Here is a 970,565-nt window from a genome sequence, read left to right on the forward strand (position 1 = left end):
AGTAGCATCACCCGAGGCGACAAAGCGATGGCTCTGCGATAAGAGCGAGCATGGATTTCTCAGTGAAATGACAGGCAGAGAAAGCCAGCGCATCTCACCGTGAGGACGTCAGAGATGTTCTGCCGCCCATGTGAACTACTTGGGTTAGTTTAATCCCTCTGCGTTGTCAGATGCCGCGGGTAAAACACGCAGATAGAAATCTTCCGATTTTAACGCGCTACCCGCGAAAGTAATTTCACAACGATCCGAGTTTCATTTATAACCCGACTAAGTGTAATGGAGACGGCGATAACTTTGGACAATGCGATTCAAGCCAACTTCTCCCCGCTAATGTGGACTAGAGATGCATTAAGTAATGTAAGCGAAGTTCTTGAAGACCCGTTTTACCGAAGACGGACCAGGATCATCTCCGTAACCATCATTTTCACCCTGGCTTTCATGGGGAACCTGGCAGTGGTATATAAAATCTGCAGCAGCAGAAGGAAGACGCGGAAAATTGATTTCCTCGTCGCTAACCTGGCGGCTGCAGACCTCTGTGTATCTATCATGACTTTGCTCTCTCAGGTCGTTTGGGAGATGTTGGAAGATGCGTGGCTAGTTGGTGATCTCGCGTGCAGATTTTCCAAAGTCTTCCAGGTCTTTGGACTGATTGCTTCTTCGAATATTATAGCGACGATCGCTTCGGAAAGGTACCACGCCACAGTCAACCCAAAGGACAGCCCTTTCCCCACTAACATCTTAACGATTATGTCGTGGATCTGCGCTCTCATATTCGCAGCTCCCCAGGCGTTCATCTTCACACTGACCACGCAGGAAGGAAACGGGAAATGCTTCAATACCTTTAGTCAGATGCCAAAATGGCACTTCCAAATGTTTACAATATTTGGAGCTATTACGGTCTTTTTTGCTCCCTTTTGCATTTTGTGCGTGGCCTTCATAAGAATTCTGTGGACCGTTTGGAAGAGAGCATCGTTCATCGAAAACTGCGCAATGGAAGCACAGCGCAATGGATTCATTCCAACCATCGCTCCCAGAAGCTCAATCCCAAGAGCCAAGATAAAGACTTTGAAGATGACTTTAGTAATTATTATATCCTTTATAATTTGTAGGTTGCCTTATTTTATTTTAGAGATGAAATTTGCCTTTGGGACAATAACAGAGGCGGACACTGACTTAATCACGGTCCTTGGAATCTTGGTGGTTTCCGATAGCGCAGTCAACCCATATGTCTATCTGTTCTTCAGGACCGACAACGTCCACTTAAGGCGACTGGAGAAGAGAGTGTGTTTCTCGTGCCTGAAAGGCTATAGAGAGGAAACATTCCACAGGGAATTGTGCGCAGTTGGGAAACGGCTGGAGGACACCAGCATCATCGCTCTCGAGGATGACACGGTTCACCATTCAGCTTCTGTGGACAACGGCTCGTCTCCCGTCTCCAGCCTGTAAGACTGCATCTGTCAAACTTTTCTGTGTCGAGTGCCTCGCTCAATTGATACTGTTTCTGTTATTGTTGGTGGAGATTGGACGGTAAATTGTGTAATTCCATTATTTGGATCATTTCAACTTGGAAAACAAACGTAAAACAATTAAGTATTCGATCATTTTCCTTCTATTAAATCGTTATTCCTTCAGCTATTCAACGTATTTCGTTCTGTTAGCGATACAGTGATGATCGACATTAATCGCTTCTTAGGGCTCCGCTGCTCGTATTCGACTTCACAGGACTGGGAATCCACTTATTCTGGAAACTACCACCAATATTTTGATCGTAGGATCCTCCTAACAATGCAATGAGATTTTGTAAGAATCCCGGGTGCACCGACTGTCAGTTACTTAACAGTAGATTCAGAGTCAACATCGACATTCCGAAACTATGAAATATACCAATAACTTTGTTATCTTTCTGCTTGAAAGTGAGCATTTAATTGTTTTACGCCTTTTTGTAAAGAAAACATTGTCGGTGTAACGTTTTTATTCATTTTTAAACCAACTGTAATCTTTCAATTTATTTCTTGCCTTGTAGCTGATAAGGACACACACACACACACACACACACACACCTGTGAGCTGGAAATCCAAAGCAACACACTCAACATGCTGCAGGAACCCAGCAGGTCAGGCAGCATCTGGAGAGATATGAAGAATGGATGTTTTCAGCTGAGACCCTTCATCAGGAGCTACACACACTTCCTTTTTCGGTCGTTCTAGCAGCGTGTCTTCAAAGGTAAGAAGAGGACAAATTGGAACCATTGATCCCCCAGTACTTCCAATCATTGTTACACAGAATGGTGTGGGGGCTGGGGCAAAGCTGAAGAAACCTAACACAGTGTAAGTTATTATTCAGTTCTTGCAGTTTTGGACTTTGTCCTTTAACTTGCCAAGTAAAACAAAAAATAAGTCAGGAAAATCTGGTTAGACAGTATGGATTCTCCAGTTTTCGTTCCTTTTTTTGCCAACCTGCAATCTCAGCTTTCCTGGTGAATTCACAGTTAACTGTTACTGAAAGACAACTTTCAGTTTGTGTTTCTGTTGTGCCTTTTTTCCTGGTTCATAATTCAATACAGAAATCCTATTTCTTATTTGAAGATACAGGCCCTTCCAGCCCAAACACACCTGTTTACACCCACATGACCAATTAACCTACTAACTGGTAGGCCTTTGGAATGTGGGAGGAAACCAGGGCACCCGGAGAAAACCCAAGCATTCCACAGAGGAAGTACAGATTCATTGGACAACAGCGGAATTGAATCTGGCTCATTGTAATGGTGTTACAGTAGCTGCTACACTAAAATGTTAACATTAGGACCTTTCTTGATTTCAGTTATGAAATTCTGATACATAATGTATTGGGGGAAAAATCAGTCATCAACTTGCATACAGCCTGATCTCACAAAGATCAATATCACATTTAATATACAATTATTGTGATGTTAACTGAAAGACTGATATGACTAAAGCACCATTTTGCTTCTATAGAATGCTTTGGAAATTATTTACAAGTAGCCTTAAAAGTGCTTTGATTTAACATCACTGTTGAAGGATGGAATCAGTGATTGTTTCATGGGTGTTAGCTTTGATTACACATTCACGTCTCTACAGAGGCAAATGAACCCACAATGATCATGACCAGTAATCCATGTGGACACCAGGGCCCAACAGAATGTGCTAATAGCAAGAGGTTTACCTACATTTAAAAAAATGGCTTTCAGTGACATTATATCTTTCACATCTTCAACATGTCCAAAAGGAGTTTCCAGCCAAGTGAATAGCTTTTAAGGTGCAGTCATTGTTGTAACACAACTGTGATGCAGGCAACATCACATTTGACATGCACACAAGTTCCAGAGCAGCAAAGCCATGAAGAGCAGAGAAATGTTTCAGTGATGTTGATGAAGAATAAGTACAGTAGAGTTATTGTGCAGTTGTTTTATTCAAAGTAAATCTCACAAATTAATATACTGTATTTACAAATTTGATTAGTCCATGAAGCAGTTCTGTTTTGTAACATAGAGAAATATGTAAACTCGAGCCAGGGAAGTCATTAATGGATAAATAAACTACTGATTAAATGTGAAATAGCAACTGGATCTGGAATGTCTCTACAACAATATGATATATAATGAGAACTAGAAAACTGTACAAGTTACATGGTCACCTCACATGGATTTCTGTGCAAATACTTGTTTCATAAATGCTCCCAGATAATGTCACGCCATTCTCTGAGATGCTGAGCAGAAATTAATACCAGAGTAACAGCAGTTTACAACAAAAGCACAAACTCTGGGCTGTCAATACAACAATTATCAATGAATAATTTGTACACTACTAATAAAATCACTGCAGCACTACTACATGAAAAGAATAATGAAATGTCTGGCTTTAGGCATTTCAATACTTTACTGGATCGTTAGGCATTTTCTATTAAGGGGGATGGGAAAGAGATGGGGAGACGGGGAGTTGAGGTGGAGTTGTTTATCACAGCATCAATTTGAAATATCAGTACCTGTGTTTGAATGATATTGTTTTAAAATACCAAACAGATAGGAATTATAACAAATTCAACGATAGGTTCTTGGAACATTGCAGATATAATGGTGCATGATGAAACTCAAGGTCTTTACAGGTGATTCCACTCCTGTTCAAATACATACAATTGAAGCTATCCAATCACTGTCACAAATAGGAAGCATTTCAGGATACTCTGGTCAACTGTGTGACAGGGATACAGAAACTGAGGGGGAAATTGTCCTAAAGTCAGAGTATCCCATTTGTGACTATAATTGATATGGAGTTAAAGGGATGGGGATCGAGAGCTGGAGTCAAAAGGGGGTGGGGAATGGGGGTGGGGGAGGGGAGAGATCTGGAGTGAAAAGGAGGGTGGGAGGGGAAGGTCCAGAGTCAAAAGGGGGATAGCAGGGAAGAGAACCAGAGTCAGAGGGGGTATAGGGTGGGGGGGAAAGAGATCTGGAATCAAAAGGGGATGGGAGAAGAGATCCAGAGGCAAAGAGGGGACAGGGGGTGGGGGGAAAGATCCAGAGTTAGGGGGATGGAAGAAGAGATCTAGACTTAAGGTGGGGGGGGGGTGGAGAGGTGGGGAAAGCGATTCAGACAAGAGTGACAGGAAAAGTGATCCAGACTTAAGGGGGAGAGGAGTTAGAGGGGAGGCATCTGAGGAGAAAAGTGAGGAATTTCAGGAGAGGAAATTGAAGATGAGGTGCTTGATGAGAGTGTTTGACAAGAGGTGTTTGATAAGAGGTAACTGACCTGAGGAGTTGGATGTCAGGAGTTTGAGGAGAGGAGTGTGAGATGTGGAGATTGAGAATCAGTTTCAGCTGAGGAGTTTGAGGACAGTTGCTTGAGTTGAGGAGTGTGAGGTGAGTTGAATTTGGTGAGGGGTCTGGATAGAGGAGTTTGAGATTGGGTCTGACAAACCCCTAGAGCAGGAGTTCCCAACCTATTTTATACCATACACCCCTACAATTAACTGAGGTTGGGAACCCCTGCTGTGAAAGTAGAAGGCCAAGGAGGGTAGACCTGCTTTTCATTGGTGAGTGTATAGTTTCTGACTTCATATTTGTGGACAATATCTACTATCTCCAAATTTCAGCAAGCAGACAAGTGAAAACGACTAGACATGGATCCTTGTAGGTAATAATACATGGAAAACTATAAACCAATAGTTGAATTTAACCAATTTTCAATTGCCTTTTGATAAAATGCAGGATTCTTTTGCCAGCTCTGGTGCCATCGGAGGTTGGCAATGACATTTGTGTAATTCTTTCCCAGACTTTCTTTCCATTTGCTGAATTGAAGCTTGTTATATTGATGAACAGATCTGGATACCTCCGGGTAATCCAATATGGAGCGAAGTTTCTTATTGAGAGTGCTTGTAATTTTTGTGTATTTGGTCGCCACATTTATCAATTCATCTGGATCAGCAATCAAATCTGAATGGAGAAAAAAGCATTATCATCATTAAACAATTTAAAAATCAACCATAGCAGAAAGGTAGATAATGGCAAAGGTTTTGAAGATGGTTACCATTCTCAAACACAGATTCTGGGAGGGAAAAACCTGTGGTCAGCAAGACTGGCTTTCCACAGTCTGTGTAGTTCAGCACAGACTGGCAAAATGGCTTTTATCCTTTCCTGACATTTTGTTTGGGAAAATAGACAAACACAACTGTGGATCAAACTGAGCGTTCAACATTACAGTGCTGAGTGGCAACATTCACCTTAGACCATAAGACTATCAGGCATAGGAGCAGAATTAGACCACTTGGCTCATTTCATCATGGTTGATTTATTTTCCCTCTCAATTCCATTCTCCTGTCTTCTCCCTGTACCTTTTGATACCTTTACTAATCAAGCTATAAACCTCCACTTTAAATATAATCAATTATTTGTGGCCTCCACAGTCATCTGAGCCAATGAATTCCACAGATCCACTATCCACTGGCTAAAGAAATTCCTCATCTCCATTCTAACTAGATGTCCCTATATTGGAGGCTGCGACATCCAGGTTGAACGCTCACCCATGAAAGGAAACACCCTCTCCATATCCACTCTGTCTAGGCCTTTCAATATTTGATAGGTTATAATGAATTCCCCACTCGTTCTTCAAAACTCCAGTGAGTACAGGCCCAGATCCATCAAACACTCCTCATATTAACCCTTTCATTACTGGAATCATTCTCATAAACCTCCTCTGGATCCTCTCCAATGCCAGCACAACTTTTCTTAGATTAGGGGCCCAAAACAGCTCACAATACTTCAAGTGCGATCTGACCAGCTCCTTATAAAGCCTCAATATTACATCCTAGCTCTTACATTCTAGTCCTCTTGAAATGAAGGCTAACATTGCATTTGCCTTCTTTACCAACAATTCAACATGCAAGTTAACCTTTGGGGAATCCTGCACGAGAACTCCCAAGTCCCTTTGCACCTCTGATTTTTGAATTTTCTTCCCCATTAGAAAATAGTCTCTGCCTTTATTCTTTCTACCAAAAGTGCCTGACCATAGACTTCCCTACATGATATTCCATCTACCACTTCTTTGCCCATTTTCCCAATCCGTCTAAATCCTTCTGCAGGCTCCCTGCTTCAACACTACCTGCCCCTCCACCTATCTTTGGCTCATCCACAACCTTGCCCACAAAGCCATCAATTTCATCATCCAAATCATTGACATATAATGTGAAAAGAAGCAGTCCCACACCGAGCCCTGCAGACACCACTAGTCACCAGCAGCCAACCAGAAAAGGCTCCCTTTATTCCTATTCTTTGCCTCCTGTCAGTCAGCCACTTTCTGCTTTCTGCAGGGATCACTCCCGACACGACTCTCTTATCCACTTGTCCCCCTCCACTGATCTCCCTCCTGGCACTTATCCTTGCAAGCGGAACAAGTGCTACACCTGTCCCTACACCTCCTCCCTCACGACCATTCAGGGCCCCAAACAGTCCTTCCAGGTAAGGTGACACTTCACCTGTGAGTCTGTTCGGGTTATATACTGTGTCAGTGCTCCCAGTGTGGCCTCCTGTATATTGTTGAGGCTCGACGTAGACTGGGAGACCACTTCGCTGAGCATGTATGCTCTGTCAGACAGTAAAAGTGGGATCACCCAGTAGCCACCTGTTTTAATACCACTTCCCATTCCCATTCTGATATAACAATACATGGCCTCCTCTACTGTCATGCTGAGGCCACACTCAGGTTGGAGGAACAACACCTTATATTCTGTCTGGGAAGCCTCCAAACTGATGGCATGAACATCGATTTCTCGAACTTCCGGTTATGAACCCTGCCCTCTCTCCTGCATCATACCCCATCCCGTTTTCTCCTTGCCTGCCCATTGCCTCCCTCTGGTGGTCCTCCCTGCTTTTGCTTTCTTCATTGGCTTTCTGTTCTCTCCTACTGGACTCCCCCTTCTCCAGCTCTCTCTCTCTTTCACCAATCAACTTCCCGGCTCTTTACTGCACCCCTCTCCTTCCTGGATTCATCTATCACTTTGTGTTTCTCTCTCCCCTCCCCCTCCTTTTAACTCTACTCATTTTTTCTTCTCCAGTCCTGCCGAAGGGTCTCGGAATAAAACATTGACTGAATTTTTTTCCATTGATGCAGCCTGGTCTGCTGAGTTCCTCCAGCATTTTGTGTGTGTTGCTTCCCTTAAATGTTGATATGCAGGTAAATAGGATTATTACAGATAAGTACAATGAGCTGAATGAACAGGATGTGCCAAAAATCAATTTCTCTATCATATGACTATATGGTCATGAAAAATGAAAGGGAAAAATGTATCCTCTCTTAATCCAAATTAAATGTTACTTCAGGGTACTTGGAGACTAATGATAAAGTAGGTCAAAGTCAGCATGGTTTCTGTAAAGGGGAATCTTGCTTGACAAATCTGTTAAAGTTCTTCGAGGAAGTAACAAGCAGGGTGGACAAAGGAGAGGCAGTGGATATCATTTACTGGGATTTTCAGAAGCATTCGATAAGGTGCCACACGTGAGGCTGTTTAATGAGATAAAATCCTATGGCGTTACATGAAAGATACTGGCATGCGTAGCGGAATGACTGACAGGCAGGAGGCAGCGACTGGGAATAAAAGGGGATTTCTCTGTTTGGCTGCCAGTGACTGGTGGTATCCCTCAGGGGCCAGTATTGGGACTGCTACTTTTCACATTGTTTGTCAATGATTTAGATAATGGAATTGATGGCTTTGTGGCAAAGTTTGTAGATGATACAAAGATAGGTGGAGGGGTAGGCATTGCTGAGGAAGCAATGTGATTGCAGCAGGACTCAGACAAATTGGAAGAATGGGCAAACAAGTGCCAGATGGATACAGTGTTGGGAAATGTATGATAATGTATTTTGGTAAAAAGAACAATAGTGCAGAGTTTTATCCAAATAGGGAGAAGGTTCAAACAGAGATGCAGAGGGACTCAGGATTGCCCCTGCAAGACTCCCAGAAGGTTAATTTACAGGCTGAGTCTGTGGTAAAGAAGGCAAATGCAATGTTGCCATTTATTTCACGGGGAATAGAATATAAAAGCAAAGAGATAATGCTGAGGCTTTATAAGTCACTAGTCAGGCTGCACTTGGGGTACTGTCAACAGTTTTGGGCCTGATATCTCAGAAAGGATGCGTTGTCATTGGAGACAGTCCAGAGGAGGTTCACGAGGACGATTCTGGGAATGAAGGGATTAACATCAAGGAACGAGGGACGACTGCGCAAGCGCATAGATGTCAGCGAGTTAGACCAGTGCGAAGGGTTTAAAAGGAGACAGCTTTATAGAGCGGGTATCAGGGTAGAGGCAGACAGAGTAGGAGGGCTTTAGCTCAACGGGGCTTTGGCGATAATGGGTCGAGGCGAGGTAAGTTACTTGTGAAAAATAAGAATAGGAGGTATGTCTGCAAGGCCAGTGTTCTGTACTGGGTGTCGGATGAGGAATGTCTGGGAGACTCCTGGCCTCTTGGACAGCCACATCGGCACCAGAAGCGTCAAGCTGCAGCTCCTTAGGGACCGGGTTAGGGAACTGGAGATGCAGCTTGATGACCTTCGTCTGGTGGAAAGTGAGGAGGTGATTATTGGGAGCTATAGGCAAGTAGTCACACCTTGGCCTCAAGAGACAGGTAAGAGACAGATCCTGAGAGGCAAGATTTATGAACATTTGGCGAGGCATAATATGATTAGGAATAGTCAGCATGGCTTTGTCAAAGGCAGGTCGTGCCTTACAAGCCTGATTGAATTCTTTTGAGGATGTGACTAAACACAGTGATGAAGGTAGAGCAGTAGATATAGTGTAGGGGTTGCCAACCCGTCGATCGCGATTGACCGGTCGATCTTTGAGACTTTCCCAGTAGATCCCGAAAAAAATTAAAAAAAAACCACAAATATTGTTGTAATGTGAGCATTATAAAAGTAAGTAATACTAATTAGGATAATGGTAATATAGCAATACTTTTGCTACTGAAAGCTGTTTATAAAGAGCGATTGTTTCCGGGTTGCGGGGTTTTAGTTCCGTTCTTTCTGCCCAGTGCGCATGTGTGTAGTTCTCCCACCATGCACTGCGTTTTCAGCGTAGCTTGTGCTGCATCAAAGTGACCAATCAGATTAGATAAGAGTACAGACTGTCGCAAACATCAATATACGGCAGTGGTCCCCAACTTCCGGGCCACGAAGCAGGCAGTGGTGTAGCAGTAGTCGGAACACACCCAGCAAATTTTTTAAGAGAAAAAAGCCAAAATAAACCAGCTAATTAATTAGGTGCCGCCCGACACGTAAATGTCGGCCCAGATCAGAGGTGACGCAATCGGTCATGATACCCTGATAGCATGGCAGAGGCTTCATGAAAGAAGACAAAACGTACAAATTCCATCCAGAATGTGAATTTCTATTTACCTTGGGGAAAGACAAGTGTGTATGCATGTTGTGCCACCAAACACAAGCACTGACTAAAAGAGGGAATCTGGAGCGGCACCGCAACACCAAACACCAGGAATTTAAAGACACCTACCCCCCAAAGAGCGCAATTCATGCCTGGAAAGTTGAGGAGCTGAAATTGGGTTTGAAGGCCCAGCAATCATTTTTCACAAAACAGGCTGTTATTAAAGCATCATTTCATGTAAGTCACCTTTTGGCTAAACACAAGAAGCCTTTACAGATGGCGACTTATTCAAGGAAGCAATGGGCATTACCGCAGAGACTGTTTTTAATGACTTTAAAAACAAAAACGACATCATAACCGCAATACAAAATATACCACTTGGCCCTGCAACAGTGCCAAGGAGGGTAAGGTCACTGTCAGAGGACATGAATATTTTTTTATTACAGTTTGATGAATCCCTGGATGTAATGCAAACAGCTCAGCTTGTTGTACTTGTCAGAATGGCTTTCCAGGATTTTACAACAAAGAAAGACTTCCTCACTCTTGCAATTAAAAGGAGAGAACGAGAGGTGAGGATATTTACAATGAGTTTAAAAAATATGTCTGTGAAAATGACATCCCCATTCATAAACTGGTGGCAATTACTACTGATGGGGCCCCAGCAATGTGCAGTGTGCGCGTTGGTTTTACAGCACTAAAAGTCAGTGCCTATTTTGGGTCAACTTATCTATGTGAAATTGCATTTTCACAGATGAAAATTATTAAAACTAAGTACAGGAGCTGACTTACTGACAGACACCTCACTAGGGTTCCCAACTTTCTCACTCCCAAATAAGGGACAAAAGTAGCAGTCAAATCCCGGGACACTTATCTTTACCCCACGAAAGACTACCGTGACCATGAAGCTTTGCACGGGCACCTGTTTGCGCATGCGCGTACGTGCTGATTTTTTTCCCCACGAATTGGCTTAATCTTCATTATTTCTACTTTATATAGGCTGTGTATTTACCATACCATTCCTGCTTTTACTATATGTTACTGTTATTTTAGGTTTCATGTGTTATTTGGGACGATTTGGTACATTTTTTTTGGGTCTGCAAACGCTCAAAAATTTTTCCCATATAAATTAATGGTAATTGCTTCTTCGCTTTACGCCATTTTGGCACGAAAGGTTTCATAGGAACGCTCTACCTTAGCGGGGGAAATACGGGACAAGGACGGTCCCATTTGGGACAAACCAATTTAGCCCAATATACGAGATGTCCTGGCAAATACAGGACAGTTGGCAAACCTACACCTCACAGACTGTCTCAGACTAGCTGTCTGCAGTTATGAGCCGAATTTCAGGAACTAGCAGAAAGTATTCAGCCCCAGTCATCACACTGAGTGCAACAGTCCATTTTTATTCATTTATTTTTCAGTTTGAAATAAAATGAAATAATGAAACTTAGAATTACAGGTGTGAAGTATTGTAATATTCTTAAAGAAAGACAGCTATGGCTTGTTTGATATGCTAGTTACAGTATTTTCTTGTTTGAATTAATTTGAAAGTTTGACAGAAGTATTTTGTGTCAAATACAATTAGCCCAAATAAAAGGCCTCAAATTGGAAGTACAATCTGAGCTGTTTTTTCTCTAAACGATTTTGTAGGTAGATCTTGCCTTTCACTTAGGTCGAGATAGGGGATCTTGGCCTTAAAAAGGTTGGTGACCACTAATGTAGTGTATATGGATTTCAGTAAGGCATTTGATAAGGTACCCCATGCAAGGCTTATTGAGAAAGTAAGGAGGCATGGGATCCAAGGGGACATTGCTTTGTGGATTCAGAATTGACTTGCCCACAGAAGGCAAAGAGTGGTTGTAGACGGGTCATATTCTGCATGGAGGTCAGTGACCAGTGGTGTGCCTCAGGGATCTGTTCTGGGACTCTTTCTCTTCGTGATTTTTATTAATGACCTGGAGGAGAAAGTGGAGGGATGGGTTAGTAAATTTGCTGATGACACCAAGCTGGATGGCCTCAGAGGTTACAGTGGGACATCGATAGGATGCAAAACTGGGCTGAGAAGTGGCAGATGGACCCAGATAAGTGTAAGGTGGTTCATTTTGGTAGGTCAAATATGATGGCAGAATATAGTATTAATGGTAAGACTCTTGGCAGTGTGGAGGAGCAGAAGGATCTTGGGGTCTGAGTCCATAGGACGCTCAAAGCTGCTGCGCAGGTTGACTCTGTAGTTAAGAAGACATACGGTGCATTGGCCTTCATCAACCGTGGGATTGAGTTTAAGCTCTGAGAGGTAATGTTACAGCTATATAGGACCCTGGCCCCCAGAGTACCCCACTTGGAGTACTGTGCTCAGTTTTGGTCACTTCACTACAGGAAGGATGTGGAAACTATAGAAATGGTGCAGAGGAGGTTTACAAGGATGTTGCCTGGATTGGGGAGAAGGCCTTATGAGAATAGGTTGAGTGAACTCGGTCTTTTCATCTTGGAGCGGCGGAGGATGAGGTGTATAAGATGATGAGAGGCATTAATTGTGCAGATAGACGGAGGTTTTTTGCCAGGGCTAAAATGACTAGCACGAGAGGGCAGAGTTTTAAGGTGCTTGGAAGTAGGTACAGAAGAGATGTCAGGGGCAAGCTTTTCTTATATTAACGCAGAGAGTGGTGAGTGCATGGAATGGGCTGCCGGCAACGGTGGTGGAGACGAATAAATAGGGTCTTTTAAGAGACTCCTGGATAGGTACATGGAGCTTAGAAAAATAGAGGACTATGGGTAACCCTAGGTAATTTCTAAAGTAAGTACATGTTCGGCACAGCATTGTGGGCCGAAGGGCCTGTATTGTGCTGTAGGCTTTCTATGTTTCTAACATATGAGGCGTGTTTGGCAGCTTTGGGCCTATACTCACTGGAATTTAGAAGAATGTGTGGGTATCTCATTGAAACCTATTGAATGTTGAAAGGACTAGATAGGGTGGATGTGAAGAGAATGTTTTCTGTGGTGGGGGTATCCAGAACTAGAGGGCACAGCCTCAAAAGTGAGGGGTGACCTTTTAGAACAGAGGAAAGGAGGAATATTTTTAGTCAGAGAGTGGTGAATCTGTGGAATGCTCTACCACAGACTGTGGTAGAGGCCAAGTCCGTGGGTATATTTAAGGCAGAAGTTGATCGTTTCCTGATTGGTCAGGGCATCAAAGGATATGGTGAGAAGGCAGGTGTATGGGGTTGAGTGGGATCTGGGATCAGCCATGATGAAATGACAGAGCAGACTCAAAGGGCAAAATGGCCTAATTCTGCTTCTATGTCATATGGTCTTATGTTTACTGCAATGTTTGTTCTGCTCCCCCTCAAATCTGAAATCTGACCGCAAGGTAAATGCACAGTTGAATGCTAAAGTAGGGAAACCAGGGGATAAAAAATGTTGCAACCTGATTAGAATAACCGCTTGCCAGGGATACTGCATTCTCAGACCAACAATGCACTTGGTGGAGCACAGATGTCCACTGACATGGAACGAATGGGAGATGTAGTTAACTACTTCAAGATGATGCAATCAGCCATTGATGATGGGAGTGAAAGTATATGAGGAATTGCAGGGGATGAGAGAAGAGGGAGAAAGGAACATGACCTTTCATAAATTAACTCAGCTGAAGACAGAAACAAATGATTTTGATGTTTCAATAGTGAATGGCTATCCCAAAGCACCAAGTGGCTTTCCCCCTCTTCCCTTGCAACGCATACAAACCATTTCTGATTTTTCAACCTGGACAAAACAGAAGCTTGACTATTGTGGTAAGGTATAATTCAATGGAATAGAAATGTTGCAGTGTCTGATTAACCATTCAAACATACAGGTAGTCTATACAGTGCTTCAGGTTCTGTTTTGAAACAAACATATATTTGGAATGATTGTCATTATTATCAATCTTTTCTGTCTTATAAAGGAATTTGAAAGTGTTTTTTTTAAAATAAGACTTACCAAACAGTTGGGAAGGTACTGAAACCCCATCAGCATAGGTTATGTACTTCCACCTGCCACTCCGAATCATGTAGGTGGAAGCGTTAACGTTGCAGCCATGAAACTCACTAAATACCCAGTCAGGTCGGGAGGTTTTCACAAAAATATTGTTTGGAATTCTTCTTAGCAATGGGAGTAGAGAATATCCACTTAGGTTTTTTGGAAGAGGGATTCCCACAATATCTGAATAGAAAAGTAAGTGGATTTTCTAAACAAGATTGAAAATCATTGTAATGAAATAAAGTAAGTAAAAACTGAATTTAGCTTATTAACTGTATTTAATCCATTCAGTCCAGTCAGTGCAGGGTTACCCTGTAGCCATTCCCTTCAGCATCAAATATACCCCTTATCAGGGCACAGCGACGACAGTCAGACCAGTGACTGTAGCAGGCTCTGAGGCTCAGCGAGGAAAGGTGAAGTCGGGCATAGTGGTAGTGATAGGAGACTCGTTCGTTAGGGGGATGGACAGGAGATTCTGTGGCTACAAGAGAGAAGCTAGGAAGGTGTGTTGCCTTCCAGATGCATGGGTCCAGGATTTCTTGGAGCAGCTGCAGAAGATTCTGAAAAGGGAGATGAGCAGCCAGAGGTCTTGGTGCATATTGGCACCAATGACAGGTAGAGAGGAGGAGGGCATCCTGCACAGTGAGTATAGGGAGATAGGGAAGAGGCTAGAAAGTAGGTCCTCCAAGGTAGTAACCTCTGACATGAGAAAATCTGCAATTGTGGAAATCCAAAGCAACATGCAAATGCTGGAGGAATTCAGCAGGCCAGCCAGCATCTATGGAAAAGAGTAAACAGTCGATATTTTGTGCTGAAGTCCTTCATCAGGACGCAAAGGATTCCTTGTTTAATTGTGGATTTAAAAGGTGCCAAGACATTAAAGCTCACGAGACTATCCAAATTTAAATACCTTAGAGTTTGCAATTCAAGGACATTTTCATTCTTTCAAGGTTATAATGGACTAGATTTTACTGAGATAGCATTACCTCCTGCATTACAAAGCCTTGACCAAATATAATTATAATTACTAAATTTATACTCGCATTAATCTCAGACAATAAAAAAATTACGTACCAAGAAGAGTTGGATAGATGTCCACAAGAGATACCAAATTTGAAATGTGTTGTCTTCCTGAAATACCTGGTCCAGTTATCAGTAAAGGCACATGAGAACTTCCTTCATACATGCTCATTTTATAGAATTGACGATGCTCCATTGCTAACTCACCATGATCAGAAGTAAAAATTAAGTAAGTGTTGTTTTGGAGCCTAGTGTCATGAATAGTTGTTAAAATTTTACCTGTGTAAAAATAGAAACCATTATCCAAATCTATTAACTTAAATTTTGTCAGAATGATCTGGCAAAATCACAAAGTTTAAAAAAAAAATTCTGATAAGGTTCATACATTTTTGAGCTGACTTGTTCATTTAGAACAGATAGAGATATTTGTTCTGATGTCTTGTACTACAACGGTGAGGCCTAATTTGGTGTATTGTGTGCAGTTTTGGTCACCTACCTACAGGAAAGATATCAATAAGATTCAAAGAGAGCAGAAAAAATTTACAAAGAAGTTGCCAGGACTTGAAGACCCAAGTTATAGGGAAAAATTGAATAGGTTAGGGCTATTTTCCCTGGGCCGTAGGAGAATGAGGGTTTTTTGACAGAGGTATACCAAATTATGAGGGGTATAGATAAGATAAGTGTAAGCAGGCTTTTTCACTGAGTTCGGGTGAGGTCATGGGTTAAGGGTGATAGCTGAAATGTTTGAAGGGAATATGAAGGGTAACTCAGAGGGTGGGGAGAGTGTGGATCGAGCTGCCAGCGCAAGTGGGTTCCATTTCAATATTTAAGAGAAATTTGGATAGGTACATGGATGGGAGGATTATGGAGGGCTGTGGTTTGGGTGCACACCAATGGTTCGGTATGGACTGGATGGGCCAAATGGCCTGTTTCTATGCTGTAGTGTTTTATGACACTTTGATTCTGTATTGGAACCATGGACCCCCCATCCCCATGCCCTTGCAGGCCTCCATTCTGCAGACTTCAGGTGAGATGTTCAGGGTAGTTATCTCCAGTGTAGGAGAAGACATAAAACTGTGTACCATAAGTGGATGGCGTATATAATAATTCCTTTTAGAATAAATCAACAATATCATGATAACTGTTTTTATATACCTGCCTATCCCCCTTGTTCAAATACCAATTCCATCTGTAATGGTTATGACATTTTCCAGAATGCTTCCGAGAGGTTTTCCCTTTTCTTTAACTATACCTTCCTCTTCACCACAGTTGAGAGATCTCTCAACTGTGCCTGATCCATTTTTCAAATCTCTGCTCCTGTGATTAACTAGATCACTGGGCAACACAGCTTGAAAGGCCAGAATGGCCTGTTCCACACTGTATCCCAATAAATAAGTAAAATCTTTTACCAATGACTTCAACCATCAACAAATTCTGAAATGCCCATGAATGGCACCATAATAACACAGTTCTGTGGAGTAAAGGGGAGGAGTAGTGGAAATGAATACTATCAAGTTTGCAATACAGTGGAGTTCACACTGTAATGAACCTGCAGGATAAGCAAGCTAATTAACACATATACAGCTAAACAGTATCCAATAGAAACTTTCATAAATAAGGAAGCAGTTACCTAGCATTGAGTCAGTTTCAGCACACATTGCATAGTAAAATGCTCTGATGTCCCTGATCTCCTGATTTGTGAAATTGCCAGTACAGTTCTTGGTGTAGGAGGAATAATAGTCCATAGGATGCATTCCAGTGAAAGAAAGCCACTTTGGAATCCTGACTGCTCGATGATTCACCTTTAATTACAGAAACCAAACAGATTTCAAAAGTACATATATCATCACATACAATCAAAATTCATTTTTAGTGGGGGGGGGGGTGGAAATCACAGTAAATGCAAGAAACACAACAGAATCAATGAAATACCACACCCAATAGGACAGACATACAACAGAGTGCAAAAGACAACAAATTGTGCAAATACAAAAAGAAAAAAAATATAATAAATAAATAATGAATATCAAGAACATAAGATGAAGAGTCCCTGAAAGTGAGTATATAGAGGATGAAATTAAAATTTATCTTTACATGTTAAGAACCTAAGCCAAAGAAACCTCCAGATTGCATTGTAAATCTCACTTGTTCATTTAGCAAAGAGAGATATGAATGAGCTTGGGAAGAAAATGAATGATGATATTTGTCATATCCTTAAAAACTTATTGTGCTGGTAAATGAGTTCAGCAAGATTTAAAACATTCTTATTTATTCTTACGTTACCCACTGACGTTGCAGAAAGATGTATACTAAATCACATCAATGATGAAGAAAGCAGAGCAGTGCCTCTACTTCCTGAGGAGTTCGCAGAGATTCAGCACGACATCTAAAACTTTGACAAACCTCGATAGATGTGTGGAGGAATATATATTGACTGGATACATCACAGCTTGGTATGGAAACACCAATGCTCTTCAATGGAAAATTCTGCAGACAGCAGTGAATTTGGCCCAGACCATCACGGGGAAAACCCTTCCATTGAGCAGATCTACATGAAACACTATCACAGGGAAGCACCATGCAACATTACAGACCCTCACGACCCAGGTCATGCTCTCTTCTCATTGCTGCCATCAGGAAGAAGGTACAAAAGCCTCAGCATCACACCACCAGGTTCAGGAACAATTACTACCCTTCAGCCATCAGGCTCTTGAACCAAAGGGGATAACTTCACTCAATTTCACTTGCTCCATCGTTAAACTGTTTCCACAACCAATGGACTCACTTTCAAGGACTATTCATCTCATGTTTTTGATATTTATTGCTATTTATTTATATTTGCATGTGCACAGCTTGTTGTCTCCTGCACTCTGGTTGAATGCCCTAGAAGAGTAATCTTTCATTATATAACAGTACAGCACAGTACAGGCCCTTCGGCCCACAATGTTGTGCCGACCCTCAAACCCTGCCTCCCATATAACCCCCCCCACCTTCAATTCCTCCATATACCTGTCTAGTAGTCTCTTAAATTTCACTAGTGTATCTGCCTCCACCACTGACTCAGGCAGTGCATTCCACGCACCAACCACTCTCTGAGTAAAAAACCTTCCTCTAATATCCCCCTTGAACTTCCCACCCCTTACCTTAAAGCCATGTCCTCTTGTATTGCGCAGTGGTGCCCTGGGGAAGAGGCGCTGGCTATCCACTCTATCTATTCCTCTCATTATCTTGTACACCTCTATCATGTCTCCTCTCATCCTCCTCCTCTCCAAAGAGTAAAGCCCTAGCTCCCTTAATCTCTGATCATAATGCATACTCTCTAAACCAGGCAGCATCATGGTAAATCTCCTCTGCACCCTTTCCAATGCTTCCACATCCTTCCTATAGTGAGGTGACCAGAACTGGACACAGTACTCCAAGTGTGGCCTAACCAGAGTTTTATAGAGCTGCATCATTACATTGCGACTCTTAAACTCTATCCCTCGACTTATGAAAGCTAACACCCCATAAGCTTTCTTAACTACCCTATCCACCTGTGAGGCAACTTTCAAGGAACTGTGGACATGTACCCCGAGATCCCTCTGCTCCTCCACACTACTAAGTATCCTGCCATTTACTTTGTACTCTGACTTGGAGTTTGTCCTTCCAAAGTGTACCACCTCACACTTCTCCGGGTTGAACTCCATTTGCCACTTCTCAGCCGACTTCTACACTCTATCAATGTCTCTCTGCAATCTTTGACAATCCTCTACACTATCTACAACACCACCAACCTTTGTGTCGTCTGCAAACTTGCCAACCCACCCTTCTACCCCCACATCCAGGTTGTTAATAAAAATCACAAAAAGTAGAGGTCCCAGAACAGATCCTTGTGGGACACCACTAGTCACAATCCTCCAATCTGAATGTACTCCCTCCACCACCACCCTCTGCCTTCTGCAGGCAAGCCAATTCTGAATCCACCTGGCCAAACTTCCCTGGATCCCATGCCTTCTAACTTTCTGAATAAGCCTACCATGTGCAACCTTGTCAAATGCCTTACTAAAATCCATATAGATCACATCCACTGCACTACCCTCATCTATATGCCTGGTCACCTCCTCAAAGAACTCTTATCAGGCTTGTTAATTCTGTTGTAGTTGCTATTCTTTGATTTGTTGAGTATGCCCACAAGAAAATAAATCTCAGGGTTGTATAAGGTGACATGTATATACTTTGATAATACAATTTACTTAGAACTTTGATATATTATATAACATTGGGCACCAGGCAGCGTAGTGGTTAATGCCACGCTATTCCAGCTTGGGGAGTTTAACCTTGACGTGTAAGGAGTTTGTATGTCCATCCTGTGTCCGCATAGGTTTTCTCCTACAGTTTAAGGACATCCCAGATGGTATGTCATTGTAAATTGTCCCATGATTAATCTAGTGTTAAATCCAGGGTTGCTGGACAGTGCAGCTCAAAGAGCTGGAAGTGCCCGTTCTATTGCTAAATAAGTAATTAAAGGTAAAGAATGAATCTTGACTAAAAAATCACATAAATATAACACTTAAGCAAGGGTATTGTCAGCTTCATAGTGTACCTTTTTAAGCCAATATGCTGATGTTTTAAACGTGGACCCTCCACATGCTTCTCCCATACTTGGAGTTGGATAGGGATGAGGCAAATTGAGACCCAAACTCAGAACAAATGGTTGATTTAACTGTGTCGCCTTGTATCGTATCCATTCAGCTGCCTTATCTACATTTTTCCAATCACGGTCCATGACTCTTACAGTTGATTCATTACCAACCAGCTCTGCTATCGGTCTACCTTCCTGTCTGAGCAAAAACTTGACATCCCTGGTCCAGGCTTCTACACGGTTACTGAAATAAATAAGAAATAATGCTAGCATTATATAGTGAATGGTAGGGCTCTAGGAAGCATTGAGGAGCAGAAAGACGTTGGAGTACATATACGTAGTTTGCTGAAAGTGGCATCATAAATAAGCAGAGTGGTGAAGAATGTGGCCTTCATTTTTCACAGCACTGTTGGGATGCTATATTGCAGTTGTACACAAAGTTGATGAGGTCACACCTGGAGTGTTTTGGTTACCCTGTCATTATGCTGGAAAGAAGGTTTATGAGAATGCTGCCAGGCCTTCAGGGTCTGAGCTATAGGGAGACGTTGAGCAAGATAGTACTTTATTCCCTGGAACATAGCAGACTGAGGGATGATCATATAGAGGTGTATAAAATTGAGGACAAAGATAAGACCATAGATTAAGGAGCAGAATTAGGCCATTTGGCCCATCAATTCTGCTCCGCCACTTCATCATGGCGGATTCATTTATGACAGAGTGAAGGCACACAGTCCCCCCCCCCCCAAGGAAAAGGGGAGGAAAATATAGAGGGCGTAGATTTAAGGTGAGCGGGGAAAGATTTAAGAGAGACCTGAGAGGTAACTTCTTGGTAATGCGTATATGGAATGAGACAGGTAACATTTAAAATCTGTATGAGAATATGGATAGGAAAGGTTAAGAGTGATATAGGCCAGATCCGGGCAAATGGAACTGGCTTAGACGGGCACTTTGGTTGACATGGGCAAGTTGTTCTGAAGGGGCCTGTCTCCATGCAGTGACTCTACAACTCTAGATCTGCTTTTGTTTTCATTCTGTAAAAAAAATTCTAATCACAATAATAAATGATTATAATGCAGTCCAAAATATGATTTTTTTAAAAGAATTTTCTTAGAAGTCCATCATGCCATCTGCTTTGAACAACTAGAAATGATGCAGGAGGAGAGGAAGTAGGTGTCCAAGCTGCACACATCAAAGTTGCTGGTGAACGCAGCAGGCCAGGCAGCATCTCTAGGAAGAGGTACAGTCGACGTTTCAGGCCGAGACCCTTCGTCAGTCCCGAAATGTCGACTGTACCTCTTCCTAGAGATGCTGCCTGGCCTGTTGTGTTCACCAGCAACTTTGATGTGTGTTGCTTGAATTTCCAGCATCTGCAGAATTCCTCGTGTTTGTGGTGTCCATGCTGTTTCACTCTGGCTCTGTGTTTCTAATCTTTAACTCCTAAAGGGGTAACTCCTTCAATTTCATCAGCAGCAACATTTCATAACTCATAAATATTGTGCAATAGATTTCCTTTCTTCTGATGGTAGCTGCAGGGAGATTTTGAAAAATGATCGCTGGCTACTTCGACTGTTCAGAGTTACCTGATGAAAAACAGTACTAATTTTAAACATATTAACCATTTTGCAGAAATAGAAATAAAGATCGGAATATATTTAATTGGGAACCAGAAATGGAATGGGATTTGTTTAGAAAAAATTTGTAATTTTGAATTTACTTAACCGTGAGGATAATTTTACACTTTACACAAGTTTAGCATGGTTTGCAGTAACCACATGCAGTGTCAAAAGAGCACAAACTTTGGTAAGCAAGGGACAAAGGCCCAGGTTTACAGAGTCAATATAAAATAATTAATAGTTAGTTTATTTTTAGTTCAGTGAATTAATGTGATGGTGAATCTGAGATACCCTGGTAAGAACATGATTTTCTTCCTTTCCTCTTTAAAGTAAATAAAACCTCCATCAGACTCAGGTTTAATATCACTGACAAATGTTGTGATATTTGTCTTGTGGCAGCAGTACATTGCGATACAATACATAACATTTACTACAAATTACTTTATATATTATGCATACAGTATATACAGACACATATACACATAGTCAAAACTTGTGTCATGAAACTAGACAAAATAACAAATAAAAAGAATAAATAGCCATGTGATAATTTAATTTACTTAATTAGTTAACAAGGTTGTCAATGCCACTATAGGTAATTGCTGCACTTGTCACGAATGTGGGATCTGATGGATACCTGCAGGCTTTTCTGCACATCATTTGAGCTGAAATCTGCAGTGCAGAAAGAGGGAAAATTACCTGAACACTTTGGTTAAAGATACAGCCACACCCTTAATATTAAGTAATCATTTCTAATAGGAGAGTCTGACCAAGAATGAAACGGGTTAAGGGATCCAGAAGGTACACTGAAGGATTCTTAATGTCTGCACTTTTCAACAGGTATAAAATCCTTGCAGTCTGTGTGGATGACAGCAGAAATTGAGGAGAGGAGAAGCACATTGAATTTCAAAGGCTATGTGCTTGCATAGTTCCATGTTGAAAGGAATTTGCATGGGAGAGAGGAGATTCCATTCTCAATCAAACATTTAAGATTTAATAACATGGAAGAACATGGGCATGATTGAAGGGGAAGATTTCGATGAGCAGCCACGATCCAATTTATAAAGCAGAAGAATAACAGAAATAACCTCAGGATTTTTACCTGAATCCTAAGTAAATTGCCTTTGGCTCAAAAAGATCAGAGAGTTGAACGTGTGCTTAAAGATTAGTAGGTGAGAAATTGCTTTCAATTCATGGGAATTGGCACATTCCTGGGGACAAAGAAGAGATAATCTGCAGATGCTGTAAATCCAAAAAACATGCTCAAAATGCTGGAGGAACTCAGCAAGCCAGGCAGCATCTACGGAAAAGAGTACAGTCGACATTTTGGGCCAAGAAAATAGAGGAAGCCATAGATTGACATATTGGAATAGGAATGGGAAAGCACGTAGGGGGACGTGGAAGCTGAATATTAAGCTGCTGACCCCAGAGAACATAAAGGAACTAGAGAGGGTGTACATAGGTTGGAGAACTTTGAAAGCCTTCTTTGATTCCCCTGTTCACTGGTGTAAAGCAACCAAGACCATCAAGAGGTTTTTCATCTGCGAAGGGATCAAGGAAGCAAGGCAGGGTCAGAAGGAACTGCGTAAACTCCAGACAGAGTTGCAGCAACTTCTCCTTCTGCAGTCGAAGGGGTTAGATGTGAGTGAGGAATACGAGAGGTGAAGAGCCGGCAAGTCCAGAACTTTGCTGGCAAATCCTCAAAGATCTTCTGTTCAAGGGTGAAGACCATGCAACAGGACGAGACATACTCACGTTTCTTCTTCCAAAATGTGCATGGAGGGAGCTCTGTGATCCACAGCCTTAAGGAAGAGGACAGGTCAGTCACATCCTGACAGACAGACATATTGAGGATCTGTAGGTCCTCCTATACCAGTCTGTATGACAGAAAGGCCACAGACACCACAGCCTCCCAGAACTTCCTGTCGTCTATCATGCAGGTATTAGACAACGGCAAGCGGGAGAGTCTGGACCAGCCATTGACCCTGGACAAGCTGACAGGCTCCAACCATTCCTTTGAGTCAGGTAAGGCTTCCAGAAGCAACGGCTTACTGGTTGAGTTTTATTTGGCTCTGTGGGACTGGATGGGCCCAGACTTGCTGGAAGTGTACAATGCTATGCTTCTAGCCGGCAACATGTCGGAATCCATGAGGAAGGGCATCATTACCCTCATCTACAAGCAGAAGGGGGAAAGGGAGGACATTAAAAACTGGAGGCCCATATCACTACTGAATGCATACTATAAGATCCTGCTCAAGGCTATCGCCAACAGAGTCGAGTCTGTTCTGGGACAGGTGATCCACCCGGACTGAACCTGTGCTGTACCGGGCAGGAAGATCTCGGACAGCCTTGTACTGCTGAGGGACACCATCGCCTACGTGCAGGACAGGGGGGTGGATGCCTGCCTGGTCAGCTTGGATCAGGAGAAAGCCTTCGACAGGATCTCACACACATACATGATGAACGTACTCTCCAAAATGGGATTTGGGAAGGGAATCAGGAATTGGATCAAACTGCTCTCCACAGACATCTGTAGTGCAGTCCAAGTCAATAGGTAGGAAACAGATAGCTTTCCCATCAAGTCTGGAGTCAGGCAGGGCTGCCCTCTCTCCCGTCTTGTTTGTGTGCTGTATAGAACCCTTTGCCGAAACCTTTTGAGGAAGGATGAGGGCATAAGAGGGGTGACGCTGCCAAGTGAAAACCTCTCTGTACGTGGATGATGTCACCATCTTCTGCTGGGATTCGAGGTCAGTTCATAGGTTGATTAGCATCTGCAACCAGTCTGGGCTGGGTCAACCACACGAAGAGCGAAGCCATGCTCTTTGGCAACTGGCCTGACCGATCCAGCGTCCCCTTCACCATCAGGTCCGATTTTGTGAAGGTGTTGGGGACCTGGTTTGGAGGGGAAGAACTGGCTGGATCGGACTGCCAAGGTGAAACAGAAACTGGGACTGTGGGGAGGGCGCTCCCTATCGATAACAGGGAATAACTTGGTCATCAGTTGTGAGGTGCTCTCAAAGCTGCTGTACTTGGCACAAGTGAGCCTCATCCCCCGCTCCTCCAGCTTGAAAATCACCCGAACTGTCTTCGGGTTCATCTGGGGATCAAAGATGGAGTGGGTCAGAGGGTCACCATGCACAAGTCCCTGGACAATGGTGGCAAAATCGTTCCCAACGTCACCCTCATCCTGATGGCCAGCTTTGTGTGTGGCTGCATCAGGTTGTGTGTGGAACCCAAATACATGGGCACCAAGTACCACTACGTGCCAAGTTCCACCTGTTGCCCTGCTTATGAAGGATGGGTTTGGCCCTGTTCCTGCACAATGCCCCAGTCAGCTGGTCGTTGTTGCCATACCTGTCCTTCGTAGAAAAGTTCTATCAGAACAACGCCTTTGACCACAAGGCCATCAGGCAATGGTCAACATGGAATGTCCCGCAGACACTGCAGAAGAAGGACACAGTGGGTGTATGGAGATCGTATTGTACAGCGAATAAAAGCCTTTCAGTATTTTACCCAACTTCAGTCTTTTGGAGTTATTGAAGGTGCTTCACATCCCGAGGGAACACCGAGGTAACAGGGGGAACGTACAGACTCCTTACAGGCAGTGGTGGGGATTGAACCCCAACTGGGAATTGCTGGGTCTGTAAAGTGTTACACTAACTGCTACACAACTGAGTTGCCCCACAATCTCTCTGACTCTGTAATCATTTGTTTATATAATTTCATAAATCTCCTACGTTTAAGAGAATAGGCAGTTACAGCATCACACAAGCATTAAAGAACAGTCTACTATAGATTCCGAACAAGAGAAAATCTGCAGATGCTGAAAATCAAAGTAACAGACACAAAATGCTGAAGAGCTCAGCAGGCCAGGCGGCATGTATGGAAAAGAGTAAACAGTCGATGTTTCAGATCGAGACACTCAGCCTGAAATGTCAATTGTTTACTCTTTTCCAAACATGCTGCCTGGCCTGCTGAGCTCCTCCAGCATTTTGTGTCTGTTACTACAGATTCTCTGTGGGATTTTCCTTCTCTCCGGATCTGCAGAATGCACTTTTCCCATTCTGTACAGCAGTTTAACAGATTGGCGGACTTGCATAAAATGTAATGATCCAAATATAAAAATATTTTCCTTGTTTACCTGGTAAAAGTCGACATCTTCGAGATTTTATTGCAGACATACCATTTCTGCATCAAAATGTTGCTTTCACAATGAAATAAGATCATCAATGCAGATATGATCTCACAGTATTAGTACAATTGGCCAAAACAAATTTTAAAAAAATATGGTAAAAGACCATTTGATTCTAAAATGAAATATATCTCCTGTATGTAAGAAAGTGACTACTAAGTGTACGTTCATGGTCTTCTACTGCTGTAGCCCGTCCACTTCAGGATTTGATGTGTTGTGTATTCAGAGATGCTCTTCTGCACACCACTGTTGTAACACGTGGTTATTTGAATTACTGTCATCCTCCTGTCAGCTTGAACCAGTCTGGCCATTCTCTTCTGACTTCTTCATTAAAAAAGCCTTTTCACCCACAGAACTGCTGCTTACTGGATTTTTTTTGTTTTTCACACCATTCTCTGTAAACTCTAGAGACTGTTGTATATAAAAATCCCGGGAGATTAGCAGTTTCTGAGATATTCAAACCACCCTGTCTAGCCCCAACAGTCATTCCATGGTCAAAGACACTTAGATCACATTTCTTCCCCATTCTGATATTTGGTCTGAACAACAAGTGAACCTCTTGACCATGCCTGCACGCTTTTATGCATTGAGTTGCTGCCATACGATTGGCTGATAAGACATTTGTATTAATGAGCAGGTGTGCAGGTGTACCTAATAAAATGGCCACTGAATGTATAGTACTTTCCCAAAACAAATTCAGCCTTACCTCACTGAGTGGTGTCCTGAAGTATAATCAGTTTTCCCATATACTTTTGTGTAATAGCCATGATTCTGCAGGACCTTCATCCAGGTGGGGTAATCAGGGTTCAAGCACTTGAAATTATTCCAGGATTTTGTTAAATGAACAAATAAGCCACTCCACAAGGCTAAAAAAAAAGAATAATCAATACCTTTCACATCTTTATATGTAGGAATGAAATTATCAAAGTATGAGAAAAGCTATGGATGTAGTGCTGAAAGCTGGTGGGGTACTCAAAGGGGTGGGGGTCTACAGCATAGTGGATTGGAATATGGTGAGAGAGGATTTACAAGATTAACCAGGTCCTAGAAAAAGGCAAATATAAGAACATAACACATATTATCAAGGGACGGCCACACATTCAGTTTGAGCATTTATCCCCAAACATTGAAAAAAACCATGGCTGATCATGTGTCTCAAGTCCAGCTTTGACTCTATCTCCATATCCTCCAAATTCCGTGCTACCCAAAAATATTTTAATCTCAATCTGAAGATACTCAATTATTGAGCAACTATAAATTTTCAAGTTGCAAAAATCCAAAGATATCCTCGCTGGGTAAAATAATTCTTTTCATATCAGACCTAAATGACCGATCTCCTTGTCTTGAAACTTTACTTGACACCTCAAGATTGCTCACTTCTCAGCATCTACTCTGTAGACCCCTGTCGGAGTTCTGTATTGATCAATGAGATATCTCATAATTCTAAACTTGAGTGAGATTGGCCAATCTTATCTCATCTTTCCACATAGTATTCCAGGAAACATTCTGGTGAAATTCCTTTGCATTGATGCCAAGGCAAGGGTAGTTTTCTTAAAGCATGGAGATTAAAACTACCAAGACTTTCTGATGTACTGCAAACCCCCTGAGATGATAATTAATTGGTTGAGTTCTTCGCCTAAATGAATATACCAATTCTTCTACATCTTGTGAACCAACATAACAAAATCCATCCTTAAACAGTGAGAAATTAGTAAGTGTTGATGAAAAGAAAATTTTATCTTGTTCTTACCAACGTGCCTAATCCCACATTTTCCATGTACCACCTACTTGCCCATTTATTCATCCATTCTTCCGGGATTATTTCATAAACCAACATTTCATTTTATAAATCATAAAACCTTTCATAGATAAATCAGATGTGACCAGTTGAGGTCCTAGTAATAAGCTGGCAGTACCCACTAACAACAATTTAAACCATCAGAACCACCATTTCCTGATCAGTTATCATTTTGGGCTCACTTTTAAATTATGCATTAATTCTCTTTGCTTTATAGTCTTCCTCTGCTAAAAGAAGTCTAAACAAAAACTCCTTTTGAAGGGACACGGTTATTTCAAAGGTGACAGAGCCATATTAGCTCCAAAATGCAAGCACATCTTTTACTAGGGGCTTAAATTATTGCAGGCCTTCAAATCAGGGATGAGAGACAAGATTGCAATTCTCAGCATGTACTAGCGGTCAGCATTACACTGTTACAGTTCTGTGAGTCAGAGTTTGGAGTTTGATCCTGCACGCTCTGTAAGGAATCTGTATGTCATATCATAAACTATGAATGAAAAGTATACTGACCAACACTAAACTAGGTATGACAACCCGCCTCAGAGTACTGAAATGTTACATTTATCAAGTTATGTTATATGGCTCAGAATGTTGGACAATATCTAGTAACATGAGGAAATGAATTGTAGCAGCAGAGATGTGGTTTTTGAGGAGGATGTAAAGAATATCATGGATGTAACGAATATATAACGAGGATGTCATGAATAGAGCAAGCACAAAAAGACAAATAATGTGTGAGATCGTGGAAAGGCAACGTAACTTCATTGGACATGTGATTGGGAGAGAGGAATTAGAATGCACGGTAATTATGAGAAAGATTGAAGGGAAGAATGCAAAAGGAAAGCAAAGACAAATGATGATGGAGACAGTAGCCAGAGAACTGGAAATGAATACCAATGAATTGATCCACTTGACCCGAAACTGTTGCAAGGAGCGGACCCAAATGCAAGACACAGACATTGAAGGACGGTACTAGAAACAGGACAAGGTTTATCGAGATAGCAAGGGGAGTATGGAAGAAACAACGCTGGACATGGACACAGGCCCTGGACGAGACAAGGACACCAGGCCTGGGCTAGGACCAAGACTAAGAAATCAGGACCAGGACAATAAACTTGGAACTAGGAGCCTGGGGTAGGACTCCAAGCCAGAGACTGGACAGGGACCGGGAACCTGGGTCTTGACTCGCGCTCAGACCCCAGATCTAGGCGAGGACAAGACATGGCTACAGGACTGGATGTGGAACTCCTGCACAGGATGAGGCACATGGACAGGGCGAGAACACAAAGGCTTGACTTGGACAGGACGAGGTCCTTGGACGTGTCTCGGACAGGACGAGAGAATTCCAGCACAGGACGAGGCTCTTGAACTTGGCTTGGTTAGGCTCTTGGGTACGGAGCCGGGACTCGTCCTTGTAGCGCAGGGCTGGGACCCTTCCTACAACACAGGGCCGGGATGACTGCCGAGGTAAACTGTCGAGGCACCAGAACTGGATGAGGACTTGGACAGGACTGGAACATGGCACCTGGACTTGATCTTGGAACACAGGAACACAGAGCCTTGGACTTGAGCACAGGAACATGGAACACAGAGCCGGGAGCCCTCCTGAGGCCGGGACTCGTACACAGAACATGGACACTAAACATAGGAGCACAAAGAGACAGTTCCAAACTCAACAATAGATAGTTCCTTATCTTGGTGTGGCAAGGCTCCGGTCTCACTCTGGCTGTTGAACTTGACGAGGTTTCAGGAGAAGGTTTCAGAAGGAAGGGGAAGGGAAGGGATAAGTCCAGCAAACCATCGCTGGTTTTCAGAGGTATTTATGTGCCAGACAAAAATGAGAATCAGGTGCCTCAATTAAGGCACCCAAAAGAACAAGGGAGAAAACAGGAAAACCCGGAACAAGGATCGATGGACCGGACCGTGCACCGGAATGCAGACTTTACGGACCGGACCATGACAGAAACAGGAGTGTATGGGCCATGGCTGTCAAAGCTCAATCTGGGCATGTCATTCTCGTGGAATGTGTGGGTTTTCTTTGGCTGCTCCTGTGTCCTCCCACAGTCCAAAGATGTACCAGGTAGTAGGTTAATTGGTCATTGTAAATTGTCCTGTGATTAGGTTAGAAACCATAGAAACCATAGAAACTACAGCACAGAAACAGGCCTTTTGGCCCTTCTTGGCTCTGCCGAACCATTGTCTGCCTAGTCCCACTGACCTGCACACGGACCATATCCCTCCATACACCTCCCATCCATGTATCTGTCCAATTTATTCTTAAATGTTAAAAAAGAACCAGCATTTACCACTTCGTCTGGCAGTTCATTCCATACTCCCACCACTCTCTGTGTGAAGAAGCCCCCGTTAATGTTCCCTTTAAGCTTTTCCCCCCTCACCCTAAACCCATGTCCTCTGGTTTTTTTCTCCCCTTGCCTCAGTGGAAAAAGCCTGCTTGCATTCACTCTATCTATACCCATCATAATTTTATATACCTCTATCAAATCTCCCCTCATTCTTCTACACTCCAGGGAATAAAGTCCCAACCTATTCAACCTTTCTCTGTAACTTTGTTTCTCAAGTCCTGGCAACATCCTTGTAAACCTTCTCTGCACTCTTTCAACCTTATTTATATCCTTCCTGTAATTTGGTGACCAAAACTGAACACAATACTTCAGATTCGGCCTCACCAATGCCTTATACAACCTCATCATAACATTCCAGCTCTTATACTCAATACTTTGATTAATAAAGGCCAATGTACCAAAAGCTCTCTTTACGTCCCTATCTACCTGTGACGCCACTTTTAGGGAATCTTGTATCTGTATTCCCAGATCCCTCTGTTCTACTGCACTCCTCAGTGCCTTACCATTAACCCTGTATGTTCTACGTTGGTTTGTCCTTCCAACGTGCAATACCTCACACTTGTCAGTATTAAAATCCATCTGCCATTTTTTAGCCCATTTTTCCAGCTGGTCCAAGTCCCTCTGCAGGCTCTGAAAACCTTCCTCACTGTCAACTACACCTCCAATCTTTGTATCATCAGCAAACTTGCTGATCCAATTTACCACATTATCATCCAGATCATTGATATAGATGACAAATAACAATGGACCCAGCACTGATCCCTGTGGCACACCACTAGTCACAGGCCTCCACTCAGAGAAGCAATTCTCTACCACCACTCTTTGGCTTCTTCCATTGAGCCAATGTCTAATCCAATTTACCACCTCTCCATGTATACCTAGCGACTGAATTTTCCTAACTAACCTCCCATGCGGGACCTTGTCAAAGGCCTTACTGAAGTCCATGTAGACAATATCCACTGCCTTCCCTTCATCCACTTTCCTGGTAACCTCCTTGAAAAACTCCAGGAGACTTCCGGTAGAGCTCATGGAGTGAAGTCGTGTTCTTGACTCGCTCCATTACCTCTGAGTTTTTCTTCTTATGATCAGCTATATTTTAATTAACCATTAAGGCATCGACTTTTACAATATTTTGAAATAAATTGGGCTTTTTGATAATCGGATGCTTTTAAGGTCTGCTATGTCTAAGAATGGAAAAAACAGGAAGGACAGCAAACTTCCGGTTAGACCGAAAGGTACCGATTTTCCTCCGACTGAACCACCGGTGACTTTGAAAGCTATATTGGATCAAATTCAAAGGGAAATTTCAACCTCTATTACGGAGCTGATTCGTGTGGAAATTTCAATTAATTTCCAGAAAATTGCCGATTCAGTTGATAAGATACAAACATCTATTACGGAACATCAGTCGGCTATATCTGATCTTCAAAAATCCACGCAACAAAATGAACTTAAGATGGAGAAAATCGAAGAAACAATTAATGTAATGAAGAAGAAACTTGACTTTCTGACCTTTAAAAACTCTGACTTAGAATCCAGAATGCGACGGCAGAATCTTCGAATGATTGGGGTGCGTGAAGCTGTGGAATCTGATAACCCTATGAAGTATTTTTCTCAACTTTTAAAAGATGCATTTCCTACTGTATTTCCTGACCAACCACCGCTATTGGATCGTGTTCACAGAGTTCCATCATACTCGTCTAAGTCAGATAAACCTCGACATGTTATATTATGTTTTCATGACTTTCAAGACAAGGAGAAACTTTTTCGTTTCGTTCGATCTAAAGGTTACATTGATTTTTTGGATCTTAAGTTCCGATTTGTGGAGGATTTCAGCAAACCAATTCGGGATCAGCGGGTTCGCTACAGATCTGTGATGTCGGAACTCTACAAGATGGATTTAAAACCAGCGCTGCTTTACCCAGCACGTCTAAGGATTCGTACGTTGGATGGAGCCCTCCATTTTTTTGAATCTCCATCGGATGCCCAGAGTTATCTGGATCAATTTTCACCTCCAACATCTTAATCGTAATTTTTAACTATCTCAGTTTGATCGGAGGTTGTGAATTTGTCGGCCTTAATTTTTTTTTGCCTTATATGGGCAGAAAAGTTTATTTTTGATTAATTAATATGGTTGCTAAACTTTCTTTCTATCTGCGTCATTCCTTTCTTTTTCCCAGGGGATTCTGGGTGGTTATTCCCCCAGCGTCATTCTACGTATTTCCTTTGAGGCCTTAAATTTTGTAGTTTTTAAATCTACTTTTTTTGTAGGTTTTCATAACTAGTTTATGTTAATAATTTCATTTCTTTTTTTGTTTATTCATAGGGTCTGGGGTTTGTTGCGGTTTTTTTAATATTTTCTGGCTTTTTATCTGTTATATTAAGTGTTTGTTTTAATTGATTTACCTTTTTTTATTCTTTTACTGTTTTATAACTAGCTGATCTTTTTTATATTTACACTTTTTTTAGGGAGCGTCTATCAGAAGTCATGGGGGTAGTTTTAGTGCTTCTTTCTGGCTGGTCTGTGTTAGATTTAGCCTTGAGGTCATGCGGTGGGGGGTGGTGGGAGGGGCTTCACGTTTTAGTTTTTTTCTTCTTGGGCTATGTACACTATTGAAGTATTGGTTGCGTTCTCCTTCCCGGTACCTCTTATTTGTTCTGTTCCCTTTCCGGGTTCGTGGGTCGAGCCTATCGTCAATCCTCCTTGTTGCGGGTTGACTTTAGGGTTTATGGAGTCTATTATTAATTTTGTCTCCTGGAATACTAATGGTCTTAACCATCCTATTAAAAGGAAAAAAGTTTTTAAAGTGTTCCGGAGACTTAAAGCACAAATTTTATTTTTACAAGAGACCCATGTGCGGAGGGGGGACAGACTACGTTTTTTTTAATTCTGGAGGGAACAACAGTTTCATTCGAACTCTAACGCTAAGATTCGAGGCGTCTCTATTTTTATAGACTCCTCAGTTACTTTTATACAACATGATATTATCTCTGATCCGAATGGTAGATTTCTACTGGTTAGTGGTCTACTATTTAATAAAAAGGTAGTTTTGGTTAATGTTTATGCTCCCAATACGGACTGTCCGGAATTTTATAAATCATTATTCAATCAGTTCCCGAATTTGAATGAGTTTTCATTGATCTGGGGCGGAGATCTTAATACCTGTTTATCTCCAGCTTTGGACCGTTCGGCTCCTCTATGGATCTTACCTAATAAATCTGCAACTTTGATTAATTCATTCCTCTCTGATTCTGGGTGGACGGACATTTGGCGTTTTTTGCATCCTCAGGAAAAAGATTTTTCTTTTTTTTCACATGTTCACTATTCCAATTCAAGAATTGATTATTTCTTTATTGACTCTCGTCTTATTTCTTCAGTGATTAAATGTGATTATGACTCTATAACCATTTCGGATCATGCTCCACTTAAGCTTTCTATTAAAATTCAGGCCAATACACAAAATAATAGACAATGGCGTTTTAATTCGCTGTTGCTTCAGGACTCGGACTTTGTTAACTTTATGAACGAACAGATTGATCTTTTTTTTTACAATCAACTATACAGAGGATATTTCTGTGAACATTCTTTGGGATACTTTTAAAGCTTATATTCGTGGTCAGATTATCTCGTATTCTGCTGCTTTGAGGAAGAAGCTGAAGCAGGAGGAGTTGGTAATTGTGGACAAGATTAAGGAAATTGATAAGAAATATGTTACAGCTCCCTCTGAGGAGTTCTATAAACAAAGAACTGAACTTCAAATGGAACACAGTTTATTACTTTCGTCCTCGATTGTAAACCAATTAAAGAAAACAAGAAGTGAATTTTATGTACACAGTGACAAAATTGGCAAACTGTTGGCTAACCAATTGAAGTCTAATTATGCTAAATCTCAAATTAATCAGATTTATAATCAAAATGACCGACTGATACTTGATCATGCGGGGATTAATCAAACCTTCTTTGATTTTTATTCTTCCTTATATCAATCAGAGTCTCCTTGAGACTCTAAATATATGAATGATTTTTTAGATAACCTAGACTTCCCTGAGATTTCACAGGCTATGTCTTCTATGCTAGATACTCCCATTACCACTGATGAGATTAAGAATGTTATTTCCTCTATGAACTTGGGGAAAGCTCCTGGCCCTGATGGGTTTACCGTAGAATTTTATAAATGTTTTGCACCTTCATTAATCCCTTGGTTCTGTAGGATTTTCGAGGCTTCATTAAAACTTGGTAAACTTCCCGAATCTTTCAATAGAGCGTCAATCTCTCTAATATTAAAGAAGGATAAAGATCCTGCTCAATGTGCATCTTATAGACCAATATCTTTATTAAGTGTTGATTCTAAAACTTTTTCTAAGTTATTAGCAAACAGATTAGAAAAAGTACTTCCTTTTATTATTTCGGAAGACCAAACGGGTTTTATTAAAGGTCGTTACTCTTTTTATAACATTCGCACACTGTTAAATATTGTTTATACCCCCTCACAAAATGTTCCTGAGTGTGTTATCTCTTTAGATGCTGAGAAAGCTTTTGATAGAGTAGAATGGCCTTACTTATTTAAGGTGCTTGAAATGTTTAATTTTAGCTCGAAATTTATATCCTGGATCAAACTGTTATATCATTCTCCTGTGGCCTCGGTCCCTACTAACTCTCTAAGCTCACCTTTTTTCCCTCTTTTTCGAGGTACTCGACAAGGGTGTCCTCTTAGTCCTTTATTATTTGATATTGCATTAGAACTTCTTGCAATTGCCATTCGAGAATCTCCAAATATTACTGGGATAACTCGGGGCTTAAAGTCTCATAAAATATCACTCTATGCTGATGACTTACTATTATATATTTCTAATCCTCAAAAATCCATCCCTGCTGTTTTAGAGTTATTAGCACAATCTAGTCTCTTTTCAGGTTATAAATTAAATCTTAGTAAGAGTGAACTTTTCCCGATTAATAAACAACTTCCCTTATATCATAACTTTCCGTTTACATTGATTAATAATTATTTTTCATATCTTGGGGTTAAAATTACTTGTAAATACAAAGATTTATTTAAGATTAACTTTTTACCCTTAATTGACCATATTATTCAACTCTCATCTAAATGGTTTCCTTTATATTTAACTTTGATTGGTCGTATTAATGCAGTTAAGATGTTTTTTCTGCCAAAATTTCTATATATATTTCAGGCATTACCGATTTTTGTTCCAAAATCTTTTTTTGATAAAGTTGACTCAAAAATTTCTTCATTTATTTGGCAAAATAAAAACCCGAGACTGGGTAAAATACATTTACAGAAAGCTAAGAGAGATGGAGGTTTAGCATTAGCTAACTTTAGATTCTATTATTGGGCAATTAATATTCGACATATGAAATTTTGGTTACTTGACCAGGATATACTATCCATTCCTAAATGGGTAGCATTGGAATTACAATCTGTTCAGGGCTATACACTTGGCTCTATTTTAGGTTCCTCTCTTCCTTTTGATTTGAAACGCCTCAAACAGGTATCTAACCCGATAGTTAAATATACCTTACGTATTTGGTTTCAATTCAGAAAATCTTTTGATCTTAACCAATCTGGGCTAGTGATTCCTATTTTAGGTAACATATTTTTTCCTCCCTCTTTTACGGATCATGCTTTTCAAATTTGGAAGACTAAGGGTATTTCACGGTTTTTGGATTTATTTTTAGATGGTTCCCTTATGTCTTTTGAACAATTATCTAATAAATATAATTTATCAAGAATACATTTTTTTAGATATCTACAAGTTAGAAATTTCCTAAGTACTATACTTTCTTCTTTTCCAATGCTTTCTCCTACATACATTTTAGATACTATAATTAACCTTAATCCATGTCAGAAAGGTGCATCGGCTATCATTTATAATATTATTATGAAACTTAGGAAAGCTCCATTTGATAAGATTAGGGTAGATTGGGAACAGGAATTGGGTTCTATCATTTCCGTGGATGATTGGGGGCGGATTTTACAATTAGTCAATACTTCCTCTATCTGTGCTAAGCATTCCCTAATTCAATTTAAAGTTGTTCATAGAGCACATATGTCCAAAGATAAATTAGCTCGCTTTTATTCTCATATTAATCCTTTTTGTGATAGATGTCCGGGACAGATAGCCTCTTTAACTCATATGTTTTGGTCTTGTCCTACTCTGGAAACTTCTTGGAGAGACATTTTTAATATTATTTCAAAGGTATTGAATATAGATATCTCTCCTCATCCTATTGCTGCTATCTTTGGACTACTTAAAATTTCCAGTAATCTTTCTCCTTCAGCCCGTAGAATGATTGCATTTCTTACTTTAATGGCGAAAAGATGTATCTTACAACATTGGAAAGAGCTTAATGCTCCAACCACCTTTTTTTGGTTTTCTCAGACGATATCATGCTTGAATTTGGAGAAACTTAGAAGCAATCTTTATGATTCCTCACTTAAATTTGAATAGATCTGGAGATCTTTTATTCAATATTTTCATTTAATGTAATTTTTTTTCTTCTCTTTTTTGCTCCATATTTATATACCCTTCTTGTTTTTTTTTACTGTTTTTAATGAGGTCGGGTTTGAGGACCTGATTTTAAGTTTTTTTAACTCTGTTTGGTTTCAAGTTAGCCCATTGCTTTGCTTTGCTTTTAGTTAGTTGCATGGTGGGTTTTTTTTCGGAGTTTTTTTTCCTTTTCTCTATTGAGATATATATATTAGTATACTATTATGTTACCTTAGTATGTTATGTTTAAATTACATTGTTTGTATCACTTTTTTTTCTGTATTAATATCTCCTGTAATTTTATTATATTCTAACAGTGTATTAGTGCCTATATGGCTTACCTTTTTGTATACTTATTCAATAAAAAGATTTAAAAAGAAAGAAAAACTCCAATAGATTGGTCAAACATGATCTACCACGCACAAAGCCATGTTGACTCTCCCTAATAAGTCCCAGTCTATCCAAATGCTTGTAGGTTCTGTCTCTTGGTACTCCCTCCAATAACTTACCTACTAGCGATGTTAAACTTACTAGCCTATAATTTCCCGGATTACTTTTCGATCCTTTTTTAAACAACGGAACAACATGAGCCACTCTCCAATCCTCCGGCACCTCACCTGTAGACAGCGACATTTTAAATCTTTCAGCCAGGGCCCCTGCAATTTCAACACTAGTCTCCTTCAAGATCTGAGGGAACACCCTGTCGGGTCCCGGGGATTTATCCACTTTAATTTTCCTCAAGACAGCAAGGACCTCCTCCTTTTCAATCTGTACAGTTTCCATGATTAGGGTTAAATCGGCGGGGGGGGCTGTTGGGGGTTGCTGGGCAGCACAGCTCAAAGGGCTGAAAGGGCCTATTCTGTGCTGAATCTCTAAATAAATAGATAAACTTTCAAGCTAATAACCAGTTTAAGAACTAATTAGTAGCAGAATTAATAAAGTGCACATTTGGTGCACTATGTCTTTGAAAAATTATTCACTTAATTAAACTATGGAGCTTGCTGTTGCAGGTTACTAATGAAGAGTTTTGATGATTTCGAAGTAAAAAGGAAATTATTAGATGGATCAGTATTGCTTTCCCAACCAGCTTAAACAGGACAGAACTAGTTGAAAACAATTTCTTAAAATATAACACTTATATTGGAAATTGCCCCCCCATTTTGATGGTGGTAGAAGCGGATACAATAGGGTCTTTTAAGAAACTCTTAGACAGGTACATGGAGCTTAGAAAAATAGAGGGCTATGTTGTAGGGAAATTCTAGGCAATTTCTAGGGTAGGTTACATGGTCAGCACAGCATTGTGGGCCGAAGGGTCTGTAGGTTTCTATGTATTTTCTTTATTTGTTTTTAAGACTTGATTAATCTCTTTTTCATGTTACATTCTACAAGCGGGATTTGACCTTAATTTTTTTAATAACATGGGGGAATTTGATACAGATACTCTATATCCTAGTCTTGTCATTTCACCTCTTAATATATTATGTTATCTGGTAATCTGCCTACTTCTCAAATTACGTATTTGTATGTAATAAAATGGGACACATTGTTCCTATATGTTCCAGTGATTCACTTTCACAGTATGCAGACATCTTTACAACCCATTATACACAACTGATGAATTGTTGCGAAGGATAATAAATCGATAGAAAGGGACAGAGACCCAATGGGCTGAATGGCTTAATTCAGCTCCTATATCTTAAAGTTTTATATAATTTTAAATGAATCATTTCAAAGTATTAATCCTTATTAATCTCACCCTTCTGTAATAATTATTATCAGCAACACAAAATATGTTTGAGTTCTATGTTGAGTTTTAAATCTAGATTTTGTTAAGTATAAATCACAGATTAGAACTGTTCAACTTCAAAACAACATGAATTGATTTTGTCACAAAGGAGATCCTACTAGCTTTTGTCAGCAGTGAACACCAGGTGACAAAATTATTTTTGAGCAGACACTGCAATTCAATGCAGGGTTAAAATCGTTGATAATGGACTGGTAATTTAAGAAATCCTTTGGTGTTCAACTCAGTTTTATATTGTTCTCTCTCTGTTTTACGGTGGTTGTGTGACCTTTCACAGAACCCCCAAAAGTGTTTTCCTTTTAATTCTCTTAACACCGACAACATTAAACAAAGCAGATTGTCTTTTTAAACGTGACAACTTTCTTATACTTCCGTAAATTTTTTCCAGATATCTATTTTTAAGGTAATCAGGTCAGAAAAATAAATAATAAACTACTTGAAAAGATGTATTCGTAACAACCACCTCATGAAGATTGCTTCTAATCATGGAATACAATTATGTGTGTTCTGTGAACAATTATTCATGAAGAGCTTCCTGTCATGACATTATCGCCACTTAACAAGGAACTATGGTGATCTATTAGTTTGTTAACTCTGACAGAATTATTTTGAACTTCTCATATTCTGTTATGACTTCGAATCAGCCATTTGGTCTATTGAGTCTATGCAAACTCTTCAAACATTCATATTCCTCATTTACTTCCCTGTAATCAAGATGAATACGATGAGAAATATTTTACTCAGAAGATAATAGCAAAAGAGAGGGCATACAACAAAGCAAAAACTAGTGGGAAGACAGAGGATTGGAAAGCCAACCCTATAGAGAGCAACTAAAAGAATCATTAGGAGTGAAAAAGATGAAATACAAAAGCAATCTAGCAAAAAATATCAAAGTGGATAGTAAAAAAATAAAAGAGAGATGAGAATGGATACAAGACTGCAAGAAAATGAGACTGGAGAAATAATAACAAGGGCCAAGGAGACGGTAGATGAACTAAGTGAGTATTCTGCATCAGTCTTCACTGTGGAAGACACTAACAGTGTGCCAGATGTTGAAGGGTGTGAGGGAGGAGAAGTGAGTGCAGTTACTATTACAAGGGAGAAGGTGCTCAAAAGGGTGAAAGACCTAAGGGTGCATACATCACCCAGGCCAGATAAACTGCACTCTAGGGTTCTGAAAGAGGTAGTGTTAGAGATTGTGAAGGCATTAGTAATGATCTTTCAAAAATCATTGGACTCTGGCATGGTGCCAGAGGACTGGAAAATTGCAAATGTCACTCCACTCTTTAAGAAAGGAGGAAGGCAGCAGAAAGGAAATTATAGACCAGTTAGCCTGACCTTGGTGGTTGGGAACATGTTGGAGTCAATTGTTAAAGATGAAGTTGTGGAGTACTTGGTGACACAGGACAAGATAGGACAATGTCAGCATAGTTTGCTTAAAATCTTGCCTGACGAACCTGTTGGAATTCTTTGAGGAGATAGGTGAAGGGAATGCAGTGGATGTTGTATATTTGGACTTTCAGAAGGCCTTTGACAAGGTGCAGAGTGCAGTAGAGGCCAAGTCCATGGGTATACTTAAGGTGGAAGTTGATCGTTTTCTGATCGGTCAGGGCATCAAAGGTTAGGGTGAGAAGGCAGGTGTATGGGGTTGACTGGGATCTGGGATCGGGGATCAGCCATGATAGAATGGTGAAGCAGACCCGATAGGCTGAATGGCCTAATCTGCTCCAATGTCTTATGGTTTTAACGCTGCATCTCGATCAATCAATCAATAAATAAATAACATCTTGGAATGGGAGATGAGGAGGCAAGAGGGACTGAATGTCCTAGTCCCATTTCTCCATTTTATGTTTTTAAGTTCATAGACGATCATTGAATGGATCACACAAGTACATTTTGAGAATTTTTTTCAATGTGTAATATCTCTTTCTCCAACATGCTGCATGACAGAACAGATCCAATATTTTATTACATGAATCATTTTGTTTTCCCTCACAGATCAAATTTTCTCCACTTTGTTTCTTCAGAGTATGCTGGAGCTGGCTGTTGCCTTGTTACAGTGTGAATGATCATTAATCTTTTGCAATGTAGCCCAGGAAAGAAGAACATTGAAACTAATGTGATATCGTTTAGCCTTTTCTGAAAGTTGCTTCCTGTCCTTTGTGCTGCGATTCTCACTCTTGTTGACACAGCTGAGGTATGTAAATAGCTCATTAAGTACCATGTGTACACATCAACACGTTTCAATCCGCAACAACTGCACTGAAAATGACACGGAATATTAACAATCATACCTGATCGAGAAGGACAGCAAATTGGAGAGTTGCTATAGGTATTGAGAAAAACTGCGCCATTGTCTTTCATCAGGTTTATGTTGGGAAGATTAATTGTCTGGTTCTGTGGGCTGAATGTCAATCTTCCATCCTAGAAAGAGATGCAAAGATCAAAAAATGTATCAATATAATAGAAATGGAATCAAACATCCAATCCTTCCACAAGGAGAAATTACGTGAAACAAAATTACATTTCTATATGAATAAAATGCTGCAATAATGATGAACTTTCAAAACTCAGATCAAGTTCTTTTCCACTCATGGCCGAACAAGTTGATAGGGTAGTAAAGAACGCACATGCATGCTTGCCTTTATGAATCGAGACATCAAGTTCAAAAGTCCACAGGTAACTTTGCAGCTTTATAAAACTTTAGTTAGGCCACGTGGAGGATTGCAGTCATTTCTGGACACCCCAGAAGGCTTTGTAGAGGTATAGGAGAGGACCACCAGAATCTATTAGAGGGCATGTACAATAAGGAGAGGTTAGATAACCAGGTTTGGCTTCAGTGGAGTGGCGGATTCTGAGAGGAGACCTGATAAAAGTTTATAGAGTTATGAAAGGCAGTGATCTACAGCTGGTAACTTTTTCCCAGGGTTGAAAAGTCTAATACTAGAGAGCATACATTTATGGTGAGAGCGGGCAAATTCAAAGGAGATGTGTGGGTCAAGTTTTCCATATACGTAGAGAGCAGTGGGTGCCAGAGTTGGTGGTGGAGGCAGATACAATGGAGATGTTTAAGCAGCTTTATCAGAACATGAATATACAGAGAATGGAGGGATACAGATCATGTGCAGGCTAAAGGGATTAGTTTAGATCTATGTCATCAGTTCAGCACCACATCATGGTCTGAAGAGAATGTTCCTGTATGGTACTCTTCTATGATTAGCTTAACTGGAAAATATCAGATATTTTGCTTTTGGTAATGTTGGTAGTATTGAAGAATTTTGGTTTGGATGCCAAAGGATTGTCTAATATAAAAATATTATTTAATTATTAAGCCTTCATTTAAATGCTTAATTCAAAATTATTAATTTCAAAATGTGCCTCTACATCTTGTTCTCAAATTTTAAAATAGAATTTTGGTTTTGCCTTTCCAATTTCTTTAAATCCGTAGCTACACACACAAAATGCTGGAGGGACTCAGGACTGATGAAGGATTTCAACCAAAAACATTAACTAACTGTTCATTTCCTCCATGGATGCCGCTTGACCTGCTGCATATTCTAAATGTCCAGCATCTACAGTCTCTATGGTGTCTCCACTAATCCTGCACTTCCACAGGAATCCCGAATACTTTGTTTCCATAAGACACTCATGTCTTTCAACACAACTCAGATCTTCAAAACTTTTGATCAACCTCATGGCTTTCCATGTCCTGATCTCCCACACCGAAAAGGCTAAATAATTACTATCTAAAGTCAACACAATTCTCAGGCGAAGCCACTTCAGAGCACCATGATTTTCTCTCACTGCTCTACTCTCTGTATACACATGACTAGGCAAAACTCAAATACCACGATACAACCATTGTTGGTAGAATCTCAGGTGGTGACAAGAGGGCAAACAGGAGTGAGATATGCCAACTAGTGGAATGGTGCCAAAGCAACAACCTGGCACTCAACGTCAGTAAGATGAAAGAGCTGATTGTGGACTTCAGGAAGGGTAAGACAAAGGAACACATACCAATCCTCATAGAGGGATCAGAAGTGGAGAGAGTGAGCAATTTCAAGTTCCTGGGTGTCAAGATCTCTAAGGATCTAACCTGGTCTCAACATATCGATGTAGTTATAAAGAAGGCAAGACAGCAGCTACACTTTATTAGGAGTTTGAAGAGATTTGGCATGTCAACAAATACACTCAAAAACTTCTATAGTTGTACTGTGGAGAGCATTCTGACAGGCTGCATCACTGTCTGGTATGGAGGGGCTACTGCACAGGACCGAAAGAAGCTGCAGAAGGTTGTAAATCTAGTTAGCTCCATCTTAAGCACTAGCCTACAAAGTACCCAGGACATCTTTAGGCAGCGGTGTCTCAGAAAGGCAGCGTCCATTATTAAGGACCTCCAGCACCCAGGGCATGTCCTTTTCTCACCGTTACCATCAGGTAGGAGGTACAGAAGTCTGAAGGCAGACACTCAGCGATTCAGGAACAGCTTCTTCCCCTCTGCCATCCGATTCCTAAATGGACATTGAACCCGTGAACACTACCTCACTTTTTTTAATATACAGTATTTCTGTTTTTGCACATTCTTTTAAATCTATTGATCCGTTGTTTAAAAAAGGATCGAAAGGTAATCCGGGAAATTATAGGCTGGTGAGTTTAACATCGGTAGTAGGTAAGTTATTGGAGGGAGTACTAAGAGACAGAATCTACAAGCATTTGGATAGACAGGGACTTACTAGGGAGAGTCAACATGGCCTTGTGCGTGGTAGGTCACGTTTGACCAATCTATTGGAGTTTTTCGACGAGGTTACCAGGAAAGTGGATGAAGGGAAGGTAGTGGGTATTGTCTACATGGACTTCAGTAAGGCCTTTGACAAGGTCCCGCATGGGAGGTTAGTTAGGAAAATTCAGTCGCTAGGTATACATGGAGAGGTGGTAAATTGGATTAGACATTGGCTCAATGGAAGAAGCCAAAGAGTGGTCGTAGAGAATTGCTTCTCTGAGTGGAGGCCTGTGACTAGTGGTGTGCCACAGGGATCAGTGCTGCGTCCATTGTTATTTGTCATCTATATCAATGATCTGGATGATAATGTGGTAAATTGGTTCAGCAAATTTGCTGATGATACAAAGATTGGAGGTGTAGTAGACAGTGAGGAAGGTTTTCAGAGCCTGCAGAGGGGCTTGGACCAGCTGGAAAAATGGGCTGAAAAATGGCAGATGGAGTTCAATACAGACAAGTGTGAGGTATTGCACGTTGGAAGGACAAACGAAGGTAGAACATACAGGGTTAATGGTAAGGCACTGAGGAGTGCAGTAAAACAGAGGGATCTGGGAATACAGATACAAAATTCCCTAAAAGTGGCGTCACAAGTAGATAGGGTCGTAAAGAGAGCTTTTGGTACATTGGCCTTTATTAATCAAAGTATTGAGTATAAGAGCTGGAATGTTATGATGAGGTTGTATAAGGCATTGGTGAGGCCAAATCTGGAGTATTGTGTTCAGTTTTGATCACCAAATTACAGGAAGGATATAAATAAGGTTGAAAGAGTGCAGAGAAGGTTTACAAGGATGTTGCCGGGACTTGAGAAACTCAGTTACAGAGAAAGGTTGAATAGGTTAGGACTTTATTCCCTGGAGCGTAGAAGAATGAGGGGAGATTTGATAGAGGTATATAAAATTATGATGGGTATAGATAGAGTGAATGCAAGCAGGCTTTTTCCACTGAGGCAAGGGGAGAAAAAAACCAGAGGACATGGGTTAAGGGCGAGGAGGGAAATGTTTAAAGGGAACATTGGGGGGGGGGGCTTCTTCACACAGAGAGTGGTGGGAGTATGGAATGAGCTGCCAGATGAGGTGGTAAATGCGGGTTCTTTTTTTAACATTTAAAAATAAATTGGACAGATACATGGATGGGAGGTGTATGGAGGGATATGGTCCGTGTGCAGGTCAGTGAGCCTAGGCAGAAAATGGTTCGGCACAGCCAAGAAGGGCCAAAGGGCCTGTTTCTGTGCTGCAGTTTCTATGGTTTCTATTCAATATATGTAATTGATTTACTTGTTTATTTATTGTTTTATTTTATTTATTTATTTATTTTTTTCTCTCTCTGCTAGATTATGTATTGCATTGAACTGCTGCTGCTAAGTTAACAAATTTTACGTCACATGCCAGTGATAATGAACCTGATTCTGATTACGTCCAGTCCTCACCATCATGTTGAAATGGAAAACAGATTGATGAACTAACTACCAAAATCAACTTAACCCAGTTGCATCAAAGTTCTCAACTTGATGAAGTTCTGTACACATTTGAGATTAATGTAAAGATCATATTGTCCTGTGCACATGCGCCGGTCGTGCATGCGGCCTGGTACAGCCGTTCCGATCTATTCTTACTTTCTTCTTCTTACTTTATAATTTACGTTATTTTTTGTATTTTTTTCTCTCACAGTAACACATCGAAGCTGCACCCTCTCTAACATGCTGGTAGAGAGTGTTTTATTTGGGTTTTCTTTAGCGCTGGAAATGGTTACATCCCGACACGCGTGACAGAAGCAAGGTTGCATTGTGTATTCCATGGACCAGCAAAGACCGGCCGACTTAGCGAACAGAGCGGCGGACACCCCTGCTGAAATCCGGAGGAAAACACACAGAGGATGCAGAGGGGGATCACAAAGCCGAGGAAAGAGGTTCGGGTTGAGACAACAGAGACCTTTGGAGAAGAGCAGTTCGGTGGGTAATACCGTTCCGCCTGACCGGAAGTGCACTGAGAGCGGTAAGCGTAAAGGAATTGGGTGCTTACTGTTCTGGCTAACAACGGGTGGTGCAATCTGGGGTATATTACGATAGAGGAACGTGTTTGCAGACTGGATATTGAACTTTTTACTGTTGGACTTCGGCCACATTCCACCGTGATACAACACTTGGCGGCACGGGAGGTCATTCCTGCCTATGGCCATCGAACGTGCAGCTCCTCCCGTGGAGGGTCAGACACCCTGAGCCAACAGACTGGTCCTGGACTTATTTTCCATTTGGCATAGTTTGCATTTTGGTGTTTGATTGTTGGGGTTTTTGTATTGCTATATTTACACTCTATTCTTGGTTGGTGCGGCTGTAACAAAACCAAATTTCCCTTGGGATTAATAAAGTATATCTATCTATCTATCTATATGTCACAGACAGCATGCCAGTCAATTCTGTCACAATCCTGTCCCACTGACAGCAAAGACCAACGGGAGGAAGCGGTACAGGGCCATTCACAGGGGAGTGTAGAAGCCTACACTTCTCTGAGCCTCTGTGGCAGGTACTACAGTGGTGTCACAAACTTCAGAAAATCTGCAGATGCTGGAAGTCGAAGCAACACGCACAAAACCAATGGTCCTGATGACAGGTCACGGCCTGAAACAATGACTATTTAGTCTCTTCTATAGATACTGTCTAGCCTGAGAGCTCCCCCAGCATCTTGTGTGTGTTACCACAGTAGTGTAGTGGTTATCGTGATACTATTACAGCTCAGGTGTCGGTGTACAATTCCAGTACAGTACTGTCTGTATGTCCTCCCCACGTGTGCATTGGTTTCTTCCGGGTACTCTGGTTTCCTCCCACAGTCCAAAGACATACCGATTAGTAGGTTAATTGGTCATTGTAAATTGTCCCATGATTAGGCCGGGGTTAAATCGAGGGCTGCTGGGCAGTGAAGCTGGAAGGACCGAAAGAGGTTGTTCCACACTGTATCTCTAAATAAAATCAATAAAAGGGCTTGTTCAAAACTGTATCTCTAAATAAAATCAATAAAAGGTCTTGTTCTGCACTGTATCTCTAAATAAAATCAATAAAGTCATCAACATTGATTCCAGATGCTGTGAATTCTCACATTATACATTCAAGCTATTCAGGGAATAGCTTCTAATCAGACCTAGTGAAATTTAGACCATGCTTTGAGCACCATACAAGGGGAAGATGTGGTTAAAGGAACAGAAATGGCTATTGCAAACTAAGACAGATGGAATAATGCAAATAATGGCAGTGGTGGCAGAGCAGGTGATAAAGTTTTATTAATGAATGATCTGTCTGGAGTTCATTTAAATCGAAGATGTATGAGGACAAGAGGAGCAAGAAAACAAGAAAAGAACTGTGAAATCAAGTGCATTTCCAGAAATTTAGAATAAAAAGGAACAGTGGCAATGGTGCCGCCTCACAACTTCGGTGATATGGATGTTAGCTGCCATCTCTGTGGAGATTAAAATATTTTCCTATATTTCCGCAGGAGCTCTTGTTGCTTTCCAGTTCCACCAGTATGGTGTTACCTTTCTAGAGGAACACTGTATCATTTTTTAATGCATGCATTTCTAAATGACAATAAAGGAGGACTGAGTGTCCTCATAATCTAAAAAAAAAATAGTTTACAATTATACAGCACCACTTGTAAGAATCAGGAAGGAGTTGGAGAATCTGAAAGAATAAATTACAGAGAAATAAGGATTCATCTGCTGTGAGTCAGCCTGGCCCGATGTCCTCCCTGTGGGTTGTAGTACATTAAGACCAAGCAGTTCAGGCAGCATCCAAAACGATGTCTCTTTAATAACCTTTCCTCCAAGAATTGCATCTGATACATAAACAACTTAAATTTTCTCCTCATAAACATTTCAGAAAATAAACGCTACTAATTAGTACTGGCTTTATGAGATGTCATGTGTTGCAACATCTTGCTGCAATAATGATGCTAAATGAAGAAGTTGGTAACTTTACAGTAAACAAGTTCAATTTTATTGTCATCTGTACTTAGGATACAACCAAACAACGTTCCTCCGGACCACAGTGCGCCCACACAACATACAGTATAACACACAGCACAATACTCAAAATATTATACAAAGAATCAGTAAACAAAACATAATTCAAAATGAATGCAGCACAAACAGTAAACAGCTGGCTGTTTTAGTATGAGGCTTCGGTGGTGGCAGGGTCTCCCAGCCTGAAGGAAGAAGCTGTTACCTACTCCGCCAGTCCTAGTCCTGGTGCTCCTGTACCTCCTTCCAGACAGTACTGGGTCAAAGAGGTTGTGGGATGGGTGATAGATGGGGGTCGTCAATATTGCTTTGGGCCCTTCGTCTACACTGTTTCCAGTAAATATCACAAATCGTGGGGAGGGACACCCCGGTGATCCCCTCGGCGATTTTTACAGTCCTCTGTACGTTCCTGCAGTCTGCTTCCTACTAAATGAGGAAACAAGTTCCTGAACGAACTACAGACTGATGCATTTCATTTACTTCACAGCTCTAGTAGCTCAGAAACGACAACTCACAATCTTATTAAGATAAAACACTCAATATTTCCTTACCAAAGAATCACAAGTGACCAGTACAATGTTGGGTCCGGGGACGTGTCTTTGCCGCTGCCCCGTGGGGCTCCGAGAGGAGCTGACATCGTTGTGCCAACTCTCCACCCTGCCAACGGCGAGTAGGAACCACAGCCCAAGGAAGACAGTTGGGTTGGAACAGTTTAAACCCACTGCACATCCCATCTCCAACAGGCGCGAACTACAAATCCCAGCAGCCCGCCGGTCGGCCATGATCATGTGATCACGGCCACAATTATAGCTGAGCAAAAAAAAAAACACTAAATCAGGGGAAATCATGGATGACTTTACCGTTCCTACCAAAGTGTCTGTGAATCAATCGTTTTAAAAAAGGTCTGGTTTTGCGCTGTGAAGAACGTGACCCCTAACCCCATAGTGTCATGTCGCGGAGGATGCTGGGCTTGGTGTTTCCGTGGAGAGGCGAGGGGGTGGCTGTCTGGGTGAGTTGTGGGGCTTGTACCGTGTTCCTCAGTTCTGTCTGTGTCCCCTTCGCTTCTCTTCCCTTCTCTTCCCTTCCCTTCTCTTCCCTCACTGACTTGCCAGGAGAGGTGGGCCTGTTCTTTCAGCGATTGGATGGAATAGTTAATCGTTACCATTGAATCAGAATCAGGTTTTGTATGACATGAAATGTGTTTTTTTTGGAAGCGGTGCATAACAATTGTAAATCGCAGTAAGAAATATATTTAACAATAAATTCAAAGTAAATTTATTCTCCAAGTGCATAAGTGTCAACATGTACAACGCTGAGATTCGCTTACTCAATAAGTTCATAATAGAATAATAACCATAATAAAATCAATGAAAAGTGCAAAAAGAGAGCAAAAATAGCGAGGTTATAGTCATAGAAACCATAGAAACTACAGCACAGAAGCAGGCCTTTTGGCCCTTCTTGGCTGTGCCGAACCGTTTTCTGCCTTCGATAACCTTGGACAAGGTTCGTTGTCCATTGAGAAATCTGATGGTGAAGGATAAGGAGCTGTTCCTAAAACGTTAAATCTGTGTCTTCACAGATGTGGTGCTGACAGCGCAACGCATCTGTAGCTGTGAACTACAGATTCAGGACATTTACAAGGACAAGTGTGTAAAAAGGACCCGTAGGTTCATTGGGGATCCGAGTCACCCCAACCACAATCTATTCCAACTGCTGCCATTCGGGAAACAGTATCGCAACGTAAAAGCCAGGACCAACAGTCTCTGGGGCAGCTTCATGCACCAGGCCATCAGACTGATTAACTCACGCTGATTTGAGTGTATTTCTATGTTACATGGATTGTTCTATTTATTATAAATTACTATGATTGCACATTTAGATGGAGACGTAACGTAAAGATTTTTACTTATGTATGTGAAGGATGTAAGAAATAAAGTCAATTCAATTCTTGTACCCACCCCTCCGATGGTAGCAGGACAGGTTGTAACCGAGGAGCTGAAATAAATAGCTAAAGAATAGGGCAGAGATGAGGCATTGTTTGCAATACTCTATATGGAAATTAGGAAGAGGAGTAGGCTGCACAAGCAAAATGCTGGAGGAACTCAGCAAGTCAGGCAGCATCTATGGAGAGGAATAAAGAGTTGGCATTTTAGACTGAGATCCTTCATCAGGACTGGAAAGGAAGGTGGTGGGAGGAGAGGAAGGAGTACAAATTGGCAAGTGATAGGTGAGTGGGTGGGAGTGGAGGAGGATAAGTGATAAGCTGGGAGGGGAAGGTAGAGAGGGGTTAAAGTGACATGCTGGCAGTGGAATGTAGGTGGCTGGGGAAAGGGGTGGGGATGAGTGAGAAGCTTGGAGGGGATTGGTAGAAGAAGTAAAGGGCTGAAGAAAGAATTTAATATGAGAGAACAACAGTACTCAGGGAGTGTGCACATCAGCTCCCGGACCTCTTTAACACTTCACTCATCCAGGCTGCTGTCCCCACGTGCTTCAAATCAACCACCATCATCCCTGTATCAAAGAACTCTTACACCTTCATAACTAAATGACCACTAGAAGTGGTACAGAAGGCAATCATCAGGATTTACTTTGAATGGCCGGTAACGGCACATATCAAAAACTGCATTCCTGCCTGATTGGACACTTGCCAACATTCATTTATTTACTTATGGAGATACAGTGCATAACAGGCCTTTCCAGCCCTTGGGGCAGCGTTGCCCAGCAATCCCCCGATTTAATCCTAGCCTAATCAAGGGACATTTTACAATAACCAATTAACCTACTAACTGGTACATCTTTAGACTGTGGGAAGAAATTGGAGCACCCGGAGGAAACCCATGCAATCATAGTGAGAACGTATAAACTCCTTACAGGCATTGGCAAGCATTGAACTCGAGTCGCCTGTACTATAAAACATTATGCTAACCACTGTGCTACTGTGCAGCCCCAGCATGCTCACTGACAGTACTTGTCTATGATAGATGTCATAGCATCTGTCATTCACCTGGTCCTGACACACTTAGAAAACAAGGACACCAACAGCTGCAGGAAAAAGTCTGTGAATCCTTTTCTGCATTTTTTTACTCATAAAATGTGGTCTGATGTTCAGCTAAGTCACATCAATCTGCCTAAACTAATAACACAGATAATTGTACATCTCGTCAATACTGAGTACACCATTTAAACAATCACAGTCTAGGTTCAAGAAGTATGTGAACCTGTGGGGTAATGCCTTCTACAAAAGCTATTTGGAGTCAGGTGTTCCAATTGATGAGATGAGATTAGAGGTGTGGGTTGTAGAGGTGCCCTGCCCTGTAAAAAAGACACAAAGTCATGTTACTGACAGAGCCTGCTCTTCTCAAGAAATATGTGTTTATGTGCACCATGCCTCGATCAAAATGACTTTCAGAGGACCTTAGAAGAAGAATTGTACAGATTTATAAAGCTGGAAAAGGCAACTAAAGCATTTCTAAAGACCTGAATGTTCATCAGTCCACAGCAAGAGAAATTTGTCTGCAAATGGAGGAAACTCTATACTGTTGCTACTCTTCCTCGGAGTGGGCATCCTGCAAAAGCACAACGTGCAGTGCTGAAGGAGATGAAAATGAACCCAAGGGTGACAGCAAAAGATATACAGAAATCTCTTGAACTTGCTGAAGTCACTGTTCATGTGTCCACTGTAAGAAAAAACATTGACCAAGAATGGTATTCATGAAAGGACACCATGGAAGAGACCGCTGCTCTCCAAAACAAAATTACACACACACCTCAAGTTTGGAAAAGACCACCTGGATGTTCCACAATGCTTCTGGGACAACGTTCTGTGGATAGATGAGACAAAAGTTGAACTTTTTGGCAGAAATCCAGACCGCTATGTTTGGAGGGAAAAGGGCACTGCACACCCACACCAAAATCTCATCCCAACTGTGAAGCATGGTAGAAGGAGCATCATGGTTTGGGGCTGCTTTGCTGCCTCAGGTCCTGGTCAGCTTGCAATCATTGAGGGAACAATGAATTCAAAATTGTATCAAGACATTTTACAGGAGAACGCCAGGGTGGTTGTGGTCTGTCAGCTGAAGCTTAATAGAAGTTGGTTGATACATCAAGACAATAATCCGAAATACAAGAATAAATCAACAACAGAATAGTGTAAAACAAAGAAAATTCATGGGTTGGGATGGCCAAGGCAGAGTCTAGACCTTAACCCAATTGAGATGCTGTGGCATGACCTGAAGAGGGTTGTTCATGCAAGGTATCCCAGAAATATTGATGAACTGAAACAGTCTTGTATGGAGGAATGGACTAAAATTCCTCCTCACTGTTGTGCAAGTCTGATCGGCAGCTTCAGGAAACGTTTGGTGGAGGTTATTGCTGCTAAAGGAGATTCTACCAGTTATTAAATACGAGGATTCACATACTTTTTCCAGCCTGGACTGTGAATGATTAAACAATTGATTGTGTGTTATTAGTTTAGACAGATTGTATTTGCCTATTATTGTGACCTAGATGAAGATCAGGCCACATTTTATGAATAATTAATGCAGAAAACCAGGTAATTGCAAAGGATTCATAAAATTTTTCTTGCAACTGTATGTCACAATGCTGTTTGTGGATTTCAGTTTGGCATTCAGCACTATTGTCCTACAGATCTTAGTGAACAAGGACTATAGGTGATAAGTGGATAATACACTCAATTTCATTTCTAAAAGGGTTTATCTAACGAATTTAATATTAAACACACAGCGCATATTTTCCTCGCATGAATATAGTGATAAGTCATTATCAGGGGAGGACAAGGGAGCTTGAAGTAAGTGTTGAACGAACTTCCAGTAGAAGTGGTAGAGGCAGGTTCGACATTATCATTTAAAGAAAAATTGGATAAGTATATGGGCAGGAAAGGAATGGAGGGTTATGGGCTGAGTGCAAGTCGGTGGGACTAGGTGAGAGTAGCATTCGGCACGGACTAGAAGGGCTGAGATCGCCTGTTTCTGTGCTGTAATTGTTATATGGTTATATAAGTCACTTATAAGTCAATAGCATCATAACATTTTAAGTAACGTTTGGATATTAAACACACAGCACATATTTTCCCTGTATGAACATATAAAATTATTGCAACACACCAGTATCGCTGAATCAGTGCGAGCCCTGGGCTTGTTTCCCCGCCACAAGACGGTGCCATCGAGGGGTGATGGGAGACAGCGATACTCAAACGGGGTTCCTTATGTCCAGTCTATTCCGCAATTTAGTTTTCGCTGCATTCATTGCAGAGATATGTTTGAAATAGAAGCAACGTTTTCAGTGCTTTCGTGGCTGTCTCAGGATATTTAGCATTGACTTTGATCCAGAATGCTGGCAGAGATGTTATGTCAAACATACTTTTCAGCCTGTCGTCATTTGCAAGCTCGAGGAGTTGATCTCCTTCCTGCGCTGACATGGCGTTCAAGCTCCACAGTGGGTGTGACGGGAAATGAGGAAAGGTACAGGTGACTCATATCGCCAAATCGTATCATTTCTTGGTGGCCCGGTAGCACATGCTTTGTGGCCTGGTGGTTGGGGACCACTGATTTGGGACATTTACAAGGACAGGTGTGTAAAAAGGGCCCATAGAATCATTGGGGACCCAAGTCATCCCAACCACAATCTATTCCAGGAAACAGTACCGCAGCATAACTGCCAGGACCAACAGGCTCTGGGACAGCTTCTTCCACCAGGCCATCAGACTGATGAACTCTCACTGATCTGAGTGTACTCTATTGACTGTTCTATTTATTATAAATTATAAATTACTATGATTGCACATTGCAAATTTAGATGGAGATGTACCGTAAAGATTTTTACTCCTCATATATGTGAAGGATGTCATAAATTGACATAAAGTCAATTCAAATTCAGTGATGTGTGCTGAACCCATTGCTGTACACCCTACTCACGTGACTGCACAGCCAAACACCCCAAGAAATTAGGTTGTCAAGTTTACCGATGATATGGCAGTGTTAGGGCTCATCACCAACAACAATGAGACAGCCTACAGAGAGGAGTTGGAAGAGCTTGACACCTGGTGGCAGGTAAATAATCTCTTTGTTAATGCCAGCAAGGCAAAATAAATTGTTATCGACTTCAGGAGAACTCGCACCCCTCTTTACATTGGTAGCACAACACTGGAAACTATGAAGAGTTTCAGACAGTTTCATCTCTATTTAATGTCATTTTACAGATGTGCAATAGAAAGCATCCTGACAAGATGCATCACTGTACAGTGGGGAAACTGCCCAATGCATCACCAGCACCAGCCTACCCACCATCAAGAATCTATATACAGAAAGCTGCTAGAAAAGAGCTAGTAACAACATGAAGCAAATGGGACAACAGGTCCACAGCAGAGGTCATCTGGTTGGCTCTTCATTGAACCCTGGAACATCTGGACAGCAAAGATGCTTACATCAAGATGGTCTGTATCAACAGCAGCTTGGCATTAAGTACCATTATTGCCTCAAAATTAATCAATAAGCTTCAAGACCTTGGCCTCAATACCTCCTTCTGCAATTGGATTCTGGATTTTCTCACTTACAGACCCCAGTCAGTTTGCACTCCTCCCCAATTCCCATCAGCACAGGTGCACCACTAGGCTGTGTGCTTATCCCCCTGCTCTACTCGTTTACACTTGTGACTGTGTGGCTAAGCATAGCTCCAATGCCATATTCATTTGCTGATGACATCACTCTCGTAGGCCGAATCACAGACGGTGATGAATCAACATATAGAAGGGTGAATTAAAATCTGGATGACTGGTGCCACAGCAGCAACTTCTCACTCATTGTCAGCAAGACCAAGAGGCTGATTATTGACTTCAGGAGAAGGAAATCAGAGGACCATGAGCCATTCCTTATCGGAGGATCATAGGTGGAAAGGGTCATCAACTTTAAATTCCTCGGTGTTATATCGGATGACCTGTCCTGGGCCCAGCATGTACGTGCAATTATGAAGAAAACATGGCAACGCCTCTACTTAGAAATTTGCAAAAATTCCATCAGATCAAAAATTTTGACAAACTTCTATAGATATGTGGTGGAGAGTATATTGACTGGCTACATCATAGCCTGATACAGAAACACTAATGCAGTTGAATGGAAAATCCTGCAAAAGGTAGTGGATATGGCCCAGTCCATCACGGGTAAAGCCTTTCCCCACCATTGAGCACATCTACATGAAATGTTGTTGCAGGGAAGCTACATCCATTATCAGGGAAACTCACCACCCAGGCTATGGTCACTTCTCGCTGCTGTCATCAGGGACAGGAACCTCAGGGCTCACACCACCGGGTTCAGGAACAGTTATTACCCCGCAGCCATCAGCTTCTTGAACCAAAGGGTATAACGTCACTCAACTTCCCTTAACTTCACTTGCCCCTTCACTGAACTGTTCCTATAAACCATGGACTCACATTCAAGGACTCTTCATACCATGTTCTCAATATTTATTGCTATTTATTTATTAATATTTTTCTTTTTGTATTTGCACAGTTTATTATCTTTTGTACACTGAGCACTCAATTAGGTGAAGTTATTGATTCTATTATAGCTATTCTGTTATGGATTTATTGAGGACAGAGTTCAGAGGATGTTCATAAGAATAATTTTGGAATGAAAGGATTAATGTCTTAGAAGTGTTTGATGACTGTGGGCCTGTACTCACTGGGATGAGGGGGGATCTCACTGATACCTATTGAATATTGAAAAGCCTATATAGGGTGGATATGAAGATGTTTCCTATAGTGGGTGACCAGAGAGAATAGAGGAATGTCCATTGAGAACAGAGATGAGGAGGAATTTCTTCAGCCAGAGGGTAGTGAATCTGTGAAATTTATTGCCACAGATGGCTGTGGAGCCAAGTGGGTATATTTAAGGTGGAAGCTGATAAGTTCTTAATTAGTTGGGTAATCAAATTTAACGGAGAGAAGGCAGGAGAATGGGGTTAAGAGGGATAATAAATCAGCCATGGTAGAATGTTGGAGCAGCTCGATGGGCTGAATGGCCTAATTCTATTCTTATGTCTCATGCTCTACCGGAAGGATGTCAGAGTTTAGTTTTTATACGGCGGGTAAATGGAAGACTCTGCCAGGGTGGTGTTTGAGTTGCATATATTAAAACACTCTTAGACACATAGATGATAGAAAAATGGAGGGTTATGTAGGGGGTAAGAGTTAGACGGATCTTACAGTAGGTTAAAAAGTTAGCACAACGTTGTGTGGGCCAAAGGGCTTATACTGTGCTGTATTCATACCAGCTGTGATATCTTCTTTCTCTTGATGACCATTTTGAAAATAGTCATGTTGTTAAAACTAAATTCAGTCTTGATTGTGAAGTCTGTATTAATTGTGTTCTAATTTTATTTTTCATTTATAGGACAATGTCCAGTAAAGAAATAAAATCCACTTTGAAAAATGCAAGAGAAGCTATTAGAAATAAAGAGTATAAGGAGGCACTAAAACATTGCAAGGTATCGTGACAAACTTCAGTGTGTATTCTTGATTTCCATTGGAATATTGCCTCTGTATGCCCGTATTTAGAGTTGTACAAAGAGCTGAATTCCAATGTTTTCATCTCACAAAGCTGAATCAGATAGTTGGGCAATAAAGTAGAGCATCTGTGGTTCAGATGCCATCACAATTCATATTTACAAGAACTGTTCCATAACCTGTAGAATGTTAATCCATGTACCCATTATTCTTTGACTTCTCTGTAACTGGATCTTGGACTTCTTGACAGAAAAACCCCCAGTCAGTCAGAGTTGGCAGCAATATCTTAAGCTCCCACTGAGCACTGGGGCTCCCCGGGCTTTGTGCTCAGACTGCTGCTGTTACGCTGCTGACTGATGACTGTACTGCCAGATCCAGCACAAATCGCATCATCAAGATCGCTGATGATACAACAGTGCTTTGTCTCATCAGCAACGTTGATGAGCCTGCATACAGAGAGGAGGTAGAGGGGCTTGTCAAATTTCAAATGGTGTGAGAACAACAACCGGGGTGTCAATGTGGACAAAAGAGGTGGTTTGGTCTGCAGGCTGACCACTCTCCATTGCACATCAATGACTGTGTTGTGTAGAGAATAAAGAGCATGAAGTTCCTAGGAGTGCACGTAACAGATGATTGAACCTGAACCCACAACTTCTCAATAGTCGAGAAGGCACAGCAGCGTCTACACTTTCTGAGGAGATTGATGTGGGAGAGGTTTCCTGCCCCCGTACTAACAGCTTTCTACAGAGCACCATTGAGAGTGTCCTGTCTGGCTGCATCATTGTGTAGTACAGATCCTGCAAGACCCTACAGAAGAGAGTAAGACCACCGAGAAGATCATTGGGATCTTCCACCCACTCCCATTTGAGATATTTACTGGGAGGTTTGCAGATGAAGGGTCTGAAGCATTGTTAAGGATCTCGACCATCCATCCCACAATCTCTTTGACAACACACACAAAAATGCTGGAGGAACTCAGCAGGCCAGGCAACATCTATGGAAAAGAGCAAACAGTCAACGTTTCAGGCTGAGACCACTCTTCAGGACTGGAAAAGAACTGGAGAAGTCAGAGTAAGATGGTGGGGGAGGGGAGGAAGAAGTACAAGGTGACAGATGATAGGTGAAACAGGAAGAGGGGAAGGGGGTGAAGTAAACAGCTGGGAAGTTGGTTGGTGAAAGGGATAAAGGCTAGAGAAGGGAGAGTCTGATAGGAGAGGACAGAAGACCATATAAGAAAGAGAAGAGGAGGAGCACCAGAGGGAGGTGATGGGCAGGTGAGAGAGGGAAATGGGGTTGGAGAATGGTGAAGTAGTGGAAGGGGAGGAACATTGGAAAGTTTGAGACGTCAATGCCTTCAGGCTGGAGGCTACCCAGACGGAATACAAGTGTTGATCCTTCAATCTGAGTGTGGCCTCATCATGATAGTAAAGGAGGCCAAGGACTGGGGTGTCAGAATGGGAATGGTAGGTAGAATTGAAATAGTGGCCACCAGGAGATCCCTCTTTTTGTGGCAGATGGAATGAAGGTGTTCGCTGAAGTGGTCTCCCAATTTACGTTGGGTCTCACCAATATACAGGCGAAATCATTGAGGTGAAGATCAGTTGTGCCAGATGGAGAGGACTGTTGGAGGAGGGGAATTGCTTGGGTCTGTTGTGCATCCTCTATAATTTCTCCTTCAACTCCTCCCACTTCCTTCAAACCAAAGGTATAGCCCTGGGCACTTGCATGGGTCCCAGCCATGCCTGCCTTTTCATCAGATATGTGGACAAGTCCGTGTTCTAAGCCTACACTGGCAACGCTCCCCAACTTTTCCTACATTACATCAAATGCCTTGGTGCTGCTTCTGCATCCATGCTGAACTCGTTGATTTCAGCAACTTTGCCTCCAACTTCCACCAACTCCCACCCTGCCTTCAAATATACTTGGTCCATTTCTGACACTGCTCTCCCCTTTCTTTATCTCTCTGTCTCCATCTCTGGAGACAGTCTGTCTACTATTTTTTAAACCCACTGACTCTTACAGCTATCTGGACTATACCTCTTCCCACTCCGTTGTGAAAAATGCCGTCGCCTTCTCTGTTCCTTTGTCTCCGCCGCAGTTGCTCTCAGGATGAGGCTTTTCATTCCAACAAATGAGATGTCCTCCTCCTTCAAAGAAAGGGGCTTCCCTTCCTCTGCCATCAATGCAGCACTCATCTGTGTCTCTTTCATTTCGTGTGCATCTGCCATCAACCCATCCTCCCACAACCACACAAAGGATAAGATTCCTCTTGTCCTCGCCTGCCACCCCACTAGACTCTGCGTCCAGTACATAATTCTCCATAACTTTTGCCATCTCCAATGGGATCCCACCATGAAGCACCTGTCCCTATTCCCCCCCCCACTTTCCTGCGGGGATCGCCCCCTATGTGACTCCCTTATCCACTCGTCCCTCCCCACTGATTTCCCTTCCGATACTTACTCTTTCAAGCAGAACAAGTGCCATCCCTGCTCTATACCTCCTCCCTCACTACCATTCAGACCTCAAACAGTCCTTCCAGGTGAGGCGACACTTCACCTGCAAGTCTATTGCGGTCATCTACTATATCCGGTGCTCCCAGCGTAGAGTCCTGTATATCGTCGAGACCCAACATAGATTGGGAGTTTGCTTCGCCAAGCACCTGTGCTCCATCTGCCACGAGAAGTGGGATCTCCTGATGGCCACCCATTTCAATTCTACTTCCCACTCCCATTCCAACATTTCAACCCATGGCCTCCTCTCGTGCCGTGTTGAGACCAGACTAGATTGGAGGAGCAACACCTGAGCAGCATCCAACCTGGTGGCATGAACATCTCTTTCTTGAACTTATGGTAATGGTTTCCCTCCTCCTCTCCTTCACCATTCCCCATTCCTGTTTCCTTCTCTCACCTTTTCTCCTTACCTACCCATCACCTCTCTCTGTTGCTCCTCCCCCTTCCCTTTCTTCCATGGTCTTCTGTCCTCTCCTGTCGGACTCCCCATTCTTCAGCCCTTTATCTCTTTCAACAATCAACTTCCCAGCTCTTTACTTCATCCCCTCGCCAACTATCTTATTCTGAATTCTCCCCTCCTTCTCAGTCCTGAAGAAGAGTCTTGGCCCGAAATTTCGACTGTTTACTCTTTCTCATAGATGCTGCCGGACCTGCTGAGTTCCTCCAGCATTTTGTGTGAGTTGCTTTGAATTTCCAGAATCTGCAGATTTTCTCATGTTTATGATATCACAATCTCTTTGACCCACTATCCCCAGGAAGGAGATACAGGAGCATCAGGACTCAGACTGCCAGACTTGGTAACAGCTTTTCCCTCAGGCTGTGAGAGTAATGAATACCCTGCTACCATGCAGGTCTCATCATTAGTATAGCATGCTGTTTACTGTTTACCTGCGTGGCACTTTACCACATGCATTTTGCATTACATTTTATTAACTTATTTATAGTAATATTTTGTTTTATGTGCTGTGTGTGATATATGTATTGAGGGTGCACCATGTTCTGTAAGAACATTGTTCAAAGTTCAAATTAAATTTATTATTAAAGTACTTATATGTTACCATGTACAACTTTGAGATTCATTTTCTTGCGGGCATACACAGTATGTCCAAGAAACACAATACAATCAATGAAGGACTGCACCCAACAAGATGGACAAACAATCAATGTGCAAAGAGCAACAAACTGCAAATACAAAAGAGAAAAATACTAATAAAAAATAAATAGGCACTAAATATGGAGAACATGAGGTAAAGAGGCCTTGAAAATGAGTCTGTAGGTTGTGGAAACAGTTCAGTGAAATTGAGTGAAGTTATCCCCTTTGGTTCAAGAGCCTGATGGTTGATGAGTAATGATTGTTACTGAACCTGGTTGAACCATAGTCATACTTTATTGATCCCGGGGGAAATTGGTTGAACCTAAGGGTGTGAGTCCTGAGGCTCCTGTAACTCCTTCCTGATGGAAGTAGCGAGAAGTGAGCATGGCCTGTTTCATTTGGTTGTATATACGTACGGTCAGATGACAATAAATTTGAATTTGAACTATGTCAAAGACTTTCTGTTGGTTGTCGAGGATCCTAATTCTAAGTCGCCAGTGATTTCAGTGCAATTAATTAATTTTTTTACTAAATGGGGCACGTGGCCAAGTGGTTAAGGCATTGGACTAGCGATCTGAAGGTCGTGAGTTCGAGCCTCAGCTGAGGCAACGTGTTGTGTCCTTTAGCAAAGCACTTAACCACTCAGTGCTCTACGATGACACTGGTGCCAAGCTGTATTGGCCCTTGCCCTTCCCTTGGACAACATCGGTGTCGTGGAGAGGGGAGACTTGCAGCATGGGCAACTGCTGGTCTTCCATACAACCTTGCCCAGGCCTGCGCCCTGGAGAGTGAAGACTTTCCAGGTGCAGATCCATGGTCTCGCAAGACTAATGGATGCCTTAATTTACTAAATCAACAGTTTTTCATTCCTTTTTGTTAGACTTGGTTCCCAGGGTGGTTTTTATTTAGCCAGTGTTTCTGCTTTTTATCTTCACCAGGTGGACACTTCTGTTTCAGACACAGCTCTAAAACTTTTGGCAGGTTCTTTTGTACTCCTTGTTCAAGTTCAGTTTATTGTCAGTCAGCTATATGCACATACTGCTAAACGAAACAATGTTCCTTTGGACCAAGGTGCACAACACAGTACATATAATTCACACTCATAACACAAAGTAATATTTACCACAAGTAAATCAACAAATAATAAGGTGCGTATATGATACAAGTTAAAAAGTAAACAGTATAACACTATTGCATTTTATACATCATGAGACCATATGATGAAGTTCATATGTGGTGGCAGGGAGTTCATTATTAATCCAGGCTGGGATGATAGGGTAAAGTGATGCCAGGTCATGATGTTACATTGTAGAAGTATCCATTTTTGTTGTTGGTGCTCCATAGAGTCTCATGGACACCAGCTTTGAGCAGATAATTCTGTTCTGTAAATACATCCTTTTCAATAAAAGGATTGGAAGAAAGCCTGAAACCATTATTTTGATTTGATTTCTGGACATGCTGATTTCCTAGTTGTTGCTCTCACTTGTTTAGAGATCTTACTTCTTAATTTTCTTTTCACCTCTGAAAATTGAATGCAGGTGCATCTGGATGCTTAATAGTACCATGTAGCGGTTCCAAGTTACTCTAATAAAGTTCAAGACAGAATAAGGTTTTATCTACTCTGCTCCAGATGCACTTCAAATATAAATATTTTTCATTTCCTTTGCATTTTATTAAGATCACTATTTCATACCAAAACTATAAGCACTTGAGGTTGTAAACATTGTATGTCACGTGGCTTGGCATTCAATTTGGCATTTTGTCAGATTAACCAAGCCCAAATTCAAATCTATTGGATATCAGATAGTTAATTGGTGATATAACTTGTGGATCCACTTTAAAAACTGCAAACTTTAGATTTGTTTCATTGTTCCTCTAACATTATCTAGGAATTAATCTGACTCAGAATTCTATCTGAGTTCTAGGACTTTATTCTTTGGAGCGTAGAAGAATGAGGGGAGAGTTGATAAGAGGTTTACAAAATTATGAGGGGTATAGACAGAGAAAATGTGAATAAGCTCTTTCCACTTAGATTAGGAGAGATAAATACGCGAGAACATGGCGTTAGGGTGAAAGGGGAAAGGTTTAGAGGGAACTTCTTCACTCAGAGTGGTGGGAGTGTGGAATGAGCTGCCATCTGACATGGTCAATGGGACAAGCGGGATAATGTTTCGGCACAGACTTGAAGGGCCGAGTGGCCTGTTTTCTGTGTTGTAGTGTTCTATGGGGATTAATTCTCACATAGTTGAATGGTTGTTTTCTAATTGTTCAGGCTGTTTTGAAACAAGACAAAAATAACTACAATGCTTGGGTTTTTATCGGAGTTGCTGCAACAGAGCTGGATCAGCCCGAGCAAGCAAAGACTGCATATAAAAAAGCTACAGAACTTGAGCCTGACCAACCGTTAGCATGGCAGGTATGTTCGTGATTAATTGTGTCCTTGCAAATTAATGAGCATGTTTCTGTGATTCAGAAAATCCATTGTATGTACAATAATATAATGCACAATACATTTTGATATTTGCTGCTACACGTTTCAGTTGAGTTATATCTCTGGACTTAAGGTTTGTTTTCTGATTTTCAATGCTAGTTCTTAATGGAGGAGCAAAATATATTTTACCAATAGTGAGGTGGACTTTTAGATTTATTTCTTCAGTTATACGTTTTATGAAAATAATGTTTGATCTCTTGAGTGATTGTGAATCTCGTGAGATTGTCAGCTTGATGCTGCTTGTGTTCAGGTGTACGTCTCCATTTCATATTTTCCTTCAGTTTTACTTCTCTGCTTTTCTTTCTTTGTCAACGAGTACATTCTGTTTCTAATTCCATGTGGTTGATGCTGGGAACTAATCAGGAGAAAATGACATGAACCATAATTGGGGCCGTGGTTAGCAATAGGAGGCTGGAGAGTGTGGTGCAGATTATGCTGGGATTTCAGCAGCAGGAACAAAAGGACAGGGTCAGTTTCAGAGTATATGTCTGTGAAGTAGGCCCAATGGGCTGAATGGCCTAATTCTGCTCCTATGTCTTATAGCCTTATGTTAACAACTAGGATGGCCAAGAAACTTTCAAAGTAAATCAAGGAATTGATTTTGGTAGATTAAGATGACACTGTGACCACAGAACATTGACCCTGAGGATTAGAGAGCCTGAGTTATAGGGAGAGATTGGCCAGGCTGGGTCTTCATTGCTTGGAATGTCCGTGAATGAGGGGTGGTCTTAAAGAAATGTTTAAGATGATATGCATAGACAGAGTTAGGTTTGTTATCAGTCTTACGTGGCATGAAGTTTGTTTTGGGGCAGCAGTATGGTGCAAAGACATAAAATGACCATAAATTGCAAAATAAATACTGCAAATAAAAGGAATAATGAAGTAGTGTTCATTGAATTTTCAGAAATTTGGTGGCGAAAGGGAAGAAGCTTTTCCTGAATTGTTGACTGTGGGTCTTCAGGGTCCTGTACCTCCATCCTGATGATAATACCAAGAAAAGAGCATGTCCCAGATAGTGAGAGTCTTTACTGTTTTCCCCAGGGTAGAGAAGTCCAAACCTAGAGGGTATCAATTTAGAATAAGAGGGAGAAGATTTAAAAGGGACCTGATGGGCAGCTTTTTACATAAAAACATAAGAAATAAGAGCCATCTGTGTTTCGCCATTCAATGAGATCATGGCTGATCTGACCATGGACCAATCTCTCCCTAATACCTTTTCCCCATAACCCTTAATTCTCCTACTATGCAAAAATCTATCCAACCTTGTCTTAACCTTTTGTGTGCAGGGGGTGGTGAGTTTATGGAACAAGCTGCCAGAGGAAGTATTTGAAGCAGGAATCCTTTAAGAAGCAGTTGTATAGGCAGAGCCTGGAGATATGCGCAGGAAATTGGGGCTAGCTAGGGTGACACCGTGGTCACCGTAAACTCATTGGACAAAATGGCCTTCATCTATGTTGTACCACTCTGACCCTTTTAAAAATTTTTACCTCCTGATACCTTTGTATCTTCTAGTTGGCCTTTATTCAATTCGTTATTCAGCCGTTTTTAGCATCAGACTGAAAAATAGCCTGTTTGTCGTCTTTGTGTATGTTTTCAGGCAATAACTGTACTATTAGTGATTGCAAGTTAAATTGCTAGATGTAGGATTTGCTTAATGGTTATATTCTAAATTTTTGGGGACCATGTCAAAGAATTGGTGTACGTATATCTGTAGAGTAAGGAACAGTCTTCAGAATGTTTTCAGGAAATTGAAGTGAAATGGTTACCTGAAATGTTTTCCTTATTTCTTTTGTTACTGTACTAAGTGTTTAATTGCATTCCACATCAATGGTCATTCTTAAATTTGGGTCTGTTGTTCTTTACGTCTTAATTGCACTGTATCTTGTTTGAAGTATAGGCATTATATATTCAAGTCATAACCTTGAGAGCTTTGCTTTGTAATATGAGTTCTTACAATTGGCATGGTAAAGAAAGAAGATCAAATCAAAAAATGGTTTCAAATAGTAAAGTCTTATCGATATGAAAGACATGAAAGAATAATAGTTTAAAATATTTACCACTTCCAGATATAGAACAATGACATCTTTCACTCCTACCCAAAACAATTTGAAGCAACAGTGTTTTTCTGACCAATATTTTCTATTTTCCCTCCTTATCTCTGCATAATATTTTGTTGCTCATAATTGTAAGGTACACTCCCAGTATGACTCTTCGAAAGAGCAAGGATGTGTATTTTCAGTTTTTTCTTTGATTGTATTAAGGGCTGTCAGTCAAATTTGGAACCTGCTGGGGATTTGTCCTTTTATCTGTGACTGCTGGATATAGAAATATCCTGAAACAAGGCTGACAGGTCATTAAATTAAGACACACTGCTACTTATCAATACTTAATGATGGTGATCTCTGGTAGTGGTCTAAGATGCTTGTTATTGAACATGCTAGTTTCATTACCTTGAATTTTCTTTTGCCATTATCCAAAGAATTAGTTCAGAGTCATGCAGGCAGCTGATCTAGAGCATTGCTCTTTAAATAATAAAGCCTGTTTTAATTTTCTCCTCCACATGATGAAAAATCTCCCTTCACAAAATGAGTTAGTAAGTAAATACAAGCAGGCTTTTCCACTGAGGTTGGGTGAGACTACAACTAGAGGTCATGGGTTAGGGATGAAAGGTTTAAGGGGAAGATGAGGAGAAACTTCTTCACTCGGAGGGTGGTGAGAGTGTGGAACAAGCTGCCAGTGCCAGTGGTGGAATTTCAGTGGTTCAGAGAGGTTTGGATAGGTACATGGAAGGGAGGGGTGTGGACGACGATGGTCCAGTGCAGGTCGAGGGGAGAGCCAGTTCAGCGAGGACAAGATGAGCCAAAGGGCTTGTCTCTGTGCTGTAGTTTTCTATGATTCAAAGTAGGTGAATATTAACAACACAAAACCACAAGTTAGTCAATTCCACGTTGCTGTCATAGCCCTTACATCCAGCACATTATCCTCTGCAACTTCCGCTATTCCCAAAGGGGGCCTATTACTAGACATATCGTTACTCCTCTTCCCCCCCCCCCCCCAGCACTTTCTGCGGGTATCGCTCCCTCTGTGATTCCTTTGTCCATTAGTTCCTCCCCACTAATCTCCCAACCGGAACTTATTCCTGCAAGTGGCCTCAGTGCATGTACACCACCTTCCTCGCCTCCATTCGGAGCCTGAAACAGTCTTTCCAGGTGAGGCAACACTTCACCTGTGAATCTGCTGGGATTATCTATTGTGTCTGGTGCTTCAGATGTGCTGGCGGCCTCTGCATTGGTGAGACCGGTTGTAAATTGAGGGAACCGCTTCATCGAGCACCACCACAGCATCTGCCACAAGCGGGACTTCCTGGTGGCCAAACATTTTGATTCCGATTCACATTCCAGTTCCAGCATTTTAGCCCATGACTGCCTCTTGTGTCACGATGAGGCCACTCTGAGTGGATGGGCAACACCTTATGTTCTGTCTGGGTATCCTCCAACCTGGTGGCATGAATATCGATTTCTCCTTCCAAAAAACAAATGCCACGCCCCAACCCCCATCTTCTATTCCCCATTCTGACCTCTTACCTCCTCTCACCTGCCTATCACTTCTCTCTGGGTCCCCTTCTTCTTCCCTTTCTCCCATGGTCCACTCACCCCTCCTATCAGATTCCTTCTTCTCCAGCCCTTTACCTTTCCCACCCACCTGGCTTCACCTATCACCTTCCAACTAGCCTCCTTCTCCCCCCCCTCCCCCGCCCTTTATTCCTTTATTCTGGCATCTTCCTTTCCAGTCTTGATGAAGGGTCCTGGTCAAAATGTTGACTGTCTACTAACTTCTATCAATGCTGCCTGACCTGCTGAGTTCCTCCGGCATTTTGTGTGTGTGGCTTCAACTGAATCTTCATTTTGTTTTCAGAAAGTCCCAATCAAGAACAACATCTATCAAATAAATGCTAATTGCAATAAAGTTGCAATTTAAAAAAAAATTGTTAGAAATTTTCCTTTTACTCAAGGTTGCTGGTGAATGATCAGTAAAACATGTTTTATGATTGGTATATTTATTCAATGATGTGAACTAAAATGTGTTACAAATGTACTTAACAAAAGAAACAATTCTTAAAATGAAATCATCAAAGCCAGTCACTTTGTAAACAAATTGGTATTGAGTAACACACTTAAAATGCTGGAGGAGCTCAGCAGATCATGCAGCATCTATGGAAATGAATAAGCATTTGACGTTTCAGGCTGAGACCCTTCTTCAGGACTGGAAAGGAATAGGGAAGAGGACAGAATAAAAAGGTGGGGAGGGGGGTAAGGGGGACAAGCTGGAAGGTGATAGGTAAGGCCAGATGAGCGGGGGTGGGGTGAAGTAAGAAGCTGGAAGATGACAAGAGGAGAGTGGATCCTGGAAGAAGGGAGAAGGATGAGGGGCATCAGGGGGAGGTGATAGGCAAGGAAGGAGAAGAGGTAAGAGGCCAGTACAGGGAGATGAAGAAGAGAAAAGGGGAAAAATAACATAAATTGGAGAAATCGATGTTTATGCTGTCAGGTTGGATGCTATCTAATTGGAATATGAAATTGGTATTAATGTCTATAAGTGAGTGAGGACATTTAGAAAAATCTCAATTAGAACTAAAGTTTTTTCTAAAATGAGAAAATGTAAACAGAGTGACCTGAACTTGAGATTACAGTACAGAATCCAACACAGCAATTTAGCATGATTTCTTGTTAGCAATTTGCAAAGCCACTGAGATATGCTGAAGGCACATGGGAACACCACTTGAACTTCACCTCAAAGCCTTGCAGCATCTTGACTTTAGATGTCTTCATTGTAGCTGCATTTAATTTCTGGAACGTCCAACCCAACATTTATTGTGTTACCTTCATGTGTCATAATACAGTAGTTGAAGAAAGCAGCTTACCTTAGTCACATTAGGAAATAGCTATGAAATGTTGTCTGGTCAATAGTGTTCACATCCTTAATATTTTTTTCAAAATACTTGCTGACATATATGGGCGCATTGCTCACCCTCCGTAAACATATATAGTCCCCTCCGTAGACATATATAGTCTATATTGAAGTTTTTTTTTGACTTTTTGAAAAAAAAAGTTGAGAAGCTTCAGTCAGAGAAAGCCTAAGATTAACAGCGAGAACTGCAAGTATAGTGCATGGAGTAAAGGCAGATCTAACATACAGAGAGGCTTTGAGGAAAGAGAAGCAGAATAACGGGTGTAAAGGTAGTAAGGTAGAAGGGCTGAAATGTGTGTACTTCATTGCAAGAAGCATCAGGAACAAAAGTGATGAACTGAGAGCTTGGATACATACATGGAATTATGATGTAGTGGCCATTATAGAGACTTGGCTGGCACCAGGGCAAGAATGGATTCTCAATATTCCTGGATTTCAGTGCTTTAAAAGGGATAGAGAGGGGGGAAAAGGGGAGGAGGGTTGGCATTACTGGTCAGGGATACTATTACAGCTACAGAATGGGTGGGTAATGTAGCAGGATCCTCTTTTGAGTCAGTACGGGTGGAAGTCAGGAACAGGAAGGGAGCAGTTATTCTATTGGGGGTATTCTATAGGCCCCCTGGTAGCAGCAGAGATACTGAGGAGCAGATTGGGAGGCAGATTTTGGAAAAATAACAGGGTTGTTATCATGGGTGACTTTAACTTCCCTAATATTGATTGGCACCTGATTAGTTCCAATGATTTAGATGGGGCAGAGTTTGTCCAGGACGGATTCCTGTCAGAGTATATGGACGGGCTGACTAGGGGGAATGCCATACTAGAGCTAGTACTAGGTAATGAACCGGGTCAGGTCACAGATCTCTAAGTGGGTGAGCATCTGTGGGACAGTGACCACCACTCCCTGGCCTTTAACATTATCATGGAAAAGGATAGAATCAGACAGGACAGGAAAAATTTTTAATTGGGGAAGGGCAAATTATGAGGCTATAGGGCTAGAACTTGCAGGTGTGAATTGGGATGATGTTTTTGCAGGGAAATGTACTATGGAAATGTGGTCGATGTTTAGGGATCTCTTGCAGGATGTTAGGGATAAATTTGTGCTGGTGAGGAAGATAAAGAATGGTAGGGTGAAGGAACCATGGGTGACAAGTAAGGTGGAAAATCTAGTCAGGTGGAAGAAGGCAGCATAAATGAGGTTTGAGAAGCAAGGATCAGATGGGTCTATTGAGGAATATAGGGTAACGAGAAAGGAGCTTAAGAAGGGGCTGAGAGCAAGAAGGGGGCATGAGAAGGCCTTGACGAGTAGGGTAAAGGAAAACCCCAAGGCATTCTTCAATATGTGAAGAACAAAAGGATGACAGGAGTGAGGTAGGGCCGATTAGAGATAATGGTGGGAAGATGTGCCTGGAGGCTGTGGAAGTGAGTGAGGTCCTCAATAAATACCTCTCTTCGGTATTCACCAATGAGAGGAAACGACGGTGAGGACAATATGAGTGAGGTTGATGTTCTGCAGCATGTTGATATAAAGGGAGAGGAGGTGTTGGAGTTGTTAAAATACATTAGGATGGTTAAGTCCCCAGGGCCTGACGGAATATTCCCTAGGCTGCTCCACGAGGCGAGAGAAGAGATTGCTGAGCCTCTGGCTAGGATCCTTATGTCCTCGATGTCCACGAAAATGGTACCGGGAGATTGGGGGAAGGCGAATGTTGTCCCTTTGTTCAAAAAAAGTAGTAGGGATAGTCCGGGTAATTATAGATCAGTGAGCCTTATGTCTGTGGTGGGAAAGCTGTTGGAAAAAATTCTTAGAGATGGGGTCTGTGGGCATTTAGAGAATCATGGTCTGATCAGGGACAGTCAGCATGGCTTTGTGAAGGGCAGATCGTGTCTAACGAGCCTGATAGAGTTCTTTGGGGAGGTGACCAGGCATATAGATGAGGGTAGTGCAGTGGATGTGATCTACATAGATTTTAGTAAGGCTTTTGATAAGGTGCCACATGGTAGTCTTATTCAGAAAGTCAGAAGGCATAGGATCCAGGGAAGTTTGGCCAGATGGATTCAGAATTGGCTTGCCTTCAGAAAGCAGAGGGTCAGGTTGGAGGGAGTACATTTGGATTGGAGGGTTGTAACTAGTGGTGTCCCACAAGAATCGGCTCTGGGATCTCTACTTTTCGTGATTTTTATTAGCGCCTGGATGTGGGGGTAGGTGGGTGGGTTGGCAAGTTTGCAGACGACACAAAGGTTGATGGTGTTGTGGATAGTGCGGAGGATTGTCGAAGATTGCAGAGAGACATTGATAGGATGCAGAAGTGGGCTGAGAAGTGGCTGATGGAGTTCAACCTGGAGAAGTGTAAGGTGGTACACTTTGGAAGGACAAACTCCAAGGCAGAGTACAAAGTAAATGGCAGGATACTCAGTAGTGTGGAGGAGCAGAGGGATCTGGGGGTACACATCCACAGATCCCTGAAAGTTGCCTTACAAGTAGATAGGGTAGTTAAGAAAGCTTATGGGGTGTTAGCTTTCATAAGTCGAGGGATAGAGTTTAAGAGTCGCGATGTAATGATGCAGCTCTATAAAACTCTGGTTAGGCCACACTTGGGGTATTGTGTCCAGTTCTGCGTGCCTCACTATAGGAAGGATATGGAAGCATTGGAAAGGGTACAGAGGCGATTTACCAGGATGCTGCCTGGTTTAGAGAGTATGCATTATGATCAGAGATTAAGGGAGCCAGGGTTTTACTCTTTGGAGAGAAAGAGGATGAGAGGAGACATGGTAGAGGTATACAAGATACTAAGAGGAATAGATGGAGTGGATAGCCAGCGCTTCTTCCCCAGGGCACCACTGCTCAATACAAGAGGACATGGCTTTAAAGTAAGGGGTGGGAAGTTCAAAGGGGATATTAGAGGAAGGTTTTTTACTCAGAGAGTGGTTGGTGCATGGAATGCACTGCCTGAGTCAGTGGTGGAGGTAGATACACTAATGAAATTTAAGAGACTACTAGACAGAGGTATATGGAGGAATTTAAGGTGGGGGTGTTATATGGGAGGCAAGGTTTAAGGGTCGGCACAATATTGTGGGCCGAAGGGCCTGTACTATGCTGTACCATTCTATGTTCTATGTTAAGTATTTTTTCCCCTTCCTTTTATATCTGCTCAGCTAGGGCAGTAAGAGTGCCAGGCAGAATAGTGGAATCCTCCCCATGAGGGTTATGGAAGGCAGGGAAACCTCCAGTGTCTCAAAAGCACCAGAATATAAAAGCAAGGCTGTAATGTTGATACTTTAAGAAGCACTGATGAGATGTCACTTTGGAGTATTGTGAGCAGTTTTGGACCCCTTATCTGAGAAAGGATGTTGCTGAAAATGGAGAGGGTTCAAAGGAGATTTGCCAAGATGATTCTAGGATTGAATAGCTTGTCATATGAAGGGCCATTTGATGGCTCTGGGCCTGTATTCGCTGGAATTCAAAAGTATGAGGGGGTGACCTAATTGAAACCTATGGAATGGTGAAAATCCTTGATAGAGTGGATGTGGGGAGATGTTTTCTGTGGTGGGGTAGTCTAAGACCAGAAGAGACAGCCTCAGAATAGATGGGTGTCCTTTTAGAATGGAGATGAGGAATTTCTTTCACCTGAGAGTGATGAATCTGTGGAATTCTTCGCCACAGGCAGGTGTGGAGGCCAAGTCTTTATGTATATTTAAGGCAGAGGTTGATTCTTGACTGGTCAGGGCATGAAGGGATACGGAGAGAAGGCAGGAGATGGGGGCTGAGAGGAAAATTGGATCAGCCATGCTGAAATGGCCAGAGCAGACTCAATGGGCCAAATGGCCTAATTCTGCTCCCATATAATAATAGGAAGAAATACTTTACTGATCCCGAGTGGCAAATTCTTTTGTTACAGCAGCAACATTTAAAAACACACTTAGCAGTGTGCAGACATAACTAATAAGAATAATAAAATACACAGTAATAATTACCTGTGTGCAATGATTTGCAATAATGTGTAATAATAATGTATGAAATAATAAAGCAGAGACTATTGTACTATGATGTGTGTTCTGTTGTGCAGAGATGAACTGTTGTATATAGGAAAGATTTTCTGTAACGCTCTTTGTGACAGTGGAGCTGAATGAGTCTGTTTGAAAGGATGCTCCGCTGCTTATTCAGTAGGTCATGGAGAGGATGCGCCAGATTGTCCATAATGGATAATAGTTTGTTTAGTGATCTCCTCTCCACCACTAACTCAACAGAGTCTGGGTTGTAGCCAAAGCTGGATCCAGCCTCTTTGAGTTTATTTAGTCTCTTTGCATCACCAGCGTCGATGCTGCTCCCCAGCATAAAGCTGCAAAGAAGACTGCACTCCCTAGAACAGACTGGTAAAAGATTTCCGACATCCTGCTGCACGCATTGAAGGATTTCAGCTTCCTTAGAGAATAGTCTGCTCATACCCTTCTTGTAAATTGCCTTGGTGTTGGTTTTCCAGTCAAGTCTTTTGTGGAGATGAACACCCAAGTATTTGTACTCCTCCACCACTGCAACTACTTTTACCAGAATGTATCCAGGAGTTGTCACGGTCCTCTTCCTCCTAAAATTAGTCACCTCCTCCCTTGTTTTGGCCACATTCAAGAGCAGATGATTCCTCCCACACCACTCTGCAAACATGTCCACCAGTCCTCTGTGCTCCAACTCCTGCCCATCTCTGATACATCCAACCACCGCAGAGTCAGCAGAGAGCTTTCTGCAAGTGACAAGACTCAGATTTGTACTGAGAGTCTGAGGTGTACAGTGTGAACAGAAACGGAGACAGGACAGTCCTTGTGGTGCCCCAATGCCACTCACCACTACCACAGACCGAGAACTACCCAGCTGTACAAACTGGATATCTTATAATCTTATGGTCTAAGTGAGTATTGTTTCTGTTATTATTATCACATGTACCAAGTTATAGTGAAAACCTTGTCTTGAATACTATCCATACAGATCAGATAATTACAGTGTATTGAGGTAGAACAAGGTAAAATAATAACAATGCATAAGTAAGTGTAAATGTCTCAAAGTGAAGTGCAGGTAAACAGTAAGGTGCAAGATTATAACTGAGTGCCTAGAACATTGGCATTTTAGTGTGTCAGTCAGCCCATTGTCTCTGTGATGGAAATTTAAGGATAATTGTTCAAAAACCTCAGTGGAAAATATAGAACATAGAATAGAACAGCACAGTACAGGCCCTTCGGCCCACAATGTTGTGCCGACCCTCAAACCCTGCCTCCCATTTAACCCCCCACCTTAAATTCCTCCATATACCTGTCTAGTAGTCTCTTAAACTTCACTAGTGTATCTGCCTCCACCACTGACTCAGGCAGTGCATTCCACGCACCAACCACTCTCTGAGTAAAAAACAGACAAAAATAAGACAATTGCTAATGGAGTAGACTGGGGCAGAGATAATTCAGTTGCAGAAATGCAAAGAGAATTGGAGTGCAGGTTGAAGTAAGTAACGTCTATAACAGAGTGACTTCCATTCTCCGTGGTGCCTACGCAAATGGTTTTACATTTCGTCCATTGTGACGTCATGAAGTTCAGTGGAAATGGTCATGGGAGATGACTATTTTGGAAAATTGGATCTCTGCTTATAATTTTGATTATATTTTGTAGTTAGAATGTAATGCAACAGTTCTATAATCAATTTTAGCAGCCCCATTCTTGTCTCTTGCCAAACTGTTTGCAGTGTGGTTTTGTTATTTTTGCCATACATGATCATATTTGGATTTGTGGGGGAATTGAACCAGAAACTGAGACAAGCTCGGCTTCTAACTATAAGATACTGCAGTTACATTACCTTGGTGCTTTATAAAATTTAGTCTTGTAGTCATTAAAAGACTTTCTACAGTCTGTAATGATCTAGAAGGATTTCGAATTAATCAGGATGAGAATATTGCGACGAGGGAGCAAAGGAGATAGATATGTGGATCATGTTGTAGGGTCCAGTGAAAGAAGTAACGATTTGGATAATCTAAGCTTTCCAAGGTTTGGAAGGTCAGTCAAGAAAACATTTAGGTCATTCGAGGTCGTGATGATAAATGCATTGGGGATGGTTTCATTTGCATTTAGTGGAAATGTTGGCTATTAATATGACAGGAATGGAGATGGGCTTACTTTGTCTAAATACAGAAATTCTGTATCTATTCGGGCTCTTGGGTGATGAATGGTATGCTTTATTTCATTGCCACCCTCTTTCCTGTCTTACAAGGTATGCAAGACATTTTCTCACTATCTCAGTACGTGTGACAATAACAAACCAATTTAATCCATCCCCTGATAACAATCATATCTTCGCTAATTACTGCCAAACAAAAGTCTTATTTGCTTTCAGGGAGAAGAATTGTGAGCAAGTTTTCTTCAGTTAAATTCTATTAAGATTTAATTTGTATAAAAACCAAGGAGGGTTTCTAATGCAATTTCATGTTCTTTCAGGGTTTACAGAATTTGTGTGAGAAAAATAATCCATCTGATAACAGACATGAGCTCTTGGGAGTTTATCAGAAGTTAATAGAACTGTTTGAAAGGTAAGCAATGTAATTCTTTTGCATGGTAGTTGAAATAAGTGCAGTTGTTTAAGAGATGGCTCTGTTTGTCTATGCCAAATCTTAATGATCTTGGAAATATAAATCTTGCCAGATAATGGATTTTTTCCCCTCTCAAGGTCAAGGTTCCAGGTTCATTTTATTGTCAAAAGTATGCATGTATAATATAACTCATATTTGTCTTCTCCAGATAGCCATGAAATACACACGAAAAGTGAAAAAAAGACCCAGAGTTAAGAGAGGTACAATTTCCATAACAGGCAGTGATGCAGCCAGTCAGGATGCTCTCAATTGTGCCCCTGTGGAAAGTTCTTAGTATTTGGGGGCCCATATCAAACTTCCTCAACCGTTTGAGGTGAAAGAAGTGCTGTTGTGCCTTTTTCACTACACAGCTGATGTGGATGCTGAGGAACTTAAAGCTGTTTACCCTTTCAACAGCTCCATTGATGTCAATAGGGGCCAGCCCATCTCTAGTTCTCCTTTAATTCACAACCAGCTCCTCTGTTTTTGCAACATTGAGTGTGACGTAACATAACCAAGTCATCAGACAATTGATGCTAATGAGAGAGATAAGGGAGACAATGGAGAAACGTTCAAAATGTTAATGAGAGAGGAGAGAGAGATATAAAGGAAAAGAAACACAATTCAGAATATTGACAGACCGGTTGCTTTGAACCTGAACTGTTTGAATTTGATGGACAGGCGATACCCCAGCAGGGGGATAAAAAGAACAGGTTTGCTAAGGCATGACGCACCACAAGATCACGAGGTAACGAGACCCTAGAAGAGCGGTGTGCCCCCACAAGTTGGTGGGAGTTTGGAGGTCTGGTTCGCGGGAACCGACCATAGACTCACAGGGTGTAAAGGTACGATTGATGGGAACCTGGTGTGTGTGTCCGTCCTTGCCTGGGTGCCGGGTTCACTGTGGAAGAACGGTCGTATCCGGAATGGAGGGGTCACAGTCCGTGACCACAGCGGGATAGAAGACATAAAAGGGTCCGCCCGAAGCCAACTGCGAAGAACATCAAAGGTCTGCCTGAATCAAATTTGCATCCCCCCCCCCAACGGCACAACAGCGATTACTGCGAACTACACTAAGCTGAACTGAATTCTGCGTCACTTAAGACTGATCATTTTACCCCTAGACTGCGATAGAGCTTGGTTGATTCCTATTACCCTAGTTCTGTGTACATGTGTGTTTTATCATTGCTAACCTATTGCATTTATATACGTACAATTAGAGTACTGTGTTACTTATTTCTTTAATAAAACTTTATTAGCGTCCAGTAATCCAGACTCCAATGAGTGGTCCATTTCTGCTGGTTTGGCAACCCAGTTACGGGGTACATAACATGAGGCAGAGGTTGTTTTCTTGATACCACTGTGTTAAAGAGATGACTTCTTCCCTGTAGGCCGCCTCTTTATTGTTTGGGATTAGGCCAATCAGTGTAGTGTTGTCGGCAAATTTAATTAGCAGATTAGAGCTGTGGGTGGCTCTACAAGGAGTAAAGCAGGGGACTTAGTACACAGCCCTGAGGGGCTCCTGTATTGAGGGTCAGAGGGGTGGAGGTGAGGGAGCCCACTCTTACTTCCTGCCGGCGATCTGAGAGGAAGTCCAGGATCTAGCTACACAAGGCAGGGTCAAGGCCGAGGTCTCTGAACTTCTTGTCGAGCCTGGATGGAATTATGGTGTTGAATGCTGAACTATAGTCCAAAAACAGCATTCTCAGATAAGCATCCTTCTCCAGATGTGTAAAGACGGTATGTAGAGTAGCAGCTATTGTGTTGTCTGTCGATCGGTTGTAGGCGAGTTGTAGAAGGTCCAGTTTGGGGTGGTAGCAAGCTGTAGATGTAATCCTTGACCAGCCTCTCAAAGCATTTGCTTATTATTGAGGTGAGTGCGACAGGACGCCCTTCGTGCAGGTATGTTACCATGGTCTGTTTTGGTACAGGGACAATGGTGGATCATTTGAAGCAGGAGGGCACTCTACACTGGGAGAGGGAGAGATTAAAAATGTCAGTAAACACACCTGCCAGTTATGCTGCGCACATCCTGAGTCATTGCCCTGGGATGCCATCTGGTCTCGCAGCCTTGCGACTGTCCACTCATTGGAGACCTCTGCATACCTCAGAGATGACCAGGTTGCAGGTTTTCCTCGGAGGCTCAGAGTTAGTGACGTCAAACTGAGCGTAAAAGCGATTGAGCTCATCTGCGAGAGAGACCACAATGTTGGTGGCATCACTACGTTTGGCTTTGAAGTCTGCGATGGTATGTAGCCCTCGCCACAAGTCACGTGTGCTATTCATTGTGAATCTTGACTCAATCTTGTCCCTGTATTGTTGTTTCACAGCCTTGATAGCTTTGCGCAGATGGTAGCTGCTTTTCTTGAGCTCAAGCTGATTGCTGACAATGTCAGCTCTGTGTTGCACAGTAAGTGGTGCTTGCACGGAACTATTGATCCAGGGTTTCTGGTTCGGGAAGACCCTGACCAACTTCTGGGAACAACATCGTTGATGCACTTCCAGTTGAAGCATGTGACTCCATCCGTGAACTCGGAGACATCGTCATTTCAGAAGACATTTCTGTCGACGTCATCGAAGCAGTCCTGCAGCATAGTGACTGATTGGTTGGACCAACAGTGGATGGTTTTAACTATGGCTGCCTCTTGTTTCAGCTTCTGTCTGTATGTCAGCAAAAGCAGTATTGAAGACTGGTCTGATTTTGCAAAAGCTGGGCAAAGGAGAGCTTTGTAAGCATTGCGGAAGGGAGTGTAACAGTGGTCAAGTGTTTTATCTCCACGAGTGCTCACCTGGATGTGCTGACAGAACTTCGGAGAGACTTTCGTCAGCGACGCTCGATTAACGTCACCGGCGATGATGAAGGCAGCCTCTGGGTTGCAGTCTCCAGTGTATTGATGGTCTCGTAATCCAATTTCTTCTTCTTTTCAATTGCTAATTAAGTGCTTAATGATACTCAATATATTTTGATTGGGCAGATATATAATTCCTTTTTTTTCTGTTTTGCAGTTCTGATAAACAAAAATGGCATGAGGTCAGCTTAAAATTAATCGATCTCTATCATCAAGAGAAAAAATACTCAGAGGTGAGCATTTAAGGCATTTTCTATTCACTGTGCAACATTACTGCATTATGGTGGATGGAATCAACAGCCAAAAATTGCAGAAAATGTTTGTGCAGTTTGTTTTGCTCACATTTTATTGCTTTTGTTGATGTTTCATTTATATTCAGAATATCTAGCAAGGTCACATTTATTGCTCATTCCCAATTGCCCGGGGAAGGCTACTTACTTGAATTATGTGGTGATGTTTCTTCCTTGATGGTTAATTTTAAGTTTTTGAGTCATCATGAAGGCTAATTTCACCACAAAGCCAGGTTGTATCAGGCTTGTGGGTGAAGATGTTGATTATGTTGCTAAAACATTGCTACTCCTGTATTTCTCTGATTGGTAAGTCACTGGTTGAGTTCAGAGCTTTTGAGGTAAGATCAGAATTGCCACAGTGCTTTCAGTGATGTTGGTAGATTTTGACTCCAGTACTGAAGCAGCTTGAATGTTAGCAAATTTCTTTAAAATGAAGGACTTCAAGAAAATGCTGTGTAAGAAAGAGCTGTCTATTCTTGTCCTATTAATAGCAATAGAGTCATGTAGCCAAGGAACTTATAGAGCACAATGTCCTTGCCTACCTTTGAGTTTCCATCTTTACTCATTCCATTTTCCAGCCATTGGCCAGCAGCTGTCTATGCTTTGGTGATTAATGAACTCATCTAGGTATCACTGAAATGTTTGCACGGTCCCTCCTGCCACCACCCATTCAAGTTGTGCATTCCACATTCCTTTCCAAACCTGCTGGCTCTCACTTGAAACCTACACTCTGTCACAAGAGAAAATCTGTGAATGCTGGAAATCTAAGAGCATACACAAAATGCTGGAGGAACTCAGCAGGCCAGGCAGCATCTATATAAAAGAGAGCATAAGTACATAAGAGCAGGAGTAGGCCATCCGGCCCATCATGCCTGCCCTGCCATTCAATAAGATCATGGCTGATCTGTCCGTAAACTCAGCTCCATCTATCTGCCTTTTTTCCAAAACCATTAATTCCCTTTCTATGTAAAAACCTAACTAACTGTTTCTTAAATATATTTAGTGAAGAATGGTTGACATTTTGGGCTGAGCTGAAACATAACCGTGTTATGTATCTTACTATTTACCCTATGACAGCCCCTCATAATTTTGTATACTCCGGATTTCACTTCAATCTCATCCACACTGCCCTGTTCTCCTCGCAATTGAACTCCCAGGCACCATCCGAATGAATCCCTTCTGTGTGCAAAGATATCCTCCCAGAGTGTAGTGACCATAGCAGAACACAGTATTCCATCTGTGTCTTAATCAATATTTTATAAAGTTGTACCATAAGCATCTTGCACTTGTGTTCTATGCCTTGTTAAATATAGCTAAATAATTTATCTTACCTACCTACAGTATCCTCCTACCTTCAGTGATCCTTGAACTTGTATACCACCATCCTCCGCTCCTCAGTTCTGCCTAGGATTTAATACTAAGACACGTACAGTGAATGTTGTTATTTCCCAAAATGCATCAGTATCTGCTTATCAGAATAAATTCTATCTGCTATTGCTCGCCCCATCTTGCCAATTCATTAATGTGCTGTAAGATGACTTGCTTCACTATTGATAACACCAATTTTGTTGCCCACTTTGAACATACTAATCATACTGCCATATTCTTATCCAAATTGTGAATGTATTTACAAGCAGCACCCATCCCTGTGGTCATAATGTTTAAACTTCAACCACAAACACATCTCTCTTATGTCTTCAATTACCAAACCAATTTGCCTTGGATGTCATGGAGTCTTACCTTTTGGACTAGTCTTGAACGTGCAAATCCATTGCAGTGCCTTCTTCTATAAGCTTTGTCACCTCTTTGTTTAAAAAAAAATTAGCTTGGCTAGACAGGATCTCCTACTGACAAAGCCACACTATCTTTGATTTGTCTCTGCTTTCCCGCTTCTAGATTAATCCTGTCCCTCAGAATTTTTTGTTCCAATTACTCCTAATGACTGAAGTTAGACCAGAAATTACCTGGCTAATCACTGTCTTTCCTGAGTAAAGATACCTCATTTGCTCTGCTGGAGTCATGGAGCACCTCACCTATTGCTGGTAAAAACTTCAAAAATTTCTCTGAACCCCATGTTGCTTCCCATAGTAACCTGAGATGTAATTCATCAAGGAAGGGAATTATCCACCTTCCCTTTTCTGAGTTCTCCAGCTACAAGGCCCTCCTTGATCAAAGACGTTGGGAAGTGTTTGTTTAAGAGGGGGCTCCAACCTACTGTATGCCAGTGACCAATACCATTAATCAAGGTGTCCATTAACCCCAGGCTGGGAACCCCTGATTTAACATCTTACCTTTGTTCTCTGGCTTCATACATTGTACCTTAATGAGCCCTACACTCTCCCTGGTTGTACTCTTGCTCTTAAATGTTTCAGGATTTTCTTAATCCTTATTTTATGCACTCTCTTTGCCCTCTAATTTTTTTAAGCTACGCTCTTTATAAACTTTCTCCTTTTATGAACATTCTTCCTTTTCAGTTCTATATCCATGCCATCTGTTTATACACAAACCATTGATATCCCCGACTTCAGATTTTATTTGGACTTGGCATTTGTCTTGACCTACATAGAACATAGAAATCTACAGCACATTACAGGCCCTACGGCCCACAATGTTGTGCCGACCATGTAACCTACTCGAGAAACTGCCCAGAATTTCCCTAGTGCATAGCCTTCTACTTTTCTAAGCTCCATGTACTCTACCTTAAAAGAGCCCATTGTATCTGCTTCCACCACTGCCACCATCAGTGCACTCCACACACCCGCCACACTCTGGGAAAAACTTAACCCCTGACATCCCCTTGGTATCTATTTCCAAGCACTTTAAAACTGTGCCCTCTCGTGTTATCCATTTCATCCCTGGGAAAAAGCCTCTGACTATCCACACGATCAATGCCCCTCATCATCTTATACACCTCTATCAGGTCACCTCTAATCCTCCGTTGCTCGGAGGAGAGAAGGCCAAGTTCACTCAACCTATTTTCATAAAGTATGCTCTCCAATCCAGGCAACATCCTTGTAAATCTCCTGTGCACTCTCTATAGTATCCATATCCTTCCAGTAGTGAGGTGACCAGAAATGAACACAGTACTCCCAAGTGGGGTTTGACCAAGGTTTTGTATAGCTGTAACATTACCTCACGACTCATTACCTCAGTCCCACTGTTGATGAATGGCGACACACCATATGCCTTCTTAACAACACTGTCAACCTATGCAGCAGCTTTGAGTGTTCAATCGACATGGACTCCAAAATCTTTCTGATCCTCCACACTGCCAAGAGTCTTACCATTTATAGTATATTCTGTCTTGAAATTTTACCTACCAAAATGAACCACTTCACACTTATCTGGGTTGAAGTCCATCTGCCACTTCTCAGCCCAGTTCTGCATCCTAATGATGTCCCGTTGTAACCTCTGACAGCCCTCCACACTATCCACAACACCCCCAAACTTTGTGTCATCAACAAACTCACCAACCCACCCTTCTACTTCCTCATCCAGGTAATTTATAAAAATCACAAAGAGGAGGGGTCCCAGAACAGATCCCTGCAGAACAACACTGGTCACTGAACCATTTACAGTGATCTTTGCTTTCTGTTGGCAAGCCAGTTCTGGATCCACAAAGCAAGGCCTCCTTGGATCCCATGCCTCCTTACTTTCTGAAGGAGCCTTGCATGGGAAACTTATCAAATGCCTTACTGAAATCCATATACACTACATCCACTGCTCTACCTTCATCAATGTATTTTGTTACATCCTCAAAGAATTCAATCAGGCTCGTAAGGCATGACCTGCCCTTGACAAAGCCATGCTGACTATCCCTAATCAGATTTTGTCTCTCCAAATGCTCATATATCCTAAACACAAAATAATCTGCAGATGCTGTTGTCAAAGAAACACTCACAATACGCTGGAGGAACTCAGCAGGTCAGTCAGCATCAGTTGAAAAGATTAGTCGACGTTTCGGGACGAAGGGTTTTGGCCGGAAACGTCGACTAATCTTTTCAACTGATGCTGATTGACCTGCTGAGTTCCTCCAGCGCATTGTGGGTGCTCATATATCCTGACTTTCAGGATCTTCTCCAACAACCTGCCCACCACTGGGATCAAACTCACTGGTCTATAATTTCCTGGGTTACCTCTACTCCTTCTTTAACAAGAGAACAACATTTGTAACCCTCCAATCCTCCGGTACTTCTCCCGTCCCTACTGATGATGCAAAGATCATCATAAGAGGCTCGGCAATCTCCTCCCTTGTTCCCACAGTAGCCTGGGGTATATCTCATCCGGTGACTTATCTAATTTAATACTTTTCAAAAGCTCCAGCACATCCTCTTTCTTAATGTCTATATGTTCAAGCATTTCAGTCCACTGTGTGTCATCCCCACAATTGCCAGGGTTTTTTTCCCTGGTGAATACTGAAGCAATGTATTTATGAAGTACCTTCACTACCTCCTCCAGCTTCATGCATATGTTTCCAGAATCACACCTGATTGGTCTATTCTCACACCGCTCATCCTCTTGATCTTCACATAGTTGTAGAATGCCTTCGGGTTTTCCTTAATCTTTCTCACCAAGGCCTTCTGATAGCCCCATCTGGCTCTCCTAATTTCATTCTTAAGCTCCTTCCTTGCAACCTTGTAATTTTCTAGAGTTCTAACAGTACCTAAATTCTTAAACCTTTTGTAAGCTTTTCTTCTCTTAACTAGGTTTTCTACATCCTTTGTATACCATAGTTCTTTAACCCTCCTAACCTTTCCCTACCTCAGTGGAACATACCTATGACAAACTCCATCCAAGGGTTCCCTGAACATTTGCCGCAATTCTGCTGTGCATTTCCCTGAGAACATCTGCTCCCATTTTATGCTCTGAAGTTCCTTCCTAATAGCATCATATTTCCCCCTACCCCAATCAAATGTTTTCTCAAATTGTCTGCTCCTATCCCTCTCCACTGCTTTGATGAAGGAGATAGAGGTGTGGTCAAGATCTCCAAAATGCTCTCCCACTGAGAGATCTGACACCTGACTTGGTTCATTTCCCAATACCAGATCAAGTACAGTCTCTCCTCCAGTTGGTTTATCTACATATTGCGTCAGGAAACCTTCCTGAACACACCTAATAAACCCCATCCCATTTAAACCCTTCGTACTAAGGAGATGCCAATCAATTTTAGGGAAGTTAAAATCTCCCAACTATCCTGTTATTATTGCACCATTCCAGAATCTGCCTCCCTATCTGCTCCATGATATCCCTGTTACTACTGGGGGATCCATAATAAAGTGCCCAGTAGAGTTATTGCCCCTTTCCTGTTTCTGACTTCCACCCACTCTGACTCAGTAGACCATCTCTCCATGACTTCCTCCTTTTCTGCAGCCATGACACTATCCCTAATTAGCAATGCCATGCTCCCACCTCTTTTGCCTCCCTCTCTGTTCTTTTTGAAACATCTTAAGCTGGCACACTCGGCAGCCATTCCTACTCCTGAGACATCCTCCAAGAATCTGTAATGGCCATAACGTCATAGTTCCACATATTGAACCACGCTCTAAGTTCATCCGCCATGTTTAAGATGCTCCTTGCATTGAAATAGACACATCTCAAACCAGTAGGATGAGTGCATCTTTGCTCTAACATCTGCCTATCCGTCCTCACAAACTCGCTACAAGCTGTCTCTACTTGTGCTCCAGCCTCCCCATCCTCTGCCTCTTCACTTCGGTTCCCACCCCTCTGCAGGTTTAGTTTAAACCCTCCCCAACAGCATTCGCAAACCTCCCTGCCATATTGGTCCCCCTCGGATTCAAGTGCAACCTCCCTTTTTTTTGTACAGGTCACACCTGCCCCAGAAGAGGTCCCAATGATCCAAAAATTTGAATCCTTGCCCCCTGCTCCAATCCTTCAGCCACTCATTTATCCTCCACCTCATTCTATTCCTGTACTCACTGTCACGTGGCACAGGCAGTAATCCTGAGATTACTACCCTTGAGGTCCTACTTCTCAGCTTCCTTCCTAACTCCCTGTATTCTGCTTTCAGGACCTCCACCCTTTTTCTACCTATGTGATTGGTACCAATATGTACCATGACCCTCACCCTCCCATTTCAGGATATTGTGGACATGTTCAGAAACATCATGAACCCTGGCACCTGGGAGGCAAATTGCCGTCCTTGTTTCTTTATCGCACCCACAGAATCACATAAATATCCCTATCTGTGACCTTTGACACTTCTGGAAGTACATTGGCCATGAGCTCCCTCAATATCACATTTATTTGTCTGTCTGTCTACCTACTTACTTAACCAAGTAGCCACCTACCGCTGAACAGGCCCTTCTCGCTCAATGACCAATGAACCTACTAACCAGTACGTCTTTGGACCGTCAGTGGAAACACACAAGCACACAGGAAGAACATACAGATTTTCCTACACAAAAAGCCAGGATTGAACTCTGATGCCCTGAGCTGTAAGAGTGTCGTGCTAATCACTGGGCTACCATGACCAACTCCTACTCATCAGATGATCACTTAGTGACTTCCGCCAGCTCCTGCCTCTTGGATTTGAAATCTGTCTTCCCCATGATCAGGTTCTTGTTTTCTAGTTCATCCACATCCTTTTCCGTAGGTACCTGAATTCTCTGTTGATGGTATCTCTGTTGCAGGCTGCTAAAACATGGAATCGATTAATACAGCTGAAACAACAAGATGGAGCTGAAAAGCAAGAACTTCATCAATTGTGGAGGAAGATGATCCAGTTACTTGTTGGCAATATAGAGAGTCAAGATAGCGAGACTCAACAATTGGTAACAAAGGCATTTTTTTCCCTTCTTGCATTTTGTTGTAGCACAGAAGCCATTTAGTCTATCAAGTTCATGCTGCCTCTCAGCATTCACATAACCTCCAATCAAATTTTCTCCCTGAGTTAACACACAGTATTGTGCTAAAGTCTTTTGTACATATATATAGTTAGGGTGTCTAAGATTTTTGCACAGTATTTTAACTTTATGTATTGCACTGTATTTCTGCCACACAAAAAAGAGGAAATTTTTTTAACATGAGTGATAATAAACCTGATTCTGATATGGGTCTCTATTGTGGACTGAGAATGGGAAGAGGGCAGGGAGAGCGGAATCATGGTTGAGAAAAGGGCAAGGTGGAGGGGAGGGAGTATTAGTCGTAATGATCGATAAACCAATTGTTTGCAGTCAAATGACCTTGCTTGGTGTCTGAGGGTTGTGTGTGTCTATATCCACGCTAAAGTTCAAAATACATTTGTTATTGAAGTATGTATAAATTATAGAACCTTGAGATTCATCTCTTTACAGGCAGCTGGAAAACAAGAAACCCAAAAGAACCCTATAATAAAAGACCAACAAATCCCCCCCCCCCCAACCGTGGCACTCCTTCTCTGCCACCTGTCCCACACCCCCTGTAGAACTCCACAGTCTGGAGGATAGATTTCAATCATTGGCGTTTTCTTTTGTATTCCTCATTCAAACATTCCTCTGCAAAAATCCTAAAATTGTTTTTAGTTTTGCTCTGTAAATATGGTGTAAACACGTGGTTTTATTAATGCTGCAAAATATAGATCAGTATGTTTTTTTAATCAATAATTGCATTTAATGTGTTCAAATTAATAATATACTGTGTTTTCAAGAAAAAAGTTGAAAAGTGTTTTAATTGTATCTTTCTTTCAAAGGGGTAAAACTTCGTCTTTCAGTGGGTTTGCTATGGAGGATTGCAATTTATGGTCATTTGTGATCACCGCAGGAAGTTCTGTAGGCACGAACGAGATTCCCGGATATGTCTGTTGCCTTTTGGGTGCCGGGGTCTGGGCTGTCTTAGATTGAGTCTTCAGCATTCTTAAGTGGGAGGGTGAGCAGCCATAAGTCATGGTCCATGTAGGGTAGGTCGAGTGACGAGGTTCTGCATGGGTTGTAATCCCAGAATTGCTACCCGTGATGCATGCTAGCGAGTCCATAACTAGGAAGATTATACAGTTTAATATGTGGCTAACTAGTTGCTATAGGAGGGAGGGCACAAGATTTTTGGATCATCAGGCTCTCTTCCAGTGAAGGTGGGACCTATACAGAAGGGACGGTTTGCACCTGAACTGGAGAGGGATTGATATTTTAGTGGGAAGGTTTGTTAATTTAGGAATTAATAGGTAGACCACGGTGTGACTAGTTTCCTAAGCTGCATATATTTCAATGTAAGGAGCATCATAGGAAAGGTGGGTAATAGTGCTGAAGATGAGGTAGCTAGTTCACAAACAGGCAATGTTTGTAGTGAGGAGAGGCTATTGATAGGGCAAAATTGCAGTCAACAAGATGAGTTGCAAGGTAAAAGTTGAAAAGGGTGAATAGAGGATGGAAGGTCTGGATATGTGCAGTATGGTGAATAAGGTAGATGAGCTTGCAGCACAACTGCAGATTGGCAGGCATCACTGAAACATGGCTGAAAGATGATTGCTGGGAGCATATTGTCCAAGGATTCACATTATATTGAAAGGACAGACAAGAAGGCAAGAGGGGGTGATGTTGCTGTTTGGTTTAAAAAAAATGAAATCAAACCATTAGAGGTGATATAGGGTCGGAAGGTGTTCAATCATTATTGTGGATAGAGCTAAGGAACTGCAAGGATACAAAGACCCTGATGGGCGTTATATACAGATCCTCAAACAGTAAGGCTATGGCCTACAAATTACAATGGCAGATAGAAATTACATGCCAAAAGGGGAATGTTACAATAGTCATGGAGAACTTCAGATTGGTGCTGGATTACAGGAGGGTGAATTTCTAGAATGCCTATGAGATGGCTTTTTAGAGCAACTCGTAGTTAAGCCCTCCAGAGGATCAGCTACTGTATTCTGGATTGGGTGTTGTGCAATGCACCAAAATTGATGAGGGAGCTTAAGGTAAAAGATCCCTTCGGGGCAAGTGATCATTGTATAATCAAATTCACCCTGAAATTTAAGAATGGGAAGCTAAAGTCAGATGTATTGGTATTACAGTGGAGATTAGCACAAGTCTCTGAGTGTCATGGCCTGAAATTGACTGTCCTGGAGCCAGATTTCTACAATAAACAGGAATGTAACAGTTCCTTATCTCATGCTGGTTCAGCAGGCAAGTGCAAAACAAGCCGCAGACAATCCAGCTTGTCATTTACACTGAAGAGTCACACCGTTGGGAGGGTCCAGCCCCCACCCCAGTGCAGATGCAAATATAAATAAATAGCAATAAATAACGAGAGCATGAAATAACAAGATAAAAAATACTTAAAAGTGAGATCATTTGTTGTGGGAGCTTCCTCATTTCCTATTCCACATTTTTCTTGGTGCTGCCATCAGGTAGGAGGTACAAGAGCTTCAGGACTCGCACTACCAGGTTCAGGGACAGTTACTACCCCTCAACCATCAGGATCTTGAATCTGTTCCCTCCTACACGGCCTCCAGCGCCTCCTCCCCTAAATGCCTATAACAAGTGACACTGCGGCATGAGGGCTGTAAAAGCTGTAGCCCAAGAAAATCTTTCTCGCTATCAAAACAAGTTTTCCTCCCTTCTGCAGTCTTGCTAATCATTCTTCCTACAGTCACATCCAGGTTCTTAATTGTATATCACAACCATCAAAAAAACACAACACTAATCTTAGTGTTCTATGACATTCAGTAATTTCAGTGCTTTGCTTCCGCATTAGTCTTCATGAAAACTTTGAGAAATTCTTGAAATTAATGATGGCAAAATTTCCAATAACTTATTGACTGGCCCTGAGGACATTTTTCTGAGTTTGTGAATTTTATTGCCTTGGTTGAAATATTTCAGTTATTCACTCTTGTACATAATTGGCACCTTAGCTTTGAAACTGTTAACAGATTTTTTAATCGTGTACATTATCCAACTTTTTACTTGTAAACTACAGGTAGTAAATTTTTTACATTTGTAAACCCTCTGGGGATCAAATCTGATGTGATGAGACCTCAGTGAATATACTGAAATCAGGTTGGCAACCCAAGCTGTGTGATATTTTTAAAATGAGCCTTGCTGTGACTCAGCAATGAAGCCTTTATGACTTGTTACCATAACAACAAAGGTCCAGTTAACTGTTGTCAGGCCTTTTTTTACTTCAAGTCCTTACGTTGCACACGTTTTAAAGATTTTCAAATTGGCTTAATTTGAACTTCTAGAGTGTGAGCCTTTGATTGTAAAATAGGATTTTAAAAGTTACTTTTAGAATTTACTGTCATAATTAAGAATTACAAGTTAATGTTGTATAGTTATTTTATCCTTGTAAGGTGTATATCCCTTTCCGTTGTTTAACTGATGATAGCAATTTAGAAAATACTTAGTGTCACATTCCAGTCCTAGATTTGAGCATAAATTCCAGATTGGTGTATTCAAACTCTGGGGTTTGGACCATATTAAAGGTTGGTGTTGAAGACAATAGAATAACATAGTGACTGGTACTTCTGTGCAAATGGTGGATCAAGGAAGAGAAGCTGCTTAGCATGTGTAGTGCTGTCAAATGGTACACAGATTTCTACTGGCCATGAAGCCTATAGATGATATAGGCTGCACTCCGATCATCTGGCACACTATTCAGTTATTTCCTTGACTCTTTATCTGAATAGTCCCTAACCCTGTTTTGCTGCCACCCAACCTTTACTCTGTATCACTTCCCAGTCTACAATGCATGGGTTCAAATATCAGAGACACTTCAGCTGCCCATCCAGGAATCACAGTGTCTTATCTGGATTACAGAAGTACTTGGGTTGAAATGTGTTTGTCAAAGCTGCGTCTGTCATTAAGTGGGCATCAAATCTACTGGTCACATTTTGAGGAACAGTCGGGGACCTTCCTAATCTCCTATTGGACATTTTTCTCAGTGATGCCATCAGGTAGAAAGTATAAGAGCTTCAGGACTCACACCACCAAGTTCAAGAACAGTTACTGCCCCTCAGCCATCAGGCTCTTGAACAAAAGGGGATAACCACACTCATCTATTGAGATGTTCCCACAACAGATGATCTCACTTTAAGGACTCTTTATCTTGTTATTTCATGCTCTCATTATTTATTGCTAATTATTTATATTTGCATTTGCAGTGTATTGCCTTCTATGCTCTACTTGATCTTTCATTGATCCTGTTATAGTTGCTGAGTATGCCCGCAGAAAAAAGAACCTCGGGCTTGTATGAATGGAGGGTTATGGGCTGAGTGCAGGTCGGTGGGACTAGGTGAGAGTAAGAGTTCAGCACAGACTAGAAGGGCTGAGATGGCCTGTTTCCGTGCTGTAATTGTTATATGGTTATATGTGGTAACACGCATGTACTCTGATAATAAAATTTACGTTGAACTTTAAATTGCCCATTTAACTTCCATGAAAACTGACTGTGACATTGCTAGATGTGAGACTTTGCTGGGTCAGATCAGGCTGATGGATTTTACAATTTCATACCAGTGACTTTCTTATTAGCTGTCAAGCACTGCAGGATATCCTGAAGTAAATAAAAAAATTATACCAGTGTACATTGTTTATAACATTAGTCTGTCATCCATTGTCAATTTGTTTTTGTTTTCCCTGTCATAGTTGATAACTGCTTTTGAAAATGCCCTTTCATCTCTGGACAAGATTCCGAGTGACAATCATCAGCAGCTTTCTACTGACTACATTAAATTTCTAACAACAGTAAGGATGGACGTCATTACATTCCTGATGTAAAGTAACAATACTAATTATAGATTCAGCTGTATATATTTAAAATAAGTCTTCTATCGCTGGAAAGTTATGATGTTCCATAAGAAGAGTGTCATAAGAATTCTTATATCGGCAGCATGTGATTTATTTTGTCTTAATATTGTTTTCACCAGTTTTTTGCTTTGAAAATTGACACTCTTTTAGAAATTCAGATGCTGCTTCTATAAGTATGCGTGTATTTGCAATTTATCTTGGAAATGCCAGAGTATGTACAGAAGGAAAGGTTTGCACCTGAACTGGAGAGGGACTAATATCTGGGCAGGAAGCTTTGATAATGCTGTACAATGGGGTTTAACCGAGAGCTGCAGGAGGACGGAAACCAGAGTGCCAGGACAGTTAGTGGAGAGATTGTGGAGGCAGATGTTGGTAAGACCTCAGACAAAGTTATATGTAACGCTCAGCTATGTCGGCTGGTATTTATCTAGGGGAAACACTGTCCGCCGCCCAACCGTGTCTCCCGGTTGCATCGGTTGCTGTGCAATGCCACCTGGTCTGACCTCAAACATCAAACATCAGACAGCAGACAATGTATGCTTCACAGATTACACTTTATAAATCTTACTGGGACTATGAGATTAATAGAGATACAATATAAAAGAGAAAAGAAAAAGGCGCCAGACTTATCAAAGTTCAATGTCTTCGTGCACACAGTTGGAGCTTATATACCCGGGGCCTCCTCTCTTCACCCTGCGATCCACTCCGACCCCCCCGACTTGCCGCTCGGGACCATCCAAGGTGATCGACCAGAGCGCTTCCAGCACGTCCGTCTTCTCCCGGTCTCTCCTCCAAAAGCCTGCCAAACACCCCAGTTCCCAGCCATAGGAGACAGAGTATCACCCCAAAAAAAAGAATAACATGGACACCCATTGGTTCATTTTCTGCTTATCATTAGTGATAACCCAAACAAGCTGCTAGCTGCTAGAAAAAGAATCACTGTCTCAGCAGTTAACATCACTTTAATTATAACATATAATTAATCATTTTAATTATAACATAACAGCGAAGCCATTTTGATTAGCATACGCAGTAACATAAAAGAAGAAACCTCTTACACTCTTCCCCACCCCTCACCAAATAAAACTCATGCCCTCATGACATTAAAGGAGTTCACCAATGTTCCTTGCAAAACACAAAACCCAACCCAGGTGCATAAAGCAGCGATATAACTTCCCAGGGCAGTAGAGATCACACCCTGTTCTCCTGGCGCTGTGTAGGTCAACTTCTCCAGGGGGTGCCTACTTCTCTGAGACCTCTGTACCTCCTCTGCCGACCTTTCTGGCTCAGACACCACGGGAGACACCCGGGGCCTACCTGGCGGACCCTCACCCTCTCCCTCACTGGGACCCCTCGTCACCTGTGAGCCCTCTGTCTCGGGTTCTGGTTCCACCCTTTCTGCCCCCAGTGCCGGCTGTATGTCAGGCTGCTCCTCAACACCCTCCCTCCTCTCACCTAACTCAGTGGGGGAAGGGTCAGGAGCCTCTCCTTCTGGTACCGGGGAATTAGCGAACGGAAGTAGGTGTCACACATCTGAATCATCATCTCCCGAAGCAGTATCCCTTTCCGGGGTGAGGCCTGGTGCCGTCTCTTTCGCAGCGGGCTCTTCCCTCACCCCACGCCCTCGCAGAGTCCTCGTACTAGGCGTAAACTCCCATTCGGGATCTTGGTCTACCTGCACCTCTTGACCCAGGGGCAACAGGTGGTTCCGATGGAGTACCTTGACATGCCCCTTCCCATCCTCGGGTCTCACCCGGTAAACAGGCAGATTCGACATCTGACTCTCCACCACATAGGGGGTGGCTGCCCAATGATCCGCCAACTTGTGCTTACCAGGTAGTCCTAAGTTCCGTATGAGGACTCAGTCTCCCGGCAATAGTTGGGCGAACTTCACTTTCTGATCATACCTCCTCTTAGTCCTCTGATTCTGCATGGTGGCCGCTGCCTCAGCCAACTTGTACGCCCTTTTCAACTCTTCCTCATATCAGACACATACTTCAGACATGGCTTCGAAGGTATTTCACCCACTTCAGTCCCAAAACACAGGTCAATGGGCAACCTCACTTCCCGCCCAAACATCAGATAATAAGGCGAGTACCCTGTAGCGTCATTGCAAATACAATTGTAACAGTGAACCAAATGCCCGATGTGCTGACTCCACTTACTCTCTGACCGATCTCCAGAGTCCCGAGCATGTCCAACAGGGTCCGGTTAAACCTCTCGGGCTGAGGATCACCCAGCGGGTGATAAGGTGTGGTCCTGGATTTCTCAACCCCAAGCATACCCAGTAATTTATGGATAAGCCTGCTCTCGAAGTCCCATCCCTGATCACTATGGATCTGCCTGGGGAGGCCACAATGAACAAAGTACTTCTCCCATAACACCTTCGCCACTGTAGTCGCTTTCTGGTCCTTAGCTGGAAAAGCCTGCGCATATCTAGTGTAGTGATCTGTGATGACTAAGACATTCGCGGTGTTGCTGGTGTCTGGCTCAATAGACAGGCAATCCATACACACCAGTTCCATGGGTCCCGCACTCTGCAATTGGGACAAAGGAGCGACCTGCGCAGGCAGGGTCTTCCTCTGGATGCAGCAACTGCAATTCTTACAGTATTCTTCCACCTTCCCCCTCATCCAGGGCCAGTAAAACTGGTCCTTGAGTAATCTATAGGTCTTTTCCACCCCCAAGTGCCCGGAATCATAATGTAGTGCCTGGAGCACAGTCTTCCGAAGGCATGACCAGCTGCCAACCTGGGGGTGGTCCGGGGGCGACGTGACCCAGTATGAGATTTGGTTCTTCAGCTTCAACCGAGGCCACTCCTTCAGTAGTAAGGGCACTGAGGCGTGTTTCGCCTTCTCCACCTGCCCATATCACCCTGTCTAACCACATACCAGATAGTACCAATGCCCGGGTCAGCACTGAGCCGCCCCCCACTTCCAGCAACTGCCCGTTCCTCAGAGCAGTCAAATTACAGAAAATAGTGGGTAGCGTGTCATCATCAGCCCCAATTGATCCACTGCCCGATCCGGCCCCATCAGAGCTCCTGCTTCAGCGTCGCTCACAAATTGACACCTGGCCTTCACTTCCGGGGCAGGGACGCTCTCCCACTCCTCGTCATGCGCCTGACGAGATAAAGCATCTGCATCGATGTTCCGACTTCCCGGCTGGTACTTCAGGCTGAACTCATAGGTAGACAAGGCCGCCAACCACCGATGCCCAGTAGCGTCCAGTTTTGCCGAGGTCAGAATATAAGTGTGAGGATTGTTGTCCGTTCTCACCTCAAACTTGGCCCTGTATAGATAGTCACTCAACTTGTCCACCACCGCCCATTTCAGCGCCAGGAACCCCAACTCGTGAGTGGGATAGTTTCTCTCAGATGGCGACAAACTTTGGCTGACAAACGCCACTGGCCTCAATCCGTTGCCCTGTTCCTGGTACAAGACAGCCCCCCCAGCCCTGCTCGGCTGGCATCGGTGTGTAGCACATACGGCTTCCGGGGATTGACAAAAGCCTACACTGGGGCCTCTGTCAGCGTCCTTTTCAGAGATTGGAATGCCTCCTCGCATTGAGCATCCCACCTTGATCCAAAGGGCTCCGACGGGTTCGAGTATCCTCCTGCCTCCCGCCCTCGGTCCCCTTTCCTTTTCTTCCCCACGGGTGGATAGCTACACAACGGCTGGTTCAATGGCTGATTCATTTTAGCGTATCCTTTCATGAATCACCGGTAGTACCCACAGAACCCCAAAAACGAGCGCAGGGGGCTCACCTTCTGGGGTCTCGGCCAGGTGGTCACTACGTCTATCTTACCCGGATCAGTAGCCACTCCATCTCGCGAGACTATGTGTCCGACATAGCCAACCGCATCTTGCAGAACTGGCATTTATCCAGGGAAAGTTTCAACCCTTCCTCTTTCAGCTGGCTTAACACCTTCAGCAGCCACTCCTCATGTTCTTCCAAAGTAGATCCAAACACTATCAGGTCATCCAGATACACCAACACTTTGGGCGTTCATATCCCCCACCGTCCTCTCCATGACCCTCTGGAAGGTGGCTGGGGCCCCCGATATGCCTTGGGGCATTTGTTCGAACTGGAAGAATCCCAGGGGGCAGATAAAGACCATCTTCTCTTTATCGGTCTCACTCATTGGAATCTGGTAATACCCACTCCGCAGATCCAATACACTAAACCACTCAGACAGGCCAACACGTCTTCAACCCTCGGGACCGTATACTGGTCAGGGACAGTGCGCTGGTTCAGGGTCCTATAGTCCACGCACATGCGTACCATTTTTCTTCCTAGCCGCTACTATGGGGGATGCGTAGGGGCTCTGGGACTCCACGATAATCCCTGCATCCTTCAACTGCCGCACATCTTCCACATCTGCTGGGGCCAACCACCGCGATCTTTCTCTAAACGGGGTGTCATTTGTCACCCGGATAGTGTGCCGAGTGCTCTTGAACAGCCCACATCAAACTCACCCTGAGAAAAGACATCCCCTAGCTTCAGCGTCTTCTCCACCAGCCTTCTCTTACACTCTGGCAGTACAGGGGAGTCCTCAAAATTAAAGGCCTCCTCAGTCAGCCGCCCCTTGTTCTCCAATAGTTTTCCTCCAGTGGGCCTCACGGGGGTGCTAGACATCACCGTCACCGGGAACAAGTGCGCGAGGGGCATCCCGCACTTAAGGGTGATCTCCCTGTCCGTTATGTTCCTTACCATCACCCCCATCCGCCATGCCTGTACAGCTGAGGGCCTCTGCAATTCAGGTCTCACCAGTACCCCAGCCGGGAACCGGGACTCCCTTTCAAGGTCTTCCGGGGCATCTACTAACAGGGCCTCGCCTGCCGGTATTCCGGGGAATCTGGGGGTCCCCATCACTAGTGCCACCTCCCCTGGCCGTATCACTTTAGGCCTCGCCTGAGTACATCACACCGTCCCTTGTTTGAACTTAGGATCCAGCCCCTTGGGGTCACCCACTTCTTCGAACACTGCTCGAAACACTGTGTGTACCAAGAGGGTTTCCAGAGAGTTCTCCCCCACCTTCTCCTTAAAGGCTCCCAGGAGCCGTCGCACAAGAGAGGAGTTAGTCCCCACCAGAAGGGCAGCACAACCTGTTTCCACTGGATCCAGACAAACCAACACCAACATCTCACATTGCCTTCCGAGAATATTGATTTATAAATCAAAAGTTTGAGCATGATGCGACTCGTGTGCTGAGCTGCTTGTATTTCAATGCAGGAAGTATCGTAGGAAAGGCAGATGAGAGTGCTGAAGATGAGGTAGCTGGTTTACAGACAGAGGCAATGTGTAGTGAGGAGAGGCTGTTGATAGGGCATAATTGCAGCCAAAAGGATAAGTTGCATGGTAAAAGGTGGACAAAATTGAAAAGGGTGTATAGAGGACTGAAGGTGCTATATTTGTGTGCAGTATACTGAATAAGGTAGATGAACTTGCAGCACAATTGCAATTGTGGATTGGCATGAATGATGTTGTATACGTTATTGAAGCATGGCTGAAAGAAAATTATAACTGGAGGCTTAATGTCCAAGGAACTCAGAACATTGAGGGGTGATCTCATTAAAACTTTAATGGTGAAAGTCCTTGATAGAGTGAATGTAGAGTGGATGTGGAGAGGATGTCTCCTCTGGTAGGAGGGTCTCAGACCAGAGGACACAGCCTCAGAATAGAGGTTTGTCCTTTTAGAATGGAGTTGACAAAGAATTTCTTTAGCCAGAGAGTGGTGAATCTGTGGAATTCTTTGCCATAGGGTGCTGTGGAGGCCAAGTTTTTATGTATACTTAAGGCTGAGGTTGATAGATTCTTGATTGGTCGGAGTATGAAGGGATGCAGAAAGAAGGCAGGAAAGTGGGGCTGAAAGCAAAACTGGATCAGCTATGAGGAAATGGCGGAGCAGACTCAATGGGCCAATGGCCTAATTCTTCTCCTATATCTTGTGGTCTTATGTTTATGGTTTAAAATGCTTTTACAGTTAGAACTATGTAAATTATAACATTTTTACAAATACTAACATTGAGTATCACAGATTTCATTTTTTTATTTTTTAACTTTTGTTTCAGTTGCCACATGGAGGGGATAAGCTAAAACGAACTTGTGAGGTATTGATAGCTCAGTATCCTAATTCATCATCTTCACTGGAAGTACTTTGCATGTATTTCATCCAAACAGGTAGTTAATGCATTTTCAAAATCTTATAATTGATACACTTTTAGGAGATGCATTGTATTTGAGGCCCAATATTGTACAATTTACTTGTAGGTGAATTGCAGGTTATATTGGGTGATTTTTTAGTAGTGGTATGCTGAATTGATACTTTTAAAGTTTATTGGGTTTCAAACCATTTGTCTTTAATCCTTGTGACTTCAATTTTGGTGGTTCCCTTTTAAATGTTAGTGGCAAGTTTCTCCAGCATGTGGGGATGTTGTTATTTGGAAAACAGTGAAAAATGGGATCCTGTCAGTACGCTTTCCGTCTTGGTGATTCACCTGTGCATAACTAGGTGACTGCTACTTTCCTCTTTCGCACAGAGTGCTTCAGTGAAGAGGCTCTGCAGTGTTATACAAGGCTCAGTGAGATGGAACCTTCAAATGGACTCGGGCGTATTGGGCTTGGGATCAAAGCAATGCAAGAGCAAAAATATGAAGAAGCTGCAAAAAACCTGAGCGAAGGTGAAATGCACACATCAATATAATATGCCATTTATCATGTGTGACAGTCCTCTGAAACTACCTGTGTTCTCACTATCCATTTTAATTAATCAAACAGTGTTAATGTAGCTTATTTGCTTATTATTTGTGCTAATGTGTGCTAATGTTTGCTAATGCTGATTATTTTGATTCGTAGATCAGTGTGATTAGTATAATTCCCTTCTGCATTTTTGACCAGACAAATATTAAAATGGCTGGTCTGTTCAAAAAATTTGTGTGAATCCGAAAATAAAAATGATTGAAGTTGAAGAAAGCAGAGTAGAGTATGGAAATTTATTACCTATGTTGCTTGTAATCTTTGAGTGGTTGTTATGGGTATTCAGAATCAAGAGGCTCAGGAATACTTTGTTCTATCTTTGTCTCAGCTGTTTTTGTCCCCTTTGCTGTAGAGCTGATCAGTTTGGAAATAGAAACATAGAAACCCTACAGCACAATACAGGCCCTTCAGCCCACAAAGCTGTGCCGAACATGTCCTTATCTTAGAAATTACCTAGGGTTACCCATAGCCCTCTTTTTCTAAGCTCCATGTACCTATCCAGGAGTCTCTTAAAAGACCCTATCGTATCCGCCTCCACCACCGTCGCTGGCAGCCCATTCCACACACTCACCACTCTTTGCGTTTAAAAAAAAAACAACCTACCCTGACATCTCCTCCGTACCTACTTCCAAGCACCTTAAAACTGTGCCCTCTTGTGCTAGCCATTTCAGCCCTGGGGAAAAAGCCTCTGACTGTCCACAAAATCAATGCCTCTCATCGTCTATCAGGTCATCTCTCATCCTTCGTCATTCCAAGGAGAAAAGGCTGAGTTCACTCAACCTATTCTCAACCTCAGTCTGAAATAAAAACAGAAAATGATGAAAATCATCAACAGGTTAATTAGCAGTTAGAAAGAGGATGTTAATATTTCAAGTCTTAGACCGTCTCTTTTCAGAACTGGGAAGGAAAGAAAAATAGCGTTAGTTTTCAGTAGCAGAGAAGATGGGGAAGGGATGGATAGAGCACAAGGAATATTCCTGATTGGATGAGACCAGTGTAAAGTGGCAGTTAGAATCCTGCTCTCTGCAGTTTTCAGGCCCTGGAATGTGCACAAGTAAAACCTGAACCAAAAGGACGACAGGAATGACCAGTTCAGATACAGACAAAAAGGGTTAACAGACTGCCAATGTTAGAATCTGGAGCAGCGTTCATCCTTCACCCCCTCAGCTCACCAATAACCTCAGGCTTCTGTTTTACCAATTCCTCTATACTAGCCATCTCCTCTTTCCACCCTTAAGTCCCGATACAGGGTTTTGAGCTGACGTGTTGATCATTACTTTCCCATCACAGACGTTGCTCAATTCAATGTGATCCTTCTGCCGATCACTTATTACAGAAAGAAAGAGTGGGTGGCCTAAACTTGGAGAATTTGATTTCCAAAAGGTGATAGTGAGCCAAGACAAAAAATGAGTCATTGTGCATCAAGTGTGCCTTGTAATGGTGCGGGAGACCACAGACAGATTCATGTAGGAGTTGGATGTTGAATTAAAGTGGGACGACAGGATGCTCAGGATTGCTCCTGCAGACTGATCACCTGATCTGTTTCTCAGCGGAGAGGCAACTGTACTTCAGATGAACATAATTGTGGAAACTGCCTGTCATTCATTGTGTATCTTGAAATTTTGAGATGGTTGTCTTTGGTATTACAGGCTTAAAGCATACACGGTCGACAATTGTAGCATGGCTTTATCTAGCAGAAATCCAGCTCCGGATGCACAAGTATGAAGAAGCAATTGACTCTTGCAACCAAGGTGCGTAACTTGCATATTTCATAAGCTAATTGATAGCCCATTATGCTGATCACACGTACCTTGAGTTTTGTGTTTTCCTCTCTTATTGGTAATCAGCTGTTTGATTGTGGTACTTACTGTTATGTTTTTCATTGTCGTTATCCCTTTATTAGGCTTTATTTTACTCAACTCTTCCCCCCAGCCACCCAATTGTCATTTGAGGGTCTATAGTTTGAGAAGCAACTTCAGTTCTGTCATGTCATAATTTGCACCATTTTCAGTTCTCCGATTATCTCTTTACATATGCTAACCTTCAACTCCAAATCCTCCCCATAGGGTTTTCATTGCCTCTTATCTACTCTACTTTATCTCCTTATTACTGTTCAATCTTATAATTGAGAATCCTCTGAGATACTTAAACTTTGAAAGGTTGACTTCTTCAGAATCCTGGAAATTCAACTCCTCATTAATTGCTGTGTCATAAGACATTAATGTGTCATAAGACACATTAATTGCTGTGTCATGAGCAGAATTAAGCTGCTTGGCCCATGGAGTCAGCTCTGCCATTTCACCATGGCTGATCCAATTTTCTTCTCAGCCCCAATCTCCTGCCTTCCCCCCAATTTCCTTCATGCCCTAATCAATCAAGCATCGATCAACCTCTGCCTTAAATATACATCAAGACTTGGCCTCCACAGCTGCTTGTGTCAGAGAATTCCACAGATTCACCACTCTCTGGCTAAAGAAATTCCTCCTCACCTCCATTCTAAAAGGACACCCCTCTATTCTGAGGCTGTGTCCTCTGGTCTTAGACTCTCCCACCATAGGAAACATCCTCTTCACATCCACTCTTATCAAAGCTGTTTGCTATTCATAGAACATAGAACTCCACAGCATGTTACAGGCCACTCGGCCCACAGTGTTGTGCTGACCATGTAACCTACTCTAGAAACTGCCTAGAATTTCCCTACCGCATAGCCCTCTATTTTTCTAAGCTCCATGTATCTATCTAAGAGTCTTTTAAAAGACCCTATTGTATCTGCCTCTACTGCTGCTAGTAGTGCCTTCCACACACCCCCACTCTCTGTGTGAAAAAACTTGCCTCTGACATCTGCCCCTGTACCTGCTTCCAAGCACCTTAAAGCTATACCCCCTTGTGTTAGCCGTTTCAGCCCTGGGAAAAAGCCCTTGACGATCCACATGATCAATCTCATCATCTTATACACCTCTGTCAGGTTACCTCTCAATCTCCGTCGCTCCAAAGAGAAAAGATCAAGTTCACTCAACCTATTCTCATAAGGTACGCTCTCTAATCCAGGCAACATCCTTGTAAGTCTCCTCTTGACTGTCTGTAGTATCCATATCCTTCCAGTAGTGAGGTGACCAGAAATGAACACAGTACTTCAAGTGGGGTCTGACCAAGATCTTATACAGCTGTAACATTACCTCACAGCACTTGAACTCAATCCCATGGTGATGAAGGCCAATACTTCAGACACCTTCTTGGCAACCCTGTCAACCTGCATAGCAGCTTTGAGTGTCCTGTGGACATGGATCCCAACATCTTTCTAATCCTCCACACTGCCAAGTGTCTTACCATTTATATTATGTTCTGCCTTCAAATTTGACCTACCAAAATGAACCACTTCACATTTACCTGGGTTGAAGTCTATCTGCCACTTCTCAGTCCAGTTCTGCACCCTATCGATGTCCCACTCTAACCTCTGACAGCCCTCCAGACTATCCACAACACCCCCAAACTTTGTGTCATCAGCAAACTTACCAACCCACCCTTCTTCCTCATCCAGGTCATTTATAAAAATCACAAAGAGGAGGGGTCCCAGAACAGATCTCTGCGGAACACCACTGGTTACCAACCTCCATGTTGAATACAAACCATCTATAACCACCCTTTGCCTTCTGTGAGCAAGCCATTTCTGGATCCACAAAGCAAAGTCTCTTTCGATCCCATGCCTCATACGTTCTGAATGTGCCTTGCATGGTTATCCTTATCAAATGCCTTACTGAAATCCATATACAATACATCCACCGCTCTACCTTCATCAGTGTATTTTGTTACATCCTCAAAGAATTCAATCAGGCTCGTAAGGTGCAACCTACCCTTGATAAAGCCATGCTGACTATCCCTAATCAGATTATGTCTCTCCAAATGCACCTGAATCCTGCCTTTCAGGATCTTCTCCAACATCTTGCCCATCACTGAAGTCAGACTCATTGGTCTATAATTTCCTGGGTTATCTCTACTCTTTCTTGAACAAGGGATCAACATTTGTCACACTCCAATCCTCTGGTACTTTTCCCATCTTTATTGATGATGGAAAGATCATTGCCAAAGGTTCAGCAATTACCATCCTTCCTTCCCACAGTAGGCTGGGGTATATCTCGTCCAGACATGGTGACTTATTTAACTTCACAAACACGAGGAAATCTGCAGATGCTGGAAATTCAAGCAATAATTGAAGGAGTGAGTGAGGGGACTGGCTGAGAAGGAATGGTTGATTTAAAACCCGGTCAAGACCAGCCTGCAACACAAATGTTTGAGGTCGGCCGAGGTGTGGCAAGTGAAATGAATTAGTCAAAATATCAGCCAGTATGATCAAGGTTTGCTCTAGAGGAGTGGCCTGTCGGGGAGCGGCCTTGTTGAGGGAAGTGCCTTGTGAGAAAAGTGCGAGTCTTTGTCTCGAGCGTCTTTGGCAAGGAGGCTGAGGGAGGAGACTACGCCACAGTTGGAGAGGGTGAGAAGTGGTGAAGAAATGACAGGTCAACTGATTCAGTGTGCTGCTTGCATGATGTGGGAGGTCAGGGACGTTGATGGTGCCTCTGGATGCTGCAACTGCGAAAAATGTGTCCTGGTTCAGCTCCTGAAGGACTGTATTGAGGCACTGGAGAAGCAACTGGATGACCTCAGGTTCATCTGGGAAACAGAGATTTTTCTGGACAGGACCTGCAGCGAGATCGTTACACTGAAGATACCAGAAGAGAGAAGGGGGGGCGACAATGAGGAAGGGATGGATGTTTGGAGTACAGGAGACCCCAGGGGATGTGCCTCTTGAAAACAGGTTCACCCTCTTGGAAGCTGTTGGGACAGAAAATGCTGCTAGTCTGAGAGGCGGACGGGTCTGCAAGTCAAAAATTGGCGCTGAAACAAAGCTGAGGAGACAGAAGTCAGGCAGAGCCGTGGTAGTAGGGGACTCCATAGTGAGAGGTACAGGAAGGGGTTTCTGCGGCAACAGGCGAGGTTTAAGGATGGCGTGTTGCCTCCCTGGTGCCAGGATCCAGGATGTCACAGACCGATTGCAGGGCATCCTCAAGAGTGAAGGTGAACAGCCGGAGGTGGTGGTGCATGTCGGCACAAATGACGTCGGGAAGAGGAGGAGAGACATTTTGCAGCGTGACTACAGAGAACTCGGAAGAAGGCTGAAAAGCAGGACCTCCAGGGTGGTTATCTCCGGTTTGCTTCCAGTTCCTTGTGCTGGTGAGGGCAGCAACAGGGAAATAGGGGATCTGAATGTGTGGCTGAGGAGCTGGTGTGGGAAGCAGGGATTTAGGTTCTTGGACCACTGGGATCTGTTTTGGGTTAAGGATGAATTGTACAAAAGGGACGGGTTGCACCTTAACAGGCGGGGGACCAGCATTCTGGCAAGCAGGTTTGCCACTGCTACACGTGTGTTTAAACTAAGTAGTGGGGGGCAGGGGATGAACTGGGAATATAAGAATGGAGTTAAAGGGAAAGAGAGAATAAGAAAAGTTAAGAAAGACAACAGAATTAATAGGACAGAAAGCTCAGGAAGGGATCGGAGAGTATGGCCAAGTGCAATAGGAATCAGTGTGAAAGGTGAGGGGAGTAAAAGTATTACTTTAAATGGATTAAAAGTATTATATATGAATGCACGGAGTATAAGAAATAAAATGGATGAGCTTGAGGCTCAGTTGGAAATTGGCAAGTATGATGTTGTGGGAATAACAGCGATATGGCTGCAAGAGGACCAGGGCTGGGAAATGAATATTCAGGGCTATACATCCTATTGAAAAGGCAGACAGGTTGGCGGAGGGGGTGGAGTGGCTCTGTTGGTGAGGAGTGAAATTCAGTCCCTTGCGAGGGGGGCACAGAATCAGGAGATGTAGGGTCAGTATGGACAGAACTGAGAAACTGTAAGGGCAAAAAGACCCTGATGGGAGTCATCTACAGGCCCCCAAACAGTAGCCTGGATATAGGGTGCAAGTTAAATCAAGAGTTAAAATTGGCACATCGCCAAGGTAATTCTACAGTTGTTTATGGGGATTTCAACATGCAGGTAGACTGGGAAAATCAGGTTGGTACTGGACCCCAAGAAAGGGAGTTTGTGGAATGCCTCAGAGATGGATTCTTAGAGCAGCTTGTATCAGAGCCTACCAGGGAGAAGGCAATTCTGGATTTAGTGTTGTGTAATGAGCCAGATTTGATAAGGGAACTCACGGTAAAGGAGCCATTAGGAGGTAGTGACCATAATATGATAAGTTTTAATCTACAATTTGAGAGGGAGAAGGGAAGATTGGAAGTGTCAGTATTATGTTGAACAAAGGGGACTATGGACCCATGAGGGAGGAGCTGGCTAAAGTTGACTGGAAAGATACCCTAGCAGGGATGACAGTGGAATAACAATGGCAGGTATTTCTGGGAATAATACAGAAGGTGCAGAATCAGTTCATTCCAAAGAGGAAGAAAGATTCTAAGGGGAGTAAGGGGTGACCGCGGATGACAAGGGAAATCAAGGATAGTATAAAAATAAAAGAGAGGAAGTATAACATAGCAAGGATGAGCGGGAAGCCAGAGGATTGGGAGACTTTTAAGGAGCAACAAAAGATAACTAAAAAGGCAATACAGGGGAAAAAGATGAGGTACGAAGGTAAGCTAGCCAAGAATATAAAGGAGGATAGTAAAAGCTCCTTTACGTATGTGAAAAGGAAAAAAAATTAGTTAAGACCAAAGTTGGGCCCTTGAAGGCAGAAATGGGTGAAATTATTATGGGGAACAAGGAAATGGCAGATGAGCTGAACAGGTACTTTGGATCTGTCTTCACTTGGGAAGACACAAACAATCTCCCAGATGTAATAGTGGCCAGAGGACCTAGGGTAGTGGAGGAACTGAAGGAAATTCGCATCAGGCAGAAATGGTGTTGGGTAAACTGATGGGACTAAAGGCTGATAAATCCCCAGGGCCTGATGGTCTGCATCCCAGGGTACTTAAGGAGGTGGCTCTAGAAATTGTGGACGCATTGGTAATCATTTTCCAATGTTCTATAGATTCAGGATCAGTTTCTGCAGATTGGAGGATAGCTAATGTTATCCCTCTTTTTAAGAAAGGAGGGAGAGAGAAAACAGGCAATTATAGACAGTTAGCCTGACATCAGTGGTGGGGAAGATGCTGGAATTAATTATAAAAGATGAAATAGCGGCATATTTGGATAGCGATAGCAGGATAGGTCCGAGTCAGCTGGATTTACGTAGGGGAAATCATGCTTGACTAATCTTCTGGAATTTTTTGAGAATGTAACTATGAAAATGGACATGGGAAAGCCAGTGGATGTAGTGTACCTGGACTTTCAGAAAGCCTTTGATAAGGTCCCACATAGGAGGTTAGTGGGCAAAATTAGAGCAAATGGTATTGGGGGTAGGGTACTGACATGGATAGAAAATTGGTTGGCAGACAGCAAACAAAGAGTAGGGATGAACAGGTCCTTTTCAGAATGGCAGGCAGTGACTAGTGGGGTACCGCAAGGCTCGGTGCTGGGACCGCAGCTATTTACAATATACATTAATGATTTAGATGAAGAGATTAAAAGTAACATTAGCAAATTTGCAGATGACACAAAGCTGGGTGGCAGTGTGAAATGTGAGGAGGATGTTATGAGAATGCAGGGTGACTTGGACAGGTTGGGTGAGTGGGCAGATGCATGGCAGATGCAGTTTAATGTGGATAAATGTGAGGTTATCCACTTTGGTGGCAAGAACAAGAAGGCAGATTACTATCTGCATGGTGTCAAGTTAGGAAAAGGGGAAGTACAACCAGATCTCGGTGTCCTTGTTCATCAGACACTGAAAGTAAGCATGCAGGTACAGCAGGCAGTGAAGAAAGCTAATGGCATGTTGGCCTCAATAACAAGGGGAGTTGAGTATAGGAGCAAAGAGGTCCTTCTGCAGTTGTACAGGGCCCTGGTGAGACCGCACCTGGACTATTGTGTACAGTTTTGGTCTCCAAATTTGAGGAAGGATATTCTAGCTATTGAGGGAGTGCAGCGTAGGTTCATGAGGTTAATTCCCAGGATGGTGGGACTGTCATATGTTGAAAAGTTGGAGCGACTGGGCTTGTAAGCGCTGGAATTTAGAAGGATGAGAGGGGATCTGATTGAAACATATAAGATTATTAAGGGATTGGACATGCTAGAGGCAGGAAACATGTTCCCGATGTTGGGTGAGTCCAGAACCAGATGCCGCAGTTTAAGAATAAGGGGTAGACCGTTTAGAATGGAGTTGAGGAAAAACTTCACACAGAGGGTTGTGGTTCTGTGAAATGCTCTGCCTCAGAAGGCAATGGAGGCCAATTCTCTGGATTCTTTCAAGAAGGAGTTAGAGCTCCTAAAGATAGTGGAGCCAAGGGATATGGGGATAAGGCAGGAACTGGATACTGATTGTGGATGATCAGCCATGATTACAGTGAATGGCGGTGCTGGCTCGAAGGGCTGAATGGCCTACTCCTGCACCTGTTGTCTATTGTCTACCGTGGGCCACAAACTTATCAATCATCCCTGCTATGTCCTGTGCCTTCTGAATTGCTTCCTGAGATTCCAGCCATTGCTACTCTGCCATCATCCCTGCGGTGTTCTTTTCCAGTCAAGCCCTTGAGCTCTCTTATTTTGTCTCTAAATCTCTTCAACATTCTCTGCTCTTTTTCTTGAAAGACATTCCTTAAAACCTAAATCTTTGAATCAGCTATTATGATCTGCCTTAATGTCTGCAGATTGGAGCTAAATTTTCTGATAATTCTCCTATGTATTACCTTTGGCCATTGATGTTTAAAATCGATGTTAATATTGCTAAAGTACATCTATTATTTGTTAACTGTTTAGTGATACTACTGATGCTCTGATAGTGTATCAATTAGTTACTAGTAAGTCACCAATAAGCTCCAGAACTAGGGCCTCTACACCTCCCTCTGCAATTGGATTCTTGACTTCTGTGCGGATTGGTGATAAAATCTCCTTGCTGACGATCAACACTGGCACACCTCAGGTGTGCGTACTTTGCCCACTGCTCTACTCTCTCTGTACGCATGAATATGGCTAGATATAGCTCAAATGCCATCTATAGATTTGCTGATGATGCAGTCATTGTTGGCAAAATCTTAAATGGAGACGCGAGGGCATACAGGAGCGAGATATACCAGCTTGTTGAGTGGTGTTGCAACAACAACCTTGCACTCAATCTCAGCAAGATGAAAGAGCTGATTGTGGACTTCATGAAGGGTAGGATGAGGGAACACAACCCAATCCTCATAGAGGGATCGGAAATAGAGAGAGTGAGCAACTTCAAGTTCTTTGTTGAGGATATAACCTGGTCCCAACAGATCGATCTGGCTCTAAAGAATGGAAGACTGCAGCTATATTTCATTAGGAGTTTGAGGAGATTTGGAATGTCACCTAAAATACTTAAAAACTTCTTCAGACATACCGTGGAGAGCATTCTGACAGGCTGCATCACTGTCTGGTGTTGGGGAGGGGTGGAGGTGGTGTGCTACTGCAGAAGATCAAAATAAGTTGCAGAAAGTTATAAAATTAGTTAGTTCCATCATGGGTACTAGCCTCCAAATTATCCAAAAAATCTCCAAGGAGCAGTGTCTTAGGAAAGTGGCGCCCATCATTAAGGACCCCCATCACCCAGGAAGGGGATACAAAAGCTTGAAGGCACACACTCAGCGATTCAGGAACAGCTTCTTCCCCTCTGCCATCCGATTCCTAAATGGACAGTGAACCCATGAACACTACCTCACTTTTTTATATTATTTCTATTTTTGTACTATTTTTATTTTAACTATTTAATGTGTGTATATATAGACTGTAATTGATTTATTATCTGTATTACCATGTATTTATTATATTGTACTGCCGCTGCTAAGTTAACAAATTCCACGGCATACGCCGGTGATATTAAACCTGATTCTGATTGTGCCTAATGTTCTGTCCTAATGATCCAGTGATGTGAATTTGAATCCACCATCACAACTGGGGAATTTCCATAAATAAACATGAAAGTGTGGGCAAGTAGTAAAAGCCTACCTGGCTCACTAAAATCTTTGGGAGGGAAATCTGGTGTTTTCACCTGTTTTGACCTGTATGTGATTAATTCTCAGTTCAGGGGTAAGTGGGTTGCACAATAAGAAACCAGAAGTGCCGGTGGTTTCCACATTTCATTAAGGAATAAGAAAATTTAAATGCTTACTTTCATCTAGCTAAATTTCCTCCTAGCTATCTTGTATAAGCCCACTCTATGTGCTTTATCCACGCAATTTCTCCTCTTTGCAAGAACGATGAGAGGGATAATTTTTTTGCAAATTATATCCAGTAATATAGATTCTGGAGACCAAAAACAAAATCATTACAGAGTTAATACTTTGTCCAGAAATGTACTAATTGTAACGATATGAACTGTTTGATCAGTATATTAATATGCATCATAAACTAACAGCTGCCAAAAATTCCCTACAGGAATTTAATTGGAATAGGGCCTGAATTCTGGTCTTTGTTCCCATTCATCACAATGTGTGTCCAGCTTTTTCATAGTTGCCTGTTCAGTTGGGATTGAACCAGTTAAACAGTGAATAGGTGGATTCAATACAAGTCTTAACTTTTTTGGCAAATACATTAGTGTGTTTTAATTTGAAGTGTGTTTTGACATTGACATGATTACCAGTCTTGGATTATTTGTTTCATGTTACAGCCATAATGAAAAAGGCAGCGTGTGACCTGACAGTAGCAGAGCTACTTTACTAGTCTGTGAAAGGTTCTGTTATTGCCCCTTCTCTTCATTTATTATGACTGCAAGTCCCTACAAGGGATTGCGCAGGCTGCTGAGAGGGTCATCGGGATTTTTTTCCCACCCATCAGAGATGTTTATCAGGAGTGCTATATATGCAAGGCACTTAGCATTGTCAATGATCCCTCTCACCTGTCCAGTAATCTCTTTGATCCCCGTCATCAGACAGAAGGTGCTGTAGCATTCGAATAAGGACTGTTAGAACGGGAAACAGATCCCGCCCCCCCCCCCACCCCACCCAGACTGTGAGACTACTGAACTCCCTGCCACCATATTTATGGTAATATTACATTGTGTTATGTGTGTGAGTTATATGTACTGCGTTGTGTACTTTTGTCAAGAGGAACTTTTTTTTGGTGGTATAGTTGTGTGCAGCATAATGACAATAAACTGAATTTGAACTTGAAAAAAACTTGGTCTTTCTAAAAATGTTAATGAATGATAGTAAGCAGCAAGTTCTTTAGCTTGAAAGTAATTGGTGTAGCATTTATTGCAAGCCTGTGAAAGATAGCTTTAATCATGTATACCCAAGTGTGTGAGTGTCTGTGTAATTGTACTACAACAGTAATCTTGCTGATAGAATACAACTTTTTTGTAGATATTCACTGGAAGTAAGGTAGGAGCTAATGTTTGCCAGAGTTTTCTGATTTTCTTCTTTGATTGCTATCTGCAGGTCTGAGATGGTTGGAAAAGATTATCCATAATGGTGACAGTCATCAAAAACCCAAACTTCTTCATTTGCAAGTGGAAGCTCTGGTCAGGTCTGGTGACCCAAATCATGCAGATCTCGCCCTTGGCATCTTTGAGCAGGTATATTCCTGACACCGATTAGACACCACCAATCTCTTTCCGATGTGAAGTCCTTTCACAATTAGTATTCATGTAAATCACATCCAAAAGCTTAATAGGTGATTACTGGTGCAGATTTTTAAAATGGGCAGGACTGAAATTTTAGGGTTTTCAGACACTCTGAATATTTCCATTTATTATATACGTCTTTTATACTTCTGCTCGGTTATGAAAATATAATAAGTGACATATCTGAATCCTTGCTGTCTCTGCCGTCCTACAGATTAAATAGCAAGTATTTCGTGATAAAGTTCAAAATATATTTATTACCAAAGCACATATATGTCACCATATACAACCCTGAGAATCTTCTTGTGGACATACTCAATAAATCCAAAATAGAATAATAACCAAAATACAGTCGATGAAAGGCTGTACCAACTTGGCCATTTAGCCAGTGTGCAAAAGACAACAAACAGAAGGTAAACAATAAGAAGAATAAATAAATAAATAAGCAGTAAGTATCGAGATGAAGAGTCCTCAAAGTTAGTCCATAGGTTGTGGGAGCATTTCAATAATGGGGCAAGTGAAACTCAATGAAGTTATATAGTTTAGTTCAAGACCCTGATGATTGAAGGACAATAACTGTTACTGAACCTGGTGGTGTGAGTCCTGAGGCTTCTATACCACCTTCCTGATGGCATCAGCAAGAAGAGAGCATGTCTGGCCGGGGTGGTGGGGGACCCAGATGCTTTCCTACAACAAAGCTTCATGTAGATGTGCTCAAAAGTGGGGAGGGCTTTACGTGTGATGGACTGGGTAATGAATGAGCCATAGTTATCATAGACTTTATTAAAACAATTGTAGATGAGTGTGTCTCCACAAAATCATTCACAGTATTCCCCAACCAGAGACCCTGGATGAACCACAAGATTCACAATCTGTTGCGGCCCAGATCAGTGGCATTCATGTCTGGTAACTTGATGCTAATGTGATCCACTTCTCAGCAGTGTGGGTTCACTGCTGATACTTTCTTTTACTTCACATCTAAGGGAGGTTCTCTAATAGCTTTGAATTGATAATGTTATTTTTTTTAAACTAACTAGTATGCAACTTGTGATTTCTGGAACAGTTGTAATTGAAATGTTACAGATCATTTGAAGAACAGTTAACTGATCTCTGTGTAAAACTGTGGATATTTTTTCCTTTCTAGTTTCCCAATAGCGAACCTGTGCTACTTGGCATGAAAGGTCAAGCTTATTTGAACAAGGGTCTGATGGAAGAAGCATCTCAGGTTGTTTAGTGTTTTAAATTGTTTGGGAATGAAATATGAATGAGCGCAATCTTGCTATTTGGACAGTTATTAAAAATGTTCACTTTGCAAGCGTAGCTTACTGCTTTTAGTGCATTTTCTTACTAGTAAACATAAAACTAGTAATAAGCTAATATTTCTTGTAGGGCAAAAGTTACAGTAAAATAGTATTCAGTGCTTTTGCAGTTGTTTCTGCCCATCAGTAGTAATCCAATTATATATCAACTTGGGTATGACTCTAAACTGCAACCAGTGATGAGGCTCTGATTGGGGACTTTCAGAGCTTTGGGGAAAGTGGAGTTACCCCTTAGTCATTCATTGCTCCCAGGGCCACTGTGACCCAGAACGGTAGCACTTGAAAGAGTTCCTGCTCAGAATATGAGCGAAGGCCAACGGCAGATCCGGCAGGTTCAGTAACTGAACTTATGACAGAGAAGGCGGATGAGCTATGACCTCAAATGACAACGGCTATAGTACAGGCGGATGAACATTTGGGAAGAGAAATGGCAATTTCTTTAGTTCGCCCAATGAAAGGCAATTGCAAACCACCAATGCTAGATACTAGGTTTCCTAGAATCTATTTGCTAAGAAAACCATGGCCAAACTCACAAAATGTATAGCACAACAACAGCGTCAAGAGGATCTTCAAGACAACTCTGAAGATGCTTTGCTCGGTAGGATTGATTCTGGGCAGCAGGAGATCACTGACCGTCATCAAGCTACTGCTCATAAAATTCAAGGAACACAAAAGAAAATTATTGCCACTTGGAATGTAAGAACCCTATACCAAGCGGGAAGATTAGACAATGTGATAAATGAAATGGAAAGACTAAAAATTAACATCATGGGAATTAATGAAGTTCGTTGGACAGGTGCTGGAACATATCAGAATAGAAATAAAGCACTAATTTATTCTTGTGGAACATCCCATACTAATGGAGTAGGAATTCTTATGGATGAAAACATGGCAAGAAGTGTTTTAGGACATTGGGCAATATCAGAAAGAGTGCTCCTTGTTAGATTCAGAGGACAACCATTTGATTTAGCAATTATACAGGTATATGCACCAACAACAGATGGAACAAATGAGGATATAGATAAATTCTATGAAGAGCTTGAACAAGCAAAGAATGGATGCAAATCTCAAGATATTGTTATTGTCATGGGAGATCTAAATGCTAAAATAGGGCAAGGTGCTGATGGAAATACCATAGGAAAATTTGGACTAGGGGAAAGAAATGAAAGAGGTGAGAAATGGGTAGAATGGTGCAAGATGAATAATCAGGTCATTATGAATACCTACTTTAAAAACCATCCAAGACACTTGTGGACCTGGAAAAGTCCAGGTGATAACACTAGAAATCAAATTGGCTTTATTACTAGAAACCAAAGATTTAGAAACTCAGTGACTCAATGCAAAACACATCCAGGTGCAGACTGTAATAGTGACCATAACCCAGTAATACGTCATGTAAAAGTAAAACTTAAAAAACTAAGGAAGCAAAAACCTGAAGAATCCCTTGACTACTCGCAATTAATTAAAGAAGAAAACGTAAGACAAAAATTTAGAATTGAAGTAAGGAATAGATTTCAAAGTCCAGAAATAGAATCTGTTGAGGATGATAGCAATCATGTAGAAATGAAGTTTAACTCTCTGAAGGATGCCTTGGTAGAATCAGCAAAGTCAGTGATTCCTAAAAAAAAGAAAAAAGCACAAAGAATAAATGGATGACAGATGAAATCAAAAATCTAATGGAAGAAAGCAAATCCTATAGAATACAAGTCCTTAGTTTAAAAAGTTTATGTTACAAGTTAAAAGTTACAAGTTTGTGTCAAAAAGCCAAAGAAGAATGGTTAAACCAGGAATGTGAGCAACTAGAAAGAATCCCTATTACTGATCCAAAAAGAGTACATCAACAAATCAAGAATATCACTGGTAAAAAGCTCCTCTGTTCTTCAGGTGGATGTTTGAAAGCAAAGGACGGTGCCATTATCATGGGAAAAGATGAGATTATGAACAGATGGACTGAGTATATTCAGGAATTGTTTGAAGACGATCGAGGTGAAATACCAGAAATTAAGAAGAACGTTGAAGGTCCAAGTATTTTAAAATCCAAAGTTCATAATGCAATAAATAAGATGAAGAAAGGAAAGGCAGCAGGTCCTGATGAATTAGTAATAGAATAAATTATCACCCTTGAAGATTATGGAATTGAAAAACTTACTGACTTAATCAATGACATTTATGAGACTGGAATAATACCAGAAGAGATGAAAAAAATCAGTATTTATCACCCTTCCTAAGAAAGCTGGAGCAATAGAATATGAATTACATAGGACCATAAGTTTAATGAGTCATATCACCAAAATACTTCTAAGAATTTTGATGACAAGAGCTAGAAGTAAGATACAAGCTGAAATAGGTAAAGAACAATGTGGTTTAGTGAAAGACAAAGGTACAAGAAACGCAATATTGATGTTAAGGATACTCTGAGAATGAGCTATTCAAGTGCAAAAAGATTTGTTTGTTTGTTTTATCAACTACACAAAAGCACTTGATAAAGTGAAGCACAATAAGTTATTTGAAATATTACAAGAAACTCTAGATCTAGATTCGAAAGATTGCCACCTAATCAGAAATCTGTACTGGGAACAAACTGCCGCTGTAAGAATAGATGGAGAAGTGAGTCAGTTTACGAAAATCAAGAGAGGCGTTAGACAAGGGTGTGTTTTCTCCCCTGATTTGTTTAATGTGTACAGTGAAACAATATTACAGAAAATAAGAGCCATCTTGGGAATCAAAGTTGGCGGTGAAAACATCAATAATTTCAAGTATGCGGATGACACTGTGTTAATTGCAAGTATGGGAGGAAGAACTACAAAACTTAGTTGATATAGTTGTTGAAGGAAGTGCAAAAATGGGTCTATCTATCATCGCAAAAAGACAGAATGAATGGTGATATCCAAAAAGAAGGAGAATCCTATCTGCAGGCTGAGAATAAATGGGGAAGAGATAAAACAAGTACAGAACTTTTGCTACTTAGGAAGCTGGGTGACATCAGATGGCAGGTGTGACATGGACATCAAAAGAAGAATAGGGATGGTAAAAGACACTTTTACGAGAATGAAGAGTATACTGTCCAATACTAAACTAGGCATGACAACCCGCCTCAGAGAACTGAAATGTCACGTTTATCCGGTTATGTTATATGGATCAGAATGTTGGACAATATCTAGTAACATGTGGAAATGAATTGTAGCAGCAGAGATGTGGTTTTTGAGGAGGATGCAAAGAATATCATGGACGAAATAAATATCTAACAAGGATGTCATGAACAGAGCAAGCACAAAAAGAGAAATAATATATGAGATCATGAAAACGCAACGTAACTTCATTGGGCATGTGATTAGGAAAGAGGAGTTAGAATGCATGGTAATTATGTGAAAGATTGAAGGGAAGAAAGCAAGAGGAAGACAAAGACAAATGATGATGGAGACAGTAGCCAGAGAACTGGAAATGAATACCAATGAATTGATTCACTTGACCCGAAACAGGAGTGTGTGCGCCATGGCAGTCAAAGCTCAATCTGTGCATGGCACCTGATGGTGATAATATATCAACAGATACCTTGTATAATTCTGAATTTTTTGCTGAAAAAATAATGTTTTCCCATTCACCTAACAGATTTCAACAGATCTTACTAGATCTCATCCTGACATGTCCGAGTCATGGGAACTACAAGGACTCATTGAATATACTCAGAAAAATTATATGCAGGCAGAACAAAGGTAAGAAAGGCAGAAGAAACATGATTATACAGCTCTGTTTCCTATTTCACAGAATCTTTTGAACATTTTCTGTTTTCAGATTTCTGGTATGTGTAGTTTTTGTTTTGGATTTCATTTTCTTTAGCTTCTCAGTGCCTTCTCAGATGTTCCTTCTCTGTTTTCATCATTGTGGACTAAATATTCCTGTCTCAGTCCAGGCATTCCCATAAATCAGCGAAGGTGTCATTTTTTTTTGAGGAGATTTAAAGCATTTTCCCTGTCACTGGTATCTTGCTGTTTCGGGAGTCTGGTGTCAGACCTTTGAACTATGTGAGCTACCAGTCTGAACTGGAAGTTTATAATGAGGATGCTGAGGCAAGAGATTTTAATGAGGGAGAAGGGGCTAACGTGGATTTGCCTCTTCTGCCAATGGTTTATTTGAAGAATTTTGTGAAAGCAGAGGTAGTGGTATCTCTTTGGTACTTGGAGATTTATTTATATAGTCCATGCCTATAACATGTACTGCTTGCACTGTACACCATGAGTACAAATGTTGGGCTAGAAATCTGCGGCTTTCTACACTTCATAGAGACAGATGTTAAGCTGCTTTGCTTCATTGGAGAGAGTGGTGAATTGCATCATTTGTGTTTGATTTATGTGAAAGATGACTCGCAGTGTATGGAAACTAGTCTATATTCTTCAAAGTCTCGTCATGGTTGTTTATTATCAGGTACCAGGAGGCTAGGGTGCAACAGGGGCAGATCAGTAAATCAGCTTTGCTTTATGTTTGTTTAATGTAAAATTTCTAGTATACTTCAGTGCATGTTATTTTGGAATTCGGTTTCCCAATCTACCTGTCATTGACACACTGCACCTCGAAGACTTGTGGAGCAGAGAAGTTGGAGGCTAAACAATTCCCCATTCACACTCTAGTGCCGTTTCATTCCAACAAAAAAATATTCAGGGTGTTTTTGCAGTGATAAGATCTTGCTTGACCCCATTCTGCTGTGGAATCAGGTCTGTGTTGGATCTGTTGGTATTTGTATGGCTTTCATGCAATGAATGTAAAATGCAGGTCATTTTCTGAAAGGCTACCATTGTAGAGTTTATCTGCCATTCATCTTGGTTGATGTAGGTAAAGGCATTTGTAAGATTAAAATAGTTCCATCTGGTCATTGCTGCTCCTTGCAGTTAGTTTGAGCTGTTGAAGATTATGTCCATAGATAGTCCCTCTTGATAGTCTGGAACCACTTTGCAGTAGTTCTTTGGCCACTAGGAGGAGATAATTGGTTAGCTGTAACTTCCAGTGATAAGAGAATAAGACCAAAAGATATAGGAGCAGAATTAAGCCATTCAGCAATAGGACATCCCTCCCTAGTTCAAAATAATGACTGTGTCAGTTACAAGGGAGATTATGATTGATTACTAACAATTTTAAGACATTGAAAAATCCTCTTTGGAAATTGTATTTACGACTATTGAAATAAGAATTTGCTTAAATCTTCAATCCATCCCACAGTTTAAGGGAGTAAAAATCTTCGCGTTATGACTCCATTGCAATGTCGAAACATGGGAATTTAAAAGTCTAATGGCTTGTAGAAAGAAGCTATCCTGTAGCCTGTTGGTCCTGGTGTTAATGCTACGGTAGCATTTGCCAGATGGAAGCAGCTGAAACAGTTTATGGTTCAAGTGACTAGTGCCCCCAATGATCTTTCAGGCCTTCTTTCTGCACCTGCTGCTGTAAATGACCTCAGTGGTGGGAAGTTTACATCCCCAGATGCGCCAGGCTGTCCGTACCACTCTCTGCAGAGCCCAGTGATCAAGGTTGGTGCAGTTCCCATACCAGGCGGTGATACAGCCCGTCAGGATGCTCTCAATGGTGCCCCTACAGAAGTTCTTGAGGATTTGGGGGCCCATGCCAAATTTCTTCAGTCGCCTGAGGTGGAAGGGATGCTGTTGTGCTTTTTTTTTTTGCCACAGGGCCGATGTGTACAGTCCAGGTGAGATCATTGGTGATGTGTATACCGAGGAACTTGAAACTACTCACCCTCTCAACTGCAGACCCATTGATGTTGATCGGGCCAAACTGTCTCTGTTCCTCCTGTAATCTATAATCAACTCTTCTGTTTTTTTTGGACATTGAGGGAGAGGTTGTTATCTTGACATCACTGTGTCAGGGTGTTAACGTCTCCTCTGCAGGCCATCTCATTACCGTTAGAAATAAGTCCGATCAAAGTCATGTCATCTGTGAATTTGATCAGCAAATTGAAGCTGTGTGTGGCAGCACAGTCGTGGGTGTAAAGCGGGTAGAGGAAGGGACTCAGGACACAACCCTGGGGGGCACCTGTGTTGAGGGTCAGAGGGGCAGAGGTGAGGGAACCCATCCTTATCACCTGTCAGCGATCCAATAGGAAGTTTAGGATCCAGCTGCTACCTTGGTTTTTTTTAGGTACAGGGACAATGATGGATGATTTGAAACAGGGGGGCACTGCACACTGAGAGGGAGAGATTAAAAATGTCTGTAAACACACCAGCCAGCTGTTCTGCACACACTTTGAGAACGTGCCCTGGGGTGCCGTCCAGCCTTGCTGCCTTGCAGCTGTTGACATGCTGGAATGTTCTACGTACCTCAGCCGCAGAGGGGACCAAGGTACAGATCTCATTGGTGGCTTTCCTCGGAGGTTCAGTCCTAACAACTTCCAATCGAGCATTTAAAAAAAACACTTAGCTTGTCCACGAGCAAGGCAGCAATGTTGGCTGTACTGCTGTGTTTCCTCTTGAAGCCTGCGATGGTGTGCGGTCCTTGCCAGATGCTGCGTGTGTCATCGTCGCAGAGTTGTGACTGGATTTTGACTGTGCTGCAGTTTTGCCACCTTGATGGCTCAATGTAAATCGTCGTGGCATCTCTTGAGCTCCTGTTGGTCTCCGGAGATGAAGACTTTAACCCTTGTGTTGACAGCAACGTGCACTGAACTACTTATCCAAGGCTTCTGGTTTGGGTAGACCTGGACAGATTATTGGGGAACGATGTCTTCAGTGCACTTCCGAATGAAGCTTGTGACTGACCACCTCCGTGTATTTGGAGATGTTCTCAGCTCGACATACCTCCCAGGTGACGCTATCAAAACAGTCTGGTAACTTTGAATCTGATTGGTTGGACCAGCGTGGGATAGTTTTCGCTAGCGCCACTTCCTGCTTAAGTTTCTGCCTGTAGGTGTGTAGGAACAAGATGGAGGAAATGTCAGACTTTCCAAATGGAGGGCGGAGAGGTGCTTTGTAGGCGTTGCGGAAGGGAGAGTAGCAGTGGTCGAGTATGCTTTCTCCCCGTATGCTTACCTGGATGTGTCAGCAGAAGTTCGGGTATGCTCTAGTCAGCAACGCTTTGTTAAAGTCCCCAGCGATGACGAAAGCAGCCTCTAGGTATGTGGTTTCATGGATATCGATGGTTTCACAAAGCTCATTGAGAGCCAGGTTGGTATCGGCCTGTGGCGGGATGTTCAGAGCTGTAATAATAACAGACACGAATTCACTAGGCAGTCAGAAAAGTTGATATAGCAGCATAAGGGACTCCAAATCCAGGGGGCAAAAGGATTTGAGGGTCAGCGCACTATCTGCGTCGCACCAAGCATTGTTCACTATGAAGCATACTCTCCCACCTTTATTTTCCCAGAGAGATCTTTAGACCTGTCCACTCGGAACACAGAGAACCCAATTGGTTTGATGGCTTGCTCTGGTACTTCCTCTGATAACCGGGTTTTGATAAACCATAAGATGTTCCAGTGCTTTGTTTCCCATTGGTAGGAGATTCTGGCTCTCTGCTCACATAATTTGTTGTCCAGGGTCTGTACATTGGCCAGGAGTATGCTAGGGAGCGGCAGCCGATTTGTGTGCCGCATTAACCTAACCAAGATGCCGGCTCTTCTTCCCCACCTCCGGCGACGCTGCCCCGGTAATACCGGTGTGGTGAATGATCCTCCGTGGCTTGTGCGAGCAGAGAGTCCCAGTGGTAGGAAGGCAGCACGTTATGACTGAATCCCATCTTTCCGATGTTCAAAGGAGTCAATTGATTGTATCTGATGTGACTTTCAGCTTCGTATAAGAGAAGTGCAGAAAGAAGTAGAGAGAGAAGCAGAAAATTACAATGCCAATTTGGAGTACACTTCACGGCTGCCATACACAGTGCCATCTTGGTAATATATTCAAAAAATAGTTGAAATAGGATGCTTCAATGAAACTTGAAGTTGAATATTGTTGCCTGGTGTCATTTTCATGTAAAACTGTCATATGTCATGTCAAAATACAGTGTTGGGAAATGTGTGGTAATGCATTGTGGGAGAAGGAACAATATTGCCGACTATTATCTAAATGGGGAGAAGGTTCAAACATCAGAGGTGCAAAGGAGCTTAGAAATCCTCATGCAAGACTCCCAGGAGATTAATTTGCAGGTTGAATCTGTTTTTAAAGAAGGCAAATGTAGTGGTGGCATTTATTTCAAGGAGAATAGAACATAAAAGCAAAGAGATAATGTTGAAGCTTTATAAGACACTAGTCAGGTCCTACTTGGAGAATTGTCAACAGTTTTGGGCCCCATATCTCAAAGAATGTTTTGTCATTGGAGGGAGTCCAGAGGTCCACAAGAATGATTTCAGGGAAGGGGTCAACGTATGAGGAGCATTTGGCAGCTTTGGGTCTGTACTCATTGGAATTCAGAAGAATGTGTGTAGCCCTCATTGAAACTTACCAGATGTTGAAGAGAGTAGATAGGGTGGATGTGGAGAGGATGTTTCCTATGGTGGGGGTATCCAGAACTAGAGGGCACAGCCTCAAACTTGAGGGATGACCTTTTAAAATGGAGTAAGGAGGATTTTTTTTTTAGCCAGAGAATAGTGAATAGGTGGAAAGCTTTGCCACAGACACGGTGGAGGTTAAGGCGGTGGGTATATTTAAAGCGGAAGTTGATCGTTTTCTGATTGGTCAAGGCATCAGAGGATATGGTGAGAAGGCAGGTGTGTGGGGTTGAGTGGGATCTGGGATCAGCCATGATGGAATGGCGGAGCAGATTCGACAGGCTGAATGGCCTATTTCTGCTCCTCTGTCTTATTGTCTTATGGTCTAAATTTAGTTAAAAATAATATAGCTGCAATAATAAATAAAAGGTTTGCTTTTGTACAATAAAACACAGGCGACTTGTAATATATTTGAGTCAAGACAAGGCTGAATTCCTGGCAAAATGCTTCCTCCAGAATGGTTGGTCTAATCTTTTTGTTGCAGTTTGATCTGGAAGCTAGAGGAAATGAAATGAGCTGCTTAACAAAATTGTCCAGAGATTTTACAATGTCATTGTCCTTTCCTATACAGGTCTTTCCTTTACTATCAACCTAGTCACTTCCTCTTTGGAAGAAAAAGTCAGATAACAATTTAACATGTATCCTTACAGTTTCCAGAAAGCTCTGAAAATCAAAGCAGACTGTGGAGATTATTACTTCTATCTTGGACTGACTTTCTGGTTCATGGGAGAGGAGACAAGAAAAGATAAAACTAAAACCGCTACACATTTATTAAAGGTTTGTGAAAAGATGACTAACATTACTTTTAGAACTTTCATATTTTACAAATAAATGCAACTAAATATGTAATATTGTCTTACAGAAGAAAAGATCTGTTCTTTAAATGAAATTACAGAACCTAGCCCTTGGATACCATATACAGGTGCCCAGCTGTTATAACTTCACAATTAATAATATTCCTCCAGCACCAGCATACATACGAGTGTAGATGTAATTGGAAAAACAGTGGAAATACGCAGTAGGTTTGGCAGCAACTTTAGAAAATGAAATAAAGTTAATGTTTCTGATCAGTGGGCTTTCATTCACAATTGTCTTGCTTTAGTACATACTTCTGTTTCACTTTGTGTTTAATTGTTGCCAGCTATCACATCTCAGTGCTCCTGGATCCATTGTAGCAGTTGGTCATTTATAGCATCTGAAATGTGAATATAAGTCCTCAATTTGCACTTATTTTATTAATATGAGCAGTGACTTGCTTTTACTTTTTTTATGGTAATGCACCATAAAAATGACAAGGGGTGTCTGTTCAAATGAAGGCATTGAGAAATGATAATGAACAGAGGAATCTGGAGTAGTAATGCTGTTAGATAGAGTGGTGAAGTAGATATGAGTTGCTTGCCTTCAAAGGTCTAGAAGCTGAGACATTTTTCCAATTTGCCAGACTGTGGTTAGACCCTAATTGAATTCTGAAGAAGAGTCTCTGCCTGAAAAGTCAACTGTTTACTCTTTCCACAGATGCTGCTCGGCTGCTGAGTTCCTCCAGCATTTAGTGTGTGTTGTTTTGGAGTATTGTTTGCTACACAATAGGAAGGATGTGATTGTGCTGGAGAGCAAGCAGAGGAGAGCCACCATTTCCATCTGGACTGGAGGACTTTAGTCAAGAGGAATAATTGGATTGGCTGGGTTTGTTTTCTCTGGAATGAAGGACATTGAGGGATGACACATACAAAATGCTGGAGGAGCTAAGCAGGCCAGGCAGCTTTTGTGGAAAAGAGTACAGTCGATATTTTGGGCCAAGACCATTCTTCAGGACTGGAGAAAAGAGATGAGGAGTCAGAGTTAGAAGGTGGCGGGAGGGGAGGGAGAAACACAAGGTGATAGGTGAAACTGGGAGGGGGGAGAGAGGAGTGAAGTAAGGAGCTAGAAAGTTGTTTGGTGAAGAAGATACAGGGCTGGAGATGGAGGAATCTTATAGGAGAAAGAAAAGGGAGAGGAGCACCAGAGAGTGCAAGTAAGGAGGTAAGGTGAGAGAGGGAAATCGGGATGGGAAATAGTGATGGGGAGGGGGGGGGTGGCCATTACCAGATGTCTGAGAAATTGATGTTCATGCCATCAGGTTGGAGGCTACCCAGATTTAATATCGGGTATTGTTCTTCCAGCCTGAGTGTGGTCTCATAGCACCAGTAGAGGAGGCCATGGATTGACATGTCAGAATGGGAAGTGGAACTAAAACAGGTGGCCACTGGGAGATCCCGCTTTTTCTGGCAGACGGCGTACAGGTGCTCGGTGAAGCGGTTTCCTGTCCTATGTCGAATCTCCCCAATTATACTAGAGATCACACCGAGAGCACCGAACACAGTAAATGACCCCAACAGATTCACAGGTGAAATGTCGTCTCACCTGGAAGGACTGTTTGGGGCACTGAATGGTAGTGAGGGAGGAGGTGTAGGGGCAGTGTACTTGTTCCGCTTGCAAGGGTAAGTGCCAGGAGGGAGATCAGTGGGGAGGGACGAATGGACAAGGGAGTCGCTTAGGGAACGATCCCTGCGGAAAGCAGAAAGTGGGGGAGAAGGAAAGATGTGCTTGGTGGTGCGATCCAGTTGGAGATGGCGGAAGTTACAGAGAACTGTGTGCCAGACGCGAAGGCTGGTGGGGTGGTAGGTGAGGACGAGAGACGCTCTGTCACTGGTGGGGTGGTGGGAGGATGTGATGAGGGCAGCCATTATTGGAACTCTCTTTTTTCACTGATATTCATTCTGCCCAGATTGTGATTTCTTTTGGGACATGTCATTGTTTTGTATTTTAGTTTTACGTTTAACCCTTCCATAGCTTACTTGGAGAGAGCAGTGAAAGCAGTGTGAGGTGTTTAATGGTGTTGTCTGCTTCAGATGGAGACACAGCCTGTGTGCAGGGTGGAAAATCAGTCTGAGATCTCCATGAAGTAAGAACATTCCAAGTAGTACATATTAGAAAATCTGACGTTGTAGAATGTCACACTAGCAATACATCAATGTATTGGCATTTCTTTGATTCTGTTTTAAGGTGTTTAACAGTACCCAAATATGCTACAAATCCTATAAAATGGAAAAGGTAGAGTCATACAGCACTGAAATGGGCCTTTCTCCCCAACTGGTCAACGCTAACCACATTCCCCATCTAAGTCAGTCCCAGTTGAGCATTAGTTGCTTAGTGGAAAGCGTAACGCTATTACAGTGCCAGTAACCTGATTCAATTCTGGCTGAAAGGAGTTTGTATGTTCTCCCCATGACTGCATGGGTTTCCTCCAGATGCTCCGGTTTCCTCCCATTTTCCACAGACATTGGGCTGACAGATGAATTGGTCACATGAGTGTAATTGGGCTAATAGATGAATTGGTCACATGCATGTAATTGGGCTAATAGATGAATTGGTCACACAAGTGTAATTGGGCTAATAGATGAGTTGGTCACACGAGTGTAATTGGGCTAGTGGATGAATTGGTCACACAAGTGTAATTGGGCTAGTAGATGAATTGGTCACACGAGTGTAATTGGGCTAGTAGATGAATTGTTCACACGAGTGTAATTGGGCTAGTAGATGAATTGTTCACACGAGTGTAATTGGGCTAGTAGATGAATTGGTCACACAAGTGTAATTGGGCTAATGGATGAATTGGTCACACGAGTGTAATTGGGCTAATAGAGGAATTGGTCACACAAGTGTAATTGGGCTAGTAGATGAATTGGTCACACAAGTGTAATTGGGCTAATGGATGAATTGTTCACACGAGTGTAATTGGGCTAGTAGATGAATTGTTCACACGAGTGTAATTGGGCTAGTAGATGAATTGTTCACACGAGTGTAATTGGGCTAGTAGATGAATTGTTCACACGAGTGTAATTGGGCTAATAGAGGAATTGGTCACACAAGTGTAATTGGGCTAGTAGATGAATTGGTCACACAAGTGTAATTGGGCTAATGGATGAATTGGTCACACGAGTGTAATTGGGCTAGTAGATGAATTGGTCACACGAGTGTAATTGGGCTAGTAGATGAATTGGTCACATGGATGAATTGGTCACGAGTGTAATTGGGCTAGTAGATGAATTGGTCACACGAGTGTAATTGGGCTAATGGATGAATTGGTCACATGGGTGTAATTGGGCAGTGCAGGCTTGATGAGCCAGAAGAACCTGTTACTGTGCTGTGTCTCTAAATCTAAAATCAATTGTTCGTGTAAACTGAGTGAAGTATTTATTTCAGTTGTTTTGAGTTTTGCTTCTGATTGAAGAAACAGACTTGTTCACATCAGATTTTATTTTGCATTTGCAGGCGGCTAAGTTGGACCCATACAATGGAAAAACCTTTTGCTATTTGGGCCACTATTATCGAGACGTAGTCAAAGATAAAAGCAGAGCCCGAGGCTGCTATAAAAAAGCCTTCCACCTCAACAACCGTGATGAAGAAGCAGGCGCTGCAGCTGTTGATCTTAGTGTTGAACTTGAAGATATGGTATCAAAACTTGTTCTCCTTATTTTGTATTTTGAGAATATTTAAAGATTTGTCATTGAAGCCGAGATGAGAATTATAGTTTCATTAAGTGTCAGCTTAAGTGTCTTATAGAGTATTTCATAGGGTGGCACTTCTGTACATCACAGGGTAGATATTCCATTGTTAAAAGAGCACTCTATTGGTCCAAATGATCTTTTAACTTGCACTGTTCTGTGTACTATCAGGACACTGTGCCTGAGTTGTAACTTACTATAATTGTTTCAAGAGTATCACCAAATTTGTCCTGCCCACAGATGTCCAGTGGGTTGGATATAAAAATGGGACAACTCACTTCAAACATCACCTCAAATCAATCTGTAATTACTTCATTACTGTTTGTGTTAACTGCTAACTAGGTAAATAATAAATTCTGTCATCGGTAATCACAAAGTGTCATGCCAAAATTTTAATTTGCCATGTTCTAAATTTACCTTAAATGTTTTCTAAAGCTCAATAAGACAAACGTCTGGTTAATTAATGTGTATTAATAAGCAAACATTAAAACACATTTCAAATTGTATTTTCCTACAGGAAACTGCTCTTACAGTTCTGAGAATAGTGACTGATCAGTCGAGTGCTGGGACCGCAAAATGGGCTTGGCTCAGACGAGGACTTTATTATCTGAGAGTCAACCAGAATTCCCAAGCTATTGCAGAGTAAGAGATGTTATTTAAGCAGTTTCAGTTGAGAAGGTGCAAGGAAATAAATGATGGGATGGTTTGGGGCTTTGGGTGTGAAGACTGGTTGCACTTGAATCCGAAGGGGACCAATATTCTTGCAGGCATGTTTACTAGAGCTGTTGGGAGTGTTTTAAACTAATATGGCAGGAGGATGGGAACCAGTTTGATAGAGCTGAGGATGAGCCAGCAGGATTACAAGTAGATTATTGGTTGTAACATGAATGTAAGGAAGGACAAGCCAATGATTGGGTACAAATGCAGACAAAGCAAAGAGTTAAATTGTACCACAGGCAAAATTCAAAAGGGCGAAGAATACAGGACTGAAGGGTGCTGTATTTAAATGCATGTAGCATTTAGAATAAGCTGAACAAATTCGTGGCACAATTAGAGATTGGTTGGTATGACGTTGTGGGCATCACTGAGTCGTGGCTGAAAGGAAGCCATACCTGGGAGCTTAACATCAAAGGTTATACTTTCTATTGAAAGGACAGGCGGAAAGGCATAGGCAGTGGTGTGGCTTTGTTGGTCAGAGATGGAATTACATCTTTGGATAGAGATGACATAGTGTCAGTGAATGTTAAATCTTTGTGGGTGGAGTTAAGAAACTGCAAGGGTAATATATAAAACGCCACATGGGGAGCACCGGACGCAGTATATCACCCCAGTCGACTCACTGGTGAAGTGTTGCCTCACCTGGAAGGACTGTTTGGGGCCCTGAATCTGGCCTTTTATATATTGGCGAGACCCGACGCAGACTGGGAGACCGCTTTGCTGAACATCTACGCTCTGTCCGCCAGAGAAAGCAGGATCTCCCAGTGGCCACACATTTTAATCCCACATCCCATTCCCATTCTGACATGTCTATCCACAGCCTCCTCTACTGTAAAGATGAAGCCACACTCAGGTTGGAGGAACAACACCTTATATTCCGTCTGGGTAGCCTCCAACCTGATGGTATGAACATCGACTTCTCTAACTTCCGCTAATGCCCCACCTCCCCCTTGTACCCCATCTGTTACTTATTTTTATGCACACATTCTTTCTCTCACTCTCCTTTTTCTCCCTCTGTCCCTCTGAATATACCTCTTGCCCATCCTCTGGGTCCCCCCCCCCCCACCTCCTTGTCTTTCTTCCCGGACCTCCTGTCCCATGATCCTCTCGTATCCCCTTTTGCCTATCACCTGTCCAGCTCTTGGCTCTATCCCTCCCCCTCCTGTCTCATCCTATCATTTTGGATCGCCCCCTCCCCCTCCAACTTTCAAATCCCTTACTCACTCTTCCTTCAGTTAGTCCTGACGAAAGGTCTCGGCCTGAAACGTCAACTGCACCTCTTCCTAGAGATGCTGCCTGGCCTGCTGCATTCACCAGCAACTTTGATGTGTGGTGATTGTAACATGATTGAATTCATACAGCAGTTTGAGAGGGAGAAGCATAAGTCACATGGTTCAGTATCGCAATGGAACAAAGGGAATTACAGAGGCATGAGAGAGGAGCTTGCCCGGGTGGATTGGAGGGGGATACTGGTGGGCATGACGGCAGAGGAGAGGTGGCTAAAGTTTCTGGGAATAGTTCACAAGGCGCAGGATAGATATGTCCCACAGAAAGAGAAGTCCTCAAATGCAGGGTTAGCCCATCGTAGTTAACAACAGAAGTTCAGGACTGCTTAAAATCTAAGGAAAGGGCATATAAGGTAGCAAAAGTGAGTGGAAAGATGGATGATTGGGAAGATTCTAAAATCCAGCAAAAGGCAACTAAAAGAGCTATAAGAAGGGAAAAGCTGAAATATGAGGGCAAACTAGCCAATAAAATAAAGCAGTGTACTGAAAGTTTTTTTTCAGTTATATAAAGTATAAAAGGGAGGTGAAAGTTGATATTGGACCACTGAAATATGCTGGTGAGATAGTAATGGGGGACAAAGAAATGGCAGAAGAACTTAATGGGTATTTTGCAGCAGTCTTTGCTGTGGAATGTGTTGGGTACGTGGCCAAGTGGTTAAGGTGTTCATCTAGTGCTCTGAAGGTTGCTAGTTCGAGCCTCAGCTGTGGCAGCATGTTTGTGTCCTTAATCACACATTGCTAGTGTCTGTGCGAGGAATGGTGCCCCACACAGACTTCCAATCTGCACCTTGTAAGGCATGAAAATGCCCGACGCAAGCCTCTCATGGTCTGAGTCAACGTTCCCCCCCCCCCCTCACTGTGGAAGACTCTAATAGTATATCAGAGGTCTGTGAGTGTTAGGGAGCAGGAGTGAGTGCAAAGAAAAGAATGGTAGGCAAACTTAAAGGTCTTAAAGTGGATAAGTCACCTGGACCAGATGGACTACATCCCAGAGTCCTGAGAGAGGTTGCTGAGGAGATAACGGATGCATTGGTCACGATCTTTCAAGAATGACTTGATTCTGCCATGGTCCTGGAGCACTGAAAAATTTCAAATGTCACTCCACTCTTTATGAAGAGAGGAAGGGAAATTATAGGCCAGTTAGCCTAACCTCAGCGGTTGGGAAAGTGTTGGAGTCTATTTTTAACGATGAGGTTTTGGGGTACTTGGAGACTAACGATAAAATAAGTCAAAAGTCAGCATGGTTTCCGTAATGGGAAATCTTGCCTGACAAATCTGTAGGAGTTTGAGTTAGTTTCCTGACTGGTCAGAGCGTCAAAGGATATGGCGAGAAGGCAGGTGATTGGGGTTGAGTGGTGTCTGGGATTAGCTGTAATGGGATGGTGGAGTAGACTCGATAGGCTGATTGACATAATTCTGCTCCTATGTCTTATGGTCTAAGACGCAGAGACACAGATCGTGAGTTAGTGTGATGGGGGTTCGGGGTGTTTAGTGTGTGAAGACTCAGAAGCAGAGATCTCGAAGCAGTATAATAGGTGGTTTTGGAGTGTGAAAAGACTGTCATAGTTCTCGAGTCAATACGATGGGGGGCTTTCGGGCTTTGAGGTTTGAAGAGGCAGCGTCACAGGTCTTGAGTCAGTGCACCTAGTGAAAAGAAAATGAGCAGTGGAAGATGAAAGCAGCTGAATGCTTGGCATTTTGTGCTTTGAACAGTTATTAGGAAGTTATTGGGAGGGTTGGAAATGAGTTTAAGGTAGTTAAATTATACTTTTTCTCTTTGGCATTTAAAAAAACAGTTGTTGCATACACTACTCTCAGAATTTAGACATCTTCTAAAACCATTTGATGGAAGAATGAATATCTAAATCTAAGTGTTTTGAATTACTAAGTAATCTTTTATTTTTAATATTCTTAGTTAATCTTTTTAGGTTTTTTATTTCCATGTTTGCATTTTATTCCATTATAAAGCACTTTGAACTACATTGTATGAAAAGAGCTGCGTATACACAGTATATTACTATTATTGATAATAGTTCTACAGATCTTGTGTGTGGAATATTCATTTTTGTCATAAAAGCTACCCAGTAAAATTATTCCCTACACAATTGAGAGATTGAAATGTTGAAGCTAGAAGGAAATCACTTCAAGCAGACAAGCACAGTGATGGTGTTGTCTTGAAATTTATTGTATTATTTTGAAGTTTACAGCTAATTAATATCCATTTTTATTTTAAGCTTGCAAGCAGCTTTGAGAGCAGACCCAAAAGACGCCAATTGCTGGGAATGTTTAGGAGAGGCTTATCTCAGCCGAGGAGGTTATACAGCTGCTTTAAAAGCCTTCACAAAAGCCAATGAACTCAATCCAAATGCTGTGTACAACATTTACAAGATAGCAGCCATCAAACAGATCATTGGCAAGTATGCTGATGCAGTCACAGAGTATAAACAGATAGTTCAAAATTTGGAAAACTATGTGCCAGCCCTCAAAGGTAGGTTTTCAAAAATATTTCTTCTTAACAATCTTGGAATGCACATTATCCAATTTCTTTTTTAATAAGTGTTCTGAAATTAAAAATTGTGTTCTGAATGACCTGTTTCTTGAGTTCTACAAATGTCCCAAGAAGTTCAAATGATAAATATGTGCAGTTTAGTCTTGATTATGGCAAATATAATAATTGGTCAATGTAGCCACACTCAACAGTATTTGTACACTGTTTTATAGGATTGTTTTTATATTTTTGCTCTTTGTTTTTTATGTTGCATCATATCCGGAGTAACGATCATTTAATTCTCCTTTACACTCGTGCATTGATGAATGACAATAAACAGTCTTGAATCAGAGCAGAATTATTATTATGAGCTGTAATCCACTCTCAGTGAACTTTCACTGAAATTTCAAAGACTAATTCACTAGTGACACTAACCAGCATATAAAGCTAAACAGATTGATACCAGTATTGTGACTTTTTTTAAAGCATAACATTGGAACTAACATATTCTTCAGTCCAAGGTCAAATGATGATAGACAGCACTGGAACTATCCAAACCATCACAATTTAAAGATTTTAAATCTATGTGCTTTCTAGAGTTGATTTATGTTATAAAAGTTTGATGTTCCTAACCATTGTTGCCTCCAATATATATTATCTTTGCTATACAGCATAATAGAAAGGATAAAAAAAACAGAGCAGGTGTGTCCACAGGATGGACGTGGGGAAGGGCAAAGCTGAAGGGCTCTCTGGAGAAGGGTATGTGTGTACCATCCAGGCTGTTGTAGGTTGAGCATCAACATGGAAGGAATATGAATGAACATGTTCAAAATACTTCATGGGAGTAATATGGTTTTTAAAAAGTGAATGAAGGGATTTATCATCTTTGAAAATGAGTAAATATTGACGCCTGGAGGGAATTGAGCCTGAGAAGCACGGGACAATTCAGTGATCCATTATGATTTTTCAGTCTTTCCTTGTGATAGGAATGATGCCAGAGGTTAAGAGTATTGCTGACTTTAGAGTGTTATTTAAAAATGAGATAAATTAAATAATTGCAAACAACTTAGTTTCACATTTGTGGAGAAAAGGTTATTGGAATTCTCTGAAAGGATTAGTCTCAAATCTTAATACTGACAAGCTTGGGTGAATTGGAAGCTGTCAACATAGATCTGTTGAAGGGGTTGTTATAGCTGACCAATCTGAATGTAACAAGAAGGTTAGTAAGAGTTGTGCATTTGATGTTTAGCCAGCCTTTTGACAAGTTCCCACCTGGCAGTTTAGCCATAAAAGACGAAAAAAAAAATCATGTGCAATCCTTTGGGAGATGGAAAATCGCAGCCCACATCCACTCTCTGAATTTTGAGTTGGAGACAAACGGCTTCTATAGCCGACAAAGCTAATGATGAGGTCTTGTTCAGGAATGTTTTGGGAAACATTTCCTCACACCAGCAGAAGCCATGACAATGGAAAATGAGATGTTTTAGGCCTGCAATCAGACTCTCTACATCCTGACTCTGGAAGTACGAGGATGGGGAGATTGCACTGGTGATTCATTCAATTGGGTCAGAACAGTAAACTTTGGTGCTCGAGCTGAAAAGAATGCTTCTTTCAAATTCTTTACCAAGAATTAGTCCTGAGTACGGTTAAAGTTAATGGCTTTAACTTCCCAACACGTAAGTGTAATTAAAAAGAAAGCACAGTAGCGCCTCTACTTTCTTAGGAGCTAGTGAAGATTCAGCATGATATTTACATATTTGACAAACTTCTATAGATATGTAGTGGAGAATATATTGACTGGCTGCATCACAGCCTGGCATGGAAACAGCAATGGCCTTTAATGGAAAAGCTTACAAAAAGTAGGGCTCTTCATCTCATGTTCTCGATATTTATTTATTGCTTGCTTATTTATTATTACTATTATTTCTGTCTTTTTGTATTTGCACATTTTGTTGTCTTCTGCACTCTGGTTGAGAATCCAAGATTTTGTGGTCTTTCATTGCTTTTATTATGGTTATTGTTCTATGATAGATTTAGTGAGTATGTCCATAGGAAAATGATTCTCAGGGTTGTTTATGGTGATGTGTATGTACTTTGATAATAAATTTACTTTGAACTTTGAAAGCTCTTGGGCTGGGATGGGGAGAAGGAAGAAATATGTGCTCTCTTCAGAGCGACACTTCTCTGATTCATAGTTACTCTGAATGAGGCAGGAGTTTCTTAATTCACTGAGAGAGTTCACAGAAAAGTACAACTTGAAAGGCAAGAGAAAAATGCAGACAACCCAATATTGATGTCATCTTTTTTCAAAATTCACTGCAAAATATACAAACTTTTATCTTATTAGATAAAATGTAATAGGATCCTCATTCCTCTTTTAAGGATAAAAACACACCCAATTTGCAGTTTTCCTTTTCTAGGATTAGGTGAATGCTATTTAATGATGTCCCGAAGTGCCCTCAGCGATTACTTGGATGGACGAGCCTTGGATACAGCTGAACAGGCGCTACGGTACTTAGCTGGGTGAGTAATGATAAAGCAAGAGGTTCAATGAACACAGCCACTTTCAAACTCACCTCTTTGAAAGCCCACTTGCCAAAAGTTAAGAACAATTCGAGAAACCCTTAACACCAGTGGGGAAAATAGAATACCTTTATTAGCAAACTAGTAGGCCAAAAGATCATAAGATGTAGGATCAGAATTAGGCTATTTGGCCCATCGAGTCTGCTCCGCCATTTCATCATGGCTCAACAATTTTCGTCTCAACTCCAGACTCCTGCCTTCTCCCCGTATCCCTTCATGCCCTGACCAATCAGGAATCTGTCAACCTCTGCCTTAAATATACATAAATGCTTGGCTTCCACGGTTGCCTGTGGCGAAGAATTCTACAGATTCACCACACTCTGGCTAGATAAATTAATCTTCACCTCCATTCTAAAAGGGCACTCCTCTATTCTGAGGATGTGTCTTCTGGTTTTAGACACTCCCACCATAGGAAACATCCTTTCCACATCCACTCTATCAAGGTCTTTCACCATTCAATAGGTTTCAATGAGGTCATTCCTCATTCTTCTGAATTCTAGTGAATACAGGCCCAGGGCCATCAGTCGTTCTTCATATGACATGCCGTTCAATCCTGGAATCGTTTTCGTGAACCTCCTTTGAACCCTCTCCAGTTTCAGTGCAGCCTTTCTAAGATAAGGATCCCAAACCTGCTCACAATACTCCAAGTGAGGCCTCATTACATAATTGTTTTTATTTTCTAGTCCTCTTGAAATGAAGGTGAACATTGTATTTGCCTTCCTCAGCACAGACTCAACCTGCAAATTGACCTTTAGGCAATAAGACCTTACGAAGCAGGAACAGAATCAGCCATCGAGTCTGCTCCACCATTCTATCATGGCTGACCCCGGATCCTACTCGACCCCACACACCTGCCTTCTTGCCATATCGTTTGATTCCCTGACCCATCAGGAAACAATCAACTTTCACTTTAAATATACCTGTGGAGTTGACCTCCACTGCCGTCTGGAGCAGAGCATTCCACAGATTCACTACTCTTTAGCTAAAAAAAAAAAGCCCTCTTACCCCTGTTCTAAAAGGTTGCCCTCAATTTTGAGGCTGTGCCCCCTAGTTCTGGATACTCCTGCCAGAGGAAACGTCCTCTCCACATCCACCTTATCTAGGCCTTTCAACATTTGGTAAGTTTCAATGAGATCCCCCCACTTTCTTCTAAATTCCAGTGAGTAAAGGCTCAAAGCTGCCAAACACTCCACATATGTAACCCCTTCATTCCTGGAATCATCCTCGTGAACCTCCTCTGGACTTTCTCCAATGACAACACATCCTTTCTGAGATATGGGGCCTAAAACTGTTGACAGTACTCCAAGTGCGGCCTGACTAGTGTCTTATAAAGGCTCAGCATTATCTCCTTGCTTATGTATTTTATTCCCCTTGAAATAAATGGCATCAATTTAATTGTCTAAATCATTGACAAACAATGTGAAAAGTCCAACCCTATACTGACCCCTGAGGAACATCACTAGTCATTGGCAGCCAACCAGAAAAGGTCCCCTTTATTCCCACTCATTGCCTCCTGCCTGTCAGCCATTCCTCCAACCATGCCAGTATCTTTTCCTGTAAAGCCATAGGATTTTATCTTGTTTAGCAGCCTCATTTGTGGCACCTTATCAAATCCAGTCCACTGTTGACAAGCAACACACATCAAAGTTGCTGGTAAACGCAGCAAGCCAGGCAGCATCTCTAGGAAGACATTCTACAGTCGACATTTCAGGCCAAGACCCTTCGTCAGGACTAACTGAAAGAAGAGCTAGTAAGAGATTTGAAAGGGGGAGGGGGAAGGATGGAGCCAAGAGCTGAACAGTTGATAGGCAAAAGGGATATGAGAGGATCATGGGATGGGACGCCTGGGGAGAAAGAAAGGGGGAGGGGGGAAGCCCAGAGGATGGGCCTCCCCCTCCCACTTTCAAATCTCTGACTAGCTCTTCTTTCAGTTAGTCCTGAGGAAGGGTCTCGGCCTGAAACGTCGACTATACCTCTTCCTAGAGATGCTGCCTGGCCTGCTGCGTTCACCAGCAACTTTTATGTGTGTTGCTTGAAATTCCAGCATCTGCAGATTTCCTCGTGTTTGTACTGTTGACATGCACTGTTTCTCCTTTGTCCACCCTGCTTGTTACTTCCTTGAAGAACTCTTAATGGATTTGTCAGGCAAAATTTCCCTTTACAGAAACCATGCTGACTTTGACTTATTTTATCATTGGTCTCCAAGTACCTTGAAACCTCATCCTTAATAATAGACTCCAACAATTTCCCAACCACTGAGGTTAGGCTAACTGGCCTCTAATTTCCTTTCTTTTGCCTTCTTCTCTTCTTAAAGAGTGGAGTGGCATTTGCAATTTTCCAGCCCTCCAGGACCATGCCATAATCAAGTGATTCTTGAAAGAACATGACCTATGCATCTGTTATCCCTTCAGCAATCTCTCAGGACTTGGGGTTGTAGTCCTTCTAACCCAGGTGACTTATCATCTTAAGACCTTTGAGTTTGCCTTGCACTTTTTCCCTCTGTAATACAGACGTAGTAATGGCACTCACTCCTGTTCTCGGACGTTCATGGACCTCTGGCACAGTGTTAGTTGTTCACAGTGAAGACTGATACAAAGTAGTCAAAGTACTCACCAGGACTGTGCTGCAACACACAGCTCGAACCACATCATCAAGTTCGCCAACGACATGACCGTGATGGGTCACATCAGCAACAGCGATGAGTCAACATACAGAGAGGAGGTGCTGCGGCTAACAACTGGTGCAGAGCCAACATCCTGTCTCTGAATGTGAACAAAACAAAAGAGATGGTTGTTGACTTCAGGAGGACACGGAACGACCACTCTCCACTGAACTTCTCTTCACCATTTACACCTCGGACTTCAACCACTGCACAGAGTCTTATCACCTTTGGAAGTTTTCTGATGACTCTGCCATAGTTGGATGCATCAGCAAGGGAGATGAGGCTGAGTACAGGGCTACGGTAGGAAACTTTGTCACATGGTGTGAGCAGAATTATCTGTGACTTAATGTGTAAAATACTAAGGAGCTGGTGGTAGACCTGAGGAGAGCTAAGGTACCGGTGACCCCTGTTTCCATCCAGGGGGTCAGTGTGGACATGGTGGAGGATTACAAATACCTGGGGATAGGAATTGACAGTAAACCCTTTAACATCTGCCGGATGACGCTGAGGATGTTCTACGAGTCTGTGGTGGCTAGTGCTATCATGTTTGCTGTTGTGTGCTGGGGCAGCAGGCTGAGGGTAGCAGACACCAACAGAATCAACAAACTCATCCGTAAGGCCAGTGATGTTGTGGGGATGGAACTGGACTCTCTCACGGTGGTGTCTGAAAAGAGGATGCTGTCTAAGTTGCATGCCATCTTGGTCAATGTCTCCCATCCACTACATAATGGACTGGTTGGGAACTGGAGTACATTCAGCCAGAGACTCATTCCACCGAGATGCAGCACGGAGCATCATAGGAAGTCATTCCTGCCTTTGGCCATCAAACTTTACAACTCCTCCCTTGGAGGGTCAGACGCCCTGAGCCAATAGGGTGGCCCTGGACTTGCTGCATAATTTACTGGCATAATTTACATATTACTATTTAACTATTTATGGTTCTATTACTATTTATTATTTATGATGCAACTGTAACGAAAACCAATTTCCCCCGGGATCAATAAAGTATGACTATGACTATAACATCGATGACTCCTCCATAGAGGTCGTTAAGAGCATCAAATTTCTTGGTGTTCACCTGGCGGAGAATCTCACCTGGTCCCTCAATACCAGCTCCGTAGCAAAGGAAGCCCAGCAGCGTCTCTACTTTCTGCGAAGGCTGAGGAAAGTCCATCTCCCATCCCTCCATCCTCACCACATTCTACAGAGGTTGTATTGAGAGCATCCTGAGCAGCTGCATCACTGCCTGGTTTGGAAATTGCACCATCTCAGATTGCAAGACCCTGCAACGGACAGTGAGGTCAGCTGAGAAGATCATCGGGGTCTTTCTTCCCGCCATTACAGTCATTTACACCATGCGCTGCATCCTTAAAGCATACAGCATTATGAAGGACCCTGCGTACCCCTTATACCCCTCCTGCCATCTGGCAAAAGGCACTGAAGCATTCGGGCTCTCACAACCAGACTATGTAACAGTTTCTTCCCCCAAGTCATCAGACTCCTCAATACCCAGAGCCTGGACTGACACCAACCTACTGCCCTCTACTGTGCCTTTTGCCTTGTTTATTATTTATGGTAATGCCTGCACTGTTTTTGCACTTTATGCAGTCCTGGGTAGGTCTGTAGTCCAGTGTAGTTTTTGTGTTGTTTTACGTAGTTCAGTGTAGTTTTTGTATTGTCTCATGTAGCACCATGGGCCTGAAAAACGTTGCCTCGTTTTTACTGTGTACTGTACCAGCAGTTATGGTCAAAATGACAATAAAAAGTGACTTGACTTGAAGTTCATCTGCCATTTCTTTCTCCCCCATTACTACCTCACCAGTATCATTTTCCAGTGGTCCAATGTCAACTTTAACCTCCCTTTTAGTCTTTATATAACTGAAAAGCCTTTTGGTATCCTGCTATATTATTGGCTTCCCTTGTCCATACCTTCTTGGTCCTCACTACTGGTGCTACAGTCTTCAGTCTCTGTCTATACTCAGGGAGCAGAAGTACAGCCAGGTGATCAGACTTCCCGAAGTGAGGGCATGGAATAGCACGGTAGGCATTCTTGATGGTGGTGTAACAATGGTCCAGTGTGGTGTTTCCTCTGGTATTGCAAGTGATCTGTTGATGGCAATTGCTTAGTGATTTTTTTCCAGACTAGCCTTGTTAAAATCTCCCAAAACGATGGTGAAGGCATTAGGGTGCGCTGTTTCATGCATGTTGAGCCCATTACTCAGATCATCTAACGCCTGCTTGAGGTTGGCCTGAGGTGGAATGTAAACTGCTACCAGAATGACCCCAGAAAATTCCCGTGGTAAGTAAAAAGGATGGCACTTTACTGCTGAATATTCTGGGTCTGGTGAGCAGAATTGGGACAGCACTGATATATTTGTGCGCCAAGAAGATTTGATCATGAGGCATACTCCTCCACCTCTGCTTTTGAGAGACTCTATCAATCTATCCTGATGGTGTATAGTAAACCCGTTGATGTGAATCGCTGCATCCGATACGGAAGGGGTTAACCAGGATTCCATGAAACGAAGGACACACGCAGTCCTAATACAGCTCTGATACAGCACCCTGGCTCTGACATCATCGATTTCATTCACCAATGACTGCACGTTCGCCAGCAAGATCGTCGGTATAGGAAGTTTAAAATCCCGTTTCCTTAAACACACTTGTAATCTTGATTTCTGCCCACGCTTTCTCCAAGGTTTTCTCCGTGGACCATTCCGACCACAGACTGTTATTTCCGTCGGTTTTAAGCAGCGATAGTTCGTTTAAAGGCACTAAGATATCTTTGTTGACTGTACTGACCTTGGAAGCAGTTGTGCTTTTTAGCTGTAACATGTTGAAACGAAAATATTTAGTCATCTCCATTGAGAGTACAGCTGCTACTTGAATCATGCCTAGGCATCCCGGAGGAACTTCCCAATACACTTTTGCTGCCTTATATGCCTTTTCATTAGATTTTATGCAGTCCTCAATTTCCCTTGTCAGCCACGGTTGCCTACTCCTGCCATCTGAGAATTTCTCATTCTGTGGGACATATGTCCTGCGCTTGTGAACTATTCCCAGAAACTTCAGCCATCTTTACTCTGTTGTCATCCCTGCCAAGAATCCTGCACAAGGATTCCCAAGACCCCTTTCGCCTCAGTTTTTTTGTATTTCTCTCCATTTTGAAAAAAGCCCTTTCATTTCTTCAAAGTGCATGACCATACACATTTCTGACACTGTATTCCATCTGCCATTTCTTTGCCCATTCTCCTAATCCATCTAAGTTCTTCTGTCACTTCTTTGCTGCTTCAAAACTACCTGGTTCTTCACCCATTTTCATATTGTCTGCAAACTTTGCAGCCAAGCCATCAATTCCATCATCCAAATCATTGACATATAATGTACAAGGAATCGGTCCCAACACAGACCCCTGTGAAACACCACTAGTCACCATCAGCCAACTGGAAACACTTGCCTTTATTCCCACTCCTTGCCACCTTCCAAACAGCTACTGCTTTATCCATGCTAGCTCTTTCCTGTAATACCATAGGCTCACAGTTTGTTAAGCGGCTTCATGTGTGGCTCCTTGTGAAAGGCCTTCTGAAAATCCAAGTACACAACATCAACTGATTCTCCTTTGTCTATCCTGCTTGTTAATATCTTGAAAGAATTCCAACTGATTTGCCATGCAAGATTTTCCTTTGATGAAACCATGCTGACTATAGCTTATTTTGTCATGTGCCTCTAAGTACTGTGACACCTCATCCTTAATAATCGACTCCAATATCTTCCCAACCACTGAGGTCAGACTAACTGGCCTATGGTTTCCTTTCTTCTCCCTCTCTACCTTGATGAGTGGAGTGACACTTAAAATTTTCCGGTCTTCTGGAACGATTCCAGGATCTAGTGATTCTTGAAAGATCATTACAACTGCCTCCATGATCTCTTCAGCCACCTCATTCAGAACTCTGGGGTGTACCCCATCTGGTCCAGGTGACTTACCTAACTTCAGACCTTTCAGTTTCCCAAGAACCTTCTGCCTAGTCATGGTAACTTCACACTCTTCATGCCCCCTGACACTTGGAACTTCTTTTTCTTTTGACACAAGAATGGCGGTGTTGTGGATAGTCTGGAGGGGTGTCAGAGGATACAGCAGGACATTGATAGGATGAAGAACTGAGCTGAGAAGTGGCAGTAGAAGTTCAACCCAGAGAAGCGTACAGTTGTTCATTTCAGTAGGTCAAATTTGAAAGCAGAATATAATATTAGTGGTAAGACTCTTGGCAGTGTGGAGGATCAGAGAGATCTTGGGGCACTCAAAGCTGCTTCGCAAGTTGACAGTGTTGTTAAGAAAGCATATGGGATTAAGTGCAAGAGCTGTGATGTAATTTTACGGTTATACAAGACCCTGGTCAGACCCCACTTGGAATACTGTGTTCATTTCTGGTCACCTCACTACAGGAAGGATGTGGATACTATAGAGAGAGTGCAGAGGAGATTTACAAGGATGTTGCCTGGATTGGAGGGCATACCTTATGAGAATAGATTGAGTGAACTTGGCCTTTTTTCCTTGGAGCGGAGGATGGGAAGTGACTTGATAGAGGTACATAAGGTGATGAGAGGCATTGATTGTGTGGATAGCCAGAGGCTTTTTCCCAGGGCTGAAATGGCTAACACAAGGGGGCATGGTTTTAAGGTACTTGGAAGTAGCTGCAGAGTGGATGACAGAGGTAAGTTTTTCACACAGAGAATGGTGGGTGTGTAGAATGCACTTCCAGCGATGATGATGGAGGCGGATGCAATAGGGTCTTTTAAGAGACTCTTAGATAAGTACATGGAGCTTAGAAAAATAGAGGGCTATGCGGTAGGGAAATTCTAGACAGTTTCTAGAGTAGGTTACATGATCAGCACAACTACTAGCTGTTAAGGTTCCTATATTAATTTCTGGTCACCGACGAGAGGAATGACACTGTGTGGGCAGGGCTGAATAAACACTATTTCTGTGTGCAAGTGAAACACAGTTAATGGCACTAAACCATGGGTTTGTTTGAAAGGATCTTCTTTTACCCCTTTGATGTTATCTGAAGATTTGAAATAAACAAGAATAAACCTAATATTGTGTCACTGCTGAAGAGAATTTGTTTCAATTCTATGTACATTGATGCAGTGGCGACTGACATATTTTGAAGGGAGCAATTTTCATAAATATAATGTCAGTCCAATTATCTGCCATAAGGAAGGCACCATTTAGAAGGAAGTCAAAATCAGGAAATAATTGAGAGTCCCCATATAATAGTCTTCAAATTCCAAAATAAAAATCCCCCCGAAATAAAAAAAAATACAAAAACAAGGTCAGAACAGAAAATTATAGAAATCCTCAGCTGGTTAGGTGGTGTTATGGAGAGAGAAACAGAGGTAATGTTTATAGTAAGTGCAAAGCAACACACACAAAATGCTGAAGGAACTCAGCATTAAGGCAGCATCTATGAAAATAAAATAAACAGTGGACATTTTGGGCTGAGATCCTACATCAGGACCGCGAAGGAAGGGGGAAGACACCAGAATAAAAGGGTAGGGGTGGGGATAAGAAGGAGGACAAGCTGGAAGGTGATAGCTGAAGCCGGGTGTGTGGGAAAGGAAAAGGGCTGGAGACAAGGAATTTGATAGGGGAGGAGGGTGGCCCGTGGGAGAAAGGGAAGGAGGGGCACTGGCGGAGGTGATAGACAGATGAGGAGAAGAGGTAAGAGAGCAAGTGAGGAATGAAAAAAGAGGGAATGGGAGGGAAAAAAGAAAAAAAGAGAAAAAAAATTACCAGAAGGACAAATCGATATTCATGCCATCAGGTTGGAGGCTACCTAGATGGAATATAAGATGTTGCTCCTCCAACCTGAGAATGGCCTCAGTGAAATAAAAGGGGAGGCTGTGATAAACATGTCCGAATAGGAATGGGGATAGGAATTAAAATGTTTGGCCACCGGGAAATTTTGGTTTTGGTGGATGGAGTGGAGATACTCGACAAAGTGGTTGCTCAATTTATGTTGGGTCTCACCAATGTAGAGGAGGCTGCAACAGGAGCACTGCAGGCAGTAGACAAACCCAACAGACTTGTAGGTGAAGTGTTGCCTCACTGGAAGGACTGTTTGTGAGTCTGAATAGAGGTGAGGGAAGAAGTGTGTGGACAGGTGTAGCATTTGTCTCACTTGCAGGGACATGTGGCAGGAGGGAGGTTAGTAGGGAGGGGTGAATGGACAAGGGAATCATATAGGGAGCGATCCCTGTGGAAGGTGTAGAGTGGGATGGAAGCAAAGATGTGTTTGGTGGTAGGATCTCAATAAAGGTGGCGGAAGTTGTGGAGAATGATGTGTTGGATGTGAAGGCTCATGGAGTGGCTGGTGAGGATAAAAGGAACTCTATCCCTGTAAAGGTGGTGGGAAGATGGGGTGAGCGCAGATGTCAGGAAATGGAGGAGATATGGATGAGGGCAGTATCAATAGTGGACACTGTAAAGGATCTTCCTTTCGTGTCTTTTGCGAATTAATTTCTCAAATATCGTAACGGGAGTTGATTCTTAAGAAATTAAGATCAATCTTGATGCTAACATATACATTAAAGGCATTTTTGGATAACATATTACTCTTAAAGTAGGTTGCACATTGCATTAATTGTCAATCCTAAGTTCTACTTAGGAGCAAGTATTTGGGGTTTTCTCAGTGCCGCTGAAGCCATTTGAATCTGTTCTGACATTCAATATAATTATGACTGATCTTCTATCTTGACAACAGTATTTTGATTCCCTCCCAATACATCCCAATACTTTTCTGTCTGTCCAGAAAGCTATCTACTTAAATATGTTCGGCACGGACTAGAAGGGACGAGATGGCCTGTTTCTGTGCTGTAATTGTTATATGGTTATTGTGGGCTGAAGGGTCTGTAATGTGCGGCAGATGTCTACGTTTTATGTTCTTTTATAACTATTACAGTAATTGTTATAGACAAGAAGAGAAGTGAAGAGATACATACTGTGATTAAGTATGGGGAAAATCACATAACAGATCCACTCTAATCCTCCTCCCTCTCAGCTTAAAGCTGTGGCTTCTACCTTTAAACATCCAACGTTCAGAAGCACACGTCAGTTTTTTACCCTATTTAAGCCTCTTATAATTTCATATACCTCCACTCGAAATAGTATACAGCCACGATAGCATGGTAACTAGTCGATTGCTATTACAGCGAGGGGCATTGGGGTTTGGAGTTTAAATCAGCCACTGTAAGAAACTTGTATGTCTTTTCTGTGAGCATATGGGTTTCTTTGGTGTGTTCCTGTTTCCTCCCACATGCTGCTACAAGTAGTTTTTCTTTGCACCTGTGCATACATGTACTTCTGTATGTGACAATAACCTTGACTTTGACTATCATATCACCTTAGAACCATAGAAACTACAGCACAGAAACAGGCCCTTTGGCCCTTCTTGGCTGTGCCGAACCATTTTCTGCCTAGTACCACTGACCTGCACACGGACCATATCCCTCCATACACCTCCCATCCATGTATCTGTCCAACTTATTCTTAAATGTTAAAAAAGAACCCGCATTTACCACCTCGTCTGGCAGCTCATTCCATACTCCCACCACTCTCTGTGTGAAGAAGCCCCCCTAATGTTCTCTTTAAACCTTTCCCCCCTCACCCTTAACCCATGTCCTCTGGTTTTTTTTTCCCCTTGCCTCAGTGGAAAAAGCCTGCTTGCATTCACTCTATCTATACCCATCATAATTTTATATACCTCTATCAAATCTCCCCTCATTCTTCTACGCTCCAGGGAATAAAGTCCTAACCTATTCAACCTTTCTCTGTAACTGAGTTTCTCAAGTCCCGGCAACATCCTTGTAAACCTTCTCTGCACTCTTTCAACCTTATTTATATCCTTCCTGTAATTTGGTGACCAAAACTGAACACAATACTCCAGATTCAGCCTCACTAATGCCTTATACAACCTCATCATAACATTCCAGCTCTTATACTCAATACTTTGATTAATAAAGGCCAATGTACCAAAAGCTCTCTTTACGACCCTATCTACCTGTGACGACACTTTTAGGGAATTTTGTATCTGTATTCCCAGATCCCTCTGTTCCACTGCACTCCTCAGTGCCTTACCATTCACCCTGTATGTTCTACGTTGGTTTGTCCTTCCAACGTGCAATACCTCACACTTGTCAGTATCAAACTCCATCTGCCATTTTTCAGCCCATTTTTCCAGCTGGTCCAAGTCCCTCTGCAGGCTCTGAAAACCTTCCTCACTGTCAACTACACCTCCAATCTTTGTATCATCAGCAAACTTGCTGATCCAATTTACCACATTATCATCCAGATCATTGATATAGATGACAAATAACAATGGACCCAGCACTGATCCCTGTGGCACACCACTAGTCACAGGCCTCCACTCAGAGAAGCAATTCTCTACCACCACTGTCTGGCTTCTTCCATTGAGCCAATGTCTAATCCAATTTACCACCTCTCCATGTATACCTAGTGACTGAATTTTCCTAACTAACCTCCCATGCGGGATCTTCTCAAAGGCCTTACTGAAGTCTATGTAGACAATATCCACTGCCTTCCCTTCATCCACTTTCCTGGTAACCTCCTCGAAAAACTCCAACAGGTTGGTCAAACATGACCTACCACGCACAAAGCCATGTTGACTCTCCCTAATAAGTCCCTGTCTATCCAAATGCTTGTAGATTCTGTCTCTTAGTACTCCCTCCAATAACTTACCTACTACTGACGTTAAACTCACCGGCCTATAATTTCCCGGATTACTTTTCGATCCTTTTTTAAACAATGGAACAACATGAGCCACTCTCCAATCCTCCGGCACTTCACCCATAGACAGTGACATTTTAAATATTTTTGCCAGGGCCCCTGCAATTTCAACACTAGTCTCCTTCAAGGTCCGAGGGAACACTCTGTCAGGACCCGGGGATTTATCCACTTTAATTTTCCTCAAGACAGCAAGCACCTCCTCCTTTTCAATCTGTACAGTTTCCATGGTCTCACTACTTGATTCCCTCAATTCCATAGATTTCATGCCAGCTTCCTTAGTAAATACAGACGCGAAAAATCTATTTAAGATCTCCCCCATTTCCTTTGGTTCCGCACAAAGCCGACCACTCTGATCTTCAAGAGGACCAATTTTATCCCTTACAATCCTTTTGCTCTTCATATACTTGTAAAAGCTCTTTGGATTATCCTTCACTTTGACTGCCAAGGCAACCTCATGTCTTCTTTTAGCCCTCCTGATTTCTTTCTTAAGTATTTTCTTGCACTTCTTAACTCCTCAAGCACCTGATTTACCCCCTGTTTCCTATACATTTCATACAACTCCCTCTTCTTCTTTATCAGAGTTGCAATATCCCTTGAGAACCAAGGTTCCTTATTCCTATTCACTTTGCCTTTAATCCTGACAGGAACTCTGCACTCTCAAAATTTCCCCTTTGAAGGCTTCCCACCTACCAATCACATCTTTGCCAGGGAACAACCTGTCCCAATCCACGCTTTTTAGATCCTTTCTCATTTCTTCAAATTTGGCCTTCTTCCAGTTCAGAACCTCAACCCTCGGACCACATCTATCCTTGTCCATGATCAAATTGAAACTAATGGTGTTATGATCACTGGAACCAAAGTGCTTCCCTACACAGACTTCTGTCACTTGCCCTAACTCGTTTCCTAACAGGAGATCCAATATTGCATCCCCTCTAGTTGGTCCCTCTATATATTGATTTAGAAAACTTTCCTGAACACATTTTACAAACTCTAAACCAGCTAGACCCCTAACAGTATGGGAGTCCCAATCAATGTATGGAAAATTAAAATCCCCTACCACCACAACTTTATGTTTCCTGCAGTTGCCTGCTATCTCTCTGCAGATTTGCTCTTCCAGGTCTCGTTGACTATTGGGTGGTCTGTAATACAATCCCACTAATGTGGCCATACCTTTCCTGTTTCTCAGCTCCACCCATAAGGACTCAGTAGACAAGCCCTCTAATCTGTCCTGCCTGAGCACTGCTGTAATATTTTCCCTAACAAACAATGCTGCCTTTTCAGCCTCTGTTTCTCCACGGAAAGCCTTCCCAACCTCTCCTTCTAAAAAGCCCTCCAATGCAGGTATTATTCTGAATATTTTCTGTCCATCCCCTCCAGCTTAAATACACTTTTCCCCTAACATGGAGACCAGAACTGTACACAATTTTGCAAGTCATTGTAATCTACGATTCGTCCACAGTGTCTTGGCCAAGGGGTCAGTCATGTTATAAGCTTCCTTCCCCACCATGTCCTCTTGCATGGTGGTTTTCAGGGAACTCTGCAGTTATACACGTAAGTCTCTCTGTTCAACAGCACTCCCCAGGGCCCCGCCATTCCCTTGTGTATGTGTTGCCTTTGTTCAACTTCCCAAAATTAATCACTCTGCAGTTACTTACCTGAATTAAATTCTATCTGACATTCCTTTGGTTACTGTCTCACTTGATCAATATCATGTTGTAACCTGTGAAATTTCCTTTGCGAGACCAGTGTCATGATATCATAACAATAACCTCTTCCTTAATGTTAGCAAAAGAAAAGAGCTTTTCATTAACTTCATGAAAGGGGACATGTTCCTGTCAACATCAATAGTACTAAGAGTGAGAGCTTCAGTTTCCGAGGAGTGAGCATCGCCAGCAGCCTGTCCTGGTCCAGCTACATAGATGGAATGACCAAGAAACTTCCCAATTCCTCTACTTCCTGACATTGCGGAAGAAATTTGTCATGTCCCTTTTGATCATCATCAGTTTTTATTGACACATTCTGTCCCAATGCATCACGGCTTAGTATGGCAGCTGTTCTGCCTGTGACCACAAGAAACTGCAGAGAGTAGTGGACGCAGCTCAGCTCATCATGGAATGGAGGGTTTCCTCCAAGAACTCCCTGCACACTACTCACTGCTTCAGTAAAGCAGGTGCACAGTCAAAGATCCCTCCCACCCTGGGCTTTCTCCTTTCTTCCCCATCCCCATTCTACCCGAAAATACAAAAGCCCGAAAACACACATCATCAGGCTCAAAGACAGCTGCTATCCCTCTTTTACAAGGCTATTGAATGGTTCCCTAGTATAACATAGATTCTTGATCTTGCAATCTACCTCACTATGGTTCTGCATCTTATTGTCTGCCTGCCTGTACTCTGTAACTGTAACACTGTTATGCTCTCTGTTGCTGTTTTTCCTCAATGCACTGTTGTAGTGAAATGATCTGTGTGGACTGTATGTAAGACAAGTTTTTCACTGTACCTCAGTACATGTCACAGTAATAAACCAAAGCCATGAATGTTGGTGCTTTCAACAAACTCACTAATCTTCCCTCCTACATGTCCAACCAAATCATTAATGTAAGACAAGCACTGAAGGGCCCAATACCAATCCTTGATCACACCATTTCCATCATGTCACCTCTCATCCTCCCTTCCTCTAAGGAAAAACGAACCAGCCTGGACTCCAGTCTGAGAAGCAGCCCTCCACCGCACCCTGTGGTTCCTACCTCCAGATTGGCAATCTCACCCTGGGTTAAGGGTCCCCAACATGGGGTCCACGGACCTCTCAGTGAATAGTGACGGCCCATGGCATAAAAAAGGTTGGGAACCCTGCCTTCAATCCTGTTCTGATATGGTTTGCCAATTTGACACAACCTACCAGTTAGGACCTGGTCGGTCCCAGAGTAATGTACCGGGATGGACCTTGTCAAGTGGATTACTAAAGCCCATCTACCACTTTTTGCACATCATTTCTTCAAATGAAGATATGTGCCAAAACAGCACTGTTCCCTCTTGTGAATTCAGTAACTTCCATGTTCTTTTCCATAGAAATGTGGATGTGCCCTCTCTCTTTTCTCTTGGTTCCACTATGGGGTAGCATATTGACCCTTAAAGAGGCCTATGTCGCCCCTCGCTCCTCTGCCACTCTTAATATGCTTATTGAATCTTTCAAAATTTACTTTGATCTCATCTGGACACTTTCTGGCCTCCCTATTTGCTCCTTAAGTATACTTCAATATTCCTTGTATGCTTTGAGGGATTCACTTGATCCCAGGTGCCATTACCTAACTTTTGCCTCCTTTTTTCCTAATGAGGCTGTCAATGTCACTTATCAGCCAAAGTTCCTGAATCTTGCCAGTCTTCAGTGTCACTCTCAGAGGAATATGCTTATCCCAAACTTTTTATTTAATAAGACCATAAGATATAGCAACAGAATTAGGCCATTTGGCCTATCGAGTCTGCTCTGCCATTTCAATATGGCTGATCCAATTTTCCTTTCAGCCCCTTTTAATGTTTAAAAACTTTCCAGTAAGAGATTCTCTTACTAGCTCTTCCTTCAGTTAGTCCTGACAAAGGCCCGAAACGTCGACTGTACCTCTTCCTAGAGATGCTGCCTGGCCTGCTGCGTTCACCAGCAATTTTGATGTGTGTTGCATGAATTTCCAGCATCTGCAGAATTCCTCGTGTTTATATTTACTTGAAATGGCTTTAACTATTTTTGAATTATGTATCACATTTGTGACGCAAATTTGTCCCATTCATCCACTTTTATTCAATGTTGCACTCAAGCATCAGTCTAGATGCAAGAAAGACTTTTAATTACACTTGTCTTTCATTCATTCACGGATCCTGCTGATTTAAAAGTGGTGCCATTTGAGTGGTGTGACGTGATTTCACGGGCAAGTTGAGCATGATCTTGATGATTATGAACACAGGATAAAATTTAGGCTGAGTTAAGCGGAGAAATTTTTCAACCATGTAAGAATAAATTTGATTTGTACAACATTCAATTAATTTTGTAGTTATTGTAACTGAGGCTAGCATTTGCTCCCGACTTATTTGCCTTAGTATGACTGAAGAAAAGAAATGTCAGTTTCATTTTTGCTGAAAGGTCAGCTTCATTTCTGTGTGTTGTGTATTGTAGAGCTGTGAGGTATCGACCCGATGTGTCTTGCCTTTGGAAACTAATTGGAGACACATGTACCACACTCCATGCTCTCTCAGCAGCAAAGCTTCACGTTCAAGTCCCTTCAGTTCTCTCTGGACAGGGTGAAATCTCTAATGTGCAAACATTAAACAAAAATGAAGTGCTTCGCCTGGGAGGAAGGTAAATTACTTTTAATTTAAAAGTTGCAATTTTAATCTTCTGAAGATGGTTTATCAATTTTATAAGAGTTTTTTTGCCCTTTCATGCTCTTGTGTATGTAAAGGGAAGATTTCCACAGGCAATTTTCCTTGAGCTTACCAATTCAAATTAAAAATGGAATCTTTAAACTGAAGAAAAGTATGTCATTTGAAAGCTAAGTTAATCGTTTAATACCATGATGCTGGAAAGTTTGTGAACCCTGTGGAATTTTCTCTATATTTCTGCATAAATATGGCCTAAAATCTTACCAAAGCTAATGTAAAAGCAAAAGAGTGGGCATACAACAAAACAAAAATTAGGGGGAAGACAAAGGATTAGGAAGCTTTTAAAACCCTACATAGAGCACCTAAAAGAATCATTAGGAGGGAAAAGATGAAATATGAAAGCAAGCTAGCAAACAATATCAAAAGTGGATAGTAAAAACTTTTTCAACTATGTAAAAATAAATAAAAGTAAGAGTGGGTATAGAAACTGAGGCCAGAGAAATAATAATGAGGGACAAGGAGATGGCAGATGAACTAAATGAGTATTTTGCATCAGTGTTCACTGTGGAGGATACTAGCAGTGTGCCAGATGTTAAAGGGTGTGAGGGAAGAGAATTGAGTCCTGTACTATTACAAGGGAGAAGGTGCTCAAAAAGTTAAAAGACCTAAGGGTGCATAAGTCACCTGGACCAGATGAACTGCACCTGAGGGTTCTGAAATGGATAGCAGCAGAGTTTGTGGAGGTATTAGTAATGATCTTTCAAGAATCATTGGACTCTGGCATGGTGCCAGAGGACTGGAAAATTGCAAATGTCACTCCACTTTTTAAGAAAGAAGGGAAGTAGCATAAAAGAAATTATAGACCAGTTATCCTGACCTGTGTGGTTGGGAAGATGTTAGAGTCAATTGTTAAGTATGAGGTGATGGAGTACTTAATGACACAGGATAAGATAGGACAAAGTTGGCATGGTATCCTTAAGGGAAAATCTTGCCTGACAAACCTGTTGGAATTCTTTGAGGAGATTACAAGTAGGATAGATAAAGGGGATGCATTGGATGTTACTAGCGTGGTTAGAACATTGGCTGATTAGTAGGAGGGAGCAAGTGGAGGAAAAAAAGGTTCTTTTCTGATTGGCTGCCAGTGACTAGTGGTGTTCCGTAGGGGTCGGTGTTGGGACCACTTCTTTTTATGCTGTGTATCAATGATTTAGATGGTGGAATAGATGGCTTTGTTGCCAAGTTTGCAGATCATATGAAGATTGGTGGAGGGGCAGGTAGGGTTGAGGAAACAGGTAGGCTACAGAAGGACTTCGAGAGATTAGGGTAATGGGCAAGAGAGTGGCAAATTAAGTACAATGCTGTACAAATGTATGGTCATGCACTTCGGTAGTAGAAATAAATGTGCAGACTATTTTCTAAACAGGCAGAAAATCGAAAAATCTGAAATGCAAAGGGACTTGGGAGTCCCTTTGTGCAGAACACCCTAAAGGTTAACTTGCAGGTAGAGTCAGTGGTGAGGAAAACAAGTGCAATGTTAGCATTAATTTCAAGAGCTCTAGGATACAGGAGCAGGATGTGCTGCTGAGGCTTTCTAAGGCACTGGTGAGGCCTCACCTTGGTGTTGTGAACAGCTTTGAGATCCTTATCTAAGAAAAGATGTGCTGGCATTGGGGAGGGTTCAGAGGAGATTCACAAGGATGATTCTGGGAATTAAAGGGTTATCATACAAGGAACATTTGATAGCTCTGGGTCTGTACTCACTAGAATTTAGAAGGATGGGTGGCGGGGAAATCTCAGTAAAACCTTTCAAATGTTGAAGGGCCTGGACAGAGTGAAGTGGAAAGGATATTTCAGATAGTGAGGGAGTCTAGGATAAGGGGACACAGCCTTAGGATACAGGGTCATCCATTTAAAACAGAGATGCGGAAAAATTTCTTTAGCTAGAGGGTCGAGAATTTGTGGAATTTATTACCACAGGCAGCTGTGGAGGCCAGTTCGTTAGGTGTATCTAAGACAGAGCTTGATACGGCAACAAAGGTTATAGGGAGAAGGCCAAGGAGTGAGGCTGAGGAGGGAAAAAAGGATCAGCCATGATTGAATGGTGGAGCAGACTTGATGGGCCAAATAGTCTAATTCTGCTCCTATGTCTTATGGTCTTAAAATGTGATCAAATCTGCATGTAAGTCCTAAAACTAGATAAAGAGACCCCAATTAAATAACTAACACAAAAAACGTTATACTTGTTCATTTATTTATTGAGAAAAATGATCCAATATTGCATGTAGTTGTTGGAAAAAGTAAGTGAACCTCTAGGGTAATACCTTCTACAAAAGCTATTTGGAGCCAGATGTTCTGATCAATGAGATGAGATAGGAAGTGTAGGTTTTAGAGGTGCCCTGCCCCATAAAAAAGACACACAAAGTCAGGTTACTGACAGCCTGCTCTTCTCAAGAAAGATCTGTTTATGTGCACCATGCTTTGATCAAAATAACTTTCAGAGGACCTTAGAGGAAGAACTAGAAAGATGCATGAAGCTGGAAAAGGCTACAAAAGCATTTCTAAAGACCCGAGTGTTCATCAGTCCACAGTCAGAGAAATTGTCTAGAACTGGAGGAAACTTAGTACTGTTGCCACTGCCTTGGAGTGGGCATCCTGTAAAGATCATACTAAGTATATTATACTTGTTCATTTATTTATTGAGAAAAATGATCCAATATTGCATGTAGTTGTTGGAAAAAGTATGTGAATCTTTAGGGTTCACATGAGATGAAGATCATAAGATCATAACATACAATGCTGAAGGAGGTGAAAAAGAACCCAAGGGTAACAGTAAAAGACCTGCAGGAATCTCTGGAACTTGCTAAGGTCTCTGTTCATGTGTCCATTATATGAAAAATACCGAACAAGAATGGTGTTCATGGAAGGACACCACGGAGGAAACCACTGCTCTCCAAAAAATACATTGCTGCATGTCTCAAGTTTGCAAAAGACCACCTGGATGTTCTACAATGCTTCTGGGACAATGTTCTGTAGACAGGTGAGATAAAAGTTGAACTTTCTGGCAGAAATGCACACCATTATGTTTGGAGGAAAAAGGGCACTGCACACCAACACCAAAGCCTCATCCCAACTGTGAAACCATCTATCCCAATTGGTTCATTCACCCTCTTATCAGTAACATAATCCAAACAAACTGCTAGCGGGAGGACTTTCTCAGCAGTTAACATAACAAAGAAGCCATTTCAATTATAACATAACAAAGAAGCCATTTTAATTAGCCTATGCAGTAACATAAAAGAAGAAACCCCTTACACATGGTTGAAGGAGTATCATGGTTAGGGGCTGCTTTGCTGTCTCAGGGCCTGGACGGCTTGCTATCGTTGAGGGAACAATAAATTCAAAATTGTATCAAGACATTTCACAGGAGAATGTCAGGGTCACAGTCCATCACCTGAAGCATAATATAAGTTAGGTAATGCAACAAGACACTGATCCGAAAGACATGAGTAAATCAACAACAGAACGGTTTAATAAGAAGAAAATTCATGTTTTGGGATGACCGATTTAAAGTCCTAACTTTAATTCTATAGAAATGTTGTGGAGGTCCTGAAGCAAGCTATTCATGCAAGGAAGCCAACCAACATCTGAGTTGTAAGGAGGAATGGCCTAAAATTCCTCCAAGCCAACGTGCAGGATAGATCAACGGTACCGGAAACATTTAGTTGAAGTTATTGCTGGACAAGAGGGTCACACCAGTTACTGAAGACAAAGGTTGACATACGTTTTCCAAAAAAATGCATGTCATCTTGTATCATTTTTCTCAATAAATGAAAAAGTATGGTGTTCTTTGCTATTTATTGGGTTCTCTTTATCATGTTTTAGGACTTAAATGAAGATCTGATCACATTTTATGCAGAAATAGTGAAAATTCTACAGGATTCACTTACTTTGTAGCACCACTGTACATCTAATGTGATTTAAATTCTTGTGTGTTGAGGTTGCTAATCTTTTGAGTGCTAAATTTCAAACCTTAAATTAATTTAGGTTGAATTTCATGTAACCCAAAATCATGAATGAAAATTAGATGTGTCGCAAAGCTACATTTTGATCTTTTCAACTGCAGTTTAAATTGTGAATCAAAATTACAATTTTTATATTTTCAATTGTATTTGTTGTGCAACAAAGTAGTCATTTTTAAGAAATGGAACTTAATTGTTTCTTAGGTGCTATGTGCGAGCCCTTACATTGAATTCTACATGTGCCAATGTGTGGTGTGACCTTGGTGTGAATTATTACCGACAGGCACAATACCTAGCCAGTATAGGAGAGGAAAATACAGTGCCTGAGTTGCTGGAAAAATCACTGCAGGTAAAATAAGAAATCTGAAACAAGAATTAGGAGTTATATCTTTAATATAATAGTCCAGATTGTAAAATAAAAGTGTTGCAACAGATTGACTTTTCTGATACTGTTTCTTTGCAAGAATTTAATTGTGAAATGTGATTGTTTTTTCACTTTACTGCCAGCAATCATTCAGTTTTTGTCTACACGATGTACATGGCTTCCTGCTTTGAACTATATAACACAATAAAAACGTGCTCTTCAATGTATTACCTTGCTAATTATCACCCAATTCCCAGAAACATGGTTATGTATTTCCCCCTTCCAAAAACTATTCATAATTTTTATTTATTTAAAGATATTACACAGAATAGGCCTTTCTGGCCCTCCAAGCTGTGCCACCAGTAACCGCCCGATTTACCCCCAACCTAATCACAGGATAATTTACAATGACCTCAATAGGAATCAGTCTTCATTGGTCAATCAGAAGACACTTCAATTTAATTTGCATGAGGAAAGAATTTCTGAATAAATTTCATTTTAATTTTTTCTATCTGTTATAATCATGACTATTTAAAATGTCTGATATTAATTTGGATTTTGTGGCTGGCTTATCTGCTAATTTACACCAAGTAAATCCTTAATCTTGCCAAAATTAAATCAGAAATTCTAAAAGTTGTAGAATTATAAAAAAAATTCAGATTTGTGTATCTATGATATTTAACATGGAAAAAAAAAGCTGTGAGCAGAAATACTATTATGCTCAAGTATCTGCAATCATTAAACAGTACATATGCTTAAAGTAGATTTGGCTGACAAAACTGGCCATGTTTCAGATTGGAAAGAAGAATGTGATATGTGCATTCTTAGCTGGAGCTGTAGGCCAGTATTATGAAAATTTTCTTCATTTGGTTTGGACATAATTGCATTTTTTTAAAAATAAATATTGCCTTAATATTGCTGAGTCCGGAAACTATTCTATTTATTTAAATTAATGAACACATCATCAAATAAGCTCCAATTGATTTATGCAATTTCATTATTCACCCCATCTCATCCAAATTTTTCCCAGTTTGTGAGAGGCTGTCAGGAAAATCAGCAAATAAAATTTGCTCCTTGATATTACCTGACTTCACGTAATTTTAAAACATTTCCAATAACAGAAGTTTTTTTTAAAATTCAACAGTGCCTTAAAAAGTCTGTGATGATGAACAGCAAAAGTCATCAATACTGGAATGCACTTGGAGTTGTTGCCAGTCACAAAGGTACTGTCAGATAGAGTTTAATTCTTATCAATCTTATAGTGCCTCACGTGCAGCTTAGTCCTTGTATGTAGGCTGATCCTTATCACTCTAAAGTGCAAGTTTCAATCACAAACTCCAGCGTGGCTGAATTTGGAAAGCAAATGGTCATAGAACATGGAAAAAGGCTCTTTAGTCCACCAAGCTCACTCTGATTCTCAACCACCCATTTGTGTGCTGTTCTGCTTAGCTACCTACATGAATTACATCAATGAGATTGAAAGAATATAGTTAAAATTTACAAGAATTTTGCCAGAACATGAGGACTTGAGTTGTAGGGAAAGGTTAATAGTTTTGGACTTCATTCCCTGGAGCACTGAAAAATGAAGGAGACTTGACTGGCATGTGATGTGAAATTTGTTATATTAGCAGCAGCAGTTCAATGCAATACATAATCTAGCAAAGAAAAATATAAATAAGTAAAATAATAATAATAGAAATTAAACAAGTAAATCAATTACATATATTGAATAGATTTTAAAACGTGTAAAAACAGAAATGCTGTATATTTTTTAAAAAAGTGAGGAAGTTTCAAAAGCTTCAATGTCCATTTAGGAATCAGATGGCAGAGGGGAAGAAGCTGTTCCTGAATCACTGAGTGTGTGCCTTCAGGCTTCTGTACCTCCTTCCTGATGGTAACAGTGAGATATTCAATATTCAGGAGGGATAGACATGAAAGAAAAGGAGGTGGGGTAGCATTGCTGGTTAGAGAGGAGATTAACGCAATAGAAAGGAAGGACATTAGCTGGGAGGATGTGGAATCGATATGGGTAGAGCTGCATAACACTAAGGGGCAGAAAACGCTGGTGGGAGTTGTGTACAGGCCATCTAACAGTAGTAGTGAAGTTGGGGATGGTATTAAACAGGAAATTAGAAATGCGTGCAATAAAGGAACAGCAGTTATAATGGGTGACTTCAATCTACATATAGATTGGGTAAACCAAATTGGTAAGGGTGCTGAGGAAGAGGATTTCTTGGAATGTATGCGGGATGGCTTTTTGAACCAACATGTCGAAGAACCAATAGGGAGTAGGCTATTTTAGACTTGGTATTGAGTAATGAGAAAGGGTTAATTAGCAATCTTGTCGTGAGAGGCCCCTTGGGTAAGAGTGACCATAATGTGGTGGAATTCTTCATTAAGATGGAGAGTGACATAGTTAATTCAGAAACAAAGGTTCTGAACTTAAAGAAGGGTAACTTTGAAGGTATGAGACGTGAATTAGCTAAGATAGACTGGCAAATGACACTTAAAGGATTGACGGTGGATATGCAATGGCAAGCATTTAAAGATTGCATGGATGAACTGCAACAATTGTTCATCCCAGTTTGGCAAAAGAATAAATCAAGGAAGGTAGTGCACCCGTGGCTGACAAGAGAAATTAGGAATAGTATCAATTCCAAAGAAGAAGCATACAAATTAGCCAGAAAAAGTGGCTCACCTGAGGACTGGGAGAAATTCAGAGTCCAGCAGAGGAGGACAAAGGGCTTCATTAAGAAAGGGAAAAAAGATTATGAGAGAAAACTGGCAGGGAACATAAAAACTGACTAAAAGCTTTTATAGATATGTGAAAAGAAAAAGATTGGTTAAGACAAATGTAGGTCCCCTACAGACAGAAACAGGTGAATTGATTATGGGGAGCAAGGACATGGCAGACCAATTGAATAACTACTTTGGTTCTGTCTTCACTAAGGAGGACATAAATGATCTTCCGGAAATAGTAGGGGACAGAGGGTCCAGTGAGATGGAGGACCTGAGGGAAATACATGTTAGTAGGGAAGTGGTGTTAGGTGAATTGAAGGGATTAAAGGCAGATAAATCCCTAGGGCCAGATGGTCTGCATCCCAGAGTGCTTAAGGAAGTAGCCCAAGAAATAGTGGGTGCATTAGTGATAATTTTTCAAAACTCTTTAGATTCTGGACTAGTTCCTGAGGATTGGAGGATGGCTAATGTAACCCCACTTTTTAAAAAAGGAGGGAGAGAGAAACCGGGGAATTATAGACCAGTTAGCCTAACATCGGTGGTGGGGAAACTGCTAGTGTCAGTTATCAAAGATGTGATAACAGCACATTTGGAAAGCGGTGAAATCATCGGACAAAGTCAGCATGGACTTGTGAAAGGAAAATCGCGTCTGACGAATCTCATAGAATTTTGTGAGGATGTAACTAGTAGAGTGGGTAGGGGAGAACCAGTGGATGTGGTATATTTGGATTTTCAAAAGGCTTTTGACAAGGTCCCACACAGGAGATTAGTGTGCAAACTTAAAGCACACGGTATTGGGGGTAAGGTATTGATGTGGATAGAGAATTGGTTGGCAGACAGGAAGCAAAGAGTGGGAATAAACGGGACCTTTTCAGAATGGCAGGCAGTGACTAGTGGGGTACCGCAAGGCTCAGTGCTGGGACCCCAGTTGTTTACGATATATATTAATGACTTAGATGAGGGAATTAACTGCAGCAACTCCAAGTTTGTGGATGACACGAAGCTGGGTGGCAGTGTTAGCTGTGAGCAGGATGCTAAGAGGATGCAGGGTGACTTGGATAGGTTAGGTGAGTGGGCAAACTCATGGCAGATGCAATTTAATGTGGATAAATGTGAGGTTATCCACTTTGGTGGCAAAAACAGGAAAACAGATTATTATCTGAATGGTGGCCGATTAGGAAAAGGGGAGGTGCAACGAGACCTGAGTGACATTATACACCAGTCATTGAAAGTGGGCATGCAGGTACAGCAGGCGGTGAAAAAGGCGAATGGTATGCTGGCATTCATGGCAAGAGGATTTGAGTACAGGAGCAGGGAGGTACTACTGCAGTTGTACAAGGCCTTGGTGAGACCACACCTGGAGTATTGTGTGCAGTTTTGGTCCCCTAATCTGAGGAAAGACATTCTTGCCATAGAGGGAGTACAAGGAAGGTTCGCCAGATTGATTCCTGGGATGGCAGGACTTTCATATGATGAAAGACTGGATGAACTGGGCTTATACGGTTGGAATTTAGAAGATTGAGGGGGGATCTTATTGACACGTATAAAATCCTAAAGGGATTGGACAGGCTAGATGCAGGAAGATTGTTCCCGATGTTGGGGAAGTCCAGAACGAGGGGTCACAGTTTGAGGATAAAGGGGAAGCCTTTTAGGACCGAGATTAGGAAAAACTTCTTCACACAGAGAGTAGTGAATCTGTGGAATTCTGTGCCACAGGAAACAGTTGAGGCTAGTTCATTGGCTATATTGAAGAGGGAGTTAGATATGGCCCTTGTGGCTAAAGGGATCAGGGGGTATGGAGGGAGGGCTGGTACAGGGTTCTGAGTTGGATGATCAGCCATGATCATACTGAATGGCGGTGCAGGCTCGAAGGGCCGAATGGCCTACTCCTGCATCTATTTTCTATGTTTCTATGAGAACAGGACATAGCCTGGGTGCTGGAGGTCCTTGATAATGGATGCTGCCTTTCTGAGACATCGCTCCCTAAAGATGTCCTGGGTATGTTGTAGGCTAGTGCCCAAGATGGAGCTGACTAGATTTACAGTCTTCTGCAGCTTCTTTCAGTCCTGTGCAGTAGCCTCTCCATACCAGACAGTGATGCAGCCTGTCAGAATGCTCTCCACAGAACAACTATAGAATTTTTGAGTGTATTTGTTGATATGCCAAATCTCTTCAAAGTCCTAATAAAGTATAGCCGCTGTCTTGCCTTCTTTATAACTAAATCAGTATGTTGGGGACCAGGTTAGATTCTCAGAGGTCTAGACACCCAGGAACTTGAAACTGCTCACTCTCTCCACTTCTGATCCCTCTATGAGGATTGGTATGTGTTCTTTCGTCTTCCCCTTCCTGAAGTCCACAATCAGCTCTTTCGTTTTACTGACTTTGAGTGCCAGGTTGTTGCTGCGACACCACTCCACAAGTTGGCATATCTCACTCCTGTACGCCCTTTCGTCACCACCTGAGATTCTACCATCTATGGTTGTATCATCAACAGATTCATAGATGGTATTTGAGGTATGCCTAGCCACTCAGTCATGTGTATGTAGAGAGTAGAGCAGTGGGCTAAGCACACTCCCCTCAGGTGTGCCAATGTTGATTGTCATTGAGGAGGAGATGTTATCACCAAATATGTATACAAATTTATGATGGTTATTGTTAGAGTAAATGCAAGCAAGCTTTTTCCCCTTGAGGTTTGGTGAATGTAGAACTAGAAGTCATCGGTCAAGGGTGAAAGCTGAAATGTTTAAGGGGAACTTGAGGTGGAACTTCTTCAATCAGAGACTGATGAGAGTGTTGAAAGAGCTACCAGTACAAATGGTGGATGCAGGTTCAATTGTAACATTTAAGAGAAGTTTGGATAGGTGCATGGATGGAAGGGGTATGGAGGGTTATGGTCCAGGTCTGGGTAGATGGGACTAGGCAGATAGGCAGAAAAACAGGTCGGTATAAAGGGCCTGTTTCTGTCCTGTAGTGCTCCCTGACTTTTTAACTTACCAATCTCCCTCACCAGTAGAAATGCTTTCTCATTATTTCTTCATCAACATTTGTATTCTGAACATCCTTGTTAAGTCTCATTTAATTTTCTTAATATTGAACAGAACACTAATCAGTCTTCATTAAGAAAATTTTACTCCATGCTATATCTGATATAATAATGGGAGATATAGCACTGAAAAGGACTTTTGGGACCCATTTGCACACATTCTATATTAATCCCATATTCCCTAGATTCTATTACATATCTACACACCCAGTTTCATTTACAGTGGCTATTTAGCCCACCACTGTGCTGAATTATACTATGAACAGTAGGACACAAGGGAGGGAGCTGAATCCTACAACTCTGTTAGATTGTACTACGAATGGTGGGGCACAAAGGAGGGAGCTATAAGGACAAGTGCATAGTTCATTGAAAGCATATGTCACAGGTAGACTAGGGTAGTGAGAAGCACATTGAACTCTCTGGCTTTTATCTCTCAGGGAATTGAGTATAGGAGTTGGGACGTTATGTTCCTGTTGTTTACATTGTTGGTGAGGCTGCACGATGTACACTTCTGGTCATCCTTTCTAAGAAAGATGTGGTTAAATTCAAAAGGGTTTGTGAGGATGTTGCTAAAACTAGAGGACCAGGAATATAGGGAGAGGTGCTTCAGTTTCCTCCCACAGTCCAAATACGTACTAGTTGGTAGGTTAATTGGTTATCGTAAATTGGGGAGGGCTCTGCCCAGTAAATTGATAGAGGAAGGGCATGGAGGGATATGGACTGAACACAGGAAATTGGAACATGGTCGGCATGGACTGGTTGGGTGACAGGGCATCTATCCATACTGTATTGCTCTGTGACTTTACAAATCTACACAATTTTCAGATGTGAGAGGAAGACAAATCTTCCTACGGAAACCCATGGAGTCACAGGGAGCATGTGAAACTTACATACACAGTACCTTAGGGCAGGATTGAACCTGGGTCTATGGCACTTCCACTGTTAGCTCCAGGATTTAACTGATATTGTCTCTTTTTTACCAATGCATGTCATTTCACACATATCTGTATCGAATTTCAATTGCTGTTTGTCTGTTTATTCACCCAACCTGTATATATCTATATTAGGTTAAATATTCATGGAACTAAATGAATTTTCTTGGTGTGATACAGGTATTGAAAATTATGCTCTTGCACAGCATGCATTTATTAAATCTGTTCAGGTTGAACAAAATGTAAGTAAATTCATTATTTCTCTTTCATATTTAACAGCAAATACATTTTACAATTTGTCTTTAATTTGTATTCACTGTTGCTACAATAGAGTGGTTTTCAAAATGATATGAAGAGTTACGAGAAGCTAAAATATGCAGTTTTGAATTAAGAGTACACGTAATTGCAAATCTTTTAAAACAGTGCAAGGATGACATTTACACCTTGATCTTTAAGTGTTATGATCTCTTGTATTAGAATGTGGTGGCTTGGACCAACCTAGGGGCAACTTATCTGAAGAATGAAAACCTTGAGGTAAATATTAAGAATGTGAATTATTCAACTACAATATAACTAAAACTCATGGTTATTTAGTAGTTCTATACTCATTTAAGGTCTGTTAATTTTATCCGTCAGGTACAGAAATCACTGTTATAAAGTTCTCTAGAAGTACGATAGTTTATGTGTAATTTTAAAGACTGACTGCCATTTTTGATGTTATCACCATATTTGTTTCTTACGTGCTTCCATTCCAGCTTGCCCATGAAGCCTTTAAAGTAGCCCAGTCTTTGGAACCCTCGTATGTTTTGTGCTGGATTGGACAGGTATCAACAGATTTTGCAAAATCTCATTCATTATAATGTTTCTCTATTTTCTTGCAAATATCAATACTGGTGTACCTGGTATAAATTTAAAAATTGTATGGAGGACATTCAGGGAACTAAGGATTCACCTATTTTATTGAAAAATATATTTTGACATTTTTCCACATTGTTGTTAAGTTTTGCAACATTCTGAAAGGATTTTGGAAAGAAGTGATGCAGCATATTAGCAATAAAAGTCATAAGGCCTTGGTTGTTCGAGGTTGACCATGGATGTAATGTTCTACCTGAGTATGTTATATGCAAGCCAGGGCAGTATGATAAGGAGAGCAAGCTGTTCTTTAAAATTATTATTTATTGTATTGTACTCCTGCCGCAAAGGCAACAAATTTCACAACATATGCCAGTGATATTAAACCTGATTATGATTCAGAGGCTGCCTCTCTCCACACAACTGATGAATCCAAAGGAATAGCAGAGACCGATACAGTTTGGCACCAGCAGAGACACAGGGGTTGCCGGTCAGCGTTGAACTCAGTGTAGTACCTCCTGAGGGATTCCAACTCCAGATTCAGTTTTTACTCTCATAGCCTTCCTCATGAGTGGGTACAATTGCAAAGCAGCAGAGGTTTGAAATCCAGAGAACCGCAGCTGAGAAGCTCCATCTGCCTGAAGTGAACAGTTCTAAGGCCAATGTCACTTATTCTGTCAGTAGAAATGGTTCTGCTGGGCTTAGTGGCTAAGCCACACATGAAGGTCAGGAGCTGGGTTTGGTTGTCAGAGGCTACTTGAGACACACAACTGAGAGCATTTAATAGGTAGTGGAAGCTTATCCCCAATAATTCCTCCCCCACCCCCCCCAATTATGACAACCTTAAGGAAAAACTATATTGCTGTGATCCTTTGATACAATAATGACCCATATATATAGTGACTTCATGTGGAGCAAAAGCATTCAATGACATTCAAAGTACAGCAGTGATTGCCAACACTGCTTATTCACTTTTGATGGCTTTTTCTTTAATTTTGATGTATTATTTGCTTTTTCCTACTTGAATTAAAACATCCAACACAATGTATTAACTACATATTGTTTAATTATCAATATCATTGTTTCATTCTCAGTGCTCCTAAACAAATATTGATTTTTTCCACCTCCATTGACAAATTATTTTCTAATGGCAGTTGTAATTTTTGGTTACATATTTTTTGCAGGCGCTTATAGCAGAAGCTGTTGGCAGCTATGAGACAATGGACTTGTTTAGACATACGACTGAGCTTGGTGTCAATGTAAGTATTATTGTTCTTACTGGATTAATTTTAATCAAATCTAACCTATGGTATGATGAAATCAAATTGATTACTATCAACAATACTGAGATGTGAAAAATTTTTTGTGTCTTAGTTTGCTGTCCAAGTAATATCTGAGTGTGCCTGGCATCCCTCCTTCATATGCAACAACAGTTAAAGATCCGATTGATGTTGCTGCCCTGCCATTGACTTCAAAGCCAGCATTTTGCCTCATTTAAACATCATGAAGTGGCTGTTTTAGAACACATGACACTCCACTCACCTCACTGATGACAAACTGTCCCACATGGTCTCCACTCTCTTACTGATAACATGGTCTCCACTCTTGTCACTGATGGCGTACTGTCCCACATGGTCTCCATTCTCGTCACTGATGGCGTACTGTCCCACATGGTCTCCACTCTCTTACTGAGAACATGGTCTCCACTCTTGTCACTGATGGCGTACTGTCCCACATGGTCTCCATTCTCGTCACTGATGGCGTACTGTCCCACATGGTCTCCACTCTCTTACTGAGAACATGGTCTCCACTCTTGTCACTGATGGCGTACTGTCCCACATGGTCTCCATTCTCGTCACTGATGGCATACTGTCCCACATGGTCTCCACTCTCTCACTGATAACATGGTCTCCATTCTCGTCACTGATGGCGTACTGTCCCACATGGTACTCACATGACGCTCGTGATTTATGGCATACTGTTCCAGTGATGTGAAAAATGTGCATCTCTACCATGCATGGCTCCAGTACAGAAAATGAATTATTATAAGCAAGCAACCTTGCTCCTTTGTATGTGAGTTTATGGCCAATTCTGGAATGTCAACTTTGCTTTTTCCCTCTCTGTAATTCGTTACATTTTTGTTACACAATTTGGAATTAATTTCAACTATACAGCCTCTTTTTGAGCATTTTCTATTTATTCTTCAGACCTTAAATGTAATTGGTTAGGATTGTGCTGTTTGCTTGTGTTCCATGTTTCTTGATTTTCTCAGTGCTGCCTGAAGAACTGAAAATTTCAACAGCTTTCAAGCTGCTCTGGTGTTAAATATAGCTATTGGCAGACATTGCTTCTGTTCCCTTCCATAGCAAATGCTTAGCCATTAAATTTTTTGTGTTGTGTATGAAAATTGAGTCAAATATGACAACAACTTTGAATTTAAATGCCAGTGCAATTGATGATTAAATTGGTAAAGAAAAATTGATGAAATTTTGCATGAATTTATTTTAATTCTACAATGTGAAAAGTAAATAGAAAAACTCTTCTTTGTACAGACTGAAGGAGCTAAAGGTTATGCGCATTGGGTATGCACAACACTGCAGGATAAATCAAACAGAAATTCCGAACTGTACAAATACAACATTGTACAGATGAATGCAATAACTGCTGCGCAAGTTGTCATGAGCAAGTATACAGGTAACATAAAGTGCTATGACAAGCTGGGCATTTAAATGTGAATTCATGTCCACAGTTTCTTTAAATAGAAATACTTTCTGGCATAACATTGCTATGTTCGTATGTAAAATGCTGGAGGAACTTAGCAGGTAGGGCAGTATCTGTGGAGAAGAATAAATTGTGCAGCACAGTAATGTTGCAGTTAGTGCGATGATATTACAGCTCAGGATGTCAAAGTTTGGAGTTCCATACCGACTTAGTCTGTAAACAGTTGGTACATCCTCCCCATGAACACATGGGTTTCCCTGGGTGCATTGGTTTTCTCCCACATCCTAGTTAGTAAGTTAATTGGTCATTGTAAATTGTTCTGTGATTAGGCTAGGGTTAAATAGGTGAGTTGCTGGGTGGTGTGGCTCGTTGAGCTGGAAGGTCCTGTTCCACACTGTATCTAAGTAAATAAAGTGTCAACGTTTTGGGCCAAGACCTTTCACCTAGGTGAGGTGTAATGGAAATTTAGAGACCCCCTTCAAAGTGCAGTGATTAAGAAAGCAAATGTCATAGGTCTGGGAGTGATGGTAGTAAATCCAGTGAGGACATGCAATAGGGCTTCACTTGTTTGTGTTTATAAAATAAGGGTTATCTATTATAATCCAACATTGTAAATAGAGTAAGTAACATGTGGTTTGCACTGCTCTTTTGTTTGTAGTAGGTAACAGAAGACACTTTAACTTATATTTTGAACAGAGAGAATTCAGACTGATCCAGTAGCGTTCACAATGTTGGGTTACTTAAATGAGTATCTAAGCCTGAAGAAACAAGCAGCAGAGGCTTATCGCAGGTAAGGGTTCCATTATAACAATTACAGCATGGAAACAGGCCATCTCGGCCCTTCTAGTCCATGCCGAACTCTGACTCTCACCTAGTTCCACCGACCTGCACTCAGCCCACAACCCTCCATTCCTTTCCTGTCCATATAGCTGTCCAATTTAACTTTAAACGACAACATCGAACCTGCCTCAACCACTTCTGCTGGAAGCCCATTCCACACAGCTACCAGTCTCTGAGTAAAGAAGTTCCCCCTCATGTTACCCCTGAACTTTTGCCCTTTAACTCTCAACTCATATAAAATAAAATTGTTTTGCATGCATTACCTTGAACCCGAGATTCTTAAATGTAAATAAGTTACTTCAAAGCTCTTTCTTCCTGGGATGGAAACAAATAAGCAATTCATGAACTGAACTTGGGAATAAAAAAAATTCTTGCATCTATTAGGTTTTAAAATGTGGTGTTGTTCAGCAAGGGTTGGTGCAAATACCTTCTCTTCAGCTCATGAACAAGATGTGACTAAAGTTAATGATGAAAGCACAAACATGAATCAATTCTTTTAGCAGAAAAGTGGAAAAGGAAATTGGCAGCAGGTTGAGAGTGGCCACCACAGTAGTCTGGTGGTTAGCGTGAGGCGATTACAGCTCAGGGTGTTGGAGTTCCGAGTTCAATCTTGATGTCCTCTTTATGGAGTCTCATGTCCTCCCCATTTAGTGAGTGAGGTTCCTCCCACAGTTCAAAGATGTACCGGTTATTGATCATTGTAAATAGCCCCTTTATTAGGCTAGGGTTAAAAAGGATTGTCGGGATTGCTGAGCAGTGCAGCTCAAAGGGCCTATTCTGTGCTGCGTCTCTGGTCAGCTTGATAACGTTACTAAATAGTTATTATCAACTAATCACCTTTAGTACCAGAATAGTACTATAGCTCAGCTTTTAACACCACCATTCCTACAGTCCTGATCAAAAGGCTACAGAACCTGGGCCTCTGTACCTCCCTCTGCAGCTGGGTCCTCAGCTTCCTAACCAGAAGACCGACAGTCTGTGCAGATTGGAAATAACATCTCCACTTTTCTGACAATGAACACTGATGCTTCACAGGGGTGTGTGCTTGGCCCACTGCTCTCCTCTCTCTACACCCATGACTGTGTGGCTAGGCACGGCTCAAATAGCATCTATAAACTTGCTGAAGATAAAACCATTGGCAGAGTTTGAGAAGGTGGCAAAAGGGCATTCAGGAGAGAGATGTACCCATTAGTTGAGTGGTGCCACAGCAACAGCCTTACACTCAGTATCAGCAAGATGAAAGAGTTTATTGTGAACTTCAGGAAGGGTAAGATGAGGGAGCACAAACCAATCCTCATAGAGGGATCAGGAGTGGAGAGAGTGAGCAATTTCAAAGGTTCATGTTATTAAGGAAGTATACAATTCTGAAATTCTGCAGTTATCTAAGTTGCCATGAAACACAGAAAGAAAAGAAAGTCAGCACAAACATCAATCCCGAAATCCCACCTCCCTGCAAAAAAACCCAAATAAAAACGGAACAGGCAATCAACCCCCAAATCCTTCCTCCTGCACAAAAACGGCAAAACGGATCAAGCACATCGACCCACAAATCCCTCACTCTGCACAAAAAAGCAAACAAAACAGACCCCCAAATCCCCCTCCCTACACAAAAAAAATGAAGAGATTGGATGAAAAAACACAGAATATAAAAACTATAACACTGAAAAAAGATTTTATCGTACAAGTCCACATCCAAAACACAGCAGAACCTGGGAAACGTTCTCAGCAGAAGGCTCTCCCCTCTCTGGTACTTAGAAGAGTGTTCAAAAGAGAGGCAGCAGGTGCTCACCCTCTGCACTCGCTTCGATGCTTGAATTGCCTTGTCGCTTCAGTCGGTGAAATGGAGCCAAACATTGGCTTGCGTCCTGTTCTGCCGCTTGCCCACTGGGAGGTTGTGCACGTTGTCTCTGCCTCTTGGAGACTGCAGAGCGCTGGAACAATCTCCAAACTTCCGCACTCGCCTAGATGTTTTAATCACCCTTGTTGTTTTAATCGGTGAACATTGGAAGCTATAATCAGTGAAATGGGGTCAAACATTGGCTCACGTGCCATCTCGCTACGAGGTTCACTCATGTTGCCTCTGCTTTCTGGAATCTCTGGAGACCAAACGATCTCCAAACAGCAAAACATAGTCTCCAACAGTTTCAGAATCACATCCAAGACGAGAAACAAATGTTGACATCTTCTGGATAGATGATGAAACCATAAAAGAAGTGAAAAAGATGGCTCCATGATCTTTCCAGAAGATATCGACTAAAGGATCGCTGTACACAGGCACCATCTTGACTGGAAGTTCCTGAGTGTTAATATCCCTGAGGACTTAACCTGGACACAACTATAAAGAAGGCAGGACAACGGCTATATTTCATTAAGAGTTTGAGGAGGTTTGGTGTGTGAAATGCAACGCTGGAAAACTTCTACAAATATACCATGAAAAGCATTCTGACTGGCTGCATCATGGTCTGGTCTGGGGGGCAGGGCTGCTGCACCAGATCAAAATAAGTTGCAGAAACTTGTAAAGTTAGTCAGCTTCATCATGGATACCAGCCTCCAGAGTATCAAAGACATCTTCAAGGAGCGGTGCGTTAGGAAGGTGGTGTCAATGTTAAGGATCGCAGCCATCCAGGACATGCCCTCTTCACACTGTTACTGTCGGGAAGGAGGTACAGAAACCTAAAGGCACACATTCAGCGATTCAGGAACAGCTTCTTTGCCTAAATCATCCAATTCTAAATGGACGTTGAACCCATGAACACTAGCTCACCGCTTTTATATTTCTGTCATTTTGCACTTCCTATTTTAACTTAACTATTTTATATATATATATATAATATATATATGTAAAAATATAATTTTACCTTTTTGCTCCATATTTATTTATCATGTTCATTGTTCTGATGCCGTTAACAAATTTCACAACATGTGATTCTGAAATAAAAAACTAAATAAAATAAGGAATGCCAGAAGTTAATCAACAGTTAATAATGTTAGTTAAAGTGATCCATAGACCTCCCTCAAATATTTTATTAGTAATGTGGTTTCAACATCCCTCAGGCGAGTAAGTGCCATTATTTCGAAGGGAAATTAATCTCTTTCAATGGTTTCTTCCACTTGAATCAGAACTTAATGAAAAATACATAGATTTGTTTGGAACGTGTGAACAGAGTTATGGTTTAAACATTTTGCCCAAGGTTTTGCAAAGTCTATGCAAGTTGACCATGGATGGGAAAATTAAGATTAGTAGGTTAGTATTGTGCTTTGTTCTGTTACCTCCATACCAGGGTTTTCACCACAGGACCTGGATTGAACTGATCTCAGATTTTTGACTCTTTGGTTTGGTAGGCTCCGCGTTTTTATTCATTTTTGAAATTGAGACAATATTTTCCTATTTTCATTGCTCATTGCAGAAATTATGCTTGTTTCAGAATGGTTCGATAGGTTCTAGAGAAAGAGGCAGATCTAATTTGCCAACATTTGATAGAACTGTCATGTTACGCAGTATGGTCCAGATTAATACTAGAGACAAGTGGATTTGGAGAGTAGCCCCAACTCTTGCGTCAGAATGCTGTTCATTGACTTTAGTTCGGCATTCATTACTGTGATCCCCTCCAAGCTGATCACCAAACTTCGCCAGCTCGGTATCAGCTCATCCCTCTGCAATTGGACCTTGGACTTTCTGACTAACAGACCCCAATCAGTTAAGTTAGACAACCTCTCCTCCTCCACTCTCACCCTGAACACTGGCGTGCCTCAAGGCTGTGTGCTGAGCCCTCTTCTGTACTCCCTTTCACCTATGACTGCGTTCCTGTACATGGTTCTAACTCCATAATCAAGTTCGCAGATGACATCACGGTGGTTGGTCTGATCAGAGGGAATGATGAGACAGCTTACAGGGACGAGGTCCAGCACCTGGCCGTGTGGTGTGCCGACAACAACCTGGCCCTTAACACCCAAAAGACCAAGGAGATCATTGTGGACTTCAGGCATGCCAGGAGTCACACTCACGTCCTCATCTACATCAATGGGGCTGTAGCGGAGCGTGTATCAAGCTTCAAATTCCTTGGTGTCCACAGTTCCGATGATCTCACCTGGTCCCTGAGCTCCTCCATCCTGATCAAAAAGGCGCAACGGCGCCTTTATTTCCTGCGGAGCATGAAGAAAGCTCACCTCTGTCCCAGGATACTGACGGATTTTTACCGCTGTACCATTGAGAGCATACTCACCAACTGCATCTCAGTGTGGTATGGGAATTGTCCCGTATCGGACTGCAAAGCACTCCAGTGTTTGGTGAAAACTGCCCAGCGGATTATCGGCACCCAATTGCCCACCATTGAGAACATCTACCATAAATGCTGCCTGGGCAGGGCAAAAAGCATTATCAGGGATGCATCTCACCCTAACCATGGACTTTTTACTCTCCTCCCATCCAGTAGGCGCTACAGGAACCTCCGCTCCTGCACCAGCAGGCACAGGAAGAGCTTCTTCCCTGAGGCTGTGACCCTGTTGAACCTCACATCACAGCATTAAGCAGTATTGCACCCATATTGGACTGTCACAGTACTTTTATATTTGTGTGCTGTAGCTCTTTTTATTCGCAGTTATTTTGTAAATAACACTATTCTTTGCTTTTCTGGTCGGATGCTAACTGCATTTCATTGGCGTTGTATCTGTACTCGGCACAATGACAATAATAATCTAATATTACAGTCAGTGGCACTGCTTGTCAGCAACGTGATGATTTAAACGGTCAGACCTTAAGATTTCGGAGCAGAATTAGGTCATTAGGCCCATCGAGTCTACTCCAGCATTTCATCCTGGCTGACCCAATTTTCCTCTCTGCCCCAATCTCTTGCTGTCTTTCTGTATCCCACATGCCCTGACCAATCAAGAATCTATCAATCTCTCTTAAATATAAACATAAAGTCTTGGCCTCCACAGCTGCCTGTGGCAAAGAATTCCACAGATTCACCATTCCTTGGCTCAACAAATTCCTTCTCAGCTCTGTTCTAAAAGGATGCCCCTCTATTCTGAGGCTATGTCCTCTGTTCTTCAACTCTCCCACCATAGGAAACATCCTGTGCACATCCCCTCTATCATAGATTTCAATGAGAGACCACTCATTCTTCTGAATTCTAGTCCATATAGGTCCAGAGCCATCAAACGCTCTTCATATGACAAGACATTCAATTCTGGAATAATTTTTGTGATTTCTTTTGAACCTTCTCCAGTGTCAGCACATCCTTTCTAAGATAAGGAGTCCAAAGCTGTTCATAACACTCCAAGTGAGGCCTCACCAGTGCTTTATAAAGTCTCAACATTACATCCTTTCTATTATATTGTAGTCTTCTTGAAATGAATTCTAACATTACACTTGCCTTCCTCACTATTGCCTCAACCTGCAAATTAACTTTTAGGGAATCCTGCACAAGGACTCCCAAGTCCTTTAGCACCTCAGTTTATTGTATTTTCTCTCAATTCAAAATAGTCATCCCTTTCATTTCTTCTACCAAAATGCATGACCATACACTTTCCGACACTATTCCATCTGCCATTTTTTTTGCTCATTCTCCAAATCTGTCTATCTTTCTGTAGCTTCTCTACTTCCTCAAACTATCTGCCCTTCCACCCATCTTCATATCGTCTGCAAACTTTGCAACAAAGCCATCAATTCCATCATCAAAATAACTGATGTATTGGTCCTATCGCGGACCCCTGTGAGACACCACTAGTCACCAGCAGCCAGCCAGAAAAGGCTGCCTTTATTCCCACTCTTTACCTCCTGCCAGTCAGCCACTGCTTTATCCATGCTAGAATGTTTCCTCTAACACCATGGAATTGTAGCATGTTAAGCAGCCTCGTGAATGACACCTAGTCAAAGGCCTTCTGAAAATCCAGTTACACAACATCAACCGATTCTCCTTTGTCTATCCTACATATTATTTTATCAAAAGATTCCAACAGATGTGTCAGGCAAGATTACCCTGGAGGAAACTATGCTGACTATGGCCTATCTTATCATGTGCCTCCAAGTACCCTGAGACCTCATCTTTAATAATCGACTCCTAACATCTTCCCAACCACTGAGGTCAGACTATCAGGCCTATGGTTTCCTTTCTTTTGCATCCCTCCCTTCTTGAAAAGTGGAGTGACATTTGCAATTTTCCAGTCTTCCAGAACCATAACCATTCCAGAATCTAGTGATTCTTGAAAAATCATTACTAATGCCTGCACAATCTCTTCAGCCACCTCTTTTAGAACCCTGGGGTGTACACCATCTAGTTCAGGTGACTTATCTACCTTCAGACCTTTCAGTTTCCCAAGAACCTTCTCTCTAGTAATGGTAATTTCACACACTCCCCAGACATTTGGAACTTTTACCATATTGCCAGTGTCTAACACAGTGAAGACTGATGCAAAATACTTTTCAGTTCATTCACCATTTCCTTGTTCCCATTACTACCTCTCCAGCATAGTTTTCCAGTTGTCCGATATCCACTCTCGCCTCTCTTTTACACTTCATGTATCTGAAGAAACTTTTGGTATCCTCTTTAACATTATTGGCTAGCTTACTTTCATATTCCATCTTTTCCATCTTAATGACTTTTTTAGTTGCCTTCTGTTGGATTTTAAAAGCTTCCCAATCTTCGAAGTTTCCACTAATTTTTGCTGTATTGTATACCCTCTCTTTGGGCTTTTATGTTGGCTTTGACTTCCCTTGTTAGCCACGGTTGTGTCATCTTTCCTTTAGAATGCTTCTTCCTCTTTGGAATGTATGTAGCTCCCAGCTATAATCTTTCAGCCATGTTGCAGGCATCACTGAAACATCATATTTACCAATCTGCAACTGTGCTACAAGTTCATCTTACCTTACTCACCATACTGCACATATTCAAATATAACACCTTCAATCCTGCATTCACCCTTTTCAATTTTGACCACCTTTTGTTTTGCGTCTCATCCTATTGACTACAATTTTGCCCTATCAGCAGCCTCTCCTCACTACATAATGCCTCTGTTTGTAACCAGCCATCTCATCTTCATTACAATCACCGGCCTTTCCTGCGTTACTTCTTGCATCGAAATATAAGCAGCTCAGGACACTAGTCATACCTTTTGATTCCTAACTTGATTGAGGTCTTGCCAACAATTGCCTCCACAACCTCTCCTCTAGCTGTTCTGATACTCTGGTTCCCATCCCGCTGGAACTCCTGTTTGAACCCCACCATTTAGCATTAATAAACTCACCGTTTGGATATTAGTCTCCCTCCCTCTCGTCTGTACAGGTCCCACCTTCTCTGGAAAAGAGCCCAATGATCCAAAAATCTTCTGCCCTCACTCCATTGTAGTTATCAAGGACGCTGGAGGTCGCCCTGCCTTCCCATATCCTGCAAGAGGAGCATTCCACGATATTGCCTGGCATCGCTACTGTCCTAGCTGATGAAGGGAAGGAGAAGAAAAAAAGCTTACCCTTGAGCTTTTCTTTGTTTGCTTCCTTTGTCTGAAGCCTCTTGTACCTGAAGCCACGAAGAGCTAAAGCCTTAAGAGAACCACTCTGACCCTGTCCACTCAGACGATAGCTGCTGTGCTTGTCTCTGCCTTTCTTTAATTTGCTCTTGCTAGTCAATGTTATCCTTTCATTAAAGGACGAAACCACAGTCAAAGTAGTAAGAAACCTCCTAGAAAATTGTAGGTTTTATGTAGAAATGAATGGAATTAAGAGCAGGTGGCATCTACAAAAGACCGGACTACCACAGGGATCAGTCTTGGCACCTCTACTGTTTAATGTCTACACAAACAACCAACCAACCTTTCCTAACACACACAGGTTTATCTATGCAGACGACCTATGCATAGCAACACAAGCTAACTCCTTCCAAGTAGTTGAAATACAACTTACAGCAGCCCTCGAAGCAATGAAACAGTATTATGAAAAATGGTCTCTGAACCCAAATCCACCAAAGACTCAAGTGTGTGCATTCCACCTGAGGAATCGAGAAGCAGCTTGGAAACTCAAGATCTTCTGGTGTGGGAAGGAGCTCGAACACCATCCGACTCCAATTTACCTGGGCGTGACACTGGATAGGATGCTCTCATTTGCCATCCATTTTGGGTACCAAAAACTCCGAGGGAAAGTTGGCTCTCGCAATTCTCTCTTGAAAAAATTAGGAGGCACGAAATGGGGAGCTAATGCTCACACACTTAGATCAACTGCCCTAGCACTCTGCTATGCACCTGCAGAATACTGTGCACCTGTGTGGGGCAAATCAGCCCATGCAAAGAAAATAGACCCGTTGCTTAACAAAGCCTGCCGAATAATCACAGGCACACTGCACCCTACACCCACTAACATCATTTACAGACTTGCAGGCATTGCTCCCCAGAAGATCCGAAGACGCTGGTGGCATCCGTTAGTCTTGAGAGACAATGGATCTGTGCCTGGAAAGTCTCTGTGCCATCGTGATGAGGCGATACTGGAGTGACCTCTCCAGGGTGCAGGCCTGGGCGAGGTTGTATGGAAGACCAGCAGTTGCCCGTGCAGCAAGTCTCCCCTCTCCACGACACCGATGTTGTCCAAGGGAAGGACAAGGGCCGACACAGCTTGGCACCAGTGTCGTCGCAGGAGTTGTCAGAACAAGGTTGAAGGGAGTGTCGGACTGCCTTAGGGACTCCAGCTCCGGATTTGTCCTCAGGGTTTACTCCCGAAGCCTTTCCCATGAGTGGGTATGGCCGTAAGGCTGCGGGGGTTTGAGATCAGAGTTTTCCCTCTCTTAGGTGGACTGCCTTCCCAGGCTGACGAGCTCCACCTACCCGAAGACACACTACAACAAAAATTGAAAAAGGTAAACAGAACTTGGATCCTCGGCACCCACTACATCATCATGTGCCAGTTTCCAACCGCCTAAAATCGAGGAAAAGCTTTGCTACAGTGGAGGAACTACCGCACGGAACATCCCCCCTCCAAACATTCAGGATTGACCTCTGGCAACAAACAGAAGCCAAAATCCCACCAAATCCCACCAACCAATACAGTGCAAGACCCCACAGAAATGTTGCCAAATGAGGCACTGCTTGACAGACGGAAGTGGTGCACTCGCAACAGAGCCAGAATGGGAGTTTGTAGGACGGGAGACAATATGGTGAAGTGGGGTTTAAAGACCAGCGAATCCTGTGAGTGTGGCAAAAGGGTGTAGAACATTGAACACGTTCTGCGCAACTGCCCACTCTCACCTGATTTAGCTGACACTGACCTGCTCAACATCAACCAAACAACACTAGAGTGTCTGGTGTGACAAGCTATGATGATGAGTCAATGTTAAATGTGCATTGGTCGCTAGTCAAAGCTCCTTCATGTTGTAACGACCTGCTGCTCCCTTTTCTACTCAGGCAGTGGTCCTGAGTGAAATCCCCTCCTCTCAAAACTTCTGATGTCCGGATTGCTCACTGGTCAAAGTTCTATCTTGATTTGATTGACCTGAAAATGACATAATAGTCAAGTAATATCAAAAATAAAACAGCACCCTGGGTTTTTCTGACAATGTACCTATAAACATTTACTATTAATCCATTCTGAATTGAATTGACTTTATTTCTTACATCATTCACATACATGAGGAATAAAAATCTTTACGTTATGTTTCTGTCTAAATGTGCAATGTGCAATTTATAGCAATTTGTAATAAATAGTACGTACAACAGGACAGTCAATATAACATGGAAATGCAGTTCTATCAGCATGAATTAATCAGTCTGATGGCCTGGTGGAAGAAGCTGTCCTGGAGCCTATTGGCCCTGGCTTTAATGCTACAGTACCGTTTCCCGGATGGTAGCAGCTGGAACAGTTTGTGGTTGGGGTGACTTCTCCCTAATGATCCTTTGGCCTGCTTTTATGCACCTGCCTCTGTAAATGTCCTGAATAGTGGGAAGTTACATCTACAGATGCGCTGGGCTGTCCGCACCACTCTCTGCAGAGTCCTGCGATTGAGGGACTTACAGTTCCCATACCAGGTAGTGATGCAGCCAGTCAGAATGCTCTCAATTGTGCCCCTGTAGAAAGTCCTTAGGATTTGGGGACTCATGCCAAACTTCTTGAACCGTCTGAGGTGAAAGAGGTGCTGTTGTGGTTTTTTTCACCACACAGCCAGTATGAACAGACCATGTGTGATCCTCGGTGATATGTATGCTGAGGAACTTAAAGCTGTTCACCCTCTCAACCCCAGATCCATTGATGTCAATAGGGATTAGCCTGTCTCCATTCCTCAAGCAGCTCCTTTGTTTTTGCAACATTGAGGGAGAGGTTGTTTTCTTGACACCACTGTGTCAGGGTGATGACTTCCTCTCTGTAGGCTGCTTCATTATTATTTGAAATAAGGCCAATTAATGTAGTATTGTCAGGAAATTTAATTAGCAGATTGGAGTTGTGGGTGGCGACATAGTCATGGGTATACAGAGAGTAAAGGAGGGGGCTTGGGACACAGCCCTGAGGGGCACCTGTGTTGAGAGGCAGAGGTGACCATCTCTGTAATGTGCAGTAAAATGAGGAAATTCTAGAGTTTAGATTTCAAAAATAAACAGCATACTGGTATGGAGGCTTGAGCCTGAAGATGAGGGATTATAACACAGTAAAGTTTCTTCTCGAATTAAGGCTGCTTAAAAAAAACAATTGGTAGAGAAAATAGTTAATGAGCAGAGTTAATCAAGAATGATAGGAAGCTGACCGAAGAGAAACACTCGTCTCATAATTCTATTAAATGATTGTGTTTTGGAAAATAGTTTCATTTTGATAATTATCTGTTGCATTAATTTTCAGAGCAGTCGTGCTGTTACAAAATACAGAAGACAACGAGAAACTTCCATTCGCTCGAAGAAATTGGGCTCGAGCATTATGGTAAGTTGCTACAAGATTATGGATAACATGAATACAGTCTGTCAGAGTAGGCATCCTCCATTATTTTAATGATCACTTAATATATTTCAAATAATATAAGTATTATTAATATGAATGTAGTTTGCTTTCAGTTAATTTTGTGCAAGGCAGCAGATTTGGTTTACATCTTTTGTCATTGTCTTCACTTTAACCTATTTTTTGACGATAATAAACAAAATAATTGCGAAACAGTATGATAGTGCTTGACAGTTCATGCAACCTGGGTGCAATTCCTGTTGCTGCCTGTATGTTCTCCCCATGTCCTGTATGTTCTCCCCATGTCCGTGTGGTTTCCTCTGGGTGCTCTGGTTTCCTCCCACAGCCCAAAGACGTACCAGTTGGTAGGTTAATTGTTCATTGTAAATTGTCCTGTGATTAGGCTTGTGGGAAACTGGGGTTTGCTGGGTGGTGCAACTCGAAGGGCCAGATGGGTCTATTCGGCGCTGTATCTCAATAAATAAAAACAAAAAAATTTTAAAACTTATCAAATTAAATTTCAAAATTGGTATTTTGGTTGGTACTTGTGAGGATGTATACACTGAATATTATAGAGATGTTCTTTGATATTTTATATATTTAATATCTACATAACATTTGCTCTTGTATTACTATATATGGAGAAGGCATAATAGCACAAAAACTGTCAGGATTTATCATCCCTGTTGTTGGGAGCATTCCAAATGGGTATGTGAGCATATGCACACCCCTCTTGGGATTGGAAGAAATAGGACTAGAAGTTGGCCAGTGGGCCTTGAAACTACTTTCTGATTCAGACAATAATGCCTGATCATCTGCATTAACTCCTGTAGACCAAAGACATCTGATATTTGAATGTTACTTGGCATCCCTATCCCAGACCCTTCCACACCTTTGGGACACTTTCTTCACTGTCTATAATGGACCTGCTCGTTATTTCATCCTCCGTCGGATACATGCCTGCAATCGCTGTTTTTTTGACTTTGTCATGTTAGGCAAGGATCGCAAGATCTTACATCTGCAGACCCCAGATCCTGCTGGCCCTGACACTAGCAGGCATGATCTTCAGGTTGTGGCCCCTGCCATTGATCTTGCTGGCTTCAGCAACCCAGGGCATATTCAAAACCCGGACTCCAGCAACGACCATGGACACCTTCAAAGCGATTGCGCAACCACCAATTGCGACTCCAGCCTTGAACTCCAGGCCGCGTCTTTATGTGCTGCTATTGTGACTCCCATCTTCCCTTCCCCCACCACCATTCTGCAACCCCGTCTCCCTCAGATCCCACCGTCAGCTCCTGGGCCGTCAGAGGCTCCATCTTCCTTTCACTCCAACCCTCCCCTCTCCACTGACACCCCCAGCCTCCCTGCTCCCCCCTCTGATCCCAGCTCTCAAGACTTCAGCCTTGAACTCCAGGTCAGGTCTTCACGTGCTGCTATTGTGACTCCCGTCTCCCCTTCCCCCACCACCATTCTGCAACCCCGTCTCCCTCACATCCCATCATCTTCTCCTGGGCCCTCGGAGGCTCCATCTTCCTCTTACCCCAACCCTCCCCTCTCCACTGACACCACCAGCCTCCCTCCCCGATCCCAGCTCTCATCTATGCCGGGTCTTTACTATCCCCTCTGACCTTCAACTGTCTGAGGCAGAGTGCTCTGTCCTCAGTAAGGGCCTCACCTTTGTCCCCCTTCGCCCACACCTCTGTCCCCCTTCGCCCACACCTCAGCGAGTTCTGCGTTCACCATGACGCTGAACTCTTCTTCTGCCGGCTCCGTCTTCAAGCCTACTTCTTCGGCAAAGACTCTCCCACCCCCACCGATGATCCCTCCTCCCATTTTCAACTCTGCTCCTCTTCATGGACACCCTGCTCTGGTCTTCTGCCTGCTCTGGATCTCTTTATTGCTAACTGCCGATGGGATATTAACCGTCTCGACTTCACCGTACCTTGTTTCCATTCCAACCTCACTCCTTCCGTTCGCTCTGCTCTCCACTCCCTCCGCCCTAATCCTAACCTTACTATAAAACCCGCCAATAATGGGGGCGCTATTGTAGTCTGGTGTACTGACTTCTACCTTACCGAGAGACAGTGACAACTCGCGGATACCTCCTCTTATTTACCCCTCAATCATGACCCCACTAAGGAGCAGCAGGCCATTGTCTTCCACACCATCACCAGCTTTATCCACTCAGGGGATCTCCCATCCACTGCTACCAATCTTATAATTCCCACACCCCGCACTTCCCGTTTCTACCTCCTACCCAAGATCCACAAACCTGCCTGTCCAGGTAGACCCATTGTCTCAGCTTGCTCCTGCCCCACCGAAGTCATTTCTGCATACCTCGACACTGTTTTATCCCCCCTTGTTCAATCCCTTCTGACCTATGTTCGTGACACTTCTCACGCTCTTAAACTTTTCGATGATTTTAAGTTCCTTGACCCCCACCACTTTATTTTCACCATGGATGTCCAGTCCCTATATACCTCCATCCCCCACCAGGAAGGTCTCAAAGCTGTCTGCTTCTTTTTGGATTCTAGACCTAACCAGTTCCCCTCTACCACCACTCTGCTCCATCTAGCGGAATTAGTCCTTACTCTTAATAATTTCTCCTTTGGCTCCTCCGACTTCCTCCAAACTAAAGGTGCAGCCATGGGCACCCGTATGGGTCCCAGCTATGCCTGCCTTTCTGTTGGCTTTGTGGAACAATCCATGTTCCAAGCCTATACTGGTATCTGTCCCCCACTTTTCCTTCGCTACATCGACGACTGCATTGGCGCTGCGTCCCGCACGCATGCTGAGCTTGTTAACTTCCTTAGCTTTGCCTCCAACTTTCACCCTGCCCTCAAGTTTACCTGGTCCATTTTCGACACCTCCCTCCCCTTTCTAGATCTTTCTGTCTCTATCTCTGGAGACAGCTTATCTACTGAAGTCTACTATAAGCCTACTGACTCTCACAGCTATCTGGACTATTCCTCTTCCCACCCTGTCTCTTGCAAAAATGCCACCCCTTCTCGCAATTCCACTGTCTCCGCCGCATCTGCTCTCAGGATGAGGCTTTTCATTCCAGGACGAGGGAGATGTCCTTCTTTTTTAAAGAAAGGGTTTCCCTTCCTCCACCATCAACTCTGCTCTCAAACGCATCTCTCCCATTTCACGCACATCTGCTCTTACCCTATCCTCTCGCCACCCCACTAGGAATAGGGTTCCCCTGGCCATCACCTACCACCCCACCAGCCTCCGGGTCCAACATATTATTCTCAGTAACTTCCACCACCTCCAACGGGATCTCACTACTAAGCACATCTCCCCCCCACCCCCATCGCTTTCCACAGGGATCGCTCCCTACGTGACTCCCTTGTCCACTCGTCCCCCCCCATCCCTCCCCACTGATCTCCCTCCTGGCACTTATCCTTGTAAGCGGAACAAGTGCTACACGTGCCCTTACACTTCCTCCCTCACCACCATTCAGGGCCCCAGACAGTCCTTCCAGGTGAGGCGACACTTCACCTGTGAGTCGGCTGGGGTGATATACTGCGTCTGGTGCTCCTGATGCAGCCTTTTATATATTGGCGAGACCCGATGCAGGCTGGGAGACCGTTTCGCTGAACACCTACGCTCTGTCCGCCAGAGAAAGCAGGATCTCCCAGTGGCCACACATTTTAATTCCACGTCTCATTCCTGTTCTGATACGTCAATCCACGACCTCCTCTACTGTCAAGATGAAGCCACACTCAAGTTGGATGAACAACACCTTATATTCCGTCTGGGTAGCCTTCAACCTGATGGCATGAACATTGACTTCTCCAAGTTCAGTTAATGCCCCACCTGCCCTTCATACCCCATCCGTTATTTATTTATTCATTCATTCATTCATTTTCTCTCTCTGTCTCTGTCTCTGTCTGTGTCTCTCTCTGTCTCTCTCTCTCTTTTCTCCCTCTTGTCCCTCTCACTATACTCCTTGCCCATCCCCTGGGCTTCCCCCCTCCCCCTTTCTTTCTCCCTAGGCCTCCCATCCCATGATCCTCTCCCTTCTCCAGCCTCATATCCCTTTTACCAATCAACTTTCCAGGTCTTAGCTCCATCCCTCCCCCACCTGTCTTCTCCTATCATTTCAGATCTCCCCCTTCCCCTTCCACATTCAAATCTCTTACTATCTCTTCTTTCAGTTAGTCCTGACGAAGGGTCTCGGTCCGAAACATCGACTGTACCTCTTCCTATAGATGCTGCCTGACCTGCTGCGTTTACCAGCATTTTTTGTGTCTGTTGCTTGAAATTCCAGCATCTGCAGGTTTCCTTGTGTTTGGATGTTTGAATGTTATTGTCATAGCATCCACATTCTCTGCCCAAAGAATTACAAATTCATAATCCTTTGAGAGAAGATATTCTTTCTCATCACCATCTTAAATCCTAATCCTGAGATGGACCTGTCATTCTAAATTCCCTCAGCAGCAGAAATCCCTTGGCAGAATTTATCCTATAAAGTTTCCTCAGAATATAATTGTCTCTTGTTCTTCCAAATTCCAATAATTTTAGCCTTACTGTATTCTACTTTTCCTTATAAAGTGATCCATCGACAGAAGAATTAAACTGATAAACCTTCTTCACATAGTATTCTGTCTCCAATAGTAAGGACAAAACTGTATGGTAAGCATCCATACTTCTGAAGAAAAACTTTGTCCTTGTATTCCATGCCTCTTGCAATAAAGAACAATGTTCAGTTTGCTGCCTTTTAAACTCCTCTCAGGCTTCCAGCAGGGTACAGGTATCAAATTTAGCTGACATTTCGATGACAAACTCTGCCATCTTCATCAGGGGTGATGCCTAGACATGTCTAGTCCAGTAGTATTTATACTCCTGTTGTCCATCCCTCCTGATTGGTTAGGCCTCATCCAACCAGGTTTCCGCTGTCCCACCTTGCTCGCAATCGAATTCCAGTTCTTACTTATCGAGAGAGACCTTCGTCTTTGTTAAAATTCTTTTCCTCTAGTTTTATTTCAGTGGCTTTTTTCACTAAGTGGTCCCAAAAGTCATTGGTATGGCAAAGTAGTTTTGTACCGTCAAAGTCAATCCTATGGCCGTTGCGAATGCAGTGTTCTGCTACCACTGATTTCTTGGGGTAACCTAAATTACTTTGCCACACCAATGGTTTTTGGGACTGTCTGGTGAAGGAAGACATTGAAATAAAACTAGAGAAAAGCAATTTTACTTAGGTCTCGCTGGAATTCAATTGCAAAGAAGTTAGGAGAGCAGAAACCTGATTGGATGAGGACTAGCCAGTCAGGAGAATGGACTATTGGGGTATAAATACCACCTGACTAGAATGCCCAGGCATCATCCCTGAAGACGATGGCAGAGTTTGTCATTGAAATGTCAGTTAAAATAAATACCTGTGCCCAGCTGGAAGCCCAAGGAGAGTTTATTTGTCATGTATGCTGGGAAAGCACTAGATCCTTTTTGCTGCCTTAGTTATGCATAATAATTTTCTTTGTTTCTCATACAAAGCCCATCGTTCTCTGAATGCAAAGTTCTGCAGATGCCCTATCAGAAATATCCTTTGTTCTACTTATAGAGGCAGGTGTGCTGAGACATTTTAAATCTCTCCCTCTTCTCCCAGTGTAGAGTTCCTTCCTGTTTCAAAATGTCCCCCATTGTTCCTGTACCTAAAAATATCAAGGTCACATGTCTGAACGACTGGTGTCCTATCGCACTTACCTCAATAATAAGCAATTGCTTGAGAGGCTGGTCAAGGACTACATCTGCAGCAAGCTACCACCCACACAACTGATCGATAGATGACACAATAACCACAACTCTACACGCTGTCCTTGCACATCTGGAAAAGAAGGATGCTTATGTGAGAATGCTGTTCTTGGACTACAGTTCATCATTCAACACCATAATTCCCTCCAGACTTGAAAAGAAGCTCAGAGACCTCGGCCTTCACCCTGCCTTGTGCAGCTGGATCCTGGACTTCCTGTCAGATTGCCGGCAGGTGGTAAGAGTGGGCTCCCTCACCTCTTCCCCTCTGACCCTCAACACAGGAGCCCCTCAGGGCTATGTCCTAAGCCCCCTTCTTTACTCTCTGTATACCCGTGACTGTGTTGTCACCCACAGCTCCAATCTGCTATTAAATTTGCTGACAATACTACATTGATTGGTCTGATCTCAAATAATAATGAGGCTGTCTACAGAAAGGAAGTCATCACTCTGACACAGTGGTGTGAAAAGAACAACCTCTCCCTCAATGTTGCAAAAACAAAGAAGCTGGTTGTGGATTACTAGAAGAATGGACACAGGCTCCTCCCTATTGACATCAATGGATCTGGGGTTGAGAGGGTGAACAGCTTTAAGTTCCTTGGCATACACATCACCGAGGATCTCACATGGTCTCTACATACTGGCTATATGGTGAAAACAGTGCCTCTTTCACCTCAGATGGTTGAAGAAATTTGGGTCCCCAAATCCTAAGGACTTTCTACAGGGGCACAATTGAGAGCATCCTGACTGGCTGCATCACTGCCTGGTATGGGAACTGCACTTCCCTCAATCGCAGGACTCTGCAGAGAGTGGTGTGGACAGCCCAGCACATCTGTAGATGTGAACTTCCCACTATTCAGGACGTTTACAAAGACAGGTGTGTAAAAAGGGCCGGAAGGATCACTGGGGACCCAAGTCACCCCAATCACAATCTGTTCCATCTGCTACCATCCCGGAAACGGTACCGCAGCATAACAGCCAGGACCAGCAGGCTCTGGGACAGCTTCTTCCACCAGGCCATCAGACTGATTAATTTATGCTGATACAATTGTAATTCTATTGACTGTCCTGTTTGTACATACTATTTATTAGAAATTACTATAAATGTGCACATTGCACATTTAGATGGAGACATAACAAAGATTTTTACTTATGTATGTGATGGATGTAAGTAATAAAGTCAATTCAATTCAATTCAGTAGAGTAATGGAAATGTCACTCACCCCACGATGTCCCCACTGATCAATGGGGACCCATTCAGATTCTACCCATTTTCTGATTTAAGATGGCGCTGGTGAATCTCAGCGGCTACTCGCTGGTGGCAAATAAAACAGAAAACAACAAAATACTTTACTAATCACTCTTTTTCTCGTGAACAATCACTGCAGACATTAGCCTTTAACTTCCCTGTCGGAGTTGAGCTTTTCAACCACATGTATACTCTGGCATTTTTGTGGACTGAACTGAAGTGTTGAAGGGTTAGGGTGGTTGCGGCGAGGCAGGTACAAGCTGAATCAAGGTGGCTTGGTCCAGGCTGGGAAGCAGGAAATGCACCAATGTATGGCCATTGCTGGAGCGGAATTGGAGGCAGTTTGATACAGCAGAACAGAGTCGAGGCAGAGCCGAGACCTGAGAGCAAGGAAAGACCCGAGGTTTCATCGATTTAAACACTGAGCCGAATTGAAAAGGTCAGGTACGTGCCCAATCGAGCTAGCACTTTGGGCCCAAAAGTGTATCAAAACAGCAGCAGCTTGGTCCAAAAGCAAGGAATGACCTGAGGCTTGGATAATTTAAGCACTGTGTCAAATTGAGGAGGTCAGGGTGTCATGGCAGGAGGCGAGGGACAGACTTGTTCAGTTCGCTGCTCCACAAGGTTTACTCGTCTCTGCACTGAACTGTTTGTGGGCTACGATAGGAATGGAGACGGGCTAACCCTGATTGACATCGTTGGATTTGGGGTTGAGAGGGTGAACAGCTTTAAGTTCCTCGGCATTCACATCATCGATGACCTGACGTGGTCTGTACACACCAGCTGTGTGGTGAAAAAGGCACAACAGAGCCTTTCACCTCAAACGGTTGAGGAAGGTTGGTATGGGCCCCCAGGTTCTAAGAACTTTCTACAGGGGCACAACTGAGAGCATCCTGACTGCATCACTGCGTGGTATGGGAACTGTACCTCTCTCAATCACAGGACTCTGCAAAGAGTGGTGCGGACAGCCCAGCGCATCTGTAGTTGTGAAGTTCCATTGATCCAGGACATTTACGAAGACAGGTGTGAAAAAAGGGCCCGAAGGATCACTGGGGACCCAAGTCACCCCAACCACAGTCTATTCTATCTGCTACCATCCAGGAAACAGTATCGCAGCATAAAGGCAGGATCAACGGTCTCTGAGACAGCTTCTTCCACCAGGCCATCAGACTGATTAACTGACGTTGATTTGAGTGTATTTCTATGTTACATTGACTGTTCTATTTGTCATAAATTATTATAGATTACTATGAATGCACATTTAGATGGAGATATAATGTAAAGATTTTTACTCGTGTATGTGAAGGATGTAAGAAATAAAATCAATTCAATTATGTATATTCTGCCATTCAATCATGTCTGTTCTTTTTTTAATCCGTCTCAATCCTTTTCTCCTGCCTTCTCTAATATTTGATTAAATCAGACTTTCTCAACCAGTGTTCCACGGAACCCTAGGGTTCTGTGAGAGGTCGCTAGGGTTTCTACAAGAGATCGTGATTTAAACAAAAATGAACAGTCTTTTGATTTTCGCATAATGCATGATGCTGGCCCTCGCAGTGGTGGGCAGTGACCAAGCAGCCCCATTAGCAACCTCAGCCCAGTATGGCAATGCTCAGTAGAACTGTGTTTATTTGGTTGAGTCCATTCTCAGTTTTTGACACAAGATAGGTGAGGCTGTTAATAATTGGTGAGCGCTCTATTGCACGGAGGGGAGGTTGGTAAGCTGATAATTGGTGAGCGCTGTATTGCATGGAGGGGAGGTTGGTAGGCTGATAATTGGTGAGCGCTATATTGCACGGAGGGGAGGTTGGTAGGCTGATAATTGGTGAGTGCTGTATTGCACGGAGGGGAGGTTGGTAGGCTGATAATTGGTGAGCGCTATATTGCACAGAGGAGAGGTTGGTAGGCTGATAATTGGTGAGCGCTGTACTGCCTGAAGGAGAGGTTGGTAGGCTGATAATTGGTGAGCGCTGTATTGCACGGAGGGGAGGTTGGTAAGCTGATAATTGGTGAGCGCTGTATTGCACGGAGGGGAGGTTGGTAAGCTGATAATTGGTGAGCGCTGTATTGCACGGAGGGGAGGTTGGTAGGCTGATAATTGGTGAGCGCTGTATTGCACGGAGGGGAGGTTGGTAGGCTGATAATTGGTGAGCGCTGTATTGCACGGAGGGGAGGTTGGTAAGCTGATAATTGGTGAGCGCTGTATTGCACGGAGGGGAGGTTGGTAGGCTGATAATTGGTGAGTGCTGTATTGCACGGAGGGGAGGTTGGTAAGCTGATAATTGGTGAGCGCTGTATTGCACGGAGGGGAGGTTGGTAGGCTGATAATTGGTGAGCGCTGTATTGCACGGAGGGGAGGTTGGTAAGCTGATAATTGGTGAGCGCTGTATTGCACGGAGGGGAGGTTGGTAGGCTGATAATTGGTGAGCGCTGTATTGCACGGAGGGGAGGTTGGTAAGCTGATAATTGGTGAGTGCTGTATTGCACGGAGGGGAGGTTGGTAAGCTGATAATTGGTGAGCGCTGTATTGCACGGAGGGGAGGTTGGTAAGCTGATAATTGGTGAGCGCTGTATTGCACGGAGGGGAGGTTGGTAGGCTGATAATTGGTGAGTGCTATATTGCACGGAGGGGAGGTTGGTAGGCTGATAATTGGTGAGTGCTATATTGCACGGAGGGGAGGTTGGTAGGCTGATGAAGAGTGTGAGGTGTTTTCCCAGCAGTGAATGGACTTGTTCAACTTAGGCTGTGATGCCAGCCTCTCCCTCCTAAATTACCTCCCCAAACATCCCCTTACACATCACTGACTGACTTATGGGAGTGAACAAACTACCGGTGTAGTAGAAAATTGGAGGGAAATTTTCATTCTAAAGATGGTCCAGTGTGGCAATTATTGAAGAGGAGGTGTGAGATGGAAGAGGTGGATTCTAGATCTATGGACAGTTCTGATACGCTAATGACAAAGATACAATCTTCTGAGTCATTTCACTGCACTAGTTCAACAATTGACACAAAAAAAAGTCTGTCTTGACAATGAAAGCTACTTATCAATGGGCTTTACATGGACGGGTGATCCAAATTGTCCTATTCCATTGTGCTTAGACTGTGGCAAACAACTTACAAATGTAGCAATGACTCCAGCAAAATTGAAAAGAACTTAACTATAAATCACAGCCATATGACACAAAAAAGTGCTGATAATTTTAAATGACTATTCAAATCTCAAAACAAATAGATTAAGGCTTCTGAAAATAAGGTCACAGTCAATAAAAAGGCTGAAAATAACGTCACAGGTAGTAGAGAGCATCAGGAAGTAAATTATTTAGTAGTTTTATGACCAGTTCACGATAGAATGTTTAAAAAACTGTGTGAAAACCTGGACAAAGAGCACACTAATCTCCTGCTACATTCAGAAATCTGGTGGCTTAGCAGGGAAGAGTTCTCAGCAGGATGTTTGAGCTGAAAGGTGAATTGCAGGAGTATTTTCAAGAAAATACTCCTGAGTGCTGAGTGCTTTGAAGAAGAAGAATAGCTGCAGAAACTAGCCGACTTAACAGACATTTTTCATCATATAAACCAGTTGAACAAGTCTCTGCAAGGCCCTGGGGAAAATGTTTTGACTTCAAGTGACAGGATTCTTGGATTTAAAAAGAAAATGAATCTTTGGAAAAATCATGTTGCAAAAGGAAATCTTGAAATGTTTCCACTGCTGCTTGAGTTTGAGAGTGAGGAAGGTTTACTGAAAACCACCTGGAAAAACTGCAGAACAAAACTGAACAGTACTTTTCCTCCCTTTCAACACAAGTGCGTGACTGACTGGCTGAGGTCCCTTTCTCTGAATCTTCTGCTCAGCCTGAGAACTTGACTTTGAGAGAAGAGGAAGAACTTGGTGAGCTGCACTCTGATCATGCACTCAAGATGAGATTTACTGACCTGCCGCAGGACAAGTTCTGGGTTTCTGTGAAAGAAGAGTAGTATCCAGCCATCCATAGGAAAGCAATGAACATTTTGCTGTAGTTTTCAACTTCTTGCATGTGTGCCCAAGCTTTTGCTTCTTTCTCAAGCATCAAGAGCAAGGAGAGAAATCATCTCATTTCAGTTGAAGGTGAAATCTGTGTGTGCTTATCTCAAGTTTGACCCAGAACTGTGAAATTTATTATGTTTTCTTTATGAATTTTTAAAATTTATGAAAGGGAAAGAAAGAGATTAATTTCAAGGAAGTTAAGCTAAAAATTCATTCTGTACTCAAAAGAGCATCGACAATTGCCTTTGCATTATTATATCTACAATTTACTGATCACACTAATGTAGATATAATAATTTTTATGCAGGGGTTCCCTTAGAACTGAAAATTATTTCAAGGGTTCCTGCAGGACAAAAAGGTTGAGGAAAGCTGGATTAAATTGTACCTCAATGCTTTTAAGACTTTTAAGATAATTTTTTGGTGAATTCTGAAGAAGAATACATCTTGTGTGCCATGTCTTGCTGCTATATCAAAGTCCCCTTTCCTTGTTTCAGTGTTGCTGGTCACTATCAGGAATCCATCCAGGTTTATAAGTCAAATCCGCTCGTGGAGTTTGATGACGTTATTGGACTTGCCTTAGCTTATTTCAGGAAAGGGCAACTTCAGGAGAGTGCCAAAGGTAAATATGGAATTAACGTTAACTAAGTATTCAGGAAGTGTTTGTTGTCTTGATATTGAGTATTCATTTATTCTAACCTTAACTGTACAGCTCTTAAATTCAGGCAGAGAGAATGTGATGTGTGGTTTACCATCACACAAGGTACCGAACTTGTGATGCCTTCACATTTCGGTGATTTCATTCATCACTGACTGTGCTGCTCATTGGCGGGACACATCAGTACTGAATCAATGTTATGAGTGATTATCTCTCTTTAAAGACCATAAGATATAGGAGCAGAATCAGGTTATTTGGCCTATCGAGTCTGTTCTGCCATTTCATCATGGCTGATCCAATTTTCCTCTCAGCCCCAGTCTCCTTCCTTTTCCCTGTATCATTTCATGCCCTGACTAATCAAGAATTTATCAACCTCTACTGAAATATACTGAATGACTTGGCCTTCACAGCCATCCATAGTATTTAATTCCACAGATTCACCACCCTTTGGCTAAAGAAATTCCTCCACATCCCCATTCTAAGTGGACATCTCTCTGTTTTGAGGCTGTGCCCTGTGGTCCAAGCCTCCCCACTATAGGAAACCTCCTCTCCACATCCACTCTTATCGAAACCTTTCAAAGAGGATCTACATTTTGATAGCAGAAAATTCTAGCAACTGGAAAGTCAAAGTGGCCTAGAAAATATAAAGAAAGGTCAAGCACATGTTTTCCAGATGTTAGCATGAGGTTCTGCTGATGTGCCCTCAGAAGGCTCTGAGACTGTTGTGGAGTCTGGCATCCGCTAGGCTCAGCTTAGAGCCTGTGATTTGTATTATTTATGTGGTGACACAGTGATAGAGCCAACCCTAAAGCTGAATCTGAGGCCCAGTATTATAGAATAAGCAACAGCCACCTTGATTGTAAAACCATTGCAGTGGAATAATCAGACTACTCATGCAAGCATGGCTCTTGCCATGAATAGTGATATGTTATTACACAAATGTTATTAAACATTTCAGCAAACTCCCAATTTTATTAGGATGACAGAAGTGCTATCCAAAAAGTAAAAGTGGCTCCATGAATCATAAATGTTTTCTATTTGGAACATTTGTACACTCACTCTGCCAGTAAGCTAGTCCCCTTCCTTGAACTTTCTTATTCAAGTTGGAGTAAGAGGCTTGTTGATCAAAATCTGTTTGATGTTGTCTTCAAAGGTTATCTGCATTTCAACCGTCCATTTCTTTCTGCCACCACTCCAGATACCTGCATTTCAGCCGTCTCTCTCCCCACCACTCCGGATATCTGTATTTCAGTCGTCTGTCTCTCTCCCCACCACTCTGGATATATGTATTTCAGTCGTCCGTCTCTCTCCCCACCACTCCGGATATCTGTATGTCAGTCGTCTCTCCCCACCACTCCGGATATATGTATTTCAGTCGTCCGTCTCTCTCCCCACCACTCCAGATACCTGCATTTCAGCCGTCTCTCTCCCCACCACTCCGGATATCTGTATTTCAGTCGTCTGTCTCTCTCCCCACCACTCCGGATATATGTATTTCAGTCGTCCGTCTCTCTCCCCACCACTCCGGATATCTGTATGTCAGTCGTCTCTCCCCACCACTCCGGATATCTGTATTTCAGTCGTCTGTCTCTCTCCCCACCACTCCGGATATATGTATTTCAGTCGTCCGTCTCTCTCCCCACCACTCCGGATATCTGTATTTCAGTCGTCTCTCCCCACCACTCCGGATATCTGTATTTCAGTCATCTGTCTCTCTCCCCACCACTCCGGATATCTGTATTTCAGTCGTCCGTCTCTCTCCCCATCACTCCGGTTCTGTATTGCAGTCATCTCTCCCCACCACTCCGGATATCTGTATTACAGCCGTCCGTCTCTCTCCCCACCACTCCGGATATCTGTATTTCAGTCGTCCGTCTCTCTCCCCACCACTCCGGATATCTGTATGTCAGTCGTCTCTCCCCACCACTCCGGATATCTGTATTTCAGTCGTCTGTCTCTCTCCCCACCACTCCGGATATATGTATTTCAGTCGTCCGTCTCTCTCCCCACCACTCCGGATATCTGTATTTCAGTCGTCTCTCCCCACCACAGCGGATATCTGTATTTCAGTCGTCTGTCTCTCTCCCCACCACTCCAGATATCTGTATTTCAGTCATCTGTCTCTCTCCCCACCACTCCGGATATCTGTATTGCAGTCGTCTCTCCCCACCACTCCGGATATCTGTATTTCAGTCGTCTCTCCCCACCACTCCGGATATCTGCATTTCAGTCTACTGTCTCTCTCCCCACCTCTCCGGATATCTGTATTTCAGTCGTCTCTCCCCACCACTCCGGATATCTGTATTTCAGCCGTCCGTCTCTCTCCCCACCACTCCGGATATCTGTATTTCAGTCGTCCATCTCTCTCCCCACCACTCCGGATATCTGTATTTCAGTCGTCTCTCCCCACCACTCCGGATATCTGTATTTCAGACGTCTGTCTCTCTCCCCACCACTCCAGATATCTGCATTTCAGTCGTCTGTCTCTCTCTCCCCACCACTCCGAATATCTGTATTTCAGTCGTCCGTCTCTCTCCCCACCACTCCGGATATCTGTATTTCAGTCGTCCGTCTCTCTCCCCACCACTCCGGATATCTGTATTTCAGTCATCTTTCTCTCTCCCCACCACTCCGGATATCTGCATTTCAGTCATCTGTCTCTCAACCCCACCACTCCGTATATCTGTATTTCAGTCGTCTCTCCCCACCACTCCGGATATCTGTATTTCAGCCGTCTGTCTCTCTCCCCACCACTCCAGATATCTGTATTTCAGCCGTCTGTCTCTCTCCTCACCACTCCAGATATCTGTATTTCAGTCATCTGTCTCTCTCCCCACCACTCCGGATATCTGTATTTCAGCCGTCCGTCTCTCTCCCCACCACTCCGGATATCTGTATTTCAGTCGTCTCTCCCCACCACTCCAGATATCTGTATTTCAGTCGTCTGTCTCTCTCCCCACCACGCCGGATATCTGTATTTCAGTCGTCCGTCTCTCTCCCCACCACTCCGGATATCTATATTTCAGTCGTCTCTCCCCACCACTCCAGATATCTGTATTTCAGTCATCTGTCTCTCTCCCCACCACTCCGGATATCTGTATTTCAGTCGTCTGTCTCTCTCACCACCACTCCGGATAGCTGTATTACAGTCGTCTCTCCCCACCACTCCAGATTTCTGTATTTCAGTCGTCTCTCCCCACCACTCCGGATATCTGTATTTCAGTCATCTGTCTCTCTCCCCACCACTCCGGATATCTGTATTTCAGCCGTCTGTCTCTCTCCCCACCACTCCGGATATCTGTATTTCAGTCGTCTCTCCCCACCAGTCCAGATATCTGTATTTCAGTCATCTGTCTCTCTCCCCACCACTCCGGATATGTGTATTTCAGCCGTCCGTCTCTCTCCCCACCACTCCGGATATCTGTATTTCAGTCGTCCGTCTCTCTCCCCACCACTCCGGATATCTGTATTTCAGTCGTCTCTCCCCACCACTCCGGATATCTGTATTTCAGCCGTCTGTCTCTCTCCCCACCACGCCAGATATCTGTATTTCAGTCATCTGTCTCTCTCCCCACCACTCCGAATATCTGTATTTCAGTCGTCCGTCTCTCTCCCCACCACTCCGGATATCTGTATTTCAGTCGTCTCTCCCCACCACTCCACATATCTGTATTTCAGTCGTCTCTCCCCACCACTCCGGATATCTGTATTTCAGTCGTCCGTCTCTCTCCCCACCACTCCAGATATCTGTATTTCAGTCGTCCGTCTCTCTCCCCACCACTCCGGATATCTGTATTTCAGTCGTCCGTCTCTCTCCCCACCACTCCGGATATCTGTATTTCAGTCGTCCGTCTCTCTCCCCACCACTCCGGATATCTGTATTTCAGTGGTCTCTCCCCACCACTCCAGATATCTGTATTTCAGTCATCTGTCTCTCTCCCCACCACTCCGGATATCTGTATTTCAGTCGTCCGTCTCTCTCCCCATCACTCCGGTTCTGTATTGCAGTCATCTCTCCCCACCACTCCGGATATCTGTATTACAGCCGTCCGTCTCTCTCCCCACCACTCCGGATATCTGTATTTCAGTCGTCCGTCTCTCTCCCCACCACTCCGGATATCTGTATGTCAGTCGTCTCTCCCCACCACTCCGGATATCTGTATTTCAGTCGTCTGTCTCTCTCCCCACCACTCCGGATATATGTATTTCAGTCGTCCGTCTCTCTCCCCACCACTCCGGATATCTGTATTTCAGTCGTCTCTCCCCACCACTGCGGATATCTGTATTTCAGTCGTCTGTCTCTCTCCCCACCACTCCAGATATCTGTATTTCAGTCATCTGTCTCTCTCCCAACCACTCCGGATATCTGTATTGCAGTCGTCTCTCCCCACCACTCCGGATATCTGTATTTCAATCGTCTCTCCCCACCACTCCGGATATCTGCATTTCAGTCTACTGTCTCTCTCCCCACCTCTCCGGATATCTGTATTTCAGTCGTCTCTCCCCACCACTCCGGATATCTGTATTTCAGCCGTCCGTCTCTCTCCCCACCACTCCGGATATCTGTATTTCAGTCGTCCATCTCTCTCCCCACCACTCCGGATATCTGTATTTCAGTCGTCTCTCCCCACCACTCCGGATATCTGTATTTCAGACGTCTGTCTCTCTCCCCACCACTCCAGATATCTGCATTTCAGTCGTCTGTCTCTCTCTCCCCACCACTCCGTATATCTGTATTTCAGTCGTCTCTCCCCACCACTCCGGATATCTGTATTTCAGCCGTCTGTCTCTCTCCCCACCACTCCAGATATCTGTATTTCAGCCGTCTGTCTCTCTCCTCACCACTCCAGATATCTGTATTTCAGTCATCTGTCTCTCTCCCCACCACTCCGGATATCTGTATTTCAGCCGTCCGTCTCTCTCCCCACCACTCCGGATATCTGTATTTCAGTCGTCTCTCCCCACCACTCCAGATATCTGTATTTCAGTCGTCTGTCTCTCTCCCCACCACGCCGGATATCTGTATTTCAGTCGTCCGTCTCTCTCCCCACCACTCCGGATATCTATATTTCAGTCGTCTCTCCCCACCACTCCAGATATCTGTATTTCAGTCATCTGTCTCTCTCCCCACCACTCCGGATATCTATATTTCAGTCATCTGTCCCTCTCCCCACCACTCCGGATATCTGTATTTCAGTCGTCTGTCTCTCTCACCACCACTCCGAATATCTGCATTTTAGTCTACTGTCTCTCTCCCCACCACTCCGGATAGCTGTATTACAGTCGTCTCTCCCCACCACTCCAGATTTCTGTATTTCAGTCGTCTCTCCCCACCACTCCGGATATCTGTATTTCAGTCATCTGTCTCTCTCCCCACCACTCCGGATATCTGTATTTCAGCCGTCTGTCTCTCTGCCCACCACTCCGGATATCTGTATTTCAGTCGTCTCTCCCCACCAGTCCAGATATCTGTATTTCAGTCGTCTGTCTCTCTCCCCACCACTCCAGATATCTGTATTTCAGTCATCTGTCTCTCTCCCCACCACTCCGGATATCTGTATTGCAGTCGTCTCTCCCCACCACTCCGGATATCTGTATTTCAGTCGTCTCTCCCCACCACTCCGGATATCTGCATTTCAGTCTACTGTCTCTCTCTCCACCTCTCCGGATATCTGTATTTCAGTCGTCTCTCCCCACCACTCCGGATATTTGTATTTCAGCCGTCCGTCTCTCTCCCCACCACTCCGGATATCTGTATTTCAGTCGTCCATCTCTCTCCCCACCACTCCGGATATCTGTATTTCAGTCGTCTCTCCCCACCACTCCGGATATCTGTATTTCAGACGTCTGTCTCTCTCCCCACCACTCCAGATATCTGCATTTCAGTCGTCTGTCTCTCTCCCCACCACTCCGAATATCTGTATTTCAGTCGTCCGTCTGTCTCCCCACCACTCCGGATATCTGTATTTCAGTCGACCGTCTCTCTCCCCACCACTCCGGATATCTGTATTTCAGTCATCTGTCTCTCTCCCCACCACTCCGGATATCTGCATTTCAGTCATCGGTCTCTCAACCCCACCACTCCGGATATCTCTATTTCTGTCGTCCGTCTCTCTCCCCACCAGTCCGGATATCTGTATTTCAGTCGTCCGTCTCTCTCCCCACCACTCCGGATATCTGTATTTCAGTCGTCTCTCCCCACCACTCCAGATATCTGTATTTCAGTCATCTGTCTCGCTCCCCACCACTCCGGATATCTGTATTTCAGTCGTCCGTCTCTCTCCCCATCACTCCGGTTCTGTATTGCAGTCGTCTCTCCCCACCACTCCGGATATCTGTATTTCAGTCGTCCGTCTCTCTCCCCACCACTCCGGATATCTGTATTTCAGTCGTCTCTCCCCACCACTCCGGATATCTGTATTTCAGCCGTCTGTCTCTCTCCCCACCACTCCAGATATCTGTATTTCAGTCGTCTGTCTCTCTCCCCACCACGCCGGATATCTGTATTTCAGTCGTCCGTCCGTCTCTCTCCCCACCACTCCGGATATCTGTATTTCAGTCGTCTCTCCCCAGCACTCCAGATATCTGTATTTCAGTCATGTGTCTCTCTCCCCACCACTCCGGATATCTGTATTTCAGTTGTCCGTCTCTCTCCCCATCACTCTGGTTCTGTATTGCAGTCGTCTCTCCCCACCACTCCGGATATCTGTATGTCAGTCGTCTCTCCCCACCACTCCGGATATCTGTATTTCAGCCGTCTCTCTCCCCACCACTCCGGATATCTGTATTTCAGCCGTCTGTCTCTCTCACCACCACTCCGGATATCTGTATTTCAGTCGTCCGTCTCTCTCCCCACCACTACGGATATCTGTATTTCAGCCGTCACTCCCCACCACTCCGGATATCTGTATTGCAGTCGTCTCTCTTCACCAGTCCGGATATCTGTATTTCAGGCGTCTCTCTCCATCACTCTGGATATCTGTATTTCAGTCGTCTGTCTCTCTCCCCACCACTCCGGATCTCTGTATTTCAGTCGTACATCTCTCTCCCCACCACTTCGGATATTTGTATTTCAGTCGTCTCTCCCCACCACTCCGGATATCTGTATTTCAGTCGTCTCTCTCCCCACCACTCCGGATATCTGTATTTCAGCCGTCTCTCTCCATCACTCTGGATATCTGTATTTCAGTCGTCATTCTCTCTCCCCACCACTCCGGATCTCTGTATTTCAGTCGTACATCTCTCTCCCCACCACTCCGGATATTTGTATTTCATTCGTCTCTCCCCACCACTCCGGATATCTGTATTTCAGTCGTCTCTCTCCCCACGACTCTGGATATCTGTATTTCAGTCGTCCGTCTCTCTCCCCACCATTCCGGATATCTGCATTTCAGCCGTCCGTCTCTCTCCCCACCACTCCGGATATCTGCATTTCAGCTGTCTGTCTCTCTCCCCACCACTCCGGATATCTGTATTTCAGCCGTCCGTCTCTCTCCCCATCACTCCGGAATCTGTATTTCAGTCGTTTGTCTCTCTCCCCACCACTCCGGATTTCTGTATTTCAGTCGTACATCTTTCTCCCCACCACTCCGGATATCTGTATTTCAGTCGTCCGTCTCTCTCCCCACCACTCCGGATATCTGTATTTCAGCCGTCTGTCTCTCTCCCCACCACTCCGGATATCTGCATTTCAGTCGTCTGTCTCTCTTCCCACCACTCCGGATATCTGTATTTCAGTTGTTTGTCTCTCTCCCCATCACTCCGGATATCTGTATTTCAGTCGTACATCTCTCTCCTCACCACTCCGGATATTTGTATTTCAGTCGTCTCTCCCCACCACTCCGGATATCTGTATTTCAGTCGACTCTCTCCCCACGACTCTGGATAACTGTATTTCAGTCGTCCGTCTCTCTCCCCACCACTCCAGATATCTGTATTTTAGTCGTCTCTCTCCCCACCACTCCGGATATCTGTATTTCAGTCGTCTGTCTCTCTCCCCACCACTCCAGATATCTGTATTTCAGTCATCTGTCTCTCTCCCCACCACTCCGGATATCTGTATTTCAGTCGTCTCTCCCCACCAGTCCGGATATCTGTATTTCAGTCGTCTGTCTCTCTCACCACCACTCCAGAGATCTGTATTTCAGTCATCTGTCTCTCTCCCCACCACTCCGGATATCTGTATTTCAGCCGTCCGTCTCTCTCCCCACCACTCCGGATATCTGTATTTCAGTCGTCCGTCTCTCTCCCCACCACTCCGGATATCTGTATTTCAGTCGTCTCTCCCCACCACTCCGGATATCTGTATTCCAGCTGTCTGTCTCTCTCCCCACCACTCCAGATATCTGTATTTCAGTCGTCTGTCTCTCTCCCCACCACTCCGAATATCTGTATTTCAGTCGTCCGTCTCTCTCCCCACCACTCTGGATATCTGTATGTCTGTCGTCCGTCTCTCTCCCCACCAGTCCGGATATCTGTATTTCAGTCGTCCGTCTCTCTCCCCACCACTCCGGAGATCTGTATTTCAGTCGTCTCTCCCCACCACTCCAGATATCTGTATTTCAGTCATGTGTCTCTCTCCCCACCACTCCGGATATCTGTATTTCAGTTGTCCGTCTCTCTCCCCATCACTCTGGTTCTGTATTGCAGTCGTATCTCCCCACCACTCCGGATATCTGTATGTCAGTCGTCTCTCCCCACCACTCCGGATATCTGTATTTCAGCCGTCTCTCTCCCCACCACTCCGGATATCTGTATTTCAGTTGTCTGTCTCTCTCACCACCACTCCGGATATCTGTATTTCAGTCATCCGTCTCTCTCCCCACCACTCCGGATATCTGTATTTCAGCAGTCACTCCCCACCACTCCGGATATCTGTATTTCAGCCGTCTCTCTCCCCACCACTCCGGATATCTGTATTTCAGTCGTCTGTCTCTCTCACCACCACTCCGGATATCTGTATTTCAGTCATCCGTCTCTCTCCCCACCACTCCGGATATCTGTATTTCAGCAGTCACTCCCCACCACTCCGGATATCTGTATTGCAGTCGTCTCTCTTCACCAGTCCGGATATCTGTATTTCAGTTGTCTGTCTCTCTCCCCACCACTCTGGATATCTGTATTTCAGTCATCTGTCTCTCACCCCACCACTCCGGATATCTGTATTTCAGTCGTCTCCCCCCACCACTCTGGATATCTGTATTTCAGCCGTCTCTCCCCACCACTCCGGATATCTGTATTTCAGTCATCTGTCTCTCACCCCACCACTCCGGCTATCTGTATTTCATCCGTCTGTCTCTCTCCCCACCACTCCGGATATCTATATTTCAGTCGTCTCTCCCCACCAGTCCAGATATCTGTATTTCAGTCGTCTGTCTCTCTCCCCACCACTCCAGATATCTGTATTTCAGTCATCTGTCTCTCTCCCCACCACTCCGGATATCTGTATTTCAGTCATCTGTCTCTCTCCCCACCACTCTGGATATCTGTATTTCAGTCGTCTGTCTCTCTCACCACCACTCCGAATATCTGCATTTTAGTCATCTGTCTCTCTCCCCACCACTCCCGATATCTGTATTTCAGTCGTCTCTCCCCACCACTCCAGATATCTGTATTTCAGTCGTCCGTCTCTCTCCCCACCACTCCGGATATCTGTATTTCAGTCGTCCGTCTCTCTCCCCACCATTCCGGATATCTGTATTTCAGCCGTCTCTCTCCCCACCACTCCGGATATCTGTATTTCAGTCGTCTGTCTCTCTCCCCACCACTCCAGATATCTGTATTTCAGTCATGTGTCTCTCTCCCCACCACTCCGGATATCTGTATTTCAGTCATCTGTCTCTCAACCCCACCACTCCAGATATCTGTATTTCAGTCGTCCGTCTCTCTCCCCATCACTCCGGTTCTGTATCGCAGTCGTCTCTCCCCACCACTCCGGCTATCTGTATTTCAGCCGTCTCTCTCCCCACCACTCCGGATATCTGTATTTCAGTCGTCTGTCTCTCTCACCACCACTCCGAATATCTGCATTTCAGTCTACTGTCTCTCTCCCCACCACTCCGGATATCTGTATTGCAGTCGTCTCTCCCCACCACTCCAGATATCTGTATTTCAGTCATGTGTCTCTCTCCCCACCACTCCGGATATCTGTATTTCAGTCATCTGTCTCTCAACCCCACCACTCCAGATATCTGTATTTCAGTCGTCCGTCTCTCTCCCCATCACTCCGGTTCTGTATCGCAGTCGTCTCTCCCCACCACTCTGGATATCTGTATGTCAGTCGTCTCTCCCCACCACTCCGGATATCTGTATTTCAGTCGTCTCTTCCCAGCACTCCAGATATCTGTATTTCAGTCATGTGTCTCTCTCCCCACCACTCCGGATATCTGTATTTCAGTTGTCCGTCTCTCTCCCCATCACTCTGGTTCTGTATTGCAGTCGTCTCTCCCCACCACTCCGGATATCTGTATGTCAGTCGTCTCTCCCCACCACTCCGGATATCTGTATTTCAGCCGTCTCTCTCCCCACCACTCCGGATATTTGTATTTCAGTCGTCTGTCTCTCTCACCACCACTCCGGATATCTGTATTTCAGTCGTCCGTCTCTCTCCCCACCACTCCGGATATCTGTATTTCAGCCATCACTCCCCACCACTCCGGATATCTGTATTGCAGTCGTCTCTCTTCACCAGTCCGGATATCTGTATTTCAGTTGTCTGTCTCTCTCCCCACCACTCAGGATATCTGTATTTCAGTCATCTGTCTCTCACCCCACCACTCCGGATATCTGTATTTCAGTCGTCCGTCTCTCTCCCCACCACTCCGGATATCTGTATTTCAGTCGTCTCTCCCCACCACTCCGGATATCTGTATTTCAGACGTCTGTCTCTCTCCCCACCACTCCAGATATCTGCATTTCAGTCGTCTGTCTCTCTCCCCACCACTCTGAATATCTGTATTTCAGTCGTCCGTCTCTCTCCCCACCACTCCGGATATCTGTATTTCAGTCGTCCGTCTCTCTCCCCACCACTCCGGATATCTGTATTTCAGTCATCTGTCTCTCTCCCCACCACTCCGGATATCTGCATTTCAGTCATCTGTCTCTCAACCCCACCACTCCGTATATCTGTATTTCAGTCGTCTCTCCCCACCACTTCGGATATCTGTATTTCAGCCGTCTGTCTCTCTCCCCACCACTCCAGATATCTGTATTTCAGCCGTCTGTCTCTCTCCTCACCACTCCAGATATCTGTATTTCAGTCATCTGTCTCTCTCCCCACCACTCCGGATATCTGTATTTCAGCCGTCCGTCTCTCTCCCCACCACTCCGGATATCTGTATTTCAGTTGTCTCTCCCCACCACTCCAGATATCTGTATTTCAGTCGTCTGTCTGTCTCCCCACCACGCCGGATATCTGTATTTCAGTCGTCCGTCTCTCTCCCCACCACTCCGGATATCTGTATTTCAGTCGTCTCTCTCCACCACTCCGGATATCTGTATTTCCGTCGTCTCTCCCCACCACTCCGGATATCTGTATTTCAGCCGTCTCTCTCCCCACCACTCCGGATATCTGTATTTCAGTCATCTCTCTCTCTCACCACCACTCCGAATATCTGCATTTTAGTCTACTGTCTCTCTCCCCACCACTCCGGATATCTGTATTACAGTCGTCTCTCCCCACCACTCCAGATTTCTGTATTTCAGTCGCCTCTCCCCACCACTCCGGATATCTGTATTTCAGTCATCTGTCTCTCTCCCCACCACTCCGGATATCTGTATTTCAGCCGTCTGTCTCTCTCCCCACCACTCCGGATATCTGTATTTCAGTCGTCTCTCCCCACCAGTCCAGATATCTGTATTTCAGTCATCTGTCTCTCTCCCCACCACTCCGGATATGTGTATTTCAGCCGTCCGTCTCTCTCCCCACCGCTCCGGATATCTGTATTTCAGTCGTCCGTCTCTCTCCCCATCACTCCGGTTCTGTATTGCAGTCGTCTCTCCCCACCACTCCGGATATCTGTATTTCAGTCGTCCGTCTCTCTCCCCACCACTCCGGATATCTGTATTTTAGTCGTCTCTCCCCACCACTCCAGATATCTGTATTTCAGTCATCTGTCTCGCTCCCCACCACTCCGGATATCTGTATTTCAGTCGTCCGTCTCTCTCCCCATCACTCCGGTTCTGTATCGCAGTCGTCTCTCCCCACCACTCCGGATATCTGTATTTCAGTCGTCCGTCTCTCTCCCCACCACTCCGGATATCTGTATTTCAGTCGTCTCTGCCCACCACTCAGGATATCTGTGTTTCAGCCGTCTGTCTCTCTCCCCACCACTCCAGATATCTGTATTTCAGTCGTCTGTCTCTCTCCCCACCACGCCGGATATCTGTATTTCAGTCGTCCGTCCGTCTCTCTCCCCACCACTCCGGATATCTGTATTTCAGTCGTCTCTTCCCAGCACTCCAGATATCTGTATTTCAGTCATCTGTCTCTCTCCCCACCACTCCGGATATCTGTATTTCAGTTGTCCGTCTCTCTCCCCATCACTCTGGTTCTGTATTGCAGTCGTCTCTCCCCACCACTCCGGATATCTGTATGTCAGTCGTCTCTCCCCACCACTCCGGATATCTGTATTTCAGCCGTCTCTCTCCCCACCACTCCGGATATTTGTATTTCAGTCGTCTGTCTCTCTCACCACCACTCCGGATATCTGTATTTCAGCCGTCTGTCTCTCTCCCCACCACTCCGGATATCTGTATTTGAGTCGTCTCTCCCCACCAGTCCAGATATCTGTATTTCAGTCATCTGTCTCTCTCCCCACCACTCCGGATATGTGTATTTCAGCCGTCCGTCTCTCTCCCCACCGCTCCGGATATCTGTATTTCAGTCGTCCGTCTCTCTCCCCATCACTCCGGTTCTGTATTGCAGTCGTCTCTCCCCACCACTCCGGATATCTGTATTTCAGTCGTCCGTCTCTCTCCCCACCACTCCGGATATCTGTATTTCAGTCGTCTCTCCCCACCACTCCGGATATCTGTATTTCAGCCGTCTGTCTCTCTCCCCACCACTCCAGATATCTGTATTTCAGTCGTCTGTCTCTCTCCCCACCACGCCGGATATCTGTATTTCAGTCGTCCGTCCGTCTCTCTCCCCACCACTCCGGATATCTGTATTTCAGTCGTCTCTCCCCAGCACTCCAGATATCTGTATTTCAGTCATGTGTCTCTCTCCCCACCACTCCGGATATCTGTATTTCAGTTGTCCATCTCTCTCCCCATCACTCTGGTTCTGTATTTCAGTCGTCCGTCTCTCTCCCCATCACTCCGGTTCTGTATTGCAGTCGTCTCTCCCCACCACTCCGGATATCTGTATTTCAGTCGTCCGTCTCTCTCCTCACCACTCCAGATATCTGTATTTCAGTCATCTGTCTCTCTCCCCACCACTCCGGATATCTGTATTTCAGCCGTCCGTCTCTCTCCCCACCACTCCGGATATCTGTATTTCAGTTGTCTCTCCCCACCACTCCAGATATCTGTATTTCAGTCGTCTGTCTGTCTCCCCACCACGCCGGATATCTGTATTTCAGTCGTCCGTCTCTCTCCCCACCACTCCGGATATCTGTATTTCAGTCGTCTCTCTCCACCACTCCGGATATCTGTATTTCCGTCGTCTCTCCCCACCACTCCGGATATCTGTATTTCAGCCGTCTCTCTCCCCACCACTCCGGATATCTGTATTTCAGTCATCTCTCTCTCTCACCACCACTCCGAATATCTGCATTTTAGTCTACTGTCTCTCTCCCCACCACTCCGGATATCTGTATTACAGTCGTCTCTCCCCACCACTCCAGATTTCTGTATTTCAGTCGCCTCTCCCCACCACTCCGGATATCTGTATTTCAGTCATCTGTCTCTCTCCCCACCACTCCGGATATCTGTATTTCAGCCGTCTGTCTCTCTCCCCACCACTCCGGATATCTGTATTTCAGTCGTCTCTCCCCACCAGTCCAGATATCTGTATTTCAGTCATCTGTCTCTCTCCCCACCACTCCGGATATGTGTATTTCAGCCGTCCGTCTCTCTCCCCACCGCTCCGGATATCTGTATTTCAGTCGTCCGTCTCTCTCCCCATCACTCCGGTTCTGTATTGCAGTCGTCTCTCCCCACCACTCCGGATATCTGTATTTCAGTCGTCCGTCTCTCTCCCCACCACTCCGGATATCTGTATTTTAGTCGTCTCTCCCCACCACTCCAGATATCTGTATTTCAGTCATCTGTCTCGCTCCCCACCACTCCGGATATCTGTATTTCAGTCGTCCGTCTCTCTCCCCATCACTCCGGTTCTGTATTGCAGTCGTCTCTCCCCACCACTCCGGATATCTGTATTTCAGTCGTCCGTCTCTCTCCCCACCACTCCGGATATCTGTATTTCAGTCGTCTCTGCCCACCACTCAGGATATCTGTGTTTCAGCCGTCTGTCTCTCTCCCCACCACTCCAGATATCTGTATTTCAGTCGTCTGTCTCTCTCCCCACCACGCCGGATATCTGTATTTCAGTCGTCCGTCCGTCTCTCTCCCCACCACTCCGGATATCTGTATTTCAGTCGTCTCTTCCCAGCACTCCAGATATCTGTATTTCAGTCATCTGTCTCTCTCCCCACCACTCCGGATATCTGTATTTCAGTTGTCCGTCTCTCTCCCCATCACTCTGGTTCTGTATTGCAGTCGTCTCTCCCCACCACTCCGGATATCTGTATGTCAGTCGTCTCTCCCCACCACTCCGGATATCTGTATTTCAGCCGTCTCTCTCCCCACCACTCCGGATATTTGTATTTCAGTCGTCTGTCTCTCTCACCACCACTCCGGATATCTGTATTTCAGCCGTCTGTCTCTCTCCCCACCACTCCGGATATCTGTATTTGAGTCGTCTCTCCCCACCAGTCCAGATATCTGTATTTCAGTCATCTGTCTCTCTCCCCACCACTCCGGATATGTGTATTTCAGCCGTCCGTCTCTCTCCCCACCGCTCCGGATATCTGTATTTCAGTCGTCCGTCTCTCTCCCCATCACTCCGGTTCTGTATTGCAGTCGTCTCTCCCCACCACTCCGGATATCTGTATTTCAGTCGTCCGTCTCTCTCCCCACCACTCCGGATATCTGTATTTCAGTCGTCTCTCCCCACCACTCCGGATATCTGTATTTCAGCCGTCTGTCTCTCTCCCCACCACTCCAGATATCTGTATTTCAGTCGTCTGTCTCTCTCCCCACCACGCCGGATATCTGTATTTCAGTCGTCCGTCCGTCTCTCTCCCCACCACTCCGGATATCTGTATTTCAGTCGTCTCTCCCCAGCACTCCAGATATCTGTATTTCAGTCATGTGTCTCTCTCCCCACCACTCCGGATATCTGTATTTCAGTTGTCCATCTCTCTCCCCATCACTCTGGTTCTGTATTTCAGTCGTCCGTCTCTCTCCCCATCACTCCGGTTCTGTATTGCAGTCGTCTCTCCCCACCACTCCGGATATCTGTATTTCAGTCGTCCGTCTCTCTCCCCACCACTCCAGATATCTGTATTTCAGTCGTCTGTCTCTCTCCCCACCACGCCGGATATCTGTATTTCAGTCGTCCGTCCGTCTCTCTCCCCACCACTCCGGATATCTGTATTTCAGTCGTCTCTCCCCAGCACTCCAGATATCTGTATTTCAGTCATGTGTCTCTCTCCCCACCACTCCGGATATCTGTATTTCAGTTGTCCATCTCTCTCCCCATCACTCTGGTTCTGTATTGCAGTCGTCTCTCCCCACCACTCCAGATATCTGTATGTCAGTCGTCTCTCCCCACCACTCCGGATATCTGTATTTCAGTCGTCTGTCTCTCTCACCACCACTCCGGATATCTGTATTTCAGTCGTCCGTCTCTCTCCCCACCACTCCGGATATCTGTATTTCAGCCATCACTCCCCACCACTCCGGATATCTGTATTGCAGTCGTCTCTCTTCACCAGTCCGGATATCTGTATTTCAGTTGTCTGTCTCTCTCCCCACCACTCAGGATATCTGTATTTCAGTCATCTGTCTCTCACCCCACCACTCCGGATATCTGTATTTCAGTCGTCTCTCCCCACCACTCCGGATATCTGTATTTCAGTCGTCTGTCTCTCTCCCCACCACTCCAGATATCTGTATTTCAGTCATCTGTCTCTCTCCCCACCACTCCGGATATCTGTATTTCAGTCATCTGTCTCTCTCCCCACCACTCCGGATATCTGTATTTTAGTCGTCTCTCCCCACCACTCCGGATATCTGTATTTCAGTCGTCTGTCTCTCTCACCACCACTCCGAATATCTGCATTTCAGTCTACTGTCTCTCTCCCCACCACTCTGGATATCTGTATTGCAGTCGTCTCTCCCCACCACTCCGGATATCTGTATTTCAGTCGTCTCTCCCCACCACTCCGGATATCTGTATTTCAGCCGTCTCTCTCCCCACCATTCCGGATATCTGTATTTCAGCCGTCTCTCTCCATCACTCTGGATATCTGTATTTCAGTCGTCTGTCTCTCTCCCCACCACTCCGGATCTCTGTATTTCAGTCGTACATCTCTCTCCCCACCACTCCGGATATTTGTATTTCAGTCGTCTCTCCCCACCACTCCGGATATCTGTATTTCAGTCGTCTCTCTCCCCACCACTCCGGATATCTGTATTTCAGCCGTCTCTCTCCATCACTCTGGATATCTGTATTTCAGTCGTCATTCTCTCTCCCCACCACTCCGGATCTCTGTATTTCAGTCGTACATCTCTCTCCCCACCACTCCGGATATTTGTATTTCAGTCGTCTCTCCCCACCACTCCGGATATCTGTATTTCAGTCGTCTCTCTCCCCACGACTCTGGATATCTGTATTTCAGTCGTCCGTCTCTCTCCCCACCACTCCGGATATCTGCATTTCAGCCGTCCGTCTCTCTCCCCACCACTCCGGATATCTGCATTTCAGCCGTCTGTCTCTCTCCCCACCACTCCGGATATCTGTATTTCAGCCGTCCGTCCCTCTCCCCATCACTCCGGAATCTGTTTTCAGTCGTTTGTCTCTCTCCCCACCACTCCGAATATCTGTATTTCAGTCGTACATCTTTCTCCCCACCACTCCGGATATCTGTATTTCAGCCGTCTGTCTCTCTCCCCACCACTCCGGATATCTGCATTTCAGTCGTCTGTCTCTCTTCCCACCACTCCGGATATCTGTATTTCAGTTGTTTGTCTCTCTCCCCATCACTCCGGATATCTGTATTTCAGTCGTACATCTCTCTCCTCACCACTCCGGATATTTGTATTTCCGTCGTCTCTCCCCACCACTCCGGATATCTGTATTTCAGTCGTCTCTCTCCCCACGACTCTGGATAACTGTATTTCAGTCGTCCGTCTCTCTCCCCACCACTCCAGATATCTGTATTTCAGTCGTCTCTCTCCGCACCACTCCGGATATCTGTATTTCAGTCGTCTGTCTCTCTCCCCACCACTCCAGATATCTGTATTTCAGTCATCTGTCTCTCTCCCCACCACTCCGGATATCTGTATTTCAGTCGTCTCTCCCCACCAGTCCGGATATCTGTATTTCAGTCGTCTGTCTCTCTCACCACCACTCCAGATATCTGTATTTCAGTCGTCTGTCTCTCTCCCCACCACTCCAGATATCTGTATTTCAGTCATGTGTCTCTCTCCCCACCACTCCGGATATCTGTATTTCAGTCATCTGTCTCTCAACCCCACCACTCCAGATATCTGTATTTCAGTCGTCCGTCTCTCTCCCCATCACTCCGGTTCTGTATCGCAGTCGTCTCTCCCCACCACTCTGGATATCTGTATGTCAGTCGTCTCTCCCCACCACTCCGGATATCTGTATTTCAGCCGTCTCTCTCCCCACCACTCCGGATATCTGTATTTCAGTCGTCTCTTCCCAGCACTCCAGATATCTGTATTTCAGTCATGTGTCTCTCTCCCCACCACTCCGGATATCTGTATTTCAGTTGTCCGTCTCTCTCCCCATCACTCTGGTTCTGTATTGCAGTCGTCTCTCCCCACCACTCCGGATATCTGTATGTCAGTCGTCTCTCCCCACCACTCCGGATATCTGTATTTCAGCCGTCTCTCTCCCCACCACTCCGGATATTTGTATTTCAGTCGTCTGTCTCTCTCACCACCACTCCGGATATCTGTATTTCAGTCATCCGTCTCTCTCCCCACCACTCCGGATATCTGTATTTCAGCCATCACTCCCCACCACTCCGGATATCTGTATTGCAGTCGTCTCTCTTTACCAGTCCGGATATCTGTATTTCAGTTGTCTGTCTCTCTCCCCACCACTCAGGATATCTGTATTTCAGTCATCTGTCTCTCACCCCACCGCTCCGGATATCTGTATTTCAGTCGTCCGTCTCTCTCCCCACCACTCCGGATATCTGTATTTCAGTCGTCTCTCCCCACCACTCCGGATATCTGTATTTCAGACGTCTGTCTCTCTCCCCACCACTCCAGATATCTGCATTTCAGTCGTCTGTCTCTCTCCCCACCACTCTGAATATCTGTATTTCAGTCGTCCGTCTCTCTCCCCACCACTCCGGATATCTGTATTTCAGTCGTCCGTCTCTCTCCCCACCACTCCGGATATCTGTATTTCAGTCATCTGTCTCTCTCCCCACCACTCCGGATATCTGCATTTCAGTCATCTGTCTCTCAACCCCACCACTCCGTATATCTGTATTTCAGTTGTCTCTCCCCACCACTTCGGATATCTGTATTTCAGCCGTCTGTCTCTCTCCCCACCACTCCAGATATCTGTATTTCAGCCGTCTGTCTCTCTCCTCACCACTCCAGATATCTGTATTTCAGTCATCTGTCTCTCTCCCCACCACTCCGGATATCTGTATTTCAGCCGTCCGTCTCTCTCCCCACCACTCCGGATATCTGTATTTCAGTTGTCTCTCCCCACCACTCCAGATATCTGTATTTCAGTCGTCTGTCTGTCTCCCCACCACGCCGGATATCTGTATTTCAGTCGTCCGTCTCTCTCCCCACCACTCCGGATATCTGTATTTCAGTCGTCTCTCTCCACCACTCCGGATATCTGTATTTCCGTCGTCTCTCCCCACCACTCCGGATATCTGTATTTCAGCCGTCTCTCTCCCCACCACTCCGGATATCTGTATTTCAGTCATCTCTCTCTCTCACCACCACTCCGAATATCTGCATTTTAGTCTACTGTCTCTCTCCCCACCACTCCGGATATCTGTATTACAGTCGTCTCTCCCCACCACTCCAGATTTCTGTATTTCAGTCGCCTCTCCCCACCACTCCGGATATCTGTATTTCAGTCATCTGTCTCTCTCCCCACCACTCCGGATATCTGTATTTCAGCCGTCTGTCTCTCTCCCCACCACTCCGGATATCTGTATTTCAGTCGTCTCTCCCCACCAGTCCAGATATCTGTATTTCAGTCATCTGTCTCTCTCCCCACCACTCCGGATATGTGTATTTCAGCCGTCCGTCTCTCTCCCCACCGCTCCGGATATCTGTATTTCAGTCGTCCGTCTCTCTCCCCATCACTCCGGTTCTGTATTGCAGTCGTCTCTCCCCACCACTCCGGATATCTGTATTTCAGTCGTCCGTCTCTCTCCCCACCACTCCGGATATCTGTATTTCAGTCGTCTCTGCCCACCACTCCGGATATCTGTATTTCAGTCGTCCGTCTCTCTCCCCACCACTCCAGATATCTGTATTTCAGTCGTCTGTCTCTCTCCCCACCACGCCGGATATCTGTATTTCAGTCGTCCGTCCGTCTCTCTCCCCACCACTCCGGATATCTGTATTTCAGTCGTCTCTCCCCAGCACTCCGGATATCTGTATTTCAGTTGTCCATCTCTCTCCCCATCACTCTGGTTCTGTATTGCAGTCGTCTCTCCCCACCACTCCAGATATCTGTATGTCAGTCGTCTCTCCCCACCACTCCGGATATCTGTATTTCAGTCGTCTGTCTCTCTCACCACCACTCCGGATATCTGTATTTCAGTCGTCCGTCTCTCTCCCCACCACTCCGGATATCTGTATTTCAGCCATCACTCCCCACCACTCCGGATATCTGTATTGCAGTCGTCTCTCTTCACCAGTCCGGATATCTGTATTTCAGTTGTCTGTCTCTCTCCCCACCACTCAGGATATCTGTATTTCAGTCGTCTCTCCCCACCACTCCGGATATCTGTATTTCAGTCGTCTGTCTCTCTCCCCACCACTCCAGATATCTGTATTTCAGTCATCTGTCTCTCTCCCCACCACTCCGGATATCTGTATTTCAGTCATCTGTCTCTCTCCCCACCACTCCGGATATCTGTATTTTAGTCGTCTCTCCCCACCACTCCGGATATCTGTATTTCAGTCGTCTGTCTCTCTCACCACCACTCCGAATATCTGCATTTCAGTCTACTGTCTCTCTCCCCACCACTCTGGATATCTGTATTGCAGTCGTCTCTCCCCACCACTCCGGATATCTGTATTTCAGTCGTCTCTCCCCACCACTCCGGATATCTGTATTTCAGCCGTCTCTCTCCCCACCATTCCGGATATCTGTATTTCAGCCGTCTCTCTCCATCACTCTGGATATCTGTATTTCAGTCGTCTGTCTCTCTCCCCACCACTCCGGATCTCTGTATTTCAGTCGTACATCTCTCTCCCCACCACTCCGGATATTTGTATTTCAGTCGTCTCTCCCCACCACTCCGGATATCTGTATTTCAGTCGTCTCTCTCCCCACCACTCCGGATATCTGTATTTCAGCCGTCTCTCTCCATCACTCTGGATATCTGTATTTCAGTCGTCATTCTCTCTCCCCACCACTCCGGATCTCTGTATTTCAGTCGTACATCTCTGTCCCCACCACTCCGGATATTTGTATTTCAGTCGTCTCTCCCCACCACTCCGGATATCTGTATTTCAGTCGTCTCTCTCCCCACGACTCTGGATATCTGTATTTCAGTCGTCCGTCTCTCTCCCCACCACTCCGGATATCTGCATTTCAGCCGTCCGTCTCTCTCCCCACCACTCCGGATATCTGCATTTCAGCCGTCTGTCTCTCTCCCCACCACTCCGGATATCTGTATTTCAGCCGTCCGTCTCTCTCCCCATCACTCCGGAATCTGTTTTCAGTCGTTTGTCTCTCTCCCCACCACTCCGAATATCTGTATTTCAGTCGTACATCTTTCTCCCCACCACTCCGGATATCTGTATTTCAGCCGTCTGTCTCTCTCCCCACCACTCCGGATATCTGCATTTCAGTCGTCTGTCTCTCTTCCCACCACTCCGGATATCTGTATTTCAGTTGTTTGTCTCTCTCCCCATCACTCCGGATATCTGTATTTCAGTCGTACATCTCTCTCCTCACCACTCCGGATATTTGTATTTCAGTCGTCTCTCCCCACCACTCTGGATATCTGTATTTCAGTCGTCTGTCTCTCTCACCACCACTCTGAATATCTGCATTTCAGTCATCTGTCTCTCTCCCCACCACTCCCGATATCTGTATTTCAGTCGTCTCTCCCCACCACTCCGGATATCTGTATTTCAGCCGTCTCTCTCCACCACTCTAGATATCTGTATTTCAGTCTTCTGTCTCTCTCCCCACCACTCCGGATATCTGTATTTCAGTCATCTGTCTCCCTCCCCACCACTCCGGATATCTGTATTTCAGCCGTCTGTCTCTCTCCCCACCACTCCAGATATCTGTATTTCAGTTGTCTGTCTCTCTCCCCACCACTCCGGATATCTGTATTTCAGTCGTCTGTCTCTCTCCCCACCACTCCGGATATCTGTATTTCAGTCGTCTTCTCTCTCCCCACCACTCCGGATATCGGTATTTCAGTCGTCTGTCTCTCTCCCCACCACTCCGGATATCTGTATTTCAGTCGTCTCTCCCCAGCCCTCCGGATATCTTCATATCAGCCGTTTGTCTCTCTCCCCACCACTCCGGATATCTGTATTTCAGTCGTCCGTCTCTCTCCCCACCACTCCGGATATCTTCATTTCATCCGTTTCTCTCTCGCTCCCCACCACTCCGGATATCTGTATTTCAGTCGTCTCTCCCCATCACTCCGGTTATCTGTATTTCAGTCGTCTGTCTCTCTCCCCACCACTCCGGATATCTGTATTTCAGTCGTCCGTCTCTCTCCCCACCACTCCGGATATCTGTATTTCAGTCGTCTGTCTCTCTCCCCACCACTCCGGATATCTGTATTTCAGTCATGTGTCTCTCTCCCCACCACTCCGGATATCTGTATTTCAGTCATCTGTCTCTCAGCCCCACCACTCCAGATATCTGTATTTCAGTCGTCCGTCTCTCTCCCCATCACTCCGGTTCTGTATTGCAGTCGTCTCTCCCCACCACTCCGGATATCTGTAGGTCAGTCGTCTCTCCCCACCACTCCGGATATCTGTATTTCAGTCGTCTGTCTCTCTCACCACCACTCCGAATATCTGCATTTCAGTCTGCTGTCTCTCTCCCCACCACTCCGGATATCTGTATTGCAGTCGTCTCTCCCCACCACTCCAAATTTCTGTATTTCAGTCGTCTCTCCCCACCACTCCGGATATCGGTATTTCCGCCGTCTCTCTCCCCACCACTCCGGATATCTGCATTTCAGTCTACTGTCTCTCTCCCCACCACTCCGGATATCTGTATTTCAGTCGTCTCTCCCCACCACTCTGGATATCTGTATTTCAGCCGTCTCTCCCCACCACTCCGGATATCTGTATTTCAGTCATCTGTCTCTCACCCCACCACTCCGGATATCTGTATTTCAGTCGTCTGTCTCTCTCCCCAGCACTCCGGATATCTGTATTTCAGTCGTCTCTCCCCACCAGTCCAGATATCTGTATTTCAGTCGCCTGTCTCTCCTCCTACCACTCCAGATATCTGTATTTCAGTCATCTGTCTCTCTCCCCACCACTCCGGATATCTGTATTTCAGTCATCTGTTTCTCTCCCCACCACTCCGGATATCTGTATTGCAGTCGTCTCTCCCCACCACTCCGGATATCTGTATTTCAGTCGTCTCTCCCCACCACTCCGGATATCTGTATTTCAGCCGTTTCTCTCCCCACCACTCCGGATATCTGTATTTCAGCCGTCTCTCTCCACCACTCTGGATATCTGTATTTCAGTCGTCTGTCTCTCTCCCCACCACTCCGGATATCTGCATTTCAGTCATCTGTCTCCCTCCCTACCACTCCGGATATCTGTATTTCAGCCGTCTGTCTCTCTCCCCACCACACCAGATATCTGTATTTCAGTCGTCTGTCTCTCTCCCCACCACTCCGGATATCTGTATTTCAGTCGTCTCTCCCCACCACTCCGGATATCTGTATTTCAGTCGTCCATCTCTCTCCCCGCCACTCCGGATATCTGTATTTCAGTCATCTCTCTCCCCACCACTCCGGTTATCTGTATTTCATTCGTCTGTCTCTCTCCCCACCACTCCGGATATCTGCATTTCAGTCTACTGTCTCTCTCCCCACCACTCAAGATATCTGTATTTCAGTCGTCTGTCTCTCTCCCCACCACTCCGGATATCTGTATTTCAGTCGTCTGTCTCTCTCCCCACCACTCCGGATATCTGTATTTCAGTCGTCCGTCTCTCTCCCCACCACTCCGGATATCTGTATTTCAGTCGTCTCTCCCCACCACTCCGGATATCTGTATTTCAGTCATCTGTCTCTCTCCCCAACACTCCGGATATCTGTATTTCAGTCGTCTCTCCCCACCACTCCGGATATCTGTATTTCAGTCATCTGTTTCTCTCCCCACCACGCCGGATATCTGTATTTCAGTCGTCCGTCTGTCTCTCTCCCCACCACTCCGGATATCTGTATTTCAGTCGTCTCTCCCCACCACTCCGGATATCTGTATTTCAGCCATCTGTCTCTCTCCCCACCACTCCAGATATCTGTATTTCAGTCGTCTGTCTCTCTCCCCACCACGCCGGATATCTGTATTTCAGTCGTCCGTCCGTCTCTCTCCCCACCACTCCGGATATCTGTATTTCAGTCGTCTCTCCCCACCAGTCCAGATATCTGTATTTCAGTCATGTGTCTCTCTCCCCACCACTCCGGATATCTGTATTTCAGTTGTCCGTCTCTCTCCCCATCACTCTGGTTCTGTATTGCAGTCGTCTCTCCCCACCACTCCGGATATCTGTATGTCAGTCGTCTCTCCCCACCACTCCGGATATCTGTATTTCAGCCGTCTCTCTCCCCACCACTCCGGATATCTGTATTTCAGTCGTCTGTCTCTCACCACCACTCCGGATATCTGTATTTCAGTCGTCCGTCTCTCTCCCCACCACTCCGGATATCTGTATTTCAGCCGTCACTCCCCACCACTCCGGATATCTGTATTGCAGTCGTCTCTCTTCACCAGTCCGGATATCTGTATTTCAGTTGTCTGTCTCTCTCCCCACCACTCAGGATATCTGTATTTCAGTCATCTGTCTCTCACCCCACAACTCCGGATATCTGTATTTCAGTCGTCTCTCCCCACCACTCTGGATATCTGTATTTCAGCCGTCTCTCCCCACCACTCCGGATGTCTGTATTTCAGTCATCTGTCTCTCACTCCACCACTCCGGATATCTGTATTTCATCCGTCTGTCTCTCTCCCCACCACTCCGGATATCTATATTTAAGTCGTCTCTCCCCACCAGTCCAGATATCTGTATTTCAGTCATCTGTCTCTCTCCCCACCACTCCAGATATCTGTATTTCAGTCGTCTGTCTCTCTCCCCACCACTCCAGATATCTGTATTTCAGTCATCTGTCTCTCTCCCCACCACTCTGGATATCTGTATTTCAGTCGTCTGTCTCTCTCACCACCACTCCGAATATCTGCATTTCAGTCATCTGTCTCTCTCCCCACCACTCCCGATATCTGTATTTCAGTCGTCTCTCCCCACCACTCTGGATATCTGTATTTCAGCCGTCTCTCTCCACCACTCTAGATATCTGTATTTCAGTCTTCTGTCTCTCTCCCCACCACTCCGGATATCTGTATTTCAGTCATCTGTCTCCCTCCCCACCACTCCGGATATCTGTATTTCAGCCGTCTGTCTCTCTCCCCACCACTCCAGATATCTGTATTTCAGTTGTCTGTCTCTCTCCCCACCACTCCGGATATCTGTATTTCAGTCGTCTGTCTCTCTCCCCACCACTCCGGATATCTGTATTTCAGTCGTCTTCTCTCTCCCCACCACTCCGGATATCGATATTTCAGTCGTCTTCTCTCTCCCTACCACTCCGGATATCTGTATTTCAGTCATCTCTCCCCACCACTCCGGATATCTGTATTTCAGCCGTCTCTCTCCCCACCACTCCGGATATCTGCATTTCAGTCTACTGTCTCTCTCCCCACCACTCCGGATATCTGTATTTCAGTCGTCTCTCCCCACCACTCTGGATATCTGTATTTCAGCCGTCTCTCCCCACCACTCTGGATATCTGTATTTCAGTCGTCTGTCTCTCTCCCCACCACTCCGGATATCTGTATTTCAGTGGTCTCTCCCCACCACTCCAGATATCTGTATTTCAGTCATCTGTCTCTCTCCCCACCACTCCGGATATCTGTATTTCAGTCGTCCGTCTCTCTCCCCATCACTCCGGTTCTGTATTGCAGTCATCTCTCCCCACCACTCCGGATATCTGTATTACAGCCGTCCGTCTCTCTCCCCACCACTCCGGATATCTGTATTTCAGTCGTCCGTCTCTCTCCCCACCACTCCGGATATCTGTATGTCAGTCGTCTCTCCCCACCACTCCGGATATCTGTATTTCAGTCGTCTGTCTCTCTCCCCACCACTCCGGATATATGTATTTCAGTCGTCCGTCTCTCTCCCCACCACTCCGGATATCTGTATTTCAGTCGTCTCTCCCCACACTGCGGATATCTGTATTTCAGTCATCTGTCTCTCTCCCCACCACTCCAGATATCTGTATTTCAGTCATCTGTCTCTCTCCCCACCACTCCGGATATCTGTATTGCAGTCGTCTCTCCCCACCACTCCGGATATCTGTATTTCAATCGTCTCTCCCCACCACTCCGGATATCTGCATTTCAGTCTACTGTCTCTCTCCCCACCTCTCCGGATATCTGTATTTCAGTCGTCTCTCCCCACCACTCCGGATATCTGTATTTCAGCCGTCCGTCTCTCTCCCCACCACTCCGGATATCTGTATTTCAGTCGTCCATCTCTCTCCCCACCACTCCGGATATCTGTATTTCAGTCGTCTCTCCCCACCACTCCGGATATCTGTATTTCAGACGTCTGTCTCTCTCCCCACCACTCCAGATATCTGCATTTCAGTCGTCTGTCTCTCTCTCCCCACCACTCCAAATATCTGTATTTCAGTCGTCCGTCTCTCTCCCCACCACTCCGGATATCTGCATTTCAGTCATCTGTCTCTCAACCCCACCACTCCGTATATCTGTATTTCAGTCGTCTCTCCCCACCACTCCGGATATCTGTATTTCAGCCGTCTGTCTCTCTCCCCACCACTCCAGATATCTGTATTTCAGCCGTCTGTCTCTCTCCTCACCACTCCAGATATCTGTATTTCAGTCATCTGTCTCTCTCCCCACCACTCCGGATATCTGTATTTCAGCCGTCCGTCTCTCTCCCCACCACTCCTGATATCTGTATTTCAGTCGTCTCTCCCCACCACTCCAGATATCTGTATTTCAGTCGTCTGTCTCTCTCCCCACCACGCCGGATATCTGTATTTCAGTCGTCCGTCTCTCTCCCCACCACTCCGGATATCTATATTTCAGTCGTCTCTCCCCACCACTCCGGATATCTATATTTCAGTCATCTGTCCCTCTCCCCACCACTCCGGATATCTGTATTTCAGTCGTCTGTCTCTCTCACCACCACTCCGGATATCTGTATTTCAGTCATCTGTTTCTCTCCCCACCACTCCGGATATCTGTATTGCAGTCGTCTCTCCCCACCACTCCGGATATCTGTATTTCAGTCGTCTCTCCCCACCACTCCGGATATCTGTATTTCAGCCGTTTCTCTCCCCACCACTCCGGATATCTGTATTTCAGCCGTCTCTCTCCACCACTCTGGATATCTGTATTTCAGTCGTCTGTCTCTCTCCCCACCACTCCGGATATCTGCATTTCAGTCATCTGTCTCCCTCCCTACCACTCCGGATATCTGTATTTCAGCCGTCTGTCTCTCTCCCCACCACACCAGATATCTGTATTTCAGTCGTCTGTCTCTCTCCCCACCACTCCGGATATCTGTATTTCAGTCGTCTCTCCCCACCACTCCGGATATCTGTATTTCAGTCGTCCATCTCTCTCCCCGCCACTCCGGATATCTGTATTTCAGTCATCTCTCTCCCCACCACTCCGGTTATCTGTATTTCATTCGTCTGTCTCTCTCCCCACCACTCCGGATATCTGCATTTCAGTCTACTGTCTCTCTCCCCACCACTCAAGATATCTGTATTTCAGTCGTCTGTCTCTCTCCCCACCACTCCGGATATCTGTATTTCAGTCGTCTGTCTCTCTCCCCACCACTCCGGATATCTGTATTTCAGTCGTCCGTCTCTCTCCCCACCACTCCGGATATCTGTATTTCAGTCGTCTCTCCCCACCACTCCGGATATCTGTATTTCAGTCATCTGTCTCTCTCCCCAACACTCCGGATATCTGTATTTCAGTCGTCTCTCCCCACCACTCCGGATATCTGTATTTCAGTCATCTGTTTCTCTCCCCACCACGCCGGATATCTGTATTTCAGTCGTCCGTCCGTCTCTCTCCCCACCACTCCGGATATCTGTATTTCAGTCGTCTCTCCCCACCACTCCGGATATCTGTATTTCAGCCATCTGTCTCTCTCCCCACCACTCCAGATATCTGTATTTCAGTCGTCTGTCTCTCTCCCCACCACGCCGGATATCTGTATTTCAGTCGTCCGTCCGTCTCTCTCCCCACCACTCCGGATATCTGTATTTCAGTCGTCTCTCCCCACCACTCCAGATATCTGTATTTCAGTCATGTGTCTCTCTCCCCACCACTCCGGATATCTGTATTTCAGTTGTCCGTCTCTCTCCCCATCACTCTGGTTCTGTATTGCAGTCGTCTCTCCCCACCACTCCGGATATCTGTATGTCAGTCGTCTCTCCCCACCACTCCGGATATCTGTATTTCAGCCGTCTCTCTCCCCACCACTCCGGATATCTGTATTTCAGTCGTCTGTCTCTCACCACCACTCCGGATATCTGTATTTCAGTCGTCCGTCTCTCTCCCCACCACTCCGGATATCTGTATTTCAGCCGTCACTCCCCACCACTCCGGATATCTGTATTGCAGTCGTCTCTCTTCACCAGTCCGGATATCTGTATTTCAGTTGTCTGTCTCTCTCCCCACCACTCAGGATATCTGTATTTCAGTCATCTGTCTCTCACCCCACAACTCCGGATATCTGTATTTCAGTCGTCTCTCCCCACCACTCTGGATATCTGTATTTCAGCCGTCTCTCCCCACCACTCCGGATGTCTGTATTTCAGTCATCTGTCTCTCACTCCACCACTCCGGATATCTGTATTTCATCCGTCTGTCTCTCTCCCCACCACTCCGGATATCTATATTTAAGTCGTCTCTCCCCACCAGTCCAGATATCTGTATTTCAGTCGTCTGTCTCTCTCCCCACCACTCCAGATATCTGTATTTCAGTCGTCTGTCTCTCTCCCCACCACTCCAGATATCTGTATTTCAGTCATCTGTCTCTCTCCCCACCACTCTGGATATCTGTATTTCAGTCGTCTGTCTCTCTCACCACCACTCCGAATATCTGCATTTCAGTCATCTGTCTCTCTCCCCACCACTCCCGATATCTGTATTTCAGTCGTCTCTCCCCACCACTCCGGATATCTGTATTTCAGCCGTCTCTCTCCACCACTCTAGATATCTGTATTTCAGTCTTCTGTCTCTCTCCCCACCACTCCGGATATCTGTATTTCAGTCATCTGTCTCCCTCCCCACCACTCCGGATATCTGTATTTCAGCCGTCTGTCTCTCTCCCCACCACTCCAGATATCTGTATTTCAGTTGTCTGTCTCTCTCCCCACCACTCCGGATATCTGTATTTCAGTCGTCTGTCTCTCTCCCCACCACTCCGGATATCTGTATTTCAGTCGTCTTCTCTCTCCCCACCACTCCGGATATCGATATTTCAGTCGTCTTCTCTCTCCCTACCACTCCGGATATCTGTATTTCAGTCATCTCTCCCCACCACTCCGGATATCTGTATTTCAGCCGTCTCTCTCCCCACCACTCCAGATATCTGCATTTCAGTCTACTGTCTCTCTCCCCACCACTCCGGATATCTGTATTTCAGTCGTCTCTCCCCACCACTCTGGATATCTGTATTTCAGCCGTCTCTCCCCACCACTCTGGATATCTGTATTTCAGTCGTCTGTCTCTCTCCCCACCACTCCGGATATCTGTATTTCAGTGGTCTCTCCCCACAACTCCAGATATCTGTATTTCAGTCATCTGTCTCTCTCCCCACCACTCCGGATATCTGTATTTCAGTCGTCCGTCTCTCTCCCCATCACTCCGGTTCTGTATTGCAGTCATCTCTCCCCACCACTCCGGATATCTGTATTACAGCCGTCCGTCTCTCTCCCCACCACTCCGGATATCTGTATTTCAGTCGTCCGTCTCTCTCCCCACCACTCCGGATATCTGTATGTCAGTCGTCTCTCCCCACCACTCCGGATATCTGTATTTCAGTCGTCTGTCTCTCTCCCCACCACTCCGGATATATGTATTTCAGTCGTCCGTCTCTCTCCCCACCACTCCGGATATCTGTATTTCAGTCGTCTCTCCCCACCACTGCGGATATCTGTATTTCAGTCGTCTGTCTCTCTCCCCACCACTCCAGATATCTGTATTTCAGTCATCTGTCTCTCTCCCCACCACTCCGGATATCTGTATTGCAGTCGTCTCTCCCCACCACTCCGGATATCTGTATTTCAATCGTCTCTCCCCACCACTCCGGATATCTGCATTTCAGTCTACTGTCTCTCTCCCCACCTCTCCGGATATCTGTATTTCAGTCGTCTCTCCCCACCACTCCGGATATCTGTATTTCAGCCGTCCGTCTCTCTCCCCACCACTCCGGATATCTGTATTTCAGTCGTCCATCTCTCTCCCCACCACTCCGGATATCTGTATTTCAGTCGTCTCTCCCCACCACTCCGGATATCTGTATTTCAGACGTCTGTCTCTCTCCCCACCACTCCAGATATCTGCATTTCAGTCGTCTGTCTCTCTCTCCCCACCACTCCAAATATCTGTATTTCAGTCGTCCGTCTCTCTCCCCACCACTCCGGATATCTGCATTTCAGTCATCTGTCTCTCAACCCCACCACTCCGTATATCTGTATTTCAGTCGTCTCTCCCCACCACTCCGGATATCTGTATTTCAGCCGTCTGTCTCTCTCCCCACCACTCCAGATATCTGTATTTCAGCCGTCTGTCTCTCTCCTCACCACTCCAGATATCTGTATTTCAGTCATCTGTCTCTCTCCCCACCACTCCGGATATCTGTATTTCAGCCGTCCGTCTCTCTCCCCACCACTCCGGATATCTGTATTTCAGTCGTCTCTCCCCACCACTCCAGATATCTGTATTTCAGTCGTCTGTCTCTCTCCCCACCACGCCGGATATCTGTATTTCAGTCGTCCGTCTCTCTCCCCACCACTCCGGATATCTATATTTCAGTCGTCTCTCCCCACCACTCCGGATATCTATATTTCAGTCATCTGTCCCTCTCCCCACCACTCCGGATATCTGTATTTCAGTCGTCTGTCTCTCTCACCACCACTCCGAATATCTGCATTTTAGTCTACTGTCTCTCTCCCCACCACTCCGGATAGCTGTATTACAGTCGTCTCTCCCCACCACTCCAGATTTCTGTATTTCAGTCGTCTCTCCCCACCACTCCGGATATCTGTATTTCAGTCATCTGTCTCTCTCCCCACCACTCCGGATATCTGTATTTCAGCCGTCTGTCTCTCTGCCCACCACTCCGGATATCTGTATTTCAGTCGTCTCTCCCCACCAGTCCAGATATCTGTATTTCAGTCGTCTGTCTCTCTCCCCACCACTCCAGATATCTGTATTTCAGTCATCTGTCTCTCTCCCCACCACTCCGGATATCTGTATTGCAGTCGTCTCTCCCCACCACTCCGGATATCTGTATTTCAGTCGTCTCTCCCCACCACTCCGGATATCTGCATTTCAGTCTACTGTCTCTCTCTCCACCTCTCCGGATATCTGTATTTCAGTCGTCTCTCCCCACCACTCCGGATATCTGTATTTCAGCCGTCCGTCTCTCTCCCCACCACTCCGGATATCTGTATTTCAGTCGTCCATCTCTCTCCCCACCACTCCGGATATCTGTATTTCAGTCGTCTCTCCCCACCACTCCGGATATCTGTATTTCAGACGTCTGTCTCTCTCCCCACCACTCCAGATATCTGCATTTCAGTCGTCTGTCTCTCTCCCCACCACTCCGAATATCTGTATTTCAGTCGTCCGTCTGTCTCCCCACCACTCCGGATATCTGTATTTCAGTCGTCCGTCTCTCTCCCCACCACTCCGGATATCTGTATTTCAGTCATCTGTCTCTCTCCCCACCACTCCGGATATCTGCATTTCAGTCATCGGTCTCTCAACCCCACCACTCCGGATATCTCTAATTCTGTCGTCCGTCTCTCTCCCCACCAGTCCGGATATCTGTATTTCAGTCGTCCGTCTCTCTCCCCACCACTCCGGATATCTGTATTTCAGTCGTTTCTCCCCACCACTCCAGATATCTGTATTTCAGTCAGCTGTCTCGCTCCCCACCACTCCGGATATCTGTATTTCAGTCGTCCGTCTCTCTCCCCATCACTCCGGTTCTGTATTGCAGTCGTCTCTCCCCACCACTCCGGATATCTGTATTTCAGTCGTCCGTCTCTCTCCCCACCACTCCGGATATCTGTATTTCAGTCGTCTCTCCCCACCACTCCGGATATCTGTATTTCAGCCGTCTGTCTCTCTCCCCACCACTCCAGATATCTGTATTTCAGTCGTCTGTCTCTCTCCCCACCACGCCGGATATCTGTATTTCAGTCGTCCGTCCGTCTCTCTCCCCACCACTCCGGATATCTGTATTTCAGTCGTCTCTCCCCAGCACTCCAGATATCTGTATTTCAGTCATGTGTCTCTCTCCCCACCACTCCGGATATCTGTATTTCAGTTGTCCGTCTCTCTCCCCATCACTCTGGTTCTGTATTGCAGTCGTCTCTCCCCACCACTCCGGATATCTGTATGTCAGTCGTCTCTCCCCACCACTCCGGATATCTGTATTTCAGCCGTCTCTCTCCCCACCACTCCGGATATCTGTATTTCAGCCGTCTGTCTCTCTCACCACCACTCCGGATATCTGTATTTCAGTCGTCCGTCTCTCTCCCCACCACTACGGATATCTGTATTTCAGCCGTCACTCCCCACCACTCCGGATATCTGTATTGCAGTCGTCTCTCTTCACCAGTCCGGATATCTGTATTTCAGTTGTCTGTCTCTCTCCCCACCACTCAGGATATCTGTATTTCAGTCATCTGTCTCTCACCCCACCACTCCGGATATCTGTATTTCAGTCGTCTCTCCCCACCACTCCGGATATCTGTATTTCAGTCGTCTGTCTCTCTCCCCACCACTCCAGATATCTGTATTTCAGTCATCTGTCTCTCTCCCCACCACTCCGGATATCTGTATTTCAGTCATCTGTCTCTCTCCCCACCACTCCGGATATCTGTATTTCAGTCGTCTCTCCCCACCACTCCGGATATCTGTATTTCAGTCGTCTCTCCCCACCACTCCGGATATCTGTATTTCAGTCGTCTGTCTCTCTCCCCACCACTCCGGATATCTGTATTTCAGTCGTCTCTCCCCACCACTCCGGATATCTGTATTTCAGCCGTCTCTCTCCCCACCATTCCGGATATCTGTATTTCAGGCGTCTCTCTCCATCACTCTGGATATCTGTATTTCAGTCGTCTGTCTCTCTCCCCACCACTCCGGATCTCTGTATTTCAGTCGTACATCTCTCTCCCCACCACTCCGGATATTTGTATTTCAGTCGTCTCTCCCCACCACTCCGGATATCTGTATTTCAGTCGTCTCTCTCCCCACCACTCCGGATATCTGTATTTCAGCCGTCTCTCTCCATCACTCTGGATATCTGTATTTCAGTCGTCATTCTCTCTCCCCACCACTCCGGATCTCTGTATTTCAGTCGTACATCTCTCTCCCCACCACTCCGGATATTTGTATTTCATTCGTCTCTCCCCACCACTCCGGATATCTGTATTTCAGTCGTCTCTCTCCCCACTACTCTGGATATCTGTATTTCAGTCGTCCGTCTCTCTCCCCGCCATTCCGGATATCTGCATTTCAGCCGTCCGTCTCTCTCCCCACCACTCCGGATATCTGCATTTCAGCCGTCTGTCTCTCTCCCCACCACTCCGGATATCTGTATTTCAGCCGTCCGTCTCTCTCCCCATCACTCCGGAATCTGTATTTCAGTCGTTTGTCTCTCTCCCCACCACTCCGGATATCTGTATTTCAGTCGTACATCTTTCTCCCCACCACTCCGGATATCTGCATTTCAGTCGTCCGTCTCTCTCCCCACCACTCCGGATATCTGTATTTCAGCCGTCTGTCTCTCTCCCCACCACTCCGGATATCTGCATTTCAGTCGTCCGTCTCTCTCCCCACCACTCCGGAGATCTGTATTTCAGTCGTCTCTCCCCACCACTCCAGATATCTGTATTTCAGTCATGTGTCTCTCTCCCCACCACTCCGGATATCTGTATTTCAGTCGTCTCTCCCCACCAGTCCGGATATCTGTATTTCAGTCGTCTGTCTCTCTCACCACCACTCCAGAGATCTGTATTTCAGTCATCTGTCTCTCTCCCCACCACTCCGGATATCTGTATTTCAGCCGTCCGTCTCTCTCCCCACCACTCCGGATATCTGTATTTCAGTCGTCCGTCTCTCTCCCCACCACTCCGGATATCTGTATTTCAGTCGTCTCTCCCCACCACTCCGGATATCTGTATTCCAGCTGTCTGTCTCTCTCCCCACCACTCCAGATATCTGTATTTCAGTCGTTTGTCTCTCTCCCCACCACTCCGAATATCTGTATTTCAGTCGTCCGTCTCTCTCCCCACCACTCCGGATATCTGTATGTCTGTCGTCCGTCTCTCTCCCCACCAGTCCGGATATCTGTATTTCAGTCGTCCGTCTCTCTCCCCACCACTCCGGAGATCTGTATTTCAGTCGTCTCTCCCCACCACTCCAGATATCTGTATTTCAGTCATGTGTCTCTCTCCCCACCACTCCGGATATCTGTATTTCAGTTGTCCGTCTCTCTCCCCATCACTCTGGTTCTGTATTGCAGTCGTATCTCCCCACCACTCCGGATATCTGTATGTCAGTCGTCTCTCCCCACCACTCCGGATATCTGTATTTCAGCCGTCTCTCTCCCCACCACTCCGGATATCTGTATTTCAGTCGTCTGTCTCTCTCCCCACCACTCCGGATATGTGTATTTCAGCCGTCCGTCTCTCTCCCCACCGCTCCGGATATCTGTATTTCAGTCGTCCGTCTCTCTCCCCATCACTCCGGTTCTGTATTGCAGTCGTCTCTCCCCACCACTCCGGATATCTGTATTTCAGTCGTCCGTCTCTCTCCCCACCACTCCGGATATCTGTATTTCAGTCGTCTCTCCCCACCACTCCAGATATCTGTATTTCAGTCATCTGTCTCGCTCCCCACCACTCCGGATATCTGTATTTCAGTCGTCCGTCTCTCTCCCCATCACTCCGGTTCTGTATTGCAGTCGTCTCTCCCCACCACTCCGGATATCTGTATTTCAGTCGTCCGTCTCTCTCCCCACCACTCCGGATATCTGTATTTCAGTCGTCTCTGCCCACCACTCAGGATATCTGTGTTTCAGCCGTCTGTCTCTCTCCCCACCACTCCAGATATCTGTATTTCAGTCGTCTGTCTCTCTCCCCACCACGCCGGATATCTGTATTTCAGTCGTCCGTCCGTCTCTCTCCCCACCACTCCGGATATCTGTATTTCAGTCGTCTCTTCCCAGCACTCCAGATATCTGTATTTCAGTCATGTGTCTCTCTCCCCACCACTCCGGATATCTGTATTTCAGTTGTCCGTCTCTCTCCCCATCACTCTGGTTCTGTATTGCAGTCGTCTCTCCCCACCACTCCGGATATCTGTATGTCAGTCGTCTCTCCCCACCACTCCGGATATCTGTATTTCAGCCGTCTCTCTCCCCACCACTCCGGATATTTGTATTTCAGTCGTCTGTCTCTCTCACCACCACTCCGGATATCTGTATTTCAGCCGTCTGTCTCTCTCCCCACCACTCCGGATATCTGTATTTGAGTCGTCTCTCCCCACCAGTCCAGATATCTGTATTTCAGTCATCTGTCTCTCTCCCCACCACTCCGGATATGTGTATTTCAGCCGTCCGTCTCTCTCCCCACCGCTCCGGATATCTGTATTTCAGTCGTCCGTCTCTCTCCCCATCACTCCGGTTCTGTATTGCAGTCGTCTCTCCCCACCACTCCGGATATCTGTATTTCAGTCGTCCGTCTCTCTCCCCACCACTCCGGATATCTGTATTTCAGTCGTCTCTCCCCACCACTCCGGATATCTGTATTTCAGCCGTCTGTCTCTCTCCCCACCACTCCAGATATCTGTATTTCAGTCGTCTGTCTCTCTCCCCACCACGCCGGATATCTGTATTTCAGTCGTCCGTCCGTCTCTCTCCCCACCACTCCGGATATCTGTATTTCAGTCGTCTCTCCCCAGCACTCCAGATATCTGTATTTCAGTCATGTGTCTCTCTCCCCACCACTCCGGATATCTGTATTTCAGTTGTCCATCTCTCTCCCCATCACTCTGGTTCTGTATTTCAGTCGTCCGTCTCTCTCCCCATCACTCCGGTTCTGTATTGCAGTCGTCTCTCCCCACCACTCCGGATATCTGTATTTCAGTCGTCCGTCTCTCTCCCCACCACTCCAGATATCTGTATTTCAGTCGTCTGTCTCTCTCCCCACCACGCCGGATATCTGTATTTCAGTCGTCCGTCCGTCTCTCTCCCCACCACTCCGGATATCTGTATTTCAGTCGTCTCTCCCCAGCACTCCAGATATCTGTATTTCAGTCATGTGTCTCTCTCCCCACCACTCCGGATATCTGTATTTCAGTTGTCCATCTCTCTCCCCATCACTCTGGTTCTGTATTGCAGTCGTCTCTCCCCACCACTCCAGATATCTGTATGTCAGTCGTCTCTCCCCACCACTCCGGATATCTGTATTTCAGTCGTCTGTCTCTCTCACCACCACTCCGGATATCTGTATTTCAGTCGTCCGTCTCTCTCCCCACCACTCCGGATATCTGTATTTCAGCCATCACTCCCCACCACTCCGGATATCTGTATTGCAGTCGTCTCTCTTCACCAGTCCGGATATCTGTATTTCAGTTGTCTGTCTCTCTCCCCACCACTCAGGATATCTGTATTTCAGTCATCTGTCTCTCACCCCACCACTCCGGATATCTGTATTTCAGTCGTCTCTCCCCACCACTCCGGATATCTGTATTTCAGTCGTCTGTCTCTCTCCCCACCACTCCAGATATCTGTATTTCAGTCATCTGTCTCTCTCCCCACCACTCCGGATATCTGTATTTCAGTCATCTGTCTCTCTCCCCACCACTCCGGATATCTGTATTTTAGTCGTCTCTCCCCACCACTCCGGATATCTGTATTTCAGTCGTCTGTCTCTCTCACCACCACTCCGAATATCTGCATTTCAGTCTACTATCTCTCTCCCCACCACTCTGGATATCTGTATTGCAGTCGTCTCTCCCCACCACTCCGGATATCTGTATTTCAGTCGTCTCTCCCCACCACTCCGGATATCTGTATTTCAGCCGTCTCTCTCCCCACCATTCCGGATATCTGTATTTCAGCCGTCTCTCTCCATCACTCTGGATATCTGTATTTCAGTCGTCTGTCTCTCTCCCCACCACTCCGGATCTCTGTATTTCAGTCGTACATCTCTCTCCCCACCACTCCGGATATTTGTATTTCAGTCGTCTCTCCCCACCACTCCGGATATCTGTATTTCAGTCGTCTCTCTCCCCACCACTCCGGATATCTGTATTTCAGCCGTCTCTCTCCATCACTCTGGATATCTGTATTTCAGTCGTCATTCTCTCTCCCCACCACTCTGGATCTCTGTATTTCAGTCGTACATCTCTCTCCCCACCACTCCGGATATTTGTATTTCAGTCGTCTCTCCCCACCACTCCGGATATCTGTATTTCAGTCGTCTCTCTCCCCACGACTCTGGATATCTGTATTTCAGTCGTCCGTCTCTCTCCCCACCACTCCGGATATCTGCATTTCAGCCGTCCGTCTCTCTCCCCACCACTCCGGATATCTGCATTTCAGCCGTCTGTCTCTCTCCCCACCACTCCGGATATCTGTATTTCAGCCGTCCGTCTCTCTCCCCATCACTCCGGAATCTGTTTTCAGTCGTTTGTCTCTCTCCCCACCACTCCGAATATCTGTATTTCAGTCGTACATCTTTCTCCCCACCACTCCGGATATCTGTATTTCAGCCGTCTGTCTCTCTCCCCACCACTCCGGATATCTGCATTTCAGTCGTCTGTCTCTCTTCCCACCACTCCGGATATCTGTATTTCAGTTGTTTGTCTCTCTCCCCATCACTCCGGATATCTGTATTTCAGTCGTCTCTCTCCCCACGACTCTGGATAACTGTATTTCAGTCGTCCGTCTCTCTCCCCACCACTCCAGATATCTGTATTTCAGTCGTCTCTCTCCGCACCACTCCGGATATCTGTATTTCAGTCGTCTGTCTCTCTGCCCACCACTCCGGATATCTGTATTTCAGTCGTCTCTCCCCACCAGTCCAGATATCTGTATTTCAGTCGTCTGTCTCTCTCCCCACCACTCCAGATATCTGTATTTCAGTCATCTGTCTCTCTCCCCACCACTCCGGATATCTGTATTGCAGTCGTCTCTCCCCACCACTCCGGATATCTGTATTTCAGTCGTCTCTCCCCACCACTCCGGATATCTGCATTTCAGTCTACTGTCTCTCTCTCCACCTCTCCGGATATCTGTATTTCAGTCGTCTCTCCCCACCACTCCGGATATTTGTATTTCAGCCGTCCGTCTCTCTCCCCACCACTCCGGATATCTGTATTTCAGTCGTCCATCTCTCTCCCCACCACTCCGGATATCTGTATTTCAGTCGTCTCTCCCCACCACTCCGGATATCTGTATTTCAGACGTCTGTCTCTCTCCCCACCACTCCAGATATCTGCATTTCAGTCGTCTGTCTCTCTCCCCACCACTCCGAATATCTGTATTTCAGTCGTCCGTCTGTCTCCCCACCACTCCGGATATCTGTATTTCAGTCGTCCGTCTCTCTCCCCACCACTCCGGATATCTGTATTTCAGTCATCTGTCTCTCTCCCCACCACTCCGGATATCTGCATTTCAGTCATCGGTCTCTCAACCCCACCACTCCGGATATCTCTATTTCTGTCGTCCGTCTCTCTCCCCACCAGTCCGGATATCTGTATTTCAGTCGTCCGTCTCTCTCCCCACCACTCCGGATATCTGTATTTCAGTCGTTTCTCCCCACCACTCCAGATATCTGTATTTCAGTCATCTGTCTCGCTCCCCACCACTCCGGATATCTGTATTTCAGTCGTCCGTCTCTCTCCCCATCACTCCGGTTCTGTATTGCAGTCGTCTCTCCCCACCACTCCAGATATCTGTATTTCAGTCGTCTGTCTCTCTCCCCACCACGCCGGATATCTGTATTTCAGTCGTCCGTCCGTCTCTCTCCCCACCACTCCGGATATCTGTATTTCAGTCGTCTCTCCCCAGCACTCCAGATATCTGTATTTCAGTCATGTGTCTCTCTCCCCACCACTCCGGATATCTGTATTTCAGTTGTCCGTCTCTCTCCCCATCACTCTGGTTCTGTATTGCAGTCGTCTCTCCCCACCACTCCGGATATCTGTATGTCAGTCGTCTCTCCCCACCACTCCGGATATCTGTATTTCAGCCGTCTCTCTCCCCACCACTCCGGATATCTGTATTTCAGCCGTCTGTCTCTCTCACCACCACTCCGGATATCTGTATTTCAGTCGTCCGTCTCTCTCCCCACCACTACGGATATCTGTATTTCAGCCGTCACTCCCCACCACTCCGGATATCTGTATTGCAGTCGTCTCTCTTCACCAGTCCGGATATCTGTATTTCAGTTGTCTGTCTCTCTCCCCACCACTCAGGATATCTGTATTTCAGTCATCTGTCTCTCACCCCACCACTCCGGATATCTGTATTTCAGTCGTCTCTCCCCACCACTCCGGATATCTGTATTTCAGTCGTCTGTCTCTCTCCCCACCACTCCAGATATCTGTATTTCAGTCATCTGTCTCTCTCCCCACCACTCCGGATATCTGTATTTCAGTCATCTGTCTCTCTCCCCACCACTCCGGATATCTGTATTTCAGTCGTCTCTCCCCACCACTCCGGATATCTGTATTTCAGTCGTCTCTCCCCACCACTCCGGATATCTGTATTTCAGTCGTCTGTCTCTCTCCCCACCACTCCGGATATCTGTATTTCAGTCGTCTCTCCCCACCACTCCGGATATCTGTATTTCAGCCGTCTCTCTCCCCACCATTCCGGATATCTGTATTTCAGGCGTCTCTCTCCATCACTCTGGATATCTGTATTTCAGTCGTCTGTCTCTCTCCCCACCACTCCGGATCTCTGTATTTCAGTCGTACATCTCTCTCCCCACCACTCCGGATATTTGTATTTCAGTCGTCTCTCCCCACCACTCCGGATATCTGTATTTCAGTCGTCTCTCTCCCCACCACTCCGGATATCTGTATTTCAGCCGTCTCTCTCCATCACTCTGGATATCTGTATTTCAGTCGTCATTCTCTCTCCCCACCACTCCGGATCTCTGTATTTCAGTCGTACATCTCTCTCCCCACCACTCCGGATATTTGTATTTCATTCGTCTCTCCCCACCACTCCGGATATCTGTATTTCAGTCGTCTCTCTCCCCACTACTCTGGATATCTGTATTTCAGTCGTCCGTCTCTCTCCCCGCCATTCCGGATATCTGCATTTCAGCCGTCCGTCTCTCTCCCCACCACTCCGGATATCTGCATTTCAGCCGTCTGTCTCTCTCCCCACCACTCCGGATATCTGTATTTCAGCCGTCCGTCTCTCTCCCCATCACTCCGGAATCTGTATTTCAGTCGTTTGTCTCTCTCCCCACCACTCCGGATATCTGTATTTCAGTCGTACATCTTTCTCCCCACCACTCCGGATATCTGCATTTCAGTCGTCCGTCTCTCTCCCCACCACTCCGGATATCTGTATTTCAGCCGTCTGTCTCTCTCCCCACCACTCCGGATATCTGCATTTCAGTCGTCTGTCTCTCTTCCCACCACTCCGGATATCTGTATTTCAGTTGTTTGTCTCTCTCCCCATCACTCCGGATATCTGTATTTCAGTCGTACATCTCTCTCCTCACCACTCCGGATATTTGTATTTCAGTCGTCTCTCCCCACCACTCCGGATATCTGTATTTCAGTCTGTCTCTCTCCCCACGACTCTGGATAACTGTATTTCAGTCGTCCGTCTCTCTCCCCACCACTCCAGATATCTGTATTTCAGTCGTCTCTCTCCCCACCACTCCGGATATCTGTATTTCAGTCGTCTGTCTCTCTCCCCACCACTCCAGATATCTGTATTTCAGTCATCTGTCTCTCTCCCCACCACTCCGGATATCTGTATTTCAGTCGTCTCTCCCCACCAGTCCGGATATCTGTATTTCAGTCGTCTGTCTCTCTCACCACCACTCCAGAGATCTGTATTTCAGTCATCTGTCTCTCTCCCCACCACTCCGGATATCTGTATTTCAGCCGTCCGTCTCTCTCCCCACCACTCCGGATATCTGTATTTCAGTCGTCCGTCTCTCTCCCCACCACTCCGGATATCTGTATTTCAGTCGTCTCTCCCCACCACTCCGGATATCTGTATTCCAGCTGTCTGTCTCTCTCCCCACCACTCCAGATATCTGTATTTCAGTCGTTTGTCTCTCTCCCCACCACTCCGAATATCTGTATTTCAGTCGTCCGTCTCTCTCCCCACCACTCCGGATATCTGTATGTCTGTCGTCCGTCTCTCTCCCCACCAGTCCGGATATCTGTATTTCAGTCGTCCGTCTCTCTCCCCACCACTCCGGAGATCTGTATTTCAGTCGTCTCTCCCCACCACTCCAGATATCTGTATTTCAGTCATGTGTCTCTCTCCCCACCACTCCGGATATCTGTATTTCAGTTGTCCGTCTCTCTCCCCATCACTCTGGTTCTGTATTGCAGTCGTATCTCCCCACCACTCCGGATATCTGTATGTCAGTCGTCTCTCCCCACCACTCCGGATATCTGTATTTCAGCCGTCTCTCTCCCCACCACTCCGGATATCTGTATTTCAGTCGTCTGTCTCTCTCCCCACCACTCCGGATATGTGTATTTCAGCCGTCCGTCTCTCTCCCCACCGCTCCGGATATCTGTATTTCAGTCGTCCGTCTCTCTCCCCATCACTCCGGTTCTGTATTGCAGTCGTCTCTCCCCACCACTCCGGATATCTGTATTTCAGTCGTCCGTCTCTCTCCCCACCACTCCGGATATCTGTATTTCAGTCGTCTCTCCCCACCACTCCAGATATCTGTATTTCAGTCATCTGTCTCGCTCCCCACCACTCCGGATATCTGTATTTCAGTCGTCCGTCTCTCTCCCCATCACTCCGGTTCTGTATTGCAGTCGTCTCTCCCCACCACTCCGGATATCTGTATTTCAGTCGTCCGTCTCTCTCCCCACCACTCCGGATATCTGTATTTCAGTCGTCTCTGCCCACCACTCAGGATATCTGTGTTTCAGCCGTCTGTCTCTCTCCCCACCACTCCAGATATCTGTATTTCAGTCGTCTGTCTCTCTCCCCACCACGCCGGATATCTGTATTTCAGTCGTCCGTCCGTCTCTCTCCCCACCACTCCGGATATCTGTATTTCAGTCGTCTCTTCCCAGCACTCCAGATATCTGTATTTCAGTCATGTGTCTCTCTCCCCACCACTCCGGATATCTGTATTTCAGTTGTCCGTCTCTCTCCCCATCACTCTGGTTCTGTATTGCAGTCGTCTCTCCCCACCACTCCGGATATCTGTATGTCAGTCGTCTCTCCCCACCACTCCGGATATCTGTATTTCAGCCGTCTCTCTCCCCACCACTCCGGATATTTGTATTTCAGTCGTCTGTCTCTCTCACCACCACTCCGGATATCTGTATTTCAGCCGTCTGTCTCTCTCCCCACCACTCCGGATATCTGTATTTGAGTCGTCTCTCCCCACCAGTCCAGATATCTGTATTTCAGTCATCTGTCTCTCTCCCCACCACTCCGGATATGTGTATTTCAGCCGTCCGTCTCTCTCCCCACCGCTCCGGATATCTGTATTTCAGTCGTCCGTCTCTCTCCCCATCACTCCGGTTCTGTATTGCAGTCGTCTCTCCCCACCACTCCGGATATCTGTATTTCAGTCGTCCGTCTCTCTCCCCACCACTCCGGATATCTGTATTTCAGTCGTCTCTCCCCACCACTCCGGATATCTGTATTTCAGCCGTCTGTCTCTCTCCCCACCACTCCAGATATCTGTATTTCAGTCGTCTGTCTCTCTCCCCACCACGCCGGATATCTGTATTTCAGTCGTCCGTCCGTCTCTCTCCCCACCACTCCGGATATCTGTATTTCAGTCGTCTCTCCCCAGCACTCCAGATATCTGTATTTCAGTCATGTGTCTCTCTCCCCACCACTCCGGATATCTGTATTTCAGTTGTCCATCTCTCTCCCCATCACTCTGGTTCTGTATTTCAGTCGTCCGTCTCTCTCCCCATCACTCCGGTTCTGTATTGCAGTCGTCTCTCCCCACCACTCCGGATATCTGTATTTCAGTCGTCCGTCTCTCTCCCCACCACTCCAGATATCTGTATTTCAGTCGTCTGTCTCTCTCCCCACCACGCCGGATATCTGTATTTCAGTCGTCCGTCCGTCTCTCTCCCCACCACTCCGGATATCTGTATTTCAGTCGTCTCTCCCCAGCACTCCAGATATCTGTATTTCAGTCATGTGTCTCTCTCCCCACCACTCCGGATATCTGTATTTCAGTTGTCCATCTCTCTCCCCATCACTCTGGTTCTGTATTGCAGTCGCCTCTCCCCACCACTCCAGATATCTGTATGTCAGTCGTCTCTCCCCAGCACTCCAGATATCTGTATTTCAGTCATGTGTCTCTCTCACCACCACTCCGGATATCTGTATTTCAGTCGTCCGTCTCTCTCCCCACCACTCCGGATATCTGTATTTCAGCCATCACTCCCCACCACTCCGGATATCTGTATTGCAGTCGTCTCTCTTCACCAGTCCGGATATCTGTATTTCAGTTGTCTGTCTCTCTCCCCACCACTCAGGATATCTGTATTTCAGTCATCTGTCTCTCACCCCACCACTCCGGATATCTGTATTTCAGTCGTCTCTCCCCACCACTCCGGATATCTGTATTTCAGTCGTCTGTCTCTCTCCCCACCACTCCAGATATCTGTATTTCAGTCATCTGTCTCTCTCCCCACCACTCCGGATATCTGTATTTCAGTCATCTGTCTCTCTCCCCACCACTCCGGATATCTGTATTTTAGTCGTCTCTCCCCACCACTCCGGATATCTGTATTTCAGTCGTCTGTCTCTCTCACCACCACTCCGAATATCTGCATTTCAGTCTACTATCTCTCTCCCCACCACTCTGGATATCTGTATTGCAGTCGTCTCTCCCCACCACTCCGGATATCTGTATTTCAGTCGTCTCTCCCCACCACTCCGGATATCTGTATTTCAGCCGTCTCTCTCCCCACCATTCCGGATATCTGTATTTCAGCCGTCTCTCTCCATCACTCTGGATATCTGTATTTCAGTCGTCTGTCTCTCTCCCCACCACTCCGGATCTCTGTATTTCAGTCGTACATCTCTCTCCCCACCACTCCGGATATTTGTATTTCAGTCGTCTCTCCCCACCACTCCGGATATCTGTATTTCAGTCGTCTCTCTCCCCACCACTCCGGATATCTGTATTTCAGCCGTCTCTCTCCATCACTCTGGATATCTGTATTTCAGTCGTCATTCTCTCTCCCCACCACTCCGGATCTCTGTATTTCAGTCGTACATCTCTCTCCCCACCACTCCGGATATTTGTATTTCAGTCGTCTCTCCCCACCACTCCGGATATCTGTATTTCAGTCGTCTCTCTCCCCACGACTCTGGATATCTGTATTTCAGTCGTCCGTCTCTCTCCCCACCACTCCGGATATCTGCATTTCAGCCGTCCGTCTCTCTCCCCACCACTCCGGATATCTGCATTTCAGCCGTCTGTCTCTCTCCCCACCACTCCGGATATCTGTATTTCAGCCGTCCGTCTCTCTCCCCATCACTCCGGAATCTGTTTTCAGTCGTTTGTCTCTCTCCCCACCACTCCGAATATCTGTATTTCAGTCGTACATCTTTCTCCCCACCACTCCGGATATCTGTATTTCAGCCGTCTGTCTCTCTCCCCACCACTCCGGATATCTGCATTTCAGTCGTCTGTCTCTCTTCCCACCACTCCGGATATCTGTATTTCAGTTGTTTGTCTCTCTCCCCATCACTCCGGATATCTGTATTTCAGTCGTCTCTCTCCCCACGACTCTGGATAACTGTATTTCAGTCGTCCGTCTCTCTCCCCACCACTCCAGATATCTGTATTTCAGTCGTCTCTCTCCGCACCACTCCGGATATCTGTATTTCAGTCGTCTGTCTCTCTCCCCACCACTCCAGATATCTGTATTTCAGTCATCTGTCTCTCTCCCCACCACTCCGGATATCTGTATTTCAGTCGTCTCTCCCCACCAGTCCGGATATCTGTATTTCAGTCGTCTGTCTCTCTCACCACCACTCCAGATATCTGTATTTCAGTCGTCTGTCTCTCTCCCCACCACTCCAGATATCTGTATTTCAGTCATGTGTCTCTCTCCCCACCACGCCAGATATCTGTATTTCAGTCGTCCGTCCGTCTCTCTCCCCACCACTCCGGATATCTGTATTTCAGTCGTCTCTCCCCACCACTCCAGATATCTGTATTTCAGTCATGTGTCTCTCTCCCCACCACTCCAGATATCTGTATTTCAGTCGTCTGTCTCTCTCCCCACCACTCCGAATATCTGTATTTCAGTCGTCCGTCTCTCTCCCCACCACTCCGGATATCTGTATTTCTGTCGTCCGTCTCTCTCCCCACCACGCCGGATATCTGTATTTCAGTCGTCCGTCTCTCTCCCCACCACTCCGGATATCTGTATTTCAGTCGTCTCTCCCCACCACTCCAGATATCTGTATTTCAGTCATCTGTCTCGCTCCCCACTACTCCGGATATCTGTATTTCAGTCGTCTGTCTCTCTCCCCACCACTCCAGATATCTGTATTTCAGTCATGTGTCTCTCTCCCCACCACGCCGGATATCTGTATTTCAGTCGTCCGTCCGTCTCTCTCCCCACCACTCCGGATATCTGTATTTCAGTCGTCTCTCCCCACCACTCCAGATATCTGTATTTCAGTCATGTGTCTCTCTCCCCACCACTCCAGATATCTGTATTTCAGTCGTCTGTCTCTCTCCCCACCACTCCGAATATCTGTATTTCAGTCGTCCGTCTCTCTCCCCACCACTCCGGATATCTGTATTTCAGTCGTCTCTCCCCACCACTCCAGATATCTGTATTTCAGCTGTCTGTCTCTCTCCCCACCACTCCAGATATCTGTATTTCAGTCGTCTGTCTCTCTCCCCACCACTCCGAATATCTGTATTTCAGTCGTCCGTCTCTCTCCCCACCAGTCCGGATATCTGTATTTCAGTCGTCCGTCTCTCTCCCCACCACTCCGGATATCTGTATTTCAGTCGTCTCTCCCCACCACTCCAGATATCTGTATTTCAGTCATCTGTCTCGCTCCCCACCACTCCGGATATCTGCATTTCAGTCGTCCGTCTCTCTCCCCATCACTCCGGTTCTGTATTGCAGTCGTCTCTCCCCACCACTCCGGATATCTGTATTTCAGTCGTCCGTCTCTCTCCCCACCACTCCGGTTATCTGTATTTCAGTCGTCTCTCCCTACCACTCCGGATATCTGTATTTCAGCCGTCTGTCTCTCTCCCCACCACTCCAGATATCTGTATTTCAGTCGTCTGTCTCTCTCCCCACCACGCCGGATATCTGTATTTCAGTCGTCCGTCCGTCTCTCTCCCCACCACTCCGGATATCTGTATTTCAGTCGTCTCTCCCCACCACTCCAGATATCTGTATTTCAGTCATGTGTCTCTCTCCCCACCACTCCGGATATCTGTATTTCAGTTGTCCGTCTCTCTCCCCATCACTCTGGTTCTGTATTGCAGTCGTCTCTCCCCACCACTCCGGATATCTGCATGTCAGTCGTCTCTCCCCACCACTCCGGATATCTGTATTTCAGCCGTCTCTCTCCCCACCACTCCGGATATCTGTATTTCAGTCGTCCGTCTCTCTCCCCACCACTCCGGATATCTGTATTTCAGCCGTCACTCCCCACCACTCCGGATATCTGTATTGCAGTCGTCTCTCTTCACCAGTCCGGATATCTGTATTTCAGTTGTCTGTCTCTCTCCCCACCACTCCGGATATCTGTATTTCAGTCGTCTGTCTCTCTCCCCACCACTCCGGATATCTGTATTTCAGTCGTCTCTGCCCACCACTCAGGATATCTGTGTTTCAGCCGTCTGTCTCTCTCCCCACCACTCCAGATATCTGTATTTCAGTCGTCTGTCTCTCTCCCCACCACGCCGGATATCTGTATTTTAGTCGTCCGTCCGTCTCTCTCCCCACCACTCCGGATATCTGTATTTCAGTCGTCTCTTCCCAGCACTCCAGATATCTGTATTTCAGTCATGTGTCTCTCTCCCCACCACTCCAGATATCTGTATTTCAGTTGTCCGTCTGTCTCCCCATCACTCTGGTTCTGTATTGCAGTCGTCTCTCCCCACCACTCCGGATATCTGTATGTCAGTCGTCTCTCCCCACCACTCCGGATATCTGTATTTCAGCCGTCTCTCTCCCCACCACTCCGGATATTTGTATTTCAGTCGTCTGTCTCTCTCACCACCACTCCGGATATCTGTATTTCAGCCGTCTGTCTCTCTCCCCACCACTCCGGATATCTGTATTTGAGTCGTCTCTCCCCACCAGTCCAGATATCTGTATTTCAGTCATCTGTCTCTCTCCCCACCACTCCGGATATGTGTATTTCAGCCGTCCGTCTCTCTCCCCACCGCTCCGGATATCTGTATTTCAGTCGTCCGTCTCTCTCCCCATCACTCCGGTTCTGTATTGCAGTCGTCTCTCCCCACCACTCCGGATATCTGTATTTCAGTCGTCCGTCTCTCTCCCCACCACTCCGGATATCTGTATTTCAGTCGTCTCTCCCCACCACTCCGGATATCTGTATTTCAGCCGTCTGTCTCTCTCCCCACCACTCCAGATATCTGTATTTCAGTCGTCTGTCTCTGTCCCCACCACGCCGGATATCTGTATTTCAGTCGTCCGTCCGTCTCTCTCCCCACCACTCCGGATATCTGTATTTCAGTCGTCTCTCCCCAGCACTCCAGATATCTGTATTTCAGTCATGTGTCTCTCTCCCCACCACTCCGGATATCTGTATTTCAGTTGTCCATCTCTCTCCCCATCACTCTGGTTCTGTATTTCAGTCGTCCGTCTCTCTCCCCATCACTCCGGTTCTGTATTGCAGTCGTCTCTCCCCACCACTCCGGATATCTGTATTTCAGTCGTCCGTCTCTCTCCCCACCACTCCAGATATCTGTATTTCAGTCGTCTGTCTCTCTCCCCACCACGCCGGATATCTGTATTTCAGTCGTCCGTCCGTCTCTCTCCCCACCACTCCGGATATCTGTATTTCAGTCGTCTCTCCCCAGCACTCCAGATATCTGTATTTCAGTCATGTGTCTCTCTCCCCACCACTCCGGATATCTGTATTTCAGTTGTCCATCTCTCTCCCCATCACTCTGGTTCTGTATTGCAGTCGTCTCTCCCCACCACTCCAGATATCTGTATGTCAGTCGTCTCTCCCCACCACTCCGGATATCTGTATTTCAGTCGTCTGTCTCTCTCACCACCACTCCGGATATCTGTATTTCAGTCGTCCGTCTCTCTCCCCACCACTCCGGATATCTGTATTTCAGCCATCACTCCCCACCACTCTGGATATCTGTATTGCAGTCGTCTCTCTTCACCAGTCCGGATATCTGTATTTCAGTTGTCTGTCTCTCTCCCCACCACTCAGGATATCTGTATTTCAGTCATCTGTCTCTCACCCCACCACTCCGGATATCTGTATTTCAGTCGTCTCTCCCCACCACTCCGGATATCTGTATTTCAGTCGTCTGTCTCTCTCCCCACCACTCCAGATATCTGTATTTCAGTCATCTGTCTCTCTCCCCACCACTCCGGATATCTGTATTTCAGTCATCTGTCTCTCTCCCCACCACTCCGGATATCTGTATTTTAGTCGTCTCTCTCCACCACTCCGGATATCTGTATTTCAGTCGTCTGTCTCTCTCACCACCACTCCGAATATCTGCATTTCAGTCTACTGTCTCTCTCCCCTCCACTCTGGATATCTGTATTGCAGTCGTCTCTCCCCACCACTCCGGATATCTGTATTTCAGTCGTCTCTCCCCACCACTCCGGATATCTGTATTTCAGCCGTCTCTCTCCCCACCATTCTGGATATCTGTATTTCAGCCGTTTCTCTCCATCACTCTGGATATCTGTATTTCAGTCGTCTGTCTCTCTCCCCACCACTCCGGATCTCTGTATTTCAGTCGTACATCTCTCTCCCCACCACTCCGGATATTTGTATTTCAGTCGTCTCTCCCCACCACTCCGGATATCTGTATTTCAGTCGTCTCTCTCCCCACCACTCCGGATATCTGTATTTCAGCCGTCTCTCTCCATCACTCTGGATATCTGTATTTCAGTCGTCATTCTCTCTCCCCACCACTCCGGATCTCTGTATTTCAGTCGTACATCTCTCTCCCCACCACTCCGGATATTTGTATTTCAGTCGTCTCTCCCCACCACTCCGGATATCTGTATTTCAGTCGTCTCTCTCCCCACGACTCTGGATATCTGTATTTCAGTCGTCCGTCTCTCTCCCCACCACTCCGGATATCTGCATTTCAGCCGTCCGTCTCTCTCCCCACCACTCCGGATATCTGCATTTCAGCCGTCTGTCTCTCTCCCCACCACTCCGGATATCTGTATTTCAGCCGTCCGTCTCTCTCCCCATCACTCCGGAATCTGTTTTCAGTCGTTTGTCTCTCTCCCCACCACTCCGAATATCTGTATTTCAGTCGTACATCTTTCTCCTCACCACTCCGGATATCTGTATTTCAGCCGTCTGTCTCTCTCCCCACCACTCCGGATATCTGCATTTCAGTCGTCTGTCTCTCTTCCCACCACTCCGGATATCTGTATTTCAGTTGTTTGTCTCTCTCCCCATCACTCCGGATATCTGTATTTCAGTCGTACATCTCTCTCCTCACCACTCCGGATATTTGTATTTCGGTCGTCTCTCCCCACCACTCCGGATATCTGTATTTCAGTCGTCTCTCTCCCCACGACTCTGGATAACTGTATTTCAGTCGTCCGTCTCTCTCCCCACCTCTCCAGATATCTGTATTTCAGTCGTCTCTCTCCGCACCACTCCGGATATCTGTATTTCAGTCGTCTGTCTCTCTCCCCACCACTCCAGATATCTGTATTTCAGTCATCTGTCTCTCTCCCCACCACTCCGGATATCTGTATTTCAGTCGTCTCTCCCCACCAGTCCGGATATCTGTATTTCAGTCGTCTGTCTCTCTCACCACCACTCCAGATATCTGTATTTCAGTCGTCTGTCTCTCTCCCCACCACTCCAGATATCTGTATTTCAGTCATGTGTCTCTCTCCCCACCACGCCAGATATCTGTATTTCAGTCGTCCGTCCGTCTCTCTCCCCACCACTCCGGATATCTGTATTTCAGTCGTCTCTCCCCACCACTCCAGATATCTGTATTTCAGTCATGTGTCTCTCTCCCCACCACTCCAGATATCTGTATTTCAGTCGTCTGTCTCTCTCCCCACCACTCCGAATATCTGTATTTCAGTCGTCCGTCTCTCTCCCCACCACTCCGGATATCTGTATTTCTGTCGTCCGTCTCTCTCCCCACCACGCCGGATATCTGTATTTCAGTCGTCCGTCTCTCTCCCCACCACTCCGGATATCTGTATTTCAGTCGTCTCTCCCCACCACTCCAGATATCTGTATTTCAGTCATCTGTCTCGCTCCCCACTACTCCGGATATCTGTATTTCAGTCGTCTGTCTCTCTCCCCACCACTCCAGATATCTGTATTTCAGTCATGTGTCTCTCTCCCCACCACGCCGGATATCTGTATTTCAGTCGTCCGTCCGTCTCTCTCCCCACCACTCCGGATATCTGTATTTCAGTCGTCTCTCCCCACCACTCCAGATATCTGTATTTCAGTCATGTGTCTCTCTCCCCACCACTCCAGATATCTGTATTTCAGTCGTCTGTCTCTCTCCCCACCACTCCGAATATCTGTATTTCAGTCGTCCGTCTCTCTCCCCACCACTCCGGATATCTGTATTTCAGTCGTCTCTCCCCACCACTCCAGATATCTGTATTTCAGCTGTCTGTCTCTCTCCCCACCACTCCAGATATCTGTATTTCAGTCGTCTGTCTCTCTCCCCACCACTCCGAATATCTGTATTTCAGTCGTCCGTCTCTCTCCCCACCAGTCCGGATATCTGTATTTCAGTCGTCCGTCTCTCTCCCCACCACTCCGGATATCTGTATTTCAGTCGTCTCTCCCCACCAGTCCAGATATCTGTATTTCAGTCATCTGTCTCGCTCCCCACCACTCCGGATATCTGCATTTCAGTCGTCCGTCTCTCTCCCCATCACTCCGGTTCTGTATTGCAGTCGTCTCTCCCCACCACTCCGGATATCTGTATTTCAGTCGTCCGTCTCTCTCCCCACCACTCCGGTTATCTGTATTTCAGTCGTCTCTCCCCACCACTCCGGATATCTGTATTTCAGCCGTCTGTCTCTCTCCCCACCACTCCAGATATCTGTATTTCAGTCGTCTGTCTCTCTCCCCACCACGCCGGATATCTGTATTTCAGTCGTCCGTCCGTCTCTCTCCCCACCACTCCGGATATCTGTATTTCAGTCGTCTCTCCCCACCACTCCAGATATCTGTATTTCAGTCATGTGTCTCTCTCCCCACCACTCCGGATATCTGTATTTCAGTTGTCCGTCTCTCTCCCCATCACTCTGGTTCTGTATTGCAGTCGTCTCTCCCCACCACTCCGGATATCTGCATGTCAGTCGTCTCTCCCCACCACTCCGGATATCTGTATTTCAGCCGTCTCTCTCCCCACCACTCCGGATATCTGTATTTCAGTCGTCCGTCTCTCTCCCCACCACTCCGGATATCTGTATTTCAGCCGTCACTCCCCACCACTCCGGATATCTGTATTGCAGTCGTCTCTCTTCACCAGTCCGGATATCTGTATTTCAGTTGTCTGTCTCTCTCCCCACCACTCAGGATATCTGTATTTCAGTCATCTGTCTCTCACCCCACAACTCCGGATATCTGTATTTCAGTCGTCTCTCCCCACCACTCCGGATATCTGTATTTCAGTCGTCTCTCTCCCCACCACTCCGGATATCTGTATTTCAGCCGTCTCTCTCCATCACTCTGGATATCTGTATTTCAGTCGTCATTCTCTCTCCCCACCACTCCGGATCTCTGTATTTCAGTCGTACATCTCTCTCCCCACCACTCCGGATATTTGTATTTCAGTCGTCTCTCCCCACCACTCCGGATATCTGTATTTCAGTCGTCTCTCTCCCCACGACTCTGGATATCTGTATTTCAGTCGTCCGTCTCTCTCCCCACCACTCCGGATATCTGCATTTCAGCCGTCCGTCTCTCTCCCCACCACTCCGGATATCTGCATTTCAGCCGTCTGTCTCTCTCCCCACCACTCCGGATATCTGTATTTCAGCCGTCCGTCTCTCTCCCCATCACTCCGGAATCTGTTTTCAGTCGTTTGTCTCTCTCCCCACCACTCCGAATATCTGTATTTCAGTCGTACATCTTTCTCCTCACCACTCCGGATATCTGTATTTCAGCCGTCTGTCTCTCTCCCCACCACTCCGGATATCTGCATTTCAGTCGTCTGTCTCTCTTCCCACCACTCCGGATATCTGTATTTCAGTTGTTTGTCTCTCTCCCCATCACTCCGGATATCTGTATTTCAGTCGTACATCTCTCTCCTCACCACTCCGGATATTTGTATTTCGGTCGTCTCTCCCCACCACTCCGGATATCTGTATTTCAGTCGTCTCTCTCCCCACGACTCTGGATAACTGTATTTCAGTCGTCCGTCTCTCTCCCCACCTCTCCAGATATCTGTATTTCAGTCGTCTCTCTCCGCACCACTCCGGATATCTGTATTTCAGTCGTCTGTCTCTCTCCCCACCACTCCAGATATCTGTATTTCAGTCATCTGTCTCTCTCCCCACCACTCCGGATATCTGTATTTCAGTCGTCTCTCCCCACCAGTCCGGATATCTGTATTTCAGTCGTCTGTCTCTCTCACCACCACTCCAGATATCTGTATTTCAGTCGTCTGTCTCTCTCCCCACCACTCCAGATATCTGTATTTCAGTCATGTGTCTCTCTCCCCACCACGCCAGATATCTGTATTTCAGTCGTCCGTCCGTCTCTCTCCCCACCACTCCGGATATCTGTATTTCAGTCGTCTCTCCCCACCACTCCAGATATCTGTATTTCAGTCATGTGTCTCTCTCCCCACCACTCCAGATATCTGTATTTCAGTCGTCTGTCTCTCTCCCCACCACTCCGAATATCTGTATTTCAGTCGTCCGTCTCTCTCCCCACCACTCCGGATATCTGTATTTCTGTCGTCCGTCTCTCTCCCCACCACGCCGGATATCTGTATTTCAGTCGTCCGTCTCTCTCCCCACCACTCCGGATATCTGTATTTCAGTCGTCTCTCCCCACCACTCCAGATATCTGTATTTCAGTCATCTGTCTCGCTCCCCACTACTCCGGATATCTGTATTTCAGTCGTCTGTCTCTCTCCCCACCACTCCAGATATCTGTATTTCAGTCATGTGTCTCTCTCCCCACCACGCCGGATATCTGTATTTCAGTCGTCCGTCCGTCTCTCTCCCCACCACTCCGGATATCTGTATTTCAGTCGTCTCTCCCCACCACTCCAGATATCTGTATTTCAGTCATGTGTCTCTCTCCCCACCACTCCAGATATCTGTATTTCAGTCGTCTGTCTCTCTCCCCACCACTCCGAATATCTGTATTTCAGTCGTCCGTCTCTCTCCCCACCACTCCGGATATCTGTATTTCAGTCGTCTCTCCCCACCACTCCAGATATCTGTATTTCAGCTGTCTGTCTCTCTCCCCACCACTCCAGATATCTGTATTTCAGTCGTCTGTCTCTCTCCCCACCACTCCGAATATCTGTATTTCAGTCGTCCGTCTCTCTCCCCACCAGTCCGGATATCTGTATTTCAGTCGTCCGTCTCTCTCCCCACCACTCCGGATATCTGTATTTCAGTCGTCTCTCCCCACCAGTCCAGATATCTGTATTTCAGTCATCTGTCTCGCTCCCCACCACTCCGGATATCTGCATTTCAGTCGTCCGTCTCTCTCCCCATCACTCCGGTTCTGTATTGCAGTCGTCTCTCCCCACCACTCCGGATATCTGTATTTCAGTCGTCCGTCTCTCTCCCCACCACTCCGGTTATCTGTATTTCAGTCGTCTCTCCCCACCACTCCGGATATCTGTATTTCAGCCGTCTGTCTCTCTCCCCACCACTCCAGATATCTGTATTTCAGTCGTCTGTCTCTCTCCCCACCACGCCGGATATCTGTATTTCAGTCGTCCGTCCGTCTCTCTCCCCACCACTCCGGATATCTGTATTTCAGTCGTCTCTCCCCACCACTCCAGATATCTGTATTTCAGTCATGTGTCTCTCTCCCCACCACTCCGGATATCTGTATTTCAGTTGTCCGTCTCTCTCCCCATCACTCTGGTTCTGTATTGCAGTCGTCTCTCCCCACCACTCCGGATATCTGCATGTCAGTCGTCTCTCCCCACCACTCCGGATATCTGTATTTCAGCCGTCTCTCTCCCCACCACTCCGGATATCTGTATTTCAGTCGTCCGTCTCTCTCCCCACCACTCCGGATATCTGTATTTCAGCCGTCACTCCCCACCACTCCGGATATCTGTATTGCAGTCGTCTCTCTTCACCAGTCCGGATATCTGTATTTCAGTTGTCTGTCTCTCTCCCCACCACTCAGGATATCTGTATTTCAGTCATCTGTCTCTCACCCCACAACTCCGGATATCTGTATTTCAGTCGTCTCTCCCCACCACTCTGGATATCTGTATTTCAGCCGTCTCTCCCCACCACTCCGGATATCTGTATTTCAGTCATCTGTCTCTCACTCCACCACTCCGGATATCTGTATTTCATCCGTCTGTCTCTCTCCCCACCACTCCGGATATCTATATTTAAGTCGTCTCTCCCCACCAGTCCAGATATCTGTATTTCAGTCGTCTGTCTCTCTGCCCACCACTCCAGATATCTGTATTTCAGTCGTCTGTCTCTCTCCCCACCACTCCAGATATCTGTATTTCAGTCATCTGTCTCTCTCCCCACCACTCTGGATATCTGTATTTCAGTCGTCTGTTTCTCTCACCACCACTCCGAATATCTGCATTTCAGTCATCTGTCTCTCTCCCCACCACTCCAGATATCTGTATTTCAGTCGTCCGTCTCTCTCCCCACCACTCCGGATATCTGTATTTCAGCCGTCACTCCCCACCACTCCGGATATCTGTATTGCAGTCGTCTCTCTTCACCAGTCCGGATATCTGTATTTCAGTTGTCTGTCTCTCTCCCCACCACTCAGGATATCTGTATTTCAGTCATCTGTCTCTCACCCCACCACTCCGGATATCTGTATTTCAGTCGTCTCTCCCCACCACTCTGGATATCTGTATTTCAGCCGTCTCTCCCCACCACTCCGGATATCTGTATTTCAGTCATCTGTCTCTCACTCCACCACTCCGGATATCTGTATTTCATCCGTCTGTCTCTCTCCCCACCACTCCGGATATCTATATTTAAGTCGTCTCTCCCCACCAGTCCAGATATCTGTATTTCAGTCGTCTGTCTCTCTCCCCACCACTCCAGATATCTGTATTTCAGTCGTCTGTCTCTCTCCCCACCACTCCAGATATCTGTATTTCAGTCATCTGTCTCTCTCCCCACCACTCTGGATATCTGTATTTCAGTCGTCTGTCTCTCTCACCACCACTCCGAATATCTGCATTTCAGTCATCTGTCTCTCTCCCCACCACTCCAGATATCTGTATTTCAGTCATGTGTCTCTCTCCCCACCACGCCAGATATCTGTATTTCAGTCGTCCGTCCGTCTCTCTCCCCACCACTCCGGATATCTGTATTTCAGTCGTCTCTCCCCACCACTCCAGATATCTGTATTTCAGTCATGTGTCTCTCTCCCCACCACTCCAGATATCTGTATTTCAGTCGTCTGTCTCTCTCCCCACCACTCCGAATATCTGTATTTCAGTCGTCCGTCTCTCTCCCCACCACTCCGGATATCTGTATTTCTGTCGTCCGTCTCTCTCCCCACCACGCCGGATATCTGTATTTCAGTCGTCCGTCTCTCTCCCCACCACTCCGGATATCTGTATTTCAGTCGTCTCTCCCCTCCACTCCAGATATCTGTATTTCAGTCATCTGTCTCGCTCCCCACTACTCCGGATATCTGTATTTCAGTCGTCTGTCTCTCTCCCCACCACTCCAGATATCTGTATTTCAGTCATGTGTCTCTCTCCCCACCATGCCGGATATCTGTATTTCAGTCGTCCGTCCGTCTCTCTCCCCACCACTCCGGATATCTGTATTTCAGTCGTCTCTCCCCACCACTCCAGATATCTGTATTTCAGTCATGTGTCTCTCTCCCCACCACTCCAGATATCTGTATTTCAGTCGTCTGTCTCTCTCCCCACCACTCCGAATATCTGTATTTCAGTCGTCCGTCTCTCTCCCCACCACTCCGGATATCTGTATTTCAGTCGTCTCTCCCCACCACTCCAGATATCTGTATTTCAGCTGTCTGTCTCTCTCCCCACCACTCCAGATATCTGTATTTCAGTCGTCTGTCTCTCTCCCCACCACTCCGAATATCTGTATTTCAGTCGTCCGTCTCTCTCCCCACCACTCCGGATATCTGTATTTCAGTCGTCTCTCCCCACCACTCCAGATATCTGTATTTCAGTCATCTGTCTCGCTCCCCACCACTCCGGATATCTGCATTTCAGTCGTCCGTCTCTCTCCCCATCACTCCGGTTCTGCATTGCAGTCGTCTCTCCCCACCACTCCGGATATCTGTATTTCAGTCGTCCGTCTCTCTCCCCACCACTCCGGATATCTGTATTTCAGTCGTCTCTCCCCACCACTCCGGATATCTGTATTTCAGCCGTCTGTCTCTCTCCCCACCACTCCAGATATCTGTATTTCAGTCGTCTGTCTCTCTCCCCACCACGCCGGATATCTGTATTTCAGTCGTCCGTCCGTCTCTCTCCCCACCACTCCGGATATCTGTATTTCAGTCGTCTCTCCCCACCACTCCAGATATCTGTATTTCAGTCATGTGTCTCTCTCCCCACCACTCCGGATATCTGTATTTCAGTTGTCCGTCTCTCTCCCCATCACTCTGGTTCTGTATTGCAGTCGTCTCTCCCCACCACTCCGGATATCTGCATGTCAGTCGTCTCTCCCCACCACTCCGGATATCTGTATTTCAGCCGTCTCTCTCCCCACCACTCCGGATATCTGTATTTCAGTCGTCTGTCTCTCTCACCACCACTCCGGATATCTGTATTTCAGTCGTCCGTCTCTCTCCCCACCACTCCGGATATCTGTATTTCAGCCGTCACTCCCCACCACTCCGGATATCTGTATTGCAGTCGTCTCTCTTCACCAGTCCGGATATCTGTATTTCAGTTGTCTGTCTCTCTCCCCACCACTCAGGATATCTGTATTTCAGTCATCTGTCTCTCACCCCACAACTCCGGATATCTGTATTTCAGTCGTCTCTCCCCACCACTCTGGATATCTGTATTTCAGCCGTCTCTCCCCACCACTCCGGATATCTGTATTTCAGTCATCTGTCTCTCACTCCACCACTCCGGATATCTGTATTTCATCCGTCTGTCTCTCTCCCCACCACTCCGGATATCTATATTTAAGTCGTCTCTCCCCACCAGTCCAGATATCTGTATTTCAGTCGTCTGTCTCTCTCCCCACCACTCCAGATATCTGTATTTCAGTCGTCTGTCTCTCTCCCCACCACTCCAGATATCTGTATTTCAGTCATCTGTCTCTCTCCCCACCACTCTGGATATCTGTATTTCAGTCGTCTGTCTCTCTCACCACCACTCCGAATATCTGCATTTCAGTCATCTGTCTCTCTCCCCACCACTCCCGATATCTGTATTTCAGTCGTCTCTCCCCACCACTCCGAATATCTGTATTTCAGTCGTCTCTCCCCACCACTCCGGATATCTGTATTTCAGCCGTCTCTCTCCACCACTCTAGATATCTGTATTTCAGTCTTCTGTCTCTCTCCCCACCACTCCGGATATCTGTATTTCAGTCATCTGTCTCCCTCCCCACCACTCCGGATATCTGTATTTCAGCCGTCTGTCTCTCTCCCCACCACTCCAGATATCTGTATTTCAGTTGTCTGTCTCTCTCCCCACCACTCCGGATATCTGTATTTCAGTCGTCTGTCTCTCTCCCCACCACTCCGGATATCTGTATTTCAGTCGTCTTCTCTCTCCCCACCACTCCGGATATCGGTATTTCAGTCGTCTGTCTCTCTCCCCACCACTCCGGATATCTGTATTTCAGTCGTCTCTCCCCAGCCCTCCGGATATCTTCATATCAGCCGTTTGTCTCTCTCCCCACCACTCCGGATATCTGTATTTCAGTCGTCCGTCTCTCTCCCCACCACTCCGGATATCTTCATTTCATCCGTTTCTCTCTCGCTCCCCACCACTCCGGATATCTGTATTTCAGTCGTCTCTCCCCATCACTCCGGTTATCTGTATTTCAGTCGTCTGTCTCTCTCCCCACCACTCCGGATATCTGTATTTCAGTCGTCCGTCTCTCTCCCCACCACTCCGGATATCTGTATTTCAGTCGTCTGTCTCTCTCCCCACCACTCCGGATATCTGTATTTCAGTCATGTGTCTCTCTCCCCACCACTCCGGATATCTGTATTTCAGTCATCTGTCTCTCAGCCCCACCACTCCAGATATCTGTATTTCAGTCGTCCGTCTCTCTCCCCATCACTCCGGTTCTGTATTGCAGTCGTCTCTCCCCACCACTCCGGATATCTGTAGGTCAGTCGTCTCTCCCCACCACTCCGGATATCTGTATTTCAGTCGTCTGTCTCTCTCACCACCACTCCGAATATCTGCATTTCAGTCTACTGTCTCTCTCCCCACCACTCCGGATATCTGTATTGCAGTCGTCTCTCCCCACCACTCCAAATTTCTGTATTTCAGTCGTCTCTCCCCACCACTCCGGATATCGGTATTTCCGCCGTCTCTCTCCCCACCACTCCGGATATCTGCATTTCAGTCTACTGTCTCTCTCCCCACCACTCCGGATATCTGTATTTTAGTCGTCTCTCCCCACCACTCTGGATATCTGTATTTCAGCCGTCTCTCCCCACCACTCCGGATATCTGTATTTCAGTCATCTGTCTCTCACCCCACCACTCCGGATATCTGTATTTCAGTCGTCTGTCTCTCTCCCCAGCACTCCGGATATCTGTATTTCAGTCGTCTCTCCCCACCAGTCCAGATATCTGTATTTCAGTCGCCTGTCTCTCCTCCTACCACTCCAGATATCTGTATTTCAGTCATCTGTCTCTCTCCCCACCACTCCGGATATCTGTATTTCAGTCATCTGTTTCTCTCCCCACCACTCCGGATATCTGTATTTCAGTCGTCTCTCCCCACCAGTCCAGATATCTGTATTTCAGTCGCCTGTCTCCCTCCCTACCACTCCGGATATCTGTATTTCAGCCGTCTGTCTCTCTCCCCACCACACCAGATATCTGTATTTCAGTCGTCTGTCTCTCTCCGCACCACTCCGGATATCTGTATTTCAGTCGTCTCTCCCCACCACTCCGGATATCTGTATTTCAGTCGTCCGTCTCTCTCCCCACCACTCCGGTTATCTGTATTTCAGTCGTCTCTCCCCACCACTCCGGATATCTGTATTTCAGCCGTCTGTCTCTCTCCCCACCACTCCAGATATCTGTATTTCAGTCGTCTGTCTCTCTCCCCACCACGCCGGATATCTGTATTTCAGTCGTCCGTCCGTCTCTCTCCCCACCACTCCGGATATCTGTATTTCAGTCGTCTCTCCCCACCACTCCAGATATCTGTATTTCAGTCATGTGTCTCTCTCCCCACCACTCCGGATATCTGTATTTCAGTTGTCCGTCTCTCTCCCCATCACTCTGGTTCTGTATTGCAGTCGTCTCTCCCCACCACTCCGGATATCTGCATGTCAGTCGTCTCTCCCCACCACTCCGGATATCTGTATTTCAGCCGTCTCTCTCCCCACCACTCCGGATATCTGTATTTCAGTCGTCCGTCTCTCTCCCCACCACTCCGGATATCTGTATTTCAGCCGTCACTCCCCACCACTCCGGATATCTGTATTGCAGTCGTCTCTCTTCACCAGTCCGGATATCTGTATTTCAGTTGTCTGTCTCTCTCCCCACCACTCAGGATATCTGTATTTCAGTCATCTGTCTCTCACCCCACAACTCCGGATATCTGTATTTCAGTCGTCTCTCCCCACCACTCTGGATATCTGTATTTCAGCCGTCTCTCCCCACCACTCCGGATATCTGTATTTCAGTCATCTGTCTCTCACTCCACCACTCCGGATATCTGTATTTCATCCGTCTGTCTCTCTCCCCACCACTCCGGATATCTATATTTAAGTCGTCTCTCCCCACCAGTCCAGATATCTGTATTTCAGTCGTCTGTCTCTCTCCCCACCACTCCAGATATCTGTATTTCAGTCGTCTGTCTCTCTCCCCACCACTCCAGATATCTGTATTTCAGTCATCTGTCTCTCTCCCCACCACTCTGGATATCTGTATTTCAGTCGTCTGTCTCTCTCACCACCACTCCGAATATCTGCATTTCAGTCATCTGTCTCTCTCCCCACCACTCCAGATATCTGTATTTCAGTCGTCTGTCTCTCTCCCCACCACTCCGAATATCTGTATTTCAGTCGTCCGTCTCTCTCCCCACCAGTCCGGATATCTGTATTTCAGTCGTACGTCTCTCTCCCCACCACTCCGGATATCTGTATTTCAGTCGTCTCTCCCCACCACTCCAGATATCTGTATTTCAGTCATCTGTCTCGCTCCCCACCACTCCGGATATCTGCATTTCAGTCGTCCGTCTCTCTCCCCATCACTCCGGTTCTGTATTGCAGTCGTCTCTCCCCACCACTCCGGATATCTGTATTTCAGTCGTCCGTCTCTCTCCCCACCACTCCGGTTATCTGTATTTCAGTCGTCTCTCCCTACCACTCCGGATATCTGTATTTCAGCCGTCTGTCTCTCTCCCCACCACTCCAGATATCTGTATTTCAGTCGTCTGTCTCTCTCCCCACCACGCCGGATATCTGTATTTCAGTCGTCCGTCCGTCTCTCTCCCCACCACTCCGGATATCTGTATTTCAGTCGTCTCTCCCCACCACTCCAGATATCTGTATTTCAGTCATGTGTCTCTCTCCCCACCACTCCGGATATCTGTATTTCAGTTGTCCGTCTCTCTCCCCATCACTCTGGTTCTGTATTGCAGTCGTCTCTCCCCACCACTCCGGATATCTGCATGTCAGTCGTCTCTCCCCACCACTCCGGATATCTGTATTTCAGCCGTCTCTCTCCCCACCACTCCGGATATCTGTATTTCAGTCGTCCGTCTCTCTCCCCACCACTCCGGATATCTGTATTTCAGCCGTCACTCCCCACCACTCCGGATATCTGTATTGCAGTCGTCTCTCTTCACCAGTCCGGATATCTGTATTTCAGTTGTCTGTCTCTCTCCCCACCACTCCGGATATCTGTATTTCAGTCGTCTGTCTCTCTCCCCACCACTCCGGATATCTGTATTTCAGTCGTCTCTGCCCACCACTCAGGATATCTGTGTTTCAGCCGTCTGTCTCTCTCCCCACCACTCCAGATATCTGTATTTCAGTCGTCTGTCTCTCTCCCCACCACGCCGGATATCTGTATTTTAGTCGTCCGTCCGTCTCTCTCCCCACCACTCCGGATATCTGTATTTCAGTCGTCTCTTCCCAGCACTCCAGATATCTGTATTTCAGTCATGTGTCTCTCTCCCCACCACTCCGGATATCTGTATTTCAGTTGTCCGTCTGTCTCCCCATCACTCTGGTTCTGTATTGCAGTCGTCTCTCCCCACCACTCCGGATATCTGTATGTCAGTCGTCTCTCCCCACCACTCCGGATATCTGTATTTCAGCCGTCTCTCTCCCCACCACTCCGGATATTTGTATTTCAGTCGTCTGTCTCTCTCACCACCACTCCGGATATCTGTATTTCAGCCGTCTGTCTCTCTCCCCACCACTCCGGATATCTGTATTTGAGTCGTCTCTCCCCACCAGTCCAGATATCTGTATTTCAGTCATCTGTCTCTCTCCCCACCACTCCGGATATGTGTATTTCAGCCGTCCGTCTCTCTCCCCACCGCTCCGGATATCTGTATTTCAGTCGTCCGTCTCTCTCCCCATCACTCCGGTTCTGTATTGCAGTCGTCTCTCCCCACCACTCCGGATATCTGTATTTCAGTCGTCCGTCTCTCTCCCCACCACTCCGGATATCTGTATTTCAGTCGTCTCTCCCCACCACTCCGGATATCTGTATTTCAGCCGTCTGTCTCTCTCCCCACCACTCCAGATATCTGTATTTCAGTCGTCTGTCTCTCTCCCCACCACGCCGGATATCTGTATTTCAGTCGTCCGTCCGTCTCTCTCCCCACCACTCCGGATATCTGTATTTCAGTCGTCTCTCCCCAGCACTCCAGATATCTGTATTTCAGTCATGTGTCTCTCTCCCCACCACTCCGGATATCTGTATTTCAGTTGTCCATCTCTCTCCCCATCACTCTGGTTCTGTATTTCAGTCGTCCGTCTCTCTCCCCATCACTCCGGTTCTGTATTGCAGTCGTCTCTCCCCACCACTCCGGATATCTGTATTTCAGTCGTCCGTCTCTCTCCCCACCACTCCAGATATCTGTATTTCAGTCGTCTGTCTCTCTCCCCACCACGCCGGATATCTGTATTTCAGTCGTCCGTCCGTCTCTCTCCCCACCACTCCGGATATCTGTATTTCAGTCGTCTCTCCCCAGCACTCCAGATATCTGTATTTCAGTCATGTGTCTCTCTCCCCACCACTCCGGATATCTGTATTTCAGTTGTCCATCTCTCTCCCCATCACTCTGGTTCTGTATTGCAGTCGTCTCTCTCCACCACTCCAGATATCTGTATGTCAGTCGTCTCTCCCCACCACTCCGGATATCTGTATTTCAGTCGTCTCTCCCCACCACTCCGGATATCTGTATTTCAGCCGTCTCTCTCCACCACTCTAGATATCTGTATTTCAGTCTTCTGTCTCTCTCCCCACCACTCCGGATATCTGTATTTCAGTCATCTGTCTCCCTCCCCACCACTCCGGATATCTGTATTTCAGCCGTCTGTCTCTCTCCCCACCACTCCAGATATCTGTATTTCAGTTGTCTGTCTCTCTCCCCACCACTCCGGATATCTGTATTTCAGTCGTCTGTCTCTCTCCCCACCACTCCGGATATCTGTATTTCAGTCGTCTTCTCTCTCCCCACCACTCCGGATATCGGTATTTCAGTCGTCTGTCTCTCTCCCCACCACTCCGGATATCTGTATTTCAGTCGTCTCTCCCCAGCCCTCCGGATATCTTCATATCAGCCGTTTGTCTCTCTCCCCACCACTCCGGATATCTGTATTTCAGTCGTCCGTCTCTCTCCCCACCACTCCGGATATCTTCATTTCATCCGTTTCTCTCTCGCTCCCCACCACTCCGGATATCTGTATTTCAGTCGTCTCTCCCCATCACTCCGGTTATCTGTATTTCAGTCGTCTGTCTCTCTCCCCACCACTCCGGATATCTGTATTTCAGTCGTCCGTCTCTCTCCCCACCACTCCGGATATCTGTATTTCAGTCGTCTGTCTCTCTCCCCACCACTCCGGATATCTGTATTTCAGTCATGTGTCTCTCTCCCCACCACTCCGGATATCTGTATTTCAGTCATCTGTCTCTCAGCCCCACCACTCCAGATATCTGTATTTCAGTCGTCCGTCTCTCTCCCCATCACTCCGGTTCTGTATTGCAGTCGTCTCTCCCCACCACTCCGGATATCTGTAGGTCAGTCGTCTCTCCCCACCACTCCGGATATCTGTATTTCAGTCGTCTGTCTCTCTCACCACCACTCCGAATATCTGCATTTCAGTCTACTGTCTCTCTCCCCACCACTCCGGATATCTGTATTGCAGTCGTCTCTCCCCACCACTCCAAATTTCTGTATTTCAGTCGTCTCTCCCCACCACTCCGGATATCGGTATTTCCGCCGTCTCTCTCCCCACCACTCCGGATATCTGCATTTCAGTCTACTGTCTCTCTCCCCACCACTCCGGATATCTGTATTTTAGTCGTCTCTCCCCACCACTCTGGATATCTGTATTTCAGCCGTCTCTCCCCACCACTCCGGATATCTGTATTTCAGTCATCTGTCTCTCACCCCACCACTCCGGATATCTGTATTTCAGTCGTCTGTCTCTCTCCCCAGCACTCCGGATATCTGTATTTCAGTCGTCTCTCCCCACCAGTCCAGATATCTGTATTTCAGTCGCCTGTCTCTCCTCCTACCACTCCAGATATCTGTATTTCAGTCATCTGTCTCTCTCCCCACCACTCCGGATATCTGTATTTCAGTCATCTGTTTCTCTCCCCACCACTCCGGATATCTGTATTTCAGTCGTCTCTCCCCACCAGTCCAGATATCTGTATTTCAGTCGCCTGTCTCCCTCCCTACCACTCCGGATATCTGTATTTCAGCCGTCTGTCTCTCTCCCCACCACACCAGATATCTGTATTTCAGTCGTCTGTCTCTCTCCGCACCACTCCGGATATCTGTATTTCAGTCGTCTCTCCCCACCACTCCGGATATCTGTATTTCAGTCGTCCGTCTCTCTCCCCACCACTCCGGTTATCTGTATTTCAGTCGTCTCTCCCCACCACTCCGGATATCTGTATTTCAGCCGTCTGTCTCTCTCCCCACCACTCCAGATATCTGTATTTCAGTCGTCTGTCTCTCTCCCCACCACGCCGGATATCTGTATTTCAGTCGTCCGTCCGTCTCTCTCCCCACCACTCCGGATATCTGTATTTCAGTCGTCTCTCCCCACCACTCCAGATATCTGTATTTCAGTCATGTGTCTCTCTCCCCACCACTCCGGATATCTGTATTTCAGTTGTCCGTCTCTCTCCCCATCACTCTGGTTCTGTATTGCAGTCGTCTCTCCCCACCACTCCGGATATCTGCATGTCAGTCGTCTCTCCCCACCACTCCGGATATCTGTATTTCAGCCGTCTCTCTCCCCACCACTCCGGATATCTGTATTTCAGTCGTCCGTCTCTCTCCCCACCACTCCGGATATCTGTATTTCAGCCGTCACTCCCCACCACTCCGGATATCTGTATTGCAGTCGTCTCTCTTCACCAGTCCGGATATCTGTATTTCAGTTGTCTGTCTCTCTCCCCACCACTCAGGATATCTGTATTTCAGTCATCTGTCTCTCACCCCACAACTCCGGATATCTGTATTTCAGTCGTCTCTCCCCACCACTCTGGATATCTGTATTTCAGCCGTCTCTCCCCACCACTCCGGATATCTGTATTTCAGTCATCTGTCTCTCACTCCACCACTCCGGATATCTGTATTTCATCCGTCTGTCTCTCTCCCCACCACTCCGGATATCTATATTTAAGTCGTCTCTCCCCACCAGTCCAGATATCTGTATTTCAGTCGTCTGTCTCTCTCCCCACCACTCCAGATATCTGTATTTCAGTCGTCTGTCTCTCTCCCCACCACTCCAGATATCTGTATTTCAGTCATCTGTCTCTCTCCCCACCACTCTGGATATCTGTATTTCAGTCGTCTGTCTCTCTCACCACCACTCCGAATATCTGCATTTCAGTCATCTGTCTCTCTCCCCACCACTCCAGATATCTGTATTTCAGTCGTCCGTCTCTCTCCCCACCACTCCGGATATCTGTATTTCAGCCGTCACTCCCCACCACTCCGGATATCTGTATTGCAGTCGTCTCTCTTCACCAGTCCGGATATCTGTATTTCAGTTGTCTGTCTCTCTCCCCACCACTCAGGATATCTGTATTTCAGTCATCTGTCTCTCACCCCACCACTCCGGATATCTGTATTTCAGTCGTCTCTCCCCACCACTCTGGATATCTGTATTTCAGCCGTCTCTCCCCACCACTCCGGATATCTGTATTTCAGTCATCTGTCTCTCACTCCACCACTCCGGATATCTGTATTTCATCCGTCTGTCTCTCTCCCCACCACTCCGGATATCTATATTTAAGTCGTCTCTCCCCACCAGTCCAGATATCTGTATTTCAGTCGTCTGTCTCTCTCCCCACCACTCCAGATATCTGTATTTCAGTCGTCTGTCTCTCTCCCCACCACTCCAGATATCTGTATTTCAGTCATCTGTCTCTGTCCCCACCACTCTGGATATCTGTATTTCAGTCGTCTGTCTCTCTCACCACCACTCCGAATATCTGCATTTCAGTCATCTGTCTCTCTCCCCACCACTCCAGATATCTGTATTTCAGTCATGTGTCTCTCTCCCCACCACGCCAGATATCTGTATTTCAGTCGTCCGTCCGTCTCTCTCCCCACCACTCCGGATATCTGTATTTCAGTCGTCTCTCCCCACCACTCCAGATATCTGTATTTCAGTCATGTGTCTCTCTCCCCACCACTCCAGATATCTGTATTTCAGTCGTCTGTCTCTCTCCCCACCACTCCGAATATCTGTATTTCAGTCGTCCGTCTCTCTCCCCACCACTCCGGATATCTGTATTTCTGTCGTCCGTCTCTCTCCCCACCACGCCGGATATCTGTATTTCAGTCGTCCGTCTCTCTCCCCACCACTCCGGATATCTGTATTTCAGTCGTCTCTCCCCTCCACTCCAGATATCTGTATTTCAGTCATCTGTCTCGCTCCCCACTACTCCGGATATCTGTATTTCAGTCGTCTGTCTCTCTCCCCACCACTCCAGATATCTGTATTTCAGTCATGTGTCTCTCTCCCCACCATGCCGGATATCTGTATTTCAGTCGTCCGTCCGTCTCTCTCCCCACCACTCCGGATATCTGTATTTCAGTCGTCTCTCCCCACCACTCCAGATATCTGTATTTCAGTCATGTGTCTCTCTCCCCACCACTCCAGATATCTGTATTTCAGTCGTCTGTCTCTCTCCCCACCACTCCGAATATCTGTATTTCAGTCGTCCGTCTCTCTCCCCACCACTCCGGATATCTGTATTTCAGTCGTCTCTCCCCACCACTCCAGATATCTGTATTTCAGCTGTCTGTCTCTCTCCCCACCACTCCAGATATCTGTATTTCAGTCGTCTGTCTCTCTCCCCACCACTCCGAATATCTGTATTTCAGTCGTCCGTCTCTCTCCCCACCACTCCGGATATCTGTATTTCAGTCGTCTCTCCCCACCACTCCAGATATCTGTATTTCAGTCATCTGTCTCTCTCCCCACCACTCCGGATATCTGCATTTCAGTCGTCCGTCTCTCTCCCCATCACTCCGGTTCTGCATTGCAGTCGTCTCTCCCCACCACTCCGGATGTCTGTATTTCAGTCGTCCGTCTCTCTCCCCACCACTCCGGATATCTGTATTTCAGTCGTCTCTCCCCACCACTCCGGATATCTGTATTTCAGCCGTCTGTCTCTCTCCCCACCACTCCAGATATCTGTATTTCAGTCGTCTGTCTCTCTCCCCACCACGCCGGATATCTGTATTTCAGTCGTCCGTCCGTCTCTCTCCCCACCACTCCGGATATCTGTATTTCAGTCGTCTCTCCCCACCACTCCAGATATCTGTATTTCAGTCATGTGTCTCTCTCCCCACCACTCCGGATATCTGTATTTCAGTTGTCCGTCTCTCTCCCCATCACTCTGGTTCTGTATTGCAGTCGTCTCTCCCCACCAGTCCGGATATCTGCATGTCAGTCGTCTCTCCCCACCACTCCGGATATCTGTATTTCAGCCGTCTCTCTCCCCACCACTCCGGATATCTGTATTTCAGTCGTCTGTCTCTCTCACCACCACTCCGGATATCTGTATTTCAGTCGTCCGTCTCTCTCCCCACCACTCCGGATATCTGTATTTCAGCCGTCACTCCCCACCACTCCGGATATCTGTATTGCAGTCGTCTCTCTTCACCAGTCCGGATATCTGTATTTCAGTTGTCTGTCTCTCTCCCCACCACTCAGGATATCTGTATTTCAGTCATCTGTCTCTCACCCCACAACTCCGGATATCTGTATTTCAGTCGTCTCTCCCCACCACTCTGGATATCTGTATTTCAGCCGTCTCTCCCCACCACTCCGGATATCTGTATTTCAGTCATCTGTCTCTCACTCCACCACTCCGGATATCTGTATTTCATCCGTCTGTCTCTCTCCCCACCACTCCAGATATCTGTATTTCAGTCGTCTGTCTCTCTCCCCACCACTCCAGATATCTGTATTTCAGTCATCTGTCTCTCTCCCCACCACTCTGGATATCTGTATTTCAGTCGTCTGTCTCTCTCACCACCACTCCGAATATCTGCATTTCAGTCATCTGTCTCTCTCCCCACCACTCCCGATATCTGTATTTCAGTCGTCTCTCCCCACCACTCCGAATATCTGTATTTCAGTCGTCTCTCCCCACCACTCCGGATATCTGTATTTCAGCCGTCTCTCTCCACCACTCTAGATATCTGTATTTCAGTCTTCTGTCTCTCTCCCCACCACTCCGGATATCTGTATTTCAGTCATCTGTCTCCCTCCCCACCACTCCGGATATCTGTATTTCAGCCGTCTGTCTCTCTCCCCACCACTCCAGATATCTGTATTTCAGTTGTCTGTCTCTCTCCCCACCACTCCGGATATCTGTATTTCAGTCGTCTGTCTCTCTCCCCACCACTCCGGATATCTGTATTTCAGTCGTCTTCTCTCTCTCCACCACTCCGGATATCGGTATTTCAGTCGTCTGTCTCTCTCCCCACCACTCCGGATATCTGTATTTCAGTCGTCTCTCCCCAGCCCTCCGGATATCTTCATATCAGCCGTTTGTCTCTCTCCCCACCACTCCGGATATCTGTATTTCAGTCGTCCGTCTCTCTCCCCACCACTCCGGATATCTTCATTTCATCCGTTTCTCTCTCGCTCCCCACCACTCCGGATATCTGTATTTCAGTCGTCTCTCCCCATCATTCCGGTTATCTGTATTTCAGTCGTCTGTCTCTCTCCCCACCACTCCGGATATCTGTATTTCAGTCGTCCGTCTCTCTCCCCACCACTCCGGATATCTGTATTTCAGTCGTCTGTCTCTCTCCCCACCACTCCGGATATCTGTATTTCAGTCATGTGTCTCTCTCCCCACCACTCCGGATATCTGTATTTCAGTCATCTGTCTCTCAGCCCCACCACTCCAGATATCTGTATTTCAGTCGTCCGTCTCTCTCCCCATCACTCCGGTTCTGTATTGCAGTCGTCTCTCCCCACCACTCCGGATATCTGTAGGTCAGTCGTCTCTCCCCACCACTCCGGATATCTGTATTTCAGTCGTCTGTCTCTCTCACCACCACTCCGAATATCTGCATTTCAGTCTACTGTCTCTCTCCCCACCACTCCGGATATCTGTATTGCAGTCGTCTCTCCCCACCACTCCAAATTTCTGTATTTCAGTCGTCTCTCCCCACCACTCCGGATATCGGTATTTCCGCCGTCTCTCTCCCCACCACTCCGGATATCTGCATTTCAGTCTACTGTCTCTCTCCCCACCACTCCGGATATCTGTATTTTAGTCGTCTCTCCCCACCACTCTGGATATCTGTATTTCAGCCGTCTCTCCCCACCACTCCGGATATCTGTATTTCAGTCATCTGTCTCTCACCCCACCACTCCGGATATCTGTATTTCAGTCGTCTGTCTCTCTCCCCAGCACTCCGGATATCTGTATTTCAGTCGTCTCTCCCCACCAGTCCAGATATCTGTATTTCAGTCGCCTGTCTCTCCTCCTACCACTCCAGATATCTGTATTTCAGTCATCTGTCTCTCTCCCCACCACTCCGGATATCTGTATTTCAGTCATCTGTTTCTCTCCCCACCACTCCGGATATCTGTATTTCAGTCGTCTCTCCCCACCAGTCCAGATATCTGTATTTCAGTCGCCTGTCTCCCTCCCTACCACTCCGGATATCTGTATTTCAGCCGTCTGTCTCTCTCCCCACCACACCAGATATCTGTATTTCAGTCGTCTGTCTCTCTCCCCACCACTCCGGATATCTGTATTTCAGTCGTCTCTCCCCACCACTCCGGATATCTGTATTTCAGTCGTCCATCTCTCTCCCCGCCACTCCGGATATCTGTATTTCAGTCATCTCTCTCCCCACCACTCCGGTTATCTGTATTTCATTCGTCTGTCTCTCTCCCCACCACTCCGGATATCTGCATTTCAGTCTACTGTCTCTCTCCCCACCACTCAAGATATCTGTATTTCAGTCGTCTGTCTCTCTCCCCACCACTCCGGATATCTGTATTTCAGTCGTCTGTCTCTCTCCCCACCACTCCGGATATCTGTATTTCAGTCGTCCGTTTCTCTCCCCACCACTCCGGATATCTGTATTTCAGTCGTCTCTCCCCACCACTCCGGATATCTGTATTTCAGTCATCTGTCTCTCTCCCCAACACTCCGGATATCTGTATTTCAGTCGTCTCTCCCCACCACTCCGGATATCTGTATTTCAGTCATCTGTTTCTCTCCCCACCACGCCGGATATCTGTATTTCAGTCGTCCGTCCGTCTCTCTCCCCACCACTCCGGATATCTGTATTTCAGTCGTCTCTCCCCACCACTCCGGATATCTGTATTTCAGCCGTCTGTCTCTCTCCCCACCACTCCAGATATCTGTATTTCAGTCGTCTGTCTCTCTCCCCACCACGCCGGATATCTGTATTTCAGTCGTCCGTCCGTCTCTCTCCCCACCACTCCGGATATCTGTATTTCAGTCGTCTCTCCCCACCAGTCCAGATATCTGTATTTCAGTCATGTGTCTCTCTCCCCACCACTCCAGATATCTGTATTTCAGTTGTCCGTCTCTCTCCCCATCACTCTGGTTCTGTATTGCAGTCGTCTCTCCCCACCACTCCGGATATCTGTATGTCAGTCGTCTCTCCCCACCACTCCGGATATCTGTATTTCAGCCGTCTCTCTCCCCACCACTCCGGATATCTGTATTTCAGTCGTCTGTCTCTCTCACCACCACTCCGGATATCTGTATTTCAGTCGTCCATCTCTCTCCCCACCACTCCGGATATCTGTATTTCAGCCGTCACTCCCCACCACTCCGGATATCTGTATTGCAGTCGTCTCTCTTCACCAGTCCGGATATCTGTATTTCAGTTGTCTGTCTCTCTCCCCACCACTCAGGATATCTGTATTTCAGTCATCTGTCTCTCACCCCACAACTCCGGATATCTGTATTTCAGTCGTCTCTCCCCACCACTCTGGATATCTGTATTTCAGCCGTCTCTCCCCACCACTCCGGATATCTGTATTTCAGTCATCTGTCTCTCACTCCACCACTCCGGATATCTGTATTTCATCCGTCTGTCTCTCTCCCCACCACTCCGGATATCTATATTTAAGTCGTCTCTCCCCACCAGTCCAGATATCTGTATTTCAGTCGTCTGTCTCTCTCCCCACCACTCCAGATATCTGTATTTCAGTCGTCTGTCTCTCTCCCCACCACTCCAGATATCTGTATTTCAGTCATCTGTCTCTCTCCCCACCACTCTGGATATCTGTATTTCAGTCGTCTGTCTCTCTCACCACCTCTCCGAATATCTGCATTTCAGTCATCTGTCTCTCTCCCCACCACTCCCGATATCTGTATTTCAGTCGTCTCTCCCCACCACTCCGAATATCTGTATTTCAGTCGTCTCTCCCCACCACTCCGGATATCTGTATTTCAGCCGTCTCTCTCCACCACTCTAGATATCTGTATTTCAGTCTTCTGTCTCTCTCCCCACCACTCCGGATATCTGTATTTCAGTCATCTGTCTCCCTCCCCACCACTCCGGATATCTGTATTTCAGCCGTCTGTCTCTCTACCCACCACTCCAGATATCTGTATTTCAGTTGTCTGTCTCTCTCCCCACCACTCCGGATATCTGTATTTCAGTCGTCTGTCTCTCTCCCCACCACTCCGGATATCTGTATTTCAGTCGTCTTCTCTCTCCCCACCACTCCGGATATCGGTATTTCAGTCGTCTTCTCTCTCCCTACCACTCCGGATATCTGTATTTCAGTCATCTCTCCCCACCACTCCGGATATCTGTATTTCAGCCGTCTCTCTCCCCACCACTCCGGATATTTGTATTTCAGTCGTCTGTGTCTCTCACCACCACTCCGAATATCTGCATTTCAGTCTACTGTCTCTCTCCCCACCACTCCGGATATCTGTATTGCAGTCGTCTCTCCCCACCACTCCGGATATCTGTATTTCAGTCGTCTCTTCCCCACCACTCCGGATATCTGCATTTCAGTCTACTGTCTCTCTCCCCACCACTCCGGATATCTGTATTTCAGTCGTCTCTCCCCACCACTCTGGATATCTGTATTTCAGCCGTCTCTCCCCACCACTCTGGATATCTGTATTTCAGTCGTCTGTCTCTCTCCCCACCACTCCGGATATCTGTATTTCAGTCATCTCTCCCCACCACTCCGGATATCTGTATTTCAGCCGTCTCTCTCCCCACCACTCCGGATATCTGTATTTCAGTCGTCTGTCTCTCTCTCCACCACTCCAGATATCTGTATTTCAGTCATCTGTCTCTCTCCCCACCACTCCCGATATCTGTATTTCAGTCGTCCGTCTCTCTCCCCATCACTCCGGTTCTGTATTGCAGTCGTCTCTCCCTACCACTCCGGATATCTGTATTTCAGTCATCTCTCCCCACCACTCCGGATATCTGTATTTCAGCCGTCTCTCTCCCCACCACTCCGGATATTTGTATTTCAGTCGTCTGTGTCTCTCACCACCACTCCGAATATCTGCATTTCAGTCTACTGTATCTCTCCCCACCACTCCGGATATCTGTATTGCAGTCGTCTCTCCCCACCACTCCGGATATCTGTATTTCAGTCGTCTCTCCCCACCACTCCGGATATCTGTATTTCAGCCGTCTGTCTCTCTCCCCACCACTCCGGATATCTGTATTTCAGTTGTCTGTCTCTCTCCCCACCACTCTGGATATCTCTATTTTAGTCGTACATCTTTCTCCCCACCACTCCGGATATCTGTATTTCAGTCGTCTCACCCCACCACTCCGGATATCTGTATTTCAGTCGTCCGTCTCTCTCTCCACCACTCCGGATATCTGTATTTCAGCCCTCTCTCCCCACCACTCCAGATATCTGTATTGCAGTCGTCTCTATTCACCACTCCGGATATCTGTATTTCAGTTGTCTGTCTCTCTCCCCACCACTCCGGATATCTGTATTTGAGTCGTCTGTCTCTCTCCCCACCACTCCGGATATCTGTATTTCAGTCGTCTTCTCTCTCCCCACCCCTCCGGATATCGGTATTTCAGTCGTCTGTCTCTCTCCCCACCACTCCGGATATCTGTATTTCAGTCGTCTCTCCCCACCACTCCGGATATCTGTATTTCAGTCGTCTCTCCCCAGCACTCCGGATATCTTCATATCAGCCGTTTGTCTCTCTCCCCACCACTCCGGATATCTGTATTTCAGTCGTCCGTCTCTCTCCCCACCACTCCGGATATCTTCATTTCAGCCGTTTCTCTCTCTCTGCCCACCACTCCGGATATCTGTATTTCAGTCGTCTGTCTCTCTCCCCACCACTCCGAATATCTGTATTTCAGTCGTCTGTCTCTCTCCCCACCACGCCGGATATCTGTATTTCAGTCGTCTGTCTCTCTCCCCACCACGCCGGATATCTGTATTTCAGTCGTCCGTCTCTCTCCCCACCACGCCGGATATCTGTATTTCAGTCATCTGTCTCTCTCCCCACCACTCCGGATATCTGTATTTCAGTCATCTGTCTCTCTCCCCAACACTCCGGGTATCTGTATTTCAGTCGTCTCTCCCCACCACTCCGGATATCTGTATTTCAGTCGTCCGTCTCTCTCCCCACCACTCCGGATATCTGTATTTCAGTCGTCCGTCTCTCTCCCCACCATTCCGGTTATCTGTATTTCAGCCGTCTCTCTCCCCACCACTCCGGATATCTGCATTTCAGTCGTCCGTCTCTCTCCCCACCACTCCGGATATCTGTATTTCAGTCGTCTCTCCCCACCACTCCGGATATCTGTATTTCAGCCGTCTGTCTCTCTCCCCACCACTCCAGATATCTGTATTTCAGTCGTCTGTCTCTCTCCCCAGCACGCCGGATATCTGTATTTCAGTCGTCCGTCCGTCTCTCTCCCCACCACTCCGGATATCTGTATTTCAGTCGTCTCTCCCCACCACTCCAGATATCTGTATTTCAGTCATGTGTCTCTCTCCCCACCACTCCGGATATCTGTATTTCAGTTGTCCGTCTCTCTCCCCATCACTCTGGTTCTGTATTGCAGTCGTCTCTCCCCACCACTCCGGATATCTGTATGTCAGTCGTCTCTCCCCACCACTCCGGATATCTGTATTTCAGCCGTCTCTCTCCCCACCACTCCGGATATCTGTATTTCAGTCGTCTGTCTCTCTCACCACCACTCCGGATATCTGTATTTCAGTCGTCCGTCTCTCTCCCCACCATTCCGGATATCTGTATTTCAGCCGTCTCTCTCCCCACCACTCCAGATATCTGTATTTCAGTCGTCTGTCTCTCTCCCCACCACTCCAGATATCTGTATTTCAGTCATGTGTCTCTCTCCCCACCACTCCGGATATCTGTATTGCAGTCGTCTCTCCCCACCACTCCGGATATCTATATAACAGTCGTCTCTACCCACCACTCCGAATATCTGTATTTCAGTCGTCTCTCCCCACCACTCCGGATATCTATATTGCAGTCGTCTGTCCCCACCACTCCGAATATCTGTATTTCAGTCGTCTCTCCCCACCACTCCGGATATCTGTATTTCAGCCGTCTCTCTCCACCACTCTAGATATCTGTATTTCAGTCTTCTGTCTCTCTCCCCACCACTCCGGATATCTGTATTTCATTCATCTGTCTCCCTCCCCACCACTCCGGATATCTGTATTTCAGCCGTCTGTCTCTCTCCCCACCACTCCAGATATCTGTATTTCAGTCGTCTGTCTCTCTCCCCACCACTCCGGATATCTGTATTTCAGTCGTCTCTCCCCACCACTCCGGATATCTGTATTTCAGTCGTCCGTCTCTCTCCACGCCACTCCGGATATCTGTATTTCAGTCGTCCGTCTCTCTCCCCACCACTCCGGATATCTGAATTTCAGCCGTCCGTCTCTCTCCCCACCACTCCGGATATCTGTATTTCAGTGGTCCGTCTCTCTCCCCACCACTCCGGATATCTGTATTTCAGTCGTCTCTCCCCACCACTCCGGATATCTGTATTTCAGTCATCTCTCCCCACCACTCCGGATATCTGTATTTCAGCCGTCTCTCTCCCCACCACTCCGGATATTTGTATTTCAGTCGTCTGTGTCTCTCACCACCACTCCGAATATCTGCATTTCAGTCTACTGTCTCTCTCCCCACCACTCCGGATATCTGTATTGCAGTCGTCTCTCCCCACCACTCCGGATATCTGTATTTCAGTCGTCTCTCCCCACCACTCCGGATATCTGTATTTCAGCCGTCTGTCTCTCTCCCCACCACTCCGGATATCTGTATTTCAGTTGTCTGTCTCTCTCCCCACCACTCTGGATATCTCTATTTTAGTCGTACATCTTTCTCCCCACCACTCCGGATATCTGGATTTCAGTCGTCTCACCCCACCACTCCGGATATCTGTATTTCAGTCGTCCGTCTCTCTCTCCACCACTCCGGATATCTGTATTTCAGCCCTCTCTCCCCACCACTCCAGATATCTGTATTGCAGTCGTCTCTATTCACCAGTCCGGATATCTGTATTTCAGTTGTCTGTCTCTCTCCCCACCACTCCGGATATCTGTATTTGAGTCGTCTGTCTCTCTCCCCACCACTCCGGATATCTGTATTTCAGTCGTCTTCTCTCTCCCCACCCCTCCGGATATCGGTATTTCAGTCGTCTGTCTCTCTCCCCACCACTCCGGATATCTGTATTTCAGTCGTCTCTCCCCACCACTCCGGATATCTGTATTTCAGTCATCTGTCTCTCTCCTCAACACTCCGGATATCTGTATTTCAGTTGTCTCTCCCCACCACTCCGGATATCTGTATTTCAGTCGTCCGTCTCTCTCCCCACCACTCCGTATATCTGTATTTCAGTCGTCCGTCTCTCTCCCCACCATTCCGGTTATCTGTATTTCAGCCGTCTCTCTCCCCACCACTCCGGATATCTGCATTTCAGTCGTCCGTCTCTCTCCCCACCACTCCGGATATCTGTATTTCAGTCGTCTCTCCCCACCACTCCGGATATCTGTATTTCAGCCGTCTGTCTCTCTCCCCACCACTCCAGATATCTGTATTTCAGTCGTCTGTCTCTCTCCCCAGCACGCTGGATATCTGTATTTCAGTCGTCCGTCCGTCTCTCTCCCCACCACTCCGGATATCTGTATTTCAGTCGTCTCTCCCCACCATTCCAGATATCTGTATTTCAGTCATGTGTCTCTCTCCCCACCACTCCGGATATCTGTATTTCAGTTGTCCGTCTCTCTCCCCATCACTCTGGTTCTGTATTGCAGTCGTCTCTCCCCACCACTCCGGATATCTGTATGTCAGTCGTCTCTCCCCACCACTCCGGATATCTGTATTTCAGCCGTCTCTCTCCCCACCACTCCGGATATCTGTATTTCAGTCGTCTGTCTCTCTCACCACCACTCCGGATATCTGTATTTCAGTCGTCCGTCTCTCTCCCCACCATTCCGGATATCTGTATTTCAGCCGTCTCTCTCCCCACCACTCCGGATATCTGTATTTCAGTCGTCTGTCTCTCTCCCCACCACTCCAGATATCTGTATTTCAGTCATATGTCTCTCTCCCCACCACTCTGGATATCTGTATTGCAGTCGTCTCTCCCCACCACTCCGGATATCTATATAACAGTCGTCTCTACCCACCACTCCGAATATCTGTATTTCAGTCGTCTCTCCCCACCACTCCGGATATCTATATTGCAGTCGTCTGTCCCCACCACTCCGAATATCTGTATTTCATTCATCTGTCTCCCTCCCCACCACTCCGGATATCTGTATTTCAGCCGTCTGTCTCTCTCCCCACCACTCCAGATATCTGTATTTCAGTCGTCTGTCTCTCTCCCCACCACTCCGGATATCTGTATTTCAGTCGTCTCTCCCCACCACTCCGGATATCTGTATTTCAGTCGTCCGTCTCTCTCCACGCCACTCCGGATATCTGTATTTCAGTCGTCCGTCTCTCTCCCCACCACTCCGGATATCTGAATTTCAGCCGTCCGTCTCTCTCCCCACCACTCCGGATATCTGTATTTCAGTGGTCCGTCTCTCTCCCCACCACTCCGGATATCTGTATTTCAGTCGTCTCTCCCCACCACTCCTTATAGCTGTATTTCAGCCGTCTGTCTCTCTCCCCACCACTCCAGATATCTGTATTTCAGTCTTCTGTCTCTCTCCCCACCACTCCGAATATCTGTATTTCAGTCGTCCGTCTCTCTCTCCACCACTCCAGATATCTGTATTTCTGTCGTCCGTCTCTCTCCCCACCAGTCCGGATATCTGTATTTCAGTCGTCCGTCTCTCTCCCCACCACTCCGGATATCTGTATTTCAGTCGTCTCTCCCCACCACTCCAGATATCTGTATTTCAGTCATCTGTCTCGCTCCCCACCACTCCGGATATCTGTATTTCAGTCGTCCGTCTCTCTCCCCATCACTCCGGTTCTGTATTGCAGTCGTCTCTCCCCACCACTCCGGATATCTGTATTTCAGTCGTCCGTCTCTCTCCCAACCACTCCGGATATCTGTATTTCAGTCATCTCTCCCCACCACTCCGGATATCTGTATTTCAGCCGTCTCTCTCCCCACCACTCCGGATATCTGTATTTCAGTCGTCTGTCTCTCTCTCCACCACTCCAGATATCTGTATTTCAGTCATCTGTCTCTCTCCCCACCACTCCCGATATCTGTATTTCAGTCGTCCGTCTCTCTCCCCATCACTCCGGTTCTGTATTGCAGTCGTCTCTCCCTACCACTCCGGATATCTGTATTTCAGTCATCTCTCCCCACCACTCCGGATATCTGTATTTCAGCCGTCTCTCTCCCCACCACTCCGGATATTTGTATTTCAGTCGTCTGTGTCTCTCACCACCACTCCGAATATCTGCATTTCAGTCTACTGTCTCTCTCCCCACCACTCCAGATATCTGTATTGCAGTCGTCTCTCCCCACCACTCCGGATATCTGTATTTCAGTCGTCTCTCCCCACCACTCCGGATATCTGTATTTCAGCTGTCTGTCTCTCTCCCCACCACACCGGATATCTGTATTTCAGTTGTCTGTCTCTCTCCCCACCACTCTGGATATCTCTATTTTAGTCGTACATCTTTCTCCCCACCACTCCGGATATCTGTATTTCAGTCGTCTCACCCCACCACTCCGGATATCTGTATTTCAGTCGTCCGTCTCTCTCTCCACCACTCCGGATATCTGTATTTCAGCCCTCTCTCCCCACCACTCCAGATATCTGTATTGCAGTCGTCTCTATTCACCACTCCGGATATCTGTATTTCAGTTGTCTGTCTCTCTCCCCACCACTCCGGATATCTGTATTTGAGTCGTCTGTCTCTCTCCCCACCACTCCGGATATCTGTATTTCAGTCGTCTTCTCTCTCCCCACCCCTCCGGATATCGGTATTTCAGTCGTCTGTCTCTCTCCCCACCACTCCGGATATCTGTATTTCAGTCGTCTCTCCCCACCACTCCGGATATCTGTATTTCAGTCGTCTCTCCCCAGCACTCCGGATATCTTCATATCAGCCGTTTGTCTCTCTCCCCACCACTCCGGATATCTGTATTTCAGTCGTCCGTCTCTCTCCCCACCACGCCGGATATCTGTATTTCAGTCGTCTGTCTCTCTCCCCACCACGCCGGATATCTGTATTTCAGTCGTCTGTCTCTCTCCCCACCACGCCGGATATCTGTATTTCAGTCGTCCGTCTCTCTCCCCACCACGCCGGATATCTGTATTTCAGTCATCTGTCTCTCTCCCCACCACTCTGGATATCTGTATTTCAGTCATCTGTCTCTCTCCCCAACACTCCGGATATCTGTATTTCAGTCGTCCGTCTCTCTCCCCACCACTCCGGATATCTGTATTTCAGTCGTCCGTCTCTCTTCCCACCATTCCGGTTATCTGTATTTCAGCCGTCTCTCTCCCCACCACTCCGGATATCTGCATTTCAGTCGTCCGTCTCTCTCCCCACCACTCCGGATATCTGTATTTCAGTCGTCTCTCCCCACCACTCCGGATATCTGTATTTCAGCCGTCTGTCTCTCTCCCCACCACTCCAGATATCTGTATTTCAGTCGTCTGTCTCTCTCCCCAGCACGCCGGATATCTGTATTTCAGTCGTCCGTCCGTCTCTCTCCCCACCACTCCGGATATCTGTATTTCAGTCGTCTCTCCCCACCACTCCAGATATCTGTATTTCAGTCATGTGTCTCTCTCCCCACCACTCCGGATATCTGTATTTCAGTTGTCCGTCTCTCTCCCCATCACTCTGGTTCTGTATTGCAGTCGTCTCTCCCCACCACTCCGGATATCTGTATTTCAGCCGTCTCTCTCCCCACCACTCCGGATATCTGTATTTCAGTCGTCTGTCTCTCTCACCACCACTCCGGATATCTGTATTTCAGTCGTCCGTCTCTCTCCCCACCATTCCGGATATCTGTATTTCAGCCGTCTCTCTCCCCACCACTCCGGATATCTGTATTTCAGTCGTCTGTCTCTCTCCCCACCACTCCAGATATCTGTATTTCAGTCATGTGTCTCTCTCCCCACCACTCCGGATATCTGTATTGCAGTCGTCTCTCCCCACCACTCCGGATATCTATATAACAGTCGTCTCTACCCACCACTCCGAATATCTGTATTTCAGTCGTCTCTCCCCACCACTCCGGATATCTATATTGCAGTCGTCTGTCCCCACCACTCCGAATATCTGTATTTCAGTCGTCTCTCCCCACCACTCCGGATATCTGTATTTCAGCCGTCTCTCTCCACCACTCTAGATATCTGTATTTCAGTCTTCTGTCTCTCTCCCCACCACTCCGGATATCTGTATTTCAGTCATCTGTCTCTCACCCCACCACTCCGGATATCTGAATTTCATCTGTCTGTCTCTCTCCCCACCACTCCGGATATCTGTATTTCAGTCGTCTCTCCCCACCAGTCCAGATATCTGTATTTCAGTCGTCTGTCTCTCTCACCATCCCTCCGAATATCTGCATTTCAGTCATCTGTCTCTCTCCCCACCACTCCCGATATCTGTATTTCAGTCGTCTCTCCCCACCACTCCGGTTATCTATATTGCAGTCGTCTCTCCCCACCACTCCGGATATCTGTATTTCAGTCGTCTCTCCCCACCACTCCAGATCTGTATTTCAGCCGTCTCTCTCCACCACTCTAGATATCTGTATTTCATTTGTCTGTCTCTCTCCCCACCACTCCGGATATCTGTATTTCAGTCGTCTCTCCCCACCTGTCCAGATATCTGTATTTCAGTCGTCTGTCTCTCTCCCCACCACTCCAGATATCTGTATTTCAGTCATCTGTCTCTCTCTCCACCACTCCGGATATCTGTATTTCAGTCATCTGTCTCTCTCCCCACCACTCCGGATATCTGTATTTCAGTCGTCTGTCTCTCTCACCACCACTCCGAATATCTGCATTTCAGTCATCTGTCTGTCTCCCCACCACTCCCGATATCTGTATTTCAGTCGTATCTCCCCACCACTCCGGATATCTATATTGCAGTCGTCTCTCCCCACCACTCCGGATATCTGTATTGCAGTCGTCTCTCCCCACCACTCCGGATATCTGTATTTCAGTCGTCTCTCCCCACCACTCCGGATATCTGTATTTCAGCCGTCTCTCTTCCCACCACTCCGGATATCTGTATTTCAGTCGTCTGTCTCTCTCACCACCACTCCGAATATCTGCATTTCAGTCTACTGTCTCTGTCCCCACCACTCCGGATATCTGTATTGCAGTCGTCTCTCCCCACCACTCCGGATATCTGTATTTCAGTCGTCTCTTCCCCACCACTCCGGATATCTGCATTTCAGTCTACTGTCTCTCTCCCCACCACTCCGGATATCTGTATTTCGGTCGTCTCTCCCCACCACTCTGGATATCTGTATTTCAGCCGTCTCTCCCAACCACTCTGGATATCTGTATTTCAGTCATCTGTCTCTCTCCCCACCACTCCGGATATCTGTATTTCAGCCGTCTCTCTCCCCACCACTCCGGATATCTGTATTTCAGTCGTCTGTCTCTCTCTCCACCACTCCAGATATCTGTATTTCAGTCATCTGTCTCTCTCCCCACCACTCCCGATATCTGTATTTCAGTCGTCCGTCTCTCTCCCCATCACTCCGGTTCTGTATTGCAGTCGTCTCTCCCTACCACTCCGGATATCTGTATTTCAGTCATCTCTCCCCACCACTCCGGATATCTGTATTTCAGCCGTCTCTCTCCCCACCACTCCGGATATTTGTATTTCAGTCGTCTGTGTCTCTCACCACCACTCCGAATATCTGCATTTCAGTCTACTGTCTCTCTCCCCACCACTCCGGATATCTGTATTTCAGTCGTCTCTCCCCACCACTCTGGATATCTGTATTTCAGCCGTCTCTCCCCACCACTCTGGATATCTGTATTTCAGTCGTCTGTCTCTCTCCCCACCACTCCGGATATCTGTATTTCAGTCATCTCTCCCCACCACTCCGGATATCTGTATTTCAGTCGTCCGTCTCTCTCCCCATCACTCCGGTTCTGTATTGCAGTCGTCTCTCCCTACCACTCCGGATATCTGTATTTCAGTCATCTCTCCCCACCACTCCGGATATCTGTATTTCAGCTGTCTCTCTCCCCACCACTCCGGATATTTGTATTTCAGTCGTCTGTGTCTCTCACCACCACTCCGAATATCTGCATTTCAGTCTACTGTCTCTCTCCCCACCACTCCGGATATCTGTATTGCAGTCGTCTCTCCCCACCACTCCGGATATCTGTATTTCAGTCGTCTCTCCCCACCACTCCGGATATCTGTATTTCAGCCGTCTGTCTCTCTCCCCACCACACCGGATATCTGTATTTCAGTTGTCTGTCTCTCTCCCCACCACTCTGGATATCTCTATTTTAGTCGTACATCTTTCTCCCCACCACTCCGGATATCTGTATTTCAGTCGTCTCACCCCACCACTCCGGATATCTGTATTTCAGTCGTCCGTCTCTCTCTTCACCACTCCGGATATCTGTATTTCAGCCCTCTCTCCCCACCACTCCAGATATCTGTATTGCAGTCGTCTCTATTCACCACTCCGGATATCTGTATTTCAGTTGTCTGTCTCTCTCCCCACCACTCCGGATATCTGTATTTGAGTCGTCTGTCTCTCTCCCCACCACTCCGGATATCTGTATTTCAGTCGTCTTCTCTCTCCCCACCCCTCCGGATATCGGTATTTCAGTCGTCTGTCTCTCTCCCCACCACTCCGGATATCTGTATTTCAGTCGTCTCTCCCCACCACTCCGGATATCTGTATTTCAGTCGTCTCTCCCCAGCACTCCGGATATCTTTATATCAGCCGTTTGTCTCTCTCCCCACCACTCCGGATATCTGTATTTCAGTCGTCCGTCTCTCTCCCCACCACTCCGGATATCTTCATTTCAGCCGTTTCTCTCTCTCTGCCCACCACTCCGGATATCTGTATTTCAGTCGTCTGTCTCTCTCCCCACCACTCCGAATATCTGTATTTCAGTCATCTGTCTCTCTCCCCACCACGCCGGATATCTGTATTTCAGTCGTCTGTCTCTCTCCCCACCACGCCGGATATCTGTATTTCAGTCGTCCGTCTCTCTCCCCACCGCGCCGGATATCTGTATTTCAGTCATCTGTCTCTCTCCCCACCACTCTGGATATCTGTATTTCAGTCATCTGTCTCTCTCCCCAACACTCCGGATATCTGTATTTCAGTCGTCTCTCCCCACCACTCCGGATATCTGTATTTCAGTCGTCCGTCTCTCTCCCCACCACTCCGGATATCTGTATTTCAGTCGTCCGTCTCTCTCCCCACCATTCCGGTTATCTGTATTTCAGCCGTCTCTCTCCCCACCACTCCGGATATCTGCATTTCAGTCGTCCTTCTCTCTCCCCACCACTCTGGATATCTGTATTTCAGTCGTCTCTCCCCACCACTCCGGATATCTGTATTTCAGCCGTCTGTCTCTCTCTCCCCACCACTCCCGATATCTGTATTTCAGTCGTCCGTCTCTCTCCCCATCACTCCGGTTCTGTATTGCAGTCGTCTCTCCCTACCACTCCGGATATCTGTATTTCAGTCATCTCTCCCCACCACTCCGGATATCTGTATTTCAGCCGTCTCTCTCCCCACCACTCCGGATATTTGTATTTCAGTCGTCTGTGTCTCTCACCACCACTCCGAATATCTGCATTTCAGTCTACTGTCTCTCTCCCCACCACTCCGGATATCTGTATTTCAGTCGTCTCTCCCCACCACTCTGGATATCTGTATTTCAGCCGTCTCTCCCCACCACTCTGGATATCTGTATTTCAGTCGTCTGTCTCTCTCCCCACCACTCCGGATATCTGTATTTCAGTCATCTCTCCCCACCACTCCGGATATCTGTATTTCAGCCGTCTCTCTCCCCACCACTCCGGATATCTGTATTTCAGTCATCTGTCTCTCTCCCCACCACTCTGGATATCTCTATTTTAGTCGTACATCTTTCTCCCCACCACTCCGGATATCTGTATTTCAGTCGTCTCACCTCACCACTCCGGATATCTGTATTTCAGTCGTCCGTCTCTCTCTTCACCACTCCGGATATCTGTATTTCAGCCCTCTCTCCCCACCACTCCAGATATCTGTATTGCAGTCGTCTCTATTCACCACTCCGGATATCTGTATTTCAGTTGTCTGTCTCTCTCCCCACCACTCCGGATATCTGTATTTGAGTCGTCTGTCTCTCTCCCCAGCACTCCGGATATCTGTATTTCAGTCGTCTTCTCTCTCCCCACCCCTCCGGATATCGGTATTTCAGTCGTCTGTCTCTCTCCCCACCACTCCGGATATCTGTATTTCAGTCGTCTCTCCCCACCACTCCGGATATCTGTATTTCAGTCGTCTCTCCCCAGCACTCCGGATATCTTCATATCAGCCGTTTGTCTCTCTCCCCACCACTCCGGATATCTGTATTTCAGTCGTCCGTCTCTCTCCCCACCACTCCGGATATCTTCATTTCAGCCGTTTCTCTCTCTCTGCCCACCACTCCGGATATCTGTATTTCAGTCGTCTGTCTCTCTCCCCACCACTCCGAATATCTGTATTTCAGTCATCTGTCTCTCTCCCCACCACGCCGGATATCTGTATTTCAGTCGTCTGTCTCTCTCCCCACCACGCCGGATATCTGTATTTCAGTCGTCCGTCTCTCTCCCCACCACGCCGGATATCTGTATTTCAGTCATCTGTCTCTCTCCCCACCACTCTGGATATCTGTATTTCAGTCATCTGTCTCTCTCCCCAACACTCCGGATATCTGTATTTCAGTCGTCTCTCCCCACCACTCCGGATATCTGTATTTCAGTCGTCCGTCTCTCTCCCCACCACTCCGGATATCTGTATTTCAGTCGTCCGTCTCTCTCCCCACCATTCCGGTTATCTGTATTTCAGCCGTCTCTCTCCCCACCACTCCGGATATCTGCATTTCAGTCGTCTTTCTCTCTCCCCACCACTCCGGATATCTGTATTTCAGTCGTCTCTCCCCACCACTCCGGATATCTGTATTTCAGCCGTCTGTCTCTCTCCCCACCACTCCAGATATCTGTATTTCAGTCGTCTGTCTCTCTCCCCAGCACGCCGGATATCTGTATTTCAGTCGTCCGTCCGTCTCTCTCCCCACCACTCCGGATATCTGTATTTCAGTCGTCTCTCCCCACCACTCCAGATATCTGTATTTCAGTCATGTGTCTCTCTCCCCACCACTCCGGATATCTGTATTTCAGTTGTCCGTCTCTCTCCCCATCACTCTGGTTCTGTATTGCAGTCGTCTCTCCCCACCACTCCGGATATCTGTATTTCAGCCGTCTCTCTCCCCACCACTCCGGATATCTGTATTTCAGTCGTCTGTCTCTCTCACCACCACTCCGGATATCTGTATTTCAGTCGTCCGTCTCTCTCCCCACCATTCCGGATATCTGTATTTCAGCCGTCTCTCTCCCCACCACTCCGGATATCTGTATTTCAGTCGTCTGTCTCTCTCCCCACCACTCCAGATATCTGTATTTCAGTCATGTGTCTCTCTCCCCACCACTCCGGATATCTGTATTGCAGTCGTCTCTCCCCACCACTCCGGATATCTATATAACAGTCGTCTCTACCCACCACTCCGAATATCTGTATTTCAGTCGTCTCTCCCCACCACTCCGGATATCTATATTGCAGTCGTCTGTCCCCACCACTCCGAATATCTGTATTTCAGTCGTCTCTCCCCACCACTCCGGATATCTGTATTTCAGCCGTCTCTCTCCACCACTCTAGATATCTGTATTTCAGTCTTCTGTCTCTCTCCCCACCACTCCGGATATCTGTATTTCAGTCATCTGTCTCTCACCCCACCACTCCGGATATCTGAATTTCATCTGTCTGTCTCTCTCCCCACCACTCCGGATATCTGTATTTCAGTCGTCTCTCCCCACCAGTCCAGATATCTGTATTTCAGTCGTCTGTCTCTCTCACCACCACTCCGAATATCTGCATTTCAGTCATCTGTCTCTCTCCCCACCACTCCCGATATCTGTATTTCAGTCGTCTCTCCCCACCACTCCGGATATCTATATTGCAGTCGTCTCTCCCCACCACTCCGGATATCTGTATTTCAGTCGTCTCTCCCCACCACTCCGGATATCTGTATTTCAGTCGTCTCTCCCCACCACTCCGGATATCTGTATTTCAGTCGTCCGTCTCTCTCCACGCCACTCCGGATATCTGTATTTCAGTCGTCCGTCTCTCTCCCCACCACTCCGGATATCTGAATTTCAGCCGTCTGTCTCTCTCCCCACCACTCCGGATATCTGCATTTCAGCCGTCTGTCTCTCTCCCCACCACTCTGGATATCTGTATTTCAGCCGTCCGTCTCTCTCCCCATCACTCCGGAATCTGTATTTCAGTTGTTTATCTCCCTCCCCACCACTCCGGATATCTGTATTTCAGTTGTACATCTTTCTCCCCACCACTCCAGATATCTGTATTTCAGTCGTCTCACCCCACCACTCCGGATATCTGTATTTCAGTCGTCCGTCTCTCTCCCCACCACTCCGGATATCTGTATTTCAGCCATCTCTCCCCACCACTCCAGATATCTGTATTGCAGTCGTCTCTCTTCACCACTCCGGATATCTGTATTTCAGTTGTCTGTCTCTCTCGCCACCACTCCGGATATATGTATTTGAGTCGTCTGTCTCTCTCCCCACCACTCCGGATATCTGTATTTCAGTCGTCTTCTCTCTCCCCACCACTCCGGATATCGGTATTTCAGTCGTCTGTCTCTCTCCCCACCACTCCGGATATCTGTATTTCAGTCGTCTTTCCCCACCACTCCGGATATCTGTATTTCAGTCGTCTCTCCCCAGCCCTCCGGATATCTTCATATCAGCCGTTTGTCTCTCTCCCCACCACTCCGGATATCTGTATTTCAGTCGTCCGTCTCTCTCCCCACCACTCCGGATATCTTCATTTCAGCCGTTTCTCTCTCTCTCCCCACCACTCCGGATATCTGTATTTCAGTCGTCTCTCCCCACCACTCCGGTTATCTGTATTTCAGTCGTCCGTCTCTCTCCCCACCATTCCAGATATCTGTATTTCAGCCGTCTCTCTCCCCACCACTCCAGATATCTGTATTTCAGTCGTCCGTCTCTCTCCCCACCACTCCGGATATTTGTATTTCAGCCGTCACTCCCCACCACTCCGGATATCTGTATTGCAGTCGTCTCTCTTCACCAGTCCAGATATCTGTATTTCAGTTGTCTGTCTCTCTCCCCACCAATCAGGATATCTGTATTTCAGTCATCTGTCTCTCACCCCACCACTCCGGATATCTGTATTTCAGTCGTCTCTCCCCACCACTCTGGATATCTGTATTTCAGCCGTCTCTCCCCACCACTCCGGATATCTGTATTTCAGTCGTCTCTCCCCACCAGTCCAGATATCTGTATTTCAGTCGTCTGTCTCTCTCCCCACCACTCCAGATATCTGTATTTCAGTCATCTGTCTCTCTCCCCACCACTCCGGATATCTGTATTTCAGTCATCTGTCTCTCTCCCCACCACTCTGGATATCTGTATTTCAGTCGTCTGTCTCTCTCACCACCACTCCGAATATCTGCATTTCAGTCATCTGTCTCTCTCCCCACCACTCCCGATATCTGTATTTCAGTCGTCTCTCCCCACCACTCCGGATATCTATATTGCAGTCGTCTCTCCCCACCACTCCGGATATCTGTATTTCAGTCGTCTCTCCCCACCACTCCGGATATCTGTATTTCAGTCGTCTCTCCCCACCACTCCGGATATCTGTATTTCAGTCGTCCGTCTCTCTCCACGCCACTCCGGATATCTGTATTTCAGTCGTCCGTCTCTCTCCCCACCACTCCGGATATCTGAATTTCAGCCGTCTGTCTCTCTCCCCACCACTCCGGATATCTGCATTTCAGCCGTCTGTCTCTCTCCCCACCACTCTGGATATCTGTATTTCAGCCGTCCGTCTCTCTCCCCATCACTCCGGAATCTGTATTTCAGTTGTTTATCTCCCTCCCCACCACTCCGGATATCTGTATTTCAGTTGTACATCTTTCTCCCCACCACTCCAGATATCTGTATTTCAGTCGTCTCACCCCACCACTCCGGATATCTGTATTTCAGTCGTCCGTCTCTCTCCCCACCACTCCGGATATCTGTATTTCAGCCATCTCTCCCCACCACTCCAGATATCTGTATTGCAGTCGTCTCTCTTCACCACTCCGGATATCTGTATTTCAGTTGTCTGTCTCTCTCGCCACCACTCCGGATATATGTATTTGAGTCGTCTGTCTCTCTCCCCACCACTCCGGATATCTGTATTTCAGTCGTCTTCTCTCTCCCCACCACTCCGGATATCGGTATTTCAGTCGTCTGTCTCTCTCCCCACCACTCCGGATATCTGTATTTCAGTCGTCTTTCCCCACCACTCCGGATATCTGTATTTCAGTCGTCTCTCCCCAGCCCTCCGGATATCTTCATATCAGCCGTTTGTCTCTCTCCCCACCACTCCGGATATCTGTATTTCAGTCGTCCGTCTCTCTCCCCACCACTCCGGATATCTTCATTTCAGCCGTTTCTCTCTCTCTCCCCACCACTCCGGATATCTGTATTTCAGTCGTCTCTCCCCACCACTCCGGTTATCTGTATTTCAGTCGTCCGTCTCTCTCCCCACCATTCCAGATATCTGTATTTCAGCCGTCTCTCTCCCCACCACTCCGGATATCTGTATTTCAGTCGTCTGTCTCTCTCCCCACCACTCCAGATATCTGTATTTCAGTCGTCCGTCTCTCTCCCCACCACTCCGGATATTTGTATTTCAGCCGTCACTCCCCACCACTCCGGATATCTGTATTGCAGTCGTCTCTCTTCACCAGTCCAGATATCTGTATTTCAGTTGTCTGTCTCTCTCCCCACCAATCAGGATATCTGTATTTCAGTCATCTGTCTCTCACCCCACCACTCCGGATATCTGTATTTCAGTCGTCTCTCCCCACCACTCTGGATATCTGTATTTCAGCCGTCTCTCCCCACCACTCCGGATATCTGTATTTCAGTCGTCTCTCCCCACCAGTCCAGATATCTGTATTTCAGTCGTCTGTCTCTCTCCCCACCACTCCAGATATCTGTATTTCAGTCATCTGTCTCTCTCCCCACCACTCCGGATATCTGTATTTCAGTCATCTGTCTCTCTCCCCACCACTCTGGATATCTGTATTTCAGTCGTCTGTCTCTCTCACCACCACTCCGAATATCTGCATTTCAGTCATCTGTCTCTCTCCCCACCACTCCCGATATCTGTATTTCAGTCGTCTCTCCCCACCACTCCGGATATCTATATTGCAGTCGTCTCTCCCCACCACTCCGAATATCTGTATTTCAGTCGTCTCTCCCCATCACTCCGGATATCTGTATTTCAGCCGTCTCTCTCCACCACTCTAGATATCTGTATTTCAGTCTTCTGTCTCTCTCCCCACCACTCCGGATATCTGTATTTCAGTCGTCTCTCCCCACCACTCCGGATATCTGTATTTCAGTCGTCTCTCCCCAGCCCTCCGGATATCTTCATATCAGCCGTTTGTCTCTCTCCCCACCACTCCGGATATCTGTATTTCAGTCGTCCGTCTCTCTCCCCACCACTCCGGATATCTTCGTTTCAGCCGTTTCTCTCTCTCTCCCCACCACTCCGGATATCTGTATTTCAGTCGTCTCTCCCCACCACTCCGGTTATCTGTATTTCAGTCGTCTGTCTCTCTCCCCACCACTCCGGATATCTGTATTTCAGTCGTCTTTCCCCACCACTCTGGATATCTGTATTTCAGTCATCTGTCTCTCTCCCCACCACTCCGGATATCTGTATTTCAGTCATCTGTCTCTCTCCCCAACACTCCGGATATCTGTATTTCAGTCGTCTCTCCCCACCACTCCGGATATCTGTATTTCAGTCGTCCGTCTCTCTCCCCACCACTCCGGATATCTGTATTTCAGTCGTCCGTCTCTCTCCCCACCATTCCGGATATCTGTATTTCAGCCGTCTCTCTCCCCACACCTCCGGATATCTGTATTTCAGTCGTCTGTCTCTCTCCCCACCACTCCAGATATCTGTATTTCAGTCATGTGTCTCTCTCCCCACCACTCCGGATATCTGTATTTCAGTCATCTGTCTCTCAGCCCCACCACTCCAGAAATCTGTATTTCAGTCGTCCGTCTCTCTCCCCATCACTCCGGTTCTGTATTGCAGTCGTCTCTCCCCACCACTCCGGATATCTGTATGTCAGTCGTCTCTCCCCACCACTCCGGATATCTGTATTTCAGCCGTCTCTCTCCCCACCTCTCCGGATATCTGTATTTCAGTCGTCTGTCTCTCTCACCACCACTCCGAATATCTGCATTTCCGTCTACTGTCTCTCTCCCCACCACTCCGGATATCTGTATTGCAGTCGTCTCTCCCCACCACTCCAAATTTCTGTATTTCAGTTGTCTCTCCCCACCACTCCGGATATCGGTATTTCCGCCGTCTCTCTCCCCACCACTCCGGATATCTGCATTTAGTCTACTGTCTCTCTCCCCACCACTCCGGATATCTGTATTTCAGTCGTCTCTCCCCACCACTCTGGATATCTGTATTTCAGCCGTCTCTCCCCACCACTCCGGATATCTGTATTTCAGTCATCTCTCTCCCCACCACTCCGGTTATCTGTATTTCATTCATCCGTCTCTCTCCCCACCACTCCGGATATCTGTATTTCAGTCGTCCGTCTCTCTCCCCACCATTCCGGTTATCTGTATTTCAGCCGTCTCTCTCCCCACCACTCCGGATATCTGCATTTCAGTCGTCCTTCTCTCTCCCCACCACTCCGGATATCTGTATTTCAGTCGTCTCTCCCCACCACTCCGGATATCTGTATTTCAGCCGTCTGTCTCTCTCCCCACCACTCCAGATATCTGTATTTCAGTCGTCTGTCTCTCTCCCCAGCACGCCGGATATCTGTATTTCAGTCGTCCGTCCGTCTCTCTCCCCACCACTCCGGATATCTGTATTTCAGTCGTCTCTCCCCACCACTCCAGATATCTGTATTTCAGTCATGTGTCTCTCTCCCCACCACTCCGGATATCTGTATTTCAGTTGTCCGTCTCTCTCCCCATCACTCTGGTTCTGTATTGCAGTCGTCTCTCCCCACCACTCCGGATATCTGTATATCAGCCGTCTCTCTCCCCACCACTCCGGATATCTGTATTTCAGTCGTCTGTCTCTCTCACCACCACTCCGGATATCTGTATTTCAGTCGTCCGTCTCTCTCCCCACCATTCCGGATATCTGTATTTCAGCCGTCTCTCTCCCCACCACTCCGGATATCTGTATTTCAGTCGTCTGTCTCTCTCCCCACCACTCCAGGTATCTGTATTTCAGTCATGTGTCTCTCTCCCCACCACTCCGGATATCTGTATTGCAGTCGTCTCTCCCCACCACTCCGGATATCTATATAACAGTCGTCTCTACCCACCACTCCGAATATCTGTATTTCAGTCGTCTCTCCCCACCACTCCGGATATCTATATTGCAGTCGTCTGTCCCCACCACTCCGAATATCTGTATTTCAGTCGTCTTTCCCCACCACTCCGGATATCTGTATTTCAGCCGTCTCTCTCCACCACTCTAGATATCTGTATTTCAGTCTGCTGTCTCTCTCCCCACCACTCCGGATATCTGTATTTCAGTCATCTGTCTCTCACCCCACCACTCCGGATATCTGAATTTCATCTGTCTGTCTCTCTCCCCACCACTCCGGATATCTGTATTTCAGTCGTCTCTCCCCACCAGTCCAGATATCTGTATTTCAGTCGTCTGTCTCTCTCACCACCACTCCGAATATCTGCATTTCAGTCATCTGTCTCTCTCCCCACCACTCCCGATATCTGTATTTCAGTCGTCTCTCCCCACCACTCCGGATATCTATATTGCAGTCGTCTCTCCCCACCACTCCGGATATCTGTATTTCAGTCGTCTCTCCCCACCACTCCGGATATCTGTATTTCAGTCGTCTCTCCCCACCACTCCGGATATCTGTATTTCAGTCGTCCGTCTCTCTCCACGCCACTCCGGATATCTGTATTTCAGTCGTCCGTCTCTCTCCCCACCACTCCGGATATCTGAATTTCAGCCGTCTGTCTCTCTCCCCACCACTCCGGATATCTGCATTTCAGCCGTCTGTCTCTCTCCCCACCACTCTGGATATCTGTATTTCAGCCGTCCGTCTCTCTCCCCATCACTCCGGAATCTGTATTTCAGTCGTTTATCTCCCTCCCCACCACTCCGGATATCTGTATTTCAGTTGTACATCTTTCTCCCCACCACTCCAGATATCTGTATTTCAGTCGTCTCACCCCACCACTCCGGATATCTGTATTTCAGTCGTCCGTCTCTCTCCCCACCACTCCGGATATCTGTATTTCAGCCATCTCTCCCCACCACTCCAGATATCTGTATTGCAGTCGTCTATCTTCACCACTCCGGATATCTGTATTTCAGTTGTCTGTCTCTCTCGCCACCACTCCGGATATCTGTATTTGAGTCGTCTGTCTCTCTCCCCACCACTCCGGATATCTGTATTTCAGTCGTCTTCTCTCTCCCCACCACTCCGGATATCGGTATTTCAGTCGTCTGTCTCTCTCCCCACCACTCCGGATATCTGTATTTCAGTCGTCTTTCCCCACCACTCCGGATATCTGTATTTCAGTCGTCTCTCCCCAGCCCTCCGGATATCTTCATATCAGCCGTTTGTCTCTCTCCCCACCACTCCGGATATCTGTATTTCAGTCGTCCGTCTCTCTCCCCACCACTCCGGATATCTTCATTTCAGCCGTTTCTCTCTCTCTCCCCACCACTCCGGATATCTGTATTTCAGTCGTCTCTCCCCACCACTCCGGTTATCTGTATTTCAGTCGTCCGTCTCTCTCCCCACCATTCCGGATATCTGTATTTCAGCCGTCTCTCTCCCCACCACTCCGGATATCTGTATTTCAGTCGTCTGTCTCTCTCCCCACCACTCCAGATATCTGTATTTCAGTCATGTGTCTCTCTCCCCACCACTCCAGATATCTGTATTTCAGTCGTCCGTCTCTCTCCCCATCACTCCGGATATCTGTATTGCAGTCGTCTCTCCCCACCACTCCAGATTTCTGTATTTCAGTCGTCTCTCCCCACCACTCCGGATATCGGTATTTCCGCCGTCTCTCTCCCCACCACTCCGGATATCTGCATTTCAGTCCACTGTCTCTCTCCCCACCACTCTGGATATCTGTATTTCAGTCGTCTCTCCCCACCACTCTGGATAGCTGTATTTCAGCCGTCTCTCCCCACCACTCCGGATATCTGTATTTCAGTCATCTGTCTCTCACCCCACCACTCCGGATATCTGTATTTCAGTTGTCCGTCTCTCTCCCCATCACTCTGGTTCTGTATTGCAGTCGTCTCTCCCCACCACTCCGGATATCTGTATGTCAGTCGTCTCTCCCCACCACTCCGGATATCTGTATTTCAGCCGTCTCTCTCCCCACCACTCCGGATATCTGTATTTCAGTCGTCTGTCTCTCTCACCACCACTCCGGATATCTGTATTTCAGTCGTCCGTCTCTCTCCCCACCACTCTGGATATCTGTATTTCAGCCGTCACTCCCCACCACTCCGGATATCTGTATTGCAGTTGTCTCTCTTCACCAGTCCGGATATCTGTATTTCAGTTGTCTGTCTCTCTCCCCACCACTCAGGATATCTGTATTTCAGTCATCTGTCTCTCACCCCACCACTCCGGATATCTGTATTTCAGTCGTCTCTCCCCACCACTCTGGATATCTGTATTTCAGCCGTCTCTCCCCACCACTCCGGATATCTGTATTTCAGTCGTCTCTCCCCACCAGTCCAGATATCTGTATTTCAGTCGTCTGTCTCTCTCCCCACCACTCCAGATATCTGTATTTCAGTCATCTGTCTCTCTCCCCACCACTCCGGATATCTGTATTTCAGTCATCTGTCTCTCTCCCCACCACTCTGGATATCTGTATTTCAGTCGTCTGTCTCTCTCACCACCAGTCCGAATATCTGCATTTCAGTCATCTGTCTCTCTCCCCACCACTCCCGATATCTGTATTTCAGTCGTCTCTCCCCACCACTCCGGATATCTATATTGCAGTCGTCTCTCCCCACCACTCCGAATATCTGTATTTCAGTCGTCTCTCCCCATCACTCCGGATATCTGTATTTCAGCCGTCTCTCTCCACCACTCTAGATATCTGTATTTCAGTCTTCTGTCTCTCTCCCCACCACTCCGGATATCTGTATTTCAGTCATCTGTCTCCCTCCCCACCAACTCGGATATCTGTATTTCAGCCGTCTGTCTCTCTCCCCACCACTCCGGATATCTGTATTTCAGTTGTCTCTCCCCACCACTCCGGATATCTGTATTTCAGTCGTCCGTCTCTCTCCACGCCACTCCGGATATCTGTATTTGAGTCGTCTGTCTCTCTCCCCACCACTCCGGATAGCTGTATTTCAGTCGTCTTCTCTCTCCCCACCACTCCGGATATCGGTATTTCAGTCGTCTGTCTCTCTCCCCACCACTCCGGATATCTGTATTTCAGTCGTCTCTCCCCAGCCCTCCGGATATCTTCATATCAGCCGTTTGTCTCTCTCCCCACCACTCCGGATATCTGTATTTCAGTCGTCCGTCTCTCTCCCCACCACTCCGGATATCTTCATTTCAGCCGTTTCTCTCTCTCTCCCCACCACTCCAGATATCTGTATTTCAGTCGTCTCTCCCCACCACTCCGGTTATCTGTATTTCAGTCGTCTGTCTCTCTCCCCACCACTCCGGATATCTGTATTTCAGTCGTCCGTCTCTCTCCCCACCACTCCGGATATCTGTATTTCAGTCGTCTTTCCCCACCACTCCGGATATCTCTATTTCAGTCATCTGTCTCTCTCCCCACCACTCCGGATATCTGTATTTCAGTCATCTGTCTCTCTCCCCAACACTCCAGATATCTGTATTTCAGTCGTCTCTCCCCACCACTCCGGATATCTGTATTTCAGTCGTCCGTCTCTCTCCCCACCATTCCGGATATCTGTATTTCAGTCGTCTGTCTCTCTCCCCACCACTCCAGATATCTGTATTTCAGTCATCTGTCTCTCTCCCCACCACTCTGGATATCTGTATTTCAGTCGTCTGTCTCTCTCACCATCACTCTGGTTCTGTATTGTAGTCGTCTCTCCCCACCACTCCGGATATCTGTATGTCAGTCGTCTCTCCCCACCACTCCGGATATCTGTATTTCAGCCGTCTCTCTCCCCACCACTCCGGATATCTGTATTTCAGTCGTCTGTCTCTCTCACCATCACTCCGGATATCTGTATTTCAGTCGTCCGTCTCTCTCCCCACCACTCCCGATATCTGTATTTCAGTCGTCTCTCCCCACCACTCCGGATATCTATATTGCAGTCGTCTCTCCCCACCACTCCGAATATCTGTATTTCAGTCGTCTCTCCCCACCACTCCGGATATCTGTATTTCAGCTGTCTCTCTCCACCACTCTAGATATCTGTATTTCAGTCTTCTGTCTCTCTCCCCACCACTCCGGATATCTGTATTTCAGTCATCTGTCTCCCTCCCCACCACTCCGGATATCTGTATTTCAGTCGTCTTTCCCCACCACTCCGGATATCTGTATTTCAGTCATCTGTCTCTCTCCCCACCACTCCGGATATCTGTATTTCAGTCATCTGTCTCTCTCCCCAACACTCCGGATATCTGTATTTCAGTCGTCTCTCCCCACCACTCCAGATATCTGTATTTCAGTCGTCTGTCTCTCTCCCCACCACTCCGGATATCTGTATTTCAGTCGTCCGTCTCTCTCCCCACCATTCCGGATATCTGTATTTCAGTCGTCCGTCTCTCTCCCCACCACTCCGGATATCTGAATTTCAGCCGTCTGTCTCTCTCCCCACCACTCCGGATATCTGCATTTCAGCCGTCTGTCTCTCTCCCCACTACTCCAGATATCTGTATTTCAGTCGTCTCACCCCACCACTCCGGATATCTGTATTTCAGTTGTCCGTCTCTCTCCCCACCACTCCGGATATCTGTATTTCAGCCATCTCTCCCCACCACTCCAGATATCTGTATTGCAGTCGTCTCTCTTCACCACTCCGGATATTTGTATTTCAGTTGTCTGTCTCTCTCGCCACCACTCCGGATATCTGTATTTGAGTCGTCTGTCTCTCTCCCCACCACTCCGGATATCTGTATTTCAGTCGTCTTCTCTCTCCCCACCACTCCGGATATCGGTATTTCAGTCGTCTGTCTCTCTCCCCACCACTCCGGATATCTGTATTTCAGTCGTCTCTCCCCACCACTCCGGATATCTGTATTTCAGTCGTCTCTCCCCAGCCCTCCGGATATCTTCATATCAGCCGTTTGTCTCTCTCCCCACCACTCCGGATATCTGTATTTCAGTCGTCCGTCTCTCTCCCCACCACTCCGGATATCTTCATTTCAGCCGTTTCTCTCTCTCTCCCCACCACTCCGGATATCTGTATTTCAGTCGTCTCTCCCCACCACTCCGGTTATCTGTATTTCAGTCGTCTGTCTCTCTCCCCACCACTCCGGATATCTGTATTTCAGTCGTCTTTCCCCACCACTCTGGATATCTGTATTTCAGTCATCTGTCTCTCTCCCCACCACTCCGGATATCTGTATTTCAGTCATCTGTCTCTCTCCCCAACACTCCGGATATCTGTATTTCAGTCGTCTCTCCCCACCACTCCGGATATCTGTATTTCAGTCGTCCGTCTCTCTCCCCACCACTCCGGATATCTGTATTTCAGTCGTCCGTCTCTCTCCCCACCATTCCGGATATCTTTATTTCAGCCGTCTCTCTCCCCACACCTCCGGATATCTGTATTTCAGTCGTCTGTCTCTCTCCCCACCACTCCAGATACCTGTATTTCAGTCATGTGTCTCTCTCCCCACCACTCCGGATATCTGTATTTCAGTCATCTGTCTCTCAGCCCCACCACTCCAGATATCTGTATTTCAGTCGTCCGTCTCTCTCCCCATCACTCCGGTTCTGTATTGCAGTCGTCTCTCCCCACCACTCCGGATATCTGTATGTCAGTCGTCTCTCCCCACCACTCCGGATATCTGTATTTCAGCCGTCTCTCTCCCCACCTCTCCGGATATCTGTATTTCAGTCGTCTGTCTCTCTCACCACCACTCCGAATATCTGCATTTCAGTCTACTGTCTCTCTCCCCACCACTCCGGATATCTGTATTGCAGTCGTCTCTCCCCACCACTCCAAATTTCTGTATTTCAGTTGTCTCTCCCCACCACTCCGGATATCGGTATTTCCGCCGTCTCTCTCCCCACCACTCCGGATATCTGCATTTAGTCTACTGTCTCTCTCCCCACCACTCCGGATATCTGTATTTCAGTCGTCTCTCCCCACCACTCTGGATATCTGTATTTCAGCCGTCTCTCCCCACCACTCCGGATATCTGTATTTCAGTCATCTGTCTCTCACCCCACCACTCCGGATTTCTGATTTCAGTCGTCTGTCTCTCTCCCCAGCACTCCGGATATCTGTATTTCAGTCGTCTCTCCCCACCAGTCCAGATATCTGTATTTCAGTCGCCTGTCTCTCCCCCTACCACTCCAGATATCTGTATTTCAGTCATCTGTCTCTCTCCCCACCACTCCGGATATCGGTATTGCAGTCGTCTCTCCCCACCACTCCGGATATCTGTATTTCAGTCGTCTCTCCCCACCACTCCGGATATCTGTATTTCAGCCGTTTCTCTCCCCACCACTCCGGATATCTGTATTTCAGCCGTCTCTCTCCACCACTCTGGATATCTGTATTTCAGTCGTCTGTCTCTCTCCCCACCACTCCGGATATCTGTATTTCAGTCATCTGTCTCCCTCCCTACCACTCCGGATATCTGTATTTCAGCCGTCTGTCTCTCTCCCCACCACACCAGATATCTGTATTTCAGTCGTCTGTCTCTCTCCCCACCACTCCGGATATCTGTATTTCAGTCGTCTCTCCCCACCACTCCGGATATCTGTATTTCATTCATCTATCTCTCTCCCCACCACTCCGGATATCTGCATTTCAGTCTACTGTCTCTCTCCCCACCACTCCAGATATCTGTATTTCAGTCGTCTGTCTCTCTCCCCACCACTCCGGTTATCTGTATTTCAGTCGTCTGTCTCTCTCCCCACCACTCCGGATATCTGTATTTCAGTCGTCTGTCTCTCTCCCCACCACTCCGGATATCTGTATTTCAGTCGTCCGTCTCTCTCCCCACCACTCCGGATATCTGTATTTCAGTCGTCTCTCCCCACCACTCCGGATATCTGTATTTCAGTCATCTGTCTCTCTCCCCAACACTCCGGATATCTGTATTTCAGTCGTCTCTCCCCACCACTCCGGATATCTGTATTTCAGTCATCTGTTTCTCTCCCCACCACTCCGGATATCTGTATTGCAGTCGTCTCTCCCCACCACTCCGGATATCTGTATTTCAGTCGTCTCTCCCCACCACTCCGGATATCTGTATTTCAGCCGTCTCTCTCCCCACCACGCCGGATATCTGTATTTCAGTCGTCTCTCTCCACCACTCTGGATATCTGTATTTCAGTCGTCTGTCTCTCTCCCCACCACTCCGGATATCTGTATTTCAGTCATCTGTCTCCCTCCCTATCACTCCGGATATCTGTATTTCAGCCGTCTGTCTCTCTCCCCACCACTCCAGATATCTGTATTTCAGTCGTCTGTCTCTCTCCCCACCACTCCGGATATCTGTAATTCAGTCGTCTCTCCCCACCACTCCGGATATCTGTATTTCAGTCGTCCGTCTCTCTCCCCGCCACTCCGGATATCTGTATTTCAATCATCTCTCTCCCCACCACTCCGGTTATCTGTATTTCATTCGTCTGTCTCTCTCTCCACCACTCCGGATATCTGCATTTCAGTCTACTGTCTCTCTCCCCACCACTCCAGATATCTGTATTTCAGTCGTCTGTCTCTCTCCCCACCACTCCGGATATCTGTATTTCAGTCGTCTGTCTCTCTCCCCACCACTCCGGATATCTGTATTTCAGTCATCTGTTAGTCATCTGTCTCTCTCCCCACCACTCCGGATATCTGTATTTCAGTCATCTGTCTCTCTCCCCAACACTCCGGATATCTGTATTTCAGTCGTCTCTCCCCACCACTCCGGATATCTGTATTTCAGTCGTCCGTCTCTCTCCCCACCACTCCGGATATCTGTATTTCAGTCGTCCGTCTCTCTCCCCACCATTCCGGATATCTGTATTTCAGCCGTCTCTCTCCCCACCACTCCGGATATCTGTATTTCAGTCGTCTGTCTCTCTCCCCAGCACTCCAGATATCTGTATTTCAGTCATGTGTCTCTCTCCCCACCACTCCAGATATCTGTATTTCAGTCGTCTGTCTCTCTCCCCACCACTCCGGATATCTGTAATTCAGTCGTCTCTCCCCACCACTCCGGATATCTGTATTTCAGTCGTCCGTCTCTCTCCCCGCCACTCCGGATATCTGTATTTCAATCATCTCTCTCCCCACCATTCCGGTTATCTGTATTTCATTCGTCTGTCTCTCTCCACACCACTCCGGATATCTGCATTTCAGTCTACTGTCTCTCTCCCCACCACTCCAGATATCTGTATTTCAGTCGTCTGTCTCTCTCCCCACCACTCCTGATATCTGTATTTCAGTCGTCTGTCTCTCTCCCCACCACTCCGGATATCTGTAATTCAGTCGTCTCTCCCCACCACTCCGGATATCTGTATTTCAGTCGTCCGTCTCTCTCCCCGCCACTCCGGATATCTGTATTTCAATCATCTCTCTCCCCACCACTCCGGTTATCTGTATTTCATTCGTCTGTCTCTCTCCCCACCACTCCGGATATCTGCATTTCAGTCTACTGTCTCTCTCCCCACCACTCCAGATATCTGTATTTCAGTCGTCTGTCTCTCTCCCCACCACTCCGGATATCTGTATTTCAGTCGTCTGTCTCTCTCCCCACCACTCCGGATATCTGTATTTCAGTCATCTGTTAGTCATCTGTCTCTCTCCCCACCACTCCGGATATCTGTATTTCAGTCATCTGTCTCTCTCCCCAACACTCCGGATATCTGTATTTCAGTCGTCTCTCCCCACCACTCCGGATATCTGTATTTCAGTCGTCCGTCTCTCTCCCCACCACTCCGGATATCTGTATTTCAGTCGTCCGTCTCTCTCCCCACCATTCCGGATATCTGTATTTCAGCCGTCTCTCTCCCCACCACTCCGGATATCTGTATTTCAGTCGTCTGTCTCTCTCCCCAGCACTCCAGATATCTGTATTTCAGTCATGTGTCTCTCTCCCCACCACTCCGGATATCTGTATTTCAGTCATCTGTCTCTCAACCCCACCACTCCGGATATCTGTATTTCAGTCGTCTGTCTCTCTCACCACCACTCCGAATATCTGCATTTCAGTCTACTGTCTCTCTCCCAACCACTCCGGATATATGTATTTCAGTCGTCTCTCCCCACCACTCCAGATTTCTGTATTTCAGTCGTCTCTCCCCACCACTCTGGATATCGGTATTTCAGCCGTCTCTCTCCCCACCACTCCGGATATCTGCATTTCAGTCTACTGTCTCTCTCCCCACCACTCCGGATATCTGTATTTCAGTCGTCTCTCCCCACCACTCTGGATATCTGTATTTCAGCCGTCTCTCCCCACTACTCCGGATATCTGTATTTCAGTCATCTCTCTCCCCACCACTCCGGTTATCTGTATTTCATTCATCTGTCTCTCTCCCCACCACTCCGGATATCTGCATTTCAGTCTACTGTCTCTCTCCCCACCACTCCGGATATCTGTATTTCAGTCGTCTGTCTCTCTCCCCACCACTCCGGATATCTGTATTTCAGTCGTCCGTCTCTCTCCCCACCACTCCGGATATCTGTATTTCAGTCGTCTCTCCCCACCACTCCGGATATCTGTATTTCAGTCATCTGTCTCTCTCCCCAACACTCCGGATATCTGTATTTCAGTCGTCTCTCCCCACCACTCCGGATATCTGTATTTCAGTCATCTGTTTCTCTCCCCACCACTCCGGATATCTGTATTGCAGTCGTCTCTCCCCACCACTCCGGATATCTGTATTTCAGTCGTCTCTCCCCACCACTCCGGATATCTGTATTTCAGCCGTCTCTCTCCCCACCACGCCGGATATCTGTATTTCAGTCGTCTCTCTCCACCACTCTGGATATCTGTATTTCAGTCGTCTGTCTCTCTCCCCACCACTCCGGATATCTGTATTTCAGTCATCTGTCTCCCTCCCTACCACTCCGGATATCTGTATTTCAGCCGTCTGTCTCTCTCCCCACCACTCCAGATATCTGTATTTCAGTCGTCTGTCTCTCTCCCCACCACTCCGGATATCTGTAATTCAGTCGTCTCTCCCCACCACTCCGGATATCTGTATTTCAGTCGTCCGTCTCTCTCCCCGCCACTCCGGATATCTGTATTTCAATCATCTCTCTCCCCACCACTCCGGTTATCTGTATTTCATTCGTCTGTCTCTCTCCCCACCACTCCGGATATCTGCATTTCAGTCTACTGTCTCTCTCCCCACCACTCCAGATATCTGTATTTCAGTCGTCTGTCTCTCTCCCCACCACTCCGGATATCTGTATTTCAGTCGTCTGTCTCTCTCCCCACCACTCCGGATATCTGTATTTCAGTCATCTGTTAGTCTTCTGTCTCTCTCCCCACCACTCCGGATATCTGTATTTCAGTCATCTGTCTCTCTCCCCAACACTCCGGATATCTGTATTTCAGTCGTCTCTCCCCACCACTCCGGATATCTGTATTTCAGTCGTCCGTTTCTCTCCCCACCACTCCGGATATCTGTATTTCAGTCGTCCGTCTCTCTCCCCACCATTCCGGATATCTGTATTTCAGTCATCTGTCTCCCTCCCTATCACTCCGGATATCTGTATTTCAGCCGTCTGTCTCTCTCCCCACCACTCCAGATATCTGTATTTCAGTCGTCTGTCTCTCTCCCCACCACTCCGGATATCTGTAATTCAGTCGTCTCTCCCCACCACTCCGGATATCTGTATTTCAGTCGTCCGTCTCTCTCCCCGCCACTCCGGATATCTGTATTTCAATCATCTCTCTCCCCACCACTCCGGTTATCTGTATTTCATTCGTCTGTCTCTCTCCCCACCACTCCGGATATCTGCATTTCAGTCTACTGTCTCTCTCCCCACCACTCCAGATATCTGTATTTCAGTCGTCTGTCTCTCTCCCCACCACTCCGGATATCTGTATTTCAGTCGTCTGTCTCTCTCCCCACCACTCCGGATATCTGTATTTCAGTCATCTGTTAGTCATCTGTCTCTCTCCCCACCACTCCGGATATCTGTATTTCAGTCATCTGTCTCTCTCCCCAACACTCCGGATATCTGTATTTCAGTCGTCTCTCCCCACCACTCCGGATATCTGTATTTCAGTCGTCCGTCTCTCTCCCCACCACTCCGGATATCTGTATTTCAGTCGTCCGTCTCTCTCCCCACCATTCCGGATATCTGTATTTCAGCCGTCTCTCTCCCCACCACTCCGGATATCTGTATTTCAGTCGTCTGTCTCTCTCCCCAGCACTCCAGATATCTGTATTTCAGTCATGTGTCTCTCTCCCCACCACTCCAGATATCTGTATTTCAGTCGTCTGTCTCTCTCCCCACCACTCCGGATATCTGTAATTCAGTCGTCTCTCCCCACCACTCCGGATATCTGTATTTCAGTCGTCCGTCTCTCTCCCCGCCACTCCGGATATCTGTATTTCAATCATCTCTCTCCCCACCATTCCGGTTATCTGTATTTCATTCGTCTGTCTCTCTCCACACCACTCCGGGTATCTGCATTTCAGTCTACTGTCTCTCTCCCCACCACTCCAGATATCTGTATTTCAGTCGTCTGTCTCTCTCCCCACCACTCCTGATATCTGTATTTCAGTCGTCTGTCTCTCTCCCCACCACTCCGGATATCTGTAATTCAGTCGTCTCTCCCCACCACTCCGGATATCTGTATTTCAGTCGTCCGTCTCTCTCCCCGCCACTCCGGATATCTGTATTTCAATCATCTCTCTCCCCACCACTCCGGTTATCTGTATTTCATTCGTCTGTCTCTCTCCCCACCACTCCGGATATCTGCATTTCAGTCTACTGTCTCTCTCCCCACCACTCCAGATATCTGTATTTCAGTCGTCTGTCTCTCTCCCCACCACTCCGGATATCTGTATTTCAGTCGTCTGTCTCTCTCCCCACCACTCCGGATATCTGTATTTCAGTCATCTGTTAGTCATCTGTCTCTCTCCCCACCACTCCGGATATCTGTATTTCAGTCATCTGTCTCTCTCCCCAACACTCCGGATATCTGTATTTCAGTCGTCTCTCCCCACCACTCCGGATATCTGTATTTCAGTCGTCCGTCTCTCTCCCCACCACTCCGGATATCTGTATTTCAGTCGTCCGTCTCTCTCCCCACCATTCCGGATATCTGTATTTCAGCCGTCTCTCTCCCCACCACTCCGGATATCTGTATTTCAGTCGTCTGTCTCTCTCCCCAGCACTCCAGATATCTGTATTTCAGTCATGTGTCTCTCTCCCCACCACTCCGGATATCTGTATTTCAGTCATCTGTCTCTCAACCCCACCACTCCGGATATCTGTATTTCAGTCGTCTGTCTCTCTCACCACCACTCCGAATATCTGCATTTCAGTCTACTGTCTCTCTCCCAACCACTCCGGATATCTGTATTTCAGTCGTCTCTCCCCACCACTCCAGATTTCTGTATTTCAGTCGTCTCTCCCCACCACTCCGGATATCGGTATTTCAGCCGTCTCTCTCCCCACCACTCCGGATATCTGCATTTCAGTCTACTGTCTCTCTCCCCACCACTCCGGATATCTGTATTTCAGTCGTCTCTCCCCACCACTCTGGATATCTGTATTTCAGCCGTCTCTCCCCACTACTCGGGATATCTGTATTTCAGTCATCTCTCTCCCCACCACTCCGGTTATCTGTATTTCATTCATCTGTCTCTCTCCCCACCACTCCGGATATCTGCATTTCAGTCTACTGTCTCTCTCCCCACCACTCCGGATATCTGTATTTCAGTCGTCTGTCTCTCTCCCCACCACTCCGGATATCTGTATTTCAGTCGTCCGTCTCTCTCCCCACCACTCCGGATATCTGTATTTCAGTCGTCTCTCCCCACCACTCCGGATATCTGTATTTCAGTCATCTGTCTCTCTCCCCAACACTCCGGATATCTGTATTTCAGTCGTCTCTCCCCACCACTCCGGATATCTGTATTTCAGTCATCTGTTTCTCTCCCCACCACTCCGGATATCTGTATTGCAGTCGTCTCTCCCCACCACTCCGGATATCTGTATTTCAGTCGTCTCTCCCCACCACTCCGGATATCTGTATTTCAGCCGTCTCTCTCCCCACCACGCCGGATATCTGTATTTCAGTCGTCTCTCTCCACCACTCTGGATATCTGTATTTCAGTCATCTGTCTCTCTCCCCACCACTCCAGATATCTGTATTTCAGTCGTCTGTCTCTCTCCCCACCACTCCGGATATCTGTAATTCAGTCGTCTCTCCCCACCACTCCGGATATCTGTATTTCAGTCGTCCGTCTCTCTCCCCGCCACTCCGGATATCTGTATTTCAATCATCTCTCTCCCCACCACTCCGGTTATCTGTATTTCATTCGTCTGTCTCTCTCCCCACCACTCCGGATATCTGCATTTCAGTCTACTGTCTCTCTCCCCACCACTCCAGATATCTGTATTTCAGTCGTCTGTCTCTCTCCCCACCACTCCGGATATCTGTATTTCAGTCGTCTGTCTCTCTCCCCACCACTCCGGATATCTGTATTTCAGTCATCTGTTAGTCTTCTGTCTCTCTCCCCACCACTCCGGATATCTGTATTTCAGTCATCTGTCTCTCTCCCCAACACTCCGGATATCTGTATTTCAGTCGTCTCTCCCCACCACTCCGGATATCTGTATTTCAGTCGTCCGTTTCTCTCCCCACCACTCCGGATATCTGTATTTCAGTCGTCCGTCTCTCTCCCCACCATTCCGGATATCTGTATTTCAGCCGTCTCTCTCCCCACCACTCCGGATATCTGTATTTCAGTCGTCTGTCTCTCTCCCCAGCACTCCAGATATCTGTATTTCAGTCATGTGTCTCTCTCCCCACCACTCCGGATATCTGTATTTCAGTCATCTGTCTCTCAACCCCACCACTCCGGATATCTGTATTTCAGTCGTCTGTCTCTCTCACCACCACTCCGAATATCTGCATTTCAGTCTACTGTCTCTCTCCCAACCACTCCGGATATCTGTATTGCAGTCGTCTCTCCCCACCACTCCAGATTTCTGTATTTCAGTCGTCTCTCCCCACCACTCCGGATATCGGTATTTCAGCCGTCTCTCTCCCCACCACTCCGGATATCTGCATTTCAGTCTACTGTCTCTCTCCCCACCACTCCGGATATCTGTATTTCAGTCGTCTCTCCCCACCACTCTGGATATCTGTATTTCAGCCGTCTCTCCCCACCACTCCGGATATCTGTATTTCAGTCATCTCTCTCCCCACCACTCCGGTTATCTGTATTTCATTCATCTGTCTCTCTCCCCACCACTCCGGATATCTGCATTTCAGTCTACTGTCTCTCTCCCCACCACTCCAGATATCTGTATTTCAGTCGTCTGTCTCTCTCCCCACAACTCCGGTTATCTGTATTTCAGTCGTCTGTCTCTCTCCCCACCACTCCGGATATCTGTATTTCAGTCGTCTGTCTCTCTCCCCACCACTCCGGATATCTGTATTTCAGTCGTCCGTCTCTCTCCCCACCACTCCGGATATCTGTATTTCAGTCGTCTCTCCCCACCACTCCGGATATCTGTATTTCAGTCATCTGTCTCTCTCCCCAACACTCCGGATATCTGTATTTCAGTCGTCTCTCCCCACCACTCCGGATATCTGTATTTCAGTCATCTGTTTCTCTCCCCACCACTCCGGATATCTGTATTGCAGTCTTCTTTCCCCACCACTCCGGATATCTGTATTTCAGTCGTCTCTCCCCACCACTCCGGATATCTGTATTTCAGCCGTCTCTCTCCCCACCACGCCGGATATCTGTATTTCAGTCGTCTCTCTCCACCACTCTGGATATCTGTATTTCAGTCGTCTGTCTCTCTCCCCACCACTCCGGATATCTGTATCTCAGTCATCTGTCTCCCTCCCTACCACTCCGGATATCTGTATTTCAGCCGTCTGTCTCTCTCCCCACCACTCCAGATATCTGTATTTCAGTCGTCTGTCTCTCTCCCCACCACTCCGGATATCTGTAATTCAGTCGTCTCTCCCCACCACTCCGGATATCTGTATTTCAGTCGTCCGTCTCTCTCCCCGCCACTCCGGATATCTGTATTTCAATCATCTCTCTCCCCACCACTCCGGTTATCTGTATTTCATTCGTCTGTCTCTCTCCCCACCACTCCGGATATCTGCATTTCAGTCTACTGTCTCTCTCCCCACCACTCTAGATATCTGTATTTCAGTCGTCTGTCTCTCTCCCCACCACTCCGGATATCTGTATTTCAGTCGTCTGTCTCTCTCCCCACCACTCCGGATATCTGTATTTCAGTCATCTGTTAGTCATCTGTCTCTCTCCCCACCACTCCAGATATCTGTATTTCAGTCATCTGTCTCTCTCCCCAACACTCCGGATATCTGTATTTCAGTCGTCTCTCCCCACCACTCCGGATATCTGTATTTCAGTCGTCCGTCTCTCTCCCCACCACTCCGGATATCTGTATTTCAGTCGTCCGTCTCTCTCCCCACCATTCCGGATATCTGTATTTCAGCCGTCTCTCTCCCTACCACTCCGGATATCTGTATTTCAGTCGGCTGTCTCTCTCCCCAGCACTCCAGATATCTGTATTTCAGTCATGTGTCTCTCTCCCCACCACTCTGGATATCTGTATTTCAGTCATCTGTCTCTCAACCCCACCACTCCGGATATCTGTATTTCAGTCGTCTGTCTCTCTCACCACCACTCCGAATATCTGCATTTCAGTCTACTGTCTCTCTCCCAACCACTCTGGATATCTGTATTGCAGTCGTCTCTCCCCACCACTGCAGATTTCTGTATTTCAGTCGTCTCTCCCCACCACTCCGGATATCGGTATTTCAGCCGTCTCTCTCCCCACCACTCCGGATATCTGCATTTCAGTCTACTGTCTCTCTCCCCACCACTCCGGATATCTGTATTTCAGTCGTCTCTCCCCACCACTCTGGATATCTGTATTTCAGCCGTCTCTCCCCACTACTCCGGATATCTGTATTTCAGTCATCTCTCTCCCCACCACTCCGGTTATCTGTATTTCATTCATCTGTCTCTCTCCCCACCACTCCGGATATCTGCATTTCAGTCTACTGTCTCTCTCCCCACCACTCCAGATATCTGTATTTCAGTCGTCTGTCTCTCTCCCCACCACTCCGGTTATCTGTATTTCAGTCGTCTGTCTCTCTCCCCACCACTCCGGATATCTGTATTTCAGTCGTCCGTCTCTCTTCCCACCACTCCGGATATCTGTATTTCAGTCATCTGTCTCTCTCCCCACCACTCCGGATATCTGTATTTCAGTCATCTGTCTCTCTCCCCAACACTCCGGATATCTGTATTTCAGTCGTCTCTCCCCACCACTCCGGATATCTGTATTTCAGTCGTACATCTCTCTCCCCACCACTCCGGATATTTGTATTTCAGTCGTCTATCCCCACCACTCCGGATATCTGTATTTCAGTCGCCTCTCTCCCCACGACTCTGGATATCTGTATTTCAGTTGTCCTGTCTCTCTCCCCACCACTCCGGATATCTGCATTTCAGCCGTCCGTCTCTCTCCCCACCACTCCGGATATCTGCATTTCAGCCGTCTGTCTCTCTCCCCACCACTCTGGATATCTGTATTTCAGGCGTCCGTCTCTCTCCCCATCACTCCGGAATCTGTATTTCAGTCGTTTGTCTCTCTCCCCACCACTCCGGATATCTGTAGTTCAGTCGTACATCTTTCTCCCCACCACTCCGGATAGCTGTATTTCAGTCGTCCGTCTCTCTCCCCACCACTCCGGATATCTGTATTTCAGCCGTCACTCCCCACCACTCCGGATATCTGTATTGCTGTCGTCTCTCTTCACCACTCCGGATATCTGTATTTCAATTGTCTGTCTCTCTCCCCACCACTCCGGATATCTGTATTTGAGTCGTCTGTCTCTCTCCCCACCACTCCGGATATCTGTATTTCAGTCGTCTTCTCTCTCCCCACCACTCCGGATATCGGTATTTCAGTCGTCTCTCCCCACCACTCCAGATTTCTGTATTTCAGTCGTCTCTCCCCACCACTCCGGATATCTGTATTTCAGTCATCTGTCTCTCACCCCACCACTCCGGATATCTGTATTTCAGTCGTCTCTCCCCACCACTCTGGATATCTGTATTTCAGCCGTCTCTCCCCACCACTCCGGATATCTGTATTTCAGTCATCTGTCTCTCACCCCACCACTCCGGATATCTGAATTTCATCTGTCTGTCTCTTTCCCCACCACTCCGGATATCTGTATTTCAGTCGTCTCTCCCCACCAGTCCAGATATCTGTATTTCAGTCGTCTGTCTCTCTCACCACCACTCCGAATATCTGCATTTCAGTCATCTGTCTCTCTCCCCACCACTCCCGATATCTGTATTTCAGTCGTCTCTCCCCACCACTCCGGATATCTATATTGCAGTCGTCTCTCCCCACCACTCCGGATATCTGTATTTCAGTCGTCTCTCCCCACCACTCCAGATCTGTATTTCAGCCGTCTCTCTCCACCACTCTAGATATCTGTATTTCATCTGTCTGTCTCTCTCCCCACCACTCCGGATATCTGTATTTCAGTCGTCTCTCCCCACCAGTCCAGATATCTGTATTTCAGTCGTCTGTCTCTCTCCCCACCACTCCAGATATCTGTATTTCAGTCATCTGTCTCTCTCTCCACCACTCCGGATATCTGTATTTCAGTCATCTGTCTCTCTTCCCACCACTCCGGATATCTGTATTTCAGTCGTCTGTCTCTCTCACCACCACTCCGAATATCTGCATTTCAGTCATCTGTCTCTCTCCCCACCACTCCCGATATCTGTATTTCAGTCGTCTCTCCCCACCACTCCGGATATCTATATTGCAGTCGTCTCTCCCCACCACTCCGGATATCTGTATTGCAGTCGTCTCTCCCCACCACTCCGGATATCTGTATTTCAGTCGTCTCTCCCCACCACTCCGGATATCTGTATTTCAGCCGTCTCTCTTCCCACCACTCCGGATATCTGTATTTCAGTCGTCTGTCTCTCTCACCACCACTCCGAATATCTGCATTTCAGTCTACTGTCTCTGTCCCCACCACTCCGGATATCTGTATTGCAGTCGTCTCTCCCCACCACTCCGGATATCTGTATTTCAGTCGTCTCTTCCCCACCACTCCGGATATCTGCATTTCAGTCTACTGTCTCTCTCCCCACCACTCCGGATATCTGTATTTCGGTCGTCTCTCCCCACCACTCTGGATATCTGTATTTCAGCCGTCTCTCCCCACCACTCTGGATATCTGTATTTCAGTCATCTGTCTCTCTCCCCACCACTCCGGATATCTGTATTTCAGTCATCTCTCCCCACCACTCCGGATATCTGTATTTCAGCCGTCTCTCTCCCCACCACTCTGGATATCTGTATTTCAGTCGTCTGTCTCTCTCTCCACCACTCCAGATATCTGTATTTCAGTCATCTGTCTCTCTCCCCACCACTCCTGATATCTGTATTTCAGTCGTCCGTCTCTCTCCCCATCACTCCGGTTCTGTATTGCAGTCGTCTCTCCCTACCACTCCGCATATCTGTATTTCAGTCATCTCTCCCCACCACTCCGGATATCTGTATTTCAGTCGTCTGTCTCTCTCCCCACCACTCCGGATATCTGTAATTCAGTCGTCTCTCCCCACCACTCCGGATATCTGTATTTCAGTCGTCCGTCTCTCTCCCCGCCACTCCGGATATCTGTATTTCAATCATCTCTCTCCCCACCACTCCGGTTATCTGTATTTCATTCGTCTGTCTCTCTCCCCACCACTCCGGATATCTGCATTTCAGTCTACTGTCTCTCTCCCCACCACTCCAGATATCTGTATTTCAGTCGTCTGTCTCTCTCCCCACCACTCCGGATATCTGTATTTCAGTCGTCTGTCTCTCTCCCCACCACTCCGGATATCTGTATTTCAGTCATCTGTTAGTCATCTGTCTCTCTCCCCACCACTCCGGATATCTGTATTTCAGTCATCTGTCTCTCTCCCCAACACTCCGGATATCTGTATTTCAGTCGTCTCTCCCCACCACTCCGGATATCTGTATTTCAGTCGTCCGTCTCTCTCCCCACCACTCCGGATATCTGTATTTCAGTCGTCCGTCTCTCTCCCCACCATTCCGGATATCTGTATTTCAGCCGTCTCTCTCCCCACCACTCCGGATATCTGTATTTCAGTCGTCTGTCTCTCTCCCCAGCACTCCAGATATCTGTATTTCAGTCATGTGTCTCTCTCCCCACCACTCCGGATATCTGTATTTCAGTCATCTGTCTCTCAACCCCACCACTCCGGATATCTGTATTTCAGTCGTCTGTCTCTCTCACCACCACTCCGAATATCTGCATTTCAGTCTACTGTCTCTCTCCCAACCACTCCGGATATCTGTATTTCAGTCGTCTCTCCCCACCACTCCAGATTTCTGTATTTCAGTCGTCTCTCCCCACCACTCCGGATATCGGTATTTCAGTCGTCCGTCTCTCTCCCCACCACTCCGGATATCTGTATTTCAGTCGTCCGTCTCTCTCCCCACCATTCCGGATATCTGTATTTCAGCCGTCTCTCTCCCCACCACTCCGGATATCTGTATTTCAGTCGTTTGTCTCTCTCCCCAGCACTCCAGATATCTGTATTTCAGTCATGTGTCTCTCTCCCCACCACTCCGGATATCTGTATTTCAGTCATCTGTCTCTCAACCCCACCACTCCGGATATCTGTATTTCAGTCGTCTGTCTCTCTCACCACCACTCCGAATATCTGCATTTCAGTCTACTGTCTCTCTCCCAACCACTCCGGATATCTGTATTTCAGTCGTCTCTCCCCACCACTCCAGATTTCTGTATTTCAGTCGTCTCTCCCCACCACTCCGGATATCGGTATTTCAGCCGTCTCTCTCCCCACCACTCCGGATATCTGCATTTCAGTCTACTGTCTCTCTCCCCACCACTCCGGATATCTGTATTTCAGTCGTCTCTCCCCACCACTCTGGATATCTGTATTTCAGCCGTCTCTCCCCACTACTCCGGATATCTGTATTTCAGTCATCTCTCTCCCCACCACTCCGGTTATCTGTATTTCATTCATCTGTCTCTCTCCCCACCACTCCGGATATCTGCATTTCAGTCTACTGTCTCTCTCCCCACCACTCCAGATATCTGTATTTCAGTCGTCTGTCTCTCTCCCCACCACTCCGGTTATCTGTATTTCAGTCGTCTGTCTCTCTCCCCACCACTCCGGATATCTGTATTTCAGTCGTCTGTCTCTCTCCCCACCACTCCGGATATCTGTATTTCAGTCGTCCGTCTCTCTCCCCACCACTCCGGATATCTGTATTTCAGTCGTCTCTCCCCACCACTCCGGATATCTGTATTTCAGTCATCTGTCTCTCTCCCCAACACTCCGGATATCTGTATTTCAGTCGTCTCTCCCCACCACTCCGGATATCTGTATTTCAGTCATCTGTTTCTCTCCCTACCACTCCGGATATCTGTATTGCAGTCTTCTCTCCCCACCACTCCGGATATCTGTATTTCAGTCGTCTCTCCCCACCACTCCGGATATCTGTATTTCAGCCGTCTCTCTCCCCACCACGCCGGATATCTGTATTTCAGTCGTCTCTCTCCACCACTCTGGATATCTGTATTTCAGTCGTCTGTCTCTCTCCCCACCACTCCGGATATCTGTATCTCAGTCATCTGTCTCCCTCCCTACCACTCCGGATATCTGTATTTCAGCCGTCTGTCTCTCTCCCCACCACTCCAGATATCTGTATTTCAGTCGTCTGTCTCTCTCCCCACCACTCCGGATATCTGTAATTCAGTCGTCTCTCCCCACCACTCCGGATATCTGTATTTCAGTCGTCCGTCTCTCTCCCCGCCACTCCGGATATCTGTATTTCAATCATCTCTCTCCCCACCACTCCGGTTATCTGTATTTCATTCGTCTGTCTCTCTCCCCACCACTCCGGATATCTGCATTTCAGTCTACTGTCTCTCTCCCCACCACTCTAGATATCTGTATTTCAGTCGTCTGTCTCTCTCCCCACCACTCCGGATATCTGTATTTCAGTCGTCTGTCTCTCTCCCCACCACTCCGGATATCTGTATTTCAGTCATCTGTTAGTCATCTGTCTCTCTCCCCACCACTCCGGATATCTGTATTTCAGTCATCTGTCTCTCTCCCCAACACTCCGGATATCTGTATTTCAGTCGTCTCTCCCCACCACTCCGGATATCTGTATTTCAGTCGTCCGTCTCTCTCCCCACCACTCCGGATATCTGTATTTCAGTCGTCCGTCTCTCTCCCCACCATTCCGGATATCTGTATTTCAGCCGTCTCTCTCCCCACCACTCCGGATATCTGTATTTCAGTCGTCTGTCTCTCTCCCCAGCACTCCAGATATCTGTATTTCAGTCATGTGTCTCTCTCCCCACCACTCTGGATATCTGTATTTTAGTCATCTGTCTCTCAACCCCACCACTCCGGATATCTGTATTTCAGTCGTCTGTCTCTCTCACCACCACTCCGAATATCTGCATTTCAGTCTACTGTCTCTCTCCCAACCACTCCGGATATCTGTATTGCAGTCGTCTCTCCCCACCACTCCAGATTTCTGTATTTCAGTCGTCTCTCCCCACCACTCCGGATATCGGTATTTCAGCCGTCTCTCTCCCCACCACTCCGGATATCTGCATTTCAGTCTACTGTCTCTCTCCCCACCACTCCGGATATCTGTATTTCAGTCGTCTCTCCCCACCACTCTGGATATCTGTATTTCAGCCGTCTCTCCCCACTACTCCGGATATCTGTATTTCAGTCATCTCTCTCCCCACCACTCCGGTTATCTGTATTTCATTCATCTGTCTCTCTCCCCACCACTCCGGATATCTGCATTTCAGTCTACTGTCTCTCTGCCCACCACTCCAGATATCTGTATTTCAGTCGTCTGTCTCTCTCCCCACCACTCCGGTTATCTGTATTTCAGTCGTCTGTCTCTCTCCCCACCACTCCGGATATCTGTATTTCAGTCGTCCGTCTCTCTTCCCACCACTCCGGATATCTGTATTTCAGTCATCTGTCTCTCTCCCCACCACTCCGGATATCTGTATTTCAGTCATCTGTCTCTCTCCCCAACACTCCGGATATCTGTATTTCAGTCGTCTCTCCCCACCACTCCGGATATCTGTATTTCAGTCGTACATCTCTCTCCCCACCACTCCGGATATTTGTATTTCAGTCGTCTATCCCCACCACTCCGGATATCTGTATTTCAGTCGCCTCTCTCCCCACGACTCTGGATATCTGTATTTCAGTTGTCCTGTCTCTCTCCCCACCACTCCGGATATCTGCATTTCAGCCGTCCGTCTCTCTCCCCACCACTCCGGATATCTGCATTTCAGCCGTCTGTCTCTCTCCCCACCACTCTGGATATCTGTATTTCAGCCGTCCGTCTCTCTCCCCATCACTCCGGAATCTGTATTTCAGTCGTTTGTCTCTCTCCCCACCACTCCGGATATCTGTAGTTCAGTCGTACATCTTTCTCCCCACCACTCCGGATATCTGTATTTCAGTCGTCCGTCTCTCTCCCCACCACTCCGGATATCTGTATTTCAGCCGTCACTCCCCACCACTCCGGATATCTGTATTGCTGTCGTCTCTCTTCACCACTCCGGATATCTGTATTTCAATTGTCTGTCTCTCTCCCCACCACTCCGGATATCTGTATTTGAGTCGTCTGTCTCTCTCCCCACCACTCCGGATATCTGTATTTCAGTCGTCTTCTCTCTCCCCACCACTCCGGATATCGGTATTTCAGTCGTCTCTCCCCACCACTCCAGATTTCTGTATTTCAGTCGTCTCTCCCCACCACTCCGGATATCTGTATTTCAGTCATCTGTCTCTCACCCCACCACTCCGGATATCTGTATTTCAGTCGTCTCTCCCCACCACTCTGGATATCTGTATTTCAGCCGTCTCTCCCCACCACTCCGGATATCTGTATTTCAGTCATCTGTCTCTCACCCCACCACTCCGGATATCTGAATTTCATCTGTCTGTCTCTTTCCCCACCACTCCGGATATCTGTATTTCAGTCGTCTCTCCCCACCAGTCCAGATATCTGTATTTCAGTCGTCTGTCTCTCTCACCACCACTCCGAATATCTGCATTTCAGTCATCTGTCTCTCTCCCCACCACTCCCGATATCTGTATTTCAGTCGTCTCTCCCCACCACTCCGGATATCTATATTGCAGTCGTCTCTCCCCACCACTCCGGATATCTGTATTTCAGTCGTCTCTCCCCACCACTCCAGATCTGTATTTCAGCCGTCTCTCTCCACCACTCTAGATATCTGTATTTCATCTGTCTGTCTCTCTCCCCACCACTCCGGATATCTGTATTTCAGTCGTCTCTCCCCACCAGTCCAGATATCTGTATTTCAGTCATCTGTCTCTCTCCCCACCACTCCAGATATCTGTATTTCAGTCATCTGTCTCTCTCTCCACCACTCCGGATATCTGTATTTCAGTCATCTGTCTCTCTTCCCACCACTCCGGATATCTGTATTTCAGTCGTCTGTCTCTCTCACCACCACTCCGAATATCTGCATTTCAGTCATCTGTCTCTCTCCCCACCACTCCCGATATCTGTATTTCAGTCGTCTCTCCCCACCACTCCGGATATCTATATTGCAGTCGTCTCTCCCCACCACTCCGGATATCTGTATTGCAGTCGTCTCTCCCCACCACTCCGGATATCTGTATTTCAGTCGTCTCTCCCCACCACTCCGGATATCTGTATTTCAGCCGTCTCTCTTCCCACCACTCCGGATATCTGTATTTCAGTCGTCTGTCTCTCTCACCACCACTCCGAATATCTGCATTTCAGTCTACTGTCTCTGTCCCCACCACTCCGGATATCTGTATTGCAGTCGTCTCTCCCCACCACTCCGGATATCTGTATTTCAGTCGTCTCTTCCCCACCACTCCGGATATCTGCATTTCAGTCTACTGTCTCTCTCCCCACCACTCCGGATATCTGTAATTCAGTCGTCTCTCCCCACCACTCCGGATATCTGTATTTCAGTCGTCCGTCTCTCTCCCCGCCACTCCGGATATCTGTATTTCAATCATCTCTCTCCCCACCACTCCGGTTATCTGTATTTCATTCGTCTGTCTCTCTCCCCACCACTCCGGATATCTGCATTTCAGTCTACTGTCTCTCTCCCCACCACTCTAGATATCTGTATTTCAGTCGTCTGTCTCTCTCCCCACCACTCCGGATATCTGTATTTCAGTCGTCTGTCTCTCTCCCCACCACTCCGGATATCTGTATTTCAGTCATCTGTTAGTCATCTGTCTCTCTCCCCACCACTCCGGATATCTGTATTTCAGTCATCTGTCTCTCTCCCCAACACTCCGGATATCTGTATTTCAGTCGTCTCTCCCCACCACTCCGGATATCTGTATTTCAGTCGTCCGTCTCTCTCCCCACCACTCCGGATATCTGTATTTCAGTCGTCCGTCTCTCTCCCCACCATTCCGGATATCTGTATTTCAGCCGTCTCTCTCCCCACCACTCCGGATATCTGTATTTCAGTCGTCTGTCTCTCTCCCCAGCACTCCAGATATCTGTATTTCAGTCATGTGTCTCTCTCCCCACCACTCTGGATATCTGTATTTTAGTCATCTGTCTCTCAACCCCACCACTCCGGATATCTGTATTTCAGTCGTCTGTCTCTCTCACCACCACTCCGAATATCTGCATTTCAGTCTACTGTCTCTCTCCCAACCACTCCGGATATCTGTATTGCAGTCGTCTCTCCCCACCACTCCAGATTTCTGTATTTCAGTCGTCTCTCCCCACCACTCCGGATATCGGTATTTCAGCCGTCTCTCTCCCCACCACTCCGGATATCTGCATTTCAGTCTACTGTCTCTCTCCCCACCACTCCGGATATCTGTATTTCAGTCGTCTCTCCCCACCACTCTGGATATCTGTATTTCAGCCGTCTCTCCCCACTACTCCGGATATCTGTATTTCAGTCATCTCTCTCCCCACCACTCCGGTTATCTGTATTTCATTCATCTGTCTCTCTCCCCACCACTCCGGATATCTGCATTTCAGTCTACTGTCTCTCTGCCCACCACTCCAGATATCTGTATTTCAGTCGTCTGTCTCTCTCCCCACCACTCCGGTTATCTGTATTTCAGTCGTCTGTCTCTCTCCCCACCACTCCGGATATCTGTATTTCAGTCGTCCGTCTCTCTTCCCACCACTCCGGATATCTGTATTTCAGTCATCTGTCTCTCTCCCCACCACTCCGGATATCTGTATTTCAGTCATCTGTCTCTCTCCCCAACACTCCGGATATCTGTATTTCAGTCGTCTCTCCCCACCACTCCGGATATCTGTATTTCAGTCGTACATCTCTCTCCCCACCACTCCGGATATTTGTATTTCAGTCGTCTATCCCCACCACTCCGGATATCTGTATTTCAGTCGCCTCTCTCCCCACGACTCTGGATATCTGTATTTCAGTTGTCCTGTCTCTCTCCCCACCACTCCGGATATCTGCATTTCAGCCGTCCGTCTCTCTCCCCACCACTCCGGATATCTGCATTTCAGCCGTCTGTCTCTCTCCCCACCACTCTGGATATCTGTATTTCAGCCGTCCGTCTCTCTCCCCATCACTCCGGAATCTGTATTTCAGTCGTTTGTCTCTCTCCCCACCACTCCGGATATCTGTAGTTCAGTCGTACATCTTTCTCCCCACCACTCCGGATATCTGTATTTCAGTCGTCCGTCTCTCTCCCCACCACTCCGGATATCTGTATTTCAGCCGTCACTCCCCACCACTCCGGATATCTGTATTGCTGTCGTCTCTCTTCACCACTCCGGATATCTGTATTTCAATTGTCTGTCTCTCTCCCCACCACTCCGGATATCTGTATTTGAGTCGTCTGTCTCTCTCCCCACCACTCCGGATATCTGTATTTCAGTCGTCTTCTCTCTCCCCACCACTCCGGATATCGGTATTTCAGTCGTCTCTCCCCACCACTCCAGATTTCTGTATTTCAGTCGTCTCTCCCCACCACTCCGGATATCTGTATTTCAGTCATCTGTCTCTCACCCCACCACTCCGGATATCTGTATTTCAGTCGTCTCTCCCCACCACTCTGGATATCTGTATTTCAGCCGTCTCTCCCCACCACTCCGGATATCTGTATTTCAGTCATCTGTCTCTCACCCCACCACTCCGGATATCTGAATTTCATCTGTCTGTCTCTTTCCCCACCACTCCGGATATCTGTATTTCAGTCGTCTCTCCCCACCAGTCCAGATATCTGTATTTCAGTCGTCTGTCTCTCTCACCACCACTCCGAATATCTGCATTTCAGTCATCTGTCTCTCTCCCCACCACTCCCGATATCTGTATTTCAGTCGTCTCTCCCCACCACTCCGGATATCTATATTGCAGTCGTCTCTCCCCACCACTCCGGATATCTGTATTTCAGTCGTCTCTCCCCACCACTCCAGATCTGTATTTCAGCCGTCTCTCTCCACCACTCTAGATATCTGTATTTCATCTGTCTGTCTCTCTCCCCACCACTCCGGATATCTGTATTTCAGTCGTCTCTCCCCACCAGTCCAGATATCTGTATTTCAGTCATCTGTCTCTCTCCCCACCACTCCAGATATCTGTATTTCAGTCATCTGTCTCTCTCTCCACCACTCCGGATATCTGTATTTCAGTCATCTGTCTCTCTTCCCACCACTCCGGATATCTGTATTTCAGTCGTCTGTCTCTCTCACCACCACTCCGAATATCTGCATTTCAGTCATCTGTCTCTCTCCCCACCACTCCCGATATCTGTATTTCAGTCGTCTCTCCCCACCACTCCGGATATCTATATTGCAGTCGTCTCTCCCCACCACTCCGGATATCTGTATTGCAGTCGTCTCTCCCCACCACTCCGGATATCTGTATTTCAGTCGTCTCTCCCCACCACTCCGGATATCTGTATTTCAGCCGTCTCTCTTCCCACCACTCCGGATATCTGTATTTCAGTCGTCTGTCTCTCTCACCACCACTCCGAATATCTGCATTTCAGTCTACTGTCTCTGTCCCCACCACTCCGGATATCTGTATTGCAGTCGTCTCTCCCCACCACTCCGGATATCTGTATTTCAGTCGTCTCTTCCCCACCACTCCGGATATCTGCATTTCAGTCTACTGTCTCTCTCCCCACCACTCCGGATATCTGTATTTCGGTCGTCTCTCCCCACCACTCTGGATATCTGTATTTCAGTCATCTGTCTCTCTCCCCACCACTCCGGATATCTGTATTTCAGTCATCTCTCCCCACCACTCCGGATATCTGTATTTCAGCCGTCTCTCTCCCCACCACTCCGGATATCTGTATTTCAGTCGTCTGTCTCTCTCTCCACCACTCCAGATATCTGTATTTCAGTCATCTGTCTCTCTCCCCACCACTCCTGATATCTGTATTTCAGTCGTCCGTCTCTCTCCCCATCACTCCGGTTCTGTATTGCAGTCGTCTCTCCCTACCACTCCGCATATCTGTATTTCAGTCATCTCTCCCCACCACTCCGGATATCTGTATTTCAGCCGTCTCTCTCCCCACCACTCCGGATATTTGTATTTCAGTCGTCTGTGTCTCTCACCACCACTCCGAATATCTGCATTTCAGTCTACTGTCTCTCTCCCCACCACTCCGGATATCTGTATTGCAGTCGTCTCTCCCCACCACTCCGGATATCTGTATTTCAGTCGTCTCTTCCCCACCACTCCGGATATCTGCATTTCAGTCTACTGTCTCTCTCCCCACCACTCCGGATATCTGTATTTCAGTCATCTCTCCCCACCACTCCGGATATCTGCATTTCAGTCTACTGTCTCTCTCCCCACCACTCCGGATATCTGTATTTCGGTCGTCTCTCCCCACCACTCTGGATATCTGTATTTCTGCTGTCTCTCCCCACCACTCTGGATATCTGTATTTCAGTCGTCTGTCTCTCTCCCCACCACTCCGGATATCTGTATTTCAGTCATCTCTCCCCACCACTCCGGATATCTGTATTTCAGCCGTCTCTCTCCCCACCACTCCGGATATCTGTATTTCAGTCGTCTGTCTCTCTCTCCACCACTCCAGATATCTGTATTTCAGTCATCTGTCTCTCTCCCCACCACTCCCGATATCTGTATTTCAGTCGTCCGTCTCTCTCCCCATCACTCCGGTTCTGTATTGCAGTCGTCTCTCCCTACCACTCCGGATATCTGTATTTCAGTCATCTCTCCCCACCACTCCGGATATCTGTATTTCAGCCGTCTCTCTCCCCACCACTCCGGATATTTGTATTTCAGTCGTCTGTGTCTCTCACCACCACTCCGAATATCTGCATTTCAGTCTACTGTCTCTCTCCCCAGCACTCGGGATATCTGTATTGCAGTCGTCTCTCCCCACCACTCCGGATATCTGTATTTCAGTCGTCTCTCCCCACCACTCCGGATATCTGTATTTCAGCCGTCTGTCTCTCTCCCCACCACTCCGGATATCTGTATTTCAGTTGTCTGTCTCTCTCCCCACCACTCTGGATATCTGTATTTCAGTCGTCTTTCCCCACCACTCCTGATATCTGTATTTCAGTCGTCTTTCCCCAGGACTCCAGATATCTGTATTTCAGTCGTCTCTCCCCACCACTCCGGATATCTGTATTTCAGTCATCCGTCTCTCTCCCCACCACTCCGGATATCTGTATTTCAGTGGTCTGTCTCTCTCCCCACCACTCCGGATATCTGTATTTCAGTCGTCTGTCTCTCTCCCCACCACTCTGGATATCTGTATTTCAGTCGTACATCTCTCTCCCCTCCACTCCGGATATCTGTATTTCAGTCGTTCATGTCTCTCCCCACCACTCCGGATATCTGTGTTTCAGTCGTCTCTCCCCACCACTCCGGATATCTGTATTTCAGTCGTCTGTCTCTCTCCCCACCTCTCCGGATATCTGTATTTCAGCCGTCTGTCTCTCTCCCCACCACTCCGGATATCTGTATTTCAGTCGTCTTTCCCTCTCCCCACCACTCCGGATATCTTCATTTCAGCCGTCTGTCTCTCTCCCCACCACTCCGGATGCCCTGATTTTTTTGTTTTCTGAAAGCCCAGGCTAAAAGTGACTTTGCTGTCTGGTGGTGGACCCTTCCCACATCCGAATGCATGTTCAGATGTTATCACTTACAGGAAGCTGATTGCTTGGAACATTGAATTCCAATATGGCAGTGCTTCTGGCAAATCAGCCATACCTGCTGATGGCCGTCGCAGTCTGCCTTTTTGGGAGACATTCACTATGTGAATTTGCTAATGTTTTCCCTAATAAAAAAACCTCACGCATCTCATCACACATGTGACTTATGCTACTGAAAAATAGGTCCGAATGCCCACAATTTATTGCGAGCTATCTCTCAATGTGAAGTGTTCTTGGATTAAGCAATTCGGTTTACGTATGACAACGGCTGTCTTTTAAAGCTTTTGTCACTGCAATTTTATGAGGGAATTCATGGAACAAATCAATTTAGAGCAACACACGCAAACTGCTGGAGGAACTCAGCAGCATCTACGGAAAAGAGTACAGTCATCATTCTGGGCTGAGACCCTTCAGCAGGACTGGAGAGAAAATGATGGGGAGTCACTGTTAGAAGGTGGGAGGAGGGGAGGGAGAAACACAAGGTGATAAATCTGTTTTGATGTTGGAATATGCCCAAGGCACCATTTAATGCCAGCTTGCTTAAAGAGAGGCATTCCATAATCTTATTATCTATATCCAATGAACTGCAATTATTTTCATTTTGCAATCTACTGGTGCAGTGTATTCTTCCTGTATTCAGGGTAATTTTGTCAGTTATATAACGTATGGAGTTTTTGGTTAGGATGCAAGTTGATTTGCTGAAATTCTGACATTTCAGCCTATTTCTTTTTTTGTCAGCTTATGAAAAGGCTTTAAGTATTGTCCACACGGAGAAAGAGAAGGCTGAGATACTGATTGCACTGGCCATGATTGAGTTCAAATGCAACAGAATGGACAACGCTAAGACTTTACTTTTCAAGTGGTGAGCACCTAGGAAACATTATTAACTTTTCATTCCCATCTTAATTTCAGAATGTATCTTCTTCCAGTTTATAGATGTTGATAATTGAAGAAAGGTATAAATAACATTCATAAACACAACATACTCTGCAGATGCTGGGGTCAAAGCAACACGCACAACACACTGGAGGAACTCAACAGATCGAGCAGCATCCGTGGAAACGAACTGTCAACGTTTTGGGCTGAGACCCTTCATCAGGGCTGAAGAGGGAGGGGGCCAGGGCCCTATAAGGAAGGTGGAGGGAAGATGGGAAGGAGAAGGCTGGTAGGTGCCAGGTGAAAAACCAATAACCAGCTTTTCACCTGGCAACTACCAGCCTTCTCCTTCCCACCCTCCTCCCACCTTCTTTATCGGCCCCCTGCCCCCTCCCTCTTCAGTCCTGACGAAGGGTCTCAGCCCGAAACGTTGACTGTTTGTTTCCGCTGATGCTGCCCAACCTGTTCATAATAATTCCTATATCTTCAGTGAAACTGTAAGTTATGAAAGGACCAAGAGGTAGTAATAGGGGACCACAAAATAGATGAAATGTATAGGTATTTTGCATCAGTCTTCACTGATGGAAGTTCCAGGTGCCAGGGGCATGAAGTGTGTGAAGTTACTCTAACCAGAGAGAAGGTTCTTGGGAAACTGAAAGGTCTGAAGGTAGATACCTGGACCAGATGGTGTACACCCTAGAGTTCTGAAAGAGGTGGCTGAAGAGATTGTGGAGGCATTAGAATTGATCTTTAAAGAATCACAAGATCCTGGAATGGTTCCGGAAGACTGGAAAATTGTAAATGTCACTCCACTCTTCATGAAGGGAGAGAGGCAGAAGAAAGGAAACTATAGGCCAGTTAGTCTGATCTCAGTGGTTGGGAAGATGTTGGTGCCGATTATTAAGGATGAGGTCTCGGTACTTGGAGGCACATGATAAAATAGGCCCTAGTCAGCATGATTTCCTCAAGGGAAATCTCGCCTGACAAGTCTGTTGGAATTCTTTGAAGAAGTAACAAGCAGGACAGGCAAAGGAGAATCTGTCGATATCATGTACATGGATTTTCAGAAGGCCTTTGACAAGGATCCACACATGAGGCTGCTTAACAAGCTGCAAGCCCATGGTATTACAGGAAAAATTCTAGCATGGATAAAGCAGTAGCTGGTTGGCTAGAAGTAAAGAGTGGGAAGAAAGGGAGCCTTTTCTGCCTGTCCGCCGGTGACTAATGGTGTTCCACAGGGGTCTGTGTTAGGACCAATTCTTTTTATGTTATATGTCAGTTATTTGGATGATGGAATTGATGGCTTTGTTGCGAAGTTTGTAGACGATATAAAGATAGGTAGAGGAGCAGGCAGTTTGAGGAAATAGAGAGGCTACAGAAGGATAGATAGATTTGGAGAATGAGCAAAGAAATGGCAGATGGAATACAGTGTTGGAAAGTGTATGGTCATGCACTTTGGTAGAAGAAATTGAAGGGATGACTGTTCTAAATGGACAGAAAATACAAAAAAACTGGGGTGCTAAGGGACTTGGGAGTCCCAGTGCAGGATTCCCTAAAGGTTAATTTGCACATTCAGTCTGTGGTGAGAAAGGCAAATACAATGTTAGCATTAATTTCAAGAGGACTAGAATATAAAAGCAAGGATGTAATGTTGAGACTTTATGAAGCCTCACAATGGTGAGGCCTCACTTGGAGTATTATAAGCAGTTTTGGGCCCCTTATCTTAGAAAGGATGTGCTGAAACTGGAGAGGGTTCAAAGGGGGTTCACGAAAATGATTCCAGGATTGAATGCAAACACGAGGAATTCTGCAGATGCTGGAAATTCAAGCAACACACATCAAAGTTGCCGGTGAACGCAGCAGGCCAGGCAGCATCTATAGGAAGAGGTACAGTCTTCCTATAGATTCCTCTTCCTATACCTCTGTACTTCTGTACCTCTTCCTATAGATGCTGCCTGGCCTGCTGCGTTCACCAGCATTTTTTGTGTGTGTTGCCAGGATTGAATGGCTTGTCATATAAAGAGCACCTAATAGCTCTGGGCCTGTATTCATGAGAGTTCAGAAGAATGAGGGGTGATCTCATTGAAACCTATCAAATGGTGAAATGCCTTGATAAAGCGGATGTGGAGAGGATGTTTCCTACGGTGGGAGAGTCTAAGACCAGAGGACACATCCTCAGAATAGAAGAGCATCTTTTGGAAACAGAGGTGAGGAAGTATATTTTTTAGCCAGAGAGCAGTGAATCTGTGGAATGCTTTGCCACAACAGGTGTGGAGGTGAAGTCTTCACTGATATTTAAGGCAGAGGTTGATAGATTCTTCATTGGTCAGGGCACGAAGGGATACAGGGAGAAGGCAGGAGTTTGGGGCTGAGGGGAAAATTGGATCAGCCATGATGAAATGGCGGAGCTGACTCGGTGGGCCAAACGGCTTAATTCTGCTCCTATATCTTGTGGTCTTTTGGACCTTTGCTCAAAAATGTACATTTTTGAGTTATTCTCTTTAGTGTAGCATGTTTTTAGACTTAGTATGAAGTATTAAGTAAGTAGTTGCCCACTGTATAAAAAGGCTGGAATTTCTCTATGTGAGGAAGTGAAATAGTACTTCAAAGAGAAAGATGGGAGATTACTTTCCTGGCAAATTGTTTAAAATGTACTTGTAGTAATTAAAGATAAAGATCTCTTTTAAAGGTTAGCTTTACTTGCCGCAATGGCTGTGTCAGCGACTATGAGTCTGAGGATGTGTTGGGGGCAGCCTGCAACTGTTACCACGATTCTGTCGCCAGCAGAGCATGCCCACCACTCACTAACCCAAACCCGTGTGTGGTCTGGAATGTGGGAGGAAACCCATGTGTTCACAGGTAGGACATACCCTTGTGCTGAGTTTGGCATTGTTGAAGTCGGGGTTTTCGTGGTTCAGTTAGTTACTGTCAATGTCACAGTTAATGTCACTGTGTGGGATTGCACACTGTTCTGCTCTAATTCATTCATTGGTTGTGGAGCTGGGCAAACCACTATTCCCATCCTTACATTATTCAGTCTGAGCTGCAACTTTTAAAAATGTTATTACTTATTCAGTCTATCCTTATTGGAGCAACTACCCTTAACTGCTTCCAGTGCCAACAGAAACAAATGATAGATAGATAGAAAGATAAATACTCTATTGATCGCAAAGGAAATTACAGTGTCACAGTAGCGTTACAAATGTACATATATTCAAAGAGAAGAAAGAATAAAAAATAAATAACCTCAAACAGTCTTGGGGCGGGGGTTGTCATCACTTTCCCGGCTATAGGTTGACTCATTATAGAGCCTAATGCACGAGGTTAAGAATGACTTTATACAGCACTCTTTGGAGAAGTGCAGTTGCTTTATCAATTACTAAAAGTGCTCCTCTTTACAGCCAAGGTGGCATGCAGAGGGTGAGAAACATAGCCCAGAATTGCCAGGATTTTCCGTAGGGTCTCTTGTTCTACCACAGCCTCCAGTGTGTCCAGTTTGACTCCTATAACAGAGCCAGCCTTTCTAATCAGTTTATTGAGCCTATTGGCATCACCCGTGTTGATGCCATTACACCAGCACATTGTCACATAGAAGATTGTACTGGCAACAACAGATGATCTGCAGATGTACCTGTTGACTATTTGTGAGCCTGGTTGTAAGATTTGCTAACTCAATTACACTTGAAAGCAAGGCATAAGGCACTAAACAAATTCCATAGTTTTTCTCTTTTAATTTGTAATTTGTAAGTGTTTGGATATTAGAATACTGCAAATTCCAGAGTTAATTGTACTTTGGTTGCATTTTAACAGCTCCATGTTGAAAGAGCCCAGTATAGAAAGTCTGCAGGCACTGTGTGCTTTGGGACTGTTGAAGAAGGACAGCACCCTAACTACAGCAGCACTGAATGAACTGCTCAAACACTGTGATAAGAACAGTTCCTCTTACGAAACCTGCCTTCTGTCTTCAGGAATGTTTTCTTTGCAAGGTAACAGTTTAGCTGTACAGAGACAAGCGGCGAAAGCTGTTCATAGGTAAGAAAAATAAGTTTAAAACATACTTTAATAGACGGACTAGAATTCATTTTTTAACTGAAGAGAGATAGTTTGAATTAAAAATATGATCTTTATCTCCTTGTAATTCGTATCCCGGCAGCAAAATAATTACCAGATATGCACGCACCTATTTGCAATGTTGATTATTTTGTTCAGAAATGTGGATCCTGTTGTCAGTTACTTTTAAAACTGAGAGCCCTGCTGGCAGCCAATGGGGTAACATCTTTTTGAACTTGCTCCTACCTTACCTATCTTTTTGTTTCCTACCAGTTTTTTGAAACCTTATTATAAATCTCAATATTGCTCTATTATGTCCTTGAGAAAGACTAAAGCCTCTGCAAAAGAAAAAAAAGATGATTCTCCAACCACTTTGGAATCAATTGGAGATTTTCTTAAAAATCAAAGAGCAGAACTTTCTGACGAATTTCAACAGCTTAATGTCAAGTTGGACACTATTCAACAAACTGTAATCGAACATGATAAGCGAATTAAGGAGAATAAAGAAACTGTCGATACTGGAAGTGGACTTAGAAGACATGAGTAAGCTCTGCAAAAAAATATCATTACCTAATGAAAAATTAACAAAGATTACCAACCTGGAAAGCAGAAGCAGAGGAGCAATCTACGTATTCTGGGTCTTGAAGAATCAGCTGAAGGTGCCCGCCCCAGGGAGTTCTTTGCAAGCTTTCTGAAGCAGCTATTCCCTGATTTATTGCCATCTGTGCCTAAGTTGGACCGCACCCACCGGTCACTGGCCCCGAAGCCAAAGTCGGGGGAGCAACCTAGGTCGGTTATTCTGTGTTTTCATGAATTTCATACAAAGGAGCTTTTAATCTGTCATACCCGTTGAGTAGGAATGATCGATTACAATGGGAAAATGATCAGATTTGTGGAAGATTATACACCGGAGATTATGGCAGAATGTGCCAAATATAAAGAGGTTATGTCGCTGCTTTATAACAAAGGGTTTAAGCCCTCCTCACGTCTGAGAATGGTTCAGAAAAATGGTGTGCAGGAATGGCTGGGATCAGTTGAAGACACACAGAAGTTTTTGAAAGCAGAAGATTAATTGTGTTATATCTCTTCCAAGAGCAATTATCTTTTTAATGTTGGATAGAATAAGGTTTTAATAAACTTAGGTTTTATATATCTTGCTTTTTGATATTTTCTTTGATATTTTTATTACTTTTTTTTCTGAGGTTTTTCTATATATATATTTTTTGAAATTGTTAAAATGAATCGTCTTATCTTTTGGATTTCTGATCTAAGTTTATTTTGTCTGCTTTCTGTTGGTAGGAACATAGTATCCTCGAATGATTGGAGTTTTCCCAGCAGGATTTCTTTAGGAGGGTTGTCTTTAGGGTTTATCATGCTGTCTGTTCTGTGGCTGGCTTTTTTTTTTTGGCTTTGGGAGGGGGAGTGGGTGGGGTCTCTTTTTTCCTTTTTTCTCTGGAAGCTGGGTTGGGCTACGATCCAAACTTTCTGTTTGAGTACCTTATTTTATGCTTCATTTTCTGGTTCTAGTAATTTATGGTCAGATCTTTTAACTCTTTTAATTAGTATTTAAAATGGATCGAAATATTAATTTACTTAGTTTTAATGTGAAAGGCTTAAATCATCCTGTGAAACGGAATAAGATTTTTGCTTATATTAAAAAGTTAAGGGCCCCCATTATTTTTCTTCAAGAAACACATGTACGTAGTTGTGACAACGCACGCCTTTTTAGTCGGTGGAGAGATTTACAATTTCATTCTTCATTTAGAGTAAAATCTCGAGGGGTCTCGATTTTCATAGACAATACGGTTTCTTTTGTTCAACATAAAGTTGTCTCTGACCCTAATGGGCAAGTTGTCATAGTGTCAGGGAAACTAGATAATAAATTAATTGTATTTGCTAATGTGTATGCCCCCAATCTGGATGACCCAGGATTTTTTGAGCATTTCTTTTCATTCCTCCCAGATTTGAGTCTTTATTCTTTAGTGATGGGAGGAGATTTTAATTGTTGTCTAGACCCAGTATTAGATCGTTCTTCTCCTAAATCAGCTACATCTAATAAATCAGCTTTATTTATTCAGTCCTTTCTAATGAATTGTGATATTGTTGATGTCTGGTGTTTTTATCACCCAGCAGAAAGGGAGTGTTCATTCTTCTCTCATGTCCATCATTCCTATACCAGGAGTGATTTTTTTAAATTGATAATCAAATGATTCCATTAGTTCAATCTATTGACTATAAAGAAATAGCTGTATCCGACCATTCTTCTGTACTTCTATCTTTAAATCTTCCTGGTTTCACTCATATGAACAGATCCTGGCATTTTAATTTAACTTTGTTATCTGGTAAGGACTTTCTAAAATTTCTGGAGAATCAAATTACTCTTTTTTTTGAAGAAAATACGTTGGGAGAAACTTCTGGTCTTATCATTTGAGATGCTTTTAAGGCATATATTCGAAGACAAGTTATCTCCTATACTGCATATATTAAGAAAAAAGCTAATAAAGAGAGAACTGACTTAGTTAATTAATTAAAGCAATTAGACCAGAAATATGCTTTGGCACCAGACCCTGAATTATACAAAAGACGTATTGAAATTAAAACTAAATATGATCTTCTTATGACGTATCCAATTGAAAGCCAACTTTTAAAAGATAGAAGCCAATTCTATATACATGGAGAAAAAACTGGTAAACTATTGGCTAATCATTTGAAGACCTTTATAGCTAAACAGAAAATTAAAGAAATTCGTAAAACCTATGGTGATTTGACAACTGATCATTTTGAAATAAATGACACTTTTAGAGGATTTTATTCTAAACCGTATAGTTCTGATTTTGTTAAGTACTGCAATGAACAATTTTTTTAGACCAATTAAATATTCCTGGACTTTCAGTTGATAATCAAGAGCAGTTGGATCAACCTATTTCTCAGGAGGAAATCGCTGAGGTTATACGTTCATTGGGAAATCTGGGAAATCTTCAGGACCTGACGGATTCTCTGGAGAATTTTATAAGTCTTTTTCTTCATTGTTTATACCTCATTTATGTTCTACCCTTACTATTTCTTTCAATGTGGGTAGGTTGCCACAGTCTTTTTATGAAGCTTCCATTTCGCTTATTCTTAAAAAGAATAAGAATCCCACTGAATGCTCTTCATATAGACCAATCTCTTTACTCAATGTTGATGCTAAGATCCTATCTAAAGTTTTGGCCCATAGACTCGAGAATATTATACCTTCTGTAATATCTGATGATCAGACAGGATTTATTAAAAATCGATATTCCCATTTTAATATACGGCGATTGTTAAATATTATGCATTCTCCATCCAAAGAAATATCGGAATGTTTGATTTCTTTGGATGCGGAGAAGGCTTTTGACCAAGTTTAATGGAATTACCTATTTAAAACGCTAGAAAAATTTAATTTTGGGCCCAATTTTATTTTTTGGATTAAATTACTTATCTCCCTCCGCTCGGGTCCTTACTAACTTTCAGAATTCTAAACCAATTAAGCTCCAACGTGGAACCAGACAAGGATGTCTGTTGAGCCCTTTGCTTTTTGATTTGGTATTAGAACCTCTAGCAATTGCCTTTCGAGAGTCTAAAGATATCACTGGTATCTTAAGAAAAGGTACTATTCATAAAGTTTCACTTTATGCTGATGACCTATGGGTTTTTATATCTAATGTTACAACTTCTTTACCCTCTATGTTTCTTTTACTGACTAATTTTAGTCAGATTTCAGGATATAAATTGAATTTACATAAGAGTAAGTTGTTTCCTTTAAATAATTTGATGCCATTGGATATTAACCTTTTTAAAATTGTTAGAAAACAATTTACATATTTGGGTGTAACAATCACTAAGAATTATAAAGCTCTATTCAAAGAAAATGTCCTAACCTTAATGAATTATGTGAAAAAAACACTTTCTAATTGGTCGCCTCTCTCTTTATCATTGATTGGTCGAATGAATTCTATTAAAATGAATATTCTACCTAAGTTTATATACCTTTTTCAAGCTGTACCTGTTTTTATTCCTGTCTTTTTTTGATTCTTTAGATTCGATTCTTTCTTCCTATATATAGAAGAACAGAAAACCCCGATTAAATAAAGCCCACCTTCAAAAAATTAAATAGAATGGAGGCCTTGCTCTACCCAATTTTAGGTTATATTATTGGGCAATTAACATACGAAATCACACGTTCTGGTTATATTATATTAATCGTGAGGATTGTCCAATATGGGTCTTTTTGGAAGCCAACTCTGTTACGAAATTTTCTATTATCTCTCTTCTCGGATCCTCTCTTCCTTTATCTTTAAATAAATTAACTGACAGCTTGGTGGTTAAACACACTTTGAGCATCTGGCTACAGTTTAGAAAACATTTCGGCTTATTGAGATTTTCTCTTCCTAGTCCTATTTTTTCTAATTTTTTTAAAACCATCTACGACCAATCTTTTTTTAGAGAATGGGATAGATTAGGCATTAAGTGATTTCAGGATCTGTTTGTTGGAGGGAATCTTTCTTCTTTTGAGCAGCTCTCAGTGAAATATCATCATCATCTTCAGGTGCCATGTCCAGTTTGAGCTTTGACTGCCATGGCCCACACACTCCTGTTTCGGGTCAAGTGGATTAATTCATTGGTATTCATTTCCAGTTCTCTGGCTGCTGTCTCCATCATCATTTGTCTTTGTCTTCCTCTTGCTTTCTTCCCTTCAATCTTTCCCATAATTACCGTGCATTCTAACTCTTCTTTCCTAATCGCATGTCCAATGAAGTTACGTTGCCTTTTCATGATCTTATACATTATTTCGCTTTTTGTGTTTGCTCTGTTCATGACATCCTAGTCAGATATTCGTTTTGTCCATGATATTCTTTGCATCCTCTTCAAAAACCACATCTCTGCTGCTACAATTCGTTTCCTCATGTTACTAGATATTGTCCAAAATTCTGAGCCATATAACATAACCGGATAAACGTAACATTTCAGTACTCTGAGACGGGTTGTCATGCCTAGTTTAGTATTGGTCAGTATACTCTTCATTCTCGTAAAGGTGTCTTTTGCCATCCCTATTTTCTTTTAATGTCCAAGTCGCACCTGCCATCTGATGTCACCCAGCTTCCTAATTAGCAAAAGTTCTGTACTTGTTTTATGTCTTCCCCATTTATTCTCAGCCTGCAGATAGGATTCTCGTTCTTTTTGGATACAACCATACATTCTGTCTTTTTGCAATTGATAGATAGACCCATTTTTGCACTTTCTTCAACAATTAGATCAATAAAGTTTTGTAGTTCTTCCTCCGAACTTGTAATTAACACAGTGTCATCTGCATATCTGAAATTATTGATGTTTTCACCGCCAACTTTGATTCCCAAGATGTCTCTTATTTTTTGTAATATTTTCTCACTGTACACATTAAATAAATCAGGGGAGAAAACACACCCTGGTCTAACGCCTCACTTAATTTTCGTAAACTGACTCACTTCTCCACCTATTCTTAAAGCGGCAGTTTGTTCCCAGTACAGATTTCTGATTTGGCGGAGGTCTTTGGAATCCAGATCTAGAGTTTTCTGTAATATCTCAAATAACTTATTGTGCTTCACTTTATCAAATGCTTTTGTGTAGTCGATAAAACAAACAAGTCTTTTTGCACTTGAATAGTTCATTCTGATAGTATCCTTAACATCAATATTGTGTTTCTTGTACTTTTGTCTTTCACAAAACCACATTGTTCTTTACCTATTTCAGCTTGTATCTTACTTTTAGCTCTTGTCATCAAAATTCTTAGAAGTATCTTGGTGATATGACCTTCATGCCCTGACCAATCAAGAATCTATCAACCTCTGCCTTAAATATACATAAAGGCTTGGCCTTCACAGATCTGTGGTAAAGAATTACACAGATTCATCACTGTCTGGCCAAAGAAATTTCTCCCCATCTCCATTCTAAAAGGATGCCCCTCTGTTCTGAGGCTGTGTCCTCTGGTGTTAGACTCTCCAACTATAGGAAACACCCTCTCCACATCCTCTCTGTCAAGGCCTTTCATCATTCGATAGATTTCAATTAGGTTACCCCACATTCCTCTGGATTCTAGTGAATACAGGGCCAGAGCCATCAAACGCTCTTCATATAACAAGCCATTCAATCCTAAATCATTTTCATGAACCTTGTTGGAACCTTCTCCAGTTTCAGAATGTCCTTTCTAAGATAAGAGACCCAAAACTGCTCTCAATACTCCCAATTGAGGCCTCACCAGTTCTTTATGAAGTGTCAACATTACATCCTTGGTTTTGTATTCCAGTCCTCTTGAAATGAGTGCTAGCATTGCATTTGTCCTCGTCACAGACTAACCTGCAAATGAACCATTAGGGAATCTTGCACAGGACTCGTATGTCCTTTTTCATTGTACTTTCTGTCCATTTAGAAAATAATCTACCCTTTTATTTCTTCCACCAAAATGTATAACCATGCACTTCCCGACACTGTATTCCATGTGCCACTTAATTGCCCATTCTCCTAATCTGTTTAAGTCCTTTTATAGCCTGTCTACTTTCTCAAAACTACCTGCCCCTCTACCTATCTTTGTATCGGCTGCAAACTTTGCAACAAAGCCATCAGTTCCATCATCCAAATCACGCACTTCATGACCCCTGACATCTGGAACTTCTACCATACTGTTGGTGTCTTCCGCAGTGAAGATTAATGCAAAATACTTATTCAGTTTGTACGCCATTTCTTTGCCCCCCCCCCCATTACTGCCTCTCCAGCATCATTTTCCAGTGGTCCAGTGGTCCGATATCCACTCTCACCTCTCTTTTATGCTTGATGTGTCTAAAGAAATTTTTGGTATCCTCTTCAATATTACTCCATCTTTACCTTAATGACTTTTTTTAGTTGCCTTCTGTTGGTTTTTAAAAGCTTCCCAATTCTTTAACTTCAGTCATTTTTGCTCTATTGGATGCTCTTTATTATTCTGCTCTTTGGCTTTTATGTTGGCTTTGACTTCTCTTGTTAGCCACGATGGTGTCATATTGCCTTTAGAGTACTACTTCCTCTGTGGAGTGTACATTTCCTATGCCTTCTGAATTACTTCCAGCCTGTTTCTGTGCTGTAATTGTTATACGGTTTTATATGGTTATATGGTTATAAATTCCAGCTTTTGCTACTCCACCATCATACCTACCAACTGTTCTTTTCCAATCAATTCTCCCTAGCTCTTCCCTCATGCCGCTGTAATTCCCTTTACTCCATTGTAATACTGATACATCTGACTTTTAACTTCTCCTCAAATTTCAGGGTGAATTCAATCAGATTATCACTTGCTCCTAAGAGTTATTTTACCTCAAGTTCTTTAAGCAATTCTGGTTCATTGTACAACACCCAATTCAGAATTGCTGATCCCCCTAGTGGGTGCAACCACAAGCTGCTCTAAAAAGTCATTTTATAGGCATTCTCGAAATTCCCACTCCGGGGATCCAGCACCAACCTGATTTCCCAATCTACCTACATATTGAAAGTCCCCACGACTTTTGTAACATTACCGTTTTAGCATGTATTTTCTATTTCCCATTGTAATTTGTAGACCAAATCTGCCACAGGAAACAGTTGAGGCCAGTTCATTGGCTATATTTAAGAGGGAGTTAGATATGGCCCTTGTGGCTAAAGGGATCGGGGGGTATGGAGAGAAGACAGGTACAGGGTTCTGAGTTGGATGATCAACCATGATCATACTGAATGGCGGTGCAGGCTCGAGGGGCCGAATGGCCTACTCCTGCACCTATTTTCTATGTTTCTATGTTTCTTACTACCGTTTTGGGGTCTGTATCTAGCTCCCATCAGGGCCTTTATATCCTTTGTTACGTACCCCGTAACTGGGTTGCCAAACCAGCAGAAATGGATCACTCAGTTGGAGTCTGGATTACTAGAACTAAGAAAGTTTTATTAAAGAAACAAGCAACACAGTAATCGAAAGGATAATAAATGCAACAGTTCAGCAATGATAAACACACATGTGCACAGAATTAAGATAACAGTATCAATCAAGCTCTATCATTGTCTAGGGGTAAATGACCAATTTCAAAGTGACACAAAAGTCCAGTTCGATTTAGTTCAGTTCGCAGTAATCGTTGCCATGGCGATGGACAACGTGGGAGGGGGGAGGGAGAGAGAGAACGAGAATGACTGATCATTCAGAAATGGCTTCCACTCACAGACCGGCGATATTGCTCACAAGCAGCTTTCGGGCGGGTCCTTTGTGATGTCACCTGAGGTCACCGACTGTGACCCCTCCTCCAGATGCGGTCGGTCCTCTGCAGTGAACCCGGCACCCAAGCGAGGGTGGACACACACTGGGTTCCCGCTGATCGTACCTTTCCACCCTGTGCGTTTAAGGCTGATCCCCCAATCAGCCGTCGAAGAGCTTCCCACCGACTCGTGAGAGGCGCACCGCTTCCAGGGTCTCGTTACCTCGGGTGTTGTGTGTGTCCTGCCTTAGCGAACCTGTCCTTTTTTATCGCCCTGCTGGGGTATCACCTGTCCATCACTTCAAACAGTTCAGGGTTCAAAGGGGGAGCCGCTCCAGACAGCTCTCTCTCCCATCCCTTGATTACACATCTCCAGATCGCCTGTCCATTACTTCAAACAGTTCAGGGTTCAAAGGGGGAGCCGCTCTAGACAGCTCTCTCTCCCCCCCCCCCGTCCCTTCATTACACATCTCCAGATGCTGCTTCATTGTTCCTTATCTCTCCTTCCCCTGAGGACAGGTGGCAGACCAACTGCTGATGCCACTGGAGCTAGCCCAGGCCAGCAAACATCTTAATTTATGTGTATTCTCGTCACACCTTGCAGTTCTCCCTTGGCTCTATCCTCAACAATTTAATACCTCCCAGCCCTATGTCACCTCTTTTATTTTATGTAAATAGTGGCTCAGGCTTTTAATGTTAATTCATTTCACAGAGATCCTTTTTAAGGTTGGTTAGTCCTGGCTGGTGTTAGTGGTTTGCATTCAGTGAAATAGTCATGAATGCAAGTAAGATTGCATTCTCCAGAATAACTACTGGTCATTGATAAGTTGAACCCAAAATATTAAAGAAATTCTCATTGGGTACAATGTGATTGGCAGAAGCAAATTAATTTTAAGCTAACTCAAAGATTTTGAACCAAATTATAAATTTTGTTTATAATTTATCAGCTATTTTAAGTGCTACAGTTTAGTCATGAATGACTAGTTTGTGTACACAGCTCATCCAAATCTTGTGTTGACAACATCTAATTTTACCAATTGTGCTTATTAATAGAATGATTTACAATTATTTCTCTAGCCAAGCATCAAACAGATAAAGTTGAATGCTGGGAATTTGAAATTGATGCAGAAAGTGGTGCTAAATGAAGACTGTAGGCATGGATAAGAGTGGCCTTTGTGCCTGACCATGTGTTTAATAACCTAAGAAGAAGCAGTTCTACCAGCTAAATGGCCCTGTGTGTCTCATCAGAATGCAGTCTTTATAGGTCAGATTTATAGAATGGTTGAAGGAAATGGAAATAGGCGTGAGCCAGTTACTGAGCTAGTAATCTCTATAATACACATTCATACTGAAGTTACAGCTGCACATCCAACAGATTAGACTCTGAAGATTATTGCTTTCACTCAGTAGGTATTTACTAGTCCTTCGTCACTGCAATTTTGCTTTGATAATTTTAATGATATTCTGCAGATAAAGTTTGTTGTCTTCATATTGTGTTGCTGGTACAAGGAGAACTCAGTTTTGCGATGTTTTGAACTAAACTCTGTATGTATTTGTGAGATTTAACAGTCTCTTTACCAGATAATGTTTGTTTTAGAAATTTATATGTAGGTTAATTGAATTAACACCTATTGCAAATTTTTAAAACTAACTTACTATACCATCCCTCCCAGCAATCCAGCTGATCCTGCCCTTTGGACATTATTATCCAGGGTCATTCCTCAACACACTCCCCAAAAGGCAGATGTAAGTATTTGTCTGAAGTCCTGTTGAGATACTTCAGAAATGTGTGTTGTTGATATTTCTAATCCAACATTCACCATAATTAAACTTTCACCATAGACACTGAGATGAGTAGGTTTGTCATATCCAAAAATACTAATTTATAGAAATGATGTGCCCTGTGACATGGTAAAGGTTAAGCTTGTTTGTGCGGTCATTAAGAATGTATAGTGATGGGAGTAGAGTAGGAGGCAGAAGAAGAGCAAGTAGGTTCTTTGAATTCCCTTTATAACTTAAAGCTTAAAGCATTATACAACCTTGACAATTGGTTCAGATTCAGATTTACTTACCACATGTGCATCGAAACATACAGTGCAATGTGTCATTTCTGTTAACCAACACACCCAAAGATGTGTGGGAGGGGTAGCCTACACATTCCAGTGCCAGCATAGCATTCCCACAACCTTCAACACAACAACGACACAGAACAATATAAACAGTAACAACAGAACAAAACGACAGCAAAACAAGCATCTTTCCCACCCTCCCAAATCTCCCCCACCCCCCATACACACTCTTGCATACAGTCACACTCTCACAGACACGCACACCTCCAACCCCAGCTGGTTGTCACCATTGAAACACCGAAAGCAACTTACACCCATCAGCTCCATCCATGGCCACAATCAGAAATAAAAATAGTCCTTGATCAACAATGTCTATCACTGATACTTGCCTATAGGATGCACTGAATTTACGTTCATTAAGACAATATTCTGTTTAATATTCTGTTAACAAAAGTAAACTCTGTTGACAAAAGTAAGGTATAGGTAATCTCTTGTGGGAAAGATGTGATCTGTCATTTGCCTTTCTCTGACAAATGTTTGTTTTTGTAGGGTGGGGTCGTGACAGGTAATGTCGCACAGATCCTAAGTTCTCATCATTCTAAGGTAAATTCAAACTAAAAATAGTGTCTTCATCACTATTTTTGTTCAGTCTTCAGATTAATATATCACTTGTCCAATATATTGTTAAAAGATGTAGCATTCTTTAACCTGGCACCCGATATGGGATGTTTGAATTTATACATACAGATACTGATCTTCTTCTCTTCTAGAGTGCTGTGTTGTTCAGTGCTGTTAACCAGTTGGCAGCAGGAAAACATGCTGCAATTGATAAAAAGGATAATGCTTTGAAGACCATCCAAAAGGCAATTCATCTGTATCCAGGTATGCTGATCTGCTGGCCATTACTGCTGCCTTTTACACCACAACCAAATATTTTTTAAATATTCGTCGGTGAGAATTTTAATTATATTGAAAGCATTTTGTTGATGGAGTTATGTGTCTCACAATGTTCTGTGCATATTCAGCTATATACTAAGGTTATCAGGAAAAAAAAGAGCATTGAGAGCGTCTGCTAAATGGTGCAGTCATACCACATCTGATTTTAATTCTGACTCCGGTATTCAGTGTGGTTACAAGCAGCTATGAGCAATCATCATCCACCAAAAAAAATGGAATTGGGCCCTTATCAGTTTATTATCAAAAACTTTTAAAAATTGATGCCAGTAATCTGAAACAAAATGATGGCAATATGAATCAAGTCAAGCAGCATCCTGTTGAGAATGCCATTAACTCTCTCAGAACTGGAGAAGTGGGAAGTCTGTGTTGTAGGTTTGTAAGATACGGATGTCTGTAATGGGGCGGGTTGGGAGGGAGATCCAGGTGATGTAATAGTTTTAGAGGTGTGGAGTTAGTAAACTTCCAGTTGGAGAAACAAAACCTAGACTGGGTGATTGCTGCCTGTCAGTATTTGTCTCTGTATGATTTCTTGTAAAATTCTATTCTATTTCCTTTTTCTTGTAAATACTTGCAAGAAAATGAAATTATTGAATTATATAATAACATATACGTACTGGGATGATAAATTTACTTTGAACCAAGGGCAGATCTGTGCTTCTAGTCACTTATCTTGCTCCATCCCACCACCACTCTGTCTTTAATCTCCTGCACTAACAATGTATGTTCACCTCGTCGCCCCTCTGGACATGTTGCAGCCCACTGAACTCTTTCACAATTATTTCAAGTAACCACTTCTATTATTCATGTCAAAATTTGCCTATTCTGATGTAACTCAGATTTTCTCTTTTTCACAAATATTGCCCGATTTGCTGGGTATTCTAGTAACTACAGCCGCACAATTCCAGAATGTTCTTTTACTTTCAATTCTCTCTCTAACTGCTCCCTGTCAATGGACAATTTTATCTCTATTTCATCACAAACACTCCTCTCCTTTAGTAACACACATCAAAGTTGCTGGTGAACGCAGCAGGCCAGGCAGCATATCTAGGAAGAGGTGCAGTCGACGTTTCAGGCCGAGACCCTTCGTCAGGACTAACTGAAGTAAGAGTGAGTAAGGGATTTGAGAGGGGGAGGGGGAGATCCAAAATGATAGGAGAAGACAGGAGGGGGAGGGATGGAGCCAAGAGCTGGACAGGTGATTGGCAAAAGGGGATACGAGAGGATCATGGGACAGGAGGTCCGGGAAGAAAGACAAGGGAGGGGGGGACCCAGAGGATGGGCAAGAGGTATATTCCCTTGTCCATTCGTCCCCCCCATCCCTCCCCACTGATCTCCCTCCTGGCACTTATCCGTGTAAGTGGAACAAGTGCTACACATGCCCTTACACTTCCTCCCTTACCACCATTCAGGGCCCCAAACAGTCCTTCCAGGTGAGGCAACACTTCACCTGTGAGTCGATGGGGGTGATATACTGCGTCTGATGCTCCCGGTGTGGCCTTTTATATATTGGCGAGACCCGACGCAGACTGGGAGACCGCTTTGCTGAACATCTACGCTCTGTCGGCCAGAGAAAGCAGGATCTCCCAGTGGCCACACATTTTAATTCCACATCCCATTCCCATTCTGACATGTCTATCCACGGCCTCCTCTACTGTAAAGTTGAAGCCACGCTCAGGTTGGAGGAACAACACCTTATATTCCGTCTGAGTAGCCTCCAACCTGATGGCATGAACATCGACTTCTCTAACTTCCGCCAGGCCCCACCTCCCCCTCGTACCCCATCTGTTACTTATTTTTATGCACACATTCTTTCTCTCACTCTCCTTTTTCTCCCTCTGTCCCTCTGAATATACCTCTTGCCCATCCTCTGGGTCCCCCCTCCTTGCCTTTCTTCCCGGACCTCCTGTCCCATGATCCTCTCGTATCCCCTTTTGCCTATCACCTGTCCAGCTCTAGGCTCTATCCCTCCCCCTCCTGTCTTCTCCTATCATTTTGGATCTCCCCCTCCCCCTCCAACTTTCAAATCCCTTACTCACTCTTCCTTCAGTTAGTCCTGACGAAGGGTCTCGGCCTGAAACGTCGACTGCACCTCTTCCTACAGATGCTGCCTGGCCTGCTGCGTTCACCAGCAACTTTGATGTATGTTGCTTGAATTTCCAGCATCTGCAGAATTCCTGTTGTTTGCCTCTCCTTTAGTCACAGTTCTACATTTAATAGTATACAGTGAATTCTGTTTAATCGGAGCAGCCACTTACTTGAGAAAACTCTTAAAGAATGAAAACAAATCAAGAAAAAAGCCAGGATTCCCTTTGTTCATTCGGGATGCTATGCCACTTAATTGAGGAAGGAGCCTGCTGCCAAACTATTTCTAGCTACTGTCAGTCACATCGTGTGGTCATTAGACACTACACTGTGCTTAAAGCAAACAGCTTTTAAATACCGTCAGTTGAGTGTGTGTTCATAAAGCAGTGATTTTTGTTGCTGATAGTTAGTAAGAAATAAGCAGTAAGACAACTCGGAACTGTTTTGCTTACTGTGGTTTCAAGCTTTTAATGCTTGGAAATGGGCAGGAGTGAAAATGAAACTATTTCACTACTTCATCAAGTTAGGAATACAAAGAATTTGAAGGTATCGACAACCATCTTGAATGTTACCTTTGTTCCCACTGGACACTCAGCTCTCACCTGTAGCTCTAAGTAGCTGCTTATGTGAGACAACAACCACACCCCAGTACACGGCTTCAACAAGTGGGCTATGTGAGGTGAGGGTAGCCAGCAGGTCTCAAACCCAGGTGAGATCATGTGAAGTCAGCCCCAGTGGACTAAGAGGATGAGATCTGCAGTGAGATACAATGGCCAGAAATGCGGTTCTGCAGTGCTGTCTGGAGAGCAAAGGGCATGTCAAGGCAAAGAAGTTGTTATGGTCATCCACTCAAACCAGGGAAGACCCAGCTGTGACATCTACTCGTACCACTGGATCCAGACTTCCGAGGTCAAGTATGGAACTAACCCAGTGCAGTGGCTTTTCCACTTTAAAAACCCTCCTGCACGGGTTTCCTTGTCATCGTTGGATACAACAGACGACCACCTGTAGCATTGGTAGTGTTCTTATTTGTTCTGTATTTCATTTAAATACATAATTTGCTACTCAGTTAAACAGTAATTTGTCATTTTTGTACCTTTTTGACTATTTCCATGAAACTTTGGAATCCACTGTTCTTATTGTCTCACTTCACCAGTCTGAGGGCGTTGATCTGAAATGGATCCTCTTTCTCTCTCCATTAGTCAATCTCCATTTGATTTTAATCTATCGATAGCTTTGAAACAATTGAGAGAAATTGATAGAAAGGAACTCTGCAAAGTCAGCCTACATTATTACTTATCCTCCATGTCTGCCTGATTCCCATTAACTACTTTTTCTCAACTATAATTGAAATAATAATGTGTCCTTCGTTTCAACAGCTAACAAAAAGCAGTGTATTCCATGCTGTATATCTGCTTGTTTAATATTTCCCGGTCTGCCCTAAGTCTTTTACACTTAGTGTGATGACATTTAAGATTTAAATAAGTGGAAGTGGTCTATTTCCATCTACTTGCTTTTCCTTCCTAACTTTGTTACAAGGATTAACCCTTCAACAATAATAATCAGTTAGAGAGTACCTTTATTGGTTCAGTTCACAAGCACGTGAATTCACAACCACATACCTGTGCACACATCTACTTGTCTTACCTGACCCTTCATCAAGAGTCAAAGAAGAGAAAACGTAATCCTCAGGAAAAAGAGTCTATACAGACCAGGTGCTCCTCATGGTTCCAGTGTGATCCCTACATGTCTGACATGGTGTTCTTCACATCCGCGATGATTGGTCTTGAGCATTGTCACTGCCTGAGCTCCTAAAATCCTTCATTCATGGGTATCGGTGTCCTATCCGGGGGGGGAGTAGTCTTGTACTCTCAGTCGCTTCACGCCATAGAAACCGGCTGAAGAACCGGCCTGATGGGCCATGAGGCTCGTGACAGTCTTTAATCTTATTCCTTATCAAATCAATCTTTGATGTTTCAATTTTGTTGGCTCAATCATCTGACTGACCTGTGTCAGCTTCTGATTGAATGTACTGCAGGACTACTACAAAGCATATTGCTTTATGGTTGTTTCCTTCAGCCTTGTGCCTTAGATGGTTTCCTTTGTTCTGTTCAACTCAGGCTGGTTCAAACCAGTCTAACCAGATCACCCAAACGCTAAGCTCAGAAAAACAGATTACTGGCTCTTCCTTCTGCAAACCTGCCATTTTACAAAACAGCTTCGTATCTGAGAATGATCTCAGTTTAGCAGATTATTAGCAGATACTCCTTATGTCCATATTTAACTGCACTAATTAAGTTACCCAGAACAAAAATCAATTCTTAATCATTTTACAAAATGGCACCTGCAAGGTCAGTCTCTCAAGATGTCTGACTCCATTACTCATATCGACTCAGTCATAGAACAGTACAGCACAGGAACAGCCCCTTTTGCCCATCTACTCTGTGCCAAGTATTTATCTGCCTAGTACCCTCAACCTGCACCCATCCATCCATTTCTCTATCCAAATTTCTCTTAAATTTTGAAATCGAACCTTCATCCATCACTTCCACTGGCAGCTTATTCCTCATTCTCACCATCCTCTAAGTAAAGGAATTCCCCTCATGATCCCCTTAAACCTTTCACCTTTCACCCTTAACCTATGGCCTCTAGTGGCAGTATCTCTCAATATTATATGTTTCCACTGCCTTTGCGTTCTTGTTCACTGATTTGTAGATTGCAGCTCTTCCTGGCCAACAACTTTATAAGCAATGGCTTCCTTTACCAGGCAGTCCCAAAAGCCATTGGTGTGGCACAGTAGTTTTGTGCCTTTGAAATCAATCCTGTGGTCATTACAAATACAGTGTTTTGCTACTGCTGATTTCTCCGGGTAACCAAACAGATACACCTCCTGTTCTCCTTGATGCATGTTTCCTTTGTGCGTGACGATATACGCTGCTCTGCGTTACAGGGAATCCTGTGAACACAAGCTGACCTGAAACCCAGGTCATCTTTGACCTGCATAAGACCATAATGCGTGGGAGCCGAGTTAGGCCATTCAGTCTATCAAGTCCGCTCTGACATTTCATCATGGTTGATCCCGGATCCCATTCAACATTATACACCTGCCTTCTCACCATATGCCTCGATGCCCTGACCAATCAGGAAACTATCAACTTCCACTTTAAATATACCCACGGACTTGGCCTCCAATGCAATCTGTGGCAGAGCATTCCACAGATTCACCACTCTTTGACTAAAAAAATTCCTCCTAACCTGTTCTAAACGATCACCTCTCAGTTTTGAGGCTGTGCCCTCTAGTTCTGGTACCCCCATCGGAGGAAACATCCTTTCCACGTCCACCTTATCTAGTCCTTTCAGCATTTGGTAGGTTTCAATGAGATCCCCATGCATTCTTCTAAATACTGTGAATAGAGGCCCAAAGCTTCCAAATGCTCCTCATATGTTAACCCCTTCATTCCCAGAATCATCCTCGTGAACCCCCTCTGGACTCTTTCCAACGACAATACATCCTTTCTGCGGTAAGGGCCTAAAACTGTTGGCATTACATCTCCTTGTTTTATATTATATTCCGCTTGAAATAAAGCCAACATTGCATTTGCCTTCTTTACTTAGGACTCAACCTGTGAATTAACCTTCTGGGAGTCTTGCACGAGGACTTCCAAGTCCCATTGCACCTCTGTTGTTGGACCTTCTCTCCATTCAGATAATAGTCTGCACTATTGTTCCTTTTACCAAAATGCATTATCATATATTCCATCTGCCACTTTTTTGCCCATTCTTCCAATTTGTCAAAGTCCTGCTGCAATCACATTGCTTCCTCAGCGCTACCTACCCCTCCACCTATCTTCGTGTCATCCACAAACTTTGCCACAAAGCCATCAATCCCACTATCTAAGTCATTGACAAACAATGTGAAAAGTAGCAGCCCCAATACTGACCTCTGAGGAACACCACTAGTCACTGGCAGCCAACCAGAAAAGGCCCCCCTTATTCCCACTCGCTGCCTCCTGACTGTCAGCCATTCTTCTATCCATGCCAGTATTTTTTTTGTAACACCATAGGATTTTATCTTGTTAAGCAGCCTCATATGAGGCACCTTATCAAATGCCTTCTAAAAATCCAAGTAAATGACATCCACTGCCTTTATCCACCCTGCTTGTTACTTCATCGAAGAACCCCAACAGATTTGTCAGGCAAGATTACCAGAAACCATGTTGACTTTGATTTATTTTATCATTAGTCTCCATGTACCCCGAAACCTCGTAGTCAATAATGGACTCCAACACTTCCCCAAACACTACCTGGCCTATAATTTCCTCTCTTTTGTCTTCCTCCCTTCTTTAAGAGTGGAGTGACATTTGCAATTTTCCAGTCCTCTGGGACCATGCCAGATTCTTGAAAGATCATGACTGGTGTATCGGCTGTCTCTTCAGCAACCTCTTTCAGGACTCTGGGATGTAGTCCTTCTGGTTCAGGTGGCTTTATCTACCTTAAGACCTTTCCGTTTACCTAGCACTATTTCTTGTGACTTTAGGTATGGCGAGCTTCCTTATGGGTTTGTGGATCTCGGTGATCCTTCCAGAAAGAATTATTTACAGGCGATTGAAAAGCTTGAGCATATTGACATTAAGAAAGAAGATGTGCTGGAGCTTTTGGAAAGCATCAAGTTGGATAAATCTCTGGGACCTTTGGAAGCTGTGGAGAGGGTGCAGAGGAGATTTACCAGGATGTTGCCTGGATTGGAAAACAAGTCTTATGAGGCAAGGTTAGCAGAGCTGGGACTTTTCTCTTTGGAGCGTAGAAGGATGAGAGGGGACTTGAAAGAGGTCTACAAGATTATGAGAGGCATAGATAGGGTGGATAGCCAGTACCTGTTTCCCAGGGTACAAATAGCAAACCCCAGAGGGCATATGTACAAAGTTAAGGGAGGGAAGTTTAGGGGAGATATCAGGGGTAAGTTTTTTACACAGAGGGTTGTGGGTGCCTGGAATGACTTGTCAGGGATGGTGGTGGAGGCTAAAACATTAGGGGTATTTAAGAGCCTCTTGGACAGGCACATGGATGAAAAAAGATAGAAGGTTATAGAGTAGTGTGGGTTTAGTACTTTTTTTTAAGGAATATATGGATAGGCACAACATCAAGGGCCAAAGGGCCTGTACTGTGCTGTAGTATTCTAGTGTCTAATGACTGGACAAGATGTACCCCAGGCTACTGTGGGAGGTGAGGGAGGAGATTGCTGAGCCTCTGGCAATGATCTTTGCATCATCAATGAAGCGGGAGAGGTTCCAGAAGATTGGAGGGTTGCAAATGTTGTTCTCTTATTGAAGAAAGGGAGTAGAGATAGCCCAAGAAGTTATAGACCAGTGAGTCTTACTTCAGGGGTTGGTAAGTTGATGGAAAAGATCCTGAAAGGCAGGACTAATGAACATTTGGAGAAGCATAATATGATTAGGAATAGTCAGCATTTCTTTATCAAAGGCAGGTCGTGCCTTACAAACCTGATTGAATTTTTTGAGGATGTGACTAAACACGTTAATGAAGGTAGACCAGTAGATGTAGTGTATATGGATTTCAGCAAGGCATTTGATAAGGTACCCCATGCCAGGCTTATTGAGAAAGTAAGGAGGCATGGGATCCAAGGGGACATTGCTTTGTGGATCTAGAACTGGCTTGCCCACAAAAGGCAAAGAGGGTGGTTGTAGACGGGTCATATTCTGCATGGAGGTCGGTCACCAGTGGTGTGCCTCAGGGATTTGTTCTGGGACCCTTACTCTTTGTGATTTTTCTAAATGACCTGGATGAGGAAGTGGAGGGATGGGTTAGTTAATTTACTGATGACAGAAAGGTTGGGGGTGTTGTGGATAGTGTGAAGGGCTGTCAGGGGTTACAGCGGGACATCGATAGGATGCATAACTGGGCTGAGAAGTGGCAGATGGAGTGGCAGGTAAGTGTGAGGTGGTTCAATTTGGTAGGTCAAATGTGATGGCAAAATATAGAAACATTAAAACCCTACAGCACAATACAGGCCCTTCGGCCCACAATGCTGTGCCAAACATGTCCTTACCATAGAAATTACTTAGGGTTACCCATAGCCCTCTATTTTTCTAAGCTCCATGTACCTGTCCAGGAGTATCTTAAAATGGTATTCCCCAACCACCGGGCTGTGAGGAAACGATATGATTTGGCGATATGAAATGATATGAGTCAGCTTCACCTTTCCTCATTCACTGTCATGCACCGTTGAACTTGAACACCCCCCCCCCATCCCGTCGGCCAGTCTGCAAGAATATCGTCAATATTAAACCAGTCCACGGTGTGCAAATGGTTGGGGACCCCTGTTTTAAAAGACCCTATTGTATCTGCCTCCACCACCATCACTGGCAGCCCATTCCACGTACTCACCACTCTCTGCTTAAAAAATCTTACCCCTGACATTTCCTCTGTACCCTACTCCCAAACACCTTAAAACTATTCCCCCTCATATCAGTCATTTCAGCCCTGGGAAAAAGCCTCTGACTATCCACACGATCAATGCCACTCATAATCTTTTACACCTCTATCAGGTCACCTCTCATCCTCCGCCGCTCCAAGGAGAAAAGGCAGAGCTCACTCAACCTGTTCTCATAAGGCATACTCCTCTATCCAGGCAACATCCTTGTAAATCTCCTCTGCACCCTTTCTATAGTTTCTACATCCTTCCTGTAGTGAGGCAACCAGAACTGAGCACAGTACTTCGTGGGGTCTGACCAGGATTCTATATAGCTGCAACATTACCCCTCTGCTCTTAAACTCAATCCCACAATTGATGAAGGCCAATGCGCCGTATGTCTTCTTAACCACAGAGTCAACCTGCGCAGCAGCTTTGAGTGTCCTATGGACTCGGACCCCAAGATCCCTCTGATCCTTCACACTGCCAAGAGTCTTACCATTAATACTATATTGTTCTGGTCTCATCTAAAAATCTCTTAGTTCCTAATTCTTCACATAGGATTTAAAATCTTTCCGTTCTTATAATATTGTGCCTTTTGCAACTGTGCTGACTCATCATCCTACTCCTGAATTTGCTGCATTTGAAAAAAAATAGCCTTTCTCCTCCCAAAGAGTTGAAGAATATTCTGAACACTGAGTATGAACTGCAAACGGCTTTTGGATGTCTTTGGTTGTCTGGCTCTGCATTTCAATTCTAACAGTCGGTGTCCACTGACTGCAAACAATCATTCTGATCTTTTTGTTTCTGAATTACATCTCTTTGGTCTTTCCCTTTTGAGGTTAAACTGAGCACCAGTGCCCCACAAGGCTGTGTACTCAGCCCCCTGCTGTACTCTCTGTACACCCATGATTGTGTAGCCAAGTTTCCATCAAGCTCAATATATAAGTTTGCTGATGACACAACAATTGTAGGCCGTATCTCGGGTAATGATGAGTTTGAGTACAGAGAGGAAATTAAGAACCTGGTGGCATGGTGCGAAGACAATAACCTATCCCTCAACGTCAGCAAGATGAAGGAATTGGTTGTTGACTTCAGAAGGAGTACAGACCACACGACCCAATTTACATCGGTGGTGCGCAAGTGGAACAGGTCAAAAGCTTTAAGTTCCTCGGGGTCAATATCACAAATGACCTGACTTGGTCCAACCAAGTAGAGTCCACTGCCAAGAAGGCCCACCAGCGCCTTTACTTCCTGAGAAAGCTAAAGAAATTTGGCCTGTCCCCTAAAACCCTCACTAATTTTTATAGATGCACCGTAGAAAGCATTCTTCTCGGGTGCATCACAATCTGGTATAGAAGTTGTCCTGTCCAAGACCGAAAGAAGCTGCAGAAGATAGTGAGCACGGCGCAGCACATCACATAAACCAATCTTCTGTCCTTGGACTCACTTTACACCGCACGCTGTCGGAGCAGTGTTGCCAGGATAATCAAGGACACGACCCACCCAGCCAACACACTTTTTGTCCCTCTTTCCTCCGAGAGAAGGCTCAGGAGCTTGAAGACTCGTACGGCCAGATTTGGGAACAGCTTCTTTCCAACTGTGATAAGACTGCTGAACGGATGCTGAACAGATCCTGACCCAGATCTGGGCCGTACCCTCCAAATATTCGGACCTGCCTCTCTTTTTTTTTGCACTACCTTACTTTCCATTTTTCTATTTTCTATTTATGATTTATAATTTAAATTTTTAATATTTACTATCGATTTGTAATCCGGGGAGCGGGAAGCGCAGAATCAAATATCACTGTGATGATTGTACGTTCTAGTATCAATTGTTTGGTGACAATGAAGTATAAAGTAAAGTATAAAGTAAAGTAAATTGTTTTCATGGTCCAAGTTCGAAGAAAACTGTAACTTAAAAATAAGTTTCCAATTTCAGCAACGAATGTGTCTGGAAATCAAGAAAATTACATTCACCATTGAGCTTAACATCTGTTGCTTACTGTCATGTAGAGCTATAAAATATGTCCATTATGTCAGTGGCTAATAACGCAAATGACATAGAATTAATATCATTTCCAATTAACCATGACTGGACAAAATTGACCAAAGGCTAAAGATATCCATTTGAATTTATTTACCAGGATGAAACTGAAATAACGTCACTTCTTTTCAAAGCATTTAAGTTTTTAAAAAAGGCCTGATAAATGTTTTCATAAAATTACTAAAGAATCGCCTATATCTTTAAATGTGAAATTCGGGCAATGGCTTTAGTGTCTCCATGTTAGAACTGTAAACAACAAGGGAAGCAGCAAAGTGCAGCATGGAGGATTGAAGGATGTTGTATCTAGTTTTTCATTTAAATGAATGTGTTTTTAATTTGTTTCACTTTGCAGATGATCCCACTGTGTGGGCCTGTTTAATGGCAGCATGCCACATGGAGAAAACATTACCTCATTTGAATGGTACAACACCTAAACTGACTGCAAATGAGGAGCTGTTCATTACAGTAATCTCTACAAAAGGTACGTAATTTACATGGTAAATTGCCTACAAAAGTCTGCATTACTTTATTTCAGTACTACCCAAACTTTAACCTGCCTTTTGAAATTTGGTGTGAAACAAAAGGGGCTTTTTGATGTATCTGCAGTATTTTGCTGCTATCACAGTAGCTGAAACACTTTCATTTTAATAATCTGGAATCATCTAAACATTGTAGTTGCCTGCTAAATTAAGCTGATTTATCTGTTACCTGTGCTATTGCCTAATACTGAAAGCATCCTTTTTAAAATTCATTATTTTTGGACTCAGATTTCAAAGTCACCCCAAATGCTCTACTCTATCTTTAGCGACCTTTGGCTCAGGGATTCTCAGAAGTAGTTTGGCATGTTATGTCTTGCACTGAATTTTTTTTTGGGTGGAGCAATGATAAATAATACACATTATTTTACAGTAAAAACAAGTAAGTCCATGCCAACGTTATATCTTCAATCCCTGGAGAACTGGTCTCTGCAACAGGCTGCAACTGGGCTCAGAGAACTGGGCAGGCATTGTGATGCTGAAGCCTTCTGCTCTAAGGTACTGTATAGTTCACTATGCAGTCTGGCGATTGTTTTCATACTCTTCAGGTCAAAACGTTCCAGTGGATTTCATTCGTCCTCCTTAGTGGTATATTTAGAAAGATGAAAGAATTCTGATTAATGGACTACTGTAATCATTACCAAGTGTCAAGAGAACATAATTGGACAAGGTCAGCATGGTTTTATGAATATAAAGTCATGTTGGAATAATTTATTAGTTCTTTGAGAATGTGTATAGCAGGACAATGGATATTCCAGTTATAGAGTTGAGATGACTTCCAGGGTGCTGAGTTTAATTTTGGTCTTTTGAACACAGGAGGTTACTTGCTTTTGAAGTAATGTAACGAGATTTTACTGGATTGATTCTTGAGATGCAAGGACGATTCCTTGAAGAATGATCAAGTAAAATGGACTTCTGTACTTAATTGTCTGAAACAATTGAAGAATGATGCAATTGAAGCTCCCTGGTATGGATTCAGAAAGACAACTATGCTTGACAAGAGACCCTGGAATTACAGGACTTTATCTCAGGAAGCGCATCTTTACTGAGGGGGTTGTAAAACTAATTTATTTGTATTCTTAATGATCAGTTGAGCATATCTAGGCTGAAAGGGTTGAGAAATGAGAAGTGTTGAGCAAGAATATTGACCTTGATCTGGCTGAATGGTTGAGAAACTCAAAGGGCCACGTCCCTTCTCCTGTTCTGTGTATTTTATTCAATAATGCCACTGCAACAATCAGATTAGGAGTATGCATTTTCAGATGGAAACACTTTTAAGGGCTGGATTGAAATGGATCTGGCTTACAAAACCCAGTTGCCAAAGTAGAGTGAGATTAGCGTGACGCAATTAGAGCTCTGGATGTCAGAGTGCGTAGTTCAGTCCTGGCGTCCTCTGTAAGGAGCCTGTACATCCTCCCTGTGGAATGCGTGGGTTTGCTCTGGATGCCTGATTTCCTCCCTCACTCCAAAGAGTTAACTGGTCATTGTAAATTGTCCTGTGATGAGGCTAGGGTTAAATCTGGGGTTGCTCGGCAGCGCAGTTTGAAGGGTCGAAAGGGGCTATTCCTTGCTGTATCTCTAAACAAATGTAGTCCCTGCCAGTCTGTGCTCACCAGGACTAGAGGTTGTGGAGTATTCTCATCTCTCCATGTTGTAGGCTTGGATCAAGATGAATGGATTTAATAGCAGCAGATGTAAATGCCATGGCTCTGTCCTCAGAGGGCTGCTGATACATTTGGCAGCTGCACTCACCGCTTCGGCTATTCTGAAAGTCTGTAAGTGAATTTATGATTTAAAGAAATAACACAGTATAATTAAATGGTAGTAAAATACTTGTAACATTCATGTAAATTAATTAAAATAGTGCTCAATGCTCCCTAATGTATAGGCCAAAGATTCCCATTGGAATCATCGGAATCCCAGTGAGACAGTACTGCTGGATTTACTACACTTTAGATAAATGTCCTTCAAAACCACCCACAGGGTCTGCCTCCAAAATATATCCCGTCATCATGAACAATCTGACTGTTTTGAAAGATGCTATGTGATTTTGTGTATCAAAGTAGAACTTCTCTAGGAAAATGCTTCACAAAATTGTATTTTGACAAAAATCCACTGAGCCAGAAAAGACACTATTCAAACTTGGTGAAATGGTTTCACAGAGAATTTTAAAGAGATAGCAGACATATGGAGGTTAGACCAGATTTGCAAAGAAAAAAATTGCTTATACTTTATTGCCACTTTCTTTTATTTTAGGTACTTAAGAGCCACCCAGACCATCCTGCAATGTTCCTCTTGTTGAGACAAGTTCAGTGCGAGCAACTCTTGCTTTCCCCCCAGCAGCTTCCAGAGACAGTTTTAGAAGAGCTAAAGAAGGCAGTGATGTCAAACTTCACATCAGTAACAGCTTGGCATGTATGTTCCGTGCTTGTCTGCTTTGTTTTTCTTTAGTAGTCGCGTTTATGACCCAATTTGCACCACGTTCTAGAGCAGTAATCTATAAACAATTCATGATTTCTGTATTTCTTAAAACAAATTCTAATTAAACTATTCCTTAACGTAAATTGTCAGCATCTTTGTTAAGCTCTCGGCATTCACCACTGACGGAGTCATTACTTCAGTCCTAGATATCGTTGGATTCCTTTATAAATGAGCATTCTGATAATCATGAGAATTGCTTTCTGTTCCACCTGAACATTGAAGCAATGCCAATAGAATTAGAAGACATAGCTTAATAGAAAACATTGCTGTTAATAACACTGGCTTGACTAATGCCCTTTTCGTTTGTTACATAGTAACCCTAATGGTAAATGTATTTTACTGTGTGTTTAGAAATCATTCCATTAGTTTGGTTTTGGATAAGTGAGTAAATCACATGCCATTTGTTTTTATATAACATAGAAGAGGCCAATCAATTCTTTAAGCAATGCCAACTCTTGAAGTATTTGTATCAGTCCCATGAATTTCTATATAACTTATCCTCATCACATGCTCACCAACTCTCCCCTATTCTGCCACTCAAGTAACCGGTGCAATTTATAATAGTCAATTAATATTCACTGTGCCTTTGGAACGTGGGAGGGAATTGGAAGCACGCGGGGAATTGCATATGACCAATGGGAGAATGTGCAATCTCAAGATAGTATATGATAACATGTATGTACTTTGACAATAAATCTACTTTAAACCAGATACAGATAGAAATGAACTAGGGTTGATGGAACACAGAAAGTGCTGGAGGAACTCAGCAGGCCAGGCAGCATCTATGGAAAAAGGTACAGCTGACGTTTCAGGCTGAAACACTTTAGTATAGATGCTGCCTGGCCTGCTGAGGTTCTCCAGCATTTTCTGTGTCTTGCTCGAATCTCCAGTATCTGCAGACTTTTTCTTGTCAGGGTTGTTGGAGGTGTGTAACAACAGCACCATCTGTATGCTTAGTTCAATACTGTTAACTTTCGCAACGTCTTTCCTTCTGTAACACTCTATTCCCTCAAAATTAGACTTGGATTTTCTACCTCAGAATATCTGTTTTATGGATGCTATAGTTTGAGAAATCATACTAACTCCTTATCTGCTTTCAGATTTTTTAAAAAGTAGATTTTTTTGTTGACTTGTAAGGGATTTTGCATTTGACTCTTTTTATAAATCTTCATTAAGAATTTTATCAAACTTCTAGAATCCTGCTGCTGATACTGTGGAAAGGAAATTCTTTAATCCAGCACAGCTGCTTTTCTTCAGCTCATATTTTAAGGACTCATGAGCTTTTAGTGTTGATTAAAATAAGAATAAAACATTTGGCATGAATCTCTGTTCATTTTTGAATATCTGTTTCCCACTAGTGGCTGGCAGAAATATATAAATCTCAGGGTTTAATGGTAGCTGCGGAGATGTGCTACAGGCAAGGATTGCAGCTGTCTTCCCAACAAGGTGATGTGAGTGGCAAGTTATCAAGTCTGCTCCGGTTAGCACTGCTCGCACTTCAGCTCAGCACGGTGAGAATCGCTGCAAGTTTATGAACAATATTTCAAGCTAGTTTGATTTTTTCCTCTTTTCCTAGATCAGGGCTTCTCATCCTGGGGTCCACGGACCCGTTGTTTGTAGTTTTAGTCCATGGCATAAAGGTTGCTTATAGTATTAGTCCATTGCGTAAAGGTTGCTTATATTAGTTCATGGCATAAGGGTTGCTTATAGTTTTAGTCCATGGCGTAAAGGTTGCTTATAGTATTAGTTCATGGCATAAGGGTTGCTTATAGTTTTAGTCCATGGCATAAAGGTTGGGAACCCCTGTCCTAGATGTTTTTGATACACTGGCATTTTCAGAAGAAGTTCTATTTTATCCTTTGTTTATAAATATGCTGCAGAATTTTTAAAATTCATTGCAAATTTGCAGCACTACAACTATGCAGCTGTTTACTGCAATCAATAAATATGATTAAACTGTTTATTTTCTGGAAATTAGAATTAGGAACATTGCATTATCATTCAATTTATGAGAAAGTTATGATGTTGTATGCAGTGTAGATTAGATGCTGTCTTGCTTTCCTCCTTTTTTTTATACTGCTCATGAATTTGAAAGGGAAAACATACCTTTCACTTGTTTCACAATTTCTAATGAATATGTAAAAGCACTTTGTGCATCTGGCCCACTAATTTTATTGTCTTCGCTATGAATAAACCGCCTAGGTTATTACTATGTCAAATGGTGCAAGTTGAATCATCTGCAGCTCAACATCAGTAAGACAAAGGAGATGGTGATGTACTTTAGGAAGACTAAGCCTGCACTGCTCCCTGTTACTATTGATGGTGAGGACGTGGGTGTGGTGAGGACCTACAAGTACCTGGGGGTGCACCTGGATGACAAACTTGAGTGGAGCACCACACAGAGGCTGTGAACAAGAAGGGCCAGAGTCACCTCTACTTCTTGAGGAGACTGAGGTCCTTTGGAATATGCAGGCCGCTCCTTCATTTGTTCTACCAGTCTGCTGTTGCCAGTACAAAAGTCCATGCAGTGGTGTGCTGGGGCAATGGCATCAACACAGGTGATGTCAACAGGCTCAATAAACTGATTAGAAAGGCTGGCTCTGTTATCAAAGTCAAACCTGGAAACACTGGAGGCTGTGGTCGAACAAAGGACTCTATAGAAAATCCTGGCAATTCTGGACAATGTTTCTCATCCTCTTGCTCTTCACATACTTGTAGAATGCCTTGGGGTTTTCCTTAATCCTGTCCGCCAAGGCCTTCGCATGGCCCCTTCTGGCTCTCCTAATTTCATTAAGCTCCTTCCTGCTAGCCTTGTAATCTTCTAGATCTCTATCATTACCTAGTTTTCCATAGAAGCTGCCTAACCTGCTGAGTTCCTCCAGTATTTTGTGTGTGTTTCACTGATGCAAAATACTCATTTAGTTCATCTGCTATCTCTTTGTCCCCCATTATTTCTTTGGCCTCATTTTCTAGCGGTCCTATATCCACCCTCATCTCTCTTTAGTTTTTTACATACTTGAAAAAGCTTTTTCTATCCACCTTGATATTGTTTGCTAGCATGCTTTCATATCTCATATTTTCCCTTCTCATGATTAATTTAGTTGCTTCCTATAGGCTTTTAAAAGCTTTGCAAGCCTCTCTCTTCCTGCTAATTTTTGCTTTGTTGTATGCCCTGCTTTTACATTATTTTTGACTTACCTTGTCAGCTACTGTTGTATTCTTTTGGCATTTGTGTATTTCTTTGTTTTTGGAATACATCTATCCTGCACCTTCCTCAATTTTTCCCAGAAACTCATGCCGTTGCTACTCTGCTGTTATTCCTGCCAGCACCTCCTTCCAAATAGCTTGAAGATGGCCAACTCATCTCATACCACTGTAATTTTCTTTACTCCACTGAAATAGAGCTACGTCAGACTTTACTTTCTCCCGATCAAATTTCAAGTTGAACTCAATCATATTGTGATCATTGCCTCCTAAGCACTTCTTTTTTTCTCTTCACTCAAGCTCCCTAACTGCCTCCAGTTCGTTACAGAATGCCCAATCCAGTACAGTTGATCCCCTAGTTGCTCAGCGACAAACTGATCTAAAAAGCCACCTCATAGGCATTCAACAAACTCACTGTCTTCAGATCCATTACCAACCTGATTTTCTCAATCTGTAGTCCACATCCCATCTACTGTTGTGGGGCCTGTATATAACTGCCATCAAGCTCCTTCAACCCTTGCAGTTTCTTAACTCAACTCATAAAGATTCAACTTCTTCCAATCCTATGTCACATCTTTCTACTGATCTGATGCCATTCTTTACCAGTAGAGCCACACCAGTCCCTCTACCTACCTTCCTATCCCTCTGATACAATGTGTAACCTGGACATTCAGCTCCCAACTACAACCGTCCTTCAGCCACGATTCAACGAGGACTACAACATCATATCTGACAATCTGTAAAAGTGCAACAAGATCATCCACTTTGTTTCTTCTGCTCCGTACATTGAGATATAACACTTTGAGAAACATATTTGCTACCCTTTTTGATTCTGCATCCTAATGTACAGATACTCACCCTGTGGCTGCAATTTTGCCCTATCATTTGCCTGCCCTTCTTGACAGTCTGACTGCATGCTATCTTTGCTTTTTTTTTTTACCATCTAACCTATACTGAGTCCCCTCACTTTGGTTCCCATCCCTCTGACAAATTAGTTTAAATCCTCCCCAACAGCTCAAACATCCTGCCTGTGAGAGTATTGGTCGTTGTTGGGTTCAGGTGCAACCCCTGTCCCATTTGTCCATTTCTTCCCCCAGAAAAGATCCCAATGATCCAAGAACCAGAAGCCCTGCTCCCTGCACCAGCTTCTCAGTCACACATTGATCTGCTAAATCAGCCTTTTTCTACCCTCACTGGCATATGGCACAGGTAGCAAGCCGGAAGTTACTCCCATGGAGGTCCTGCTTCTCAGCTTTCTGCCTGGCTTTCTAAATTCTCTCTTCAGGATTTCTTTGCTTTAGTCATTGATACCAAGACATCTGCTGCTTTCTCTAATCCTCTTAGAAAGGATGTGCTGAAATGGTCCAGATTGGTCGCTGGTCAAAGCTCATTTACGGAATAAGGTAAATGATCTTATTGGCCAGTATGATGTGGTAGGCATAATTGAATTATGGCTAAAAGAACAGTATAACTGGGAGCTTATGTCCAAGGATGCATATTGTATCGAAAAGATAGACAGGAAGACAACAGAGGCGGCATTGGTCTGTTGGTGAAAAATTAGAAGGTGACATCGAGTCGGAAGGTGTTGGATCATTGTAGATAGAGCTGTGGAACTGCAAGGGTAAAATTACCCTGATGGTATTTGTACAGGATTCCCTAAAGAATACTTTGCAGGTTGAGTCTGTGGCGAGGAAGGCAAATGCGATGTTAGCATTCATTTCAAGAGGGCTGGAATATAAAAGCTTATGTTGTGACTTATGGCACTGGTGAGGCTTCACTTGGAGTATTGGGAGCAGTTTTGGGCCCTTTATCTTAGAAAAGATGTACTGAAATCAGAGAGGATTCAAAGGAGATTTATGAAAATGATTCCAGGATTGATTGGCTTGTCATATGAAGAGTGTTTGATTTCTCTGGGCCTGTATTCACTGGAATGCAGATGAACGAGAAACTTGAAGCTCATTGAAACTTATCGAGTGGTGAAAGGCGTTTATGGTAGATGTTCTCAATGGTGGGCAATTGGGTGCCGATAATCCACTGGGCAGTTTTCATCACACGCTGGAGTGCTTTGCGGTCCAATACGGGACAATTGCCATACCACACTGAGATGCAGTTGGTGAGTATGCTCTCAAGGGTACAGCGGTAAAAGTCCGTCAGTATCCTGGGACACAGGTGAGCTTTCTTGATGCTCCACAGGAAATAAAGGCGCTGTTGCGCCAATATTACCTTATAAATTTACCTTTTGCCTTCTTTTTGCTAGTTAAAACTTCAGAACAATCGCTGGACATCCCTAGTGAAAGAAGCAACCAATGAAGCTCAGAAGGTCTGCTTCTGCCCTCTGGCTGCTCTGTTTCAAGCTCTTCTGCAATTTACAATGAAAATGGGAGCAAGGTAATTTCATAACATTATTAAAACTTCAGAGATATTATGACTAATGTTATTGAATCATCTTCAAGCTATTTTTAAAAATACGATACCCCAATATTTTTCCTCATATTAATCACCTAGTTAATGACATCATTGTTGTTTGGGTCACCAAGGTGAAACATCTCACAGTACATCTCTCATCACATATGCTGCCTGCTAAGTATTGGTGGTATTGAATTGCTTGATTTTACTACATTTTAATAAACCAATTTAAGAACAAAATGTCACAGTTTATTAGAAGACAGTTGCTGCTGCTGAATTTTGCCATGACTCTGCATGGGTAGAGTTCTGTAATGCATTATTGAATTGAATTGACTTTATTTTTTACATCCTTCATATACAGGAGGGGTAAAAATCTGTACAATACATCTCTATTTGAATGTGCGATTTATAATAAATAGTATGCTAAACAGGACAGTCAGTGTAACATAGAAATGGTGAGGTAGGTTATCTGTGAGGAATAGAAACAGGAAGTATGTCTGTGAGGCCAGTGTTCTGTACTGGGTGTCAGATGTGGGAAGTCTGGGAGACTCCAGCCTTCTGGAAGGCCACATCTGCACCAGGTGTGTCAAGTTGCAGCTCCTTAGGGACCACATTAGGGAACTGGAGATGCAGCTCGATGACCTTTGAAAGTGAGGAGGTGATAGAGAGGAGTTATAAGCAAAAAGTCACACTGGGGCCTCGGGAGATAGATAAGTGGGTAACAATCAGGGGAGGGAAGGGTAAAAGTCAGATACTAGTGAGTACCCCTGTGGCTGTCCCCTTTAACAATAAGTACTCACTACTGTTTGAGTATTGTTGCGGGGTGGAGATGACCTACCTGGGGGAAGCAACAGTGGCTGTGCCTCTGGCACAGAGCCTGGCCCTGTGGCTCAGAAGGGTAGGGAAAGGAAGAAGGCATCAGTAATAGGTGGTCAGACAGGCGATTCTATGGATGCAGGAAGGAAACACGGATGGTAGTTTGTCTCCCAGGTGCCAGGGTCCGGGATGTTTCTGATTGCGTCCATGATATCCTGAAGTGGGAAGGTGAACAGCCAGAGGTCATGGTACATATTGGTACCAATGACATAGGCAGGAAAAGGGAGGAGGTCCTGAAAACAGACTTCAGGGAGTTAGGAAGGAAGTTGAGAAGCAAGACCACAAAGGTAGTGATCTCGGGATTACTGCCCGTGCCACACGACAGTGAATATAGGAATAGAATGAGGTGGAGGATAAATGTGTGGCTGAGGGATTGGAGCAGGGGGCAGGGATTCAGATTTCTAGAACATTGGGACCTCTTTTGGGGCAAATGTGACCTGTACAAAAAGGACGGGTTACACTTGAATCCGAGGGGGACCAATATCCTGGCAGGGAAGTTTGCTAAGGCTATTGGGGAGAGTTTAAACTAGAGTTGCTGGGGCGTGGGAACCGAACTGAAGAGATAGAGGAAGGATCTGCTGGCTCACAAATAGAGAAAGCTTGGAGACAGTGTGAGATGGAGGATAGGCAGGTGATAGGGAAGGGAAGCACTCAGACTGATAGTTTGAGATGTGTCTATTTTAATGCAAGAAGCATCATGAACAAAGTGGATGAGCTTAGAGCATGGATCAGTACTTGGAGCTTTGATGTTGTGGCCATTACAGAGACTTGGATGGCTCCAGTGCAGGAATGGTTACCTTGAGGGCCAGGCTTTAGGTGTTTCAGAAAGGATAGGGAGGGAGGCAAAAGAGGTGGGGGCGTGGCACTGTTGATCAGAGATAGTGTCACGGCTGCAGAAAAAGAGGAAGTCATGGAGGGATTGTCTACTGAGTCTCTGTGAGTGGAGTTAGAAACAGGAAGGGGTCAATAACTCTACCCAATAGTAACAGGGACATTGAGGAGCAGATAGGGAGACGGATTCTGGAAAGGTGTAACAATAACAGGGTTGTCGTGGTGGGAGATTTTAATTTCCCAAATATTGATTGGCATCTTCCTAGAGCAAGGGGTGTAGATGGGGTGGAGTTTGTTAGGAGTGTTAAAGAAGGTTTCCTGACACAATATGTAGATAAGCATACAAGAGGAGAGGCTGTACTTGATCTGGTATTGGGAAATGAACCTAGTCAGGTGTCAGGTCTCTCAATAGGAGAGCATTTTGGAGATAGTGATCACAGTTCTATCTCCTTTACCATAGCATTGGAGAGGGATAGGAACAGACAAGTTGGAAAGCATTTAAATGGAGTAAGGTGAAATATGAAGCTCTCAGGCAGGGACTTGGAATCATAAATTGGGAACAGATGTTCTCAGGGAAATGTACAGCAGAAATGTGGCAAATGTTCAGGGGATATTTGCATGACGTTCTGCATAAGTATGTTGCAATGAGACGGAAAGGAATGTAGGGTACAGGAACTATGGTGTACAAAGGCTGTTGAAAACCTAGTCAAGGAGAAAAGAAAAGCTTACAAAAAGTTCAAAGAACTAGGTAATGATAGGGAACTAGAAGATTATAAGGCTAGCAGGAAGGAGTTTAAGAATGAATGAAGGACAGCCAGAAGGGGCCATAAAGAAGGCCCTGGCAAGCAGGATTAAGGAAAACCCCAGGGCATTCTACAAGTATGTGAAGAGCAAGAGGGTAAGACGTGAGAGAATAGGACCAATGAATGTGACAGTGGAACCGGAGGAGATAGCAGAGATACTTAATGAGTACTTTGCTTCAGTATTCACTACGGAAAAGGATCTTGGTGATTGTAGGGATGACTTACAGTGGATTGAAAAGCTTGAGCATGTAGATATTAAGAAAGAGGATGTGTTGGAGCTTTTGGAAAGCATCAAGTTGGATAAGTCTCCAGGACCGGATGAGATGTACCCCAGGCTACTGTGGGAGGTGAGGGAGGAGATTGCTGAGCCTCTAGCAATGATCTTTGCATCATCAATGGGGATAGGGGAGGTTCCGGAGGATTGGAGGGTTGCAGATATTGTTCTCTTATTCAAGAAAGTGAGTAGCGATAGCCCAGGAAATTATAGACCAGTCTCACTTCAGTGGTTAGTGAGTTGATGGAGAAGATCCTGAGAGGCAGGATTTATGAACATTTGGAGAGGCATAATATGATTAGGAATAGTCAGCATGGCTTTGTCAAAGGCAGGTCATGCCTTACAAACCTGATTGAATTTTTTGAGGATGTGACTAAACACATTAATGAAGGTAGAACAGTAGACGTAGTGTATATGGATTTCAGCAAGGCATTTGATAAGGTACCCCATGCAAGGCTTATTGAGAAAGTAAAGAGGCATGGGATCCAAGGGGACCTTGCTTTGTGGATCCAGAACTGGCTTGTCCACAGAAGGCAAAGAATGGTTGTAGACAGGTCATATTCTGCATGGATGTCAGTGACCAGTGGTGTGCCTCGGATCTGTTCTGAGACCCATTCTCTTTGTGATTTTTATAAATGACCTGGATGAGGAAGTGAAGGGATGGGTTAGTTAATTTGCTGATGACACAAAGGTTGAGGGTGTTGTGGATAGTGTGGAGGGCTGTCAGAGGTTACAGCGGGACATTGATAGGATGCAAAAATGGGCTGAGAAGTGGTAGATGGAGTTCAACCCAGATAAGTGTGAAGTAGTTCATTTTGGTAGATCAAATATGATGGCAGAATACAGTATTACACTCTTTGGCAGTGTGGAGGATCAGAGGGATCTTGGAGTCTGAGTCCATCGGACACTCAAAGCTGCTGCGCAGGTTGACTGTGTGGTTAAGAATGCATGCGGTGCATTGGCCTTCATCAACCGCGGGATTGAGTTTAAGAGCCGAGAGGTAATGTTACAGCTATATAGGACCTGGTCAGGCCCCACTTGGAGTACTGTGCTCAGTTCTGGTCACCTCACTACAGGAGGGACGTGGAAACTATGGAAAGGGTGCAGAGGAGATTTACAAAGATGTTGCCTGGATTGGAGAGCATGCCTCATGAAAACAGGTTGAGTGAATTTGGCCTTTTCTCCTTGGAGCGGCAGAGGATGAGAGGTGACCTGATAGAGGTGTATAAGATGATGAGAGGCACTGATCGTGTGGATGGTCTGAGGCTTTTTCCCGGGGCTGAAATGGCTAGCACGAGAGGGCACAGTTTTATCGTGCTTGGAAGTAGGTACAGAGGAGATGTCAAGGGTAAATTTTTTTTACGCAGAGAGTGGTGAGTACGTGGAATGGGCTACCAGCCATAGTGGTGGAGGCGGATATGATAGGGTCTTTTCAAAGTCTCCTGGTTGGGTACATGGAGCTTATAAAAATAGGTGTCTATGGGTAAACTCAGGTAATTTCTAAATAAGTACATGTTCGGCACAGCATTGTGGGCCAAAGGGCCTGTGTTGTGCTGTAGGTTTTCTATGTTTCTAAATACAAATGGATCAGCGTGAGTTGATCAATCTGATGGGCTGGTGGAACAATTTGTCCCGGAGCCTGTTGGTCCTGGCTTTTATACTGCGGTACCATTTCCCGAATGCCAGGAGCTGGAACAGTTTGTAGTTGGGGTGGCTCAGGTCCCCAACGATCCTTCGGGCCCTTCTTACACACCTGTCCTTGTAAATGTCCTGAATAGTGGGAAGTTCACATCTACAGATGCGCTGGGCTGTCCGCACCACTCTCTCCAGTCCTGCGATTGAGGGAAGTGCAGTTCCCATACCAGACAGTGATGCACCCAGTCAAGATGCTCTGAATTGTGCCCCTGTAGAAAGTCCTTAGGATTGGGGCCCCACTCCAAACTTCTTCAACCGTCTGAAGTGAAAGAGGCGCTGTTGTGCCTTTCTCACCACACAGCCAGTATGTACAGACCACATGAGATCCTCGATGTTCTGTATGCCGAGGAACTTAAAGCTATTCACCCTGTCAACCCCAGATCCACTGATGTCAATAGGGGTTAGCTTGTTTCCATTCCTCCTGGTAGTCTGCAACCAGCTCCTTTGTTTCTGCAACATTCAGGAAGAGGTTGTTTACTTGTCACCACTGTGTCAGGGTGATGACTTCCTCTCTGTAGGCTGCCTCATTATTATTTGAGATTAGGGCAATCAGTGCAGTGTCGTCAGCAAACTTAATTAGCAAATTGGAGCCATGGGTGTACAGAGAATAAAGGAAGGGGCTTAGGTCACAGCCCTGAGGGACACCTGTGTTGAGGGTCAGAGGGGCAGAGGTGAGGGCTCCCACTTCTATCACCTGCTGGCGATCTGACAGGAAGTCCAGGATCCAGCTGCACAAGGCAGGGTGAAGGCCGAGGTCTCTGAGCTTCTTGTCGAGCTGTAGGGAATTATGGTGTTGAGTGCTGAACCGTAGTCCAAGAACAGCATTGTCACTTAAGCATCTCTCCTCTCCAAGTGTGTCAGGATGGTGTGTAGAGCTGTGGCTGTTGTGTCATCTGTTAATGTGGTAAATTGGATCAGCAAGTTTGCTGATGATACAAAGATTGGAGGTGTAGTAGACAGTGAGGAAGGTTTTCAGAGCCTGCAGAGGGACTTGGACCAGCTGGAAAAATGGGCTAAAAAATGGCAGATGGAGTTTAATACTGACAAGTGTGAGGTATTGCACATTGGAAGGACAAACCAACGTAGAACATACAGGGTTAATGATAAGGCACTGAGGAGTGCAGTGAAACAGAGGGATCTGGGAATACAGATACAAAATTCCCTAAAAGTGGAGTCACAGGTAGATAGGGTCGTAAAGAGAGCTTTTGGTACATTGGCCTTTATTAATCAAAGTATTGAGTATAAGAGCTGGAATGTTATGATGAGGTTGTATAAGACATTGGTGAGGCCAAATCTGGAGTACTGTGTTCAGTTTTGGTCACCAAATTACAGGAAGGATATAAATAAGGTTGAAAGAGTGCAGAGAAGGTTTACAAGGATGTTGCCGGGACTTGAGAAACTCAGTTACAGAGAAAGGTTGAATAGGTTGGGACTTTATTCCCTGGAGCGTAGAAGAATAAGGGGAGATTTGATAGAGGTATATAAAATTATGATGGGTATAGATAGAGTGAATGCAAGCAGGCTTTTTCCACTGAGGCAAGGGGAGAAGAAAACCAGAGGACATGGGTTAAGGGTGAGGGGGGAAAAGTTTAAATGGAACATTAAGGGGGGCTTCTTCACACAGAGAGTGGTGGGAGTATGGAATGAGCTGCCAGACGAGGTGGTAAATGCGGGTTCTTTTTTAACATTTAAGAATAAATTGGACAGATACATGGATGGGAGGTGTATAGAGGGATATGGTCCGTGTGCAGGTCAGTGGGACTAGGCAGAAAATGGTTTGGCACAGCCAAGAAGGGCCAAAGGGCCTGTTTCTGTGCTGTAGTTTCTATGGTTTCTATGTTGAATAGCTGTGTCAGGAGGCAAATTGTAGGGGATCCAGTGTGGTTGGCAGCATGCTGCAGATGTAGTCCTTGACCAGCCTCTCAAAGCAATTGCTTATTATTGAGGTGAGTGTGACAGGACACCAGTAGTTCAGACATGTTACCTTGGTCTCATTCGGCACAGCAATAATGGTGGATGTTTCGAAGCAAGAGAGTAGTCTACACTGGGAGAAGGAGAGATTAAAAAGGTCTGTAAACACACCTGCCAGTTGTGCCATGCACACCCTGATTTCCCGCCCTGGGATGCCGTCCGGTCCCACAGCCTTGCGACTGTCCACTCATTGGAAACACCTGCATACTTCAACCTCAGAGATGTCCAAGCTGCAGGTCCCATCAGCAGCTCTCTTCAGGGGCTCAGTGTTGGCAACATCTCAGTTTCAACAACCTTCAATTTTTTTTAAAAGTTTTTTAATAATGTGAGAGGAAACCAGAGCACCCAGAGGCAACCCGCACGGTCCCAGGTAAAACCTACAAACTCCTTACAGACAGCGGTGGGAATTGAACTCTGACTGCTGGTACTGAAGTGTTACACTAACTGCTATGCTACTGTGCCAGCCACATTAAGATAATAGCTGATTTATTTTACCTTATAATTCTATCTCCCATAATTCACGAAATATCCAGAAAGGTATCGATTTCTGTTTAGACTGAAGTCATTGACTGAGCTTCCTTAGCTCTTCGGGCGTGAGTTTCAGTGACCTTCCCTGCAATCAACCTGTGGAGTCCTTTAAGTTTCGATGTATACTGGCAGAGAGTCGCTTTCTGTGGCCTGAAGAAAATTGCGGTTTTCTTCTTAAATATACATCTTTTGAACTGTTTTTGCTGCAATCTGCAGCATGGTAACTTCCTCTTACAACAGACCACGAAATTACATTGATGACCTTCAGATCTCATGATCAACTGAATGCAAAGCAGTTAAGTGTGGTGCCTTTTAGGTCAACACCATGACCAGAAACACAGCAGGAGAGGCGGAATTCAAGCCAGCTGAAGCATAGAGGGATGTGACCTCCTCTACTTGGCATCATGTTGGCGAACGTGCAGTCGCTGGAAAATCAGATTGACGATCTCAGTAAGGCTGCTGTATCAGAGGCAGATGAGGCAGATCTCATTTGTTTGTTGCACTGAGACTTGGTTATCAGCAGATACACCAAATAGCAGCAATCCAACCAGAAGGGTTTAGGATTTTTGGAATGGATTGAACTGCGAAATCTTGTAAGGAAAAAGGTGGCGTCAATTCTCTTTGGTATTCAGGCACGGGGTTACGTCGATCTCTTGTTCCCCTGACTTAGAACATCTAACGATCAAATGTAGATCATTCTATTTGCCTCAGGAGTTCTCATCCATGATCCTGACCACAAATTATAAGCAAGCATTCACAAAACTGCATGATGTCGTCTGCAGGCGAGACCGGCCCATCCCAAAGCACTTCAAATTATAGTCAGTGAGTTCAACCAGGCCTCTTTGAAGAAAACCTCGCCCAATTTTCACCAGCATGTAACCAGTTGCACCAAAGGTCCCAACACAAAAATCCACTGCCACACTACGATAAAGAATGCTTATTGCTCCTTCCCAAGACCGCATTTTGGCAAGTCATGTCACTTGGCTGTACTCCTGCTACCTGCATACAGACAGAGCCGAAAGAGAAAGGCTCCAGAGATAAAGACAACTAAGAGGTGGTCGCAGGGGGCAGAGGAACGGTTAGAGGTTAGCCTTGAGTCAGTGGACTGGGCCGTGTTCAAGAACTCATCTGAGGTCCTGAATGGCTACACGAGGGTTGTAACAGACTTTATTAAGACAGCTGTGTCCCCATGATATCGTTCAAGGTTTACCCCAATCAGAAACCCTGGGTGAACCATAAAATCTAGAATCTGCTGAGAGCCAGATTAGATTAGATTATGAGGACACTCAGTCCTTATTTATTGTCATTTAGAATGCATGTATTAAGAAATGATACAATGTTCCTCCAGAGTTATATCACAAAAAAAATAGGGCAAACCAAAGACTAACACTGACAAGACCACATAATTATAACATATAGTTACAGCAGTACAAAACAATACTTTAATTTGATAAAGAACAGACCATGGGCACGGTAAGAAAAAAGTCTCAAAGTCCCGATCGACTCCCGATAGTCCCGATAGCAGGTGGCAAAAGGGAGAAACTCTCCCTGCCATAAACCTCCAGGCGCCGACAACTGCCGATGCATTGGAAGCACCCAACCACAGCCGACTCTGAGTCCGTCCGAAAACTTTGAGCCTCTGACACCGAGCACCATCTCTGCCGAGCGCTTCGACCCTGGCCCCGGCCGCCGAGCAACAAGCAAAGCCGAGGACTCGGGGCCTTCTCCTCCAGAGATTCTGGATCACACAGTAGCAGCAGCAGCGAAGAAGGCATTTCAGAAGTTTCTCCAGATGTTCCTCTGTGCTCTCACGTCTATCTCCATCAAATCAGGATTGTGCACGGCACCCTACTTGACGGATAACAGGTATCATTTCACCAGAGTGGCCGCTGCGTGCTGCATCGCGCGGCCGTGTTCTCCTCCTCCCAGATCAGAGGTATTCAAGTCTGGAGATCTAGAATACTACAAGAGGTTCAGGATCTCCCATCTCACAGGTGAAATGGAGATTCCAGACTAGACTGGAATCAATGAGGGATGCTCTACAGCTATGATAAGGTTTGAAATGCCATAACCTCCTGCAAAGCTAAATCAAGTGACATGGGGGCAGCAGAGCTTTGCTTCCAGATGAGCTCAATGCCCTCTAGTCTCGCTTTAACCACCAGAACAAGGAGGAACCATCGTGCTTCCCCGTGTTTCCCGATGATCCTTTGGCCTCAGTATCGGAAGATGGCGTGCAGGCTGCCTACAAGAGAGTGAATCCAAGGAAATCATCCAGTCCAGATGGAGTACCTGGTCAACTACTGAAGACCTGTGCCGACCAACTGGCTGGTGTGTTCACAGATATCTTCATCCTCTCTCTCCAGTAATGTGTGGTACCCACATGCTTCAAGCAGGGTTCTGGTGCCCATGAAATGTGTGGCAACCTGCCTCAGTGGCTATTGCCTAGTGGCATTCACAGTGATGAAATGTTTCGAGAGGCTAGTGTAAAAACATTTGCTCCTGTCTCAGTGGCAACTTGGATCTGTTCCAGTTTGCCTACTGAAGCACCAGGTCCACAGCAGATACCATTTTATTGGCTCTTCACACAACTATGGAACATTTCGACAGCAAAGGTGCATACATCAGGATGTGCTTATCAATTACAGCTCAGCATTTTAAACCATCACCCCCTCGAAACTCCAAGACCTGGACCTCAATACCCCCTTGTGCAATTGGATCCTAGATTTCCTCACTTGATAGATTCAGATTGGCAATAACATCTCTACAATCTCCATCACCACAGGGATGTGATCTTAGCCCCTGCTGTACTCGCTTTACACCTGTGACTGTGTGGCTAAGTACAACTCCAGTGCCATATTAAAGTTCACTGGTGACACCACTGTTGTGGGTTGTATCAAAGGTGGTGATGAATCAGCATACGGGAGGAAGATTGAATATTTGGCTGAGTGGTGCAATAACAACAACCTCTCAATGTCAATAAGACTGGGGAACTGATTGTAGACTTCAGGAGAGGGAAACCAGAGGTCCATGAGCCAGTAATGATCAGAAGATCAGAGATGAAGAGGGTGAGTTACTTTAAATTCCTGGGTGTCACTATCTCAGACGACCTGTCCTGGACACTACATATAAATGTAATTGCAGAGAAAACACGACAGCACCTGTGCTTCCTCAGGAGCCTGCGGAGATTCGACGTGTCATCAGAAACCTTGGCAGACATCTGTCGGTGTGCGGTGGAAAGTGTGCTGACTGGCTGCATTATGGCCTGGTATGGGAACACCAGTGCCTCTGGACGAAAAGTCCTACAAAATATAGTGGACCCAGCCCAGAACGTCACAGATGAAACCCTCCCGACCATTGAGCACGTCTACATGAAACGTTGCTGTAGAAAAGCAGCATCCATTATCAAAGATCCTCAGCACCCAGGTCCTGCTCATTTCTCGCTGCTGCCATCAGGTAGAAGGTACAACTGCCTCAGGGCTCACGCCACCAGGTTCAAGAACAGTTACCATCAGGCTCCTGAACAAAAGGGATAACTACACTCATTCTACTTCTACTGTTCCCACAACTTTAGGGACTCTTTATCTTGTTATTTCATGCTCTCGTTATTTATTGCTTTTTACTTATATTTGTATTTGCACAGCTTGTTGTCTTCTGTCCTCTTGATCTTTCCATTGATCCTGTTTACAGTTACTATTCTAAAGATTTGCTGAGTCAGGCAGGAAAAAGTATCTCAGATTTGGATGTAGTGCCATGTATATACTCTGATAATTTTTACTTTGAACCTTGAACTGCTAACTCTTGGAAGTTCAGTCCTGTACAGTGTAGGGAAGGCTGAGCCACAGTGCAAGCATATTCTGCTTTGCTGACAAGATCTAAAATGTACTCCAGGAGATGTGTCACTAAGATCCCATATAGCAAAAATAAGACCAAACTACAGGAATATTTCTGCAATGAAGACACACACACTTTACTGTTCTTAATATAATATTTCACCTGCATGATGATTTTTCAGTGAAACTGAAATCCCTTTGAACATCAACATACACATATCCTGTCCACTTTAAAAAAACAATCAAAGGGGATAACTTCACATTTTTCCCATGTGAGATGGTGAGCTAGAAGACAGACAGATGGGATTCTGAAAGTGTGGTTGTTAATGATCTGGTGAAAATCTTTATGGAAAGGTCATGAACATGGATTTATTGAAAGGAAATGTTTAAGCATATCGAGGGCAGCAAATCAAAAGTTAAAGTATTAGGCTGAGCTGAGGTTAACAAATGATGAGGGTAAGGGTTAATGCTGATGCCCAGAAGCAAAGGGACGTAGCTGGATGAGTGAGTAAATAGAAAAAAATAATCAAAAGATGAGAGAGGTAACTGTGGAGTGGTTAAATTGATACCAGTGGAGTAGGAGAAACAGATTAGGTGTAATGTGTTGATAAGATAGTTTCAGTGTGACCAATGTAATAAAGTATATCAATTTCAATTCTAAGCTTTGAGAAGCTTAAGTGGTCAGATAAGAGAATGAACTGATAATATATCCATTCTCCAGGGAGACCCGACGGCTGCTGGAGAGAGTAGTGTATCAGCCAGGTTACTCTGAAAGCATCGCATCAGTTGCACGCTGGTACCTCCTCCGACATCTGTGGGCCAAAAATGATGACACACTTATTACGGTAAGACTAAACTATGTTAAATCAATGAATTGCATGAAGATTCAAAGTCCTGAGGAACTCCAGAGCTGCTGACTTATTTTTTAAGTGTGCTCATGGGTGGACAAAATCAAATTATAGATAGATGCTTTATTGATCCCAAAGGAAATGACAGTGTCACAATAGCATTACAAGTGCAGAGATATAGAAATATTAGAAGTAAGAAATAATTTTTAAAAAGCTTCCTTAAAAATAAGATGCGCAAGATTTCCAAGTTCACACTGATAAGATGGTTGTGCAGAATTACCGTAATATTATACAGTAATGGGTGCACGTTGACACAGTCCAGGTAAGAGGTGATGGTATTATTGCACAGCATGTCTGCAATAGCAGGGTGTGGTGAACAGAGGTTAAAAGCACTCTGAAGGGGGGGTGGGGGGGGGGGGGTCATCACTTCCCCGGCTATACCATCAACATCAATAGTAACAGGAAGCAGTGCAGGCTTGATCTTCCTGAAATCCATCTTCATCTCCTTTGTCTTACTGATGTTGATCTGCAGATGATTTAGCTTGCACCATTTGACAAAGACCTCCACCAGGGCCCTGTATTCATCCTCCTGTCCTCCCTTCATACACCCATCTATATATACATATCAAGATGTTGCAAACAGCTGTGAAAATGTATTTTAGCCTGATGTTAGTTGTGGCATTTTGGGCTATACAAGAAAAATAATAAATTTACTTTGCTTGGTAGCATTTCTTATTTTAATTAGCGTTGTTTCTCCTCTAAAACTTCATTGTCTATCATTTCAAAAGGTTTCAAAGGTATATTTAACGTCAGAGAAATGTGTACAATATACATCCTGAAATGCTTTTTCTTTACTTTATACTACCCACAGGCAGTGAAATGTATAACACCCCCTTCCCTTCTCCTGCCCCCCTCCTAAGACAGCGGCAGCTAAATGCATCACACTTCCAGGAATGGCAGGTGTGCAATAGTCCTACCCCTCCCCCCATCCATATATTATTAATTTTGGACTGCACTCATGAGGTTTTAGAGTTTATTTTATGTATATATTCTTTGTCATGCTGCAAAATGTTGAGCTGCTAAACTGTGTTTCATTGCTCCACAACAATGACAATAAAGATATTCTTCTTCTTTATACTTTATTGTCGCCAAACAATTGATACTAGAACGTACAATCATCACAGTGATATTTGATTCTGCGCTTCCCACTCCCTGGAGTACAAATCGATAGTAAATACTAAACGTTTTAATTATAAATCATAAATAGAAAATGGAAAGTAAGGTAGTGCAAAAAAACCGAGAGGCAGGTCCGGATATTTGGAGGGTACGGCCCAAATCCGGGTCAGGATCTGTTCAGCAGTCTTATCACAGTTGGAAAGAAGCTGTTCCCAAATCTGGCCGTACGAGTCTTCAAGCTCCTGAGCCTTCTCCCAGAGGGAAGAGGGATGAAAAGTGTGTTGGCTGGGTGGGTTGTGTCCTTGATTATCCTGGCAGCACTGCTCCGACAGCGTGCGGTGTAAAGTGAGTCCACGGATGGAAGTTTGGTTTGTGTGATGTGCTGCGCCGTGTTCATGATCTTCTGCAACTTCTTCCGGTCTTGGACAGGACAACTTCCATACCAGGTTGTGATGCACCCGAGAAGAATGCTTTCTACGGTGCATCTATAAAAATTAGTGAGGGTTTTTGGGGACAGGCCATATTTCTTTAGTTTTCTCAGGAAGTACAGGCACTGGTGGGCCTTCTGGACAGTGGACTCTGCTTGGTTAGTCCAAGTCAGGTCATTTGTGATATTGACCCTGAAGAACTTAAAGCTTTTGACCTGTTCCACTTGCGCACCACCGATGTAAATGGGGTTGTGTGGTCCGCTACTCCTTCTGAGGTCAACAACCAATTCCTTCGTCTTGCTGATGTTGAGGGATAGGTTATTGTCTTCGCACCATGCCACCAGGTTCTTAATTTCCTCTCTGTACTCAAACTCAAACTGTTCTCAAAGGTCCACAAAAACGGGAGTGCCCCAAAGAATTAATGTCAGTTAAATGTTAGAACTCCAAAGCCCCCGCAACTCCCTCCTCCCAAGCATAAGCAGCAACAAAGCAATGACTGCCCCCCCCACACCAGCTAAAAAGCAACGGCACCCCCCCACCGAGAACTCAAGCGTGTAGCAAAGCATCAGTAAACATACAAACTTGCAATACCCCAAAGACTACTCGTTAACCTGGTAATTTGGCATACCACAAGCTCGCTCGCTCTCTCCCTAATAAGGGAGAAAGAGGTGACTCTTTTTCACATAGAAACATAGAAAATAGGTGCAGGAGTAGGCCATTCGGCCCTTCGAGCCTGCACCGCCATTTATCATGATCATGGCTGATCATCCAACTCAGAACCCTGCACCAGCCTTCCCTCCATACCCCCTAATCCCCATAGCCACAAGGGCCATATCTAACTCCCTCTTAAATATAGCCAATGAACTGGCCTCAACTGTTTCCTGTGGCAGAGAATTCCACAGATTCACCACTCTCTGTGTGAAGAAGTTTTTCCTAATCTCAGTCCTAAAAGGCTTCCCCCTTATCCTCAAACTGTGACCCCTCATTCTGGACTTCCCCTACATTGGGAACAATCTTCCTGCATCTAGCCTGTCCAATCCCTTTAGGATTTTATACGTTTCAATCAGATCCCCCCTCAATCTTCTAAATTCCAACGAGTACAAGCCTAGTTCATCCAGTCTTTCTTCATATGAAAGTCCTGCCATCCCAGGAATCAATCTGGTGAACCTTCTCTGTACTCCCTCTATGGCAAGGATGTCTTTCCTCAGATTAGGGGACCAAAACTGCACACAATACTCCAGGTGTGGTCTCAAGGCCTTGTACAACTGCAGTAGTACCTCCCTGCTCCTGTACTCGAATTCTCTTGCTATAAATGCCAGCATACCATTCGCCTTTTTCACCGCCTGCTGTACCTGCATGCCCACTTTCAATGACTGGTGTATAATGACACCCAGGTCTCGTTGCACCTCCCCTTTTCCTAATCGGCCACCATTCAGATAATAATCTGTTTTCCTATTTTTGCCACCAAAGTGGGTAACTTCACATTTATCCACATTAAATTGCATCTGCCATGAATTTGCCCACTCACCCAACCTACCCAAGTCACCCTGCATCCTCTTAGCATCCTCCTCACAGCTAACACTGCCGCCCGGCTTCGTGTCATCTGCAAACTTGGAGATGCTGCAGTGAGAGGGGAGACATAAAGCAACTTGCTGATTTATGATGTTAAAAGTCTGTTGCGTTGCTTCTTCTGAGCTCTGTGCCCAAAGAACTCGGGTCTCTGGGCACATAGACAGCAGCCAGCTTGCTGTTTTCAATCTTCCGTCTCCCACGACACACCAGCTTTCTGAGGCGGCACCAACCTCGAGTCTGCCCGCCCCCAGAGCCACGAAATCCCGGAACCCTGAAGATGCACTAGTCTTCTAGGCTGTGTCCTTGGCATATCGAATAGCGGCCAGTCCTGAAACCCTGAGAACGGGTCCCATTCCTGCAAAGAACCGAAGCCAGCATGTAACTCCAGATCAGGGTCTTCAAAAGAACCTCGAAAAGGAAAAATAGAGATATTGAAGATGGAAATAGAGCTGTTTCCGAAGATGCAAACAAAGGAGTCGCCGTTAGGAAATTTAAATATTTAATTTCACTGGAGGCATTAAAAGATGTATTTCAATGGATTGAAAGTGGTCTTCGTTTAATATCTTAAGATCTCCAAGTTCACTTTCATACCTCTCAGACACAAACCTATTATGCTGACTTGATTCCTTATGATTGTTATAGCGGTGGGGGGGGGGGGGGGGAGAAGGGGATTAGCCAGTGGCGATAAGCTCCCACTACCTGTTAAAAGCTCCAAATGGCGTTAGAGATTCTGACAACCAAGTTCGGCTCCTGGCCTTCAGGTCTATTGTCTCACCATTATAGATTGTGACCGCAGTCTGCGTCCTGTCTCGGCCGTTGTGCATTGTGTGTGTCTGCGGTCTGCATCCTGTCTCGGCCGGTGTGCGTTGTGTGTGACCGCGGTCTGCGTCCTGTCTCGGCCGGTGTGCGTTGTGTGTGACCGCGGTCTGCGTCCTGTCTCGGCCGGTGTGCGTTGTGTGTGTCCGCGGTCTGCATCCTGTCTCGGCCGGTGTGCGTTGTGTGTGACCGCGGTCTGCATCCTGTCTCGGCCGTTGTGCATTGTGTGTGTCTGTGGCGGTCTGCATCCTGTCTCGGCCGGTGTGCGTTGTGTGTGACCGCGGTCTGCATCCTGTCTCGGCCGGTGTGCGTTGTGTGTGACCGCGGTCTGCGTCCTGTCTCGGCCGGTGTGCGTTGTGTGTGACCGCGGTCTGCGTCCTGTCTCGGCCGTTGTGCGTTGTGTGTGACCGCGGTCTGCATCCTGTCTCGGCCGTTGTGCGTTGTGTGTGACCGCGGTCTGCGTCCTGTCTCGGCCGGTGTGCGTTGTGTGTGACCGCGGTCTGCGTCCTGTCTCGGCCGGTGTGCGTTGTGTGTGACCGCGGTCTGCGTCCTGTCTCGGCCGGTGTGCGTTGTGTGTGACCGCGGTCTGCGTCCTGTCTCGGCCGGTGTGCGTTGTGTGTGACCGCGGTCTGCGTCCTGTCTCGGCCGGTGTGCGTTGTGTGTGACCGCGGTCTGCATCCTGTCTCGGCCGGTGTGCGTTGTGCGTGACCGCGGTCTGCATCCTGTCTCGGCCGGTGTGCGTTGTGCGTGACCGCGGTCTGCATCCTGTCTCGGCCGGTGTGCGTTGTGCGTGACCGCGGTCTGCATCCTGTCTCGGCCGGTGTGCGTTGTGCGTGACCGCGGTCTGCATCCTGTCTCGGCCGGTGTGCGTTGTGTGTGACCGCAGTCTGCGTCCTGTCTCGGCCGGTGTGCATTGTATGTGACCGCGGTCTGCGTCCTGTCTCGGCCGTTGTGCGTTGTGTGTGACCGCGGTCTGCGTCCTGTCTCGGCCGGTGTGCGTTGTATGTGACCGCGGTCTGCGTCCTGTCTCGGCCAGTGTGCTTTGTGTGTGTCCGCAGTCTGCGTCCTGTCTCGGCCAGTATTACGTCACGTGCGACCATAATAATGTCATATGTTTATTTGATAAATTTTATGTTTATGAAGCATAGAAAGATCAAATGTTTGGTCAAGGTAATCTGTTCTAAGTGAATTTATTGTGCTTGCAGGTTTTACTTCAGAATGCAGAACTGAAAGGCGATGCCAGAGTCGAAGAACTGTACCAGAAGCTTAACAAGTCATCATAAGCACTGAATTGGAACGAGGATCTGACCATGAATGTGTGAACAGTAAACTGTAACACGGGGGCTGTGGCTTTTGGCTGCTAACATTACTTGGATGTCTGACTTTCTAACCGTAGTACCTATGGCTGGCTGGCTTTTTCGGAAGCAATACCCCTGCCCTTGCTCAGTGCACCTTGGATATATATGTAAAAAAATCATGTATCATTATCTGGATCAATACTTTCTCTTCTATGCAATCATTGTATTGTCCCGTGTTTTACATTTGAATATTTTTCATGGTCAAGGAATATGCCAATTTTTTTTTATTTGAAGATTAATACTTTCATTATATCTTGACAATGAAGGTGTAAGGTTGCAGTGTGATTACAGTGAAACAATCATGTTTGGCCATTTGCTGCACAGTTCATTACAGCACAGCAAGCTATGCATTCATTACTTCCTGCTGAAAGTTACAATTAAAACTTTTATTTAACTTCATGCTTATGATCATTAAATTCACCATTCTGATGTTCTCAATTATTTTTAACAAATATTGCTTCATCTTTTGCACCAAATATATTCAAACATCTGATTTGTTACTGGATTATTGAAGTGAAGTTTTAATGCTGTGTCTGCACAGAAACTGTTTTAAAAATGCAAAATGGAGCTGGCACTGAAAATTTGGAATTAAAACTAATCATGTAGCATCTGTGTAAAGAGAACTTGTTAATGGTTGATAAGATTCTATATCCAGAATTTCTGCTCACGGTACACACATCTGTGCTGCTGGTGGCTGCAATGGATGCAGAGAGCCGATAGGTTTGGCCCTGTGCATCTTTAAATTCAGTTAATGGCTGAAATTCTGGTAGATAAGATGCTCTGTCCAGAATCACTGCCCTCAGTAGTCCACAAATCTGTGCAGTTGGCTGGCTACGATGGATGCCCTCCGAGGAATTGGATATCAGAGAGTGTTGTGCAGAAGCCTCACCTTCAAAATTCCCAGAGAACCTTACAAAGCTGGGCTGCTTTGCTAATTGAAATATGTATTTTTTTAAAAATCTCTAATATTTAGAGATGTGTAAAAGCTGTTCAAATTAAAGATATTGAAACATTGAAAAAAAAGAAAACAAATACAAGTAATTTCAGAAACTAAATCAAAGCAAATATTTTTTTTCACCTAGAGCTATTTGGTCTCAGGTTCTGCACTGTTTGACTTTGTGAAGGAACAAGAATAGATGCAACACCATCTGTCATTTTGGCAAGTCATGCACACATGGAAAACTTGCAGCCAATCTCTCCTTCCACTGAGCACGAGCTGTTGCAGTTAGAACTGCCAGCATTGCATTAATACTTGCAGTGGAAAGCTATGGAGGAATCATGACTGTCAACAGATGTCAGAGTGGATGGGTAATCACATCATAAACAAGAGAAAATCTGCAGATGCCGGAAATCCAAGCAACACAGGAACTCAGCAGGCTCCTCATCTGTTTTTCTCCAGTCCTGCTGAAGTGTCTCAGCCCAAAACATTGACTGTACTCTTTTCCATAGATGCCTGACCTATTGAGTTCCTCCAGCATTTTGTGTGGGGAATCATATCAGTCAGCTTGCAATAGAAATGACAAATAATGACTTTATTGAGCTTTTTAAACTTTGTCTTTGTAAAATATGAATCAACAAAGGATATCAGGGTGGGTGATGGGGGAATGTTGTAACAGTCTAAAACAATTGGAATACAATCAAAATCCTACCTTCCCAGCAAGTTGAAATCTATAGCTTTCCAATACTGGCCTGAGCAAAACAGCACGTAAAGATAAAGGGCAGGAATGCACAAAACAGCAGGAACACAATGTTATGATCAAGAAAAGTTTGGATGGGTCCATGGTTGGGAGAGGTACGGAGGGCTATGGTCAGTGGGACTAGGCAGATTAATGGTTCGCCACAAACTAGATGGGCCAAAGGGCTATAGTATTTTATGATTCTTTGTGAAGATGGTGTGGACATTTAACAACATGTAATTTTCTTAAAATAATCAAAGGCAAATGAGTGTTAATGATCTATTTTAGGATGCACATCTTTGTTAGGTACAGTATTGACAAAATAAATGACAACAGAGCCTAGGAAAATATCTGCACTTTATTCTGAAGTATAATGTTACACATTTGTTTTTATGACAAAATGAATCAGGTGCTATCATCAAGATGTACTCAGCTGTCAGTGACATTAAAATTAATAAAATAATTTAAGTATGCCATACAGTTGATTCCTACAGTAGTTGATCGCTAAATCAAAATACAAATGCACTTGCAATATAACTACATTTGGCTGCCTTAATTTTAGTAGTTTTTATAAATACTGTATAAATCTCTGGTTAACTATATACAATGGATGTTTTGATGGACAGTTCTAGTTTGTACACGAGGTCATGAAACAAGCACGGTGTCAAAGATATAAAATTTAAGCAGTGCTGGAAATGCTTGACAGTCAACCAGCAGATGTGAAGAGTGAAAAGGCTGTTGTTTCTGGTTAATCGTCAGGAGGATAATGTTTTTTGTTTTTTCAAAAAAGAGAAAAGAGGCGAGAAGGAAGATGGCGAGGGAAGTTCTGTGACACAGTGAGGGAGGAGAGGAAATATAAAGTGCGCTTGATAAAACAGAAAACAGAGGGTAAAAAATGGATCTGAAAGAGGTGATCATTAAAATAGCAGTATCATTTTAAATTGTTGAATCTGGAAGTCTGTACTGTGGACTAAAGAAGAGGTGCTGACTTTCAAATTTCCATTGACCATTCCTGGAGTAGTACAGGATTCAATATTGGGATGGGACAGGGAATTGAAACCCAGAAGCTTGAATATAGGTAGTCTTCAAATTCATAAATTTTCTCTTCAATTTAGATGGGGCTATGTATGAGCAGTCAATACAGTACATTAGATTGAAATAAATAAAGTCACTTTCACCTGAACATGGGGAGATATGATAGTTGGAAGGAGCGAGTGAAAGAGCAGACGTTTCAGAGGGTCGGGTGTTTATGGTGATTAAAGTGAAAATGTATTAAGGTTTAAGTTCCTTGGCATCCACATCACAACCTCAGGTGGTCTGTACACACCAGCTGTGTGGTGAAAAAGGCACAATAGCGCCTCTTTCACCTCAAACGGTTGAGGAAGTTTGGTATGGGCCCCCAAATCTGAAGGGCTTTCTACAGGGGCACAAATGAGAGCATCCTGAGTGGCTGCATCACTGCCTGGTATGGGAACTGTACCTCCCTTAATCGCAGGATTCTGCAGGGTGTGGTGCGGACAGCCCAGTGCATCTGTAGTTGTGAACTTCCCATGATTCAGGACATTTACAAGGACAGGTGTGTAAAAAGGGCCCGTAGGTTCATTGCGGATCCGAGTCACCCCAACACAATCTATTCCAGCTGCTACCATCCGGGAAACGGTATCGCAACATAAAAGCCAGGACCAACAGTCTCTGGGACAGCTTCATCCACCAGCCCATCAGACTGATTAATTCACGCTGATTTGAGTGTATTTCTATGTTACATTGACTGTTCTATTTATTATAAATTACTATAATTGCGCATTTAGATGGAGACGTAACATTAAGATTTTTACTCGTATGTGGTGGATGTAAGAAATAAAGTCAATTAAATTCAATTCAATAGATTTTAGATTTAAATGGAGTATCAATGGAATTTTTCTGACGTTGTCCTGCATCATTTTGGGTACCATTAAGATTAAAAGATAAATTAGACAGAGTGTTTCACAATTCTTTCGTTATTATATGTTGACAGAGTTGCAGTGTCTTTAATTATACAGTTCATTACTGTTCACCAAAGCAACAGATAAGCTTTCAAAAGCAGGGTTACGTGTCATTAGAAATATCTTGAATTAGTTGGACAATGACAAACTGAGAATTTTCTGAGGCAAATTATCTTTCTTTTGTTGTCATGTGGGATGTAGCTTAATATTAGAGAAAACTAACAAACATGTAATTCCAAAAGAGATTTAGTTATTCATTTTAGAGCTACATAATCTATGTGGATTATTCACTGATGGAACAAGAAGAAATATAAAACCCAGACTATCTGGTGTGTAAGTAAAAAGCTTCAATTGTTTGCCGGTTACAGATATCAATCAGATCCTACAGAGTTTTATGGATAGCGTTTAAGATCAATTATCTGCCGTCGGATTTGTTTCAAGTCTTTCTGAACTTTTTCTTTGTCCAGTTTTATCTTCCTGTCACTGATTTTATTCAATGAATTGATTGATTCCTTAATGGATTGAAATCCTGTTAAAGAAAATTTGCATTTCAGAAATTAATATAATCTAAAATGCAATTGAATTATTCATAGACATAATTGCAAGTAATATAGACAATATCTGCATTCAACTTACAGAAGGTAATAAAATAATTAAGAAATACATTTTGTTCCCACTTAACATTGATTTGAAAGAAAACTATATTATGAACTTTTTACTTTTCTGAACATTAATTTCTAAGGTCATGCTGCAATTAAATTACGTCACCATTGTAGAAACAAAATATGATTAAAAAATTTGTTTTGTCACTGCTGTGAAATACCAGAGCAGAAGTTCATTTTCACTTCAGTCACTGAGGCACGGTCAAATCTTGTCATCTGGGGCTGGGATGCTCTGAAAGTCAAACCTGGATTTGCTTTGGAAATTAAGGATTTGCAACTAGATCTGGTGTTGGATAGGAACACTGCTATCTGAAATGGAGCTTTAGCACACGGGCAAATATCACTTTAAATTAGTTTGTGTCAGTTGAATGTTTCTCCTTGCTTTGTTTTCATTGATAGTTTGTACTTTGTAAAATTATTTCCTCCCAGCTTAAATGTATTAATTAATTAATTTAGTTAATTAGTTGTATAAAATGTGTGTTTTGTATTTGAAGGTTGACAAGGTACTTACAGTTGACATGTCAATTTTATAAGGACACTTGTGGAAGAGAGTGTCCCCACAAAATCGTCTTCCCCAACCAGAAGCCATGGATGAGCCATGAGGTCTGCAATCTGCTGAGTGCCAAATTCTCTCACTCAATGTTAGGAAAACCAAGGAGCTGATTATTGACAACAGGAGGAAGAAACCGGAGGTCCGTCAGCTTGTCCTCATTGGGAGATTAGAAGTGGGGAAGATCAGGAACTTTAAGTTCCGTGGTGTTATCACCCTGAGCCTAGTACTTAAGTGGCATTGTGAAGGTATGGCAGCGCCTCTACTTTCTTAGAAGTTTGCAAAGATTTTGCATGTCATCTAAAACTTTGAGAAACTTCTATAGGTGCATGGTGGAGAGTATGCTGACTGGTTGTGATGGTATGGAATCACCAATACTTTTGAATGAAAAAACCTAGAAAAAGTAATGGTCATCCTAGTCCATTACAGGTAAAGCCCTCCCACCACTGACCAAATCTACAAGGAACACTTTAGCAGGAAAGCAGCATCCATAATCAGGGACCCCCATCATCCAGGTCGTGCTCTCTTCTCACTGCTGCTATCAGGAAGAAGGTACTGCAGCCTCAGAACCCACACCAGCAGGTTCAGGAACAGTTATTACCCCTCAACCATCAGGCTCTTGAACCAAAGAGAATAACTTCATTCACCCCATCACTAAGCTGTTCCCACAACCTATGGACTCACTTTCAAGGACTTTACATCTCATGTTCTCAATATTATTTGCTACTTAGCTATTATAATTTTGCTTTCTTTTTGTATTTGCACAATTAATTGACTTGCACATTGGTTGCTTGTCCACAAACATGAGAAAATCTGCGGATGCTGGAATTCCAGAGCAACACACACAAAATGTTGGAGAAACCCAGCAGGCCAGGCAGCATCTATGGAAAAGAGTATATGGTCAATGTTTTGGGCCGAGACCCGAGATCCAGCATTTCCTGTGTGTTGTTTGACCAGCTGTGTGTAGTTTTTCACTGATTCTATTGCATTTCTTTATATTTACTATGAATGTCGCAAAAAAATGAATCTCAAGGTAGTATATGATGGCATTTAAGTACTTTGATAATAAATTTACTTTGAACTTTGAATGTAACTTTAATATGTTTTAGTAAAAGTTTGTTTTTATAACACTTGAATGACAATTACGCTGTATAAGTTCAGAGTAAACACTGGAGCAGGTTCTGGCTTCGTACTAAATGTCCTGTTGGGCATCCCCAGATTGCTTACATTTTCTTTTACATTTGAAAAGTTACAAGTGGTGTGAGTTGATAATGTCATATCAAGAGCATCATGGCATCTTATAGTTCAATTGTCAGTGGCACTATTGAATTACACACTATGTTAACTCTACATTGAAATCTTAACATCTTCATAGATATTCTCCTTAGAACTTTAGATTTTCAGAAATCACCAGAGTTCAAACTCCTTTCACTAATCTATTGTTCTGGCATCTGAACTGGCTTCAATTGGAATGATTCACCTAACCACTCACCTTCCCGATATCCGATGTCAACAGGAATAACCACTCACCTTCCCAATATCCGGTGTCAATGGGAATTACCACTCACCTTCCCGATATCTGGTTTCAGTGGGAATTACCACTTACCCTTCCCGATATCCGATGTCAACGGGAATAACCTGTCACCTTCCTGATATCCAATGTCACTGGGAATTACCACTCACCTTCCCGATATCCAGTTTCAGTGGGAATTACCACTCACCTTCTCGATATCCGTTGTCACTGGGAATTACCACTCACCTTCCCAATATCCGGTGTCAATGGGAATAACCACTCTCCTTCCCAATATCCGGTGTCAATGGGAATTACCACTCACCTTCCCAATATCTGGTTTCAGTGGGAATTACCACTTACCCTTCCCGATATCCGATGTCACCTTCCTGATATCCATTGTCACTGGGAATTACCACTCACCTTCCCGATATCCAGTTTCAGTGGGAATTACCACTCACCTTCCGGATATCTGGTGTCAATGGGAATTACCACTCACCTTCCCGATATCCAGTTTCACTGGGAATAACCACTCACCTTCCCGATAATCACTCTTTATGCTTTCTATTTCCAGCCAGATATTCTTCTCCACTTTGGCAAGTTTTTCATTAATCTTTGTGTCAGAGTATTTCTTCCTGTTGAGTTCAATATCCAAACTTTGCCTGTCTTCTAATTTTTCTAGTCTCACTGAGATGTGATTAAGTTTCTCGAGTATTTTCTTCTCTACAAATTCCTATAGAAACAAAAAAATAAGTTAACTCATTGTACTAAAGCAGTCTATTTCTCCATCTCTCCACAAATGATGTTTGAGTTCAATCTTGTACAAAATTGGTTAACCTCCAGGTTGAGTCGGTGGTGAAGAAGGCGAATGCAATGTTGGCATTCATTTCTAGAGGAATAGAGTATAGGAGCAGGGATGTGTTGTTGAGGCTCTATAAGGCGCTGGTAAGATCTCACTTGGAGTACTGTGGGCAGTTTTGGGTTCTTTATTTAAGAAAGGATGTGCTGACATTGGAGAGGGTTCAGAGAAGATTCACTAGAACGATTCCGGGAATGAGAGGGTTAACATATGAGAAACGTTTGTCCGCTCTTGGACTGTATTCCTTGGAGTTTAGAAGAATGAGGGGAGACCTCATAGAAACATTTCGAATGTTGAAAGGCATGGACAGTGGATGTGGCAAAATTGTTTCTCATGATGGGGGAGTCTAGTACCAGAGGGCATAAATTAAGGATTGAAGGGCACCCTTTCAGAACAAAGATGCGAAGAAATTTTTTTTGCCAGAGGGTGGTGAATCTATGGAATTTGTTGCCACGGGCAGCAGTGGAGGCCAAGTCATTGGGTGTATTTAAGGCAGAGATTGATAGGTATCTGAGTGGCCAGGGCATCAAAGGTTATGGTGAGAAGGCGGGGCAGTGGGACTAAATGGGAGAATGGATCAGCTCATGATAAAATGGCAGAGCAGATTTGATGGGCCGAATGGCTGACTTCTGCTCCTTTGTCTTATGGTCTAAAAACTGGCTTGTTTCTCCTTCTCTGCATTTTTTAATGAATCTTCTCTGAATGCTTCTGCCAGGGGATGTTAACCAAATATTGTACTATAAATATGTTAATAAAATATAATTCAAAATGGAAGTGAGTTTCTCATTGTATTGAGTTTCTGTGTAAAGTCTGTTTTCAAATCTCTCAATCTCCCTTTCATTTTCTCCTTTGACCATCAAAACCCACCGTGGTGTTTCTCCCTCTGTCACCGTGTTTGCTCACATCCCAAATCCACATGTCCGGGATGAAGGGTCTTTGCACAAAACATCGAAATATCGACTGTTCATTCCTCTGCTTGACCTGCTGAGTTCCTCCAGCATTTTGTGTGTGCTACTCTGGATTTCCATCATCTGTAGAATCTCTGCTGTTTACGTTTTCTCAACTCTGCCTTTTATGCCCCTGTCACCACAAAATTATTCATGAAGTCCAGCTAGTTAATCCTCGTCATGCTCCCAATTCAGAGGATTCCACTGGTTGTAGTCGACTATGGCTGTTGTGTCCGAGCTGTCTGTATGAAACGTAAGCCAGGGTAGTATGATATGGAGAACAAGCTGTTGCTGATGCAGCAAGCTCCCTCTCTCCATGCAGCTGATGAACCAAAAGGAATGGCAGAGACTGATACAGTTTGGCACCGGCTGCATAGGACTAAACTCAACATAAAACTTCCTCGGGGCTCCAGCTCCAGATTTTCCTTGGGTTTACTCCCAAAGCCTTCCCAAATCTCAATTCAAAAAGCCACGAATTAGCACAGGGTTGGCTAAATGGATTTGTCCGAATCTATTCTACCCTTCCCTATAACTGAGGCCCTCAAGTCCCTGCAACATCCTCTTTCAATCTTATCGACATCTTTCCTGTACGTAGGTGACCAGAAATGGACACAGTACTCCAAATTAGGCCTCACTAATGTCTGATACAACTTCTAATCTTTATTCAATCACTGATAAGCATGAACTTATGAAATAAGATGCTCATGTTTCTGCTAACCGCCTGTTTGCGCCACTCGGTACAGATAGCACTGTTGTGAAGAACACAGTACAGTCTCTTGGGCCCACGATGTTGTGCTGACCTTTTAAGCAGCCCCATAAATGACAGCCTCTGTGATTACAACTACAACATATTATTTGTTCTCAATGAATGTTTAATAGGTTTGAGCACACCATTTTCCTGCATCAGTTATCCTCTTACAAACTCTGTTAGAATGCCTGCATGTGTTTCCATTCCTATCAATGAAAATCCACCAGCAGATTTCCATTTCGGCAATAATGTCTGGAATTCCCTATCTTTATTAATTTTCCATCACTCCCTCCTTTTCGCTCCTCATAAGCTCCCTCTAAACCTCTGCTGAACCTCCGCTGCCCTGCAGTGAATTCTGCTCACTTACAGCTCCATTTAAATGACCCTCAGTTAATCTGTAAACTTCAGTACATTAAGTAAAAAAATCCTTTTGAGACGTTGCTTGAACTTATCACTATAAACTATTGGTGCAAATTCTTCTTCAGTAATAATGAACAGACTTTGTAGCTCTTGGATTAATTACATGAACCCAGGATTTTCCTCTGTTTTTGCACTACTTGTTTTTTGTACAGACATCAGTGGCCACTTCACTTGCTACACCTGTACACCTGTTCATTAATGCAAATATCCAATCAGCTAATCATCAGCAGCAGCTCAATGCATAAATACCTGCAGACATGGTCAAGAGGTTCAGTTGTTGTTCAGACCAAACATCAGAATGGGGAAGAAATGTGATCTAAGTGACTTTGACTGTGGAATGATTGTTGGTGGTTTGAATATCTCAAAAACTACTGATCTCCTGGGATTTTCACATGTTACATTCTCTAGAGAATGGTATGAAAAACAAAAGACATCCAATAAGAGCAATTCTGGGGGTGAAAATGCCTCATTAGTAGGAAAGGTGGGAGGAGAATGGCCTGATTAGTTCAAGCTGACAGGAAGACAGCAGTAACTCAAGCAACCACATGTTAGAGCATCTCTAAACACACAACACGTTGAATCTTGAAGTGGGCAGACTACAGCAGCAGAAAATCACACTGACTTCCACTCCTGTACCCAATAAAGTGGCCACTGAGTGTAGATTTCTTACTGTAATTTATAGTTTTTATTATTATGTATTGCATTTTACTGCTGCAGCAAAACAACAGAGTTCACAACACATATCAGTGATAAAATTTGATTCTAATTGCATTCTTCATTAGCATTCTGTACGATTCATTACTCTGGCTAGCTTTTTTCAGTGTGAAAATCAATTAAACAGCTTACTGTTTTCTCTTGTATCAAGTGTAATAAGCGGTTGGCACCTTGTCCCTGTTCATCCTTGGTTTTCTCCAATTTCTGCTCTGCCCACTCTTGCTGGTGTTGTACTCGTGCATGTAGTTCACTCAGGACAGAATTAATCCTGCAGAATACTGTTCAGTGATTTATACAATTCATGGAACATCCAAAAATATCTGTTACAGTACTCTCAATAAGTTAGTCACAGCCTCAAATGAATAGAAAGTAAAGCTGATTTGTTAAAGTAGATTTGTTATTTGCAGTGATTTTTGGGAAACAGTTTAATATCACCATTCTAATAATTCCTATACATTTGAGCATTATGTCATGTAAGGGGAGAATTCAAATCAGTGAGAAGCCCCAATTATATTTGGGAACAATGCAAGATAATTAACACAAAATCTGGATAAGAGATTTTTTTTCTAAGTAACTCCCTTTGATCTTCTAGAATGGAGAAGATTGTGAGGAGATTTGATAGAGGTATACAAAATTATGAAGGGTATAGATGGGGTAAATGCAAGCAGGCTTTTTCCACTGAGGTTAGGTGGGACTATAACCAGAGGTCATGGGTTAAGGGTGAAAGGTAAGAAGTTTAAGGGGAACATGAGGAGCAACTTCTTCACTCAGAGGGTCATGAGCTGCCAGCACAAGTGGTGCATGTGGGCTCAATTTCAATGTTTGAGAGAAGTTTGGATGGGTAGGTGGATGGTAGGGATATGGAGGACTACGGTCCCGGTGCAGGTTGATGCGAGTTGGCAGCTTAAATGATTCAGCATGGTTAGATGGGCCAAAGGGCCTGTTCTGTGCTGTAGTTTTCTACAAATCTATGACTCTAACGTAATGGTATGTAAATTTATTTTTGATTGTGCTAGAATTCTATATATAAAATCAGTTTAGTCAGGTTGCTTTTGGAATTGGAATTGGTTTATTAATACCATATGTACTGAAGTACGGTTAAAAGCTTGTCTTGCATCCAGTCCATTGTCTGATTGAGTAAGGTAAAACAATAACAAAGCAGAATACAGTGTAAAAGGCACAGAGAAAGAGTGCAGTGCTGGTAAACGATAAAGTGGAAGAGTATGACGAGCTACAGTCCACCTTATCATAGCAGACTGGTCTGTTCGTGAGTCTGGTAACTGGGATGGAGCTGTCCTCGACCTTAACCTTTCTGCTCCATCACTGTATTGTCAAGGTCAATGTTAATGGAACAGCTTGACACTGTCTTATTTCTTATTATACACCTTGACCATATTAAAACAAAAATCCACAGCAATAAAAAATTACAACTATTTCTCCATGTGAGAATAACTGTTTACTTGAGATCTAGGAGCTGAAGTTGATGTTGTTGTTCTGCTCTTGCTGTCCTGACTTTTGTATTTTGCTCGTGTTTTGAGTTGTCAATTTTCATCAGTAGTTGCATCACCTATGCAAAAATCAATGACAATTGGCAATTTCCAGCTTCTAGGAAAATCATTTTGCTGATCAGAATTACATTTTTCTTAAACTTTTGTCTGTCAGAGTTTCCTTACTTGGCACAATCTACATGTCCACAGAAACAATCCAGTTGTAATGATGCGGTGGGAAGTCGTGTCCATGACCTTCGTATTACCGTCAATGTGAAACTGAGCAAAGGCACAGCAAGCTGTGAGCCCTGCTTCTCTGCTTTTATCCCACATCTCAACGATGCTGGTACGTCTATTCACAAATGTAAATTGCCACTCTCCCTCCTCCTTCTTCTTCTTGCTTCTTCCCCCTTCTGTTCCAGTCCTGTGGAAGTGTCTCAGCCCAAAATGCCAACTATTTATTCCCCTCCACAGATGCTGCCTGACCTGTTGAGTTCCTCCAGCATTTTGTGTGTGTTGCTCTGGATTTCCAGCACCTGTAGAATCTCCTGTGTTTCTGACTGCGAAGTCTTTCTGAGGTATGCCTACCCTGAAGAAGTTTAAATCTTCTCTTCAAAGGGAATTCAGTGAGATCCTTTCTGTTGGTCTCCAGCTCTTCAACCATATCATATTCCTTCTTCTTCATCCCGTTACCTTTTCCACCTTTCACCTCCCAGCTTCTCACTTCATGCCCCTTCCCCATCCACACACCCTCCCCTTTGCCTGGCTTCTCCTATCACCTGCCACCGTGTATCCCTCCCCCCCCCACCCCCACTTTCTTATTCTGGCTTCTTCCCCCTTCCTTTCCAGTCCTGATGAAGGACCTCAGCCTGAAATATCAACTACTTATTCCCCTCCATGGATGCTGCCTGACCATTTCAGTTCCTTGGCATTTTGAGTGTCTTAGTATGTGAAAATGGACAGGCTACAGATATGTAAGCATGACAATGGTACAGACAAACATTCTCGATTTGTCACGCCAAATAGCTACCTTCTGCGTTGGAAACTAAAAAATAATATATAGAACAGTAAGCAATCTTATTTTCCTTGTTTGCTTTGGATGTAGTTGATAAAATGATTTAAATCAAAAGCTCGATTCAAATAATTTAACACAAATTATTTTCTACCAACCTTTGCTTCCAATTCTTTCATTTGCAATTCGAGAGAAGACTTGGCATCTCGAGTTTCTGTCTTTGCTTTCTGTATCTCAGTGTTATTTACATCAACATCAGCAGCAAGCTTGCAGATACTGGCATCACATCTTATAATGGAAAACAGTACTTTAAAATCGCAGCATTGCTTTAATAGACAGGACATCAGATTTCCTACACATCCAATTTTCCTTCTTGCTCTGCACTTGAGAGATGGTTTACTTCCTGTAAAAGGATAATATACTCCTAATCTTCAGGAGGTTATCTTTAAAATTATATTTTCTTTTGTTATATAGTTTTATTTGTAATGCAAGAACAATCATGAGATAAAGATCAGGAAGGCAAAGCCAATGAACAACTTGGAAGAGAGAAGTGCTCTTGGACAAAAATTCATTTAATCAAAGATAGCTTGAACCAGTCAACCATTCAGTACAGGATGCTAAAAACAAAATATTAAATTATTTCTTGCATAATTTTTTATTGCCTAACGGATAAGAGAAGTCTTGAAGTGACAGCAGCTGTTATCTCGAGAAGTATAGATCCAAATCTTACAAGTTCTCAAAAAAACCATGAAAGTTCAGGAAACATTCAGTCAGTTCTTAGTTGCACAAAAAGAAAAATTAAATAGCAAATGGGTGTCCCAAGTTAAAACTGAAATTTCAGATCCTCAAAATCATAACCTCATAGAATTCTAGGTTTTCTGAAAATCATAATTTCGGTATATTTTATTAATATTGTAGAATTTCTCTACTCTGATACACGCAGGCCAGGAAATATTGCAGCACAGTACAGGCCATTTGGCCCAAAATGTTGTGCTGGCTTCTTAACCTACTCCAAAATCAGTCTAATCTTTTCCTCCCACACAGCTCTCTATTTCCCTATGTGCCTATCTATGAGTCTCTTAAATGTCCCTAATGTATCTGCCTCTACCACCACTCTCTGTGTTTAAAAATACCATAAGATGTAGGAGCAGAATTAGGCCATTTGGTACATCAAGTCTGTTCATCACGGCTGATTTATTATCCCTCTGAGCCCCATTATCCTGCCTTCTCCCCACAACCTTCAATGTCCTGACTAATCAAGAACCTATCAAACTCTGCTCTAAGTATACCCAATAACTTGAATTCCACAGATTCACTGCCCGCTGGCTAAAGAAATAATTCCTCATCTCTGTTCTAAATGGACGGCCTTCTTTTATGAGGTTGTCCCCTCTGGTCCGATACTATCCCACTATCGGATACGTCCTCTCCACATCTAGGCTTTTCAATATTCCATATTCAATGAGCCCCCCACCCGCCATTTTTCTAAACTCCAGTTAGTAAAGGCCCAGAGCCATCAAACACTTCTCATATGATAACCCTTTCATTCCCAGAATCATTTTCTAGAAAGTCCTCTGGACCCTCTCCAATGCCAGCACATCTTTTCATAGATAAGGGGCCCAAGACTGCTGACAAAACTCCAAGTCCAGTCTGACCAAAGCCTTATAAAGCCTCAGCGTCATATCCTTGCATTTGTAGCTTTGACATTTCCCCCTATTCTTGCCTTCAATCACCTTAAAATTAGGTCTTGTTAGATCCTGGTTCTTTTCTGATCCAAATGTTCTCTGGACGTCAAGAATGAGGCATCAAACCTGTTGCTAAGCAATTCCATTTGGTGTTACAAGAACAAAGAACAAAGAAAGCGAGAAACTGAGAGAACGAAAGAAAGACAAAGAAAAAGTAGTTGTGGTCGTCTCATACTTAGACTAGAACTAACATAAATTCCTGTGGTAACAATTAACCTACAAAATAGCTAGATTCAAGTGGCGTGACACCTGCTGTAGAAAACTAAGAAGCTTCTAGAAATATAGAGGAACAACTTTACCACAATTACTGGAAAATTCACTGAACAGAGCCATGGATATAGTTCAAAGTTTAAAGTAAATTTATTATCAAAGTACATATATGTCTACCAGTTATAACCCTGAGATTCGATTTCTTGCAGTTATACTCAATAATTGCATAATAAAATCAATGAAAGGCCACACCAGTATGGGCATCTACACAGTGTGCAAAAGAGAACAAACTGCAAATGCAAACAGAAAGAAACAATGATAATAAATAAACAACAAATATTGAGAACATGGGATGAAGAGTCCTTGAAAATGAGGCCATAGGTTGTGGGAACATTTCAGTGATGGGGCAAATGAAGTTGAGTGAATATGGGTGATTACATAAAAATACATGTCAGCACAGGAAAGTGAAACTACAATTGTACACCCCAGGTCAACATCTCCCTTGTATTAGCCACTTCCACTCTGGGAAACAAGTCTAACTGTCAGCATTCTGAGCAACTGCACAGAACTGCTTTCATACAACCGTAAGATCCTCAAAGCAAAGGTAATTATAAAGAGGTATGCAAAAACTCAAAGGACATTCATTCCATTCTCTGCCTGATTTGGTCTCCATTCCACATACCTGGCAACTCTTCCACGTAGGTCCCCAATACCCGCCAAATGCTTCTGATCCATGCTCAGAACTGCATAGCCAGTGCCGACAGTCACACCGTCTCTTGTTCTAATCTGCTCTTCCAGAATCTAGGGGAAATACCACATTTTATTTTCCGTGATAACTATGTACAGTATATTTTGATGTTGTGCAACTGCACACTCAGATGTGACCTCAACTGGTGATGAAACATCGCGAAGCTAATGGCTGAGCTCAACAAACACCACACCATCAAATGCCTCAACCCAAACTACCAGCATTCACCACTATCCACCACCATAGTATATGCACTGTTACCTCCTATACCTAATAAAGTGGCCACTGAGTGTATGTTCCTGGCCTTCTGCTGCTCTAGCACATCCACTACATTGGGTTCCACATGTTGTGCATTCAGGGATGTTCTTCCTACCACCGTTGTAACGTGTGGTTATTTGAGATACTGTTGCCTTCCTTTCAGCTTGAACCACTCCGGCCATTTTCCTCTGACCTCTCTCATTAGCAAAATGTGTTTTCTCCACCAGAACTGCCACTCTGGATGTTTTGTTTTTCACATCATTCTCTGTAAACTCCAGAGACATTTCTGCTTGAAAATCCCAGGAGGTCAGCAGTTTCTGAGATACTCAAACCACCCCGTCCAGCACCAACAAATATTCCACAGTTAAAGTCACTTAGATCACATTTCTTCCCCATTCTAACATTTGGTCTGAACAACAACTGAACCTCTTGACTATGCCTTCATGCTTTTATGCTTTGAGTTGCTGCCAAATGATTGGCTAATTAGATATTTGGATTAACAAACAGATGTACAGGCATACCTAATAAAATGGCCACTGAATGTATAAATATTAAAATGAGATCTCCAACCTTATTGTTTTTTGGGGGACTAAAATGTTAGTAAATTAAAGAAGTTATATTTTAGTTTAAGTCCAATGTTAGTAATTTAAGGAAGGAATGTCTTTATTGTTTAAGTCCAATGTTAGGAAAAGAGCAGCACAATGGTGTTCCACTGTTCCTTGTCTGTCTGGAAACAGATGCAGGATTCGGACAATCAGTGTGGAGGCTATGGCATTTCAATGGACTGCATAGGTTTCCCCCAGGTATTGCGGTAACCTAGCAACCATCGCAAGGGGATTCTGGGTGGTAGGTTAATTGGTACTGCAAATTGCCCCACTGGCAGAAGAATCAGTGAAGGGAGCTGGAGCTGACAGGGGAGGGACTGGCATTGTGAGTGGAACCATGAACTGGGTGATTGTGGATATGAAATGGGTGATTGTGGACTCTGTAGACACAATGCATGGGTGGGCACATGTAACCTGTGACTTTATGATTCAAACTTTTTATGGCCAGAATGAGTAACTAATTTCAAGCAGCTCTATCAAAACTGCAGTTATCTGCCCCCAGTACAACCACAGCACATATCCACATGGATATTGTGGCAGTTAGTGTAACATTATTACAAAACGACCATAAAACCATATGACATAAGAGCAGAATTAGGCTATGCAGCCCAGCGAGTCTGCTCCACCATTTCATCATGGCTGTTCTAGGATCCTAGTCAACCCCATACGCCTGCCCTCTCACCATATCCCTTGATGCTCCGACCGATCGGAATCTATTTGAATATACCCACGGACTTGGCCTCTACCGCAGGAGTTTTGCATGAAGAATCTTAAGTCTCCTTGCACCTCTGATGTTTGAGTTTTCTCCCCTTTTAGATAATAGTCTGCACTATTGTTCCTTTTACCAAAATGCATTATTGTACATTTCCCAACACTGTATTCCATTTGCCACTATTTTACCCATTCTTCAAATCTGTCAAAGTCCTGCTGCAATTGCATTGCTTCCTCAGCACTACCTACCCCACCTATCTTCATATCATCCACAAACTTTGCTGCACAGTCAACAATTCCATTATCTCAATCCCTGACAGACAATGTGAAATATGGATGTCAGCAATCGGTTCAATTCTTGCAGCCATCTTTGAGGAGTTTGTGGGTTTCCTCAGGGTGATCCAGTTTCCTCCCACATTCAACGATGTATAGGTGAGGGTTAGTGAGTTGTTGGTATGCTATGTTGGCGGCAGAAGTGTAGTGACCCTTGCAGGCTGCCCCCAGTACAATCTTCAGACTACGTTGGTCATTAATGCAAACAACACATTTCACTGAATGTTTCAAAGCTGCAATGTACATGTGACAAATAAAGCCCAATGGAATGATGTTGGATCTCTGTGAATGACCTTGGAAAATAACTAGTTAAAATACTTCGGGACATTTCTGTGCTGTGGCATTCACTCCTTTGGAAAATGCTGGAATTTTTCCATGCTGATATCATGAAAGACACTTACAACAGAGATAGAACGATCATGACGTTATTTTGCATCTGCAGCCAAAGCAATTAGAGTTTTCCTCATGCATCACTTCATCTCCCAACACAATGCTTGCTGTTATTTCCCTAATGACATTGCACAGTAAAATTAAACACCTCTGAATAGGATAGAGGGCAAACCTTTCAATGGGATGGGTCTGCTGCTGAAACACTCATCCAAGCAGAGGCTTATGCAAATATAAATGGATTTATGTAAATGTAAAATAGCTTGGGGCGTCAGAGTTCGGAGCTCAGTCTCAGTATGTATGTCCTTCCCATGGAAAGTGTGGGTATCTCTGGGTGCTCCGGTTTCCTCCCACAGTCCAAAGACGTACCGGTTAGCTGGTTAATTGGTCATTGCAAATTGTCTTGTGATGGGAGGCGTAAATTAGGAACAGGTGTTCTCAGGGAAATATACGGCAGAAATGTGGCAAATGTTCAGGGGCTATTTGCGTGGTGTTCTGCATAGATACATTCCAATGAGACAGGGAAAGGATGGTAGGGTACAGGAACCGTGGTGTACAAGGGCTGTTGAAAATCTAGTCAAGAAGAAAAGAAAAGCTTATGAAAGGTTCAAAAAACTAGGTAGCGATAGAGATCTAGAAGATTATAAGGCTAACAGGAAGGAGCTTAAGAATGAAATTGGGAGAGCCAGAAGGGGCCATAAGAAGGTCTTGGCGGACAGGATTCAGGAAAACCCCAAGGTATTCTACAAGTCTGTGAAGAGCAAGAGGATAAGACGTAAGAGAATAGAACCAATCAAGTGTGACAGTGGAAAAGTGTATATGGAACCGGAGGAGATAGCAAAGGTACTTAATGAAAACTTTGCTTCAGTATTCACTATGGAAAGGGATCTTGGTGATTGTAGGGATGATATACAGCAGATTAAAAAGCTTGAGCATATAGACATTAAGAAAGAAGATGTGCTGGACCTTTAGGAAAGCATCAAGTTGGATAAGTCGCTGGGACCAGATGAGATGTACCCCAGGTTACTGTGGGAGATGAGTGAGGAGATTGCTGAGCCTCTGGCAATGACCTTTGCATCATCAATGGGGACAGGAGAGGTTCCGGAGGATTGGAGGGATATAGATGTTGTTCTCTTATTCAAGAAAGGGAGTAGAGCTAGCCCAAGAAATTATAGACCAGTGAGTCTTATTTCAGTCGCTGGTAGGTTGATGGAAAAGATCCTGAGAGGCAGGATTTATGGACATTTGGAGAGGTATAATATGATTAGGCAGGTCATGCCTTACGAGCCTGATTGAATTTTTTGAGGATGTACCTAAACACATTGATGAAGGTAGAACAGTAGATGTAGTGTATATGGATTTCAGCAAGACATTTGACAAACCCCAAGCAATGCTTATTGAGAAGGTAAGGAGGCATGGGATCCAAGGGGACCTTGCTTTGGGGATCCAGAAGTAGCTTGCCCACAGAAGACAAAGAGTGGTTGTAGACAGGTCATATTCTGCATGGAGGTCAGTGACCAGTGGTGTGACTTAGGGATCTGTTCTGGGACCCCTTCTCTTCGTGATTTTTATAAATGACCTTGATGAGGAAGTGAAGGAATGGGTTAGTAAATTTGCTGATGACACAAAGGTTGAGGGTATTGTGGATAGTGTGGAGGGCTGTCAGAGCTTACAGCGGGACATCAATAGGATGCAAAACTGGGCTGAGAAGTGGCAGATGGAGTTCAACCCAGATAAGTGTGAGGTGGTTCATTTTGGTAGGTCAAATATGATGGCAGAATATAATGGCAAGATTCTTGGCAGTGTAGACGATCAGAGGGATCTTGGAGTCCGAGTCCATAGGACACTCAAAGCTGCTGCGCAGGTTGACTCTGAGGTTAAGAAGGCATACGGTGCACTAGCTTTCATAAACTGTGGGATTGAGTTTAAGAGCTGAGAGGTAATGTTACAGCTATTTCAGACCCTGGTCAGACCCCACTTGGTGTACTGTGTTCAGTTCTAGTCACCTCACTGCAGGAAGGATGTGGAAACTATAGAAAGGGTGCAGAGGAGATTTACAAGGATGTTGTCTGGATTGGGGAGCATGCCTTATGAGAATAGGCTGAATGAACTCGGCCTTTTCTCCTTGAAACGGTGGAGGATGAGAGGTGACCTGATAGAGGTGTATAAGATGATGACACACATTGATTGTGTGGATAGTCAGAGACTTTGTCCCAGGGCTGAAATGGCTAGCACGAGAAGGCACAGTTTTAAGGTGCTTGGAAGTAGGTACAGAGGAGATGTCAGGGGTAAGTTTTTTACGCAGAGAGTGGTGAGTGCGTGGAATGGGCTGCCGGCAACAGTGGTGGAGGTGTATACGATAGGGTCTTTTAAGAGACTCCTGGATAGGTACATGGAGCTTAGAAAAATAGAGGGCCATGGGTAACCCTGGGTAATTTCTAAGTAAATACACGTTTGGCACAGCGTTGTGGGCCGTAGGGCCAGTATTGTGCTGTAGGTTTTCTATGTTTCTATGATTAGGCTGGGGTTAAACCGGGGGTTTCAGAGTTGCTGGAGGGTCTATTCCACGCTGTATCTCTAAGTACATTTCTTGGGTTTCTGTGGAGTTTGCAGCTACACCGTGGGCATGTACAACAGCCAGTCATATAAGGGGCAACACAGTAGCACAGCAGTTGGTGGAACGCCATTACAATGCCAGTGACCTAGACTCAATTACCACAGCTGTCAATAAGGAGCTTGAATGTTCTCCCCAGGGACGGATCTGCTTTCTCCGGGTGCTCCGGTTTCTTCCTAATTTCAAAGATGGACTGGATGGTAGGGTAATTAGTTACATGTGCTGCAAGAGCCTGTTACTGTGCTGTATCTCTAAATAAAAATAAATGCAAAAAAAGATCCCCTCACTCACACAGAATCCACAATATTCACTGTCGATTTACGCAAAATAAATTAAATACCTCGATATCTGTGCTGAGTTGTTTGAGGATACTGGTTATAATTTGTATGTGGCTTCCCAGCAGCTGGTGGGATATTCTCTCCGGTGTGTCGTTGCCATGGTTTCCCCTCAGATAAGTAATGATGTCCTCTTTTATCCGAAAAGCTTGCTCCAAGAGTGTTGCTGTGGTTCTTTCCTGGTTGGATATGCGATCATCCATGCTTTGCAAGTGGCTTCTAGGAACCAATGGCATTTGCAGAAAGGAGTGCTCTCTACATAAGGAACAGCAAAATTCATTTTATTTTGCAACTATATGTATAATATGAGGAGATTTGATACGTCACCAAAGACATTCACACATTTCTACTGATTCATCGTGGAAGGCATCCTGACAAATTGCATCACCATCTGGTAGGGAGGGGCCACTGTACAGGATTGGAAAAGCTGTAAACTCATCCAGCTCCATCATGGGCACCAGCATCCCCAGCATCCAGGACAGCTTCCAGAGGCGATGCCTCAGAGAGGCAGCATCCATCAGTAAGGACCCCCATCACCCAGGACATGCCCTCTTCTCATTGCTACCACGAAGGGGGAGGTACAGGAGCCTGAAGACACACACTCAGTGATTTAGGAACAGCTTCTTCCCTTCTGCCATCCGATTTCTGAATGAACAATCAACCCATGAACACTACCTCACTTTATGCATAGTTTACACTACTTATTTATTTATAAATATCTTACTTAGTGTAACATAATGTTTTATGCATTGTGATGTACTGCTGTCACAAAACAACAAATTTCATAACATATAGTCATAGTCATACTTTATTGATCCCGAAGGAAATTGGTTTTCGTTACAGTTGCACCATAAATAATTAAATAGTAATAAAACATTAATAATTAAATAGTAATATGTAAATTATGCCAGTAAATAAGTCCAGGACCAGCCTATAGGCTCAGGGTGTCTGACCCTCCAAGGGAGGAGTTGTAAAGTTTGATGGCCACAGGCAGGAATGACTTCCTATGACACTCTGTGTTGCATCTCGGTGGAATGAGTCTCTGGCTGAATGTACTCCTGTGCCCATGCAGTCCATTATGTAGTGGATGGGATACATTGACCAAGATGGCATGCAACTTGGACAGCATCCTCTTTTCAGACACCACTGTCAGAGAGTCCAGTTCCATCCCCACAACATCACTGGCCTTACGAATGAGTTTGTTGATTCTGTTGGTATCTGCTACCCTCAGCCTGCTGCCCGAGCACACAACAGCAAACATGATAGCACTGGCCACCACAGACTCATAGAACATCCTCAACATCGTCCGGCAGATGTTAAAGGACCTCAGTCTCCTCAGGAAATAGAGACGGCTCTGACCCTTCTTGTAGACAGCCTCAGTGTTCTTTGACCAGTCCAGTTTATTGTCAATTCGTATCCCCAGGTATTTGTAATCCTCCACCTTGTCCACACTGACCCCCTGGATGGAAACAGGGGTCACCGGTGCCTTAGCTCTCCTCAGGTCTACCACCTGCTCCTTAGTCTTTTTCACATTAAGCTGCAGATAATTCTGCTCACACCATGTGACAAAGTTTCCTACCATAGTCCTGTACTCAGCCTCATCTCCCTTGCTGATGCATCCAACTATGGCAGAGTCATCAGAAGACTTCTGAAGATGACAAGACTCTGTGCAGTAGTTGAAGTCCAAGGTGTAAATGGTGAAGAGAAAGGGAGACAAGACAGTCCCCCGTGGAGCCCCAGTGCTGCTGGTCACTCTGTCGGACACACATTGTTGCAAGCACGCATACTGTGGTCTGCCAGTCAGGTAATCAAGAATCCATGACACCAGGAAAGCATCCACCTGCATCGCTGTCAGCTTCTCCCCAGCTATATGTCAGTGATATTAAACCTGATTCTGAGTCTGATTCTGACTTGCATAAGAAAATATGAATAGACAGCAAGACTTGACTCTTCGAGCTTGTTCTGGCAGTAAGTAAATTCTTCATTGATCAGACTGTAACTCACCTCCAGCTTCCTGTCTACAAAGACCCTACCTCCACTATTCTTTTAAGATGGATAGGCGCGTGATCCTCTGACAGAAAAAATACCCATATCATTCTTGCCCTTATCTATAAACAGAGATCCCGAATTTGTAATTCTCTTACAAGAGGAAGCTTCACATTAACATGTCAGGCTACATTGGCTACGGAGAACAGTCCATGTTCCAAGACTTCTCCGGTAATGCTCCCCAACTCTTCCTCTGCTACACTGACAACTGCATTGGTGCTGCTACGTGCACCCACACTGAGCTCATCAATTTCATCAACTTTGCCTCCAACTTCCACCCTGCCCTCAAATTCACTTGGCCCATTTCTGACACCTGTCTCCCCTTCTCAATCTCTCTATCTCCATCTCTGGAGACAAACTCTCTACTGATATTTTATATAAACCTACCGATTCCCATGGCTATCTTGATAATACCTCTTCACACTCTATCTCCTATAAAAATGCAATTCCCTTTACTCCGTTCCTTTTTTTCTGTCACATGTGTTCCCAAGGTATGGCTTTCCTTCTCAGGACATCAGAGATGTTGTCCTTTATACAACAGGGTTTCTCCTCCTCCACCATGGATGCTGCCCTCACTTACATCTCCTCCATTTCCTGAACATCTGTGCTCATGCCATCGTCCTGCCACCTTAACAGAGATAGAGTTCCTTTTGTCCTTATCTACCACCCCATGAGCCTCCACATCCAACACATCACTCTCCACAACTTCCGCCACCTTTATTGAGATCCTACCACCAAACTCATCTGAACCTTCCCCCTCCCTCCTCCACTCTCCACTTTCTGCTGGGATTGTTCCCTAAGTGATTCCCTCGTCCATTTGTTTCTCTCCACTAATCTCCCTCCTGGCACTTACCCCTGCCCATTCATCTCTTCCCTTACCTTCATTCAGGGCCCAAACAGCCCGTTCAGGTGAGGTAACACTTCACCTGCCAACGTGCTGGGGACATCTATTGTATCTAGTGGTGTCAATGAAGCCTCCACTACATTGCTGAGACCCATTGTAAATTAGGGGACTGCTTCTTCAAGCACGTCCACTCCATCTGCCAAAAGCAGAACTTCCTGGTGGTCAAACAGTTTAATTCCAATTCCCATTCCCATTCCAACATGTCAGTCACAATGAAGCCACCGTCAGGGTGGAGTAGTAACATCTTGTATTCTGTCTGGGTGGACTCCAACCTGATGCTGTGAATATCGATTTCCCCTTCCAGTAAAAAAAATCCCCACCCTCTCCCTCTCCCTCTTCCTCTCCCTCTCCCTCTCCCTCTCCCTCTTTTCCCCACTCTGGCTTCTAACCTCTTCTTACCTGCCTGTCACCTCCTCCTGGGTCGCCTCCTCCTTCCCTTTCTCCTACCGTCCACTCTCCTCTCCAATCAGATTCCTTTTTCTCCAGCACTTTATCTTTTCAACCCATCTAGCTTCACTGATCACTTTCTGGTTATATTCCTTCCCCACCCCCACCTTTTTATTCTGACATCTTCCCCCCTTCCTTTCCAGTCCTGAAGAAGGGTCTCGGCCTGAAATGTCGACTGTTTATTTCCCTCTATAATTGCTCCTTGATCTGCCAAGCTCCTCCAGCATTTTATATGTTCCTCTCATTAGATATTAGTTTGGATTAGGGCAAAGGAAATGCTTCCAAGAGCTTGATATACATGTGGCAAAGACAACTGGTTATAGAACCAGAGGCCAAACACCCTGGCTGTAAGATACCGACTGTAGAAATTTCTGAGAACAATGTTGCAGCCCTACCGATCGCAAACACTTCATCAATGGTATTATGTTCATTAAGATCTGGAGTGTATTTTTCTGTCATCTTTTCTAAGCGCCTGAGAACCTGAAATAGTACAATCTGCCACCATATTTAACCATACGAAAAGCTGGCCAGTCACGTATCTCCCTGGGTGGCATGGTAACTATACGGTTACTGTAATGCTTTACACACAGTCTGTGAGATTCCGGTTCAATTCCTGCCCGTCATGATGTGCACTGCCAATATCAGAACTCTAGTGCAGAGCAAAGCCAGACTCCAGGGCAGAGTTTATTCTACATCAGGGCTTGTTCATAAGAATCCCAACAGAACTTTGGTGGCTTGGCTGAGCAACATCATGAGAAGTAACATTCTCAAAAGTAAGACCCCGCAATCAGCACTAACAGGTGTCCGCTTAAATAAAATGAGTACCATGGAATCCCTGAGCCTATCAAAATAAATTTAACACACTTAAACAGAAAACCCCAGAAGACTGCATCACAAAGAGCGAGTCACTCCAGAGAAAAACAAGGAACAATTATCCTTTTCAGGTGCTCTGAAATCCTTGGATCCTGAAGTTCTCCAGCTCTCCTCACAGGCCCAAAGAGCTCATCACACCTGCCACTGTCTGTAAGAAGTCTGTATGTTCTCCCTGCAGCCATGTGGGTTTCCAACAGGGGCTCTGGTATCCTCCCACATTCCAAAAGACCAGCAGGTTAGGGTCAGTGAGTTGTGGGCAGCAGAAACATGGTGACACTGGTGGGTTGCCACCACCACATAGAAACATAGAAAATAGGTGCAGGAGCAGGCCATTCGGCCCTTCGAGCTTGTACCGCCATTCAGTATCATCATGGCTGATCATCCAACTCAGAACCCTGCACCAGCCTTCCCTCCATACCCCCTGATCCCTGTAGCCACCAGCACATCCTCAGACTGTGTTGATTGTTGATGTAAGCAATACATTTCACTGCATGTTTCGATGTACATGTGACAAATAAAGCTCATCTTTAATTCATACAACTTTTCAAAACCACTAAGTAAAGTATTGTATCTAAAACTTACTTCTCTGGAATCTGAAGGAGCAGCAGGTTTTCTCCAGACATTTTTTGAAGATCAAAAACAAGAGGTGACTGCAAATATTATGGGACAAGAAAATGTAGTAGCTACAACAGGAAATACAATATTATTATTACTTAATCAGATTGTACTATTTCTCAAAATAAACTGACATGTCAACAGGTAGTTTTGAGGAAGCAGAGAGTATGCAAAAGGACTTAGGCAGATTGGGAAAATGAGCAAAATGGTGGCAGATGTGATATTGTTTGGGAAGTGTATGGACGTGCACTTTGGTAGAAGGAACAAAAGCATTGACTATTTTCTAAGTGGAGAACAATTGCAAAAATAAGAAATGCAAAGAGACTTGGGAGACTTTATGCAGGATTCCCTGAAGGTTAATTTGCAGGGCGAGTCTATGGTGAGGAAGGCAAATGCAATGTTAGCATTCTTTTCAGGAGGACTAGAATATAATTTGGAATTCTTCATCCTGTTGGAATTTTTTGAGGAGATTACAAGTAGGATAGATAAAGGGGATGCAGTGGATATTGTATATTTGGACTTTCAGAAGGCCTTTGACAAGGTGCCACACATGAGGCTGCTTCCCAAGAGTCCATGGTATTACAGGAAAGTTACTGGCATGGTGAGAGCATTGTCTGATTGGTAGGAGGCGGCGAGTGGGAATAAAAGGATCCTTTTCTGGTTGGCTGCCAGTAACTAGTGGTGTTCCGCAGGGGTCGGTGTTGGGACCACTTCTTTTTATGCTGTATATAAATGATTTAGGTGATGAAATAGATGGCTTTATGGCCAAGTTTGCAGGTGATATGAAGATTAGTGGAAGGGCAGGTAGTGTTGACGAAACAGGTAGGATGCAGAAGGACAGCAGATTAGCAGAATGGGCAAGAAAGTGGCAGATGAAATACAATGTTGGAAAGTGCATGTTCATGTACTTTGGTAGTAGAAATAAATGTGTGGACTTTTTCTAAATGGGGAGAAAATCCAGGAATCTGAGATGCAGATGGATTGATATTTCCCGTGGTGGAAGAGTCTAGGACAAGGGGGCACAGCCTCAGGATAGAGGGGTGCCCTTTCAAAAGAGAGATGCAGAGAAATTCCTTGAGCTAAAGGTGGTGAATTTGTTGGAATTCATTGCCACATGCTGTTGTGGAGGCCAGGTCGTTGGGTGTATTTAAGGCAGAGATTGATAGGTTCGTGATTGGACATGGCATCAAAGGTTACGGGGAGAAGGTTAGGAACTGGGGTTGAGGAGGAGAAAAAAAGGATCAGTCATGATTGAATGGAGGAGCAGACTTGATAGGCCAGATGGCCCAGTTTTGCTCCTATGTGTTATGGTGTTATGGTCTTATAAAAGCAAGGATGTAATGCTGAGGCTTTATAAGGCACTGGTGGGGCCACCACTGGAGTATTGTGAGCAGTTTTGGGCCCCTTATCTAAGAAAGGATGTGCAGACATTGGAGACGAGTCCAAAGAGGTTCATGAAAATGATTCTAGGAATGAAAGATTAGATTAGATTAGATGCAACTTTGTTGTCATTGTGCCGAGTACAGATACAAAGCCAATGAAATGCAACTAGCATCTGATCAGAAGAGCAAAAGAATAGTATTACTTACAAAGTAACTGCGAATAAAAAGTAAGTGCTACAGCACACAAATATAAAAGTACTGAGACAGTACAATATGGGTGCAATACTGCTTAGCGCTGTGATGTAAGGTTCAACAGGGTCACAGCCTCAGGGAAGAAGCTCTTCCTGTGCCTGCTGGTGCGGGAGCGGAGGCTCCTGTAGCGCCTACTGGATGGGAGAGAGGAGAGTAAAAAGTCCATGGTTAGGGTGAGATGCATCCTTGATAATGCTTTTCGCCCTGCCCAAGCAGCGCTTATGGTAGATGTTCTCAATGGTGGCCAATTGGTGCCGATAGTCCGCTGGGCAGTTTTCACCACACGCTGGAGTGCTTTGCGGTCCGATACGGGACAATTGCCATACCACACTGAGATGCAGTTAGTGAGTATGCTCTTAATGGTACAGTGGTAAAAGTCCATCAGTATCCTGGGACAGAGGTGAGCTTTCTTGATGCTCCGCAGGAAACAAAGGCACTGTTGCGCCTTTTTGTTCAGGGACCAGGTGAGATCCTCGGAAATGTGGACACCAAGAAATTTGAAGCTTGATACACGCTCCATTACAGCTCCGTTGATGTAGATGGGGACATGAGTGTGTCTCCTAGCATGCCTGAAGTCCACAATGATCTCCTTGGTCTTCTGGGTGTTAAGGGCCAGGTTGTTGTCGGCACACCACGCAGCCAGGTGCTGGATCTCGTCCCTGTAGACCGTCTCGTCATCCCCTCTGATCAGGCCAACCACCGTGGTGTCGTCTGTGAACTTGATTATGGAGTTAGAACCATGTACAGGAACGCAGTCATAGGTGAAAAGGGAGTACAAAAGAGGGCTCAACACATAGCCTTGAGGCACACCGATGTTCAGGGTGAGAGTGGAGGAGGAGGGGTTGTCTAACTTAACTGATTGGGGTCTGTTAGTCAGAAAATCCAAGGTCCAATTGCAGAGGGATGAGCTGATACCAAGCTGGTGAAGTTTGGTGATCAGCTTGGAGGGGATCACAGTATTGAATGACGAACTAAAGTCACTGAACAGTATTCTGACCTAAGGGTTGGGGCTGTCCAGGTGGGTCATGGCAGAGTGAAGTGCCGTGGAGATGGCATCCTCTGTAGACCTGTTGGTGCGATAGGCTTGTCATATAAGAAGTGTTGATGGCTCTGGGCCTGTACTTGCTGGAATTTAGAAAAATGGGAGGTCTGTCACTGAAACGCATCGAATATTGAAAGGCCTCAGTCGAGTGGATGTGGAGAAGATGTTTCCTACAGTGAGGGAGTCTGAGACCAGAGGGCACAGTATCAGAATAGAGTGGCATCGATTTAGAATGGAGATGAGGAGGAAATTCTTTAGCCAGAAGGTGGTGAATTTGTTGCCGCAGCCAGCTGTGAAGGCCCAGTCTTTGGGTACATTTAAGGGTTGAGGTTGATAGGTTCTTGATTAGTCAGGGTGTGAAAGGTTACAGGGAGAAGGCAGGAGAATGGGGTTAGGAAAGAAATGGATCAGCCACGATGAAATGGTGGAGTAGACTCGATGGGCCGATTGGCCATGTTCTGCTGGTATGTCTCGTGGTCTTATGGTGTTATGGACAAGGAGGGTCCAATGCACAGGATTCGGTTGCCAGCAAATTCGAACAGACAGATAAATTGCGTTTTCATCGGAAAATTGCGAAGAGCATCGAGGTACAGTTACGTGTAAAACTCACGAGCGTTTAGGCCGAGATAATGTCCTTGCGTTGAGGAGCGGGTATCCAAGCGCGGGTCCACCCGGTGTCTTCCTTGGTCAGTAACAGGAAGCAGCGAGCAGCCGCTGTGTCCAGCTTGTAACCGGATCAATTGCACGGAAGTGTTGTTCTGAATACGGGCTTGTTTACTGCGGTTTCCAAGTTACCGCAGGATGGCCGGCGCAGGAGAGAAGAAAGTCGTGTGTTTGCAACACCGGTATGATTGAACAAACACTAAAATAAATATTCTACAAACTTTTATCCTGACATTGTTTATTTAAGCTATTTCAGCACCCCGGCGCCTTTTTTTGAAAAAGTATACGTAATTATTTCAAAAAGTAGCAGAGGATTTCCTTTCTTAAAATATATCAGTCTCTTGTCTGTATCAGGAATCAATTTATTCGCTATGTACACTGAGATATTATTAGTAATTTGTTTAGGTGTGTTGCCGCGCACCAGATCAAGCCGCAACATTCAACAATTGTGAAAATAAATCATTACATAACAACAAAGTTAGAGGTTAAGTACGAATATGGAATAAAATGTGCACAGATATATACAGTAAATACTACAAAGTATTTACAATATAAAAATGTTATAAAGGGTTTAGTGCTTAAAGTGCAGTGAACTGTGTGTAACTTAATTTAAAAGTTGGTGCCATGTGAAGGAAAAGGATAGGAAGTTCTTTTATATGCAGATTTAATTATTTCTAGGCTTGAAAAACAAAGTATTTACTGACGTCGCTGTCCAGATTAGGTTGAAATCAATTTGTCGACGAGTTCAAAAGGAATGAGGTCAGGCATTGGTTGAAGGTGCGGTGTATTGTAATAATTTAGCACCGGCCTCCCTCCCTCCCCTACAGTCTCTCCCATTCTCCCCTCCTTCCCTCCCTCCCCTTCCCTCCTTCCCTCCCTCCCCTTCTCTCCTTACCTCCCTCCCCTTCCCTCCTTACCCTCCATCCCCACCCTCCCTTTCCCTCCACTCCCTCCTCTTCCTCCCCTTCCCTCCCACACTCCCCCTTCCCTCCCCTTTCTTCCCACCTCCCCTCCACTCACTCAAGTTACCCCCTCCTTCCTTCCCACCCCTTTCCTCCACTCACTGCCCTTTCCTCCACCTTCCCTCCCACTCCCCTCCCTCTCCTTCTGTTCCCACTTTCTCTCCCTCCTTCCCTACACTCCCCTCCCCTCCATATCCTTCCCCTTCCCTCACTCCCCTCCCCCCTCTCCTCTCACCCTTCCCTCCCCTCACATTAGCCTTGGATGCCTCCAATTGGGATGGAGAATGAAGAACCTGGTGAAGGAAACGTGTGAGAAATTCAACGCCTCATGCATTTTGAATTTACGCACTCCTGTGTACTTCCCACATTTCAGATTGGCAGCTTTTCATTGATGAATCTTGTTTTTGTTCAGTTTTTCCTAATCAGGCTTGGTAGGACAGTGATGTTTCCAAGTCAGTATGTGATGTTGTCTGTGGTGAAACATATTCTAAATGAACTCCAATGGAGAATGAATGAAAAGATCTCAACATTTGTTCCTCTTCAACTTCAATTTATTGTCATTCAACACTACCAGGAATACCACCACATGAAACAACGTTCCTCCAGACCAAGGCACACAGCACGGTCACACACACACACATAACATCTGTGGTAATAAAGTAATATTGCCACAAATAAATAACAATTTATAATAAATAAGGTGTATTTAGGATACCCAAGCTGAAAGGTAAACAGTATAATGCTACTGATGCCTCATACGTGATGAGACCGGGTGGCGGCAGAGAGTTCATTAGTCTCATGGCCTGGCGAAAGAAGCTTTTCTCATCCTAACATATGGCATGGTACCTCCTGCCTGATGGTAGAGGATGAAAGAGACTGTTGGATGGAGCGCAGGATCATTGATAATGCGAAGGGCCCTGCCTAAACAATGCTCCTGATAAACATGCCCAGAGTCCAGTTGCAAAGTGTCATTTTAGAATCAATGTTGGAGATGAGAGGAAATTATTCTGCAAATGTTTCATGAAACAGTCAGTCAGATCTACACAACAGATGGCAGAAAATTGAGCAACGCCTTTGATGGTAATATGGTAATTACATTTGCAACATCTTTAACTGTGGTATATATTGTATTAGATTTGCCTGAAGCAGGCAATGTCCTTTGAAATAATTTCCCAATGCAGTGTGTTTAGGTGATGAAAGGCATATTTTTGAGCTTTTTCCCGCAGTAAAATGAATTAATCCAATAAGAATAGATTAATGTATACAGATTGAAAATATAAAATGGCTCAGTATAATATTTGAAAACAATTTTCATTAGTTTTAAAGTCAGGTAATTCACGGATGAAAGGCAATGAAATGCTTTTGTTTCTGTTAAGTACGCTTTCAGCTGTTTAGTATATTTAAGCAATGGATTCAAAGGAAAGTAATAAGGAATTGTTTTGTCTTACAGTATATGCCCATGGAAATTTACATTTCTGATTATGCAAATGTTCATGCAGCAGATCATGAACATGACCTTGTGAACATCTGGCACATTCAGAGCAGTTTGACCTGTTGTGCCGAAAAAGGAAAATATAACAATTCCATGCTATCCAAAATGTGGAAACATGTGAAATCCATTTGTGTAGAACTCATAGGAGACTGGCTTCCCACAAAGACCATGTCCATTTGCCCCTGCCGTGGCATGGTGGGTGAGAGTCTGGCACTGTTGTGACAGAGAGATGGGCACTGTTTTCTCCCATTCCTGACCATGTACAATTTACATGTTCGCTCTGTGATGGAGTGGATTTCTGCCAGCTTCATAGAGAGCAATACAACATAGAAACAGGCCATTCATCCCACCATTTCCATACTGACCATTGGGTACCCTTCTGTATTACTTCACTCTTCCAGCCTTCTCTGCTGATGTGTTGGAAGAGTGTCTAGAACTCAATAAATGCTCTCAATACCTCTACTTCTGTCACTAATTCAGTGTATTCCAGTTTCTCCATAGGCTTTGTGCTAGGAAATGTAAATGCTTGACCCAAATGCAGAGGAGCGGGGATGATTCAGCAGTAAGTGATCACTTTAATAATAAACTGCAAAATAACAAGCCACAAGGGGCCACAAAACAAGATAACAAACACTTAACATGACAAGGCATCAAGGTCACTGAAGGCCAGGAGCAAAAGGTTGCAGCTGGCCAATTCAAAGACCGAACAAGGTTTGTGGATGAAAGTTGGGTTTAAATAGGTTGCAGGTGATGAGTTGGAAATGAGTGACGGGTGACTCCTGTTAGCTGGGTGGAGATTGGGAGGCTCCTGACACTGTGGATGAAATAGGCTCCCTCTGATCCCCTCTAGTTCTTGTACCCCAAGATTAAACTGATATTCTTTGGTTGTATGTACCCCTGATTTGTGTAAAAAATTTCCTGCAGTCTGTTCTGTCTAATTTTAATAACTACATCATGTCCTTTCCTAACCTCCTCTGTTCCAGTGAAAACAGCCCTCGCTTGTCTAGTGACTGGCTGCTCATAACAGAGATGTTCCCTCATCCTCCGCACCTTCTCCAGTGCTGTCACGTCTTCCCCAGAATCACCGGCATACGCCATGAAATCTGTTGTTTTGCACCAGCACTACATTGTAATGCATAATAATGATAAAATACATAAATTACAGTAAGAAACAAATATTAAAACCACAATTAGTTCAAAAGAGAGGGAAAATTGTGAGCTATTGTCCGTGGCTTCATTGTCCATTCAAAAATCTGATGGCAAAGGCAAAGAAGCCATGTCCGCAGTGTTGAGTGAGTGTCTTCAGGCTGCTGTACCACCTCCTTGCTGGTAGCAATGAGAAGAGGGCATATCCCGGGTGTTGGGGTCCTTAATGATGGACGCTGCCTTTTTGAGGCATCGCCTTTTGAAGGTGTCCTGGATGCCCATGGTGGTGGTCTGATCCTTATGATCAGAACTGTAAGGAATACTTTAGCTGAAGTCTCGCCAACGTTTTATAAATTTAGAGCGTAAGACGTGCCCTTTTCTATTCAGTGCTCTCTGACTAATGAAGACCAGTATCCTATAAACCACCTTAGCCATGTTGTCTCCCTGCATCGCCACCTTCAAGGATATCTGGGACGGTGCTCCAGGGACTCCCTGTTCCTCAGTACTCTCCAGGATCTGTTGGATTGGACTGTACATTGTTATTTTTCTTGTAGTTTAACACCCCTATGATCGTTTGTATGTTTAGATTACCATCTTTATACATGTGACGTTTTTCGTGGTTCCTCTGGATTTTTCTGGAAACGTCAGAGGTGCTGTGTCACATTACTTGAATCTGACCTTTTCATTCGTTAAAATGTTTTCAATGGAATAAAATCGATACCGCCCAAAGCCGGTCCTTTGATCCATGACGCCCCACCAACTCCTGACAAAGCCAATTAACCCTAACCTACTCACGGGACAATTTACCTTGACCAATTCACCTGTGGGAGGAAACCCACGCGTCCCACGGGGAGGATGTACAGACTTTTGATAGATGGAGCCAAAAAATGAACTCCGAACTCCTACGCCCTGAGCTGTAATCTTCGGTTGTCCGTCGAAATCCGATGACCACGTCCACTCCTTTAACGGTGAGATGTCTGATGACTATACAGTCCTATCCTGGACCCACAAGCTCTACTGCAGGTGGGACATGTATATGTGGTAGTGGTGACAACCATGGCTGCATTTCTCCTGGCTCTCTTCTGCTGTCTTCTGGTTGTTCTTTCCATCTCCAGAATACGAATCCCGGCCCTACACAGCTGTCACCAAGTGGAACGGTCAGCAGCAACCTCCTCCAGGTCCTCGGGTCTGATCTTGCACTTCCATAAAACATTCTTCATCTGATCCTCATAGCGCTTCTTCGGCCCTCCAGCTGAGCGTCGACCATGATGTAGCTGGCTGTATAACACTCTGCGGGGTAGCCGACATGGGGGCATCCTTATCACATGCCCCAGCCACTGCAGCTGACGCTGGGTGATCATGGCCTCAATACTTCTGCAGTTGGTCTTTACAAGTATTTCAGTGTGAGGCACCCACTCACGCCAGGTAATTCCCAGGATGCGCTAGAGGCAACTTATGTGGAAGCTCTCCAAGGACTTGATGTGAGCTGTGATAGTGTCGCGCTAACCGCTACTCTACCGTGACACCTGTTAACAGCAGTCTTGAAAAGAACATCGGACCTCCTCTGAGTTGTTTCTCTCTCCTTGTGCTTCCCCTGTTCCCCGATCTCTCTCTCGCTCTATTCTTCCTTTCTATTCTTCGCTCGTGAAGCGCGTAGCAACAGGTTTTCTGCCTTGCGAAGGACGTTTGGATGACAAAAACACCAGGATTCAACAGTTCTCACCATTTAGTACTCATTCACTAATGTCCATCTGGATTATCTCCGACCATTTCTCAGTTTCTCCTCCCACCCCCCGCATTTTAACCAGTTTTTAACAGGAGCTCTGTCGAGAGTGTCTTGGTTAGCCATCACTGTCTGATGCTGGAACTGCAAGTCCCTACAAAGGATTACAAGGACGGCTGAGTGGATCGTTGGGGTCGCTCTTCCGCCCATGAGATAATTATCAGGAGCGCTGTGTACGTAGGGCCCCTCGAATTGTCAATGATCCCTCCCATCAGTCCAACAATCTCTTTGATCCCTTATCATCAGGCAGGCTTTTGACAAGGTCCCACACAGGAGATTAGTGTGCAAACTTAAAGCACATGGTATTGAGGGTAAGGTATTGATGTGGATAGAGAATTGGTTGGCAGACAGGAAGCAAAGAGTGGGAATAAACGGGACCTTTTCAGAATGGCAGGCAGTGACTAGTGGGGTACCACAAGGCTCAGTGCTGGGACCCCAGTTGTTTACAATATATATTAATGACTTGGATGAGGGAATTAAATGCAGCATCTCCAAGTTTGCGGATGACACGAAGCTGGGCGGTGGTGTTAGCTGTGAGGAGGATGCTAAGCAGATGCAGGGTGACTTGGATAGGTTAGGTGAGTGGGCAAATTCATGGCAGATGCAATTTAATGTGGATAAATGTGAAGTTATCCACTTTGGTGGCAAAAACAGGAAAACAGATTATTATCTGAATGGTGGCCAATTAGGAAAAGGGGAGGTGCAATGAGACCTGGGTGTCATTATACACCAGTCATTGAAAGTGGGCATGCAGGTACAGCAGGCGGTGAAAAACATGAAAGGTATACTGGCATTTATAGCAAGAGGATTCGAGTACAGGAGCAGGGAGGTACTACTGCAGTTGTACAAGGCCTTGGTGAGACCACACCTGAAGTATTGTGTGCAGTTTTGGTTCCCTAATCTGAGGAAAGACATCCTTGCCATAGAGGGAGTACAAAGAAGGTTCACCAGATTGATTCCTGGGATGGCAGGACTTTCATATGATGAAAGACTGGATGAACTAGGCTTATACTCGTTGGAATTTAGAAGATTGAGGGGGGATCTGATTGAAACGTATAAAATCCTAAAGGGATTGGACAGGCTAGATGCAGGAAGATTGTTCCCGATGTTGGGGAAGTCCAGAACGAGGGGTCACAGTTTGAGGATAAAGGGGAAGTCTTTTAGGACCAAGATTAGGAAAAACTTCTTCACACAGAGAGTGGTGAATCTGTGGAATTCTCTGCCACAGGAAACAGTTGAGGCCAGTTCATTGGCTATATTGAAGAGGGAGTTAGATATGGCCCTTGTGGCTACGGGGATCAGGGGGTATGGAGGGAAGGCTGGTACAAGGTTCTGAGTTGGATGATCAGCCATGATCATACTGAATGGCGGTGCAGGCTCAAAGGGCTGAATGGCCTACTCCTGCACCTATTTTCTATGTTTCTATGAAGTACCGGAGCATTAGAACAAGAACCATTAGGATGGGAAGCAGCTTCTTCCCCCGGGCCGTGAGACTACTGAACTTCCTGACACCACCCAGGTCCCATCATGAGTGAAGCGCCAGTAACATTATACTGTTTACTTGTTAACTTCTATGGCATATGCATTTTATTATCTGTTATTATCCAGTGGAACATTGTTTCATTTAGACATGTATACTGTTATATGTAGTGTTGTGCACCTTGATCCGGAGGAACGTTGTTTCATTTAGACATGTATACATGTATATGGTTGAATGACGATAAACTTGAACCTGAATATCACACTGCAGCCTATGACTACCCTCCACACTATCAACCACTTCACCAATCATTGTGTCATCTAAGAGCTTGCCTCTTACATCATATGCAGTCTTTCACACCTTACATATGGCAAGGGAGCAGCTCTGTTAAATGACACTAATCACCAGCATCCATTCAGAAAAATAAATCTCTACATCTGCTTCTTATCACCAAGCAAGTTTTTGATCCTATTTATCAACTTGCCTGGAATCTTGCACTCAGTGTAATGCCACTTTATTAGGTACACCTGCTTGTTACTGCAAATACCTCCTCAGCCAATCACGTGGCAGCAACTCAGTGCATAAAAGCATGCAGACATGGTCAAGAGGGTCAGTTGTTGTTTGGACCAAATATCAGAATGGGGAAGAAATTTGATCTAAGTGACTTTGATTGTGAAATAATTGTTGGTGCTGGGTAGGGTGGTTTGGATATCTCAGAAACTACCGATCTCCTGGGATTTTCACGCACAACAGTGTCTAGAGTTTACAAAGAATGGTGCAAGAAACAAAACAAAACATCCAGTGAGTGGCAGCTGTGGGGGAAAAACACCATGTTAACGTGGGAGGTCAGAGGAGAATGGCCAGACGGGTTCAAACAGTAATACAAGGTGACAGTGACTCAGATAACCATGGGTTACAACAGTGGTATGCAGAAGAGCATCTCTGAACTCACAACACATCAAACCTTGAAGAGGATGGGCTACAGCAGCAGAAGATCACAAACATACACTCAGTGTCCACTTTATTAGGTACAGGAGGTGCTTAACAGAGTGGCCACTCAGTATATACGCCCCTGACCATTTGGATAAGCCTCCTACGTGGGACGTTGTCCAAGGCCTTACCAAAGCACAGGCCTTACTTAAGTCAGCACATCTGTTGCATCGTGCTCATCAATCTAATTGAATAGCTTTTGTTCAAACTGCGATGCTGACCAGGTCTCAGTCGTCGCTGCCTTCCCCACTGTTTACTTCTCAGAATTTCCATCCAATAATGTCAGGCCCACAGGTCAGTAACTGCTGGGCTTTCCCCACTGCCCTTCCTGCAAAGTGAAAATCATGTCTGTTGGTGTCTATGCTGAGATCAGCATGTATTTAAAAATCTTACTTGGGCTCCCAGCCTTGTCTTCGCTTGCCTACATAACAACCTGCATTAAATCTCATCTCATGCGACTTTAAAACTAGTAAAGTAAACACCACTTTTCATTTATAGAGACTTGCATGATGCTTGGGGCACCACGGTAGCATAGTGGTCAGGGTGCCGGAGTTCAGAGTTCAGTTCCTGTGTCCTCTGTACACCCTTCGTGTGTGTACGTGGGTTTCCTCGGGGTGCTGCGGTCTCCTCTCACTTACCGATTAGTAGGACAATTGGTCGTTGTAAATTGTCTCGTGATTAGGCCAGGATTAAATCAGTGGACTGGCTTGTTGGGCCGGAAAGGCCAGTTCCACACTGTATCTCAAAATCGATCAATTAATACATGGATGAGTAGATAGAAAGATAAATTAAACCCTTCAAATAAATAAACAAACTAACTAATATTAACAAATCAATTCACCAACACACACAAAATGCTGGAAGAACTCAGCAGGCCAGGCAGCATCTATGGAACAATGTACAGTTGATGTTTTGGGCTGAAACCCTGAGTGTACTCTTTTCCATAGATGCTGCCAGACCTGCTGAGTTCCCGCAGCATTTTGTGTGTTGCTCGGATTCCCAGCGTCTGCAGATTTTTTTCTTGTTTGTAATTAATTCACCTTCTCTTTTACCTTTCATCCCAAATTCCAGTTGGTAGTTTAACTGGTTACCGCTACTTTTTTGCGCTAGTTTTTATTTTTTATATAGTCTTTGCATTGTACTGCTGCTGCAAAACAACAGAATTCACATCAGTGGTAATAAACTTGGTTCTGTTTCCTTCGTGAACGTGAAGAGGAGATGGCAGACGGGTACAGTATTGGCAAATAAGTTGTACGGCACGTGAAAGGTTGTTTGTCAATCTTTGTGTGTAGTTTATCACCGATTCTATTGTGAATACCCCCAAGAAGATGAACCTCGGGGTAGTATATGGCGACATATATGTCGTTTGATAACACATTTACTTTTGATGATTTTACTTTGAAGAATGGGGCTGATGGAATCCGGCATGGATTTGGAGGGCCGAACGGCCTCCTTTGTGCCGTTATGACTGTCAGGGCAAATGCAGGATCACATTTAGTGTAAATGTTTGAACTGAGTGTATTAGTTTTGAACATAACCCGCAAGTTTAGAGATCCACCCCCAGCTGACACGTGCTGGCCTGATCAATCGGCGGTTGCAGGCTGTGTGTGAACCTGCTTCCTCCGACGTGAGAGGTGATGCTGGCGGTGTAGATCAGTTGTGTCCACGGCCTGCAGGTGGTTTGCTCCAGAATGGATTTACTAATCCAAGCGTTTTGCCCTGTGGTTATTTGTCGCTCCTCGGGAGTCGTCAGCCTGGTGCGGTGAGTGCAGCCCGAGCGGTTATTGCTGGTTAACTGTTGAATGAAAGCAGAATACTGTACAGAAGGCAGTTGCCGAGGAGAGCGGAGGGTCGCTCTCTCCCGGAGTTTGAAGCAGCCTCTGCCGCAGAATGGACGAGATGGCCGAGCCCGACGCCAACGGCAGGCAGGAATCCCACTCCCTACACACTCGCCTCCGAAAACACTTCCAGAAGACCCGGCCCTTCCTTAGCCCCAAAACCGCGTCCGAGCAGAAGGGCGAGGGCAAGAAGGAGGCGGCGGGGAGAGTGATTTGGAAAAGCAAGAGACAAGTGCTGGACCGCGTCTTCTCGTCCTCGCAGCCCAACCTGTGCTGTTCGGGAGCTTCACGGGACCGGCAGGACTCCCGAGCCGGGGCTAAACTGCTCTCCGAGTCCAAACAGGTGACGCCGGTGAGGCAGAGGGCGATTTTCGCCAGCGTCTGGTCGGCTGTGACACACCAGAGGCGCCCGGCTCTGGGTGCGGACGACTGCCCGGAGCGCCCCGAGCCCGCCCGAGACCAGGAGGCGAGCAGTCCGGCCGGGACTGCGGAAGCTGTGAGTAGCGGCTGCGAGTGACAGCCCCCCTCGTTTTGGCGCAATGTTAGTGCTGCACACCGAGCAGCCTGTTGTTCGCGCGGGTACTCCTCCTGAATGTCCGCATGGCGTTTACTCTCACGGACAGCAGTGGGCAGTCATCTGGTCTGGCTCTGAGTCTAATCCGCAGTAAATTCTTCATGGAAACATACTCGTTATAGTAAATGTTTGGGTTTCGGCCGGGAGTCCGTGCAAAGCGGACGGTGCAGCCCTCGGGGTTCAGACCGAAGCTTCTGTCCGGGAGAGATGAGAAACTTTGTGACCCCGGTCAAACGGTTGAACGGTCGGGGCACCGTTTGCATTTGTGCTGGCATCTCGGCCAGCCTACCCCCCGGGGGAATCTCTCCGACATGCTTTCGGCTTTGAGATCAGCCGGATAACTTGAGGTTTCCCATTCCGATCACCAGCTCAGGGCTGCAGCCATCCTGAATTTGGCGTCCACCCTGCGGCAGACGGTCCACAATGAGACCGGCAGCAGGCTAACCGCGAATATTAGCATCCTTAGGTTACTCCGGACAGTTATCCGGATCTACGGCGATTTTTCAGACACCGGAGAGTGGCTCTTGAATAGAATGAGAATAAAAGTATTTCCCTGCCAAAACATACAGTTCAAATTAGTCACTAGTAACCTGAATCATCGAACAACACGGACACAGACCAGGCCCTTTGGCCCATTCAGGCCGTGCTGAACTGTCACTCTGACAAGTCACAGACTATAGCTCGGTAAACACCCACTCCCATCCATGTACTAACCCAAATTTCTCTCAAATGCCGAAATCAAACTGGAAAGGGAGCCTGTGGATGGTAAGGGGTTTGGCTCGTCCCAAACACACAACATTCTGCTGATGCCAAGCAACACACTCAGTGCTGGAGGAGCTCAGCAGGTCAGGCAGCATCTGTCAGCCAGCAGGACTCCCGATGAAAGGTGTCAACCTGAAACATGCACTATTCATTTCCCTCCATCGGTGCTGCCTGGGCTGCTGAGTTCCCCCAGCATTGTCTGTTTTGCCTTGTACCTCAAACTTTGTCAAAAATATTCACAGCCTTCAAACACTTGCAAATAAAAACATATTAGCTTTTCTTACAGAGGGAAGAAAATCTGAATGCAAAGAATTGGAAAACTGAACAAAATGGCAACTCTGATTACTTTGTGTTGGGCATGTTGTTCCTTTCCAGAACCATCTGGGAAAGGTCACTTAGCGATGAACTCGGGTGGCTGGGTTGAGACATGTCGATACCAAAGGAGGTGTAAGGTGCTCCTTCCCCCCACTAGCCTGCTGGTCTCTCTCGGGCAAGGTCTCTGTTGGCTTAGTCCCCAATCAGGGTCACGTGAAACCATGAGAGCAGATGGTGGATGGTCGTATGAGCAGCTGGTGCAGATCACAAGTCCAGGTTATGCGACCACTGATGCCAGGCAGACAATCTCCGAAGAGTATTGACAATGACTGGGGTCACCTGTCTTGTAAAGACACTGTCAGAAGAAGGCAATGGCAAACCACTTCTGTAGGAAAATTTGCCAAGAACAATCATATTCATGGAAAGGCCATGATTGCCCACATCATACGACAAGGCACACAACGAACGAGTGGGTTACTAGACCACTGTGATTGGCATCAATAACAACATTATTGAAGAATGCCTTGACGAGTAGGGTAAAGGAAAACCCCAAGGCATTCTTCAATTAAGTGAAGAAAAAAAGGATGACAGGAGTGAAGGTAGGACCAATTAGAGATAAAGGTGGGAAGATGTGCCTGGAGGCTGTGGACGTGAGCGAGGTCCTCAATGAATACTTCTCTTCGGTATTCACCAATGAGAGGGAACTTGATGATGGTGAGGACAATATGAGTGAGGTTGATGTTCTGGAGCATGCTGATATTAAGGGAGAGGAGGTGTTGGAGTTGTTAAAATACATTAGGACAGTTAAGTCCCCGGGGCCTGACGGAATATTCCCCAGGCTGCTCCACGAGGCGAGAAAAGAGATTGCTGAGCCTCTGGCTAGGATCTTTATGTCCTCGTTGTCCACAGGAATGGTACCGGAGGATTGGAGGGAGGCGAATGTTGTCCCCTTGTTCAAAGAAGGTAGTAGGAATAGTCCGGGTAATTATAGACCAGTGAGCCTTACCTCTGTGGTGGGAAAGCTGTTGGAAAAGATTCTTAGAGATAGGATCTATGGGCATTTAGAGAATCATGGTCTGATCAGGGACAGTCAGCATGGCTTTGTGAAGGGCAGATCGTGTCTAACAAGCCTGATAGAGTTCTTTGAGGAGGTGACCAGGCATATAGATGAGGGTAGTGCAGTGGATGTGATCTATACGGATTTTAGTAAGGCACTTGACAAGGTTCCACACGGTAGGCTTATTCAGAAAGTCAGAAGGCATGGGGTCCAGGGAAGTTTGGCCAGGTGGATTCAGAATTGGCTTGCCTGCAGAAGGCAGAGGGTCAGGTTGGAGGGAGTACATTTGGATTGGAGGGTTGTAACTAGTGGTGTCCCACAAGGATCGGTTCGGAGACCTCTACTTTTCGTGATTTTTATTAACAACCTGGATGTGGGAGTAGAAGGATGGGTTGGCAAGTTAGCAGACGACAGAAAGATTGGTGGTGTTGTAGATAGTGTAGAGGACTGTTGAAGATTGCAGAGGGACATTGATAGAAGTGGGCTGAGAAGTGGCAGATGGAGTTCATCCCGGAGAAGTGTGAGGTGGTACACTTTGGAAGGACAACCTCCAAGGCAGAGTACAAAGTAAATGGCAGGATACTTGGTAGTGTGGAGGAGCAGAGGGATCTGGGGGTACATGTCCACAGATCCCTGAAAGTTGCCTCACAGCTAGATAGGGTAGTTAAGAAAGCTTATGGGGTGTTAGCTTTCATAAGTTGAGGGATAGAGTTTAAGAGTCATGAGGTAATGATGCAGCTCCATAAAACTCTGGTTAGGCCACACTTGGAGTACCGTGTCCAGTTCTGGTCGCCTCACTATAGGAAGGATGTGGAAGCATTGGAAAGGGTACAGAGGAGATTCACCAGGATGCTGCCTGGTTTAGAGAGTATGGATTATGATCAGAGATTAAGGGAGCTAGGGCTTTACTCTTTGGAGAGAAGGAGGATGAGAGGAGACATGATAGAGGTGTACAAGATAATAAGAGGAATAGGTAGAGTGGATAGCCAGCGCCTCTTCCCCAGGGCACCACTGCTCAATACAAGAGGACATGGCTTTAAGATAAGAGGTGGGAAGTTCAAGGGGGATATTAGAGGAAGGTTTTTTACTCAGTGGTTGGTGCGTGGAATGCACTGCCTGAGTCAGTGGTGGAGGCAGATACACTAGTGAAATTTAAAAGACTACTAGACAGGTATATGGAGGAATTTAAGGTGGGGGATTATATGGGAGGCAGGGTTTGAGGGTCGGCACAACATTGTGGGCTGAAAGGCCTGTACTGTGCTGTACTATTATATGTTCTATGTTATCTATACCCTCATAATTTTGTATACCTAAATCAAATCTCCTCTTGTTCTCCTGCATTTTTAGGCATAAAGTCCTAACCTGTTCAATCTTTCCCTATAACACAGGTTTACAAGACCCCTCAATATCCCCATCTCTCTTGACCTGTTCAATCTAACCTGTTCAATCTCCTTTCCCTGTAACACAGGTTCACAAGGTCCCGCAATATCCCCAACTCTCTTGACCTTTCTGCAGCCTTTTCACGTAGAGATCACTTGACACGCTTCTCTGCCTGCCCGTCTTGGTGGGTCTGTCTGTGCTTCAGTCTCTTTCTCGGGGCAACACAGTGGCAGAGCTGGTGCCTGGCAGTGCCGGCATGATGGTTTCAGTCCTGACGTCAGGTTGCTGTCTTTATGGAGCTTGCCCTCTTCATCACGTGGTTTTCCACTCAGTCTTCCGGTTCCCTCCCAAATCCCAGAGGTGTGCATTGATGGCTTATTTGGCCAATGTAAATTGCCTTTGCTCTGTATTTTGGTGATAGAATCTAAATCTGAAGCTATATAGAGGTATAATTGCAAACACAAGAGATTCTGCAGATGCTGGAAATCCAGAGCAACACACACAAAATGCTGGAGGAACTCGGCAGGTCAGGCAGCATCTATGGAGATGAGTAAACAGTTGATGTTTCAGGCCAAGACTCTTTTTCAAGACTTGCACACAAAATGCTGGAGGAACTCAGCAGGTCAGGAAGCATTAATCGAGGGGCATAACGAGTCAATGTTTTGGACCAAGACCCTTCATCAGTTCTGTGGAAAATGGTGTAGGATTAGTGTAAAAGTGAAGACTAGGTGGACAGAAGTGCAGGTTTATGGTGCCCTGTAACTTTTTCTTTCTGATGGACTCATTTGTGAGATAGGTGTCGGAATTAAATCTGTTCTTTGGACCCTGCTTCGCTTTTCATTTGATCAAGGCTTCATTTCTCACTTCTTCACCTTGTATTGAGTTACTTCCATGTCCAGAAATCTATCAGTCACTCAGTCTGCCGGAGGAACACCAACCCTTTCCATCTCTCAGTTAGACTGCTTAGAAGGTTGGGCTTCCTAACTTGGGCTCCCATGGCCCCCTCGGTTAATAGTAAGGCTCCATGGCATAAAAAGGTTGGGAATCCCTGGTTTAGAGGATTGGAAAGAGACATCATTGAAACACCAAGTTCTGTCCATTGTCCTATTGCTGGCTCAGGGTTTGACACACTTATTTCTGTACCATGTTTTGCTGTCTGGTAGATGCAGGCGGAGATTTTCCCTGGTTCAAGGACGCTGGCAGCTGGGTTCTCAAACTGAATGAGGGACGAAGGACCTGAAGTGAGGTGAACTATCTTCATACTGAGGGTTGTGAACCTTTGGTACAGTATTCTTTATCCTGCAAGACCAGGATGGCTCATTACATTTCTCGATATTAAAGCTTGAATTAGAAGGTGAACAAGTCAGATGTACAAGTTGACATAAAGTGCATATAGTTAAGTGTACAACACCAATGCTGCTACTGGTGCTGTTTATAAATAATGTGTGCTAGGTGGTAGCAGGGTGTTCAGAAACCTCACAAGCAGTTACCCAGCCTGGCAGTCTTTGGTCTTGTACAGTGTATCTATCACCTGATGGTGGGAGGTCAAAGATGACTTGCCTGATGGGCAAAGTTAAAGATTAGCATAATTTGTCACAAACATTGCAACCTACAATGAAATGAGTACATTATCATGTGTGATGTGCTGGGGGCAGCCTGGTGCCAATATAGCATGCCCACAACTTACCAAGCCTAAACTGTACATCTTTAGACTGTGGGAGGAAACCAGAGCACCCAGAAGAAACCCACATGGCCATGGAGAGAATGTACAAACTCCTTACAGACAGAACTAAACCCTAAAGGGTCGGCACAACATTGTGGGCTGAAGGGCCTGTACTGTGCTGTACTATTCTATGTTCTATGTTCTAATCTTCCAATCGCTGATGCTGTAAAGTGTTGTGCTAATGGCTGCACTACCATGCCACACTCTTCTTTCCTAAAGCTGGAAAACCAGCTAGCAAAAGTTAGTACTAAGTATACTATAATACTAAATAGGCATCTGTTAGTCTTGTGAGACCATGGATTTGCGCCTTGGAAAGTTTCCAGGGCGCAGGCCTGGGCAAGGTTGTATGGAAAACCGGCAGTTGCCCATGCTGCAAGTATCCCCTCTCCATGCCACTGATGTTGTCATTAGGACCCATACAGCTTGGCACTGGTGTCATCGCAGAGCAATGACTTTGAACTTTGAAAGCACATTGGTTACTTGCTTCTTGAAACTGGAAATTGGCATGTTCATGTTAGATTGAATTCCTGTTTCAGATTTCTAGCATTTTAACCTACTGCCCGACTCACAACTGACCATTCCTGAAGGAAAAGATTTCAAAGTTCTATGTAAATTTATTATCAAAGTACATATATCACCATATACAACCCTGAGATTCATTTTCTTGTTGGCATTCACAGTAGAACAAAGAAATACAATAAAATCAATTAAATATTACACAGAAAGACTGACAAACAACCAATGTGCAAAAGGCAATCTGTTTAAATACAAAAAAAATCAAATGAATAATTCTTTTATTTGCCAGTGTTTTCACTGCTGGGGTTAAGCTTAACCCCTACCTTGCAAATGAATGTCCCGAATTATTTTAGTGAACTGTTATTTGCAATTTCCTACCTAAGAACTGTAGGATCTGCAGCCTGTGAAATTCTGGCCCTTGCCTCTCCCATCTCCCACACTTCTCTGGTCTTAGCACGTTGTCATGTGAACAGCCATATGCTCTGATGATAACAGCTTTGCCTTAAATGCCCAACTTTACAGGCAACACCCAATATCTATCATGTGGAAATAAAAATATGACAGTGTTGACCAATACACAAACGTAATTGACTGGGATCTTGTAAATAAAGCAATATCAAATTTCCTTGCAGAATTATGCTTCCTTCAAATTATTGATCGTCCAAGTACACATTTGTGTACAATTTGCTGCTGGGTTAATATGTCTCTACAGGGTGTTACTGTATAATGCCAAAACAAATATGTGGCTCACTCAGTAGTAACACTTGGCAGAGAGTAATCAAATGCTTTTAGCCAATAAAATGTGTGTGATCTTGTTAGTATTGGTAACTAGAGGAGCCTTGGACTTTGCTGCACAGTCTCTCCTGCTTGTGCAAAGGATGTTTTGCTGAGTTGTGCATTGGTGGTGGGAATGGTGGGGCCGGAGGTAACGATTGGCACTAGCCCTGCTATCACTTCATTCAGAGGTGTTGGTATGTCAACTGTATACTTTTCAGATCAATCGTCTGACTGAAAATGAGCTTTCAATTCAGTTTTTTCAAAACAGGCAGGTGGCACACTACTGTAGCAGTTAGTGCAATGGATTTACAGTGCCAGTGCTCACTGGTCGGGGTTGATCCCCACTGCTATCTGCAAGGAGTTTGTATGTTCTCGTGTTTGTACATTCTGTGGAGTAGACTCGATGGGTTGAATGGCCTAATTCTGCTCCTTTGTCTTGTGGGCAGACCATAAGTATAGGAGCAGGATGAGGCTATTCAGCCCATTGAGTCTGCTCTGCCATTCTATCATGGCTGATCCCGGACCCCACTCAACCCTGTACACCTGCCTTCTTGACATATCCTTTGATGCCCTGACCAATCAGGAAACAGTCAACTTCTGCTTTAAATATACCCACGGACTTGGCCTCCACTGCATTCTCTGACAGAGTATTCCACAGATGCACTACTTGCTAGCTAAAAAAATTCCTCCTTACCTCCATTATAAAAGGTCGCTCCTCAATTTTGAGCTGTGCCCTTTAGTTCTGGATGGCCCGACCATAGGAAACATCCTCTCCACATAGGTTTCAATGAGGCCCCCCCCACATTCTTCTACATTCCAGTGAGTACAGTCCCAAAGTTACCAAATGCTCCTCAAACCCCTTCATTCCTGGAGTCATCCTTGTGAACTTCCTCTGGACTCTCTCCAATGACACCACATCCTTTCTGAGATAAGGGGCCCAAAACTGTTGATGATACTCCAAGTATGGCCTGACTAGTGTCTTGTAAAGCTATCTGCATAATCTCCTTGCTTTTATATTGTATTCCTGTGAAATAAATGCCAACATTGCATTTGCCTTCTTTACCACAGACTCAACCTGTAAATTAATCTCCTGGGAGTCTTGCATGAGGACTTCTAAGTTCCTTTGCACATCTGATGTTTGAACCTTCTCCTCATTTAAATAATAGTCTGCACTATTGTTCCTTTTACCAACATACATTTTCATGCATTTCCCAACACTATATTCCATCTGCCACTTTTCTGCCCATTCTACCAATTTGTCTAAGTCCTGCTGCAATCGCATTGCTTCTTCAGCACTACCTACCCCTCCACCTATCTTTGTATTATCCATAAACTTTGCCACAAAGCCATCTATTCCATTATCTAAATCATTGATAAACATTGTGACAAGTAGTGCTCCCAATACTGACATCTGAGGAACACCACTAGTCACTGGCAGCCAACCAGAAAAGGGCCCATTTATTCCCACTCGCTGCCTTCTGGCCGTCAGCCATTCTGCTATCCAAGCCAGTATCTTTCCTGTAATGTAACAGGGATTTATCTTATTAAGTAGTCTCATGTGTGGCACCTTATCAAATGCCTTTTGAAAATCCAAGTAAATGACATTCACTGCCTCTCTTTTGTCCACCCTGCTTGTTACTTCCTCGAAGAACTCTTAACAGATTTGTCAGGCAAGGTTTCCCCTTACAGAAACCATGTAGACTTTGACTTATTTTATCATTAGTCTCCATGTACCCCAAAACCTCATCCTTAATAATAGACTCCAACCCTTTCCCAAGCACTGAGGTTTGGATAACTGGCCTATAATTTTCTTTCTTTTGCCTTCCTCCCATCTTAAAGAGTGGAGTGACATTTGCAATTTGCTGGTCCTCTGGGACCATGCCAGAATCAAGTGATTCTTGAAAGATCATGACCAATGCATCCATTTCTTCTTCAGCAACCTCTCTCAGGACTCTGGGATGTAGTCCATCTAGTCCAGGTGACTTATCCACCTTAAGACCTTTGTGTTTACCTTGGACTTTGTCCTTTGTAACAGCAATGACACTCACTCCTGCTCCCTGATATTTATGGACCTCTGGCACACTACTAGTGTCTTCCATAGTGAAGACTGATGCAAAGTACTCATTAAGTTCATCTGTCATTTCTTCATCCCCCATTATGACCTCACATGCATAGTTTTCCGGAGGTCCGATATCAACTCTCACTTCCCTTTTACTCTTTACATAACTGAAAAAATATTTAGTATACTGCTTTATATTATTGGCTAGTTTGCCCTCATATTTCATCTTTTCCCTTATAGCTTTTTTTAGTTGCCTTTTGTTGGATTTTAAAAACTTCCCAATCATCGAACTTCCCATTCACTTTTACTACTTTATATACCCTTTCCTTGGCTTTTATGCAGTCCTTTACTTCAAATGTCAGCCCCCTGCCATTTGAGAATTTCTTCCTCTGTGGAACATACCTATCCTGCACCTTGTGAACTATTCCCAGAAACTTTGGCTATTTCTGCTCTGCCATCATCCCCACCAGTATCCTTCAATCCACCTGGGCAAGCTCCACTCTCATGCCTCTGTAGTTCCCTTTATTCCATTGCGATACTGATACACGTGAGTTATGTTTTTTTCCTCTCAAACTGAGGTATGAATTCAATCATATTATACTCACTGCCTCCAAAAGGTTTCTTTATGTTAAGTGCCCTAATAAGATCTGGGTTATTGCACAACACCCAATCTAAGATAGATTCCCCTAAACTCAAGCTCAAGCTGCTTGCAAAAGCCATCTCATTGGGCATTCAACAAATTTCCTCTCTTGCAATCCGACACCAACCTGATTTTCTCAATCCCCTTGCACATTGAAGTCCCCCATTACTATTGTGACATTACCCTTATTATATGCCCTTTCCAGTTCCCTTTGCAATCTCAACCCCTCATCTTGGCTACTATTTGGAGGTCTATATATGATTCCCATATTTTTTTTTACCCTTGCAGTTTATTAACTCCATCCACAAAGATTCAACATTCCCTGACCCTGTCACCCTGTGGTTCTCTGAATCACAGTGTGGGTTCTTACAAGGTCTTCCAGTTTCTTCCACATTCCAAAGAGTTACACTGAGGATTACTAAATTGTGGACTTGGTATGCTGGCTCCGGAAGTGACGACACTTGCGGGCTGCCCAGCACAGTCCTCACTGATTTGATGCAAGCGACACATTTCACTCAATGTGACGATCCACATGTAACAAATAAAACATTTTAAAAATGTTTTGTCACAGCTTTTTGGTTGAATATGTAAGTCAATAATGATGGTTTCAAGACACTTATTTTTCACTCTCCATCATAGCTTTGTCAGTAAGTTACAGGTATCTCAAATTACAGTGACGTTGACCACAATACTGTGTCCTTCCCTACCACTACCACCCTGGCTGGATCTCAGATGGAGCCAGAGTCTCATTTCTTGTAGGGATCTCATTCAAACCGGCTTCCTGGCTCTCATTCTCAGTCATCTGTCTGATCATTGTCCAAAAAATCCCTGCATTTCTCCTCAGTCAACTGTACAACCAACATTCCTGTTTCTCTTGCACTTCTGGGCAGTCAACTCTCTTCTCACTCTGAAAGGCAGCAAACGGCTTTTCACTGTATAATATCTGACGATTCTGGGGATGTTTATGTCTTGCTCAAATCATGCGATACTTTTTAATTTAGAGGTCATCACAGTAACAGGCCCTTCCAGTGCTACAAGCCTCTGCTGCCCAGTTACACCCATGTGGCCAGTTAACCTGGTAACATGTATGTCTTTGGGATGTGGGAGGAAATCGCAGCACTTGGAGAGAACGTACAGGTCGAATGGTCACCAAGGGAAAGTACAAACTCCTTACAGCCAGTGGTGGGAATTAAACCCTGAACACGGGTGTTGTAAAGCAACACATTATCTACCATGATACCATACCATCCTAATAATAAAACATTTATTATTCCTGAGTTTCTCATATTACCCCTCCTGAACGGATATATTTAATCTTTCCATCCCGTTTTACCTGCATTAAACCAGCTAGAAATGTAGATAAACTCCCTCAACAACACACAGCAAATGCTTGAGGAGCTCAGCAGGTCAGACAGCATCTTCTAAATTCCAGTAAGTACAGGCCCAAAGCTGCCAAATGCTCCTCATATGTTAACCCCTTCATTCCTGGAATCATCCTCATGAACCTTCTGTGGACTTTCTCCAATGATGACACATCCTTTCTGAGATAAAGGGCCCAAAACTGTTGACAATACTCCAAGTGCAGCCTAGTGTTTTATAAACTGTCAGCATTATCTTCTCGTTTTATATTCTATCCCCCTTGAAATAAATGCCAACATTGAGTTTGCCTTCTTTACCACAGACTCAACCTGTGAATTAACCCATGGGAATCCTGCAGGAGGGCTCCTAAGTCCCTCTGCACCTCTAATGTTTAAATTTTCTCCCAATTTGGATAATAGTCCGCACTTTCGTTTCTTTTACCAAGATGCATTTTCATACATTTTGTATCTCTGTGTTCCATCTGCCACTTTTTTGCCTGTTTTTCCAATTTGTCTAAGTCCTGCTGCAATTGCATTGCTTCCTCAGTGCCACCTACCCCTCCACCTAGCTTTGTATCATCTGCAAACATTGTCACAAAGCCTTCAATTCCATTATCCAAATCACTGCCAAACAATGAGAAAAGCAGTGGTCCCAAAACTGACCCCTGAGGAAGTTCTCTCACCACTGGCAGCCAACCAGATAAGACTTCCTTTATTCCCACTCACTGCCTCCTGCCTGTCAGCCATTCCTCTATCCATGCCAGTATCTTTTCTGTAACACCACAGGATTTTATCTTGTTAAGCAGCCTGATGTGTGGCACCGTATCAAATGCCTTCTGAAAATCCAAATAAATGACATCCACTGCCTCTCCTCTCCACCCAACTTGTTACTTCCTTGAAGAACTCTATCAGATGTGTCAGGAAAGATTTTCTTTCCAGAAACCATGCTGACAGTGATATTTTATCATAAGGAGGAATATGATGGGGGAGGGGGAAAAGTGGATCACAGGCGAAAGAGAAGGAAGAGGGATCTCCTTCAATGTCATTGGATTCTCCCTATTTGATTTGTTTTATTTTTATGCCCTTTAGTGAATGTAAAGTACTGAAAGAGAACGAAATTGACTATCACCCTCTTCCTTTGGAGAGTTGCCATCCTTAAATATATTCTGTGGTCCTTTGGAGGCCAATTCCTCTTATTTCAGGAAATTTCATCTTCAGATAATTTTTGCCATGCAAAGTGGCTAGTCTATCTTTTCTCTGGGAAGTTAGAAGAAGACAACAGGAAACATCTGGTTTCCCTTTTCAACAGTTATTTTTTAAGTTAGGAAATTTACTATTATATTTCCCTTTGTGTAACTTGGTGTGCCGGGTATTTTGGTATACTTCCTCCACCAATGGATCCCTGTACACTCCCCAAATCTCAATCAGAATTGGCTTTAATAGCACTCATATATGTTGTGAAATTTGTACTACGGCTGCAAAATAAAATTGCAATGCATTTTTTAAAAACTATAAATTACAATATGAAGTACTTATAGAAAATTAGATTGAAAATGTAGTACAAAAAGAGAGGGTAAAATTGGATTCATGCTAAAATTATTCATGGATGAATTGTCCATCAGAAATCTTTTGGCAGAAGGTCAAAGCTGATCCTGTGTTTTCAGGCTCCTGTAACTCCTCCTTGATGGTAGCAATGAGAAGAGGGCATGTCCTGAGTGATGGGGGTCCTTAATGATGGATGCTGCCTGCTTGATGTATCGCCTTTTGATTGTGTCCTGGGAATTGGGGAGGCTAGTGCCCGTGATGGAGCTGGCTGAGTTTACAACTTTCTGCAGCTTTTTCTGATCCTGTGCAGTAGCAACTCCCCCCCCACCCACCCCTGTACCAGAGGGTGAGGGATGCAACCAATTAGAATGCTCTCCATAGTACATCCGTAGAAATTAGCTAGAGTTTTTGGTGGCATACCAATTCTCCTCAAAATCCTCATGAAATATAGCTACTCTTCTTTGTAATTGCATCAGTATCTAGGGCCCAGGATAGATCCTCAGATATAGAAATTGAAACTGCTCACCTTTTCCACTGCTCGATGAGAACTAGTGTGTGATCCAAGACCGGGTCCAAATTATCCAAGTCCAAGACTGAGACAGAGATCCTGCTTGTATCTCACTCGGCTAGATGCTTCCTGCCAAACTAGTGATTGCAGTACAACTAAAATTCCTGCTGGAGCTTGGATGTGGCTGCTTTTCAATGTAAAAGCTGAGTGTTCAGTGAGAGACTGGCTTGGTGGGAAGCAGGGAATCAGAGTTACTACTTGTCAGCAAACAACACTTCAACCTGAAAATAAAGTTTCTTGTGGTAGCTGCCAGTCCGTGAGCCTGAGGCTCTGGGCTTGTATGTTGGCCAGGGTGAACCAAGTTCAAATTATTTTCCTTAATGACTATAAAATACAATCTGTTCCAAGACATAGCTGGTCATTGTAAATTGTCCCTAGATTAGGCTTGGGTTAAATCTGTCACACTGGGTGGTTTGGCTTAATGACTAGAAGGACCAGTTGCCCGCTGTATCTTTAAATGAGCAAAAACACCCACTCGATTTTCGAGTCTCTCCCATTGTATCCAGTCAATAATGGCAATATCTTTTATCTCCAGTGATGTGCATAGTATTCTGAATGTTGTACTCTGAGTGATTTATACCAGCAGAATTCCCTTATGGTTTTGGTTCATGATTGATCACTTAATGCATTCTAATATCTGATTTACTAATTGAAGTGAGCAAAGTTACAGTAAATTCAATTTATTGTCCACGAGCACCGCCAGATTTAAAAATTTTCCATAGTAGCTTTACAATGCTGGCGACCGGGGTTCAATTCCTGCTGGTGTCTGTAAGGAGTTAGTTCTTCTTGTGCTTGTGTGCTGTTCCTCCCGGTGCTCCCATTCCCTCCTACCTTCCAAATACAGAAGAGTTAGGGTCAGTGAGAGTGGGCATGTTCTGTTGATATGTTGGCACCTGAAGCATAGTGACACTTGCGGACTCTCCCAGCGCATCCTCGGACATGGTGACAGATGTGGCCTGTCCCAGTGCATCCTCGGACATAGTAACACTTTCGGACTATCGGAACACATCCTCGGACATAGTGACAGATGTGGGGTGTCCGAACACATCCTCGGACATAGTGACACTTGCGGACTCTCCCAGCGCATCCTCGGACATAGTGACAGATGTGGCCTGTCCCAGCCCATCCTTGGATGTAGTGACAGATGTGGCCAGCACATCCTCGGACATAGTGACACTTGCGGACTCTCCCAGCACATCGTCGGACATAGTGACAGATGTGGGGTGTCCCAGCCGATCCTTGGATGTAGTGACAGATGTGGCCAGCACATCCTTGGACATAGTGACAGATGTGGGGTATCCCAGCCCATCCTTGGAAGTAGTGACAGATGTGGCCAGTGCATCCTCGGACATAGTGACACTTGCGGACTCTCCCAGTGCATCCTCGGACATAGTGACACTTGCGAACTCTCCCAGCGCATCCTCGGACATAGTGACACTTGCGGACTCTCCCAGCGCATCCTCGGATGTAGTGACAGATGTGGCCAGCACATCCTCGGACATAGTGACACTTGCGGACTCTCCCAGCCCATCCTCGGATGTAGTGACAGATGTGGCCAGCACATCCTCGGACATAGTGACACTTGCGGACTCTCCCAGTGCATCCTCGGACATAGTGACACTTGCGAACTCTCCCAGCGCATCCTCGGACATAGTGACACTTGCGGACTCTCCCAGCGCATCCTCGGACATAGTGACACTTGCGGACTCTCCCAGTGCATCCTCGGACATAGTGACACTTGCGGACTCTCCCAGCGCATCCTCGGACATAGTGACACTTGCGGACTCTCCAAACACATCCTCGGATATAGTGACACTTTCGGACTCTCCCAGCGCATCCTTGGATATAGTGACACTTGCTGGCTGCGCATCCTTGGACATAGTGATACTTGTGGCCTGTACTAGCACATCCCTGGATGTAGTGACACTTGTGGCCAGCACATCCCTGGATGTAGTGACACTTTACATCTTTCTTTTCAGTAACCTTTAATTAAAATTTTGCATTTCTTTCCATTCTGAATGTAGCCAACAAACCACAGTGGTATTGAGAATAACTGTGACTTTGTCACCAATAGACATCACTGATATTTTCATATCACATTAAAGTTGTTACAAATATCTCCAAAAATCATTTTCAGCACACTGATCACTCCTTCGCAATTACAGCAGTTAACCTAGGCTGAACTCGATCGCAGTCTTCCTGCCTGCAGAGCTTGTGCAACGTAGCTGGTCAGCTACCGGGCAGCTCTGCGCCTAGTAGTCGTTCAGACAGCAGATGGCGAAGCCATGTATTCTCACAATTGTGACCCAGACATTGTTGTTACTCTCCATTATTGCCTGTCTGCAATTGCCTGTTGGTCAATGTGTAGAAGAAGGTGTGTCGCTTTTATGGTTTAAGTTTTGTAAAACTAGATGGTTCAAATAGGGATTCTTGACTCTGTGAAGCCGTATCCTTTTGTAATAACACACGACTCCTTGAGCAACAACAGCCTAACTCCAGCCTGCTCATATCTTTGTGAATCAGGATTTTCAACACTTGCAACCATTAAAACAAAAGTTCAAAATTGATTGCATGTCCACCATGACATGTGAGTTGCTGCGTCAAAGGCCATCCCACAGCTTAATTTTCTTATTTAAGCTAAGCAACAACAGCCTTCACACTGACATGTCTTTAAAAATAAAGTTTAATTTTAACTTGCCTATATTTTAAATGTAGTCTTGTTATTTAATGTGTTACAAAGAAGCACACATTATTATATCAAATTTGTTTTGTAAATATTTTGATAACTATTTCAATATAGTTGGTGTCTTTTGCAATTTTGTGTATTGTATTTTACATATTTCAATACATTATTCTGAGAAGACTCCATTGGCTTCACCAGACTGCCAAAGGGGTCCTTGGCAGAAAAAAGTTAAGAGCCTCTGGTCTGAATAAACTTGGTACACTCGGGCCACTTTATTACTCACCTCCTGGCCACAGAGTGCATGTTCATGGTCTTTTGCTGCAGTAGCCCATCCACTTCAAGGTTTGGTGTGTTGGTCATTCAGAGAAGGTCTTCTACACTTCACTATCGTCTGAATCTGAAGCCTCTGTCAGTTGGAGTTAACCGCGGATGTTGCGTCCTAGATGTCTAGATATGCAAGCCTGGGCGATACGATATGGAGAGCAAACTGTTGCCTATGTGGCAAGCTCCCCCTCTCCACGTATCTGATGAACCCAAAGGAACAGTAGAGACCTATACAGTTTGTACCAGCAGTGCTGCAGAAGATGCCAGTCAACATTGAATTCAATGTAGGACTGCCTTAGAGACTCCAGATCCTTCCTTTGGGGTTTAATCCTGAAGTCTTCCCCGTCTGAAGGTCGCGAGTTTGAGCTTTGGCTGAGGCAGCGTGTTGTGTCCTTGAGCAAGGCACTTAACCACACATTGCTCTGCGACGACACTGGTGCTAAGCTGTATGGGTCCTCATGCCCTTCCCTTGGACAACATCGGTGGTGTGGAGAGGGGAGACTTGCAACACGGGCAACTGCTGGTCTTCCATACAACCATGTCCAGGCCTGCACCCTGGAAACCTTCCAAGGCACAAATCCATGGTCTCACGAGACTAACGGATGCCTATAAATTCTTCTTAATATCTTGTATACCTCTATCATGTCTCCTCTCATCCTCCTTCTCTCCAAAGAGTAAAGCCCTAGCTCCCTTAATCTCTGATCATAATGCGTACTCTCTAAATGGCAGCATCCTGGTAAATCTCCTCTGTACCCTTTCCAATGCTTCCACATCCTTCCTATAGTGAGGCGATCAGAACTGGACACAATACTCCAAGTGTGGCCTAACCAGAGTTTTATAGAGCTGCATCATTACCTCGTGACTCTTAAACTCTATCCCTCGACTTGAGCTCAGAGTTTTCCTTCTCCTCGATCAGCTGCTAGCCATGGCCAATGAGCCCCATCTGCTCGAACTGACAGAATTTAAGGCATCAGTAACCTCCCTTTGCCCCTTCTCCTGTCAGTAGAAATGGTTCCAGCAGACTTAGTAGCTAAGCCAGACGTGAAGGCCAGGAGCTGGACTTGGTTGTCAGAGGCTATTTGAAGTGCACGCCACTGGGAGCATTTAACAGATAGTGGGAACTTGTCCCCATTGCCACCCCTGGCTGTAACAACTTTAAGGAACCTGTTATAAAGCGTGGTTATTTGAGTTACTATTGCCTTCCTGTCAGCTTGAACCGGTCTGGCCATTCTCGGAAATCTCTCATTAGTGAGGCATTTTCACCCACAGAGCCGCCACTCACTGGAATTTTTTTTTTGTTTTTCACAATATTCTCTGTAAACTCTAGAGACTGTTGTGCATGATAATCCCAGGAGATCAGTAGTTTCTGAGATACTCAAACCAGACTGTCTGGCACCAACAATCTTTCCACGGTCGAAGTCACTTAGATCACTTCTCTTCCCCATTCTGGTGTTTGTTTTGAACAACAAGTGAACCTCTTGACCAGGCTTGCATGCTTTTATGAATGATTGGCTGATTAGATATTTGCATTAACGAGCAGGTGAAGAAGTTTACCTAATAAAGTAGCCACTGAATGAATAATAGTTTCTTCCTGAAATCATTGTCTCCATGTAAGGTATCTCATGTTCTCCACACTCAATTTCATCAGGCCCAATCAAGATTTAACAATGGTCAAAGCTGCCCACGATTCATTTTATTTGGCTTTGGATATCCATCTTCTTCTCACCGTGGACCTCTCCACTTTGGAGATCGGCACTTTGCCTGAATTACTCATCTTCTAACAGTAAATTGTTGTCCAGGCTTTGTTTCTTCATCGCTTCCCACTGACATATCAAGCAAAGCTATTCATTCACTTTCAGCATCTTACCCGTACATTTATTACTGTCACATGTACCAAGTTGTCAAGCAACACACATAAAAAATGCTGGTGAACGCAGCAGGCCAGGCAGCATCTATAGGAAGAGGTACAGTCGACGTTTCAGGCTTAGACCCTTCGTCAGGACTAACTGAAAGAAGGGATGTGTTCACCAGCATTTTTTATGTGTGTTACTTGAATTTCCAGCATCTGCAGATTTCCTCGTGCTTGCTTACATACCGTCCATCAGCCTTGTCTTTCTCCTTCCTTTCCAGTACTGCAGAAGGTCTTGGCCTGAAACTTCAACTGTTATGTAGATGAAGCCTGGCCTGAATTTTGTGTTCATATAGATCCGATCGTTACATGGTGCATTGAGGTAGGAGAAGGTAAAACAGCAACAATGCAGAATGAAGATGCACCTGCTGCAGAGCTGGTAAACAATACAGTGCAAGGTCATAATGAGGTAGATTGTCCTCCTCGTCGTACAAAAGAACAGTTTAAAAAGTGTGTAGAAATGGGTCAGTGGTGGTATGGGTTTTCAGTCTTTTGTATCTCCTGCCCAATGAGAGAAGGGAGAAGAGAGCATGTCCAGGGTGATTATGGTGGCTGCTTTATTGAGGTAGTGAGAAGTATAGACAGAGTCCATGGAAGGGAGGCTGGTTCCTGTGATGTGTTGAGGTGTGTCCATAGCTCTCTGTGATTTCTTGTGGTCATGTGCAGAGCAGTTGCCATAACAAGTCATTAAGCATCTAGACAGAATGCTTTCCACGAGTCATCAGTAAAAATTGGTTAGGGTTTATGAGGTCATGCTAAAATGGAGATGAGGCATTGGTGAGCTTTGTTGGTTGTAACATCAACATGGTTGGACCAGGACAGGCTTTGTCAAGTTGACATCAAAACAATTCTATTACCTCCATCTTAATGTTTACTCCAAATAAACTTCAATTATAATGTGAGATAACCTTATAATATTCTGCCTTTTAATCAATTTTTAATAAAAATATTTCATTTTGCTCAATAATTCTACAGTTGCATTGAATTTCATACTTTTGTGCATATATCTGGTAACAGTGGGAATTTCAGTCTTCCAGGAGTATAAAGCTGCATCCATCCTTTGATCATGGCCTGAAAGATTTGTATCACTCGATTTATACTCCATGAACAAATCTAGTTTTCTGTAATAAGGAAAGGTGAAGTCAGCTGGGTTGGATTCTGTGGGGGTTGAAGGATTTCTGTGTAAGGAGAGACTGGGCTGTATTCTCTTGAGGTGAAAAGGAGGAGAGGAGAATGAGGGAGGATATCCTATAGGCTCATCAAATGATAATAAGGAACAAAAGTGCCATTGGCATTTTGCTGAGGGATCTTTTTTCACAGATCTCCAAGTAGTCAGCTGGAGAAAGCAGAAGTTCAAAGTAAATTTTATTATCAAAATATATAAATGGGTGGTGAAGGAGATGAGGTGAGAGGGGGAAAAGGGAATGGGGAGTGGTGAGGGAGATGAGGGGGCGCCCATCACCTCTCTCTGGTGCTCCTCTTCCCTTCTCCTTCTTCCATGACCTTCTGTGCTCTTCTATCAGATTCCCCCTTCTCCAGCCCTGTAGCTCTTTCATCAATCAACTTCCCTTCCCCTTCAGGTTTCACCTATCATCTTGTGTTTCTCTCTCCCTCCCCTCCTGTTAAATCTACCCTCCAGCTTTTTGTTCTGCATTCCTGCCGAAGGGTCTCGGCCCGAAACATTGACTGTTTATTCATTTCCATAGATGCTGTCTGACCTGCTGAGTTCCTCCAGCACTTTGTGTGTGTTGCTTGGATTTCCAGCATCTGCAGATTTGTTTAAAGATCCCCTCCAGCATTTTTGTCTGTCTTCTATGGGCAAGCCGGTTCTGAATCCAAATATCCATGGATCCCCTGCAATTTAATAAAGTGAATTAAATTGTCAGATATGTACTTTACTAAAATCCATCTAGACAACTCCACCTTTATAGTTCACATTAGTAACTTCCGTGAAAACCTCAATCAGGAAGATGTGACTCACCCTGTCCAAAGCCATGCTGACTGTCCCTAATTTGGCCATGGTTTTCCAAATGCTTATAAATCCTATCCCTAAGAATCTTCTCCTGTAGCTTCCATACCACTGACAGACTACAGTGTGTAGTTTCCAGATTATCTGATTTCCCTTTAATGACAGAAAAGCCACTAGCTCCCTGCCAATTCTCTGAAACCTTGCCTTTGACATGAGAAGACATGTACAATAGACCTGAGTCAAGTCCCTGCAGTTCCTGCCATCGAGAATAAACACATCTCTGGAGGGCTTATTCCTCATTGTTTCAATTTCACTGGAATTAAAAAAAATACCTCAACTAATCATATTAATTCATTTTTAAAGCATTTTCTTACTGCCTCTAAGTTCTGTTTTTCATCCAGGGCAGTTTTTTTTTCTTTATTTTGTTTGCCACTGAATTAAACATGGAATGGGTTTATTTCATTTGCCTTCTATCAGATTTGTTATTCTCAGATTTACACTGAAGCTTTTTGCCCCGAAGAGGGAATACACTCTTTCATTCTCCCACATCTGGTAACTTACAAAACAAAGGGTTGTGGTATTTGCCCTCACCTACCACCCCATGATGTTTCGAATCCAATACATCATCCTCTGCAACTTCCGCCATCTCCGAAGGGATCCTACCACCAATCATATCGACTCCATTCCCCTCTCCGTTTTCCACAGGGACCGCTCCCTCCGTGATTCCCTTGTCCATTCGTCCCTCGCCACTAATCTCCATGCCAGCATTTATCCCTGCAGGTGGCCAAAGTGCTACACTTGCAGGTACACATCCTCCCTCACCTCCATTCAGGGCCCCAAACAGTGAGGCAACACTTCACCTGAGAGTCTGCGGGGTTGTCTATTGTGTCTGCTGCTCCCGATGCAGCCATTGATAAGAGCCGTCATAAACTGGGGGACTGCTTCATTGAGCACTTCCGCTCCATCCATCAAGAGTGGAATTTCCTGCCTGCAGCTAAACATTTTAATTCCGATTCCCCTTCCGATATGTCGATCCATAGCCTCGTTTTGTGCTGCGATGAGACCACCCTCAGGGTGGAGGAGCAACACTTTATATTCTGTCTGGGTAGCCTTCAATCTGATGGCATGAACATCGATTTCTCTATCCCTCCCCTCTTCTTCTATTCTCCACTCTTGCCTCTTACCTCTTCTCACCTGCCTATCACCTCCCCCCTGGTGACCCCTTCCTTTTCTCCCATGGACCACTCTCCTCTCCAATCAGATTCCTCCTCCTCCAGCCCTTTACCTTTTCCACCTCCCTGGCCTCACCTATCACGTTCTAGCTAGCCTCCTTCCCCTCCCCCTCCCCCTCCCCCATCTTCTTATTCTGGCATCTTCCCCCTTCCTTTCCAGTCCTGAAGAAGTGTCCCTCCATAAATGTTGCCTGACATGCTGAGTTCCTCCAGCAATTTGTGTGTGTTTTGTGTTATTTAAGTAAGGCCTAGTGAATTGCCTGATAAGCAAGTTTACAGACCCAACCTAACAGCATGACAAGCCATGCTTAAAAATACCGTGTTCTGAGTTTGCAGACCCTTTGAAGCTTCCTTTCTTCAATATTTGAAATCATGATTTAAGCAATGGGGAAAAATAATTATGTTATCGTCTTGTGTTTTATTGTTAGCAGCATAGTTACTGTGTTGAGCTTGGAACTTTTTTTGTGAGCCAGCACCTTCATTGCATTGGATTGAGTGAAACATGTTTATTCACGCAACCATCAAAAATGCACATTCTACAGCGCCAATCTAGTCACTCTAATTTACAAACAAGCTCCTGTTTAATATATAGCTCAAGCTGAGTGTTGTTAGGAAAATATATTTGCATTTCTACAGTATTTATAGATAATGTACAGTCAGTGGCCATTTTATTTGTTATCTTCTGTGCCTAATAAACTGGCCACTGAGCGTATGTTTGTGATCTTCTGCTGCTGTAGCCCATCCACTTCAAGGTTCAACGTGTTGTGTGTTCAGAGATGCTCTTCTGCACACACTGTTGTAACATGTTGTTATTTGAGTTGCTGTCACCTTCCTGTCTGCTTGACCCAGTCTGGCCATTTTCAGAATCAGAATCAGGTTTATTATCACCAGCATATGTAGTGAAATTTGTTAACTTAGCAACATAATATACAAAAAAAAACCCAAAATAAAATGATAATAAATAAGCAAATCAATTACAGTATACGTATATTGAATGGATTTAAATTGTGCAAAAAACAGAAATAATATATATTAAAAAAGTGAGGTAGTGTCCGAGGATTCAATGTCCATTCAGGAATCGGATGGCAGTAGGGAAGAAGCTGTTCCTGAATCGCTGAGTGTGTGCCTTCAGGCTTCTGTACCTCCTACCTGATGGTAACAGTGAGAAAAGGACATGCCCTGGGTGCTGGGGGTCCTTAATAATGGACACTGCCTTTCTGAGACACCGCTCCCCGAAGATGTCCTGGGTACTTTGTAGGCTAGTACCCAAGATGGATCTGACTAGATTTATAACCTTCTGCAGCTTCTTTCAGTCCTGTGCAGTATCCTTCCTATACCCGACAGTGATGCAGCCTGTCAGAGCACTCTCCACGGTACATCTATAGAAGTTTTTGAGTGTATTTGTTGACATGCCAAATCTCTTTAAACTCCTAATGAAGTATAGTCGCTGTCTTGCCTTCTTTATAACTGCATCAATATGTTGGGACCAGATTAGACCCTCAGTGATCTTGTCACCCAGGAACTTGAAACTGTTCACTCTCTCCACTTCTGATCCCTCTATGAGGATTGGTATGTGTTTCTTCGTCTTATCCTTACTCCACAATCAGCTCTTTCGTCTTACTGACGTTGAGTGCCAGGTTGTTGCTGCGGCACCATTCCACTAGTTGGCATATCTCACTCCTGTACGCCCTCTCGTCACCACCTGAGATTCTACCATCAATGGTTGTATCATCAGCAAATTTATAGATGGTATTTGAGCTATGCCTAGTCACACAGAGGGAGTAGAGCAGTGGGCTAAGCACATGCCCCTGAGGTGCACCAGTGTTGATCGTCAGCGAGAAGGATTTTCTCATTAACTGCCGCTCACTGGCCGTTTAAAAAATTTTCTCACCATTTTCTGTAAACCCTGGAGACTGTTGTGGAGATTCTACCAGATTCTTGCCATAGAATATGTATTTCTGTGTGCTCCATTAACGAAACAGCCACAAGATGGAATCAGCTGGCCCTGAAGAAATGTTATGTGACAATACAAAATGTTTCAATGCACATGTGACAAAAAACCGAATCTTTAATCTTCATTAGAAAGTAAAATATGAGAAATGGATATTGCAGACTTGCAATCTAATTTTATTGGCATGCCTCAACGTCATGTGAAGACAGAGTTAGTCTTTTTGATAGCCTAACCTTTATAGATTATCAACAAGATACCTTTAGGCTAATGGCATTAAGAGTAGAATCTGACTATTTGCTTCTTCAGCTCAGCAGTTTCTTATCAGCTAACTTGCCTCGTGAATCTTAATATTGGATAATGGAAAGTAATGAGACATTCCAGGAAATGGTTATATTCAATTTGTGTTGCTGTACAGGATAAGCAAGATTTTTAACTATTCATAAATATTTACTAAATAAATTGTCATGTTAGCATCATTACACATCTAGGTTTTCATCATACTTACTGCCTGTTATGCCGTTGGCTTTAATGACAGCAATGAAGGTGTCTCCATCTATGTCAGTCCTTGACCACCAACCATGGAAGTTCTGGGTGAGACTCAGCACTGAGCTAAATCCCCAAACCTACAGGACTGGTGGACCACTCTTAGCCTGGCCTCGACCCTTTGACCTGTTTTGTATGGGTGACCCTATCAACAGCCAAACCATAAAACCTTGACCCAAGTCAAGTCAAGTCAAGTTTATTGTCATTTCGACCATAAGCTGCTGGTACAGTACACAGTAAAAACAAAACAATGTTTCTCCAAGACCATGGTGCTACATGAAACAACACAAAACCACACTAGACTATGTGAGACAGCCCAAGGCTACACTAGACTACGTAAAACAACATTAAAAACTCCAGCCAGCATAGCTCGCTGGGTCTTTGAGGTATGCAGGACTCCAAACCACATTAAGGTTTATGGTCCTCTGGGAGGATTTTCAACAGAGGCAGCATGATAAAAATGGACTTAAATTTTACTTCTAATTTTGTTCATTGTTGAGAGCATTATGTATAATTTGTTTTTTTTGTGAACGCTGCTTATCTGATGCTCTACCTATGACACTGCGACAAGTAAGTTTGTTACTTCACCTTTGTGCATCTGACAATAAACTTGGTGGGCTAACTTGTAGCACAGGGTTTCATCCAGGTAGGACCAGCTATTATTGTCTCGATCTTAATTCAGGGTTTGAAATGCCATTTGATTTAAGGATCCCTGGGAGGAATGCTCACCTCTGACTTGGTGCTTCTTGCTGGGAGATTGGGAGTGAGAAGTTTTAGAGGTTTTTTAAATGTTTCTAAAGTTTGGCATTGTTGGTAGCAAAAAAATCAAGTGAAGAAAATGCCACAAAATAATTGTCCTCAAGACTATGTTCAACTCAAAGAATCCAATCCATTCTCAAGATTCCATCGTAGGTACAACACAGAAAATTCTGGAGAAACTCAGCTAGTCAGGCAGCATCTGTGGAAATAAATAAACAATCGACACTTCGGGCTGAGACCCTTCATCAGAACTAGAAAGAAAGTGGGGAGAAGCCAAGCTGCTGAGTTCCTCCAACAGTTTGTGTGTGTTTTTCTAGATTTCCAGCACCTACAGAATCTCTTGTGTATTTCATAGTAGTTGTCCTCATTCAGATTTGGGAGAGGATGTCTTGTTCCAGAACTAAATTCGAAGCCAGGACGTATCCAAGGAATGAGAACTGCCACTGTGTCTAATGTTTCTGTGGCAAACAATGCCATTGTCACAACTGCTCGAGTTGCCATTCATTAAATGCGAGCTATTGAATAAGCTTGCTTTATCAGCCTGCGTAAAGATTTGGAAACTAACGTTCCAGTTACTGTAGCTAACAATCACACTGCACGGAGTGTTTCTGTGCCTCTCCAAGGAATACTGGTTTGTTATTGTACTAAGCTGTCACTTCCATTTCACCCGCATTCATTGCTGTGCATGACAGTGGTCACTGCATTTTGTCAACTGCTGACATCTGTCACCAGATTTTCAGCACCTTCTGCATTCTGCTGAAGGAAGAAATCGGTCATAGTGATCAATTCATTACGGCTTCACTTGGTTTGTTGTGAGTGGTTCTGGAAAAGGGTAAATTTGAGTTATGTCGTCATTAAGATTAGGAGATACTGCTGCAAGGAGAGGTGGAACTACAAAATATCAGTTTCAACACAAACTAATTAAGAAAAAGGAATGTAGCTATGAAGTTATAAAATCATACACGTGTTGAGCATAACAGTAGGCTATTCAGCCCACTACTTTCATGCCATCTACACTAGACGGCCACTTTATTGGGTACACCTGTACACCTCTGATGCAAATATCAACCAATCATGTGACAGTAATTCAGTGCATAAAAGCATGCAGACATGGTCAAGAGGTTCTTTTGTTGTTCAGAGCAAACACCAGAATGGGAAAGAAATGTGATCTAAGTGATTTTGACCGTGGAATGATTGTTGGTGCCAGGCAGGATGGATGGAGTATCTCAGAAACTGCTGATGCCTGTGATTTTCATGCACAACAGTCTCTAGAGTTTACAGAGAATGGTGTGAAAAACAAAAAATAAAATCTTGTGAGCAGCAGTTCAGTGGACAAAAATGGCTTGTTGATGAGGGAGGTGAGAGGGGAATGGCCAGACTGGTAGAAGGCGACAGTATCACAATGGTGCTGTGCCGAGGAGGATCTCTGAATGGACATGGCCAACCTTGAAGTGGATGGGCTGCCCAAAGGGATCCTACTCAGTACTAGAAACATGTACCGCTGCAACTACCTGGGTTTCTGCATTAATTGTTCTCATAAAATGTGGTCAGATGTTCATCTAAGTCACAATTATAGACAAACACACTCTGCCTAAACTATTAACACACAAACAATTGTACTTGGTATTGACAACAACTACACCATTTAAATAATCATGGTCTCGGTTCAAAAAAGTATGCGAAACTCTGGAGTAATGCCTTCTACAAAAGCTGCATGTACAACATGCTGGAGGCATGTTAATTTGATCCCAGCATCTGCAGAGTATTTTGTGTTTACGACTTCTACAAAAGCTATTTGGAGTCAGGTGTTCCAATCAATGAGATGAGGCTACAACAACATTTCTGAAGACCCAAGTGTTCATCAGTCCATGGCAGGAGAAATTGTCTAGAAATGGAGGAGATTCAGTACTGTTGCGCACTCTCCCTCGGAGCGGGCATCCTGCAAAGATCACGCCAAGAGCACAATGTGTAAAGCTGAAGGTGGTGAAAAAGAACCCAAGCGTAACATCAAAAGATCTGCAAAAATCTCTCCAACTTGCTAAAGTCACAGTTCATATGTTCACTATAAGAAAAACACTGAACAAGCATGGTATTCATTGAAGGACATCACAGAGGAAACCACTGCTCTCCAAAAAAAAAACATTGCTGCACATCTCAAGTTTGCAAAGGACCAGCTGGATGTTCCACAATGCTTCTGGGACAATGTTTTGTGGACAGATGAGAAGCAAGTTGATATTTTTTGGTAGAAATGCACACCATTATGTTTGGAGGGAAAAAGGCACTGTACACCAACACCAAAACCTCATCCCAACTGAAGTATGGTGGAGAGAACATCATGGTTCAGGGCTGCTTTGCTGCATCAGGGCCTGAACAATTTGCAGTTGTTGTGGAAACAATAAATTCAAAATTGTATCAAGATATTTTACAGGAGAATGTTAGGGGAACAGTCCATCACCTGAAGCTTAATAAAAGTTGGATATTATAAGACAATGATCTGGAACACAAGATTAAATCAACAACAGAGTGGTTTACCAAGAAGAAAATTTGCGTTTTGGAATGGCCAAGTCAGAGTCCAGAGCCTAATCTTATAGAAATGTGGTTTGACCTGAAGAGAACTGTTCATACAAGGTATCCCAGAAATATTAACGAACTGAAACAGTTTTGTATGCAGGAATGGTCTAAAATTTCTCTTCGCTGTTGTGCAAGTCTGATCAGCAGCTACAGGAAACATTTGGTGGAGGTTATTGCTGCTAAAGGAGTTTGTACCAGTTATTAAATTCAGGGGTTCACATGCTTTCTCCAGCCTGGATGGTGAATGATTAAATAAAGTGTTCAATAAAGATATGAAATGTACAATTGTTTGTGTTTCATTGGTTTAGGTAGAAAGTGTTTGTCTATTATTGTGACTTGAATGAAGATCAGACCTCATCTTATGAGTAATTAATGCAGAAAACCAGGTAATTGCAAAGGGTTCACAAACTTTTTCTTGCAACTGTACCTAATAAAATGTCCACTGAGTGTATATCCTTGCATTCCAGTCAATAAAAGCAAACAGATACAACGAGCTGTTATGAATGCAGATAATATGTGTTGGATTTCATTCCAAAAAGTTTTGAGTACAGGATCAAGCAGGTCTTGCTATAATTATACGTTAGTGAATATTATGTGTGGTTTTGGTCTCCTTATGTTATGAAACATACAATTTCCTATGGAGGGAATGCAACAAAGTTCCATTAAACTCATGTCGGTGATAATGTGGTCAGGAAGAGATTCGATTGACTAGGCTTAGATTGATCTGAGTTTAGAAGAATGAGAATAAATCTCTTGAAATTTACAGAAATCTACTGGTTAGATTCTCAAACTAGGAGTCACTATCTCAGAAGACTGGCAAAGACATTTAGGGCTGGTATGGTGGTGGGTGCCAAATTGCTTGAATATATTTAAGGAGATGTCTAAACACAAGACATGTGTTGGCATGGGGAGAGAATGGGAGTCGGATGGAGGATGAGCCAGGGCCATTTTGCATAGCAGAGGAGATCTGAAGGGACAAATAGTCAACACTTCATAGTCATAGTCATACTTTATTGATCCCAGGGGAAATTGGTTTTCGTTACAGTTGCACCATAAATAATACATAGTAATAAAACCATAAATAGTTAAATAGTAATATGTAAATTATGCCAGGAAATTATGAAATAAGTCCAGGACCAGCCTATTGGCTCAGGGTGTCTGACCCTCCAAGGGAGGAGTTGTAAAGTTGGATGGCCACAGGCAGGAGTGACTTCCTATGACGCTCTGTGTTGCATCTCGGTGGAATGAGTCTCTGGCTGAATGTACTCCTGTGCCCACCCAGTACATTATGTAGTGGATGGGAGACATTGTCCAAGATGGCATGCAACTTGGACAGCATCCTCTTTTCAGACACCAGCATCAGAGAGTCCAGTTCCATCCCCACAACATCGCTGGCCTTAGGAATGAGTTTGTTGATTCTGTTGGTGTCTGCTACCCTCAGCCTGCTGCCCCAGCACACAACAGCAAATATGATAGCACTGGCCACCACAGACTCATAGAACATCCTCAGCATCATCTGACAGATGTTAAAGGACCTCAGTCTCCTCAGGAAATAGAGACGGCTCTGACCCTTCTTGTAGACAGCCTCGGTGTTCTTTGACCAGTCCAGTTTATTGTCAATTCGTATCCCCAGGAATTTGTAATCCTCCACCTTGTCCACACTGACCCCCTGGATGGAAACAGGTGTCACCGGTACCTTAGCTCTCCTCAGGTCTACCACCAGCTCCTTAGTTTTTTTCACATTAAGCTGCAGATAATTCTGCTCACACCATGTGACAAAGTTTCCTACCGTAGCCCTGTACTCAGCCTCATCTCCCTTGCTGATGCATCCAACTATGGCAGAGTCATCAGAAAACTTCTGAAGATGACAAGACTCTGTGCAGTAGTTGAAGTCCGAGGTGTAAATGGTGAAGAGAAGGGAGACAAGACAGTCCCCTGTTGAGCCCCAGTGCTGCTGATCACTCTGTCGGACACAGAGTGTTGCAAGCACACGTACTGTGGTCTGCCAGTCAAGTTCTCTCTATTATGATTTCTCTATTCAACAGGGATGGCAGCAGTCTCAGCAGTTCTTTGTTTAAAAATAAGTGAAAACCTTTAAGTTAATTAAAGTTAATTATTAATGATTTAATATATCTTAAAACTTATTGAATTTCATAATATAAATGTCCTGCAGTGTGATGTACTGTTATAATAATGTGCTCGTAAGCCAGTGTAACATTAGAGATCTTCACTTTCTTTGACTGTGGCTTTAAACTGAAATGATAGACTATTCAGATTGCTGCCTCCTGATCTCTGATACTGTGAAGTTATCTACGTCAACAAATTGCAGCCATGACACTAATTCAGCGTTATGCGCAGGACATTATGTGCTAACTGTTTATTCCTCTCCATGGGTGCTGCCTGACTTGCTGAGTTCCTCCAGCGTTTTGAGTGAGTTGCCTAAGATTGCCAGCATCTGCAGAATAATGATGTTGAAGAGGTTTATACTTGAGCAGTTTACCACTGTCATTAAAAGGCAATTATAACACTGTTGAGTATGCCACGCTGAGCTGACATCGGCACCACCATTTTGGAATTTTAGAATAGTTCAGTTATTCTTTTTGCACCTCGCATGACTAACTACACATCAACTACTTCACTAAACTGCTAGCTGGCTGTTTTTTTAAAGCTATTGTACAACTGTATAAGGGTTGTTTAAAAAAATGCCACAGGAAGTGGTTTGAGGTGTGAAAGACATTTTATTCGTGTTAAGACATTTTCACAAACACATTGCTCCCAGGTGGCTGGTGTAATAATGCAGTGCCTCGGCTGCGAGCCGATCATAAATCTACTACCCCGGAGAGTATGTTCATCTGAGCTGGAAGTTTTACCTTTGCCTGCAGCGGCTTTCTGGTTGAATTCCTGAATGAGAAGACTGAGCCTACGATTCTACCGTGAAGTGGGAAGCAAGGAAGTAAGAGGTGAAATCCTGCACCTTTGTAGGGGTGTATGAAGGACAGAATGTGTGTTGAGGAAGAACTGGGTCTTAAGTGGAGAAGTTGGTGTGAAGACGTTGCCAGCATTTATGATTTTAGCTCTGCAAGTGGCCCAATGCTGCACCGTCTCTGGAAGTAATTGGTTCATTATTATCATGTGTAAGGGTGGCATGGTAGTGTAGTGGTTAGCACAACGCTCTACAGCACAGGCAACTTGGGTTCAATTCCTGCTGCTGCCTGTAAAGAGGTTGCACGTTCTCCCTGTGGCCGCGTGGGTTTAGTCCGGGTGCTCCAGTTTCCTCCCACTGTCCAAAGACATAACGGTTGGTAAGTTAATTGGTCACTGTAAAAGGCCCTTCGATTAAACTAGGATTAACTCAGGGGGTTGCTGGGCAGCACAGCTTCAGGGGCCGGAATGGCTTATTCCATGCTGTATCTCAATAAATAAACACATGTATAGTGATGGAGGGGAAAGCTTTAATCTGCATGCAATCCAGAGAGAGCACCCATTAATAAGTGCATTAAGGTAGTACAAAATGCGAAAACCCGTGGAGTTGATGGTTTTATATACAGATTATGTATATATAACACTATAATCTCTTGATATAGCAAAAGAGAAATTATATTATTCAGCATCATGTTTAATATCACTGGCATATGTCGAGAAACTTATTGTTTTCCAGCAGAAATACAGGGCAATAAATTACAATAAGAAATATATAAAAATGGATTAAGTAGTGCAAAAAGTGAGTGTAGTGTTCATGGGTTCACTGTCCATTCAGAAATCTGATGGCAGAGTGGAAGCTCCTTCTGAAATGCAGAGCACGAGCCCTCAAACTCCTGTATCTCCTCCTTGATGGCAGCAATGTCTCCAATGCCTATACCTCTCCAGTGCTCCTATATCTTATGGGTTTATGGTTATGGTTACAAAGAATATAGACTAATGGCAAATTGCAGGGCTCATGAACACTGAGCTGAACTGAATATGTCATTTTTGTGTTGTATATTCTGCATTTTTTCACTTGCTTTCTTTTGTTGCCAGTTGCATAATTTGATTTTTGTTGTACGTGGGGGGGGGGGGAGTGGGGTTTGCTGTTTTCTTTGAATGAGTTCCATGGTGTTTCTTTGTTTGTGTGTCTGTGGGAAGATGAAACTCAGGGTTGTATACTGCATGCATACTTTGATAATAAATGTCTTTGAACCTTTGATAGAAGTTGTCCTTGCCCCGGCAGCACATGATTAGCACTGGTCACATCCCACTGTACGTGGATATTACTGTCTTGTCCTGGAAAGGAGCTGTGCCACTTAGTGTTGGCTCTTCTTACTGTCATGGCTGAGTGGCTGACAGTGAGCTGCATGCATAAGGTTTGATGCAGAACAATATACACGATGCTGATGTAGAGCATAGAAATAAATGTGATGAGTTCCGAAACGGAGTCAGAATGATTAGTGGTGTGATGAATTGTACGTCATTTGAAGATTACTGCGCAGTTTATAGTTAATATGCAGGAAAAGACATGGATGAGTTTTGACCACTTCTGCAAAGTTATTTCTGTTTCCTGAGCATTTTAGACCATAAGACATAGGAGCAGAGTTAGTCCATTCATCCCGTCGAGTCTGCTGATCCTATTGATCATGGCTGATTTATTATCCATCTCAACTCCATTCCCCTGTAGTTGACAAAATTGACAGTGACGAATTAAGGGGGACAAAATCAAAAAGGGTGATGAGTACAGGACTGAAGGTGTTATATTTGAATGTACGCAGTGTATGGAATAAAGTAGATGATCTTGTAGCATAGTTAGATTGGCAGGTATGATGTTGTGGGCATCCTGAGTCATGGCTGAAAGAAGATCATAGTCGGGAGCTTAACACCCAAGGATACACATTGTGACGACCAGGGGCAGGTAGGTAGACAGAGGGGATGGAGTGGCTATGTTGGTTAAAAAAATTAAATCAAATCCTTAGAAAGAGGTGATATAGGATCAGAAGATCCAGAATTCTTTTCATAGAGTTAAGGAATTGCAAGGGGGAAAAAGACCCTGATGAGAGTTGTATACAGGCCTCCAAACAGTATCCAGGACATTGGATATAAATTACAGTGGGAGATAGAAAAGCATGTAATAAGGGCAATGTTACAATAGTCATGGAGGATTTCAGTATGCAGGTAGATTAAGAAAATCAGGTTCGTGCTGGATTCCAAGAGAGGGAATTTGTAGAGTGCCTATGATGTGGCTTTTTAGAGCAGCTTGTGGTTGAACCCTCCAGGGCAAAGGCATTTATGGGCTGTGTGTGGTGTAATGAACCAGATTTTATTAGGGAGCTTAAGGTAAGGGAACCCTTGGTAGGCTGTGATCATAATATGATAGAATTCATCCTGCAGTTTGAGGGGGTGATGGTAAAGTCAGGTATATCAGTATTGCAGTGGAGTAAAGGGAATTACAGAGGTATGAGAGAGGAGCTGGCCAAAATTAAATGTAAAGGACATTAGCAGGGCTGACAGCAGAGCAGCAGTGGCTGGAGTTTTTGGGGGTAGTTCAGAAGACACAGGACAGATGCATGCCAAAGATGAAGAAGTATTCTTAAGGGAGGATGTGGCAACCGCAGCAGAGATGGGGAGTCAAGAACAGCATAAAAGCAAAAGGGAGGCCCTATAATAGAGTAAAAATTAGCCTGAAGTTAGGAGATTGGGAAACTTTTAAAAACAACAGAAGGCAACTAAAAAGCCATAAGGAGAGAAAAGAGGAATTGTGAATATCTAGCGAATAATATCAAAGAGGAAAGCAGAAATTTTTTCAGACAAGTACTGTAAAGAGTAAAAGAGAGACGAGAGTGAATATCAGACCACTGGAAAGTGACACTGTAGAGATAGTAATGAGAGACTATGAAATTTGTTGATGAACTTAAGTATTTTATGTCTGTCTTCACGGTGGATGGGACTAGCAGTATGCTGGATGTTTGAAGTGAGTGTAATTGATATTACTAAGGAGAAGTTGTTTAAGAAGCCGAAAGGTCTGAAGGTGGATAAGTCACCTGAACCAGATGGACTACACCCCAGGGTTCTGAAAGAAGTAGCTGAAGAGATTGTGGAGGAATTAGTAATATTCCTTCAAGAATCACAAGATTCTGGCATGATTTTGGAAGACTGAAAAATTGCAAATGTCATTGCACTCTTCAAGAAGGGAGAGGCAGAAGAAAGGAAACTACAGGTTAGGTAGTCTGACCTTAGTAGTTGGGAAGATGTTGGAGTGGATTGTAAAAGATGTGGTTTCGGGGTGCATGGAGGTATGTGATAAAATAAGCCAAAGTCAGCATGGTTTCCTTGTGAAAATCTTGCTTGACAAATCTGTTGGAATTCTTTGAAGAAATAACAAGCAGGTACAGACAAAGGAGAATTGATGGATGTTGTGTACTTGGATCTTCAGAAGGCCGTTGACAAGGTGCTATGCATGAGGCTGCTTAGCAAGATATGGGCCCATGATATTATAGGAAAGATATTAGTATGGATAGAGCATTGGCTGTTTAGCAGGAGGCAAAGAGCGGGAATAAAGGTAGCTCTTTCTAACTGACTGTCAGTGACTAGTGATGTTCTGCAGAGCGAATCACAAACGAGAAAATCCACAGATGCTGGAAAACAAAAAAAACACACTCAAGGTGCTGGAGGGACTGTGTGTTGCTTTGATGTTCCGCAGGGGTTGGTATTGGGAACCTCTTCATTTTACGTGATTTGGATGATGGAATTGATGGGTTTGTGGCCAAGTTTGCAGGTGATATGTAGATGGATGGAGGAGCAAGCAGTGTGGAGGAAGTAGAGGGGGTCAGGAGGACATAGGCAGATTAGGAGAATGGGCAAAGAAGTGGCAGATGGAACACACTGTTGGGAAGTGCGTGGTCATGCACCTTGGTAGATGGAATAAGGTGTAGACTATTTTCTAAACGGGGAGAAATTTCAAAAACACACACAAAGTGCTGCAGGAGCTCAGGCCAGGTAGCATCTATGGACAAAAAAGTACAGTTGCTGTTTTGGGCTGAAATGTTGACTGTACTTTTTTCCATAGATGCTGCCCGGCCTGCTGAGTTCCTCCAGTATTTTGTGTGTGTTGCTCGTATTTTCAGCATCTGCAGATTTTCTCTTGTTAGAAATTTCAAAAATCTGAGGTGTAAACAGAGTTGGAAATCCTCATGCATGAGTCCCCAAAGGTTAACTTGCAGGAGGAGTAAGTGGTGAGGAAGACAAATGCAATGTTGGCATTCATTTTGAAAGGACTAGGATATAAAAGCAAGGATGTAATGCTGAGGCTTTATAAGGTATTGGTGAGGAGCATTTGATGTTCTGGGCCTGTACTCACTGGAGTTTGGATTCATGAGGGAAGATCTCATTGAAATCTATTGTGTGCTGAAAGCCCAGATAGAGTGGATGTGAAGAGGATGTTTCCTGTAGTGTGGGAGTCTAGGACCAGAGGGCACCACCTCAGAGTAAAGCGTGTCCATTTAGAACAGAGAGGAAGAACTTCTTTAGTCAAGGGGTGGTGAATCTGTCAAATTTGTTACCACCATAGACTTTGGAGGTCAGGTCATTGAGTTTATTTAAAGCAGAGGTTGATAGATGTTTGATAAGTCAGGGTGTGAGAAAGCAGGAGAATGGGATTGAGAGGGGAGTGGATCAGCCATGATCTAACTGCGGAACAGACTTGATTGGGGAATTCTGCTCCAATGACTTATTGTCTTCAACACCCTGACTAATCAAAAACCTATCAACCTCCACTTTTAATAACCTGGCCTCCACAGCCATCTGTGGCAATGAAACCCACAGATTCAACTCCCTCTGGCTGAAGAAATTCCTCCTTGTCTCTGTTCTAAATGGTTGTCCCTCTATTCTGAGCCTGTGCCCTCTGGTCCTAGACTTACCCACTATAGGAAACATCCTCTCCACATCCACTCTATCCACCTGCAGGCCACCCTTGGGCAAGGTGTAGCACCTGCTTAGCCACCACCCCCCCCCCCCACCCCACCTGGTGCATTTCACATGTCCTAGTAATGTGACCTCTGACACCAGGCAGGCAATCTCTAAAGAGTCATGATAATGGCTGGGGGGGGGGGGTCACTCATCTGATAAAGACACTGCTCAGAAGAAGGCAATGGCAGACCACTTATGTGGGGAAAAAAATTGCCAAGAACAATCACAGTCATGGAAAGACCATGATTGCCCGTGTCAGATGACATGACACATAATGAATGAACCTATCCACTGCCTCACAACTGTATCCATGAACCCTTTGATTCTTCCAGGTAGTTAACAATCACAGTCTGACTGTGTAGTGAGAGAAAAGCAAGAACGTAGTGAAAATGAAGATACAACATCATTCTTTACACTTCAATGTCCATCCAAGCTACCAGTTCAGATCCTGACTGTCATGTACATTTAGAGGCTAGAGATGGGATCTGCACAGGAATGTAAGAAACAACATCAGAGTCTGGGAATGCTGCACTGTCCTCACTAAGATCACATTTCACCCACTCTGGGCCTCAACACCACTTCTTGTATGCTTGCCTCCTACCCTTAACTCTCTTCAGACTAACATGACTGTAAACTTCTGGTGTGATTGCATTCAGTGGCTCCTCCACAGTCCTCAGTGGTAATAGAGTTCTCTAAGATACACAACTCTCAGATAAAATTCCTGCTTACGACAAGCTGGAGGAACTCAGCAGGTTGGGCAGCATCCGTGGAAATGATCAGTCAAAGTTTCGGGCTGGAACCCTTTCTCAGCCCTGATGAATCAGCCTCACAAAGCTTCTCTACACTGCCTACGATTCAAATAGATCATTCCTTAAATATGGGAACTAGGGTGTATGGGGTATCCATGGAGGTCGGGGTAGAACCTCTGGTGAAGGGGCTTGTCATGTCCTATATGAGGCAGCTCACTCACCTTTGGTTTTCACCTGACACACGGCTCTCAGCTGTGGCTCCAAGTAGCTGTTTGCATGTGACAGCAGCTACATCACAAATCAAGAGATGCCCCAGTTGTGACGACTATTTGTGCCACTTAGCCAGAATTTGGAGGTGGAGAAAGTGAAGCTGCCCCAGTGCAACAGCTTTTATGCTGTAAAAAAACTTTCCCACATGGGTTTCCTAATATAGCGGAAAACCAACACCAAATATAGGAGCCCCAGCATTCTGCAGAATTAGGCCATAAGACCATAAGATATACAAAATGCTGGTGAACGCAGCAGGCCAGGCAGCATCTATAGGAAAAGGTACAGTCGATGTTTCGGGCCAAGACCCTTCGTCAGGACTAACTGAAAGAAGAGATAGTATCACCAGTGCCTTATAAAGCTTCAGTATTCATTCCCTGCTCTTGTCTTCTAGAGCTCTTGAAATGAATGCTAACATTGCATTTGCCTTCCTCACCACAGACTCTACCTGCAAGTTAACCTTTAGGTTGTTCTGCACAAAGACTCCCAAGTTCCTTTGCATCTCAGATTTTAGGATTTTCTTCCCATTTAGACAATAGTCTGCATATTTATTTCTTCTACCAAAGTGCCTGACCATGCATTTTCCAACATTGTATTTCATTTGCCACTTTCTTGCCCATTCTCCTAATCTGTCTAAGTCCTTCTGCAGTCTTCCTGTTTCCTCAACAATACCTGCCCCTCCACCAAACTTCGTATCATCTGCAAACTTGGCAACAAAGCAATCTATTTCATCATCTAAATCATTGATATACAGCATAAAAAGAAGTGGTCCCAACACCGACCCCTGCGGAACACCATTAGTCTCTGGCAGCCAACCAGAAAAGGATCCTTTTATTCCCATTCCCTGCCTCCTACCAATCAGCCAATGCTCCAATCATCTTAGTAACTTTCCTGCAATACCATGGGCTCTTAACTTGGTAAGTAGCCTCATCTGTGGCACCTTGTCAAAGGCCTTCTGAAAGTCCAAATATACAACACCCACTGCATCCCCTTTATCTGTTCTACTTGTCATTGCCTCATAAAACTTCAACAGGTTCATCAGACAAGATTTTCCTTTAAGGAAACCATGCTGACTTCATCCTATCTTGTCCTGTGTCACCAAGTACTCCATCACCTCATTCTGAACAATTAACTCCAATATCTTTCCAACCACTGACGTGAGGCTAACTGGTCTATCATTTCCTTTCTGCTGTCTTTCTCCTTTCTTGAAAAGTGGAGTTACATTGCAATTTTCCAGTCCTCTAGCATCATGGCAGAGTCCAATAATTTTTGAAAGAGGACTAATACCTCCACAATCTCTACCACTACCTCTTTCTGAACTCTAGGGTACAGTTCATTCTGAACTCTTTCTGAACTCTAGGGTACAGTTCATTTCGTCTGGGTGACTTGTGTACCCTTAGGTCTTTCAGCTTTTTGAGCACCTTCTCCCTTGTAATAGTAACTGTAGTCACTTCTCTTCCCTCACACACTATAACATCTGGCACACTGCTTCTGTCTTCCACAGTGAAGACTGATGCAAAATATTTATTTAGTTCATCTGCCATTTCCTTGTCCCCTCTTTGGCTTTTGATCATATTATGGTCACTCCCACTTAAAGGTTCTTTTACCTTAGGCACTATAGAACTTAAATCAGTGGCCAATCTGGACATCAGAAGTTTGAAGGAGTTTGCTTAGTAATCAATCTCAAACCCCTATTGGTCGCTGGTCAAAGCTTTATTATGCTGCCATGAGCCGCTCCTGCCTTTTATCCTCAGGCAGAGGACCTGATTGAAGTCCCCTCCTCTCCAAACTTCCATTGTCCAGATTGGCTGCTAGACAAAGCTCAGTTATACTGCCACAACCTGAAAAGGTTGCTGAAAAGATAACGGATGTATTGGTCATTATCTTTAGAGAATCACTTGATTCTGGAATGGTCTCAGAGGACTGGAAGATTGCAAATGTCAGTCCACTCTTTAACAGGAGAGGAAGGCAAAAGAATGGAAATTGCAGGCCAGTTAGCCTAACCTCAGTGGTTAGGAAAGTGTTGGAGTCTATTATTAAGGATGAGGTTTTGGGATACTTGGAGATTAATGATAAAATAAGTCAAAGTCAGCATGATTTCTGTAAAGGGAAATCTTGCCTGACAAGTCTGTTGGAGTTCTTTAAAGAAGTAACCAGCAGGGTGGACAAAGGAGAGGCAGTGGATGACATTAACTTGGATTTTCAAAAGGCATTTGATAAGCTGCCACGCATGAGGCTGCTTAACAAGATGATATCTATCATGTTACAGGAAAGATACTGGCATGGATAGAGTAATAACTGACAGGTAGGAGGCAGCGAGTGGGAATAAAGGGGGCCTTTTCTGGTTGGCTGCCAGTGACTAGTGGAGTTCCTCAGGGGTCAGTGTAGGGACCACTACTTTTCAGATTGTTTGTCAATGTTTTAGATAATGGAATTGATGGCTTTGTGGCAAAGTTTGCAGATGATACGAAGATAAGTGGAGAGGTAGGTAGTGCTGAGGAAGCAATGCAATTGCAGCAGGACTTAGACAAATTGGAAGAATGGGCAGAAAAGTGGCAGATGGAATACAGTGTTGAGAAATGTATGATAATACACTTTTATCAAAAGGAACAATAGTACGGCCTATTATCTAAGTGGGGAAAAACTTCAAATATCAGAGGTGTAGAGGGACTTAGGATTCCTTGTGAAAACTCCCAGACAGTTAATTCACAGGTTAGGTCTGTGTTAAGAAGTCAAATGCAATGTTCGCATTTATTTCAAGGGGAATAGAATATAAAAGCAAGGAGATAATGCTGAGCCTTTATAAGACACTGGTCAGGCTGCACTTGGAGTACTGACAACAGTTTTGGGCACCATATCTCAGAAAGGATGTGTTGTCATTGGAGAGAGTCCAGAGGAGATTCATAAGGATGATTCTGGGACTGAAGGTGGTTACATATGAGGAGAGTTTGGCAGTTTTGTGCTGTATTCACTGGAATGTGGGGGAATCTCATTGAAACCTACCGAATGTTGAAAGGACTAGATGAGGTGGATATGGAGAGGATGTTTCCTCTGGTGGGGTTATCCAAAACCAGACGGCACAAAATTGGGGGGCAGACTTTTAGAACAAGTATAGACGAACGTTTTTAGCCGGTGATCTGTGAATCTATGGAATGATCCTCCACAGACTTCGGTGGAGGCCATTTCTGTGAGTATATTTAAAGCAGAAGTTGATAGTTTCCTGATTGATCAGGGCATCAATGGATAAGGTGAGAAGGCAGATTTGTGGGGTTGGGTGGGATCCAGGATCAGCCATGATGAAATTTTGGAGCAGACTCGATGGGCTGAATGGCCTAATTCTGACTTATGTCTTATCGTCTCATGGAAGCATCCCCTACCCTGGCATCAGGGAAGCACCATACCATCTTGGTGTCTCTGGAACACACCCACAGAATTTTGTGCCTGTTCCTCTGATTACGGAATCTCCTGTCAACACTGCCATCCTGTTCATCTGTCTGGTCTTCTGAGCCACATCACCAGACTTAGTGCCAGAGACTCGGTCAATATGGCTCCCTCCCCCAGTAGGGTCATCCCCCTCAATAGTATGTAAAGTTATATAATTATGGCTGTACCTTTCTCCTCCTCCTCCTGACAGTCACCCAGTTACCTGTCTCCTGCAATCTCGGTCTGATGACTTCCTTGTAGCTTCTGTCTATCACTCCCTTGTTGTTGCATATGAGTCGAAAGTCACTGAGCTGCAGCTCAAATTCCTCGATATGTTCTCTCAGTTGTTGCAGCTTGGTGCACCTGATGCAGATGTGTTTATCCCACATCCCACACACCATACAAAACACTGCCTCTGGAGCCATTCTCACTAAAACACTATGCCCTGACTGATGAGGAACGAACAAATAAGAAAAGCAGAGAGAAACTTAGCAGACACATTACCTCATCTGAGCCTGATGAGGCAAAGACACTGGAAAGACTGGCACACCCAAAGGAATGGCTGTTCCAAGAATGGCCACTGCCCTTGCACTTGAGTTATTTTTATTGGCTCTTTCTAATGAATCCTTCCTGTTGATTGGTCGCTCCTCATCTCAGAGAAAACTGCCACGAAGCTATGCTTTTAAAGTTTTTTGAGGTAGTTACCAGGAGAGTGGATAAAGGCAGCTCAGTAGAGGTTGTCTACATGGATTTTAGCAAGGCATTTGACAAGGTCCCAGATGGGAGGCTGGTCAAGAAGGTCCAGTTGCTTGGCATTCAAGGTGAGTAGATTGGATTAGTCATCAGCTTTGAGGAAGAAGGCAGAATGGTAGTAGAGGATTGCCTCTCTGACTGGACACCTAAGGCTAGTGGAGTGCCACGGGGATCGGTGCTGGCTCCATTGTTGCTTTCATGCAAATCAATGGTCTAGATGATAATATGGTTAACTGGACCAGCAGATTTGTAGATGAAACCAAGACTGGGCATGTAGTGGACAGTGAGGAAGGCTATCGTGGCTTGCAGAAGGATCTGGATCAGCTGGAAAAATGAGCTGAAAAATGGCAGATGGAATTTAATGTAGATAAGTGCGAGGTGTTTCACGTCAGTAGGACTAATCAGTATGAGTCTTACGCAGTGAACAGTAGGGCACTGGGGAGTGCAGAATTACAAAAGGATCCGGGAATACTCGTCCATAATTCATTGAAAGTGGCATCACAATAGATAGGGTTGTAATTAATGGTTTCGGCACATTGACCTTCATCATTTACTGTATTAATTACAGGAGACTGGATGTTATGTTAGAGTTTTATAAGATGCTGGCGAGGCCTAACTTGGAGTATTGTGTGCAGTGTTGGTCACCTACCCTTAGGAGAGATGTAAATAAGTACAACCCTCTCACAAAGGCTGATACACCAACTTGGCTGGTTAGCTGAGTCTGCTGACAGCCATGTGATTCAGTGGTGAGAAGGCCAGCTTTCAGAAGCAATATGCCTGCAGGCCTGGTATGATCTGGGGTTCTACCAAGCAGGAAAGTTAGGGTGCCCCAATTAGGGAACATATGCTGTGGCGAATGTGTGTAAATGATGCTATTGGTAGCCCAGAAATGACAGATCATACACCAAGATAAAATTATAAAGTAAGTATATTTACCAAATTTTCAACTTTAACAACCAGTTAGAGAAAAAGAAAAGACAGATAATAGGGCCATTACAGTTAAGTGATTCCAATGTGCACAATAACTGCAGAGCTCATTCTGGAGTACTCGGTGGTTTAACACTTCACTCATGTGCTGGATCTACAGTCTGCCACTCAGATCATTATCGTGGCTGTTTACACTGTTCCTCATTTCAAACTGCTCTGAGCCGTCACGCTGAAATGTGAGATAACTCATGAGCTGTTTCCTACTGATATAGATTATAATTGTATATATTCCAGTCTAGTATCCTGGATCTATGACTAAATAATCAATAGTATTGGGATGAATCAACAGATTTATGTCAGTCGCTGCAAACAGATAAACACTGAACAGACTGATCAGTGATTTTACAATAACGTGGTATACTTGTCCATAACCATGTCTCCGTCACCCTGTTACAGTTGTCCAGCACCATGTCCCATCATCCTGTTACGGTTGTCCAACACCATGTCCCGTCACCCTGTTACAGTTGACCAACACCATGTCCCGTCACCCTGTTACAGTTGTCCAACACCATGTTTCCATCACCCTGTTACAGTTCTCCAACACCATGTCCCCATCACCCTGTTACAGTTATCCAACACCATGTCCCCGTCACCCTGTTACAGTTGTCCAACAGCATGTCCCCATCACCCTGTTCCAGTTGTCCAACACCATGTCCCTGTCATCCTGTTACAGTTGCCCAACACCATGTCCCCTTCACACTGTAACAGTTGTCCAACACCATGTCTCTTTCTGAGAGAATTTTAGCAGTTCCTTTACACGTTCATGGATGTCTAAAGATTTCTGGAACCTTTGTGAGTCTTTGACTGTTTATATTAAACGAGTTTAGCTGCTTCTGTTCTTTCTAGCTTATAACTTGAACACAAGCTAGGAAAGTGGCATGAAATTGCTTTATTTCCTCAGTATAAGAAGTCCTATTAATGTTAAACGTAGTGATTCTTCAAATAGAAACATAGAAAACCTACAGCACAATACAGGGCCTTCGGCTCACAATGCTTTGTCGAACATGTACTTACTTTAGAAATTATCTAGGTTTACACATAGCCCTCTATTTTTCTAAACTCCATGTTCCTATTCAGGAATCTCTTAAAAGACCCTATGGAATCTGCCTCCACCACCGTCGCCGGCAGCCCATTCCGCACACTCGCCACTCTCTGCGTAAAAAAAACTTACCCCTGACATCTCCTCTATATACTTCCAAGCACCTTAAAACTGTGCCCTCTCACGTGAGCCATTAAAACTGTGCCCTCTTGTGTCAGCCAAATGATAGAAATCTGTAGAAAAACACAGAAAATACTGGAGCATCTCCACAGAGCAGTTGGCATCAATGGAGATGGACAAACAGTTAATATTTCTTTCTTCAGGAAAGGAAGGGGATGCAGGCAGGATTTGGCAGTTATTTATCAAATTGAGCTCTCCTCATCCACTGGTAAAATCTTGTGTGGTATCTTCCCTGTGCCAGTCTGCTGATGTCAGTTTTGGATCAGGTCTCCTGTTGGATAAAGAATGTTCATTGGGCAGGTACGTGGGTAGGAAAGTTCAGTTGAACGCAGGCAAATGGGACATCTCTGGTGGGCATCTTGGTTGGCGTGGACCTGTTGGCCAACTGTCCTGCTTCCACGTACTACAACTCAATGTCTCTGTGATTCCCTCAGAATTATCCTGTGAGGTTCCTTAAGGTTGTTATAGTCAGGGTGGTAATGGGGATGCGCTCTCATTGCCTGTTAAATACTCTCAAAAGTGTACATCTGAAATAGCTTCTGACAACTAAGTTCAGCTCCTGGCCTTCACAGGTGACTTAGCCTCTAATGGTGGAACCATGTCGACTGAAAGGAGGTGGGGCAAAGGCATCGTAAAACCGGTCACTTCAGGCAGCTGGATCTCACCAACTGTGCTTGGCAGCACATCTAGGTGACGGAAAACTCTGATGTCAAACCTCTGGTGCCTTGGGGAAGGCTTCAGGCGTAAACACTGAGGAAAAATCTGGAGTTAGATTTCTGCATTGAGTTCTACAATGACTGACAATTTCTGTGATGCTGCTGGTGCCAACCTGTATCGGTCCATGCTGTTCCTTTGGATCAATCAGCTATGTGGAGGGGAAAAGCCTTCTACACGGGCAACAGCTTGCTCTCGGTATGATACTGCCTTGGCCAGCGTACTGGCTTGTGTATCATGCATATGATACTGCCTCGGCCAGCGTACTGGCCTGCGTGTCATGCATATGATACTGCCTTGGCCAGCGTACTGGCTTGTGTATCATGCATATGATACTGCCTTGGCCAGCATACTGGCTTGTATATCATGCATGTGATACTGCCTTGGCCAGCATACTGGCCTGCGTGTCATGCATATGATACTGCCTTCGCCAGCATACTGGCCTGCATGTCATGCATATTATACTGCCTTGGCCAGCATTCTGGCCTGTGTGTCATGCATATGATACTGCCTTCGCCAGCATACTGGCCTGCATGTCATGCATATGATACTGCCTTGGCCAGCGTACTGGCCTGCATATCATGCATATCATACTGGCTTGCATATCATGCAGACAGCTGGGACACAACATTCATGGTCCATCCCAACCATTGGAATGCTCTCTGAACAGCAGGATGGCCAAAACCCAGGGTGTATTGACCACTAAGCACAGTCGGTCAGGAATGAAACTCAATTCCTGTGCAGCAGTATAACACTATAACAGAAAGACAAAATTCTACAGAAGGTAGTGGATGCGGCCTGGTCCATCACAGCCAAAGCCCTTCCTAACACTGAGTACATTTGCAATGCCTTTTAAAAGTATTAATCGCACAGCTCTCTGTTCACATGCATAAGTTTGACATCCTGGGATTTTGGTATATTTAACTGAGAATTTTTATTTGTGAATCACGTTTCTTTTTCCGCAGTAGAGCCCAAAACCAGGGAACATTGTACAGCATGAAAAATTAACAATTCAAAAACTGAAATGGCAGCAGACATGCCAGTGGAATGCTTGTCCAGCAGGATGAGGGGATTCATGGAGCCTGACAGACAGGAAGTGCAGCCAGCTACAGCTCCTGGAAGACCACATTAAGGAGTTGGAGTTGGATGAACTAAAGATCATCCGGGAGGCAGAGCAATTGATAGAATCAACTTTTGAGTCGGCCTAGATGGGATAGAGTTTGTGAAATGTGTGCAGGATTGTTTCCTTCGTCAGTACGTAGAATACCCAATGAGAGAGTGTGTGATAGTTGACCTGCTATTAGGGAATGAGACAAGGCAGGTGACAAAAATTTGAACAGGATAACACTTTGCATCTAGTGATCATAGTGCCATTAGCTTCAAAATAATTATGGAAAAAGATAGGTTTGATCCATGGGTTGAGATTCTAAATTAGCTATTTTTGATGGTTATAGAAAGGATCTGGCAGGTGTGGGTCGGGATAGGCTGTTTCCTGGCAAAGATGTACTTGGTATGTTAGAGGCCTTCAAAAGTGAAATCTTGAAATTACAAAGCTTGCAGGTGTCTGTTAGAATAAAAGGTAAAGATAACAAGTATAGGGAACCTTGGTTTTCAAGAGATATTTAAGAGAAGAAAGGAGGTGCATGGCAGGTATAGGCAGCTAGAAACAAATGAGATGCTTATGGGGTATAAGAAATGCAATAAAACACTTAAGAAAAAAATCAGGAAGGCTAAAGAAATAGTAGGGGACAGAGGGTCCAGTGAGATGGAGGAACTGAGCGAAATACATGTTAGTAGGGAAGTGGTGTTAGGTAAATTGAAGGGATTTAAGGCAGATAAATCCCTAGGGCCAGATGGTCTGCATCCTAGTGTGCTTAAGGAGGTAGCCCAAGAGATAGTGGATGCATTAGTGATAATTTTTCAAAACTCGTTAGATTCTGGACTAGTTCCTGAGGATTGGAGGGTGGCTAATGTAACTCCACTTTTTAAAAAAGGAGGGAGAGAGAAACCGGGGAATTATAGACCGGTTAGCCTAACGTCGGTGGTGGGGAAACTGCTGGAGTCAGTTATCAAAGATGTGATAACAGCACATTTGGAAAGCGGTGAAATGATCGGGCAAAGTCAGCATGGATTTGTGAAAGGAAAATTATGTCTGACGAATCTCATAGAATTTTTTGAGGATGTAACTAGTAGAGTGGATAGGGGAGAACCAGTGGATGTGGTATATTTGGATTTTCAAAAGGCTTTTGACAAGGTCCCACACAGGAGATTAGTGTGCAAACTTAAAGCACAGGGTATTGGGGGTAAGGTATTGATGTGGGTGGAGAATTGGTTGGCAGACAGGAAGCAAAGAGTGGGAATAAACGGGACCTTTTCAGAATGGCAGGCGGTGACTAGTGGGGTACCACAAGGCTCAGTGCTGGGACCCCAGTTGTTTACAATATATATTAATGACTTGGATGAGGGAATTAAATGCAGCATCTCCAAGTTTGCGGATGACACGAAGCTGGGTGGCAGTGTTAGCTGTGAGGAGGATGCTAAGAGGATGCAGAGTGACTTGGATAGGTTGGGTGAGTGGGCAAATTCATGGCAGATGCAATTTAATGTGGATAAATGTGAAGTTATCCACTTTGGTGGCAAAAATAGGAAAACAGATTATTATCTGAATGGTGGCCGATTAGGAAAAGGGGAGGTGCAACGAGACCTGGGTGTCATTATACACCAGTCATTGAAAGTGGGCATGCAGGTACAGCAGGCGGTGAAAAAGGCGAATGGTATGCTGGCATTTATAGCGAGAGGATTCGAGTACAGGAGCAGGGAGGTACTACTGCAGTTGTACAAGGCCTTGGTGAGACCACACCTGGAGTATTGTGTGCAGATTTGGTCCCCTAATCTGAGGAAAGACATCCTTGCCATAGAGGGAGTACAAAGAAGGTTCACCGGATTGATTCCTGGGATGGCAGGACTTTCATATGAAGAAAGACTGAATGAACTGGGCTTGTACTTGTTGGAATTTAGAAGATTGAGGGGGGATCTGATTGAAACGTATAAAATCCTAAAGGGATTGGACAGGCTAGATGCAGGAAGTTTGTTCCCGATGTTGGGGAAGTCCAGAACGAGGGGCCACAGTTTGAGGATAGAGGGGAAGCCTTTTAGGACCGAGATTAGGAAAAACTTCTTCACACAGAGAGTGGTGAATCTGTGGAATTCTCTGCCACAGGAAACAGTTGAGGCCAGTTCATTGGCTATATTTAAGAGGGAGTTAGATATGGCCCTTGTAGCTACGGGGGTCAGGGGGTATGGAGGGAAGGCTGGGGCGGGGTTCTGAGTTGGATGATCAGCCATGATCATAATAAATGGCGGTGCAGGCTCGAAGGGCCGGATGGCCTACTCCTGCACCTATTTTCTATGTTTCTATGTTTAAAAGAAGGCATAAGGTTTCCCTAGCAGACAAGGTAAAGGTGAATCCTCAGGAATTCTACAGATATGATAGGAGCAAAAGGATAGCAAGGGACAAACCTGGTCCTCTGGAAGATCAGAATGGTCATCTATGTGTGGAGCCAAAAAGGATGGGGGAGATCTTAAATAGATTTTTTGCATCTGTATTTACTCCAGAGATCAACACAGAGTCTACAGAAGTGATGCAAAGCAACAGTGAGGTCATGGACCCTAAACAGATTACAGAGGAAGAGGTGTTTGCTGTCTTGAGGCAACTTAGGGTGGGTAAATCCCAGGGCCTGACAAGATGTTCCCTCAGACCCTTTGGGAGGCAGGTGCAGAAATTGCCGGAGATCTAGCAGGGATATCTCAAAGTTCAAAGTAAATTTTACTATCCAAGTACAAGTACGTCACCATTTACGTTGCTGAGATTCATCTTCTTGCCTGCATTCTCAGCAAATCTGTGGTATCCATGGTAGGGGATTCTAGGACAAGAAGGCACGACTTCAGGATTGAAAGAAACACACGCAAAAAATGCTGGTGTGTGTTGCTTGAATTTCTAGCATCTGCAGATTTCCTCGTGTCAGGATTGAAAGATGTCCTTTTAGAACTGAGATGTGGAGAAATTATTTTAGTCAGAGGGTGGTAAATCTGTGGAATTTGTTGTCACAAGTGACTGTGGAGGCCAAGTCATTGGGTGTATTTAAGGCAGAGATAGATAGGTTCTTGGTTAGCCAGGGCATCAAAGGGTATGGGGTCATCATCATAGCTTGTCACACCAGACAGCCAGCCACTCTAGTGTTGTTTGGTTGATGTTGAGCAAGTCAGTGTCAGCTAAATCAGGTGAGAGCGGGCAGTTGCGCAGAACGTGTTCAATGTTCTGTACCCTTTCGCCACACTCACAGGATTCGCTGGTCTTTAAACCCCACTTCACCATATTGTCTCCCGTCCTACAAACTCCCGCTCTCGCTCTGTTGAGAGTGCACCACTTCCGTCTGTCAAGCAGTGCCTCATTTGGCAGCATTTCTGTGGGGTCTTGCACTGTATCGGTTGGTGGGATTTGGTGGGATTTTGGCTTCTGTTTGTTGCCAGAGGTCAATCCTGAATGTTTGGCGGGGGGGGGGATGTTCTGTGTGATATTTCCTCCACTGCAGCAAAGCTTTTCCTCGACTTTAGGCGGTTGGAAACTGGCACATGATGATGTAGTGGGTGCCGAGGATCCAAGTTCTGTTTACCTTTTTCAATTTTTGTTGTAGTGTGTCTTCGGATCTTCTGGGGAGCAATGCCTGCAAGTCTGTAAATAATGATAGTGGGTGTGGGGCGCAGTGTGCCCGTGATTATTCGGCAGGCTTTGTTAAGCAACGGGTCTATTTTCTTCACATTGGGTATGGGGTGAAAGCAGGGGAGTGGGGATGACTGGAAGCATTGGATCAGCCCATGATTGAATGGTGGAGCAGACTCGATGGGATGAATGGCCTACTTCTGCTCCTATATCCTATTGACTTATGGTAACTATAACAGAATCAATGAAAGATCAACCAGAATATAGAACAGAACAAACTGTGTAAATGAAAATATAAACAAATAGCAATAAATAATGAGAGCATGAGATAATTTATTACTGGAAAGTCATTGGCATGGTTAGAGCATTGGCTGATTGGTAGGGGGCAGCGAGTGGGAATAAAGGAATGCTTTTCTGATTGGCAGCCAATGACTAGTGCTGTTCCACAGGGGTGGGATTTGGGTATGCTCCTTTTTGTCTGTATATCAATAATTTAGATGATGGAATAGATGGCTTTGTTGCCAAGTTTGCAGATGATACAAAAATTGGTGGAGGGACAGGTATGTTAAGGAAACAGGAAGGCTACAGAAGAACTTGGGCAGATTAGGAGAATGGGTAAGAAATTAGCAAATGAAATACAATGTTGGGAAATATATGGTCATGCACTTTGGTAGAAGAAATAAATGTACAGACTATTTTCTAAATGGAGAGAAAATCCAAAAATCTGAGATAGAAACAGAGAAAACCTACAGCACAATACAGGCCCTTTGGCCCACAAAACTATGCCGAACATGTCCTTATCTCAGAAATTACCTAGGGTTACCCATAGCTCCCTATTTTTCTGAGCTCCATGTACCTGTCCAGGAGTCTCTTAAAAGACCCTATCGTATCCTTTACACCGCACGCTGTTGGAGCAGTGCTGCCAGGATAATTAAGGACACGACCCACCCAGCCAACACACTTTTCGTCCCTCTTCCCTCCGGGAGAAGGCTCAGGAGCTTGAAGACTCGTACGGCCAGATTTGGGAATAGCTCCTTTCCAACTGTGATAAGACTGCTGAACGGATCCTGACCCGGATCTGGACCGTACCTTCCAAATATCTGGACCTGCATCTCGGTTTTTTTGCATTACCTTACTTTCTTTTTTCTATTTTCTATTTATGATTCGTAATTTAAATTTTTAATATTTACTATCGATTTGTACTCCAGGGAGCGCGAAGCGCAGAATCAAATATCGCTGTGATGATTGTACGCTCTAGTATCAATTGCTTGGTGACAATAAAGTAAAGTATCCGCCTTCACCACCGTCGCTAGCAGCCCATTCCACACACTCACCACTCTCTACGTAAAAAACATACCCCTGACATCTCCTCTGTACCTACTTCCAAGCACCTTCAGACTATGCCTTCTCGTGCTAGCCATTCTAGCCCTGGGGAAAAGCCTCTAACTATCCACACGATCAATGCCTCTCATCCTCTTATACACCTCTCATCCTCCATCGAAGGATTTTTGGTTCGAAGGCGTTGGTGTTTTGATACCAGGCTGTGATGCAGCCACTTATGATACTCTCCACTGCACATACAGAAGTTTGTCAAAGTTTTAGATGCCATGGCGAATCTTCATAAACTCCTGAGGAAGTAGAGGCACTACTCTGCTTTCTTCACAATTGCATTTAACAGCCAGGATTTTAAAGTTGTTAACTCTCTCCACCTCTGATCCTGCGATGATGACTGGGTCATGGATCCCTGCTTTCCCTCTCCTGGTCTATAATAAGTTCCTAGGTCTTGCTGACCTTGAATGAGAGTTTGTTGTCATGTGACCACACAACAAGATTTTCAAACTCCATCCTATCTGCTCATTCATCACCGCCTGTGATTCAGCCTGCAACAGTGGTGTTATCAATAAGTACTCCTGTTTGAGTAATGTTGGGGAGGGGGGGAATGACCTACCTGGGGGAAGCGACAGTGGCCGTGCCTCTGGCATAGAGTCCAGGCCTGTGGCTCAGAAGGGTAGGGAAAGGAAAAGGATGGCAGCAGTGATAGGGGACTCTATAGTTAGGGGGTCAGACAGGCGATTCTGTGGACGCAGGAAAGAAACATGGGTGGTAGTTTGCCTCCCAGGTGTCAGGGTCTGGGATGTTTCAGATCGCATCCGAAATATCCTGCAGTGGGAAGGAGAACAGCCAGAGGTCGTGGTACATATTGGTACCAATGACATAGGTAGGAAAAGGGAAGAGGTCCTGAAAAAAGACTGTAGGGAATTAGGAAGGAAGTTGAGAAGCAGGACCGCAAAGGTAGTAATCTCGGGATTACTGCCTATGCCACGTAACAGTGAGTATAGGAATAGAGTGAGGTGGAGGATAAATGTGTGGTTGAGGGATTGGAGCAGGGGGCAGGGATTCAGATTTCTGGATGATTGGGACCCCTTTTAGGGCAGGTCTGACCTGTACAAAAAGGATGGGTTGCACTTGAATCCCAGGGGGACCAATATCCTGGCGGGAAGGTTTGCTAAGGCTATTGGGGAGAGTTTAAACTAGAATTGTTGCGGGGTGGGAACTGAACTGAAGAGGAGGAGGAAGGGGCTGTTGGCTCACAAATAGTGAAAGCTGGGAGACAGTGCGAGAGGGAGGATAGGCAGGTGATAGGGAAAGGAAGCACTCAGACCGACGGTTTGAGATGTGTCTATTTTAACGCAAGGAATATTATGAACAAAGCGGATGAGCTTAGAGTGTGGATCGGTACTTGGAGAAATGGTGTGGTGGCCGTTACAGAGACTTGGATGGCTCAGGGACAGGAATGGTTACTTCAAGTGCTGGGTTTTAGATGTTTCAGAAAGGACAGGGAGGGAGGCAAAAGAGGTGGGGGGTGTGGCAGTGTTGATCAGAGATAGTGTCGTGGCTGCATAAAAGGTGGACATCATGGAGAGATTGTCTACAGAGTCTCTGTGGGTGGAGGTTAGGAACAGGAAGGGGTCAGTAACTCTACTGGGTGTTTTTTATAGACCACCCAATAGTAACAGGGATGTTGAGGAGCAGATAGGGAAACAGATCCTGGAAAGGTGTAATAACAACAGAGTTGTCGTGGTGGGAGATTTTAATTTCCCAAATATCAATTGGCATCTCCCTAGAGCAAGGGGTTCAGATGGGGTGGAGTTTGTTAGGTGTGTTCAGGAAGGTTTCTTGACACAATATGTAGATAAGCCTACAAGAGGAGAGACTGTACTTGATTTGGTATTGGGAAATGTACCTGGTCAGGTTTCAGGTCTCTCAGTGGGAGAGCATTTTGAAGAAAGTGATTATAATTCTATCTCCTTTACAATAGCATTGGTGAGAGATAGGAACAGACAAGTTAGAAAAGCGTTTAATTAGAATAAGAGGAATTATGAAGCTATCAGGCAGGAAATTGGAAGCTTAAATTGGGAACAGATATTCTCAGGGAAAGGTATGGAAGAAATGTGACAAATGTTCAGGGGATATTCGTGTGGAGTTCTGTATAGGTACGTTCCAATGAGACAGGGAAGTTATGGTAGGGTAAAGGAACTGTGGTGGACAAAGTTTATAGTAAATCTAGTCAAGAAGAAAAGAAAAGCTTACAAAAGGTTCAGAGAGCTAGGTAATGATAGAGATCTAGAAGATTATAAGGCTAGTAGGAAGGAGTTTAAGAAGGAAATTAGGAGAGCCAGAAGGGGTCATGAGAAGGCCTTGTCAGGCAGGATTAAGGAAAACCCCAAGGCATTCTGCAAGTATGTGAAGAGCAAGAGGATAAGACGTGAAAGAATAGGACCTATCAAGTGTGACAGTGGCAAAGAGTGTATGGAACCGGAGGAAATAGCAGAGTTACTTAATGCAGACATCCCACCCTGCAAAAACTCATTTCAGGGAGGTAGCACCATCAATTTGCGGGAGACTCCCGGAACTTCTAGGAGAGGTGGGATGTCTGCAATAGAGTAGCTTCTTAGCAGCTAGAGAGCTAGTTTAAATAACGTTAGCTATGCTAATGAGAGAATGACACCTGTTAATCTCACCTCAACATATCTTTTACAGTCTTAACCCACCATGGGCAGTAGAAAAGTCACTGTTGCAAACAGTGCAGCGAGCAACACTGTCATTATTTTTGACCCCTATTAGGCAGGGGTACACTTTAGTGTGGTCTGGGGTGACGTACGTTTTATATTTTGAACACTCTGCCATGGCGCGCTCTCGCTCTCTCTCTCTTGTGGTCGCTCGCGCGCTCTCTCGCTTGCTTTCTCTCTCGTGCTCTCTTTCTTGCTCGCATGCTCTCGCTTGCTTTCTCTCTCACGCTTTCTCTTGCTTTCACTCGCTCGCTCTCAAAAAAATTGATTTCTGTGATATTGTATATAACTTGAGGGCATCAGGGAGCCACTATTCATATGCGGGAGACTCCCAGAACTTCTGGGAGAGGTGGGATGTCTGCTTAATGAATACTTTAATTCAGTATTCACTATGGAAAAGGATCTTGGCAATTCTAGTGCTGACTTGCAGCAGACTGAAAAGCTTGAGCATGTAAATATTAAGAAAGGGGATGTGCTGGAGCTTATAGAAAGCATCAAGTTAGATAAATCGCCAGGACAAGATGAGATGTACCCCAGGCTACTGTGGGAGGCACAGGAGGAGATTGCTGAACCTCTGGCGATGATCTTTGCATCATCAATGGGGACGGGGGAGGTTCCGAAAGATTGGAGGGTTGCGGATGATGTTGCTTTATTCAAGAAAGGGAGTAGAGATAGCCCAGGAAATTATAGACCAGTGAGTCTTACTTCAGTGGTTGTTAAGTTGATGGAGAAGATACTGAGAGGCAGGATTTATGAACATTTGGAGAGGTATAATGTGATTAGGAATAGTCAGCATGGCTTTGTCAAGGGCAGGTTGTGCCTTACGAGCCTGATTGAATTTTTTGAGGATGTGACTAAACACATTGATGAAGGAAGAGCAGTAGATGTAGTGTACATGGATTTCAGCAAGGCATTTGATAAGGTACCCCATACAAGGCTTATTGAGAAAGTAAGGAGGCATGAGATCTGAGGGGACGTTGCTTTGTGGATCCAGAACTGGCTTGTCCACGGAAGGCAAAGGGTAGTTGTAGACGGGTCATATTCTGTATGGAGGTCAGCGACCAATGGTGTTCCTCAGGGATCTGTTCTGGGACCCTTACTCTTCGTGATTTTTCTAAATGACCTGGATGAGGAAGCAGAGGCATGGGTTAGTAAATTTGCTGATGACACAAAGGTTGGAGGTGTTGTGGATAGTGTAGAGGGCTGTCAGAGGTTGCAGCGGGACATTGATAGTATTCAAAACTGGGCTGAGAAGTGGCAGATGGAGTTCAACATAGATAAGTCTGAAGTGGTTCATTTTGGTAGGTCAAATATGATGGCAGAATACTGTATTAATGGTAAGACTCTTGGCAGTGTGGAGGATCAGAGGGATCTTGGGGTCTGAGTCCATAGGACGCTCAAAGCAGCTGTGCAGGTGAACTCCGTGGTTAAGAAGGCATACAGTGTATTGGCCTTCATCAATCGTGGAATTAAATTTAGGAGCTAAGAGGTAATACTACTGTGCTCAGTTCTGGTTGCCTCACTATAGGAAGGATGTGGAAACCATAGAAAGGGTGCAGAGGAGATTTACAAGGATGTTCCCTGGATTGGGGAGCATGCCTTATGAGAATAGGTTGAGTGATCTTGGCCTTTTCTCCTTGGAGTGATGAAGGATGAGGGATGACCTGATAGAGGTGTATAAGATGATGAGAGGCATTGATCGTGTGGATAGTCAGAGGCTTTTTCCCAGGGCTGAAATGGCTGCCACAAGAGGGCACAGGTTTAAGGTGCTTGGGAGTAGGTACAGAGGAGATGTCAGGGGTAAGTTTTTTTTACGCAGCGAGTGGTGAGTGCGTGGAATGGGCTGCCGGCAACGGTGGTGGAGGCGGATATGACAGGGTTTTTTAAGAGACTTTTGGATTGGTACATGGAACTTAGAAAAATAGAGGACTATGGGTAACCCTTGTAATTTCTAAGGTAGGGATATTTTCCACAAAACTTTGTGCGCCGAAGGGCCTGTATTGTGCTGTAGGTTTTCTGTGTTTTTATGTTTCTATCAGCGAACTTGAATATAGTGTTGGAGCTGTGCTGACCCACACAGTCATAAATGCAAAGCGAGTAGAGTAGTGGGCTAAGCACACAGCCTTGTGGTGCACTTGTTCTGATGGAGATCTTGGAGGAGATGTGGTTGCCAATCCGAACTGACTGGGGTCTACAAGTGAGAAAATTTGGGATCCAATTGTACAAGGAGGCATTGAGGCCAAGATCTTCAGCTTATTGATTAGTTCTGATGGGATGGTGGTATTGAATGCTGTGCTTTAGTTGATTACGCGCATCCTGATGTACGCGTCTTTGCTGTCCAGATATTCGAGGATTGAGTGAAGAGCCAATGAGAGGGCATATGCTGTGGCCCTGTTGCTCTGGTAGCAAATTGGAGCCAATCTAGGTCACCAAGAGCTGATGGGTTTCATCACCAATCTCTGAAAACACTTCATCACTGAAGTGGATGTAAGTGGTACTGAATGATAGTCATTGAGGCAGGTCACCACACTCTTCTTGGGCACTGGTATAACTGAAGTCTGCTTGAAGCAGGTAGGTACCACACATTGCTGAGAAATTACAGGCTGGTGAGCCTGACATCAGTAGTGGAAAATTATTGGTCTGATTTGATGGTCAATATACCTTTGTGTATGTTAGATCATGTCTAACCAATCTTATAGAGTTTTTTCGAGGAAATTATCAGGAATGTTGATGAAGGCAAGGCAGTGGATGTTGCCTGCATGAACTGCAGCAAGGCATCTGACAAGGTCCTGCACGAGAGGTTGGTCAGGAAAGTTCAGTGGCTTGGCATTCAAGGTGAGGTAGTAAATTAGGTTAGACATTGGCTTTGTGGGAGAAGACAGAGAGTGGTAGTAGATGCCCATTGCAATTTGCCTATGGCCACAATAGGTCATCGGCAGATGCAATCTCCATGGCTCTCCACATGGCTTCAGACCACCTAGGCAGTACAAACACCTACGTCAGGATGCTGTTCATTGAATATAGCTCAGCATTTAATACCATCGTTCCCACAATCCTGATTGAGAAGTTGCAGAACCTGGGCCTCTGTACCTCCCTCTGCAATTGGATCCTTGACTTCCTAACCAGAAGACCACAGTGTGTGCGTATTGATGATAACATATCCTCCTCGTTGACAATCAACACTGGCGCACCTCAGGGGTCTGTGCTTAGCCCATTGCTTTGCTCTCCGTATACACATGACCGTGTGGCTAGGCATAGCTCAAATACCATCTATAAATTTGCTGATGATACAACCATTGTTGGTAGAATCTCAGATGGTGACACTACCTCATCTTTTAAAATATACAATATTTCTGTTTTTGCACATTTTAAAAAATCTACTCAATATATGTAATTGATTTACTTGTTTATTTATTATTATGTTTTATTTTATTTATTATTATTTTTTTCTCTCTCTGCTATATTATGTATTGTATTGAACTGCTGCTGCTAAGTTAACAAATTTCACATTACATGCTGGCGATAATAAAACTGATTCTGATTTCATCTCTCTGACCGGAGGACTGCGTCTCCTGGAGAGTCGTGGTGATTGGTGCTGTGTACTTTGTTGATTGTCATCTATATCAATGATCTGGATGATAATGTGGTTTACTGGATCAGCAGATTTACAGATGACATCAAGATTGGGGGGTGTAGCGGACAGTGAGGAAGGCTGTCATGGCTTGCACTGGGACCTGGACCAGCTGGAAAAATAATGGCAGATGAAATGTAATGCAGACAAGTGCAAGGTTTTACACTTTGGTAGGACCAGCCAGGGTAGGTTTTACACAGTGAATGCTAGAGCATCGAGGAGTGTGGTAGAACAAAGGAATCTGGGAATACAGGTCTATAATTCATTGGAAGTGGTGTCACAGGAAGATCGGGTTGTAAGGAAAGCTTTTGGCACATTGGCCTTCATAAACCAATCTATTGAGTACAGGAAATAGGATGTTGTGTTGAAGTTGTATAGGGCATTGGTAAGGCCTAATTTGGAGAATTGTGTGCAGTTTTGGTCACCTACCTACAGGAAAGATGTAAATAGGGTTAAAAGAGTACAGAGAAAATTTACAAGGATGTTGCTGGGACTGGAGGACCTGAATTATAAGGAAAGATTGAATAGGTTAGCAAATTATTCCTTGGAATGTAGAAGATTGAGAGGAGATTTGTTAGAAGTATCCAAATATATGAGGGATATAGATAGTGTAAATGCAAGCAGGCTTTTTCCACTGGGGTTGGGTGGGACTACAACTAGAAGTCAAAGGTTAAGGGTGAAACATGAAAAGTTTAAAGGGAGCATGAGGGGAAGCTTCTTCACTCAGAGGGTCATGAGTGTTGAACGAGTTGCCAGCGCAAGTGGTACATGACAGCTCGATTTTAATGTTGAAGAGAAGTTTGGATAGGTACATAGATGGTAGAGGTATGGAGGGCTATGGTCCTGGTGTAGGTCAATGGGAGTAGGCAGTTTAAGTGGTTTGGCACAGACAAGATGGGCCAAAGGGCCTATTTCTGTTCTGTACTTTTCTGAATCTACGACCAGACCATTTCACAGGAGGCCTCACCAATATCCTGTACAACTTTGACATAATGTCCCACTAGTTTTCTTTTATTTCTTTGTCAAGAACTGACCATGACCCTGCATAAGTGTTTCTCTATTATTTGCTTCAAATTTTCTATGGAATAAAAAATTCCACATCTTATCATTCTCAGAGCAAGAAAACAATGGAGTAATTCTCATTCAGAACATTATATTCCGCTCCTTGTTCTCTTGGGGGATGTTTTATTTTCCAGGGATTTATTTCTGATGTTTCCTTTCTTCACAAAGTTGTAACAATTCTGCTTGTGGTCCTTTCCACTTCTCCCATTTGACAGTAAGTTAGAAAGAAAAAAATATATGTAACGCTCAGTTATCTTGGCTCGTATATGTCTAGGGGAAATCCCGCCCAGCACCTGCCTGAACGCTTCCCACTGAGTCGGTCGCTGCACCACTGCCGCCCGAATGAATCCCAAACATCAATCATCAGCCGGCGCACACACAGTACGTCTTACCAAGTACATCTATGAAATTAATATAAAGTCAATACAGAAAAGGAAGTAATGGAAAAAATAGGCGCCAGACTGATCAAAGTCCAAGTTCTTTGTGCACAACCGTTGGAGCTCAATAAATTCCTGATGACCACCCGGATTCTGTCGACTCACGGCTTGGGACCACCCGGAGTGATCGACCGGAGCCTCTCCGCACATCCGCCATCCTCCCCATCTCTCCTCCGACTCCCCGTCTCTCCGCCGTCCTCCCCGTCTCTCCTCCGACTCCCCCTCAAAAACCCCCGTTCCCAGTCATATGAGACAGCATTATCACCCGAAAAAACGATAACATGAATACCCATTGGCTAATAGCACCCTGCTGTCTGTAGTAACCCAAGCAAATGTCTAGCTAGAGACTTTCTCAGCACTTAACATAACATAGAAGCATTCCCAAGTATAACATAATAAAGAAGCCATTTTAAATTTAACATACAAAAAAACCCCCGTACATATATTAGTTATATTTGCCACATGTACATTAAAATATATAGAGAAATGTGTCATTTGTGTCAAATCAAATCTGCAACAAAAGTGCTGGGGCAGCCCATAATTATCGCTACACTTTTGGTGCCAATGTAGCATGCCAACCCCCATGCGTCTTTGTATTGTGGGAGGTAACCAGAGCACCCAGAGGAAACCCGTGTGGTCACAAGGAGAATCCCTTTCATATGCACCTATTTTCAGTCATTACCTTTGCTCTGTGATTTCACTCAAGTAAGCACTGCTGGAGCTCTGCATGATTCCATACCTGAACGATCAAAAAATCAAAAAGCCACCTTGAAACGCTGTCAGATTTCCAAATTCCTTCATCTTCTGGGGCACTGTTCTGCCACTCATTGTGTTAGCACTGTCTGACATCAAAGGTAATACTTGTATAATTGTATGTGGGCCCAAGATATCCACACTGCTAGGGTCAATTACATTCACTTCATGAATGTAGTGTTTACCCTCATCATTCTGTGTCGTCTTGTATGACATGGGTGAACATGGTCTTCATCTGTCTTTTATCTGCTTACTCTATTCTCTATCCATGAACATTTGGCAACATTTTCTACAGAAGTGGTTTGGCATTTCCTTTTTCTGGACAGTGTCTTTACAAGATGGATGACCCCAGCCATTATCAATACTCTCCAGAGATTGTCTGCCTGGCGTTGGTGGTCACATAACCAGGACTTGTGATCTGCACCGGCTGCTCATACGACCATGCGCCTCCTGCTCCCATGGCTTCACGTGGACCTGATTTGGTGGGGGGGGGGGGGGGGAAGAGGGGAGCTAAGCAGGTGCTACACCTTGCCCAAAGGTGACCTGCAGGCTAGCCGAGGGAAGGAGTGCCTTACACCTCCTTTGGTAGAGATATATCTCCACCCCACCACTCAAAATGTAATGTTACAAAGTGTATTTTTAAGAGCAAATAAGAGAAAATCTGCGGATGCTGGAAATCCAGGCAACACACACAAAGTGCTGGAGGAACTCAGCAGGCCAGGCAGCATCTATGGGGAAGAGTAAACAGTCGACATTTTGGGCCGAGACGCTTCAGCAGGACCTGCCGAAGGGTTTTGGTCTGAAATGTCGACTGTTTACTCTTTTCCCATTGATGCTGCCTGGCCTGCTGAGTTCCTCCAGCATTTTGTGTGTGTTGCCTGGTATTTTTAAGGAGCAATTTTTAAAAAGAGAAACAAGCTGTTTGGGAAAAAAACTCAGATTGTTCACTAAAAATAATTCATTTATCATGTCAGGAATTTAATTTGGGTTAGTTACTTATGATTTTTGGAGAGGAATTTGAGCCTTTCTCATAAAGGTTTTAACTGGGTAATAATAGCTGATCAACTGCTTGTCACATACCACGTGCTACCTTCCTATTCCAGATAAGAACCACAGCAACACAGAGTACTCTTTGGTGGTCTGCGATGCAAACAGAAGCCTGACTCATTCTGCCTTTGGGGTTTGAACTTGTTCAAAATACAACAATTACTGTAAATGCAAATACAAACTTCATGCGAACAACAATGAAGAGGCAGTCAGGAAGTATGAAGGAACATGCGTTTTTGATTTAGCATTACTTTTACTAGTGCAATTTTTATCAACGTGATGATGAACTATCTTTACTACTTGTTGCTGTTGACATAAAGCAAAAAGTCAACAGCAACAGTGAAATTAATGTTCAGAGTGAAAATGCACCGAAAGAAGCAAGCATCTTGAACGTGGTTGCAACTCCTTAGAAATTGGAGTTTGCTATTGAGAACTTGGAAAGTGGAATTCTCCATTCCCCCTTCTCGCTTTCTCCATCCCCCATTTTGAATTCCATTACCCCTTCCTTCCTCCTCACCTGCCCTCCACCTCCCACCGATTCCCCTCTTCCTCTTTCTCCCATGGTCCACTCTACTCCTATCAGGTACTTTCTTCTCCTGCCCTTTACCTCTTCTACCTATCTCCTCCCTGCTTCGCACTGCATTAACCCCTGCCACACACCTACCTTTCCCCTCCCCTGGATTTGCCTATCACCTTCTAGCCATCCCCCTTCCCAACCTTGCTTAATGGTATTGGTCCTTGGCATGAAAAAAGTTGTGAAACCCTACTCCTTTCCCTCCCCCACCTTCTTATTCTGTCTTCTTCCCCTTCTCTAATCCTGGTGAAGGTTCTCAGCCTGAAATGTTGACTGTTTATTCCCCTCTAGAGATGCTGCCTGGCCTGCTGAGTTTCTCCAGAATTTTGTGTGCATTGCCATGAGAAGAGAAGCATATTTTTGCAGATACAAGGCAAAACTCTGAGCCGGAACTGAAATGAAAGGTCATTGACTGAATCAACAACGATTTTTACTTCACAAATCCTCTCTGATTATTATGTTGATTATTGCCAACATCTTCTGTTTTTATTACTGATTTCCAGTGTCTGCTTTTTGGGAAATGTAGTGGACTGGCCCACCTTTGACAATCCAATTAAAAGATTTCTGCTTTTAAAATTTACTCTCTTCTCAAGCAGATTTAGATAAGGGTAGAAGTATGAGATTACCTAAACGTATTTACAATCCAGTTTTCTCTTTAACTGTTCTGCACCAAGTAGTTTGCTCATGACTGGTCATAACTGCAAAAGTCCAGTGACAAAGTTAGCTGTGGAAATAAAAGTCAGTTGCCTGGAGACGGAATGGAGCTTCCTTAGTGGTACTGCTAACTCAAAACATGAGTTCCATCTTATTTCCTAAATGTCCTGTTTAAATTAGCATTGTATTTGCATTAAGTATTACCATATGAGGAGCATTTGGCTCTGGGACTGTATTTGCTTGGAACATGGTGGAGGCCAAGATCAGAGAAAAGCCTCAGAAAAAAGATGAAGAATTTCTTTTGCCAGAGAGTGGTGAATTTGTGGAATTTATTGCCACAGACAGCTGTGGGGGCCAAGTCTTTATGTATATTTAAGGCAGAGGTTGATAGGTTCTTGATTAGTCAGGGCATGCAAGGATATGTGGAGAAGGCAGGAGTTTGGGGTTGAGAGGATAATTGGATCAGCCATGCTGAAATGGCAGAACAGACTTGATGGGTCAGAAGGCCTAATTCTGCTCCTATATCTTATGGTTTATTTATTCTAAGTGTTTAATATTGCACAAGCATTTCAAACCACAATGGTTTTCTATAAGGTCCCACCAGTAAGAAGTTTAAGAGCAAGTAACACTCTGGAGGTTGGATGGAATTAAGCCAGAACTCTGAGGTTTCTGAACACCCTGCTACACATTATTTTTAAACAACACCAATAGCAGCATTACTGTTGTACATTTAACTCTATGTTGTACATGCACTTCATGTCAACTTGTGGATATGGATATCTTCTGGATAGTTTTTGTGTGTTACCTTATCGTGTTAATATTATTTTATCTGCTGTAGTTATATGTGTGTTGTATTTTGCATCTTCGTTCCTGAGGAATGTTGTTTTGTTTAGCTGTACATGTGTATGGTTGAATGACAAATAACTTGAACATTGAGTTGGTGAGGGGTCGCTACCAATAATGAAATAGATGCTAGGAAGATTTGTGCAAATGTACTACTGAAAGAGAACCTTTATGGGCCAATATTTTTCTTTCTCTTCACTTCTCTGTTTTCATTCACCCTGTTCTACATACATCTGCTCCTTATCAACTATAATTAACAAACACTGGCATCCTCTCTCTGCTACCATCACGACCACTTTTGTCATTCTCACTTCAGCACTTCATCTTATGTATTCATCTTGTTCTCTTCCATGTAAGACAATAAGATATAGGAGCAGAATTAATCCATTTGATCCATCGAGTCTGCTTCACCATTTCATCATGGCTGATCCATTATTCCTCTCAACCCCTATCTCCTGCCTTCTCCTCGTAGCCCTTCATGCCCTGACCTATCAAGAATCTATCAAACTCTGCCTTAAGCATACATAAAGACTTGGGCTCCACAGTTGCCTGTGGCAAAGAATTCCACAGATTCACCACTTTCTGGCTAAAGTAATTCCACCTCATTTCCATTCTAAAAGGATGCCCCTCTATCCTGAGGCCATCTCCTCCGGTCCTTCAATTTCCTACCACAGGAAACATCCATTCTATCAAGGCTTTTCAACATTCAATAACTTTCAATATGGTCACTCATTTATCTGAATACAGGCCTAGAGCCATCAAACGCTCTTCATATGACAAGTTGTTCAATCCTGGAATCATTTTCGTGAACCTCCTTTGAATCTTCTCTAGTGCCAGCACATCCTTTTTACGATAAGGGGCCCAAACTTGTTCACAATATTCCGAGTGAGGCCTCACCAGAGCTTTGCAAAGCCTCAACATTGCATCCTTGCTTTTTTATTCTGGCACTCTTGAAATGAATGCTAACATTGCATTTGCCTTCCTCACCACGGAAACGACCTGCAAATTAACCTTTAGGGAATCCTGCACAAGGACTCCCAAGTCCATTTCCGCCTCAGATATTTTAATTTCTCTCCACTTAAAAAATAGTCTATCATTTTATTTCTTCAAACAAAGTACATGACCATCCACTTCCCAACACTGTATTCCATCTGCCATTTCTTTGCCGATTCTCCTAATCTGTCTAAGTCCTTCTGTGGCCTCTCTACCTCCTCAAAACTACCTGTCCCTTTGCCTGTCTTTGTATTGTCTGCAAACTTTGCAACAAAGCCATCGTTCTGTCATCCAAGTCATTGACGTTTAACACAAGAAGGATCGGTCCCAACGCAGACCCCTGTGGAATACCGTGAGTCACTGGTGGCAAACCAGAAAATGGCTCCCTTTCTCTCACTGTTTGCATTCTGCCAATCAGCCACTGCTTTACCTATGTTATTATCTTTCTTGTAATACCATGAGCTTGTGGCTTGTTAGGCAGTCTCGTGTGGCAGCTTGTCAAAGACTTTCTGAAAATCCAAGTACACAACATCAACTGATTCTTCTTTGTCTATCCTGTTTATTTCTTCAAAGAATTCCAACAGATTTGTCAGACAAGATTTTCATTTGAGGAAACCATGCTAACTTTGGCCTATTTTATGTGCCTCCAAGTAACCTGAAACCACATCCTTAACAATTGACTCCAACATCTTCCCAACCACTGAGATCAGACTAACTGGTCTATAATTTCCTTTCTTCTGCCCACCTCCCTTCTTGAAGAGTGGAGTGACATTTGCAATGTTCCAGCCTTCTGGAACTATTCTGGAAACTTGAGATTACAGAAAGATCACAAGCGATGCCTGCACAACCTCTTCAGCCACCTATATCAGAACCCTGGAGCGTAGGCCATCTGCTTCAAGTGACTTATCTACCTACTTTCAGACCTTTCAGCATCTGAGGTATCTTCTCCCTAGTAATAGCAACTGCACTCAATTTGTCCCCATGACACTCTTGAATTTCTGACATGCTGCTTCCCCTTTGCAGTGAAGATTGATGCAAAATACTTATTCAGTTCATCTGCCATTTCTTTTTACCCCATGACTACCCCTCCAGCATCGTTTTCCAGTGGTCTGATATCCACTCTCGCCTCTGTTTTACAATTTTTATTTCTAAAGAAACTTTTGGTATCTGTTTGGTATTTATTGGATAGTTTACCTGCACATTTAATCCTTTCTCTCCTTTTGGCTTTCTTCATTGCCTTCTGTTGGTTGTTGAAAGCTTCCCAACCAACTAATTTCCCACTAATTTTTGCTCCATTATATACCCTCTCTTTTCCATTTATGTTGGCTTTGACTTCCCTTGCCTGCCATGGTTGCATCATCTCGCCTTTCAGAACGCTTCCTCTTTGGGATGTATGTATCCTGCACCTTCCTAATTGCTCCCAGAACCTCCAGCCATTGCTGCTCTGCTGTCATAACTGTCCTTCCAATCAGCTTTTTGGCCAGCTCCTCTCTGGTGCCTCTGTACTTCCCTTCGCTCCACTGTACTACTGCACTGATATAGGAACAGGATCGGGCCATTTGGCCCATTGAGTCTGCTTCACTGTTTCATCATGGCTGATCCATTTTTTCTCTCAGTACCAGTCTCCTGCCTTCTCCCTGGATCCCTTCATGCCTTGACCAATCAAGAATCTATCAACCTATGCCTTAAGTATACATAAAGACTTGGCCTCCACAGCTGCCTGTGGCAAAGAATTCCACAGATTCATCACTTTCTGGCTAAAGAAATTTCTTCTCATTTCCATTCTAAAAGGACGCACCTCTATTCTGAGGCTGTCCGTTCTGGACTTAGACTCTCCCACCATGGGAAACATTCTCTCCACATCCACTCTAACATACCCTTCACCATTCTCCATATCTCTGTTTTAAATAGATGCCCCCCAATCCAGAGGCTGTGCCCTCTTGTACTGGACCCCCCCCACCATGGGAAGCATCCTTTCCACATCTACTCTGTCTAGGTCTTCAACTTTTGAAGGTTTCAATGATTTCCTGCCCCCACTCCCCCCCAACCTTCTAAATTCCAGCAAGTACAGACTCAGAGCCATCAAATGTTCCTCATGTGAAAACCATTTTGTTCCCAGAATCATCCTTGTGAACCTCCTCTGAACCCTCTCCAATGCCAGCACCTCTTTTCTTAGATAAGGAGCCCAAAATTGTTCACAATACTCATGGTGAGGCCTCATCAGTGTCTTGTAAAGCCTCAGCATCACATTTCTGCTCTTGTATCCTAGACTTCTAGAAAGGAATGCTAACATTGCATTTGCCTTTCCCACCACTGACTCAGCCTGCAAGTCCCTCTGCATCTCAGATTTTTGGATTTTCTCCCATTTAGGAAATAGCCGGCACATTTATTTTTTTCTGCCAAAGTGCATGACCGTGCATTTTCCAACATTGTATTTCATTTGCCACTCTCTTGCCCATTCTCCTAACCTGTCTAAGTGCTTCAGCAGCCTTCCTGTTTCCTCAACACTACCTGCCCCTCCACCAATCTTCATATCATCTGCAGACTTGGCAACAAAGTAATCTATTCCATCATCTAAATCATTGATATACAGCACAAAAAGAAGTGGTCCCAACACCGACCCCTGTGGAACACAACGAGTCACTGGCAGCCAACCAGAAAAGGATCCCTTTATTCCCACTCACTGCCTCCTACCAATCAGCCAATGCTCTAACCATGCCAGTAACTTTACGGTAATACCATAGGCTTTTAACTTGGTAGTCAGCCTCATGGTTGGCACCTTCTCAGTGGGCTTCTGAAAATCCAAATATCCCCTTTATTTATCCTATTTGTAATCTCCTCAAAGAATTCTAACATGCAAGATGTTCCCTTAAGGAAACCATGCAGACCTGGTTCTATCTTGTCCTGTGACACCAAGTACTCCATAACCGCAACCTTAACAATCGACTCCAGCGTCTTCTCAACCACTGAGGTGAGGCTAACTGGTCTATAATTTCCTTTCTGCTGCCTCCCTCCTCTCTTAAAGAGTGCAGTGACATTTGCAATTTTCCAGAGTTCAATGATTCTTGAAGATCATTATTAATACATCCACAATCTCGACGGCTATCTCTTTAACCCTAGGGTGCAGTTTATCTGGCCCGGGTGAATTATGTACCAGGTGCTCTTTCAGCTTTTTGAGCACCTTCTCCCTTGTAATAGTAACTGCACTCACTTCTCTTCCCTCACATCCTTCAACATCTGGCACGCTGCTAGTGTCTTCCACAGTGAAGACTGATGCAAAATACTCATTTAGTTAATCTGCCATCTCCTTGTCCCCCATTATTATTTCTCCTGCCTCATTTTCTAGCGGTTCAATACCCACTCTCATCTTTCTTTTATTTTTTTATATACTTGGAAAAGCTTTTACTATCCACTTTGATATTGTTTGCTAGCTTGCTTTCATAATTCATCTTTTCCCTCCTAATAACTCTTTCCATCGTTTTCTGTAGGTTTTTAACAGCTTCCCCAATCCTCTATCTTCCTGCTAATTTTTGCTTTGTTTTATGCCCGCTCTTTTGCTTCTACATGAGCTTTGACATCTCTTGTCAGTCATGGTTGTACTATTTTATCATTTGAGTATTTCTTTGTTTTTGGAAAACATCATTCCTGCACCTTCCTTATTTTTCCTAGAAACTCAAGCCATTTCTACTTTGCTGTCATCCCTGCTAGCATCTTCTTCTCATTTACTTTGGTCATCTCCTCTCTCATACCACTGTAATTTCATGCATTCCACTGAAATACTGCTATATCAGTCTTCACTTTCTCCCTATCAAATTTCAATTTGAAATCAATCATATTGTGATCACTGCCTCCTAAGGGTTCTTTTACCTTAAGCTCCCTAATCACCTCCAGTTCTTTATATAATACCCAATCCAGTATAGCTGATCCCCTCATAGGCTCAACGGCAAACTGTTCTAAAAAGCCATCCAGTCAGCATTCAACAAACTCACTCTCTTGAGATCCATTCTCAACCTGATTTTCCCAATTGAACTGCATGTTGAAATTTCCCATGACTATCATAGCATTACCCTTTTGACATGCCTTTTCTATTTCCCATTGTAATCTGGGTCCACATCCCAGCTACTATTTGAAGGCCTGTATGTAACTACCAACAGGGTCCTTTTCCACTGCAGTTTCTGAACTCGACCCACAAGGATTCAACATCCTCTGATCCTGTGCCACATCTTTCTAATGCTTTGATGCCATTCTTCACACAGCATCATCACCCCTTCTGCCTACTTTCCTATCCCTCCAGTACAATGTGTAACCCTGGACATTCAGCTCCCAACTACAACCATCCTCCAGCCACCATTCAGTGATGTCCACAACATCCATCATACCTGGCAATCTGTAATAGTGCAACAAGATCATCCACCTTATTTCATGTACTCTGTGCATTAACATATAGCACTTTGTGCACTGTTTTTGCCTTTTTTTATTCTGCATCCCTCATACACTGACACTCACCCTGCTGGCTGCAATTTTGTCCTATCATTTGCCTGCCCTTCCTGCCAGTCTGACTGCACGTTATCTTTGTTTTTTTACCATCCATCCTATCCTGAGACCCTTCACTTCGGTTTCCATCCCCCTGCCAAATTAGTTTAAACCCTTGCCAACAGCTCTAACGAACCTGCCCGTGAGAATATCGGTCCTCCTCGGGTTCATGTGCAACCTGGTCATACCTCCCCCTGGAAGAGATCCCAATTGATCCAAGAACCTGAAGCCCTGCCCCCTGCACCAGCTTCTCAGTGACATATTTATCTGCCAAATCATCCCAATTCTTCCCTCACTGGTGTGTAGCACAGGCAGCAATCCAGAAATTATTACCCTGGAGGTCCTGCCTCTCAGTTTTCTGCCTAACTCTCTAAATCCTCTCTCCAGGACCTCGTTGCTTTTCTTTCTTATGCCATTGGCACCAATGTGTACCAAGACATCTGGTTGTTTCCTCTCCTCCTCCAAAATGCTGTGGACATGATCTAAGATATCCCTGATCCTGGCGCCAGGGTGGCAGCATACCATCCGGGTGTCTCGTTCACGTCCACAGAATCTCCTGTCTCACTTCTTTCTGAAGATTTGCTTTAGTTTTTTCACTCACAGAGCTATGCCACCCCTCTGACTGCCTGCCTGTCCTTTCGACACAGTGTATATCCTTGGACATCAGCTCCCATTTATAAGGTTCATTCAGCCATGATTCGATGATATCCACAGTGTCATAGCTGCCAGTCTCTAACTGTGCTGCAAGGTCATTATTCTGATTCCGTATATCGCATCCATTCAAATAGACAGAGCAATTTGCCCCCCTTTTCAATTTTGGCCCCATGTCACATTGCAACTTATCCCACTGATTGCATTTTTGCCTGTCCTTCCTGACAGTCTCATTACACGCTGCCTCTGCTTGTACACCAACGCCCCATCCTCAGCTCTACCACTCTGGTTCCCATCCCCCCCGCCAGGTTCGTTTAAATTCTCCCCAACAAGTCTTGCCAACCTTCCCTGAAGGATATTGGTCTCCCTCAGGTTCAGGTGTAACTCAGTCCTTTTGTACAGGTCATACCTCCCAATGATCCCAAAATCAGGGGTGTGTGCTTAGCCCACTGCTCTACTCTCAATATACCCATGACTGTGTGGCCAGGCATAGCTCAAATACCATCTATAAATTTGCTGATGATACAATTATTGTTTGTAGAATCTTAGATGGTGATGAGGGCGTACAGGAGCGAATATGCCAACTAGTGGAGTGCTGTCACAGCAATAACCTGGCACTCGACGTCAGTAAGACGAAAGAGCTGATTGTGGACTTAAGGAAGGGTAAGACGAAGGAACACATACCAATCCTCAAAGAGGGATCAGAAGTGGAGAGAATGAGCAGCTTCAAGTTCCTGGGTGTCTAGATCTCTGAGGATCTAACCTGGTCCCAACATATCGATGTAGTTATAATGAAGTCAAGACAGCAGCTATTCTTCATTAGGAGTCTAAAGAGATTTGGTATAACAACAAATACACTCAAAAACTATAGATGTACTGTGGAGAGCATTTTGACAGGCTGCATCACTGTCTGGTATGGAGCGGCTACTGCACAGGACCGAAAGAAGCTGCAGAGGGTTGTAACTTTAGTCAGCTCCATCTTGGGTACTGGCTTACAAAGTACCCAGGACACCTTCAGGGAGCGGTGTCTCAGAAACGCAGCGTCCATTATTAAGGACCTCCAGCACCCAGGGCATGCCCTTTTCTCACTGTTACCATCAGGTAGGAGATACAGAAGCCTGAAGGCACACACACGCAGTGATTCAGGAACAGCTTCTTCCCCTCTGCCATCTGATTCCTAAATGGACATTGAACCCTTGGACACTACCTCACTTTTTAAATATATATTATTTCTGTTTTTGCATGATTTTTAATCTATTCTATGTATACTGTAATTTATTGATTTATTTATTATCATCATCTTATTTTGTGTGTTTTTCTCTTCTATATTTGTATTGTATTGAACTGCCGCTGTTAAGTTAACAAATTTCACCACACATGCCAGTGATAATAATCTTGATTCTGATTCTGCTCTGCACCAGTTCTTCAGCATGCACTCATCTGCCAAATCATCTTACTCTTGCTTTCACTGGTGCATGGCACATGCAACAATCTAGAGATGACCACTCTGGAACTCCTGTTTCTCAGCTTTTTACTAGGTCGCTAAAATCTCTTCCCTTTTCCTACCTATGTCATTGGTACCACTATAACACCAAGACTTCTGGCTGCTAACCCATCAGAGACGTCCTTGACCCTGGCAGCTGGGAGGCAACGTGCCATCCGGGTGCAACACACAGAATGCTGGAGGAACACAGTCGGCCGGGCAGCTTCTATGGATAGAGTAAACAGCTGGCATTTTGGACCAAGACCCAAAGGGTCTCTTTTCTATAGATGCTGCCTGACCTGCTGAGTTCCTCCAGCACTTTGTGTGTGTGTGTTGCTTTGCAGATGTCAGCGTCTGCAGATTTTCTCATGTTTGTGATATCGTCCGAGCATCTCTATGGCGTGTTCACTTCTAGGACTATGGAGTTCCTTATCAGTACTGCACTCCTCTTCTCCCGCCTTCCCTTCTGAGCCACGGTGCTAGAGACCTGGTAGCTACTGCTTCGTCATGATAGGTCATCTCCTGCAACAGTATCCTTATTTCTGAATTTGTCCAGTGGCCCAATCAAACCAGCAGTGAGAGAGGAGGCAATTCACAGGTCCATGGGTGAGCGCTGTTTCTCCAGCAGCCTAATAAAAGATTTGGAGGATGCAATCATTGAAGAGTTCAGTGCCTGCACTGGTTGTGTTAGTTGCATACACTGGATGAATTCTTCCAGCAATAGGTATTAGATTTATAGTACAGCAGTACTATTGGCAGTGTTCTAATCTGCTCTGTATTTCATTTAAATACATAATTTGTACTCAGTTAAATGGTAGCTACTTTTCTATTTATCCCTTTTTAACTGTTTCCTTGAAACTTTAGCTAATAGCGGCAGCCGCGTAATTTGCTAAAATGAACTGGTCCTAACTGGAATCCACTATATACCTGTCGCTACATGTTGTTAGGTGTCATGAGGCCCAAGCTAAACAATGCAAAAGCTGAAAAGGCAAGTAATAACTATTCCAGTCCTCTATGTAATCAATCCCTGTTTTACCTGGATGAATGTGATGCAAAATGGATTCCAGATTTTCCATTAATTGTTGTGATCCTTAGACTATGATGATGATTATGATAACACGTAATCCTCTTTTATTGTCACTTAGTGATGCATGCATTAAGAAATGATACATTATTTCCTCCAGTGTGATATCACAAAACACAAGACAGACCAAGACTGAAAAAACTGACAAAACCACATAATTATAACATATAGTTACAAACAGTGCAACAATACCATAACTTGATGAAGAAGTCCATGAGCACAGTAAAAAGTTCAAAGTCTCTCAAGTGTCCCACATCTCACGCAGACGGGAGAAGGAAGAAAAACTCTTCCTGCCATGCCAACCACAATCCGACTCTGAGTCATCTGAAAACTTCGAGCTCTGATCAGCTGTCCAACACCGAGTACTGAGCGCCATCTCTGTCCGAACGATTCGACCTCCTTCTCGGTCGCCAAAAGCAGGCAAGGCCGGGGATTTTGAGGCCTACCCTCCGAAAGATTCCCGACCACACAGTAACGACAGCAGCGAACAGGCGTTTCAGAAATTTCTCCCGATGTTCCTCTGTGCTTTCACCTCCATTCTCCATCAAATCAGAATTGTCCACAGCCCCTATTTAACAGATACGATATATGGATTCTGATTTCTGGAGATGTGCAAAATCTCAAACAATTACTGTATCTTTATCCATGTGATTATGTTTTGTTTTTGAAGTGTTACGTGATTACTTCTACTAAAAATTCTTCTTAACATATTCATATTTCAACTTACTCCTCTTCTCAAGCCCATTACCACTGCTGGGGCACAGGCTGCCAACAGCAGCTTGCCAGAGTCCTCTGCCCAGGTAAACACGAGGAATTTTGCAGATGCTGGAAATTCAAGCAACACACATCAAAGTTGCTGGTGAACGCAGCAGGCCAGGTAGCATCTCTAGGAAGAGGTACAGTCGACGTTTCGGGCCGAGACCCTTCGTCAGGACTAACTGAAGGAAGAGTTAGTAAGAGATTTTACTACCTTACTGTCTTACTAGCTTAATCTCTGACTAGCTCTTCCTCCAGTTAGTCCTGATGAAGGGTCTCGGCCCGAAACGTCGACTGTACCTCTTCCTAGAGATGCTGCCTGGCCTGCTGCGTTCACCAGCGGCTTTGATGTGTGTTGGTCCTCTGTCCAGGACCAGTCTTTCAAGGTTTCCCAGGTGAGTAGCCCATCTCCTTGGTGTAAGCTTCCTCTCACAGGGATGAGATATTACAGCTTCTGTTGGTGTTTCTGTGGCATTAGGTCTTTTATGGGATGGGATTGCTAGCCTTGGGCCCAACCCTCCTCATTTCACAGTGGGGCTTGGGTTTAACCATGGCGGAGCTGAATTTCAACGTATAGCACAAATAAATCTTGTTATGATGTGAAAATTGGATCACCCAACGTTTCCTCATCATACCTCACTGCATGGTTGTGGCTAATGTATGGCATTTTGGTATATGTGATCAGCTATATCATTTTACCAACAAGTTTCTTAAGAGTATTTCCAGGGCTCCTATTAGGAACATCCATCAGTAAGCCGACCAGTGAGAACTGTCTGTACTTCTCTGTCATCCTTTTTAACACCCAGCCTCATTGGGAAAATAATTAACAGTTTGCATTGATGGATCAGTCATATTTACAGATAGAGGGCCACAGATGCATTGAAGGGGAATTAATAAATTTTATGTATTGTCATGCAAATCACTGATAATTGGCAATTATAAATTGTACTCTGACATGGTACCATAGCTTCATGTCACAGTTAAAGCATTAGACTGCTCACTATATTCTTAAAGTACTGAAATGTGATCTTTCTTTTCTTTCCAGGGACATTCGACCAACCAACTTAAACCTTCATTAGACGCAGGGAATTTTACAATGCCCAGCTGTGGAGAGCCTCGTGTAAGTATTGCAGTTTATCAGTTCATTCCTGTAATATCTGATTTGACAACAGAGCTGCTGATCTGCCTCGTTTGTGACCATTTGTATGTCGTTTTGTTATTTTACAGAATTCCATGTTTCAGTGCTCTTAACTGAACAGTTTGTTCATGAGATGTAGGAGCAGAAATAGTGCATTCAGCCCATCGAGTCTGCTTCACCATTCCATCATGGCTGATCCCAGATCCCACTCAACCCCACACACCTGCCTTCTCGCCATATCCTTTGATGCCCTGACCGATCAGGACCGATTAACCTTAAATATACCCACCGACTTGACCGACACCGCAGTCTGTGTAAGAGCATTCCACAGATTTACTACTCTCTGGCTAAACAAAATCCTCCTTATCTCTGTTACAAAAGGTCACCCCTCGATTCTGAGGCTGTGCCCTCTAGTTCTGGATACACCCACCATAGGAAACATCCTCTCCACATCCACCCTATCTAGATCTTTCAGTGTTCAGAAGGTTTCAATGAGATCCCCCCCCCCCCACATTCTTCTAAATTCCAGTGAGTACAGGCCCAAAGCAACCTCATGAATATCCTCTGGACTGTCTCCAATGACAATACATTCTTTCTGAGATATGGGGCCCAAAACTGTTGACAATACTCCAAGTGCAGCCTGACTAGTGTCTTATAAAGGCTCAGTACTGTAACCTTGCTTTTATATTCTATTCCCCTTGAATTAAATGCCAACATTGCATTTTCCTTCTTTACCACTGACTCAACCTGTAAATTAACCTTCTGGGAGTCTTGCACGAGGACTCTGAAATCCCTTTGCACCTCTGACGTTTGAACCTTCTCCTCATTTGGATAATAGTCCTTTTACCAAAATGCATTTTCATACATTTCCCAACACTGTATTCCATCTGTCACTTTTTTGCCCATTTTTCCAATTTGTCAAAGTCCTGTTGTATTAGATTGCTTCCTCAGCACTACCTACACCTCCACCTGTCTTCATATCATTTGCAAACTTTGCCAGAAAGCCATTAATTCCATTATCCAAATCATTGACAATGTGATAAATAGTGCTCCCAATACTGACCCCCTGAAGAACACCACTAGTCACTGGCAGCCAACCTGAAAAGACCCCTTTTATTCCCACTCACTGCCTCCTGCCTGTCAGCCATTCCTCTATCCATGCCAGTATCTTTTCTGTAATGCCGTAGGATTTTATCTTGTTATGTAGCCTGTGTGTGGCACTTTATCAAATGCCTTCTGAAAATCTTAAGTAAATGACATCCATTGTTCACCCTGTTTGTTGCTTCCTCAAAGAACTCTAGCAGATTTGTCAGGTAAGGTTTCCCGTTACAGATCCATGCTGACTTTGACTTAATTTATCATTAGTCATCATGTACCCCGAAACCTCATCCTTAATAATAGACTCAATCACTTTCCCATAATTCTCTTTCTTTTGCCTTCCTCCCTTCTTAAAGAGTGGAGTGACATATGCAATTTTCCAGTCCTCAGGGACCATGCCAGAATCAAGTGGTTCTTGAAACATCATGACCAATGCATCTGTTATCTCTTCAGTAACCTCTCTCAGGACTCTGGGATGTAGTCCATCTGGTGCAGATGATTTATCCACTTTACGACCTCTGAGTTTGGCTAGTACTTTTTCCTTTGTAATAGCAATGGTACTCACTCTTGCTCCCTGACACTCACAGACATCTGGCACACTGATAGTGTCTTCCACAGTGAAGACAGATGCAGAGTTCTCATTAAGTTCTTCTGCCATTTTTGTCCCCTATTACTACCTCACCAGCATCATTTTGCTGTGGTCCAATATCAATTCTCACCTGCCTTTTACTCTTTATATAACTAAAAAAACTTCTAGTATCCTGCTTTATATTATTGGCTAGTTTGCCCTCATGTTTCATCTTTCCCCTTCTTATAACTTTTTTAGTTGCCTTTTGTTGGATTTTAAAAGCTTCCCAATCATCCAACTTCCACTCACTTTTGATATCTTGTCTACCCTTTCCTTGGCTCTTATGCATCCTTAACTTCCCTTGTCAGCCATGGTTGCCTATCCCTGCCATTTGAGTACTACAAACGTGTACTTCTGTGTGACATATCTATCCTGCGCATTGTGAACTATTCCCAGAAACTTCAGCCACCTCTACTCTGCCACCATCCCCACCAGCATCCTTCAATCCACCTGGGCAAACTCCTCTCTCATGTCTCTGTAATTTCCTTTATTCCATTGCGATACTGATATATGTGAGATGGTTCTCCTTCTCAAATTGCAGTATGAATTCAATCATATTATGATTACTGTCTCCTAAGGGTTCCTTTACATTAAGCTCCCTAATAAGATCTGTGTTATTATACAACACGCAATCTGAGATAGCCTTTCCCCGAGTAGGCTCAAACACAAGCTGCCCTTAAAAGCCATCTCGCAGGCATTTAACAATATCTCTTTCTTGTGTTCTGACACCAACCTGATTTTCCCAATCCCCTTGCATATTGAAGCCCTCCATTACATTTTTGACATTACCCTTATTTCATGCCTTTTCCAGCTCTCTTTGTAATCTCAACCCCACATATTGCCTACTACTTGGAGGCCTATATATGACTCCCATAATTTTTTTACCCTTGCAGTTTCTTAACTCCATCCACATTCAACATTCTCTGACCTTATGTCACCTCTTTCTAAAGATGTGATTCCATCATTTACCAGCAAGAGCTACACCATCGCCTATGCCTTCCTGCCTGTCCTTTTGACACGATGTATATCCTTTGATGTTAAGCTCCCAACCATGGCCTTCTTTCAGCCACAACTCAGTGACACCCACAACATCATACTGACCAATCTCTAATCGTGCTACGAGTTCATCAACCTTATTCCGAATGCTACATGGATTTAAATACAGCATCTTCAGTCCTGCATTCTTCAACCTTTTGAGTTTTGCCTCTGTGGTATAATTTAACTCCTTGCTCTGTCTGTATTTGGCTTGTCCTTCTTTACACTCATGTTCCATCCATCAGCTACTTGCCGTGATGTAGGCAATGATTGTTCTTGGCAAGTTTTTTAGGGAATTGATTTGCCGCCTTCAGGGAAATGTTGTTAGAAGATGGGTGAGCCCGGCCATTGTCAATACTCTTCAGAGATTGTCTGCCTGGCGCCAGTGGCTGCATAGCCTGGACTTGTGATCTGCACCGGCTGCTCATACGACCATCCCCCACCTGCTCCCGTGGCTCATGTGACCCTGATCGGGGGGATAAGCAGGTGCTACATCTTGCCCAAGGGTGACCTGCAGGTTAGTGGAAGGAAGGAGCACCTTGCATCCTCCCCCCCACCCAAACTGAACAGTACATTTCTTGTAAATATGCTTTTCCTTTTGGGTTTACTGGTCATACAAGGTCACAAGTTCACTGCAACACACAGAAAATGCTGGAGGAACTCAGCAGGTCTGGCAGCATCTATGGAAATGAATAAACAGTTGATGTTTCGGGCAAGTTCACTGCTGAGCTTGGAAAGTAGTTAAATACAATTAGCTGCTAATGCTGAGATGAAGGAGAATAAACTCTGCCAGTTTTCCTCATTATGATCTAATAACGCAAGCTGGAAAGGGAGCCTGTGGATGGTAAGGGGTTTGGCTCGTCCCAAACACACAACATTCTGCTGATGCCAAGCAACACACTCAGTGCTGGAGGAGCTCAGCAGGTCAGGCAGCATCTGTCAGCCAGCAGGACTCCCGATGAAAGGTGTCAACCTGAAACATGCACTATTCATTTCCCTCCATCGGTGCTGCCTGGGCTGCTGAGTTCCCCCAGCATTGTCTGTTTTGCCTTGTACCTCAAACTTTGTCAAAAATATTCACAGCCTTCAAACACTTGCAAATAAAAACATATTAGCTTTTCTTACAGAGGGAAGAAAATCTGAATGCAAAGAATTGGAAAACTGAACAAAATGGCAACTCTGATTACTTTGTGTTGGGCATGTTGTTCCTTTCCAGAACCATCTGGGAAAGGTCACTTAGCGATGAACTCGGGTGGCTGGGTTGAGACATGTCGATACCAAAGGAGGTGTAAGGTGCTCCTTCCCCCCACTAGCCTGCTGGTCTCTCTCGGGCAAGGTCTCTGTTGGCTTAGTCCCCAATCAGGGTCACGTGAAACCATGAGAGCAGATGGTGGATGGTCGTATGAGCAGCTGGTGCAGATCACAAGTCCAGGTTATGCGACCACTGATGCCAGGCAGACAATCTCCGAAGAGTATTGACAATGACTGGGGTCACCTGTCTTGTAAAGACACTGTCAGAAGAAGGCAATGGCAAACCACTTCTGTAGGAAAATTTGCCAAGAACAATCATATTCATGGAAAGGCCATGATTGCCCACATCATACGACAAGGCACACAACGAACGAGTGGGTTACTAGACCACTGTGATTGGCATCAATAACAACATTATTGAAGAATGCCTTGACGAGTAGGGTAAAGGAAAACCCCAAGGCATTCTTCAATATGTGAAGAACAAAAGGATGACAGGAGTGAGGTAGGGCCGATTAGAGATAATGGTGGGAAGATGTGCCTGGAGGCTGTGGAAGTGAGTGAGGTCCTCAATAAATACTTCTCTTCGGTATTCACCAATGAGAGGAAACGACGGTGAGGACAATATGAGTGAGGTTGATGTTCTGCAGCATGTTGATATAAAGGGAGAGGAGGTGTTGGAGTTGTTAAAATACATTAGGACAGTTAAGTCCCCGGGGCCTGACGGAATATTCCCCAGGCTGCTCCACGAGGCGAGAGAAGAGATTGCTGAGCCTCTGGCTAGGATCTTTATGTCCTCGTTGTCCACAGGAATGGTACCGGAGGATTGGAGGGAGGCGAATGTTGTCCCCTTGTTCAAAGAAGGTAGTAGGGATAGTCCGGGTAATTATAGACCAGTGAGCCTTACGTCTGTGGTGGGAAAGCTGTTGGAAAAGATTCTTAGAGATAGGATCTATAGGCATTTAGAGAATCATGGTCTGATCAGGGACAGTCAGCATGGCTTTGTGAAGGGCAGATCGTGTCTAACAAGCCTGATAGAGTTCTTTGAGGAGGTGACCAGGCATATAGATGAGGGTAGTGCAGTGGATGTGTTCTATATGGATTTTAGTAAGGCATTTGACAAGGTTCCACATGGTAGGCTTATTCAGAAAGTTAGAAGGCATGGGATAAAGGGAAGTTTGGCCAGGTGGATTCAGAATTGGCTTGCCTGCAGAAGGCAGAGGGTGGTGGTGGAGGGAGTACATTCAGATTGGAGGATTGTGACTAGTGGTGTCCCACAAGGATCTGTTCTGGGACCTCTACTTTTTGTGATTTTTATTAACGACCTGGATGTGGGGGTAGAAGGGTGGGTTGGGAAGTTTGCAGACGACACAAAGGTTGGTGTTGTAGATATTGTAGATATTGTAGAGGATTGTCAAAGGTTGCAGAGAGACATTGATAGGATGCAGAAGTGGGCTGAGAAGTGGCAGATGGAGTTCAACCCGGAGAAGTGTGAGGTGGTACACTTTGGAAGGACAAACTCCAAGGCAGAGTACAAAGTAAATGGCAGGATACTTGGTAGTGTGGAGGAGCAGAGGGATTTCGGGGTACATGTCCACAGATCCCTGAAAGTTGCCTCACAGGTGGATAGGGTAGTTAAGAAAGCTTATGGAGTGTTAGCTTTCATAAGTCGAGGGATAGAGTTTAAGAGTCGCGATGTAATGATGCAGCTCTATAAAACTCTGGTTAGGCCACACTTGGAGTATTGTGTCCAGTTCTGGTCACCTCACTATAGGAAGGATGTGGAAGCATTGGAAAGGGTACAGAGGAGATTTACCAGGATGCTGCCTGGTTTAGAAAGCATGCATTATGATCAGAGATTAAGGGAGCTAAGGCTTTACTCTTTGGAGAGAAGGAGGATGAGAGAAGACATGATAGAGGTGTACAAGATAATAAGAGGAATAGATAGAGTGGATAGCCAGCGCCCCTTCCCCAGGGCACCACTGCTCAATACAAGAGGACATGGCTTTAAGGTAAGGGGTGGGAAGTTCAAGGGGGATATTAGAGGAAGGTTTTTTACTCAGAGAATGGTTGGTGCGTGGAATGCACTGCCTGAGTCAGTGGTGGAGGCAGATACACTAGTGAAGTTTAAGAGACTACTAGACAGGTATATGGAGGAATCTAAGGCTGGGGCTTATATGGGAGGCAGGGTTTGAGGGTCGGCACAACATTGTGGGCCGAAGGGCCTGTACTGTGCTGTACTATTCTATGTTCTATGAAACATTTACTGTGAGCTGTTCATGTTGTATGTGAAATTATTGTGATACTGCAGTGGATTCTGCTCTTTCCACCTAAACTCCTGAATTAGTGGTCATGGGTAATACAACAGATGGTGACATATATGTATTGAATTGACTTTATTTCTTACATTCTTCACATACATGAGGTGTAAAAATCTTTGTTATGTCACCTTCTAAATGTGCCATGTGCAATCATAGTAATTTATAATAAATAGAGCAGTTGGTGTAATATAGAGTACAATCAAATCAGCGTGAGTTCATCAGTCTGATGGCCTGGTGGAAGAAGCTGTCCTGGAGCCTGTTGATCCTGGCTTTTATGCTGTGGTTTCCCAGACGGTAGCAGCTGGAATAGATCGTGGTTGGGATGACTTGGGTCCCCAGTGATCCTATGGGCCCTTTTTACACACCTGTCCTTGTAAATGTTCTGAATCATGCGAAGTTCACAACTACAGATGCACTGGGCTGTCCGCACCACTCTCTGCAGAGTCCTGCGATTAAGGGAGGTACAGTTCCCATACCAGGCAGTGATGCAGCCAGTCAGGATGCTCTCAATTGTGCCCTTGTTGAAAGTTCTTAGAATTTGGGGTCCATACCAAACTTCCTCAACTGTCTGAGGTGATAGTGGTGCTGTTGTGCCTTTTTCACCACACAGCTGGTGTGTACAGACCACGTGAGGTTCTCAGTGATGTGGATGCCAAGGAACTTGAAGCTGTTTATCCTCTGAACTTCAGATCCATTGATGTCAATAGGGGTTAGCCCATCTCTGCTCCTCCTGTAATCCACAACCAGTTCCTTTGTTTTTGCCACATTGAGGGAGAGGTTGTTTTCTTAACACCACTGTGTCAGAGAGATGACTCTGTAGCTGTTCATGTTGTATATGAAATTGTTGTGATACTGGATTGTTTGAGATAAGGTTAATCAATGTCGTGTTGTTGGCAAATATCATTAGCAGATTGGAGCTGTGGATGGTGATACAGTCATGGGTATACAGGGAGTAAAGGAGGGGACTCAGTACGCAGCCCTGAGGGGCTCCTGTATTGAGAGTCGGCGGGTTGAAGGTGAGGAAGCCCACTCTTACAACCTGCTGGCGATCTGACAGGAAGTCCAGGATCCAGCTGCACAAGGCGGGGTCAAGGCCAAGGTCTCTGAACTTCTTGTCGAGCCTGGATGGAACTATGTTGTTGAATGCTGAACTGTAGGTCCAAGAACAGCATTGTCACATAATCATGCTTCTCCCCCAGATGTGTAAGGACAGTAGGACAGTCTGTAGAGCAGTGGCTATTGCATCATCTGTCAATCAGTTGTGTCGGTAGTCGAATTGTACTTTCTCTTGCTAAATGTATTAGCCTGATTTATACATTTCCATTTCAGCTGTCACACTCTTTTTGTTCTTATCCCATAAGAGTTAATACAGAACACAACAAAAGCATTATAGGTTGACCTTCACTAATCTGGCACCACTGGGACCTGAGGAGTGCCGGATTAGTGAAAATGCCAAATTACAGAAGGATCACATTAAGCATAATCAGTGCCGGATTATTGAAGGAACTGAATTACAGGATTTTCACCTTTCGTCCTGGCCTGAAACGTCGACTGTACCTCTTCCTAGAGATGCTGCCTGGCCTGCTGCTTTCACCAGCAACTTTGATGTGTGTTGCTTGAATTTCCAGCATCTGCAGAATACCTCGTGATTGGTGTAACTGAGTCAGGTTTGAAAGCCTCCTTGCTCGCACACGCTTTTTCAGTTCTGCCCACAAATCTTCTATCGGATTGAGGTCAGGGCTTTGTGATGGCCACTCCAATACCTTGACTTTGTTGTCCTTAAGCAATTTTGCCACAACTTTGGAGGTACGCTTGTGGTCATTGTCCATTTGGAAGACCCATTTGCGACCAAGCTTTAACTTCCTGGCTGATGTCTTGAGATGTTGCTTCAATATATCCACATAAGTTTCCTTCCTCATGATGCCATCTATTTTGTGAAGTGCACCAGTCCCTCCTGCAGCAAAGCACCCCCACAACATGATGCTGCCACCCCCATGCTTCACGGCTGGGATGGTTTTCTTCGGCTTGCAAGCCTTACCCTTTTTCCTCCAAACATAACGATGGTCATTATGGCCAAACAGTTCAATCTTTGTTTCATCAGACCGGAGGACATTTCTCCAAAAAGTAAGATCTTTGTCCCCACATGCACTTGCAAACTGTAGTCTGGGTTTTTTATGGCAGTTTTGGAGCAGTGGCTTCTTCCTTGCTGAGCAGCCTTTCAGGTTATGTCCATATACCATCCCATCATTCTCTCTACTGTTATCCTGACATTTCACTTTCTTAAAATAAAGTAGTGATCCTAACTGACCTAAGACAGTGAATGTTTTCTAGGATTAAATGTAAAGAATTGTGAAAAACTGAGTTTAAATGTACTTGACTGCGGTGTATGTAAACTTCTGACTTCAACTGTATCATTTAAATAATCTTGTTCACTTTCTGGGATATCATTGCCACTATGATTACTGTGGGTACACACCAGAATTAGGGAAAAACACATGGGTATAGTGCCAAACAGTGTGGAGTTGGCAGTGGAAACTCTAACATGGTAGTCCCATAGAGAGACATGATTATATCATCAGTGGTTAGTAGCCTAGCAAATGACAGACGTGAGTGCAGCATATGATTCAGTGTGAAGTTGTGGGCTTGACTCTCGTAAAGTATTTCCTGTTTTTTATGACATAGTACATGGTGCTCAGTGTGACACCATTACAGCTCCAGTGACCTTGGTTCAACTCCACTGCTGTCTGTAAGGAGTTTGTACATTCTTCACGTGACCACGCGGATTTCTTCTGGTTGCTGCGGTCTCCTCCCACACTCCCAGGACGTACGTGTTAGTAATTTAATTTGTCACCTGGGTGCAGTTGGGCGGTGGGGGCTTGTTGGCACAGTTATTGTGCTATATCTCTACATAAAATAGCTTAAAAGAACATTCTATCACAGTGCTTGTCACTATAGGTCAATGATCCTTCTTGGGAGCAGCTCCTCCCTGCTTACCCACCTTCTGCAGTTAGTGACCTCTTTCCACAGTATTATCTCTTGCACACCTTTGTCAAATATTCCACCAATCTATTAAGTTAATTAATACATCAATCTGTTAAAACCAGTGACAGAAATCTCATATTTTGTAATGTAAACAAAAACAATGGAAATGGGTGACAGAACATTTAAGCTGTAAACTTTCACAGTGATCAGAAATACTCAACCAATCTACGTCGAACACACAACATAGAACAGTACAACATAGAACCAGGCCCTTCAGCCCACAATGTTGTGCTGAACCAATTAAATTGGTAATCAAATGGCCAACTAAACTGATCTCTTCTGCTACACAATGCCCATATCCTTCCATTTCCCTCACGTTCACTTGCCTATCTAAACATCTCTCTAAAAGTCCCTAATGTATCTGCCTCTACCATCATCTCGGGCAGTGCATTCCAGGCACCCACCACTCTGTTCTTAAAAAAAAATCCCCTCCCATCTCCTTTGAAATTATCCCCTCTCAGCTTAACTGCATGCTCTCTGGTATTAGACATTTCAACCCTTAGAAAAAGATGTTATCTGTCTACTCTATCTCTGCCTTTCATAATCTTGTAAACCTCTATCAGATCTCCCCTCAGACTCCACTGGTCGAGAGAAGACAGCCCATGTTTGTCCACCCTCTTTGTTACAGCTCCTGCCCTCAAATCCAAGCAACATAATGTTAAGCCTCTTCTGCATCTTCTCTAAAGCCTTGACATCCTTCCTATAATGGGGCAACCAGAAATGTACATAATACTCCAGATGTGGCCTAACTAGAGTTTTATAAAGCTTCCTGATTTTTTAACTCAATGTCTTGACTAATAAGGGCAAGTATGCCTTAACATACAGAATGCCTTAACCTCCCTATCGATCTGTGTAGCCACTCTCAGAGAGCTGTGAACCTGGACCCCAGAATTGCTCCACTCACCAACACCGATAAGGATCTTCTCCTTAACAGTATACTGTCTCTTTACAGTTTACAGTGCCTACCAAGGTGCAACACTTCACATTTGGCCAGGTTAAATTCTTTCTGCCATTCCTCCACCCTTATGTGTAACTGATTTATATCCTGTTGTATTCTTTACCCCACAACACCACCGATCTTCGGTTGATCAATGTTGGTACATTGAGTTGCACCTGAGATTAGAGATGCATTTGATAGTACTTGGCATTTGTTTCTTTCTTTTTAAATCTTTTTATTGAATTAGTACACAAAATGTAAATCATGTAGAAACTAATACACTGTTGTGATATAAATTTACAAGAGATATTAATACACAAAAAAAATTAGTATAAACAGTGCAGTTTAGATATAAAATAACAAGGTAATATAATAGCATACTAATTTTCCATACATATCAATAAAGAGAAGAAGAAACCCAAAAAAAAGACCCCAAAAAAAACCCACTGTGCAACTAATCTGAAAAGCAAAGCAAAGCAATGGGCTAACTAGGTATCAAGTAGACTTAACAACTTAAAACAATCACGTCCTCAAACCCGACCTCCATTAAAAACAGTTAAAAAGCAAGAAGGGAATGTAAATATGGGCAAAGAGGAAAAAAAAATTACATTAAATGAAAATGTTGAATAAAAGATCTCCAGGTCTGAGTACGTGGCATTTGTTGACTCCATCTAGCATGCATTAGGTCATTGAACTTCTGACAGTGTTACAACCCTGTCAGCATCAATCTCCTCAGCTGTCTCCTCCCACGCACTGCCTTCCAATCCTGTACAGAGAAAACATTTCTCATTTTCTGCCTCCTATGCCAAGTGCAGCACTGGAAATCGCAGAGCACACTTTCTCCAATATTGATCACTTTTCAAATGTCTCTGGTTTATTATTAATACCAGGTATACAAGATATTAAGAGGAATAGGTAGTGTGGGCACGTGGCCAAGTGGTTAAGGCATTGGACTAGCGACCTGAAGGTCGTGAGTTCGAGCCTTGGCCGAGGCAGCGTGTTGTGTCCTTGAGCAAGGCACTTAACCACACATTGCTCTGCGACGATACTGGTGCCAAGCTGTATGGGTCCTAATGCCCTTCCCTTGGACAACATTGGTGTGATGGAGAGGGGAGACTTGCAGCATGGGCAACTGCCGGTCTTCCATACAACCTTGCCTAGGCCTGCGCCCTGGAGAGTGAAGACTTTCCAGGTGCAGATCCATGGTCTCGCAAGACTAACGGATGCCTATCCCTAGACAGAGTGGATAGCCAGCGCCTCTTCCCCAGGGCACAATTGCTTAATACAAGAGGACATGGCTTTAAGGTAAGGGGTGGGAAGTTCGAGGGGGATATTAGAGAGTGCTTGGTGCGTGGAATGTGGTCTGTAGTGGAGGCAGATACACTAGTGAAGTTTAAGAGACTACTAGAGAGGTATATGGAGGAATTTAAGGTGGGAGGTTATATGGGAGGCAGGGTTTGAGGGACGGCACAACATTGTGGGCTGAAAAGCTTGTACTGTGCTGTACTGTTCTATGTTCTATTACTAAAATGTTGTAAAATGTGTTGTTTTGTGGCAGTGGAACAGTGCAATGTATAAAATATACTAGAAGTTATATAAAATGTATGTGTATGTAGGTGACCTGGATGTTGGAGAGGCTAGTGTCCATGACGGAGCCCCCCCCCCCCACATACCAGATGGAGATACCTTAGAAAAATAGAGAGCTATGGGTAACCCAGAGTAATTTCTAAGGTACCTGTTCGGCACAACATTGTGGGCTGAAGGGCCTGTATTGCGCTGTAGGTTTTCTATGTTTCTAATGCTCTGCATGACGCATCTGTAAAAAAAAATTTGCTCAAATCTTTGGTGAGATAGCAAATCTCCTCAAACTCCTAATGAAATATAGCCAGTTTTAATTGTGGAACATCTGCTGGAGTGAGAGTGGGCACTTCCCCTCTGTAAGTTGCAGACTTATTACCAAAAGAACCGACTGGTTTTAAAAAGCAGAGTTTCATGCACTGATAGACAGTATTCCATCTGCCTGCAAATGCAATCCTTATGGGTCAGTAAACACTGTGGGGTTATGCATCAGTATCCTGCCTGGTGCAGTATCTCTTCAGTTCTTTCCAAAAACAATCGGTTTACTCTTTGTAGAAAGCTATGCCTGAATAGTGATTCATGACTAGGAAGGAATAAATGTAATTTAAAACAAACAGGCCATGTAGCCTTGAGCCTGATCCACCAATCAATAACATGATTACTGATCACATTTTGACTTCCAATGTACTATCCTTCCTGTTTCACATTTCCTTTGATTTCCTTCTGAATCTTGACAACTTGGCCTTGAATACAGTCAACGACTCAACCTCCACTTACAACTCATTTTTAAATCTTCAGCTGGAAATGTGTAGACGTGAATGCTAAGCAAAAAAAAAAATCAAAGAAATGATGGTGAAAGCTTCCAGTGACCAGACAGTTTCCTGACATCTGTACATAAAATGGGATTCTACTGTGCAGAGAAGAAACTGTGTTCCAAGAGAAGTCAAGAATAGAAAATATTGGGAGGAGAGTGAAAATGGCTCAGCAGAAATGTGTGCTGATACTTGGGAGCAGATAGAGTCATAGAGAAGTTCAGCACAGAAACAGGCCCTTCGGCCCATCTAGCCCATGCTGAAACCATTTAAACTGCCTACTCCCATCAACCTGCACTGAGACCATTGCCCTGCATACCTCTACAATCCATGTACCTACCCAAACGTCACTTAATCATTGAAATTGAGCTCCACTCTTGCTGGCAGCTCATTCCACACTCTTACAACCCTCTGAGTGAAGAAGTTACCCCTTATGTTCCCCTTAAACTTTTCACCTTTCACCTGCTGGTCATAGTCCCACCCAACCTCAGTGGAAAACACCTGCTTGCATTTACTCCATACAACATAGAGCTATAAAAGATTGAAGGTGAATCAGAGAGAAAACCAGCTGGCAGTCAGTATGAGATTTCATGTGTAAAGTAAGTTCATGCTGTAATAATCTCCACTAAGTGGCCACATTATTAGATACACCCATACACCTCTTTAATGCTAATATCTAATCAGCCAATCTTATGGCAATAACTCAATGCAGATAAGCATGCAGGCACAGTCAAGAGATTCAGTTGTCCAGACCAAACATCAGAATGGTGAAGAAATGTGATCTATGTGGCTCTGACCATGAAATGATTGTTAGTGCCAGGCAGGGTGGTTTGAATAAGACCATAAGATATTGGAGCCTAGGCCATTCAGCCCATCGAGTCTGCTCCACCATTCCATCAGGGCTGATTTATTATCCCTCTCAACCCCGTTCTCCTGCATTCTCCCCATAGCCTTTGACACACTGACAAATCAAGAACCTATCAACCTTTCCCATAGTGGGCTCAACCACAAGCTGCTCTGAAAAGCCATCTTCAAATTTCCTTTCTGGGAATCCAGCACCCAACTGATTGTCCCAATCTACCTGCATATTTAAATCCCCTATGACTATCATCTTTTTCCATGATAGTGGTACTGTCCTTTGGTTTCAAACATCCACCTGAAGAACAGAGGAGCTTTTTACCAGTGATATTCTTGATTTGTTGATGTAACCTTTTTGGATCAGTAATAGGGATTCTTTCCATTTGCTCACTTTCCTGGTTTAACCATTCCTCTTTGACTTTTTGGCATAAGCTTTTAACTTTTTAACCTAAGGACTTGTATTCTATAGGATTTGCTTTCTTCCATCTCCTTTCTTCCATTAGATTTTTGATTTCATCTGTCATCCATTTGTTCTTTGTGCTTTTCTTTTTTAAGAATCACTGACTTTGCTGATTTTACCAAGGCATCCTTTAGAGATTAAAGTCTGTCATGAGCCTTGTGGACCATCAGACCGGTGCTTATGCTGGTTTCCGTGGCGTGAAGCGACTGAGAGTACAAGACTTCCCCCCCGATAGGACGCCGGTCTATCGCAAGGTTAACCCCCAGCATTTTTGCCGGTACCCATTCTCAGCTGGGTAGACTGGAGCATTGTGTGTCCTTTAGAGAGTTAAACTTCATTTCTACATGATTGCTATCATCTTCAACAGATTCTATTTCTAGACTTTGAAATCTATTCCTTGCTTCAATTGTAAATTTTTGTCTTAAGTTTTCTTCTTTAATTAATTGCGAGTAGTCAAGGGATTGTTCAGGTTTTTGCTTCTTTAGTTTTTTAAGTTTTACTTTTACATGAAATACTACTGGGTTATGGTCACTATTACAGTCTGCACCTGGATATGTTTTGCATTGAGTCACTGAGTTTCTAAATCTTTGGTTTATAGTAATAAAGCCAATTTGATTTCTGGTGTTATCACCTGGACTTTTCCAGGTCCACAAGCGGCTTGAATGGTTTTTAAAGTTGGTATTCATAATGACCTGATTATTCATCTTGACCTATTCTACCCATTTCTTACCTCTTTCATTTCTTTCCCCTAGTCCAAATTTTCCTATGGTATTTCCATCAGCACCTTGTCCTACTTTAGCATTTAGATCTCCCATGACAATAACAATATCTTGGGATTTGCATCCATTCTTTGCTTGTTCAAGCTCTTCATAGAATTTATCTATATCCTCATTTGTTCCATCTGTTGTTGGTGCATATACCTGTATAATTGCTAAATCAAATGGTTGTCCTCTGAATCTAACAAGGAGCACGCTTTCCGATATTGCCCAATGTCCTAAAACACTTCTTGCCATGTTTTCATCCATAAGAATTCCTACTCCATTAGTATGGGATGTTCCACAAGAATAAATTAGTGTTTTATTTCTCTACTGACATGTTCATAGTCATAGTCATAGTCATAGTCATACTTTATTGATCCTGGAATTCAATACTTATTGATACTTTATTGATTCCAGCACCTGTCCAATGAACTTCGTTAATTCCCATGATGTTAATCTTTAGTCTTTCCATTTCATTTATCACATTGTCCAATCTTCCTGCTCAATATAATGTTCTTACTTTCCAAGTGGCAATAATTTTCTTTTGTGTTACTTGAATTTTATGAGCAGTAGCTTGATGACGGTCGGGGATCTCCTGCTGACCAGAATCAACCTTACTGAGCGAAGCATCTTCAGAATTGTCTTGAAGATCCTCTTGACGCTGTTGTTGTGCGATACATTTTGTGAGTTTGGCCATGGTTTTCTTAGCAAATAGATTCTAGGAAACCTAGTATCTAGCAACGGAGGTTTGCTATTGCCTTCCATTGGGCGAACTAAAGAAATTGTCATTTCTCTTCCCAAATGTTCATCCGCCTGTACTATAGCCGTTGTCATTTGAGGTTGTAGCTCATCCGCCTTCTCCGTCATAAGTTCAGTTACTGAACCTGCCGGATCTGCCGTTGGCCTTCGCTCGTATCCTGAGCAGGAACTCTTGCAGGTGCTACCGTTCTGGGTCAGAGCGGCCCTGGGAGCAATGAATGACTAAGGGGTAACTCCACTTTCCCCAAAGCTCTGAGAGTCCCCAATCAGAGCCTCATCACCAGTTGCAGTTTAGAGTCATACTGATTCAAAAAGGTTACATCAACAAATCAAGAATATCACTGGTAAAAAGCTCCTCTGTTCTTCAGGTGGATGTTTGAAAGCAAAGGACGGTACCATTATCATGGAATAAGATGAGATTTTGAACAGATGGACTGAGTATATTCAGGAATTGTTTGAAGACGATCGAAGTGAAAAACCAGAAATTAAGAAGAACATTGAAGGTCCAAGTATTTTAAAATCTGAAGTTCGTGATGCAATAAATAAGATGAAGAAAGGAAAGGCAGCAGGTCCTGATGAATTAGTAATAGAACAAATTATCGCCCTTGAAGATTATGGAATTGAAAAACTTACTGATTTAATCAATGGACATTTATGAGACTGGGATAACACCAGAAGAGATGAAAAAATCAGTATTTATCACTCCTCCTATGAAACCTGGAGCAATAGAATGTGAATTACATAGGACCATAAGTTTAATGAGTCATATCACCAAGATACTTCTAAGAATTTTGCTGACAAGAGCTAAAAGTAAGATACAAGCTGAAATAGGTAAAGAACAATGTGGTTTTGTGAAAGACAGAGGTACAAAAAATGCAATATTGATGTTAAGGATACTCTCAGAACGACCTATTCAGGTGCAAAAAGATTTGTTTGTTTGTTTTATCGACTACATAAAAGCATTTGATAAAGTGAAGCACAGTAAATTATTCGAAATATTACAGGAAACTCTAGATCTAGATTCAAAAGACGTCCGCCTAATCAGAAATCTGTACTGGGAACAAACTGCCACTATAAGAATAGCTGGAGAAGTGAGTCGGTTTACGAAAATCAAGAGAGGCGTTGGACAAGGGTGTGTTTTCTCCCCTGATTTGTTTAATGTGTCAGGTGAAACAATATTACAAAAAATAAGAGACATCCTGGGAATCAAAGTTGACGGTGAAAACATCAATAATTTCAGATATGCGGATGACACTGTGTTACTTGCAAGTACGGAGGAAGAACTACAAAACTTGATTGATATAGTTGTTGAAGAAAGTGCAAAAATGGGTCTATCTATCAATCGCAAAAAGTCAGAATGTATGGTGATATCCAAAAAGTAGGAGAATCCTATCTGCAGGCTGAGAATAAATGGGGAAGACATAAAACAAGTACAGAACTTTTGCTACTTAGGAAGCTGAGTGAAATCAGATGGCAGGTGTGACATGGACATCAAAAGAAGAATAGGGATGGCTAAAGACACCTTTACGAGAATGAAGTATACTGACCAACACTAAACTAGGCATGACAACCCGCCTCAGAGAACTGAAATGTCACGTTTATCCAGTTATGTTATATGGCTCAGAATGTTGGACAATTATCTAGTAATATGAGGAAACAAATTGAAGCAGCAGAGATGTGGTTTTTGAGGAGGATGCAAAGAATATCACGGATGAAACGAATACTAATGAGGATGTCATGAACAGAGCAAACACAAAAAGAGAAATAATGTATGAGATCATGAAAAAGCAATGTAACTTCATTGGGCATGTGATCAGGAAAGAGGAGTTAGAATGCATGGTAATTATGGGAAAGGTTGAAGGGAAGGAAGCAAGAGGAAGACAAAGACAAATGATGATGGGGACAGCAGCCAGGAGAACTGGAAATGAATACCAATGAATTGATCCTCTTGACCCGAAACAGGAGTGCGTGGGCCATGGCAGCCAAAGCTCAAACTGGGCACGGCACCTGATGATGATGATGATGACTATCATAACATTGCGCCTTTGACATGCTTTTTCTCTGTCCCATTATAATTTGTATTCTGTCTATATAACTCCCATCAGCGTCTCTTTGCTATTGCAGTTTCTTAACTCTGTCCACAAGGATTCTGCATCTTCTGTTTCTATGTCACCTCTTTCTAGGGACGTGATTTCATTTTTTACCACAGAGCCACTCCAAACCCTTTGCCTACCTGCCTGTCCTTTTGATATAATGTGTATTTGGGAATGTTAAGCTCCCAACTATAATCTTCTTTCAGCCATGACTCAGTGATGCCTGCAATGTCATACCTGCCTATTTTTAAATGTGCTACAAAATCACCTACCTTATTTTGTATACTGCGCATGTTCAAATATAATAATACCTTCTATCCTGGACTCATCACCCCTTTTAATTTTGCTCCCAATGTTACACTTCACCTTATCCCACTGACTGCATTTTTGCCCTATCATCTGATTGTTCTTCCTGACAGTCTCACTACACACTGCCTCTGCTTGTACACCAACTGCCCCATCCTCAACCCTGTCACTCAGGTTCCCATCCCCCTGCCAAATTAGTTTAAATCCTCCCCAACAGCTCCAGCAATTGGATTGGTGTATCTCTATTAGTGACTGTGATTGGAAGATCTGGATTTAATTCCTGCTGCTGTCTTGAAGGAGTTTGCATGGGCTTCCTCTGGGTGCTTGGGTTTCCTCCCACATTGCTATATCTGTACAGTTTAAGGTTAATAAGTTGTGGCATACCAGTTTAGTGCCGGAAACACGGTGACATTTGTGTGCAGCCCCCAGCACATCCTCGGACTGTGTCAGTCGTTGATGCAAATGGTGCTTTTCACTGTATGTTTCAATGTACGTGTGACAAATCAAGCTAGTCTTTAACCAATCAGAAGTTACAGTGCAGGAGACTTTGAGCCAGAAAGTTGTCATTTCAAATACCCCTCTCAGAGTAAAAAAAAATCCAATTCAATGCTGTCATGTCATAGAGAGGCAACGATGCAAAGTGGAGGAGCTATTTTTTCAGTGAGGTGTTAAGCTGAGATCTTGTGAACTTTCCAGGGTGGTCACACCGCTTTTACATCCATGCGAGGAGCCAAAAACGATAAGGAGATCGTAAATGCATTTTTTAGTGTCTGTCTGCTGAGTAAATACTGATGCCGAGTCTGTAGAGTGAGGCAAAGTGGCATCAACTTTATGGACCCTATACAGATTACAGAAGAGGAGGTGCTTGCTGTCCTGAGGCAAATTAGAGAGGATAAATCCCCAGGGCCTGACATGGTTTTCACTCGGACCCTATGGGAGACAAGTGCAGAAAATACTGGGGTCCTAGCAGAGATATTTAAATTATTGTTAGCAACAGGTGAGATGCTGGAGGATTGGAGGATAACTAATGTCGTTCCACTGTTTAAAAGAGACTTTAAACAGAAATCAGGTAATTATAGGCTGGTGAGCCTTACATTAGTTGTGGGAAAGTTATTGAAAGGTATTCTAAGGGACCACACCATGCATGGTAGGTTGTGTCTAACTAATCTTAGGGAGTTTTTTAAGGAAGTTACCAGGGAAGTTGACGAAGACAAGGCAGTGGGTCCATTATTGTTTGCCATCCATATCACGATTGATATGATAATGTGATTAACTGGTCAGCAAATTTGCAGAATGATAACATGATTGGGGGTACAGTGGACAGAAAGGAAGACTATCATAGATTTCAGAGGGATCTGGACCAGCTGGAAAAATGGGTTGAAAAAGACAGATGGAATTTAATGCAGACAAGCGCGAGGTGTTGCACTCTGGTAGGACCATCCAGGTTAGGTCTTGCATAGTGAACGTTAGGGCACTTAGGAGTGTGGTAGAACAAAGGGATCTGGGAATACAGGTCCATAATTCATTGAAAATGGTGTCACAAGTTGATACGGATGTAAGGAAAGCTTTTAGCATATTGGCCTTAATAAATCAATATATTTGAGTACAGGAGATGGGATGTTATGTTGAAGTTGTATAAGATGAAGGTGAGGCCTAATTTGGAGTATTGTGTGCAGTTTTGGTCACGTACCTACAGGAAAGATGTAAATAAGGTTGAAAGAGTACAGTGAAAACTTACAAGAATGTTGCTGGGTTTAGAGGGCCTGAGTTATAAGGAAAGATTGAATAGTTTAGGACTTTCTCCCTTGGAATGTAGAAGATAGAGAGAAGATTTGGTAGAGGTAAACAAATTGATGAGGGGTATAGATAGTGTAAATGCAAGCAGACTTTTTCCACTGAGGTTGGATGGGACTACAACCAGAGGTTATGGGTTAAGGGTGAAAGGTGGAAGGTTTAGGGGGAACATGGGGGGACAATTCTTCAGTCAGAGGGTTGAGAGAGTGTGGAATGAGCGGAACTTGTGCCTGCTGGCTTGATTTCAACGATTAAGAGAAGTTTGGATAGGTACATGGATGGTAGGGGTACAGAGGGCTGTCCTGGTGCAGGTCAGTGGGAGTGGGCAGTTCGAATAGCTCGACCTGAACTAGGTGGGCTGAAGGACCTGTTCCGTGTTGTACTTTTCTATGACTACGACTCTAAGTAGGGTGGGATGAGGAAACATCTTCATGCTCTAACCAGCTCTGCCCGCACTGCCGATATGCCCCATTGGCTGTAATGTACCTCTTTGACTTTCTAACAACATAAAAGATATTATTATTATATGGTAGCATGCTGGGAGGGGAGGGGTGATTGTGTGCATGCTCCGCAACCTGCCCCAGCATTCCTTTTATTTTTGTAATTTATTGTTTATTGAATTTCATCATCAGACAGACATTTCCATAAGATGTATTTCAGATACTGTACATATATATTATATAATCATATCTGTCACAAATCTCCACGTAATATTTATCTGAGGTATACATTTATAGAAAGGAGAGGAAAGAAAGAACAATCGAAAGAAGAAAACTATGTACAGAGAAGGGAGTGATTTTTATTTTACAACATGTTCATTGACTTGTGAGAATAAAATCAGGCCTACGAGGTGTTACGTAGTTAAACCATTTTTCCCAGTATGAATCAAATTGTTCCAACTTATGATTAACAGATGCTGTTATCTTCTCCATTTTGTAAATGTCCATTGTAATTTCCATCCATACATTTAAATTTGGGCTCTCCTGTGATAACCATTTCCTGGTAAGGGTCTTTTTACCAGCCACCAGCAGTACATTCGTTAAATATTTATCTCTTTCCAACCATTCTTGAGGTATATACCCAAAATATATGGTCTTACTCTCCAAGGATATTTCACATTTAAAGATGTCTTGTAGGGCATTATGTATCCCACTCCAATAGTCTTTGATAATGGGGCACTCCCAGAAAATATGATAATGGTTTGCATTTTGATTTCCACAATTTCTCCAGCAAACAGGGGGGTTACTATCATAATGGGATTTCTGAGAGGGTGTAATAAAATATCTTATCAAGTTTTTCCACCCGAACTCCCTCCATTTCTGTGAACTGGTACACTTCCATTGATACCTCCATATTATTGTCCAGCCTTCCTCAAATATTATTATTCCACCTTCCTTCTCCCATTTTGTTTTAACGTATGAAGTCGAATGTGTTTTAAGATTTAACAAACCCTTATAAATGCTTGAAATTATTATATGCTTTTCTAAATAGCTCTATCAGACATGTACTTGCCTTGGTTACATTTTTAACCATCCTATTAACATACTGTCGCATCTGTAAATACCGGTAAAAGCCTTGTTTTTCTAATAAGTGTTTCTCTTTGAGCATTTCAAAACTGAGCAGTGTTCTTTCTTTCATTATATTGCAAACAGCTGTTATGCCCCAGCATTCCTAATGACCAGCGCTATTTATTGTTTTTGTGTTAAGGTTCATTTGTGGGATTATGGTAGGATGTTCAAGTTCATTTATTGCTACACTTTAGCTTGGGTTATACGGTTATTTGCTTGTGTATTTGTGGGGCACCCTGACTCTAACTGGGGTGTGTAATAATCACCTCCCTGTTTGTATGTAACTGAGTGGGTTCTCTCCCCGGGACACAGCGCCTGGTCTGTTTTTGTGCTTGTGTATTTGTGGGTCACCCTGACTGTAACCGGGGTGTATAATAATCACCTCCCCTGTCCGCATGTGACTGAGTGGGCTCTCTCCCCTGTCCGTATGAGACTGAGTGGGCTCTCTCCCCTGTCCATATGTGACTGAGTGGGCTCTCTCTCCTGTCCGTATGTGACTGAGTGGGCTCTCTCCCCTGTCCGTATGTGACTGAGTGGGCTCTCTCCCCTGTCCGTATGAGACTGAGTGGGCTCTCTCCCCTGTCCGTATGAGACTGAGTGGGCTCTCTCCCTGGGACTCAGCGCCTGGTCTGTTTTTGTGCTTGTGTATTTGTGGGTCACCCTGACTGTAACCAGGGTGTATAATAATCACCTCCCCTGTCCATATGTGACTGAGTAGGCTCTCTCTCCTGTCCGTATGTGACTGAGTGGGCTCTCTCCCCTGTCCGTATGTGACTGAGTGGGCTCTCTCCCCTGTCCGTATGTGACTGAGTGGGCTCTCTCCCTGGGACACAGCGCCTGGTCTGTTTTTGTGCTTGTTGCATTAAACCATCAGTTGAGCTGAAGGAACTTCTCTCGTCTGTCATCATGGACTGAATGCTCCCCACAATAATTTTGTAAATTTCTTTTTCCTTTTTGTCCAGCTTTGCAACCCTCTTCACAGATATTCAAATGCTGCATCGAGACGTATTTGGAAGTTTGTGGTCAGAGAGTGTTTCCTTCCTGTTGTCTCTCTAGCGCAGAAGAAGTGCTGTCACTTCCAGTGTTTACTGTTGTCCTCACCGATGTTTACATCTTTTTCTCTCTTCCCTTTCCATTCTCTCTGACAAGTGTCCAGACGACATAAAGGATAAAAGGAATTGTGTTTTATTTCCGTGAAAACGGAATCTATGTCCATTTAGTGCCTTTTTGTATTTGTTTCAGTCACTGTGAGATGTCATTGGTCTTCCCTAGTTCCCCGTCAGCTTCAACTATTCTATTTCATTTTTGATATATCTATATGCACTTTTACAATTTCCATTTTCGTTATGTGCCATAATACCATGAGATGTAGGATCAGAATTAGGCCGTTTGACCCTTTGAGTCTTCTTTGCTCTTTCATCATGGATGATCCATTTTCCTCTCAGCCCCGTTTCCTGCCTTTTCCCTGTATTCCTTCATGCCCCGACTAATCAAGAACCCTATCAACCTCTGCCTTAAATATATATCCAATAACTGGGTCTCCACAGCTACCTGTGGCAACGAATTCCACAGGCTCACCACCCTGTGGTTAAAGAATTTCCTCCTGTGATGTATACAGTACGTGATCTCTCAGTAACTCAGTTTAATTTTAATTTTTCCATCTGTCCAAGTTACTGTACCCTTATTGAATCTCTTTTATCTCCTGTGGCTTTATAATTGATTTACATTCAAAACTTAGTGACAGTAAATGTTGGAAATGCTCAGTAGGACTGGTAGTATCTCTGGAAAGAGACGTCAAGTTGGTGCTTTAGGTCTGAGATCCTTTGTTAAAATATAGTGAGTATTGTTTTCATTCAGAAGTCTCACTTTGCAAGATCCCTCCATTACTTCTGTAAACTTTTATTTTTCTTTCCTATCATCATAGGGTCCCCAATACCTTTCAGTGTCCTCCTACAGTCCTACTGGAAATAGGAGGACACAGCCTCAAAATTGAGGGGTGTCCCTTTTGAACAGAGGTAAGGAGAATTTTTTTAGTTAGAGAGTAGTGAATCTGTGGAATGCTCTGCCACAGACTGTGGTGGAGGCCAAGTCTTTCCGTATGTTTGAGGTGGAAGTTGATCATTTCCTGATCGGTTAGATCAACAGAGGATATGGCGAGAAGGCAGGTGTATGGTTTGAGTGGGATCCAGGATCATCCATAATGGAATGACGGAGCAGACTTGATGGGTGATAGCCTTATTCTGCTCCTATGTCTTATGGTCTTATAATAGGGTCCCTGATAGTTTTTGGTGTCCTCCTGTGGCCCTAGTGGAAATACGGGAAAAATGCTAGGCTTCCTGATGCCTTTAGCTGCCCTCCTATCATCCTACTGGAAATAGAGGCAAAGAACAGGTGGAATTTCAGGTACACAGGTATCAAAATTTCTTTACCTAAACTTTACAAAAATAATATACTGATTTTTGTCCTAAAATCCAATGTGAAATTAATTAAATCTGACAAAATACGTGAATGTACGATCTTATAAATGAGATGATGATTTCCATTATGAACTTGCTCTAGAATAAATTATTACATTAAATATTAAAAACGTCAAGCAGAAATTCTAATAATTAAATAGTGGTGAAGTTTGGTAATGGAAAAAGAAGAGAAAAGTTTTCTGTGCAAGTCTTGTTAGGAATGAATCATTGTCTGAAGTAGTGAGTGAGACAGAGACATCTTGCAGGGTGGGAGCCATTTGAAAACTTCAGTCCGCATTGGGAGTGAGTCTCTTTGGAGCCAATTAAAAGGAAGGAAGTGTAAGCTGAGCAGCCGCTGCGTTAGTGGTCCAGCTTTGGCTCAACAGGCTTAGGCAAGTACAAGCTTGAGCAAGCACAAGTGGAGACTCTCAGTAAAAGTCTAGTATGTTTTATTTTCTATTAGTACATACTTTATACTTTATTGTCGCCAAACAATTGGTACTAGAACGTACAATCATCACAGCGATATTTGATTCTGCACTTCACACTCCCTGGATTACAAATATTAAATATTAGAAGTATTAAAAATAGTTAAAATTAGTAAATATTAAAAATTTAAATGATAAATCATAAATAGAAAATAGAAAAATGGGAAGTAAGGTAGTGCAAAAAAACCGAGAGGCAGGTCTGGATATTTGGAGGGTACGGCCCAGATCCGGGTCAGGATCCGTTCAGCAATCTTATCACAGTTGGAAAGAAGCTGTTCCCAAATCTGGCCGTACGAGTCTTCAAGCTCCTGAGCCTTCTCCTGGAGGGAGGAGGGACGAAAAGTGTGTTGGCTGGTGATGCGCTGAGAATGGATCCAGAGTTAGTGATATGATCTTTGTGTGAGGTGTGGGAACTCTGAGAAATCTCCAGTGTCACCGATGACTACAACTGCAGGAAGTGCACTGAGCTGCAGCTCCTTGGAGACCGTGTTAAGGAACTGGAGCTGCAGCTTGATGACATTCGATTCCTATGAGAGAATGAGGAGATGATGCATAGGAGCTACAGGAACATAGTCCCCCCTAAATTGCAGGAGGCAGATACCTGGGTAACAGTCGGGAGGAGGAAGGGAATAGGCAGCCAGTGTAGAGTACCCCTATGGCTGTTCCCCTCAATCAGTATTCCACTTTGTATACTGCTGCAGGGGTGACCCACCAGCGAGATCCACAGTGATCAGGTCTCTGGTACTGAGTATGGCTCTGTGGCTCAGAAGGGAAGTGGGGAGAAGAGGAGAGCAGCAGTGATAGCGGATGAGATCTGTGGATGTGATACAGGCACCTGGATGATATGTTGCCTCCCAGGTGCCAGGGTCATGGATGTCTCAAATCGGGTCTAACAGCCAGAAGTCTTGGTACATATTGATACCAATGACATAGGTAGGAAAAGGAGGAGGTTCTGAAGAGCGAATATAAGCAGTTAGGTAGAAAGCTAGGGTAGTAATCTCTGGATTGCTGCCTGTGCCAAATGGCAGTGAGGGAAAGAATTGGGTGATTTGGCATGATGAATGCATGGCCAAGGAATTGGTGCAGGATGCAGGGCTTCAGATTTCTGGATCACTGGGATCTTTTCTGGGAAAGGTATCACCTGCACAAAAAGGACAGGTTACAGCTGAGTCGGGGGCGGGGGGGACTAATGTCCTCGTGGAAAGGTGGAAAGGTTTGCTGGAGCCTGTTAGGAAGGGTTCAAACTAATTTTGCAGAAAAATGGGAACTATAGTGATAAGGTTGAGGATAGAGCAGTTGGTATACAAGTAGATGCCTTGTGTCGTAAGACTGTGAGAAAGGACAGACAGATGATGGGGCAAAATTGCAGTCAGTGGGATGAGTTGAAGTGTAACATTGGGGCCAAAATTGAAAACGGTGATGAAAGCAGGACTGAAGGTGTTATATTTGAATGCACACAGTATATGGAACAAGGTACTGTATACAATCTTGTAGTGCAATTAGAGATTGGTAGCTATAACTTTATGGGCACCTCTGAGTTATGGATGAAAGAAGATTATAGCTGGGAGCTTAACATCCAAGGATATACATTGTATTAAAAGGGCAAGCAAGCAGACAGAGGGGATAGGGTGGCTCTGTAGCCAAAAAATTAAATTAAGTCATTAGAAAGAGGTGACAGTATTGGAAGATGTAAAATCCAGGTGGGTAGAGTTAAACAAATGCAAGGGTAAAAAGATCCTGATCAGAATCAGAATCAGGTTTAATATCACTGGTGTATATTGTGAAATTTGTTGAATGTATACAGACCTCTGAACAGTAGTCGGAATGTGGGCTACACATTACGACTGTAAAAAGGGCAATGTTGCTATAGTCATGGGGGATTTCAATATGCAGGTAGTTTGGGAAAATCATGTTAGAGCTGGATCCCAAGAGGTGGCTTTTTAGAGCAGCTTGTGGTTGAGCCCACTGGGGGAACAGCAATTCTGGATTGGGATTTGTGTAATGAACCAAATTTGATTAAGGGAGCTTAAGTGAAAGGAACTCTTAGGAGGAGGCAGTGGTCATAATATGATTGAATTCGTCCTGCAATTTGGGAAGGAGGAGCTAAATTCCGATGTATCAGTATTACAGTGGAGTAAAGGGAATTATAGAGGCATGTGGCAGTTAATGAGGGGCGTTTGATGGCTCTGGGTCTACTTGCTGGAGTTTAGAAGAATGACTGGAGGTCTCATTGAAATCTACTGAATATTGAAAGGCCTAGATATAGTGAATGTGGAGAGGATGTTTCCTGTAGTGGAGGAGTCCAAGTCCAGAGGGCACAGCCTCAGAATTGACGGAATTTCGTCAATTGATGGATGAGGCAGAATTTTTTTGGCCGAAGGGCAAGGAATCTATGGAATTCATTGCTATGTACAGATGTCAAGGCCAGGTCATTGGGTGTATTTAAAGCTGAGGCTGATAGGTTCTTGATTAGTCAGGTGTCAAAGTTACAGAGAGAAGGCAGTAGGTAATATCTCCTCCTCGCTGATGATCAACACTGGTGCACCTCAGGGGTGTGTGCTTAGCCCACTGCTCTGCTCTACTCCATAGCTCAAATACCATCTATAAATTTGCTGATGACGCAACCATTGTTGGTAGAATCTCAGATAGTGATGAGAGGGCGTACAGGAATGAGATATACCAACTAGTGGAGTGGTATCGCAGCAACAACCTGGCACGCAATGTCAGTAAGATGAAAGAGCTGATTGTGGACTTCAGGAAGGGTAAGACGAAGGAACACATACCAATCCTCATAGAGGGATCAGAGTTGGAGAGAGTGAGCAGTTTCAAATTCTTGGGTGTTAAGATCTCTGAGGACCTAACCTGGTCCCAACATATCGATGCAGTTATAGACAATAAGACATAGTAAAGTTTGGTCACTTGGTCCATCGAATTGGCTCTGCCATTCCATCATGATAGACTTATTTTCTCTCTCAATTCTACTCTCTTTCCTTTGATGCTCTGACTACCCAAGAATGTATCAACTTCAACTTTAAATATTCTCTATGACTTGGCCTCCACAGACATCTGTGGCAATGAATTCCACAGGCTAAAGAAATTCCTCCTTTTCTCTGCTCTAAATGGACATCCCTCTATTCTGAGGCTGTGCCCTGTGGTCCCAGACTTCCCCACAATGGGAAAAATCCTCTCTATTTCCACTCTTATCAAGGCCTTTTAATATTCTGTGCTGGTGTTTTCCCTGGATACGCCATTTTCGTCCCACATCCAGGTTGACAAAGCAACTGCGCAGGTTGACTCTGTGGTTAAGAAGACATACGGTGTATTGGCCTTCATCAATCGTGGAATTGAAATTAGGAGCCAAGAGGTAAAGTTGCAGCTATATAGGACCCTGGTCAGACCCCACTTGGTGTACTGTGCTCAGTTCTGGTTGCCTCACTACAGGAAGGATGTGGAAGCCAGAGAAAGAGTGCAGAGGAGATCTACAAGGATGTTGCCTGGATTGGGGAGCATGCTTTATGAAAACAGGTTGAGTGAACTCGGCCTTTTCTCCTTGGAGTGACAGAGGTGATGAGAGGCATTGATCGCGTGGATAATCAGAGGCTTTTTCCCCGCAAAGAGTTGCCACAAGAGGACACAGGTTTAAGGTGCTTGGGAGTAGGTACAGGGGAGATGTCAGGAGTAAGTTTTTTATGCAGAGAGTGGTGAGTGCATGGAATGGGCTGCTGGCAATGGTGGTAAAGGCGGATACGATACGGTCTTTTAAGGGACTTTTGGACAGGTACATGGAGCTTAGAAAAATAGAGGGCTATGGGTAACCCTAGTAATTTCTAAGGTAAGAACATGTTTGGCACAGCTTTGTGGGCTGAAGGGCCTGTATTGTGCTGTAGGTTTTCTATGTTTCTATCCCAAAGACATGCTACTTAATTGGTGAATTAGTACTTTTGATTTCCCATGGTCAGGGAGTGAGTGGTAGAATATAAGGAAGTTGGCAGGAAAGTCATGAGTGTAAAAGCTGGTATTAGTATTAAACAGTGTTTAGTAGTCAGTGGCCTGAATGGCCTGGTTCTCCTCTGTGTGGCTTAATAAGGTCTCTGATTAATTAGGACTCAACGTAATGGATTAAATTTACTGAAATTAAAATTTATTCATGCAATCACTATAACTGGAGAAAAAAGGAACACATCGTCAATGTTTCTTCTGATGGCTGGTCATTGGTCCAAACACAGATCAATCAAATTAGTATTAACTAAATTGAATTTAAAATGCTATTTTTCATAGATCAATCTATTTCAAAAATTTCATTGAACCTTTATACTTTTTAAAGATTTTGTTACATTTAATTGTGAACAATTGTGGTGCACTTTAATTTCCCACCTTGTAGTGGGTCATTTAAAAAAAAGACATGGCAATAGATAAGAGGATGAACAACCTGTCCTCCTTTTCCAGTTCTTTCTATTGGATGGTCCACTTTAGGGTTAACTTTGAGATGAACTGTATTCATGGAATATAAAGCAGGTACGCTGTGAAAATGTGACACCATGATCTGCTGTAATTCAAGAAGGCAGTCAACACTATCTAGTCAGTGATGTCTGCAACCTGCAAATGGTTGTAAGAAAAATGAAGTGATATGTTCGCATGACAGGTGTTAAATAGACCAGCCTGTAACAATAAAAAAATAAGAACAATGTAAGACCGTAAGATATCGGAGCAGAATTAGGCCATTTGGCCCATCAAGTCTACTCTGCCATTTCGTTATGGTTGATCCATTTTTCCTTTCAGCCCCAGTCTCCTGTCTTCTCCCCGTAAGCCAGTCAAAAATCTATCCACCTCTACCTTAAATATATTTAAAGATGGCCTCCACAGCTGCCTGTGGCAATAATTTCTACAGATTCACCACTCTCTGGCTAAGGAATTGTCTCCTCATATCCAAATATAAAATTAAACAAGGAAATAGGGAATTAAATTAAATTCCAATCAATATTAAAGGATAACAAGTCCTTGGAGAGTGAAAGGAAAGAAAGACTTGTACTGCATGGATGATAACTGTTGCTATCTGATTCCTAATGATGTAGTTTGCTTTTGGCATGCAGAGCAGCTCTCTTTGCCACTGGGTAAAATCAATTCTGCTATTGCAGTAACTACTTGCATCGGAATATTTTGCATATGAAGTTAGATAAGCTGTGGTGTTAATGATGTCAGTTACATAAAGAAACGTGATTATAGTTTCACAAACTGAGGTTCCACTAACTGTTTACTCTCAATGTGGATGAGAGACAAATTCAATTATGATTCAGTTATACATGAATACAACCAAATGAAGCAATGTTCCTGCAGGGCCAAGGCACAAAACACATTACCAGCTGCACACAGCACACTGCAAGTACCACATAGCACGCCAGCACATTTGATTAGGATTTCAGAAAATCATACCGTCATAATGGAAAAAATAGTATGACCAGGTCCCTAAGTGACATGACTGTGGAACTGATGGTAAGTTGCCCTAGCCTGTTTTGTTCCTGCACTGAGCAAACACTAGAGGGTAGCACCAACAGGAGAGGCCAGTCCCCAGCCCGGTACAGAATCCAGTGCACATCACAGGGGCTCTCCCTCATCGCCTCAATGTCTTCTCCCCCGGTCGACTGCAACAGGTGACCCCACAGCCCCGCCCTAGTCCTTAACACAACTGAGACAATCCAGCTCCCCCACCGTCTGTACTCGTGAGCTGGGTTTGCAATATTTTATGCTACCAATGGCCAACAGGGTCTTGTGATCACAATAAAAACACTGTTCAATAGTACACAAGTCCAGGCATCAACACAACCTGGACTGAACATACAAAAATTTATAGGAAATATTTTCTTGATGTTGGGGTATCCCAGGCCATGGTTCCTAGCTTTCATCAGAATTGGTGTCTGAGATACCATTGAACATGCCACTCAATGGGAAGAGAATTGTCTCTAAATAGACAGCAGAAGGCAGTCCTAGGAGTAGCTTCCCAATGGTAAACTGCATCCATGTGGCCTTTGGACTCTGAAAGCTGCCTTTCATTCAGACTATGTCTTACAGCAGAAAAGCCAGGCATCCAGGAAGCTCCAAAGCATTATCCCTCTTTTGACAGAAATGCCCTATTTCATACACTGACGGATGGTTCTGGGAGAGCAAGGACAATCCTCGCTATTGATGACTTTTCATTCCCGGTTATGATGACGGGTGCGATTATAATCACAGCCATGGACAATATTACAGTCAGAATCAGGTCTATTTTCACTGGCATAGGTCGTGAAATTTGTTGTTTTGCAGCAGCAGTACATTGCAATATGTTTAAAAAACTATGTTAGAATAAGAAATATGTAAAAAAAAAGTAGTGCAAAAGAGAGCAAAATGTTAATGTGCAGGTGCAGCAGGCAATTAGAGAGGTCAATGGGACATGGTCAATGGTATGTGGTCAAGCAATCAGAGAGATCAATGGGACATAGTGAAAGAATTAAAGTGGTAAATGGAACACGGTCAAACAATCAGAAAGGCCAATGACACATGGTCAAGCAATCCGAGAGGCCAATAGGACATAGTCAAGTAATTAGAACAATGGAACATGGTCTTTGTTTTTGGTTATGCTAAAGACAAATCATTACAGTTATAGAGCCTTAGAATAGTGTGTGCAGGTCAGATTTGTCCAGCTAAAGAAGGAGAGACTTGTGATTAAAGGAGTAACCCATATGCTCCCTAGATCGAAATGTGGGATGTTGTGGAGGAAGGACATGGTGGCGGGCTTTTGGCTTTCACGTGAGATTCCACAGACTCTGCTTATACTTTTTAGACTTCAGACAAATGAAAGTAATTGAATCACTCCAAAGTTCAAAGTAGATTTATTGTTAAAGTGCATATGTATATACAACCCCAAGTTTCATTTTCTTGTGGACATTCACAATAAATACAAAGAAACAAAAAAAAACGAAGTAACAATAAATAAGCAATACATTTTGAGAACATGAGATGGGGTGAGTGAAGTTGAGTGAAATTTTCCCATCTAGTTCAAGAGCCTTATGGATAATAACTATTCCTGAACCTGGTAGTGTGAGTCCTGAGGCTCCCCTTCCTCCTTTCTGATGGCAGCAGTGAGAAGAGAGCATGACATGGATGGTGGGGTCCTTGATGACAAATGCTGTTTTCCTGTGACAACACTTCGTGTAGATGTGCTCAATGGTGGGGAGGGCTTTACCTGTGATGGACTGGGCCACATCCACTATTTTTTTGTAGAATTTTCTGTTTAAGGGCATTGGTGTTTCCATACCCCACATCTATTGAAGTTAGTCATATTTTTATTTGACATGCCAAATCTTCGTTTTCTTCATAATTGCACTTGCATGCTGGGACAAGAAAGGTCCTCTAAAATATTAATACTGATGAATTTAAATCTGCTGACCAACTCCACCTGATCCCCAGATAGGGACTGGCTCTAGGACCTCTGGTTTCCACCTTTGTGGTCAATAATCAGTACCTTGGCCGTGCTGACAGTGAGTGAGAAGTTGTTGTTGTGGCACCAGTCAGCCAGATTTTCAATCTCCCCCCTATATGCTGATTCATTACCACCCTTGATTCAGCTAATGATAGTGGTGTCGTCAGCAAACTTAGATATGGCATTGGGGCTGTGCTGTGCCTCACAGTCACACGTGTAAAGTGAGTAGAGCAGGGGGCTAAGCACACAGCACCTGCACTGACAGAGACTGGAGGAGATATTTTTACCAATCTGAACTGACTGGGATCTGCAAGTGAGGAAATTGAGGATTCAATTGCACCAAGAAGTATTGAGGCCAAGGTCTTGAAGCTTATTGATTAGTTTTGAAGGAATGATGGTATTGAATGCCGAGCTATAGTCGATGAAGTACATCCTGATGTTTGCGCCTTTGCTGTCCAGATGCTCCAGGGTTGAGTGAGGAGCCAATGAAATGGCATCTGTGAGATGGGCAAAGAGATGCAGATCCAACTCGCTCCTCAGGCAGGAGTTGATATGCTTCATCACCAATCTCTCAAAACTCTTCATCACAGTGGATAGAAGTGCTACTGGATGATGGTAATTGAGGCAGGCTTACACACTGGTATAATTGAAGCCTGCTTGAAGTAGGCAGTGCTGAATCGAGATCTCAGTGAGCACTCTGGCTATTTGATCGGTACAGTCTCCAGAAAACCCCGTCTGTGCCTTGAGGTTTGGCATGTCAAGTTTGAAGAATACTCCAGTCTTCAGGACTGGCATTGTTTTGGCTTGTTGTACACAATTAGTGGGAACCAGCAGGAAGTTCATTTGAGCTCCCCTAGAGCCTTTATCTGCAATAATCCATAAGACCATCGGACACGGGAACAGAATTAGGCCGTTTGGCTCATCAAGTCTATTCTGCCATTCCATCATGGCTGATTTATTATCCCTCTCAACCCCATTCTCCTGCTTCCTCCACTGTCACACCCTGATGAATCAATACCATAGAAACATAGAGCACTTACAGCACAATACAGACCCTACGGCCCACAAAGCTGTGCCGAGCCTGTCCCTACCTTAGAAATTACCTAGGGTTACCCATAGCCCTCTACTTTTCTGAGCTCCATTTACCTGTCCAGGAGTCTCTTAAAAGACCCTATCGTATTCGCCTCCACCACCATCTCCGGCATCCCATTCCACGCACTCACCACTCTCTGCGTAAAAAAAAAACTTACCCCTGACATCACCTCTGCATCTACTTCCTATGCACCTTAAAACTGTGTCCTCTCGTGCTAGCCTCTTCAGCCCTGGGAAAAAGCCTCTGACTAACCACACGATCAATGCCTCTCATCTTATATATCTCTATCAGGTCACCTCTCATCCTATAAACCTTCACTTTAAATATTCTCATTGGCCATCTATGGCACTGAATTCCACAGATTCACCACCCTCTGGCTAAAGAAATATCTCCTCCTCTCTGTTCTCTGTTCTGAGGCTGTGCTCTCTGGTCCTCGACTTCCCCACTATAGCAAACATGATTGAACCTGGTTGCTTGCTTCTTCAAATTGCATTTTGTTTTAATATAAAGTTTGTTTAAAAAATATAAAATCATTAAAGTTAAGGCAATGGCGATTACTTGTTCAACTGTTCAGTATACTGTTGTTTCTATTTTCCTGATTATTTTAATGAGAGTTGCAGCATTGTGTGTACTATCTGACCATTTCATATACAGTAGATCAGTTCAATAGCTCTGGACAATAAGTTTTTTTGAAAGTGTTACTTCCTCAGAATTTTTTTGTTAGTGATAGACACAAATATAATTTCAGGCTACTTGTATCATGTAGGAACTTGGAGAAATATGAAATTAACTTTTTTTTTGAATATTTTGTTTAATTGGGACTTTAATCATTGTATCCTACGTACCGTGCTTCCAAGATTTTACCAAAACGTATCATGCACCACAAGGGGAAATAAAACCTTTGATCATGTCTACACAAATGTGGCTGACACTTACAAAGCCACTACCCTCCCCCACCTGGGACAGTCAGACCATCTTTCATTGTTTCTGCTTCCCAAGTATAGCCTGATCATTAAACGTGTGAACCCCACAATGAAGACTATTAAGATCTGGCTGGAGGGTGCTGACTCTGCTCTTCAGCACCAATTCCAACACACAGACTGGAGCGCGTTTGCTGCCCATGCCACCACAGACTCTCAGATTAACATTGATTTATATACCGACTCGGTCCTTGAGCACATGTACAAGTGTGTAGATAGAGTGACATCACAAAAACAAATAAAAGTTTTCCCCAGTCAGAAGCCATGGATGAACAGAGAAGTCTGCCTACTGCTCAAAGCCAGAGATTCAGCCTCCAGGTCTGGATACCGGGAGGCTTACAGCTCAGCTAGGGCCAACCTGAGGCGGGGAATCTCTCAGGCTAAACACACATACAAACAGAGAATCGAGGAGCATTTCAACTCCTCGGACCCCCGGCGCATGTGGCATGGCATACAGATTATTACAGACTTCAAACCACCTAGTACTGTGCCCCCTTCCAGTTCTGCTTCCCTCCCTGAGGAGCTCAATTACTTCTACTCTCACTTTGACCGAGAGAACAAGGAGGTCACCCTCAAAGCGGATCTCCCACCTGGTGAGCTGCCTCTCTCACTTTCCACCTCCGATGTTTGCGCCACCCTGAACAGGGTGAATGTACGGAAGGCAGCTGGTCCGGATGGAATACCTGGCTGTGTACTCAGAGTTTGTGCAGGGCAGTTGGCCGGAGTCTTCATGAACATTTTTAATCTGTCCCTGACCCAGGCAGTCGTCCCCACAAGCCTCAAGATCGCCACCATCGTGCCAGTGCCGAAGCATTCCACTGCCACGGGCCTGAATGACTTCCACCCAGCTGCACTCACCCCCATCATTGCAAAGTGCTTTGAGAGACTGGTTCTATCACATCTGAAATCCTGTCTGCCCTCTACCCTGGACCCCCATCAATTAGCCTATCGCACCAACAGGTCAACAGAGGACACCATCTTCACGGCACTTCACTCTGCCCTGACCCACCTGGACAGCCCCAACTCTTGCGTCAGAATGCTGTTCATTGACTTTAGTTTGGCATTCAATACTGTGATCCCCTCCAAGCTGATCGCCAAACTTTGCCAGCTTGGTATCAGCGTATCACTCTGCAATTGGACCTTGGACTTTCTGACTAACAGACCCCAATCAGTTAAGTTAGACAACCTCTCCTCCTCCACTCTCATCCTGAACACCGGCGTGCCTCAAGGCTGTGTGCTGAGCCCTCTTCTGTACTCCCTTTTCACCTATGACTGCGTTCCTGTACATGGTTCTAACTCCATAATAAAGTTCGCAGACAACTTCACGGTGGTTGGGCTGATCAGAGGGGATGACGAGACGGCCTACAGGGACAAGGTCCAGCACCTGGCCGCATGATGTGCCGACAACAACCTGGCCCTTAACACCCAGCAGACCAAGGAGATCATTGTGGACTTCAGGCATGCCAGGAGTCACACTCAGGTCCCCATCTACATCAATGGAACTGTAATGGAGCATGTATCAAGCTTCAAGTTACTTGGTGTCCACATTTCCGAGGATCTCGCCTGGTCCCTGAACTCCTCCACCCTGATCAAAAAGGCGCAACAGTACCTTTATTTCCTGCTGAGCATGAAGAAAGCTCTACTGACGGACTTTTACCGCTGTACCATTGAGAGCATACTCACCAACTGCATCTCAGTGTGGTATGGCAATTGTCCTGTGTCGGACCACAAAGCACTCCAGCGTGTGGTGAAAACTGCCCAGCGGATATCGGCACCCAATTGCCCACCATTGAGAACATCTACCATAAATTCTGCCTGGGCAGTGTGAAAAGCATTATCAAGGATGCATCTCACCCTAACCATGGACTTTTTACTCTCCTCTCTCCCATCCGGTAGGCGCTACAGGAGCTTCCGCTCCCGCACCAGCAGGCACAGGAAGAGCTTCTTCCCTGAGGCTGTGACCCTGCTGAACCTCACATCACAGCACTAAGCAGTATTGCACCCATATTGTACTGTCTCAGTACTTTTATATTTGTGTGCTGTAGCACTTTTTTTATTCGCAGTTATTTTGTAAGTAACACTATTCTTTGCATTTCTGGTCAGATGCTAACTGCATTTCATTGGCTTTGTATCTGTACTTGGGACAATGACAGTAAAGCAGAATCTAATCTAATCTAATTGCATAGTGATGCCAATGCTTTGCAATATATCAACAAAGCTAAAAATGTTTTGTTGATGATTTTAATTTGTGCTAAGTGTCTGAGGTTTCTTTCTTAAGTGTCTGACAATAATCAGGCAGCACTGATGGATTCCAGTTGCCCTGATACCGTTTCTCCATGACTGCAATGTCCTGCTGAAATCTCACCACGCTCATCATTGGCAGCACCCAAGATTTGCAGGGAAGAAGTCTAAATGGGAATGCAGAAAATGAATCTTTAGTGACATGTGGCACTTAATGATCTTGTATACTTGAAGCATGTTGTCAACCAACTGCATGTAGTTTGGTGCTCTGTAACTGCCAAGAAAATTTTCAACATCCTTGAATGCCTTCCATGAGATTTTCTCCAGTCTTGCTAGAAGTTCTTTGAATTGCCTGTCATTGATGACCTGTTTGATTTGACCAACAAAAATGCCTCCCTTAATCTTGTCATAAGTTATTCTGACTTGAATTACGAATTGAAATACAAAATATAGGTGATTTTTAAAAAAACGTGCATGAGAGGGAAATTTCATGGTGATTTTCATGATCAGCAGCTCAAAATCCATAAGATACACCCAAAAGTACTCAGGAAACAATATCTTTGTTGTCCAGTGTATTTGGGGAAATTAGCTTGAAGCATGGACATTTAATGAGAAATTATAAACAGAGCATACATAAGATATAAAAAACTTATTATTGGTAAATACGTCGTCATCTTGCCATTTTTGTCATGTTCATCTTTCATGTATCAAGTTGTTAAGTACATGATTTTTAACATTCCCTTCCCTCTATTGTTTCATCAGGTCATGATAAACTAGATACTCTGCAGATTGGAAAAGTTGATACTGCTTCTTAAGTTTGGCATGTTCTGTTTTTGTTTGTGGATTGCAATGATCAAATTATAAGCGTTCAGTGAGAACAGTTCTCGCTGTGCCCTGTCTTCGCGTGTGGAGTCGCACACAGTAATATTAATGAACCTGGGTTAGTTTTTACGTTTTATTTTATGGAAGCAGTTCTGTGAACCTGTTCATGGGCTTAACACGAACTCCAGTGCTGGGGGTTGTCTGCATTGTTTCACTGATCCTTCACTGAGGTGATCACACGAAGGTAAGCAGTATGCATACTTTGATCTGACCAGGAACGCAAAGGAATGGTTTCACCGACGGATTATCTTATGTGACGAAACAAGGAATCCAGTGGGGCTGGATCCTCCTGAGATCGGCTGGGCAACGCCAGGGATTGATGGGCATTTCCAGCAGTTGCAGCTAGATTTGGCAGCTCTGTGTACTGTCAGCAAATGTAGCCATCTGTACTCTTAAAGAGAGGTGAAGAGCAGAATCTCCATTGCTCAGCAGATGCGAGTCAGTTGAAGAACATCTTTCCACTTACTAGGGGTGATTGATAAGTTCGTGGCCTAAGGTAGAAGGAGTCAACTTTAGAAAACCTAGCGCATTTATTTTTCAACATAGTCCCCTCCTACATTTACACACTTAGTCCAGCGGTCGTGGAGCATAGGGACCTTGGACCTCCAGAAAGTGTCCACAGCAGGGGTGATTGATAAGTTCGTGGCCTAAGGTAGAAGGAGATGAGTTATACAGCTCTCGTTACATGCACATGCAGTTCAACTCTTTGAGTGATTAGGCATAAAGTTTGAAGTTAATAACTCATCAGGGGTGATTGATAAGTTTCTGGCCTAAGGTGGAAGGAGCAGACTTATTAACTTCAAACTTTCTGAATAATCACTCAAAGAGTTGACCTGCATGTGCATGTAACGAGAGCCGTATAACTCATCTCCTTTTACCTTAGGCCACAAACTTATCAATCACCCCTGCTGTGGGCACATTCTGGAGGTCCAAGATCCGTATGCTCCACGACCGCTGGACTAAGTGCGTAAATGTAGGAGGGGACTATGTTGAAAAATAAATGTGCTAGGTTTTCTAAAATTGATCTCGTGTACCTTAGGCCACAAACTTATCAATCACCCCTCGTACATTACAATAAGGAACAAAGCTGCTGTCATTTCTCATTTTTCTTTGTGATGGAGGCTTTTCGGCCCATTGAATTCATACTGACTCTCAGAGCAATCCCATCCTTCCCCAGAACTACTTCTCTCACAGGCCCATTGACACCTCCTTTACTCACTTCAACGGTGAACTGACTCACAACCTTGAGACTCACTTTTGAGGACTCGATAACTCATGTTCTCAATATTATTCATTTACTTATTTATGATTTGTCTTTGCACATTAGTTGTTTGTCACTGTTTGTTATTTATAGTTTTTCATAAATTCTACTGTATTTCTTTATTTTCCTGTAAATATATGCATGAAAATGCATCTCAGATTAGTATATCATGACATATCATAGTTCAATAATAAATTTATTTGAACTTTGATTTTTCCATCAGTCAGCCTAGACAATTTTCCGTGGACAGTTAAGCCAGCAATCACAATGTCTTTGGGACGTGGGAGGGAACTAGAGCACCCAGTGGAAAGAACAGCTCGGTCACAGGGAGAATGTATAAACTGAAAATGAAGGTCCAACTCTGGTCCCCGGAACAGAGAGATCACTAAGTAATGGACTGTTGTATTGTGTTGACCAGGTTTCTACAATTAGTAAACACAAAATACTCTGCAGATGCTGGGGTCAAAGCAACACTCACAACATGCTGGAGGAACTCAGCAGGTTGGGCAGCATCCGTGGAAACGATCTGTCAGGGTTCCAGCTCGAAGCGTTGACTGATCGTTTCCATGGATGCTGCCTGACCTGCTGAATTCCTCCAGCGTGTTGTGAGTGTTGCTTCTACAATTAGTACAGTTTTGTCACAAACTCTGCCATATTGCTTACAGTACAGTGACAGGCCAATCAGCACTACCAGCCCTTACTGCCCAGCTATATCAATAACCTAATTCAACAAGCAGACTACTTTTACATCAATTTATTTTCACTTATATTTTTTATTACTAAATGCCTTGTGTTTGCATTAAGCATGCTATTAATGAAGGTACATGATCCTACTGGGTTATTGATTGAAAGAGTACATCACCTCTCAATGACTTAGAAATTAGCTTTGATTTACTGTACTCAAAAATCTAAAGCTTTTCTAGTTGAGAACCTATCTCGGGCAATATGCAGGTATAAGACCGTAAGACATAGGAGCAGAATTAGGCCATTCAGCCCATCAAGTCTGCTCCACCAGTCCAGCATGTCTGATCCCAGATCTCACACAACTCTATACACCTGCCTTCTTGCCGTGTCCTTTGATGCCCTGACTGATCAGGAAACGATCAACTTCTGCCTCAAATATACCCACAGTCTTGGCCTCCACTGCAGTCTGTGCCAGGGCATTCTGCAGATTTACTACTCCCTGGCTAAAAAAATTCCTCCTTACCTTTCTAGTGCTGGATGGCCCACCAGAGGAACATCCTCTTCACATAGGTTTCAATGAGGTCCTCCTGCATTCTTCTAAATTCCAGTGGGTACAGGCCCAAAGCTGCCAAATGCTCCTCAAACATTAACCCATTCATTCCCAGAATCATCCTCATGAACTTCCTCTGGATTCTCTCCAATGACAAGACATCTTTTCTCAGATAAGGGGCCCAAAATTGTTCACGGTACTGATTAGTATGGCCTGATTAGTGTCTTATAAAGCTTCAGCATGATCTCTTTGCTTTTATTGTTCTAGTCCCTTTGAAATAAAGGCCAACATTGCATATGCTGTTCATACCACAGACTCAACCTGTAAATTAACCTTCTAGAGGTCTTGCATGAGTACTGCTAAATCCCTCTCCACCTCTGATGTTTGACCCTTCTCCCCATTTAGATAATAGTCCGCACTCTTGTTCCTTTTACCAAAATGCATTATCATACATTTTCCACATTGTATTCCAACTGCCACTTTTTTGCCCATTCTTCCAATTTGTCTAAGTCCTGCTGTATTTGCATTGTTTCCTTGGCACTACCTACCGCTCCACCTGTCTTCGTATAATCCACAAACTTTACCACAAAGCCATCCAAATCATCATCCATTATCCAAATCATTGACAAACAATGTGAGAAGTAATGGTCCCCATACTGACCCCTGAGGAACACCACTAGTCACTGGCAGTCAACCAGAAAAGACCCCTTTTATTCCCACTTGCTGCCTCCTGCCTGTCAGCCATTCCTCTATCCATGCCAATACCTTTCCTGTAATGAAATAGGATTTTATCTTGTTAAGCAGCCTCATGTGTGGTACCTTATCAAACATTTTCTGAAAATCCATGTAAATGACATCCACTGCCTCTCCTTTGTCCACCCTGCTTGTTACTTCCTCAAGGAACTCTAACAGATTTGTCAGGCAAGATTTCCCTTCACAGACACCATGCTGACTTTGACTTCTCTTATCATTAGTCTCCAAGTACTTTGAAACTTCAACCTTAATAGACTCCAAAACTTTCCCAACCACTGGAGTCAGGCTGACTGACTTACAATTTCCTTTCTTTTGCCTCCCTCCCTTCTTAAAGAGTGGACTGACATTTGCAATCTTCCAGTCCTCCGAGACTGTGCCAGAATCAAGTGATTCTTGAAAGATCACGGCCAATACATCCGTTATCTCTTCAGCAACCTCTCTCAGGACTCTGGAATGTAGTCCATCTGGTCCAGGTGCCTTATCCACCTTAAGACCTTTGGGTTTGCTTAGCACATTTTTCTTTGTAATGGCAATGACACTCACTCTTGCTCTCTGACACTCATGGACCTCTGGCACACTGCAAGTGTTTTCCACAGTGAAGAAAGATGCAAAGTACCATTAAGTTCTTCTGCAATTTCTTTATCCCCCATTACTACATCACCAGCATCATTTTACGATGGTCCAATATCAACTGTCCAATCCACTTGGGGAAGCTCCTTTCTCATGCCTCTGTAACTCGCTTTATTCCATTCGATTTATTGCATGTGGCTTAAGCTTATCCCTTTCGAATTTCAGTATGAATTCATTCCTATTATGATCACTGCTTCCTGAGGGTTCCTTTACATTTAGCTCCCTAATAAGATCTATGCTATTGCACAACACCCAGTCTAAGATAGCCTCATGGTGGACTAAAACATGCATTTCCGAACTACAGACATTACACCACAAGACCGTAAGATATGGGAGCACCATTTGGCCCATCAGGCCTGCTCTGCAATTCCATTGTTGCTGGTTTATCATCCTCCCGACCCCATTCTTCTGCCTTTTCCCCATAATCTTTGATGCCCTTATTAATCAAGATCCTATCAACTTCCACTTTAAATATACTCAATGACTTGGCCTCCACAGTCATCTGTGGCAATGAATTCCACCAATTCACTACCATCTGGCTAAAGGAATTCCTCCTCATCTCTGTCCTAAATGGACATCACTTTATTCTGAAGTTGTGCCCTCTGGCTCTGGAATCCTCCACTATAGGAAACATCCTCTCCACATTCACTCTGTCTACGCCGTTCAATATTCGATAGGTTTCAATGAGATCCCCTTCATTCTTCTGAATTCCAGTGAGTACAGGCCCAGAGCCATCAGATACTATACTGTCAAAATGGTCTGAGGGATTCAATAACTCAAATTTTCCAGAATAACAAAGTATTCCTTCCTTAGAAGTCACTAAAATAAACAGTGCGTAAACATTTTTGGCCTTTATTTATTTATTTTATTTTGTTTAGAGATACAATGTCGTATAGACCTTTCCACTGCCCAGCAAACCCTGATTTAACCGTAGTCTAATCACGGGATGATTACAAAAACTAATAAACCTACTAAGCTGAACACCTTTGGGCTGTGGGAGTGTGGGTGTACATGGAGGGAACCAGACGTTCTTGAGGAAAACGTAGACGCTCCTTACAGAGGATGCTGGCATTGAATTCTGATGCCCTGGGCTGTAATACCGTGGCTAAAGGTATAACAACTGAGATACTGTGGCTCTCAGCTTATTCTGAAGCCCAGTACCCTTTCCTGGTGGGCACTATTCACTTTTCAGTCCAATGTACTCTGAGATAACTCAAGTGTTTGCTGCTGTTCATACTGTCGAGGAAGAAGATTCAGAACAGATATACATAATAACTCCTGCCAAAGCTGGCAGTAACTCTGCTTGGATGTTCAATGGAGCATATGCAGGAGACAATTTTGTGGAGATATCAAAATAGGAGGGCATAATTTAGAGCTAGATTGTTCAGCAATAGAATCATGAATCATTATTTGATAAAAATAGACATTTAAAAATCTTCCATCCAATACAAGGAAGGAAAGTGGTTAATATTGAAATAAATTATCCAAGATTTCTTCAAGTAGGTGGTGGAGCTTCACCTGCCCTTTGGGTGAAAATGGCTCAACTGATTTCACTTCTGGACACCCTGCCTGTCTCTAATTTTATTTTATTCTATTTTCATTTTATTTATGACACAAAGGTTGGTGGTGTTGTGGATAGTGTAGAGGATTGTCGAAGATTGCAGAGAGACATTGATAGGATGCAGAAGTGGGCTGAGAAGTGGCAGATGGAGTTCAACCCAGAGAAGTGTGAGGTGGTACACTTTGGAAGGACAAACTCCAAGGCAGAGTACAAAGTAAATGGCAGGATACTTGGTAGTGTGGAGGAGCAGAGGGATCTGGGGGTACATGTCCACAGATCCCTGAAAGTTGCCTCACAGGTAGATAGGGTAGTTAAGAAAGCTTATGGGGTGTTAGCTTTCATAAGTCAAGGGATAGAGTTTAAGAGTCGCGATGTAATGATGCAGCTCTATAAAACTCTGGTTAGGCCACACTTGGAATACTGTGTCCAGTTCTGGTTACCTCACTATAGGAAGGATGTGGAAGCATTGGAAAGGGTACAGAGGAAATTTACCAGGATGCTGCCTGGTTTAGAAAGTATGCATTATGATCAGAGATTAAGGGAGCTAGGGCTTTACTCTTTGGAGAGAAGGAGGATGAGAGGAGACATGATAGAGGTATACAAGATAATAAGAGGAATAGATAGAGTGGATAGCCAGTGCCTTTTCCCCAGGGCACCACTGCTCAATAGAAGAGGACATGGCTTTAAGGCAAGGGGAGGGAAGTTCAAGGGGGATATTAGAGGAAGGTTTTTTACTCAGAGAGTGGTTGGTGCTTGGAATGCACTGCCTGAGTTAGTGGTGGAGGCAGATACACTAGTGAAGTTTAAGAGACTACTAGACAGGTATATGGAGGAATTTAAGGCTGGGGCTTATATGGGAGGCAGGGTTTGAGGGTCGGCACAATATTGTGGGCCGAAGGGCCTGTACTGTGCTGTACTATTCTATGTTCTATTTAATATTGTGTGGAACAGGTCTTTCCAGCCTTTTGAGCTGTGTTGCCTGCTACCCCCAGTTTAACTCTAGCCTAATCATGGGACAATTTACAATGACTAATAAAACTACCAGTCGGTTTGTCTTGGACCATCAACATGAGGGATGCATAAAAGAACTCCCTTTCAGTCAGCATAGTGATTGAGATTTAAAAAGCAGTTTCTCACTCAAAATGCTGGAGGAACTCAGCAGGCCAGGCAGCATCTATGGAAAAAAGTACAGTCGACATTTCAGCCCGAAGCCCTTCGGCAGGACTGGAGGAAAAAAGCTGAGGAGTCAATTTAAATGAGCTAGTAAGAGATTTTGAAAATGATGGCATGAACATTGACTTCTCTGACTTCCGCTAATGCCCCACATCCCCCTCGTACACCATCCGTTATTTATTTTTATACACACATTCTTTCTCTCACTCTCCTTTTTCTCCCTCTGTCCCTCTGAATATACCCCTTGCCCATCCTCTGGTTCCCCCCCCCCCTTGTCTTTCTCCCCTGGACCTCCTGTCCCATGATCCTCTCGTATCCCCCTTGCCAATCACCTGTCCAGCTCTTGGCTCCATCCCTCCCCCTCCTGTCTTCTCCTATCATTTTGGATCTCCCCCTCCCCCTCCCACTTTCAAATCTCTTACTAGCTCTTCCTTCAGTTAGTCCTGACGAAGGGTCTCGGCCTGAAACGTCGACTGTACCTCTTCCTACAGATGCTGCCTGGCCTGCTGCATTCACCAGCAACTTTGATGTGTGTTGCTTGAATTTCCAGCATCTGCAGGATTCCTGTTGTTTGATAGATTCTTGATTAGTCAGGGCATGAAGGGATACAGGGAGAATGCAGGAGATTGGGGCTGAGAGGGAAAATGGATCAGCCATGATGAAATGGCAGAGCAGACTCAATGGGCCAAATGGCCTAATTCTACTCCTATATCTTATGGTTTTATGGTTTTGGAATGTGGGAGGAAACTGGAGCATCCCCCAGAGTAAATTATGGACAAGGGGATCATGTACAACATCCTTTAGCGGACTCCAGGATTAAACTCAGAACTGCAACGTCCTGCGTCTTGATGGAATTGCGGTAATCGCTGCGCTACCGTAGCAACCCAATTTCCCAATTATTCATCCTCACGATGATTCCCATACTAAAGGACCGAATGTCTACTTGATGAATCCCAAAGCTTTACATCTCTCATCAGCTCTAGGATTGTAAGGGAACATAAGATACTGTGATCAGTTGAGCTTTGTTAATACATCCCTTTACTAAAATAGTTATGGAAAAGGAAAAGTTCCCAGTGACCAACACAGTCCAAGGACTGTGCTAGGGAAAGGGGTAGTGGGAGTCTGCAAGTTGTGTCATGCTTCACTGTTGTAAAGCTCAATGATTGTGTGTGCAGCTATTTTGTTTGATTTGCAATATTTCTGTCTGCCACTTCTGTGTTTTATTGAGTTACTGAAATAAGTGTAACCTGTTGTTATAGTAATTGTAAAGCAATTGTGTTAGCGTTCCCAATAGTTGGCCAAAACAAAGGTGGTGATATTTTAGTAGTAGTAGTGAAAAAGGATCTAGTGCTTTCCTGGCGTATATGATGTAGAAACTCTACTCGGGCTTCCAGCCGGGTATAGGTATTGATTCTAATCAATGTTTCAGTGACAAACTCTGCCAGCTACTTCAGGGATGATGCCTGGCCATGTCTTGTCTGGTGGTATTTATACCCCCGTAATCCATCCCTCCTGATTGGTTAGTCCTCATCCAATCAGGTTCTGCTCTCCCACTTTGCTTACAATCGAATTCCAGTTCTTATTTAGAGTGAGACCTTTGTCTTTGTTAAAATTCTTTTCCTCTGGTTTTATTTCAATGGCTTCCTTTACCAGGCAGTCCCAAAGGCCATTGATGTGACACTGTAGTTTTCTGCTGTCAAAGTCAATACTGTGGCCATTGCAAATCTAGTGTTCTGCTCCTGCTGATTTCCCAAACGGATACACCTGCTGTGCTCCTTGATGCGGGTTTCCACTGTGTGTCCAGTTTGATGTATAATGGGGGACTAGATAAAGGGGAGTGAAATTCCAGAGAATATTGTAGTAAGAATTATGTTATTATGATATCTGCATAAAAATGATGCCATTAAGATGACTACTACAGCCGAGATTGAGGTTCATTTATTTATCACATGTACATTGAAACATACAGTGAAATGCATCGTTTGTGTTAACAGCCAACACAATCTAAGGAGGTGCTTGGGGCAGAATGCAAGTGTGGTCACACATTCCAGCACCAACATAGCATGCCACAATGTTCAGCAGAATAACACCAGCAACAACAACAAAACGGAACAACAACGACAACAAATAAAAACAGCAAAACAAACCCCTTTTCTCCCTCCCACACACACATGGACTGTGCCTTCAGGTTCCAGTATCAGGTTGGCCTGGAAAGAATGCTTATTCTCCTGTCACATCCCATCAACGTTCTGAGCTGGATTGGCAGATGACAGTGTGAAGAATTCAGTTGGAAGAGCGTACTCGTCAGCTTGAATGAATCTACATTTTCTCTTGTTTCACTACGATAAAGTAGAAAAGTGCTACTCGTGACACGTTGACATGACAACAATCTCTCCCATTGTCACCAAAACAAAAGAACTGTCCCTTGACTTCAGGAAGTGGGGGTGTGGAGTAGATTCTTCTGTTTATGTCTGTGGAGGCCAAGTCATTTTGAGTCTATTTAAAATGGAGGTTGATGGGTTCTTGTGATTAGTAAGGGTGTCAAAGGTTATGGGGACAGGCAGGGTAATGGGGTTGAGAGGGATAATAAATCAGTCATGATGGAATGGTGGAGCAGGCTCAATGGGCAGAATGGCCTAATTCCCATGTCTTATGTCTTTGGTGCTGAGGTTAAGAAAGTTGAGAACTTCAAGTTCCCAGGAGTTAATATCACCAACCGTCTGCCCTGGTGTAACCACGTTAATGTCACAGCCAGGAAAGCTCACCAGTGCCTCAGCATCCTCAGGGGGCTAAAGAAACTCCCTATCTGATCCTCATCAATTTTTATCAATGTACTGTAGAAGGCATCCTATGAAGATGCCTCAAGATTTGGATTGGTAACTGCTCTGCCCATGACTCCAAGAAATTACAGAGAGTTATAGATATACCTCTGCACATTACTGAAACTAGCCTGCCCTCCATGGATTCTGTCTATACTTCTCTCTGCTTTAGGAAAGCATCCAACATAATCAAGGACTCTAACCACCCCGGACATTCGTTCTTCTCTCTCTTCTCTCCTATGGGGCAGAAGTTTAAAAAGGCTGAAAACACATACCAACTGGCTCATGGATAGCTTCTGTCCCATTGTCCATGGATTGAATGGTTCCCTAGAATGACGTAATGGGCTCGGATGTCATTATGACGTTGCACTGTATTGCTTACCTGTGCTGCACTTTGCTCTGAACTCTTGTCCTGTTTTACCTGGTACTACCTCAGTGTACAGCTGTAATAAAGTGACTGGTATGAAAAATGTGCAAGCCCTCAGTATGTGTGACAATAATAAACCAATTAGCCAAAGGGATTGGAGAACCTCACAGTCAGAGTGGCTCTGTATCTGATGAAGTAAGGCCAAGGATTTGTGGGATTGTTGGAGAGAGATTCCGAGGTTGATATATTTTGTGTCTTGGAATGTTCCCAGGTGATATTCCCTGAGTGGCCACTTTATTAAGCATCTCCTGTACCTAATAAAGTGGCCACTGAGTGTTTGTTCATGGTCTCTTGCTGCTGTAGCCCGTCCATTTCAAGGTTCAAAGTGTTGTGGGTTCAGAGATGTTCTGTGCACCACTGTTGTAATGTATGCTTATTTGAGTTATTGTTCTGCGTGCAAGATACTCTTTTGCACACCACTGTTGTAACACATGTTGATTGACTACAGAGTGTTCAACACCATCATACCCTCATTTCTAATCAACAAGCTCCGAAAACTGGGTCTCTGTACCTCCCTCAGCAACAGGATCCTTGACTTCCTCATCAGGAGACCACAGATGTGCTGATCAAAAATAACATCTCTCCCTCGCTGACAATCAACATCAGTGCCCCTCAGGGAAGCATGCTTAGCTCACTACTCTACCCTCTCTGCACTCTGACCATGTAGTCAGGAACAGCTCAAACACCGTCTATAAACTTGCCAGTGTCACAACTATGTCGGTAGAATTTCTGATGGTGACGAGGAGGTGTACAAGAGCGAGATAAATCCACTGTTTGAGTGGTGTCAAGACAAAAACCTTGCACTCAAAATTAAAGTTCAAAGTGAAATTTGTTATCAGAGTACATACATGTCACCACATATAACGCTGCAATTCTTTTCCTGTGAGCATACTTAGCAAATCTATAGAACAGTAACCGTAAACAGGATCAATGGACAACAAACTGCAAATGCAGATATCAATAAATAGAAATAAATAACAAGCATGAAATGACAAGGAAAAAGAGTCCTTAAATGAGTGTAGCTATCCCCTTTCATTCAAAAGCCTGATGGTTGAGGGGTAGTAACTGTTCTTGAACCTGGTGGTGCGAGTCCTGAGGCTCTTGTACCTTCCATCTGATGGCCTGGGTGGTGAGGATCTTTGATGATGGATGCTGCTTTTCTACAGCAATGTTTCAAGTCGATGTGCTCAATGGTTGGGAGTGTTTTACCCGTGATGTACTGGGCTTGATCCACTACCTTTTGTAAGATTTTCCACTCAAAGGCATTGGTGTTCCCATACCAGGCCACAATTCAGCCAGTCATCGCACTTTCCACCACACAACGATGGAAGTTTGTCAAGGTTTTTGATGAGATGCCGAATCTCCACAGAATCCTCAGGAAGTAAAGGTACTGTCATGCTTTCTTTGCAATTACATCTACATGATGGGTCCAGGACAGGTCCTCTGAGATAGTGAAATCCAGGAATTTAAAGTTACTGACCCCCTCCACCACTGACCTTCTGATGAGTACTGGCTCATGGACCTCCTGAAGGCTACAATCAGTTCCTAGGTCTTACTGACATTGAGAGGTGGTTGTTATTAACCTACTCAGTCGAGTTTTCAATCTCCGTCCTGTATGTTGATTCATCACTCCCTTTGATACAGCTCACAACAGTGGTGTCATCAGCAGACTTTAATATGGTCTTGGAGCTGTACTTAGCCACACAGTCAGAGGTGTAAAGTAAATAGAGCAGGGGGCTAAGCACACATCCCTGTGGTGCTCCTGTGCTGATGGAGATTGTTGAGGAGTTGTTTTTGCCAATCTGAACTAACTGGGACCTACAAGTGAGGAAATCCAGGATCCAATTGCACAGCGAGGTATTGAGGCCCAGCTCTGGAGTTCACTTATGAGTTTTGAGGGAATTATATTAAATGCAATTGATAAAGAGCATCCTCGTGTGCAGCTTTGCTGTCCAGATATTTCAGGGTTGTGCAAAGAGCCAATGAGATGGCATCTGCTGTAGACCTGTTGCTTTTGTAGGCAAATCAATAAGATCAGGGAGTTGGTTGTGGACTTCAAGAAGGGGAAGTCAAAGGAACACACGCCAATCCTAATTGAAGGCTCAGAAGTGGAAAAGGTGAGCAATTTCAGGTTTCTGGGTGGTAACATCTCTGAGGATCTATCCTGGACCCAACAGATTGATACAATTACAAAGAAGGCATGAGAATGGATATATTTCATTAGAAGTTTGAGAAGAATTGGCATGTCGCCAAAGACTCTTGCAAATTTCTACACATGTACCGTGGAGAGCATTCTGACTGGCTGCATCACTGTCTGGTATGGAGAGGCCACTGCACAGGATGGGGAAAAGCTGCAGGAAGTTGTAAGCTCAGCCAGCCCCATCATGGGCATTAACCTCCCATGCGTCCAGGACACCTTCAAAAGGCAATGTCTCAAAAAGGCAGCGTACATCATTAAGGACCCCCAACACCAGGGCATGCCCTCTTCTCATTGCTACAATCAAAGAGGAGGTACAGGAAGACACTCAACGTTTCAGGAACAGCTTCTTCCTCTCTGCCATTAGATTTCTGAATGGACAATGAACCCATGAACACCACCCCAGTATGTTTTTCCTCTCATTCTGCTCTATTATTTAATTTACTTTTTCATAAATAGTGATTGTAATTTATAGTTTTTATTACTATGTATTGCAATGTACTGCTGCTGCAAAACAACAAATTTCACAACATACGTCGGTGATATTAAACCTGATTCTGATGCTGTCGCCTTCCTGTCAGCTTGAACCATTTTGGCCATTCTCTGCTGACTTCTCTCCTGAGCAAGACATTTTCGCTCAAAGAACTGCTGTTCACTTGATCTAAAAAAAAATTTTTGCACCATTCTCAGTGAACTCTAGATTCTGTAGTGCGAAAATCACAGGATATTGGCAGTTTCTGAGAATCTCAAACCACTCTCTCTGGCATCAACATTCTTTCCACAGTCAAAGTCACTTAGACTACATTTCTTCCCCATTCTGATGTTGGTTTGAACAACAACTAACTTTTGGACCATTTCTGCATGATTGGCTGATTAGATACTTGCGTTAACAAGCAGGTGTACCTAATAAAGTGGTTACTGAGTGTTGCCTAGGATCATACTGGGTTCAGTAGTTCACTGAAAACCTTAGTGATTAATAGCCACCACAGTGTGTTATTGACGATGGAGGCACCACAGTAGTGCAACACTATTGGAGTTCGGAGTTCAGTTCTCTCCTCTGTATGTTCTCCCTGTGACCACGTGTGTTTCCTCTGGGAGCTCTGATTTCCTCCCACAGTCCAAAGAGGTACCGGTTAGTAGGTTAATTAGTCATTGTAAATAGTTCCGCGGTTAGGCTAGGGTCAAATCAGTGGCTTGCTGGGTGGCGTGACTCCATTAGCTGGAAGGACCTATTCTGCGTTCCATCTCCCAATAAATAAAATTTTTTTAAAAACTAATTGTTTAGCAGCAAACATGGGAGATGCTTTCCTCACACAACATGGGAGATGCTTTGGTTTCTGAGTAGGTCTGATTGCCATTTTCATATTATTGGTGCACATTTGCAGACTGATCTCTGATTAACTGAGGTCTAGAATAAAGTTTCTATGTTCTTTTTAAACTGAATATTCAGAAAATCAGCTTTGATTGAACTTTGTGGCTCAAGTTTATTGTAAAGTTATAGTACGGCATTGTCCAGCTGCAATGGTACCATAAGTCCATAAGACATAAGAGCAGAATAAAGGCCTTTCAGGTCATTCAGTCTGCTAAGGCAATCCATCATGTCTGAATTATTATCCCTCTTCACCTCATTCTCCTGCTGTCTCCCTGTAAATGGATCCGTTGGGTTGTTTGTCATCTATATCAATGATCGGGATGATAATTTGGATAACTGGATCAGCGAATGTGCAGTGGACACCAGGACTGGGGGTGTAGTGGACGGCGAGGAAGGCTGTCATGGCTTGGAAAGGGATGTGCATCAGCTGGAAAAACAGGCTGAGAAATAGCAGATGGAATTGAATGTGGGCAAGTGTAAGGTGTTGCACTTCAGTAGGATCATCCAGGGTAGGCCTTACACAGGGAGCGGTAGAGCTCTGAGGAGTGCAGTAGAACAAAGGGATCTGGGAATACAGGTCCATAATTCACTGAAAGTGGTGTGACTGGTAGGTAGGGTCATAAAGAAAGCTTTAGGCACATTGGCCTTCTGTAGTGGCCAGTGCAATCATGTTTGCTGTTGTGTGCTGGGGCAGCAGGCTGAGGGTAACAGACACCAACAGAATCAACAAAATCATTTGTAAGGCCAGTAATGTTGTGGGGATGGAACTGGACTCTCTGACAGTGGTGTCTGAAAAGAGGATGCTGGCCAAGTTTCATGCCATCTTGGTCAATGTCTCCCATCCACTACATAATGTACTGGTTGGGCACAGGAGTATATTCAGCCAGAGACTCATTCCACCGAGATGTAACACTGAGCGTCATATGAAGTCATTCCTGCCTGTGGCCATCAAACTTTACAACTCCTCCCTTGGAGGGTCAGACACCCTGAGCCGATAAGCTGGTCCTGGACTTATTTCCTGGCATAATTTACATATTACTATTTAACTATTTATGGTTTTATTACTATTTATTATTTACGGTGCAACTGTAACGAAAACCAATTTCCCCCGGAATCAATGAAGTATGACTATGACTATAATTCAATGTATTGAGTACAGCAGTTGGGATGTTATGTTGAAGTTGTATAAGATATTATTAAGGCCTATTTTGGAGTATTGTGGTCACCTGCCTACAGGAAAGATGCAAATAAGATTGAAAGAGTACAGAGAAAATTTACGAGGATTTACAAGGACTTTTGAATAGGTTAGGGCTTTGTTCCCTAGAGCGTAGGAAATTGAGGGAAGATTTGATAGAGGTATATAAAATTATAAGGGGTATACTCAGAATCAGGTTTAATATCACTGGCATAAGTCGTGAAATTTGTTGTTTTATGGCAGCATTACATTGCAGGACTTAAACTGTAAATTACAGTAAGAAGTATATATAAAAAAGAAAATTAATTGTAATAAGTACCGTAAAAAGAGAGCAAACAATAGTGAGGTGGTGTTCATGGGTTCATTGTCCATCCAGAAATCTGCTGGCAGAGGAGAAGAAGCTGTTCCTGAAATGTCAAATATTGGTCTTCAGGCTCCTGTACCTCCTCCTTGATGGTAGCAATGAGAAGAGGGCTTGTCCTAGGTGAAGGGGGTCCCTAGCAATGGATGCTGCCTTTTTGAAGCATCATCTTTTGAAGATGTCCTGGATGCTGTAGAGGCTGGAGCCCATGATGGAGCTGACTGAGTTTACAACTTTCTGCAGCTTTTTCCCATCCTGTGCAGTGGCCTCTCCATACCAGATGGTGATGTAAACAGTTAGAATGCTCTCCAAGGTATATCTGTAAAAATTGCAAGTGTCTTTGATGATATACTTATTCTCCTCAAACTCCTAATGAAGTATAGCTGCTGTCATGCCTTCTTCATAACTGCATCAATATGTTGGGCCTAGAACAGATCCTCAGAGATCTTGACACCCAGGAACTGTTCCCTCGACTTCCCCTTCCTGAAGTCCACAATCAATTCCTTCGTCTCACTGACTGGAGTGCAAGGTTGTTGCCGCGACGCCCCTGAACCAGCTGATCTATCTCATTCCTGTACACCTCTTCGTCACCATCTGAAATTCTGCCAACGGTATTTGTGTCATCAGCAAGTTTATAGGTGGCATTTGAGCTGTGCCTAGCCACAGGATCGTGGATGTAGAGAGAGTAGAGCAGTGGGCTAAGCACGAGTTTTTGAAGTGCACCAGTATTCGTTGTCACTGAGGCGGGTGGGGTGGGGGGGGGGCGAGATTTTATTTCTGTCCCAATAAGGAAGTCAAGGATGCAGTTGCAGAGGGCAGTAGAGAGGCCGAGGCTTCGGAGTTTTTTGATTACAGCTGAGGGTGGGATTGTGTTGCACACTGAGCTGTAGTCAATAAACAGCCAACTAGTCTAAGTATTTTTATTGTCCAAGTGATCCAAGGCTGTATGGAGACCCAGTGAGATTGCATCCGCTGTTGACCTATTGGAACAATAGGCAAATTGCAGTGAGTTCAGGTTCTTGATTGGGCAGGAGTTGATCCTAGCCATGACCAAGCTCTCAAAGTGCTTTGTCATTGTAGAAATGAGTGCCACAGTGTGATAGTCATTGAGGCAGCTCACCCTACGCTTTCTGCGCAGTAGGGGAAATGCAAGCAGGTTTTTTTCCACTGAGGTTGGGTGAGACAGCAACAGGAGGTTAAGGGTGAAAGGTGAAATGTTTAAGGGGAACTTCACTCGGAGTAGTGAGAGTGTGGAATGAGCTGCCAGTGTAAGTGGTGGATGGGGGCTTCACTTTCGACATTTAAGAGAAACTTGGATAGGTACGTGGATGGTAGGGGTATGGAGGGCTATGGTCTGGGTGCAGATAGATGGGACTAGGTCGATAGGCCAAAGGACCTGTTTTTGTTCTGTAGTGTTCTATGACTGTAATACATTCTGGAAATGTCTCCAAATTTCACAGACAATGAATATTTTTGAAGCGCAGTAATTACCTCTGTTGTAGACAAGCATAACAGTCAACCTAAACCCCAAAATTCCACACTCATCATTGCTGGGACCAATCAGTTAGTAGTATTTTAGCACTCGCTGTAGAAGGAACATTCACGTCTACCTGAAGTACACTTTTCAGTAATATTATGCAAAGGTCCAACTGCATTTGTAGAACTGAGGAGATACCAGGACTAATCTAGCATTTACTGTGGGGAGAAACCAGAAGCAATGTGACCCAAATCAATAAATTTAGGCAATGTTAGCGTACAAACACTGGATGTCTTAATTTCAAGTCTCTTTGAAATGAATGTTTTGTTCCCATCCTGTTTCATCCATCATGTATGAAATAACAGTATTGTTTCATCTTATGTAATTTGATGGGAAAAAAATATAAGAATAACTTGAAACTTCTGATTGCTAAAAATCCATCAGTTTCGTTGCTGAAACTTTCACAGAATAATAAACCAATTTCAGGAAAGGTCAGACAAGTTCGAGTTCAAGTTTAATTACCACTTAACCATACCTATGAATACAGCCGAACAAAACAGTGTTCCTCTGGGACCAAAGTGCAAAACACAGAACCGCAGTCACACACAGCACACAACATATAGAATTATGATAGCAGGAAAACGTAATTACTAAAAACATAATCAAGGCCCTGAGTGTCATGGCCTGTAGATTGAAGGTGCGTGGGATGTTGTCCTGGTATCTGAACTCATGATTCAAAGTAAAAATATTATGAATGCAATAAATCTGAAATAAAATGGAACATTCTGGAAATATTTGGCAAGTTATGCATCATCTGTGGAGAATGTTATTATTCTTAGTTGAAGACATTTCATTAAAACTCTGTATGGGAAGTTCTGCTTATCTGTGCTAAACTTTGGTTTACTTATATAAAAGTAATAATTGTATAATAAAATTTTATAATGAGAGGAAGTGGCAGATATTTATGAGGATTGTTACAGCAATGGAAGGATAAACAGATGGTGTTTCTTTCCTGTTGAGAGAAGAAGATTGAGGAGTACCTAAGTGAATTAAGGGAATATTTGGGGCTGAGCATAATGAGAAATCAGCTTTATAAAATTATCATCAAACTATCCAATAGGGATCTCAGAAGAAAGTTCACCCAGAGAGAGGTAGAATGTCATACTGTCATAAGGAGGTGGCTGGGAACGGACCCAAGTGCAAGACACAGACACGAAAACCGGGAACCCGGAACAGGTCTGGACAAGAGAGCTAGGAGCCCGGGCTTGGACTCTGAGCCAGAGACTGGACAAGGACCCAGTACCTGGGTCTTGCATCTGGCTCGGACCCCAGAACGAGGCTTGGCTGGCAGGTAGGATGAGGCTGGATTCTTAAGGCTAGAGGCTAGAGACTCAAGGCGAGGCTTGGCAGGAGGCAGGAGGCTGGAGTCTTCAGGCTTGAGACTAGAGGCTAGAGACCTGAGGCAAGGCTTGGGAGGAGGCAGGAGGCTGGAGTCTTCAGGCTTGAAGCTAGAGACCCGAGGCGAGGCTTGGCAGGAGGCTGGAGTCTTCAGGCTTGAGGCTAGAGGCTAGAGGCTAGAGGCCTGAGGCGAGGCTTGGCAGGAAGCAGGAGGCTGGAGTCTTCAGGCTTGAAGCTAGAGACCCGAGGCGAGGCTTGGCAGGAGGCTGGAGTCTTCAGGCTTGAGGCTAGGCAGGAGGCTGGAGACCCAAGGCGAGGCTTGGCAGGAGGCTGGAGTCTTCAGGCTTGAGGCTAGGCAGGAGGCCAGAGACGAGATGAGGCTTGGCAGGATGCTGGAGTCTTCAGGCTTGAGGCTAGAGGCTAGAGGCCTGAGGCGACGCTTGGCAGGAAGCAGGAGGCTGGCGTCTTCAAGCTTGAGGCTAGAGGCTAGAGACTTGATGTGAGGCTTGGCAGGAGGTTGGAGCCTCCTGCCAAGCCTCGCCTCGGGTCTCTAGCTTCAAGTCTGAAGACTCCAGCCTCCTGCTTCCTGCCAAGCCTCGCCTCAGGCCTCTAGCCTCTAGCCTCTAGCCTCAGGCTTGAGGCTAGAGTCTAGAGACGAGGCAAGGCTTGGCAGGAGGCTTGAAGTGAGGCTTGGGGCTGGAGGCTGGAGGCTCCTCCTGGGCAGGGCACGGATCACCACCTGACAGAGGCAAGGAACAGGAAGGGACAGAACCAACCGCAGGTAATGGCAAGATGGCCTGGCTTACCTGGGCAGAGGCAAGGGACAGGAAGGGAGCTAGGTACAGGGTGGCTCCAGGACAAGACTGCAGGCGAGACAAGGTGAGAGCTACCAGCAAGACAAGACAAGGCTTCAGGCAATGCAAGGCAAGACAAGACAGAACTTCAGGCAAGGCGAGAGTTACTGGCAAGACAAGGCAGGGCTTCAGGCCAGGAAACAGAAGGCAGGGGAAGGGATACAGGAGTAAGGACAAGAACAATTCAGCAGCCACGCCCTGCTCTCTGAAGGTATTTATGCAGCCAGCCCCAATGAGCATCAGCTGCCTCAATTAGAGCTCAACAAGAACAGAAACAGGGTAGGAAAACCTGGAGCAAGGGTCGATGGACCGGACCATGACACATACTCACTAACACAGAATGTCAGTGGGTACCATTTGCAGAGATGCAATGGCCGAGAAAGTCAATGCTTGACAACCTAAATTGGCATTTAGCAGGGTTAATAATCAACCTGTGTTGGCTTAAGCACTTGAGAAGTGTGTGGAGATGAGACACATGTTCAGATTTGGATATATTGGCGACAAGTATGTTATCCAGATAAACAAAAGAATATCTAAGTCTTTTAGTAGAGTCATTCGGTCATTGGAAAGTCCGTGCTGCATTTTTTGTTCCAAACGGCATACATAGAAACTCGAGAAGGCCAAGCAGGGTTTTCACAGCTGTTTTAGAAATGGCTTCTGAGCACACAAGCACCTGATGGTAGCCTCGAACTAGATCAAGTTTGGAAAAAGTTAACTTTCCAGCTAAACATACCAAGAAGTCCTGGATGTGTGGGACTGGGTAACAATTGGGGGGTGGAGGCCTTGTTAAGGCATCGGTAATCTCCACATGGGTGACAACCACCATTGGACTTAGGGACCATATGGAGAGGTGAAGCTCAGGGGCTAATTAACCTACATACAATGCAGTAGCAGAATTAGGCCACTTGGTCCATCCAATCTGCTCCACCATTTCATCATGGCTGATCCAATTTTCCTGTCAGCCCCAATCTCCTACCTTCTCCCGTATCCCGTTATGCCCTGACCAATGAAGGATCTATCAAACTCTGCCTTAAGTATACATAAAGACTTGGGCTCCACAGCTGCCTGTGGCAAAGAATTTCACAGATTCACCACCCTTTGGCCAAAAAAATTGCTCTCATCTCTGTTCTAAAAGGATGGCCCTCTATTCTGATGCAGTGTCCTCTGGTCTTAGACTCTCCTACCACAGGAAACATCCTCTCTACATCAAATTTATCAAGAACTTTCATCATAAGACGATAAGGTATAGGAGCAGAAGTAGACCATTTGGTCCATTGAGTCTGCTCCGCCATTCAATCATGGGCTGATCCAATTCTTCCAGTCATCCCCACTCCCTTGCCTTCTCCCCATACCCCTTGATGCCCTGGCTAATCAAGAACCTATCTATCTCTGCCTTAAATACACCCAATGACTTGACTTCCACAGCCTCTTGTGGCAACAAATTGCACAGATCTACCACCCTCTGACTAAAGTAGTTTCTCTGCATCTCTGTTCTAAATGGACGTCCTTCAATCCTGAAGTTGTGCCCTCTTATCCTAGACTCCCCTAATATGGGAAATACCATTCAATAGGTTTAAACGAGGTCACCCCTCATTCTTCGGAATTCCGGTGAATACAGGCGCAGAGCCACCAATCACTCTTCATATGACAAGCCATTCAATCCTGGAATCATTTTCATGAACCCCCTTTAAACCCTCTCCAGTGTCTGCACATCCTTTCTAAGGAAAGAGGCCCGAGGCCCAAACCTCCAGGTGAGGCCTCACCAGTGCTTTATAAAGTTTCAATATTAATCCTTGCTTTTATATTCTAGTCCTCTTGAAATGAATGCTAACATTGCACTTGCTTTCCTCACCACAGACAGAACCCGCAAACTAACCTTTAGAGAATCCTGCACAAGGACTTGCAAGTTTCCTTGCTTCTCAGTTTCTTGTATTTTCTCTCTATTTAGAAAATAGTCAACACTTTCATTTCTTCCACAAAGAACATGACCATACTCTTCCGGATACTGTATTCCATCTGTTATTTCTTTGCCCGTTCTCCTAATCTAAATCCTTCTACAGCCTCTCTACTTCCTTAAAACTACCTGTCCCTCCACCAATCTTCATATCATCTGCAAACTTTGCAACAAAGCCATCAATTTCGAAATCTTTGACATATAATATAAAAAGAATTGGTCCCAGCACAGACCCCTGTGGAACATCACTAATCACTGGCAGCCAATCAGAAAAGGCTCCCTTTATTCCATCGCTTTGCCTCCTGCCAATCAGCCACTGCTTTATCCATTGCCAGAATCTTTCCCGTAAAACCATGGGCTCATAGCTTGTTAAGCAGCCTCTTGTGGAACCTTGTCAAAGACCTTCTGAAAACCCAAGTACACAACGTCAACTGATTTTCCTTTTGTCAATCCTGCTTGTTACTTCGGGCAAGATTGTCCCTTGAGGAAACCATGCTGACTATGGCCTATTTTATCATGTGCCTCCAAGTACCCTGAGACCTCATCCTTAATAATCGACTCCAACATCTTCCCAAATAATCTTTCCATGTTGGCAAACTTAGCTTTCATAGTTGCCAGCTTTACTGGGTCTAGTCTACGCATGTAATTATGGGAATGTAGTGCTCTGAGACATGTTTTGTGAGCATAGTGGAGAATGTGGGTTTGGTGATGTCTGGGAATTCACCCAGTAGTTGAGTAAACACACATGCCGTGGTGCATATGCTTGACAGAGCTTTTGTGGGGAGCTTACTGGGGGAGCAGGGTAACCATCCAAAGTCCTCAACATCCACAAGCTGGCAGTTCTTAAGCTGGAGTAACAGTCTTTAGGCACACAGGAAATCTGCACTGACCAGAGGTCTAGCCGCTTTAGCCAGAAAGTAATCCCACGTGTAACATCACTCGTCGTGTCCCTTAAGTCCGGATCCTGGTGGTCTCCAGTGAGGTTTCGTCACTCTTTGCCTTCTTGTCAATAGGCGATACTGGCAGCATGCTCACTTGAGCATCTGTGTCATACAGGAAGCATTGCCCTGAAAGGGTGTTCGTATGAACGGTAGATGACCCTGGCAGCTGGAACCTATGGTGCTTATAGACTTCTGTTGTCCCAATGCTCTAGCAGTGTCAAAGCTGCAAGGCAGTTGGCACTTCCTCGCATTTGTGCTAAAGCAAACATGGGAAAAACATAGGCCCAGCGTCGTCTGTTTCACAGCTGCAGCATCCTTATGTTTGGGACCTTGCTAACTGGGCTTATTGAGGTAGAGAAAGGAGGAGGCCCGGCGTCATCTGTTTCACGGCTGCAGCACCCTTATGTTTGGGACCTTGCTAACTGGGCTTATTGAGGTAGAGAAAGGAGGAGGAATGATGCACTGCTACCTGGCTGAGTGTAGACTATCAACCATTTTAGCAAGCTCCCTATAGTCCATCATGGACGCATTAACGAGGACTATACAAACTGGATCAGGCATTTGCTGCATGAAAAGTTCTTTTAGAAATAAAACAAGGATGGTGACTTCTCGGGGGAGACAGCATGTGGTCAATTAGCTCCAAAGGCTGAGCATCAGCAAGGAGAAGAACTGTTTGGGGCGCTCAGACTCCATTAGTTCGAAAGGAGTTTTTAGCGATCGGAATTTATCGTGTTCAGGCAGGTGCTCTAGTAGAATCAACATTCTCACAGCCATGGAGTTGCTCAGCGACACTATAGCATTGAAATACCTGGTATTGCCCGTGGTGATTTCTCGAAGCGCGAATTGAGCCACAAGTGATGCCACTTTGCTCCCAAAACCCTGGCAGTTTCAAAGTGACTGCAATGGCCAACAAGTTCAATAACTCTGGAATCACCCTGGAGTATCAGGGCCACCAGTGTAGGTTTTCACAAATAAAAAGGAACTGAGGCGTTTTATGTTTAATGAAACCCATAACACATAGAATTCCAAAACCTAAACACAAAATCACGATAAAAATCTTTACATAATAACACCTTCATGCTAGACCAGGTTCTTAAAGTGAAATCCCAACCCTAAGTTGGTGGTTGTGAATTATGTAGATTTCTCCCAACATGACGTTTTTGGATCAAATGGCTTGCTGCCGAGTCAAGTACTCAATGTAATCCTGTGAATCGGAAACTTCCTGGTGAATATCAGTTTGCCAAGCACCCATCCTTTTTATATCCCCCTATTTGTCTCTGTGATTCAGTCCTCTCGTGAACTGAGAGATATTTGCTTCTTTCTGCTGTTAGGGAAGGCAGATGCCAATAACAATGCAATCACTCCAATGGCCTTGACTGATCTGAGATGGAGGATTCTCCTGATGATTTTCTCTTAACTCCAATGCAACTCACAAGCATGGACAACAAAGATCTTGTTATTTACCAAGGTAGTCAACAAAGAAATCAGAATTCAAGTAATTTCAAAAGTAATTAACTCTATAGTAGGGAAGGCACAAGAGTGCCTAGATTACCTGAGGTGCTTAAGGAGAGATGATCTGCATCAAAAATTGCTTGACAACTTTTATTGATGTGTGATGAAGAGCATATAGACGTACAGAATGACAGTGTGGTGCTCTATCTGCAGCAAAACAGATTACAAAGCACTCCAACGGCTGATTAGTACAGCTCAGAACATCACTGGGATTCAACTACCGGACCTGAGACAATCTACAACTCTCGATGCCCTTGGCACGCTCGTGACATTACTAAAGACCCAACCCATCCCAGACACTGCACATTCTGCTCCCATCTGGTAGGAGACACAGAAACATGTTAGCCAAGACAGTAAGACTAAAGATACAGCTTCTTCCCGAGGGCTGTTGTGCAGTTGAATAATGCTACACCCCGGCTTGCCAATGGCCTTTGAGTGTTATAGAGTATCAGAGTCACTTGTTGCATGTAAAAAAGGGAATTTAAAAAAAATTTAGCCGTACTGCATGCATTGTAAATACCTGTTTTGCACGGACTGGAGTACCTTAGCAATCTCTGTTATATTTGGATATCATTATACCTGGTGCAATAATAACATGGTGACTGAAAATGATCAAGCAGATTTATGGAAGACACCGAAACTGGTGGCATAGTGGACAGTGAAGAAAGTTGTCTAAGGATTGACCGGGATCTAGATCAACTTTAAGGACTCTTTACCTTGCTACTTCATGTTCTCTTTATTTATTGCTACTTATTCATATTTGCACTGGCACAGTTTGTTGTCTTCTGCATTCTGGTTGGTCTTTTATTGATCCTGTCATTGTTACTATTCTAGAGATTTGCTGAGGAAAAAGAATCTCAGGATTCTTTGTGGTGACATACATATACTTTGATAATAAAATTTACTTTGAACTTCGAACCTCCTTTGAACCCGCTCCAGGTTCAGCACATTCTAAGATAAGAGGCCCAAAACTGGTCACACTACTCCAGGTGAAATCTCACCAGTGCTTTATAAAGTCTCAACATTACATCCTTGCTTTTATATTCTAGCCCTCTTGAAATTAATGCATTTGCCTTCCTCACCACAGACTCAACCTGCAAATTAACCTTCCGGGTATACTGCACAAGGACTCCCAAGTCTCTTTGTGCCTCAGTTTTTTAATATTTTCTCTCCATTTAGAAAAATCTACCCTTTCATTTCTTCTACCAAAGTGCATAACCATATCTTTCCCGACACTGTATTCCATTTGCCCATTCTCTAAATCTGTCTAAGTCTCTCTATAGCCTCTCTATTTCCTAAAAGCTACCTGTCCTTCCACCCATCTTCTGATCATCTGTAAAACTTTGCAAGAAAGCCATCAATTCTGTCATCCAAATCATTGACATATAATGTAAAAAGAATCAGTTCCAACACCAACTCCTCTGGAACATGACTAGTCATAGGCAGCAAACCAGAAAAGGCTCCCTTTATTCCCACTCTTTGCCTCCTGCCAATCAGCCACTGCTTTATCCCTGCTAGAATCCCTCCTGTAATACCACAGGCTCATAGCTTCTTAAGCAGTCTCATGTGTGGCATCTTGTCAAAACCCTTCTGAAAATCCAAGTACGCAACGCCAACCAATTCTCCTTTGTCTATCCTGCTTGTTATTTCTTCAAAAAATTCCGACTGATTTGTCAGGCAAGATTTTCCCTTCAGGAAACCATGCTGACTACAGCTTATTTTATCATGTGCCGCACACCCTTAACAATCAGCTCCAACATCTTCCCAACCCTGTGGTCAGATGAACTGGTGTATAGTTTCCGTTATACTGTATACACCAATACTTCTGGCTGCTCACCCTTGCCCTTGAGAATATGATGGACACGATCGGAGATATCCCTGATCCTGGCACCAGGGAGGCAACATTCCACCCGGTGTCTCCATCACACTCGCAGAATCTTGTCTCTCTTCCTCTGGCTATGGAATCTCCTAATCAACGCTGCAGTTGTCCTCACCCCTCTGCTCTTCTGAGTCACATAGGTATAAGTTTATGGTGAGAGGGAAAAGATTAAAATAAGATGTTTTTCCATACAGAGGTTGTGGGTATATGAAACAAGCTGCCAGAGGAAGAAGAAGGTAGATGTTTCTATCTTTTGCACAGGCGCTTTGGTCAGAAAGTTTTAGAGGGATCTGTGCCAAATTTTCAGGTAGACAACTTGATTGGAATGGATGAGATGGGCCGAGGTCCCTGACTCCTTTGCCAAGGACCACTGTTGTGTAACCAGGGCTTGCTGAGGTAGTTCCTTCTGCCATCTGAGGTACAATCTCTTTGTTGCTATTGGACCTGTTATAGACTGGAGACAAATTGATGGAATTATTCATTTGGAACGCTGGCAGATGAGGATAATCAGTTAAATGGATAGCGGCCAGGAGTTCAGCTGTGTGAGGAAGAAGTGTTTCCCATCCTAACAGTTCTTGTACTAATGCTACAGTACCTCCTGCCTGATGGAAGTTGGTCAAATAGATTGTTGGACAGTTGGGAGGGATCATTCACAACACTAAGGACCCTGCATATGCAAGTATTTTGTACCTGAAAGCTTGTACTTGTTAATTCATTTATTAAAGTATTAAATGTTTTGCTGTATGTTCTGAAGGTGTTTTGGGGCATTAAATTCAAGGTATAAACATATTGCACATGGAAGGAATATTGTATTTGTGGTTGGATTGCTTTTGTATTTTTGGCATTGATCAAACTTCCTGTATAGTGCAGGGACATTGGTTAATCTCCACGGGGAGAATGTAGTGTATTATACACAGAAATCTGTATCTGCATTGCCTGCCTGTATAGTGCACGGACAGTGGTTAATCTCCACAGTCACAAATCAACAAATTTGAAAATTGAAATTTACTATATGAAAACTGAACACTAGTGTATTCGATCAGTTCATATACTGGTGAATTATTGTTAAAACTGATGACACTCTGCAAAATATTCATTAAAAAACTGATGTTTAATATTATAAGTCTCAAAGCTCTTTGAAGCATGTCTTGTCTTTCCCTTCACGGTTCAGTAATATTTAATTGCACTAATAATCGGAAGAAAGTGAAGTTGTTTTATAATCTGATGGCATTTAAAATGAATCCTAACAGGATGAATATTTATCAAATCAATCATAGGTCAACACAGGGGATGCCATTTATCAATAACATTGGACATTTCTATTTATATTAATGAGCAAGCAATATTTAAGTCAAATGCAAATCTCCTGACTAGTCCCTGTACTGTGTTGCTACCGGTTACAGAAAGATGTTGGAGTCGGTGTGTGAATGTGGTGTGCAGTCTAACAGCGTCTGATTGCCTCAAAGGTTTTTCTTGTGTTTGCAAAACCCTGTAGGACCATGGTAATGCATAATACTACAAATCTGGTTCACTGGCTTATTGGTGAGACTGACTTGCATGGCCTCGGTTGAGTGTGGACTACAACCAAGGCGGTGCCGCCTGTTGCAGCTGCCAGGAGGGCGAAGCCCAAAGCTGGTGTGGTGCAGCGTCCATACTGGATTGGGGGCAGACCCGTCCCGTCAGTGTTGCTCTGCAGTGTTCGGTTGGTGGAAACAAGATGAAATGTGTGCGTGCATTCATCGGCAGACTGCTGAGGGCTTGTTCTTGCTGACTGCACTCATGCACCAGCAACCTACAGGAACTGGTCGGATGGTGGGGAGGATGTAGAACCTCCTTACAGAGGACACCAGAGTTGAACTGTGAACTCCGAAGCCCTAAGCTGTAACAGCCCTGAGCTAATCACTGTGCTTCCCTTAGCCAGTACTTTTAGCTGCGACAAATTATCTTCCCTTCCTTACTGAACCGCTATTGTGAGAGGTTGAATAGGTTAGAAATTCATTCCCTGGAGTGTAGGAGAATGTGGGGAGATTTGATGGGCATATAAAAAATTATGAGGGGTATAGTTAGGGCAAATGCAAGCAGGCTTTTCCCCTTGAGGTTGAGCAAGACTGCTACTAGAGTCTATAGCTTAAGGTGCAAGGTAAAATGTTTAAGACCATAAGACATAGGAGCAGAATTAGGCCATTTGGCCCATTGAGTCTGCTCTGCCATTCAATCATGGCTGATCCTTTTTCCACTCCTCGACCCCAGTTCCTGGCCTTCTCCCTGTAACCTTTGATACCATGTCCAATTAAGAACCCAGCAATCTCTGACTTAAATATACCCATCGACCTGGCCTCCATAGCTGCCACCCTCTAGCTAAAGAAATTTCTCCGCATCTCTGTTTTGAATGGACACCCCTCTATCCTGAGGCTGTAGCCTCTTGTTCTAGACTCCCCCACAATCTGAAACATCCTTTTCACATCTACTCTGTCCAGGCCTTTCAACATTCAAAAAGTTTCAATGAGATCCCCCTCATCCTTCTAACTTCTAGTGAGTACAGACCCAGAATTATCAAATGTATCTTGTGTGATAACCCTTTCTTTCTCGGAATCATCCTCGTGAACCTCCTCTGAACCCTCTCCAACGCCAGCACATCTTTTCTAAGGTAAGGACCCCAAAGCTATTCACAATACTCAAAGTGAGGCCTCACCGGTGCCTTATAAAGCCTCAGCATCACATCCCTGCTCTTGTATTCTCGACCTCTCGAAATGAATGCTAACATTGCATTTACCTTCCTCACGAATGGCTCAACCTTCAAGTTAACCTTTAGGGTGTTCTGCACAAGGACTCCCAAGTCCCTTTGCATCTCAGATTTTTGGATTTTCTCCCTGTTTAGAAAATAGTCTATACATTTATTTCTACTGACGAAGTGCATGACCATGCAATTTCCAACATTGTATTTCATCTGCCACTTTCTTGCCTATTCTCCTAATCTGTCTAAATTCTTCTGCAGCCTACCTGTTTCCTCAACACTACCTTCCCCTCCACCAATCTTCATATCATCTACAGACTTGGCAACAAAGCCAAATATTCCATCATCTATCATTGATATACAGCATAAAAAGAAGTGGTCTCAAGATTGACCCCTGCAGAACACCACTAGTCATTGGCAGCCAACCAGAAAAAAAACTGTTATTCCCACTCACTGCCTCCTATCAATCAGCCAATGCTCTAACCATCTTGGTAACTTTCCTATAATACCATGGGCTCTTAACTTGGTAAGCAACCGCATATGCAACACCTTGTCAAAGGCCTTCTGAAAGTCCAAATACAAAGTATACAACATCCACTGCATCGCCTTTATCTATCCTATGTGTAATGTCCTCCTAGAATTCCAACATGTTCATCAGGCAGGATTTTCCCTTAACGAAACCATGCTGACTTTGTCCTATCTTGTCCTGTGTCACCAAATACTCCATAACCTCATCTTTAACAATTGACTCCAGCATCTTCCCAACCACAGAGGTCAGGCTATCTGGTCTATAATTTACTTTCTGCTGCTTTCCACCTTTCTTAATGAGTGGAGTGACATTTGCAATTTTCCGGACCACTGGCACCATGCCAGAGTCCAATGATTTTTGAAAGATCATATCTAATGCCTCCACAATCTCTACTGTTACCCCTTTCAGAACCCGAGGGTGCTGTTCATCCGGCCTGGGTGACTTATGTACCCTTGGGCCTTTCAGCTTTTTGAGCACCTTCTCAAACTCAAGAATTGGAAGCCCTGCCCACTGCATTAGCTACTAAGCCACCCATTAATCTGCCAAGTCATCCTGTTTCCTCCCTCACTGGTGTGTGGCACAGGCAGCAATCCAGAAATTACTACCAGGGAGGTCCTGCTTCTCAGCTTTCTGCCTGCTGTCTATATTTTTTCAGGGAGGCAAGGGATGAGATTGCTGAGCCTCTGGCAATGACCTTTGCATTATCAACGGGGACAGGAGAGATTCCAGAGGATTGAAGGATTGTAGATGTTGTTCCCTTTTTCAAGAAAGGGAGTAGAGATAGCCCAGGAAATTATAGACTAGTGAGTCTTACTTCAGTGGCTGGTAAGTTGATGGAAAAAATCCTGAGAGGCAGGATTTATGAACATTTGGAGAGGCATAATATGATTAGGAATAGTCAGCATGGCTGTGTCAAACATAGGTTGTGCCTTATGAGCCTGATTTTTTGGGGGATGTGACTAAACACATTGATGAAGATAGAGCCATAGATGTAGTGTATATGGATTTCAGCAAGGCATTTGATAAGGTACTCCATGCAAGACTTATTGAGACAGTAAGGAAGAATGGAATCCAAGGGGACTTTGCTTTGTGGATCCAGAAGTGGTTTGCCCACAGAAGGCAAAGAGTAGTTGTAGATGGGTCATATTCTGCATGGAGATCAGTGACCAGTGGTGTGCCTCAGGGATCAGTTCTGGGACCCCTTCTCTTTGCGATTTTGATAAATGACCTGGATGAGGAAATGGAGGGATGGGTTGGTAAATTTGCTGGTGACACAAAGGCTGGGGGTGTTGTGGATAGTGTGGAGGGCTGTCAGAGGTTACAGCGGGACATTGAGAGGATGAAAAATTGGGCTGAGAAATGGCAGATGAAGTTCAACCCAGATAAGTGTGAGGTGGTTCATTTTGGTAGGTCAAATATGATGACAGAATATATTATTAATGGTAAGACTCTTGGCAGTGTAGAGGATCAGAGGGATCTTGGGGTCTGAGTCCATAGGACACTCAAAGCTGCTGTGCAGATTGACTCTGTGGTTAAGAAGGCATACAGTGCATTGGCCTTCAGCAACCATGGGATTGAGTTTAAGAGCCGAGAAGTAATATTACAGCTATATAGGACCCTGGTCAGACCCCACTTGGAGTACCGTGCTCAGTTCTGGTCGCTTCACTACAGGAAGGATGTGAAAACTATAGAAAGGGTGCAGAGGAGATTTACAAGGATGTTGCCTGCATTAGGGAGCATGCCTTATGAGAATATGTTGAGTGAACTCGGCCTTTTCTCCTTGGAGTGGCGGGGGATGAGAGGTGACCTTATAGAGGTGTATAAGATAGAACATAGAATAGTACAGCACAGTACAGGCACTTCGGCCCACAATGTCATGCCAACCCTTAAACCCTGCCTCCCATATAACCCCCCACCTTAAATTCCTCTATATACCTGTCTAGTAGTCTCTTAAATTTCACTAGTGTATCTGCCTCCACCACTGACTCAGGCAGTGTATTCCACGCACCAACCACTCTCTGAGTAAAAAACCTTCCTCTAATATCCCCCTTGAACTTCCCACCCCTTACCTTAAAGCCATGTCCTCTTGTATTGAGTGGTGGTGCCCTGGGGAAGAGGCGCTGGCTATCCACTCTATCTATTCCTCTTAATATCTTGTACACCTCTATCATGTCTCCTCTCATCCTCCTTCTCTCCAAAGAGTAAAGCCCTAGCTCCCTTAATCTCTGATCATAATGCATACTCTCTAAACCAGGCAGCATCCTGGTAAATCTCCTCTGTACCCTTTCCAGTGCTTCCACATCCTTCCTATAGTGAGGTGACCAGAACTGGACACAGTACTCCAAGTGTGGCCTCACCAGAGTTTTATAGAGCTGCATCATTACCTCGCGACTCTTAAACTCTATCCCTCGAATTATGAAAGCTAATGCTCCACAAGCTTTCTTAACTACCCTATCTATCGGTGAGGCAACTTTCAGGGATCTGTGGACATGTACCCCGAGATCCCTCTGCTCCTCCACTCTACCAAGTATCCTGCCATTTACTTTGTACTCTGCCTTGGAGTTTGTCCTTCCAAAGTGTACCACCTCACACTTCTCCGATGATGAGAGGCATTGACCGTGTGGATAGTCAGAGGTTTTTTTCCCAGGGCTGAAATGGCTAGCACGAGAGGGCATAGTTTTAACGTGCTTGGAAACAGGTACAGAGGAGATGTCAAGGGTAATTTTTTTAAGCAGAGAGTGGTGAGTGCATGGAATGGGCTGCTAGCAACGGTGGTGGGGGCGGATACGATAGGGCCTTTTAAGAGGCTCCTGGATAGATACATGGAGAGTCAAAATAGAAGGCTATGGGTAACCCTTGGTAATTTCTAAAGTAAGTACTTGTTCAGCACAGCTTTGTGGGCTGAAGGGCCTGTGTTGTGCTGTAGGTTTTCTATGTCTATGTCTATGTCTACCATGAGCCCATGCTCAGTGCCAGGGGAGCCTGAGGAGGAGCTACCCCTCTCAGAGGGTGGTGCGGGTGTAGAACGAGCTGCCAAGAGAAGTGGTAGTTGGAGGTTTGATTTCAATATTTAAGTGAAGTTTGGGAAAGTACATGGATTAGAGGCTTATGGATGGCAATTGTCTGGGTGCAGGTCAATGGGGCTAGGCAGAAACTGGATGGGCCGATGGGCCTGTTTCTGTGCTGTAGTAATCTATGACTCTATAACCATTGGGTACATCTACTAGGAGTGCTGCCTCAATAAAATGAATCTATCTTCAAGGACCCCCACCACCCTGGCCTGTCTCCTTTCTCACCACTACCCCGGGAAGGAAGTACAGGAGCCAGAGGTGCCATACCACTAGGTTCAAGAACAGTTAATACCCTTCAACCATCAGGATCTTGATCCAGAGGGGATAACTTCACTCACCCCATTGCTGAACTGATTCCACAACCTATGGTCTTGCTTTTTAGGATTCTACACTCAGGTTGTCAGTTTTATTTAGGGGTTGATGAGGCCACGCTCAGTGTGAAAGAACAATATCTTATATTCTGTCTGGGTAGTCTCTGATGGTGTGAATATTGATTTCTCCTTCTGGTAAAAAAAAAATAAATTCCCTCCCCTTCTCCTTATTTGCATTAACGAGCAGGTATACCTCATAAAGTGGCCACTGAGTGTAATGTGAAGTTTCCTTTGAAGTTCTCTTTTCAGGTATCCAATTATTTATTTTATTTACTTTCTGCAGGAGAACCAAGAACTTGGATCAAGTAAAATTGATCATCTGTTGGCAAGCACAGGAATGTACCAGCTGAATGTCCTGCTGAAGAGTGGCTATAACCTGGCAGTACGAGATCGGGGAGGTAAGAAATGGAAGCATCTTTGTACCATCTGGAGAGAGCAGGGTTTCCCGCTGGCCAACCATTTTAATTGCTATCCCCATTCCCATTCTGGCATGTGTGTCCATGGCCTCCTCTCCTGCCATGATGAGCCCACTCTCAGATTGGAAGAGCAACATCTCATACTCCTATCTGATGGCATGAACATCGATTTCTCTAACTTCTGGAAATTTATCCCCCCTCCTTTCCTCTTCTTCAGTTCTCCACTTTCTCCCCCCCTTACCTCTTCTGTGCTCCTCACATGCCTATCATCTCCTCCTAGTGCCCTTCCTTCCCTTTCTCTTTTGGTTCACTCCCCTCTCCTATCAGATTCCTTCTTCCTAGCCCCTTATCTTTTCCACCTATCAGCTTCTAGTTTCTTACTTCATCTCCCCTCCCCTCCCATGGCTTCACCTATCACCTTCTAGCTTGCCTTCCTTCCCCTCCTGCCATCTCCTTATTCTGGTGTCTTCTCCCTTACTTTCCAGTCCTTATGAAGAGTCTCAGCTTGAAACGTTGACTGTTTATTCATATCCATAAGTGCTGCCTGACGTGCTGAGTTCCTCCAGCATTTTGTGTCAGTTGCTTTGGATTCCCAGTATCTGCAGAATCTCCTGTGCTTTTGATAGATAGATGCCCGCGGAATGCAAGTCCCAGTCAAAAAGCTTACTACTTGGGCCCTTGGCTCTTTAGGGAAGCACAGGCCATTGATGACCTCCTGTCTCCATTGTCCTTTGAAGGGGATGGTCGGAGTTCATCAATTCACTGCATCCACTGTACAGGGATTGGCCTGTACAGCTTCACCAGAGCCTTGTTGAGCAGCCTTACCCATTTCCACCTCTCATAATGGGGATGTAAGGGTGGACTTTGACAGGCTCAACCAAAAATAAATAGGTTAAATTGTACTGGTGGTCACAGTGTGTCTTTATTTACTTCCACTAACCAGAGAAGGCATAGGCAACAAATCCAAAGGGAGAAGGTATTTCAGTAAGCATTCGTCAAGGGTCCCAATGATAGGCTCATTCAGAAAGGCAGGAAACATTAGGTCCATGGATTTGGAAGTGGTTCACCCCAAGAAGGCAGAGGGTGGTTTTAGATGGAGTGTATTCTGCCTGGAGGACGATGACCAGTAGTGTTCCGCATGGATCTGTACTAGGAATTCTGTTCTTTGTGATTTTTTTTATAAGTTACTTGGCTGAGGAAGGGTGGATTAGTAAGTCTGCAGGTCACACAAAGGTTGGTGGTGCTGTGATAGTGTAGAACATGTCTGTGGGTTGTAACCAGACATTGACAAGATGAAGAGCTGGGCTGAGAAGTAACAGATGGAGTTCAATCTGGAAAAGTATGAAGTGATTCACTTTGGAAGGTTGAACTTGAAGACAGGATTCACATCCATAGGTTGCTCAGAGTTGCAGTGCAAGAGGGCCATTCTTAGGTACCACGGTAGCCTTCCCCCTTTCCTTCCCCCTTCCCTTCCCCCATCCCTTCCTCCATCCCTTCCTCCATCCCTTCCCCCTTCCCTTTCCCCTTCCCCTTCCCCTTCCCTTTCCCCCTTCCCCTTCCCTTTCCCCTTCCCTTCCCCTTCCCCTTCCCTTTCCCCCTCCCTTCCCTTTCCCCCTTCCCTTCCCCTATCCCTTCCCCTATCCCTTCCCCTATCCCTTCCCCTATCCCTTTCCCTATCCCTTTCCCTATCCCTTCCCTATTCCCTTTCCCAATTCCCTTTCCCTCTTCCCTTTCTCCCTTTCCTTTCCCATTTCTTCTTCCCTCTCCCCTTCTCCTCTTCCCCTTTCCCCCTACCCTTTCTCCTTCCGTTGGTTGTTAGTCTTTGTGAGGAGTTTGTCATTGATTCCATTGTGTTTCTCTGCTTTACTGTAAAAAAATAAATAAGGCACTTGTGAGGCCTAATTTGGAGTATTGTGTGCAGTTTTGGTCACCTACCTACGGGAAGGATTGAAAGCATGCAGAGGAAAATTTACAAGGATGTTGCTGGGATTTGGGGACTTGAGGACCTGAGTTACAGGGAAAGATTGAGTAGGTTTGGACTTTATTCCCCAGAACATAGAAGACTGAGGGTTGATTTGATGGAAGTATACACAACTGTGAGGGGTATAGATAGGGTAAATACAAGCAGGCTTTTTCCACTGAGCTTGGGTGGGACTGGAATTAGATGACATGGGTTAAGGGGAAGATGAAGGGAAACTTTTCAACTCCGAGGATGGTGAGGGTGTGGCATGAGCTGCCAGTGCAAGAGGGGGATGCAGGTTCAATTTCAACATTTAAGAGAAATTTGGATCAGTACATGGATCGGAGGGGTATGAGGCTATGGCTAAGGTGCAGGTGTAGGCAGTTTAAATGGTTCAGCATGGACTAGACAGGCCGAAGGGTGTGTTTCTGTGCTGTAGTGTTCTATGACTCTAGTATGTGCTATTCTTTAGCAACGGGAACACTGGAAGTTTCACACAGTGAGAAAGTGGATGGTACTGGTGGGATTAAAATGCACAGTGAACCTGGTCTGACACGCAACCACAGTGGTAAATGAAGCTGGGTGCTACGAATTAAATCCTTGCCTGCCCTCTGCTTACCATCTGAAGCAGGTGGTGAAGTCATTACAAAAGTTTTAAAAACTTGGAGAAAACTTTGGCAGAGCATGGTTGCGAGCAGGCACGCTGTTTTCAGATCATATTTGAGTGGAGAGAAGGAGGAGTGCCCCTCCGGCAGGGGTTCCCAACCTGGGGCCACAGAACCATCGGTTAACGGTAGGGGTCCAGGGAATAAGAAAGGTTGGGAACCCCTCCCCATATTCAGCACATCTACAAAGAGCACTTGCCCAGGAAGGCAGCATCCGTCAGCAAGGACCCCACCACCCAGGCCATGCTCTCTTCTCCTGATCAGGGTTCAATTCCCGCTGCTGCCTGTTCTCCCTGTGACTGTGTGGATTTTCAACAGTTTCCTCCTTCATTGCAAATCCAGATGGGTTAGGGTTGGTAAGTAGTGGGTACACATTAGAAACCATAGAAACCATAGAAAAACTACAGCACAGAAACAGGCCTTTTGGCCTTCTCGGCTGTGCGGAACCATTTTCTGCCTAGTCCCACTGACCTGCACACAGACCATATCCCCCCATACACCTCCCATCCATGTATCTGTCCAATTTATTCTTAAATGTTAAAAAAGAACCCGCATTTACCACCTCGTCTGGCAGCTCATTCCACACTCCCACCACTCTCTGTGTGAAGAAGCCCCCACTAATGTTTCCTTTAAACTTTCCCCCCCTCACCCTTAACCCATGTCCTCTGTTTTTTTTCTCCCCTTGCCTCAGTGGAAAAAGCCTGCTTGCATTCACTCTATCTATACCCATCATAATTTTATATACCTCTATCAAATCTCCCCTCATTCTTCTACGCTCCAGGGAATAAAATCCTAACCTATTCAACTTTTTTCTGTAACTCAGTTTCTCAAGTCCTGGCAACATCCATGTAAATCTTCTCTGCACTCTTTCAAACTTATTAATATCCTTCCTCTAATTTGGTGACCAAAACTGAACATAATACTCCAGATTCGGCCTCACGAATGCCTTATACAACCTCATCATAACATTCCAGCTCTTATACTCAATACTTTGATTAATAAAGACCAATGTATCAAAAGCTCTCTTTATGACACTATCTACCTGTGATGCCACTTTTAGGGAATTTTGTATCTGTATTCCCAGATCTCTCTGTTCCACTGCACTCCTCAGTGCCTTACCATTAACCCTGTATGTTCTACCTTGGTTTGTCCTTCCAAAGTGCAACACCTCACACTTTCTGTATCAAAATCCATCTGCCATTTTTCAGCCCATTTTTCCAGCTGTTTCAAGTCTATCTGCAGGCTCTGAAAACCTTCCTCACTGTCCACTACACCTCCAATCTTTGTATCATCAGCAAATTTGCTGATCCAATTTACCACATTATCATCCAGATCATTGATATAGATGACAAATAACAACGGACCCAGCACTAATCCCTGTGGCACACCACTAGTCACAGGCCTCCACTGAGAGAAGCAGTTCTCTACTACCACTCTTTGGCTTCTTCCATTGAGCCAATATCTAATCCAATTTACCACCCCTCCATGTATACCTAGCGACTGAATTTTCCTAACTAACCTCCCATGCGGGACCTTGTCAAAGGCCTTACCGAAGTCCATGTAGACAACATCCACTGCCTTCCCTTCATCCACTTTCCTGGTAACCTCCTCGAAAAACTCCAATAGATTGGTCAAACATGACGCACAAAGCCATGTTGACTCTCCCTAATAAGTCCCTGTCTATCCAAATGCTTGTAGATTCTGTCTCTTAGTACTCCTTCCAATAACTTACCCACTACCGACGTCAAACTTACTGGCCTATAATTTCCCGGATTACTTTTCGATCCTTTTTTAAACAACGGAACACCATGAGCTACTCTCCCTCCGGCACCTCACCTGTAGACACCGACATTTTAAATATATCTGCCAGGGCCCCTGCAATTTCAACACTAGTCTCTTTCAAGGTCCGAGGGAATACCCTGTCAGGTCCTGGGGATTTATCCACTTTAATCTGCCTCAAGATAGCAAGCACCTCCTCCTCTTCAATCTGTACAGTTTCCATGATCTCACTACTTGTTTCCCTTAATTCCATAGACTTCATGCCAGTTTCCTTAGTAAATACAGACGCAAAAAACCCATTTAAGATCTCCCCCATTTCTTTTGGTTCCTCACATAACCGACCACTCTGATGTTCAAGAGGACCAATTTTATCCCTTACAATCCTTTTGCTCTTAATATACCTGTAAAAGCTCTTTGGATTATCCTTCACTTTGACTGCCAAGGCAACCTCATGTCTTCTTTTAGCCCTCCTGATTTCTTTCTTAAGTATTTTCTTGCACTTTTTATACTCCTCAAGCACCTTATTTACTCCCTGTTTCCTATACATGTTATACAACTCTCTCTTCTTTATCAGAGTTGCAATATCTCTTGAGGACCAAGGTTCCTTATTCCTATTCACTTTACCTTTAATCCTGACAGGAACATACAAGCTCTGCACTCTCAAAATTTCTCCTTTGAAGGCTTCCCACCTACCAATCACATCCTTGCCAGAGAACAACCTGTCCCAATCCACGCTTTTTAGATCTTTTCTCATTTCTTCAAATTTGGCATTCTTCCAGTTCAGAACCTCAACCCTAGGACCAGATCTATCCTTGTCCATGATCAAGTTGAAACTAATGGTGTTATGATCACTGGAACCAAAGTGCTCCCCTACACGCACTTCTGTTGCTTGTCCTAACTCATTTCCTAACAGGAGATCCAATATTGCATCCCCTCTAGTTGGTCCCTCTATATATTGATTTAGAAAACTTTCCTGAACACATTTTACAAACTCTAAACCATCTAGACCCCTAACAGTATGGGAATTCCAATCAATGTATGGAAAATTAAAATCCCCTACCACCACAACTTTATGTTTCCTGCAGTTGCCTGTTATCTCTCTGCAGATTTGCTCTTCCAATTCTCACTGACTATTGGGTGGTCTATAATACAACCCCACTAATGTGGCCATACCTTTCCTGTTTCTCAGCTCCACCCATAAGGACTCAGTAGACAAGCCCTCTAATCTGTCCTGCCTGAGCACTGCTGTAACATTTTCCCTGACAAGCAATGCTACTCCCCCACCTTTCATTCCTCTGCCTCTATCACGTCTGAAACATCGGAACCCTGGAATATTAAGCTGCCAGTCCTGCCCCTCCTGTAGCCAAGTTTCACTAATTGCTATAACGTCATAATTCCACGTGTCAATCCACGCCCTCAACTTGTCCGCCTTCCCCGCAATACATTGCTGGCACCTGCAACATGGCAGCACTTGTGGGCTATCCTCAGTACAGGCTTAGCTTGTGTTGGTTGTTAATGCAAACAACGCTTTCCACCGTGTGTTTTGATGTATGTGTGAGAAATAAATGAATCTGAAAGCAAACATACTAACATGTATGTTACATGCATTAATTTCCCTACAAGACGGCATTTCATTATTGGAATCCTTTAATTCGCTCTGCCATTATCAGATAAAAAGAGCTGGGACATAGTAACCTAATGTTTATGATGCTGGACTAACATATGAAATGAAAAAAATCAAAGACCAAGACCAAATGTAAAGACCAAAGAATAGCAAAATATTACATTAGATAAACAATCTAAGATTAAGAGTTGAGGTTCTGCAAAAAGCAGAGCACTGAATTTAACATTTAGGTAGCTTGATCCTCTGGGACAATGGATTCTTACAATGATTAACATCAGACAGCTGGGTTTCAAATAACCAAAATTATTTCTAACTGTATTGTACTGGCTTTAAAATAAGGGTCTGGATATACCGGCTAATTAGCAGTGACCATTGGTACTCCCATTTATCTATGTACATATCTATTATCTATGTACATATATTCAAGAGGACTAGAATATAAAAGCAAGGATGCAATGTTGAGACTTTTTAAAGCACTGGTGAGGCCTCTCTTGGAGTATTGTCAGTAGTTTTGGGCCCTTTATCTTAGAAAGGATGTGCTGAAACTGGAGAGGGTTCAAAAGACGTTCACAAAAATGATTCCAGGATTGAACGGCTTGTCATATGAAGAGCATATGATGGCTCTAGGTCTGCATTCACTGGAATTCAGAAGAATGAGGGGTGAACTAGTTGAAATCTATCAGATGGTGAAAGGCCTTAATAGAGTGGATGTGAAGAGTATGTTTCCTATGGTGGGAGAGTCTAAGACCGGAGGACACAGACTCAGAATAGAAGGGCTGAGGAGGAATAGATGGAGATGAGGAGGAATTTCTTTGGCCAGAGAGTGGTGAGTCTGTGGAATTCTTTGCCGCAGGCAGCTGTGGAGGCCAAGTCTTTATGTATATTTCAGGGAGAGGTTGATAAGTTCTTGATTGGTCAGGGCATGAAGGGATGTGGGGAGAAAGCAGGAGGTTGGGGCTGAGAAGAAAAATGGATCACCCGTGATGAAATAGCAGACTTGGTAGGCCAAATGGCTTAATTTGCTCCTATTTCTAATGGTCTTATGGTTTTGTGGTTCTCTTTCACCATGTCTGCTGGAGCAACTTCTTGTCTTCTTTTAGCCCTCATGATTTATTTCTTAAGTGATCTCTCGCATTTCCTATGCACCTCAAGTACCTAATTTATCTTGCCTGCCTGTGCGTACTGTCCACCTCTTTTTTTCTTATCCAGGTTCTCAAAATATCTTGGAAACCAAAGTTCCATAAACTTGTTATCCTTGTCTTTTATTTTGACAGGAACACATTTACTTTGTACTCTCAAAATTTTGTTTCTCATGGCCTCCCACTTCCCAAGTATGCCTTTGCCAGAAAACAGCTTCTTCCGATACACATTTGTCAGATCCTTTCTAATACCACTAAGGTTAGCGTTTCTCCAATTTAGAATCTCATGCTAAGGACTTGACCTATTCTTTTATATAATTACCTTGAAACTAATCGTATTATGATCATTAGATGCAAAGTGTTTCCCTACACAAACTTGTTTTGCCTTCTCTGTCTCATTCCCTAATAGGACCTGGTATAACACTTCCTTTAGTTGGGACTTCTATGTACTGACTAAGGAAACTTTCCTGAACACATTTGACAAACTCTATCCCATCTAGTCCTTTGACAGTATGGGAATCCCAGTAAATATGTGGAAAGTTAAAATCACCTACTATCACAACCTTATGTTTCTTGCAACAGTCTGTGATCTCTTGACAAATTTGCTCCTCGAAATCTCTCAGTCTGTTAATCCTACTAATGTGGTCATCCCTTTCTTATTCCTGAGTTCCACCCAAATAGTCTCAGTCACCGAGTTCTCCTGTCTGTCCTGACTGAGCATTGCTGTGACATTTTTCCTGAGTAGTAATGCCACCCCTCCCCCTTTAGTCCCTCCCACCCTATCATATTGAAATCAATGGAACCCTGGAACATTGAGCTCCTACAACCAGATCTCACTAATGGGTACAATTGAATTGAATCAAATCGATTTTATTTAAATCTTACATCCATCCCATAATCTTTGTGTTATGACTCTGTCGCAATGTACAGACATGTGAATTTATAAGTCTAATGGCTTGTAGAAAGAATTTGTCCCATAGCCTGTTGTCCTGGCTTTATCGCTGCGGTACTGCTTCTCAGATGAAAGCAGCTGAAACAGTTTATGGTTGGGGTGACTGTTGACCCCGATGATCTTCCAGGCCCTTTTTACAAACCTGCTGCTATAACTGTCCTCAATGGAGGGAAGTTCACATCCGCAGGTGCGCTGGGCTGTCCGTACCACTCTCTGCAGTGCGGAACGATCAAGGTTGGTGCAGTTTCCATACCAGGCAGTGATACAGCCAGTCACGATACTCTCAATGGTGCCCCTATAGAAGGTTTTGAGGATTTGAGGGCTCATGCCAAACTTCTTCAGTCGCCTGAGGTGGAAGGGATGCTGTAGTGCTTTTTTTTTGCCGCAAAGCTGGTGTGTACAGTCCAGGTGAGATCTTCAGTGATATGTGTACCAAGGAACTTAAAACTACTTGCCCTCTCAGTTGCAGTCCCATTGATGTTGATCAGGACGAGCCTGTCTCCGTTCCTCCTGTAATCCACGATCAGCTCTTTTGTTTTTTGGACATTGAGGGAGAGGTTGTTATCGTGTCAGGGTGTTAACCTTTCCTCTGTAGGTTGTCTCATCACGGCTAGAAATAAGGCCGATCAATGTCATGTCATCATAATTCCAGGTATTTATCCATGCCCTGAGCTCATCCATCTTTCCTACATTACTCCTTGCATTGTAATGTATGCAGCTCAGAACATTAGTCCCAACATGCTCAACCTTTTGAGTCCTGACTTTGTATGTAGGCTCAACAACATTTTTCTCCACAACCACTTTACTATCTGTTCCCATCCTCCTGCATCTCCAGTTTAAAACCCATCGTGTAGCACAGGCAAGCCTTCTTGCTGTGATGTTAGTCCCCCTCCAGTTCAGGTGCAAACCGCCCCTTCTGAACAGGGCCCACCTTCCGTGGAAGAGAGCCAAATGATCCAAAATTAGGAGGCCCTCCCTCCTGTGCCATCTCCTTAGTCATGTGTTAAACTGTATGATCTTCATATTTTGGTCCTCTCTAGCAAATGGCACAGATAGCAATCCTGAGATTGCAGCTTTAAGTGAGCAGCTAACTCCCTGAATTCACTTTTCAGGACTTTGTCACCCATTCTGTCCCTGTCATTGGCCCAATGTGAACCACGACCTCTGGCTGCTCACCTTCCCACTTAAGAATGTGGACTCAATCCAAGATGTCCCTCACCCTGGCACCCGGGAGGTAACCTAGCACCCAGGGATCTCGTTCTCACCCACAGAACCTCCTGCCTGTTGCCTATACAATGAATCCCCGATCACCACTTGCAATATTGCAAGGTTTGTGTTCAGAATGGTAAAATACAATGTTACTATTCTCCAAAAGCACTGACTGGATTTCCATCACTTTTATGCCAAGTAAAACAGAGCAATTTTATGACTGCAGAAACAATATGACTACTGAATTTATGTTGTCTTTCTTTTCGGCCTGTGTATTATTCGTAGGATTTCTTTCTTTCTGTGTTTGCACCATTGTCTTTGCACACTGGTTGTACAGTCTATCATTAATTCTATTATGATTATTGGATTTATTGAGTATGCCTGCAAGAAAATGAATCTCAGGGTTCTACATGGTGATATATACTCTAATAATACATTTACTTTGAACCTTGCTAATCCTCTTGTTGTAATTGGGTACAAAGTCCTGATGTGGACGTCCAAAGCCTCAACTTGTTCTGCCATTACAGAGACAAAATCTTTCATGTTTATTGGACTGTAAGACATTAGAGCAAGGTTAGACCATTTGTCCTCCTGACACTAACATCTAACTGTGAATGACTGGAAAGTTTACCAAGCATGTTCTGTACATTGGTGACAGATGTTTAAATAGCTTAACCATCAGTCCTTAAACAAACCCCTCCAACGTAATTTTTTTTTGGAAATAATGTGAAAAATTATTTGGAAAGATTTAACAGATGATTAATGTACACAAATATTGTCAAACATTTAATTGTTCTAAAAAAAAATAATTTTGTTGTGCAAATGTTCTTCCCTGATGGCCAAAAGAAAAAAATTATAAACACAAGAGATTTGGCAGATGCTGGAAATCCGGAGCAACACACAAAAATTGCTGGGGATAACAGCAGGTCAGGCAGCATCTATGGAAATGAATAAAGAGTTGACATTTCAGACTGAGACCCTTCATCAGCACTGGAAAGGAAGGGGGAAGATGTCAGAATAAAGAGGTGGGGGGAGGGGGATGGAGGTGATAAGTGAATTAAGGTTGGTGGAAAGGTAAAGGGCTGGAGAGGAAGGAATCTGATAGGAGGGAGAGTGGACCATGGGAGAAAAGGAAGTAGGAGGGACACTGGGGGAGGTGATAGGCAGGTGAGAAGAGGTAAGAGGCCAGAGTGGGGAATAGAAGAAGAAGGGAGGGGAGAGAATTTTTTTTTACATCAGAAGCAGAAATCAATATTTACAGTACGTCATCAGGGTGGAGGAATTATAAAGTTTGTGGCAAATAACAACCACAGATATTTTGAAAAAGCATCTAATATATTTAATAGAAATATTTATATTTTTCAAGTTAATTTAAAATGTTCACATAACTGTGATTGAAGCTACCATTGAATGATTATTGAAGTCAACTGAGTTTTTTTCACCATTTCAGGAACAAGTGATCCATATGTGAAGTTTAAAATTGCAGGAAAAGAAGTCTTTAGAAGTAAAATAATCCATAAGAACCTCAATCCAGTTTGGAATGAAGACATTTCTCTTCTTATGGAAAGTATTGCAGAACCTTTGTACATCAAGGTAGGAAAACCTTTCATCTGTGTTCACGTGTTAATGAATATCAACGGGGTGAGATTATACATGGGTATAAAGTAAATTGGAAAAGCAAAAGTGCAATTTCATCAGCAGCCTGTCTGATTTTCTTTGGTGTCATTAAAAAACAGTGAAGACTTCAATTTGAGTGGCAATGCAAACAAGACAATAGCAGATTAATAGTTAGGTTTCCATTGAGTTCTCAGCAACTACAGAACAGGTCTTTGACCTAATCTGTCCTTGTTGTCTAAAGTGTCTTCCTTCATCTAGTGTCATTTGTCTAAATTTATCTGTTGTTCTTCTGAATCTTTCCGATCTGTCTTCCTGTTGAAATGGATTTTAAATGTACCTGTCTCTACTCCTTAGCCATTCCATGTACCCACCTAGAGAGAGGCATCCATTGTCGTGATCGAGCATGGATGTTGCATCCTAGCTGATGATATGCAGGCCAGGGCAGTGAGAGGTGGAGAGCAAGCTGTTGGCCATGCAGCAGGCTCTCCCTCTCCATGCAGCTGATGAATCCAAAGGAACGGAAGAGACAGATACAGTTTGGCATCAGCAATGTCACAGAAACTGCGAGTCAGAATTGAACTGCAGCGCCAGATTATTCCCTCGGGGTTTACTCCGAGAGCCTTCCCCGTGAGTGGGTATAGCCACAAGGCAGCAGAAGTTTGAGATCAGAGTTTTCCTTCTCCTAGATGAGCTGCCAACCACGGCTGATGAGCCCCATCTTTCCAAATGTCCCCTCCACCCTCCACTGTCTGTATTATATCTGTCTCCACTGTCTGTATTATATCTGTCTCCACTGTCTCTAATATTGAAGTTTTATGCTATCACTAACATCAGTTTTCCCCGGCAGAATCTCCACATTGACCATAAGCAATGTTGAATTGTTTATCAGTGTAGTTTATATGTTTTCATACTTTATTGTTCCTTCTTCTAACAAAATAAAATTGAGAGTGAATCTCAATGATTTAGAAACATTTATAGCCAAATGCTTATACAGTGATGTGAAACATTTAAACTGTGACCCTTTTGCTGAACACAAGTGGAAACAGCATGTTGTCATAATGTGGTTTCAGAAATCATAGACCAATCTTCCGTACAAATCAAGTGCTCCAACATATAGTTTGCTGGGTGCATTGTAGTAATGATTGCCCATATGCATCAGATAGTTACATCAAACACGATCTTGTCATGGAATTATGCAGTTTGTGAATGGTCCAAGTCTTGAGCCTTGGCCTAGACATGAGGCAGGATGGGTTAGAAGGTATCCTCGGTGAATGGTGGTTAAGGTCCAGTTCTTCCATAAATTAAGTACGTAAGTATGTAACAAGAGTCCTGCCTGACAGAGCCCATATTGTTTCTTTGAGATGGCCCTGAATCATCCCCCTTGATCAGAAGTTCCTCTTTTCCGAGGATTGGGAACATCTCTGCTGAGGCTTTATAATGCATTGGTTATTTATTTATTTAGAGATCAAATGCAGAGTAGTTCCTTCCAGACCTTCGAGCCTCGCTGCCCAGCAACCCCTGACAACCCCGATTTAACCCTAACCTAATCATGGGACAATTTAAAATGATCAATTACCCTACAAACTGGTACGTCTTTGGACTGCGGGAGGAAACCGGAGCGCCCAGGGAAAACCCACACATTCCATGTGGAGGACGTACAGAGGCTCCTTAAAGGCGGTGGCAGAATTGAACTCTGATGCCCTGAGCTGTAGAAGTATTGTGCTAACCGTTACACTACCATGTGAATAGACCACACTTGGAGTATTGTGAGCAGTTTTGGGCCTCTTATCTAAGAAAGGATGGGCAGCACTGGAGAGGATCCAGAGGAGGTTCACGCGAATGATTCCAGGAATGAAAGAGTTAATGTATGACGAGTATTTTACAGCTCTGGGCCTGTCCTCGCTGGAGTTTAGAAGAATGAGGAGGGATCTCTTTGAAACCTATCGAATATTAAAAGGCCTTGACAGAGTAGACATGGAGAGGATGTTTCCCATAGTTGGGGAGTCTAGGACAAGAGACTGCAGCTTCAGAATTGAGGGATGTTCATTGAGAAGAGAGATGAGGAGGAATTTCTTCAGTCAGACAGTAGTGAATCTGTGAAATTTGTTGCCATGGATGGCTGTGGAGTACAGGTCACTGAATATTTTTAAAGTGGAGGTTGATAGGTTCTTGATTAATTGTGGCATCAAAGGTTACAGGGAGAAGGCAAGGGAAAGGTGTTGAGGAGCCGAATGGCCTAATTCTGCTCCCATGTCTTACATACACACTGACAAGGGCATTACGTCCCATCAATTATCATAGAGTAGGTGGTAGTCTTCAAAGGTTCAGGGTTTATTTATTATCAAAGTATACAACAGTGAAACTCTTATGTTCTCTGGGTAACCATGAATCCAAGAAAGAAAAGAAAGCAGCACAATCATCAACCCCAAAATCCCACCCCCCACAAAAAAATAATAAAAATGGAACAGGCACATCACCCACCAAGTCCCCCCTCCCCACAAAAAAAGCAAATAAAAATGGAACAGGCACACCGACCACCAAATCCCCCCTCCCACACAAAAACCAAGCAAAATGAATCAGGCACATAGATCCCAGATCCCTCCTCCTGCACAAAAAAAAACGAACAAAAACCGAACTGGCACATCAAACTGCAAATTCTCCTCACCCCCACAAAAACACCAAGAAGATTAGTTGAGAAAACACAAAATGTAAAAGGTATAAGACTGAAAAATAGGGTCTATTATCAAAGTCCAAATCCGAAATGCAGAGAAAACCAGGACAATAGTCTCCGGGCCCAGATACAGCAGCAGGCTCTCCCCTCTCCGGTACAGAGCAACTGATCAAGAGACAGGCAGCTGGTGCTCCCCATCTGCACGTGCTTCAGTGCTTCAATCTCCTCGTCACTTTAACCGATGAACAATGGAAGTTTGAATCTGCAAAATGGAGCCAGCATTGCCTCGTCCTGCACCCTGCCCATTACGAGGTTCGAGCACACTTGGGGACCGCAGAGTGCTGGAACACCCAAACGATCTCCAAACTTCCGCACACGCCTGGATGTTTCAATCACCCTTGTTGATTTAATCGGTGAACAATGGAAACTATAATCAGTGAAATGGGGTCAAACATTGGCTCACGTGCCATCGTGCAGCTCACTCGCCGTGATGTTCACTCATGCTCTCTTTGCCTGCCAGAATCCTCTTGGAGACTGCAGAGTGCTGATGCACCCAAACAATCTCCAAGCAACAAGACATGGAATCAGATTGTTCCAGGATCACATTCAAGATGAAAAACAAACATAAAAGTCATAAAAGAAGTGAAAAAAAATGGTTTTGTGATCTATCTAGATCTCGACCACATTGTACACATTGTATCTTCTTGACTAGAAGTTTTAAATATTCCTCCACCACCACATATGGCAAATCTGCCTGGGAGCGGTGACACTATTTTAAATGACTGTGGTAACAGCAAATAGTTACTCCTGATTAAAGCTGTCCCGCTGCATATGTTAGAATAGCATCAGACCACAAGACATAGGAGCAGAATTAGGATATCTGGCTCATAGAATCTGCTCCACCATTCCATCATGGCTGATTTATTATCCCTCTCAGTTCAATTCTCCAACCTTCTCCCCGTCACCTTTGATGTCCTGTCTAATCAAGAACCTATCAACCCCTAATGGCTTCACTACACAACTGTCTGTGGCGATGAATTCCACAGATTCACCACCATCTGGATAAAGTAATTCCTCCACATTTAGTTCTAAATGAACCCTCCTATATGCTGAGCCTGTGCACTCTGGTCCTAGTCTCTCCCACTTTTAGAAGTATCCTCTCTCCACATCCACTCTACCCAGGCTTTTCAATGTTTGACCGTTGCTGGTGAGATTCTACCCCCCCCCATCCATTCTAAGGTCCAGTGGGTTGTGCGAGTACTGGCTACATCAGTGAGATGTGCCTCACAGCCTCACGCAAAACCAGGTAAATGGTCCTCAAATCCACAATGGAAGATTACTGACTGAAAACGCTCCGACTAATTACACTGCAGGTCCGAATAAATCACCCAGTCACACAGTGTGTAAATATTCTGAGTAAAATGCCTTATGCTGGAACATTTCCCAGTCAAGTGATTCCACAGGATATTTCAAATGGAAATAATGGAATTTAGAAAATCTAAAAGGGTCCAGAAATTCACATCATTAAGAGAAAAAAAGCTTGTATTCAATTAGACTTCAGTAAGGAAATCAGAAACTACTCTCCACCCTCTCTCTCCCCACAAGTACTTACTCTGCACTCTCTCTCCCCCAAGTAACAACTCTGTACCCTATCTCTCCCCCCCCAAGTAACAACTCTCTACCTCCAACGGGATCCCACCACTAAGCACATCTTTCCCTCCCCCCCCTGCTTTCCGCAGGGATCGCTCCCTACACAACTCCCTTGTCCATTCATCCCCCCCATCCCTCCCCACTGATCTCCCTCCTGGCACTTATCCGTGTAAGCGGAACAAGTGCTACACATGCCCTTACACTTTCTCCCTTACCACCATTCAGGGTCCCAAACAGTCCTTCCAGGTGAGGTGACACTTCACCTGTGAGTCAGCTGGGGTGATATACTGCGTCCGGTGCTCCCGATGTGGCCTTTTATATATTGGCAAGACCCGACGCAGACTGGGAGACCGCTTTGCTGAACACCTACGCTCTGTCTGCCAGAGAAAGCAGGATCACCCAGTGGCCACACATTTTAATTTCACATCCCATTCCCATTCTGACATGTCTATCCACGGCCTCCTCTACTGTAAAGATGAAGCCACACTCAGGTTGGAGGAACAACACCTTATATTCCGTCTGGGTAGCCTCCAACCTGATGGCATGATCATTGACTTCCCTAACTTCCGCTAATGCCCCACCTTCCCCTTGTACCCCATCTGTTACTTATTTTTATACACACATTCTTTCCCTCACTCTGCTTTTTCTCCCTCTGTCCCTCTGAATATACTCCTTGCCCATCCTCTGGGTCCCCCCCCCCCCCACCTCCTTGTCTTTCTTCCCGGACCTCCTGTCCCATGATCCTCTCGTATCCCTTTTGCCAATCACCTGTCCAGCTCTTGGCTCTATCCCTCCCCCTCCTGTCTCATCCTATCATTTTGGATCTCCCCCTCCCCCTCCAACTTTCAAATCTCTTACTCACTCTTCCTTCAGTTAGTCCTGATGAAGGGTCTCGGCCTGAAACGTCGACTGTACCTCTTCCTAGAGATGCTGCCTGGCCTGCTGCGTTTACCAGCAACTTTGATATGTATAACTCTCTACCCTCCCTCTCTCTCCCCAAGTAACCACTCCCTACCCTCTCTCCCCCCAAGTAACCACTCCCCACCCTCTCTCCCCCCAAGTAACCACACTCCACGTCTCTCCCCAAGTAACCACTCTCCACTGTCACTACCCAAATAAGCACTGTGTAGTAATTGTGATTTGATGTATAAAAACATTTCCTTAGAGCATTGGAGAAAATAGGGAGATTTTATAGAGGTATCTAAAATTATGAGGGATATAGATAAGGTAAATGCAAGCAGCTTTTTCCACTGAGGTTGGGTGAGACTAGACATAAAGGTCATGGGTTAAGAGTGAAGGGTGAAATGCTTGAGGGGTACGTGAGGGGAAACTTCAACACTCAGAGTGTGGTGAGTGTGGAACGAGCTAGCAGAGCAAGTGGTGGATGCCGGTTCGATTTCAACATTTAACAGAAATTTGGATAGGTACATGGATCGGAAGCCTATGAAGGGCTATGGTCTGACTGCAGGTCACTGGGACTAGGCAGCAGTTTGGCCAGAACTAGACAGGCCAAAGGGCCTATTTTTGTGCTGTCATCTTCCATGAGTATATGACTCTCTAACCGTATGTAAGACATGCTTTTCAGTGTATCTTGGTACAGGTGACAATAATAAACCAATTTCAATATGTCCTGTAAGCAACAAAAGTCAATAGAAAAGGGAAAAATAACGTAAGTAGATGGGCCCATGTCAGTGAGCTGTCTTGGTGGGAGTGACACAAATGAGTATGAACGTGAAAGTGTGATGTGAGCTGTCTTGGTGGGAGTGACACAACCAAATGTGAACATGAAGGTGCGATGTGAGCTGTCTCGGTGGGACGTGACACAAATGAGTGTGAACGTGAAGGTGCGATATGAGCTGACTCGGTGGGACGTGATACAACTGAATATAAACAGGAAGATCCATGGGATGTGGGCTCCACCTTCTGACTTTCATGATTATTACACCTACTTTGTTTTATTGGCTCAGATCTTGCAGACCATTGTAATCTTTAAGAAAGTTCTCCTGAAAGATCTAACAATCTTTATGAATGTTACTTTCCCAATATTGGCTGCTGTCAAGCTCCTGTTCTGTCTGATGTCTGGTGTCCAGCAACACTGGTCTCACACCCGTGTAGAGCTGTCTCAGCTTGGTTATGGACAAGGAAAAAGGAGCATCATTTTTATCTGACTTTTTAAACTTTGTATGAAGACTAAAATAAATTGAGAAGTATACATAAGATTTGTTAAAATGGGCTAACTAAACATTGAGGAGGAGGGAAATTTACTCAATCAGTGAGGTGGGCTGGTGTCCATTCCTCCTGTGCTTACAAAATTATTTTATTCTATTTATTTATTTCTTATATCCAAGGGGAAAAAAATTCAGACACAGTATGAGAACAATTACAGTGGCACAGCAAATTACCTGAATGTCGAGTGTTTTAGTTTGCCAGGTCAGGTCCAACTCCATTAATGTATACTGAATCCTGCACCTTTCTCTTTGTTTACAATATGATACTTGCTTCATCTCTAACTTCTTCCTTTTCAAGTCAGAAGAAAAAAATTGTCTCTCTTCTCCCCAGAAGACTTGATCTACTAAATATTTCCAACACACTCTTTTCATTGTAGGGTTTTGGAATCTAGTATCTAGCTTTTTGGTCACATAGTCTATGACAAGTTTCTGACTTCCTTTTAGACTAGGGGTTCTTAAATGAACAGCAACCACCAAGAAACATCCTGTGCAATTGAGACATAGCAGTCATACCTGTTTTACTTTAACTTACCACCCTGCTCATGGACTGTTGGTCCCACTCCCATCAGGGAGGAGGCTACGTTGCATCCACAGCAGGAGCACCAGACACAAAAACATTTACTTTCCCCAAGCAGTAAGGCTGATCAACATCTCCATCCACTATCTCCACCAATAATTTATTATTTCCCATCAGTCACCTTATGCACAGCTTAATGTCACTTTATGGACATACAATCAATCTTATGTATATAAGCTATCATATACTATGTGTTTATATTTAATATGTTATTATTATTATTATTATTATTATTTTGTTCTTTACCTTTTCAGTTTTTTGTGCTGCATTGGATCCAGAGTAATATTTATTTCTTTCTCCTTTACACTTGTGTACAGGAAATTACATTAAGTTATCTTAAATTTAAACTTACAAAGGAAAATCATATTTTATTTATAAAGGCTCCTATTCTGTTAAGCTAAAAAGGAACTATTATCAGGATCAAAGCATAACATTTGTAATGATATAAATCTGTCATTGTTACTGAACATCATGAATTTCAAACTTACTTACTACCCGTTATGCCACAAGCATTGAGGACAATGAAGGTCCTCCGTGTCTGGCGGTGTTCAGGGCTTCCTTCATGTGATGGAAGTTTTGTCTCAGTTTTCCTACTGTCAGTCATCTCCCCGTGTGGAGACTCAGGAATACCATCATACTAAGGTGTGGAAGGATTCTTCATTGCTGTTTCCGTAGCAATTTTTATTTTACCAGTCAGAGTTGTTAGCCCTGAGCTGACCCTCCAAACCTGGAGGACCGATGGACCACATTTAGTCTGGCCTCTACCCTTTGACCTGGTTGGCACTGGTGACCCGACTGAGAGCCAAACCATAAAGCCTTGACTCTAGCCAACATAGCTGTTCTGTTGAGACACTCAAGCCTCCAAATGACAAGATTGTGATCCTCTTGAAGCATGACATTCAAAGTAAATTTATTATCAAAGTATGTATATGTAATATACTGTGTAAAATGTGAATGATTTTTAAATTTGATTTGAGACTTTATTGAGATTTACTGCAGAAGTTAATCAAATCTAATTAAATCTTTTGGGCAAGTATTTGGAGTGCATGTCTAACTGGCAGTCTCATTGTCAGTTGTTTTCTTCTTTCATCAACTGTAGATTTCTCAGACTATTAGTCTGATTTTGTGCCTTTTTGGATGTAAACACTATTTGCTGATGTACTGCCATGATGAGATCAAATTCATAAGCTTTGTTAATAGGTTTGAACACAAACTATATTAGTTCCATGCAGAAATACTGAAAATGTATTGATCTTCAAATCTGTATCAATTTTCAGCCAGTTAATGTTATTTACACAGGCAGTGAGAAAAACTTATTTTGACATTGGCTGAAGGACAATAATGGACAGGGATTTGGCCAATCACGCCTCAGACCATTCAAGTATCATGCATAACATCACACAAACAGTAGAATTTGCATTAATTTAAACCTCTGACTGTTGGGCACCAAATGTCCCTGAGAATTCTAAATCGGTTACACCTTCGGCTCAGCTGGTGAGTTATAGTCCGAGGATTGTCTGTATTTCTAAGAGACTAGATCAACTCTGCTGAGTTTATGCTAGCTCAAGATTTAGTTTTTGCAATTTATTGTTGGATTACGACATTACTTCAAGGAAGAAGGCAATGAAAGCAGTCCATTATCTGCTGATTTTGTTCATTTACCGTCAATCAAAAGCGTACACTGGATGAATCCCTCTGTTAATAGCTATCAGGAGCTAGTACGTAATTTTCTAGTACGGTAGTGGTTTTGATAGCATTCTAATTTATTCTGTATTTCATTTAAGTACATCATTTGTTACTCAGTTAAATGGTAGCTTACCCTTTTCATACCATTTTAACTATTTACATGAAACTTTGGCTAATTGGAACAGCCACCTAATTGGGCCAAAATGTATTGGTCCCAATGTATCCCAATTAATCAGAATCAATTGTTCTTACTGCCTGGGAACTATAGAAAAGCTGAGTGCAAAAAAAACACCTTAACAGTAAAATATAATTAAATAGAGACCCTCCGCACAACCCCTCAAGTTGAAGAAGCTTCTTTTTGTATTACAGTAAATGTCAATGAATTGGATGATGGAATTTATAGCTTTGTTGCAAAGATCGGTTTGATACAAAGGTAGATGGAGGGTGCAGGTAGTTTTGAGGGTAAAGGGAGGATCCAGCAGAACTTAGACAGATTAGGAGAATGGGCAAAAAAAAATTGCAGATGGAATACAATGTCGAGAAGTGCATGGTCATGCACTTTGGTAGAAGAAATGAAAGGGTTGACTTTTCTAAATGGAGAGAAAATTCAAAACTCTGAGGTGCAGAGGGACTTGGGAGTCTTTAGAAACCATAGATTCCCTAAGGAATCTCTAAAGGTTAATTTGCAAGTTGAGTCAGTGGTGAGAAAGGCAAATGCGATGTTAGCATTCATTTCAGGAAGACCAGCGTATAGAAACAAGGATGTAATGTTGAGGCTTTATAAAGCTCTGGTAAGGCCTCACTTGGAGTTTTGTGAGCTGTTTTGGATTCTTTATCTTAGAAAGGATGTGCAGAAATTGAAGAGGGTTCAAAGGAGGTTCACGAAAATGATTCCAGGATTGAATGGCTTGTCATATGAAGAGCATTTGATAGCTCCGGGCCTGTATTCACTAGAATTCAGAAGAATGAGGGGTGACCTCATTGAAACCTATAGAATGTAGAAAGTTCTTAATAGAGAGGATGTAGAAAGGATGTTTCCTTTCATGGGAGAGTCAAGGACCAGAGAGTCTAAAGCCTCAGAATAGAGGGGCACCCTTTTAGAATGGAGATGAGGAGGAATTTCTTTAGCCAGGAGTGGTGAATCTGTGGAATTTGTTGCCACAGGCAGCTGTGGAGGCCAAGTCTTTATGTGTATTTATGGCAGAGGTTGATAGATTCTTGATTGGTCAGGGCATGAAGGGATATGGGGAGAAGCCAGGAGATTAGGGCTGAGAGGGAAAATAGATCAGCCATGATGAAATGGCAGAGCAGACTCGATGGGTCAAATGGCCTAATTCTGCTCCTTTATCTTATGGTCTTGTCGCTTTATAATCTGTGAAGTAAATACTGATAATGGTTAGCAAAAAGTCACTAAAGGTTCTAATTGATTGCGGGCATATTAAACTGAGGCCCGTGTTCAAAATGTACAGAACTTCATATCAAAAACCAGTAAATATAAACACTTTTATCCTCAGCAGAGAGGTTTATATTTTTTGGGGGAATTGGAATTGAAACTGTATTATGATTGTCCCATCTACCAAGATACAGTGATCTGATAGGGACTGAAGGGGACAGAGGAGGCCAGAGATGGCCAAATATGGGGTTCTTAAAGCAGGGGTTCACAAAATGGGGTTAATGGTAAGTAAGGCTCCATGGCATAAGAAGTGCTGGGAACCCCTGTGTTAAAGTATTTTAAGATTAGAGGATTTACACAGGCAAAGCCAGTGATGGTTAAAGATCAGAGAGCGGAGATAGTGAGGGCAATGTGAGTTTGGTGAAGAATGGAGATTCAAGTAACAGAGATGTGGTCGAGTGGAAGATGGAAGTCCAACACAGATCTTTCGAATATTTGATTCTAAATGTATCAGGATTATAGATGCAAATTTCCATGGCCAGTATGCAAATGCAGGGACACAGTCTGTTCATATTATTGTGCATGTACAGTAGGCAAGGGTGTCAGAGCTGCTGAATGGATCTTACACCACTTTCTTCATGCATTGTGTCATTAAAGAAAAGGAACAGTCAATAAACTTGGGAGTGGGGCCCAGAGGTGATGGAGAAGTAAAACCATTGATCACAGATTGGGTCATCTGGTCAGAGCTATAGATATTCAGATGGTTTTGAGGTGGTCACTTTGAAACAGTGCTTGGAGTTGGGGGCATGGGAAGATTCCTGACCAAGCCTGAGAATGATGCTGAGGTTGTATAATTTGACCGCTTGTGGGTGTGGATGATCTAAGAAAGATTACTCCTTATCTGTAAGAAAGGATTTGCTGGCATGGGGGAGGGTCCAAAGGAGGTTCACAAAAATTATCCCAGGAATGAAAGGGTTAACATACGAAGTGTTTGATGGTTCTGGGCCTGTACTCACTGGAGTTTAGAAGAATGAGGGGGGATCTCATTGAAACCTATTGAACATTGAAAGGCAACATAGGGAGGATATGGGGAGGATGTTTCCCATAGTTGGTGAGTCTAGAACTAGAAGGAATGGTCTTAGAATAGAGGGATATCCATTTAGAACAGAGAAAAGGAAGAGTTCTAGCCAGATGGTAGTGAATCTGTGGAATTCATTGCCACAGGTGGTTGTGGAGGCCAAGTCATGTGGAGGTTGATAAGTTCTTGATTAGTCAGGATGTCAAAGGTCACAGAGAGAAGCCAGGAGAATGGGGTTGAGATATATAATAAATCAGTCATGATGGAATGATAGAACAGATGGGTCAAATGGCCTAATTCTCCTATGTCTTATGGTCTTATGGAAAGCTGGCTGAGTTCTGTTGAAGAGGCTTCATTTAAATCGTGCTGCATTAGAAAAAAGTTAATTTTTCAAACCTTGTTGTCCTGAGAGGGCAAAACACCTCACATTCATACAAATGAATTCCTATATAGTGTTTTAAAGGAGTGTTATGTGAAAATTGAGAATGTCAAGTGGGTGTCTGATGTGGAAAAGGTATCACCGGAGCACATGGAATTTACTACTGGAAGTGCCTGGTAAAAATAAATTCTGGAAATGGGTAATTCAACTAGTAAATGGTGAGAATCACATCAACTCTGGTTCTCAACCCACTGGAAGGAATAACAGCTAAATTAAACCTTGTACTTCCTCAGTTATGTATTTATTCAGAGGTGGAATTTCACTTGGAGTGCAATCAAATTGTTCCCAAAGTTTAACATCTACTGTGGACCCACATAACCTGGAAATGTTTAAAACATTTTACTTTCAAATTTCACTTTAAGGAGCATTCCTTGAAAACAAATAAATTATGAGTTGTAATCATAAAAGGCATTTAGACAGGGAAGGCAAATAATTCAGCTTGAAAAACTCAGGCCAAATTGACAGAAAATTGACAAAACTATTTTCTAATTATGTGGGCAGATGGCAGAATTTTGTTTCTAAGTGAAACTTAGACTTACAATGCATGCATATTTGTGTTTTTACTTAATTTTTGGAGTTTCCTTAAAGCACTGCCAACATCTAGTATGCAAAAACTTCAAATAAATCTGGAGGGTCTGGCCTGTTTTATGATTGAGACTAGACTTGAGCATGAGGTTTTCAAAACTAGCGCAGAAACTCACAGAAAGCCAAGAGGTCCTGAATGTGATTTACATTTAAAATTCCATAACCTTTTTCACTTTGATGCACAATGTGGAATTATACACATTGAGTTAGGTGCCACAGAAGAAGGCTCTTTGGCCAAATTTGTTCATGCTGAACAAGTTGCCAACCTAAGCTAGACTAGTTGCCTGCATTTTGCCATATCCCTCTAAATCAGGGATTCCCAACCTTTTTTTTAATTTCATGGATCCGTGGGACTCAGGTTGGGAACCCCTTCTCCAAATCTTTCCTATCCATATACGTGTTTTAAATGGGAACTATGGGAACTCACATAGGACCCAGCTACGCCTGCCTCTTTGTTGGTTATGTGGAACAGTCTGTGCTCCAAACCTATTCTGGTGCTGCTCCCCAACTTTTCCTTCGGTGCATTGACGACTACATTAGTGCTGCTTCCTGCACCAATGCTGAGCTTGTCAATTTCATCAACTTTACTTCAAACTTCCAACCGGCACTCAAATTCACTTGGTCTATCTCGGACACTTCTCTCCCCTTTCTCGATGTCTCGGTCTCCATCTCTGGAGACAGACTGTCCACTGACATCTTCTACAAACCCACTGACTCTCATAACTACCTTGACTATACCTCTTCCCACCCCGCCACATGCAAAAATGCCATTCCCTATTCCCAGTTCCTCCGTCTCCGCCGCATCTGCTCCGAGGATGAGGCTTTCCGTTCCAGGACATCTCAAATGTCCTCTTTGTTTAAGGATCGTGGTTTCCCTTCTACCGTCATCAATGATGCCCTCACCCACATCTCCTCCATTTCCCACACTTCGGCCCTCACCCCCATCCTCCCGCAACCACAACAGGGACAGAGTTCCCCTTGTCCTCACCTACCACCCCACCAGCCTCCGGATCCAGCACATTATCCTCCGCAACTTCCGTCACCTTCAACAGGACCCCATCACTAAGCACATCTTTCCCTCTCCACTCCTCTCCACTTTCCGCAGGGATCGGTCCCTCCGCAACTCCCTTATCCGCACGTCCATCCCCACGGATCTCCCACCTGGCACTTATCCCTGTAAGCGTAAGTGCTACACCTGTCTCTACACCTCCTCTCTTGCCACCATTCAGGGCCCCAAACAGTCCTTCCAGGTGAGGCAACACTTCACTTGTGAGTCTGTTGGGGTCATTTATTGCATCCGGTGCTCCTGGTGCGGCCTCCTCTACATCGGTGAAACCCGACGCAGATTGGGGGACCGCTTCATCGAGCACCTCCGCTCCGTCCGCCACAACAGACAGGATCTCCCGGTAGCCACCCACTTCAACTCTGCTTCCCATTCCCATTTAGATATGTCCATACATGGCCTCCTCTACTGCCACGATGAGGCTAAACTCAGGTTGGAGGAGCAACACGTCATATACTGTCGAGGTAGTCTCCAGCCCCTTGGTATGAACATTGAATTCTCCAACTTCTGGTAATTCCCTCCTCCTCCCTTCCTCTATTCCTATGTCACTCTGCCCCCTCCCCCAGCTCCCTCATGGTTCCGCCTCCTTCTTCTACTACCGATTGTTTTCCTGCCTATGACGTCGATGCTTCCCCTCCCCCCCCGTCTTTCAAATTACTGGTCTTTAAACCGAACCTACAAGCATTCTTCAAATCCTTCCCCCTCCTTCATTCTTCAGTCGTGACGAAGGGTTCCGGCCGGAAATGTCGGTTCATCGTTTCGACTGATGCTGCCCGACCTGCTGAGTTCCTCCAGCACACTGTAGGTGTTGCTTTGATCCCAGCATCTGCAGGTTGTTTTGTTCTTACATGTTTTAAATATTGCCTTTCAAACATTGTAATTATAACGGCCTCAATGACTTTTGGTGGATGATGGTAGGAGCAGCTGGTGCATATCACAAGTCCTGGTTATGTGTCCACTGATGCTAGGCAGACAACTGAAGAGTATTGATGATTGCGGTCACCCATCTTGTAAAAATTTTGCCCAGAAGAAGGCAATGGCAAACCACTTATGTTGGAAAATTTGCCAAGAACAATGTCCGTATCATATGCCAGGGTACATACTGATGATGATAACTGTGAACATTCACCTTTCATCTGTACCTTCACCCTTCACATGGATAAAGAAAAACTGAGGACCATGCAGGAGGGAAGTGTTAAATTGACCTTGGGATAGGTTAAAGAGTTGTGTTAGATTCTGATGTTTTAATCCAAGGTGTTTTTCAGAATTCGGGAAAGAGGCACATAAGTTATTGCTTCACGATGGTTTTATTGAGCATCGGTAGAACAAAGGAAATTGAAAACGGACAGTGATAGAAGCAGAAGCTAGTAGTGTAAGGCTTAAATGTAAAAAGACTAAGGATGGTGTGACCTTTTGGTCAACACTTTCATAGATAAGGAAAATTCCATTCAAATTTGTAGATAAGAGTCAACCAGTGAGATATTCAGATAATGCAGCACTAAGAGAGGCTTCCAGAATCATACTTTTGTATAACTACTAGGGGAACACACTGAACTTGCATATACATACTGAGATCACTAGGGGGCATATTAAACTCTTGCATGCATACAAAAACTACTTAGAGTACAAGCAGATAATTAATTGTTAAACTGCAAAGAAAATGACAATTAAACAACTTAATCTAAGAATTAAATAGTCGGATCCAACAGTTGACAGAGTGTTATGAGTTGAAGGGACTGCCCTCTGCTGTTATGTTCTATTTTCAATACGAATCATGATTTTCTAAATTTCTATGAGATGACCCTTCATTTTCATATACACCAGGGAGAAAAATCAGCTCCAAGCTGCTGGTCTCTCCTTATAGCTTGAGCACTCCATCCCCAGTAACATCCTTGTGAACCTCTTCTGCACTTTTTCTATCTGAATGACATCGTACAGCTGGGCAACCAGGAATGCAAATTGATTGGATTGTGCCAAAAAATCTGATCAAGTGGAAGTTCTGAACCATAATGTTTACTGTTATTAGAGCTAAGTTATGTATTACTATTTTAAATTTTATTTTATTTTTAAATCTTTTTATTAATTATTATTGAAAATCAACAACAGAGAAAAATTCATCAAAATAATCAAGACAGCATATCCATATGTAGAATAAGAGTTAAACTATCAACCAGGCTGAACAGTATATCAATAATAATCAAAAAAACAAAATGTTAAAGCTTTTTTATGGAAAAAAGAAAGAAAGAAAAAAAGAACCCCTACTAACTAAAACAGAAAAAAACCCCTAATAACTGAAAAAAAAGGGAAGAAAACACCCATTTGGAGCACAAACCCGGAGCTATGCGCCATACAAGCTTCCATAAAAAAAAGACATCAAACCGCCAACTAAATCCATATACCCAAGCATCAGAAAAAGACCATCTTTATTAACTCAAGTCAAAAGATAATAACAGGCCAAAGAACCCCACCTTTTCTTGAAGTCAAATCTAGGATCAAAAGTTCGACTTCTAATTTTTTCCAAACTAAGAGAACCATTGTATCAAAGTGGGAGCAGAGGCATCTCTCCATTTTAATAAAATAGCCCTTCTAGCCAATAATGTGACAAATGCAATTACGTATTGGTCAGATATAGAAATACCGTGAATATGTTGAGGAATTATACCAAACAAAACTGTCAATTTATTAGGTTGTAAATTGATTTTCAAAGCTTTAGAAATTGTAGAAAAAATAAATTTCCAAAATCGTTTCAATACAGAACACGGCCAAAACATATGTGTCAATGTAGCTATCTCAGTTTTGCATCTATCACTACCTTTAATTTTGGTTTCTTTCATCTAGGTGTTTGACTATGACTTTGGGTTGCATGATGACTTTATGGGTTCAGCCTATCTGGATCTAACCAAACTGGAATTAAAGAGGTAAATGACATCACAGTCAATATATGCCACTGCCATTTTTTCTTTTCTATAATTGGTTCAAGGGTGCAATCAACATTCCACATGGATCATACTGTGAAAGTGTTAGATGATTTAGGAAAACATACTCGAAAGCAGGAAGTGTTAGGAATCGTGAAATTGCAAGCAAATCACCACAGTCCTTGTCATTGTGCCATCTGATATTGCACTAACTTGAAATTGTACAGCTCTTTTACCTGAAACCAAAATGTGTGAGAATAGGCCAAATGTGAAAGATATAAAACTGAGCAGTAATTTAGCACCTTACATAGATGCGAAGAATGCTTAGAAATGCAATGTGTTCAATGTTGAGGAAGAATCCAAACCCATGAGATATATAACATACTTGGTACTACCAATGAATACAAACAACAGAAGATCTTTAATTCACAAAAAACACACAAAATGCTGTAGGAACTCAGCAGGTCAGGCAGCATCTATGGAAAGGAATAAAGAATTGACATTTCAGGCTGAGACCCTTCATCAGGATTGAAAAGGAAGGGGGAAGAAGCCAGAATAAGAAGGTAGGGAGAAGGGAAGGAGGACAAGCTAAAAGGTGATAGATTAAGCTAGGTGATGGTGGGGTGGTGGTGGTGGTGAAGTGAAAAGCTGGGACATGATAGGTGGAAAGATAAAGAGCTGAAGAAGAAAGAATCTGACTGGAGAGGAGAGTGGACCATGGGAGAAAGGGAAGGAGGAGGGGAACCAGGGGGAGGTGATGGGCAGGAGAGGAGAAGAGAAGGGATAAGAGGGGAGTCAGAATGGAGAATGGGAAAAGAGAGAAAGGGGAGGGCGAGAAATTTTAATTCCATAACATTGGATGTTTACTGCCATTGGTGTTGCCATATTTGTGGCTATCCCTAGTTGCTCCACAGAACTTCCTGTTAAACAATGAGTGCCTTTGTTATGATGGTGATTGGGTAGGAGAATTGTGTTTTATTAAATTGGTTTCAATGAAGGTAGAATGATATATTTCCAAGTCAAGCTGAATAATAAGGTAACTTGGAGGTGATCAGCCTCACCTTTAGGAAAGTGAGATGGGATTTTATTGAATACTGAAAGGCCTAAAATCGGTGGATGTGGAAAGGATGTTTCTCATAGTGGGTGAGTCTAGGATCAGAGCACACAACTTTAATATACAAGGATGTACTTTAGGACATAGATGAGGAGGAATTTCTTTAGCTAGAAGGTTAATTTGCCACAGATGGCTGTGGAGACCAAGTCACTGAGTATATTTAAAACTGATATTGATAGGTTCAAAGGTTACAGGGAGAAGGCAGGAGAGTAGGGTTGAGACGGATAATAAATCAGTCGCAATGGAGTGGTGGAGCAGACTCGATGAGCCGAATGGCCTCATTGTGCTCCCTATGTTTTATGGTCTTACATTGTTTTAGGCTCTTTTGGTCGAAGAGCCTTGGTAATTTCTCTGCACTGATTTCAGTTCTTCAGTTAACCTGACCCATTGATGGAAAGGATTGATACTGCTTCTGACACTTCACGGTGCTCTCTCTACAACTTCAGAAATAGCTAAGAATATTATTAATAAATTATATTCCAGTTTAATCAGAATCGGCTTTGTTATCACTGATATGTCATGAGATCTTTAGTTTTGCAGCAGCAGAACAGTCCATGACACAAAAACAAAGACTTAAACTGGGAGAAGGCAGGAGACCGGGTTTGAGAGAGAAAATAAATCAGCCATGATGGAATGGCAGAGCAGACTCAATGGGCCAAATCGCCTAATCTTGCTGTTCTTGTCGTGGTCGAAGCAGTCCTTTCTAAATTTGTATGGTTTTAACACCACCAACAAATTGCAAATGGAAATATGCAAAACATAAAGGAACCATCTTTCATAAATGTCTTCATATCAGGGGTCCACAGACCCCTTGTTTAATGGTAAGGGTCATGGCATAAAAACGGTTGGGAACTATCAGTCCTTTCACAGATACTGTATATCATCAAATTTCATTTGTACAATTAACTGAGAACAGTCCCAGTCTTCATTGACAGTAGAATTAACTTAAACAATGCACTGAGATGAAAGAGTCTTGTTCACATGTATATTAACTGTATACACTTTCTCTCACAGAGCAACTGAAGTGACGTTAAATCTAAAAGACCCAAGCTGCCCTGTTCAGACACTAGGGAGTCTGTTAATGACAGTTACTTTACTAAGCAGAGAAGGTGACCCGAGAGATGCTGTAAGTTTATAATTTCATTCTTCCATATGTGCGCTATGCAAAGATAATTTTGCATTGCTTTTAACGTCATTCATTTTTCTGAACACATCACGGTGACAGTTAAAACTTGTGGTTGCTTATTGCAGCACAGAAAACTAATGGTCCAGATCTGCTTAGTTGTATGTAGTACTGAGATGTGTCTGCATTTCTACACAACGAACCTGGAGTTGACAAAAATAATGCACATTAATACAATAACTTGTTTCATTTGGTTCATTAAGATCATTTTTCAGAATGTTGGAATTTTCAATGCCAGGAAACAGATTCCAGAATTCCAAAGGGAAGGTGATCTGGTTGAGAACTGGGCTCCAGATTCACGCACTGAGTCCTTTCTTCTAACTTAAAATGTCTTTGTCTTTCTTCTAACTTAAAATGTCTGTGTCTTTGTAACTATTACCAGCAGAATGGCATGGCTATGCATTCTACGAGGGGTGATTGACAAGTTTGTGGCCTAAGGTAGAAGGAGTCAATTTTAGAAAACCTAGCACATTTATTTTTCCTACATTTACACACTTAGCCCAGCGGCTGTGGAACATACGGATCCCTTCTTTGTAGAACTCGGCGTCTTGGACTTCCAGAAGTGGTCCACAGCGTGGGTGATTGATAAGTTCGTGGCCTAAGGTAGATGGTATGCTGTCCAAGTTGCATGCCATCTTGGACAATGTCTCCCATCCACTACATAATGTACTGGTTGGACACAGGAGTACATTCAGCCAGAGACTCATTCCACCGAGATGCAACACAGAGCGTCATAGGAAGTCATTCCTGCCTGTGGCCATCAAACTTTACAATTCCTCCCTTGGAGGGTCAGACACCCTGAGCCAATAGGCTGGTCCTGGACTTATTTCCTGGCATAATTTACATATTACTATTTAACTATTTATAGTTTTATTACTATTTAGTTATTTATGGTGCAACTGTAACGAAAACCAATTTCCCCTGGGATCAATAAAGTATGACTATGACTAAGGAGATCAATTATTAACTTCAAACTTTCTGCATTTTCACTCAAAGAGTTGAACTGCATGTGCATGTAATGAGAGCTGTATAACTTATCTCCTTCTACCTTAGGCCACAAATGTATCAATCACCCCTGCTGTGGACCACCTGGAGGTCCAGGACGCTCTCGTTACATGCTGCAGTTCAACTCTTTGAGTGATAATGCAGAAAGTTTGAAGTTAATAACTCATCTGCTGCTACCTTAGGCCACAAACATATTAATCACCCCTCGTATGTACATTGTGTACACCAAGCCGCAAAATAGTGTAGCTCGTGCTTGGAGAGCATGTATCACACAATGTTTAGGCCTTTGTGCTCCAGTTTTAGACTCAATTAATTTAGGATCATTTCCCAAGGGCTACAGTGTAAGAGATAGAACCTGGTGTTATTACTTGGGTGGACACACCGTGAGCGTGATATTTTCTACTATTTTGTAACGTGTCTGCTCATATTTCTCTGTCCCTTTTGTTTGTTACTGTTTCTAAGTCTCTTTGCAATGAGGAAATACTGATGGATCATTCTTTTCCTCGTCTCCTCCAATCCTCTGGCAGCTCTTTATGAGATTCCAAAGTGGCAGTGCCAGAGTGACAGAGGCTTGCAAGAAATTCAATTCCTATATGGCAGAAAACTATGTATATTCATAGAAACGTAGAAAACCTACAGCACAGTACAGGCCCTTTGGCCCACAAAGCTGTGCCGAGCATGTCCTTACCTTAGAAATTCCCTAGGGTTACCCATAGCCCTCTATTTTTCTAAGCTCCATGTACCTGTCCAGGAGTCTCTAAAAAGACCCTATCGTATTCACCTCCACCACCATCGCTGGCTGCCCATTCCACGCATCCGCCACTCTCTGGGTAAAAAAACTTACCCCTGCCCTGACATCTCCTCTGTACCTACTTCCAAGCACCTTAAAACTTTGTCCTTTCATGATAGCCACTTCAGCCCTGGGGAAAGGCCTCTAACTATCCACACAATCAATGACTCTCATCATCTTATACACCTCTATCAGGCCACCTATCATCCTCTGCCGCTCCAAGGAGAAAAGGCAGAGCTCACTCAACCTGTTCTCATAAGGCATGTTCCCCAATCCAGGCAACATCCTTGTAAATCTCCTCTGCATCCTTCAGCCATGCAGCCTCCATCCAAAGTGGGGTGATTGTTATGTCAGGTTAAACTACAGGATTTGCTCAACTGCAAAGCATAAATTACATGTGCAGAGGCTACACCAGGAGTTCAAAACATGAATGGATTATTTATATTTTAGTATCAGCTTTTAATTTTCAAGTGTTTATGAGCTGTTATTATTTCTGATTAGGCTCTGTTTTTCAGCATGGTTAAGAGGCAGTTTCCCAGTTGAAAACTGATGTATTAGGAATGCATAGTACTTGGTGATTAAATTCTGGAATTTAAAAACGAATAAACCAAAACTGTAAATTCCTTGAAAATGCACAATTCAGTTGTTGTGTTTAGGGTAGACCTCTGATTTAAATAAGTGCCTTTCATTTAAATTTACTTATTAAACTTCTTTATAATTGCAAGGCTGAATAAGCTCTCCACAATTCTCTCTGTTTTCTTCAGAGACAATGCTGGTTCCCATATAATTATCAATAGATTTATCATATTCAATATATTGCCTACTGGTGTTTAAACATTTTGTCCTCTCCACAGAAAATGTACTTGAGAAGAAACTGGATACCTTCCTGCAAGGTAATGGATAATTTGAAGACAGTTTGTGCTGGTAATGACAGGCACCTTGTGTATAGCCTGAGGGTGCTTCACAAATAAAATCTGACACTAATCCTCACAAAGGTATGCACTCAGTGGCCACTTTATTAGGTACACCTGTTCATTAATACAAATATTCAATCAGCCAATCATGTGGCAGCAACTCAATGCATAAAAACATGCAGACATAGTCAAGAGGTTCAGCTGTTGTTCGGACCAGACGTCAGATTGGGGAAGCAATGTGATCCGAGTGACCTTGAATACTTCAGAAACTGCTGACCTCCTCGGAATTTCACATATAACAGGGTCTAGATTTTACAGAGAATGGTGCAAGAAACAGAAAAAAACACCCAATGAGTGGTAGTTCTGTGGGGTGAAAACACCTTGTTAATGAGAGAGGTCAGGGGAGAATGGCCAGACTGGTTCAAGCTGACAGGAAGGCGACTGTAACTCAAATAACCACACGTTACAACAGTGGTGTGCAGAAGAGCATCTCTGAACGCACAACACATTGAATCTTAAAGTGGATGGGCTACAGCAGCAGAAAACAACAAACATACAGGAGGTACCTAATAATGTGCCACTGAGTTTATAGCTTGAGGGTGCTTTACAAGTAAAATCTGACACTAAACCTCATAATATGTTGTCTTGTGTACGTTGGGGAATGCCCAAGTTAGTGCAATCTTTCATTGATTGTATTACGGTTATTATTCTATTATGGATTTATTGAGAATTCCTGCAAAAAATGAATTTCAGGGTTGTATATGGTGACATATATGCACTTTGATAATAAATTCACTTTGACTTTGATATAATGTAAGTGGGCAAACTAGGTCAAGTACTGTTGGAAGAACTGAGGTTTATGTTCAAGCAGGAAGAAGATGTGGAGAAACAGCTTTCACTTTCCCATGCTCTGTTTGCTGTTCAAAGCTGGAGTAACAATAAATAAATCAGATCCGATTCCTTCCTCTGCTACCCTTGACCTTTCCCACCCACCTGGGCTCACCTATCACCTTCCAGCTATCCTCCTTCCCCTCCCCCCAGCCTTTTTATTCTGGCGTCTTCCCCCTTTCTTTCCAGTCCTGATGAGGGGTCTCAGCTGAAATGTCGGCACTTTATTCCTCTCCATAGGTGCTGCCTGACCTGTCAAACTCCTCCAGCGTTGTGTATGTGTTGCTCTAGATAAAAATGCCTGCTGCTCTCAGTATCCAGGGTTAGAGATTTCCACTTTTCAGGCTCGCTGAGCTGAGATATGCTATGCCTGATGCATTTCTCTTTTCCACAACATCACCCATGTGAGGAACAGTCCCACTGGGAAAGTGAGGAGCCTGAGATACTGGATGAATGCAGCTTCTGTATTCATGCTGAAAGACTCATTTGGCTTCAGTGCAGGATTCCCAAAAGCCCGGTATTTGTGGAGAGCTGTTAAGCCCCTCACTTACTTACTGCCTGTTGCACCACTGATGTTTAAGTTAGCAATGGAGGTCCTGCATCTGTGTCTCTGAGGCACACAACCCTCCAAACCATGACAAGGATGTGGTGCTCTTGGAGGTTCAAGCCCTTTGTCCTCCTTACACAACGAGCCTGAGTCGTGCATGCATTTATCGATGGAAGTCTCTGTAAGTTCCTTGGTCAATCTTCCATCATTCAAGCATGTGTTTAGTACCAGTACTGTCCAGCAGCTGAAACAGTTGTGTTTATACTGTAGTGTGATACTTTAATACCCTTGTCCTGGGGCAGTTTCCACTGAAATGGCTGTGCACTCGGATGCAGCGGTCTCTCTGGGTCCAAACAGAAGTGCAATTTTTCACTTTTTATATCTTTTCCTGGTCACACTGCTGCATACTGAGAATTAAGTACTACAGGTCTACTCCACTAGCAAGGTGGCCGGTAGCGGTGGAGCTGGACTTGTTTCACCTGCTTCAGCCACCCAGGTGGTGCGTGAGCCAACAAATGGTGGAAATGTTTGGCTTGGACGTGACCCTGTTGGACATTGGTAATGCCGAATACTGCGAGCCCAATTCACTGGTTCATCGGTGAGACTGATGGCGGGGGAGTTGCGTGACCTTGGTTGTTGTACAGATGAGACCACTATGCCTCAGAGGTGCCTGTGGCGTTCACCAGTGAAAGAGACGCTAGAGCTGGTTGTGAGCAGCTGGATTCTGCACTAGGTTGGGGGATGGCCCTCCAGTGCTCACTCAGAAGGAATAGCCTCTGACAGCAAGTCTGGCTCCTTGTCGTCACATGTGGCTTAGCTACTAAGCCTGGTGGAACTGACAGGAGAAGGGGAAAGGGTAGGTTACTGAAAACCAGATGCTTTGGGCAGATAGGGCTCATCAGCCAAGTTTGGCAGCTTAGCTAGGAGAAAGAAATGTCAAAGCTGCTTTGCTGCTGTACCTACTCATGGGGAAGGCCTTGGGAATAAAGTCCTTTACTTATTTACTGCCTGTTATGCAGTTGATGTTTAGTAGAGTAATGGAGGTCCTCCATCTGTGTCACTGAAGCACGCAAGCCTCCAAACCATGACAAGTTATGGTGCTTTTGGAAGTTCGGATCTAGGATTCAATGCTGACTGGCAACTCCTGTGATGCCACTGGTGCCAAACGTTTGGTTCAGCAGCTGCGTGGAGAGGCGGAGCTTGCCACATGGACAACAGCTTGACCTCCATATCGTACTGGCCAGGCTTGCATATCAACTGTCCGTAGACAGCTCAGGTGCAAGGTCCATGGCCAACCCTGTCCGACAGAGGGCCTCAGTGTCTGGAGTCCCAGTTAACCAGAGAACTTGGTGAGACACACAAAGGAGAACCAGGCTATTCAGATCTATGATTATGAAACACTGTTTAATATTAATACCAGCTTTTACACTCCTGATTTTCCAGTCAACTTCCTTATATTCTACCACTCACCCATTGACGAGGGGAAATCAAAACTGAGTAATTCTAATTCACCAATTAAGCAGCATGTCTTTGGGATGTGGGACGAAAATGGTGCATCAAGGTAAAACACATGGACACCCTCTGTCTCATACACACACTCACTTGCACACTCTCATACACAATGTCTTTCACTCACACACACACACACACTTGCGCACTCTCATACACTCTCTTACTCACACACACACCCTCTTCGTCTCTCACACACACCCCCTTCGTCTCTCACACACACTCACTGTCAGATGCATGCACACACTGACTCTCACTCACACACATTGACTGTCACTGGCACACCTACACACATTCCTACACACACGCAAACTTACCACAAACAGCACCGCAGGTCAGAATTGAACCCAGATTTGCAGAGCTGGCTGTATCCTGCTGTGCTGGAGGCTGGCCCCTCCCGCTGGTGCTGCCCTCTGGTGTTCAGTGCCGGGAAGACAAACTGGATTGTGTTTGTCTGCGGCTGCACTTGTGCAATATGGGGAACCGCTACAGGCTTATTCTGCGGAAACATGGCTCCAGGTCAAAATCCAAGCACAACCAATCTACAGGCCATGACACTCGGGAACTGGGGCTATATTATTATTTTTTTTAATATTATTTTTGTAACTATATGCTTTGTTATAGTTATGCGTGTTGTGTTCTGTGTATGACTGTTGGGTCTGTGTTTTGCACCTCGGTCCCAGAGGAACACTGTTTCATATGGCTGTATTCATGTGTTGGGTTGAATGACAATTAAACTTGAACTTGAGAGTCCAAAGATCAAAAGTTCAAAGTTCAGAGAATATTTATTCCTTAAATATGTATACCTTATACAACCTTGACATTTGTCGTCTTGCAGGAAACCACAAAACAAAGAAACAGAACAGTCTGCAGTGGAGAATTTCTGTGCCAATGTCATATTAATATTTAACTTGGAGAGGAATTTGTAATTGATGAGAGTGTTATGATTATTTGGAATCGTAATAATTGTGAATTATTACAATTCATTACCTGACCAGTGGTGTAGTGGCATCAGCACCGAACTTTGAGGTGAGTGGTCCTGGGTTCGAATCCAGCTAGCTCCTTGCACGCTTTCCATCTGTGCTGGGTTGAGCATCGAGCTAGCAACTCGGCCTCGTAAAAAAAACAAGTGCTAAAGATGTGGCATGGGTTGCTGCCCGATGAGCCACAAGGCACAGAGAGGAACAACAAATTATAATCCAGGAATTATAATAGTTCCTATTATTCCTGATATTATTATTAAGAATCATTATTACTCCTAACCACCCCATCAGCAATCAATACTCATATTCATTATTCTTTATTCATTCTAACTATTTTCCTGCTCCTGTTGGGTCCTGTCAGGTACAGAACGCACGCCTTCTGGAGGCACACAAGAAGGACCAGCTGTGGAGAGGCGTTGTCAGTGTCACTCTCGTCGAAGGAAGAGACTTAAAACCCATGGATCCCAATGGCCTCAGTGACCCATATGTGAAGTTCAAAATGGGCTGTCAGAAATACAAGAGTAAGGTAATTTACAATTCACATCACGACTTGAAGTCTTTTATAACTTTAGAAATTAATTGTCTAGCTGTTCATTTCATTTCATTTCAGTTATGTTAGTGGGCCAAGTGTATGGAGATAAAAGAATTTTAGCACAAGTATCTTATCAGTGGCTATGCTGGCTTTCCTGTGGCAAGATACATGGACAGCACACAGACAGAGGAAAGATGAATGGGAGTTGTATCAGGCACAAGGAGTCCCTTTCATTTGCTCATCATTGTGACTTATATGTATATCGCATCATGTCTGGAACTAAATCATGGAAGCAACTGCCTAACCTTCCCCAGAAGGAATCAGAATCTGATTTATTATCACTGACTTAGATTATGTTAAATTTGTTGTTTTGCAGCAGCAGTACAGTGCAAAGACATAAACTACTATAAGTTATAAAATAAATTGTGTAAAAGTAAGGAATAACAATGTGGTGCTCATTGATTCATGGACACAGCTCAGAAGTCTGAGAGCTAAGAAGAACCTGTTCCTGAATCATTCACTGTGGAAGACACTAGCAGTATGGTGGAAGTTCCAGGTGTCAGGGGTTATGAAGTGTGTTTTTTTTTGCGTATCGCACCAGACAGTCAGCCATTCTTGTCTGGCGCGTGGTGTCAGGATTGGTCTCCTTTCAGATTAACCGGGTCACAATATGAACCTTCCTGACTTGACCCTTTTTTTTATGAGGCTGAGTGGCTAGCTCGACGCTCAACCCGGCACAGATGGAGCCTTTTCTGATTGGCTGCCAGTGACTAGTGGTGTTCCACAGGGGTCTGTGCTGGGACCGATTCTTTTTACATTATATGTTAATGATTTGGATGATGGAATCCGTGGCTTTTCTGCAAAGTTTGCAGACGATATGAAGATAGGTGCAGGGGCAGGTAGCTTTGAGGAAGTAAAGAGGCGACAGAAGGACTTAGACAGATTAGGAGAATGAGCAAAGAAATGGCAGATGGAATACAGTGTCGGGAAGTGTATGTTGATGCACTTTGGTAGAAAAATGAAAAGGTTTGCATGTTTCTAAATGGAAAGAAAATACAAAAAACTGAGATGCAAAGGGATTTGGGAGTCCTTGTGCAGGATTCCCTGAAGGTTAATTTGCAGATTGAGACTGTGGTGAGGAAGTCAAATGCAATGTTAGCATTCATTTCAAGAGGACTAGAATATAAAAATAAGGGTGTAATGTTGAGGCTTTATAAAGCACTGGTGAAGCCTCATTTGGAATATTTTGTGCAGTTTTGGCCCCTTATCTTAGAAAGGATGTGCTGAAACTGGAGAGAGTTCAAAGGTGGTTCATGAAAATGATTCCAGGATTGAATTGCTTGTCATATGAAGAGCATTTGATGGCCTGTATTCACTGGAATTCCAAACACTGAGGGATGACCACATTGAAACCAATCAAATGGTGAAAGGTCTTAATAGGGTGGATGTGGAGAGGATGTTTCCTATGCTGGAAGAATCTAAGATCAGAGGACACAGCCTCAGAATAGAGTAGCATCCTTTTAGAACGGAGATGAAAAAGAATTTCTTTGGCCAGAGGGTGGTGAAATGGCAAAGCAGACTCGATGGGCCAAATGCCTAATTCTGCTCCTATATGTTATGGTCTTACAATCTTATTAAGTGGGCCAACAGGCTTCTGTGCCTCCACCACAATGATAGGAAGAGGGCATGTTCTGGATGGTGAGAATTGTAGCTAATGGATGCTGCTTTTTTGAGCTACTGCTTCTTGAAGATGTTGTTGATGGTGGGGAGGTTTGTGCCTGTAATGGAACAGCCAAAGTCCACAACCCTTGGCACCTTCTTTTGATCTTGTGCTTTGGAGGGTCCATACCAGGTGGTGATGCAACCAGTCCGACTGCTCTTCACTGTTCATCACAAGTAATTAGTGATCATCTCTGGAGATGTACAGAATCTCCTCGTACTCCTATGAAGTGGAGCTATTGGAGAGCAGTGGTTCAAGCAGGCTGCTTACCACAATGCTTTCAAAGGCTTTTAGGAAGGGGCAATAAATGTGTTGGATGTCCTTTGGTTAGACTGTTTAATTGTTATATTCGTTGTAGGGGATTTGTAGCCCATTCTTTAGTTAGAGCCTTCAGCAGTTTGGACATCGAGGGAGAGAGGAAGAAGAGAGCCATCCGCAGTACCACTGATGTGGCAGAGAGGGCCTCAAGATGGCTGTGGCTCAAAGGAGGGGAGCCATGGAGTCATAAGTGGCTCGCCATCTGGACACAAGCTGGGGTCTGATCAGCCTCGGCTGGGTCACCTGGAGGAGGTTGTATGATGTTGAAAGACCTGAAACACCCGATGATTCCAGGAACATCACTAAAGATGTGTCCAGAAGCATCAATAGATGTATGTACACAGTATTTTAACAATTAATCATCTGCTTGTATGCACGTGACAGCTTACGCTTCCTTTAATCCTGTATGTACAGTGGCATGAAAAAGTTTGGGCACACTTGGTCAAAATTTCTGTTACTGTGAATAGTTAAGTGAGTAGAAGATGAACTGATCTCCAAAAGTCATAAAGTTAAAGATAACACATTCATATCTTTCTACTGATTTGATGGCATTCTTTACCAATAGAGCCATGATACCCCCTCTGCCTACTTTCATATCCCTCTGATACAACGTGTAACCTTGGACATTCAGCTCCCAACTACAACTGTCCTTCAGCCACAATTTAGTGATGGCCACAACATCATACCTGACAATCTGTAATAGCGCAACAAGATCATCCACCTTATTTCTCATACTCCGTGCATTGAGATATAACACTTTGAGTACTGTATTTCCTACCTTTTTTGATTCTGCATCCCTAATGCACTGATACTCCCCCTGCTGGCTGCAGTTTTGTCCCATCATCTGCCTGCCCTTTCTGACTGTCTGACCGCACTCTATCTTTGCTTTTTTACCATCCACTCTATCCTGAGTCCCTTCACTCTGTTTCCCATTCCCCTGACAAATTAGTTCAAACCCTACCCACAGCTCTAACAAACCTGCCTACAAGAATGTTGCTCCCCGCTGGGTTCAGGTGCAACCTGCCACTTTTGTACATGTCATACCTCCCCCAGAAGAGATCCCAATGATCCAAGAACCTGAAGCCCTGCTCCCTGCACCAGTTTCTCAGCCACGCGTTAATTTGCGAAATTATCCTGTTTCTACCCTCACTGGCGCATGGCACAGGTAGCAGCCTAGAAATTACTACCTGGGAAGTCCTGCTTCTCAGCTTTCTGCCTAGCTCTCAAAATTCTCTTTTCAGGACCTCCTTGCTTTCCCTTCCTACGTCATTGATACCAATATGTACCACGAAATCTGGCTGCACCTCCTCCCCTCCAAAATGCTATGGATGTGATCCGAGACATCCCTGACCCTGGCACCTGGGAAGCAGCCATACTATCTAGGTATCCTGTTCATGTCCACAGAATCTCCTGTCTCATTAGTCCGTGAGCCAGTAGGCTTGGTCGGTACCATCTGAGGGGGATAATGCTCATAGTGAATTTTGGCAAGGTATACATCTCCACAGTTAGAAAGTATGTGATGGCATTGCACCAGTGGTAACTTTATGTGTGCCATCATGCATTTTATAACACTACCCTAAAATAAGCATTTCTGAAAAGTGGCCAATATAAAGTACAACATATATATTCAACCTAGTGGTATTTTGTCATCAGTGATCCCTCAGCATTGAAATTTGTCACAATGATAGCTGAGTTCAAGCACTTTTCATCAAATGTTATTATAAAATTCTACATTGAAAACTATGTAATTGGTGGCACTTGCAGTACAGTGCCTAATTTCAGTAGAGTGAATCATTTCATTTTTAGAAAAATATTTGTCTGTTGTTTATTTTGGAAAAGTCGTTAAAAACCCTAGGACACATATAATCACATGGATTTGTAGAGAACTTATTCAAGAATTCAACTAAGTATCACTTTTTGTATATATTCCATATTAACATCAGTACAGCAGAAAATGTTACCCCCCCCCACCCCCAAAAGGTAAAAAACCTCATTTGGAGAGATTTCTGGAGTTTCATCAGTCATGATATTTTCTGTATTGTTGTATCAAATCAAAACTATCTTAAGCTTTTGTCATAGCATATAGAATTACCGTACAATAATTTTTTAGATTATGAAGACACATAGTCCTTTTTTATTGTCATTTAGTAATGCATGCATTAAGAAATGATACATTATTTTCTCCGGTGTGATATCACAAAACACAGGCCAGACCAAGACTGAAAAAACTGACAAAACCACATAATTATAACATATAGTTACAACAGTGCAACAATATCATAACTTGATGACAAGTCCATGAGCACAGTAAAAAGTTCAAAGTCTCTCAAATGTCCTACATCTCACACAGACGGGAGAAGGAAGAAAAACTCTCCCTGCCATGCCGACCACAATCCGACTCTGAGTCACCTGAAAACTTCGAACTCTGATCAGCTCTTCGACACCAAGTACTGAGCGCCATCTCTGTCCGAACGATTCGACCTCCTTCTCGGTCGCCAAAAGCAGGCAAGGCCGGGGATTTTGAGGCCTACCCTCCGAAATATTCCCGACCACACAGTAACGACAGCAGCGAACAGGCGTTTCAGAAATTTCTCCAGATGTTCCTCTGTGCTTTCACATCCATTCTCCATCAAATCGGAATTGTCCACGGCCCCTATTTAACAGATACAATATCATTTTTCACCGGAGGGCTGCACACATGCAGGCGCGCCGCCATCTTCTCCTGCTGCCTATAATTCAAATGTGGGATTCCACACGGCCATAACCTAGGCCCCATTTGGTTGTAAAATGAATATATTTAAAAGACTGCTTTCCATACTTTGTTTTCCATACTTTCAGAACCTATTTATAATCATAATAATGTTCCAAGTATTCCAAGTCTTCCACATCTTCATCTGAACTTTCCACACTCTCTGAGGTGGATGCCTGGTTTTCACAGTCTGCCAGTCTACACATGTCAGTACACCTGAGGCCATTTGCAACACACATACATCTCAGGAGTGAACATTTTTTTGGACAGTTACAGGCCAGTAGATCCAGGACGGCATCAGGTGCTGGCTGGTCTTCCATCCAGTGCACCACCAACTGTTCAGCTTCCTCTTCTCTCTCCATCTTCAATCCTCTGCCAACAGGGCTTGGCACGTGTGGGTCCTTATCCAAACATCTTCTCCATATAACAGCCTGGTAGTTGGCTCGCTGTGCATTTTTTTGTTAAACAGTCCTTGCATGGTGGGAGTTGATGACTTTTGATTTTGCCTTTTTCGGCACAGAAAAGGTGATACCTGAGCTCATTGACCTTGGTGGTCTATGCTTTTGGGGCATACAGGAGACATGTAAATGCTTCCAGTTTGTCCATCAGTTCTGGGAAGAGGTCTCATTCCTGACCCAACTCTAAGAATGTGTCCTGAGTTTCCCTGTTGATGGTCAGAAGTTTTAGGGCACTTGTCTTCCCTTTGCCTGCAAAAGCACTTACAGTGTCACATCCTGTATATCTGTGCAACCCGATGAGAGCCCTACAAACCTCTATGCCAACAGTGGCAGCAACATTCCTGATGTCTACAAGCCTTGTACGGGTTCTAGTGCCACAGTTCTGGAACAATGGGTCCTCAATCTTGTCACAAAATGCTAAAGACATGATAAAGACATCTGTGTCTTCTGAGCAGATCACTACAGATTGGTATCCCTCTCTTGTGGCATGGGCAGCATGGAGAAGTAGGCAGCCATCTGCTTCTTCTTGTTGACACTGGAGAGCTGACACCTCCTCACTGTCTTGAGATGTGATCCTGTAACATTTGTCATTCACAGTTGCGTATAGAATCTTCTCCTGTAGCTGATGGCACACAGATGGTGAGGCTCCTCCACTGCCTCACCATCTGTGTGCCTGTGATACCTTGCAACTCATGACCAGTCACTTCACCCTGTAGAGATCGTTCACTATTCTTGATAGAGTTCTCCTTGTATGTGTTGAACACAACATCTATTAGATTAGATTATGAGGACACGCAGTCCTCTTTTATTGTCATTTAGTAATGCATGCATTAAGAAATGATACAATATTCCTCTGGTGTGATATCACAGAAACACAGTACAGACCAAGACTGAAAAACTGACAAAAACCACATAATTATAACATATAGTTACAACAGTGCAAGCAATACTGTAACTTGATGAAGAACAGGCCGTGAGCACGGTAAAAAAGTTCAAAGTCTCTTGAAAGTCCCACGTCTCACGCAGACGGGAGAAGGAGGAAAACTTTCCCCGCCATGCCCGACCACAGTCCGACTCTGAGTCATCCAAAAATCTCGAGCTCCAACCAGCCCTCCAACACTGAGCACCATCTCTGCCGAACGCTTTGACCCCAGCCCCAGTCGCCAGCAGCAGGCAAGGCCGAGGATTTTGGGGCTTTCCCTCCGGTGATTCTCAATTGCACAGTAGCAGCGGCAGCGAACCGGGCATTTCAGAAGTTACTCCAGATGTTCCTCCATGCTCTCAAGGCTGTCTCCATCAAATCAGAATTGTGCACGGCCCCTATTTGACAAATACGATATCATTTCACCGGAGAGGTTACGCGCGCTGCGTCGCGCTGCCATCTTCTCCTCCCTCAGTATTCTGCTACTCTGACTGCCTTCCCTCACAGCCGTACCCAGAATTGTTGTGGCAACATTTCTGAAAGTAACTTGATCACCTTTCACTCTTTGGACCAAGTTCATTCTATTAACCACTGCAGCAGAGCTTCCTGGGAGTTACTCTTCTACTGCTACATTTTTCTGCAAGGTTGTGGCTAAAGTAGCTTTATTTGTTTTCTCCGCAATCATTCTGGCGTGGACAGGGCTCAGGGCAATGGTCCAAGGGGATGAGAAAGGATGTCCTCCATACGTAGACTGCACCCTTGTGCCATCACTATGATGCGTCCAAACAAAGATCTGTCTGCTTTCAAGATGACCGCCCTCCCCTTTGATTTCACTTCTCTCTTCTTAAACATATTACTGAATGTTTTCAGCTTGTTGGTTTTCATTAGGTCATGGAATTTCTTTGCTGCTGGGTCTTCCTCTAGTCTCTCATCCTTGAAGGTTGCATAACATTCCTCACCAATCTCATATGCCTTCATCAGGTCGGAGGCAATGTCCTTGGGGGCTCCTTGTGCCGTAGAGATGCTAATGAGGTCCTGCTTCTCTGCAAATGGGTTGACCCATTCATGTATGAGGCTAACCACTGCTGAAACTGCTTCCTCATCTTTCTGGACTCTTGGCCGCTGTAGCTCCGCATGACAAAGCTCTGATTTGTTGCCTTGCACCATCTCCCTTAACTGTCCCAGGAATGCACTGCGGTGCTTAGCTGTTGTGTAGTAACGCTTGATAGGTCCAGCATTCAGGCTGAACCGTGATGTGCCTCCAAGAGCCTGTGTGTCTTTGTTCACTGTGGCTTCAATAGCCTGGTCCACAGGGATCTGCCCAAAGGTGTTGTTACTTGACAGCTGCACTGAGAATTGGCCTGTCTTGAAGGCCTCATACACAGAATGATTCTTCTCTGGGAGGTTCGTCATCTGAGCAAATTAAGGGGACAGGTGCCTGGCATAATTCATCTTATAGGCAAAGCACCATGGGGTCATGGTTCTTATAGCATGGAGGTGCAACTCCCAGTCCCCCTCACACAAAGCTACCACTGCTGCAATGCTATCACATATTTTCTAGCACTAGAGGTGTATACCTTGCCAAAAATCACTATAAGAATTATTCCCCCCAGATGGTACTGGTGGCCTAAATTTGGGGTCCTGGCTCATGAACTATGTGCTCTGACTATTGAGTTCCCTATCACTACCACTTCCCTCTTCTCCCTCCTTCCCTTCTATGTCAGGTGTAAACATCTGGCTCCACCAATTATGCACTTAAATAAAAACCACTTGGTGCCTGGTAGGGGGTGAACCTGATTAGGGCAATGGCGACTTCCTACTGACTGGCCAGGTACTTGTTCAGTAGGAAGAGGGCCTCCATGGGATTTGTACTGTTAATGATTGTTTAAATGAGTGAACATTCTATGTTCAAGCAATCAACATGAATGCTGAATGCTGTTGATTTATCATCAGCAATTATTGCATTGATAATGAGAAAGTAATGTGCACAAATAGCTGCATATTCTGACTATTATGGCATCTTCTCAGCTCAAGCTTGGTGGAATTATATTGATTGTAAATTGCGTTAATTGTTAAGTATATAATTGTGGTTTTCCCATGCTTTCACTTCAGTGTTTACCAAAGAAAATGAAAGTTCACTGAAACTTTAATTGGAATTAAAACTATATTGTGATAGATGGTTGTAATATTGATGTCACTTAGCAACAGTCAAATAAGTTCATTTTGCTTCATTGTGGCAGAACATCATTTTTAAATTATTTTAGATAATTTGATTTTTATTGATTTAGAATTCACAATATATAAAATTGGTTTCATGGGAGCAAACAACATATTTATGACAGTGTGCCATTTATTTGGCAAAATTATAAAGTAGATGCGCCTAAGTCAATAACATATTACTGCTTTAGTTCATCAAGCACCAATGTTAAATTCATCAGATGAAAAATGAAAAGGTCTCCTAAGTTTTCCCTTTCCGATATTTTTATTAGTTTCTACATAGAAGAATACAGAGTACAAGAAAATATATAAAAGGTCAAAAAAGATTTTAAAAACTACCTATTATATCTATTCATAATAGCAATCTCCTTACCCAGTATTCATGTAAATTAATCAATAGTTATATTGAAATATACTAATTTATTTCAAAAAAAACAGTCTAACCCCTACCAAGACCGAAGCTTTTTATTAAGGAGAAAAAAAGGTAAAATACCTTCTCAAATAATAAAAATTATTAATAGCCAACATCTGAATTTAAAGAACGAGTTGAAGGTTTTGAAAGTTTTGACGAAATTCAGTTATTTATTCAGAAAAGGTCCCCACAATGTTTGAAAGTCTTGACGAGATTCAGAAATTGAACGACGAATCTTCTCTAAATCTAAGCATGACATAACATCGCATAACCATTGAGCATGAGTAGGAGGAAAAACATCTTTCCATTTAAACAAAAGCACCCTCCTAGCTTTAAGAGAGCTAAGGGCCAAAATATGTAAATCAGATGTCTTCAGCTTGATATCTGTCCAGCAACAATATCAAATATGGCGGTGAGGATTAGGCTTAAAATTGACTTTGAAAAGTAGAGAAAAAGTTTGAAAAACATCCTTCCAATATTTTTCAAGACTCGGACAAGTCCAAAACATATGAATTAATGAAGCTTCTCCATTATTACATCTGTCACAGTAGGGAGATATATCTGAATAAAAACGAGAAAGCTTATCTTTAGTCATATGGATTCTATGTACCACCTTAAATTGTATGAGGGAATGGCGATCACATAGCGATGAAGTAGATTAGGTTAGATTAGATTAGATTCAATTTTATTGTCATTGTGCCGAGTACAGATACAAAGCCAATGAAATGCAGTTAGCATCTGACCAGAAATACAAAGAATAGTGTTATTTACAAAATAATTGCGAATAAAAGCACAAAACATTTGTGTGCTACAGTACAATATGGGTGTATTAACCAATATGAAAAGTATTAACCAGTTTAAAAGTTTCAATCCAAGTTTCAATCCAAGATATTGATGTTTGTAAATCTTGTTCCCAGAGATTCTTAATTTTGTGTAAAGGAACATTTCTCGTCTCTAGTAACATACCATAAATATTAGATATTGAACCATTATGAAAAGGTGTCACATTAAAAATTGCATCTAGTAAGTTCTTATCTGAGTTTATAGGAAATGTGCATAATTGAGATCTTAGAAAGTCTCTAATTTGTAGATATCTAAAAAAAGTGAGTTTTGGGTAAACTATATTTAGCTGACAATTGCTCAAATGAAAAAAGATTTCCTCCAACAAACAGATCCCAAAAACATTTAATACCCAACCTGTCCCATTCTTTAAAAACTAAATCAGTCATGGAGGGTTAAAAAAAAAATGAGAATAAGTGGGACTTAAAAGGGGAAATCTCAATAAACCAAAATGTTTTCCAAATTGTATCCAGATCCTCAGAGTATGTTTAACTATTAAATTATCAGTTAGTTTACTTACAAATAAGGTAAGTAAGGATCCAAGAAGAGAAATAATAGAAAATTTATTAACAGAGTTAGCTCCTAAAGAAACCCATACCAGACAGTTTACACGATTAATATAATATAGCCAAAACGTAAGACATTGTATATTAACTGCCCAGTAATAATAATTAGGTAAGGCTAAACCTCCAGACTCTTTAGATTTTTGAAGATGAATAAGTTTTTGTTCCATTATTGCCAAGTATATATATTGAATTATAATACTGCAGTTTTTATTGATCAATGAGTGTGGAAATATACATAACATTTATTTATACATAAAAATGCCATAAAAAGTGTCAATAACAAGGACGTGGAAACCATAGAAAGGGTGCAGAGGAGATTTACAAGGATGTTGCCTGGATTGGGGAGCATGCCTTATGAGAATAGGTTAAGTGAACTCGGCCTTCTCTCCTTGGAGCAACGGAGGATGAGAGGTGACCTGATAGAGGTGTATAAGATGATGAGAGGCATTGATCATGTGGATAGTCAGAGGTTTTTTCCCAGGGCTGAAATGGTTGCCACAAGAGGACACAGGTTTAAGGTGCTGAGGAGTAGGTACAGAGGAGATGTCAGGGGTAAGTTTATTACTCAGAGAGTGGTGAGTGTGTGGAATGGGCTGCCGGCAACAGTGGTGGGGGTGGATACGATAGGGTCCTTTAAGGGACTTTTGGATAGGTACATGGAGCTTAGAAAAATAGAGGGCTATGGGTAACCATGGTAATTTCTAAAATAGGGACATGTTCGGCACAACTTTCTAAGCACTATGTTCAGAATACTCTATATTTCTTTATTTAAATTTGATGTTAAAATGTATCAACTTTTTAAAAATCTCCAACTCCAGAGATATGAACACATTGCTGACCAACAAGAAAAAACAGAATTTCTAGATTAAGACTAATAATTATAGACCATTAGACACAGGAGCAGAATTAGGCTGTTCAGCCGATTGAGTCTCCTCTACCATTCCAACAGGGCTGATTTATTATCCCTTTCAACCCCATTCTCTTGCCTTCTCCCTGCCCTGTATGTACACTTTGATCCCCTGATAATCAAGAACCTTTCAATCTCTTCCTTAAACATACCCAATGAATTGGCCAACACAGTTGTCTATGGCAATGAAATCTACAGATTCACCACCCTCTTGCTAAAGAAATTCCTTTTCTTCTCTGTTCTAAATGGACACCCCTCAATTCTGAGGTTGTTTTCTCTGGTCCTAAACTCTAGGAAACATCCTCTCCATACCCACTCTATCCAGACCCTTCAATATTCGATAGGTTTCAATGAGATCCCCCCCCCCCATTATTCTAAACTCCAGCGAGTACAGGTCCAGAGCTATCAAACGCTCCTCATATGGTAACCTGCTTGGATCATTCTCATGAATCTCCTTTTGACTCTGTCCAATATAAACTAATCTTTTCTTAAATAAGAGGCCCCAAACCGCTCACAATACTCCAAGTACGGTGTGACCAGTGCTTTATAAAGCCTCAACATTACATCCTTGTTCTTATATTCTAGTCACTTTTGTATTATATTGACTGACACTTATAGCTAAACTAATTTGAACAATGGGTAGGAGTCACTTGAATTGAAGAGATAACATAATTGACATCTGAGGAATTTAAAAAATAATGATTAGCATGACCAATCATTAATGTTTTGTTTTCTATTGTAGCTTCAATTACATGTCATAGTAATTTTTAAAATGATGATCTTGTGCCTTTGCATTGCACTGGTGATTCCAATTTCTTAATTGGATCGAAAAATTAGTTGAAGATTATGTGATGATACACCAGGTGGTGACAGCGAATGTAAAAAGTGAACAGGAAGGTGTAGAGCCTCATCAATGTCTGTCACACTGTCATTTGGTTTATATTGTAAACTTTCTCCACAAAGCTTGAAATGGAGGTGTTTTGTTCACTCACAGATAACTACTGATGAGACCCAAAGTCAGGGGCTAGACAATGCCAGCACATGAAATAAACCTTTATTCAGTAAAACCACAGAGCTACAAAAATCTTAAAACTCAACAGTACATTCCAAAGCATGATTATTTATATAAGAACATGCGAGAGGCTGGTAAGAACAACGATCAATCAGTGAAAGTCAGCCTGAGACTAGTTGTCATTCGATCGGTAAGCATTGGTTATTTTAGCTTGCCATAATGGGAGGTCTTTATTCATGGGCTGCACAGAGTCATTTTGGGCTCTAAATTTGCTATTTCATGCAACAATTGGTAATTTATATAGTGAGGAGTGAATAGAATTAAATTTGAATTGACTTTATTTCTTACATCCTTCACATACATGAGAAGTAAAAATCTTTGCGTTATGTCTCCATCTAAATGTGCAATGTGCAATCATAGTAATCTATAATAACTTATAATAAATAGAACAGTCAATGTAACATAGAAATACACTCAGATCAGCGTGAGTTAATCAGTCTGATGTCCTGGTGGAAGAAGCTGTCCTATTGGTCCTGGTTTTTGTGTTGCAGTACCATTTCCTGGATGGTAGCAGCTTGAATAGATTGTGGTTGGGGTGACTTGGCTCCCCAATGATCCTACGGGCCCTTTTTTCACACCTGTCTTTATAAATGTCCTGAATCGTGGGAAGTTCACAACTACAGATGCACTGAGCTGTCCACGCCACTCTCTGCAGAGTCCTGTGATTAAGGGAGGTACTGTTTCCATACCAGGCAGTGAAGATTTGGAAGATGGATTGTATCAGATCACTAAGTCATGTGACAAAAAGACCCAAGTTTTTAATCGAAATCATTCTTGTTGAACATTTGTGTTTACTTTTCCTATTTCCTAATTTAGGTACTTTGGTCCACAATGACTTGTGCCAAACATGATGCCAAATTAAACTAAACTTCTTCTGCCTGCACATATTCCATGTCTCACTGTGAGTGGTTGTTCATTATGTCCAACGATGACAGGAAACCTGTGCGGGAGAGTTCATGTCCCTCTGTGGGTGGTTGTCCGTAGTGGCTGATGATAACGGGAAACCTGTGTGGAAGAATTTTTGAAGTAGCAACGCCATTGCACTCTCTCAACCTCAGAAGTCCGGGTCCAGTGTTATGAGTAGCCACCACAAACTGGAATCTTCCTCGTTGCTCTGAATAAACATGATGTCTTTGGTGCTTTGTCATGCCCCTCACTCTCCATGAAGTGTTGCAGAACTCCATGAGCCAGTTCTCATCAGGACATCAGAGTTGGAGAGGGTCACCCAACTTTAAATTCCTCGGTGTTATCATTTCAGAGGACCTGTCCTGGGCCCAGCACGTAAGTGCAATTACGAAGAAAGCACGGTAGTGCCTTAGAGGTTTGCAAAGATTTGGCATGACATTTAAAACTTTGATGAACTTCTGTAGATGTGTGGTGGAGAGTATATTGACTGACTGTATCACAGCCTGGTACAGACACACCAACGCCGTTGAACAGAAAATCCAACAAAAAGTAATGGATACTGCCCAGTCCATCACGGGTAAAGCCCTCCTAACCATTGAGCACATCTACATGAAACATTGTTGCAGGAAAGCAGCATCCATCATCAGGGCCCCCTACGACCTGGGTCATGCTCTCTTCTCACTGCAGCCATCAGAAAGAAGGTAGAGGAACCTCAGACCCACATCAGCAGGTTCAGGAACAGTTATTACCCCTCACCCATCAGGTTCTTGACCAGACAGAGAACTTCACTCAACTTCATTTGCCTCATCACTGAACTCTTCCCACAACTAACAGGAATTCTGCAGATGCTGGAAATTCAAGCAACACACATCAAAGTTGCTGGTGAACGCAGCGAGCCAGGCAGCATCTCTAGGAAGAGGTACAGTCGATGTTTCAGGCCGAGACCCTTCGTCCTGACGAGCCTGAAACGTCGACTGTACCTCTTCCTAGAGATGCTGCCTGGCCTGCTGCGTTCGCCAGCAACTTTGATGTGTGTTGTTCTCACAACTGATGGACTCACTTTCAAGTACTCTACAATTCATGTTCTTGATATTTATTTATTTTTTATTATTATTTCTTTGTTATTTGCACAGTTTGTTGTTTTTTACACACTAGTTGTCCGCCCTGTTATGTGTGGTCTTTCATTGACTCTATTATGTTTATTGGATTTACTGTGTATGTCTGCAAGAAAATGAATCTCAGGCTTGTATACGGTGACAATACGTATTTTGCTAATAAGTTTACTTTGAACTTTGAACATCAATGTAATGCACCTCTCCCACATAGCCCTCCATTTTTCTATCATCCAGGTTCTAATCTCAAGGTTTCTTAAATATCCTTAATGTATCTGTCTCCACCACCACACCTAGCAGTGCATTTTTAGTTTTCTAGAAACACTTCTAATGTAAAAAAAAATGCAGTACTCTGCAAAAGTCTTAGACGCATATGTAAATCTAGGACATCTAAAACTTTCGCATCATACTGTAGTAACTTTATTGCACTGTACTGCTATGGCAAAAAAAAATTCATGATGTCTGTGAATAATGATAAACCTGATTCTGAAATGGGTCTCTATTATGGATTGAGAGTGGGAAGGAGGCAGAGAGAAGGGTGTCATGGTTCGAAAAAGGGGATGGGAGAGGGGAAGGAGCGGGAAGCATCAGAGAGACATTCTGTAATGATTGATAAACCAATTGTTGGAATCAAATGACCTTGCTTAGTATCTCAGGGCTGGGTGTGTCTGCACCCACATCACCTCCTGCCCTGGCATTCCTCCTCACACCCTTTCTGTGGAGCTCCACCCTCACCATTCCCAAATCCTTCGCTCCCGATAGATTTACAAATTTGCTCTCCGCTCCACAGTGACAAATATAATACTGTACAGAAGCCTTGGGCATCATAGCTATATATATGTGACTAAGACTTTGCACAGTACTGTATAACCAATAAAAACATAGTTTTTCTTCTCTTATTTAAACTCAGCTATTCAGAAATGTTAGACTGTGCACTCTGGTTAGAAAGCTTATTTTTTGTGACAATCCCTTTCAACAACTGTGTTTGGTTAGCAATCAAGAAATATTTTCAATGTAACCTTTAAAAATATGTTTAAAAATGCTGCTGTATAATGTGCAAATCAGATTGAGTTGAAGCCTCAGAGAGGAAAATCAGTTCCCAAAACTTCCCCAACTTTTCTTTCCCTCATTGTCAACTGTACCCAATGGACCACAGGACATTACAACACAGTATGGGCCTTTCATTCCACAATTTTATACTGACCTTTTAACCTACTCCAGGATCAATATAACCCTTCCCTCTTTTCTAGCATAAGACTATAAGACATAGGAGCAGAATTAGGCCATTCAGCCCATCGAGTCTGCTCTGCCACTCCATCATGGCTGATTGCAGATCCCACTCGACCCCATACACCTACCTTCTCGCCGTATCCTTTGATGCCCTGACTGATCAGGAAATGACCAACTTTCACCTTAAGTATACCCATGGACTTGGCCTCCACCGCACTCTGTGATAGAGCATTCCACAGATTTACTACACACTAGCTAAAAATATTCCTCCTTACTTCCATTATAAAAGGTGCCCCTCAATTTTTGGGCTGTGCCCTCTAGTTCTGGATACCCCCACCATAAGAAGCATCCGCTCCACATCCACCCTATCTAGTCCTTTAAACATCTGGTAGGATTCAATGAGGTCCCCCCACATTCTTCCAAATTCCAGTGAATATAGGCCCAAAGATGCCAAACACTCCTCATACGTTAGGCCTTTAATTCCTGGAATCATCCTCGTGAACCTCCTCTGAACTCTGTCCAATGACAACACATCCTTTCTGAGATATGGGGCCCAAAACTGTTGACAATACCCAAGTGAGGCCTCACTAGGGTCTTATGAATCGTCAACATTATCTCCTTGCTTTTATATTCTATTTCCCTTGAAATAAATGCTAACATTGCATTTGCCTTCTTTACCACAGACTCAACCTGTGAGTTAAACTTCTGGGAGTCTTGCATGAGGACTCTGAAGTCCATCTGCATCTCTGATGTTTGAACCTTCTCCCCATTTAAATAATAGTCCCCATTTAGATAATGTATCATCCTTCTGAAAAGAGGATGCTGTCCAAGTTGCATGCCATCTTGGACAACGTCTCCCATCCACTACATAATGTACTGGTTGGACACAGGAGTACATTCAGCCAGAGACTCATTCCACCGAGATGCAACACAGAGCGTCATAGGAAGTCATTCCCGCCTGTGGCCATCAAACTTTACAACTCCTCCCTTGGAGGGTCAGACACCCTGAGCCAATAAGCTGGTCCTGGACTTATTTCCTGGCATAATTTACATATTACTATTTAATTATTTATGATTTTATTACTATTTAATTATTTATGGTGCAACTGTAACGAAAACCAATTTCCCCTGGGATCAATGAAGTATGACTGTGATTACCAAAATGCAGTATCATACATTTCCCAACATTGGATTCCATCTGCTACTTTTTTGCCCATTCTTCCAATTTGTTTAAGTCCTGCTTCCTCAACACCACCTACCCCTCCACATATCTTTGTATCATCTGCAAACTTTGCCACAATGCCATCAATTCCATTATCCAAATCATTGCCAAATAATGTGAAAGGTAGTGGTCCCAATACTGACCCCTGAGGAACACCACTAGTCACTGGCAACCAATCAGAAAAGGCCCCCTTTATTCCCACTCGCTGCCTCCTGCCTGTCAGCCATTCTGTTATCTATGGCAGAATCTTTGCTGTAATGCCATGGGATTTTATCTTGTTAAGCAGCCTCATGTGTGGCACCTTATCAAGCACCTTCTAAAAATCCAAGTAAATGACACCCGCTGCCTCTCCTTTGTCCACCCTTCTTGTTACTTCCTTGAATAACTCTAACAGATTTGTTAGGAAAGATTTCCCTTTATAGAAACCAGGCTGACTTTTGACTTACTTTATCATTAATCTCCAAGTATCCCGAAACCTCATCCTTAATAATAGACCCCAACACTTTCCCAACCTCTGAGGTTGGGCTAACTGGCCTATAATATCCTTTCTTTCGTCTTTCTCCCTTCTTAAAGAGTGGAGTGACATTTGCAATCTTCCAGTCCTGTCGGTCCATGCCAGAATCAAGTGATTCTTGAAAGATCATGACCAATGCATCTGTTGTCTCTTCAACAACCTCTCTCAGGACTCTGGGATGTAGTCTATCTGGTCCAGGTGACTTATCCACCTTAACATCTTTGAGTAGGCCTGGCACTTTTCCCTTTGTACATCAAGATATTTTTGTTTGTTGCTGACATTGCAAAACTGTAGAGTGAATTTGTTCAATTATAATTTCTATGCAGCTTAAGCTAAATAAATCTAAGTATAACTTGTGCTAACATTTCCAGACAATTTTAAAAACTCTGAATCCCCAGTGGAGAGAACAATTTGATTTCCTTCTTGGAAATGAAAAGGGTGACATCATCGATATCACTGTGTGGGACAAAGACTCTTTAAAGAAAGATGACTTCATTGGCAGGTCAGTCCTGATAGTTTCATTCTTTGAAACCTCATCTTATTTTTCTGCATAATTATATATATTTAATTAGCCAGACAGGGTGACCTTGGTATTCTTAATGGGTTTTTCTCATGTTTTGATCAAAGGACATTGATATATTTAGAAGAGCTGTTGGAAATCTAGAGCAGTACACACAACATGCGGTGGAACTGTTTTGATATCCTGGGTGAAGGGTCTTGTCCTGAAAAATAACTGTGTATTCCCCTCCATAGATTCAGCCCAACCTGCTGAATTCCTCCAGCATTTTGTGTGTGTTAATATTACACTGTACGGTTCTGTGCAAAATTTTTAGGCACATAGATACAGCTGGGGCACCTAATACTTTGACACAGTACTGTATTTGTTAATATGGAGTGGAGAGCAACTTCGTAAATCTGGTGGGATCAAAGGATGCTGGGATGTCTAAATGATCACAGCTCCTACAGTTAAAGTCACAGTTCAAGGCAACACACACAATGCTGGCAGAACTCAGCAGGTCAGGCAGTGTCTATGGAAAAAGGTAATGTTTTGGGCCGAGACCCTTCTTCATGACAGTTACAGTCAAGTTTGGTTTATTGTCACTCAGTCATACACATGTATACTGCCAAATGAAACAACATTCCTCTAGACCAAGGCACACGCTACAGTACATATCATTCTCACACATAACCCTTAAAGTGATATTACCACAAATAAATGATCACACACGTAACACAGAAAGTAATATTACAATAAATAAATGATCAAATAATAAGGTCTGTTTCTCAATAAGGTGTCACCATCGAGGATGAAGCAGTCCAATTGACTGACGCCATATAAACCATCCAGCAAATCATATCCTTCATCACTGGAGCATGTAGATTAACCATCCAGCAAATCATATCCTTCATCACTGGAGCATGTAGACTGCACTGTGAACCATTTCTAACAATGTGCTGTCGTTCTACACCCAGGGAACTGTGATACCATTATCCACCAAAAAGGCACAGGCAGCTGACATGTAGTAATGACAAAGGCTGAAGGTTCTTTTCCATGTTGGACGCCATACTGATTGGGAAATAGATTACCAGTCTTTAACCATTCATCATCATCATCATCGGGTGCCATGCCCAGTTTGAGCTTTGGCTGCCATGGTCCACACACTCCTGTTTTGGGTCAAGTGGATCAATTCATTGGTATTCACTTCCAATTCTCTGGCTGCTGTCTCCATCATCATTTGTCTTTGTCTTCCTCTTGCTTTCTCCCCTTCAATCTTTCCCATAATTACCGTGCATTCTAACTCCTCTTTCCTAATCACATGTCCAATGAAGTTATGTTGCCTTTTCATGATCTCATACATTATTTCTCTTTTTGTGTTTGCTCTGTTCATGACATCCTCATTAGATATACGTTTCATCCATGATATTCTTTGCACCTCCTCAAAAACCACATCTCTGCTGCTTCAATTCATTTCCTCATGTTACTAGATAATTGTCCAACATTCTGAGCCATATAACATAACTGGATAAACGTAACAATTTGGTACTCTGAGGCGGGTTGTCATGCCTAGATTAGTGTTGGTCAGTATACTCTTCATTCTCATAAAGGTGTCTTTTGCCATCCCTATTCTTCTTTTGATGTCCAGGTCTCACCTGCCATCTGATTGTCACCCAGCTTCCTAAGTAGCAAAAGTTCTGTACTTGTTTTATCTCTTCCCCATTTATTCTCAGCCTGCAGATAGGATTCTCCTTCTTTTTGGATATCACCGTACATTCTGTCTTTTTGCAATTGATAGGTGGACCCATTTTTGCACTTTCTTCAACAATTAGATCAATAAAGTTTTGTAGTTCTTCCTCCGAACTTGTAATTAACACAGTGTTATCTGCATATCTGAAATTATTGATGTTTTCACCACCAACTTTGATTCCCAAGATGTCTCTTATTTTTTGCAATATTGTTTCACTGTACACATTAAACAAATCAGGGGAGAAAACACACCCTTGTCTAACGCCTCTCTTGATTTTCGTAAACTGACTCACTTCTCCATCTATTCTTACAGCGGCAGTTTGTTCCCAGTACAGATTTCTGATTAGGTGGAGGTCTTTCAAATCTAGATCTAGAGTTTTCTGTAATATTTCAAATAACTTATTGTGCTTCACTTTATCAAATGCTTTTGTGTAGTCGATAAAGCAAACAAACAAATCTTTTTGCACTTGAATAGCTCATTCTGATAGTATCCTTAACATCAATATTGTGTTTCTTGTACCTCTGCCTTTCACAAAACCACATTGTTCTTTACCTATTTCAGCTTGTATCTTACTTTTAGCTCTTGTCATCAAAATTCTTAGAAGTATCTTGGTGATATGACTCATTAAACTTATGGTCCTACGTAATGCACATTCTATTGCTTCAGCTTTCTTAGGAAGGGTGATAAATACTGATTTTTTTCATCTCTTCTGGTGTTATCCCAGTCTCATAAATGTCATTGATTAAATCAGTAAGTTTTTCAATTCCATAATCTTCAAGGGCGATGTTCTATTACTAATTCATCAGGACCTGCTGCCTTTCCTTTCTTCATCTTATTTATTGTATTACGAACTTCAGATTTTAAAATATTTGGACCTTCAATGTTTTTCTTAATTTCTGTTTTTTTGCCTCAATCATCTTCAAACAATTCCTGAATATACTCAGTCCATCTGTTCATAATCTCATTTTATTTCATGATAATGGTACCGTCCTTTGCTTTCAAACATCCACCTGAAGAACAGAGGAACTCTTTACCAGTGATATTCTTGATTTATTGATGTAACCTTTTTGGACCAATAATAGGGATTCTTTCTATTTGCTCTCATTCTTGGTTTAACCATTCTTCTTTGGCTTTTTGACATAAGCTTTTAACTTTTTTATCTAAGGGCTTGTATTCTATAGAATTTGCTTTCTTCCTTCTTCCTTCCTTCCATTAGATTTTTGATTTCTTCTGTCATCCATTTATTCTTTGTGCTTTTTTAATTTTTTTAGGAATCACTGACTTTGCTGATTCTAGGAATCACTGACTTTGCATCCTTCAGAGAGTTAAACTTCATTTCTACATGATTGCTATCATCTTCAACAGATTCTATTTCTAGACTTTGAAACCTATTCCTTACTTCAATTGTGAATTTTTGTCTTAAGTTTTCTTCTTTAAATAATTGCATGTAGTCAAGGGATTGTTCAGGTTTTTGCTTCTTTAGTTTTTTTAGTTTTACTTTTACATGACATTTTACTGGGTTATGGTCACTATTACAGTCTGCACCTGGATATGTTTTGCATTGAGTCACTGAGTTTCTAAGTCTTTGGTTTATAGTAATAAAGTCAATTTGATTTCTGGTGTTATCACCTGGACTTTTCCAGGTCCGCAAGTGTCTTGGATGGTTTTTAAAGTAGGTATTCATAATGACCTGATTATTCATCTTGACCCATTCTACCCATTTTTCACCTCTTTCATTTCTTTCCCCTAGTCCAAATTTTCCTATGGTATTTCCATCAGCACCTTGTCCTACTTTAGCATTTAGATCTCCCATGACAATAACAATATCTTGAGATTTGCATCCATTCTTTGCTTGTTCAAGCTCTTCATAGAATTTATCTATATCTTCATTTGTTCCATCTCTTGTCGGTGCATATACCTGTATAATTGCTAAATCAAATGGTTGTCCTCTGAATCTAACAAGGAGCACTCTTTCTGATATTGCCCAATGTCCTAAAACACTTTTTGCCATGTTTTCATCTATAAGAATTCCTACTCCATTAGTATGGGATGTTCCACAAGAATAAATTAGTGTTTTATTTCTAATCTGATATGTTCCGGTACCTATCCAACGAACTTCGTTAATTCCCATGATGTTAATCTTTAGTTTTTCCATTTCATTTATCACATTGTCTAATCTTCGTGCTTAATATAGGGTTCTTACATTCCAAGTGGCAATAATTTTCTTTTGTGTTACTTGAATTTTATGAGCAGTAGCTTGATGATGGTCGGGGATCCCCTGCTGGTCAGAATCAACCCTACCGAGCGAAGCATCTTCAGAGTTGTCTTGCAGATCCTCTTGACGTTGTTGTTGTGTGATACATTTTGTGAGTTTGACCATGGTTTTCTTAGCAAATAGCAATGGTAGTTTTCTACTGCCTACCGTTGGGCAAACTAAAGAAATTGCCATTTCTCTTCCCAAATGTTCATCCGCCTGTACTATAGCCGTTGTCATTTGAGGTTGTAGCTCATCCGCCTTCTCCGTCATAAGTTCAGTTACTGAACCTGCCGGATCTGCAGTTGGCCTTCGCTCGTATCCTGAGCAGGAACCTTTTCAGGTGCTACCGTTCCGGGTCAGAGCGGCCCTGGGAGCAATGAATGACTAAGGGGTAACTCCACTTTCCCCAAAGCTTTGAAAGTCCCCAATCAGAGCCTCATCACCGGTTGCAGTTTAGAGTCATACCCAGGACTGCTTTAACCATTACTGAATCTGAATCATATGACCATTAGACAGAGGAGCAGAATTTTAGGCCATTCAGCCCATTAAGTCTGCTGTGCCATTTCATCATGGCTGATCCATTTCCTTCTCAAACCCATTCTCCTGCCTTCTCCCCATAACCTTTCATGTCCTGACTAATCAAGAATCTATCAAACGCTGCCTTAAATATACACAATGACTTGGCTTCCACAGCTTTCGGTGGCAATGAATTCCACAAATTTAACACCCACTGGCTAAAGAAATTCTCCTTATCGTTGTCCTTAATGGATGTCCGTCTATTTTGAGGCTGTGCCCTTTGGTCCTAGACTCCCCCACTGTGGGAAATATCTTCTTCACATCTACTCTATCTAGGCCTTTCAATGTTCAATAGGTTTCAATGAGATCCCACTTCATTCTTCCAAATTCCAGCACGTACAGGCCCAAAGTTGTAAAACATTGCCCATATGATAACCCTTTCATTCCTGGAATCATTCTTGTGAACCTCCTGGAAGTTCCCACTCCCGGGTATGATCCCAGAAATGAAAGCATTAATGTATGAGGAACGGGCCTGTACTCGCTGGAGTTCAGAAGAATGAGAGGGGATCTCTTTGAAACCTTTCAAATATTGAAAGGCTGGGAAAGGGTGGATGTGAGGATGTTTCCTACAGTGGGAGGTGATTCTGTGGAATTCATTGCCACAGAGAGCTCGGGAGGCCAAGTCATTGAGTAAGTTTAAAGTGGAGTTTGATAGGTTCTTGATTAGTCAAGGTTACATGGAGAAGGCAGGAGAATGGGGTTGAGAGGGATAATAAATCAGCCATGATAGAATAGAGGAGCAGACTCGATGGGCCAAATTGCCTAATTCTGCTCCTCTGAGGTATATCTTATAATCTTCGGCCCATATGGAGCAAAAAGGCCACAGCCTGGGAAGCTGATGCAAGTCAAAACACATCAAACTTTCTCAATTGAGTTTAGTCTTTAACACTAAGGCATGGGAAATGTTCCATAGAAACTCCGAATGCCACAGCCTGCCCAATGTACTCCTCAATATTATCAAATAACATTTGACTTCAACTTTATAATGAACTATTAGGGCAGCTGATCAAAAGCTTGGTCTAAGAATAATATCTTGAAGAACATTTTAAAAGAGAAAGCCGATAGAACTTTTCAGCAGGGGATTCCAGAGTGCAACTGCTTGGCATCAAAAAACTACAGAACATGTACGTGTAGAAATTATCTGCGGTTACCAATAGCCCTCTATTTTCCTAAGCTCCATGTACCTATCCAGGAGTCTCTTAAAAGACCCTATCATACCCGCCTCCACCACCATTGCCGGCAGCCCATTCCACACACTCACCACTCTCTGTGTAAAAAAAACTTACCCATGACATCTCCTCTGTACCTACTTCCAAGCACCTTAAAACTGTGTCCTCTCATGCTAGCCATTTCAGCCCTGGGGAAATCATCTTATACACCTCTATCAGATCACCTCTCATCCTCTGTCACTCCAAAGAAAAACGGCTGAGTTCAGTCAGCCTATTCTCATAAGGCATGATCCCCAATCCAGGCAACATCCTTGTAAATCTCCTCTGCACCCTTTCTATAGTTTCCACATCCTTCCTGTAGTGAAGTGACCAGAACTGAGCACAGTACTCCAAGTGGGATCTGACCAGGGTCCTATATAGCTGCAACATTACTTCACGGCTCTTAAACTCAATCCCACAATTGATGATGGCCAATGCACGGTATGCCTTCTTAACCACAGAGTCAACCTGCGTAGGAGTTTTGAGTGTCCTATGGACTGGGATCCCAAGATCCCTCTGATCCTCCACACTGCCAAGAGTTCTTATCATTAATACTATATTCTGCCATTATATTTGACCTACCCAAATGAACCGCCTCACATTTATCTGGGTTGAACTCCATCTGCCACTTCTCAACCCAGTTTTGTATCCTATCGGTGTCCCGCTGTAACCTCTGACAGCCCTTCACACTATCCACAACACCCCCAACCTTTGTGTCATCAGCAAATTTCCTAACCCATCCCGCCACTTCCTCATCCAGGTCATTTATAAAAATCACAAAGAGAAGGGAGGCACACCACTCGTCACTGACCTCCATGCAGAATATGCAAAATGTTTCTTTCCCAGACAGGTTTACTGCCTGTATGGGAAAGAAAATTTTGTATGAAGAACAGGTCAGAGTTGAAGGAGTGTGGAGATCTATCAGGGTTTAAGGCTGGAGGAGGTGAGATGAATGAAACTATGGTAGGATTTTGAAACAATGAGAATGTTAAAGTGTTGCCCAAACAAGTGTAACAAAGGTTATCAGATTCATTGAGTCTGTGGATCGATCCTGTGACATTGGGGCAGCTTGAAATCTATTTTAGATCATGAGACCATAACGTCTAGCAGCAGCTTCAGGCCATTTGGCCCATCGAGTCTGCTCTGCCATTTCATCATGGCTGATCTATTCTCCGTCTCAGCCCCAAATTCCTGCCTTTTCCCTGTATCCCTTCAAGTACCGACCAATCAAGAATCCAATCAACCTCTGTCTTAACTACACATAAAGACTTGGCCACCACAGCCATCTGCGGCAACAAATTCCACAGATTCATCACTCTCTGGCTAAAGAAATTCTTCCTCATCTCCATTCTAAAAAGTTGCCCCCTGCCCTGCCCCCTCATTCTGAGGCTGTCTCTTCTGATCTTAAGATTCCACCATCATAGGAAGCATCCTCTCGACGTCTATTCCATCAGGGCCTTTCGTCATTCGATAGGTTTCAACGAGGTCACCCCTCATTCTTCTGAATTCCAGTGAATACAGGCCCAGAGCCATCAAACACTCTTCATATAACAAGCCATTCAATCCTGGAATCATTTCCATGAGCCTCTCCAGTGTCAGCACATTCTTTCTAAGATAAGGGGCTCAAAACTGCTCACAATACTCCATGGGACCTCACTGGTCCTTTATAAAGTCTCAACATTAGATCCTTGCTTTTATATTCTAGTCCACTTGAAAAGAATGCTAACACTGCATTTGCCTTCCTCACCATTGACCCAACCTGAAAATTACCATTAAGGAATCCTGCATAAATCCCCTTGTGCCTCAGATTTTTGAATTTTCTCTCCTTTTGAAGATAATCAACCCTTTCATTTCTTCTATCAAAGTGTATGACCATACACTTCCTGATACTGTATTCTTTTTCAATCTTTTTATTATTTTCATAGAATGAAAACATAACAAAGCAAAAATACAAGTAGTAGGAGATACATTGTTACACTTAAAATGAGTAATTGTAAAACCAAATAGTATAAATTGATGAGGCTCCCAATCGTGTAGGATAACAATGAATAATACAAAGCAAAAAAAAAACTAAAGAAAAATCATAAAAAAGAAAAAAAATAGAGATAGCTTCTTTAACTCACATGTTTTGGTCATGTCCTTTGTTGGAAAAATATTGGAAAGACATTTTTGACATTATTTCAACGGTTTTGAATATAGACTTACAACCTCATCCAATTACTGCTATCTTTGGATTACCAATGATAGATTCAAATTATTTAACCTCTTCAGCATGTAAGATGATTGCATTTCTTACTCTAATGGCTAGAAGAGCCATTTTGCTGAATTGTAAAGAGATTAACCCTCCTACTGTATTTCATTGGTTTTCACAAACTATGGTATGTTTGAATTTGGAAAAAATTAGAAGTGCGGTTTATGACCCTTCCATTAGATTTGAAAAAACTTGGAGGCCATTCATTCAACATTTTCACTTGATGTAATTTGACCATTTCCAAACTTGTTTTATTTCTCTGTGCTGTTGGTTGAGAGGAATGAAGTCGTCGACACTAAGGTTTTCTTCTTTCTCATTTTCAAGTTGTTAGTATTGCCCAAGTCTTTTAGTTTAGTTGACTAATTCGGTTTAGTTTAGCTTTTTGGGATGGGGTTTGTTTTTTTTTTCTATTTTTTCCTGACACTGTATTCCATCTGCCACTTTCTTTGCACATTCTCTAGTCTAAGTCCATCTGCAGCCTCTCTACTTTCTCAAAATTAACTGTCCCTTCACCTATCTTCATATCGTCTGCAAACTTTGTAATTAAGTCATCAATTCCATTATTCAATCAATGACATAGCGTAAATCAAATCGGTCCCAGCACAGTCCCCCCCCCCCCGCCCCCGTAGAACACCACTGGTCACCAGCAGCTAATTCAAAAAGGCTTCCTTTATTCCCATTCTTTTGCCTCCTGCCAATCAGTCACTGCTTTATCCATGCTAGTATCTTTCTTGTAACACACACAAAATGCTGGAGGAACTCAGCAGGTCAGACAGCATCTATGCAGAAAAGTACAGTTGCCATTTCGGGCTGAAACCCTTCGGCAGACTGGAGAAAAAAAGCTGAGGAGTAGATTTAAAAGGTGGGGAGAGGGGAGAGAGAAACGCCTGGTGATAGGTTAAACCTGGAGGGGGAGGGATGAAGCAAAGAGCTGGGAAGTTGATTTGTGAGATGAAGTGAGAGAGGGAATGGGAGAAGGAGGGCAGGGGGTGGGGCATTAACAGAAGTTTGAGCCATCAGGTTGGAGGTTACCCAAACGTAATATAAGGTGTTGTTCCTCCAACTGAAGTGTGGCCTCATCACAACAATAGAGGAGGCCATGGATGGACATATTGGAATGGAAATGGGAAGTGCAATTAAAATAGGTGGCCACTAAAAGATCCCACTTGTTCTGGCGGATGGAGCATAGATGCTCAGTGAAGCAGTCTCCCAATCCACGTCAGGTCTCATCGATATGTAACGCTCAGTTATATTGGTTCGTATATGTCTAGGGGAAATCCCACCCAGCACCTGCCTGAACGCTTCCCACTGAGTCGGTCGCTGCACCACTGCCACCCGAATCAATCCCAAACATCAATCATCAACCAGCACACACAGTACGTCTTACCAAGTACACTTTAGAGATATTACTCAGTCTATGAAATTGATATAAAGTCAATACAGAAAAGGAAGTAATAGGGAAAAAAAGGCGCCAGACTTATCAAAGTCCAAGTTCTTCGTGCACAACTGTTGGAGCTCAGTAAATTCCTGATGACCACCCGGATCCTGTCGACTCACAGCTTGGGACCACCTGAAGTGATCGACTGGAGCCTTTCCGCACGTCCGCCGTCCTCACCGTCTCTCCTCCGACTCCCCCTCAAAAACCCCCGTTCGCAGTCATATGAGACAGCATTATCACCCGAAAAAAAACGATGATATGAATACCCATTGGCTAATAGCACCCTGCTGTCTGTAGTAACCCAAGCAAATGTCTAGCTAGAGACTTTCTCAGCATTTAACATAACATAGAAGCATTCCCTAGTATAACATAACAAAGAAGCCATTTTAAATTTAATATACGAAAAAAACCCCATACAGATATTTAGGAGGCCACACTGGGGACACTGAACAGAGTAAACGACCCCAACAGACTCACAGGTGAAGTGTTGCCTCAGCTAGAAGGACTGTTGAGGGCCCTGGATGTTTATGAGGAAGGAGGTGTAGGAGCAGGTGTAGCACTTGTTCAGATTGCTAGGATATGTGCCAAGAGGGTGATCAGTGGGGAGAGACAAATGGACAAGGGAGTTGTGTAGGGAGTGATCCCTGCGGAAAGCAGGAAGTGTGTGGGGAGGGAAAGATGTGCTTCGTGTGGAATCCAGTTGGAGGTGGCGTAAGTTTTGGAGAATTATGTGCTAGACACGGAGACTGGTGGGATGGTAGGTGAGGACAAGAGGAACCCTATCCCTAGTAGGGTGGCAGAGGACGGGGTAAAAGCAGACGTGTGTGAAATGGAAAAAATGTGGTTGAGGGCAACATTGATGGTGGAGGAAGGGAAGCCCCTTTCTTTGTAAAAGGAGGACATTTCCTTCATTCTAGAATGAAAAGCCTCATCCTGAGAGCACAAGTGGTAGAGAAGGAGAAATTGAGAAAAGGGGATGGCATTTTTACGAGGTATAGTCCAGGTAGCTGTGAGAATCTGTGGGTTTGTAATAGATCTCGGTGGATAAGCTGTCTCCAGAGATAGAGACAGAGAGATCGAGAAAGGGAAGGGAGGTGTTGGAAATGGACCAGGTGAATTTGAGGGCAGGGTGGAAGTTGGAGGCAAAGTGGATAAAGTTGACAAGTTCAGCATGGGTCAGGAAGCAGCACCAATGTAGTTGTCGACGTAGCGTAGGAAAAGTGCAGAATGGTCTCCGGTGTAGGCTTGGAACATAGCTTTGTAACATCTGTCTTGTAATACTGTGGGCTCATTTTCTGCGTAGTCCCACTGACCTGTACACGGACCATATCCCTCCATACACCTCCCATCCATGTATCTGTCCAATTTATTCTTAAATGTTAAAAAAGAACCTGCATTTACCACCTCATCTGGCAGCTCATTCCATACTCCCACCACTCTCTGTGTGAAGAAGCCCCCCCTAATGTTCCCTTTAAACTTTTCCCCCCTCACCCTTAACCCATGTCCTCTGGTTTTTTTCTCCCCTTGCCTCAGTGGAAAAAGCCTGCTTGCATTCACTCTATCTATACCCATCATAATTTTATATACCTCTATCAAATCTCCCCTCATTCTTCTACGCTCCAGGGAATAAAGTCCTAACCTATTCAACCTTTCTCTGTAACTGAGTTTCTCAAGTCCTGGCAACATCCTTGTAAACCTTCTCTGCACTCTTTCAACCTTATTTACATCCTTCCTGTAATTTGGTGACCAAAACTGAACACAATACTCCAGATTCGGCCTCACCAATGCCTTATACAACCTCATCATAACATAAACAACAGGAATTCTGCAGATGCTGGAAATTCAAGCAACACACATAAAAGTTGCTGGTGAACGCAGCAGGCCAGGCAGCATCTCTAGGAAGAGGTGCAGTCGATGTCTCAGGCCGAGACCCTTCGTCAGGACTAACTGAAGGAAGAGTGAGTAAGGGATTTGAAAGTTGGAGGGGGAGGGGGAGATCCAAAATGATAGGAGAAGACAGGAGGGGGAGGGATGGAGCCAAGAGCTGCACAGGTGATAGGCAAAAGGGATACGAGAGGATCATGGGACAGGAGGTCCGGGAAGAAAGACAAAGGGGGAGGACCCAGAGGATGGGCAAGGGGTATATTCAGAAGGACAGAGGGAGAAAAAGGAGAGTGAGAGAAAGAATGTGTGTATAAAAATAAGTAACAGATGGGGTATGAGGGGGAGGTGGGGCATTAGCGGAAGTTAGAGAAGTCGATGTTCATGCCATCGGGTTGGAGGCTACCCAGATGGAATATAAGGTGTTGTTCCTCCAACCTGAGTGTGGCTTCATCTTTACAGTCGAGGAGGCCGTGGATAGACATGTCAGAATGGGAATGGGATGTGGAATTAAAATGTGTGGCCACTGGGAGATCCTGCTTTCTCTGGCGGACAGAGAGTAGGTGTTCAGCAAAGCAGTCTCCCAGTCTGCGTCGGGTCTCGCCAATATATAAAAGGCCACATCGGGAGCACCGGACGCAGTATATCACCCCAGCCGACTCACAGGTGAAGTGTTGCCTCACCTGGAAAGACTGTTTGGGGCCCTGAATGGTGGTAAGGGAGGAAGTGTAAGGGCATGTGTAGCACTTGTTCCGCTTACACGGATAAGTGCCAGGAGGGAGATCAGTGGGGAGGGATGGGGGGGACGAATGGACAAGGGAGTTGCGTAGGGAGTGATCCCTGCGGAATGCAGAGGGGGGGGGAGGGAAAGATGTGCTTAGTGGTGGGATCCCGTTGGAGGTGGCGGAAGTTACGGAAGATAATATGTTGGACCCGGAGGCTGGTGGGGTGGTAGGTGAGGACCAGGGGAACCCTATTCCTAGTGGGGTGGTGGGAGGATGGAGTGAGAGCAGATGTACGTGAAATGGGGGAGATGCGTTTAAGAGCAGAGTTGATAGTGGAGGAAGGGAAGCTATTATTGTCAAATATACTGAGGTACAGTGAAAAGATTGTCTTACGTAGTGCTCATACAGGTCAAATTACACTGAGGTAAAACAATAACAGAATGCAGATTAAAGTGCAACAGAGCAAGTGCAGCACAGGCAAACAACTTTTTTCTTATTCCTATTTGAAAAGAATCCATGCTTAGCTTTCCAATGCTCTGTGTAGTTTCTCAGGAGGTTTCTTGCCATTGGGATTGAGTGGTACAGCAAATGGGAATTGCTTTGTATGTATTTTGTACAAAGCTACTTTGTACTTTGATGTGTGTTGCTCATCATAACATTCCAGCTCTTATACTCAATACTTCGATTAATAAAGGCCAATGTACCAAAAGCTCTCTTTACAACCCTATCTACCTGTGACGCCACTTTTAGGGAATTTTGTATCTGTATTCCCAGATCCCTCTGTTCCACTGCACTCCTCAGTGCCTTACCATTAACCCTGTATGTTCTACCTTGGTTTGTCCTTCCAACGTGCAATACCTCACACTTGTCTGTATTAAACTCCATCTGCCATTTTTCAGCCCATTTTTCCAGCTGGTCCAAGTCCCTCTGCAGGCTCTGAAAACCTTCCTCACTGTCTACTACACCTCCAATCTTTGTATCATCAGCAAACTTGCTGATCCAATTTACCACATTATCATCCAGATCATTGATATAGATGACAAATAACAATGGACCCAGCACTGATCCCTGTGGCACACCACTAGTCACAGGCCTCCACTCAGAGAAGCAATTCTCTACTATCACTCTTTGGCTTCTTCCATTGAGCCAATGTCTAATCCAATTTACCACCTCTCCATGTATACCGAGCGACTGAATTTTCCTAACTAACCTCCCATGCGGGACCTTGTCAAAGGCCTTACTGAAATCCATGTAGACAACATCCACTGCCTTCCCTTCATCCACTTTCCTGGTAACTTCCTCGAAAAACTCCAATAGATTTGTCAAACATGACCTACCACGCACAAAGCCATGTTGACTCTCCCTAATAAGTCCCAGTCTATCCAAATGCTTGTAGATTCTGTCTCTTAGTACTCCCTCCAATAACTTACCCACTACCAACGTTAAACTCACCGGCCTATAATTTCCCGGATTACTTTTCGATCCTTTTTTAAACAACGGAACAACATGAGCCACTCTCCAATCCTCTGGCACCTCACCCGTAGACAGCGACATTTTAAATATTTCTGCCAGGGCCCCCGCAATTTCAACACTAGTCTCCTTCAAGGTCCGAGGGAACACTCTGTCAGGTCCTGGGGATTTATCCACTTTAATTTTCCTCAAGACAGCAAGCACCTCCTCCTTTTCAATCTGTACAGTTTCCATGATCTCACTGCTTGATTCCCTCAATTCCATAGACTTCATGCCAGTTTCCTTAGTAAATACAGACACAAAAAAACTATTTAAGATATCCCCCATTTCCTTTGGTTCCGCACATAGCCGACCACTCCGATCTTCAAGAGGACCAATTTTATCCCTTACAATCCTTTTGCTCTTAATATACCTGTAAAAGCTCTTTGGATTAGCCTTCACTTTGACTGCCAAGGCAACCTCATGTCTTCTTTTAGCCCTCCTGATTACTTTCTTAAGTATTTTCTTGCACTTCTTATACTCCTTAAGCACCTGATTTACTCCCTGTTTCCTATACATTTCATACAACTCCCTCTTCTTCTTTATCAGAGCTACAATAGCCCTTGAGAACCAAGGATCCTCATTCCTATTCAATTTGCCTTTAATCCTGACAGGAACCTACGAACTCTGTACTCTCAATATTTCCCCTTTGAAGGCTTCCCACCTACCAATCACATCTTTGCCAGAGAACAACCTGTCCCAATCCACGCTTTTTAGATCCTTTCTCATTTCTTCAAATTTGGCCTTCTTCCAGTTCAGAACCTCAACCCTAGGACCAGATCTATCCTTGTCCATGATCAAATTGAAACTAATGGTGTTATGATCACTGGAACCAAAGTGCTCCCCTACACACACTTCCGTCACTTGTCCTAACTCGTTTCCTAACAGGAGATCCAATATTGCATCCCCTCTAGTTGGTCCCTCTATATATTGATTTAGAAAACTTTCCTGAACACATTTTACAAACTCTAAACCATCTAGACCCCTAACAGTATGGGAGTCCCAATCAATGTATGGAAAATTAAAATCCCCTACCACCACAACTTTATGTTTCCTGCAGTTGCCTGTTATCTCTCTGCAGATTTGCTCTTCCAAGTCTCGTTGACTATTGGGTGGTCTGTAATACAATCCCACTAATGAGGCTATACCTTTCCTCTGTTTCTCAGCTCCACCCGTAAGGACTCAGTAGACAAGCCCTCTAATCTGTCCGGCCTGAGCACTGCTGTAACATTTTCCCTGACAAGCAATGCTACTCCCCCACCTTTCATTCCCCTGCCTCGATCACATCTGAAACATCGGAACCCTGGAATATTAAGCTGCCAGTCCTGCCCCTCCTGTAGCCAAGTTTCACTAATTGCTATAATGTCAGAATTCCACGTGTCAATCCACACCCTCAACTCAACCGCCTTCCCCGCAATACTCCTAGCATTGAAATATATACACCTCAGAAGATTTTTTCCACCACTCACAACCTTTCTATCAGCGGATTTGCTTGAATTTTTAACATCATTTATTTTCACCCCAGCCACAAGGTCAGCTCTGGCACTCTGGTTCCCATCCCCCTGCAAATCTAGTTTAAAACCTCCCCAATAGCACTAACAAACCTCCCTGAAAGGATATTGGTCCCCCTGTAGTTCAAGTGTAACCCGTCTCTCTTGTACAGGTCCCACCTGCCCCAGAAGAGGTCCCAATAATCCTGAAATCTGAAATCCTGCCCTCTACACCAGATCCTCAGCCACTTGTTCCTCCTCCAGAGCATCCTATTCCTACCTTCACTGGCACCTAGCACAGGTAGCAATCCTGAGATTACCACCCTTGAGGTCCTGCTTTTCAACTTCCTACCGAGCTCTCTATACTCACTCTCCAGGACCTCCTCACTCTTCCTTGCTATGTCATTGGTACCGATGTGCACCACCACATCTGGCTGGTCACCCTCCCACTTCAGAATGTCATGCAAGCGATCAGAGACATCCTTGACCCTGGCACCCAGGAGGCAACAAACCATCCTGGATTCTCTGTCGCGACCACAGAACCTCCTATCTGCACCAAAGGCCTTCTGAAAATCCAAGTACACAACATCAACCATTTCTCCTTTGTCTATCCTGCTTATTATTTCTTCAAAGAATCCAACAGATTTGTCAATCAAGATTTCCCCTTGAGGAAATCATGCTGACTAAGGTGTATTTCATAATGTGTCTCCAAGTACCCCTAAACCACATCCTTAATAATTGACTCCAACATCTTCCCAACTGCTGAGGTCAAACTAAGTGGCCAATAATTTCCTTTCTTCTGCCTCTCTCCCTTCTTGAAAAGTGTAGTGACAATTAAATTGCAATTTTCCAGTCTTCTGCACCATTCCAAAAGCTCGTGAAAGATCACTCTTGAAAGATCATTACTAATGCATCCACAATCTCTTCAGCTACCTCTTTCAGAAACCTGGGGGTGTACACCATCTGGTCCAGGTGACTTATCTGCCTTCAGACCTTTCAGTTTCACAGGGACCTTCTCCCTAGTAATGGCAACTTCACGCACTTCTGATCCTGATACTCTAGAACTTCCATCATACTGCTAGTGTCTTTGAAGTAACATTGACACTTATGCTTTTTTTCTGCAGTTTCCACTGATCCTCCACAATTTCTCAAGATTCTTACATTCAAGTAGCTCTGGTCTTTTCTATTCTGCTTTCCCAATGCTGTCAACTCTAAGATAAAATTCTTAATCTTTTGGTCTTTTTTTCCTCCTTTTTTAACATCATCATTAAATCCAAGCTCTTTACTCAAGTGTTGGTAACCCCTCTTTTGTTAAGTTTCCATTTTTTTAAGCCATCTGCTCTTCTCTGACATTTCCCCTTGTGTTTCTTTAAATGCAAGATATTATTCTACTTACTTAAGTCAACATTTACTCTTGTGAGTGGCTTACTCCAGCAGAGTGTTCCAAAGGAATTGGCAGAACTGCTGGCCATGTATGTTGTTCTGATCTGGACTTCTTTTGTAAAATTTGGGGTTTCTTCTCATGTTCATCCACAAAAATTAGCAGGCACAGTCAGAATTAGAATTATTGCTGGTATGTGAATCATACCAGAATTCATTGTGGTTCAATGCCAAGCATAAAACACAGGACAATACCATAACAGACAATACAATAGCAACCAGCAATTTACAACACATAGTGCAACCAGCCATGAGCAAAAATTTAGCAGAATGGTCACATGCGCAGATGTCAATAATCAAACTCAAACAAATGTTATCATATGAACAGACCCACAGTCATCAACAGAACAAGGAGAAAAGGAAAGACCATTGATGTTTACCGGGTGAATGGTGATAGTACCATCAGCAGCCAGAAAGACTATGACATGTATCTTCCCTGCTTCTGTCCCATTGGGTATGAGGAGCAGAGTGTTGATCAATGTACACTTAGTGCATCTTTTGCAAAGGTGATTTCATAATTTTGTCCAGTAGGTGGCAAACTGCACCATCTCTTCAAAATTTTGCCATGCCAATGAGCCCACAGTCAAATTTTGGTCCATAATTGTACCTCCCTCATAATTCAACTGATATGGCGATACTTGAATCATAAAACATTCCTTGTGGTTGAATGAGCTTGTAAAAGATTTTTGATTTCTCTACCTGTTTATTAATTTCTTGTGATTGTGGTTGCTGAAGGTCAATCATTTCAATCCAAGCACATTGGTACAAGAGGTTCATAAAGATGGTTCAAAGCCCATAACCCTGAGCCATTCTTCCATATTGTGTTTGAAAATTTATTGATAATTGAAGTGTTGCATTTCTCACACAACTGCTGATTATAAATTAGTCCAAGTGCAGATACTGGAGTCAGAGTCAGAGTCAGGTTTGTCATCAGCAGCATATGCCCTGAAATGTGTTGGTTTGTGGCCATATACTGTATATATATTGCCAAGAGATGTACAAAATAAGGAAATAGTGCAAAAACAGAGGGAAATAATGAGGTTCTGTTCATGCGTTCATGGAAATATTCAACATTTTGAAGGTGGGTGAGAAGACACTGTTCCTAAATTGTTGTGTGTGTCTTCAGGCTTCTGTACCTCTTCTCATAATGTAGCAATGAGAAGAGGACATGACCTAGATGGTGAGGTTCCTTTATGATAGATGCTACTTTCTTGGGGCATCACGTTTTGATGATGTCCTGGATGGCGGGGAGGTCAGTGCCCATGATGGAGCTGGCTGAGTTTACAAATCTGTGCGTTCATGGGGGTTGGAGCCTCATACACGCTGTGATGCAACTAGTCAAAGTGATCTCCACGGTGCATCTATAGAAGTTTGCAAGAGTCCCTGGTGACGTACCAAATCTCCTCACACTCCGAATGAAGTAGGGCTGCTGGTGTGCCTCTTTTGAGACTGCACCAAGGTGTTTGGTCCAGGACCAATTCTCCAAGATGTTGATGGCTAGGAACTTGAAGCTACTCACAATTCCCACTTCTGACCCCTCAGTGAAGACTGGTGTGTGTGTTTGTGCATGTGCAATCAAGCAACTATAATCTCTGCCTTAAATACATCCAGTGACCTCTACTCCACAACTACCTGTGATAACAAATTCCATTAATTTACCATCCTCTGCATCTCTGTTTTAAATGGACGCATCTCTATCCTGAGGGTGTGCCTCCTTGTCCTAGACTCCCCCACCACGGGAAATGTCCTTTCCACATCTACTCTGTCTCGGCCTTTCAACATTCAAAATGTTTCAATAAGATCCCCCCTCATCCTTCTAAATTCCAGCAAGTACTGTCCCAGAGCTATCAAACATTCCTCATATGATAACCCTTTCATTCCCGGAATCATCCTTGTGAACCTCCTCTAAACCCTCTCCAATGCCAGCACATCTTTTCTCAGATGATCAGCCCAAAACTGTTCACAATACTCAAGGTGAGGCCTCACCAGTGCCTTATATAGTCTTAACATCACATCCCTACTCTTGTATTCAAGACCTCTTGAAATCACTTCAGCATCAAGTTTGATGCTTATGAGTTGTCCAAACAAGCTCAGGCTCTCTAATGATCCACATGATTTGGATAAGGCTCTGAACGGTTATATAGGAAGGTACTCTACTTCAGGATGTATAGAATGGAGAACTGAACTCAATAATGAGTGTTTGTTTTACCAAACTTCTGAGTATATTTAGGGAAATATTAACAGCTAAGTAGGAATTTTTGAATCAAATCAAAAAGTGACAATGAAAGCTGAATCAGACTTTTGTAAGATTTGCTAGATCAATTAATCAATTATTTTTGAGATACGACACAGAAGAGGATCTATCAGCTCTTCAAGCTGTCCTGCCCCAGCAAGCCCCGACAATCCTGATTTAGACCTAACCTAATCACGGAACAAATTTACAATGACCAATTAACCTACTAAATGGAACGTCTTTGGACTCTGGGGAAAACCCACGCATTCCATAGGGAGGATGTACAAGATACCTTCCAGATAATGCCATAATTGAGCTCTGAACTCCGATGCCCTGAGCTGTAATAGTGTCACAATAACTGCTATGCTACTGGGGCACCCCAATTAATTGTTTAATTAGTCATATGGTCATATTCAGCTTAGTCAGTGACATCGAAATGTTTAAATCAAGATGTTCCACACTATGCCTTTCCCAGTTTCATTCCAGTACAACAGAACAGATGGATTTTGGCAACAAGTAACAGTAGTCATCAAATCATTCATCTACGAAATCCAAACATGTCTTATAATTGTTTGTTCAAAGGGCAACTAAATACTGTGAAAATTGTCAAGACTCTTGGAGATCACGTGCTCAAGTCTCCAGAGTGATCAAATTCTTATCTATTTTTAGCCACCAAAGTCATTCTCTAGTTTAGACCATACGATATAGGAGCAGAAGTAGGCCATTCAGCCCGTCGAGGTACACTTGGTACACTAATGAGTAACAAACATGTCAATTAACTAGCTCACGGTTGGATTTCTGGATTCCATTAGGAGCTGCTGCTTACGGCAAGTGGGATGTGGAATCATTGTACAGTTAAAGGGGGCAATTAATTGCATTCCACTGGTTTGGTTTTGAACTTCCACAATTCCCATGCTGATATTCAATTATTGTGAGTTAAGAAAATAACCAATTGAAAGTTACAAGAAATTAAGATAATCTTTAAGGAGGAACGTTAGCATTGTGCTCCATACTCTTTTTAACTGTAGCAATCATGATTTCTGAAAGACATTGGACCCCAGTGACTTTCCTTCATTAGATTCCCATAGGGATTGGAATTGGTTTTCTTATTGTACCGTGTACCAGGATACAGTGCAAAGTTTTTCTTGCATACTTTCCATACAGATTAGATCATTACACAGTGCACTGAGGTAGAACAAAAAGTAGGGGATAAGTTCCAGTCCATGACAGGTAAAGTCCTCCCCACCCCTGAGCACGTCTACATGAAACGCTGTCGCAGGAAAGCAGCAGCCATCATTTGGGACCCATGCCACTCTGGACATGATCTCTTCTCCTTGCAGCCATCAGGAAGAAAGTACAGGAGCCTCAGGACTCACAGCACCCGGTTCAGGAACAGTTATTACCCCTCAAACATCAGGCTCTTGAATCACTCAACTTGTGTCTCAGAAAGGCAGCGTCCATTATGAAGGACCCCCAGCACCCAGAGCATGCCCTTTTCTCACTGTTACCATCAGGTAGGAGATACAGAAGCCTGAAGGCACACACTCAGCGATTCAGGAACAGCTTCTTCCCCTCTGCCATCCGATTCCTAAACGGACATTGAAGCTTTGGACTCTACCTCACTTTTTTTAATATACAGTATTTCTGTTTTTGCATTTTTTAAAATCTATTCAATATATGTAATTGATTTACTTATTTATTAATTATTGTTATTATTTTTATTTTATTTTTTTTCTTTGCTAGATTATGTATTGCATTGAACTGCTGCTGCTAAGTTAACAAATTTCACGTCACATGCCGGTGATAATAAACCTGATTCTGATTCTGATCCACTTGTCCCATCATTGAAATATTCCCACAATTCACTTTCAAGGACTTCATCTGATGTCATGAATATTTATTGCTTATTTATTTATTTATTTTATTATTATTATTACTACTTTCTTTTTGTATTGGCACAGTTTGTTGTCTTTTGCACTCTGGTTGAGCGTCCATTTTGGTGCAGTCTTTCATTGATTCTGTTTTGGTTATTATTCTATGAATTTATTGAGTATGCCCACTAGGAAATGTGCCTCAGGGGTGTATATGCTGACATGTGTGCACTCTCGTAATAAATTTACTTTGAGCTTTTGAACTTTGAACAAGGTAAAACAATAATTGAATGCAGAATAAAGTGCAGTGCAGGAAAGCACTAAGGTCGAAGATCATAACGAGGTAGATTGTGAGGTCAAGAGCCCATCTTATCGTATGAGAGAACCATTTGGTTGTCGTGTAACCGTGGGATACAAACTCTGCTTGAGTCAGATGCGTTGAACAACTTCTACGTTTGTTTTGAGATGAAAAATGACACAGCGGCGAGGAAGACCACCCCTTCTCCCAATGACCAGGTGCTGTGTCTTACCATGGCCGATGTGCGGAGAACCCTGCGCACGGTCAACCCACGGAAGGCAGCTGGACCAGACAATATTCCGGGCAGAGTGTGCAGAGAATGTGCAGACTAGCTGGTAGATATTCTCACTGACATCTTCAACATCTCCCCGACCAGCACCGTCGTTCCTACGTGCTTCAAGGCTGCCACCATCGTCCCCGTGCCGAAGAAGTCTACAGTGCCCTGCCTTAAAGACTACCATCCCGTTGCACTCACATCCATCATCATGAAGTGTTTCGAGAGGCCGTCATGAGGCACATCAAGACCCTGCTGTCCCCCTCACTGGACCCCCTGCAGTTCACGTATCGTCCCAACCGTTCAACAGGCGACGCCATCGCCATCACCCTCCACCTGGCCCTCACCCACCTGGACAAAAAAGACGCGTACGTTCGAATTCTGTTCATAGACTTCAGTTCAGCATTCAACACAATCATTCCTCAGAAACTGATTGGAAAGCTGAGCCTACTGGGCCTGAATACCTCCCCCTGCAACTGGATCCTAGACTTCCTGACTGGGAGACCTCAGTCAGTCCAGATCAGGAGCAGCATCTCCAACACCATCACACTGAGCACGGGGGCCCCCCAGGGCTGTGTGCTCAGTCCACTGCTGTTCACTCTGCTGACCCATGACTGTACAGCAACACACAGCTCAAACCACATCATCAAGTTCACCGATGACACGACCATGGTGGGTCTTATCAGCAAGAACGATGAGTCAGCATACAGAGAGGAGGTGCAGCGGCTAATGGACTGGTGCAGAGCCAACAATCTGTCTCTGAATTTGAACAAAACAAAAGAGATGGTTGTTGACTTCAGGAGGACACAGAGCGACCACTCTCCACTGAATATCGAGGACTCCTCCGTAGAGATCGTTAAGAGCACCAAATTCCTTGGTGTCCATCTGGCAGAGAATCTCACCTGGTCCCTCAGCACCAGCTCCATAGCAAAGAAGGCCCAGCAGCGTCTCTACTTTCTGCGAAAGCTGAGAAAAGTCCATCTCCCATCCCCCATCCTCACCACATTCTACAGAGGTTGTATTGAGAGCATCCTGAACAGCTGCATCACTGCCTGGTTTGGAAATTGCACCATCTCGGATCGCAAGACCCTACAGCGGATAGTGAGGTCAGCTGAGAAGATCATCGGGGTCTCTCGTCCCGCTATTACAGACATTTACACCTCACGCTGCATCCGTAAAGCTAACAGTATTGTGAAGGACCCCACACATCCCTCATACAAACTCTTCTCCCTCCTGCCATATGGCAAAAGGTACCAAAGCATTCAGGCTCTCACGACCAGATTATGTAACAGTTTCTTCCCCCAAATCATCAGACTCCTCAATACTCAGAGCCTAGACTGATATCTACATCATTTATTATTATATTGTAATTTGTCCTCTACTGTGCTTATTGTCTTGTTTATTATTTATTGTACTGCCCTGCACTGTTTTGTGCACTTTATGTAGTCCTGTGCAGGTCTGTAGTCTAGCGCAGTTTTTATGTTGTTTTACGTAGTCTGGTGTAGCCTTGTGCTGTCTCACATAGTCTAGTGTAGTTTTGTGTTGTTTCATGTAGGACCAGGGTCCTGGAGGAACATTGTTTCATTTTTACTGTGTACTGTACCAGCAGTTATGGTTGAAATGACAATAAAAAGTGACTTGACTTGACTTGACTTGACTTGATACATGTTTTCAGACTTTTGTTTCTTCTGCCCAATGGGAGAGGGGAGATGAGAGGATGTCTGGGGCCTGGTGTTTTTAATTGTGCTCACTGCTTTACTGAAGCAGCAAGATATATAGAGAGAGTCCATGGAGAGGAGTCTGGGTTCTGCGATGTGCTGAGCTGTGTCCATAGTTCTCTGTAGTTTCTTGTGGGCGCGAGCAGACCAGCTGCCATCCCAATGTGTGATGTATCCAGAGAGGATGTTTTCTAAGGTGCATCACTAACAGTGAGAGAGAATCGAGGAGAACATGCCAGATTTCTTTAGTCTTGGTCTGACGTTGTGGGCATCACTGAGTCATGGCTGAAAGAAGGCCATCATTGGACGTTAACATTAAAGGATGTCCATTGTACTGAACGGACAGGCAGGAAGGCACAGGCGGTGGTGTGGCTTTGTTGGTAAGAAATGAAATTCCATCTTTAGAAAGGGAACATAGGGACAGAGAATGTTGCAGGATAGATATGTCCCACAGAGGAAGAAGTCCTTAAGTGGCAGGGTAGGCAACTGTGGCTGACAAAGGAAGTTAAGGACTGCATAAAAGCCATAGAAAGGACATATGAGGTAGCAAAATTGATAGGGAAGTTGGATGATTGGAAAGCTTTTAAACTCCCTCAAAAAGCAACTAAAAATGCTGTAAGAAGGGAAAAGATGAAATATGAGAGCAAACCAGCCAATAATATAAAGCAGGATACTGAACGTTTTTCAGTTATAAAAAGAATAAAAAGGAGCTGAGAGTTGATAATGGACCACTGGAAAATGATGCTGGTGAGGTAGTAATGGGGAACAAAGAAATGGCAGATGAACTTAATGGGTACTTTGCATCAGTCTTCACTGTGGAAGACACTATCAGTGTGCCAGAGGTCCGTGAGTGTCAGGGAGCAGCAGTGAGTGCCATTGCTATTGCGAAGGAAAAAGTGCAAGGTGAACTGAAAGGTGTTAAAGTGGATAAGTCACCTGGGTCAGATGGACTACATCCCAGAGTCCTGAGAGAGGTTGGTGAAGAAATAAGGAATGCATTGTTCATGATCTTTCAAGAATCACTTGATTCTGGCATGGTCCCGGGGGACTGGAAGATTGCAAATGTCACTCCACTGTTTGAAAAGGGAGGAAGACAAGACAGAGGACGTTATTGGCCAGTTAGCCTCACCTCAGTGGTTGGGAAAGTGTTGGAGTCTATTATTGAGGATGAGCGTTCGAGGTATTTTGAGACTAATGATTAAATAAGTCAAAGTCAGCATGGTTTCTGCAAAGGAAAGCCTTGTCTGACAAGTCGGTTAGAGTTCCTTGAGGAAGTAACAAGCAGGGTGGCCAAAGGAGAGGCAGTGGATGTCACTTACTTTGATTTTCAGAAGGCATTTGATCGGTGCCACACATGAGGCTGCTTAACAAGACAAAATCCTGTGGTGTTACAGGAAAGATACTAGCATGGATAGAGGAATGGCTGACAGTCAGGAGGCAGTGAGTGGGAATAAAAGGAGCCTTTTCTGCTTGGCTGCCAGTGTCTAGTTGTTTTCCTCAGGGGTCAATTTTGGAACCACAATTTAGATTGTGCAAGACTCCCAGAAGGTTAATTTACAAGTTGAGTCTATGGTAAAGAAGGCAAATGCAATGTTGGCATTTATTTCAAGGGGAATAGAATATAAAAGCAAGGAAGTAATGCTTAGGCTTTATAAAACCACAGTCAGGCCGCACTTGGAGTATTGTCAATAGTTTGGGCCTTATATCTCAGAAAGGACGTATTGTCATTAGAGACAGTCCAGAGGAAGTTCACGAGGATGATTCCAGGAATGACAGGGTTAACGTATGAGGAGCATTTGACAGCTTTGGGCCTGTACTCACTGGAATTTAGAAGAATGCAGGAGGTTCTCATTGAAACCTACCGAATGTTGAAAGGACTAGATAGGGTGGATGTGAAGACGATGTTTCCTCTGGTGGGGGTATCCAGAACTAGAGGGCATAGCCTCAAAATTGAGGGGTGACCCTTTAGAACAGAGGTAAGGAGGAATTTTTTGGCCAGAGAATAGTAAGTCTGTGATATGTTCTGTCACAGACTGCAGTGGAGGCCAAGTCCGTGCATATATTTAAGGTGGAAGTTGATCGTTTCCTGATTGGTCAGGGCATCAAAGGATGTGGTGAGGAGGCTGGTGTATGGGGTTGAGTGGGATCTGGTATGAGCCATGATGGAATGGTGGAGCAGACTCAAGGGGCTGAATGGCCGAATTCTGCTCCTATGTCAATGGCTTTATGTTCTTATAGTCTTTGAACGTGATTGTGTTTGGCAGATTTTTCCACAGATGTGGTTTTCCATTGTCTTCTTCTGGGTGGTGTTTTTACAAGACGAGTGACCCCAGCCATTATCAATACTCTTCAGAGATTGTCTGCCTGGCATCAGTGGTCACATAACCAGGACTTGTGATATGCACCGGCTGCTCATACGACCACCCACCACCTGCTCCACTGGCATCATATGACCCTGACTGGGGGACCAAGCAGGTGCTACACCTTGCCCAAGGGTGACCTGCAAGGTAGGGGAAGAAAGAAGCCCTAACACCTCATTTGCTCGGGACGTTTCTCAACCCCATCACCCTCTTTGGAATATTATCAGACAAAATTTTTCATGGAGCAAACAAAAAACAAGAATTGTTAACCAAATGTTTGATCAAACAATATTTTAAGGAATGTCTTGAAGGAAGAATGAATTATCAAGATGTGTAGAGATTTAGAAACAGAACTACAGAGTCATTAAACTGTTATAGTAGGATAAGTTTAAAAGGCCTAGAATGTGCGTGTAGCCAGGGTTGGTGAACAAGCCTAGCAAGAAGGCCAGGAAAGGATTTAAAACTAAGATGTAATTGCTATAATTGAATTGCTTATGAGTGTATTTGTGCTAGGAACTCAGAGGTATTGTGTGACAAATCAGATATGATGAACCTAAAGAATAAATTCGTAGATGGTAGAGACATGAAATAAAAATGAACTACATTGGAAGTAATCAGTAATCAGGCAGCATCTGTGCAGAGAGAAATAGAGTTAATGTTTTCAATCAGTGACTATTCAGCACGAGGAAGGCAAGCATTTAAAATATTTTCAGTTGCAGAGGAAACTAAGAAAAGCGGAGAGAACAAAAGAGAAAGATTGTGACAGATTAGGACCAGTGGACTTTTCATATTATAGGTGGTGATAGTGCTGGTTGGAAAATGATTGCAGAGGCTAGCGAATTACAGGTAATATGTCCGGAGAGATTTATGAGAAGGAGAAGGTAAATGAATTCTGAAACTACCCAGAGAGACAAAGGAAATGTGAAGAATGCAATAGAAATACTCAAAGCACAGAAATTACTGACTTCAGTTTGGAATCCAAAGGGTTGCTGTCTGTCTGGCCAAAAGCAGAGACACTGTTCATTGGAGTTCTGTAGATAGAGTGGACAGAGTGGGTGTGAGATGGACAAAGTGAACAGAGTGGGTGTGAAAAGCACAAAGTGAACAGAGTGGGTGTGAGATGGACAAAGTGAACAGAGTGGGTGTGAAAAGTACAAAGTGAACAGAGTGGGTGTGAGATGTACAGTTTAAATTTTAGTAACTGGAAGGTCAGAAGTATTCAGTGTATTGAACTTTTCTGCAGAGCCATCTCTTCATCTGTTTTAGTTCCCCTCGTACAGAGGAGTGCTGGTCACGAGTCCGTTACTAAGTGCATCATACAGAATTAGAAATGCAAATTTTTGCTTTCCTGGTTAGTCCAAATAATCAGTTACTCCTACTGTATACAGTTTTTTGCAAAAGCAAGCTAATGTGAAAGTGAGCCATTAGAAAATCCTGTGATTTATTCATAACTGATACATTTATGGGGTCAATGCTTCATTAAATAAGTGCTGCATCTTCAAAATAGCAAAGGGCCACTCTAATGATCCACTCTGCTCTTTTCCCTTTCATATATTTTGTGATGATTAAATTAAATTACACTCATATAATATCTCACTTCTGGTCAAACAAGAATGTGAAAGTAATGAAGCTAATTCAGAACTGTTATTTGTACTGAACTTTCCAAATTGCACTTTACCTACGTAAATACTCTATATATCAGATTTGAGCACACTTTCATTGGGAAAATAATTATGCTCAAAAAGAATTTAATCGTAACTATACAATCTTTCTAACAATGAGTAAAAGTAGGGTCAATACCTATTTAATTATGGTTTCAGCTTGTCAGTTGATCGGTCCTTCACTAACACAATGAGTTCTTATGATCAGTGTTGAGGCACTCCGTGATATAAACATTTCTGAGCTTATAAAGTGTGGTCTTGTATGCTCCTCAGATACTGTTTATCTTAAGACTAATTTATAGATTACTAACTACTAACGAAGGCAACTGAGATGCAGGTCTCAGCACTTGTGAAGTGCCAGTGCCAGGGGTCTTGGGATTGATATTGTAAGGATTCATTGGTGAGGCAATGGACTTATTTTGGGGGTCTTTGAGGTTCATGTTGCCTGTGTTCTTGGATTTAGTTATTCTTCTGCTGCTGCTTTTGAGCGGTTTGATTGGCCTGATTGATCCGTTTGGAGTGCTTCAGTGAAGAATGCTTTGCCCTGTGGCCTGCAGTAGACTTGCAGCACGGCACTGAACTGAATACTACAGGACTCCTGGTTTGCTGTGTGCTATTCTATGTGTTGTTCACTTTCCTTTTACTGTTTGCGTAATTTGTTCTTTTTTCACACATTGGGTGTTTGGTGTTTTCTTGAGCGGGTTCCATGGTGTTTCTTTGTTTTGTGACTGCCTGTGGGAGCTCAAATCTCTGAGTTGTATTTTGTATACATACTTTGATAATAAATGTACTTTGAAGCTTTGAATCTTTGAATGATCAAAGTTCAAAGTAAATGTTATTATCAAAGTACATTTTATGTCATCATATACAACCCTGAGATTCATTTTCTGCAGGCATAATCAGCAAATCTGTAGAATAGTAACTATAACAGGATCAATGAACAAATAGCCAGAGTGCAGAAAACAACAAACTGTGCAAATGAAAATATAAATAATGAGAACATGAGATAATGAGATAAAAAGTCCTTAAGGTGAGATCATTAGTTGTAGGAACATTTTCATGATGGAGCAAGTGAGTGTAGTTATCCCCTTTTATTCAAGAGCCAGATGGTTGAGGGGTAATAACTGTTCTTGAACCTGGTGGCGCAAGTCCTGAGGTTCTCAAGGCTTTAACAGCACAGTATCTTCTACCTGATGGCAGCAGCAAGAAGAGAGCATGCACTGGATGTTGGGGATCTCTGTTGATGAATGCTGGTTTCCTACAAAAGTGTTTCATGTAGATGTGCTCAGTGGTTGGGTAGGCTTTAACTGTGATGTACCTTTTGTATGATTCCATCATAAATTGTAATTTTGGTTTTAAAATGCAAGGGAGCAAGTATCTTCAGAGGGAACCTTGTGTAGTCTGAGTTTGTCTTTGGCTTATGAAAATTCCAGTGGAAATGAAGTCACGTGACATTTGTTTCTAGATCTTACAAGAAGCTGTGACATCCAATGGCAAATCTCCATGACTCCCTGGTACAATCTTACCAACCATTACCACTCAGTCTTCTCTGTAATACACCCTCCCTGTTGAGGTCTATTGACTACTTTAGGTACTTATGTCCGATGGTTTGACGTATCTAACTCCACCTGCTCAATATGAGGAAATGGGGTAAATAAAATCCTCCTCACTGTTTGGATGCCTTCTTCTACTCTGCCTCACCTTGAACCATCTAAACATGAACCTAGCAAACAGAATAAGTAAACCCTAAACTGAAGTGTGTAACCAAATCTGCCAGCAGTTATTGATCCAACAGCTGCCTCTTCACTATTATTTTCTTGTGGTGATTTGTTGCCAATGATCCATAGATTCTCTTTAGAGATCTGATAATTAATTCAGTTTTGACAAAATAAAATGTCAGATGCACAGGAAATTTAATGTTGCTGCTCTTAAATTCCAAAACACCTTTCAAAGCAATCAGCTAAATGCAAGACCGAACCTGTAGGATGCTTGTAATATGTTTTAATGGTTTAGCTTCTCCATTGAACATCTGACCTATATGGTGTGATTTTGTTATCAAAACATGCAAGGTGATTTTTTTCTAATGAAGAAAAAATTAATAGCACAGGCATCTTGCAACATACCAATACCACATTATACAACAGAAAAGATGTATCATCTTTGACAGGCTATTGTCCATCACTGCCAATATTAAGTGTCGTTTACTTTCCTTGTTTTATTGGCTTTGGATTCTACTGAAAGATGTGCATTAAAGAAATTCGCCATAAGTTCCAAGTTGTTACAGATTTCCTCATTTTAAACATCATGGCTCATGGGTTATTGGATTGGATTTCTGAAGCACCACAACCATTGGAAGATATCAAGCATTGCTTAGGTTTGGTTCTGCTCAGAATCCAGTGTTTACACTGATTCAATATGCTCAGCTAAATCTCCAAGTTTTATCAGAAGAGCACAAATGATCTAATTATAGCACAACTGAAGTATATCTGTAATTAACCAAAAAATGGCACTTGGATTAAAAATTCTTGCATCTTTATAGCTGCATAACAATGTTGTGAACCAGTGTCATGGATACAATATCTATACTGTTACAAGGTGCCCATCAGAGAAAATAGGGTCAGTACCTATTTAGTTTGAGAATTTGATCAGAATTTCAGTATTAACACATTAAGTACCATTGATTCCAGTTAATTGGGCCATTGGTAAATGAGGACAGCAAATACGCAGGTAAATCCCTCCCCACCACTGAGCACATCTACACAAAACACTGTCACAGGAAAAGCAGCATCCATCATCAAGGACTTCCACGACCCAGGTCATACTCTCTTCCCACTACTGCCATCAGGAAGAAGGTGCAAGAACCTCAAATCCCACACCACCAGGTTCAAGAACAGTTATTACCCCTCAACCATCGAGCTCCTGATCCAGAGATGATAAGATTGACAGACTTCTATAGGTCTGCAGTGGAGAGTGTATGGATTGGTTGGTATGGAAACACCAATGCCCTTGAACGGAAAATCCTACTAAGAGTAGGAAATACAGTCCAGTCCATCACAGTTAAAGTCCTCTCCACCACTGAGCACATCCACACGGAGTGCTGTCGCAGGAAAGCAGCATCCATCATCAAAGACCCCCAGCACCAAGGTCATGGTCTCTTCTCAGTGCTGCCATTGGGAAGAAGGTACAAGAGCCTCGGGACTCACACTGAGGGATAATAACAGGAACAGTTATCCAGAAGAGATAACTTCACTCACCCCAACAATGAAATATTCCCACAACCTATGGACTCACTTCCAAGGACTCTTCATCTCATGTTCTCGATATTTATTATTATTTCCTTTGTACTTGCACAGTTTGTTGTCGTTTGCACACCGGTTGCCCGACCCTCCTTTTGGGTGAGGTCTTTCATTGATTCTGTTGTGCTTCTTGTATTTACTTTGAATGCTCACAAGAAAATTAATCTCAGGATTGTATATATGTACTTTGATAATAAATTTACATTGAACTTTGATTCCCATCATTAACTTGGGACACTACGTGGCTTATTCAGGGCAGGACACTGTTCGGAACAGTTTCAAACTAGTGTCAGTCACATACGCTTCTGTGGCCGTTAGACATTACACCGTGCTTCAAGTGAACAATTTTTAAACAGCATCAGTTGTGTGTGTTTGGGTTCAAATAGCAGTGATCTTTGTCACTAATAGTTGGTGAGAATTAAGTATTCAAGCTTGGAAATGCCAGAAATGGGCGGGAGTGAATATGAAACAATTTCATACCTTCAACAAGTTAGGAGATGTGAAGAATTTGAAGGTATCAACAACCATTTTGAATGTTATAATGAAAGTTAAGATTTGGAGGATGTAATTGCCAATAGCCTTGTATAAAGGCAGTTCACGATGTACACTAGAGTTTGCACTGATTTTGTTCATTTGTGGTCAATCAAAAGAAAACAGCAGTGTAAACTGATTGAATTCCTCCATCAATAAGTGTCAGAGACTATAAATTGACCACAAATTCCGAAACCCTCCAAAATCCAAAATTTTATTGAGTGCTGACCTGACTTCCCAGTTGGAAAATTTCCCAAGATGCCAGGAAGGTTCCCAGGTGATGTACAGGCCTCTGTGTGCCACATACAGTTCTGAGAAGTGACCTCACATACTGTATGTAATAAACAGAAGTTAATGAAAAATAGAAAAATACTGCATAAAGTGAAAATGAAGACCTCAATTATGTATAGAAAGAGTGTATTCGTCCGCGTCGGAGTGGATGTACACTGCTTAATGGTACACTGATCATGAAACAAGCAAAGATTTATAACGGCAAATTGAAAATTGTGAATATTCAGCAGGCTGGTTGCAGACATTTAAGAAAAGGCATGGTATTAAATTGTTAAAGATTTTTGGTGATAAAGCATCTGCTGATCACAAAGCAGCGGAGAAATTCATTCATGTGTTTGCCAAGATTGTCACTGATGAAAGTCATCAGTAGGGAGTTTGTACGTTCTTCCCATGACTATGTGGTTCCCCCAGGTGCCTGGTTTCCTCCCACAGTCCAAAGGTGGACCACTTGGGAGGTTAATTAGTCCATAAGGCAAAGGCCATTCAGCTCATCGAGTCCTCTCCACCATTTCCTCATGGCTGATCCTGGATCCCATTCAACCCCATACACTTGCCCTCTCACTATATCCTGACCAATCAGGAAGCTATCAACTTTTGCTTTGAATATGCCCTTGGACCTGGCCTCCACTGCATTCTGTGGCAGAGCATTCCACAGATTCACCACTCTTTGGTTTAAAAAATTCCTCCTTACTTCTGTTTTAAAAGGCCACCCCTTAATTTTGAGGCTGTGCCTCTTGTTCTGGATACCCCAACCAGAGGGAACATCCTCTCCACACCCACTCTATCTAGTCCTTTCAACATTCAGTAGGTTTCAATGAGATCCTCCTGTATTCTTCTAAATTCCAGAGAGTACAGGTCCAGACTGCCAAACACTCCTCATATGTTAACCCCTTAATTCCTGGAATCATCCTCGTGAATCTCCTCTGGACTTTCTCGAATGGCAATATGTCCTTTCTGAGATAAGAGGCCCAAAACTGCTGACAATACTCCAAGTGCGGCCTGACTAGTGTTGTATAAAGCCTCAGCATTATCTCCTTGTTTTATACTCTATTCCCTTGAAATAAATGCCAACATTGCATTTGCCTTCTTTACCACAGACTCAACCTGTGAATTAACTTTCCAGGAGCCTTGCACAAGTCCTAAGTCCCACTGCACCTCTGATGTTTGAATTTTCTCCTCATTTAGATAATAGTCCGTGCAATTGTTCCTTTTACCAAAATGCAACACCATACATTTCCCAACACTGTATTCCACCTGCCACTTCTTTGCTCATTCTTCCTATTTGTCTAAGTCCAGCTGCAATCACATTCCTTCCTCAGCACTACCTACCCCTCCACTTATCATCCACAAACTTAGCCACAAAACCATCAATTCCATTAACTAAATCATTGACAAACAATGTGAAAAGCAGTGGTCCCAATACTGACCCTTGAGGAACACAGCTAGTCACTGGCAGCCAACCAGAAAAGGCCCCTTTTATTCCCACTCACTGCCTCCTGCCTGTCAGCCATTCCTCTATCCGTGCCAGTATCCTTCCTGTAACACCAGTGGATTTTATCTTGTTAAACAGTCTCATGTGAGTCACCTTATCAAATGCCTTTTGAAAATCCAAGTTAATGTCATCCACTGCCTCTCCTTTGTCCACGATGCTTGTTACTTCCCCAAAGAATTCTAACAGATTTGTCAGGGAAGATTTCCCTTTATAGAAACCATGCTGACTTTGACTTATTTTATCATTAGTCTCCAAGTATCCCAAAACCTCGTCCTTAATAATAGACTCCAAAGCTTTCCCTGGTCATTGTAAACTGTCCCGTGATTAGACTAGGATTTAAAATTGTGGAATTGACGAGTGGCGCAGCTTGAAGGGCCAGAAAAGCATATCCTGTGCTGTGTCTCAACAAATAAATAAATAAATCTACATGTGTGATGAACAAGTGTAAGACAAAGACCTCTTACCAGTAGCACCTAAATTCAGAGTTGGGAACGATGGCAATCCCAAGGAGCTGCTGAATATCCACCTTGGCGGCTGAAGAAGTGACAGCTTACGTTTCTGCTGGTTCTATATACACATTATATTTTCATGCACAAAATGTTTAAAAATATTATATAAAACTACCTTCAGAGTATATATGTAAGCTGTACATGTAATATAAATGAATTTCATGTTTAGACTTGGGTCCCATCCCCAAGCTATCTCATTATATAGATGCAAATATTGCAAAGTCTGAAAAAATTCCAAAATCCAAAACACTTCAGGCACCAAGCATTTCAGATAAGGGGTGCTCAAACTTTAATACACAGTTTTATAGTACTGCAGTAGTGTTGGTAGTGTTCTAATTTATTCTGTATTTCATTAGGATACATGATATTTTACTGTTAAACTGTAGTTTGCTTTTGATACTTTTTTAATTTTTTCCATGAAACCTCAGTTAAATGGGACAGCCAAAACGTACTGATCTGGATGTGCCCCAATTAACCGGAATCCACTGTATTTATGATCAGTCTTTCAAGTTTAATAGTTTTATCTAAATATGATATGAAGCATAACTGGTTTAGTTAATTATTCAGTTATTGCCATTAATCAAACTTTGTGTGCCACCAAACGTAGTACAGTATAAAAGTTTGCTCTGGGATTGTCTCAGCGGTATAACTTTGTCATTTTGCCAAGAGATTGCGTTCCATGCCAGAGATTTGAATTACAAGATCTAGGCAAGCACCTCTGCAATGCCTCATTGTCAGAACAAATTTGTACCCATTTTTGTCTTGTAGAGGATGTAAAATCTCTCGAGAGCAAAACAGCAAAGTACAGCATGCCTATGCTCAGTGCTGTGAACAAAGAACTGAAATGTAAACCAGAGTTGGCTGTGTGGACATTCACTGACAACGTCCTTCTCACAGGTCTGCTCAGCTCTGATTTGTGCACCTGTGCATTGAAGCACAGAAGTTAGCAATGTGTGAGAGGTCAGATTTGACGTCCACTACCACCACACTACCAGTAGACTCACCACTGAACCTAAGGGCAGAAATTCCTGGCATAATGAAGATGGCTTCATTGGTTTGAAATTTGGTCTAACGATGTACACCCCATGTGACCTCACCATCCCATGATTACACCCCGCTTCTCTGCCTCTTCCAACCTAAACCCTGAATAAGTAGTTCCTAAATGTCTGTCAATCTCCACCTTGAATATATCCCAAGGCACTGCCACTGCAACTTTCTGAGGCAAAGAATTCCACCAATATCTCACTCTCTGCAGGAAGAAGTTCTTTCTCACTGCCTTCCGAAATGGATGACTTCTCATTCTGAAATTCCTTCTCGCTGCCTTCTGAAATGGATAACCTTTCATTCTGAAATTCTGTCTCATAATTTGGCATAGCGCTAAGGGAAATTCCCTCGTCGATTCCTCCCAGTCAAACCCAGTCAGTTTTAGACTGGAAAATTGAGTGTGGTTCATACCTGCAGTTCATAATCCAACAAAAAATTTACTGTTGTCTATGGTCTTCAACAATGGTTAGGATGTTCAATACTTGGAGGAATGTAAATGCTTGATTAATCAAAGAGCAAATAAAAACTGCAGATGTTGAAAGTACAAAATGAACACAGAAAATGCTGGAAATAGTCTGCATCTGTGGATAAAGAAACGAGTCAATGATTATGGTCAATGTTCGTTTGAAACGAGGATAATTTTGTTAACCTCTCCACAGATGCTCCTGACCCATTGAGAATTACCATTTACTGGTTTATTCCAGGTTTTAACTGATACTTGCTTATTTTTAGACATTAAAAAGATAAAAAAAATCAAAGACAATAATTTAACTGAAGTTTTTTAGACAGTCAAATGTTTTTGTTTTTGGTGAGTTGACCCTTCTGGCCCTTTGATCCACATTGCCACAACACCCTACAACCCTGATTAACCACAGCCTAATCACAGGATAATTCACCATGGCCAGTTATCCTAACCGGTTTGTCTTTGGACTGTGGGCGGAAATTGGAGCACCCGAGAACCCTGGTATTCCACGTGGACTTCTTACAAAGGATGGCAGTATTGAACTCTGAACTCTGGAACACACCAAGCTGTAACAGTGCCATGCTACTGTGGCTTCACGGTTACGTAGTGGTTAATGAGATGCTATTGCTGCTCAGGGCATTGGAGATTCGAGTTTGATTCCGTTGTCCTCTGTAAGAAACTTCCCATGTGTGTGTGTGGGTTTTCTCCGGGTGCTCTGGTTTCCTCCCAAAGTCCAAAGACGTACCTAGCAGGTAGGTTTATTGGTCCCTTGATTAGGCTAGCGGTTAAATTGGTAGGTGCTGGGCAGTGTGGTTCAGGAGGCTGGAAGGGCCTGTTCTGTGCTTTATCTCTAAATAAAGTAAAATAAGACAATAAATATTGGAGATGAACAATTGATTATTTTACACTTTTTCTTACAGATGTCAAGTTGATTTAACAGGCCTAAGTAAGGAACATACACACAAATTGGACCTTACGCTCTCAGAAGGAAAAGGTCACATAATACTACTGGTTACTCTGACAGCAACTGTTTCTGTCGGTGCTTCTGAGCTCGCCAAATTGGACAATGAGGAAGAACGGAATAAAATAATGGCAAGATATGTACGTATTACTGGAAGTTAACATTGAAGTTAAATCATAATATCATTTTAAAGATTGTGTTTGACAGTATAACAGAAAGCAAGAGATTATCAGTGAGGGAGAGGGGTTCATGTGTAAAGTTACTAAAATGAGAGAATTTACCGAAAGGTAAAATGCTTCAGGTGAGGAAGATAAGGATACAAACTGATTTACACAATTCTGCTACGCACATCAATCTCTCCTTGAGATCTTTGATATTTTATTAAATTTGAAAGAAAAGTTACTTCTTGTGGGAGAGTGGCTGAACCTGTTAAGGAATTGTATTTTAGGCAATAATTTTCTCTGGAACACACAGTATTTCAGAACTCCTATGTTTACTACTGCTGCAAAATCCACTTAACTACAACGAGATCATTGAAATTTGTTGGGAATATAGGGTTTCTTTTTGTTTTGGCAATGCAGTGGTGTGTGACCTGAATCAGCTGTTGTTTGCTTATCTGCAGGAAATTGTCACTGCCTGCATTAATATTCATTCTCTCTATGCAAATATTGCTGTAAGTGGTTTGTGTTTGGTAAGGTGTCGCATTTGTGATGCTCCAACCCCTCAGTAAACAACAGGTTCATGTTTGTACTGTACTTGATTTATGGCTTGAGTTTGACTCCCACATTCATATTCAAAAGTTAATAAAATTTAGCAGTTCATATTCAAGTCTTCAAGTTTTCAGAGGAAACCTGTGTTATAAAATCTTTTAAAAGCTCTAAAACTAAAAGTTTTTGATGTACATTTTTCTCATTTTCAAACTAAATGTAAAATTCAGTCGCATGATAATTGCTGCTACCCAGGTCAGTTAATATATAATTATGAGGTCACTAATTAATCATATCTTGTTGCACATTACCACTCTGCTAATACACTCTGCTCTCTGGATTACTCTAGAAAGTGCTGTTCTAAAAATTTATTCCAGAATCTATTCCATGGTAGCATAGTGGTTAGCGTGATGCTATAACAGCTTAGGGGGGTGGGGTCAGAGTTTGGAGGTCAATCCCAGCATCCTCTGCAATGAGTTTGTATGTCCTCTCCGTGGAACGTGTGGGTTTCCTCCCACAGTCCACCAGACGTACTGGGTAGTAGGTTAAATGGTCATTGTAAATTGTCCCGTGATGAAGCTGGGGTTAAATCAGGGGTTACTGGGCTGCGCAGGTTGAAGGCCTGGGAGGGCCTGTTCCACACTGTATCGAAATAACTAAAATCAAATCAAAAGCATTTCTTATCTTCGTTTTTCTACCTGATTTTTCTCTGACCATATGGAATTGAGTACAGGAATTGGGACATCATGCTATAACTGTACAAGTCATTGCTGGGGCAACACTTGTTCCGTCTGGTTGTCCAACAATAAGGGCAGATGTCATTAAGCTGGAAAAGGTGCAGGAAGGATTCACAAGGAAGATATCAAGACTGAAGAGCTCGAGTGATAAGGAGAGGCTGGATAGGCTGGAACTGTCTTCCTTCGACTTTAAGTGGCTGAAGGCTTATAGCTTATGCTGTTGGGCATGTTGTCCTCTGCATCCTGCCTGGATGTTGTATCATTCTTCTCTTTCCTTTCAACCATTCAGCATCTAGCCAGATGACAAAGTTGTGTGTGTACAGTAGGCCATCACAGATCTTCTCTGCTAAGAGCCACAAAGCTCCTGGTGTTTCATAGTGTCATCAGTTGTACAGCAGAGAAATGAGCCAATCAGTTTACCACCTCCACGTGACCATTTTAGCGATTGACATATTGACCATAAGATATAAGACAAAGGAGCAGAATTAGGCCATTCAGCCCATCAAGTCTGCTCCGCCATTTGCCTGCAGTAGGTCCATATCCTTCCATGCCTTGTTTTTTCAAGGGCCTCTCCAACCGTGGCTGAAATGCAGAAGGCTGCGAAATGGCACTGGCTTGTATGCTTCATCAATTAGTTCTAGATTCAAGATTGCTTAATGTAATTTGCAGTACACAATTGTAAAGGAGAATGAAATAATAGATAAAGAACACAGTAATAATAATAAAACACAATAAATATAAATGCATAAGATATCTTACATACATATATTGATTGTATGTCCATAAGGTGACTGATAAAGTAGAGGAGGGGTGGGTTTGTGGGTGGAGACTTTGATCAGCCTTACTGTTTGGAGAAAGTAACTGTTTTGAGTCTGTTGGCCTTGGTGTGGATACTCCACATTAGATCTGCTTCAGGGGATTCATTCTTGCAGTGCTGAATATTGTCAGATGACGGTAGGTAAGGCCTTACACTTGAGTTTATAACAGGGTAGTCAGAGAAGATGTTTCAATGGTTGAAATGTCTACAACCAGGTGGTTAAAGGGTCAAAATGTCAAAATCGGAAAGGAACGATAGGCATTCCTTATTGCAGTGTAGCAGTGATCTAGTGTGTTGGGACCTCTGACGCAACAGGTTATGTGCTGGTGATAACTGGACAGACCCGGTTAAAGTCACCAACTATAATCTGAAATGCATCGGGATGAATGTTCCTTGCCCGCAGACGCTATCATGCAGTTGAGCGAGTGCTTGCTTATAATCGGCCGCAGTTTGTATGACATCAGTGGTGATGTCACCACTGTTATGGGCACTATCAAAGATGGTGATGAGTCAGCAAACAGGAGGGAGATTGCAAGTTTGGATGAGTAATGTAATAACAACGACCTCTCACTCAATGTCAATATGACCAAGGAACTAATCGTAGATTTCAGGAGACGGAAACCGTAGGTCAGTGAGCCAGTAATCATTGGAGGATCAGAGGTGGAGGAGGTCAGTAACTTTAAATTCCTGGCTGTCACCATCTCAGAGGACCTGTCCTGGACCCATCATATAAATATAATTGCAAAGACCGACAGCACCTCGGCTTCCTCGGGACTCTGCGGTGATTCGACATGTCATCAAGAACCTTGTCAAATTTATGTAGATGTGTGGTGGAAAGTGTGCTGACTGGCTGCATCACAGCCTGGTATGGAAACACCAACGCCTTTGGATTGAAAATCCAGCAAAAGGTAGTGGATCCAGCCCAGTACAGCACAGGTAAAACACTACCAACCATTGAGCACATCTACATGAAACGTTGGCGGAGAAAGCCAGTATCCATCATCAAAGATTCTCACCACCCAGGCCACGCTCTTTTCTCACAGCTGCCATCAAGTAGAAGGTACAGGAGTCTCAGGACCCGCACTGTCAGATTCAAGAACAGTTACTACCTCGCTACCATCTGGCTGACAACTACACTCACTCTATGTCTGGTGTTCCACAACAGATAGTCTCGCCTTAAGGACTCTTTATCTTGTTATTTCATGCTCGTTATTTATCGCTATTTATTTATATCAGCATTTTCCCAGTTTGTTGTCCATTGATCCTGTTTACAGTTACTATTCTATAGATTTGCTAGGTAAGCCTGCAGGAAAAGAATCTCAAGGTTGTATGTGGCAGCATGTGTGTACTCTGATAATAAATTTTACTTTGAACTTTGAAAATAAGGGTCACAATAGCAACCTTTTTTTGGTTGACCTGGAATGTAAAAATTCTTTGGAATTTTCTAACTCGAGCTGTCTGACACTTGACTGTGAAGTTGGAGCTGTGCTTGGAGCATCAGGCAAATTTCCGTCAGAACATCCTTCCAGAAGCCTGAACACCTCGATATATTTTCATTCCGCCAGTAAGTGGTACGTGTCTGGGAGTCTACTGGAAGAGAAGACTATAAACAAATTAATTTGGAAAAGAATTGAGCAAAATAACATCTTAAGAAAAATATAATATGTCATTTCTAATACATTCAAAATGCTGAGGGGACTCAGCAGGTCAGGCAGCGTCTACTGTATGGAGATGAATAGCAGTCAATGTTTCGGGCTGAAGCCCTTCATTAGGACTTGAAAGGAAAGTGGGAGGATGCCAGAACAAGAAGATGGGGGGAGGAGGAGGAGAACAAGCTAGAAGGTGATAGGTGAAGCCAGGTGGGTGGGGAAGGGGTGGGGGGGATGAAGTAAGGAGGTGATAGATGGAAAAGGTAAAGGGCTGGAGAAGAAGGAATCTGTTAGGAGAGGAGAGCGGGCCATGGGAAAAAGGGAAACAGGAGGGGCACCAGGGGGAGGAGATAGGCAGGTGAGGAGAAGAGGAAGGGTGAGAGGGGAGCCAGAATTAGGAATGGAGAAGAGGGAAGGGGGAGGGGAAAATTACTGTAAGTTGAAGAAGTTGATGTTCATGCAATCAGGTAGGAAGCTATCCAGATGGAATATGAGGTTGTGGTCCTCCGACTTGAGGGTTGCCTCATCAAGGCAGTAGAAGATGCCATAGACTGGCATGTTGTAATTGGAATGGGACTTAGAATGCCATTTTGTTTCTTCAACCAAGATTCTCAAATATTTTCTCAGACTTCCATTCATCCATGTGCCTTAAACCAGCTGTATCTGAGAGAAGAATTCAGTTTATAAATGCTTTAATAGTACTGAGACTAAGCCCTGACACTTTTTGCCTCCTCCCCAGTGGAATGTGTCTGGTTATGGTGGTGTGGTGGTGGCAGGGGCCTAATGTGTAATGGGGAAGCCTGTGAACCACCTCGGAATAACGTCATGCATCTGAGTTCAAATATGTTTGTCCAGCATGCTGACGTGAATATTTATATATGAAATTTTTTTTTTATTAAATGCTGACTGTAATTTACCCAAAAAGCAGCTCACTTACTGCAGTTTTCCAAAATGAGCAGAGAGAGGAGCTGTTACACTGGATTTAGCCTAATCACTCACTCAGCATCTCAGGAACAGCTTCTTCCCCTCCACTATCAGATTTCTGAATGGACAGTGAATCCATGAACACCACCTCACTGACTTTTCCTCTTTTTGCACTACTTACTGAATTTATTTTTATATATATTTGTTATAATTTATATATTTTAAAATTATTACATATTGCAATATGCTGCTGCTTGAAAACAACAAATTTCACGAGATATGTCAGTGATAATAAGGCTGATTCCGATTTGACGTACCTAAGTTCCACAGAAAACACGATAATTAACTCCCCTCATTTTGTTATGCGGCCGTTATTTGAACACAAGCACACTAGGCCCATAGACATAGAGCTTTACCAATGTGAAATATCATATGAAAATGTTTTGGTCCCTAACAGACAGGCACAGAGTAAATAAACTTATTAAAGTCCTATCTTGTCGTGCAGTCAGTGAAAGAACTACAAATGCATTAGAATCTGAATCAGGTTTAATGTTGTTGACGTATGTCGTGAAATCTGTTATTTTGCAGCAGCAGTACATTGTAATACATAATCATAAAAACTAAATTATAATAAGAATATATAAAAAATTAAATTAAATACATAGTGCAAAAAGAGCGCAAAACTAATAGAGGTAGTCTTCATGGATTTATTGTCCATTCAGAAATCTGATAGCGAAGGGGAAGAAACATTGAGTCTGTCTGTACCACTTTGCTGATGGTAGCAATGAGAAGAGGACATGTCCTGGGTGGTGGGGGTCCTTAATGATGGATGTGGCCTTTTTGAGGCATCACCTTTTGAAGGTGTCCTTGATGCTGGGGAGTCCAGTGCCCGTGATGCAGCCGGCTGAGTTTGCAACTTTCTGCAGCTTTTTCTAATCCTTTGCCGTGGCCCCTTCATAGCAGATGGTGATGCAGCCAGTAAATGCTTTACATTTGCTGTACTCTCTGGCAAATTCCTTCTTGCTGGCGACTCTTGAGTCAGCAGCTGCCATGCTTGCAGAAAATATAAATCCACATTGCCTTTGCAAAATAATGAAAGGTTCATTGGTACCTTTCAGATTTTGTTATAGATCTCTCAGGTGGGGCTGATATACCATCCATCAATAATTCTATTGAAAATGTCGGCCTGAACACAATCAGGGAGCTACCATTTTGTAATCACGTTGACATTTCGCTACGTTAATTGATACGAGGAATCGGATTCCCTTAATGCTTTAATACTTATGCAAGTTTGGCTGTGAAAGAATAAAGAAGTGGTATTTCTCAGGGCTAATGTTTTGAAGTTTCTGAAATGATATAAAACTGTGTGGGGTGGGAGGACAGGAGCCAGGAGAGTACCTGTGATTCTTTCCTTAAGTTACTGGAATCATTTGGCAAAGCTGAGAACTGTTTGTGGCCATGACCCTGCTATCAGGTTGAGTTAGCCTAGAAAATGAGTGTATTACAGTAATTTAACCATTTGTGACCAATGTGCAAATGCATCTTATTAAATAGACATTTCAATTCATGTCGTTAATGTGAAGAAACGTCTTCTCTGATATCCTTTTATTTTTTTTAACGCACATTAATGGATGGCTGCCTGAAGGCATTTTAGTGACCTCCTTGGAATGGGAGCATGAAACCACTGGTTCCCCCTTTGTCACTCCTTAAATTCAGTCAAGCTAGTTTAGAAAGAAGTTGTTAGCATTCCATTTTTATTATGACATTTCACAGTCGTCCGATTTAATGTCCCTTGACCGAATTGTCCACTGTGAGACGATGGGCTTGAAATGTTATTTGGAGCGTTGATAAAAGGTGAGCAGTTATAAGATGACAGCAAGTCATAAAGCTGGTGGCGTGACATTAATTTTCTCCATAACAGAGATGGAATAAGACGTCACGATGACAAGCTGTCAATCAGTGCTGGTCCCTGTGTGTATCTCAGTGCCGTACGATAGGGTATTGCTTCTCCCATAATAGACCTGAACTCGAATGCCTTTGTTGACAGCTGCTGCCACACAGAAAATTTATTATACAGCCTTTCATTAAAAAAATAAAGAATCATCTCCTGAGCATTTCAATCTTCTTTGTCTATTGATGTCTGAAAGGATAATCTACTTTTGAGATTCCAATATTTAAAAGAAAATGTAGTGGGAGGGGGATCCTGATAAATAATCAATTTATAGAAATTTGGTGAACCTGCAAGATAATTCACATGGAAGTATTGTGCCCCATTGGCACAGCACAGCATATTGGTACAGCGCAGAATAGCACAGCACAGTGTATTGGTACAGTACAGAACAGCACAGCACAGTGTATTGGTACAGCACAGCACAACACCATACTGTACAGCACAGCACAGTATGGTGCATTGGTACAGTACAGCACAGCACAGTGTATTGGTACAGCACAGTACAGCACAGCACAGAACTGTGCATTGGTACAGCACAGTACGGTGCATTGGTACAGTACAGCACAGCACAACACAGAACTGTGCATTGGTACAGCACTGAACAGACCAAGACTGTCACAATTTGTAATGGATTAAGTCACCAGTCAAACATAAACTGAGAATCCAAATGATAATTAACCCTCAGGGTACTGAGAGCATTTCTGCAGAAAACCATTAAATGTGACATGACTTACAAATTTATGTCATTGTCAGGGAGTAAGAGTTTTTTTATTCCCTTTTCTTCCAACCTTGTTCACAGTGATAATTTACTTCATTGAAGTTGTGAAGCCTAAAGAGGAAACTCAGACTCTGTTCACAGTCTGCGCGTGTCACCGAGATGTTAAATCTTCAAATGTGCCCTTTAAACGTACTTTTGAAATGTATTTGCACTTACAAATTGTTTTCAAATTCATTTATAAAGTGTAAATACAAAATATTCTGCAGATGCTGGGGTCAAAGCAACACTCACAACAAGCTGGAGGAACTCAGCAGGTCGGACAGCATCCGTGGAAACGATCAGTCAATGTTTCCATAGATGCTGCCTGACCTGCTGAGTTCCTCCAGCTTGTTGTGAGTGTTATTTATAAAGAGTATTGTGAATGATTTGTGTTTTTGCTGTTTCTTTTCCGAATGACCTGCGATCTTTTCTCAGTATATTTACCATCCAAAGAGAGGGAGATTATGCCAGGAGAACTTCTATGGCAAAATATCTGATATTGCTTCAAAGTCATTTGCCTCAACTTTTAACAAAGTTTAGTGTGAATTTGGCTGTAAGCTTGGTACAACTTTTAAATTGAGCAATCATTCAGCTAACCGGGCATATTTACATCAGAAGTAACTATGAAATTATCCTTTTATGTTCATTTAACTTCAATATTCACATTTTCACTACTGATAGTATGATCCTTGACTATGTTCTCTAAGGGTCATCCTTTCTATGAAGGAACTTTTCATTCAGTTTAATTCCTACATGAACTAGCAACAGGGAACTTGACAACCAGAGCCTCACTGTTACCTCAGCCCCGCAAACTTTTTATATTTGCTCTGCAATCTGTTTCGGAAATTCAGCAAATGATTCCTACAAATATATATATTTTTAAATTCATTCACCTTTTGCATGCCCACCCCGGATCCGGTTCCTACTACGTTCTGATTGATTACTTTTACCTGGAAGTGTAGACACTTACTTCATGTAGGCTTATATTTTATAATGCAAGTACAGTTTTTGTCTTTAAGATTAAGTAAACCCTTATTTCAGTAACAATTACTGTGTGATTTTTCTTCCTATGCAAATATATGAATATGCGTACTTGTTAGCTTCCATCAAAACGTTTTTCTAGACTTAATCCTTTTCCACAAAATGTGGTCTCCTGAATTAATGTCAACCAAATGCCCAACAAATTATTAATCCAATGAAAGGATCTACTTTGTGCCTGTATAGATTTATAAATTATTTTTGTACATAGGTACACTTGCAAGTTAAGGAGGAAAATGAATTGATTTTTCCTAATGGCATCTTGAACAATGTAAACAAGCATGTTAAGACAGAAACTCATTTCGCTCCTTGTGGTATTTCTACAGGTCCAAACACTTGAATTGCATTGCTAAAAGAAATCAAAACAGGTAGCTGCCGTGACATAGTCCTCACTTGATTTAATGTCACTAAAGGTTGCGTACTGTACCAGTTAGGTGGATATCTGAGTAATCAGAAAAGGGACACTTCAGGATATTGTGAGAGAGTGAAGCTGGTCGCTTGTAAATTGGATTAAAACTTAGCTCAGTAGCAGGAAGGAGAGGGTAGTGTTCTTCTGCAATTGGGAAGCTTTTTTAGTACAGGGCTCAACGCTGAGAATCTTCTATGTGTCGTATATCAGTGATGAAAACGTACATGTAAGCAGCCTGGATAAGAAGTTTGAAATTCAAAGCAGGATAGCTGTATAAAAGTGAGGAACCAAGGTATAGACTGCAGGGAATGGTCAGGAGACTGGGGAACATGGACAACCAATCCAGCAACACACTAGATTAATTCATTTGGGGTAGGAAATTGAGGAAAGGGAATAGACTGCAGATGGTTGGATACTGCGCAGCAGAGAGAGCCTTTAACATGTGTATGTGGTTTTCTGACAGTCTGTTTAATGACTGTTTGTCAGTCATTGTCCCTGTATTGTCTTTCATTGATTCTACAGTATTTTTTATTTCTACTGTGAATGCCCACAAGAAAATAAATCTCAGGGTTGTATGTGGTGACATATTTGTACTTTGATTATAAATTTGCTTTGAACTTTGAAAATGGATTGTGTGAAAATGAAATTAGCTAAGGGATGGAGAACAGAAGGAAGCAGTGAATAATTAATTTTCCAAACATATATGGGCATTGACTTTTGTATAGTACTGCATGTGTTTATGAAACATAGCTCGATGTTTAGATTTTGAATTTAAAGCACAATTCTATTATTCTGCACACAGTTAAATTATACACTTCTTTTGGACATTGGTTGTTTTTCATTGATTCTTTGTATCTACTGCCAATCACAAGAAAGCAAATCCCAGGGTTTTATACTGTATGGTGACAATAAAAATAAAATTACTTTTTTTTCCAAATTTTATTTCTGGAAAATTTTTTAACCCCGAACCCTTGAGTCAGTGTTAGAATTATATAAATCATAGCTTACAAAACATAAAATTATCCATAAAATAAAAACAAACATGGCAGAAATAAATATCAATATAATGACTATGTGTGTCTATTTAGATCTCTAATAACAGAAAAGGCTGACATTCAGCAGTATGCTTCACCACACATTCACCACTATTCCTCCCCCCCCCCAAGGAAACCTAAATATTTGCCCCATTTTTGTGTATAAATGTCCAATCTATCAAATGGTTTGTAAGACATACGTTCAAAATCTGCCACTTGGGCTATTTTTGTGACCCACTCCTGAAATGATGGTTCCCCAAGTTCCTCCGACCTCTAAGTATAATTTGTCTTCCTACCATTATACTTGTCTTTTAAATTACTTTTAACTTTGAGGGTTTTTTTTTTAGGACCTCATTTAATGGGAAAATTGGTTGGTTATCAGAATGGGATGTTTCCTTCCAATATTTCAACATCTTCTATCAATATTGATTACAGTAATTGTGGGTATTTCCAGGAAGGGTTGCTCCAGCATATATTCACCTGTAACCTTCGTGTTCACCCTGTGAAACATCAGGGTATCAATACAGATTGTTTTAGTGTGCTGGTGAACTTCCTGAGCAAGCAATGCAGAACCCTGAGCTAAGAAACTAGAGACCTGACATCAAGCGGTGGAAGTTATATTCAGTTAGTAATTTGGAATTGAAATAAAGTAGTTATTAGTAATGATGACCACAAATACTACTAGATTTACAAAGGAGAGGAACTGCACTGAATATTGTTACTGTTACATTAGAATGGCACACTAGACCAGATGGTTTTTGTGTGCGATTTCTGCATGGAACAAGTATCAGTGGGTCTATTCTTTAGGCTCTGTCTAACGTTTCTGGGTTCCACCTAAAGCATCAAAGACAAATGTAGGGTTATTATTGAAAGCAGTGGGGGGTGGGGGACTGTCTTTTGATTTTGCATTACAGTGTTGGAAATCCAACTGTTCACAGATCTTTGAACATCTTCGTATGGATAAATACACTCAGTGGCCACTTTATTAGGTACACCTGCTCATTAATGCAAATATTTAATCAACCAATCATGTGGCAGCAACTCAATGTATAAAAGTATGCAGAAGTGGTCGAGAGGTTCAATTTGATTTGATTGAATTTTGATTTGATTCAACTTTATTGCCATTGTGCTGAGTACAGATACAAAGCCAATGAATTGCAGTTAGCATCTAACCAGAAATACAAAGAATTGTGTTATTTACTAAATAACTGCGAATAAAAAGTAACTGCTACAGCACACAAATATATAAGTACTGAGACAGTACAATATGTTGTTTAGACCAAACATCAGAACGAGGAAGAAATGTGATCTAAGTGACTTTGACCATGGTATATGATTGTTGGTGCCAGACAGGGTGGTTTGAGTATCTCAGAAACTGCTGATCTCCTGGAATTTTCATGTACGACATTCTCCAGAATTTACAGAGAATGGTGCGAGAAACAAAAAAAATCCAGTCAATAGTAGTTCTGTGAGTGAAAATGCCTTGTTAATGAAAGTGGTCAGAGGAGAATGGCCAGACTAGTTCAAGCTGACAGGAAGGCGATGGTAACTCAACTAACCACACGTTAAAACAGTGGTGTGCAGAAGAGATTCTCTGATCACACAAAACATTGAACCTTGAAGTGGATGAGCTACAGCAGCAGAAGACCATGAATATGTTCTTTATTAGGTACAGGAGATATCTAATAAAGTGGCCAATGTGTACTTCTGAATATTATTTGAGGAGACAATTGGCTTTTATTCTACAAGACCAGTGTTGGAACCCAGATCTCCACAGATCTTTGAAGGTCTTAATACAGATAAATAATTACTAGAGAAGAGATATCAAGTATTTTCTATATGGAATGGAACCAAGAACATGGATATTAAGATTGAATTGTTAGGCTACACCTGAACTACTAGGACACCATGTCGCAGGAGGATATGGTTGCACTGAATTGGATACAGGGAAGATTTACAGTCATTTTCCCAGAAGTGAGAGAATATTAGCTCAGAGGAAAAAATTGTCTAGCCTGGGTTTTTTTTTTGGAATGGAGAAGGCTGAGTGGAGATTTAATTGGGGAGTTCAAATTTAAAAGGTGCCTGGAAACAACAGATTAAAGTACCCATTTCTCATGACAGACAAGAGCTAAGGGAATTGGCAGTAAGATTAGAGGATAGTTAACGAGTACCTTTTCTTACCCAAAGGATTTGGAGCATTTGAAATGCACTGTCTGTAAATGTTGAAGAGTGAAATGTTAAATTGTTGTAATAGGTTGCATTAACATTGCAGGGTATACATCAACAATCTTTGACTTTTTTTAAGTCCTTTAGTATGCATCTTATGCAGTGTTTTAATTAGGGGCTTGTCAATGTTCTAAACAAGCGCTAACTTGAAGTGTTCTATATTCAGACCAGGACAACATCCCATGCACCATCAATTTCAGGCCATGCTGCTCCTGGACTTGTGCTAATATTACTTATGTTTGTCAGAATCAGAATCAGGTTTATTATCACCGGTATGTGACGTGAAATTTGTTAACTTAGCAGCAACAGTTCAATGCAATACATAATATAGCAGAGAGAGAAAAAATAAAATAAAAATAATAAATAAACAAGTAAATCAATTGCGTATATTGAATAGATTATTAAAATGTGCAAAAACAGAAATACAGAATTATATTAAAACTTGAGGTAGAGTCCAAAGCTTCAATGTCCATTTAGAAATCAGATGGCAGAGGGGAAGAAGCTGTTCCTGGATTGTTGGGTGTGTGCCTTCAGGTTTCTGCATCTCCTACCTGATGGTAACAGTGAGAAAAAGGCATGCCCTGGGTGCTGGAGGTCTTTAATAATGGACGCTGCCTTTCTGAGACACCACTCCCTAAAGATGTCCTGGGTTCTTTGTAGGCTAGTGCCCAAGATGGAGCTGACTAGATTTACAGCCTTCTGCAGCTTCTTTCGGTCCTGTGCAGTAGTCCCTCCATACCAGACAGTGATGCAGTCTGTCAGAATGATCTCCACAGTACAACTATAGAAGTTTTTGAGTGTATTTGTTGACATACCAAATCCCTTCAAACTCCTAATAAAATATAGCCACTGTCTTGTCTCCTTTATAACTACATCGATACATTGGGACCAGGTTAGATCCTCAGAGATCTTGACACCGAGGAATTTGAAGCTGCTCACTCTCTCCATTTCTGACCCCTCTGTGAGGATTGGTGTATGTTCCTTCGTCTTACCCTTCCTGATGTCCACAATCAGCTCTTTTGTTTTACTGACATTGAGTGCCAGGTTGTTGCTGTGGCACCATTCCACCAGTTGGCATATCTCATTCCTGTATGCCCTCTCGTCACCACCTGAGATTCTACCAACAGTGGTTGTATCATCAGCAAATTTATAGATAGTGTTTGAGCTACGCCTAGCCACACAGTCATGTACTAATCTAATGTAACTGTATATGCTGTTGGTGCATTGTCTTTTCATTTAGCTGTATACACATGTATGTTTGAATGGCAATAAATTTGACCTAACCAAGACCTCAAATGCAAAAAAAAAACATTTTCAATCAATACGTTCAGGAAAACTGCACTGTTCCATTCTTGAGGCAGATTTATACAAATTAACAGTATGAAAACAGTTCCTATGTCCATGTGAATTCAAGGTATCTTCTTTGGCAAGTCCCATTTGCTTGTATTAGCCCAGTTTAGAGTCTAAACCCTTCCTACTTGGGAAAGTGTCCATACCTCTTACCACTTGATAATCTTTCATTCCCAGAATCATCTTGGTGAACCTCAGCTGAACCCTCTCCAATGCCAGCACCTCTTTTCATAGATAAGGAGCCCAAAAACATCCCTGCTTTTATATTCTAGACCTCTTGAAATGAATGCTAACATTGCATTTGCCTTCCTCACCACTGACTCAACCTGCAAATTAACCTTGAGGTTGTTCTGCACAAGGACTCCCAAGTCCTTTCATCTCAGATTTTTGGATTTTCTCCTGCTTTAGAAATTAGTCTGCACATTTATTCCTACGACCAAAATGCATGACAAAGCATTTTCCAACACACTGTATTTCATTTGCCTCTCTCTTGCCCATTCTTATAATCTGTCTAAATCCTTCTGCACCTACCTGTTTCCTCAACACTACCTGCCATTCCGCCAATCTTCATATCATCTGCAAACTTGGCAACAAAGCCAACTATTCCATCATCTAAATCAGTGGTCCCCAGCCTCCGGGCCGCGGACCGATACTTTGCCACGAAGAATGCAGTGGTGCAGCGGTAGCCGGAATGCACCCAGCACATTTTTAAGAAAAAAGCCAAAATAAACAAGCTAATTAATTATGTGTCAAATGGCACCTAATTAATTAGCTTGTTTATTTCGGCTTTTTTTCTTAAAGGTGTGCTGGGTGCGTCCCAGCTACCGCTGCATTCTCCACAGCAATGTATCAATCCGTAGCCCGGGGGTTGGGGTGGTGGGACACTGGGGTGTCATCTCATCATTGTCTATTTCCATCAGGGCAGGCAGGTCTTCTTCTTCTATGTCTGCCTGCCTCGATGTCGTAGGTCGAGGTTCGTCGTCGGCTGTGGCTGATGTGGAAGGCTTGAAAAATGACAGTACACTTGGCTGCTTAGCCTCGCGCATTTTTCTATCATACAGTTCTTTGTAAGCACTCAAACCATCCTGCAAATATGCCCTAAACCGACGTACCCTTTCAAAATTAAAGTCGTACTTTTCTGCAATCATTGCAGCGAAAATCTCATGCAGTTGCTTTGCGTTCAGTTCCTGGACGACTTCACTTTCGGTCCGTTCACTACTGCATTCGGTTTCAATTGTTATCCTTTCCTCTTCCAATTGCATCAGCTCTTCATCTATCAGTTCTTGGTCATAGGATGCCAAAACCTCTTCAACATCATCTTTATCAACTTCCACAAGCCAAACTCACTTTGTCCTTACTTCGTTCACCACGATCAATATGCTTAATTATGTCTAGTTTTACGCTAAGTGTAACACCCTTACGAGATCTTTTAGGCTTTTCCAATACCTTAGAGCCCATCTTGCTAACGGCTGCTCATAGGCGCGTGTTTAAGCAATGCCGGCTAGAATGCCGTTCCGAGTCCGGGGGAGAGCAGTTGCTCGGGGCGCGCACTGCCTTTTATCACGTGCTACTTTTTTCGTAACAGTGAAAACACCTTCTGTTCGCAAAAACAGGTCACTAATGTAGGTCTTTCGTAACAGCGAGGTTTCATAAAGCGAACGTTCAAAAAGCGGGGGACACCTATATTGCTTAATTGGGGCAGGAGCCTATTGCCGAACAGTGTCTAACTAGCGTCAATCATGTGTACTTGTGTAGCAGTTTGACACTACACTCTACTTAGTGTGAACAGCTTTAAAATAGAGCAGTTGCAAGTGTTTAGTTTTAAAAAAGCAGGGATTTTTGTCACTGATAGTTGGTGAGAAATGAGCAGTAAGACAATTCTGAACTGTTTTGCTCACCACAGTTTCAATCATTCAGGCTTGGAGATGCCAGAAACAGCTGGAAGTGAAAGTGAAACTATTTCATTACTAAACTAGCTAAAGAACTATGAAGAATTTGAAGGTTGTATTTTGTAACTTCAGAAATTAATCGAAAGAAAAACACAGGAGCTCTTCTCTTCTTAGTGTTTCTTTAGTGAGGAGCTCACATATGACATGGTGGCATAACAATGTATGACATTCACACACTTTTTACATATAGCCTGTAATGAATTATGTAAGCTACAAGAATATGTACAAAATATATTTAGAATATTACTCAAATATTAAATACACTACACTCCTCCCTGCTTAGCAATAAACTCCAACTCAAAATATCTCAACTCAAATATAAGACCATAAGACATAGGGGCAGAATTAAGCCATTTGGCCCATCGGGTCTACTGCACAATTTTATCATGGGTGATCCATATTTCCTCTCAGCCCCAATCTCTAGCCTTCTCCTCATATCCCTTCCTGCCCTGACCAATGAAGAATCTATCAACCTCTGGCTTAAATATACATACAGACTTGGTTTCCACACATACCTGTGGCAACAAATTCACCGCTCTGGCTAAATAAATTCCTTCTTATCTTGGTTCTAAAAGGACACTCCTCTATTCTGAGGCTGTGTCCTCTGGTCTTAGACTTTCCCACCATAGGAAGCACCCTCTCGATGTCCACTCCGTCAGGGCCTTTCGTCATTTGATAGGTTTCAATTAGGTCACCCCTAAATCTTCTGAATTCTAGTGAATACAGGCCCAGAGCAATCAAACGATTGCGTCACCTCTGATCTGGGCCGACATTTATGTGCTGGGCGGCACCTAATTAATTAGCTTGTTTATTTCGGCTTTTTTCTTAAAGATGTGCTGGGTGTGTCCTGACTACCGCTGTACCCCTGTATTCTTTGCAGCAATGTATCCGTCTGCGGCCCGGAGGTTGGGGACCACTGTTCTAAATCATTTATATACAGCATAAAAAGAAGTGGCCCCAACAGCAACCCCTATGAAACACGTCTAGTCACTGCAGCCAATCAGGAAAGGGTCCTCTTGCTCCCATTCGCTGTCTCCCACCAATCAGCTAAAGCCCTAACCTTGCCAGTAACTTTCCTGTAACACCATGGGCACTTAACTTGGTAAGCAGCCTCATGTGTGGCACTTTGTCAAAGGCCTCCTGAAAATCCAAATATACAACATCCACTACATCCCCTTTATTTATCCTGTATGTAATCTCCTCAAAGAATTTCAACATATTTGTCAGGCAAGATTTTCCCTGAAGGAAACCATGCTGACTTTGTCCTGTCTTGTCCTATGTCTCCAAGTACTCCATAACCTGATCCTTAAGTCTTGACCAACATCTTTCCAAATACTGAGGCCAAACTAACTGCTCTATAATTTCCTTTCTGCTGCCTTCCTCCTTTCTTAAAGAATGATGTGACATTTGCAATTTTCCAGTCCTCTGGCACCATGCCAGTGTCCAATGATTTTTGAAAGATCATTACTAATGCCTTCACAATCTCTAACACTACCTCTCTCAGCACCTTCTCCCTTGTAATAGTAACTGCACTCACTTCTCTTCCCTCACATCCTTCGACGTCTGGCACACTGCTGGTGTCTTCCACAGTGAAGGGTGATGCAAAATACTCATTTAGTTCATCTGCCATCTCCTTGGCCCCCATTATTATTTCTCCGGCCTCATTTTCTAGTGGACCAATATCTGCTCTCATCTCTCTTTTATTTCTTACCTACTTGAAAAGGCTTTTACTATCCACTTTGATGTTGTTTGCTAGCTTGCTTTCATATTTCATCTTTTCCCTCCTAATGATTCTTTTAGTTGCTCTCTGTAGGTTTCAAAAGCTTCCCAATTCTCTGTCTTCCCACTAATTTTTGCTTTGTGGTACGCCCTCTCTTTTGCTTTTACATTAGCTTTTACTTCCCTTGTCAGCCACAGTTGTACTATTTTGCCGTTTGAGTATTTCTTTGTTTTTGGAATACAGCTATCCTCCACCTTCCTCATTTTTTCCCAGAAACTCTCACCATTCCTGCTCTGCTGTCATCCCTATCACTATGCTCCCCGCTTCTCCCTCTTTCCCTTCCACACCACAGACCTGTGCCCACTGCCAGTAATTCTGTCTGTATGGCATTCCCTTGGAAGATCATCCCCCACGACAGTATCCAAAACAGCCACAGAGGTGCTCTGTGCTAACTATCTATTCACATTTCCATTTCTCCTGACAGTCACCCAGCTGCTCGCCTCCTCCAAGTTAGCAGTGATTACTTCCCTGTAACTCTGAACGATGATCTTCTCACTCTCCTGTACAAGCCCAAGGTCCTCCAGCTACTGCTCCAGTAGTAACATGGTCTTCAAGGAGCTGCAGCTGGATTCACTTCAGGCAGATGTAGTTCCCCGGGAGACTCTGGGTCTCCCAGGACTCCAACATCCGGCATGAAGAACACACAACGACCATCTGCTACATTCAGTACAGTAGGAGGAGGAGAAAAGGGAACATGAACAGAAACTTACCCAGAGTTACCGGCTCCTTTGAGCTGAAGCCTCCTTTGAACCAAAGCCTGACATACCTACTCTCACCACTGGCCCATTCTCAACAATGTCCGCCCTGCTTGTCCCTTTTGTACTTTTAAAGAAGCGTCACTGACCTCAGGAAACCTCTTCGCAGTGGCCTGCTCCTGCTGCTGATCGGGCTGTCGGACAAGGGCTGCGTAAAGCCAAGGAAAGGCCATATAAGGTAGCAAAAGTGAATGGGAAGTTGGATGATTGGGAAGCTTTTAAAAACCAAAAAAAAACAAAATAAGCTATAACAAGGGAAAAGATGAAATATAAAAACAAACTAGCTGATAATATAAAGCAGGATACTAAAAGTTTTCTCAGTTATATAAAGAATAAAAGAGGCGTGTCACGTACCCCATGATGGGAATAAAGAACCGGCAGAGATGGGGAACACCTTGGAGTCCAGTATTGCTACTAACTAATAATATTTATTAGTAACTATGCAATACAGTAATATAAATGTAGATAAATCATACAGGTTAGCGATGATTATATATAAGTAAGTATATCAGTAAGTGTGGAAATAGATGTGAAAAACAAGTTTCTTTAAGTCTAGGGGTAAAAAGATACAGTCTTACGATGATGAGTAAAGTTCAGTTCAGTTCATAGAAACATAGAAAATAGGTGCAGGAGTAGGCCATTCGGCCCTTTGAGCCTGCACCGCCATTCAGTATCATCATGTCTGATCATCCAACTCAGAACCCTGTACCAGCCTTCTCTCCAGACCCCCTGATCCCTTTAGCCACAAGGGCCATATCTAACTCCCTCTTAAGTATAGCCAATGAACTGACCTCAACTGTTTCTTGTGGCAGAGAATTCCACAGATTCACCACTCTCTGTGTGAGGAAGTTTTTCCTCATCTCGGTCCTAAAAGGCTTCCCCTTTATCCTCAAACTGTGACCCCTCGTTTTGGACTTCCCCAACATCGGGAACAATCTTCCTGCATCTAGCCTGTCCAATCCCTTTGGGATTTTATACGTTTCAATAAGATCCCCCCTCAGTCCTCTAAATTCCAACGAGTATAAGCCTAGCCGATCCAGTCTTTCATCATATGAAAGTCCTGCCATCCCAGGAATCAATCTGGTGAACCTTCTTTGTACTCCCTCTATGGCAAGAATGTCTTTCCTCAGATTAGGGGACCAAAACTGCACACAATACTCCAGGTGTGGTTCCACCAAGGCCTTGTACAACTGCAGTGGTACCTCCCTGCTCCTGTACTCGAATCCTCTTGCTATGAATGCCAGCACCTCCCCTTTTCCTAATCGGCCACCATTCAGGTAATAATCTGTTTTCCTGTTTTTGCCACCCTAGTGAATAACCTCACGTTTATCCACATTAAATTGCATCTGTCATGAATTTGCCCACTCACCTAACCTATCCAAGTCACCCTGCATCCTTTTAGCATCCTCCTCACAGCTAACACTGCCGCCCAGCTTCATGTCATCCGCAAACTTGAAGATGCTGCATTTAATTCCCTCGTCTAAGTCATTAATATATATTGTAAACAACTGGTGTCCCAGCACTGAGCCTTGCAGTACCCCACTAGTCACTGCCTGCCATTCTGAAAAGGTCCCGTTTATTCCCACTCTTTGCTTCCTGTCTGCCAACCAATTCTCTATCCACATCAATACCATACCCCCAATACCGTGTGCTTTAAGTTTGCACACTAATCTCCTGTGTGGGACCTTGTCAAAAGCCTTTTGAAAATCCAAATATACCACATGCACTGGTTCTCTCCTATCCACTCTACTAGTTATATCCTCAAAAAATTCTATGAGATTCGTCAGACATGATTTTCATTTCACAAATCCATGCTGACTTTGTCCGATGATTTCACCGCTTTCCAAATGTGCTGTTATCACATCTTTGATAACTGACTCTAGCATTTTCCCCCACCACCGATGTTAGGCTAACCAGTCTATAATTCCCTGGTTTCTCTCTCCCTCCTTTTTTAAAAAGCGGGGTTACATTAGCCACCCTCCAATCCTCAGGAACTAATCCAGAATCTGAAGTGTTTTGAAAAATTATCACTAATGCATCCACTATTTCTTGGGCTACTTCCTTAAGCACTCTGGGAGGCAGACCATCTGGCCCTGGGGATTTATCTGCCTTTAATCCCTTCAATTTACCTAACACCACTTCCCTACTAACATGTATTTCCCTCATTTCCTCCATCTCACTAGACCCTCTGTCCCCTACTATTTCTGGAAGATTATTTATGTCCTCCTTAGTGAAGACAGAACCAAAGTAGTTATTCAATTGGTCTGCCATGTCCTTGTTCCCCATAATCAATTCACCTGTTTCTGTCTGTAAGGGACCTACATTTGTCTTAACCAATCTTTTTCTTTTCACATATCTATAAAAGCTTTTACAGTCAGTTTTTATGTTCCCTGTCAGTTTTCTCTCATAATCTCTTTTTCTTTCCTAATGAAGCCCTTTGTCCTCCTCTGCTGGACTCTGAATTTCTCCCAGTCCTCAGGTAAGCCGCTTTTTCTGGCTAATTTGTATGTTTCTTCTTTGGAATTGATACTATCCCTAATTTTCCTTGTCAGCCACGGGTGCACTACCTTCCCTGATTTATTCTTTTGCCAAACTGGGATGAACAATTGTTGTAGTTCATCCATGCGATCTTTAAATGCTTGCCATTGCATATCCACCATCAACCCTTCAAGTATCATTTACCAGTCTACCTTAGCTAATTCACGTCTCGTACCTTCAAAGTTACCCTTCTTTAAGTTCAGAACCTTTGTTTCTGAATTAACTATGTCACTCTCCATCTTAATGAAGAATTCCACCATATTATGGTCACTCTTACCCAAGGGGTCTCTCACGATAAGATTGCTAGTTAACCCTTCCTCATTGCTCAATACTCAATCTAGAATGACCTGCTCTCTAGTTGGTTCCTCGACATGTTGGTTCAAAAAAACCATCCCGCATACATTCCAAGAAATCCTCTTCCTCAGCACCCTTATCAATTTGGTTCACGCAATCTATATGTAGGTTGAAGTCACCCATTATAACTGCTCACATCAAAGTTGCTGGTGAACGCAGCAGGCCAGGCAGCATCTCTAGGAAGAGGTGCAGTCGACCTCGTCCTGACGAAGGGTCTCGGCCTGAAACGTTGACTGCACCTCTTCCTAGAGATGCTGCCTGGCCTGCTAGTCCTGACGAAGGGTCTCGGCCTGAAACGTCGACTACACCTCTTCCTAGAGATGCTGCCTGGCCTGTGTAGTCCTGACGAAGGGTCTCGGCCTGAAACGTTGACTGCACCTCTTCCTAGAGATGCTGCCTGGCCTGCTAGTCCTGACGAAGGGTCTCGGCCTGAAACATCGACTACACCTCTTCCTAGAGATGCTGCCTGGCCTGCTGTGTTCACCAGCAACTTTGATGTGTGTTGCTTGAATTTCCAGCATCTGCAGAATTCCTGTTGTTTGCATTATAACTGCTGTTCCTTTATTGTACACATTTCTAATTTCCTGTTTAATGCCATCCCCAACCTCACTACTACTGTTAGGTGGCCTGTGCACAACTCCCAGCAGCGTTTTCTGCACCTTAGTGTTATGCAGCTCTACCCATATCGATTCCACATCCTCACGGCTAATGTCCTTCCTTTCTATTGTGTTAATCTCCTCTCTAACCAGCAATGCTACCCCACCTCCTTTTCTTTCATGTCTATCCCTCCTGAATATTGAATTTCCCTCAGTGTTGAGCTCCCATCCTTGGTCACCCTGGAGCCATGTCTCCGTGATCTCAACGATATCATATTCATTAATAACAATCTGCACTGTTAATTCATCCACCTTATTACGAATGCCCTTTGCATTGACACATAAAGCCTTCAGGCTTGCTTTTACAACACTCTTGGCCCTTATACAATTATGTTGAAAAGTGGCCCTTTTTGATTTTTGCCCTGGATTTGCCGGCCTGCCACTTTTACTTTTCACCATACTACTTTTTGCTTCTACCCTCATTTTACACCCCTCTGTCTCTCTGCACTTGTTCCCATCCCCCTGTTGTGAACTAACCTCCTCTCTCCTAGTCTTTTAATTTGATTCCCTCCCCCCAACCATTCTAGTTTAAAGTCATCTCAGTAGCCCTTGCAAATCTCCCCTCCAGGATAGTGGTCCCCTTAGGATTCACGTGTAACCCGTCCTTTTTGTACAGGTCACACCTGTGCCAAAAGAGGCCCCAGTGATCCAAAAACTTGAATCCCTGCCCCCTGCTCCAATCCCTCAGCCACGCATTTATCCTCCACCTCATTGGGATCCAGGATCAGCCATGATGAAATGGCGGAGTGGGCTTGATGGGCTTGAATGGCCTAATTCTGCTTCTATATCTTATGGCCCACCATCTGTGTGAAAAACTTATCCTTTATGCAGCTTTTGTCTCTTCCTCAGGTCTCCCCCTCAGGTCTCCTTCCTTTGATCTCCTCCCTCGGGTCTCCCCCTCTGATCTCCCCCTTCAGGTCTCCTACCTCAGGGCTCCTTCCTCTGGCAGCTTGTTCCACATACCCACCTCTGCCTCTATGAAAAATCTATCCCTCAGTTTTTCGTTAAATTTTCTCCACCCCACCACCCCACCTTATCTTAGGTCCGTACCTTTTAATTTTAGACCCCATTTCTTTGTGAAAAATCTGTAAGGTTCATGGTAATGCGTGAAATAAAATTAGCAAAATGTAATAAATATCGTAAATTCATTGACTTTTGTAAATTTAAAATCCATCAGAATTTGCATTAATATTGATACAGGTTTCCAGCTTTGTCACTTGAGTTAATTTAATTTCTCACAGACTTCCAAATTTTAACCTAAATTTCACATGAAAGCATGCACCTAAATCTTTCATTACCTCCATAAACATATGAACAGTCCTGACCTTGGAATTAATCCTTTAATACATTCCCATCTATTTGACAAGATTTCTACAATTATTTCTCACGTTCTCCTTATTTGTTATTTCTACGTTAAATATTTTCAGTATGGAGCTGCTTTTCAAGTACATCTCATTCTCCAGGGAACATAGGAGAATTGGGAATTTACACTCAGCAGAAGTCGTTGAAGATAGGTTCTCAGCTGTATTCAGACTAATGCCTAAGAATGCTTTTGTGCATTTGCAGTCAGAATAAAATGTAAGAGTTGTTAAAAATCTCAGACCGTGATACTTACATGGGATAGACTATAAACCAATGAACAATTAACAGCTTTCCATTAGCACTGTTGAGTGTAGAGTTGGGCTATAAAATTATCCACTCAAAGACAGTTACCCATATTATTATGCACTTAATGGAACAGGCTTCCATTGAAATGAATAGGGAGCCATTCTGTCTTTGGAAGAACTATTCACAAGTGTATACTCTTGTTAAGTAGAATACAATCGAGTACATTTGGCTCTTTTTAATTTTCGTTGATTGTTTCATTTCATTTTTAGTTCACTTTCTCCCAGTTTAATCCTATGGGCTATTTAATGTCCTACATTTAGTTGGCAAATTGGGTCTGATAATAAGAGGGTTCTGTGGTTATTCATTGAAACTGCTCAGATTTAATTTGATGAAGCAGGGGACAATCTATATTGGCTCCATCAGTAAGTGGCTCTTTAATAACTGTTGTTCTTTCAAATAAGGTCTTATGAGCAGCTGTGTTATTTCCCAGATGAGAGAAATAGCAAATGTTCTGTTGTGGAATCACCACATTTCTGGTGGTCAGAAGGAACAATGTGGGCTGGGATGGTTTCCCCACAGAAATCAGGGAACGGTGGTTTTCCATGATTCGAGCCAGACACATACATTGTTGAATCCGGTCTCCAGCTGCTTAGCAGAGCTTCTAGTCCTTGTATCAGTGGGCACACACTGGTCCAACGATACAACTATTGGCAAGGAATTTTGGTGCAGCTGGACTATTGAGTGGTGGAAGTTCTCTAGCATTTTGATCCATCTTTAAGGACTGGATCTCTGCTTAAGTCGGGGACTAACGATGAGGATAGTGGTGTGAAGTGGAGGATAATGAGGATAGTGGTGTGAAATGGAGGATAATGAATAGGATAGTGGTGTGAAGTGGAGGATAATGAATAGGTTAGTGGTGTGAAATGGAGGTTAATGATGAGGATAGTGGTGTGAAATGGAGGATAATGAGGATAGTGGTGTGAAATGGAGGATAATGATGAGGATAGTGGTGTGAAGTGGAGGATAATGAATAGGACAGTGGTGTGAAGTGGAGGATAATGATGAGGATAGTGGTGTGAAATGGAGGATAATGATGATGATAGTGGTGTGAAGTGGAGGATAATGATGAGGATAGTGGTGTGAAATGGAGGATAATGATGAGGATAGTGGTGTGAAATGGAGGATAATGATGATGATAGTGGTGTGAAGTGGAGGATAATGATGAGGATAGTGGTGTGAAATGGAGGATAATGATGATAGTGGTGTGAAGTGGAGGATAATGATAAGGATAGTGGTGTGAAATGGAGGATAATGATGAGGATAGTGGTGTGAAATGGAGGATAATGATGAGGATAGTGGTGTGAAGTGGAGGATAATGATGATGATAGTGGTGTGAAATGGAGGATAATGATGATAGTGGTGTGAAGTGGAGGATAATGATGAGGATAGTGGTGTGAAATGGAGGATAATGATGAGGATAGTGGTGTGATATGGAGGTCCAGAGGAGAGAAGTGAAAAGATGTAGCGGTTAGTGTAATGCTATTCGAGCACCAGGACTTGCATGACTGACAGTAGTGAAAACTGAGAGGAAGCTGCCGACATGATGAAGGAAGCCCTGAACACTGCCAGGGACGGAGGGGCTTCATTGTTGCCCTAAATGCTAGTATCATAACAGAAAGGAAGTAAGTAAGTATATAAATCTGCTGTTACATCAAGTTGACATCATGGAGGCCACAGGTTTTTTTTCTCTAAAATGAAGATATCCCTTTTCTTGATGGAAAATCATCACTGTGACCTCTCTGGCACTGCACACAATCCTGGGTTTACTGGAAAGAATGAAAGGTTTGGTTCAGAGGAGTAACAAAGCAGAATTACGTGCAAAGTTGAATGATTAAGAGTTTATATTAAAGGAACGTGCATTTTTTCCTGGCGGTGAAAGACATGAAGGCGAAGCAGCAACAAACATCAAGGAGGGAGTGACAATGTCTTTCAGGCTGCTTTCAGCTGTTCGTATACTGATCAGATTTTCCTGGGCATAGTGTCATTTGTTTATGCGGACTGTCAGCAGGGTAGTGGTTTCTATAGGTGAACGCTGCAAAGTCATGGTTGGGTTTTGCATAATCTCCGTGTGGAGAACTGTCACTCATTCAGACAATGGATTTTGGTGAGACTTAGTGCCATGGTTTCTATGGAATGGAAATGCTGTGAGAGACTGAATCAGAATTAGAATCAGGGTTAATATCATTGACATAGTTTGTCGTGAAATTTGTTGTTTTCCATGAGCAGTTCAAAGTAATACATACAATATTATAAATTACAATAGTGCAAAGAAATAGCAGAAATAATGAGTTAGTGTTCAGGGATTCATTGTCCATTCACAAATCTGATGGCAGAAGGGAAGAAGCTGTTCCTGAAGCATTAAGTGTGTATCTTCAGACTCCTGTACCATCTTCTTAATGGTAGCAATGAGAAGTGGTCCTTAATAATGGATCAAGTATTGAAGTTAATATTTGTAATTTATTTTACTTTATTTTTTTCATTTTTTTTTAAATTAGGGATACCATGCAGAATAGGCCCTACCGGCCCTTCAAGCCAAGCCGACTAGCAGCCCTCAAATTTACCCTAGCCTAATCACAGGACAATTTACAATGATCAATTAACCTAATAACCAGTACGTCTTTGAAGTGTGGGAGGAAACCAGAGCACCCAGAGGAAACCCGCACGTTTCACAGGAAGGATGCACAGAGGATGCTGGGATTGAACTCTGAACTCTGTTGCCCTGAGCTGTACCAGCGCCGCATTAACTGTGGTGGCCCAACACTGATGGAATGTTCAAATGTTTTAGAATTCTTTTTCCTCATTGGTAAATTTTCTTTGAAATTTTTGATATAGTTTTGCAATGTTTTGGTGTTCTGATGCTGAGGTTTTTTTAAGTATTCAGTATGACTATGTATCAGATATTTTGAAGGTAGTACTTTTTTTGCTTCTACCTTCCTCTCTCCTCTCCTGGATTCTTTTGCTGGGCAGGGCATATCTGGTTCCGGCATCTTTTGCAAGCTCTTTATTGTCCAGAGCACATCAGACGAACTCTTTATTTGCAATCGAGCAGCTGGAAAAGATTTCTCACAAACATTAGAAATTACCATTATTTTAAACTACCTCCTGTATTTATTCAGTGAAGTACATCTCATTGATTTATTTTTATTGGTAAACTGCCTCTTTTTGGTCTGCCTCCAGGTAAGTATTACAAGTCATTTCCTGGGCACCATTTTTGAAATTCCTCCTTCTGTAAATCGGATTGTCCTCATCTGTAACTAAGTAAGAAAGAAAATGAGAAACGTCTTTCCCAACCTTAGACCAAACGGAAGGACTTTGTCAACATTGCAGTACTTTAACTAACTCAGGAAACAAAGTAACTAATTCGTGTAGTAAGGTCACACAAACAGCATTTAAACAATAAATACAGTTTTTTTGCAGAAAATTCTTTTTTTCATCAGTTCACCCATTGTTGTCATTGGCAATATCCGTCTTCTGCTGAATGGACACTAGCTTCTGCACCATTGAGGGCATCTTCAAATGGCGATGCCTCAAAAACGCGGCATCCATCAATAAGGATCCCCACCACCCAGGACATGCCCCCTTCTCATTTCTACCATCAAGGAGGAGGTACAGGAGCCTGAAGATACACAGTCAACATTTCAGGAACAGCTTCTTCCCCTCTGCCATCAGATTTCTGAATGGACAATGAACCCATAAATACTCCGTCACTTCTTTGCTCTCTTTTTGTGCTACTTACTTAATTCAATTTATATATATATATTCTTATTGTAATTTATAGTGTATTTTATATATTGCACTGTACTGCTGCCACAAAACAGCAAATTTTACAACATAAGTCAGTGATAATAAACTTGATTCTAATTCTTGGTGACACAACACAGACTCACCACAATTGTTCCAGCTCTTATGTACAACCGTCCAATTAATCTCATCCCTCAGCTCTACCTTTGTAACCACTTAATGTATTTTCCTGTCATTTTACTATTGAATCCACGACTTCCACTCTTTCAGGCTTTGCTTTTCAGATCACAGCAACTCATAATGTGAAGAAAAATAATAATTCTGAATTTGCATCTTCTCATGACTGACCTTTGATTCCTGTCTTCCTCTTTTCACTCACTTTTTGCTTACAAAAGGGGTGACATTAGGAGCATTGATACTCCTAATTTCTTCCCTGGTATAGGCCTTCCAAAGAACTTTGCAATTATTGGAAATCTCCTCAACTCAGATCACTTTCTGGAAACAGAGCAGCCAACCTGTGTATGCGAGTCCCTCAAACAATATTTGTGTTTAATGAAGTGTGGCTTATGACACTCAGGTCCTCGATTTTCATGATTCCATCACCATTGTTTACAATTCCCTTCAAAGCTTTCTCTGACCCTTAGATTTCAAACCAGTGACATTACTGATGAAAAGTTGTTTTAAATGTGGTTACTTTACTCATCACTTTCTGTATATACCTCCTCCTTATTCAATCTGTTATCACCTGTCATTATTCTCCATACTTCCATCTAATCTTTTAACTTCCTATAATACAAGGAGAATAACCTGAGATCCTCCATAACTGGTTTAAAAAAATATAGTTTAAATGTAGCCATGTCAATGGCAACTTCAACTTTTCATATGTCACTTACGTAGGTGCCTTGACTTTAAATTATCTAAGAATAGCATTTCTGAACACCAAAAGTTCAGAAGGAATTCGGATGCCCTCTTGTAGAATATTTGCCAGTCAGTATGTATGTTCATAGAAAACAGTTCCAATTAGGAACCATGGCAAAACTCAAGGCCAAATTGGCTACAATCATATTCTGAGTTTTGCTCCCATCAGAGATGGTACTGTGGAACTGAGAGGATTAGAAAAATGGAAAATTAAATTAACTAATTTAAGACATGAAAAAGCCCGTATACTAATCTGAAGGGAATGATTAATTTGACAACTCTAGGCTTTATTTTAGGCATTAACATTCTCAACGCCGTCTTAGCACACAGTCAGGCAGTGTTGAGCATGTTAATGCCTAGTAGAAAGTACAGTGGATTCTGGTGAATTGGGATGTGTCGGGGCCAGTACGTTTTGGCCCAATTAAGCGGCTGCCCCAGTTAGCCAAAGTTTCAAGAAAATAGTTAAAAGGTATAAAAAAGATAATCTCCTGTTTAACTGAGTAACAAATTTTCCAGAAAGTGACCTGAGTTGAGGAATTTTTCAATAATTGCAAAGTCCTTAAATGAAATACAGAACACTATCAATACTATTACAGTACTATAAAACTGTGTATTAGTTCCCAATACTTAGTGACGGAGGAATTCAGTGTACACTACCATATTCCTTTGGTTGGCTGTAAATGAACAAAGTCTGTGATAATTGATTGTCTTCATACAATGTTATCAATGATTGCATCTTCCAAATCTTTATTTTCATTATAACATTAAGATGATTGTCGATACCTTAAGGTTCTTAATGGTTCCTAACTTGTTGAGGTAGTGAAATCATTTCATTTGCACTTCTGGCCATTTCTGGCATCTCCAAGCCTGAATGCATTGAGAAAAAATTAACAAAACTTTCAAAAACATGATTAATCGTAGAGGGTTCAATTATCCTAAAAACTTGCCTCTATTTCCTGAGGGAATTCTTTGGAAACAGGGGGTCAGTTATTTTTTACAGAGTAGGTACGGAGAAGCAGGACATATCTCCAAATTTCATTTCCTCAGTGGGGCTCACGTCTTTTATTGTATTGCTTCAAATATTATTGTATGTCTGTCCCCTGGATCTGTGAATGGATTTAACAAAGGGAAATAGCACTAGTCAGACATCCCATCCCATTATCTTTTGCCGTCACAACTTGATTTTCCATCCTGATTTATTTCCATCCTCTGTTACAATTATGTTATTTGGGTCCTTTAGAGTAATTTGAGAAACTAAGTAACATTGGTCTACAGGATTTGAACGTTTTATGAAACATGAAGAGTTAAAACTTGCCTACTCATGTTGTCAGTGATCCGATTTAAGAGTTACGTTGAGAAGGTGAAGTATATAAGTGACTTTGCATTAGAGAGTAGCAACAGTCCCCATGAGATGACTAATTTGGCCAGAGGCGGCTGTAACAATCCTCAGCATCTTGGGTATATATTTTTATAATGGTACAACTGCATAGACCCTGATTAATCTTATTAATCCTCGTTAATTCCACTCAACAATTCAGGAATAGCTTCCTCCCATCAACACTATCTCACTACTTTCTTTTCACTTATTGCACTATTCTATGCTGTAATTCATACTTTTTATGATTATATGTTGCTATGTACTGCTGCTGCAAAAAACAACTTTCATGACATATGCCAGTGATGTTTCCTGCTTCTGATTTTGATTTTGATTCTAGTTCTTCTGCCATCCAGTTTCTGAATGGACGTTGAACCCATGACTAGTCATTTTCTTCTCCAAAAGGCTAAATTCAGTTTATGGAACTTATTTCAGACCTCATTTGTTTTTACTTGGGTTTGAGATAGACTTTACTTATAACAGTTATCCATGTTATAAAATAATTCTTTTTATGAATGCCCAAAATGTTAAACGGGGTTGAAAAGTGTAAAGTATTGGTGGAATTAAATGTGTGTATTATATGCATAGTTTAATGAGTTGCATGGGATAAACATCAACAGATCTTAAATTCTTTCAATGACAACATCGAGTCTGCTTGCGTTGTGTTTAGTAGCCTCATTAATAAAGGTACTTTGACATTGTAATTGGGAATGGCTCTAGGCCTGTGTGTGTCTGCCTCATTTCCCTTAATGGAACCCAGAAGAATATAAATGGGAATTTCTGAGCTTAACGAATTAGCTAGTGTTTAAGTGGAATCAACAGTACAAGCCAGAACATTGAAACCGTCCATTGATTAACACCATAATCACCTTGTACGTTTGTAAGTTGATTTGCTGCAATTAGCTTCACGAATACACAAATATCAGATATAATTTAGCAAAACTTCCTTGGTTCCTTACACAGTCTTTGTTCTTCTGTTAAACCAGAATTCATTCAGGGGCATGATATCTGCAGGAAACTCTTTTCATGACATTTGAAATCAGAGGTCACTTTATAGAACTTGAGCTACCCAACTGGAATTTGACGTATATGTCATTAAATCAAAAGCTGCTAGAGCCTTACTTTAAACTTATTGCTAAAGGAAAGGAGAAACAACGGACTAGTACAACTTGCCTATCAGGCTTACTGCTGAAATATGCCTCTGGCCAAATTCTAGCAATACTTTTCAAGTGATCAGGGTGGTGGGGAGCAAACTATTGTACTAGGCATATCATATAGTTCAACTGCGATAACTAACACAAGAATTGCTTAAGTTGACATTGGTCAAAAAATTCAATGCTTTATCAGGGTTTTTGTATCTATAAATTGCCCTATATTAGTAAATGATGTAGAAGAATAATTCTAAAGGATAATTGATGGAGCAGACTCAACGAACCGAATGACCTAATTCTACTCCTACATCTTCTGGTCTAAAGCAGGTGTTCCCAACTCTTTTATGCAGTGATCCCCTTCCATTAACCGAGGGGGTCCATTAACCCCAGGTTGGGAACCCCTGCTAGAAAGGATATAGTTGCCAGTGCTAATCATTGTTTTAAAACTTATCTGTATAAAAATTATTAATGAAAATAATTTGGATGCGATCTATTTGGCCCATATATAAAAAGGGTCATCTTTCTCAAGAACCTAGTTTATTCACCATATACATTTAAATATAGGCATTAGGAATTTGTTGTGTTGACAAAAAACAACAACATTCAACAATTATACAGAATAAAGAATTATATAGAAATAAATTTAAAAATACAGATATGGAATAAATGTTCATAAGTATTAGCATGTATGTACAATGTAAGCAACATTATGAAGAGTGGTTTAAAGTGTTTACAGTCCAGTAACTGATCTAATGGATAGAGGGGATGGGGGATAACTAGAATGGTTGATCAGATGAACTGCCTGTAGGATGAAACTCTGTAGATGGCCTGATAGCCCTATAGTGCTTTCCAGAAGGGAGTTTTTGTAAAAGCCAATAAACAGCTAAAACCCCAAAAATTATCTGAATTGATATTCTCGATACTGTCTTCATATGAAGCAGTGGGGGTATTAACGATATTTTGTATTGGCATATAAATTCCTATGGCAATTCTTGCAAAAAAGCATAAAGAATATCTGAAGTAATTGTAAATTAACCAAACAATTGGTTCAGATAAAAATGATTAAACCTTTGTCCTTGCATGGCTGAAAGAAGGCTATAGCTGGGAGCTTAATGCACACTGTATCAAAAGGACAGGCAGGAAGGCAGAGGGAACAGTGTTACTCTGTTGTAAAAACTGAAATCAAATCATTAGAAAGAGGTGGCATAGGGTCAGAGGAACACTCACAATGCGCTGGAGGAACTCAGCAGGTTATTCAGCATCAGTTGAAAAGATTAGTCGACGTTTCAGGCCGAAACCCTTCATCAGGACTGAAGGAAGAACTTTGGGGAGGGTTTGAAGAATGCTGGTAGTTGAAAAAACAGTAATTTGAAAGACAAAAGGGTGGGGGAGGGGAAGCAGGGAGGTGATTGGTATTATTTCGTGTTTATGATCTAGGGTCAGAAGGTGTTGAATCATTGTGGATAGAGCTAAGGAATTGCAAGGGTAAAAAGACCCTATTGGGACCTTTATATAGACAAACAGTTGTGAGGATGTGACCTACAAATTACAACAGGAGACAGAAAATGCATGCCACAAGGGCAATATTACAATGGTCATGGGGGGCTTCAAAATGCAGATTGATTGGGAAAATCAGGTCGGTGCTGGATTCCAGGAGGAGGGATTTCTAGATTGCTTACAAGATGGCTTTTTTTTTTAGAGCAGCTCATGATTGAGCCCACTAGGGGATCAGATATTCTGGATTGGGTGTTGTACAGTGAACCAGAATTGGTTAGGGGCCCTAAGTTAAAAGAACCCTGAGGAGCAAGTGATCATAATGTGATCAAATTCACCCTGAGATATGAGTAGGAGAGGCTAAAGTCAAATGTAAAGGGAAGTACAGTGGGGTAAAGGGAATTACAGAGGCTTGTGAGAAGAGTTGGCCAGAATTGATTGGAAAAGAAAACTGGCAGGGATGATGACAGACCAGCAATGGCTGGACTTTCTGGAAGCAATTCGGAAAGCACAGGATATATACATCGAACAGAGGAGGAAGTATTCTACAGGCAAGATGACGCAACCATGGTTAACAAGAGAAGTCAAAGTCAACATAAAAACCAAAAAGAGGGTATATAATAGAGCAAAAATTAGTAGGAGGTTAGAGGTTGAGGAAGCTTTTAAAAACCAACAGGAGGCAACCAAAAAGGTCATGAAGAATGTAAAGATGGAATATGAAGGTAAGCTAGCCAATAATATTAAAGAGGATATACCAAAACTTTCTTCAGATACATAAAGTGTAAAAGAGAGGTGAGAGTGGATATCGGACCACTGGAAAATGATGCTGGAAAGGTAGTAATGGGGGACAAGGGAATGGCGGAAGAAGTAATTAAGTATTTTGTGTTGGTCTTCATGGTGGAAGACACTAGTACTATGGTGGAAGATCCAGGTGTCAGGGGGCATGGAGTGTGTGAAGTTACCATTGCTAGGGAGAAGGTTCTTGGGAAACCGAAAGGTCTGAAGGTAGATAAGTCACCTGGACCAAATGGTGTACACCGCAGAGTTTTGAAGGATGTGTCTGAAGAGATCGTGGAGGCATTAGTAATAATCTTTCAAGAATCACTAATTCTGGACTGGTTCTGGTTCTGGAAGACTAGAAAATTGCAAATGTCACTCCAGTCTTCAAAAAAACAGAGAGGCAGAAGAAAGGAAACTATAGGCCAGTTAGCCTGACCTCAGTGGTTGGGAAGATGTTGGAGTCGATTGTTAAAGATGAGGTGTAAGGGTACTTGGAGGCACATGATAAAATAAGCCATAGTCAGAATGCATTCCTCAAAGGGAAATCTTGCATTACAAATCTGATGGGATTCTTTGAAGTAATAACAAACAGGATAGACAGAGGAGAATCGGCTGATGTTGTGTACTTGGATTTTCAGAAGGCCTTTGACAAGGTTCCATACATGAGGCTGCTGAACAAGCTATGAGCCCATGGTATTACAGGAAAGATTCTAGCATGGGTAAAGCAGAGGCTGATTGGCAGGAGGCAAAGAGTGGGAATAAAAGAAGCTTTTTCTGGTTGACTGCCAGTGACTGGAGGTGTTCCATAGGGATCTGTGTTGGGACCAATTATTCTTACGTTATGTGTCAATGATTTAGATGATGGAATTGATGGCTTTGTTCCAAAATTTGCAAATGATATGAAGATAGGTGGAGGGCAGGTTCTTTTGAGGAAGTACAGAGGCTACAGAAGGACAGACAAATTAACAGAATGGGCAAAGAAAGGGCAAATGGAATACAGTGTCGGGAAGTGTATGGTCATGTAGTTTGGTAGAAGAAATGAAAGGGTTAACTATTTTCTAGATGGAGAGAGAATACCAAAAAAAAAAATGAGGTGCAAAGGGACTTGGGAGTCCTTGTGATGGATTCCCAGAAGGTTAATTTGCAGGTTGGGTCTGTGGTGAGGAAGGCAAAAACGATGTTAGCATTCATTTCAAGAGGACTGGAATATAAAAAACAAGAGTGTAATGTTGAGACTTTATAAAGCACTGGTGAGGCCTCACTTGGAGTATTGCAAACAGTCATGGACCACTTTTCTTAGAAAGGATGTGCTGAAACTGGAGAGGGTTCAAAGGAGATTCACAAAAGTGATTCCAGGATTGAATGGCTTGTCATAGGAAGAGTGTTTGATAACTCTAAGCCTATATTCGCTGGAATTCAGAAGAATGAGGGGTGACCTCATTGAAACCTATTGAATGTTGAAAGGACTTGATAGAGTGAATGTGGAGAGGATGTTTCTTATGATGGGAGAGTCTAAGACCGGGGACACAGCCTCAGAATGGATGGGCAAATTTTTAGAATGGAGATGAAGATGAATTTCTTTAGCCAGGGAGCAGTGAATCTGTGCATTTCTTTACCACAGGCAGCTGTGAAGGCCAAACCTTTACGTATAATAAAAGCAGAGGTTGACAGAATCTTGATCGGTCAGGGAAGAAAACAGGAGACTGGGGCTGAGAGGACAATTGGATCAACAATGATAAAATGGTGGAGTAGACTTGATGGGCCAAATAGCTTAATTCTGCTCCAATATCTTTTGGTTTTATGGCATTGAAGTAGAAAAAAACCCAGCAAAACACACAGACAACACTGGAGGAACTCAGCAGGTCAGGCAGCATCTATGGAAAGGAATAAAGAGTTGACATTTCAGGCCAAACAATTGGCTCTGTTAAAAATAATTAAACTTTTGCTCTTACATAACATAGAAATAGGAATGGCAGCAAAACACACACAAAATGCTGGAGGAACTCAGCAGGTCAGACAACATCTGTGGAAAGGCTGCCTGGCCCACTGAGTTCCTCCACCATTTTGTGGGCATTACTTTCTATTTCCAGCATCTATAGAATCTCCTGTGTTTAAAAGCAGAATACAGATAGAGTGGAGCAATTGATGCTAGAAAAGCAAAACTGACTGTTCACTGTATTACTTTCCAGTCGTGGTTTAGATCCTTTCACAACCTCAGAGACATAGGATTCATCCAGGTAAAGGTGGTCAAGGCAGAAGGCTTAATGGTGGCTGATGTCACAGGTAAGGAGAGGTCATTTTGTGCTTGTTCTGATATGAGAAGATTACAGAGAATTTTTTCTTTAGCTTTGCCCATGCATGTTATATTGCTTGAAGTATTCACACAAATCTGAATAAATTCAAATTAAATTTGCATTGCAGAGTTTTAGAGTTCTAAAGTATAAGCCTAGAAATTTCCAAATTTAGTCCACTCAGTTTGAGAAGTGTGTGTACTACAATGTTTTTTAAAAACAGCGGCAATTTCATATGCAGTCCTATTTCTTTGAACTGCTTGTGTTTCTATATATATTAAAGGTTAAAGAAAGGTCCAGGAGTAATTCCCACTCAAGTGTTTATTTGATCCAACCAAGAGACGATTTAGTGCCATCATAGGCATCCGTTAGTCTCGTGAGCCCATAGATTTGCGCCTTGGAAGGTTTCCAGGGCACAGGCCTGGGCAAGGCCATCAGCAAATAATGAAATGTTGTACTCGCTGGAGTTAAGAAGAATGAGGGGGGCTCTCATTGAACCTTATCAAATATTGAAATGCCAAAATCGAGTGGATGTGGAGAGGATGCTTCCTATAATGGGGAGTCTGGGACCAGGCGGTCAGTCCAGGACCAGAGGGTCAGTCTAGCCTCAGAATAGAGGGGCATCCATCTGAGGGGCACAGCCTCAGAACGGGGAAGAGGAGGAATTTCTTTAGCCAGAGAGTGATGAATCTGTGAAATTCATTGCCACAGACGGCTGTGGAGGTAGTCATTGGATATATTTAAGGCAGAGGTTGATATGTTCTTGATTAGTAATGGTGTCAAAGTTATGGGGAAAAGGATCAAGTGGTGGAGCAGACTTGATAGGCCGAATAGCCTAATTCTCCTCCTGTGCGTTATGGTCTTAATTGCCTCTGAATCCTCCAATACATGTAACAGAGCTAAAAATGTCGGTGGGCCATGTAGGAAAAAATGCAACAAGTATGCAGTGCCACATCAGGTTTAGGATATCATTTTCCAAAATTTTAGAACTTTTCAGTGGATGAAAATTCTCTTGCACATTGGTAACATTAGCTGAGTGACTCTAGAAAGAAGAAATCCAAAATTACCTAGCAGACAGTTGGAAAATTGTCTTTAATTGGTAACTGATGTCATCACGTGGATGGTAAAATTACCTTTGGAACATAGACTGTGCTTTAAATGGAGCTGTCTTGTTTCCAACTTATCGAACCTTATCGAATATTGAAACGCCAAAATCGAGTTTATGTGGAGAGGATGTTTCCTGTAATGGGTCAGTTTTCGACTTGCATAAGTCTACTACTTCATTCTAGTAAATATTCTAGACATTTTCTTTGTGATGGTTTTAGATACAGGAACCTAAAACCCAGTAGCCAGTTGAAACCCCTTTTTATTGGGAGTGTCTGGAAATGCAGCTCGTTAGCCCCTCGCTAACAGCCACTGGACACTTTGATGAGAAACCCACCTTTCTCAGTCTAGGGTATATATGACTTTGGTCCCGTTAAACCCCTGAGGTTGGAATGTCTCAATCCCACCCCAAACCCAAGTTTCTGTGAACACTGTGTGGATTTATTGTGACCCCCTTGCAACCAGCCGTCAGCAAAAAATAACAGGTCACACACTGCATGCAGTTACAAAAAGGTGTATTTACGAATGTTAACTTAAGCAAACAGTTATAAAGGAAAGAAAGAAAAAAAACAAACAGGCCCATTATACTTAAACAGTCACGTGCACTCTGGAGCTCAAATCTTCCAGAAGCCGTTGCTTTCGATGTAAACGCTGCACCAACTGCGATTCACCGCTTCCTGGTGGAAGTTCCCCTTATGGGCTCCACTGGATCGCACGTTCCCGCCAGACTGAATCCTATGCCAAGTTCTCTCCGTCTCCCGCCCAAAAAGACGAGAGTGTTCAGTGTTCGTCACAAAACACGCTCCCTCAGAGATCTCTAGAATCTTCTCCCAGTTCCACTCTCCTGATTGGATGACACACATTCCTAAGCATCCCTTATCTTTAACGGTAACCCAAACCACTGCCAGCAGAACACACTGCTTCCTCAGAAAGACTATTACATGAAATACCCTGCAACATTAGCAGTAAAATCTTTACTAGGGCATTACACAATCAATCAAAGTCCTGTTTAAATGTCTAATTGTCCAGAACACCAACATAAATAGTAAAACACAGATCAGACCACTTGTTAAGTCTTTCATGATTGTTAGAATTGAGAGTGTGTATGAAGAAACAGAGCTCGCTAAAAGTGGAGTCAATCAGATTATCGCAAATAAATAATAGTTATTTGATCCAAGATCTTTGGCTCAAGAAAGCATTGGTGGTTTTGTTAGATGCTTTGCAGATAACTAACAAAACTACTAATTATTGTACTAAATGTATGTTTTCTGGACTACAGTCACTGCAGTCTGTAATTTCCCTTTGGGAGTTGTACTTTTGAACCATCTAAAGGACCTGGCATTTTTGCAGTATCCGGAAGGATTCAGTAAACTACACTCCCCTTGTCAGCCATTGCTGGATGGGACTTCAGGCCAGATTGAAGCAGCAGGGCCCAGGCATTAGAGCAAAAATCAAACTGATGATCAGCCGATTTCAGCACTGAGCCGGATTAAAAAGATTAAGATTTCAAAGCCAAGGGTGGAGGATGAACCTGTGTTTAGCTCACTACTCCACATCAGCCAGGATCCCCACACCATCTCCCCCCCACCCGAGCCTATCCAGTTCACCTGTGTCTGACCCATCTCCCCCTCTTCTTGCTACCGCCTTCGGGTGCAAGGTGCCAGAATCTTAACTACACGTGCCTTACCATTGAACTGGGCCCCTGGTGGACTCATTTTTGGGGACTCTGCAGTTCATGTTTTGTGTGTTATTGGTTTAGTTTTTCAATTGTTTGCACAATTTAGTAGGACTAATCAAAATAGAACATACATGGTAAATGGTAGGGCATTGAGGAATGCAGTAGAACAGAGGGATCTAGGAATAATGGTGCATAGTTCCCTGAAGGCAGAATCTCATGTGGATAGGGTGGTGAAGAAAGCTTTTGGTATGCTGGCCTTTATAAATCAGAACATTGAGTATAGGACGCAAACACGAGGAAATCTGTAGATGCTGGAATTTCAAGCAACACACATAAAAGTTGCTGGTGAACGCAGCAGGCCAGGCAGCATCTCTAGGAAGAGGTACATTCGGTGTTTCGGGCTGAGACCCTTCGTCAGGACTAACTGAAAGAAGAGCTAGTAAGAGATTTGAAAATGGGAGAGGGAGGGGGAGATCCAAAATGATAGGAGAAGACAGGAGGGGGAGGGATGGACCCAAGAGCTGGACAGGTGATTGGAAAAAGGGATATGAGAGGATCATGGGACAGGAGAATTTTTAAATTCACTACTGCGAAGCCTCTTCCGGTGATGCCTACACTGAAGAAGTTTAAATCTTCTCTTCGACGGGCGTTCAGTGAAACCATCTCTCACTGCTCCCCATCTGTAATTTCTTTGGCTCTTATATACACACATTTTTTCTCTCTCTCTCCTTTTTCTCCCTCTGCCCCCCTCACTATACCCCTTGCCCATCCTCTGGGTTTTCGCCCCTCCCCCTTTTCTTTCTCCCTAGGCCTCCTGTCCCATGATCCTCTCATATCCCCTTTGCCAATCAGTTGTCCAGCTCTTGGCTCCATCGTTCCTCCTCCTGTCTTCTCCTATCATTTTGGATCTCCCTCTCCCCCTCCCACTTTCAAATCTCTTACTATCTCTTCTTCAGTTAGTCCTGACGAAGGGTCTCGGCCCGAAACGTCGACTGTACCTCTTGCTAGAGATGCTGCCTGGCCTGCTGCGTTCACCAGCAACTTTTATGTGTGTTGCATTGAGTATAGGAGTTGGGATGAAATGTTAAAATTGTACAAGGCATTTGGTGAGGCCAAATTTGGAGTATTGTGTACAGTTTTGGTCACGGAATTATAGGAAAGATGTCAACAAAATAGAGAGAGTACAGAGGAGATTTACTAGAATGTTACCTGGATTTCAGCACCTAAGTTACAGAGAAAAGTTGAACAAGTTAGGTCTTTATTCTTTGGAGTGTAGAAGGTTGAGGGGGGACTTGATAGAGGTATTTAAGATTATGAGGGGGATAGATAGAGTTGACGTGGATAGGCTTTTTCCATTGACACAAGAGGACGTGAATTGAGAGTTAAGGGGCAAAAGTTGAGGGGTAACACGAGGGGGAACTTCTTTACTCAGAGAGTGGTGGTTGTGTGGAACGAGCTTCCAGTAGAAGTGGTAGAGGCAGGTTTGATATTGTCATTTAAAGAAAAATTGGATAGGTATATGGACAGGAAAGGAATGGAGGGTTATGGGCTGAGTGCAGGTAGATGGGACTAGGTGAGAGTAAGCGTTCGGCACGGACTAGAAGGACCGAGGTGGCCTGTTTCCATGCTGTAATCGTTATATGGTTATATAATTTGTTCTTTATTCACACATTGGCTGTTTGACGGTCTTTGTGGTGTGTGGTTTTCATGGATCCTGTTGTGTTTCTTTGTTTTCTGGCTGCCTGCAAGAAGATGAATCTCACCGTTGTGTACAGTATGCAACTTTGAACATAAATGCACTTTAAACTTTAAACCTTCATCACCCCCTAGCATGAATGATCCTATAATAGGATCATAAACAGCAGAGCAGAATTAGGCCATTCAGCCCATTGAGTCTGCTCCACCACTTCATCAGGGCTGATCTATTATCTTTCATATCCCATTCTCCTGCCTTCTCTGCATAATCTTTGACACCCTGACTAATGGAGAACCTATCAACCTCCACCGTAAATATACCCAAAGACTTGGCCTCCACAGCCATCTGATTCACCACCCTCAGGCTAAAGAAATCCCTCCTCATTTCTGCTCTAAATGGACATGATTCTTTTCTGAGGGATGTGCCCTCTGGTCCCAGACTCTCTCACTATAGGAAACATGCTTTCCAGATCCACTCTATCCAGGCATTTCAATATTCAAGCAACACACATCAAAGCTGCTGGTGAACGCAGCAGGCCAGGCAGCATCTCTAGGAAGAGGTACAGTCGACGTTTCAGGCCGAGACCCTTTGTGTTTGCTTTTCAATATTCAGTAGGTTTCAATGAGAACCCCCCCCCCCCCGCCTCATTATTCCAAACTCCAGTGAGTAAAGGCATGTTGGAATGGTGGCGCTATCTTGATGGGCCAAATGGCCTAATTTGCATCTATGTCTTGTGGCATTATTGTTTTCAGTATTCCCAATGTCTGTTCTACCACATTTCTTATGGCATTATTGTTTCAGTGTTCCGCATGTCTGTTCTACCACATTTCTTGTGGTAGGTTGTGAAAAGGAGTTTGTGCCTCATCATCAGTAGGCAGCCATTGTCTATATTTTATAACCGAAATACTGTGGACTGTCACAAACTGAAGACACTGTGATACTGGTCCTACATAATGGATAGTTGTTTGTCACACATTAACAAATTCAAAAGTTCAAAGTATATTTATTATCAAGGTACATATATGTCACCATATACAACCCTGAGATTCATTTTCTTGTGGCCGTTCACAGTAAATACGAGAAAAATAGTAGAATAAATGAAAAACTACACAGAAACAAAGATGGATAAACAACCAATGTTCAAAAGACAACAAAGTGTGCAAATACAAAAAAGAAACAAATAATAATGATAAATAAATGTGGCATTTGTTTTAAAATGTCAGTTCCAGTGGGCCTGTTGGGACTGGTCTACGGCGCAGGAGAGGAGCCCCCAGTGAAGGGCAGCACTGGACACCAGTGTTATAAATACACTGCTGATGTCAGAGAATTCCAGATAACAGCTTAATTTCTAAAGAATCATTGCATTTCTGCCAATTATCAGAACCCTCCCTGGTCGCCTTGCCTGTGCCCATCGCCTGTCTTTGCTGCATCTGCTGTCAATTTTCAAGGTTCTAGTTTGTTTAATGTCATTTCCAGTGCATGAGTGTAAAGGAGAACAAAATAATGGCTATTCTCTATCCAATGTAATACAAAAAAAACAAAAGGTAAAGAACACAATAATAATAATAAACACAATACATATAAATACATAAGATACCTTATATACATAGATTGATTGTCCATAAAATGAATCTATGATGTACATCAGGTGACTGACAGGAAATGATAAAGTAGTGGTGGAGTTAATGGATGGAGGTGTTGATCAGTTTTACTGCTTGTTGTAAATCTTCTCACCAGAAAATTCTGGCGAGATGATTTCTTCCTGTGTATAGTGAATGCCTACTTCCTCCCTTTCAGAGCAAACTACCAGTGTGAGCTCTGATCCCTTCTTTCCTCATGTACCAAGTGTGTCCAGGCCTTTCCCCACCTCTCTCCTCAACATCTCCTCCTGTCTCCATCTTCCCTGTCCCTAGTGCTAGAGCATTACTATTGCCAAAAATTGGGCCTGTGGCCTTGGAAGAGGAAGACCAAGTGGTACATTGATGAACAAGACAATTTGTCAACCTGGATGTGACATTGACTACTGACTTTTCTCCATTTCAGTGTCATTCCAGCACCCCTCATGGCTGTGCAGGAACACAGACATGGACTGGTCATCTTATGATAGAAGAATGGCCAGGCTGGATGGCTGGGGTGGTATCCACTAAAGTTCAATTTATGTTTTGATTTAGAGATACAGCCAGTGGCAGGCCCTTCTGGCCCAGTGAGCCCATGCCACGCTATTACACCCCATGTGACCAATTAAGCTACTAACCCGTATGTCTTTGGAATGTGGGAGGAAACCGGAGCACCCAGAGAAAACCCAAGCGGTCACGGGGAGAACTTACAGACAACGTGGGAATTGAACGCTTGTCACTAGCACTGTAAAGTGATGCACAAACTGTCGCACTGTCATGCCGCTCCGAGAATAAGAACAGAGACGATATGACTGAAACATGTGAGATCCTGATGGCTTCGACAGTGATGATGTGGAGAGGATATTTCCTCTTGTGGGAGAATCAAGAACTAGGAGCCTTTGTTTAAAAATGAAGGGTAACCTATTGAAAACAAAAAAACAGGTGATATTATTTCTTCTTTCAGAGGTGAGTTAGTATTTAGAACTCCCTTCTTCATAGGATGGTGGAAGAAGAGCAAATGTTTTTGAGGCAGAGGCAGATGAGGGTTCACCCTCAAGGACCCCATCACCCAGGATGTGTCCTCCGGGTACGGAGGGACCCCATCACCCAGGGATGTGTCCTCCGGGTATGGAGGGACCCCATCACCCAGGATGTGTCTTCTGGGTATGGAGGGACCCCATCACCCAGGATGTGTCCTTGTCTCACTGCTCCCATCAAGGAGGAAATGTGCCGTGGGGAGCATTGTAGCTGGTTTCATCACTGTCTGGTATGTAGGGGCCACTGCACAGGATCGGAAAAAAGACAGCATCCAGCATTAAGGGCCCCATTGCCCACCAGATTTCTGAATGGACAATAAAACCCATGAACACTACCTCACTATTTTCCCTCCTTTTGCACTGTTTATTTAATTTAATTTTTTGATATGTACTTTTCGTAATTTATAATTATTATTAATGTGCATTGGAATGTACTGCTGCCACAAAGCAACAAATTTCATGACATCTGCTAGTGATATTCCATCTGATTCTGATTCGAATTCTGATAGATGCATTGTAAGAAAGGAAATAAATGGTTATGACGGTGAGGAGCTGAGATCAGACGTGACTTATTAAATGTGGAGCAGGCTTGAGGGGCCAAATGGCCTACTCCTGCTCCTAATCTGTATAAAAGGGTAGACTATTTGCTAGAGGAGAAAAAAATCAAAAAACTGAGGTGCAAAGGGACTTGGGAGTCCTTGTGCAGGATTCCCTAAAGGTTAATTTGCAGGTTGAGTCTGTGATGAGGAAGGCAAATGCAATGTTAGCATTCATTTCAAGAAGACTAGAATATGAAAGCAAGGATGTAATGTTGAAACTTTATAAAGTACTGGTGAGGCCTCATCTGGAGTATTATGAGCAATTTTGGGCCCCTTATCTTAGAAAGGATGTGCTGAAACTGAAGAGAGTTCAAAGGAGGTTCACAAAAATGACTCCAGGATTGAAAGGCTTCTCTTATGAAGAGCTCTGGGCCTGTGTTCACTGGAATTCAGAAGAATGGGGGGTGAGGGGGGAACTTCATTGTAACCTAACACACGTTGAAAGGGCTCGATAGAGTGATGTGGAGAGGATGTTTCCTGTGGTGGAAGAGTCTACGACCAGAGGACACAGCCTCAGAATAGGGGGGCGTCCTTTTAGAATGGAGTTGAGGAGGAATTTCTTTAGCCAGAGAGTAGAGAATCTGTGGAATTCTTTGCCAGAGGGAGCTGTGGATGACAAGACTTCATGTATATTTAAGGCAGAGATTGATAGTTTCTTGAGAGGTCAGGACTTGAAGGGATACGGGAACAAGGTAGGAGTTTGGGTCTGAGAGGGAAAATTGGATAGTCATAGTCATAGTCATACTTCATTGATTCCGTGGGAAATTGGTTTTCATTACAGTTGCACCATAAGTAATTAAATAGTAATATGTAAATTATGCCAGGAAATAAGTCCAGGACCAGCCTATCGGCTCAGGGTGTCTGACCCTCCAAGGGAGGAGTTGTAAAGTTTGATGGCCACAGGCAGGAATGACTTCCTATGACGCTCTGTGTTGCATCTCGGTGGAATGAGTCTCTGGCTGAATGTACTCCTGTGCCCAACCAGTCCATTATGTAGTGGATGGGAGACATTGTCCAAGATGGCATGCAACTTAAACAGCATCCTCTTTTCAGACACCACCATCAGAGAGTCCAGTTCTATCCCCACAACATCACTGGCCTTACGAATGAGTTTGTTGATTCTGTTGGTGTCTGCTACCGTCAGCCTGCTGCCCCAGCACACAACAGCAAACATGATAGCACTGGCCACCACAGACTCGTAGACACCATAGATCAGCCATGATGAAATGGCAGAGCAGACTCGATGGACCAAATGGCCTAATTCTGCTCCTATATCAAATAGTCTTATGGTTGTTTGTTTATTTATACGCACCATTCAGAGATCATTCAGTAACTTGTTCAAAATCTCCGATTTAGGTTTTTTTTCAATTCCATCAGCATTTCAAAAGTTTAATATCTTTAACTTACATATTTAATCTTATTACCGGATAATACTTTTTCCACTTTTATATGAACTGTTCATCTGAGTATTCTCACAGTGGATTGAATACCTTGAGGAGCTGGGCAAAGATTTAATTCGTGACATATACAGTAATTTAGTGTATTAAACAGGCAAATTAAATTGAGTCTAGAATTTTAAGGTTGATTTCAGTATCGGAAGCCTTTCAACATTTACAAAGCTTCAAAAATTTAGAAAGTTCCTCACCAGTTTTGTGAGAGGGGAGGGAAGTAAGTAAATTTGAAAGCAACCACAGGAATACAATGATTTTAGATATTTCTAGTTCTTTCACATGAGATTACAGTGTACTGATTGATTCAGAATTTAGCAACATGACCAAACCTCATGTCCCTCCTCCTTCACTCTTTTTCTGCTCTGCATTTCATCTCCCCTCTAATCCTTTCTCCCCATCTTCCCATCACTTATCTCTGCATCCCCTCCTCCTTCACTTTCTCCCATGATTCACTCTCCTCTCCTCACCTTTCAGATTCCTTCTTCTTTAACCCTTTACCTCTTCTACCTATCACTTCCCAGCTTCTTACATCATCCTGCTCCCCCTTACCCCTCATCTGGCTTCATCTCTCACCTGTCAGCTTGTACTCCTTCCCCTCCATCCACCTCCAGCTTCTGTCCCATTCCCTTTTTGGTCCTCTTGAAGGGTCTCAGCCCAAAACATAGACAAACAGGAGAAAGTCTGCAGAGGCTAGAAATCCAAGCTACACACGCAAAATGCAAGAGGAACTCAGCATATCAGGCAGCGTCTATGGAAAAGAGAAAACAGCTGTTGTTTTGAACCAAGACCCCTCATGAGTAGTGAAGAAGGGTCTCACTGACTGTTACTCTGTTCCATAGATGCTGCCTGACCTGCTGAGTTCCTACAGCATTTTGTGTGTTTTCCTGCCTCACCATTCTTTACTCTCGTAGCCTGTGGTGGAGTTGATTTTCTATGAGAATGAAGTATCAGAGGCACTGGTTTGTGAGTTGTTGTGTAAAATAAGTGATCTGAGTATGAATGTAATTTTAACTTTCATTGCTGGACCAGCAGCCCAGTTTTCACCTCATCCACTTTCCTTTCCCACAATGGAATTTGAAGCCATTTATTACCAGTAAGGTAACCGGGAGCTGTGAGTGCTTTACCTTCAACATTAAGTGAAAGAATCTAATGTTTTACTGAAAATGCCATTAAGATTTCTGAGCAGATGTCTCAAGAGATTTCTCACCATGAGATATTGAATTTGCATCCCAATGTAAGATTTTAATACACAATAAATAATCGTTTTCCTATGAACAGTCTGGTTGTCATTATAGAAGTCTAATGTTTGATGGACGACTGCAGCAGAAATGGAGAATATATCATAGCAAATGTTCAGACATTTTAAACTGATTTCACAGAAGGCAACGACACAATTTCAGCAACGACACAACCCAGCATCACACTGAACCATGCAGCTCAGAAGGATTCATAGTTTTGGTTAACCTAAAATAACGGATGTGAAAAGTTAAAGGCTGAAAGGCTGCAGTTCTCAAGTAAACCAAGAAGCACAGACCAAAAGGAGGAAAGGTTTTCCCGGTGCCCTCTTCAATATTGAGGAGGCATATAATGAGGTGATTAGCACAACACTTTATAGTACAGGTGACCGGGGTTCAATTTCCGCCACTGCCTGTAAGGAGTTTGTACGTTTTCCCCGTGACCATGTGTTTCCTCCGGGTGCTCTGGTTTCCTCCCACAATCCAAAGACGTCCTGGTTGGTAGGTTAATTGCTCATTGTAAATTGGTCCCTGATTAGGCTAGGGTTAAGTTGAGGGATTGCTGGGCAGTGTGGTTCGAAGGGCTGGAAGGGCCGATACTGCGCTGTATCTCAATCAATAATAAATACATTTCTTTTCAATACTGGGGCAGCACAGGCCATCAGAGTTCAGGGTTCAATTATGACATCATCTGAATTAGAATCAGCTTTAGTATTACCGATGTATGATAGCTAAAATTGGTAAAATATGGTATTTAAAATTATGAGGGGAATAGATAGAGTTGATGTGGATCGGCTTTTTCCATTGAGAGTGGGGGAGATTCAAACAAGAGCACATGAGTTGAGAGTTAAAGGACAAAAGTTTAGGGGCAACACGAGGGGGAACTTCTTTACTCAGAGAGTGGTGGCTGTGTGGAATGAGCTTCCAGCAGAAGTGGTTGAGGCAGGTTCGATGTTGTCATTTAAAGTTAAATTGGATAGGTATATGGACAGGAAAGGAATGGAGGGTTATGGGCTGAGTGCAGGTTGGTGGAACTAGGTGAGAGTAAGCATTCGGCACGGACTAGAAGGGCCGAGATGGCCTGTTTCCATGCTGTAATTGTGTTATGGCTAAATGGTTATATATATGAAATTTGTTAACTTAGTACAATGCAATACATGATATTTATTTATTGGCATACAGCACAGAGTAAACTGTTCTGGCCCTTCGAGTTGCACTGCCCAGCAATCGCCCAGTTTAATCCTAGCCTAAGCACAGGACAACTTACGTTAACTAATTACCCTACCAACCAGTAGTCTTTGGTCTGTGGGAGGAAACCAGAGCACCCAGAGGAAACCGATATGATCACGGGGAGAACATACAAACTCCTTACAGGCAGTGCCAGAAATAAACTGAATTACAGTATGTATATATATGTATATTAATAGTTAAGTTAAATAAATAGTGCAAAAACAGAAATTTTAAGAAATGTAGTGAGGTAGAGTTCATGGATTCAATGTCCATTTAGAAATCGGATGGCAGAGGGGAAAAAGCTGTTCCTGAATCGTTGAGTGCGTGCCTTCAGGCTCCTGTACCAACTTGCTGATGGTAACAATGAGAAGAGGGCATGTCCTGTGTGATGGGGTCCTTAATGACGGAGGCTGCCTTTCTGAGGCATTGATCCTTCAAGATGTCCTAGATGCTGTAGAGGCTAGTACCCATGATGGAGCTGACTAATTTTACAACTCTCTGCAGCTTACTTTGGTATTGTGCAGTCACTCCCCCTCCCCCATACCAGACGGTGGTGTAGTCTGTCAGAATGCTCTCCATGGTGCATCTGTAGAAGTGTTTTAGGTGACAAACCAAATCTCCTCAAACTCCTAATGAAATATAACCACTGTCTTGCCTTCGTCATAGCTGCATCTGTAAGGAGTTTGTACATTCTCCACATGACCCTGAGTGTTTCCTCTGGGTGCCCTGGTTTCCTCCTACGGTCCAACGAGGTACCGGTGTTGGTAGGTTAATTGTTCATTGTAAGTTGTCCCGTGATTCGGCTGGAGCTAAATCGGTCTGTTGCTGGAAGGACCTGTTTTGCACTATGTCTCTAAAGAAATATATATTGCTAAAATAAATTAGCTGGTGATTATATGATTGCGGTTGGTGAAACTTTATTTTATTTACTCTTGTATGTTACATTTCTTGCATAATAACAATAAAATATCTTATTGGCTTGGACATGCTTTAGAAGCTCCCGAGGGTACAAGGCTAGAAATGAATTTTAGTACAGTGATTTCTGACTGAATTTAAAGCTCGGGCCTGACTGCTTGAGGCAATCAGGTCCTTTGTGTACACTTCTGTAAATTTGATCTGGATCCCCCAAGTGTATATGACCCACTTTTACAGAGAGATTCCCAGACTCATGCAATGACATCAAACACCGTGCAATTACATTTCGATGTCACTTGCCAATTTGCATTTTTCACATGAAGATCTTTAAATAGTGCGGGGCAAAGAGACAGAAGCAGGTCCTTGACCTGAAAATAAAGGCCAGGAAGGCACTGTTGAAAGTCCTTAGCCTGACATGATCTACTGATGCTCAAAGTGCTAATCCTCTTCCTTCCAGTCCTTCATGTTCAAACATAAGGCCATAAGATATAGGAACAGAATTAGGCCATTCAGTCCATAAGACTATAAGACAAAGGAACAGAAGTCAGCCATTCAGCCCATCGAGTCTGCTCCACCATTTTATCATGAGCTGATCCATTCTCCCATTTAGTCCCACTCCCCCGCCTTCTCACCATAACCTTTGATGCCCTGGCTACACAGATACCTATCAATCTCTGCCTTAAAGACACCCAATGACTTGGCCTCCACTGCCGCCCATGGCAACAAATTCCATAGATTCACCACCCTCTGGCTAAAAAAATTTCTTCACATCTCTGTTCTGAATGGGCGCCCTTCAATCCTTAAGTCATGCCCTCTGGTACTAGACTCCCCCAACATGGGAAACAACACCCACTCAGTCCAGCGAGTCTGCTCCGGAAATCACTGATATCTAAAAACGCAAACAACAGGAATTCTGCAGATGCTGGAAATTCAAGCAACACACATCAAAGTTGCTGGTGAATGCAGCAGGCCAGGCAGCATCTCTAGGAAGAGGTACAGTCGACGTTTCGGGCCGAGACCCTTCGTCAGGACTAACTGAAGGAAGAGTTAGTAAGAGATTTGAAAGTGGGCGGGGGAGGGGGGGAGATCCAAAAATGATCCCCCTTGGATCTCCCCCTCCCCCTCCCCCTTTCAAATCTCTTACTAGCTCTTCCTTCAGTCAGTCCTGACGAAGGGTCTCAGCCTGAAGCGTCAACTGCACCTCTTCCTAGAGATGCTGCCTGGCCTGCTGCGTTCACCAGCAACTTTGATGTGTGTTCACTGATATCTGATTTATTCCCTCCTTACTGATGTCACACACACTCAGCGGGCCCAGAGATCTTTCGGTTACTACTTATTTATTTATTAATTTATTTAGCAATACAGTGCATATGGAACAGGCCCTTCGAGCCGCACTGTCAGTAACCCCAATTTAGCTCCAACCTAATCATGGGACAACTTACCTACTAACCCTTATGTCTTTGGTTTGTGGGAGGAAACCAGAGCACCTGGAGGAAACCTATGCGTATATGGGAAGGAACGGACAAGCTCCTTACAGAGTACTCTGAATTTGAACTCTGAACCCCGATACCCCAGGCTGTAATAGCGTTGTGCTAACCGCTATGCTATTGTGACGCCTTATGGACACCGATCATTCCTTTAACCCCTTCTCACTACCCAGTGATATGTCTGACCCTGCTGTAGCTCTTGGTGTTTTCAAACTCCTGATGTCCGAGCTATGCTGTACTTACACTGAAAGGGTTTGCCCCAGTGTAAAATAGAATTAAGGTGATGTACACGCAATTCATTTGAATTGCCCTTCCACTCTTGTGATCTTCCTCATACCAAGCCAGGATAAATAAAGTGGTCAGAATTTTACATGGTAAAAATATAGAACATAGGAAATTCAACAGAGTACAAGCACTTTAGCCCAAGTTGTTGTGCCTTTTCACCTACTTGAAGATCAATGTAACCCTCATCCCACATAGCCCCCCCCCATCTTTAAGACCATAAGACATAGGAGCAGAATTAAGCCATTTGCCCCGTCGAGTTTGCTCCACCATTCCAACATGGCTGATTTATTAACCCTTTCAACCCCATTCTCCTGCCCTCTCCCTGTATCCTTTAACACCCTAATTAAACAAGAATCTGTTAATTTTCATTTTAAATATATTCAATGACTTGGCCTCCACGGCTGCCCATGGCAATGAATTCCACAGATTCACCACCCTCTGTAATTTGTCCCAGTGCCATATACTTACAATAGTTACAATAACTATTGATATTCTCAGATTTGGAACTGATTGACGTTAAAGACAGTTAGAATTTAAACTTATTACCTTGACAGTAAGATTCAGAATTGAATTGCAAGGAATTATTACATTGGATTCTGCTAACTGAGATCTCTGCATTGTTGCCCAATTTAGCGGCTGCCTCAATGAGCCAAAGTTTCATGGAAATAGTTAAAGAGGAATAAAAAAGACAAACTACCATTAAACTGAGTAACAAATTATGTATTTAAATGAAATACAGAACAAATTAGAACACGATGAATACTACTACAGTACTATAAAACTGTATTAGTGCCTAATAACCTTATAACCATATAACAATTACAGCACGGAAATAGGCCATCTTGGCCCTTCTAGTCCATGCCGAACATTTACTCTCACCTAGTCCCACCAACCTGCACTCAGCACATAACCCTCCATTCCTTTCCTGTCCATATATCTATCCAATTTAACGTTAAACAACAACATCGAACCTGCCTCAACCACTTCTGCTGGAAGCTCGTTCCACACAGCCACCACTCTCTGAGTAAAGAAGTTCCCCCTCATGTTACCGCTAAACTTTTGTCCTTTAACTCTCAACTCATGTCCTCTTGTTTGAATCTCCCCCACTCTCAATGGAAAAAGCCTATTCACGTCAACTCTATCAATCCCCCTCATAATTTTAAACACCTCTATCAAGTCCCCCCTCAAACTTCTACGCTCCAAAGAATAAAGACCCAACTTGCTCGACCTTTTTCTGTAACTTAGGAGATGAAACCCAGGTAACATTCTAGTAAATCTTCTCAGTACTCTCTCTATTTTGTTGACATCTTTCCTATAATTCGGTGACCAGAACTGTACACAATACTCCAAATTTGGCCTTACCAATGCCTTGTACAATTTTAACATTACATCCCCACTCCTATACTCAATGCTCTGATTTATAAAGCCCAGCATACCAAAAGTTTTCTTCACCACCCTATCCACATGAGATTCCACCTTCAGGGAACGATGCACCATTATTCCTAGATCCCTCTGTTCTACTGCATTCCTCAATGCCCTACCATTTACCATGTATGTCCTATTTTGATTAGTCCTACCAAAATGTAGCACCTCACATCTATTAGCATTAAACTTCATCTGCCATCTTTCAGCCCACTCTTCTAACTGTCCTAAATCTCTCTGCAAGCTTTGAAAACCTACTTCATTATCCACAACTCCACCTATTTTAGTATCATCTGCATACTTAATAATCCAATTTACCACCCCATCATCTAGATCATTAACATATATGACAAACAACATTGGACCCAGTACAGATCCCTGAGGCACACCACTAGTCACTGGCCTCCAATCTGACACACAGTTATCCACCACTACTCTCTGGCATCTCCCATCCAGCCACTGCTGAATCCATTTTACTACTTCGATATTAATACCTAACGATTGAACCTTCCTAGCTAACCTTCCATGTGGAACCTCATCAAAGGCCTTACTGAAGTCCATATAGACAACATTCACTGCTTTACCCTCATCAACTTTCCTAGTAACCTCTTCAAAAAATTCAATAAGATTTGTCAAACATGACCTTCCACGCACAAATCCATGTTGACTGTTCCTAATCAGACCCCGTCTATCCAGATAATTATATATACCATTTCTAAGAATACTTTCCATCAATTTACCCACCACTGACGTCAAACTTACAGATAATTGCTAGGTTTACTCTTAGAACCCTTTTTAAACAATGGAACAACATGAGCAATACGCCAATCCTCCGGCACCATCCCCGTTTCTAATGACATTTGAAATATTTTGTCAGAGACCCTGCTATTTCCACACTAACTTCCCTCAAGGTCCTTGTGAATATCCTGTCAGGACCCGGAGACTTATCCACTTTTATATTCCTTAAAAGCGCCAGTACTTCCTCTACTTCAATCATCATAGTTTCCATAACTTCCCTACCTGTTTCCCTTACCTTACACAATTCAATATCCTTCTCCTTAGTGAATACCGAAGAAAAGAAACTGTTCAAAATCTCCCCCATCTCTTTTGGCTCCACACATAGCTATCCACTCTGATTCCCTAAGGGACCAATTTTATCCCTCACTCTCCTTTTGCTATTAATATAACTGTAGAAACCCTTGGGATTTATTTTCACCTAATAGTTGGTTTGATGGTTGTCCATTGTATCCAATGATGACAGAATACCTGTGTGGGAGAGTTTTTAAAGTGGACATGTTATGTAAACACTATTTGGAGCCACAAGTGAGCTGCCTGTATGCTGCCATGTTCTTTTGATTAACTATAAATGAACAAAATCAGTGTAGACACCTAGTGTAGATAATGGACTTCCTTCAAACAATTTTTGACGATTGCATCCTGCAAATCTTCATTTTCTTTGTAATATTCAAGATGGTTGTTGATACCTTCAAATTCTTTATAGTTCCTAACTGTTGAAGTAGTGAATTTATTTCATTTTCAGTCCTGGCCGTTTCTGACATTCAAGCCTGAATGCTTGAAACTGCCGTGAGCAAAACAATTCTGAATTGTCTTACTGCTTATTTCCTGCCAAATATCAGTGACAAAAATCACTGCTTTTTGAACACAAACACATGCAATTGATACTATTTGAAAATTGTTCACTCTAAGTATGCTGTAGTGTCTGACGGCCACAAAGTTTATGCGTATAAAACAATTTAGTAACTATCAGCAACAGCCTCCTTTCCCATTTAGGTGGTATAGTGTCCCAAATGAAGGGGATCCTGGCTATTTTCTCAATTGAATTTTGCTTTTTATGAGTTGTCCTAAATAAACAGCTGCCCGGATTAACTAATGAGCCAATGAAGCGGAATACACTATGTTAGAGACCAGTTTTAGGGAGCTCCACCATGGACAGTCCAAGATTTGGCTGCAAGAGGAAGAGGGTTGGGTATGGGGTTAGCAGTCTCATCCCGTAAAAACCCAGAGATACAGAAACGCTAGCAGAAGCTCTGAAGACCTCATACCTGGGAGAGGAAGGAGCTTTGACTAAAAGACATGAAGTTGTGTGGTAAAAGTGGAAGACACAACACTGATCAAATTTCATCTCAGGACAAAGGACTCTGGTGAGCTGCTGTCAATAGCCTATGCCCCAGTAAGGGTGATGGGCTTAAGAAGAAGAAGAAGACATTTAGAAGTAATACAGATGTATCATTATTTAAAGTTAAGTTTGGATCCTTGCTCTATATCCATCCTCCTAGTACAGACTTCCAAAGAACCACAGGAAGGAATCTTTGGAGTGAAAGACAATCAGTGTCACAGGGGCCCCTCCACGATAAATTGCTATTGGCAACACCAATGAGACGTCACCTAGCCAACTGCTGTGGTTTAGCCGGTTGACAGTTTTTTTTAAAGACTAGCATTTTATTTGTACTGGAGCTGGAAGCAGGTGGGAAGGAGAAAGGGAATGAGGGAAGGACAAAAGGAAGAAAAGCAGGGGAAAGCAAGAACAGAGATAGAGGGTGAAGGTCAGAGGTGGGAGGGAGAAGAAAATCAGTAATTGGAGAATAGCATGAAGGAAGGAGAAAGAGAGAATATACCAGCTAGTTGAGTGAGATATATCAGCTAGTTGAGGGAGATATATCAGCTAGTTGAGTGAGATATATCAGCTAGTTGAGTGAGATATACCAGGTAGTTGAGGGAGATATACCAGGTAGTTCAGTGAGATATATCAGCTAGTTGAGTGAGATATATCAGCTAGTTGAGTGAGATATACCAGGTAGTGGAGTGGTATCACAGTGACAGCCTTGCACTCAACGTCAGTAAGACCGAAGAGCTGGTTGTGGACTTCAACCAGTCATCATAGAGGGATCAGAACTAGAGAGAGTGAGCAATTTCAAATTCCTGGGTGTCAATGTTAGTAAGGATCTAACCGGGTCCTAACATATCAATGCAGCTATAAAGAACCAAGACAATGGCTCTCTTTTATTAGGAATTTCAGAACCATATAACCATATAACCATCACAGCACAGAAACAGGCCATCTTGACACTTCCAGTCTGTGCCGAACACTTACCCTATCCTATTCCCACCGACCTGCACTCAGCCCATAACCCTCCATTCCTTTCCTGTCCATATATCTATCCAATTTAACTTTAAACGACAACATAGAACCTGCCTCAACCACTTCTGCTGGAAGCTCATTCCACACAGCTACCACTCTCTGAGTAAAGAAGTTCCCCCTCATGTTACCCCTAAACTTTTGTCCTCTAATTCTCAACCCATGCCCTCTTGTTTGAATCTTCCCCACTCTCAATGGAAAAAGTCTAACCACGTCAACTCTATCAAACTCCCTCATAATTTTAAACACCTCTATCAAGTCTCCCCTCAACCATCTACGCTCCAAAGAATAAAGACCTAACTTGTTTCTCTGTAACTTAGGAGATGAAAACCAGGCAACATTTTAGTAAACCTCCTCTGTACTCCCTCAATTTTACTGACATTCTTCCTATAATTCGGTGACCAGAACTGTACACAATACTCCAGATTTGGCCTTACCATTGCCTTATACAAATTCATCATTACATCCCAACTCCTATACTCAATGCTCTGATTAATAAAGGCCAGCAAACCAAAAGCTTTCTACACCACCCTATCCACATGAGATTCCATCTTCAGGGAACTATGCACCATTATTCCTAGATCCCTCCATTCTAAAGCATTCTTTAATGCCCTACCATTTACCATGTATGTCCTATTTTGATTAGTCCTACCAAAATGTAGCACCTCACATTTTTCACCATTAAACTCCATCTGCCATCTTTCAGCCCACTCTTCTAACTGTCCTAAATCTCTCTGCAAGTTTTGAAAACCTACCTCATCATCCACAACACCACCTATCTTAGTATCATCTGCATACTTACTAATCCAATTTATCACTCCATCATCCAGATCATTAATATATAATTACAAACAACATTGGACCCAGTACAGATCCCTGAGGCAGACCGCTACACACCGTCCTCCAATCTGACACATGGTTATCCAGCATTACTCTCTGGTGTCTCCCATCTAGCCACTGCTGAATCCATTTTACTACTTCCATATTAATGCCTAACGATTGAACCTTCCTAACTAACCTTCCATGTGGAACCTTGTCAAAGGCCTTACTGATGTCCATATAGACAACATCCACAGTTTTACCCTTGTCAACTTTCTTAGTAACCTCATCAAAAAATTCAATAAGATTTGTCAAACGTGACCTTCCACGCACAAATCTATGTTGACTGTTCCTAATCAGACCCTGTCTATCCAGAAAATTATATATACCATCTCTAAGAATACTTTCCAAGAAGATTTGGTTTGTCACCAAAAACACTCAAAAACTTCTATAGATGTACTGTGGACAGCATTCTGACAGGCTGCATCACCGATCGGTGTGGGGGTGTGGAAGTTACTGCACAGGATTTTAAGAAGCTACAGAAAGTTGTAAAATTAGTCATCTCCACCATGGGCACTGGCCTCCATAGTATTCAGGACATCTTCAAGGAGCAGTGCCTCAGAAAGGCGGCGTCTATTATTAAGGACCCCCACCACCCAGGACATCCCCTATTTCCATTGTTGACATCAGGTAGGAGATACAGAAGCCTGAAGGTACACACTCAGTGATTCAGGAACAGCTTCTTCCCCTCTGTCATCTGATTTCTAAATGGACATTGAACCCATGAACACTAACTCACTACTTTTTTTCTGTTTTTGCACTATTTTTAACTATTTAATATACACTATGTACATACATCTACTGCTGGTTCTGGACACATCTTCAGTGATGTTCCTGGAATCATCGGGCGTTTTGGGTCTTTCAACATCATACCCCCTCCTCCAGGTGACCCAGCCAGGGCTGATAAGACCCCAGCTTAAGTCCAGATGGCTAGCTACTTATGACTCCATGGCTCCCATCTTTTGAGCCACAGCCATCTTGAGGCCCTCTCAGCCGCATCGGTGGTACTGTGGATGGCTCTCCTCTTCCTCTCTCCTTCGATGCCCAAATTGCTGAAGGCTCTAACTAAGGAATGGGCTGCGAATCCCCTACAACCAACCTCCACTGGGAGACACCTCGCTCTCCATCCAGCCTGCTGACAGTTGCTGACCAGTCCTGCGTACTTGGAGAGCTTTCTTTCAAAGGCCTCCTCCAAGCTATCTTCCCATGGGACTGTCAGCTCCAGCAGCACCACTTGCTTAGTAGACTCAGACACTAGGACAATGTTTGGTCGCAGGGTGGTGGCTGTGATATGGTTGGGGAACTTCAACTGCCCTTCGAGGTCCACCAACAACTGCCAGTTCCTTGCAGAGGTCAGGATGCCTGCAGATGTCCTTTTCGCAGGTATTGGCTGCTCCCCAGCTCTGACAAAGGCAATGGTCTGCTCGGAGGGTTGGGACCACTTCCCCCACTCAACCCCTGTGCTGATGGCTTCAGCGATGGTCTTCAGGACCTGATAATGCCTCCACCTGTACCGTCCCTCACCAAGTGCCCTTGCGCAGCCGCTGAGGATGTGCTCCAGGGTTCCTTGCTTGGAGCACAGTGGGCACGCAGATGACTCTGCCTTGCCCCATGTGTGCAGGTTTGATGGGCTTGGAAGCACATCATACACTGCCTGGATGAGAAATTGGATGCGGTGTGGTTCGGCTTTCCAAAGATCAGCCCAGGTCACTTTCCTCTCAACCGCATTTTCCCATCTTGTCCAAGCTCCCTATTGCTTCATTCCCAATGCCTTGCAGGTTCTTGTCTCCTTCACTACTGCTCTCACCACCTCCTGAACTAGACGACGCCTTTCCTTCCCTCTGGTGTCCATTTGGGGAGTTGGGAAGGATCCTAGCCCAGCTCGGCCTCGTGTGACCACTCCCACCAGCCTCCTGTGACGCAGCCTCGCCTCTGCTTCCTGAACAGCTTCCTCTGCCCTCCACTTCCTGCCAGTCCTCAACTGGATCCCCGCTCTAGCCACTTTTGGATCACTTGAGTCCTTATACTGTAGCACTTCTCTGGCTCTTGTTACCTTGAATTCTCCCTCCAAGGATTTGAAAGGCAGTTGCAGTTTGTTGTGGTGTCCATAGAGTTCAATGCTGCTCAGGCTCTTTGGCAGCCCCAGCCATCTCCTGAGGTGGTTGCTAACCCTCTTCTCTGTCGTGATTGGAACTGCATTGACAAGGAGGGCCCACAAGATTCTGAGAAGAATGCCATGCTGATACACCCAGGCTTTAAACTTCCCAGGTAGGCCAGACTTGTCTACAGATTTCAGCCAGCCATCCAACTCGGTGCAGGTTGCCTGAATGGATGTTGTGTCCCTTAAAGAGCTGTCAAAAACCTTGCTTAAGCTCTTGACTGGCTTTTCTGTGATGGTTGGGATGGCTGTGCCTGCGATGCTGAACCAGAACTTTTTCTCCACCCTCCCTTTCCTCAACACCATCGATCTTGATTTGGCAGGTTTGAAACACATCTGGGCCCACTCCACCAGCTTTCTGACCCCTTGCAGAATCCACCAGCAGCCTGGGACTGATTCTGTGGTGACTGTGAGGTCATCCATGAATGCCCTGATAGGTGGTTGCCGTTGAGCGGAATTCATTCCAGGCCCTCTGCACTCTGGTTCTGCAGACTTAGTGACCATGTTCCTGGCTAGGGAGAACAGTGTCAGAGATAGTGCACCCCGCGATGATGCCATATATGTACTTAACAGTAATTGATTTACATATTTATTTTTCTGTATTTATCATGAATTGCATTGGACTGTTGCCACCAAGTTAACAAATTGGCGTCACAGGTAGATAGGGTCGTAAAGAGAGCTTTTGGTACATTGGCCTTTATTAATCAAAGTATTGAGTATAAGAGCTGGAATGTTACGATGAGGTTGTATAAGGCATTGGTGAGGCCGAATCTGGAGTATTGTGTTCAGCCTTGGTCACCAAATTACAGGAAGGATATAAATAAGGTTGAAAGAGTGCAGAGAAGGTTTACAAGGACGTTGCCGGGACTTGAGAAACTCAGTTACAGAGAAAGGTTGAATAGGTTAGGACTTTATTCCCTGGAGCGTAGAAGAATGAGGGGAGATTTGATAGAGGTATATAAAATTATGATGGGTATGGATAGAGTGAATGCAAGCAGGCTTTTTCCACTGAGGCAAGGGGAGAAAAAAACCAGAGGATATGGGTTAAGGGTGAGGGGGGAAAAGTTTAAAGGGAACATTAGGGGGGGCTTCTTCACACAGAGAGTGGTGGGAGTGTGGAATGAGCTGCCAGATGAGGTGGTAAATGCGGGTTCTTTTTTAACATTTAAGAATAAATTGGACAGATACATAGATGGGAGGTGTATGGAGGGATATGGTCCATGTGCAGGTCAGTGGTACTAGGCAGAAAATGGTTTGGCACAGCCAAGAAGGGCCAAAAGGCCTGTTTCTGTGCTGTAGTTTTTCTATGGTTTTCTATGGTTTCTAAATTTCATGACATATGCCAGTGATATTAAACCTGATTCTGAATAAACTTTCCAAAGTGTTGTACTAATCAGATTGTCATATGTTAAATTGGCTATCTTTATAGAAACATAGAAAACATACTGCACAATACAGGCCCTTTGGCCCACAAAGGTGTGCCAAACATAGCCCATAGCCCTCTATTTTTCTAAGCTCCATGTAGCCATCCAGGAGTCTCTTACAAGACCCTATCATTTCTGCCTCCACCACCGCCGCCAGCAGCCCGTTCCACGCACTCACCACTCTCTGCGTAAAAAACTTACATCTGACATCTCCTCTGTACCTACTCCCAAGCACCTTAAAACTGTGCCCTCTCATGTTAGCCATTTCAGCCCTGGGAAAAAACCTCTGACTATCCACATGATCAATGCCTCTCATTAACTTGTACATCTATGATATGATACATGATACATCTAGTCTGCTGCCAATTTCCTGCATCATTTTCTGAACAAAGAGATTGTGAAATACAGATGAGAAGTACTCGTTCAATACATGCTCCAGTTCTGGGCAGTTACCACCTTGTTCTCAAATGATCCATATTCTTTCCCTGGATTGCCCTCTTACTCAAAATATGGTTACAAAATTTTGTAGCAAAGGCATGAGAAAATCTGCAGATGCTTGAAATCCACGCAATACACACAAAATGCTGGAGAAACTCAGCAGGCCAGGCAGCATCAGGGACTGAAAAAAGGTCTCCACCTGAAACATGGACTGTTCACTCTTTTCCATAGCTGCCGCCTGGCCTGCTGAGTTCCTCCAGCATTTTGTGTGTTACAAAATTTTGTGAGATTTTCCTTAATCTTCTGCATTATTGTAAGGCTTTTCTTAATCATATCCATTATTGTGCCCTATCTTTGACCTCCTAATTATTTTAGTAAGTGCTGGCCTCTTTCTAAGTTCCAGTCGGCCTCTCCTTTGTCAAGGTTTCGACGTATATTTGCCATTTTGTTTTCTTTGTCCCACTGTCAGTAGCATAGCAGTTCTAACCTCTTAATGTTCAAGAACCAAACAAGTCCTGTTTACTTTATAATTCTTTACACAGAATGCCCATAATACTTTTCCATAGGATTTTTACCTAATTTTGCCAAGTTTTTGAGAGGTGCCAAAACACAAACAGAAGCATGTGTTTAGAGATGGTGAAATTCACATTCTCAGCATGAGTATTGTAATGCATCGCTAATACAAAACTATCATACCTCAGAGAATGTTGGGTACATGCTGTGTGGCCATAAATCTTCTCATGATTACATAGGATTTTTCTTTTCCTCTTTTCAAAGACTTTTCTAGAGCTCTGAAGAGTCATTTTGCAACAATTGAATACTACATTAACCCTTTCAATTAAAAAGCAATTAGGAATACTTGGAGTGTTCTTCTGAATGAGAGCATTAAGAGAACAAATCACATTTGGTAAAACTGTGAATTCTTGTCTTTTGCACAATGACGCATTGCCTTGTTTAACTGAATACCACCACAGTGTTTCACCTCAATTAAGCCCCTCATAAAGTGCTGAGAGAGGCCGATATTTTCTCTTTATGAATGGCTCAATGTGGAGCATCGCATTTCAATTGCTGGAGATTATTAACAAGAAAAAAGCGATTAATTGTTGTCATTAATACCTCATTTAACAACGCCCACATATTGATTAAGTATAACTGCTGTATCGTTCAACAAAAAAAGAGTGGGTTGAAATTTTATATAAATTAGTCTGGGCCTATTCATTCTTCGACTAGACCGGCATGCTCTGAGGGAGAGCGCTTACTGTCATTAATCAGGTACTGTACTGTGCGTTAGCTACAGTGTAATGTGCAACCATTACACCTATTAGCAGTACTGCCAAATTTGACCGGGTTAAAGTTGGCAGTTGGTCTGGAGAATAGCCTATTTGGCTGTCTGTGGGCCTTAATTAAGATATGTTCAATTCCAACCCCCTTGCTGTGCCACAGACCAGAGCGCAGACATTTTCAGCTGGTCTAGCCCGTGACTTTGACCTTCTGCGTAGTCCGAAGTTCCCTGGGGAACTGTTCAGCTCATGAGGTTTGATTTCACACTTCCAGGCTGCTTCGCCTCTCTTCACAATGACAGGGAGACAAAGCCCTTTAGTGTAGGGCTCACGGGGACTTGTTTAAATTGGAAACCAGAGAGGTGTCAAGGAAAAGGGTTATGGGCTACAGAATAGCATTTTTTTAATAAAGAGCTCAGGGTCTTGAATCAGTTTAAAAGCTTGGGTTTACCAAAGGAGAAGTATTACCTCACGTTAAATCTGTATGTTCCCATAGAGTTTTGCATTGTTCAGTTTGTTGAGCAGGATTTTTGTGTGTTTAGGTAAAGTAGAAATATAGATATAGTATATGCACATTACCATGTATTTTTAAACTAAGAGGAATTGTTACTATGATTCAAGATTCAAGATTGTTTAATGTGATTTCCTGTACACAAGTGTAAAGGAGAACAAAATAATTGTTACTCCAGATCCAATGCAGCACAAAAAAAACCACAAAAGATAAAGAACACAATAAATATAAATACATGAGATGGCTTATATACATGGTTTGATCGTATGTCCATAAAGTGAGTCTCGGCTGTACATAAGGAGGCTGACAGGAAATAATAAAGTAGTGGTAGAGTTAGTGGGTGAGGGTGTTGATCAGCCTCACTGTTTGGGGAAAATAACTGTTTTTGAGTCTGGTGATCCTGATGTGGATGCTACGTAGCCTCCTCCCTGATGGGAGTGGGACAAACAGTCCATGAGCGGGGTGGGTGGGATCCTTCATGATGTTACTGGCCCTTTTCCAGCACCTTTCTGTATACGTAATAAGCAATGATGAATTTTTGACAACATAGAGGTGGCACTAAATTCAACAATTTAAAAGCATAGGCAAATAACTTGGGGAATAGGAGTTCATATCACATGATGGAAATGTATGAACTAAATTCAGTGTGAAAAAGAACTGGAAGATAATGTTGTGTTCTAATATTTTGTGTGAAAATCTAATTGGTTCAGCAATGTACTGTGGGAACGAGTCTTGATGTCCTTCCATGTCCTGAACTGCACATGATTCCAGTCAGAATCAGGGTTAATAGACAATAGACAATAGGTGCAGGAGTAGGCCATTCGGCCCTTTGAGCCAGCACTGCCATTCACTGTGATCATGGCTGATCATCCACAATCAGTATCCCGTTCCTGCCTTATCCCTGTAACCTTTGATTCTGCTATCTTTAAGAGCTCTATCCATCTCTTTCTAGAAAGCATCCAGAGACTTGGCCTCCACTGCCTTCTGGGGCAAAGCATTCCACATTTCCACCACTCTCTGGATGAAAAAGTTTTTCCTCAACTCCATTCTAAATGGCCTACCCCTTATTCTTAAACTGTGGCCTCTGGTTCTGGACCCACCCATCAGCGGGAACATGCTTCCTGCCTGCAGCGTGTCCAATCCATTAATAATCTTATATGTTTCAATCAGATCCCCTCTCATCCTTCTAAATTCCAGTGTATACAAGCCCAGTCGCTCCAATCTTAATTAAAACAACAATATAATTTGATGCAAACATGAGGAATTCTGCAGATGCTGGAAATTCAAGCAACACACATCAAAGTTGCTGGTGAACGCAGCAGGTCAGGCAGTATCTCTAGGAAGCGGTACAGTCGACGTTTCAAGCCGGGACCCTTCGTCAGGACCTGCTGCGTTCACCAGCAACTTTGATGTGTGTTGCTTTAATATAATTTGATGTTTTGCGACAACAGTACATTGCATTACATAATAACAAACGCTATAAATTACAATAAAAAGTATATTTAAAAAATTAAATAAGTAGCGCAAAATGAGGGAGAATACCAAGGTAGTGTCTGTGGGTTCATTGTCCACTCTGAAAATAGAAATAATGAAGATGGTGAAAATCTGAAACATAAACAGAGTCACTCAGTGGGAGGAGGAGAAGAGTTACTATTTCAGGTCAGAGACTGGTTCTAATGAAGGATCTTTGAATGGAATGTTGCCTCTCTTTCTCTCTCTTCTTGATCAGTTGAGAGTTTCCAGCAGATTTTGCTTTCTTCATGGTTTATGGCTGATTCTTAGTGTGAAGTCACTCTTAGGAATCTCAGTAAGCTTGTGAGTTGTATTGAGCCCAGTAAAGTAAGATAAGATAACATAAAATATAAATTGGTGATGGATTAGCACCTACAGTTGTAATCTGCAATCCTTCCCACATGTCCAACAATCTCTTTGACCCCCTACCATCAGGCAGGAGGTACCGGAGCATTAGGACAAGAACTGTTAGGATGGGAAACAGCTTCTTCCCCAGGCCGTGAGAATACTGAACTCCCTGCCATCACCAAGGTCTCATCACGTATAAAGTGTCAGTAGTGTTATACTTAAACACGAGGAATTCTGCAGACGCTGGAAATTCAAGCAACAAACATCAAGTTTGCTGGTGAACGCAGCAGGCCAGGCAGCATCTCTAGGAAGAGGTACAGTCAACGTTTTGGGCCGAGACCCTTCAGTCCTGACCAGTTAGTCCTGTCGAAGGGTCTTGGTCCGAAACGTCGACCGTACCTCTTCCTAGAGATGCTGCCTGGCCTGCTGCGTTCACCAGCAACTTTGATGTGTGTTGCTAGTAGTGTTATACTGTTTACTTTTTAACTTGTGTCATAAATGCACCTTATTATTCGCTAATTTACTACTGGTAATATTACCTGATATTTTGTGTGTGAATTATTTGTACTGTGTTGTGCACCCTGGTCTGGAGCAACATTGTTTCATTTAGTGGTAAATGTGTATGGTTGAACAGTAAATTGAAGTTGAACTTGAATTTGTAAAGCTTTTTAATCTTTTGTTATTTAGTAGCTAGTTTCATTATAAATATGATAAACATTCTCTATCACTCTTACAGACTTGTGTATAAAGGGTTTTCATATTTATAATAGTTCTGTTTGCATTATGAATTTCAGAATTTTGGCAGAACTCTGCATACACATTCTGCCACTTAAGTATCACGATAATGATTTTAAAGTTTCATAATTGCCAAGTTCTTGCCTTGTGTACAGAAAACCCACATAAAATATCAGTCCATTCTTGGCTGTTTACCCTGAATAAGGATGGATGGCATCTGTTAGTCTCACGAGATCATGGATCTGTGCCTGGAAAGTCTTGCTTCAGTCTCTCCGGGGCGCAGGCCTGGGCAAGGTTGTGCGGAAGACTGGCAGTTGCCCATGCTGCAAGTCTCCCCTCTCTATGACACCGATGTTGTCCAAGGGAAGGACAAGGGCCGATACAACTTGGCACCAGTGTCGTCACAGGAGTTGCCAGAACGAGGTTGAAGGCAACGTCGGACTGCCTTAGGGACTCCAGCTCTGGATTTGTCCTCAGGGTTTACTCCCGAAGCCTTTCCCATGAGTGGGTATGGCCGCAAGGCAACAGCGATTTGAAATCAGAGTTTTCCCTCTCTTAGATGGACTGCCTTCCCAGGCTGACGAGCTCCACCTACCCAAAACCCTGAATAAGAGAATTGGGAAAAATGTTTAGTGTTGGCAGTATAAATTTACCCACATTAAATTCAAAGAAGGAGCATTTCAATGTCTACTGGGACCATTGTAAAGTTAATATTGGGTTGACCATTTGGAATTCTGTTTGCTACGTATGCGTATCACCTAACTTGTTCCAGATAAGGAAGGGCAACCAAACTCACTCTTTTTGGCACAAAGTTATCATTCCTATAAACCTAACTGCATATTGCATTAATTAAAACTGGATTTTTAAAAAAAAATCTGATGAAACTGAAAAAACAAAACACAGAGACAGAACAGTGAAGCACAGGAACAGGCTCTTTGGCCCACAGGGTTGAGCTGATTGGGGCAGCACTGTAGCGCAGTGGTTAGCACAACACCGGGTTCATTTTCAATCACTCTCAAGGAGTTTCTGCGTTCTCCCGTGACCATGTGGGTTTTCTCTGGGTGCTCTGATTTCCTCTTACAGTCCAAAAATGTACTGGTTGGTAGGTTAATTGGTCATTGTAAACTGTCCCATGATTAGGCTAGGGTTAAACTGGGGTTGTTGGGCTGTGGTGAAGCTAGAAGGGCCTGCTCTGTACTGAATCTCAATTAATACATAAATATTTTCACATATCTCTGTTGCTCTGTTGCTAAAAGATGAAATCAAATCATTAGAAAGAGACGACATAGGGTTAGAAGGCGTTGAATCATTGTGGATAGAACTAAGGAACTGCGAGGGCAAAAAGACACCGATGGAAGTTATATACAGATGCCCAAACAGTAGTAATGATGTGGTAAGCAAGTTTCAATGGGAGACAAAAAATGCATGCCAAAAGAGCAATGTTACAACAGTCATGGGAAATTTCAATATGCAGGTAGCTTGGGAATATCAGGTTGGTGCTGGATTACAAGGGGAAATTTTGAGGATGCCTATGAGATGGCTTTTTAGAGCAGCTCATGGTTGAGCCCACTAGAGGATCAGCTATTTTGCATTGGGTGCTGTGTAATGAATGAGAATTGATTAGAGAGCTTAAAGTAAAGGAACCTTTAGGAGACAGGGAATTACAGAGGCATGAGAGAGGAACTGGCCAGAATTAATTGGAAAAGGGATGACAGCAGAGCTGCAATGGCTGGAATTTCAGGAAACAATTCAGAAGGCATAGGGTATATACATCCCAAAGAGGACGCACTATTCTAAAGCCAAGATGATACAACCATGGCTAACAAGAGAAGTCAAAGCCAACATAAAAGCCTAAGAGAGTGCATATAATAGAGCAAACATTAGTGGGAAGTTAGAAGGTTTGGAAGCTTTTAAATGCCAACAGAATGGAACTAAAAAGTCATTTAGGAGTAAAGATGAAATATGAAAGTAAGCTAGCCAATAATATTAAAGAAGATACCAAAAGTTTCTTCCGATGCATGACATCTAAAAGAGAGGTGAGAGTGGATATTGGACAACTGGAAAACAGTGTTGGAGAGGCAGTAATGGGAGACAAGGAAATGGGTGAACTGAACAAGTATTTTGCATCAGTCTTCAATGGGGAAGACACTGGCTGTGTGGTGGAAGTTCCATGTGTCAGAGGTCATGAAGGTACCATTAACAGAGAGAAGGTCCTTGGGAAACTGAAAGGTCTGAAGGTCGATAAGTCACCTGGACCAGATGGTTTACTTCCCAGGGTTCTGAGAGAGGTGGCTGAAGAGATTGAGGAGATATTAGTAAAGATCCTTCAAGAATCACTAGATTCTGGAATGGTTCCGGAAGACTGGAAAAATGTAAATGTCACTCCACTCCTCAAGAAGGAGGAGAGGCAGAAGAAAGGAAATTATAAGCCATTTATTTTGAGGATTGCTGGTGGTGTGGCTTGAAGGACCAGAAGGGCCTATTCTGCATTGTACATCAATAAATGCATAAATAAATCTGTCATCATTACATATGAACTTTTGAAACTGCTTTATCTGTTGTTGCATATTCAGTTAATCTATTGTCTAACAAGTGTAACATAGATTGGCCTAAGAAAAAATTAAAAATAAATTCACTTGAATTAACCAGTTTACTAGTCTGACCCATCAAATCATTTACAGAAAAGAGACCTAAATCTTTGAGTATATTCTATTGCAAAGGCACTGAGAAAGAAACATAATTGAAACAGAAAATACATTTATAGAAACCATAGAAAAACTACAGCACAGAAACAGGCCTTTTGGCCCTTCTTGGCTGTGCCAAACCATTTTCTGCCTAGTCCCACTGACATGCACACGGACCATATCCCTCCATACACCTCCCATCCATGTATCTGTCCAATTTATTCTTAAATGTTTAAAAAAAGAAACCTCATTTACCACCTCGTCTGGCAGCTCATTCCACACTCCCACCACTCTCTGTGTGAAGAAGCGCCCCCAATGTTCCCTTTAAACTTTTCTCCCTTCACCCTTAACCCATGTCCTCTGATTTTTTTTTCTCCCCTTGCCTCAGTGGAAAAAGCCTGCTTGCATTCACTCTATCTATACCCATCATAATTTTATATACCTCCATCAAATCTCCCCTCATTCTTCTACGCTCCAGGGAATAAAGTCCTAACCTATTCAACCTTTCTCTGTAACTGAGTTTTTCAAGTCCCGGCAACATCCTTGTAAACCTTCTCTGCACTCTTTCAAACTTATTAATATCCTTCCTGTAATTTGGTGACCAAAACTGAACACAATACTCCAGATTCGGCCTCACCAATGCCTTATACAACCTCATCATAACATTCCATTTATGTTTAATAAAATGTTGTTTTCCTATAGGTTTTATCTTAATTTAACATTCAGCACTCTTCACAATAGGAGGGAGGGCATTCTAACTCAGTTGTTTTTGTTCGTCCATCGTTGACGTCGATGAGGACCTCGACACCATAATAATGGTGTCGAGACTAGCGCGTGATTTGGATTTAAGTGAGGGAGAGTTGGGCAGCGTCAGCCTCACTCTCTCTTCCCAATTCCCATCTGGCTCCAGTGGCAAGACAGAGTCTAGTTGGCTGGAGATGGGACTAGGCGCAGTGGATGACCAGGACATCTTCTGTGTCTTGTCCTGCTCTACACGTTCCACGACGCTTGCAGAGACCGCCTTCTTGACCGTTGGACCTTCCATTGGTCTCGTCCACTCAATCCGCCGGAGTCTGTCTTCACAACTACAGAATTCTAACTACAGAATAATTGAAAAGCAAGCTAGACCAAAAATTTGCCAGTTTATTTCGGTGAAGATTACAAGTGAAAACTACATGCACAGTATAAATTGTAATTGTTGTGCATGTATTTGCATGCTTCAACATGCATGTATTTACATGTTTTATGTGATTATTTTGCATGTATTTGCATGCTTTATGTAATTATTTAGCATGTATTTGCATGCTTTAATTGTGATCCCCTTTTGTGTTTATCGTGACTCACCAGTCGGAAATATGCTCGCGGAAGGAACTTCAGAGACAATTGTCTGCTCAACCTGAACCCTAACTCTGAATACGTGAATGGTTTCAGCATGGGTGTAGTCCAACATATCTCAGTTCTTGTTCTAAGTATCTCTTGTGTTTCCATCTTTTTTTCTGTCTCTCATTTTTCTCAATTATCTCTCATTTATTTTTTTCTGTTTGAGTGCTTTGTGCCTCCTTAGTTTATAAGCTTATTGTATTGTGGACAATGGTTTTTAAATACATAATTGTTTCCATAGCTGTTTGAGTTAACCCGTTTTTTCTGGTACCAATGAGCCAGCATGAATTAGGTGTGAAATATTCTGTGGGCATATGAAAGGCCTGTTTGATCTATATGAACCAAGAAGTTGTAGCTATCACACTGCGTGAGATTTCACTGAGATATTTATTTCCGATTTAGGGGTTGATGTATTAAATATGTTGTCAGTCTGTTGCATGAACAAGTTAAATGATGCGGAAATGCAGTAATATTCCCAATTTTTAGTAAATATGATGGACACTTCTATCCTGGCCTCTTCAGGGGTGTCACTGTCGCATGGCAGTTAAGGCTGATTTATACTTGCTTATGCCGTAGACTACACAAGTGGGCTACGCCGTTGTGAGCATTTATACTTGTGTGTTGGTGTGTCTGCGTCGCTCTGCAATTCACCACCAAAACGCTAGCTGGCAGTGGGGTTTCTATGCCACTGTGTTGAGTTTCTTCGTGTTGAAACTCAACACGAAAAAACTCAAACTTCAAACAATGGCGACTGAAACTGAAGGAGGGTTAATTTTCTGTGCTTGTCCGGCCACTGAGAGACATGGACAAGGAAATGCATTTCAAATATTTTCGGATGTCAGCAGGTAGATTTGATGATTTGGTTTATCGTTTCCAACCATTTATTTCGCATCAGTGTATGCACAGTATACTCAGAGAGTGGCAGTCACCATTCGAGTTTTAGCTTCAGGTGGAAGTCAACAGGCTGTAGCAGCTACAAACTGGCGTCAAGCACAGGGTCCTCCATAATTTCGGAGGTCTATAAATCTTTATGGAAAGCATTGCAGCCAGAGTTCCTTCCCTGCCCTCCAGTCATCCAAGGGGAAGCTATTGCAGCGTAGGAGGAAATGCGATGCTACCAGGTGGACCAATCACATTTGTTGCAGTCTGTGTCGCCGTGACGCATAGTTACATTTTTGGGGAGGTGCATGTCAGGCTACGGCGTAGGGTACGCGGCTACGCTGTACCTACAGCATCGATTTGACGCACAAGTATAAATTGGCCTTAAGTGCAACACCAGTGAACACTGATTGTGGTTTGATCTCAGCATCATCTGTAAGGAGTTTGTCCATTCTCCGCAGGACCACATAAGTTTCCTCCAGGTGCTTTGGTTTCCTCCCACACATTAGGGTTGATGATGATGTAGGGATCGGGTTAGTGCGTTGTGGGCATGTTGTATTGTCACTGGATGTGTGGTGACACGAGCAGACTGCACCCAAATGCAGTCCTTTCCTTAGACTGCGTTGCTTGTTGATGTAAATCAATGCATTTCACTGAATATTTTGATGTATGTGTGACAAAATAAAGTTAATTTGATGTAAAAGGCACAGTTGCACTGAGCAAACTCAATTATCCCAGTGGACGCCAAGGTAATGTAGCCATTAGTGTGATGCTATTCCAGATTGGGCTGTTCCAGAGTTTGGAGTTCAATTCCAGATCCATTCTGTAGGGAGTAAGTCTCTGTATACCCTCCCCATGGGGTTTTACTTGGTGCTGCAGATTAGGTTAGGGTCAGTCGGGGTTGTGGGGTTGCTGAGGCGGTGTGGCTCGAAGGGCTAGAAAGGCTGACTCCGTGCAGTATCGCGAAATAAATAAATAACGGGAAATATACACTGATAGATAATAGACAATTCTGTTGAATGAAGAAGAAAAAATAAATATGTTAACATAATCTCAGATATCCAGGCTGTTGAAAAGAGTCCAAAATCAAATGTAATTTGTCTCATTGAATTAATTAAAGGACCACATCAATAGTCCAATAATCTGCAATGCTCATTATAAAGCTAATTTCCTTTCTGAAGTGCAATAATTCAAACTAAAGTGAGTATTTCAGTGTCGGCCTAACACGGTCGCTATGTAATTATGGTGTAACATAATCTAATTGGTCTACAGTAGATTAGTATGTGTCGGTTTTGTGGAAGATTAAAATGTCTTAGTTTACACTTTAAAATAGAGAGGGTGGGGGAATGAGATGATGGTTTGCAGATTACTGTGTTGTGAATGATTTTGGAGTGTTGGTGCGTGGCCAAGTGGTTAAGGCGTCGGTCTAGTGATCTGAAGGTCACTAGTTCGAACCTCAACTGAAGCAGCGTGGTGTGTCCTTGAGCAAGGCACTTAACCACACATTGCTCTACAACGACACCGGTGCCAAGCTGTATCGGCCCTAGTGCCCTTCCCTTGGACAACATCGGTGTCATGGAGAGGGGAGACTTGCAGCATGGGCAACTGCTGGTCTTCCATACAACCTTGTCCAGGCCTGTGCCCTGGAAACATTCCAAGGCGCAAATCCATGGTCTCACAAGACTAACAGGTGCCTGTAAAGAATGATTTTGGAACTATATTGGCAAAGTGAAATCTGCAGATATCTGTGATGTGAATGATTTTAGAACTATTGGCAAAGTGAAATTGGCAGATTGCTGTGGTGTGATTAGTCTGGGAACTGAGTTTGCAAAGTGAATTCTACAGATTACGGTGGTGTGAATGGTTTCAGAACGACGTTGGCAAAGTGAAATGTGTAATTTCAACCATCCTACTTTCCTGGTGAATGAGGTTGTCTGATAGTTAAAGCAATATATGACAGGGAGGTCAAAGAAGGCCGGAGAGAGTAAAAAGAAACTAATTTGTAGAGCCTCTTGTCATGAAGTCAGGACATTACTCAGAGTTCACACCCAATGAAATAATTTATGAAGCCTGTTTGTAAGTATATAGAAATTGCAGCAAACGACACTGTATTATGGGTCATGTTCGTGTCTGTATTATGGGATATTAAGCAGCAGGGAGGAATTCATTTTAAACATATTATCTGAAAGGCAGTATGCAGTGCTACACTAGGTCAGCCAAAAGTGATCTGTGTGAATCCCTGTGAATTGATATTCTAGATTAAATATTTTACATCTCAATTAAACAAATAAAAATCTGATCCATTTTTCAATTTGCCGTTACTACAAGTAATTGTCACTTAGGTTGTATTTCCAAATGTATGCTAAATGCGATGTTTAAAATTCTGTTTCTCCAGGGAGCAGTGACCCATTTTGTGTGATTGAATTGAATAATGACAGACTGCAGACACATACTGTCCATAGGAGCCTCAGCCCTGTGTGGAACAAAGTCTTCACGTTGTGAGTATCAGTACACTGATATGATTTTCCACTTACTTTTCCTACAAACGTGATGTCCTGGTTTCAGGAGCTCTTGCCAGTTCAAACCATTACCAGCAGCAGGAGCAAAGAGTGCTGCGTCTAATGCAGTACGCAGGTAACATCAAAAGGTGACTGCGACTTCAAATGTGCATTCTAAGCAATTAAGTTCAACAATCATACACAACACAAGGCACATATAAGATAGCAGTAAACATACAGTTCCACAAAAAGTATAGCGCAGCCCGAATTAAATCCTGCGTCCATGAATGTTTCCGCAAAAAGCAAGCTCACAGCAGTCTGCAGTCAAACGGAGTTCAGCTTGTCTTCCACCAAGCGAACACTGGTGTTATTCTTTAACATGTTTATTTTATGAAATTAATATTAAACGTATAATGGTTTTGTAAACTAAATATGTTAAAGAATAAGTTTTTAAACTCTATGTTTGCCTTCCCCTTTTCTGCATAAACACAAGAGATTCTGCAGATGCTGGAAATCCAGAGAAACACACACAAAATGCTGGAGGAACTCAGCAGGTCAGGCAGCATCTGTGGAAAGGAATAGACAGATGACTTTTCAGACCAAAACCCTTCATCTGGACTGGAAAGGAAGGGGGAAGAAGCCAGAATAAAAAGGTGGGAGGGAGTGAAGGAGTACAAACTAGAAGGTGACAGGTGAAGCCAGGTGAGATGAAGGGCAGGTGGCTGGGAGAGGGGGGACGAAGTGAAAAGATGGGTGGTGATAAATAGAGAAGATAAGGGGCTGAAGAAGGAATCTGATGGGAGAGAGAAATGGACCGTGGAAGAAAAAGAAGTAGTAAGGGAACCAGAGGGTGGTGATCAGCAGGTGAGGAGAAAGGAAAGGGGTGAGAATGGAGCCAGAATGAGGAATTGAAAAAGAGATCATTTATCTGTCATTCCAGAATCAAAGGCACAGTATTGTTCTGCACCTAGTGCTATTCATAAAGAGGCAGTGAGATGTGGGATTTTTCCATCATTCTGCTTGTAAATGGGGGAAACGGTATGGAAACACCAATGCCCATGGACAGAAGAGCTGACAAAAAGCCTAGTTCATCATGGGCAAAGCCTTTCCCACCATTAAGCACATCTACAAGGAGTAGTGCCACAAGGAACCAACACCCACCATCCAGGCTATGCTCTGCTGCCATCAGACAGGAGGTACAGGAGCCTTGGGTCCCAAACCATAATGTTCAGGAACAGTTATTACCCTTCAACTATCAGTCTCTTGAACCAGCATGGATAACTTCACTCACCTCAACCCTGATCTGATTCCATGACCTATGGACTCACTTTCAAGGTCTCTACAACTCCTGTTCTCAGTACTTATTTTCTTATTTTTATGTGCATAGTTTGCCTTCTTTTGCACATTGGCTGTTTGTCAGTCTTTCTTGTGTGTAGATTTTTACTGATTCTATTGTACTTCTCTACTCTATTGCAAATGCCTGCAAGTAAATGGATCTCAGGGTTGTATTTAGTGATATATACGAACTTAAGTAATAAGATTATCAGTTGCCGTAGTAGAATGTGTATTTGCATTGCAGTGGTGTGGTGCAGGGAAATTAGAATTGGAATCAGTTTGAATATCATTGGCATATATGATGAAACTTGTTTTTATAAATTACAATAAAAAGTATAAACCGTACTTGGACCCACAATGTAGCTATGGAGATTAGACCTTTGCACAGTGGGATAGTCATTTTATGTATCGCACGGTACAGCTGTCACCAAAAAAAAAACAAATTCCATGACATATGTGAGTGATGATAAACCTGATTCTGATCTGGGTCTCTATCGTGGATCGAGAATGGGAAAGGGGCAGGGTGAGGGGAATCATAGTTGGGAGGAGAGGTATGGAGAGGGGAGGGAGTGGGAAGTTTCAGAGAGACATCCTGTAATGATCAATAAACCAATTGTTTGGAATCATATAACCTTGCCTGGTGTCTCAGGACTGGGTGTGGCTGGATCCGTGCCTCGCCCCCCGCCTTGCACTCCTTCTCACACCACTTCTGCTGCGCACCATTCTCACCATTCCCAACATCCTGATAGATTTACAACCTCCCTCTCTGCTCCATGTTGATAAATACAGTACCGTGCAAAAGTCTTAGGCACCCTAGCTATATATATGTGACTAAGACTTTGCACAATAATGTATTAAATTACATTAAATAAATAGTGCAAAAAGAGAGAAAAAAATATTGAGCTAGTGCTCATGGGTTCAATACCCATTTAGAAATCTGATGGCAGAAGAGAAAAAGCCATCCCTAAAACGTTGAATGTATGCCTTCAGGTTCCTGTTCCATCTCTTTGATGGTGGCAATGAGAAGTGGGCATGTGCTGGCTGGTGAGGGTCTTTAACTGCGGATGCCACCGTTGTGAGGCATCACCTTTTGAAGGTGTCCTGCGTGCTGGGGAGGTCAGGACATGATGCAGCTGGCTGAGTTCACAACTTCCTGCAAAAATGTCAACCTTGCAACACCCTTGCAACCGATCCTGCCACCTTGCAACAGAAAGTATTTTCAAAGTTTCAAGATAAAATTTCCATTTCAGCTGTAATTCTGCAGGTGCTTCTGTTAAATAAATTTCTAATAAGTAATTCTTGGTATTGTCTATTACGTACATAGTTGAAGTTAATAAAGACATAAGTGTAGGGAAGAAAGACCGAAAGGCGTTTACATTTTTTTACACGATGGTCAGAGAATGCTATGTCAGGGTGCTGATTGTGTCTTTACGTACAAGCTAACATCATTTATCACAGCTCAGATAAGTGCAATGTCTGCTGCTTAAACCATAGAAAAAAAGTCCATAATTGCTTCATCCCATTCAGAAAGGTCAGGTCACTCATCTCTTAAATTATACGGAAGAATGGAAGTGTTTGCCATGTTCAGTCTGGCTGGAAATGATGGCACCCTGTCAAAGCAAGATGTTCCATTCATTTAATAGAATGTAATCTGATTTATTGAGTCATTATTGGTTTATGTTGTAACAACCTACAGAAAACTGTGCATGCAATGAATTTATACGATGAGTTCTGCATATTCTTCAGTACATGCGGGTATCCATATATCTGTCCATCAAATGATTAGCCAAAAGGGGTTGGGCCAAGTTGCACCTTCACTGTGGAGAGGATTGTTGAAATGATTATTTGGTGAATCCAATAATGAGCAGATAATTTGCTCTGATATTCAAACTGAAAGTTAACCCTGTCTGGCTTTGGATCTCAAATTTTTTTTCAGGAAAGTTTGAGCAAAAAGGAAGTTGTATAAGGGTTTCTTAACATTGAAATGTTTGCAGTCATTAACACAGGTTCTGCAGGTGCTTGAAATCTTGAGTAACACACACAAAGTGCTGCAAGAGATCCAAGTTCTCCAAGAATCTGGTTGAAGGGTCTCAGCCCAGAATGTCGACTGTTTGTTCTCTCCATAGATGCTGCTTGTCCTGCAACATGTGTGTGTTGCTCTACATTTCCAGCATCTGCAGAACCTCTTGTTTGTAATAAGTCGAAGCCAGTTAGGCTTTTGAAAGATAAAGAATAGTTTTGCTCCAAAGATTTGAAAGAAGTTCTTTTTACACTGTTAACCTGAAATGTGCAGGGAAGATCAGTGTGTCACTCACACACTGCTGTGGAAAATGTGTGCATCGAAGGTTCCTTCCCCCCCCCTTCCCTCCCCTCCCCCCTTTCCCTCTCCCCCCTCTCTACCCCTTCTCCTTCCCTTCTCTCTCTCTCCCCCTCCCTCCCTCCCTCCCTCACTTCCCCACCCCTCTCCCCCTCTCCCACCATGAGTAATGTTGTTCCATTATTCAAGAAGGCAACCAGGGATAATCCTGGAAACTGGACTGGTGAGTTTCACGTTAGTGGTAGGGAAGTTGCTGGTGAGAATTTTTAGGGATAGGATTTACGAGCATTTGGAAAACCATACACTCATTTAAAGATGACTAAAATTTGAAGAGTACATTTAAAAGGTTGATTTTTTGAACTGCCGGTAATGTTCCCCCCTCACCATTCCCCATCCCCTTTTCCCTCTCTCAGCTTATCTCCTTACCTGCCCATCACCCTCCTCCAGTGCTCTTCCCCCTTTTCTTTCTTCCCCGGCCTTCTGTCCTCTCCTATTACATTCCCCCTTCTCCAGCCCTGGATCTCTTTCACTAATCAACTCCCCAGCTCTTTACTTCCCCCCTCCCGGTTTCACCTGTCACCTTGTGTTTCTCCCACCCCCTCCCCCAGCTTTTAAATCTACTCCTCATCTTTTTTTCTCCAGTCCTGCTGAAGGGTCTCAGTCCAAAACACTGTACTCTTCTCCACAGACGCTGCCTGGCCTGCTGCGTTCCTGTGTGTGCGGCTTGGACTTCCAGCTTCTGCAGATTTTCTCAGTTTAAAAGTCAGGAAGTTATGTTGCAGCTTTATAAAACTTTATAAGGCTGCATTTGGAGCATTGTGTACAGTTCAGTTACAGGGCACCCTGTTATGGGAAGAATGTTGATTCTTTGGAGAAGGCACAGAAGAGATTTACCAGGATTAGAGAGCGTGTGCTATAATGAGAGGCTGGACAAACCTCTGGAGGAGCAGAGTCTGAGGGGAGATCTGATCGAGGTTATAAGATTATGAGAGGCATAGACAGAGTAGGCAAACAGTATCTTTTTCTCAGGGTTGAAAAGTCTGATAGCAGAGGACGTGCATTTCAGGTGAGGATGGGTAATTTCAAAGGAGATGTGAGAGGTAAATGTTTTACACAGAGGGAGTGGTGGGGGCCTGGAATGCCCTGCCTGGGGTGATGGTAGAGGCAGATACATTTGGGACTTTTAATAGATGTTTAGATAGGCACATGAATGTGAGGAAACTGGAAGGATATGGACATTGTGTAGACAAAGGGGATTAGTTTAGTTGGCCATTTGATGACAAGTTTATTTGGTTCGGCACAGCATGGTACTGCACTGTACTGCACGGTGTTCTATTCGACTCATTTTAATGACGTAACTTTCCTTTACTGCTTTATACTTGGTTGAGAATTGAAAATTGAGAAGTTCAGTCGAATTTGGGGAGGGTTGAGTTTTAGTAGCACAAATATACAGTAAGCCTCAGTTGTATTTTAGTTCTCTGAAACCTAAAAGGCTCTCAACATAGAGAAGCAGAAAGTCCATTGCTTTATGAATTTTTCTTACATTTTTGCACAATCCAGTGATAAGCTTAAGCCATTAAGCAAATTTTAACCCACACCATCTGGGCCATACTCTCTTCTCGCTGCTGCCATTAGGAAGGTACAATAAGTCAGACCTACACATCCAGCTTCAGGAACAGTTATTAATCTCAACCATCAGGCTCTTGAACCAGAGTGGATAATTTCAGTCAACTTCATTCACACCAACACTGAATTAGACCCACTTCCAAGGACACTTCATCTCATGTTCTCAATATTTCATTGTCATCATCGTCGTCGTGGCTATCCCTCGAGGTTGAGGTTGATGGTCTTTGTTCTGAAGAAGTGGCCCACAGAGCGAAGATGCCTGTGTGTGTATTTGTTTAAAATGTACTTGATGTTGCACTCCAAGAAGCACACGATACTTCATAAATCAACCAACTGATTCCAGTGGCATGGAAACCACAACGATTAGAGCTGATGGATTTGTTGCAGCCTTCATCCGCCTTCACAGCCATTCAGTTCGAAGTAACTTCGTCCGCCTGTTCCACCGTTGAGGTCTTGGTTGGATTGTTCTTTGTCAGGGACCTCACCCGCGACTTTACCGCCATGGGTGACCCTACCAGGAGCATAGCTCCAGACAGCTTCGCTCTCGGGATCACAGGACCACACAAGCTTCTCCACCATGACAAGGTGACAATCCATAGAGAAGATTTATTTATTTATTGAATATTTATTGTTCATTTATTTATCATTATTATTATTTCTTTTTTCTCTTTCTTTTTGTATTTACAGATTTGTTGTCTTTTGCACATTAGTTGTTTGTCTGTCCTTTCACTGATTCTATTGTGTTTCTTGTATTATCTGTGATTGCCTGCAAGTGAATGAAGCTCAGGGTTGTATATGGAAACATCTATGTACTTTGATAATAAATTTACTTTGAACTTTGAATGCCATCATTGAGCTTTAAATGGGGCCTTTCAGGCCACAGGGTTCCTTTAATATCACTCTTCATGTTGCTGCGAGTCAAATGTAATTGGGTGGGTTCTATTCATTAGTGGCCATTAGGACTAATCTTCTCTTTATTAATCAAAGTCTCATTTTGGCAAAGTCTCAAAGAGCCAATCTTTTCTAGTGGCTTATAGCAAGTTGCTAACAATTCAATTTCACACGGACTTTTTCTTCTGGTGTTGTTTGACTTGCTAACACTTTTCAGTGCTACATCAAACAGAAGGATGTTTACAGGAAAGTGTCTAAACTTTCTAATAACCAAGCTACCTATTAACTGCTAAAGCACAAAGTTATTTGAATGCAGTGAATATAGATCATAAAACAAAATGTTAAGTTCAGAATATATTACAATAGCCTAAAATTTGTAGTCTATGGTTGAATAGTTTGTCCATGGGCTCACACAGAAGGAATACTCACTTGCCCAAGGTACTAAGCAGCAGAAAATACCAATCATATCTCAGAGCTAGAATTTTCAGAAAATGAAAGAAAATTTTAAAAAAGCTAAAAATTGGAATTCAAAGAGCAGTAACAGCAAGACAAGTTAGGGTAATACACACAAAATACTGGAGGAACTCAGTTGGGATGTCCTGATGAAGGGTCTCAGCCTGAAATGTCAACTGTTTACTCTTTTCCATAGATGCTGCCCGGCCTGCTGAGTTCCTCCAGCAGTTTGTGTGCAGTACTTTGATTTCCAGCATCTGCAGATTTTCTCTTGTTTGTGAACCAGAAAAGTCAAGGTGGTTTGAAATTGGAGTCCATGAGAAATGTTTTAAAACGTGTTTAGTTCCATGGAATATTTCTAAATGGGTGTGATATAACAGTTCACTAGAACTTTAAATCATCTCTCAGAATCAATTTTCTTGTAGGATTCAGTATGGATTTGAAATATATTCTGAACTTTGTCTCCTTCTGCATAACATGAAGAACTTGTACTTGCTATGTCAACTGTACTTACCAAATTAGTTCAGACAATATTCACCTATGTTAGCCAGTGCACCTGATGGCACCACGGTAGTGTTGCAGTTAGCATGATGCTATTACAGCTCAGTGTGTTGGAGTTCAGAATTCAATCCTGCTGTCCCTGTAAGGGTTCTCTGGGCACTCTGGTTTCCTCCCACAGTCTGAAGGAATATCAGTTATAGGTTAATTGGTCATTGTAAATTGCCCCATGATTAGGCTGGGGTTAAGTTGGAGGGTTGCTGGGTATCATGGTTCAAAGGGCTGGAAGAGCCAGTTCTGTGGTATGCCTATAAATAAACCTGCCAGTTCACGTTAAGCCAGTCTAAGAATATACAATGGCTCTGAGCCGAATTCTGAAGATTTCCCATTCTGGTAGCCAGACCAACTAGTTTGTCTGTGTCAAATCTGCTTTTGGTGTCTCGTTTACTGAGTGTGACAGATGTGCTTGCTGTCTCAGCCATGCCAGCTGCAGTAAGTCAGCCAATTGGGTTTAATGTGACAGCTTTGAGTACCTGCGGCACTACAACAGCTGTTGTTTCGTACACTGACACCACTCATCTAAATCCCTTTTTGTTGTCCTGTTCATTATTCTAAGGTGCTAAATTATTTCAATTTCCAAGCACCCTATGCTATGTTTAGAGGGAGAGATAATATAACTTCAATGTTCTGAAATTGCAATATAATATTCTGGCATCTTTCCCCTTCCATAAGGCCAAAAGACCATAAGATATAGAAGAACTGGGCCATTTGACCAATCGAGTCTGCCCTGCCATTTCATCATGGCTGATCCATTTTCCCTCTTAGCCCTAATCCCAGTATTCCTTCATGCCTTGTCTAATTGGGAAACAATCAACCTCTGCCTTAAATATACCCAATGACTTGGCCTCCATTGCCATCTGTGGCGATGAATTCCACAGATTCACCACTCTCTGGCTAAAGAAATTCCTCCTCATGCCATTCTAAAAGGACACCCCTCTATTTTGAGACTGTGCCCTGTGGTCTTAGACTCTCCCACCATAGAAAACATTCTCTCCACATCCACCCTATCAAGGCCTTTCAGTATTTGATAGGTTTCAATTAGATCACCCCTCATTCTTCTGAATTCCAGTGAATACAGGCCAGAGCTGTCAAATATTCTTCAAATGACAAGCCGCTGAATCCTGGAATCATTTCTGTGAACCTCCTTTGAACCCTCTCCAGTTTCAGAATGTCCTTTATAAGGTAAGGAGCCCAAAACTGCTCACAATACTCCAAGTGAGGCTTCACCAGTGCTTTATAAAGTCTCAACATTACATCCTTGGTTTTATATTCTAGACCTCCTTGAATGAATGCTAACATTGCATTTGCCTTCCTCACCACAGACTCAAAATGCAAATTAACCTTTAGGGAATCCTGCACAAGGACTCCCAAGTCCTTTTGCACCTCAGTTTTTTAAAAATATTTTCTCTCCATTTAGAAAATAGTCAACCCTTTCATTTATTCTACCAAAGTACATACCTATACACTTCCAAATCTCCCAATCTGTGCAAGCCTTATGTAGCCTCTCTACTTCCTCAAAGCTACCTACCCCTTCACCTATCTTCATATCATGTGCAAACTTTGCAACAAAGCCATCAATTCCTTCACCCAAATCATTGACATATAATGTAAAAAAAACAGTCCCAACACAGAGCCCATGGAACATGACTAGTCACTGGCTGGCAGCCAGAAAAGGTGCCCTTTATTCCTGCTCATTGCTTCATGCCAGTCAGCCACTGCTTTATCCTAATAGAATCTTTCTTGTAACACCGTGGGCTCGTAGCTTGTTGAACAACCTCATATGTGGTAGCTTCTCAAAGGCTTTCTGAAAATCCAAGTACACAACATCAACTGTTTCTCCTTTGCCTATCCTGGTTGTTATTTCTTCAAAGAATTCCAACAGATTTATCAGGCAAGATTTTGCCTATTTTATCATGTGCTTCCAATACCCTGAGACCTGAACCGTAATAATCAAATTGAATTGACTTAATGTCTTACATCCTTCACATACATGAGTAAAAATCTTCACTGTCTACCTCTGTCTAAATGTGCAATTTATAGTTATTTGTAATAAATAAGTATGTACAACAGGACAGTCAACGTAGCATAGAAATACAATTGTATCAGCGTGAGTTAATCAGTGTGATGGCCTGGTGGAAGAAGCTGTCCTGGACCCTGTTGGTCCTGTCTCTTATGCTGCAGTACCATTTCCCGGATGGTAGCAGCTGGATCAATTTGTGGTTGGGGTGACTTGGATCCCCAATGAACCTTTGGGCCCTTTGTACACACCTGTCTCTGTAAATGTCCAGAATAGTGGGAAGGTCACATCTACAGATGTGCTGGGTTGTCTACACCACTCTCTGCAGAGTCCTGCGATTGAGAGAAGTACAGTTTCCATACTAGGCAGTGATGCAGCCAGTCAAGATGTTCTCAACTGTGCCCCTATAGAAAATCCTTAGGATCTGTGGGACTCATGCCAAACTTCTTCAACCATTTAAGGTGAAAGAAGCACAGTTGTGCTTTTTTCACCACACAGCCGGTAAGTACAGATCATGTGAGATCCTCAGTGATGTGTACACCAAGGAACTTAAATCTGTTCACCCTCGCAGCCCCAGATCCATTGACGTCAATAGGGGTGAGCCTGTCTCCATTCCTCCTGTAGTCCACAACCAGCTCCTTTGGTTCTGCAACATTGAGGGAGAGATTGTTTTCTTGACACCACTGTGTCAGGGTGATGACTTCTCAGTAGGCTACCTCATTATTACTTGAGATAAGGCTAATTAATGTAGTATCTTCTGCAGATTTAATTGGCAGATTGGAGCTGTGGGTGGCGACACAATCATGGGTAAACAGGGAGTAAAGGAGGGTGCTTAGGACACAGCCTCAAGGTGCTCCTGAGGGTCAGAGGGGAAGAGGTGAGGGAGCCCACTCTTACCACCAGCCCGGCAGTCTGACAGGAAGTCCAAGATCCAGCTGCACAAGGCAGGGTGAAGGTTGAGGCTTCTGAGCTTCTTGTCAAGCTTGGAGGGAATTATTGTGTTGAATGCTGAACTGTAGTCCAGGAACAGCATTCTCACAGAAGTATCCCTCTTCTTCAGATGTGTAATAAAGATGTGTAGAGCTATGGCTATTGCGTCTTCTGTTGATCAGTTGTGTTGGTAGTTAAATTGTAGAGGGTCCAATGCAGGTGGTAGCAAGCTGCAGATGTAGTCCTTGACCAGCATCTCAAAGCATTTGCTTATTATTGAGTTGAGTGTGACAGGAATCCAGTTGTTCAGACATGATAGCCTGGTCTTTTTAGGTACACGAACAATAGTGGATGTTTTGAAGCGGGAGGGCACTCTACAATCCAACATTTTCCCAACCACTGAGTTCAAACTTACTGGCCTATAGTTTCCTTTCTTCTGCCTCTCTCCTTTCTTGAAAAATGGAGTGACGTTTACCATTTTCCAGTCTTCTGGAATCATTCAGAATCTAGTGATTCTTGAAAGATCATTACTACTGCCTGCACAATCTCTTCAGCCACCTCTTTCAGAACCCTGGGGTGTACACCGTCTACTCCAGGTGACTTATCTACCTTCAGACCTTTCAGTTTCCCAAGAACCTTCTCTCTAGTAATGGCAGCTTCACACACTTCATGCCCCTGACACCTGGAATTTCCAGCATTCTGCTTATGTCATCCACAGTGAAGACTGATGCAAAATGCATATTCAGTTCATCTGCCTTCTCTGCAGAATCATATTTCAGCCATCCAATATCCGCTCTCACCTCTTTCTTCAGATATATAAAGTGTAAAAAACTTTTGGTCCCATCAGCAGTCTTGATCCTGGCTCTTAGCCCGAGACATCAACAGCTTACACCTTCCCATAGATGCTGCCTTGCTTACTGAGTTCATCCAGCATTTTGTATATGAACTGCAGATCAATCAGTGGGCATTTTTCGTGAGGAACACAAATTAATCCAAAGTGGTATGCATTTGGAGAAGCAGATGACTGACTGAAGTAACTGAACTCTTTGACATGGCAAGAATTGTTGTTGAGGGAATCTTGTTGCTGATGAACTCATTAGAAGCATAGAAGCATAGAAAGCCTACAGCACAATACAGACCATTCGGCCCACAAAGCTGTGCCGAACATGTCCATACCTTAGAACTACCTAGACTCACCCATAGCCCTCTATTTTCCTGAGCTCCATGCACCCATCCAGGAGTCTCTTAAAAGTCCCTATTGTTCCTGCCTCCACCACCGTCGCCGGCAGCCCATTCCATGCACTCACCACACTGTGTGTGTAAAAAAAAAAAAACAACTAACTTACCCCTGACATCTCCTCTATACCTACTTCCAAGCACCTTAAAGCTATGCCCTCTCGTGCTAACCATTTCAGCCCTGGGGAAAAGCCTCTGACTATCCACAAGATCAATGCCTCTCATCATCTTATACACCTCTATCAGGTCACCTCTCATCCTCTGCCGCTCCAAGGAGAAAAGGCCGAGTTCACTCAACCTATTCTCATAAGGCATGCTCTCCAATCCAGGCAACATCCTTGTAAATCTCCTCTGCACTCTTTCTATGGTTTCCATGTCCTTCCTGTAGTGAGGTGACCAGAACTTAGCACAGTACTCCAAATGGGGTCTGACCAGGGTCCTATATAGCTGCAACATTACCTCTTGGCTCTTAAACTCAATCCCACGGTTGATGAAGGCTAATGCACTGTATGCCTTCTTAACCACAGAGTCAAACCTATGGACTCGGACCCCAAGATCCTGCTGATCCTCCACACTGCCAAGAGTCTTGCCATTAATACTATATTCTGCCATCATATTTGACCAACCAAGATGAACCACTTCACACTTATCTGGGTTGAACTCCATCTGCTACTTCTCAGCCCAGTTTTGCATCCTATCAATGTCCCGCTGTAACCTCTGATGGCCCTCCACACTATTCACAACACCTCCAACCTTTGTGTCATCAGCAAACTTACTAACCCATCCCTCCACTTCTTCATCCAGGTCATTTATAAAAATCACGAAGAGTAAGGGTCCCAGAACAGATCCCTGAGGCACACCACTGGTCACTGACCTTCATGCAGAATATGACCTGTCTACAACCACTCTTTGCCTTCTGTGGACAAGCCAGTTCTGGATCCACAAAGCAATGTCCCCTTGGATCCCATGCCTCCTGACTTTCTCAATAAGCCTTGCATGGGGTACCTTATCAAATGCCTTGCTGAAATCCATATACACTACATCTACGTATGGCTCTATCTTCATCAATATGTTTTGTCACATCCTCAAAAAATTCAATTACGTTCATAAGGCACAACCTACCTTTGACAAAGCCATGCTGACTATTCCTAATCATATTATGCCTCTCCAAATGTTCATAAATCCTGCCTTTCAGGATCTCAGGATCTTCTCCATCAACTTACCATTCATTTCAGCAGGTCTTATGAGAAGGCACGTTGTGTGTGTGTGTTAAGATCATAAGATATGGAAGTAGATTAGGCTATTTGGCCCATCGAGTCTGCGTCGCCATTTCATCACGGCTGATCCATATTCCCTCTCAGTCCTAATCAGGCGTCTTCTCCCCATATCCCTTCATGCCCTGTCTACTCAGGAACCTATCTGCCTCTGCCATAAATATACCCAATGACCTGGCCTCCAGAGCCACCTGTGGCAACAAATTCCACAGACTCACCACCCTCAGGCTGAACAAATTCCTCCTCATCTCCATGCTAAATGGATGCTCCTCTATTCCTGAGGCTGTGTCCTCTGGTCTTAGACACTCCCAGCATATGAAACATCTTCTTCACATGCACTCTGTCAAGACCTTTCACCATTTGATAGGTTTCAATGAGATAACCCCTCATTCTTCTAAATTCCAGTGAATACAGGCTCAGAGCCATCAAACGTTCTGCATATGACAAGACATTCAATCCTGTAATCATTTTCATGAACCTCCTTTGAACCCTCTCCAGTTTCAGAATGTCCCTTATAAGGTCAGGGTTCAGAACTGCACACAATACCCCAAGTGAGGCCTCACCAGTGCGTTATAAAGTCTCAACATTACATCCTTGCTTTTATATTCTAGTCCTCTTGAAATGAATGCTAATATTGCATTTGCCTGCCTCACCAAAGACTCAAGATACAAATTAACCTTTAGGGAATCCTGCACAAGGACTCCCAAGTCCTTTTGTGCCTCAGTTTTTTCTATTTTCTCTCCATTTAGAAAATAGTCGACCCTTTCATTTCTTCTACCAAAGTGCATGACCATATACTTCTTGACACAGTATTCCATCTGCCATTTCTTTGCCCATTCTCCTAATCTGTCTAAATCTTCAAAACTCCTTGCCTTCCACCTATTTTCGTATCACCTGCAGACTTTGAAACAATGCCTTCCATTCCATCATCCAAATCATTGACACATAATGTAAAAAGAGTTGGTCCCAACACAGTCCCCTGTGGAACATCACCAGTTCCCACCAGCCAATCAGCACAGCTCCCTTTATTCCCAGTCTTTGCTTGCTGCCCATCTGCCAATGCTCTATCCATGATCCGATATCTACTCTCACTTTTCTTTTAAATTTTATATATCTGAAGGAACTTTTGGTATCCTGTTTGATATTATTGGCTAGCTTACCTTGTTGGCACAACATTGTGGGTTGAAGGGCCTGTACTGTGCTGCACCATTCTATGTTCTATGTCTTCTTTAGTTGCGTTATGGTATTTTTTCAAAGCTTCCAATTAATTCTTCACTATTATAGGCCCCCTCTTTTGCTTTGACTTCCCTTGTCAGCCATGGTGGTTGCATCATATTGTCTTCAGAATACTTCTTCTTTAGGATGTATATATCCCGTGCCTTTTGAAGTGCTCCCAGAAGTTCCAGCCATTGCTGTTCTTGTGTCATCCCTGCCAGTGTTCTTTTTCCAATCAATTTTAGCCAACTCCTCTTCTCTTGCCTGTGCAATTCCCATTACAGTACTCCACTATAATACTGATAGATAGATAGATCTGACTTTGTCCAAAGCTGGCACAGTAGCAAGGGACTGAGATGAAAGATTGACGGGTATCTTTGCCACTGAATGGCAACAGCAAGGCCACTCACAAATCTTATGTATTTTGTTATATAGGTAAATAAGATTTAAATGTAGGAGTCATGATAAATTTTGAAGATGATATAATTTGTGTTTGACAAGATAAGGATGGTTTTTCACTTGAGAGACAATGATAATCTTCATTAAAATTAGAAGTGATATTTTTGACCCTTCGGTTAAATTTGAAGAAACTTGGAAACCTTTTATGAAACATTTTCATATGATGTAATCTGACCTTTCCGAATCTTTTTCCTAAACTTAAATTATATGATGAGAGGAGCGGAGTTAACGACATTATTGAATGTGTCTGATACAATCTGTTGGTCTAGCCCTGTTTTGCTTTTTTTGAGTTTTTTTTTCTCTTTTTCTTTTGGGCTTTTTTTTGTTTATATTTTTTTCTTTTTATTTCTTTTTTTAATGATTAATCTCATTATGAGTTTGGAAGTCTTTTATATCTATGTTACTTAAAATTCATTTTATATATGCTGATGAACATTATTCCAATCTCTTTGTACCAACTTTGTTATTGAGTTTATAATTTTGAAAAATTAATAAAAAGATTTAAAAAGAAAGAAAGATAATCTTCTGTTCAGTTGACCAGTAAAGGTTCCATTTAACAGTTCTTATAATCATTATACAGTACTTTATTCTGTTTAACTTCAATAAGGTGAACTGGCATTTTTGTTTTGGAGATGGTGGTTATGTTCTATAGTTAGAATAAAGCCAGTCACAGTGTAATTTCCTGTCATGTTTCCGAGTTATCTAGATCATCTACATGCCCATATTGTGATTACTGACTCCTAAGAGCTCTTTTATCTTAAGCACCCTAAGCACCTCTGGTTCATTACATAACACTCAATCCAATATAGCTGTCCTCCAGTATGCAAGGGTAAAAGGACCCTGATGGCAGTTATATGCAGCTCCCAACAGTAGCTGGGATGTGGACCACAGATTACAACAGGAAATAAAAAAGGCAAGTCAAAAGGCCAATGTTATGATAGTCATGGGAGATTTCAACATGCACTTTGATTGGGAAAATCAGGTTGGTAATGGATCTTAAGAGAGAAGTAGATTGAAGAAGTGGGGGGAGGGAAGTGAGAAACACATGGTGACAGGTGAAATCTGAAGCAAGAGGGATGAAGTAAAGAGCCGGGACGTTAATTGGTGAAGGAGACAGAAGAAATGGAAGAAAGAAAAGGGGGGAGGAGCACCAGAGAGTGTCGATGAGCGGGCAAGGAGATAAGATGAGCGAGAGAAAAGGGCTGGGAAATGGTGAAGGGGGTGCGGGGTGGGGGTTATTACCAGAAGTTTGAGAAATTGATGTTCATGCCATCAGGTTGGAGGCTACCCAAACAGAATATAAGGTGTTGTTCCTCCAACCTAAATTGGTCTCATCAAGAAAGTGGAGGAGGCCATGGATAGACATTTCAGAATGCGAAAGGGAAGCAGAATTAAAATGAATGGCCACTGGGCAATCCCACTTGTTCTGGTGGACGGAGTGTAGGCGTTTGGCAAAGCGGTCACCCAATCTACATCAGGTCTCACCTATCTACAGGAGACCACATTGGGAGCACCAGCCACAGTACATTACCCTGACATACTCACAGGTGAAATGTTTTCTCAGTTGGGAGGACTGTTTAGGGCCCTGGATGGTAGTGAGGCAGGAGGTGTCAGGGCAGGTGTAGCACTTGTTCTGCTTGCAAGGATAAGTGCCAGGAGGGAGATCAGTGGGGATGGACAAATGGACAAGGGAGTGATCCCTGCAGAAAGCAGAAAGTGGGGGGAAGGAAAGATGTGCTTGGTGGTGGGATCTGGATCCCCATCCTTAACAATTGATTCCAACGTCTTCCCAACTACTGAGGTCAGGCTAACTGGTCTATAATTTCCTTTCTGCTGCCTTTCTCCTTTCTTAAACAGTGGAGTGACATTTGCAATTTTCCAGTCCTCTGGCTCCAATGATTTTTGAACAATTATTACTAATACGATTATTATTACTGATGCCTCCACAATCTCTTCTGCTACTTCTTTCAGAACCCACCCAAGGGTGCAGTTCATTTGGTCCGGGTGACTTTGGTCTTTCAGCTTTTTGAGCACATTCTCCCTTGTAATAGTAACTGCACCCACTTCTCTTCCCTCACACCCTTCAACATCTGGCACACTGTTGGTGTTTTCTACAGTGAAGACTAATGCAAAATACTCATTTAGTTCATCTGCCATCTCCTTGACCCCATTATTATCTCTCCAGCCTCATTTTCTAATAGTCCTGTATCCACGCTCATCTCTTTTTTATTTTTTTACATACTTGAAAAAGCTTTTACTATCCACGTTGATATTGTTTGCTAGCTTTGACTTCCCACGTTAGCCACGGTTGTACTATTTTGCCATTTGAGTATTTCTTCATTTTTGGAATACAGCTATCCTGCACTTCCTCATTTTTCCCAGAAACGCACATCATTGCTTCTCTGCTGTCATCCCTGCCAGCATCTCCTTCCAATTTCCTTTGGCCAACTCCTCTCTCATACCACTGTAATTACCTTTACTCTGCTGAAATACTGCTGCATCAGACTTTACTTTCTCCCTAGCAAATTTCAAGATGAACTCTATCATATTGTGATTACTGACTCCTAAGAGCTCTTTTATCTTAAGCACCCTAAGCACCTCTGGTTCATTACATAACACTCAATCCAATATAGCTGTCCTCCAGTAGGGTCAACAACAAATTGCTCTAAAAAGCCATCTCGTAGGCATTCAGCAAACTCACTCTCTTAAGATCCATTACCAACCTGATTTTCCCAATCAAAGTGCATGTTGAAATCTCCCATGACTATCATAACATTGGCCTTTTGACTTGCCTTTTTTATTTCCTGTTGTAATCTGTGGTCCACATCCCAGCTACTGTTGGGAGCTGCATATAACTGCCATCAGGGTCCTTTTACCCTTGCAGTTTCTTGACTCAACCCACAAGGATTCAACATGTTCCGATCCTGTCACATCTTTCTACTGATTTGATGCCATTCTTTACCAGCAGAGCCATGCCATTCCCTTGTGCCTACCTTCCCATCCCTCTGATACAACGTGTAACTTTGTACATTCAGCCCCCAACTACAACCATCCGTCAGCCACAATTCAGCGAAGGCCACATTATCATACCCAACAATCTGTAATAGAGCAACAAGATCATCCACTTTATTTCTTGTACTCCGTGCAAGGAGATTAACACTTCGAGTACTGTATTTGCTATCCTTTTGATTCTGCATCCCCAATGCACTGATACTCATTCTGCTGGCTGCAGTTTTGTCCTGTCATCTGCCTGCCCTTCCTGACAGTCTGACTGCATGCTATCTTTGTTTTTTTTAACCATCTGTCCTATCCTGAGTCGCTTCACTCTGGTTCCCACCCCCTGCCAGATTAGTTTTCACGCCAACTTTTCATGTGTTACTCTTTATTTGGTTTCTGTTCACCTGCCTATACATTATTTTATGAAGTTTAGTATTTGTTGCTCATTAACTTATATTTTCCCCTCTGTATTTGCTTCCTTTCCACTGTTTTCTATTCAGCAACATTAAAGACATCCACTCGGTTCTGGAAGTGACAGTTTACGATGAAGATCGGGATCGCAAAGCAGACTTCCTCGGCAAAGTTGCTATACCTTTGCTAGCTGTAAGTTTAATCTGGCAGTTGCATGCTTTGTTTTTCTTGCTTAATGAAATTTCAGTCTGCGTGTCTGTCAGTTCTCAAGCAAGGTTTGCAGTAATGTGGCGAAAATACTTGCACGCACAATCTACAACATGCGGAATACTTGCACGCTCAATCCACGGCCGTGCGGAATCCCATGATACTTTTTTTTGACAGACTTGGTGCTGGTAATGAACAGGTACTTGTCAAAGTTGCCACAGTTGTTTTGGGTTCTCTGTCAGTTTCAGCAGCTCAGGGTCAAAGGTGGCTGGGTGTGTGTATTCAGCAGAGACCGAGAGACAGACGGCTGTCATGTCCTTTTCCCACAGATTCAAAGCGGTAAAGAGAAAGCCTACATCTTGAAAAACAAGAATCTGACAGGGGCAACAAAGGGGGTCATCTATCTTGAAATGGATGTGATTTTTAATGTTGTAAGTGTTAACTTTGTCTTTTTATACTGGATACAAACTTTTTGGTTGGTTAAGTCTCATTAAAGATCCTTTATGAGTAATTTATGTTACATAAAACATTTATTTTCCTCATGCTTTTCTCTGTAGACTGCCAGTATAAATGTTTTTTTTCAGTCCTGTAATTGCCATGGGAAATATCTTACAGTGAGACTGAATCATTTTTGTCCCTCTGTGATACATTGCAGGTAAGAGCAAGTATCAGAACTATCACTCCCAAAGAAGAGAAGTACATTGAAGAGGAACAGAAAATCTCCAAAGAGGTACACATTGCCACATTGAAGTGTTTTTCTGTGTATTATCACAACATTCTTTCAAAGTAATACCAGTGATCCGATATGCACAGTGAAGTTTTTCAATATGCTGTCCGCGTCAATTGTATCTGATAGTTTGCCTATGCTTTCGTGATATGTAAGTAATTTAGTTTTCTAAATTTACCCAAAGAAATATTCATTCATCCAACTTAATCATTTTGACAAGATACAGGAGTGTGCGGTGAAGTTGCTGTTTGGTCTACAATTATGTTTTGCAGTTATAAGACCATGGGGGTACATGGACACAAAGAGTTTCCAGTCCAACAAGGGCAAATAGGAACATGAATCATAGGAGCAGAATTAAACCATTCGGCCCATCAATTCTGTTTTGCCATTTATTTTTCCTCTTAACCCATTCAATTCCCTTACTAATTAAGAATTTATCAACCTCCATGTTAATGACTTGGCCTCCACAATCCTCTGTGGCAATGAATTCTACAGATTGGACTATCTTAGGTGGGAATCTTGGTCAGCATGGACCAGTTGGGCTGGAGGGCTTGTTAAGGTGCCCTTTTACTCTAACTGAGTGGTGGGCAGGTTGAAATTTACAGTTTTTGTTTCTGCAGATGCTAGAAAACCAGAGTAACACACACAAAATGCTGGAGGAACTCAGCAGGTCAGGTAGCATCTATGGAAACAAATAAACATCTGACCTTTCAGGCCAAGACCCTTTATCAGGACTGAAAAGGAGTGGGGAAGATGTCAGAATAAAAAGGTGGGGCGGGGAAAGGAGGCTAGCTGGAAGGTGATAGGTGAAGCTAAGTGGGTGGAAAAGGTAAAGAGCTGGAGAGGAAGGAATCTGATAGGAGAGGAGAGAGGACCATAGGAGAAAGGAAAGAAGTTATTTTATAGAAATATTTTTCATCTGCTGTTTGGCACAATATTGTAGCCAGTTCAATTAAACTATTTAGAAAAGTATAATTATTGGGAAATGCTAACAATTTCATGATATGACTGGACATATTTCATGGCAACATCCACAGCTCTGGCTCCAATGTGTTGGACAACTGGACAATTCCTGGCTTCACTGGGTTTCCACGGAGATCAAAAACAGAACAGAAGCTACTTTTATCCTGTCCATTTGCTCTTGAGTTCGACCTGGATTGTAGTGCAGCACTGAAGCAAAGTTAAAGTCTGTCACGAGCCTTGTGGTTCATCACGCCGGAGCTTATGCCGGTTTCCATGGCGTGAAGCGACTGAGAGTACGAGACTCCCCCCCCCCCCCCCCGGATAGGATGCCAGTCTATCGTGAGGTTAACCCCCAGCATTTCACCGGTACCCATTTTCAGCTGGGTGGATTGGAGCAGTGTGTGGTTAAGTGCCTTGCTGAAGGACACAACACAGAGCCTCGGATGGGGCTTGAACTCACAACCTTCAGATCGCTAGTCCAACACCTTAACCACTTGGCCACACGCCACACATACTGAAGCAAAGTAAGGGCAAAATATTATTAATGTCTGTTCTTAATTTGATCAGAATCCAAATCAGGTTTAATTTCACTGACAAATGTCGTGAAATTGGTTAACTTTGCAGCAGCAGTACAATGCAATACATGATGAATTGGAGAAAAAGAAAAGTAATTATATATATAAAATAGTTAAATTAAGTAAGTAGTGCCACAAAAAGAAAATCTTTTAAAAAGTAGTGAGGTATTGTTCATGGGTCCATTCAGAAATCAGATGGGAGAGAGGAGCAGAAACTGTTCCTGAATCATTAAGCGTGTGACTTCAGTCTTCTGTACCTCCTTCCTGATGGTAGCAATGAGAAGAGGGCAAGTCCTGGGTGATGGGGTCCTCAATGATGGGCGCTGCCTTCCTGAGTCACCGCTCCTAAAAGATATCCTGGATACCACGGAGGCTGGTGACTAATTTTACAACTCTCTGCAGCTTACTTCAATCCTGTGCAGTAGCACCTCCTCCCACACAGTGGAGCTTTGATATCTGGAAAGGATGTGAATCGGGTTTTATTGTTGCTCAGAAATCTACAGAGGAATTTATTTTTTATTTTATTTATTGAGATACAGTACAGAACAGGCCCTTCCAGCCTTTTGAGCCACACTGCCCAACAACCCCCAATTTAACCCGAGCCTCATCACAGGAGAATTTACAATGCACAATTAACCTACTAACCAATATATCTTTCAATGGTGGGAGGAAACCAAGGATCCAGAAGAAACCTACACATTCCATGGGGAGGACATAAAACTTCTTAAAGAGGACATAGGAATTGAACTCTGAAATCCAACACCCTGAGTTGTAATAGCATCATGCTAACTACTACATTTCCATGTCACCAGATAGAGCATCACATCACTCAATTACATTGTGCAGGTAGCTGCTTCTGCCCCGAGCTTTGTCACTCAGCTTGGAACTGACCGGTCAAAGCTGGGCCAAGCTAGACTTGCTTGAGTGTAGGACTGGGGAAACAAAATGTGCATCTAGATGTTGGGCCCAAGGTAGATCCTTTGAGATTTTGACACCCAAGAGCTTGAAAATATTCACCTTTCCACCACTGTCCTTTCAATGAACACTTGCATATTCTCCTGATTTCCCCTTCCTGAAGTCCATAATCAACTCTTTGGTCTTATTGATATTGAGAACAAGTCTGTTATTGAGACATGACTTGAATAGCCGATCTATTTCACTTGCGTCTTGTCAATGTCGTGACCATACGGATTGGGTCCAGTTTGTCTATATTCGCATTCTTTCATAATAACGAACAGCTACTGATTTTAGTAACAGTGTTTCGATAGAACATCAGCAAAGATGTATTTTGAACATAAGTTACAAAGCAAGTTTTAATTAAATTTTGCCACATCACCTCAGCTTCATATTCCAGTAAATCCTGAGGCAGGTTTTCAAACTCTTTCCCCCCCCCCGGTACTGTTCCATCTGCTGAGTTACTGAATCCAAATCCGAATCAGAATCTGATTTCATATCACTGGCACACGTTGTGAAATTTGTTGTTTTGCAACGGCAGTACATTGCAATAGATACTAATTTTAAAAACTATAAATTACAATAACTGATATAAACATCTAAATTAACTCTTGCAAAAAGGGAGAGATTTCAGTATCAATAGATTTTGAAACATTTTAAAACCAAGTTGCTTATTGAGGTTTCCATGGAACTGACTGTGGATTTCAGCTGTAATAGTCCTAAAAAGAAATATTTGATGATTCCCATTGGAGCTGCAGGCAAACCATTGCCACTGATTGGTGCCATTTCGATCAATCCAGTTATTACTTCTGATACCTGCAATTCCTGTAAATGCCTCCAAGAAAATGAACCTTAAATTGGGAACAGATGTTCTCAGGGAAAAGTATGGAAGAATTGTGGCAAATGTTCAGGGGATATTTGTGTGGAGCTGTGCATACGTATGTTCCAATGAAGCAGGGAAGTTAAGGTAGGGTACAGGAACCGTGGTGTATAAAGGCTGTAATAAATCCAGCCAAGAAGAAAAGAAAAGCTTACAAAAGGTTCAGAGAGCTAGGTAATGTTAGAGATGTAGAAGATTATAAGGCTAACAGGAAGGAGCTTAAAAAGGAAATTAGGAAAGCCAGAAGGGGCCATGAGAAGGCCTTGGTGGGCAGGATTAAGGAAAACCCCAAGGCATTCTACAAGTATGTGAAGAGCAAGAGGATAAGATGTGAAATAGGACCTATCAAGTGGGACAGTGGAAAAGTATATATGGATTTGATAAGGTACCCTATGCAAGTCTTATTGAGAAAGTAAGGAGGTATGGGATCCAAGGGGACATTGCTTTGTGGATCCAGAACTGGCTTACCCACAGAAGGCAAAGAGTGGTTGTAGAGGGGTCATATTCTGCTTGGAGGTTGGTGACCAGTGGTGTGCCTCAGGGATCTGTTCTGGGACCCTTACTCTTCGTGATTTTTATAAATGACCTGGATGAGGAAGTGGAGGGATGGGTTCGTAAATTTGATGACACAAAGGTTGGAGGTGTTGTGGATAGTGTGGAGGGCTGTCAGAGGTTACAGCGGGATATGGATAGGATGCAAAACTGGGCTGAGAACTGGCAGATGGCAAATAAGTGTGAAGCGGTTCATTTTGGTAGGTCAAATAAGCTGGCAGAATACAGTATTAATGGTAAGACTCTTGGCATCAGAGGGATCTTGGGGTCCGAGTCCATAGGATGCTCAAAGCAGCTGCACAGATTGACTCTGTGGTTAAGAAGGCATATGGTGTATTGGCCTTCATCAATCGTGGAATTCAATTTAAGAGCCGAGAGGTAATGTTGCAGTTATGTAGGACCCTGGTCAGACTCCACTTGGAGTACTGTGCTCAGCTCTGGTCGCCACACTACAGGAAGGATGTGGAAGCCATAGAACGGGTGCAGAGGAGATTTACAAGGATGTTGCCTGGATTGGGAAGCATGCCTTATGAAAACAGGTTGAGTGAACTCAGCCTTTTCTCCTTAGAGCAACTGAGGATGAGAAGTGACCTGATAGAGGTGTATAAGATGATGAGAGGCATTGATCATGTGGATAGTCAGAGGCTTTTTCCCAGGGCTGAAATGGTTGCCACAAGAGGACACAGGTTTAAGGTGCTGGGGAGTAGGTATAGAAGAGATGTCAGGGGTAAGTTTTTTACTCAGAGTGGTGAGTGCGTGCTGCTGGCAACGGTGGTGGAGATGGATACGATAGGGTCTCCTTTTTTCATTTTTTTAATTAATTTTTTTGAGTTTCTACAACAGAAACAAAACCCACCAGCAAAAAAGGGATTTATACTGTGAAAACAAACATGTCTAATATACAATTCATAACAGTAAAGAAAAAGCACCCAAAATAAAATCATATATAATTAGCATCCTCCCCACCCCCCCTCTACGCAACTCCAAGCCAATCATTTCGATGTAAAGAAAAGTTAAACAGAGCTTTTGTCACCACAGAGCTGTAAATATAATAAAAAGTATTTTGCCTACTACCTAAGCTGTAATATATTTCATATGGAAAAAACTGTAAAACTTAACCAGAAAAAAAAGCTGAAAGTAAGGGAATAAAATACAAAAAAAAGGAGGATAAACCTTTAATCTAGAGAGGACTTATGAAAATACTCAAGAAAAGGTCCCCACACCTTATGGAACTTTATGTCCGAACTAAGAAGTGAATAATGAATCTTTTCAGGGTCTAAGCAGGACATAATGTCTCTAAGCCATTGAGCAACATCTCTCCACCTAGGAAGAACTAAACGTCTAGCCGAAAGAGAGCCAAAAGATCATGTTTGATGTTTAGTCGGACTCAAATACATGTCAACTTCACCCGAGGTGCCAAAAAGAGAAATCAAGGGGTTAGGTTCTAAGTGGCAATTAAAAATATGGGATAAAGTTAAAAAGACTTCTCTCCAAAATTTTTCCAAACTAGGACAAGCCCAATACATATGAATATACACTTGTCACAAAAGGGACTAATATCAGGGTAGAACCACGATAATTTAATTTTAGACATATGAGCCCTATGTACAACCTTGAACTGCAAAAGACGGTGGCGAGCATATAAAAAGGTTGAGTTAACTGACTTAAGAATTGAATCCCAAACCTCGTCGGACAGAGACATATTTAAATCATGCTCCCAGGCAGTTCTAATTTTATCAAAGCCTCAAGGTTGCTAACTTATCACGAATAGTAGATATTAAACCTTCACCCAATGGATTTATACAAAGAAACAAGTCCACTACGTTTTTTCAGGCATCTTAGGAAAGTTTGGTATTAAAGGGTTAATAAAATGTCTAATTTGAAGATATCTAAAAAAATGAGTATTAGGTAGGTTAAACTTTGCAGACAGTTGTTCAAAAGTTGCAGAATGATTATCTATGAAAAGATCTTCAAAGCGCCTAATGCCCTTTCTGTACCAGACATGAAATGTTAAGTCTTGCATAGAAGGCCGGAAAAGATGGTTATGTAAAATAGGGATAGGGTCTTTTAAGAGACTTTTGGATAGGTACATGGAGCTTAGAAAAATAGGGGGCTATGGGTAAGCCTAGTAATTTCTAAGGTAGGGACATGTTTGGCACAGCTTTGTGGGCTGAATGGTCTGTATTGTGCTGTAGATTTTTTATGTTTCTGTGTTTCTATGATCCGGGTCAAACACTGCCGATCTGGGTCTGAACTCACCGATATGGGTCAAACACTGCTGGTTCGGGTCCGAGCACACCGATATGGGTCAACACTGCCAATGTGGTGACGAACACATCGATATGGGTCAAACACTGCCAATGTGGTGACGAACACATCGATATGGGTCAAACACTGCCGATCCAGTGATGAACACACCGATACGGGTCAAACACTGTCGATCCGGTAACGAACACACTGATACGGGTCAAACACTGCCAATGTGGTGACGAGCACACCAATACGGGTCAAGCACTGCTGATCCTCCATCACTCTAAGGAGAAAAGTCTAAGTTCACTCAACCTATTCTCATAAGGCACACTCTCCAATCCAGGCAACATCCTTATAAATCTCCTCTCACTCTCTCTGTAGTATCCATATCCTTCCAGTAGTGAGGTGATCTGAACTGAATACAGTACTCCAAGTGGGGTCGAACTGAGGTCTTATACAGCTCTTGAACTCAATCCCATGGTTGACGAATGCAAACACACCATACACCTTAACAACACTGGCAACCTGCGCAGCAGCTTTGAGTATCCTATTGAAACAGACCCCAAGATCTTGCTAATCCTCCACACTGCCAAGAGTCTCTTACCATTCTGTCTTCAAATTTGACCTACCAAAATTAACCACTTCACACTTATCTGGGTTGAATGCCATCTGCCACTTTTCAGCCCAGTTCTACATCCTATCGATGTTCCGCTATAACCTCTGACGACCCTCCAGATTATCCACAACACCCCCAACCTTTGTGTCATCAGCAAATTTACTAACCCACCATTTTACTTCCTCATCCAGGTCATTTATAAAAATCACAAAGAGGAGGGGAACCAGAACAGATCCCCGTGGAACACCACTGGTCACTGACCTCCATACAGAACACAAACCATCTACAACCATCCTTTGCCTTCTGTGGGCAAGCCAATTCTGGAATCACAAAACAAGGTCTCCTTGGATCCAATTCCTCCTTACTTTCTGAATGAGCCTTGCATGAGCCTTATCAAGTGCCTTACTGAAATCTATATACACTACATCTACTGCACCACCTTTATTACTGTGTTTTGTTCAATTAGGCTGGTAAGGCACGACCTGCCCTTGACAACGCCATGCTGACTATCCCTAATCAGATTACCGTCTTTCCAAATGCTCATAAATCCTACCTCTCAGGATCTTCTCCAACAACTTGCCCACTACTGAAATCAGACTCACTGGTCTATAATTTCCCGGGTTATCTCTACTTCCTTTCTTGAACAAGGGAACAACATTTGCAACCTTCAATCCTCTGATACTTTTCCTGTCCCTATTGATAATGCAAAGACCATCGCTCAGCAATCTCCTCCTTAGCTTCCCATAGTAGCCTGGGTATATCTCATCTGGTCCCAGCAACTTAACTAACTTAGTACCTTTCAAAAGCTCCAGCACATCCTCTTTCTTAATGTCTATGCACTCAAGCTTTTCAGTCCACTAAGTCATCCTCACAATTGCTAAAGTCGTTTTCACAGGTGAATACTGAAGCAAAATATTCATTAGGTATCTCCGCTACCTTCTCCGACTCCGTGCACGTTTCCATTATCGCGCCTGATTGGTCCTATTCTCACATGGCTCATCCTCTTGCTCTTCACATACTTGCAGAACACCTTGGGGCTTTCCTTAATCCTGCTTATCAAGGCCTTCTCATGGCCCCTTCTAGCTCTCCTAATTTCATTCTTGAGCTTCTTCCTGGCACCCTTGTAATTTTCTAGAACTCTAACAGTACCTAGTTTCTTGAACCTTTCATAAACTTTTCTTTTCTTCTTAACTATATTTTCTACATCCTTTGTACCCCATGGTTCTTTTACCTGCCATCCTTTCCCTGCCTCAATGGAATATGCCTTTTCAGAAGACTGTGTAAATGTTCCCTGAACATTTGCCACATTTCTGCCGTGCATTTCCCTGAGAATATCTGATCCCAATTTATGTTCCAAGTTCCTGCCTAATAGCATCATATTTTCCCCTACCCCAATTAAATGTTTTCCCAGATTGTCTGCTCCTATTCCTCTCCAGTGCTATGATGAAGGAGATAGAGTTGTGAGCACTACCTCCAAAATGCTCTCCCACTGAGAGATCTGACACCTTACCAGGTTCATTTCCTAATACCAGATCAAGTACAGTCTCTCCCATAGTTGGCTTACCTACATATTGTGTCAGGAAACCGTCCTGAACACACCTAACAAACTCCACCCATCTAAACCCCTTGCTCTAAGGAGATGCCAGTCAATATTAGGAAAGTTTAAAATCACCCATCACAACAATCCTATTATGAATGCACCATTCCAGAATTTGCCACCCTATCTGCTCCTTGATGTCTCTGTTACTATTGGGGGGGGGGGTCAATAAAAAACACCCAATAGAGTTATTGACCCCTTGCTGTTTCTGACTTCCACCCACATGGACTCAGTAGACAATCCCTCCATTTCTGCAGCCATGATACTATCCCTGATGAGCCTCAATGCTTCAATCTTCCTCGTCACTTCAAGATGGAGTTACTCATGACCCTGCACTTTGTCTCTGATCTTTTCCACGAGTTCTCAGACCTCTTCGCGCCCCCCCCCCCCCCACCCTCGACGAGGCAACTCTCCGGACACAGCATAGTGCTGGATCCTTCGGTCAACATTCAGACTGAATGCCACAGGCTCCGTAAGACTAAAAGGACAAGGGGAAGATGTAGAAAGAGTGAAATAATTGGAAACATTTGCTATCTAGAAGATGTTGCCCGAGGAATCATTGTTTGCTGGCACCATCTTGACCAGAAGTATCGTGGCTTCCCTGCGAATGCCGTGGAAATAAATATCCATGGTCATTTGAAGTGGTGGACGATATTCCGTGGTTACTCCCAAATGATTTAGTGAAGGATTTGGTGAGGTCAAGAAAGACAAGGTGTGGTGGATGATGCTGCTCTCTACCTTTCTCTTGGAGTTATTTCAAGGTAACTGTGATGCCCACTGTGCCTCTGGATGGATGAATTCCACAATGGATATTGGATATTGGAGAGCAACTTTTCAAACATTGGGAAGAGGCAGCTGAGAGGACTCTGAGGCTGACAGCAGAGAGAACTCTCCATAGGTACAAGGTCATAAGATATAGGAGCAGAATTAGGTCTTTTGGCCCATTGAGTCTGCTCTGCCATTTCATATAGCTGATCTAATTTTTCTCTCAGCCCCATTCTCCTGCCTTCTCCCTGTATCCCTTCATGCCCTGAACAATTGATAATCTATCAACCTCTGCCTTAAATATGCATTAAGACTTGGCTTCCACAACTGCCCGTGGAAAAGAATTCCACAGATTCACTAGTCTCTGCCTAAAGAAATTCCTGCTCATCGCCATTCTAAAAGACTGCCCCTCTACTTTGAGGCTGTGTCCTCTAGGCTTAGACTCTCCCACCATAAGAAAAATCTTCTCCACATCCACTCTATCAAGGCCTTTCAACATTTGATAGGTTTCAATGAGGTCACCCCTCATTCTTCTGAATTCCAATGTATACAGGCACAGAGCCATCAAACGCTCTTTGTATGACAAACCATTCAATCCTGGAATCATTTTTGTGAATCTCCTTTGAACCCTCTTTAGTTTCAGCACATCCTTTCTAAGCTGCTCACAAAACACCAAAGTGAGGCCACAGTGTTTTATGAAGTCTCAATATTACACCCTTGTTTTTATATTCTAGTCCTTTTGAAATGAATGCTAATATTGCATTTGCCTTCCTCACCACAGACTTAACCTGCAAATTAACTTCCTAAAGTTTCCTTTCATCTCTCCCTTCTTGAAGAGTGGAGTGGCATTTGCAATTTTCCAGTCTTCCGGACCCATTCCAAAATCTTGTGATTCTTGAACGATCAATACTACTTTCTCTACGTTCTGCGAAGGCTGAGAAAAGTCCATCTCCCACCCCCCATCCTCACCACATTCTACAGAGGTTGTATTGAGAGCATCCTGAACAGCTGCATCACGGCCTGGTTTGGAAATTGCACCATCTCGGATCGCAAGACCCTGCAGCGGATAGTGAGGTCAGCTGAAGGGATCATCGGGGTCTTTCTTCCCGCCATCACAGACATTTACACCACACGCTGCATCCGCAGAGCTAACAGCATTGTGAAGGACCCCATATACCCCTCATACAAACTCTTCTCCCTCCTGCCATCTGGTAAAAGACACCGAAGCATTTGGGCTCTCACGACCAGACTATGTAACAGTTTCTTCCCCCAAGCCATCAGACTCCTCAATACCCAGAGTCTAATCTGACACCAACCTACACACACACACAACTGAACACCACTCCACTGCCTTTGCAATTTTTGCTCATTTCTTTCTCAATTCCTGCTAAAACTTTGTTTACATTGTTTACATTTACGTCATTATACTGTAGTTTGTCCTTTACTGTGCCTATTGTCTTGTTTATTAATTATTGTACTGCCCTGAACTGTTTTGTGCACTTCATGTAGTCCTTTGCAGGTCTGTAGTCTAGTGCAGTACTCAGAGCCTAGACTGATATCTACATCATTTATTATTATATTGTAATTTGTCCTCTACTCTACCTGTCTTATTAATTATTGTACTGCCCTGCACTGTTTTGTGCACTTTGTGTAGTCCCGTGTAGGTCTGAAGTTCTGTGTTGTTTAACGTAGATTAGTGTAGTTTTGTGTTGTCTCAGGTGGTCTAGTGTAGTTTTATGTTGTTTCATGTAGCACCGTGGTCCTGGAGGAATGTTGTTTCATTTTTACTGTGTACTGTACCAGCAGTTACGGTTGAAATGACAATAAAAGCGACTTGACTTGATTAATGCTTTCATGATGTCTTCAGCCACCTCTTTTACAACCCTGCAGTGTACGCCATCAGGTCCAGGTGACTTATCTACCTTCAGCCCTTTCAGTTTCCCAAGAACCTTTTTTCTCATTATGATAACTTCACACAGTTTATGCCCCTTGACACCTGGAACTTCACCATATTACTAGTGTGTTCCACAGTGAAGACTGATGCAAAGTACTTACTCAGTTTGTCTGCTATTGCCTTGATCCCCTTTACAACCTCTCCAGAATTATTTTCCAGCGGTTCAATATCCACTCTCGTCTCTCGTTATGTATCTGAAGAAACTTCCAGTATTCTCTTTTATATTATTGGCTAGCTTGCTTTTGTATTTTATCTTTACCATCCTAATGATGTTTTTAGTTGCCTTCTGTTGGCTTTTAAAAGCTCTCAATCCTCTAACTTCCCACTAATCTTTGCTCTATTGCTCTCTTTGGCTTTTGTTGGCTTTGACTTCTCTTGTTGACCACAGTTGTGTCATCTTGCCTTTAGAATACTTCATCCTCTTTGGGATGTATATAGCCTGGTTGTATCGGTGTAATAGGATGGCTGCTCTGCTGTCATCCCTGCCAATTCTTTTCCAATCAATTCTGGCCATCTCTGCTGTCATGCCTCTATAGTTTCCTTTACTCCACTTCAATACTGACACATCTGGCTTTAGCTTCTCCTTCTCATATTTCAGTGTGAATTCAATCATATTATGATCACTTTCCCTAAGGGTTCTTTTACCTTAAGCTCTCTAATCAATTCTGGTTTATTGCACAACACCCAATGCAGAATAGTTGATCCTCTCTTGGTCTCAATCAGGAGCTACTCTAAAATGTTATCTTGTAAGCAGTCTGCAAATTCCCCCTCTTGGAATCCAGCACCAACCTAATTTTCCCAATCTACCTGCATATTGAAATCCCACATGACTACTGTAACATTGCTTGATGAACCCATGAGAAGAGAATAAATAAAAGTCCCAAACATAATGCTGAATCCTCATGTACACATTTCTAGAATCATTGTGGCAATGAAATGTATTTGAAGCTGTATTATATCTTTTTTCCCCCATTCTAATTTTGCTTTACATTCACTTTTCTGGCTTCTCGTCAAGCTGTCAAATATCTTTAGCAATTTCCAAATCCCTAATAACAAATTTCTTCAATAGGTCCCTGGCTACATACTTGCAGTTCCAGCCTTTGGTTGGTCTTCTGGACCAACAGATCAAATTTCCTTGGTAGTTAATCACTTGTTGGATCAGGTGCCCAATATACTCTGACACACCAGTGAGTTAGGTAAGCACGTTCAGTCTTCAGGCAGTGTGGTAGCTGCTGCTTTGTCTGGTGGTCTAGGATTTGATATGTCCCACTCCCAGGCAGTCCTCTCTGGTGGTCTAGGATCTGAAATGTCCCACCCTCAGACAGTGTGGTAGCTGCTGCTCTGTCTGGTCGTCTAGGATTTGAAATATCCCACTCTCAGGCAGTTTTGTCTGGTGGTCTCGGATTTGATATGTATCACTCTCTGGCAGTGTGGTAATTGCTGCTCTCTCTGGTGGTCTAGAATTTGGTATGTCCCACTCTTCTCGTAGTGTGGCAGGTATGTATTTTTTTGGGTCTGTAGCACTAATGTACGGTATGTCATTAGGAAATGATGAGTTAAATTCATTAATTCATTAGTTAAACTTTCAAAATCAATATTAATGCTTTACAATCTATTGCCTGTGAATTTTCAAGTCATTTTTTCTATCTTAACATCAACATTTTTGAAGCAATTAGTCAGTGAGATGGCCAAGGGCAGGTTCGCTGTCTTGCCTTATTAAAAAATCTAGAAATTTATTTCCTTGTAATTGATCAGTTGCCTTTTCTATTCTGATTTAATCTGTATTCTTCATTAATTGGATTTTAGTTCCTTACAGTGTTGTGTAACAGAGGAGAGTAAAATTAAGTCTTCAACCATTAATACTTACCCAAGGGAATTAAGCAATATAAATTAGAGTCTAGATAAGTTTTTTTTATGTAAATATGAAGGTGGCCAGATTTTAGTAGTCAGGGAAATGATTTCAAATGCAAGGTAGGCTGTTCAGGAAATACATCTTACAGTCAGGGGTCACTCTTATAGGTCGCGTCCTTTTCAGGGCGGTTAATCCACCTTTGGTCCCCACCTGGCACTCAGCTCTCACCTGTGGCTCCCCGTAGCTGCCTGCATGCGACAGCGGCCACACCCCGGGCAACGGCTTTGACAAGCCGGCTAAACCAGGTGAGAGTAGCCGATGGGTCTCAAACCCTCGGTGAGATAGGGAGTTGTCTATCCCAGCATGTGAAGACAGACTCCGGCGGATTGAGCGGACGAGACCAATGGAAGGTCCAACGATCAAGAAGGCGGTCTCTGCAAGCGTCGTGGAACGTGTAGAACGGGACAAGACATAGAAGACATCCTGGTCATCCACTGCGCCTAGTCCCATCTCCAGCCATCTAGACTCTGTCTTGCCACTGGATCCAGATGGGAATTGGGAAGAGAGAGTGAGGCTGACGCTGTGCAACTCTCCCTCACTTAAATCCAAATCACGCGCTAGTCTCAACACCATCATTATGGTGTCGAGGTCCTCTTCGATGTCAACGATGGACGAACAACTCTTACAGGTACCTCCTCCGGCCACCAAGTGTATGTTGGTGGTGTTCAGCTGCTGTAGCCCATCCACTTCAAGGTTCAATGTGTTTTGTGTTCAGAGACCCTCTTCTGCACATCGCTGTTGTAACTCCTGGTCATTTCAGTTACTGTCACCTTCCTGTCAGCTTGAACCAGTCTGGCCATTCTCCTCTGACATCTCTTATTAACAAGGTGTTTTCTCCCACAGAACTGCTGCTCACTGGTTGTTTTTCACACTATTCTCTGTAAACTCTGGAGACCATTGTGCGTGAAAATCCCAGATCAGCAGTTTCAGAGTTCAAAGTTCAAAGAGATTCCATGGCATACTTTGAAAGAGTTTGGGAAGTGCTCATTAATGTCCTGTTCAATGTCAGTCCCACAAACTGCTCAACCGGTTATTTATCACTTTGCCGTTCTATGCTGCACCAAAATAGATGGACGTTATAAGATCATATAAATGAACATTCTCTCTTGTTACTTAACCTTTCATGTAGGAAAACCTCCAAAGTCAGACAAATATTAATTAGGGCAAATGTCTACAGGAACTTTGCAGCTTGAGCTGCATCTGTGAAACCTCCGCATTCGTCAAGTACCACCAATTTGTAATGTTCCCTCTAATTTGTAATGATCAGTGTGCGCAAAAATCATGCACTGTACAGTATTTTGTCCAGTGACAACAACACGTATGCACTGAATTTTATGTAGTTTATAGAGGTATTCATTTTAACAGCTGCCAATTAGAACTTTGATCTCCTCTGGGACAGATCATTTTCACTCGTTCATCTGCACTCTCACAAAACATACGTAGGCCTGCAGTGGGTAATGAAGGATTTTCTTGCTGGAGCATTTGCGCAGCATCCATATGTAATTTGCTTGCTAAATGACACTTTGAAGGGTCATTTTCCCAATATCACTCTCCTTCTTCCCACTTGCAAATTCTCTAGTAACTTTTACATCACTATCACAAAAAACTGTGGGTCAATTGTTTAAGAAAAATAACAAGATGGCTTGAGTCACAAAACTAGATTGGGGTGCTTTTATCTACCTCAAAACCAGACAAAAACTGGAAAAAACAATATATATAGCTACTCTCAGACTAAATGCAAAAGAAAACTCACCCCAAAGCCTTGGTAACCTGAGGCTTATAACTGCTAAGCCCCTCCCCCTAGACCAACCAAAAGCTAATTAACTCAATTATCCAATGAAAGATGGTATCCTCCACCATCAGCACACCTGTGCAGGTTGCTGCTGCCTCTATCTGAGACAGCTCCATGCAGCAGCTCTGGTTCAGACCCAGTCACTGTTACTGCTGGGGATGAGTGTTTTACCGAGTGTACCATGTGCCGTCTGTGGTCAGTGACGGGCCTTCGTCACAATCACAATATACGCAGGTAACAACAGTTCCTGTTTTGTACAGAAATATTTCTCATAGCTGCATGTTCCTGACCTCATCAGCTTTCAGTGTAGCAGTTCCTACTGTTTCACTGAGCCATTCTGGGTAAATGAACCAGCAGTTCTTTTACACTTCACGCCCTTTGCTTTCTTGGAATTCAATATAGTGAATCAATAATTTCTTCAAAAAAAACAGTATAAATAAGCCAGTTCTAAAATCTGCAGACAAATCATCGCAAACTCCACATTGTCAACACCGTCTGCACCAGAAACCGGAAAAGGAAATGTGATTGTGTACAATTATGAAAGGTACTGAGGAACGGGGTGACAACCTTTTATGCACAGTTTAAATTTCTTTGTGCTCTAGCAGCAAAAGATGTGTGCGCACAACTTAGAGGGGACATTGCCACCAACCCTTTGTTTCTTGCTCCTGACCACAGCATCTCTGGTGTGTTTTATCTCTAGATATTAATTAAGCTTTTATAAACTCCTTACATTTAAGGTGAGGGGGTGTAAGTTCAAGAGAGATGTGAGGGGCAAGTTTATTTTTACACACAGAGTGATGAGTGCCTGGAGTGCACTGCCTGGGCTGGTGGTAGAAGCAGAGACAGAGGAGATGTTTATTCAGGAACATGAATGGGAGGATGTGGACATGGTGTAGGCGGGGGGATTAGTTTACTTGGCCATTTGATGACTAATTTAATTGGTTTGGTACAACATTGTGGGCTGAAGGGGCTGTTCCTGTGCTGGACTGTTCTCTGCTCTATGTTCTAGTGTTATCTGAGTCAAAGGAGAAACGTTGGGGAAAGAGAAGAATCAGGTTTTTTTAATGAGGTTCTTAAGAATGATAAGTTTAGCAAAAGAAGGTTGGAGTACAATGTGTAAAATCAGAGCTACTGATGAATGAAGAAAATGGGGTTTTCCACATAAAATCAGACTTAGGTTTGCTGACAATGAGTGCGAGATTGTTGCTGTGACACCACTCAAACAATTGATATCTCTGTAGCAGATTTCACTTCTGTATGCCTCCTGTGATTGCCAGCTATGATCCTGCCAACAACAGTGGTGTCATCAGTAAATTTGTGGACTTGTAGACAAAATAAGTACAGGATTATGTTTAACAGGCCAGACAACATCTTCAAACAAATCGACTAATTTAGGGTGGGGGGGTTATATGAGAGGCAGGGTTTAAGGGTTAGCACAACATTGTGGGCCAAGGGGCCTGTAACGTGCTGTACTATTCTATGTTTTATGTTTAACTGACCCATATGTTTCCTTGAGTTGATGTTGCGCATCGTTATATAATATTTAACATTTTTCCATATTTAACATTTCAGATTTATAATCATCATAGCTATTATTATTGTCTATAATAAAAAAGAAAATGTTACCATTGGTGGCTTAAGGGGAGGGGAGTGGCTCCACAGCTTCATCTGAATTCTTCAGAATGATGCCAGATTTGCCTTGGAGATTTGGACAATGTAAATTTCTTCCTGCAGAGCATTTCATGACATAAATAATCTGATTTGCACACGACTGCAGCTATATCATCCATCTTTCTATATTCTAATTAAACATTTCTCTACATCTGGATATATTTCACTTGTATATATAGTGTATACAATACTGCGCAAAAGTCTTAGGCGTATATATACATACATATACACACACACACACACCCCTAGGGTACCTAATACTTTTGTGCAATACTGTATTTGTCAACATGGAGCAGAGAGCGAGTTTGGAAATCCAGCAGGAGCAAAGGATGTTGGGAGTGGTGAGGGTGGAGCACCATGGTGGGAATGTACGGCAGGTGGCAGAGAAGGAGAGCCAGGGGTGGGAGGAATAGCATGGGTGCAGACACACCCAGCCCTGAGACACCAGACAAGGTCATTTGATTCCAAACAACTAGCTATTGATCATTACAGAATGTCTCTCTGGTGCTTCCTACTCCTTACCCTCTTCCTTCCCCCTTTCCCAACCATGATTCCCCTTTCCCTGCCCCCTTCCCACTCTCAGTCCTACTGTGCAAAAGTCTAAGACACCCTCGCAATATATACGTGCCAAAGACTTCTGCACACAGATCTGTATTTGTTTGCAATTCCTGCTCTTCAGTGTTTAAAGTTCTTTTTTTCTAATTTATGTTCAGACCTTTCCACTTACTAGCAGTACGTTGACCATACTAATAATGGAACTCCCTCATGTAACATAATCAGAATCATAAATTTGAGAAAATCTGCAGATGCTGCCTGACCTGCTGAGTTCCTCCAGCATTTTGTGTGTATTTCTCAGGTATATTCTCACTGATGTAGGTCATAAGATTTATTGTTTGCAGAAGTAGTACAGTGCCAGGATTAAAAATTACTATAAGTTGCCGCCTTCTTATTGCTGCCATCAAGGAGAGGAGGTACAGGAGCCTGAAGCCACACACGCAACATTTCAGGAACATCATCATCTGGTGATGAACAGTGTCGTCAAGTTTCTGAATGGACATTGAGCCCATGAACACCACCTCGCTATTTTTCTTCTCTTTTTGGACTACTTGTTTGATTTAATTTTATTTTTTTATATACAGTAAATACTTATTGTAATTTACAGTTTTTAAAAATTATTATTTATTGCAATGTACTGCTGCCTCAAACCAAAACATTTCATGACCTATGCTGGTGATATTAAACCTGATTCTGAAAAAAATACGGAAGGTGAATAATGAGGAGGCTGATGGATTCATGGAACTCTCAAAAAGCTGGCGGTGGAGGGGAAAGAGGTTGTTCCTAAAATACTGTGAGCATCTTCAGACTTCTGTACCTCCTGCCCGATGGGAGTAGTGTGAACGTGGATGATTAAGGTCGCCAGTGATGGCTGCTGCCTTCTGCCATCTGCCATCTTGTCTTCGGTACCTCCTGCCCGATGGGGGTAGTGTGAACGTGGATGGAAAAGGTCGCCAGCGATGGCTGTCGCCTTCTTGAAGCACCACCTCTTGAAGTTGTTCTCAATGATGGGGAGGGTTGTGTCCATGATGAAAATGGCTGAATATACAACCGTCTACAGCCTCTTGTGATCCTGCGCATTGGAGACTCCATACCACATTGTGATGCAACCAGTCAGAATGCTCTCCAACATGCATGTGTAGAAATTTGCAAGGGGCTTTGTTGTCATACTAAATCTTTTCAAACTCCTAATGAAGTAGTGGCACTGACGAAGGGTCTCGGCCTGAAACGTTGACTGTACCTCTTCCTAGAGATGCTGCCTGGCCTGCTGCGTTCACCAGCAACTTTGATGTGTGTAGTGGCACTGATGTGCCTTTTTCTTGATTTCATCAGTGTTTTGGGCCTAAGATAGATTCTTTGAGACTGTGATGCCCAGAGACTTGAAGCTGCTCACCCTTTCCACGACTGATCACTCAATGCAGACTGGTGTGTGTTTCCTCAATTCTTTAGTCTTGCTGACATTGAATGCAAGATTTTTGTTGTAACACCAGCCAACCAGCCCATCTATCTCACCCCTCTACGCCTGCTCATTGCCATCTGAGACTTGGCCTACAGCAGGAGCGTCATCAGCAAACGTGTCGAATTTTTTAAGCTTATAACAATATTGACAGTAAAGACAACATTTATAGAATTTTGAGCTAAGCCTAGCCACACACTCATGAGTTCAAAGAGAGTACCCAGCCAGTGAGTTATTCATTGTTCTCCAGTACTAAATCCTCAAAACCTCTGAGAGTACATGGCATTGTTCCTTGGAGCAGAATAAAAATACATTAAACCAGTGAATCTTTGGGGACTCAATGAGTCATAGGTCACTACAGCATAGGAACAGGCCCTTTGGCCCATCTAGTCCTTGCTGAACTGTTAATCTGCGTAGTCCCATTGACCTGCACTCAGACCATTTCCCTCCCATTATGTTTTTAAATGTCAAAATCAAACCTGCATCTACCATTTTCACTAGCAAGTTGTTCCACAATCTCACCACCACCTGAGTGAAGAAGTTCACTCTCATGTTCCCCTTAAACATTTCACCTTTTACCCTTAACCCATGACCTCTAATTCTAGTCTCACCCAACTGCAGTGAAAAAAAACCTTTGCTTATTAACTCCATTAATTTATTTCTATTAAATAAATTGTAGTTCATCTCAGTGCTTACCTGTTGGTCTTGCTGTCAAGAAACATGTGCAGGTGACTTGTGAAAGTGGCCTCTGTTCTCTTTTCAATCTACATGTATAGTCAAATAAGTAGCTTCATTGTGTGTCAGGTCTGCACTATACATCTCCCCAGGCCTTTCAGGGTGCATACTCCTGCCTTAACCTATCAATTGTCCACCCTAAATTACTATCTAATATACATTAATGACAAACTAATCAAAGGAGAGTTGATAAGCATGCATGATAGCAACAATTTTCAGGTGTAACATGACAATAAGAAGTGAGATCGTGGGAGACAGCCAGCTCTGGATGGGTCCCAGCAGGTAAAGTAACCCCAGCATTCATTAGCAGGGGGTATTATAAATAAACCCAGGTTAATGCCAGAAACTGCCAGTTTAAGGACGGTTATTTGATCTGACATATTAACTCATTTCTTCTTTCCAGAGATGCTATCTGATCTGAGTCTTTCTAACATTTGGTTTCATTTCAGATTTTATTTTGATTTCAACACTTTTAAGAGAAGTTTGGATAAGTACATACATGGGAAGGGTGTGGAGGGCTATGGTCCTAGTGCATGTTGATTGGACTAGACAGAACAGACCAGATGGGCCGAAGGTCTGTTTCTGTGCTCTAGTGCTCTTTGACTCTGTTTACAATGTCTGTAGTTTTTTTGATTTTCATTGTTGCTATTAAAATATATTCCCAACTTGTACTTTGATAAATATGATCATCACTGGAACTCAAGAGGGAAATGTCATGGCTAGGAACTTTGCCCTATGTGACCAACATGTGATTTTCATCCATTCACATTGACCATTTACCGAGATTATGTTCTCCTGATTAGTCCACTCATTAACCACAAAGATTTTCTGGAGTCGTACACAGCAGCTGTAAATCACATGCATTAACGTAGAACACAAGAGATTCTGCAGATGCTGGAAATCCAGAGCAACACACATAAAATGCTGGAGGAAAACACTCAAAATGGTCAGGCAGCATCTCTGGAGAGGAATAAGCAGTTGACGTTTCGAGCTGAGGTCCCCTTCCAGGACCGAGAAGGAAGGGGGAAGATGCCAGAATAAAAAGGTGAGGAGAGGGGAAGGAGGACAGCCAGAGGGTGACTGGTGAAGCCAGGTGGGTGGGAAAGGTAAAGGGCTGGAGAAGAAGGAATCTGAAAGGAAAGGAGAGTGCACCACAGGAGAAAGGAAATGAGGAGGGGACCTAGGGGGAAGTAATAGACAGGTGAGAAAAGGCAAAAGGTCAGAGTGGAGAATAGAAGATGAGGGAAGAGGAAGGGATGATTTGATAATCTGAAGGAGAAATCAATATTCATGCCATCAGTTTGGGCATACCCAGACAGAATATAAGGTGTTGCTCTCCCACTCTGAGGGTGGTCTCATCTTGGCACATTGGAACAGAAATGGGAATGGGAATTAGAATGTTTGGCCACCAAGAAGTCCTGCTTGTGGCAGATGGAGCGGAGGTGCTCGAGAAAGCAGTGCCCCAGTTTAAGACGGGTCTCTCCAATGTAGGGAAAGCCATATTGGGAGCACTGAACACAATATGTCAATCTTGGAATGTTGGCAGCAATGGCCAAATTGCCCTGACTTGTAAAGACAGGGAGAAATTCCGTTCCTTTGGAAACGAGGCATCAATGACATCACAGATGCACAGAATGCCCTAAGCAGTGATGTGCATGGACTCATCTTCTGAGTGACAAGCACAGAGTGATCATGACCTTCAATGTGCAGAGCAGTCCAAAGTTCAGGACATTACCAGATCTCTACCTGCAGATGAGGGCAAAGCTGTACGTTCAGTAACTTTATAAATCATAGCTGCCCGATGCGATCTCCCTAAAATGCTTGTGGATACACCCCATCTTTAGGTTCAAAGTAAATTTGTTATTGAAGTATGTATATGTCACCATATACAATTCTGAGATTCATTTTCTTGTGGGCATTCTCAGTAGAACAAAGAAATACAATGGAATCAATAAAAAAAACTACACACAAAGGCAAACAACCAATGTGCAAATAAATAAATAAAAGGTAACAAATGTGAAAATATAAAAAGAAAATCAATAATAATAACAAATAAAGAAATAAATAATATTGAGAATACGAGTTTAAATTCCTTGAAAGTGGGTCCCAAGGCTGCAGAATCAATTCAGTGTCCATAAGACATTGGAGCAAAAATTAGGCCATTCAGCCCATTGAACCTGCTCTCATTCCTTCATGGAGGTTTATTGTCCCTCTCAACCCCATTCTCCTGCCTCTCCTGTAACCTTTAGGCCTTACTAATCAAGAACCTATCAACCTCTGCTTTAAATATACCCAATGACTTGTCCTTCACAGCTGTCTGTGGCTATGAATTCCACAGATTCACCACCCTCTGGCTAAAGAAATTCGTCCTCATCTCTGTTCTAAATGGACATCTCTCTTTTCTGAGACTGTCCTAGACTCCCCCACTATAGGAAACATTCTCTCCAGTAAAGAAAATGCACTCTCTTTTTCAACTCCTTTGAAAAGAAACTCTTATCATTAGCCTTTCATGTCCGAGGCCCATTGAAACGACAATTAGGGAACTCTGTCTTCATCAAAATACTGATCAAACATCATGATTCTATGATTCATTCCTATAGTCTTTCAAGTAAATGAGCTTTACACTTGAATATCTAGGCCGTAAATTTGGAATTAAGTTGCCCAGTGTGTTCAATATGTTCCAATTAAGTTTATTTTTCCTTATATTCAGTCATCTATATTTCATAAAATTCAGCCTCTGGGTTTCGGTTAATTGTGTTTTCTGAATTACGTCAACTAGCAGTCATGTTTTATTTTAAGAAGTTCTTAACTGATAACAGTGTGACCTTGCATATCCAAAAAGATGTGTTCACTTTCATTAGGAATTTGCAGACTAATACGTGACTCTTCTTCTTTGGCGTAGCAGCTCACAGGTATTTTACTCAGTGTTCATGACATCTAACTGCAATACTTCAGTTCAGTTTAAACCCTATTATTTTCAAAGTAAATTCAAAGTTCAAGGAAAATTTATTATCAAAGTACGAGTATGTCACCATATACAGACAACCCTGAGATTCATTGTCTTGCAGACATATTCAATAAATCTAGAGAATAATAACCATAACAGAATTAGTGAAAGACCGCCCAACTTGGACATTCAACCAGAGTGCAGAAGGCAACAAACTGTGCAAAGACAAAAAGAAATAATAATTAATAAACAATGAATGTCAAGAACGTGAGATGAAGAGTCCTTGAAAGGAGTCTATAGGTTGTGGGAACAGTCAGTGATGAGGAAAGGGAAATTGAGTGAAATTATCCCTTTTGGTTCAAGAGCCTGATGGTTGAGGAGGTAATAACTGTTCCTGAACCTGGTGATGAGAGTCCCGAGGTTCCTGTACCTTCATCTTGATGGCTCAGTGAGAAGAGAGCATGGCCTGGGTGGTGGGGACCCTTGATGATGGATGCTGCTTTCCTACAAAAGGGTTTCCTGAAGATGTGCTCAATGGTGGGGAGGGCTGTATTCACTACAAAACTGCATCACAGGACATTGGTGCCATGCTGATAAGGACTGATAAGATCTTTCAGTCCTCAGGCAGGTGCTTCCTTTTCCATAATAGTTTATTATCCAAGCACTATCTTTTATGTTGTGCTGTACTTCACATGTTTCAATTAAAATGGGGATAATTAAAGTTAATTTTCTGAAAGTTATATTTGATCAAAGATAAAGGAGATAGAGACGTGGCTCATTCCACAGATTTATTATCTGTTCCCAAGAGGTTTTCATTCTTAAGAAGTATGATACTGATTTTGAACATTGAGATCCCTTTCTCTGTTATAATTGAATTTATGTAGCAGCGATGCTATCAGATCTGGCCGAGCAGTGCCGCACCGATGCGTAGCTGGGGATCTGCCTTCAGATATATACGCAACTAAACGAAAACCAAAACTGAAGCTGCAGATGCTGGAAATCCAAAGTACCATCAGAAAATGTTGGAAAAACTCAGCAGGTCAGGCAACATCTTTGGAAAGAGAAACAGTTAATGTTTCAAGTGAAAGCCTTTCATTGGGATTGATTTCCAATGATGGACCTAAACCTGCTGAAGTTGATGACAATCCATCTCCAGGTAACAGCAGGGTTTCATTTTGATATCCATAAGTCAATTTTGTCATTAGTCGCAAAGTACATAAAGCCAGCTCCATCATGGGCAGTAACATGGTCAACATTGAGGACAGCTCCAGATGCAAACGTGGCATCCGTCATTAAGGACCCCCATAAGGTCATACCCTCTTCTCATCGCTACCATCAGAGAGGAGATACAGGAGTATGAAGACATATACTCAATGTTTCAGGATCAGCTTCTTCCCCTCCACCACCAGATTTCCGAACAGTCCGCGAAACTAAGACCATTTGCTCTCTTTTTGCATTAATTATTTATTGTTCTTTTACGTCTTACTGTACCTAATAGTAATTCTTTTTGCATTGCAATGCGCTTCTGCCACAAAGCTGCAAATGTTCTGACATATATTAGTGATAAAGATTCAGATTCTAATGGTATTGTATTCAATGGCAAACAATGGCAGTGTTCAGTTCAGGTTGCCTCATTATGGGAAGGATCTGGAAGTTTTAGAGATTTACCAGGATGCTGCCCGGATTTGTGAACATGTCTTGTCAGAAAAGGTTTTCTGTTTAAGCGAAGGAGGATGAGAGGCGACTTGATAGAGGTGTACAAGATGATAAGAAGCTGAGATAGCATGGACAGACTGCGGTTTTTCCCCTGGGCTGCACTGGCTAATAACTGAAGAGATACGTGTAAGGAGAGTGGAAAAAAGTTGGTAGGAGATGCTGCATCAGGGGTAGGTTTTTTACCCAGAGAGTAGAGGATGCATGGAATGCACTGCGGGGGTCTAATAGAAGCACTTACGTTAGGGACACTTACACAGAGAGTGGAGGGTGCATAGAACACTGCTGGGGTGCTGGTAGAAGCACGTACATTAGGGACATACATTTACTAGACTCTAAGATAAGCACATGGATGATAGAAAAATGGAGGGCTATGTGTGAGGAAAGGGTTAGATTGATTTTACAGTTGGTTTAAAGGTTGGCACATTTTGTGTGGAAAGAACTGTACTTTGCCATGTTCTATGTTGTATGTTTAAAGAAAGCACTTGAGACTGATAAGAGAAAACAATAACAGTGGAGAGAGAGGGAGAGGGAGGAACTTAGTTCTGCCATTTGTAGGAATGAACGTATTCACGTACTGTACATCACACTTTTGAATTTAATAATGAAACAGGAGCTCGTTCAAAAGTAGAGGTGTCTATAAATCAGATGTTGTTAACCCGGGACTGTCTGTACCCCATGCAGTTTCTGTGTGCTCTTTATTTTTAAGCCATTACCAAGCTGTTTGATGTTATTATAACTTTATTCATAAATATTAATAATGTCTACATTTAGAATAATATTTAGTTTATATGATTTGAATGAAGGTCAGAAGGAATTTTAAGATTTGCTTGTCAGTTTCCAACTTTATGCAGAATTGAAAGGCTGTAGGTTGATTTAAAATAGTCTCTGGAGATTAGGCACGTCAAGTATAACTGCACAGGAATTCCATATCAGATCAATTAAACTTCAAATCTTGTCTTCGATCAATCTATATTCAAAATTTGCTCACACTTTATTTTGTTTTAATCTGAATCTCCCAGCGTTTGTTAAATCTCCCTTTTATGTTCAACATTTTAATGAGGAACTTCCTGAAAGATACAGTGGTGGTAAAGATAATAATAACAATACTGAACACGGCTAGAACAGTCTGAAAGTTCCTAGCAATTGAGAAGTGAGTGTGTTTGGCTGTGCCCGTACCGCAGGTTTTACCAGCCTGAGCTGAGAGAAAAAAAATTATATTATCTTTATTCATACAGCACATTTCATACACATGGTATAGTTCAAAGTGCTTTGCAATGGGATAAAAGTACAAATATGAAAAATAGTTATAAAAAAAGCAGAGATGATCATTAAAAGTAACGTTAAGTAAATAGGATTGGAGCAGGCATTTCAGAGTCAGCTGAGTCTGCATCCCTTAAAGTTTTAGGTATTTAATTACACAGTTTCGGAGCGAAGTTCAAAAAATCTGACCTGGAAATGATCTTTTGAGAGAGATTGTTTAAATTTAAGAAAATGGTGGAAGAAGACCTGGGGGCATCTTCCCCACACACTGCCAAGAATGCCAAGATGAAAAAAGGGAAAAAGCTTGAAGCAAATATCCTATCACTGTGTTTGTCTTTACTGTTGAACTCCCTATTTATCCATATTTCCTTTATCAGTCCATAAGACCATAAGACCACAATACCAAAAGACCACATAGGAGTAGATTAGGCCATTTGGCCCATCAAGTCTGCTCCACCATTTCATCATGCTGATCCAATTTTTGTCTCAGCCCCAATCTCCTGTCTTCTCCCTCTATCACTTCGTGCCCTGATCAATCAAGAATCTATCAACTTCTGCCTTATATATACGTAAAGACTTGGCCTGCTCAAGCTCACCACACTCTGGCTAAAGAAATTCCTCCTCATCTCCATTTTAAAAGGATGCCTTGCTATTCTGAGGTCGTGCCCTCTGGTCTTGAACTCTTCCATCATAAGAAACATTGTCTCCACATCCACTCTATCAAGGCCTTTCACCATTCAATATGTTTCAATAAGGTCACCCCTCATTTTCCTGAATTCTAGTTAATAGAGGCCCAGAGCCATCAAATGCTTTTCAAATGACAAGCCATTCAAGGCTGGAATCGTTTTTGTGAACCTCCTTTGAAACCTCTCCAGTTTCAGCAAATCCTTTCTTAGATAAGGGGGCCAAAACTGCTCACAATACTGCAAGTGAGGCCTCACCAGTGCTTTATAAAATCTGAACATTACATCATTACCTTTATATTGTAGTCCTCTTGAAATGAATGCCAACATTGCATTGCCTTCCTCACCACAGACTTAACCTGCAAATTAGCCTTCAGGGAATCCTGCACATAGACTCTGAAATCCCTTTGCACCTCAGAGTTTTGGTATTTTCTCTCTGTTTAGAAAATAGTCAACCCTTCTATTTCTTCTACTGAAGTGCATGGCCATATACTTCCTGACACTGTATTCTATCTGCCACTTCTTTTCCTATTCTCTTAATTTGTCTAAGTCCTTTTACAGCCTCTCTGCTTCCTCAAAAGAAACTGCCTCTCCACCTCTGTTCATGTCATCTGCAAACTTCAGTGGCCAAATACCAACTCTCAGCTCACTTTTACTCTTCAGATAGCTGAACAAAGCATTTTATATCCTGCTCTTATTGGCTAGTTTGCCCTCATATTTCATCATTTCCCTCCGCATAGCTTTTTATATTGCCTTTTGTTGGATTTTAAGAGCTTCCCAATCATCCAATTTCTCACTCATTTTTGCTACCTTATATGTCCTTTCCTTGGCTTTTATGCAGTCCTTAACTTCTCTTGTCAGACATGGTTGCCTAGCCTTGCCATTTGAGAACTTCTTTGGGACATATCGGTCCTGCTCCTAATGAACTATTCCCAGAAACTGCAGCCACCTCTGCTCTGCCGTCACCCCAGTATCTCCTGCAATCTGCCTGGGTAAGCTCCTGTCTCCTTTATTCCATTGTGGTACAGATTACATGTGACTTATGCTTCTCCCTCTCAAAATCATTATGAATTCAATCATATTATGATCACTGTCTCCAAAGGATTCCTTTATGTTAAACTCCCTAATATGATCTGGGTTATTACACAACACCAATCTAAGATAGTCTTTCCCCGAGTAGGCTCAAGCACAAGCTACTCAAAAAGTCATCTTGTAGGCATTCAACAAATTCCCTCTTGTGATCCAGCATCAAACTGATGTTCCCAATCCCCTTGTATATTGAAGTCCCCCATACAATTGTGTCATTACTCTTATTACATGCCTTTTCCAGCTCCCTTACCAATCTCAACCCCATATCTTGGCTACTATTTGGTAGTAGAGGGTTGCCTCTCTGACCAGAGGCCTGTGACTAGTGGAGTGCCACAGGGATCGGTGCTGGGTACTTTGTCGTTTGTCATCTATATCAGTGATCTGGATGATAATGTGGTTAACTGGATCAGCAAGTTTGCAGATGACACCAAGATTGGGGGTGTAGTGGACAGTGAGGAAGGCTTGCAGGGGGATCTGGATCAGCTGAAAAAATAAGCTGAAAATGGTAGATGGAATTTAATGCAGACAAGTATGAGGTGTTATATCAGAATCAGGTTTAATATCAACGATTCCGGAACAGCTTCTTCCCCTCTGCCATCCGGTTCCAAAATGGACATTGAACCCATGAATGCTACCTTTCTTTTTTAATATATTATTAGTCATAGTCATAGTCGTAGTCATACTTTATTGATCCTGGGGGAAATTGGTTTTCATTACAGTTGCACCATAAATAATAAATAGTAATAGAACCATAAATAGTTAAATAGTAATATGTAAATTATGCCAGTAAATTATGAAATAAGTCCAGGACCAGCCTATTGTCTCAGGGTGTCTGACCCTCCACGGGAGGAGTTGTAAAGTTTGATGGCCACAGGCAGGAATGACTTCCTATGACGCTCTGTGTTGCATCTCGGTGGAATGAGTCTCTGGCTGAATGTACTCCTGTGCACAACCATTACATTATGTAGTGGACGGGAGACATTGTCCAAGATGGCATGCAACTTGGACAGCATCCTCTTTTCAGACACCAGCATCAGAGAGTCCAGTTCCATCCCCACAACATCACTGGCCTTACGAATGAGTTTGTTGATTCTGTTGGTGTCTGCTACCCTCAGCCTGCTGCCCCAGCACACAACAGCAAACATGATCGCACTGGCCACCACAGACTTGTAGAACAAACAATTTCTGTTTTTACACTGTTTTTAATTATATATACTTACTGTCATTGATTTACTTATTTATTATTTTCTAATTTATTTATCATGTATTGCATTGAATTGCTGCTGCTAAGTTAACAAATTTCACGAGACATGCTGGTGATAATAAACCTGATTCTGATTCTGAATATCACCGACATATGTGGTGGAATTCGTTAATTTTGCAGCAGCAGTATGATGCAATATGTACTGTATGGCCTACAGTATAATACGGGACTAATTTATGTTGTAGGGACGCGTCGTTGCATGCGCTATTAGGCACGTATTGAGCATACGCTATTAGGCAAGTATTGATCTGTACGTGCGCTCTGAGTTTGGATTATGCCAGTAAAGAACCATGAAACTTAGCTCCCATCTCCAGCGTTTTTATTAATAGCATTGTTGTGTAACCAGGCCACATACACAACAAATTGGTGACGAGGTTAATGAACCTACATTGTATCGGAACGCTGGGTTTTAATTGATAATGACACTCAGAAGAAGAGCGCAAGGAACGAGCCAAGCAGCGGCAGAAGGAGAAGGAGGCAAAGCGAGTCCGAAAGGAAGCTTGAGCACAGCCGGGGTTGGGAATGTCGGGAGACCAAGAGACACAGTCGGAGCCACAGCACATCCAGCCAAGACCACAGCTGGTGCTGACCCCCAGGGGCTGAGGGTCTGCCTGCCCCAGAAGGGGGATAAAACGAAGCGACACACACATCTAGACGGAGTGTGCTCGTGGCACTAGCAAAAAGGACACGTGAGTCAAAAAAAAAAGGAAAATAAGGGGAGAATGGAGCTTGATTAACATAACAAAGATGGAAATGATTGGAACCATTGTAGCATTTGATAGTGGCATTGAAGACTGGGCAACTTACATTGAAAGAGTGGAGTTATATTGTGAGGCTAACGGTGTTAATGATGAAAAGAAAGCCAGCGTCTTACTCAGTATTATGGGAGCAAAAACGTACAGGCTGCTACAGAGCTTGTTAACACCTGAAAAGCCAGCTGACAAAACGTTCAAGCAAATAGTAGACACCCTCTAACGGTATTTAAACTCCAAACCACTGGTCATTGCTGAAAGATTTAAATTTCACAATCAGAATCAGAGCAAACATGAAAGCATTTCTGAATATTGTGCTGAGTTGCGCAAATTATCAGAACATTGTCAATTTGGAGTTGGTCTATCGGATGCATCGAGGGACAGGTTAGTGTGTGGCATGCACTGTGAAACCACACAGAAGAAGCTCCTGGGTGAAGAAGACCTTACATTCGAGGACGCGCTGAACATTGCAATATCAACGGAAACAGCAGCACAGGGTGCTTCAGAGATACAACAAAAACCTCTGGAATATGCTACAAATAAAATGTCACTGAACAGAAATAAAGGAAAGAAATGTTACTGTTGTGGGAACAGGTCACATGATCCTGATGACTGTTGGTTTAAAAACCAAGAATGCAGAAACTGTGGCAAACAGGGCCACATTGGCAGAGTATGCAAAGCTAGTAAACAGCAGAAAAAGGACAAAATACAGAGAAACAAGAAACTCCAGAAAGGAAAGCACAACAATGTACACAAAATGGAAGAAAGCAGTTCTGATGAAAACAACTCAGATGAAAGTGAATTGTCGTGTCTGCAACTTCACAACGTGAAAGAGACAGATGATCGAAGAGTAATTTGGATCACACCACAAGTGGCAGGCATGAGACTGAAAATGGAGTTGGACACAGGCTCAGCTTTAACAGTGATCGCTGTATACGACTACAAACGACTGTCTTCTCACATACCTCTGAAACAAACTAAACTACTGCTAAAGACTTACACAGGACAGAAAGTGCATCCCAAAGGTACAGTTAAAGTGACAGTGACCTACGGAGACAAAACACAGAAGCTGAACCTCTATGTACTGAAAAATAGAGGACCACCATTACTGGGACGTGAATGGCTCAGGAAAATCCAGTTGTATTGGCACACCATCAAGGCACTAGATGTGTCAACAGAGGAGGGCAGCTCAGCGGGGAAGTAAAAGGGCAGATGTACCAGGAGAAATTGACATCTCTTAAAAGACAGCTACAGCAGTTACAGGAAGCCACTTTGCAGGAGTATCAGAAAAGGATGAAGAAACTAGATCAACAATACAAGGAAAGAATACGAAAGGCAGAGCTTTTTCTGCAACTGGAGACAGAAGAAGTGGAAAGGAATAATACTAAAGAGATGAAGTGAAAGAATTTGAAGATAAAAAGAATGAGTTAGAAGAAAAGAAGATGATTGAGAATGAGAGGCTAACAATGGAACTCACAGGAGATTCTATGGAGGTAAAGCCAATAATGACTAGGAAACTAAGGAGGAGATCTAACGACCCTGTTCCAATTACAGGCAAAAGATGAAAACCTGCATCTGCGCAGTTAAATTACTTGTAACAGCTGAACAGATAATGGAAGATCTGCGAACTTTCAATCAGCTTAAATCTCCGAAAAGACCAGCATCTGTCTTCTCCTGAGCATCTTCCTAGCACTCCTGCTGAATCACCAGCACAAAGATATGAAGCACGAATAGAAGATGGAAAGTTATATTACGATAAGAGATGGTATCATAAAGGTCAGGCTATTTATTTGGAATCTAAGGAGAATACGAAGATTGGCTCTGTAATTAGCTCAGTTGGAACAAATGAGATATGGGTAAGGAAGGCAAGTGATAGCACAAAGATGCGTATATATCTAGGGCAGCTGCACAGAGGAGTCTTCATTATATGGAGGCGATCTGCTGCCTAGAACTCTTAGCAAGTTGGAGGCGCACATCTTCTTAACTCCCTATGCTCAGAGGTCAACTTTTCATGACTTTTATATGGAAATCTGTATTGAAACAAACAAGTTATTGACAGACTGAAGAACACACTATTTTTAGACACTTTCCAATGCCGTCTCAGTTTTGATGATTATACATATTTTTAAGGATAAAATTCACCTTTTCACGGATTTCACTTTGCTTTCGTCATCTTTGCAAGATGGAGGTGACCACTCTTCATGGCTGGAACCTGCCAATTTGTGGATTGTTTAATTTATTCCAGACAATAGAGTGAAGACCTATTTGCTTCAGTGCTGGACAATCTAGAGAAGACACCCCCCCCACCCCCCCGAGACTTGAGTTATAAATGGGTCTTAGACCAAAAGTAAAAGAAAGGCTTGTTATAATTTGATATTTTAATGTTGCTTTGTTATGATTTGATATTATTAAGTTACTAAGTAAACAAATGGTAGGCGTTTGTATGTTAAGGGTAGACATATTCGTTTAGCATAGTGACCCAGTTAAAAAAAAACAGTTGATACACTATTAAAGTAAAAGGAGAGGAGTGTACTGTATGGCCTGCAGTATAGTAAGAGACTACTTTATGTTGTAGGGACACGTCGTTACGTGCGCTATTAGGCACGTATTGGGCATGCGCTATTAGGCGCGTATTGATCTGTACATGTGCGCCGAGTTCAGATTCAGCCTGTAAAGAACCATGAAACTTAGCTCCCATCTCCAATGTTTTTATTAATAGCATTGTTGTGTAACCAGGCCACATACACAACACAATACATGATAAATATGGAAAAAACTGAATTATAGTCAGTATATATATGTATATTAAATAGTTAAGTTAGAATAACTAATGCAAAAATAAAAATAAAATGTAGTGAGGTAGTGTTCATGGGTTTAATGCTCACTTAAAATTTGGATGGTAGAGGGAAAGAAGCTGTTCCTGAATCACTGAGTGTGTGCCTTCAGGCTGTTGTATCTCCTCCACGATGGTAACAATGAGAAGAGGCATGTCCTGGGTGGTGGGGTCCTTAGTGATGGACAGGGCCTTTCTGAGGGGGCAGTGGATCCCTCGTAGGCTAGTACCCATAATGGAACAACTGAATTTTACATCTTTCTTCAACTTCAGTCTTGTGCAGTAGCCACCCCCATCCCTCCACACCAGACGGTGATGCAGCCAGTCAGAATATTCTCCAGAAGCGGAACCGGAATCAGAATCAGGTTTATTATCACCGTATGTGTTGTGAACATTATTAACTTAGCAGCAGCAGTTCAATGCAATACAAAATATTGGCATAAATAAATAGATGGCTTTGTTGCCAAGTTTGCCGATGATACAAAGATTGGTGGAGGGACAGGTAGTGTTGAGGAAACAGGTAGGATGCAGAAGGACTTAGACAGATTAGGAGAATGGGCAAGAAAGTGGCAAATGAAATATAACATTGCAAAATGTATGGTCATGCACTTTGGTAGTACAAATAAATGTGGAGACTTTTTTCTAAATGGGGAGAAAATCTAAAAATCTGAGATGCAAAGGGATTTGGGAGTCTTTGTGCAGAACACCGTAAAGGTTAACTTGTACATAGAGTGAGTGGTGAGGAAGGCAAATGTCACATTAGCATTCATTTCAAGAGGTCTAGAACACCAGAGCAAAGATGTGATGCTGAGGCTTTATAAGGCACTGGTGAAGCCTCACCTTGAGTATTGTGAACAGTTTTGGGCCCCTCATCTTGGAAGAGATGTGCTGGCATTGGAGAGGGTCCAGAGGAGGTTCACAAGGATGATTCCAGGAATGAAAGGGTTAACATATGAGGAACATATGATGGCTCTGGGTCTGTACTCACTGGAATTCAGAAGGATGAGGGGGGATCTCATTGAACCCTTTCAAATGTTGAAAGGCCTCGACAGAGTAGATGTGGAAAGGATGTTTCCCATGGTGGGAGAGTCTAGAACAAGAGAGCACAGCCTCAGGATAGAGGGGCGCCCTTTCAAAACAGCAATGAGGAGAAATTTCTTTAGCCAAAGGGTGGTGAATTTATGGAATTTGTTGCCACGTGCAGCTGTGGAGGCCAGGTCGTTGGGTGTATTCAAGGCAGAGATTGACAGGTTCTTGATTGGACATGGCATCAAAGGTTACGGGGAGAAGGCCGAGAACTGGGATTGAGGAGGAGATAGAGAAAAAAGATCAGCCATGATTGGAGCAGACTTGATGGGTCAGATGGCCTAATTCTGTTCCTATGTCTTCTCATCTTATGGTCTAATATAGAAGAAAATAATAATAATAAAAAATAAATAAAGAGATCAATTACAGTATACAGTACATATACTGAATAGATTAAACATTGTCCGTAATCAGAAATTCTGTATATTTAAAAAGTGAGGTAGTATCCAAGGTTTCAATGTCCATTTAGGAATCAGATGGCAGAGGGGAAGAAGATGTTCCTGAATCGCTGAGTGTGTGCCTTCAGGTTTCTGTACCTCCTACCTGATGGTAACAGTGAGAAAAAGGCATACCCTGGGTGCTGGAGGTCCTTAATAATGGACGCTGCCTTTCTGAGACACCGCTCCCTGAAGGTGTCCTGAGTATTTTGTAGGCTAATACCCAAGATGGAGCCAACTAAATTTATGACCCTCTGAGACTTCTTTCGGTCCTGTGCAGTAGCTCCTCCATACTAGACAGTGATGCAGCCTGTCATAATGCTCGCCACAATACATCTATAGAAGTTTTGAGTGTATTTGTTGACGTGCCAAATCTCTTCAAACTCCTAATGAAGTATAGCAGTTGTCTTGCCTTCTTTATAAATACATTGATATGTTGGGACCAGGTTAGATCCTCAGAGGTATTGACACCCAGGAACTTGAAGCTGTTCACTCTCTCCACTTCTGATCCCTCTATGAGGATTTGTTTGTTTTCCCTTGTCTTATCTTTCTGAAGTCCACGATCAGCTCTTTGGTCTAACTGACGTTGAGTGTGAGGTTGTTACTACAACACCACTCAACTAGCTGATGTACCTCACTCCGGTACATCCTCTTGTCACCGTCTGAGTTTCTACCAACAATGGTTGTATCATCAGCAAACTTATATTTGAGCCATGACTAGCCACATAGTCAAGGGTATGCAGAGGACAGACCAGGGTAGGTCTTGCACAGTGAATGATAGAACACTGAGGAGTGTGGTAGGACACAGCGACCTGGGAAAACAGGTCCATAATTCCTTTAGTGTGTTGTCATAGGTACATAGGATCATGTAGAAAGCCTTTGGCACATTGGCCTTCTTAAATCAAAGTATTGAGTACAGGAGTTGGGAAGTTAAGTTGAAATTGTATAAGATGTTGGTGAGGCCGAATTTGAAGTATTGCGTGCAGTTTTGGTCACCTATTTATAGGAAAGATGTTAATAAGATGAAAGATTGCAGAGAAAATTTTCAAGGATGTTGCCAGGACCCAAGTTACAAGGAAAAGTTGACTAGTTTAGGACTTTTTCCCAAAAAGAGCATAGAAGATTGAGGGGAGATTTGATAGGGGAATGCAAAATTACGAGGGATAGACTATAGATAGGGTAAATGCAAGCAGGATTTTTCACAAGGTTAGGTGAGACTAGAGCTAGAGGTCATAGGTTAAGGGGAAAGGTGAAATAGTTAAGGGAAACTTCTTTACTCAAAGGGTGGTGAGAATTTGGAATGAGCTGCCATCAGAAGTGGTGCACGTGAGCTCAGTATCAATGTTTTTAAGAGAAGTTTGGATAGGTACGTGGATAGTAGGAATAGGGAGGGCTATGGTCCAGGTGCAGGTCATTTGGAGTAGGCAGTTTCAGCATGGACTAGATGGGCCGAAGGGCCTGTTTCTGCACTGTACTGTTCTTTGACCTAATACATTGACTGTCTGTTTCCTTGCCTGACCTACTGTGTTCCTCCAGCTGTTAGCCTTTGCTCCTGATTCCAACATCTACTGTCACTTGTGTCTCCACTTCCTTTTTACGTGTTTGGAATAGAAAAACGAGTCACAATATCAGGTGTGGTACCCTGACTGATTGGGACCTGTTTAAAATACTATTGTAAATTTTTTTTAGCGCGTCGCACCAGACAGTCAGCCATTCTTGTCTGGTGTGTGGTGTCAGGATTGGTCTCTTTTCGGATTACCGGGTCACGATATGAACCTTCCTGACTCGACCCTTTGTTTTTACGAGGCCGAGTGGCTAGCTCGAAGCTCAACCCGACACGGATGGAAGGCGTGCTCGGGGGTAGCCCGACTGGGATTTTAACTCGGGAGCCTTCACTCCGGAGTCTGGCGCTGATGCCATTGCGCCACCAGCTGAATATTGTAATGAGTTGTCATACTTGCTTAGTACATTGCTAGCCACAATCAACCTAATTATTTGCTTCTATTATGATTCACACTACATTGGTACCAGCTTCAATAAGACACACAAATCATAATCCAATTAAAAATCAATAGCTTCACAGGCAAGTAGCTGCACAGATGTCTTGTTCTCTAGTATTTTTGCTGAGATAAAAGAAGGGCTTAGAGAACTCAGCCTGGGCAGTACAGTTGTGTAGCAGTTAGCGTAACATTGTTACAGTGCCAGGGACCCGGGGTCACTTCTGCCGCTGTCTGTAAAGAGTCTGTAGGTTCTCCCTGCGACCATGTGGGCTTCCTCCAGGTGCTCTGGTTTCCTCCCACAGTCCAAAGTGGTACAGGTTAGGAGGTAAGTTAGTAAATGAGTGTAATTGGACAGTGTGAGCACATTGGGCTGGACAGAGCCTGTTACTACACTCTATCTCTCAATCAAAAAATGTAGACAGAGTCTTCTACAGCTTCTATGGAACCATATACTAGAAATGTCTGGGCCTCTGCTGACCTTCAGTTTAAAACTAAAAATTTTAGAAAAAATTTATTTGTGGCAACGTATTAAGCCCTTTTCCCTCAATTGTGTAAATGTGCTTTTGTAATGCAGGTTTCCCCTGCCATCTGAAGGTAGAGCGTTCCTATGAAACAGTTTGTAAGCCGGAATGTCGTAAAGCGAAGAAGCAATTACCATTTATTTATATGGGAAAATTTTGTGAGCGTTTGCAGACCCAAAAATAACCTACCAAATCATGCCAAATAACACATAAAACCTAAAATAACAGTAACATATAGTGAAAGCAGGAATGATATGATAAATACACAGCCTATATAAAGTAGAAATACTTCTCTACAATGATGGCCTGCACAGATCTCCGTAGCGAAAATCTCACGCAAACGCTCTCGGCAGAAAATCTCACGCAAGCGCTGTTGGCAAAAACAAGGCGCAAGCGCTCTCCAGTAACCTTTAAGCTATGAAGCTGCCAAATCATACCAAATAACACATAAAAATACACAGCCTATCTAAAGTAGAAATAATGTATGTACAGTGTAGTATCACTTACCGGAATCGGGACAGCGCTAAGCACACTGATGATGGTGTGTTAGGCTGAGTCAGAGTTTGGGTGGTGCAGTGGCCCCCACCCTCTGGGCAGCGAACTGATACCGATCCGCGAAGCATGCAGGGGTGCAGCGGTAGCCGGGAGGCACGCAGCACATCGTTAAGAAAAATGCTGAAATAAACATGCTAATTAATTAGGTGCCGCCCAACACGTAATTGTCGGCCCAGATCAGTGCCGATTTCCAATTGCGTCGTCTCTGATCTAGGCCGACAATTACTTGTCAGGTGGCACCTAATTAATTAGCATGTTTATTTCGGCTTTTTTCTTAAAGATGCGCTGTGTGCCTCCCGGCTACCGCTGCATTCTCCGCGAATCGGTATCTGTCCGTGTCCTGGGGGTTGGGGTGGTGGGACACTGGGGTGTCATCTCGTCGTCATCTGTTTCCATCAGAGCAGGCAGCTCACCTTCTTCTATCTCTGCCCGCCCCGATGTTGAAGGTCGAGGGTCATCGTCTACTGTGGCTGATGTGGAAGGCTTGCTTGACTGCTGAGCCTCGCGCATTTTTCTATCACACAGTTCTTTGTAAGGACTCAAACCGTCCTGCAAATATCCCCTAAACCTACGTATCCTTTCAAAATTAAATTCGTACTTTATCATTACTCATTCGGTTTCGATTGTTATCCTTTCCTCTTCCAATTGCATCAGCTCTTCATCTATCAGATCTTGGTCATGGGATGCCAAAACCTCAACATCATGTCCGTCAGCTTCCACAAGCCAAACTCACTTTGTCCTTACTTCGTTCACCACGATCGAAACACTTAATTATGTCTAGTTTTACGCTAAGTGTAACACCCTTACGAGCTCTTTCAGGCTTTTCTGATACCTCAGAACTCATCTTGCAAACGCTGCTCACAGGCTCGTGTTAAAGCGATGCCATTCTGAATCCGGGGAGAGCGGCTGCTTGGGGTGCACAGCGCGCTGCCTTTTATCGCGCGCTTTTTTTTTCGTAACAGTGAAAACACCTTCTGAAAGCGAAAACAGGGTACTAATGTAGGTCTTTCGTAACAGTGAGGTTTCGTAAAGCAAACATTCGAAAAGCGGGGGACACCTGTATCATAAATGGCTAGGACAAATAATGGTGCTGATCATGGGCCTGTTGTGTGTTTCAGCTCCTTCAGCAAAACTACCACCGTCTGAGGCGCTGCATCATGGTGCTTGTTAATACCGGCCGCTTCATCAACAGCTGCTTTGAGTGGGAGTCGACACAGCGCAGTCTCACTGCCTTCCTGGTATGTACTATACAGGATTACTACAATCATGTTGATAGGTTTTAGATGTACGAAGTGAAATTCACTTTTACGCACACGGATTTAAACTAGTTTGATTTGTCGAGCAATGGTTTTTGCAACACATTCAATTCAGTAAAGTAATTGCTTACTTATGAACATAATAACATTGTAGACACAGGAGCAGAATTAGGCCATTTGACCTGTTGAGTCCACTCCGCCTTTCCATCATGGCTGATTTATTATCTCTCTCAACCCCAGTCTCCTGCCTTGTCCCGTAGCCATTGGAGCATTGACTAATCAAAAAGACTACGTGTCAACCTCCACTTTAAATACACTCAATGATTTTTCCTTCACAACTGTCGATGGCAATGAATTCCACAGATTCACTAGTCTCTGGGGAAAGAAATTCCTCATATCTGTTCTAATGGATATCTCTCTATTCTGAGGCTGTGCCCTCTGGTTGTAGACTCACGCACCGTAGAAAACATCCTCTCCACATCCAATCTATCTAGGCCTTTTAATATACAATAGGTTTCAATGAGATCTGCCCTCATTCTTCTAAATTCGAGTGGGTACAGGCCCAGAGACATCAAACACTCCTCATTGGTTCACCCAGAATCATTTTCATGAACCTACCCTGGACCCTCTCCAAAGTCAGCACATGTTTTCTTAGATAAGGGGCCCAGAACTGCTCACGGTACTCCAAGTGCCGTCTGACCAACGATTTATAAAGCCTCAGCATTACATCTTTGCTTTTATATTCGAGTCCTCTCAAAATGAATACTAACAATGCATTTGACCATCAGACCATAAGCTATAGGAGCAGAATTAGACCATTTGGCCCATTGAGTCTGCTCCAAGATTTCATCATGACTGATCCAGTTTTCCTCTCAGCCACAATCTCCTGCCTTTTCCACGTCCCTTCATGCACCAACCAATCGAGAATCTGTCAACCTCTGCCTTAAATATACATAAAGGCTTGGCTTCCACAGCTGCCTGTGGCAAAGAATTCTACAGATTTACCAATCTCTGCCTAAAGAAATTCCTTGTCGTCTGCATTCTAAAAGGACACCCATCTACTCTGAATCTGCGTTCTCTGTGGTCTTAGTCTATTACACCATATAAAACGTCCTCTCCACATCCACTCTATCGAGGCCTTTCACCATTCGATAGGTTTCAAAGAGGTCACTCCTCATTCTTCTAAATTCCAGTGAATACAGGCCCAGAGCCATCAAATGCTCTTCAAATGATAAGCCATTCAATCCTGGAATCATTTTTGTGAACCCCCTTTGAACCCTCTCCAGTTTCAGCACATCCTTTCTAAGATAAGGGGCTCAAACCTGCTCACAGTCCCCCAAGTGAGGTCTCTCCAGTGCTTCAAAAGTGTTTCAACATTACATGCTTGCTTTTATATTTTTGTTCTCTTGAAATGAAAACTAACATCTCATTTGTCTTCCTTGCCATAGACTCAACCTGCAAATTAACCTGTAGGGAATCCTGCACAAAGACTCCCAAGTTCCCTTGTACATCAATTTTGTATTTTCTCTCCATTTATAAAATAGGCAATCCTTTCATTTTTCTACCAAAGTGCATGACCATACACTTCCCGAAACTGTATTCCATCTGCCATTTCTTTGCCCATTCTCCTAACCTGTTTAATTCCTCTGTAGCCTCTCTACTTCGTCAAACTACCTGCCCCTCCACCTATCTTTATATCATCTCCAAACTTTGCAACAAAGCCATCAATTCTATCATCCAAATCATTGACATATAACGTAAAAAGAATTGGTTCTAACATAGACCCCTGTGGAACACCACTAGTCACTGACAGCCAGTCAGAAAAGGCTCCCTTTATTCCCATTTTTAGCCTTCTGCCTATCAGCTATTGCTTTATCCTTGCTAGAATCTTTCCTGTAATACCTGAGCTTGTAGCTTATTAAACAACCTCACCCGTGGCACCTTGTCAAAGGCCTTTGTGAAAATCCAAGTACATAACATCAACCGATTCTCCTTTGTCTATCCTGCTTGTTAGTTCTTCAAAGAATTCCAACAGATTTGTCAGGCAAAACTTTTTCTTGAGGAAACCATGTTGACTTTGGCCTATTTTATCACGTGCCTCCAAGTACCCTGAGAGCTCATGCTTAATAATCAACGCAACATCTTCCCAACCACCGAGGTCAGGCTAACTGGCCTATAGTTTACTTTCTTCTGCTCTTTCCCTTCTTGAAGAGTGGAGTGACATTGGCAATTTTCCAATCTTCCAGAACTAGAACCATTCTAGAATCTAGTGATTCTTGAAAGATCATTACTAATGCCTCCACAGTCTCTTCGGCCACCTCTTTCAGAACTCTGGGGTGTACACCAGGTGACTTATCTACCTTCAGACTTTTCAGTTTCCCAAGTACCTTCTGTCTAGTAATGGTACCTTCACACACTTCACACCCCCTGACACCTGGAGCTCCCACCAAACTGCTAGTGTCTTCCACAGTGAAGACTGATGCAAAATATCTATTCAGTTCATCTGTCATTTCCTTATCCCCATTACTACCTCTCCAGCATCATTTTCCAGCATTCCGATATCCATTCTCACCCCTCTTTTACACTTTTGGTATCTGAAGAAGCTTTTGGTATCCTCTTTAATATTATTGGCTAGCTTACTTTCATATTCCATCTTTACCTTTTTAATAACACAAACACAAGGAAATCTGCGGATGCTGGAATTTCAAGCAACACACATAAAAATTGCTGGTGAACACAGCAGGCCAGGCCCGAAACGTCAACTGTACCTCTTCCTATAGATGCTGCCTGGCCTGCTGCGTTCACCAGCAATTTTTATGTGTGTTGCTCTACCTTTTTAATGACTTTTTAGTTGCCTTCTGTTGGTTTTTTGACTACCTCCCTGTAGCTGCTATCTATCACCTCCTCATTCTCCCATATGAACTGAAGGTCATCCAGCTGCAGGTCCAGTTCCTTAACACAGTCTCTGAGGAGCTGCTGCTCAGTGCACCTCGCGTAGATGTAGTTATCAGGGAGTCTGGAGGTCTCCCAGAGTTCCCACATCTCACTCAGAGAACATACCACTATCTCTCGACACAGTCTCAGCGCAGCAACTACATACTAATCGACAAAGAAAGAAAAAAAGAAACTTACTAGAAACTTACCATACTTGGAAACTCTGCTTGTGCTTTCCCAAGGCCTTAAAGGCTGATTGGGTCCTAATTTTAACGGGAGTTGTGCAAGGCTGATGAGATGTAGTGTGTGCACACTCTGAGACAATGAAATATGGCTCACTTTAACAGCTGATGTCTCATCTCTGTTCGTTCGCTATGTGGGTTATAGGATACTTTTCAAGTATAGACACTAATTATATCCTAACGTGAATGCACAGGCTCCATGGTAGCGTGGCGGTTAGTGGGACGCTATTACAGCTTGTGGTGTTGGAGTTCGCATTTCCTTCCCAGCAGCATCTGTAACGGGTTTGTGCGTCCTTCCTGTGGAATTTGTGGGTTTTCTCCCACTGTCCAAAGACGTCCCAGTTGGTAGGTCAACTGGTCATTGTAAGTTGTCCCGTGATTGGGTAATGGTTAAAACAGGGTTGTTGGTCGTTTCTGAGCGCAATGACCTGAAGAGCCGGAAAGGCCTATTCCACACTGTATCTCTAAATAAGTAATTCAATAAATAATTTGATATCCTGGGGTAACTTAAAGAAATACGAAGCCAATTTTAGTCCCTCACTATCACCTTGCTTGAGGTCACCTAAGCCAGCAAACTCCTAAGCAACACACACAAAATGCTGGAGGAACACAGCAAGCCCGGCAGCCTCTATGGAAAGGAGTAAACAGTTGATGTTTTGCGCCGAGAGTCTTCGTCAGTCTCAGCCCAAAATGTGTATTGCTTCTTCTGTTCCATTGACGCTGCCTGACCTGCTGAATTCCGCCAGCATTTTGTGTGTGTTGCTTTGGATTTCCTCATGCCTGAAAACTCTTGGCTTTTTTTCCTTACTTCGCAATTCCTTCAGTTTCACAGAGAAGCATTGAAGTTGTGATTTCTAAATTTATGGAGTAAAATAATTTTTACAGATTAAAAATGTGTGACTTTATGCACATAATACGCTAATAACTTTCCTCTCTTAAACATGAGAATATATTAGTAAGGTCAAGAAAGATCTTCACTCCTCTCATTTGAAAGTGAGAACTATTACAAAAAAACCTTATTTCTCACCTTAGTTTCCTCTTCTTTATTTGAAACATTTTCATTGTCATAATTATCCCTTCATAGTTATAGAATTCATGCAAGTGATTCTGGAGGATTAACACCGTAGGGTCTCTCTAGCCTTAATGGTTGTTTGAATACAAGGTCAACAAAGCAATTCCAGATGTTAAAGGTGCAAGAGGATTTCTGAGAAACAGCAACATCTGCCTGCCCAGAGGATGTTGTGACATTTAATAAAAAGAGTCAGACTACAGAATAGGTTAATCAGCAGATATCCTGTATCTTCAATTATCCTTTACACGAGTTTTTCTGATAAATAGAAAAGGAATTTTTTAGCAGGAGTTCACATGTTAAAGTCAATACATCATTTTAACGGATGAACTTTTCACCTTATTTTTTAAAGAAGTACAGGTAATTTGCTGGGCTAGCACTTCTGTCTGCATTCTCATCTATGTGACACTATTCAATGTTTACACTTCATATTTCACACAGTTAATTTCTGGTCTCAAGGTCCATCGGGATTCGAACAGCAGTGCTACATAAAAGAGACAGTGTATTGATCAGTTAACATTTCCCTCGCACTTTTTTTGTAAGCCTTGAAATTAATGAGACTTCAAGACAAAAATGTCAAAGAACTCCAGTAAGCTATGATGATTAGTTTTACGTTTACAGTCTCTGGTCTGCTCAAATTAATAAATTGTGGATTATTGAGAAAGCCTTGCTTCTGCTTACTGAGCACATTGAGGACTGCTGCAGTCACCAAAGGGAGCTCTCTCACTCAAAGTTTGGGGCAATCTTCAAATTCACAGTTGGCCAAGTTTGATTTTATTATTAACTCTTTAGGAGCAAAGTGCAGATGGAATTCATTAATTCATTAATTAATAACACATCTCCAGCCGAAATAACAAATTACAGATGGAATTCAATAGTTTTGACATCATCTTGGATAGCAGGGGGAAAACAGAGGCTTCCAAATTTCTTCTGTTGATTCCTGAAATATATTTTATTTAATTGCTTGCAAAAAGCATGTTTTTTTAAAACAATTATTACTGAGTTGAGTTCTTGACTCCCTTGGAAGGAAGGAGCGAGGAATTCAACACAGTAACTGAACACCGATTGCTTTATTTTGAATAATATTCACAAAATGCAGGAGGAACTCAGCAGGTCAGGCGGGTCAGAGAGGAATAAAGAGTAAAGACAAAAAAAGGCATTCAGAGTCCTGATGAAAGGTCTTGGTCTGAAACATTGACTGTTTGTTCCTCTTCATAGATGCTGCCTGGCCTGCTGAGTTCCTGTGGCATTTTGTGTGTGTTGCTTTGATTTCCAGCGTCTGCAGACCCTATCTTGTTTATCAATACCTGCTGTATGGTGGAGTGGATGGAGTGAGTGAACAACAGATATGGACTGCTTGCCACATTGTAAATTCTTGGCCAGAAAAAGTAATTTACGAATAATTTTTGAGCTCCATTTCTTACTGGCGCCAGTTCGTACCATGTATTACAGGTTGGGGCGTTCCAGAGTTCTGAGATAACTTTTGGTGCTGTTCTGTAAGATGTTTGCATTTTCTCCCCGTGAGTGCAGGAATTTTCTCCGGGTGCTCCAGTTTCCTCCCACAGTCCAAAGACGTACCGGGTAGGTTAATTGGTCATTGTAAATTGCCGGTGATTAAGTTAGGGGTTAATCAATGTTGTAGCGTTTCTGGGGTGGGGTGGGGGGGGCTTGAAAGGCAGAAGGCCATACTCTGCGTTGTATCATTAGATAAAAATAAAATAAAATTCAGAGCAGCAGAGTTGACTTTTTACCTTAATACCATTGCATTGCTTATCAATTTTACTTTGGCTGTGCAACTTGAAAAAGAGACGATCTAATTTTTGGTGAATCACACAGCCATGATCCCTCACTTATAGATTATTTTACTTTTAAACTTCACATATTGTCCTTTGGGAGAACAAGGAACTGTTAAGCTGTACAGTGCCTGGGGCAGAAAGTTATTAAATCTACTCTAGAGCTTCATTTTGAAGAAATACCAAAGGCAAAATTTATTTCTGATTTTTTTCTTTTCTATTTCAATAAAATATTAATGATGAAATCTTTTGAAGTTAAAAAAAGACTTATCCCCTGTTCTGATGTTAACCTTTGCTCCATTGTAAATAACATGTATAACAACATATATTTGGAGTCTTTTACACGTTTAGAACATCCTATTAGACCCCCATTATTGTAGGCCTTGAGTTAATCCCACATTTCAAAGCAATTTACGTAAGTTTTGTGGGCATCTTATTCTAACTGACTGCTGAGGCATGTCAAGATTCACGTGTAGCTGGAGAAACTACATAATAACATGCTGTTTTCAGACTACAGTAAATAAAATGAATAAATTGGAAAAAACTGATTTAAATAAAATACCTTGTTTAATAACACTAATAGGTTGTTTCTATAATGGACACAGTGCTCTACAAAATGATGCAGTTCTAAATCACATTTTCAAATGTCATTGTAGATGGCAAAATACTACCGGCGGGATGTTTGTTTATTATTAATGTGTGCTGTTATGGTCTTGAACTTGGTTGCTGGTTGTCACATTATAGAACTTTCACTCCGGGGTCTCAATGTTAATAAGCTGTAAAGAAAACATAGGTCATTTACAAAATAGGGATATTTCTGCAGGGAGTGGCCACCCAATCAGAAGCTCTCTAGCATAGCACTTCTTTGAACTGTTAAGCTTAACTCTGAAAGGTTAGTGGACCTCCAATATTTGAAAACAGGAAGAGAGACAGAGATGTTATGATGTGTTTTGGATTTCTGGCTACTCCTTTTCTTATTGCTATCTTGTATGACTTTCGGGTAAACTGGCTCTGGTCTGTAGTCAACGAACGGCACAGTGCTAAATTGACCTGAACTGAACTAAACTAACATTTGTAGACTATTTTAACGACTGTGGTTTGATGTGTTATATTCTCCTTTTTTTGCCTTTTTTGTCACTTCTGTGATTTGTTCTTTTTATCCTGTTTGATATTTTAGAAACATAGAAAACCTACAGCACAATACAGGCCCTTCGGCCCACAAAGTTGTCCCGAAGATGTCCCTACTTTGGCAATTACTAGGGTTATCCATAGCCCTCTATTTTTCTAAGCTCCATGTACCTATCCAAAAGTCTCTTAAAAGACCCTATCGTATCCACCTCCACCACCGTTGCCGGCAGCCCATTCCACACACTCACCACTCTCTGTGTAAAAAAAACTTGAACAGTTCCATGCTGTTTCTTTGTTTCATGGCTGTCTGTGGGAAGACAAATCTCAGGGTTGAATACTGCATACATACTTCAATAATAAATGTACTTTGAATCTTTGAAACACACACAAAATGCTAGAGGAACTCAGCAAGTCAGAAATCTGACACAAATCATAGTAAGGTGAGAGTAAGAGTTCGGCATGGACCAGAAGGGCCGAGATGTCCTGTTTCCGTGCTGTAATTGTTATATGGTTATATAAGTCAATAATCATGGTTTCCTTATTAATTCTCAATTGCGAATGACAGTAGTTCATGAAAAATAGAACCAGGATTTTGTCAAGATGTGACAAAGGCCCAAATCATACATCAAACTAGAAATCAAAAGTTCGTGAGATCCAAGGGAAGTAGTAAGTTGGATTAAAAATGATAAAAGTGGCAGAAACCTAAAGGATAATCACTGGAAGATGTTATACAGTTAAGTCCCAATGGATAGTCCCATGTCTTTTGTGGAAAACATCAAACAGTCTCAAATGTAGGAGCCACATACAAAATGCTGGAGGAACAAATAGTCATAGTCATACTTTATTGATTCCGGGGGAAATTGGTTTTCATAACAGTTGCACCATAAATAATTAAATAGTAATAAACCATAAATAGTTAAATAGTAATATGTAAATTATGCCAGTAAGTTATGACATAAGTCCAGGACCAGCCTATCGGCACAGGGTGTCTGACCCTCAAGGGAGGAGTTATAAAGTTTGATGGCCACAGGAAGGAATGACTTCCTATGGCGCTCTGTGTTGCATCTTGGTGGAATGAGTCTCTGGCTGAATGTACTCCTGTGCCCACCTAGTACATTATGTAGTGGATGGGAGACATTGACCAAGATGGCATGCAACTTAGACAACATCCTCTTTTCAGACACTGTGAGAGAGTTCAGTTCCATCCCCACAACATCACTGGCCTTACGAATAAGTTTGTTAGTTCTGTTGGTGTCTGCTACCCTCAGCTTGCTGCCCCAGCACACGACAGCAAACATGATCGCACTGGCCACCACAGACTCGTAGAACATCCTCAGCATCGTCCGGCAGATGTTAAAGGACCTCAGTCTCCTCAGGAAATAGAGATGGCTCTATTTCCAAGGCAGGCCAGGCAGGATATATGGAGAGGAATAAACAGTCGACATTTCAGGCTGGAACTCTTCATCAGTGCTGAAAATGAAAGGGGCAGAAACCAAAATAAGAAGGTGGGGGAGGGGAAGGAGGACAAGCTGACAGGTGATAGGTGAAACCAGGTGATGGGGAAGAGGAATAGGTGGAGAAGGGGGGATGAAGTTAGAAGCTGTGAGGTGAAGTGATAGTCGGATGAGATAAAGGATTGAAAACAGAGGAATCTGATAGGATTCTGATAGAAATGCAATGTTGGTATTTATTTCAAGGGAAATAGAATATAAAAGCAATTAGATAATGCTGAGCCTTTATAAGACACTAGAGAGGCTGCACTTGAAGTATTATCAACAGTTTGGGCCCCTTATCACAGGAAGGATGTGTTGTCATTGGAGAGAGCCCAGAGGACGTTCACGGGGAAGATTCCAGGAATGAAGGGGTTAACATATGAGGTGTGTTTGGCAGCTTTGGGCCTGTACTCACTGGAATTTAGAAGATTCCAGGGTGTTTCAACCTACCAAATGTTAAAAGGACTAGATAAGGTGGACATGGGGAGGATGTTTCCCATGGTGGGGGTATCCAGAACTAGAGGACACAGCTTCAAAATTGACGGGCGACTCTTTAGAACAGAGGTAAGGAGGAATTTATTTAGCCAGAGAGTAGTGAATTTGTGGAATGCTCTGCCGCAGACTGCAATGGAGGCCAAGTCCTTGCATATACTTAAGGCTGAAGTTGATAGTTTCCTGATTGGTCAGGGCATCAAAGGATATGGCAAGAAGGCTGGTGTATGGAGTTGAGTGGGATCCGGGATCAGCCATGATGGAATGGTGGAGCAGACTCGATGGGCTGAATGGCCTAATTCTGCTCCTATTTATTATAATCCTATGGTCTTATCTTCAGGCTTCTGTACCTTCTCCCTATGCTAGCAATGAGAAGAGAGAAATTCTGTATGGTGAGGGGTCTTTAGTGATGGATGTCACCTTCTTGAGCAATCACCTTTTGAAGATGCCCCCGATGATGGAGAGGCTAGTGCCCATAATAGAGCTGACGGAGCTTACAACCCTCTGTAGTCTTCTCTGTGCCTAACCAATTTCCCCCGGGATCAATAAAGTATGACTATGACCTTAAGGTATAGGAGCAGAAATAGGCCATTTGGCTCTTCAAGTCTGCTCCGCCATCTCAGCATAGCTGATCCATTTTTCCTCTCAGCACCAATCTCCTGTCTTCCCCCGTATCCCTTCATGCCCTGACTAATCAGTAATCTACCAACTTCTGCCTCAAACATACATAAAAACTTGGCCTCCACAAATGCACAAATGCCTTAGGCAATGAATTCCACAGTTTCACCATGCTCTGGCTAAAGAAGTTCCTCCTCATCTCTGTTCTAAAAGGACACTGCGCTATTCTGAAGTTGTGCCCTCTGGTCTTAGACTCTCCCACCATAGGAAACATCCTCTCCACATCCACTCTATCAAGGCCTTTCACCATTTGATAGGTTTCAATGAGGTCACCCCTCATTCTTCTGAATTCTAGTGAATACAGACCCAGAGCCATCAAATGCTCTTCATATGACAAGTTGTTCAATCCTAGAATAATTTTTCATGAACCTCATTTGAACCCTTTCCAGTTTTATCTGTGTTAGATAAGGGGCCCAAATCTGCTCAGAGTACTCCAAATAAGTGCTTTATAAAGCCTCAACATTACATCCCTGCTTTTATATTCTAGTCCTCTTGAAATGAATGCTAACATTGCATTTGCCTTCCTCACCACAGACTCAACCAGCAAATTAACCCTCAAGGAATCCTGCACAAGGACTCTCAAGTATTTTAGTGCCTAAGGTTTTTGTATTTTTGCTTCATTTAGAAAATAATCTATCCTTTTATTTCTTCTACCAAAATGCATGACCATACAATTCCCTACACTGTATTCCATCTGCTACTTTTTTACCCATTCTCCTAATCTGTCTAAGTCCTTCTGTATCCTCTCTACTTCCTCAAAACTGCCTGCCCCTCCATCGATCTTCATATCACCTGCAAACATTGCAACAAAGCCATCAATTCCATCATCCAAATATCGTAAGAATAAACAGTCCCAACACAGACCCCTGTGGAACACCACTGGTTATCAGCAGCCAACTAAAAAAGGCTCCTTTCATTCTCGCTCTTTACCTCCTGCCAAGCAGCCACTGCTTTACCCATGCTAAACTCTTTCCAGTAACTCCGTTGGCTCTGTCATGTGCGGCACCTTGTCAAAGGCCTTCTGAAAACCCAAGTGCACAACATCAACTGATTCTCCTTTGTCTATCCTGCTACTTATTTCTTCAAAGAATTCCAACAGATTTGTGAGGCAAGATTTTCCTTGAGGAAACCATGCTGACTATGGCCCGTTTGATCATGTGTCTCCAAGTGCCCTGAGGCCACATCTTTATTGTCAACTCCGGCATCTTCCACTGAGATCAGACTAACCAGCCTAGAGTTTTCTTTCTTCTGCCTTTATCCCCTTCTTGAGTGGAGTGACATTTGCAATTTTCCAGCATGCTAGAACCATTCTAGGATCCAGTGATACTTGAAAGATCCTTACTGTGCCTCCACAATTTCTTCATCCTCTTCTTTCAGAACCCTGGGGTGTACAGCATCTGGTCTAGCTGACTTATCTACCTTTAGAATTTTCTGTTTCCCAAGAACTTTCTCCCTAGAAATGATAACTTAACACACATCATGCCCCTTGACACAAGGAACTCCCACTATACTGCTAGTGTCTCTCACAGTGAAGACTGATGCAAAATACTTGTTCGGTTCATCAGCCATTTCTTTGTCCCTCGTGACTACCTCTTGAGCATCATTTTCCAATGCTCAGATATCCACTCTCGACACTCTTTTACACTTTATGTACCTGAAGAATCTTTTGGTATCCTCTTTGATATTATTAGCTAGCTTACTTTCAGATTCCATCTTTACATTCTTAATGACATTTTTAGTTGCATTTTAATCACAAACAAGAAAATCTGTAGATGCTGGAAATCCAAGCAATACACACAAAATGCTGGAGGAACTCAGCAGGCCAGGCAGCATGTATGAAAAAGAGTACAATGACTTTTCAGGTTAAGACCATTCGGCTGTCCTGGCTAAGGATCTGGGACTGAAATGTCAACTATACTCTTTCCATAGATGGTGCCTGGCCTGCTGAGTTCCTCCAGCATTTTATGTGTATTATTTGCTTTCTTTAGGTTTTTAAAAGCTTCCCAATTCTCTAACTTCCCACTAATTTTTGCTCTATTTTATGCCCTCTCTTTGGCTTTAATGTTGACATTGACTTCTCTTGTTAGCCATGGTTGTATCATCTTGCCTTTAGAATATGTCTTCCTCTTTGGGATCTTTATATCATGTGCCTTCCAAATTGCTTCCAGATATTCCAGCCATTGCTCCTCTGCTGTCATCCCTGCCAGTGTCCTTTTCTAATCAGTCCCCTTATTCCACTGTAACACTGATACATCTGACTTCAGCTTCTCCTTCTCAAATTTCAGGATGAATTCAATCATATTATGATCACTAGCTCCTAAGAGTTCTTTTACTTAAACTCCCTAATCAATTTTGGTTCATTTCACAACACCCAATCCAGAGTAGCTGATCCCCAGTGGGCTTAACTATGATCCACTCTAAAAAGCTATCTGCATATTAGTCTGACGCAACCAGTCAGAATGCTCTCCATGGTACATATGTAGAAATTTGCTAGATTCTTTAGTGACATACCAAATCTCCTCAGACTCCTAATGATATATATCTGCTGGGAAGCCTTCTTTGTAATTGCACCAATGTACTGGTCATAGGATACATAGATCTTAAGAGATGTTGACACCAGGAACTACTCACTCTCTCCTTTCTGATCCTTCGATGAGGATTAGTGAGCGTACCCTTGACTATCCTTTTCTGAAGTCTACAATCAATTCCTTAGTTTTACTGACGCTGAATGCAAGGTTGTTGTTGTGACTCACCAGTTCTGAATTCACCTCTTTTTGTCAATTACAATTCCTTCCAGGACTTGTAAATTAGTATCTTTTCTCTTAGATTATGAAAACAACACCGAAATACTGAAGTAAGGATTGCTCTGTGGAGGATTCTGATTAGATGTGTACAATCTGTATCCAGTATAGTAGCTTAAGGTCAAAATTAAATTTGTGAATTAGAAGTTAAGATGTCATGTGAATTTTGGAAAGTCAGGATTTGAACTGCTAATCAAAATATTACAGGATTATCATTAGTATCACAAGTTTGTTTGCCCAAGGATAAAATGGTACTCCTGAATTTTTGATTGATATATCAAATGTCCCAGTTATGACAGGGTCTTGCAGTAGAGGAGAACACAGACAATGTCTTGGGGTTTGCAGACGTCAGAACAGGAACTCATCTGATTGCTCATTGGGGCCGGCTGTTTTGTTGCTAGCGATGCCCTTGGGGGAATTCTGGAAAGAAGACACCGCTGGAGGTGTTTTAGTATTGTTATTATTCCTGCTGTGGATGAGAAACGTGCCGTTTCTCAGTTCTTCTCTGCATTCTGTACTGCTGTGGTGTGGCTGTTTTGCACCTTTTTTACCATAAGACATAGGAGCAGAATTAGGCCTCTCGGCCCATCGAATCCGCTCTGCTGTTCCATCATGGCTGATTTATTTTCCTTCTCAACTCCATCCTCCTGCCTTCTCCCCATAACCTTTGACGTCCTTCCTAATCAAGAATCTATATATTTAAACCTCTGCTTTAAATGTCCTCAATGACTTGGCTTCCACAGCCTCCCGTGCAATGCATTCCACAGATTCACCATCCTCTGGCTAAAGAAATTCTTCCACATCTCTTTTCTAGATGGACACCACCTATTTTGAAGCTGACCTCTCCGGTCCTAGACTTCCCCACTATCAGAAAATTCCTCTCCACACCCACTCTATCGAGATCTTCCAATATTCGATAGGTTTCAATGAGACCTCCCATCATTATTCTAAACTCCTATGAGTGCAGGCCCAGAACCATCAAACGTTCCTTATATGTTAACCCTTTCATTCTGGGATCACTCTCATGAATCTCCTCCGGACCCTCTCCAACACCAGCACATTATCTTTGAGATAAGGGGCCAAAACTGCTCACTATGCTCTGTGCGGTCTGACCAATGCCTTATGAAATCTCAGCATCACATCCTTGTTTTTGTATTCTCGTCCTCTCAAAATGAATGCCAACATTACAGTTACCTTCCACACCGCTAACTCAACCTTCAGGGAATCCTACATGAGGACTCCCAAGTCACTTTGCACGTTGGATTTTGTAATTCCCCCCATTTCAAAAATAGCCAGCGCTTTCAATAAACACTAATTCATGACTTATTTTATAATTTATTGTAATTTTATGTCTTTGCATTGTACTGTTGCGGAAAAATAATAAAATTCATATCAAGTAAGACCATAAGACATAGGAGCAGAATTAGGCCATTCAGCCCATCGAGTGGTTCTGCCATTATCCCCCTACCCCATTCTCCCCGTGACCTTTGACATACTTCCTATCAACCACCGTTTTAAATATATCCAATGACTTGGCCTCCACAGCCGCCTGTGGCAAGGAATTCCACAGATTCAGGACCCTCTGGCTAAAGAAATTCCTCCTCATCATGTCTTTACCATATTCTTCATTCTCAAAACAAAACTAAAGATAATTTCTATAGGTCAAGCTGTTTGGTGGTGGTGTTCTAAGTTTAGTGTTGAACAAAAGAAGGATTAAACTGGTCAATATAGTGTTTATCAATGAGTGGCCGTGTTAAACTTTCATATGAATGATGGAGTCTGACTACAATTCCATATAAAATCCACTTGTTTACAGCAAGACTGTCATTAGAAAATGCACATTTGATAATATCACTCGTAAAATGTTGGATTTATTGACAGTTACAAAGTAGTTGAGTTGAAAATACACTCAGTGGCCACTTTATTGGATACACCTCTATACCTGCTTATTAATGCAAATCATGTGGAAGCAACTCAGTGCATAAAGACATGCAGACATGGTCAAGAGGTTCAGTTGTTGTTCAGACCAATAAGTTATATTGACATAAGTTATGTTAACTAACAATATTAAGTTATACTGTAAATACCAAAAAAGGGATTTATACCTCTTAGAATTTGAACTGTGGCAATCATTCAGGATGTAATGATGAAATGCATTTTATGCCATAGAACATAGGAGCAGGATGCGGTCATTCGGCCCATCGAGCTGATCCGCCACTCTATCATGTTTGATTTATTATTCCTCTCAACCACATTCCCCAATCTTCTCTCTGTAATGTTGATACCCTAATTAATCTGTCTCTGCTTTGAATATACCCAATCACTTGATCTCCCTGCCATCTTTGGCAATGAATTCCACAGATTTACCACCTTGTAACTAAAGAAATTACTTCTCATCTCTGTTCTAAAGAGATGTCCTTCTATTTTGAGGCTGTGCCCTCTGGTCCTAAACTCCCCATTTCTAGGTAACCTCCTCTCCATATAGTTATATATCTATATCTATATCTACCTATCTATCTAACTATCTATCTACATAGAAATATATTATATATAGATAGATAGATATAGCCTATAAAAAGTATTCATCCCCCTTTGGAAGTTTTCATTATTTTACAACATTGAATCACAGTGGATTTAGTTTGGCTTTTTTGACACTATTGAATGGAAAAAGATTCTTTCATGTCAAAGTGAAAACAGATCACTACAAAGTGATCTAAATTAATTACAAATATAAAACACAAAATAATTGATTGCATAAGTATTCACCCCTTTTAGTATGACACACCAAATCATCACTGGTGCATCCAATTGTTTTAGAAGTCACATATTTAGTTGAATGGAGATCACTGTGTGCAGTCAAGGTGTTTCAATTGATGATAGTAAAAATACACCTGTATCTGGAAGGTCCAACTACTGGTGAGTCAGTATCCTGGCAAAAACTACACCGTGAAGAAAAAAGAACACTCCAAACAAATCTGTGAAAAGGTTATTGAAAAGCACAAGACAGGAGATGGATACAAGAACATTTCCAAGTCACTAAATATCCCTTGGAGTACAGTTAAGTCAATCATTTAGAAATGGGAAGAATATGGCATAGTTACAAATCTGACTAGAACAGGCTGTCCTCAAAAACTAAGTGACTGTGTAAGAAGAGAACTAGTGAGGGAGGCCACTAAGAGACCTATGACAACTCTGGAGGAGTTACAAGCTTCAGTGGCTGAGATGGGAGAGACTGCACATACAACAACTGTTGCCCAGGTGCTTCACCAGTCACAGCTTTATGGGAGGGTGGCAAAGAGAAAGCTCCTGTTGAAAAAAACCCGCATGAAATCTGGTTTAGAGTTTGCTAGGAAGCATGTGGGAGACTGAAATAAGCGGGAAGAAGGTTCTATGGCCTGATGAATCCAAAATTGAGTTTTTTGGCCATCAGACTAAACGCTATGTTTGGCACAAGCCGAACACTGCACGTCATCAAAAACACTTTATCCCTACCATGAAGCATGGTGCTGGCTGCATCATGCTGTTGTGGGGATGCTTCACTGCAGCAGGTCCTGGAGGGCCTGTGAAGGTCGAGGGTAAAATGAATGCAGCAAAATATAAGGAAGTCCTGGAGGAAAACCTGATGCAGTCTGCAAGAGAACTGCGACTTGGGAGAAGATTTGTTTTCCAGCAAGACAATGACCCCAAGCATAAAGCCAAAGCTACACAGGAATGTCTTAAGAACAAGAAAGTTAATGTCCTGAGTGGCCTTCAGAGTTCAGACCTCAATCTTATTCAGAATTTGCGGCTGGGATTGAAAAGGGCTGTTCAGTCACGATCCCATGCAATCTGACAGAGTTTGAACAGTTTCGTAAAGAAGAATGGCAATAAATTTCATTGTCCAGATATGCAAAGCTAATAAAGACCTATCCACACAAACTCGGCTGTAATTGCTGCCAAAGGTGCATCTGCTAAATGCTGACTTGAAGGGGTGAATACCTGTGCAATCAATTGTTTTGTGTTTTAGATTTGTAGTAACTTAGATCACTTTGTAGAGATTTATTTTCACTTTAACACTAGAGAGTCTTTTTCAGTGGATCAGTTCTAAATCCAGAATTATGTTAATGTGTGTGTATTAAATAGGTAAATTAATATAAGTAGTGCAAAAACAGAAAGAAAAAGGAGTAGTGAGGTAGTGTTCATGAGTTCAATGTCCATTTAGGAATCCTATGGCAGAGGGGAAGAAACCGTTCCTGAATCACTGAATATGTGCTTTCAGGCTCTGTACCTTCTTCCTGATGGTGGCAATGAGAAGAGAGTATGTCCTGGGTTGTGGGGGTTCTTAATGATGGACACCACCTTTCTGAGTCATCGCTCCTTGAAGATGTCTTCGATGCTACGGAGGCTAGTGCCCATGCTGGAACTGACTAATTTTACAACCTTCTGCAGCTTATTTTGATCCTGTGCAGTAGTACTCCCACATACCAGACAGTGATACAGTCTGTCAGAATGCTCTCCATGGTACACCTGTGGAAGTTTTTGATTGTTTTAGGTGACAAACCAAATCTTTTCAAACTCCTGATGAAATATAGCCCCATCTTTCCTTCTTTATAGCTGCATTGATATGTTGGAACCAGTTAGATCCTCAAAGATATTGACACTCAGGAACTTGAAATTGCTCACTCTCTCCACATCTGATTCCTCCAGGAGAACTGGTTCGTGTTCCCTCGTCTTACCCTTTCTGAAGCTATGCCTAGCCACACAGTCATGGGCATGGAGAAGTAGAGCAGTGCGCTAAGCACACATCTCTGAGGTGGGTGCGCCAGTGTTGATCGTCAGCGAGGTAGAGGTGTTATTACCAGTCTGCACAGAATATGGTCTTCTGGTTATGAATATAGAGAGAGCTAGTGTGCCGAAGACTTTTGTACAGTTCTGTATTTGTCAGTGTGGAGCAGGGAGCAAGTTTGTAAATCTGGCAGGAGCAACAGATGTTGGGAATGCAAGGGTGGAGTGCCGCGGGAGGGGTTTGGGACAGGTGGCAGAGAAGCAGTGCCAGGGGCAGAAGGTGGAGGGTGTCACAGGTGCAGACACCAGGCGAGGTCATTTGATTCCAAACAGCTGGATTATTGATCATTACAGAATGCCTTGCTGGTCCTTCCTGCACTTTCCCTTCTCCCTTCCCCTTTTCCAAACCACGATTCCCCTCTCCCTGCCCCCTTCCCATTCTCAGTCCACAATAGAGACCCACATCAGAATCAGGTTTATCATCACTCACACGTCACGAGATTTGAACTTTTTGTGGCAGCAGTACAGTGCAATACATAAAATTACTACAGTACTGTACAAGTCTTAGGGACCCTAGCTATACGTTTTGTGCCTAAGACTTTTGCATATTACCGTATACTAAGCTCTTGCCAGTGTAAGTCAGTTCCCAGCTAAAACATACGAGTGAGATGTCCTCGACTTTAGCCCTTGAAGAAAACCTGTTGCCAGTTTAAAGTAATCCAGAGCAGTAGAATTCACAAGTGTTATCCCATCAGGAAATAACCCAGTCTAATCAGCCAGCTTTTTGCTGTCGCAGATTTGAAACTGTCTAACAATTTACAATGATGAACCAGTTATGGCTGACCTAGACCTACACCTGCTTGGCACAAATGGGTCAAACTTGTTAAAGGACTTGCTGCTCCGCTTGCCTTGATTTTTGCAGGAGAAACCCCAGAGCTCTCTAGGCTTCACAAAAGGAGCTCCCTCCCTTCTTCTGGGAGCTGCCAGCTCCTGCTGAACTACAGTTGCACATCCTAGAGATCAGTTGGTCCCCATCTGGACTGATGTTCAGCACCAGAGATGATTCAATTCCCATTACAATTGCCATGATAGATCCTGAAAATTCTCCATATTTGAAACTGTACCAACCTCAGTAATGTCTGCAAGAGAAAAGTTGGCTTGGATACTAATATGTGCAGATCTACATATCTTATTGCCTAGAACTAATAAAACTTTGGCCTTTTCTCAAGTATATACTTTTGGCCTCATTACCCCTACTGAGGCACAGGCTGCTGGCAGTAGCTCACCCGAGTCCTCTGTCCTGAGCCTGTCTTTCACGCTGTCTCCAGGTGTAGCCCATCTTCAAAGATCCTTCCTCTCCCAGGCATGAGGTCTTTGGAGCTTCTGTTGGCGTTTCTGCAGCTCTAGGTTAATATGGGATGGGGTTGCTCGCCCCCTGACCAACCCTCCTCCTTTCGCAGCCGGGCATGGGACCGTCCGTGGTGGAGTGGAGATTTAAGCTCAAATATGAAGGCTTTATTTTTGATGATACCACCATTTTCAATATGAAGTGCAATTTTTTGTCCAATTTAATGCTAGACCTAAATGCAAAAAGATCATAATGCACAATTTTAAGTACATAGCATTGTGGTTAGTGGTTTACAGTACCAGCTGTAAGATTGGGGTTCAATTGGCAGATGGAGTTCAACCCAGATAAGTGTGAGGTGGTTCATTGTGGTAGGTCAAATATGATGGCAGAATATAGTATTAATGGTAAGACTCTTGGCAGTGTGGAGGATCAGAGGGATCTTGGGGTCTGTGGTCATAGGGCACTCAAAGCAGGTTGACTCTATGGTTAAAAAGGCATACGGTGCATTGGCCTTCATCAACTGCGGGATTGAATTTAAGAGCTAAGAGGTAATGTTGCAGCTATATAGGACACTGGTCAGACCCCACTTGGAGAACTGCACTCAGTTCTGGTCGCCTCACTACAGGAAGGATGTGAAAACTATAGAAAGGGTGCAGAGGAGATTTACAAGGATGTTGCCTGGATTGGGGAGCATGCCTTTGAGATTATGTTGAGTGAACTCGGCCTTTTCTCCTTGGAGCGACAGAGGATGAGAGGTGACCTGATAGAGGTGTATAAGATGATGGATTGTGTTGATAGTCAAAGGCTTTTTCCTAGAGCTGAAATGACTAGCAGGAGAGGGCACAGGTTTAAGGTGCTTGGGAGTAGGTACAGAGGAGATGTCAGGGGTAAGTTTTTTACACAGAGAGTGGTGAGTGCGTGGAATGGGCTGCCAGCGACGGTGGTGGAGGCGGATACAATAGGGTCTTTTAAGAGACTGCCGGATAGGTACATGGAGCTTAGAAAAATAGAGGGCTATGGGTAACCCTAGGTAATTTCTAAGGTAAGTACATGCTTGACGCAGCATTGTGGGCTGAAGGGCCTGTATTGTGCTGTAGGTTTTCTATGTTTCTATAATTCCTGCTGCTGTCCATAAGCTCCCCATGACTGTGTGGGTGTTTCAAAGACATACAGGGTAAGTTTATTAAGTTGTGGGCATTGTATGTTGGTGCCAGAAGCATGGGGACACTTCTGGGTTGCCCCCAGCATATCCTTGTTAACGCAAATGATGCATTTGTGTTGATTTTCTATGTACATGTGATAAATAAAGCTGATCTTTCTCTTTAATCGTACCACCTGCGATTGCAGTGAATTTCAAAGCAATGGAAATATTGTATTTATCTTTCAGTTTCAGAGTGAAGCAGCCTGAATGTTTGATTGTGCATTTGAAGATTAGGCGGTACTTTACTGCGCACAGACAATGCCAGAGTTACTAATGTTATTGTTTTAGTTTTGCCAGATTGTAGTTCTAATTTATGTGAGAAATGTTGTGGACATATTGGACTTGAATGAATGGGCTGTTTAGGTGATGTGAGAGGAAAGCTAGAGTTACCGACCACACTCTCTCAGTGATCACATTGCCATTTATCTTTCTATCCATACACCTGCAAATTAAGTTATCTCCCGTTTCACCACGAGAGAACAGTCTCATTGTGACGGGCAACAGTGTTTGTTTCTGGGAGAAAATGATGCCAGATCTGATGCTGAAAGGAAGACAAGGGCATTATTTCTCATGGGACAGTAAGCATCGCTGGTTTTGCAAGAAAACAAATTGGTTGTAACTTTATCGAGCATTTAACACTGAAGAGTCACAAATAGACACTGTAGTACATTCGGTGAAGAGAAAGAACGGTTGTTCAGCACACAGGGAATGTAAGCAATTTAATTTTGGGCTTTCTTTATCAAGGCTGATTTGACAATGTTTTGGCTGCAATCTCAGCACCTGTTTTAGATTTCAATAAGTAAAAGTTCTGCGAGAAATGCTACAGAAATGTTTGTGCCATTTTGTGGATCTGTGATACATTAAAATTGCAGTTTTCCCGAGGCCACTACAAAATGTCAACAAGGTATGTTATTTCTTTAAGGCAGGGTCACCTCCCAGAGCAATGAACTCCCTATTACTCCTTCTGTTCTTGAAGCCAAATTTTGTTTGACTTGACCTTAGTTAACTTGAAGCAGTAATGGGCATAAACTCAGGGGCTGTGTTAAGCCTCCACTCCTTGTAAAAATGAATAATTAAAATTCTTGACTTCATACTGAGTGTCAGCTGCTGAAAAGCACTAGTTAGTGCCCATCTGGTCATAAGCTGGAGATTTGCACGGATAAGAGGCATTTGCCCCCAAGAAACAATGGAAGTACTATTGCAAGCATATCAGAAAAATGTATCTGCTAACTAAACGGACAGTGGCAAGGGATTACTTGCTTTCCAAGGTTACTTAGTTAGTCTAAGGAAATGAGTGTCATGTTACCTTTCAAATAAAATAAAAGGGAAATCCTTCATTGAGAGTTTTCAAAAGTACAGCAAAATGAATTTTACTTATCAGTAGAATACATATTTGAATTCTCATTGTGACAGTCCTTACTCAGTTCTGTACATTTTGACAGATTTTATTATGATGTGTTGTTTTGTGCTGACACAATCTAGGTTTAATACTGTAATGTAAAATTGGAAGTGCAAGGTGGATAATTAATAATTGCATTCAATAGTAATCCTTAATCCTCTTGAAAATATATGAACTTGTGAATTGGAATTAAAACAGAATGAAACTGAAAGTTGAAATTGCGGGATCTGCCAATCTCAGGAAATTAAATGGATATTGCACCTCAAATAGCCTTTGCCCTGACAACAAAGTCCAGCTCCTGGTCTTCATGAGTGGCTTAACGAAGCCCGGTGGAACTGTTTCACCTGACTGGAGAAGGGGCAAAGGCAGGTTACTGCTACCTTAAAACTAGTCACTTCGGACAGATGGAGCTTGTTAGTTGTGGTTGGCAGCTCATTAAGGAGAAGGAAAACTCTGATCTCAAACCTCCACTGCCTTGCAGCTATACCCACTCATGGGGAAGGCTTCGTGAGTAAACCTTGAGGGAAAATCCAGAGCTGAGCTTCCTAACCAAGTCCTATGTTGAGTTCAATGCTGACTAGCAACTTCTGCGATGTTGCTGGTGCCAGATTATATTGGTCTCTGCTATTCCTGAGGGTTCATCAGATCCATGGGGAAGGGGAGCTTGCTACATGGACATCAGCTTGCTCTCTACATTGTACTCTATATATCTGTATCACTCTCTATACAGCGACTAGTGGTGTTCTTCAGGGGTCAGTATTAGGACTGCTAACTTTCACATTGTTTTTCAATGATTTGGAAAATGGAATTGATGGCTTTGTGGCAAAGTTTGCAGATGATACGAAGATAGGTGGAGGGGTAGGTAGTGCTGAGGAAGCAATGTGATTGCAGCAGGACTTAGACAAATTGGAAAAATGAGCAAAAATGTGGCAGATGGAATACAGTGTTGGGAAATGTATGATAATGTATTTTGGTAAAAGGTATTTTGGTAATAGTGCAGATTATTATCCAAATAGGGAGAAGATTTAAACATTAGAGGTACAGAGAGACTTCTGCAAAAGTCCCAGAAGGTTAATTTGTAGGTTGAGTCTGTGGTAGAGAAGGCAAATTCTATGTTAGCATTTATTTTAAGGGGAATAAAATATAAAACCAAGGAGCATCACTATTATAGTGCCAGTGACCCAGGTTCAATTTCAGCTGCAGTTTGTAAGGAGTTTATATGCTCTCCTTGATACCACGTAGGTTTCCTTCAACATTCCAAAGACGTACCGGTTGGTATGATAATTCCTCACATGGGTGTCAGTGGTTAGAGTGGGCTGATTGGGTCAGAAAGGCCTCTTACCCTCCTGTATCTCTAAATAATTTTAAAAGCTAACGTCATGCTAATCTCATCTTGGCCTTAGGTCTACTTACAATACCTGCTTGTTTGCCGAAACCCTTGACTGCAGCATGGAGGAAGGCGCTTTCATCCACCTAGATCAATCATACTGACCACACGTACGAACCCTGTCTAGATTCCCACTTAGATCATTCCAACACATCCCATCAACCTCTCCCGGATTCCAGATTCCCCCTGGATCATACTGACCGCATCCCATCAACCTCTTCCAGATTCCAGATTCCCCCTGGATCACACTGACCACATCCCATCAACCTCTTCCAGATTCCGGATTCCCCTGGATCACACTGACCGCATCCCATCAACCTCTTCCAGAATCCAGATTCCCGATTCCCCTGGATCACACTGACCCCATCCCATCACCCCCTTCCAGATTCCAGATTCCCTCTGGATCACACTGACCGCATCCCATCACCCCCTTCCAGATTCCAGATTCCCTCTGGATCACACTGACTGCATCCCATCAACCTCTTCCAGATTCCAGATTCCCCCTGGATCACACTGACCGCGTCCCATCAACCTCTTCCAGATTCCGGATTCCCCTGGATCACACTGACCACATCCCATCAACCTCTTCCAGAATCCAGATTCCCCTGGATCACACTGACCGCATCCCATCACCCCCTTCCAGATTCCAGATTCCCTCTGGATCATACTGACCTCATCCCATCACCCCTTCCAGATTCCAGATTCCCTCTGGATCATACTGACCTCATCCCATCAACCTCTTTCAGGCTATGTCCACACTACGCCAGATAATTTTGAAAATGCTGGTTTCAAGTAAAAATGACAGGCGTACACACTAAGCGTTTTTCAAAATATCTCTGTCCACACTAACACGAATATTTGGGCGAATCTCCTCCTACTGGGCACGCTCAGGACACACAGAAAACAAGCGAAGAGGAAACGGTATACTTAGTGCGTGTTTGTCCAGTTACAGAGTAGAAAAAATTCAAAGGAATTTCTCTTGGCTCTTGCGCAGGAGGACTTAAAACTAAAAAATACAAATACTGGAGTGTATGGAGCCAACCGACAGGGAGTTCACGGAGAGTATGACCCGGCTGACGACGAACATCGAAAAACTGACCAACTCTGTTGCATTAATAAAGCACCAAGTTAAATGTATAAAACATGTCTGCATCAGTGTTATCTTGTATTTCCATACAATGTTACATTAGACTGTTACACATCTATTGTCAGAGAAGTACTTGCATAGATAGGTAAACCACCTTCATACAAGCAAGGACAGAAAACAGGGCAAAGTGAGTATACTTATTTATTCAGTAAGCTATGGGTCAAAGTATTTGGTGAGTACAATTCTAACTCTTCTGGCTTCAGACTCGTTGCCGTCTGTTCTGAAGTTGTTCTGTTCTGCGAAGTGCAGAATCAAATATTGCTGTGATGATTGTACGCTCTAGTATCAATTGTTTGGCGACAATAAAGTAGTAGTAATAATAATGATAAGAAGAAGAAAATAATGAAATGCCGCGCTGCCGCCATCTGTTCCGGCACGTCATGACAGCGGTTTTAAAAAGCTCTGGTTACCCTGTACACACTGCAACGGATATTAGGCGTTTTCAGATTTATTCACTCTGGAGACCGTTTCTGAAAATCTCTGTTTTCGGGGGATGAAAAAGCCGTTTTAGTGTGGACAGAGGGTCAAAATGAAGAGAAAAAGCTTTGTTTTCAAAATTATCCGGCGTTGCGTGGACGTAGCCTCAGATTCCAGATTCCCCCAAATCAGACTGACCGCATCACATCAACCCTTTCCAGAATCCTCTCCTAAGGCAATTTACAATGGCCAGCCCAGTTGCCTTTGGGATTTGGAGGCAGTCCATGTAAGCTCCACGCAGCCAGCACCAGCAGTGAGGATAGACCCTGCCACTGGAGTTGTGGAACGGTAGCCCTTGTGGCTGTGCCTTTACGTGACCATAAATACTTGAATATGTTCCTCGATTCACCCTCTGCAACTCCCCAGGTTAGCAAAATCAAACGATTCTCAACTTTAAGTGAGAAAACTTTATTTTGTCTGTTTTCTTCTGAAACCACCTCAATGCATTTACCTTGCCAAAACTGTCGGACTGTTATATTTCAATAAGGTTACCTCTTATTCAACACCTGCACCATTAAGCACAGCCCACCACCTCCTACCACCATGCACACACAACAGCCTCTGCTCTCCAGTGCTGCTCTGCACCCTTCATACACTGACACTCTACACTTACTCTCCACACTTCACAGCTACTGGGCACTGACACAGTCACTGTCCCATTGTGTTTCTAACAGTCCTGCTGCTCCCTGAAGAGTCGCTTTGTCACTTTATCATTTCCTTTCTGAGTCACCTCATGTACAGATACTCCCTCACCTCTTGTCACTTCACACAATATTAAGCTAATTTTATGTGTATATACGGCTCCACTCAACAGCTACTTGAACATTGCGCTTTTATATTTATATTCATTGTGTTTTTTACTGATTGTGTTATCTTATGCTACATCGTATCTGGAGTAACAATCATTTCATTCTCTTTTACACTCGTTCTACAGACAATCTTCAAACTTAAATCTTCTTCTAAATTCTCATACACACAACCTCCTCAAACTTGTAAGCATTCTCTGAACTACCTTCAGTATGATTAAGGAACGACTGTACAGATTACTCCAAATGTTATGGCCAATCATATGAATATGGCAAGACCTCTCTATTTTTGCACTACACTTTTTTTTCTCATTCCTGGTTAGTTTGTGTTCTGCCTGTTAAATTTGTGTTTTTCACCTATGACACTGCATCTGTCAGATTTTTGCTCAATTACTTACCTATCTGTAATTTTCTCTATAACTTCCCAAATCATCCACAAATTTGGATGCTGTAAAAGACCATAAAACATCTGAAGCAGAGTTTAGGCCATTCGGCCCATCGAACCTACTCCGTTATTCCATCATGGCTGATTTATTATCCCCTTCAACCTCATTCTCCTCCCTTCTCCCAGTAACCTTTGACACCCTTATTATCCAAACTGTGCTGATGACACCACTATCGTTGGCTGAATCAAAGGTGGTGACGAATCAGCATACAGGAGGGAGATTGAAAATCTGGCTGAGTAGTGCCACAACAACAACCTCTTACTCAATGTCGGCAAGGACCAAGGAGCTGATTATTGACTACAAGAGGAAGAAACTGGAGGTCCATGAACCAGTCCTCATTGGGGAATCAGAGGTAGAAAAGGGTCTTTAAATTCCTTGATGTTAACATTTCAGAGGATCTGTGCTGGGCCCAGCACGTAAGTGCCATTACAAAAAAGGCACAGCAGTGTCTTCACTTTCCTAGAAGTCTGCGAAGATTCAACATGTTATCTAAAATTTTAATCAACTTCTTTAAATATGCAGTGGAGAGTATATTGACTGGTTGCATCATGCTCTCATATGCAAGCACCAATGTCCTTTAATGGAAAAGCCTGAACAACGTACTAGATACAGTCCAGTCCATCACAGATAAAGCCCTCCCCAGCACTGAGCACATCTACACAGAGCATTGTCCCAGGTAACCAGTATCCACCATCACGACCCACCATCCAGGCCATGTTCTCTTCTCAGTACTGTCATCAGGAGTCTCTGGACCCACACCACCAGGTTTAGGAACAGTAATCACCCTTCAAGATGAAGAGGCCTGAAAGTGAGTCGCATAGTCCTGGAAAGTGGGAACAGTTTAGTGATGGGGTGAGTGAAGCCCCGAGCTCTAATAAGGCCACATCAACCGCGATGCTACCATGGTCAGACAGACAGGGAATAGGAGGAACAGTTATTACCCCTCAACCGTCAGGTTCTTGAACCAGACAGGATAACTTCACTCACCCAGTCACTGAAGTGCTCCCACAACCTATGGGATTCATTTTCCGGGACTCCTCATCTCAGCCCACCTGCCATCAGGGAAATATAGTGCCTATAAAAAGGATTCACCCCCTCCCTCAGAAGTTTTCATGTTTTATTGTTTTGCAACAGTGAACCATAGTGGATTTAATTTGGCTTTTCATGTCAAAGTGAAAACAGATCTCCACAAAGTGATCTAAATTAATTACAAATATAAAACACAAAATAATTGATTGCATGAGTATTCACCCCCTTCAGGTCAATATTTAGTAGATGAACCTTTGGCAGCAATTACAGCTTGGAATCTGTGTGGATAGGTCCCTATCAGCTTTGCACATCTGGACACCGCAATTTATACTGTAATTTTTTCCCATTCTTCTTTACAAAATTTTCAAACTCTGTCAGATTACATGGGTGTGGACAGCCCTTTTCAAGTCCAGCCACAAATTCTGAATTGGATTGAGGTCTGGACTCTAACCTGGCCATTCCAGAGCATTAACTTTGTTATCTTTAAGCCATTCCTGTGTAGCTTTGGCTTTATGCTTGGGGTCATTGTCTTGCTGGAGAGCAAATCTTCTCCCAAGTCGCAGTTCTCTTGCAGACTGCATCAGGTTTTCCTCCAGGGATTTCTTGTATTTTGTTGCATTCATTTTACCCTCTACCTCTGCAAGCCTTCCAGGGCCTGCTGCAGTGAAGTATCCCCACAACATGATGCAGCCACCGCCATGCTTCATGGTAGAGATAGTGTGTTTTTGATGATATGCAGTGTTTGGCCTATGCCAAACAGCATTTAGTCTGATGGCCAGAAAGCTTAATTTTGGTTTCATCAGACCATAGAACCTTATTCCAGCTGACTTCAGAGTCTCCTACATGCCTTCTGGCAAACTCCAGCTGAGATTTTATGTGAACAGTTGCTTTCTCTTTCCCACTCTCCTGTAAAGCTGTGACCGGTAAAGCACCCAGGCAACAGTTGTTGTATGCACAGTCTCTCCCATCTCAGCCACTGAAGCTTGTAACTCCTCCAGAGTTGTCATAGGTCTCTTGGTGGCCTCCCTCACTAGTCCCCTTCTTGCACAGTCACTCAGTTTTTGAGGACAGCCTGCTCTAGGCTGATTTACAGCTGTGCCAGATTCTTTCCATTTCTTGATGATTGACTTAACTGTACTCCAAGGGATATTCAGCGATTTGGAAATGTTCTTGTATCCATCTCCTGTCTTGTGCTTTTCAGTAACCTTTTCCCAGAGTTGCTTGGAGTGTTCTTTTGTCATCATGGTGTAGTTTTTGCCAGGATACTGACTCACCAGTAGTTGGACCTTCCAGATACAGGTGTATTTATACTGCAATCAATTGAAACACCTTGACTGCACACAGGTCTCCAAACACAGATCTCCATTTAAATAATTATGTGACTTCTAAGACCAACTGGCTGCGCCAGTGATGATTTGGTGTGTCATACTATCCACCGTAGTTCAACGATGTAAATCAATAAAACATGAAAGCTTCCAGGGGTGGGGGATGACTACTTTTTATAGACACTGTATATATAAAAAGGACTAGTAACATCATAAAGGACCCCACCCACCCTGCTCCCTGCTCATGGACTCTTTGTCCCACTCCCATCAGGGAGGAGGCTTTGTAGCATCCACACCAGGATCACCAGACTCAAAAACTGTTACTTTCCACAAGCAGTAGAATGATCAAAGTTCAAAGTAAATTCATTATGAAAGTACATATATGTCACCATACACAACACTGAGGTTTGTTTTCTTGCGGGCATACTCAATAAATCCATGATAGAATTATAACCCTAACAGAATCAATGAAAGACCACACCAACCTGAGCATTGAACAATTGTGCAAAATACAACAAACTGTGCAAATAAAAACAGAAAAAATACTACTAATAAATAAATAAGTAATAAATACCGAGAACATGAGATGAAGTGTCCTTGATAGTAAGTCTATATCTCCACCCACTAATCCACCCCTCCACACCCTCAACCACCACTATTTATCATTTTCTGTCAGAGTCACCTTATGTACAGACACTCCTGTGCCTAGCATCACTTTATGGACGTAAAGTCAATCGATGAAGATAAGATATCTTAAGTATATGTATTTTTTTAATCATTGTATTCTTTATCTTACTGTCTATTTTTTTGTGTTGCTTCAGATCAGAATATTTTGTTCTCCTTTACTGTTGTGTACTGGAGATGGCATTAAACGATCCTGAATACTCTTAAATCTTGAATGTTGCACCTTTTCCAAACCCTTCTGGAAAAGCAAATGCAAGACATCTTCCAGTTGCTCCTATCCAACCAATTTGTTACAATTTCAAAAACTCTAGAAAATTTGACAAACATTATTCCCTTTCATAAAAACCATGTGACCTGCTTGACTGAATCACCGTTTTCTAAATGACCTGTCGCTACTCAACTGAATAATTAATTCCAGCGTTTTCCCAAAGACAGATATCAGAGCAATATTTTCCTGACTTGCTTCTCGTTCCTTTCATCAAATCATTAAGTTAATGCGTTGGCTGACATTTGGTAGACGAGGTACACTCAGTGACCACTTTATTAAGTACCTCCAGTACCTAAAATAAAGTAGCCACTGAGTGATGTTCGTGGCCTTATGTAGCCCATCCACTTCAAGTTTCAACATAAAGCTTGTTCTTCTGCACATCACTGTTGTAACGTGTGGTTATTTGAGTTACTGTCATCTTCCTGTCAGCTTGAACCAATCTGGCCATTCTCCTCTGACTTCTCTCATTAACAAGGCATTCTCACTCACAGAATTGCTACTCACTGGATTTTTTTTGTTTTTGCACCATTCTCTGTAAACTCTGCAGACTGTTGAGTGTGAAATTCCCAGGAGATCCGCAGTTTTTGCGATAATCAAACCACCCTGTCTGGCACCAACAATCATTCCACAGTCAAAATCACTTAGGTCACATTTCTCCCGCTTTCTGATGTTTGGTCTGAACAATAATGAACCTCTTGACCATGTCTGCGTGTATTTGTGTATTGAACTGCTGTCACATGATTGGCTGATGAGACGGCAGGTATCGTGATGCGCAGAGCATTGGAGTTCTGAGTTCAATTCCGATGCCACCTGTAAGAAATCCTCCCTATGACCAATTGGGTTTCCTCCAAGTGCTACCGTTTCCTCCCACAGTCCAAAGACGATACCGTTAGTAGGTTAATTAGTCATTGTAAATTGTTGTATGATAAGGCTAGGGTGAAATAGATGCATTGCTGAGAAGTGTGGCTCGTTGGGCTGGAAAGCCCTTTTCCATGCTGTATAAATAAATAAATATTTGAATTAGCAAGTAGGTGTACCTAATAAAATGGCCACTGAGCAGATATTGCCAAAAATCTCAATTAGTATACCCTTATGAACATGATAAAATATTCACAGTGCATCATGAGAGAACTATGCACTCAGAGGAAAGGAGATAAGGCTTGAAAAGTTACATTTTGTGGAACATTTTAAGGAAGAAGGGGAAGTTTGAAAACTGAAATGATTTAAGAGAATTTCTGAGTTTTGGGTTGAGGCTCTGTCCCCAATGGTATAGTGAATAGAATCAAAGATGATTAAGCTGTGGCCTGAACTGCCTTTCACACCTTTGTAAGCAGGTTGTAAAACAGAATGCTCCCTTGAGCTACATGACAGAACAATTTTCAAAGAATCGTGAAGCATAATGATGCTTTAAAGTTTTCTTGGCTATCCTGAAAATTCATTTTGTCTTATTAATCTGAAGCCTTCAAGTTCAAGTTTGAGTCATCTTGGAAAGGATTGTGGGGAACGATAGTTAATCTATAAAAGCAGTGAAATGAGATTTCCAATGCAAATAACATTGATTTCGAAATTCTAAAGGATAAATTAAAGTCCATGTGCACTGTGCCACAGAACTTGGACAAAAAACACTGATTGTGAGATGTCATTATGTACTTACAATGCAGTTCAGTAAATCTGCATGTTCCCTCTTGAGTCTCCATGTTATTGGGAGACGGCCGGACACACACCATAGATTCCCAGGATCTGCAAAGTTTGAAGTACATTTATACAACCGTGAGTCCATTTTCTTGAAAGCATACACAAAACAAAGAAACACAACAGTGTTCATGAAAAACCCACATCACAAAGACTATCAAGCATCCAATGTGTAAAATTGTGCAAACAATGAAAAAGTGAACAAGTAGCACACAAAACATGAACCACAGAGTCCCCGAACGCGAGGCCACAGTCACCGAGCCAGTTCAGTGCTGAGGAGAGTGCTGATGGTTTCAGGCCACAGCCACTGAGCCAGTTCGGTGCTGAGGAGAGTGTCGATGGTTTCAGACCACAGCCACTGAGCCAGTTCAGTGCTGAGGAGAGTGTCGATGGTTTCAGACCACAGTCACTGAGCCAGTTCAGTGCTGAGGTGAGTAAACCTCAGTGTTGAGTTCATCTATGCCCTTAAGCCCAGCTCCAAAACAATTCATTTGCTCTTGATCTCAGCCCATCTCTGAGTAGCTGGATGTAAGCTAACCCCCTCCTGCCCTGAACATTATGACTTCATCACCTTTCCCATCAAGTTTTCCTCAGGGGGTCTATGATCCTGAAACTTCCCTGTTTTCCATTGCAGAAATGGGTAGAGGGAAATCCCTGAGTACTTTATTCTATGCATCCCTTAGGCCTTATGCACCATAGTCCTTTAACCTCTGGATATAATTTCTGGGTAATTATTTCTGATATGCTGCAGGTTGAAAACCATGGAGAATTGTAAGTGATCTGTGGAGACCCATCAAATAAATTGCAACAAAAACACGATACTCCAGCATTTCGAGTGTCTTTCTCAGGATATCCAGAATCTGCAGAATCTCATATATTTACGCTTAGTTATTCTAACATTTAAAGAATTTTGAATCTGAACGCATTGAGATAAACTAGGAGATCAGTAGGTTTATCTGTGCTGGCTCTCAGAACAATCCCACTGTCCCCACTTATTACCCTGTACCTCTCTTCTCTCATTCCCCAGTTTCCTCATCAGCCATCTACACCAAGAGACAATTCCCCTGGCAGTCCTAATCAGGGAGGAAACTGTAGCACCTCCGAAAATCCCACCGGGTGACAGGGAATGTGCAAACTCCACAGAGAGAGCATGTGAGAAAATCAAACCTGGATCTCTGGAGCTATGGGCATCTTCTGTAGTTAAATCCGCTCTGTGCCACACTGTAATATCCTATCCCACTGCTCCACGGTTTTGTTAGTATGTAATTTTCTGATCTATTTATGATTGCTGAACAGACAAGGCTTGGCCACATTATTGACACAGGGAGATAGAGACTTTATGTTCCCTAAGTAACACGCACAAACTGCCGGAGGAACTCAGCGGATGAGGCAGCGTCTATAGAGGGGGACTAACAATTGACGTTTTGGGCTGAGACCCTTCATCAGGACTGGAAAGGAAGGAGGAAAAGGTCAGAATAAAAAGGCAGTAGGTGGGGAAAGGGTACAAGCTGACAGGTGATAGGTGAAACTAGATGAGGGGAGGTGGATAGGTGGGGGAGGAAAGAAGAAGTGAGAAGCTGGGAGGTAAAGGACTGAAGAAGAAGATTAAAACTACTTTGTGTTTCTTTGCACTGTCTTATCCCCTTCCCAAGTGTGCAGTTCCTTCTCAGACAGTAAGGCTCCCATTTAAAAGCTGATTTATTTTCTATGGATGTGGTGAAGTGGTTTGTTTTGGAGTTTCTACAAGGATCTATCATTGGGCCGTTTTCCTTGTATACACTGCCTTGTTAGCATCATGTGTTACAGGAGGGCCAACTTCCACTTATAAAGTATCAGCACCAAAATCATTCTCTTGACCCCTACTTCACCTCAGTACTGTCCGTCTGTCTGTTCAATATCCAATTAACTTCTGTTAAAGACGTTGAGTTTGGCTGTCACCACCAATCTCATTACCTAGCCATCAGTATCAGTAATGTTCCTGTGGCAGTGAACTTGCCCTCATTTGAACTAATCATCTGCTTGTTAACCATATTTGATATGAATGTTACATTACAGCGAATGTTATATCCTCAGCCAATTTTACTTTGCTCTTAATATTTATTTTTTATTACTTTTCTTTGGAACGAGGAATCAACAAGGAAATTATGGGCCGGTGAGCCTGAGATCAGTAGTGGGAAAATTATTGGAAGGTTTTCTGAGGGACCAGATATATAAGTATTTGGATAGACATGGACTGATTACGGATAGTCAGCATGGCATCATGTGTGGTAGGATGTGTCTAACCAAAGTTCAAGAGTTTTTTGAGAAAGTTTCCAGGAAAGTAGATGCAAGGCAATAGATGTTGTCCATATGGACATTGGTAAGGCATTTGGCAAGGTCTCATATTTGGTTGGTCAAGAAGGTTCAGTCGCTCAGCATTCAGGATGAGGTAGTAAATTGGATTAGACATTGGTTTTATGGAAGAAGCCTGAGAGTGGTAGAGGATGGTTGCCTCTCTGACTGGAGGCCTCATTGATCGGTGCTGGGTTCTTTGTTGCTTGGATGATAATGTGGTTAACTGAATCAACAAGTTAGCAGATGACACCAAAATTGTGGGTGTAGTGGACAGTGAGGAAGGCAATTATGGCTTGCAGTGGGAGCTGGACCATCTGAGGAAATGGGCTGAAAAATGGCTGATGGAATTTAATGCAGAGAAGTGTGGGGTGTTATATTGGAAAGTTAAAAGACACAGTAGTCCAACTCCAAAACTACAACAACTGGACAATAACTTACACACTGTTTAAATTGGTTGAGCAATTTTGAGGTATACAGTTGATCTTAAATTACTTCAAAATGTGTATATTGGTGTGGAGGGAGTAAGGAAGTGTGGTGTCCGTACAAGAAAGTTATACTGAAGTAACGATCAATCTCAACCAGAGAAATAGCAAAGGAACATCTAGCCTGCTTGTACAGTATGTACAGGGAGTTTGTACCTTGTCCCTGTGGCCCCAACTTTGCTCTGAGTGCTCCGGTTTCTTCCACATTGCAAAGACGTGTGGGTTAGGGTCAGTAAGTTGTGGGCATGCTACATTGGCACTGGAAGCATGGTGACACTTGCAGGCTGCCCCCAGCACATCCTCACTTCGTATTGGCCATTGACGCAAAGTAACACATTGTACATAAAGTTTTGATGTACATATGACTAATAAGGCTAATCCTGCTCTTTAATTATCTGTTGCCCCAAGTAACCAGAGTAAGACAGGTCTCACATGCAGTACGAACACAATTTGAGTCAAATGTGACCTTCCTTTAGAATATCCATTTGTGTTTTTTTTTCAGTCTGTTTCTACTTACGGCTACCTGTATTCTGTTGCAGAAAAATTGGGATCAATAGTAACACTGAAATGCTTCAATTCTTGCCTAATTCCATGAAGTCAGTTTATTTATTTTTATTTTTATTGAGATACAGTGCAGACTCAGCTCATCGGGCCCTTCAAGGGAAGCAGCCCAACACCCCCGATTTAACCCTAGCCTAATCGCAGGACAATTTACACTGGTTAATTAACCTACTAACCTGCACATCATTAGAAAACGCGATCATAGGGAGAACGTAGGAACTCCTTACAGACAGTGGCGGTAATTGAACCCGGGGTCGCTGGTACTGTAAAGCGCTGTGCTGACCACTACACCACCATGCCTTGGTTCAGAGCTAGTCTCCGTACTTGAGTACTTTAATGTGAATGTATTCAAGTAAAGATATTTGAAGACAACAACCTTTACCAATTACAATAAATCATTTAATGGCCTTATGAAGAGTACACCAGAAGAGATAAACTAGGTTACAGTGGGTGGGTGGTGAACACCAGCTTCTCAATGCTCTATATCCATTAGCATATAGCAAAGTGCTGTATACCTGCTTCAGATCCATGGTGCACATAGTACACGCGTCATGTTAGATAGAGCTTTCAAATCAATGCAATGCCCTGCTGAAGTATTGTGATCTCACCACTAGGTGGTGATGCTGCCTCAGAAATAATAGGCAGGTCCTAATTAAGATCTGAAAGAACTTGTTTTATAAATTAGATTTTCCTCAATTTATTTTTGCTAAGTTTAAACCTACATATAGGATTAATAGGCAGTCAGATTTACTGCAAAAAGATCAGGTGTTAATGGTAGCATGCGTTTAGAGCGATGCTATTACAGCTCGGGGTGGCGGAGTTTAATTCCAGCGTTCTTTGTAAGTTTGTACATCCTCCCCGTGTGCACAAAGGTTTCCGCCCGGGATTAGGGTCGGGGTGGATGATGCAGCTCAAAGGGCCTGTTCTACACCACAGTAAAACAGTTCCTAAAAAGAGACCTGCATGGTTTATATGAGACCAGGCCCAGATGAACACGGCCTCAGTCAATGTCATGATCTCCGCTGAGGGAGTCGGCCATTAAAGGCCCACTCCGACGGCAGCCCCTCACCACCGACACACATAATGGCTGCACGGAGAAGACGCAGGGTACAGGGAAGAGAGAGCGAGTTCCAATACGCAATGATTCACCACGGAGATCAAGTTCAGTTTATTGTCGTTCAACCGTTCGCATGTATTCCAGCAAATGAAACAATGCTCCTCCAGACCAAGGCACACAACACAGTAACTATAACTCACACACATAACACAAAGTAATATTACCACAAATAAATTAACAAATAATAAGGTGAATATATGATACAAGTTAAGAAGTAAACAGTATATTGCTACTGGTGTTTCACACGTGATGAGACCTGGGTGGTGACAGGGAGTTCAGTAGTCTTACAGCCTGGGGGAAGAAGCTGTTTCTCATCCTAACAGTTCTTGTCCTAATGCAATGTGCCTCCTGCCTGATGGTAGGGGGTCAAACAGATTGTTGGTCGGTTGGGAGGGATCGCTGACAACGCTAAGAGCCCTGTGTACACAGTACTCCTGATAAATATCTCTATATGGAGGGTGAGAGACCTCGATGACCCTCTCAGCCATCCTGGCAATCCTTTGTCGGAACTTGAGGTTAGTTAACTTGCAAGATCAGGTTAGGATGAGTCGCGTTCCACTGTTCTGATCAGTAATTTGGTAAATAGGTAAGAAGTTCAATCTCTGATCTATTATATTCAGCACTGTTGACTCTTCAGAGTAAAATTTGACAGCTTCTGATAGGGTGGCACTGTAACGCAGTGGTTAGCGCGACGCTATTACGGCTTAGGGTGTTGAAGTTTGGAGTTCAATTCCGATATCATCTGTAAAGGGTCCGTAAGTCCTCCCCATGGAATTCAATCCTGGCATCTTCTGTAAGGAGTTTCTCTGGGTGCTCCCATTTCCTCCCACTGTCAAAAGATGTATTGGTTTGTAGGTTAGTTGGTCATTGTAAATTGTCCTGTGATTAGGCTAAGGTTAAATCAGGGGTTGCTGGGCAGTACAGCTCAAAGGTCTGGAAGGGCCTATATCATGCTGTATCTCTAAATAGTTAGATAGATCAACCAATCAGTCAATCCCTAGTGTTTGCCTGAGATATCACTTTTAGCCACATAGAACATTACAGCAGAGCACAGGGTATTCAATCCACAAAGCATTCTCCTTCAATTCAAAGAGAAAAACCCCAGCTTGCTCAACCTCTCCTCATAAGACCTGCTCTCTCATCCAGGCAGCATGCTGGTAAATCTCATCTGCACCCTCGCTAAAGTTTCCATATCTTTCCTCTGATGAGGCAACTGGAAATGAACATAATGTTCAAGTGTGATCGAACCGGAGTTTTACAGAGCAGTAAAACTACCTCATGGCTCTTGAACTCAGTCCACCAACTAATGAAGTCATAGGGAGAACGTACAAACTTCTTACAGGCAGCATCAGGAATTGGACTCCGCTCGCTAGCACTATAAAGTATTAGGCTAAGCGTGACATTTCCATAACATTCATTGGACTTTCTCTCCAACTGCCACCAGAGTCATGGATTGGGAAAATAGTGAGTGCCCTTTTTTCTCTGTGAGCTGACATTCTGGCCTGTGCAAGGATCTGAAACTGTCAGGTAGTCGTCTTCCTGAAGTTGAAAGTGTAAGGATGAAAGATTACGGTCCCCCATTGTCCAGGACGTGTCCTCGTCTTATTGCTGCCATCAAGGATGAGGACAAAAACCTGAAAACACACACTTAACATTTCAGGAACAGCTTCTTTCCCCTCTGCCATCAGGTTTCAGAATAGACACTGAACTACTATGTATACTACCTCACTACATTTTTCTCTTTTTGCACGTTTTATTTAATTTAAATTTTATTAAATTTTAATAAAATTAGTCCAATTCAAATTAAATTAATTTTAACTGTCATTTAATTTAATTGTATATATACTTGTTATTGTAATTTATAATTTTCAAAAATTATTATGCATTGCAATGTACTATTGGAACAAAACAACACATTTCATGACATATGCCAGAGTAATTAAACCTGATTTTGATTGTGAGCCACGTGTGCTTCCCAGAAACATGGCCGTCACCATCAGGAAATTCTTCTCATCTCAGCGTTGAGGGAATAGAACCCTTTCCTGCTGATAGGAAAAGCTGCTGCCAGCACATTGGCAAGCAGTGTATTCCACATTCCAGTCACACACTACATGAAACAGTCTTTCCTCTTGTCACAATCAATTCTCTTCCCCTTTTGTTTTATACCTGTGACCTCTGCTCCTCTCCTCTTGCACCGACGGGAAAACTCTGCCCCAATCCCTCAGAATTTTAGATACATCTATCAGCCTTCTCTTCTCTAAAGTAATGGCTTTAATTATTAAAGTCTTTGTCAGTATTTTAAGAAATGTTTTAAATTTTTAATCATTTTTGATTTTTAAAAAATTATTTCATTGTTGATAATTTTCAGTCTTTACCGAACCTTGGAGGTACTTGAAAAACTTGACAACTATGGCAGGCGTGAAAGCATGGCTTTGCATCCCCAGAAGGATTTTTTTTATTGGAGTTCTGTTTGTGGTACACCCATGTCTCATTATATTGCACAGGGTCTGTTGCCAGAATGGTGTTTCTAAAGGTGGGTAGTGTGGTGAAAGAAGGCATATGGCGGGCCTGCTCTCAACAGTTAGAGTATAAAGTTGGGGAGTCAGATTACAACTGTATTATACTTTGATCAGGCCATATTTGGAATGGAAAAGTCTACAGAAAATGGTGATATGGCCCAGTCCAAAGGTAAAGCTCTCCCCACCATTGAGCACATTTGCACGGTGCGCTCTCACAAGAAAGCAGCATCCATCATCAAGGACTGCCACTATCTACACCATGCTCCCTTCTCACTGCTGACATTGGGCAGTTCAGGAGACGTGGGTTCCACACCAGCAAGTTCACGAACAGCTATTACCCTACAACTACCAGAGTCCTGAACCAACATGAGTAACTTCACTCACCACGACTCTGAGCTTGATTCTACAACCTATAGACTCACTTCCACAACTCATCCCCTCAGTATTACCTATTTTTTATTTTGCACAATGCTGGAAATCCAGAGCAGCACACACAAAATGCTGGAGGAGCTCAGCAGGTCAGGCAGCATCTATAGAAAAGAGTAAACAGTCGACGTTTCAGGCTGAGAACCACAATCAGCACACACAAAATGCTGAAGGATCTCAGCCTGAAATGTCAACCGTCTACTCCTCTCCACAGATGCTGCCTGGCGTGCTGAGATCCTCCAGCATTTTGTGTGTGCTGATTGTGGTTTGATGTTTTATATTATGTGTTTTTCAGTTGTGTTTTACCGTTTGTGTGATTTGTTTTTTTTGCTGAGGTTTTGACATTTTTGGGTTCCATGATTTTCTTTGCTTTGTGACTGTCCGTGGGAAGACAAATCTCAGGGTTGTATACAATATAAATACTTTGATAATAAATGTACTTCCACTCTACCCCAGTCAGCTGATTCCTGTCACTGTCTGTACAGCCCTCCCATGGCCACATGCACTTCCTCCAGGTACTCCGGTCTCACCCCACATTTCAAAGTACGGGTTAAGGTTAGTGAGTTGTGGCATGCTACGTTGGCATCAAAAACATGGTGAAACTTATGGGGGTCCCGGCACAAACCTGGCTGACTTATTTATTCATTGTCTTGAAGAAGGGTCTTGGCCCGAAACATCAACTGTTTATTCATCTCCTGCTGAATTTCTCCAGCATTTTGTGTGAGAGCTGATGGTGTTTAATTTGAGAAAATGAAGACTTGGCAAATATGAGGTTTGGATCAGCAGAAGGTGATGAGAGAAGTTTTCAAAACTGCACGTGGCAGTTCATAGTGGAAGAGCAGTTGGTGCCTCACTTTACAATGCCATGCAGTGATGAACGATCAGGGTTCAATTCCCACCCCAATCTGCAAGGAGTTTGTGTGTTCTCCCTCTGACAGCGTGTGTATTCTTCAGGAGCTTTGCTTTCCCCTCACAGTCCAAAGGTGTTAGTGACTTGTGGACACATTATGCTGGCCAGCACTACTTGTGGGCTGCCCAGAACAAATCTCACTGATTTGATCTGACAGAAATGATTCATTTCACTGTATGTTCCGATGTTTCAATGTACATGTGACAAGTAAAGACTATCTCTAATCTTTAATTCCTCTTCCCATCTACTTATTTGCTAAGCTACATAACTCTTACAGTGACTAGTATAGGTTGGCATGATGTTAATTGTAGCTTCTGAGCTGGATAATGAAGCCAATGTGGGAACACAGATACTTCCAGTGAATTGATGACCGCAGAGATTGTGAGGTGGTGAATCCTGATGCTATTCACGTAGCATCTATGTGTCCTCCTGAGGTACAGAAGCCTTGGGCCCACATCACCAGGTTCAGGATCAGTTATTAACCTACAACCATCAGGCTTGTGAGTAACTTCATTCACCATTACTCTGAACTGATTCCACAACCTACAGGCTCACTTTGAAAGTCTCTTTATAATTTATATTCTCATAATATCTTTATGTGCATAATTTGTCTTCTTTTGCACATTGGCTGTTTGTCACTTTTTGTTTATGTGTAGTTTTTTGCTAATTGCTTTATTGTCCTGTAAATGCCAACAAGAAAACAACAATGTTAGCATACAGTAGCATATAAAGGACAGACTTCAACTTTGACTTGGACTTGACTTTGACATTGATGCATGTCTTCAGGATTCTTGATACTATTCCAAATGCTTCTTCAGTACTTATATACCAGATGCAGTGGTTTCCAGTTAATTGGGCTATCGGTTAATTGGGGCAGCCGCTTATTTGGGACAACTCTTAAATAACAAAATCTAATCAGAAAAGTAGCTGAGACTCCCTTTGTTTATTTGGGCCAGTATGCCTCTTAATTGGGACAGGAGACTGCTGCCGAACAGTTTGTAACTAACGTCAATTGTGTGCACTTGTGTGGCCGTTAGACACTGCACCATGCTTGAGTGAACAGTTTTTAAATAGTATCAGTTGTGTACAGTACACTGGATGAACTCTTCCATCACTAACTATTAGGAATATACAGTTTTATTCAACTGTAGTAGTATTGGTGGTGTTCTAGTATGTTCTGTATTGCATTTAAATACATAATTTGTTACTCAGTCAAACCGTAGTTTATCTTTTTTATACCTTTTTAACTACTTCCATGAAACTTTGACTAATTGGGGCAGCTGCTTAATTGGGCCAAAATGTACCCATCCCGATGTGTCCCAGTTAACTGGAATCCATCGTATTTACATGTCAGTGGGGATGTTGCGGATTTTCTCGGTAGATCCTTGAGTTTTTTCCAGCACCTCCCACGTTGGAGCTAGTGCACCATGCCTGTTTGATGTTGAGGATGGAAGTGTCACAGACTGTGTATTGACTGCCTCGTTACTGGGAATATTAGTTTGAAACAGTTCAAAAGTTTAAAGTGAATTTATTGTCAACAAACATTTATGTCACCAAATACTATATTGAGATTCATTTTCTTGCAGGCGTTCAGAGTAGAATAAGGAAATAAAGTAGAGTCAATGAAAAACTACACACAACAAAGACTGACAAACAACCAATGTGCAAAAGAAGACAAACTGCAAATAAATAAATGAATAAGAATAATAATAAATAAGTAACAAATAAATAAATAAGGAAAATGAATTGTAAAGTCCTTAAAATGAGTCCATTGGTTGCAGAATCAGTTCAGAGTTGAAATGAGTGAAGTTATTCATACTGGTTCAGGAGCTTGATGGTTGACGGGTGATAACTGTTCCTCAGCGTGGTGGTGTGGGACCACAAGACCATAAGATATTGGAGCAGAATTAGGCCATTCAGCCCATTGAGTCTGCTCTGCCATTTCATCATGGCTGATCTCGGATCCCACTCAACCCCATACGCTTGCCTTCTTACCATATCCTTTGTTGCCCTGACTGATCAGGAAACTATCAGCTTCCACTTTAAATATACTCACGGACTTGGCCCCCACCACAGTCTGTGGCAGAGCATTCCACACATTCACTACTCTCTGGCTTTAAAAAATTCCTCCTTACCTCTGTTCTAAAAGGTCAGCCCTCAATTTTGAGGCTGTGCCCTCTGGTTCTGGATACCCTCACCACAGGAAACATCCTCTCCACATCCATCCTGTCTAGTCCTTCCAACATTCAGTAGGTTTCATTGAGATCTCCCCACATTCTTCTAACTTCCAGTGAGTCCAGGCCTAAAGCTGCCAAATGCTCCTCATGTGTTAACCCCTTCATTCCTGTAATCATCCTTGTGGACCTCCTTTGGACTCTCTCCAGTGACAACACATCCTTTCCAAGTGCGGCCTGACCATTGTGTAATAAAGCTTCACCATTAACTCCTTGCTTTTATATTCTATTCCCCTTGAAGTAAATGCCAACATTGCATTTACCTTCTTTACCACAGAATCAACCTGTAAATTAACCTTCTGGAAGAATTGCACGAGAACTCCTAAGTCCCTCTGCACCTCTGATGTTTGAATTTTCTCCCCATTTAGATAACAGTCTGCACTATTGTTCCTTTTACCAAAATGCATTATCATACATTTCCCAACACTGTATCCGTCTGCCACTTTTTGCCCAAACTTCCGATTTGTCTAAGTCCTGCTGCAATCACATTGCTTCCTCAGCAATACCTACCCCTCCACCAATCTTCGTATCATCTGCAGGCTTTGCCACAAAGCCATCAATTCTATTAACCAAATCACTGGCAAACAATGTGAGAAGTAGCTGTCCCAATACTGACCCCTGAGGAACCCCTGAGGTTCCAGCACCTCCTTCCTGATGGCAGCGGTGAGAAGAGAACATGGCCTGGACGGTGAGGGTCCATGAGGTCAGATGTTTCTTTCTTGTTGCTGTGCTCCTTGTAGATGTGCTCAAAGGCAGGGAGGACTCTGCCTGTGATGACTTGGCTGTATCTACAACTTTTCCTACCAGGCTGTGATGCAACCTCTCCACTGTGTATCTGTAGAAGTCTGTTGCAGTTTTAGATGACATGCCAAATCTGTGCAAACTTCGAGGAAAGTAAAGGTGCTTTTGTGCTTCTTTGTGATGGCACTTACAGTATGGTGCAAAAGTCTTGGGCAGAAAAGCATCTCTGAATGCACATATCAAACCGTGAAATGGATGGGCTACAGCAGCAGAAGTTAATGAATGTTCACTCAATGACCTCTTGATTAGATACAGGAGGTACTTAATAGAGTGGCCACCAAGTGTGCAGTACTATGCAAAAGTTTTAGGCATAAATATATATAGCTAGGGTGCCTAAGACTTTTGCACAGCACTGTGGTAATTTAGTAATTTTATGTATTGCACTGTATTACCGCCGCAAAAAAAAAACAAATTTCATGACTTATGTGAGTGATGATAAACCTGATTTGGACATGAGTCTCTATTGTGGACTGAAAGTCAGAAGGAGGCATAGAGAGGGGAATCATGGTTGGGAAAGGGGAAGGGAGAGGGGAGGAGGCGGGAAGGACCGGGGGATATTCTGTAATGATCAATAAACCAATTGTTTGGAATCAAATGTCTTTGCCTGGTGCCTCAGGGATGTTTGTGTCTGCACCTGCGCCCCGCCCTCCCTCGACCCTACCACACCTACTCTGCCACCTGTCCCACACCTCTCGCACGGTTCTACACCCTCAATATTCCCAACATCCTTTGCTCCTGCCAAATTTACAAACTCGCTCTCCACTCCATGTTAACAAATACAGTACTGTGCATAAGTCTTAGGCACCCTAGCTTATATACGTGGCTAAAGTTTGTGCACGGTATTGTACATGCTAGTCCCAGTACAGGTCCTCTGATATGAAGCTAATGACCCTCTCCACTTCTGATCCCTAATGAGGATCCTCAGGTCATCCCCATATCTTTCCTGTGAATCCAGAGGATTCTACAACATCAGTAATAGGGCACAGAGATCCCTGATGTTGCTCATCCAGATCTCGGAGGGGATCACTGGCACCTTGTCAATGAAGGATTTTGTGCAAGTCTGACATCTTGTTTTTCAAACATCTGTTTCATAGAACATAGAGCAGTACAGGTCCTATGTCCCACAATGTTATGCCGACCTTTTAACCTACTCCAATATCAATCTAACCCTTCCCTCACACATAGCCCTCTATTTTCTGTCATCCCTGTGCCTACCTAAGGGTCTCTTAAATAATGTACCTGCCTCTACCACTAACTGTGTGAGAAAACCTACCTCTGACCTCCCCACTGTAATTTCTTCCAAGCACCTCAAAGTTATGCCCCCGGCGTTAGCCATTTCAGCCCTGGGAAGAAGTCCCTGGCTGTCTACTCGATCTATGCCTGTTATCATCTTGTACACCTCTGTCAAGTCACATGTCATTCTCCTTCCCTCCAAAGAGGTCAAACATCACAATGTCTCTGGGTTCCCTCGTTATATCCTGCTTTTATGGATGTGGACAATGAGATGGTGAACTCATAGTTGAGCCTGTTAGGAAGTTATGAATCAGTGTCATACAACTCTACAAATTAATAGAAGATCATTTAGAGGAAATCAGAAACTATTTACTCTTTATTTGCTGACTTATTTCATTGAGAGCTGCTGTAATTTTATTATTTCAAACAGAAATATTCAACTTTATTTGTATATTTGAGGAATGTTTGAAAAGCCTGATGTTGTTTTCATGTATTTAATAGATTCCACACATTCCACTAGTGGGCTGAGAGGAATTCCAGTGACTTTAAATAAAATATAAGGATTGTAAGGATGCTGTGCAAAGCCGTACAAGCTGTGAGAATAGAGGGGAGGAGGAAAGTCTCTGGGTATTTTCCTTCAGAGTAAGATGTCTTCATTTCACAAGTGGTTGTGACTGAAATCTGCCAAAACCTGTAATCTCAAAGCAATATCTGTCTTTATGTATGGCTGTCTTGTAAAACAGCAGCCAGTATGTGTGCCTTGTGAGCTGTGGGAGCGAGGCTGAGGGTAAGGTAATGTTTATGAATGGGAGGAAATGTTTTCAAACCATCAACATTGCTAATAAGTGGACAATATAATTGAGCTGTGGATTTTTAAAATTCAGAATCATACTGACATACGTCGTGCAATTTATTGTGCTGTGATAGCAGTGCAGTGCAATGCATAAATTACAGTAAGAATATACAAAAATAAATACATCGTGTACGAAGCAACAAAAATCCTGAGTTTTTGCTGTGGCCTGCTGTTTAAAAATGAAGTCCATCACATCCCATGTGAGATTTTTAAAATACTTGCCTCATTTCATTTCTGGCAACATGTCAACATTATTTCCCCATCTGCCTCCTCATACATATTCTGGGGAGTTTTTAGACCCTTATAGGTACTGGATTTTTAATTACCATGCAATGAAACCTGGAATAACTTCTGGCTGAAGATTACTAACACAACATTGGACCAGGCACTCCCAGTCAAAGTCTGCACTCAGTGGCCACTTTATTAGGTACACCTGTGCACTTCGTTAATGCAAATATCTAATCAGCCAATCATGTGGCAGTAACTCAATGAATAAAAGCACGCAGACATGGTCAAGAGGTTCAGCTGTTGTTCAGATCAATCATCAGAATAGGGAAGAAATTTGATCCAAGTGACTTTGACCGTGGAATGATCGTTGGTTCCAAATGGGGTGTTTCTGTATCTCAGAAACTGCTGACCTGTTGGAAATTTCATACATTACAGTCTCTAGAGTTTACAGCGAATGGTATGAAAAACAATAAAACATAAACATCCAAGCAACACACACAAAATGCTGGAGGAGCTCGGCAGGTCAGGTGGCATTTTATTGAACGGAATAATGAGTCGACCTTTGGGGTCCGATGAAGGGTCTTGGCCCAATACGTTGACTGTTTATTCCTCTCTAAAGATGCTGCCTGCTGTGCTGAATTCTTCCCGCATTTAGTGTGTGTGTTCCTCCGGAGCAGTGAGGACACCTCGAAGGATGTCAAAGCCTTGCAGGTCCAGTGAAGCGGCTTCAAATCAGACCTCAGTGTTCCTCAGTGTTCCCAGTTCATCTCACTCAACAAAACCATCTCCTTTGCACTGTGTGTTTATTTTTAATATATTCTTACATGGATGGAACCGGTACAGAGGGCTGCAAATCGATGGTATGAGGCAGAATTATCCTGTCGTACATAGACATGCACCTCACACTTTGTATCAACCTGTCAAACTTCAGGCCATGCCTCTCAGGATTTGTGTTAATATTATGTGGTGACCGTATGTGCTGGATCGTAACTATATGTGCTGTGTGTGACTATATTTATTTATTTAGCCCTTCCAGCCCTACGAACCACGCTGTCCCGGCAACCCTCAATAAACCAATCAACCCTAATCTAATCACGGGACAATTTACAATGACCAATTAACCTCCTGACCGGTACGTCTTTGGGCTCTGGGAGAAACCGGAGCACCTGGAGAAACACACACATGCCATGGGGAGGATGTAGAGAGTCCCTACAGACAGCACTGGCATTGAACTCCAAACTGCAAAAACACGCTGTGCTAACCACCGCCATGGCACCCACAATATGTACTGTGTTCTTCAAGTTTGCCCCAGAGAAAATGTTCTACTTAACTGTATACATGTGTGTGGTTGAATAAGAATAAACAAGTAACAGTTTGACACCAATGAGATGGGCTGAATGGCCTGTTTCTCTATATGGTGCCCTATGACTCTATGACTTGATGGGTTGATGTGGCCTCCTTCCACACTGAATGCAGGAAGGAGCATGAGAGAGTTTCTGAATGTTGGAGCTGTCTTCGTCTCCTTGGCAGCTTCTCTCTCCCCTTGCATTCTTTTTTTGTGACCGGCACAGGGACCGCGACTTTATTGCCTAACATCTGTCCCTAGGTGCTTGCAGGAATGTGCTGAAATTAGAGGACCCCTTGGAAATCAAGCAATTCATATTTCAGCACTTTTTTGGTGTGTAAATTATGCTAACAAAGTTTCAAACTCCAAAGTAAATGTATTATCAAAGTACATATTTGTCATCGTATAATACCCTGCTATTTATTTGCTTGCATGTATTCACATTAGAACAAACGTATTTTTGGCTAGGATCATAACGTCCATTAACCTATGAACAATAGCTAACTATGTTGTTCTCTTTTTGCACAATAATGCCATAAGATATAGGAGCAGAATTAGACCATTTAGCCCATCAACTCTGCTCCACATTTCATCATGGCTGATCCATTTTCCCTCTCAGTCCCAATCTCCTGCCTTGCCCCACCCCCATATCCCTTCATGTCCTGACCAATCAAGAATCTATCAACCTCTGCCTTAGACTCTCCCACCACAGGAAACATCCTCTCCACATCCACTATGTCAAGGCCTTTCACCATTCAATACATTTCAATTGAGTCACTCCTCATTCTTCTGAATCCCAGTGAATACAGGCCCAGAGCCATCATATGCTCTTCATACAAAGAGCCATTCAAACCTGGAATCATTTTTGTGAACCTCCTTTGAAACCTCTCCAGTTTCAGCAAATCCTTTCTAAGATAAGGGGCCCAAAACTGCTCACAATTCTGCAAGTGAGACCTCACCAGTGCTTTATAAAGTCTCAACATTACATCCTTGGTTTTATATTCTAATCCTACTGAAACAAATGCTAGCATTGCATTTGCCTTCCTCACCACAGACTCACCTGCAAGTTAACCTTGAGGTTAACCTGCACAAGGACTCCCAAGCCCCTTTGCACTTCATATTTTTGTATTTCTCTCCATTTAGAAAATAGTCAACCCTTTCATTTCTTCTACCAAATTGCATGACCATTCACTTCCCAACACTGTATTCCATCTAACACTTCTTTGCCCATTCTCCCAATCTGTCTGTTATTTTATAGCTCTTTTACTTCCTCAAAACTACCTGCCCTCCCAACTTTGTTCATATCATCTGCAAACTTTGCAGCAAAGTCATCATTTCCATCATCCAAATCATTGACATATAATGTAATAAGCATCAGTCTCAACACAGACACTTGTGGAGGACCACTAGTCACCGGCAGAAAAGGATCCCTTTATTCCCAATCATTGTCTCCTGCCAATCAGCCACTGTTTTGAATCTTTCCTGTAATACCATGTGCTTGTAGCTTGTTAAACAGCCTCATGTGGCACCTTGTCAAAGGCCTTCTGAAAATCCAAGTACACAACGTCCATCGATTCTCTTTTGTCTGTCCTGCTTGTTATTTCTTCAAAGAATTCCAACAGATTTGTAGGGCAAGATTTTCCCTTGAGGAAAACATGCTCACTGCAGCCTATTTCATCATGTGCCTCCAAGTATCCCAAATGACTTGTCATATGAGGAGCATTTAATGACTTTGGGCCTGTATTCACTGGAATTCAGTTGATTGAGCGGTGACCTAATTGAAACCTATTGAATGGTGAAAGGCCTTGACAGAGTGGATGTGGAGAGGATGTTTCCTATGGTGAGAGAGTCTAAGACCAGAGGACACAGACTCAGAATAGAGGGCATTCTTTTAGAATGAAGATGAGGAGAAATGTCTTTAACCATAAAGTAGTGAATCTGTGGAATTCTTTGCCACAGGCAGGTGTGGAGGCAAAGTCTTTATGCATATTTCAGGCAGAGGTTGATAGATTCTTGATTGGTCAGGGCATGAAGGGATATGGAGAGAAGGCAGGAGATTGGATCAGCCATGATGAAATGGCAGAGTAGACTCAATGGGCCAAGTGGCCTAATTCTGTTCCTATATCTTATTGTCTTATGGTCTTATTGTAGTGTAGCAGTGATCTGGTGTGTCTGAACCTCTGATGCAACAGGTTCTGGCTGCATAATTGTATAATTACAATTATAATATATATTGAATATATATATTAATGGTTATATATTAAACAAATAGTTCAAAAATGTAGTGAGGTTGTGTTAATGGGTTCATTGTCCATTCAGAAATTTGATGGCAGAGGGGTAGAAGCTGTTCCTGAATCATTAAGTGTGTGCCTTCAGGCTCCTGTATCTCCTCCCTGATGGTAGCAATGAGAAGAGGACATGTCCTGGGTGTCGGGGGTCCCTAATGATGGATGCTGCCTTTTTGAGGTACCGCTCCTTGAAGGTGTCCTGGACACTGAGGAGACTGGTACCCAGAATGGCGCTGACTGATTTTCCAACTTGCCGCAGCTGATTTCGATCTTATTTTGTTTTGATATTTTTCTGTGCCTTGTCATGCCTCTCAATTTCCACGGAACGTTGCAGAGCCACCTTCCTGGCCATTGGATCTCATTGTTGATCTGATCCACCCAGTACTTCAGAGCTGACTCCCCTTGCTAGGACAGGCACATCCCTATCTCACTGGGTATGAGGCTCGCTGGCTACTCTCACCTGGTTTAGCCCGGCTGTCAAAAATATGTACCGACATATGGCTCCTCCTGTGACACCCCATACACCTCACTTGAACTGTACTGTTGCCATAAAACAGCAAATTCCATGATCTATGTCTGTGGTACTAAAATGTGATTATGATTCTGGGGTTCTGAGGGGCACCCAATTTAATACGAGAACTAAGTGCAAAAATGCTACAAGGCATGCATAGCATAGTGGTTAGTGTAACGGTTCACAGCACCGGCTGGAAGTTTGAGGTTCAGTTCCTGCCACTGTCTGTAAGGAGTCTGTACATTCTCCCTGTCATCACATAGTTTTCTTCTGCTTTCTTCCCACATTCTGAAGACGTATGGATTAGAGTTAACAAGTTTTGGCTGCTATGTTGGCACAGTGTGCACGCTGACACTTCCGGCCAGCCCTCATCATACCCTCGGACTGTGGTGATTGTTGACACAAATTACACATCTCACTATGTTTCAATGGTTTGATGTACATGTGACAAATAAAGCTGATCTTTATAAAATGCTTTTTGAAGTGACGATTGCATGAATAACACCAATCTGCCCCCACTAAACTTCCTAATCCCCCAATATCATATAACTGCAGAGAGGTGGGGACACAGCTTAACACACAGTGGAAACCAGCCTTCCCTCCTGGACGTTGTACTCTTGCTGCCTCAGTATTTCTGCCAGCATAATCAAAAACCCCCACCCATCTCAGGCATTCTCTCTTCTCCCCCAACCCATTGGGCGGAAAATACGAAGCACGTGCCACCAGGCCAAGGGACAGCTTCTGTCAGAGCCCTGAATGGAGCCCTTGTATTATGAGATGGACTCTTGACCTCACAGTCGATGTCTTTGTAATCCCTTAGTTTAGGGTTTTCAAACCTTTTTTATGCCATGGACACTGGCCATTAACCAAGGGATCTGTGGACCCCAGGTTGGAGACCCATGGTCGAGTTTGATGTTCACCTTCAGTGCACTTTCTTTATTCTGCACTGTTAGTGTTTTACCTTATTTTACCTCAATGCACTGTGCAACGATCTGATTTGTATCAACAGGTTACAAGGCAAATATGACAATACTAAACCAGTACCAAATGACAATCAATTAGTTACACTGAGCTATCTCCCGTACCTAATACGGTGGCCATTCAGTGTATGTTCATGGTCTTCTGCTGCTGTAGCGCATCCAAGTCAAGGTTTGATGTTTGCGTTTTCAGAGATGCTCTTCTGCACACCACTGTTGTAACATCAAAACATAAGAAATAGGAACAGGAGTAGGCCATCCGGCCCATCGAGCCTGCCCTGCCATTCAATAAGATCATGGCTGATCTGTCCGTAAACTCAACTCCATCTACCTGCCTTTTCCCCGTAACCCTTAATTCCCTTACTATGTAAAAATCTATCTAAAAACCTATCTAACTGTATCTTAAATATATTTAGCGAAGAAGCCTCAACTGCTTCCCTGGGCAAAGAATTCCACAGATTTTAAAAACGCAAACACGAGGAATTCTTCAGATGCTGGAAATTCAAGCAACGCACATCAAAATTGCTGGTGAACGCTAGCTCTTCCTTCAGTTAGTCCTGACGAACGGTCTCGGCCGAGATGTCGACTGTACCTCTTCCTAGAGATGCTGCCTGGCCTACTGCGTTCACCATTCCACAGATTTACCACTCTCTGAGAAAAACAGTTTCTCTTCATCTCCGTCCTAAATCTTCTCCCCTGAATCTTGAGGCAATGTCCCCTAGTTCTACTAACACATGGTCATTTGAGTTGGAGTTGCTGTTGCTTTCCTGTCAGCTTGAACCATTCTGGCTATCCTCCTCTGATCTCTTTCATTAACAAGACATTTTTACACACAGAACTGCCACTCACTAGATGTATTTTTTTGTTTTTTGCACTATTCTCTGTAAATTCTAGAGGCTGCTATGCATGAAAATCCCCTGAGTTCAGCAGTTTCTGAGATACTCAAACCACTACATCTGGCACCAACACTCATTCCACGGTCAAAGTCACTTACATCACATTTCTTCCCCATTCTGATGTTCAGTCTGAACAACAACTGAACCTCTTGACCATGTCTGCATGCTTTTATGCATTGAGTTGCTGCCAAATGATTGGCAGATTATATATTGGCATTAACAAGCTGGTGCACAGGTGTACCTAATATAGTGGCCACAGAGTTTATATCTGTAGTAGCAATCTGACTATCATGATATGTACGCCAATAGCATTATTGAAAGGCAAAGACTGATTTTGATTTCTGCTTTAATAATAACTGCTTCTTGAGAGCTTTGTTGCTAAAACTGCTGGAGGATGTTGCAATAAATCACACAGACAAGAAACCTTCTTGATGAGTATCTGTGTTGATCCTGCCTGCTTGTTTCAACTAGAGTTCCATATTGGCCTCCACACCTTTGGGCAATTACTATCCAGAGATCACATGTTCAAAACAGAATATAGCTTCAGATTGGCCTCTGATATTTCTCTTTATTAATCAGTCGCTGCTGGAATTGAACTTGAATCTCTGACGCCACAAGCTGCAGTAACGTTGTGCTAGCCGCAATGCGACCATGACGTCCTACTGTGCCTTATTTCTTTATGTCCCAGAACACATGGTATAAATCCATCATGGCACTGTGGTCGTGTAGCGGTTAGTGTGATGCTGACGCTGTTGCTGTTTGGGGTATTCCAGAGCTGAGAGTTCAATTCCAGTGTCATTCCATAGATCCTCCCTGCAGAATGCGCGCGTTTCCCCCAGACACTCCGCTTTCCTCCCACAGTCCAAAAACATACCAGGTAGGTTATTCATCCTGTGATTAGCCTAGGGTGAAATCAGGGGTTGAAAAGCCTATTCCGCACAGTATCACTGAATAAAATAAATGTTACTGACAGGCACTATTTCACATTCAAGTTCATGTTGAAGTTTAATTGTCATTCAACCCTACGCATGAATACCAAGGAATGCAGTCAAGTGAAACAGCAGTACTCCAGGGCCAAGGTGCATTATACAGTACCAACAGTCATACACAGCACAAGCACATGTAGTATGTACAGGATACAGTGAACAAGGAGTACAGTAGTCAAGGAGCGCTGGGTACAAGCAAGGCTAACAGGATCTTCAGGCCCGATGAGCCCATGCCACACACTTACACCCATGAGACTAACTAATCTAGCCTGTGCTTCTTTGAAATGTGGGAGGAAGCTGGAGCACCCGGAGGAAACCCACGTGGTCATGGGGAGAACATACAAACTCCTTACAGAGAGCAGTGGGAATTGAACGTGCATTGCTGGTACAGTGATAGTGTTATGCTAACATACTTTGTGACAACGTAGTACCTCAGGTTTCTAATCAATATTTACTTTGAAGAAAATCAGAACAGAAATAAACACAGGTGTATAAATATTTGTAAAATGTGCAGATTGGCCAGTAATGCCTTATCATGTGTTATTATAAATTTTAGTTTTCACTGAATAATAATAGTGTTCACTCATCAATTAAGTGAATGGAATGAAAATCACTGTAAGGTGTCCCGATGAATGGTCTATGGCCAAAAAATTGCCTGTTTCTTCCTCTGTAGAGGTGCTGCCTGACCTGCTGAGTGCCTGCAGCACTTTGTGTGTGTTACAATGTAAAGAGTGTGCCACCACCCACACAGATTATTATCTGTGACTATTGATCTAAACTCGAACTGCAGAGCATTAAGAGCAGGTTGATGACTTTATTTCTTGCATCATACACTGGGGTGCTCTCTACAGTTACCTGATGAGGTGACCTTTGGCTAGGGGCAGATGTCGTCAGGTGTGCCCAATCTTCACAGAATGTTTCGACCCTTAACCACTACCCTCTGCTGTCGGTGGGTCAGCAGTGGTGGCCAAGTCACTGCCCATCTGCTCCTGACTTCCAGCTCAACTCCTCTCGCCTGCTCCATATCCAGCGAGAGGCTCTTTCTGCTTCCTCCCCCATCCCGCGAGCTGCTTGGTTCATGCTCTTTTTTTAAATCATGGCCCTGCATAAACAGCAACCTCCATGCCGACCTTGCTAGGAATCCTCTACAGCCTGCCTCCATGGGGAATAGCCGTGTCTGCCATCCTTTGTTCCTGTACTCCTGGACTAAGGACTAGTACTTCAGGGCCTTCCTCTCGTGAGCCTCCTCATGTCCTTTCTCCCATGGTACTGTGAGCTCCACCAGGACGGTTTTCTTGTCTTCAGTGGACCACACTATGATGTCTGGTCTAAGTGTGGTTTTCACCACATCTGGGAAGTACAGCTTCCTCCCGGCATAGAGCTTCCTCTCCACCCTCATCTCCCATGATTTGGCAGTTTGCAGCAGATTGGATTTAGGCCTCTCTGATACGACTAGTGTGACCCTCTCCTTGATGAAAATGTCTGCCCTGTTTGCCTCTTTGCCAGCTGGTCGCTCTTCACTCCTCTCCCGCTCCAGTGTGTCAGCAAGGAAGTACAGGGCCTTGTCGTGGTGCCACCTACACCATCCCTGTATTAAAGCTGTTTTGCATCCTGACGCTATGTGTGCCAGTGAAGCCTGCTGACCACAAAGTTAGGGTCCTCTCTCAGTCCTGTGTGCAGCTGTGATGGTGTAGGGTGAGTGTCATACATGGGCCGCAGGAGAAAAGAAATACGGAAAGGCTCCAATCTCCAAAGCTCAGCCCAAGTGACCTTGCGCTTAGGAAGATCCCATTTCGTTCAACACCACTGCCTTCAATATCCGCCTTTCATCCTGAACGTTCCGTACCTCTGCCTTGCCCATGCCAGTCCTACCCCTTGCACTTGCACTCCCCCATTGTTGGAAGTGTGCAGAACCAAGGCCTTCTGTCCCAGGCATGGGTTGCCAATGATGTCTCACAATTGGAGGGGGCTCGCGGTCTGGTCTAAGGTTGAGTTGGCAGCCCACCTCCACTTCAATTGTGACTCCTGCTTAGTTTATCATCTTGTTATTGAAGCCCCTCAGTGTTAAGACAACTCTACAGGTTGTCACCTTGAACACCTCCACTACTGATGACAATGGGAGCTGTAGCTGGCCTGATATTACGTAAAGCCCCACTGAAGAAAATCTTGGGGGAATCCTCAGCCACCTTTGCAGATGTTTGTTGACTTTCCTGTTGATGCCTTCTACAGTGGTCACCATGAAAAGCCAGAGCAGCCTTGGTTGGAGACTATTTTGTTACAACATTGTCTTAAAATTACCAGGGAGTCTGGTTTTGTCGACTTTCTTCAGCCACTCCTCAGTCTGCTTTATAGTGTCAGTAGTGTTGGCGTCATTACTGTATTCAACCACTTTCCGAGACACTTTACTGGGTTGTCCTCTATGGATGGAATGACCTCTCCCTGTACTTGAAGACTGAACTTGCTAGTAACCTTGCCCTTTTTGATCACAATGCATCTGGACTTCCTGGGTTTGAAGATCATCGTAGCATCTGGACTTCCTGGGTTCAAAGATCATCCTAGCCCAGGTAGCTACATTGTCCATGGTTTCCAATACCCATCTTGCTTGGACATGCCATACAGTAGTTACTGTGATGTTGTCCATGAACCCCGTGTTGCAGGTTGTCAGATGCTGGGCTCCGACACCGGGCCTCGGGTTCCGTCTGCTGCTGCTGATATGAGGAGCTTCATACCCATGACAAACAAGATGGGGGAGATGGTACAGCTGGTTGGATTCATTTTTCGGAGGTCTTGCCACCTGGTTGTAAAGTGGGCTGAAGTGGAGCATAGGTAGCTGGTGATCCTGTCTCGTGTTACTGATGGGATGTGATGGTGGGTCAGGCCAACCTGGATGAGGTCGTGTGGAAGAAAATTGTTAAAACTGGAATGCATTCAGTGCTATTTTTACGGTCAAGGAGATAACGGGATCTCTAGACTTCTCTGTTTCTGTGGCAGATGTTGAGATGTACATTGCTCCAATTGTGGAAGGTCTACACTGTCTTATGGTTGTCTAGCCTTGACCTATCAAGTCCTCTTTTTTATTTGATACAATTGTGCCACCATACAACACAATGAAGGATTGGTTCATTATGAACATGGAGCTTCAGCCTTTGCAATGACTGCACAACAATCACTTCTACAGAACTACCTTGCTTCTCCTTGCGTGCAGAGTCATCTCCGGTAGACTAGACAGATGAGATCTGCAGTTAGAACCAATGATCTGCAATGCTCAATGGAGAGTGAAGGACATGACGAGGCACAGGAGAACTGATGGCCATCCTCTGCAACCCAGGAAGACTCCAGTTGTGAGGCTTGTTCATACCACTGGACCTGGGGTTGAGGGAGTGGAATTGCCCAGTGCACTGCTCTTATAGCTTAAAAACTCTCCTGGACAGGTTTCCTGTCAGTGTCAGATACTGTGGCCGACCAGCACCAACACCGTGGACAATTACATATGACCTGTTACAGTGGGGAGGACAAGGTTGATTGGATCCATGATTACCTAGGAAGAGTTCCTCAGGTCCTGGCCAGCTCAGTGTGTGGGAGATCTAACAGGCCACTCTTGAAGCCCACGCCAAGTGCACGTACTGCAGATTAGTAATTCTCAGTGCACCAAGTACGTAGGCCTTAGTGCATTTATTCAGCCTCTTTTCTTTCTATCATTTATGATAAGCATTATGTTATAAAATATCACAAAGATTGAAATGCCTTTGTGGTATTTATTAATAATTATTACCAATATACACTCAGCGGCCACTTTATTAAGTACACATGTACCTGCTCATTAATGCAAATATCTTATCAGCTAATGATGTGGCAGCAACTCAGGATGGGGGAAAATGTCACCTGAGTGACTTTTCAGTTCTGGTCTGGTCACTCGTCTGAGTGCTACTGGTACCATGTAACCCAGTACTATCTGCCGCATGGTCGGGTGGTCAGCGACTAAACCGGCTCCCCCACCAGGCTTGCCTGCTGAGGAGGGTGGCTAGACACCCTGCAGGATGAAAAACAAGACCTGTTAAAGGGTGGCTGAACCTTCTCGTAGGGTCAACGGCCATCTAGCAAACACGTGAAGCGCAGAAAGGGCATCCCTTGCATTGAAGTTTGGTCTGGCATTTCACTGCAACAGAACTTCCCCCAGCTGTCTTGGACCCACCGTGCCACTGGATCCAGGAGGGGATGTCGAGAGGGCGGGTCTGGACCTGTGCAACCCCCTACTCACATAAAATCCACTCACACACACGCTGTTCCTTTCTGAGGAGTGGGGTCAACCCCACTAACTGACAGAAAGGAACCATCATCATCCTATGGGATGGATAGATGTGGTGCTAGATGTGGTGGTCTGAGTATCTCAGAAACTGCTGATCTCCTGGGATTATCACGCACAACAGTCTCTAGAGTTTACAGAGAATATTGTGAAAAACAAAAAAAAGCACCAAATGAATGGCAGTTCTGTGGGTGAGAACGTCTTATTGATGAGAGGGGTCAGAAGAGAATGGCCAGACTGGTTCAAGCTGACAGGAAGGCGACAGTAACTCAAATAACAGTGGTGTGCAGAGAACATCTTTGAACGCACAATATGTCAAAGCTTGAAGTGAATGGGCCACAGCGGTAGAAGATCACAATCATACACTCAGTGGTCACTCTGTAAGGAACTTTCTGTTCCTAATAAATTGGTCACTGAGTATGAAGCTCTGCAGTTTCAAAGGTACATTTAATGTCAGAGAAATGTATACAATATACATCCTAAAATGTATACAATATGTATCCTGAAATGCTTTTGCTTCGGTTCAGTACCCTCTTCACTATGTCCAGGACCAGCTGAATCTTATGTTTAGAAATTGGATTTTATCTGATTTGTTTAATTGCCCATAGGGAATTACAATATTAGGAAAAAATAATCTAAATGATTTTTGGATGGTTTATACCTGGAAATATCTGCCAACTTTAGAGTGTAAAAGAAAACGTGAATTTATTTGCATCCAATACTGTTGAGTTTGAAAGGTTTCAGTGCACACGACAATCAGTTGAGAGGTTGCCAATCAGGTCAGCTGATGGTAACAGTATGTTAAGAGCAACAACAACAAAAGCCCCTGGTTCTACTGAGACTCTACAGTCTGATCATTGTGGAGGTTCATTCTCTTGGCTTTGGTTTGGGGGCATGGCACTGTTGAGCAGAGATATACAGCTCCTTCTCCCAGGCTATAGGACTATTGAAATCTCTGCCACCATCCAGGTCTCTTCACGTATGAAGCACTAGTAGCATTATACCATTTACTTTTTAGCTGGTATCATATATGCACCTTATTATTTGTTAATTTATTTGTGGTATTACTTTATGGGTTATGTGTGAGTTATATGTACTGTGTCGTGGACCTCGTTCTAGAGGAACATTTGCTGGTATACATGTGTAGAAGGGAATGATAGTAAACTCCACTTGAACTGAAATTTAACCTAAATAGAGTTATATCTACTAGTAAAGTGACTCTTTATTTAAATATACTTTACTGCAGAATAAGTGAAGGTGCTAGTCACAGCTAATATTTGCAACATAATCTTACCTGACGTCTATAATACAAAGTTGGCCGCTGCCCCCAAATATAATTCATTTTAGCTGATCAAGTAACACACAGTACTGCCGTCCAATCTCTGCCATCAGCACCCATTGTGATGTTTAAGAGGATAGAATGCACACAAAGTACATGAAATGATCCAAAATAGAGAATGAAATGTGCTCTTCATGATGCTGAATTTGGTTTGGTTTGATTGACAACCTGCCTCATTGTTTTCTCCAGGTCTACCTGGTTATAGTTTGGAACTTTGAGCTCTTTATGATCCCGCTGGTGCTTCTCATTCTGCTTTTCTACAACTATTGGTTAATTAGATCAGGGAAGGACAATACTTTACACTCAATGGTAAGATTCACATTTTTTTCATTTCTTATCCTAATTAGCCTTGAGCTAAAATGTGTTTGGTTATGAAATTATTAGAGTTTCAACTGTTTTCATGCACATGCGAGGAGTATTATGAATAAAGCGGATGAGCTTAGAGTGTGGATCAGTACCTGGAGCGATGATGTAGTGGCCATTACAGAGACTTGGATGGTTCAGAGGCAGGAATGGTTACTTAGAGTGCCAGGCTTTAGATGTTTCAGAACGGACAGGGAGGGAGGCGAAAGAGGTGGGGCATGGCACTGTTGATCAGAGATAGTGTTACGGCTGCAGAAAACGAGGGAGTCATGGAGGGATTGTCTACTGAGTCTCTATGGGTGGAAGTTAGAAACAGGAAGGGGTCAAAAACTCTACTGGGTGTTTTTTATAGACCACCCAATAGTAACAGGGACATCAAGGAGATTATAGGGAGACAGATACTGGAAAGGTGCAATAATAACAGGGTTGTTGTGGTGGGAGATTTTAATTTCCCAAAAATTGATTGGCATCTCCCTAAAGTGAGGGGTTTAGATGGGGTGGAGTTTGTTAGGTGTGTTCAGGAAAGTTACTTGACACAATATGTAGATAAGCCTACAAGAGGAGAGGCTGTACTTGATCTGGTATTGGGAAATGAACCTGGTCAGGTATCAGGTCTCTCAGTGGGAGAGCATTTTGGAGATAGTGATCACAATTCTATCTCCTTTACCATAGCATTGGAGAGGGTTAGGAACAAACAAGTTAGGGAAACATTTAATTGGAGTAAGAGGAAGTATGAGGCTATCAGGCAGGAACCTGGAAGCATAAATTGGAAACAGATGTTCTCAGGGAAATGTATGGAAGAAATGTGGCAAATGTTCAGGGGATATTTGCATGGGGTTCTGTGTAGATACGTTCCAATGAGACAGGGAAAGGATGGTAGGGTATAGGAACCATGGTGTACAAAGGCTGTTGAAAATCTAGTCAAGAAGAAAAGAGAAGCTTACAAAAGGTTCAAAGAAACGAGGTAATGATAGAGATCTAGAATATTATAAGGCTAGCAGGAAGGATCTTAAGAATGAAATTAGGAGAGCCAGAAGGGGCCATGAGAAGGCCTTGGCGGACAGGTTTAAGGAAAACCCTAAGGCATTCTACAAGTATGTGAAGAGCAGGAGGTTAAGACGTGAGAGAATAGGACCAATTAAGTGTGACAGTGGAACCAAAGTGTGTATGGAACAGAAGGAGATAGCAGAGGTACTTAATGAATACTTTGCTTCAGTATTCGCTATGGAAAAGGATCTTAGCGATTGTACGGATGGCTTGCAGTGGACTGAAAAGCTTGAGCATGTAGATTTTAAGGATAAGATGTGCTGGAGCTTTGGAAAGTATTTAAGTGGGATAAGTCATTGGGACCAGATGGGATGTACCCCAGGCAACTGTGGGAAGCAAGGGAGGAGATTGCTGAGCCTCTGGTGATGATCTTTGCATCATCAATGGGGACAGGAGAGGTTCCGGAGGATTAGATGGTTGCGGATGTTGTTACCTTATTCAAGAAAGGGAGTAGGGATAACCCAGGAAATTATAGGCCAGTGAGTTTTATTTCAGTGGTTGCTAAGTTGATGGAGAAGATCCTGAGAGGCAGGATTTATGAACATTCGGAGAGGCATAATATGATTAGAAACAGTCAGCATGGCTTTGTCAAAGGTATGTTGTGCCTTATGAGCCTGATTGAATTTTTTTGAGGATGTGACTAAACACATTGATGAAGGTAGAGCTGTAAATGTAGTGTATATGGATTTCAGCAAAGCATTTGACAGGGTACCTATTGAGAAAGTAAGGAGGCATGGGATCCAAGGGGACATTGCTTTGTGGATCCAGAACTGGTTTGCCCACGGAAGGCAAAGAGTGGTTGTAGACGGATCATATTCTGCATGGAGGCCGGTGACTAGTGTTCTGCCTCAAGGATCTGTTCTGGGACCCTCACTCTTTGTGATTTTTGTAAATGACCTGGATGAGGAAGTGGAGGGATGGGTTAGTAAGTTTGCTGATGACACAAAGGTTAGAGGTGTTGTGGATAGTGTGGAGGGCTGTCAAAGGTTACAGCGGTACATCGATAGGATGCAATACTGGGCTGAGAAGTGGCAGATGGAGTTCAACCCAGATAAGTGTGAGGTGGTTCATTTTGGTAGGTCAAAAATGATGGCAGAATATAGCATTAATGGTAATACTCTTGGCAGTGTGGAGGATCAGAGGGATCTTGGGGTCCGAGTCCATAGGACACTCAAAACTGCTATGCAGGTTGACACTGTGGTTAAGAAAGCATATGGTGCATTGGCCTTCATCAATCGTGAGATTGAGTTTAAGAGCCGATAGATAATGTTGCAGCTATATAGGACCCTGGTCAGATCCCACTTGGAGTACTGTGCTCAGTTCTGGTCGCCTCACTGCAGGAAGAATTTGGAAACCATAGAAAGGGTGCAGAGGAGATTTACAAGGATGTTGACTGGATTGGGGAGTATGCTTTATGAGAATAGGTTGAGTGAACTCAGTCTTTTCTCCTTGGAGCGACAGAGGATGAGAGGTGACCTGATAGAGGTATACAAGATAATGAGAGGCATTGATCGTGTGGATAGTCAGAGGATTTTCCCCAGGGCTGAAATGGCTATCACAAGAGGGCATAGTTTTGAGGTGCTTGGAAGTAGGTGCAGAGGTGATGTCAAGTTTTTTACGCAGAGAGTGGTGAGTACGTGGAATGGGCTGCCAGCGACAGTGGTGGAGGTGGAAACGATAGAGTCTTTTAAGAGACTCCTGGATGGGTACGTAGAGCTTAGAAAAATAGAGTGTTATGGGTAAGCCTAGGTAATTTCTAAGATAAGGTCATGTTCGGCACAGCTTTGTGGCTGAGGGGCCTGTATTGTGCTGTAGGTTTTCTATGTTTCTAAATCTACCATCCCGACAACACTGCAGCAGATTAATACTTAAAATTATTGCTGAGCTTTGATCCAGGTATTTGCTACATTGATACATATTTGGGATTCCTGTTCAGATTATCTGCGCTTGTAAGTACTGTCTGTGAATCCCTTTGTGGATCTGCTACGGCTAAAGAGCAAAGAGTATTATTCAGATTCAAGTTCTATATTTGTTGATATATTGTCATAGCAAATCAAGTATTATGTTCTAATGTCGATCCACTGTGGATTTTGAAACCACAAAATTTTGGTGCTGTTCTTTTGGTTAATTCACAAAGATTACACTCAATGGCCACTTTATTAGCGGCATCTGTACACCTGCTTGATATGACTAGCATGGCCTCTCCTTCATGTGGCTGCAGCTGAATGCATAAAAGCATGCAGACATGGTCAAGAGGTTCAGTTGTTATTCAGACCAAACATCAGAATGGGGAAGAAATGTGATCTAAATGACTTTGACTGTGGAATGATAGTTGGTGCCAGACAGGGTGATTTGAGTATCTCAGAAACTGTTGATCTGCAATTTTCGTGTACAACAGTCTCTAGAGTTTATAGAGAACGGTGTGAAAAGCAAAAATAATCCAGTCAGTGGTGAAAATCTCTTGTCAATGAGAGAGGTCAGAAGAGAATGGCCAAACTAGTCCAAGCTGACAGGAAGGTAACAGGAACTCAACTAACCATGCATTACAACAGAGCTGTGCAGAAGTTCATCTCTGAATGCACAACATGTCAAATGTACACTCAGTTGGTACTTTATTAAGTACAATAGGTATCTAATAAAATGGCCATTGAGTCATAATTTCTAATTTCCATCAGTTTGAATTCAGAAAATTATCAGGAATAGTCATAAACTGTAATATTTAATGTTTACAGAAATAATATTACCCTTCCTCCTTTATTTCCTCTGTTTTAACTTTGCTTCACTCAGAACGGATATGATGTTCTCGTAAGAGATTATTCCATTTTTGGAGAACATCTGTGCATGACTTTGTTCAATGTGGGGAGGCTGACAAATAAGCAGCCACCACTTGGTTTTTGATAGTCCAGTACCCTGAGTCCATGAATGTTGCAGCAGTTTGCAGTCAAACACAATACAGCTTGTTTTCTGCCACGTGAACACTGGAGGGCAGCACTGACTCCAGCTTGGACGCTGCACCACACCGGCTCTGACGCCTCTCTCCTGGATAGCTGTAAACAGGCGACACCGTGGCTTGAGGCCTGGTCCTCGCCAACTAAGGCCGTGCCGCTGCTCCGCCATGCACCAATAAAGCAGTGAATCAGATAGTCCAACAGGGTCTTGTGATCACAGGAAAGGTGACTAAGATGACTACCTGTTGTTAGACAGCATGCTGCCTTCACGCCCCAGCTCCTCCAACACCTCTCTGACGCAGGCAGCAGCACAATCGCACCAAGTTCAACTTCTTCATTTCCTCCGCCATTGAGCAATGACCTGTAGTACCTGAAGTTCTTAATGTCCCACAGGGTCTTGCAATCATAAAAAAACATGTTTAACAGGAACAATAACACCTTTGGTTGGCCCGTAGAAACTACTGCCATAGAACATGCCACAATCTTACCAGATGTACTTTTTGTCAATGAAGGGATGTGTTATTTAGAGGTGATTTTAAAAAAGGCTTTGGCTGTCACACTTGGGCAAAATACTGCAGAGGCCGAAAATCTGAAATTAGAGATGGAAAATGATGAAAATACTTTACAGTTTAGGCAGCCTCTATGGAAAGACAAAATGTTGGTAACCTTACCGATAGAAAGCTAAAGTTAAACATGGCTAATGACCAAACAAAGTTGTTGCCACAGGGAAAGGGGGAGGAGATCTGCACTCCCTGCTGCCTTGCAATTGAAGTGTCACTGGATAATTTGTACTGTACCCAACAATATTTATTTTATGCACTTTGTAAATTTAATTCTCACATTCCCAAGTTATTGTGTGTTAGATGAGTGTTTCAGTACTACTGTGCTTTACATCCTGGTCTGGAGAAACGTTGTCTCGTTTGACGGCATCCATGCAGTTAAATGACAATAAACTTGACTTGAGAAGAAAGGATGAAAATAAAGACCTGGGTGGGGAAACAAGAGATGAAATGCAGAGGAGATGATGTGGTTGGGTGAATTTCCTTGCACAGTGCATGAATTACAAGAAATATATCAAGAGCAGCAGAGGGTGGATAAAAAGATGTAATTAAAAACTGAGAAAAAAGCATTGATTGCTGAGATTAAAACTATAACTGGTAATCAAAACGAACTGCAGATGCCAGACAACTGAAATAAAAACTATAAAAAGTGAGTATACGCACCCGAAATGCTGGAGGAACTCAGCAGCTCAGGCAGCATCAGTCAACATTTTGGGCCGAGACCCTTCGTCGGGACTGGAACGGAAGGTGGAAGATGCCAGAATAGAAGATGGGGGTGGGGAAGGAGGAGAAGCTAGAAGGTTATAGGAGAAGGGGACATGAAGCAAGAAGCTGGGAGATGATAGGTGGAAAGGGTAAGGGGCTGAAGAAGAATGAATCTGATAGGAGAGGAGAGTGAACTATGGGAGAAAGGGAAGGAGGAAGTGCACCAGGGAGAGGTAACAAGCAGGTGAGGAGAAGAGAAGAGTCATAGAGAATTACAACACGAAAACAGGCCCTTTGGCCCTTATCATCCATGCCGGAAAAAATTAAACTGCCTATTCCCATTGACCTACATTGGGACCATAGTCCTCCATACCCCTACCATCCATATATCTTACCAAACTTCTCCTAAATGTTGAAATCGAACACACATGCACCACTTGTGCTGGCAGCTCATTCCACACTCTTATGACCCTCTGAGTGAAGAGGTTTTACCTCATGTTCTCCTTAACCTCACATTATCACCCTTAACCCATGACCTCTGGTTGTAGTCCCACACAATCTCAGTGGAAAAAAACCTGCTTGCACTTAACCTATCTATATCATATTTTTGTATACCTCTGTCAAATCTCCTCTCAGTCTTCTACGTTCTAAGTTATTCAACTAACCTATTCAATCTTTCCTCATAACTCAGGTCCCCCAGACCCAGGAACATCCTTGTAAATTTTCTCTGCACTCTTTCAACCTTGCTTACATCTTTCCTGTAGGTAGCTGTCCAAAACTGCACACAATACTCCAAATTAGGCCTCACCAATATCTTATATACCTTCAACATAACGTCCCATCTCCTGTACGCAATACTTTGATTTATGAAGGCCATTGTGCCAAAAGATTTCTTTATGACCCTATCCACCTGTGACACCACTTTCAACGAATTATGGACCTGTAATCCTAGATCCCCTTGTTCGATCACACTCCTCAGTGGCCTACTGTTCACTGTATAAGACCTACCTTGGCTGGTCCTACCAAAGTGCAAAACTGGATTAAATTCCATCTGCCATTTTGCAGTCCATTTTTCCAGTTGATACAGATCCCTCTGGAACCCATGATAACTTTCCTCACTGTCCACTATTCCCCCAATCTTAGTGTCATACGCAAATCTGCTGATCCAATTTACCACATTATCATCCAGATCATTGATATAGATGACAAACAGCAATGGACCCAGCACCGATCCTTGCGGCACTCCACTAGTCATAGGCCTCCAGTCAGAGAGGCAACCCTCTACTACCACTCTCTGGCTTCTCCCACAAAGCCAATATCTAATCCAGTTTACTACCTCCCTGAATGTGGAGTGACTGAACCGTCTTAGGTCTTACTAAGGTCCATATAGGCAACATTGACTTCCTTGCCTTCATCCACTTTCCTGGTAACTTCCTCGAAAACTCTATGAGATTGGTTAGACATGACTTAACACACATGAAGCCATGCTGACTATCCTTAATCAGTCCTTGTCTATCCAAATACTTGTATTCCTGGTCCCTTAGAATACCTTCCAATAACTTTCGCACAATTGATGTCAGACTCACTGGCCTATCATTTCCTGGTTTATGTTTAGAGCTTTTTTTTAAACAACTGAACGACATTGGCTATCCTTCAATCTTCTGGTACATCCCCTGTCACTAAGGATGAATTAAATATCTCTGCCAGCGCCGTGATAATTTCTGCACTTTCCTTGTATAGGGCCTGAGGGAACACCTTGTCAGGCCCTGGGGAATCTTCCACCTTGATTTACCTCATGGTAGCAAACACCTCCTCCTCTGTAACTTATACAGGGTCTGTGAAGTTGATGCTGCTTTGCCTCACTTCTGTAGACTCTGTATCCACCTCCTGAGTGAATACCATTGTAAAGAATTCATTTCAGATTTCCCTCATCTGTTTTGGCTCCACACAAGCATTACCATTCTGGTCTTCCAAAGGACCAATTTTGTCCTAGCAATCCTTCTGCTCTTAACATATCGTTTATGTTAAAAGATATGTAGAATCCTTCAGGATTCTCCTTCACCTTGTCTGCTAGAGCAACTTTATACCTTCTTTTAGCCTTTCTGATTTCCTTCTTAAGTGTTCTCTTGCATTTTTTGTACTCCCTGAGCACCTCATTTGATCCTGCTTGCCTATATCTGCTATGGACCTCTTTTTTTCTCTTAACCAGAGCCTCAATATCTCTTGAAAACCAAGGCTTTCTACTCTTGTTATCTTTATCTTTTATTCTGACAGGCACATACAAGCTTTGCACTCTCAAAATTTCGTTTTTGAAGGCCTCCCACTTTCCAAGTACACCTTTGCCTGGAAACTGTCTATCGCAATCAACATTTGCCATATTATTTTTGATACCATCAAAATTGGCCTTTCTCCAATTTGGAATCTCAACCCATGGACCAGACTTATCTTTTTCCATATTTATTTTGAAACTAATGGCATTGTGGTCACTGGAAGCAAGTGTTCACCTACACAAACTTCTGTCACCTGCCCTGTCTCATTTCCTAATAGCAGATCCAGTATCACACACTCTCTCATTGGGATTTCTACGTACTGATGAAGGAAACTTTCCTGAACACATTTGACAAACTCTATCCCATCCAGTCCTTTTACAGCATGGGATTCCCAGTCAATACGTGGAAAGTTAAAATTACCCACTGTAACAACCTGATAAGAGGAAAGAGTGAGCCAGAGTGGGGAATAAAAGAAGAGGGAAGGGGAAAACTACTGGAAAGAGAAATTGATATTTATGCTGGAAGAACTCAGCTGAGCTGATTAAAGGTGAGCATACTCAGCCGGCCAGGTGAAGCGAGTTAATGTTTCATGTTGGAGCACTGACTGAACAACCTGGTCTGAAGTCACCCACGACTAGGAGTCTACAAATACAGAGAGAACAGGAGCGCTGAGGTGATAATTCAATCTGATTAGTGAACAATGGGGGGGAGGCAGAGATCAAATAGAATTGGCAGAAATAGAAAACTGAAATGAACTTTTCAGAAAGGTAAAGGGGAGAGGAGGGGTGTAAAAGTAAGAAAAAGACTAAAATAAGGCCATCAGACATAGAAGCAGGATTAGAGCATCCAGCCCATTGAGCCTGCTCCGCCATTCCATCTTGGCTGGTTTACTATCCCTCCCTGCCCCATTCACCTGCCTGCTCTCTGTACTTATGACACCCTGGATAATCAAGAACGTGTCAATCTCTGCATTAAATATACTCAATAACTTTGATTCGCAGCTGTCTGTAGCAATGAATTCCATAGATTCACCACCCTCTGGCTGAAGAAATTTGTCCTCTTCTTTGTTCTAAACGGACATCCTTCTACTCTGAGGCTGTATCCGTGACTCCCCAATTTTGGAAACATTCTCTCCACATATACTCCATCCAGACCTTTCAGCATTCAATAGGTTTCAATAAGATCCCCCCTTCATTCTTTTAAATTTGAGCCATCCATGGCAATGAATACCACAGATTCACCACCCCCTGACTAAAGAAATTCCCCTTATCTCTGTTGACCTGAAATAGTTAATCAAATTATTAAATTTAATTTTTAATATACTTTAAGTTTTAATTTCAATATGATTTTATGATTTTCACTTTTTAAAGATCTGCACAATTTATGAAATCTTTTTTTTCTTAACCTTGGGCCTTAATATCTTGAAACCAAATTCTTTTATGCTGAAATGTAATTGTTGAATTATGGGTATTGCTGATAAGGCAACTGGTGCCTTTACATATTCTCAATATTGTAATGGCTAAAAGTGTAAACACAGGAGAGTCTGCAGACGCTAGAAGTGGAGAGTTACACACACACACAGAATCCTGGAGGAACTTAGGACTGGTCTTGGCCTGAAACATCAACACATTAATGCTTTCTATACATGCTGCCTGGCCTGCCCAGTTCCTTCAGCATTTTGTGTGTGTTGCTTGGATTTCCAGCATTTGCAGATTTTCCCTTGTTAGTGAACTGTGTCATTTGGCATGGTAGCATAGTCATTAGCACAATGCTTTACAGTACAGGAGACCTGGGTTCAAATCCCTTCAGTGCCTGTAAGGAGTTTGTACCATGCTGACTATTTTATCATATGCCTCCAAGTAACCTAAGATCTCATCCTTAATCATCAACTCCAACGTCTTCCGAACCACTGAGGTCAGACTAACTGGCCTATAGTTTTCTTTCTTCTACCTCTCTTCCTTCTTGAAGAGTGGAGTGACATTTGCAATTTTGCAGTCTTCTGGAACCACTCCAAAACTAGTGATATTTGAAAGATCATTACTAATGCCTCCACAAACTCTTCAACCACCTCTTTCAGAACCCTGGGGTGTACACCATCTGGTCCAGGTGACCTATCTTCCTTCTGAGCTTTCAGTTTCCCAAGAACCTTCTGTCTAATTATGGTAACTCACATACTTCATACCCCCCGACACCTGGAACCCCTGTCATACTGCTATTGTCTTCCACAGTGAAAACTGTTGCAAAATAGTTATTCAGTACATCTGCCATTTTGTTGCCCTCCATTACTACTTCTCCAGCATTATTTTACAGTGTTCCAATATCCACTCTCACCTCTCTTTCACATTTTAGGTATTTGAACAAAATTTTAGCATCCCATTTAATATTATTTGCTAGGTTACTTTCGCATTCCATCTTTCTCTTCTTAATGACTTTTTAGTTGCCTTCAGTTGGCTTTTAAAAGCTTCCCAATTCTCTAACTTCCTACTAATCTTTGCTTTATTGTATGCCCTCTCCTTGGCTTTTATGTTGGCTTATATTCATGATTTCCTTCATTTTAAAAAAAAATTATAAAAATTCTTAAAGTAGCTACACCCACTAGCCACTTTATTAGGTATATCTGTACCCCTGCTCATCAATGCAAATATCTAATTAGCCAATCATGCGGCAGCAACTCAATGCATATAAGCATGCAGACATGGTCAAGAGGTTCAGTTGTTGTTCAGACCAAATATCAGAATGGGGAAGAAATGTGATCCAAGGGACCTTGTCTGTGGAATGATTGTTGGTGCAAGATGGGGTGATTTGAGCATCTTAGAAACTGATGTTTCCCTTGGGATTTTCATGCACAACTGTCTCTAGAGTTTACAAAGAATGGTGCAAAAATCAAAAAAAAACATCCAGTGTGCAGCAATTCTCTGGGTAAAAGCATTTTGTTGATGAGAGAGGAGAATGGCCAGACAGGAAGGTAACAGTAACTCAAATAATCACATCGTTGTGCAGATGAGCATTCCTGAATATTCAACGTGTTCAACCTTGAAGTGAATGGGTTGCAGCAACAGAAGACTACGAAGATAAACTCAGTGGCTACTGGATTAGCTACAGAAGATACCCCATGCTGTGGCCACTGAGTGTCTGTTCTGCTATTTGAAATTATTTTTCAATATTTGGTGATTGGAGGAATGTATAACGGGGATGTCAGATTTAAGTTCTTTGCACAGAGAGTTGTGGGTCTGTAGAACACCCTGTATTGTGTGTTGGTAGAGGCAGATACATTAGGGGCATTTAAGTAACTCTTGGATAGGTAGATGAATGACAGAAAAATGGAGAGTTATGTAGGAGAGAAGGGTTACATTGATCTTACAGTAAGTTAAAAGTTTGGCACAACATTGTGGGCAGAAGTGCCTGAACTATTCTGTACTGCTCAAATTCAAGTTTAATTGTCATTCAACCATACATGAAACCCACGAATACAGCCAAATGAAACAGTGTTTCTCCAGCGCCGATGTGCAACACACAGTACCAAGGGTCATAAGCAGCACAAGGCACATATAGCACATACAAATGGCAGTAAACATACAGTTACACAAAGTATAATGTAGCCCAAGCCCCTGAGTGTCGTGTCCTGTAGATTAATGGTGCATGGCTCATTTGCAGTAGCTCAATCATCAGGTTCGAATGCAGCCGTAGCTGAATGCAATCGAGTTTGGCTTCCACCAAGCAAACTCTGGAGAGCAGCCCTAACCCACCCCACCCTCTGGCTCCAGACCTCCCCCCGCCCCACCGCTCCAGATGACTGCAAACAGCAACTCCATGGCATGACGACCTACTCCATGCTACAAGTGAGGCCACATAGCTCCCCCACCATTGGTCTCACCAATAAAACAGTGAACCATACTTTCCGTACAAGACCCTTCTATGTTCTATGTTTCATTACTTGTTCGGATTAACCCTGCTGACAAGACATGCAGGTTTTTATTGAGGCTTCGGTGAGTGTTAGAGACCCACACACAGAACCCTGAGCTTCTCTAATGACTGTTATCCACACTCCCTGTGATTATCCTTATAGTCCCACCATCGTACTCCACATGGAGCACAGTGGCAGAGTCTTGCCGTTCTGACATTACACAGAGTTATGGTTTATATATCATAATTATCCAAACTTTTCAAGGTGATTGTAACAAAGTGGTCACAGAATAAAAATCAGAAATAAATGAGGCATAAATAATAAATAGAATAAGTGAGGGAACAAAGGTTGTTGCTGTCGGAAGGGGACGCGGGGCATCTTTTCAGTTTTTTCATTGACTCCTAGTTTGTATCTGATCTCACACAGCATATCCTTGCTCATTGCTTTCCTTCTCTTTACCGCCCCTACCTCAAATTAGAAGGCAGCACCAAAAATGCCAAAAATCATTGTAGATGGTATAGAGTAATGCCTTGTGAAGCCATAAATGCAAAGTACTGAGCCTACATATTAATTTAGTTTCTCTTCAATAATTCAGCTTGAACCCTTTGTCGTAGCGTTTTCAGTTCCGTTTATTCTGAGTTCAATTCCTCCCTGCAGTGAAGTACGACGTACACGGGAAGACAACAAAAAAAACTAGCAGGCAAACCCTGACTGACAATAGATTTCATTTTTGCCGTATTTCATTTGACACAACTGATTTTTTTTTAACAAACTAAATGAGTCAATCTTTGGTAATGAGATTGCTTAAGTGCTTGGCTCTTTTTATATTTGCTTATGTGATGTTTTGCTCTTAGACAAATAGAATCACCGGATAACAAGGCAGTAACTGTTGTGATGTGCCTAAATCCCTGTGTGGTCATGGTTCAGTTACTTTTGATGTTCAACACAGGAGCAGCCTGGAGGCCTAATAGGAGATCACACTTGGGGGAACCTAGGACCAGAGGGCAGGGCTTCTCAACCTACTTTATGTCTTGCACATTTACCATTAACTGGGGGGTCCATGGACCACCTCAAATAGAGGGATATCCATTTAGAACGTAGATCAGGAAAGTTTATCCAGAGTGTAGTGAATCTGTGCAATTCATTGCCACAGATGGCTGTGGAGGTCAAATCATTGTGTATACTTTAAGCAGAGGTTGATTGATTCTTGTTTCGTCAGAGTGTCAAAGGTTACGGGGGGAAGGCAGGAGAATGGGGTGTAGAGGGAAATAGATCAGCCATGATGGAATGATGGAGCAGACTCGATGGGCTGAATGGCCTAACTCTGCTCCTCGGTCTTATGGTCTTCTGTGGCTGCATCATAATCAACATTGTTGAAATTGTCTTGCCAAATTCTGGTGTTTATTGGTTGCTAACTGACAAGCTTCAAAGTCCAAGGTAACTTTATAAAGTACATATATGTCATCATATGCGACTGTGATTCATTTCCTTGTGTGCAGTCACAGTAAATACAAAAAACACGAACATGAGAAAAGCTGCAGATGTTGGAGATCCAGGTCCCGATGAAGGGTCTCAGCCCAAAACATTTATTCATTTCCATAGATACTACCTGATCTGCTGAGTTCTTTCAGCAATTTGTGTGTTTTGCTCCTTCTCCACCTTTATCTAAGGAACTGTGCATTCCCTAGGTAAACTGTAGAATCAATATATTATTAAAATAAGTGTGCAGTGAAGAAAGGGGTAGTTCCATCTGCAAAAGAAGACAGTAAGAATTTTGGGATGATTCAGTTTGACAGGAAATTACAACCCATGTAATTTATGTTTCTTGAAAGGCAGTGCTGTATACATTGTCTGTGACATCTCCAGAGTGCTTTCCTTGCTGCCTGTTTCTCCCATAGGCTGTCTTAGATGAAGCTGGCCACTGGATTTACCTTATTGGACTCGAGTATGAGTTGGATTTTGAACAACAATAGGCTCACTTGGGAACTCAGAGACTAGTCCTGCTGCAGCACAACATTCATTCCTTGAGGTGGCAGGAAACTCGATCTAGCTGAGGCGCTGATAGACGGCTTGTTGTATGCCTAGAGGAAGGCAATGAAGTTTAAAGAGTTAGCTCAGGGCTAAGGCTGGAGTAGAAGTCATTGACCATTTGAAAAGGCACTTGTACAATGACAATAAATTAGTGAGAATTAAGATAATTGAAAAAATAAAAATTGTTATTTGCCCTACCTCAATTTTCTGAATGTTTGAACAATTATTTCATAATCACACTTCAGCAAAGAGCAGGGGTTCCCAACATTTTTAAGCCTTGGACCTGTACCATTAACAGAGGGGTCCGTAGACAGATGTTTTATTGCTCACATCTACACGATCGTGGATAAAAGTGTGGGAGAAGGCTCAGGTAGGCCAAAAGCATTGACAATGATTGACTGAACCTCATGATCTGTTTCTGCACTGTATTACTTTGAACCATAACTGGAGTCCTAACGACCATAACAAATAGGAGCAGAATTAAGCCATTCGGCCCATTGAGTTTTATAAAGTATATCATGGCTGATTTATTATTCCACTCAACCCCATTCTCCTGCCATCACTGCCCCATCATTGAAATGTTCCCACAACCTATAAACTCACTTTCAAGGAACTTTACATCTCATGTTCTTGGTTTATTTTTATCTATGTATTATTCTGTATTTGCTGTTTGTTGTCTTTTGCACACGGGTTGAATGCCCAAGTTGGTGCAGAGTTTCATTGATTCTGTTATGGTTATTATTCTATTATTGAGTATGCCCACAAGAAAATAAATCTCAGGGTTGAATATGGTGACAGTAATCCAAATACTAAAAGGTCAGGTGTGGTTGGAGTAGGAAATATCATGCCTTTATGGAATAAGTCTGAATTTTGTTTTGTTGAATCACTATCATAGGGGCCCTACAATTAGCCTCACAAGTGGTCCATCCCAACGAGTCAGAGCGGCAAGAAAGTTAACATACGCGATTAAAGGCAGGAACAGGTACAACTAGCAGTACAGTAATAATCCTTAAAATATATATATATAAACATGAGATTCTGTTGATGCTGGAAATTTGAGGAACAAATACAAAATGCCGAAGGAACTCAGCAGGTCAGGTAGCATCTATCACCTATGTTTGGGCTGAGACCCTTCAACTGGATGGTAAAGGAAGAGGGAAGCAGCCAGAATAGGAAAGTGTGGAAGAGGGGAAAGTGTGGAAGAGAGGAAGGTGGGGAAGAGGGGAAGGTGAGAGCTGAAACCAGGTGAGGGGCAGGGTTGCTGGATGGGGAGGGGTGGGTGAAGTAAGAAGCTGGGAGGTGATAGGTGGAAGGGACAGAAGAGGAAGGAATCTGACTGGAGAGGAGGGTGGACCATTGGAGAGAGGGAAGGAGGAGGGGAATCAGGTTAGGAGAAGAGAGGGAATAAGAAGGGAGCCAGAATGGTGAATGGAAAACGAGAGGGGGAGGGAAGGGAAAGAAATGACTGGAAGTTAGAGAAAGCGTGGTTCATGCCATTGCTTGTGTAAAAAATGATGAGAAGCATTGATCATGCGGGTAGTCAGAGGCTTTTTCCCAGGGCTGAAATGGCTAACACGAGAGGGTATAGCTTTAAGGTGCTTGGAAGTAGGTACAGAGGAGATGTCATGGGTAAGTTTTTTTTATGCAGAGAGTGGTAAGTGTGTGGAATGGGCTGCCGGCGACGGTGGTGGAGGTGAATACAATAGGATCTTTTAAGAGACTCCTGGATAGGTACACGGAGCTTAAAAAAAGAGTGAAGTACATGTTCGGCACAGCATTGTGGGCTGAAGGGCCAGTATTGTGCTCTAGGTTTTCTATGTTTCTATCAGGTTGGAGGCTACCCAGATGGAATAAGAGGTGTTGCTGCTAAAAACCTGAGAGTGACCTGATTGCAGCAGGAGAGGAGGCATACACTGACATGTCAGAGTAGGATTGGGGACAAGAGTGAAAATAGGCGGTCATTGGAAGGGAAGGTACATAAAAGATATATTTGCGGAGTTACTAAAATGCCTTTTAAAACACACCTGTGGTAAGTCACACAAAATGCTGGAGGAACTCAGCAGGTCAAGCAGCATCTACGGAAATGAATAAACAGTCGACTTTCAGGCAGAGACCCTTCATCAGTTCTGGGAAAAAAAGATGAGAGGTCAGAGGTCAGAGCAAGCAGGTGGGGGGAGGGGAGGAAGAAGCACAAGGTGGCCGCTGGTAGGTGTAGCTGTGAGAGGAGGAGTGGCTGAGGTCAAGAGATAAAAGACTGGAAAAAGGGGAATCTGATAGGAGAGGGTGGAAGACGATGGGAAAAGGGGAAGTGGGAGGAGCACCAAAGGGAGCTGTTAAGCAAGTAAGGAGATAAGGAGAGAGAGGGAAACAGGAATGTGGAATGATGAAGGAGAGGGGGACAGTTATCAGATGTTCGAGAAATTGATGTTCATGTCATCAGGTTGGAGGCTACCCAGAGTCCTGAGAGAGGTTGCGGATGAGATTACGGATGCATTAGTGATGATCTTTCAAGAATCACATGATTTTGGCATAGTTCCGGTGGACTGGAAAATTGAAAATGTCACTTAACTCTTAAAGAAAGGGGGATGGCAAAAGAAAGGAAATTATCGGAGAGTAAGCCTAACCTCAGTGGTTGAGAAAGTGTAGGAGTCTATTATTAGAATGAGATTTCGAGGTACTTGGGGACTAATGATAAAATAAGTCAAAGTCAGCATGGTTACTGTGAAGGGAAATCTTGCCTGACAAATCTGTTAGAGTTCCTTAAGGAAGTAATAAGCAGGGTGGACAAAGGAGAGGCAGTGGATGTCATTTACTTGGATTCCAGAAGGTATTTGATAAGGTGCCATACATGAGGCTGCTTAACAAGATAAAATCCCATGGCATTACAGGAAAGATACTGGCATGGGTAGAGGAATGGCTGACAGGTAGCGATTGGGAATAAAGGGAGCCCTTTTCTGGTTGGCTGCCAGTGACTAGTGGTGTTCCTCAGGGGTCAGTATTGGGACTGCTACTTTTCACATCGTTTGTCATTGATTTAGATAATGGAGTTGATAGCTCTGAGACAAAGTTCGTGGATGATACAAAAATAAGTGGCGGGATAGGCAGTGCTGAGGAAGCAATGCAATTGCAGCAGGACTTAGACAAATGGGAAGAATGAGCAAAAATGGGGCAGATGGAATACAGTGCTGGGAAATGTATGATGTTGCATTTTGGTGAAAGGAACAATAGTAAGAACTATTATCTAAATGGGCAGAAGGTTCAAACATCAGAGGTGCAGAGGGACTTGGGAGTGCTCATGCAAGACTCCCAGAAGATTAATTTACAGGTTGAGTCTGAGGCAAAGAAGGCAAATGCAATGTTGGCATTTACTTCAAGGGGAACAGAATATAAAAATAAAGTAGTAATGCTGAGCCTTTATAAGATACTGGTCAGGCCGCACTTGGAGTATTGTCAACAGGTTTAAGACCATAAGACATAGGAGCAGAAGTAGGCCATTCAGCCCATTGAGTCTGCTCTGCCATTCAATCATGGGCTGATCCAATTCTTCCAGTCATCCCCACTCCCCTGCCTTCTCCCCATACCCTTTGATGCCCTGGCTAATCAAGAACCTATCTATCTCTGTCTTAAATACACCCACTGACTTGGCCTCCACAGCCGCTCGTGGCAACAAATTCCACAGATTTTCCACCCTCTGACTAAAGTAATTTCTCCGCATCTCTGTTCTAAATGGACATCCTTCAATCCTGAAGTTGTGCCCTCTTGTCCTAGACTCCCCTACCATGGAAAATAACTTTGCCTTATCTAATCTGTTCAGGCTTTTTAACATTTGGAATGTTTCTGTGAGATTCCCTCTCATTCTCCTGAAGTCCAGGGAATACAGCCCAAGAGCTGCCAAGACATTCCTCATACTGTAACCCTTTCATTCCTGGAATCATTCTCCTGGATCTTCTCTGAACTCTCTCCAATGTCAGTATATCCTTTCTAAAATAAGGAGCCCAAAACTGCACACAATACTCCAAGTGTTGTCTCACAAGTGCCTTATAGATCCTCAACATCACATCCCTGCTCTTATATTCTATACCTCTAGAAATGAATGCCAACATTGCATTCGCTTTCTGCACCACCGACTCAATCTGGAGGTCAACCTTTAGAGTATCCTGCACAAGGAGTCCCAAGTCCCTTTGCATCTCTGCATTTTGAATTCTCTCCCCATCTAAATAATAGTCTGCCTGTTTATTTCTTCCACCAAAGTGCATGACCCATTCATTTTTCAACATTGTATTTCATTTGCCACTTCTTTGCCCATTCTCCTAACCTATCTAAATCTCTCTGCAGGCTCTCTGTTTCCTCAATACTACCCGCTCCTCCAACATTAATTTGCATCATCGACAAATTTAGCCACAAATCCATTAATCCCATAGTCCAAATCATTGATATACATCGTAAAAAGCAACGGTCTCAACACCACACCCTGTGGAACTCCACTGGTAACTGGCAGCCAGCCAGAATAAGATCCCTTTATTCCCATTCTCTGTTTTCTGCCGATCAGCCAATGCTCCACCCATGCTAGTAACACTTCTGTAATTCCATTGGCTCTTATCTTGCTAAGTAGCCTCATTCTGATGTTTGGTATGAACAACAACTGAAGCTTTTGACAATGTCTGCATGCTTTGATGCATTGAGTTGCTGTCACATGATTAACTGATTAGATATTTGCATGAACAAGCAGATGTACGAGTGTACCTAATAAAATGGCCACCGAGTGTAGAATTCTTCAAGCTGCTGTTTCTGGAAAAAAAATATTGATGGAATGGCAAGTATTCATGGTCAGCAATATATCACTTCCATCACTAGTTTCTTCAGTTGTGCATCTCTGTATCATGTCACCACTTACATCAAAGAAGTTTGCACACATAAATACACAGACGAATAGACCAGAAGGTATAGGAGCAGAATTAGGCCATTTGGTCCATCAAGTCTGCTTTGCAAATAGAGGACATACAAGTAAAAGAATAAACTGGCTGTAACATATTAAATTTCTTTCATACTTTGTGGTAATTTATAATCTTTCATTCAGTTCATCATTTTCAAATAAATTATGCTGCAAATCATTGCTATGGTTGAAGGTAGAAATATGAATCATATTTATGTGAATTTATCTGACATCATTTTGTTCGTCATCTGTTCATGAAGTTCTGCTGACTGGAAGAGATGCTATGTAATATGAGTGCACTACATCCAAACTGCTTTGTGTTCTCAACAAATATTAACCATTTATTTAATTATTTGCTTAAATTCTACAAAACTATTTGTGGACTTTCATGTTAATAATAATAATAACAACTTATTTATGGAGCACTTTTCATAGTTCAACGTCCTTTACAATGGGATAAAGTGCAAACAAGAAAATAAAAAATAAAAATAACAACATGAAAATAAAAGACAAAAAAATATCCATTAAAAGCAAGGTTAAATAAGTCTGAATCCCTTCCAGTTTTAGGTACCGATTCGGAGCGTAGTTCAAAAAAGCTGACCTGCTGATTACCTTCTGAGGGAATTTGTTTAAATTGAAGAGACCGGCAGAAGAAGACATGAGAGTTTGTACAGGGTTGCTCCCTCCAGCCCCGACAGTATCCAAAGCAGCAACAGCCAGAGGGGTACTCTGCACTGGCTGCTTATTCTCTTTACCTCTCCTGAGGTCCATTGCTACATTGTGCCAGCAACTTGCTCACTGCAGCGTCTCTCATTATCTAAAGCAGCAATGGCCAGAGGGGTACTCTGCACTGTCACCCAGGTCCCTGCCTCTTGCAGCTTAGGGGTGACTATCTCCCTGTAGCTGCTCTCTGTCACCTCCTCATTCTCCCATATGAGCCAAAGGACATTAAGTTGCAGCTCCAGTTGCTTAACACATTCTCTAAGGAGCTACAGTTTGGTGCACCTCTTGCAGGTGTAGTTATCAGAGAGACTGGAGGTCTTCCAGAGTTCCCATTTCTTACACATGCAATATACCACTACTACTGGTCCTGTTCTCACCACACTAGCTATGTACTGACAGAAAAAAAAGCTTACTGGAAACTTAATTGTAGCTTGTGCCTGTTCCAGCCCAAGCCTGCTATCAGGAAATATAATAGTGACAAATTCTTTGACTGTGAAATATTGTACCAAGCCTATCCTGCAGAGGGAGACAGAGTTCATGAAACCAATTGAACTTTGTTCTTTTGCCGAGTCCAAGGGAGAAATGCCTTTAGTCATCTCAGATATCCACAGTGAAATTTGTAGCTGATGTGTTATTATATTCAAAATTAATATCATGCCCAGTGGTAAAAAAACATTAGGAATAAAAAACAAGAAATGAAAACAGTATCTCGCCACGCAGAGAAGAGAATTTCCATGTTGGTGCCATCTCTAAGTGGTGTGTGGGCAAGTCTATTTCTTAGTTGTTAGTCACAGTTAAAGGCTGAATTTTTCAAAATTACGAGTTAAAAAAGTCTACCAAGTCCAATATGAAAATAATTGTGCAAGTCCACTGTTATAGAAAGGAATCTCAGAGTTGTATTCTGTATACATAATAATAAATGTACTTTGAATCTTTGAATTTTCCACCACAGTTAAACTATATTCTACTTCACACTGAGTTTAAACAAAAGAAGAGTGATTTTATTGCAATTAAGTTCAAAAGTTTAAATTTAGCACATTGGCCTTCATAACTTAAGGTATTGAGTACAGGACTTGGGATGTTATGTTGAAGTTATATAAGAAGTTGGTGAGGCCTAATTTGGAGTATCGTGTGTAGTTCAGGTCACCTACCTGCAGCAAAGATAACAGTAAGATTGAAAGAGTGCAGAGAAAATTTATAAAGATATTGCCAAAACTTGAGGACCTGAATTACAGGGAAAAGATTTCATTCCTTGGAACGTAGGAGAATGAGATGGGACTTGGTAGAGATGTACAAAATTATGAGTGATGTAGACATGGTAAATGCAAGCAGGTTCTTTCCTCTGAGAGTGGGTAGCACTACAGCCAGAGATCATGGCTTAAGGGAGAAAGGTGAAAAGTTGAAGGGGAACATGAGGGGAAGCCTCTTCACTCAGAGGGCGGTCAGTGTGAAATGAGTTACCAGCACAAGTGGTACATGCAAGCTCGATTTCAATGTTTAAAAGAAACTTGGATAGATACATGGATGAGTGGGGTATGGAGGGCTAAGGTCTGTGTGTGGGTTGGTGGGATTAGGCTCAGCACAGACTAAATGGGCCAAAGGACCTTTCTCTATAACTCGGTATCTCCCGTGACTGATAAATTAAACCCATTCATTTTACAACCATGACTATGAGCAGCCTCACTGCTGTTAATGGGAAGGGAATTTCCAGAGGAATACACCCACATTGTCTGAATCAGTGTAAAAAAAAGCTTCAAAACTTCTGCAGAAACATAGTCTCTCAATATCCTCTTAAAACTTGAGTCACCAGTTTGTCTTTGCAGTATTTATTTATTTGGAGATACAGTGCAGAATAGGCCCTTCCAGCCCTTCGAGCTGCGCTGTCCAGCAATCCTATGATTTAGCCTAATCACAGGACAAATAGCCTACTAAATGGTACGCCTTCAGACTGCCCACTGACCAGAATCTCAGCAGAAGCAATGACATAAATACTGTGACTGCCAGTACAGGCCACAGACTGGACATCCCACAGTGAATGTCAGGTCTTTGACATTCAAAAGGCCTTCCAATCAGGAATGTGATAGAGTGCTCCCCAATTCCCTGAATGGATGCAGCTCCAGCAGAATTGAAGAAGCTGGATTTTATGCATGATGAAATACATCCCTTGATTGGAATTCCAATCCACTACCCTAAACATTCGTTCCCTTCCCCACCAGAACACAACGACTGTAATGAATATTGTTCTCCTGCAAAGTGCACAATAGTCACTAAACTCAAGTTACTAGAACAGCACCTGCCAATCATGTGACCTCTACCATACAAGGAAATACGCCTCGGGCCAGCTGGTGGCACAATGACATCGGTGCCGGACCCGGGAGCGGAGGTTCCCGGGTTCGAAACTAGTCGGGTCCGCTTCCATCCGTGCTGGGTTGAGTGTCAAGATCACAACTCAACCTCGTAAAATAAAGGGAAAATACTGCAAAAATGTCTGTGTGAGGAGTGGTGCGCCACACAGTCTCTCTCTCTCTCTCGCTCTGCACCTTGTAAAAGCCATGAAAAGGACATCATCACGGACACACGCACATGCACAGACTCGCACGCACGCAGGCACACGCCAAAAAAAAAAGGAAATACGCCTCAGGCACAGAGGACCAGGTCACAGCCCATTCCAACTTGGAATGGTCTCACCACCCTTTCATCATGGAATGGAATTCAACCCCCAACAGCACAGTGGAAGTACTTCGGTCCGAAGATCAGGACTGGACTGACCTCACTGCCTGTTCAAGGATGGGCAATATATGCACGCCTATCAATTATGTAGATACATGAAAGAGAGAAAAATAGAAAGATAAAATTCTGCTAGCAAATTTCAATCAACTTCAGGTTTTCAGTATTTATCAAACGTAGATTGAAACATGTGAGATATATTGTTTGCATTAACAGCCTGAACAGCCAACACAAGGATTGACCTCCAGCCCCAGAGAGGTCACCTCCTGGCCTCCTGTCCATGGCCTCGGACTCTCCAACTCTAACATTTCAGGCCTTTAACCTCCAGTCTGTGTCCTAGACTCACATACTCGACATTTCCCTGGGGTCTTTATTTTCATTTGGAGCTTTTTATCTGCATAGACTGAGCTTCATATCCAATAATGTTATCTGCTTGGCAATAATTTGTCAACCCTCTGTAGTCTCTTTTAGAGAGCAGATAGGATTTTGAAATTGTAAAAATTGTTCTTTTGCATAAAATAGTTTGGAATTAATCTTAATTATTGTACTACTAATGTACAATTCAAAAATATCCCTTTAAATCAAATTGTTCTGCGGATTTACGTTGAGAGGTGAACATGACCAACATGATTCACCGCTAACATGCCGCCTGCCAACTTTGCAGGAATCAAGGAAACTACATTTTGAGGATGTGACTAAACACATTGATGAAGGAAGAGCAGTAGATGTAGTGTATATGGATTTCAGCAAAGCATTTGATACGGTAACCCATGCAAGTCTTATTGAGAAAGTAAGGAGGCATGGGATCCAAGGGGATATTGCTTTGTGGATCCAGAACTGGCTTGCCCACAGAAGGCAAAGAGTGGTTGTAGACGGGTCATAGTCTGCATGGAGGTCGGTGACCAGTGGTGTACCACAGGGATCTGTTCTGGGACCCTTACTCTTCGTGATTTTTATAAATGACCTAGATGAGGAAGTGGAGGGATGGGTTAGAAAGTTTGCTGATGACACAAAAGTTGGAGGTGTTGTGGATAGTGTGGAGGGCTGTCAGAGGTTACAGCAGGAAATTGATAGGATTCAAAACTGGGCTGAGAAGTGGCAGATGGAGTTCAATCCAGATAAGTGTGAAGTGGTTCATTTAGATAGATCAAATATGATGGCAGAATGTAGTATTAATGGTAAGACTCTTGGCAGTGTGGAGGATCAGAGGGATCTTGGGGTCCAAGTCCATAGGACGCTCAAAGCAGCTGTGCAGGTTGACTCTGTGGTTAAGAAGGCATACCGTGTATGGGCCTTCATCAATTTTGGAACTGAATTTAGGAGCCGAGAGGTAATGTTGCAGTTATATAGGACCCTGGTCAGACCCCACTTGGAGTACTGTGCTCAGTTCTGGTCGCCTCACTACAGAAAGGATGTGGAAACTATAAAAATGGTGCAGAGGAGATCTACAAGGATGTTGTCTGGATTGGAGAGCATGCCTTATAAAAACAGGTTGAGTGAACTTGGCCTTTTCTCCTTGGAGCGACTGAGGATGAGAGGTGACCTGATAGAGGTGTATAAGATGATGAGAGGCATTGATCGTGTGGATAGTCAGAGGCTTTTTCCCAGGGCTGAAATGGTTGTCACAAGAGGACACAGGTTTAAGGTGCTGGGGAGTCGGTACACAGGAGATGTCAGAGGTAAGTTTTTTACGCAGAGATTGGTGAGTGCGTGGTACAGGCTGCCGGCAACGGTGGTGGAGGTGGATATGATAGGGTCTTTTAAGGTACTCCTGGATAGGTACATGCAGCTTAGAAAATTAGAGGGCTGTGGGTAAGCCTAGTAATTTCTAAGGTAGAGACATGTTCAGCACAACTTTGTGGGCGGAAGGGCCTGTATTGTGCTGTAGGTTTTCTATGTTTCTATGATTGGAGGGGGAGGCTTAGCAGACAGATGTCTTGGTAAATAGGAAGGAAAAGCAAAGAGGTCCTTGAAAGAGAATTTTAGAGAGCTAGGTAGAAAGCTGAGAAGCAGGATCTCCAGGGTAGTAATTCTGGATTGCTGCCTGTGCCATGGCCCGGTGAGGGGAGAAACAAGATGATTTGGCAGATAAATGCGTGACTGCGAAGCTGGTGCAGGGGGCAGGCTTCAGATTATTGGGATCTCTCCTGGGGGAGGTATGACCTGTTCAAAAGGGACAGATTGCAGCCACCAGAGTGAGAATCAGTGCCTTAGGGATGCAGAATCAAAAAGCGTAGCAAATACTGTACTCAAAGTGTTATGTCACAATGCATGGAGCATCTAGTCATAAGGTGTATGATCATGTTGCACTACCATCACCAAGCACATCTTCCCCTCCCCCCCCCCCCCCCCCCACTTTCTGCTTTCCACAGGGATCACTCCCTGCACGACTCCCTTGTCCATTTGTCCATCTCCACTGATCTCCATCCTGGCCCTTACCCTTTCAAGTGGAACAAGTGCTTCACCTGCCCTTACACCTCCTTCCTCACTACCATTCAGGCTCCTAAACAGTCCTTCCAGGTGAGGCAACACTTCACCTGTGAGTTTATTGGGGTCATTTACTGTGTTCAGTGCTCCCGGTCTGGCCTCCTGTACATCACTGTGACCCGACGTAGATTAGGAGACTGCTTCGCTGAGCATCTACGTTCCATCTGCCAGAACAAGTGGGATCTCCCAGTGGCCATCCATTTTAGTTCCACTTCCATTCCCATTCCGATATGTCCATCCACAGCCTCCTCCACTGTCGTGATGAGGCCACACTTAGGTTGGATGAATAACACCTTATGTTCTGTTTGGGTAACCTCCAACCTGATGGTATGAACATCAATTTCTTAAACTTCCAGTAATGCCCCCCACCCACTTCTCCATTCCCCATCTCCTTTTCCCTCTGTCACCTCATCTCCTTGCCCTTCCATCAACTCCTTCGGGTGCTCCTCCTCCCCTTATTTCTTACTTCCATGCCCTTCTGTCTCTTTCACCAATCACCTTCCCAGCTCTTTACCTCATCCCTCCCTCTCCAGCTTTCAACTCTCACCTGGTGATTCTCTCTCCCCTCCACCCACCTTTTAATTCTACTCCTCAGCTTTTTTTCTCCAGTCCTGCTGAAGGGTTTCAACCCATAATGTCGACTGTACTCTTTTCCATAGATGCTGCCTGGCCTGCTGAGTTCCTCAGCATTTTGTGTGTGTTGTAGGGAATCAACTATACTGCGTTGGCTGTTATGTAGTGACCCAGAGGTGATTAGGGAGCTTAAGGTAAAAGAATTCTTAAGAGGCAGTGATCACAGTATGATTGAGTTCAACGTGAAATTTGATAGGGAGAAAATAAAGTCTGACACAGCAGTATTTCAGAATCAGGTTTATTATCACTGGCACGTGACGTGAAATTTGTTGACTTAGCAGCAGCAGTTCAATGCAATACATAATCTAGAAGAAAAGAAAGTAAATCAATTACAGTACATGTAATTAAATAGATTAAAAATTATGCAAAAGCAGAAACAATAGACATTTAAAAAGTGAGGTGGTGTTTATGGGTTCAATGTCCATTTAGGTATCAGAGAGCCAAGGGGAAGAAGTTGTTCCTGAATTGCTTCCTTCAGTGGGGTAAAGGAAATTACAGTGGTATGAAAGAGGAGTTGGTCAAAGTAAATTGGAAGGAGATGCTGGCAGGGATGACAGCAGGGCAGCAATTGCTTGAGTTTCTGGGAAAAATGAGGAAATTGCAAGACGTCTGTATTCCAAAAACAAAGAAATACTTAAATGGCAAAATAGTGCAACCATGGCTGACAAGGGAAGTCAAAGCTAATGTAAAAGCAAAAGAGAGAGCATACAATAAAGCAAAAATTAGTGGAAAGACAGAGGATTGGGAAGCTTTTAAAAACCCACAGAGAACAACTAAAAGAATCATTAGGAGGGAAAAGATGAAATATGAAAGCAAGCTCGCAAACAACATCAAAGTGGATAGTAAAAGCTTTTTCAAGTACATAAAGAATAAAAGAAGATGAGAATGGATATAGGACCGCAAGAAAATGAGGCTGGAGAAATAATAATGGGGGACGAGTAGATGACAGGTGAGCTAAATGAGTATCTTAGATCAGTCTTCACTGTGGAAGACAATAACAGTGTGCCTGATGTTGTAGTGTGTGAAGGAACAGAAGTGGGTGCAGTTACTGTCAATAGAAAGAAGGTGCTCAAAAAACTGAAAGACCCAAGGGTACATAAGTCACCCGGGCTAGGTGAACTGCACCCTAGGGTTCTGAAAGAGGTAGCGATAGAGATTGTGGAGGCATTACTAATGATCTTTCAAAAATCATTGGACTCTGGTATGGTGCCAGAGGACTGGAAAATTGCAAATATCACGCCACTCTTTATGAAAGGAGGGAGGCAACAGAAAGGAAATTATAGAGCAGTTAGCCTGACCTCAATGGTTGGGAAGATGTTGGAGTCAATTGGTAAGGATGAGGCTATGGAGTACTTGGTGACACAGGACAAGATAGGTCAAAGTCAGCATGGTTTTCTTAAGGGGAAATCTTGTCTGACAGACCTGTTGGAATTCTTTGAGGAGATTACATATAGGATAGATAAAGGGGATGCAGTGGATGTTGTATATTTGGACTTTCAGAAGGCCTTTGACAAGGTGCCACACATGAGGCTGCTTACCAAGTTAAGAGCTCATGGTATTACAGGAAAGTTACTGGCATGGTGAGAGCATTGGCTGATTAGTAGGAAGCAGCGAGTGGGAATAAAAGGATCTTTGTCCTGGTTGGCTGCCAGTGACTAGTGGGGTTCAGTAGGGGTCGGTGTTAGGACTGCTTCTTTTTATGCTGTATATCAATGATTTAGATGATGGAATAGATGGCTTTGTTGCCAAGCTTGCAGATGATATGAAGATTGATGGAGGGGCAGGTAGTGTTGAGAAAACAGGTAGGTTGTAGAAGGACTTAGACAGATTAGGAGAATGGGCAAGAAAGTGGCAAATAAAATACAATGTTGGAAAATGCATGATCATGCACTTTGGTAGTGGAAATAAATGTGCATACAGTTTTCTAAACGGGGAGAAAATCCAACATCTGAGATGCAAAGGGACTTGGGAATCCTTGTGCACCCTAAAGGTTAACTTGCAGATTGAGTCGGTGGTGAGGAAGACAAATGCAATGTTAGCATTCATTTCAAGTGGTCTAGAATACAAGAGTTGAACAAGGACGACAATCCATCTCCACACTATCAAGGAATCCTCGTCTCAGTAGCATCTTCTGATGCTGATTTCTAATGCTATTACCTGAACCTGTTATTGAAGATGTGGAGACTGACTCACACACCACACAGTTCAAAACGCTGTGAGATTCCGATTGCATTCCTTCCCTCGGGTATTCAGTGGGCAAAGAGAAGCTGGAATCTGTACCTTTATAACGCCACTAACTTTGTTTAAGTTACCTAAATGAACAAAGGTGGTTAAACTCAAATCTTTAAAATGTAAACCATTCAAGATTCAAGATTGCATAATGTCATTTCCTGTACACAAGTGCAAGGGAAAACAAAATAATTGTTACTCCTGATCTGATGCTACACAGAAATAATCACAATAAGATAAAGAACAAAAAAGACAATAAATATAAATATTTAATAGATCTTATATACATAGATTGATTGTTTGTCCATATTGCTCTGCCACAGACTGCGGTGGAGGCCAAGTCCGTGGGTATGGTTAAGGCAGAAGTTGATTGTTTCCTGATTGGTCAGGGCATCAAAGGATATGGTGAGAAGGCAGGTGTATGGGGTTGAGTGGGATCTGGGCTCAGCCATGATGGAATGGCAGAGCAGGCTCGATGGGCTGAACGGCTTAATTCTGTTCCTATGTCTTATGGTCAAAAGTGACACTAGGCACAGGAGTGTCTGTACATAAGGTGTCTCTGACAGGAAATGATAAAGTAGTGGTGGTTGGGGGAGTGGAGGTGTTGATCAGCCCTACCTTTTGTTAAGTCTGGTGGTCCTGGCGTGGATGCTACCTACTGGGAGTGGGACAAATATGAGTGAACCATATAACAACGAACAAATTCATCTGTGTCCATGGAAAATTCATTCACTATTACCCGGATAATTATTCGTTATCGTTTCCCTGTGAGGGAAGTGGATTTTTTGGGAAATAAAATAACTCAGGATGTAAAAGAAGCCTTTCACTATTGTCCAATTTGCATGGTCTCTGAAGATCAATTTCACTCCCACTGATTTGAAACAAACTGCACTGCATAAATAGCATAAATAGTAAAATTCCTACAAAGTCAGCAGCCAAAAGGTTAATGAGAAGTGGTCACAGGTTAGTAAATCTCTGCAGCTTTTGACAAACTGACCATGCATTGTAAAACAGAGTGATCAAAATGACTAATAATGAGGTTATTGAATCTGTGTGAAGTCAGCTGAACCGTAGGTGCAGTGGACTGACCTCAGTGTTTCTAGACAGACCTCAATCCATACAATGTCAATAACCTATTATTACATTTACACTCATAAAATGTAAATCAATTCCCACACAAACATATGTTGTGATCTCTTTATGTGCAATGGCTCCAGAAAAAATCAGGTCCAGACCAGCCTGATTCATTGATCCCCAAATCAGTCTTAGGTACCATGGGGGCAGAAATAGTTATTTCCCTGGAATCCACTTTAACTTTCAATAAAATCACTAATGTTTAGATTTATTTTGGTTTTTACTTCTGAATGCTATTTGATGCAAAGGAAATACTTATTTATTTATGATTTATGAACAAGGATTAAAAATTAAAACTACAGACTTTTTGTTTGCATAGATGTTATCATAAGGTTCAAATTATCATTGCTCTTCGAGAATTTTGTTTGTTTTGGGTTCTGTAGTTGTGCAGAGAGGCTTCTGAGAGGACATAACATTGTGAATGAAACAGTATATTTTTCCAGGTTTAAAAGGCACGGTTAAACCTTCTTTGTGGGTGGTCTCATCCAGTTTTGTGCAGGGACAAAGCAGAACCATTTTCGAATATAGACAGCAATCACAAATCGTATCTCATGTGAAAGGTGCAGAAGTCACAGATGACTTTGAAAGTTGCATACAGAATACAGACTTTAACATGTGAGCTACTGCAATGACATTTGGGACATTCCAGCATTCCAGGCTGAACCAGGATAGCTTTGCCTTCAGACAGTAACTGAGAGATGGGCATCAGGGATCAGGATTGGTGTTAGACATATGGGGTAGGAGCAGAATTAGGCCGCTTGGTCCATTAAATCCACACTGCTGTTCCATCATGGCTGATTTATTATCCCTCTCAATCCCATTCTCCTGCCTTCTCTCCATAACCCTTGATGCCCTGGCTAATCAAGAACCTATTAACCTCCGCCTTAAATACACCCAATGACTTGGGCTCCACAGCAATGAATTCCACAGATTCATCACCCTCTGGTGAAAGAAATTCCTCCTCATCTCTGTTCTAAATTGACATCCCTCTTTTCTGAGTCTGTGCTCTCTGGTCCTAGACTCACCCACTACAGGAAACTTGTGGTAACCGTCCATTCAACACAAAAATCTTTCCTATTTCATTGGCAAGGATATTTACTGAGGTAGGGATGGCTTCATTAATATACTAAACCTAATCTTTATTCCATAATCAGGACCCGCCCTCCGTTTCAAACCTGCACCGGTCTTTGAGTTCATATGAACTTGATTAGCTCTGCAACATCAGCCGCGATATTGCCAGTCATCAAACCTGCATTTCAGTGGCCTCTGTGCTGATGCATACCACAGGCATGAAGTACCGTTAACCAAGTTCGTAATATCTCATAGAAATAGTTTCTCATAATATGTAAACATACTGCATAACGAGATACAGTTTCCAGTCCATCATACTAATTAGTTTTGTTAACAAGCTCATATTTATTTTAAAATCACATGTTAAGTCAGTTAATTGACTTTTGTAAAAAGAGTTTTGAATTATGGAGGAGTCACTGCACAGGACTGGAGAAAGCTGTAGAAAGTTGTAAACTCCATTATGGACACTAGGCCCCCCAGCATTCAGGATACATTCAAAAGGCAATGCCTCAAAAAAGTGGCATCCATTATTAAGGACTCCCATGACCCAGGACATTGCTACCATCAAGGAGGAGGTACAGGAGCCTGAAGACACACACTTAACAGCTCCTTCCCCTCCACCATCAGATTTCTGAATGGACATGAACACTACCTCAATATTTTTTTGCTCTCTTTTTTGGACTAATTATTTAATTTAATTTTTTATGGATACATCTTATTGTAATTTATAGTTTTTAATTATTATGTGTCACAATGTATAGCTGCTGCATGACAATAAATTTCACAACATATGCCAGTGATATTAAACCTGATTCTGATTAAGATTACTGCATCTCTTGTCTGAGAAGAGCACAACTATCTAAATGAATGTTGTGGATTCACAGGGAATTCAGTTATTTTCAAGAGATCATTTATAATCACTAACTGCCCATTACACCACTGGCGTTTAGGGCAGCAATCAAGGATTCCTTCTCCGTCTGTCTGGTGGTGCTCACGCCTTCCTGCATTGTGCCAGTAGCTTCCTCTCGGTTTTCAGTCAGGAAAGTCCTGCATGGAGACTCAGGAATACCATCACACTCAGATGTTGGGGAATTCTTCATTACTGTTTCTGTAACAGTTTTGTTTAACCAGTCAGGATTGTTAGCCCTGAGCTGAACCCCCAAACCGGGACGACCGGTGGATCATTCTTAGTCTGGCCTCTACACTTTGATCTGTTTGGCATTTGGCATGGGTGACCCTACCAAGAGCCAAAGCATAAAGCCCAGACTCCAGATATCAAAGCTCTCCAACATCTCCACACAAGCCTCCAAACCACGACAAGGATGTAGTCCTCTTGGAAGATTTATAATCACCCCAATTAATTACTAACAAACAAGGGAAAATCTGCAGATGATGGAAATCTGAGCAACACACACAAAAAGCTGGAGGAACTCGGCAGGCCAGGCAGCATCTAGGAGAAGAGTATAGTTAATGTTTCGGGCCGAAACCCTTCGGCAGGACTGGAGGAAAAAAAAAGTTGAGGAGTAGATTTAAAAGAAGAAGGAAACACAAGGCAATAGGTGAAATCTGAAGGGGGAGGGGATGGTAAAGGGCTGGGAAGTAAATTGGTCACAGAGACAGAAGGCCATGGAAGAAAGAAAATGAGGAGGGGGACCAAAAGAAGGTGATAGGTGGGCAAGGAGATAAGGTGAGAGAGGGAAAAGGGATGGGAAATGATGAAAGAGAGTGAGGATGGGGGGCATTACCAGAAGTTCAAGAAATCGATGATCAGCAATTAATTATTGCTGTTATTTCAATGTGACTTTGGAGTTTTGTCAAGTACCTGAATGCTTGTCTAGCTATAAAATGGTAGTCATTTTTTAATTTAAGGGTTAGTATTATCATTTCGAAAACACTTGGAATTAGAAGCAGAACTTCAAGCCTGATATTTACTTTGAAAATATCTTTTTCTCTTTGATGGTCTTGATTAACAGTGAGTTTGAACCATTTTTTTTGTCCATTCCTAATCATGACAAACTCCATTCTAGGTCACTTTGTCTTGATAAAGTAGTGAAGTATTTACTTACCCTTTAGTAAAGCTTCAATGTAGTCTTGTAACCAGGGCTGTAGCATGTAATAATGCGTGGCAGCTCACTGTTATAACTGTGACCCAGAACGTGAGAAACTATTGCAAATTCAGGTTTTGATTTGCTTATTCAGCAGAGATTTCCTAAGTGAAAAGATGTAGTTATCTGTGATTCTGATTTTGTCGATGAAATCATTTGATTGTGAAGGGTTATTTGAAAAGCTGAGTAACGGGGTAACTAATCCTGATGTAAAGGGTTCATCCTGAAAACAATGGAGTCTGTGATGTGCGAAAACACTTTTACATTGTTGTCTTGTAAATATAGTCATTTGCTTTGGGAAAAATAGAAGTTCATGCCCTTAAATAAACACCATGGAATAGTAAATAGTGTTTGAAGTTGAATTTGGATTGATTTGCTATACTCATTAATGAATTGAAAGCATTAGGGAGACCTATGTTTCTATATTGCCCAGTCTATAAGCTGTCAGTGCATTAGCAGGAATAAGCAGGCACGGTTTTCATCATTGCCTCATGACATTGTGTAGTTTACTGTATAAATTGTTACACATTGTGGGGGATTTCCAGATCACTTTTACATTAGATACATGTCAATGTAGAATTCAAATACAGTAACACTAGGAAATGCTACAAAAGAACATATTATTGTAACAAAATGCAGTTCATATTGCTTGTGTCCCATGTATTGTAAAATATTCAAGTCCTTTTAAGAAGTATACTTATTGCACCAGTAAGATTGTATTGTTGAGATTACCTTAAGACAATCAAATATCTGTGTTTTACTCGAAGATTGTTTTGTCTAGAAGTATATAAGTTTGTCTAATGATGATATTTTCTGCAATTTAAGTGTTATTGATTAATAAAATACAGAGAAAAATTGTGCCTTGCCAACTTTTACTAGACCTGGATAGAGTGGATGTGGAGAGCAGGTTTCCTATCCTGGTTGAGTCTAGGACCAGAGGGCAAAGCCTCAGAAATTCAAAGTAAATAGAGGGACGTCTACTTATACCAGAGAGGAGAAGGATTTTTTTTTAGCCAGAGGGTGGTGAATCTGTGGAACTCATTGCTACAGACGGCTATGGAGGCCAAGTCATTGAGTACATGTAAAGCAGAGGTTGATAGGTTCTTCTTTAGTCAGGGCATCAAAGGTTACAGGAAGAAGGCAGGAGAATGGGGTCAGATATGATAGAATGTTGAAGGGTTGAGTGGCCTACTTCTGCTCCCACAGTATGCCTAATGGACTTACAGTTTTACTCTGTGTGAACAGAATTCTTGTCAAAGAGTTCCTCTGTAAGTTTCCCTGTGGGACAGTGATTCCCAACACAGGGTCCACGGACACCTGGTTAATGGTAGGGGTCCATGAGCATAAAAAATGTTGGAATCCCTGTTGCAAAGCTTTACAGCCAGTAAAACAAAAAACTTCACACCATTTTAAAAGTTTCTTCCCCCAGGCAGTTAATCAGATCGGCCATTCTAGTTACCTGCACCCCCTCTATCTCAGATGTCAAGTTGGTGCCAATTTTCCCATTTAGTTGATGTTAGAATCAGAATCAGGTTTAATATTATTGGGAAATGTCATGAGAGTTGTTTTGTGGCAGCAGTACATTGTTATACACAACAAAAAACTATAAATTGCAATAAGAAGTACTCTATAAAAATAAATTAATTAAGTAGTGCAAAAAGTGAGATAGTTTTAATGTCCATTCAGAAACCTGATGGTGGAAGGCAAGAAGCTGCAGTGGTGTTCGAAACAAACCAGTGTTCTGGTGTGATGGCAAATAGATATCTGTTCAACCTCCTCAGTAACAGAAGTTCTCTGGCTTCCCATGTATTTCATTGTTGCTCTTAGAACCTCGTTATGTGTGAACTTATTTCCATGTTACTCTACATTACAACAGAGACCTCAAAAGAGAGTTTAAAATTTATCTCATTGCAGTGCTATTTATGAAGTACAACCTCATAGTAATCCCAGACACATGGTTTATCGTCACATTGCTGATGACTACGGCATTTTCTGTTTTCTCTCTCACAGCAAGAGTTAGAAGAGAGCTTGATAGCATATGAGGAGGATGAAGAGGACAGAGTTGACAAGGTAATTATCCGATGAATACCTCTGTTTTCCCTCAGGTACTAAGGACTTCTGTTTTTCAACCTGATGGAGCTCTGCAGACTGGAAAGGAGTGTTTGAAGTGCTGGAGTACAGATAATTGGAGAGAGCTGTTTATCATCCTAACAACTGTTACTGTTTACAATGGGGAAGGGGAAAACTTTTTCTCAGGCCTCGAAGTTAAGCAATATTTTAATGCATGTATGTTGGTGTGGTCATGCAGGTGCCAGCACATTAGAGAAAAAAGTAATCCTTTGTACAGAAGAGAAATGACAAACTTCTGAAGGAGAAAACTGAGTTTTAGAACTGGTGTACCAGTGGTGGCTGGTAAAAATACAGAGTAAATTGCTGAGTGCATCTGAGAAAACAGAGTAAATAAAAAATAAAATGCTGTAACAATTGCCACACATTTAAAATGTTTCTACAGTTTACTGGAAAGTTTTCCTTATATGTAACTTTGTGCAAACTACACAGAGATAGCATTGTTCAAGATGACGAGAAGCACAGATCAAGTAGACAGCCAGAGACTTTTTCCCAGGGTGGAAATGACTAATATGAGAGGGCATCATTTTAAGGTGATTGGAGGAAAGTTTAGGAATGATGTCAGAGGTAGGTTTTTTTGCATTACTGATGTCAGTGGTGGGTGTAAGGAACACCCTGCCTAGGGTGATACTAGAGGCAGATGCATTAGGGGTCTTTAAGAAACTCTCAGATAGGCACATGGATAACAGAGGGCTTTGTAGGAGGGAAGGGTAGATGGATCTTAGAGTAGGCTTAAAGGTCAGCACAACATCTTGGGCTGAAGGGCCTGTACAGTGTTGTAGTGTTCTGTGTTCTATAATTTGTATAGATTTGACTGATTTTATTGCTCATAAAGGACAAAAGATGCTAATTATAATAATTACATTGCAGAAAAAAAATGCTACTGAAGAATTAGAGAAGGAAATAAGCATGCTGTGTTAAAATTGCCCCAGGAATAATCACAGCACACAAGGATAATATAAATAACTAAGGAGATGTGAAGATTGTTTTGGCAATCTATATTACAGGTTACAAACAGCGTGTTTGGAAATTGAGTAATTGCTATAAGGATGATGAAACACGAATAGGTGCAGAACGATGGACAAAGAGAATGTCAGAATTTCAAAGCTTGGATGCTTTATAAATCTCCCATATGAAGCCTGAATGGTTGTGTTCTTCGTATAACCACATGATAAATGATTCGCTTTGTAACTCAAGCTCTTGCTTCTGTTGTACTTATCTACAAGATACAGTCTGACAGTAGAATATTTTCCTTTGCTGGCAACAGCTCTTATTCAGTCATCAGAAAAATGGAAGTCTGACTTGTAAGTTCTCCTCTGTCTTTTGATAAGATGTTGGTATTGTTTGTTATTGAGAGGCCATGGCCACTTCTCGCTGCTTCCATCGGGAAGGAGGTACAAGAGCATTTGGTTGCATGCCACAGATTGAGGAACAGTTACCTTTCAACCATCAGGATCCTGAATCACTCACCTCAACCCTGAACTGACTCCACAGCCTACAAACTCACTTTTAAGCACTCTATAGCTCAGGTTCTGAATATTATTTATTTTATTTTTGTATTTGCCAAATTTGTCACCTTTTGCACATTGGTTGTTTGTGTGTAGTTTTTCACTGATTCTATTGTGTACCTTTATATCAACTGTGAATGCCCATAAGAAAGTGAATCTCAGGGTTGTATATGGTGACAAATATTTACTTTGGTAATAAATTTACTTTGTTTGAGTTGCTTCCTGTCAAAGTTAACAAAAAGGTGATTCACAGTATATCAAAGTTTAAAGATAAAGATGGATGATTTAATTAAATAGTTCTGTAAGTATTCACAGTAGCCAATAAGATTTTTTCTAAATTTGAACATATTTGTAGGCATTTCAGGATCACCCCCTTATAGTCAATAACTTGTCCAAACATCCTCATAAGTGCAGAGCTACTAAATTTGGCAACTGATGCTTCAAAGTGTTACTCTATCTAAATAATTATTCAGGTACCTTTAACATGCTAACTAATGCTTTAATGTCTTGTTTTGAAATGTGATCCCAAAATTAGCAAAAGCACAACACAGAGTGAACAAAAATCACGGTTTTGTCAAAGTAAAATTTATTATCAAAGTACATTCAATGGTTCAATGGTCCAATTTAATATCAGAGAATGTATACAGTATACAACCTGAAATTCTTACCCTTCACAGACATTCATGAAACGGAAACAAAAACACAAAGAATGAATGACAGAAAATGTTAAAATCCCCTCCCCCTGCCACGCACAAGCAGCAGTAAAGCATCAACTCCCGAGAGAGGGATATCACTCAAGTCCTGACGAAGGGTCTCGGCCTGAAACGTCAACTGCACCTCTTCCTCGAGATGCTGCCTGGCCTGCTGTGTTCACCAGCAACTTTTATGTGCGTCACTCAAGTGAAGCTGCCTTCTTTGGACAGCAGCGTGCACCTCCTGCTGTCTCAGCATTTCAATCTCCCGTGATGCCTCCGTCAGTGACTTTGGCGAGAAATTGAGTTGTCCACAGGGTCGCACCATGAAGGCGCACGTCTTCCAGGGTGCGCCTGGAGATATCGAAACGCCAGGCCACTTGGCGAGTCTGAGAGTGAGAGTGAGAACCTACCGCCCATGAAGAACTGTGGTTTGAGCTGGAGCTGCAGATCATGGACTCTGACAGGACCCAGCCACCTTGAAAAGAAAAGAGAAAAATAAACCTTTTCCTGAACAGTTTCTCAGGGTTGTACGTGGTTACATCTATGTACTTTCATAATAAATTGACTTTGAACTTTGTACTTTGAATGTTTATGTAATCATATACTACTTTGAAATCAATTTTCTTGCAGGCATTTACAGGAAAATAAAGAAATGCAGTAACATTTATGAAAAACTGTATAGAAACAAAAATTTATAAACAGCCAATGTGCAAAAGAAGACAAATTGTGCAAATAAATAATACTGAGGACATGAGTGAGACGGGTCCTTGAGAGTGAGTCTGCAGGCTGAGCTGTGGTGAGTGAAGTTATCCACAATGGTTCAGGAGCCTGATATTTGTCATGAACCCGGAGATGTGTGACCTAAGGCTTCTGTAGCTCCTGCTTGATGGTGGTATTGGGAAGAGTATGGCCTGGATGATGGAGGTCTTTGATGATGGAAACTGCTTCCCTGCCACAATGTTCCAGTCCTCAGCTTCAGGCTATTCCCTTTACTTATTAAACATTAGTAAGTAAAGCTTTTCTCCCCCACCCTTACAGTGTTTGGCAACAGACTAAATCTGAAACCAAGCTTTCAAGTGTTAAGCTGCTTTGGAATGTGCATCCATGTAGCTGAGGCCAATGTTCAAAAATGAATTATTGAAGGATCCCACCCACCCTGTTCATGGACTGTTTGTCTCACTCCCATCAGGGAGGAGGCTACATAGCATCCACACCAGGACCACCAGACTCAAAAACAGTTACTTTCCCCAAGCAGTGAGGCTGATCAACACCTCCACCCACTAACTCCACCACTACTTTATTATTTCCTGTCAGTCACGTGATGTACAGTCTAGTGACACTTTATGGACGTACAGTCGATCTATGCATTATGTATTTATGTTTGTTGCATTTTTATTAGTGATCTTTATCATCTTTTTGTGCTTCATTAGATCTGGGGTAACAATTATTTTGTTCTCCCTTACCCTTGTGTACAGGGAATGACATTAAACGATCTTGAATCTTAAATCTCGAATCTCTGAAACAGCAACCTAGATAAATGGGATGGTGAAGAATGCATATGGTATGCTGGCCTTCAGTGAGCCCAATACCCAGCAAGAATAGTTAAAAATAACAATCATGCAGTTGAGGGTATCGATATCTGGGTATGGATAGGCTCATTAACACTGACCTCTGAGGAGTAAAATGACTGGATTCATTATAACAGTGACTTTCCCCAAGCAGAATGGTTGATCAACACCTCCAGCCACTAACTCCTCTCAGTCACCTTATTTACAATCACTCCTAGCCTAGCGCCATTCTGTGGACATACAATCCATATTTATAGACTCTATGTATTTATATTTGTTTTTTAATTATTGTGTTGTTTTTTTGTGCTGCATGTGATCGGAAGTAACAATTATTTTGTTTTCCTTTTCACTGTGTACTGGAAATAACATTTAACGATTATGAATACTCTTGAATACTTAAACCCACAAGGTAGTTTATATGGAATAAGATAAAACTTTATTTATCTGGAAGGAAATTATTGTTGCAAGGTTGCTCAGTCAGAAATATGTACCTTACAATATAAAATGTTAGCATTGAGGTAAGAAAAAGAATACAAAATGTGCATTAAAAAGTAATAGTGCAAAGTACAGATGTGCAATGAAGCCATATACTTAAGGAGGTGGAGTTGTAGAGTCTTATAGCCACAGGGAAGAAGGATGTACTGTGGCGTTTAGTGGTGCACCTTGGTGGAATCCGTCTGTGACCAAAGGTGCTCTGCTGTTAGTCCAGTATGTCATGGAGAGGGGTGAGAGAGATTGTCCATAACACTTCATAGCTTCTGCAGCATCCTCCTCTCAGGCACAACTACTTGGGGATCCAGTTCCACCCCCAGAACAGAACCAGCCTTCCTGACAGGCTTATCAATCTTCTTGGCGTCAGCTGCTCTCACCCTGCTGCCCCAGCAGTCTACGGCATAGAATAGAATGCTGGCCGCCACTGAGTGATAGAACATCTGCAACGTAGACTGCAGACGTTGAATGACCAGAGCCTCCTCAGGAAGTACAGTCAGCTCTGTCCCTTCTTGTACAGAGCCTCTGTATTTTTAGACCAGTCCAGTTGGGTTCCCAGGTTTTTCAAGTCCTGGACTACTTCCATATCCGTTACCTTGATGGAGATGCGAATGCAGGGTGTTTTCACCTTCCTGAAGTCCACTACCAACTCCTTTGTCTTAGTGATGTTGAGCTGCAGGTGATTCAGCCCACACTGCTCAACAAAGTTGTCCACACTCTTCTGTACTCAGCCTCTTCACCCCAGCTGATACAGCCCACAACGGCCGGATCATACGAAAGCTTCTACAGGTGGCAGGGCTCAAGAGTTGTATCTGAGGTCTGAGGTGTAGATGGTGAACAGGAAGGAGGACAGGACAGTCCCCTGAGGTGCCCCTGTACTGCTAACCACAGTACCCGATACACAGCTCTGCAATCTCACATACTGTGGCCGTTTGAACAGGTAGTCTGTAATCCAGGGCACTAGTGGAGCATCCGCCTGCATCTCTGTGAGCTTACTCCCTGGTAAAGCAGGTCGTATGGTGTTAAAAGCACTGGAGAAATCAAAGAACATGATTCTCACAGTGCCGCCCAGCTCATCCAGATGAGTATAAGCCTGTTGGCAATTTGAATGGAACTTTCCTTATCCATTGGAATAAAATAGCTGATTACAAGGCAGAACCACCTTAGTTCTTATGTCTTTCTCTTTGCTTAGTAGACCGCTATCAGTCTGTTTCAATTTTCCTTTCCTCTATCAATGCTTGATCAAACAATGGTGAAGAAATAAGTTTTGTGCTACTTCCTGACTTCTGAAAGAACTTTGGATTAAGACATCAGAATCCAACAATCCATTGTGCATCCATTTCTATGAGAGCCAAGTATAAAGAGCACTTAAGTCTCAATCTAATGAATGCAGTATCCTTGCTGTTATTATAATTCATGCTAATCTTTTACTATCATTATTGTATCCAATATTTTGTGCCGAACCACATCCCTGCCATTGCTGACCCTCATCTGTAAAGATGGTCACAAAATATTCATGGGTTACTTTACCCACGTCCTCAGCTTCCACAAACAACTCTTTCCTTGCTTTATCCTCTTGATCTTTTTTGTATTTAATCCTGAATCACTCGAATCTCCTTAAATACCTCTGATGGCTCTATAATGTCTTTACTTTGAATTACTATTCAAATTCACTTTTGCAACTGGCCTTACCCTTATTCAGAACTTGTATTCATATTTTAACTTTGGCCTTTTCCACTGCAATGTTGCCACTATCTCTGCTGGTCAAGCCACATTCTGTCTAAACAGTTCTTCTGAACTCTTCTTACAAATTCTTAATTCTTGAATTGAATCTCCTGGTTAATCTTGGAGCAATTTAAATTTGCCACTAGACATCCTATCATGCATTAAATATTGTATGAATCTTGCATATTGTGGTTTAATGTTACATTTCTAAGTGCTAAAGAAGTATTGAATGAGACAGATGAATTGAACATGCATGCAGACAATATGAAGCCATAAGCAAAACTTTCCCGACGCATGCCGGTGATAGTAAACCTGATTCAGGAGGGGTTGGACTGATTGCTGATCTTGCTGCCTTTGGACCATTTGGTAGTTTGCTGTACAATTCCAACATTCTGATTCCCCTTTCCAATTCTTTAATTCAGTGATTATACTTTTAACTTCAGTTAGGGAAGCGAGCCAAACAGTAACAAATGGAGTTCAATACAGTTAAGTGTGAGGTGATACATTTTGGAAAATCAAACAACATAAGCACCAATACTCAGAATGGTCGGGCACTAGGGAGTATGATGGAACAAACGAATAGTTTATTGAAATGATTTTTGTCTTGAATAAGATTTTGGAACTGTTAGAGACTGTGATTTGCAGTTTGAAGATTGGTTGTTTCAATTCTCTGCGGTCTCCGAGAGGCAGAAGTAGGGGTGAGAAGGCTGTGCGATAGGGCACGAGCCAATGTTCAACTCCATTTTGCCGATTAAAGCTCCCTCTGTTTGTCAATTAAAACAACGAGGGAGATTGAAACATCAAGGCAAATGTGTAAAGTGTGCACCGGCTGTCTGCCTTTTGATAGCTGATGGGATTGCTCTACTTCTGGAGAGGGGAGACTGGCTTTTGATTGCTGGTGAGATCGCAGTCTGTGGGAGAAGGAAGGGCTGCTGCCGTGCCCAGAGAATGTTACGCAAGTTTTCTGCATTTTGGATATGGATTTGGACTATAGACTGTTTTTCAGTCTTATAGTTTGAGGTTGGCCAAGCTGGGTCCTTGTACTTTTAAATCCATAATTATAAATGTTTCAAATAATGAGAGGCATATATAAGGTGGATGTTATTAGACTTTTCTCAGAGGAGGAGGAGGAGGGAGATCGTTGACTCAGACCATGAGGGGCCTGTGACGGGCATTTTCATGCCTTACAAGGTGCAGATTGGAAGTCTGTGTGGGGCGCCACTCCTCGCACAGACACTAGAGCAATGTGTGATTAAGTGCCTTGTTCAAGGACACAAACACGCTGCCACAGCTGAGGCTCGAACTAGCAACCTTCTGATCACTAGATGAATGCCTTAACCACTTAGCCATGTGCCCAACACAAGTGCCTTCTCAGAGGAGGGCAGTCCAAAACCAGGGTGATCAGATTAAGGTGAGAGGGAAAAGATTTAATGGGGACCTGAGGGTCTGCTTTAAAGAGATTAGCTTTATTCGTCAATTTACACTGAGGCATCAGAACATACAATGAAGTGCCTTGTTTACAACAACACAGTCCAAGGAAGTGCTGGGGGCAGCCCGCAAATATCGCTGTGCTTCTGGCACCAACATAACATAACATACCCATAACTTACTAACTCTAACATAACATAATATAACATACCCATAACCTACTAACTCTAACATAACATAATATAACATACCCATAACTTACTAACTCTAACTCGTACATCTTTGGAGACCAATGCAGACACAGAGAGAATGCAGAAACTCCTTACAGGCAGGTGGTGGAATTGAACCCAGGTCACTGACTGGCACTCTACTAGCGTTATGCTAAGCTCTACACTACCATGCTCCCTAACTTCTTCTGTCTTTATGCAGAGGGTGGTGAGTGTGTGGAATGAGCTGCAGAAGAAGTGGCTGAGGGAGATATAATAGTATCTTTAAAGAAGCACTTGGATCTCCATCGAGGAGCAGGATTTAGAGGGATACAGGCCAAAGGCAGGAAATTGGGACTAACTGGGAGGGCACTTTGTGCTGTATGGCCCTATGATGATGAGGACGAACAGGTTAACTGGGGGTGGGTCAGATAATTTAACTGACAGGCAGCAAAAAGCTTGGGGTCACCTTGTAAGCTAAACAAATGATTTCTGCAAAGCAGTCACCTGTTATTCACTAGATATGACTTTTTAATGGAGATGGCATCTTAAGCAGTAAATACAGTGTATTAAACTGAAAAAAAGTTCAAGTTCAGTTGATCACCTCCCCCTGCTGCCTCTCCTCCCTTCTTCTCTCCTATGGTCTACTCTCCTATCAGAGTCCTTTCCCACTCACCCGACTTCCAGCTTGCCCTGCTTCCCCTCCTCCCACCTTTTTATTCTAGTATCTTTCCCGTTGCTTTCTAGTCCTATAGAAGGGTCTCAGACCGAAACCTCGACTGTTTACTCATTTCCATAGACATTGCCTGCCTTCTGAGTCCTTCCAGCACTTTGTGTGTGTTGTAGTTGTAGTCAGGGTACAACTTTTGACTTTTAATTAATGTCAGCATTATTTTTTTCTCCCGAGAGAGATTGAGAAGTTGAGAATTAGAAAAAGTCAGACACAGACCATAAGGGAAATCTGGAAATTGGTAGCAAAAGTTGATCTTTTTTTGCAGCTTGGAACAAGAGAAGGAAGTGTATTCGTCTGCCAGAAAGAAAGAGTGAGGTCGGGATCTGAGTGGGGAATGTCTATATATACCAGAAAGAAAGAGTGCAGTTGGGATCTCACTCACTCAGCCAAAAGAAAATCTAATTAAAATACATAAAATAAGCATAATCGTAAAGTATGGACTCTCTGGAAGTGCAATTGGTTCATTTGTATAAAGAAATGTCGAAAGCAAACACCAGATATATTCATTATATAATATATACTGTTTATTGGGACAAACATTTCTCCTCAGTTACATGCACTAATGCCGGATAATGCAGTGTATGTTCTGCACTCGCATAAAATCTGATTCCAGTGAAGGTGAATTTCAGAAACACAACATCTAACCTTTATTCTATTCCATATTTAATGCATGCAATTACAAATAAATATCTAGCCTGCAGCACACATGCTTATTAACTCCTTTGTGAAATTATCGTTAAGGGAAAAGAGATGAAGGTTTTCTGGAGCACTGATTCACACTCCTCCATTCTATTCCGTATCATAACTGATTACAAATGGCAACTTGTTCCTTTATCTGTTTCCATGATCCATGTCTTCTCTTAATTATCGTTTTGTTTGTGATAGTAATTTTAATGGAACTGTTAACATGCATGGAAGACCTGTGCTTTGTCCATAATGAAATCTGGTAATGGATTTATAAATATAGCATTTGTTCACTTTGATCAAAAGCAATAGATTAAAAACTTATGTTTGAGTGTACATTAGGAGTGGCACACGAGTATCACATTGTAGCGTGATGATGTATACAATTAATATATTTTTTCATATAACCCGTAATTAATTATTTAAACTAACAAGAATGCTCAAACAATATATACAGCATTACTCAACTATTATTGAAATATGAAATACACAACAAAAACTTCATACTTGCTGCCCATGACTCTGAAGGGATTCTTTTCCCTTTTTACAAGCACTATGATTTTTCTTCCTGTAGGTTCACAATAAATTGAAGCTCGCTGTGGGACAAATTTGTCTGTTCTATTGCGAGCAGCTCGAAACTCCTTTTCATTATTCCTCTGTTTGTTCAAGCTGAAAAATATTAAGGTCAGGTCAGAGGCTTTTTAAAAGATGAAAGTAAAAGATTAATAAATGTGCCAGAGCCTCATTCTAATTGAAGCTGAAGCATAAACTGCAAGTATGTGAAATATGTCCCAGATGTTTAACCTCGGCCTGTGCCTCTGCACTGCCTTTGCAGCACAAGGCACCCATTAGCCGTGTAACCTTTGTACTCAGGGGTAAATGGGGTATTACATGGCACAGAACTCACACACCTGTTTCCCATTCAATAAGGACCCCTCTTGGGCGTCGGATAAGTCCCTGCATGTGTTTCCATTTAGCAGATTATTGGCTGATGGTGAAAAGTGTCTTTCTTGGAGCCAATGTAGATATTAGTCACTTAGTCACAATGAAAGGGCAACTCAGTGGCTAATTGATGAGAGCTGGCTTCGTAAACTGGTATAGGTAACGGAAAAAGGGAACTTCTGTTTTCAGAATTGTGCACAGGTTAGTTTAAATTTATAGCTATTAGAATGAAAAATTCTGTTGTGGCAGAAAATATATAATATAATTAATGGAATTAATTATGTTGCAAGCACTTATATTTATGCGTCAATTGAGTTGAGTACGGTGTTGTAGCTACATTATATGAGGCACAGTACTGTGCAAACGTTTTCAGCACAGACACACACACACACACACACACACACACACACACTCCTCTCTCTCTTCGGTTGTCCGTTGAAATCTGATGACCACGTCCACTCCTTTAACGGTGAGATGTCTGATGACTATACAGTCGTATCCTGGACCCACAAGCTCTGTTGCAGGTGGGACATGTATATGTAGTAGTGGTGACCACCATGGCTGCATTTCTCCTCGTTCTCTTCTGCCGTCTTCTGGTTGTTCTTTCCATCTCCAGAATACAAACCCCGGCCCTACACAGCTGTCGCCAAGTGGTGTACACACACACACACACAGTGTTAGGGTGCCTAAGAATTTTGCACAATACTGTATTGGTTGACGTGGAGTGGAGAGCAGGTGGACGCAGAGGATGTTGAGAATGGCAAGGGTAGAGTGCCATGGGAGGAGTGTGGACAGGTGGCAGGGGGGAGTGTGGACAGGTGCCATGGGAGGAGTGTGGACAGGTGGCAGGGGGGAGTGTGGACGGGTGGCAGGGGTGTGGGACAGGTGGCAGGGGGGAGTGTGCAGCAGGTGCAGACACAACCAGCCCTGAGACATCAGGCAAAGTTGTTGCTTCCAAACAATTGGTTTATTGATCATTACAGAATGTCACTCTGGTGCTTCCTGCTCCCTCCCCTCTCCCTTCCCCTTTTCCTAATCATGATTCCCCTCACCCTGCCCCTTCCCACTCTCAGTCCACGATAGAGACCCAGAGCAGAATCATATTTATCATCACTCACATATGTCATGAAATGTGTGTTTTTGTGGTAGCAGTACAGTGCAATACATAACATTACTACAGTCCTGTGCCAGAATCTTGCTGTATATACTATATGTGCCTCAGACATTTGCAGAAAATGGTACATTAAAATACACGAATCTGATACACCATGCAACCTGGCAAATAAACACCCAAGTAATTAGCAGATGACAGTGGCAATTTTACTGTTTGTTGTAGTTCTCTGGATTGTTTGTTATTCTATTTTGGGGCCCTTCATCGTTGTATTCACTTTTCCCTCCATCTTTTGTACACGTTGGTAAGGTTTTAGGCCTTTGGACGTTGGTTGATATTGCCAGCTTTGCAGAAACCTATTACTAAAACACATCTGTACTGCTAAAGCTTGAAGGCACAGTAGTTTGTTCAACTTGGCCCTCTTCTAAACTTTTAGACTGCCACCGCACACCCAGAGAGGCCTGTCTGTCACCATTTCAATTGAATATGCTTTCTGACGTGAAGTAAGAAGATTTTCAGTACGACATTGGAAACACTGGATCATCAAAAGGCCAGGCAAATGTGCCTAGTTGGGCTGGATAGTCTAGCTAGGTAGCCCACACTAGATGCCCAAAACAAACTGATCGTATCAAGGGCTTTTGTAGATTTGTGCCTGCTACTCAACTTCATGGGTGGCATGGTGGAGATTCATCTCTACCAAAGGAGGTATAAGGCTCTCCTTCCCTCCACTAGCCTGCAGGCAAGGGGTAGCACCTGCTTAGACCCCCCCCCCCACGTCACCGATCAGGGTCACGTGAAGCCACAGGAGCAGGTAGTGGACGGTCATATGAGCAGATGGTGCATATCACAAGTGCTGGTTATATGACCACTGACGCTAGGCAGACAATTTTCATAAGACCATAAGACATTCAGCTCCGCCATTTCATCATAACTGATCCTGGATCCCATTCAACCCCATACACCTGCCCTCTCACCATATCCTTTGATGCCCTGACCGATCAGGAATCTATTAACTTCCACTTTGAATATACCCACGGACTTGGCCTCCACCGCAGTCTATGGCAGAGCATCCACAGATGCACCACTCTTTGGCTTAGAAAATTCCTCCTTACTTCAATTCTAAAAGGTCACCCCCCAATTTTGAGCCTGTGCCCTCTAGTTCTGAATTCCCCCATCATAGGAAACATCCTCTCCACATTCACCTTATTGAGTCCTTTCAACATTCAATAAGTTTCAATGAGATCCCCATGCATTCTTCTAAATTTCAGAGTACAGGCCCAAAGCTGCCAAACACTTCTCAGTCTCTGAAGAGTATTGATAATAGCTGAGGTATAGTCACTGCCCAGAATGCCAAACCACTCCTGTAGAAGAATTTACCAAGAACAATCATGGTCATGGAGATATGTTTGTGTTCTTCTATACATTCTGCTTCTGCCTAGCAATCTGATTCACATTGAGATTCATTTATTTGTCACATGTACATTGAAACATTACATGCAATGTGCCATTTGTGTTAACAACCAACACAGCCCAAGGATGTGCTGGGGTCAGCCCGCAAGTGTCACCATATATTCTGGTACCAACAGAGCATGTTCACAACATCCAGCAGAACATTTATGACATGAGACGTGTGATATGACAGTTTAGGAAAAATATAAACACAAAGGATTCTGCAGATGCTGGAAAACCAGAGCAACACACACAAAATGCTGGAGGAACTCCGCAGGTCAGGCAGCCTCTATGGAAAAGAATAAACAGTTAACATTTCACTCTGAGACCCTCCATCAAGACTGAAAAGGAAGGGAGAAGATACCAGAATACAAAGGTGGAAGGAAGGGAAGAAGCTGTTCCTGAATCACTGAGTGTATACCTTCAGGCTTCTGTACCTCCTTCCCAATGGTAACAGGATGGAATTAAAAATCCAGCTGAATGGTGTCACAACAACAACCTCTTACTCAATGTCAGAAAGACCAAGGAGCTGATTATTGACTTCAGGAGGAGGAAAGTAGAGGTCCATGAGCCAGTCCTCATCGGGGATCAGAGGTGGAGAGGGCCAGCAACTTTAAGTTCCTTGGTGTTATCACTTCAGAGGACCTGTCTGTCCCGGGTGCAGCACATAAGTGCATCTACAAAGAAGGAAACACAGTTCCTCTGCCTCCTTAAGAGTTTGCAAAGATTCAGTAGTATATCTAAATCTGACAAACTTCTATACATGTGTGGTGGAGAGTATATTGACTGGTTTCATCACAGCCTGGTATGGAAACATCAATGCTCTTGTACAAAAAAATCCTACAAAAGGTAGTGGATATGGCCCAGTCCCTCTCGGGCAAAACCCGCCTACCATTGAGCACTCCCACACCAAACATCACAGGAAAGCAGCATCCATCATCAGGGACCCCCACCACCCAGGAGATGCTGCTGCCATCAGGAAGGTGGTACAGGAGCCTGAGGACTAACACCATCATGGGGATAACCTCACTCAACTTCACTGTATCATTGAAATGTTCTCACAGCCTAAGATTCACTTTCAATGACTCTTCATCTCACATTCTTGATATTTTTTCCTTATTTATTTATTATTTCTTTATGCATTTGCACAGTTTATGGATTTTGCACACTGGTTGAATGCCCAGGCCAGTGCAGTCTTCCATTGGTTCTATTATGGTTATTACTCTATTAAAAATGTAATGAATATTAGATTAGATTAGATTCAACTTTATTGTCATTGTGCCGAGTACAGATACAAAGCATTTAGCATCTGACCAGAAATGCAAAGAATAGTGTTATTTACAAAATAACTGTGAATAAAAGAAGTGCTACAGCACACAAATATAAAAGTACTGAGACAGTATAATACAGATGCAATACTGCTTAGCGCTGTGATGAGAGGTGATGAGAGGAATATTCCCGCAAGACAATGGATCTCAGGCTTGTATCTGGTGACATATATATTTACTTTGATAATAAATTTACTTTAAACTTTGAACATAAGTGTTTACCTACTGAAATAACTATACTAAAGTAGCAAGTGTGGCCACAGATTTCGTATAAATCTGTGTTGTACCCGAATAGATTGTACCCTAATAGATCATTTAATTAGCTTCTGGTTAAGATGGCACCACCGAACACATGTGACAGCTTTCTGGTAATCAAAAGTTAAGAAATCCAACTAAAAACACCTTTTCTGAAGTGTTAAATTATGGCCGCAAACAGTGAAGGGGTGAGCGATGGTGAGGTGAGTTCAGGAAAGAGCCGCAATGGTGTGTGGCAGAATCGTTGCAGATGGAGTTCTGATGCCTGTACAAGAGGCCCAGGTGCAAGGTTAGATCCCCCTGGGCACCAAAAGAAGTTGGGGCTCGGGCAGAGGAGATTCATTGCCCACATAACTTGCTGGGTGCGAGGTTGGATCGCTCTGGGGGCTGAGCTGATTTGAAGAGCTTGAGAGTGGCTTTGGGCTGGGCAGCGAAATCTGAGCCCGGAGCAAGTCGCTGGGCAGCATGGTCTAGGCCTGGAGACTTTTGCTGCAGTTCTTAGTGTAAGGTACGATATGCTGTTCAGACAATTTAAATGCCGGCCCAGATCGGAGGCGAGAACCAATTTCACTCGCTCTCCGTGATCTTCATTCCTCTCTCCAGGGCAATGGAGCCTCTCACTGTTCCATTTTTTGGTCAATTTAAACACCAGCCCAGATAGACTGAAAAGACAGGGTGTCGGGATCTGGGGCGGGAGCTGATTTTGCTGGATTTCCATGATAGTCATTCCCCTCTCTCCATGGTGCTGAGGCTATGAAGACTGTCGCGGCTGCTGTATTCCATACCCGCTAATTGTGATGAACTCTGGGGTTCAAATCTGAGGATTTAGTTTTTGGTTTGGATTGTTGTTGTCCACTTCAATAGTTCACATGATTTGTGTTTTTTTTTCTTTCTCTTGCATATCAGGTGTTGGTCTTTTTTATTCCTTTTTTTCTTTAATTAGGACTTTTCGGATTTCCTGCTTTGTGGCTACCTGTGAGCAAACAAATCTCAATGCTGTATAACATATACATTCTTTGATAATAAATGTACTCTGAATCTTTGAAATACGCCGATGGAAAAGTGTGAACTGATTCATGTTAGCAGACATCCCACCTCTCCCGGAAGTTCCGGGAGTGTCCCGCATAGTAATAGTGGCTCCCTAATGCCTGCAAATTATATACAATATCCTGGAAATCAATTTTTTTGAGAGCGAGAGAGAGCAAGAGAGAGAGAGCGCGCGCGAGAGAGAGAGCGCGTCATGGGAGAGTGTTCCAAAAAATGAAAATATAAAACGTACGTCACTCCAGACTACCCTAAAGTGTACCCCTGCCTAATAGGGGTCAAAGATAATGACAGTGTTGCTCGCTGCACTATTTGCAACAGTGACTTTTCTATTGCCCATGGTGGGTTAAGACTGTAAGAGACATGTTGAGGTGAGTTTAACAAGTGTCATTCGTTCATTAGGGTAGCTAACGTTATTTAAACTAGCTGGCTACTCTATTAAACTAGGAGCTACTTTATTGTAGACATCCCACCTCTCCCAGAAGTTCTGGGAGTCTCCCGCAAATTACCTCCCTGAAATGAGTTTTTGCAGGGTGGGATGTCTGTGTTAGAAAGTCAAATTTGGAGAGAATACAGGGTTAATGACTAGATTCTGAACAGTATGGAGGAACAGAGGGATCCTGAGATCCACGTGCATGGACACCTTGATGTTACTGCGCAGGTTGGTTGGGTGATTAAGAAGACTTATGATGTGATGGCCTTTATTAGTCAGTGGACTGAGTTCAGGAGCCACAAGGTAATGTTGCAGCTCTATTAAACAACGGTTAAACCACACTCAGAATATTGTGTTCAGTTCCAGTCATCTCATTATCGGAAGGATGTGGAAACTTTAGAGAGGAGGCTTAACAGGATGCTATCTGGATTGGAGAGCACGTCCGACAAAAAATAAGTTGAGCAAGCTAGGGATTTCCTCTTCAGAGGGGAGGAGGTGACTTTATAGAAGTGGACAAGATGATAGGTAGAGTGAACAGCCAGAGACTTTGTTTTCCAGGTGGAATGGCATAACTTTAAGGTGCTTGGAGGGAAGTATTGTAGGAATGTGAGAGGTAGCCGTTTTACACGGAGTGGAAGGTATGTTGAATGGGCTGCCAGGCATGGTGGTGGAGGCAGGTACTTTAGGGACGTTTAAGAGACACTTAGATAGGCACACAGATAAAATAAAAATAGAGAGTTACAGTGCCTATAAAAAGTATTCACCCCACACCCCGGAAGTTTGCATGTTTTATTGTATTACAACGCTGAATCATTGTGGATTTAATTTGGCTTCTTTGACACTGATCAACAGAAAAAGACTTTTTGTGTCAAAATGAAAACAGATCTCTACAAAGTGATCTAAATTAATTACAAATATAAAACACAAAATAATTGATTATATAAGTATTCACCCCCTTCAAGTCAGTATTTAGTAGATGCACCTTTGGCAGCAATTACAGCTTGGAACTTGTGTGGATAGGTCACTATCAGCTTTGCACATCTGGACACTGCAATTTTCCCCTATTCTTCTTTACAAAACTGCTCAAGCTGTGTCAGATTTCATGGGGATCATGAATGAACAGGTCTTTTCAAGCCCAGACACAAATTCTGAATTAGATTATTAATTACCTGACTGGCAGACCACAGTACGTGTGCTTGCAACACTGTGTGTCCGACAGAGTGACCAGCAGCACTGGGGCTCCACAGGGGACTGTCTTGACTCCCTTTCTCTTCACCATTTACATCTCGGACTTCAACTACTGCACAGAGTCTTGTCATCTTCAGAAGTTTTCGGATGACTCTGCCATAGTTGGATGCACAGCAAGGGAGATGAGGCTGAGTACAGGGCTACGGTAGGAAACTTTGTCACATGGTGTGAGCAGAATTATCTGCAGCTTAATGTGAAAAAGACTAAGGAGCTGGTAGTAGACCTGAGGAGAGCTAAGGCACCGGTGACCCCTGTTTCCATCCAGGGGGTCAGTGTGGACGTGGTGGAGGATTACAGATACCTGGGGATATGAATTGACAATAAACTGGACTGGTCTAAGAACACTGAGGCTGTCTACAAGAAGGGTCAGAGCCATCTCTATTTCCTGAGGAGACTGAGGTCCTTTAACATCTGTCCGACGATGCTGAAGATGTTCTACGAGTCTGTGGTGGCCAGTGCTATTATGTTTGCTGTTGTGTGCTGGGGCAGCAGGCTGAGGGTAGCAGACACCAATAGAATCAACAAATTCGTTTGTAAGGCCAGTGATGTTGTGGGGATGGAACTGGACTCTCTGACGGTAGTGTCTGAAAAGAGGATCTGTTCAAGTTGCATGCCATCTTGGACAATGTCTCCCATCCACTACATAATGTACTGGTTGGGCACAGGAGTACATTCAGCCAGAGTCTCATTCCACCGAGCTGCAACACAGCATGTCATAGGAAGTCATTCCTGCCTGTGGCCATCAAACTTTACAACTCCCCCCTTGGAGGGTCAGACACCCTGAGCCAATAGGCTGGTCCTGGACTTATTTCCTGGCATAATTTACATATTATTACTTAATTATTTATTGTTTTATATTGCTATATCTATACTCTATTCTTGGTTGGTGCAACTGTAACGAAACCCAATTTCCCTCGGGATCAATAAAGTATGACTGTGACTATGAGATTAAGGTCAGGACTCTGATTTGGCCACTCCACGATTTTAACTTTGTTGTTTTTAAGCCATTCCTGGATAGTTTTGGCTTTGTGCTTGGGGTTGTTGTCTTGCTGGAAAACAAATCTTCTCTCATCATAGTTCTCTATCAGGCCACATCAGGGTTTCCTCCAGGATTTCCCTGTATTTTGCTGCATTTATTTTACCCTCTACCTTCACAGGCCTTCCAGGGCCTGCTGCAGTGAAGCATCTCCACAGCATGATGCAGCCACCACCATGCTTCATGGTAGGGATGGTGTGACTTTGATGATGTTTGGTATCTGGCTTACGCCAAACATAGTGTTTAGTCCGATGGCTAAAGAGGTCCATTTTGATTTCATCAGACCATAGAACTTTATAGACTTGAAGAGTCTCCCACTTTCCTCTGGCAAACTCTAGCCAAGATTTCACATGATTTTTTTTTCAAGTGTCTTTGTCTTTCTCTTTCCCACTCTCCTATAAAGCTGTGACTGGTGAAGCACCTGGGCAACAGTTGTTGTATGCACAGTCTCTCCCATCTCAGCCACTGAAGCTTGTAACTCCTCCAGAGTTGTCATGGGTCTCTTGGTGGCCTCCCTCACTAGTCCCCTTCTTGCACAGTCACTCAGTTTTTGAGGACAGCCTGCTCTAGGCTGATTTACAGCTGTGCCAGATTCTTTCCATTTCTTGATGATTGACTTAACTGTACTCCAAGAATATTCAGTGACTTGGAAATTTTCTTGTATCCATCTCCTGAATTGTGCTTTTCAATAACATTTTTATGGAGTTGCTTGTAGTGTTCTTTTGTCTTCATGGTGTAGTTTTTGCCAGGATACTAACTCACCAGCAGTTGGACTTTCCAGATACCGGTGTATTTTTACTACAATCAATTGAAACACCTTGAATGTATACAGGTCTCCAAAAACAGATCTCCATTTAACTACAAACAAGAGAAAATCTGCAGATGCTAGAAATCCAAGCAACGCACACAATATTCTGGAGGAATTCAGCAAGCCAGGCAGCATCTATGGAAAAGAGTACAGTCAACATTTCGGGCCAAGAGCCTTCGGCAGGACTGGAGAAAAAATATGAGGAGTAGATTTAAAAGTTGGGTGGAGGGGATAGATGAAAGGTGAAACCGGAAGGAGGTGGGATGAAGTAAAGAGCTGGATAGTTGACTGGTGAAAGAGATACAGGGGGAATCTAATAGGAAGACAGAAAGCCATGGAAGAAAGAAAAGGGGGGAGGGGTGTCAGAGGGAGGTGATGGGCAGGCTGGGAGAACAAGTGAGAGAGGGTGAAGGGGGTGGACACTGGTGAGGTGGGATGGGACATTACTGGAAGTTCGAGTCATCAATATTCATGCCATGATGTTGGAGGCTACCCAGACCGAATATAAGGTGTTATTTCTCCAACCTGAGTATGGCCTCATCTCGACTGTAGAAGAGGTCATGGATTGACACATTGGAATGGGAGTGGGAATTGAAATTAACATGGGTGGCTACTGTGAGACCCGCTTCTTCGGGCGGACAGAGCATAGGTGCTTGACGAAACAGTCTCCCAATCTAGGTCTGGTCTCACTGATATACAGGAGGCCACACCAGGAGCACCGGACACAGTATATGACCCGAAGAGACAGACAGGTGAAGTGTCACCTGACCTGGAAGGACTGTTTGGGACCCTGAATGGTAGTGAGGGAGGATGTGTAGGGGCAGGTGTAGCACTTGTTCCACTTGCAAGGATAAGTGCCAGGAGGGAGATCGGGGGGGGGGGGAGAGAGACGAATAGACAAGGGAATCGCATAGGGAATAATCCCTGCAGAAAGCAGAAAGTGGGGGGGAGGGGAGAAGGAAGACTTATGGTGTGCTGGTGATCCCATTGGAGGTGGCAGAAGTTTCAGAGAATTATGTGCTGGACATGGAGGCTGGTGAGGTGGTAGGAGAGGACAAGACAAACCCTGTCCTGAAAGGGTGGCGAGAGGATAGGGTAAGAGCAGACATGTATGAAATGGAAGAGATGCAGTTGAGGGCGTTGTTGATGGTGGAGGAAGGGAAGCCCATCTCTTTGAAGAAGAAGGACATCTCCATTCTGGAATGAAAAGTCTTATCCTGAAAGCAGATGTGGTGGGGACTGAGGAATTGAGAGAAGGGGAATAGCATTTTTACAAGTAACAGGGTGGGACGAGGTATAGTCCAGGTAGCTGTGAGATTCCGTGGGTTTGTAATAACCATCAGTGGATAAGCTGAATCCAAAGATAGATACAAAGAGATTGAGAAAGGGGAGGGAGGTGTCAGAAATGGACCAGGTAAATTTGAGGTCGGGTGAATGATGGAGGCAAAGTGGTTGAAGTCAATGAGTTCAGCAGAAGTGCAGAAAGCAGCTCCCTCTCTTGCCTAATCTCCTTACCTGCCCATCGCTTCCTCTGCTGCTCCTCCTCCTGCTTTTCTTTCTTCCATGACCTTCTGTCCTCTTCTAGCAGACCCCCCCCTTCTCCAGCCCTCTATCTCTTTCACCAATCAACTTCCCTCCCCCTTCGAGTTTCACCTGTCAACTTGTGTTTCTCTCTCCCTCCCCCACCTTTTAAATCTACTCCTCAGTTTTTTCTGTCCAGTCCTGCCGAAGGGTCTCAGCCCGAAACATTAACTATACTCTTTTCCAAAGATGCTGCCTGGCCTGCTGAGTTCCTCCAGCTTTTTGTGTGTGTCTGCATTTAACATTATGTGACTTCTAAAACCAAACAGCTGCACCAGTGATGAATGGGTATTTCATATTTAAGGGTGTGGGAGGTAATACCTACTTAATCAATTATTTTGTGTTTGATATTTGTAATTAATTTGGATCACTATAGAGATCTGTTTTTACTTTGACATGAAAGAGTCTTTCTCTATTAATCAGTGTCAAAAAAGCCAAATTAAATCCACTGTGATTCAATGTTGTAAAACAATAAAACATGAAAACTTGCAAGGGGGTGAATGCTTTTTTATAAGCACTGTATGTAGGAGGAAAAAGTTAGACTGATTTTAAAGTGGGTTAAAGGGTTGGCACAACATTGTGGGCTGACAGGCCTGTACAGTACTATGCTCTGCTGTTCTATGTTCTATATTAAAACACCAAAATGTACTAAGAAAACCATGAAAAATATGCAGAGAGCATGATACCTTTGCTAATTTTGATAAACAGGATTCCCTGTTGAGACAGGAACATTATGGGAACCCATCTCACGTAGAGCCATTGATCCATCTTGCAAACCTGTTTTCATTACTGGTCGACCCACTCTCGCTGTTTTCATGTAATTGTAGTGATAGAGGTCAAGTGTTAAGAATACAACATATAAAAACATTTTCTTTGAAAATTATAATCCCTGCTCCCAATTAGAATGTTGCCAGTCTGTGCCACTGCATTTCGGGTACTTTGTTCTGAGGTAATGCTAATATATGGACTATTTCTGAGTAAAATGAGATGACCTCAGCCCGGATATGACTGCAGTTGGTGTAATTTCTTTGACAGCACCAATACCATACTGATGAAATACAGTTAAAAGGGTCCATATGTTATGAACTAGTGCAATTCCAGACTGATTCACTACAATGAAGCAGGTGAACGCAGTTAATCCAGTGTATGGAGGGTAATAATACTTATAAATCACCAAGTTAGAAATGAAAAATAACATTTATTGGGATGTGAATCATAATATTTCAAAGGAACATTTTGGCAATTTCCTGTCCAAGATGTTTATTTTTGTAGAATTGTTGTTAGTGTTAGGTTGTATCCACCTAAGCAATTCTGTTGCATTTTTGAGTGGAGCAGCTGAGAGAGTTACAGTCTGGATGACATTCACCTGCATGCTCTTTAGATTTTTTATTGCAAGAATTAAATGCAGATGTAAGTCAAGTCTGTGACCAAATCACAATGAATCCGTTTCCTGTTTAGAAATTTTAAACAAAGTTTTGGTTAAATCTTTGATAGGGCAAGTGAAGTTGTCCCCTCTTGGTTCAACAACCTGGTGGTTGAAGGGTGATAACTGTTCTTGAGTCTGGTGGTTTGAGTCCTGAGGCTCCTGTACCTTCTTCCGAATGGCAGAAGTGAGCATCTCCTGGGTGGTGGGGTGTCTGATGATGGAAGCTGCTTTCCTCCTGTAACGCTCCATGCAGGTGTACTCAATGGGAGGGAGGGCCTTACCTGCGCTGGACTGGGACGTATCCACTACTTTTTGTAGGATTTTCCACTCAACACTGGTATTTCCATACCAGGATTTGATGCAGCCAGTCAATATGCTCTTCACTAAACAGCTATAGAAATTTGTCCAATTATTAGCTATCATGCCAAATCTTCGCAGACTTCTAAGGAAGTTGAGGCACTGCCGTGCTCTTTGAGTACTAACACAGGCGGTGTTATTGACCACGATGATGGTTATCAGAAAACATTTGGAGGAATATGGCCCTAATGTGTGCGTGGGACTGGTTTAGGTGAGCTGAATGGCCCATTTCACTGCTGTAGACTCTACGTACTTACTGTCCGTTACACCGCTGGCATTTAGGGCAGCAATGAGGGGCCTCCATCTCTGTCAGCCCTCGGCCATCTTCTTTCTTTTGCTCAGGTGTGGTTCATTTCTGCCTCTATGGTACACCATTTTTCCTCCGCCTTTCAGTGGTCCAGTGAACTGCTGTCCTGATGACTGAATTAGCCTCTCTTCTCATCACGTGCTTGGTCTTGGCAGAGTTCAGGGCTTCCTTCATTGTGTCAGTAGCTTCCTCTCGGCTTTCACTGCTGTCAGTCGGGCAAGTCCTGGGTGGAGACTCAGGAATACCATTGCACTCAGATATAGAAGGATTCTTCATTGCTCTTTCAGTAACAGTTTTGTTTGACCAGTCAGGGTTGTTGGCCCTGAGCTGAACCCCCAAGCCGGGATGACCGGTGGACCACACTTAGTCTGGCCTCTACACTTTGATCTCTTTGGCATGGGAGACCCTACCAAGAGCCAAAACATAAAGCCCTGACTCCAGCCAACATAGCTGTCCAGGTCATTGTGGACACAAGCCTCCAAACTAGGACAAGGTTTTGGATCTGATGGAAACCAAATCCTTGTCATTGGGATCAATCCCCAGGACCTGATGGAATGCACCCTCAGGTTCTGAAGGAAGTAGCTAGAGAAATTGCAGAGGCATTAACAATGATCTTTCAAGAATCGATAGATTCTGGTATTGTACCGAATGACTGAATGTTACTCCGCTATTTAAGAGGGTGGAAGGCAGCAGAAAGGAAACTATAGAACTGTTAGCCTGACATCAGTATTTGGGAAGTTGTTGGAATCGATTTTTAGGGACGAAATTACAGAGTATCTGGAGGCACGTGACAAGATAGGCCAAAGCCAGCATGGTTTCCTGAAAGGAAAATTCTGACTGACTAACCTACTACATATTTTTGAAGAAATTACAAGCAGGGATTACAAAGGAAATGCAGTAGATGTGGTGTACTTGGATTTTCAGAAGGCCTTTGACAAGGTGCCGCACATGAGGCCGCTTAGCAAGATCAGAGCCCATGGAATTACAGGGAAGTTACTAGCATGGGTGAGGCATTGGCTGATTGACAGAAAACATAGAGTGGGAATAAAGGAATTCTATCCATGCTGACTGCCGGTTACCAGTGGTGTTCCACAGGGGTCGGTGTTGGGACCACTGCTTTTTACGATGTATGTCAATGATTTGGACTATGGGATTAATGGATTTGTGGCTAAATTTGCCGATGATACAAAGATAGGTGGAAGAGCGGGTAGTGTTGAGGAAACAGAGAGCCTGCAGAGAGACTTAGTTAGTTTAGGGGAATGGGCAAAGAAGTGGCAAATGAAATACAATGTTGGAAAGTGAATTGTCATGCACTTTGGTGGAAGAAATAAACGGGCAGACTATTATTTAGGTGGGGAGAGAATTCAAAATGCAAAGATGCAAAGGGACCTGGGAGTCCTTGTGCAGGATACCCTAAAGGTTAACCTCCAGGTTGAGTCAGTGATGAAGAAGACAAATGCAATGTTGGCATTCATTTCTAGAGGTATAGAATATAACAGCAGGGATGTGATGTTGAGGCTCTATAAGGCACTCATGAGACCACACTTGGAGTATTGTGTGCAGTTTTGGGCTCCTTATTTTAGAAAGGATGTACTGACATTGGAAAGGGTTCAGAGAAGAGTCACGAGAATGATTCCAGGAATGAAAGGGCTACTGTATGAGGAATGTCTTGGCAGCTCTTGGGCTGTATTCCCTGGAATTCAGGAGAATGAGGGGGGGATCTCATAGAAGCATTCCGTATGTTAAAGGCCTGAACAGATTAGATATGGCAAAGTTATTTCCTGTGGTAGGGGAGTCTAGGACAAGAGGGCACGATTTCAGGATTGAAGGACGTCCATTTCAAACAGAGATGCGGAGAAATTACTTTAGTCAGAGGGTGGGGATTCTGTGGAGTTTGTTGCCACGAGCGGCTGTGGAGGCCAAGTCATTGGGTGCATTTAAGGCAGAGATAGATAGGTTCTTGATTAGCCAGGGCATCAAAGGGTATGGGGTGAAGGCAGGGGAGTGGGGATGACCGGAAGAATTGGATCAGCCCATGATTGAATGGCGGAGCAGACTCGATGGGCTGAATGGTCTACTTCTGCTCCTACATCTCATGGTCTTATGGCCTTATAGGTTGTGGTCCTCTTGGGCAGGGGAGGTGACTCTGCAGAGTTGATGTGAAATAGTCTTTTCCATTCAGACCACTTGGAAATGAGCAGTAAATTCTGCTGTTGTTCGTCACATCCATTTCCTGCAAACATTAATGAAATAAAGTTCTCCTGTTATTGTCATCTGCACATTACTGATATGTCTACTGGTATAGTAAATAAGGTGAGGAGCAAATTGTTTTCATGAAGATGTTTGTGAAGATGTAAAGAGTAAAGCAAACAGAATCACTTGTATTTTATAAATCAGCACCTGCTGATCAGAGCTGAGCATGTATTCGTTATCTTTAATTAGTGTACATATGTCCCTAATGCTTATTTTAGTAGTATTGCAAAGTATTACTGGAGCTCCAGGATAATTCAACTTTTAAAATTAACTGTTGTTCAAAAAGAAAGTCAGCCTGCAGTTTTTTACAGGGGAAAAATGGGTGTAGAACAAAACATAGAAGGGGGAGAGGGGAGTCTAGGACTAAAGGGTACACCCTCAGAATAGAGAGATGTCCAGTGTGGGTCACTGTGGTTCCTGTCACTCCAGTGTGGGTCAGTGTGGTTTCCGTCACTCCAGTGTGGGTCACTGTGGTTCCTGTCCAATTGTTTATTTATATACACACATTCTTTCTCTCTCTCTCCTTTTTCTCCCTCTGTCCCTCTCACTATACCCCTTGCCCATCCTCTGGGTTTCCTCCCCCTCCCCCCTTTCCTTCTCCCTGGGCCTCCTGTCCCATGATCCTCTCATATCCCTTTTGCCAATCACCTGTCCAGCTCTTGGCTCCATCCCTCCGCCTCCTGTCTTCTCCTATCATTTTGGATCTCCCCCTCCCCCTCCAACTTTCAAATCTCTTACTCACTCTTCCTTCAGTTAGTCCTGACGAAGGGTCTCTGCCTGAAACGTCGACTGTACCTCTTCCTAGAGATGCTGCCTGGCCTGCTGCGTTCACCAGCAACTTTGATGTATGTTGCTTGAATTTCCAGCATCTGCAGAATTCCTCGTGTTTACGTCAGTAAATGCATGTAGCCAGATTATACAAATGTCTTTTGTAAGAAGAACAACGTTGATTTTACACAGATTCGATGATCTTTACCTGAGATAAATATGTTTCAAGGATGAGAGTTGGAAGCTTTTTTATTAATTATTCAACCTGCTTTCCAGTATTTTGACAGTTCAAATTTTGGACAATTTTTGACACCTTTTTGCGGATCAGTAAAAATTACAAATACTAGTTGTAGCTTGAATATTTTAAATTTGATTTTAGTATTTTAGTTAAAATGCACTAAATACAGAGCTGTACAAAAGACTTTGGTACATATATAATTTAGGTGGCCACGACATTTGCACAGTACTGTATTTGTCAACATGGAGCATAAGTGAGTTTGTAGGTTTGACGGAAGCAAAGGCTGTGGAACGGAGAGGGTAGAACACCACAGGGTCAGTTGGCTGAGGAGCACTGCCAAGGGCAGGGGGCGTCATGGGTGTAGACTCACCCAGCCCTTAACCATCAAGCAAGGTAAGTTGATCCCAAACAATTGGTTTATTGATCATTACAGAATGTCTCCCTGGTGCTTTCTGCTCCCTCCCCTCTTCCTTCCCCTTTTCCCAACCATAATTCCCCTCTCCCTGCCGCCTTCCCACTCTCCGTCCGTAACAGAGACCCATATCAGAATCAGGTTTATCGTCATTCACATACGTCATGGATTTTTTGCAGCAGCAGTACAGTGCAATATGTAAAATTTCTACAGTACTGTGCAAATGTTTTAGGCACCCTAGCTATATATATATATATTCCCAAGACTTTTTGTACAGTACTGTATTGTTCTGGAAATTATCATGGTTCTTTTGGAAAAGTTAATCTCAAGCACCATTGATCAGAAAACTGGGATTCACTTCCCGTGCTGTGTGTAAGGAATTTGTATGTCCTCCCTATCACTGCCTGGGTTGACTCCAGGTGCCCTGGTTTCCTCCCACAGTCCAAACAAAGACGTATGGTTTAAGGTTAGTAAATTATGGGCATGCTGGAAGCGTGGTGACACTTGAAAGCTGCCCCCAACACCTCAAACTATGTTGGTTTTTGACACAAATGACACATTTGACTGTATTGATGTTTCTGCGTAAGTGTGACAAATAAAGCAAATCTCATCTTGTCTATCCCATGATAAAAACAAAATCTCAAGGCCATTGATTTATTCATTAAATGAAAATCATAGCCACGGATGTCCACCAAAATTAATTCATTAATCTGAATGTAATTGATTCCAAGTTTCATCCACATTCATTAGAATATACAGTATATTTTCATACCTCCTGAGCAGTAATCTGATTTGAAACAAACTTTCAGTGAGCAAGAGATATCTATAGTAGTTATGGTGATAAAATTATCTTAACAACATCTGTGTCTACTTTTTTTTAACATTGAAAATGAACTTGTAACTAATTCTGCAGTTTGACCTCTGTAGGAGCAGGTCATGTATGTTCAGCAAGCTTCACATATACCGTCCGCTAGGACTTTACATTATTGATGATACTTTTTTCTTTTGGAATAATTAATGGAAAAATGTAGTGAGAACAGATGTTGGGCTTAGCCAATTGAGAATGCATCTATAATTTGAAGACCTTAAAGTACTAATGTATGATATTACTGTTAGCAGAAGCACTAACTACTTCTGTAGAAAAATTTGTCAAGAACAATCACGGTCATGGAAAAATCATGATCGCCCACATCATACAATATGAAACATACCAAATGAAAATTAGTAGCAACAGTGTTTCATGATTGATTAATTATAAAGAATAGATAACAACATATCTTTTTAATTTCATTCAGCATACGCATGTATATAGCTAAACACAATGGCGCTCTATTTACCTTTATTTAAAAAGGAAACATTAAATCCAGAGGAAAACAGTGTTGGAGTTTCTCTGAGAACACTGCCATTAAAATGAAGTCTAAATTAGGATGATAATATGGCACAGCCAGAAACAGGCAAGAACAGTGTCATTGGAAATGATCAAGTGACAGGAGTGTCCCATGTAAACAGCCGGCTGTTCGTCAAGTCTTTCAGGATGAAATCCGTGCAGCAGCTTTATTAAAGATGCAAATTAGATTCAGTGTGAGAAATGAGCAATGGAAATGTGGCTATCGTGGGATATTTTTGACAACATGATAATCTGGAAATAACACAACATTCTGATGACTGTTGGACATAAGCCAGTTCTTATGGTCGCCGTTCGTATAATTCTGATTTAGAAAGAATGAATGCAGTGCAAATGCCAAAGAAATCTTTAATTCACACTTACAGTTCTGTAAAAAGGTCTTGGGCATGTATATAGAGCTAGAGTACCCAAGGCTCTTGCACAGGACTGTAGTAATTTTATGTAATGCACTGTACTGTTGCTAGAAAAAAAAATAAATTTCATGACATATGTGAGTGATGATAATTATGATTCTGAAGTGGGTCTCCATTGTGGACTGAGAGTGGGAAGGGGGCAGGGAAAGAGGAATCAAGTTGGGAAAAGGGAAAGGGAGAGGAGAGGGAGTGGGAAGCACCAGAGAGACATTCTGTAATGATCAATAAACCAACTGTAATTGGAATCAAATGACTTTGCCTGGTGTCTCAGGGCTGGGTGTGTCTGCACCACACATCCCCTGCCCTTGACACACCTTCTCTGTCATTTGTCCCACACCTCTTACATGGCATTCCATGCTCGCCATTCCCAAGATCCTTTGCTCCTGCCAGATTTACAAACTCTCTCTCTGCTCCACATTGATAAATACAGTACTGTGCAAAAGTCTTAGCACCCTAGCTATATATATGTGGCCAAGACTTTTGCACAGTACTGTATATAGTATATTTATGAAACATTGCTCAATGTGTATTTTGAGAATTTAATGCACAAGTCTATTATTCGGTGCACAGATAAATAATACACTATTTATGCGTTCCTCCTACATTGATTTACCAGGCTAATTCTGTGACATCCATTTCACATAATGGATAAAAGTAAACGATGTGAATGAGTTCACTCATCTCAACACTGAACCGATTCCACAAACTATGGACTGACTTTCAAGGGCTCTACAACTCATGTTCTCAGTATTATTTGTTTTTGCACATTTTATCTTCTTTTGCACATTATTTGATCACTTTTGCTTGTGTGCAGTTTTTCATAGATTCTTCGGTGTTTCTTTTTATCGACTGTGAATGCCTGCAAGGAAATGAATCTCAGAGTTCTATATGGTGACATATATGTACTTCAATAATAAATTTACTTTGAACTTCAAAAATAAGATTAAGTTCTCTAGTTAGAAATGGAAGCGTCTGTAGTTGAAAGCAGTACATGTCTTTGTACTGAGTAGAAGTGTTTGGGATGTCCTGGAAAGTGTGTATAGGTCATGTAGGGAAAGTCTGCATATATGTTGTGTAGGGAAGGTCTGCATGTAGGTCGTGTAGGGAAAGTCTGCATGTGGGTCATGTAGGGAAAGTCTGCGTATATTTCACCTAGGGAAAGTGCGTAAAACAATGTGACGCCAGTTTTCAATGACAATCTTGTTCTTGTAGCTTTCAAGGTGGTAAATCATAAAGTTGATTTTTGTTGAAATTAAGTTTACCTTCTTTTTTTCAATACCCCTGGAGTGCTTACCACATCCTGTTTAGTTCCGTACAAAGATTCTAGCTGATCTGACCTTTAAAAGATAGCAAACAATTCCCATCTGTTACTGATGTGATAGTTGTCGTCTCTGTTCATTGTTAAAGGTTGCCGAGTACAATTGAATCATGGCAAGTTTCAAGAATCTATTAAAATAAAATGAACAGGGAATCACAAAACAATTTTTTATCCTATTAAAAAGCACGCCTCACTTTTGTTAACTTTGGTTTTCGGAGCTTTGTTTTCTGCAAGACTTTACTTCACCTTGCACAGTGGCTTTTCCGGTTAGATTTCGGTAAATTGGAACAGATAGGGACCAGTACATTTTGTCCCAAATGAGTGGCTGACTGATTAGCTGATGGCCCAATTAACGGGAATCCACTGTACTTCACAGCACCAGTGATCAGACATCGGGGTTCAGCTCCCATAGCTGTCAGTACGGAATTTGTATGTTCCACCTGTGACCGCATGGGTTTCTTCCAGGCGCTCCGGTTTCTCCCCACTTTCCAAAAAAACAAGTATAGCTAGGGTTGGTGAGTTACAGACATGCTGTGTTGGTGCTGGAAGCACGGAGCCCATTGCTGACTGCCCCCAGCACCTTGGTCTGTGTTGGTTGTTGACATTTCACTGTATTGGTGTTTGGAGCTACATGTGACGAGTAAAGCAAACCTAAGATCTCCTGTGATAAACTTGCAGAAGGTCCCATTTCATGGTCACCTGCTAGGAGATGCTATTCAGAGGATGGCATCCAATTGATTTCATTTGGAAACATGTTTTTGTATCTGAACTGGGCTTCATCATTCCTGGCTGAATGGAGGTTGGGTTAAAATATATAAAAACTGTGCCCTGGATTGTGGAAATTTACTATAGTCCCTACATTTCCTGTCGTTATTTGTATGGTCATAATCAGGTTCTCAGGTATAAAGCATAGTAACAACTGCTTCTAGGTAATTTCCCATAAGTGTAGAAATTGCCCTGGTCACTCCCAGAATAAATCTCCTCTGCTGACTGGCAGAGTTGCACAGACACGGTGCACATTCGACAGCATTCCTACAAGCTGCACTGGTATGTGGGAATTCGCTGCGTGCTGCTCTCTGCAGATCGACTCATTACTTCTGTTAGAAACATTTACCTTTAGACTACCTCAGTACACTGTGTGATGATCCGATCTTTCTGAACACTGTGTACATTAGAACATTCAAAAGTTTTTGACAAGAACCGGCCTTTCGGCCCAACAAAGCTTGCCAAATTCCTATTCACATAGTGTGTTGAAGTAACTATCGAGTTTAGATTTGAAAGTCTGTAAGGCACTACTCTCAACTACACAACTAGGTAGTTTGTTCCATGTGTCCACAACTCGCTGTGTAAAGAAATGCTTCCTGATGTTAGACCGAAATCTTCCCTTAACCAGTCTCCACCTATGGCCCCGTGTCCTTGATGATGGATTAATTCTGAAGTAGCAGCTGGCATCCACTTTACTTATGACCGTAATGATTTTGAACATTTGTATCATGTCTCCTTCTCATTCTACGTCTACTTAGACTAAAAAGATTTAATTCTTTCAACCTTCCTTCCTGCAGACCTGGAATGAGCCTAGTCGCTTTTCACCAAGACAAGCTTTTTACCACACCTTGGTACATATGACAATAACAAACCAATTCCAGTTCCTTTTGTAGCATCAGAGAGGGAGTACGTGGAAGTAGAGAGAATTCATTATGGGCCGAAGGGCTTGTTCCTGCGCTGTACTAACTTTAGTTCTTCAATGTGGGCACTTGAAAGAAAGCAGTGTCTTAACACTGGGATACTGAACTGAAATCCATTTACTCATCTTTTAGCACCCTGGAGTGTGGGGTTATTTGGTTCCAGCATTTTTCCAACTCACCAATCAGTCTTGCTCTCTTGAAGTTTCAAATCCTTAAGGCTATCAGGTTCCTGGCTCCTCAATGCTCCAAACCAACTGCAGTCCTTTGCTCCACAGATATCTAATCCATCTGAACAGATCATCTACCTTCCCTCAACTTTTAATTCATCAAATGCCAACCAGTTACCTACCATTCCCAACCCTGGAGTGGAACTCCGTATCCAGGGAACTGAGCAACTGGATAAGACACAGGAGCAAAATTAGGCCAGTGAGTCTGGTCTGCTATTCCATCATGGCTGATTCTTTATCCCTCTCATCCCCATTCTCCTGTCTCCACCCTAATGAGATCATAAGATATCGATAAAGAAATAGGCATTCAGCCCAATATGAATGGGAAGTGGGAAATATCAGATTGAGTCATCCCAACACTTCCAACTATCATATGTTTAATGAAACAGAAGGATTTGATTGTCACATTGGATAGTAAGTTGGCATGGGACTAGAGTTACTATACCTGTAAAGCTGAACATCAGGCAGCTGATGTTCTTCAGTAAAAGACATCTAAATCATTTACTAAAATTTCATTTCCAAACTTTTCTGTGTTACCACCCCCTTGGCTCCCAGCACCCCTCATTTCCTTTCTGACCATGACATTAAAACTATAAAGAATTTTGATTTAAGTATGTACAGTGAAAGAAAATAGGAACTGCAAATTCAAAGCAGTGACAAATAATTGCAAAAATTATTCAAATCTATTTAAAGCTACAAATAAAATTATTTCTTTATTTGATTACAGTATGAACTATTTTCATCATCAATTTCAGAGTGTATATTAGCAATCCAACTATTCACTATTTAGTTGATTTTCACCTTTCGGCTTGGTACAGTGATATCAGCTTCTCAACATCAGGCAGAATATCACTCGGAAGGAATCTCAGATCTCCACTTTCGGTAAATTGCAGTTTGTTTCATTGCTCTGAAAGACATTGGGCGACTGTACTGAAACTGTGCTCCACTAAATATGATGTTAGAAAGGCAATATAGAACATCTTGACCATTTCCACAGTGCAGGATAGTGTTCAGAGATTTCTTTCTGCAGCCAAAAGTCATGATATGATTTTTTAAACCTCTGCGTCAGCTCAAAGCCATTTTGTAGCAAGATCAGTTCTTCCACCATCCTTCCTGTTCATTTCTCATTACAAGTGTTCAGGAATGGATTTATTACCCAATCTGGAACTTGGATTGAGAGAAGATCCCGAATCTCTCTGACATGTTCTCATGCAGCTCACCCAGGTGGGCACAGTGTACGCAAAGATCATCATCTGGTATTCTTTCTTCCTCTTCCAACTCAGGCTCATAAATTGGAAAAGATCGTGACAGCCAAAGTTGCACATAAGTAAGATTAACTTGGACAGAAATGTGGAGATGATTGATTTGACTTTGATAAGATTCAAAACTTTGTGAATAATTTTGACAAGTAAGCAATGCCATGCAAAGTATTCTAGAGTTGATTACTGAATGAAGCATTCAAGTGGTTCAAAGCATTTTAATCACAGTTCTAAAAAAGCATGTAAAAGCATTTCAGGTAGTATACTTTTGAGGGCCATCTGATTTCTGCGTGCAACAGCAAGTGTTCGAACCCAATACATAACTCTCAGGAACATGCATCATTCCCAATACATAATTCTCAGTATAGTCAAGAACTGGGAGCATAGGACTTGATTTTATTTACCGCAATGATAACAGTATTTAATGATTTGTGCAGCCATTCAAAAGGGCAGATTCAGAACTTTACCCCATTGATGCCATACCCTAAATCACAAGAATTACCTTACTGCGTGATTAGAGTATGGAAATTGTACTAGTTAACACTGTACTACAGTAGTGAATGGCCCAGAAATAACTCGGTTTCTTCAGTCCAGATTTCTCATGGTATGCCAAATACAGAAGTGTCACATTGCTTTTCAGCAACTGTAAAGTGTTTCGAGCAAAGTCTAAGAGAACAGTCTAAGAAAGTCTAAGAGAGCAAGGGATGAGGTGATTACATGATCATTGTAATCAATTATGAGGCACCGGGGATCAAATGCTTATAATAAGAAAATCAGTTCTTAAATTAAGCTTGTAATCTCTCAGCTGATCCCCTTGCTACTGAGCTTCCCCTCCCCACTGCCTCCCTTATCTTTGTCACCCCATCGACCACTTTGAGAACCACAGATTTACATGTAAGCTGGAACCCATTAGTTTCAAGAATAATTCCTTAATCACCTCATTAAATTCCAGTTTTTAAAATAAATTGAAGTCCTCAAGTTATGTTGCCTACTATTTAAAGTCATATTCCCTTTGTTTTATTTTGCTTCATCCATTATATGGATTGTTATATTTAAGGCACAACTACTCCAATCTATTCTTGTGCCATCTTTGTCACAGTGAGTGCTTAAATTCAGGAGTTAATTGCCAACACTATATTCCAACAGCAACTGGCTGGTTCTATTTGCAGTTTTATATGGCTGGCAATGGGCACCACAGTAACATTGAAGTTAGTGTGATGCTGTTACAGATTTGGCCCTCAGAGTTCAGTCCCGGCGTCACCTGTAAGGAGATTGTATGGCCTCCTGTGTCCACACGGACCTTCTCTGGGTGCTCCGGTTTCCTCCAGAAGTCCGAGGACTTGCCAGTTATTAGTTTAATTGGTCAATGTAAATTGTCCTGTGATTAGGCTAGGGCTAAATCAACAGGAGGCTGGGCAGTACAGCTCGAAGGACCAGAAGGGTCTTTTCCACACTCTATCTATCAGTGAATATACCTTCTTATAAAAGAGAAGTCAATGGCTTCAGCAACGCTAAATAGGCCAAATTTTCTGTCAGTGTGGACACTACGAATTTATCTTAAGCGGAGAAGAGAGTACATATGATGAGAAATGCACAGGGTATAAAGTTAACAGCGGGATAGGGGAGGCACAGTTGTGTAGTGGTTAGCACAGCACTTTACAGTACTTGGATCCTGGGTTCTGTTCCCACCACTGTCTGTTAGGAGTTTGTATGTTCTCCCCGTGACCGCGTGGGCTTCCTCCAGGTGCTCCAGTTTACTCCCACAGTCCGAGGACTTGCCAGTTGTTAGTTTAATTGGTCAATGTAAATTGTCCTGTGATTAGGCTAGGGTTAAATTGTGGGATTGCTGGGCGGCGCAGTTCATAGAGCTGGAAGAGCTTATTCCGCACTGTATGTCAATAAATAAATAAATAAAGATTTTTAGCAGTATTGAGGGACGGGGTGATCTTGGGGTCCATAGATCACTTAGAGTTGCTGCACAAATTGATTGAGTGATTAAGAAGGCATATGGTGTGTTGGCCTTCATTAGTCAGTGACTGAGTTCAAAAGCCATCAGGTAATGTTGCAGATTTATAAAATTCTGCTTCGACCACACTTTGAATATTGTGTTCAATTCTGGTCACCTCAGAATAGGAAGAACGTGGAAGCTTTATAGAGGGTGCAGAGGAGATTTACCAGGATGCTGCCTGGATTAGAGAACATATCTTATGAGTGATGGTTGTACAAGCTGGGGTTTTTCCTCTCGGAAGCCGGTGGGGGGGGGGGTTGAGAGGTAACTTGATAGAAGTGTACAAGATTACAAGAGGCATAAAAATAACGGACAGTCAGTGCCCTGTTCTCAGGGCAACAATGACTAATATGAGAGGACATAATTTTAAGGTGATTGGAGGAAAGGATAGGGGGGATTTCAGAAGTGGAAAATGCATGGAATGCACTGCCAGTGGTGGTGGTAGAGGCAGATACATTAGGGCATTTTAAAATGTTAGTCTATATTCTTTGGGGTTTATAAGAATAAGAAGTGACCTTGTGGAAACAAGTTAAAGTTATGTTTAATAAACTGCAAGTTTAAACTTGTGGACATTTAAGAGATCCTTAGATATCCACATGGATGATAGAAAAATGGAGGGCTATGTAGAAAGAAAGGGAAAGATTGATCTTGGAGTAGGTTAAAGGGCCAGCACAACATCATCTCTAATAGTGCAACAAGATCATCCACCTTACTTCTTATACTCTGTGCACTGAGATATAACACTTTGAGTACTTGCTACCCTTTTTGATTCTGCATCCCTAATGCCCTGATATTTACCCGACTGGCTGCAATTTTGTCCTATTACCTGCCTGCCCTTCCTGACAGTCTGATTGCATACTATCTTTGCTTTTTTTATCATCTGTCCTATCCTGAGTCCCTTCACTCCGGTTCCCACCCCACTGCCAAATTAGTTTAAACTCTCCCCAACAGCTCTAACAAACCTGCCTGCAAGAGTACTGGTTCTCCCTCGGATCAGGAGTACCTTCCCCCAGAAGAGATCCCAATGATCCAAGAACCTGAAGCCCTGCCCCCTGTACCAGCTTCTCAGCCAGGCATTCATCTGCCAAATCATCCTGTTTCTACCCTCACTGGCACATGGCACAGGTAGCAATCCAGAAATTACTACCGTGGAGGTCCTGCTTCTCAGCTTTCTACCTAGCTCTCTAAATTCTCTCTTCAGGACCTCTTTGTTTTTCCTTCCTATCATTGGTGCCAATGCCATGGACATGATTCAAGTCGTCCCCGACCCTGGCACCTGGGAGGCAACTTACCATCCGGGTGTCCCGTTCACATCCACAGATCTCCTGCCTGCTCCTCTGACTATTGAGTCCCCTATTACTACCGCTCCCCTCTTATGCACCACAGACCCATGCTCAGTGCCAGTAAACTGGTCTCCATGTTATTCCTCTGGGAGGTCATCCCCCACAACAGTAGCCAAACAATATATTTAATATTGAAGGGAATGGCTACAGGGGTGCTCTGTGCTTTCTGCCTATTCACTGTCCCATTTCTTCTCCTGGCAGTCACCAGCTACTCCCGGGAGGCTCTGGGTCTCCCAGGACTCCAACATCTGGTATGAAGAACACACAATGGCCATTTGAACCACACCTCGTACACCTGCCATAGTAAGAAAAAAGGGAAACGGAACAGAAACTACGTCATATGACATTGGCAGAATGGAAAAGATGGCGTTCCAGAGAACTTCACGTTTTGTTTAGAGAGCAGATGTCTGTTGGCAGAGATATAAGGTTAACAACCATTTCAGAGTAGCACAGCCAGAATTCTGGAGGAACTCCACGTCTTTTCCCTTCAGGTTGGGTGAGACTAGAACTAAAGATCATAGGTTGAGGGTGAAAGGTGAAATATTCAAGGGGAATTTGAGGGGAAACATTTTTACTCAGAGGATGGTGTGAGTGTGGGATGAGTTACCGGCAGATTCAATTGTAACATTTAAGAGAAGTTTGAATAGGTACCGTACATGGATGGAAGGGGTATGGAGGAAATGGTCTATGTGCAAGTAGATGGGACTAGGCAGAAGAATATGTCGGCATGGACTAGATGGGCTGAAAAACCTGCTTCTGCACTGAGCACTCCAGGTTTATTAATTATGTCTGCCCTCATTAGAAAGCATTCTAACTGGTTACATCACTACTGGTGTGGAGAGGCCACTGCACAGGATCGCAGAAAACTGCAGGGAGTTGCAAACGCAACCAGCTCCATCATGAGCACTATCCTCCCCAGCATCCAGGACACCTTCAAAAGGTGATGCCTCAAAAGGGCAGCATCCACCATTAAGGACCCCCATCACTAGGGACATGCCCTCTTCTCATTGCTACCATCAAGAAGGAGGTACAGGAGCCTGAAGTCACAAAATGTTCTGGACACCAGACCTAACCAGTTTCCCTCCTCCACCACCACTCTCTTCCACCTAGCAGAACTTGTTCTCACTTTCAATAACTTCTCCTTTGGCTCCTTCCTTCAAACAAAAGGGGGTAGCCATGGGCACTCACATGGGTCCCAGCTGTGCCTCCCTGTTTATCGGCTACTTGGAACAGTCTACATTCCAAGCCTACACTGGTGACCATCCCGCTCTTTTCCTACACCACATCGATGACTGCATTGGTGCTGCTTCCTGCACCCATGCTGAACTCGTCAACTTCATCCACTTTGCCTCCAACTCCACCCTGCTCTCAAGTTCACCTGGAACATTTCTGACACCTTCCTCCCCTTGCTCGATCTCACTGTCTTTATTTCTGGAGACAGTTTATCCACTGATGTCTATTACAAACCCACAGACTCTCACAGCTACCTAGACTATACCTTGTCCCACCCTACTACTTGTAAAAATGCCATCCCCTTTTCTCAATTCCTCCGTTTCCACCGCATCTACTTTCAGGATGAGGCTTTTCATTCTAGAAAGAAGGAGATGTCCTCCTTTTTCCAAGAAAGGGGCTTCTTTCCCTCCCGCCCACACACTTCCTGCTTTCTGCAGGGATCGCTCCCTACCCAACTCCCTTGTCCATTCATCCCTCCCCATTGATCTCCCCTCTTGGCGCTTATCCTTGCAAGTGGAACAGGTGCACTTCCCCTACACCCCCTCCCTCACTACAATCCAGGGTCCTAAACATTCCTTCCAGGTGAGGCGACACTTCATCTGTGAGTCTGTTGGGATCATTTACTGTGTTCGGTGCTCCCGGTCTGGCCTCCTGTGCATCAGTGAGATTCGATGTAGGTTGGGAAGCCACTTCGCCGAACATCTATGCTCCATCTGTCAGAACTAGCGGGATCTCCCAATGGCCACCTGTTTTAATTCCACTTCCCGTTCCCATTCCGATATCTCTCCCATGGCCTCCTCCACTGCCGGGATAAGGCCACACTTGGGTTGGAGGAACGATACCTTATGTTCAATTTGGGTAGCCTCCAGCTGAAGGGTTTCAGTCCAAAATGTTGACTGTGCTCTTTTCCACAGATGCATAGATGGTGCCTGGCCTGCTGAGTTCCTCCAGCATTTTGTGTGTGTTGGTCAATGATTCAGGCACAGCTTCTTTCCCCACCATCAGATTTCTGAACAGTCAATTAACTCGTAAACACCACCTCAGTATGTTGTCCCTCGCTTTTTGCACTGCTTATTTAATTTAATTTTCTTTATATATCTGTATTTCTTATCATAATTTATATTTTTTAATATTATGTTTTGTAATATACTGCTGGTGCAAAACAACAAATTTCACAACATATGTCAGTAATATTAAACTGAATTCTGATTCTGATCCCCCTCAGTCTTCTAAACCAGTGAGTCCAGACCCAAAGCCATCAAAAGTTCCTCATGCGTTAGCCCTTCCAATCTCGGGATCATTCTTGTGACCCTCCTCTGGATCCTCTCTAAAACCTTTACAAAGCAAGGTTCTGATACAACACTTGTTGGAGGAACTCAGCAGGCCAGGCACCATCTATGCATCTGTGGAAAAGCGTACAGTCATCATTTTTGGACTGAAACCCTTCAGCTGGAGGCTACCCAAACCGAAATTATTGTTTGGCAACCTGACGGAATCCAGCAGCCCTCACCTGCAGTGGAAGCTAGTCTATCTGAAGGACTGATCCAGCGAGAGTTACCTTTCGATAGTAATTCTGTTAGAAAGTGTAGAATTACACCTTCAACTTGTTCAAAAGCTGACTGCCAAAGTTAACAACCACTTTTTAATTGTTTTGGAAATTCTAGTTTAGGCTGAGAAATCACTGGATTACTGAACATTTTTATAATGCTTGAATCATGGAAAACGTCTTATTTACATAACGTGTGGGTTATAATCTCGAAGTCATTGCCTATAAGAGGTTGTGTGTGTACCATAGAATAGCAGTTCGCACATTGCTTTACCGCATCAGAGATCATTGATTGGGGTTCAATGCTGCTTGTAAAAAGTTTGTACATTCTCCCTCTTACTGGTTTTCTCCAGGTGCTCTGGTCTCCTTCCACTTTCCAAAGATGTATGGTTAGGGTTAGTAAATTGTGGGTCTGCTATTTGCTGCCGAGCAATGGTGGCCCCTGCAGGCTGCCCCCTGCACAATCCCCACTGCTTTGATTTGACGGAAAAACGATACATTTCACTGCCTCAATGTTTCAATGCCTCAATATACATATGACAAATAAAGCTAATCTCTTTTTAAAAATCTCTTTAATCTCTTTAGTAAAGCTAATCTCATGCAAGCAGAGGCAATTAGAGCTTTCAAAAGGGAATGGATAGCGGTAGGGGAAAGCAGCTTGTGGATATTACGTCCAACAGAAATGAGCAAGGACTGGGACAGTAATGACCTCTTTACAAAAGCAATTGGCCAAATGATCATTTACACTATTCTGTCCTTTCAGCATGCTTGTGTGAACTTCAGTCATAACACACACCAGAGTTCTCAACACTGGTCATACCTATTGGAAACATTACAGTAGATGAATTGGAATATTGTGTAAAAAAAAACTTTTTAAAAAATGTGTAATGGTAGTATTTAAACAGATTGCTAGAGTAATGTTGGAAACTTCAAAAATATACATGTGATAACATGAAGACACATGCAGTTACTAACTAGCTGACAATTTTTTTCTTATTCATGATTTGCAAAGGCCGAACCATGTGGGCTACTGTGATTTAAAATACTGAAGTGAGATAACTAATGGTGTTACTAATTAAGGTGTGAATTTATCTTCATTTGATTTGAGTTTCCAGATTGTGTGCTAAAGTGCAAATAGCTTCTTTCTTTCATGAGGATGGGGGCGGGGGGGGGGCGCTTGGTAATGCAAGTATGCACTTGCCCATCAGTGGCAAACCAGCTAATTGGATGTCGTTACAGATTCCTTTCTCACAGTGATTAAACAAGTGGTGATTACTTTCACCATTTTATGAATTTAGTCTGTTAACCAACCTGTGATAAACTTCAACTTTCTTGAATGTGAGAGAGAATATGTGATTTAATTTAGTTTGCAGTCGACCAGCTAATAAATGAGGAGAGGCCGTTAAAATACCTCGCACAAGGTAAGTGATTTTTTGCATTATGCTTCTTTGCTGCTCACTTAACTACCTCCCCTCACCTCCATCAATAAAATTAGCATTAATGGCTAGCGTACTTTGTAAAGAAATGTGCTATTGCACAGCTGCCTTTTGAAAGGATTGACAGACAATATATTTAATTGCTTGAAAGGTGCTATTATTTCATCCATATAGAATAAGTGAAAAAAATGTTATTTGTTAAGTGTGTACACAAGACAATTTTTTTTATCATGGAACATCTGTCCATTTACACTTACTATTTAACAAAGTGGTAATGCATAATTGAGCGAGGTTAAGTTCACTGCAAGGTTGACAGGAAATAGTGTATTTCTTATATTGAAGAGTGTTTCTAGATACATTACACCGGGGGCCTTAAGCTTATTAAACCATGTTGCATAAAGCCTGTGGTCTACATGAAAATGCTGCATTTTCTGAAACTGATAATACAGTAATACTAATTTTATTGACAAGGGTGAGGGGAAATTGTCACTACAGTTGTCCAGAGCAGTACTTTATCTCTGTTAAGTGCTTCTTTCGAAAACAAAGTTGATTATGAATTATGGCTGGCCAACACAGCATATGTTCCAGTGCAGTCCAGTAATAAATGCAAACGCCCACAATGAGTTACAAAGCAGCGAATTAGTCAGATGGATCTGATAATCAGTGGAAGGTGAAAAGTTCATGATAGTGCTATGTACATTAATGTACAGATGAAAATGATCACACTGCTTTCTCGGCATTGATATTTTGGATGTGACATAACAGAATTGAAGGATATTTAAAATTTAGTATAAATGAATGTGTAATCCAGTGTGAAGAATATACTTAAATAATTTTATTTGGTTGATGTTAAGTTTAATGCAGATTTTGGACCACAAGGTATTATCTTCACAATTTGCATCTGATTGAATTCCGTTTCAATAGACAATAGACAATAGGTGCAGGAGTAGGTCATTTGGCCCTTTCAGCCAGCACCGCCATTCACTATGATCATGGCTGATTATCCACAATCAATATCCAGTTCCTGCCTTATCCCCCTAACCTTTGATTTCGCTATCTTTAAGAGCTCTATCCATCTCTTTCTTGAAAGCATCCAGAGACTTGGCCTTCACAGCCTTCTGGGGCAGAGCATTCCATATATCCACCACTCTCTGGGTGAAAAAGTTTTTCCTCAACTCCGTTCTAAATGGCCTACCCCTTATTCTTAAACTGTGGTCTCTGGTTCTGGACTCACCCATCAGCGGGAACATGCTTCCTGCCTCCAGTGTGTCCAATCCCTTAATAATCTTATATGTTTCAATAAGATCCCCTCTCAGCCTTCTAAATTCCAGAGTATACAAGCCCAGTCGCTCCAATCTTTCAACATATGACAGTCCCGCCGTCCAGGGAATTAACCTTGTGAACCTACGCTGCACTCCCTCAATAACAAGAATGTCCTTCCTCAAATTTGGAGACCAAAACTGCACACAGTACTCCAGGTGTGGTCTCACCAGGGCCCTGTGCAGCTGCAGAAGGACCTCTCTGCTCTTATACTCAATTCCCCTTGTTATGAAGGCCAGCATGCCATTAGCTTTCTTCACTGCCTGCTGTACTTGCATGCTTGCTTTCAGTGACTGATGTACAAGAACACCTAGATCTCGTTGTACTTCCCCTTTTCCTAACTTGACTCCATTTAGATAATAATCTGCCTTCCTGTTCTTACCACCAAAGTGGATAACCTCACATTTACCCACATTAAACTGCATCTGCCATGCATCTGCCCACTCACCCAGCCTGTCCAAGTCACCCTGCATTCTCATAACATCCTCCTCACATTTCACACTGCCACCCAGCTTTGTGTTATCGGCAAATTTGCTAATGTTACTTTTAATAGTCATAGTCATAGTCATACTTCATTGATCCCGGGGGAAATTGGTTAAATTTCCCCCAGGATCAATTGGTTAAATTGGTTAATTCTCTCATCTAAATTATTAATATATATTGTAAACAGCTGCGGTCCCAGCACTGAACTCTACAGTACCCCACTGGTCACCACCTGCCATTCCGAAAGGGAGCCGTTAATCGCTACTTTTTGTTTTCTGTCAGCCAGCCAATTTTCAATCCATATCAGTACTCTGTCCCCAATACCATGTGCCCTAATTTTGCCCACTAATCTCCTATGTGGGACTTTATCAAAGGCTTTCTGAAAGTCCAGGTACACGACATCCACTGGCTCTCCCTTGTCCATTTTCATAGTTACATCCTCAAAAAATTCCAGAAGATTAGTCAAGCACGATTTCTCCTTCATAAATCCATGCTGACTCAGACCGATCCTGTTGCTGCTATCCAGATATGTCATAATTTCACCTTTTATAATTGATTCCAGCATCTTTCCCACCACCGACGTCAGGCTAACCGGTCTATAATTCCCTGTTTTCTCTCTTCCTCCCTTCTTGAAGGGAGGGACAACATTAGCCACCCTTCAATCCACAGGAACTGATCCTGAATCTATAGAACATTGGAAAATGATTACCAATGCGTCCACGATTTCTAAAGCCACCTCCTTAAGTACCCTGAGATGCAGACCATCAGGTCCCGGGGACTGAACAGCCTTCAGACCCAACAGTCTATCCAACACCATTTCCTGCCTAATATAAATTTCCTTCAGTTCATCCATTACCCTAGGTCCTTTGGCCACTATTATATCTGGGAGATTATTTGTGTCTTCTCTAGTGAAGACAGATCCAAAGCACCTGTTCAACTCGTCTGCCATTTCCTTGTTCCCCATAATAAATTCACCGGCTTCTGTCTTCAAGGGCCCAATTTTGGTCTTAACTATTTTTTTCCTTTTCACATACCTAAAGAAACTTTTACTATCCTCCTTTATATTCTTGGCTAGTTTACCTTCGTACCTCATTTTTTCTCCGCGTATTGCCTTTTTAGTTACCTTCTGTTGCTCTTTAAAAGTTTCCCAATCCTCCGGTTTCCCACTTGTCTTTGCTATGTTATACTTCTCTTTTATTTTTATACTGTCCATTACTTCCCTTGTCAGCCACGGCCTCCCCTTACTCCCCTTAGGATCTTTCTTCCTCTTTGGAATCATAATGATACAGCATGGGAGACAATCTTAAAGTAAGATTCCATTATGTATCTACTGATTCATACTCTGAGCTAACGGATGGGGGTGGTGGGTGCATAATTGACTACCCATTTGTGAAATTACAGTTTCAGCTAAGAGTGGTGTAGACTTAAAATGAATTGTACCCTACATTTCATTTGAACGTATAATTGAGGGGGGGCATCCTAGAGTGGGCAAGTCTAAGACCGGGGGTACACCCTCACGACAGAGGAACATTGAAAGTTCAAAGCAAACCTGTTATCAAAGTACATGGATGTCACCATATACAAGCCTGAGATTCATTTTCTTGCAGGCATACCTAATAAATCCAATACAGTAACTGCAATAGAATCAATGAAAGACTGCACCAACTGAGTGGATAATCAGAGTGCAAAAGACAACAAACTGCAAATTCAAAAAGAAAAAAAACATAATAACAAAAAAGTAGGAAATAAATATCGAGAACATGAGGTAAAGAGTACTTGAAAATGAGTTCATAGGTTGCAGGATAACCTAAAGCTTTGACGAACTTCTATAGATGTGTGGTGGAGAGTATATTGATTGACTGCCTCACAGCTTGGTGTGAAAACACCATTGCTCTTAAATGGAAAATCCCACAAAAAGTCATGGATACATTCCAGTCCATCACGGGTAAGGTCATCCCAACCACTGAACACATCTACACAGAATGTTGTCGCAAAAAAGCAGGGACCTCCACCACCCAGGCCATGCTCTCTTCTTGGTGCTACTGTCAACATGAAGGTACAGGAGCCCCAAGACCCACACCAGCAGGTTCAGGAACAATTATTACTCTTAACCATCAGGTTCTCGAAATAAAGGGGATAACTTCACTCAACTTCATTGCCACAGAGTGGAGACCATTAAGTATGCAGTACTTAAAGCGGAAATTGATAACGTATTTAATTAGACGGTGTGTGAAAGGTTAGAGGGAGAAAGCAGAAGAACGTGTTTGAGTGGGATAATAAATCAGCTGTAATGGAATGGTGGAACAGTCCCAATCACATGCATGGATTCTGATTGATTGTCAGAAAACCTGCAATCAATCACATAACCATCACTATCAATATAGAAATATCATTATCAATTTAAAAATGCATGTAAAATTCTAGGTATTTCATAAATTAGGCAAATGTTATGGCTTCTGATAGCAATCTGTCATTTCGTTCCAACACTAGCCATAGATTGGAACGGAAACTGCACTGGGGCGGACAGGAAGGCTCTACAACAGGACTCGAAACTGCCCAATGTATCGCTGGCACCAGCCTACCCACCCTCAAGGACATACAGACAGAAAGGTGCCAAGAAAAGGCCAGAAACATCATAAAGGATTCCACCGCCCTGCTCATTGACTGATTGTCCCACTCCCATCAGGGAGGAGGCTACGTGACAACCACACCAGGACCACCAGACTCAAAAACAGTTACTTTCCCCAAGCAGTAAGGCTGATCAACACCTCCACCCACAAACCCACCCCTCCACACCCCCAGCCACCACTACTTTATCATTTCCTGTGTAGACATTCCCATGCCGAGCATCACTTTATGGAATACAGTCAATCTGTGTATATAAACTATCTGATGTATTTATATTTATTGTTTCTTTTTTATTAATTCTTAAAAATCTTTTGTGGATCTGAAGTAACAATTGTCTGGTTCTCCTTTACACTTGTGTGCTGGAAATGACATTAAACAATCTTGAATCTTTATGAAGCATGCAGAAAATAAAGAGATTAAACTAAGTGGAAGAATTAGAAAGACAAATGTCTCAAGGTTGGATTTCACTCTTCATTGGAGTGCTAAATATGTGCTGAGTGTAGGACTAACACCCAATCTGTTATCTCACAAAACAGTCATGAAATTTGTCAAAAATATGTTTGAAACAGTGCCAGAACGGTTTACACCCAGAATTGTGTGCTGAAACAGGATGTGTGCAAACCCCAGTGAGACTACCCTCAATGTAGCACAGCTGGAGAGATTTAGCTATTCATCAATGACAAAGAAAACCAACCCCTAAAGTGATGTTCCTCAGGTGAAAACCAAGAGTGCCGACTGTGCCTGCCATAGAAAAGAAAGAGAATACAGGACAGAGGGGGAGAACATCAGGTTCATTGAACAGAGAGCATTAGAAGCACTTCGGCCGACCTCTTAACCTTTTTAAGATCAATCTATCTCTTCCCTCCTACATGGCCCTCCATTTTTCTGTCATCCATGTGCATAAGAACCTCTTAAATGTATCTGCCTCTACCACCACCTTTGGCATGCATTTCACACACCCAACTCTCTCTACCTAAGAAATCCTACTTCTGACATCTCCCCCATACTTTCTTCTAATCACTATAAAATTATGCCTCTCATATTAGCCATTTCCACTTTAGGTAAAAGTCTCTGGCTGTCTACTCAATGTAGTCCTCTTTTCATCTTCTACACCTCCATGAAGTCACCTCTCATCCGTCTTCACTCCGGGGAGAAAAGCTCAAGTTTGCTTGAGCTTTCCTCACAAGGCACGATCCTTAATCTAGACAGCATCCTGTAAATATCCTTTGCACCGTCTCTAGAGCTTCCACATTCTGCCTATAGTGAGAGAACCAGAGAAAAAAATATATATACAGTATGTACATATTACACTGACAACATAATTGTCTTTTGTATACCCTGGCAAACAGTGTAGCAAGCACCTAAAAAAAATTATAGCAGATGGACCACTTTGCATTGAACTCTGTGGCTCCTGGCAGAGCACTGTAGAAGTACTTTCATATAAAAGACCACTGTATCTTAAGAAGGTTGTCCACCACCATTTTCTCAAGGGCAATAAGGGAATGGCAGTAAATGTTGCTTTTCGCAGCAAAGTTCACACATTATAGAGCAATCCCAAGCCTTTGTAGCCCACATATAGCAGCTTAGAGATCAAAGTAAATTGACTGGAAAGGGACACTGGCGGGAAGGATGGCAGAGCAGCAGTGGCTGGAGTTTCTGCGAGAAATGAGGAAGGTGCAAGACAGATATATTCCAAAAAAGAAGAAATTTTCGAATAGAAAAAGGATGCAACCGTGGCTGACAAGAGAAGTCAAAGCCAAAGTTAAAGCAAGGCAGAGGGCATACAAGGATGCAAAAATTAGTGGGAAGACAGAGGACTGGGAAGTTTTTAAAAGCTTACAAAAGGAAACAAAGAAGGTCATTAAGAGGGAAAAGATTAACTATGAAAGGAAGCTAGCAAATAATATCAAAGAAGATACTCAAATCTTTTTCAAGTATATAAAGAGTAAAAGACAGGTGAGAGTAGATATAGAACCGATAGAAAATGATGCTGGAGAAATTGTAATGAGAGATAAGGAGATGGCGGAGGAACTGAACGAGTATTTTGCATCAGTCTTCACTGAGGAAGACATCAGCCGCATACCAGACACTCAAGGGTGGCAGGGAGGAGAAGTGTGCGCAGTCACAATTACGACAGAGAAAGTACTCAGGCAGCTGAATAGTCTAAGGGTAGATAAATCTCCCGGACCAGATGGAATGCACCCTCATGTTCTGAAGGAAGTAGCTGTGGAGATTGCAGAGGCATTAGCAGTGATCTTTAAAAGTCAATAGATTCTGGCATGGTTCCGGAGGACTGGAAGATTGCAAATGTCACTTCGCTATTTAAGAAGAGGGCAAGGAAGCAAAAACGAAATTATAGACCTGTTAGCTTGACATCGGTGGTTGGGAAGTTGTTGGAGTCCATTGTCAAGGATGAGGTTACGGAGTACTTGGAGGCATATGACAAGATAGGCAGGGCTCAGCATGGTTTCCTTAAAGGAAAATCCTGCCTGACAAACCTATTGCAATTTTTTGAGGAAATTACAAGTAGGCTAGACAAGGGAGTTGCAGTGGATGTTGTATATTTGAATTTTCAGAAGGTCTTTGACAAGGTGCCACACATGAGGCTGCTTAACAAGATAAGAGCCCATGGAATTACAGGGAAGTTACATACGTGGATAGAGCATTGGCTGATTGGCAGGAAACAGAGAGTGGGAATAAGGGGATCCTGTTCTGGTTGGCTGCCGGCTAGCAGTGGTGTTCCACAGGGGTCTGTGTTGGGGCCACTTCTTTTTACGTTGTACATCAACGATTTGGATTGTGGAATAGATGGCTTTGTAGCTAAGTTTGTTGATGATACAAAGATAGGTGGAGGGGCCGGTAGTGCTGAGGAAACAGAGAGTCTGCAGAGAGACTCGGATAGATTGGGAGAATGGGCAAAGAAGTGGCAAATGAAGTACAATGTTGGGAAGTGTTGTTGTTGTTCGTCCATCGTTGACATCGAAGAGGACCTCGACACCATAATGATGGTGTCGAGACTAGCGCGTGATTTGGATTTAAGTGAGGGAGAGTTGCGCAGCGTCAGCCTCACTCTCTCTTCCCAATTCCCATCTGGATCCAGTGGCAAGACAGAGTCTAGACGGCTGGAGATGGGACTAGGCGCAGTGGATGACCAGGACGTCTTCTGTGTCTTGTCCTGCTCTACACGTTCCACGACGCTTGCAGAGACCGCCTTCTTGACCGTTGGACCTTCCGCTGGTCTCGTTCGCTCAATCTGCCGGAGTCTGTCCTCACATGCTGGGATAGACAACTCCCTATCTCACCGAGGGTTTGAGACCCGTCGGCTACCCTCACCTGGTTTAGCCAGCTTGTCAAAGCCGTTGCCTGGGGTGTGGCCGCTGTCGCATGCAAACAGCTACGGGGAGCCACAGGTGAGAGCTGAGTGCCAGGTGGGGACCAAAGGTGGACTAACCGCCCTGAAAAGGACGCGACATGTTCCCCCACCAGAGGTGCTACCCCTCCCTGACACCCCATAGTGTCAGGAAAGTGTATGGTTATGCATGTTGGCAGAAGAAATATACCGGCAAACTATTATTTAAATGGGGAGAGAATTCAAAGTTCTGAGATGCAATGGAACTTGGGAGTCCTCGTGCAGGATACCCTTAAGGTAAACCTCCAGGTTGAGTCGGTGGTGAAGAAGGCAAATGCAGTGTTGACATTCATTTCTAGAGGAATAGAGTATAGGAGCAGGGATGTAATGTTGAGGCTCTATAAGGCACTGGTGAGACCTCACTTGGAGTACTGTGGTCAGTTTTGGTCTCCTTATTTAAGTAAGGATGTGCTGACGTTGGAGAGGGTACAGAGAAGATTCACTAGAATGATTCCGGGAATGACAGGGTTAACATATGAGGAACGTTTGTCCGCTCTTGGACTGTATTCCTTGGAGTTTAGAAGAATGAGGGGGGACCTCATAGAAACATTTCGAACGTTGAAAGGCATGGACAGAGTGGATGTGGCAAAGTTGTTTCCCATGGTGGGGGAGTCTAGTACGAGAGGGCATGACTTAAGGATTGAAGGGCACCCTTTCAGAACAGAGATGTGAAGAAATTTTTTTAGTCAGAGAGTGGTGAATCTATGGAATTTGTTGCCACGGGCAGCAGTGGAGGCCAAGTCATTGGGTGTATTTAAGGCAGAGATTGATAGGTATCTGAGTGGCCAGGGCATCAAAGGTTATGGTGAGAAGGCGGGGGAGTGGGACTAAATGGGAGAATGGATCAGTTCATGATAAAATGGTGGAGCAGACTTGATGGGCCGAATGGCTGACTTCTGCTCCTTTGTCTTATAGTCTTATGGTCTAAATTAATTGTAAAAGTACATATATACCACCATATACAACCCCGATTCATTTCGTCTTGGCATTCATAGTAAATACCACAAGCACAATAGAAAACCGCAGCCAATAGGACGGACAAACAACCAGTGTGCAAAAGACCACAAACTGTGCAAATACAAAAAAATGAATAAATAAGCAATAAATATTGAGAACATGAGATGAAGGCTGTGTACATAGACTGTGGAAACAGTGAAGGGGTGGGTGAGGTTATCCCTGGTTCAAGAGCCTGATGGTTGAGGGGTAACAACTCTTCTGAACCTGCTGATGTGGGTCTGATGCTCCAGTACCTTCTTCCTGGTGGCTATTGTGAGATGATCGCATGAAGGGAGGATGAGGCATCGGTGACTGACAAGGAAAGTCAAAGATTCCATAAAATCAAAAGAGAGGGTGTATATTATAGCAAAATTTAGTGGGGAGTTACAGGATTTGGGAGCTTTTATAAATCAACAGAAGGCAACTAAAAAGCCATAAGGAGAGAAATGATGAAATATGATGGTAAGCTAGCCAATAATAGAAATGAGGATATAAGAAGTTTTTTCAAAGGAGTAAGAGACAAGAGTAGATATCAGATCACTAGAACATGACACTGGAGAGGTAGTAATAGGAAACAAAGAAATGGAAGATGAACTGAATAAGTATTTTGCATCATTCTTCACTATGGAAGACACTAGCAGTATGGTGGAAGTTCCAGGTGTCAGGGGTCATGAAGTGTGTGAAGTTACCATTACTAGAGAGAAGGTTCTTGGGAAACTGAAAGGTCTGAAGGTAGATAAATCACCTGGACCAGATGGACGTCACCCTAGGGTTCCGAAAGAAGAAGCTGGAGAGATTGTGGAGGAATTAGTGATGATCTTTCAAGAATCACTAAATTCTGGAATGGTTCTGGAAGACTAGAAGATTACAAATGACATTCCACCCTTCAAGAAGGGAGAGAAGCAGAAGAAAGGACATAAGCCGGGAAGATGTGGAATCGATATGGGTAGAGCTGCATAACACTAAGGGGCAGAAAACGCTGGTGGGAGTTGTGTACAGGCCACCTAACAGTAGTAGTGAGGTCGGGGATGGTATTAAACAGGAAATTAGATATGTGTGCAGTAAAGGAACAGCAGTTATAATGGGTGACTTCAATCTACATGTAGATTGGGTGAACCAAATTGGTAAAGGTGCTGAGGAAGAGGATTTCTTGGAATGTATGCGGGATGGTTTTTTGAACCAACATGTCGAGGAACCAACTAGAGAGCAGGCTATTCTAGACTGGGTTTTGAGCAATGAGGAAGGGTTAATTAGCAATCTTGTCATGAGAGGCCCCTTGGGTAAGAGTGACCATAATATGGTGGAGTTCTTCATTAAGATGGACAGTGACATAGTTAATTCAGAAACAAAGGTTCTGAATTTAAAGAGGGGTAACTTTGAAGGTATGAGACGTGAATTAGCTAAGATAGACTGGCAAATGACACTTAAAGGATTGACGGTGGATATGCAATGGCAAGCATTTAAAGATTGCATGGATGAACTACAACAATTGTTCATCCCAGTTTGGCAAAAGAATAAATCAAGGAAGGTAGTGCACCTGTGGCTGACAAGAGAAATTAGGGATAGTATCAATTCCAAAGAAGAAGCATACAAATTAGCCAGAAAAAGTGGCTCACCTGAGGACTGGGAGAAATTCAGAGTTCAGCAGAGGAGGACAAAGGGCTTAATTAGGAAGGGGAAAAAAGATTATGAGAGAAAACTGGCAGGGAACATAAAAACTGACTGTAAAAGCTTTTATAGATATGTAAAAAGGAAAAGACTGGTAAAGACAAATGTAGGTCCCCTACGGATAGAAACAGGTGAATTGATTATGGGGAGCAAGGACATGGCAGACCAATTGAATAACTATTTTGGTTCTGTCTTCACTAAGGAGGACATAAATAATCTTCCAGAAATAGTAGGGGGCAGAGGGTCCAGTGAGATGGAGGAACTGAGCGAAATACATGTTAGTAGGGAAGTGGTGTTAGGTAAATTGAAGGGATTAAAGGCAGATAAATCCCCAGGGCCAGATGGTCTGCATCCCAGAGTGCTTAAGGAAGTATCCCAAGAAATAGTGGATGCATTAGTGATAATTTTTCAAAACTCGTTAGATTCTGGACTAGTTCCTGGGGATTGGAGGGTGGCTAATGTAACCCCACTTTTTAAAAAAGGAGGGAGAGAGAAACCGGGGAATTATAGACCGGTTAGCCTAACGTCGGTGGTGGGGAAACTGCTGGAGTCAGTTATCAAAGATGTGATAACGGCACATTTGGAAAGCGGTGAAATCATCGGACAAAGTCAGCGTGGATTTGTGAAAGGAAAATCATGTCTGACAAATCTCATAGAATTTTTTGAGGATGTAACTAGTGGAGTGGATAGGAGAGAACCAGTGGATGTGGTATATTTGGATTTTCAAAAGGCTTTTGACAAGGTCCCACACAGGAGGTTAGTGTGCAAACTTAAAGCACATGGTATTGGGGGTAAGGTATTGATGTGGATAGAGAATTGGTTAGCAGACAGGAAGCAAAGAGTGGGAATAAACGGGACCTTTTCAGAATGGCAGGCAGTGACTAGTGGGGTACCGCAAGGCTCAGTGCTGGGACCCCAGTTGTTTACAATATATATTAATGACTTGGATGAGGGAATTAAATGCAGCATCTCCAAGTTTGTGGATGACACGAAGCTGGGCGGCAGTGTTAGCTGTGAGGAGGATGCTAAGAGGATGCAGGGTGACTTGGATAGGTTGGGTGAGTGGGCAAATTCATGGCAGATGCAATTTAATGTGGCTAAATGTGAAGTTATCCACTTTGGTGGCAAAAATAGGAAAACAGATTATTATCTGAATGGTGGCTGATTAGGAAAAGGAGAGGTGCAACGAGACCTGGGTGTCATTATACACCAGTCATTGAAAGTGGGCATGCAGGTACAGCAGGCGGTGAAAAACGCGAATGGTATGCTGGCATTTATAGCAAGAGGATTCGAGTACAGGAGCAGGGAGGTACTACTGCAGTTGTACAAGGCCTTGGTGAGACCACACCTGGAGTATTGTGTGCAGTTTTGGTCCCCTAATCTGAGGAAAGACATCCTTGCCATAGAGGGAGTACAAAGAAGGTTCACCAGATTGATTCCTGGGATGGCAGGACTTTCATATGAAGAAAGACTGGATGAACTGGGCTTGTACTCGTTAGAATTTAGAAGATTGAGGGGGGATCTGATTGAAATGTATAAAATCCTACGGGGATTGGACAGGCTAGATGCAAGAAGATTGTTCCCGATGTTGGGGAAGTCCAGAACGAGGGGTCACAGTTTGAGGATAAAGGCGAAGCCTTTTAGGACTGAGATTAGGAAAAGCTTCTTCACACAGAGAGTGGTGAATCTGTGGAATTCTCTGCCACAGGAAACAGTTGAGGCCAGTTCATTGGCTATATTTAAGAGGGAGTTCGATATGGCCCTTGTGGCTACGGGGATCAGAGGGTATGGAGGGAAGGCTGGTGCAGGGTTCTGAGTTGGATGATCAGCCATGATCATAATAAATGGCGGTGCGGGCTCGAAGGGCTGAATGGCCTACTCCTGCACCTATGTTTTCTATGTTTTCTATGAAAGGATACCAGTTAGTCTGACCTCAGTGGTTGGGACGATCTTGGGGTCGATTGTTAAGGATATGGTTTCAGGGTACTTGGAGACACATGATAAAATAGGCCACAGTCAGCTTGGAAGGGAAAATTTTACCTCACAAATCTGTTGAAATTCTTCGAGGAAATAACACCAGGATAGACAAAGGGGAATCAATGGATGTTGTTGGATTTTCAGAAGGACTTTGGCAAGGTGCCGCACGTGAGGCTGCTTAACAAGGTAAGAGCCCATGGTTTTACAGGAAAGATACTTGCATGAAAAGAGCTTTGGCTGACTAGCAGGAGGCAAAGATTCGGAATAAAGGGGCCTTTTCTGGTTGGCTGCTGCTGACTAGTGGTGTTCCGTGGGTGTCAGTGTTGGGACCACTTCTTTTCACCATATATGGCAATGATCTGGATGACAAATTGATGGCTTTGTGGCCAAGTTTGTGAATGATACAATGATAGGTGGAGAGGCAAATTGTGTTGAGGAAGTAGAGAGTCTGCAAAAGGACTTAGACAGATGGGGAGAATTGGAATAAGAAGTGGCTGATGGAATACATTTTAGCAGAGTGTATAGTCATGCACTTTGGTAGAAGGAATAAACAGATAGACTATTTTGTAAAGGAGAAAATTCAAAAATCAGCAGTGCAAAGCAACTTGGACAGGTTTAACTTGCAGGTTGAGTCAGTGGTTAGGAAGTCAAAAGCAATGTTAGCATTCATTTTGAGAGGACTAGAATATAAAAGCAAGGACGTAATGTTGAAGCTTTATAAAGCACTGGTGACCCTCATTTGGAGTTTTGTGAGCAGTTTTGGGCCCCATATCTAAGAAAGGATGTGCTGTCAATAGAGAAGGTTTACAAAAATGATACCTTAGCGTAAGACTGGGTGACCTATCATATGAGGAACATTTGATGGCTCTGGGCGTGTACTTACTGCGATTCAGAAGAATGAGAGAGTTCTCATTGAAACCTACTGAATGTTGAAAAGCCTAGATAGAGTGCAATTGGGTGAGGATGTTTCCTATGGCGGGGGAGTGTAGGACCAGAGGGCATAGACTCAGGATAGAGGGAGGTCCATTTATAACAGAAATGAGGAGGAAATTCTTTAGCCAGAGGGTGGTGCATCTGTGGAATTAATTTCCACAGCTCACAATTGTGGAGGATAGGTCATTGGGTGTATTTAAGGTTTCAGTTGATAAGTTCTTGATAAGTCAGGGCATGAGAGGTTATGGGGAGAAGGCAGGAGAATGGGATTGAGAGGGAAATGGATTAGCCATGATGAAATAGTGGAGCAGACTCGATGGGCCAAATAACCTTATTCTATTCCTATGTCTTATGGTGTAATGCATTTCCAGCAAGATCATTATTAAACATTCATTGGCAAATTTACAGATCTATTAGTGAACATAAAATATGGATGCAGGGAAGACTTTACCTGCTGCTTGTCCTGACATATAATAAATCACAAATCTGTTGCTGTTAATATCTCATTTCTACTTCCTCAATTGCTCCATTTCATTTTTTTGTCCAGATTATATATAATTTTTAACTTATCTTTATAACCTTAAAATAACATCTTAAAAGACTTGACTTTAACAAGCTGATGAATATCCCAGGTCTCTGAGTTTTGAATTATTAAATCAGATTACTTTTTCTTATTGAGTTTTTTTAAATGAGTAATTTAAGCAGTTGTGAACAGAGCAAGATTCTGCCAGTTTATATATCATAAAGCATGAGAGTGAAAGAAAATATAGATATGGAAATTGTAGAATTCTTCTGTTTTACAAATACTATTTTCGGAAACGTTCTGTTGTAGTTACAATTTTTAGAATATGTGCAATTATCCAAGCATCTTGCAGGAGAAGAGACTTAAAAGTTGCATTTCAACCTGCATCAGTGGAGTCCACAGTTGTTCAAAGCAGTCTTATCAATTCTATTAGCTAACGCAGCAGCTGGTTGAAGAATAAACAAGCAAAGTTCTTCATTGCCTGTGTTATTTTTCCTTAAGCCTTCAACACAGGAAATAGAAAACAGCTAATGGTTAATGGGGCATGTGGAACTGGTTTAAGTAAAGCTGAACTCTGATCCCTTTCACCGCCTCCTCTTTCCTGTACTATTTTGTGCAGAAAATGTCAACAAATTTCTTCAGTCCTTTGCTGAATTTTTGAATAACTTCACACAAACCTAACTCAAAACAGATGCACAAAAGGAAAATGTAGTCTTGTCTTGTACTTCTCATGTACTTAATAAAAAGAAACAGCTCCAAGTTCCTAGAGTGTAGCTTCCTATTTATCTTTGAATGTCAGTTTGAAGCTTTTCTCAAAGACATACAAGCAAAGATTATGAAAGGTAAAAAATAAGCAACAGAGCTTAGACAAGTTTGCTTTTATATACTTAATTCCCAAGATCAAGTACCGTTCTCCTATAAAAACTGAATGGTGCCTGACAAGACCAAGATAGGAGCTGCAGCCATTCTACATTAACAGAAAATATTTGAATTACGGGATGGATTTTAATACTTTGATTTTGGCCAACATTACAACAAAATTGATACATATGACAAATGATCTTATGGAGATCAAAGTTGTTGAAGCAGTAACAGGAGATGCTTTCTATATTTTCAGTTGAAGTGACGTTACTTTTGTAATTTCAATAATTGTCAATATGTAGAACTGCAGCAGGGTAAATTGCTCCATCAATAATTAATGATGTTAAGTGTACAAGTCACATCATAGGGTGAAAATCCTCTTTTGATGAAACAGCAGAACAGTTTTCAATGGAATTAATCACTCAGTAACAAAATCAAATTCTTTGAAATCAGGCATTTCAAAGCAATGTTTTCATTAGTAAGTTATTAATTATGCAGATCCCCTTTCATCCCTAGAAGAAAAATTTCAGTGTGCATTTGCCTGGAATCTCAATCCCTGTTGGTCACACTAAATGTGCTGTAAGGTAACGTCAGTATCCAGCCTCTAAAATTCATTTTGTTAATTTCAGTGGAATAAAGTTCATAAAGGCAGAGGCTTCATTCTGTAGAACTTTCTCTTCTCCAAACCAGTAATGAACTTCTGGACAGCTGTTTCTTAACCAATACATCACTTTGCCTTTCTGTAGTTTTTTCTTTCAGTCTGATGATGAAGGGCTCTTCAAACATATTTGTACGTTCTAGTATCAATTGTTTGGTGACAGTAAAGTATATTTGACCAAAATACAAACAGAATATTTAAAATACAAACTTAATCTATTGTAATGAAAGATTCAAACTTGTAAAAAAAATTTATGTAAAACTGAGAGTAAGTAGGAGTTCAGTGAATTAACTGAAATACGAAAAAGGGTAAAATGTAGGGTCAATTTGCAAATAATTTTGAATAGTTATGCACCTTTGGAGAGAGGATTGGAGGAAAGATGAAGGCAGGAATAGCAAATTAATTTTCATATTGTAGAATGGTCAGTAAGCATATTTCATTCGCTAACTGGGACACGGTATTAGCAGAAAAATGTTTAGAAAGAGAGTGGGAGTAACAATGCAGTCATACTCTGAGCTGTGATTGTTGTTCATTTAAAATAAATATTTTAACATTCGATTACAACAGAACTGATTGGAATTTTACGTTAACAGTGGGTTAATTTTAACCCTTGAGTATGGATGGGATTGGAAGGGGTGGGTGATCAGTTGTGCTAGAAAGAAGTCCAATAGAAATCCCATGCCAATCCAGTTTACTTCTATACTTAGCCTGAACAAATCAAGCAGCATGCAATAATATCTCCCAAAGAGGAAGATCAGACATTTCAATTAACCTTCCCTCATGAGTTGGTAAGAGTTTAGAACTTTAACTCATGGATTTCTCAGGCTTACCAGAATTCACAAATGGAACTAAAGTGAGCGCACAGCCACAATGGATAAAGGCTGTTGATATGGCAGAAAGTCTGGTAAATACTAAATTATCATATCTGTTCTCATGAGAGGCTTTGGGAAAGGTCCCTGTGATACTGGGTGAATTGTGAGAAAGATGCAGAGGTTTCAACAGGCTAATGGGAACGGCCAAGATCAGGCAAGTAGAATATCAATGGAAAAATGTGTGAATTCATGTGCTTTTATAGAAACAATATAGAAACTAGAGTATTTTCAAACAGTGAGCGATTTAAAAGTAGTGGTGATCAAAGGGAACAGTGTCTCTGAGAAATACAAGTATAATGTTGATAGCAGACCCCAAGGGTTAAGTGGTCTTTCTTGCTTCTATGTCTTATGTGTTATGTAACCACAATTTCTTTCGAAATAAGTTGATAACATCTGCCTAATTTTAAGCAAACCCTGAGTCTCTATCTTTTATGAATGGCTTTAGGCCACATAGTTAAGAAAGGATGTGCTGATGTTGGAGAAGGTCAAGAGGAGATTTATGAGAATGATCTCAGGAATGAAAGGGTTAATGTATGAGGAACACCTGATGGCTCTGGGCCTGGATTTTAGAAGAATGAGGGGAGATCTCATTGAAACCTACTGGATATTGAAAGGCTTAGATATAGTGAACGTGGGGAGGATGTTTCCAATAGGACCAGAAGGTAAAGCCTCAGGGTTAAAGGATGCCCTTTAAAACTGAGTTGAGGAGGAAATGCTTTAGCCAGAGAGTGAATCTGTGGAATTCATTACCACAGATGACTGTGGAGGCCAAGACATTGGGTATATATAAAGTTGAAGTTGATAGTCTCTTGATTAGTCAGGGTGTTAAAGTTTACAGGGAGAGAGCAGGGGAGTGTGGTTGAGAGGGATAATAAATCAGCCTTGATGGAAAGGTTGAGCAGACTCAATCTGCTGAATGGCCTAATTCTACTTCTAGTTTTATGGACTATGTGTTTGTTCCGTATGCCCTGTGTGCTGACTACGTCAGGGCAAAAAGGACAAAATAAATTTTGAGGATATGAAGTTCAAATTAAACCAGAAAATTAGAAGCAGAGGGTACAAATTCATGAAAATTGTATTTAAAACAGATATTACGAGAAGTATTTGCTCAAAGAAATATCTTGAAAGATCTGCACGGTGTGATGAAAAGCATTAAGCACAATTGATAACGGAATTTGTGGATCTTAGAGACAGAGGCTTTGATAAACGGAATGCATTTCTGATCCTATACTTTTCCTGTGGTTTACATTGCACCTTTTAACACCACATTCATTACATTTTCAAACAGCAGTCTGTTTTTCATGAAAAATGGAGATTAGTAAGGGCACAGGGTTAAGAACCTTGAAATTTTAATAGCTTTTTACTGTGCTTAACTCACCAAAAACAATCGTTTGAAGACACTACCAGGCTTTGCACTTAGGCAGTAGGGAGGGTAATAATTCAAATGACCAGTAATCTGTGTTCACGTTTTTCTGCGGAATTAAGTTTTATAAGAATTTCACACATGATGAGTTTAATGATGGTTTTTACTATTTGCTCTCACGGTAGCATTAGTGGTTAGCACAACGCCTTACAGCACCAGCTGTAAGATTGGGGTTCACTTCCCGTTGCTGTCTATAAGAAGTTTGTACGTTTTTCCTGTGACTGTGTGGGTTTCCTTCGCTTTCCTCCCACATTCCAAAAACATACAGGGTAGAGTTAATAAGTCGTGGGCAGCAATATTGTTGCAAGAACTGTGGCAACACTTGTGGGCTGCTCAGCACAATGCTCGCTGATTCGAGTTGCTGCAAATGAGGCAATAACTGTATGTACCATATACAGTACTGTGCAAAAGTCTTAGGCACATATATATAGTTAGGGTGCCTAAGACTTTTGCTCTATACTGTAGTTGTCAACGTGGAGTGGAGAGCAGGTTTATAAATCTAATGGGAGCAAAGGATGTTGGGAATGGTGAGGATGGAGCATCATGGGACACGTGTGGGCCATGTGGCAGAGAAGGAGTACCAGCGACGGGGAAGTTGGGGTTGGTGTGGGTGCAGTCGCACCCAGCTCTGAGACACCAGGCAAGTTCATCTGATTCCAAACAATCATCACAGAAATGTCTCTCTGGTGCTTCCTGCTTCTTCCTCTCTCCCATCCCCTTTTCCCAACCATGATTCTCCTCTCCTTGCCCCCTTCCCACTCTCAGTCCACAATAGAGACACAGATCAGAATCAGGTTTATCATCACTCACATATGTTATTAAATTTCTTTTTCCAGCAGGGGGAGAACAGTGCAATACATAACATTACTACAGTACTTTGCGAAAGTCTTAGCCACCCTATCTCTATATATGTGGCTAAAACATGGGAAAATCGGCAGATGCTGGAAATCCAAAGCAACACACACAAAATGCTGGAGGAACTCAGAGTCAACGTTTCAGGATGAAACCCTTCATCAGATCTTGGCCCGAAATGTCGAATGGTTACTCTTTTCCATTAATGCTGCCTGACCTGCTGAGTTCCTCCAGCATTTTATGTGTGTTGCTTTATATATGCCTAAATCTTTTGCACAATGCTGTACATGTGACATATCAAGTAAATCTTTATCTTTATAATGTTTATCAATAAGAGAAGGCAAGATTAATACTATCACATCACTTTGACCAATTAAGATATATTAAGATCCTTTACTTTTCAGCCTGTCCTTGCAGTGATTCTTTACTGTGGTGATGAGCTTCGGTGTGCTTCCCATTGCAAAGAGCTAATGCATTTACCAAGGTTTTTCCTTAACTTGTTATGATCACCAAGGTCAACCAAAGGTTGGGACAAATTTTTGCCTAACCATTTGGAGCAGAAGAAGATGAGAAGTGAATTGTTAGAGATGTATAAGATGAAGAGGCATAGACAGAGTGGACAGCCAGCGCCTTTTCCCAAGGGCAGCAGCAACTAGCATGAGGGGGCATAATTTTAAGGTGATTGGAGGAAAATATGGTGGTGATGTCAGAGGTAGGTTTTTACAGAGTGGTGGGTGTGTAGAACGAGCTGCCAGGGTTGTGGAAGCAGATGCATTATGGAGAATTAAGAGACTCTTACACAGGTACATAGATGAAAGAAAAATGGAGGGTTATGTGGGCTGGAAGCATTCGATTGATCTTGAAGTAGGTTAAAAAGTCAGCACAATATCATGGGCCAAAGGGCCTGTACTGTGCTCTGCTGTTCCATGTTGTATGGTCTCTTGTGATGTAACCATTTCTAATTCCTTCCTAACAACCCTGTGAAATACGTTTGTAAATTGAGGCACACTAAAAAAATTCAGCTTGTGATCCTGAAACACAAGTGAACCAAAAGTATTGTAGCCTTCCATGCTCTGTGAAAACCAAAGGTCTAGGAAATCTGAGAGGCATGTAAGTTTTCCTAGCTTAATCAGGTTTGTGACTAGCCAAAGAGTTATAATAGTCACAATGCTATAATAAAGTAAACATCAAGAGTCAAAAACATTTGAATCAGGAGCTGTTAACCGGAAGAGCTTACAGTTGACTTAAAGAATTGTTCCCAGTGCAGGAGCCATGTATTTATTTTCAGTCTGTCTGTATTGTATTTTGTGGCATGTTTAATATGGGTGGGTTGGTTACGTATTCTCTCTTTGTCAGTTAGTCTAGTTAATTAGAGGCAACTGGGGAATGATATTTTTTGTTGACCGCTTATTTTGCATATTATGCTTATTTATGATCTTTGCTTAATTATGCTAATTTGAAAGTTAATTGCTTTTATTTTGCTATATCACTAATTTAGTTTTGTTAGTTTTTTATCACTATAAGATTGTTCATCTTTGCTGGTTCTGTAATAAAGGATCGAAAATACATTTTTCGATTTGGAACTCAGTTATTTGGAAGTGCATCATACAGCATCGAATCCCATACCCAAGTATCTCAGCGGTTTTGGTTTGTTTTCAAGTAACAGCTACAGACTGTGTTTATTTCTTCACATGACAACAATTAAAACAGAAACAAGATTTATACTGTCAAATTTTTGCCATGTAAATATAGCAAAGTACAAAAATGTTGTTTGTTCTTTACTCTCAGGAATCGGAAAGGAAAACTTTGATGGACAAGTTGTTTGCTATCCAAGAAGTGTGTATGTCTGTGCAAAACGGTCTGGATGAGGCTGCCTGCTTTTATGAAAGGATAAAGAAGTGAGTGATGCCACATTATATTTGTCTGTTTTTGTGATGGACGTTGCATTCATTTTCAGCTAGGTGTAAAATGCTGTCTTTTTATTTGTCAGGGAGCTCCAGTCCAAGGTGATGAATGATCTGAACCTGTCATTAGTTACCTTTGCACACACTAGCCTTTTCAATGAGGACCCGCTGTACTTGCTGATGTGTAATTAATCTTTTGGATAAATGATTTGTAGCTTTTGAAATAGAACATGGAATTTGTCTTTTTAGAGTTAGATGATGTTTTTAATTAACACGTGGGAAAAGACAAAGAACTGTACAATGCTAGTAATTGGATTATGGCTATGCTGATTACAAAGCATAAATAGTATGGCATTTAATAACTGAGAGGATTTTATTTTAGAAAAATAGCATTCTCCTTTATTTTATTTAACACTAAGATCTCAGAATGCTCTGAATGCAACAAATTTCACGCCATATGGTAGTGATATTAAAACTGATTCTGACTCTGATTTGTATGCATAAAATAAGTTCATTGATGACATATTTCAGGAGTCATGATGAAGGAGCACAGCACGGAACATCGACTGTTTATTCATTTCATTGATGCTGCCTGACCTGCAGAGTTTGTGTATGTTGCTCTGGATTTCCACCATCTGCAGAATCTCTTGTGTTTATATTTCTAATATTTCCAGATGCATCTATTTTAAATTAATAGAATATTATATGAGAAATAAATAATGGAGGTGATTATTAAAGACATTTGTGCATAGATAATGATAGTGTAGTAAGTTTCAAAAATACATCATGCCAAATTTTACAGAAAATACATCACTTAAACTTTAAAGTGTATATTTCCCAACAACTATGGCAAAGGAGAAACACTAAATTAACAATCAACCCCCACAGGTTCCTCACTACGGTATGCTCGCCTGTTGCAAGATTAATAAAATAGTATCCCAGCCTTAGCCTCCTTATGATTTTCATGAAGTTAGTGTTTTTGCACATTAATTATCCATTAAACACACAACACCATAAATATTTATTTAATGACATAATTATTAATGCCTAAATACTAATTACCTTGCCCGGAGTGTAAACAGTTATAAGTGTGAATTCTTGTTCATTCAGATCACGAATTGTTCTTAGAAATAAAGAGATTAAAGATGATCTTTATTTGTCAGATGTATACTGAAACATGGAGTGAAATTCATCTTGTGCATCAACACAGGCTGGACAGCGTTCAGTCTGGAAGCTGTAGATTTTTTTTGATGTTATACGAATCGAGAATATGTAGTTCTTGCTGAAAGTGATGTTGAGGTAGAAGATCAACTATGATCTTGATGAAACAGATATGAGGGATTAAATAATCTACCCTGACTTGTATTTCCCATTCTCCAATAAATATACATTTTCTATTTCTAATGCTCCAATAACCATATTGAACTGAACTGAGCTAAACTGAACATGCCTGGATTCTATCGATGACTTTGTGGTTTGGTGTTTTATATTCTGTGGTTTTGTTTCTCACTCGATTTTGCCATTTGCACGATTTGATTTTTTTGTTGCATGTGGTTAGAGTTGATGTTCTTCTTGGAACGAATTCCATGATGTTTCTTTGTTTCATGGCTCTATATGGGAAGATGAATCTCAGGGTTGTATACTGCCTACAGACTTTTATAATAAATGTACCTTGAATCTTTATATTCCTGTTCCACTTTTATTTTGACTTATTAATTGTTTTCTTTCCTCTTCTTTCTCTTTCTTAACCTGAGATAACATTGAATTCTCCATTTCAAATTTACACCTTGTCTTTCTTCTAATTTATTTTAAAACTTTAACCACTCTGGTTTAAAATTTTGTATGTTGTTCACCAACAGCCATGCACCATTGCATATGTTATCAAGTTGCACTTTCAGAAATTTTGTGTGGATTATTTTTAACCCAAAATGAGCATGAACAGTTCTTAATAAGTGAGCTGTTCAAGAGGTGTTCTGGTCCATTGAAATCTGGCTCTTTTTTTTTAGATGGTCAGCATGAAATCAGTTAGAAAACATTTCATAAGGCATGTAGCAATTTTACCTAAATTTGCAATGCAGAGTTTCTAAAAAAAATAAACAAAAACATCAGTCAACAGGACCAGGAGCTGACTCTTGGCCACCCAAGCCTGTCCAACTATTCAGTGTGATCGGGGTGCAATGGTAGCATAGTGGTTAGTGCAATGGCATGCCATCATGGGGTGCCGGACTTCTGACTTCGATTCCCGCTGCTGTCTGTAAGGAGTTTATACATTCTCCCCATCACCACTCTAGGTGCTCCGGTTTCTTCCCACAATCTAAAAACGTACCGGTTTGTAGGTTAATCGTTCGTTTTAAATTGTCTTCTGGTTAGGCTAGGGTTAGGTCGGTGGGTTGGTGGCCTGGAAGGGCCTGTCTGCACAGTATCTCCAAATAAAATCAATAAAATCAGGGCTGATCTGGCTCAGCCCACAGCTCGTCTTCTCTTCCAATTCAGTTCCCTGGTATTTCGAAAATTTACTAATTCCTTTTCAAGTACTCTCAATTATCTGGCCTCCACAACCCTGTGAGGTAGAGAATTTCAAAGGTTCACCACTCCCTACAAGAGGAAATTCCCATGCATCTCACTATAACCATTCCATAGTCTTTTAACTTTATCCTTTTGTTTAATATTCTACTGGAAACATTTACCTACTCCTTCTTCCTGAAGATTTAGAGCAGAACATTACAGCATGGTACAGGCCATTCAGCCCTCAATGCTGTGCTGACCTCCTTCGTCCTGAGGATTTAGATCAGGGTTCCAAAACTTGTTTATGCCATGGATCCCTACCATTAACCAAGGGGTTCGTGGAGCCCAGGTTGGTAACCCCTGATTTAGAACATAGAATATTGCAGCACAGTACAGGCTATTCAGCCCACAGAGTAGTGCTGACTCTTTAACCTTTCAATCAACCCTTCGTTCCCACATAGCCCTCCATTTTTCTTTCAGCCAAGAGTCTCTTAAATGTCCACAAGTTTAAACTTGCAGCTTATTAACTTGCAAATTAAATTTGTTTCCACAAGACCACTTCTTATTCTTATAAACACCAGAGAATACAGATTAACTCTTTCAACCATTGTGATACCCTCTCTCAGGAATTATTCCAGCAAATTTCTTTAGTACTGCCTCTAGTGCAAGTACAGTGGACTCCAGTTAATTGAGACACATTAGGATCGGTACATTTTGCCCAACTAGCTGAAATTTCATAGAAATAGTTAAAAAAAATTTAAAAAAAGACAAACTGAGTAACCAAGTATGTATTCAAATGAAATACAGAACAATTAGAACACTACCAAATCTGCTACAGTACTATAAAACTACATGCTAGTCCCTAATAGTTATCGATGTAGGAGTTCATTCAGTGTACACTGTCGTGTCTTTGACTGACTGTAAATGAACAAAATCAGTGCTGACACCTAATGCAGAAGTGGACTGTTTTCATACAATGCTACTGATGATTGCATCCTCCAAATCTTCATTTTCATTGCAACATTCCAGCTATTTTCTCGATTAGTTTTTGTTCTTTAAAAGTTGTCCCAAACAAGCAGCTGCCCCAAATAATCGACAGCCCAATTAACCGGAATCCTTTATATATCTTTTCTTAAATAAGCGGACTAAAGCAGCACATTGTATTGCAGGTGTGGTCTCATCAATACTCTGATTTATATTTAAAAAGTGTTTTTAATTCTCATGCCATGAGTTTAGTGTTGTCCTGTTTAACTGTGGTGACTCATTGCATGTAATCAAATGTTTCTCATTTCTGTTCAAGTACCTTCAACTGGACAGTCCCATTCCTGAGCTGGCTGGCTGTTTTCATCCTGACTGTTGGCACAATAGTCCTTTGTTTTGTTCCTCTCAGATACATTCTTCTTGTCTGGGGTAGGTCGAACTTTCTTCAAGTTGTTTTACACATTTCATCAATGTACTCATTGCTATTTTTGTTTACTAGTGATTGATTTAGAGTTGCCTATTAACTCTGGTGGTGTGCAACAGCTCCCTATATCCACAAATAGAAAAAGTAATAATGTGGTTGCTTGTCCCTTAAACTATTTACTTAATGTAAAGTGTACCAATATGATCATATTGTAGTAACTTGGTGAAGTTATGTCATTAATGAATTACCTTTCCCACCCACCTGGCTACACCTATCACCCTCTAGCTACCTTCTTCCCCCCCCCACCACCTTTTTATTCTGGCATCTTCCCCTTTCCTTTCCAGTCCTGAAGAGGGGTCTCAGCCCGAAATGTCAATTCTTTATTCCTCTCCATAGACGCTGCTGACTTGCTGATTGTGTAGGGTAATATAATTGGTCGAACCGTACTTAATTCACAGTCACTGACATTGAGTTGAGGTTCGCTTTAAGAGGCTGGTCTGACGTGATGATGTAATTACGCAAAGTTGTTTACCATGCTTGGTATTCAGGGTTTGGAGTACAATAAACGAATTGCTATGGTTTTCTTAAACATAAAATGCCTCACGCCATTTTTAGTTACAAAAACCTACAAGTTCCTCCAGCATTTTGTGTGTGTTGTAATGAATTAACTTCTGCTTTGCTAACCCATCCAGGGAATTGCTTCATTTAATAGAGTTTACTTAAATGTTCCAAAGTTTACTTTTGTTGAAAATTTTATTTAATCTGATGTATTATTAATCCCCTGTTAATATTACAATATGTATTTGTGACATTATTTACTTCTTGTCCAGATGTAATCCTTATTATTATTTTGTATATAATAAGACCATAAGATATAGGAGCACAATTAGGCCATTTGGCCCATCGAGTCTGCTCTGCCATTTCATCATGGCTGATCCAATTGCAGTTCAGTAGTAGAAATAAATGAGCAGACTATTTTCTAAATGGGGAGGAAATCCAAAAATCTGAGATGCAAAGGAACTTGGGGGTCCTTGTGCAGAACACCCTAAAGGTTAACTTGCAGGTTGATGGGGAAGGCAAATGCAATGTTTGCATTCATTTCAAGAGGTATAAAACACAAGAGCAGGGATGTGATGCTTAGGCTTTATAGGGCACTAGTGAGGCCTCACCTTGAGTATTGTGAACAGTTTTGGGCTCCTCATCTAAGAAAAGATGTGCTGGCATTGGAGAGCGTTCAGAGAAGGTGCACAAGGATGATTCTGGGAATGAAAGGGTTGTCATATGAGGAACGCTTGATAGCTTTGGGCTTGTACTTGCTGGAATTTCAAAGGATGGGGGGGATTTCATTGAAACCTTTTGAATGTTGAAATTGCTAGACATGGTAGATGTGGAAAGGATGTTTCCCATGGTGGAGGAATCCAGGAAAAGAAGGCACAGCCTCAGGATAGAGGTGCATCCATTTAAAACAGAGATGAAGAGAAATTTCTTAACCAGAGGGTGGTAAACCTGTGGAATTTATTACCACAGGCAGCTGTGGAGGCCAGGTCATTGGGTGTATTTAAGGCAGAGCTTGATAGGTTCTTGATTGGACCTATCAAGAGTTTATGGAGTGAAGGCCCAGGTAGTGAGGCTAAGGAGGGGAATGGCAGAGCAGGTTCGATGGCAAAATGGCTTAATTCTGCACCTAGCTCTTATGTCTTATGGTCTTCCTTTCAACCCCAATTTCTTGCCTTCCCTGTGTATCCCTTCATGCTCTGACCAAAAATGAATCTATCAACATCTGCCTTAAATAAACATAAAGGCTTTTTCCACAGCTGCCTGTGCCAAAGAATTCCACAGATTCACCACTTTCTGGCTTAAGAAATTCCTCCTCATTTCCATTCTAAAAGGTCGCCCCTCTATTCTGAGGCTGTGTCCTCTGGTCTTAGACTCTCCCATCATAGGAAACATCCTCTCCACATCCACTCTATTAAGGCCTTTCATCATTTGATAGGTTTCAATGAGGTCACCCCTCATTCTCTTGAATTATAGTGAATACAGGCTCAGAGCCATCAAATGCTCTTCATTTGACAAGCCATTCAATCCTGGAATCATTTTCGTGAACCTCCCTTGAAGCCTCTCTAATGTCAGCACATCCTTTCTAAGATAAAGGGCCCAAAACTGCTCACAATATTCTAAGTGAGGCCTCACTAGTGCTTTATAAAGTCTCTACATTACGTTCTTGCTTCTATATTCTGATGCTCGCGAAATGAATGCTCAAATCACATTTGACTTCCTCACCACAGACCCAGTCTGAAAATTAACCATTAGGGAATCCTGCACAAGGACTCCCAAGTCGCTTTGTACCTCGGAGTTTTGAATTTTCTCTCCATTTAGAAAATAGTCAACCCTTTCATTTCTTCTACCAAAGTCATGACCGTACACTACCTGACACTGTGTTCCATATGCCATTTCTTTCCCCATTCTCCTAATCTGTTTAAGTCCTTCTGTAGCCTCTCAAAACTCTACTTCCTCAACACTACCTGTCCCTCCAGCTATCTTCAGATCATCTGCAAATTTTGCACCAAAGCCATTATGTATCTGAAGAAACTTTTGGTATCCTCTTTGATATTATTGGCTAGCTTACTTTCATATTCCATCTTTACCTTCCTAATGATTTTTTTTAGTTGCCTTCTGTTGGTTTTTAAAAGCTTCCCAATCCTCTAACATAATAATTATATTAATCATGAAAGATGTTTTAGTTGGAGATTACACTGTACGTTCAGAAATAAATAAAATCTAAATAGAAACAGATTCTACTTAACTCTTTTAATAAACCCATATCATAGTATTTAAAACGCATAAACTTTGAAGGTATTAGCGAAAGTCAACTTTGTACAGAGACGTTCTCCTAAAAGCACATGAAACAATTTGTCTGAGGAGTTTCTTTTACTGACCAAGAGATGAATGTTGCTCCCATCACTAGAGGATTCAGTGTTCTATGTTGGAAAATGGTATTGGATTGTTTATGTGCTGGTGGATATGCAAATCCTAACCCAAAGGTGTGTCACATGCCGATATCATCCATCGAGTTTCAAACTATTCCTGTCCTCCACTGTAGCCTAACCTCAGTCCTCCGAGAAAGAGGCCACAGCATTACGGATAAGTCAAGCAGTCAAAGTGCAAAGTAGGTTTATTATCAAAGTATGTATACCATATACACTTTGCGATTCATTATCTTGTAGGGAGCCACAAAACAGAGAAACACAATAGAATTCACAAACCCACACCCGAGTGCAAAAAGTAAAGAAAAAAATCATGCAAGCAGTAAAAAAGGCAGGCAAACAAACAATCCACAAAAGATGAAAAGCAAAGTCCCTGAACGCATGTCCACAACGACGTAGCTCGTTCAGCACTGCAGCCTGATGGTGACAGGTCACATCCATGGAGGCAGGCTCAGCGCTGAGGTGATGCCAGTGGCTGCAGGCCTCAACTGAAGATGGCAGTCCAGTGCTGAGGTGATGCCAGTGGCTGCAGGCTGTAGCTGCAGAGTCAGTTCAGTACTGAGGGGAGTGCCGATACAGTCCAGTGCTGAGGTGATGTCAGTGGCTGCAGTTATCACATAAACCAATGTCAACAATGGTTATGGTAAACCCCATAAACTTCTCCATTTCACTTCTCTGTTTGATCATTGAATCTCCTTGAATTGAGAAGTTAATACATTCTTTGGAAGTTATAAAGAGAGAATTTTAAGCTTTGTTTGTGGCAAGAAATATCTACGTGCTTTCTTTAGGTGAAGGAAAATTAAAAGGAGGGGAATTACTGGATTAAAATGCATATCTAGTTCATTCCCATTTTAAATCCTAATGTTCTTATCTTTCTTTTAATAACATATCTCTTTGTGTAACCATAAAGAGCAATTCAAACATAATAATAATTTAAAGCAAGCAATTTCTAACGTTAATGCGGTTGTAGAAATTTAAAATGTGTAAAACGACAGGAAGCCCATACTATTGTAAAACTCAAATATATTATCTATTCTAAAATATATATACATAAAGAAATGAATTGCTTGGTGAAGTCATATATTTCTGAAATAATGAGAAAATCAAAATGATGTTTATCAAAGTATAAATTATAAATTTGAAATATAATTATACTAAAGTATGAATGCCAAAATTACAGAAAGGTTGAAACAACTGCCAACATAGTAAATAATTGCAACCTTGCATTCTGTCACGGAGCAAGTGTGGCATGGAGACAGATTAATACGCAGGGGCTGTTCAGTGGTAGCTCAGAATTGATAGAGTCCAACACTCCACTGACGACAAATAAAAGCAATGTGTAGCAGCCAGTGCTGCTCCCTGCATTCTTCTTGGAGTTGGTGCCCAGTGAATATCACATGCAGCACTGGAGGGAGTGCAGAGAACATTCATCAGGGTGTTGGCTTGGACAGAGCAATTCAGTTATGAGAAGAGACTGGAGAGGCCAGTTTTATTTCCCTGAAGTGAGGTACAAGATTTGTTTATACTGTTGTACTATTATACTATATGAGACTATAAGGACCATAAGACATAGAAGCAGAATTAGGCCATTTGGCCCATCGATTCTGCTCCACCATTCAATCATTGTTGATCCTTTTCTCCCCCTCCTCATCCTTCTCCCCGTAACCTTTAACATCATGTCCAATCAAGAACCTATCAATTTCTGCCTTGAAATAGACCCAACAAACTGGCCTTCACAGCTGCCTGTGGTAGCAAATTCCACAAATTCACCCTCTCATTCTACAGAAATTTCTCTGCAGCTGTTTTAAATGGACACCACTCTATTCTAAGGCTGTGCCTCTTGTCCTAGACTCCCCCACCATGGGAAACATCCTTTCCACATCTACCATGTCTAGGTCTTTCAACATTCAAAAGGTTTCAATGAGATGCCCTCTCATCCTTCTAAATTCCAGCAAGTACAGACTCAGAGATATCAAATATTCCTTGTATGATAACCCTTGTGAACCTCCTCTGGACCCTCTCCAATACCAGCTCATCTTTTCTAAGATGAGGAGCCAAAAATTGTTCACAATACTCAAGGTGAGGCCTCACCAATGCCTTATAAAGCCTCAGCATCACATCCCTGCTCTTGTATTCAAGACCACTTGAAATGAATGACTAACATTGCATTTGCCTTCCCCATTAATAACTCAACCTCGTTAACCTTTAGGGTGTTCTACACAAAGACACCCAAGTCCCTTTGTATCTCAGATTGTTGGATTTTCTCCCCATTTAAAAATAGTCTGCGCATTTATTTCTATTACCAAAGTGCATGACCATGCATTTACAACATCGTATTTCATTTGCCACTTTCTTCCCCATTCTCCAATCTGTCTAAGTCCTTCTGCAGCCTACCTATTTCCTCAACATTACCTGCCGCTATACCAATCTTTAAGTCATCTGCAAACTTGGCAGCAAAGCCATCTCCTCAAAGAATTCCAACAGGTTCCTCAGGCAAGATTTTTGCTTAAGGAAACCATGCTGACTTTTCCCTATCTTGTCCTGTGTCACCAAGTACTCCATTACCTCATCCTTAACAATTGGCTCCAACATCTTCCCAACCACTGAGGTCAAGCTAACTGAACTATAATTTCTCCTTTCTTAAAGAGTGGAATGATATTTGCAGTTTTCCAGTCCTCTGGCACCATGCCGGAGTCAATGATTTTTGAAAGATCGTTACTAATGCCTCCACAATCTCTACTGCTACCTCTTTCAGAACCCTAAAGTACAGTTCCTCTGGTTCGGGTGACTTTTGTACCCTTTCGTCTTTCAGCTTTTTCAGCAACTTCTCCCTTGTAATAATAACTGCACTCACTTCTCTTCCCTCACACCCTTCAACATCTGACACACTGCTAGTGTCCTCCACAGCAAACACTGACGCAAAGTACTCATTTAGTTCGTCTGCCATCTCCTTGTCTCCCATAAATATTTACATAAGAACGTAAGAAATAGGAGTGGGAATAGTCCATCTGGCCCATCGAGCCTGCCCCGCCATTCAATAAGATCTGTTCGTAAACTCAGCTCCAACTACCTGCCTTTTCCCCATAACCTTTAATTCCCTTACTATGTAAAAACCTATATAACTGTATCTTAAATATATTTAGTGAAGAAGCCTCAACTGCTTCCCTGGGCAGAGAATTCCACAGATACACCACTCTCTAGGAAAAAGAGTTTCTCCTCATCTTCATCCTAAATCTTCTCCCCTGAATCTTGAGGCAATGTTCCCTAGTTCTAGTCTCACCTACCAATGGAAACAACTTTCCTACTTCTATCTTATCTATCCCTTCCAAAATTTTGTATGAAATTTCTATAAGATCCCCTCTCATTCTTCTGAATTCCAGAGGGTATAGTCCCAGGCGACTCAATCTCTCCTCATAGGTTAACCCCTTCATCCCTGGAATCAACCTCATGAACCTCCTCTGCACTGCCTCCAAGGCCAGTATATCCTTCTCAAGTATGGAGACCAGAACTGCACACAGTACTCCAGGTGCGGCCTCACCAGTACCCTGTATAGTTGCAGCATGACCTCACTGCTCTTGAATTCAATCCCTCTAGCAATGAAGGCCAACATTTCATTTGCCGCCTTAATAACCTGTTGTACCTGCAAGCCAACTTTTTGTGATTCATGAGCAAGCACTCCTAAGTCCCTCTGTACAACAGCATGCTGCAATCTTTCACCATTTAAATAATAATCTGCTCTTCTATTATTCCTTCCAAAGTGGATGATCTCGCATTTACCAGCATTGTATTCCATCTGCCAGACCTTGGCCCACTCACTTAACCTATCTATATCCCTCTACAGACTCTCCACATTCTCAGTATCATTTGCTTTTCCACTCAGTTTAGTGTCATCAGCAAATTTTGCTATGCTACACTCAGTCCCCTCTTCCAAATCATCAATGTAAATGGTAAACAGCTGCGGGCCAAGCACGGACCCCTGCGGCACCCCACTCACCACTGACTGCCAACTGGAGAAACACCCATTTATACCAACTCTCTGCCTTCTATTGGTTAATCAGTCCACTATCCATGCCAATACACTTCCTCCAACTCCAGGCATCCTGGGAGATTTCTCTGACCTCTTTTTGTAGTGGTTCTACATCCACTCTCATCTCTCTTATTTTTACATAATTGAAAAAGTTTTCACTATCCACTTTGATATTGCTTGCTAGTGTGCTTTCATATTTCGTCTTTTCCCTCTCCATAGGTTTTTTAAATCTTCCCAATCCTCTATCTTCTCGCTAATTTTTGCTTTGTTGTATGCTTTCTCTTTTGCTTTTACATTAGTTTTGACTTAATACTATTTTGCCGTTTGAGTATTTCTTTGTTTTCGGAATACATCTGTCCTGCATCTTCCTGATTTTTCCCAGAAGCTCACACCATTATTCTACTGTCATCCCTGCCAGCATCTCCTTCCAATTTACTTAGGCAAACTCCTCTCTCATACCACTGTAATTTTCTTTACTCCACTAAAATACTGCTACATCAGACGTACTTTCTCATTATCAAATTTAAAGTTGCACTCAATCATATTGTGATCTCTGCCTCCTAAGGGTTCGTTTACGTTAAGCTCCCTAATCACCTCCAGTCCATTACATAACATCCAGTATATCTGATCCCCTGGTAGGCTCAAGGACAAACTGCTCTAAAAAGCCATCTTTTAGGCATTCAACAAGCTGTCTTGAGATCCATTACCAACCTGATTTTCCCCAATCGACCTGCATATTAAAATTTCCCATGACTATCATAACATGGCCCTTTTCACACACCTTTTCTATTTCCCATTATAATCTGAGGCCCACATCCCAACTACTTTTGGACATCTTCTGATCCTACGTCACATCTTTCTACTGATTTGATGCCATTCTTTATCAGCAGAGCCATGCCACCCCCTCTACTACCTTCCTATCCCTCCGATACAATGTGTAACCTTGGACATGCAGCTCCCAGCTACAACCATCCTTCAGCCACAACTTCATACCTGACAATCTGTAAAAGTGCAAGAAGTTCATCCACCTTATTTCTTATACTCCGTGCATTGCGATCTAACACTTGGAGTTCTGTATTTACTACCCTTTTGATTCTGCATCCCTAAGGCACTGATTCTCATCCTGCTGACTGCAAATTTTGTCCTATCATCTGCCTGCCCTTCCTGACAGGCTAACTGCACGCTATCTTTGCTTTTTTACCATCCGTCCAATCCTGAGTCCCTTCACTCTGGTTCCCACCCCCCTGCCAAATTAGTTTAAATCCTTCCCAACAGCTCTAACAAACCTGTCCACGGGAATATTGATCTCCCTGTCGTTCAGGTGCAACCCGTCATTTTTGGATGGGTCATACCTCCCCCAGAAGAGATTCTAATGATCTAAGATCCTGAAGCCCTGCCCTCTGCACCAGCTTCTCAGCCACATATTTATCTGCCAAATCATCTTGTTTCTACCTTCACTGGCATGTGGCACAGGTAGTAACCCAGAAATTACTACCCTGGAAGTCCTGCTTCTCAGCTTCTAATTTCTCTCTTCAGGACCTCTTTGCTTTTCCTTCCCGTCTTTGGTACCAATATGTACCAAGATATCTGGCTGCTCTCCTTTCTGTGGATGCAGTTTGAGACATCCCTGACCCTGGCACTGGGAGGCAACATTCCATCTGGGTGTCCTTTTCATGTCCACAGAATCTCCTGTCTGTTCCTCTGACTATTGAGTCCCCATCACTACAGCTTGATTGTCCTCCTCTTAGTTCTTGTGGAACCTAATTGAACCATTCTCACTGCCCAACATGGGGTGATGTCTTTCCGTTTTCTTCTGGGATAATTAGGTATAAATTAAACCAAGAGACTCCAAGATCAGCCACCCTGTTTTAACTGCAACATTTGGATTTCTTTGCAAGTTAAATATATTTTTTGAATATGGAGAGTATAGTTGAGGTGGAGTTAAGTTCCTGTCCTGGCAGACAAATTTCTGCCTGCACCCCAATCCAAAGACATGAGTTTGAATTTGGGTCCCATACCTAAGAAAGGATGAGCTAGCATTGGGTAGTGCCTAGATAGAGTTTACAAGAATGGTCCCAGGAATGAAAAGTGTTTGATGGCTCTGGGCCTGTATTTGTAGTTTAGAACAATGAAGGGGGATCTCATTGAAATCCATGAATAGAATGGGCATGAAGAAGATGTTTCCATTAGTGGGAGAGTTTTGGACCAGAGCGCACAGCCTCAGGATACAGAGATGAAGAAGAATTTCTTTAGCCAGAGGGTGGTGTAGCTGTGGAATTCATTGCCACAAATGGCTATGGAGGCCAATTCACTGGGCGTATTCAAAGCAGAGCTTGCTAAGTTGTTGATTTGTAAGGGTGCCAGAGGCCATGGGGAGGAAGCAGGAAAACGGGGTTGAGAGGAACAATAAGTCAGACTGAGACCATAAGACAGAGGAGCAGAATGAGGCCATTTGGCCCATCGAGTCTGTTCCATCGCGGCTGATCCTGTTTTTTAATCTCCTCCTCAACCCCAGTTCCCGGCTTCTCCCTGCAACCATGTTGCCGTGTCCAATCAAGAACCTATCAGTCTCTGCCTTAAATATACCCAACAACCTGGTCTCCATGTGGCAACAAATTCCATAAATTCACCACCCTTTGGCTAAAGAAATTTCTCTGCATCTCTGTTTTAAATGGACGCCACTCTATCTTGAGGCTGTGCCCTCCTGTCCTAGACTCCCCCGCCATGGGAAACAGCCTTTCCACATCTACTCTGACTAGGCCTTTCAACATTCAAAAGTTTTCAATGAGATCCCCCCTCATCCTTCTGAATTCCAGTGAGTACAGACCCAGAGCTATCAAATGTTCCTCTTATGACAACCCTTTCATTCCCAGAATCATCCTTGTGAACCTCCTCTGGATCCTCTCCAATGTCAGCGTATATTTTCTTAGGTAAGGAGCCCAAAACTGTTCACAATACTCAAGGTGAGGCCTCACCAGTGCCTTATAAAGCCTCAGCATCACATCGTTGCTCTTGTATTCTAGACCCCTCAAATTGAATGCTAACGTGGCATTTGCCTTCCTCATCACTGACTCAGCCTGCAAGTTAATCCTCAGGGTATTCTGCACAAGGACTCCCAAGTCCCTCTCCATCTCAGATGCCTGGATTTTTTCCCCATTTAGAAAATAATCCGCACATTTATTTTTACTACCAAAGTGTATGACCATGCATATTCCAACATTGTATTTCATTTGCCACTGTCTTGCCTATTCTCTTAATCTGTCTAAGTCCTTCTGCATCCTCAACACTACCTGCCCATCCACCAATCTTCATATCATCTGAAAACTTGGCAACAAAGCCATCTATTCCATCATCGTAATCATTTATACACAGCATAAAAAGAAGTGGCCCCAACATCGACCCCTGCGGAACACCACTAGTTACTGGCAGCCAACCACAAAAGGATCCTTTTATCCCACTCGCTGCCTTCTACCAATCAGTCAATGCTCTAACTTTCCTGTAATACCATGGACTCTTGGGAAGCAGCCTCATGTGTGGCACTTTGTCAAAGGCTTTCTGAAAGTCCAAATATACAACATCCACTGCATCCCTTTATCTATCCTCCTTGTAATCTCCTCAAAGAATTCCAATAGGTTCGTCAGGCAAGATTTTCCCTTAAGGAAACCATGCTGACTTTGTACTATCTTGTCCTCTGTCACCAAGTACTCCTTCACCTCATCCTTAACAATTGACTCTAACCACTGAGGTCAGGCTAACTGGTCTATAATTTCCTTTCTGCTGCCTTCCTCCTTTCTTAAAGAGTGGATTGACATTTGCAACTTTCCAGTCCTCTGGCACCATGCCAGAGTCCAACAATTTTTGAAAAATCATTTCTAATACCACCACAATCTCTAACGTCACCTCTTTCAGAGCCCTAGGGTGCAGTTCAAATGGTCTGGGTGACCTATGTACCTTTATGTCTTTCAGCTTTTTGAGCACCTTCTCCCTTGTAATAGTAACTGCACTCACTTCTCTTCCTTCACACACTACAACATCTGGCACACTGCTAGTGTCTTCCACAGTGAAGACTGATGCAAAATACTCATTTAGTTCATCTACCATCTCCTTGTCCCCTGTTATTATTTCTCCTGCCTCATTTTCTAGCGGTCCAATATCCACTCTCATTTCTCTTTTATTTTCAACACATTTGAAAAAACTTGATGGGCCGAATAGCCTAATTCTCCTCCTGAGTCTTATAGTTTTATGGAATTGCATCAGGGCAGCTAGGGAATTTAAAATTAGTCTAATTAAAAGAAATCTAGAATCATAAAAAACTAGTGTCAGTAATTAGTGGATTCTGGTTAAAAGCCCACCTGGTTCTTGCTCTTCAATTCAAGGGCAATTAGAGATTGTTAATTAGAAAGGCAAATAATATGTTGGCCTTTATTATAAAAGGATTTGAGTACAGGGGTAAAGTAGTCTTACTACAATTATATGCCGTACCTGTGCCTGGGACATCGTGTACAGATTTAGTCAACTTAAATTAAAAAAAGGATATACTTATACTATATAGAAGGAATGTAGTGAAGATTCACTGGACTGATTCCAGCAATGACAGGAAAAGAGATTTGAGAATATTGAACCTGTATTACCTACAGCAGGAGTTTCCATCATGGGGTCCACAGACCTCTCGGTTAATGGTAGGGATCCATGGCATAAAAAAGATTTGAAAACCCTGATCCAGGGCTTAGAATAGTGAGGGATCCCATTGAAGCACATTCTTACGAGGGCTTGATAGGCTGGGTGCAGGATGGGCTTTTGCCCTTATTAAGGGCTCTCTAAAACAGGTATCAGTAAAACAGTTTTAGTCTGACATCATCAAGAGATCATGTGTTAGTGTTGTCTTCCATTCTCCTCATTAACAATAACTTCTTCCTCTTGCTCCTGCACGTCTGCAGGAAAGAAACATAGAGACGAGGTTATCAGTTTGGGTCTGTGTTGGAGGTTGTGACGGTGTGAAACCTCCTAAACAACAACAGTTCAAAGGCATCAGAATAGCACTACAGATGGTAAATCACTAGGCTTCTAACCTTGTTGCCTCCCACAATCAAGGTACCCTGCTTCCGAAAAATCATCTCTACCCTTTAAAGAATGTGCATTTCAGGTGGAGTATTCACGGAGTGTCTCGAGGCCATTATACTCCAATTGTTTTTGGCAAAAGGAATGATTAGGTATGGGGAAGCTAATATTTCATGATTGTGTGCTAAGCATGAGGAAAGTTAAATATGTGGCACCCACAACACGCTGGAGGAACTCAGCAGACCGGGCAGCATCCATGGAAACGATGAGTCGACGTTTCGGGCAGGAACCCTTTGTCAGGACTGAAGAGGGAAGGGGCAGAGGGCCTATAAAGAAGGTGGGGGGAGGGTGGGAAGGAGAAGGCTGGTAGGTTCCAGGTGAAAAATCAGTAAGGGGAAAGATAAAGGGGCGGGGGAGGGGAAGCAGGGGGGTGATAGGCAGGAAAGGTGAAGAAGGAATAGGGGAAAACACAATGGGTAGTAGAAGGAGGTGATAGGCAGCTGGGGGAGGGGGTAGAGTGAAATAGGGATAGGGGAAGGGAGGGAGAGGGAAATATAGGGATAGAGGAAGGGAGGGGGAGGGACTAGTCCTGACGAAGGGTTCCGGCCCGAAACGTCGACCGATCTTTCCCACGAATGCTGCCCGACCTGCTGAGTTCCTTCAGCGTATTGTGAGTGTTGCTTTGACCCCAGCATCTGCAGAGTATTTTAAGTTAAATATGAGGAAACATTGTTTTGTAAAAGGGGTTTTGGGAGTGGGTACACATGGAATCCCATTTAGGGAAATGCAGAGCAGCACGGTTATGTAACGGTTATCACAATGCTTTACAGCAACAGCCACCACTGATTTGGGTTCACTTCCCACCAATGTCTGTAAGGAGATTGTAAGCTCTCCCTGTGACCATGTGTGGTTTCTCCGGCTGCATTAAGATGCATGGGATCTGCAGCAAATGGTCTGCTCGGATTCAAAATTGGCTTGGGCACAGCGGACAGAGGACAATGGCTGAAGAAGCTTATTCGAGTTGGAGGTCTGTAATTAGTGGTGTTCTGCAGGTACCTGTACTGGGTACTCTGCTGTTTTTTTGATACCGTATATATACATGACCAGGATGAAAATGTAGATGGGTAGGTTCGGATCTCCCATCAGGGTCTTTTTATCTTTGCAGTTCCTTAGAAATATACACAATGACTCAATACTTTCTGACCCTATGTCTTCTCTATTTAATGAGTTGATTTCATTTTTAACCACAGAGCAACAACGCCCCCTCTGTCTTCCTGCTTGTCCTTTCAATACAATGTATGTCCTTGGACATTAAGCTCCCAGCTATAATCTTTCAGCCATGATTCAGTGACGCCTACATCAACCCTGCCAATCTGCAACTGTGCTGCAAGGTTATCTACCTTATTCTATGTACTGCACGGATTCAGATACAACACTTTCAGTCCTGTATTCCCCTTTGCGATTTTGTCACACCATACTCAACATTGTAATTCCTAACTTTGTCTGAGGTCTTACCAACATCTGCCTCTACAACCTCTCCACTAATTGTTCTGGCATTCTGGTTCCCATTCCACTGCAACTCTAGTTTAAACCCCATCATGCAGCATTAACAAACCTTCCCGCTATTCTGTACAGGTCCCACTTCCCTGGAAGAGAGCCCAATGATCCAAAAATCTTATGCCCTCCCTCCTACACCAACTCCTTGACCACGTATTAAATTGGATAATCTTCCTAGTTCTAGCCTCCCTAGCACACGGCATGGGTAGCAATCCTGAAATCACAACCCTGGACGTCCCGCCCTTTAACTTAGCACCTAACACCCTGAACTCGCTATGCAGAACCTCATCACTTGTTCTACCCGTGTCATTGGTGCCAGTATGAACCATGACTTCTGGCTGTTCACCAACCCACTTAAAAAAGCTGAGGACTCGATCTGCGATATTGCAGATATAGCATCCGGGAATTTTGTTCTTGTCCACAGACCTCCTGTCCTTTCCCCTAACGAACGAGTTCCCTATCGCTGCAGTGTGCCTCTTCTTCCCCTTTCCTGAGTCACAGAGACAGACTCAGTGCCAGGGACCTGACCACTGTGACTTTTCTCTGTTAGGTCATTTCCACCCCATCTCCCGACAATATCCAAAGTGATAAACCTGTTGTTGAGGGGAGTGGCCACAGGGGTACTCTGCACTACCTCCTTAAACTCTTTCCCCTTCCTGACCATCGTCCAGTTTCCCGTGTCCTGCTCCTTGGGTATAACTACCTCTCTAAATGCTCTACTTATCACCCCTTTAGCCTCCTGGATGATCCACAGTTCATCCATTTCTAGCTCTAACTCTTTGACGGGGTTTGTTAGAAACTATAACTGGATGTACTTCTCGCAGTTGTAGTTGTCAGGGACACTGGAGGTCTCCCAGGCTTCTCACATCCCGCAAGAGGAGCATTGCACTGTGCACTACCAAACTAAGCAGATATAAAGAAGAGAAGGAAAAAAACTTGAGCTTTGCTTTCTCTGACTGAACCGTCTGACTATATCCACCCCAAGGATGGCAGCTGCGCTTGCCCCTACTTTCCTTTAATTCGCTCTTACTAATTAATCCCAAATGCCGACTGGCCACTGGTCAAAGCTCTATAATGCTGCTGTGAACCGCTCCTGCCTTTTAACCTTGGATGGTGGACCTGATTGAAGTCCCCTCCTCTCTAAACTTCCGATGTCCGTATTGGCCACTGGTCAAAGCTCTATTATCTATTGTAACGCTCAGTTATCTTGGCTTGTATATGTCTAGGGGAAATCACGCCCAGCACCTGCCTGAACGCTTCCCACTGAGTCGGTCGCTGCACCACTGCTGCCCGAATCAATCCCAAACATCAATCATCAGCCGGCGCACACACAGTACGTCTTACCAAGTACATCTATGAAATTAATATAAAGTCAATACAGAAAAGGAAGTAATGGAAAAAATAGGCGCCAGACTGATCAAAGTCCAAGTTCTTTGTGCACAACCGTTGGAGCTCAATAAATTCCTGATGACCACCCGGATTCTGTCGACTCACGGCTTGGGACCACCCGGAGTGATCGACCGGAGCCTCTCCGCACGTCCGCCGTCCTCCCCATCTCTCCTCCGACTCCCCGTCTCTCCGCCGTCCTCCCCGTCTCTCCTCCGACTCCCCGCCAAAAGCCCCGTCCGCCGTCCTCCCCGTCTCTCCTCCGACTCCCCACCAAAAATCCCGTCCACCATCCTCCCCGCCTCTCCTCCGACTCCCCGCCAAAACCCCCGTTCCCAGTCATATGAGACAGCATTATCACCCGAAAAAACGATAACATGAATACCCATTGGCTAATAGCACCCTGCTGTCTGTAGTAACCCAAGCAAATGTCTAGCTAGAGACTTTCTCAGCATTTAACATAACAAAGAAGCATTCCCAAGTATAACATAACAAAGAAGCCATTTTAAATTTAACACACACCAAAAAAAACCCCGTACACTATTAACCAAGATAAACATGAGGTGTTGCACCTCGGTAGGGCAGATGTAAGGAGACAGTACACTGTTAAGGGCAAGATCCTTAACAGTGTTGCTGAGCAGAGATGCTGGGATCCAACTTCATCACTCCTTGATTAAGTGGCCAAGGCTTATGGAATGCTTGCTTTTATTGGTTGAGGGGTTCAGTTCAAAAGTGAAGAGGTTATGTTGCAACTTTATAAAATTCTGGTTAGTTCACATCTGGAGTATTACATAGAGTTCTGGTTGCCCCACTCTAGGAAGGATGTTGAGTCTTTTGGAGAGGGTGCTGCCTGGTTTAGAGGGCATGTGCTATCATGAGAGGCTGGGTAACATTTTCTTTGGAGCGCAGGAGGATGAGGGGAGATCTGATACAAGATTATAAGAAACATAGATAGAGTGGACAGGGAGTATCTGTTTCTCGGGCTCAAAATGTTTCATACCAAAGGGCATGCATTGAAAGTAAGAGCTTCTTATCTGATTGTTGCACAACGTTGTGGCCGGAAGTCTTGTTCCAGTGCTGTACTGTTCAATGTTCTGTACTCCTGTTCCCTCCCACATCCAATGACATACCGTTAGGGTTAGTGAGTTCAACGCATAATATGTTGGAGGGCATTCTGGAAGCATGGCGATTCTTGCAGGCTGCCTCCCAGCAAGTGCATTTCACTGAGTCTTTCGATGTACATGTGACAAATAAAACTAATCTTTAATCATCATTGTGCAAGGTTTGTTTACATCTTGATGTGTGTTTATTTCCCCAGGGTTCTGTTCATTTAAGACATTGATTCTGTTGTTAATTAAACTGAGGTAAGGATCAGTATAACAATTGCTTATGACGCTGCATCATCATTGGCGGAGTACCAATGCCACCTCACTTCGGGCTGGACCAATGAGCTTACTGACAGGTCTGCTGTCATAGACACCCAGTAGTCTTGTTTTCATGGCTCAATATGCCCCAGGAAGGCATTGCAAACCAGTTAATATAATTCTGAACTCTTCTTTCTCTGCACATGTCCTGTACCATTCAGGCCCTATTCTAAACCCAGCGGATTCCGGTTAACAGGACACATCAGGACCAATACATTTTGGCCCATTTCAGCAGCTGACATGATCCAAAGTTTCATGGAAATATTTGTACGATATAAAAAAGACAAATTATCATTTAACTGAATAACAAATGAGAACACTACCAATAACTCTACAGTACTATAAAACTGTGTATTGGTTCCTAATAGTTATTGATTGATGAATTCATGTTTGTGTTCTTTTGATTGACTGTAAATGAACTAAACCAAAGTAGACACCTAGTGTGGATAATGGACTGTCCTCATACAATTCTTTAGATGATTGCATCCTCCAAGTCTTCATTTCATTTTAACATTCAAGATGATCTTTGATACCTTTGTAATTCCTAACATTTTAAAAAAATTCCTAACTTGTTGAAGTATTTCATTTTCACTCTCCGCTGTTTCTGACATCTCCAAGCCTGAATGCTTGAAACTGCAGTGAGCAAAACCGTTCTGAATTGCCTTACTGCTTATCTCTTGCTAACTATCAGTGACAAAAATCACTGCTTTTTGAACACAAATACACACACAACTAATGCAATTTAAAACCGTTCACTTGAAGCACAGTGTAGTATCTAACGGCCATGAATGTGCACACATCTGACACTAGTTAGGAACTATTCAGCAACAGTCTCCTATCCCAGCTAAATGACATAGTGTCCCAAATCATCAAAGGGAATCCTGGCAATTTTCTGAATTTTATTTTTGTTGTTTAAGAGTTGTTCCAAATAAATGAGTACACCAATTAACCTATGGCTCAATTATGGAATTCACTGCATAAGCAGAACATGCCGCAGAAGAAGCCCCACATCCATGTGCTTCTATGACAACAGTTTGATCCAAATTACTTTCTATTGGTAAAAACAAATTAATCCCCATGAACAATTTGCTTTCTCAATAATCTGAAGCTGTGTCAAGCATATATTTTCTACAATGGGAGAAAATGTGCATTAGACAACCTCTGATAACTTTCCCAAACATATTATAGTGTGCAACTCTGGAAATAAATAATAGCAATTTATTCTTCCTCGGATAATTCAATCCTCAGCCTTTTCCATTTTAAACTAAATGTTAGGCAGGTACACTATCCAGAAGGAATGAATTATTAGATAGAGTAATTTCCTGTAGGGGTGGCAGGATGGAGGTGTAAGGCACTCCTTCTTTCTGCTAGGCTGCTCATCATCCTTGGGCAAGCTGTAGTACCTGCTTAGCACCCCTGCCCCTTCAGTGTCACGTGAAACCATGGGAGCAGGTGGTGGATGGTCGTATGAGCAGCTGGTGCATATCACAAATCCTGGATATGTGAACACAGATGCCAGGCAGGCAATCTCTGAAGAGTATTGATAATAGCTGGGGTCACCTGTCTTGTAAAGACACTGCCCAGAAGGCGGCAGTGGCAAACTACTTGTATAGAAAAATTTGCCAAGAACAATTATGGACATGTATGGGGAGGAGAGTGAGGGCCTTGGTGTGGGGAGGAGGGGGTCTCCCTCATGGGCAACAATCCCTCACTACTTGTCACATTAAGGACAGATGGAAGACCATGATCGGCCTCGTCATACAACACAGCAGATAATGATGAATGATGATGAATTTACTATACCTATGTTTTAATGATTTATCACAATGATAAAATTATTTGGGACAATAGAAAACTCTAAAACCATTCAAACATAGTCATTGAAAAGTACAGCACAGAAGCATGTCCTTTAGCGCATCCACTCCTGCTAAATACATTTAAACTGCCTGCTCCCATTGACCGGCACTTGGACCGTAGCCCTTCATACCCTGACCATCCTCGTACCTAGCCAAACTTCTCTTAAGTGTTGAAATCGAACCTGCTTCCACCACTTGTGCCAGCAGCTCGTTCCACACTCACCACCCTCTGAGTGAAAATGCTTTCCCTCATATTTCCCTTAAACATTTCACCCTTCACCCTGAACTAATGAACTTGGTTGTAGTCCCACTCTACTTTAGAGGAGAAGACCTGTTTGCATTTGTCCTATCTATACCAGTCATAATTTTGTATATCTCTATCAATTCTCCCTTCAATCTTCTACATTCTAGGGAATAAAGTTCTAAACTATTCAATCTTTCCTTCTAAATCTGTTCCTCCAGTCCCAGCAATAATTACTGCAGACTGATTAATTATTCAAATATTTTACAATAACTTTGATACATTGAAAAATTAGGCAGAGGTTCATCAAACTGTATAGAAAACACATTGTCATAATATTTCACTAGGTAGGGTTTGCATGTAGTTATAAGAAGCAACTTCTGTCCACTGCTGACTGGCTCTGCAGTTAAGTAAAAATGTAACTTTCCTTATCTTTTAATAGTAAATCAATTTGAGGTGAGATTTGTCTTATCATGTGCTTTTCTTTGTTACAATTACAGTCTGAAATTAAAGTTACACACCAGGAGGAAAGCAAAAATGGGGATGTGTAGAAGAAACAGGACTGTACAAGCTTTGATCAGGAAATTAAATGCAGAATCTGCAATGATTCTCAGGAACTGTTAATAGCTATCACAGGGAAAGAATGGTAATTGGACTCATTACCTTTTACAAATTGTTCATTTTCTGGTCGCTGAGTAAATTAATATTGATGCAAAGGACTAAAATTAAGTGCTCCTGACAGGTGTATGTTTTGCATAGAGCTATTTCAGTAAGTGAATTATTTTGCTTGGTGGACCCAGTGCAGGTATTTTCTGTCAGCTTTACAATTGATGATACAAATAGAGCAGAAATATCTTTCATTGCTTTTCATTCTCATGGAAAGCTACTGTATAGTTAGACGCAGTTACTAGAAACACATTGGGGGACCAAGGAAAAAATGATCCTTATGTTCCCCACGCACCTGGCTTCACCTGTCACCTATCATTGTCTAGCTTGTCTTCCTCCCCCCCTCCCCCCACCTTTTTATTCCGGCATCTTCCTCCTTCCTTTCCAGTCCTGATGAAGTGTTTCAGACTGAAATGTCTATTTTATTTATTTCATTTTATTGAGATACTGCGTGGAGTAGGCCCTTCCACCCCTTCCAGCAATCCCTTAATTTAATCCTGCCCTAATCACAAGACAATTTACAATGACCTATTAATTTACCAACCAGTACATCTTTGGGCTGTGGGAGAAACCCCATGCAGACAAACTCTTTACAGGCAGCAGTGGAAATTGAACCAGAATCACTGGTACTGTAAGCATTGTGGTAATTACTGTGCTACCATGCCACCCCCAACTCTCAGCTGTTCATTCTTCTCCATAGATGCTGCCTGACCTGCTCAGTTCCTCCAAAATTCTGTGTGTTGCTCTTGATATCCAGAATCTGCAAAGTGTCTTGTGTCTGTGTCCTTATGTTTGATAACTCATTTTACATTTAGATGATCATGCACGTCATACAATTCGGCACATTATAATGATAATGATATATCTAGGCAATGACCAAATATATAACCATTACAGCACAGAAACAGGCCATCTCAGCCCTTCTAGTCCGTGCCAAACTCTTACTCTCACCTAATCCCACCAACCTGCACTCAGCCCATAACCCTCCATTCCTTTCCTGTCCATATATCTATCCAATTTAACATTAAACGACAACATCAAACCTGCCTCAACCAGTTCTGCTGGAAGCTCGTTCCACACAGCTACCACTCTCTGAGTAAAGAAGTTCCCCCTCGTGTTACCCCTAAACTTTTGCCCTTTAACTCTCATGTCCTCTTGTTTGAATCTCCCCCATTCTCAATGGAAAAAGCCTATCCACGTCAACTCTGTCAATCCCCCTCATAGTTTTAAACACCTCTATCAAGCCCCCCCTCAATCTTCTAAGCTCCAAAGAATAAAGACCTAACTTGTTCAACCTTTCTCTGTAACTTAGGAGGTGAAACCCAGGTAACATTTTAGTAAACCTCCTCTGTACTCTCTCAATTTTATTGACATCTTTCCTATAATTCGGTGACCAGAACTGTACACAATACTCCAAATTTGGCCTTACCAATGCCTTACACAATTTCAACATTACATCCCAACTCCTATACTCAATGCTCTGATTAATAAAGGCCAGCATACCAAAAGCTTTCTTCACCACCCTATCCACATGAGATTCCATCTTCAGGGAACTATGCACCATTATTCCTAGATCCCTCTGTTCTACAGCATTCTTCAATGCCCTACCATTTACCATGTATGTCCTATTTTGATTAGTCCTACCAACATGTAGCACCTCACATTTATCAGCATTAAACTCCATCTGCCATCTTTCAGCCCACTCTTCTAACTGGCCTAAATCTCTCTGCAAGCTTTGAAAACCTACTTCATTATCCACAACGCCACCTATCTTAGTATCATCTGCATACTTACTAATCCAATTTACCACCCCATCATTGAGATCATTAATAGATATGACAACCAACATTGGACCCAGTACAGATCCCTGAGGCAGACCGCTACACACCATCCTCCAATCCGACACACTGTTGATGAAATATTTGATGATATTTGACAATAAGTACTCTTGTTTGAGTACTGTTGGGGGGGACAGCCTACTTGGAGAAAGCAACAATGGCCGTGCCTCCGGCACAGAGTCCGGCCCTGTAGCTCAGAAGGGTAGGGAAAGGAAGAGGAGGGCAGTAGTAATAGGGGACTCGATAGTTAGGGGGGGTCAGATAGATGATTCTGTGGACACAGTCCAGAGACCCGGATGGTAGTTTGCCTCCCTGGTGCCAGGGTCCGGGATGTTTCTGATTGCGTCTAAGAGATCCTGAAGTGGGAGGGAGTGGAGCCAGAGGTCATGGTACATAGAGAGCAGGCTATTCTGGACTGGGTTTTGAGCAATGAGGAAGGGTTAATTAGCAATCTTGTCGTGAGAGGCCCCTTGGGTAAGAGTGACCATAATATGGTGGAATTCTTCATTAAGATGGAGAGTGACATAGTTAATTCAGAAACAAAGGTTCTGAACTTAAAGAGGGGTAACTTTGAAGGTATGAGACGTGAATTAGCTAAGATAGACTGGCAAATGACACTTAAAGGATTGACGGTGGATATGCAATGGCAAGCATTTAAAGGTTGCATGGATGAACTGCAACAAATGTTCATCCCAGCTTGGCAAAAGAATAAATCAAGGAAGGTAGTGCACCCGTGGCTGACAAGAGAAATTAGGGATAGTATCAATTCCAAAGAAGAAGCATACAAATTAGCCAGAGAAAGTGGCACACCTGAGGACTGGGAGAAATTCAGAGTTCAGCAGAGGAGGACAAAGGGCTTAATTAGGAAGGGGAAAAAAGATTATGAGAGAAAACTGGCAGGCAACATAAAAACGGACTGTAAAAGCTTTTATAGATATGTAAAAAGGAAAAGACTGGTAAAGACAAATGTAGGTCCCCTGCAGACAGAAACAGGTGAATTGATTATGGGGAGCAAGGAGATGGCAGACCAATTGAATAATTACTTTGGTTCTGTCTTCACTAAGGAGGACATAAATAATCTTCCAGAAATAGTAGGGGACAGAGGGTCCAGTGAGATGGAGGAACTGAGCGAAATACATGTTAGTAGGGAAGTGGTGTTAGGTAAATTGAAGGGATTGAAGGCAGATAAATCCCCAGGGCCAGATGGTCTGCATCCCAGGGTGCTTAAGGAAGTAGCCAAAGAAATAGTGGATGCATTAGTGATAATTTTTTGAAACTCGTTAGATTCTGGACTAGTTCCTGAGGATTGGAGGGTGGCTAATGTAACTCCACTTTTTAAAAAAGGAGGGAGAGAGAAACTGGGAAATTATAGACCGGTTAGCCTAACGTCGGTGGTGGGGAAACTGCTGAAGTCAGTTATCAAGGATGTGATAACAGCACATTTGGAAAGCGGTGAAATGATTGGACAAAGTCAGCATGGATTTGTGAAGGGAAAGTCATGTCTGACGAATCTCATAGAATTTTTTGAGGATATAACTAGTAGAGTGGATGGGGGAGAACCAGTGGATGTGGTATATTTGGATTTTCAGAAGGCTTTTGACAAGGTCCCACACAGGAGATTAGTGTGCAAACTTAAAGCACACGGTATTGGGGGTAAGGTATTGGTGTGGGTGGAGAGTTGGTTAGCAGACAGGAAGCAAAGAGTGGGAATAAACAGGACCTTTTCAGAATGGCAGGCGGTGACTAGTGGGGTACCGCAAGGCTCAGTGCTGGGACCCCAGTTGTTTACAATATATATTAATGACTTGGATGAGGGAATTAAATGCAGCATCTCCAAGTTTGCGGATGACATGAAGCTGGGTGGCAGTGTTAGCTGTGAGGAGGATGCTAAGAGGATGCAGGGTGACTTGGATAGGTTGGGTGAGTGGGCAAATTCATGGCAGATGCAATTTAATGTGGATAAATGTGAAGTTATCCACTTTGGTGGCAAAAATAGGAAAACAGATTATTATCTGAATGGTGGCCGATTAGGAAAAGGGGAGGTGCAACGAGACCTGGGTGTCATTATACACCAGTCATTGAAAGTGGGCATGCAGGTACAGCAGGCGGTGAAAAAGGCGAATGGTATGCTGGCATTTATAGCGAGAGGATTTGAGTACAGGAGCAGGGAGGTACTACTGCAGTTGTACAAGGCCTTGGTGAGACCACACCTGGAGTATTGTGTGCAGTTTTGGTCCCCTAATCTGAGGAAAGACATCCTTGCCATAGAGGGAGTACAGAGAAGGTTCACCAGATTGATTCCTGGGATGGCAGGACTTTCATATGAAGAAAGACTGGATGAACTGGGCTTGTACTCGTTGGAATTTAGAAGATTGAGGGGGGATCTGATTGAAACGTATAAGATCCTAAAGGGATTGGACAGGCTAGTTGCAGGAAGATTGTTCCCGATGTTGGGGAAGTCCAGAACGAGGGGTCACAGTTTGAGGATAGAGGGGAAGCCTTTTAGGACCGAGATTAGGAAAAACTTCTTCACACAGAGAGTGGTGAATCTGTGGAATTCTCTGCCACAGGAAACAGTTGAGGCCAGTTCATTGGCTATATTTAAGAGGGAGTTAGATATGGCCCTTGTGGCTACGGGGGTCAGGGGGTATGGAGGGAAGGCTGGGGCGGTGTTCTGAGTTGGATGATCAGCCATGATCATAATAAATGGCGGTGCAGGCTCGAAGGGCCGAATGGCCTACTCCTGCACCTATTTTCTATGTTTCTATATAGGTACCAATGACATAGGTTGGAAAAGGGGAGAGGTCCTGAAAGAAGAATATAGGGAGTTAGGAAGGGAGTTGAGTAAAAGGACCACAAAGGTAGTAATCTCGGGATTACTGCCTGGGCCGCGCGACAGTGAGATTAGGAATGCAATGAGATGTAGGATAAATGCATGGCTGAGGGTTTGGAGCAGGGGGCAGGGATTCAAGTTTTTGGATCATTGGGACCTCTATTGGCGCAGGCGTGACCTGTACAAAAAGGACGGGTTGCACTTGAATCCTAGGGGGACCAATATCCTGGCGGGGAGATTTGCGAGGGCTACTGAGGTGACTTTAAATCAGAATGGTTGGGGGGAGGGAATCAAATTAAGGAGACAAGGAGAGGGGAGGTTGGTTCACAAATGGAGAAGGCAGGTAGGCGGTGTGCGAGGGAGGATAGGCAGGTGACAGAGATGAGGAGCACTCAGACCAAAGATGTAGGGGACAAGGAAGAAAATGATAACAAAGTTGTTTGTTCCATTAAGGATAAACAGAGAGTAGGAGGTGGAGAGTTTCTTAAATGCATTTATTTTAATGCTAGGAGCATTGTAAGAAAGGTGGATGAGCTTAGAGCATGGATTGATACCTGGAAATATGATGTTGTAGCTATTAGTGAAACGTGGTTGCAGGAGGGGTGTGATTGGCAACTAAATATTTCAGGATTTCGTTGCTTCAGGTGGGATAGAATAGGAGGGGCAAGAGGGGGAGGTGTTGCATTGCTTGTCAGAGAAAATATAACAGCAGTGCTCTGGCAGGATAGATTAGTGGACTCGTCTAGGGAGACTATTTGGGTGGAATTGAGGAATGGGAAAGGTGTTGTAACGCTTATAGGGGTGTATGATAGACCACCTAATGGGGGACTGAGAACTGGAGGAGCAAATTTGTAAGCAGATAGCAGATATTTGTAGTAAGCACAAGGTGGTGATTGTGGGAGATTTTAATTTTCCACACAGACTGGGAAGCCCATTCTGTAAAAGGGCTGGATGGTTTGGAGTTTGTCAAATGTGTGCAAGATAGTTTTTTGGAGCAATACCTAGAGGTACCAACTAGAGAAGTGGCAGTGTTGGATCTCCTGTTAGGGAATGAGATAGGCCAGGTGACGGAGGTTTGTGTTGGGGAGCACTTCGGGTCCAGTGATCACAATGCCATTAGTTTTAATATAATTATGGAAAAGGACAGGACTGGATCCAGGGTTGAGACTTTTGATTGGAGAAAGGCTAACTTTGAGGAGATGCGAAAGGATTTAGAAGGAGTGGATTGGGACAATTTGTTTTATTTTTTTTCTATTTGTTTTAATAGAGAATTGGAGGTCATTTAAAGGTGAAATTTTGAGGGTACAGAATCTTTATGTTCCTGTTATGTTGAAAGGAAAGGTTAAAAGTTTGAGAGAGCCATGGTTTTCAAGGGATATTGGAAACTTGGTTGGGAAAAAAAGAGAGATCTACAATAAATATTTGAACTTGAGATAGCAATAGGACCAAGTCCGAATGGATCTAGAAGCAAGTGAACAGACTTGCTCAAACCATAGAAAAATATTAAAAGAACATATATTCTGGAGCTAAATGACATTAAGGTTGTACCACAAATTGCATGATTTATTATCTGAAAATTCTATACTATAATCTACATTTCCTGCAATGCTGAAGAAGATCAAAAATATTTTCAATAGAAGTGAAACTAGTTATTCTCTTTTGGAACTATTAAATGAGCATGAAAATAATAGTAACAGTTGATTCAGATTCAATTTATTTATCACATGTACATCAAAACATATAGTGACGTGTGTAATTTGCGTTAATAACCAATACACCCAGGATCTGCTGGGGCAGCCGGCGAGTGTCACCATACATTCTGGTACCAACATAGACCATCATGTTCTGCAGAACAACACAAGCTACAACAGCAAAGTAAGCCCTTTTGTTCCCCCCCCCCACCCCCACATTCACACACAGCCTCAGGACAGGCCATTTCCAGGCCTCCAGTGGACTTGATATTAGCCTAAGGATGAGGTGAACACAACCATTATGGTGAAATGTTTTGGAAGGCTGCTGTATTTATTTTTAAACTTGACTGTTCCAATTCTCTATAACTTTGCCATTTATACCGTATGCGCAGTACGAGAGCTATTATCTGGGTTAAGTTCAGACATACGATGTCTGGGAGAATGAGGGGCAGTCTGCCTGAGAGAGCTTTTGTGCCCTAAAGTTAAAATAGTTTTATTGTATAGCTTCTATAGTTGATCATTTTCAGACACAGATCACATTGGGCTGTCTATATAGAGCAGGTCTCTGTAGGCCATTGTCTTTTTTGGCTTTTGATCTTCAGATGGCCTACTAAAGCCTAGCATTGCTCTTTAGAGAACTGCTACATAATTCTGCACCAAAGTAAAAAAAAAATTAATCTTAAAAAAATAATAATTTAATCCACAAAAGAGTTTAGCCTTTCTGAGATTTAATAAGTTGAACTATTAAAATTTTACAAGATTTTCTGTTCCCTCAAGAAATAAAAGCCCCACAGGAAAGACTGTCCAACTCTGACTAACATGAGAAGTTAAAGATAGTATTAGGTTACAAGAGGTTTATAATGTAGTCAAAATATATGGCAAGTCTTGGATCTGAGATCTTTGATTTCAGCAAACGATGTCTAACAATTTATATACAGACTGAAAATAAAAGGAAAGAGAACCAGCAAGAGACATAAGTATCGGACAGTTTGTCTCAATGCATACTACATACTTGAGTTAGAAAATGGCACACTGCCCCAAAATCATCTCAGTAACTTCAGAGTTTCAGAGGATTGTGTGACTAGATATCAAAAAGGATGGATTCTGTACTGCAAAATACATATAAGAGTATGTTTGTTCGGTTGACATTGGGTTCCACTAATTCTGCTTGTAAATTTCATTAAGAACTCAAGCTGAATTGATATAGAAAAATATAGAAATATTCAGCAAAGTTATTTGACAAATACTTGTGGTTAGAAAAACAGATTTAGCATTTCAATTCACTCATCTTTGGTCAGGTTAAATATAGTATATTACTGAAATTAATTTGGCTTGTTTTGTAAACATTTTGTTTCAAACTGTTTTCAGTACCACAATGTGAATATATTATAGCACAGTATGCTCATTGTGTACTGTTTTACTGAATTGGATAGCGCTTAAGGCATGCAAATATTTAGTTGATTTAATATATATTCCTTCAATTTTACTAAAGTCTGAATGATTTCATGTGGAATCTGCATTTTTAGTTACAATTTCATAAAGTTGACAGGCAACAGAATGAATCGGGCTGTTTCTGAATGTTGTCCATTAGCAGAAATAAATAAGAAAAAAAAACTTTTACTCAAGTTCTCATAATGAACTGCTGGAATACTCAGCAGGTAAGAGGGAAATCATTAGAAAAGTGGGTAAAGTTAAAAATTAAACATGTTTTAAATTGCAGGGGAGAGGGGTGAGGGTGAACAGAACAAATAGGAATGATTGTGATTGGCTAATGACCAGGAGGAACTGAATATCAGAAATTGTGCAGTGAAGGTGAATGAATCTGGTGGAGATGAATAAGGACAGAGGAAGATGGAAAGAAACAATGCTGGAACTGTGAAATACAATACATTGCAGCTGCTGCATATTTGAAATACAACAGAATGATAGAAATGCTTAGCATTGCGGCGTGTAAACACTTTGACTGAGAAAACTAGAAATTAAAATCCGAAGTTTCCTGCCTCATTCAGTCTTAGCGTTACACATTCATAATCATTCAAATACTCGTAAGATTTTAACACCAACATTAAGAGTGGGACTGTGAGCTTCCTGAAATTTTGAAGTTATTGTAGCTGTCATGAGTGCATGAAGTTACTTAATTTAAATTTAAGGTTTGATTCAGATGATTTGAGGTACAAAGAAAAAGAAGATCAAACTTGACATGTGAAAATGGGTGTAAGTCTTTAACATTTTAAATTGTAATCTATTCTGCATGATGGTTCACTAATTTGAAATTGTGACTGGAAAGTTTTAGGCTTCTTAATTATACAAATTAGCAAGCTTTAAATTACCCATGTGAAAATAAAACACACTTGTAGTTAATGACACTCTGCCCAGTCACTACAGGCAAGAAATAAACAGGTGACTCCTCAGATTTTGGTTTTAATTTGTCCACCCACTACCAATATAACAGATTTCCATACCCCAACCCAACTACAGCCTAGCCTATGGGAATCCAAAGGAGACCAATATTCTTGCAGGTAGGTTTACTAGCGCTGTTGGGAGTGGTTTAAATTAATATGGCAGGAGGATGGGACGCAGTATGATAGAGCTGACGATGAGCCAGCAGGTTTACAAGTCGATGATGGATGTAACATGAATGTAAAGAAGGACAAGACAATAAAATGCAGACAGAGCAAAGACTTAAATTGTACCACAGAGGCAAAATTCAAAAGGGTGAAGAATTTAAATGCACATGGCGTTCAGAATAAAGTGGATGAACTCGTGGTGCAATTGGAGATTGTTAGGTAAGATGTTGTGCACATCACCAAGTCATGGCTGAAAGGAGGCTACAGACCATTGGAGCTTAACATCAAAGGATATAGTTTATATTGAAAGGACAGGCAGGAAGGCATAGGCAGTGGTGTAGCTCTATTGGTAAGAGATGGAACTACAACTTTAGAAAGAGGTGAGATAGGGTCAGGGAATGTTGAATCTTTATGGGTGGAGTTATCAAATTGCAAGGGTTAAAAAAACCATTATGGGAATCATATACAGACCTCCAAATAGTAGCCAAGATGTGGAGCTGGAAAGGGCATGTAATAAGGGTAATGACACAATTGTAATGGTGGACTTCAATATGCAAGGGGATTGAGAATATCAGGTTGGTGTCAGATTGCTAGAGAGGGAATTTGTTGAATGCCTACGAGATTGTTTTTTAGAGCAGCTTGTGCTTGAGCCTACTCAGGGAAAGGCTATCTTAGCTTGGGTGCTATGTAATAACCCAGATCTTATTAGGGAGCTTAATGTAAGGGAACCATTAACAGGCAGTGATCATAATATGATTGAATTCAAACAGCAATTTAAGAGGGAGAAGCATAAGTCACATGTATCAGTTTCGCAATGGAATAAAGGGAACTACAGAGGCGTGAGAGAGGAGCTTGCCCAGGTGGATTGGAGGAGGATACTGGAGAGGATGACGGCAGAGCAAAAATGGCTGAAGTGTTTTGAGTATAGTTCACAGGGCGCAGGATAGTTATGTCCCACAGAAGTTCTCAAATGGCAGGGGTAGGCACCCGTGGCTGACAAGGGAAGTTAGGATTGCATAAAAGGGTGTATAAGGTAGCAAAAGTGAGTGGGAAATTCAATGATTGGGAAGCTTTTAAAATCCAACAAAGGACAACTAAAACAGCTATAAGAAGGGAAAAGGTGAAATATAAGGGCAAACTGGCCAATAATATAAAGCAGGATACCATTAGTGTTGGGCATGTGGCCAAGTGGTTAAGGCGTTTGTCTAGTGATCTGAAGGTTGCTAGTTCGAGCCTCAGCCATGGCAGCGTGTTTGTGTCCTTGAGCAAGGCAGTTAATCACACATTGCTCTGGTCTGTGCGAGGAGTGGCACCCCACACAGACTTCCAATCTGCGCCTAGTAAGGCATGAAAATGCCCGACCCAGGCCCCTCATGGTCTGAGTCGATGTTCCCCTACCAAAAGTCTTTTCGGTTATATAAAGAGTAAAAGGGAGGTGAGTTGATATTGGACCACTGGAAAATGATGCTGGTGAGGTAGTAATGGGGGACAAAAAAAAGGCAGATGAACTTAATGAGTAATTTGCATCAGTCTTCACTGTGGAAGACACTATCAGTGTGCCAGAGGTCCGTGAGTGTCAGGGAGCAGGAGTGAGTGCCATTGCTATTACAAAGGAAAAACTGCTGGGCAAACTGAAAGGAGTTAAGGTCACTTAGACGAGCTGCACTGCATCACAGAGTCCTGAGAGAGGTTGCTAAAGAGATAACAGATGCATTGGTCATGATCTTTCAAGAATCACTTGATTCTGTCATGGTTCCGGAAGAATGGAAGATTGCAAATGTCACTCCACTCTTTAAGAAGGGAGGAAGGAAAAATAAAGGAAATTATAGACCAGTTAGCCTAACCTCAGTGGCTAGGGAACTGTTGGAGTCTATTATTAAGGATGAGGTTTTGGGGTTTTTGGAGACTAATGATAAAATAAGTCAAAGTCGGCATGGTTTCTGCAAAGGGAAATCTTGCCTGACAAAGCTGTTAGAGTTCTTTGAGGAAGTAACTGTTGCAACGAGAATGGGTGAACCCAAACGCAGGACACTGACATGGAGGTAGCGTAATCAGAAGAATGTTTATTAAAGGTTGCAGGGAAGGCCGGTGGGGGGGGGCGGGGGGAGGATTAGACAGAGGAAAGCCAAGGAGTGAGCGAGGTGGGAGAGAACGGTGGGCGGCATGCAATGCTCCTGTTAACACAGGGAAACAACAGCGCGGAAAAAAAACTTAGAACACACAATTCTAAGCGGCCGAGAGACAGTTAACACAGGGAAACAACAGTGCGGAAACAAAACTTAGAATACACAATTCTAAGCAGCCGAGAGACAGAGTTAACACAGGCAAACAGCGCAGATGAACGGAAGAGCAGGAGGCAGGGAAAACTTTTCTTGACACAGGGCATTGCTGGAGCTGAACCGTAAACAGGAGCAGGCGGCAGGCAACACTTACCTTGACACGGAGCATTAAATGAAAAGGCAAGCAGCAGGCAATGCTTATCTTGACATGGAGAGACAGAGTACACAGGTAAACCTCGGTACTGAAGTAAAACTTAGAATACACCATTATAAGTGGCCGGGAACGTGAATTACCACACTGGTTGAAGCAGCAGTCTGGCATTGAGTGGATGCAAAGCTGGGGTTTTTATGCAGCAGGTTCAGATGAGAATCAGGTGCCACAATCAAGGAGCCCAGGAGAACACAGGGAAAAGGGAATTAGGGGAATAAGAGGAATTAACGGTCGGGACCGTGACAGTAACAAGCAGGATGGACGAAGGAGAGGCTGTGGATGTCTTTTGCTTGGATTTTCAGAAGGTATTTGATAAGATGCCACACATGAGGCTGCTTAATAAGATAAAATCCTACGGCATTACAGAAAAGATACTGGCATGGGTAGAGGAATGGCTGACAGGCAGGAGGCAGCAAGTGGGAATAAAAGGGGCCTTTTCTGGTTGGCTGCCAGTGACTAGTGGTGCTCCTCAGGGGTCAGTACGGGGACCGCTACTTTTTGCATTGTCTGTCAATGATTTAGATAATGGAATTGATGGCTTTATGGCAAAGTTTGCAGATGATACCAAAATAGGTGGAGGGGTAGGTAGTGCTAAGGATGCAATGCAATTGCAGAAGGACTTAGACAAATTGGAAGAATAGGCAAAAAGGTGGCAGGTGGAATACAGTGTTGGGAAATGTATGATAATGTGTTGGTAAAAGGAGCAATAATGTGGACTATTATCTAAATGGGGAGAAGGTTCAAACATCAGAGGTGCAAAGGGACTTAGGAGTCCTTGTGCAAGACTCCCAGAAGGTTACTTTACAGGTTGAGTCTGTGGTAAAGAAGGTAAATGCAATATTGGCATTGATTTCAAGGGGAATAGAATAGAAAAACAAGGAGATAATGCTGAGTCTTTATAAGGCACAAGTTAGAGTATTGTCAACACAAACGAGAAAATCTGCTGATGTTGGAAATCCAAGCAACTCAGCAGGCCAGGCAGCGTCTATAGAAAAAAGTACAGTTGACATTTCGGGCTGAAACACTTTGGCAGGACTGTTAACAGTTTTGGTCCCCATATCTCAGAAAGGATGTGCTGTCACTGGAAAGAGTCCAAAGGAGGTTCACAAGGATGATTCTGGGAATGAAGGGGTTAACATATGAGAAGCGTTTGGCAGCTTTGGGCCTGTACTCACTGGAATTTAGAAGAATGCGAGGGGATCTCATTGAAACCTATCAGATGTTGAAAGGACTAGACTGGGTGAATGTGGAGAGGCTGTTTCCTATGGTGGGGGTATCCAGAACTAGGGGGAACCTCAAAATTGAGGGGCAACCCTTTAGAACAGAAGTCAGGAGGAATTTTTTTTAGCCAGAGAGTATCTCTGTGGAATGCTGTGCCACAAGCTGCGGTGGAGGCCATGTCCATGGGTATATTTAGGGCGGAAGTCGATCATTTCCTGATTGGTCAGGGTATCGAAGGATATGATGAGAAGGCAGGTGTATGGGGTTGAGTGGGATCTGGGATCAGCCATAATGGAATAGTGGAACAGACTCGATGGGCTGAATGGCCTAATTCTGCTCTTACATCTTATTACTACTATCTAGTTCCTGTTTCTTTGCTGTTCTTGGTCGACTTAACAACAGGCTGGGCATTTGCCCGCCAGCAACATTTAAGTTTGAAATTGAAGCCAGTTTTAGGTCAGGCTAACTTCCCCATTACTTGCATGTCTTGTACTGTACTTGCCTTTTATGAATATGATGTCTGTTCAGGTTGAATTCTGGTCAGTTGGGTTGCCTCCTTGAATTCTAGCTGTAACTTTCATGATGTTCTGGTGTCAAACAGTGGATGAAGGGCTACTGCCTGCTAGCTTGTGGAGTAAGGGGAAATTGAGGAGCAGCAGTGAAGACCAACAGAGGACTTTTGTTTCCCACCCCCCCCCTTCAGACCTACAAAACTACCATTCTGTTGGCACTGTGTTATAGATGCAAGCCATTCAATACATTTCTGATCCATCAATAGCGTGGCTCTCACTAATTCAAACTAATTCTCTGTACTGGGGTGCATTGAATTCTCAAGGAATTTTTCAAGCTTGGAAACCTGCTTTCAATAGCAGAGAAAAAGATGCTTAACATTGTATCATCTGTTCTTCTGTGAGTCAATGAGTTATTTCCATTTTGAATCTTCCCATTATACAGTCAACTTTGTAAAACTTTCATTTAAACAAAAAATGCAAGGAGTTGAATTTCAAATTAGTTTCCTTCTTAAGGAAGCATTATAGGATCTGATAGTCATGTAATATTCAACTGATTGCCTGAGATCTTGATTACAGATCTGCAGAATGTCAGGATGCTCTGCTGACTGTTGAGTAGGTTTAGTTTGCTGGTTGCCTACCCTCACCTGAGCTTTGATCTGAAGCAGATATCTTGGTGCAACCTCTTCCAGGCAGCTGTTTTGCAGCTCAATAGTTGGCCTCGCTCAGTGCAAGTTCTTCTCCATCAAACTTGACAGGCCCCTCCATCCCCTCCAGAATTGCTTTGGGAGCCACTGAAGTTTGGCCACAGAGCACATTGGCTGACAAAAATATCCATAAAGCCACTTGTTGTTGAATTAGAAACTTTTTATATACTTGGATATTTCATTTGTGATTTTAAAAAACTGAAAAAATAAAACACTTGAAGACATTAGAAAGCAATATATTTAACTTTTAAAATTGCAAAATTACATTGACTCCAGATTCTTTTTCACTATTAAACTGAATAGGCCTTTAGACTTGTAGCAGATTAACCCAGCATCAGTTAAGTAAGTAATTTACAGAAGTTTGTGTTCCCTGCAGAAATCTGAGCTCAGAAACAGCACAGACTTCCCCTGAATTGCAATCAGCTGAGCACAAGTTCAGGACTCCCACCTGCATTCAGGAATCCCAAACAGGGGCAAAAGCCAATAGCTTCAAACAGATCTGCTGGCTCTTAAACAAAATCCAGGATCTCAGGCTGCAGGATTTCAAACTGCAAAAGAAATAAATTAGGATCCCACAGCAACACATACAGGAACTTTATCCAGTGTCACCGTCTCCAAGGAGAAGTACAAATTATGCCTTAATTTGAGGAGGTTTACAAGAGTGATTACTGGAAAGAAAGAGTCAATGTATGACAACTGCTTGACAGCTCTGGGCCTGTACTGGCTGGAGTTTAGAAAAAATGAGGGAATGTCACTGAAACCTATCAAATATTGAAAGGCCTAGATAGAGTAGATGTAGAGGGGATGTTTCTTATAGTGATGTGTCTAGGACCAGCGGCCACAGGCTCAGAATAGAGGGACACCCATTTAGAACAGAGATGAGGAGGAATTTATTTAGCCAGAGGGTGGTGAATCTGTGGAATTAACTGGCACAGACAGCTGTGGAGACCTGATCATTTGGTACATTTAAAGTGGAGGTTGATAGGTTCTTGATTAGCCAGGGCATCAAAGATTACAGGGAGAAGGCTGGAGAATGGGATTGAGAGGGTTAATAAATCAGCCATGATGGAATGGCAGAGCAGACTCAATGGACCAAATGGCCTAATTCTGCTCCTATGTCGATACCTTATGGTCTTAAGGTAAGTTAAAACTAGAAGGTAGTGACACAGTCCATTAATGCAAAAATGCATAAGAAACCATGTAAGATGATTTAACTGTGTAGATAGTTTTACTGATTTTACAGGTATGAATAGTCTCAATCGAATGTTTATCATATTAACAGCCTAAGAGTTGAGAAAAAAAAGCCTGAGTTCCTTTCTTTAATATTTTTCACAGGTATCCACAAATTCACTAAAAAACTTCGCAATCCATATCTCATTGATAACAATGAACTGCTGGACTTTCTCTCCAGAGTACATTCTGATGTACAAGTGGTAAGTACCACTATATCTGTTTAAAGTAACAGGCGTGCATGATTGTTAAACAGAACTGAACATCGTGGGTCTCAGAGGGCAAAATGGAGACAGACAAAGGGAGTAGGGTGTGAGGGAAATACATCATAACCCTTCGGAATAAATTCCAATCAGAAGTGGAAAGAATGAGTAATTTCAAGTTTCTGGGTGTCAATATCTCTGACCATCTAACCTGAACCCAAGATATCAATGCAGCTATGTTTGGGGGGTGGTGTGCTGTGGAGGTTGGTGGTTGCTATTGCACAGGATCGAAGTCAGCTCCATCATGAGCACTAACCCTCGTAGTACCCAGGACCTCTTCACGAAGTGATGCCTCAAAAAGGCAGCGTCCATCACTAAGGACCCTCATTGCCAAGGTCATGCCATTGTCAGGAAGGAGGTACAGAACAGAAGTGTGAAGGCACACACTCAACGATTCTGATTGTTTCCCTCTGCCACCCAATTCTGAATGGACCTTGAGCTCATGAACACCACCTCACTACTTTTTATAAACTTCTACTTTGGAACTACTTATTTAACTAACTTATAAACATTCTGTAATTCACAGTTTTTCCCTTCTATTATTATGTATTGCAATGTTCTGCTGTTGCAAAGTCAGCAAATGTCACTAATATGCCGCTGATGTTATACCTGGTTCTGGTTCTCAAACTCCAAATGGGATGGAAACTTTTGCTAGTTGATTGGTCTTTTCCATCATGTCATAGAGTGATAGGAAAGTACAGCACAGAAACAGGCCCTTCGGTCCATCTAGTCCATGCTGAACCACTTAAACTGCCTACTTGGATTGTCAAAATCAGAACATTGGTGAAATATTGTTTCTGATATTAATATGTTCAGGTACTAAACTGAAGTTTTAATTTTCAATTATGCAGCTTTTTAGCTGCTCCAACAGTATGGCAGAGTGTAAACTTTCTAATTTCAAACAAGTAACAGTTCAGTATAAATAAGAGTGACTGAAGGATTCTGAGCATAGAGCACTGATATGAGAAATCCTGACACATTGTGCATGATTTTCCTTGTGTATTTGTATGGTCTCAGTGATTTCCTAGCCAGTCATTTACCACAAGTATAATTGTAATCCTCACCATTTTATTTTCAATGACTATGATATACACCCACTTGCCACTCTATTAGGTACACCGTACATCTGCTCATTAATGCAAATATCTAATCAGTCAATCATGTGGCAGCAACTCAATGCATAAAAGTATGCAGGTATGTTCAAGGGGTTCACTTGTTGTTCAGACCAAACTTCAGAATTGGGAAAAGTGTGATCTGAATAACTTTGACCATGGAATGACAGGGTGGTTTGAGTATCTCAGAAACTGCTGATCTCCTGGAATCTTACTGTACACCTGTCACCAGATTTACAGAGGATGGTGTGAAAAACAAAGATACATCCAGTGTGTGGCAGTTCTGTGGGCAAAAATGCCTTGTTAATGAGAATGGCCAGACTGGTTCAAGCTGACAGGAAGGTGACAGTAACTCTAATAACCCCACGTTACAACAGTGGTGTGCAGAAGAGCATCTCTGAACACACAACACGTCGAACCTTGAAGTGGATGGGCTACAGCAGCAGAAGATCACAAACATACACTCAGTGGCCACTTTATTAGGTACAGGAGCCACTGCGTATACAGTATCTCAAAATGGGAAAGTAACCCTGGGTACGCAATCCCAGAAACACCTCATCAAAGATGAGAATGGCAATTCATTCCAAATATAGTATTTCTGTATGAATTCTTATATTTGATGTTAAATATAAGAACTCATCCAGAAGCACTATGTTTGGAATGAATCTGCCCCCTCTCAACACAGCCGATGAATCCAAAGGAACAGCAAAGACCAATACGTTTTGAAATTTGTGGCATCACAGCTGTTGCCAGGTCAGCGTTGAACTCAACATAGAAATGCCTTAGGGACTCCAGCTCCAGATTTTTCTTTGAGGTTTATTCCCAAAGTCTTCCCCATAATTGGGTATAGCCACAAGGCAGCTGAGGTTTGAGATCAGAGATTTACTTCTAGATGAGCTGCCAAACACGCTGATGAGCCCCACCTGCCTGAATTGACCAGGTTTAAGGTGCCAGTAACCTGCCTTTGCTCCTTCTCCTGTCCGTAGAAACAGTTCCACCGGGCTTAGTAGATAAGCCACATGTGAAGGCCAGGAGCTGAACTGGGTTATCAAAGGGTATTTGAAATGGATACCATTAAGAGCTTATCCCCACTATCCCTGGCTATAACAACATTAAAATACCTTGCTTTGAACTCAATAAGATACAACAGCAGCTTTATCATAAGATCACAAGACAAAGGAACAGAAGTAGGCCTTTCAGCCCATCGAGTCTGTTCCACCACTCCACCATGAGCTAAGCTATTCTCCCATCTAGTTCCAATTTCCAGCTTTTTCCCCATATCCCTTGATATCCTGACTAATTAGATACCTATAAATCTCCTCCTTAAACACCCTCAATGATCGGGCCTCCACAGCTGTCTGTGGCAACGAATTCCATAAATCCACGACCCTCTGGCTAAAAAATTTCTCCTCATCTCTGTTTTAAATAGGTACCCTCTAATTCTAAGACTGTGGCCTCTTGTCCTGGACTCACCCACCAAGGGAAACAGCCTTTCCACATCTACTCTGTCCAACCCTTTCAACATTCGAAATGTTTCTATGAGATCCCCTCTCATTCTTCTATACTCTAATGAATACAGTCCAAGAGCCGACAAACGCTCCTCATATGTTAAACACAAGATAATCTGCAGATGCTGGGGCCAAAGCAACACTCACAACACGCTGGAGGAACTCAGCAGGTCAGGCAGCATCCGTGGAAAACAGCAGGTCGACCGATCTTTTCCACAGATGCTACCCAACCTGCTGAGTTCCTCCAGCGTGTCGTGAATGTTGCTCTTCATATGTTAGCCCCTGCATTCCAGGAATCATACTTGTAAATCTGCTCTGAACTCTCTCCAACATCAGAACATCCCTTCTAAGATAGGAGGCCCAAAACTGCACACAGTATTCCAAATGAGGTCTCACCAGTGCCCCATAGAGCCTCATCAACACCTCTTTACTCTTATACACTATTCCTCTTGAAATGAATGCCAACATAGCATTCGCTTTCCTTACTGCCGATCCAACCTGGTGGTTAACCTTTAGGGTATCCTGCACGAGGACCCCCAAGTCCCTTTGAACTTCCGATTTTTGAATTTTCTCCCCACCTAGATAATAATCTGCTCGATTATTTCTTCTTCCAAAATGTACAACTGTACATTTCTCAACATTGTATCTCATCTGCCATTTCTTTGCCCACTCTCCTAAACTGACCAAGTGTCTCTGCAACCTTTCCATTTCTTCAACACTTCCTGCTCCTCCACCTATCTTGATGTCATCTGCAAACTTAGCCACAAGACCATTTAATCCATAATCTAAATCATCGATATACATTGTAAAAAGAAGCAGCCCCAGCACCGACCCCTGCAGAACACTACTAGTAACCGGCAACCAATCAGAATAGGATCGCTTTATTCCCACCCTTTGCTTTCTGCCTATCAGCCAATGCTCCACCCATTCCAATATCTTTCCTGTAATTCCATGGGCTGTCATCTTATTAAGCAGCCTCTTATGCGGCACCTTATCAAAGGCCTTTTGAAAATCCAAATACACACCATCCACAGCCTCTCCCTTGTCAATCTTATTTGAGATTACCTCAAAAAATTCCAATAGGTTGGTGAGGCAGGATCTTTCCTTCATGAAACCATGCTGGTTTGGGCCTATCTTGTCATGCACCTCGAGGTATTTCATAACCTCGTCCTTGAGGATCGACTCCAATATCTTTCCAACTACCGATGTCAGACTAATAGGTCTGTAATTTTTTTTTTGCTGCCTCCCTCCTTTCTTAAACAGCGGAACTACATTTGCGACCTTTCAGTCCTCCGGAACCATGCCAGAGTCTATCAATTCCTGGAAGATCATTTCCAATGCCTCCACAATCTCCAAAGCCACCTCCTTTAGAACCCGTGGGTGCACCTCATCCGGACTGGGAGACTTGTCTATTCTTGTTTAGCTTCCCAAGCACTTTCTCTCCAGTGATCTTGACTGTACCTAATTCTACTCCCTGAGACCTCTGGCTATCAGGTATGTTGCTAATGTCTTCCACTGTGAAGACTGATGCAAAATACTCATTTAGTTCCTCTGCCATCTCTTTGTTACCCATTATAATTTCTCCAGCATCATTGTCAATCGGTCCTATATCTACCCACATCACTCTTTTACTCTTCATATATTTAAAAAAACTCTTAGTATCCTTTTTTATGTTAATTACCAACTTCCTTTCATAATTCATCTTTTCTTTCCTAATGACTTTCTTAGTTTCCTTCTGTAAGTTTTTAAAAGTCATCCAGTCCTCAGTTTTCCCACTAATTTTTGCTTCCTTGTACGCCGTCTCTTTTGCTTTTATTTTAGCCTTAACCTCTCTTGTTAGCCACATTTGTGCCATTTTTCCATTCATGATTTTCTTTTCTCTTGGAATATATTTTACCTGCACTTTCCTTATTTCTTGTAGGAATTTCATCCAATTCTGCTCTACCGCCCCTCCATCTAGCTTACTTTTTCAATCGAATTGGGCCAGTTCTTCTCTCATACCAGTGTATTTTCCTTTGTTCCACTGAAATATCGATACACCTGATACCAGCTTCTCCTTTTCAAATTTGAAACTGAACTCAGTCATATTATGATCACTACTTTCAAGGGGTTCCATTACCTCCAGCTCACTAAGGTTCATTACATAGCACCCAATCCAAAACAGCCAATCCCCGGTGGGCTTATGGACAAGCTGCTCCAAAAAGCCATCCTGTAGGCATTCTACAAACTCCCTCTCCTGAGATCCAGTACCTTCCTGACTTTCCCAATCCACTTACATATGGAAATCCCCCATAATTATCTTGACATTTTATGAAAAATAAGACCTGTTTAGTTGTGGCTGTTCAGATAGGTGCATTAAACCACAAAAATACTTTTGAGAAAATGCCAGGAAAAAATGAAGATTTCTAGATATCATAACTTTTGAAGCGATAAACCTCAAACACTGAAATGAAAGCTGCATCCATCAGGTCCACTAGCAGTCCACACGCTCACTACCTTCTGAGTAAAGAAGTTCCCCTTAAACAAATAATATACAGTATAAATATATACAAATAAATTGGTGGAATCGGCAGATAGATAGTAAATTGAACTTAGTACCAAGGAAAATTAAGTGTTACATAGAAACATAGAAAACCCACAGCACAATACAGGCCGTTCGGCTCACAAAGCTCTGCCGAACATTAGAACTACCTAGGCTTACCCATAGCCCTCTATTTTTCTAAGCTTCATGTATCCATCCAGGAGTCTCTTAAAAGACACTATCGTTTCCACCTCCACCACTCCACCACCGCCGCTGGCAGCCCATTCCATGTACTCACCACTCTCTGCGTAAAAAACTTACCCCTGACATCACCTCCGCACCTACTTCCAAGCACCTTAAAACTATGCCCTCTTGTGCTAGCCATAGTTACATTTTGGGAGGAAGAAATAAGAAGAGACAATGTAAACCTAAGGGGACAATTGTACACGGAGTTCAAGAACACACAGGTCTGACTGGGTGTATGCATAGTTTGTTAAAAGAGAGAGTGCAAATTGTAGACCCGGTATGAAAGCACACAGGATCCAGACTTTTATAAATAGACGTATTGAGTACAAGAGCAAAGTCACCATGATGAGATTTCAGATAACAGCAGTTTGGTAACAGTGGAATATCTCATCCAATCCTGGGTGTCACGGTTTAAGCAGAATGTGAAAGCTTTGAAGAAGTGCAGAAGAGATTTATCAAAATATTTCTAAAAATGAAGAACTTTAGACATACAGAAACTGGGATTTATTTCCTTGGAACAAGGGAGGCTACATAGGAATTTAATAGATTTATTTAAAATCACAAAAGGTGTGGATAGAGTACCTGGATAAAAGCTATACCCATTACACAGGTTTTGAACGAAGAGAAGCAGAATGAAGGTGATTGCCAAAACAATTGAAATGACATAAAGATAAACTTCTTTTTAAAATGCAGTGGGTAATGAGGATTTAGAATTCACTGCTGGGATAAAAGTGGAGGCAGATTCAATCATGGAGTTTTAAAGGGGGATGGATAAGTAACTGAATTCCAGAAATATTTGAATCTGTGGGGCTCGGAGGAGAGGGGAGCTTAAGGGGAATGAACTGAAATGTTTTTATATAGAGTTAGTATTAACTCAGCTGAATGTCTAATTTACATTCTGTGATCCTGTATGCAATATAGGTTAGAATTTTTGTGGGGGACAATTGTACTGTTCATCATGAAGTATAGAATGTGATAAGCAGACTTGCATTTTAATTCTCACTTAACTTTAAACTCAAGGAAAATGTATTAGTAGTCCTAAAGATACATCAATAGTCCCTAAAAGTTGGATCCATTACATGCAACATAAGTGATGAAAGTAATTGCCTCGTATATTTGTATTCGTAAATTCACTTCATAGGGACTAGAATAACAATATCATTGTCACATGAAAGGAATATTCAGTGCCAGCTGTCCAGCTCCATTCTAGAAGCTTTGAACAACACTAACGGCACATCATGTGCAGTCAAAATAATGGTACATAATAAAAAGCTTTAAGTTAAATCAACAGATATCAAATTTTTTCCACTAGTATTATAGACGTTACATTTTCAGTCATGTTTAGAGATGACACAATTTAAATATTTCTTTTGAAATTCATGAAAATAACATACCAATCACTTAATTACCAATCAATACGTGGATAACTTTCAATCAATAACTTTCCCACTATTGATTGGCCTCTCCTAAATGCAAGGGGTTTAGATGGGGTGGAGTTTGTCAGGTGTTTCAGGAAGGTTTCCCGACACAATATGTAGATAAGCCATCTAGAGGAGAGGCTGTACTTGATCTGGTATTGGGAAATGAACCTGGTCAGGTGTCAGATCTCTCAGTGGGAGAGTATTTTGGAGGTAGTGATCACAACTCTATTTCCTTCACAATGGTACTGGAGAAGGATGGGAGCAGACAATTTGGGAAAACATTTAGTTGGGGTAGGGGGAAATATTATGCTATTAGCCAGGAACTTGGGAGCAGACGTTCTCAAGGAAATGCACAGCAGAATGTGGCAAGTGTTCAGGAACATTTGCATGGTATAGGTGTGTTCCATTGAGGCAGGAGAAGGATGGTAGGGTTAAAGAATCATGGTGTACAAAGGATGTGGAAAATCTTAGTTAAGAAGAAAAGAAAAGCTTACAAAAGGTTCAGGAAACTAGGTACTATTAGAGCTCTAGAAAATTACAGGGTTGCTAGGAAGGAGTTTAAGAACGGAATTAGGAGAGTCAAAGGGGCCATGATAAATCCTTGGTGAGCAGGATTAAGGAACGCCCCAAGGCATTCTACAAGGCATCCTCCTCGCTGACGATCAACAGTGGCGCACCTTAGCCCACTGCTCTACTCTCTATATACCCATGACTGTGTGGCTAGGCATAGCTCAAATACCATCGATAAATTTGCTGACAATACAACCATTGTTGGTAGAATCTCAGGTGGTGACGAGAGGGCGTACAGGAGTGAGATATACCAACTAGTGGAGTGGTGTCGCAGCCACAACCTGGCACTCAGCATCAGTAAGATGAAAGAGCTGATTGTGGACTTCAGGAAGGGTAAGATGAAGGAACACATACCAATCCTCTAGAGGTATCAGAAGTGGAGAGAGTGAACAATTTCAAGTTCCTGAGTGTCTAGACGTCTAAGGATTTAACCTGGTCCCAACATATCAATGTAGTTATAAAGAAGGCAAGACAGCGGCTATACTTTATTAGGAGTTTGGAGAGATTTGGCATGTCAACAAATACACTCAAAAACTTCTATGGATGTACCGTGGAGAGCATTCTGACAGGTTGCATCACTGTCTGCTATGGAGGGGCTACCGCACAGGACCGAAAGAAGCTGCAGAAGGTTGTAAATCTAGTCAGCTCCATCTTGGGTACTAGCCCACAAAGTACCCAGGACATATTTAGGGAGCGGTGTCTCAGAAAGGAAGCATCCATTATTAAGGACCTCCAGCACCCAGGGCATTCCCTTTTCTCACTGTTACCATCAGGTAGGAGGTACAGAAACCTGAAGGCACACACTCAGCAATTCAGGAACAGCTTCTTCCCTTCTGCCATCCGATTCCTAAATGGACATTAAACCTTTGGACACTACCTCACTTTTTTTTAGTATACAGTATTTCTGTTTTTGCACGCTTTTAAAAAAATCTATTCAAAATATGTAATTTATTTACTTGTTTATTTATTATTTTATTATTATTTTCTCTGCTATATTATTTATTGCATTGAACTGCTGCTGCTAAGTTAACAAACTTCATGTCACATGACAGTGATAATAAACCTGATTCTGAATTCCATAAGTATGTGAAAAGTAAGAGGATGAGCCGTGTGAAAATAGGGCCAATTGGGTGCGATAGTGGAAATGTGTGAATGGAGTCAGAGGAGGTAGCGGAGGTACTTAATGAATACTTTGCTTCAGTATTCATCAGGGAAAAGGACCTTGGCAATTGTGGAGATTACTTACAGTGGAGTGAAATACTTGAGCATATAGACATTAAGAAAGAGGAAGTGGCGGAGCTAGATAAAAGCATTAAGTTAGATAAAGTCACCGGGACTAGATGAGATGTATCCCAAGCTACTGTGGGAAGCGAAGGAGGAGATTGCTGATCCTCTTGTGGTGATCTTTGTGTCATCAATTGGGATGGGAGAAGTACCGGAGGATTAGAGGGTTACAAGTGTTGTTCCTTTTGTTCAAGAAAGGGAGTAGAGATAACCCAGGAAACTATAAACCAGTGAGTCTGACTTCAGTGTGGGCAAGTTGTTGAAGAAGATCCTGAGAGGCAGGATTGATGAGCATTTGGAGAGACATAATCTGATTAGGGATAATCAGCATGGGTTTGTCAAGGGTAGATTGTGCCTTAGAAGCCTGACTGAATTCTTTGAGGATGTAACAAAACACATTGATGAAAGTAGAGCCGTGGCTGTAGTGTATATGGATTCCAGTAAGGCATTTGATAAGATACCCCATGCCAGGCTGCTTCAGAAAGTAAGTAGGCATGGGATCCAAGGAGACTTTGCTTTGTGGATCCAGAATTGCCTCACCTACAGAAGGCAAAGGGTGGTTGTAGATGGTTCATATTCTGCATGGAGATTGGTGATCTGTTCTGGGACCCTTCCTCTATGTGATTTTTATAAATAACCTGGATGAGGAAGTAGAAGGGTGGATTAGTAAGTTTGCTGATGACACAGAAGTTGGGGTGTTGTGGATAGTCTGGAGGGTTGTCAGAGGTTAGAGTGGGATGCAGAACTGGGCTGAGAAGTGGCAGATGGACTTCAACCCAGGTAAGTGTGAAGTGGTTCATTTTGGTAGGTCAAATTTGAAGACAGGATGTAATATTAACGGTAAGACTCTTGGCAGTGTGCAGGATCTGAGAGATCTTGGATTCCGTGTCCATAGAACACTCAAAGCTGCTGCGCAGGTTGACAGTGTTGTTAAGAAGGCGTATGGTGTGTTGGCATTCATCAACTGTGAGATTGAGTTCAAGAGCCGTAAGGTAATGTTACAGATATATAAGACCTTGGTCAGACCCAATTTGGAGTACTGTGTTCAGTTCTGGTCACCTCACTACAGAAAGGATGTGGATACTATAGAGAGAGTGCAGAGGAGATCTGCAAGAATGTTGCCTGGATTAAAAAGTGTACCTTATGAGAATAGGTTGAGTGAACTTGGCCTTTTCTCCTTGGAGCAACGGAGGATGAAAACTGACCTGATAGAGGTGTATAAGATGATGAGGGGCATTGATCGTGTGGATAGTCAGGCAGTTTCTAGAGTTGGTTACATGATTGGCACAACATTGTGGGCTGAAGGGCCTGTAATGTGCTGTAGATTTCTATGTTCTATGTAGTATAAAGCTGGAGTTCCCCATTGTAACTTTCCAGGAGTCCACAGATGGAAGTCACTGAGATGGTGAATTAAAGTGAAAGGTCACAGAAATCTCAGCATAACTTATGCAGTTTTAACACAAATCTGAGTTTAGTTTCTCCAATGAGGAAGGCCACTTCACTGCAGGAAGGATGTGGATACTATAGAGAGAGTGCAGAGGAGATTTACAAGGATGTTGCCTAGATTGGAGGACATACCTTACGAGAATAGGTTGAGTGAACTTGGCCTTTTCTCCTTGGAGCAACGGAGGATGAGAGGTGACCTGATAGAGCTGCATAAGATGATGAAGGGCATTGATCGTCTGAATAGCCAGGGCTTATTTCCCAGGGCTGAAATGGCTAAAATAAGAGGCATAGTTTTATGGTGCTTGGAAATAGGTACTGAGGGGATGTCAGGGGTATGTTTTTCCACACATAGAGTGGTAGGTGTGTGGAATGCACTGCCGGCAGCGGTGGTGGAAGCAGATACAATATGGTCCTTTAGGAGCCTGTTGGAGATGTAGATGGAGCTTAGAAACATAGAGGGCTATGCGCTAGGGAAATCCTAGGCAGTTTCTAGAGTAGGTTACATGGTCACTGTGTGCTGAGGGGCCTGTAATGTGCTGTAGATTCCCATGTTCGAAGTTCTATGTAACACTTTTAAGCACTTTACTGTTTATTAAAGGAATAAGTTTCAAATTCCTTGTTTTCCCAATATATGGACCAAGAATTTCTATTCTTTTTTCAAGCCTCTCTCTGGGAAACCAAGAATGCTTGGTCCAAGCCTATATTTCAGTGTTGAAATTAGAACATAGTAGCCCTGGCATTGGAGTCAATGTCCACTTGCTCTGGGGAAAGAAGGCAGAGCTTAGTTGCTGAGCTGTCAGCTGGGGAGAATTTGAAACCAGTAACCATAGTCCTATTAATTGTAGAATATGTTTATAGAAAAAGAACTGGTTTCATCTTCTAGCTTGACCTCCTTCTCCTCTCCACCATCTTATTCTGACTTCTTCTTCGTTCCTTTCCAGTCCTGATGAATGATTATTGTCTGAAGCATTGGTTCTCTTTTCTCCTCTATAGATGCTGCCTGACCTGCTTAGTTCCTCCAGCATTTGGTGTGTGTTTGTCTGAAATCAATACTGTAATTTATGGCTGGCGGCAGTTCATCCGGTGCTTTTATAAAAAACATCTTTAATATGAGAAATGTTACCTTTCTGTGTTCTTCCCCAGCTGAACACTGAAACTGCCTGCTGGAAGCCAATAATTTTTCCATGCACGAACTTGATTGTTTGTACAGTTTTTTTTCCATTTTAGCAAAGAACCATTTGATAATCTGGCTTATCAAAACTTCTCTTTAAACAGGTGCACTTCCATGAGCTGACGCAAGAATCTAGTCATGGCCTGCTGATTTTTAAGAAGAAAAACAGTTCAGCCTAGTCAATGTTCCTTAACAACAGAGCTATGCATCTGCTTTCAGAAGTCTATGAAAGGGAAGTTCCCTTTCTTCATTCACTTATTTTGATATTTATAATGAAATATAGCATTTGTAAATGTTGTACAATATTGAACTGTATTTGAAAATACTTATTATTGTATAAATCACTTACATTCAACCTTTTTGAAATTATGTTCTCATTGTATTAAAGCTTTGCAAAATGTACCTAATGCCTGGATCTTTATAATAGTATATATAAAAAGGTGGTAAATATTTACAAACCATCCTGTTGCAAGCATCCTGTCATTTTAAATAATATTGGTGCATTACAAGTTTTGACTGTTTACAAGAACAATGTTAAGGATAATTCCAAAATAAAACAACCTTAAAAAAATGATATAATCAACATACATCTTTTTCTACTCTTCATTGCTAGATCAAAGATTTAATTGCCCCTCATAAAGTTAATTAAAACAAAAGTTAATGAAGCAAATTTATAGTTTTGGGATCTATTCCAGTATCTCCACAGAGGTGAAGACACAAGTAATTGTAGATGCTGGAATCCTGATGGAAAAAATACGAACTTCATATATGGTGGCAGAGGGATGCACGGTCAATGTTTTGTGTCACGTCCCTGCATCAGAGCTTAGAGTACGGGAGAAACTGGCAATATGAAGAGCTGAGGGGGAGCAGTGTGGTGGAAGCTGGCAGGCAATAGATGGAATCAGGTGAGAAAGGGGTTGATGAACATGTGGAGCCAGGTGAAGGTAGAGAAAGGTGATAAGCAGAAACTACAGTTGCTGGAATCTGTTAAGGATGGTAATGATGACATTGATAAGTGGAACGGGATAAGGCAGGGTAGAGGGGCAGATGGAACCAGTTGAGGGAGCAGAAAGCAGATTTGGTGGGTTAAGCTATGTGGGTAATGGGTAGATGGAACCACATGGGGAGTGGTGTAAAGCTGAATAACAGTGGAGGGTGGGTGTTGGCTGGATGAAAAATTCTAGGGGATTAGGAGAGAGAGAGAGAATGATTCCAATGCAGGCAACAGCATTTTCAGTTGACGGGGCTTAATAATTAGACTAAGAGCCACAATATGTTTCATATTGGACAAAATCCTGGTTTAAAACAGTGACTGTAACCTAGCTTTTCTATCATTCAGTCTTGAATAAACTACAATTTCTTGAAATTTGATATTGAAAAAGAAAACAAAAGCCATTTTCTTCAACTCTGCCATGCTATTTTAACCAATAGTTTGAGTTGAGATAGAGTATTTGCCTTGTCAACCCTGGGCTTAGCATCCATTCTCACATCTTCTACCACTGCTCAGACATTCCAGATGTCCAGTCAGCACTGGGAGCAGAGCACTTCGAAGAGGTTACTCGCAGGTTGGCAAAGCTAGTATAAAAGGAGAGCTTCACGGGCATTCAGACATTTAAGAGGTCCAATCAACGTCAGGAGCAGAGCACTGTGAATTAAATAAAAGTAGAGAAGGGGCAAGCAGGGCAGCCATTGTTGGGAGCAGCCCAGCGGTGAGAGTAGGAGCGTCAGGCTTTGACTGAAGAGGCTGATGCCAAAGAAACAGGTTAGAAGATTTGGTGTTGGTTGCCAATTGTACAGTGCAGGTAGGATGGCAGATATGGCAGTGGAATGCTCCTCCTGCAGGATGTGGGAATTCATGGAACCTGATGGTCTCCCTGCTGACTACTCCTGTGGGAATTGCAGCCAACTCCAGCTCATGAAAGACTGCATTAAGGAACTGGAGCTGGAGTTGGATAAACTTAGGATCATCCAGGAGGCAGAACAATTGATAGCTACAAATTTTGATCAGGTGATTACACCCAGACCGCAGAATTCAGGGAGTAGATGGGTAAACACCAAGAGAGGTAAAGGGAGAGGGAAGTCAGTGCTGTTCCCCCTGGGATCTCTCCCCTCAGCAACAGTTGAGGGGGATCTATCTGGGCAAGGCAGCAGCAGCCACAGCCAGACCAATAGTACTGTGGTCGGCTCTGAGCCTCAGAAGGGTGAGGTGAAGCCAGCAGAGCAATAGTCATAGGGGATTCGATAGTTAGGGGGACAGATAGGAGATTCTGTGGCAACAAAAGAGATGCCAGGATAGTGTGTTGCCCTCTGGGTGCTAGAGTCCAGGATGTCTCTGAGCGGTTGCAGAAGTGGTAGGTGAGCAGTAGGAGGTCATGGTACATGTTGGTACCAATGACATAGACAGGAGAGGGTTTAGAGGTCCTGTGCAGTGAGTTTAGGGAGTTGAGAAGGAGGCTAAAGAGCAAGAACTCCAAGGTGGTAATCTCCAGCTTACTCCCAGTGCCATGACCTAGTGAGGGTCAGAACAGGAAGATAGTGCAGATGAATGAGTGGCTGAGGAGATGGTACAGAGGGCAAGGTTTCAAGTTCTTGGATCATTGGAAAGTTTTCTGGGGAAGGGATGACCTATACAAGTGGGATGGGTTGCACCTAAACTGGAGGGGAACCAATATCCTGGGAGGGAGGTTTGCTGATGCTACTGGGAGGGTTTAAATTAGATTTGCAGGGGGTGGGAAATGAGGTGAAGAGGCAGAGTATGGTACGTGGTGCACAAGTTGTGACAGCTTGTAGCGAGTTTATGAGGAAGGATAGGCAGATGATACGGCAAAGAAGCACTCAGCCAGATGGTTTGAAATGTCCTGACGAAGGGTCTCGGCCTGAAACGTCGACTGCACCTCTTCCTAGAGATGCTGCCTGGCCTGCTGCGTTCACCAGCAACTTTTATGTGTGTTGCTTGAATTTCCAGCATCTGCAGAATTCCTGTTGTTTGGTTTGAGATGTGTCTATTTTAATACAAGGAGTATCATAAGCAAGGCAGGTGAATTCAAGCGTGAATCAATACGTGAAACTATGATGTTGTGGCCATTACAGAGACTTGGATGACTCAGGGGCAGGAAAGGCTGTTGAGTGTGCCAGGCTTTAGATGTTTCAAAAAGGACAGGGAGAGAGGCAAAAGAGGTGGGGCAGTGGCACTGCTAATCAGGGATAGTGTCATGGCTGCAGAAAAGAAGGAAGTCACGGAGGAATGGTCTACTGAGTCAGTGCGATTGGAAGGCAGAAACAGGAAGGGGGCAATAACTCTATGGGTTGTTTTATATAAATCCCCTGATAGTAACAGAGACATCAAGGAGGTAGACTCTGGAACAGTGCAATTTGTTGTGATGGGTGATTTGAACTTTCCTAATATTGACTGACATCTCCTTAAAGCAAGGGGTTTATGGGGTGGAGTTTGCTAGGTGTGTCTAGGAAGGTTTCCTGACACAATATGTAGATAAACCAACTAGAGGGGAGACTGTACTTGATCAGGTATTGGGAAATAATCCTGGTCAGGTGTTAGATCTGTTGGTGGGAGAGCATTTTGGAGGTAGTGATCACAACTCTATCTACTTCACCGTAGTGCTGGAGACAGATAGAAGCAGACAGTTTGGGAAATCATTTAATTGGGGAATGGAGAAATAGGATGCTATTAGGCAGGAACTTGGGAGCAGATGTTCTCTGGGAAATGCATGGCAGAAATATGGCAAATGTTCAGAGAACATTTGCACGGAGTTCTGCATAAGTATGTTCCATTAAGGCAGGGGAAGGGTGATAGGGTAAAAGAACTATGGTGTACAAAGAATGTAGAAAATCTAGTTAAGAAGAAAAGAAAAACTTACAAACGGTTCAAGAAACTACGTACTGTTAGAGTTCTAAAAAATTACAAGGGTGCCAGGAAGGCTCAAGGATGATAGTAGGTGAGCTAGAAGAGGCCATGAGAAGGCCTTGGCAAGTAGTAAGTTTGCTGATGACCCAAAAGTTGGGGGTGCTGTGGATAGTCTGGAGGGTTGTCAAAGTTTACAGCATAACATCGATAGGATGCAGAACTGGGCTAAGAAGTGGCAGATGGAGTTCAACCCAGATAAGTGTGAAGTAGTTCATTTCAGTAGGTCAAATTTGAAGACAGAGTATAAATTTAATGGCAGTGTGGGGGATTAGCAAAATCTTGGAGTTTGTATCCATAGGACACACAAAGCTGCTGCGCAGGATGAGAGTGTTGTTAAGAATGTGTATGATGTGTTGGCCTTCATCAACCATGAGATTGAGTTCAAGAGCTGTGAGGAAAGACCACTGAACTGAATTACATTCAATTGACAGGTAAGGCAGATGAACTCAGGGCATGGATAGCTACACTGGACTGGGCTATAATAATTACAGAAACATGGAAGGGTCTGGCAGCTAAATATTCCAGGGTATGGGACAGAAGTGGAGGGAAGATAGGAGGGGTAAACAAGATATTCTATAGATGCACAGTGGAAAGTATCCTGCCTGGTTGTATTACGGCCTGGTATGGAAACCCCAATGCCCAGGAATGGAAAAGTCTTGAGAAAGTGGTGGATACAGCCCATTTCATCACAGGTAAAGCCCCCTCCTCCACGGAGCACATCTACTAGTCGTTCATCAACAACTCCTCAGCCCACCCCATCCAGGCCGTGTTCTCTTCTTGCTAATATCATCAGCCAGGGGGTACAGAAGCCTTAGATGCCACACCAGCACATTCAGGAGCAGTTATGTATTACCCTACAAACATCAAACTCCTGAACCAGCATGGTTACCTTCCTTCACCTCAATTCTGAACTGATTCCACAACTGACAGACTCACTTTCAAGGAGTCTGCAATTCATGCTAGTATTTAGATTATGAAGACACGTAGTCCTCTTTTATTGTCATTTAGTCATGCATGCATTAAGAAATGATACAATATTTCCTCTGGTGTGATATCACAAAACACAGGACAGACCAAGACTGAAAAAACTGACAAAGCCACATAGTTATAACATCTTTTGTGTGTTTTTCATTGATTCTGTTGTATGTTTGTTCTACTGTGAATGACTGTGAGAAACTGAATCTCAGTGTAGGATATGGTGACACGTACGTACTTTGATAATTAATTTACTTAGACATTGACTTTTCTGCAGATGTTGGAAGTCCACAACAACACACATAAAATACTGGAGGAACTTAGCAAATCAGGCAGCAACCATGGGGGGAAATAAACTGTGAAACTACGTGGGCAACCAGACCTTGAGCTGAATCTATATTGACCTTCAAGAACTCATTCACACTAATCCCACTGTGTTCTCTCCACAATCCCATCAATGTCCTTCAAATTTTACCACTTGTTATCACAGGCAGCTCACTGACCAATTAACTTACCAACCTTCTTATCTTTGCAACGTGAAAAGAAACTAGAGCACTTGGTGAAAACTCATGCAGTCACAGAGAAATAGTGTAAACTCCATGCAGAAAGCACCGGAATAAACCCAGATCTGGATCTAGTAAAGCTGATAACACAATGGCTGCAACCTTACTAACTCAGCCAAAGTGTCACTCAGAGATAAATTGTCCATGGCTGAGGAAGTTTAAGATTTAAGTTCTCAATTGAAATTCAGGCAGACTTTTCAAAACTGAATCGGAAAAATATTTCTAAACATACCAAAGTATTCCAAGTATTTGAAATCATCTTCTATAAATACTAATCAATATCAAGCCCATTGTTAATTTTAATTCTAAAGTTGATAAATTGCAAATCAAATGTATTAAAGAATATGAGATAAAGGAGTATGACATAAACCATAGAAACTACAGCACAGAAACAGGCCTTTTGGCCCTTCTTGGCTGTGCTGAACCATTTTCTGCCTAGTCCCACCGACCTGCACACAGACCATATCCTTCCATACACCTCCCGTCCATGTATCTCTCCAATTTATTCTTAAATGTTAATAAAGAACCCGCATTTACCACCTCATCTGGCAGCTCATTCCATACTCCCACCACTCTCTATGTGAAGAAGCCCCCCCCATTGTTCCCTTTAAACTTTTCCCCCCTCACTCTTAACCCATGTCCTCTGGTTTTTTTTTTCTCCCCTTGCCTCAGTGGAAAAAGCCTGCTTGCATTCACTCTATCTATACCCATCATAATTTTATATACCTCTATCAAATCTCCCCTCATTCTTCTACGCTCCAGGGAATAAAGTCCTAACCTATTCAACCTTTCTCTGTAACTGAGTTTCTCAAGTCCTGGCAACATCCTTGTAAACCTTCTCTGCACTCTTTCAACCTTATGTATATCCTTCCTGTAATTTGGTGACCAAAACTGCACACAATACTCCAAATTCGGCCTCACCAATGCCTTATACAACCTCATCATAATATTCCAGCTCTTATACTCAATACTTTGATTAATAAAGGCCAATGTACCAAAAGCTCTCTTTACTACCCTATCTACCTGTGACGCCACTTTTAGGGAATTTTGTATCTGTATTCCCAGATCCCTCTGTTCTACTGCACTCCTAGTGCCTTACCATTAACCCTGTATGTTCTACCTTGGTTTGTCCTTCCAACGTGCAATACCTCACACTTGTCTGTATTAAACTCCATCTGCCATTTTTCAGCCCATTTTTCCAGCTGGTCCAAGTCCCTCTGCAGGCTCTGAAAATCTTCCTCACTATCTACTACACCTCCAATCTTTGTATCATCAGCAAATTTGCTGATCCAATTTACCACATTATCATCCAGATCATTGATATAGATGACAAACAACAATGGACCTAGCACTGATCCCTGTGGCTCACCACTAGTCACAGGCCTCCACTCAGAGAAGCAATTCTCTACCACCACTCTCTGGCTTCTTCCATTGAGCCAATGTCTAATCCAATTTACCACCTCTCCATGTATACCTAGCGACTGAATTTTCCTAACTAACCTCTCAGGCGGGACCTTGTCAAAGACCTTACTGAAGTCCATGCAGACAATATCCACTGCCTTCCCTTCATCCACTTTCCTAGTAACCTCCTCGAAAAACTCCAATAGATTGGTCAAACATGACCTACCACGCACAAAGCCATGTGGACTCTCCCTAATAAGTCCCTGTCTATCCAAATGCTTGTAGATTCTGTCTCTTAGTACTCCCTCCAATAACTTACCTACTACCGATGTTAAACTCACCGGCCTATAATTTCCCGGATTACTTTTCGATCCTTTTTTAAACAACGGAACAACATGAGCCACTCCCCAATCCTCCGGCACCTCACCCGTAGACAGCGACATTTTAAATATTTCTGCCAGGGCCCCCGCAATTTCAACACTAGTCTCCTTCAAGGTCCGAGGGAACACTCTGTCAGGTCCCGGGGATTTATCCACTTTAATTTTCCTCAAGACAGCAAGCACCTCCTCCTTTTCAATCTGTACAGTTTCCATGATCTCACTACTTGATTCCCTCAATTCCATAGACGTCATGCCAGTTTCCTTAGTAAATACAGACGCAAAAAACCTATTTAAGATCTCCCCCATTTCCTTTGGTTTCGCACATAGCCAACCACTCTGATCTTCAAGAGGACCAATTTTATCCCTTACAATCTTTTTGCTCTTAACATACCTGTAAAAGCTCTTTGGATTATCCTTCACTTTGACTGCCAAGGCAACCTCATGTCTTCTTTTAGCCCTCCTGATTACTTTCTTAAGTATTTTCTTGCACTTCTTATACTCCTCAAGCACCTGATTTACTCCCTGTTTCCTATACATTTCATACAACTCCTTCTTCTTCCTTATCAGAGTTGCAATATCCCTTGAGAACCAAGGTTCCTTATTCCTATTCAATTTGCCTTTAACCCTGACAGGAACATAAAAACTCTGCACTCTCAAAATTTCCCCTTGGAAGACTTCCCACCTACCAATCACATCTTTGCCAGGGAACAACTTGTCCCAATCCACGCTTCTTAGATCCTTTCTCATTTCTTCAAATTTGGCCTTCTTCCAGTTCAGAACCTCAACTCTAGGACCAGATCTATCTTTGTCCATGATCAAATTGAAACTAATGGTGTTATGATCACTGGAACCAAAGTGCTCCCCTGCAGAGACTTCTGTCACTTGTCCTAACTCGTTTCCTAACAGGAGATCCAATATTGCATCCCCTCTAGTTGGTCCCTCTATATATTGATTTAGAAAACTTTCCTGGACACATTTTACAAACTCTAAACCATCTAGACTCCTAACAGTATGGGAGTCCCAATCAATGTATGGAAAATTAAAATCCCCTAATAAGGACATAGATTAATCACATTCCCAAGAATGAAGGAATAAATATGAATATTCAAATGGCCATCTCCTATTCCAAAATTTTAGCAAGTAATTTACTTACTTATTTTTATTTTAAACATACAAGAAGGTAACAGGCCCTTCAGGCCCATTGACCCCACACTGCCCAATTACTCCATGTGACCAATTAACCTACTAACCCATATGTCTTTGGAATGTGGAAGGAAACCACAGCATCTGGAGAAAACCCATGTGGTCACAGGAAAAATATATAAGCTTCTTACACACAATGGCGGCAATTAATTGCTAGTGCTGTAAAGGATTACGCTAACCACTACACTACTATGCCAGCAACACACATAAAAGTTGCTGGTGAACGCAGCAGGCCAGGCAGCATCTCTAGGAAGAGGTGCAGTCGACGTTTCAGGCCGAGACCCTTCGTCAGGACTAACTGAAGGAAGAGTGAGTCACTCATTCTTCCTTCAGTTAGTCCTGACGAAGGGTCTCGGCCTGAAACGTCGACTGCACCTCTTCCTAGAGATGCTGCCTGGCCTGCTGCGTTCACCAGCAACTTTTATGTGTGTTGCTTGAATTTCCAGCATCTGTAGAATTCCTGTTGTTTACACTACTATGCCACCCCATTTAGCAGCAAATGTCCATGACAACATGAATGGATGGTTGTGGTTGGGAGCTGAATATCCAAGGTTACATGTTATATCAGAGGGATAGGAAAGTAGGCAGAGGGGGTGGTGTGGCTCTGCTGGTAAAGAATGGCATCAAATCATTAGAAAAATGTGACATAGGATTGGAAGATGTTGAATTCTTGTGGGTTAAGTTAAGAAACTGCAAGGGTAAGAGGACCTTTATGGCAGTTACATACAGGCCTCCCAACAGTAGCCAGCATGTCAACCACAGATTACAACAGGAAATAGAAAAGGCGTGCCAAAGGGCAATGTTATGATAGTCATGGAAAATTTCAACATGCAGGTCGATTGGGAAAATTAAGTTGGAAGTGGATCTCAAGAGAGTGAGTTGGTTGAATGCCTATAAAATGCTTTTTAGAGCAGTTTGTTGTCCAGCCTACTAGGGGATCAGCTGTACTGGACTGGGTGTTATGTAATGAACTTGAAGTGATTAGGAAGCTTAAGGTAAAAGAACCCTTACCAGGTAATGATCACCATATGATTGCGTTCAAGTATGTAAAAAATAAAAGAGAGATGAGAGTGGATACAGGACCACAAGAAAATGAGGCTGGAGAAATAATAACGGGGGCCAAGGAGATGGTAGATGAACTAAATGAGTATTTTGCATCACTCTTCTCTGTGGAAGATACCAGTGGTGTGCCAGATGTTGAAGGGTGTTAGGGAAGAGAAGTGAGTGCAGTTACTATTACAAGGGAGAAGGTACTCAAAAAGACATAAGGCACCCGGGCCAGATGAACTACACGCTAGGGTTTTGAGTGGTAGCGGAAGAGACTGTGGAGTTATTAATAATGACCTTTCAAAAATCATTGGACTCTGGTATGGTGTCAGAGGACTGGAAAATTGCAAATGTCACTCCATTCTTTAAGAAAGTAGGCAAGCAGTAGAAAGGAAATTATAGTTAGCCTGACCTCAGTTGGGAAGATGTTGGAGTCAACTGTCAAGGAGGGTGCAAGTGGGAATAAAAGGGTCCTTTTCTGGTTGGCTGCCAGTGACTAGTGGTGTTCCACAGGGAACTGTGTTGGGACCGCTTCTTTTTTTGCTGTATATCAATGATTAAAATGATGGAATAGGTGGCTTCGTTGCCAAGTTTGCAGATGATACGAAGATTGGTGGAGGGCAGGTAGTGTTGAGAAAACAGGTAACCTGCAGAAGGACTTAAACAGAGTAGGAGAATGAGCAAGAGAGCGGCAAGTGAAAAACAATGTTGGAAAATGCGTGGTCATGCACTTTGGTAGTAGAAATAAATGTGTAGACTATCTTGTAAATGAGGAGAAAATCCAAAAATCTAAGATACAAAAGGATTTGGGAGTCTTTGTGCAGAACACTGTAAAGGTTAACTAGTATGCTGAGTTGGTGGTGAGGAAGGCAAATGCAATGTTAGCATTCATTTCAAGAGGTCTAGAATACAAGAGCAGGGATGTGATACTGAAGCTTTATAAGGCACTAGTGAGGCCTCACCATGAGTATTATGTACAGTTTTGGGCTCCTCATTTTAGAAGAGATGCAAGCAACACACATCAAAGTTGCTGGTGAATGCAGCAGGCCAGGCAGCATCTCTAGGAAGAGGTACAGTCGACGTTTCAGGCCCAGACCCTTCGTCAGGACTAACTGAAGGAAGAGTTAGTAAGAAATTCCTGTTCTTTAGAAGAGATGTGTTGGCTTTGACGAGGGTCCAGAGGAGGTTCACAAGGACGATTCCAGGAATGAAAGGGTTATCACATGAGGAACATTTGATAGTTCTGAGTCTGTACTTGCTGGAAGTTAGAAGGATCGGGGGGGGCGGGGTACTCATTGAAACCTTTCAAATTTTGTAAGGCCGAGACAGAATAGATGTGGAAAGGATGTTTCCCATGGTGGGGGAGTCTAGGACAAGGGGGCACAGCCTCAGGGTAGAGAGGTGTCCATTTAAAACAGAGGTACAGATAAATTTCTTTAGCCAGAGGGTGTTGAATCTGTGGAATGTATTAGCACAGGCAGCTGTGGACATCAGTTCATTGGGTGTACTTAAGGCAGAGCTTGATTGGACATGGCATCAAAGGTTACAGGGAGTGGGAGAAAAGATCAGCCATGATGGAATAGTGGAGCAGATTTGATGGGCCAAATGGCCTAATTCTGCTGCTATGTCTTATGGAATTGTAAGCACTCAATTACAGTACACAAGTGATGTGTGTGTGATTGTGTGTGTGTGTGTATAAAGATACATTTAGAAACTGAACACATTCATTAAAGGCTTCATTAACAAGGTGTGGGCCTTAGACCAACACCAAGAAGACAAAGATCCTTCACTTACCTGCCCCTACCATACAACACTGCCCTACAACAATCAAGGTACAGGATGGCAGACCGAGGAACTCACGTGGAAAGTGCGTACGGGCTGTGTGGTGAAAAAAGCACCAACAGCACCTCTTTCACCTCAGATGGTTGAAGAGGTTTGGTGTGAGTCCCCAAATCCAAAGAACTTTCTACAGGGGCACAATTGAGAGCATCCTGACTGGCTGCATCACTGCCTGGTATGGGAACTGTACTTCCCTCAATCACAGGACTCCGCAGAGAGTGGTGCGGACAGCCCAGCACATCTGTGGATGTGAACTTCCTACTATTCAGGACATTTACAGAGACAGGTTCATAAAAGGGGCCCGAAGGATCACTGGGGATCTGAGTCACCCCAAATACATCTGAGAAATGGTACCACAGCACAAAAGCCAGGACCAACAGGCTCCAGGACAGCTTCTTCCATCAGACCACCGGACTGATTAATTCACGCTGATTCAATTGTATTTCTATGCTATATGACTGTTCTGTTATACATACTATTTATTACAAATTACTATAAATTGCACATTGAACATTTAGACAGAGATGTAACATAAATATTTTTACTTCTCATGTATCTGAAGGATATAAGAAATAAAGTCAATTCATTTCAATTCAGTTCACTACCTCCAATGCACCTGTTTCAGAGATTTGGACAATTTAACAGCGGGTACTTGAAAATATCTCTGGAGGAACCAATACTTTGCATGGCACTGCCACTATTTTCCACATCCACTGGTAGTAAAACTGTACTAATAAAAGTCTTCCTCCAGTCCCACTGAGGCTGTTACAATGAACCAGTTGTTGGCTGACACCAAACTTCCAACAAAGCACAACTTTGTTCAGCAGTGGCAAGTGACTTCCATGATGGAGAAAACACAAGTATGTGCTGAAAGCCTTAATAACATACAGTATTCTGAACTACTCATGGGAATTCATGGCTAAATTTTACTTACATTAGCAGAGAACTATGCAACAGCACTGACCACCTCAAATCTCTCTGACTTGAGCATGAAGAGGTCAAATGCAAACAGCAGAAGCATCTTACAGCAATTCAATCCACCAACCCCTTGAAGTTCACCTACCCCAATATGGCAGAGTTGGTGGATCTTGCGCAGGAAGCCATCTTGAGGCAAGTCATTCTTGACTGAGGGATTTCCTGAGAAGGGGAAACAGATATTCCAAGAGGACTCTCCTGGCAGTAGCACAAAACAAGAAATCAAGAGAATTCTTAAAAGCTTTGTTATCAAAAGAAGACTCTATTGACAAGCATACTGAACGGGTTGCAATTTACGAACCTATGTGCCTGCGGGATCAGGGTCGAAGGGGTGAGCTGCAGACACCCAAGGGACCAACGGTCACAATGTCCGATAACCAGGGATATCAGCCAGCGCAGATCACTAAGCTATCCAGTTGGCTAGGACTCAGCGAAGACTAGCAGCCGGTGCAACAGATGACCAATCGGAACAACAAGTCAGACCAATATGAACAAGAGTACTCGGCAGAAACAACACTCAGTTGCAGACTGATAATGTCACCTGAACAGGTGATGAACCATTTGTGACCTAACCTTCAGGCTTGGCAAACAACCCTACAAACAAGCAGCCAACCTGAGCTACCAACCTTCTCTTTCATTCCAGGGCTCTTGTGGTGGTAGATCAAAAAGAAATACACAAATTTAATTTTAATAATGATAATCTTACTGCACATCTAGACATTGCAGCATTTTTGTTCTGTTACACCACACTGAATGATATCAAGCATAGTTTTGTTAATACTATTGTTTTGAATTAAAAAAGTGAGAATTTTATCAACTGGAATTCTATTGTTAATAGACAAAAGAACCACTAATATAAATGATCTGAATCTCTATGAAAAATATTGACAACTGATAAGATTCTTTTAAATATTACAAGTTGTAAATCATTGTTTACAAAGGGATTGTGTCTTTCCCATGTATGTTACTAAACTGACCCTTCCAGTTTAGCTTCAATGGTCAAAATAAAAAGCTCCATTGTAAAGGCGTGTGGAACAGATTTAAATTTGATTTTATTCAAAGTTCAACATTTTAGTATTATGATTTTTATTTTTCTGATCAATGCATTTTGCACTGAATCTTGAAAGGCCAAGATAGAGTGGATGTGGAGATGATGTTTCCTATAATGGGGGTGTCTAGGGCCAGAGGGGGCAGCCTCAGAATAGACGGACATCCATTTAGAAAAGAGATGAGGAAACATTTCTTTAGCCAGAGGATGGAGAATCTGTGAAGTACTGTACATTGCCACAGAAGGCTGTGCAAGCCAAGTCATTGTGTACGTTTAAGGTGGAGATTGATTATGTCCTTAATTAATTAGGGTATCAAAGGTTCGGGGGGAAAGCAGGAAAATGGTGTTGACAGGAATAATAAATTAGCCATGATAGAATGGCGGAGCAGAGTTGATGGGCAAAATGGCCCAATTCTGCTCCTGTGTCCTATTTCAGTTTATAACATCTGTCAAGGGTCTGAAAATCACTTACTACATAAAGCAATCCCCGACTCACTCCCACCACAACTCAATGTTAATGTCTCAGGACATAATTTAGAATACCACGCAAATGGTATCCAACTTGAGCATATAAAGCAAAGGGAAAAATCTATAAAGACCTTATGCACCAATTGTGTGTTTCCATTTACTTGGTGGTGGGAGGACAACTCACTACCTCACAAAGATGCTTGCACATACATTGTGTTGTACTGAGCATGCCAACTCAAAATAAAACCTGGGCGGTTAGATTACAAAATGCAGAGCGGATGAAATGAACAAATTAAGGTAAATGAATAAAATTTATTTTAGAGTCAGGAATTAGAAATCTATAAAGGATGCATGGCACTCGGACACAATTATAGTTCTCAAAAACAAACAGACCTTAAGTTCTACTGAAAGTAATGTTGAATAAATTCTCATAAGGCATAATTGCATCTGTGGAAGAGAAAGGCAATTAATAATTCAGACTATTTCCAGCATCTGTGGATTTTTGCTTTTCAATATCCTCAAGCAGAATGGAGCAACTTGGAAACTATGGAAATTTTGTTTACTAGGATAGTGTAGCATTAACACAACTATCAAAGAAATGTATCTACTTACCTGGCATTATAGAGTTAAATTAATCTACTTAGCCCACAGAAACAGTTAAGATGAAAGTGCATCTAGATTCGGATTCTACTGGGGTGATCAAAACAATTTGACTTGCAACAAGAGGATCCCTGGAATTAGTGCAGTACATCTGTGGCTGACAAGGTCACTACAATGAACTCTTTATGCCAGAAGATTTATTGACACATCAAATAACACTTTCTCACATCTAGCTATCCACCAGGTAATTTAGGATCCATGTTCTCAGTTTGTTAATGTAGATTGTGCCAAATAAAATTCCTGGTGAAAGCATTAGAGAATGCACTGCACAAGAAAGGTGCTGCAACACTCTTCCACCATAAGTGGACCCATTTCCAACCCCCCACCTAAAGAAGCAGTATATTTCCCAACTTCTATCCGAGTGTGTTCCATTCAATGTTCTCAAAGTGGCCTCCCTCATTGGGGAAACTAAACACAGATTGGTGTTCAATCTGCATAAGTTATCCTGAGACTCCTGTGGCCTTTCACTTTAATTCACCATCCCACTGACTTTTCCATCTGTGGACTCCTGCAAAGTTACAGTGGGGAACTCCACCTTCATACTACATAGAACATAGAAATCTACAGCACATTACAGGCCCTTCGGCCCACAATATTGTGCCAATCATGTAAACTACTCTAGAAACTGCCTAGAATTTTCCTAGAGCATAGCCCTCTATTTCTCTAAGCTCCAGGTACTGATCTAAGAGGCTCTCAAAAGACCCTATTGTATCCGCTTCCACCACCACCGCCACCGGCAGTGCATTCCACACACCTACCACTCTCTGTGTGAAAAACTTACCCCTGATATCCCCTTGGTACCTATTTCCAAGCACCTTAAAACTACACCCCCTCATGTTAGCCATTTCTGCCCTGGGAAAGAAGCCATTGACTATCCACAAGATCAATGCCCCTCATCATCTTATACACCTCTATCAGGTCATCTCTCATCCTCTGTCGCTCCAAGGAGAAAAGACCAAGTACGCTCAACCTATTCTCGTAATCCAGGCAACATCCTTATAAATCACCTCTGCACTCTCTCTATAGTATCCACATCCTTCCTATAGTGAGGTGACCAGAACTGAATGCGGTACTCCCAAGTAGGGTCAAACTAAGGTCTTATATAACTGTAACATTACCTCATGGCTCTTGAACTCAATGCATCATACACCTTCTTAACAACACTGTCAACCTGCGCAGCAGCTTTGAGTGTCCTATGGACACAAACCCCAAGATCTCGCTAACCCCCCCACACTGCCAAGAGTCTTACCATTAATTTTATATTCTGTCTTCAAATTTGACCTACCAAAATGAACCACTGGGTTGAAGTCCATCTGCCGCTTCTGCATCCAATTGATGTCCCACTGTAACCTCTGACAACCCTCCAGACTATCCACAACACCCCCAACCGTTGTACCGTCAGCAAACTTACTAACCCATCCTTCTACTTCTTCATCCAGGTCACTTATAAAAATCACGAAGAGGAGAGGTTGCAGAACAGATCCCTGTGGAACACCACTGGTCACCAACCTCCATGTAGAATATAAACCATCGACAACCACTCTTTGCCTTCTGTGGGCAAGCCAATTCTGGATCCACAAAGCAAGGAATCCTTAGATCCCATGCCTACTTACTTTCTGAAGGAGTCTTGCATGGGGAGCCTTATCAAATGTCCTACTGAAACCCGTATACACTACATCCACTGCTCTACCTTCATCAATGTGTTTTGTTACATCCTCAAAGAATCAATCAGGCTCATAAGGCATGACCTACCTTTGACAAAGCCCTGTTGACGATCCCTAAGTAGATTATGTCTCTCCAAATGCTCATAAATCCTGCCTCTCTGGATTTTCTCCAAAAACTTGCCTAACACTGAAGTCAAACTCACTGGTCTATAATTTCCTTGGTTATCTCTACTCCCTTTCTTGAACAAGGGAACAACATTTGCAATCCTCCAATCCTCCGGTACTTCTCCCGTCCCTATTGATGACACAAAGATCATCGTAAGAGGATCAGCAATATCCTCCTTCACTTCCCACAGTAGCCTGGCGTATATCTCATCCAGTCCTGGTGACTCAGCTAACTTAATGTTTTTGAAAAGCTCCAGCACATCCTCTTTCTTACTGTCTATATGTTCAAGTGTTTCAGTCCGCTGTAAGAAATTCCCACAATTGCCAAGATCTTTTTCCCTGGTGAATACTAAAACAAAGTATTCATTATGTACCTCCGCTACCTCTTCCGACTCCATGCGCACGTGTCTACTATTGCATCTGATTGGTCCTATTCTCACACTGCTCATCTTGCTCTTCACACACTTGTAGAATGCCTTGGGGTTTTCCTTAATCCTGCTCTTCAGGACTTAATAATGCAAATTTCCAACTTTCGGTAACTCAAACATAGTCAGTATCAGAACTGACAGTTTCTGCTCAACTTTGTTATAGCTAGATTTATTTTTTTTTAATGTAGTTCAGCCTCCTGGGCATGCATGTTCTACAGCCTTACTATTAGCCATTCATTACATTTCATTAAATATGATTTTTAACTGTTACCTGAAAGCTACAAGTAGGTACCTGGTCTTAAACTCAAGAGATTCTGCAGATGTTGGAAATCCAGAGGAACTCACACAAAATGCTGGAGGAACTCAGCAGGTCAAGCAGTATTAATGGAAATGAATAAACAGTCAACATTTTGGGCTGAAACCTTTCATCAGGACTGGAAAAGAAGAGGGAAGATACCAGAATGAAACACTGAGGAGAGGGGAAAGAGGACAAGTTAGAAGGTGATAGGTGAAGCCAGGCTGGTGGGAAAAATAAAGGGTGGAAGAAGGAATCTGATAGGAGGGTGAACCATGGGGGAAATGAAAGGGGGGGGGCACCAAGGGAGGTGATTTAGACAGATGAGAAGAAGGAAGAAGAGGTAAGAGACCGAAAAGAGGCAAGGGAGAGGGGAAAGAAAAAAGGAAAAAAATTAGCAGAAGGAGAAATCGATGTTTGTGCCATCAGGTCGAAGGTTACCTAGATGGAATGACCCTGAGGGTGGTTTCACCTTGGCATAAGAGGAAGCCATGGGCTGACATGGCATAACAGTAATTAAAATACTTGGCCACTAGGAAATACTGCTTTTGGATTATAGAGTAGAGGTGCTTGACAAACCAGTCACCCCAGTTTACATTGGGTCTCACCAATGTAAAGTAGGCTGCATTGGGAGCACCAGACATAATAGATGACCCCAATAGGTTCACAAGTGAAGTGTTGCCTCACCTGGAAGTATTGTTTTGGGGCCCTGAATGGAGGTGAGGGAGTGAATGCGCAGATGTAGCATTTCTCTCACTTGCAGGGTAAGTGCCAAAAGGGAGATTAGTGGGGAGTGACAAATGGACATGGGAATCATTCAGGGAATAATCCCTGAAGAAAGTGGAGAATGGTGGGGGGGGGGGAATGAAGTAAAGATGTGTTTGGTGGTAGGATCCCTTTGGAGATGGAAGACGTTGTGGAGAATGATGTGTTTGATATGGAGGCTCTTCGAATGGTAGGTGAGGTCAAGAGCAACTCCACCCACAAAGATTCAACATTCCCTGACCCTATCTCTCCTCTTTCTAAAGTTGCAATTCCATCTCTTACCAACAGAGCCACACTACTGCCTATGCCTTTCTGCCGGTCCTTTCAATACAAAATATCACTGCATCACTGTTTGGTATAGAGGAGGTACTGCACAAGACCGAAAGAAGCTGCAGAAGGTTGTAAATCTAGTCAGCTACATCTTGGGCACTAGCCTACAAAGTACCCAGGACATCCTTAAGGAGCGGTGTCTCAGAAAGGCAGTTAAGTTCCCAAATTTCCCATCATCTGTCAATGATGATAAACCTGATTCTGATTCCTTTGATGTTAAGCTCCCAACTACAGCCTTCTTTCAGCCACGGGTCAGTGATGCCCACAGCATTATATCAACCAATCAGTAATTGTGGCATCCATCCCATTTATACAGGTCCCACTTGCCCCCTGCTCCAATTCTTCAGCCATTCATTTAACTGCTACCTCATTCTACTCCTATCCTCACAGTTGCGTGACACAGGCAGCAATCCTGAGATTACTACCTTCAAGGTCCTGCTTCTCAGCTTCTTTCCTAACTCTCTCATTCTTTCTCAGGATTGCCTCCCTTTTTCTTCCTAAGTCATTGGTACCAATAATGTTCCATGACTTCTGGCTGCTCACCCTC

At 43.3% G+C, this 970,565-nt stretch overlaps 5 protein-coding genes across 12 annotated transcripts; 3 read left to right on the plus strand and 2 right to left on the minus strand.

Annotated features, from left to right (window-relative positions):
* Window positions 1-276: 276 nt before the first annotated feature.
* On the plus strand, window positions 277-1,446 carry LOC140211360 (probable G-protein coupled receptor 150). Its single transcript, XM_072281036.1, has one exon. The coding sequence runs from the start codon at window positions 277-279 to the stop codon at window positions 1,444-1,446; it is 1,170 nt and encodes a 389-aa protein (XP_072137137.1).
* A 1,976-nt stretch (window positions 1,447-3,422) lies between these two features.
* Window positions 3,423-47,341, minus strand: arsk (arylsulfatase family, member K). The gene is made up of 8 exons (XM_072281185.1): window positions 47,153-47,341; window positions 40,114-40,243; window positions 26,054-26,213; window positions 19,504-19,786; window positions 16,552-16,723; window positions 14,976-15,200; window positions 13,863-14,084; window positions 3,423-5,447 (listed from the first exon to the last, which is right to left on the minus strand). The coding sequence occupies exons 1-8, from the start codon at window positions 47,333-47,335 to the stop codon at window positions 5,167-5,169; spliced, it is 1,656 nt and encodes a 551-aa protein (XP_072137286.1). The 5' UTR covers window positions 47,336-47,341; the 3' UTR covers window positions 3,423-5,166.
* A 221-nt stretch (window positions 47,342-47,562) lies between these two features.
* skic3 (SKI3 subunit of superkiller complex) lies at window positions 47,563-355,225 on the plus strand. Of its 3 annotated transcripts, none has more exons than XM_072281194.1 (41): window positions 47,563-47,610; window positions 55,007-55,100; window positions 60,995-61,138; window positions 72,648-72,739; window positions 75,785-75,860; window positions 82,568-82,708; window positions 87,491-87,589; window positions 93,727-93,835; window positions 94,195-94,335; window positions 96,061-96,162; window positions 105,905-106,041; window positions 107,234-107,314; window positions 111,018-111,121; window positions 116,538-116,664; window positions 120,199-120,378; window positions 120,949-121,073; window positions 124,669-124,922; window positions 127,343-127,445; window positions 143,138-143,320; window positions 147,567-147,711; window positions 148,871-148,949; window positions 154,621-154,682; window positions 154,918-154,974; window positions 155,196-155,264; window positions 156,477-156,551; window positions 157,845-157,986; window positions 158,710-158,803; window positions 169,661-169,738; window positions 181,276-181,400; window positions 303,176-303,299; window positions 307,124-307,345; window positions 317,283-317,355; window positions 318,228-318,281; window positions 318,449-318,560; window positions 329,546-329,674; window positions 330,103-330,227; window positions 331,986-332,144; window positions 333,569-333,721; window positions 337,672-337,802; window positions 349,350-349,473; window positions 354,674-355,225. In XM_072281194.1, exons 2-41 carry the CDS (start codon window positions 55,011-55,013, stop codon window positions 354,749-354,751), a joined length of 4,698 nt encoding a protein of 1,565 aa, XP_072137295.1. In that variant the 5' UTR covers window positions 47,563-47,610; window positions 55,007-55,010; the 3' UTR covers window positions 354,752-355,225. The 3 variants fall into 3 exon arrangements, with proteins under 3 accessions (XP_072137295.1, XP_072137297.1, XP_072137296.1); XM_072281195.1 differs by lacking the exon at window positions 47,563-47,610 and adding an exon at window positions 47,654-47,780; XM_072281196.1 differs by lacking the exons at window positions 333,569-333,721; window positions 337,672-337,802; window positions 349,350-349,473; window positions 354,674-355,225 and adding an exon at window positions 331,387-331,504 and having other exon boundaries at window positions 331,986-332,079.
* A 1,632-nt stretch (window positions 355,226-356,857) lies between these two features.
* On the minus strand, window positions 356,858-383,633 carry fam81b (family with sequence similarity 81 member B). Of its 2 annotated transcripts, XM_072281197.1 has the most exons (9): window positions 383,508-383,633; window positions 380,189-380,256; window positions 375,342-375,591; window positions 370,028-370,146; window positions 367,552-367,681; window positions 366,355-366,461; window positions 365,027-365,162; window positions 361,744-361,939; window positions 356,858-359,013 (listed from the first exon to the last, which is right to left on the minus strand). In XM_072281197.1, the coding sequence occupies exons 2-9, from the start codon at window positions 380,227-380,229 to the stop codon at window positions 358,877-358,879; spliced, it is 1,116 nt and encodes a 371-aa protein (XP_072137298.1). In that variant the 5' UTR covers window positions 380,230-380,256; window positions 383,508-383,633; the 3' UTR covers window positions 356,858-358,876. The 2 variants fall into 2 exon arrangements, with proteins under 2 accessions (XP_072137298.1, XP_072137299.1); XM_072281198.1 differs by lacking the exon at window positions 380,189-380,256.
* Window positions 383,634-393,032: 9,399 nt separating this feature from the next.
* mctp1a (multiple C2 domains, transmembrane 1a) lies at window positions 393,033-952,424 on the plus strand. Of its 5 annotated transcripts, none has more exons than XM_072281200.1 (22): window positions 393,033-393,747; window positions 464,847-464,921; window positions 533,817-533,931; window positions 544,728-544,870; window positions 561,103-561,182; window positions 563,308-563,419; window positions 566,126-566,164; window positions 570,474-570,638; window positions 588,181-588,311; window positions 623,792-623,972; window positions 658,780-658,873; window positions 694,417-694,519; window positions 712,328-712,430; window positions 712,775-712,876; window positions 713,101-713,175; window positions 750,661-750,780; window positions 807,934-808,053; window positions 841,625-841,684; window positions 902,038-902,147; window positions 905,959-906,068; window positions 940,454-940,551; window positions 951,995-952,424. In XM_072281200.1, exons 1-22 carry the CDS (start codon window positions 393,304-393,306, stop codon window positions 952,067-952,069), a joined length of 2,655 nt encoding a protein of 884 aa, XP_072137301.1. In that variant the 5' UTR covers window positions 393,033-393,303; the 3' UTR covers window positions 952,070-952,424. The 5 variants fall into 5 exon arrangements, with proteins under 5 accessions (XP_072137301.1, XP_072137302.1, XP_072137305.1 ...); XM_072281204.1 differs by lacking the exon at window positions 393,033-393,747 and adding an exon at window positions 422,818-422,896; XM_072281202.1 differs by lacking the exon at window positions 393,033-393,747 and adding an exon at window positions 423,195-423,419.
* Window positions 952,425-970,565: the final 18,141 nt, after the last annotated feature.

Source organism: Mobula birostris, chromosome 17, assembly GCF_030028105.1.
Source record: "Mobula birostris isolate sMobBir1 chromosome 17, sMobBir1.hap1, whole genome shotgun sequence".
Lineage (NCBI taxonomy): Eukaryota > Metazoa > Chordata > Chondrichthyes > Myliobatiformes > Myliobatidae > Mobula > Mobula birostris.

Excerpts from the sequence above, each read along its gene's own strand:
- mctp1a (XM_072281200.1), top strand. The coding sequence starts at position 393,304 with ATGGACGAGATGGCCGAGCCCGACGCCAACGGCAGGCAGGAATCCCAC. Across the intron at positions 533,932-544,727 it reads GGCAGTACGAGATCGGGGAG|GAACAAGTGATCCATATGTG; the intron begins GTAAGAAATGGA and ends TCACCATTTCAG. Across the intron at positions 658,874-694,416 it reads AATGGTGGCTGATGTCACAG|GGAGCAGTGACCCATTTTGT; the intron begins GTAAGGAGAGGT and ends CTGTTTCTCCAG.
- arsk (XM_072281185.1), bottom strand. The coding sequence starts at position 47,335 with ATGGGATGTGCAGTGGGTTTAAACTGTTCCAACCCAACTGTCTTCCTT. Across the intron at positions 26,214-40,113 it reads TTGCTGTCCTTCTCGATCAG|CCTTGTGGAGTGGCTTATTT; the intron begins GTATGATTGTTA and ends CTTTTTTTTTAG. Across the intron at positions 15,201-16,551 it reads TGAAACTGACTCAATGCTAG|GTAAAATTTTAACAACTATT; the intron begins GTAACTGCTTCC and ends ATTTTTACACAG.
- LOC140211360 (XM_072281036.1), top strand. The coding sequence starts at position 277 with ATGGAGACGGCGATAACTTTGGACAATGCGATTCAAGCCAACTTCTCC.
- skic3 (XM_072281194.1), top strand. The coding sequence starts at position 55,011 with ATGTCCAGTAAAGAAATAAAATCCACTTTGAAAAATGCAAGAGAAGCT. Across the intron at positions 82,709-87,490 it reads ATAGCGAGACTCAACAATTG|TTGATAACTGCTTTTGAAAA; the intron begins GTAACAAAGGCA and ends TCCCTGTCATAG. Across the intron at positions 307,346-317,282 it reads GCGGCGAAAGCTGTTCATAG|CAATCCAGCTGATCCTGCCC; the intron begins GTAAGAAAAATA and ends CATCCCTCCCAG.
- fam81b (XM_072281197.1), bottom strand. The coding sequence starts at position 380,229 with ATGTCTGGAGAAAACCTGCTGCTCCTTCAGATTCCAGAGAA. Across the intron at positions 370,147-375,341 it reads AACTCAGCACAGATATCGAG|ATTCTGGAAGAGCAGATTAG; the intron begins GTATTTAATTTA and ends TATTTCCCCTAG. Across the intron at positions 366,462-367,551 it reads TGAAAGAATTGGAAGCAAAG|GTGATGCAACTACTGATGAA; the intron begins GTTGGTAGAAAA and ends ATTTTTGCATAG.